This window comes from Macaca mulatta, chromosome 2, assembly GCF_049350105.2.
Source record: "Macaca mulatta isolate MMU2019108-1 chromosome 2, T2T-MMU8v2.0, whole genome shotgun sequence".
NCBI classification, from domain to species: domain Eukaryota; kingdom Metazoa; phylum Chordata; class Mammalia; order Primates; family Cercopithecidae; genus Macaca; species Macaca mulatta.
Window position 1 is genome coordinate 99,472,356 of NC_133407.1, and position 1,136,122 is coordinate 100,608,477.

General features: G+C 43.9%; 12 protein-coding genes, 8 long non-coding RNA genes, 3 other non-coding genes and 3 pseudogenes across 88 annotated transcripts; 15 read left to right on the forward strand and 11 right to left on the reverse strand.

Moving 5' to 3' along the window:
- Positions 1-30,493: 30,493 nt before the first annotated feature.
- Positions 30,494-150,049, forward strand: GOLGA4 (golgin A4). Of its 20 annotated transcripts, none has more exons than XM_015131367.3 (26): positions 30,494-30,847; positions 39,292-39,381; positions 54,640-54,738; positions 61,275-61,340; positions 66,618-66,932; positions 70,666-70,713; positions 73,875-73,931; positions 79,655-79,753; positions 80,761-80,893; positions 83,522-83,709; positions 83,982-84,065; positions 87,056-87,203; positions 100,519-100,697; positions 104,172-104,303; positions 106,820-106,975; positions 108,564-112,798; positions 113,387-113,508; positions 113,934-114,064; positions 119,995-120,108; positions 122,085-122,105; positions 122,609-122,677; positions 123,929-124,004; positions 130,838-130,941; positions 138,684-138,770; positions 144,810-144,872; positions 149,381-150,049. In XM_015131367.3, exons 1-25 carry the CDS (start codon positions 30,776-30,778, stop codon positions 144,837-144,839), a joined length of 6,855 nt encoding a protein of 2,284 aa, XP_014986853.3. In that variant the 5' UTR covers positions 30,494-30,775; the 3' UTR covers positions 144,840-144,872; positions 149,381-150,049. The 20 variants fall into 20 exon arrangements, with proteins under 20 accessions (XP_014986853.3, XP_077848252.1, XP_014986856.3 ...); XM_077992126.1 differs by having other exon boundaries at positions 100,519-100,679; XM_015131370.3 differs by having other exon boundaries at positions 66,645-66,932.
- Positions 38,205-48,524, reverse strand: LOC144339114 (uncharacterized). The gene is made up of 2 exons (XR_013413786.1): positions 48,022-48,524; positions 38,205-39,648 (listed from the first exon to the last, which is right to left on the reverse strand). It is a non-coding gene; the product is annotated as an uncharacterized LOC144339114 (long non-coding RNA).
- A 45,310-nt stretch (positions 150,050-195,359) lies between the features above and the next one.
- Positions 195,360-199,090, forward strand: LOC144339115 (uncharacterized). Its single transcript, XR_013413787.1, has 2 exons — positions 195,360-195,426; positions 198,859-199,090. It is a non-coding gene; the product is annotated as an uncharacterized LOC144339115 (long non-coding RNA).
- A 481-nt stretch (positions 199,091-199,571) lies between these two features.
- Positions 199,572-222,841, forward strand: APRG1 (APRG1 tumor suppressor candidate). The gene is given in 4 exon segments (XM_077992143.1): positions 199,572-199,698; positions 200,010-200,095; positions 200,097-200,131; positions 217,427-222,841. Coding segments are annotated over 4 exon segments (534 nt in total). The 3' UTR covers positions 217,713-222,841.
- An 11,783-nt stretch (positions 222,842-234,624) lies between these two features.
- ITGA9 (integrin subunit alpha 9) lies at positions 234,625-623,306 on the forward strand. Of its 2 annotated transcripts, none has more exons than XM_015131366.3 (28): positions 234,625-235,055; positions 253,490-253,617; positions 255,897-256,003; positions 269,961-270,084; positions 282,961-283,028; positions 291,686-291,815; positions 294,526-294,611; positions 297,071-297,139; positions 302,155-302,292; positions 305,922-306,027; positions 307,986-308,080; positions 313,340-313,430; positions 315,864-315,909; positions 322,710-322,864; positions 332,520-332,680; positions 421,335-421,484; positions 443,308-443,384; positions 473,437-473,587; positions 530,043-530,129; positions 534,583-534,662; positions 539,404-539,493; positions 541,620-541,728; positions 548,122-548,229; positions 574,796-574,921; positions 577,275-577,394; positions 582,009-582,110; positions 600,529-600,648; positions 618,670-623,306. In XM_015131366.3, exons 1-28 carry the CDS (start codon positions 234,871-234,873, stop codon positions 618,766-618,768), a joined length of 3,108 nt encoding a protein of 1,035 aa, XP_014986852.3. In that variant the 5' UTR covers positions 234,625-234,870; the 3' UTR covers positions 618,769-623,306. The 2 variants fall into 2 exon arrangements, with proteins under 2 accessions (XP_014986852.3, XP_077848272.1); XM_077992146.1 differs by lacking the exon at positions 234,625-235,055 and adding an exon at positions 235,316-235,722.
- LOC144339120 (uncharacterized) lies at positions 239,490-249,025 on the forward strand. Of its 2 annotated transcripts, none has more exons than XR_013413797.1 (3): positions 239,490-242,832; positions 242,923-243,307; positions 248,728-249,024. It is a non-coding gene; the product is annotated as an uncharacterized LOC144339120 (long non-coding RNA). The 2 variants fall into 2 exon arrangements; XR_013413798.1 differs by having other exon boundaries at positions 240,860-242,832; positions 242,923-243,265; positions 248,782-249,025.
- LOC144339119 (uncharacterized) lies at positions 302,926-305,535 on the forward strand. Its single transcript, XR_013413796.1, has 2 exons — positions 302,926-303,111; positions 304,004-305,535. It is a non-coding gene; the product is annotated as an uncharacterized LOC144339119 (long non-coding RNA).
- On the reverse strand, positions 363,895-363,957 carry LOC114676558 (U7 small nuclear RNA). Its single transcript, XR_003727614.1, has one exon. It is a non-coding gene; the product is annotated as a U7 small nuclear RNA (small nuclear RNA).
- LOC144339118 (uncharacterized) lies at positions 533,241-666,936 on the reverse strand. Of its 3 annotated transcripts, XR_013413793.1 has the most exons (6): positions 666,815-666,936; positions 620,801-620,893; positions 618,586-618,709; positions 585,453-585,541; positions 584,061-584,153; positions 577,841-580,273 (listed from the first exon to the last, which is right to left on the reverse strand). It is a non-coding gene; the product is annotated as an uncharacterized LOC144339118 (long non-coding RNA). The 3 variants fall into 3 exon arrangements; XR_013413794.1 differs by lacking the exons at positions 577,841-580,273; positions 584,061-584,153; positions 585,453-585,541 and adding exons at positions 533,241-536,423; positions 547,170-547,321 and having other exon boundaries at positions 618,456-618,709; XR_013413795.1 differs by lacking the exons at positions 577,841-580,273; positions 584,061-584,153; positions 585,453-585,541 and adding exons at positions 607,700-608,130; positions 616,061-616,929 and having other exon boundaries at positions 618,456-618,709.
- On the reverse strand, positions 585,112-587,670 carry LOC144339116 (NADH dehydrogenase [ubiquinone] 1 alpha subcomplex assembly factor 4 pseudogene; annotated as a pseudogene). The gene has a single exon (XR_013413792.1). The product of XR_013413792.1 is annotated as an NADH dehydrogenase [ubiquinone] 1 alpha subcomplex assembly factor 4 pseudogene (transcript).
- Positions 589,550-598,216, reverse strand: LOC114676112 (uncharacterized). Its single transcript, XR_003726962.2, has 2 exons — positions 598,145-598,216; positions 589,550-594,727 (listed from the first exon to the last, which is right to left on the reverse strand). It is a non-coding gene; the product is annotated as an uncharacterized LOC114676112 (long non-coding RNA).
- Positions 666,937-666,969: 33 nt separating the features above from the next.
- On the forward strand, positions 666,970-786,564 carry CTDSPL (CTD small phosphatase like). Of its 3 annotated transcripts, none has more exons than XM_077992170.1 (9): positions 666,970-667,390; positions 749,387-749,541; positions 759,210-759,242; positions 766,658-766,759; positions 769,884-769,940; positions 773,496-773,588; positions 777,807-777,992; positions 782,844-782,965; positions 783,935-786,564. In XM_077992170.1, exons 1-9 carry the CDS (start codon positions 667,312-667,314, stop codon positions 783,999-784,001), a joined length of 894 nt encoding a protein of 297 aa, XP_077848296.1. In that variant the 5' UTR covers positions 666,970-667,311; the 3' UTR covers positions 784,002-786,564. The 3 variants fall into 3 exon arrangements, with proteins under 3 accessions (XP_077848296.1, XP_077848294.1, XP_077848295.1); XM_077992169.1 differs by lacking the exon at positions 783,935-786,564 and adding an exon at positions 747,889-748,057 and having other exon boundaries at positions 667,282-667,390; positions 782,844-783,917; XM_077992168.1 differs by lacking the exon at positions 759,210-759,242 and having other exon boundaries at positions 666,986-667,390.
- LOC144339121 (uncharacterized) lies at positions 725,541-730,952 on the reverse strand. The gene is made up of 2 exons (XR_013413799.1): positions 727,510-730,952; positions 725,541-727,209 (listed from the first exon to the last, which is right to left on the reverse strand). It is a non-coding gene; the product is annotated as an uncharacterized LOC144339121 (long non-coding RNA).
- On the forward strand, positions 771,482-771,558 carry MIR26A-1 (microRNA mir-26a-1). Its single transcript, NR_031997.1, has one exon. It is a non-coding gene; the product is annotated as a microRNA mir-26a-1 (primary transcript).
- A 2,739-nt stretch (positions 786,565-789,303) lies between the features above and the next one.
- Positions 789,304-809,685, forward strand: VILL (villin like). 16 transcript variants are annotated; one of them, XM_077992158.1, is made up of 21 exons: positions 793,215-793,258; positions 793,556-793,594; positions 796,005-796,150; positions 796,316-796,390; positions 796,681-796,886; positions 798,162-798,270; positions 799,535-799,645; positions 799,942-800,141; positions 800,543-800,621; positions 800,719-800,817; positions 801,360-801,498; positions 801,863-801,963; positions 803,960-804,097; positions 804,206-804,364; positions 804,899-805,078; positions 805,668-805,813; positions 806,749-806,893; positions 808,281-808,463; positions 808,670-808,741; positions 808,938-809,189; positions 809,441-809,685. In XM_077992158.1, the coding sequence occupies exons 3-21, from the start codon at positions 796,091-796,093 to the stop codon at positions 809,552-809,554; spliced, it is 2,568 nt and encodes an 855-aa protein (XP_077848284.1). In that variant the 5' UTR covers positions 793,215-793,258; positions 793,556-793,594; positions 796,005-796,090; the 3' UTR covers positions 809,555-809,685. The 16 variants fall into 16 exon arrangements, 14 of the variants coding, with proteins under 14 accessions (XP_077848277.1, XP_077848281.1, XP_077848275.1 ...); XM_077992150.1 differs by lacking the exon at positions 793,556-793,594 and adding an exon at positions 794,912-795,028 and having other exon boundaries at positions 793,235-793,258; positions 808,670-808,827; positions 808,916-809,189; XM_077992154.1 differs by lacking the exon at positions 793,556-793,594 and adding an exon at positions 794,912-795,028 and having other exon boundaries at positions 793,235-793,258.
- Positions 809,686-809,976: 291 nt separating this feature from the next.
- On the reverse strand, positions 809,977-832,238 carry PLCD1 (phospholipase C delta 1). 4 transcript variants are annotated; one of them, XM_077992161.1, is made up of 16 exons: positions 827,404-827,565; positions 826,937-827,054; positions 822,478-822,642; positions 818,652-818,880; positions 813,992-814,121; positions 813,662-813,893; positions 812,824-813,025; positions 812,593-812,737; positions 812,366-812,515; positions 812,116-812,274; positions 811,735-811,894; positions 811,506-811,622; positions 810,923-811,101; positions 810,700-810,832; positions 810,481-810,630; positions 809,977-810,339 (listed from the first exon to the last, which is right to left on the reverse strand). In XM_077992161.1, the coding sequence occupies exons 1-16, from the start codon at positions 827,563-827,565 to the stop codon at positions 810,254-810,256; spliced, it is 2,517 nt and encodes an 838-aa protein (XP_077848287.1). In that variant the 3' UTR covers positions 809,977-810,253. The 4 variants fall into 4 exon arrangements, 3 of the variants coding, with proteins under 3 accessions (XP_077848287.1, XP_014986841.1, XP_001089399.1); XR_013413789.1 differs by lacking the exons at positions 826,937-827,054; positions 827,404-827,565 and adding an exon at positions 832,102-832,238 and having other exon boundaries at positions 811,026-811,101; XM_015131355.2 differs by lacking the exons at positions 826,937-827,054; positions 827,404-827,565 and adding an exon at positions 832,102-832,238.
- Positions 832,239-841,795: 9,557 nt separating this feature from the next.
- Positions 841,796-908,060, forward strand: DLEC1 (DLEC1 cilia and flagella associated protein). 3 transcript variants are annotated; one of them, XM_077992145.1, is made up of 37 exons: positions 841,796-842,328; positions 846,947-847,097; positions 858,938-859,048; positions 861,414-861,613; positions 861,826-862,046; positions 863,057-863,135; positions 869,755-869,842; positions 870,679-870,852; positions 871,642-871,778; positions 873,661-873,753; positions 878,130-878,220; positions 878,954-879,116; positions 880,229-880,421; positions 881,233-881,291; positions 881,904-882,072; positions 882,517-882,610; positions 882,836-882,966; positions 883,073-883,231; positions 885,660-885,799; positions 893,019-893,172; positions 893,840-893,950; positions 894,898-895,028; positions 895,553-895,744; positions 897,078-897,148; positions 897,598-897,749; positions 899,738-899,856; positions 900,307-900,377; positions 901,770-901,975; positions 902,090-902,206; positions 902,292-902,417; positions 902,525-902,619; positions 902,845-902,929; positions 903,124-903,342; positions 905,790-905,951; positions 906,971-907,124; positions 907,397-907,520; positions 907,615-908,060. In XM_077992145.1, exons 1-37 carry the CDS (start codon positions 841,921-841,923, stop codon positions 907,736-907,738), a joined length of 5,274 nt encoding a protein of 1,757 aa, XP_077848271.1. In that variant the 5' UTR covers positions 841,796-841,920; the 3' UTR covers positions 907,739-908,060. The 3 variants fall into 3 exon arrangements, with proteins under 3 accessions (XP_077848271.1, XP_014986836.3, XP_077848270.1); XM_015131350.3 differs by having other exon boundaries at positions 895,562-895,744; XM_077992144.1 differs by lacking the exon at positions 907,397-907,520 and having other exon boundaries at positions 895,562-895,744.
- Positions 852,650-853,908, forward strand: LOC106996960 (serine/threonine-protein phosphatase 2A 55 kDa regulatory subunit B delta isoform-like; annotated as a pseudogene).
- ACAA1 (acetyl-CoA acyltransferase 1) lies at positions 908,034-922,319 on the reverse strand. 7 transcript variants are annotated; one of them, XR_013413790.1, is made up of 12 exons: positions 922,107-922,319; positions 921,834-921,927; positions 919,252-919,309; positions 917,226-917,305; positions 916,900-916,942; positions 914,570-914,668; positions 913,065-913,145; positions 911,782-911,972; positions 911,439-911,618; positions 911,058-911,158; positions 910,842-911,009; positions 908,034-908,441 (listed from the first exon to the last, which is right to left on the reverse strand). XR_013413790.1 is itself a non-coding variant. In XM_001088834.5 (12 exons), the coding sequence occupies exons 1-12, from the start codon at positions 922,275-922,277 to the stop codon at positions 908,366-908,368; spliced, it is 1,275 nt and encodes a 424-aa protein (XP_001088834.4). In that variant the 5' UTR covers positions 922,278-922,319; the 3' UTR covers positions 908,034-908,365. The 7 variants fall into 7 exon arrangements, 5 of the variants coding, with proteins under 5 accessions (XP_001088834.4, XP_077848293.1, XP_077848290.1 ...); XM_001088834.5 differs by having other exon boundaries at positions 910,842-910,987; positions 911,103-911,158; XM_077992167.1 differs by having other exon boundaries at positions 910,842-910,987; positions 911,103-911,158; positions 921,834-921,967; positions 922,053-922,319.
- Positions 922,320-923,521: 1,202 nt separating this feature from the next.
- Positions 923,522-928,246, forward strand: MYD88 (MYD88 innate immune signal transduction adaptor). Of its 6 annotated transcripts, none has more exons than XM_028843123.2 (5): positions 923,522-924,259; positions 925,101-925,235; positions 925,625-925,786; positions 925,994-926,085; positions 926,368-928,246. In XM_028843123.2, the coding sequence occupies exons 1-5, from the start codon at positions 923,527-923,529 to the stop codon at positions 926,386-926,388; spliced, it is 1,143 nt and encodes a 380-aa protein (XP_028698956.2). In that variant the 5' UTR covers positions 923,522-923,526; the 3' UTR covers positions 926,389-928,246. The 6 variants fall into 6 exon arrangements, with proteins under 6 accessions (XP_028698956.2, XP_077846270.1, XP_077846271.1 ...); NM_001130681.1 differs by having other exon boundaries at positions 923,932-924,259; positions 925,625-925,805; positions 926,368-926,522; XM_077990144.1 differs by lacking the exon at positions 925,625-925,786.
- Positions 928,247-948,988: 20,742 nt separating this feature from the next.
- Positions 948,989-1,042,761, forward strand: OXSR1 (oxidative stress responsive kinase 1). 6 transcript variants are annotated; one of them, XM_015131313.3, is made up of 19 exons: positions 949,010-949,460; positions 965,786-965,898; positions 975,649-975,757; positions 978,215-978,351; positions 983,907-984,048; positions 1,002,368-1,002,423; positions 1,008,204-1,008,313; positions 1,010,428-1,010,529; positions 1,011,193-1,011,326; positions 1,016,595-1,016,643; positions 1,017,271-1,017,336; positions 1,023,725-1,023,847; positions 1,029,640-1,029,675; positions 1,033,228-1,033,374; positions 1,034,823-1,034,887; positions 1,037,129-1,037,181; positions 1,038,706-1,038,774; positions 1,039,614-1,039,678; positions 1,040,100-1,042,761. In XM_015131313.3, the coding sequence occupies exons 4-19, from the start codon at positions 978,261-978,263 to the stop codon at positions 1,040,172-1,040,174; spliced, it is 1,383 nt and encodes a 460-aa protein (XP_014986799.1). In that variant the 5' UTR covers positions 949,010-949,460; positions 965,786-965,898; positions 975,649-975,757; positions 978,215-978,260; the 3' UTR covers positions 1,040,175-1,042,761.
- A 10,087-nt stretch (positions 1,042,762-1,052,848) lies between these two features.
- SLC22A13 (solute carrier family 22 member 13) lies at positions 1,052,849-1,065,191 on the forward strand. Of its 3 annotated transcripts, none has more exons than XR_003727241.2 (11): positions 1,052,849-1,053,353; positions 1,060,801-1,060,904; positions 1,061,159-1,061,313; positions 1,061,544-1,061,712; positions 1,061,926-1,062,046; positions 1,062,128-1,062,222; positions 1,062,432-1,062,646; positions 1,062,819-1,062,927; positions 1,063,444-1,063,659; positions 1,063,905-1,064,165; positions 1,064,295-1,065,191. XR_003727241.2 is itself a non-coding variant. In XM_077992163.1 (11 exons), exons 1-11 carry the CDS (start codon positions 1,052,976-1,052,978, stop codon positions 1,063,996-1,063,998), a joined length of 1,557 nt encoding a protein of 518 aa, XP_077848289.1. In that variant the 5' UTR covers positions 1,052,849-1,052,975; the 3' UTR covers positions 1,063,999-1,065,191. The 3 variants fall into 3 exon arrangements, 2 of the variants coding, with proteins under 2 accessions (XP_077848289.1, XP_001087330.1); XM_077992163.1 differs by having other exon boundaries at positions 1,052,849-1,053,009; positions 1,053,109-1,053,353; positions 1,063,905-1,065,191; XM_001087330.5 differs by having other exon boundaries at positions 1,063,905-1,065,191.
- Positions 1,056,630-1,057,376, reverse strand: LOC144339117 (cell division control protein 42 homolog pseudogene; annotated as a pseudogene).
- Positions 1,065,192-1,072,203: 7,012 nt separating the features above from the next.
- On the forward strand, positions 1,072,204-1,110,048 carry SLC22A14 (solute carrier family 22 member 14). Of its 2 annotated transcripts, none has more exons than XM_077992162.1 (11): positions 1,072,204-1,072,249; positions 1,097,467-1,097,982; positions 1,098,695-1,098,798; positions 1,099,013-1,099,167; positions 1,100,410-1,100,578; positions 1,104,433-1,104,553; positions 1,104,822-1,104,919; positions 1,105,187-1,105,401; positions 1,107,018-1,107,171; positions 1,107,782-1,107,982; positions 1,109,660-1,110,048. In XM_077992162.1, exons 2-11 carry the CDS (start codon positions 1,097,467-1,097,469, stop codon positions 1,109,802-1,109,804), a joined length of 1,878 nt encoding a protein of 625 aa, XP_077848288.1. In that variant the 5' UTR covers positions 1,072,204-1,072,249; the 3' UTR covers positions 1,109,805-1,110,048. The 2 variants fall into 2 exon arrangements, with proteins under 2 accessions (XP_077848288.1, XP_014986831.3); XM_015131345.3 differs by lacking the exon at positions 1,072,204-1,072,249 and adding an exon at positions 1,078,981-1,080,397 and having other exon boundaries at positions 1,107,063-1,107,171.
- On the reverse strand, positions 1,077,295-1,082,501 carry LOC144339122 (uncharacterized). The gene is made up of 2 exons (XR_013413800.1): positions 1,082,421-1,082,501; positions 1,077,295-1,079,797 (listed from the first exon to the last, which is right to left on the reverse strand). It is a non-coding gene; the product is annotated as an uncharacterized LOC144339122 (long non-coding RNA).
- Positions 1,095,537-1,095,641, reverse strand: LOC114676495 (U6 spliceosomal RNA). Its single transcript, XR_003727567.2, has one exon. It is a non-coding gene; the product is annotated as a U6 spliceosomal RNA (small nuclear RNA).
- Positions 1,110,049-1,136,122: the final 26,074 nt, after the last annotated feature.

Genomic DNA, 1,136,122 nt, shown 5'->3' on the forward strand with positions numbered 1-1,136,122 from the left:
ACCCTATCTCAAAAGCAAAACAACACAGTAGCTTAAAACAAAAATGAACATCTCAGATTCAGTGCTTCAGGAATTCAGGAGAAACAGATCTGAGTAGTTTAGACCTGGGGTCTCTTATGATGTTACCTAGGGCTGTGGCCATCTGCCAGCTTGAATGGGGCTAGAGGACCTCATGTGGTTGGCAAACTGCTGACCATTGGCAGGAAACCCCAGTTCTTCCCCATGTGGACCTCTCCATAGGGCTGCTTGAGTGTCCTCACAATATGGCAGCTGGTTTCCTCCATAGTGAATGATCCAAGATAGCATGGCATAAGAAGCTGTAAGTGTCTTTAATGGCCTAGCCTTAGAAGAAATGCACCATTACTTCTACATATCTTGTCAGTCACGCAGACGAGCCATTATTCAGTGTGATGGGGACGATACGAGGGCATAGATATCAGGAGGAAAAGATCATAGGGGGCCATCTTGGAGGCTGGCCACCACAGATGGAGGCAAGGGCTGGTAGGATTGACTGGCCTCAGGGTTGCAAAGAGAACTCTGATATTAATCTGCTTCATTGAATCACTGGTATATTTCAGTTCCCCAGTAGAGGTGTTATTCAAGCTCCTAGAGCTGAGACGTCTTTCTGTAGACTTTGAGGCTGGTGCAGCAAGAAGATTAGCAGTGTGGATAATTTTTTCTGTGAGAACCATAAGCCAACATAGGCTGAGACTAATGTGCAGCCTCATTATTGAGGCTATTTCAAATACAGACTCCCTCTCTTGGAAGGTACACAATGATTAGGCTTGGAAACTGTGCAGTCAGATGGAAGTAGCACCATGATCAGAATGTAAGAAGCACATTTTCTCTGATTCAGGATAAACCTCACTGATCAGGGCTTACCTCTTTCTACCTCTGAGATTCTTTTCTTTCTTTCTTTTTTTTTTTTTTTTTGAGATGGAGTCTTGCTCTGTTGCCCAAGTGCAGTGATATAATATTGGCTCACTGCAACCTCTGCCTCCTGGGTTCAAGCGATTCTCCTGCCTTAGCCTCCCGAGTAGCTGGGATTACAGGTGTGCACCACCACGCCTGGCTAATTTTGTATTTTTACTAAAGATAGGGTTTTGCCATGTTGGCCAGGCTGGTCTGGAACTCCTGACCTCAGGTGATCCACCTGCCTCAGCCTCCCAAAGTGATGGGATTACAGGCATGAGCCACCGCACCCGACCTTCAGATTCCTTATTTTCTAATAGTAAGATATAAAATTTGGGGGAAATGTTTCTACTTTCTCAGTTTTGTGTGTCAGAAATCTATAAGGGCTTATAATAATGGACATAACACTTATCATCACAGTTAGAGTTCAGAATCAAATTTGTGGAAATGGCCGGGCGCGGTGACTCATGCCTGTAATCCGAGCACTTTGGGAAGCTGAAGCAGGTGGATCACCTGAGGCCAGGAGTTCGAGACCAGCCTGGCCAACATAGTGAAACCCTATCTCTACTAAAAATACAAAAAATAGCGGGGCATGGTGGTGGGCGCCTGTAACCCCAACCACTCGGGAGGCTGAGGCAGTAGAATCGCTTTAACCCAGGAGGTGGAGGTTGCTGTAAGCCAAGGTTGTGCCACTGCACTCCAGCCTGGGTGACAGAGTGAGACTCCACCTGAAAAAAATAAAATAAAAATAAAAATAAAAAATAAAAAATAAAAAATTGTGGAAACAGCTAGAATTTTCTACTTTTTCTACTTAATCACCTGTGGGATGTTCTCTGCTGCTGCCATCTTGTGGCCACTTGGAGTAATAACAATCACAATGTGCCTTTAGTCCAGTGACTCACCAGGCGATGTAGGAAGGTCCTCTGGGTGAATACTTCCGATGGCAGGTTTCCAATTATTCTGCAAGGCAGGCTCTACTTATGGTGTAAAGTTTTGCTTATTAGAAAGTTCTTTCTGAAACTGAGTCAAATTCTGCTTTTATTCAATTTCTATGCAATTCTTTTTCTACTTTATAATTTTTTTAATTAATTTTTTTTTTTTTTTTTTGAGACAGGGTCTTGGTCTGTTGCCTAGCCTGGAGTGCAGTGGCATGATCATAGTTCATTGCAGCTTCAAACTCCTGGGCTCAAGGGATACTCCTAGCTAGCCTCTCAAGTAGTTAGGACTGCGGGTGTGTGCCACCACACCTGGCTAATTTATTATTATTATTATTATTTTGAGACAGAGTCTCACTCAGTCACCCAGGCTAGAGTACAGTGGCACAATCTTGGTTCACTGCAAATCTCCAGCTCCCAGGTTCAAGTGATTCTTCTGTCTCAGTTTCCCAAGTAGCTGTGATTACAAGTGTGCACCAACACGCTGGCTAATTTTCGTATTTTTAGTAGAGATGTGGTTTTGCCATGTTGCCCAGGCTGTTCTCGAACTTCTAACCTTAAGTAATCCATCTACCCCAGCCTGCCAATGTCCTGGGGTTGCAGATGTAAGCCACCACAGCTGTCCTGCCTGGCTGATTTTTAAAATTATTTTTTGTAGAGAGAAGATCTAGCTATGTTGCCGAAGTTGGTCTTGAATTCCTGGGCTCAAGCAATCCTCCTGCCTTGGTCTCCCGAAGTGTTGGGATTACTGGTGTGAGCCACTGTACCCAGACCTCTAATTCTTAAAAAAAAAAAAAAAAAAAAAAAAAAAAAAAAAGAGGCAGCTGCTTATCATATTTCCCTGAATCTTTTTTCCTAAATATTTTAGCTTCTTTATCTCTCCTTAAATAATATGATTCCCAGAGCCCTCATTCATCATCTAGGGTCTGAGACAGGCATGCTGGTACAAGTGATTTACTGGGGAGTGGCCTCAGGAGAAACCTGTAGGGAAGCCAGGGAAGCAAGATGGTGAAGAGGGCAGAGCTAAGCAAGGATGCAGTTTAGCCAGAGACCAGCCCAGCCTATGCCACGGGGAGCTCTGGATCCTGAGTGGTACTACAGAATGAGTCTCACCTTGAGGCAAGGGGTTCAGTCTTGTATACTGTGACACTCAGTCGTTGGCTCTTGGGGGCGAGGGGAGTTGGAGGAAACTTTCCTGAGTGAAGTGGTTCTCATTTGGGCAAGGGCAATTCTCAGGAGGGCTAGCAGCCAACGCTCAACAGCATGTGGGGAATGGGTGACCAGGAAAGAGGATCTGTATACCTTCTGCTCATATCTCATTTCAGTCATTATAGTCAGACCAGGACCCAAATATCCCAGGTGTAGTCTGAAGTGTAGTATTCAAGGGATCCAGGCCGAGTACAGTGGCTTATGCTTATAATCCCAGCACTTTGGGAGGCCGAGGCAGGCAGATCCCTTGAGCCTGGGAAGTCGAGGCTGCAGTGAGCCAAGATCGAGCCACTGCACTCCAGCCTAGGCAACACAGTGAGACCCTGTCTGGAAAAAAAAAAAAAAGAGTTCAAGGGATTCATCATATCCCATTCTCCTTAGCCCAGTATTAACAGTCTAGTCTTACATTTGGGTTGTCTGGTCGAAACCCCAAGAAATTTTTCACATAAAATTGCTCCCAGGCCAAGTGTCTTCCATCAATGCCTATGGCACGGTGATACCAAAAGCAAAAGCAAGTAAAATTGTATTCCTTTAAAATTTCCTCTTGTCAGTTTGGACTTACATTCTAGCTAACTAAGCCCTCATTGAAACTGAATTCTATCATCTAATCCAGCACTCTATGCTCTGTCTTCTGCAGACAATCCATCCTTTGGGCTGGTCATCTCTCTTTTTGTTTGTTTGTTTGTTTGTTTTTTAAGATGGAGCCTCGCTCTGTTGCCTAGGTTGGAGTGCAGTGGCACAGTCTCAGCTCACTGCAACCTCTGCCTCCCGGGTTCAAGCAATTTTCCTGCCTCAGCTTCCCAAACAGCTGGAACTACAGGTGCGTGCCACCACACCTGGCTAATTTTTGTACTTTTAGTAGGGACAGGGTTTCACCACGTTGGCCAGGCTGGTCTCGAACTCCTGACCTCAGGTGATCCACCTGTCTTGGCCTCCAAAGTGTTAGGATTATAGGCGTGAGCCACAGCACCTAGCCAGGGCTGGTCATCTCTTAGTGTCTGGCTGTCAGTGCCCCTGCCTGATGATATCTGTTCTGTTGCTGTCTGCAGAACAGAACCACAGAGGGAACTTTGGTTGAAAACAGTCAGCAGCAAGCCTGAGGCCAGGGCCGTAGAAAGAAAGCCAAGGTTTAATGGAAACATGAGTCTGAAATAAGTAGACAGCCCGGAACCCAGGTGGTTGTGTAGTTAATGTTATGTGACCAATATAGAAAACTTGAGACTATCAGCTCAGTAGCTCTGAGCCTTCTTGTAGCTTGACAGTGCTGGGAAGGTATCTGAAAATAAGAAAAGTATTCGGACTAGATGCGGTGGCTCACACCTGTAATCTCAGCAGTTTGGGAGACTGAGGATCACCTGACATCAGGAGTTTGAGATCAGCCTGGACAACATAGTGAAACTCTGTCTCTACTAAAAATACAAAAATTTGCCGGGCATGGTGTCACATGCCTGTGGTCCCAGCTATTTGGGAGGCTGAGGCAGGAGAATCGCTTGAGGAGGCAGAGGTTGCAGTGAGCTGAGATTGTGCCACTGCACTCCAGCCTAGGTGACAGAACAAAACTCTGTCTCAAAAAAAAAAAAAAAAAAAGAAAGAAAGAAAGAAAGAAAAGAAAAAGAAAAAGAAAAAAATGTATTCAACCAATATTCAACTCATTTAAATGAGTTGTAGAGTGGCATATGATTACCTTAAACTTTATAATTTGCAGATAATTATACATCATCTAGGATAACATTTTCCACATATCCAACTGCACCATCATTTGCAGCATCAGACCCAGAGGAGGCAGGTAACATGGTACCTTCTCCCTCCCTCCGTCAGCTCCAGGGCTCACACATCTAACTGGCCCTGGGGCAGGGAAGGTCACCCCTCCTCCGACCCTGATTGAGGTGTTGAGACAGTTTTTTCTCACCAGGCCTCCATTAGCAGAAGAAGCCAGCTTTCTGAGCAGTTCTGCAAGCATGTTTCTCTCTGCCAGCCTTGTCGAGAACTGGCAAACCTTTTCCCCTAAAGGGCAGTAGATGAAAAGGGTCACCATGAAAGGCAGATCGTACTTGGGAAATACCAAAGAGCACCTAAAATCACCTTATGTACCCCCAGAGATATGTGTGTCCCACTGACCTTTGGGATACACCAAGTTGCAGCATATATTCTGGAGTGGAGAATCATCTAATTATTCCATCCTCCCATCCCCATCCTCCCAGACCAAAGACCTAAAAATCTTGAGAGCAGTAAGATTGCACAGTAGAAACCACATTAGAAACTTATTGCATTTGTCACCTCTGAACCACAAAGTAGATTTTTTTCTAACCTAGTTAAAGGCATGGAGCTTTACATATGACAAGCGTTCTCTCATTTGTTACCCTGCCCACCAAGTTCAGTAGGTCTCTACATGATTGGGCTCTCTTTACAAAGCAACTTAAACAAATTATGATATCAAGGAGAGATTCCAGTGATGAAGAACAGCCTGTTTTTGAATGTACTCCCCCAAATGCAGGCACAAGATGAATTTCATATTGGGATGGCTTAACTAACCTGTCTTGATTTCAGAGTCACTATGTCTGTCTACATTTAAAACAGATAATTATCTTTTAACTAGGCCAAAACATTCAGGTTACAAAAGGTCACAGTGAAAAGTTAAGTTCTTGTCTCTGCAGGGAGCAGGCAAGAGCCCCACCCTCCTGGGCACAGCTGCAGCTGCCCAAGTTGCGGCTGTAGACCCAGGCATCTCTGCACTCTCCGGGGCCAAGAAGGGCCCCCTTGTTCCTGCAGGCTCAGAGGTGTCTGTTCCCACTGCCTGGCCTCTCCCTGCTCCTGGCACCCACTCTGATCTTGGAACAAGGTTGGGGTCAAGCCTGGATGCTGTTATACAGCCCAGCCAGGTTGTGACACAGCAGACCCCTGCTGTGTTGGCCCCCTCTGGATTTTGGGCACTGATGAGTACAGGAGGGAGGCTGAGGTGGGGGCTGAGGGCAGCTTGATGCTGGTCTGCAGGCACCCCTTGGCACAAACAGCCTGGCATGCCATGAACTGTGGCAAGAGGCAGAGAGGCTCCTGGGCAGAAGAGGACAGGTCTCCAGTGAAGCTCCACCTTCAAGCTGGGGAGAGCTTGAAGCCTGATGGCCAGGCTGCTGGTCCCATGGACCAGAGTGGAAACTTGTGGTGCTTTTTCTGGGCCTGCCCATGGCTGCCTATGGACCAATCAGCATGCACGTCCTCTGCTCTGAAGCCCATAAAAACCCCAGACTCAGCCAGACTTGGGGACATGACAGGACTACCAGTGGTGAAGAGGAGATACTGACCCCAGGGTTTCCTCTTGGCTGAGAGCTGAAGATACAACGTGATGACCAGCTGCAGAGAGGAGCTACCCACCCCAGGGTCTCCTCTCTGCTGAGAGCTGAGCAGATGTCAGGACTACCAGCTACAGAGAAGAGCTACCCACTCCAGGTTCTCCTCTCTGCTGTGAGCTGAATCTCATGAGGACATCTTGCCTGTGGAGAGGAGCTATCCAATGCATGTCTCCTCTGAGCTGTTCTGTCACTCAGTAAAGCTCCTCTTTGCCTTGCTCACCCTCCACTTGTCTGCATACCTCATTCTTTCTGGACACAGGACAAGAACTTAGGATCTGCCGAATGGCAGGGCTGAAAGAGCTGTAACACAAACAGGGCTGAAACATGCCCCTTGCTTGCCACATTGCAGGTGACAAGAAGGAGAGAAGAGAGAAGGAGAGAAGAGCTGTGGCCCTCTGGGGAGCCGAGATCTAGGAGCTTCCTGAGCCAGGGCTGTGACACTCTCTTTGGAACTCTGGGGTTCCTGGCATCTCCAAGGTTCTGGGCACCACTGTGTTCCCTGGTGCCAACCATGGAAGCTGCTTGCAGTATGCCTGGTCCAGCTGCAGCCTCCCAGGGACTCATGCCAGCACCTGGAGCTGCCCACTCTGCCATAGCTGGTGTGCCTGGTTGTGTGCAATGGCCAGACCCTACACTTGCTGACACACCCCTTGCTGCTCCATGCCTGGCTTGCCCTTGGCAGGCAGTGGGCTCCAGGTCAATAGCGCAAAATGAGCACAGCCTGCTAGGCTGAGCAGCCAGAATGAGCCCAGTGGGCCTGAGCAAAACTCAGGCAAAAAAAAGCCACTGGCCTCAGAAGTTTCCAGCTGGTGAAGTGACACCCCAAGAATCCCATGACACAGGCCGGGCATGGTGGCTCATGCCTATAATCTCAGCACTTTGGGAGGCCAAGGCAAGTGGATCACGAGGACAGGAGTTCGAGACCAGCCTGACCACCAACATGGTGAAACCCCGTCTCTGCTGAAAATACAAAACTAGCTGGGCGTGGTGGTACGTACCTATAATCCCAGCTACTTAGGAGGCTGAGGCAGGAGAATCGCTTGAACCCAGGAGGCAGAGGTTGCAGTGAGCCGAGATTGAGCCGTTGCACTCCAGCCCAGGCGACAGAGCGGGACGCCATCTGAAAAAAAAAAAAAAAAAAAAAAGAATCCCAGGATACTAAAAATACAAATAATTAGCTGAACATGTTGGCACATGGCTGTAATCCCAGCTACTTGGGAGGCTAAGGCATGAGGATCACTTGAACCCAGGAGGCAGAGGTTGCAGTGAGACGAGATGGCACCCCTGTACTCCAGCCTGGGTGTCAGAGTGAGACTCTGCCTCAAAACAGAAAAATAAATAAATAAATAAAAATGAATAGAAACACAACTGATCACTGACTTCTCTAGCAACAAGTTCCCCACTTCTCAAGCTCCCTTTCCCCTGGCAATTGATGTGAGTTAACTGGAGAGTGAGCATTCTATCAAACTCCATTTAGAGTCCAGAAGATAAACAGCTAGGCTTTCCTGTTGGTGACAGCTGCTTTGCAGATGCCAAAATCACCTCCAAGATCTTTTATTGCATTAAAAAAATGATCCCAGATGCTGCTTTCCACAAACTTCATAGATGGTTTTTCAATATATTAGTCCACAAAGTGGAATCCATTATCACATTCATTTATTTTTCATGAGGTGCTGTAACAGGAATCCTGGATTCAGCAAGTGAAGCTGAAAGCCATGTAAATAATGTATGTTAAGTACAACTGATAGGCACCATTGTCATCTTGACATCGCTGAGAGTGTTAAAGAGGCATACATGTGGCAACATGATCACATTCTTTATCCTTCTGCGAAGAGACTGGTAATGAAGGGACTGAAGGTGAATTTTTAATTTTCAACTTAAGTGAGTGGTTCTCCAGCATTAGTGAGTAGAAAAACCATCTGCAGGCGATTCCTTTTTTTTTTTTTCTTTTTGAGACAGAGTCTCAGGCTAGAGTGCAGTGACATGATATTGGCTCACTGCAACCTCCGCCTCCTGGGTTCAAGTAATTCTCTTGCATCGGCCTCCTGAGTAGCTGGATTACAGGCGTGCACCCACACCCAGCTAATTTTTTTGTACTTTTAGTAGAGATTTGGTTTCACCATGTTGGCCAGTCTGGTCTCAAACTCCTGACCTCAAGGGATCTGCCCACCGTGGCCTCCCAAAGCGCTAGGATTACAGGCATGAGCCACTGCTCCCAGCCAGGTGATTCTAACTCAAAAGGTCTCTCTCTTTCCCACCCTTCCTTCCTTCTGACAAATCTCTTTTATTTTTATTTTTGGCTTCCCAGAAAGTATCTCACCAACAAGTATCTTTTAAGCTCCTGCCATGCATCAGACAATGTTTGGGCCTCATAATCTGCATGTTAACAAGCCCTCTAAATGATCTTTGGGTAGGTGGTTCAAAGAACACATTGTAGAAGCTGGCCTAAAGAAACCTGTAATTGATACTGTGGTTATCTTTAAAAAAATTTTTTTAAATTTTCTTTCTTTATAAAATAGAGATGAGGTTTCACCATGTTGCCCAGGATGGTCTTGAACTCCTGGGTTCAAGCAATCCGCCCGCCTCAGCCTCCCAAAGTGCTGGGATTACAGGCATGAGAAACTGTGACCAGCCAATACTGTGGTTACCATTCATTTTATCCAGTTCCTCAACCCCTACAACAGATGCTATGTTGTGTTGAGGTACCCACCCTTCTCTGCTCAACCATGTGCTTCAGGAGAGGATGGTCACAGACCCAGGGGGTAGATCCTGATTGTTCAAAGGCAATCATGGTCTTCCCATTTCCCATTGTAGGGACCGGTTTAGATAAGGCCATGCGATGCAGCTCTGACCAGTACAATGGGGGAGAAATCTGCAGGGGGTTTCTGGGAAAGATCTTCTTGCTCCTAATAAAAGACATACAAGAAAATATGGTCTTTTCTTATTCTGAATATGGTTGTATCCAGATATGAAGGTTGGCACTAGTGCAGTCACCTTGCAACAAGAAGGGGAAAGCTAGCCCCCAAATGAAGCCTGCCCAGCAGGATGACAGAGCAACAAGATGGAAAGAACTTGGTTCTTGAAAATGTCATTGAGCCATGGAATTACCCAACCCTGGAGCTGTCCTATTCTTGGACTTGTAGGTGTAGAATAACACATTTCCTTGTTTAAGCCAGATGGGCTTGGGACTCTTTTATACCTTCTGCTAAAAACATTCTGACTGGCATTGAATTTGCATGTGCACTTTTGATTCAGGGTTTAAGCTTTCTGTAATTCACTGTTAAATAATTATAACAGTGTCTCAGGTGGGTTCCCTGGAAGCTGAGTCTGAGATAGGGATTTGAGTGCACATGATTTATTGAGGTCATGCTCTCAGGAGATTGGTAAAGCAGGAGGTGAAATAGAAAAGGAAAAAGGGAAGAGATGAGCAAGGATGTGGTTGCATGTGAAGTCTAGCTTTGGCCTGATCCATGGACGGTTCTGGAGCTGTATTGTTCAGTATGGTAGCCATTAGCCACATGTAGCTATTTAAGTTTAAATTAATTAAAAGGAGTTAAAATTTACAGCTCAGTTCTTTAGTCACATGCCAAGTGCTCAATGACCACAGAAACTCATAGGTAAAGTAATCAGCCACATCAATCATAGGAGCCCGAAACTCACCATCAGTTAAAGGTATCTGGAGAGAGTACCAATTGTGAGTACTACCAATGGTATGTAAGCAGACATGAGCTGCATGCAATGCTATTGGCGGAGAGGTTAGGTAACACTCCTTTTTTGCTAATCCACATTGGGAATTTAGAATCTCCCGAGACTGCTCCTAAGGAGCACCTTTATTTCCTAACAATCCGTAGAGTTCAGACACATACCAACTATATAAACATATCTGATAGGCGGGTCACTCCAGTGATCCTCAGATTGCAGGGGGGAAAATGGAGGCTCAGAGAGCAGACTCAAAGGGAGAAAGGGACCTGGCGCAATGAGTAAGAACTAGAAAAAAAGTGCCTGAATGTCAAAGAGAACTGGTGGGGACAGAGGTCTGACTCTGGACAGAACTTGAAGCTGCTGCTGGAACTGTCTCATCCAGCCACTGTGTCCTACAAGAAAGAAAGAAGAGGGTATATATTTTCACTTTTTCACTATGTTCATCTCACTTTTTTTTTTTTTTTTTTTGAGTCAAGGTCTTACTCTGTCGCCCAGACTGGAGTGCAGTAGTGCAATCTCAGGTCACTGCAACCTCCCTATCCCAGGCTCAAGTGATTCTCCTGCCTCAGCCTCCCAAGTAGCTAGAACCACAGACACGTACCACCACACCAGGCTAATTTTTTGTATTTTTTGTAGAGAGGGGGTCTCAACATGTTGCCCAGAGAGGTCTCAAACTCCTGGACTCAAGTGATCTACCCGCCTTGGCCTCCCAAAGGGCTGGGATTACAGGCATGAGCCACTGCACCCGGCCTGTAATCTGGCACGGTTTGAAATCCAACCACCCTGCCTATCTCACTTCTATAGTATGTTTTCGTATGTTTTATGTCTGTCTACTCTTTGGTTATCTTTTCATATGACACCAACTTTGTAATGCCATCTTCTAGAAAGAGAATGGAAGATAATTCAGTCTTTCCTCTTACGTGGTTGGCCACAATTTGTTTTTTGATATTACTACTTTAATTTTATTTATTTTTTATGACTTTAAAAAATTTTTGTGGGTACATAGTAGCTGTATATATTTGTGGGGTACATGAGATGTTCTGATACTGGCATGTGATGTGAAATAAGCACATCATGGGGAATGGGGTATCCATCCCCTCAAGCCTTTATCCTTTGAGTTACAAACAATCCAATTATATTCTTAAAATATACAATTAAGTTATTATTGACTATAATCACCTTATTGTGCTATCAATAGTATTTATTTTTATTTTACTATTATTATTATTTTTGAGACAGGGTCTTGCTCTGTTGCCCAGGCTAGAGTGCAGTGGTATGATCATAGGTGCAACCTTGACCTCCTGGGCTCAAGTGATCCTCTTGCCTCAGCCTTCCAAGTGGCTGGGACTACAAGTTTGCGCCATCACAGCCATCTAATTTTTTAATTTTTTGTAGAGATGGGGTCTCGCTTTGTTGCCCAGGCTGGTCTTGAACCCCTGGGTTCAAGTGATCCTCCCACTTTGGCTTCCAAAGTGCTGGGATTACAGGCTTGAGTCACTGCGCCCTGCCTATTATTCCTACTTTAGAAATATTTCTTTTTGCTTCACAACTTACTATGGGAAATGCCTCATCTTTACCTTCCTTCTCAGTTCTTTGATCAGGGGTTTCTTCTTGCCTGGAGGGAAGTCCTCAGATTTCCTAGCCATGTCCTCCCAGTAGCTGCTACCAGAGCACTAGCTGCTGGTTCAGCTCAGGTCAGGTCCTCATTGCCCTGTTCCATCACTGGTTTGGTCCTGGGGGGTAAGCAGGAGGGGCTTGGGGGTGCAGGAGAAGTAACTATGAGCCTAAGTCATAGTCGCCCCTGAGCAGGAAGTAGAGGAGCTTCTCATTCAGATTCTTCTCCTTGAGGTCAAAGATAGAATCCAGAGGCTAACCCACATCACCCCTCAGGGCACACCAGCCCAACTTCCAACTGCTGGCACCTGCACCTTTGGCTAAGGGCTGTTCTCTGGTCACTGAAGCCCACTTTGCTCACCTGTGTGGCAAGCTGCAGATGTCCAGGAATTACTGTTCCTCCCCACAACTCCCAGTAGACTTCAGCTAATGATTAATGGAAATTAGTGTGTAAATACCAAAGCTCGTCGTTCCTTGGGTGGGATACCTGTGCACAAGTCGACACTGGCTCCCAGAGTTTCCCATCATGATTGAGCTCCATTTGTCCTCATGGTAATTGACTGGGTAATGCCCATGCCTCCTTTATTTGGCTACCTTTCCTATACTTTCTCACTTCCCCTCCTATTGGTGTTTCTTTGTCTCTCAAATGAACTCCTTGCACTCTCAGCATCTGCTTCTGGGGGTACCCAACTAAGGCATTAGATGAAGTCTACAAGAGCAGTTGTCACTGGGGGCTGGGTGATTCGGACATAGTGCTGGTAGCCTGCTGCTTAGCCTAACCCCGAGGACCATTATCAGGGCACAGAGACTGGGGCAGCACACTCTGCCTCCACATCTTCTGCATGGTTAGTTTAAATCTGGAGTGAAGATTACTAGCAAATATATGGACCATACAACAAGCTACTTACTCCCATATCACTCTAACTTATTTTTTAATTTTTATTTTTTTGAGACAGGGTCTCACTTTGTTACCCAGCCTGGTGTGCAGTGGTACGATCTCGGCTCACTGCAGCCTTGATCTCCCAGGTTCAAGTGATCCTCCTGCATCAGCCCCCAAGTAGCTGGGATTACAGGTGTGCGCCCCCATGCCTGGCTGATTTTTGTATTTTTTGTAGAGATGGGGTTTCATTATGTTGCCCAGGCTGGTCTTGAACTCCTGAGCCCAAGTGATTCTCCCACCTAAGCCTCCCAAAGTGCTGGGATTACAGGTGTGAGCCACTGCGCCTGGCCTTCCATATAATTCTTATCAGTTCTAAAACTGCTCTTTTGTTCGCCGTCTGTTTCACTTCTGTGTTTTTCTCTCAATTGGTTCAGAACTTGAAAGTAGAAGGTCATTAATTGAGCCTCCTGAAACTGTTAAAAATAAGCATGGTAAGCTGGGCATGGTGGCTCACGATCGTAATCCCTTTGGGAGGCTGAGGTGGGCAAATCATGAGGTCAGGAGTCCAAGACCAGCCTGGCCAATAAGGTGAAACCCTGCCTCTACTAAAAATACAAAATTTATCCAGGTGTGGTAATGTGTGCCTATAATCCCAGCTACTAGGGAGGCTGAGGCAGCAGAATTGCTTGAACTCAGGAGGCGGAGGTTGCAGTGAGCTGAGAACATGCCACTGCACTCTACCCTGGGCGACACAGTAAGACTCCATATCAAAATAATAATAAATAAATAAGCATGGTGGAAAGATAGGACTTCAGGATGAGCACAATCCAGGGAGATTGGAAAGAGGATGGCTAGATGCTGGCCCCTGGCCTGAGGGAAGGAGCAAATCTATAGTCCACAAAGGAGGAGGCATAATGAGGTACTAGGCAGAGTACGAGAATAAGAATTTAGAAATAAAGAGAAGGCAGAAGCCAAGTAATTGGAACACATGGCGATGCTGGATGTGATCCTGTTGAAACTAGAGCTTAATTATCAGAACTGGGTCACTGCAACCAGAATAGAGTAATCCATGCTGATACATAGCTTGTGAGGTAAGAGCTAGTCAAATGCTTTCTTAACAGGCTATGATTGGACCTGGGGTGGGAGGCTGAGGCACAGCTGAGGACATGGTAAACCCAGGTGTGGACAGACATTGAGGAAACAGGCTGGCAGGCTGGTACTGATTGGTTCTGCAATCAAGCATTTAAAAGACTGGCGCAATTCTATCCTTCTGGTTTGTTTTGTTTTATTTTTGAAATGGTGTCTCGCTCTGTCACCCAGTCTGGAGTGCAGTGGCATGATCTCGGCTCACTGCAACCTCTGCCTCCCGGGTTCATGCAATTTTCCCTGCCTCAGCCTCTCATGTAGCTGGGATTATAGGCTCCTGCCACCATGCCCAGCTAATTTTTGTATTTTTTAGTAGAGACGGGGTTTCACCATGTTGACCAGGCTGGTCTTGAACTCCTGACCTCAGGTGATCCACCCGCCTCGGCCTCCAAAGGTGCTGGGATTACAGGCGTGAGCCCATGTACCCGGCCTTATTTTTCTTATTTGTTAAGGGGCAACACTGTGCTTTATAAAGCCACAAAGGAAAATGTCATTCTTTAGTCCTTTTTCTCAGATTTTGCAGATATTAGACTTAAAAGCCTCCTTGCCTAATCTGTCTCTTTTGTCTTCTCTGTTGAGGTTCATGCATCATGACGAAATACCAGCTGCTCTAAATGACTTCAAATTTGCCTGATCCAAACGAGTTGCATACCAGGTATAGATGTCGGGACTTGGTCAGTTACGAACGACAGAAACCTGAGTAAAACCAGCTTACGCAGAAAGAGATTTTTTTTTGATTCAGATAACTGGGAAGGATCCTAGGCTAGTTTAGAGGGTGGAAGGAAGAGCCCAAGAATCTAGGGCCTCAGAGACTTGAACTCTGGACTCAAGGTCAACCAGACTCTCTCTCCATTCAGTTCCCAAGCCAGTTTGTCACAACTTTTTTGACATATTTACCTTTTCCTGTCTTACTGCAGACAGAACTTTACAATACCTTTAATCTCCCCAGCAGCCTGAGTCACATGCTATCATGCAGCTCAGCCAGCTCAGGTCAGGTCCTCACTTCTCTGCTCCATCACTGATTTGATCCTGGGGGGTGATGGGAGGGGAATGCCAGCAGGAAGAGATCTGTGTATTGCATCCCTGGAGGACACTGATTAGTGCTGCTTGCATCTTATACCCATTTCATGGCCCAGCATGTAATGGACAATCAATAAATACTCTTGAATGTATGAGTAAGGCTTTCATAAATAATGTGACAGAGGTAGCTCTCATTGTTGTAAATTAATAAATTTTAGTTTACGTCTCTATCTGGAGATGCTGGTCCATGTGTGCTTGCTTCTGAGACATGTCTGCTGTCAGTGTTTTGAGGAAACAGTTTCTGAGTCTGCAAGCTTTGGTAAATTCAGAAGGTAATTAAATGCCACCCTTGAAGGTTTCCTGGATAACAGTCTGTTCTAGATGACCACCTAGACTATAAGCCTTTCCCTACTTAAATCTCTACACTAAGAACCTATTAATGAAACGTATACGTTTTTCAAACTCATGTTTACAACATCACAATGAAGTAATTATAGTCGGATAAGATGTTATTGTCTCCATTTAATAGCTAGGAAGGTCCAGGCATATATTGGGTAAGTCAGTGTTTTTCAAGGAATGTCTTCTAGAACACACAACTCCTAGATGATTCATGAAAAGGCATTCTGTGGTCAGTTATGATTGGGAAGACTCTGAGTGATTTCCAATATATGTTAGTATGCTAAAGGTTCTGAAGGAAGCAGTTAAGAACTCTATATGGGGCAGGTACAGTGGCTCATGCCTAAAATCCCAGCACTTTGAGAGGCCGAGGTGGGAGGATCACTTGAGCCCAGAAGTTCAAGACCAGCCTGGGCTTGTAGAGACCCAGTCTCTACAAAAAATTAAAAAGTTGGCTGGGCATGGTGGTGCTCACCTATAGTCCCAGCTACTCGGGAGTCTGAAGTGGGAGGATCACCTGACCTCAAAATTCAAGGCTGCAGTGAGCCAAGATCATGTTACTGCACTCCAGCCTGGGCAACAGAATGAGATGCTGTCTTTTTTTTTTTTTTTTTTTGTGAGACAGAGTCTTGCTCTGTCGCCCAGGCTGGAGTGCAGTGGCACAATCTCAGCTCACTGCAAGCTCCACCTCCCGGGTTCACGCCATTCTCCTCCCTCAGCCTCCCGAGTAACTGGGACTACAGGTGCCCGCCACCATGACCGGCTAATTTTTTTGTATTTTTAGTGGAGACGGGGTTTCACTGTGTTAGCCAGGATGGTCTTGATCTCCTGACCTTGTGATCTGCCCGCCTTGGCCTCCCAAAGTGCTGGGATTACAGGCATGAGCCACCGCGCCCGGCCGAGATGCTGTCTTTTAAAAAAAAAGCATCAACAGAGAAAGCTATATTAAGTAAAATTCATTTAACATTGATCAAAAGGATTTAGCAAAATTATTGGACCTTAAAACTGCTGTTTCTATATATATCTTCTCTTATTCCCTCCTGTTTTCACACAGGATCTGTCTCTTTCCACCTAAGGCCAATCTCTCCATTTATACCTAGGACCCTATTTTCCTTTCCATCCATTCTTAAGAATCTTCTATTTTTCAAGTATTCTCTCTCCTTCCTCATCCTAGGGGTGGTAGCAGCTCCCTGCTCTTGCTAATCATCCCGTTTGATTTTCCAATACCTATTTAATTAGTTCCCCTTACTTGGTATGAGTTATGTTTTCCTGATTTGACCCTAACTGATGATGATACATGGAAATATCAGAAAATGGGGAATGGGGGAAGGAGAGCATTTGAGAAACAGGCAAATTTTACTTGACTTGGTAGATTACCTTGAAGTCAAGGTACCTCAGGGAAAGTAGAAGAGACCAGGAGGCAATGGCAGTAGATTGATGTCTATGAGCTCTTAGCTAGGCATCATTCAGTTTCCTGTGAAAGCAGATGTCCTCCACACTAGCGGTCATGGGGAAGTTGTATGAGTAGAGAAAAGGGCAGGTTACAGAGGACAGCCCATCTCCCTGTATATGAGCGATTCTCTCTGGTTGTTAGTAAGTCACGAATAAGTCAGTGCTGTCATCTAGTTGCCTGGGGTGGGGGTCAGAGGACTTGCCCCACAGCAAAAACCTCTTTATCTGGGAACAAGCTGAGCACAGCTTCTTTTGGCTGCATCTGTAACCTGTCCTGGGTTGGGCCAGCTGCTGAGTTGTCACAGTTTGTGGTTGGCGCCTATTGTTAAATGTCAATATTTTCACAGTCATCCCACACTGCTATGCTATGGCATTTGTCCTTTGGCCCTGGGAAGACAGGCAATTCTTTCATACATAACAGGAAAAGATAGAAGAGAGACTGTCTTTTTCTCTCAAAGAGTGTTCAAGTCAGTAGCAGGTTATTGTACTCTGAATAATGCCCTTTCAAATGGAGAAAAAATATAATTCTGAAATCACACACTTCTGGGACCATTAGAGACACCAGTTTACTGAGCATAACTTTTGCAAGATGATTTTGTAATGAAATGTCATCTTCAAAGTCTGAAATAAGTAAAATATATTTATTCAGAAAATGCGTAAGTGTTTGTGTATATGTATTAAAATCTATTACCTTTAAAGCATCCCATGATCAACACAGGAGATGAGAATTATACTGTGCTTGAAGTATAGACAACATTGAGTCCGAGAGTGTTGGGCAGACTTGAAGTTCCACATGTAAGAATGTCCTCAATCGAGGTGTCTCTGGAGTTTTCCGGAGGTTGAATCTGGAATGACCAGTTCTTGGGTGTGCCCTGTTGAGGAGCTAACTGGTGCAGGAGCTATCTGGGGTGAAATCACTACCCATGAGAAGAAAAGCCTCTCCTCTACCTTTCCCAGGCTGAAAAGACAGCTTGGCTTGGGGATGGCATGGGTGGAGCTTTCAGCTGACACTTAAGGCCCAGCTCTCCTCCCAGTGTGAGGAGAGGGTGACCCTACCCTCTTCCTGTTGCCACAGGAACCATGGAGGGCAGCTGTTGAGGAATTACCCCTGAATGAAGGAGGGCATAAATGCTCATTCCCCTCTGAAGGTCTGTAAAGTGCAGACATAAACATCCCAGACTCTCAAATGTGAAATACTTGTCCTTTTGCACCTGGGTTGAAAAGTCAAGCCTAATTATTTTAATAATGCCCCAATGCCTTGAACTTCATCCATTCCTATAAGAGCCTAGGACCCCAGGAGAAGGAAACCTAGCACCCCAGAAACCCTGCTTGAGACAAATAATCCTCAGCTGGATTTTGTGGCTAATGCCCGTAATCCCAGCACTTTGAGAGGCAGAGGTGGGAGGATCAGTTGAAGCTAGGGGTTCAAGACCAGCCTGGGCAATATAATGAGATCCCATTTCAAGAAAGAAAGAAAAGAAGAAAGAAAGAAAGGGAAAGAGGGGAGAGAAAGAAAGTAAGAAGGAAGGAAGGAAGGAAGGAAAGAAAGAAAAAGAAAGAAAAAGAAAGAAAGAAAGAAAGAAAGAAAGAAAGAAAGAAAGAAAGAAAGAAAGAAAAGAAAGAGTATTGTAAAAATCCTTAGTGTTGAAAATAAAGTTTCATGATTAGGAAAATGTCAGTGAAAATACTTTATTTTTAAAGATTTAATTTTCTTAAATTGTAAATGCTACCCTTTAAAAATTATTGATGATAGAAAAAAATTTTCCTTCCTTCCTCCTCAGGAGGCAGTTCCTAGTAATAAGAGGATTTTTTTTTCCTCTTTTTTTCTAAGTGCAAAATCTTTCTTGTAACTTCCTCATAACAATTGCCTCTCCCGCACATGAGGACAGGGTTCAGTGATAAGTGTAGGAATGCAGGAGAGGTGGGGTGGAGAAAACTCTGCTTCAGGAAGGGAGAGACAAAGATGACCAAAGTCTCTGTACTGGGTAGAGAAGGCCGAGCCAAACAAGGCCAAAGTCTGCATGGGAAAGATTAAGACAGCAACCCAAAGGGCAGCAGGGAGAGTTGTTTGGGGAGAAAAGATACTTTTAATAAGATTATTCGGAGTAAATACTGTGCACTATACAATGTAGACTATGCCCTTTGTTCCTTATAGAAAACCTAGACTGTAGAAATTCTACATTCAAATTCTACATTTAAAAAATATCTATTTTTTAATAGTGTGTGGAAGAGTCTGTTTTCTTTTGGAGATTTGGTTCCAAGATTGAGACAAGAAGAGTATAGCTCCTGCCCTTGGGGCTCAGCTACATGTTGGCTACACAAAAGTATTAAATTCTCATGGTAAAATTTCAAAACATACAGAAACACACAAAGTGAAAAGTGAAATTTTCAGAAAATTTCACTCCCCCACCCTCCAATTCTGATTAATTACATTGTTCAGCGTTAACCCATCCACAACTAATGGTTTGGTGCTTTAATGTTTTTCCTAAGCATTTATGGACACATATAATTGAATATTTGGCTCAAAAAGAATTCAAGGTTGAAAATAATTTTCCTTTAAAGTTTTGATGGTATCAGTCCATTGCCTACTTCTTCAGCATGTTAAAATTAATTTTTGAATAGTTAATACATGCTTGGGATATGAATTCAAAAGGTAAAAAGGATATAAAATAAGTCTCTTCACCACTGATCCTGCCATCTGCTTAGTTCCATCGCCGGTTGTAACTACTGTTACTGGTTTCTTTTTTCTTTTCTTTTCTTTTCTTTTTCTTTTTTTTTTAATGAGACTGCGTCTTGCTCTGTCGCCCAGGCTGGAGTGCAGTGGTACGATCTTGGTTCACTGTAACCTCCACCTCCCGGGTTCAAGCAATTCTCCTGCCTAAGCCTCCCAAGGAGTTGGGGCTGTAGGCATGCACCACCACACCCAGATAATTTTTGTATTTTCAGTAGAGACGGGGTTTCGCCATGTTGGCCAGGCTGGTCTCGAACTCCTGACCTCATGATCTGCCCACCTCGGCCTCCCAAAGTGCTGGAATTACAGGTGTGAGCCACTGTGCCCAGACTTTTTTTTTTTTTTTTTTTTGAGACAGGGTCTCACTCTGTCACCCAGAATGGAGTGCAGTGGCGTGATCTCAGTTCACTGTAGCTTCTACCTCCCTGGAGCAAGGATCCTCCTACTCAGCCTCCAGAATAGCTGGGACTACAGGTGCACACCACAAACACAGCTAAATTTTATGTTTTTTGTAGAGACAAGGTTCTGCTATGTTGGCCAGGCTCAAACTCTTGGGCTCAAGTGATCCATCCATTTTGGCTGCCCAAAGTGCTGGAATTACAGGTGTGAGCTACTGCGCCTGGCCAAAATTGCCATTTTTGAAGTTAAAAAAAATCAGCAATTCCATGAGATTCAATCTAACATAATATGTACAACATATGCTTATGCATATAATTTTTAATCACACGGATGATAGCATCCTGTATAGATTTCTCACTTAACAATCTTGAGGTCTTCCCATACCCATATGTATAGAGCTGCCTCATTCTTTTTTTATTTTGCGCCTATTTATTAGTTTTCTTGCCTAACTATTATTATTCTAAAATTTACATACAGAAAAATTGAACTCTATGAGTTGTAATGCATGCATAAATTGTAATGCATGCATAAATGTAAGCTCTATGAGTTGTAATGCATGCATAAATTTGTGTACCCACCACTACAATCAGGAAACAGAAATAATTCAAATATATCAGTGTAACCTCCAACAATGACCAAAACAAAATATTACCAGTGCTCGAAAATCTCCTCATCTCCATTGCTATGCCTTTCCTATACCCCAAGACAATATTTTCCTTTACTTCTAACACAATAAATTAATTCTGGCTTATATGGAATTGTATATGGAATCATATACACTAAAACATCCTTTCATCTGTCTTTTTTTTGTTCACCATAATGTAAGATTTGTCTATATTGTCTTCTGATTACTATAGAGCAACGAATTGCACCATATTTCACTACAGTATTTTTGATATAAAGAATTCAAAATAAACTTTTGCATAGATTGACAAACTATTTTTATTTATGGTGTCTGGATCTTATGTTATACTTAGGCCTTTAGCACTCCAAGATTATAAAATTATCTTACATTTTCTCCTAGTACTTTAATACTTTCTTTTTTTTTGTTTTAGATGGTCTCGCTCTGTCGCCCAGGTTGGAGTGCAGTGGCGCAATCTCGGCTCACTGCAAGCTCCGCCTCCCAAGTTCACGCCTTTCTCCTGCCTCAGCCTCCCAAGTAGCTGGGATTACAGGCGCCTGCCACCACGCCCGGCTAATTTTTTGTATATTTAGTAGAGACGGGGGTTTCACCGTGTTAGCTAGGATGGTCTTGATCTCCTGACCTCATGATCCGCCCGCCTTGGCCTCCTAAAGTGCTGAGATTACAGGCGTGAGCCACCGTGCCCAGCCAATGATTTCATTTTTTTCAAACTTAATTCCCACTCCCACCCCGCCACCAAAATATATTAACCTATTACCCAAACACTCATGTAATCCTTACAGGAATTATGGTGGCTACAATTACATGTCTTTATTTTAGAGATGAAGACACTGAAACATACAGAAGTTATTTTCCCCAATGGCAAAGTTGGCATCTGAACACAGTCAGTTGACTTTAATGTCAATGTGCTTATTCATTACTCTATCCAGCCTTTCTACGGGAACCCATCACCCATTATCAACATGACTGGCAAGCACCTCTTTAAAAAAAAAACAAAAAAAAAAACACAACAGAAACACCGTATTTAAATGTTTGCAAGAGTGAATTAGGTTACTTAGGAGTCTAATTAGCAAGTAGTTACTTAGTAAGGAGTAGGGAATTTGACACCTTCTCATTTCTATTTCATCAACAGTTCTCTTATCAAGGGACCTCATTCTTGAAATAAGATTTACTTATCAGCCCAGTGTTGTTTTCTCTTCAGATGATTGTTCTGATTCAATTTTTGAGTCATCAGCCACATAAATATTTCTGGAACATGTCATGTAAACAGATGCAAAACTGTTAAAAATTAAGTTGAACAGCTTAAAAATATTAGTAGACTGTGACTCAGAGAAGTGAAGTTAAGTGTTAAACACAGCTGGAGACCAGGAAAGAGGGCAAGAAGGCCTGGAGTCACTTTCCAATTCTATCTCTGAGATCATATTACTACGGACAAGTAATTTTTTGGTTCTTCTTTGTGTCTATTTGTCAAACAGAGCCAGTAAGAGTAAGAAGTAGCTCTTCATTTTTCCATAGTTTATTTACTTTCTGCCAATAATGGGAATTAAATTAACACCAAACTTTTTTTTAATTTTTAAATTTAATTTTTTTTTTTTTTTTTTTTGAGACGGAGTCTTGCTCTGTCACCCAGGCTGGAGAGCAGTGGTGCAATCTCAGCTCACTGCAACCTCTACCTCCCAGGTTCAGGCAATTCCCCTGCCTCAGCCTCCTAAGTGGCTGGGATTACAGGCACATGCCACCACGACCGGCTCATTTTTGTATTTCCAGTAGAGATGGGGTTTCACCATGTTGGTCAGGATGGTCTTGAACTCCTGACCTCGTAATCCGCCTGCCTCAGCCTCCCAAAGTGCTAGGATTACAGGCGTGAGCCACCGAGCCTGGCAACAACAAACATTTAAAAAACCCCTTTAAAGATAACTTATACTAGGCTGAAAAGTTGGCTAAATTCCAGAGGGTCTAAGTTTAGACTCTGATGTGTAGACCTTTCTTCCATGGGAGGTTTTCCAATGGTTTTATAATTGAAATTTACATAGCCTTACAATATTCTCTGGTAAAAGTAATTATTAGCAACATAACATTTTGAAGCATTCTGATGAAATATATTAAAACAATATAGTAATACAAATATTTCAATCTCTACATCTTTGTTACTTGTTATAACAAATGCCTCTCTTCTCCCACCTCCATGTCTTGAGTATAGCTATAATGGAAGGAAGTAAGAGCTGGGGTCATAGAATACGTGACACCTACCCTAAATTCAACGCATTTCCCCCCTCCCCCAACTCCCCTTGGAAGCATAAGCATCAAGATCCCCAGGGAACTGCAATCATTCCAGTCTGAGACCAGTAAAAAACGGAGAAGTGTCCCATAGCAGAGTGGAGATTTAGCAAAAGTAAAGAGACAATGAGAAGAACACACAACTTGGAAGATCAAGGGCTATTTTACTAAATATACTTAGAGGGAATTGTCCCTTAGGGTAAAAGGAAGAGCTAATATCTGGGTTACATGAATTGTATAATACAATGTGAAGGAACTCTGATAACATACACACTTAAGATGACATTTTAACATTGCTTATATTAAATAAATGGAAACTACAACAAAAGTAAAATACCATTCACCATCTTTTTGATTGACAAAAAATTAAAAATATATTCATAAGGGCATTTCCCACACTATCAGTAGAAATATAAATTGCTATATATTTTGGAGATCAAGTTGTCATTAACCATGCTCATTGGATAGAACTCTCAATTATACTTCTAGAAATCCATTCCTTTCTTTTCTTTTCTTTTTTTTTTTTTGAGATGGAGTCTTGCTCTGTCACCAGACTGGAGTGTAGTGGCACCATCTCGGCTCACTGAAACCTTGGACTCCCTGGTTCAAGCGATTCTCCAGCCTCAGCGTCCCGAGTAGCTGGGACTACAGGCACGCATCACCATGCCAGGCTAATTTTTGTATTTTTAGTAGAGCCAGGGTTTCACCATGTTGGCCAGGAGGGTCTCAATCTCCTGACCTCGTGATCCACCTGCCTTGGCCTCCCAAAGTGCTAGGATTACAGGCATGAGCCACCACGCCTGGCCAGAAATTCATTATTTTCTACAGAAACATACACACTAGTATACAAACATTTATTTATAAAGTTGCTTACTGTAATAGTTTCTTTCCTTTTTTTTTTTTTTTTTTTGAGACGGAGTCTTGCTCTGTCGCCCAGGTTGGAGTGCAGTGGCGAGATCTCCGCTCACTGCAAGCTCCACATCCCGGGTTCACGCCATTCTCCTGCCTCAGCCTCCCGGGTAGCTGGGACTACAGGCACCCACCACCGCGCCTGGCTAATTTTTTTGTATTTTTAGTACAGATGGGGTTTCACCATGTTAGCCAGGTTGGTCTCGATCTCCTGACTTCGTGATCCGCCTGCCTTGGCCTCCCAAAGTGGTGGGATTATAGGCGTGAGCCACCGTGCCGGGCCTTCTAATAGTTTCTTATTAGCAAAAAATAGGACAGAAGCTAAATGCCTACCAATTAGAAATCTTAAATTATAATTCATATATAGTATAAAATACTATGCAGCCATTAAAGAGATTGAAATACATATACTGCCGGGCGGCCTTTGGGAGGCCGAGGCGGGTGAATCACGAGGTCAGAAGATCAAGACCATCCTGACTAACATAGTGAAACCCCGTCTCTACTAAAAATATAAAAAATTAGCTGGGCGTGGTGGCGGGTGCCTGTAGTCCCAGCTACTCAGGAGGCTGAGGCAGGAGAATGGCGTGAACCTGGGGAGGTGGGTCTTGCAGTGAGCCGAGATCGTGCCACTGCACTCCAGCCTGGGCGACAGAGCGAGACTCCGTCTAAAAAAAAAAAAAAAAAAGAAATACATATACTGATTAGAAATGATATTCATGGCATATTAATTGAAGAAAGCAAGATATGGATTTTGTAGAATCAATTTTTCCTAAAATAAAACAATTAAAACTAAATATATTTATGTATAAGTAATTAAATGTATATATTTCATATATTTTATGTATAGACAATTAAATGTATATATTTCATAAATACAGAAAAATTGAAAAAATGAAAACTGAATTACTAATAGAGGTTATTTGCAGGGACCAGATTATTTTTGTTACAGTGAGCATATTACTTCTGTAAGAAACGAAGATAAAAATTCAGTGTGATACATACATTAACAGCATGTAAGACTGAGGCTGTATGGAGGAGAGTATGATTAACTCCACTGGTATGTATGTGTTGGGGGTGGTTTGGGGAGTGGTATTAGAGAATGCCTGAAAGAGATAATGAAATGAGAGCACAGCGTTGTCCAGGGTAGAGAAGAAAAGTGGAAAAGGAGGAAAGGTACAGTCAAGGAGGACAATGAGTGTACTTCCATACTCATTACGATTTTCACAACTACTCTGTATAATTTGTAGACCAAAAAAAAAGAAAGACAAGCATGTACATAAAAGCAGGTTGTGGGCCGGACATGGTGGCTCACGCCTGTAATCCCAGCACTTTGGGAGGCTGAGGCAGGTGGATCACCTGAGGTCAGGAGTTCTAGACCAGCCTGGCCAACATGGCAAAACCCTGCCTCTACTGAAAATACAAAAATTAGCGGGGCGTGGAGGCACATGCCTATAATCCCAGCTACTAGGGAGGCTGAGGCAGGAGAATCGCTTGAACCCGGGAAGTAGAGGTTGCAGCAAGCCGAGATCATGCCACTGCACTCTGGCCTGGGTGACATAGTGAGACACCGTCTCAAAAAATAAAACAAAAGCAGGATGTGGCTGGGTGCGGCGGCTCACACCTGTAATCTCAGAACTTCAGGGAGACTGAGGCATGTGGAACACTTGAGCCCAGGTGTTGGAGACTAGCCTGGGCAACATAGTGAGACCCTGTCTCTCTCTCTTTCTCTCTTAAGAAAAAGCAGAATGTACCAAGGGAACCCTGAGTTAATTTGATATTTCTGGAGCTTTGAAGCGTGAAGAGTGGCGAGGGTTTAGTAAGAGGGAAAGCAGGAGCCAGGCTGCTGAGGGCTTCTAGTACTGCCTGGGAGTACGAACACTGTCATGTAGGACAGGGTGACCACTGATGGGGTTGCAGCAGGAGAGTAACATCAGCTATGTGGAAGATGGATTGGAAAGAAGCAAAACTGGAAACTGGGGGGCCATTTAAATAAGCTATAATGAAGATTGAAACTAGTGGCAGGGTAAATTAGGAAAGCAGATGGATTTCAGAACTATTTCAGAGGAAAATACACAAGACTTAGTGATTCTCTGGATACTGGTGGTGTATAGAGAGGGATGTCTTGATTGACTTCCAAACGTTTGGCTTTGGTAACTGGGAAGATGGAGATGACACCAGCCAAGGTAGAAAATATATATGAAAAAATAAGCTTATGAAAAGGAGAAGCAGCAAGAGGGTGAGAGAAAACACAGAAGTGACAAGCCTGATGGTGATGGTAGAAGGATAGTAGCAGATGATTTTATTTTTGGAGATATTGAAGGTGAGATGCCTATGGGCCATTAAGGAGGGCCATTAAGGGAAGTTGCCCAGTTGGCCATTAAGGCAATTGGATGTATTAAGATTAATTCACTGTTTTTTTTTTCCCCAATTGGCAGTGTATTGGGAAAAAAAAAAAAAAACCTGGCATGATGGCTCACTCCTGTAATCCCAGCACTTTGGGAGGCTGAGGTGGATGGATCACTTGAGGTCAGGAGTTTGAGACCAGTCTGGTCAACGTGGTGAAACCCCATCTTTACTAAAAAATATAAAAATTAGCCAGGCTTGATGGCACTGGGCTTGGTGGTGCAGGCCTGTAGTCCCAGCTACTCAGGAGGCTGAGGCAGGAGAATCGCTTGAACCCTTTGGTGGAGGTTGCAGTGAGCCGAAATTGTGTCACTGTACTCCAGCCTGGGCAACAGAGTAAGACTCTGTCTCAAAAAAAAAAAAAAAAAAAAAAAAAAAGACTAACTCTGTAGAAATGTAGTGTCAGGCTCTGTACTAGCACTGGCTGAGCTGCATGACAGACATAGTCCTTGACCCTGCTCAACCTGAGAGCCCAGTGGAGACGCTATAATCTAGAGCAGGGGTGTCCAATCTTTTTGCTCCCCCGGACCACACTGGAAGAATTGTCTTGGGCCACACATAAACTACACTAACAATAGCTGATAGCAAAAAAAAAAAAAAAAAAAAAAAAAAAAAGACAAAAAAATCTCATAATGTTTTCAGAAAGTTTATTAATTTGTATCGGGCCACATTCAAAGCCATCCTGTGCCACATGCAGCGCCATCCTGTGCCACATGCAGCCTATGGGCTGCGGGTTGGACAAGCTTGATCTAGAGCTCAGGGGAAAGGTGTAGGCTGGAGGTCTCAACATACAGAGGGAGAGTGAGAATTAAACTCTTAGAATTTAAAAGTTTCATTTACTATGAACTGTATGCTTTATGCATATCATCTCATTTGAACTTCACAACAATCCTATGAAATACTATTAAAATGTTACAGATGAGGAAAATGAAATGCAGAGAGCTAAGACTCAGAGGTCACAATCTGGCTTTTGGGCTGAATTTTACTCTAAGAGTTGTTTCGTTGCATTGATTTAAAAATCCTCTTAGATGGGTTTACACTGTCATTTGTTACTTTCCTACATTTTCCATTGTCTGAAATCCTATGTATACATGCTTTACTCATAGAACCTCCTGTTTCCTTTAGGCATTTGATTTTGTATACTGTGGTTTGCTTAAGTGCCAAAGGTTAAAGAACTAGTAAATGGATGACTTTATGTTTTATTTTTGAGAGAGAGTTTCGTTCCTGTTGCCCAGGCTGGAGTGCAGTGGCACGATCTCGGCTCACTGCAACCTCTGCCTCCCAAGTTCAAGCGATTCTCCTGCCTCAGCCTCCTGAGTAGCTAGGATTACAGGCACCCGCACCACACCTGGTTAATTTTTTTTGTATTTTTACTAGAGACGGAGTTTTGCCATGTTGGCCAGGCTGGTCTTGAATTCCTGACCTCAGGTGATCCACTCCCCTCGGCTTCCCAAAGGGTTGGGATTACAGGCATGAGCCACGGCGCCCAGCCTAAAAATGGATAACTTTTATGTAAACCAAAAACTGTGTTCTTAACCATTATGCTGTACTCTGTGGTTGGCAGGTACAAGGATTCTTGATAAAGGTTAAGAAAATGCATTGTGTGGCGACGCAAAAGGACTGATGACACATTTGTGGTCAGAAAGTAGGAAATCAGTTGAAGGTTTCAGATGTGTATTGGTTCTTGACTAAAAGCATTTTCTGACATGCTATTTTGTTATCTAAGGCTTGGAAAGCAATCTGAACTCCTAGCAATAATGTTATTCTGAAAATTTTCTGAATCATGGAGATAGTATTTGCATTTTGTGCAACTGGAAGGGGTGGAAGAATGACAATTAGGCTTGGTCTATAACTATTAGAATTGCTTCTTTGTGTTGAAAAAGATGGGTACTAGTTCCACTAGGAAAATAAATTCATGAGGTCTTTGATCATTACAATTGAGATGCAAGCCTGTTTTAAATGTCCTGCTCTGCAGTGAGGTGTGCTAATCCTTGAGCAGCTAGATGGGAAATGAGTTCAAATTACCAACATAGAAAATAGGGGCAGGCCGTGTGCTTCAGCTGGATTGGTGCAGAATTCTGAGAAGTGGGCCAAAACCTGACACTATAGAAGGTGATTTGTATCCAAATTTGTGCCACCCAGAGGAGCTGAAGAATTGAGTAATTTCTAGGTTTAATTAAGAGCAGTCAGAAAGACTGCTCTTTCTGACTGAAATAATGTTAATTTGTAGAGACGTGAAGCAGAATGTGGCTGTGAGGAGGTTTTATGTTTTAACAACATTGTGTTACATGTGATGAAGGGTTTCAACCCTGTCTCTTTTTTTGTGTCCTGGCAAAGCTATCCCCCTTTTCACATAATTAGCACTCTTCTGATGTCTTTCTCTAAGTGATATCTTGGATCCTTTTTATTTATTATTTATAGTAGTTGACTTTGATAGGGCCCACATATATGTACAAACACAGATACATGCATATATATTATACATATAAAATTGGCAAACTTTGATGTACAATTGTGAAAGTTGGGAGAAAGATGTTTATTGGGCATCCGGAGCTGGGAGCAGCTGAAGGCCTATTGAACTTCAGTCAGTTGAGAGTTAAGTACTCTTTTTATTTTTATTTTGAGATGGAGTCTCATTCTGACTCCCAGGTTGGAGTGCAGTGGCACAATCTCAGCTCACTGCAGCCTCTGCCTCCTGGGTTCAAGTAATTCTCCTGCCTCAGCCTCCCGAGTAGCTTGGATTACAGGCATGCACCACTACACCTGGCTAATTTTTGTATTTTTAGTGGAGACCGGGTTTCACTATGTTGGCCAGGCTGGTCTCGAACTCCTGACCTCAAATGATCTGCCCTCCTCGGCCTCCTAAAGTGCTGGGATTACAGACATGAGCCACTGCGCCCGGCTGAGAGTTAAGTACTCTTGAAAAACAAAACAAAACAGCCCAGAAAAAAAACTCAGTAATTATATAAGGCAGTGGTCCCCAATCTTTTGGGTACCAGGGACCTGTTTCATGGAAAACAATTTTTTCCTGGGGGTGGGGCTGGGGGATGGGGAAGGATGGTTTGGGACAATTCAAATGCATTATATTTATTGTGCACTTTATTTCTATTATTATTGCATTGTAATATATAATGAAATGATTATACAACTCACCATAATGCAGAATCGGTGGGAGCCCTGAGCTTGTTTTCCTGCAACTAGATGGTCCCATCTGGGGGTGATGGGAGACAGTGACAGATCATCAGGCATTAGATTCTCATAAGGAGCACACAACCTAGATCCCTCTCATGCCTAGTTCACAATAGTTCCAGCTCCTATGAGAATCTCACGCCACAGCTGATCTGACAGGAGGTGGAGCTCGGACGATAATATGAGCCTTGGGGAGCAGCTGTAAATACAGATTAAACTTCCCTGGCGTGCCAGAGATTCACTTCTTGCTGTGTAGCCCGGTTCCTAACAGGCCATGGGCTGGTACTCGTTTGTGGCCCAGGGGCTGGGGACCCCTTACATAAGGTGTTCACTATGAGATATAAGAGGACTTAGCCCAGGTGTTAAGGCAGTGTTCCAGGCCCCACTTTGGCTCTAATACATTTAGGGATCAGAATATGGACTCTCGAGAGCAGCTTCCCCCTATTATTGCTGGAAAACAAAATTTGCTAAAACGTGGAGATCAGCATATACTGTTAGATTCTGATGCCTCAATGTAAGCAGTTTCAGATGATACCAAAGGTACAGCATGCAAAAGTGGGTTGCTGAAATTGGACCTGAGGATTCGCAGGCAGCCAAACTTCGGGTTTTGGATAAATGAGGCACATAAACATTAAAATCTTGTAGGATGACTGCAGGTGTTAGGAGTAAATTTGGACTCATTAGGAATCTGTGTCTTCCACTAGGCTGTGAAATCTCCAAGGCCTGATAAAGGTTTCTGAATGAATTTGTGAAATATACGATTTCGGTGAAGAAAAGAATAAAGCAGGTGTCCAAACAGTTGAGGTTTTACGGTATTGGCATAAAACATTTGGACCCCTGGCGGCCGGTATCAGGGACTTCCCGACGCTGGAAGAGTTCCGGGAAGGGAAGCGGGCCCCTCTGGAACCGAAGACATAGAATCCTAGCTACAGCTACTAAAGAAAAGTACACTATCAATTAGGGCCCGCGTCAGGTTCTCTGGATCTCCCCTTCTCCCATCCTGGAAGCTCATCCCTGTGTTCTTTGCAGTGGGCCCGTCGGCCCTGCTGCCATCAATAGAAGCAGTACTCTCCCCGTCTGATTTCGCAGGGCCAAAGCCCAGGTGAGAGTCAGTGTGGTGTTCAGACTAGCCCTCGCTCCATTTCTGAGCCGCGAGGGCCGCACGCAACGAAATCAGGCAGCCCCGAACCTTGTGTCCTCCAGTGCAGTGAGTTCGGGAGCGACAGGCCGAGCGCGCATGTGCAGGCCCCGACATTGTGCTTGTCCCCTCCGGTGCTCCGTAGTTAGCCTCGGAGAGCTCCACGTAGGCGGCGCAGGCGCCCTTGGTGCACAGTTCACCTGCTGCCGTTGTCGTCGCCGCCGCGGCTCCCGGGGCTGGATGGGGGCCCGAGGCCAGCCAGTGGCACCCGGAAGAAAGAGACGCGGCGGCGGCGACGCCGACATCCTCAGGACGAGTGTCCGGACTTGCCCGCAGGCTCAAGGAGGAGGCGGCGAGGCCGGGTCCCCGCGGTCCCTGGTGTAGAGAAGTCGCCGTAGCCGCCGCGGCCGGGACTCCCCGGGCTCTCGCCCCTCAGGTCTCATTGACACTCAGGACCCTACGTACGCTGCGCCATGTTCAAGAAACTGAAGCAAAAGATCAGCGAGGAGCAGCAGCAGCTCCAGCAGGCGCTGGCTCCTGGTCAGGTACGATGGCCGCAGCTTTCCTCCCCTGGCTCCCGATACCCCTTGAACCAGCCCGCGGACGAAAAAGGCGGGGGGAGTGGGGCGTTCTTCCGTGACCTTTGACCCCTAACCCTGGACTCTTCCGAAACTCCGGATCCAGAAGGAGCTCCGGGCGGTGCAGGTCGCCCGTAACTCCTGACCTGGATTTTCCCATCGCAAAACTCCATCCAGTAATGAGTGGATGGGGGTGGCTGGATCCCTCGTGACGTCCCATCTCCGTTAAGAGTTTTTCCTTAAGGCCAGACTCCGAACTTACCTGATTTCTGATCCGTATTTGAGGTTCCCCCGTCCATCTGAGACCCCACGCTGGGAATGAGGGCGGGGTTGGAAAACCCGGGTCCCTTGTGATATCTAATCTCTGCTCGAGGTGTCCCCCTCTCTCATGCCCATCGTGAGATTTTGTGTGAAATGGCCAGGATCCCGCACAACTGACCCTTGACGGAAGTCTCTTAAATCCAAACCCAGGTCTAGGGATTGAAGGCTGGGGAATAGAGCCATCCTGGGTCAGGCTGCTGGTAGGAGCGGTGGGACATGAAAGAGGTGGCGGCGTGGCCGGCGTCCAGCGCCCGAGGCTGTCACGAGTTAGTCACTTCGCATAACTTGGTTGATCCGGGACTGGCGGGCGGAGGGGGAGACACTCTCCCTGTCCAGAACTCTGCTCTGCTTTTTGAGTCTTGTTGCTCTGCGGACAGGGTTATGTTTGTTTTTCAGGAATGCTGTTGCTTTAGGAAATGCGTTTCCAGGGGAAAGGAGGCGTGTTAGTAGTATTAAAGATACAGTTTCCTAAGCGTTAACTGGAGATGTTTCGATGCTGGCAGCACAGGGTCTTAACAGCGAAGATGATGGTTTCTGCTTAATTTCTTCCCAGCCTTTTTGAATTGCAACAGATTGAGCAGATCTGTCCCTTAATTTTCGGGTTTTTGGTCTTTGCTTGTGGTTGCAAGAAAAGCTGAGTTTTGACTAACTTGGAGGCATTTCCAAATTCTTAACATAGAACGATTGCATTAGGTTTATTCGGAAACTATAAATTGAAGTTATTATTTTTAAATTTAAAGCTCATGTGTAGTAAAACAGTGCTTGAGAAAAACATCAGAACACAGCACTGAAGGGTTGCTTCATTTCTCAAGTATAAATGGTGGTTAAAATTTAAGTAGTAAAGATTGTCCTTTTCATACCATTTACTGCAGTCTTTTAAAATTTTACAAAACACTGTTAATTAAGAAACAAAGATAAACTTTAAAAGTGAGGTGGAGATGAGGAATGTGAGGAAATGGGCATGTTAGTGAATGTAAGGCACTTCCATTTGGGAGTGTATAAAATGTAATTGAGCCAGGATTCCATTTCTAGAAATTTATTCTAAGAAAATTTAGGATGTATTAAAGATTTAGCTCTATGGATTTTCATGTCAATGTTGTTTTAATAGGTTAAAAACTAGCCAGAAATGTCCACCAATAGAGAATTGGTTAAATAAATTTTATCAGGTAGTTAGTTTTGCTTGATAGGTTACTATGCAGCCATAAAAAGTCAGCATTTACTGTGTCCTTAGTATGTACCAGACATTTTGCTTAGTATTTACACAGATCATTTTATTTAATCTCACATAAGCCTGTGAGGTAGATAATACTATAATTCCTCCTCTATAGATGAAGGAGTGAGGCTCAAAGAGGTGAAGTAACTTGCCTGATGTTACGCAGCTAGTGTTAGAGACTTCAGAAAAGTATTAACACAGAAAGATATTTGTGTTAAAAGACAGAAGCAGCAGGTAAAATGTGATCCCAGTTTTGGGGAAAAGAATCTGTATGTAAGTGTATTTATATATACACATGGTAAAACTAGTTTAAGAGTAATATACTTTAAGGTGCTGGTGAATTACTGAGTGTGCTTTTTCTTATTTGTAGCGTTTAGCTTTTCATGAAAATGAGTTGTTTTTGTTCATTAACAAAGAGGTTGTTTTTAGTAATAAGCTAGTCACAAGCTAAGATGTAAGAGCTCTGTTTCTATAGCTTAATGCTTCTGGTGAAACAGGGCATCTGGATCAAATAAAATCACTTTGTGTACAAAAGGTTTAAAATAATCCTTTTGGATTATATGTATATTCACTGTGTTGGCCAGGCTGGTCTTGAACTCCTGACCTCTGGTGATTGGCCAGCCCCGGCCTCCCAAAATGCTGGGATTACAGGCGTGAGCCACTGCGCCTGGCCATTCGTGGTCTACTTTTGATAGTTATTTTGTAACCTTCCTTTCTGCCTGCCATATATCTTTCTCCCTGCTTGTGAATTGTTACGATCTTAGAAACAAAAAATGTGGCCTGGTATGGTGGCCTCACACCTGTAATCCCAGCACTTCGAATCACTTGAGCTCAGTAGTTCAAGACCAGCCTGGCCAAGATGGCAAAATCCCATTTCTGGCCAGGCACCGTGGCTCACGCCTGTAATCCCAGCACTTTGGGAGGCCAAGGCGGGTAGATCACCTGAGGTCTGCTAAAAGTACAAAAATTAGCGGGGCGTGGTGGCGCACACCTGTAATCCTGGCTACTCTGGAGGCTGAGGCAGCAGAATTGCTTGAACCTGGGAGGCAGAGGTTGCAATGAACTGAGATCGTGCCACTGCACTCCAGCCTGGGAGACAGAGTGAGACTCGGTCTCAAAAAAAAAAAAAAAAAATTACGTTTTAACAACAAATATCTATTTTGGATTTTTAAACTCCTTGCAGAACTAAGTCAATGAAAGAAACATTAAGAAGTAATACAGACATTGTGATTTCTTGGGATATATGAATACAATATTTTAAAACATTTTTAGCCTTTTCGAATACTGCTAAAACTTAAAAATTATAGAAGTACAGATACAAAAGGATGAATACATGACTCCACTTAATTGAGGTACCTAGAATAGTCAAATTCATAGGGACAGAAAATAAAATGGTTGTTGCCAAAGGCTGGAGAGAGGAGAGAATGGGGAGTTACTGTTTAGTGGGTACAGAGTTTTAGTATGGAAAGATGAAAATGTACTGGAGATGGACGGTGGTGATTCCACGACAGTGTGAATGTACTTCGTGCCACTGAACTGTATACCTACAAATGTTTAAACTGGTAAATTTTATGTTATGTATATTTTATCACGATAAAAAATTTAAGTTAAAAAAATCAACATATGGGCCCCTCCTTACGCCTGCAGAATCATCCCTTATTTTTTTCCCTCAGCTCAGAGATGGCTGCTGACCTCACTCTTTTAGAGTGAGACCGCAAAATAATAGTTTATGTGATACAAATTTAAAAAACAAAAACAAAACCAGCAAACAGTTCCACAGATAACAGGGAAAAGAGTCCTTTCTGAAAGGACATAGCCTTAATGTAAATCCAGGTTTACTAAATAGTTTCAGTCATGAAACTGGGGAAAGCATGAGTCCCAGAGAAAACATTTAGATCAGAAGGAGTTTATTAAGAACATGATGAAAGGCTTTAATAAGTTTGGTACCTAAAATATAAAGGTTTATTTGAAGAATTAACCTTGAGTTACTTTGACTGCTCTTTTAGAACTGGGATGTCAAATTGGTTTGGCAGTGACTTACAACAGTGCTGTGATGAGGATTCAACAGCTATGTCTCTGCCGTGACTAATCCATAGGTGTTGCAGGGAGAGTGAAATGAACCAGATATTAGTTATGAATGGTGAATGCCTAGGCCCTCTGCTGGATGTTGCATTTGCTTTGAAGGGTCTGTGTAGTCCCTACACAATGGAGTTGTGAGACAAGTACTTTCAGTGTAATGGTGGTATGTACAGGGTGTTGTGGTTGTGCAAAATAAGGCATTTCTGGAGAAGATCAGGGTGACATTTGAGTAGAGCCTTGATGGATAATGAAAAGTCATGGTATAGGGACAAGGGATTCAAGACTTCCTCCTAAGGATGACTGGATTAGTTTTCTAATGTTGCATAACAAGTTACCACAACCTTAGTGCCTAATAACCCAGTTATTATTTTATAGTTCTGTAGGTCAGAAATCTGGCGTGGCATAACTGGGTTCTCTGCTCAGGGTCTTTTTTTTTTTTTTTTGAGATGGAGTCTCTGCCACCCGGGCTGGAGTGCAGTGGCCGGATCTCAGCTCACTGCAAGCTCCGCCTCCCGGGTTCACGCCATTCTCCTGCCTCAGCCTCCCAAGTAGTTGGGACTACAGGCGCCCGCCACCTCGCCCGGCTAGTTTTTTGTATTTTTTAGTAGAGACGGGGTTTCACTGTGTTAGCCAGGATGGTCTCGATCTCCTGACCTCGTGATCCGCCCGTCTCGGCCTCCCAAAGTGCTGGGATTACAGGCTTGAGCCACCGCGCCCGGCCTGCTCAGGGTCTTGCAAGGCTAAAATCAATATGTTGTCCAAGCCGCGTTCTCATCGGGAGCTCAGGACCCTTTTGTATGCTCACATGGTTGTGGTAGAATTCAGTCCTTTCTGGTTATAGGTCTGGGGCCTTCATTTCTTGCTGACCACTTTCAGCTCCTAGAGGCTACCAGCAGCTCCTTGCCACGTGCCCGTGTAGGCATTTTGCTTTCTTCAGAACAGCAGAAGTACATCTCTCTGCCCTCTAGACCCATATTTGAAGGGCTTATGTAATTAGTTTAGACCTATCCAGGTAATCTTTTGATGAACTCATAGTCAACTGATTAGTAACCCAGTAACCTTAAATATGCCTTTAAAATCCCTTTGCCCTGTAATGTAACAATTATGAGAGTGATATCTCATTATATTCACAGGGCAGGGGTCATTTGGGGTCATCTTACGATTTTGCCTGTTACAATGACTAAAATGGTTTTTCTTTTTTTAAGTTTTTGTAGTCAGGGCCTTACTGTGTTACTCAGGCTGTCTTGAACTCCTGGCCTCAAGTGATCCTTTTGCCTTGGCCTCTCAGAGTGTTGGAATTATAGGCATAAGCCACTGTGCATGGCCAAAATGGTTTTTCTTATACTGAAATTGAGTATAACTGTGGTCAGTTAATAATTAGGTAGTGAGCAATAAAATATTAATTGTGGGTCTGGATGTAGCTGTCAGGTTTTTTGGTTAGCAGCTTAGAAAGCTGACTCAGATTTCTTATGGCTATTGCAATTAATCAGCTCAAGTTTGGTTTGAAGGAACCTAAATCCCTTTATATCTTGAAGTGAGGATAGCCCATTAAGGAACCCGGCACCTGGGACAAATGCTCAAGTAGTTAGTTCTTTATGCACTGTTTTATACTTTATACTCACATCCATTTTCCCGTATAATCCTTACTCTTACAACTCTGGAGGAAGATCAACAAGCCATCAGGCCACGTTTTGCCACATAGTACTACTTTTCTGGGGAGAGTATGTTTTAGAACCTGTTAAACTTTGTAAACCCCGTTGTTTGATTTTTTGTCAGTTTCTCCAGAGCTGATGAGGCTCTCAGTTACTGATTAGAACATATGAGGCCAAGGTGTAAGACATAATGCCAGTTTTTAAGATTTGCAGTGAGGTATACTTTTTAAGCAGTTGGAAGGTCACTGTCTAAGGTAGCCCTTTCCTGGCATCTGGATATTTGGAAAGCTGAATTAATAAAAAAGCTGAATCTTAGACTTGATGGAATCACAACAGAGTTGATTAGTCAAGAGATATTTCCTGTAGTCTAGTAGTACTTTTCTAATTACTTTTCTAAGTTTTTATCACCCAGTGACCATTTTATTAAAGGAGTTCTTACATATAATCATTTATAAATACATAGATACAAAAGACTGCCCCCATAGTGGCAGCCTTTGAGGCACCTACAGCCTTTGAAGCTGGCGCTGGCAAGGTTTGCAAATTATGGCTCTAGGTGTGGGAAGGGTTTACTGAATTTATCTCAGCTTTAATGAAAGCTATTTCTGATGTTCTTTGAACATTTGTAATTTGAATGTGGTGTTCAAGGTAGGCTCAAATTATCTCCAAGACTGAGATTAACACTACACAGTGACTGTGCTTTCCCTCGCTGTTTTCTAAATGGAGTGTTGACTTTTAGTCACATATTTTCTAGACATTTAAACCATTGATAAGGCTTCAACTTTATTTCACATTCATTAATTTTCTTGTTTATATACTTTTTTTTTTGAGATAGAGTCTTGCTGGGTCACCCAGGCTGGAGCGTAGTAGCGCAATCTCAGCTCACTGCAACCTCTGCCTCCTGGGTTCGAGCAATTCTCCTGTCTCAGCCTCCTGAGTACCTGGGATTACAGGCATGCGCCACCACTCTTGTTTATATTTTTAAGTCCTTATTCTTCCTGCTTTGTCTTTGGTGGGAGAGGATATCTCATCCCTGAAAGTGACTTCTGCACATAGCTAATTTCATCTGTTGTATTGATTTTTCTGGTTCATCTTTTAGAAGGTGTTTGAGTTCTTACTTGTAAGCAACAAAAGCGTAGTCAATCTAAGCAGAAAAAGAATTTATTGAAGACTCTTTTGCCTACAGAATTTCCTTGAGGTCCTAAAAGTCTGAGCTGATTGCTATGTTCAGTTATACTGGGGAGACTGCTCTGTGTTGCAGCTGCTTCATCTTGGCACCGGCATCGCGTCTTTCACTTCACAGCTTATATCTGCGTGGATGCATGAACTTCTGTCTCCATTGTCATCAGATGATGAACTTTATTCGCATGTCTGTTTTTTCACATCACTCACTTATGACTCGAAGTCTCATGTGTTTCATTGGTGGAGCTCAGGTTACCCTGTCTCAGATAAAAAGAAGATTGGGTTAGTAAGTTTTCTGAGTTCTAACTTATGGACTTATAAGAGCTATTTATAGAAAAAAGGTTATTAAACTTTTGTCATATTTGTAGATGCTTTTCCTCACCTCCCAATTAAACTGCTGCTTTGATTTGTTTTTCACGTAAAAATCTCTTTCCCATTCAGAGTTTGTAGAAATAGACTCTTGTATTTTTTGTATTTCAATTTAAAAAAACTTAAATCTTTAATATAGCTTAAATATGAAGAATCTGATATGTGTGTCTTGCCCCATATAGATGGCCAGTTGTCCCAACATTTATTGAATGTCTATCCTGATGCAAAATGTTACTTTTTTTTTTTTTTTTTTTTTTTTTTGAGACGGAGTCTCGGTCTGTCGCCCAGGCTGGAGTGCAGTGGCCGGATCTCAGCTCACTGCAAGCTCCGCCTCCCGGGTTCACGCCATTCTCCTGCCTCAGCCTCCCGAGTAGCTGGGACTACAGGCGCCCGCCGCCTCGCCCGGCTAGTTTTTTGTATTTTTTAGTAGAGACGGGGTTTCACTGGGTTAGCCAGGATGGTCTCGATCTCCTGACCTCATGATCCGCCGGTCTCGGCCTCCCAAAGTGCTGGGATTACAGGCTTGTGCCACCGCGCCCGGCCGCAAAATGTTACTTTTATCATAAGCTAAATACGTATGTCTGTCTAGATGTATATATGTGTATATAGAGTATGTGTATATGTGTGTATATATGTGTATATAGAGTATGTGTATGTTTGTATACTATTCCTCACAACCTCTCAGTTCCACCCTAGCCACAGCAATTTGTGCACAGATACGACCGACCAGAGTTCCATTTGTTTATTCATTCATTCATTCATTTATTTGACAAATATTTATTAACTACCTTTTGTAAAGTGCAGACTACAAAAAGAGGTAAGGTATCATGACTCATTCATTTCTCAAAATAGAGCTGAGTTCAGATCTATTTTGCTGTGGGTGTAGGGGGATCTCGAAGTTTTGGTTTTATACTTCTAGGGTTGTTTTTAGGTCACCTTAGAGTAGACCCCAGACCCCTAGTTTAAATTTTGAGCCGTTTCTCCTGAGTTGTTTTGCATTGAGGATTATAGGAGTCAGGCTGTCAATTACAGAGCTAAATGGAATAGCATCTCAGTATTTAGCAGTGGTATTCAAGGTAGGCTCAAAGCAAGGCCATTAATTAGGTGGGCAAGTGCTGTTTATCTGCATTTCATACTATTGAATGTTAGAGCTAGAAGGTAGAAGGGATCTTAAAGATTGAATTGGCAGCCTTTTTTTGATGAACTTCTAATTTTGGAATAATTTTGGTTTACAAAAAAGTTATAAAGGTAGTGCAGAGAGTTTTTATGTACCCCTCACCTGGCTTCAGTTTTCTCTAATATTATCATCTTACATTAGTATCATGACTTTATTTTATATATATGGAGACACATAGTCCTCAAAAAGTTCATGTAGCTAAGATCATAGTTCTAGTTGGTGGCAGAGTTAGGCCAGGGATCTGGTAGGTAGCCTGGGTTTTCTAGTTGATTATTTGTTATCCTTTTCTGCTTTTCATGTTTTTGCTCTTTTCCTTTCTTTCACTGAATTCTTTGGGCATGGACTGAGAGAAGGACTACCTAGTACATAGTTCACTAGTCAATATAGTCTTGCTAATTTGTGCAATAATTTTTAAATCTAGGCTTCCTCCAATTCTTCAACACCAACAAGAACGAGGAGCAGGACATCTTCATTTACAGAGCAACTTGATGAAGGTACACCCAATAGAGAGGTAAGTTTGGAATTATTTTTCTAGTATACCTCTCACAATAAACTAATTAATCTAAAATGTAATGCTGTTGATAACAAAATGGGAAACTATTTTGACAAGTCAGCTATTTAATTCCTAGGTAGAGTTATTAGTAACACAATTAGTCTTTTTTTTCACAAATAGCAGTTATGATTTATGTATGTATGTATTTATATATGTATGTATGTATGTTTTTGAGACTGGATCTGGTTCAGTCACCCAGGCTAGAGTGCAGTGGCACCATCACTACTCATTGCAGCCTTGACCTTCTGGGTTCAAGTGATGCTCTAACTTCAGCCTCCTGGGTAGCTGGGACTATAGGCATATGCCACCATGCCTGGCTAATGTTTAAATTTTTTGTAGATGGGGTCCCACTGTGTTGCTCAGGCTGGTCTTGAACTCCTGGGCTCAAGTGATTCTTCCAGTTATGCTTTGTAAACTTGGTTTGTTGAGAACCTTAATTTGAGAGGATAATACATTCTGGATTTAATAGTTGAAGTTTTCAGAATAATTTGATAAATTTGTTCAACATAGCATCATTTTTTCAAGCTGGTGAGTGGAAACTGAGAAGTAACTTATTGAACTTATTCCGTGTAACCAGCAGCTGGCATTAAAACTCATTATTTCCAACTTTGTTTTTCTGTGAAGTGTAACACATGTACAAAAAGAAGGTAAAACATAAATGTACAGAGATCAGCAAATTAATCATGAAGTGAATCCTCCCAGGTCAAGCAAAGGAACACTGTCAGCACTGTAGTGCTCCCTCTTTCCCCCTGAAGGATTACCACCATCCTGAATTTTTGGTATTTGCTTGCTTCCTTTTTTTTTTTTTTTTTTTTTAAAATAGTTTTACCTCTTAAATATGCTTTCTAAATGTAGACATTGTAGTTAAACATTTGGGTTGTCCGCAGGTTTTGGCTACTATGAATTAGGTTGCCATCAACATTATTGTACATTTCTTTTGGTGTACATGTACCTGCATTTCTGTTGGTATGTACTTTGGAGTAGAATCACTGCTCTATTTTAACACTTAAGAAGATAATGCTGATGGTTTTCCAGAGTGGTTGTAGAAATTTAAATTCCCACCAGGAGCTTATGAAAGTTGCTTTTGCCCTATATTTTTGAGAGTCTTTATTTTTCTACTCTGTGTAAATATGCTGGAAAACAGTCTTTTTCATTTCAGCTGTTCTGGTGGTGGTCTTTCATTTTAGTTTTAATTTGCATTCTCTGATAACTAACAAGATTGAGCATTTTCATCTGTTTATTGGCCATTTGATGTCTTCTTTTGTGAGTGCTTAAGTCCCTTGCCCATTTTTCTGTTGGATTATCTTTTTTAAAAATTGATTTGTAGGAGTTTTTAAAAAATATAGAATACATAGGAGTTTTTTGTTGAATATATATCTTGCAGATATCTTCCCACTCTGGCTTGCCATTCATTTTCTTAACGATGTCCTTTGATGAACAGAAGTTCTTAGTTTTAGGCCAAGTGTGGTGGCTCATGCCTGTAATCCCAGCACTTTGGGAGACCAAGACAGGAGGATTGCTCGAGTCCAGGAATTTGAGACCAGCCTGGGCAACAGAGTGAGACCCTGTTTCTACAAAAAAAAATAAAATAAAATTAGCCAGTTATGGTGGCATGCACCTGTGTGGTCCCAGCTACTCAGGAGGCTAAGGCAGGAGGATCACTTGAGCCTTGGAGGTCAAAGCTGCAGTGAGCCATGATTGCGCTCGTCTGGGTGACACAGTAAGACCTAGGCTTACTTGAAAAAAGAAAAAAAAAAAACGCCTGGGTCCCATCTATGTCCCATCCCTGACAGTACCTTCTATCTTAGAAGTTTAACAAAATGAGAAACCAGATAGGGTGGAGGGAGATGATAAAAAATTAATGTCCTTTTAATAAAAAACTTTATATAATTGAAAAATCCTTTATTATAAAATAAGTTGAAGTAAGGTTTACATTGCACTCTGTGGTCCAAAGTACCTGTTAAAGTTGTCAAAAAAGCTTAAAAAGCAAGGAGATGAAGTGATGACAATGCTTTGTCATTCTATCCGAAACCATCTCTTAGCTAGGATTGTTAAAATTTAGAAAGAAAGAAATAACCTTTAGCTGACTTGATCGATTGTAAAAGAGTACTAAAACCAAATCTTTCAGAAATAATTATTTTGTAACAGTATATTCAATTAAATTGTTTTAAAGCATCCTAGATTTTTAAAAAGTATTTTTAAAAAGCAGTGGTAGCCGTCAGCCGGGTGCGGTGCACGTGCCTGTAATCCCAGCTATTTGGGAGGCTGAGGCAGGAGAATCGCTTGAACCTAGGAGGTGGAGGTTGCAGTGAACTGAGATTGTGCCACTGCTCTCTAGCCTGGGCGACAGAGCGAGACTCTGTCTCAAAAAAAAAAAAAAAGCAATGGTAGCAATCAGCATAATTCTGCACTATTTTCAGTGTTTCACTTTATTGTATGCAAACTAATATACTATAATGTCAATCAATATGCGGAGTATAGAAATGATGCCATTAATACTGATTGCAAAAACATTACAACTCAGTACTGCAGCTTTCATTCGAATTGGTTATATGTATAAACTGAGTTCAACAATATTGTATTTGAAATTGTAAATGCAATAACGTAAGTAATGCTTAAGAAAATAAGATCTCAGGAGACTGTGTATATACTCTGTACTTTTATGCAACTTTATCAGATCATTTCAGTATATGCACCAAGGATATAACGTATGTGACAAGAACTTTGAGTGTAAAAACTGTACTATGTACCTTTTGTTTATTTTGCTCTCAACATCTAAATAAAGGTGTTTTGTTTTGTTTTTTTAATTGTTTTAAAGTAATCCCCATCAGGACAATTTGTATGTATTTTTACAATTTTTTTTTTTTTTGAGACGGAGTCTTGTTCTTTCGCCAGGCTGCAGTTCAGGGGTGCGGTCTTGGCTCACTGCAACCTCCGCCTCCCAGGTTCAAGTGGTTCTCCTGCCTCAGCCTCCTGAGTAGCTGAGACTACAGGTGGGCGCCACCACGCCCAGCTAATTTTTTGTATTTTTACTTGAGACGGAGTTTTACCATGTTGCTGAGGATGGTCTCAATCTCTTGGCCTTGTGATCTGCCCGCCTCAGCCTCCCAAAGTGCTGGGATTACGGGTGCGAGCCACTGTGCCGGGCCGTATTTTTACAATTTTTAAATTAGCTTATACCCTATTATCTAGAAATCCCATTTCTAGAAATCTGTCCTGTAGAACAATAGCATTTTAAATGTATATCCGCAAGGCTTATTGTAGTAAGCTATTTATAATACTAAAAAGATGATAAAGTTTGATTTGCAATGTTAAGTTTTTCTCCAAACTAATCTATAGACTCAGTGCAATCCCAGTCAAAATCCTTATAGGTTTGTTTTCTTGTCATCATCATCATTATTACTATTATTATTTTTTGAGATGAAGTCTCACTCTGTCACCCAGGCTGGAGTGCAGTGGTGCGATCTCAGCTCACTGCAGCCTCCGCCTCCCAGGTTCAAGCAATTCTCCCTGCCTCATTCTCCCGATTAACTGGGATTACAGGCACCCACCACCATGCCCAGCTAACTTTTTGTATTTTTAGTAGAGACAGAATTTCACCATGTTGGCCAGGCTGGTATTGAACTTCTGACCTCAGGTGATCCACCTGCCTCGGCCTCCCAAAGTGCTGGGATTACAGGTGTGAGCCACCACGCCCGGCCTTTGTGTCCCTTTTATAAAGAAGCCTAAGGCACTCCAAACAAAGACAGATTTATTTGGGTTTATATACAATATTTACCAACACAGGAAAGTAGACATGTTAGTATTTTCAGCAGTAGAGAAAAAGGCAAAACCTTTTTTTAATTGACAAGGAAATTAACTTAATGAAACCATTCTACTACCTAAGCATTCTAGATATGTAGACCTTACTGTGTCTACTGTTGCTATGGACAAATATTTATGTTTTGAGCTAAATTTCCACATTTTTCTTCCAAAAAAAAAAAAAAAAAAGCATTTTTTTGTCTTTTGAGACAGGGTCTCACTCTGTTGCCCAGATTGAAGCGTAGTGTCACAATCTCAGCACTCCACAGCTTCAACCGCCTGAGCTCAAGTGATCCATCCACCTCGGCCTTGTAAAGTGCTGGGATTACAGGCATGAATCATCACACAGGGCCAAAACAAACAAACAAACAGAAAAAAAAACACTTAACACTTAAAATAAATCCAAGCCAGGCACAGTGGTGTGCACCTGTAGTCCCAGCTACTCAGGAGGCTGAGGCAGGAGGATCCCTTGAGCCCGGGAAATGATTTTTCAATATGATGTGAAGTAGGGATCAAGTTTCATCGCCTCCAATATGTTTATCCAGTTGTCTCATCTTTTTTACACTGCTTTACTGTTGTACATTTTTTCATTAATTGTGTCCATATGTCCATATTTGAGTGGCTTTGTTCCGGAGTTCTCTGTTCTGTTCCATTGTTCTCTTTGTCTTTGATACCACACTGTCTTAATGAGTATCGTTTTACATTCACGCTTTATATTCATGTCCATATTTGAGTGGCTTTTTTTCTGAGCTTTCTGTATTCTGTTCCACTGTTCTCTTTGTCTTTGATTCAATACCATACTCCCAGCTATTCGGGAGGCTAAGGCAGGAGAATCGCTTGAACTCAGGAGGCAGAGGTTGCAGTGTGAGCCGAGGTCGTGCCATTGCACTCCAGCCTGGGCAATAAAAGCAAAACTTCATCTCAAAAAAAAAGAGGGACATAAAAAATCTATTATTATAAACATTGAAGGCAGAGGAGAGTAGACTGAATTTGCATTGACTCTGAAGTCTACGTAAGTCTACTCTGGGTACTCTTCTATCCTGCGCAAATGACACATCTGTCTGTTTGATCATAGCACTCTCTACTGGTGATCCTAGGCATAGCCCCACTATCCTCAGAGTAGGGCTTCCTGTCCTTGTTGTTTGAGGTTAATCTTTTTTGCTTTCCTAGGTCTGGGTTGCTTTAGAGCAATATGTAATGTAGGATCCTGTAAGGGATTAACTAGAGCAAATGAAGCTAACATCCTCCTATCCTCTGCCCCACTCCAGATTGGACCTGGACTTTTTCAGAGATAGGGTCTCACACTATGTTGCTCTGGCTGGCCTCCAACTCTTAGGCTCAAGGGACCCTGATTTTTTTTTTAATTGAGTTTAAATTCATATAACATAAATTAACCATTTAAAGCAAACAGGTAGCATTTAGTACATTCCCAGTGTTGTACATTCAGCACGTCTATCTAGTTCCATAACATTTCCATCACCCCAAAATGAAACCCCACGCTGATTAAGCAGTCATTCCCATTCCTCCTTCCTCCAACCCCTGGCAACCATTAATTTGCTTTCTGTCTTAATGGATTTACCTTTTCTGGATATTTCATATAAATGGAATCATTTGATATGTTACCTTTTGTGTCTGACCACTTTTTTTTTTTTTTTTTTTTTTTTTTTGAGACGGAGTCTCGCTCTGTCACCCAGGCTGGAGTGCAGTGGCCGGATCTCAGCTCACTGCAAGCTCCGCCTCCCGGGTTTACGCCATTCTCCTGCCTCAGCCTCCCGAGTAGCTGGGACTACAGGCGCCTGCCACCTCGCCCGGCTAAGTTTTTGTATTTTGAGTAGAGACGGGGTTTCACTGTGTTAGCCAGGATGGTCTCCATCTCCTGACCTCGTGATCCGCCCGTCTCGGCCTCCCAAAGTGCTGGGATTACAGGCTTGAGCCACCGCGCCCGGCCTGTGTCTGACCACTTTTACTTAGCTTAATGTTTTCAAGATTCTTTTGTGTTGTAGCATGTATCTACTTTCTTTTTATAACTGAGTCTAATGATTTTTTTTTAAGGGAGTAAAAATCTATATACTGTATTAGTTTGGAATAAGACCTGGAATAGACTGATGAGGAAAGGATGGTTTTTGGTGTTACCTGGATTCAGCCTAAGTTTACATCCTGGCTTTGTCATTTGCTGACCGAAAGATTTATTAAAGTTAACTTTTCAGTCTCAGGTTTTCTCATTTGTGTAATGAGAAATTTGTGAAGTTTTGGGGATTATCAGTAAGATGGCATGTAAATCTCTAGTGTGGTAATTTGCATATAGTGGGCGCTAAGTTATTAGGGACAGCCTCGGAAGAGGGGAGGGCCTGCTCTGCTTCCTCTTTTTAGGGGAGGGGAACAGGTGGACTTTATGTGGATTAAGGTCCTAGGCATGTTATCTCTGTGTCTCTTTGCCTATTGAATTTGTGAAGGAAGGATTGATAGCTTCACTTTGCCTCCTATCTTGCTCTCTCCGGTTTGCTGTCTTCCTGAGACACTTCCTCATTTATTAGGGGCCATAGTAAACGTGTCTATTGTTATCCTGGGGACTCATCCATGAACAACTTGCATATTGTTTTTAAATTAAATTCCAGAATTAGGTGTGTTTTCATATACATACATATATATCTCTATATAATTTTTATATGTGTATGTATGTATGTATGAGATGGAATCTTGCTCTGTCGCTCAGGGTGGAGTGCAGTGTCATGATCTTGGCTCACTGCAACCTGTGCCTCAGCCTCCTGAGTAGCTGGGATTACAGGCATGTGCCACCACGCCTGGCTGATATTTGTGTTTTTAGTAGAGATGAGGTTTCACCATGTTGGCCAGGCTGGAGTGGAACTCCTGGCGCTCAAGTGATCCACCCACCTTGAACTCCTAAAGTGCTGGGATTACAGGCATGAACCACCACACCTGGCCCCAGTTTTTGAGCATTCTTAAGCACATTTTAGAGATTTATTTTATGTTTCAAGGCTTATATGGCTTAAAGGCATCGTTTTAGAGATTACTGGGAAGTATCTTCGAAGTAGTACATGAGAAACATTCCTTCCTAAATCCTTTATTATATTGAATGTCGTGTTAATTGGTTTTCAGAGGTTAAATTAACCATGTATTCCTGCAATAAATGTCACGTGTTTCTGGTATATAATTTTTTTATATATTACTGGATTGATTCATTAGTATTTTGTTGAGGATTTTTTTGTCTATATTCATAAGAAATGCTGGTCTGCAGTTTTCTTTTTTTGTGATAACCTAGTTTTTGTATCAGTAATACAGGCCCCATGAAATGAGTTGGAAAGTGTTCACTTCTCTTGTATTTTTTCAAGAGTTTGTGAAGAATTGCTGTTAATTCTTCTTTAAATGTTTGGTAGAATCTACCATTGAAATCATGTGTCCTGGGCTTTTTTCCAAGGGAAGTGTTTTGATAACTAATTCAGTATCTACTTTTTATAGCTCTGTTCAGATTTTGCTTCTTCCTGAGTGAGTTTTGTAATTTGTGTATCTCTAGGAATTTGTCCATTTCATTTATCTCATTTGTTGGCATAAATTAAACTAAATTTGGCCCGAGGCTACCTGTATATCTTGAGTCCCTATGTAAGGAACTGTAGCCTAACTTAGTACATAAGCAAACTGACATCCTAAATTAGGAATGTAGTTTTTGTAACAGCTCCTGAGTCTCAGGCAGTCACAGTAGTCAAGTCTGCCAATTGCAGGCTGCTAACTAAGCAGCCCATTCTCAAATGAGGCAAAAACCTTTGCTTTTAACACATAGTATAGCTTTGTAATCCTTTTCTGCAAATTCAGGGGTAATTTCTTCTCCTTCATTCCTGATTTTCATGATATGAGTCTTCTTTTTTCCCCTCTGTCAGTGTAGCTAATGGTTTGTCAATTTTGTTGATCTTTTGAAGAACAAACCTTTGGTTCCACTTTCTTGTTGCATATGCTGAGTATTTTCGTAATTGGAGTGGAAAGCTGATCTTTCATAACTTATTTTACTTAAGCCTGAGGTGTCTTGGACTTAGCAAAACTTCCTTGAATCTAAATTACATCTTCTTTCCTGGTTTCTGGGCTGATACATGTTTTTTCCTATCTTATATACCCTTGGTCTTTTCATTGGCGATTAAGACTAGGGAAAGTTAGTTACCTTGTCCTTTTATGCTGTCATTTTGTTTAAAGGTTTTCTGTGTAGTAAAACTATCCATATAGACAAAATAGAGCCTTGAGTTGTGATCTTGAATTTGATCAATATGATTTACCCACAGTCTGTACTGGATATTTCTTCACCTGCTGCTACTGTAAACCATTTTATTCTTGTATCTTCTGTAGAGTATGTTATCACAGGTACTTTTTATAGGGATGTCCAATCTTTTGGCTTCCCTGGGCCACATTGAAAGAAGAATTGTCTTGGGCCACACATCAAATACGCTAACACTAATAATAGCTGATGAACTAAAAAAAAAAATAAATAAAGTCTCATAATGTTTTAAGAAAGTTTATGAAGTTGTATTGGGTCTCATTCGAAGCCATCCTGGGTCACAGATTGGATGAATTTAATTGACCCAAAATCATAAGGGTTCTACTAACAGTTGTACTTAACAGTATCTGAGAAGATAGAAACAGGACCATCTGCCAGGCGTGGCGGCTCATGCCTGTAATCCCAGCACCTTGGAAAGCCAAGGATGGTGGATTACCTGAGGTCAGGAGTTCGAGACCAGCCTGGCCAATACAAAAAATTAGCTGGGCGTGGTGGCGCGTGCCTGTAATCCCAGCTACTCAGTAGGCTGAGGTGGGAGAATCGCTTGAACCCGGGAGGTAGAGGTTCCAATGAGCCAAGATCATGCCACTGCACTCCAGCCTGGGCAGCAAGAGTGAAACTCCGTCTCAAAAAAAAAAAAAAAAAAAGAAACAGGGCTATCTGTCTTTAAGGAAGAGGGATTTACACCCTTACTAAGACACTAAACTTTTTTGCTAAGTCACTAAACTTTTTAGGCCCTTCCCCCAGTATTATACATGAGAGATGATAATCAAGCCTTTGTTGCCTATGAGTAAAAAGGAATCTAAAAATCACTGAAATAAATAAGTTTTTCAAGGAATTTCAAAGAAGTTTTTTCACATGGGAAAGGACTTCTAGGCTGGATGTGGTGGCTCACACCTGTAATCCCAGCAATTTGAGAGGCTGCAGCAGGAGGAATGCTTGAACCCAGGAGTTGGAGACCAGTGTGGGCAACATAGTGAGATCCTGTCTCTACCAAAAAAAAAAAAAATCAAAAAAATTAGCCACATGTGCTGGTGTGCACCTGTGGTCCCAGCTACTTAAGAGGCTGAAGTAGGAAGATTTTTTGATCCCAGGAGGTCGAGGTTGCAGTGAGCCATGACTGTGCCATTGCACTCCACCCTTAGTGACAGAGCAAGACCCTGTCTCAAAAAAAAAAAAAAAAAAAAAAAAAAAAGGCTGCTGGTTGTTGTTGGAAATAATCAGTCACAATGGCATGCTGCCTAACATGCTAAATCCTCCCCAGAAGACTTCAGGACTTTCGGTCAAATCGTGCTGTGATTTGACCCTTGAGGCATCCTTGCTGTTTTAGTCACAGAAGTAGTAGATAAAACTTAAAAAACATTGAGACATGTATCTGAGTTCACAAACAAGGTAAACATCTCCGTGGGCTGAGAGGGAGTGAATCCTTGGTCCTAGAGGGTTTGGGGTTGGGACAAAGGCAGCCATTTTCAACTAGGGTTTTGTGAGAGAATTAAGCTCTGTGGAAAATGATTTGAGTAACTGCATTTTTTATTCTTCCAAGTATTGTATGAAACTATTACCATGCTATATATACATAGTAGATACATTAATTCATTGTATGCAGGCATTTGGATTTAATTTTCTCTTTGAACTCTGGTTGAGAAGGACTGGAGATGTTCTATACAGAGGAGATTTTGTGTTACAAGCTGAGAGCTAATGTGGGGCTCCTACCACTGGTGAAAGGAAGTTGAAAAAAGCTGTTGCTAACTGCTGCCTAGTGCACTCAATTGTCCATTATGGGAAACTGCTCTCCTTAGGGAGGCCTCATGACCAAGAATCGAATCCAACCTCACATTAGCTTAGTGACTGAGTTTGTGATAACCCCTATATTGCCATAAGGTAAGAAACCCGAACCAAGGCCTTGGGTATCAGATTGGCTGGATAAGGAGGGATGAGCACAGGAGGAAGGACAAAGATAATACCTTTTTCAAGATGAGCCTGTAAATGAAAATTCTAAAATAAATGTTAAGAGGGCAACCAGTAAAAACAGAGATTAAGACATATTTACTCCAGATGAAATTAAAGTAATACAGCAGTCTGGAAATTACTTTAAAACAAATTTCTTCAGTAAGGAAAAGGAAGTAATAATTTTCTTAAAAAGAACAGAAAATTGTGGGAGAAAAACAGGCCAAAACAAAACTAGACTAGATGGATATGAAAAAGAACTAATTAGAAATTCTGGAAATTGGCCGGGCATGGTGGCTCATACCTGTAATCCCAGCACTTTGGGAGGCCAAGGCGGGCAGATCACTTGAGGCTAGGAGTTCGAGACCAGCCTGGCCAACATGGCAAAAACTCATTTCTACTAATATTACAAAAATTAGCTGGGCATGGTGGCGCATACCTGTTACCCCAGCTGCTCGGGAGGCTGAGTGAGGCAGGAGAATTGGTTGAACGCAGGAGGTGGAGGTTACAGTGAGCCGAGATGGCGCCAGTGCATGGGCGACACAGACTCCCATCAAAAAAAAAAAAAAAAAGAAAAAAGAAAAAAAAATCCTGGAAATGAAAAAAATTGATGTAAACATGTAAATCACAATAAAACTCAGACTGATGCCAGTTACAGAGAAAATTATAGAATTCAAAAAGAACACTGGCTAGGCGTGATGGCTCATGCCTGTAATCCCAGCAGTTTGGGAGGTCAAGGTAGGTGGATTGCTAGCACTCAGGAGTTCAAGATTAGCCTGGGCAACATGGCAAAACCCTGTCTCTTTATTTTCATTTAAAAAACAAAAACAAAAAGAATATTGAGTAATCCTACCAAAACCACCGAGATTAAGGAAAAATATATGATATGCCTCATAATGATGTTTCGTTCAGTGATGGACCGCATATATGACGATAAGATTATAAGATTATAATGTGTAGATTTGTGTAACCTCCCTCATCAAAAAATTGATAGATTTGTGTAACCTCCCTCATCAAAAAATTCGTTCTGATTATAATTTATTGCACATGTAATTCATGATTGTCAGTATTTTGGTGTGTAGCATACAGTTTCTGAAAGAAAACTAAAGCACAGAAGATAATATGTACCAAAAGCACTAGTGTAACAGAAAATGTCTTTAAACTTATTATAAAGTTTCAAATGTTTCTTCTGTACATATTTTAGAGAAAAATAATTATAATCTTTGTCTCATAAGATTATAATGGAGCTGAAAAAGTCCTATCGCCTAGTGACATTTAGTTATTGTAATGTGTTTGTGGTGATGCCGGTATAAACAAACCTATTGTGCTGCCAGTGGTATAAAAGCTCACAGTAATGTCCTAGGACTTCACCTTCACTCACCACTCACTCAGTGACTCACCCAGAGCAATTTCTAGTCCTGCAATCTTCATTCATGACAAGTGAGTGCCCTATAGAGTTGTGTCATTTTTTCTTTTTTACTGTAGTTTTACTATACTTTTTCTATGTTTACATAGATACTTACCATGGTAGTACAGCCGCCTGCAATATTCAGTACAGTAACATGATGGACTAGTTTGTAGTGTAGGAGCAATAGGCTCCACCATGTATCCTAGGTATGTAGTATGCTATGCCCTCTAGGTTTGTGTAAGTATGCTTGTCCAACCCAGCTTATTTTGCTGCTGTTCTTGTTGTGTTTTGTTTTAGTCTTTTAGCAGCCTAAAGGCATGGTTTTTAGTTTCTGTCTCTAGTGATAAGTGGAAAAGAGGGATGAGGAAAGGTCCTTACTGATTCAACTAGAAACAGAAACTAAGAACCCATGACTGTATTTTCTACCTTGGACACCCCTCCATGATGTTCACGTGACAAAATGGCCTAACAGTACATTTCTCAGCATGTATCCCCTCCCTGTTGTTAAGCAATGCATGACTGTATATCCTCCACGTCTCACACTCATGTATGTATGTGTGTTTATTTAGGAAGGAAATAACAAGGTCAACAAAGACTCCTTAGGGTTTAAGGTGGCTGTCAATGGACACTAATTTTGATATACTTTTATATATACATGCATACATATATGAGAATATGAGACATGGAGGATAGATTGAAAGCCTTCAATGCATATCTGCTGAGAGTTTCGGATAGTCTTCATGAATGTTCAGACACATATAACTTCAGTGTTGGTTCAACTGATGGCTTCAGTGGGGAACCACACAGAAGAGGTGGATTAAATCCTTAGCAGAATTGCATCTGAGTTGGTTTTCCATTTGAAGAGTTTGAGAGATGGAGTTGAGACAGAATCTTAGTGAGAATATTTAGAGAACTATTGCTTATGAGACTTTTTCAGGCATAAGAAGGAGATAACAAGGACAACAAAGACTACTTAGGCTTTGAGGTGACTGTCAGAGGACACTAATTTTGATATACTTTGCTTTTGCTAGGGTTAGAGGTCATAGTGTACATTTTTGTTTGGCAGCATCTTTTGAAATGGTGGCCATTTTTCTATGCTGGACATTAGCTTTTTTGTTTTTCTCTTAAAATTTCAAATATACTCCTCTGAAGTTTTGAATTATTTTTTAATGTGGACAAGAGTGACTTCATTACAAAAATTAACTTTGGAAGTCTAAGAAGAGTGAATTTTTTATAGCCTTTAACTTAAATTTAACATCCATTCTAAGGATAATCTGAGTTCCTGGGAGAGTAAGATTTTCAGCAGGAGTAGAAACTTGGATATGATGATACCCTAGAGTCAAAGAGGCATTTAGCATATTTTAGTATACTACTAATACTAAAATTAAGAATTTAGTGTAAATTGCTGAATCCTGTCCAAGAAGTACTAGTTATTACGTAATATAAAAGACTTTGAAATGTTTTTCCTATTTATAATTATGATGGTCTCTAATGTAGGACCAAATGAACAGTTAGGTAAGGCTCTAGTTAGTATTCATAACTCTACAGTACTGAGATGAAAAGTTTATGTTCTTAAGCTTTTGCAGACTTTTTTCCAGATATTTATATATGATATAATATGTAATTTATCACCATATTAGATAATGTATTAACTGCCGAATTCATGTTTCAAAAAAATTTTTTTGAGGCAGGATCTCACTCTTTTCCTCAGGCTGGAGTGCAGTGGTGTGATCACAGCTCACTGCCGGGCTTAGGCGAGCCTCCTACCTCAGCCTCCCAGGTAGCTGGGACTACAGGTGTGTGCCACCATGCCTGGCAAATTTTTTGTATTTTTTGTAGAGACGGGGTTTCATTATGTTGTCCGGGCTGGTTTTAGTTTTTGTTTGGAAATAATTATAGATTCATAGGAGGTTCTGACATCTTTTGTGGGGGAGACCCTATATATGCATCACCTATTTCTCCCCAATAGTAACACCTTATATAACCATAGTACACTGTCCAGACAAGGAAACTGACATTGGTAAACTGTGACATCCATAGAACTTATTCAAATTTTACCAGTTTTACATGCTCACATCTTCTCTGTCTCTCTCTGTGTGTGTGTGTGTGTGTATAATTCTATACAATTTTATCACGTGTAGATTTGTGTAACCTCCCTCATCAAAAAATTCGTTCTGATTATAATTTATTGCACATGTAATTCATGATTGTCAGTATTTTGGTGTGTAGCATACAGTTTCTGAAAGAAAACTAAAGCACAGAAGATAGTATGTACCAAAAGCACTAGTGTAACAGAAAATGTCTTTAAACTTATTATAAAGTTTCAAATGTTTCTTCTGTACATATTTTAGAGAAAAATAATGTGGTCTGTAAGTACAAATAAATGATTAAAGTGTTTTATGTTTTATTCTCTCCATGTGTTTTCATGCTATTTTTTGAATATGTAAAAATGAATGGGTCAGTATTTATAAATGTTATTCTGAGACATTGTGTTCTTTACTATGCATTTTTAAGCCCACTTTATTGAAGTGTGATTGACATGTAAAAAACTGTGCATACTTAATGTATACAATTTGATGAATTTGGTGATAAGTATACACCTGTGAAACCATCACCACCATCAAGGCCATAGGCATATCTATTACCTCCCAAAGTTTTCTCCTACCTCCACTGTTACTATTTGTGGTAGGAAGTAACATAAGATCTACTTTTCGAGAAAATTTTAGGCCAGGTGTGCTGGCTCATGCCTGTAATCCCAGCACTTGGGAGGCCGAGACAGGTGAATCGCTTGAGCTCAGGAGTTGAGACCAGCTCGGGCAATGTGGTGAAACCCCGTCTCTACAAAAAATACAAAAATTAGCAGGCGTAGTGATGTGCGCCTGTAGGCCCAGTTACTCAGGAGGCTGAGGTGGAGGATGGCTTGAGCCCAGGAGGTTGGAGGTTACAGTAAGCTGAGATTGCAATACTGTGCTTCAGCCTGGGCGATGGAGCTAGACCTTGTCTCAAAAAAAAAATTTTTTTTTAAACATTATAATACAGTATTGTTAACTGTAGGCACTATGCTATAGAGAAGATCTCGATAACTTACTTAGCTCACGTGTCTGAAACTATGTCCCGTCATGTGTTTTTTTTGTTGTTTGTTTTGTTTTGTTTTTTGAGATAGAGTCTCACTCTGTCACCCAGGCTGGAGTGCAATGGCACGATCTCGGCTCACTACAACCTCTGCCTCCGGGGTTCAAGCCATTCTCCTGCCTCAGCCTCCTGAGTAGCTGGGACTACAGGTGCGCACCACCACGCCTGGCTAATTTTTGTATTTTTAGTAGATACGGGGTTTCACCATATTGGTCAGGCTGGTCTTGAATTCCTGACCTTGTGATCTGCCCACCTCAGCCTCCCAAAGTGCAGGGATTACAGGCCTGAGTAACCACACCCAGCCCTGTATTGTTGTTAATTGGTGTTGATTTTTATAACAGAGTACCAGGCACTCTGTGTGCAGTGGTTCCTGTTGCATATATCATTTGTATGCCAATAAGCAAGTTGTTCATAGGTTGGATTTTGAGATCCTAAACTGATCACTCAACTCCATTCCTGATCTTTTCTAGCAGCTTATTATTTCTGTGGGTGGGATGGTGGTGGGGTGGTGGTGGTGATGGTGGTACTGATGTCCATTATAGTGTTATGCATGCTGCGTGGTGAGAACACTTTGCAACATGCCATTATGATTTGTTTTTCATCATTTGTTATATTTTTATACTTTTGCTTATTACACTGAATGAGACAGCTACTAGCCGGGATGATAGCAGAGCCTGCTTTTCTCTCTGAGTATACTATCTTTGCTTTGGATTCCTCCAAACATCCTAAAACACAGAGTGACAGTGTGGTGAGTCCTTCCACCGCTTTCTGCATTCCCTTTGTGGGGAAGCAAAGTAATTTGGCAATGTAGAAGCAAATCTCATGTTACTTGCCACTTACTATCTCTCAAAGTATCTTCAGTGTCCTGTTGCTAACCCTGCTTTAAAAAAATCAGAGAGTAAATTGCTGAATTCTGATGGCTGGTGTGCTTCCTGGTAGCTTTTTAACTGCAACAAAAATAACACTGTTTTTGCTAATGTAGCTACTTTAGTAATGAAGCTGCCTTCACTTATTCTAACCTCTTTTTTTCCTAGGGAATGTTTGTTCATTAACTAAAAAAAGGTATGCAGTGCTAGATATCTCTGTTCTACTATTGATGGGAGGTTAAGAATATTTTGAAATATGACTTACGTTTTTAGGGGAAAAATTCGTTGTTATGTAAATCCATAATTAAACAGCATTGAATAGGTGGGTAGATTCTACTGTAACAGATAATTGCATCTTATTTCGCAATTACCTGTTTTTTATATATTAAACATCTGAAAGAAGAGAATTGTCTCATTTGTTTTCATCTGACTGATGTCACACGGTTTTGAATCCTGTATGTAATTTCATCTTAGGAAAGTGGATATTTTCCTATTGAAAGTATCTGGTAAGCTCATAATTTAGCAAATTAGAATTTAGAGATGTTTGCCCAGTAAGGATAGCCTTTGGTGTTAAACACTGACTGAACTGGGATTGAGATTTTTCTTTCTTTTTTAAAAAAATTGTTCCACAAATCTATTAATTACAAAAACAGAAAGTTTACAATGGAGAAATGTGGCAAACACCATCAGATTGAGGTTTTTCTAAACAATAAGAATTGATTTAACTTATTAGGTAGCTGGTGATGGAAGTAGTACATTTCTGTACTTGAACCATGTAGCCAGTAAAGACTTGGTATGCATATGGCCAGCAGCAGTCTTAAATTACTTCGTAAACTCAGTTTTAGGAAAGAAAGCAGCTAGGGAGATAATGGGATTTCTAGTGATGCCTTAGCTTGGGTCTCAGGGAAAAGTGGTCTCTCCTTGGCTCTGGCTACAAGTAATATCTTATTGTTTTTAAAAACTGATTTGGGAGGGAGTCAGAAGTCCCAGTTAGAGAGACTTACTGTTTTGTTTATTTATGTATATATATTTGTTTGTGTGGGGTCTCATTCTGTTGCCCTGGCTGGAGTGCAGTGGTGCAGTCATAGCTCACTATACCCCTGGGCTCAAGCAGTCCTTCTTCCTCAGCCTCCCAAGTATGTGGGACCACAGACATACACCACCATGCCCAGCTAATCTTTTTTTAATCTTTTTAGAGAGACAGTGTCACAATATTGCTCAGGCTCATCTTGAATTCCTGGCCTCAGGTGATCCTCCTGCCTCAGCCTTACAAAGTGCTGGGATTACAGACATGAGCCACTGTGTCTGGCCCAATTTACGTTGAAAAGCATAAAATGATATTGCTGTATATTTTCATGTAGTAGTAATAGAAGCTATTAAAGAGAAAAAAAAAACAGAAAAGGTTCTCCTAGGGCCACTTCCATAAGTACATAAAAGTAATTTGTATTGAGTACTTATTCTGTTGTTGAAAATGCTATTAATGTTAAAGTGGAGGCTTTAGAACTTTTTTTTTTCTTTCGAGTGAGAGGGTCTCGCTCTGATACCCAGGCTGGAGTGCAGTGGCCCGATCTCGGCTCACTGCAACCTCTACCTCCTGAGCTTAGGTGATCTGCCCACCTCAGCCTCCCAAGTAGCCGGGACCACAGGTGCATGCCACCGTACCTTGCTAACTTTTCTCTTTTTAGTAGAGATGGAGTTTCGCCATCTTGGCCAGGCTGGTCTCGAACTCAGGCTCAAGCAATCCACCTGCCTTGGCCTCCCAAAGTGCTGGAATTACAAGCTTGAGCCACCACACCCAGCCTAGTCAGAAACTTATTTCTCCCAATGGAACAAGGGAAACCATAGCATAGCCCATATTAGAATAAAAATTTAGTGAGGGTCTAATCCCTTATAGGCTCACTAGGCACTGACTTTTCCTTAGTTAAGTTTTTTGAAAAATGCAGCTGTTTACCCAAATTCTAAAATTACTGTAACCTTGGTGCTCAGCAGTCAATACAATGGTTGTTGAAAGATTGAAACAATATGTAATTGAGGACAAGCCTGGCAGGGAACCTGTGTGTGCTTTTAAGTTGAATATACTTTAAAAGAGTTTTTATCTGATTTTCCCCAGTAGAAAGTATTGGTGAGTTTTGAGTATTGACATGTATTGAGCTAGTTCTGCAGGCACCTCCCTAGGAGAAAGCCTTCAGAGGAAGCAATTGCATAAGGATTTAATATACATTTGTTGAGCCCTTACTACTAGTCAGGCAGAATATTAGGTCATGGGGACTAAGATGAAAATGGTCGCGTTCTCACCATGGGACACGTATACCTGTGTAACAGACTTGCACATCCTGAACATGTACCCCTGAACTTAAAAGTTGAAGGGAGAAAAAAAGAGAAGAAAATGTAGGGCTCTGTCCTCTGAGAGTTTATAGTTTACTTTGGAGAAAAACATGTCAACATACACTGAAAGTACAAAGGAATTAAGGCTTCATAGAAAAAAAAAAACACACACACACACACACACACACACAGGGATAAGGAATGTGTTAACCTTCCAGGAACCATATAAAGCTTCACATACAGGGCTTCACAAAATTTGAAAGCTGAAAGATGAACAGAAGTTTGGCAGAAATGGAGAAGGCATTACAAGTAGTGACAGGTCTCTAATTTTACTTCTAGAGATTCCTAATGTAAATTTACAGGGCAACTTAGGCCAATACTTTTCATAAGCTATCCTGCATTTACTTAGATATGTGGTTTAATACAGAAATTGAAATACATATGTGGGGAGAAGTTTTTAAATGTTGTTCTCTGTGTGTTTAATAGGGTGATATTTCTGACAATTGTAGGGTAGCTGGTTTTTTGTTGTTGTTTTTTTTTTTGAGGCGGAGTCTCGCTCTGTCACCCAGGCTGGAGTACAGTGGTGTGATCTCGGCTCACTGCAGTCTCTGCCTCCCAGGTTCAGGTGATTCTCCTGCCTCACCCTCCCAAGCAGCTTGGATTACAGGCATTCGCCACCATGCCTGGCTAATTTTTGTATTTTTAGTAGAGACAGGGTTTTGCTATGTTGGCCAGGCTGCTCTTGAACTCCAGACCTCAGGTGGTCCACCTGCCTCGGTCTCCCAAAGTGCTGGGATTATAGGTGTGAGCCTCTGAACCCGGCCAGTGTAGCTTTTTTTTTTTTTTTTTCGAGGTGGAGTCTCACTCTGTCGCCCAGGCTGGAGTGCAATGGCGTGATCTCGGCGCATTGCAGCCTCCGCCTCCAGGATTAAAGCGATTCTCCTGCCTCAGCCTCCCCAGTAGCTGGGACTACAGGTGCATGCCACCACGACGATTTTATAAAAAATATAATTTTTATATTTTTAGTAGAGACGGAGTTTCACGATATTGGCCAGGCTGGTCTTGAACTCCTTACCTCAGGTGATCTACCTGCCTCGGCCTCCCAAGGTGCTGGGATTATAGGCATGAGCCACCGTGCCAGCCCAATGTAGCTTTTTTGTATGGACCACAATCATGTGTCAAGTCATTTACTTCAAACAGAATATGGACTCTTGCCGTTCTTCCTCTTAAGCTAAATATTTTATGGAGCCCCTTCATTTCCTTTCTCCATAATTGGTCCATTAATTTTCTATATATTAACTGACCAAGAGAATTGATGATCTCTATAAAGTATGTTTTGTATTTTATGCAGTTGTCGCCAACCTTTTTGGGACCAGGGACTGGTTTCATGGAAGACAGTTTTTCCATGAACTGGAGGCACAGGGATGGTTTTGGGATGATTCGAGTGTATTACATTTACTGTGTACTTTATTTCTGTTATTATTACATTGTAATATGTAATGAAGTAATTATACAACTCACGACAATGTAGAATCAGTGGGAGCCCTTAGCTTGTTTTCCTGCAACTAGATGGTCCCTTCTGAGGGTGATGGGAGACAGTGACAGATCATCAGGCATTACATTCTCATTAAGACCACACAACCTAGATCCTTCGCATGCACAGTTCACAGCAGGGTTCACACTTCTATGAATATCTAATGTCATCACTGATCTGATAGTAGACAGAGCTCAGGTAGTAATGCGAGTGATAGGGAGCAGCTGTAAATGCAGATGAAGTTTCGCTTGCTCACTCACTGCTCTCCTCCTGCTGTGTGGCCCCGTTCCTAAAAGGCCATGAGTTGATACTGGACTGTGGTCCAGATATTTGTGACCCCTCTTTTATAATGTGTAGTATATTATATTTTTAGACCTAGAAGGCATTCATTGTGATGTTACATGGATAGATGCCGTGTATACAACTGGAAGATAAAAGTTAATTCCTATGTTCTCCCAACCTTTCTTCCCTATCTAACTTTAAGGAAATGTCTTAGACTGATAAAATTTGAAAGCTTTTTATTAGAGGGAAGAGGAGGTACTTAAAGTTTGTCTTTATTAGGGAAAAGTTGAAACATATTACAAAAGTGGGGATAGTGTTGGTACAAGAACCCCTCCCCATATCCATTACCGAATGCCAATAATTAATAACTCATGGCCATCTTGTTTTATCTATTACCCTAACCCCACACTTCCCTGACCACACCACTACCATCTTGCCTACTTGTGCAGCTACCCCTGGCTTCCCCACTCCCACCCCATTGGGTATTTGAAGCAAATTTCAGAAGTTCTGTTCCATCAGTAAATATTTTGGTATATATCTCTAAAACAGTGCTTCCCAACCTCCAGGCACAGGTCCGTGGCCCGTTAGGAACTAGGCTGCACAGCAGGAGGTGAGAGGCAGGCAAGCAAGTGAAGCTTCATCTGCATTTACAGCTGTTCTCCATCACCCGCATTACCACCTGAGCTCTGCCTCCTGTTAGATCAGTGATGATATTAGATTCTCATAGGAGTGTGAACCCTGTTATGAACTGCGCATGCGAGGGATCGAGGTTGTGTGCTCCTTATGATAATCTAATGCCTGATGATCTGTCACTGTCTCCCATCACCCCCAGGTGGGATCGTCTAGTTGTAGGAAAACAAGCTCAGGGCTCCCACTGATTGTATATTATGGTGAGTTGTATAATTATTTATTATACATTACAGTGTAATAACAATAGAAATTAAGTGCATAATAAATGTAATGCACTTGAATCATCCCAAAACCATCCCTGCACCTCTGGTCTGTAGAAAAATTGTCTTTCATGAAACCCGTCCCTGATGCCAGAAAGGTTGGGGACCACTACTCTAAAAGATAAAGATGTCTGGGCATGGTGGCTCACGCTTGTAATCCCAGCATTTTGGGAGGCTGAGAAGGGCAGACCACCTGAGACCAGCCTGGACAACATGGGGAAACCCTGTTTCTACAAAAAGTACAAAAATTAGCTAAACATGGTAGTGCACACCTGTAGTCCCAGCTACTGAGGAGGCTGAGGTTAGAGGATCCTTTGAGGCTGGGAGGTTGAGGCTGTAGTCAGCTGTGAGCATGCCACTGCACTGCAGCTTGGGCAATAGAGCAAGACCCTGTCTCAGAAAAAAAGGATTAAAAAATTTTAGCCACAATATTATTTATCACACCTAAAAATTAGTAATTTCTTACCATCAAACTACCTAATCAGTGTTCAAAAAGTAGAAAACACCTTTGCAAAACTGCAAAATGCAAGATGTAACTACTGAAACATAGTGGCTGGCATTTGGTGGAATGGTTTTGTTTAAAACATGGAAGTTATTTTATCATGAGTTACTTCTATAGTTCTAACTAATTTTAGTTAGACAGTGAATTATAAATGCAATGTAGAATTTTGAACCTCAAAGAATCTCATCTAGTATCATGAAATCTATGCTAGTATGATGTAATCGGTAGAATGTTGCTTAACTGGGAGCCTTTGGCATACCAACAGAACAGAATAAAACAAAAATCTTTCACATCTGGAAGAAGAGGTTTTTAAGTTCTTCTGAAAATTATTATTTCATTTAGATTGCTAACTTCAAATGAATGAGTCATTACCATTTCTTGCTGTCAATATATTTTTCAGAGCTTAGCCCAAATAATTTTGAGTATTATTTTATTGTAGGAAAAAATTGACATTACTTACTTTTCTGGATAGTTTTCTGTTTGAGTGAGATTTGTTAATTGATTCCCTGATGTTGATTTTTGTTATGGGGGAAAAACTGGGGACATAATGAGAAGAGGTATGTGACTAGCTTGAAATAGGTTTTGCTACATACTAATCTTTGCTGTTGAGTTCTATGTATTACAGCAAAATGAATTTTCTAAAATACTTACCATACTACAATAGTTTTGCCTTGCATGAAAACATTCTAATAAATGAACAATTACTAATTTTGTTTAGTAGATAAATGTATCTAATAGATCTTGGTATATGGGCTTTATTCTTAACAGTTTTAAACCTTTAGTTTTTTGTTCTTTTGCTTTACAATGTTTCTTTCTTTTTCTTAGAATGCATCTACTCATGCCTCGAAATCTCCTGACAGTGTTAATGGAAGTGAACCAAGCATTCCTCAGGTCTGTTACTAATTGTTATTTTAGAAAATAACAAGTCATTTCAGAGTGTTGGTCAGTCTATATTAGTTATTAGCATTTGACTTCACATTGAAATGGCGATGTCCAAATATTCAATACAGTGTATATGGTAATACGGGTTTGCTCATGGTTTCTTGGAAAAAGTTTTAAATGAAAGCAGGATTGTATTATTTCTCATTTTAAAAATTAATGTGAAGCCAGGCACTGTGGCTCATGCCTGTCTGTAATCTCAGCACTTTGGGAGGCTGAGGTGGGCGGATCACTTGAGGCCAAGAGTTCAAGACTAACCTAGCCAACATGGTGAAACTCTGTCTCTACTAAAAATAGAAAAAGTCAGCTGGGAGTGGCACATGCCTGAAATCCCAGCTACTTAGGTGGCTGAAGCATGAGAATCACTTGAACCCAGGAGGCATACGTTGCCGTGAGCTGAGTTTGTGCCGCTGCACTCCAGCCTGGGCGACAGAGTGAGACTCCAAAAAAAAAAGGATAATAATAATTATGAGAAAGTAAAAACTTTTTGAAAAACTGTGATCTGAGTTTATAGTTACAAAAGATCATGGAGGTAGCCATATTGAGAGACATACTGAGTTATATAAGGTGGAAGGGGAATATAAAGGAATGAGATCTTTTAAAGTATTCTCTACTTTAAAGTGTATTTTACTACTAGAGTTTAGGTTGTCCTTGATTTTAAAAAGTTATTTATAGAGAGGGGCTCAAGTCTTTTTTTTTTTTTTGAACCCTTCCAAAAAAGAAAAAAAAAATCATTGTGATAGCAGGCTGGGTGCGCTGGTTCATGCCTGTTATCCCAGTACTTTAGGAGGCCAAGGTGGATGGATCGAGACCGGCCCAGCCAACATAGCGGAACCCTGTCTCTACTGAAAAAATACAAAAATTAGCTGGGTGTGGTGGTATGCGCCTGTAATCCCAGCTATTCAGGGGACTGAAGCATGATAATTGCTTGAGCCTGGGAGTGGAGGCTGCAGTGAGCTGAGATTGTACCACTGTGCTCCAGCTTGGATGACAGAGTGAGACCCTGTCTCAAGGAAAAAAAAAAAACCTTGTGATAGCAGTGTTGGAGATGAACATTTGTTTACTTTGGTTTTAGTGATGACTATTGTCATTATCCTGTCTGTTCTTAGTAGTCCCTAATGTAAAATAGTAGTATTTCTAATTCTGCGAACCCAGGGCATGAGTCTAGACAAGTTGATTTATGAGCTAAATGATTCGTGAACTAAATTACCTAGACAAAACATTCGGAAGTATTGTCTAACAAATGTTTAAATGAGCTTCCCAAACTCCGTGGATGGGTGTCATGTGAGCTTAGATCCTCATAACTGTCAGTGAGGCTGGTCAGGTTCTGGGGACAGCCCAAGTCCCTGGGTCTGTTAACTCTGGTCTTGAGCAGCCACTCCAGTTAATCCCAAATTCTTTACAAATACATAATTTTCTATAAGTTCCATGAAGTAGGGGTAAAATATTGGGAGGCATCAGTCTAAACAGCACTGTACTGAACATATCCAGTGATCTTTAAATGATACTATTACAGAGTATGATTTAAAATGTATATTTTCTTTTCTTTTCTTTTCTTTTCTTTTGAGACAGAGTTTCACTCTTTGCCCAGGCTGGAGCGTAATGGCATGATCTCGCCTCACTGCAATCTCTGCCTCCCGGGTTCAAGCGATTTTCATGCCTCAGCCTCCCAAGTAGCTGGGATTGCAGGCTCCTGCCACCACGGCAGGCTAATTTTTTGTATTTTTAGTACAAACAGGGTTTCACCATGTTGGCCAGTCTGCTCTTGAACTCCTGACCTCAGGTGATCCAGCCGCCTTGGCCTCCCAAAGAGCTGGGATTACAGACATGAGCCATCGCACCCAGCCTGAAATGCGTATTTTCTTCTCTCATGGAGTAGTCCAAAAAGACTATAGTTATGAATGCAAAAACTTGAATGAGTTAACTTTATGACAAATTCAGAATTTTAATTAAGACAAAGAGTGAATGTAGGTGATATTCAGGAAATAAGCTCACTGAGGGCTTTGCGCTTTCTTAAATATTACAGATATTTTCTTAAAAAATAAAATGGTATTTATTGTGTACTGTGTATTAGACATATATGAAACATTTTACATATATGATCTCATTCATTCTCATAACAAAAAGATGCCTTCCCTCAGTTTTTTTTTTTTTTGAGACAGGGTCTCTCTCTGTCACCCAGGCTGTAGTGCAGTGGTGCAGTCATAGCTCACTGCAACCTCAAACTCCTGGGCTCAAGCAGTGCTCTCACCTCAGCCTCCCAGGTGACTGGGATTACAAATGTGAACCATCACATTTGGCTTGTTTACTTTTATTTTAAACAAATTTCTGAAAAGTTGATTTTGGGTTTAGCAAATTAAAAACTGTATATACACGAAGCGAGGGGGAAATGCTTACTGTATTTGAGCATATTGACAGCAGCAGGAAACCATAGTTCACAGCAAGGTTGAAGACATGGTAGAAAGCACACCCTAGAGTTCTTAAAACATAGCAGCCTGTGGACCCTCTTATGTGTGGGGCAAAGTATCCTACATAGATTGAACATTCCTAATCCAAAAATCTGAAATCCATAATGCTTCAAAATCTGAAACTTTTTGAGTACCCACATGATGCCACAAGTGGAAAACTTCACACCTCACCTCGTGATGAGTTGGAGTCAAAACACTGGCGTACAACATAGTTTATTCAGTGTTCCCAAGGGGAAAAAGACCCTCCCCACCCTCTAGCTATAAGATATTCTTTTCCAGGCATACCCAGATTCTCTCATATGAGTATGTCCACAAAGGGTTACACAGTGGCACATATGCAAGCCAGATGGCGCCAAGGGCAGGTTCCCCATGATGCTCCACATGGTTCCAAGACTTACGTGCTTTACTTGCTGTTTTTTTTTTCCCTTCTTCTCTGCTCTGTTGTATGAAGATTTGTTGAAAATGTCAAAAAGGCCTGCAGAGGCCCAGCGTGTTGGCTCACGCCTGTAATACTGGCACTTTGGGAGGCTGAGGTGGGCAAATCACCTGAGGTCAAGAGTTAGAGACCAGGCCGGCCAACATGGTGAAACCTCCTCTCTACTGAAAATATAAAAATTAGTCTGGTGTGGTGGCACGTGCCTGTATTCCCAGCTACTTGGAAGGCTGAGGCACGAGAATCACTTGAACCTGAGAGGCGGAGGTTGCAGTGAGCTGAGATCACGCCACTGCACTGCAGCCTGGGCAACAGAGCAAGACCATGTCTCAAAAAAGAAAAAAAAAAAAAATTAAAAAGGCATCCAGCAGAATGCCTCCTCCTCCCTAGTGGACCCATTTCCTGGTCCCTCAGTTGCTTCTGGTGTTTCTTTTTACGTTAAAAAAAAAAGAAAGTACAGCGTAGAGTAACTTTTCAATCAAAACACAGCATCGTAGAGAGAGACTGAAAGCTTACCATTGTTTGTTCTTGCTGTTGCTTAACAGCTATTACAGATATTCTGATGTTACTACTGTGCTGCTTAGTTACCCTGAACATGGTTTTTTTTTTTTTTTTACTGTGTTAATGGTATGTCATATATATATTTCTTTTACTGTGAAGTACTTATGGGTGAATAAGCGTAAGAAAAGTATTGCTTATCAGTAGCATGTAAGTTCAGAGTCAGGAGTGATGGTGGTGCCAGACAACCACAGATTGTATTTGTGGCTGAAATTGTGACACCTTTGCTTTCTAATGGTTCAGTGTGCACACTGTTTCATGTACAGAAATGATTAAAAATATGATAAAAAATTACCTTCAGGCTATGTGTATAAGGTGTATATGAAACATAAATGAATTTCATGTTTAGACTTGGGTTTCATCCCCATGACATCTCACTGTGTATATGCAGATATTCCAAAATCTGGTTCCAAGGTTTTTGGATAAGGAGTACTTAGTCAAAATGAGTTCACAATATACATATTGTTTTATAATTTGACCTTTCCCATTTAATAGTATATCTTGAACTTGTTTCCATATATTATTGTTTATTTTTAACTTTTTTTTGAAAATACTTTATAGCCCAGGACATACTTTTCAAGTTGCCTTGGGGAGTGCTCTCCATATACTATAATTTATAAACTGTATCCTGTAATGATAAACGTTTGGGTTATTTCCAGTTTTTACTCTTTTAAACCACCTGTGATATATCTGGGTGTCTGAAGGGCATGGGGCATATTATCTGCTCTTACTCCTACCTTGCCTAGAGTATTATTAAATCTCTAGAATCTGTGAACAGAACATTTCTGTTTTGATTTTTTAAACTCTAGACTGAAGAGAATCTTTTTTTTTTTCCTGTGTTTTTTGCCTCCACATGATGTCAGATTCCCTGGAGTATTTCACTCCTGGCACCTTTGAGATCATACAGTGACCCTGTTGTTAGCTAATGAGAATGAGCTTCTAGGAGACATCGTTGAATATTGACTGCTGTGACCTGAACAAAATAATACTGCTTAGAACAGTTAGTTGAATTAGGTCATATTATTTTTCATTGTGACTAAATTAATTTGTTGTTATTCCACTTAATTAGGAGGACAGGTCTTGCTTATCACTGTCTAACATTGGAGTTACTGATCTGTGCAGAGGGACTCTAACTCAGACCTTTCAACTGTCCTCCATGATTTGTTAATGCCTATTTTTATTCCTAGTAGACAAATGGTAAGTAGAGCAGAGTTGGCTGTTACTAGTCAACTCTGCCTCACGTTCCCTTATTAAACAAAGTGGATTCATTACATATTACCCTCCCCCTGCCCCAGTTCGCCTCTTTTCTTGAGAATGATCAAGCATCACTACATCCATAAAGACCCTCCAGATAAAGCCCACTCGAGTTCAGTTACACACTTCACATTTCATGGTACATACCTACATTTTAGACACTGGATATGCAGATGGTCACTACCTTCAAGGATCTTACAGTTTAGTGGATGAATCCTCACAATACACTTGTGAAGTCAGCTTGGAAAGTACTGCTTTTTTCTTTCTTACAGATGTGCAAACTGAAGGAGAGTGACTTACTGAAGGGCATGCACCCCAGTCCTCTGACTCCAGGTCCAACAATTTTTCAGCGATAGCCAAGTGTCTTGTTTTTCAGAAAACAATGTATTATGTAAAATGTCAGGAATATAAATTCAACTTGTTAGAACTTTTATTAGATTATTGCTGGTGATAGGGGTAATAGAAGTCTAAATGTGTGTATTTTAATCCACACATTCTGTTGGGTTTTGGTTGCAGTCAGGTGACACACAGTCTTTTGCACAGAAGCTCCAGCTCCGGGTGCCCTCCGTGGAGTCTTTGTTTCGAAGTCCAATAAAGGAATCTCTATTCCGGTCTTCTTCTAAAGAGTCTTTGGTACGAACATCTTCCAGAGAATCCCTGAATCGACTTGACCTGGACAGTTCTACTGCCAATTTTGATCCACCCTCCGATATGGATAGTGAGGCTGAAGACTTGGTAGGGAATTCAGACAGTCTCAACAAAGAACAGTTGATTCAGCGGTTGCGAAGAATGGAACGAAGCTTAAGTAGCTACAGAGGAAAATATTCTGAGGTAGGAGCATGATCTTTTTGCCTGTACAAAAATTTCTTCCGCTTGTTCTCTCATTCACATTACTGTATTGCTTTACTCCTGTGATTGGCTAAACTGTTAATTCCCTAGATATATCCTGGTTACTAATGGTATGTAGTTTGTGGCAATATTTAGTTAAAGACTTTCAATATCTAGTTAAGTAAAGACAGAGGCCCTTTGGCAAGACTCTTGGTAAAAGTTTGGAAAAGATTGTTGTCTGTAGCCTTCTGGTTCTTATATTCTGTTCCCCTCTCCTTTTGTAGTCCCTCTGTTCAAGGTCACTTGAACACCCAGTGTGGAGTTCATCTTCTGTTCTCATATCCTCTCCTTTATTCCTCTCTAACTGATGCGACTCCAAAATGACCTCATCTTGCCAATGAGGTTCCCATTATTACTGACTCTAAAATTGTTTTAGGTAGCCTGATTATCTGACAGATTTGGTTTGTTCTCATTGTACCTACATTTAAACCTTTGCCTTGGATCAATCTTTTCATTGCTAAACCCGTGAGAATGACACTCCTTGTTTGGTCTAAGGGAGGAAGGAAGTCAGTGCTAGTCCATTTCGCTTTTCAATCCTTTAGGAATGTAGCATCTTCCTTTCAGGCTAAATTTTATTTGTTGCCCTCCCTCAATTCCCTGTGCATCCTATGCAGTTAAAACAGTTCTTTCTTAGGAAAGCCTTTTTGGAGTAAGTTGTCCATATCTTTTTGTTTGTTTGTCTTAAAATGTGTAATGTCTTATGGTTTGTAAATCACCATTGTAGTTAATTTTAATTAATGAATACTAAAGTTCAGAGTCAGTATGTTAAAGATGGCTGTAACTTCTGTTTCCAATTATGACTATGAGTAATTTTATCCTACAACCAAAAACAAAACAAAAACCCAAATGAAATATACAATATAAGATATCTTTTTAAACTATGAAGTGCTGACAAAATAGGAAGCAATTATCAGGCTTAAATATATAGGCTGGCTGGAACCCACCCAGAGATATAAAGAAGGCATTAAAGCCATGTATGTCATGAGGCACTTGTAGAATCAAGCATCTTTTTCCTTTACATTTTTTTAACTTTTATTTTTAAATTTCTACCAAAGTTAATAATGGTCATGAATGTTTAGTCTTGTTTCTTCACTAACTTAACCATGGCTTTTAGTTTGAAGCTGGGGTAGTAGTATTTAAATATGCTAGACACTGTGTATTTTATATTTATTTGTTGTTGTTGTTTTTGAGACAGGGTCTCACTTTGTTGCCCAGGCTGGAGTGCAGTGGCTCAAACACGGCTCATTGGAGCTTCAACTTCCCAGGCTCAAGCGATCCTTCAGCCTCAGCCCCAGCCCTGTCAAGTAGCTGGGACAACAGGCGCAGACCACCACACCCAGCTAATTTTTGTATTTTTTCATAGAGATGAGGTTTTGCTATGTTGCCCAGGCTGGTCTCGAACTCCTGAGGTCAAGCGATCCTCCCGCTTCAGCCTCCCAAGGGCTGTTCTTATAGGCATGAGCCACTACACCTGTCCTGTATATTTTATATTTATAATGTCATGTAATATTGTACCATTCCTATAGATGTTAATTAGCTCAATTTTGTAGAAAAAGAATTGGAGAGTCATAGTAACTTGCTGATGTTGCCTGGTAACTTGCTTATGGTCGGACAGGTTGTAGTTGCAGAGTCTGGATTTGATTTTAGGTCTTTCTGGTTGTTTCTAGTATTCTGTGCTGTCTCAGAGTCAGGCAGCTTATTGGGATCAAAAGAACTCATAGACTTTGTCTCTACCTCTCTTTGGCATTGTTAGTGCCTAGGATGAAATAATGTTGTAAATGACATCTGATTCTTGGGTTACTCTTCCACACACACCACCCCCCTCCACCCGTTTTTTGAGCACCATTTTTCTTTTTCTTTTATTTTTAGTTCAGGGATACATATTCAGAATGTGCAGGATTGTTACACTGGTAAATGTGAACACCATTTTTCTATTTTTTGTGAGATGGAGTCTCACCCTGTAGCCCAGGGTGGAGTTCAGTGGTGTGATCTCGGCTCACTGTAACCTCTGCCTCCTGGGTCCTGGGTCAAGCAGTTCTCCTGCCTCACCCTACAAGCATGCGCCACCATGCCCAGCTAATTTTTGTGTTTTTAGTAGAGAGAGGGTTTCACCATGTCAGCCAGCCTGGTTTCCAACTCCTGACCTTGTCATCTGCCCACTTCGGCCTCCAAGAGTGCTGGGATTACGGGCTTGAGCCACCACGCCCGGCTGTGACCACCGTTTTTCTGTGTGGTGTTATGATAATAGTAAGCGGAGAGTCCTGGTCTTAGGCAGAATTTTGTTTTTTATATTATTTGTTGCTAGACTCACCTTCCATTGCTGCTTTTTTTTTTTTTTTTTTTTTTTTTTGAGACAAGGTCTCACTCCTTCACCCAGGCTGGAGTGCAGTGGTGTGATCACAGCTCACCTTGCAGTCTTGAGTTCCCAGGGTTAGGTGATTCTCCCACCTCAGTCTCCTGAGTATCAGGGACCACAGGCACACACCACCACGCCTGGCTAATTATTTTGTATTTTTGGTAGAGATGGCATTTTGCCATTTTTGCCCAGGCTGGTCTCCAGCTCCTGGGCTCAAGCAGTCGTCCTGTCCTGGCCTCTCAAAGTGCTGGGATTACAGGTATGAGCCACCATGCCTGGCCCTATTGCTGCCTGTCTTTTGATTCAGGATATCACTAGTGGCATTTGGGGGACGCAACAGCCTTCCAAGGTAAATGGCAAAGCTCTAATAGGGGATGCTTCCTCTTAAATCTGCAGCTTATCTCTTTAGCACTTCCAAAGTAGGGTCGAAAGAATTCACTGGAGCCATGTACTTAGCCTTCAGATGAGTAACGCTTTTTTTTTTTTAAATTATAATAGAGACAAGGTCTCACTAAATTGCCCAGGCTGGTCTCGAACTCTTGGGCTCAAGTGATCCTTCTACCTTGGCCTCTCAAAACGTTGGGATTACAGGCATGAGCCACTGTACCCGGCCCTAGATGAGTAATGTTTTATAACTTATAGGCTGAAAAGATTTGTTAATCCATAATTTCATCAGGGTGTGCTAGAATGTTTAAATACCGTATTTAGGTTAAATGGTTAAATATCTCTTTAAGGACTTGAATTACCAGTTTTCATCTGTTGATTATGAGGTTCTTTGCTTAGATTTTTGCAGAGCTATAGTCACAGACCCTATAACCAGAAGGAACTTTTAGAAATCAATTACGTGATCTATTATAGTCCAAAGCAGAAAAATCGCCTGGTGAGCTCATTAAAACATAGTTTCCTGTCTCTCCACACCCTTCCCAAATCTTATTCAGTTAGATTGGGGTGGGGCCCAAGAATTTCTGTTTCAAGCAAACTTGCAGGTGATGCTATTGCTGATTTAGTCTGTGACTATAGTTTGAGTAGCCTCCTGCCTTTAGGCAAGCTGGCTTGAATCACCACCTGTGAATTAGGTACTAAAATTTAGAGGTATATCTCTAAGATGAAGTCATATGGAGATTTAATGTCTGTCAAATTTACATTTTGTTTTTTAGAAATGTATGTCCTATGTTAGTTTTGACTGTCATGCATTTAATTAGGTTATCTTACAAGAACTCTTATAATTTATTTTTTGACTTTCATAAAGAGAATTTTTTAGTGGACTTTAGAATAATTGCATTTATTTAAGAATGACTAATGTTGATGACTATATTTTAGCTTGTTACAGCTTATCAGATGCTTCAGAGAGAGAAGAAAAAGCTACAAGTAAGTCATTTGTCGACTGTATTATTAAGTCATAATTTTTAAATCAGAAAGATCTTACATAGTAAGGTATTTCTAACCCTTCCTTTTAAATAATTGTGCATATGAACAAAGTATTAAACTTGTTTTAACATTATTGGAGGTTTTGATAATGAGATCCCAGAGATTTTACCTCTGTTAAGGATGAGCTTCCTTGAGTTACAGATCTCTGTAATGTTTAAGAAGTTAGAATTTACAGCATGCCTCTCTCAAGCATGTTTTCTAGTGTCTCAGTCTATAGGTTGCTTCCTTGTTTTAGTAGTAAAGACATGTCTAACCTTCCATGCAGAGTGGTAACACCAGTTATTTATTGTTAATTCAATGTTCTAGTTGTCCGTAGAACATAGGAAATAAGATAATTGCAAGGAGTTTTTAATTTATTTGATAATGTTTTCTTTCTTTTTTCTTTGAGATGGAGTCTCGCTCTGTCACCCAGGCTGGAGTGCAGTGGTGTGATCTCGGCCCACTGCAACCTCTGCCTCTCAGCTCAAGCGATTCTCCTGCCTCAGCCTCCCGAGTAGCTGGGATTACAGGCGTCCATCACCATACCTGGCTAATTTTTATGTTTTTAGTAGAGACGGTGTTTCACCATGTTGGCCAGGCTGGTCTTGAACTCCTGACTGCAAGTGATCCACCCTCTTCTGCCACCCAAAGTGCTGGTATTAAGGTGTGCACCACTGCGCCTGGCTTTGATAATGTTTTCTGAAACATGCAGCCCATTGAAGTGGGAGGTAATTTTGACTTAACCCATTGTGCTGTTAATATTCCATGAATTCATTCTCAAAAGGTTACCTTATTCTTAAGTTTGGTTGGTATCTTGTTTGTGTTTCTTCTGTGAATTGCCTATGGATTTTTATTTTTAGATGTAGGTAAGTAATTCTGACACTAAGTGACAGTAAAGAATTGTGGTTTCATAGTTCCAAATTTCAATAATGTTAAGAGATAAAATTTGGCTGGGTGTGGTGGCTCATGCCTGTATTCCCAGCACTTTGGGAGGCCAAGGTGGGTGGATCATCTGAGGTCAGGAGACCAGCCTGGCCAACATGGTGAAACTCCATCTCTAGTAAAAATACAAAAATTAGCCAGGTGTGGTGACGGGCATCTTTAATCCCAGCTACTCAGGAGGCTGAGGCAGGAGAATAGCTTGAGCCTGGGAGGCGGAGGTTGCAGTAAGCCGAGATCATGCCATTGCACTCCAGCCTAGGTGACAGAGCAAGACTCCGTCTCAAAAAAAAAAAAAATAAAAAGATAAAATTGAATGCTTTGCTCTCTTTTCTACGTGTGTGCATGCCTAGAAACCTTTTAAAATAGGCAAATATCTTTTCAATAGAGCCAGTGAAATTAAAATTGTGGATATTGCCAACACTCTTACCTATGCTGCTTGTACTAGCTAACATTTATTGAGCTCCTACTGTGTGCCACACATTTTGTTATATTTAGTTCTAGCCTCTTTCCTGTGAAGAAACTGAGGCAGAGTGACTCGTTCATTGTTGCACAGCTTGTAAGAGGTAGGGAGGAGAGCCAGGATCTTTTTCCTAGCAGTTAGACTGCAGAGCATGTGCTTGTAACTACTGCACTACAGTTTTTCATCATTCTCAGCATGGCATGTTCCTGCATTTAAAATTTTATATTTGAAACTGAACAAACAAAACCTGTGTTCATGGGTTTTTTTGGGAAAAAAACTTTGGTTTTGTTTTATTCACTTACAAGTCCCCACAATACAATCCAGTCATACTCCCTTGGTCATAAGTAAGCCATTTGCCTATCTCTATCCCCTTGTTTTGCTCGTTAGTCCACACAAACCAGTGAAGTTTCAGATTACTCTATTCCTTTACCTCTGTATTTATGTTGTACAGGGATATATGGTTACTTTGTTTCCATAGGCCATAACTTTCCAAGTTTAATTTCCTTTACTAGAGAAAAGTACCTTCCTTACCCTACCCCAGGAAAGGGTGAGTCATTTCATCTCTCAATATTAGTCTTTTATTAGCTTCTCAATTTTTTTTTTTTTTTTTTTGAGAAGTCTCGCTTTGTCGCCTAAGCTGGAGTGCAGTGGTGCGATCTTGGCTTACTGCAACCTCCGCCTCCTGGGTTCAAGGAATTCTCCTGCCTCAGCCTCCTGAGTAGCTGGGACTAGAGGCACGCACCACCATGCCCGGCTAATTTTTTTTCTTTTTTGAGTAGAGGCGGGGTTTCACTATGTTGGCCAGGCTGGTCTCAAACTCCTGACCTCGTGATCTGCCTGCCTCAGCCTCCCAAAGTGCTGGGATTGTAGGTGTGAGCCACCATGCCTGGCCAGCTTCTTGATTTTTTTTAATGTATGGTTACTAATTTAGCCATCTGATGTTCTTTGTGAAGTTTTCTGGATTTTTTTTTTTTTTTTTTAATGGAGTCTCACTCTTTCGTTCAGGCTGGAGTGCAGTGGCACGATCTTGGCTCACTGCAAGCTCCACCGCCCAGGTTCACACCATTCTCCTGCCTCAGCCTCCCGAGCAGCTGGGACTACAGGCACCTGCCACCATGCCCGGCTAATTTTTTTTGTATTTTTGGTAGAGAAGGGGTTTCACCGTGTTAGCCAGGATAGTCTTGATCTCCTGACCTTGTGGTCCACCTGCCTTGGCCTCCCAAAGTGCTGGGATTACAGGCGTGAGCCCCGTGCCCGGCTGGTTTTGTATTTTTAAATATAGACAATTATTTTGTTTCTAAGCCACAAAAACCTTTAGAACAGGCTGTTAATTGATGTGTTCCACACATTATAGGTTTCAGTGAAATAAATTGCAGTTGGAATTTGATTTAATTTTAAAAAATTTTATTTTTTAAATTGAACAAACAGTAAAATTGACTTTTTGTTTGGTTTACATGCCCATGCATTTTAACAAATGTATAGATTTTGAACCACTGCCACTGCCAGGATGCAGAACAGTTCTATAACATCATGATCTAAGTTTTAACAGATTTTTCAATATGGTCACATCTTTAACATTTTAATCTTGTCCTCTATCTTCAGGTTATTTTTGGATAAACGGTTGTAATATTTTAAAAATAATTATTTTTGACTTGCTTTGTATTTACTGTGTCATACAGTTAGCTGTTTAACCAGTTTTTTTTTTCCCTCTCAATTAAAGGGTATATTAAGTCAGAGTCAGGATAAATCACTTCGGAGAATTGCAGAATTAAGAGAGGTAAGTTTCAGTGATGAGTACTTTGAAAATAGTAGTTAAATCTCATATTTATCAGAACTGTTGTATGTCCTAGGGTAGTTTCATATGCATCTCATTAGTTATACAAATAACTAACGAGTCCAGCCTCCAAGACCAGGGGGTCTGTTCTTAAAGTTTTTATTTGTATGATTTTTCTAAGATACGTTGTCAAAATTAATGAAATAAGGTCTTAGCAACAGAATATCATTTGTCTGCATGAACAGTCAGCGTCAACTTCCAAGGGTTAACTGGGTTCTTCTGTTAAGTATTTCAGGCTTCTTTTTGTTTTTCCTAACCATCAGTCTTTTTTATAAAATAAATTATGTTTATTGTAATTTTTAGGGGGTGAGTAATTTTTCATAGTAGACTGTTTGAATTCCTTAATGTCTTCCCGTGGGCCATGTGTACCCACTTGCCATCGGAGTAGGCAAGACCACTCCTGGTTTGACTTGCTGTCTCAAATTATTTTGTAATGAGTACCTGTTGACTTTTGGGGTTCTCCTGCTGTCAGGTCCATCTGATACCTTGTTGCTTCCCTCTGCTTTCTCCTATACAGATCCCAACAATTGCATATTTTACTGCTATTGGTGCTTTCTCTCCACTCACTTATATTGTTTGTTGAAGAATGTCTTGTTACCTATTTTTGTTATGAATGTTCTTCATGGGTTTTTGTTACTTTCTGTTAATTCGTTAATGAAACTAGTATTATTTTGAGAAGTTTGAAATAGGTAGCTTTAGGACAAATCCAAGTAAGTTTAATGTTTTAGGTATTGTAACTGTGTAATTTATCAGTCCAAGATACAGATTTAAAAAGTATAGATAGCCTTAAAAGGGTCAGGTAAATTAATAAATCTATAAATAGTAATTGAGAAAAGCTAGTATATTTGTGGGAGGAGACAAAGAAGAAAAACAAGGGAGTATAGATTAGGATGATATCATCAATATAGCCATATTGTCCCATAGAATATTCTTTGTTGTTATTGTCAATGACAGACTATTACGTGAATTAACAATCAGAATTAATCATATAGGAATTCCATGTATTATATCACTAAAGTTTTATTCTTATTGCTATCATGTTTGATTTCTAGTCTCTTGCAATATTTTTTATGTAGCCAAATCACTGAATTTTTGTGATATGAAAGAAAGATTATATAATTTACCACAATTCCCAAATAAATTCTTTAAAACATTCTAAACATGACTTTGAAAACCAGGCTAATTTACTTTTGTTATACTGACAAGACCAAGCATTGGCGTCAGTAATACAAATAATTACAGATGTCCTTTATTAATTAAAATTTGTATAACTTCTTTTGGATTAATAACTTAGAAAAATGTATACCCACTTTGGAAGTTATAGAGAAGGAACAAAACCTTAACTCCTGGTCTGCCCAAGATTCTGGTTTTCTAGTTGGACTGGGAATGTGTTAGTACTCAGAAGAGTATGCATGGGGGTTAGGCGTATGCAACAAAGGGGTTGTGGAAAGTGAGAGAATGATAGCTAGGGTATCCTCTTTTGTTTCTCCTGCTTTATATTAATAGAAAGTGCTTTTAGCAACTAAAAGCCCCTTTGCTTTTGCTAGAGGGGCAAATAATACGGCATTTCTACCCAAAAGATTTTTCTGTTAAGCTAATATCTTTTTGCTTAACATTTCTTTTTTACTTGTCTTGTATTTTGGGAATAAATGAAGGGTGTTAATGATAGGTATCTTGTATTTCTGGTGAGAAATTAAATGCCCATGTTTTATGCAGTTAATGATTAGATACACATAGTAATGGAGAGCAGGCATGTTTAAAATTCAGAGAGTGTACATTAGAGATTAGGCATCAGGTTTTGATGCCTAAAACCTGATAAATCCTCTTTAAAACATTTGCATTATTTAAATATGCATTGAATAAAGAGACAGGAATACCTCTTTATAATGTTATTACATCTGGAAATACAGGAATACCTGTTTTTTTTCCTTCCTATGCTCAGCCCTTCTCCACTAGGACCCCTCGTCTGAGGGAGCTATACTCAAGAAAATACAGCTGAATGGGAAACACATCTACTTTATTCATAGATGAGGAAGCACCCATGTGATTGCTGGCTGTTAGTAAAGATAGGCCTCCTATCTATTCTCGAATTTAAATTATAGAACCAGCATTCCTTGGCAACATCAAATGGGGAAAGAAAAAGAATTGACTTTGCTAGCGGGCCCCAGCCTTACTCATCTACTCAGTTGCAGCTGTTGAGGGACTTAGAAAAACTGTGAGAGAGCTCACTGGCTAAAAAGCATGCCTTGTCATGCTTGTCTGTGGTAAAATGCATTTGTGTTTACCTTCCAAAGAGGGTGGAGCTCTGTGAGTACTCTGAATGCTGCCAGTTAGATTTGCAACTCTACCTAAATTTTTTAGGAGCTGGTGAAATATTGGGGGCAAAGACCAGAGGTAAGGGAATATGGAACTAAAGGGTCTATTTTAACTTTCCTGTCTAAATCCATAATTTTATGCAGTAACTTTATCTTCCTCTATTAGGAAATATTAATACTTATCAGAATCACAGATTGAAGAATTTGTTGTTATTGTTTTTTAATCCACCTACATGTGTTAGTTTTCTAATTACCACCAACTTAATGGCTTCACACAGCACAAATACATTATGTTGGAAGTTTGATCCAAGCCTCACTGGGCTAACATATTGACAAAATAGTGTATAGGTAGCCGGGAGAGGGAGAAGGGGACATGATTAAAAGATGCTCCCTTGTATCGGAGAACTTTCTGTCTAGATGAAGAAATGAAAACATGCAAAATCTGAAAACTATAGTATAAATCGAGGAGTGTTTTTTGGTTTGTTTTTTGTTTTGGTGGGCTATTAGGACCGCTCTGTAACAGAGCCGAGCATGGAAGGTTGTAGGTTGTAGGAAATTATTTGGAAGAAATGAATTTTACCTTCCAGTTCCTTCCAGAAGTGGGGGAGAAGGGATGTCATAGGGCCACTAACTGTTGTATTTCGGAATAAAGACATCAGGAATTTCTTCACCCAGAAGAAATTTCTTTCACCCATCAGGAATTTCTTTCACCCATCAGGAATTTCTTCACCCAGATTCTTTTATTGGCATTATTTCATTAAAGAAGTTGTGGCCGGGCACAGTGGCTCCTGGGCACAGTGGCTCACACCTATGTCTGTAATCCCAGCACTTTGGGAGGCTGAGGCGGGTGGATCACGAGGTCAAGAGATTGAGACCTTCCTGGCCAACATAGTGAAACCCCGTCTCTACTAAAAATAACAAAAATTAGCTGGGTGTGGTGGCATGCACCTGTAGTCCCAGCTACTCAGGAGGCTGAGGCAGGAGAATCACTTGAACTTGGGAGGTGGAGTTTGGCAGTGAGCCTAGATCGCACCACTGCACTTCAGCCTGGTGACAGCGAGACTCCATCTCAAAAAAAAAAAAAAAAAGTTGTTTTAGTACCAAAGCAATTAGGAAGGACATGTTCCCAGGACAAAGTAGCAGCTACTTACATGAAAGGAATTTAGATCTAAGAAAATCTCTCCACATTGGCTTTTGTTTCTTATTTCACTATGGATCTCTGAAAACTTTATTTAGAACATGACCAGCATTTGGAGACTACTGCTGTGGGAATGTCAAGTCAGGAGACATTTGTGAGAGGAAAAGTAAAAAATATGCTCAGAGATGTTGGGGCAATGTGGGTGTTGGGCAGAATAGAGAACACTTATAAGTGTACCAGATAGTGCCTCAGTGTTTTGCTGGGGCAGTTCTCAGTGTTTTGAGAATTAATAAGTTAGAAACAATGTAAGAAGAGGGAGTTGCTTATAAGTCTTTGAAAATATTGTTTGAGGAAAAGTTTTCTAGCAAATGTGTGAGGGATGGATTAAATTAGAGGAGGACTTGAGGTAAGGAATCTGTCTAGAAGGCTAGTGAAGGAAATGAACTATCACAAGCTTGTCCAACCTGCAACCCATGGCCTGCATGCAGCCCAGGATGGCTTTGAATGCTGCCCAGCACAAATTTGTAAACTTCCTTAAAACATTGTGAGGTTTTTTTTTTGTGATTTTTTTTTTTTTTTAAATGCTCATCAGCTATAGTTGGTGTATTTTATGTGTGGCCCAAGACAATTCTTTTTCTTCCAGTGTGGCCTAAAAGATTGGACATCCCTGATCTGAAGTTTTAGACACCTGAACTGTGGTTATAGTTATGGTAAAAGATAGGATCTAATTCTAGAAAAAGTAATAAAAAATATTGATTATATGCAGGGATTAACAAAGATAAGTAAAATGTGACTTTGAATATTTTGAGTTTAGGGAACTAGTGAAGTATAGGAATCCCAGAATGATAAAGGAGTGTTTGATATTTCCATATGCTAACCTCTAGCATTCTAAGGGAGAAACATAGAAGACACAAGATTGAATCCAGAGGGCTGGAAGGAATCAGTGAAGGACAAAGAGGAAACTGTAATTGACAGGAATGTAGCCAAGAGCCCTAAAGCCATGGTCAGCAGATATAGCCAAGAAAAGCTTCCATAGGTGATTTTGTCATTGTGCGAATACCACAGAGTGTTCTTTCAAAAACTTAGATGGTATAACCTACTATATACCTAGGCAATATTGTATTGTTTATTGTTCCTAAGCTATAAGCCTGTACAGCATGTTACTGTACTGAATTCTGTAGACAGTTGTAACATAATGGTATTTGTATATCCAAGTCTATCTAAACATAGAAAAAGCACAGTAAAAATACGTTATTATAATATTATGAAAGCACCGTCGTATATGTGGTCTGTCATTTTCCAGAATGTTGTTACGTGGTATGTGACTATACCTAAAATGAAAGGGTAATTACTGGTGGCTGGTATTGCAGAGAGATAAAAATAAGTGGATTTGGTTAGGAAGGCTTGTTAATGACCTAAAGAAAGCAGCATTTTAACTAATTGCAGGGACTAGAAATTTCATTTTACAGATGAGAAAGCATTTGGTTTCGACTATCAGATACTTTCATATATTGGAGGAGGAAGACTCTACTGGCTGTTTGGCATATAATAATTTGGTTTCAGATCAAATGCATATAATATAACACAAGTAGTAAGAGTCTCAAAGTTTTACTTTTATCTTCAGTAATTTTTTTTTTTTTTGGGAGACCGAGCCTTGTTCTGTCACCCAGGCTGGAGTGCAGTGGCAAGCCTCAATTCACTGCAACCTCTGCCCCCAAGTGATTCTCCTGCCTCAGCTTCCCGAGTAGCTGGGACCACAGATGCCTGCCACCACACCCAGCTCATTTTTGCATATTTAGTAGAGATGGGGTTTCACCATGTTGGCCAGGCTGGTCTCGAACTCCTGACCTCAAGTGATCCACCCTCCTCGGCCTCCCAAAGTGTGGGATTACAGGTATGAGCCACCGCACCTGGCCTATCTTAAGTGATTATTTATTTTCTCCACATTATTATCAATGCAGCCATCATTACAGCTCCAGAAAGTGTACATTTTTCTTCTTGGATCTTCACATTCTTTAAGGAACAAAATTATTTGTTGATGCAAATGTTTTAAATAATGTTAATGTTTTACATGCTGATTATTCTCTAATTATTGTCGCTGATGCCTTAAGGGAAATGTAAATCTGTATTCAACATGTTTTTAAATTTTGAAAACTTTAAGTTTATATTTTTTGTTTTATACTGAAAATTGCCTGTAAATCGTTTTGTTTTAGGAGCTCCAAATGGACCAGCAGGCAAAGAAACATCTCCAAGAGGAGTTTGATGCATCTTTAGAGGAGAAAGATCAATATATCAGTGTTCTCCAAACTCAGGTAAAAGAATGAAAGAAAAAGTATGGAATTTTTTGGATAAGGAAAAATAGAGGTGGTTTGATTTGGATATCTGCAAGGTTCCAAAAGTTTTTTCTTTTTTAAGACCTATTTTTAAAACTTTTTGCTTTCCTCAATTTTTTTATTTTTAATTTTTTTTTTTTGAGACAGGGTCTTGCTCTTTTACCCCGGCTGCAGTGCAGTGGCATGATCATAGCTTACTGCAATCTCAAATTCCTGGACTCAAGCAATCCTCCAACCTCTGCCTCCAGAGTAGCTGGGACTACAGGCATATGCCACCGTGCCCAGCTAATTTTTAAAATTTTTTGTAGAGATGGGGTCTCACTCTGTTGCCCAGGCTGGTCTCAAACTCCTGGGCTCAAGTGATCCTTCCGCCTTGGCTGCACAAAGTGTTGGGATTATAGGCATGAGCCACCACTCCTAGCTCCTCAGTTAATGTTAAGGATATTTTTTTATTTATTGTATCTTTTGACTAACTGCATAATAATAATAGCAAATACAAAAACCGACTGTATTGGGAGTAAACTTGTTTTATTTTCCCCCACTTTAGTAAGAAGAGTATCATTTAATCCATCCTCTCTCTGTTTTAAAGAAAGTACAATAAGCCATCTACATTGATGTGTTTTGTATGTGTGGATTCAACCAACTGGATAGAAATATTTAGGGGTAAAAAGCCATGTGTAGTGAACATGTAGACTTTTTTTCTTGTCATTATTTTCTAAAATATATATAGTATAACAACTATTTGCATAGCATTTTCATTATTTAGGTAGTTTATGTAATCTAGGGATGATTTAAAGTATACTGGAGGATGTGTGTAGGCTGTATGCAAATACTACACCATTTTATATAATGGACTTGAGCTCCTGCAAATTTTGGTATTGACAGGGAATCCTGGAACCAATCCCCCACAGATACCAAGGGACAATTGTACTACTCCCATAGTTTTTTTTTTTTGGCTTTTTTCTAATGAAGCACATTTATATTAGGTTTCTCTGCTGAAACAACGATTACGAAATGGCCCGATGAATGTTGATGTACTGAAACCACTTCCTCAGCTGGAACCACAGGCTGAATTCTTGACTAAAGAAGAGAATCCAGAGAGTGATGTAGAGCCAGTAGGTAAGCTTCATTTTGTCAAAAGGTTAATTTAAAAACTAGAGGAGGGCCGGGCTCCTTGGCTCACACCTGTATTCCCAACACTTTGGGAGGCTAGTGTGGGAGGATCGCTTGAGTTCAGGAGTTTGAGACCAGCCTGGGCAACATAGAGAAAACCCTTCTCCACAAGAAAAAAAAATGAAAACGAAACCCCAAGAAAACCTAGAGGAGGATTTTGAGAGATTCCAGGATGTGAACTGATAGATGTGGGCTGAGGTAGAAATGTCCGTGGTCCTAATAGTTTCAGGAAGATGCAAGGGTTTGTTTTTTGTTTTGTTTTTTTTTGGTTCTTTGTTATTTAGGAGAAAATAAGTGTTTTTTGTTTGTTTGTTTGTTTATTTGAGGTGGTGTCTCACTCTGTTGCCTAGGCTGGAGTGCAGTGGCATGATCTCGGCTCACTGCAACCTCTGTCTCCTGGGTTCAAGTGATTCTCCTGCGTCATCCTCCTGAGTAGCTGAGATTACAAGTGTGCACCACCACGCCTGGCTAATTTTTGTATTTTCAGTAGAGACGGGCTTTCACCATGTTGGCCAGGCTGGTCTCAAACTCCTAATCTCAAGTAATCTGCCTGCCTCCGCCTCCCAAAATATTGGGATTACAGGCGCGAGTCACTGTGCCCAACCAAAATAATTGTTTTAATATGCAAAAATGTCATAGTCTGTGAGTAACACCACATTTTCATTGTAACTGAAATTCATTTATTATGCTACACTGTTTTTTTAATAGCAGTAGCTAGAGGTCATATGAACAGGTCAGTTCTGCTTACATGCTAATAAATGTGCTATGTGTAATTGTTTGGATATTTTCGTTTTTAAATAATATTGCTTAAATATTTCTATATTCTTAGATATTTGTATTTGTCGTATTTCCTATTAATTGCTTTTTAACTGGAAAAAGAAGAAATAGCTATATTTTGTCTTAAAATTCAGTTATAGCCTTCTTTGCTTTGAGGCTTGGAGGTATATACGCAATAAAATTCCCATCTTTTATTTCCTAGCTTTTTCTTTCAAAGGGACTTAGGCTAAACTTGGAGTAAGTAGTTGAGCAGTTAACTGTCTGAGCAGCCAGCCTGTGGTGGGGTGGTGGGGCGGGGGGTCGTTCCCGAAATTCCCCAAACATGTGGAAACTTCAGACTCATAAATGTAAAGTGATGGAGAAAGCTGCACTTACCAGAACTTCTCTCAGAAAGATATTAGAATGTGGTTGGAAAGAACACTGTACTTTATTAATCCTTTTGGGAGGTGAGCTAAGACACATAATTTTGAATAACAAAAGATGATTATCAAACTGCCATTTTAAGGAGGGTGGATTCAGTTAATGTTAGTTAACTACTGTGCCATTCTGAATGGGGTTGAACCACAAAGAGGTGAATTCACTACTAAGCTTCTTCAGATAAAGATTAAACAACTAATACTAAGTAGAGTTTTGGAAGGGTGCCAGTTTATTAGCTGACTAGGGTTGTCCCTTCTTCCTCTGACTAAGAGTATAGCAGAACGTTGGTGTAAGAATACACTCCTGGCTGGGCATGGTGGCTCTCGGCTGTAATCCCAGCACTTTGGAAGGCTGAGGCAGGCGGATTGCCTGAGGTCAGGAGTTCGAGACTAGTCTGGCCCACATGGTGAAACCCCATCTCTACTAAAAATAAAAAAAATTAGCCGGTCGTGGTGGCATGCACCTGTAATCCCAGCTACTTGGGAGGCTGAGGCAGGGGAATTGCTTGAACCAGGGAGATGGAGGTTGCAGTGAGCCGAGATCACGCCACCGCACTCCAGCCTGGGTGGCAGAGCAAGGCTCCGTCTCAAAAAAAAAAAAAAAAAGGAATACACTCCTGTGTACTAACAGACTGTTACTGGAGCACCCTTATATTTGTAACTGCCCAATGGGTTCACCTTGCCCACTGCCTAGACAGAGCTGATTTATCAAGACAGGGGAATTGCAGTAGAGAAAGAGTAATTCACACAGAGCCGACTGCACGTGACCGGAGTTTTATTTTACTCAAATTAGTCTCGCCAAGCATTTGCGGATCCGAGTTTTTAAGGACAATTTAGTGGATGTGGGGAAGCCAGTGAGCCAGGAGTGCTGATTGGTCAGGTCAGAGATGATATCATAGGTAGTCAAAGCTGTCTTCTTATGCTGAGTCACTTCCTGGGTGAGAGCCACAAGATCAGATGAGCCAATTTATCGATCTGGGTGTTGCCAGCTGATCCATCAAGTGCAGGGTCTGCAAAATATCTCAAGCAGTGATATTAGGAGCCGTTTAGTGGTGGTCAGAATCTTGTGGCCTTCAGCTGCATGACTCCTAAACGATAATTTCTAATCTTTTGGCTAATTTGTTAGTCCTACAAAGGCAGTCTAGTCCCCAGGCAAGAAGGAGGTTTGTTTGGGAAATGGCTTTTATTGTCTTTGTTTTAAACTATAAGTTCTCCCAAAGTTAGTTCGGCCTACACCCAGGAACGAACGATGACAGCTTAAAGGTTAGAACCAAGATGGAGTCAGTTAGGTTAGATCTCTTTCACTGTCTCAGTCTTAATTTTCCAAAGGCGGTTTCATATTCCTTACTGATGGCCCCTCCTTATGCTGCTTTATTGTTAGTGGAAGATGGAACTTCTGCTAAAACACTGGAAACACTCCAGCAAAGAGTTAAGCGTCAAGAGAACCTACTTAAGCGTTGTAAGGAAACAATTCAGTCACATAAGGAACAATGTACACTATTAACTAGTGAAAAAGAAGCTCTGCAAGAACAACTGGATGAAAGACTTCAAGAACTAGAAAAGATAAAGGTAAAAGAGCAGATGAGTTTTGTTCTAATTTAATCCTGTAAAGTTAGATCCACAGGCTCCACAGCATGGCTTGTACCTCCGGGAAAGGAGAGTGGATGGAAAGGACATTCTTGTTTGCCCTGGCCTGCATAACACTTACTATACCTTGAGACTTCCTGTGTACTTTTCTCCTTCTACACTGTAACATGTATATAAATTTGATAAATGTTTAGAGTTCTCAAATGAGAAGAAGCTTTATTAGAGATGGAAATGAATTTCAAAATTTTTTTTAGGACCTTCATATGGCTGAGAAGACTAAACTTATCACTCAGTTACGTGATGCAAAGAACTTAATTGAACAGCTTGAACAAGATAAGGTAAAACAACAAAACCTATGATACTAAAATTTGTCAAGAGGTCCCAACATTTACTTTTGAAAACAGTTGGAAACATTCATGCTTGTTTCTGTTTTCCAAAATTATTGCAGCTTTTTCCATGAAAAATCTTTTTAATTCCTAGATTTATGTAACTACTAGCATTAGTTTTGTATCGTGTGAAACTGATTCTGATTTGTTGATTCCAGTCAGCATTTTGATTTGTAGACTAGAATAACTGTTGCTAAGTAAGTTTATATTTATAGTGCATAACTACTTTACAGAGAAAAGTTAAATTATTTATAGTTAAGGCATTCTAAATGTGAATAATATCAGTATGTTCTTTCAAATAATATGGAAACAGATTAATCTCTCAGATAAGTTGCCTAAAAAATAAATAAGGGGCTGGGCACAGTGTCTCATCCCTTTAATCTCAGTACTTTGGGAGACTGAGGCAGGAGGATTGCTTGAAACCAGAAGTTCAAGATCAACCTGGGCAGTAAAGCAAGACCCCCTCTCTACAAAAAGTAACAAATTAGCTGGGTATGTTGGTATATGCCTGTGGTCCCAGCTACTCGGGAGGCTGAGGCAGGAGGATTGCTTGAACCCAGGAGTAAGAGGCTGCAGTGAGCTATGATCACACTACTGTACTGCAGCCTGGGTGACAGAGTGAGACCCTGTCTCTTAAAAAAACAAAAAGTAAGTAAGTGATAATGTATATATTAGCATAAATAACAATTTCTACAAATAAATCTTAGAATGTGTAGGTGAGATTGGAGGATTGAGGAAGGAATGAGTCTTTTTTTTTTTTTTTTTTTTGAGACGGAGTCTCGCTCTGTCGCCCAGCCCAGGCTGGAGTGCAGTGGCGCGATCTCGGCTCACTGCAAGCTCCGCCTCCCGGGTTCACGCCATTCTCCTGCCTCAGCCTCCCGAGTAGCTGGGACTACAGGCGCCCACAACCGCTCCCGGCTAGGAATGAGTCTGACCTTTGGTAGTTTGGAGTTGGAGCAGCAGCTATAGCTATGCAGCAAAGACAGCCAGAAAATTCATGGGTTAACAGTTTTGACCTAAGTCTTTCAATCCCAAGTTCTTGGGTCCTTTTTCTAAGCAGCTCCCAGTTTGTTCCATACCATCCACCAGTTTCTTTAATATTCCGGGTTATCACTACAGTATTTTAAGTGGTCATGTAATTAAGAACATGTCAGAACTGTCCTGCTGTTAAAATGTATTGGCAGTCTTTTTCATCCTTTTGATAATATTGCTTTGCTAGATTATAAACTTCTTGAGGGCCTATTTAAATTTTTTTTTTTTTTATTATTACTAAGAACTTAAAACATTTACAAAAGAAAAGCTGCTAAAATGAATTTCTGTGAACCCACCACCCATCTTCAACAGTTAACATCTCATGACTAATCTTGTTTCATCTGTACCTTCTCAACTCTCATTGTCATACTCATCCCAGGATTGTTTTAGAGCAAATCCAAGAAATTTTATCATTTTTTTTCCAAAAGTATTTTAGTATATCTTTAAAATAAAAGATGTTATTTTTACAATAATACAACCACATTATCATGATCACATCTAAAAATTTAATAATTTTTTAATATGACCTGCTATCTAGTCAGTTTCAGATTTTCTCTAGTCTCTCATATATTTTTTGCTCTTTTATGAATCAGGGTCCTTATAAAGTTTTTTCATTGCAATTGGTTGGTATGACTCTCAAGATTTCTTTTAATTTAGAGGTTCGATTATTTTCTCTCCTTCTCTTTCCACTATATTTTGGTTTTTGAAGAAACTGAAGTCCCATGATTTTGTTTTGAGATTTCATATAACAGTGTCTTACTTACCTGGTTGTTATCTTTCTATCTCTCCATTAATATTAGCCATCTGGAAGAGTCATACTCTAAAGTAAGGGTTGGCAAACCCTGTGGAGAGGGTGCTAATCTTAAGACCATGAAATAGTTGTCACAAAGTCTGAACATTTTTTCAACAGACAAGTGAACCACCTCATTTTTTGTTAGTCCTGAATGACTTTTTTACTTCATACAATTTGGTTATCTTTTTCCGCTGCTGAGCTCCATTTCTAGTGTAGATTATCCAGAAAGAGGGAACAGAAGTAACTAGCAAGTTGGAGGAATGGGGATGCCTTACTGAGCAAAGTAAGGAGTAGTGGTGGTACCAGAGACAGTCACAGGAAGAAAGAGAAAAACCACGTAGATGTGCCCTGGGATTTTGCTTTATCCAGTGTGGCAGCAGGCACCTTCCATTCTCAGTCTCTGGGGTTATCCCCATGTTATAGCACAGATCAATACTTGTAGTTTATTGTAGCATCAAGCCAAGTTCAGAAGACTATATTTTGTTCATTATAAACTGTTTACAAAGACAGATAGCACATTTGTAGAAAGGTTATAAATTAAATATTTTAAGTAGTAATGGTTTAATGCATTAAGGGTTAAACTATTAAAATTTTTTAATGTAAAAAATACCCTGTTATGTTAGGTAATAGGATTAGAGCAGAAAACAGATCTCAGTTTGTGAAGTACTGAAATAATTGTTATGCTGTACTTAGCAAGAAATATCATTTTTTTCTGCCTTTTATTTTTAATTTTTTAATTTTTAATTTTTTTGAGATGGAGTCTCGCTCTGTCACCCAGGCTGGAGTGCAATGGCATGATCTCAGCTCTTCAGCCTCCGCCCCCTGGGTTCAAGCAATTCTCCTGCCTCAGCCTTCTGAGTAGCTGGAATTACAGGCATGTGCCACCACGCCTGGCTAATTTTTGTATTTTTAGTAGAGACAGGGTTTCGCCATGTTGGCCAGGCTGGTATCGAACTCCTGACCTCAGGCCATCCACCCTGCTTGGCCTCCCAAAGTGCTGGGATTACAGACATGAGGCACCATGCTCGGCCTTTTTCTGCCTTTTAAATTAAGTTTTATCTGTGCTGTTGATGCAGTTTTGTTATGCAAATGTTTTAGAGTCTTCACTTCTATTCAGGGAATGGTAATCGCAGAGACGAAACGCCAGATGCATGAAACCCTGGAAATGAAAGAAGAAGAAATTGCTCAACTCCGTAGTCGCATCAAACAGATGACTACCCAGGGAGAGGAATTACGGGAACAGAAAGAAAAGTCCGAAAGAGCTGGTAAGAACTTGAGGGTTACTTGTTTTATGTTGGAACTCTAAAGTTATTTAAAGTGCTTGACCAATATTTTTTAAAAAATGAGTTAAATATTGATAAAAATTCTTAACTGTAGAGGCTCCTAATAAGACACCCATCTGCTTATTAGGGGAGGCAGAGGTTGGCAAACTGTGGCCTGTGGGCCAGATCCAGCCCACTGCCTGTTTATGTACGGCCCTTAGGCTAAGGATGATTTTTAAATTTTTAAATAGTTGAAGAAAAGAAAAATATATGACAGAGATCAGATGTGATCTACAAAACCTAAAATATTTACCATCTGGCCCCGTACAGAAAATGTTTGCTGACAGAGTATCAAAATCCACATTTAAAATTTTAGAACTTCCCAGTAAGGTACAGCATGGTATTTATTAAATAATTGTTACCTTATAGTTGCTTTAGGGTAAACAAAAAGTATAAGTTATAGTCTGCTTTTAAAGAGAATAATGAGCACTTTAGTGTTAATAGCATGTTTTGACACAATAAATGCTGGGCTATAAAGTATAGAACCCAGCATAGTATTCAACAAGGTACAAAACTGACTAAAGCTAGGAAAGGAGGGATGTTTGAAAGGGGGAGGGCAGGATGAACTGTGCCTTCATATCAGGGAAGATGTGAATTTTGAATTGGACCTCAAATAATGAATAGAATGGGCCTAACAAGAGAGGTGTGGGCAGCACACATTTCAGATGCTACAATGCCATGAACAGGCACAGTGATCATAGTGGGTGTGTGAATCAGCTGAAAACCATTCTTGCTGAAGTGGGAAATGCAGTTGGATTGTAAAGGAACTGACTATTGAAATCTTAAAAGGTAGGTAGCTGAGTTTAGACTTTGATATACAAAGTAACAGGAAGCCAGTAATAGGAAGGCATAGTGTGATGGGAGCTAGGGTTTTACATAGAAAATAAATGAAATAGGAAGTCAAACTTAGAAGCAAAGACAGAAATCCAGATTTGAGGGACTGTGAGCTTTGGTCACCTTGCTAGGATGGTGGTTCTGGGAAGGAGAAGAAAGAATCTGTAGAATTTGGTATCTAATCAACTCAGGGAGGCAGAAGAAAAGTAAGGACTCTAAGTCGACTCCAAAGTTTTGAGGTTAGGACACTTAATGAATAGTAGTGTGGAATTAGAATAGGAAATCTAAATGGGGAAGTTGAGAATTGGAGTGAAATGATGGGTTTGTTTAGATACATTGAATTTGAGCCAGTCATGAACTTTTCAAATGGAATTGAGTTGCAGGAATTTGGAAATAAGAAACTGGAACATCTTTCAGGAGTCGTCAGCCTAGGATTGAAACCTGTGGTTAAATCTCTAGGAGAGGCTGATTTCTACAAAAGGTTAAGTTTTACAGTAGTAGTAATAGTCGTGGTAGTAACAGCAGCAGCTGCTTCTACTGACACTTATTTAGCACTTGTTGCTGCTACTACTACTGCTGCTACTATTGTTAATACTGCTGCTAGCCATTACTTACTTTGTAATGCTCTGCTTTAAGGGCTTTGCTTGTATTTACTTGTGTTGCATCCTCACAAGTGTGTGAAATAATACTGTTATCTTCATTTTACAAATAAGCAAACCTAAGAATGTAGAAGTTAAGTAATTTACCCACATTTATGCACAGAGGGTAAGTATATACTCAAGATTTAATCCAGGCATTGTGACTCAGGTCTGTGCTCTTAACCATATAGAGGTCTTGAGTTTGGCAATGAGACATAAATGAGAAAAAAAAAAAAGTTACCTCATGAAGTCATAGAAATTGTAGATAGTTAGGTTTTTGGGGGAATATAAGATGTGTTTCAAGAAGTGGAGAAGGTAAGATGAAGACTTTGAAAAGGTCTTTGAATTTGGTAAGGATATGATTTGGAGGATGCAGTTTTGAGAAATGATTTTACAAACCAGATTTTAAGGTGTTAAGAAGGGGACTGGGTCTCTACACAGAGAAATAGTTGACTATTTCATAAATATCTCCCCATCTTCTTGCAGTTATTTTATGGATAAAGTGACTGGGGAATTTAATGAATTTGTTCTCATCAAACCTGAGAAAACTTCCGTTTAGAGAGAGTAGATGGCATCTTTCAGAATATAATCTTTGAATACTTTCTAGAACCAGTTTGAGTGTTTTAAGACATTGGTTCAACAGCTTTGCTTTCAGTGAACAGAAAATCTAATGCATAGCCTCAGCTTCTCATATCAAGCCTTTCCATTTTTAGAACTGCTTTTTGTTGACTATTGTAGCCAGTAAAGAGAAAATGTTGGTAAGGGGATTAAATTTCTTTTGAAATTGGGTGTACTTAATGAGGAGATAGAAACTGATGAATAAATATCAGGTTGAAAGGGTAAATGGTGAAAAGGTAGACAAAATATATAGTTCGTTCACATGCAGGATAAAATTTTCCGTGTATATGTTCCAGTTAAACCTTTAGTTGTACGGCTTTCCTTCCCTTGCTTGCTTCTCCAAAACATATATATTTTGTCTTTAAGTGTGATTTTCATAAACCATATTTTTATAAATATTTGATAGCCTAAAGGTTTAAAATTTTTTCTATTAATACTGTCAAAAATAAAAAATTAATAAATACTAAAAGAATTAAGATTTAAATTACTATTATTATTACTTTTTTTTGGGCACAATTTTGACTCACTGCAATCTCCACCTCCTGGGTTCAAGTGATTCTCGTGCCTCAGTCTCCTGAGTAGCCGGGATTACAGATGTGTGCCACCACTGCTGGCTAATTTTTGTACTTTTAGCAGAGACGGGGTTTCACTATGTTGGCCAGGCTGGTCTCGAACTCCCAACCTCAGGTAATCTACCCTCCTTGGCCTTTCAAAGTGCTGGGATGACAGGCGTGAGCTACTGTGCCCTGCCAGATTTAAATTATTAATGGATATATTTATTTTGGAAAGTCTTTAGATAACAAAGTTGTAAGTGCTTTTATAGATTTCGTAAAAATTATATTTGTAGTCATAATAAATGAGGGCTATGATACAAAGTTGTAACAAACTGGCTCTACATTGAAGATAATGCCTTTTACATCTATAATGAAAGCTACTTTTAGGCACACAAACTGTATTTCATTTAATAGTCTTAATTGAGTCTAAACAGAACTGTTCAAGTAGGAAGTGGTTCTTAGTTCAAATGTAAAGTGTGTATGCCAATTGAAAGAAAACTTCCAATTAAGCACTAAGCATAAGAAAAGGTCAGTGCATTGGGAGTTATACCTGATGTAAATGACGAGTTGATGGGTGCTGACGAGTTGATGGGTGCAGCACACCAACATGGCACAAGTATACATACGTAACAAACCTGCACATTGTGCACATGTACCCTAGAACTTAAAAGTATAATAAAAAAAAAATTCAGTGTAAAGGAAGTAGGATTTCTATAAATAGTCTGGCTATTGGAAAATTCAGTTGCTCTATTAAATATTTGTTTTCTTTGTTAGATTTAAAATTCAAAGGTTAAACACATAAGAACTGGTCATGTGAAGGAAACATTAATATCATTAGAGCTTACTGTTAGGATTTTAGAAGTAGATATAGCTACATAAAACTGTTATCTAGAAAATAAACTCTCCAAGTGCATTTTCAACTGTGAAGAAATTTAATTCTGATACTGCTAGTAATTCTTGATGTGGATATTAGTAAACAAATCACTGATTCCTTTGGCTCACTTATTCTGGATGTCAAAATCAGCTCAAGAACGTTCCCCACTACTTTTCTTGGGAAACAATCTCTTAAGCTGCTCCTCATATTTTTTTCTAGATGTATTGTGGTGCCTTTCATATGTTGGAGGACAGAGGAAATCTGAATGTCTTTGATTTTAAACAGAATGATTCTTTATTTTCTTTTTCTGTTTTTGCATGCTGGCATAAAAAGAATAATTCTATTATAAAATACTGAGACTGTGAATACGGTGGTATACTGATTTCAGGATGGTGTATCAACCTGCAGTTCTTAAATAGTCTCCTCTTTAGTGGAAATGTTAGGCATATTTTTTGAAGTATGATAGCATAGCATTTTTGTTTTGTTAAAGATATGTATTTTAGTGTATAAAGGAAACAGAAAATAAGTTTATTGGTTATAAGCGCTTCTACAATTGTTGATAGTGTTTCTTTCTTGTTGTTACTTACGAACAGATGGTCACATCTTCTATTAACCAGATTTTAAACTTGGAAAAGTTTGGTGATTTAGCTTAAGTGCCTGATGCTGTATTTTAACTCTCCAGGAAATTATATCCTCAGTGTAGCACCAGTGTAGAATGTTAATGCTACTAAAGTTCACACTAGTTCTTGGCTGTTCTGTGTGTGTGTGTGTGCATGTGTGTGTGTGCATGTGTGTGTGTATCAGGATAGGAGATAGGGGTAGCTAATTATTAATGCAGTATATTACCAAAAAATTGGAAAATAGAGAAAATGACATCACTGTTGTTTTAGTAAATTTCCATGTAGTGTTTTCTCTAATTTTTATTTTTATATTATTGTAATAATACTGTACATTCAATTTTGTATGTTCTTCTCCCCCATTTAGCATTGTTATTGACACTTTTACGTGTTGCTGAAGTACTAACATGTTTTAATGGCTGTGTCAAAGTGCATGTACATCATTTACTTGGTTATCATATCCTTACTGTTTATCATCTAGATTATTTTATAGTTTTGTTACAAATACTATTGTTACAATTTTGACATATAGCTTATTAGATCTTTGAATTTTATCTCCGGATAAATTCTTAACCACAGACTTTTAGTCTTTTTCGTTAGCCACTTTTAAGTGATTTAAATATATGTAGCCATTAAAAAAAAATTAACCCAGGCTATAACGTTAATCCTCCCCCCTGTTAAAATGTTTTTCCTACAATTATGCAAAATGAATAAAATATTTTGCTTAGATTAGGAAAGTTTCTAGAGTATAGTAACTTTTGTAAACCCCATTTCCTTTTCATGTACCTCGTCTTTGCTGAAGTTATGTGTTTTATATGATTAGTGGATTTAAAGACTTGGACTAACTCATAACATTCTTTGCTTTTTTATTGTCATGTTTTTGTGCAGGAAATATGTTTTTTTATTCATATATTCATTTTTATAGTAGAGGTCTGATATACCAAAAGCAATTCATTAGAACATATTTATTTGATGTTTGAAGGATCCTTTAACATAGTTTTATGTATTTATGTGTGTAAGATTTATGCATTTTTATATAACAAACCAAAATCACATATGTATTTAACCGCTTTGTTAGTTGCTGATAATTTATGTAACAAAGTTTTCTTGGAGTCTTAAGTCTCACAAAACATCTTATTTTTGTGCATCCACACATGCCAATAAGTGAATCATGGTGCCTTTCCCAAGCCTTGTATGAACAGGACTGGGGTAAGGGCTATTTTTTTTTCTTATCATGGGTACTTAGAATAAGCTTTACAAAGAAAATTCCATGTTTCTCAGGCAAAAAAAAAAAAGTATGAATTAAAGTAGATTTTAAGTATGCCATGTTAGATAAGTAATATGTACGTATTTTGGCACTAAATGAATAACTGCTGGAAAAATTTATTTTAAATGGCTTTTAAAATGCAATTATTTATGTCTCCAACAATGTCACTATTACTTGAAACTATCAATAATTTAAAAACACATTTCTTTGGTGCAAGATTATATTTCTAATTTAATCAATGTACTTAGCTTTAGCCTAATATTTTTCAACATTTGCCTGATGTTTTCAAGGTATTTGATAGATAAATATGTATGTAAAATGTACATGAAAATCTGGGGCTGGGCGTGGTGCCTTACGCCTGAAATCCCTGCACTTTGGGACGCTGAGGCCAGGAGGTCAGGAGTTCACCAGCCTGGCCAACATGGTGAACCCCGTCTCTACTAAAAATATAAAAATTAGCCGGGTGTGGTGGCATGTACCTGTAATCCCAGCTTACTCTGGAGGCTGAGGCAGGAGAATCACTTGAACCTGGGAGGAAGAGGTTGCAGTGAGCCGAGATCCCACCGTTGCACTCCAGCCTGGGCGACAAGAACGAAACTGTCTCAAAAAAAAAAAAAAAAAAAAAAAAAAACCGAAAAAGAAAATTTGGATAAATTGGTAAATTTTTTGAAGGTCAAAGCATAGTCAGTTTATAGAATGAATCTCATTACATATTTTGTAGTATGGCTTAAAATTTAGATTTCCCTTGCAAATGTAATATTTATTAAATCTCTGCAAAGGCCCTAATTTATAGATAAGCATTGCACTATCTAATTTATGCCACTGGGTGGTAGTATTTTATTTTCATTTATGTAAGCTCTAGACTAGTAGCTTGCAAACTTTTTGATCTCAGGGACCTCTTAACACTCTTAAAATTTATTGGGGATTCCAAAGAGCTTTATTTATTTGGGTTATATGTATTGACATTTACTGTATTAATAATTAAAAGTAAAAAAATTTTTTTTTTTTTTTTTTTTGGAGACAGAGTCTCACTCTGTCGCCGAGGCTGGAGTGCAGTGACGTGATCTCAGCTCACTGCAACCTCCGCCTCCCGGGTTCAAGCAATTCTCCTGCCTCAGCCTGCGGAGTAGCTGGGACTAAAGGCATGTACCACCATGCCCAGGTAATTTTTTTGTATTTTTAGTAGAGATAGGTTTCACTGTGTTAGCCAGGATGGTTTCGAACTCCTGGCCTCGTGATCTGCACACCTCGGCCTCCTAAAGTGCTGGGATCACAGGCATGAGGCACCGCGCCTGGCTAAAAGTAAAAATTTTAACAATATTTGTTTAATTCGTTTTTAAAATAACAATTATAGACTGGGTGCAGTGGCTCATGCCTGTAATCCCAGTACTTTGGGAGGCCAAGGCAGGTGGATCACTTGAGTGCCAAGGGTTTGAGAACAGCCTGGCCAACATGGCAAAACCCCATCTCTACTAAAAATACAAAAATTAGCTGGATATGGTGGCGTGTGCCTGTAGTCCCAGCTACTCAGGAAGCTGAGGCAGGAGAATCGCTTGAACCCCAGGAGGTGGGGGTTGCAGTGAGCCAAGATCACGCCACTACACTCCAGCCTGGGTGACAGAACGAGACTCTGTTTCAAAAATAATAATACTAATTATAGGCCGGGCATGGTGGCTCATGCCTGTAATCCCAGCACTTTGGGAGGCCGAGGCAGGCGGATTACCTGAGGTCAGGAGTTTGAGACCAGCCTGGCCAACATGGTGAACGCTGTCTCTACTAAAAATACAAAAATTAGCCAGGCATGGTGGCATACGCCTGTAATCCCAGCTATTCTGGAGGCTGAGGCAGGAGAATTGCTTGAACCTGGGAGGTGGAGGTTGAAGATGGTGCCATTGCACTCCAGCCTGGCCGACAGAGCAAGACTTTATCTCAGAACAAACAAAGAAACAACAAAAAACAAACCATTTATAAATCCATTACATGTTAGCACAAATACTTTTATGAAATCTACCTGTATTTTCCAAAATAAGGTTTAGTGTGAAGAATGGCCTTGTTTTACATTTTTGTTATCTCATTGCTTGGCTTAATACAATGCAGCTGGATTTTCATGCCTGTTTCTGCATTTAATCCGTTGTGATATATTATTTTGGTTGAAATATATGAAGAAAATCTAGTCTTATGTAGACACTTATTTGGAAAAGGGAGGATCTCACAGATCCTCTGAAAGGGTCTCAAGACCCCAGGATCTTTGGACCACATGTTGAGAACTGCTGCTGTAGACTTTGATTTTATTTGCCAAAGAGGCTTGATGATTCAGTGGGAATTCCGATAAAATTATTTTTGTTGCTTTTTCTGTTAATTTGTATTTCATTCATTTTGTAGTGCTTTTCATTCACTCATTTTGTTTGTTTGTTTTTGCTGGGATAGAGACAGGCATTGGCTTACTTATTCTTCATGTCATTAACCAGCTTGTTAGGATCATCAGTTAATCTAGAGTTTAACAGCCTTTTCACACTTCTGCATTTTTGTTTATTTCCTACACTGGGAGTAGAAGTGGGTCTTCTTAACCATGTAGTAAAGTGTTCTTTGGGACAGTGTAACAAAATAGTAATGCTACATGAAATCTCAGAATTCTGGCATTTCTTATTATAATTGATTAGGATACTCAGGATGAGGAGTATCCTCTAAGAGGTGCTGGAGTAGCAAAAACAATGCCACATTCTTCCTAGCTGTATCTAAGGATTAGTTATTTTATTCCCCTTTCTTACTACTTCAGCTATCTTTTTGTGAAATATTTTCTTTGTCACTTAATACCTAGCATATGCTTGGCAGTTGGTAAACAGCTGCTATGTATGTATTTGATGACTGAATGGTTGGATTATTGAGCTACAGATTGCCAACCTTTCTCATTTAACCCTTATAGAGAGCGTTTGCCCATTTTTATAATTCCCATGGATGTGAGTGAACCTCATCTGAAGTGGAAAGTGAGGAGCTAGCAATAAAGGGTCTGCCCTGCATTTTACTTAACTGACAGAGGATCATACTTACAGTTCATTGAAAATTGACCTAAAAGTATTTTTAAAGTGTGTGGGTTTTTTTTTTAAATAAAAATTGCCTGAGATACATTGAATTTTGCTTTGGAAGAACACAGTGTGTTCTTGCAAGATTCTGTGGCAGTTCATGCTTAGCCTTCCTATTGATGTGTGCCGTGACTGTGGTTTTCCCATGCACTCTTGCATGTTGGCAGAAGACTTGTCAGCTGTGGCTGATGCACGCTTTATTTCTCCTCACTCACTTATCTTTTGTTGGGAATTTGAAAGATAAATTGTCTAGACATTTTGAACATACTTTTTTAGTACTTACATTAAAATTCTATTTTCACTTTGGAAAGAGTAGGGAATTCACTTTTATAATATTATAGGCTGTGGACGCCATTTCTGGGAATTACAAGGTCAGGTGAGATGTTTCTGGGTAGTAAGTAAACTCTTGGTATATCCTCCTTAAACATTGTGATGAGAATCAGTGTTGGAGGCAGACTTCCTGTGAGGAAGTGGCTTCATTTGTGATACAGTGTAGAATCCATAATGGGTTTGAAATACGTTTTCTGTGTTTGGATATATATATATATATAAAAAATCTTAATGCCTTTCCCCACCAGTTTTTTGGCTATTTAACATTTCCTTAAAGCAGGATGGGGAGGTAGAAAGCAGTGAGTTTTGTGTCAGAAAGAAGTATAACATATTGCATTTTGTTGAGAGTTAAAAGCCATTAGTAATTGATTGGTTCAGAAATTCTGCTTTAGTAAGAAATATTATTGCCCAACGGAGCTTGATCCATATCAGCATTCTTAGTTTTTAAAAATATTGCAAGGTAAGGATCGTTGCTTAAATCCAATTTTAAAGTTCTATCATCAGGCTTATATATTCAGGTTGATTTATCATCTGAAGGAAAAATTGGATGCTTCAGTTACCATATTTCAATGAAAGATTTCAATGGTTTCTTTCTAGGTGTGAAATTATTTGGTTCCCTGACATGGTACTGGAAAGTAGGAGAGAGGGTTAAATTAGGATGAAAAGAACTTTGAAACCAAATCCATCCTATTTTCATCATTGTATAATGGATAATAAGGTGACTTGGACAAACTGTTTTAGTGGATTAAACACTAATATTAGACTCTATATAGAATAGTATCCTGAAATTTATTGAATGTGATTAGAAAACTTAATTAGCAGAAAATTATATCTAAACAGGAACTTGTGGCATGGATTTTTTGTTGTTTGAAAAGGTGAGAACATTACATTTATTTTTTATACTGTGCTGGATTCTGGAATTTTAAAAATGAAAACAAAAAAATTCACTAGATTTGACTACATAGTTTTGTTTTATTTTACTTAATTGACAAAAGATTTTCATTTAAACTCTTATTTTGCTGAAAGGGTTTCAGAACTCTTCAGTTTCTCCAGAGCCTGATTGAAGATATTTTTGTGAATTACTCAGAAATGCTGAGATGCAGTTTTATATGCTGAATAATAATGAAAAGGTACTGATGACATCTAAGTATTAAAAGACATTGATCATACCTTTTTTCATTCCCCCAGCATTTAACCTTCAACACAAACTAATTAGGCAGTAAGCACTTTGTTTCAGAATCTTTCCCATAATTAGTCACTTTACTGGACTGATTTTTTTAAGTGAGGAAACTTAATTTCTTGTTAGTAGTAAGCATTCATTATTTCTTGACTGATTTTTTTAAGTGAGGAAACTAATTTCTTGTTAGTAGTAAGCGTTCATTATTTCTGTATTTTCTGTATGGTTGACATCAGAATTTATAGTAAAAGAATATGTAAACCAAAGACACCATTTTTGTTTCCAACATATTTATATTTTCTTTTTTTTTTTTTTGAGAGGGTCTCTCTTTGTCACCTAAGCTAGAGTGCAGTGGTACAATCACTGCTCACTGCAGCCTTGACCTCTCAGACTTAAGTGATTCTCCCACCTCAGCTGCTCAGAGTAGCTGAGACTACAGGTACAAGCCAACCTGCCTGGCTAATTTTTAATTTTTTTGTAGAGATGGGGTTTCACTATGTTGCCTAGGCTGGTCTTGAACTCCTGGGCTCAGGCAATCCTCCCACCTTGGCCTCCCATAGTGATGGAATTATAGGCGTGAGCCCCACTGCACCTGGCAATAGGAATCTTTATAAATGATTTCAGCTAATTAATATTCCTTTGAAATTTAGACGTGTTTGAGTATCAGTTTTATACTTTGGGCATATAAAATAAATAAATTGGATAGATTTGCTTTTTATATAAAAGATATCACTTTGGGAGGCCAACGCGACGGATCACGAGGTCAGGAGTTTGAGACCAGCCTGGCCAATATGGTGAAACCCTGTCTTTACTAAAAATACAGAAATTAGCTGGGCGTGGTGGCGGGCACCTGTAGTGCCAGCTACTCTGGAGGCCAAGGCAGGAGAATCGCTTGAACCTGGGAGGCAGAGGTTGCGGGGAGCCGAGATCGTGCCCACTGCACTCTAGCCTGGGTGACAGAATGAGACTCCATCTCAAAAGAAAAAAAATGTATATGGTTGTCAGATAAATTACTTTTTAAATGATTGAGCAAACTAAGTTGCATTTCCCAGTTGTTACCAGAATTCACTCTTCTCTTGGCAATTTTGCCTTTGAGAAAATGCTTTAGAATAAATGTTTGTCTTCAGGTTTGCAATTCCTGTACCCAAACCACTGTGTTAAACCAAATTGTTAATGAAGGCCTTTTTTCCTGAGCTGCCATAGGTTGAAGTTCCCACATTTCTTATACCACTGGAAGTGAAAATGTTATATGTGCCAATAAACGACTGTCTCCCTGGGGCATATGTTTCTTGGTAGGATTACAAACCTATCTTGAAAACTGAGTTTTGTTTATAGTCCATCTCAATGGTAGAGGGAAGTCTGGAGACTTCTGTGAGGACTAAAGGAAATAATCTAGGATGGCAGTAGCAGTAGGACTTTCCTAGGGTATCATTATGCTAATAATGCGTGTGTGTGTGTGTGTGCATGCATACATACATATACAACCCACATATATGTACACATATATAAAGGCATATACAGATCCTCCTTGACTTATGATAGGGTTAGAATTTGATAAATTAATTGTAAGTTGAAAATATCAGTATCAACTTGTAAAGGTCTTATCCAGATATAACTTTATTATTAAGTGGAGGAGTGTACTGAATGTGTATTGCTTTTGCACCGTTGTGAAGTTGACAGATCCAAGAGCATCGTAAATCAGGGACCATCTGTGTACACAAATACACGTAAACACACACATATGTATTTTGTTTGTTTGTTTGTTTGGGGACAAAGTCTTGCTCTGTTAGGCAAGCTGGAGTGCAGTGGCACCATCTCAGCTCACTGCAGCCTCCATCTCCCAGACTCAAGTGATTCTACTGTCTCCAGCCTCCCGGGTAGCTGGGACTACAGGAGTGTGCTACTGCACACTCAGGCTAATTTTTGTATTTTTAGTAGAGATGGGGTTTCACCATGTTGGCCAGGCTGGTCTTGAACTCCTGACCTCAGGTAATTCACCTGCCTCAGCCTCCAAAAGTGCTGGGATTACAGGTGTGAGCCACTGTGCCCAGTCACATGTATGTATTTTTGGTGCCAAGTTACACACCTGTTGCACCCGTCCTATCTGATTTTGTTTGATAATGTTGAGCTGTTTGGCCTCTTTAAAGACCTGGCCAGATGCAGTGTCTCATGCCTGTAATCCCAGCACTTTGGGAGGATAAGGTGGGTGGATCACTTGAGGTCAAGAGTTTGAGACCATTTTGGACAATATGGTGAAACCGCATCTCTACTAAAAATACAAAAATTAGTCAAGCATGGTGGTGCATGCCTGTGGTCCCAGCTACTTGGGAGGCTGAGGCAGGAGTATTGCTTGAACCCAGGAGGCGGAGGTTGTAGTGGGCTGAGATTGCACCACTGCACTCCAGCCTGGGTGACAGAGCAAGATTCCGTCTCAAACACACACACACACACACACACACACACACACAGACACACACACACACACACACACACACTCTCTCTCTCTCTCTCTCTCTCTCTCTCTCTCTCTCTCTCGAAAAAAAACCCTGCTACTCTAGCCAAGATGATTATTTTTGCAGAGTCTGAATTCTTCCTTACCTTACCCAAAAACCCCCTGCTGTGGTAGTGCCTTTCTATAATACTGTTGAATCAGGTAAAGATTTCTTTCCAGTCACCTGGAAACAGCTCTGGTTTGAAACTTATACAGATAGTAAGTTTCATTTCAAAATATTCAGCCAGTAAATGTTTAAAAAAGTAACAAAAATCTCTGCTCTTTTATTATATAGTTAAGAAGTTTTTAAAAACAAAATATGCCTAAGAATAGTTTTTCCGTTCTTAAAAGTGTCATAGTGAGTATATAATAGTATTACATAATTATTGATGATAAGAACTATAGAGCAAACAAAAAGCAATTGAAATTATACAGTACAGAAATAGGGACAAGTCTTCATTTCTTTAAATTTACTATCCATAAAGAAACTGGTAGAGAATGGAGAGCCTTCAGTCATTTATTTTTTCCAAACTTCTAAACTTAGACTCATATAAACAGTCTTAATATCCTAATCCAGAACTGAGTGATAAATTGGTTTTCGTGACTGAACATTTCTTGTGGCTTTGTTGAACTACTCCAGTATCTCTTGGCTTAGAACAGTGATGAGTTTTTAAAGCTGTCCTGCTACTGCTGCTCTTAGTTCTCAAAAATTGAATGTAAAACACTTTAGCTCAGTGATATTTCTTGAGATACTTGATTTCTGCTGTTTTCATTATAGCTTTTGAGGAACTTGAAAAAGCTTTGAGTACAGCCCAAAAAACAGAGGAAGCACGGAGAAAACTGAAAGCAGAAATGGATGAACAAATAAAAACTATCGAAAAAACAAGTGAGGAGGAACGCATCAGTCTTCAACAGGAATTAAGTCGGGTGAAACAAGAGGTTGTTGATGTAATGAAAGTAAGAATAATTCTGTAATGAAATGGGCTACAACAAATTTGAAATTTAAGTGTATTTTTCCTTACACTCTTTGACTGTAAAGAAGAATTTGTTTGTATTTTAGACATTGACTGTTTCCTGATATTCAGGATATAGTACAAATTTTGATAGATAAATGCATTTAATACTTAGGTAATTCTTTGGAACCTTTTAAGCTTTGCTTTCTCTCCAGTGGACTATGTTATAAACTGAGATGTGCCTTAACTGTTCTGTGGCTCCCCGACGCTTAGGCACCTTGAAGATAGGCTACTTAGCTGCTTCAGTAGCATATCCTCCAAAGAACTTGGCCAAGAAGGTACTTGCCTAGTATGTGTTGAGGGAATGAGGGAGTAGTGACTGAGGGACTAGATTGTTTAAATGTTTTAAAGGATCATTATTACTTAATGTTCTGGTTACTCTTAATATAGATAGACCTTACTTTAAAAGTTAGCTTTTTGGAAAGATCTCTTAGAAATTAATGAATTTTTAAAATCCCATAGATTTTCAATTTTTCAGAAATATGAACATGTCATCATCATGGCCCCTCCCTGCTCCCAGCTTCCTTCCTCACCCATTTTTTTCTGCTTTGTTTTTTTGCTTGTTTTTCCTCCTGTCATGTTTGCCTTTCTTGCCACGTTGCTTATTTTATCCTATTTCTTTACTGACTCCCCATTTATATTCTTGATATTTCATTATGGCCACTAAAATTGCTCAAGATAAATTATAGATCTGAATAGATGAGGCTTGGATTTCAGAGTTGCAGTATGCATTTCTATAACTCATGGTAAGGTTTCTGTGATTTTACTTATGAGTGCATAACAAGCATTGAGGGGGCAAATTATATTTCTTTTCATTTTCTTCTTCCTGCTGAACTGTAGGTAATTTTCAAAGTAGAAATTATTTGTGGCCAATTATTGGATATATAAGGCTTTAACTATAACTGCCTGACTGTATTTTAAGTTTTAAAGTAGTCATATGATGTGATAAGTAATGTTACCATGGACTCCAACAACTTAAAAATAATGTATTATTTTGAAAGGTAATAATATAGACATATGGTATAAAAATCAGAGGATATAAAGTATATAGTGAAAAGATTCCCCTGTTTTCCCACAGAAAAGTGCTGTTTTCCTTTTTGAGTATATTTCCCATAGATAGCCTGTGTATATAATTTCTCTTTTCTCCTCTAATTTTTTTTCTTTTCCTTATAGATGGGTTTATTAGGCTTCCTTTAAATGGTATCTGGATTTTTTTTTTAACTTAAAAACCACATGGTTAATCCTGACATCATTTTTAAAAATTCAGTTTTTTCTTTTTTTAAACACAAAAGATAGCATGTTATATAGAATGTTCTATATTTTGCTTTTCCACTTAATAATCTTTCTAGGAGATTGTTCCTTAGCCATTGGTAGTTGATAATTCATAGTGATACCCCATTTATTTTAAAGGCTGCTCAAGATTTCATTGTATGAATATCCTGTAATTTAATCAGTTTCCTATTGATAGATACTTAGATTGTTTTCTGGTTTTGCTATTGCAAATTATCACTTTTTTTTTTTTCTGAGACGGAGTCTTGCTCTGTCACCCAGACTGGGGTGCAATGGTGCAATCTCGATTCACTGCATCCTCTGCCACCCAGGTTCAAGCGATTCTCCTGCCTCAGCCTCCTGAGTAGCTGGGATTACAGGCGTGTGCCATCATGCCTAGCTAATTTTTGTATTTTTAATAGAGATGGGGTTTCACCATGTTGGCCAGGCTGGTCTCAAACTCCTAACCTCAGGTGATCCACTTGCCTCGGCCTCCCAAATTGTTGGGATTACAGGCATGAGCCACTGTGCCTGGCCTGTGAATATTCTTATCCATACTTGTTCACATTTGTATTTCTTTAGGGTAGATGACTACAAGGGGACTATTACTCAAGCAAAGACTATACGTATTTTTAATTGTTGCCTAGTTGCTATGAGGTCTGTGGAGGACAATTTATACCCTCACAAGCAATGTGTTAGAATATGTTTCCCCCCTCATAAAGATGGCATTATCTAACTTTGTCTTTCCAACTTTATACGTTAAAAAATTATCATTCTAATATATATAATTCTTACCTGTATGATAAACATATTTTTCCTATTTAAGTTATTTGCCCAAATCCTTGACTCACTTTTCTATTGGGCTATTGGTCTTTTATTGATTTGTAGAAGCTCTTTGTTTATGAGAATTAGCCCTTTGGACATAGGTCCTTTTAGCCAAATAGTTTTCTCAGTTTGTTATTTGTTGACTTTACAACTTGTTTTTGTAGAAATTTTTTTTTCCTTGTAGTTGAATTTATAAGGCTTTTCTTTAAATGTTATCTGGATTTTTTTTTTTTTTTTAAACACATATTCAGTCCTGAGATCATTTTTAAAAATTTGATTTTTTCTTCTGGCACTTTCATGCTTTCATTTTTTTTTACTGTTAACATCTTTGATCCAACTGAAATTTATTTAGTGTAAGGAATGAGATAAGGATTCAACTTAAATTTTTCCCAGATGGCTACTAAATGGTCTCTAAATCATTTATTTAGTAATCCACATTTCTCCCTCCGATATGCCATATTATCTTCTTTTTTTGTTTGTTTGTTTTTGTAGAGACTGGGTCTCCCTATTTTGTCCAGGCCAGTCTTGAACTCCTGGGCTCAAGCTGTCCTCCTGCCTTGGCCTCCCAAAGTGCTGGGATTACAGGCATAAGCCACCATGCCCTGCCTATGTTATCTTTAATACACACTAAATTATTAAAGTATTAAATGTGAGGTTTTTTTTCCTTCATTTTCTGTGCTGTTCTATTGCTTTGTCTGACCATGTGCAGCTGTTTACTCTAATTTTATAATATGCTATTTGGTAGCTGCTTCTTATTACTCTTATTTCTTGGAATAGTGTTTGTTATTCTTCCATGTTTATTTTGTCCAGTGGGCTCCCCCATTCTGGTTTTTTTTTATATATTAACTTTTTAGATTTATATAAGGAGATTTGACATTTTTATGAGATTGAGGTTTCCTATCCAAAAAAAAGAACAAGGCCTGTACCTTTTAATAAATAGTACAAGCATGGAAAGCTGGGCATAATTTGATTGGTGCAGCCAGGGCGCACCTTCACCAGTGTAGTGCCCTCTCTGAGAGCATCCTTATTCCTCAGCTGTGCTCCCCTATCCTGACTTGTAGGGAACATCCCTGCAAGATGTGGAAATGAAGTCTATTGCAGCAGCAGCAGCACTTGTCTTAAAATAAGAGGAAAACTACTGGTTATTCTTTTAACTATCATGGCTTTTATGACTTTGATCTGTGTAGGAAATGTGTTTTAGGAGGAATATGATTTTTTTCTTCTTAAAAAGTTATTAGTTTGAGTAAATTATAATAGTATTTAGTTGTGGAGTTACATATTTTATTCTGGGTGTCCTTATATTATCTATATGGCTCATTTTCAGAAATCCTCAGAAGAACAAATTGCTAAGCTACAGAAGCTTCATGAAAAGGAGCTGGCCAGAAAAGAGCAGGAACTGACCAAGAAGCTTCAGACCCGAGAAAGGGAATTTCAGGAGCAAATGAAAGTAGCTCTTGTAAGTGCCTATTTTTTTTTTTCTGCTCTAGATATACTTCTCAGAGTTACAAAGTTATCATCCTCTCACCGTTGCATTCCAGTTAGAGGTCAGACTACTGGCAGCCTTGACGTTTGGGTATAAAGAGAGGATAGGGAGTAGGCAAGCTGTCAGAGCTTATTAGCTTGGTATTATGTGAAAATTAAATTTACTGATCTAACACACTTTCTTTCTTTCTTTTTCTTTTTTTTTTGAGATAGAGTCTCGCTCCATCGCCTAGGCTGGAGTGCAGTGGTGAGATCTCGGCTCACTGCCGCCTGCATAATCTCCATCTCCCCAGTTCAAGTGATTCCCCTGCCTCAGCCTCACAAGTAGCTGGGACTGCAGGTGCACACCACCAAGCTCAGCTAATTTTTATTTTTTTATTTTTAGTAGAGATGGAGTTTCACCATGTTGGCTAGGCTGGTCTTGAACTCCTGACCTCAAGTGATCCACCCACATTGGCCTCCCAAATTGTTGGGATTATAGGTGTGAGCAACTGTGCTTGGCCACACTTTCTTTTTAAAACATTTAAAAATTTTTAACAATTTCTTTCAATATTTATAGTTCTCTTTAATTGTCAATATTCAGTATAATTAACACACTTTCATTAAGCAGTTTGTTTTTCCGTCCCTCCCACCTGGCAGTAGGCTATGATTAGGGACAAGAAAAGGAGAAGATAGATTAATTGAACTAGTGACTGCATAATTCAAGAAGAGAGTGCATAATTCAAGAACAGTGTCAAAAATCTCATCAGACTGAGTGTACCCAGAGCTCAAGTCTGAGAAAATTTTGGCTGAGTTGTATTTTACAGAATAAGAAATAAAAATGGCCAAGTAATTTTTATTTTAAGTGGAATAATTTCAGTACTAATTTTCAGTCCATATGATGGCTTAAAAAATAGAGTTAAATTTAAAAACTTCCTGAACTAACAAAAACCAGAAAAGCAGATTGAGATTTTTGTTGAAAGATTTTTTAAAATAGCGTAATTTGAAAGTTTAAAACAAAAAATATTTTTCTTCACTTATGAAAGCCTTTTACATAAGTTGCCATAAAAAAGTGTTAGTGACAAAAATGTAATACGTTTTTGTATGAAGTTATTATCCATAAGATAATATGTGTAACTCAAAAATGCTTTCAGTGTAAAAGGATAATAAATAGTATTTTAGATTTTAATCTTCTTTCTTACATATATTGTTGTTTTCACTCTTAGTTGCTTCTGGGGCCCCGAGAATTTCTAGCAGCAGTGATTCTTGAATTGAGTTAACAAGTTCTCTAACCTGCTTTGTGGGGGCACATGGATTTACAGTATGATTGGGTGTCTGTGGTCATGAAATTTACACATATATGGCCACATACTTGTTTTCTTTGTTGATCCAGAAAAGAATTAAAGCATTTTACAAGAATACTTAACTGTAACAGTACAACATAAATTAAAAATAGGGGCAAAAAATTAAGGAACAAAGTGGGAAATAAATAACACTAAAAATGCCTGTCACAAGGGCCTACTCTGAGTTTTCATGCTGGGGTAATTGACCTTTGGGGACACTGAGCCAGCCTTCATATACACATGTGTGGGTACCTGTGCCTGCCCTTTTCTTAATTCAGTGGACTATTAAAATTTCCTCCTTTATGGGCATATAGAGATATATTTAAAATATAGTTTACATTAAATAATATATTTAAATGGATATTTTAAAATCAATGCTATGGAAACTAATATTTTCTTATCAACCTACTCATAATATGGTACAAAATCTTTCCTTAATTAAAGTAGTGCACTTTACTTGAGTACAATGAACTGAAAGTATTGCCGTTGGCAATATCTGCTCTAAGCAATAGGTATAGATAAGTACACTTGTCTTAATTGGAGTTCAGTTAAGAAATTAACATTTAATATGTTAATCGACCGTTAAAAATACTCTCTAAAGTTTCTCTTCTCAAAACACTAAACACTTTAAATTGAATATTGATACATGGTAAGGACAATCAGAGAAGCTTTTAAGTATTAGTAGGGTGGTAGAACCAATGTAGCTTTGTTTTATAGATATTGTCTTGATCTTACCCATATATTGACAAGTAATCTTCTGATTTCAATTTGATTTTCCATGTGGGGTCCCTTTCTGAATGACGTATTTCTCACAAACTGTATAAACTTAAATCTGGTTTCTAGACCTAGAGTAGAAATACCGAACTCTGGTGACCTTTCACATTCAGCAGTGTTTTGTAAAACATTTAAGTAGTGGAAAAATAGCAGACATAGTGGGGTTATTGGAACATAATTTTTCATATCAGTAATAATTGTGGCAATTACCCCACTGGAAAAACCATAGTGCCTTGTTTGTATAGACTAGAGCATGGGAGGAGAGAGATGATGACATTACCTATCCAACAGGGCTGGGTGCAGATCAAAAGAAATGAATGATTCCTGGGGAAGTACTTTGTGAATGCTGAAGATTTATATGCATTTAAGGTGGTATTAATTATTTTTGGCACAGGAAAAGAGTCAATCAGAATATTTGAAGATCAGCCAAGAAAAAGAACAGCAAGAATCTTTGGCCCTAGAAGAGTTAGAGTTGCAGAAAAAAGCAATCCTCACAGAAAGTGAAAATAAACTTCGGGACCTTCAGCAAGAAGCAGAGACTTACAGAACTGTAAGTTTTAATGATACTCAGATTCTGGAGTTGTGAAACTATTTGCATATGAAAATTTGTTATCTCTCTAGTCAGTAAAAAGTTTCAAAGATTACTGGATTAGATTTATGTATACGTGCCCTTCATTTTTAGATAGTGTGAGCTATGCATGGGAGTGGATTTGGCTTTGGGCTCTGTTTATTACATGGTGCTCCTGGTTCTGCCTTTAGCTAGCTGTATTTCTGTCAGCCACTGAGTCTGCCGCTTTTCACTGACCCTGCAGCATCTCCATTGCGTGCTCATCCTTGATGTCTAGGAAGTGGGCTCATTTTGTAGGCAGTACTTGTTCTGGCACCTTCCTGCTTGTCCAGGTTTATCTTATGCCATGTCCTGAACGTAATCCAGTCTCTGCTTATATCACAGTTTAATTACACTAGTGTGTTGTTTTGCATTTGGTTTCCCCAGTTTTTCCATACTAAACATAGTCCTGTAATGAACATATTTGTATATATGTCTCAGAGTGTACATTTTAAAGACCCTGTCTGACCCTTTCCTTAGCAGTATTTGAAATGTACAACCTGTTTTGAAAACTGACGATGTTTAGACTTGTTAGCTTTTTCCCTCTGATTTAGATAGTAAAACAGCCATACTTCTTACTCATAGTTCTAAACCATCCTTAGTTTTTCCATTACGAACACTTACAAAAGGTTCCATGGTGGGTGAAATGGACACTTAGGAGGCCTAGATCTTCTACTTGTTAGCTTTTTAATTTAATTGTACTTTAATTTCATCACCTGTCTCGTGAAGAGATTAGATTCAGTAATTCCTTAGGACCCTAGGACCTTTCCAGCTCTGACATTTTGTGGGTCTGCCTTACTTAACTCCTTCAGAGTCAAAATTACATTTTCATGAGATAATAATAATCTTTGTTAAAATTTGTGCAAGTTCCTTCTTTTTGAAAAAAGAAAGAACCTTCTAAATGATAATTTTGAAGGTGGAAAAATCATACGTTCTTTTTCTTCTAAAATTATGAGAATAATAAAATAGTATGTAGGCTGGAACTATGAGTTGGGTTAAGCATATAATCTTTTCTTTTCTTGTCTTTTTTTTGTTGTTTTTTTTGTTTGTTTTTCAAGATAGTCTTGCTTTGTTGCCCAGGCTGGAGTGTAGTGGCACGATCTCGGCTCACAGCAGCCTTCGCCTCCTGGGTTCAAGGGTCCCCAATCTTAGCCTCCCGAGTAGCTGGGACTACAGCCGCACGCTACCCCGCCTGGCTAATTTTTGTATTTTTTTGGTAGAGACGGGGCTTTACCATGTTGGCCAGGCTGGGTCTCAAACTCCCGGCTTCAAGTGATCTACTCTCCTTGGCCTCCCAGACTGCTGGGATTACAGGCGTGAGCCACCGTGCCTGGCCGTAATCTTTTCTTTGTTATATGATTCCTTTAGTAATTGAGCACAGATTCTTTGTTCTTTCTAGTGTTTGGTATGATATGTTAAGCTATTTATGTAAATTTTGATCTTCAGGTAGGTGGTAGACATCATGTCTGTGTATCATTGCTAATAGGTAAGTACGTACTTTAATAAAAATGCATCTGTTTTTAATTAACAGAGAATTCTTGAATTGGAAAGTTCTTTGGAAAAAAGCTTACAAGAAAACAAAAATCAGTCAAAAGATTTGGCTGTTCATCTGGAAGCTGAAAAAAATAAGCACAATAAGGAGATTACAGTCATGGTTGAAAAACACAAGACAGAATTGGAAAGCCTTAAGCATCAGCAGGATGCCCTTTGGACTGAAAAACTCCAAGTCTTAAAGCAACAATATCAGACAGAAATGGAAAAACTTAGGGAAAGGTGTGAACAAGAAAAAGAAACATTGTTGAAAGACAAAGAGATTCTCTTCCAGGCCCACATAGAAGAAATGAATGAAAAGACTTTAGAAAAGCTTGACGTGAAACAAACAGAACTAGAATCATTATCTTCTGAACTGTCAGAGGTATTAAAAGCCCGTCACAAGCTAGAAGAGGAACTTTCTGTTCTGAAAGATCAAACAGATACAATGAAGCAGGAATTAGAGGCCAAGATGGATAAACAGAAAAATCATCACCAGCAGCAAGTTGACAGTATCATTAAAGAACACGAGGTATCTATCCAGAGGACTGAGAAGGCATTAAAAGATCAAATTAATCAACTTGAGCTTCTGTTGAAGGAAAAGGACAAGCATTTGAAAGAGCATCAGACTCATGTAGAAAATTTAGAGGCAGATATTAAAAGGTCTGAAGGGGAACTCCAGCAGGCATCTGCTAAGCTGGATGTTTTTCAGTCTTACCAGAGTGCCACACATGAGCAGACAAAAGCATATGAGGAACAGTTGGCCCAATTGCAGCAGCAGTTGTTGGATTTGGAAACAGAAAGAATTCTTCTTACCAAACAGGTAGCTGAAGTTGAAACACAAAAGAAAGATGTTTGTACTGAGTTAGATGCTCACAAAATCCAGGTGCAGGACTTAATGCAGCAACTTGAAAAACAGAATAGTGAAATGGAGCAAAAGGTAAAATCTTTAACCCAAGTCTATGAGTCCAAACTTGAAGATAGTAACAGAGAACAGGAACAGACAAAACAAATCTTGGTGGAAAAGGAAAATACGATTTTACAAATGAGAGAAGGACAGAAGAAAGAAATTGAGATACTCACACAGAAATTGTCAGCCAAGGAGGACAGTATTCATATTTTGAATGGGGAATATGAAACCAAATTTAAAAACCAAGAAAAAAAGATGGAAAAAATTAAGCAGAAAGCAAAGGAGATGCAAGAAACATTAAAGAAAAAATTACTGGATCAGGAAGCCAAACTTAAGAAAGAGCTTGAAAATACTGTTCTAGAACTTAGTCAGAAAGAAAAACAGTTTAATGCCAAAATGCTGGAAATGGCACAGGCTAACTCAGCTGGAATCAGTGATGCAGTGTCAAGACTGGAAACAAACCAAAAGGAACAAATAGAAAGTCTTATGGAGGTTCATCAACGAGAACTCAATGATGTCATATCAATCTGGGAAAAGAAACTTAATCAGCAAGCTGAAGAACTTCAAGAAATACATGAAATCCAATTACAGGAAAAAGAACAAGAGGTAGCAGAACTGAAACAGAAGATCCTCCTATTTGGGTGTGAAAAAGAAGAGATGAACAAGGAAATAACATGGCTGAAGGAAGAAGGTGTTAAGCAGGATACAACATTAAATGAATTACAGGAACAGTTAAAGCAGAAGTCTGCCCATGTGAATTCTCTTGCACAAGATGAAACTAAACTGAAAGCCGACCTTGAAAAGCTGGAGGTTGACTTGAATAATTCTCTGAAGGAAAATACTTTTCTTCAAGAGCAGCTAGTTGAACTGAAGATGCTGGCGGAAGAAGATAAGCGGAAAGTTTCTGAGTTGACTAGCAAGTTGAAAACCACAGATGAAGAATTCCAGAGTTTGAAATCTTCACATGAAAGCAGTAACAAAAGCCTAGAGGACAAGAGCTTGGAATTTAAAAAACTGTCTGAGGAACTAGCGATTCAGCTAGATATTTGCTGTAAGAAAACTGAAGCCTTATTAGAAGCTAAAACAAATGAGCTAATCAACATTAGTAGTAGTAAAACTAATGCCATTCTCTCTAGGATTTCTCATTGTCAGCACCATACAACTAAAGTTAAGGAGGCACTGTTAATTAAAACTTGCACAGTTTCTGAATTAGAAGCACAGCTTAGACAGTTGACAGAGGAACAGAATGCACTAAATACTTCTTTTCAACAGGCTACTCATCAGTTAGAAGAAAAAGAAAATCAAATTAAGAGCATGAAGGCTGATATTGAAAGTCTTGTAACAGAAAAGGAAGCCTTACAGAAGGAAGGAGGCAATCAGCAACAGGCTGCTTCTGAAAAGGAGTCTTGTATAACACAGTTGAAGAAAGAGTTGTCTGAAAACATCAATGCTGTCACATTGATGAAAGAAGAGCTTAAAGAAAAAAAAATTGAGATTAGCAGTCTTAGTAAACAACTAACTGATTTGAATGTTCAGCTTCAAAATAGTATCAGCCTATCCGAAAAAGAAGCAGCCATTTCATCACTAAGAAAGCAATATGATGAAGAAAAACATGAATTGCTGGATCAGGTGCAAGATTTATCTTTAAAAGTTGATACTCTGAGTAAAGAGAAAATTTCTGCTCTTGAGCAGGTAGATCACTGGTCCAATAAATTCTCAGAATGGAAGAAGAAAGCGCAGTCAAGATTTACACAGCATCAAAACACTATTAAAGATTTGCAGATTCAGCTTGAGTTAAAATCAAAGGAAGCTCATGAAAAGGATGAGAAGATAAATTTATTGAAGGAAGACCTTGATCAACAAAATAAAAGATTTGATTGTTTAAGGGGTGAAATGGAAGACAAGAAGAGCAAGATGGAGAAAAAGGAGTGTAATTTAGAAACAGAGTTAAAGACTCAAACAGCAAGAATTATGGAATTAGAGGACCATATTACCCAGAAAACGATTGAAATAGAGTCCTTAAATGAAGTTCTTAAAAATTACAATCAACAAAAGGATATTGAACACAAAGAATTGGTTCAGAAACTTCAACATTTTCAAGAGTTAGGAGAGGAAAAGGACAACAGGGTTAAAGAAGCTGAAGAAAAAATCTTAACCCTTGAAAACCAAGTTTATTCCATGAAAGCTGAACTTGAAACTAAGAAGAAAGAATTAGAACATGTGAATTTAAGTGTGAAAAGCAAAGAGGAGGAGTTAAAGGCATTGGAAGATAGGCTTGAGTCAGAAAGTGCTGCAAAATTAGCAGAGTTGAAGAAAAAAGCTGAACAAAAAATTGCTGCCATTAAGAAGCAGTTGTTATCTCAAATGGAAGAGAAAGAAGAGCAGTATAAAAAAGGTACAGAAAGCCATTTGAGTGAGTTAAATACAAAATTGCAGGAAAGAGAAAGGGAAGTTCACATCTTGGAAGAAAAACTTAAGTCAGTGGAAAGTTCACAATCAGAAACATTAATTGTACCCAGATCAGCAAAAAATGTGGCAGCATGTACTGAACAAGAAGAAGCAGATTCCCAAGGCTGTATGCAGAAGACACATGAAGAAAAAATCAGTGTTTTACAAAGAAATTTAACTGAAAAAGAAAAGCTATTGCCCAGGGTAGGGCAGGAAAAAGAAGAGACCGTTTCTTCTCATTCTGAAATGCAGTGCAAATACCAGGAGCTCTTAATAAAGCTAGAACATGCTGAGGCAAAGCAACATGAAGATCAAGTTATGATAGGTCATCTTCAAGAAGAACTTGAAGAAAAAAACAAGAAATATTCCTTGATAGTATCCCAGCATGTGGAAGAAGAAGGTAAAAATAACATACAGGCAAAGCAAAACTTGGAAAATGTGTTTGACGACGTCCAGAAAATCCTCCAGGAGAAGGAACTAACCTGTCAAATCTTGGAGCAAAAGATAAAAGAGCTGGATTCCTGCTTAGTAAGACAGAAAGAAGTACATAGAGTTGAAATGGAAGCGTTGACCTCAAAATATGAAAAATTACAGGCTTTACAACAGATGGATGGAAAAAATAAACCCACAGAATTTTTGGAAGAAAACACTGACGAAAAGTCCAAATCACATTTGGTCCAACCCAAATTGCTTAGTAACATGGAAGCCCAGCACAATGACCTGGAGTTTAAATTAGCAGGGGCAGAACGGGAGAAACAGAAACTGGGCAAGGAGGTTGTTAGACTGCAGAAAGACCTTCGAATGTTGAGAAAGGAACATCAGCAAGAATTGGAAATACTAAAGAAAGAATATGAACAAGAAAGGGAAGAGAAAATCAAGTAAGTTTTATATCAGCTTGAATATTTTTATGGCAATCCTTAATGAAGTCTCCTTTTTTGTGTGTGTGTGCCTAATACAGTTATTTTAAATTATTTGGGTAAGTTTCACCAGCCCAAAGTATTAAACATAAATCCAGTATGTTAAATATGAGGAGAAGTAAAAACAATTTAGGGCAAGTGACAGTGTTATTCCATGTCCATTTAGGGGAGAAAAACCTTTTCTTGTGTACAAGATTCTGGTTATTAGGGACATATCCAAGTAATTATTTTCTTTTCGTTTCATTGTTTTTAGTCTTAGCAGTATTATTATATAACATAGATGTGTTTTGAAAAAAAATTAAAATGGAAAACAAAAAATTCTGTGGTCCCTAGGACCACTCCCTTAGAGGTAATCATAGTTGATGTGTCCTTCCAGAAGTGTTTTCTGTACCTGGACACACAACACACACACACACACTCACTCTCTCTCTCTCAAAAATGTTTTCATACAGTGAACTCAATGCACTGTTTTGAAGACCAGGTAGTTCCTTGCAGCTTGCAGCTTGTTCTTTGTGTGGCCACAGTTAACTGTAAAGTTTTGTTCCTCAGACAGGAGCAGGAAGATCTTGAACTGAAGCACAATTCCACATTAAAACAGCTGATGAGGGAGTTTAATACGCAGCTGGCACAAAAGGAGCAAGAGCTGGAAATGACCATAAAAGAAACTATCAGTAAGTAAAAGTTTAAGTTCCAGAAGGAACAATTATATCAGCAGAGGCTATAATTTAAGCTTATTGTTTTTGCACTTTGTGGTAAGTGCATTAAGTCATTAAACTGGAGAAGAAGAAATCTTTGCCCAATAACGTTCTCTATTGGGAACCTGCCCTGCCTGGCAATGACTTACCTTAAGGAGAGGGGGAGCAGGTAAAACTATCGGAAAATATTAGCTAAATAATTACCTTGTAAAGACACTTTTGCTCAGGGAAAGGAAACGTTTGATCACTGTTGAGTTAGATGTCTCATTAAACATCTTACAATGCTTATATAAAATTAAATATCAAAATTAATTGGAATGAGAATTGTTACTGAAACTGAGATGTAAATATTAACTCTTGACTAATGTGTTTTGTTGCCTGTGTCCATTTTTATTTATTAGATAAGGCCCAGGAGGTGGAGGCTGAACTTTTAGAAAGCCATCAAGAAGAGACAAATCAGTTACTTAAAAAAATTGCCGAGAAAGATGATGATCTAAAACGAACAGCCAAAAGATATGAAGAAATCCTTGATGTTTGTACCTTATTTCTTCTCTCTCACTTTTGAAATTTAGCTGTAATAGATTTCGTGGTAGTGCCGAAGATTTCCTTTTCAAATGTGTTTTTTTGAACGAAAAGTGGTTTTTTTTTTTTGACTCAGTATTATTCAAATTAGTACTGTTATATGCAGATTTATAAAGTTGAGTTGATTTCTGCCAGGATTGTAGTTTCCTGATGAGATTCTGCTAACCTGGCAGCACAGTCCCCTTGTTGCTAGTATTGAAGCAACAGTAGATACTAAAAGAAAGAATAGTTTCTTTCCCATCTGCCTCACAGAGTCTGACTGAACTGTGAGGGAACCAGACTAAAAATCAAGACCTTGTGCTTCAGTGAAGTCTAAGTAATGGGGTAGTGAGTGTATATTTAAATGTGGCTGCTTAACTTAGCTAGAATCTTTCTGGGAGGGCCAGTTAACTTTATCTCTACCCAGTATGTGGAGGTTGTATTGGTCTCAAGAGAAAAAAACTGGGAAAAAATGGAATTTGTAAGCCAAATCTTTTATATTTAATGGAAGGTTATTTCAAAGTACTTACTCTACTTATGCCATGTTGCAATTTGTAGAATATGCCACTAATGCATTGCCATTAGCAAAATAAGATAAGCCCTGAAGATATACCATGAAGATAAATCATAAATGCTAGTTAGTACTTTGGACTCTAAGAAAACATTTTCAAATGTAACACAATATAAATTGTTTTTGGTTGGCTTACAGATTCTGTAGTTACTCTAAGCCTTATTTCACTATATGCTGAGAATCTTTTGGTGATTAAGAATTTATAAATCAAAGAATCATGCCTTAACTGACTATGTCAGCAGAAGTCTGAGTCAGGAACAGATTCTAATAATTATTTTAAATGTAATTGAAATGGCTAAAATTCCAAGATATAACACATACCTATAAATGCCACCTTTTATAATTCTTGAGCTTTATATATCATTATGAAAAGATTTAAATAATTTCACGTTTTCTTATACTTCCATAGAGGATATATGTGCTAAGTTTAAAAAAACAGTATTATTTCTTGAATGCCTAGAGAATGTTGGAATTGGAAGATACAGTAAAGCTAGTTTAGTTCTACTTTTTTTTTTCTTCTGTTTTTGTTTTTCAGAAGGAAAAGCCAGCTCAGTATAGTTAAGTAATTTCGCTAAAACTACATAGTGAGTGGTAGAGCAGTGATTCTTCATTAGCTTTACACATTTTGTAAAAAAAAACTTCTTCCTAACAAAGGAACTTAGAGAAGTCAGTTATATATCATGGATAATTAAGTCGGGGAGATTCATTTGCAGGGAGTAAATTGTGCCATAGCTCTAGAATTCCCTTTTGTGAGCTATTTCTCTGTCTTGGGATGTGTGGGGTAGCAGATGGTAGACTTTATTCTAGAGTCATGACAGACCTTTTAGGTAGAAGGTGAGGGAACAAAGAGACAGGTTACTGTATACCCTTTGACATGGTTCTTCCTTAAAAATCTGCTGTATTTTAGGGAAGTTAATGAAATTGTCCTTCAAACTTCAGGCTTAGAGTAGTAGAGCAAGTGGACAGGAAGTGGAGGGTGGGCAAGGGATTGGCGTGGACTCTTTTCCAAGTTCCTTCCTGTGCCTTGGACCAGCACTGCCTTTGGAAATATAATGCAAGCCAGCCAGGCACGGTGGCTCATGCCTGTAATTCCAGCACTTTGGGAGGCTGAGGTGGGTGGATCACCTGAAGTTAGGAGTTCAAGACCAGCCTGGCCAACATGGTGAAACCCCATCTCTACTAAAAATACAAAAAATTTGCCAGATGTGGTGTCATGTGCTTGTAATCCCAGCTGCTCAAGAGGGTGAGGCAGGAGAGTCGCTCGAACCTGGGAGGCGGAGGTTGCAGTGAGCCGAGATTGTGCCACAGCACTCCAGCCTGGGCGACAGAGACTCCATCTCAAAAAAAAAAAAAAGCAAGCCACAGATGTGAGCCATATTGTAATTTGAAATTTTCTAGTAGACACATTTAAGAAAAAAAGGAAACAGGTAAACTTAATTTTAATAATATCTGCTACCAATGCAATATAACCAAAATAGTATCATTTCAACATGTAGTCAATATTAAAAATATATACATACATATAAATTCTTTGAAATTCACTGTGTTTTTACATTTCATCTCAATTTGGAATAGCAACATTTCAAGTTCTCACTGTCCACAGTTTTAGGGTAGCTAGTGGCTACCATATTGAACAGTATAGCCTTAGACTTTCAGCTGCCAGGACTTAGGACTGACTTTGTAATTAAATAGCCAGTCCCCATCCAGATATCCCCAGATATACCTTATCCTGAAGAAATTTTTTTAAAAATGCAAATACTACTAAAAAGGGCTATTAGCAGTTCTCAGCAAACAGCATATTGCTTTGATTCAAAGACATAGTCTCTATGACTCTCTCATTTAGAAATTTCTGGGATTGGAATTTCGTATGGGATTTGTATGTATTATGTAGTAGTGTTTTTTACCCCTTAAAAGCTATTATCAGATTGGTGATTTGTCTCAGTGATGACATTGTAGAATGCTGCATTTTTGTCACCTATTAAAATAATTCTGTGATTTGTTAATAGCAAGTTTGAACACAGGCACATTTTCATTTTTCTACTTTGAATGACATTCTTACCATTCCTCCATTTGAAGAAGCTGGAAACTTTTGACATCTTTAGTTCCCACTTCCTATGTCTCTAAACACCATACACATACATATTCATGTACCTATTTGGTCATTAAATCTGCTTCTCTCCCCAGCATAATTATCTGACATATAATGGGCTCACAGGATATGGTTTGAAACATCCTGAGAGTCATGTTGCCTGTTGCTCTTCTCTGAACTCTGCTGCTGCCACCACAGTCTGTGCTGCCATTTTTTCATCTGGCCCGATCTGTTGTATTAATGTCCTACCTAGTTCCCTTACTGCAGTTTTTTTTTTTCCCTAACATAGTCATCTCTGTCAGAGTTATTGTCTGTCTGGAAACAAAGGCGTGAATTTATTACTTCTCCTAAATATGTGCAGTGGTTTCCCATTGTCACAGTGATACCTCGTCCAGTTTGTTCTGTGTTCCAGCCAAACTCAACCATAGCTTGTTCTTCTCCAGATGTTTCCTTTGTACATGCTTTTCTGTGTGCCTAAAATCACGTTCTCAGGCTTCATAAAAGAATGCAGGCGTTACCATCTCTCTTTTGGCTAAAAAAAATGTTGGGGAGCAGGTGTGTGTGACTGGGCTCAGTGGCTTATACTTGTCATCCCAGCACTTTGGGAGACTGAGGCAGGAGGATTGCTTGAGCTTGGGAGGTCAAGGCTGCACTGAGCTGTGAATGTGCCTCTGCATTCCAGCCTGGGTGACAGAGTGAGACCCTGTCTCAAAAGAACAACAACAAAAAAAAATTAAAATTTTTAATTTTTATTTTTATTTAGAAAAAATTTTTGAATCAAATGTATTCACATGGCTTAAAGATTAAAATAATATTAAAAAGTATTCTTGGAGATGGCATATATGTATAATGAAAATTGTACCCATTCCTCCTCTCTGTGTTCTGTGTCCTCTCCCTCTTCTCCCTCCACTGGCAACCATTAGTTTCTTATACTCCAGTGTTTCATTATGTAAACAAGCAAAAATGAAATATATTCTTATTTTTTTCCCCTTTCCTACTCAAAAGGTAGCTTTTTGAATATGCTTTTCTATGTTGTTTTTTCACTTGTTCATTTTTTTTGAAACCTCTTAAATATAATTAATTGCATCTATGTTCCTTGGTACTCATCTATATTTGTTACTTACGTGATTTTTGTCATATACACATATGTGTGTAGGAATGTATTAATAAATTTATCCTCTCCCTTAGATTATAAGCATCCCTCTAGAGAAGAGATTTTGTTCTTCTCTAGTCTTGAGAATCTGGCCTAGTGCCTGGCACATACTAGCACTTGATAAATTTGAAGGAGGTGACACATGGTGGAATTCATTTGGGAGGAGGGCATGGTGACTTACAAGTTGGAGACTCACAAGTAAGGGTGCCTAATCTCAATCTCAGAGCAGTCTCACTTGGAGACTATATTAGATACAAAAGGCTGCATTAGATACAAAAGGCTGCATTAGATACAAAATTGGTTTCTTTTTAACACTGACTGTATTTTAGTGATTTTGTTTTGGCATAATAACTAGTCTTCAAAGCATAACCTGTCATGTATATACATAAAGATTCAACATAGTTTTTCTTAGTGTTTTTACTTCAAAGCAATAATATACTTTTTTTTTTAATCTTAAAAGAAGACTAGAAGGCCTTTATAAAGGAAATTACATAACTGTTACTTCAATTAGAAATGACACATCAAAGATTCTTTTCTAATTATTGGGGGGATTGCTTTAAATTAGTATCCCACAGTTGTCAAAGGAAATGTCAGACATAGCTAATTGTCATATTAGAAACTGAGCGTGACTAAACAAGTAGCTCTAGAGGTTATTCTTTCAAACAAGGCTAAACCACATTGACACAACCATACAAGAAATGTCAACAAACCAAGACAGCAGTGACGTATTTACAACAATTATGGGTTGATGGTATTTTAGAGGTGGAGGCCAAATTCAAGTGTGCCTCAGTGGGAAGATATCTAAGATATCTGAGGATATCTAGTAGAGATCTCTGCTATACTTATGTTGAAAAAAGGGATTTGTTTTTGCAATTAAGTCTAAGAAAATTTCATGAAAAGTGGTATTTAAAATTAGATTTTCCAAATGTCCTATGATTCATTGCCTTATTTTGTGCCATAGGGCCTATGTTTGCATTTGTTTTTGAGAATGATGTTTCTGTTTTTGGCAAGTCAGGATCTGTTAGATCCGATACCTGTTTGTGATTGTTTTTCCTGTTAAGTCTCTTGCTCAGCAAACACTTGCCCTCATTACTCAAATAAGATCAATATTCCAATTCCAAATATTATTTTAGCACAAAGGTTATTGCAAGATTTATAAGAATAAAGAGAGGTCTGGGTTGCTCTGTACAATAAATCATGGCAATGACCAAGACAAATGAAGGAATGTAAGGATGGAAAACAGCCTTTTACCAGGGCAGTCAAAACAGAAGAGAGGACAGTTCGTATGCCAAATTTTATAAGTAGGAATATTGAATCAATAAGTCACGTATTGCTCTTTCTAATTCAGCCTTGTTTGTTTTTTGCAGTTTGGGGCAAAGGAAGTCATTACGTTGCTTACCAGCACATTGGACAGTAACTAATTTTTTTTTCAAAAATAGATTTTAGTAGAACATTTTACCTCAGAGAACCACTGGTAGGGGTGGATATATAGGAGATGTGCAGGCTTGTCAAATTAGAATAAAGGACTATCTGTTGATTTATGCAGCCTAACTAAAGAGGGTGAGAAAACTGAAAACCCCGTAACTTCTGTGATCTGTAAATTGCCATCTGATTGGGTAGTGTTGTGTATAAAAATATCTACTACTTTATTTTAATGAATATTTTCTAGAAATCAAATTCCAATATAGAAAAGGCTGAAATCTTAAAACACAGGCTATGTATTGTAGTTCTGTCACAATTCTGTTATATACCTAATTGTTGCTTAAACCTGGGAACCCTAGTTTAAGGGGAAATAAACAGCTTGATGAGCTTTTTGGGATGAGAAGAGAGGGAGTGAGGGTGAGAAAAATGATATCCTATGAATAATGAGCATTGGAAAGGGCTTGGAGTTTAAAGTGAGGCATGAAGGAAGGTGTTTAGAGCACAATAATGAATTAAAATAAAAACAGTAGTGTGTGTCTCAAAAACTTAAATGTTTATTTCCTTACAGAGAGAGTTTTCTCTACACCATGTTGCCTCTCCAGAGTGCTTTTTTGATGTGTTCATTTATTAACGCTGCTTCTTTTTTTTTTTTTTTTAATCCTAAAGGCTCGTGAAGAAGAAATGACCACAAAAGTAATGGACCTGCAGACTCAACTTGAGGAGCTGCAGAAGAAATATCAGCAAAAGCTAGAGCAGGAGGAGAACCCTGGCAATGATAATGTGAGAGGAGTTTGAGTTTGCTGCACATGTTTCTTGAAAACATTGTCATTTCTGTGATTTGACTAGCCTACTAACATACATACATATTTATCTCATTTAATCCTAACAAAAACCCTTTGAGATTTTTACCTCTGTTTTATAGACAGATAAACTAATGTTCAAAGAGATTAAATAAAATGTTCAAGCTCACACAATAAATGTTGTGGTGAGGATTTAAACCAAATCTACCAGACGTCAAAGCCTAGGCATTTTGTTATACCAATGCTTCTCCATCTTTTCCATGGAAACAATAGCGGAGGAAAGTGAATCTTACAACCCTGGAGCATAGCTAAAAATAGTCCATCGTAAATGTAATACGTTTAGATTTTTGGGTTTTTGTGCTAAAAATTCACGTTAATTTTATATCCTACTCTGTAATATATCCTTAGTTGTAGTCACATAAAAATGGTGTTTTTAGTTGTATACTATTAAGAAAAACAATTTCTTTCTTTTTGGCCAGTGGACCAGATGCAAATACAATGTGATGATTTGGGAAAATTGGACTGAATTCAAAGAGAACTGGCTTGCAAATCTAAGCTTTTTTTTTTTTTTTTTTTTTTTTAGAGAGTCCTAATCCTTAAGTAAAATCGTCATTATGAAAGGTAGACCATGTTTACTCCGTGCTTTCTTGTCCTGCTGTGCACCTCAGCAGCACACACCCACAGTTGGAGCAGGCTGCCACTGTACTTTTCTACTGCCTAAAATGTTCTCACTCATCCAGGATGGTCTTTTCATAGCACAGTCTTGCGGGTAATGGGAAAGTGGGTGGTCACTATGACTTTATCCTGGAGAGGATTTGTTACAGAATGTCAGTTACCAGATAACAATTTTTTACACAACCAGTTACATGGATGACTTACCCACAGTGCAGAGAAAGGGCCTCTAAAAAGAGCTTTCCTTCTCTGTCACTTAGTAGGCATATGTCAGGTGTAAGCACTGAGCAAGCTGAGAGGACCATTTTTTGTTTCTTTAATAGCTAGGTTAGTTGTGTTTAAATTTTCTTTACTTTCTTTCTTTTTTTGCCGTTTAGTCATGTAGTCATGACTTGAGTATTCCAGGTGCTATTATATATTACTTCTTTTGAGAAAATACATGTTTTTAACTAACTTTTCCTTAGTATCAAAGTATTAATATTGGATATAGTAACATTTTAACTTGTGTCAGGATGCCATAGAATATTGAAACATTATGAGATATTAAGAAGGACTTCTGAGTCCTTTATCTTGTGTCATAAGAAAGGTAAGAAAATAGCCTTAATTTGTCGGGGCGTGGTAGCTCATGCCTGTAATCCCAGCACTTTGGGAGTCCGAGGTGGGCGGATCACCTGAAGTTGGGAGTTCGAGACCAGTCTGACCAACATGGAGAAATCCCATCTCTACTAAAATTACCAAAAAAAAAAAAAAATCAACTGGCCATGGTGGCACATGCCGGTGGTCCCAGCTACTTGGGAGGCTGAGGCAGGAGAATCACTTGAACCAGGGAGGTGGAGGTTGCAGTGAGCTGAGGTCGCGCCATAGCACTCCAGCCTGGGCAACAAGAGTGAAACTCTGTCAAGAAAGAAAGAGAGAGAGAGAGAGAGAGAGAAAGAGGGAGAGAAGGAGGGAGGGAGGGAGGAAGGAAGACTTAATTTTTATTTCTACTCTAAACATTTTTTTTTCTGTTTTATTCTTCATAAATTTGTTTCCTTCTGGAGCATCTTCTGGTGCTTCTAGATATCTTAAATTGCAATATGTATTTAGAGTATAATATTTTGTAAAACAAAACAGACCATTTGTTTTGAAGCACATATTTAAAGTTGCCTTACCTCAAGTCTGACCACTTCCTTGAGACTCTTAACCCTGACTTCTTATTTCCTTATATCTTTATAGTGCTTTGTTTTACTGTTTCTTATAGCTATTATTGTATACACTCATGTTCTTTCTTTTCCATTTTTTCAGGTAACAATTACGGAGCTACAGGTAAGACTAGTTCTTTTTTTTTTCTCTTTTTTCCTTTGAGCCAGAGTCTCGCTCTGTCACCCTGGCTGTTGCCCAGGCTGGAGTGCAGTGGTGCAGTCTCGGCTCACTGCAACCTCTGCCTCCTGGGTTCAAGTGATTCTCATGTCTTAGCCTCCCAAATAGCTGGGACTATAGGTGTGTGTCACCACGCCCGGCCAATTTTTTTTTAGTAGAGATGGGGTTTTGCCATGTTGGCCAGGCTGGTCTCGAACTCCTGAGCTCAGGCAATTACCCCCCTCGGCTTACCAAAGTGTTAGAATTACAGACGTGAGCCACCACACCCAACCAAGACTTGTTCTTCTTTGAATTTGTCTGAAAGTTGTGCATTTTAGGAGTATTCAGTGTTACAAGTTAAAACATAAAGAGACTATTTTAACAAGGAAAAATTTCCAAGCAGTACAGAAATGTGTCTGGGCAATAATGAAACCTCTGTGCATTTCAGATCTGACTTTTTGTTCTTTCAGACACAGCTAGCACAGAAGACGACTTTAATCAGTGATTCGAAATTGAAAGAGCAAGAGTTCAGAGAACAGGTACAGGCCTAATTGGTATCTTTTATTTTGAACTAAAGTTACGTTAGTATGTCCTTGGATCTCAGCTAATTTTTAAATAGTTGGCTTTGAAATTTTTCAGTCTTACACACAGGAAATTTTATGTCCACATCCAGAGGTACTAGAGGTTTTCTTTATAAATTCATGATCATATATATTTAAGCAAGAACATTTGTATGATGTTATTTTTAATGCCTAACTTTTTTTATAACAATTTGTATAATGTATAGTAATTTATGTTCTACAAAGAAGTTATTTTTTGCTTTTATCAGAGAGAAAATAGTCATCTATCTTTGGTACTTTTTCCAAGTGATTTAATTGTCCTAATTTAATTCGCCCATATATTATTGATGGACAATATATGTAAGTCAATTTAAATAGGACCATGTGGTACACCTTCAAGGATGCACAGTACACACATACCAGGATATGTGGTATATGATCTTTAGTAAAGTCTTTTTCCAAACTCTAGGAGAAATAGTGCCTCAAATCAGCAGACTGAGTTTGAAGGCTAAATCTCCTGGGATTTTCCCAGTTCTTTTAAAATTCATACAGACAAAAATCTTGATAATTGTTAGAACTGAGTGATGGATAGGTATATGAGCATTAATTGTGCTATACTTCCTTGGAATATGTTTGAAATTTTTCATAATTTCATATTTCTAAAAATTTCATAAAGATAGGTCCCAATGTGACTTTATTTTTTGTTTCACCAGTGATTTAACTTTTCCCATCTATTCTCAAGATTACTGCTTTAAAATTCTTTTAACATCAAATCTTGAAAACTGCCCTAGCATAACAATGTTTATTATATTAGTTATTTTTATTGTGCAAATATACACATTAAAAGTTACCATTTTAATCATTGTAAAGTACACATTTCATTGACATTTAGTTTATTTACAATGTTGTGAAACCATCACTGTTACCCAGTTCCAGAATATTTCATCACCCCAAAGGGAAACTCCATACCCATTAAGCAGTCACTCCCCATTACCTCCTCCCCATAACACCTAGCAGCCACTAATCTGCTTTCTGTCTCTATGGATTTGCCTATTCTGGGTATTTCATATAAATGGAATAATACAATACCCGACCTTTTATGTTGGGCTTTTTTTTTTTTTTATTTTTTGAGATATAGTCTCGCTCTGTCGCCTGGGCTGGAGTGCAGTGGCATGATCTCATACAGTTTCCCTGCGAATCTTACATGGTCTGATTATTTGTTATTTTTAGATTCATAATTTAGAAGACCGTTTGAAGAAATATGAAAAGAATGTATATGCAACAACTGTGGGGACACCTTACAAAGGTAAGGATGATCTCGTATCATGTTATTCACTGTTATCTTTTATTGGTGGATTTGTGCATGATTTTTATTTTTGTCTTTGCTAATTTATATTTTTTCTCATTAAAAAATTTTTAATTTTATTTTTTCTTAATTGATAAATGCATATATGTATTGTGTGCAACATGATATTTTGAGTTATGTATTCATTGTGGAATGGTTAAACTAAGTGCACTACCTAACATATTACCTTTTTTGTGTGTGTGTGATGACACTTTAAAATCTACTCTTCACAATTTTCAAGAATACGGTATATTGGATGGGGAATAATACAGTACATTAACTATAGTCAATTTTATTCTTATTTATTACATTAACTATAGTCAATTTTATTCTTATTCAAACTATTATAATCATATTTTACAATAGATCTTTTGAACTTATTCTTCCTTATTGAACTGAAATTTTGTATCCTTTGGACAGCATCTCCCACCGCCCACAGTCCCTGATAACCACCAGTTTACCCTGCTTAAGTTCAGCTTTTTAGATTCCACATATAAGTGAGATTATGTGGTATTTGCCTTTCTGCAGCTAGCTTATATCACTTAATATAATGTACTCCAGCTTCACCATGTTGTTCCAGTGACAGGGTTTTCTTCTATTTGGAGGCCGAATAGTATTCCCTGTGGTTAATCTGTTTTTAACAATGAATATATTTTACCTTTTAACAGCTGGTTTTAAGGAAAGAAAGATAGTAAGCTGGCGGGCGCAGTGGCTCATGCCTGTAATGTAATCCCAGCACTTTGGGAGGCCGAGGCGGGTGGATCATGAGGTCAGGAGATCAAGACCATCCTGGCCAACATGGTGAAACCCCGTCTCTACTAAAAATAAAAAAAATTAGCTGGGCATGGTGTTGTGCATCTGTAGGCCCAGCTACATGGGAGCCTGAGGCAGGGGAATCACTTGAACCTGGGAGGTGGAGGTTGCAGTGAGCCAAGATCACACCACTGCACTAAAAAAAAAAAAAAAAGGAAAGATCCACTCACTTCCCAAAGTGTTGGATTACAGGCATGAGCTACCACACCTGGCCCAAAGGATTTTAAAGATGAGCTTGAGTCTTTATGTGGTAATTCCCTTGAGATAATCGAAATCATTGAATAATCTTATATAACACCCATTCTCTAAAGTTCAGTTTCGCTACCTCACTGTATTAAGAATAGTTTTGTTTTGCTACATGTTTTGTAAACCTTTCTGCTTTCTCATGGGAAGCATGAGGACATAAAAGCCATTTGGCATTCTTTTCTTTTGTGGTTTTGAAAGCTCTCATTGCTATCAAATAATGTAAAATACTACACTACACAAATTTTAACTAAATTAAAAGGCTTGCTGTCGATCCTTTCCAAACTGGAGCTCCTCAAAAAGAAGTAAAAACCAGCCTGGAAGTTTCCTATGCTCACTGCAGAGATGATTCTTGCTGCAAAGATTATTTACTATAGCTAAGTCACTGTATATGATTCTCAGCATAGAACTAGGCTGAATCAGCCTACAGCCATACCACCGTGAATGCTTCCAATCTCATCTGATCTCAAAAGCTAAGCAGGGTTGGGCCTGGTTAATATTTGTGTGGAAGAACTATACTGAATCAGTACTCAGCAGTGCATAGAGAATAGTGTCGATTCCTTTTATTTTCCATTTAAGAATTTCCTACATAATTTTCTTTTTTCTCAATTTTGTGAATACGTGTATACAATTTAATAGCTAACTCATAATACTAAGTGCTAAACACTTATAAACACATTTTTGTCTTTTTTAAAACATTATTTTTCTCAGATTTCTGAAGGATAATATAGCTTATCTGCTCATTTAATCCTCTTAAAAATCCAAGCAGTCTGGTGCAGTATGCACATTAATCTCTTCATCATGCTGCCTCTTTAAAGAGTAAAATGAGGCCAGGCAGGGTGTTTCACGCTTGTAATCCCAGCACTTTGGGAGGTCAAAGTGGGTGGATCACTTGAGGCCAGGAGTTTGAGACCAGCCTGGACAACAGGGTGAAACCCTGTCTCTATTAAAAATACAAAAAATTAGCCAGGTGTGGTGGTGCACACCTGTAATCTCAGCTACTTGGGAGGCTGAGGCAGGAGAATCACTTGAACCTGGGAGGCGGAGGTTGCAGTGAGCCGAGATCACGCCACTGGACTCCAGCCTGGGCAACAGAGCACAACTCTGTCTCAAAAACAAATAGAGAGTAAAATGAGCACCTATCTTGTAGTACAAAATAAAACATTCCTAGTTCTTTAGAAGTCCCTGTGTGTTTGCCTTTACAATATCTATCCCTCTCATCATTTTTACTGTTTCCCCTGACTTTTCTTAATCATTATCTTGTTCTTTATCATTTACACCTGTATTTATATTTTCAAGCAATATTTTGTTTAGATTTTGTTTGCTTTGTGAATTTATGTAATTCAGTCATACCATAAGCATTCTTGTATGACCTATTTCTTTGGCTTAATATAAGGTTTGAGAGTTACTCAGATTGTGTGTAGTTGTGGTTCACTCATTTCCATTATATTAATTTTGTGCATTCTTTTTCATTTTTCCTAGTACACATGTGGAAATTTTTCTCTAGAATATATAATAAGAATGGAATTGCTAAGTCATAGGATATATTTTTGTGCATATTCCATATTAGGTTAAGCCAAACTGTTTGCTGTATCTTTTGTAGTAATTTCCACTTCCATCAGCAGTGGGTGAGATTTCTGACCACTCTAGCACCTCATCAGTGCTGGATATATATATATATATATATATATTTTTTTTTTTTTTTTACATGGAGTCTCGCTCTGTTGCCCAGGCTGAAGTGCAGTGGCGTGATCTCAGCTCACTGCATCCTCCACCTCCTGTGTTCAAGCAATTATTCTGCCTCAGCTTCCCAACTAGCTGGGAGTACAGGGGTCCACGCCCAGCAAATTTTTGTATTTTTGGGAGAGACGGAGTTTCACCATTTTGGCCAGGCTGGTTTTGAACTCCTGAACTCAGGTATCTGCCTGCCTTGGCCTCCCAAAGTGCTGGGATTATAGGTGTGAGCCACTGTGCCTGGCCTCATAAATGTTCTCTTTTGGTGGTGATAAATAGTTGGTTAATTTGAATCAAGAGCCAAACAGTGCTCATACATTACATTTGATTGATAAATTACTTAAGTCTGTTTTGAACTTTAGGTCCTTCTTCACCTTTGCTTTTATCATTTATTTGATGAGAAAACCAACTTACTTGTCATATAGAGTGAACCACATTCTTAATTTTCTGGATTCCATCTCCATGGAGTCCTCTGTCCCCTGGTAGGTAGAACTAGAGGCTTGATCAGATTTAGGTTTGATTAGCTTTAGGTTTGCATTGACAGTAGTGCTTCATGAAGGAAGTTGTGTAATTCTTGTTGTCTTATATCAAAACTTTCATGACATATTTACAATTTTAAGATCTGCCACCCAGTTCCAGGTGTGATCCATCACTTTTCACCAGATTTTAGCATCCATTGGTAACTTCCCTGATCTGTTACTTCAGTAGTGGTTGCATAATGGTGTTAGTAAAATTCGACCATTTCTTGTGCATATATTAATTGGAATTCTTCTATAAATAGGAACTTTTCCACATTATCTATATGGTTACCTTGAGGTACAACTCAAACAAGAAAAGCAGGATAAATTTCAGTTAGTCTGAAACTGGTAAACAGAGTTTATCCTGCTTTTCTTGTTTTTTTTTTTTTCAGTCAGAGTCTCAATCTGTCATTCAGGCTGGAGTGCAGTGGTGTAGCCTTGGCTCAGTGGGACCTCTGCCTCCTGGGTTCAAGCGATTCTCATGTTTCAGCCTCCCAAGTAGCTGGGATTACAGGCGCACACCACCACGCCTAGCTAATTTTTGTATTTTTAGTAGAGACGGGGTTTCGCCATGTTGGCCAGGCTGGTCTCGAACTCCTGACCTCATGTGATCCACCGACCTTGGCCTCCCAAAGTGCTGGGACTATAGGCATGAGCCACTGTATCTGGCCAGTTAGTCTGTATTTTTGAAGATCTGTTTCTGGCACCTCTAGTGTGTTTCATTGATCAGTTTGTCTATGCCTGCTCTAATACCTCACTGTCTTTTTTTTTTTTTTTTTTTCTTCAGTAGAGATGAGGTCTCTCTCTATTGCTCAGTCTAGTCTCGAACTCCTGGCCTCAAGTGGTCCTCCTGCCTTGGCCTCCCAAAGTGCTGAAATTTCAGGAGTGAGCCACCATGCCCAACCTTAACTATCTTAATAACCGTCACTTCGTAATAAGTCTTGATGTCTGGCTGGGGAAGTCCTCCCACTTTTTCTTTAAGAATTGTTTAACTATTCTTAGCTCTTTGAAAGTCCATACAGATTTTAAAATCACCTCGTTAAGTTATATACATGCATACATATACATTCTTGGGAAGATTTTGATTAGGCTTACATTGAATTTATAGAAAAGTTAAAGAGAATTGGAATTTATATGGTATTGATTCTCCAATCCATAATCACAGTATACCTCAACATCTACGTAGGTCTTCAATGTCTGTCAATAGTGTTTCTTGGCTGGGCACAGTGACTCATGCCAATAATCCGAACACTTTGGGAGGCTGAGGTGGGAGGATCACTTGAGCCCAGGAGTTCGAGACTAACCTGGACAGTATAGTGGGACCCTGTCTCTAGAAAAAAAAAGTTAGCTAGGCATGGTGACATGTACCTGTAGTCCCAGCTACTTGGGAGGCTGAGGTGGGAAAATCACTTGAATCCAGGAGGTTGAGGCTGCAGTGAGCTGTGATCGCACCATTGCACTCTATCCTGGGTGACAGTGAGACCCTGTCTCAAAATAATAATGTTTGTTGTTCTCAGTAGTAATCTTGCACCTCTTTTATTACATTTATTCGTAGATGTGACTGTAAATGTAATATTTATTTTCTAACTAAATGCATATTTTAAAGGCATTACGGCATGATGCATTTTTTGAGGAAAATCCAAGCAAGCTTATGTTTTAAAATTATCTGTAACACACAGATAAAATTGTGTTAAATGTCAAGTGGATTTTTCAGTTATACACTTTGGAATTTGGCCCAGATAAAGTGTGGATTTTAAAATGCTGAGTGTTACGTAGATGAAGTTATTTGGGAAGACCCATTAGAGGCAATGAGTAGACAATTTGGAAAGCCTCTTTATTTGAATAGTAACTAATTTCCTCTAATAATTGCTTAAAACCAGAAATAAGAGCTATAAAGTCTTTTGTGCCACTGTTTGGGAGAAATCAAGAAGAGGCACAAGTATTGAAAAATAACATTAATTCCCTCTCCTGGAAAATAGCTATTCCAGCACTTTGGGAGGCCAAGGCAGGTGAATCGTGAGGTCAGGAGTTCAAGACCAGCCTGACCAACATGGTGAAACCCTGTCTCTACTAAAAATACAAAAATTAGCCAGGCATGGTGACGCACACCTGTAATCTCAGCTACTCAGGAGGCTGAGGCAGGAGAATCACTTGAACCCGGGAGGTGGGGGTTGCAGTGAGCCACGATCTCGCCACTGCACTCCAGCCTAGGCGACAGAGCAAGACTCTGTCTCAAAAAAAAAAAAAAAAAAATACTCTGCCTATTTAATAAAATTACTTATCTTCTGAAAAGTGAAAAAAGATCTGCATTTTGTATAGATCTAGAGGAATAAAACAATTAAGTATAATATATTTATTATATATTATTTCCCATAGGAAATAATGTATTTTCATTATTTAGTTCTTAGAACTCTATACTTGCAAAGTATAATTTGAGTGAGTTGAGTCTTCTAAAAGTATGCACTTAAAAAAAATTCCAAACATGTGAGTACATGTAACGTACATGTAATGTATGGAGGCTGTTTAACACCTCAGAATCCACCCTCCAGAACATTGCCATTTCTTTTGAGGCTTCTTGTGCTGCTCTGTAGTCTTTATATCTCTGTTGTTTCCCAAGAGTAACTGCTGTTATTATATTACAACATAACTAGTTCCTTAAAAAAATTGATTTTAATGTTTTATATGTTTTGGGCTGTATAGAAATGACATCGTACTGTATGTGTCCTATGTAAATTACTTATTTTAACCCAATATTGTTATTTTGAGATTCATTCTAATGTGTGAAGCTATAATTTGACCATTTTCAACGCTGAATTTAACAATAATACATTGTATCTTTATGTCACAGTATATTCTCTTGGTGGACATTTGAGTTGTTTCAATTTTGCTTTTATAAACAGTGTAAATAAACATTGACTCCTACTGTACATGTGAAGTGTTTCTGTAGGTTATATTGCTAATAATTGAATTTCTGTGTCATATAATATGCTTATTATCTATGTTACACAGTTTTAAAAGCAATGCCAAATTGTCATCTGTAGTGCTTGTTACCAGTTTCCTCTCCTCGTAGTACACAAGAGTCTCCATTGTTTCACATCCTCACCAGTGCTTTGTATTATCTGATTTTTAAGATTTTGCTCATCAGACTCTGTAAATGACACATAACACAGTTTGTTTTCACTGAACAAATGGTTATTTAAATTCTAAACCCGAAGTAATGTATAATTACAATAAAAGGCCAGAAGAAAGAGGAGGAAGAGAAAAAGATGTGAGAAATAAAATTGTTATAGTGATTCTTGTTTTCTCTTCCAAGTATAAAATAGTAATTGGAATGTTTAGTGTGCATGTGTGTATACAATGCAATATGATACAATGTAAAAGCAATGCCTCTCTGTTCCATTGGTTGTTTTTAAAATCTGTTTTTATAAGTAATAAGTAATTTACCTGGTTTTGTCTTTACAGTTTGGTCTGCTTTTTATTTGACAGGTGGCAATTTGTACCATACTGATGTCTCACTCTTTGGAGAACCTACCGAATTTGAGTATTTGCGAAAAGTGCTTTTTGAGTATATGATGGGTCGTGAGACTAAGGTATAAATCATGTCTCGTGATTTGGTGTGTGGCTTAATTTTAAAAGAAATATATTCCACTTTTAATACACATATGAATGCCATATGTTTACTATTAGCACATCAGACATGCTAATAGTAGGTAATAGATAATTATTTAATTGCTGTTAGTTTACAAAGTGAATTGGTGGATCTTGCTTATATTTGTTAAATTTATAAAATATTAATTTTTAAAATACTGTGGGTAACACTGAACACTAAACATTAAAATTTCATTAACGTAAGAATAATTGGTGAACCATGTGGCTTTTTTTCTTCTTGATTTCGTATCTTTAAGTTAGAAGAATAAGTTTCATTTTCAAGGAGACTTTAGGATATTATGAATAATATTGGAAATAGTAATAATTAATAGCTACCTGGAGAGATTTAGAAACATTGTACTTTACTGTAAGAAAATCATTTCTGCACTTGTGGCATATTGATCATTTAAAAATTACCCCATGTAAGTAATAATGCTTGGCTAATTTGTTTTCTAGAATGTTGCATTTGTTGTAAGGTTCTTAAATGTAGAGTCTTGTCTTATTCTTATTTGTATCCCTTGCAGTGTTTTAAAAAGAGCCTTATTGGACATTTGGTAAATATATGTTGAATTGAGTTAAATGCTTCTAGGGAAATTGATGAGCCTTTCCTCAAACAAAATTTTTCATTTAAAGCAGTTTCTGTTTTTGACATTTTTTACCTTCAAGGAATTTTGATTGTCTGTGTGCCTTGGCTGAGAATGGGATAATGAATTTTCTATGCTCAGAGGCAATCAGTGTTTTAATGTGTGGGTGTGTGGGAGTTGCTGAGTCATAGGATACTAAGCAGGTTCAAGCACTGATTTGGCAAATATATTTAAAACCTAAAAAGCAAGTACCTTAAAATAGTATTATAAAAGGAAATATCTTAAAAGAATATTATAAATGTATAGATTGGAGATTCAACTAAATACCAGGAGTGGGTTAGAAGTCATTTGAATCCTTAATATCTGTAGAAATCACATTTCATTATATCAAATTAAAGTAATATCTAATTTTGTGAACATGTATCACAGAAGGGAGATATTAAATCACAGCACTTTAGTGTCTTTTTTTTTTTCTCAATGCCATTTTTCAAAAAGTTCAAGGATAGATAAAAACTAATTTTTCCTTATCTTTTAAAAACAAAACTAACAAAATAACAGCTTTCTCTTATGTCCTTATGGGACATACACTATCTTACCTCAAATACAGGTTATATTACGTCCTGTGGGGGGATATTTATTTGAGGTGGGATAGATTGTTTAAAGTTACCTTGTTATTGTTTTGGGGGTGGGGAGGAGAGGCATGTCTTTAAAAAACAAAAAGCTCCTCAGAACTTTAGCTACTTTGGCTCATCAGTGAATCTAAAGCTATGATGCAAAGGTTGTTGCTAAATACTTTATTTAGCTTTTTCTTGATCTGTAAAATGGAGAGACAGACTGCCTCAACCTGTTTCTTCTGAAGGTTATGAATGTATGTGAGATGAGATAGATAGCTACAGAGCTTAACTACCCTGAAGAAAGGCCTAGCATAAGTGGCTTATGGGGTAGTACCAATTCAGCCAAGTCTAAGCTTGTGCTTCAGGGCTCTGCAATTAATCTTAGAGTGTGACTTGGGAAGTAGCTGAAAGGGATGTCTCATGGCACAAGCAACCCCTTCTAATAAGCTGGCTGGGAATCTGTGTTGAGGAGTAGTCCTCTGTCTCCTCTTATCTTCAGCATTGATTCTCCTTTTCTGGCTTTAAAAATGAAGGGTAGCCTGTCATTCTGCCATCACATTTTATAGACTAATAGAAAATTGGTACCAGGTATTTACTTTTAAGTTGCTGCACATTTATTGAGCATGACCTTTTATCACCATGGTGGATAGCAAGATCACATTTGATACCATCTCTAACTTGAAGGTGTTCACTGTGCAGTAAGGAAGGGAACCATTCTCACTTAACCATAATGTGATGATGAATGTAATAAGTGCTGTAAGAGAGAAACAGAGTCCTCATGTTTACTTGTGGGAAGATCAAGGAGAACATCACGGAGGAGGTGGTGTGTATACTAGGATTTAAGGGGGAATGTTAGATTTTTATATATGAGCCCAGATGGTGGAGGGGTAGCCCAGACAGAAGGTTTCAGGCAGGAAATAGAATGTGGGTTTTTGAAATCACAAGTAGCCTGGTCCAACTAAAACACTGGATTTATGAAGAGGAAGTGATTTCACTTAAGGCTACACTAGAGTGCAGGGCCTTGAATGTTTTCAGAGTTTTACCTGTAGGTATTGGGAGGGGGTAGCCCTGAAAATTTTCTCGTAGGGATTGACAAGATCAGAGCTGTTTTTAGACACTTTTTTGGGGGGCTTGCCCAATTTCTATACATTAACAAAGAATTTGAAATGGAGACCAGGTTTCGGTTTTAGAATAAGTCAGATTATGTTGTGCCCTTTGTGATTTGATTGTTTCTTGTCTAGCAGGATTCATATGTCTTCTCACCTGTGTTTCTTCATCTGCTTTTGTACACAGTGTTCTTTATTTTATGAGGCAGATGACTTTTAAAAGAAGACTGTATATAGTACATACGTTCTTGTAGTATGGAGTTAAGTAAGTTCCCTTCCTTCCTTCTGTCCGTATACTTCTTTTTCTTGGGTTTTGATCCTCCATGCTAATATTGAACCTGAAATTCAGCCTGTTCTCCTTTTCAACATAAAGTGTTTCTCATCCTAAGCTTTTCTGCAGATGCCTCTCCCTAAGGAATACCTGGCGGGAGAGGTCACTTCTAAATCAGGTGGCTCATTTGAACTTTTCCTTACTTCCCAGGGCCTGAGGATATTGTATGTAGAGTAGACAGTCTGATATCTTTTCCAAGGTGTGGCAAAGAGCCTGGGCTTCTCAAAGTGTTTTCTGGCAAGCCAGGGACGAGCTTTAACTCTTTACTGGGTAATGAGCTGCAGATTCTGGATCGCTGATGAATTTAGAGGTGGGTTTACCTTTTAATGTCGTCTAGAAATATGAAGAGACAACTAGCCACAGCTCTTTTTTTTTTTCCCCCAAACATGCTTGTGCATGCGTGTATATGTTGTTTCATAGTAAATATAAATGGACTTTTTGGTCCTTGGAGCTTTACGTGGTGTTGATATTAGAGAAATGCTTCCTATAATTGTGAATCCCTGAATTTTAGATTTTTTGGTACTTATAAAAAAACCTTTATAGATAGTATACTAGAAACTAAAATACGGAAGTGATTACTACTTCATATTTCTCTTGCCATTTCATGCCACATATTTACAGGCATACCTCGGAGGTATTGCAGGTTCAGTTCTAGACCACTGCAATAAACGAATATCACAATAAAGCAAATCATACAAATTATTTTGGTTTCCCAGTGCGTATAAAGTACATTTATACTATACTGTAGCCTATTAAGTGTTCAATAGGCATTTTGTCTCAAAAAAAGTGTATACCTTAATTTAAAAATACTTTGTTGCTAAAAAATGCTAACATTCATCTGAGCCTTCAGCAAGTCGTAATATTTTTGCTAGTGGAGGGTATTACCTCGATGTTGATGGCTCTTGACTAATCAGAGTGGTGGTTGCTGAAGGTTGGGGTATCTGTGGCATTTTCCTAAGACAACAGTGACATTTGCCACATCAGTTGACACTTCCTTTCAAGAGCATGTTTGATAGCATTTTACCCACCATAGAACTTCTTTCAAAATTGCAGTCAGTTCTCTCAAACTCTGCCGTGGCTTTATCAACTAAGTTTATTTAATATTCTAAATTCTTTGATGTCATTTCAACAATGTTCACAGCATCTTCACCAGAAGTAGATTCCATCTCAAGAAACCACTTCTTTGTTCATCCAAAAGAAGCAGTTCCTCATCCTTAAAGTTTTATCATGAGATTGCAGCAATGCAGTCATGTCTTCAGGCTCTGGTTCTCTTGATAGCTCCACTATATCTGCAACTACTTCCTCCACTGAAGTCTTGAATCCCTCCAAGTCATCCATGAAAGTTGGAATCTTCTTCCAAACCCATTAATGTTGACATTTTGATCTCTTCCCATGAACCACCAATCTTCTTAATGGCATCTAGAACAGTGAATCCTTTCCAGAAGTTCTTCACTTTGCCCACTGTCATGAGAGGAATCATTACCTATGGCAACTATAGCCTTATGAAATATATTCCTTAAGTAAGAAAACTTGAAAGTTGGAATTACTTCTTGATCCATGGGCTGCAAAATGGATGTTGTGTTAGCAGGCATGAAACAATTTAATCTTGTATATCTCCATCAGAGCTTTTGGGTGACCGGGTGCGTTATCAATGAGCAGTAATATTTGAAGGGAATCTTTTTTCTGAGCAGTAGATCTGAACAGTGGGCTTCAAATATTCAGTAAACCATGCTGTAAACAGGTGTGCTGTCATCCAGGCCTTATTTCATTTCTAGAGCACAGGCAGAGTAGAGTTAGCATAATTCTGAAGGGCCGTAGGATCTTCGGAATGGTAAATGAGCATTGCCTTCAGCTGAGAGTCACAGGCTGCACTAGCCTCTAATGAGAGAGCCAACCTATGTATTAAAGCTTTGAAGCTTTTGAACTTCTCCTCTCTAGCTATGTAAGTCCTAGATGGCATATTCTTCAAATAGACAGCAGTTTCATCTACACTGAAAATCTGTTGTTTAGTGTAGCCATCTTCATCAGTTAACTTAGCTAGATCTTCTGGATTATTTGCTGTACCTTCTCCATCAGCACTTACTGCTTATATTAGTCCCTTCTCACACTGCTAATAAAGACATACCTGAGAATGGGTAATTTATAAAGGAAAGAGGTTTAATTGACTCACTGTTCTGCAGGGCTGAACTAATGACATGAGGAAGGCCTCAGGAAACTTAGAATCATGGTGGAAGGGGATGTAAACACATTCTTCTCATGATGGCAGAAAGGAGAAGTGCCCAGCAAAAGGGAGAAAAGCCCCTTATAAAACCATCAGATCTCGTGAGAATTCACTCACTATCACAAGAACAGCAGCATGGGGGTAACTGTGCCCATGATTCAGTTACCTCCCACTGGGTCCTTCCCACAACATGTGGGGATTATGGGAACTGCAAGATGAGATTTGAGGTGGGGACAGAGCCAAACCATGTCACTGCTTTACCTTGCAATTTTATGATATGGAGATGTCTTCTCTCCTTAAATCTCATGAACCAGTCTTTTAGCTTTAAACTTTTCTTCTACCTCTTTCTCACTTCCCTCAGCCTTCATAGAATTGAAGGGAGTTAGGGCCTTGCTCTGGATTAGGGTTTGGCAAAGGGAATGTTGTGACTGGTTTGCTCTTCAGACCACTAAGACTTTCTCCAAACTTCTATCCAGACCACTAAATGAAATAAGGCTATTTCATTCTGATTCGTGTGTTCACTGGAGTAGCACTTTTAATTTCCTTTCAAGAACTTTTCTTTAATGTTTACAACTTGGCTAACTGGCATACAAGGCCTAGCTTTCAGTCTCTCTTGGCTGTCAGAATGCCTTTCTCACTAAGCTTAATCATTTCTAGCTTTTAATTCAGAGTGAGAGGCATGCGACTCTTCCTTTTACTTGCATACTTACAGACCATTGTAGGGTTATTATTTGGCCTAATTTAATATTATTGTGACTCAGGGAATAGAGAAGCCCAAGGAAAGGGAAAGAGATGGGGGCTCAGCAGAACACAAACCACCTTTTCGGATTAAGTCTACTGTCTTACATGGGCATGGTTTGTGGTGCCCCAACACAGTGACTATCATAACATCAAAGGTCACAGAGTGCAATAACAGATATTATAATAATGAAAAGATTTGAAATACTGCAAGTATTATCAAAATGTGACACAGAGATATAAAGTGATCACATGCTAGAAAAATGGCACCAATAGACTTGCTTGACAAAGGATTCCCACACACCTTCAATTTGTAAAATAAAAACAAAAACTAAAAAACAGTTTCCGTGAAGCTCAGTAAAGTGAAGCGCAATAGAATGAGGTATGCCTGTACTTCGTTTCTAGACTGCAGTTTAACCCACAAGATTCTAGGCAGTACAATTTAAATGATGAGGGTTTTTGTAAAATGCCTTTGGAATTTTCCAAGAACTGAGTTGTCTTAAATATATATGTATTTGTTGTTGTTGTTGTTGTATTTTTTAAGACAGGGTCTTATTCTATCACCTGAATGACAGTGGTGCAATCATCGTTCACTGCAACCTCAAATTCCTGGGCTCAAGCAATTCTCCCACCTCTCCCAAGTAGCTAGTAATACAGACATGAGCCATAACACCTGACTAATTGTTAAAATTTTTTGTAGAGATAGCCATAAATAAAATAGCCATAATCCTGGCTAATTTAAAAGATTTTTTTGTAGAGATGGGAGTCTCACTATGTTGCCCACGCTAATCACAAACTTCAGGCCTCAAGCGATCCTCCCACCTCAGTCTCCCAAAGTGTTGAGATTACATTTGTTAGCCACCATACCCGACTAAACTTTTTTTTATTACCAAAATGGGAGAAGACGAAAGACAAAAGGAAGAAGAGGTCTGAAACTAAAATCTTGCCATGTGTGGGATTTGTGAGTAAGGAATAGTATTAGTTGATCTGTTAGTAGAAGTAAATATTAGAAATATGTAAAATGTCTTGCCTAGACTTAGTATATAATAAGAACTTTAAAAAAATTAGTTCCTTTCCTTCCTGGAAATAATTATGATACTTTTTTTCCTAATGACATGAGTCTCCAAAATTTTTGGTTAACTATATTATCTTTTCCTTCATGACGTTCCCCTGATCACTTCCACCCTTCCCTCTTCCCCCATACGCAAAGTCTGTGTAACTATGATCAAGGAATGTTAGAGTCAGTTTTCTGGGCTACCCTTCCATCTGCTGTAGGAATCTTTAGGAGAATACTACCACCTGATTTTGTATGTAAGCACTGAAGTTGTTATCCTACTTATTTCATAAGTGGTATCTTCTTTCCTCTCTGTCTCCCTCAAAACATCTCATCTTGATACAAAATAGGGAGTTTCAACCTTTGAGGAGAATTTTCCAGGAGCTTATGGGTGACAGTCTGACTTACGGTATATTTATTTAGATCTGCACAATTTATAATCTTGTTTTGCAAGCCGCCATGTGTAATGTTTTGATTCATCATGTTTTCTACCAAATAAAACATCTTGTGTTTATTTAAAATGTAATTTGTATTTCTATTAGGTTGATGTGCTGCATGTCTTGAAAAATACCTACTGAGCATGTTCATGTTCATGCAGTAGCCGTGTTTATGAGATATATGATGTGATTTAGTTAAAGCTGAACATGGGGGTATTTAAAATCTGATTATTTAGAGCATATGTTTTGGCAATACATCACTTACCAGATAGATTTCTGCAAATAAGAAGCCTTTTAAAATGAATGTATAATAAAGTTTTATTTTAATAAAGGGGCCAAGAGCATTAGAATTTTATATAGCTTCATGCTATTATAAATGCATCTTGTTAAAATAATATAAATCTAGACATTGTAAGGAGTCCTTTTAAATTGAAATTCTAGTGTTGTTATTTCCTTGACTAATACCTTCACATCATACTTCTTTGTTCGTGGCTTTCATTGAGAGCACTAAAGAATCCCACCAGCAGAACATGTCAGAATGGGTTGAGACTTTATGTGCTTCACTGTCTGTTAGTGATCATCTCTTGCTTTTCTTATAGACCATGGCAAAAGTTATAACCACTGTACTGAAGTTCCCTGATGATCAGACCCAGAAAATTTTGGAAAGAGAAGATGCTCGGCTAATGGTAAGTTCTAGAAGTAGGCTCTAGATAGAAGAAGATGATATCCCATCTGTTTATATTCTGTCTCATTTATAAGGACTTTTGAGTTGGTAAAATAAATTTTAAGATTTCAAATCTTTATTATATCACAGCCTGAAAAATGAGAGGGAATTTACACTAAGACATTTAACCAAGGGTAAATGTGAATGGATGCCCTCAAGGGAAGGAACAGTCTAATTTAATACCATATAAGAGGTTGACACCCATATATGCTATATGGAATTTCCAGAACTTGGGCTTTTTTTGGAAAGGATGGAAAAGACATTTGTTCAGGTATATCCAGTAATAGTTTTTTAAACCAAATTATATCATGATGTTAGATGTTTTATATATTATAGTTCTTTATTTCATTCCAATTGATTTCCAAATACATTAATTCTGGGTGAAAGAATTTAAGCATTCTTGAGCTTTTGATACCTTATGGGGGAAATCAGACAAACAACTGAGTTATTTTTAAAAACATAGTGTGAAGTCAGCTGTAATTGAAAAATGAAAGAAATACACACTGTGTAAATTATACAAAATTCTCCATGCCACAGTTAGTTTTGCCCTGGACCAGTAATTTAATAAGGTCCATTCTAGGCAGAGTGTAAAACTTGAAAAATTTGGGTCCTGCATTCAGCTCTCTTTTTCTGCTTCCTTTCATTGTCTTGATAGTAGCCTGCAGAGTCCTCCGTGAATACCCTCCTCCTCCCAATCTCTTAACCTATTTCATCATACCAGCGCTGGTTTTCTTCTCTCTCTCCCCTCACTAAAGCAAGCCAACATCTTTTCCTTAGTGGTGGGTTAGCGTGTGTCTGAGCATCTCCAATAAAGAGCATAAGTCAGTAAGTCCCAAAGCATCTCATCATATCCCAACAGATTGTTTTCTTACAAAAGTTCTTGATTCTCTTGAACCCAAATCTCCTTCTCTACATGATCACCTATTTGTTCTGGTTCTAACTCATAGAACTCAACCAAAAATCTGGGGATGACCTAGATGGAGGGGTTTTCCCCCTCCCGGCTAAATAATACCTCTTACACTTACAGCCTTTTATGAAGTTCCTCTGACCCTCTGCACAAGGTCAGCCCTGAAGGGACCCCAATGTCTCAGGCACATTCTGACCACTTCTTGGTCTCCTCTAAGCTCATCCTAGCTTTCCCTGACCTTTGTCCCAATGCTTCATTGTATATTGTATTGTATTATATACTTCATTGCCTGTTTTCTGAGGTAATTGCTATTATTTTGGTTAGCATTTAATTGTTTTTTTTTGTAAAAATCCCTCCTCCGCCACTCCCTGGCATTTAGTAGCCTGAAAAGCATTGCTCTAGTTATTTCTGATTATAAATATTTTTGATAACGAAGTATGTCACTATAATGTATACCATTCATCAATAGAATGTTATTTTAAATTACAATGAACATCTAATTCTACAAGTGTGAAATTTTGTATCCATGAGTAGAAATTTTTCCTTTACTGGGTAAAATAGCTATCTTTGTGAAGATAAAAATTTCTAATACAGTTTGAGCCTGTTGACATAATTTTGTCATTATGGTCCAGTTTAAGAAAATAATTTTAAATGATACAAAAGGGCTTTTATATAGTTACCTGTATTCATTCTCCCATAGCTGCTTTATCATCTTGATGTTGGAATATGGCAGACTTTACTTTTACTGCATTTTCTCAGGATTTGCTGTATAGTATAGACTCATCTTAAGTCACTGCTGAAGTAAATGTGGTAGGAAACATTCCCCTTCATTCCGTATACACATGCAGTCTTTGGTTGATTTGCTTTGATGAAAAACAAATCAAATTGGTAAATGTAGGTAGTGAATCAATAAAACTCTTTTAAAGCAGACAAAAAAGCTTCTTTTTGTTAACTTTTTAAAAGTCTTTGAAAAACAGACTGTTTTCTTCCTGAATACAGTGGTATTCATTCTAGGTAGGTATGAAATGGTGGCTGACTTATCCTTCCTGAAAGAATCTTCCTTTATCCCAGAGGTTGACCTGCCCAGAAAGAATGTTCTACTTTTCTACTACTCCTTTAAGCAAGTCTCATCCATCATTATCTCTTGCTTAATGAATAAGTTCAGTCAACAGTCGTCTACTCTTCTAGTTGTTACAGGAAATATAGGAAAATAGAAGATACAGAAGACATTGGTTGTTGACCTTGTGGAACTTTTCATTTTAGGGGGAAGGTGTAATATCCATTCATCCATTCATACATGAATAAAAATATATGCTTAAGTAATATTATTCAAATAATAAAGATGCTTAGGAAATAAGAAATTTTATGATGAACTTCATTGAAATGAGGAAGGCCCCAAAATATGAGATGACATGAATTAATCAATTTGAGTCAACTTTTGTCAGTTTAAGGAGATTCTTGATACTTGATAATGTGACTTATGATTGTTTCACGAGTATAAGAAAGTTGAAGCAAGAGTTACCTTTGTCAGAGATTGCCATCATTCATAAAATGAGCAATAAGAATCACTGTCTTTGAATAAGTCTCTTGAAGAAATTTCAGCTAATTTCATACCTCTCTGTCCATTGAGCTGTAGCTCATTAGAACAAAACACAGGTATGAAAATGACTTTTCTTTTTCCAACAGAAAGTGCACATGATGAAATGTATAGAAAACAAAACTGTAGGAGTTTATTAAATAATCATTTTTAAATGATTTAATCACATTAATACATCAAAATGGATCTTTTCTGTAAGTTTTTGTAACTGTGCAGCTATGGTTTCACTTCTGTTAAAATCAGCAACCCTAAGTGTTTTGTTATTTTTGCCTAAGGGCTGAAAAGGTGGTATAAGAAAACCAAAACAAACGTAAAATATGTTGCCAAGCTACCCCCTCTGTCAGATTAATATTTGGGATGCTTACAAGAGTGTGGATCGTACTTCTTGTTGACAGTGTACAGCCCATGTTAGTTTTTACATTATTTATCAGCTATTATCAGAGGAATACATTCTAAAAACTTTGCTTTTTGACCATGATGATTATACATTTACTTTGTAGCACTAATCAAAAACTTTCTATGACTGCTGGTGAGGTACTTTTCAATATATCTTATCTTTACTATACTTTGTTCTCTTCAGTGAGTTTTACACTCTTTATGTAAAAAACCTCATTAGAGGATACAAGTTATTACTGTTTTCAGAGTTTAACCTAATCTCGAGTAGATTTTATAGATGAGAAATCACTATCTGTTAAGTAAGGTTAAATTATAGAGCATAATTACAGTCTGGTTTATTTGAGGGTCTTGGTGTATAGGGAAGGAATCTTAGTCCTTTGTTGACTTGCTGTGGAAACTCAGGCAATTCTCAGAGCCTCTTTTCTTCACAAGACTAACATAATCTTGTTAGGTTTGTCGGGGAACCATAGTACAGTTGTCTGTGCTGAGTGATAATGTAGGGATGGTGATGATGATTATTTAGCCTCCTGATAGCAATGTGTAGAACTAGTCTTTTCTGGAAAAAGAGACTGGAAAGGTAAACAAATCATTTATGTGTATAATAAAAACCATTAAAGACCTCAGTAGGAGAGTCAAGTCACAGGATGACACCAGCCCACAAAATGCCCCCATCTCCAGCTTCAGTACCTTAGAGTGCCAGCCACATGCGATATTGCTGGAATGAAAGCCTAGATCTCAACAGCTTGATTGCTGTATGACTTAGAGCAAACCGTTTTCATATTTTTGACTCTCATTGGTAAAATGAGATTGTTGGATTATACTATCTCTAAGGTTTCTTTCCCCATAAAGTATAAAATTTTGTTTTAGATTTGTTTCAAGTAGGAAAAAGAATTGCCTCTAAACAGCAGGCAGAAGTTAAAACAAAATGCACATACCAAATGCACGTATCTCTGTTTTTCCTAGAACAGCCTTTTTTCCTTCCTCTCAATTTTTAGTTTACTATATCTTGCTGTTTCATTTTGTGATGGTTTAGGTAGCTTAGATGGCCAGAGTAGACTGGATATTTGAGTACCACAGTATGGGCAAGAGTGAATACATAAGTCCTTGGCTTGTCTAATTGTTTGTGTTTTTATTGAATAAAACTGCCCCAGAAGTACACCCTAATTTTTTAAAAGGAGAATATTGTTACATTCTTTAAGATAATTTCATTAGGAAAGTTTATTGTAATTGGGTAACAAGTCATCTCAGAATTGAGAGTCCTTTGTTATATGGAAACCCCTCTTTAAAAGTTTTCTTAGACATTTTTCTCTTTAGAGTGCTAGCAAAATGTAATGACATAAACTGACACCACTGTTTTCTTGATGACTCCATTAAAGAAAATTTCTCTTCTTTGATGGAGAAGGTTGGCTTGTTTGTGTTCTCTGTCCATTCTAGTCATGTATTTCAATTGCTCTTTTGTTGACTCTCCTTCAGCTTTGCTTTCACACTGATTCTTGGTGTTGTATATACTTCTTCATCATTCCTTGCCCTGGACCAGTCTTGTATTCTATTAACGTCTCATTTTCTTCCTTTGTTGGAATTTTCAAAATTTCCTCCGAATTAATAAAATCATCAGAACTTTTCAGCATTGCTAGGTACAGAAGTTTTCCATTCCTACACAAGGTTTACCCTTTCCCTTTGCATGGGCTCAGAAGATGCATGCAAGGTGGGTTCAGGAAACACAGATAAATAAAACTGACACATTGTAGAAAATATTGCACATGTCAAATACATATTTGTTTTCTTGAGAGTGATTTTTATTCTGGTATTGGTAGAATAAGGTAATATGTGATCATTGGAAAAAACAATGTAAGCCAGAAACATAGAAAGGGAGTCCCTCATGATCTTCAGCCTCCAAACTACTTCTGCTATGCCAGTGTCATCTCTGTGAACAGTTTGGGAAATATCTCCATGTTTTCTAAGCCATATAATTACATATTTATAGTTATTCCTTTATCACTTATTTTATAAAAATGAGAGTATGCAATGGCTTGCTTTTTTCACTTAATATATTTTTATATTATTCTACCTAATTACAAATTGTTCTCATTCTTTTCAATGGCTGATTGTATGATTATATGGATGTCCTACAGTTTAGTTCACCAGTTTCCTGCTCATTCCATTTACTTATGTTGTTTTCAAGATTTTCAGTACTTAACAAGCAGAGACATAGGGAATATCCATATACATGGGTTTTGTATACTTCTGCCAGATTGGATATATTAACCTCATTGTGTTGTGTGTGTTGTACATATTATTTTCTAGCTTGTCTTTTGGTTTTGCTGCTTTTTACTAACTTTAAATATGAAAAATAAATAAAATGAGGTTTCTGAGGTTGGCCACACTGTCCAAGAATAGACTCAGATTTTATAAACAATCTTTGTTTTTAATGCTGCCATTTTAAATCACTGTGAAGGTAATTAATGATTTTGGACTATGATCATCTTACAGTGGGGCATAGAATTTATTTAAGGTTTGTCACAGTAAAAACTGTATTTGAGATTGAGTTTCCTTAAATTGAAATTTCAGTTTGGGTAACCATTCCTGAAACCATTTCTGATACATTGTTGAATTACAAGATAGTTATTCAGTGATAAAATTGACACATGTTAGGAATGAGAATTCAACATATAGACACATGTCTCTTCAAATTCATCATCATTTTCCCGAAAACTTTTTAGGGTAAATTGGGATTATGCAAATCAAATTTTAATGTGTACTTTCATGGAATTCTGAAAGATCCTTTTGTAAAGCAAATAATTGCCCCATAATTTAACTGGTAAATATGTACTTAAAATATGCAGTACACCTTTCATTATGTTAAGTCTTTAAATGAAAGTTGCAAGTAAAATCTCAGCGACATAATATTTTATTTACCTAGGATATGGGGGGAGGTATTACAGATTCCTTATTCCTTGCCTGTGCACCCTCGATTTGGGGAGATTTGAGAAAAATTTAAGTATAGTCTGTAATCCTATGAACTTCATATACACATATAATCTATGTGTTATATTAAGTCTTAAAACTAACCCAATAAGCTTTTTTTCTTCCTGGCTTTGTAGTTTACTTCACCTCGCAGTGGTATCTTCTGAGTAAACCATCAGTCTGTGCTTAGTTAGCATGTGGTGAGTGAAGAACAATGTCTTGTGTCTTTTGTGCAAAAATCAAATGTGTTGCATGATACTAACCATTTTGCTGAAATTCTTTTGCTCTTGTTTAATGAACATATGATTATGCTATGGGTTAATACAAGTATTTTCTGTTCATTATGTTATATGGATCAATAATAGTTAAAAATTATTACCACCAGTAAGAGTTATATAATTTTAGGAAATTTCATTTCTTTAAAGAGTAAATGAAAGTTTGAAAATTGCTCTTTGAAATTTTGTTAAATAATCCAAAAAAGTATTTATGTAACTTACTTTCCCTTTTGTTTTTAATTTTCCAAGAATGATCTTTGAAATTATGATTGTGAGAGAGAAGTGAAAATCATTTTCTAGATAAAAGTGAAGTGGTATATTTCGTGAGAATTAATCCTGCTAGCCTAAGTAGAGTCAAGGCTAGTCAGAAATAATGAAAACTAGTAAGATTGATTTTAAAGTATAGCTTTATTACTTCCTGGGATCAGACAGTTTAACACAAGACAACACATTTGTCCTGAGGAGAGACCCTTAGGCAGCCTACTTTAATTGTACGTGATTCTTTCTGATTAACATATTACAGTGAAATGGAGGCATACAAAACGTTTCAACCCAGTTGACTGTCTTCATCATTGAAACCCTCTCCCCTCATCTCTACATATTTTTCATGCTGTTAGGTTGATTTAGTACCCACTAAAAATGTAGCATACATCTTTACCTCAGCCTTTGCTAGAATTTTCACAAAACCAAAACAGATCACAATTAATAGGGCTTCACTATAATTAAAATAAATACTCTCAGTGATTGTTAATATCCAGCTAATAATACTATCAAGGTTTAAAATGGCAAGATACAACATTTCTCCGTTCTTTTAAGCTTTTACCTTTTTTTTTTCTTTTTCTTTTTTTTTTTTTTTAATAAGGAGAGCCTTTATTACCCTGGCTGGAGTGCAGTAGTGTGATCATAGTTTACTGCTGCCTCAGCTCCTGGACTCAAGGGATCCTGCCACCTCAGCCTCCCAAGTAATCGGGTCTACAAGGCGGCTGTCGATTTTTTTTTTTTATTTTGTAGTGATGGGGTCTTACCATCTTGCCTAGGCTGGTCTCGAACTCCTGGGCTCAAGTGATCTTCCTACCTCGGGCTCAAGTGATCTTCCTACCTCAGCTTCTAAGCTTTTTTTTTTTTTTCTTTTTTGAGACAGAGTCTTGCTGTGTCACCCAGGCTGGAGTGCAGTGGCGCAATCTTGGCTCACTGCAAGCTCCGCCTCCTGGGTTCACACCATTCTCCTCCCTCAGCCTCCCGAGTAGCTGGGACTACAGGCACCCGCCACCACACCCGGCTAAGTTTTTGTATTTTAGTAGAGACGAGGTTTCACTGTCTTAGCCAGGATGGTCTTGATCTCCTGACCTCATGATCCACCTGCCTTGGCCTCCCAAAGTGCTGGGATTACAGACATGAGCCATTGCGCCTGGCCCTCTAAGCGTTTATCTTTAAAAGTCTTCTATGCCTACATTTGAGCCTCCTTTTCATTTTAATATGTATTATTTGGTTTGCCTTAGTGATTATCCAGAACTGTCTTATTTTTGTCATCCACATTACAATGGCTGGCAATACAGTGCATGGTTTTGTTAGGTTACTTTGATAATAAATGTGAACATTGAAAAACTGTAAATTCTATAGCTAACCAATTAAGTCTTAATGTTTTCCTTTTAAAAACAATATTATAAATACTGCATTGCACTTGTTATATTATTGCAACTAAATATCGATTATCACAGGAAATATATATTGTGCAGCGTTTCTATTAATTGACTGTCTCCTCAACTTTTAGTTTGAAACATTTCAGACATAAGATTTGCAAAAATAGTACAGTGAACACCCATATACCTTTCTTCTAGTAGTGTTTGGCCAGATTTTCTCACTTGTTCTCACTCTTGTTCTCTCTCCATATATATTATTCCCCATTTGTAACATTTGGCAATTATTTACCGACATGCTTGCAAGTATTTGACATTGTAAACATATACTAAGTACTTTAGCATGTATCTTTAAAAACAAGGACATTTTCCTACATACAGTACAGTTATTACACTTAGGAAGTTTAATATTGGCTAATACTAATATATAGTACATAATACTCAGTTTTTTCCAGTTTTCCAAATAATGTCTCCCATAATTTTTTAGAATCCAGGATCTACTCAAGAGATTTCACTTTACATTTAGTGGTCATATTTTCCTAGTCTTTTTTAAACGAGAAACTTCCCCTAGCTTTTTTGTCTTTCATGATGCAGCATTGTTGAACTGATGTTGAATTTTGTTTCTCACAACAGATCAAGCTAAGGTTTCCAAATAATAACTGACAAAGGAATTTACATATAACAGAAGATCTTGTTGATGTCTTCTTTAGGTTCCTAGGACCAACATGATTGTTGAACTAGTTTTATAAATAATATACTATTAGTAGTACATTATGAGTGGTGAATCATATTGTTCATTTACAAATTGAGAAGACTAAACCTTCCCCTATCCATTTAATATATATGGAAAGTTTGCCTCTATTAATCTTACTTGGTAATTTATTTTTATGGGATTTTAAACTCATACCTCGATGTGACTACTGGTTTTAGCATTTTCTTTTTCTTCCTTTTCTTTTCTTTTTTTTGAGACGAAGTTTCATTCTTGTTGCCCAGGCTAGCGTGCAGTGGCGCGATCTCAGCTCACTGCAACCTCTGCCTCTTAGGTTCAAGTGATTCTCCTGCCTCAGCCTCCTGAGTAGCTGGGGTTACAGGCACCCGCCAACACGCCCAGCTTATTTTTTGTATTTTTAGTAGAGACAGGATTTCACCATGTTGGCCAGGCTGGTCTCAAACTCCTGACCTCAGGTGATCCACCTGCCTCGGCCTCCCATAGTGCTGGAATTACAGGTGTAAGCCACTACTCCTGGCCAGCATTTTCGTTTGAGAAACATTATGAGGAAGACTTTGGCTTTGTCATAGCTGTTTTTTTTCCCCCCCAGCATGGTCATACCAGGCTAGAGTGCAGTGGCGTGAACACAGTTCACTGCAGCCTTGACCTCCTGGGCTAAAGGAATCCTCCCGCCTCAGCCTTCTGAGTAGCTGGGACCACAGGCACATGCCACCACACCTAGCTATTTTTTTAAAAAAAATTTGTAGATAACAGGGTCGTGCCATGTTACTCAGGCTGGTCTTGAATTCCTGGGCTCAAGCAGTCCTCCGATCTTGATCTCCCAAAAGTGCTGGGATTATAGGCATAAGCCACCATGCCCAGCCAGCATTTCTAATTTATTTTTTGAGACAAGGTCTCACTGTGTTGCCCAGCCTGGAGTGCAGTGGTACAGTCACAGCTCACTGCAGCCTTGACTTCCCAGGCTAAAGTGATCCTCCTGCCTCAGCCTCCTGAGAGTAGCTGGGACTATAGGCACACACCATCATACCTGCCTAATTTTTTCTTTTTTTTGTAGTGATGGGATCTCACTATGTTGCCCTGGCTATTTTTAATTTTTAAATTAAATTTCTTAATTCCAGATGAGACATAAATTTTCACACCAAAATGCTGTTTGTCTTTTGCTATTATGTCATGCTGGGAGAATTGCAATATGTAGAATAATCAGCATACTGGATAAGAGGAAAGAGCTCTTTCTCATCTTTATTTTTAATTTTTTTTTTGAGGCAGTCTCGCTCTGTTGCCCCGGGCTGGAGAGCAATGGTGTGATCTCGGCTTAATGCAGCCTCCACCTCCTGGGTTCTTGAACCCACCCTCCCAAGTAGGAGGCTACTGCCTCAGTCTCCCAAGTAGCTGAGAGTACAAGCACCACCACGCCTGGCTAATTTTTTTGTATTTTTAGTAGAGACAGGGTTTTGCTGTGTTGGCCAGGCTGGTCTCAAACTCCTGGCCTCAAGTGATCTGCCCGCCTTGGCCTCCCAAAGTGCTAGGATTACAGGCATCAGCCACCATGTCCAGCCTGTCATCTTTAATTCCAGTCCAATATTTGTGAGATTCAACCAAGTCAGCGTGTTTACTCCTGGGTTACTGTATAAACAGACTGGTAGCATTCAATATGTGGTGAATGGTTGCAGTTCCAGATTTCACTTAGAAATGCCATTTTCCAGGATTGCTGACTATAGGTTGGTTTACATAATTGCAAGAATGTTAATTTTTAGAAGAACCTTTAAGATTTAGTATTTAAACAATTTCTACTTTTTTTTTTTTTTTTAAGAATGGGGTCTTGCTGTGTTGACCAGGCTGGTCTCGAACTCCTGGTGTCAAGTGATTCTCCCATCTCGGCCTCTCAAAGTGCTGGGATTACAGTCATGAGCCACCACACCTAGCCTTATTTCTCCTTCCTTACTGCAGTCTCTAGACCATGGAATAGAATTTTATTTCAAACTTGAAAAAGCAAATCTCCCAAAAAGTCAACCTAAATGTTTTGGGGTTTTTCCCTCCTTTATTCTCTTTTCCTTTTTCTTTTCCAGTCATGGCTCCGATCTTCATCTTGAAGAAGAGTGACATTGGGCGACTGCTGCTTGGAAAACTGTCCACACTTGCTACTCTTTGAGAATGAAGTTGTCATTCAGGGCCCCTCATGTAGCCCAAAGACCAAGAAAAATCTGGCCCACAGATATGTTGCAGACTGCCTTTAAAATAGATTTTATCAGTGGAGAAATGGTGATAGTTTTTTCTTCAGTTTTCTCTTGGGAAGAGTTTTATGTTGTTTAAAAAATATTTTGAATGACTTAACCTGCTTTATGGGCTTACGTAATACTCCTTTCATCCATTCTTTTTAAAGAACGGCTTACCTTTCCTATTTATTTTTAGGGTGATTTTTTAAAAAGACTTGTGCAATACATTTTGAGGTGAAACTTAGTGGATTTTTTCTGATAAATTAGAGCATTTAATTGACTATTTTATTCAGGTTGATCTGTTGAATATTTGCTAAAGACCAGTTCTTTAAGCTAAGACATGTAATAAATCCCAAATGGCAGTACCTCATTGTTTACTTAGCTTTTGTACTTATATTTTTCAGAGGAAAAAAACACTACTGTAAATTGTGAATAGCCAATACATAACTGTATTGTATGCAGATCTGTGATTGTTGGCAGTGTCATCTCTGAGAAACAGATAAATAAAGTTTATTTACTATATAACATTTGTTTATTGTACTTCTTCCTCAGTTGAGATCTAGTTTTACAGTGGTTAGGAATGCGTATTCTATTTGGATGAATATAGTGAGGAATTATTTGTCAATATAACTAAATGCTGAGCATTTGAAAAGAATTTTCGTGTTCAAATTTGGTATGACCAAGTTAGAAGGAGCATGGAAATAATACCCCCATGATGTCTGTTTTAGGATTCTGACAACTTGGAAACGCCTCTTCTCTCTGGAATAGACCATACTTGAATTATTTTTTAACTTACTGAAAGAGAAATTTCTGTACACTGAGAGATGGGTACTGTTCACAGGGCTTCACACACCCTTCATATTCTGGGAAATACAATACTCAATATCTAGGTATTATCCAATCTCTGCCTCAAGGTAGAATCTCAGTTTTCCAGCCAATCTGGACCTTAGCTCTCCTGATATATCTTACATTGTGATAGAGTGGGGAGCTCTGGGGGACAGATAAGCAAGGGGTCGGCCCATAACCCATAGCTGACTCCTTTACTATTCCAGTAACAGAAGAGGGTCTTCTCAGCATGCAACCACCCCACTCTCCAAGCCTCGGTTTTAAAATCATGGTTTACTTAAATTGGCAACATTTTGTCCCACCAAAGGGTTTCTGACAACAGATATGACTTCTTATCTTTATCTTTTTCTAGGGTAGAAATGGTGGACTCTCAGTGAAATCCATATGCAACTTTCACTCTTTAACCCTTGTATAGAGACACACATGTCTAAAAGAGGAAGGATCAAACAGAGCAGCAAACTTTTTCTATAAAGGCCAGAAAGTACATATTATAGGCTATATAGTTCTGTTGCAACCTTTCAACTCTCAACTCTCATTGTAGTGCAAAAGCAGCCATAGATAATGCATGAAAGCATAGCTTTGTTCCAACAAAACTTTATAAAAGCAGGTCTCAGGCTGGATTTGACTTGCAGGCTGTAGTGTGCCAACCCCTTAGAAAGCAAACAAGCTGGACTTTAAATGTTTATTTAGGGGGCAGGGGTGGTAATCATTTAATATATAGGAGTTGCTCATTTTTCTTCAGTACAGCTATGCAGCCCTTGTTTCAGAAAGGGGTGCAGTAAACTCACTTCACCTTGATTAAGAATAATGGGGACATTCTTTCGATGTTACTTGTTCCAGTGAGCACATAAATCCAGACACAGGTTCAGAAACTAAGGCTGTCTCCAGGACCTCATGACTGCAGCACACAAAAAGATTGATGCAGTAAATATATTGCCAAAAAATAAGCATTTCACTTTGAAAGGTTTTAGATGTTCAGATATTTAGCAAGAATTTTTGGCAAAAAATTCACTTGAAGTTACTAGAATTCATAGACACTTTGTTCAGGTCAGGTGCATGTACGACCTTAGTGTTGACAATTGTTGAAAATTGTTGAATTAGGTGTTCCTGATTAAAGGAGTGGAACATTATTTCTAATTTTCTGACATATAAGTGTTGACTTTTTTTCTTTCAAAAATCCATTGGCCACAAAACTCATTCTGTAGAGTAAGTAACACACATAGGCTATTAGAGTGCTCATTCATTTTACCTGCTGAATGCCCAGAAAATGGACGTGGCTCAGTTGGAGCTTCCTTATCCTCTGCAGCATACTGGGGCTACAAAGGAATAAGCTAAAATACTGTGCCCAGACTGAATCTTTTCCTCATGTCTGAAACAGCAAACAGGGAAGACTTACTGCCTTTTTTTTTTTTTTTTTTTTCCTGATTCTGAAAGAAATTTAGTCTAATTTTAGACTAAATTTGGAGAGTTCACATGGAGCGTTTCGGCCACTTTACATCCTAGTTCTTCCCATGAAGTCACCAGCAGTCGCCAGCTTGACCACCCAGTAGATAAGGCACCAAAGCAAGTGGCCCTCAAGATGCCCACTTCCCTGCATGCCATTCATGCCAAGCTCCCTTTCAAAAGTGCCCTCATTTCTGCTTCAAAAGTGAAATGGTACCCTTAAGGGAGGAAGCCTATATTTTTTTCCCTAAGCTAACTTTGGAATAAAACGTCACTTTCTTACAGCAAGCGACTGAACCTGCATTTCGGTTCCAATTTTGGTGGCCCATGTGGGCTGCCCACCTGGGCTACTGAGGCTGTCCCTGAGGGAAGATAAACTAGAATGGCGGAGGTGGCTACTGTACCATGTGTAGTGGCTGGAAGGCTCCCACTTTATCTTTTTTTTTTTCCTCCTTTCTTTCTCACACCCTACTTGTAAAATCTGGCTCCTAGGCGGAGGCCTACCAGGCTATATCTTCCTTTCTCTTCTTTTCTGCCTGCTTTACATCTGCTGTTACTAAGTTGCTGGTGCTGAGATAGGATTCCTTATTTGTGGTCTAACTAGAATGTAAACATTGGAAACTCATTTGAAACTGAAGAAAAAAGTATAAGAGTTTTTTTTTTTTTTTAATTCATTCTGTGATTTAAAAAACCAAAACCATACCACAATAGAGACTGCTTTACCCAAATTTTAGTTCATAGCTTTTGTTGGATTATATATTGGAGCTAAGAAAGTTTAGCCATGTAAACAGGTTCCAGTTTCACCAAAGAATAGTGTGGATCCAGCCATCTTTTATAAAGTGGTGAGTGTATATATATATAGAGAGAGCAAGACTCCATCTCAAAAAAAGAATATATATATGTATATGAATGAGACTGATGTTATTAGTTCAATGAAAACAGCTAAATCTTCTGAGCTATCAACAAAATGCCATGTGTTTTCTTAAACACTTCATAAGAACAGGCTTTAACAATGGTTAGTAGGGAAGTAACTTTAAGTTGCATAATATCTCCGTTTTCAGAAGTAATCTAAATTGCTAAAAATGGGAAAACTGGATACATATAAATGAGATAATGCTTATAAGTAAACTTTTTGTATAATTTAAAATGTTAAAATCATTTTGGTTCTTATTTGATGTGTGGATCATTTTCATGAAGAGAAAGGGTTATTATATGGGAAACATGTTCCAGAAATTGTAGAACAGTTCTCCTCTATAAAATGCTAATATCCGATAGGCAGTTCAGAATTTCTTGCTTCCTAGGTTTACATAAAATGTGCCAAAGAAGATGTGTTCTTATTGAGAAAAAGAATAATTTTGTCTAATTCTAAAGTTATTTAAAAGTTAATTCAAATTATGAACTTGAAAAGGCTATTGCATCCACATAACTTTCTGCATTGCTTTTAAAGTCCTTGTGCTGTTAAGTTACATGGCTTTGGGCCGGGTGTGGTGGCTCACGCCTGTAATCCCAGCACTTTGGGAGGCCAAGGTGGGCAGATCACTTGTGGTCAGGAGTTCGAGACCAGCCTGGTGAAACCCTGTTTCTATAAAAATACAAAAATTATCTGGGCTTGGTGGCACATGCTTGTAATCCCAGCCACTTGGGAGGCTAAGGCGAGAGGATTGCATGAACCTGGGAGGCAGCGGTTACAGTGAGCCGAGATGGTGCCATTGCACTCCAGCCTAAGTGACAGAGCGAGACTCCATCTAAAAAAAAAAAAAAATACACGGCTTTGACTCTTGGGTCTAAAAAGGGCACGTGATAATGCAGTGTCTACCCTTAATTCTTGTGAGTGGTTAAAATTCTTTGTAAGTTCAACAGTGACTGCTCTAGGACCTTCTGGGAAGAGCAGTGGCACCTGTCCCATGTTGTAGCTCAGTAGCTGAGGCTTTGCTTTTTTTCCTTCCCCCCCCCCCTCAGACGGAGTCTCACTCTGTCTCCCAGGCTGGAGAGCAGTGGCGCAATCTCAGCTCACTGCAAGCTCCGCCTCCCTGGTTCATGCCATTCTCTTGTCTCAGCCTCCTGAGTAGCTGGGACTACAGGCGCCCGCCGCCACGCCCAGCTAATTTTTGTATTTTTAGTAGAGGCGGGGTTTCCCCGTGTTAGCCAGTATGGTCTTGATCGCCTGACCTCGTGATCCGCCTGCCTTGGCCTCCCAAAGTGCTGGGATTACAGGCGTGAGCAACCGTGCCCAGCCAAAGCTTTGCTCTTTTACAGTGGAGGCTTGGGTTCAACTTCTGGCTTAGGGAATGAGTCTTTTCTGCTTTGTTATTTCTGTGACCGTTTGCCGTTTATTAATACTTTTTCCCTCCATGGACAGCTTCTGATTTCCTATCTTAAAATTTTCCATTCTCTGAGCTATATTTTGGGGCAATTCTAGGTAAAAACCATTTGCCATCCCTTTGAAACTACCTTGTGCACCTGTGGTTGCCATACCCTTAAGGCTTATTGATGTCACATAGGAGGTTACCTTTAATTTAAAAAAAATGCCAGTACATACATTTTCAAAAGCCAGAAATATCAGCTGTTTTTCCTGGCTAAAATCTGATAATAATAGATTTTTTTTTTTTTTTTTTTTGATACAGGGTCTCACTCTGTCACCCAGGCTGGACTGCAGTGGCATAATCATGGCACACCACAGCCTCAACCTCCTGGGCTCACATGATCCTCCCACCTCAGCCTCCTGAGTAGCCAGGACTACAGATGCCACCACCATGCCTGGCTAATTTTTGTATTTTTTGTAGAGACGGAGATTTGCCATGTTGGCCAGGCTGGTCTCGAACTCCTGACCTCAGGTGATCTGCCCACCTCAGCCTCCCAAAGTGCTGGGATTACAGGTGTGAGCCAACACGCCCTGCCGAGGTTTTAAAAATATTTTTCTTTTGAGAGTTCCACAGTTAGAAATGAATTTAGACTGGTGTTTGCGTTTTATATGTATGGATAATGTCTTAAGGCCCCTGCTTTCCCTCTAAAAACTTCTTAGTCAACAGAATTCTGTCTGATTCTTCATTTACTCTTGTCTGGCCCTCATTCCTCTTGTATCTAACCTTTTATCACCCCCTACCAGATCTGCTTCTGTATGTCTGTGTATGTCTATTCATTATGTGTCATGTGCAATGTTTCACTACCAAAACTTATGAAAGGGTTCTAGTTAATGGGCTGAAAAATAATAAGTGCTTAACTCAAATATATTGTCAGAAAAATAGCAACTTTAATGCTCATGTGACTTTAATCTTTGGTAAATACAGTTTAAAGATTATCAATAAAGTCTTCAAAATGTAGACATTTGGTCTAAATTAGGCAGGTCAGATACTGTTTGCTAGATGCTTTACGGTCATAAATTGCTTCCATGACTTAATTATTTGACTTGTCTCTTATGGCCATGAGATTCTAAAAAAAGCCTAGGGACATACAGAGTTAGCCCCTCAGCCTAGGCTGGGAAGGTTCACACCTTGCCTGCAGCTCTGTCCTTGTGCTGGACTCTACAATCTGATGTATGGTTAAATTTGCTTACTTACCAGGTTTTTCACCAAAAATAAAAGTTGCTGAGAGTTGACATTGTAACATCTAATTGAGGCTACTGGAGAAACAGTTTTACATGCAAGGTGTATAAGGAAAGTCAAATGTGTTTTTGATAAAATGTTATAAGAAGGCATGGAAATATGGTTTTCGTTAAAGGGAATGTAGTTTTGTTTAGTTCAGAAGTTTTTAAGGATTGTCCTAACCTAGAAGAGTAATAGGACAAAACTGAAGGTTTAAACAAGTTTTAAAATATTTGTGAAAGACTGATCTTGTAAAAGAAGTTCTCTGAGTATGAGCCAGTTGGCTAAAATTTGAAGGGGATTATTCAGTTTTTCTGTAAATTAAACATTAAAATAAAAGCACAGTGATGTAGTGCCAGAATCTTGGCCCATCTGTCTGGATAGCAGGGTTTTCTTAGAGCATTGATCTGTTCTTTCACAGAAAATTGCAAAAGGGTTATAAAACATTTATGGAAATTTTACCTTATGGTCAAATTAAGTAAGATTGGATAGATTTATTTATGAGGTTTTATCAGGAATTGGATTTAACATTAGTAGTACACTAATGCAAAGGTGAACTTTGCTTTCTTTTTTCAACAAGATTTCTGTGAAAGATAATGAAAGATTTTTGTTTGCTTTTTAAATAAGTGACAGGGGAAAGAAAAGAGATTCAGTTGGTCTCACGCTGTATTTATTGGGTCTTGTTTAGAAGGCCGAATCTCTCCTTTATCAACAAGTAAAGATTTTTGCCTTTAAAAATTTTTCGAATTATCATTTTGGCTAAATAAATGACTTATAGTGGACCTGGGATTCTATTTTATAATATTAAATGTTTAAACCTCTGATATTTGGCAAGCATCTTAAAGTCAAATTCTAAATTAAACCCTTTAAAAAATCTAGTTAACTCTTTTAGATATTAGGTACCCTGTAGTCCAAAAGAGACATATTTGTCTTATTTGGTGTATTAAAACCATACAGGAAAAAATGTCAAATGTAAAATGGTGTTTGACTTTCTTCATGTTATATTCATATAAATATGTTAATAGCATGTATTCCAAAATTGTATAAGATTCCTATAATTCTGGTATGTCTCAGTATATGTTGTCAGTAAATATGATTATGTTAAATTATTTTTTAATACATAAAAGAAGTTTAATTGGCTGATGGTTTTGCAGGCTGTACAGGTATCAGCTTCTGGAGAGGCCTCAAGAAGCTTACAATCATGACAGAAAGTGAAGTGGGAGCAGGCACTTCACATGGCAAAAACAAAAGGAAGTGAGAGAGAGTGGAGGGGGAGGTGTCTCCCACTTTTAATTGACCAGATCTCACGAGAACTCACTCACTATCATGACAACAGCACCAAGGAGATGGTGTTAAACCATGCATGAGAAATCTGCCCACTCGACCCAGTCACCTCCCACCATGTCCCACCTCCAACACTGGAGATTACAATTCAACATAGGATTTGGGTGAGGACAAATATCCAAACTATATCATTCCACCCCTGGTCCCTCCCAAATCTCATGTCTTTTTCACATTTCAAAATAAAATTATTCCTTCTCAATAGTCCCCCCAAAGTCTTAACTCATTCTAGCAGTAACTCAAAAGTCCCAAGTCCAATGCAGAGTCTCATCTGAGACTCATCTCCTTCCCACTATGAGCCTGTAAAATCAAAACAAGTTATTTACTTCCAAGATACAAGGTGGGGTAGAGGCATTGGGTAAACATTCCCATTCCCAAAGGGAGAAATCAGCCAATAGAAAGGGGCTCCAGACCCCATGCAGGTTAAAAACCCAGCAGGGAAATCATTGAGTCTTAAGGTGCCAAGATAATCTCCTTTGACTCCATGTCCCATATCCAGGGCACATTGGTGCAAGGGGTGGGCTCCCAAGGCTTTGGGCAGCTCCACCCTTATGGCTTTGCAGGGTTCAGCCCTGTTGCTGCTCTCACAGGTTGTTGAGTGCTTGCAGCTTTTCCAGGTGCAGAGTGTAAGCTACCAATGGATCTACTACTTTGGGACCTGGAGGATGGTGGCCCCCTTTCCCACAGATCCACTAGGCAGTGCCCCAGTGAGAACTCTGTGTGGGGCTTCCAACCCCACATTTGCCCTCTGCACTACCCTAGGTAGAGGTTCTCTGTGGGGGCCCCCTGCAGCAGGCTTCTGCCTGGGCACCCAAGCTTTCTCTTGCATTCATTGAAATCTAGGTGGAGGGTGCCAAGCCTCATTCACCTTGCACTGTGCACCTGCAGGCTTAATACACATGGAAGCCACCAAGGCTTACAGTGCGCTTGTGCTCTCTGAAGCAGTGGCATGAATAGTATCTGAAGCCCTTTAAGCCAAGGCTGGAACTGGAGCTTCCCGGATGCAAGGAGTAGTGTCCCAATGCTGCACAGGGTAATGGGGCTCTGGGCCTGACCCACAAGAAGCCATTCTTCTCTCCTAGGCTTCCAGGCCTCTGAAGAGAGGGGCTGCAGCAAAGTTTTCTGACGTGCCTTCAAGGCCGTTGACCCTTTGTCTTAGCTAGTGTCACTTGGCTCCCTTTTAGTTGTGCAAATTTCTCTAGCAAGTGGTTGCTTCATGGCCTGCTTGAATTATTCTCCCCCAAAAGGCTTTTTCTTTCTCTGCCACATGGCCAGGATACAAATTTTCCAAACTTTTACACTCTGCTTCCCTTTTAAATATAAATTCCAAGTTTAAGTCATACCTTTGCTCCTCTATCTGAGCATAGGCTGTTTGAAGCAGCCAGGCCATATCTTAAAGGCTTTGCTGCTTAGAAATTTCTCCTGCCAGATACCCTAGGTCTTCACTCTTTAGTTTAGACTTCCACAGATCCCTAGGCCATGAACAGAATGCAGCCAAGCTCTTCATTAAGGTTACAAGATGTATGACCTCTGCTCCAGTTCCCAATAAGTTCCTCATTTTCAGCTGAGACCTCAGTAGCCTGGATTTCACTGTCCATATCACTATCAGCATTTTGGTCACAGCCCTTTAACCAGTCTCTAAGAAGTTCCAAACTTTCCCTCATCTTTCTGTCTTCTGAGCACTCCAAACTCTTCCAACCTCTGCCCATTACCCAGTCCCAAAGCTGTTTCCCCATCTTTGGTATCTTTATAACAATGTCCCACCCCTCAGTACCAATTTTCTGTTTTAGGCCACCCTTGCACGGCTGTAAAGAGATACCTGAAGCTGGGTGATTTATAAAGAAAAAAGATTTAGTTGGCTCATAATTCTGTAGGTTTTACAGGAAGCATAAGTCCAGCATCAGCTTCTGAGGAGGAAACTTACAATCATGGCAGAAGGTGAAGTGGAAGAAGGCGCTTCACATGGCGAAAGCAGGATCGAGCAAGAGAGAGCTATTCTGTCAAATTATTGTGTCCCGCAGAGATGACCAGACTTTAACTGTGACTGTTTTGAGACTTGTCTTCCATAATTGTTATTTTACTTTAATGTTTTTCACAGGCGGTGTTATAATCAGCTCTAGCACTCTGACAGATGCTCTTGAATGCAGGTTTCTGGTAACTTTGGAGATTTTGACATTAGAATAGAGGGGAAAACTTTCAGCATTCCCATAGAGAGCTAATGTGTTCATGAATATTGAGCAGAACATAAGTTAATTACATAGACTGAACTGATGGAAGACTGAAATAATATTTTTAAGACTTATTTAAAACATTGCTAATTCGTTTGTTTTTCAGAGTCTGGAAAATCTTTTTTCTTTCTGCAGTTTGGACTAGATGATCAATTCTTTCCAGGCTACAGATCCCCAAGCTAATGTTTTCAAATTTTTCTTCCATTTTTAAAATCTGGGCTCAATGAATTACTACTATGTTATTCCTTGTGACATAGGCAAGAAAAACATGTCAGACAGCTAACCACCTTCCTCCTCTGTAACTAAAGGTGCTTTGAGTCCAACATCTGGATAAAATGTGCCCAAAGTTAACCTTTGTTTTTCTTCTGTTTTCATAGAAATGGCTCTTACTGAAAATCTGCCTTCATCACATACAGAGGCCTAGCCCATCTGCAGTGCCACCTCCTGGATGGGACACAGCTAATTAAACCGATCTATTCTCAAGAACTAGACAGGGCTTATGACCACTATCATGAGTAGTCATAGCTCTTCCTGTAACTTGGTAAATATATATTTAGCCAACCTGTCATCATATCCATTACAGTTGGCTTAATTATTAAGACTAAATGCTGCATATTCATCCCAAATAATTCAGGAGATGTCTTGATAACCGTGTGTATTAGTCAGTTCTCACACTGCTATAAAAACATACCTGAGACTGGGTAATTTATAAAGAAAAGGGGTTTAATCAGCTCATGGTTCTGTGGGCTGCTTTTGGGGAAGCCTCAGAAAACTTACAGTCATAGGAGAAGGCGAAGGGAAAGTAGGCACATCTTCATATGGGCTGCAGGGGAGAGGGAGAGAGAGAAGGGAGAAGTTCTACACACTTTCAAAGAACCAGATCTCACGAAAACTCACTGTCATGAGAACAGCAAGGGGAGAAGTCCACCCTCATGATCCAGCCCCTCCTCCAACATTGAGGATTACAATTCAACATGAGATTTGGGTTGGGACACAGAGCCAAAGTATATCACCGTCCAAGACATGAACCAACAAATCAAAGCTATGTCTGATCCAACATTGTTGCTAGATCATCCTGATTCAGGTCAGGACTATTTTGGTGGCAGAAGCTACTTTATGACTTTGGTCCTTGTGCAGAAATAAGCAGACTTCCACGTTGTGGATTTTACTGTTGTTGCACCCTCTCTGAAAGAATGCAAGGCGGGCTTTCCCAGAAACTTTCTAGATCTTGCACTATAATGCTCCAACAAATATCATCATCATGAGTAAGTCCAGGTACTCATGAATATTTCCAACCCCAAGTAGATTAGTTCCATTCTGGTGCTCAGTGGCTGTGTCTCCATTTGCAGTAAGTACTTAGCTAGAATGAATACAGTGCCCGAATCCCATAGAAATGGAATGGAAGTTGGCAGCGAGGAGTTGTAACAGAGTACATCCATTTTTCTAAGAGATAAAATGAATAATTAAAAATTTTTTTTCTATTCTCTTTCCCCCTTTTCCCCACTTTCTACTTAGCTCTTTGGAAATGCAATTATAACCTTTTACCTCCCTTTCACCAGACACTCCCTACAGGGCAAGTGCATCTAACTTTGTCCTAAGAAACTCTGCTGTGAAGCTCTCTCCAGCCAGGAGGTTGTCTTAAGAGACAACAGTTAATTTACATCCCAAAATATGCCCACTACAAAACTCTGTCCCACCTGGAGCATTTTGGCCACCTTTACAATATAGTTCTGCCCACAAAGGCACCAGTGGTCACCAGCTCGGCTACCCACTAGATAAGGCACCAAAGCAAGTTATGTGGAACCCCAGCTGCTCACTTCCTCTCCTGTGTGCCATTCATGCAAAGCCCCCTTTTAAAAGCACACACTTTCTGCTCCAAAAGTGAAGTGGTACCCCTAAGGCAGGAAGTCTGCATGTGTTCTCCTAAGTTAGCATTGGAATAAAAGTCACTTTCTTTATACCAGACCTCACTCTTGTTAGTTGGACTCTGCAAGCAGCTGCATTTTGGTTACACTTTGGTACATTCAGTAATAGCGTTTTGTTTCTTTTCTTTATTGACATGGTTTCACTGTCCTCCAGGCTAGAGTGCAGTGATGCAATCATGGCCCACGGTAGCCTCAATCTTCTGGATTCATGTGATCCTCCCACTTCAGCCTCCTGAGTAGCTGAAACTACAGGTATGTACCACCCACCTGGCTAACTTTTTAAATGTTTTTGAAGAAACAGGGTCTATGTTGCCCAGGCTGGTCTTGAACTCCTGAGCTCAAGCAATCCTCCCACCTCAGCCTCCCAAACTATTGGGATTACAGGCATGAGCCTGGCCCATAGAGTATTTTTCTAATATGTGAGTGGATGATGGAACAACAGGCTGTGTGCATGTACACAAATGTATATGTCTATTTATACTGGGTCATTAAAATTTCTTTGAAACCATCTTTAATTGCATAATATTTTATTCTATGAATATACCGTTGTTTAACTCATTTCTCTGCTGTTGAACATCTTGGTTACGTGCAGTCACTTTCATTCAGTACTCCATGATGTTCTTACTTTTCTGTAGTGTAGAAGCACTTGAAAAAACAATCAGGACCAACCTGTCTTTCCATAAGTAGCCTTTGGTGCCAAACGAGTGGATACATTACAGATTATCATGTGCCAGGTTTGGTGCCATATCCCCTAACATTCTAAATCACAATGCATGGGTCAACATTCTGAGTTGGTATGCTCTTAGAACATCACCTTTCAAAACTGGGCTCTGCTCAACTTGATGCGTCAAAGATGACTGGAAATAGCAATGACTAAAGCATACTTTCTGTGGCCGGAGTAGGTGGGTGATAGGTGAGGGTATGGGAAAGGCAGCAGCAGCATGCCTTCCATCCTTGAGCCGCTTGTTTCTGTTATAACAATCAATTTTCTCTCACCTTAATTTGGAATCCTCTTTGGTTAGGTGGTTGTTGTTGTTATGTTCTTTAGATATGTTCAAACTCCAAGCATGTGAACATTGTCTTAATGACACTTTGTAAACAATGCCACCATTAAAAAATTTAAAGATTTTCCTCCAGATTAGCCTAAAATGCAGATATGGTTTTATTCCTTATAATTTTACAGTGGCTTACTCCCCTGCTTCTGGAAGACTTCTTGGTTGCCCCACAACCAGATCAGGCACTCTTTCCCCTTTAAACAGGAGTATTCAGTGTGTTTCCTATCTCTGTTCCTGTTTCTCTTCCACTACTGTTATGTTGGGAGTGGGTGGGACAGATAATTTGTCTTTCAAATTCACAGGTCTCCAAGAGAAGTTGAATCAAGATCTGGCATTGATCATGAGATCCTGGACATAATGTCAATTCAATCATTGGACAAGTCTTTTGGGGTGTCTTGGGGAAGAGGATGAGTATATTTTTCCCAGCAGCCAGGAAGGAAATGAATATTTATGATCCAGTGTGCAGATCATGGTAGACTGGATTCTTGTTTTCAATTCTTCACTCTCTTCCTGTGTTTGGATTTTGCAGCCACATACTTTGTTATATGACTTTGCAGTATCTCCTGTTAGAATAGATGGAGTCCATTTCTCTCCTGGCATTGGGTTTGGCTGTGAGTTTTGGGTGGATAGAACGTATGCCATATCTGAGTAGATGTTTTGAGAGTCCTTGCATAGTTCAGCCATTGCTTTTTTTTTTTTTTTTGAGATGGAGTCTTGCCCTGTCACCCAGGCTGGAGTGCAGTGGTGCGATCTCGGCTCACTGCAAGCTCCGCCTCGCAGTTTCACACCATTCTCCTGCCTCAGCCTCCCGAGTAGCTGGGACTACAGGCGCCTGCCACCCCGCCCGGCTAATTTTTTGTATTTTTAGTGGAGACGGGGTTTCATCATGTTAGCCACGATGGTCTCAATCTCCTGACCTCGTGATCCACCCTCCTCAGCCTCACAAAGTGCTGGGATTATGGGCTTGAGCCACAACGCCCGGCCTGCCTTTGCTCTTTTATCTCCGCCATGAGACTGAGGTATAGGTTGCTCCTTCAGCCTGTGCCCTGGAAGAATGAAGACACATGGAGCAGACATGTAACATGAGTGAGAAATGGACACTTACTATTGTAAGCCACTGAGATTTGGGTGTAATTCCTTACTGTAGAATAATAACACTGTAGAATAATAACCTTGTGAAGGATGGCTACTATGTTGTATAAATAAACACACAAACCAAAACAACAACAACAGCAAAAACAAATTTCAGGATAATGTCTTGAGTTTTTAAAAGTGTGACGATAGTATGTCTTGCTATGAATTTCTTTAGGTTTATCCTGTTAAGAGTTTGCTCAGCCTTTTTAACCTGTAGGTTTTAATCTTTTGCCAGATTTGGGTTATTTTCAGTCATTATTTCTTTAGGTGTTTTTTCAGCCCTACCCTGCTTCTGAGATTCCAATGACACAGTGTTAGAACCTTTTTTTTTGTAATCCCACAAGTCTCTGAGGCACCGATCATTTATTTTTTCAGCCTATTTTCTCTGTGTTGTTCAGGTTGTGCAAATTATTGTTCTGTCTTCCAGTTCACTGATTCTTTCCTTTGGAACCCTCCATTCTGCTATTGAACCCATCAATTGAGGGTTTTTTTTTTTTTTTTTTGGTCTGGTATTGTATATTTTAGTTCTAAAATTCCCACTTGGCTCTCTATATCTTCCATTTCTTTGATGAGAATTGTTTGTTTCAAGCATGTTTGTAAATGCTCATTGAAGTGTCGGTAGGATAGCTGTTTTTAAAATCTTTGCCAGATGTTTTTAACATCTCTGTCATCTTGGTGTTGGCATCTACTGATTGTCTGTTTCCACTCAAGTAGAGATTTTCCTGGTTCTTGGTGTGTCTAGTGACTTTCAACTGAAACATGAACCTTTTGGATATTATGAGACTCTGGATATTCTGTTTTAGCTGGCCCTTTTTGACACACTTTGGCTGGGGAAGGACACCTAGTTGGGGGCACACTATTACTGCCAGGTGAGGGCAGAAGTCTAGGTTCTCCACTTGGCCCTCATTAACATCCAGAGTCAGGGAGGGTCTCCTTATTACTGTTGGGTGGAGATGTAGAGTTAGGGTTCCCCAGCAGGCCTCCACTGATACCCAGTAGGCCTCCACTGATGCCCAGTAGGCCTCCACTGATTACATATATGTATACACACATACACACACACATGCACACACACACACACAGACACACACACACCTCTTTTCTTAATCCCAAATATGGTAGTACAGGATAACATTAAGGTTGTTTGACCTAAGGGCAGGATTTAGTAAGTGTGTGAAAGAAATCTCAGAAGCATCCCCACAACTGGGGTTAGCATCCAGGATAAAGTTGTTTTACCCTTCACAGGGGTGGAAGTCCAGACTTTCCACGTGGTCTCCACTGATGTGGGGACATGATATGGTGGGAAGGTCTCACTGCCACCCACCAGGGATGCTCCCTACTTGGCCTTCTCTGACATCACCCTGGACAGAGTGTGCTTCCTTTACAGCTTGGCAGATGTTAGAGGTCTAGGCTCCCCACTCTGTATTTGCTGGCACGAGTCGGGGTGAGCCTGCGGTATTTTCTGTGGTGTTTGGCTGGAGTAGACAGTTGTCTGAAAGCTTCCTGTCTTGCTAGGCTGCCTCTTTCCTGGTTTCTTGGCTAGAGAGAGGAGTCTTTTTTTGGAGATTTTTTTTTTTTTTTTAGTCTGAATTCAGCATTTCCAGGTAGCTGGCTTCTTCAGCTCCAAGTCTGGGATCTATGAAGCGAAGAGAAAACCCAGGGAACTCACTACTGTGGCATTCCTTAGGTCCCACGGTCTCTAGCCGGTCTGCCTTTGCTTCATCTTTTACAGTGTTATATTTGTTTTATATATAATGTCCAGTGTTTCTAGTTGCATTCTGTAGGAGGAACAGGGAGAAGTATGTCTATCTTCCCAGAAGCAGAAGTTTCCTCCAATACAATGTGATTTTATTTATGTAAATTTGAAAAGTTATATGTATTGTCACAGGTATACATACTTTTAATAAATGTATGTATATATAACCTGGAAGAATATATAGTTAATTCACCACAGTGTTTATAACTGATCTTCCCTGATCACTACCACCCAGTCTCTGTTTCTTCACACTTCTTTAGTTTTTCTTATGGCCTCTAGTATTGCCTGCCCTCATGTTGTATGTTTATTTGTTTATTGTCTTTTTCCTCATACTAGAATGAAAACTCCAAGAGGCAGGAACATTATCCATCCTGCTCACTGTTGCATCCTTAACACCTAGAATATGTAGTAAGCACTCAATAAGCGTGTACTGAGTGAATAAATTAATGAAAAAGTGAATAAGAAAGGGGATAAAATGTGTCAGTACTTTCTCTGTAATTAAAAACAAAACATTTTGAAAAGACTGAGACTATCACCTCTTTCTCCAATGAGAAGGCACATGGAAATGCGAGGGAGTATGAGAAACACAGTTATGGGCAGAATATGGACTCTTATTTTATAAGCCAATTAATCACAAAGATTGCTATTTTAAAGAACCAATTACTTGTAACACAACTCACAACTGATCAAGACACACCAGTGGGAATGAGTAGAGCTGGAAAGAAGCTCTCTATTGTTTTCATTCCTACTTTATTATTATTGTTTTTATAAATTTTTTTGAAAACTTTTATCTTAGGTTCAGAGGTACAGCTTTGTTATATAGATAAACTCATGTCACAGGGGTTTGTTGTAGAGATTATTTTATCACCCAGGTACTAAGCCTAGTACTCGATAGTTATTTTTTCTGATCCTCTCCAGATGCTGGCAAGGTTGTGGAGCAAAGGGAACACTTATACACTGTTGACAGGAGTGTAAATGAGTTCTACCATTGTGGAAGGCAGTGTGGTGATTCCTCAAAGAGCTAAAAACAGAACTACTGTTTGACCCAGCAATCCCATTACCGGGTATATACCCAAAGGAATATAAATCATTCTACCATAAAGACATATGCACACAAATGTTTACTGAAGCACTATTCGCAATACCAAAGACATGGAATCAACCTAAATGCTCATCAATGACAGATTGCATAAAGAAAATGTGGTACAGATACACCATGGAATACTATGCAGCTGTAAAAAAGAATGAGATCATGTCTTTTGCAGAAAAATGGATGGAACTGGAGGCCATTTTCCTTAGCGAACAACTACAGGAACAGAAAACCAAATATGACACGTTCTCACATACAAGTGGCAGCTACATGATGAGAACTCATGAACACAAAAAGGGGAACAACAGACCCTGGGGCATTCCTTCTTTTCTAGATAAGTTTTTCTTTTGGGATTTGAGCCTCTTTGATTTGAAATTTAGCATAGGCCCAGAAGAAGACTCTGCCCTCTGAGTTTAATTTTTCCTAATCTCCTGGGGAGGCAGCATTGGCTACTAGTTAAGAGTGCAGCCCCTGGGGCCAGTGCTGTGGAGCGAATGTGTCTCCCAAAATTTATGTGTTGGAAACTTAATCCCCAGCGCAACAGTGGTGGGTAGTGAGGCCTTTGGGGAGGTGTTTAGATCCTAAGGGCTCCGCCCTCATAAATGGATTAATGCCACTATAAAAAGGGCTTGTGGGAATGGATTTTCTCTCTCTTGCCCTTCTGCCTTCCACCATGTGAGGACACAATAAGAAGTTCCACCCCAGATGCTGGCATCTTGATCTTGGACTCCCCAGGCTTCAGAACTGTGCGAAATAAATTTCTGTTCTTTATTTATTACTCAGTCTCTGATATTCTGTCATAGCAGCACAAAACAGACTAAGAAAGCCAGTCTGCCAGTGCTCCAGTTCTGGCTTGACTGTTTACTCACTAGGCAAGGGACCTAATCTGTAAGCCTCATTTTTCCCATCTATAAAATGGGAATAATAATAGCATCTACCTCTAAGGGTGGCTGTAGATTGAATTAGTACTTATAAGGTACTCAGATTGGTGTCTGAAACACAGTAAGAGCTCAGTTAAAATTGGCTATTGCCAGCCTGTTAATAGCTTGTAAGATTGAAATTATTAATTATTAACTATTAACATGCAAGAGTGCCAGGTAAAATGCAAGTTGAACAAAACTAAAGCCAGGCACTTTTGTGGTTGGCCACAATAGGCAAGATGCTGATGACTGTGGTCACCAACTGCCCAGAACAAACCCCTGCCAATGCCAGGAAGACCTTACAGAGAAGAGCCTAAGCCAAAAGAGGTGCCCACATTCTGCCTGGACGTTGGCAAAGGGATGACTCATTAACAAAGACAAGCAAAGACCGCAGGGAGGGGCTTCACCAATCTGGCTGTCCTTTCCAGCCCTTGTTCTTTTCTCACACGCTGTCCTGCCTTGAGAGCAAGATTTCCTTCCTTTCCCTCTCTGACCTCGGAGGCACCCCACTCTGAGTGGTCTATTTCATCTCTCTGTGCCCTCACCCTGCAGGGATCCTTGAGGAGCTGTGTCAGGCTGAACTCTGGTGTTTGCAAAGCTAATGGTCACTTGGAGCAGCCAGGGCTTCTCTGGGGCAGGCCCGAAGGAAAGCTCAGGAGGGGGCCCCTGCTTTAACCTTGGCTCTCAGTCTGTTGGAGAAGACTCAGGATTTCCTGAACCTGAAGCCAGAATTGCCATCAGGTGCTCTATTAGTTCTATTTGTGCTCTATTAGTCTATTAATGACCACCTTACTCCATTACCCTGGGATAATCCAGGCTTGTTTTTGCTCTACCCTAGGTCTGTGAGGTGAACAGCTGTCCAGCAATCCTACTGCCAGTATTCAATGAGAATACACATGCTCACTTTATTCCTACCTATGTCAACCGTAGCAAGCTTTGCAGTCTTAACCATTGGGTCTAACCTTCTTGGCCTTTTCCTTTGACCTCAACTCTGCTTAGTCTCGAACTTGCCCTTCATTCCTGACCTTTGATTATATTCTCTCAGAGTTAACCCTAATTCTGGCCTCCAGGCCTCCCTAACTATTACTCACAACCAACCCTTGGACAAAGCCTGATCCCAGCTGTCCCAAGGAATCATCCTGTTTGGTCCAGACCTGATCCCTGGATCCTGCCCCATCACAGGCTCTTGAGGCTGGTTGGGGAGGGAATGGAGCTGGTTCTTGGGGCCTGGTTATATGCTTGAGGCTGACACTGTCATATATAATGAACCTAAGCCCACATGGCACTGTCCACCCCAGCTATGGCTGAATCAGAGGTGAGGCCAAGAGTTTGTAAGTGGAGCACCAGATGAGTCTGCTAGAAACTTTCAGACCCCTGTAGGTGGGAAGTTAGACTTGAGCTTCTTATATAAACCCAGGAGGCACTGAAGACTGTCTGTCCATTAAACCAGAAGTAAAAAACCAAAAACCAAAACCCCAAACCCTCTGTTATCCGGTCTGGGAAAGCAGAAGCTGCACTTTGCCCAGGTCAGTGGAAAGAAGAAGAGTTGCCTGTGAGCAGTTCGAGGCTGAGCCCGTACTATGTGAGTGTGTGAAGTCATGCAGGAACTCCAAGCAAGGAATGGAACGTAAACACTGCCCTGAAGCCCACAGGATCCCAGCAAAAGCCGATGGGAAGCTAAAAGATGCCTGCATATCCCAGGGTGCTGAAACTCCCATGGAGAATCACCCTGCTGAAGACCAGCTAGTGGGAAAGATTCCAAGCCATGAGAGGAAACGAATTCGTGAGAGGGAGCAGCCACGGACACACAAACGGGATTGCACCCCCAAGAAGGAGAGATGATAAAACAATCTGAAAGAAACCTTAACATAGGTGCACAGAAGAAAGTGCAGGTGTCATGAGAGCCAAGAGGAGGAGCACCTAACTGATCACTGAGAGAGTGACACCTGGTCTTAGGCTTAGGGGAGGAGTAGAAGAGAGCCAGTGAAGTCCGGAAAGGCTTCCAAGGCAAAAGGACCAGCAAAAGGCAAGAAATAGTCCAGTTTGTGTGAACATGAGTCCACAGCAAGTGACAGCCACTGACAAAGAAAGTGTGAGGCAAGTGCAGGAGATGAGGCTAGAGGCAGATAGGGGCCAGAAGTTGAAAGCCATGTACATCTTGCTAATTTCTTTCCTTCTTTCCTTCCTTCCTTCCTTCCTTCCTTCCTTCCTTCCTTCCTTCCTTCCTTCCTTCCTTCCTTCCTTCCTTCCTTCTTCCTCCTTTCCTTTCCTTTCTTTTTTTGGTAAGACATGGAGTCTTGCTATGTTGCCCAGGCTGGCCTTGAACTCCTGAGCTCAAGTGATCCTCCTGCCTCAGCCTTGATCTTTCTGCCCCAGCCACCTGAGTAGCTGGGATCACAGGTGCAGACCCCTGTGTCTGGCTTAATTTCTTAGACCTCATCCTAAACTGTAACAAGAAACAACTCCAAAAGAGTCTTCGATGTTTTTCAGCTGAAAGCCGTTTATCTCCTTCCTTGAAAGTTTAGGGCCAGTTTTGCAACCAGACTCTTGCAACAGCAGCTTTTGCCAGTATGGACTCTGAAAAATGAAATGTATGTGGGGTGTTCCATTGCTTAAGGTGAATGCAATGCACAAAGTAATCTGGGTCTCTCAGAGGAAGGGAAAAGAAGCTGCTGTCTGAAGTCAAGTTTGTTTATTAGAGCTGTGTGCACCCTGCTGCTCGCTCTTTGGGCCCAGGAGAATGACGTTACAGCCAGCTGGCCTTTGCCACCAAGCCCGACAGTCTAAACAGCTTCACAGGCAAGGACTTGGACCAGCCCCCAGGCCCCTTGGCCCACTGCTCAGTTCTTACTTAGCAGATCCACACATGGATCCTAGGCACAAGTTGGGAAGTCTGTTCCACGTCCATCTGAAGGTGTGAATGACTGCAGTCAAGCCAACTAAATGATTGGAGATTGATCTTAAGGGAGGGAAAGTATTATCTCTGCCTTTCAAGGATGTGTCGGCTCCCCCTTTCTCCCTCTGCCCGGTTTTGGATTGTGGAATGATGGCTAAGTAGCAGGTGCCAAACCCAGCCTCACTTCCGCCCGCTGACTTTCCAAGCATTTCTTAGGAGGTTCATGACTGGACCCACCCCTGGGCGCTACCACAGGGAGGGGGATCTTGGGCGAATCTCTGAAACGGGACTTTTGCCCGTGGTGTGTAATATGTGAAAAAACCAGAGATGGAAGGATATGGAGAATGCTTTGAAGCCCAGGCAGTCCGTCAGTTCTCCCAGAATGGCTGGCAGGGATGCAGCTGGCTGCCTTCCTGTGCCCGTGGCAGACATAACTATCAACACATGTCTCAGTGATCTATTGCCACAATCAACGCATAACAAGCCACCCAGAATTCAGTGGCTTATAACAAGTGTCTGTTTAGCCCAAGAGAGTCTTTGGGTCAGTGATTCAGGCTGGATGACTGGTCTTGGCTAGGCTTCCTCATGTGACCTGCAGGGTGGCGCGGGCTGTCAGTTGGGGGTCACCTGTCTGGGGCTTAGCTGGGGAGCCTTGGCCGTGCAGGGAAAACTTTCTGGAAAACTGTGGATCCTTCCAGAGGCTGGCTGGGCATGTTCTCATGGCAAAGGTGGACGTGCAAGAGCAGAAGTGGCAACCTGCTGGCATTTTTGAAGCTTCTACCATGTCACAACATTGGCCAAACTCAGAATGAAGGGGGAGATTCACACCATCTCTCGATGGGAGGAGCCCAAAAGTCACATTATAAGGGTGTGAATACAGTGAGGGGTGAAGATTTGGGGCACTTAAAGCAATCAGTTTACCAAAACACTTTTCAACACAGTCCTCCATGGCTGCTGCCCATCGATTGAGTTCAGACACCACATAAAAGCTGTTCGCCATTACAACTCTAAATATGCAATTTTCAAGCTAGGTTTTGTGTAGCCCTTCAGTTCCAAAGGAGTGCTTCAGGGAACTCTGAAGGGACTGGGGTGATGGAAGGAGGGGGAGGATGAAAGGCACAGTGCTGGGTTCTCCTGCTCACTTAGAGCTAATCCACTCTTTCTTGTTTTATTTATTTATATATCTCAAAGCCTCAGTCTTTTAGACCCTGGAACCAGCAACTGGCTCACTGTCACTCTGCCACATTCTATTGGTCAAAGTAATCAATTACTCACCTAAATTCAAATGTGGCTGGCTAGTTTTTGTATTTTTTGTAGAGACAGGTTTTCACCTTGTTGGCCAGGCTGGTCTCAAACTCTACCTCGTTTTCCTGGAAGATTCACTTTGAGAGGAGTTAACCATCGTATAAGCAGTCTGACTGCTCGCAGACTGCCATACTTGTAAGAAAACTCAAGCTAGCCATGTGGAGAGAGATGCCTGGTCAGTCCTGAGAGGTTGTAGCTCTCTCAGCCTAGGAAGTATAAAGCCTTCCCAAGACCCAGTCCCAGCCACCATCTGACCAAACTATATGAGAAATCCCAAGTGACAATCACTCAGCTGAGCCCAGTCAATCCACAGGGGCATGACAGATATTAATAAGGTATTATAAAAATTTTTATTGAGATGTAATTCACATACCATACAGTTTCCCAATTTAAAGTATACAATTCAATTGTTTTTAGTATAATCATAGTTTTACAATCATCACTACAATCTAATTTTAGAAAACTGTCATCACCACCAAAGAAATCCTGCAACCTCTAGCAGTCACTTCTCATTTCCCTCCTTCCCTAACCCCTTCACCCTGGCGCAACCATTAATCTACTTTCTATCTATGTAGATTTGCCTATTCTGGACAATAGGGAGTGTTTTCCCCATCGCTTTCCTAGAAATGGAATCAATCATATGTGGCCTTTTGTGACTGACTTTTTAAAGTAACGCCATGTTTTCAAGGGTCATCCATGTTGTAGCATGTATAAGAACTTCATTTCCTTTTACTGTCAGTAATATCCCTTTGCACGGACAGACCACATTTTATCCATCCATTCTTCAATTGATGGACATATGATTGCTTCCGCTTTTTGGCTATTTGTGAATAATGCTCCTGTGAACATTGCTATACAAGCTTTTATGTGAACATATGTTTTCAGTTCTCTTGGGCATATATCTAGGCTATCAACTTCTTTTTTAAACTTTTATTTTAGGTTCAGAGGTACATGTGCAGGTTTGTTACATAGGTGAACTCATGTCACAGGGGTTTGTTGTACAGATTATTTCATCACCCAGGTATTAAGCCCAGTACCCAATAGTCAACCATGTCTTTGCGATTGCGAATAGCATACAATAAACATTCGTGTGCATGTGTCTTTATGGTAGAATGATTTATATTCCTCTGGGTATATACCTAATAATGGGATTGCTGGGTTGGATGGAAGTTCTGCCTTTAGCTCTTGGAGGAATTGCCACACTGCTGTCCACAATGGTTGAGCTAATTTGCACTCCTACCAACAGTGTATAAGTGTTCCCTTTTCTCTGCAACTGCACCAGCATCTGTTATTTTTTAACTTTTTAATAATAGCCATTTTGGTTGGTAAGTGATAGTACCTCATTGTGGTTTTGATTTGCATTTCTCTAATGATCAGTGATAGTGAGCTTTTTTTTTTTATGCTTGTTTTGTTGGCCACATGTATGTCTTCTTTTGAAAAGTGTCTGTTTATGTCCTTTGCCCATCCTTTAATGGGGTTGTTTGTTTTTCTCTTGTATATTTGTTTAAGTTCCTTATAGATGCTGGATATTAGACCTTTGTCCAATGCATAGTTTGCAAATATTTTCTCCCATTCTGTAGGTTGTCTGTTTATTCTGTTGATAGTTTCTTTTGCTGTGCAGAAGTTCTTTACTTTAATTAGATCCCATTTGTCAATTTTTGTTTTTGTAGAGATTGCTTTTTGGTATCTTGTCATGAAATCTTTGCCTGTGCCTATGTCCAGGATGGTATTGACCAGGTTGTCTTCTGGGTTTTTATAGTTTTGAGTTTTACATTTAAGTCTTTAATCCATCTTGAGTTGGTTGTTGTATATGATGTAAGGAAGGAATCCAGCTTCAGTCTTCTGCATATGACCAGCCCGTTATCCAAGTACCATTGATTGAACAGGGAGTCTTTTCCCCATTGCTTGTTTTTGTTAGCTTTGTCAAAGATCAGAAGGTTATAGGTGTGCAGCCTTATTTCTGGGCTCTCTATTCTGTTCCATTGGTTTATGTGTCCATATTTGTACCAGTACTATGGTTTTTGTCGTTGTCGTTGTTGTTACTGTAGCCCTGTAGCATAGTTTGAAATCGGGTAACATGATGCTTCCAGCTTTGTTCTTTTTGCTTAGGATTGCCTGGCCTATTTGGGCTCTTTTTGGGTTCCCTGTGAAATTTAAAATAGTTTTTTCTAGTTCTCATTGGTAGTTTGATAAAAATAGTAGCATTCAATCTGTAAATAAATTCTTTGGGCAGTGTGGTCATTTTAATGATATTGAATCTTTCTATCTATGAGCATGGGCTCTTTTTCCATTTGTTTGTGTCTTCTCTGATTTCTCTGAGCAGTGTTTTGAAATTTTCACTGTAGAGATCTTTCATCTCCCTGGTTAGCTGTATTCATAGGTATTTTATTCTTTTTGTGGCAGTTGTGAATGGGATTGCCTTCCTGATTTGACTCTTGGCTTGGCTGTTGTTGATGTGTAGGAAAGCTAGTGATTTTTGTACATTGATTTTGTATCCTGAAACTTTGCTGAAGTTGTTTATCAGTTGAAGGAGCTTTGGGGCTGAGACTGTAGGGTTTTCTAGACATAGAATCATGTCCTCTGCAAACAGGGAGGGTTTGACTACTTCCTCTTTTCCTGTTTGGACGCCCTTCATTTCTTTCTCTTGCCTGATTACTCTGGCTAGGACTTCCAATACCATGTTGAATAGGAGTGGTGAGAGAGAAGATTTGCTCTACAAATTTCAGCTGGAAGTTAAACTCTTGAAGTGATGTCAAGGTCAAGACATAGATGGCGAGGTCACGAACGAGGTGTCAAGGCAGCCCTAGGCACTCCCTACAGAGCCAGTAATGGACAGACAGCCAGGGAGCAGGGACACAGGGAGGAGACATCAGATGCACTTTGAGGATGAAATAGCTATTGCCTTTTCCCAATTCCCATTACAGGGGCAACCTGAAACATATCAGAGACACAGCCTCCTTGTGCACCCTGGGCATCTCTTTTAAGAAGAAAGGAGGAGGAGAAAGGAGCATTTATGGAGCATCTGCTCCTTTTGGGCTCAGCATAAATAACTCTTCTTATACAGGCGAATTTAAGCCCTCCCAGGATGGAGGTATTGTCATCGTCATTTTACTAATTAGGATTCACCTTTAACCACATTCAATAGCTGTTTTAAAAGTTGAGGCAGGGAGTCGTGGCTCACACCTGTAATGTCTGCACTTTGGGAGGCCAAGGTGGGAGGATGGCTTGAATCCAGGAGTTCAAGACCAGCCTGGGCAACATGATGAGACCCCATCTCCACCGCCACCAAAAACAAACAAACAAACAAACAAACAAAACCACCCAAAAAACAACAACAAAAAGAAAGAAAGAAAGAAATTAGCCAGGCATGGTGGCATGAGCCTGTAGTTCCTGCTACTCTGGAGGCTGAGGTGGGAGGATCACTTGAGCCTGAGAGGTCAAGGTTGCAGTGAGCCATGATCCCACCACTGCACTCCAGCCTGGGTAACAGAGCAAGACCCTGTCTACAAAAAAAAAAAAAAAAAAAAAAAGTTGAAACTGAGTTTTGTTGAGCCATAGTAAGTATAGATGCTTCAAGAAAATGCCTAAAGATCAGAAAACATCAGGTGCATTGTGATCTTGTGATAATATACAACTGGATTCTTTCCTTGGGAGAATGGGATATGTTAGAGTTGCTTAACTATGGTTGGGGTGTGGAGAAGAGGAGGAGGTAGTTGGGAGAGAGAGGGCAAAAGAGTGCAAGCATGAGCAGCCAGGAGGAAGAAAGAGCTTTTGCTTTGAAGACAACTGATAAGATGGTCATTGAAACATGTTTGAGCATCAGAAGTGTGGCCCTGGCTGACTGCCACTTTATACCAGGCACTCTGCATGCCTTATTTTCTTGATCTTTCACAAGAGCCATAGGCAAGGAACCTGGGTCATCCCAGAGGTCAATAAGTGTGCCAAAAGCTACATGGCCAATAACTGGAAAGGTAGGATTTGAGTCCTAGACTTAGTGATTCCAAAAGTTTCCACTGCGCCCTCTCAAATTCATGCCAAATCACAAGCAAAATCTCTCCAGTTCTCCACCCCTAAACTTTCTTTTTCTTTCTTGATTTAAGGGAAAATCTTATGCCTCTGAGACTCCAATTCCCCTGCAGCTCTTTCCAGGTGGTGTGTCAGGGAGAGGAAAAGGGGTTGCGTTTTTATTCCCATCCCTCTTGGATCAAAGCAACTCTTTCATGGCGCCAATGTCCACCTTGCAGTTTCCAGGCTGCTGTTTCCTCCTTTCCTAAAATCTCTGAGCTCTGCAACTCTTGGCATCTGCATTCCTACACAGTGTACAGACACCTCTTGGTTTATTGCATTTTGCTTTACTGCATTTTGCAGATACTGTGTTTTTTACAAATTGAAAGTTTGTGGGAACCTTGCATTGAGCAAGTCTATTGGTGTCATATTTCCAACATCATGTGCTCTGTCACATTTTGGTATGTCTCACAATATTTCAAACTTTTCATTATTACTATTATATCTGTTATCATCATCTATAATCAGTGATTCTTGATGTTACTATTGTAATTATTTTAGGCTTCCACGAACTGCACCCATATAAGAAAGCAAACTGAATTGATAAATGTTGTGTGTGTGCTAACAGCTCCACCGACCTGTGGTTCCCCAGTCTCTCTCCCTCTCCTCAGGCCTCCCTATTCCTTGACATGCAAGCAGTGTTGAAATTAGGCCAATTAATAACCCCACAGTGGCCTGCAAGTGAAAGGAAGAGTTGCATGCCTCTCACTTTGAATCAAAAGCTAGAAATGATTAAGCTTAGTGAGGAGGGCATGTAAAAAAACTGAGACAGGCTGAAAGCGAGGCCTCTTGTGCCAAATAGCCAAGTAGTAAATGCAAAGGAAAAGTTCTTGAAGGAAATTAAAAGTGCTACTCCAGTGAACACATGAATGATAAGAAAGTAAAACAGCTTTATTGCTGAAATGGAGGAAGTTTTAGTGGTCTGGATGAAAGATCAAACCAGCCACAACATTCCCTTAAACCAAAGCCTAATCCAGAGCAAGGCTCTAACTTGCCTCAATTCTATGAAGGCTGAGAGGAGTAAGGAAGCCGCAAGAGAAAAGCTGGAATCTAGCACTGGTTGGTTTATGAGGTTTAAGGACAGAATCCATCTCTATAACATAAAAGTGCAAGGTGAAGCAGAAAGTAGGAGCAGAATGTAGGAGCTGCAGCAAGTTATCCAGAAGAGCTAGCTAAGATCATTGATGAAGGTGGCTGCACTAAACAACAGATTTTCAATGTAGATGAAATAGCCTTCTATTTGAAGAAGATGCCATCTAGGACTTTCATAGCTAGAGAGGGGAAATCAACGCAGAGCTTCGAAGCTTTAAAACACAGGCTGACTCTCTCGTTAGGGGCTGGTGCAGCCTGTGACTCTCAGTTGAAACCAATGCTCATTTACCATTCCAAAAATCCTAGGGCCCTTCAGAATTACCCTAACTCTATTCTGTGCTCTAGAAATGAAACAAGGCCTGGATGGCAGCACATCTGTTTACAGCATGGTTTACTGAATATGTGAAACCCATTGTTGAGACCTACTGCTCAGAAAAAAAAGATTCCTTTCAAATACTGACAATGTACCTGGTCACTCAAGAGCTCTGATAGAGATGTACAAAGTCATTAAGTTGTTTTATGCCTGCTAACACAACATCCATTTTGCAACCCCTGAATCAAGGAGTAATGTTGACTTTCAAGTCTCAATAGTTAAGGAATATATTTCATAAGGCTATAGTGGCCATAGATAGTAATTCCCCTGAATGATCTGGGCAAAGTAAATTGAAAACCTTTTGGACAGTATTCACCATTCTAGATACCATTAAGAACATTTGTGGTTCATGGGAAGAGGTCAAAATATCAACATTAACAGGAGTTTGGAAGAAGTTGATTCTAGCCCTCACGAATTACTTGGAAGGGTTTAAGACTTCAGTGGAGGAAGTAGCTGCAGATGTAGTAGAAATAGCAAGAGAACTAGAATTAGAAGTGGGGCCTGAAGACATGACTGGATTGCTGGAATCTCATGACAAATTTTAAATGGATAGGGAGTTGCTTCTTATGGATGAACAAAGAAGTGGTTTCTTGAGCTAGAATTTCCTTCTGGTAAAGATGCTGTGAGCATTGTTGAAATAACAACAGTTTAGAATGTTACATAAACTTAGTTGGGAAAGCAGCAGCAGGGTTGGAGAAGATTGACTCCAATTTTGAAAGAAGTTCTATGGTGAGTAAAAGGCTGTCAGAGAGCATTACATGCTACTGAGAAATCTTTTGTGAAAGGAAGAGTCAATCGATGTGGCAAACTTCACTGGTGTCTTATTTTAAGAAATTGCCACAGCCACCCCAGCCTTCACAGCCACCACCATGATCAGTCAGCAGCCATCAACATCAAGGCAAGACCCCTCACCAGCAAAAACACTGACTAGCTGAAGGTGCAGATAACTGTTAGTGTTTCTTAGCAATAGAGTATTTTTAAATTAAGGTATGCACATTGCTGTTTTTAGACATAGTGCTACTGCACACTTTATAGTAAAGTATGAACACAACTTTTATATGCACTGGGAAACTAAAACATTTGTGTGACTCACTTTATTGTGATATTCACCTTAATGGAGTGGTCTGGAATAGAACCAGCAATGTCTCCAAGGTATGTCTGTAATTTTTGTGCCTCCTGTTCTCCAACTGACTACTTCCCTCTTTTGGCATGACTCAACATTTTTCAACACCGAAGGACAAATTTAAGATATATCGTTCCTACTCCTGTCCTTCCACCAGCCTCGTCCCTATTGCTTGTTTCCTCACACTTCTCCTTGGCCATCCCAGATTCCATAGCCCAGCATTACTGTCACACATCTTCAGCTGCCATGCCTGTCTCCCTCCATTGAACTCGTCTGGCAAAACCCTTACCCCAGTTCCATCCAACCTCCACTCACTCCTTGCCTGGCGGCTGGAGGAGACTGGAGAATCTGCTGGATTGTGCTCACTTGCCCACTTGAGATTCACAACCACTAACTTCAAATGGGGCCCTTCATGTGGCCCTGAAACTTCCCATGTTCCCTTGTCCCTGCACTCTCACAGCACATACATGATGCGTGTCTTTCCTCACACCTCCGGTACCTCCTCCTCATTCCTTACTCCTCTGAAGTCCAAGGTTCCTACTGCACTGAGAAGATAGAGGCAATTGGAGAAGAGGAAGGTTATTTCCCCACCACTTCTTCAAACTTATTTTTATTTTATTTATTTATTTTTTTTGAGATGGAGTCTTGCTCTGTCACCAGGCTGGAGTGCAGTGGCACCATCTTGGCTCACTGCAAGCTCCGCCTCCCGGGTTCACGCCATTCTCCTGCCTCAGCCTCCCGGGTAGCTGGGACTATAGGCGTGTGCCACCGCACCCAGCTAATTTTTTATATTTTAGTAGAGACAGGGTTTCACCATGTTGGCCAGGATGGTCTCGATCTCCTAACCTTGTGATCCGCCCGCCTCGGCCTCCCAAAGTGCTGGGATTACGGCGTGAGCCACCGCGCCCGGCCTTCAAACTTATTTTCATTGGTTCCATAAACTGTACCATCCCTTCTCTTTCTGTAGTTGAATCCAATGCTCTTATCTGAAGCCAACGCCTCACTTTTCTAGGGAGCCTGCATCCTCTCACCTATAAACATGCTATAATTGCTCCCACTCAAACACGAAACAAAATGAACAATAACACATTTCTGTCTTGTCCCCACATACCTTTCAACACCCGCTTCATCGATTTACTTTGTATTAGGCCTTTCTTGAAAGAGTTGCCTGCACTGTCTGTCCCCAGACTCTTTCTTGCCACCTTTTTTTCTGAACCACTTAGGTCAGGGATTCACTCCACAATTACACTAAGATGACTCTTTTCCAGGTCACCAGCGACCTCCGTCTTGCCATATCCAATGATTGGTTTTCAGTGTTCATCTTGCTCAAACTCTCATCAGCATGTGACAGTTTGCCACTCCCTCCTCTTGGCTTCTGGGTGTTCTTTCTCACCTCTCCCCACTGGCCGCTACTTTCGCAGTCTCCTTTGCTGCCACCTCTCATTCCCCAGCCTGTGTAAAGTGCCCCGAGGATCACTGCTGAAGCCTCTCCCCGGACTCACTCCCTAGGTGAACTCATTCAGTCTCACGGCTTCAGAGACCATCGAAGGGCTGACAACTCCCAGCTATGCATCTCCAGCTCAGAGTTCGCCACCAAACTCCAGCCGTGTCTAGGTAACTGCTGACTTCACATCTCCACTTGAATGTTTTATCAGTCAGCTCAAGTTGCCATAACAAAAAACCGTGATGAACAACAGAAACTTATTTTCTCACAGTTCTGGAGGCTAGAAGTCCATGATCAGGTTTTAGGCAGTCTTGCTTTCTTCTGAGGCCTCTTTTTCTGACTTGCTCATGGCCACTTCCATGTGTCTGTGAGGCCTTTTCTTTCATATTGGATTAGGACCCCACCCTCATGACCTTTTTTTTTTTTTTTTTTTTTGAGACAGGGTTTAGCTCTGTCACCCTGGCTGGACTGCAGTGGCATGATATAATCACAGCTTACTGCAGCCTTGAACTCCTGGGTTCAAGTGATCCTCCTGCCTTAGTCTTCTGAGTAGTGAGGACTACAGGTGCACACCACCACACCCAGTTACATTTTAAATTTTTTTGTAGAAATGGAGTCTCTTTATGTTGCCCAGGCTGGTCTTAAACTCCTGGCATCAAGCAATCCTCCTGCCTTGGTCTCCCAAAGTGCTGAGATTATAGGCATGAGCCACTGTACTTGGCCCTAATTTAATCTTAATTACCTTGATAAGGCCCTGTCTCCAAATACAGTCACATTGGGAGCTAGGACCTCAACATAAAAATTTGGTGAGGGTACAATTCAGTCTGTAACAGATGTCCAGTGGGCACCTCGTCTTCTTGGTGAATGGCAGTTCCATCCTTCCAGGTGCCCAGGCTGAAACCCTATACTCCCCTCTTTCTCGCTCGCTGCACATTTCAGTCCACCAGCAAATCCTGCTGTCTCTGCTTTAAAAATGCACGTGGATTCTAACTGCTTCTTTCTGCTTTCACTGCCATCACCCTGATCCAAACCATCATCATTTTAAAACTATATTAAGAAAATGGCCTCTTGTGGCCGGGTGCGGTGGCTCACACCTGTAATCCCAGCACTTTGGGAGGCCAAGGCAGGCAGATCATGAGGTCAGGAGATCGAGACCATCCTGGCTAATGCGGCACGAGGTCAGGAGATCGAGACCATCCTGGCTAACGCGGTGAAACCCTGTCTCTACTAAAAATACAAAAAAATTAGCCAGGCATGGTGGCAGGTGCCTGTAGTCCCAGCTACTCGGGAGGCTGAGGCAGGAGAATGGTGTGAACCCAGGAGGCGGAGCTTGCAGTGAGCTGAGATTGCTTCACTGCACTCCAGCCTGGGCAACAGAGCGAGACTCCATCTCAAATAATAATAATAATAATAATAATAATATAAAAAAAAGAAAATGGCCTATTGCACTGTCTCCTGTTTCTGCCTTTGGCCTTTAAAATCTTTTATCAATGTGCCGGTAAGAGTAATCTTTCTAAAACTGAAGTCAGGCCATGTCACTTTCTGTTCAACCCCCTGCCACAGGAGACCCCGTCTCATTCTTTTAGTGGCCAGAAAAGCCCTGTGGGACACTTCTCTGATTGCTGGTATTCTGCTTCTTGCTCCCACTACTCAGCCACACTATTCTCCTTGCAGTACCTTGAGGCACGTTCTTACCTCAGGGCCTTTGCATTTGCTGTTCCCTCCAGCTGAAATGCTCTTGCACTGGATATTATGTGTTGTGCTTCTAACATCTTTGTCAGATGTCTGCTCAAATATGACATTTTCATCCGAGCATGGTGGCTCATGCCTGTAATCCCAGCACTTTGGGAGGCCAAGGTGGGTGGATCACCTGAGATCAGAAGTTTGAGACCAGCCTGGCAAACGTCTCTACTAGCCCATCTCTACTAAAAATACAAAAATTAGCCAGGCATGGTGGCGGGTACCTGTGATCCAAGCTACTCGGGAGGCTAGGGCAGAAGAATCATTTGAACCTGGGAGGCAGAGGTTGCAGTGAGCTGAGATCATGCCACTGCACTCCAGCCTGGGCAACAGAGTGAGACTCCATCTCAAAAAAAAAAAAAAAAAAAAAAAAAAAAGACATTTTCAGAGAGGTCCTCTTTGACTATCTTACAAAAAATAGTGCTCTCACTCTTGCTGTGCAAACTCGATTTCCTGTACCCTACTCTATGTATTTTTGAAGCGGTCATCACCATGTGATATACTCTTTCTACATTATTTTCTTGGGCATTTGCCTATTGTCACCCTTTCTCCCTACTACCATGTGACTCCATGAGGACAAACACTTAATCTGTTATGTTCACTGGGGCATCTCCAGAACTTGCCTGAAACCCAGTAGGTATTCAATAAGTTCTAGAGGGATGAATGAATGACTCCTCTCACTGTAAGGGAGTTTGGGATATGTAGTCTTTATCTGGGCACATTTCTACCTGTTCTCTTTGTAGGGGAGAAAGGGATGAGGATGTTGGATAAGCAGCTCAGTATGTTCCCCAACATGTAAGGGAGTCATGTGGAGTTCTGCACTCTCCTTCTTGGTACGCATCCTCAGAATGCATCCTTTGCAGAGCAGGAAGTGCTTGTGCTTGCTGTGAGTCTTTGTGGACAGAGGCAGGATCATGCTGGCTAGAATCTAGTGGACAAGGTAAGGAAATGTAAGCATTGAGGAGGGGTACGCATTTGTTGTATGAGGTTCGAGGAGGTCCTGCCTCAACGAAGAGGGTCACACAGACTCCTAGGAAGACTGGACTCTGTGCACTGGAGCTAGTGGGTCTCTGGAGATATGAGGATCACAGGCCTGATTTCCAGAGTGTGGCATGGAACGGTGCTGGGTGTGTATCTTAGTCTATTTTGTGCTGCTATAACATAATAACTGAGATTAGGTAATTTATAATAAACAGAAATTTATTTTTTATGGTCCTGGAGTCTAAGTCCAGAATCAAGGGGTTGGCATCTCATGAGGGCTTCTTGCTGCATCATTACATGGCAGAAGGTGACAGGGCAAAGAGATAAAATGCACACAAGAGAGGGAAGAACAAATGTGTTCCTCTACAGTGAACTCATTCCCACGATAATTAACGTACTTCCACAATCATGGCATTAATTCATTCATGAAGTCAGAGTCATCATGGCCTAATTACGTCTCCACAGACCCATCTCTTAGTACTGTTACAATGGCAATTAAATTTCAACATGAGTTTTGGAGGGAACATTCAAATATAGCAGCATGCCATTCTTCATGTTCACCTCTGAGCATACTCCCATCCTTGCTGTTTCCATCCTTGAGGCTTTGCCTTTCGTCCCCAAGACTGGCCTCAGGCCATACTCTATTGTACCAATGCCAAAAATTGAGGTTTAAAGTCTCATTGAGTAATTCTTAACCAAAGATATATTGTAAACCAATAGTCACTGAATTCTACTTGCTCACCTGTGGATATTAGTTGGGTATGTAAGTTAGTGTTTGCTGCTTAAAATAGCAGCTGTTTATGAGCTCACAATTCTGTGGGTTTGCAATTTGGACTGGGATCAGTGGGGTGGTTCTTCTGCTCTCAGTTGGGCTCACACATTCAACTGCAGCCAACTTCTGTGTTGGCTGAGGCTGGCTGGTCTAGGTCCAGGATGGCTTATCTCTACTTTGTGTGGTCCCTCATAGTTGGCAGGCTAGCACAGGCTTGTTTTCATGGCAGCCCCACAGGGCTCTGAGGGAGCAAATAAGAGCATGCATGGCTTATTGAGGCCTAAGCTCAGATCCCAAACTCCATCACATCTATTACATTCTGTTGGTCAAAGCAAGTTGTCACGAGGGCTAGTGTATGAACCACACAACTATGAGTGAGAAAGGAGAGAGATATTTCTTCATCCAGGGGCCTGTTTTTTGTAGGCCCTCGGTCTGCTCCTCTCTTTCCCAGCAGTAGTGGGTTCTGTGGAGAACTCTGATTTCTGCCCTTGGACTAGACAGCTGTGTCTGTGAGTTCTGTGACCGTTTTTTCAGACAGGCTTCATAGAAGCTCTCAGAGACATGTTTTTGCTTAAAAGCCTTTTGATTTTCCTGGTCAGTTGTCATAGTTGGAGCTTTTTGGCAAGGCTTCAGCCATTCATATCTAATCCTGTACACTGATTAATGGAGGTGGTTTCACTTTTATTGTCCCTCTGTGGCAGCCTGTCTCCCCCATGGCTGGGACAGAAGCTGCTCACAGGTTTGTGGCTATTGATGGGCAGGGCCAGAGACATGCTGTGCTCATTCTAGGATGTGGTGGGGATGGACGTCCTATTGGCCAACAGTTTTAACTTTTCCTAACTGCCTCCCAAAGTATCATTTCCCTCATATTTATAAATTATATGATAAGACTCACTTTTGCTATCATCAGTTTGTCCCGCTACTGGACCATCAGCATACAAACATGCTATCATTTCTCCTATCTTAAAATGTTGATCTTCTCTTGACTCCATGTCTCTTTTCCCACTACTCTTCAGCGATGAACTCTTAAAAAATATAACTATACTCACTATCCCAATATGTGGGCTTCCATTTCCCCTTAAAGCCTCTCTGATCAGGACTCCTCCTCGCCTCCTCTGAAACTGCTCTTGGCAAGGTCAATTGCTAAGGCCAATGGTCATTCTCTGTCCCTATCTGATTCTGCACAGGTAGTCATTTTCTCCTTGAGAAACTTTCCACTCACTTGGCCCTCTCCTTTCTTCTTGCTGGCTAGTTCATCCTAATTTCCCTGACCACTGAATATTGGAGGGCCCTAAGGTTCAGGCTCCAGGGCTTTCCTCTTTCTTATGTATGTCTCCTTAGTGATCTCATCCTGCCTCATGGGTTTAAACACCAGCTGTATGCCAGTGACTCTAATAATTACGTCTCCAATTCAGACCCTTTCTGGCCCTCAGACTCATAAATCCAACTGATTGTTCAACATCTCTGATTGGATGGATGCGTAACTGGCATCCTGAGTTTAGCATGTTCAAGTCTGAATCCTGGTGTGCCCCCAACCTCCTCCTCTCACTGTTGCCCCCATGTCAGTTAAAGGCAAGGTCATCTTGTAGGTTCTTGCCTGCAGTCCTCTCTCTCTCTCTCTCTCTCTCTCTGTGTGTGTGTGTGTGTGCGTGCGTGCACACACACACGTATATATATATAACTTTTTTCTTACACAAAAGTTGGCATACTATATGCATTGTTCTGCATCTTGCTTGTCTCACTTAACAATATATTCTGGCGGTCACTTCAGTTCAGAGAGATCTTCCTCATTCTTTTTACAGCTGCATCAGTATTTCATTGTATAAATGTACTATAATGTATTCAACCAACTAGAATAATACTTTAATACTTGATGAACATTTGAATTGTTTCCAGTCTTTTGATATTACAAATAAGGCTGCAATTAATGTCCTTGTATATATGTTGTTTTGTCCTTTGAAAGGATGCCTTCAAGGCAGGTTTCTGGAATTGTGGTTGGAGGAAGCTGTCAAAGGAATCTGAGCAGTTGCACAAGTTTTGTGTCCCAATGCAGCTGCAAGGGAGGGCATATTTGCGAATGCTCAATTTAGATATGGTGAAAAGGAAAAGGAGAAGGAAGAATCTTCCAGAGCATAGGGCCAAGGGCCTAAAAACAATAATCAGGGAGCACCCCCCCACCGCTCCCCCGCAGCCCACCACCCAGGGAGCAGACCTGGACCTAATCATGAAAAAGTTCCCATCTCTAGGGTGGGAAAGCCTTGCAATAGCTGCTCATCAGGATTTCCAAATTGCTAGAGTACTGCCTGTTCTATTTTTATTATTCCCTTTTGGAACTGGCCTCTTGGCTCTGTTGAGTTCAACTATATCTTTATTGATTTTTCTATCTGCTGTGTGTAATAGAGGGGTATTGAAATCTCCAACTATAATAGTGGATTCATCTATTTTTCCTTGCAGTTCTATCAGTTTCTGCCATATGTATTTTGATGCTCTGTTGTTAGTTGCATACACATTAAGAATTGTTATGGCTGCTTGGAGGATTGACTGTCTTATTATTATGTAACGGTCCTCTTTATTCTTGATAATTTTCATTGCTTTGAAGTCTGCTATGTCTGAAATTAATATAACTACTCCAGCTGTTTTTTAAAATTTTCCATTTTGTGGGTACATAGTAGGTGTATATATTTATAGGGTACATGAGATATTTTGATACAGGCATACCATATATAATAATCACATAAGGGTAAATATATCCATCACCTCAAGCATTTATTCTGTCTTTGTGTTACAAACAATCCAATTATATTCTTTTAGTTATTTAAAATAAAAATATACAGTACATTATTGTTGACTGTAGTCACCCTGTTGTGCTATCAGATAGTAGCTTATTCTTTCTATCTAATTGTATTTTGTACCCATTAACCATCCCCTCTCCTATCTCTCCCACTATCCTTCCCAGCCTCTGGTAACCGTCATTCTACTTTCTATCTCTATGAATTGGATTGTTTTAATTTTTAGCTCCTACAAATAAGTCAGAACATGTGAAGTTTGTCTTCTGTGCCTGGCCTACTTAACATAATGACCTCCAGTTCTATCCATGTTGCTACAAATGACAGGGTCCCCTTCTTTTATTATGGCCGAATAGTACTCCATTATGTATAAGTACCACATCTTCCTTATCCATTTGTCTGCTGATGAACACTTAGGTTGCTTCCAAATCTCAGCTATTGTGAATAGTGCTGCAATAAATGGGAATGCAAATATCTCTTTGATACACTGATTTCCTCATATTTTGGGTGTATACCTAGCAGGGGGATTGCTGGATTATATGATAGTTCTACTTTTAGTATTTTGGGGAACCTCCAAAGAGTTGTCCATAGTGGTTGTACTAGTTTACATTCCCGTCATCAGTGTGTGGTGGTTCCCTTTTCTTTACATGCTCACCAGCATTCATGATTGCCTAGCTTTTGCATAAAAGCCATTTTAGCTGGAATGAGATGATATCTTGTCATAATTTTGATTTGCATTTCTCTGATGATCAGTGATACTGAGCACCTTTTCATATGCCTATTTGCCATTTGTATGTCTTCCTTTGAGAAATGCCTGTTCAGATCTTTTGGCCATTTTTAATTGGATTATTAGATTTTTTTTCTATAGAGTTGTTTGAGCTCCTCATATATTCTGGTTATTAATCCCTTGTCAAATGGATAGTTTGTATATATTTTGTCCTATTCTGTGGGTTGTCTTTTCACTTTGTGGACTGTTTGCTTCATTCTGCAGACGCTTTTTAACTTGATGTGATCCCATTTGTCCATGTTTTACTTTGCTTGCCTGTGCTTGTGGAGTATTACCTAAGAAATCTTTGTCCAGCCCAATGTCTTGGGGAGTTTCCTCAATGTTTCCTTTCTACACTTTCATAGTTTGAGGTTTTTTATATATACACATGCGTGCACGTATTGTATATATAATACACAATACACACACACACACACACACACACACACACACACACACACACATATACTGTTTTATTTTATTTTTGAGACGGACTCTCATTCTGTCACCCAGGCTGGAGTGCAGTGGCATGATCTTGGTTCATTGCAACCTCTGCCTCCCAGGTTCAAGCGATTCTGCTGCCTCAACTTTCCAAGTAGCTGGGATTACAGATGCGTGCCACCACGCCCAGCTAGTTTTTGTATTTTTAGTAGAGACAGCGTTTCACCATGTTTCCCAGGCTGCTCTCAAACTCCTGGCCTCAAATGATCTGCCTGCCTTGGCCTCCCAAAGTACTGGAATTACAGGCATGAGACATCATGCCCAGCCTGAGGTCTTAGATTTAAGTCTTCACTCTATTTTAATTTTATTTTTGTATATGGTGAGAGATAGGGGTCTAGTTTTCTTCTTCTGCATATGGATATCCAGTTTTCCCAGCACCATTTATTGAAGAGACTGTGTTTTCCCCAATGTAAGTTCTTGGCACTTTTGTAAAAAATGAGTTCACTGCAGATGTAGATTTGTTGCTGGCTGGTTCATCCTCATTTCCCTGACCACTGAACATTGGAGGGCCCTAAGGTTCAGGCTCCAGGCCTTTCCTCTTTCTTATGTATGTCTCCTTGGTGATCTCATCCTGCCTGTTGGTTCCATTGGTCTATGTGTCTGTTTTTATGCCAGTACTATGCTGTGCTATATACTCTGTACTATAATTTGAAGTCAGGTAATGTGATTCCTCCAGTTTTGTTCTTTTTGCTCAATATAGCTTGGCTATTCTGGATCTTTTGTGGTTCCATATAATTTTAGCATTTTTTTCTCCTAATTTTAATTTTTTAAAAAAATTTTGTATAGATGGGGTCTCACCATCTTGCCCAGGCTGGTCTCAAACTCTTGACCTCAGGCGATCCTCCTACGTTGGCTTCCTAAAGTACTGGGATTATAGGCGTGTCCAGCCTGTTTTTTCTATTTCTGTGAAAAATGTCATTGGCATTTTGATAGGGATTACATTGAATTTACAGACTGCTTTGGGCAATATGAACATTTTCACAATATTGATTCTTTTAGTTCATGAACATGAAATATCTTTCCATTTTTTGGTGTCTTCCTCAATCTCTTTCATCAGTGTTTCATAGTTTTCATTGTAGAGGTCATTCACTTCTTTGGTTAAGTTAATTCCTAGGTATTTAATTTTATTTGTAGCTATTATAAGTGGGATTACTTTCTTGATTTCTTTTTCAGATTATCTGCTGTTGGCATATAGAAATGCTACTGATTTTTGTATGTTGATTTTGTATCCTGCAACTTTACTGAATTTGTTTATCAGTTCTAATAGTTTTTTGGTGGATTCTTTATGTTTTTCCAAATATAAGATCATATCATCTATGAACAATGATAACTTGACTTCTTCCTTTCCATTTTTTTTTTTTTTTTTTTTTTTGAGACAGAATCTTGCTCTGTCACCTAGGCTGGAGTGCAGTGGCATGATCTCGGCTCACTGCAATTTCTGCCTCTCTGCTTCAAGCGATTCTCCCGCCTCAGCCACCCGAGTAGCTGGTATTTCAGGCTTCCACCACCACGCCCAGCTAATTTTTGTATTTTTAGTAGAGACAGGTTTTCACCATGTTGGCCAGGCTGGTCTCAAACTCCTGACATCAAGTGATCTGCCTGCCTCAGCCTCCCAAAGTGCTGGGATTGCAGGTGTGAGCCACCATGCCTGGCCTTCCTTTCCAATTTGGATGTCCTTTCTTTCTCTTTTCTGATTGCTCTAGCTAGGATTTCCAGAACTATGTTGAATAACAGTGGTGAAAGTGGGCATTCTTGTGTTGTGTTCCAGATCTTAGAAGAAAGGCTTTCCATTTTTCCCCATTCTGTGTGATACCAGCTGTGGATCTGTCATATATAGCTTTTATTGTGTTGAGGTACGTTCCTTCTGTGCCTAGTTTTTTGAGGGATTTTGTCATGAAGGAATATTGAATTTTATAAAGTGCTTTTTCAGCATCAGTTGAAACAATCATATGGGTTTTTTCCTTCTTTTTTTGATATAATGTATTTCATTAATTTATTTGCATATCTTGTACCATCCTTGCCCATTTGGTCATGATGAATGATCAATGAAGAATTTAATATGTTGTTGAATTCAGTTTGTTGATATTTTGTTGAAGAGTTTTCCATCATTGTTCATCGGGGATATTAGCTTGTCATTTTCTTTTTTTGATGTGTCTTTGTCTGGTTTTGGTATCAGGGTAATACTGGCTTCATAGAATGAGTTCGTAAGTATTCCCTCCTCTATTTTTCAGAATAGTTTGAGTCGAATTGGTATTAGTTTTCTTTAAATATTTGATAAACTTCAGTAGGGAAGCCATCGGGTCCCTGGCTGGAAGACTTTTTAAATTTTCTTCTTAATTTCTTCATTGACCCACTGGTCATTCAAGAGCATATTGTTTAATTTTCATGTGTTTGTATAGTTTCCAAAATAACTCTTGTTATTATTTCTAGTTTTATTACATTGTGGTCTGGGAAGATTCTTTTTTTTTTAATTTTAAAGACGTGTTTTGTGGTCCAGTATATGGTCTATCCTTGAGAATAATTGATGTACTGAGGAGAAGAATGAGCATTCTGCACCCATTGGAGGAAATGTTTTGTAAATATGCATTAGGTCCATTTGGTCTATAGTGCAGATGAAGTCCAATATTTCCTTGGTGATTTTCTGTCTGATGATCTGTACAGTGCTGAAAGTGGGGTGTTGAAGTCTCCAGCTATTATTGTAGTAAGGTGTATTTCTCTCTTTAGCTTTAATATTTGCTGTATATACCTGGACGCTCCAGTGTTGGGTGCATACATGCTTGCAATTGTTATATCCTCTTGCTGAATTGACTCCTTTATTATTATATAATGACCTTCCTTGTCTCTTTTTATAGTTTTTGTGTTGACATCTTTTTTTTTTTTTTTTAGATTAGGCCTCACTCTGTCACCTAGGGTGGAGTGCAGTGGTACTGTCTTGGCTCACTGCAACCTCTGCCTCCTGGGTTCAAGCAATTCTCCTGTCTCAGCCTCCCAAGTAGCTGGGACTACAGGAATGTGCCACCATGCCTGGCCAATTTTTGTATTTTTAATAGAGACGAGGTTTTGTCATGTTGTCCAGGCTGGTCTCAAACTCCTGACCTTGGGTGATCCACCCACTTTGGCTACCCAAAATGCTTGGGATCACAGTCATGATCCACTGTGCCTGGCCAGTGTTTGTCTTGAAATCTATGTTGTCTGATATAAGTGTAGCTACTCCTGCTGTCTTTTTGTTTCCATTGGTGTGGAGTATCTTTTTCCATCCTTTTATTTTCAGTCTATGTGAGTCTTTATAGGTGAAATGTGTTTCTTGTAAGCAATAGATTTTTTTTTTTTTTTTAATTCATTCAGTTACTCTCTCTTTTGATTGGAGAGTTTAGTCCATTTATATTCAATGTGATTATTGACAGGTGAGGGCTTACTCCTGCCATTTTGTTATTTGTTTTCTGGTTGTTTTGTGGTCTTCTCCTCCTTCTTTCCTTGATTTTGTCTTCCTTTAAGTGAAGGTGACTTTCTCTGGTGATATGTTTAATTTCTTGCTTTTGTATCTGTGGTATGTTTTTTGAGTTGATACCAAGAGGTTTGCAAATAATATCTTATAACCTATTATTTTAAACTGATGACAACTTAACACTGATTGCATAAACAAGGAAACAAACTAACAAACAAGCAAAGAGAAAACTAATGAAAACTCAGCAGTTTATCTTCATCCCTCTACTTCAACCCTCTACTTGTTGTTTCTATTTATATCTTATTGTGCTGTCTAGGTCTTGAAAAGTTATTGTAGTTATTACTTTTGATTGGCTCATTGTTTAGTCTTTCTACTCAGGATATAAGTAGTTTACCCATCACAATTACAGTGTTATAATATTCTTTTCTTTTCTTTTTTTTTTTTGTTTTTTTTTTGTTTTTTGAGATGGAGTCTTGCTCTGTTGCCCAGGCTGGAATGTAATGGATGATCTTGGTTCACTGCAACTTCCATCTCCCAGATTCAAGCAATTCTCCTGCCTCAGCCTCCCAAGTAGCTAAGACTACAGGCATGTGCCACCACATCTGGCCAATTTTTGTAATTTTAGTAGAGTCAGTATTTCGCCATGTTGGCCAGGTTGGTCTCAAACTCCTGACCTCAAGTGATTCACCTGCCTTGGCCTCCCAAAGTGCTAGGATTACAGGTGTGAGCCACCACACCCAGCCTATTCTGTGCTTTTCTATGTAGTTACTATTCCCAGTGAGTTTTGTACCTTCAGATGATTTCTTATTGCTTATTAACATTCTTTTCTTTCAGATTGAAGAACTCCCTTTAGCATTTCTTATCGAACAGCTCTGGTGTTGATGAAATCCCTCAGTTTTTGTTTGTCTGGGATATTATTTCTCCTTTATGTTTGAGGGATACTTTCGCTGGATACACTATTTTGGGAGAAAAGTTTTTTCCATCAGCACTTTAAATATGTCATGTCACTCTCTTCTGGCCTGTAAGATTTCCACTGAGAAGTCCGCTGCCAGACATATTGGAGCTCCATTGTATGTTTTTGTTTTTTTTTTTTTTTTTTGAGACAGAGTCTTGCTCTGTCGCCCCGGCTGGAGTGCAGTGGCACAATCTTGGCTCACTGCAAGCTCCGCCTCCCAGGTTCATGCCATTCTCCTGCCTCAGCCTCCCGAGTAGCTGGGACTACAGGCGCCTGCCACCACGCCTGATTAATTTTTTGTATTTTTAGTAGAGACGGTTAGTGTTAGCCAGGATGATCTTGATCTCCTGACCTCGTGATCTGCCCACCTCAGCCTCCCAAAGTGCTGGGATTACAAGTGTGAGCCACCGCACCCGGCCTTGTTTTTTTGAGATGGAGTTTCACTCTGTCACCCAGGCCAGAGTGAGGTGGCATCATCTCAGCTCATAGCAACCTCTGCCCCCAGGGTTCAAATGATTCTCCTGTCTCAGGCTCCTGAGTAGCTGGAATTACAGGCGCCCACCACCACTGCCAGCTAATTTTTGTGTTTTTAGTGGAGACAGGGTTTCACCATGTTGGCCAGGCTGGTCTAGAACTCCTGACCTCAAGTGATCCACCTGCCTCAGCCTCCCAAAATTCTGGGATTACAGGCATGAGCCACAGTGCCCAGCCTCCATTGTATGTTATTTCTTTTTTATTTATTGCTACTTTTAAGATCCTTTCTTTCTCCTTGACCTTTTGGAGTTTGATTATTAAATGTCTTGAGGTAGCCTTATTTGGATTAAATCTGCCTGGTGTTGTGTAACGTTCTCATACTTGAATATTGGTATCTTTCTCTAGGTTTGGGAAGTTCTCTGTTATTATCCCTTTGAATAAACTTTCTATTCTTATCTCTCCCTCTCTACTGCCTCTTTAAGGCCAATAAATCTTAGATTTGCCTTTTGGAGGCTCTTTTCTAGATCTTCTAAGCATGCTTCATTCTTTTTTATTATTTTTTACTTTGTCTCCTATGACCGTGCATTTTTAAATAGCCTGTCTTCAAGCTCATTAATTCTTTCTTCTGCTTGATCAATTCTGCTGTTAAGAGACTCTGATAGACTGGTTACTGTGGCTCATATCTGTAATCCTGGCATTTTGGGAAGCTGAGGCAGGTAGATCACTTGAGTTTACAAGTTCAAGATCAGCCTGGGCAACATGGTGAAACCCTGTCTCCACCAAAAATACAAAAAGTTAACCAAGCATAGTGGTATGTGCCTCTGGTCCAACTACTCAGGAGGCTGAAGTGGGAGTGTCACTTGATCCCAGGAGGTAAAGGTTGCAGTGAGCCAAGATTGCACCACTGCACTCCAACCTGGGTGACAGAATGAGACCCCATCTCAAAACAAAACAAAACAAAAGAAGAGAGAGAGACTCTGCTATATTATTCTTCAGCATGTTCCTTGTACTTTTCAACTCTAGAATTTCTGCTTGATTCTTTTTAATTACTTCAATTTCTTTGTTAACTTTATCTGATAGGATTTTGAATTCCTTTCCTGTGTTATTTTGAATTTCATTGAGTTTCCTCAAAACAGCAATTTTGAATGCTCTGTCTGAAAGGTCACATATTTCTGTCTCTTCTTGATTGGTCACTGGTGACTTATTTAGCTCAATTGGTGAAGTAATGTTTTCTTGGATGGTCTTGATGCTATGGAGTTTGTTGGTATCTGGGCATTGAAGAGTTGGGTATTTATCGTAGTCTTCGAAGTCGAGGCTTGTTTGTACTAATCCTTCTTCAGAAGACTTTCCAGGCATTCAGAGGGACTTGGGTGTTGTGATCTAAATTTTTGATCACAGCAGCCATATCTGCATGAGGGGACACCCCAAGCCCAGTAATGCTGTGAATTTGCAGACTTGTGGAGGTACTGCCTTAGTGTTCTTAGACAGGATCTTGAAAAATTCACTGGATTACCAGGCAGAGACTCTTGTTCTCTTCCATTACTTTCTCCCAAACAAATGGAGTCTCTCTCTGCTGAGCTGCCTGGAGCTGGGGGTGGGGTGACATACATACCCCTATGGTTACAAACACTGGGACTATGCTGGTCAGGCCTGAAGCCAGCATGGCAATGGGTCTCAACCAAGGCCCTCAGTAACCTCTGCCTGGCTACCACCTATGTTTGTGCAAGGCCCTAAGGGATCTACCATTAGCAGGTGGCAAAGCCAGCCAGGCTTGTGTTCTTCTCTGCAGGGTAGCACATTCCTCCTGTTCCCAGGTGGGTCCAGAGATGTCTCCTGGGAGCCGGGGCCTGGAGTTCTATTCTACTGTGACTGAGCTTGTACCCAGGCTACAAGATGATATCCCACTCTTCCCTCCCCTTTCTACAAGTAGAGGAGTCTCTTCTCATAGCCACCATTGTCCCAGGTGAGTACTGCCTGGCTACTGCTGTTCACTCAAGACCCAAAGGCTCTTCAGTCAGCTTGCAGTGAATGCTTCTGGACATAGCACTCTCCTTTCAGGGCAGTGGGCTCCCCTTTGGTCCAGAGCAGGTCTAGAAATATCGTCCAAGAGCCAAGGCCTGGAATCAGGAAACCTACAAGCCTACCTGGTGCTCTACCAAACTGTGGCCAAGCTGGTACCTAAGCCACAAACGAGGTCCCTTTTATTCTTTTTTTTTTTTTTTTTTTTTCTGAGACGGAGTCTTGCTCTGTCACCCAGGCTGGAGTGCAGTGGCCGGCTCTCAGGTCCCTTTTATTCTTACCTCTCCTTTTCTCAAGCAGAAGGAACCTCTCCCCATAGCCGCTATAGTTTCAAATGTGCTGGGTTACACCTGAAGCCAGCACATCTCTGAGTCTCACCTAAGTCCCATGGTGAGTACTGCCTGGCTACCACTGCTGATTTTTCAGAGCCCAAGGGCTTTTTATTCAGCGGGTGATGAGAGTTGCCAGGACTGGGTCCTTCCCTTCAAGGCAGTGGGTTTCCTTTTGGTCCAGGGAGTATCTAGGAATATCATCCAGGAGCTAGGGCCTGGAATGGGAGCCTCAGAACTCTGCCTGTGCCCTGTCCTACTGTGGCTACACTGGCATCCACACTGCAAGGCAAAGTCGTCTTTATTCTTCTCTCTTTGCTCCTAAAGTAGAAGGAAGGAGTCTTTTCCCGGGCTGCCAGCTATGCTACTTGTGGTTGAGGGAGGGTTGGCATAAGCACTCCCTTGGACACCCTTAGCTAGTGTTTCACTAGGTCATATGGCCCCCATGTGCTCTGGCTCCAAGCCCAAGACAGCACCAGGATGTGCCTAGAAATTGCAGTGCTTGTGGTGTAGACTGCCTCTCCAGTTTATTTAGAACCACAGAGCACTTTAGCCCATGGTGGCAAGACTTGCTAGAACCCAAGTTCTGAGTGCTGGGATGGGTGATTCCCCTCTGGCTGGGGCTGGTCTAAACGCTTCCTCTGTGGTCGCCGCCTGAGTTCTGCCTGCTGTTGTTTTCTGTTGTGACAGGCAAGCACTGATTTCCACTGCAAAGTCCCACAATCACTGTGCTGTTCCTGCCTCAAGTGCACAGATTATCTCTCCATGCCTCATGGCTGGAGCTGGAGAATGGGAGATGAATGGCATAGCCAACACAAGACTGTCTTTTCAACTGTCTTCAGTGTCTCTTTCAGTGATATGAAGTTAAAATCAGGTATTGTAATCACTCACCTGATTTTTGGTTCTTACGGAGGTGCATTGTATGTGGATAGTTGTTCAATTTGATATTCTTGTGTTGAGGATAATTGGTGGAGGCGTCTATTTGGCCATCTTGCCCCACCTCCTTGCTATTATTATTTTGAACAAACTGTTATCTGTCAGATCAATTCAGAATAAGAAAAACAGGTCGAGCGCAGTGGCTCAGGCCTGTAATCCCAGCACTTTGGGAGGCTGAGGTGGGTGGATCACGAGGTCAGGAGTTCGAGACCAGCCTGGCCAATATGGTGAAACCTTGTCTCTACTAAAAATACAAAAATTAGCCAGGCGTGGTGGCATGCACCTGTAGTCCCAGCTACCTGGGAGGCTGCGGCAGAAGAATTGCTTGAACCTGGGAGGCGGAGGTTGCAGTGAGCCGAGATTGCACCATTGCACTGCAGCCTGGGCAACAGAGCAAGACTCTGTCTCAAAAAAAAAAAAAAAAAAAAAAAAAGAGAAAAGAGAAAGAAAAAGAAAACTTTATATTTTACCTTCACTTGTTCCTTCTCTAATGCCCTTCCTTTCTTTATGTAGATCTGAATTTCTGACCTATATAATTTTCTTCTGTCAGAAGAGCTTCTTTTAAAATTTCTTGCAAGGTAAGTCTACTGGTAACAAATTCTCTCAATTTTTGTTTGGGAATGTCTTTGAGTCTGTATTTGTCTTTCTTTTTTCTTTTTTTGGACTTAAAATCCAAGTATAAATGTTCTTCAGTCATTTAGTAAATTTCAAAGCCAAGTCACTAAGGACAGAGGCTAGCAATTTTCTTTCATCATTCACCAATAACAGACTATGTGTGGGGACAGTGGCCTTCATCAGCAGGTACCCTTTTTTGGTGAATGAATCTGATCATTCAGATGTGGAGCGAATGAAGTGTCTTCTTCGGTTTCAGACCCGGAATGCTCTTGATCTCCCTTTTGGGGTTCTGTGTCTCCCATCAGTTCTTGCAGAAACTTGAATTTAGATTTTAAAAAGATGCCATACAAAATACAGTGGATGCCCCCCTCATCACACACCATCAGCAGCAGGACAATCAACAGTGTGGCCATGAACATAGCAGATTAGCCCAATATTGTGCTATCTTGAGGGGAGGAGGGTAGTTGACTTAGGGCACCTGGCATGTACTGTGGAGGGAATGGGTGAGTAGGCAGATGGTATGTCCCAGGCTTCAGTGGTGGGTGCCTGGCATGGCAGGGCACCTCTTGTCCTTCACTTTTAAAAAAAAAGATTAAAAAATATATACATAGATGTACATATTTTGGGGATATATGTGATAATTTAATACATTCATACAATTTGTAATGATCAAATAAGTCTAATTAAGACATTTGTAATCCTAAATATTTGTATTTTCTTATGCTAGAAACATTTATTCTCTTCTAGCAATTTTTTAAAAACATTAAACATTTTTTTTTATAGATGGTGTCTCACTCTGTCACCCAGGTTAGAGTGCAATGGTGTAACACATCTCACTGCAGTCTCAAACTCCCAGGTTCAAGTGATCCTCCCATCTAGCCTCCTGAGTAGCTGAGACTACAGGTGCATACCACCATGCCGGGCTACTTTTTACAATTTTTTTTTTTGTAGACACCGAGTTTCACTATGTTTCCCAGGCTGGTCTCAAACTCCCAGGCTCAAGCAATCCTGCCTTGGCCTCCCAAAATGTTGGGATTACAGATGTGAGCCACCACACCTGGCCTTTTCTAGCTATTTTGAAATATACAATAGATTATTGTAAACTATAGTCACCATAATTATCTATTAAACATTGGGTCTTATTTCTCCTATCAAAGTGTGTATTTGTACCTATTGATCAACCTCTCTCTGTGCCCCCTCTCTCCTTCCCAGGCTCTGGTAACTACCAATCTATTCTCTATCTTCATGAAATACACTTTTTAAGCTCCCACATATGAGTGAGGGCATGTGATGTTTGTCTGGTTCTGATGCTTATTCTATTTCCTCAAACTGTATTTTTGCCTTTTAGTATGGCTTGTCATGTTTGTTTGTTTGTTTGTTTGTTTGTTTTTTGAAACCCAGATCTCATGTCTTGCATGTTGGGTTCAGGCAACTTGTCTTTTTAGTTTGTAGGTCTCTGGATCAAGTAAATCATAACCAAACCTGATGTGGAGACAAATTATCCTTCATGGACTTTGAGTTGGATATGGTTGTTTTTCTCCACTTAGGAGATGGTGTGCATATTTTGTCAGAATATTTGGTGATCCAGAAGGGTGGACTGTGGTGTTAGTAGGTCTGTCCACAGATTATTTTTATCTCTCTGTCAACCAGACACTTGGTAAGTTGTACCTCCTTCATCACTTGTGATTGGTGGGGCCACATTACCAGTTTTATTTTATTTTTTACTTTTTTTTTTTTTGACAGAGTCTCACTTTGTCGCCCAGGCTGGAGTGCAGTGACACGATCTCAGTTCACTGCAACATCTGCCTCCCAGGTTCAAGCAATTCTTGTGCCTCAGCCTCCCAAGTAGCTAGGATTACAGATGTACACCAGCACACCTGGCTAATTTTTATATTTTTAATAGAGATCAGGTTTCACCATGTTGGCTGGGCTTGCCTCGAACTCCTTACCTTAGGTGATCTGCCCGCCTCGGCCTCCCAAAGTGCTGGAATTACAGCAGTGAGCCACTGTGCCTGGCCACATGACCAGTTTTAGACAATGAGTTTTGAGAACTTACAATATGTATAACTTTAGGGCTGAACTTTTGCTTGATGAGATGAGACCTTCTAGAATTCTTTTTTTCTGTCTCCCATGATAACTAGCTATGTTTCTTCAGCTGATTGCTAAATGAATGCATGTGGAGCAATGTCCCAGCTGACCTGAAATGAACATGTGGTTTCAGTGAGAAATACACCTCTGTCATTTAAGCCATCATTGTCTGTGAGTTACTTGTTATCTTAGCATAATACAGCCTAACCTGACTGTTAACACAGCTTAACCTTACATCTTCTTTAGGTCTTAACTTACCTGTAGTGTTTTCCTCAAGGCCTTAAGATTGCACCCATACCCACCCCATCACTCTATCCCTTTCTCTACTTTATATTCCTCTACAACACCTATCTTAATATAACATCACGTAGTTTGCTCATTTATTTTATTATTCATCTCCTCCTGCCACCAGAATGTAAGCCCATGAAGGCAGCGATGGTCTGAGTTTGAGTTCCACTGAAAGTTGATCCTTGAGACAGGGGATATGGGGTTGGCTGTTCATTTGGGAGATGATCCTGAAGGGTATAAGAAAGGGAACTGGGGGAAAAAACCATAGAAAGTAAAATCAATAAAGGAGGCATTAGTAAACTTATTAGTGCTGTGGACAATTCTTTGGAGATCCTCTGAGAAGCCCTGTTGAGCTGAAATTCTCATACATTTCCTACCTAGAGATAGAAAAACTGGAGTATTGTCCCCAACTCCTGCCCATTGTTGAATGTAGGGAGGCTTAAATCTCTGGTACATTCAGACTGACTTGTGCATGGGCTGAGCAAGCTTGCCCCGTGCAGAGAAAGCCTTCTGGCCAAGAAGCAGAGGTAGACATAGTTCCTGTGCATAGAAACTGTCCAACACAGTTGCAGGTGTGTCAAGGGGACATGCAGTGGGGGCATCAACAGAATCTACCATAGAGATTTTCGCTTTTTATTTCCTGATGTGGCCCCAGCTCCTAAATACTGTTTGACAATTTCTAAATAGTGAACGAATGAATGAATGAGTACCCTATAGTGGGCGTTCACTGGATGTGTCCCCAGCATCCATTTCCCTTTTGGAATTAGCCCTTTCCCTTTTTTCCCTTGGGATGCCACCTCTCCCCATTTCTCAGCCTGCAGCTTTGGTTGGGATTGAACCGACATCTAGTTACTGGGTGTGGACTACCTCCCCATCCCCTACTCCAAAGACTTGATATAATCAACCTTTCTTACTCACCTCCCCCTCCCCACCACAGTGATCTGTTTAGGAATGGACACATGACCCATTTGCGACCAATGAGAGTGAATTTCAGGGTTTATTCTCTCTTTCTCTGTAAGGATGTGAGGTCTAGAAAAGCTGCAGCCATTTTGCCACCATGGGAAACCTGGGACATCTGAACTGACTCCATGAAGCCCAAAGACAAAGCTAATAAGAAGGCAGAGAGAAGAGGAAAAGAGTCTTGGTCTTTGAAAATATCTTTGGGAGCTGCTGGATCAAGTCTCACTTGAAGGTAGAACTAAATCTGCACTTTAAACTTACATATCCAATAAAAAGTTCTTTATGTGGTAAGCCAGTTTGAGGTGGACTTCCTGTCACTTATGGCTAAAAGAACCCTTGCTTATTCTATACCTAACTCAAGGTGTGTTGTGAGGTTTCAATAAAATAGCACTTAGTGAAGCAAGGTACACAAATAATACTCAATGAATGGTAAGCAATATTGTTATGATGCATTTATTTTTACAGAGTTTTGTGACCCTTTTATTCTCTGCTCCAACATTGGCATGTTTCTGTTATTCTTTTCAGTATTATTTAATTTATTCCCCAAAGGAGAGCGACTAAGAGTATTGCCCAGCCACAGGCTCTCAACCACCATCCCGAGCCTCAGATTCTCCTCACACAGCCACAGCTGTACCACATGGCCCACGTGGTATAGTTTTAATTCCTCTGACATCTAATTCTCACTTTTGGGCAATGTTTGTCTCATCAAGCTTTACACCCAAATATTTTCAGCAAAGTGCTCCAAATGCCTTTTTCAGAAATCTGAATCCACATGAAAACAATGGGAACAAGAAAAAGGTGTAAACTTTCCAGAACAGGCCCAGAATTTGAAAATGTGATAAAGAGGTTATTGTGCGCCCGAACTTTTCACACAAGAATTGGAGGAGAGGCCGGGCGCGGTGGCTCAAGCCTGTAATCCCAGCACTTTGGGAGGCCGAGACGGGCGGATCACGAGGTCAGGAGATCGAGACCATCCTCGCTAACACGGTGAAACCCCGTCTCTACTAAAAAATGCAAAAAAACTAGCCGGGCGGGTTGGCGGGCGCCTGTAGTCCCAGCTACTCGGGAGGCTGAGGTAGGAGAATGGCATAAACCTGGGAGGCGGAGCTTGCAGTGAGCTGAGATCCGGCCACTGCACCCCAGCCTGGGCGACAGAGCAAGACTCCGTATCAAAAAAAAAAAAAAAAAAAAAAAAAAAGAATTGGAGGAGATTTAACACATGGAATAATAAACAGAGGAAGGCTGACTAATGCAGAGCAGATGGGCCTGCAGGGCAGTGCTCAGCATTTCAACATCTTTCCCCCTGGACCTTTGGACTCAAGGCGATTGCATGCTGGTGCCTTTAGCTAAAAATAAAGTTAATGCCTTAGGGGCAATCATAAATATGGCTGGTTCAGTTTCTGGGGTGATTGGTGGTCTAAAGTTTTCAAGAACCTATTATGTGAAAGGCGTTTGACATTCACTAATATAATCCCAAGCACTACTCCATTTTGAAGGAAAAAAATGAAGGCTCTGAAAGTGTAAATCATTTACTGAAGGGCACACAGCCAGAATGACAGTGGAGCCAGGATCACGCCTAGGTCTGTCTCATTGCATATGTCATGGCTCTGCAAACTGGGGCAACAGGTGAGCAGGGAAAAGAGTCATGGCCATATAAAATTGAGACATACCGATACAGACACACACACACACACACACACACACACACACACAGAGTAATAGCCTTATTAAGGTATAACTGATATACAGTAAACTGTACATATTTAAAAGATGCTATTTGATAAGTTTTGACATATGTCTGTACCTGGGAAACCACCATTGCAATCATGATGGTGAGCATATCTAATACTCTCAAAAGTTTCTTCTTGCCTTTTGTAATTCCTCTCTGCCATCCCACCTGTCCCTCCCACTGCTGATCCCAGACAACCACTGATCTGCTTTCTGTCACTGTAGATTAGTTATATTTCCTAGAATTTTATATAAATAAAATAATACAATATGGACTATTTTTCTGTCTTCTTTCACTCAGCAAAATTATTTTGAGATTCATTCATGTTATTGCTTGTTTATTCCTTTATATTGTTGAGTAGTTATTCCATTATATGAATACGCCACAATTTATTTATCTATTCATCTATGTATGGACATCTATAGATGTTTGCACTTTTTGGCTATTAAAAATCAAGTTGATGTGAATGTTTGTAGACAAGTCTCTGTATGACGTGTATTTTCTTTTCTTTTGGATAAAAACCTAAGAATGAGATGACTAAATTATATTGTAGGTACATGTTTAAATTTTAAAGAAACCGTTACGCTGTTTTCCAAAGTGGTTGCACCATTTTACCTTCCTACCAGTAGTGTATGAGAGTGCCAGTTCACCAGCATCTTCACCAGTACTTGGTGTGGTCAGTCTGTTTAATTTTTGTCATACTAATAGGCATGTAGTGGTATTAAGTCTCTTATGGTTTTAATTTGTTTTTCCAATAACTAATAATATTGAGCATATTTTCATGTTTTTGTTTGCCATCTATATATCTTCATTAGTTAAGTGTTTATTCATATCTCTTGCATATTTTTTATTGAGTTGTTTCTTTTTCCTATCATTGAATTTTGAGAGTTCTTTACATATTCTGGATACAAGTCTTTTAATAGATACATGTTTTGCAAACATTTTTTCCAAGTCTAGGCTTGTATTTTTATTTTCTTAACAGTGTCTTTTGAAAAGCAGAAGATTTAAATTCTAGCTAAGTCCAATTTATATTATATATCACTTTAACTTCTGTTTTACATTTTAAAAATCTGGCCAGGCGTTGTAGGTCACACCTGTAATCCCAGCACTTTGGGAGGCTGAGGCAAGCGGATGACTTGAGGTTAGGAGTTCGAGACCAGCCTGGCCAACATGGTGAAACCCCATCTCTACTAAAAATATAAAAATTAGTTGGGCATGGTAGCGGGCACCTGTAATCCCAGGTACTCAGGAGGCTGAGGCATGAGACTCACTTGAACCCAGGAGGCAGAGGTTGCAGTCAAGATCATGCCACTGTACTCCAGCCTGGGCGACACAGTGAGACTTCATCTCTAAATAAATAAATAAATAAATAAAATATGAAAAAATAGAAATCTTAGTTACATTCTGGAAGTTTTCTTGGCTTGATTTTATAACTCACACATTTTCTCTTTGGCGTTACTACTCAGCTTATATATTGAATATTTTAAATTATCAAATTTTAAGTTAACTTCCCAAATAGAAATCATTCATGGCTGGCTGCAGCAGCTCACTCTTGTAGTCCCAGCACTTTGGGAGGCTGAAGCAGGCAGATTGCTTGAGCCCAGGAATTCATGATCAGCCTGGGCAGCGTGGCAAAGCCCTTTCTCTGCAAAAAATACAAAAATTATCTGGGTGTGATGGTATATACCTGTAGTGCCAGCTACTTGGGAGACTGAAGCAGGATTGTTGCTTGAGCCATGGAGGTTGAGGCTGCAGTGAGCTGTGATCACATCTATGTACTCTAGCCCAGGTGACAGAGTGAGACCCTGTTTAAAATAAATAAATAAATAAATAAATAAATAAATAATCATTCACAGTGTTTGCATATGGTAATCTTACATCTCCCCGATAATTTAATTATTCAGCCCAGCTCAGCTATCAGCTCTATTTCCTCAGGTGCAAGTTCTGTATTTGGTAAGAGGATGATGTCTATTGCACAGAGATAGATTTCCACAATTGCTTAGTAAGTCTTAACTGAAGAATCATCTTTGTTTTGGGGGATCCCTGTTAGCCTGTCTTTGATTGTTTATTGCAGTTTACCTACAGGAGACAGGGTGTGAGTCAGACATAGAGCGGCCAGGGAGGCATTTCATGGGGAGGGAGCTCCTCATTCTTTCTTTATGTCACCAGTCCCCTGGAACACTATTTTAGCTCTGGGTCCTAAAGGCTCATACTCCTGGCTCCTCCATGGGGGCAGACACCTCTATTGCTCTGTTGCTGCTTAGTCCAAAGGGCAATGTTGACCTCACAGTTGCTACTTTGGTGCCCCAGCTCATTTCCCTTTAGGTATGCAGAGCTACTACTGCTCCCAGGCTCTTCTACCTCAAGGATTTTTGAGGTTTTTGGAGACAGAGTCTCACTCTGTTGCTATTGGAATACAGTGGAGTGATTTCAGCTCACTGCAACCTCTGCCTCCCAAGTTCAAGTGATTCTCCTGCCTCAGTCTCCCAAATAGCTGTGATTACAGGCACCCATCACCGTGCCCAGCTAATTTTTGTATTGTTAGTAGAGACAGGGTTTCACCATGTTGGCCAGGCTGGTCTTGAACTCCTGGCCTCAGGTGATCTGACCACCTTAGCCTCCCAAAGTGCTGGGGTTACAGGGGTGAGCCACTGCGCCTGGTCACATGACCAGTTTTAGACCATGAGTTTTGAGAACTTATGAGGTGTATAGTTTTAGGACTGAACTTTTACTTGATGATGTGAGACTTTCAGTGTGAGACCTTCAATGGGTCAATGAAATAATTCAAAGGGAAACTAAAAAATTTCTTAAGGCAAATGGAAATGGAAACATAGCATACCAAAACTTAAAATGGTAGGATTTTGAGTAAGTAGAAGAGTATAAAGAAGAAAAGAATGTTGATCCTAGGAATGTTCTATCTGCAGTACAAGTTGCATATTCCTGGGCTTTAACTTTGCAACTATAGAGGAGGATATATAATCATGACACTTGTTTTGGCTCAACTGTGAGCAATAATCATGAAGCCACAATCAAATTAGCACTATTTATTGGTTTTCAGTATTTACGGTCAAGCCAAAATCAGAACTATGGTGATAACATAAAATGCAAATGTCATTAAATTTGATTAAATGAAAGTAAAAGTAGAATAACAGAAGTTTTCTTAGTATCTTAATCTTTTAAATTGGTAGGTCAAGAGATTGCAAACCTTGATGAAACAAGAAATAGCTGTTTAGTACTTAAAATTGCAGATGTCATCAGTAGATGACATCTTCTAAAAGTGTGATCCCTGAGCCAGCAGCATCAACCCCTCTTGGGATCTTGTGAGAAATGAAAACCCAGACCAAATGAATCTAAATGCTTCTAAAAGTGTGATCCCTGAGCCAGCAGCATCAACCCCTCTTGGGATCTTGTGAGAAATGAAAACCCAGACCAAATGAATCTGAAGCTCATGGGGTGGGCCCCAGCAATCCCTGTTTTTTGTTTTTGCTTTTGTTTTTTTTCTTTGAGATGGAGTCTCACTCTGTTGCCCAGGTTGGAGTACAGTGGTGTGATCTTGGCTCACTGCAGCCTCCACCCCCCTGGGTTTAAGTGATTCTCCTGCCTCAGCCTCCTGAGTAGCTGGGATTATAGGCGTGTCCCACCACGCCCAGCTAATTTTTGTATTTTCAGTAGAGATGGGGTTTTCACCATGTTGACTAGGCTGGTTTTGAACTTCTGACCTCGAGTGATCCACCCGCGTTGGCCTCCCAAAGTACTGGGATTACAGGTGTGAGCCACCATGCCTGGCCTACCTCAAGGCTTTGAGTATTCTTGGAGCTACCTCCCATCTCTCATTTTTATGCAAAAGTGTTTGCCCACATGAGCTTCAGTATAGGGATCCTTTTAAACTCTGATTTGACTGGCTTCCATATTTCAGGGAATTTTCAAGATTTCTTATTCTTAAGGAAACTCCTTCCAGCTTCCTAACATTGTCATGGATCAAAACCACATTTATCTCATTTCTAGAGACCTGTGTTGGGAGGGGCTTTGGGCTCAGGTCCTCCAATCTGAACAGAATCTGTAGGCAATATTTGCATCTGTAGAAGAATCTCTTGGTATTTGAAGGCCCCATGTGTGCAGACCATATATGCTATATGTTGCCACAAAAGTTTGGTTTGCCACTTTGATGCTTGCATTTTCTTTGGAAAAGCAGCAGGGAGTCCACCTGCTGAGGGGACATTATAACCATTTTTAGAAATGAAAATCTGAACATTCTCTCCCCTATTAAAAACCTTTCAGGGGCTCCTGTTGCCCTTCAGATGAAGCTTCAACTTGCTTTACAGGCCCCCCCCAAGTTCCATTTCCCATCATTTGTTCACCTCCTCTCTTGCTGTCTCTATTGCAGCCTCAGGTAATTTTTTCCCCTAGTTCTACAAAAGGGCCCTGCTCTCCTACCCTTGAACTTCCTGTTTTTTCTGAACAGAATGTTCGCCTTTCTCTCCCTGCTTCCTTTCCTCTGATTCTGATTCATCCTTCTGGTCTCGGATTAAAGGTTCCTTTCTCAGGAGGCTCAGACACCTCTGGGGTCCTGACTCACATCCACAGAACCTCACCTCTGATTCCAGTTGCAGCCGTGGCTGCTGCACTTGAGTGGACCACTCTGAGTCATGCTATCCGCTCTGCAGAAGGTTCTGATGGGATCTGCCCCCACATCCGCACTTGTGACCTTGTCGATGGGTCCTTATTTGCCTGTTCCTCCTTCTCTCGCCCTCCTGAGTGTCTTGCTTCCTGGGATCAGATCCCAGATAAAGCATCTATACCTGATTCCTTGTCTTAGGCTCTACTTTCAGGGAGTGGGAGGAACTCAAGCTAAGCCATTTATAATCTCGATTAGAGCCCTATGATTTTCCAGGGGGCAAAATTCCTCATTTTAGATCTGGAAAGAAGATCTCAGTGAACCCTACCCCAGGTAGCAACTATCTGGTAGGAGGTGTGCAATTTCATTTGGATCCTAGGAAAAATCCAAGCTTTCATCCTCATTTCTGGACATCCTAGGGCCTCTTCTAATCTGTTATGTTGAGGCAGCTCAGAGTAGTGGGAAGATGATGGAATTTGGAATGGGTCTTCAGATTCTGGCTTAGTTATACTCCTGCTGTGTAGTCTAGCAGAAGTCATTTAAAATTTCTGAGGCCATTTCTTTGTTTGCCAAAAGGAGATAAGCCAACAGATGCTCTTGTGACTCAGAGGATCTCCACCAGGACAGGACGCTGCACAGAAGAGTGGTTACTTAGGCAGCCTGGGCATGCATTTCTTCATCATGTAAATGAAGGGCTTGCCTTAGGAGACTGCTAGGGTACCTCCTGCTGTAACATTCTAAAGAGACAGTTCTTTTCAAACTTGATGGTGGGATACAGGCAGTATCTGTCTTGCTTGCCATAGAATACTGGTACGTAACATGTCCAGGAGCCAGGCTGCTTGGGTTGAATCCAGTTCTCATAGCTGCATGAGCTTAGACAGGTTTCCAAAACTCACTGTATCTTAATTCCCTCATCTCTTAAATGGAGGTGATAAGAGAGCTTACCATAGGACTGTTGAGAGGATTATGCAAGGTCACACATGCACAGCACTTATTTGATGTGGTGGATTCAAGATGGTGCAAATTCTTTGCTACTCCTCCCCTTGAGAGTTAGAGTCTAGCTGCCCTCTCCTTGAGTTGGACCAACCTGGGTGGCTTGACTGGTGAGTAGGGTAAAGCAGAAATGACATTCTGGGACTTCTGAAGCTGAGTCCTAAGAAACCTCACAGCTTTCACCCAGGTGTCTTGGCACATGGTCTCTGGGAGCCCTACCCTACCACATAAGAAGTCTGACTCACCTAAGAGCACCGTGTGGGAAAGGCCCCGTGTAGGTGCCATGATCAGCAGTCCCAGCTGAACCCAGTCATTTAGCCATTCCCTCCAACGTACCGGACATGTGAATGAGGCTGGCTTAGGCCCTCCAAAAAAGCCCAGCCACCAGCTGGCTACCACTAAGTAACCTCAGCTGATGCCACATGAAACAGAACTGAATTGCCCAGCCAAGCCCTGTCCACATTACTGCCCACGGAAGTGTAAGATATCATAAAGTAGGACTGAGGTGGGAGGATTGCTTGAGCCCAGAAGTTCTAGTCTAGCCTGAGCAATGCAGCAAGAATTTCTCTCTAAAAATAAATAAATAAATAAATAATAAATAAAATTGAAGTAGTTGTAAACCACTAAGTTCTGGGGCAGTTTGTTATGTGGCAATAGATAACTGAAACACTTGGCATATAATAAATGCTTAATAGATACAGGTCAGAGAATTTTGATGTCAAATTTCGTTACCCAGGATCAATACGTAAAAGTATACAAGTTTGAGAGATTACTCTCCTGATCCCACCTTCTATGACCTCCTCTGTCTCTACCCCTGAGATTCTCCTAGCAATGCTGGGACTTATTTTTCCATCTGGTGCACAATATGCCTTCATCTGCTAAAAACTTCATAAGTCCTTATTAACCATCTGCCTTCTGCATAAAGGACACCACACCAAACAGCCCCTGGACTACTTTTTTTTTTTTTTTTTGAGACAAGGTCTTGCTTTGTCACCCAGGCTGGAGTGCAGTGGTGTGATCACAGCTCACTGCAGTCTTGACCTCCTGGGCTCAAGTAATCCTCCCACCTCAGCCTCCTGTGTAGCTGGAACCATAGGCATGTGCCACCATGCCTAGCTAATTGTTTAATTTTTTGTAGAGGTTAGGTCTCACTGTGTTGCCCAAGCTGGTCTTGAATTCATGGGCTCAAGCAATCTTCTTGCCTTGGCCTCCCAAAGTGCTGGAATTATAGGTGTGAGCCGCCACACCTGGCCCAAACATTTTTAATTCTACCTCTGTCATCATCTCCATGTATAACCTTGGACCTACCTTCTGGCCCCATTTCTCCATTTTTACTTTTATTTATTTAGTTTTTCAAAATGGGGTCTCAACCTGTTGCCCAGGCTGGAGGGCGGTGGCATGATCTCAGCTCACTGCAACCCCCACCTCCCAGGTTTAAGCGATTCTCCTGCCTTAGCCTCCTGAGTAGCTGGGATTACAGGCATGCACCACCACACCTGGCTAATTTTTGTATTTTTGGTAGAGATGGGGTTTCGCTATGTTGGCCAGGCTGGTCTTGAACTCCTGGCCTCAGGTGATCTGCCCGCCTTGGCCTCCCAAAGTGCTGGGATCACAGATGTGAGCCACCGTGCCCAGCCTCCATTTTAAAATAAAGGTAGAAGTGGACACTTTCCAGGGGCACATCCTGTTTCTGGTGTAGGTACATAGCATGTTTCCCCTACTTCACCCTCTGCTCCTTTGCAACCTTCAACTTTTTGATATTTCTTTTCTTTCTTCATACATTGTTTTTATCTCTTTTCCCCCATTGTGTAAACTTTTTCCCCATTGGTAAGCCCAATGTCACTTGCATGAAGAAAAACCCTTCCTTGACCTCATATAATCCTCCAATGACCGTCTGATTTATCCTCATTTCTTACTTCCACCATGCTGCTCTTTAACTGGCAAACTCTTTTTTATTTTTTTTGAATTATACTTTAAGTTCTAGGATACATGTGCACAATGTGCAGGTTTGTTACATACGTATACATGTGCCATGTTGGTTTACAGCACACATCAACTTGTCATTTACATTAGGTATTTCTCCTAATGCTATCCCTCCTCCAGCCCCTCACCCCCCACAGGCCCCAGTGTGTAATGTTCCCCGCCCTGTGTCCATGTGTTGTTATTGTTCAATTCCCACTTATGAGTGAGAACAGGTAGTGTTTGGTTTTCTGTCCTTGTGATAGTTTGCTGAGAATGATAGTTTCCAGCTTCATCCATGTCCCTGCAAAAGACATGAACTCATCCTTTTTTATGGCTGCATAGTATTCCATGGTGTATATATGCCACATTTTCTTCATCTGGTCTATCATTGATGGGCATTTGGGTTGGTTCCAAGTCTTTGCTATTGTGAATAGTGCCACAATAAACATACCTGTCCTTGTGTCTTTATAGCAGCATGATTTATAATCCTTTGGGTATATACCCAGTAATGGGATTGCTGAGTCAAATGGTATTTCTAGTTCTAGATCCTTGAGGAATCACCACACTGTCTTCCACAATAATTGAACTAATTTACACTCCCACCAACAGTATAAAAGCATTCCCATTTCTCCAGATCCTCTCCAGCATCTGTTGTTTCCTGACTTTTTAATGATCGCCATTCTAACTGGCATGAGATGGTATCTCATTGTGGTTTTGATTTGCATTTCTCTGATGACCAGTGATGATGAGCATTTTTCATGTCTGTTGGCTGCATCAATGTCTTGTTTGAGAAGTGTCTGTTCATATCCTTTGCCCACTTTTGGATGGGGTTGTTTGTTTTTTTCTTGTACATTTGTTTAAGTTCTTAAGATTCTGGATATTAGCCCTTTGTCAGATGGGTAGATTGCAAAAATTTTCTCCCATTCTGTAGATTGTCTGTTCACTCTGATGATAGTTTCTTCTGCTGTGCAGAAGTTCTTTAGTTTAATTAGATCCCATTTGTCAGTTTTGGCTTTTGTTGCCATTGCTTTTGGTGTTTTAGTCATGAAGTCTTTGCCCATGGCTATCTCCTGAATGGTATTTCCTAGGTTTTCTTCTAGGGTTTTTATGGTTTTAGGTCTTACATTTAAGTCTTTAATCCCTCTTGAGTTAATTTTTGTATAAGGTGTAAGGAAAGGATCCAGTTTCAGCTTTCTACATATGACTAGCCAAGTTTCCCAACACCATTGGTTAAATAGGGAATCCTTTCCCCATTGCTTGTTTTTGTCAGGTTTGTCAAAGATCAGATGATTGTAGATGTGTGGTGTTATTTCTGAGGTCTCTGTTCTGTTCAGTTGGTCTATATATCTGTTTTGGTACCAGTACCATGCTGTTTTGGTTACTGTAGTCTTGTAGTGCAGTTTGAAGTCAGGTAGCATGATGCCTCCAGCTTTATTCTTTTTGCTTAGGATTGTCTTGGCTATGCGGGCTCTTTTTTGATTCCATATGAACTTTAAAGTAGTTTTTTCCAGTTCTGTGAAGAAAGTCAATGATAGCTTGATGGGGATGGCATTGAATCTGTAAATTACCTTGGGAAGTATGGCCATTTTCACAATATTGATTCTTCCTATCCATGAGCATGGAATGTTCTTCCATTTGTTTGGGTCCTCTTTTATTTCACTGAGCAGTGATTTGTAGTTCTCCTTGAAGAGACCCTCCACATCCCTTGTGAGTTGGATTCCTAGGTATTTTATTCTCTTTGTAGCAATTGTGAATGGAAGTTCACTCATGATTTGGCTCTCTGTTTGTCTGTTACTGGTATATAGGAATGCTTGTGATTTTTGAACATTGATTTTGTATCCTGAGACTTTGCTGAAGTTGCTTATCAGCTTAAGGAGATTTGGGGCTGAGACGAAGGGGTTTTCTAAATATACAATCATTTCATCTGCAAACAGAGACAATTTGACTTCCTCTTTTTCTAATTGAATACCCTTTATTTCTTTCTCCTGCTTGATTGCCCTGGCCATGACTTCCAACACTACGTTGAATAGGAGTGGTGAGAGAGGACATCCTTGTCTTGTGCCGGTTTTCACAGGGAATGCTTCCAGTTTTTGCCCACTCAGTGTGATATTGGCTGTGGGTTTGTCATAAATAGCTCTTACTATTTTGAGATATGTTCCATCAATACCTAGTTTTTTGAGTTTTTAGCAGGAAGGGCTGCTGAATTTTATCAAAGGTCTTTTCTGCATCTATTGAGATAATCATGTGATTTTTGTCGTTGGTTTTGTTTATGTGATGGATTACGTTTACTGATTTGCATATGTTGAACCAGGCTTGCATCCAAGGGATGAAGCGGACTTGATTGTGGTGGATAAGCCTTTTGAGTGCGTCTGGATTCGGTTTGCCAGTATTTTATTGAGGATTTTCACATCAATGTTCATCAGGGATGTTAGCATAAAATTCTCTTTTTTTTTGTTGTGTCTCTGCTAGGCTTTGGTATCAGGATGATGCTGGCCTTACAAAATGAGTTAGGGAGAATTCCCTCTTTTTCTATTTATTGGAATAGCTGCGGAAGGAATGTACCAGCTCCTTGTTGTACCTCTGGTAGAATTCGACTGTGAATCTGTCTGGTCCTGGACGTTTTTTGGTTGGTAGGCTGTTAATTATTGCCTCAATTTCAGAACCTGTTATTGGTCTATTCAGAGATTCAACTTCTTTCTGGTTTAGTCTTGGGAGGGTGTATGTGTCCAAGAATTTGTCCATGTCTTCTAGATTTTCTAGTTTATTTGCATAGAGGTGTTTGTAGTTTTCTCTGATGATAGTTTGTATTTCTGTGGGGTCAGTGGTGATATCCCCTTTATTATTTTTTATTGTGTCTATTTGATTTTTCTCTTTTTTCTTCTTCATTGGTCTTGCTAGTGGTCTATTTTGTTTATCTTTTCAAAGAACCAGCTCCTGGATTCATTGATTTTTTTGAAGTGTTTTTTGTGTCTCTATCTCCTTCAGTTCTGCTCTGATCTTAGTTATTTCTTGCCTTCTGCTAGCTTTTGAATTTGTTTGCTCTTGCTTCTCTAGTTCTTTTAATTGTGATGTTAGGGTGTCGATTTTAGATCTTTCCTGCTTTCTCTTGTGGGCATTTAGTGCTATAAATTTCCCTCTACACACTGCTTTAAATGTGTCCCAGAGATTCTGGTACACTTCGTTATTTACCCAGTAGTCATTCAAGAGCGGGTTGTTCAGTTTCCATGTAGTTGTGAGGTTTTGAGTGAGTTTCTTATTCCTGAGTTCTAATTTGATTGCACTGTGGTCTGAGAGACAGTTTGTTGCGATTTCTGTTTTTCTGCGTTTACTGAGGAGTGTTTTACTTCCAATTATGTGGTCAAATTTAGAATAAATGTGATGTGGTTCTGAGAAGAACGTATATTCTGTTGATTTGGGGTGGAGAGTTCTGTAGATGTCTATTAGGTCCACTTGGTGCAGGGTTGAGTTCAAGTCCTGGATATCCTTGTTAACCTTCTGTCTCATTGATCTGTCTAATATTGACAGCGGGGTGTTAAAATCTCCCATTATTATTGTGCGGGAATCTAAGTCTCTTTGTAGGTCCCTGAAGACTTGCTTTACGAATCCAGGTGCCCCTGTATTGGGTGCATTTTTATTTAGGATAGTCAGCTCTTCTTGTTGAATTGATCCTTTTACCATTATGTAATGGTCTTCTTTGTCTCTTTTGATCTTTGTTGGTTTAAAGTCTGTTTTATTAGAGACTAGGATTGCAACCCCTGCTTTTTTTTTTGTTTTGTTTTCCATTTGCGTGGTAGATCTTCCTCCATACGTTTATTGTGAGCCTATGTGTGTCTTTGCATGTGAAATGGGTCTTCTGAATACAGCACACTAATTGGTCTTGACTTTTTATTCAATTTGCCAGTCTTTGTCTTTTAATTGGGGCACTTAGCCCATTTACATTTAAGGTTAATATTGTTATGTGTGAATGTGTGAACTTGATCCTGTCATTATGATGTTAGCTGGTTATTTTGCCCATTAATTGATGCAGTTTCCTCATAGCATCAATGGTCTTTATGATTTGGCATGTTTTTGCAGTGGCTAGTACCCGGTTGCCCCTTTCCATGTTTAGTTCTTCCTTCAGTAGCTCTTGTGAGGCAGGCCTGGTGGTGACAAAATCTCTCATCTTGTCTGTATAGGATTTTATTTCTCCTTCACTTATGAAGCTTAGTGTGGCTGGATATGAAATTCTGGGTTGAAAATTCTTTTCTTTAAGAATGTTGAATATTGGCCTCCACTCTTTTCTGGCTTGTAGGGTTTCTGCCGAGAGATCTGCTGTTAGTCTGATGGGCTTCCCTTTGTGGGTAACCTGACCTTTCTCTCTGGCTGCCCTTAACATTTTTTCCTTCATTTCAACCTTGGTGAATCTGACAATTATGTGTCTTCAGGTTGCTCTTCTTGAGGAGTATCTATGGGTGTTCTCTGTATTTCCTGAATTTGAATGTTGGCCTGCCTTGCTAGGCTGGGGAAGTTCTCCTGGATAATATCCTGAAGAGTGTTTTCCAATTTGGTTTCATTCTCCCTGTCACTTTCAGGAACACTGATTAAATGTAGATTTGGTATTTTCACATAGTCCTATATTTCTTGGAGGCTTTGTTCATTTCTTTTCACTCTTTTTTCTCTAATCTTGTCTTCTTGCTTTATTTCATCAGTTTGATCTTCAATCACTGATATCCTTTCTTCCACTTGATTGAATCAGCTGTTGAAGCTTGTGCATGCATCACGAAGTTCTCATGCTGTGATTTTCAGCTCCATCAAGTCATTTAAGGTCTTCTTTACACTGTTTCTTCTAGTTAGCCATTTGTCTAACCTTTTTTCAAGGTTCTTAGCTTCCTTGCAATGGGTTAGAACGTGCTCCTTTAGCTTGGAGAAGTTTGTTACTACTGACTTTCTGAAGCCTACTTCTGTCAACCTGTCAAACTCGTTCTCTGTCCAGTTTTGTTCCGTTGCTGCTAAGGAGCTGTGATCCTTTGGAGGAGAAGAGGTGCTTTGGTTTTTGGAATTTTCAGCTTTTCTGTCTCGTTTCTCTCCATCTTTGCGGTTTTATCTACCTTTGGTCTTTGATGTTGGTGACCTACAGATGGGGTTTTGGTGTGGATGTGCTTTTTGTTGATGTTGATGCTATTTCTTTCCATTTGTTAGTTTTCCTTCTAAGAGTTGGGCCCCTTAGCTGCAGGTCTGTTGGAGTTTGCTGGCGGTCTACTCCACACCCTGTTTGCCTGGGTATCACCAACGGAGGCTGTAGAACAGCACATATTGCTGATCTTGCTGCCTGATCCTTCCTTTGGAAGCTTCATCCCAGAGGGGCCCCCTGCCTGTATGAGGTGTCTGTCAGCCCCTACTGGGAGATGTCTCCCAGTCAGGCTACACAGGGGTCAGGGACCCACTTGAGGAAGCAGTCTGTCTGTTCTTACAGCTCGAATGCCATGCTGGGAGAGCTACTGCTCTCTTCAGAGCTGTCAGACAGGGATATCTAGGTCTGCTGAAGCTGTCTGCTGCCTTTTGTTCTGATATGCCCTGCCCACAGAGGTGGAATCTAGAGAGGCAGTAGGCCTTGCTGAGATGTGGTGGGCTCTGCCCAGTTCGAGCTTCCTGTCCTCTTTGATTACACTGTGAGCACAAAACCACCTACTTAAGCCTCGGCAATGGCGACACCCCTCCCCCTGCCGAGCTGCAGCATTGCAGGTGGATCTCATACTGCTGCACTAGCAGTGAGCAAGGCTCCGTGGGTGTGGGACCTGCCAAGCCAGGCATGGGAGGGAATTTCCTGGTTCTGCCAGTTGTGAAGACCATGGGAAAAGCGCAGTATTTGAGCAGAATTGTACTGTTCCTCCAGGTACAGACTGTCACAACTTCCCTTGGCTAGGAAAGGGAAATCCCCCAACCCTTTGCGGTTCCCGGGTGAGGTGATGCCCCACCCTGCTTCGGCTTGCCCTCTGTAGGCTGCACCCACTGTCCAACCAGTCCCAATGAGATGAACCAGGTACCTCAGTTGGAAATGCAGAAATCACCCGTCTTCTGCCTCAGTCTTGCTGGGAGCTGCAGACCAGACCTGTTCCTATTCCGCCATCTTGGAAGCCTCCCTAACTGGCAAACTCTTAACCCTTCAGGGCTCAGCTGAGATGTTGCCACTTCAAGGAAGTCTTTTTTTTTTTTTTTTTTTTTTTTTTTGGAGACAGGGTCTCACTCTGTCGCCCACACTTGAGTGCAGTGGCCCAATCTCAGCTCACTGAAACCTCCGCCTCCCTCCCAAGCTCAAGCGATTCTCCTGCCTCAGTCTCCCGAGTAGCTGGGATTACAGCCGTGCACCACCACGCCCTGCTAATTTTTGTATTTTTAGTAAAGACGGGGGTTCACCATGTTGGCCAGGGTGGTCTCAAACTCCTGACCTCAAATGATCCACCTGCCTCGGCTTCCCAAAATACTGGCATTACAGATGTGAGCCATCGCGCCCAGCCCAAGGAAGTCTTTAGAGACCTCCTCCCACCCTACACAGCACCCTTCCTCTGTAGTCTTACAGCACTCTTACTGACCCTCTCCCCCATTTCAACCCCTTTCATACTGTGATTAACTGGTTAATCATCAGCTTCCCTTGCTAGACTGCCCTCTGCAAGGGCATGCCACATTCATTACAATAGATCAAGCAGTTAGCCCTCTTGGGTACTGGCACATCGATCTCTGCAGCTCTCCTTCCTCATTGGCTGACAACAACAAAAACAACAACAACAACAACATCTTCTGATACTAACACCACACCATTGGTTAAAGCTTTCTATATGCTAGGAATTGTTCTATTCACATTACTTGAATCTTGCCAATAACTCTATGAGTAGGTATCCTTATCCCCATCCTATGGTTGAGGAAACAATCTTGGAGAGGTTAAGCAGGTTGTTTTGTTTTGTTTTGTTTTGTTTTACTACTGGTCAATATTGGAGCTGAGGTTCAAACCCAGGAAGCTGACTCCTGGGTCAATGAAGCCCTTTTGGGAAGCACTTCACCTCTGGTATTGGCTTTGGGCTTTGATATACATTGTGCTTTATTGTTTTTTTTTAACAATCAATGAGCTTTGCATAGGCAATTTGCCCTGATTCCCTATGCTCTCCTTCCTAAATGTGACTGTTGGTGTCTTGGTGGCCTAGAAGTGCCTCCAGCTCCCCACATGGATGTCCTGGGTTCAAAATGCATCTTCTTTGTTATACCAAACACACTCTCTCTCCTTATCACCTTTGCTCACAGCACCCTACAGTGAAACATCAGCACTGTAGGGGAGAGGTATGTTCCGAGCAGTCGTTATGACATCATAGCAGATCATGCATTCCTGAAGTTTTGGCTCTCATGGCTTCATAGATTGAGAGCTGAGGCTCCTGATGGGATTCACCCCATCTGAATTAGAGAGCTGTGATGGAATAGGGCAAAAGGAGACATTCCATTACAAAGTCAAACCATGGTAAACAACCACAGCCAAAGGAGATAGAAGAAAGAAAGAAAGGAAAGGAAAGACAAAAAACAATTATATACAGAAGGAGGATGGCAAGTTGCTGGAAGACAAACAGTTCTCCTACATCTTAAAATTCTAGAACAAAGATGTGACTAAGTTTCTTGAGTCTTTTATAGGAACTTTAGACTAGTATTTCCTGAGTTCAGCGTCCATAGGCAACTGAATGGCTGTTAGGCGGGCAAGCACACCGCCAATTTTAGGTACATGTTTCAAAAGACTCATCAAATTTTTAGAAATAAAGAAAGCATAATATCTTAAACTTATTAATCATTTTCATATCAGTAATGGGGAATATTATTTGAAGTTAATCCTTTACAGTTCTATATCTGGGTCTATTGGATATATCTGTTTCACAACAAGTCATTCTGAAGTGGTTTGCATACTTTTAATTTGTGTAGATCCTAATTCATAATTACAGGTGGTTACAAATGACAGCAAGTGTTTGGTGGCTATCTAAAATTATTCTGAGTATTTAGATAGAAGAGGACCCTAACATTATGTTGTGATTTTGTACAAAACACTTAGCTAGATGCTAAGTTGACAAACATACTTTATTCAGAGTATTGGATGTTTCAGCTCTGGAGATAGCAGCAAATGGATTCTGTTGTGGTTTGAACTACATCAACTTGCTTAGGCTGGAGTTACGTTTCCCAGAATCCCCTTCTCTGAGTGGTCTCAAGTTAGAATTGGTCCAGAGAATAATTTGCACAACATTTGCAAGGTAGAAGTGAAGCAGCCACCATTACTCTCTGAAGATTGTCAGGGTTGGATGTGACAGACAGATGCAGAGGGTGCTAGTGGGTTCCATTTATTCTTGCTGTCCTCCACTCTGTGGCCTGGTATTCCTCCCAGCTGATGACTTTGTTGACCTGCAGTGGTCTTGGCCCATCACAAGATGCATGGGGACTGTAATTAATTTATCATTGCATCTCCAGTGTATGGTGCAGATCCTGTCTTATCAGTATCTTACTTAATTGTTCATTGAGTAAACACATGTACGTGGTTTTATATGCATTGATTTTTGGCTACTCAGCATTGGGAAATAATAATACAATTTTCTGGAGAATCATCCCTGTCCCACATTTAGTCAATGTATGTTGGGTAAGGTTTATTTCACGCCTAGCTCCACTGACCACATGAGTTCAGCCAGGCCAATCAAGTTATTACATTCCCTTGGCTACAGTGATTGGCTTGGGGATGGAACACTACTCAGCCTAAGCCAATAAGATGTGTTGAGTCTTTTGCTGTGACTGTCACAACAGAGGCACATGATCTTTTCTGCTGGACCTGAACCTGGGAGGATATAGGCCTGACTCTGTTGGCAGTCATTCTGGTGCCACACTGAGCCTGAGAATGAAGCCAACATTGTGAACAGCAAAGTAATGAGAAGAAACAAGACTGGGTTCTGATAATATTTGAGCCCCTGGATTGAGCAGTGCCTGAAGTCAATATCTCCTGGATTTCAATTATATGAACCAATAACCACCCTCCCCCTTATTTCTTCCCCTCAAACCACTATGGAGTGGGATTTCTGTGCTGTGGAGCATAAAATCTCCACTCACACTGCATAGTTTTCAATTTCCCTTTAGGAGCAAAACGCCTTTTTCAAATGAATGTTCACACAGCACCCCATTACACAGCAAGGTTAATAGCAGAGCTCATGAGGACCAGGCCCTGCTCTCCTGCCCTCATCCCCCAAGTTCTGAAGCCGTTCCTGATGCCTCTGTGGAACGCTGGTCTTGGCAGAACACAGTTAGAAAACCATTAATTTAACCCATGTCTCTTATTTTAAAGTAAGAAAACTGGAGTTCAGAAAAGGGAGGGGACTGACTCAATCCCAGCTGCTGGCAGATCGGGGACTGCAAACCAGCCTTCCATTGCTCCACGCAGGTGTCTCTTCTCACGTGGAATCACAGCATCGGATGGACTGAAAAGAGGAAGAGGCTGCAATGGAGCAGCACACCTGGTGTGCGGGGATGCCTGGAAAACAGAATTAGGAGAGCCCTGGGTCAGCATTGCTCTGGCACTGGCTGGGCTGGGGGCTATCCTGATTCTAGAATTATCTTGGTTCTTGGGATAGAAATGTCCCCAAAGTGGAGAAGTTCAGTTCAATCCAACATCCTTATATTGCAATGAGGATAAAGACCACAGACCCTATGGCCTGTATGACCCAGCTGCCCATTTCTAGGAACCTGTTCCTACAAAAATGACAACATTCGTGTGCAAACAGCAGCAATGACAAACATACCCTGGGATGCTTTCCCTGTGTGGTTTGTTGTAGTAAGATAGTGGCCACAGCTTATATATCATCAACACAGGACTGGCTAAATGATGGCACTTGATTCTGCAGAATCTTTTGCTGTAGTCAAAAAGAACAAGTTAGATCTGTACGTATGAACATGGAAAGGTATCCATGACTTATATTAAGTAGCAAAATTGCAGAATGATATTTATAGTATAACTTCATTCTTACAAAAACCGTTTTCCAAAACTGTGCGTGTAAAAGGGCTGGAAGGACACATCCACCGTCTTCATAGTGGTTACATCTGGGGAGGAGAGTTGGGGCTTGAGGCAGACTTTGGCCATTCAATTTGGATGGGGGCCAGAGACCCCCTCTCAGATCTGAGAATGCTGTACTTGCTTTCCAGCCTCCTTTGTGGCACAGGCCATGACGAAGACTCTGTTAGATCACCTTGGGTGGGAGGGGACAGGGTGTTTCCTCTATCTGGCAGGGGGGTGCAAGGTCAAATTCCTGACCGAAGCGGTGCTGTTTCCCGCTGTGGCGTGCATTGGTTATGTACTGTAGCGCTTAACGGCGGCAGAGGTACCTTCAAACACACCAGCACACTGGTCAACTTTGGGGTCTTACTCCTAGAAGCCGGGCCTGGAGCTTCCCTCTCACATTCTGTGAACCACCCCATATCCTAGTAAACTCTTCTGCTTCATAGTTTAGAGTCAGCTGAGTTAGAGGGACTTCTGATTATTTTATACATGTCATCTGATACACAAATATATGCACACATTTTTTAACCAAACATATTTAAGAGAATACAGATGATCTAGCCTAAAGGAGCATGTAGTGCATAGAGGTGTGTGCCCCTGCCCTGCTTGGTATTTTATTTTATATTTTGAGGTGGAGTCTTGCTTTGTTGCCCAGGCTGGAGTGCAGTGGTGGGCTCTCGGCTCACTGCAACTGCCTCCTGGGTTCAAGTGATTCTCCTGTCTCAGTCTCCCAAGTAGCTGGGATTATAGGTGCATGCCACCATGCCCGGCTAATTTTTGTATTTTTAGTAGAGACGGGATTTCACCATGTTGGCTAGGCTGGTCTCGAACTCCTGACCTCAGGTGATCCACCAACCTCAGCCTCCCAAAGTGCTAGGATTACAAGTGTGAGCTGCCATGCCTGGCTCCCTGCCCTGTTTTGAACCAGGGTTTTATTAAAGAGGTGGAGGTGCTGATCATTAAACAGCAACTACAGTGAACTTGGTTTGCAGTGAGACGTTTGCTCAGAAATGTTCTTTTTAAATAAGCAACTTCCTGACCTGCAAGTTAGTCTTAGGCATGGCTCCCTCACCGGGAAAGTTGTGTCCTGTGCAGGCTGCTTTTCCCACTGTCCCTGTACATCCGCCTGGGCCTTCTTCCTCTTGGTTCTTGGGTAGACTGACTCTGTCCTCTGAAAGCCTGGTCCTCTGAGGAGACTGAAGTTTGCATGTCACACAGAGCCAAGAGATCTGGCCCTGGATGAAACTAGGGGACAGCTCCCAACAGCTGCTCAATTAGTGAGTTTCCTTTGTACTTCAACTTGGGTACGCTGGGCTAATTAATAAATGGACTTGAGAATGACAAACCTTCATGGCCAAGGTCCAGAATGTCATGTTGGTGGAAGATGGCAAAAGGCTGGTGAGAGGGATGTCAGAAGTAAAAGGACTAGGTACCAGGAAATGAGGAATCAGAATAGCATTGTCCACAACTACTGGAGGTCCTTGTTGATTTATTTCTTTGCTTTTCCAATGACCTTTTGATATTTGAATTTCACACATCCCTGTCTTAGTTTGCATCCTCCAGAAGCAGTGGCTGAGACAAGGATTCAAGTGCAAGTGGCTTGATTGAGAAACAGTCATTCAGGGATCACCATTCAGGGACTGGAGAAGTAAGACAGGGAATGAGGGAAGCCAATGGAGAGTGTATTATTGAACAAGTTACCACTGTGGGCAATTGGAGCTCAATGCCTCTGGGGAACTCTGGGAGCCAGTGTAGAATATACAGCTCAGAGTTTTTTCACTGGAGCAAAGGGAGTCACTGGTTGAGGGTTGCTGCAGGGAAGTGTTCATTCTCTAGCATTTCTAGCCTGCCATGTGTGTGGGCAGAGAGGGTCCAGTGATCAGGAAGCCTTCCGACAAAGAGTCATGGATGCTGGCTGTTGGAAGTCAGGTCACATGCACAGAAATATCACATGCTGGTGGCATCTGCGTGGGGCATCCACAGCATCCGCTACAAGTTTCTTTCCTTCTTTGCACAGCTCATGAAATTTGCCTGCCTTCTAATCAGTGCACAGAGACTGCAAGGTAAGCAAAGAGTTTCACTTGATCTTAGGTGATCATAGATGACCGATCTCATTTACATTCTGTTTAAGTATCCATGTTTATAGTCAAAATATATCAAATTGCATAATATCCATACCACACACAGAATAAGATAACATACCTGGTTTTTTAAAAATAACTTCAGCGGCAAAATACATACTATTTTAACAGCATCCGAATTTGAGGGAGGTAAAAATATATTCCCTCTTATATAGTGAGATGGATGGAAACCAGAACAGAAAGCCCTGAACCCTTGGGGCTGCCCATGTAAACATTGTGAGGGCCTACGCTGCACTGAGGGAGTAGCTACTTGGTGTTGCCTATGGTCATTTGCCACCTTTTGTGATGAGCCTCCAATTGGGACACCTGGCCATTAGGTCCTAGTTATCAGGAAGCTAAGCTGTTAGTCACTAAATTCATTTTCCTAGGGAAAAATGAGTGTTGATGCATGATGTATTGCAGTTATTTGAAAACATGCCTTAAGTTTTACATCATCCGTATCTTAATCCCCTTGGGCTCCCACAACAAATTGCTATAGACTAGGTAGCTTAGAAACAGCGGAAATTTATAACTCACAGTTCTGGAGGCTGGGAAGTCCAAGATCAAGGTGCTGACAGATTCAGTGTCTGGTGAGGGCTCACTTTCTTGTTCGTAAATGGTGCCTTCACGCTGTATCTTCACATGGTGGAAGGGGCAAATAAACTCCCTTGAACTTCTTTCATCAGGGCACTAATCCCATTTACGAGTGGGTGGACTTAAGTGAGGAATGATTCAGGCAGCCAACAAGACTATCAAATACCCACCACAATAGGTTGTTTTAAAGATGAGGAAACAGCCTTGAAGAGGTAGAGAAAAGCCCCATGTTCCATGACTGGTCAAGAGCAGAGCTAGGATTTGAACACAAATCTTCTGATGGGCCCAGCTCCTGCTGTGTTCTTTCCTTCTGCTCTGTCACCTCTGGTATGGGTCATGTCTGCTTTTGCTCACATACTTTGTAGAGGACAGAGCTATTAGAGAATAGGAGGTTTGGGGGAAGAGGGGAAGGAAAGGAGAGCCAGTGGGGGCTGTTGGAACAGGGACCCAACCCAGGGAGCCAGACTTGGTGGAGGCTGCCTCAGGACAACCAAGGACACTGAATCCACTCACTCTCCACTCTCCCTCCTCTCTGTTTATTGGTTTGAGGAGAGGTCTACATTAAAGAGCTGGAGGTTGATGAATTGTTGTCATGATTGTGGGAAGGAATGGATGCTCACAGGCGCAGACGGAAAAACAAAATGAACTGGCCTATCTAGATACTTCCCACGAAATGCTTTCAGTTCTACATTAATTCTAAGTTTATCTCTTAAGCATATTTGGAATATGGAGATAATCTTAGAATGGCACAATCTAGAATGTAATTTAGATAAGCTAAGAACCAAAAGAGAGGACCACATTGCCTTGTCTCTCAGGACTGTGTGGGTCCGATTTAATGACTCCTGATGATATGAAGTTGAATTGGGCAGCAGATTGGACACATAGCTATAGTGCCAGCTATTCATGTTTAAAATGTCTTTTTAGACCAGGTGCGGTGGCTCACGCCTGTAGTCCCAGCACTTTAAGATGCTGAAGTGGGTGGATTGCTTGAGCCTAGGTCTTCGGGACCAGCCTGGGCAACATGGCGAAACCCTGTCTCTACAAACAAACAAACAAAAAACAACAACAACAAACAAACGAAAAGCAAAAAACAAAACAAAACAAAAACAAAAACACCAAACCAAAAACCAAAAAAACAAGCTGGGTGTGGTGGCACACATCTGTAGTCCCAATTACTCTGGAGACTGAGTTTGGAGGTTCTCTTGAGCCCTGGAAATGGAGGTTGCAGTGAGCCGAGATCATGTCACTGCAGTTCAGCCTGGGCAACAGAGTGATACCCTATCTCAAAAAACACAAGTAAAAATAAAATGTCTTTAAATACAGTCATGCACCACATAATAACATTTTGGTCAGTGATGGATCATAAGATGCTGGTCCCATAGATCATAACGGAGCTGAAAATTCCTATTGCCTAGTGATGTAGCTGTCATAATGTTGTAGCATAACGTATTACTAAAGTGTTTGTGGTGATGCTGGTGTACGAGGCTGGGCAAGGTGGCTCTGTCTGTAATTCCAGCACTTTGGGAGGCTGAGGAGGGAAGGTTGCTTGAGGCCAGGAGTTGGAGACCAGCCTGGGCAACACAATGAGACCCTGTCTCTACAAAATAACAAAAAAATCCAACTTACTATGTTGCCACATATAAAAGCATAGTATATACAATTATGTGCTGAACATAATACTTGATAATGATAATAAATGACTATGTTATTGGCTTATGTGTTTACTATACTATACTTTTTATTGATATTTTAGAGTATACTTCTACTTATTAAAAAAAGTTAGCTGTAGAACAGCCTCGGGCAGGTCCTCCAGGAGGTGTTCCCGAAGAAGACACTGTTATCATCAGAGATGACAGCTCCATGTGTGTTACTGCTCTGAAGACTGTCCGTGGGACAAGATGGGGAGGTGGAAGACTGATATTGATGGCCCTGAGCCTATGTTGGCCTACGCTAATGTGTGTGTTTATGTCTTCATTTTTAACAAAAAGTTCAAAAAGTCTAAATAAATTTTAATAGAAAAAACTTGCAGAATAAGTCTATAAAGAAAGAAAATATTTTTACAGCTATACAACATGTTTGTGTTTTAAGCTGTTATTATGAAAGAGCCAAAAAGTTAGAAAAATTTAAACATTTGAAAAATAAAAAAGTTGTAGTAAGCTTAGTTTATTGCTGAAGAAAGAAAATTAAAAAAAAATAAATTTAGTGTAGCCTAAGTTTGCAGTGTTTATAAAGTCTACATTAGTGTACACAAACATCCTAGGCCTTCATGTTCACGTACTCACTCACTGAGTGAAGAGCAATCTTCCAGGCCCACAAGCTCCATTCATGGTAAGTGCCCCACACTGGTGTACCATTTTTAATCTTTTATAGTATATATTTTACTGTGCCTTTTCTTTGTTTAGATACACAAGTGCTTACCTTTGTGTTACAGTTGCCTACAGTATTGAGTACAGTAATGTGCTGTGCAGGTTTGTAGCTTAGGAGCAACAGGTTACACCATGTAGCCTGGGTGTGTAGTAGTCTACACCATCGAGGTTTGTGTAAGTATGTTCCATGAGGTTTGCACAACAATATTGCCTAATAACACATTTCTTTTTTTTTTTTTTTTTTTTTTTCCTTTAGAGACGGAATCTTACTCTGTCACCCAGGCTGGAGTGCAGTGGCGTGATCTCAGCTCACTGCAACCTCTGACTCCCAGGTTCAGGTGATTCTCCTGCCTCAGCCTCTCAAGCAGCTGGGATTACAGGTGCCTGCCACCATGCCCGGTGAATTTTTGTATTTTTAGTAGAGGTGGGGTTTTGCCATATTGGCCAGGCTGGTCTCAAACTCCTGACCTCAGGTGATCCACCTGCCTCAGCTTCTCAAAGTGCTGAGATTACAGGCCTGAGCCACTGCGCCTGGCCCTAACAATACATTTCTCAGAATGTATTCCCATCACTACATGACACGTGACTGTATAACTTCTATTGGATTCAACTGACCCCCCATCTGGCTGTTACTTTGGTGTACTTATTTCCATTTAATCTGTCCTCCTGACTATGAGGTGGATACTATTATTAGATGAGATATGGAGCCCGTGTAAGGTGTAGCAACTAACCCTATGTCTGGCAGCTGGTAAGTGGCAGATCAAGGTTTGGACTCAGGTCTTAAGTCTGAGACCATACCTAGGTCAATTTTTCCACACAGAGCCATCCCACAGTAGGCAGGGTTTCCTTGTGTCCTGACTTAGAAAGGCAGCTGTGGCAATGCAGATCTGTTATGTGGCTCTACCTACCATCCCCATCAGCTCACCACCAAGGCGAAGAGGTATGTATTTGTTATCTATTACTGGGTCATAAATTACCCCCAAATTTGTACTGGTTTTCTATTGCTATGTAACAAATTACCTCAAAGCATAATGGCTTAAAACAATATCAATTATACCACAGTCTTTGTTAGTCAGGAATTCAGAAGTGGCTCCTCTGGGTGCTTCTGGCTCAGGGTCTCTCATAAATGGCATTTAAGCTATTGGCTGAGGCTGAAGATTTGACTGGACCTGTAGGGTCTGCCTCTGAGGTGGCTCCTGACATGGCTCGCAAATTGGTGCTTGTGGTTAGCAGGAGGCTTTACTTCCTCTCCACATGGGCCTCTCCACAGGCTGCTTGAGTGTCCTCACGACATGGTGGCTGGTGTGGCTTTCCCGGGATTGAGCAACCTGAGACAGTAAAGTGGAAGGGGAAGGGGCAATGCCTTTCGTGGCCTATCACAGCAGTCCCACAATATCCTATTTGTTAGAAGGGAGACACTAAGATCAGCTCCTATTTGAGGGAAGGGGAATTAGTCTCCGCCTCTCGGAGGAAGGAGTGTCAAGAGAACGTGTGGATATATTTTAAAACCACCACAGGGTGACATTTCCTGCCACTTGCGTACACATCCCAGCATAGTGGGGGCTCCCCTTACCCCTTCTTGCCCCACCAGGGCTGTGAGTATTCTGTGTGGTTTCCCTTGTGTGAGACCCTGTGTGTGGATCCCACAGGCAGATGAGGTCAGAAGAGGATTCTGGGAAAAGAAAAGTCAACCTATGATTAGAGATCATGGACAGTGGGCTGAGTCCGTCAGGGGACTCTGAGAGGGAGGCGGGGCAGGAAGGCAGTCCATTCTCAACATACTAATGTAGCCACTTTGCTGTTTTGAGGCACAAAATAAAATAAGGTCACAGCTTTTAATGTCTCAGTAAAAATTCAAGCCCTCCCCTTATCACCTTGAGAAATGCCTCAGGCTTTCCTCCAAGGAAAGACCCCAAGATGCTTAGTCATATCTGAAATGTCAGTCCCTGTCCTTTCCACCTTGCCTTTGAAGTCAGAACTTCCATCCAAGGCCAGAGGATGCCCCAATGTCATGTGCACTCTATCTACCCCACTGGCATCCCAGGCAGTGTGATCAGGGCTTAGTGTCCTGCTTCTGCCACCTCCACAACTGCTGGCACAGACCTTTTCACAGTTGCAGCAGACCCTGGGACATGTCAAGGAAGGACCCATCTTCGACTCCCCGTTGCCCTCAGGAGATGTGGCCAGCTTCCAGCATCACTACTCAGACACATGCACCCAGCCCTTGCCCAGGGTGCAAGCCTGCCTTCAGGCAGGATGGCTGCACCCAGCCTGGCTCTCTCAGCTCCTGTGCTCAGAATCACTCTTGCCTCCTCAACCCCAACTTCCTGTAGGAGCTAGTTCACCTGTTTTTTATGTCAGGGACCTTGGGGCCTTCCCTGTCACTGAATTTGATTCGGAGTCATCCCAATCTCACAACGTATTATTTATTCCCCCCGTCATTTCTTTGAATAAAATTGATGCACCCAGAAGGTATAACATGTGTATCTTGCAGCTTCAAGTACAAGAGGTCTTCGGCTTCAACTTAAAAACTTTCTAGGGGAAGGCATAAGAAGGCTCTTCTTGTGTGAGTGTGTTAAGCAGCAGAAAGGGTCCCAAAACATGTTTAGCGTTTACCCTTCCCTAAAGACATTTGCTTAGAGTTTGGGGTACACTGAGGCTGCCTAAAAGAAGACAGGGAAGAAGCTAGAACTGCCCTTCCATTTCCTACAAAGCTTCATCTCCTGCTCCACTCCTCCACTCATAACTCTCCTTACATAGTTTTTAGTCACACTCCACTATGGCAGACAACTTCTGATACATTCAGTTCCAGGTACTCATTTTTTTGTGAATGTTCCATTACATCTGAATGATATTGAAGTGAACCTCTCTTGCCTGCATGTGTGTGCATGCACACACACACACATGCACACACACACACGTGCACACACGCACACGTGCACATGCACACACACATGCACACAAGGTCAACACCTTAAAATCCCACTGCATTTAAACCATGAGTGGGTGGAACCTTGAGGAAATCACCAAAGAAGATGTTTCAGGGTCTCCATCTGATGGCCCACATCTGGGAAGCCCTGGAGAGACGTGGATTTGGCTATTTACAAAAGCTAAGGTAGAGAGGGCGCTGAAAAAGGAGCTGGCCAGCCGGCCGCTGATGTGACAGTGAGGTCACGGGTGCTTGGGTCGTGACTCATCTCTCCAGCCCTTCACAGGGCACCTGAAGCACCTGGAGGTTTGAAGGCTTGAACTCTTAGACAAAGGAAGGCTCTACAATGGCCCACTGAAACATGCAGTCGCCTTGAGAAAAGTGTTTTGAGTTTTTCTTTTACTCCAAATAAAAATAGCCATTTAAAAAGAGTGGAATAAATGACATAATAATAATGGCAGTAAATTGCTAACATTTACCAGTTGCTTCCCTCATGCTGCGATGTGCAGAGTGGCTCATTACATTTAATCCTCATAACAAACCTTTGGGTATGATTCTCTGTAACAAATGGGGAAACAGAGGCTTAGAGAGCTTAAATAACTTCTCAGGGCCACATATCTGATGCTGTGGACTGAATGCATGTATCCTCCAAAATTCTTATGTTGAAGCCCTAACCCACAATTTTCCTGTATTTGGAATAAGAAAGTAATTGAGGTCATAAGGGTGGTGTTCTGATCTGATAAAATTAGCATCCTCTCTCTTGCTCTCGCTCTCCCCTACCTCCCCCTCTCTGCAAGCACAAAGAAGTCATGTGAGTCCATAGAAAGAAGGTGACCATCTGCAACCCAAAGGAAGAGCCCTCACCAGACACCAACCCTGCTGCACTTGATCTTGGACTTTCAGTCTCCAGAGCTGTGAGAAAATAAATTTATGTTATTTAAGCCACCCAGTCTGAGGTATTTTTTTATGGCAGCCCTAGTAGACTAATATATCTGACAGGCCACTACATTGGGATTACGAGCACCAGAGCCCTCACTGTTACTCATCACCCTAAACTGCCTCCAACAAATATCATCATTTTCATATTTTTATGTTTTGATAAGCAATAGGCTAGTTTTAATATTTCAATTGAAGTGAGAAGTATTTTTAAAACTTGGCATTATGTTGTACAGCTCTATTCTAACATTGATGGTTGTTGCTTCAAGCCGTTTCACTAAATTTAGATCTCTGGAAAAAAGTGTGTTTGAGCATGGAAACAGGTTGGAAATATTGCACCCAATAATAACAGTTTAACTTTTGGCTTGTGAAATACTTCAGTGGGAAAGTATTTGCTCAAATCTCTGCCTGCTATTATAGTTGAAGGCTTGGCGATAGTATTTGCCCTTCCTCTGAACTTTCTGGATTTCAAAACCATGTGGAAGTATAGCTTGTCTTATGTATGAAAAACAGGGCAAGGCAACTTTTGAAGAATTGCCATTAAGAGGTGCATTTAGCTATGTCAATCATTTAGAGAACGATTATCTGGTATGTGAATGATCCAAACCCTTTTTATTTTTTTCTCCCTCCTTTGAAAATACTGTGAGGAGCCATCTGGCTATTGACCACTTCTTCCTTCCACATGGTGGCTGGTCTACCTACCTCAGTTGGCAAAGTCCCCTCAACAAAGGCCAGGGTCAGAGGGCAGGGCTTGTGGATAGATGGGAATGAGGGCTGCCCTTGGCTTCTCTTTCTTTCTCTGTTGTGTGAAGGTCAAGTTGTCTCCTTATTTGGAGATCAGATAGCTTTGTGTGCACAGCTCTTGATCCACTTCCCCATTTCTAACTTTGATTAGTGACTTTGGCTTTATGGAGGTAGCATCGTCTGCATCCACTGCTGGATGTAGACATCCACTGTCTCTCTGTAGACAATTCAAGCAGTACTAAAGGAGCGATAGATAGATAATAGATAGATAGATAGGCAAGAATAGCCCATAATCTCAACCATAATCATTATTAACATTTAGGGTAAACTTCCAAATCTCTTTCTTTGTGCATATGTACATACAGATGCATAGAAATTTACATATACCAGATTATAGTAGGCATGTCCTTAAGGAACTTGAGTTATTACCCTTCATATGCTGCAGGGATTGTTCCTTGTCAGTGTATAAAGTTGCATGCCAACCTTTTGTAACAGGCTGTGTAAGGTGCTGATTCAACCAAATAGTGGATTGTATAGGCTGGATTGTGCATTGTTAAGAACCAAGCAGCTAAGTTCTTTAGGGCTAACTCCAAAGGAAACCTGACAGTTGGCATTAGATGCCACGTGCCCCAAGAGTGAGAGAGGATCAACTGACTTTATGGGCCTTGCTTTTTTGGAGGGATTAGAACTACAGAGATCACTTTTGGGGGGAATGCAGTGTTCATGGCCTGGTTATGTAATATATGGTATATTGTCTTGTAATATATGGTGTGTGATGCTGTCTTCTCTACTAAACTGAAAAAACGTGACTGCAGAAACACCTTTGGCCCTAAGAGTTTTGGACAAGGATTGTGAACCCATCATATGGTCCGTCCTCATTTCACATGGTTCTATGGTAACTGAGATAAAATCTCAGCCTGCATCCTCCCAACTGGATCACTGTGAGGTTTACATAAGATAAAGTGATCTAGAACATGCTCAGTGCAACGCAAGACACATAGTGAGTGAGCCTTCCTTGCTGCTAGCAGTTCTGTCACCTTACAGCAGCATCTGCTCTGCTCGCGTGTCTGTACCCATCAGGTCTCTACAAACCGGGCTCTCATAATCACTGGGGAGTGTCTAAACCTCCATTTAGGGTCCTCCTAGGGTACACTCACACAGACCCCAGAAATGCAAGCAGTCCCTTGGGGGAGACAAGGAAGATGTTAGAGATTTATGGTTGGGAAGATTTGTCAGGGAGAAATTAGTATTTCTCATCGGAGACCATGGGAAGGGCACTCCAGAAAAAAGAGCACAGGAAAAAGTATTGCTCAAGACAGGGTCCGGAAATACTCACCTGGAGGAACTATGTGTATTTGTAATGAAAAATTATATTCTAAACCTAAAGATTGCTAAGCCAATTAGCTTGTATTAAGAGCCTTAGAAATCTACCTAGCTTTTGACCTAGTAGTTAAGCATTTGGGAAATAATGAGAGGCAGATAAAAATCTACAAATGTATAAGCAAAAAGAACAAAAAAGGTATTAGAGAAAGGAAGGATTAAAAAGATCAATTAATCTTAAGAGTTTTTCCTTTTTCTTTTCTTTCTAGAGACAAGGTCTCTCTCTGTCACCCAGGCTACAGCATAGTGGTGGAACCATAGCTCACTGCAGCCTCCATCTCCTGGGCTCAAGTGATCCTCCCATCTCAGCCTCCCAAGTAGTTAGGACTACAGGTGATACCACCATGTCTGGTCATTTTTTCCCCCCTAGAGATGAGGTCTCATTATGTTGCCCAGGATGGTCTCAAACTCTGGCCTCAAGCAATCTTCCCATCTTGGCTTCCCAAAGGTTGAGATTACAGGCATGAGCAACTGTGTCTGGCCTCCAAGACTTTTTTGAGGCTTCTGAAAAACTAGTGTTGTTTTCACCCTGACATTTAATCATTCCAATATTCCTCTCTGCAGTGGGGCAGGAGGGAGTAGAGCAGTATAACCATCACTTCTTTTGCATTGTTACAGTAGCTGTAACAATTTAACAAAGTATGTATGTAACTGTTTAACTGTTTAACAAAGTAACTGTGGAGAGCAATTTTGCACAGACTATAGAAAAGGCCAATGATAGGTGAGCTGATAGAGCATGCTGTTCAGTCTGCAGCCACTAAGGCTAGTGGAAAATCTTCAGATTTCTTCTTGAAGTGAGAGCATAAAGGAATGGAGGGCATTTGGTTGCCATTTCAGTTGGGAAAGTGGACAAGGGGTTCAGTTTTTCAAAAGGCTCCATCCCATAAAGCAAATCTGCATTTTGTATGTCCAGGTTTGAAATATTATGCCTCTCCCCTCCAGCTAGTGACCCTGGAGACACGCACTTCAGGTCAAGTCTCTGTAAAACAGCTTATTCTGGCAACTAGGAAATTGAGCTCACTCTTGAGGTCAGATTACACAAATAACTAATACATGTTTAGAGTTTTATGATTAGGAAATGCTGTCCTGAGAAGCTCATCAATAGGTTTATTAGTTATTAGTATCCTTGTTTTATTGATTTACTAAAGTTACACAGCTGTTGAGGCCTGGGAGTTAAATTCTCTTCACCAGATGCCAAATCCTACGTTTTCCTTACCACATCATGGCGCCACAGGCTAAGGAATATAGTGCAGGGCTCTGAATCTCTCTCCTGTAGAACGGTGCTTCCCAAATCTGGCTACTCGACAAATCTCCCAAGAGGCGTTTGAAATGCAGATTCCTGGGCCTTGCCCCTAGATTCTGACCCAAAGTGTTGTTGGTAAATCTGTATTTTTAAATAGTTGCCTGGGAATCTAATATACAGTCAAGATTGAGAGCTACTGTTTAATTAAATAAAAGACCAATGCCTAGGGTTTGGTTTATAAAGTTGGAAATCAGTGTGTTTTAGATCAGTGGTTTCCTACCTTCTAAAACCTACCTTACCTTTAAAGGATCTGTTGAAATCTAGAGATCCTTCCCTAAGAAACACACAAACACACACATACACACTTCTATATACAATTCTAGAGGGCTATATTAGTTTCCTGCTTCTGCTATAACAAATGGTCACAAGTATAGTGGCTTAAAACAACAACATTTATTATCTTACAGTTCTGGGTGTCAGAAATGGGACAGGGGTCTCACTGGATTAAACTCAAGGTGTTGCCTTTCTAGAGGCTCTAGGAGATAATCCATTTTTTCGTCTCTTCCATCTTCTAGAAGCTGCCTGTATTACTTGGCTCATGGGTCCCTTCTTTCATCTCCAAAGTCAACAGTGTGGTATCTCTCTGACCCCACTTCCACGGCACATCTCTTTCTCTGGCTACAGCCAAAGAAAGATTCTCTGCTTTTAAGGATTGACATAATTAGAGTGGGCCCAGCCAGATAATCCTGGAAAATCTTTCCATCTCAAGACCCTAAACCTTAATCACATCGCAAAGTCCTTTTTTTGCCATACAAGGTGACGTATTCACAGGTTCCAGGGATTAGGAGGGGGAACATTAGTCTACCGACCACAGGGATCTTAGGACCTCTGAAGCAACATGGAAAATGAATGAACTCTAGGTTAGGAGCATCTGTTCTAGATTCCATTCATTCTAGATGTTAAATCGGCAAGGAATTCTGTTTGCCTGCAAATAGCAGAATCCTTAAAAGCAGTGGCTGTTATAAATTAGGTGTTTACTTTTTCTCTGGTAGTAAGAAGTCCCTAGGAAGGCAGTCCACGTCAGGTGCAGCAGTTCTAGGATGTGACGGCTAAAGTCTCTGCAATTCTCCTGACCTTTCCTTTGAGGTGGCCCTCAAGACAGCTGCTGCATCTCCAGCCATGACCTCTGTGCTTCATGCAAGAGGGGCAAGGGCACAGGACGAAAGCTGTAAGTCAGCTCTGAGTTGGCTCTCCTTTAGGAAACCACCTGAGACGCCTACCACCCAAATCACATGCTCGTATCTCATTGGCCAGACACTGCACATGGCTACTCTGTCTGCAAAAGAGACTGGAAAACATAGTTTTATTTATTTTTAAAGCTAGGCATATTAACACTCCACTAACTGTGGGCTTTGTTAGTAAGGAAAATGGGAAGTATAAATATTGGGAAGATACTAGTGATCTCTACCGCAGATGAAAACTTCAGCGAGGCACAGTGGCTCATGGCTGTAATTCCCGCACTTTGGGAGGCCAAGGCAGGTGGATCACTTGAGCTCAGGAGTTTGACATCAGCCTGGGCAACATGGCAAAACCTCGTTTCTACCAAAAATACAAAAATTAACCGGGCATGGTGGTACGTGCCTGTGGTCCCAGCTACTTGGGAGGCTGAGGTGGGAGGATTGCTGGAGCCTGGAAGGTTGAGGCTGCAGTGAACTGTGATTGCACCACTGCACTCCAACCTGGGAGACAGGAGCGAGACACTGTCTCAAAAATCAACAACAACAAAACCAAACCAAAACAAAAACCAAAAGAAAACCTTGTGTTTTGTGTCCTGCAATGAGAATTGATCATTTTTCACTCTCACACAACCAAAATACAAAGGAAGTTAAAAGTCTCCTTCAAAATCTCCCCCATAGTGCCTTGTTCTCTTACTACGCTTGCTTTTCTTTAAGCAGTTCATTCTTTTTTTTTCATTTTTCTTGAGACGGATTCTCACTCTGTCGCCCAGGCTGGAGTGCAGTGGCACGATCTCGGCTCACTGTAACCTCTGCCTCACAGGTTCAAGCAGTTCTCCTGCCTCAGCCTCCCAAGTAGCTGGGATTACAGGCATGCGCCATCCTGCCCAGCTAATTTTTGTATTTTTAGTAGATATGGGGTTTCACCATGTTGGCCATGGTTGGCCAGGCTGGTCTCGAACTCCTGACCTCAGGTGATCTGCCCGCCTGGCCTTCCAAAGTGCTGGGATTAAAGGCATGAGCCACCACACCCGGCCATTCTTTTTTTTTTTTTTTTTTTTTTTTTTTTTTTTAAATCAGATGGAATCTCGCTCAGTCACGCAGGTTGGAGTGCAGTGCAGTGGCACACTCCCGGCTCACTGCAAGCTCCACCTCTCAGGTTCAAGCTATTCTCCTGCCTCTAGCCTCCCAAGTAACTGGAATTACAGGCATGTGCCACCACACTCGGCTAAATTTTTGCATTTTTAGTAGAAACAAGGTTTCATTATGTTGGCCAGGTGGTCTTGAACTCCTGACCTCAAGTAATTCACCCACCTTGGCCTCCCAAAGTGCTGTGATTACAGGAGTGAGCCAACACACCCGGCCAGTTCATTCTTTCAACAATGTTTAAGCATCTACCTAAGCCTGGCACTGACCTGGGCGTTGGGGGCTACAAAGATATCTAAGATTTTTTTTCTCCTTAGAGAGCTGTACCGTCTATAGAGAGGGAAAGAGAGCCCCCAAAATGATTAACATGTTCTAAGTGTCGAGATAGAGGCATGTGGACACTCTTTGGCAGCTCAGAGAAGAAAGGAGCAGAGGAAATGGCACAGAAAGGGTGAGGCGAGAACTGGACTGGAAGTCTAGGATGGATAGGATTTTGCCAGTTGAAAATCCTAGGTAGACACATTTCAGGAAGAAAGAAGTGTTGGAGAGGGCACAACGTGTGTGAAAACCCCTGCTGGACACATTCAGGGGACAGCTAGAAGTTGTGTGTGGATACATTGTAGGGTTTGTGGGAAGTGAGTCAGGAAAGGGGCATAAAATGGGGCTGGAAACAGATGGAGCCTCCATTTGAAGTTATGCTAAGGAGACCTGGCTCCATCCTATAGGCAGGAGTAGCTGGTGGGGGGCAACAGGAAGTTTTTAACCATTGTCCAAACTCTGTTGTAGAATTAAAAAGTGGAAAGAAGAGAACACAGGCAGGGAAACCACAAGAGTGTGGTCAGACTTCAACATGATAGCAGTCAATTCAGTAGGAATCTTGAATTTGAGTAGTCAGGTTCATAGAGACAGAAGGTAGAAAGGTGGTTGCCAGAGGCTGGTGGTGGGGATGGGGGTAGGGTTGGGGGAAAGAGGAGTTATTGTTTAGGGTATAAAGTTTGTTTTCCAAGATGAAGAGTTCTGAAGTTGGATGGTGGTGATGGTTGCATAACATGCATATACTTAATCCCCCAAACGGCACAGTTAAAAATGGTTAAGATGGTAGACTTTCTCTTATGCATATTTACAATTACACACACACACACCCTTGAGTGCACGCAGACCCTGCTGGATTCCAACCCACAGAGCTTCTGATTTAGCAGAGCTGAGTGGGACCTGAGGATTTGCTTTTTCTTACAAGTTCCTAGATGACGTTGATGCTGCTGGTCCAGACACCACACTTAGGGAATCACTGGTGTATGAGACCAAGTGACTAGAATATGGAGGGGTGCTCTGCTCGCTTCCACGTGGCTACTATTGTTATGAACAACAACAGCGGGCGTTTACTGAGCACTGCTCCTACAGCTTATCTCACAACTGGGTGAAGGAGCAGAGGATGCGCAGGGCTAGAATCTGGAGTCTGAACTTGTCTTTCACCGGGGTTGCTTTGGATCTTACTGGTTGTGAGACAGGGAGGGAAAGAGAGACAAAAACAGGGAGACAGGCCCACTAGGGCCGGCAGAGCCTGTAGTGGCGGAGGGCAGCAGCTTTATCTCCGGGAACCCGAGCGCCCCGTGCGCGGCGGGGAGGGGGCAGCTCCGGGCGCCTCGGCGGGTCCCCGAGGCTGACTCCCGCCCGGGAAGTGCGCGCAGGGCTCGCAGCCCGCAGGGGGCGCTGCCGCGCCGTCCAGCCGCTGCCGCCCGGGCCGCCCACCCTGCGGGCGCGCCCCTCCGCAGTCCAGCGCCGCCCGGCCCGGGACCCGCTCGCGCAGACTTCTCGGGCGGACTGAGGACGCCCACCGCTCGGGGCCGTCCCTGTGCTCGCCTTCAGCGCCCGCTCAGCTCGCCGTCCGCGCCCCGGTGCCGGGCCCGACGCCCGCATCCCGCCCGTGTCCAGGCGCAGAGCTCCCGCCCCGGGGAGCTTCCCGGCCGTCGGCTGACCCCGCGGCCCGCGCGCTCGGCGCCCTGCTCGCCGGGCAGAGGGGAAGGCGGCGGCGGCCAGCTAGGGATGGGCGGCCCGGCTGCGCCGAGGGGCGCCGGGGGGCTCCGCGCGCTGCTGCTGGCGCTGGTGGTCGCGGGGATCCCCGCGGGCGCCTACAACCTCGACCCGCAGCGTCCGGTGCACTTCCAGGGCCCCGCCGACTCGTTCTTCGGCTACGCGGTTCTGGAGCATTTCCACGACAACACGCGCTGGTGAGTGCCCGCCCAGCTCCGCGACCCTGGCCCGCGCGGCCACCGCCCTGGTCCCCAGGCCAGCGCCGCCGCCGCCTTTCCGGCCTCCTCCATGCCGCCGTCCCGAGGGGGCGATTTAAATGTCTCTGTTGCGCGCGGCTTGGCCGCCGGGGGGACGGCGGGAGAAGGGAGGACGCCGTCCGGGGCCCTCTGAGGTCGGGGTCGGCGCCTGGAGGCGGACGGGGGCGTCCGGGCCCCTCCCCGGGGTCCCAGCCCGGAGCGTGCGGGGAGAGCCGCTAGAGTTGTCTCTCCGCCGCCCAGCCAGACTCGGCTTCGCTCTCTGGATCGCAAAGTAACTTGGCTCCTCTGCCTCCGAGTGGCCGCCGCTGGCCCGGTGAGCTTCCTGAACCTCGCAGGGCCTGGAGGAGTCGGGGCACTGGAGCTGCACCTCTCCCCGATTTTGGGGAACCCCTGAGGAAGTGGTATAGCCTCTACAGCGCCGCTGCGCGGGGTGGGGCTCCCCAGGGACAGGGTGTCTGGGATCCCTTAGGGCGCACTGGAGCCCAGAGCCACCCCCTCCCACCCCGCCCCTACAAGACCCTGGGTGGAAGTGAAGCGGAGAAGCTCCTGGGATATAGGGAAGAGGAGGGTGAGGGAGCACCTACGAGTGACACCGCCAGTGGGTCAGGTAGGTGTTTCTTGCGGCAGCCTGAGTCTCATCTCATACGGGCCATTCGACCTGGAGACCTTCACCAGAAGCCTTAAGAGAGAGACGTGTTTCTATAGAGGCCAAGGGGTCCAGCTGTCTCCTGAGTACGAAGAGGTGGGCCTGAAGAAGGGGGCGGCCCTCCCCCATGAAGCACCATAAGCTGAGTGGTACAGAGCTTGTGCCCAACCCCAGCAGAGAAGCACTAAGGGGAGGTTGGTGCCCTCACTGGCCACTTCCTCTGGACCCGAGGGAATGAACAGCCACATAGTGGTCACTTCTTGATAGGAGAGAGAGTTAGGCTGCAGGAAGTTCCCCCGTTCAAGGTCATGCCTCAGTGGGGGCCCAGGTGACAGCCAGGCTGGGGTTGATTTTATTGTGTAGTCACCAGCCTGAGCGGCCTTAGGGGTGGCAGGCAGGGAGGTCGAGGTCACTGTTGCCGGTGCATGAAGTTATGCAGGAGAGTCACTGCTCTGTATTGGACAGAGGCTGATGGAAAAGGGTGATTTGTGGATCGCAATACTCAGGCATTCCCGGAAAAGGGGACTCCGAGACCATCCCACTAAGAATAATGTTGTTCAGGAGATCAGCCTCCAAGAGAACCAGATTTCAAAGCCCTCACATAGCTCTCGCCCAGCTCCACATCCCCCTCTCTCACTCCAGTTGCTGGGTTTAAGACAGCGTGTCTGTTCTTACACTTGTCAAATTCCCCTTTTAAAGCAGAGCAGGCTGAACATTTTTCTGTGTCCTGCAGACTCAGGGTCTGAGGTTGAAGAACACATCCCAGATCCCCACACTAGGCACCAAGCACATGGGCAGCGCTGTCAAAAATGGGAGGGCTACTGCGGACAGGGGGCTGCTGAGAAAGGGCCGACAGCTGAGCAGGCAGCCAAGCCAGCCAGAGCATTGTATGTGATCTGCAGGCTGAGGTTGGCTCAAGTGCCTTAGAGCTCTTTGACAGCTAGAGGGAGAGAGGCCAGGCCACTGTCACTGTGGATTTGCATGGGCCACAGGTCAAAGCCACCCTGCCTGGGAAAGGAATGGGTAGAGACGAGAGCAGATCTGACAGAGAAAAGGTGTTCAGCCTACTTTGATTTAAAAAGGGGATAAAGAAAAGCTGTTGTGAGCAGATTTGGCCAGTGTAGGAAAAGACATTGTGGCCTTCAACTTGTTACCCAGGGTAAATGGTAGGGAGGGGATGTGGAGCTGGGCAATAATGCTGTGCATATCCTTGTTGCCAGTTGAGATGTGGGACTGGTATTTCAGGGGTCCATGGGAACCCATGTAGCTGGGCTGCTGGGCTCAAAAGTGCCCTCTCTTGTTGTGATACAAGCTGGCTGCTTTTTTGTGTTGGAGTGCTTGTTCCTGTAGCTGTTCAGGCACCAACTTTACTGAAATCTTCTAAAAATAATGCTTCGTTTTACTCCCCCACCCACCACATTGACTTAATTTTTTCTTAGATTTTGTTGTCGCCTTGATTTCTGTTCTCATGCTGTTGTTTTCAAGTGTTTTCCTCCCCATCCTTTTTTTCTCTTTCCTTTTTTCCCAATATTCTTTGTCTTAGACCTTGAATGTATTTTTTGCTGTATGTATGTTCGAATGTATTTTTTATCCAGGCTTGGTAAACTAAGGCCTTTGAAGTAAGTGACTTCCAGCATCTTCTTTCTCCTTCTTCTTTCCTCTACAGGCCAGACTTATTGTGCAAGGCTGCTGAAACTTAACCCAAAGGGTTCTTGCTTGCATAGACCCCTATTAATGCCCTGTTCCCAATTTGATAATTTTATGTTAATTTTCTTAAAGTTAGTCACCCTGAATTTATAAGATCAGGTCCTGTGAATTCTGGATCTGTCCTCAGTCTGTACCTTAACTTCAACTCTGGGGTGGGTTGATTGACTTGGTGACTGGTTATTGGTCGCTTACTACTAAGAAGTGCCTAAGCCCTGAATCTTCTAGCCCTGCTTGAGGGACATGTCAGTCATTTTCAATTATTTGTGATTGCAAACAGCAGCAGGGGTAAACAACCTTTAACAAAACCCTTGAGGACAATCTTAATTATTTCCTTTGAATAAATTCCTGGACTTAGAATTGGTGGGTCAGAGAGGATGGAAGCTTCAAGGCATTCTTTATGTATTACCAAAGTGTCAGTAAAGTGTGTGTACTTTAGAAAAATACATTAATTTATTCAGACATTGGAGGCTTGGAGTAGTTTTGCAAAGGGCTGCTCTAGTGCAGTGAAAGAGTATAGAACCTACATGGGGGTGACTTAAAAGGATCACAAATACTCGTCAAAATGAGTGAGGAAGGTCAAATATAGACATGAAAGGGAAAAGTAGTATAGCAGAACTTTGAAAGGAAAAGAAGATATGTTAATTAAGCCTTGTATCTTATGTCTCTCTTCTCAAATAAATTATTCTTTGTTACTTAATTCAATATTTTGCAGTCTAAGATGTTTGCTTCATGCTAATTAACCACCTGTTTTACAGGTGAAAAAATGTGTTGTCTCTAGGGAAAGGGAGGGAGAAGAATGTGCTGCAAGTGGTAGGGGGAGAGCCCAGACCCCAAAGTCAGCATGGACTCTGCAGGCAGCAGAGCAGAGTGTTCCCATGTTGAGGGACCCGCGGGTGTATATCTCAAAGCATGTGAATGTGCTCTATTGGTGGAACTAGCACTTCTCTAATCCCATAACTGAGCATTTCTCTCAATTATTTTGTAGACCAAAATTGTCACTAATGGAAGGATCCTAGATCCCTGTATAAGTGTCGAGGTGATCTTGCTTTTCCCAGCCCTGGTGATTGAACCCAGCTCTGTAGCCATATCACACTGAGCACAGAGCCCCAGACCCAGCTTCTCTCAGTATACCTGCTTGAGTGGTCCTGCTGTCACTGTGCTCTGGGCAGTGAGAACTGTCCCCATGGCTATATGGACTAGAATATCCTGGACAGTGTTCCAGATGACGTTTGTATCAGTTGGGATACAAACATGCAAGTTACTCAATTTTCTTTTTTTCTAATAACACCCAGAGTGTGTCTGCCGGTCCAGAGCCAGCTTCCTCTCCTATAGCTCCCACTGCCTGAGTCTTCTGGCATCCTTTGAACAACAACAGTAAGTGCCAGGGAACATGGACAAAGCCGATTTCTGTCCCCTTCCTTTAGACATGGACCAGTTCCTCAGCTGCAGGGCTGACAACTGTAACACCCTGTGATATAAATAAATGCGGCCTGGCTGGCGTGCAGCCTCCAGAGCGGACGTCTTTCACACTCCGCCCCGTCCCCTCCTCCTTCTCTGCCCCAGACGCCCCAGAGTCCAAAGTGGTTGGGTGCACTGGCTTCCTTTCTGGAGACGTGCTTCCTGCTCCCTCTCCTGGGACGCATCAAGACGGCTGCGCTTAGGCACAGAGCGAGTGCTCGGAAATAAAAGATGTGCTGGGCTTTTTGCTTTGTTAAGGTTGTCAGAGTGTTGTTCAGTGAGGAATAGGAGGCAATTCTAAGCCAAGGAGAACCTAACATCCTCAATTTGCATGAAGGTTGAGAATTAAAAGAACAAGCTAGACAGTTCTGGTGAGCTGTCTGATGTAGTCACCACTAGCCAGATATATTGCTATGTAAATTAACTAAAAATAAAATTTAAAATTCAGCTTCTCAGTTGCACTTGCCACATTTCAAGTACTCAGTAGCCACATGGGGCTAGTAGCTACTGTATTGGACACAACACAGAGAAAACATTTTCATCATCATGGAAAGTTCTACTGGGCAGTGTGGGTTTAGAGCAATGATGTAAGTCTTAAAGGGCTAGACAAGGATCAAAAGGAGAGGTAAGAAAAAGAAAAAGAACAAAAGCAACCCATAGCATATGTGAGTACTAAAACTGAAACGGATGCTTACATCTAACTAAAAATTATTGTCTACTGAAGAGGTTGAATTGTCTTTCCACTCATAAAACACCGCAGGGCCTGATCTGTATTTAGGGCTGGGGGTTCAAGAATGAAAACTTTTTGCTCACAATCTGACAGGTAGGTGAGAAAATTGTGGGGTTCTAGTTGTGTGTCTCAAATGAAATTTAAGATATAGGCTCTGGTGGGGGAGAGGCTTGCCCTCAGGCAGGCGTGGGTTATTCAGAGGGGCAGAAGAGAAACTCCTGTGTAGGGAAAACATTTAGAAGGGGAGCCCTGGGATCATAGGCCCTGCTGCCCCCGACCCTGCCAGTCTTGCTGAGGAAACACCCAGAAATGGTGGTGGGAGCCCTGCCTTCTCATAACCTCAGTGGTGAGCATCTTTGCAGAGTTCCTCTGTCCTGTGCCAGACTCTAGGGGAAGGTGTAGGTCCGCTTCCTCGTTGGAATTTTTCTGGGGAAATGGCATTTTCAGACCTTGTTCCTGGTCCTCACTCACCCTGCAGAGCCTGCTTTCTCAAGCTCTCAAGAAGGGACAGCACATATATGAGGCCTGAGTTCCAAGGGGATGCAAAAAGCATCTTCTCGGGGTTTCTGGGAAATTTCTCTGAAGATCTGGAGAAGCTGGCAAGGGTGCTGTTTTCTGAGCTAGTGCTGAATGCTGGCTGGGGGCAGAGGCAGCTGTCTTACCCAGTGGAGAACCTTCCAGGGCAAGAAGACAGTCTTGTCTCAACCTGTCATTAATGGCCCTGAGTGTGAGAGTGTGAAGGGCCGGGCCCCAGCCAGCTCTGATTCCCTGGTGACATGCTGCTGTTCAGGAAATGGTCTCCTGATAACTTCTATTGTGATTTGTCCAGGGAAAATGTTGTTTTTGCATTTGTTAAAAGCAGCCATGGTATTCTCTGAAATTCCTTGCTTTCAAAGGGTTGCATGTAATTTTAGGAACCAAAATGAGTTTCGTCAGATAGTATCTGCTGGGTATCTACAAGAGGTCAGATGCTTTCACAGGCGTAGTCTTTGTGACATCCTAGTGAGTGGTTTCCAGTTTGCTATTTGGGGAACTGAGGCTTACAGAGTTACACGCCTTGTTCAAGGCCCACCCCAGCCTGAGAGATCAATGCACATTCACTGGGGGCTTGTGTCAGTTTGCATCCCCTAGGAAGCAGATGCTAGGACAGAGATAGGAGTGTGAGAGAATTGTTGGGGCTGAGTATTGCCTGTGAAATAGAAATGGGGCAGTTGGATGGGGCAGAGAGAGCCTCTGACTCTATGCAGATCTGATTAAAGTCTCAGTCAACTCAACAGGGACCACTGGGAAGAAATGGCTGTCCTCTGCCAGGGTCAGGCATTGGCTGGAGCTGTCTGGAAAGAGCACAGCCTCAGCTGGAATCCTGCAGCAGATCCCAGGAAAGCTGCAGCTGGAGGCTGTCACTGACGGTCCCCCTTGCAGCTGAACAGCATGAAGTGACCCACGCCTCGATTGATGCCCTGGAGCCCGCCACGCATGAATCACTGTGTTGGGAGGGTGTGAGGTGTGCTCCTTGGCCTGTAGTGTGGCTGGGAGTCATCTGTCTTTGTTCATACCTCTGTAATCAGTGTGTGGAGTGTTAGGATTGACAGTAGGGCCATTGGAACTGGCCCAGAAACAGAATCCCGAGCAATCTTGCCACCAGCTGACTGATAAGGTGCTTCTTTCTGATGTCGGAGAAGTCACAGGTGATGGATTTCAGAAGAAAGGAGCTCTGCTTTACACTGAGCCACCGAGTTCTCTGAACTGCAAATCCTTTTAGCCAAGTGGATTTGGTGATCAACCAAAGCAGAATAAAATGTTTTATCCCAACCTTCCTTTTTGCCAGAGGGAGTCCTAGAAAGCCAATGTAAGTGCAAGATTGGGAAAAATCTACAGTCTTTGAAACCACAGGCTCACTTGGTCCATTAATGTCTGCTCTGAGCAAAAAGGACTTCTGTGATGAGTTTAAATTAGCAACGGAAGCAACAATAACACCACCAGCAGCAACAGTGTATCTTTGAATATTTAGTAGATGTCAAGTGCTATCTACATAGGTACTCACATTAGCTTATTTAATACTCCCAACAGTCCTTTCAGCTGGTAGCCATTTGGGCTGCCATAACAAACTGTTATAGGTTGGGTTGCTCATAAATGATAGAATTTATTTCTCACAGATCTAGAGCCTTGAAGTCCAAGATCAAGGCCCTAGCAGATTTGCTGTCTGGTGAGTGCCTGTTTCTTTGTTCATAGACAGTGGTGTCCTCACTCTAAGCTCACACGATGAAAGGGGTGAGGGAGCTCTCTGGGGCCACATTTATAAGGGCACTAATTCATTCATAGGTTATATCCTCATGACATAATCACCTCCCAAGGTCCCCACCTCCAAATAACATTACCTTGGGGTGAAGATTTCAACGTATACATTTTGAGGGAAGACAAGCATTCAGTCTGTAGCAGCTGGCTGTCATTTTATCCCCATTCATGGAGGGGAAGCTGAGGCACAGAGGCATCATTGCCCAAGTTACATGGCTAATGAGTTGTTGAGCACAGGCCTGTGCCTTTGTCCACCCAGGCTGACTGCCTCTCAGGAAGTCAAGAATCTGAGTTTGGGGGGAAGTCCCCAACCCAGGGAGCTCAGACATCTGTCTTGTGGATTTCTGTTCTGCCTGCTTTCCTGGACAAGTGATTGAGTTGCAATAGTAGTAGCTTCTCTGCAGCTCCCTTTGGGGATGCTTATTCATGACCCACTGGCTACTCTTGGGGGGATGCAAGGGTTCTGTTTTCTGGAGGTGTTTGGTCACTGAGCAAACAAGGACCCAATGATTCTGCCAGGGACATTTGAAGGGCCTCCTCTCACACCAAGTCTGTCTGACACTAAGACAGAAGTGTCCTAGGAAAGATGGAGTACTCTGCAGTATTCCATGTATCCCCCTAACCTCCTGGGGCTGCTTTGTTACTATCCCCCCATCCACTCTGAGTTCTACTGGCTCCCACCACTTATTTAGGAAGCTCTGAATTGGGGAAGGTAGCCATGGTGGCCAGTGTTTCAGAATCACTCCTGGGTTTGTAACTTTATTAAAGAGTCAAACTTGCTGCACCGGTGGCCAACAATATGTGAGAGGATGATTTGTATCCCCAAATATTTGAACATTTAATAAAAGGCATGAACAGGTACAAAAAATTAGAAAGAATGAGTAAGAATGAGTAAGAACTAGTATTTGATAGCACAACAAGATGACTATAGTCAACAATAATTTGACCGTACATTTAAAAATAACTAAAAGAGTACAATTGGATCACTTGTAACATAAAGGATAAACGCATCAGGTGATGGATACCCCATTTACCCTGCTGTGGTTATTACGTATTACATGCCTGTAACAAAATATCTCATGTACCTCATAAATATGTACCTACTATGGGCCCAAATCTTTTTATTTTTATTTTTTGACGGAGTCTTCACTCTGTCAACCAGGCTGGAGTGCAGTGGCACGAGCTTGGCTCACTGCAAGCTCCGCCTCCTGGGTTCACGCCATTCTCCTGCCTCAGCCTCCCGGGTAGCTGGGACTGCAGGCACCTGCCATCATGCCTGGCTAATTTTTTTTTTGTATTTTTAGTAGAGATGGGGTTTTGCTGTGTTAACCAGGATGGTCTTGAGCTCCTGACCTTGTGATCCACACGCTTCGGCCTCCCAAAGTGCTAGGATTACAGGCATGAGCCACCACGCCCAACCTATGTGCCCAAATTTTCTTAAAAAATAAAAAAGTATGAAACAAATTTCCTCCATCTTAGCTGATCTCTTGGTGTGTTAAGGTCACCTGGGAGATGCCCTTTCCTGCCCCATCCTATCTAGTGTCAAAGTGCTGTGATATATGCGGACCCCAGAGTAAACTTGGTGTTGTGCAGTACACACCAGTAGGCAGCACTGCAGAGGGTCTTGGCACGTCTTTTGCACCAGGATGGGTCCTAGAGGGTGGATGTTCCAGATAAAACTGAGTGGTGGTCTTCCTGTCTCTACCTTCATTGAGTCCCTGGTTCCACAGCAACAACCAGATCCACGATTTTTATGCCATAAAAGGGGGCACCGCTGAGATACACAAGTGCCTGGTGGCCAAGAGAGTGGGCTCCAGCATTAGCCCTGCCCCCAGCCTGCCTTACTCAGCCCTCTGCTTAGGAGCTGTGTGATCTTGGCCAATTACTTCAGCTGTCTGAACCTACTTCAGCTGTCTGAACCTCAGTTTCCTTTTCTGCAAAGAGTAATAAGGGTACATCCCTCATTAGGTTGGTGGGGGCATTAAATGAGATAATATCTGCAAAGCCCAGAGCACAACACAGCATACAGTAAGCCCTTGATAGATGCCAGTAGTTATCTCTCTTGTTACTTGATCTGATTTATGAAACTAATGGTCTTTTTCATCCTGACTTGAGATGCTGAGTTTTCTTTCAGTGTTTTTGTTGATTCATTCATTTGTTCACCAAACTTTGAGTGTTGCCACTCAACACTGAAATGAATGAGATATTCTAACATAGACACACTCTTCATTATGTGTGGCCTCTAACATTTTCGTTATGCTCTACATAAATCTGCATTTTTGTGCATTCATTTACACCCCGTCTGCTTCCAAAAAGGATCTGAGATGGCTACTTTAAATGGAGATCTTTGGGATTGTAAATCCTAGAATTTTGCCTGCCTCTTTCTTCTCTGTGCTCTTGGAAAGCCAAGGAGCAGATGGGAGGCCACCCTTGTTATGGGGAGCTCCAGCTCCCACCCCAGGCTCCAGATAAGTCTAGGAGGTAGGTCTACAGTTCCAAGGTGGGGTACTTTTTTAAAAAATGTAAATGTATTGCCATATTTCTCTTGAAAAGAATTATCACAAGAAACCAACAAGAAGATATCAAGGCTTTTTCTTAGATCTGCCAGAAGTCTGTAATTCGCTCTACCCCTTGGACTTTAGTGTTCACTTGATGCTTTCAGATATGGAAGGAAAACCTCAGTCCTTTTCCCTTACCTCTTCTCCAGCTGCCTCCCCTCAGTGTGTCTGTCAAGACCTGAGCCCCAGGCCAGGGCAGCAGCCTCTGACCCTTCACTCCCTGAATCACAAGCTGGGGACCAATGTCACTCCAAGGTGGGACCCTGCCCCCGTGCCTCTGCTTTTCCCAGCCAGGCCTGGACTCCAACTATTTCATTCTCTAACTTAGCGTTATGTGGTATGGATTGTGCCCCTCTCCCTCCATTTATTTACTCTAACCTAGGCTCTCCAGGATAAAAATTATTATTGCCAGGCTGTTATGAATACTTCCTATATGCCAGAAGCACTGTGTTCATAGTCCTCTTTATGCAGAGGGGGCTACCACTGCTGAAGCACAGAGAAGCCAAGTCACTTGTCCAAGGTTACCCAGCAAGTAAGTAAATTACAGAGTTGTGCTTTGAACCAAGGTGGGACTGATTTAATGCTAAACTGACTGTTCTCAGGGTTAGCCATGCTGTCCTCCCTACCTCTACCTCCATCAAGGCCCTGTCCAAGGTATCAGGTTTCTAAGGAAAAAAGAGAAGGGCCCTGAAAGGAAAAGGGCTTCTTTAGAGAGCATTTGTATCTGCTCTTGGCCTTGCAGATAAAATACCATAATCTACTCTTGCAAGTCAGGCCATCCTGGGGTGCATGGTCCCCCAAACACTTTTATCTGCCTTTTCCTTTTGTGCCTCATCACTGCCCTGGGAGGGGGATCATGCATTTGTTATTATTCTTGTTTTACAGAAAAGGAAAGGAAGGGTCAGAGTGGCCAGGGGACTTGTCCAAGGTCACATACCTGTAGCTGGCACACTCCTGGGTGTGACTTCAGGTACACTCTTCAGGGCTTATTCTACCACTCCACCATGCCTGTCCCATCTCAGGGCCCCTAGTAAAAGTCTGTGGTCCTGGTTGGTGGTGAGATTCCTTTGAGGGAGGGAAAGGAGACCAGGTAGCTAGAGGAGCCATAGCAATATTTGTCAGCTGCATAGTTGGATAATTGGTTTGGACTTAGCAGGAATTAGTGGGCGATGCAGTTACCACGGTCCAGATTCCTTCAGAAGTGGCATGCCTTAGCTTGATGATGTATCTGTTTTCTATCACCACAATATTGCTGCATAACAAACCACCCCAAAACTTAGTGGTTTAAATCAACCACCACTTGAAGCTTATTCTGCGGTTCGCAACTTAGGTTGGGTTCAGCTGGGTGGTTCTTCTGTTCTCTGCAGGACTCACCCATGCATCTGTGGTCAACTTCTGGGTTGGCTGACTGGCTGGCTGGCAAAGGATGGCTTCAGCTGGAAGGACTTATTTGTGCTCCATGTGTCTTTCATCCTCTTGCAGCTAGCCTGGGCTTGTACACATGGTGGTTGGGTAGGGTACCAATAGAACAATCAGAAGCTTGCATGATTTCTTGAAGCCTAAGCTCAGAAGTCGAACCATGCCCCTTCTGCCACATTCTGTTGGCCAATGTAAGCCACAGGGCCAGCCTACATCAAGAGGAGGCAGAAACACATTTCATATCTTGACAAGAGAAGCTGCAAAGTCACACTGAAAAGAGCAGGGATACAGGAAGGGTAGGGAATTGTGGCCACTTTTGTAATATATTATTGGTGGTGAAAGCATCCTGGCCATCCCTGAATTACTGTGACAGTCTGAATAAATTCCTGCCCGGCACACCAGAAAAGGGACCAAGGTTCTATTAACCTAAATAGCAAACACAGAGAGAAGCTCTCTAAAGGAAAATGTTTACTCAGGAATAGGGCATTGCAGTGGGAATACATGTGTCACAGTAATCTGTGTGCATATTCAGGGAGGTAAAGGAAAACAAAGGCTTTTAAAGGAAAAATGAGGATTACTTAATTGTTTTGAGATAATTATCCTTGGATACATTGATCAGTAACAAGGGTGGCACCAGTTTGAGGTTGGACAGAGAGTTGGTAGGTAGATTTCCTCACAGAAGGTTTGTGTGTGTGTGTGTGTGTGTGTGTGTGTGTGTGTGTGTATGGTTGTGATGGCCTTTGTGCAAGATTGTGTTTTTGCAGATTTTTTTGTGCTAGTTCTTGTTATCAGTTATTTATGCATGAAAACCTTTCCTTCATGGCTTCCCACAGGTCTATTTATCAGGGTTTTTTTTTGAACACAAGTGACTCCATTTTGATTCTGACAACGTTTGCAATTCTAAGGATCTGTGAGCTCTTGGGTGCTGCCAGGAGTTGGAGCTGGGATGAGTTTGGTGTCAAGGTGTTTGGCCTACTACTGCCCAGCAGTCTAACATTTCTTTGAACACCTACTTTGTAGCAGGCACTTTGCTGAGTGCTTTATAAACAGTCTTTTGCTTAAGCCTTACAAGAAACCTTCTTAGGTACACTTTTATTCCTCCTGTTTTACAGAAGAGGAAAACTGAGGCTCAGAGTGGTTAAGACACTTGTCTAAGAGACACGGCTTGTCAGCAGTAGAGGCAGGATTTAAACCCTGTGTTACTGCCTGTGCTTCTTACACTTTATCACCATGCATAACTTTCCCACAAAGCTTAGAAGCCAGGTAGAACTACTGACTTAAAACCCTAGAAAGCAGTCAGTATCCACTGCTTAAACACCAGGAGCCTCAGTTTCCCCAAATATAAGAAGAGCTTATGAGGCCTTTCAGGTCCCATGGCTCCATTGGGCAAGCATTGGTCCCTAGTGAGTCCCCTCTCTCTGGAAATGAAGAGTTTGGTGTGGTCAGAGGTGACTCTCCCGACACCAGCTCTTCCTTTACTCAAGCCTGGGCTGCTTTCTGCCCAGTAAGGGATGTGGACAATTCCTGGGGTTTCCCCGTGGTGGACACACAGTGAAGAATTTGACTCATGTAACCAAAACGTAGGCCCCTGGGGAAGCTTTGGCTTTGGGATCAAATGCCCGAAAGCAAACCTAATGGGTTTAAAGTTTTTAATCCCCAGTTGCTGTCCTCGATCTGGCTATAATTTCGCCTGTGGAATTGCTGCTGTGGCATTTGTGGGGAGGGAGGGAATCTTTGAGACACTGTCAGTTCTCAGTCCTGCCCAAGGAGGCAGCTGTGGTTCAGTCCTTCTCTGTCACCCGCTCTCCAGAGAATTTACCTGCAGATTACCCTCAAAACGTGAGACAGGTTCAGAGTGAGGTGGGCGACTGGAATGGAGCCTTCACAGACAGCTTGACCACACACAGGGAGCTCAGAAAGCGGCTTTGTTGGAAAAATGCAGGGCACTTAAACTGCCACACCAAGAGGGAGTTTGGAGAGGCTGGAAAGAGCATGCCACTGGACACAGACACTCTGGGTTCAAATCCCAGCTCTGCCACTTACTGGCGGTGTGACCCAGCATCTCCAAGTGGAAAACACATGAGAGGCTGCCTGACAGGTTGGCCATGAGCAAGAAAGCACCCTTGTGAACATAACCAGTGTTGGTGGTTGAACCGATGCACCCACACTTCCAAAGCACTGCTTATTAAGAGAGGCAAACTTCTGGTTAACACCATGACAGCAGTGTCAGTGCTTTGGAAAAGCAAGGTGATTGAAATTCAGCTTTTGAGTCACCTGAGCCTGATGGGGAGGAGAAAGTCTTCTTTTCACTTCCAAACTGCAGCATGCCCTTTGACATGACGGAGCTTTCACATCACAGTTCTCACTTCAGAGCTGCCCTCAAAGGCTCACTGGGGCTTTCTCAGGTAGAGATTACATATGTGAGCAGCTGGCACCAGAGGGGGCACTGGGTACCTGTTGGTTCCCTTTTCCTCCTTTCAGGCTGATGTAGGGTGGGTAGAATAGGGCATGGGTGATGTATTTGACTACTGGGGTGCATGCTACAGCTTGGCATTTAACATGAATAACCATCTTAACCTCCTCTGGCCACTTGCTTCCCTATCTGTAAAATGGGGATAATATTAGTACCTCCCGTAGGGTTGCTGTGAAGACTAAATTTGATCCTGCCCATAATGAGCTTTACCCAGCACCTGCACACTCTATGTGCCTGCTACATGCTGGTTGCCCTAATTAGAAATTTAGAGTCTTGCATTGATGAGAGGACTTTAAAAGGCCCATGAGGCCGGCACAGTGGCTCAGGCCTGTAATCCCAGCACTTTGGGAGGCTGAGGCAGGTGGATCACCTGAGGTCAGGAGTTCAAGACCAGCCTGACCAATAGAGTGAAACCCTGTCTTTACTGAAAATACAAAAATTAGCCGGACCTGTTGGTGTGTGCCTGTAGTACCCAGCTATTAGGGAGGCTGAGACGGGAGAATCACTTGAACCTTGGAGGTGGAGGTTGCAGTGAGCAGAGATTGCCCCACTGTACTCCAGACTGGGTAAGAGAGTGAGACACCATCTCAAAAAAAAAAAAAAAAAAAAAAAAAAAAAAAAAAAAAAGGGCCTTTGAAGTTTGTGGCATCTTTAACTGGGGATGGGATAGAAGAAGAGCCTTGCTTCTGAAGGGCAGTCTCTTCTACTGGCTCCAAATGAACATAGTTATTTTTATTCAGTTTGGGTGGTTACATAGTACTTCTTAAACTGTTAATCACCTGAGAGCTTGTTAAAATGCACTGATTTAATGGGCTGGGGCCTAAGATTCTGCATTTCCGACAAGTGCCAGGTGTTCCCCATGCTGCTGGTCTGAGGACCACACTTGAAGTAGCAAGCAAAGCAGAGAAGTAGCTTGATGCTTTGTTGATGGCAGCCTGTTGGTGGGGACGCTCAGGCCCTTTTATGTGGTAACTGTAGTGGAAAGGAACATTGTCTTGTCGAGAGTACCAGGAGAGTTGGGGCGATGTTTGAAGTGGCTAGGATGCCTTTTTATAACTCTGCAGATGGCATCTTTTCAGTGGCTTGTTCTGAACTCTGGGCCACGGTAATCTCTTTATCCCTTGGGATCAGCCTGGTAAACAGCCAGCTGAATTAACTTCAGAAAAGACTCACTCATGGGCTGGCCTGCGGTGCAGTCTTGCTGGACGGTGGCCTAGGTACAGAGCAGTGCTGCCTGTGGAGGAAGCCACGATGTTCTGTACACACATAGATACAAACACATTCCCGTGTGCCACCCCGTGAGTGTCGTGCATGTGTGTGTGCATGCCCCCTTATCTCTAGCCTCATTTTCCATTGCACAGGATTTGGGAAAAACCTTTCGTCTGACCAGCTGATCAGAAGTTTTGAACTGAAAGGTTGTTATCAGGGTTTGAATCAGCCATTGTTGTTAGAACCATTGAGTACCTTGGGCTTGGAAAGAAATAATAATTCAGCAGGTTCCTTTCCACTTTAGATTTTGGTGTAAACTTTGTCCCTCTCAGTCTTGGCTCTAGGCTGGAGGAAGCACTGCCTGGGAATTAAGCTCTCCAGGGTCCCCTCCTGCTTAGATAGCCTATGAATCTGTGTCTATGAATTGGGAGCAATGGCATTATCTGAAATTTCCAGGGTTCCAATGCCAGTTTGGGGGACCCAGTGGAGGGAGGACCTGTTGTTTCTTGCAGCCATTTCCCTTCCCTTGGACATGATGAATTCTCACTCTTGTTAATTTTTTTGTGATTTTTGTAAAATAAATTACAAGTGGCGACTAGTCACTGTGCTGATGTAAATTTGGAGTTGGTGGTAATTTTTGAACGCAGCTTTGTGGCCCTGGGGTTTTTGAGTGGAAGAGGTATTTTATGCTCCCCAAGTCTTAGAACCTGACCTGTGGAAAGGCTGAGGATGTTTCAGCAGTTTAGACAGGGCAAACTGCTAATTCTTCTCACCTGTGAAAACAACTGGTCTTACAGAGTGCAATCCTTGACTTACCCCAGTTGCTCTAAAGCTCAGCCCCCAGAGCAAGGGGGAAAATTGATCCCTTAATGTGGCTTTCTTCTCACTGGAGTTTTGTTTTGTATGTCATTGTGCATTTGAGTTAGAGCAGACAGGCACCAGCCAAACTGCTCTTGTGTGGGTGAGGGAGGCGATGTGGTGTGTTTGGGAAAGTGCTTGCTTTGATTTCCAGAGGGCTGTAGGTTCCAGCCCTACTTCTGCTTGGGAATTCTGCAGTTGTGCCCAGCAAACACCTGGGGAGGAGCATCCCAGGGCATTATTGAGGGGCCACAGGGCAGCCTGGGTTCCTGCACCATTGGGAGCCTTGCTTCTCTCACTCCCCGGTGGGGCATCTTCCTCATGGAATCAGATACAGACCCTCCAAGACTGACCTGGAAGGAGACACTCCAGTGAGGGTGGGTCTCCCTGGCTCTTTGTTCTCTCTGATTCTTCAGGTTCTAGGTGTTGAACTCAGGGCAGTGGGAATTAGGATGGGGCTCACACACAGCCCATGAACCTTGACACCATGTCTCTGAGCCAGGTTAGTGACGATGTCCCTTGTGATATCTGCCAGCCTTTGCTGGAGTCCCCTTTGAGGGCCTCAGACTTCTGTTGTATGATGTGGAGGCCTTGTTTGTCTGCCCCTTTGCCTAGCTGGAGTGTTGCAGCAGGAGCAGCAGCATTCTAAGACCAGGGTGCAGTGAATGACTGAGATCCCAAGATGAAGGTGGCTTTCAGGGCAGAGGGAGGGGAGTCTGGGTCAGCTTTCCACATCCCCAGGGAAGCTGTGCAGGGTCATCCTAACTTCTGCTCAACACCTTTTCCACAAATAATATATAATGCACTCTATTCCAAGGCATGTGGGAGATGATTTATTTCATGATACGAAACCCTTGCGAGGTGAATTCCCTCTCCTTTCTAGGCTGCTGGAGATACGGAACAATGCCCGTTCTCACTGAGCAGTGGCTTGGCATTTTCTACTCTTTGAACATCAGTGTGGATTTTGTTTAAAGTCTCATTGTTCAAGACATTTTCCAAATGGCTTGTAGCTCAGCACAAATCGTGCCTGATTAGTATTGTTTGGTATTCTTTGCTATAGATCTTCTGCTGACTACTTTCCAGAAACAATGCACAAAACTGTAGGTCAGAATTATTTTTGTAACATCTGGAGGGGGTCTTACTGCCATTTCCCCCATGTTCTGCACTCACACAGGCCCACACCTGCCTCTTCTGTCTTCTGGGTAGGTCTTGCCCCTGCTCTCCTGTAGCCGGGGGATGCTCCTGCTGGGGATGGCCCAACCTCGGCAGCTTTTCAGTTCAAGATGGAGGATGCAGCGGTTCATTCTTGCTCCTGTTTTGCAGTGGGAGAGAGGATACAGTTTGTAATTCCATACTGCTGCTGTTTTTTTTCCTGTTTACCCCTAAATGCCCATGCTGTGTGTGTGGTGGGGAATAGGAGGAGGAGGGGAGACAGAAGAGAAATAGCATCTCTAAATTTTCTATTTGTTATTGAAATGTAACACATCCAGGAAAGTGTCCATATCATATACAGCTATCACAAATTTGTATAATGTCACTGAGGTTGAATGACAACATTATCAGCACCCCCAGCAATCCCCCTTCCTAATTATGACCTCGCTTTCTCCTCTCCAGAGGTAACCATTATCCTACCTTCTAACGCTATAGTTAAATTTCATCTGCTTTTGAACTTTAGATAAATGGAATCAGATAGTGAGTATGCTATTGTATCTGGCATCTTTTGTTCAGTATTGTATTTGTGAAATTCATGTCTGTGGTTGCAGTTGAATGCTATTCATTTGTTTTCATTGCTGCATAGAATTCTTTTTTTTTTTTTTGAGACAGAGTCTCACTCTGTTGCCCAGGCTGGAGTTCAGTGGCATGATCTCAGCTCACTGCAATCTCTGCCTCCTGGGTTCAAGTGATTCTCCTGCCTCAGCCTCTCAAGTAGGTGGTGTTACAGGCACCTGTCACCACGTCCAGCTAATTTTTTGTATTTTAGTACAGACAGGGTTTCACCATGTTGCCCAGACTGGTCTTGAACTCCTAAACTCAGGCAATCTGCCCACCTCGGCCTCCCAGTGCTGCATAGAATTCTGTTGTATTGCTGTACCATGATTTACCTACCTATCCACTCTAGCACTGATGGGCCTTTGGGTTTCTTCTTGTTTTGTTTTGTTTTGATATTGTGTATGCAGCTTCAAACATTTTGCATGTCTCCTGGTAGAAATGTATGCATCTCTATTAGGTATAGTCCTAGAAATGGGTCAAAGGGTAGGTGCATGTTCAGCTTTATTAGGAACTGTTGATTAGTTTTCCCAGTGGCTTTAACAGCTTATACTCCCACCCGCAGTTTATGAATGTTCTAGTTACTCTATATCCTTGTCAGCACTTGGCATTTTCAGTCTCTTTGGTTTGAGCCTTCTGGTTGATATGAACTTGAATTTCTCTGATAACTAACATAGTTGAGCACCTTTTCATGCATTTATTGGCCATTTGGCTTCTTTTGTGAAGTATCTATGCTTGTCTTTGGCCTATTCTATTGACTTGTCTGTATTTTTCTTATTCATCAACGAGGAGTTTTTAAAATAGATTTTGGATAGGAACCTTTTGTTGGTTGTACGTGTTCCCACCCATCCATCACAGTCTCCTGGGTAGCTGGGACTAAAAGCGTGCACTGCCATGTCTGGCCGGTGTTTTTTTTTTTTTTTTGTATTTTTCGTGAAGATGGGATTTGCCATGTCACCCAGGCTGGTCTGGAATTCCTGGGCTCAAGTGATCCACCCACCTCAACCTCTCAAAATGCTGGGATTACAGGCATGAGTCACCACACTCAGCCTCCTTAAGCTTTAATGTGCCTGGGGAAGATCTAACAGGTTTCACTTTAGGACCTCTCCCCCAAGCCTACACAGAAAAGTATAATAATATGATTTTCAAAGCGAGCGCTCAGAGAGCCCACCCGTGGTTAGGTGAATACTTAGCCATCTGCCTCCTATTTTCTTACTCTAGGTTGTGACAGAATGCCTTTTTCTCTTGCTGCAGGGTCCTTGTGGGTGCACCAAAGGCAGATTCCAAATACAGCCCTTCAGTGAAGTCTCCTGGGGCTGTGTTTAAGTGCCGTGTTCACACCAACCCTGACCGGAGATGCACCGAACTGGACATGGCTCGAGGTGGGTGACCATTACTGCTGTGATGGAAATAGGTTCTGTACCCTTACACCTTGCTCATCTTCTTCCCAGGATGGCCTGATCATTCACCCACCCATCCATCCTTCCCTCCTTCCCTCCCTCCCTCTCTCCAACAAACATGTATTGAGTACGTAATAGTTATTAAGCACTGGGATACACCAATGAACAAAACAAACAAGGATCCTGCCATCCCGAGCCCCATAAATTAGTGGGCAAAAGAGATATTAAGACAAGTAATTGAGAGAGAAAAGACCAGAGGGAAGGTGAGTATTTGATTTGATCTAGATTGGAGGTTCAAGAAAGGTCTGGGACCTTTCGACATGATTGGAAGGATGCATAGTCATTAGCTGGGCAGGTGCAGGAAGCACAACCTCCAAACAGAGGTGCCATTTGGAAGCACAGAGTGAGGTTGTGCAGCTGGAGAGGGAGGCAGGAGAGTGGAGCACAGGAGGGCAGCAAGGCAGGCTGGGGCCAGGCCATGTGGGAAGGTGCCGGAATTTTATTCTGTATTTGAGTGGTGAGGCCACTGAAATCAATTTTGGGTATTACATTTTAACCAGGGAAAGATATGATCAGATGGATGTTTTTAAAAGCTCACTTTGGGCTGGGCATGGTGGCTCACACCTGTAATCCCATCACTTTGGGAGGCTGAGGTGGGCAGATTGTTTGAGCCCAGAAGTTCAAGACAAGCCTGGGCAACATGGTGAAAGTCCATCCTTACTAAAAATATAAATATTAGCTGAATGTGGTGATGCGTGCCTGTAGACCCAGCTACTCAGGAGGCTGAGGTAGGAGGATCACTTGAGCCCAGGAGGTCGAGGGTGCAGTTAGCTGAGATTGTGCCACTGCACTCCAGCTTGGGTGACAGAGCTGAGACTCTGTCTCCAAAAAGATAAAAAAATAAAAAGTGAAAGCTCACTTTGCTCTAGCAGAAAATACAAGATCTTTGGAATCAGATGGTTCTGACTGGGTTCAAAGCCCAGCTGGGACTGATTGGGAATGTCCTATAGCTTCTTGGGCCTCAGTTCCCCCATATTCAAAATCAGGACTGAGATACCTACCTCACGAGAATGGTCTTGAGAAGATTAAGTGAGACAACATGGGTGAGTACACAGAACTGTGCTTGGCACATCAGTACAAAGGAGCTATTTTGTTATAATCATCACTGCAAGCATTTCTTTCTCCGAAGTCTTTTTGCATCAAGATTTTCTAATTTTTTTTGTTTGTTTGTTTTTTGCTTTTTGTGTTTGTTTGTTTTGGAGACAGAGTCTTGCTCTGTCGCCCAGGCTAGAGTGCAGTGGCGCAAACTCGGCTCACTGCAACCTCTGCCTCCCAGGTTCAAGCGATTCTCCTGCCTCAGCCTCCCGAGTAGCTGGGATTACAGGTGTATGTTACCACCCTCGGCTAATTTTTGTGTTTTTAGTAGAGATGGGGTTTTGCCATGTTGGCCAGGCTGGTGTTGAACTTCTGGCCTCAAGTGAACCGCCCACCTCGGCCTCCCAAAGTGCTGGGATTACAGGCGTGAGCCACCGTGCCCGCCAAGGTCTTCTAATTATTTTTTAAATAAAGAGTTATTGTGATTTTCTTTAGCAGAAAAAGAGGCTTGTGAACTGTTTGTTACTGGTGCATAACAAATTAAGGAGCTTGCTTCATAACATAAATCAAGGCCCTGCCTCTTTCCTTGAGAAAGCCTTGCCATGTGGTTGGGCACAGTGGCTCATGCCTATAACACCAGCACTTTGGGAGGTTGGGGTGGGCAGATCACTTGAGGTTAGGAGTTTGAGACCAGCCTGAGCAACATGGTGAAAACCCGTCTCTACTAAAAATATGAACATTAGTGGGATGTGGTGGCGCACACCTAGTGGGATGTGATGGCGCACACCTGTAATCCCAGCTACTTGGGAGGCTGAGGCAGGACAGTCACCTCTGCCTGGGAGGCAGAGGTTGCAGTGAGCTGAGATTGTGCCACTGAACTCCAGCCTGGACGACAGAAAGAGACTGTCTCAAAAAAAAACAAAAACAAAAAAACCAAAAAAAAAAAAACCAAAACGAAAAGTAAAAGAAAAAGAAAGCCTTGCTATGTGAAAAAACAGTTGTCTGGATCAAACTATAGTACATAGTGATGGAGTTGATTTACATTTTGTGGAAAGTTCCTTATTTCCTCATGGGTAATAAACATGGGGCTGTGGATCACCCTTTGAAAAGCAGCCAGCAGAACATCACTCCTCAACCCAAGTCTGGCTCTTCTCCTTTTTCTCCAGGGAAGAATCGGGGCACGTCCTGCGGAAAGACCTGCCGGGAAGACCGCGATGATGAGTGGATGGGGGTGAGCCTGGCCCGGCAGCCGAAGGCTGATGGCCGCGTGTTGGTAAGTTCCTCCTGGGGGTGCCATGGGAAGGGGGTGGCACTCTGAGAATGAGTGATCTGTTAGGAAGGCTGGAGGGCATGGTGACAAGTGCATGGCTTTGAGGTTGCTTATTCTGGACTACTGCTTAGACAAATGGCTTATCTTCTTATTTTCTTTATCTGTCAAATGTGAATAATGTCTGTCTCAAGGTGTGGCTATTGAAAAATAAAACATATGTGAAAAGTGCTTTGTACATCTCATTCATTACATAGGTATTTGTGTGTGTGTGTGTGTGTGTCTTAAATTGAGGTATAATTTACAGTACACAAATCTTAAAATTACAGTCTTGATTTTCACAATTGTACACACCTGTGTAACCCTATGCCCACCGAAATATAGAATATTTCCATCATCCCAAAAGTCTCCTGTGTCTCTTTCCAGCCAACTCCTCCCACCCGAGACAACCACTGCTGTGGTTTGTATTATATATTACTTTTGCTTTTTCTAGAATTTCATATAAATAGAATCCTACAGTGTGTGCTCTTTTATATAAGGCTTCTTTCACTCAAAATAATGTTTTCTGAAATTAACCCCTGTTGTATGTATCAGTAGTTCATTCCCATTTATCGCTACGTAATATTGCATTTTATGAAATAAATGTTATTTTTAACTAGTCATTTATTGGACCTCCAAAGCACCTATGATGTATTCTGATCCGTGGGTGCTTTGAGGGAGATAAAAAGAGAAGTCTTTGCCTTTGAGACTCCTGAGATCCTGGAGTTATGCTGTGCAGTAAGGTAGCCACCAGCCCTGTGTACTTATTTAAACTCAAATGTATCCAAATTAAACTAGAAATTCAGTTTTCTAGTCATATTAGCCACATTTAAATGGCTCAATAATCACAAATGGTTACTGGCTACTCTATTGGAAAGCACAGAGAGAGAATATTTTCATCATCACAGCAAGTTTTATCAGACTCAACACAAAAGGAATTTCTAACTGCTGCAGAGATTTTGTTTTTGTCAGTTTTTCCTTTAAACTTTTCTATGCGGTATAATACTGAAGCACTTAACACACCCAGCTGTGAGTGTACAGCCTGGTGGGGTTTTTTTCACTCATGTACACTTATGCATCCCCATTGCCAGTACCCCAGAAAGACCCCTGCACCCTTTCCCAGTCAGTTCCTCTGCCCCTGGTGAGTAAGCCACTATTCTGACTTCATAGGCTTTCTCTTGCCCTTGACTTCTATCAGAAACTGTATGAAGATTTTTATTATAAAAGCGTAAGCCCAAGAAGGGAAAGTAATACTAGCTATCGCTTATGGAGGGCTTCCTTTGGGTCACATGCTGCAAAGCTGAGGGTTTCATGTGTATTTTATCCCAGGGGAAACAGGTTTTCCTTAAGGAACTAGGCAAAGTGTTTTTGTCGCCTCTCTAAGGAGCCCACTTTTGTGTTAAACTTCTTCATGGCATAAGCTGTTAATCCGAATTCCATCCTCAGCACAATTAAGCATCTCCCCCTTGTTGGGCCCCTCAGGAGAGGAGGAAACAGCTGGATGCTGTCGCCAGCATCATGGGGGCCTCCCTCCTGGAAGCCATTGTAGGTCCTGCAGAGGCTCCCTGAGCCCGCTGTTTGCCTTGGTTTCCAGTCCTTTCATCACTGTGGTGGCCGGCCCTGGACCCTCTCCAAATTTCCACATTCCTCCAGGCATGGTGGCCTGACCCTGACTGGACAAATGGGCCCCAGAGGGGCTGAACCCTTGTCTACCATTCTGGGGAAAGAAAGGGAAGAAGCTGACTCATCTGTAAATCAAAGGGTAGCCCAAGGTCCTGATTCAGAACAAAGAGGAGGTGGTGGCCCCATGACAGCACAACACAAAATGCTCTTAAGGGCATCGAGCCTAGAGTCAGAGTTTGCGCCTGTGAAAATATTTCCTCTCTGCAAGGAAGGATAACCTCTCTGTGGCTGAGGGCTTGTTTCCAGAGGGGCAAGACAGAATTCTGTATTACCACAGATCAGTATCGCAACGGATTCGTTTCTGGGGACAGTGAACAGCAATGAGGATCACAAGGAAGATTTAGCAAAGGGAGCCAAGAAGGCAGCGCTGGAGCATTTGTGGATAATGGTGCCATGGATAGTCCTGTCTAATTAATTGCATGCAGGGCTATTTTTTAAATGTTTTATGAAATAATTACATCATCCATTCAATAAGCCACTGTATATGTGTGCTAGGCAAAGAGGAGCATCAGACACCATCTGCTTTCCTGTGCCTTTTGTTTGTTGTTCTAATTGTGATCAAACACATAACATAAAACTTACCACCTTAACCATTTTGAGTGTACAGTAGTGGTAACTGTACGGCACATTGTTGTACAACAAGCCATTAAACTTTATCTTGCAAAACATATATCCATTGAACAACAACTCTCCTTTTTCTCCTTCCCCTGGTTCCTGGCAACAACTATTGTATTTCTGTTAAGAGTTTGACTACTTTAGATCTCATGTAAGTGGAGTCATGTGGTGTTCGTTCTTTGGTGATGAGCTTATTTCATTTAGCATAATGTCCTCAAGGTTCATCCATGTTGTAACGTGTGACTGGATCTCCTTCCTTTTTTTTTTTTTTTTTTTTTTTTTTTTGAGACAGAGTCTTGCTCTGTCGCCCAGGCTGGAGTGCAGCGGCTGGATCTCAGCTCACTGCAAGCTCCACCTCCTGGGTTCACACCATTCTCCTGCCTCAGCCTCCTGAGTAGCTGGGACTACAGGCGCCCGCCACCTCGCCCGGCTAGTTTTTTGTATTTTTTTAGTAGAGACGGGGTTTCACCGTGTTCGCCAGGATGGTCTTGATCTCCTGACCTTGTGATCCGCCCGTCTCGGCCTCCCAAAGTGCTGGGATTACAGGCTTGAGCCACTGCACCCGGCCGGATCTCCTTCCTTTTTAAAGGCAGAATAATATTTCATTGTGTGAATTCACCACGTTTTCTTTATTCATCTGTTGATGGACATTTAGGTTGGTTCTATCTTCTGGCTGCTATGATGAATGCTCCTATAAATGTGTACTAATATCTCTTTGAGATCTTGTTTTCAATTCTTTTGGGTATACACCCAGAAGTGGGGTTACTGGATCATATGGTACTTCTATTTTTAATTTTTGAGAAGCCTCCATACTATTTTCCCAAGTAGCTGCAGCATTTTAAATTCTCACCAGCAGTGCACAAGGGTTTCAATGGCTCCACATCCTTGCCAACATTTATTGTTTTCTGATTTTTTTTTTTTAATAGTGGTCCTCCTAATGGGTGTGAGATAATATTTTATTGTGATTTTGGTTTGCATTTCCCTGGTGATTAGTAACACTGAGCATTGTTTCATCTGCTCGTTGGTCATTTTATATCTTTTTTGGAGAAATGTTTAGGTCTTTTGCCCAATTTTAAATTGGATTGTTTCGTTTTTATTGTTGTCGAGTTATCCTCATGGCTTTTTGCACATGGGCAGTCTTGCTAGGAAAGGCTTGTCCTAAGTCCCCTCTGCCCCTGTCCCACTCTGTCCTCGGCACTCCTCTTTTTTTCCCTGTATAGGCTCTGCCTCCTCCGTGAAGCCTGTTAAGGGTTTTCTGGAACAAGCTGAGCATCTTTTGTGTCATTAGGATCTCAACATCATCTCGTTACTTATATTGTGTGTATAATTTATTTTGTGGCCATATGTCCCCTTTTGTGGAAGCCACTTGGGGATAGAGACCAGATCTTCTACCAGTTTCATTCTCAGCATCTGGAGGACATCTCTCTAAGGAATGGCATCTGAAAGTGTGTTTGAATAATACAGGGACTGAGGGTCAATGTTAAAACAATTAGAAACCAAATTAGTTACCTTCTTTTCTTGGTGGCTGATTCTAAGTGGCTGATGGAAACACCAGGAAAAATTCTATAAAATGTTCATTGGGGATGACAGGCCAAAACAAGATACAGCAAGTGGCTGCCTAGTCCATATTTACGTTTGGAGGCCTCAAAGCCATTTGCTTTTTCTTTAATGTTTCAATCCTACCTGTCAGAGCTTTCTGGGAGGCAAGTATTTACTTTTAAATTAAAAATAGGAGGGATGTGTGTTGTTCAGATGCCTTTTGAGAACTTGAGAGGTGCCTGGGGGTATTGGCAAGAGACCAGTATCCCCAAGGAGCACAATATTGGATTCCAAGGTTGGATTTGAAGAGGGAGAGGTGGACTGGCTTTTTTGAAAGTGGTGTCTGGTGCTGATAGAAAAGCTAAGAACAAATGGAGAATTTGAAAGCTGCAATGGGGCGTGAAATGTCTCAGTGACCAATGGCATTATGTGGACCATGGACCCAGCAACCAGCTCTGGCAAGAACCAGATTGTCAGCCTGGCCTGGCAGGTTGACCTTAGCTTAGTGTCTGCCCATCTCAGGTCCATGGACACTGTTGCATCTTCCAGGTTTTCCCCAGAAACAAATGATACTGCATGCAAAGATAGCATCAGGATTAGAGGCAAGCCCCTCCCCTTCTCACTCTCTCAGCCTGAGCTCCCCGTGTGCAGATGACATTTTAAAAAATGAGCAGGGAGGGGAATCACTTCTTGAAATAACCACTGAACAAGCTCTGTATAGGCATTGACTGCTGCTCTGAGACTTTGGAGGGCAATCAAAATGTTCAACTCTAATGTCGCCCCTTTTCATCAGACTTGCCAAGGCTCAGATAACGAATAATTTAAGCTTCTAGATTCTGTGCAGGAGCAGTATTCTCTGGTTCTCTTTGTCATTTCCTTTCTAAATATCAGGGCTGTCCTTATCTGTTCGGTGCTTCCCATCTCTCCATTTTTTTTTCAAAGTCACAGGGTACATTTTTGCATTTACTTCTGTTGCTCTGTTTCCTGATTTTTTTTAAAGTGAACTTTTTATTGAGCTGTAATACACATGCAGAAAAAGGTATAAATCATCAATGTACACCTCAATTAATTTTCATTAGGTGAACATCCTCAGAATAACATTTTCACACTCCAGCAGCTCCTTCCCAATGCCCCTCCTGGCCACTTCCTCCTTCTCCTCAGTTGGGGAGCTTCTTGGGGGAGTCTCATGGCATCACAGCCTCACTGTGATCTTGCTCCCCACCACACTCCTTTCTCAGCAGCCAGGCCCAGTTGTGGCCATGCACTGTGGACCTGGATGCGTGACAAAGGCTTTGGCCATCTCTATGGCAGGTGGGAATGTAGGAGTGTTGGCAGGATGTACCTTTGTGGCCGAGGCACCCAGAAAGTGCCAGTACCCACCTCTAGGAGGGATGTGTTTTTTCCATACAACAAGAAAGGCCTTTGAAAAAAAGTGTTTATTTTCTTTCTTTTTTTCCTGTTTTGGGAGGAAAAAAAATCTTTATAACTAGAAATGTGTCAGATTCTAAGATTTGGAGTGGGACAAGGTCCTCCTCCCCCTTTCTTATGATTAATTGAAATCTGAGTTTGAGCAATTCTTGCTGTTTTCAGAGAACGCTCTCCTTCTTCTGTTCTTCTTCTCTGCTTGGTCCCCATTCCTCCCTCACAGCCGAACTCATTTGGAGAGATTGATGGAATTACTAATGCTTTGGAGACAGTCCCTAGGAATTTTTTTAAAATGTAGTGGTCAGATTGACATGTGTGTATATATAATGATAATCAAGGCTAAACACAGTCTTCTTTTTCTGTAATTTATATTCAGAGACACTTTGCATTGTTTTCCTACATGAATCCTTCCTTTGACAGTTTGATCTCTGACCTCCCAGAATGCTTTAATTTTAGTTTAGTATGAAATGCAATATTTGGATCTTCTAGGAATTCTCCAAGATCACCCCTTAAATAGTTTACAGCACTTAAAAAATGAGACAATACACCAGACATTAAATACAGCAAAGCCTTCCTATAAGTGTCAGTGTGCAGCTGGCTGTCAGACAGCACTGTGATAAACATCCGCCTCTTTTCACAGCCCCTCCAACTCAGAAATACAATAAAACATGGTCAACCCTTGAAGCCAAGGGCTTTGCTAAGTCCAAAAACTTAGCAAAACCAAAACATAACTGATTTATCCACAAATTAGATAACAATAAGTGATTCAAGTTTGCGAGCCATAAGAATTAAGTCAGAATTTTAAAAATCAATTATTTAGCAGTATGGAGTGATTATTTACTTAGTGATATATTTTTTGTAGTTCTTTGCCTCTTATCATTTCAGTCTATTTAGAAACCTGCTATTTCAGCACAAAACAGTATCAAGTAGAGGAATGAATGTGGTTTGCAGCAGAAAAAATAAAAATAGATTGTTTTCTATAGCTTAATGCCATATGACAAGAAGCAGAATGTGGGCAAGCTCAGGTTTTGAGAGTCGTTCTGAGTGTGTCCTCGTTAGCCATTGGGCAGAGAGTGGCCTTGTCAAGGGCCTTGGTAGCAGTGGCTTGAAGGATGAAGAGCAGAGAATTTAGAAGGCTGTGATCTTATCATAGAATGACGTCAGGGAGAACCAAGCCCCGAGAGCCCCCTCACTCACTCAGTGACCTGGGACATTCCATTCGACCCCTGAGTGGTTATTTCAGGTGTCCTGGGACCTGTGGCAGTGGGGCTGTAAAGAGGATAAAGTCACCAGGCCTGCCCCAGTGGGTGGGTTTTGATGGCCTCTCAGGTAGGAATGAGAAGTTTTAAGATGGAAAATCCTTCATAGTGAAACAAGGAAGACTCAGCATTCATGGATTCCAGTGCTGTTTGCAGCACTTACTAGCTCTGCCACTTAGGCAAAGCACTCTCTGATATGCAGTGCTCTTGTACAGCAAATGGGAATTCTAAAGACACCTCTGCTCACCTTCCAGGGTTGCAAAAGAGGTCAGAGGTAGGCCATAACAATACTCAATGTTATCAGTTACGAAAACTGCATTTGAGGGAGGCAAACCAAGATGTTAAAAACTGATTATTTTCAAAAGCTATATATATATATATATATAATACTTTAAGTTCTAGGGTACATGTGCACAATGTGCAGGTTTGTTACGTATGTATACATGTGCCATGTTGGTGTGCTGCACCCATTAACTTGTCATTTACATTAGGTATATCTCCTAATGCTATCCCTCCCTCCTCCCCCCTCCCCACAATAGGCCCCGGTGTGTGACGTTACCGTTCCTGTGTCCAAGTGATCTGATTGTTCAATTCCCACCTATGAGTGAGAACATGCAGTGTTTGGTTTTCTGTTCTTGCGATAGTTTGCTGAGAGTGATGGTTTCCAGCTTCATCCATGTCCCTACAAAGGACATGAACTCATCCTTTTTTATGGCTGCATAGTATTTCATGGTGTATATGTGCCACATTTTCTTAATCCAGTCTGTCAGTGATGGACATTTGGGTTGATTCCAAGTCTTTGCTATTGTGAATAGTGCCACAATAAACATACGTGTGCATGGGTCTTTATAGCAGCATGATTTATAATCCTTTGGGTATATACCCAGTACTGGGATGGCTGGGTCAAATGGTATTTCTAGTTCTAGATCTTTGAGGAATTGCCACACTGTTTTCCATAATGGTTGAACTAGTTTACAGTCCCACCAACAGTGTAAAAGTGTTCCTGTTTCTCCACATCCTCTCCAGCACCTGTTGTTTCCTGACTTTTTAATGATTGCCATTCTAACTGGTGTGAGATGGTATCTCATTGTGGTTTTGATTTGCATTTCTCTGATGGCAAGTGATGATGAGCACTTTTTCATGTGTCTGTTGGCTGTATAAATGTCTTCTTTTGAGAAGTTTCTGTTCATATCCTTTGCCCACTTTTTGATGGGGTTGTTTGTTTTTTTCTTGTAAATTGGTTTGAGTTCTTTGTAAGTTCTGGATATTAGCCCTTTGTCAAATGAATAGATTGCAAAAATTTTCTCCCATTCTGTAGGTTGCCTGTTCACTCTGATGATAGTTTGTTTTGCTGTACAGAAGCTCTTTAGTTTAATTAGATCCCATTTGTCAATTTTGGCTTTTGTTGCTGTTGCTTTTGGTGTTTTAGACATGAAGTCCTTTCCCATGCCTATGTCCTGAATGGTATTACCTAGGTTTTCTTCTAGGGTTTTTATGGTTTTAGGTCTAACATTTAAGTCTCTAATCCATCTTGAATTAATTTTCATATAAGGAGTAAGGAAAGGTTCCAGTTTCAGCTTTCTACTTCAGCCAATTTTCCCAGCACCATTTATTAAATAGGGAATCCTTTCCCCATTTCTTGTTTTTGTCAGGTTTGTCAAAGATCAGAAGGCTGTAGATGTGTGGTATTATTTCTGAGGGCTCTGTTCTGTTCCATTGGTCTATATCTCTGTTTTGGTACCAGTACCATGCTGTTTTGGTTGCGGTAGCCTTGTAGTATGGTTTGAAGTCAGGTAGCATGATGCCTCCAGTTTTGTTCTTTTTGCTTAGGATTGTCTTGGCAATGGGGCCCTTTTTTGGTTCCATATGAACTTTAAAGCAGTTTTTTCCAATTCTGTGAAGAAAGTCATTGGTAGCTTGATGGGGATGGCATTGAATCTATAAATTACCTTGGGCAGGATGGCCATTTTCGTGATATTGATTCTTCCTATCCATGAGCATGGTATGTTCTTTCATTTGTTTGTGTCCTCTTTTATTTCACTGAGCAGTGATTTGTAGTTCTCCTTGAAGAGTTCCTTCACATCCCTTGTAAGTTGGATTCCTAGGTATTTTATTCTCTTTGAAGCAATTGTGAGTGGGAGTTCATTCATGATTTGGCTCTCTGTTTGTTACTGGTGTATAAGAATGCTTGTGATTTTCGCACATTGATTTTGTATCCTGAGACTTTGCTGAAGTTGCTTATCAGCTTAAGGAGATTTGGGGCTGAGATGATGGGGTTTTCTAAATATACAATCATGTCATCTGCAAACAGGGACAATTTGACTTCTTCTTTTCCTAATTGAATACCCTTTATTTCTTTCTCTTGCCTGATTGCCCTAGCCAGAACTTTCAACACTATGTTGAATAGGAGTAGTGAGAGAGGGCATCCCTGTCTTGTGCCAGTTTTCAAAGGAAATGCTTCCAGTTTTTGTCCATTCAGTATGATATTGGCTGTGGGTTTGTCATAAATAGCTCTTATTATTTTGAGATACGTTCCATCAATACCGAATTTATTGAGCGTTTTTAGCATGAAGTGCTGTTGAATTTTGTCAAAGGCCTTTTCTGCATCTATTGAGATAATCATTGGTTTTTGTCTTTGGTTCTGTTTATATGCTGGGTTACGTTTATTGATTTGCATTTGTTGAACCAGCCTTGCATCCCAGGGATGAAGCCCACTTGATCATGGTGGATAAGCTTTTTGATGTGCTGCTGGATTCAGTTTGCCAGTATTTTATTGAGGATTTTGCATCGATGTTCATCAGGGATATTGGTCTAAAATTCTCTTTTTTTGTTGTGTCTCTGCCAGGCTTTGGTATTGGGATGATATTGGGCTCATAAAATGAGTTAGGGAGGATTCCCTCTTTTTCTATTGATTGGAATAGTTTCAGAAGGAATGGTACCAGCTCCTCCTTGTACCAGAGGGTAGAATTCGGCTGTGAATCTGTCTGGTCCTGGACTTTTTTTGGTTGGTAGGCTATTAATAATTGCCTTAATTTCAGAGCCTGCTATTTGTCTATTCAGGGATTCGACTTCTTCCTGGTTTAGTCTTGGGAGAGTGTAAGTGTCCAGGAAATTATCCATTTCTTCTAGATTTTCTAGTTTATTTGCGTAGAGGTGTTTATAGCATTCTCTGATGGTAGTTTTTATTTCTGTGGGGTCAGTGGTGATATCCCCTTTATCATTTTTTATTGCGTCTATTTGATTCTTCTCTCTTTTCTTCTTTATTAGTCTTGCTAGCAGTCTATCAATTTTGTTGATGTTTTCCAAAAACCAGGTCTTGGATTCATTAATTTTTTGAAGGGTTTTTTGTGTCTCTGTCTTCTTCAGTTCTGCTCTGATCTTAGTTATTTCTTGCCTTCTGCTAGCTTTTGAATGTGTTTGCTCTTGCTTCTCTAGTTCTTTTAATTGTGATGTTAGGGTGTCAATTTTAGATCTTTCCTGCTTTCTCTTGTGGGCATTTAGTGCTATAAATTTCCCTCTACACACTGCTTTAAATGTGTCCCAGAGATTCTGGTATATTGTATCTTTGTTCTCATTGGTTTCAAAAAACATCTTTATTTCTGCCTTGGTTTTGTTATGTACCCAGTAGTCATTCAGGAGCAGATTGTTCAGTTTCCATGTAGTTGAGCGGTTTTGATTGAGTTTCTTAGTCCTGAGTTCTAGTTTGATTGCACTGTGGTCTGAGAGACAGTTTGTTATAATTTCTGTTCTTTTACATTTACTGAGGAGTGCTTTACTTCCCACTATGTGGTCAATTTTGGAATAAGTGCGATGTGGTGCTGAGAAGAATGTATATTCTATTGATTTGGGGTGGAGAGTTCTGTAGATGTCTATTCGGTATGCTTGGTGCAGAGTTGAGTTCAATCCCTGGATATCCTTGTTAACTTTCTGTCTCGTTGGTCTGTCTAATGTTGACAGTGGGGTGTTAAAGTCTCCCATTATTATTGTATGGGAGTCTAAGTCTTGTTGTAGGTATCTAAGGACTTGCTTTATGAATCTGGGTGCTCCTGTATTGGGTGCATATATATTTAGGATACTTAGCTCTTCTTGTTGAATTGATCCCTTTACCATTATGTAATGGCCTTCTTTATCTCTTGATCTTTGTTGGTTTAAAGTCTGTTTGATCAGAGACTAGGATTGCAACCCCTGCCTTTTTTTGTTTTCCATTTGCTTGGTAGATCTTCCTCCATCCATTTATTTTGAGCCTGTGTGTGTCTCTGCATGTGAGATGGGTCTCCTGAATACAGCAAACTGATGGGTCTTGACTCTTTATCCAATTTGCCAGTCTGTGTCTTTTAATTGGACCATTTCATCCATTTACATTTAAGGTTAATATTGTTATGTGTGAACTTGATCCTGTCATTATGATATTAACTGGTTATTTTGCTTGTTAGTTGATGCAGTTTCTTCCTAGCATCGATGGTCTTTACATTTTGGCATGTTTTTGCAATGTCTGGTACTGGTTGTTCCTTTCCATGTTTAGTGCTTCCTTCAGGATCTCTTGTAGGGCAGGCCTGGTGGTAACAAAATCTCTAAGCATTTGCTTGTCTGTAAAGGATTTTATTTCTCCTTCACTTATGAAACTTAGTTTGGCTGGATATGAAATTCTGAGTTGAAAATTCTTTTCTTTAAGAATGTTGAATATTGGCCCCCACTCTCATCTGGCTTGCAGAGTTTCTGCCGAGAGATCTGCTGTTAGTCTGATGGGCTTCCCTTTGTGGGTAACCTGACCTTTCTCTCTGGCTGCCGTTAACATTTTTTCTTCATTTCAACTTTGGTGAATCTGACAATTATGTGTCTTGGAGTTGCTCTTCTCGAGGAGTATCTTTGTGGCATTCTCTGTATTTCCTGAATTTGAATGTTGGCCTGCCTTGCTAGGTTGGGGAAGTTCTCCTGGATAATATCCTGCAGAGTGTTTTCCAACTTGGTTCCATTCTCCCGTCACTTTCAGGTACACCAATCAGACGTAGATTTGGTCTTTTCACATAATCCCATATTTCTTGGAGGCTTTGTTCATTTCTTTTTACTCTTTTTTCTCTAAACTGCTCTTCTCGCTTCATTTCATTCATTTGATCTTCAATCGCTGATACTCTTTCTTCCACATGATTGAGTCAGTTACTGAAGCTTGTGCATTTGTCACGTAGTTCTTGTGTCATAGTTTTCGTCTCTATCATTTCGTTTATGGACTTCTCTGCATTGGTTATTCCAGTTATCCATTCTTCCATTCTTTTTCAAGGTTTTTAGTTTCTTTGCGCTGGGTACGTAGTTCCTCCTTTAGCTCTGAGAAGTTTGATTGACTGAAGCCTTCTTAACTCGTCAAAGTCATTCTCCGTCCAGCTTTGTTCCGTTGCTGGTGATGAGCTGCGTTCCTTTGGAGGGGGAGGTGCACTCTGATTTTTTGAATTTCCAGCTTTTCTGCACTGCTTTTTCCCCATCTTTGTGGTTTTATCTGCCTTTGGTCTTTAATGATGATGACTTACTGATGGGGTTTTGGTGTGGGTGTCCTTTCTGTTTGTTAGTTTTCCTTCTAACAGTCAGGACCCTCAGCTGCAGGTCTGTTGGAGTTTGCCAGAGGTCTACTCCAGACCCTGTTTGTCTGGGTATCAGCAGCGAAGGCTGCAGAAGATAGAATATTGCTGAACAGAAAGTGTTGCTGTCTGATTCTTGCTCTGGAAGCTTTGTCTCAGAGGTGTACCCAGCCATGCAAGGTGTGAGGTGTCAGTCTGCACCTAGTGGGGGATGTCTCCCAGTTAGGCTACTCAGGGGTCAGGGACCCACTTGAGCAGGCAGTCTGTCCGTTCTCAGATCTCAGCCTCCGTGCTGGGTGAACCACTGCTCTCTTCAAAGCTGTCAGACAGGAACATTTACCTCAAAAGCAATATTTTAAGAAAATGCATTCACTGGCCAGGGTGAAGTGAACTGAGATTAGAAGTAAGTAGTGAATGCCCAGGAGAAGTGGACCGGGCTGGGCAGAGTAGAGTGTGTGCCTCTGAGTAAGCAGGTCGGCTCTTCATCAGTGCTGCGGTGACATCCGGATGTGCAGAGACGTGCATGGGAACTGGGGCCACTGTCATGTCCAAGCAGCAGGTAGGGGCATGTTTGGTGTGGCAGAAGGACGATCCAGGCCTGCATCCTGCCTCCTGGCACTGCTCCCGTGCCTGTTAGCAGAGCTGCCCTGCCTCATGGCATCTTGCATAGTTTTGACCCTAGTGCTCAGAGGCGCCTCTGGAAAGCTGGCCAATGCATCTGTCCATCCTCTTCCCTAACATACAGAGCTTGCACCCACCCCAAGACCCCTGGCCGTGAATCTTCCTTCAGCTTTCTCCTCAGAGAGGCCTTCCTTGACCTGCCTGGCAAAACCAGCCATTCCCTGGCATGAGGGAACTTTCTGGTGAGATGGAAATGTTCTGTCTTGCTAGGGCCTTGGTGACATGAGTGTGCACATTTGTCAAAGCTCCTTTGTGCATTTTGCTGTATGTAGTTTCCATCAGAAAAACAGCTCTCCACACACATTTACTTCTAGTGAATGAGATGCATGCTGAAGTGTTTCTGTGGGTAGGAACATGCTTGAATATCAGCCATTCCTCCCTTCCCTGCTGTCTCCACATCGGCTCACTTCCTTGGGCCTGTTAGCTCTGAAGCCACCCTCTTCACCCATCTCCACTGCTCCAGACCTGCATCATCTCTCACTTGGTGTTCGTTTGCACTTTTGCCCTCCTGCAGTCTCCACCCGGCAGCCAAATGTTCTTTCCAAACTGTCACTTGGATCATGCTTCTCACCTGTGTAAGACTCTCCACCACTTCCCATTGCAGATCTGCTGAAGTCACAGCCATTCCCCTGACCCCCGTGGTCCCACCTTGGCCCCTTCTTTGACCTTATCTCCCTCCCACCACAGTCACTCCAGACCACCCTTTCTTTCGCTTGAGCCTCTGAGCATTTCTGATGATGTATCCTTTGCATTCTGCTATCTTTTGAATCCTCCCAGAACCCTCGTCCTGTGTGCTCAGTGTGGTTAGCTCTTCCTCAGGCTTCAGGCCTTTCCGACCTCTGGTGGAAACTGTCCATCCCACTCCCAGATTCTCTATTCTATAACCCTGTTTCTTTCCTTCTCAATGCTCAGGACTAGCTAAAATCCTCATTTGTTGATATATTTATTTCCTATCTTCTAGTAGACTCCCAGGGGCTCGTTCCTGTTCATGCAGTTTTCTGATACCCAGAGCAGTGCCTGTTATGAAGGTGTGGCTTTCTGGCCCCTCTGCTCCTCTCTTCTCCCACAGAAAGAAACACCTGGCACTGACAAGAGTCTGCTTTGTGATCCTTTGGGGCCAACTTTCCTGCTCTCAAATGCTCTGTATCCCTTTAGGCCTGTGCTCATCGCTGGAAGAACATCTACTATGAAGCTGACCACATCCTACCCCATGGCTTCTGCTACATCATCCCTTCCAATCTCCAGGCCAAAGGCAGGACGCTGATCCCTTGCTATGAAGGTGAGCATGGACTGATTTTTCCTCATCCCCCTACCCACTTCATGCCCTAAGCCTACCTCCCCACCTCTGCGTATCACCAACTGAACATTTCCCCAGCTTTCCACATGCTCATGATAGGGCAGCACTGTTTGCCCCAGATGGTCTCTTGGTCCCCAAGGCCCTGCCCAGAGAAGAGGCAGGTACGGAGGGGGCAGCAGTCCCAGGCCTTTCCAACCTTTACCTGACTCGGCCGCAGAGCCCACAGTGCTTACCAAGCTTTATGAAGTCTCAGGGACTGAAATACACCAAGCCTCAGCCAAGTGACCTAACAGCTGCCTTGACTTTCTGGTAATGCCAGGTGCTGTGTTGCCTTGGGAAACTTACCTTCTCTCTCTGGACCTCAGTTTCCCTGTCCGAATATTCAGTGGTTGGCCCAGATGATCTCTACAGCCCCAGGCAGCTCCCAGGCAGTCATTAGGCTCCCACACAGTTCCTGGCTGCACTGTGGACAGATGTCCTAAGGCGGAGGGGAGAGGAGACCCAGGATTCATAAAGCAACAGCTGGACAGAAACTTGACACTCTCAGCATTTCATAACATTGAAGGTCTGACTTTCCTTCCCACGTGGTCCTGCAGCCCGGGCAGATGCTGGAGAATTGGGCGCATCCTGAAGGCGGTTTTAAGAGCTCCTTGCCAAGGTGCACTTGGAAGGAAAATGTATCCTTTCAGACTTAGAACCTTCAAATGCCTGGGCATCAAGGACAATCCCTAATAGTGATTGAGTCAGTCACTATTTAGCCCTGTCGAATCTGAGCTTTAAGCATTCAGAAAACACAATTATTTTCTTCAGTTTAATAGCTTGTAGTTTCCAGTTTTCTCAGCCTAATTTTGGGTAAGCTGGAACCTGCTCCTTCTCTAAGTTCTGGACTATTTATTTCTTAATTCCCCTCCTACTTTATTTGGACAGAAGTCTCACTGGCTTGTGTCCACATTGTCTTTGGGCCTCCCTGGGTTTTCCTAGGTTTCAAATTTTGTGGACACTAAAAAGGATTCATGAGAAACACTATATGGACACTGGGACCCTCCTGGGGACCCAGGTGACCCAGGTAGGGTGCTCTGGGAAACGTCCCCCACAGAAGAGCCAGCAAGATCTCTGCGGGAGGCACAAACCCTCTCCCCTATAGAGTGAGCCTGCCTTCGTTTTTTCTTTCTCCTCTGTATCAGCATTTGATCAGCTCTGACTGGGCCATGTAGGGGAATGAAACTCTGGCCCTGTTTATATCTGTATTGTCCCAAACAGAAGAAAAACAAACTTTGTTTTAAAAATAGATGATGATATAATCAATCAAGAGTGGAGGAATCGTTCGTTTCAGAAACACAAAGCATGTGTCAAGCCTGGGTTTCCACTGCCCCAGTTTACTCCTCCTTTTTCCCAAGGAAGGAAAAGGAAAAGCCTCTGGAGCAAGCAGTGGGGCAGCTCTTCAGGCTGGGAAGGAGCAAGGGGCTCAGCAGGGTGACGGCGGCAGTGATTGTTGAACCACGCTAGTTATGCACAGGACCAGTACTTTGGTTTTCCCAGAAGATGACATGCTGTGACAGGGACACATGGCTGTCCCCAGTGATTCCTCTGTGTACACCACAAGCACAAGGACAGCCCTCCAAAGAGGGAGGTGGAGCTCAATGTCCGTGTGTACACAGGTCCATGTGGCTCACACTTCTGCATTACTTTCTATTAAGTAACTGTGGATCATCAGTAGGCCAGTGTTGATCTGAGGTCTTTACACATTCTCTCATCTAATCTTCCCAGAAGCTGTGAAGAATGTTTTTTTCTTTTTTTCTTGGGTCTGATGATGGGTATTTTATTTTGGAAATTGTTCTAGAAGACATCAGTGAGGCAGGGGGAAGTAAGAATGGGAAAGGAAGGCAGCCCATTGAAGATGTGCTCCTCAGCCGTTACCTGGGCGAGTGGGTGCAGTCTCTGGGGTGGGTGCTGCGGCCAGTGTGGAGTACACACCTAGAGTCCTCCTTCCTGAGGGCTGAGGGGAAGGGGCTTCCTCCACCTGGCATCCTGTGCTGTGTGTGGGCCGGGAAAGCCTCCAGGACAGAGGTGTGGGTGCTGGCAGGTGGCAGTCAGGCCACATCACAGGAACAGTGGTAGGAGCTGGGGGGAGACAGGTGGGATACCCAAAGGCCAGCTTCTGTGTTGCCGTTCTCCTGTGACAGAGGAGTAAGCAGAGACTCAGAGTGTATGTGAATTGCCCCAGGTCACTCAAACAGTAAATGGTGGAGCAGGATTTTGAAGCTGGCATGTGTCTGACTCAGCAAACCATTTTGTGTCCTGGTAATTAATGGTGATTTCTGTTAGTTTGTTTTTTAGGGTTTCTAATTTAAATGAGAAGTAAAAGCCAGTCGACAACCCTCACGAAACAAGAAAGGGTGACTGAACTATCCCCAAAATACAATGGACTTAATGATGGTTAAATGGAACTAGTGAAGAAATTAGCGAAACGATTATGCCCCTGCCCGGTCTTCCTTCCCATGGGCGCACGTGCACTTTTACATGCTAACCCATTCATTGGCCTACGGTGGGAAATAGGGGATGGATGGGTCTGGCATGTGGAGTATTGGGGTGTAAGAGCAGCCCCTTAGAAAAATGGGAGACTAAACTGAAAGTTTCTGTAGTTCTTAGCCCTGTAAGAGGAGAGAGGTAGAAGATGCTGAGTTTTTTTCTAGAAGACTGGACTGGACAGGTGGCTGGGAGGATGCAGGGTGTAGTGAGAGGCTCTTGTATGTGCTCTGTTGGCTTTAGGCATCTCCGCCTCCCTGTTTTGTGGTTTAAACTAGACCTACTTTGGCTTTTAAGGCCACCCTTATTTCCTCAATGTGGAAAAACTCAGTGATGCAAGTTCTCTGTTCCAGGTTGGGGGTCACATTGTGGTTAAAGACAATGGGAGGGTTTTAAGAGTTTGACAGGACCTTTCAGATACCACCTAGAGCAGTCTTTCATGAGGTCCAGAGAGGTGATGGCCTGAGTTTTTCTTTCTTATCTGTCATTCACATGCCACACAATGGAGAGGCAAAGTAGCTTGGTGGCCAAGGCACAGATTCTGGACCCAGACTGCCAGAGTTCAAGTCCTGGCTCTGCCACTTCCTCTTAACAGTGTAATCTCAGATGGGTTATTTAAGTTCTCTGTGCCTAACCAACCTCAAGGGTCTATGAAGAGGACTGAGTTAATGCTTCTAAGTCTTTAGAACAGTGTCTGGCATATACTTGCTAATATATGCTAAGCATATATATACTAATATGCGACATACAACATACTATATTCTGAGCAAGTGTTTGCTAATCATCATAGGCTGACTGACTTGTGTAGCGGGAATAGAGTCCACTTAATCTTAAGTACTTGTTAGTTGCCAGATAGACAAAACCCAAGTGACACAGTTCCACCTCTCAAGAAGTTCCCCATCTGCAGGGGAAAACAGAGAGGGGACGTGGTGTTTTAAAAGTGGGAAGGCTGTGTGGAGAGAGAATTTCCCGCCAGTGTGTGTCCTGCTGGAGCCTGTCCCCAAGGCCTTGAGCTGTATCCAAATACAAGGTGGCATTATTTCATTTTACAATTGGAAAAACTGAAACCCACATAAAGTCTGCAGGCTGTTGAGACTATGGAAGAGAGGGATGGTGGGAATTCGAGACTGGTCACGGTGGTGGGTGCACAGGGCAAGGGAGGAGGGGGACAGCTGCCTCTAAACCCACTTCTTGTGGGATGGTGGAAAGACCGTGGGAGGGGCTGTGGGTTGAGGTCGGCTCTGCCACACTTCTGCCTCTGTGGCCTCAGGCCTGTCAGTTGGCCTCTCGGTGGGAGTCGACGCTGTGATGCCTCCACTGCATTTATGTCTTTGGGTTATGGTGAGGAGCTCCCAATAAAACTCGGGTGAAAGTGCTCAGCAAGGCCACCCATTGTTCTATAACTGTGGCCTCATTGTAAGTCTCCATATGGGCCAGCTGTGCTCCCTTTACAACACTGGAAGGTCGGTTTGGTTACAGAGACTCTAAATATGTGGAGATCTTTCCAAAATGTCTCAAGCTTCTGAATTCTTAAAAAAATTGGTCTCTGGTTTGGCACTAGGACATGGCTTCTCAGGTGCTTCCTGTTTCTGGTTGGATGGGAGAAGCTACCAGAATATCCTGTTGGAACCAGGAAATACAGAGGAAATGGGAAATAAAAATGAATTTGGGACATAAACTCATGGAGCATATCCTCCAGTTGGTTTAGTTTGTGTTTGTCTGATGTGAGAACATCATTACTAGCATATGTTCTTTGGTTTTATCAGAATGTATGAGAAAATGAGAGCTTTGGTGGGACGATATATGGGGGAAACTACTTGTAAATTAAAGGGCAAGCACTATAAAACATTAGTTACTATTAACCAAGCTATGATATTTTAGGACTCCGAAATGTTAAGTCAATGCATGTGATAAAATCAAGTACAGAGATTTCTTTTATCCTTTGCCCTTGAGACCACTGAGGCAAGAAGTCAGAACTTAGCAGGAGTGAGGCTGCAAACAGGTTGTCTTTTTATTGTGACAGAAAAAGTGACTGTGGAGTAATTTGGTAGCAGCTTGGCACATTGACAAAGCGTGTTCAAGGCTAAACTCTGATAAAGAAATGCAAGAGGTTATTATGATGCCATCGTATATTAGACCTAATTGTGGAATCTGGCTTTACTACTCACTTATTGCTATGATTAAACCTATATGCTTCTACTTTCTGACTTGGTGACCTTAGGCAAGCTCCATGAGCTTGGTGCCCTCATTCATAAAATGGGGAGATTAAGATCTACTTAAGAGGTATATGAGGTATGAAGTGCCTAACACAGTGCTCAGTCGAGAGTGAATGCTGCTCATTGTCTTCAATTAGAAAATGTGAATTTTCTAATTAATTTTCAAGCAGCATAATAATATTCTTCAATATTCTCAGAAGGTGTCTAACATATCCTGTTTCAGTGACTAGATAATGAAGGGTAGAAAACTGGATATTCCTAAAATGATTTTAAGAGCCCTTGGCAAGATTATAATTTCTCAAATACTGTTGAAGATCATATTGGGACACTTTGGTTGGTAAGCGTTCCTTCCCTCTTTTTGTAGATGACCTCAAAGTTTAACTCATGCCATGTTTAAATGTTCTTAAATTTGGAATTGTTCGAGTCTGAATTTTACTGTGCTTTAAAATTGTAACAGAAAAACTTCTTATCGATTCCAAAGATTTCTGTACCACTCTATTATCAGGGAATGACTGGCTTTTATTCCTAGTGTGTGTTTGCATTTCTCAGGACAGTGATCATTTCCAGGGAAGGAAATAGATTACCCATTCAAAGGTGAAGATTTTTTTCCCCTTTAATGTTAAAAGTGGTCTCTACAGGGGATAAAAATCAATGAAGATCCATTTACAAATGAAAAGGAATTGGGGTTTTGTTGTGTTGTGTTTTTGTTTTGTTTTTGTTTTGGAGAGACTCATAAGCTGATCCATTTAAAAATTCAAGAACAAACCTCATAAATTTTTATTAAAGACCTCTACATTTACATACGATTTTATGGTTTCCAGTGAGCTTTAATAAACATTATCATATTTAAATAAATACAGCAAATTAAAGAAAAGAGGATACAGTTCTACATTATGGCCAGTTAAACAGAGAGGGACTCTGAGGGGGAGAAAGGGAGGGTGGCTCCCGAGGACAGCCCGGGCTGTAAGGAGGAGGCCAGAGGTCTCCAGCAGGGGCTCTCTGGGGCTTTCCAGCTTTTCTTGGAGCCAAGAATTTTAATCTTGGACAAACCCATCTCCTATACTTCAAACGTGTTTCCATGTATTACATGGAATTATCGACTACCTAAACTGCATCTTTTGTTCCGCTCAGAAAAATTCACAGATTCAGATTCATTTATTATTTATTGAGCACCTACCTGGTGCCAGGGGTTGTGCTAGGTACTTAACATTTATGATCTTACTGAGTAATCACATCATTCTCGGATAAGTATTCTTACCCTTGTTATACAGATGAGAAAACTGAGGCCCAGGGAGCTTGATGAAAGTCACAGGCTTATTAGTCAGAGGAGGGGTTGACAGCTTTTAAGTGTGTAGTAGGTTTCTTTGTAGCTGCCTGTTCTGTTGGGATCCTGGTTTTCTTGGTGATTACTGGGTGCTGTGGCCTATCACAGAAAAAAAAATTCATGTATTTTTTTCAATGGCATAATTTTATGAATTTTTTGGACACTATACTATAGACTTGTTAAGCTATGTTTCAGTTTTGCAATTATAGATACACTCTGTAGACAAGTCCCAGCAGGCACAGAGGGCAGACGTGGGCCCTTAGACTGATAAAATGTAGCCAGGAGACCAGTTTGCTGTAGTCTGGAGTGGCTGCTTACTAGAAACATTTGGTTTTGGTATCTGCACAGGAGTTGACTGACTGTGCTTTGGTGCCAATTATTTCATGAGTCCTTTTTTTTTTTTTGGTTATATAGATGAGAGGTTTCTGTGTTGCTCAGGCTCACCTCCAATGTCTAGCCTCGCCTCCTTATGCGCCAGGACAACAGGCCTGAGCCACCGCGGCTCCCTATTTCATGAGTCTTTTAGCTTAGGTCCCAAAATTGAATTCTGCTCAGTTCTGAGCTGGGTTTCTCACTGAAATGTGACTGTCCCATGTTCATGGTCACTTTTTTTTTTTTTTTTTTTCTGAGAGTAGAGCATGGCACAATGCATAGTAAGTTGAATGTCTATATATACATTATTATGTGCCTGTATTGTTACTTGCTGCTGAAGTAGGGAGTTGGCAAAATGGGTTGCTAAGTTCTGGGTAAAGGGAATGCTTTAAAGATTACAAAACTCCTTTTTTGGTAATATTAAAAAATTATTGGCCAGGCGCGGTGGCTCACGCCTGTAATCCTAGCACTTTGGGAGGCTGAGGCTGGCAAATCACCTGACATCAGGAGTTCGAGACCAGCCTGGCCAACATGGTGAAACCCTGCCTCCACTAAAAAATACAAAAATTAGCTGGGCGTGGTGGTGTGCACCTGTAATCCCAACTACTTGGGAGGGTGAGGCACGAGATTAACTTGAATCTGAGAGGCGGTGGTTGTGGTGAGCCAGGATTGCACCACTACACTCCAGCCTGGGTGACAGAATGAGACTCTGTCTCAAAAAAAAAAAAAAAAAAATTATTGTAAAAAATAAATAACATAAAAATTACCATTTTTAAGTGTACAGTTCTGTAGCATTACATACATTCACACTGCCATGCCACTATCACCACCATCCATCCCCAGAACTTTTACGTCACCCCAAACTAAAACTCTGTACCCATTAAACATGAACTCCCCATTCCCTGCTTTCCCTAGTCCCTGGCAACTGCCATTCTACTTTGTCTCTGAATTTGGCTACTCTAGACACCTCACGTAAGTCGAATCATACAATATGTGCCGTTTTGTGACTGACTTGTTTCACTTAGCATGATGTCCTCAAGGTGTATCCACATTGTAGTATCTGTCAGAATTTTCTTCCTTTTCAAAGGAAGGAATATTTAATAATATTCCATTGTATGTATGTACCCCACATTTATCTATTTATCTGTTTATAAAACATTTTGTTTGAATGCTAAGAAGGTTTTCACTGGAAATGTGCTTTGTGAAGCATAAGGGAGTGGCAGAAGCAGACTGGAAGTTGGGAGCCTGGCTCTTGGGTCCTGATGCTGAGGCTAATCAGCGGTATGGCTTTAAACAAACCACTTGCTCTTTCTGAGCAAAAATATTCCACTTGTAAATAAATGGATAGAGTTAGAGTTATTAGGCATTCCCTGAAGATCTTTTCCCCCTTTAAAATCTTTCTCTCATTTAATTCTGAGTTCCTGGCTTTATGCACTTTGTGTTTAATGCACACCATAGCTTAGTCATCAATTATTTTCATAAAATGTTCTCCCTTCCTCTTTAACCTAGCTGTTTGGTTTATTTATGTTTTTTTTCCCCCCATTTACATGGTGGTCCCTTGTAAACTGAGGGTAGTTTTATTCTCTCTTCATTTTTCTGTATAATTGCCCTTTTAATTACTAGAGCTCTGTCTGCCCAAATGCATTGTTTCCTGTATTATATAATTATCAGTTATTTAGATTTGCCACTTTGTTAGAAACAAAATGCTTGTTCCTCAGTGCCACAATGAAATAGCACTCGAACATAAATTTAATTTTCTCAGTAAGGCAATTTTTACTTCTATAGAAGGATGCGATTCGTGGATGAATAATGGTGAGAGCACACCTGGACAGGGGAGGGGCAGGGATTCTTATTCCTGATGCAGGTAACCCCTACTGCTGTGTCGTTCCCCTATTTCCTGGGGTTGGACCACACAGTCTAAGCTAATTCCAATTGGCTCTTTTAAAGAGAGTAGGAGTATGATCCTGAGTGGCGGGGTGAGTCGTTCAGTGGGAAGGGTGGTTACAGAACAGGTGACTCAGGATGATTCGGGTCAGAGCAGGTGACCAGGGGTGACTCAAAACAGAGCAGGTAACCAGGGTGACTCAGGTCAAAGCAGGTGACCAGGGGAACAGATGTGAACTACTGATGAGAACTGGCGGGAAAGTTGTTTACTGAAACTAGAGGTAAGGGAGCTGAAGAGAATCAGGAAGTTAAACTTTAAAATGGAGAATCAGAGAATAAGAGAGCTGAACATAGTGACATACTGATTCTTTGAAGAGAAACTTGGAGTTCATATATCTAACAACTGCTTGGTGAAAATCAGAATAAAGATTGGCAAGCTCTTTTCCCCCCAATATTTTATTTTATAGCTAAGCTAAAGAACTACAGAAAAATAATTATAAAATTGATGTGTTAAGCTTTGAAAGACGAAACTTTCTCAAATGGGTAATGCGCAGGGAGATTATTAGGAAAAATATATGTTATGCTGTATGTGAATCTTGATCTTTCTGTGGAATGGTTTTATCCTGGCCTTTTGGAAAGGGTGCGGGAAGTGATCCCACCCGATTGGTGGTCTACTTGAATTACATTCATTAATGTAGGCTCCATGCATTGAGTTGCGGATTGTGAACATTTGGAAACCAGTATTTTTTTCCTCTCTGAATTGCCTTCTGTTTAGACAGGGCTTAATAAAACCAGCAGCTAAACCAAGGAAAATACTCCCATTTTTAGAATGGAGGAGCCATACAACGTAATGAATTAAAGCCTGTAATGCAGGCCAAGTAATTCAAACCCACCCATGGCAGAAAGAGTTCTACAACCTGGTTCCAGCTTCTCTAAGTGACTTCTAAGTCCCCTTGTTCAACCCTATATTTTGGGTCTCGGATTTGGCTTCCCCCATTTTTTTTTTTGAGACCAGGTCTGGCTCTGTTGCCCAGGCTGGAGGGCAGCAGTGTGATCGTGGCTCACTGCAACCTCTGCCTCCCAGACTCAAGCCATGCTCCCACCTCAGCCTTCTGAGCAGCTGGGACTACAGGTGTGCACCACCACGTCCAGCTAATTTTTGTATTTCTGTAGAGATGGGGGTCCCACTTTGTTCCCCAGGCTGATTTTCAACTCCTGGACTCAAGTGATCTGCCTGCCTCGACCTCCCAAAGTGCTGGGATTACAGGTGTGAGCTGCCGTGCTGGCCAGCTTCCCCAAATTTAAGAGTTAGGTTTGTTACAGTGCCTGTGAGCTGCTGTCAGGCAAAGCCTGCTTTTCCCCTGCTTCTTTGAGGTGGATAAATGTTTTGTTCAGTAGTGGAGAGGGCACTAGCTGTTGTAGTTCTCTCTGCAGGGCCATGTCCCTGGGGGCATTTGGAGACCAAGTGGACATGCCCAGGAGCAGCCAGCTGCTGGGCCCCACAGCCTTTGTGTTTGTGCAGGAAAAGTTCTTCCTGGGAACACAGAAGACTGGAGGTCACCCCCACCCCCTCCCAGGTCCCTCCACCCTGCACTTCCTGCACTTGTCAATGGAGGGAGGGTGTGTGACCCGGGCTTGTTGGGGGTGTTGTTTGGGGGGCAGCCGCTTGCCTCTCTCTGCACCTACCTCCCTTCCCATAGCTTTGTGATATAGGCTGTCCTGCCATCTCAAGTCTAGACAAGCAAAATCAAGTTGTATTTTTAAGTTTTTTAGATATGAGTATGGCAGAATAACCCTATGTACATACTTTTTGGGGGAAGAAAGGTCCGTACATGAACATTTAGAACATAGATTAGGGAGAAACCTAAACCTGCCCTCATGACATATATATGAAGGAATCAGGTTAAAATAATAGTGGTGCCCTTAACTCACAGAAGTAGCATTCAAAGGAGTAAAAACAATGGAAAGCATGCCTGTGGCCAGGCTGTGGAAGGCGTGGAATGTGAAACTGTCCAATCCAATAACACGCACTAACTTTCCTAGACTAGACTTGCCAGGCCCTACAACTACCCCCAAAGTGTGTGTGGCAGGGATTGGGTAGGTGGTAGAAGGATTAGAACTGAATCCTACTCTACCTTGAAGGGATTAATGACAGAGTCACAGAAGTTTCTGGGACGCTGAGACACGGCCTACCCTCTGATCTGGACTTGGTTATAGGAGCCAGTCAGGGGGCCCCATTGTTTGATTCCTTACCCTAGAGCATCCTGAGAAGGCAGGTTAGACTTGGGGTTTCAGAAATGTGAATGTCAGTGATGGTACCCACTTCCATGTGTGTCCCAGGCCCTCAGACCTCTGGTGGGGCAGTCCCAGCTTGGGGAGGCGGAGGCTGGCCTGAAAACAGTGCTTCATGCTGCCTGAAACAGGGGTGCCTTTAAGGGCTTCCCCTTGCTGGCCTTTAGCCTGGGCCAGAAGTGGGGTACTCTTAGCTTCCAGTGAGGCTGTTGCCACCTCAGAAACCCCAGGTCGTGCTCTGAACATAGACCACATCAAGTACAGTTTGGGGAGGAGGTTGAGAAAGGCACCGAAGTTCTCAAATCTCCCGTGTTTTGGAGGCCTTGTCATAAAGAGACCTTGAGACTGCTTTAAAAGATGAAAGAGTCCCACACAATTCCTATTCATGTCAGAAATTTATGAGTCTGAACTGGTGGTGTATCTTGCACTATAGTTTCATTCAGCTCATGGGGTCTGAATTTCCTTTGTATGTTTCATTTTTTCAAGAGTTACAATTGGGTGTTTAGTCTCTAGAGTCAGTGGGATGGATATGCTTTTAGCCAGACTTTTCATGTTTATTATGTAACTGTTTGTTTAGGTTGAGACATTTTGATCCTTTTTGCCATTGTGCTATTTGATGCAGGATTTATTATTAATTTGTATTATTTCTTGCTATTATGCAATTTGATGCAGGATTTGTTCATTGCTTTGCACTAGTCTCACTCCCAGCCCTGGTGCAAGATTCTGCAGGGAACAAACAAGGTCCTTTTGTTACTGGGCTGCTTTCTGGCAGGTCTAGCAGTTGTCCTTATAATAACAGGACAAGGCAGGAGAACTGATTTTGCCCTGCGTGGAAGAGGAGTAACTCAATTGACATTCTTTGTCATTTAGCAGTCGGTTAATGGCCACTTACTGGAAAATGTTACTAGGCTCTGTGGTGAGTGTTGTTAGAAACTGAATTACTCTGTATATTTCCCCAGGGCCCTTTTTCCCCCTGCCTGGAGTAGACGCTCAGAACTGCAGGAAGTGGCACTGTGTTGCAATCATAGTTTCATTGTTCCTTTGTATTTTGCGTTTCAAAAATAATGATATTGCTTTTAATGGTACCAGAGACTTGCCAGGAGCCCAGGGGGTGGTACAGGGTCACTGGGTTATTTGTTGGGTAGCCCTGGCCTGAGGGTGCCCAGGGATGGCCTGTGGAAGGTCTCCAGCAATGTCAGCCTCACATGTGATTAATTTGAGTCACTCTGAACATCTCTCCACCTCCTTGACTTTACCCATGAAATGATTTCCAACATCCAGTCACTTTCCTGGGTATTTTTAGTCACTCACTTTGCAGAACCTTTGATGGGCTCCAGAGGTGAAGGAATGGGTTTCTAAGTCCACGCTGAGGTAGAATCCTGGCATTGCCATTTACTAGAGCTGCGTGACCTTAGACAATTCACTTAGCCTCTCTGAGCCTCAATATTCTTACCTGTTAACCAATGGGGATATGGGTTCCTAGGGATGAGGGACCAGTGAAATGATATGCCTGGAGACAGCTAACACAATGCCTGGAACATGCTAAGCACTTGTCAAAAGTTTCCTCCCCCTCTTCCTTGCCAACTTAAAATTAAAACTGCAGTGGCGGCATACCCCCATTTGTTGGGTAGCAGTGTTGTGAGCTGAGGGGATGGAGGAGGAGAAGAGCTTATCTATTAGTTTTCTTTCCACCTGGAGAGATCTTCCCCCTTTCCTTCCACACAGCAATAGTGCAGCTGAATGCCAGAGGAGTCCCTTCTTGCAGTCCTCTGCCGACAGCTTGTTTCTTTTTGGATGCTAGGAGGCATCCAAAGCCTCTTTTAGGGAGGGCTGGTCTTCATCCAGGAGACTCCACACTGGGATGGCCACATCATTCCATTTCTGGGTCATGTTTTCAGCTCCTTGGGCCTGCGAGGGATCTCTGTCCCTTCTGAAGTAAATGAAATAATTGTTACCAGCCTCCCACTTAATGACTGTGGCTACTGCTCCTCTTTCTTGCACACGAGGGGAGGAAGTCTGCTGGGGTGCTGGGCAGCCTCCCTACACGATGGCACCACAGCCTGGATTTTTGAGGTCTGGTGGATTCCTGAGACTTTCCTTCCTCACCCCAGTCTGGACGGCATCCCTGGGCCCAGCCTGTTGCGGTACTCGCGGGAAGTGGCTGGTTGGCTCTGCTGGCTCCACGCACAGCTGGCACACACTGACATGGCTGTGGTTTGCTTCTCTCTCCTTCCTTCCCCCTAGAGTATAAGAAGAAGTACGGAGAGGAACACGGCTCCTGCCAGGCTGGGATAGCGGGCTTCTTCACCGAGGTGGGTGTCTGCTGTCTGGGCATTTCTGTTCTCTTGTGGGTGTTCATTTCCCTGCTTATGTGATTTTGGCAGCTCTTAGAGGTGGGACTTCTGGAGTCCCAGATACGTGAGCCTCGAGGGCGCAGATTCTGGTCCTCACACCGGAGGAGGCTATTTCAACCTGCCAGGAGGGCACCAGCTGGCCAGAGACCACTGGGCAGAGGAGGTGGGCTGGCTCATCTGGAGGCTCCCCCCATTCGATGATTTCTGTAGGAGTCCGCTTGACTCTGAGACCTGGGGAAGGAGTCGATTCAGGGATGTGTGAGTGAGATGACATTCAGTCAGGTTGTGCCCCATCGTTGGCGGCTGTGCAGATACATGAAGCGTGTAAGCATCCCCTCCTAGTGGCCCTCTCTCCTTAGTGAAGAGACTTGTTTGTTTTTTTGAGACAGAGTCTTGCTCTGTCGCTCAGGCTGGAGTGCACTGGCATGATCTCGGCTCACTGCAACCTCCGCCTCCTGGGTTCAAGCAATTCTCCTGCCTTAGCCTTCCGGTTACAGGTGCCCACCACCACACCCGGCTAATTTTTGTATTTTTAGTAGAGATGGGGTTTCGCCATGTTGGCCAGGCTGGTCTCGAACTCCTGACCTCAGGAGATCTGCCCGTCTTGGCCTCCCAAAGTGCTGGGATTACAGGCTGAGCCACCACACCTGGCCTGAGAGACTTGGTTTTACACACAACTCTAACCATTCCCTTTCCCAGATTCTGAAGGACAGGACACCTGCATGCTTATGTGCCCTTGCGGTAGTATCATGACTTTTGGCTGGTAGTACATTTTTAGGGACTGTTTTCTTGTGTCATTCTTATTTACTGTAAGTTTGCCCTTCATATCAATTCCTCCTCTCTCAAACACTTTCATGACTGCCTGCTGGCACTGTCCATCCATGTGATTGCTCAGGCCAAAACAAGAGTCCTTTTTACTTCTAATTCATCTGCAATCCTGTTGTTTTAGCCTCCAAAACACATCCCAAATATGACAGCTTTTATTACCAATACAGTCGCCTCCATTATCACCATCATGCTTCTAGAAAGGCCACCACCAGCACCTGGAGGTACACTGGCCCTGATTGGTCTTCTTATGTCTATTATGCTTTTTTAAAAATTGTGGTAAAATACACATATTATAAAAGTCACCACTTTAAAGTGTAGTTCAGTGGCATTAGTGCATTCAGTGTTGTGCACCTGTCACCACGGGCTAGGTTAGAACACCTTTATCACCCAGTCTGCATCCATTCTGACCTGTGCAGTGTGCTTTCTGCATACCAGCCCCAAGGGCCTTCAAATGAAACCTATCCTTCTGACTCCGAGGCTTCCCAGTCACTGGAGGATTAGAATCTAAAGCTCCTCATCCTGGCCCCTGGACTTGGCTCCCTGAGGCCACCTCTCTCTTTCCCTCACTCCAGGACAACAGAGAGCTGGGGGAGGGCATGGGACATGGGGGATGGAGGGAGGATGAAGGGTGCTCTCTGGCTTCCAAAATGAGGGCGCCTCCTGAGTCACGAGCAAGACTGTCCACCTGCATTTCAGAAACTGCTGTTTAAATCCAAAGAGAAGATAGACAGTTGGCAAATTCATAGTGTCTGATCCAGAAAGCAAGCAAGAAAAGGCAGAAAGTCAGAAGTTTTATTATTTTCACTCTCAAACCAATAAATAGGAGATGCTACCCTCCAATCCCCATTCCACACCCTCAGTGATTCTTACTTCACTGGAGAATCATTTTTATGACAGTCGACAGAGTTCTATGCCTTGGGAATGGCGCCATTCCTAGCCATTGAGGCCAAATTTAAAGATTCTTCTCTCACCTCACTCTCCTACTTCTAAGCTACCTTGCAAGTCCCACTACCTCCTATGCCTTCAAAACCTCTAACAATGACATCCATTGCTCTCCACATCCTCTGCCACCCCACAAATCTAAGCCACAGTTGTCTTGCTCCCAGCGCACTGCGGAACCCTTCTACCGTCCTGCCTACACCCTTGCCTCTGGACAGACTGATCCCCATATGGCAGCCAGAACCACCTTTTACAAACAAGAAAAACATCATGGTGCACCCTTGCTCAGAACTTTCTGGTGTCTTCTCATCCTGCTTAGAATGAAATGCACATGCCTTCCCTTGGCCTCCCAGCCTTCCTGCCTTTCCAGGCTCATCTCCTGCCTCACCCACTACATGGTATTTTCAGCTGCTGCCAGGACACGCCGGACTCCCACTGGTGGCATTGCACTGGAGATCCGTTCACGTGGCTCTGTACACAAGTGTTTCTTTAGAAGAGACACTAATGGAGGAACTGCTGGGTCAAAAGGCACTCAGATTTGAATTTGATACATGTTGGCACATTGCACTTCAGACATGTTTACCAGTTGACACTCCCCTGCATTGCGTCTGTCTCTATCTTCTCTCCCTCAGACTTTTAATTTTTGTTATGAAAAAGCATCTTGTTTTAATGTCACTTTCCCTGATTATTAATGTCGTTTAATATCCTTTTAAAATATTGACCATTTGTACTTGTTTTCCTGGAAGTTGCCTGTTTACGTTCTTAGTACGTTATTCTGTTTTGTTGTTGTTGTTTTCCTGGTTTTTAGGAACTTGTTGCGTATTTTCAACACTAATCTCTTACCTGATATATGTGTTTTTTACCTGATATACAATTTTTTTCATCAGCCTTTTTCTTATCTTTTAAGTTTGCCTATAGTGTCTTTATCATCCTGGCAATAAACATGCACATTTGGCCAAATCTATCAGTCTTTTTTTCCCCCCAGATTCTAAACTTCTCTCTTAGAAAGGTTATTCCTTATGTGCACCACAAGTTGGCATGAGCAGCTGGGCAGGAGAGTGCCCGGGATCTGCAACAGAAGTCTGGGCTGAACAAACTCCCATATTTTATACTTATATTTTCAATATACTTATATTTTTAATAGCACTTTCATAGGCTGTTTTTAAAAAAGATTTCTATCTTTAATCTTTCTGGAATTTGTGTTATATACATTGTGTGATAGAAACTACATTATTTTTCTAAATATATAGTTGGTTATTCTGATACTGGTTTGTTAAACAACTTTTCCTCTCCCCGTTGAAATGCCATCCTGCCATGTGGCAACTTCACTCTTCTTCCATCTCAGTAAACATTTAGATCGTGTAACAAGTATGGCTGTTGTTCCTCCAACAGGCCTGTCTAGTATCGTGTGACTTGAGCCAATAGGCAGTAGGGAACCACTGTAAGTTCACAAGCAGGTGACACACTGGCAGATGGCAGTGTTGAAAGAAAGGCTATTTGGGCTGGGTTTGCCCAGAACCTTGGGAGTGGAAGGGCCTGAAGGGAGGCCTGGTAGGAGGCCATGATGTGGTCCAGCCATGAAGCAATAGGACAGGCTAGGGGGAAGCTTAAGGAATAAAAATGATTGGGGGAGGCAGAGAATATGAAGGAGGTGTCAAGGGGCTGGGTGGCCAGGGAGCTGTGGGGTAGAGGAAGGAGGGTTTGAGCCAGGCTTCTGAAGAATCGTGGTGCCGCTGGTGGAAAGGGGTTGCCCAAGAAAGAACCCACTGGGAGATGTAAACTGCCGAGTCTGCTTTCAGATACATGGAGTGTGCGATGTTTTTAGAGGACATTTGGATTTAGGGACTGGAGTCCTGCCTGGGGTAGAAACTTAGATTTGGCTGTTGCTCATGACTCTCTTGGGGGATGAGTGTGCTTAGTGTGGGGCATGGGGGAGACCCCTCCCTTTAGATGGGAGGAGAAGCTAGATTGATGGGAGACATCAGAACTCAACAGAGATGTTGACAGAGAGCCGAGAGAGAAAGTGTTCCCAGGAAGGAAGTGTCATTGTGTTAGCCGCAGCTGCTGGCACGTCAGGCATTGGGCTGGGTGGAGGCAGGGAGTGGTAGGAGGAGCCGGCGGGGCAGGGGTGTGGAGGGGAAGTCCAGGTGGCTGTGCAAGCTCAGGGTGACCAGAAGAACAGAAGACCTGCTGAAATCCAGGCTCTGGGATTTAGAACCTGAGGGAACCATGGGGTGTCAGCCTATGCTGGCTGTGCTCTCATGGTACAGCAAAGTGGGGACATGGTGGGTGTACAGAGTGGCCGGGGAGGGTGGGTGGTGTGAGTGGGAAGGCAGCCCCTCTGGGCGCCACTGTGCCCTCTGACCCCGGCCTGCTGTCTCCTGGCCACTTTGGACTTTGGCCTCCGCTTCGGTTCCCAGGCTTTTGGCCTCCTTAAACAGGAGGTCTTTGAACTCACTGCCTGCCTTGTTTCTGGAAGTTCAGCTGTTTGTGGCTGAGCAGGAAATGTGGTTGAAGGGGCCAGGCCAGCATGGCTCCCCTCCTCTGCCCTCTTGCTGACCTCGTCACTTGGGCTTGTCTTTTCTGTGCGCTGATGTCCCCTCACAGGGCAGACAGCTGCTTCCCAAACTGGACATGGATCTGTGTCCTTCTGGACACAATAGCTATGTTGCCCCAAAATGTTTTGGCCTAAGGTGCCTGCTTGACCTACAGGTCAGTGACCCTGAGCTTAACAAAGCCCTCTGAGCTGCAGATACCACCTGAGTTTTAGCCTGTCACTGAGGATTAGAGAGAATTTCCTGGGAAGTTTATTTATTTTTGTAGATGAGGCTAACAGAGGTAGTAGATGCTGCTTAGCAGCAAGAGAGAATTTGGACCAACGGGGCTGGCGTTCGTGCCTGGTGCAGAAGCCTGGAGACACTTGAGTGGCAGTTTGTTCAGCACGGACTTCTGTTGTAGATCCTGGGCACTCTCCTGCCCAGCTGCTCATGCCAACTTGCAGTACACAGAAGAAATATATGGCTTCTTCCAGGCACACCTAGATGCCCTGGTCCCTCTAGGGGTTCTGCTAATAAATGCGTCTTGGGAAAAAGCTGCATTGCTTATAGATGGGATTCCACAAATGTGATTTAGGTAGTGGTGGCCTTTGCTTGGGGAAGCTTTCATTTGTGTGTGTGACATTGACATTGGCTGTTCCTGGGTGGTGGGGACCTAAGTATTGGTCATTTTTTCCTAGCACTTGTGAACAGCACCAGAAAGGTCACAAGCATCATCCATAGTGAACAGAAAAAAACAACTATGAGGGATTTCCAGGAAGGCACTGTCCCTCCCTTCAGCCTCAGCTCTGAGGATCGCAGGCTTGGCCCTGTTTTATTTAGTATGGACTGAAGGGAGAGGGGTGTGAGCAGTGGGGGTGGGATGGAGGGGAGCGGTAAAAACAAGAGCTGTTGGTTTTAAAGGTTTTTGAAGAGAGGAATGACTTTATCTTACCCTGTTTGTAATGTTTGGGAGGGCATTCAGTGGTATGGTAGGCATACATTTTTTAACTTTTATCCTGGGTTAGTCTAAGTCATCAGAAAGCAACATATCCCTTACCCGCCCCCAATGTCCCAAAGAGCCTCTGCAGGCCTGGGCTGTTTGGCCTGTGCAAAGCCGCAGGTGGAGAAAGTTCTGCACTGTGGATACATCTGGGGCTCAGGAGGTTGCTCATTAGGTTATTCGGTGCCCTTTGTATTATATTTGGACGCTTATTACAAATTCCTTTCCAAGCTCAAGGCCAGGAAAAAGAGTCTCTCTCCTCTGATGAACTTATCGCTTGTGTTTCTTATACTCTTTCTAGAACTAGCCCGGTCTCTTATGCAGGACAGATGAGTGTAAAAAGAATGAATGGATGGATGCTCTGCTATGTTTCCCAGTGAGAGTCCTGACTGCAGAAAGCCATCTATTTTTATAAAACAGTGAGATATCCCTGGGAACATCTGGCTTATCATCAACAGCTTCCTTCAAGGGGGGTAGGATCTCAAAACCTTAAAATGAAGTGCTCCTCAACAGTCATTTCTTGTCTATACCCTCCTGAATTATCAAAAAGCAAACCATTCTGGCGAGAATCTAGTGGCTTTTCTTCCATCTGTGTTCCTGCCCTACCCTTTGTTAAGGCTCTTCCCCAAATTAACCATAAAACATATTGTTTAAAGCATTGTCCTCTTGCCTGCAGGCTCTATCCTCCTCTCTATTTTTTTCTTTAGATACTTCTGGCTTTTGCAGACACTTGCTCCCTGAGAATTCAGTGGTGACTTTATGAATTGTTGTCAGAAATTCTAAATCTCCGTGGCAGGATCTAGCCTCCAAGGACTTGTCAGAGGCCAGCAGCTTCTGCCAGTGCATGGGGTCGTCTCTGCAGAGGAAGATCAACCTGAAAAGATCTGTTTCTGAAATATATGTGGGTGACCGACGGGCAGGGTGCGGGGGAACTCTGAAGGCTCAGGGGAAGGTCAGGTGGGTTTCAGCAGTGAGAGACTTGACCTGCACAGCATCTGTTCTCCCCATGAGCCTTCATGACCTACTAGTATCTTTGGAGTTTTGTCTGTAGCTGAAGGGTTTCCTCTAGAAATTTTGTTGATTCTAACCTGTTTTCATCGATTTTTTTTTCTGAAATACTTTGCATATTACCATGCTGTCTTGCCCCAAGAATGATTTACAAAGGGACTTTATTTATCTTTATATCTAGTGTGAACTCTGAGACATAATAGTAGGTGCTCAATAAATATTATTGAGTGAAAAATTACTGATTTCATTGGAAAAATAATTCTGATTATTTCTTAGAGCAGTGTCGAAACTTTAGAAAATGTAGGTAATCCAAAAGTAGGGATTCCTTGTTGGAGGAAGGAAGGACTGAAAGCCAGGGACTTCTGATGGATACAAGCACAGCCTGCCTTCTAGCTCCAGCACAGCCTCTGCACAATGGGAGCTTCGTCTTAATGCTTGTCAAATGTCATCTCATGAGCACGTTTTGTGTTTTTATGTGATGACTTCCTTGTTAGTGTTTAATCACTGTTCTGGAATTTAAAAAAAATGAAGATTATTAAAAATATTAATACATACAACAAAATACACTATTTTAAATGCAGAGTTCGATGAATTTTGACAAATGTGTATACCATGTTGTCTCTGCCTAAATGAAGATGAGAACATTTCCATCACTTCGGAAAGTTCCTCATGCCCCTTTGCAGACAGTGCTCCTCCTCTTTACTCTGGGCACCCACCGATCTGACTTCCATCACTGTGGATTGGTTTTGCTGATTCTAGAACTTCCTATGAATTGAGTCATTTTTTTCTCATCAACATTTGGTCTAGGATTCACCCATATTTCAACTGAGTTTTGAATACTGCGAAAGGGTTACACAGGCAGAGGAAGTATGAGGGCATTGCACAGATGTAGATAGAAAGAGCAGAGGGAGCTCCGAAGACCAGAATTAGTTTAGAGTGTCCTAGGCATGCAGTCTGAAGAGGCAGTGGCAGGAGAGGACCCTAACGTGGTTGAAAGAGTGGACAGTGTTGAATTTTGTCTGAGTCCTGCACTCTTGGAAAACAGTCTGGTCTAGAATTTGGAAAAATGCAAAGGAAATAAACTTTGGGAATGAGAGTGCAGGGGATGCATTGATTGGTTCCCATTATCTTATCACCCAGGGGAAAACCCCAGCAGATACCTGTGCTGACTTCCTTGGGTAACCAAATCATTTCTGGGAACTTAGGGTTATCATCAGCATTGGTGATGGTTCTGCGGCACGAACATGCTCTCAGGCCTGTTGACCATTTCCACCGATCTAAATGCTGAAGACAGCTGTATGTTGAACCTCTTATGTTCTTGAGCCTGGGTTTTTTTTTTTTTTTTTTTTTTTTTTTGACAGAGTCTTGCTCTGTCGCCCAGGGTGGAGTGCAGTGGCATAGTCTTGGCTCACTGAGACCTCCACGTCCCGGGTTCAAGCAATTTTCCTGCCTCAGCCTCCTGAGTAGCTGGGATTACAGGCATGTGCCACTATGCCCGGCTACTTTTTGTATTTTTAGTAGAGATGGGGTTTCACCATGTTGGCCAGACTGGTTTCAAACTCCTGACCTCAAGTGATCTGCCCGCCTTGGCCTCCCAAAGTGCTGGGATTATAGGCGTGAGCCACTGCACCCGGCCTTGAGTCCATTTTTAACAGTGATACTGTCTTTTGCTGCCTGCGGTCTTCTCTTCCAGTTTGTGTCCTTCCTTAGTTGACCTCTCTGGTCTCTTGGTTTTGTTCTTCCAAGTTTACAGTAGACCATCATGATCAGAAAACCATGTTCTAGAATGTCCCTGAGAGGGTCTTGAGTGTGGTTTGGAGGGGATTCCCTGGAGTACTAGTGCACAGTTTCCTCTTGCCACGCATCAGGGCCGGGGAGTTGTTGGATGGTGAGCCTGAAGTCCAGGCAGGGTGCGGTATTGCTTGCTGCTTTTCATGAGTGGTGCTCCCTGGAATCTGTGGTTGAGGTCAATGTCAGCTGTTTGTCATTTCTTTGTTAGAGCCTGATGTAAAGTTGAGGAAATGTGTGTGGTCTCATTGTGGATAGAATAGGGGCCTGGCGTGTCGTGAATCTGTCACCTTACTCAGTCTCTTCACATCTTTAGTTCTGATAATCCCGTCTGTATAATAGATTCCATAATGCTGGCGAATCTGGTGAAATGTGTTTTTATTGCTTAGCGGGGGGAAAAAAAAGTTCTTGGTGTGAGGAATTTCTCCTTTGTTGTGACTGTGGTTCTCATTGCACTCCCCTCCTTTCCCCTCCTCACTTCCTTCTCTGCTTACCGTTGGATTTCTTTTTGGTAGGAGCTGGTGGTGATGGGTGCCCCAGGGTCATTTTACTGGGCTGGAACCGTCAAAGTGCTGAACCTTACTGACAACATGTACTTAAAACTGAACGATGAAGTGATCATGAACAGGCGGTACACCTACCTGGGTGAGTACTCGGGGAGAGAACAGGTAAGAAAGGGTAATGGGAGTGATTCCCACCAGATTCACAAATTATTGCTTTATTATTGGAAAGAGGAGTTAGTTGGCTTTGACGCCTGTTGTTCTAATGACTTACATCTTTAGCCAGGGCATCTTCACATCTAGCTCCACACGCAGAAGGTAGAGAGGAAAACCAAGGAGGGAACTGAATTAAAACTGTATGCTTTAATTAAAGAGCTGACAGTTGAACCTCCAGGGAAATAAACATTTTATTTTCTCATTTTATCAATTGTCAAAGTTCAGATGGTCAGGTACAAATGAGTGTGACGGAGTCTTAATTTTCCATGGGCGTCCCTTTGGAAGGAGTCCTTGCATTCTGATCACAAAACTGGTTGCAAATAGAAAGATAAGAACTAGAAATTATCATGACAGATGGCAACCTAATGCTGAAGGTTAATTAAAGGCTCAGAAAAATATCTCTTATTTTCTTAAGTCTTTCAATCTTTGGGAAAGAAGATAGACACAATTTAATTTAGCTATCAGGCAGAATGACACTGGGGCAAGGTCCATGCCAGTTTAAGAAGAGACATAGGCTGTCTTTGCTTGTGTAGATGACAATTACAAGACTCTTTTCTTTAATTCATGCCCTAAATGCTATAATTCTGGATTGAAAATGAAGCTAAATTTAGGAGGGCCTAATGATGACACACAATGCTCTTTCACACTCATGACACGTAACTTACAGGGAAAGGGCCTGATTCCCTTTTTGCATAGCATCACTGGGAACTTCTTGTTAAATGGGATTAGGGAGTTGTTGACTTGCCTTTTCCCTTCTAACTACAAGTTTTTTGCTGGGTAGTATAGACCCAACAATCCTTCTACTCTGGGGTGTTTGCTCCCGTAGGCACTCAGCTGCCTAATACTGTTGTTTATTAAGCATTTACCCTATGCCAGGCTCTGCATATTGTTTCTTTTAATTTCTGAAACAACCTTATGAAGTAGGTATAATTATCTACATTTTATAGATAAAGAAACTGAGGAGCAAAGAAGTTATACATCTTACCAAGGTCACATGGCTCCTAAGTAGCAAAATTGGGGTATGAACCTGTGGTTTCTGAGTGCAGAGTCTAAATGCTGAGCTTCCTTCCCTGTGGGTGCATCTGAGAGAGCACCTAGCACTGGTACTGTACCTCTCACTGGGCTGGGAGCACAAAATGTGAGATTGTCTCACATTTCCCAGACTTGGTATAGTATAGTGCCTTGTGTATGGTAGGAACTCAACACATATTTATTGAATCAGGGAATGAAGAGAGGGCAGAAGAAAGTCCAGTTTGGATGATGGGTTTGGGGTCTAGCACAGCTCCTTTGAAGCTTAGGGCCTGTGGTTTCTCCTTGTATACACATTAGAGGCTCTTATCAGCTGCAGGGATTATCAAGGATCAGTTCAGGCTTTGATCTCACTCAGAATACTCTTAGGTACTATCAATCTCCAGTCTGAGAGAAATCAGGCACGTAGTGAGGAAGAATTGATCATGATATGATGTCATCGCAAAACTCAAACAACTTACAATCACATTAGGGTTAGAGGGTGATGACAAGTTTGGGGATTATATGGCAGCCTGTACAGGATTTATGCTGGCCAGAGGAGAGCTTTCAGCCTGCTAGCCAGGCTCTCAGAAAGCAGGAGACATTGAGGCTAAGCTTAGGCAATCTTTTCCTTTGTTTCTAGGTTCCTTTTGCATCCATATTTTTTCACTGACCACCCTCCCACCTATCCACCCATGCATCTACCCAACCATGCATCTACTCACCCACCCATTGACAGCTTCTTTTGCCTTCTTGTAGAAGGGAGTGTGGTTAACAGCAAGGGCTTTGCAGACACAGATTGGACTTGAGTCTTGCTGTGTGATCTTTGGCATGTTGTTTAACAGGTTTTTCTAATTCTGTATGTGTAAAATGGAAGAAGCAGTCATGCCTTCTTCATAAAGTTGTTAGACTGAAAGAGATACCTAAAGACGTGCATAAAAATGTTGGTAGCAACTTTGTTCATAATAACCCAAACCTGGAAACAACCTAAATGCCCAGCAACAGAATAAACATATGACATATTTATATAACGGGATATTACTCAACAATAAAAAGAAACAAACCACTACTGTACTCAACGATGTGGATGAATGTCACAGATGTTATGTTGTGTGAAGTTCAAGAAAAGGCAAACCTAATATATGGTGATAGAAGTCAGAATAGTGGCTACCTGTGTGGGGCGTACTGACTGGGAAGGGGCATGAGGGAACCCTCTGGGGTTATGGTTCTGTGGTTATAGTCACTTCCTTGATCTGGGTGGTGGTTGCATGGCTACGCTCATGTGTGCATTCATTGAGTTTTACACGTCAGATATGTGACTTTACTGTATGAAAACTATGCCTTGAAAGGAAGAAAACAGATATATAGTATTTAATACAGTACTTGTCCCAAAGAAGACACTCAGAAAGCCCTCTTTCCTTCCCTGATGTCCTTGTGAACATGACTTTTTGTGAGATGAGAGCCATTTCAGCGTGAGAAGGCTGACAGCTGCCATTTTTTTCCTGGTAGTTTATGTTCCAAGAGTAGGGGGGGCATGCTTGAGAAACATTTTCCTCTGATGGATGTTTTTTTTTTTTTTTTCCTTCCCTTCTTTTTCAACCCTGTGCTTGGTTTCCGCCCATCCTGTTCAGGCTACGCAGTGACCGCTGGCCACTTCTCTCACGCGTCCACCACTGATGTGGTAGGAGGTGCCCCACAGGACAAGGGCATCGGCAAGGTGAGGAGAAATGTCTGTGGAATAGCTGGGGTCAGACAGAAGAGGGGAGCATGCTGTCCCTGGTGCAGAGGTTTGTCAGCTGACATTGACCTGAACATTCTACTGGGTGGCTGGTGGGCAGGTGATGAGGAACCCCCTGACTGCCCCACTTCATTGGAAAGTTTCCCTTGAAAGCTCAATTGGAGTGTGAGTACTACTCACACTCTCCATTTCCTGCACACTCTCATCTGAGGTTTTTCACAGCTGACCGTGTGTGTGCGTGTAATTTATAAGACAGCTCTGGCCTTATGGTGTCCTTCAAAAGAATGGCATTTAGTGCTGTCCAACTTCAGATCCCAAACCCTTCCCAAGTTTGGCTTTGATTTAATGGAACTAGGTCTAGTCCCAGATACCTTTGAGGCTTTACTCATGCCCCAAATTATTCTCATATTTTTTCCCCAGTGTTTTAGAAGGAACATTGGGTTCCCAAGACTGGTTCAGCCCAAAGGCTGGACTGGAAATATGTGGGTCTGGCTTTCCCTAAACTACAGTATCTGCCAAAAGACCCACCCCCTGGATCTAGGGCTGTCTGAATTCCTTTGGGAAAAATGACCTCTGAGGGGCCTGAATTGTGAACTATACTCATTGGTTCTTTATCATGAAGATACAGGAAATCCAGATTGAGTGGGTACAGATGGATCAGGAACCTGCATTTTTAAGAAGCTCCGTAGGTTGCCTGATGGGAAAGACTGAGTGAACAGAGGACTGAACTTTGGATCTGAGCCTCTAGGGGTAGACCTGTGATAGAGTCTGGTCGTATCTCCCAGAGCTTGGAGAAGTGGGATCTGAATTCTGGATTGGCCCAGATGAGCTGAGACCGCTTGTAATTGGAGCCTTCAGCCAGGAGGTCAGGATGATCAGGGAGCTGACAAACTTTCCAGTTGACTAGGCTTGACTAAGGGTAATTTCTGTGGATCCTCCTGGGCAGAGGTTAGGAGCTGCTGCTCACTTTTCTGGAGCATGTGCCTCCCTCCTCCCTAACATTGTTGCTGTGGAGAGAGGTTCTCCGAAACTGAAACCAGATAAACCAGGGCCGAGCTGGCAGGGAGGAGGGATCAAGCAGGTGACCTTCGATCACCTGAAGAAGGAGGTGGTTCTTTCTGAGTTGCTTGAATTTCTCTGAATAGTAGAGAAAGAAGCACTGAGAGCTGTTTGCATTGATGTCGTCTTCTTGGGGAGGGGCTGCAGGCTACCGGGCATCTCTGTAGAAATGGTAAAAATGCCTACCTCTAGCTCACAGTAATGCGGGTGCCTCTATGCTAACGATAGCAGCTTTCTTTTCTCCCTAGTTGCGGAAAACACCTTCTGGTTTTGTAGTTTTCCCTTCAGATGACTGTGATGAACTTCATAGTCCCTGTCAAGTCTTAAGACGACACCCCTGCAAACCCCTCTCATTGGCTATCTGGGGGGTGCAGAGGATAAAGTTAAAAAGATGAGAATGGTACTTATAATTGATAGAGCGAGACAGCGACATAAAAATGCTTCTCTTTCAGTTAGACCACCTGAGAGGCATGGGGGAAACTGGTCGTAGTGACAAAGTTGCCGACAATTCCACATTCCCAGGGATCGGGGCTAGTGCAGACTTGATTCCCAAGGACCCCAGAATAGACCTCTGGCCTTCAGGATTTTGCTGGATATTCTAGTGTCAGGGCACAAAAGCACTCACACTAAGATGGCAGTTCCTTATCTCGTGGGAAGGTTACTTACACTGGTTCTCATGAGACACTCTTCCCACGAGTTGTAATCTGAAAAAAAGAACTTCCATAGTCAAGTACATTTAGGAAGTTAAATGTCAGTGATCATCTTTGCAGTGGAGATGCATAGGTCACGTGAACATGCTAAAGGCTCTAAAAAGTTCCACAGTCAAGGAATTCACTTGATATTTAACTCCACATTTCCCAAACGAAACTCATATTTACCTAGGCAGATCACATAACTCTAATATGATGTGAAATCACTTTGGGAAACTGCTTTGTGTACAGTATTCACCTCTACCCATCCCTTTGTCTTCTGTTGTAATGCCTGTTAAAGTCCTATTGGGAATAAAGTCCAATCCATACCACCAACTAATTTAAAAAAAAGGAATAAAGGAAATATTTCAAGAAACAAAATACTAGCTTTTTCTCAGAGTTGAATTGTTTACTTGTAATTTGGAAGCTCCTTGGGTCTTATTGTGTGTGGCTTCTATAAGGAATGTGGTTCAGGAGCAGTGGAGGTGATATCTGCCTCAGGGTTGAAGGACCCTTTTATTTGCAGTGTTGGTAAAATGACAGCTGACTTCTTCATGATCATCAGCTAGCATAAGCACATCTGCTGTGCACTTGGCCCTTAAGCCTTTAAATAGGACTCCTAGGAGGATGCTGATAAATATCTTTCATCATTGATTTCATCCTAACTAGATTTTTTTTTTCATTCCATAGGTTTATATTTTCAGAGCTGACCGAAGATCAGGCACCTTAATTAAGATCTTTCAAGCATCAGGTAAAAAGGTGAGGTTCTTGGTATAAGTGACTATTTTTTATTTGAGAGATGTGATCATGTGGGAGTCAGTACTTTTTAGAAAACTGGTTTGAAGGCCCTACCTGTGCCCTATGTTTATATGGCAGTGCTATCTGCTTGTTGGTGTCTTTACCTTCTCAGCGGTACATGTAACCTGTGCATTCATGGAATTCATACTCGCTTTAGGAGACATTCTGTAGCAAGATGAGTTATATGTGGCCAAGTTACAGCACAGAGTTTTAAGAGATTGTCCATAGTTCAGACTGTCATCAACTGCATGCCCTGTCTCTCTGCCTCTATCCTTTCTCAACACATCTCCACTTCCAGAGAGAGCAGATCTTTCTGAGTATAGGTAGCAAGAAGTGCTTCTCACTGAGCCTGTCTCACCGGCCCAACATTACCACTTCCCGAATCCTCAGCCCTCAACTGTCATTGCCAAGATGACTGTTGCCACACAGAGAAAATCCAAACACAGGTTGCCTGATTCCTCTTAGAACCTTGAAGCAGAAATAGCTCAGGGTGCTGCCCTAAAGTTAGTCCTGGTTGAGATTACTCTGCCTGGGTCCTCCCCACCCTGTCCCTAATCCTCTCTCTGCTTTCTGAAAGTTTCCATTATACTGTCCTGTCATCTAAAATTAAGCCAATTAGGGAGTCCTGCTATTAATAAGCAACCGTTTTCATGAGCTTATCAGTCATGCACTCCTTGTGTGGCTTAGATCAGCAGGACTGTTTGGCTGAGCTTGACTACTCTAAGGGACACAAGTTTAGGCTGGGAGCTGTGGGGGTAATTTGGAGGCTGGTCTTGGTAGAGGTCTTAGTGGGATCTGGGAAGAAGCATAGGATGTCTGAGACATGGGAGGAGGCCATGTGCCTCCTCGATTCTGTTCCTGCTGAGTTAGAACTGCTGTATGCCAGCCTGGGATCCTTCCATGTTGTTCTGATGGTGAATCATATTCCGAGTCCCAAAAATCCCATTCAAGTAGACCTTTTTGCAATTTTAACAATCCAAATAGGTATGCTTAGTATATAATTGTCATTATCTTTTGAATGAAAAATGCATCACCAAACTTGATTTTGCATATTTCCTCAGAATGGCTCTGCCTTCCCCTGAGAACTCTGCTGGCTTGTGTTATTTTAACATTTCCAAAACCCCAAAGCAACAGCACTGGAAAATGACTGTGAGCCATTCTGCAAAAAGGTTTTCCAAGCACCCCTAAAGTTAGAAAACAAATAACTCCGTGCTATTTGTGATTTACAGAAGAGAGTCCTAAAGAGCAAGTAGGGTGTGCGTGGAACTGAGGCTAACATTTTAGATCTTCTGCAGAAGATAAGAAATGGGTGAATGTATCTAGCATGGAAACAATCTCCCTCTTCCCTTCAAATGTACCTGGGTTTGAAAGCCTAAAGGTAAAGGGTTCCATTTTTTTTTTTTTTTTTGAGACCGAGTCTCACTATGGCGTGATCTTGGTTCACTGTAACCTCTGCCTCCCAGACTCAAGCCATTCTCCTACCTCAGCCTCTCAAGTAGCTCGGACCACAGACATGTGCCACCATGCCCAGCAAATTTTTTTTTTTTTTTTGTAGGGATGAGGTTTCACCATGTTGCCCAGGCTGGTCTCAGACTCCTGGGCTCAAGGGATCCACCCACCTTGGCCTCCCAGAGTGCTGGGATTATAGGCATGAGCCGCCGCACCTGGCCAAGGATTATTTAAAATGAACTGTGGAACTTAAACGTGCCCATCACCCTATTTTCTGAGTATCTTTATGTTCAACTGTAGCTGTGCCCCCCAAACTGCTCTTCCTTCCCTGCCCACTCCTTGTTGTCTGTGCCCTGGGGAGGCCCAGTTAATGCCTATTGCCCTCAAGTAATTAACAGTCTGTAATTGTGCCCTCTCTCCTCCTTGAAAACCTCTTGGTTTGGATGACAACCTATGCTCAAGTTGATCAGATTTTGGGGGGTAGATCTGAGAGTGGATGGTGCAAGGAGGATGAGATTAACCTCTGGGAACCCACTTGTCCAAACTTCCTGAAGACTTCTGCCATTGAGTTCCAGGACAGGTTCAAGCTTGAATGTCTGCTTGGGTGTCCTTATCATACCAAGATACATCAGGTTTCCTGAGAAGGGACAGAAGGGCCCAGGTATTCAACTTCCTGGCTTCGCAGCTGTTTGACTTTTTCTTTCTTTAGGGCTCTTTGGCCCTAACCTTTGCACCATTCCACAGGCACCCCTTCTTTCTGCCACTCACTCACAGCCCTCTTGCCTTCACTTCCTTCTACTAGTGTCTCCAAGTAGCTTTATCCTGTCATCATCGTTCTGCTTTTGAAATAGGCCATGACCTTTCTTTATACAACATATTCTGCTTCTTGCCAGAAGAAATGAGACATTCATGTCTGTCTGACTTCTCTATTACCTCCTACAAAAGGGCATGACCCCAGGCTTTCAAAGGATGCCTTTAGCTTTATCCCTATGTTCAGAGCCACATAGACAGGAGAGTTCTAACTCAGCAAACCACCGGTTCACTTCTGCTTCCGTTTGGCTAGAATTTGGTCAGATAGTTCTGCATCCTGGCTTCCCATAAGAAAAAATAAAGAAAAAAAACCCACCAAAACAAAAAAAGCTGATTTTTGTCTTTATTGGTTGACTTTCTCCAAATAGTACATATAAGAAATCACCAACATGTATGCAGTTCAGATGTTAATACAGACGCACATCTCCATATTTCCAGGCTGATGGGGACTCTTGATCATTGGACGCTAACGCCAAAGCATGTCATTGCCATATTGAAGTTTTATTGAATTGACGGAGTATGTGAAGCATTTGTATTTCAAAACTTAGGTAGGAAACTTCACATACAGAGATTTCTAATTTAACATTGATGAAGATGCCAAATTAAATAGCCCTTTGGAATGAAACAAACAGTTCCCCTGGGGCTCAGCCAGTGAGTGCAGCCAGCAGCTTGGCTCTTTGGGTCTTTGCCTGTGTCTTACTGATTTCTTTTACCAAAGCGCAGATGGGGAGATTGGCAAGGCCACTGAAATAGTGACTGGTAACTCGATTTCTTGCCTCCTCACCCTCTGTGATTTCAACCCTTTCCTGTTCTTTTCTCCTTTGAGATTGGGTAGTCGGAGGGGAGGGAGATGGCCTTGGCATATCACTGGGGAAGGATTTCTGAGCGGCCACTACAAAGCCCTCCTGTGATCCTGTTAGCTGCAGGAAATAGATTGGAGTGTCCTTTACCTCTTTCCCTCAAACTCCCTGGGTCAGCTGCCAACAAACTCCAGCAGTAAAAGAAAATACTTGTTCATGTCCATCAAGCCAGGGGCCTGTTATTAGAAAACATTTATTTTAAAAGAATAATGCTTTTTCTTTTCTTTCTTTCTTTTTTTTTTTTTTTTTTGAGACAGAGTCTTTGCTCTGTCACCCAGGCTAGAGTGCAGTGGCGTGATCTTGGCTCACTGCAACCTCCGCCTCCCGGGTTCAAGCGATTCTCCTGCCTCAGCCTCCCTTGTAGCTGGGATTACAGGTGCCTGCCACCATGCCCAGCTAATTTTTGTATTTTTAGTAGAGACGGGGTTTCACTATGTTGGCTGGGCTGGTCTCGAACTCCTGACCTTGTGATCCACGTGCCTCCCAAAGTGCTGGGAGTACAGGGGTGAGTCACCATGCCCGGCCTCCTTCTTCTTTTTTTTTTTTTTTCTTTTTTTTTTTTAAGTAGAGGTTGCAAACTGACAGCCTTTGGAAACAAAACAGCCTACATATCTTTTGTTTGGCTTGCACAGCATTTGTTTATTGTTTTTACGCATGAAGAAGTTGTGAGCATTTAAAACACTGGCACTTTAAATAAAGTTTTAGGCCGGGCGCGGTTGCTCAAGCCTGTAATCCCAGCACTTTGGGAGGCCGAGACAGGCAGGCGGATCACAAGGTTAGGAGATCAAGACCATCCTGGCTAACACGGGGAAACCCCGTCTCTACTAAAAAAAATACAAAAAAACTAGCCAGGTAAGGTGGCGGGCGCCTGTAGTCCCAGCTACTCGGGAGGCTGAGGCAGGAGAATGGCGTAAACCCGGGAGGCGGAGGTTGCAGTGAGCTGAGATCCGGCCACTGCACTCCAGCCTGGGCAACAGAGTGAGACTCCGTCTCAAAAAAATAAATTAAAAATAAATAAATAAAATAAAATAAATAAAGTTTTAAATTTTTGACTTCTTTTGGAAAATGCAAAGGTTACTCCTCTCTGGGTCAGCCTTCCTCTTGGTGGCAGTTAGCTGCACCTGGGTAGAAGCTGCTGCTTTAGCCAGGCTTGTGGGCTTCAGTTTGCCACAGTCTCCACCAGTCCCTATTGTTATGTAGACATGGAAGACAAGTGTCACTTGCCACATTAATTTTTTTTCCTATGCCTGCCACCTGCCTGGATCCTGTTGGTATATGTGTTTGAGACTCCTAATTAAGCTATAATTAAAAGTCAATATTGTCTTGCTCTGTTCTCTCATCAGTCAAACAGTCTTAAAAGTTGTACCTTTTTCTGTCACTTCAGCTCATGCCTTCCTAACCAACCTTTAGCTATGCATAGGACCGGGAGAAAATAACCTATTTCCCCATGTAACATTTATTTTCATGCCTTTCTTGTGTTGTGAGATTTCATATTCCTACTTGCTTGGCCTTGTCAAATGTTCGATATAAGGGGCATTTTTATTATGGTTGTAACTTAACTTTGAATCCTCGGCTTGCATTTTTAAAAACAGCACCTCATTCTCTGGGCGTCAATCTATTTATCTTCCCCTTGATAGGACTCCAGGAATGGGGGACTTTGGGTCACACTGACTGGGGCCCTGCCTTGCTGCTGGAAGTTGGGTATTCCACTCTTTGCTAGGCATTCTGGCTTAGGGGGCAGCATAGCCATCCAGCCTCTGAGGGATGTTTCTAAAGCCAATGGGGTGGAGGAAAGCAAGGGCATCCTTGTGTGAGAGCAGACACTGAATGCTTTGTTGCAACTCAACTTGGTTGCAGATGGGCTCTTACTTCGGCTCCTCCTTGTGCGCAGTTGACCTGAATGGGGACGGCCTCTCTGACCTGCTGGTGGGGGCCCCCATGTTTTCTGAGATCAGGGACGAGGGACAGGTCACTGTCTACATCAACAGAGGAAATGTGAGTACAATACTGGGCAACGTGTGGATGGGTGTGGGGTAGGGACATTTGTCCAGCTAGTAGTGGCTGAGCACCCCTCTAGGTGGGCACTGGGGGCCGTGTTACCCAGAGGAGATGAAAATATGTGATTTCTGTCTTGAATAAGCTCAGTGGTCCATTAATGGAAAGTTATATACAATGTTACAACTGCGTACACCCAGGGCCCAAGGAGGAATCTTAATAATTGTCTTTTGAGTGCTTACTATGTACCAGGGACTCTTCTTCCTGCTTTCTGTGAGAGATTTCAGTGCAATGTACACATGGTATCAAGGGTGCCCATTTTTCAGGTGAAAAAACTGAGGCCCAGAGAGGTTAGGTAATGTGTCCAAAACCACACAGCTAAGAAGTGGGGCTGGGATTTGAACCAAGGCAAGCTGGCTTCAGAGCTGGCATGCTTTGTGTCTCAAGGTTATGCCACCTCTCTGGGAGCATATGCACATCTTCCCAGGGAAGCAGAGGAGGACACAATGGCTGGGGAATCTTGGAGAAGGCGTAGGAGTTAGCAGACAGGCAGGGTGGGCTGGAGCTGAGCTCCCAGTGCGAAGCTGGGCAAGTGGGTTGGGGTGTGAGGTGGTGTCACCACTCACTTCAGCATGGGGGGTCGAGGGACTGCATGGGAGCCATAATCTTGTTTTCTTTTTTGTTTTTTTTTTGAGACAGAGTCTCACACCATCACCCAGGCTGGAGTGCAGTGACGCAGTCTCGGCTTACTGCAACCTCTGCCTCCTGGGTTCAAGCTCTTCTCCTGCCTCTCTGCCTCCCAAGTAACTGGGATTACAGGTGCTTGCCACCACACCTGGCTACTCTTCTGTGTGTTTTTAGAAGAGATGGGGTTTCACCATGTTGGCCCAGCTGGTCTCAAACTCCTGATCTCAAGTGATCTGCTCTCCTTGGCCTCCCTAGGATTACAAATGTGAGCCACCACGCCCAACCAATAATCTTGATGTCCCCTATTCTGCAGAACCACGAAAGGGATGTGACATGGACAGAAAGGTGCCTCTGGCCCTCTGTAGCTAATGGAGGGTGGGTGAGTGGGGGCTGGGTTGGGGGACAGCAGTGCATCGTGGAGGCAGGAGACCAGGGAGAAAGCAGTCTTTTCAGGATCTGGAAGTACAAGTATTCAAGTACAAGTATTCAACAAGAGTGAGGTGGTTCAGTGAAAACATTCTGGTGCCGCCTACCTTTTATCTAACATGAGAAAATGCTTATGAGATAATCAGTGGAAAACGGGATGAAAACTGCATTTATAACCAGTCCTCAGAAATACGCCAAATACATAGAGAATATGAGTAACAGCTCTCTGAGTAGATGTTTAGTTTTATCTTTATCCAAATAGTAAGAATATAATTTCATATTAAAAAAAAAATAAGTCAAAGTATACTGTTAAGCAGTGGCTGGGATGCTAGGTATCCCAGTTGGGAGAGGGCAGAGGTTTAGCTATAACTAAGTGAGCAGATGCCACAAAGGAAGGAAACAGTGAAAGGAGAGCCAGGGACTGTTAGAGCCTTATGTTGCCTCTGAGGTTTTCAGGCTTTTCAGGAAGGCAGATCTAAAACCAGGGAGGCTTTGGGAGGCCAAGGCGGGAGGATCACTTGAGGCCAGGAGTTCAAGACCAGCCTGGTCAACATAGTGAAACCATGTCTCTACTAAAAACACACAAAAAATTAGCCAGGTGTGGTGGTGCTTGCCTGTGGTCCCAGCTGAGGCTGAGGTGGGAGGATTGTTTGAGCCCAGGAGGTGGAGGCTGCAGTGAGCCATGATCATGCCACTGTACTCCAGCCTGGGTGACAGAGTGAGACCTTGTCAATCAGTTAATCAGTCAATAAGCCAACAAGCAAGGTACAGTGGTGGTTGCCTGTAATCCTAGCTATTCAGGAGGCTGAGGCGAGAGGATCCCTTGAGCACCGGAGTTTGAGGTGGTAGTGAGCTTTGATTGCACCACTGCACTCCAGCCTGGGCTAGAAGGCGAGACTCTGTCTCTAAAAAAAATAAAATACCTGAGAAGGAAGGTGCTTATTGGTACCTGTTGCAGGAGCCCTTGGCACTGCATCCCCACTGACATTCTAGGAGGTCAGGGCAGGGTGCAGGGAGAAATCAGGGGGACATTAAATAGATGAGTGCCGTGGGCATTCAGTGGTGTCTGCCATTATATTTGCAGGAGACTGAGACATTTGTGTAGGAGTCAGGTCCAACAGCCAGACTGTGTGTCTAAATCAGGAGGTGGACTCTTGAAGCATAAGAACTGCCCCAGGCCTCCACTGGGCATGATGCACCTACACCCTCTCCTGCCAACCAGTGTTTCTTGATGTTGTGTGGTTATTCTAAGTACCAGAGTATTCTCATTTCTGTTGACATAGCCATTTGAATAAAGATCAGAAGGCAGTGTGGAGGAGGGGAAAAAATGCTGACTTTGGAGCAGGGTGGACCTGAGTTTGAATCTTGGTTTTGCCATGTGCTAGCCTGTGTGATGTGGACAAATGGCTTGAAATTGGTGGCCCAATTTCCTCATCTGTGAAGTGAGAGGCATCATAAGATTTTCCTTATGGAGTCATTGTGTGATTTGAATGAGGAGCTGGCTGTACAGTGCCTGGTACATAGAAGGAATCAGTTGCTGCTGTTCCTCTCCTCTTCCCCACGACACTGAAAGAAAGAAATTAATGCATATTTGTGTTTTGGGGTGGAGGTTTCATTCACCCAAGAAATCATCTCACCTTGACTGTTTTTAAGTTGTAAATTGTGTTTATAGTGAGAAAGAAGACTTGGTCATGGTAAAAGCCAGACACTCGCAGGATGGCCTGTGGGATATAGTGGGCCCAGACTGCCTCTGCACTGGGGAATGCATAAGTCTTCTCATGCCCCAAGACATCAGATTGCATTGTATCACTCTGGTATTCATGTGTCAGTGATTTGGGGTGAGAGTGGGTATGACTTTTTCCCCCAAAGTCAGATGACTTTTCCTGCCTTTGTACATCATTGACCCCCGCCCCTGTTGGTTAGTATTTTCTCAGGAAATTCATACCTGAGCCACGCATGAAAAACAGGCACAGTGACGTCTGCCACCACAGCCACCCCCTGGCCAAGAACGACTGGGTGCTTGGATTTTCTGAACCATGACTCCCTCTATCAAGATAACTCATACATGCACTTTGCAAAACAGCTTTATAAACTTGTACCAAAAGACACAGGAAAGAAAAAATAGAAAAATGTATACCCTTTTAAAACAACATTGGGGAAAAATTGCTATACCTTAAGGATGCGGAGAGCACAGTGGGGACAGGTGGGTAGGGAGGTTTGCTTGTGTGTAGAGCATTAGGACAAGGGGGAGTGTAGTCACTGGCTACCGTGACATTCTCCTTCCCTCAAAAATGCATCTCAGGCTGTGGAAGACCATCCTGCTAAGCAGGTAAAAGGGACTCATTTTGCCAGCAGGAGAGAGAAATTTGGGTTCCTGTAATTCTGCCCAGGTGTTTCCTGTCGATGAGTGTGCTCTAGCAGGGCAGCATTCAAGCTCTGGTTTTTTATTGATTTTTATTGTTTGTTCTGTTTGTTTTTGTTTTCTTTTCCATTTTCTCCTCCATCCTGTTTCCCAGGGAGCCCTCGAGGAGCAGCTGGCTCTGACCGGGGATGGCGCCTACAACGCGCACTTTGGAGAAAGCATTGCCAGCCTGGACGATCTGGATGACGATGGGTTCCCAGGTGAGTGAGTGTTCCCGGTGCGCGGAGCCCCTCCAGGTGCAGCACGCTGCTCTGCTTCAGAGGGCCAGCCTGCCCGCTGACTGTCCATCTCTAGCGGCATGCTCCTGGGTCTACCGGCCCACTCCAAAGGCCCATCAATGTGCGGTAGGGAGAGAGGACACATTTAGAGGTGCTCTCCGTGTAGACACGCAGGGCCGAGCTTCCAGCCCACTGGAGTTTTGTCTCTGCATAACCCCTTCTCACTAGCTCGGTGTTCTTTGTTGTTTGCAGTGGAAACAAACCTTGGGGCTGGTTCATTTGGGACTTCTTATGGCAGAGAAGTTTGAACAGCTTCATCCTGCCATCAACTCTCCTTGCTTCCGAGCCTTTGATGCTCCATGATGCTCTACCACGTTGATGGGGAAATGAGTGAGGAGAGAATTAGAAACCCAGACATCTTCTGCCTGATTATAGCAGCAGCTGGGTTGCCTTTTGAGAGTGCATGTGTGTGTGTGTGTGTCTGTGCGTGTGTGTGTCTTGGGAGGCGTGGAGGCATATGTACCTAATGTTTAGGTCTGTTTGGACAGCAGTATTCCTCACAGCCTCTTGGCCTCTCTCTCTGGCTTGTTTAAGCCTCTTCGTCTCCCTGCATACACAGCATAAGGACATCGGGAGGCGGAGCAGCCATGTCACCAGGGTATATGATGGTGGAGGTGGGGCCACCCTTGCCCAGGCCAGCCATCCAGACGTCTTTGATACCTCCTAACACTGGCTACAGAGGGCTTCATTTTCCTCCCCCTTGGCCTCACTTCTGCAGACACATGACTTTGTTAGAAGCAAGGAAATAAAGTTAGGAAGATCTAGGCTTTGTTCTAGGAGTTGCCAGTTTGTGAGAGTAATGTTGTTTTTTTGTGTGTGAAGTGAATGCCCTCTGTACATTTCCTTTATCCAGGAATGGATTTATTATCAAATAATCATAAGGAATAGTCCTTTATCCAGGACCTCAGATTTTCTCAGTTACGCAATAGCCATTGTCTATGGAATTCTCCCTGACGGAAATTAGGGCAGGTAGTTTAGATTTGCATTTCTTTTCTTTTTTTTTTTTTTTTTTTTGAGACGGAGTCTCGCTCTGTCGCCCAGGCTGGAGTGCAGTGGCGCAATCTCGGCTCACTGCAAGCTCCGCCTCCCGGGTTTACGCCATTCTCCTGCCTCAGCCTCCCAAGTAGCTGGAACTACAGGCGTCCGCCACCTCACCCGGCTAGTTTTTTGTATTTTTTAGTAGAGACGGGGTTTCACCGTGTTAGCCAGGATGGTCTCGATCTCCTGACCTCGTGATCCACCCGTCTTGGCCTCCCAAAGTGCTGGGATTACAGGCTTGAGCCACCGCGCCTGGCCAGATTTGCATTTCTTTTATTGGATGGGTCAGTGGTTTTTCTTATGAGCGTAAGGTAGAAACTTTTTTGGAACTAAACTTTTCTCGGTCAGCTTCTATAGTTTTCACTGTAATTTTTTTTTTTTTTTTTTTTTTGAGATGGAGTCTCACTCTGTTGCCCAGGCTAGAGTCCAGTGGCATAATCTCAGCTCACTGCAACCTCTGCCTCCCGGGTTCAAGTGATTGTCTTGCCTTAGCTGCCAGAGTAGCTGAGACTACAGGCGTGTGCCACCACGCCCAGCTAATTTTTATATTTTTAGTAGAGATGGAGTTTCACCATGTTGGCCAGGCTAGTCTTGAACTCTTGACCTCAGACGACCTGCCTGCCTCGGCCTCCCAAAGTGCTGGGATTATAGACATGAGCCACCACACCCGGCCTTTTTTTTTTTTTTCCTACTAAGGGATCATGTGCCTAAATTAATGCTTGACCATCAATAACTAATAATTTCTGGTATCCAGGGACTCAGACATGATAACCAGAATTAGGGAAGCTGCACTTATATTGTTAATGTGGCTTTTTAACCGATAGCTGTTTTTCTACCCTCAGATGTGGCCATTGGTGCACCCAAGGAGGACGACTTCGCAGGGGCGGTCTATATCTATCACGGTGATGCCAGTGGGATAGTCCCGCAGTACTCAATGGTAATTGGTGTGAGAGTGATATGGCAACTATTCATACATTCATTCAACAAACATGTTTGGAACCTTCGTTATGCACCATGCCCTGGAGGTACAAAGAAAAACGTTTTTCTTGCCTTGGCCTTCCTACCCTTTTGTGAAAGATACAATTAATATTGCTTATTAAATACTAAAAAAAAAAAAAAGAATTCTTAGAATCCCAAGTTTGCTCACACTCAGGGATGCATTTTTCCTAAAGAAGATAATTTTCAACTCTTACTCAGAGTTAGAGCCATTTATTTAAGAAAAAATGCTCATCATCACTCGCCATCAGAGAAATGCAAATCAAAACCATGATGAGATACCATCTCACACCAGTTAGAATGGCAATCATTACAAAGTCAGGAAACAACAGGTGCTGGAGAGGATGTGGAGAAATAGGAACACTTTTACACTGTTGATGGGATTGTAAACTAGTTCAACCATTGTGGAAAACAGTGTGGCGATTCCTCAAGGATCTAGAACTAGAAATACCATTTGACCCAGCCATCCCACTACTGGGGATATACCCAAAGGATTATAAGTCATGCTGCTATAAAGACACATGCACACATATGTTTATTGCGGCACTATTCACAATAGCAAAGACTTGGAATCAACCCAAATGTCCATCAGTGACAGACTGGATTAAGAAGATGTGGCACATATACACCATGGAATACTATGCAGCCATAAAAAAGGATGAGTTCGTGTCCTTTGCAGGGACATGGATGCAGCTGGAGACCATCATTCTCAGCAAACTATCGCAAGAACAGAAAACCAAATACTGCATGTTCTCACTCATAGGTGGAAATTGAACAATGAGATCACTTGGACACAGGAAGAGGAACATCACACACCGGGTCCTATTGTGGGGAGGGGGTAGGAGGGAGGGATAGCATTAGGAGATATACCTAATGTAAATGACGAGTTAATGGGTGCAGCACACCAACATGGCACATGTATACATATGTAACAAACCTGCACCCTAGAACTTAAAGTATAATAATAATAATAAAAAAAAGAAATGAAAGAAAAAAAAAAAGAAAGGAAAGGAAGCTTTCTCTTTTTGGTGACTACTTTGTCAACCGTCTATGCTGAGGCAAAGGGATATATTTTAATATATATCTAGAAGGACAATGGTCCATGGTGGAGGGGCCTGAAACTGATCACAGGCTGTCATCCCAGCTGGCCTCAAAACCAGGAGCCAGTTAGGACTCTGCCCTTGTGCCCTATACTTGGGAACATGGAAGTGGTGAGTTCTGTTTTTTGCCGTATCAGCTTGGTGTTCAATCTTGCTGATGGTGTCAAGCCCAGCCCATGGGAAAAAAGGAAGTCATGCTCTCAGCAGAAGCATTGTCAGGACATTTGTGGATGTCTGCATGTGGAGTGGCACCGGCTCTGGTCTTTTCCCAGTGGGTCAGAGACAGAAGGGAACACACACTGAGAAATTTCCAATCAACAAATATTTATTTATTGTACACTTATTACATGCTAACTACTTCCTACTCATATGTATATATTTGTATTTTAATTTTAAGAGGCAGCATGTAAATGCAAGTACAACTTCTACATGAATAATTGTCCTGTGGCAGATAGAGATAAACTAGTTAAGGGTGGAGGGTTGGTTGGTTGTCACTGGTGCCTCAGATCCCCTGTCTGCTGGCCTCCTGCTGAGCTCAGTGCCTCACTTGCAGGAGACAGGGCTTTGGGAGGCACTGGGAAGAGGAGGGACTGTTTTTTGGGTGCCTACTCTGCCCTTTCTTTACCCTTGATCCTCACAGCAGCCATATAAGATGGGTCCGTTTATTATCCACCATTTATCCATGAGGTGACTACGCCCCAAGGAGGTTATTTAACTTGCCCAAGGTCGTAAGTGGCAGTATGGCCACGGAATCTTTGCCAGTCTGATGCCTGAAACTTGTATCGTAACCACCATCCTCAACTCCACATTGTAGAAAGGAACACTCAGAAACTCAGTAGGAAAACTTACGAATATGGAAACTATTTTGCCATGAGGCGTACATTCTCTGAGGGGCATTTATCTAACCAGACCATCCTCTTTTCATTAGAAATACATAACAGGGGATTAATAAACTTTGGTGATTCAGCCTACAAGGCAGGAGGAAGAGAGCTTTAGGCACAGTTTGGGGGCCACATCTGAGTCACAAGAGCTGCCCTAGGCTGGGGCGTTGATGCTCTTCCCAGTGTGACAAGCTAAAAGTCACCCAAGGAGCCCCGTGCTCGGGCAGCGGTCAGGGTCATTCTCCACGCATCCTCCGGGAAGCTTGTTTTCCTGGACCTCAGAAGCTAATCACACAGTGAGGCAACCTGTGAGAGACCCTGGCTTCCCCTCCTCTGGGGCCCTCCAGTGTTTTGTTTGGTTGCTGGGTGGAATCCCTGTAGAGAACCACAGTATAACTCTTGTGGTTAGCATGGAGTGTCTTTAGTAGGAAGCAGGGATAGCAGCTGGACCAGCCTGCCTTTGTCAGCATGCAGGCTGGCTCCTTTGCTTTGACAAAGAGAAGTGGTTTGGGACTTCTAAGAAAAAAAAAAGAAAGAAGCAACTATGATTATACTTTTCCAAACTGCTAATATGTGTATGATAAGGGCAGTGATTTAAAAGGAAAAAACAAAACCTTTTAATGGCAGATTCTTGCAGGCCCAGGTCCTGGACAGAGCAGGCATTGTGTGGGTGAACTAGAGGAAGGAATCAGAAACAACTCTGGGCAATGGAATCACTTTGCTTTGGCCCAGATTGGTATTATTTCTGCTGGGTAAATTGTGAGATCAGGGCCCACACTTCTTCCACATTGCTCTTTAACTCTCTCTCTTGAGTTTACCACGGAGAGTGTTGATTTTAAGATCCTTGTGTGCCTTTCCCAATGCAAGAGCCCTCTGGGCATATGGCGGCTCCTGTGATCCTTCTCTTGCTGGAAGGGACACTGCATAGAAACCTGGTCAAGCGGAGGTTTCCAGGGCTCCTGGTTTTCATTTAGGGTTATTAGCACTGGGCAGACTTATCTTCTTGGCTTTATAGCATAATGGCCTGCAGATGTCTGTGGGATAACTTAAGCCTGCATCACCACCCCCAGATGGACCACCCCTTCACTCTCCCCCTCGTCCCAGCCACAGCATACCTTAGAAATGTAGATCCAGGGGCAGGCTGCTGCTAGAGTTCTTGGACTTCAGAGCTGAGAGGGTCTGCTTCAAAATGTGGCTTTTAAGAAATGCACAGGCCGGGCGCGGTGGCTCAAGCCTGTAATCCCAGCACTTTGGGAGGCCGAGGCGGGCGGATCACGAGGTCAGGAGATCGAGACCATCCCGGCTGACACGGTGAAACCCCGTCTCTACTAAAAAATACAAAAAACTAGCCGGGCGAGGTGGCGGGCGCCTGTAGTCCCAGCTACTGGGGAGGCTGAGGCAGGAGAATGGCGTGAACCCGGGAGGCGGAGCTTGCAGTGAGCTGAGATCCGGCCACTGCACTCCAGCCTGGGCGGCAGAGCGAGACTCCGTCTCAAAAAAAAAAAAAAAAAAAAAAAAAAAAAAAAGAAATGCACAGACACACATGCATGTTTGTTTAGACAGAGCCATGTGGGATGTAGGGTTCTCTTCAGTGTTTCCTACAGTGTTCTGATTTGTACTTTGGTGCTTGCACATTTCCTGTTGGATGGCTTAACCGAGGATGGCAAGCAGCCTTCTCTGATCACTTCTAGGAGGGTAATTTGCAGTTATCAGCTGCTGGGGGTCAGGGGGCATCCTTTGTGCCTCCATCTGTAGATCCTGTGGAAAGTACCCCCTCCCTGCTTTCGTGACTTCTCTGCAGGATGACTCAGGAAAGAGAAGGATAAGGAAAGAAAGTCAAAGGGAGCCCCTAGATAGCTGGTAAACCTGGTTCTGTTGTACTTTGAAAACAAAGCATTTCTCTTGTCCTCCACAGTGAGGGCATCAGGAAGTAAGCCTCCCCTGGGAACCATGCAGATAAAGGCAGAAAGAGTAGGTCAGATCCCAGAAGATGGGACTTTTCTGATTCAAGAAGTTCAGTATCTTTGTGAGGAACTGCGCCACATGAATGTTGATGCACAGCTTCAGTGTGACAAAGGCAGTTTGTACAATAAATATTGCTGAATCAGTGCTGCCTGTGTGGATGTGTGATGAAATTAGTGATGAATAAAAAGTAGGCACAGCCAGGAGTAGTGGCTGTAATCCCAGTTCCTTGGGAAGCTGAGGCAGGAACATTGTTCGAGACTTGGGGTTTGAGACCAGCTTGGGCAACATGGCAAGACCCCGTCTGACAAAAAAGTAAAACAGCTGCGTATATTGGAGCATGCCTATAGTCTCAGCTACTTGGAAGGCTGAGGCGGGAGGAACACTTACACCCAGGGGTTTGAGGCCGCAGTGGGCTGTGATGTGCCATTGCATTCTAGCCTGGGCAACAGAGCAAGACTCTATCTCTTAAAAAAAAAGAGAGAAAGTTTCATTTTTAAAAAAACATATAAAGTAAGCATAGATGCTAGCGTGTCCCATGGTGAAGTTGCGAACTCCAGTTGGTTGAGGGAGCTGTTTTCTAGAGGGGAGGGCATCTTCTTCAGCCGAGTTGTTTTGATTTCCTGCAGTTTAAGAAGGTTCAGGACCATGGAGTTCTAGATTTACTAGGTAAAACTGTTCACTCCTGTCTGTGAAGCTCCAGAATCTATAGATCTTCTGGTTGGCTGGACAGAGAGGTAGTTTCCACATGGCCATCTTTTCCAGCTAGACACGTTAATTACCTGTCTGTCTAGGGAAAGACTCTGTAATGTGTGCCTCTTAGGAGGAGAGTGTTAAATATTTAGTAGGTATTTGGGAAGAAAGATAGAAGCTAAATATGTTCTTAGAATTTCAGCCAGCTACACCTGTGTAAAAACAAACAGAACCTCCATTAGAAATGGAAGTTAAACTGTATCCATTTTGAACTTCAGCATGTCAAAACATTATCATGGTAGTCTAGGTGGATTTTTTTCATTAGCACAGAACTTAGAAAGAAAATTAAATGATGACATTTGGCCAAGGCAAGTAATAATAAAGGAGTGTGTGGTCTTCAACTGTCTGCTAAAGACTTGCTGATCACATTCGGATTACTCTTTTTTTTTTTCTTTCAACAACTTTAAGACCGAGCGTCAAGGGAAGCTGGAATAAAGCAGTCACAGTTCTTATTTGTGACAGTGGTCTTTTCCTGTGACTCCATTTCCCTATTATCTGTTTCAGAAACTGTCTGGGCGGAAGATAAATCCAGTGCTCCGGATGTTTGGTCAGTCCATATCGGGAGGCATTGATATGGATGGAAATGGCTATCCTGGTAAGCTGTTTTTCTTTAAAGGCATGTGAGATAAATGAAGATAAATGCATGAAGTAGAATAATTTTCTGTCTGGTTAGCAATCATCACATCCATTTAGAATTACGACAATTCACACGATAGAATAGGGTGTTTTGCCTGGTGTTCAATTTTAAGGTGAAAATAATGTTGACGTTTATTTTGGGGTTTTAAAATGATCTGCTCTGAAGGGCTTAGCACCAGGAGGGTGGATTTTTATAGTGGTTTCTGTGGCAGTGATTCTAATGACGAAAAATCGCACTGGCCACATCTAAAATGGTGAATAGTGAAACCTCATGTTTTCCTTTGTATTTAACCACATTCAAAGGCTTCTTACTCTGGGCAGGAAAAGGAGCAGCATCCCCCACCCCCCCCATATGCCCCCACCTCCCGCCCCTACTCTTGAAAGAAAATGGTGGAGAAAGATTTGGAGTGAAAAGAAAACCACGTCCTCTTGTGTGTGGACAAAGGAGACCTTCACCATTCAAGGCTGGCTGGCTTGACTTTAGGGTTAATTAATGCCTGTGGTGGTTGTGGCTAACTGGATAAAAATACATGATTTCCAACCCAATCCCAAGTGATATCTGGCCTAGGTCAAATTGCCTGGGTGGTGGAGTAGTGGTTCTTCAGGTGTTTCAAGATGGAGTGGGGTCAGGTGAGGAAACAACAGTAAGAATTTGAAAAAAATCCAGAATGGTCATGGAATTCAGGAAACATTTCTCTAAATTTTGTAGTCATCTTGCTTTTGAGAAATCTTTCTTTCCACTAAAATTTAAGAAAACTAACGCAGTCTTGTATGAGGACACCACATTGTGTACCTTTGTACAGATAGGAGTTTTGGAAATTCCTCAAGACTGCAGAGCCAGGAGGAAGTGTGGGAATAGAAAGAAGTCAGTGTTGAAGCTTTTGTCCCAAGAAAGACCCTCCTGGGCCTTTGTAAGTTTGAGAAAGCAGTTCTTGTTCTGGGCAATTTGTGGCCATCCGCAAATAATACCTTATATGGGTTTAGCATTTAATATGTACAAAATGCTTCCACATGCAATATGCATCTCACAGTGACCCCAGCGGGTAAGGAGGATAGGGTGTTTTCCCCGCTTTATAGACAAGGATGCTGAGACTCAATGTCAGGGGCTGCCCAGAGCCTGCAGTGCACGGGGATTCAGCTGCTTCCCAGTGGTTCAGCTGCTTTTCTGCAAATGTGAGGTGAGCAAGGTGTTCACAGTTCACAATGGATCTGAATTTCTGATCTTGTGTTTTTCATAAGGGAAACTGACAAATTCGTCAGGTTCTTTTATTTTTAAACATATAGCTAATTTAAAAAGACTATTGAAGAACAAAATTGATAAATACACCCAAGTGGAGAAATTTTAGGAACACTATAATTCGTGGATTTGCCATTTGTTTTTCCTTAATGAGGCCATCATATGGATGCTCAATGCATTTAGTGATGTGCAGATTTGGACCCTCTTGGACTCAGATACTTGGTTCTGTGAAGTAGTAGTGGGAACCCCATGGCCAGGGATTTATATTGCCGGGTTGGGGTGGTAGGGAGAAAGGCATACAACCACTGGAAGAGTAAGTACTTCCTAAATTAAAGTTATTTAGGAATAAACATTACTGGTTAAACCAGGGTCTTGTTTATAGCTTGCCAAGTATTTTCATGAATTTACTGACTTAAATATCTGATTTCATATATTTAGTAAATATTTACTATAAATCTAGTGAGTACTTAATGAATATTATATAATGACTAATAAATATTTTCTGATTTAAATGTAATGAAATATTATCAGCCTTTGAAGAAGGCCGTGGGGATAATTATCTTCATTTTACAGACAGGGATACCATGAGATATTCAGGTCACATAGAGTGAGGGGTGGAGGGTGACGATTCCGTGTTCTTCAGAACCTAGAGAATTTTCCAAGAGTCACTGAATTCTAGGTATGTCTTTCTCTAATTCACTGATGTCAAAAGAAGTATAAGCCATATGTGTAATCTAAAATATTCCCGTAATTACATAAAATGATAAAAAGGTGAAGTTAATTTTATTAATTGTTTTAGCCCAATATAGCCAACATATTATCATTTCAACATATAATCAATATGAAAGTTATGAGTGAGGTAGTTAATGGTTTTCTGTACTAGGTCTTTGAAATGTGGTGTGTATTTTACACTCACAGCACCTCTCGACTGAGACCAGCCACATTTCAAGGCCCCAGTAGCCTGCGTAGGGATTGGCTGCCGCATGGGAGAATGTGGCTTCCATTCTTACAAGATCATTGTATAGCCCAGAAGGTGGCCGTCAGAGGGCTCTCTGGCCTCAAGGCTGGGCCTCCATCCTTGTGAGCTCATTCCCAGGGAGCTGTTGGGTGTGGGCTTCAGCAAGTTTCTGAACGCTGTAAACTTCTCATTTTCAGATGTCACTGTTGGAGCCTTCATGTCCGACAGCGTGGTTCTCCTCAGGTGAGAGGCCTCACTCTTGCTCCTTGAATTGTGCTGTTCAGGGTGAGGGATGGAGCCATTCGCCATTCATGGGCTCTTTCCTCTGTCCTGTTCCTTGTAGGCTGGAGGTGCTTAGTAAGTTGAAATGCTACCTTATTTTCTCATTCTAATTATTCTCTATCCCAGAGTTTCTATCTGTGGCCTTGAATGGCTTGCAGGTATGAGATGATAGCATCCTGGGAGCTTCTAGGTAGGGGTTGGGGTAGCCTAACTCTCTTAAGCCCTAAAGCTATTTGCCTTTGGCTAAGAACCTTCCATAATGTGCCATACAAATATTTTATTATTTCCTGCGGGTGCTGGGAAGCACTGTTCGTTTTATCTCTTCATCTGTACACCCTGCATTCTTACCTCCAGTCAGTCCACAACACCCTGGGGACCGGGAGCCTCCTGCCCGTTAGACAGCACGTCATTCCCTGTTGGCAGCAGAGGTGAAGGACATGAGCTGAGGCCCAGAGCTTGCTGAGGCCCGTGCAGTCTGGATCTCTCCTACAAAGGCCAGTGGGCCGCCGCCACCACCCGTGAACCCTCTCCAAATATTTCTAGCTGTATGAGTCAGAGGAGGCAGAATTACACTTTGGAGTGAGAGCCAATTCTTAGGTTTTGTTAATAACCTGATGGCAGAACTTTCTAAAATAGACTAGTAGGATCTCAGAGCTGGAAGGGATCCCAGAGGCCATGTAGTTCCATACCCCAGATCCTTCTTATTCAGCAGTACCTTCTGCTGGTCTCCACTGCAGGGCCACATAGCCTCTTGTTCTGAGTGAGATGCCTCACGAGTGGGAGCCCAGTTACTTCTAAGGGAACCCGCTTGCCCCAGGAACATTAAATCTTGAATTATTAAAGAGGCAGAAGAGCCTTGAGGTTGAATGTGAACTCAGGGGCCAGGTGGCCAGGTTCCAGCCCTGACTCCGCCCTTACTAGGTGAGTTTCCTGGGCAAGTGCTCTGACCTTTCTGTTTCAGGATTCTCCTCTGTTGGCCAGGACAGCAATACAGATGCTCCTTGACTTAGGATGGGGTTATTTCCAGATAAACCCATTCAAAGTCAAAACACGGTATTTTCAACTTAGGACGGGTTTGTCCAGATGTAGCCTCATGGTAAGTCAAGGAGTGTGCTGCATTCCTATGGCTTTCGCACCCTTGTGAAGTTGAAAAATTGTAAGTTGAACCATCATAAGTCAGGGACCACCTGCAGTATGTGTAAAATGTTCAGAACAGTGCCTGGTTTAACTGCTTAATAAATCTTAGCAAGTTTGATGTAAATTGGGTTAAATTTGCCTCCCTAAAATTCTGCTTCTCGGTCTTGTGTCTTTTACATAGCAGCCCTTTAGTATCTGAAGGGGGCAATTGTGTCCCCCAAGTGGTGACTTCACTAAGATAAGGCCTCCTTGGTTCCTGTAATTATTTCCCATGTGACTGGATTTTCACTTTCTTTATCAGCCCTTCCTCTGGATAAAACAGCTTTTGTGGCTCCAAATGATTGAGGTTAGATTTGTGAAGCTAATTGCTCTAGTTAGTGCTTTCATGATGTCGTCTTTGCTCTCTTCACTATCCTGAGCGTCTTACTTTGGTTTGTCAGGATTCTTCTCAAATAAAACAAACACACTCCTCAACTTTTCACAGTTGAAAGCAGGCTTTTTTTTTTCTTCTTCTTCTTCTTTTCTTTTTTTGAGACGGAGTCTTGCTCTATCACCCAGGCTGGAGTGCAGTGGTGTGATCTCGGCTCACCGCAACCTCTGCCTCCTGGGTTCAAGTGATTCTCCTGCCTCAGCCTCCTGAGGAGCTGGGATCACAGGTGCACACCACCATGCCTGGCTATTTTTAAAATATTTTTAGTAGAGATGGGGTTTCACCATGTTGATCAGGCTGGTCTCGAACTCCTAACCTTGTGATCCGCCTGCCTCAGCCTCCCAAAGTGCTTGGATTACAGACGTGAGCCACCACACCCGGACCAACAGGCCCTCTTAAAACTGGGGCCATCTGGCTGAAGGTCCATCATATAGACTCTGCTTTCTCATCATTCTTGTATTTTTAAATCTTCCTGCTGTGAGCTTCAATCCAAAGAGGATTTTCTTTTTCTCTTCTTCATGGTGAGGGACAGCCTTCTCCAGGAGTTTGCTCACATATGGAGGTAAAGTAAAGTGAGGCAGTTACACAATGGGTGGGAGACCCCAGACTCCAGCCTGGGATGGAGGGTTGAATCTGGTGAGTTGGAGCTCAACAGGGACAAATGTAAAGTTATTCAAGAAGAACTCCAGGGAGAGCACATATCAAGAGAAGAGACCTAGGAGCGGAGCCTGGGGAGCCCTACCCTGAACAAGAGGCCAAGAGAAGGCCCAAGAAGAGTGGTTGGGCCATGACAGCTGTAGAGGAGCATGCAAGGATGTTGTGGTCACAATCATCCATTCTCTTATTCATTCAGCTAAGGTACATTGACCTGCTGAGATGCTGCCATGCATCAGATCCCGGGGATTTGATGGGGAACCTGACCTAGGCTGTGACCTTAGATTATAGCCAGGGAGCCATAGGCAACCAATGTTTGGTAAGCTCCTACCGCCTGCCTGGCACGGTGTGAGCACTTCATGTGTGTTCATTCTTTGTTGTTGTTTTCTTTCTGTATTAAGGTAGAATTTGCATACAATAAAATGCACCAATTTGAGTGTATGACTCCATGAGTTTTGACCACTGCATACATTGTGTGACTACCACCCCACCACAATAAAGAATACTTCTATCACCCCAGAGAGTTTCCTTGTGCCTCTGTCTACTCAGACCCCTCTCCTGATAGACAACCACTGTTCTGACTTCTATCACCATCGATCCATCTTGCCCATTCTAGAATTTCACATTGGTGGGAATATACACTATGGACTCTTTTGTTTCTGGCCTCTTTCAATCAGTGTGATGCATTTGAAATTTGTTCATGTTGGCATGTTGCTTGTTTTTCCCCTTACTGAGTAGCATTCCGTTGACTGAATATCCTTGAGTTTGTTCATCCATCCTCTTGTTGACAGAACACATGATAACTCTTAGTCTTCTTAACAATCCATGACATGAGTGGGGGTGTTATCCCCATTTTATGGGTGAGGAGACCAAGGACATGCAGTTCTTATTAATATAAAACGGAAGGTGATTCCACATGGTGGTAGGTGCTATGAGGATTATAAGACAGGGTTACTTGGTCGGGCAGTGGCATCAAAGTCAGCAGAAGGGCCAAGCAGAGTGAGGCCTGGGACTTGTCGGAGGTGGCAGGGGGAGGTCAGGGGTGCCATTGGCCGTGGTGGCTCTAGAGAAGTGATGGGGCAAAAGCCAGATGGCAGTAGGTGGGTGAGAGAAGAAGCAAGAAAAGAGAGTGACTCCTGACTGCCTCTCCAGAAGCTTGGCTGCAAAGGAGCAAATGGGACCAGCAGGTAGTTCAGGGAGGTGTTTAAAGGATGGGAGGCTCTGGATCGGTGATTAGGCCAAGAACATCTTTGAGCCATTTTCTGGTCTCCCAAGTCCCTTACCCTCTTGGAAGAGATCAGAGGGGCTTCACCCTCGGCTTCACCTTCATCTATGTGAACCCTGATGCCCTGACCCTATGCCTAACCCCAAGGGTCCTGGAGAGGTTGAAGAGACAAGAGGGAGGATAGGAGGCTGCTCCAGGGATGAGGGATGGGAGGATGAGGTTGGTGAGAGTGATAGAATTCAGTACACAGGCTGAGGGTGAGGGGCCCTCATCTTCTGAGCCAGGCCCCAAGATAGGAATAAGGTCAGGGCAAGGTTCAGTTTGGGATGTGGATGAGGATGAAGCAGAGGGTGACCACCCTGGTCTATTCCAGGAGGACAAGGGAATCAGGGAGAGCAGGGAAGCCTTCAAAGACAAGCTAGAGCCCCTCAGAGAGGAAGCAAGGTGGGGCAGGTAAAGCGGTAGCTGAGCATGCTGCATGGGAGCATGGGAGACACCCAGCAGGTTGGGTGTCTGCAGGGGCAGCCATTGATAAAGTCCCAGGATTCAGCTGAGCAGCAGTGAACTAGAAGGCCTGGAGGCATCAGCTGACTGTGTTAAGTAGGGGCTTGGCTCGGTCTGGCCTAACTGACAGTTAGATTTTGAGTTACTTTAGATTTTGGGTGGGACTAGAAAAGCAGGGAGGGCTAGGAGACCATGCATGTACATGGACACATAGATACGTACTGCCCATTGTTTCTAACCCTCCTAAGGGCAGGAGGCCAGAGGTGCGTGGGTTAGGAATGCTATGGGCTGCAGCTAAGAGAAAACCTGACTGAGGCTTTCAACTATATGACCCCAAATTAGCTCCCTGGAGGTAGGTGGCCCCAGGGCTGGCTTAGTAGCCTAACAATGTCACCAGGGGTGAAGGCTCTTTATCTGTCCTTGCCTTGCAGAAGGCCAAGGCACCTTGAGCAACGTATCAAAGGGCATCCCAACTGGTTGTATTATTTACCTGGAAGTGAAGTGTCAGGATTTGAACTGTCAGCCGTCAGGGAGAAGTGTTCCAGCTACCAGCTTCTTAAAACAAATAAAAGCCCTGAAAGCACTTGTGGTGCCGTCCTTGGGTGCCCCTTTGCTTTTATCTCAGAGGCTGGCACATTTGTAGGCAGGACTGTGAGACGCAGTCTCCCCTGCCCCCAGGAGTGCAGCTGACCCATTCTGCCCTCAGGAAGTTTGCTTCCCTCAGATTAGCTCCGGGGCAGGTCCTGTGTCAGGGTGATAGGCACACGGTGCTCTCCCATTGGAGGTCACAGGAAGTGATCAGAGAGGTCCCTGAAAGATTTCTGGGCTTTTCTTCATCCAAAAACAATACTTGGAGTTGAAACAAAAAGGTTGAAGGGAACTGATCTGACAGCTGTGGGAAGGAGATGTACCTGTGAGGGTCCCTGTGGTCCATTTCAAAGGATACTGTTTTTCCAACTTCCACTGAGGTCACTGTGTCTGGGCTGCCCACGTCTGTTTCCTGCTTGCTGCCCTGTCTTCTGCAGAGCTCTTCTGTGAGAGGAGGACTTGGCCTCCTCCCTGATGAGTGGCCCCTGGGGATGATGGGGTAAGCTAGGCTTTTCTTCTGTACCATGACCAGGCAGGTCAGGGACCATGCAGGGTGGAGACTGGCTCTCCATGGTACCTCTGTCCATCTGTGAGGCTTTGGACACTTGTGGTTTTCAGTCTCCTGGGCTGGAGTAAAATTTGTACTTATTTAATTAACAAGGGTTTTTGCACATTTATTATGGGAATGAGAGGATGAATTCACTGGATCCCAGCCCTTGCAGGGTGCTGCAGGCTGGTGGGGCAGGTTTGGAAATAGACAATGACTCTTCACCTTAGTAAGGGGGGGCCAGGGGTGTGTGTATAGAGCTGGAAGCACAGAGAGGGAGGATGCCTAACTGTCAGGGGTACTAGGGAAGGCTTCCTCAGGGTGGGAACATTTGAGCTGGCTGTTGAAAGGTCAATGGGGTTTTATAGGGTGTCCACTGGCATCTGCACAATCACACTGGCCAGGGGTAAGATATCCACTTTCTGATTTATTTCTAGTATCCTATAAGGATGAACCCAGAAGAAAATGGAAAGACTAAGGTGTTGGCCTTCTTTCAGGCACTGCTATTGTCTGACTTCCGTTTGTTCTGCAGCCAGATTTGCTCTGGGAGTCCTGCAGTTCCACTGCATCTGTCACCACTACTCTCTGTTGACCCGATCTCCCAGCATGGTGGCAGCAGTGGAGTCCCCTCACCCCATCTGTGCCTCGTGTCTCTTCACTTCCTTTGTTCACCCAGATTTTCCTTAACGCTTTCTTCCCTTGGAGTTGGTGTGGGCCATCATTCCCATCCGCCCTGTCACCCTGGGCTCTCTTTGAGGGATCGTTGTACACAGGGGGGTCATTGTTCTCAAGCCACAAATGCCCCTTAATCTTGTTATGTCACCCCAGTGGTGTGAAGGCTGGGGCTCCTTAGAGGTAAAAGGGTTCCTCTGTGAGGTCTGGAGGGAAAAGGTCGAGTGGTAGCTTAGGTGAATGCTGCCTGAGCAGATGTCTGCAGTGGGAGCAGAATGGTGTTATTTACTCTTAATTTTTGTGGGATGTCTCTGGGGAGCCCAGGGGTGCTGTCCATTCATCAAGCACTGGGGGATGGTCCACAGCAGGGAGGAGAGTGTGGCTATTTATTGAGTTTCATTTGGTTTTGAGACTGGGCAGGTTGATTTCTTCTGCTCTGAAGCACTTTGCTATTACCAGCTGGGACTCTACTAATCAAGTTCTTTTAGAAAAATACCCAATGAATTGGTGGTGGTAAATGAAGGAGGAGGTTTGACCAACTGGATGGGGCTAGAACATTGCAGTTCATGCTCATAATGGCAGCAAATGCTTGAGGGAATCCTTGAGTATGCATCTCTTTCTCGAATCATGGCATCTGCTTTAGGAAATCCTCTTAAATGTATTCTTACCTCCCTAGTAAAATGGAAATCGGAACTTAATTGGTAAAATTTTAAATAATTATCCAGCATCTGGTGGTTCATTTATGGCTTCAACCAGATGTGTTTTATTAACAAACTTACTTTTATTATTGGGAAGCTAACTATTAATTTACTAGGCAATATGCCACTTCTAAAATCAGAAAAAAATGCTCACAGAACATACTAGCCCTTCTCTCTTGGGATATTTCATGCTTTAAGTAAATCCTGGGTTGAAGGCCTAGGATTTATCCTGTTGGTCTAGTTCTTGTTTGATTCTGAGAGCTGCTCCTTACCATGACTAAGTCACCTTCCTCTCTTGCCCTGCAGAGCAAGGCCTGTCATTACGATGGATGTCGCCATCTTCCTCCCGGGCTCCATCAACATCACGGCGCCTCAGTGTCACGACGGACAGCAGCCTGTGAACTGCCTGAACGTCACCACCTGCTTCAGCTTCCGTGGCAAACACGTTCCAGGAGAGATTGGTAATGAGCCACCAAGTCAGGGCTCAGGATACCCATTTAGCTGGAGTGGGCTGGTGGGATATTTCTGATGTTTCCTGTCGCTGTTCCTCCCAGCTGGTTTTGCAGGCAGCAGGCACACAGGCTGGACATCCTTTCCCTCTGAGGTTCCTCCCCTTCCCTTTCCTGCTTATCAACATGTTTTTTTTTTTTTTTTTTTGAGACGGAGTCTCGCTCTGTCGCCCAGGCTGGAGTGCAGTGGCCGGATCTCAGCTCATGGCAAGCTCTGCCTCCTGGGTTCACGCCATTCTCCTGCCTCAGCCTCCCGAGTAGCTGGGACTACAGGCGCCCACCACCTCGCCCGGCTAGTTTTTTGTATTTTTTAGTAGAGACGGGGTTTCACCGTGTTAGCCAGGATGGTCTCGATCTCCTGACCTAGTGATCTGCCCGTCTCGGCCTCCCAAAGTGCTGGGATTACAGGCGTGAGCCACCGCACCCGGCCTCAACATGTTTCTAATATCACACAACCTCCAGCTCTAGGACAAATAATGTTGGACCCCAAGCATTCTTTCTCCAAATATGAGGGCCAGATTGAAGCCTCATTGGACCACAGGTCCTATGGGACTGGTGGAGATATAATGCCCGGAGCCTGGCCCTTATGGAATGCTGGAGCAGTCAGAAAGCAGAAGTGACAGGACTTTTTAGGCTCCTCATTGAGCTTGTAGCATCAGCCAGATGTCAGGGGGCTTATAACATTTACTATGGAATTAGAGACCAAAGACGGTCTCTAATGACGGATGGTGGGATTGGGATTCTGGTGTTACAGAGGCTTAGGTTTCTAAAAGAGGGGTGCTGCTTTGGCAGCTCAGAATTGAAAAGAGGCCGGCATTGTCCTGACAGCTGGTAACTGTCCCTGCCATTTGTCTGAGGAAAATTGACTTGCTAGCCTAGCTCTAGAGGCTGGATTAAACCCCAGAACAAGATAGGGCCACTGTTGATTAGAATTCAGAGCACGTGGTCACCTGAAGGAACTGAATCTGGAGCTTTATGCATATTACTAGGTGCTTCATTTTTATTTAAAAGGCTGATTTAATAATAGAAAGAAAAACTTCAGGCAAACAAAAACATCAGCAGGGACCTGGACCTACTGACGTTCTTAGATATTTTTAATATCATGAGTGACTCCTTTTGCTACTCACAGTGTAGCCCCTGGCCTAGCAGTGTCAGCATCACTGGGAACTTGTTAGAAATGCAGGACTTTGGGCCCTACTTTGGACTTCTGAATCAGAATCTGCATTTTTGCAAGAGCCCCACAAGATTCCCGTGCACATTTAAGTTTGAGAAGCACTGCTCTGGAGCAGACATGTGTGCACACACGCCCACTCATGCAAAAATGTTTACATGAGCTAGTTCATTCCTCAGCCACACCTCAAATGTTCTACCTTATTTAATATGTTCATCCTTCTTGGCTAACTGTCTCATTAGCAATTTCTCTTGATCTTTAGGTATATTGAATGAGCTCAACGATTAAACATATTTATTTATATCATTTTTTAAAAAGAGCTTAGAAATTTCAACATTGAATGAAACCATACAATAAAACTTGGGAATTGGTTAGTGAGGGAGGATTAACAACATTTTCTTGTGTAGCTCAGTGAGAAAGAACAGCTCACTCAAGATCACACAGCTGTTGTTGAAGCCAGGAGTTGAATTTGTATCTTGTGATACTTAGTTTTGCTTTCTAACAACTGTTTCTCACCACCTCCCTAATTGTTTAAGATACTACAGTCTTAAGGAAAAAAGCTTTCTCATAGTTCTAGGACTCGTGTATCCTCCACATAATTAGGCGGTCTGTCTTCTGTCCAATGCCAGCTCATGATATAGTTGGACTCTGTTAAGAAACATTTTTAAAGAATGAAGGTGAATTTTGATACACATAAGAATGAGAACTATTCTAGAACTCTCAGAAAGGGCAAACGATTGATCGTTTCTGTGTGTGTTCATTTGACAAATACTTATTATGTATCCACATGTGCTGGGCACTGGAGATGACAGTCCTGTCCTCATGGAGCTTCTAAAGGGAGTTACAAAGAGTTTCTACTATTTTGGCCTTGAAGCAGTATTAGACAGCTTTCACTTCTCGCTGCTGTGAAAGTGAAGGTAAATTGGTGTAGCTGAAGCAGAGAAGAAGAAACCAAGATGCAAGTTAGAGCAAGAGTGATTCAGAGCATGAGGCAAGTGGTGGAGCAAACTCTGATTTGAAGATTCATGAGCTGAGTGCAGAGGAGGTGTGGGTGCCTCCTCATGCTGTTCCCGACCAGTGGCTCTTTCTGGGGCCCCATCTAGTGTGAGCCTTTCACAGACTGCTAAGCACAATTAGAATGAAGGTCTAGGCTTAGCCATAGCGTCTGAAATGTTGGGGCAAAGTGGCAGAGGCAGGCAGTTTGATGGCATCTTGTACTGTACCTTGTGGGCAATGCGGAGCAACCTGGCTGATATCCGACGTGAGGTGGGGCCCATTCAGCACCCGTGCACCCTCCCATTAATTTCCCTTCCCTATCCTCCATCTGCCATATGCGTTCATAGATAAAGTCAAACATTCCTTTACACTCTAAGGGTGTGTTTCCCCGACAATCAGACTTAAAGGGGATGGTAGCTGGAGACTTTTGGTATCTCAATATAACAAGGCAATGCAGAAAATTACTCATCCCCAACATGTTTCTGTCACTTTCTCTGGCATTCATATCTCAATCTTTGCAGTAGAAAGAGAAATGCAGAAATCTGCCAAAAAATATGCTGCCAGCGAAATGGAGAGTTTGGGGAGGGAAAAATGGGCAGGCCTTATGGAAATGTGATAGGAAATGAGGTGGAGGTGAAAGGTCAGGTAGCTGTGGGGATCCAGCTCTGGGTGAGGTGTCCTAGAGTTCAGCAAGGAAGGCGGCCTCTTGGCTCTGCACAGTTGGGAAGGTCAGTCTTCAGATGGCAGAAGGATGGGCACTTCGAGGACACAGATACCCTCCACCCCCCTCCAGGTTCAGCAGAGGGTGCTGGCCAACTCTGTGTCATCTCCAGGCCTCCGCATCAGGAACCTACGACTGGGACACCAGGTTACCAGCCTTCCTCCTCTCTGTGCTGGCAGCTGCAGAGGAACCATGTGGATGATGACTTTGTCCATGGAATGCCTGGTGAATGAGTGCCAGCCCTGGGCAGGCCTTCCAGGCACCTCTCAATGGCTGCATATCCTGGGCCAAGTTTGTTAGCAGGATGGCTGCATTTGGGCAGAGCAATACACAGATACCTGTGGTGGGCTAGGTACCACTGTCAGAAGTGGTATCTTCTGTGGTATTTATCTGCTGCCATCTTCAGCCACATGATCTGCCCTCTGAGGATGGTTTTGAGAGCCATAAGCAGTTAATGTTAGTCTTGTGCCTTTAGTTTCTTCTTCTCTAACTGGCAGCATTCAAGCCCATGTACAGAGAAGGGACACCAACTGCCTCTTCATTTCCTGCTTTAGAAATGGGAGACCACAGTGCCTACTTGGTCATGGGAGTATTCAGGACCAGCTCATTAGCGGGACACAAGCTGCTGTGGCCTCTGGAAATACTGTAGGAAATACAGACTTTCTCTGTAGGAGGTGAATCTGCCTTGGCCTCTGAAACAGGCAGAGTCCAGTCAGGAAAACAGAAACCATACCAGTTATTTTAACAGAAGACATTTAGCACTGGGAATGGGTTAAACAGGTCATGGAGGACCTGGGAGTAACTACAGGAAGCAGCTGCCGCCTCCAGGTCTGCACCAGTGTATCTCAAAGTGTGGTCCCAGACCAGCTGCATCAGCATCACCTGGGATCTCGTTAGACATGCAAATTCTGACCAGAAACTCTGAAGGTGGGACGCAGCATCTGTGTTTTTACAAGCCTCCAGATGGGTTCCATTTGAGAACACTGCTCAAGGTTATACTTGGGGTTAAACACTTCCTTGGGGTTATCAGAACCTGTGAGCTCAGAGGAGGGGCCCTGTGGAGCTAGGACCTGACCCTCTGAGGAGGGGTTGGTGCTGCTGATCTCTCTGAGGGGGTGCAGTGAGGCTGGCTCTGGGAGAATGGGGGGAGGTCTGAAAACTAGAATTAACTGCTGTTGGGACCAGCTGCCATGAGAAACTGTTGCTGGGATAAGCTGCTAGGAATAGGAAGCAGGAAGGAAGGAGCGAGTCCCTTTGCCCTCCTCCAGCCTTGCAGGCTCCCTCCGATGCTTCATATTAGCTGAGCCTCACAGAGAGCCTCTGGCAAAACAAATGAGGTTTGCAGGGTTCCAGTCCCAGTGTCACAGTGCAGAGTAGGGAAGGGTAGGTTGGAGCTGAGGACAATAGCTTCATAAACCAGCACAGTGAGCATCCAGTTACACCGAGTTGCTGAATCCCTGTTGGGTCATTCAATAAAATAATAATAATCAAGGTCCTACAGAGTGCCAGACACCCTACTTAGCTTGGGGCACAGAGCAGTGAACAGGACAGGCAAAGTCCTTGCCCTCATGGAGCTGGCATCCTAGTGGGAGGGGGGCAGGCAGACCGGACAAAAACAACCAGCTGCTCCCTTGCTCACTCTTCTAGATGAGTTCCGGGCCCCTTGTGTGGCAGGCACTGTGCTTAGCACTGGGACCCAGACACAGACTTCTCCCTCTGACTGTGGGCTCCTCCAGGAATAGGTTTACAACATATTTCATAAAGTACTTTAAAATAGGAGTTCTGCCTGTCCCTAATAGTATTATTAATCTCTTCATTCTTGGCCTGGAAACAGCCTGTGGCCTCTTGGAGCCTCCTAGCTAGCACAGGTGAAGGTGGTAAATGCTTTGCCCAAGGGGACCCTGCCCCTTACCCATGGGCGGTGCTTGTACCTACTCACTGGCCAGGCTGAAGCCTAAACTTAACTTGTCAATCTCTGGAGGCTGGGAATCAAGCTGGCAGTTCTGGGCTCTCACCAGAGTGTGAAATGAAAACCAGGAAGGGACGCTCTCTGAGTGATTGCATTTTGCACTCTGACCCAGTGCTCCCGTGTTTCCATGGTTCTCAGCCTGAAAAAGCTGTGAGCAAGTGGAATACCTGCCCTGCCTCCAGACACACAACTGAGCCCAGGTCCTGAGAGATGGCACCAAGGTCATCCACACTAATAGAAATAGGATTGAAACCAGGTGACTTGTTTCCAAAGCCTTCCTCTGTCTTTAGGGGTGCATTTTTGCTTGGGAGAATGTTTGCACACAGCATTCTCTGAGCTCCTTCTGGTCTCTTGAGTAGCATCGAAATGGGATAATAAGGTAAATCCATTTGAGGTGAGGAATGGGTAGCCTAGTCTAATAATTACTACCTCATTCTTTTGCAGGACAGAATTTAGGAAAGCTAGTAAAGTTTCCCCCTCTCATGGGAAACTCTAAGGGAAGCTCAGAGTAACTCGGGAAGGAAAATTTGTTAGAATTTCACAGCTGAAATCTTGTTCTGATGGAGAGCGGGAATTAATCAAAACTTGCTGGGAGAGACCAGAGCCAGAGTTGATGAGAGACAGCTGGCTCCCTCCTGGCCCAGGCCCGTGCAGGGGGCCCCCTCGGGAAGCAGCTGGGGGCAGGGCAGGGAGGTGGCTGAAAGTATTACTCGGGGCTGATCAGCTTTTCCATCACCATGACATCATTCGACATGGCAGGGACACAAGCTGCCAGAAGGAAAAACCTAAAGATGTGAAATGTGCTGTTGGAGCAGGCCCTAATCAGAACCAGCACCCTTCCAGGGACAGACGGGGGCTGGCCAGGCTGGCTTGCATCAGGGCCGGCTGTGGGCAACTCAGACAGCCTGATGCATTCACCTTCCCAGGGCCCTGACCGCGGAGCCCAGGCAGCTGATCGGCTGCTTCCTGGACATGTCCTCTGCTTCGCTTTCCACCAGACCCTTTACCAGTGGGTGCTGGTAAAACTACCTGTTGCCCTCAGGGCTTTGGAATGAGTGGTCGGCATTTCTTCTTGCCTCCTCAGGCAGGGTTTCTCATTGTGACTCTTGCTTTCTTCTAGAGGAGAGAGTCTGTTATAGAACTAACTTCCTTTGGGGTAATTTAAAATGTCAAAATTTAAATCAAGGAAAAGTACTAAGTAGGCAGTTCTAGAGATGAAATGCTTCCAGAATGATTGCACTTGGTGAATTGGATAATTCGTTGTGTCTGTGACTGTATGTTTTAACATTTTAGAGAAATCTGAAAGGTTAATGTGCTGGCATGCACACACCCTGCTTGAGTGGAGCAGCAGTTGCTTTGTCCTCAGCTCAGTTTCTGTGAACTGTGAGTTGTTTCTCTCTCCCTTGAGTTGCAAGAGATCAGTACTTCCGGATCAGTACTTCCGCAGTGAGATGAAACTTTGGAGGAGTAAAGTTGGTGTTTGTAAATTGCCTAGCACAGTGCTTGGCACACATTGCAGGTTGAATTTATTCGCTTTTCCTGACTTACCCTGTGTTAATATGGGTTCTCCCCAAAACAGAGCCTGGGTCAAGGATCCGAGTGCATGTGGTTGATGCACAAATGATCCCAAGAAGTACCAGTAAGGAAATGGGACAGTGAGACAGGAAAGGAAGGCAGCTACAGACCTCAGGCTTCTCCAGAGAAACAGAATGGAGAGAGAAAGAAATGGATTAGTTGGTTGATTTTCAGGAATCGGGTTATGAGATTATGAGGTCTGGGAAGTCTGAATTTTTCAGGGCAGGCCAGTAGGCTGGAGACTCAGGGAAGAGTTGACGTTGCAGCTCAGGTCTGAAAGCAGTCTAAAAGCAGTTTATTTTTTTGGGAACCTTAGTCTTTTAAAGTCTCCACCTGATTGGATAAGGCTTGCCCACATTTTGGAGGGTAATCTACTTTATTCAAAGTCTACTGATTTAAATGTTAATCTAATCTAAAAAAATACCTTCTCAGTAACATCTAGATTGCTGCTTGACCATCTAGATTGCTGGATACTGTGGCCCAGCCAAGTTGACACATAAAATTAACCATCAGAGCAGACAAACAGAGGGTGTATTACTGAGCAGGTTACCACTGTGGGCAGCTGGAGCTCAATCCTGCTGGAGAACCCTGGGAGTCAGTGTAGACCATGCCCCAGAGTTACCCCCCATCAAGGGGCAAGGGAGCTGGGGCCCTGCATTATGGAGGGCTGCTCTGGGGACTGGAGTTCCCTGGCACTCCTGGCTTGCCATGCACGTGGACAGAGCCACTAGAGAAAGCCCTCAGGAGAAGAGAGGCAGTCACTTGCTGTTGCAATTTGGGCCGGACAACAGAGAAATGGTAAAAGCCAAGAGGATATGGGTGGGGGAGCAATACCATCCGTTCCATCTTCCTGTGTTCCTTTCCACCCAGGTTTTCTCTGAGCTCAGCTAGTTCATCTCCGGCAAGATAGTCCAGTCTCGCTGTTCTTTCCATTGTCTCCCTTCCTGAGGGAAGGCAGCTGTGGTTCTTTCACCTGGAAAGGAGGCTGGTCAGGGGACCCCGAGGAGAGTCTGCTCAGCAGCTGCCTCCACCACATTGCTTCACTCAACTGTGGCCTCTGGCTTGTCTTCCAGCAATGTGCATCTCTAGCCATGACCTTGCTTAAACAAACTTGGAAATTCTCTTCATTTAAATTTAACCTTTCTTACTTCTGGGCAGTTGTTCAGGGAAGTTGTGATCAGTAGAAAGTAAATTGGCCAGATCTCTACACTTGTTTGGACCTGCTATCCATGCATTCAAAAAAAATGGGAGGTTTTGGTCAAGTAATGTACAACATGCACGAAGAACAAATGTGGCAAGAATAGCCTGGTACCAGAGATTAAGGGAGTTCTGGATTCAGCTCTTTGGTGGGTGGTTCTCTGGCCTGGAGCAAGTCTTGTTCCCTTTTGGAGCCTCAGTTCCCTCATCTTAAAAAATGAAGGTTTTTGAGCTTAGTGGTCTCCAGGATTGCCTCAAAGCTTTGCCAGTCTGAATCTATCACTTTTCTTGCTGTTGTCCCTGTTGAGGTTGGTGTGTGACACTTGCACAGGCACCAGTGTTTTCTGTGTGGGAGCACTTTCCTATATGCATTATTTTCTTCTTAATAATGGCACCTCCTGAGAGTATCCAGGTCTCAGGTCCCTTCTGGTGACACAGCCTTGCCTTGTAAGTCAGCTGTTTGCTGGCGTTAAACAAGTTGGGGCAGACGGCTCTGCTGACTAGGAATTTGCCAGCTCGGCATGGCAAGATCCCTGAGATGGCAGAGGCCCAGGGAGGCCATTAGAAGCATCAAAAATATGCCCTGCGGCAGGTGCAGAATGCCGTTCAGGTCACCTTCCTCTCTCTCTGTTCATACCTCCCCTGGTGGCTGATCCCTTTGATGTCACTAAAAGCCAGAGTCTTCCCTAATGCCTGACTTCACTTACTTAAATGCCAGTGGGCTCGGGGCTGCTTGTTACTGATGCAAAGCCCCCAGCTTCTAAGAGAGAGGTGTGTGGAGACAGGGCGGGGCTGGGTCATCCGCCTTCTGTTGCTCAGCCATCTCACCTGGTCATTCCGGGTACAGAGATTCCTGTTCTCTTACTTTAAAAATAACATATTTCCTTGAATCCCCAAAACAGTTAAAAAATAAAAAGGGTTACGGAGGGGATGACGTCTGGCACAGAAAAGCAGTAAAATAGGTGTATTGACACTAAAGTCGTATTTCTATAATGAAATACATACCTATCTATTTACTTATTGACTCTGAAATAACAGAGGTAGATCCTTTCAGGTTTATCTAGCATGCATTTGATACTGTGATCATCTTTTCTTTCTTTGTTTCTTTTCTTTTTTTTTTTTAATTCAAGACTGTGTTACAGAAGTTCTGCCATCTGGCATTACACATTCAGGTATAGTGGGTGAGTTATTCTTTGCAGGAGAGGACCTCAGTACAGGCCCTACTGTGGTCATAGTTTTGTTGAAAGGATAGGCACTACAAAATGTTTGATCACCACACTCGGCTACCTGGGAATGAAGGCAACTCCAGCCTTCATCTGGGTTCCTGTGCATGTAAACTACCTGAAGACAGGAGTTTATGCCTGCGTTGTTCATTGGTGTATCCCCTCTACCTACAGCGGTGCCTTGCCTATAGTCAGTGCTCAGTAAACGATGGCGGGCACATGGTCCAGTCCATGTACTGGTTATAGAGCATGACTCAGCTTCGTTGAGATGAGTTAAAATTATCAGACGAGATGGTTCCCTTGTGTTGGGCATAAACCATGTGCTTTATAGAAGTCAGTGTTACACAAAGCCTTGATAATTTCACAGCTTCTGGTAATGTTCTGTACGTTTGTCATGATGTTTTGCTTGTCAGGACACTAACCTGTGTTGGATACATCTCATTGTTGATGTGCATGTTGCTGGCTCAGTTGATACCTCATGATGGCATGAGGTTTAAATCAGGGAGAGTCGTGAAGTATGACACACAGAGAGTCAATAGAAAGGCAGAGGACATCTTGCTTCTCTCTCGATTCTTTGAGCACTCTGGCTGTGTGCTGCTCTCTGAGCAAGTCTCGGCTTGGGGCTGCAGTCTCCTGCCATGGAAGGGTCTAGGTATCGTATGAGATGTGCATGTGATCCCGTGACGAGGAAAAGAGGTGGCCTCATGACAGTGTGTCTGTCCTTGCTGACATTTTGACCTCTCATTTATTGGCAGGACTGAATTATGTTCTGACGGCTGACGTGGCCAAAAAGGAGAAGGGCCAGCTGCCCAGGGTCTACTTTGTGCTTCTGGGAGAGACGGTGGGTCAGGTCACAGAGAAGCTGCAGCTGACTTACATGGAGGAGACGTGTCGTCACTACGTGGCCCATGTGAAGGTCAGTCCTCTCCTCCTTTTTATCCTCAAACTTTGATCTCTGCAGATGTTCATTTGGAGCTGGTAGAAACTACTTTTATTATGTATTATGTATGCTCTTCCAAAATTTTATTTCACAGGGAGGAGTGTATCCATTTCTTCTTTTCTTTTAAAGTTGGCCTCTGACAGCCCTTTTGTTTATCTTACTGTGTTGATTTCAGCCTTTAAGGGGGGTTGTGGTAGTCTAGGAGACCAGTGATGGTCCCTGACTTTGACTTGTTCTTTTCAGAGGTTTCTCATCCTCTCCCCTCTATAAGGCTCAGTAGTCTTTTCAGAGGAGAGCCTTGGAAGCACATGCCTCTGGGTCTGCAGTGATGCTGGATCACACTGCACCTGATGCCTTTCTCAGTGGTCTACTACAAATTAGCTCATGGTCACAGTTAAGACATGTAAAAACTGATTGGACTAGATTTTTCCCCTTTGACTACTTTCTATTTATTTTAGGAATGCATTTTTTGGCAACCTTTCCCCTCGCACTCTAAATAAACTTGCAAATGTTTTTCTCCTCTTGAAATTGTTTGTTAAATACACTTTGCTGCTAATTCAGGAGGCCAGGCTTTGATTAGCTACAGAGTGGCCCTTGCAGCAGGCGCTGGCAGGGTGGAAGTCCTGGCAGTGCCTGATGCTGCAGGAATGGCCAGACACTGACCCAGGGGCAGGGTCAGAGAGTGGAGGAGGTGGAAGAATGCACTTAATCCAGGCCACATGGTGGGTGGAACGAGCGTGGGTTTTTGAGACACATAGATCCAGTGTGTATCAAGCTGGACGCACGTAGTGACCTCTCCCCGTCTCAGTTTCTGCATCTCTGAAATGGACACAGTAATCCTTACCTTGAAAGGTGGTCCTCAGGATTAAACATTACACAATGAATTTACTTAAAGGACCTTGAATGGTGTCTGATAAATAGAAAGCAACCCAATTATTATTATTTGGTTGGGCTGTATATAATTGCTAATATTCTTTTTGACTTACAAAAATGGAAATTTCATATAGCTCAACCTAACATTATTTATTAGCCACTGGATTTCTGACTGATAGGTTGAAAAGTCTGCAGATTAGAGATGAAGTGTCCTCCTGTTAGTGCCAGAGCAGAAGAAAAACAGCTGCTTCTAGATGCTTCAGGGCTGTATATAGAGAAATGCCCCACACACCCATGGCACTTGGCCTGGCCTAGAGCCCGTGAGTCCATGCCTCTCAGATGCTTTTCAGTGGGGCTGGGCTGTGTCTTCTGCCAGGACTCCTGCAGGGGCCTGCCCAGACCAGCTGCCTGGGAGCTTGGGATGCTGGCCATTTATAAAGCTGCTCCTGAGCCTGTTAAGCCATACAACCCCACCCCCTCAGTCTTAGATTACATTGGCTTGTTGGTGCCTTTGGTGGGGTGTGAGGCTGCGCAGTACAGGCTCATGTGCAAACACTGTCAGGCCTTTGAATGCCTGTTTTTGGTGTTTTTATACCTGTTGTGGACAGGACATCTTCTCTCGGGCTGCTTCTTGCTAGGTCTATTCACAAAAGCTTTCCTTCAGGTTTCTTTGCAACTTCTTGCTTTGGCTGAGAAGTTATCGTTTGTTCTAGTTACCAAAGGTACTGGCTATGAGATGCCACATAGAGCCTGCAGGCCTTTGCAAAGTGCTCTCAGGGAGTGGCAATAGTGAAGTGCAGGCCAGAGACAGGGCTGTTTCTGTGGTGGCCCTGAGGGTTACTGGGGAGGATCAGGGCTGTGCAAGGGGTTGGTCCTGCTACTTTCTGATATCTAGGGTTGCCAGACTTAGCAAATAAAACTATAGAACTCCTAATTAAATCTGAATTTCAGATCAACAATGAGTAATTTTTTAGTATGAGTGTGTCCCAAATATTGCGTGGGTTATACTTATACTAAAAACATTTTGTTGTTTATCTGAAATTTAAATTTAACTTGGCATCCTGTTGGCAGATTCAACTCTGCTGATCTTCCTCTACCCAACCAGTGGCATTTCTTCACTCAAGCAAAACCTGGCTGCCAAGAAGAGAGATTGAGATGATGGTTAGAAGTTTGGAGGCTGAGGCCGGGCGCGGTGGCTCAAGCCTGTAATCCCAGCACTTTGGGAGGCCGAGACGGGCGGATCACGAGGTCAGGAGATCGAAACCATCCTGGCTAACACGGTGAAACCCCGTCTCTATTAAGAAATACAAAAAACTAGCCGGGCGAGGTGGCGGGCGCCTGTAGTCCCAGCTACTCGGGAGGCTGAGGCTGGAGAATGGTGTGAACCCGGGAGGCGGAGCTTGCAGTGAGCTGAGATCCGGCCACTGCACTCCAGCCTGGGCGACAGAGCGAGACTCCGTCTCAAAAAAAAAAAAAAAAAAAAAAAAAGTTTGGAGGCTGAGATCAGGGCTCTGGAGTGCAGATCCAGCACAGACCTTGATGTGATTATTTTGGTCATTCTAGGGAAAGCAAAAGAGCAGGCCTGCTTTAGTGAATTGGGACCTAGAGTTATTTGGATATAGTGATTGCTTGGCCATTTTCTCATGCAAGGAGGTGGGAGCGGAGAAGTACACCAGATAGACACATATCTCTGAGGCCTTTATGGTTCAAGAGGCAACACTGTTGCCAAGGAACACTCAAGGTAGCTGATACTTTATAGCCATACTCTATAGCGGTGAGAATGTTTATTTCTGCCAGTTACTGTCTGGGCTGTAGCAGAGGACTGGGCAAATGGCAGAGTGCACCCATAGGATGAGTGCTAATGGCCTGGCTAGCTGTCCACAGGGGAGGCAGCAGGCACCGCCCCTGGCTTACTGGCTGTGGGAACACAGCTATGGAAGATGAGGCAGGAAGCAAGGATGGGGGGAATGGGAGTGGCAGCCAGGCCGCCTCCTGGAGCAGGAACTGGGGCCTGGGGGGTGTTGGTCAGGGGTCAAGAGCAGGATGCAGTCTCTACTGCAAGTAGAAGTGGAGCCAGCTCTCAGCTTTATGGACAAATCAAAGAAGATAAATAAAAGCATTCTGGCTTATCACACACCATATGGCTAGCAGACAGTGGGGCCGGCATGAGGGGCTGGGCCTGCTTTGTTTAGGCTATCTTTACGTATTTTTTTCTTTTTTTCTTTAAGCCTATTCCAATTTTTTTTTCCTCCCTCTCCTTTTCCCTGGAAGTTTTCTTTCCATATAAGGTGATAAGTGACTTTATCATGGAAGACCGCGTGGGCTAACACCTGTTTTCCAGGCTGTCTTGTACTAGGCTTTGTTCCATTCACCGTCTTGAGGGGCGCCTCCGGAGGGTATAGGATTTTGTGATAAGGCAGCACATCCTCCTGGCGGGGGCGGGCAGGTACGTTCTCAGGGCCTCACTGTGGTCAGCAGAGCTGAGGTAGCTCCAGCCGCTTCCTTGGCTTCTCTGCCTCAGAGTTCACACACCCCAGCTTATCTTCCCTCTTCCCCCAGACCAGCCCAGTTTTGGGGATGGGGCCCTTCCCACTAGACAGTCAGGCTAGAGGCCTCTAGTGGATCTCACAGTCACAGGTGAAAGCCCAGCACCTCCCCTCAGCACCAGGCTCCCCATGCCCTGCCTGTGCTTACCTTTCTAGACCCATCTTCTGCCACCACATCCCCTGGGCCCCAGCTCTTGTCATGACCTGCCCCTTTCCTCCTGGAACCTGCTGCTTACTCTTCTTTGCCTTGGTTCTTATGCTCACAGAAGTCAGAGACCTGGTTTGTGTCATATTCATGTAGAACCATGCACTACCTGCATGATTTTTATGTTTTTTTTGGTCTTAAACTCATACTTCCTGTGGTATTTTCTTTCATATTTTCTCTTTAAATCAGCCAACTTTTGGTCTCAAATAAAATAATTTAAAACAGAAACTTTCACCTTTCTATAAGCGGAAAACCATGCAACATGTCCCCAAAACAGAAAGTAACTATAAAAATATATATTGAAGACATAACAGTGTCCTAGAAGTCTAGCTGGATTTCATTGTTTGTCAAAGTTGCTGATAAAGCGCCCACTCCATTCACGTGTTAGAATGGGAAATGATCAAGTTCTAGGGAAGGCTTAAAGACATACGGACACCACACTGGAACTTCCTTCCCGATGCAACCAGGACTGCAGGGGAATTGACCGGGAACAACTTTTCAAATACGAGAGTTATTTTGCGGAGTCATGCCTATGTGCCATGGAAATCCACCTTGTGGGCCCAGTCTGGGAACCCTGGCCATGCTCCGCTTTGATCAGATGTGCCTTGCCCCATCCTGCCTGCTGAAGGCTTGCTGTTGTTCAAAGCTCAGTCCACAGGTTTTGAACATCTTCGGCGGCAGCCACTGTCCTAGGCCCTGGGGTTGCCACTGTCATCTTCCTGACTTCTTGGAGCTTGTTCCATGCTGCCTGACTCCTACTTGTCAGGTGGAACCTTGTTGGAGTAACTAATTGGGTTAGCCAGAGTGTGGGCTCACAAAGGCTTCTGATATGGAGTGGGGCCTGCTCGCCTCTGTCTGGACCGACTGCTGGGAAGTGATGGCTTGAGATGATAGAGAAGAGAGTTTGGGATGCGTGGCCTATGCCAAAGAATAAATGCGGGTGTCCTGTTGTTACTCCATCGTTTTCTGGTTTATGTGTTCTTACCTGGATGACAGCTGTGCTACATCCTCTAATCCTGCACAATACCTTGAAAGCACAGGCCTTTTGTGAGATCAAATGCCTATGCATGACAGGCAAATAAGCAGGCTCTTCAGGACCAGGGAAACAATGGCAACAGTTCTGAGTCTGATGCAGGGATGGCAGAGAAGCCCAGGCAGAGTAGGGGGGCAGTGACGTCATTCCCTACTGTGAGGATCAGTGACACCCTCTAGAGGCGTTCAGGGAACTGTTTTTGAACAGAACCATGTGTCAGACACTGTCAAGAAGGCCAATAACAGGATTATTATTAAAAACAAAACAGTCTACATGAGACAAGGGAATATGCACATCGGCTTTTCTGAGAAGCTGCAGATGTTCATGAGATTTTTCTTTTATGTTCCTGAAGGGTTTTTCAAGGAACTTTGAAACCTAAGTGACTGCAGCTCCTTCCTTGCTTTTGTGGGCAGATGCTCATCCAGGCCTGGCGAAGGGTGGGACATCACCCTGGCCACCAGGTCTCCTGAGAGATCACACCCTGTGATCTTCCCAGGTGTTTTGGCCTCTTTCCGTTTTCATATCCAACAAAATGCCTTGGGACCATGGCTTCAATCATATTACGTGCTGTGAGTTTATAGAGTGTTGGATGCTGGTTTTCAGAGATGATCAAGGCTTTTTTTTTTTTTTTTTTTTTTTCTTGTTTAAGAAACAGATAGTTAAGAAAGGGAGATTAAATTGGAGTTAATAAGAACTCTGAGAAAGAGGTGAAAGAAAAACAGCAAAAGTTTCTTCTTTATCTGGAAAATAACATGCTAAATCTCTGGGTCATCTTGAGAAGTCAAAGAAATAGCTAAGAAAAAAAGTGTTGCAGGGTTTGGCAGAAAGGGATGCCAACCTTAGATATGAAGTTTTTTGAAACTTTTAAAATTTGTTTATTTTTTGAATCAGTAGTGTGTATAGTTAAAATTTTTAAATGGTTATAAAAGGCTAACATGGTGAAACCCCGTCTCTACTAAAAAATACAAAAAACTAGCCGGGCGAGGTGGCGGACGCCTGTAGTCCCAGCTACTCAGGAGGCTGAGGCAGGAGAATGGCGTAAACCTGGGAGGCGGAGCTTGCAGTGAGCTGAGATCCGGCCACTGCACTCCAGCCTGGGCGACAGAGCGAGACTCCGTCTCAAAAATAAAATAAAAAGTTGTCAAAGGAAGGATGTCTTTCACCTATTCCCTTTTTCTCCCAAAGACAACCACGGTTCCATTTTCTTACGTGTCTTTCAAAAGCTTGTCAATAAATATAGAAATCTGTGTGTTTACCTCCTTTTATTTTATGCAAATAGTAGTATATTGTGTGCACAATGTGGTAAAGCTTACTTTTTCTTTTAAAGTATTCAAAAGCAGAATGGAGGAACAGATTTTGGTAAATCTGCACAAAATCCAGCTGTCCCGGATGGAATACAACTCAACAATAACAATATCATGTTATTATGATACACACAATAACATGAATGACTTTTGAAAGCATTATACTGAGTGAATGAAGCCAGACACAAAAGGCTACCTACTGGATGATTCCATTTACATGGCATTCTGGAAAAGACCAACTAAAGAGAAAGCAGATTGGTGGTTTTCAGCGGCCAGGGATTGGAGGAAGGGCTGGTGATGATTGACTAGGGATGATTGACTTCAAAGAGGGATGAGGCAACTTTCTAGGGTGCTGAACATATTCTAAGATCATGATTATAGTGGTTGAATGGCCAAATGTATTAAAACTCATCAGAGTGCACACCTAAAATTAGTGAATGTTATATATGTAAATTATATCTCAATCAAACTTATTTTTTTTTAAGTTTCGTGGAGATTGTTCCATATTGGTGCATGTAGAGCTTCCCTGTTCCTTTTCAATAGTTCTTTTTACCATTCCTTGATTTATTTAGCCTGTCCAGGTGGTCTTCTACATGTCATTTCCAAACTAACCTGGTCTGATGCTTGTAGACTAGTCATCTTAGTTTGCTTCTCTCTCCAGAAGAGGCTCCTCCTCTCTCCCCTAGATCCATAGTATCCTGGCTGAGGACCCCTGAGAGGGCAGCATGGAGGGGCCCTAGTGGTCTCTAAGGTGGCCTTGGACATGTGTCCTACAGAGGACAAGCCTCTCAGCTATAGGGTACCCAAGGAAAATGGGAGCTTTTTCTTGATTCCTGCAGTTGACTTTGTGCCTTTGGCAGGCTCTCCTGGTCTGTAGGTAGCATACATGGCCTGAATGTTTGGTAAGGGGTGCTGGAAACTAGGGCAAGACAAGAGGGAAGGCTGGGATGCACAGAACTGATGTGTGGGAAACCACCATCATCATCCAGCTCAGGTGTGAAGCTGCTGCTCATGCGATACGCTCTGCTCCCACTGATGGCGATAAGGAACCGGGAAGCTGGGCTTCGGAGACCATGCTGGAAGTCAGCTCACTGAGTGTGGGTTGCCTTGACCACCTCCTCTGGGAGGCCATGTTGTGCATAGCTGGAGAGCAAACTGGGGATGAATCAAGAAGGGAAAGGGTGTGGCGAATGTTCAACATGGGAGCTTATATCTCCCATGAGCACTGTTTGGCCATTGATTTCTTTCTTGGGTGCAACGAAGGGCTTTTAGTCTTCTGCATTTGGACACTTGCCACAGAGGACATTGTGATTAGCAAAAGAAAGCACAAAAATTCTAATCCAAAGGCTTTGCCTGGCTTAAGTCCTTTTTTGAAATGGAGCTGATTTAAATATGGAAGTATAGACACAGCGTTGACACTTCAGTGGTTTTTATCATAAGCTTATTTGTACTGTATGTGAGATGCAGTTTGTAGCAATTGTTATGGGTAATATTTTTATTTTAAGAGGTGACTTTCTGTTTACGGTTATTCATTTACACTAGGTTCATCTATTAATATATACTGTTGATGCCCTTTTAACACTGGTTTTCTTTGAAGTCGCACATGATAATGTGTTCTGTTTTATTCGTTTTGTCTTTATATTTGAGATGTGATTATAAAGATCCCTTCTGCCTCAAACCTTGAACTTAGATATTCATTATAAGCTGGATTTCCTTCAAAGTAACCACCTTCTAGTCATTCCTGTTTTGAAATCTCTTCCATGGTTTATTTATTCACTTTTATCATGGTCCATTTTTACTCTAGGAGTTAATTCGAATTTTGGAAGCAGAAAGATTTCTCTGCAGTCCTCTCTAGTAGATAATAGTGTGTTTAAGGAAAAGTGAGGTGTAATAATACAGGAATTAGTATTAAAGAATGTAGTAATTGAACTCCCTTTGAAAATGATTTTAAAAGAAGAATACCCATAATATTCAGGTAATAGCGATGAAAGCAGCTAACACTCATTGAGCATTTAGTATGTGCTGGTTACTGTGAGTCATTGCATGTGAGATAGTTACTGTTTTTAATCCTCATTTTACTTTTTTGAAGACAAAGCATAGAAGAGTTAAGGAACTTGCTCACGGCTTTATAGTTGACAATAGCAGAGATAGGATTTAAACCCGCAAGTCTGGCTCCTAAGACTTGGGTTTAAACCACTGCATTATAACACCCCTCAAAAGTATAAGCTAGAACTATTAGTAACTAGTACTTGTTATATGCCAGATACTCTTCTACAGGCTTTACATGAAGAAAGAGAGGTTCAGTAACCTGACTCAGCCTCTAAGCTAGTGAGAGACTTCCCTGCCTCTTCCTAATAGAGTCCCGGGACCATCTCTGTGTTGAGCACATGGCATGACCCCTAGAGGTGACAGCTTTTGGGGGTTTATGTTCTAGAGCAGTGGTGTGCGGCTAATGCTTACCAACAAACTCTTTGAAAGAGGGGGCATGACTTTTGTAGCATTTTGCAAATTTCCTTGGTGTAAATATTCTCATCATGTCTGATTTCAAGCTACCAATGAGACATCACTGCATGTGGAGTTAGGAAGAGACGCACAATAGCACACAGTTGTTTCGTATTTCCAATAGCTCTAAATATCTTTAAGAGCATAGATGATAGTAAAGTATGGTAAAATAATTAGGAAGTTATGAGTGTTGAGTATTTATTACCTTTATCTTAATATAATTTACTTATTTTTAAGTTCATTCAGTTTAACTTTTAATAATGGCCGTGTTTAACAACCCTGGCTCGTAAACTTTCTGAAAATTTAACAGTTGGCCTTTGGAAACCCACTGCAGCAAGCCCCAGCACACAACTGAATGTGTTGAGGGCTTTGTTGTTGTTATTGTTGTTTTTAATTTTAAATTCACAGGGTACAGGTGTTTGTTTGTTCCATGGGTGTATCACATACTGGTGAGTATTGGGCTTCTAGCATGTTTGTTACTAAGTTGGTCATATCACTCAAGTCTTGCCTGATACACAGATGTTTCATTATCAGAGTCTTTTTTCTTGTTTCCTGTGACTTTTTAAGTTGATGAATAATAGGAAAGTAAATTTGTGGGGTCAGTTAGACCACCAGACAACAGCTTTTATGTTTGTACATTGGGTTCAGAGGTACTCTGTATTTTGACTGGATTTACGGGATAGTGTAATTGTTTCCATTTAAAACAATGGAAAAGATTTCATTTAAATTTATTGAGATCTTATTCTTTACCTTCATTCCATGCATGTTTAGGATTCTGTTCGGCAGCCCTCTGCAGTCTGAAGATGCACGAATTGCTGACTGTTGGGCTTGCTTGGAGAGGACGGGGGGTTATTACCTCCCATAGGACTGTTTAAACTCTGGAAGTTTAAAGTAAACTCCTGCAACTGAACTTAGTCCTAATTAGTACAGAGTGAACTAGCTGTGAACAACCTTTGGTTTTCTTACTTGGTGCCTTGATCATGTGAGACCTAAGGGCTGAACTGCCCTTTTCTTATCAATTGCTTTAATCAGAAATAACATATCAAGGTGGCCCAAATTGTGTCATTATTCTTTCCTTTGTCTTCTCCACCCGTTCCCAAGGCATCCATTCCTAAGGTCATTTGGAGAATTCTCTGTTTCAATAAGTGGGATCCACATGGCTCAAGGAGCAGCAGGCCTTGGAATCACTCTTTGAGTAGTAGCTGGTCCCTCAGTCTACACCAAAGAGCTGAGTCGCCAGACCTCCCCACCTTCCGGTCATACAGACTCCAGATTTGGAAGGAGCCCTTGCCATCTCTGTCCTCCGACATAGAGCTTGGGTGTCCGAGACACATCCAGCTCCAAGTGACAGGCCCAAGAGAGCCTCTGAATGAAGATGGATGAGCTGGGTGGACACAGCCACACTATGTTCTTGTGAAGGCAACAGCCCATGGGCCAACTTGCTGGGCATCCAGAGTTGGCTGCAGAGGCTGGAGTGAGTGGCTTTCAAGGCAAGACTGATAATGAAAGTCATGTGTTTGGGTGGCAATCACAAGCAGGGGAAGTGGGGGAGCCAGCTTCCCTTCGTGCTGTGCGTCACAGTAAGATAGGACACAGATGCAAAAGCAGATGGCTACAGCTGGATCTGGGTAAAGGTGGCAGTGATGCGTCGGTGCAGAGAATTCCTGTTTTGAGGAAAGATTCGGAGCCAGCTAAGATTTTCTGAGGGCTCGTCATGTCTCAGACTGTCACACTTATTCCTCTGTCACGTGTGCCTAAGTCCATTTTAGATGACCCTTTGTAAAGAAAGGAAGCCTGGCCCCTGAAGCCTCATTGCATGGGAAAAGGGGACCAACATATTCTGTGGTTGTACCAGCAAATTATTATTTATTTCTTATTTTATAAAAGTATAGATTTTATTCATGCCTATATTGTTAGAGAAAATATTATTTTTAGTCAATATATTAGTATTAAGATCACGGCCTCTTTTCTTCTCATTTTGGAAGGGGAATACTTTTAGACCTTTTAATGAGAGAGTCATTTTCTCAGTAAATATTTGATTGGCCTGAAGTTAAGTGGGTAGGTGTAAAAAAGTTATGGAAGTGTTGGACTTGAGGAAACTTTGACAAAGAGCACTCTCTTTCTCTCTTGGGCATATGTGTGTGTGCATGCATGTACTCCAGCTCTCTGTGTATATTACACACACACACGTTTTTCACATAAAACATTTTTATTTTGGGCCAGGTGTGGTGGCTCACACCTGTAATCCCACCACTTTGGGAGGCTGAGGCGGGCAGATCATCTGAGGTCGGGAGTTCAAGACCAGCATGGCCAACATGGTGAAAACCTGTTTCTACTAAAAATACAAAAATTAGCTGGGCATAATGGTGGGTGCCTGTAATCCCAGCTACTGGGGAGGTTGAGGCAGGAGAATTGCTTGAACCTGGTAGGTGGAGGTTGCAGTGAGCCAAGATTGTGCCACTGCATTCCAGCCTGGGAGACCGAGCAAGGCTCCATCTCGAAAAAAAAAAAAAAAATCTTTATTTTGAAATAATAGCAGTCTTACAAAAAAGCCATTAGGATAGCACAAAAAATACTGCAAATTCTTCACCAAGATTCCCTAAATGTCATTTGTTTTGTAATTTTCTATCTATTCATACTTCTTACCTGTTTGAGAGTAGGTTGGAGACATGATGCCCCCTTATCCCTAACATCAGGGATATTTCCTGAGAACAAGGACATTCTTTTATGTAACCATAGCACAATTATTGAAATAAGGAAATTAAATGATACATTACTGTTAGCTTATCTACAGAACTCACTCAAATATCACCAGTTATCTCCACGTCCTTGGTAGCAAAAGAAAATCCCGCAGTGTTGCATTTGGCTGTCACGTCTCTTTAGTCTGGAACAGTCACTCAGCCTTGCTCCTTCATGTCCTTGACATTTTTGAAGAGTACAGGTCCGTTATTTCATAGAAGGCCTCCCTGAGTTTGTCTGTTTCATCATAATTAGATTCAGGATGTATATTTTCTTCAGGAGTACCACAGAATACTTGTGTCCTGTATATTTAAAAACATATATATCAAACATCACTGAAGGTATGTATTTTTAACTCCTTCTTTAAAGTGGTTTTCCAAAGTTAGTTGCCATCCCCAAAAGGGAGCTTTTAGTCACTGAGAGGTGATTATGAAAGTACGATAGCTTGCTCACTACCTGTCTCTCTGCTCCCGGGAGCACAGGCGAGTTTCAGCTCTGGGGAAGGTGATCATTTGGCTCATTAGTAGGGCTTTGAGTACTATGGTGTCTGCAGGGAGTTCCCAGTTCTTACTGCAGTCTGAGAATAAAACATAGTATCTTTGGTCTTCACAGAGGTATCAGACAGGAATTCCACTCAGCTTCCAGGAATCGAGACCTGATGACGGGGCTAAAGCACATCAAGATAATTTCTCTCTCTTCTAGAGGAAGAGAAGTTGCTGATGTTGGTTCAGTGGCTCAGAGATGCAGTTCTCTGACCTTTCACTTATTCAGGAAATGTGCATTGCATACCTACTATGCCGCAGGCTGGGGGGCCTGCTCTGCTGCGAACAGACAAGGATCCTTGTCCCCCTGGGAGTTTATATCCCAGTAGGGGGAGACAGCCAATAGATATCATAAAGAAGAAAATCCAGCTGCATTAGAAGATGATGAGGCTATGGAAAAAAAACAAAGAAAATAGAGCCCAGTGAAGCGGGTTTGGGAGTGCAGGCGTGGGGTTACGGGAGTCAGGGTGACCTCACTGAGGAGGTGTTTGATTTGAGCAAAGCCTGGAAGGAGGCTGGGGAGTTAGCACACGGGTTCCTGGAGGAGGTGATTAGACTGGTGTCTGAGTGTCTGGTGTGTCTGAGGAGGAGCAGGGAGGCCAGTGTGGGCAAAGAGGTCAGAGTGGCAGTGATGGTTGTGAGAGGGTCATCTTGGGCTTCCTTGGCCTTGGGAAGGATTCGCCTTTGCTCAGAGTGAGATGGGAGCGTGCGAGGGATCTGGGCAGGGCGGTGACCTGGCCTGCCTTCCATTTTTACAGGCCCCTGCTGGCGGCTGTGTTGGGAAGGCCTGTAGGAGGCGGGAGAGCAGCAGGAACAGGTTTAGGAGACAGTGAGAGTTATCCAGGGAAGAGGGTGGCTCCACTGAGGTCATAGTGGTGACATTGTGAGAAGTGGTCAAATTCTGCATACATTTTGAAGGGGGATCCTACAGCATTTCCTGAGGGTTTGATTGTCAGTTGTGAGGGAATAAGATATCAAGGGTGACTCCAAGCTTTTCAGCCTGAGTACCTTAAAGGATGGAGTTGTCACTGGTGTTTTCAATTGAAGGTGCAGGTGAGCAGGTTTAAAGGGGAAGAGTTGGAGTTTGTTTTTAGACACACTAGTAGATGTTTAAGTGTGGATGCATATGTATGCGTCTTCAGTTTGAGTCATAGTCTGAGTAAGAAGTATCAATTTCGGAGTCGCCAGCAGATGGATGGTATTTAATGCCAGGAGATTTGATGAGATCACCCAGGGTGTGAGGGGAGATAGAGAAGAGCCGGGGGACCAAGGGCTGAGCTGTGGGCACTCCAACACTAAGAGCATCTTTTCCTCCTACCCCTAAAATGGTTCTAGGGCTCCAGCCATTGTATGTGTTTTTCATGCAGGAAGTAGGGGGATGTGCAAAAGGGCTCTTTGTAATCTGGTCTGAGGCCCCTGTAAAGAGCCTCCAGTGACTTCTGCTTACAACTCATTGACCCTCCATCTTTTAAAAGAGGTTGGAAGATGTCTAAGTACCAGCTAGACATCTTATAGATCCTATCACTATAGAGTTTTGTTCTCCAACAGAACTTTCTGTGATGAAGGAAATGTTCCGTGTATCAGCACTATCCAAAATGGTGGCCACTGACCACGTATGACTGTGAGCACTTAAAATGTGGCTAGTACCACTAAGGCATTGACTTTTTACTTTTCTATAATTTTAATTAATATAAATTCAAACTGAAATAACACATGTGGCTGGTGGCTACCATGTTGGACAGTGCAGATATTGAAGTTTGATTTTTAAGAAGAAGAGGGACGAACACTGGACAGACAACTCACAGCTCCTGCCACAGTACAGCATGAGGCCTCCCAAGGCACTAGTCACACAGATCAAGCCCCACAGCCAAATGGAAATATAAATAATAGATGGAGGTCACATTGACTGTTTCACATTGTACTTAGACATGCTGATTAAAACCTGAGTTACAAGTGTGCCATGGAACATAATCTCTCCCTCTGGTGTTTTGGAACAATCACACACAAGTGTTTATATCCACATACAGGCCCTGTATACAATGGGGGAAACAGAATGGAAGAAGGTTGGATGGCTCACCTTGAGTGGGTCCTTCACAGGATGTCACCATCTTGGATGTGATGTTTTCTGTTTTCAGTGGCATAGAACTAGATAAAAGGTGGCAGTGCAGAGGATGGAAGTGGTATTGCTCGGTGGGAAAGGGAAGGCATTTTAGGTTTGAGACATATTACAGTACTGCCTTGTAGTATAGAAAAGCCCTCCCTCCTGATGCTCTTGCTGGTGCTGAGTGGAAAGATTCCCTTTCAACTCAACATGTGTGAAGCACATGAACTGAAGCGCCCTTCCTGCTTAGCATGGCAGGGGCTGGGCCGGACCAGGCCGGGGTGGACCAGGTCTTGCTCTGATCAACCACGTGGTCTCAGGCAAGTTGCTTCACCTTTATTGCTGAGCTTCAGTGTCCTCACCTGAAACGGGGAGCGGAATACTGACTTCTTAGTAGGGGTCTGGTAAACACCGGGCCCCTTTTTCCTTCTCCTCTACCCTGCACATCTTTTCCTCTTTCTAACTGCCTCTGCATTTGGAAGGGGTCAAGACTCGTTCCATAGCTTTTTGGGGGATTAAAAAAATGATTAGAAGCAGATGGTGAGAAGAAAATAGAAAGTACGGAGCAAATAAGAAATGTGAGAAGAGAAGAGGGCAATTGGTAAGGCAGCTCTTGGAGCTGGCATGTTCTTTCTCCCTGGACCAGAGCAAGCCAGAGCCTCAGTCATCTTCACGGGCTGATTGACAGGGACTCCTCACTTTAGTGTGCACATGAAGCACCTGGGACCTTGTTCAATGCAGATCCTGATACAGCAGGTCTGAGGTGAATTTCTAGCAAGCTCCCTGGTGACACTGGTGCTGCTGGTCCATAGACCACAAAGCAAGGAGCTGGAAGACATAGATACCAAAAGTGATAGGGGAAGAGGGACAAAGACCACCAGCTGGCAGTTGATGCAGGTATCAGAAGGGAGTGGGCCTCAGAGGGGCCAGATGCCTCTCTCCTCACACTGACCGTGAGAGCAGGTGCTCCTCATCCACAATGTGGGGCCAGGCTTGAGTCAGCAGCACTGACTTTATGTGACCTTGTGCAGCTCTCCAGCCCACGCTGATGTGTGTTAATGGAGGGGGTGCCCCTTATAGGAGGGTGGTATGGGCTACAATTTCTTCTGCATTCTCTGCCTATTGCTTAAAGGACAGTGTTGTCAGCAGTCAACTGACTGAGCATGACTTTTCAGCAGTTTTTTAAAACTTCACTGCAGTGTTTTTGGACACAGCTATGTCAGAAATCTATTTCCCCTTCCCAGAGACCAGGAAGCTCTTGAAGTACAAGCTCTTATTAAGCAGAAAATTTTAAAGTGGTTTTCCTTCTTCTTTTCTTGGGTCTACTTTCTTGGGGCAAACAGAATACAAGAAGCCGGCTTAGAAATTGCATGGGTCCTTCCTGCATTTTGTGAGAAAATGGTGGCCTCCTATATTTCTTCTCCGACAGGTTACTGTGGGCCACCAGCTTCCTTGGTGACTTCTGTTTTGCAGATGGGAAATTTGTTGATTGTAGTGAGTATGCTGTGCGTGGCAGAAAGGATTCTGTCACCTACAGAGAGCTACGGAAGCTGCCAGGCTGAGGAAACCCACCCCTTTGAAGCAGCCATCCATAGGTAGCCTGGGGGTCTTTTCACAAGACAGCCCTAGCCCCACTTCATGGGAGCTGGAACAATGGTGGGTCCAATGGTGGATGAATAGTTTATTCACATACATCCCAGGAGATTTGTGTGAAGAGGGTGACAGAGAGTTGCTTCTTTTCAAAAAATATATTAAGGGCTATATAAATAAAAAGAAGAAATTAAGTTGTAACAATAACAATGATAGCTATCTTTTATTGAGCATTTACTATGTGCTACATGTTTTACATGTACATGAAGTCCTTATAAAGAATACAATTACGTATGGTAATTAATATATGGGATTATATATAGAAAATTGTATCAGAATTGTATCTACATATATAAAAATAAAATAAAATCTCATTTTATCATTGAGGGATCTGAGATTTAGAGCATTTATTTAAGATCTCACAGCTGGTAAGCAGCCAAGTCTTGGGTTTGAATCCCAACCAGCAACCAGCTAGTTCTATGACGTTGAACGCAAAAGATGATGGCTTTTCTCATTATTATTACCTAGGTAGTCTGAGAAAGAGAAAACTCCGTTCTGGATGGCCCGTTTCTGGGAGGATTGGTGCTAGGTTTCTCCTGTTCTTGGGAGAGGTTGCACTTTTCAGCCGCTCCTGTGCACGTGTCGGTGTTCTGTGGTGGGAGGAAAGCTCAGTGTGGGTCAGTGAGTCCAGGGCAGGCAGGAGTCCTGGGGACTGGAGGTTCTCTGTGCTTGTGTTTGATCTTCCCTGCCTGTCTGTGGCCTCTGCAGTTTAAACAATGACTGTAACTTAACCCTCTTCTGAAGAGCTTGAAGTCTGGTCTATGCGTACAGCCCACCAGCGTGTGTCGAGTACCTGTTGGGTACATAGCTCTGTGTCTGGTGGAGGGGAAACAAAGATGAAAAAGACCGGACCCTGTCCTCCAACAGCTCAGGTTATTTCACACCTGCACTTGGGGCACTGTCTTACTTGGCCTAGTCCCACACTTGCCCCTCCCACCCTTTGCTTCTCTATTTTCAATTTGCTTCTGTTTCTACACACATCAGTGATACAGTGTCCTATGTACAGGTGTGCCTGGGACAGTCCTGGTTTATACCTGTTGTCCCAGCATGATCATTAATAGTTCTCTACTTCACTCTCAAGTATTCCGATTTGGATGGCACCCTATTTATTGAGTGCTCATTGTATGCCAGACACTGTGCTGGGCCCCGGGTAGATGGAGACTAGTAAGCCATATCCGTTGCCTCCCAGGAGCTGGTCTGCTGGGAGCATCCATTCTGAATGCCATGACTTGGCAAGTCAAGCATTCCCATGCCTTCCAGACTCCTTGCTTTGGCTCTATCTGTGTGAAATGTACTCTGTTTCCAGAGCCAGCTGCCAGGCTTTTTCCCCGGGGCTGACTTTCCACCACCCTGATCTGCGAATCCTCTCTGCTAACACTCCTCTCACCCTTCTCCACAGGGTGGGCTGCGGGCCTTCTGGTCCTGAGCTCCCTCACGTCTGAGCTTAGTACCTTCTTTCCGCCTGTATTTGTGTTACTTGGATATTTGCGTTTATCTTCTATACTGGAGCATAGGTTATTTTAAAGCAGGGAGCTTACGGCTTTCAACACTGTCACCCTGGAAATAGGACCCCCAAAACACTTTATTTATCAAATAAATGATGGAGTAGGTTCCAGCGTTGTTTCTTCCTTGCTGTCCATTTTGAAGGATGAGGAAAGAGTTAACTGAAAGGAGAGATTTTTTTTCCCTCTTGTAATAAATCAAACTTTTCTGAATCTGGAAAAGTGATGGATGAGACTGTGTGAGCGCATGTACGCGCGCGCACGCACACACACACACACACACCCACCCCATAACCATTTTGAGGTCATTTAATAAGGAATTGCTTTCTGGATAATCTCGCTCCTTGGGTATAAATCTAATGTGGTGAAAGGGCAGGGGTCAGATATTTACCCCACAGGGTTGGTGTGAGGATAAAATGAGGCATTGCTTGTAAAGTGCTAAGCTCAGCCCACTGAAAAATATGCAAATGCATTGGAAGAGTCCTCTGTAAATCCGTTGAGCTGGAATTTCCAGGCAGGTGTCCTTGTTGCCTCTTGTTAGCCTTTTGTGAGTTAATTCTTTGTTTAATAACAAAGACCTGCCAGATGGTAATTTTGGAGGCTCAGATACACTCTGTTGCACGTGCCTGACCAGGTTACTTAAAATATGTCAGAAAGAATGAGGGAATGACTCAAACAATTTCAGGAAATGGTTCAAGGCCATGTAACCTTTAAGGAAAACCACACGGAGCCATTACCTTGTGTTGAAAGGCAGCTCCCTGGCTCCCTGGGAGGCCTGGTGGCGAGCAGTGAGACACTTGATTTGGGTGAAGGGGGGCCCCAAGGCAGTGGTGCCTTCCTTCCTTCTGCCCAGAATGGAGGTGTTGTCCCTACAGTGGAAACTCAAGAGCAGCACTGTCTGATAGAAATATAATGTGGCCACATCTGTAATTGTAAATTTCCTTTTTTAAAAATTATACTTTAAGGTCTAGGGTACATGTGCATAACATGCAGGTTTGTTACATAGGTATACATGTGCCATGTTGGTGTGCTGCAGCCATCAATTCATCATTTACATTAGGTATTTCTCCTAATGCTATCCCTCCCCCAGCCCCTACTCCCCGACAGGCCCTGGTGTGTGATGTTCCCTGCCCTGTGTCCAAGTGATCTCATTGTTCAGGTCCCACCTGTAAGTGAGAACATGTGGTGTTTGGTTTTCTGTCCTTGTGATAGTTTGCTAAGAATGATGGTTTCCAGCTTCATCCATGTCCCTCCAAAGGACATAAACTCATCCTTTTTTATGGCTGCGTAGTATTCCATGGTGTATATGTGCCACATTTTCTTAATCCAGTCTATCATTGATGGACATTTGGGTTGGTTCCAAGTCTTTGCTATTGTGAATAGTGCCACAATAAACATACGTGTGCATGAGTCTTTATAGTAGCATGATTTATAGTCCTTTGGGTATATACCCAGTAATGGGATTGCTGGGTCAAATGGTAATTCTAGTTCTAGATCCTTGAGGAATCACCACACTGTCTTCCACAATGGTTGAACTAGTTTACAGTCCCACCAACAGTGTAAAAGCATTCCTATTTCTCCATATCCTCTCCAGCATCTGTTGTTTCCTGACTTTTTAATGATTGTCATTCTAACTAGCATGAGATGGTATCTCATTGTGGTTTTGATTTGCATTTCTCTGATGACCAGTGATGATGAGCATTTTTTTTTTCTAGTAGCCACGTTGAAAAAGTTAAACAGGTAAACCTAATTTCAGTAACATATATCGGTTTGCTAGAGCTGCCGTAATGAAGACTACAGACTTGTGGTTTATATGAACAGAAATGTATTTGCCCACAGTTCTGGAAGTTGGAAGTCCAGGATCAGGTGTCCATAGGTTTGGTTTCTTCTGAGGCCTCTCTTCTTGGCTTGTAGACGACTGCCTTTTCCCGTGTCCCCACGTGGTCTTTCCTCTGTAACCAAATCTCTGGGGTTTCTGTGAGTACACATTTCCTCCTGTCCTAAGGACTCCAGTCAGATTGGATTAGGGCACACCTTGAGAGCCTCATTTTAATTTAATCAACCCCTTTAAAAGGCGCAGCCTCCAAATAATGGCCCCATTCTGAGGTACTGGGAATTAGGACTTTAACACAGGAATTTTGGGGGAACACAGTTCAGCCCATAAGAATGTATGTTGTTTAGTCTAATATAGCCAAAATGTTATTATTTCAACATAAAATCAATAAAATGTTAATGAAATATTTGCCTTCTTTTCTGTACTAGGGCTTTGAAATCTGATGTGAATATTAGCCCCATTTTATGTTCTCATTAGGTGCATGTGGGTAGTGGTGACCATATCAGACAGTGCAGGTCTAGTGTCAAACCTCCTAATCTCTTGGGAGACCTTGGGATTGTCATAAGGAGGCCTGAGTGAATTCATAAAACATATGCAGTTCCTGAATCAACTAATAAGTAAAAGTATACCTTTTATCACCTGAGGTTCTGGTAAATATTTTGGTATTATAAAGGTTGCTTTCATACTTAGAAAAGTTAAGGAGCATGGTTCTGACTTTCCTAAACTGGGGTTTCTAGAGCCCAAGCTCCGTTAACATGGTGATGGCAGCCTGCAAAATCTTTCCAGCATTTCAGAAAGCCTGGTGGGATCACAGGGGTTGCCATCTAGCTGCTGACATAGTCCGCATCATTGCTTTCAGCTAGCGTTTTAGTACAGTTTTCTGGTGACCTTGTGCTGATCAAACTTTCCAGGTGGTTTTTTATGACACTGTAAGAATTACTGGGGTCATGCCTGGAGAGATGGCCCACAGTTCACCCAAAGGCTCGAGTACAAGCCTTCCAGGGACTCATCTGTCAGCCCTGTTATTATTCTCAGGGCTTTGGAGGGTACAGAGGTAGATGAAGTAAGCAAGCACTATTGTGCTTCCTGTGTTGAAGTCAGGGAATAAGAATTTCCTGTGTGCCACAAATAATGCTCCCTACCTGTACAGAATGCCTGGGAAATGCAACACTGGCCATCCTTCAGCTTCTCTGCCTACAGCTGTTCTGCTGGAGGGTCTCTTCCTATTCTCAGAGCAGAGAGCCACAAATGGGGCACTGGGGGCCATGACAGGCATCCTTTAGCTCTGGCCTTCTGGTTGTGGGTGGACTCTGCCGTGTCTGGCAGCCCATCCAGCGTTGGATGGCATCAGCAACCTGAAAACCCTTTCTTATGCTGTGCCAGAGTCTACCTCCATGTAATCACACGCTCCCCTCCTATTTCTGCCCCTGAGCACCTATAGACATCTGTCTGTCTGTCCTGCATCCCCACTGCCTACTTCCTCCAGACTCAGCACTTTGAGTTCCTTTGGGTTTCTATGTCATTTTGGAACTTATTCCATTATTGAATTATCCATATTCTTTGGTTTTATGCCTTTATTCCTCTTTAGTTGACCTTTTAGACACTTTTCTAACCATGCCCCCTCCCCCGCTGCCCCAAAACGTCAGGGAAAATAAAGAAGAAGAAATTCAAACCCTTATTTTGCTCCTCTTCAGCAACAGTGGTAGCATGGAAGTTCAGTGGTTGTTTTCATTCCTTCCTGGTAGCCAGTTTCCTCAAATTGGTCAGTATAATCCTGCCTCTTGGAGTGATAGCTGGCTAGATTCTTCTGCCACTTTGGCAGTTATATATTGGTCTGGATTTAAAAGTGATGTTTATTCCATAGCTCTCCTGAATCTGACATTTGTTCTTCTTTCATCCTATACTTCCCTGGGCATGATACCCTTCTTTCCATCAGCTGTGTTAGAGAAATGTTACCATGTGGCAGATGTATCCTTACTTGTTTAATTAATGAGCCAAACAGTCCAGAAACTTAGGTTACAACCAAGGTAGTCTGGCAAGAAATATACATGAATTCAAAGAGGTTTGGGATAATTTTATTAATGATAAAGCCATAAAGAACTCCAAAATATTTTAAGATGCTTGGCATCAGGAACTGTCTCATTTGTCTCCATATCCCCAGCACCACGCAGAGTAATTGACATTGACTAATTGCCCAATAAATGTTCACTGAATGTTGGAGAAGCTGGAGTATTTCCAAAATGAACATATGCTCAAGATATTCTACTAGAAGTTTACAATGTTATCTTTTTACATTTAGATTAGTGATCCATTTTGAGTTAGTTTTGTGTATTGTCCAGGATAGTTTCAAACAGTTGTGAAAAACAATTTGGTTTGATGGTTATCATGAGTAGACTAATATCTGTCAGATCATATAACCCGATAGTCAGCTGGAAACAGTTGGTCACATGAGATTGCCTATCTACATTTTAAATTTGGCTTCAGAGGGAGCAGCCAGCAACTCCGCTCAACCCCCTAAATTTGGGATTGTCCTAATGAAATCTTGGACTGAAGCAGTGCATTTTTAACCAGCCCTCCTCAGGAGATTTGGTTCGTCTGGCACTCAGCCCACACTTTGCTTAACTCTGAGCAAAGGCGTCCGTGGGTGGAGAATCCCACTTCCCCATTCTGGATGCACTAGCACTTTTTCTACTCATCCCCAGTTGTGGAATGTTTAAATTCTTTCTGATTTTCTCCTGTCACTACCATGCTACAGTGAGCATTTTGGGGTACCTAACTATCAATTCTGGAGGACAGATTCCAGCTGTGGCTTTGCTGGGTCAATGTTACAGCCATTTATGCCCCCTCAGATGTTGGGTTGGTCCTGGGTGCTGCCCTGTTACTCCATCACACCCATCTGAAGTCCGGGCTGGTAGGCAGCAGACACTGGGTGTGGCTCGGTTTCTCATATCTTTTTTTTTCAGTCCCTGGTGTTTTTGTCATCCTGCATGGCAGCGGCAATGCTCCAGCTGATCATTTTTATGGGACAGTCCTTCCTTGGTGAGACCCAGATCCCTGTTTAAATCACTTGACAACATAAAGAATATTGTTCTTCATACCACCATTTGCCAAAGCATTTTTTCAAAGGATAGTAACGACTTTTATGTCAAAAAAACAAAACAAAATTCTGAGTTCAAATTAATTTTGGAACATAATTGCGTTTAATGCAGGCTTTTTGTTGCAGGACTTCATGGAGCTTTAGAAGCCCAGGCACACAAGGAGGATGCACTGTTTGGCATTTCCCAAATGTACATGACCACAGAACACTTTTTTTCTCCTGATGTTTAGGAAATGGTGCTATGATATAGATTAGTTTTCTGTGAATAATTTGACTTTATGCCTTCATATGCCTTTTCTCTCTACTCATGTAGAAATTCTTCTTTAGCTTCACATTTTAATAATGGAAGAACTTAGTGATGTTTCATATCTAGAGATTTTTCTCTAGGTCCTTCTCATCGATAAGACATGTTTCAAGATATGGCAAGCCCTAGTTCTGATCTCTGGGGTCCTCACCATTTATAGACTTCCATTAATCCTGTGGTGACTTAATTGTTTTTGTTATATTTTTAGTGGCCTCCTACACTATGGAAGACTTTCTGAAAGCCCATATCTCATGCTAAATTTAGCTGGTTTTTTAACAGCCTTGATTGATTGCTGGTCTTAATGGAAGAAAATGTGATCCTTTCTCTTCCTCCCTTGTTATTAAATTATTACTAATCCGTGACCAGAGGAAGCAGCCACTGCATACGTGGGTGTATTTTTAAAAGTTGTGACACATCATCAAGATGGATATACTTGCCCCTTTAATTCAACAGGCACCTGTTGAATGCCTGTGCGTGCAAACATCATGCTGGGCTGGGCCCTGGGGCTTACCCCTTGGAGCTCAGAGCAGAACTCCCAGCCAGGCTCGTCTACCACTGCAGCCACAACCATCCCTACCTGGAGAAAGGGGCTAAAAGAAGCCTATGGGAGTAACAGACATTCTGAAACACCAACCCTCAGGAGAGGAGTAGAAATGGGAGTTGGAATTCAAAGCATAGGTGAGGTTAAAGGGTTTGAACAAAGTCAGCCTGATCTCGGGCTTCTGAAGTCCTGTATAGTGTAACTGCCAAACTGAGGGCCTGTGGCTCTCTGATAGTGAGGGAGGACCCAACTGGAGTATGACTTCCACCTCTGCATGGCCAGCCTGGTGACGTGAAGCACATGTCTTACATCAGGTTCCCAGTTTCCTCTTCTGTAAAATGGAGGCAGCATGGGATTGTAATGAGGATTAATGGAGATCATTTACCTGAAATGCCCCAGCGGGTGCTTAGCACATACTTGATGCTTCTTGTGGGTCCATTACTTTCCCTTACCTATTTTTTTAGGGAATGTGGAGTGTTACCTTGGCTTCTGGTTAAAAGCTAGGTTGGCAAATGCAAGCACACATGCCTCCTATAGTGTTGTCCTGGGCTGGGGTAGTGTTAGGGGGCAGGCAAATAACTGATCACTCTGTGTTCTGAAGATAAGCAATGGGTAAGAAGACAAGGCTGCGGAGGTCAAAGATACAGAAAGATAATTGCCATATATGCTATGCAGCCAATGCCCCTACATCGTGTGATTGTAGAGTGGTTCTTACACTAGGGGGCATAAAATCACCTGAAGGGCTTGTTTAAACAGATCGGGGGGGCGGGGGCATAGAATCACCTGAAGGGCTTGTTTAAATAGATCATGGGTGGTGGGTATAGCATTTCAGGTGGGGAAGATGAGAAGTTCTGGAGGTGGATGGTGGTGATGGTTGCAGAATAACAAAAATGTACTTAATAGCATAGAACTGGACACTTGAAAATGGTGAAAGTGATACATCTTATATTGCTCTCCCCACCCCATCACAAACAGATTGTTAGGCTTACTCCTTGGAGATTCTGAGTGTGTACCTCTGAGGTGAACGTTAAGAATCTGCATTTGTAACATACCCAGGTGATGCTGCTGGTCTAGGGACCACAGTGTGGAACCCTTGCTGAGTGGGTTGGGAGTGACATTGGGAACTGTTTAGCCAGAAATACTGGGGACCCTTAAGTGGTAATGGAATTGGTTATATCTTTTAGTATGATAGTTCTTATAGATGATAAAGACCTCAGAAAAATGTCACGATGTCCATGCCCAAAGAGCTTCCTCCATGAGCACATGCCCTGAGGGCAGTGACCCTGGCTCCTATTGTCTCTATCTCTCTGTATCTATTTTAATAACTTCTAATCTTGAAATAGTTTAAGACTCATAAGAAGTTATAACTCATAGGAAGTTCTAACTCATAAAAAGTCAAAAATAGTACAGTAGTCCCCCCTTATCCATTGGCAATATATTCTAAGACCCCTAGTAGATGCCTGAAACTGTGGGTAGTCCTGAACCCTTTATCTGCTGTTTTTTCAATCTGATAACTGAGACAGCTACTAAGGGACTAATGGGTAGTAGTGTGAACAGCGTAAATATGCTGGACAAAGGTGTGATTCCCATCCTGGGCAGTATGGCATGAGATTTCATCACACTACTCAGAAAAGCGTGCAATTTAAAACTTGTGAGGATGAGGGGAACTACTCTATAGAAAGATTCAGGTACCCTTTACCCAGCTTTTCCCAATGATAACATCTTACATATATATAGTACATTATCAAAAGTAGGAAACTGTTATTGGTTTAATACTATACATTCGTTTAAAAGAGTGCTCAGCTCAAGACTAGGAATCTGTTTTTCAACTACCATTAGCCCCACTTTGGCAAAGCCAGGTGGGATAAGTACTGGGGCTCCTATGGTGGGTGTGCTGCAGTCTTCAGCAGAGCTTGGCTACAGAGGAGAAAGATCTAAACTGGACCGATTTCATATGGTCGTCGCCTGTGGCTTGTGGCTGATCATCTTGTTCTTTGGAATTGACTGTCTCATGAAATAGTGAGTTTCTTGTCACCAGAGAGATTTAAGCAAGAGCCATGGAATCCCAGTCCACAGCACTGAGAGGGAACTTGGACCGTGTGTTCCCTGAGTGTCTTATTCCTTAAAAATCCTGTGATTCTATCAATTGTTTTGTTAGAGTTTGTGGCTGACATTGATTACACTGTGAGTCAAGTGACATTCCATGTTGATGTAGTTGCCAAAATGCTCGCCTTACTGGGCTCTGCTCTCATTAGTTTGAGAGAGGAGCTGGGCCACAGAAAAGGGGCTGGAGTCTGCTAGATTAATGAAGATTTGGGATGTATAGTCTGTTTTCACACTGCTGATAAAGACATACCCGAGATTGGGTGAATTATAAAGAACGAGGTTTAACGAACTCACAGTTCCACATGACTGGGGAAGCCTCGCAATCATAGCAGAAACCAAAAGGCATGTCTTACATGGATGGCGGCAGGCAAAGAGAGATAACTTGTGCAGGGGAACTCCTCTTTATAAAACCATCAGATCTCATGAGGCTTACTCACAATCATGAGAACAGCATGGGAAAGACCAATCCCCATGATTCAACTACCTCCCATTGGGTCCCTCCCATGACAGTGAGAATTGTGGTAGCTACAATTCAAGATGAGATTTGGGTGGGGACACAGCCAAACCATATCATTCCACCCCGGCCCCTTCCAAATATCATCTCCTCACATTCCAAAACCAATTATGCCTTCCCAACAGTCCCCCAAAGTCTTAACTCATTTCAGCATTAACTCAAAAGTCCACAGTCTAAAGTCTCATATGGGACAAGGTAAGTCCCTTCCACCTATGAGCCTTTAAAGTTAAAAGCAAGTTAGTTACTTCCCAGACACAATGGGGGTACAGGCATTAGGTAAATATATCCATTCCAAATGGGAAAAATTGGTCAAAACTGAGGGCTAAATGCCCCATGCAAGTCCAGAACCCAGCAAGGAAGTCAAATCTTACAGGTCCGAAATGATCTCCTTTTACTTCATGTCTCGCATCTGGGTCATGCTGATGCAAAAGATAGGCTCCCATGGATTTGGGCAGCTCTGCCCCTGTGGCTTTGCAGGGTATAGCACCCCACCTGGCTGCTTTCGCTGGCTGGCATTGAGTGTCTGTGGCTTTTCCAGGTTCACAGTGCAAGCTGTTGGTGAATCTACCATTCTGGGGTCTGGAGGATGGGGGCCACCTTCTCACAGCTCCACTAAGCAGTGCCCCAGAAAGGATTCTGTATGGAGGTTCTGACCCCAGATTTCCCTTCCATACTGTCCTAGCAGAGGTTCTCCATTGGGGCCCCTGTGAGGGCCCCACCCCTGCAGCAAATTTCTGCCTGGGCATCCAGGCATTTCCATGCATCCTCTGAAATCTAGGCAGAGGTTCTCAAATCTTAATTATTGATTTTGTGCAAGCTGCCAAGGCTTGGGGCTTATACTGTCTGAAGCAACAGCCCAAGCTGTACCTTGGTCCCTTTTAGCCATGACTGGAGTGGCTGGGACACAGGGCATCAAGTCCCTAGGCTGCACAGAGCAGGGGGACCCTGGGCTTGGCCCATGAAACTTTTTTTTCCTCCTGGGCCTTTGGGCCTGCGATGAAGAGGCCTGTCATGAAGACCTCTGACATCCCCTGGAGACATTTTCCCCATTGTTATGGCGATTAACATGTGGCTCCTCAGTACTTATGCAAATTTTTGCAGCCAGCTTGAATTTCTCCTCAGAAAATGGGTTTTTCTTTTCTATTGCATTGTCAGGCCACAACTTTTCCAAACTTTAATATTATGTTTTTCTTTTAAAACTGAATGAATTTAACAGCACCCAAGTCATCTCTTGAATGCTTTGCTGCTTAGAAATTTCTTCCACCAGATACCCTAAGTCATCTCCCTCAAGTTTAAAGTTCCACAAACCTCTAGAGCAGGGGTAAAATGCCTCCAGTCTCTTTGCTAAAACAACAAGAATCACATTTACTCAATTCCCAACAAATTCCTCATCTCCCTCTGAGACCACCTCAGCCTAGATTTCATTGTCCATATCATTATCAGCATTTTGGTCAAAGCTGTTCAACAAGTCTCTAGAAAGTTCCAAACTTTCTCACATTTTCCTGTCTTCTTCTGAGCCCTCCAAACTGTTCCAACCTCTGCCTGTTAGCCAATTTCAAAGTCACGTCCACATTTTCAGATATCTTTATAGTAATACCCCACTCCTGGTACCAGTTTACTGTATTAGTCAGTTTTCACACTGCTGATAAAGACAGCAATACCCCACTCCTGGTACCAATTCACTGTATTAGTCCATTTTTACACTGCTGATGAAGACACTGAGACTGGGTAAATTATAAAGAAAAAGAGATTTAATGGACTCACAGTTCCATGTGGCTGGGGAGGCCTCACAATCATGGTAGAAAACAAAAGGCACGTCTTACATGGATGGCAGCAGGCAAGAGAGAGAACTTGTGCAGGGGAACTCCTCATTATAAAACTATTAGATCTCATGAGACTTACTCACTGTCATGAGGACAGGACAGGAAAGACCTGTCTCCATGATTCAGTTACCTTCCACTGGGTCCCTCCCATGATAGTGAGAATTGTGGAAGCTACAATTCAAGATGAGATTTGGGTGGGGACACAGCCAAACCGTATCATGGGGTTAGAGTTGAGGGAAGGAGAGAACATTCCAGGGATAGGAAATAGCACATGCAAAGGTCCTGTGGCATGGCCTTTATATGTAAAGGAGATATTGATAAACCTTGGTATGAAAGACTATAGGTTTCTGGGTGCAAAGTAATGGTTGAACATGAAGCTGAATTAGACTTGGCCACCAGCTTACTTTGCTGTTGGCAGAATGTTGGTACAGATTGAGCATCCTTAATCTGAAAATCTGAAATCTGAAATGCCCCAAAATCTGAAACTTTTTGAGTGCTGACATGACACCACAAGTGGAAATTCTACACCTTACCTCATGTGATGAGTCACAGTCAAAACTTTATTTCATGCCCAAAATTATTTCAAATATTGTATAAAATTACCTTTATAGGCTATGTGTAGAAGGTGTGTGTAAACATAAATGAATATCAAGTTTAGCTTTGAGTCCCGTCCTCAAAATATCTCTTTATTATATGGAGATATTTCAAAATCTGAAAAAATCTAAAATCTGAAAGACTGCTGGTCCCTCACATTTCAATTAAGGGATATGCAACGTGTACTTCTGCAGCTGCTTTGAGAATGCATATCATTGAATAATGTTAGTGGGAGGTTTTAAACTATTTGAAGATCACACAACTGTGAGAGCCCAGCTCCCCTGAAATAGGTAGGGTTGGTTAGTGATTTTTGCCACACACCAAAGCAGCTGCCTTGGTCCCTCAGAGCCCCGGCATTTCTGCCCTGGGTTTGGCCACCCCTGACCTTGGCTGACTTCTCATGGATGCAGCAAAGACCCAGTAGGATGCACCTCTCAAGTGGTTGGCAGCTTTTGCTGGACAGCTTTAGAGTCCTGTGGGTTATTCTGGTTGTTGCTATTCTTAAATATTGAGTGTCCAAAAGATTCATGAACTGTATCTCAGCTGGGTGGGACCCTTTGGGAGAGAAGTGGGGGAATAATGCAGTCATTAATTGCAAAGAGGAGTTTGGGGACCAGGTTGTCTTATAGGTTTATTTTGAACAACAGGTAGGCTTGATATTGCTGGAAGTGGATAGATTTGGGTTGCCTCTGTCTAGCAGGTGGCTTCCTTTTCCAGTGTGTTGCCCACTGGTCTCATCTATCAGACTCACTTGAGAGTATTTCATTATTCATCTAATAAAGGAGTATGTGGGATTCCCAGAGGAGGAGGATCTACTTCTGTACTTGACCTGGGTGAGGACCACTGGGAACATTTGCACCTTTCACTATGGCAAGCTTTGACATGTGAGAGTTTCCAGAAATACAGAAATTCTTATTTTAATCCTTTTTCTTTTTAACTGCAGAAAGAAAATAATATTGGGATAGAATAACTGCAGGGAGTAGAGAGATGAGAAAACATTAGAAAAAATAGTACAGAAGTAGAGCTGGATGAGAATCCAAGTTATGAGAACCTACTGATGAGGGACATACAGAAATAAAAAGCCCAAATTCAGGGTTCTAAATCAGGGCTCACATGAGGCTGTTTGTATTGCATGGTAGAAATATATCCAGGAACAGTGGGCCTTTTATAAATTAAGCCTGCCATTCTCCAATTGCTTAAGACACTGAGGCCCATCAGGCCAGAAGCATATGATCCACTTTTTCTGAGAAGGAACTTTCACTTTAGGAGGGGTAATTTAGAAGAGAAGAACAGGCCCAGTGGATAGTCCCTTATGGGAGCCATCTCAGCAGAGGCCCTTTTGTGGGGCAGGAGGGATTGCATAGCAATACTGCATGCCCAGAGTTGTTGTTCCCAGGCTAGGGTCCAACTCAGGGCAGGGAGGTCTACTGGAGGCAGCATATCACACACTGGTTGTTCAAGAGATGGAGAGAGAGAGTGCAAAATCTGAGCTGTGCTTATGGGAAACTCAGAGTCTCACAAAACTACACCTATGCTGCCCATGGTTTATGTTTAATAAATGAAATGATGATTAAGATAAGACAACTGGACAAAAAGGCTGGGCCTTCTTGGGTGGGTATTGAGTGGGAAGTGATTCAAGTGGCCAGACACGCCGTTTGGACATTAGCTGGAAGTGGGGCTGGACACGATGAACTAGAGCCCACTTGTGGTCCCATCATTCAGGCCTGTGGCTTTCATTTGAGACCAGTGGTTCTTAAACTTTTGCAGGTATCAGAATCACCTGGAGGACTTGCTGAAGCACAAATTGCTTGGCCTCACCTCAGCGTTTCTGATTCAGTGGGTCTGGGGCTGGGGCTAGGAGTGCATTTCTAAGCACTTCCTGGAGATACTGATGCTGCTGGTCCTGGGACCACACTCTGAGATATAGTAATCTAGACCACAAAGGCGGTCTGGATCCTGGGGAGGGAATCTGCTTTCTGCTTTCCTAGGCACTAGGAAGGCAAGGAGATACTTGGGGCTGGAAGGTGGCAGGGGAGCATGGAAGGGAGGAGTCCTTGTCCGTCATGTCTCACCATCTGAGGAGCTGTCATCCTTTATTCATCCTGCCCTTCTGCTTGCTCTCAGTCTCAGAAATTCCAAAAGACAGCTTATGACCCTGCATTTTTGGTTAAAGAAAGAAGGGAACTGAACTGTCTGCTCTATGAATTCTGGGCTACTGAGGATCATGGGGATTTTGTAAATTATTTTGGTAGCCTGTTAAGTTTTGTCTCGGTGTTTCAGCAGAATCCAAGACATGTGACATGGACCATTAACATTGAGCTGCCACCTCCTGGATCCTGCCCTGTAAACATGCCCGGGGGTCTCTGAGGATGGATGTGTGTCCTTCACACACCAAGTGTGTTAGAGACAACAGAAAGCATTGTTTTTTTCCTGTGTTCTGGTGAAAGTCTTTTCTTTCTTTCCCTTGTGTTTCTTCGAGGGAGCTTGAGTGGCAGGATTATTATTAAGAGTACTTTTTAAGTTCCCAACAATTAGATAAGAAATGAACAGAATGGGAGTTCACATTTTACCCTCAAGAAAATGACCTTAGGAAGGCCTTACTGTGGGGTGGTTAAGAGCATGGCCTGGATTTGGAATGCCTGGATTGGGAATCCTTGTTTTGTCACTTCATCACTGTGTGATCCTAAGCCAGTGATGTGACCTCCCTGCACTTCAGTTTCCTCACCTATAAAGTTGGGATAATACTAGAACATATTTAGTAGGATTGCTGTAAGGACCAAATAAGATAATACATCTCATGCAATTAGAAATGGACCTGTCACTTACAGAAAGAAGGCAGTACATTTTAGTTCTTACTGTAAGACTGAGACATCCAAAGACGTCTCATACTGTAAAGTGTGATATTTGTGTATATACTTTTTAAGGAATACAATCCTTAGTTTTCCTACCTACTCCAGGTTATGTTTTGTAGATGCTAACAGTAGTGTACATTCTAGAGAAAATCAGCTGGAGGGAGGAAAATGGTATAGTTCTAAAATTCTTTAAGCCTCATTTAATTTTTTACTTGTTACTGCTTTCATCATCACCTCTCGCTCTAATTTTCCAATAAGCCTGAAAAGCATAATGGAGTCATAAATCATGTCTGTAAAATGACGATGTATACGACTTTGATAAGATCTCACATGTGATGTTAATAACAATACCTTACATACCTGGCCTCACACTTCACATAAACTGTCCCATTTAATCCCTGCAGTGGTCTCATTAGCTTCTGTTAGTCCCATTTTACAGTTTGTACAGTGGAGACTTCAGAGAAGTAACTGGCCCAGGCTCCACAGGCGGTTAGTGACAGAGCTGGGATTTTTTTGTGGAGGGGCAGGGGAGACTTTTCTGGTAAAGACCAGAAAACCTGCTAGACAAATTCTAAAAGAACCATAATACTCAGAACTGGGATTTTAACTTCATCTGCTCCTTCAGGGACCACCTTCTTCCCAGTGTGTTTAAACACCTGCCTGGCTTTTCACTTTGGGCTCTCATTCAGATTTATGATTCTGTTTATTGAGAGTGGATGTCCCAGTTACTCTAGCTCGGTAACAAACAACTCCAAAAGTTGGGGCTGTGAAATAATCATTTTACTTTGCTCATGGATTCTGTGGGTTATTAATACTCAGTGTTCCATGACATCCGGGGCCTCAGCAGGGGAGATTCAACCACAGGAGCTAGAGTCACCTGGGGTGTCTTTGCCCACATGTCCCACAGGTGCATGGGTGGGACAGGGACCTCAGATGGGCTGTCAGCCAGAATACCTACATGTGGCCTCTCAGTGTGGTCTTTCTGCCTGGGCTGACTTGGGTTTCCTCAGAGCATGGCAACCCGATTCCTAGTGAGATTTCTGAGAATGCGGTGAAGGTGCCTGGCACTTCTGTGATCTAGCAATAGCTTCAAGGAAGGAAATATATTTTTACATTGAAAGAAGAGAATATGAGCCATGTGTGCCAGGTACGGGGAGCCACCTGTGAAGATTCTGAGTAGAGGCTTAGGTCAGTGTGGACACAGTGGCGGGAGTGGACAAGGACAAGGGATGCTGGGTCATGCATTCACCCCACAAATATTCCATCTGTCTCTGAGCTAGGCAGAATGAGCAGGGCACCAATTTAGTGGCTCTCCTGGATAATCACTTCACATGGGAAGCCTAGGACTCCATATTATGTTCTCATCCCATTGAAAATTTGACCCTTTAAAGATTTATTTATTTTTAGCTCAGGCATTTAAAGTCCCATATACTATCTAAAAAGGGAAAAGTTCATCCCAGTCAATGTCCTGTCTTGCTTATGTTTAAGTCGGATGGGAAGAAAAAAATCCACACCAGGAGAAGATTGGTTGTAAAAGTTTATTTTACATTTATGTGAAGTTTATTTTTGGTCCTGATATTCTTCATAGGGTAGATATTTCTTTTAAGACTGTTAATAGTGTATTTCCTTTTTATTTGCCACTCCCCACCAAAATAAACCCTCTTTTATTTTTGAATCAGCTTCATATCTTCAGGACGTCCAACTTTAAATAATGGTTGGAGACACTCCAGGTTAAGTAGAGAGTAAAATCCTATTGCTTTCTGACCTTTGGGTTAGGATCAAGTGTGGTGTAATAAAATATCAGTCCCAAGAGTCACCTTTGCTGATTTTTTTCCTATTATTCTTTCCTGTTATTCCATATTCATGCAGGTCTTGCAGCCAAGGATTGTTACATTAAGATCCAATCTGAAATTAAAACTTATGGTTTTAACCAATAAGCTATAAAGCTGTTGAACTCCCACTGGGATGTGGTTACCTTTTCCTAAACTTCCTGAGTTGTCTCCTTTTAGCCCCACAGTTGATTTCTTATTGAGCCTTTGGAAAGTTCCTTGCCGTTTCACAGCCATTTCCCGTCAGAGTGGGGATATTGACTATGCAAACCACTTAAGGTCACAGGCGCTGCAGCTGTGTTCCTTCTTTGCAGAAGGGGGGTTTCTTTGGGTGGGGCTGTGCTCAGCCTTTCCGGGTGGTGAAAGTCTGAGGTCACACTGAGAGAGCAGGTCCATATCGGGACTGGGGCTCCAGCAGGATCAGAACAACTTCACCCAGACTTCTGAAGCTGGAACTCATTCTCAGAACCTTCCAGAAGACCCTGCCCTGGAATTGCTTTCAAGGGTCTTTTTCATCTGTGTACAGAATATATTTCCTTGGAGGTAGCTTTGCTGAAGGACCCTTGAGCCAAGGATAATAGGGTGGGAGCAGCTATACACAGTTGCATTTCAGTGTTTGATGATAAAATGATGTCCGTTGGTGAGCATCTTGGTGGTGAGGAAGTTTACACGACCACAGATGCTTCTCACCCCAAGGTACCTCTGCCCTGTGCTGCTGGTGCCACTCACCCTAGGGCATTCCTGCTTGGCAGTAGCAGATTCTAGATTGTCCTGTTTGCTGGTTTGGGGGCTGCAGAGTGCTGCAAGGAGGAGGAGTCCTAGATCACCGGTTGACCTTCAGCGGGCGTTTAACAGCATATTCCACCAGGCGCTCACCTACTAGTGTTTTGTTCAGGCTGCAGTATAACTTTGCCTTTCTCTGCTGTCTCCTATTTAAGGGTAAATAAAGGTAGTGAGAGTCACAGAAATAACATCAATGATGGCAACTAGTGTTTACTGAGTGCTGACTATACTCAGGCACCATTCTAACCTCTTTACCCAAGTTGTCTCTGCTAGTCCTCACCACAGCCCTGTGAAGTGTATGCTGTTATACACCCACGAAGAAACTGAGGCTACGAAAGGAAAGCAGCTCTGCCCAAGGTGTTATAAGCAGAGAGCTCTGAGACAGGACCCATGCCCAGTTTGTGTTGACTGGGGACTCAATACTCAATGCTCTTACTCTTTGGCTGTTTTGTTGAGTGCCCAGGTCATCCTGGTCGAAGGGAGACAGTGACCCGGGTGAAAAAGGATGGCTACAGATGCATGGCTGCGTGGCTATGCATCATCCACCCTGAAGTATCTGCTTGCCAAAAATGGGGCTACCTGCAAAATGCTTTGAGCACTGTGGAAACAAGTCATTACAACTCAAAACATTTATTATCCTGATAATAGGTCAAGGTTTTCATAATTGAATTTTAGGGCGCTAATTTTAGACTTTCTGAAAATCAGTCTCAAGAAACAAAACCTGGAGTCAAGTAAAAGGATGCTTTTGGAACTGATGATTCTCAGAAGAAGCCATGAAGGGCTCGGCCGTACCCCCGGGAAAGCTCACTGGCCAGCAGCCTGGAGCCAGTGGAGCTTCAGGTGGCTTTAATTCTTCCCTGGATGCTGCTGGTCTCCAGGGACACAGGGGTAAACAGGTCACCATCCTTGTCCTCAAGGGCCTCATCCTCCAGGGAGGACATAGCTGGTAATGACAAGATGTGAGCCAGTGCCTTCTCGCAGCTGGGTACACAGGGCTAGGGGAGCTGAGAGGAGAAAAGGATGAATTTGGCCTTGACCTGGAGCAGCCTTTTAATAGAAACACTCATAACTTTCCTGCAGATGCACTTCCTGTGAATGAGGAGTCTTGATATATTTTTTTCTTTAATAAGAGAAAACCAGGCTTTTGATGAATAATTTATATGTCAATGTTGGGATCTTCATTTTGTTATGAAGGATTTCAGTTACAACAGTGTGAGGTGGGTGGTCGGGAAACATGCCCCCTGGGCTCACTTTTTGCTTAGAAGAGTCCTGATGGAGAGGTTGAGGTGGGAAGAGAGTGAGGGGGAAGACTCCATGGAGCATGACAGGCGTGCTATGCCTGCCTCAGCCAAGCATGGAGGTCCTGACCATAATTTGTTTTTGAGACAGGATCTGGCTTATCGCCCAGGCTGGAATGCAGTGGTGCAATCTCGGCTCACTGCAGCCTCCGCCTGCCAGGCTCAAGCCATCCTCCCTTAGCCTCCCGAGTACCTGGAACTACAGGTGCGCACCACCGTGTCTGCCTAATTTTTTGCATTTTTTGTAGAGACAGGGGTTTTGCCATGTTGCTCAGGCTGGTCTCGAACTCAAGTACTCCACCTAGCTCGGCCTCCCAAAGTGCTGGGGTTACAGGCATGAGCCACCACACTCCACCTCCAACCACAATTCTTTTTTTTTTTTTTTTTTTTTTTTTTTTTTTTTGAGACGGAGTCTCACGCTGTTGCCCAGGCTGGAGTGCAGTGGCGCGATCTCGGCTCACTGCAAGCTCCGCCTCCCGGGTTCCCGCCATTCTCCTGCCTCAGCCTCCTGAGTAGCTGGGACTACAGGCGCCCGCCACCGCGCCCGGCTAATTTTTTGTATTTTTAGTAGAGACGGGGTTTCACAGTGGTCTCGATCTCCTGACCTTGTGATCCGCCCGCCTCGGCCTCCCAAAGTGCTGGGATTACAGGCTTGAGCCACCGCGCCCGGCCCCCAACCACAATTCTTGTTTTAAAAAATGAAAATAGAGGCCGGGTGCGGTGGCTCACGCTTGTAATCCCAGCATTTTGGGAGGCCGAGACAGGCGGATCACGAGGTCAAGAGATCGAGACCATCCTGGCAAACACGGTGAAACCCCGTCTCTACTAAAAATACAAAAAAAAAAATTAGCCGGGCGTGGTGGCGGACGCCTGTAGTCCCAGCTTCTGGGGAGGCTGAGGCAGGAGAATGGCGTGAACCCGGGAGGCGGAGCTTGCAGTGAGCTGAGATCGCGCCACTGCACTTCAGTCTGGGCGACAGAGCGAGACTCCGTCTCAAAAAAAAAAAAAAAAAAAAAAAGAAAATAGAGTGAAACAGAAATGGTAGAATCAAGTCATCTTGCTCATTCAGAGCCACGTGCAGCTAGGACACCATGACCCCTTCCCCTCAGGACCCATTCTAGGGGTCGTCCAGTCCTTGGGCTCTGTTCCTCTGATGTGGTGCAGGTGGTCAGCGGGGCTGGGAACAACAGAAAGATGAGGGCCACATCCACAAAAGTAATTTGCTTCCTGTGGTACAGCCGTGACACCACCCTGTGGATGAATGGGGATTCCCATGTTTGCTAGTTATATATGGCTGAACCCTTCAGCCTTTCTGCCCCACTTCCAGTTTCTTCCTTGGGTGGGAATGCCTTGAGCCTCAGTTAATTGCTTGAGTTTTCTTGAGTATAAAAGGAATCCTGGCTGGGCATTGAGTGAATACAATCATAAAACCCAAATGATGGTCTTGACGTCATCTGAGCCGAGAGTGGTGTTGGCACCTTCATAGCTAACATCAAACGGATCTCCAAGCCCAAACACTAACAGTGGAACCAGCTATTGCTGCTTCCGGTGTATCATCCAAACGGGTTTTCCCAGTCATCTTCTGATGCACTTCTAACATACCCTTAAAAGGCATAAAGAAGTGGCATAGATGATGGCTGGAGAGATTAAGTTCTTTCTGGTGGCTTCTTTAATTTTGGAATAACCAGCCTTCCTTCAGCCCCCCTACATGCATTAGAAACTTCTCCTGGACTGTTTTTGTTCTGTTTTTAATTAGGTTGTGGTACAAGAGGAGCAATTAATAAAACCTTCCATTTCCACATCTACTGTGAAACTCCGTGACTTCTTCCCATGTGATGATGGCTAAGTGCGCAGAACATGTGAAATTTAAGTAGATTTGTGGAAACAGAAACACGTTTTTATTTAGTTGTGAGCGTCACTTGGAGTATAAATAGAGCCCTTTATGATTCGTGTGTTGGTCTTTCTTCCTGGAGGGCTTCAGTATTATCTCGTGCTGTCATCTTTATGTTGTATTGGAAAAATCTGAGATTCTTTTTCCCTTGGTCATTATTTGCTTTTTTAAAAATAATGTAGTTTTAAAGAATTCTTGTTATTTAATCTCAAGCCCAAACATGGTTTCTAGTGAGGAAATGATACTTAAAAAAGTTTGATAATTTTAGTTCCAGAAAGAATTGTTTTCGGGGGTGGGAGGCTGCAGTTGAGAGGTACAAGAAATGTTCAGTGAGGGGAAGACCTCTACTGTGGTTCCCTTTGCTCGTTGAAAACTTGTGTTTCTGTTGAAAGAAAGGTTTGATGTTGGAAGTTTTAAGTGTACTGCGTGATGTTGCTAAAGTTTAGTTCATTGCTGGAAAGTTTTGGATGAGCTAATTTCATAAGGATTTATGTGCCTTATGGGCCAGTGTGGGGTAAGGGATAGAAAAACTTACCTCCTTTGGAAGGGTCTTCGTCCCTAGAGGGGTATGGAATGACCCCTGCTTTTTGGTGGGAAACGTAAAGGCCAGTCAGCTTTTGGATGAATTTTCAAGGAAGACAGCAGCTGTCCATCTTCAGTCTTGACTTGCCACTCTCTTAAGGAGTTCCTTCCTTTCACCCACCTTTTGCTCCCCATGGCTTGGCCATGCCACAGCGGTCCCTCGGCTTCAACAGTCTTGCTTACTTACATCTACTAACTGGGCAAGAGAGACCATTTTCCCATTGTGCCTGGCTCACCACTCTGATTTGGATTAGATGGGATCAGGAATTTTTCTGGGAATCCTTTTGGCCCTAAACAAAATAATGATGAGAGAAATCTGCCTCCCATAAGTCATAATCTCAGCAGGCTCCTGGCAAGTCCCTAACTATTTCTGTGTCCAGGTCCCCAAGAGGGCTACAGGGAAAACTTCATCATGGTGGGAGGGAAGAAAGAAGGTAAAGTCCTAAGATGTTTGCTTCCTATTCCTTGTAAGGTTTAGCCATGTATAGTCATGTGCCAGTCACCTAGGGCTGAGAAAGGGGAGCAAGCAGAGAGGGAGAGGAGGAAGAAGCCAAATGAGATGGTTTGTAATTGATTAGTGGAAGTTAAATCATGTTAAGGATAGGAGGCTTGTCCCCTCCATCATGATTTAGTATCTCATCCTTCCCAAGAGAAATTTTGAGAACCTGTCCTCTGGTATCTGGGAAATGGCCTCCCCAGCAGTGTGCATAGCCCCAGGGAAGCCCTCTTATCAGCTCATCCTTCTCTTGACTTCTCTCCTGATGGTCACATGGTGCCACCACTCTTTCAAGCCAAGTCAAATTGCATGTAGCAGAAAACTCAAATAAGTGTATACAGTAGAGGTTTATTGTTCTTACACAGAAGTAATTCAGCATTGGTATGGTGGCTCCATGGACATCAAGGATCAAGGATCCTTTTCTCTTTCTGTTTCACCATCCTCAGAACATGGTTTCCAGTTTCAAAGTTACCTCATGGCCTAGTGTGGCTGTTGGAGCTCCAGCCATCACATCCAAATTCCAGCTAGGAAAAAGAAGGAAGAGAGAAGATTACAAAAGAAAATTGTCTCCCAGCTAACTTGTCTTTATTTATGGAGTTTTCCTGGAAGCCTCACATTATGGTTTCTGCTTGTATCTTCTTGACCACCTCTTCTCCAGGGGAGACTAGAAAATGTCTTTTAGGTAGGCATATTGTAGAGTGGAATAAAATTGAGTTTGGTTAAAAGGGAACAGTAGAGAATAGATATTGGTTAGGCATATAGTCTCTGCCATGGTCTAGTATATATGAAGAACCTCATGTGTGAACCTTAATATATTCTGTCAAATATTCTGTTTATAATATCTAATCCTCCTCTCAGATTCTAGGCCATTTGGAAGCCAGGAGCTTATCCTCTCCTCTTTGTATCAACCCAGAGGCCCACATGTTGAGGTTATAGCCCATCTTTGTTCAATTGATTCAGATTCAGCCCTTGCCTCTCATATCCCTCACCATGGATATGCAGTTATAAATGATTTCTTGTTAAGCATTTTTAAAAGGTTAACTTCTTCCCAGAGAGATTTTACATAACTATCTGTTTAATGTGTTGTTAATGACAAAGAGTCTAAGAGTTATCAATAACATTGGAAAAGTAATTCTCAGCCTGAAAATTAGCAGTATGGTACATATGAAGTACATACCATGTACTTCCTGATTCCAGGTATTAGGAAAACAAGACAGAAGGGTTTCACCACTAGTCAGTGTCAGTAGATTGTTGGGGAGAAATCTGTATGAAAAATGCCACTTTTCACTCTTTTTTTCAAGTTTGAACTGACAATGTGGAAAGATGGGAGATGTCTGAGAAAACTTGTGTCAGTACTTCATGTTCGTAAAAGGACAGGGAATCCTTCTGAAAATCTAGTTATGTAAATTTATGTTCCACCACAAGAGAAAAATCAGTGGATGGCTGGAAGGAGGGGCTTTCCCTTTTACTCTGGAAGGGAAGGAAACTCTGACAGCCGGACTTCTCAGTCAGAAAGTGTCTTTGGTGAGCCTTACCATGTGACTGGCTGATTCACTTTGTCCACTAAGTCTCGGGAGAGGTGATGTAACCAGGGACTGCAACTTCTAGGGAGAGGGGAAAAATCACTGTTGGCCCCACCCTCTGGCACTGGAAGCTTAACAGGGCTTTGGCCCACAGCAGATGGAAGTTTGAGCTGCGTTCTGTAATTCTTTTTTAAATGTTCGCTAGAGCATCCATTGTTCTTCCTCATTTTCTCTTCTCCTCTTCCCTCCTTTTCTTCTTTATTACCTTTTCTGTTTTTTTATCCTGGATGGTCATTCTAAATCAACTCAGGTCTGACCTTTGGAAATACATACAATATTAAGGAATCCTAGGGGCTCCCTGTCGTATTTCTGTTTTTGAATTTGATTAACATGAACTAAGAGGTTGAGTGGAAAGAACTTGGACTTTGGTGTCCAAAAGACATGGGTATGAATTCTGACTCTACCATTACTGGCTCTGTGACTCTGGACGAGTTGCTTTACTTCTTTTACTCTCTAGAATCTCACCTGGAACCCGAGGTTAATTCCTACTTCAAAGCATTGTTAGGAAGATTGAACAAAATAATGTATGACGGAAAACTCAGAGAGAGGGATGAAGAGCAGAGTGTGCTGGGCTACATAGTCTAAGCCAAGAAGTTTGTATTTTATTTACAGTGCTCTGGGAAGCAGGGAAGTGACCTGATATTGTGGATATTTTCAAAAAATCACTCTGGACCTGTGGAGAGTGAATGGAGGACAGGAGTTGGAGTGGAAGCAGCCCAGCTAAGAGGCAAGAACAGTGGACAAGATGGCTGGACTAGTGTGGTCACTAGAGGGAACAGAGAGAAGCAATGAGTCTTAAGAACTTTTGGAGGTAAAGACAGTAGAAATAGCTGAAGTCTTTTTTTTCTTTCTTTTTTTTTTTTTTTTTTTTTGATACGGAGTCTCACTCTGTCGCCCAGGCTGGAGTGCAGTGGCCAGATCTCAGCTCACTGCAAGCTCCGCCTCCCGGGTTTACGTCATTCTCCTGCCTCAGCCTCCCGAGTAGCTGGGACTACAGGCGCCCACCACCTCGCCGGGCTAGTTTTTTGTATTTTTTAGTAGAGACGGGATTTCACCAGGTTAGCCAGGATGGTCTCGATCTCCTGACCTCATGATCCGCCCATCTCGGCCTCCCAAAGTGCTGGGATTACAGGCTTGAGCCACCACGCCAGGCAGAAATAGCTGAAGTCTTAGATGTGAAAAAGGGAGGGAAAGAGAACACTCAAACATGGATCTTAGGTTGGGGTTTGAGTGTATAATTGGTGAGGCCTGTTTGACAGTGTAGCCCAGGACTGTGCATGGGGATGCACAAGATGTTAGCTGGCTACTGGATTCATGACTATCTGGAGGAAAGAGGGAATGCGTGTTCTTGGGCCATGTTGGATGCTGAATGCAGTGGGACAGACCCAGTTCTATTTCTTGCTTTGAAGGGATTGTGTTCCAATTATCTGCCCTGTTTAGATGGCAGCTTCAAGAATCAAGCTGGTCAGTTTTGAGCAAGGTCTGGAAAGCAAGACAATGTCTCGAAAGTGTCAGGACCCTTGATATTTACCTTGTTAACACCATAGATGACTTTGGTGCCCTCCCTGCAGCCGTCTGCTTTAATTGTCAGAACAAAGTAAGAGCGAACTCAGAGTGGGGCTTGGGTTGTGCTTTGGAACTGAGCAGCATTCTCAAAGCTGGGTGCTATAGTGGCATGACTATTACAGGTGGGGCCAGGACCCCACTTCCACAAAATTAAATTGGATACATCTGGTGGGAGGTGTTCACCTGGAAATCTGGGTCTTAAACCACTTTGAGAAACACTGTCCTGGAGGCAAGTGGCCCCTGTTCTGTTTTTTTTTCTTCCACTTTTTAAAAAGGAAATCAGTTTGGTGGCAAAATCTCCTCTTCTTGTCCATAATTCAGACTATGATGGCAATTAGAGGCAGGCAGCCTCCCCTCCAAGGAGAAAGAAACCCTCCACGTGTTTTATGAGTATATTCCTAATAATGACAATAGCAGCAAACAAACGCCACAGTGGTGATTTCATACTCATGAAATTATTGTCATGGAGTTAGAGCCTAGATAAAAGTCTTTGGCAAGTCTCTAAAGCATATTTCAAGAGAAAAAGAGAGGCCAGAATTTATAGAATCTAAAAATAGCAGTTGAAGTGCAGCTGTGTTTAGCTTGTCAGAGAACCTGTTGAGTCAAGATGGGCAGGGGATTTTATTTCTCCGGCCCTGAGGTCATTTGTCTTGTTTAAGAAGGGACAGCAAACATTTCCAAATAGGGATTGATTTTTAAGGGAGGAAGATGGCTGAATGTATATGGTATTTCTTGTTTTCTACTCTTACTCTTCCTACCTCCAACCCCATTCCAAATTTCCTCTTAAGAAAAGGAAGGAGAGTTTGTTTTTCTCAGTAGAGTAAGTAGTGACTGCCTAGGTGGCAGGATTTTAGACGGTAGTGATGATGTTACTTATTGATGGCACATTTGATGACTCCTAGTCCAAGGAGTGGTGAGGGTAGACTAACTATTTGGTCTTAGTGGGTTATGTACAATCCCATTAAGTTGAAGGAATAAACCCGTAGTTGGAGAAATAACAGTGTGACTTCTCCAAGACCGATTGGCTGATTTTTGGACCCTCTTTGTCCCATTTCTAGTCAGGGATAGTGTCTTACTCCTGTTCCACAACCCACAAAAGAAGATATCTGTCCCACTTCTGGCCTAAGCAGTCCTCAAGCCTCTATACTTAACACTGGAATGTCACCATCTTAAAACTTGTCAACCAGTAGGCCTTCAAGCCTCCTGCCCTTTAATATTTATTGAAACCTTGGTGAAAATGAATTCTGTTTATGGTGAAGCATGTGAAGTTATTGCCATCCATTAGTTTGTAGGCCAGAGTTTGAAAACTAGTGGCCCGCAGGCCGAGTCTTCCTCACCGTCATGCTTTGCTTGCCTGGCACAGTGTTAACCTATACAATTGCCAATATTGGAAAACTGGGATACTTTGTTTACAAATCTTTATTTCTGGATTCTCCTGGGTTGCTCTAAGATATATTCTTGGTTTAGATTTCTTTTTTGGAGAGGTGTCCCCAGACTGCTGTGCATAGGTCCTTGTCCTCCCAGAGTAGCTTACCTGTGGGTCATGATGAGAAATAGCCACTGTATTTTCTTTGAGGATAATAAGAAAGGGTTTAAATAAATTGTATGTTGAGCACCTAAAAAACATATGCATGTGCATGATGAGTGCCTTGTAAGCATTAGCTATTATTGTTATCATCATCATCATCATCATCATCATCATCATCATCATGTTCAATGTATTTTCTGTTGAGGGTTTTGTTGAGGACATTGTTCATGACATAACCCAATGTCTTACGAGGCCTCATGAAAGACATGTCTGTCAGATCTCAGTTCCAGAAAATAACTGTCCTTCTTCTAAATTACTGGTTCATCTGTACCTTACTTATGCCCCCAGTCTTATTTCTATCTTTGCACTAGCTTTGCAGAAGCTCAGAGTCAACTATGTAGTTCATGTCTAGCAGGAGGACTTGGATTTGATTTGTTGATCCCTTGGTTTTACATGCCATCATTTCCTTGCTCCTCTGCTTTTCTCACTTATTTTGTTGTGAGCATTATTGTAAGCAGCCTTAAATCCTGTTGGAACAAGGCTGGGTGTAAATTAAAAAGCAAACCAAGCATCCATTCCTCTGAGAGGTTTTATAATCACTGAGAATAGGCTTCCATGTCAGGACAGGTTTCGTGTCTTAGCCTTGGTACTTCACGTGTTCTCTTTCCCTTCTGGACACTACTGACTTTTCATTGTCACGTTGGACTTGATTCTATCAGTTGTGCTCATGCTTTTCCTTCAATCTAGATAACCTGTAACTTCTGTTACAGAATGGGATGGCTTATTTCCCTGGGTAGACTGATTGTATTAGTCAGCTATTGCCACGTAACAAACTGCCCCACAACTCCATGGCACACATCAAGAAGCATTTATGTTCTCATGGATCTGTGGGATGGCTGGACAGTTCTTCTGCAGGTCTGCACATTGACTGGGGAAGCTGTTCTCCATGTCTGTCATTTTTCTAGAAGCAGTTGGTTACTGGGGCAGGTTCTTCTCATGGTGATGGCAAAAATGCAAGAGGGGGATGCAGAAACATATGAGGCCTCTTAAGGGGTAGGCTCAGAACTGGCACTATCACTTCTTCCCTCATTCGATTGGCCAGAGCAAGTCATGAGGCCCAGTCCATCAGTAGAGTGGGGAAATAGAGTAGAAATAGATTAGCCTCTAGTGAGAGGAACCTTAGAGTCAATGACAAAGGGTAGGAATACCAGGTGGTGGGTAGGGGGCAGCTGATAAGTAATGCAGTCTAGCCTGTAATCCCTGCACTTTGGGAGCCTTAAGCAGGCGGATCATGAGGTCAAGAGATCGAGACCATCCTGGCCAATGCGGTGAAACCCCGTTTCTACTAAAAATACAAAAATTAGCTGGGCATGGTGGCATGTGCCTGTAGTCCCAGCTACTTGGGAGGCTGAGGTAGGAACATTGCTTGAACTCAGGAGATGGAGGTTGCAGTGAGCCAAGATTGCGTCACTGCACTCCAGCTTGGGTGACAGAGTGAAACTCCATCTCAAATAATATAATAATAATATTAATAATAATACAGTCAATCACAGGCAGTGTAATTGTTTGAAGACATTAAGGTTGGGCATACAGCATAGAGTATCTAGCTCTTAGTGGCTGTGTTGGCTATTCTCTGTGTCCCTTCTCCAGATCCATTCTCCACCATTATCCCTCCTGCTTTGTGCCCTTGAGAGACTGACCTTCCCCTCTGCCTTTTAGTTGGATTCAGTCAGAGGGGAGCACTGGAAAAAGAGGGTGGAAGAGTGGCCAGCCATAGTGACCATGGCCCTTTACAGAAGGCCATAGCTTCTGCCAGGTAGTTAGTTCTAATAACTTAGGGGTTCCAGTGACCACTCCCTACCTTGCTCCTTCAGACCTAGGGCATTAATAGCTCCCTGCTTTGCCACGGGGGCCTCTTTTAAACTGACCCCCCTTACTGTTGTAAATAGTCCCTTCAGTGATTTTTTTTTCGTCTCCCTGTTTGCAGGAAACATCTGCTCCTGGCCAGCACCCTCATGGATACAGTAGGTGCTCAATAAGTGCATGGTTGATTATCAGGCCTCCTTGTTTTTCCTCTCCTCTGGCCTCTACATCACTAAGTGGTCACTTCTAGCCTGAAGAGCCCATAGGATGTCAGCTTGGGGATCCCTCCCTCTTTCCCCATAGCTTGTCCAACCACCATCACTCTCCCAAGAACCTGGCAGAGTAAATTCATCAGAGCGAATTCAAATAAGTAAGGTTTTACTTTTCTTCTTTGGGATTTCTTAGCGTGCCCGTTGGGACAATTATTGAGGGATTCTTTCAAGTACTACATTTTCTCTAGCACTTATGGGGGTTTTATCTCCCAGATGTGATTTATGCCATATTACATTCCAAGAAAGGAACATGGAGAATGTTTGTGGCTAAAGAAGTCTCAACACAAGGAAACTACAGGTGAAACATGACGGTAGTAATTGCCTCACTTTATTTGCAAAGGAGTGGTGAACACTAATGTGCCTGACTCCATAGAGCAGTGTATTTGGTTTTTCTAAGCAGGAAGAAGGGGGCCCCCAAATTTTAATTTCCTGAATGAGTTTGAAAACCATGGTGTATTTTCCAAGCTTCACTAGTGAAGATGGTATTTTGTTAAAAATTCAGATTCCCACTGATCCAGATCCAGTTGGGCCTGGGAATCTGTTTTCAACGTGTATCCTGAGTAATTGGTATAGTCGTATGTGGAAGTACTGGGCTCTGTTCATGATTCTCATGTTCTGGTCTGTGACTGAGGAGAAGTGCCATGATGAGCGTGATGATAGTGATGGTGGCAGACAAGAGCATGTCACATTTAGAAATACTGTAACTGGATGCTGAGGTTTTACATATATTCCTTCTGAGCTTGTTTTTGTCTAATATTGCCTGTGCCAACAGTATTTTACTAGAATTGAATGGAAAGAAAGGTACCAGCAGATTTTTTTAGATGTTCTAATTGATACCAGAAGCAAAGATGTAGAAACCGTCATGTTATAAACATGAAAGCTCCTAGCAGACAGCCTTTAGCCCACCCTTTGAGAACCACTATATGACTTCTTGATAAGATTCTTTCAACTTTGCCCTATGCCTGGATCATGAAGGAGGTGTTTCTAGAAAGCTCTGCAAAGGACTTTCTCTGACAGATGGCTCTAGGCAGGGGGAAGCCCCGACTAACTGCTCTCTGGAGAGGAACACAGATGTTGCCTCCTAAAGAAGGACATGCTGGCCTTGCTTTCTTACAGGTCACGAAGTCTCCCTTTAGGAATGCCATTTGCCATTTCAAGTTTCTGCAGCAGTTCTGCAGAAAGCCATGCCTAGAAAATTTATAATTACTCTGATACCAGATGACTTTGCAGCCTTCAGTATCAAACGCGTTGTGATTGTGCTCTGAGAATTTTGGGGGGAATATTCTAAACTTTATTAGAAAGTTTAGAAAGTTTGGGGAAAACATGATGTTATTGAATTGTAATTAGAGTTGCTGGGCAGCCTGGGCTGCATTTTAACTTACGGGTCACCTGGTTATTGCCTGTGAGGCTCACTGAGGAAATGTCTTGCTGGCAAAGCTGAGTTCACTCAGAATGTGGACTGTTCCATTTTTCTGTTGTCCAACACTCGCTGTTTGTGACATTTAGCTCCTTCTCTTCCTTTCCATCCCCACACCCTTTCTTTTGTCTTTTGCAAAATCTGTGAAACTGTTGAATGAATAATACAAGCCCAAGGACTTGGAGGGATGAGAGCTGTGATGCCCACATGTTTTAGTGTTGGCATGTTTCCCTCATTCGTGGGGATGCCTTGGGTTGAAGTTGATTTTTCAGTATCCCTGGTTTAGCATGTATTGCATTGTGTATCTGGGAAAGTAGCATGATATCTATTTTCTCATTCTGCATTAAAATAGCATCTAGTAACATTCGAGCCTCAAGTAATTGAACCAATAATTATTATATTAAAAATAGTCTGTATGTCCCAGGGCAGAGATTAGGCTATGGTGGGCATTTAAGACCTTAGGGCCATAGACCCTGAAACATGCATTCTCCAGAACTGAGCATGCAACTGTTCGCTTTCGACCTTACAGCACAGGCTTTAGAAGAATACAGTTAAGTTCAGGTCCTAACTCCAGTAATGAATTTCAAACTTCTTGTTATTGTTTTTCTTCCTGAAAGACAAAGGACATTTTATGCCATGGTATTTTAAGGACAATGTTGAGTCAATTGTTGTTAGATAGGAAGATTTCTGAATGCTGAGTAGTTTGTAATATCTTCAAAAAACCAAACCAAGAACCCACCCACCCATTCACCATTTATCTCTCCATTTGTCCACCCACCCATTACCCACCCATCCATCCATTCACCCATCCATTTCAACATTTACCAATTCCTACAAGGTACTGAGTACTGCATTTATATGCTAGGTTGTAAAAATAAAGTCTAATAATAATAATAACCATCATTTATTGAGAACCTACTATGTGCTGAGCAGTTTCCAATCTTCAAAGCAGTTTTGTGAGGTAGGAATTATATTCTTCGTTTTATGAGAGAACAGAAGCTAATGTACTTGCCTGGGTCACCAGGCAGTCAAGGTGGAGCAGGCTTGAGGCATCCTTGCAACATTAGAACCAGAACATGTCATTCTTTTATGTTAAACGGACTCTTCTGCCTGGACCCAGGCCCACGTTAGCATGTAGAGTGAGTGGCACGCGGTGGCAGAGTCAGAGCTGGAACAGCCCTCATTTGTTGTCTTCTCGCCTTGGGATAGCTTCCTGCTATCAGTGAAAAAGGGAGAGGGATCAGCTCTTGTTTCTTGGCTTTGGTCTTTACAGCCTCTTAGAAACTCGAGTTCTATCTAGATTCACCCTGTCATTTGATGGTGCAGGAGCACAAATGGAGGTCCACTTAGCGAATATCTAAATATTTAAAGATTACAAATCAAGGTAACTGTTCAGTAAACTCCGTTCCATCCTACGTTGACAAATATACCTTTATAACAACTTGGAAGGCCTGGGTTGAATTTTGATTTCTCAGGCCCCTCAGAGTTTAGCGTAGAAATGCATGGCTTGGGGAGAGCCAGCCCCCAGCCCACCCCTAACTTCTCTTTCCATCTGGCTCCATCCTGCATGGCAATGGGCCTTCTGTGCATGCATGTGCGGACACCCATCCAAGCTTCATCCAGCCCCTGCCACCGAGGCTGCCCTGGGACCTCAGGTGGGGTACACTCACTCATGGTGCAGTTTACAGTGGAGGAGATGAACCCTGGAGCAGAGCCCAACACAGACCCTGAAGGAGGACTCAGGGCTTTTGGGGCAGGGAATTCTGTTGTCCTGGGCACACAGAGCATATCTGAAAGAGGGAGATGTGGGGACTGACCTCGGCCTCACAAACTCATTGCCCCTTGCAAAGAAATAGCCAGGAGGGTCTACTGAGCATGGGATTCAGAGTAAGGACCCCTCTCGCCTGGGTCTTACCGAGGGTGATACCATTTCTGCCAAGTTAGAGGATGAAAGGGACTGCAGAAGCCGTATGACCCACCTCTGTCATTTTAGGGAGAGTGAGCATGGCTGGTAAATCTCAGTGATGGCTGGAGCCCTGGGTCCTTGGTTCCCCAGCAAGTGTCCTGTCCTGCTTTTGCCTTTCTGAGCATCATCCTCGTGGCATTCTGGAGCATGAGGACTCAAGGCTGGGTCTGAGTGGATGACTATAGTTATGTACACGGGCTCTGCTGCGGGGACAGGATTACAGAACATGTTTATACAAAGCTGTAGCTTTGGAAACAGGCTGGGGTGCATATCTTAGCAGCCCCACTGACCAGCTTGGTGATTTTTGTTCAGCTGGAGCCTTGGCTTCCTCATCTAGAAACTGGAGATAAAATGGTATCTGTAGGTAGAGTTGTGTGTACAAATGGTATCTGTAGGTAGAGATGAGATGTTTGTAGAAATCTTCATACAGCACTTGGCTTTTCCAAAGTGTATATTAGTGAATTGCAGCCACTGTGACTGGAGCTGCTACTATTGTTCACCAGGTGTCCTGGACCCCACTGAGAAGATGCTGCCATTCGTTCATTCACTCACTCACTCGCTCAAATATTCGTAGAGCACCTGTCATGTGCAAGTGCTATTCTGGTAGCATGAGACTCACCAGTGAACAAAAGAAGCAAAATTCCATGCCATAGTGGAGCTGACATCCTAAAAGGTAGAGGCAGAGATAAACCATAAACATAATTAACATGGAGATATAGAACATATGGAATATAGAGTATAGAAACACAAAAGCTGATAAGTGCTGTGGAAAAAAGTGGATAAGTGAAAGGGGTTTGATCAACCCAAGGTGGGCTGTAATTTTAAATAGGGTGGTCAGGGTAGGCCTCATGAAAGAGGTTTTTAATTACGAACTTGAAGGAGGTAAGGGGAGAGAACCATGTGGAGGGATCTGGGAGAAGAGCATTCCAGGCAGTGGAAACAGCCGGTGCAAAGGCCCTGAGGCAGGAGTGCTTGCTGTTCCAGGGACAGTCAGGAGGCCAGTGTGTCTAGAGCAGAATGAGGGTGTGGGTATTAAGAGACGAGGTCAGAGACATGACAGAGGCCTAGCAGACCATTGAAAGGACTTGGCTTTTACTCATTGCAAAGTACCAAGGGGGAAAATGACATGACCTGCATCTCCTCCCATGCTTTGGGCCCGCAGACTGCCTCTGCACTTAGTCCTCCCTGCCTCCTGCCCCAGGCTTACTGCCCCCATCCATGTTGCACACCCCTCCCTACCTGCAGCTGCCATCCCCTAACAGGTAGAGGTGTGCCCTGGGTCCACTCCCTCAAGTCCTAGCTGCATTACCAGCCAAAGATGTGATTCTTAGTATTCTGGAGCCCCTTTTTAGAAAGGAGTTACATTGCTTGTGGGAATTCAGGACCCGGGAAGCCTGGGGGTGCTTGCTTCATTTCTGAAAAAGCAGGTTGTGGCCACCCTTTTATGAGCCTTGACTCTACTGGGCTCTCCCTGCTCCCCATGGAGCCTCATGGTGTCCTCAAGCCACCCTAGCCCCCTGTTCTCCTGGCCGGCTTTATCCCGCTGAGCAGTGGGATAGAGGACAGGAAGATGGGAGGAAGATATTCCAGAGCTGGGTGGAGAGTCAGGGTGGAGTAGAGCTGTGTGAGGGTGTGCGTGAGGGAGCCAACAGGAAGGAGGGCTGGGTTCTTGTTCTCTGACCCATTCCCAGTCATGGCTCTCCCATGGGGTTTCACAGCTCAGTCCGAAGACACATTGTTCCTGTGCATGATGTAGCCAAGCCCAAATATTTAGCTACGGCCACACCAGCCCTTGTTCTGCTTATAACTGTGGTGTAGACATCGGTCCAGACACCCTCCAAGAGATACCCACCCTGCCCCTTGGCACTGGCTTGGGTGGCCTTGCCTGGAGCTGGAAGGCTCTCTTGGGTTCTTTGCCAAAGTTCAGACGTCCCCCTTTGCCACTCTGTGGGTGAGCCCTAGTGGGGGATGGAAGAGGGTTAAGGCATGCTTCACCCCTGGCTCCCAGGCGCAGAGATGAGGGTGGCCTCTAGGTCAGCGGGCTTCCTGTTGAGTCAGAGCTTCCAGCCGATATGCCCACTGTCCCACCCCTACTCTACGTAGGTGCAGGGCACCCTGCAGCTTTGTTTCAGGAGGAACTCTGCCAGTGGAAACCCCATGTCCTTAGCGCGGCCCCAGGGGTTATCAGGGTGGCTCAGATGCAGGAAGTCCTCGCCTCTGCTGTCCTGCTCTGCCTCGCCCTGTCCTGCAGAGGGGAGGCCCTGCCCATGGGAGAGTCTGCCTCCACCGGGCAGTGCTGGCCTGGAGGAAACTTCTGTGCTGCCCCTCCTGCCCCTGGGCTCCAGGGCTCTCGGCTTTTGGGGTAAACAGCCGTGCTGGGCTCTGCTAAGGATAAGCTTTGTGATCTGAGAAGGATCCCTTTCTCCTCATTTTTTTCCCCACCTCCTTTTCATCATGTCTGTGTGAAAATGAAAGCTATTGTTTATGTAAAAGGACCATTTGCCTAATGTCCCTGGAATTTATTTGCTGGAGCATTTTCCACTTTCATATTCAGTTTAGAGCTTGGCTGCAGTAGGGAGGTTATGTAACCTGGGATGGAACAAATCCCATTGGCATCTGGGGACCCTAGTGTACCCCACCCTTAGCCATTCCTGCAATGGAGTGAGTGCCCCCCTGGCTGTATATTCAAGTTGCCTCTGTGGCTGCCAGAGTTGGGGAGCTGGGGAGTTGGAGTGATAGAGAAGGAGTTGGCAGCATTTAGAATGGAGTCAGGAGGAAGACTTCTTTGGGGGGTTGGATTCATAGATCTGCTTTGGTGCTGTCTCCTCCTCCTCAGCTGTAGACCTCGGGGGTCCAGAGCTTCCTTGCACACAAAGCCTAGGCCTTTCCTATCAGCCTGTCTGTGGACCTTAGTCAAAAGCCTAAGCCTCACTGCTTGAGCCTTGGCCGGATTAGGGAAATGTCTCTGTCACTTTCCTTCTTGGCTGTCTGTGGAACCTGTCTCTACATTCCGACCCATCCCCAGCAGCACTGGCCTTGACGGCCACATTTCTACCCCTGATTCCCAGCCTGAGCTCCTTTGGTTTCTACTCAGAAGCCTTGTCTGGGTCTGCATGGAGTTACTTTGACAAAGGATGGGATGTTTTTCTAAGTTATGAGGGCCTGGACATTTGTCTGCCTGGGGTTTTAAAAGAAGGCAAATATATATAGTGGGTTTTGGAGCCCTGAACTTAGTCATGAGTGGTTAGGGGTGGGGTGAGGAGGGGGTGCAACCTCTGCCGTCCCTCCCCACGCCCCCATATTCTGATATGGTAGAGAACCCTTTCATTCCTCCAACCTGTCTCTTTCATCCCTCTATGGACTGAGACATCTCCCTTTATACCAGTTTTTTACTTAAGCATGCTTGTTAGCCTCCATTAAGAAAAAGGTAACCCTGTGTATACCCGGATTAACACAATGCTAACTGCTGCAACAAACCCTCAATTTTCAATGACTTGACCTACTAGATGTTTGTTCATTGCTCATGTGTCAGTCAAATAAGGCTGTTCCTCGTTGGAAGTAGCTTCCTCCATGTGGTGATTCTGGGACTCCAGTTGCTTTCCATTGCTGCTGCTGCAATCCCTTAGGACCTCCAGGATTTCTGCCTCCTGGGGGCAGGAGGAGAAAGAGGCAGTGGAGAAGGCACACCCACCCCTTAAACACTCCAGCCTAGAAATGACCCACATCCCTTCCACTGACTTTCCATTGGTGGGAACTAGTCACATGGCCACAGCCAGCCTCAGAGGAGGCTGGGAAATGTGGGTCCAGGCTGGGCACCACCTTGATGATAACTCCACATATCGGTGGTAGGAGATGGAGAGGAGCGGGGGTACTTGGGAGATGGCGAGGTCAAGTCAGCAGAGTGGATTGAGTATATGTAGGGGGACAAAGCCAGGAGTCCAAGGACCCCCTCGGGTTTCTGGTTTGGAGAACAGGGTGGTAGATGGTGCCACTGAAGGTAATGGAGTTGACAGGAAGACAGACAATGCTGAGAGGCAAGGCTTGTCTGTCAAGTGCCCAGCAGGGGTAGGTGCTGTAGGAACGTTTTGTGAATGCAGGAATGAGGAGAAACGGTAGTGAATGAACTTGAGTCCCTTCTGCCAACCCCTTGCAGCTATAGTGGAGAAAAACTGTTTGGTAGCTGTACTCCATAGCCTGAAACCATAGCACCTGATGAAATTGGACCAATCTGTTTTCAAGTACAAAGCTAGTAGTTTGAATAACCAGGGGGAAAAAAGCATAATCAGCAGTCCTGTGTCTTTGCACAGACTGCCATAAAAAAAAAAATACCGTTGTTTCTCAGTATGCATGGGAGATTGGTTCCAGGACTCCCAATGGATAACAAAATTCATAGATGCTCAAGTCCCTGATATAAGATGGCATCGTATTTGTATATAACCTACATATATCCTCCTGTATACTTTAAATTATCTCTAGATTACTTATAATACCTACTACAATGTCAGTGCTATGTAAATAGTTGTTATACTGTATTTTGGGTTTTTTGTTGTATTGTTATTTATTTTTTTTTTTCCTGAATATTTTTGATCTGCAGTTGGTTGAATCCATGGATGTGGAATCCATGGATACAGAGGGCTGACTATCCCATAAATTGGGTGGGTTACACAACAGAAATTAATTTTCTCACAGTTTTGGAGGCTGAAAATCCATAATCAAGGTGCCAGCACAGTTGGCGTGTGGTGCGGGCTCTCTTCCAGGCTTAGAGACGGCCACGTTCCCTCTGTGTCGTCACATGGCAGGGAGAGAGAGGGAGAAAGCTCTCTAGTGTGTCTTCTTATATCCCATCACGAAGGCTATGACCTCCTCTAAACCCAGTTATATCTGAAAGGCCCATCACCATGGGAGTTAGGGCTTCCAAATATGAATGTGGTGTTGGAGAACACAATTTCAGTCCACGGCGTCCAGTGGTGATGTCTCCCCAGGCGTCGAGCCCTCTTCGGTGTTGGGTATTGTCTCTCTGAGCTGCAGGGAGAGGGAAGGCAGCAGATTGGCGTCCCGGCCCATCCACCTCAGGTGAGAAAGATGCCTGCTGTCCTCATGTGGGCACAACTTCCTCTGCTTTCCTTGGCCTCGGCCTCTTTGCTTTAGGATATGATGCCCAGAAAGGCTGGAAACTGGCATGACTCAGGGGTCTGACCGGGGCAAGCAGGCTGCCTCTTACTCCTTCCCAGAAAGGGAGAACCAGCTGAGGGTGACACCTTGGGCTGCAGCCACAGGCCACTTTGCCACTGGGCTCACCCATGCTGCTGCTGCCACACGTGGGGCTGAGGGTGACAAGGCTGCCAGGAAGCCTGGGATCAGAGTCTCAGGGGCCATCTGAGCTCTGGGTCAGCAGCAGTCATTGGAGCAGGGATCTGGGGAGGCTTTTCAGGTGGGGGTTGTTGAGATAGGGGTCAGTCATTCCTGCCTGACTGGCAGTCTTCATTAATGTACGTTTATACCAGGCGCAAGTGGAGCTGGGGAGGGGACTCACATCTGTCTGTGGGGGAAGCAGGGCAGAGTGAGGGAGATATGGCCTGCCTTCTAGCTGACATATCCCCTTGCTCTCAGCAAGCTGCTCTGCCTCTTCCTTTCCTTCTGGTAAAGCATAACGGGAAGACTCAACAATAAGGACTACTATTTGACAGTGAGGAGCAGATAGAGTTTTTTAGGCAGGGGTCAATGTTAAGGAAGTTTGTATTTTTTTTAACTTCTAAATAAAGCTTGAAGTGTCTGAGAGGCTGCATAACAGAGGTGAAGGGCACAGACTTGAGAGCCCCAGGGCCAGGATTTGAATCTGAACTCCTGGGCAGGTCCCTGAACTGCTCAGCCCTCAGTTTCCCATCTGTAAATGGTGATAACAGTACCTTCCTAAGGTCTTTATGGGGACTAAATGAGTTAACATTGATAGATGCTAACAAGACTTAATAAGAGCACTTACAAGACTTCACTTAATAAGTGCCGTATGGTGGGTGTTAAATATATATTTTGGGGAACGGGGTCTCGCTGTGTTGCCCAGGCTAGAGGACGGTAACTATTCACAGGCACAATCACAGCCCACTACAGCCTGCAACTCCTGGGCTCAAGCAGTCCTCCTTCCTCAGCCTCCCAAGTAGCTGGGACTATAGGCATGTACCATTGCACCCAGCTAAATTTTTAAAAATTAAGTCTTGTTGAAGAGTGAGTAGAAACCAGAGTGGTGATAATTTTCCCTCAAGAATTTCCCAGTTACTTCTCCTGGAAGATCTGCTTCCTTGTTTTTTGTTTGTTTGTTTGTTTGTTTGTTTGTTTTTGAGACAGGATCTCACTCTGACACCCAGGCTGGAGTGCAGTGGTACAGTCTCTGCTCACTGCAGCCTCAACAGCCCAGCCTCAAGTGATCCTCCCACCTCAGCTTCCCAGGTAGCTGGGCAGTGTCAGCAGCTCTCCTATGGCCAGCTCTACTACCAGGTCAGACAGTACCCTTGGCAACCTGTGGACCAGGCTAGGGGAGAAGAAAACCCAGGAAGAAATGGCCACATGGGGAAGAAGTGCAGATGGCAGGGGATTCTGGTGGCTGGGGACCAGGTGGGAGTCCGAAAGCTACGCAGAGCAAACAACCAAAATTCAAAGCAAACAGACTCTGAGTTGAGAAACCTGTTCTCCCTATCCAGAGCATACAATTTAGAAAATGCCAGAACAGCATAAACACTGCAAAACAAATCCAGCTATTTAATCTCTTTATTTTAGTAATTAGAGGTGGCACTGGGAATGCTGGTAACAGTGGAGTTTGACTCAGATCCTCTTGACCTCACTTGGCTTTTCCTCCATGTTCCAACAACTTGTTAAGTCTGCTTTTCCATTCCATTCCTTTCCCGGCGTGGTGTTTGGGTTTGTAGGCAGGATGGCCATGTATGCACAAAGAAAGCTTTGGGGCAGTTTCCTGCTACCCAGTTTTTAATGAACATTCTCTTTGCCCCATGTGTGGCAGCAGAAGGCAGTCCAGCCCCCAACCAGGACCTCCAGCCGTGTGTGTTTGTCTGCCTCTGTGCCTAGGCCCAAGAGCCCATTAGAAGCCCCATTCGTGTGTCCCAGCGTGGCGGGAAGGGCAAACCGCTGCTCCCTGGTTGGAAATGGTTTCTTCATTGATTCATCAGGTCAGTCAAGCATTTACTGAGCACCCACTGGGACCAGCATTGTGCAAGGTGCTAGGAATACAGTGATGAGGAAAAGCAGACATGGTCCTTACCCTTCTGAAAGTTCTACTAAAAATCAAATAACTCTGTGAACAAATGTCCCCTTCCTGCTGTGATACCTGCCATAAAGAAACATGTTACTATTAAAGTATAACCAGATACTCACATGTGACATTCTCCTGTTGGTTTCCACTGAGTGCAAAAGAGGTGGTGAGTCTTTCTAAATCCTGAGTCAAGATGGTTGACCACCTATTAGGACTTGAAAAGAGAAAGGCTACAGCTCAGTTTTGGACCCTTAGTCCCTTACCAACATCAAAGGTACAGAGGGATTGCCATCAGAGAGGCCCAGGAAGTTTGACATTGTAGAGAGGCGTTTTTGGAGAAGGCTGATGGGCTGGGGAGGTGTTTTCCGACCTGAGCCCTTTGGAGGAGAGAAAAGGGTGTGCTTCCTCCAGTCCAGAGAAAGGAGGAGACCAGACAGGTCTAGCTCCTGAGAGCTAGCCTGGTTTCTCCCAGAGTCTTGGAGAGCACACAGATGTGTGTTGATGTACATAAAGGGGAGTTAATGGAGCTCTGAGAATGTCCTGCTCCCCTGGAGGAGGACATGTGAGTGCATCACAGGGAGAAAGCTGGCTGGGAACTATTTAAAAGGGGTTATACCTTAGGTGACCGTAGGGAGGGGTGATGGGACCATACCCAAAACAAAAGTGTTCTGGGGCCAGCGGAGGAGACCTTGTTCCCTCTTGGGAGTTGCAGGGGAGTGTCCCAATGCACAGGAAGCTCCAGGGAACCTTCAATGTGCCTGAAAAAAAGTCAACCTGGAATACCCACCAAGCTGAGAGAGGTCGGCGTGGAATGCCACAAAGCCACAGAAGTGTCTAGAGAGACTCAGCTTTAATCATCTGCCATGGCCAGAGAAAAGCCAACACCCAAAGACACCAGTTCCAACTAGGTGTGGCTTCTCCTCCCCTCCCCTCCTCCCCTCAAAAGGTGTCCTAAGTAGCTGCTGGGAAAGGGGATGAGAGGAAGTCACTGCAGCTTTATTATCTCCCACTTCCCACCCTCTAGCAGCCTTCAAAGCCTGAAATAGGGCCAAGTTGGAAGAGGCAAGAAAGTTTAACTTTAAATGAAATTTGGAGTTTTTCACTAATACACAGGACTGGTCATTTTGATACTGAATGGGATTATGCTGGAGATTAAACCAATGGGAAGACTTTTCGTGGTCTAAGAGTGATCCGAGAGATAACGGGACCTGCTCAAGGTTTCATCCAGGAGGCCAGGGAGAAAGGGCCAACCTCAGTATCTAAGGGGTAAGGGCATGCAAGAGGGTGCGATCAGTGTTGCATTTCAGCAGATCATCCAAGCTGCAGGATAGGTGACAGGTATGAAAGGATTAATGTGGAGGCAGGGAGACCAGGTGAGAAGTCTGTAGTGGGCTAATGGTGGAGGTGAAGAGAAGAAGGCAGGCTGCAGAAAAGGCAGGATACAGCGAGGTAGAACTCCCACAATTTCTTCATCTCTATTGTACATAGTAATCGGGGGTCTAACTTAGCTTCCCTCTCCTACCTAGGACCTATGAGGTGCACCATCTGAAGTAAGTACTCAATAAACGACTAGCGAATGAATGTGTCTTAAATAAGTTATATAGTGAGAAAAGTGAGCATTGGAGTCTATTTCAGTTATGTTACAATAATAATGCTGCAGAACAAACTCAAAACCTCAGTGGTGTATAATACAAAGCATATAGTTTGTGCCGCTGGGATTAGCAGTGGCTTGGCTAGCTGGTTCTGCTGATTTGGGCAGGGCTTGTTCATATAGCTAGGGGTCAGCTGGCTGTTGGTTATCTAGACTGGCCTTGGCTGGGGCGACTGGGGCGACTCAGCTCCACTCCATGCATATCTCACTGTCCAACAGGCCAGCCTGGGCATATTCACATGGAGACTGAGAAGCACGAGAAGGCAGAACCGGGGCCTTGATGAGATCATCCTGACACAGAGGTAGATGTAGATTTGAATCCTATTTGCAACAGTCACTGATCATGTGATCTTCAGTGAGTTATTTTACACTTTGTGGCTTAATGTCTTTATCTGTAAAATGGGGCTAGGAAAATTTATCTCACTGGGTAGTCAGGATTACATAACAGTAATAACATCTCCTTCCCACTGTACCATCCTGAGAGGGTAAATAATTCTGCCTATGATGCAGGTGTAGAAATAAAAAAGACTATTAAAACATGAAAAAGAGTTCAAAGGAAGGGAAGGGAATTCTGGGTGAAAGGAAGAGCATGTTCAAAGGCTGTGTGAGTGAAGAGGTGAGTGTGCTGGAAGGTGGGCAGAAGCCTCTCTGCCCTGGGGGAGGGGATGGTGCCAGGGAGCTCTAATTGTATTTTGCTGGCATTGGGGAGCCACGGAAAATTCTGTAGGAAGGGAGAGATTTATTTTATTCCACAAACGTTTCTTTGGCACCTGTGATGTGCAAGGTATTCTTTAAGATGCTAGGGATACAGTAGTGATTAATCAAAGTCCAGTGGGAGAGTCAGGTTGGTCAGGAAGATCTTGGCACAGAATGAGGTCAGAGACAGAGAGGTCAAGATTGGTTGGCCAGGGGTATTAGCCCTGAGACACACTGCTGCTCTATGGGGTTTTGCCCCTCATTCACAAGCAGAGGGCCTACCCTTAGGCCCCAAGTGTGTGAAGCCCCCTCTGCTTACAAAACTTTATTTTTCACAACCAAAGGTGATTCATAATGGTGGGCTGAGGAGGAAGCAACTGAGGTAGGGGAAGCTCAGAAGTCTCTGAGGGTCCTTCCCACCAGGAATCTCTCCACTTGAACCTAAGGCTTGGACACTTTGGCATGGGTGTTTTAAAGGGTCCCTGGGATTGTGGGGAGGGCTGCACCAGTGACCAGTGAAGCCCAGTGGGTGATGCCTTTCCTTTGTTACTTTTCATGCAGACATCTGGAAAGAATTTGTCAAGAATTATAATAAAGAATACCGCGAAATGCAGGCAAATGTGGTAAGAAGCAGAGTTGCATTGAGACTGAGAAGTCAGCAGGAATGGCTGCTGCTAAGAACCTCATTCTTGTAGGAAGGATTCAGTTCTTTCCCTGAGCAGCAGAAGTACATAGGTGCACGGCATAGTGTATCAGTTAGCATTTGCTGAGTAACAAACCTCCCTCAAATTTAATAGCATAACACAACAGCCATTTATTATTGTGCATAAGTCTCTGGGTTAGCTGGATGGTTCTGCTGATCTGGGTGGGGTGTGGCTGATTTTGGCGGGGTCACTCATGTGTTAGAGTTCAGCTTGCAGGCTGGCTCGAGGCTGGCTCACTCAGATGTTTTAGAGTTGGCTGGGGTGACGGTGTGACTGGGCCACTGCCTCTCATCGTCCAGCAGGCTGGCCTGGGCTTGCTTACATGGTTAGGAAGGTTCTACAAGTGAGAGTGGAAGTAGGCAAGGCCTTTTGAGGCATGGGCTTCAGAAGTGGCATGATGTCATTTCTTACACATTCTCTTGGCCAAAGTAAGTTCAAGGGATGGGAAAATGGCCTCTTCCTGTTGATGGGAGGAGCTACTGTATCATCTTTTCATGACACATGTGTAGGGACAGGTAGAACATTGTGGCCATATGCTTTAGACTGAGCCCATGGGCTTTGGACTCACATGGGGCTCTCAAGCCATGATTCTTTACTTAACCTTCATCTATAAGATGGAAACACTGATAGAATCTATCTCACAAGATCATTTTGAGGTAAATGCACATATCCCTAATGCATAGTAAATTCTCAGTAGAAAACAACATTTTATATATTTTGCATGTTTCTCATAAACTGATTATGTATTCTAATTTTTTAGTTTGGAAAATGGAGTCTCTGTGGGTTTACCCTTCCCTGAGGCAGTAGGGGAGATCATCACCTCTGTAATGGTGTATTATGAACTCAGGAGTTGAGATTTGTAAAGCAGTAAGGAATGCATAGTCATCTACACTGGAAATTTGGGAAAGGGAAACGGACTAGGTGGGAAAGTGGAACTCTTATCCTTGCAGGAGTCGCTATAAAATGAGACTTTCAGTAATCAGAAGATGGGCATTTCATCCTTTCTCATTACTGAGCCTTCCTCGAGACCTCCTTAACATCCTAACATTATAAATACAATAATTTTAGAAATTATTTAGTCAATAAAAAATAAGCACTTATTGTATACTAGCCTCTGTTCTAGGAGCCAGAGACTCAGAGGAATAAGGAATTAAGGTATTTCTCTCATATTCAAGGATTTCAGTTTCATTACCTGTCCAGAAAACTTTGAGAACCACCCATCGTCTCTGGTTATCGATTCTTAAGTGGGACGTCAAGGCCCTTCCCTAAGGATCTCAGTTTAACCTGCTGTCCTAGTCTCCCTCTGTGGCCTATTCCTGTGCTACACTCAAGCCAAGGTGGACTCTTCCCTAGCCCCACACATACTCTTTGCTTTTCCATTCTTCCAAGCAGGCCCAGAGAAGGAATGGACTCCACAATGCAGGACGCGTGGTAGAGAACAGCCAGGTAGAGCAGGGGGCCTGGCTGGATGTGGCCAGCATCTGCAGGGGTTCGGCATTGAAACATGACACTGTTAACTCCATCTCAAGAAGCCTTTACTGATGCCTCCCTTCCCTTCATGACTCACTGTGATCTACCACTGCTCAGAGCCAGCCTTAAAGTGGTCTGTGGATCAGTCTTATTTCCCCTCTGGAGCTCCATGGGCAGAAAGCACTCTTTCTCTTCTGCCTACAACATCCTCCTCCCATCAGTAGGCACCCCTTCCTAGGTGCCCCACAGGCAATGACAGGAACCCTCAACCCCGTGTATGCACATATACACATTCCCATATGTGTGGGGAATGAGAGGCTACATAGTCTGCTCCATCCTCTTCTTTTAACCTACAATTACTGGGTGAGAAGAGTAGGATATAGTAAAATGCAAATGCTAGTTCAGTAAATGTCACAAAGACATTGAAGTGTCCCTGGACATCAGTCATGTGGCTGTGGGAGGGAGACTTGGAGTGTGGTTTTCCCCATGGGCCCATGGTGAGCCTTTGGGATCCCTCTCTTCCCCACCCCACTCCTTTTAAGACCCACCAGCGACTTTGTGAGATTCTAGACTCCTTTCCCTCATACCTCCTAGCCTTATTGGATTGAAAAGAGGGAATAATAGTTCCTTTCTTTCTGTCATGCCTCCACCTTCCATTGGAGACTCCTGCTTCTCCCTTCGTGACATCTTTGCTGAACAGAACAGCTCTTAAACCAGACCTTATCTGTTCCCTGGGTGCAGAGGGGTGCAATGTGAACAGAGACAGCAAGTCTCGGGAAAAGAGCTCCTTCAGGCACAAAGAACACAGAGGTCAGGAGGAATAAAGCTAATGAGAGAGCAGAGAGTCCTTTGTCACTCCAGGTGTTATTCCCAGAGGGCAACAAGGGAAAATGGAGATGAGGTATAAACAATCTGAATTCACTGTTTAATACTCCATGAACTGTTGGTAATTCCCCAGAAGCAGCATATTCCTGAAGTAGCTTCATATGATCTCCAGAAGCAACTTACATTTAGACATTTTTCTGAGAATTCCAGAAAGAATATTGATAATTTTCAGACACCACGGCTTCTGCTCATCATCAACATAAGCAGTATTAGGCTTTATCTCTGACATCAATCAAACTTGAACACCATCAGCATGGGCTTTAATGAAATTCTCACATACATATCAGAACTTGTATTTTTTCCTTTAGTCAGTGTCTTGATCCATTTGTGTTGCTGTAAAGGAATGCCTGAGGCTGGGTAATTTATGAAGAAAAGATGTGTATTCGGCTCACAGTTCTGCAGGCTGTACAAGCAGTATGATGCCAGGCATCCGCTTTGGGTGAGGGCGTCAGGCTGCTTCCACTCATGGTGGAAGGCGAAGGGGAGCCGTCGTGTGTAGAGATCACATGGTGAGAGAGGAAGCCAAGTGGGGAGTGGAGGGGCCAGGCTCTTTTTAACAACCAGCTGTTGTAGGAGCACAGTGAGAACTGACTCACTACCTAGGGAATGGCACCAAGCCATTCACAATGGATCCGCCCCCATGCCCAGGCACCTCCCATCAGACCCACCTCCAACACTGGAGATCAGATTTCAAAGTGAGACTTGGTGGGGCCAAACAAATCGTATTCAAACCATAGTGATTAGAATCTTAAAATCAAAACTGATGGCTTTATTTTTCTAAAAATGGGAAAATATCTCCAAAACATTGTTCAAAAACAAAACAAAAATGTTTGTTCTTATATCCCATCAGTTTATTCAACTAACATTCATTGTGGACTTTTTATAATGCAGTAACTGTTTTCTGAATTGGAGATACAAAACTGAGTGAAACAGTGAGGTTCCTGGCCATTGTATTGTAATAACAGAGGCACATATACCAAAGAGCTAAAATACAGGCAGCAAACTTTAGGGTCTGAAGTAAATTTCCTTAATTTAATAAAGTGTATCAACCAGAAACCCACAATAAGCATCATACTTAAAGGATTCATTTGAATTTTTTATTTATTTTTATTAAATCAGATATACTTTTCTAGTTTTGTTTTGTTTTGTTTTGTTTTGTTTTTTGCATTTCTTGATCATTTCAAAGTGAGGTCAGTTACAGAGTAAATGGTTCATCCTGTCATTATAAATAACAGTTTTTCTTTTAATAATGGCATTTTGTATTACCAAGACCTTGCTTAATATCAGGTGTTTTGTATACATTATCTCATTTAATCAAAACCAGCACTCTGTATCATGGGTGCCACCATTCCTGTGATTTTTGCCAAGGAGGAAACTGAGGTTCAAAAAGGGTAAATACATTGTCCAAGACCACACAGCCATTGTTTGACAGAGCTGGGGCAAAGGTCTATACTGATGCAAAGCTTGTGATTTTGGCTACTATCCTCTAATGTTCTGTGAGGGTGGAACACCTAATCTAGAATTTCCCTGTGGATCACTCACCCCGCATGATGGCATGTCTTGCTCTGGACCCATGATATAATGATCTGGATACAGCCAAAGTCACTAAGCACGCTCCAACCTACCCTAGCCTTTCAATTCCTTTATTACTTCATGAAGAATCATATATTTCAGCCACTCAAGTATCTTTAAGGTCTAGGCCTTACTGAGTGGGGTTTGGTCACTCAGTACAGTCCGCCCTTTGTATTCATGAGTTTGGCATTCATGGATTTGAACAACTGTGGCATGAAAATATTCCAAAAAAATGGATGGTTACATCTGTACTGAACATACACAGATTTCTTTCATTATTTCCTAAACAGTAAAGTGTAGCAACTATTTACGTATTATTTACATTGTATTCGGTATTATAAGTAATCTAGAGATGAAAGTATATAGGAGGATGTATGTATGTTATATGCAAATTCTCCACCATTTTATATCAAGGACTTGTGCATTCTTGGGGTTTGGTGTCAGGGTGGTCCTGGGACCGGTTCCCCATGGACATCGAGGAATGACTGTGCTTCCCCTACCCAACAGAAGTGGTTCTCCAGTCAGTTTATCATAAGAGGGAAGGGATATGTGATCTTTCCTGAGAACTGAGGCATGCTATTAAGCTTTAAATGGAGCATCTCTAAGTCTCCTTACCAAAAAGTAATCAGACAAAGGGCCATATGGCAAGAGCTCTTGCTTCACCAAACACGTAGTGATGGAGCCCCCTACACGCAGTGTGCCAGACATCATCACGAGATCCACATCCTTTCACATATCTCTTCCCTTGCCAGATGAGGGAACTGAGGCTCAGAAAGGTTCAATTCCTCACCCAAAGGTTTCTGACTTGGAGCCCTGCTCTTTCCTCCATACCCTGCTGCCATTATTTTGTCTTGTTGGGCTGGGGAAGGGCAAAGAGGGTGCCCACTGCTGGATGAAAGAAGCAGCTACATTCCCACTCGAGGTGTGCTGAGCCCAGTCCTAACTGCTCAAGTCTTCCTTAGGTCTTATGATGGAACTGAAAAACAGGCTACCTATTTCAGCCAGGAAGCAGACAGAGGATACAGATGGGCAAGCACTTCTATCAGATGCTGATTCTATTGTAAGACATCATCAAGGTTCCTCCAGCCCCTGCTCCTCATCACAACCCACCGCCCTTCTGCAGAGACAGGGAGAAGCTTGTTGTTTGAGGCATCTGGAGTTAGAAAGTATCTGAGCTTTAAATGGAGAAGGAATGGGGAGAAACTGACAGTGGAGTGTAGATAAGAGGCTAAGAGAGATGCTAACTAAGTAGTGATGAGTTGAATCTCCCATTTAGTCAGACACATTTTTCTAGTTTTTCTAGTTTTCTACCCTTCAAAACACTTTGTGTCAAACTCAATTACAGAGATAGATCCTTCCATTCATCAAGTGAATTTTAGAAGCCACACCTTTGGGTGGGTTTTAAAAGCAGTTCATGGGAATCTGTAGGCTATTGTGTATAACTGGAGGGTAGCAGAAAACAAGTTCCTTGTGAGATCAGACACATGAGCTAAACATTTAGGAAAACCTTACAGAATCAAATCTTTAACTGAAGAGTTTCCACACTGAGGGCCTTGTGTCGCTTTTGGGAATGGTGTAGAAATCATGTGCTTAGTCTTGAATTATGATTCACCTTTACTGAATGTCCCTTCTCTTTTCTTTACTCACTGTCAAACAGGAACCCAAAGGATATAGTTTTTGGCAGCTGTCCTTTGTAGGGTTCAGTATTTCTCACTCAGCCCTTTAAGACCCTAAAAGGAGAGTTATTAATAGTTTCAGAAAGTTGAGGAAAATCATGCAGAGGTTCTCAGATGTTCAGAAAGGCTTCCTCTCCCCTTCCATGAAAGTTCTAAGGTTCATGGGTGAGGCCTAAGAAAGGCATGTCAGTTGTCTATCAAGTTCACTAGCTTATTCTGCTCATTTCTGAGGCTTTTGATGGGCCGGCTATTCAGCAGTCAATGAAATAGACATGAGTACTCTTCACACATCTAATAGGAATGATAGCAAGTGAATGTGTAATAATTACCATCTAATAGGAATGATAGCAAGTGAATGTGTAATAATTACCGTCTAATAGGAATGATAGCAAGTGAATGTGTAATAGGTAAATAATTAGGGGTTGATTGTATGGGTACTATGAGGAAAATAGCCAGGGTGACATGTTTGAGAAGGGGTCAGTACTGGTAAGTGTTGGTCAGGGAAGCATTGAAGGCAGAGGGAACAGCAAATGCACATGGTTTGGAGGCAGGAATGTTCCAAGAGTAGTAGGGAGGCTCAGGACTACAGTTGGGAGGATGAGCGGGGCGAGTGGGAGGAGATAGTGGGAAGGTCTATAGAACCAGTTCCCTGAGGGGCCTGGTGGGCCATGCGCAGTGGGAGGTTTCATTAGACGAGCAACAGGAAGGCTTCCAGCAATGGGGGATGTGGTTTTACTTGTATCTAAAGAAGAGAACGCTGGCTCTTGTGTGGCGAATGGACAGGAACGGAGCAGGAGAGCAAGCAGAGAGTCTGAGGCACAAGAAATGTCCTCTCCTCCTAACAGGCTGGAGCGAATTCTAATTCTGCCTCTGCTACTTCATTCCTATGCAACTTTGGGCAGGTTTCCTAATCTCTCTGGCTCTCAACTGTTCACCCCTCATAAAATGAGGACAAGTATTTTCTCATGTGGTTTCTAGGAGAAATAAGTATTCATAAAGTCCTCTATAAACTTGGGCCATATGCTTATCTGAGCTATAATATGATTCATATTGAAAGGAGGGGGACTCCTGCAATGTTGGGAAAACGACTCAGCTGCCCCTATGTAAGGAACATATTATTATAGTCCAAGGCTAAAAAGATGCTTTTGTTTCTTTATTGCCATCAATGTCTCTCTAAGGGAGGGCGGCTGGTTAAAAATCACATGGTGTGGGCATTTATAGGGGTAATAACTTGAAATGATTGAACCCTTTTTTTAAAGCTTCATGTCTCTGTTCTCCATCTGTAGGTGGTGCGTGAGTATGATATAGTGTGCATGTGTGACCTGCTGCGAGTGTGAGGAGTGCCAGAGGGGGACCCACGAAACCACCCTGCAGGCAGAAGGCCACATGCTCTCAGCACCGGTCAGTGGTGCTCGCTGGTCCAGCAGATTGCTGTATTCTTGCACCCTGTACCACAACATTGTTAGGAGAAAGTTGCATAAGTCTTATATGGCTTTGAACAAAGCAAATCTATTTTTCATCATAGTATGGGTTATTTGGAATTCATATGTTATGAGGAAATACACTGTTTCAAATGCAGTTTTCTTTGCGGCATCTCAGCAGATACTGAGTTTTGCTGCCCTGTCATCCAAGAGGGCCTCAAGGTGCCCAGAGAGACCAATTGAAAAATGTTCACTGGAACGGAGCTGCCATGGTGGGAACGTTCTGTGTGTGCCCTGCTCAATACAGCAGCCACTGCGTGGCTACTGAGCCCTTGAAATGTGGCTATCAGGGTAGAAGAACTGATTTTTAATATATTGAATTATGAGTCATTTAAATTTAAAGAGCACAGCTGTATTGGACAGCACAGCTGTAGAAGGATGTTTTTCTCTCATGGAAAACCCCAACTCTGGGCCCCAGGGGTCCTGTGGATCCATGAGCTCACAGACTCCCCTAACACCCATGAAAATCATCACCAGGATTTGAGGGAATGCTGTGGTGCATACTTTGTGTTGGACAGTTATGGGGGATGGCCTTTGCCGTCTCAGCATTTCATCGCTGTCCTCAGTATGAGATTACGGTGATGTTGAATGGGGGTCATTAGAAGGCTGTCCACAGAGGGGATCAGGCCCCCTCAATGACCACTGCTCCGAGCATGGGCTTTCTTCTGTTTGATCTTGTTGGGCCCTCAGCTGTGGCTGTGGAGAACAGCAAGTCCCCAGTGAGGGTATTTGTCACTTCCTACTCTTGGTGTTTAGTATCATCCCTCTGGCACAGATGCTTGAAAGCCAATGGTTTCTTGACGCATGCCCATGTCTTGGCTTGTGTGAGGGGCCATAACAATAGCAGGGCTCATGGCTTTTTTTTTTTTTTTAAGAGATAGGGTCTTACTCTGTCACCCAAGCAGGAGTGCAATAGAGTGATCATAGTTCACTGTAACCTCGAACTCCAGGTCTCAAGGAATCCTCGTGCCTCAGTCTCCTGAGTAACTGGAACTATACACATGTGCCACCACACCTGGCTAATGTGGCTCCCTTTATGTTCAGCAAGGAACTCTCAGTGCTTGTCCATTTCCTTAGGAACATGAGTGTTTTCGGAAGGCCTTTGATGAGTGGCAGTTGGGTGATGGAGGAGCTAATAGTCATCCATCATCCTATCTCAGGAGGATGCTTGGATTTGTGGTCAGAAATTGGGTAACTCAGTTGTCCATGGAGGAAAAAGTTGAACATTACTCAAGTGCAGATAGGGAAACAGTGTAAGAACAAAAAACTGTTTTTCTATCTACAGATAAGGAAAAAAATATTGACAGTGTGCCTAAGCTTCCTGGTAGGATGTGTGTTAATTGTGAATGGCATGTAATTCTGTTCTTTTCTGGAATCCAGTGTCTGGGCAAATCTTGCCTCTCAGATTAAGGCACCAGCATTCAGCATAAGAGGGAGTAATTAACATTCTACACAGCAAAAGACACTTGAAAGATAACAGATGAATGTCTCATAGCCAGTAGCTTGGTTTTTTGCATGGTGTAGATTTAGAATATAACTTTTACAGGGAAGAAAGGGGTTAGAATGTCTGGTGCCATCTCTCACAGTAATGAGTTGTGCAAAGCCTATTGAACCTTGAAGAAACAACATCATGCCCAGAAACAGCCCAGACCTCAGAGTGACATCAGGGGGCAGGGACCTGATAGATGTGGTCCTGCAGAAGGACTGAAGGTTCTTCCTTAAAAATTCAAATTGAACAGGAACCATTTTTAATTTGAGGGTAGCTCTGTCTTCACCATTAGTGGCCGTTCTTCAAAGCTACTTTCATTCCTGCGGGGGATGGCCGGACATGGAAAGCCAAGCAGGGATTTCAGTTACAGGTGAGTATCCCATCTGCAGCCAGGGCTTTTTCTACAGGGCACGTCTTTGTTCGCAGCCTTGTCTGAGCTGGTCTGCACATAAACAGGTACTCTGGGTATGGATGGGGGCATCTGTGTGCTCTTTATGGCTGTATTTCCAGAGTATACTTCTGAAGACTGTGGTCACATTTACCTTGGTTAGGGAAGATAGTGACTTATAAAAACCTCAAACATTTATGTTTCCCTTTCCAATATAAAAAGTGTTAATAGTTTACCTACTTAAAACGTTAAGATCAAAGAGATCATAAACACACATGAATGCTATTTCAGGAACATAAAATTCAGCTATTTCTACTAACAGAAAGTGAGTGTATGGGATACCAACGCAAACAAACAGATTTAGTGGAAAATGACTCAACCGACTATGATTTACAGAACAAACAAACAAAACTGTTTTCATCATCTTTGGTTGTAGTTTATTATTATTATTATTATTACTAATATTATTATTATTATTTTGAGACAGAGTCTTGCTCTGTCGCCCAGGCTGGGGTGCAGTGGCGCAATCTTGGCTCACTGCAAGCTCCACCTCCCGGGTTCACACCATTCTCCTGCCTCAGCCTCCTGAGTAGCTGGGACTACAGGCGCCCGCCACCTTGCCCGGCTAATTTTTAGTAGAGACGGGGTTTCACCATGTCAGCCAGGATTGTCTCAATCTCCTGACCTCATGAGCCGCCTGCCTTGGCCTCCCAAAGTGCTGGGATTACAGGCATGAGCCACCATGCCCGGCCTGGTTGTAGTCTTATGAAGAATGCTGGTTCATGAACTCCAGACAGTTCATTGAAACTGTGTGAATCATTTTAAACAAGTTTGTCCTTGGGCCCTAGACAGTACATGGGCATTTGTGAATCATTTTAGATGCGTTTGTCCTCAGTACAAATCGTGCTGTGTTTAAAGTTCTTGGAGACACTTCTCTCTTCCAATAAAAGGCTTTTACTAGACTTTTCAGTGACATAAAGTTGAAGACATAAATACTGTTTTATATAGTAAGCAGGACCAACTCTTTTATGGCGTGTTTTATATGTCTAGAGGATTTTTGTTGTTGTTTCTTTGAGGTTTTCTTTGAAACTTCAGATCAGGGTAGTTAAGTCCTAGTGTTATCTGTCTCAGGGAGGTGGGGGACTAGGTGGACTGATGGACCCCAGAACTCCAGATTCCTGGCACTGGAAGCTGGTGTTTGTGTTTGGAAGAGGCTCTGCCCTCTGTGTCATGCTGCACTAACATATGGGTCAACATCCCCGAAATGTGTGACTCCCCCAAAGTAAGTGGTATCATACTCTTGCATTTCTTCCACTGAATATCACATTCTTCACGAGAATCTCACCATTGTCCTCTGTCTGCCCTGCCTATGAGACAGGCCACACTATGCTTGTCCGCCCCTTCCATCAGGAGTACTCACACAGTCATTCTCCTCATATACCCCGCTCTCATCTGCTGCCCCTCACACCTGCCCTCCTATAGAATGTTCTGCGCTTCAACAGGGAAGGGTTGCTTCTTCCTATGAATTTTTACCTCACTTTATGTCTCTTTAGGTTTGTATTGGAACTATTTGCAAACAGGCCTTGGCTTATCTAAAGAAAAATTGTAAGCTCCCCATGGGGCAAGACAGTATCTTCTTTACCTTTGAAAACCTTATCACACTCTGCCCTGCTCACAGTACAATCTAAATAAGAGTTTGTTGAATGACTGAAGTAGAGTTCTCTTTTAACACCTATCTGCACATTCTTGTGACAAGCACAGTGAAAGATTTATCAAGGAATGACACGGTCCCCACCCATGACACTCTTAAATCCATAATTTGTGATGCGTTGTTTTTACTTATCTAGTGCTGCTGAACAAACCACTCCAAACTTAATGATGTAAAACAACAGCAATTTTATCATGCTCACAGACACTGTGGGCAAGCAGTTCGGAACAGGGCACATTGGGGATGGCGGGTTTCTGCTCCATGGTGCCTAGGACCTCAGCTGGGAGAGACTTGAACAGTTGGGGACTGGTGAATCCATGTCTAAGCATCTTCATTCACATGGCTGGCACCTTGGCAGCATGGCCTAGAAGGCTGGGCTTAGCTGGGCCTGAGACCCCCAGCATTCTCTTCAAGGTTGGGGAATTGGACCCTACCTTTTCATGGGAGAATTAGCAAGGTCACATTGCAGAAGAGCATGTGGAGTTGGAGATACTTTACAAGCATCTTTGGAAAATACAGTCTGAAATGAATGCCCACATGAGTGGCACCAACACTGATTATTACTGAGTGACAGAGACGCATGTGGGGAAAATGTCATCAGGGAGGAAATGCTGGGATCTACCTTGACCTCTGGCTGGGGGACGGGGAGGGATGAGGGGTCCAAGGCAAGATGGGTAAGTGGGAATGAGCAGCCTTGTTTTGGGGAAAGAGAGGGAAAGACCTAGAATGGCTGACTGGGTGACATGGCTTGTTGTGTCTCCTAAATTAGATTTTACATTTTTGAGGGCAGAGCTGTTTAATATTGTATTTACCCCAGAGGAAGATGATTTTTTTTTCATTCTCTAAATTGTTTAATTAAAACTCATAGTTCATGTTAAATTTGTTCAAAGTTTCCATCTAATGGTGAGGTTGTAAAGGAAATAAAACTTACCAAATTAGAAGAGGGAGAAATTAAAAGGAAGTAAAATCAATGATTTCTGTTCTTTTTACTTCCTACTTGCAAAGACTCTGGAAATGTAATGATGGTTCAGAGTGTTCTGCTATGATTCCTAACAGCTTAAACAATCTCCTGGGATCGTATTGGCAAACTCTAAGATGATACAAGTGTAGACTTAGTCTGTCTGAGCCCGAGGTTCAGTGTTTGGAGAAAAATAATACCTATGTTGAGATTATACCAGATAACCTATAAAAGCATGTAGCACAGTCATGCACATTGGTGATCAATCTATGTTAGCTGAATCCAAATATTACCAGGGCAGATGCTGAAAGGAACAAAAGAAAACCTCATCCAGGTATCCATCTGCCAGTGTTTCTACGCTTTCCTGCAAAGAGGAGCTCAGTGTCTGTCTCTGTTACTGCATCAGAATCTCACGTTATCCAGTAAACCCAAATGCTCTAGGTAAGAGATGTCATAAGTGGTATTTATTAAGTGGTTTTGATAAAGTTTTGTGGATAGGTATGACACCATTTCTTTTGAGCTTAAAGATGCTTAAAATAGCTAAGGTTAAAAATGAGGGAAGATTTTAAAAGAAAAACAGTTACTAGATGTGAGATGTAAACACTGAAAGGAAGTAAGGTAGAGCAAAAAAAAGTAAAGCATCAGGTAAATATTTAATAAAATGTTTATACATGTATATTGACTGTAGGTGTAGGGTTGGTCTATTGAATAAAGCTGCCTTTCTTAGGAATGGTGATCTCAAAATGCACCAGTGCCTTCCTATTGGATGAATGTCCACTTCTGTTCCATGCACTGTGCTAAAGGCTGGACATGCTGAGATGAGTGTCAGTGGTCTCTGCACCAAAGAGTTCAGTCTAATTCTGGGGGTTGGAGATAAATATGTTAGCCAGTAAATGCCATTTATTGCTTTAGATGTTATCTCAGAAGGAAAAGGAACAGTGGGGACAGGAGGAGTGAGCCATCTCCTGGGGGAGTCAAGAAAGATGAGGTCAGAGAGAGAATGTCCCTTGGATCCAATATGGTGGCCAGTAGTGACCTTGTTAAAACCAGTAGGAATGGGGTGGCAAGAAGGAGAGTAGAACAGATTAAAGAAAGAACGAGTTTTGATGAAAGTATTGGAATTTTGATGACCTTTTTTATTACAAGTTTGGGAGCAGCTACTTTCTTCACTCTCTAAACTGCAAATCATTCAGGGCAGTTGTGCTGGTTTAGTTAGCCCCCAAGCTGAGAAGACAGGCCCACTGTGGTTTGAGTAACTTGGAAATCTTGTGGGGTCAGTGTTTTGACTCTCTTCATTTTGGTCATGGTTCAGGATTTTCACACACCACTAAGGTTAGGGGAAGCTTCTCAGCTTTCTGGATACCCTCTCAGGGCTCATGATGCGGCAGGCCTGCCCTGGGAAGGTCAGGAGTCTTCTGTAAAAGCAGAGAACACTACATGGAGCCCAGAGAGCCCACTCTCTGTGCTTTTACCTTCCTGTGGGCTCACACGGGGAACAGATGCTTTCCTATAACTCTGAGCACTGAAGCAGCTTTGCTCTGCCCTGGCTGAAACATCTATCCAGGACCAAATTCTTAAAACCCCAGGGGCCCTGGGGTGATTTTGAGCCCAGGCCCTGAACCTGTCATAGAATGTAATGGATGGTATATTTTTAACTGCTGAGACCAGGGAGTTCACATAACCTATGAAGAGTGAAACAACATAATGTTTCTTTCTGCAGTTTTGAAGCATTTCAAAAACCAGAGGATGGTCTCTCTCATTAGGCATTACTAGTAAGACAAAAGTTTTTAACCTTTTCTGTGCATGGACCCCTTTGGCCATTGGGAAGCGCATGTGGATCCTTTCTCAGAACATGCTTTTATATACATAGAATAAAATACATAGAATTATAAATAAATTAAATAAATTCAATTATACTGAAATGGAGTTATCAAAATTTTTAAAGACCACTTTATGATATAATAATATACCAGCTTTTTCTTTCTTTTTTTTTTTTTGGTTTTGGTGTTTTAGTTTTTTTTTTTTAGCAATAAAGTTTTTATTTTATCTTATTTATTTATTTATTTATTTATATTATTATACTTTAAGTTCCAGGGTACATGTGCACAACATGCAGGTTTGTTACATATGTATACTTCTGCCATGTTGATGTGCTGCACCCATCAACTCGTCAGCACCCATCAACTCGTCATTTACATCAGGTATAACTCCCAATGCCATCCCTCCCCCCTCCCCCCTCCCCATAATAGGCCCCAGTGTGTGATGTTCCCCTTCCCGAGTCCAAGTGATCTCATTGTTCAGTTCCCACCTATGAGTGAGAACATGCGGTGTTTGGTTTTCTGTTCTTGGGATAGTTTGCTGAGAATGATGGTTTCCAGCTGCATCCATGTCCCTACAAAGGACACAAACTCATCCCTTTTTATGGCTGCATAGTATTCCATGGTGTATATGTGCCACATTTTCTTAATCCAGTCTGTCACTGATGGACATTTGGGTTGATTTCAAGTCTTTGCTATTGTGAAAATGCCGCAATAAACATACGTGTGCATGTGTCTTTATAGCAGCATGATTTATAATCCTTTGGGTATATACCCAGTAATGGGATGACTGGGTCATATGTTATTTCTAGTTCTAGATCCTTGAGGAATCACCATACTGTTTTCCACAATGGTTGAACTAGTTTACAATCTGACCAACAGTGTAAAAGTGTTCCTATTTCTCCACATCCTCTCCAGCACCTGTTGTTTCCTGACTTTTTAATGATCGCCATTCTAACTGGTGTGAGATGGTATCTCATTGTGGTTTTGATTTGCATTTCTCTGATGGCCAGTGATGATGAGCATTTTTTCATGTGTCTGTTGGCTGTATGCATGTCTTCTTTTGAGAAATGTCTGTTCATATCCTTTGCCCACTTTTTGATGGGATTGTTTGTTTTTTTCTTGTAAATTTGTTTGAGTTCTTTGCAGGTTCTGGATATTAGCCCTTTGTCAGATGAGTAGATTGCAAAAATTGTGTCCCATTCTGTAGGTTGCCTGTTCACTCTGATGGCAGTTTCTTTTGCTGTGCAGAAGCTCTTTAGTTTAATGAGATCCCATTTGTCAATTTTGGCTTTTGTTGCCATTGCTTTTGGTGTTTTAGACATGAAGTCCTCGCCCATGCCTATGTCCTGAATGGTATTATCTAGGTTTTCTTCTAGGATTTTTATGGTATTAGGTCTAACATTTAAGTCTCTAATCCATCTTGAATTAATTTTCGTATAAGGAGTAAGGAAAGGATCCAGTTTCAGCTTTCTACTTATGGCTAGCCAATTCTCCCAGCACCATTTATTAAATAGGGAATCCTTTCCCCATTTCTTGTTTTTCTCAGGTTTGTCAAAGGTCAGATGGCTGTAGATGTGTGGTATTATTTCTGAGGACTCTGTTCTGTTCCATTGGTCTATATCTCTGTTTTGGTACCAGTATCATGCTGTTTTGGTTACTGTACCCTTGTAGTATAGTTTGAAGTCAGGTAGCGTGATGCCTCCAGCTTTGTTCTTTTGACTTAGGATTGTCTTGGCAATGTGGGCTCTTTTTTGGTTCCATATGAACTTTAAAGCAGTTTTTTCCAATTCTGTGAAGAAAGTCATTGGTAGCTTGATGGAGATGGCATTGAATCTATAAATTACCTTGGGCAGTATGGCCATTTTCACGATATTGATTCTTCCTATCCATGAGCATGGTATGTCCTTCCATTTGTTTGTGTCCTCTTTTATTTCACTGAGCAGTGGTTTGTAGTTCTCATTGAAGAGGTCCTTTACATCCCTTGTAAGTTGGATTCCTAGGTATTTTATTCTCTTTGAAGCAATTGTGAATGGAAGTTCATTCCTGATTTGGCTCTCTGTTTGTCTGTTACTGGTGTATAAGAATGCTTGTGATTTTTGCACATTATCCTGAGACTTTGCTGAAGTTGCTTATCAGCTTAAGGAGATTTGGGGCTGAGATGATGGGGTTTTCTAAATATACAATCATGTCATCTGCAAACAGGGACAATTTGACTTCTTCTTTCCTAACTGAATACCCTTGATTTCTTTCTCTTGCCTGATTGCCCTAGCCAGAACTTCCAACACTATGTTGAATAGGAGTGGTGAGAGAGGGCATCCCTGTCTTGTGCCAGTTTTCAAAGAGAATGCTTCCAGTTTTTGCCCATTCAGTATGATATTGGCTGTGGGTTTGTCATAAATAGCTCTTATTATTTTGAGATACATTCCATCAATACCGAATTTATTGAGAGTTTTTAGCATGAAGGGCTGTTGAATTTTGTCAAAGGCCTTTTCTTCATCTATTGAGATAATCATGTGGTTTTTGTCTTTGATTCTGTTTATATGCTGGATTACGTTTATTGATTTGCATATGTTGAACCAGCCTTGCATCCCAGGGATGAAGCCCACTTGATCATGGTGGATAAGCTTTTTGATGTGCTGCTGGATTCAGTTTGCCAGTATTTTATTGAGGATTTTTGCATCAATGTTCATCAGGGATATTGGTCTAAAATTCTCTTTTTTTTTGTTGTGTCTCTGCCAGGCTTTGGTATCAGGATGATGATGGCCTCATAAAATGAGTTAGGGATGATTCCCTCTTTTTCTATTGATTGGAATAGTTTCAGAAGAGATGGTACCAGCTCCTCCTTGTACCTCTCGTAGAATTCAGCTGTGAATCTGTTTGGTCCTGGACTTTTTTTGGTTGGTAGGCTATTAATTATTGCCTCAATTTCAGAGCCTGCTATTGGTCTATTCAGGGATTCAACTTCTTCCTGGTTTGGTCTTGGGAGAGTGTAAGTGTCCAGGAAATTACCCATTTCTTCTAGATTTTCTAGTTTATTTGCGTAGAGGTGTTTATAGTATTCTCTGATGGTAGTTTGTATTTCTGTGGGGTTGGTAGTGATATCCCCTTTATCATTTTTTATTGCATCTATTTGATTCTTCTCTCTTTTCTTCTTTATTAGTCTTGCTAGCGGTCTATCAATTTTGTTTATCTTTTCAAAAAACCAGCTCCTGGATTCATTGATTTTTTTGGAGGGTTTTTTGTGTCTCTATCTCCTTCAGTTCTGTTCTGATCTTAGTTATTTCTTGCCCTCTGCTAGCTTTTGAATGTGTTTGCTCTTGCTTCTCTAGTTCTTTTAATTGTGATATTAGAGTGTCAATTTTAGATCTTTCCTGCTTTCTCTTGTGGGCATTTAGTGCTATAAATTTCCCTCTACGCACTGCTTTAAATGTGTCCCAGAGATTCTGGTATGTTGTATCTTTGTTCTCATTGGTTTCAAAGAACATCTTTATTTCTGCCTTCATTTCATTATGTACCCAGTAGTCATTCAGGAGCAGGTTGTTCAGTTTCCATGTAGTTGAGCGGTTTTGATTGAGTTTCTTAATCCTGAGTTCTATTTTGATTGCACTGTGGTCTGAGAGACAGTTTGTTATAATTTCTGTTCTTGTACATTTGCTGAGGAGTGTCTTACTTCCAATTATGTGGTCAATTTTGGAATAAGTGTGATGTGGTGCTGAGAAGAATGTATATTCTGTTGATTTGGGGTGGAGAGTTCCGTAGATGTCTATTAGGTCTGCTTGGTGCAGAGTTGAGTTCAATTCCTGGCTATCTTTGTTAACTTTCTGTCTCGTTGATCTGTCTAATGTTGACAGTGGGGTGTTGAAGTCTCCCATTATTATTGTATGGGAGTCTAAGTCTCTTTGTAAGTCTCTAAGGACTTGCTTTATGAATCTGGGTGCTCCTGTATTGGGTTCATATATATTTAGGATAGTTAGCTCTTCTTGTTGAATTGATCCCTTTACCATTATGTAATGGCCTTCTTTGTCTCTTTTGATCTTTGATGGTTTAAAGTCTGTTTTATCAGAGACTAGGACTGCCATCCCTGCTTTTTTTTGTTCTCCATTTGCTTGGTAGATCTTCCTCCATCCCTTTATTTTGATCCTATGTGTGTCTCTGCATGTGAGATGGGTCTCCTGAATACAGCAAACTGATGGGTCTTGACTCTTTATCCAGTTTGCCAGTCTGTGTCTTTTAATTGGACCATTTAGTCCATTTACATTTAAGGTTAATATTGTTATGTGTGAACTTGATCCTGTCATTGTGATATTAGCTGGTTATTTTGCTCTTTAGTTGATGCAGTTTCTTCCTAGCATCAATGGTCTTTACATTTTGGCATGTTTTTGCAATGGCTGGTACCGGTTGTTCCTTTCCATGTTTAGTGCTTCCTTCAGGATCTCTTGTAGGGCAGGCCTGGTGGTAACAAAATCTCTAAGCATTTGCTTGTCTGTAAAGGATTTTATTTCTCCTTCACGTATGAAACTTAGTTTGACTGGATATGAAATTCTGGGTTTAAAATTCTTTTGTTTAAGAATGTTGAATATTGGCCCCCACTCTTTTCTGGCTTGTAGAGTTTCTGCGGAGAGATCTGCTGTTAGTCTGATGGGCTTTCTTTTTTGGGTAACCCAACCTTTCTCTCTGGCTGCCCTTAACATTTTTGCCTTCATTTCAACTTTGGTGAATCTGACAATTATGTGTCTTGGAGTTGCTCTTCTCGAGGCGTATCTTTGTGGCGTTCTCTGTATTTCCTGAATTTGAATGTTGGCCTGCCTTACTAGGTTGGGGAAGTTCTCCTGGAGGATATCCTGGAGAGTTTTCCAACTTGTTTCCATTTTCCCCCGCACTTTCAGTCACCCCAATCAGACGTAGATTTGGTCTTTTCACATAATCCCATACTTCTTGAAGGCTTTGTTCATTTCTTTTTCCTCTTTTTTCTTTAGACTTCTCTTCTCGCTTCATTTCATTCATTTGATCCTCAATTGCTGATACTCTTTCTTCCAGTTGATCAAGTCGGTTACTGAAGCTTATGCATTTGTCACGTATTTCTCATGTCATAGTTTTTATCTCTGTCAGTTCATTTATGGCCTTCTCTGCATTGATTATTCTAGTTATCCATTCTTCCATTCTTTTTTCAAGATTTTTAGTTTCTTTGCACTGGGTACGTTATTCCTCCTTTAGCTCTGAGAAGTCTGATGGACTGAAGCCTTCTTCTCTCAACTCGTCAAAGTCATTCTCTGTCCAACTTTGATCCATTGCTGGAGATGAGCTGCGTTCCTTTGGAGGGGGAGATGCACTCTGATTTTTTGAATTTCCAGCTTTTCTGCCCTGCTTTTTCCCCATCTTTGTGGTTTTATCTGCCTTTGGTCTTTGATGATGGTGATATACTGATGGTGTTTTGGTGTGGGTGTCCTTTCTGTTTGTTAGTTTTCCTTCTAACAGTCAGGACCCTCAGCTGTAGGTCTGTTGGAGATTGCTTGAGGTCCACTCCAGACCCTGTTTGCCGGGGTATCAGCAGCAGAGGCTGCAGAATATAGAATATTGCTGAACAGCGAGTGTTCCTGTATGATTCTTGCTCTGGAAGGTTCGTCTCAGGGGTGTACCCCACCGTGTGAGGTGTGGGATGTCGGTCTGCACCTAGTGGGGGATGTCTCCTAGGTAGGCTATTTAGGGGTCAGGGACCAACTTGAGCAGGCAGTCTGTCCGTTCTCAGATCTCAGCCTCCATGTTGGGAGATCCACTGCTCTCTTCAAAGCTGTCAGACAGGGTCTTTTGCATCTGAAGAGGTTTCTGCTGCTTTTTGTTTAGCTATGCCCTGTCCCCAGAGGTGGAGTCTACAGAGACAGGCAGGCCTCCTTGAGCTGCTGTGGGCTCCACCCAGTTCAAGCTTCCCAGTGGCTTTGTTTACCTACTTAAGCCTCAGCAATGGTGGGCGCCCCTCCCCCAGCCTCGCTGCTGCCTTGCTGTTAGATAGCAGACTGCTGTGCTAGCAGTGAGGGAGGCTCCGCGGGCGTGGGACCCTCCCGGCCAGGTGTGGGATATAATCTCCTGGTGTGCCGTTTGCTAAGACCCTTGGTAAAGTGCAGTATTAGGGTGGGAGTTACCTGATTTTCCAGGTGTTGTGTGTCTCAGTTCCCCTGGCTAGGAAAAGGGATTCCCTTCCCCCTTGCACTTCCCAGGTGAGGCGATGGCTTGCCCTGCTTCAGCTCTCACTGGTTGGGCTGCACCAGCTGACCAGCACTGATTGTCTGGCACTCCCCAGTGAGATGAACCCTGTACCTCAGTTGAAAATGCAGAAATCACCTGTCTTCTGTGTCGCTCCTGGTGGGAGCTGGAGACTGGAGCTGTTCCTATTCAGCCATCTTGCTCTGGGTCTCACCAGCTTTTTCTTAATGCATGGAATAAGATCTAGAGACATTTTGAGTACTGTTAAGCATAAACAATATTTCAAGGTATCTACAACTGTAATATGGTATGTAATATCTCAGATTTCTATTGATGGTAGAGTCACAGGTCTTTCTAATACTTTTGTGGTTTGATGCCTACATTTTATAATGGAAGGAAATGCTAAATTTCAGTTAGAGGTTAATAAAAATAAAGATGGAAAATTCTTTTCCTCCATCTAAATCCACATATGCCCTGAATTCTCTTCTAGGTTAAGAACTTCTGGTTTAAGATATACTTTTGGTTGACAGTAGTAAAACAAGCCAAAAGAAGTTGACCATTTATGTGATGTGCAGTAATAAATTAGCAATTCAGGGTTGAGGAGCTCATTACTAATCTGTGGATAGTCCAAATCCTAGCCCTTTTCTTTCTGAGCTTTGCCTTTTGTAAATCTCAGTCCCTCACACACATCAGACAAAGGTATTTTGTGAGTGGCTCTGAAAATGGGGGCAAAACATAACCCTGAGGAGGCCTGGGGGCTGATCTGAGCCTTAAGACTTATTTGTGGGGACCTGGTGCTGTTCTTTTTAAGAATAAATTTTAGAAGGACAAAGTAAAACTCCAAGTTGAACTTAATGATGAGTAAGGGTCAAAATGAGAGTCTACATGTAACTCCCCATGCCTCTCCACTACCGATGTGGATCTGCCTGGTCCACATCACCCTGGAGTGCTAGGGTGACCCTAGCACTATATCCAACTCTTCTCACCTCTTTAGGAATTTTAAGCCAACAAATTCAGTATGGAATTTATTACATGGTATCTTGCATTTCAGAAGCAGAATCTGAGATGGGGACTTTTGCCAGAGATTTATTGGGGGAGTGCTCTCAGAAGTGAGGAAAACAGAAAGGGACAGGAAAAAAATGTTGAGTAAGGATGTGGTCTCAGGAAAAGTCTAGCCTCAGCCTGATCCCATGAAGAAGCTCTGGAGCAGAGCTTATCCCACCCAGCAGCAAGGGGGTTGGGCGATTACCCTGCTGCATCTGCCAGCCAGGGGAATGGGGCAGGTATTGGTTTTCTAGGCCACTTCAAGAATTACAAATTTAGCAGCTTAAGACAGCATAAAGTTATTATCTCACAGTTTCTATGGGTTAGGAGTCTGAGCATGGCCTGCTTAGGGTTTCACAAGGCTGTACTCAAGGTGCCAGCCAGGTCTTTTATGTGGCTTGGGGTCTTGTTCCAGGCTCGCATGACTGTTGGTGGAATTCACTCCGGCAGCTGTGGAGCCCAGGGTGACTTGCTTCTTCAAGACTAGCAGAAGACTCTTTCTGCTGCTTCCAGTCTCTTAGCTCAACCTTCCAGTCTCTTAGCTCACCGCTCTCCAAGGATTCTTGACACTTGCACTCCAACCCACTCTAGGTCAGAAGCTATTCCTCCCTGTGAAAGGGGTCACTTGAGTAGGCCAATTCAGGCCATCCTTTCTGATTCCTTCAATTCAGCTGATTCAGAACTTTAATTATATCTGCAAACTCCCCTCACCTTTCCCATTTAATGTAACATCACAGGAGTGAGAACCATCATATGTCCAGTCCTTCCCACCCTCAAAGGGAGGGGATTATACAGGGGCATGGGTCACTGGCATCATTTTAGGATTCTTCCTGTCACAGGGCATGACTTGTAGGCTTCTCTGGAGGAGATGGCTCCTGTCACCTAAGGGCAGTTCTCCTGAGAAAGTTGTGGGCGTAGGCAATGCCTGTAGCGGCTAGGGCACTGAGGCCCCGTGACCTGGTTCCAGCCTGCTCTCCTTCCCTGTCCATAGTCCCTCCCTGCCCCCCACCCTGTGATCTTCCCCACAGACCCTTCTCAGGTGGTGGTGGTGGTGGTGTTGTAGGGGCAACTGGCTTTTTTTAAGAGTGCCAGGAGCTCTCCAAGGTGCCCAACATCCATTTCTCCAATCTTCACAACAAGCATGCAAGATTGATTCTGTCATCCCATTTTACATCCGAGTAAACAGACTCAGAGAGAGTAGGTAAAGTGGCCAAGGTTACACAGTTCGCAAGAAATGGAGCTGGGACCCCCTCTGACCTTGGACTGGCTGACATCAAAGTCATTGCTTTTTCTAGTCCTATAGCTCTCTTCCTTAGATATCTAGTGTTTATTAGACCTCCATATTATCTTCACCAACTGAGAAGGTGCCCCGTCAGCCTGAGGAACTCCCAGGCCACCCCTCTCCCAGGATTCTTGACACTCTGGGTCAGAAGCTATTCTTCCCTCATTGGGTTGCCACCATTCTTCTAAGGGCACCTTCTTCTCTGTACCACAGTTTTTTGCTCACACTCCTCCTGTTTTTCTCTTCTCAGCTTCCCTGTGCCTCATGGCGCCTGGCATAAGGCATACAGCAACCAAGTGTTGGCAGAAGGCAAATTATATGGTTTGGCTGTGTCCCCACCCAAGTCTCATCTTGAATTGTAGCTCTTATATTTCCCATGTGCTGTGGGAGGGACCCGGTGGGAAATAATTGAATCATGGGGGTGGTTTTCCCCATACTGTTCTTGTGGTAGTGAATAAGTCTCATGAGGTCTGATGGTTTTATAAGGGGAAACCCCTTTCACTTGGCTCTCATTCTCTCTTGTCTGCCGCCATGTAAGATGTGCCTTTCGCCTTCCACCATGATTGTGAGGCCTCCCCAGCCAGATGGAACTGTGAGTCCATTAAACTTCTTTTACTTTATAAATTACCCAGTCTCAGGTATGTCTTTATCAGCAGCATGAGAACAGACACACCAATTGAGGTTCCTCCAGAGAGCCAACAAAATGTCCATGCACTCTTTCATTGTTCCCCCACACCCACAGATCTGCCATCCCTGGCCCTGCCTGGATGCCAGTACCTGGCCACTGCTGCTATATTCCATGCTTTTGGACAACAGCATGCTCAGTATTGTCCAGGAGACACAGGAAGCTCAAGACAGAGCTGAGATCCAGTTCCTACAGCCACACTTACCACCCCCGCCCCCGACACACACACAGACTCTCCAATGCAAAAGCAAACCATTCCCAAATATCCAGCTACATATTGTTTTACCTTTGAAGAGAAAAAAGCATCAATGGAGTTATATGATTTTCATAGATGAATAATTTATGCAGATATGTTAATGGAAGAGTAATTGATGTTTCTTGACCTTCCTGAGCACTGATGCTTGCCAAAGGGTTATACATTTCAGATTAACGATGACATCCATTACTATATGTGAAATTGCTTATAAACTAATATGTACTCTCTAATCTCATTGAGAAATTTTCAGAAACAAGATACACTGATTTTCTCATCACTTACTTCCTGCTCGCATGACAGAATTTCTGGAGTTCTTTGAATTCAGCTGGTTTTTGTAGTTCTGTCTAGCCAATATTTATAACTGAACTAGTTCAAACAGTCAAAGCATTGTCTCTTCTCTTCCTGGTTGAAATTCTGTCTTGGAAGACTGTTGTAGTCAGCTGTGCTTGTCATAAAGTTTTGTTTAAAATTATTTTAGAATTTTCTCCTTTGGCTTTAATTTAAATTTTTGTTTGTTTCCTTTTTTGTTTGTTTGTTTGGAGACAGAGTCTCGCTGTGTCGCCCAGGCTGGAGTACAGTGGCACAATCTGGGCTCACTGCAAGCTCCGCCTCCCAGGTTCACGCCATTCTCCTGCCTCAGCCTCCCAAGCAGCTGGGACTACACGTGCCTGCCACCACGCCCGGCTAATATTTTTGTATTTTTGAGTAGAGATGGGGTTTCACCATGTTAGCCTGGATGGTGTCGATCTCCTGACCTCATGATCCGCCCGCCTCGGCCTCCCAAAGTGCTGGGATTACAGGCGTGAGCCACCGCGCCTGGTCTTGTTTACTTTTTAATCTATAGGATTGTAAATGAAACCACACTTGACCTCAGTTTTTTCTCTGGGAAATAGGTTCTTGCTACAGGTATAGTTTATAAGGATTTATTTCATAATAGGGAGCTTTTTATAGATTTTCATATAATAGTTGCCATTTTAAAAATTGTGTTAAAGGCCGGGTGCAGTGGCTCATGTCTGTAATCCCAGCATTTTGGGAGGCCAAGGTGGTTAGATCACCAGAGGTTAGAAGTTCGAGATCAGCCTGGCCAACATGATGAAACCCCATCTCTACTAAAAATACAAAAAATTAGCCGGGTGTGGTAGTGTGTGCCTGTAAGCTACTCAGGAGGCTGGGGCAGGAGAATCACTTGAACCTGGGAGACAGAGGTTGCAATGAGCTGAGATTGTGCCATTGCACTCCAGCCTGGGCAGCAAGAGTGAAACTCTGTCAAAAAAAAATTGTGTTAAAAATGGTAATGATCACCATTTATTACTTGCCTACAGTATGCCAGTCATTGTACAAGGTATATTTTATAATTATAAATATTATTTATTATCTGATTACAAATATGTTATACCTTACACCGTGTCCTGTATGTCTCTTATGTTTATTTATGAATTTTCCTTCCTTTTTCCTCTCCATGCTTTGATCTGGATATTTCCTATTGAGAGAATACACTGAGGCCAAGTGTGATTTCATTCACAATCCTATAGATTAAAAAGCAAACAACTTCTGGGTCGCTGGTCATGTTTTCTGCTGTGTTCAGTCTCCAGTCAAATATATCTTGTCTTCTCAGCACCTTAACCACTGTCCTCAGCCTGGTTTCTTAGTCTCACAGCCCCATGCTGCTGTAGAATCAGCAGATGCCTTAAGGATAAATGTGGTGTACAGTAAACATACCTCAATATACTTCTTTCTGTTTGGGATTTTGGCCCCTCAGGTCCTGGTTGCCTTATTAGCCCTGAGCTCTTAAGTGTTGTCTTCACAGAGTCATAAGACTTCCAGAAATTCAGCTCAGAAACTCAAGAACTTAGCCTTTTAGCCACTGCTTCACTTTCAGTTTCATAGCCTCTCATCCCACACTGCTTACAAATCTGGAAACACGTCAAGGGAAAAGTGCCCATAAATGTTGGGGTTACCTCCACATTCTTTCCTTCTCTTCGGGACCCTAGACTCTGAAGTCCTGGCTGTCTTGATAGTTGGTTCCCTGATAATTTTATATATTTTTAATTTTTTAAATGAACTTGGCATTTCAAACATAAATTCCATGATAATTTTAAATGGGGCTGTGTGTGTGTGTGTGTGTGTGTGTGTCCAGCTTTTCAAGTTGTCCATGGGAGGACAGTTTCAGTAAGTTACTCTATAATTACTGGAAATGCAAAATCCTCAGTTTGCTTTTAAAAGAATCTTCAAGCTGATGAGAATTTTAAAGTAGCTTATAAATAATATTTATAATTATAAAATATACCTTGTACAATGACTGGCATGCTGTAGGCAAGTAATGAATGGTGATCATTACCATTTTTAACATGATTTTTTTTAACTGTGATCCTATTTGTTATGAGTATAGAGATAAAGGAAAAGCCATCCCATTTTTGAAGATTTCTCATTTCTAGGTGTGTCTACAAGGTTATCATAGGTGAAAGTAGGGTTGGATGCAGAGAAATAGTAAGAGAGGATGGAGGATGGAAGGGACGAAAAGATCACATGTTTGGAAAAAGAAAAAAATACTGAATCCTTTTTTAAAAACACTTAGAAGATTTTCCCCAAACAAATTATCTAGCTTAATGCTAACTGCTTATTTGCTGACTTTCTGCATTATTTACAAATTTGAAGTGGGGCCATCCCTTCCTGTTTTCATTTAATTTACCCCGGCAGCTGCTGGTTAGCTAAGGAAGGAAAAAATCCTCTTTTTTTCTTGGAGACAAGCAGCAATTAGGTAGGCTTCTAGGTCAGGTGGCCAGTTAGGGGTGCCAAGTCACTCTGGTACTTCTCCCAAATTGAAATGTGTATCTTCTTTGGCTGGGCAGATGGGGTCCCCTCTTCTCCATCTCTGCTGCTGGGTCCTGGTGCAGGCCCTTACTCTCTTTCCACTAAACCCGTGTGGCAGCCCCTCCTTGGACTGCTTCTCCCCAGTCCTGCACCCATCAGTCCACTTCCACGTGGCAGCTACAGGGACCTTTCTAGAATACAGCCTCCTGCTGCCTCCGTGTTGGCCTCGCTGCCCCTGTCAGAGGGATTTTTCTTTTCTTTTCTTTTTTTCTTTTTTTTGAGACGGAGTCTTGCTCTGTCACCCAGGCTGGATTGCAGTAGCGCAATCCTGGCTCACTGCAACCTCCGCCTCCTGGGTTCAAGCAATTGAACCCAGCCTCCTGAGTAGCTGGGATTACAGGCGTGCGCCACCATGCCTGGCTAATTTTTGTATTTTTAGTAGAGATGGGGTTTCACCATGTTGGCCAGGCTGGTCTCGAACTCCTGACACAGGTGATCCGCCTGCCTCAGCCTCTTAAGGTGCTGGGATTATAGATGTGAGCCACCATGGCCAGCGAAGAAGGACTTTTCTGTAACAGCCTCTAGTGTCATGCTACCGCCTTCCCAGCTCTCCCTAGCTTTTAAGATCACATAACCTGCAAAGTCCCCTCGATCTTGTTCTGCATGAGTCTTCTCTCCCCCATTGCTGCCTACCAACTTGACTTCTCCCCTTTGGGAGTCAGATGCACGCCGCTGGACAGCCCATGCCCTCTCCACGCAGCTACAACAGCCCTGCCTCGCACCTGCTGTCTGCCTTAATGTCCTACTGTCTTTCGACTGTGCCCAGGGGCATTTCCTCTGGGAAGCGTGCCAGCCCTCAGTCTGAATCTTTGGGTCCCCAAAGCCTCCCCTCCTGGTATGTGTTGAACTGCATTGTCATCCCTTGTCTGTTTCCCCTGAGACTCATTATTCCCTGAAGGTCTTTCATGTCTGTTTCCCTGGGGCCCAGCACATTGCCTGGCATAAAGTAAGCACCCAATAAATTTCAGATGGAGCATATGTTAAGTTCCCTATAAAATCTCAGCTGCTGCAAATTCTGCCACCAGCCTGGGTGTTCTCCTCTGTGGGGGCTCCGTCAGTTTTCAGAGACAAGAGACTCCCATACATTTTTAGCAGGAAAAGGTAGATTCTTGCCTTTTAGGCTGTCAGAATGACACTTTATTAGATGCTTTAGAACTCCAGAAGCTTCAACTTTAGAATTTTCAGTTTGTAGAGGTGTTTTTTTTTTTTTTTTTTTTTTAAGCAGTAAAATTTCAGTGACCATGGTCTGTGCCAGAGCTGTAAGCCTCTTTCTCCATCTTAAGGAGTTCCTCTGCTTAATTGCAGTGCTGAGCTCAGGAAAGCTGCGCTTCCAAAAATGAAAAGGAAACCACTAAATGGTGCTGCTACTTTTCCTTTGCAGCTCAGATAAAACCGGCCCAGTGTGGGAAGGAGGGGCTGTCCTTTTGGGGGTGTTGGCCTGTTTCTAATTGCTACACTTTCCTCTGCCTCCACCCACGCCTCAGTGTGGTTTGGGTCCCTTCTGCCTGGAGCTACTGGGACATGTAATAAGAAGCTGCTTTTCAGACTTCTTAATTAAAATAGGTTCTGGCAGCTATTGCCAGGAAGCATCATTCGCACCCCTACATCTCCAAACGCATTACTTATCCAAAATGAGATATGGCACGACTCAGGTTTGCCCCCTCAGCCACCATGGCTTGAATGGTTGCATTTAGAAATAGCCCTTACTTCAAGCCCCTATTTCTTAATTATTTGTCACTTATTCACATTCATCCTTGTGTGCGAAACATTTTTCCCCTCACCCTATATGCTGTTATTTAAACAAATAATTTTTTAGGATGATGTCAGAACCTAAAGTAGTTGGGATGGTTTTAAAATAATATTTTATGGACAGCAAGGAAAGTAGTTTTGCTTCTGGTTTCACTTGCTAGCTTTGGGATGGAGGGCAATTTATTTGAGCTCCTGCACCTCTGTCATCTTGTCTGTAAAACGGGGGCAATGGCTGGTGCTGTGGCTCACACTTTTAATCCCGGCACTTTTGGAGGCTGAGACAGAAGAATCACTTGAGGCCAGGAGTTCAAGACCACCTTGGGCAACATAGTGAGACCCCATCTCTACAAAATACAAAAAGAAATAAAAGAAATAAAATAATGAAAGTTAGCCAGGCATGGTAGTATCCAACTGTAGTCCCAGCTGCTCAGGAGGCTGAGGCAGGAAGATTGCTTGAGCTTAAGAGTTCAAGGCTGTAGTGAGCTAAGATTGACCCACTTCTGGGAAACAGAGCAAGACTCTGTCTCAAAAAAAAAAAAAAAAAAAAGGTAGAAGTGGAGGTCAATAATCTACCAGCTCAAGTATTGTAAGGATTAAGAAAGACAGTGTCTGTGAAGAGTTTGGCCCAGTCTCTGGAACACATTTGGTAGCCAGGAAATAGTAAATGACTTCTGTTTCCCTACCCCCATCTTCACCTCCTCCCCTAGAATAACAACATCATAACTGACTTATTTCATCATTAAGGATTTAAATGCAGAACCTTAAGATAGTCAGCCTTAGGGAAACATTGAAGAATTTATTTTTAAACACATAAAGATTGCATTCATTCATCCCTCTCGACACCACTGGCAGTCTTCAAGTTCTGGTTAGCACAGTCAGCAGGCAGGGAGGATCTGGATCCCAGGGTTGTGTGCTTTGCTCCCAGAAGGACATTAGTATCAAAGGTCTGCTCCTGACATCTGGAGTTCGAGAGGTGTTTCCTGGAAATAATTTGTCCAAAGGCTCCCCCATCTCTCTCTTGGAGAAGCCCTGTGTTTTATTTATGCTGAATGGTTGAATCTATTCCCAGCTGAATGCTTTCCTGAACACCGGTAAAAATCATCTGCCAGTCACTCAGGCCCCCACCCTGGGAGTCATCTGTCCCCTTTGCCTGGTCTCCCATGCCCCACAGCTCAGCAGCCACAGGCATGGCCATATCTGCCTCCCCGGCCCTTGCCACTCCGCTTCATCTCAGCCATCTCCTCTCCCGGGCTGCTGCGGGAGATTTCCAGTCTGCCCTCCAGTGTCTCTGCATGCATTCTGCTCACCTCCTCTCCCCTCCAGCCCCAAAGAACTCTGAAGAAACACAAGCTTCTGCGGCCCCATACACTTAGGACTACCACCACTTACTTCTTGGAGGCAATGGCAGTAAAAGTAGAAACAACAAACAAAACAGAATAAAATCCTCTTTAACTTTGTTTAACTTGGTGTTTCCCGCAATCTGTTTAATTTCAGACTCTTATTTACCCTGCTCCTAGGGAACCGAGGTTCATGGGACCAATCCGGGTGAATGCTGCTACAGTTTGTGGATGGGCTACTCCCTATTTGCTGGTTCAGGTAGCTTTGATCCCAAACATTAGTCAGCAAGGGCATCCATACAGTGACATGCTGTATGTCATCAAAAAGGAGATGTTCCCGACATGGACAGTTTCCAGAATATATGCTAAGTGAATAAAGCAAAGTGCAGCATGAGATGCCACGATGTGCTGCAGATGCTTGGACTGGATGGATACCTAAGTACCCCCACACTGGCAGGCACATCTGCCTCTGGGGAAGGGGGCTGGGTGTCAGGGAGGGGTGGGAGCAAAGTCCTCCCCGTGTGCCTCCCGGGGCCTTTAGAACCTCTACTCCTTTGAACACAGTGCTACTCTGCTCCAAACGCCCCCAAACTTCACAGAGAGTAGTATGAAGTCCTCAGCTCTGCACTTGTGGCCCTGAGGTTGGCCTCAGCCTGCCTGCCCAGCTTCTCTTCTCACTCTTCCCTGCTGCCACTCTCCTGTCTCTCCCCAGGGACTTGGCTGTTTGCGCCACTTTCCTTTGACATGTCTCAGACTTGCCCTGCTCCAGTTGGAAGTCCTTGGAGCAGTCCACACCCACCCCCGCCAAGCTCACTGTCTCAGAATGTGGGACCACCTACCAGCTTTACTCCTGCCTCTAACTCTAACTTGTGAGACTGTGGGGGCCAGAGTCCCCAGGAGATGGTGACTCTGTGTGCAGAAAAGCCAAGAGCTCCAGGGCTGAACAGATGTGACTGAAAATCTTTACCAGCCATGCGCCCTGGGGAACTGAGCCTTGCATTTCCCCTTTCCTTTTCTGTATAATGGAGGATAACAAGCCTTCACTCACAGGGTATGGGCGTGTTTCTCATCTCCCTGCAACACCTAGCACAGTGCCTGGCATCTCATATGTTCAGGGCATGTTTGCTCGCCTCCCTTCCTTTCCCATCGTGACTGTCAATCTACTGTTCCCTTGGGGCTTGAGATTCTTGGATTCTAAAGGAAAGAACATAGGGCCAGGAGTCAGACTTTCATCCCTGGCTCCACTGATGTCTAACTCTGGGATGACGCTGGGCCACTCAGTCTTTGGATTCCCTGCCTTAACACAAAATCCATATTTATCTCAATGCAAAAGAGATTTGATCATCAAAACACTGAATGCAAAGGGTTAGCAGAGTGAGCACAGATGTTCTCCCATTTGCCAACTGGTTTCTAAGAATATTTGGAGGATGAGTAAAGTAATGTCTTCCATATGCTCAAGAGAAGATGATTTAGCACCAGGCAAGGTAGAGAAGGAGGGCCCCCACCCATCAGCAGAGTGACCTTGGACAAGACACTAGCTGCCCTAGGCCTCAATTACCTCATTTAAAATATGAAAGTCATAAAACCCTACCTCACAAGGGTGATGGTGAGGATCATATGAGGCAATTCATGTGGAAGGTCTTTGTAAACTGTGAAATGCTCTATGACTGTCAGCCAGGATTAGTAGTTAATGCACGCATTTGTTTATTGTTTCAGCGGAGGGTGCAGGACGTCATCAGCCCAATCGTGTTTGAAGCAGCCTACAGCCTCGGTGAGCACGTGACTGGAGAGGAGGAGAGGGAACTGCCGCCTCTGACACCAGTTCTCCGCTGGAAAAAGGGACAAAAGATTGCCCAAAAGAATCAGGTCAGAACCTTAAAGCTCATACCCAGCACCCAAGGTGGCAGCTGCACACAGCAGAAATAATGGCCCAAAAGTTGAGAGAGCTGTGGACCTGGCTGCTCGGGAGACCACAGCCAGGACACACCTCCTCTCTGGGTCTCCCTTTTCTGATCTGCAAAATGATAAAATAAATGATCTTAGGGGTTACTTGTGACTACTATGGGACTTAAACACTTTCAGACAGTTCTCAAGTTGTTAGAAGTTACAATCCCCTCGAGGTCATGAACTGGCGGGCCACTTGGTCCCTGAACTTGCCCCTGTTCTTAAACTGCTTTCAGAGCTTAGATTGGTGGATAGTAGGTGCTTATTGTGCTTAATGAATGTTTTAATGGTGGGAGAATGAGTGAGGTGAAGAGGCAAGAATGGTAGCTTGCTGAATTGGCAGTTGAGTTACAGAATTCTCAACCCAAGAGTCCCTGGAAACAGCACTGGGGCAAGTACAGGTGGGTGGTCCACACTCATCAGATTCTGGGATGTGCTGCTGTGTAGAGAAGCTTTAGTGCAATGTTGGGTGCATCACTCGTATGAGGTAGGAGTGAGCCTGTGCCTGATTCTGTGCAGCAGCGCTGGCCAGCTCTGAGGCGTGCAGCATTGAGTGCAGTGCAGGAAATATGCAAGGAATCTGCAATCCCAAGTCTGTTTCAAATCTTTTCTTGAAACCCAAGATCACCACAGATTCAGAACCCTGTGGAAGATCAGGAAAAACTGTGGGCTAACCCAGCCTCCTAGGCAGGATGGGGGCAAAGCTGTGGGACCACCTTTCACAGTGCTTCAGACCACTCTGAGTATAGGGGAAAACTAGCAGATTGTGACCCGTGCCTTATAGATTTGAGTTGTAAACTGAACCACAGAGTGTTTGGGATTTGAGATATCCATCCAAGTGTTCATGTAAGTGCTGAGATTTTTACCAAGGCATCCCATTATCTCCCAAAGCCTCTCTCCCATCATCCTAAGTGGGGTTCTCTAGAAGCAGAGCCTGAGAAAGGGAATTGGGAACACTTGGTTTAATGATGCTGTGCTCTTAGGGAAAACCTGTAAAGGAAAGGCAGGGGGCTCAACATGGTTGTGGTCTCAAATAAAGTCTGGCTGGGGGACTCTGGAACAAAAATTACACCAAAGAGTTGTCCTCGCCTTGAGGCAAGAGGGCTTCCCTTTTATGCCCCGTATCATTCAGCCATTGACTGACTGTGGGGTGGAAGGGGAGTGTAACCCTCTTTGAAAGGGGATCCTTTCAGCTGAGGATGGTTCTCTAGAGGAGAATGCAGATGTGAGCCATAAGCAGCCTACACACACATCAGCCAGGGGATGGGCCACAGTTGACAGTGCCCACTACACATCAAAACACACCCTCTGGGGAATGCTGCCAAGAGGTTTTAATTTAAAACATGAACCTTCTTTCACAACACAAGTGCCCCAAGAGAGTGGCCTGTAAGTCCCACTGGCCGTTGATACTTGGAATAGGCCCTGGGGGAGGACAAGTGGTGTCTAAGCAGGTGGGCAGAGTAGATGGGCTTGCCTTAGGCTGAGGCGTGGAGAAGGCTAAAGAAGAGTAGAAGTTAAGATGAAGAGGCAGGGTAGGAAGCTGATGGTTTCTGCCTTGACTGGGAAGTACAGACCTAGGTCCCCTCCTGACAGGGAAGTAGGGAGAAGAGGTCGGCCTGGGGACACAGTAAAGCATGGTATTATGGTAACTCCTAGGTAATTGGCCTCTAGTCCTAGAATTATTCTGCTTTCTAAAGTCAAATCTTACTGGACTGATAAACTTACCCATACTTGGGTTATGGAAGTTACCCAGACTTGGGGTCCTGGGAAGAATTTCAGGGTCCTCTGTGCTTGTTTGTTTCTGAATTGACCAGTGAAGTAGTCATCTACTCTGTCCAGCATCTTGCTAGCCTGGACGTACTTTCCACAGTGAACCTAACTCTCGTTCCTGCAAGTCTGTCAGTGGCACAGATGTGGACTTTCTTTAGTGAAAAGCATCTTGGAAACTTTACTGACATTTTTAGATTTAAGTAGCCCAATCAAAGCCAGGGATGGAGGGACAGATTAGTATCAAAATGATGTTCTTGGTCACTTCTGGTTCATGATGGCCAACCAAGCACAAATGTTGATGTCTGTGCCTTCTGGGACCCCATTGCAATGATTATGAATGAGTAGATCGGAACAGGGAGGACAACACTGTGAAAGAAAGGGCATCAGCTAATAAAAGAGTCCAGTAATTTTCTGCTATGAGTGAAGTAAATGGAAGAGTGTTAGTGGGTGAACTTGAACTGTACATAGAAGAGCTGGCTTCGTGCCTACCCAGGGAACAGAGAAGCTGTAGCCACAGCCAGGCCAACAGTTACAGAGGGGGCCAGAGTAAGAAGTGAGTAAGGGCTGAAAGTGGTGATGGTATTGGGGGAGGTCAGTGAAATGTGAAGGTTGGTATGAAGAAGGGTTAGAGTTGACTTTTCATCCTTGTCCCCACCCCTACATGCTTCAGGCATGCAGAATAGCAAGCAGCCAGGCATCGTCTTCTCTAAAGTGTTGAATAAACTGCTTAAGATAGTGTGGGCGGCCTCGTTCTCAGAGAAAAGAAAGCCTTACTTCTGGCATTTAAAGTCACCAGTGTAAGAGCTAGCTTTCTCTTCTACAATCCACCCAAATACTTTCACAGATTTTCTACTCAGTCCTTTTGCCTTAGTTTGAAATATGAATGGACAACCAAGGAACCCAAGATTGAGGAAAATTTGGTGCATGAAAGGAAAGGCTAAAATAAACCAGTAGAATAACTAACTTAAAAGGAAACAAATGATTTAGGGAATATAAGAGATTATTAAAAACAAAAATTTAAAAACATAGCACCTTAAAGTCTATGTGGTAGACACAAGGAGAATTAGGAATATATTCCATTCTTTTCATTTTCTAATGGATGGGATTCTGTTCCTTTTTAAAGGGAGGAATGAAAGACAAGGGAAGGGTTCTTAAAAATTAAAAATATATTTACAGCACCAAAAAATCAGTGAAATTATTAGAAGGTAATGGTACATAATTTCCCAATGGAAGTGCTAAAAGTCAAGTAGAAAAGAAAGCTAAAGATACAGGGTCCTATATCTCCAAGTAATAAGAATACTAGAAAGTAAGAATACTAGTAATAAGAAAAGAGAAACAAGGGAGAGAAAATTATGTGATAATAGAATAGCATGTTTCAGAGTTAAAGAGAGAGACTGTTTTTTAAAATTGGTGTAAACAACAATTTACAGTTAAGATAAACCGAAATTATCATAGATACATCATTTTGAAATGTCAGTGCTCCAAAGACAAAGGGAAAATTCTAAATGTTTCCAGGGCAAAGAATGCAGGAATGTTGATCACGGAGGATAAGTCAGCTTACAACAGAATGAGAGTCAGATTGAGTAGTCCATTAGATTCTTTATAAGCAAGATTAGAAACTAAACTATGGTGAAATAAAGGCTTCAATGTTCTGAGGGAAAATGATTTTGAAATTAGAATTTTGTTTTCAGCCACACAATCAAAGTATGTGGTAAAAATAAAGTCACTTTTCAGATAAGCAACGACTCAGAAAGTCTACCTCCCTAGTAACTCTTCCAAGAAAATTATCTTGTACTTCAACAAAACAAAAATGACAACCAGAAGGAGCAAGATGTGGGATACGAGAAACTCTGGAACTAGCTCTTAAAAGTCTAATGACAAGAAATCCCAGGATGATAAACTGCAGCAAGTCTAAAAAGCAGCCAAGTCAATTGAGAAGAGGAGATCAATTAACTTCCAGAAGAATGAAGCTAAGCAATAGAATGATGAGAAAGTGGCAGATATTCAGGATACAGTGCAGATTAAATATGTTTCTTTTATGGATAAGAAAAAAATAAAGGCAATCAAGACCTCTCAGAAAAATAGAAATAAGATAATTACCTGTACAGATGCTTCTTGACTCATGATGGGGTTATGTCCCAATAAGCCCATCATGAATTAAAAATATTGTGAGTTGAAAATGTATTTAATACACCTAACCTGCTGAATATCATTGCCTAGCCTACCTTAAATGTGCTCAGAACACTTACATTAGCCTACAGTTGGGCAAAAGTCATCTAACACAAAGCTTATTTTACAATAAAGTGTTGAATATCTCATGTAATGTGTTGAATACTATACTGAAAATGAAAAACAAAATGGTTGTATGGGTACTCACCATTAACACACACAGTTGAAAGCACACTGAACCTAAAGAATATTTGAACTAAAATTAACTGTTGCATTATGGGGCTACTACTCTAACAGGGTCATCCATTTCTCTCTCTTCTGATGAGTCTCAAGAATAGCTGGTAGAAGCCACTGGGGTATTGACACTTGTTGATGGCTTAGCAGGCATGGTGGTCTGTAGAAAGCTATCAGTTGTTTACCCTTGTAATCCTGTAACTGACTGGGACCTGCAGCTCACTCCCACTGCCCAGCATCACAAGAAGTATTGTACCACATATTGCTACCCTGGGAAAAGCTTTTGAAATAAAAAATTTGAAGTATGGTTTCTGCTGAATACATACTACCTTCACACCATTGTGAAGTCAAAAAATCGTAAGTTGAACCATTATAAGTTGAGGACCATCTCTATGTCATGGTTAAAATAGAAAACAAATTAAAATGTGATAAAATAACCAGTTATAACTATCAGATGTTTTTTGTAAGCCTCATGGTAACCACAAGGCAAAAACCTATAGTATATACAAAAAATAAAAATAAAAAAGCAAAGAACCAAACCATACCACTAGAGAAAATCACTTGACCACAAAGGAAGATAGCAAGAAAGGAGGAAAGGAACAAAGGATCTACAAAACAACTAGAAAACAACAAAATTGCAGTAGTAAGTCCTTACCTATCAATCATTATCTTGAATGTAAATGGATTAAACTCTCCAGTCAGAAGACATGGAGTGGTTAACTGGATTAAAAAAAAAAGACCTAACTATATGCTGCTTATGAGAGACTCACTTCACCTGTAAGGACACACATAAAATGGAAGCAAAGTGATGAAAAAAATTCTATGCAAATGGAAACCAACACAGAGCAGGAGTAGTTATATCAGGTAAAATAGACTATAAGTCAAAAACTGTAAAAACAGACAAAGAAGATCATTATTCAATGATCAAGGGCTCAGTTCAGCAAGAGGACATAACAATTGTAATATATATGCACCCAACACCAGAGAACCTAAATATATAAAGCAAATATTAATAGATCTTATGAGAGAGATAGATTGCAATACATTAATATTAGGGGATTTCAATATCCCACTTTCTGCAATGGACAGATCATCCAGACAGAAAATCAATAAGGAAACATCAGACTTAAACTACACTCTAGAACAAATAGATCTAACAGACATACACAACAGTCATCCAACAGCTGCAGAATACACATTCTTCTCAACTGCACATGGAGCACTCTCCAGGATAGATTACATAGTAGACCACAAAATAAAACTTAATAAATTTAACCTTGAAATATCAAGTATCTTTTCTGACCACAGTGGTATAAAACTTGAAATCATTAACAGGAGGAACTTCAGAAAATTCACAAATACATGGAAATTAAATAACATGTTTCTGAATGACCATTGGGTTAATGAAATAATTCAAAGGGAAATTTAAAAATTTCTTAAGGCAAATGAAAATGGAAACACAGCATACAAAAACTTAAAATGTGGTAGGATTTTGAGTAAGTAGAAGAGTATAAAGAAGATAAGAATGTTGATCCTAGAAATATTCTATCTGAAGTAGAAGTTGAGTATTCCTGGACTTTAACTTTGCAACTGTAGAGGAGGATATATAATCATGACACTTGTCTTGGCTCAACTGTGAGCAATAATCATGAAGCCATAATAAAATTAGCACTATTTATTGGTTTTCAATATTTATAATTAAGCCAAAATCAGAGCTATGGTGATAGCATAAAATGCAAATGTCATTAAACTTGATTATATAAAGGTAAAAGTAGAATAAGAGAAGCTTTCTTAATATCTTAATCTTTTAAATTGGTGAGTCAAGAGATTGCAAAACTTGATGAAACAAGATATCGCCGTTTACTTAAAATTGCAGAGGTTATCAGTAGAGCAACACTTCCTAAAGTGTGATTCCTGAGCCAGCAGCATCAACCTTTCTTGGGATTTTGTGAGAAATGAAAATTCTTGGGCCCACCCCAGACCCACTGAATCAGAAGCTCATGGGGTGAGCCCCAGCAAACTATGTTTTTGTTTTTGTTTTTTGAGATAGAGAATCGCTCTGTCACCCAGGCTGGAGTGCAGTGGCAGGAACTCGGCCCACTGTAAACTCCACCTCCCGGGTTCAAGTGATTCTCCTGCCTCAGCCTTGTGAGTAGCTAGGATTACAGGTATGCACTACTATGTTTGGCCAATTTTCGTATTTTTAGTAGAGACAGGTTTTCACTATGTTGGCCAGGCTGGTCTCGAGCTCCTGACCTCAGGTGATCTGCCTGCCTCGGCCTCCCAAACTGTTGGGATTACAGGTGTGAGCCATGCACCCGGCCAGCAATCTGTGTTTTAACAAGATGGCTGGGTGATTCTCATGCAGCTAAAGTTTGAGAACTGGTACAGTAGAGGAGTTAAATTAATAATTTGCCCATCAAAATTATGGAGGTGAAGGAGTGGGGATCATTATGTGAGATAAATTCCTGTCTATCATGGAAGGAATTTAGTAAAATAATGTCTAGATCTGATAAATCAAAGAGTAGTAGTAGCAGCATGTTTTCTGGAGATATGGAAATAATCATCAAAAGAAACATAAATGGACATGGGTAATAATGGTTGCCCCTGGAGAGGAGGACTCACTATGGCGAGGTGTGCGGCAGGGGGTTATTATTTTTCTAACCATGTGATTCTTTGGTTGAAATTAAAATAAAAGAAAAATATTGTTCTTAGATTGGAAAGATTGTCCAGGAGCCTGAGAAAAGTTTTGGGAGCGCAGTTCTTGCTTATTGTCCTTTTCCTGATTATGGAAAAAAAAAAAAGATAATCTTCCAGATGTTGGCTCAGTTTGAGGGGGAAGAAAGATTCTGAGAGAGAGGCCCACTGCAGGAAGCAGAGCTGATCTTTGTACACAACAGTTTGACACAGAGCATCTCACCTCTTTCATAGGAAGGAATAAATTCATCAGAACTCTCTAGGTCATGTTGCCAGATAACATTAGGGTCTCACTACTTCAAATGCCTTAATCTCTTCATTGAGCCCATGTTGGTACACAGGACTGTACAGAAGGGTGGATCAAATCATGGTGACCTTTTAGAGTTGGGGTCTGCCCCCACTGATGGCCTAATTAAAGTGGAATCACTGCACAGACAGTGTGAGTAACATGGAGACAGTGACCGGTACATGTTAAGTACAGGCTTGCTGATTAATCTGACACTGTTTGCTATGAGTTAGAATGTGTGGGACAGGCAGGAGACCAAGCCTTCCCTCTGTAGGGTACATAGTCCTGGGAGAAGACGGGTTCCAGGATAGGGCTTTGGCACTAGGCTCTGAGTGAATAGTGGGATTGCCGCTCATGCTGAGATTGGATTGGGATTCTGGGCGCTCTGGGGACGGTGGAGCTTGAATACTACAGGCCTTCGTAGGACAGTCTGATGGGTACACATTTCACCTTCAAAATTTAAGGAAAGCAAAGACCTGCATCTGTCTCATCAGAAAGGCGGGGGATATTTGATACTAGGAAAAAGACAACCTTTTTTTCATTAACCGGAGGAGTATTTAAAAAGACCATAAAGCTGGAAGCAATTCAGTTGTGTGCCTACTTTATGTCAGACGTCGATGAAAAAATGAATCATTGCTGCCTTCAGTGGACTCACAGACAGTCCAGGAATAATTTACAAAGTGAGATTTAGATTACTGTGTAAGAATTTCATTGCAGAGGCCACTTCTGGCTGAGGAGAAGGAGGTGTTCTATGGGGAAAGGGAGAATTGGCCAGAGCCTTAAGGGAGAAGCCTTAAGGGAGAAGTAGGATTTGGGTCCTCAGGTAATAGAGGGGCTGATGGATGCGAAAGGTGTCTGACCTGGCTGAATATCTACTGAGGGAAAGGGGAGAGGCCAACTGGACTGGAGATTCAGTCATGTAGTCTGAAGCCACTTGTTCACTGGCTGAGGAGTTGGATGTGATTCTATGGTGGACAGACCATGGCATCTTTTGGAGTTTGGGGAGATCAGAGACGTGCCTCAGGGAGATTGGTCTGCCTGGGTATGGGGAGGCCAGTTAAGAAAGAGGTTGTTACAGGGACCTTTGCAGGTGAGCCCCTGGAGATAGAGAGTTGACTCATAATTGCTAATTGGTCTCAGCTGCTGAAACAGAGCATGGCACTAAATGAAACGATCACGGGAAGTCCTGGCTGGTCTGTGTGCTGGGAAAGGAGCAGTGCTGTCCTTGGACAGGTCACCTGATGGTCCCTTATCCCTCCTCTTCAGCTGAGCATAGCAATGGTGATGACAGAGGCCCTGTCTTCAATCCCTGTACACAGAATAGGGCTCTGAAAATTATTAACTCTTCTCGTGCTTTCTCAGGAGGCCCCCAAAGAGACCTGGCTACGGCTGGGCTTCCAAGTCTTTCGCTGCGGTAGGCAGAATGGCCCCCAAAGATGTCCGTGTCCTAATTTCTGGAGCCTGTGATTTGGATACATTACATGGCAAAAGGGACTTTGCAGTTGTAATTAAGGTGATGGACTTCCAAATGGGGAGAGGAGCCTGGATTTTCCAGGTGGGTCCAATCTAGTCACACGAGCCCTTAAAAGCAGCAAACTTCCTCGAGCTGGAGATGGGAGGAATGAGGCGGAGTAGGAGGTCAGAGAGACTTGAAGCATGCCTTTCCTGGTGTTGAAGATGGAGTGTGTGATGTGAGGGGAATGTGGACAACCTTAAGGGGCTGGGAGAGGCTTCCGGGTGACTGTCTGCAAGGAAACGGGGCCTCAGTCTTACAACAACACAGAACCAGGTGCTGCCAACAACCCGAACCAAGCTGGAAGTGGATTCTGCCCCAGGGCCTCTAGATACTCGCCCAGACCAGCTGACACCTCAATTTCGGCCCGTAGAACCTGGAGCAGACCCAGACAACCCACCGACCCTCTGACTTACAGAACTGTGAGATAATAGATTTGTGTTTTTTGGAGCAGCTGAACTCCAGTAACTTATTACTGCAGCGATAGAAAATAATACACACATACTACAGCCCACACCTCCAGAACCCCGGGGCTTCTTTCCTCCCTGGGCTCTCTGGGGAAAGAGCACAGGCCCAGAGAACACCCTTTAGAGCCTGTTTCCTCACCTGTCACTGGGGGTGCCTTGGGCTGCTCGGCCTGCCTCTGGGTGGTTGTGGGATTACATGAGAGAAATGTGAGAAGCCTGGAAATGATGAGGCAGCACTGGATCCTGCTCTTCCATTCCTGGGAAGCCGGCTTCCTGGTGTTGTGAGGAGAGGATGAGGCCGCCATGGGAGTGGGTCTGACCTGGGGTCTGAGGAAGCAGGTGCTCTGCTGCCTTTCCACGTCCTTTCCTCTGAGGGGGTCCCGTCTCTGCGGGCCCAGGGGTGGGCTCCCCGGTGGGAGGCAGTGGCGCCATCTGAGGCAGGGGTCCCCAACCCCTGGACCAGTACCAGTGCGGTGGCCTCTTAGGAACTGGGCCGCACAGCAGGAGGTGGGCAGCGGGCCAGTGAGCATTACTGCCTGAGCATCCCTCCTGTCAGATGAGCAGTGGCATTAGATTCTCACGGGAACACGAACCCTACACATGTGAGGGGTCTAGATTGTGCCGAAACCATCCCGCCCCCTCCACCGCCCATTCATGGAAAAATTCTCTTCCATAAAACTGGTCCCGGGTGCCATAAAGCTTGGGGACCACTGGTCTGAGGGTTCTGGCAGGCTCTCAGGCGAGCCTCTCTAGATCTTTAGGGTATCTGACCCTCATGTGTCAGGTCCAGAGATGCCTCTTTGTCGCAGAGGGAGAAGATCTGGGGAGGACCCATATAACCAGAACTCGGGAGCCAGCCGCACCACCATGAGCCCAGACAGCATGAGTGCCTTCTCTTTGCTCCATCTCTGCTGCCACTTCCTAGGCCAGGCCACCATCATTTGTCACCTAGACCAGGTCATGTCCCTGCATAACCTCCTCCCACTGAGGAGCTCCCTTCCCCCTCAGAAGAAAATCCAGACACTTGCTAAGGCCCATGAGAGCCTGTACGATGGGGCTCCCGCGCTACCCACATACTGCATTCCCACAACCCTCAAACTTACCAGGCCTCTGCCTGTCTCAGGCCCTTTGCATATGCTGATACCTCATCTAGAAAGCACTTTGCCATGCTTTTCCCATGGCCAGCTCTTCATTTTTTAGGTCTCAGCCCAAATGTTGCCTCCTCAGAGAACCATTCTCCCACTACCCTGTATTCCCTGAGTCGCTGCCTTTCTTTGTTTTGAGTCAGGGTCTCACTCTGTCACCTAGGCTGGAGTGCAGTGGTGTGATCATGGCTCACTGCAGCCTCGACCTTCTAGGCTCAAGTGATCCTCCGCCTCAGCCTCCCAAGTAGCTGGGACCACAGGTGTGTGCCACCACGCCTGGCTATTTAAAAAAAATTTTTTTTTTTTTTTTTTTTGTAGACGCAGGGTCTCTCCATGCTGCCTAGGCTGGTCTTGAACTCCTAGGCTCAAGGAATCCTCCCACCTCAGCCTCCCAAAGTGCTGGGATTACAGGCATGAGCCACCATGTGTGGCCTTAGCTGCCTGTTTGAGTCCTTCATGACTTGTAACAGAACACGTTATTTCGTCTACTTGTTTTTGTATTTCCCTCTCTAGAATGGAAGCCCAGTGAGGGAAGGGATCTATTTTATCTTTTTTGCTGTTGATCCCCAACACCTGGCAGAGTACCTGGCCTATAGTGGATGCTTAGTAGCTCTCAGTTGAAAGAGCCCTTCTGGAAGAACACAAGGCTAGTTCCTTTGGCAAAGATTGGGCATCATATCAGAGCTTCACTGGCAGATTCAGCAGAGCTGTAAAATGAAAAGAAATATGTCCTGTAATCCCTCTGGGAATTCCCCACCGGCAGGAGAGCGTGGTGGTGATTTGCAGTGACACATCTGCACCATAGTATGTTTGTGGTGACTACTTTTAAGAAGACAAGATGGAGGAAATACACCTGGTGAAAGAAAAGGTGTTGGCTTTGTTGAGAAGTATTACATTGTTGTCTTTCAAGTGAAAAGTGAGCTATTTTAGTCTAATGGTAATTTTTAACTATGTTGAAGCCATACACTTTGGGTCTCCATTGTGCTGGAAATCGTTACCACGGCTCCTCCCACCCCACACCCCTCAATGCATGCGTATAGGAATATAGCTCATGCTATGGAAACCCACTGTTTGCACAGCCTGGACATTAGGTAATAGTTTCCCAGCTGAGATGCCCAGCTGGCTTAACATGACATTATTTACAGCTCCACGGTTTATTTTCATTATTTAAATGTCTCTGCAGAAGGAATGGAAGGCTAAGGGGTTCAGAGAGTAGAAGAGGAGAGGGAGAAGAGTCACTCCAGACATCAGAACCAGACAGGCTCCTGAGACAGTGCAAACTGGGGATTTCAGATTGCACTCTTGGAGTTAGGGCAGCAGTTTGGCTCAGCAGGAAGGGAAAGGGGTGTTAGAGGAAAAGGCTCCTGCCCTCCAACCTTGTTTCACCCAGATCAACCCTACGTTTATGGGTATCAGCTTCTGGGTAAATATTGTTTTCAAAGAGGGCACCATGGCAGAACACATGTGAAAACCATCTAGTTTGAAGTATGTGTGAGAAAAACAACTAATTCACCCTTCTCACTGACCAGTGGAGAGTCTGGCCTTATCTCGCTGTCTCAGGCTTCTTCAAGGTTAACCCCAACAGGAAAGGAGAGGGGACCCATCAAAGGTTAGGCCGTGTCCTGAAGCAACCTGTTGAATTTGCAAAACTTCTTTTTCGGTGTTATGTTTTATTTTTGCAATTTGTGGGGGGAAATGCGTTCTAAGCTTCTGAAACTCTTTTTAGAAGAAAATCATGGTTTCCTCAAACTCTTCAAGCTCATTGAGTTTTCTTCTGTATTAGCCTGTCTTATTGAAAACCTTGTGCAAAAGCATGTGTGGAGTGAGGGGTGTTTAAACACATCCAGTGGACAGTGTCTGGCTGGGGAGGAAACGTTAACCTCTCTTTTCTTATCTTCTGAGATAATTTAGAAAATCACTCACAAGGCCCTTGCTGTGTGCACTTATACCTGGAGCCTTATTTAGGGGATGTTCTTGCAGTAGATAGGGAGAAGTCTTGCTGGGATCCTCTCTGGCTTTAAGGCATTTTTTTTTTTCTCACTCCCAGTTGCCTGCCCATGTCTGGTTTAGCAGCTTTTAGAAACGCATCTGGCATCCTTTTTTCTTTTCTCTGACATCACCAGCCCCTTTATTTGAACTTCCTGGCTGTTTTCTGCCTCTTCTGACTAATTAACAGCAACTAAAAAAAGAAAAATGAAACATAGAACAGAAATAATTCTAGGGTGAACTCATAGGTGGGAATTGAACAATGAGATCACTTGGACTTGGGAAGGGGAACATCACACACCAGGGCCTATTATGGGGGGAGGGGGGATGGCATTGGGAGTTATACCTGATGTAAATGACGAGTTGATGGGTGCTGACGTGTTAATGGGTGCAGCACACCAACATGGCACAAGTATACATATGTAACAAACCTACATGTTGTGCACATGTACCCTAGAACTTAAAAGTATAAAAAAAGAAAGAAAGAAAGAAATAATTCCAGGGTGAAAAAGAGGAGAATTTCCAGTCTTGGGCTGCAAAAGTCCCTAGAAGAGAGTTTCGAGCTGAAATGAAAAGTTGTGATTATAGAGAGACATGAAATGTGTCCCATAAAAGGCCACCTAGTCCCAGGCAGATCCAGAAGAGCGTTGGGCTTGGGAGTCCCATGGGGCCAGGGCCTCACCAAGCAGTCAGCCCTGCTCAGTTACCACAGGGGTTGAACTGGATCACCTAAATGATGCCTTTAGATGGATGGAACTGGAGTCCATTGTCTTAAGTGAAACAACTCAGACACGGAAAGACAAATACCACATGTTCTCGTTTATAAGTGGGAGCTAAGTAATGTCTCCACATGGAAGCAGATTGTGGAGTGATGGACAATGGAGGGGTGGGGAGGTTGGAGCCAGGTGGATGATGGGAGGTTGCTTTTTGGGTACAGTGTGCATTGGCCCAGTGATGGATGCACCGAAGGCCCTGACTTTGCCATGACAGAATTTATCAGTGTGACAAAACTGCACTTGTATCCCATGAATATATACCATGTTTTAAAATGTTGCCTTTAGGCAGAGGGGATAATTCTGCAAACTGCAGAGCCATGGAGTAAAAGACACCCAAGACAGCAGAGCTTGTCATTTCTAGTTTTTCCACAGGATCATAAAGCAAAATTGGTGCTGAGTTTATATTTAAAGGGAAACCAAGAGGGTTTTTTTTTTATCCTTCCATGGTTTCAAAATCTGGAAGGACAATTTGTACAGACCCTGAGATAGAAGGAATTCCTCAGCTTTAATTTCTTGAACGATTTGCCTTTCATTGATTCTTGATGAATTTTTTATAAAGCAACAGTGTATGCCTTGATTTTAAGACGCAATGAGCCTTTACCTTCCTTCGTTTAGGCACAGGGCTGAATGGAGCTGAAATTCCTGCACTCTTATAACGTGCCACAGGAAGGGCAGTTTTGGATTCTGGGAAAACAGCCCATTGAAACAGAATTGGGAGGGAGAAACCTCTTACACTCAGGTCATGGCATTTATATGAATACAAAAAAATTTAAATACTGTGCTAGATGCTGGGGGTTATAAGCATGAATTACGTGGCTCTGGAAACTTATGTGGGGCTATGGAAGGAACACCAGTTCAGAAATATCACTCCTGTCATCCAGGCAGGATGCTTCACTGTAGGGGCAGAGACCTTCTGCTAAGTCACACTGCATATCAAGAAATATATTGCCAGGCTGGGCGCGGTGGCTCACACATGTAATCCCAGCACTTTGGGAGGCTGAGGCAGGCGGATCACTTGAGGTGAGGAATTTGAGACCAGCCTGGCCATCATGGGGAAACCCCATCTCTACTAAAAACACAAAAATTAGCTAGGCGTGGTGGTACGTGCCTGTAATCCTAGCTACTCAAGAGGCTGAGGCATGAGGCTTGAACCTGGGAGGTGGAGGTTGCAGTGAGGCAAGATCACGCCACTGCACTCCAGCTTGAGTGACAGAATGAGACTCATCTCAAAAAACAAACAAACAAACAAAAAAATGCATTGATCAAGTCAGCTTAAAAATAGCCTTCTTGTTTCCTCTCCTTGGTGTGGGATTATTCAGTCCAATTGTTCTCCTTTTTTCAGGCTTCAGCATGGGATTTGGTTGCCATATCAACCCTATAAATAGTGTTGAATCCATGTCAATAATTGTATTGTTTTTAAAGCAAATATCACCAAGTCCAAGAAACTGATCCTCCTCTGAACAAGATAGCTGGACTAGGCTAAGAATCCTATTTCCTGTTAGATCAGAAGGGAAGATTTTCTGGTACAGATTTGGGTGGGAGAAATGAGCTACCCCTCCCAAGGCCTTAGCACCTAGATGACATCCTCTGTGAAGTCACCTCAGCCAGGAGCAGACACTGAGCTACCATTTCTGAATCACATGTCCCCAAAGCTGCCCTGGCCTTGGTGACCATGGCACTGTAAGAGAAGCACAGCCAGCCCCAGCCTCCTTACTCTGACTCAGAGGAAAATGCAACTTGATCTGGATTCATTGAATTTTTTTTTTTTCTGGCTTGAAGGAAATGAAGAAACATAGCCAAATATTCTAGAACAGGATTCAACAAACAGTTCATAGGCCAAATCCACCACTGCCTGTTTTTGTAAATAAAGTTTTATTGGAACACATCTATGCCCATTCCCTTACATATTATCTATGGCTGCTTTTGCTCTATAACAGCAAAGTTGAGTAGTGTGACTGAGACCGTATAGCCTACAAACCCAAAACATATACTGTCTCACCCTTTTCAGAAAAAGTTGCCAGTCTTGTTCTAAAAGAAGTAGAGTAAGGATTTAGTGAGAAGCTGGAGAAAATATTTTCAAAGACAACTGGGGGAAAATATTTTTTTCCCAGGGAAACCTGAGATGAAGACCAAGGTGAGGAAGGAGCCAGCAGAGAAATTGAGTCCATGAGGCTGAGGAGGCCACTGGATGTCCAGCCCTCAGCTCTCTGAAGCCTGAGACAGGAAACAATTGTCTCCCGAGAGAAAGGTTTGAACCTCCTTTAACCAGGGTGGAATGAGAGATGATGGCTTCTTACATCTGTTTACATTTGCTGGAAAGACTTATGCCAGGGAAATAACTAGACAGGGCTTTGGCCAACTAGCAGGTGGAGTCTGGAGGGAGGGGGAGGAGACTGCTTCCAAGCTGGGTTCCGATTTGTCTGATTCAAGCAGCCAAACTTGTGTTTGCCAGAGGACTTAGGGGAATGTGGATAAAATCAGGCTGAGGACTTTTCTTAAAGGCCCAAGTTGGAGCTATTGGGATTGTTCCCTCAGAGGAAAATCAGGAGTTTGGGCCATTGGCTTCATGGAGAACCTGTACTTTTTGTACTTTGTACAAAGGAGAAGTCATTTCTGCTTGGTTTTTGAAACTGCGTTGTCATCTAGTATTCCAAGGCTTTAGTCTGTCCACCTTTCTGTTCCAGAGAGATGCCTTTCAGTTCCTTAGGAAACGATTTGGCCATTTGCCCAAAGAGACTAATCCAGGTCTAGAACACAGGAACTGAGTTTCAACATCAGGCTCCCCAGTGCATGACACAGGTCTCTTGATTCCATGGTTTATTGCTTTTTTACCTATTAAACAATTGCATTCCTGGCCTATGGAGGGTCTTACCTAAGCCAAGACTTTGCCAGGGATTGTGCAGACCATTTTTGTTCATAGCATTGCCCAACTTAGGGAAGGTCATTAGGTTGGCTGAGTATTCTGGTATTCTATTGCTGCATAACAAACTCTGAAATTTAGTAACTTAAAATAACATTTATTTTGTTCATGAATTTGATTTTATTGTTTTTTAATGTATATAAAGTATATAAAATGATGTTTTGATATACATTTACATAGTGAAATGGTTACTATGGTCAAGCAAATGAGCATATCCATTGCCTAACATAGTGTTTTTTTGTTTTTTTTTTTTTTGATAGTAAGAGCACTTGGAATCTACTTTATTGTCAAATTTCCAGTGTATAATACAATATTGTTAACATAGTCATCACGCTGTACATTCAATCTCTAAATTTTTTCATTCTACCTAACCACAACTTTGTACCTTTGACCAACATCTCCCCATTCCCCACTTCCTATCCCCTCCCCAACCACTGGTAACTACCAGAGTTTCACTTTCAGGTTCTGTGTATTTAACTTGTTTAGATTCCACAATAAGTGAGATTGTACAATATTTTTCTTTCTTTGTCTGGCTTATTTCACTTAGCATAATGTCTTCCAGGTTAATCCATGTTATCAAAAATGGCAGGATCTCCTTTTAAAGGCTGAATAATATTCCATTTGTGTGTGTGTGTGTGTGTGTGTGTGTAGTATATATACATATATACACACCACAATTTCTTTATCCATTCACCTGTTGACAAACACTTAGGTTGATTCCGTGTCTTAGCTATTGTGAATAATGCTGCAATGAACATGGGAATGCAGATATTTCTATAAGGTACTGATTTCATTCTCTTCGAGTATATACCCAGAAGAGGAATTGCTAGGTCATATAGTAGTTTTATTTTTAATTTTTTTGAGGAACCTCCATACTTTTTTCATAATGGCTGTACTAATTTACATTCCTCCCAACAATGTATAAGGGTTCCCTTTTCTCCATACCCTCACTAACACTTTTTATCTCTTTTCTTTTTTATAATAGCCATCCTAACTGTTGTGAGGTGATATTTCATTGTGACTTCGATTTGAATTTCCCTGATGATTAGTGATGTGGATTTTTCAGCAGAAACCTTGCAGGTCAGAAGAGAGTGGGGTGACAGAAACAGTGCCTCATACCTGTAATCCCAACACTTTGGGAGGCTGAGGCAGGAGGATCACTTGAGCCTAGAAGTTTGAAACCAGCCTGGGCAACATAATGAGACCTTGTCTTTACAAAAAAATAAACAGAAAATTAGCCGGGCATGATGGCATGTGACTGTAGTCCCAGCTACTTGGAAGGCTGAGATGTTAGGATCGCTTGAGCCCAGGAGGTAGAGGCTGCAGTGAGCCAAGATGATGCCACTGCACTCCAGCCTGGGTGACCGAGTGAGACCCTGTCTCTAATAAATTAAAAAAATAAAATTTAAAAACCCTGCTAGCCAACAGTAATATACCCAGCAAACCTGTGCTTCTCAAGTTGAAATGAAAGGATACTAAATAACAACAAGAGAGCATAATAAAGAAGGAAACTCATTGGTAAAGGTAAGTATATGGACAAAATCAGAACGCTGTATTACTATAAAGGTGATGAGTAGATAGCTTTTATGTCTATGAAGAAAGTTAAGAGACGTAAGTATTTTAAAAACCATTATAAATATTAACTAAATTATGTTAATGGGTACATAATATAAATAGATATAAATTGAGGCATCAATAGCATATAACATGTGGGGAGCAGAGGGAAAACCAGAGTTCTTTTATGCAAGTAAAGTTACATTGTGAACTTATAATGACAGTTACAAGTTATTTTATGTAAGCTCCTGGTAACCGCCAAGAAAATACCTATAGAAGTTATATTAAAAAAAGAAAGAAATCAAAACCTATCAATACAAGAAAAAGAAACGAAAACAGCAAGAGAGAAAAAGAGGGACAAAAGAACAAGACACATAGAAAAGAGTTACCAAAATGGCAATAGTAAATCTGTCTCTATATTTACTTTAAATGTAAATAGACTAACCTTCCCAATAAAAAGATACAGCATGACTGAATAGATTATTTAAAAAAAAAAATAAAATAAAAACAGGATCAAACTATATGCTGTCTACAAGAAGCTCACTTTTAGATTCAGGGTCACACAGAGAGATGGAAAAAGGTAGTCCATGCAAATACCAACCAAAAGAGAGCGGGAGTGGTTAATACTTCTATCAACAAAATAGACTTTAATTCAAAAACTGTCTCTAGAGACAAAGAAGGTCATTTCTTAATGATAGAAGGATCAATTCAACAGGAAGACATAACAATTATAAATGTACCCAGCATCAGAGCACCTAAGTATATACAACACTGACAGATCTGAAAGGAGAAATTGATAGCACTATAATAACAGGAGATTTCAGTACCCCCCTGTCAATAATGGTCAAACTCCTGACCCCAGGTGATCACTCGCCTCAGCCTCCAAAAGTGCTGGAATTACAGGTGTGAGCCATCACTCCTGGCCCTGCCATCCACACCCAGCCCCACCATCCACTAATTAAGCTTCATGGTGTTCACTCAGGCACAGTGTTGTTGCTCACATTTGCCAGTGTAAATAGTGATGCACAGTGCCTAAGACAAAATCACTATCACTGCAAGCTCCTACCCCTGGCTATATGCTAATCTGGATTTATAGGACAGTCACTAGTGCTATTATTTTCATTTTATAAATGAGGAAATTGAGTCATGGAGGGAAGAAAAGTCAATTTTCTTAATGTAATACAGTTAAAATAGGATTAAACTTTCAATTTCCTTCTTTCTTAACTAGTATTTTGTCTTTCCATGATTGTGCTTAATTTTATCTGATCAGTACAAGCACTCATATAAGCTGTAGGGATATGTGTGTACATGTATATGTGTGCATATACACACACACTCTGTGTGTATATATGTCAAACTCAGGGCTTGCCTTTGTTGAATGGAAATTCAGCAGCATTGGAGGACTAGACAGCTAAAGAAGCCAGTTTCAGGGACGGGAAATAGCAGAGTTCAAGGGAAAGTTAGGACAAGGAAAAAGAGTCTTTACAAAGCAACCAATTCCTCATGAGAAGTCTTTGCATCTCACATGGCTAAGGGGCAGTACTTTGGTTAGGGGGCTGGAGCTTTGGTCTTGATGAACAATGTGCTAGTATTGGCTCTTAGCTGGGGCATCCACCATTTGGCTCCCCATTTGAGTGGTCACTCTGTCTCTCAGGGCAATGTGTGGTCTTTTGGTGTTGATAAAGCAGCAATTACCTGCCAGGCCCTGAGGGCGGGCACAGAGGCAAGCAAGACTGATATGGTGCCCCCGCAATCCTCTTGGGACATCATTTTAGCAGGGGAGACTGCCACTGAACATGTAATGATAAAATTGGTTAGTTATGATTGAGATGAGTAGTAGAAGGTAAAAGTATATAGAACTGTGAGAGCTCACGATGGGCCTGAACTTGCGCAGGTACTCAGAGAAGTGGTCTAGATTTGCCCGTTGAAGGGTGAGAGGACATGTACTAGGTGAACTAGCTGGAGGAATCTGGGGATCTGCTTGTGGGGAGGCCCTGGGTGGAAAGTTGTAAGGCCAACCTGAGTGATAGCTGGCATGAGAAAGCCAGGGTGACAGAGGTGAGGAGGGCACATGCCAGATCTGGTAGCCTGCACGTCACCAGATGGATTTAGGTCACATCCTGTTCTTCCGTTCTCACCTCTTCCACCTCCACCTCCACCCCTTCACCCCTCCATGCCTCACAAAGTTGGACTCTCTTGCCTGTGAGACAGGAAGGGCATGTGTGATGAGGGGACGGTACCCTAGGGGCTGATCCGGGTTTTGTGAGACCTGAGGCTTACACAGTAGAGGGTGGGTCTTGAAGGGAAAAAAAAAGGTGAAATTATGAAAACAAAGTTTGTGCAAGGCTTCTGTAGGGGCCATGTCAGCTGGGGACCTCTAAGCTGAAGTTTCACTAGCTTGGTGGGGAAGCTTTCTTCGGCAGCTTCCCTCTGTCCTCAAAGCTCATAAAGCCCACCTTTCATCTTGCCTGAGTCGTTCATGCCATCCTTACACCCACTTCCTCCTGTTTTCTTCTTAGTTGAGATGGCAAAGAAAGCACAAATTGGCCGGGTGCGGTGGTTCACGCCTGTAATCCCAACACTTTGGGAGGCCGAGGCAGGCGGATTACAAGGTCAGGAGTTTGAGACCAGTCTGGTCAATATGGTGAAACTCCGTCTCTACTAAAAATACAAAAAAAAATTAGCGAGGCATGGTGGCGTGTGCCTGTGGTCCCAGCTGCTTGGGAGGCTGAGGCAGAGGAGTCGCTTGAACCTGGGAGGCGGAGGTTGCAGTGAGCCGAGATTGCGCCATTACACTCCAGCCTGGGCAACAGAGCGAGACTCCATGTTAAAAAAAAAAAAAAAAAAAAAGGAAAGAAAGAAAAAAAAAGAAAGCACAAATATATTGAAATCTCCTGGAAATTTGGCTCTCTCCTTGACCCCAGTAGTGTCCAAAAGAACATGGGAATTTCCTCTTTTTGCCCAAGACTTCCATGATATTTTCCCTGATAATCAAGGAAGGGAGTGTTGGCTGGGACACTTTTTTCTTTTGGAAATGTGGCAGGGGAATATGAATTTCCATAGGCGAAATTACTCTTGTCTGGTTGAGTCTAGACTGTTCATTGGCCAGCATGTTTGCTGGAGCCCACACTGGCACTCCGAGGTGCTGCCTGGACTTATTCTGTGGGCAGGGAAGAAATAACTTGGAACTACATTTTGGGGAAAAAACTCACAAACATGAGCAGTGACAAGGAAGAAGTTTAATAATGAGTAAATTACAACTAAAAGTTGTCAACAGGCTCTTCTCTCCAAATTCCACTGAAATGAGCAAAGCCACTGAACAGTAGTGAAGAGTCTCTGTCATCTGGAACTTAGGGAAGCTACTGTCCATAGATCTGAAATATCAGAGAGGTTGAGACTGATTGAGGGGAAGACTAACAAGCCCTCCATGGACCATAGAAGAAAGCCCTCACCCCTCTCCAGACGCTGCTGCTGATCTCCTGGCAAGCCTCCACAGATAGGCCCAGGACCAGGCACAGCCAGCAAGCTCTCTGGAAATATTTGGGTTTTGGCACGCCAAGCCTTGGCCCCAGCACTGGGTGGGGCTTTGGCTGTTGGGGCCCAGTCTTGGTTACAGAAAAGGCACTGTGTCCCTGTTAACTGCTGGCTGCCCCACCAAGAAACTGGAAAGAATCTCCCCGACTCTGTTGTGATTCCCTCAGCCTGATGGCCTAATTGCCTTTGACTTCTCCTGTTAATACTGAAAATTCAAATTCAAAAAGTCCCATTGCTCAGGCAGAACCTATTTCAAATGTAAATTTCCTGCCTCCCCAAGACAGAGCAAACAGGGGGAAATGACCAAACTATAATCTGAGAGTTCTTTACTCAACTGGATTATCATTCATCTAAGAACATCTGAAAGACAGTCTCACACGAGCAAAGACCAAAAGGACATCCACCACCAAGTACCTCTCTTGAAAAAACTGCTTGGCGAAGCACTTCAGTAGACTAGGGAATGAATCAAATAAGTAATGCACTCACAAAATCAAGACCACAGTTGACTTAGGCTTCCTTGGAGCTTGGAAGAACCCCTTCCCAAGCTGGAGAGCTGGCTTCTTGGAGGTGGGAGTAGAGGCCCTGAGGGGCTCAGGGGAAGAATTCCCACTGATTTGCAAGAAAGGAATTGGCCACTGTGTACTCATTTGCCACTCAATCCTGTCCTAACCTTCCTCTCCTGTCTCTCTCACAGACTGTTTTTGAAAGGAATTGCCATTCAGAGGACTGTGCCGCGGACCTGCAGCTTCGGGGTAAACTGCTGCTCTCTGGGTATGTCAGTGTTTCCTTCACAGCGTTGTTCTCAGAAGCTCCTTTTCCTTGACCCCAGGCCCGAAACCTGAATGTGCAGATTTCCCCACTGAAGAGGATAAACAGAGTTGATGGGTTACAATAATATTTTGTGGTTTTAAAAAAATGTACATTACAAAATAATTATAACAAAAGCTTTGTTGGGAAGATTGTTTAGGTTTGGTTTTGTTTGCAGTTCTACATATCTCACAATTTAGCTTATATTTGTAATTTCCGTGAGTATTTGGGGGTGGCTATTTTATGCTTGCTGATTGTATTAAGTTGAATCATATGAAATTGCCAATATTTGACCTTTTGGACAATTTCATGTGATTCAACCTATTATTATAGAAAGATTTATCCCCACCCCCGTCTCTGTGCATGCGTGCGCGTGTGCGCACACACACACACAATTTAACAATAGTGTATGTTTTTAACAACAAGTAACTTTTCTGCGGCAGGAGAGGGCTGAAGAAGAGGGGCAGGCTGTCCTGATCCAAGTGAACAGACAGTCTCTTTATTGTTTCAGGGTTTCTTCCCGCACTACTTGAATCCCCCAAGGCTAAAGGTGAGCCGTACAGCAGCCTTCTGTTTCCTCTTCGCCAACCTTTTATTTTAGACTTCATTTAGGATGAAGGTGTTGGTCCTAATCATTTAGCCTAATTTCACAGAATGGCTTCCTTTTGAAACAATTCCTTCTGAAAAACTGTTTTAGCCTTGGGGCCAGAAACCCCTCTATTAGATTTATTACCATTTCTGAAAAACAGTCACCAGTTTTGATAGTTATTTTTCAAAATGCATAGCATGTCCCTTACTTAAAACTATGAGAGTTAAGTTTGGATAAAATGAAATGAATATACCATTATGAACCAGTGCCTACACTAGGACATTTTTTTTTATTGTTATACTTTAAGTTCCAGGATACATGTGCAAAACATGCAGGTTTGTTACATAGGTATACACATGCCATGGTGGTTTGCTGTACCCATCAACCCATCATCTACATTAGGTATTTCTCCTAATGCTATCCCTCCCCTAACCCTCCACCCCCGACAGGCCCCAGTGTGTGATGTTCCCCTCCCTGCGTGCATGTGTTGTCATTGTTCAACTCCCACTTATGGATAAGAACATGCGGTGTTTGGTTTTCTGTTCTTGTGTTAATTTGCTGAGAATGATGGTTTCCAGCTTCGTCCGTGTCCCTGAAAAGGACATGAACTCATCCTTTTTTATGGTTGCATAATGTTCCACAGTGTATATGTGCCACATTTTCTTTATCCAGTCTATCATCGATGGGCATTTGGGTTGGTTCCAAGTCTTTGCTGTTGTGAACAGTGCTGCAATAAACATATGTGTCATGTGTCTTTATAGTAGAATGATTTATAATTCTTTGGGTATATACCCAGTAATGGGATTGCTGGGTCAAATGGTATTTCTAGTTCTAGATCCTTAAGGAATCGCCACACTGTTTTCCACAATAGTTGAACTAATTTACACTCCCAGCAACAGTGTAAAAGCGTTCCTATTTCTCCACATCCTCTCCAGCATCAGTTGTTTTCCTGACTTTTTAGTGATCACCATTCTAACTGGCGTGACATGGTATCTGATTATGGTGTTGATTTGCATTTATCTAATAACCAGTGATGGTGAGCATTTTTTCTTATATTTGTTGGCCACATAAATGTCTTCTTTTTAGAAGTGTCTGTTCATATCCTTTGCCTACATTTTGATGGGGTTGTTTTTTTCTTGTAAATTTGTTTAAGTTCTTTGTAGATTATGGATATTAGGTCTTTTGCTGTGCAGAAGCTCTTTAGTTTAATTAGATCCCATTTGTCAATTCTGGCTTTTGTTGCCATTGCTTTCGGTGTTTTAGTCATGAAGCCTTTGGACATGCCTGTGTCCTGAATGGTATTGCCTAGGTTTTCTTCTAGAGTTTTTATGGTTTTAGGTCTTAACCTTTAACTCTTTAATCCATCTTGAGTTAATTTTTGTATAAGGTGTAAGGAAGGGGTCCAGTTTCAGTTTTCTGCATATGGCTAGCCAGTTTTCCCAACACCATTTATTAAACAGGGAATCCTTACCCCATTGCTTGTTTTTATCAGGTTTGTCAAAGATCAGATGGTTGTAGATGTGTGGTGTTATTTCTGAGGCCTCTGTTTTGTTCCATTGGTCTATATCTCTGTTTTGGTACCAGTACCATGCTGTTTTACTGTAGCCTCGTAATATAGTTTAAAGTCAGGTAGCATGATGACTCCAGCTTTGTTCTTTTTGCTTAGGGTTGCCTTGGCTATACGGGTTCTTTTTTGGTTCCATATGAAATTTAAAGTAGTTTTTTCTAATTCCATGAAGAAAGTCAATGATAGCTTGTTGGTGATAGCATTGAATCTATAAATTACTTTGAGCAGTATGGCCATTTTCACGATATTGATTCTTTGTATCCATGAGCACAAACTGTTTTTTCATTTGTTTGTGTCCTCTCTTATTTCCTTGAGCAGTGATTTATAGTTCTCCTTGAAGAGGTCCTTCACATCCCTTGTAAGTTGGATATATGGATATTTTATTCTGTTTATAGCAGTTTTGAATGGGAGTTCACTCTTGATTTGGCTCTTTGTCTCTTATTGGTGTATAGAATTCTTGTGATTTTCTCACATTGATTTTGTATCCTGAGACTGCTGAAGTTGCTTGTCAGCTTAAGGAGATTTTGGGCTGAGATGATGGGGTTTTCTAAATATACAATCATGTCATCTGTGAACAGAGACAATATGACTTCCTCTCTTCCTATTTGAATACCCTTTGTTTCCTTCTCTTGCCTGATTACCCTGGCCAGAACTTCCAATACTGTGTTGAATGGGAGTGGTGAGAGAGGGCATCCTTGTCTTCTGCCAGTTTTCAAAGGAATACTTCCAGCGTTTGCTCATTCAGTATGATATTGGCTGTGGATTTGTCATAAATAGCTCTTATTATTTTGAGATATGTTCCACCAATACCTAGTTTATTGAGAGTTTTTAGCATCAAGGGGTGTTGAATTTTATCAAAGGTCTTTTCTGCATCTATTGAGATAATCATGTGTTTTTTGTCATTGGTTCTGTTTATGTGATGGATTATGTTTATTGATTTGCATATGTTGAACCAGACTTGCATCCCAGGGATGAAGCTGATTTGATCGTGGTGGACAAGCTTTTTGATGTGCTGCTGGATTTGGTTTGCCAGTATTTTATTATGGATTTTCACATCGATATTCATCAGGGATATTGGCCTGAAATTTTCTTTTTTGGTTGTGTCTCTGCCAGGTTTTGGTATCAGGATGATACTGGCCTCATAAAATGAGTTAGGGAGGAGTCCCTCTTTTTCTATTGATTGGCATAGTTTCAGAAGAAACGATACCAGCTCCTGTTTCTACCTCTGGTGGAATTCGGTTGTGAATCCGCCTGGTCCTGGGCTTCTTTTGGTTGGTAGGCTATTAATTACTACCTCAATTTTGGAACTTGCTATTGGTCTACTCAGGGATTCGACTTCTTCCTGGTTTAGTCTTTGGAGGGTGTATGTGTCCAGGAATTTATCCATTTCTTCTAGATTTTCTAGTTTATTTGTGTAGAGGTATTTATAGTATTCTCTGATGGTAGCTTGTATTTCTCTGTGATAGGTGGTGGTATCTCCTTTATCATTTTTTATTGTGTCTATTTGATTCTTCTCTGTTTTCTTCTTTATTAATCTGGCTAGTGGTCTATTTTGTTCATCTTTTCAAAAAAAACCAGCTCCTGGATTCACTGATTTTTTTTGAAGGGTTTTCATGTCTCTATCTCCTTCAGTTCTGCTCTGATCTTTGTTATTTCTTGTCTTCTGCTAGCTTCTGAATTTGTTTGCTTTTGCTTCTCTAGTTCTTTTAATTGTGAGATTAGGGTGTCAATTTTAGATCTTTCCTGCTTTCTCCTGTGGGCATTTAGTGCTATAAATTTTCCTCTAAACTCTGCTTTAGGTGTGTCCCAGCAATTCTGGTATGTTGTGTCTTTGTTCTCATTAGTTTCAAAGAACTTATTTATTTCTGCCTTAATTTTGTTATTTACCTGGTAGTCATTCAGGAGCAGGTTGTTCACTTACCATGTAGTTGTGCAGTTTTGAGTGAATTTCTTCATGTTGAGTTCTAATTTGATTGCACTGCGGTCTGAGAGACTGTTATGATTTCTGTTCTTTTGCATTTGCTGAGGAGTATTTTACTTCCAATTACGTGGTCAATTTTAGAATAAGTGTGATGTGGTGCTGAGAAGAATGTATATTCTGTTGATTTGGGGTGGAAAGTTCTGTAGATGTCTATTAGGTCTGCTTGGTCCAGAACTGAGTTCAAGTCCTGAATGTCCTTGTTAATTTTCTGTCTCATTGATCTAATATTTGACAGTGGGGTGTTAAAATCTCCCACTATTATTGTGTGGGAGTCTAAGTTTCTTTGTAGTCTCTAAGAACTTGCTTTATGAATCTGGGTGCTCCCGTATTGGGTGCATATATATTTATGATAGTTAGCTCTTCTTGTTGCATGATCCCTTTAACATTACGTAATGCCCTTCTTTGTCTTTTTTTAATCTTTGTTGATTTAAAGTCCATTTTGTCAGGACTAGGATTACAACCCCTGCTCTTTTTTGCTTTCCATTTGCTTGGTAAATATTCCACCATCCCTTTATTTTGAGCCTATGTGTGTCTTTGCACATGAGATGGGTCTCCTGAATACAGCACACTAATGGATCTTGACTCTTTATCCAGTTTGCCAGTCTATGTCTTTTAACTGGGGCATTTAGCCCGTTTACATTTAAGGTTAATACTGTTATATGTGAATTTGATCCTTTCATTATGATACTAGCTGATTATTTTGCTCATTAGTTGATGCAGTTTCTTCATAGTGTTGATGGCCTTTACAATTCGGCATGTTTTTGCAGTGGCTGGTACCGGTTTTTCCTTTCCATGTTTAGTGCTGTCTTCAGGAGCTCTTGTAAGGCAGGCCTGGTGGTGACAGAATCTCAGAGCATTTGCTTCTTTGTAAAAAAATTTCCTTCACTTATGAGGCTTAGTTTGGCTGGATATGAAATTCAGGGTTGAAAATTCTTTTCTTTAAGAATATTGAATATTGGCCCCCACTCTCTTCTGGCTTGTAGGGTTTCTGCAGAAAGATTCACTGTTAGTCTGATGGGCTTCCCTTTGTTGATAACCCAACCTTTCTCTCTGGCTGCCCTTAACATAATGCCCTTAACATTATGTGTCCTGGGGTTGGTCTTTTCGAGGAGTCTCTTTGTAGTGTTCTCTGTATTTCCTGAATTTGAATGTTGGCCTGTCTTACTAGGTTGAGGAAGTTCTCCTGGATAATATCCTGAAGAGTGTTTTCCAATTTGATTCCATTCTCCCCATCACTTTCAGGTACACCAATCAAACGTAGGTTTGGTCTTTTCACTTAGTCGCATTATTTCTTGGAGGCTTTGTTCATTTCTTTTCATTCTTTTTTCTCTAATCTTGTCCTCATGCTTTATTTCATTAAGTTGATCTTCAATCTTTGATATCCTTTCTTCTGCTTGATTGATTTGGCTGTTGTTCCTTGTGTATGCTTCATGAAGTTCTTGTGCTGTGTTTTTCAGCTCCATCGAGTCATTTATGTTCTTCTCTAAACTGGGTATCCTAGTTAGCAATTCTTCTAACCTTTTTTCAAGGTTCTTAGCATCCTTGAATTGGGTTAGAATATGCTCCTTTAGCTCAGAGGACTTTGTTATTACCCACCTTCTGAAGCCTACTTCTGTCAATTCATCAAACTCATTCCCTGTCCGGTTTTGTTCCCTTGCTGGCGAGGAGTTGTGATCCTTTGGAGGGGAAGACACATTCTGGTTTTCGGAATTTTCAACGTTTTTGCACTGGTTTTTCCTCATCTTCGTGGATTTATCTACCTTTCATCTTTGATGTTGGTGACTTTCAGATGGGGTTTCTGTATAGAAGTACACTAGGACATTTTAACTTATGATGGTACATGATCTTTCATTCACCAAAGGAAAGTAATACTAAGATTCCTTTTCTTCAGTTTGAGTTTACTGGAGGAAGTTGATGTACACACACACACACACACACACACACACACACACACAGACACAAATACTTCTCCAAACCACTTAAATATTAATTAGCATTACTTTTATTTAGGGCAAATGTGGTAGATTAAAATAGCACATGTTTTGCCAACCTTACGAAATTACTTAAAACGCATGGAATGGATATTGGAATTGTTTCACATTAGTATGAAGGACCTCCTGGGATTATTAGAGAAACTGACTTTAAAGAAGGTTCATAAATTTGCAGCTCATTAATTTTAATTTTAAATAGGCCTTCCAAAAAGTGTTTTAGGGAAAAAATAACAAGAAACAAAAATATATGGATTTTTTTTTTGTCTTGAGGCAGACTGGGAATGCTGGAAATTTATTTTGGATCATAGAAAACCTTCATGTGGTGGGAAAACGTTCTCCTGCTCCAAGGTCAGATAATAAGTTAGGAAAGTCCTAACACTCTTGCTGCCCATTAGTGGATGATCAAATCCATCTCTATTGAATTGTGCTTTTTTAATATTAAGATGTAAAATTCAAGGCTCAGTAAAGCACCTTGTGGCTAAAGCTGCCTCCACTGCCCCAGTCTGGCCTTTCAAGTGTGGTCAGAACCAGTTATGCTCTGTAGGCACAGTAATCAATAATGCTTGAACAACTAGTGTGGTGGCCAGGACCCAGACCCCCATATGTATCAGCTACCAATTGCCACAAAAAATGCTCCATAACAAATCACCCCAAAGCTCGATGGTATGAACAGCAATCACTGATTCTCATGGATTTTCAGGTCAGCTGGCCCAGGCTGGATTCAGCTGGACCTTGGCTGATTTATCCATGCATCTAGGTTCAGCAGAGGGTAGGTTCTAGGCTTGGGTGACACCATTCAGCTCTACTCCCTGTGTCTTTCTTTTTCCTTTGGAACCAGTGGGCAAGCCTGGGCATATTCTCACAGCATAGCAGAGGTATAAGAAGGCATGCAGAAACGTGCAAGGACTCTTAAGGCCTGGGCTTAGAACTGGTGCACTTTTCCTGCAGCCTTATTCTATTGGCCACAGGAAGTCGCATGGCCAAACCCAAAGTCAAGGGACATAAAGTTAGTGAGAGGAATTACAAAGCCGCACAGCAAAGGGCCTGAGTATAAGGAGGAGGTGAAGACTTGGGACCCATAATGCAATCTACTACACTATATAAACAGTAAGGTAGCCCTGTCTCTTATCCTGATGCCTTGTTGTTATCAGGGCTATTTCAGTCTTTCTTGCAATTCCATCTCCATGGAATTCAGACATGAGAGCTGGAGACTGGGTAAGAAGATTTTCTGAACCTCCAAAACAATGCCTTTGGACCGAAGCTCTCAGCCTCGTCTTAGATTGGGTTATTTCTCAGAGGACCCTTGGCCTCTCAAAATAGCCTTTTGGCTGAATCCTCCATTAAAGAAACCTTCGTTATACTTTTGGGCCCATAGCTGTTCTCACAGGAGCCATCGGAGAAATGTTCATTGATACTTGGATAACGAACCTGTGGTTCAATTACATGGGATTTATCCAGACCTTTGGTATTTACTCTTCAGAGCCAGGGACAATGTGAGGGAAGGTACAATCAGTTAAGTGCTAGTGGAAACCAGGGTCTGAATTTGGTTGGCAGAGGCGTAGTGGCTCCAAGCAGAGGTGAGCTGCTTTGGTTATCATTGAACTCTCTTGATTCATTCTTGTCTGGGATGGAATGTTCCCTCCTTCCTTGTTCAAGCCGGGCAAGTCCTAGGCACTGGGCTGCAGAAGTGAGCAGTATGTGGGCCCTGCTCTCCTGCTGTGAGCAGAGCAAGAGGCTGGGTGATAGTGGTACCACACGGTGAGTGCTAGGTGGGTTACTCCAGGGCTCTGCAGCAGCTTCCAAGAGGTGGTGTTGAGAGAAATGAGGACTCAGGCATTCTGGACAGAGGGAAAATGTGAGCAGAAGTATGGAGAACAGGACTCCCATGAAGATCTGCAGGTGTCTGGAATGAAGGAGGCAGTCAGGAGAACACAGTGAGGAGAAAGGGAGAGAAACCAGATTGTGGAACACTTATGAGTCTGGACTTCATCTTGAAGCCAGTGGGAGTACAGCCAAGTTGTAGTGTAAGTGCATTTAACCTAACAAGAATACAGCCAGGAGGCCAGGCGCAGTGGCTCTGCCTGTAATCCCAGCACTTTGGGCGGCTGAGGCAGATGGATTGCTTCAGCTCAGGAGTTTGAGACCAGCCTGGGCAACATGTCAAAACTCTGTCTCTACAAAAACATACAAAAATTAGCCAGGCATGGTGGCAGGCGCCTCTAGTCCCAGCTACTTGGGAGGCTGAGGTGGGAGGATCACTTGAGCCTGGGAAGCGGAGGTTGCGGTGAGCTGAGATGGCACCACTGCACTCCAGCCTGGGTGACCGGGGAAAAAAAATGCAGCCTGCACACTCCAGGAGCTGGGGTGGGGAAGGGAGAGGAGAATATTGAGATGGTATAGGTCATATGGCCCTCTATTCTGCTCAATGAAAGTATGTTCCAGCTTGAGTTTTGAGTTTGCTCCTGTCTCCATCTGTCTCAGTTCCTGCTTCCCTGCCTTGGGTAGGTCTGTGGGGCAGCTACCCTTCATCCCAGTGCAGGAGTAGCCTTGTCAGGGTTGGACTTATGAGAGATGTTGTGCTGATTTCCCCCATGGTGCCCCCGGAAGGGCTTCACAAGGCCAACTTGGACACAATTTTTGCTTTCTGTGATGTCTTTAGAACTTAGCTCTCCTGTTAGCTGTGACCTCACTCACTGTATGAAAAGTTGAAGCAAATGGGTCACAGAAAAAGATTTCTCTGATGACTTTGTAGACAGTTGGTCCACGGTGTTGTGGCTGGAGACCTCTGAATACCCACCAGACTGAGGAGCCTTTGTGTTAAGACAGAGGGAAGGACATCTGGGAGTGATTGGGTCACCCAGAGTGGCCAGAGATCAAGCCATAGGAAATGCTGTCTGTGACCAGGATTCATGGATGTTTTTATTTTCCTCTCTGGAGAGCATGAATTCTGGCAGGCCTGTGATCTCTTAAAACAATCAACTCTTCAATTAGAAGTTCATGATCTTTAATGGGCTCGAGCCCAGTTCCAAAACTGGCCATTGTCAAAACGTCTAGGAACAGGGATGAAACTTGTTTAAAAGTTTCTACTAAACAGGACTGAAAATTCCATTTGTAAAAGGATGCAACTATGTTTTGTCTTTTCAAATACTCACAGTACCTAAGAAAGCATCACATATGATAAAGAAAAAGATATGGCAGGTGAGCTTTAAAAAAATTCTTTTTTTGATGCATTCTATCAGAAATCAGTGGAACATTTCAGTGCTGTCTGGTTAGCCAACTGCGATAAAATAAGGACTTTTAAGGGAGATGAAAAAACACAGCAGGATATCTGTAAAGCTAGAACCATCTGGTGGCAACATATAATTGTCCTATGGTTGTAGCCTTGATAATGCTGTTGCCATGGGGGTTGGGTGGTGGGGTGAAGTGCATTTCCCAAAACTGTTGGCTAGCTGAGGGATGGGAGCTCCATCCTGAAAACCAGTCTTCCAGAGGGGGATCCCCAAACCCAGAGAGCTATTCTGAGTTTGAAACAAGTTGTTCTTCTCAAAAGTGGCAGAGTGGTTAGAATCATCAACCGCACAGCCTAGGTCAAAAGTGAAGTTTGTCTTGTTTTATAAAGCGAAAGACACCCTTGTTTAGTGAGCACTGTCCAAGCACTAGATACCCCACTGAGTACTCCATATACATAAAAGCACTGAAGTATCTTACCGGCTGCATAACCTTGAGCAAGTTGCTTAACATCTCTGCCTGTTTTCTCCTCTGTGAAATGGGGAAAATAACAGCAGCACCTTATAAGGTTATTTTGCATATTAATTAATTAATACATATTCAAGTGCTTCTAAAAGTGCTTAGCATATAAGCAAACACTCAGTAGTGAAAACTAGCATTATTATTTCATTTAATCCTCAACAACACTGATATTAAATATTCTTATACTTTTTTTTACTGAGGGTAGTGCAGAGGCTCAGGAAGGCCAGGTTACTTGCTCAAGGCTCATGCTGTACGGGAAAATTAAAGCTTGGAATGTCTGATTCTACGTCCTGCTCATCTCCTGTACATTGTCTTCTGTTGTCTCTGGGTTCAGCTATCAGCTGACTCTGGACCAGAGGTACTAAGGCTGGAGACCTTGGGGAAAAAGTCCTCCTCTCTGTGAAAGCCCCACTGCAGAGAGGAGGTAGATGGGCAAAAACTCCACTAGCAAAGATAGCTGCCATCCCTCCCCTCCATTCTCCCATGTGCTGTCTGACCCAGAGGCCCTGTTCAATAGCTTTTCCCCCTGGAGACACAAGCGATCTGTCCTGCTGTGTCCAGTAGCCACAGTGGACACTTTTAAGGGAGGTGAAAAAACAGTGGCGTCACTGTGGCTGATGTCCAGTGGCATCATCAGTGGCAGTCCTTGCATTGAGTCAGCACATTCTTTTTTTTTGAGACAGAGTTTCGCTCTTGTTGCCCAAGCTGGCAATGGTGCAATCTCAGCTCACCATAACCTCTGCCTCCCGGGTTCAAGCGATTCTCCTGCTCAGCCTCCCGAGTAGCTGGGATTACAGGCATGTGCCACCATGCCTGGCTAATTTTGTGTTTTTAGTAAAGACAGGGTTTCTCCATGTTGGTCAGGCTGGTCTCGAGCTTCTGACCTCAGGTGATCCGCCCACCTCAGCCTCCCAAAGTGTTGGGATTACAGACATAAGCCACCGCACCTGGACAAGTCAGCACATCCTTTATCTGTGTAGGTTGCATTTTCTTTCCTTGGAGAGCCTCAGATTCAATGGTGGGTTTGTGGCTGGCATACCAGCAGTTTCCTAAAATGTAATGTCATCACTGTTATTATTATGATATGAGGGAAGGTGAATAGGAACTCATCAGAAACCTGGAAAATGTTGCCAGAACATTAGCCATGTGATTTTTTTCCCCTTCATTGTCTGCACCAGCTCTGAAGAAAAAATGTATAAGTTTGTTGATTTGTAGTAGCTGGCTTTTTTTTTTTTTTTTTTTTTTTTTAATGGAGTTTTGCTCTTGTCGCCCAGGCTGGAGTAGAGTGGTGTGATCTCAGCTCACTGCAACCTTCGCCTCCTGGGTTCAAGCGATTCTCCTGCCTCAGCCTCCCGAGTAGCTGGGATTACAGGCACCCGCCGCCATGCCCGGCTAATTTTTGTATTTTTTCAGTAGAGATGGGGTTTCACCATGTTGTCCAGGCTAGCCTCGAACTCTTGACTTCAGGTGATCCACCCACCTTGGTCTCCCAAGGTGCTGGGATTACAGGCATGAGCCACTGCGCTCGGCCTAGCTGGCTTTAATGGTTGCTGTTTCTGGAATCTCTGGCTATAGGAATGGATTTCTCAATGGTATATTCTTGAAAGAAAGGCAAAATGCTCAAGCAAATGGAACCTTTTGAATAAGAGTTGACAGATTGCTCATCCTTGCCCTCCTTTCTCAGAACAAGTGTTTGCCTTTGCTCTGATGTGGGCCTTCCTTTTTTTTTTTTTTTTTTTGACAAAGTCTCACTTTGTTGCCCAGGCTGGAGTGCAGTGGTACTATCTTGGCTCACTACACTTTCCGCCTCCCAGGTTCAAGCGATTCTCCTGCCTCACTCAGCCTCCCGAGCAGCTGGGATTACAGGCACTCACCACCATGCCCAGCTAATTTTTATATTTTTAGTAGAGATAGGGTTTTACCATATTGGCCAGGCTGGTCTCGAAATCCTGACCTCAAGCAATCCACCTACCTTGGCCTCCCAAAGTGCTGGGATTACAGGCATGAGCCACCACACCCAGCCTGATGTGGGCTTTCTAAGAGGCAGCAGCAGATGCCTCTCCTCCCATCCCAGCCACGCATCAAGGATGAATAGGCATGTGGGTGCCTTCCATGGGAGTTACCTGGTGGAGGGTGGGATTTAGGCCCCAGGGAAGGTGATGAGCAGTGTAAGGGACGGTCACACACTGGAGAGACATCGAAGGGTGACATGCCCTTCCAGAGAGTCCAGCTTCTGTTCACCTGATGAGAGGTGACACAGTGCTACTGTGTTCATTCGTTTGACAAATGTGGATGGAGCACTTGCTGTGGATATGCCAGGCCTGGTGGAAATAAACACACACTGCTGCATCACGATGCTCCTGGTCTAGAAGGGGAGACACACATGAAAACAGGTATCATTAACTGTAGTCATGATCACGATGGGAATATAGGGAGTTCCCTTGAAGCACAAGGGAGGCAGCACTCTACATGGTCTAAGGTTGAGTTCTCCTAGAAGCAGACCATGAGACAAGGATTTGAGTGCAAATAATTGAGCAAGCAGTGCAGCAAATGAAGGGAAGAAGTAAGGAAGTATACAGGGAAGTCTGCGGTGAGGATGCATCATAGCACTAATATATCAGTTACTTATTGCTATAACAAATCACCCCAGGACTCCATGCCTTAAACCAGCCACCATTTGTTTAGCTCCTGATTCTGTGGTCAGCTGTTGAGGTTAGGCTCGGCTGTTCAGGTCTTCTGGTCTCATTTGGGCTCCCTCCTGCATCTATAGGCAACCTCAGGTTGGTTGGATGCCTGGCTGTTGGTTTGTGGTTCGCTGGCGTTCCTCCACATGGTCTCTCCTCCTCCAGCAGGCTAGCCCAGGATTACTCTTACAGTGTGGCCAGGGCCCAAAATGCAGAGCAGCAGTGCACAAGACCTCATGAGGCCTAGTTCCAGAACAGATATATTCTCACTTTTGCTACATTCTGTTGATCAAAGCAAAAGTCATAGGGGTCGCATGGAAGTACACTCTGCTTCCTGATGGGAGGAGCTGCAAAGTCACATGGCAAAGGGTGTGATCCAGAGAGGCTGTCAGTCAGTGCATCATCCCCCGCTCCCACAGTGGATGATTGGCACTTCGTCCTGCAGGGAAACGTACCTCTTGGAATGACTATATCTGAGAGGTGAAGGAGCTGGGGTGTTTGTATCCCAATTCCTGAGATTCACTGGGTGAGAGCTACTCTGGGTTAGGTGGGTGGGGACAGTTAGCTCCCTGGCACTTGCATCCTTGTCTAGCTATGGGAAAAGGTCCTCAGATACAAAAATGCAGACACTGGCAGCTGAAAGTCAGCAAAAGCATTGGGGTCAGAAGTGGGGAGTGTGGGAGGGGATGGCAGGGACATGGATGATGTCTCCTGTACCCACTTTCTCACAGACTCTCAGTTGATGAATTTATTCTGAAAAATTCCAACAGGAGTGTCATATCACCTTTTGACATGGAGGCTTCTTCCCATTAGCTTCCTCGGAATACTTTCATTTCAGGTCTTGCCAAACACCCAGCTTTCTCCATTACTATGATAACTATTCTCTATTGCATTTGTCTGCATCTTTTTTTCCCCTTCTCTAGCAAGCATAACAATATATTGCACACATGCAGAAGGGCGTTTGGCTTTACAGCAAACCTGTGAACCATCTATAGGGCTCTGAGTTTTGTTCCCATTTCGCTGAGGACAGCAGCAAAGGCAGATAAGGGATGTGTCCACAGCACGTCCCAGGCAGAGAGGATAAGCCCCCTGAGCCCTGCATGATCCTGGGAGTGACGTGGGCCAAGCCCAGCCAAGCAACAGAACTCTGTGTTTCTTAGGAGCCCTGGCTCCAGCCCAGCTCAGGCATAAGCACAACCCATGACTCTGGGATGCCCCTCAGTTGTCTTACGAAGTAACTCAGGCCTCGCTGTGGGGTAGAGACAAGCCCAGCACTCAAGTTCTTCCAGGTTGGTGGATTTTATGTGTGTACTTGGAGCCAGAGCATTTCTGGTGCAGAATAGGTAGCTGACATGCAGGGATTAGAGTCACTTATCTGAGGTTCAAAAAAGTAAATAGCAGAGGCAGGAGAAACACCTGGTGGGAGGCTCCGGAGCCTGATATTCTAGCAATTTGACCCGTGGCCCCTGACTTTAAATAGCCATTGCAGCTTGGGGAACCTGGCCTGTCTAGGTGGAAACGACTTTTGGAAATTCCTCCTATTGCAGAAAGCATCTGATTTGCAGTTTCCTGAATGCGAGGCTCCAGGTGTAGGGACCGCCACCCAAGGAACTAACCTTTTTCTCTGTTGGGCAGACTGAGGGGAGCTTTTCAAGGTCCACCATACATGAGCAGCAGATAGCTGTCCCCACACATACCATATTTCAGAGACAGCCCCTTCCCTCCTGAGCAGACACTGGCTGACATTTTCCAGCATCGACTTTCTAGATGGTGAGAGGATGGGGATGCTTAGAGGGGCAGTGAAGGCAAGACTGAGGCAGTAAACTGTGGCGACTGTAGAAGAGTCTGCCCATGTGCTCGTAGCGGCCTTCCTCCTGAGACACTTGGGAAGGCTGAGTCTACCTCACAGGTGTGCCTGATAAAATTTTTGGGGGCAGTGTTTTCCTTGGCTTCCAAACATAGACATCCATTGGAGGTTTTATGTGGAAGCATCTTTCCAGCAGGCACAATGACATGGCTATTTCCCTTGTGACTGGACTCAAGAAAAGGACCTATCAAGAGAATGTAGCCCTGAATCCCTCCCTTCTCTCAACTTGGAGCAGACCGGGAGCCATGTGTGGTTTCCTCACTAAGATTTTTGCAGTTTATTCTGTGTGGCTGTGTGTGTTGGTCCCTTGCCACTAATCCTAGACTCACCCATCCCAGCACAGGCTTGTGACTGTGGGCCAAGCCAAATTCTGAAGCAGTGCAGTTATTTGTTGTCTGAACTCAGTCTTCCCCAACACATACTTTTCTTGTTGTCCTGCACACACCTTCTCATCAGCATCCCTCCAAAGTTTGTTCTGAGCCACCTGATATAACTTCAGGTGAACAAGAAGGCTGCCCCGTGGCTTTCCACAGATGAAAGGCCAAAGGCAGCTGTGGCTTTGCCTTGTCCCCAGTGGTCACTGGCCACGGGTGAGACCTGGGTTTCACATGACCTGCCCATAAATCAGTTCGCTGCAATTGCAGTGAGAGAGAAGGTACCTTGTAGAAAACCTCTAGATTTTATGAGCTTGTTTCCCTGACTCCATTCCAAAGCCATGGGTGAGACTTGGGTTTAACATGACCGGCCCATAAATCAGTTTGCTGAAATTGCAGAGAGAGGGAAGGTACCATGTAGAGAACCTCTAGATTTTATGAGCTTGCTTCCCTGACTCCATTCCAGAGTGATCTTGATCCAAAAATGACAAGGCTGGGTGGATGCCACTGATGTCACACCCAGATCCCTTGCTGTGCAGGTGCACTGCTCCCAGCTGCTGTGCTGGCTGCTAGCTGCTCACAGCGGCCCCTCCTTTGGTCTGGAAAGTCACCCTTACCCTGCCAGGGAGGGTGACTTGTTAGCCAATGTCTGGCTGATGTGGGGTGTGGATTAACTCCCTGGTGCAGTTTATGCTGCACAGCTCCCCTTGGCGTCTGGTTGAGGCTAGATTCCCCCTGCGCACACAGCCTTGGTCCACTCCTGCCCCGTCCCTGCCCCAGCCTGGTTCCCTGGCTTCCCAACCGATCCCTGGATCTCTGCCACAGGCTCTGGCTTCCAGGGAAGGGAGCCTGTCCTGAGATGCGGCAGAACCTCATGTTTTATTTATCTGCTCTTAGATCTCCTGTCCGGGCAGGCTGATTCCTTTTTAGGATTCCAAGTTTCAAAAGGAAATCAAATCCAATGCATTTATCAGACATTAGTGGGAGAGGGAAAAAAAACAGTTGCTCATTGGCTTTTTATTTGCCCTCTTGGAATTGCAGAGAATTTTGTTATTTTTATTTTTAAAAACCAGACTTGTGGAATAAAGTGTGGGAGACCACTTCAGGCTGGTCCAGGGGACTTTGTGTCTTCCCCTGAGGCTTTGTTTTTAAAGAGGACTTTCCAGACCCAAGGGAAGGGAAGGGGGGCTCCCTTGAGAGAAATGGCTTTCAGGCAAAGTCGTTACTGGTGGGGAACTGAAGACAGGTACAGTCCTTACTGCATAAGGGGACAGGTGATGTTCAGTTGCAATCATAAGCCTTTCTCAGCAGGAGCACTGGACTCTCTTTTAAGAAAGTTTTCTGTGATAATGAGATTTGAACTGGAGGAAATGCTGTTCTTTCAGTTAACAGTTGTGTTTTTTTCAAGAAAAGAAAGACAAATGTTAAAACTGTTTTTTGTTTGTTTGTTTGTTTGTTTTTTCCTGGTGTAAAAGAACAATTTCACCTCCTAAGCCAAGAAGGAAAAAATTCTCATCTAAACCACCAGGCTTAAAGGTGGCTCCTTGTCAGTCCTGAGGTGGCAGGATTGAGGTGAATGAAATCAACCACAGTTTCTAATGTCTTCTTATATGCCTTCAGAAACGCCTTGCTCACCTTTCCTCCTGCTGTCCTAGGCTGAGCCTGCCACCCCTTCTTCCCTCTGTCCATCACGGCCTCTCCTTAGGGTCATTAATTCAGTCCGTACCACTCACCTTCCCATAGGACAGGTGCTCTTAACCTGGAGTCTATGTCCTCTTGCTGATCTGTGAGCCCAGATAAGAAAACGATTGCATTTTGTTTTCACTAACTACACACTGAAATTTAACATCATATTCAATTATGAATGTAGGAAACAGATTACAGTAATATTACCAAGACCTGTGACTCTGTCCCAAATAGAAATCACAGGTATTGTCAAATCAAGTTAGAGTTATTGCAGGTATTTCAAACTACCATTTACATTCATCCCTCCTTCAGAGTTATACTATTAGATTTACTTCCAGATCTTTTTATTTAATAATTTTTTTAAAGCATATTGCTAAACTACACATTTGTGCCCTCCCCTTTCCCATAGGGCTACCTCACCTCCTGGGAGAAAAGATTCAAAATCTAGGAGATTCATAATTTCAATATATTCCATTGCTTGTGACTATTTATGGCCCCATTTGGTTCCTGAGCTAGAAACAGAAAAGTTATGACCATGACAGAATTACTTGTCAAGGGACCATGATGACGCTGCTAACCTGGGCTTTCTTGAGCTGTCTGCTCTGCCAGCTTTGATGAAATGCACATATACTGCTTGCATTTTCTATGCAATGGCCAAGTGTAACAGGCAGCACATGTGTGGCAGATTGTGGCAGCAGGATCTTGCTGGGTCAAGTCATACATTGTGGCACACCAGTGCTGTCTTAGGACATTGGACCTCCGAGCAGCCTGCAGATCTTGGGAATTCCTCTGCCCCCTAAAGTATTCCTTGTCTTTTATCCAGTTGTTACAGTGAGTGAACCTGATTTGTTCCAGATGTCCTAAGATTTAGTGATTCCGGAAACTATTCCTAAAGTCAAGGCTGATGAGGATTTGAATTCCTCTGTTAGCTGGGAACCAGCAGTTCTTTACACAGTTAAACAGATGGGGCAGGAGGAGGGAGACTGAGCTGCCTGGAGGGATGGGGGGCCCTCTGACTGGCTTATTTGCCTTGTTAGAAAGAGGATGACCTTTGAAGCAAATATCGATTACACCACTGCATGAGTTATTAAAAGAGCCGGAGTTGGGGCCAGAGTCAGCTGGGCAGGGACATGGACATGCTATTTTTTTTTAAGTAATACATATTTACCTTAATTATCTGAATGTTCTTGCTAGGGAAACCACTATTTTGGCTCGGATCACCTTAGTAAATGCTTTTTTCTTTCTCTCACTTTTTGAGCATAGAACTGGCCCAGGTGGGTACCTATGAGGGAGGTAGAGGTATTTCTGACTTCCTATAAGTGAGTTTTTCAAATCAGAAATTCAGTCCCAGGAATGATTTCCCTGACCCACTGTAAATTTTAATTGAGGTGCCTTACAGGGGTGCCCTATGATCTCTCTCTGGAGTTAATAACCATATGGATCTGTTTTGCCTGATTAGAAGGGATTTCTAAAGCATGATGAGATGGGGAAGCGCAACTCCAAGTACATGGCATAATAACTCATTCCCAGAGGAAGTTAAAACATGTACACATACATATGGAATGTTCTGTTTAATGATATTATTGGTTTATGCAGTATTTGAATATATAAATATGAATATAAAGCTATGTACTGTTGTGGATTTAAAACAAAAGCAGAACTTAACTAATGTTGCTGTTTAGATTTTTTTCAAGTGTATTTGAATGCAGACAAGTGTCCAGATAGATGCTAGTGGAAGTCTGAGACAAGCTATGTAAGGGTATCAACCCAGGGTTCCACTGGAGCTGGGCCAGACTACTGGGTTGTGTATCTAGAGAGACCAGGGCAGGACTGCTGGAGGACAAGCTGAGTGGTGCCGAGGTAGGGCAGTGATATGGTTTGGCTGTGTCCCCACATAAATCTCATCTTGAATTGTAGCTCCCATAATTCCCACATGTTGTGCAAGGGACCTGGTGGGAGGTAAATAAATCATAGGGGCGGGTCTTTCCTGTGCTATTCTTGTGACAGTGAATAAGTCTCACGAGATCTCATGGTTTTATAAAGGGGAGTTCCCCTGCACACACTCTCTTGCCTGCCACCATAAGATGTGACTTTGCTCATTCACCTTCCGCCATGATTGTGAGGCCTCCCCAGCCATGTGGAACTGTGAGTCAATTAAACCTCTTTCCTTTATAAATTACCCAGTCTCAGGTATATCTTTATTAGCAGCATGAGAACAGGCTAATGCAGGCAGGATAGGCACACCTGGGAAGGAGGCCGGGGTCAGATAAGATGGTAAGCTTTGAACAAAGGGAAGCTTGTCATAGGGGATGTTGAACTGGTTGGGATGAGGAGCATCCAATGGGCTAGAGGAGGTGATTTAGGGCTGAGGCTGTAAACCACAGGGGATTACCTATGTTTATTTGAGGCCAGTTGCAGGATAACCACAGGACAAGACTAGTAGTTGGACAGAAATAACAATTTTTATTATTCTAGAATAGATTAAAATACAAAAATAAAATTAGATTTTGTTTCTCTGATTTATTTAGAATTGAACCTTTTTTGGTACAATATTCTTCTTTAGTATTTCTTGGTGATTTTTTTTTTTACAACAAAAAGTAGAGCAATACCTTTCTTGGTGTTCTTGGTTAGTAAAATAAATCCCTAATATTTGCAACAATCTCTAGAGTCTTCTAAATCAGGAAATTTTAATGACTTTCACAGCAGTAAAAATTGATATTTATATTCTAAATAATTCGATGTTTCAATGAAATCTGCAGGAATCCAAAACAACAGGCAGTCACTAACTAAAATGGGACAGCAAGACAAAAATAGTTTCCTATCCCTGTAGGAAACAGAAATCTCGGAGCTTTCACTGCATGAAAACCAACTCCATTTTAGTACCTCGTTGCACTTCAGGCTTTCCCTGTCCAGAGTTCTCACACATGACAGTGAGCTCCAACTACAACTTATTCCAAGCTGAGAGTAATGGACTGAGAATCTGAAAACATGACACATCAATCCATTCCCCACCTTTCCCCTGCGGGACTCAAAAAAACAACATTTCCCAGGCTCCCTTGCAGATAGACTTCTTGTGAGGTTCAGCCAATGGGATCACTGGTGTGAGATTGGAGAAAGGGAGTAGGAGAAAAGTCAGGGTGTTTCTCCCCAACTCCAGTCACTTCAAGCAGCATTTCTGGCAGTAGCTACTTCTCCTCCATGGTCTTAGCTCCCTCTTGGCAGTCCCAGTCCCAGTCGTAATCACAACACCTCCTCTCCCGGTCCCTCCAACTCTAAGAGTGTCAGCAGTTGCTTCTGATCTCAGCTTTTCCTCATCTTACCTTGTTTGCTCTTCTGGTTCTTCTCACACCTTTGTACCTGGTTCCCCATTCTAATCCCTTCTATGAACTGCTTGGCCTGGGTTCTGCTTTCCTGTCTGGCCTCTGACTAATACACAGTGGATTTGAATCCTGGTACTGCCACTAGTTACTAAATAAGTTATTAAGTGGCCTACCTTATTTAGTCCTCAATGTCTTTGCAAAACGGGAGGAGGTTGGTCTGTAATGGATTCTGAGATCCCTTGAAGCTTTGAAAATCCATGAGTCTCTAAACTTTGATCTCATAATACATATTCATGAAATGGCTACATTTTTCTAGCTCCATTACAGAGATAGTTTTTTATTATTTGCTTTCCAGGACATGGTCTTAGCCTTCATAATTCTGTTTGTTTACAGATTTCATGATTTACCCCGGCATCATTCCACTAAAGGCTGATGTTGGCGGCATTATGCTTAGGAGACATAGAAATGTTGTGGTTTTGAGAATGGGCTTTTATATTGTTTGGCATAGATCACTAAAGAACAGTTACCTGTGTCATGAAGGAGAGGCCCCCAGACTGGCACTTTGAATGCAAATTCTTCTGTAACAAATCCAGGAGACTTTGGAATAACTCTCAGATGCAGCAGTAGACTTGACTGTAAAAGCTCCCAGCCCATAGAGGTGAGCAGAGGCTGAGGAGTAAACACCTTACCAACATTCTGGGACAGAATAGCATGAACGCTGTTGTACCTTGGAGGTACAATAGCAGCTGCCTTCCTAGGTGGGGAAGCTGAGAGCAGCGTCTTACAGGAGTGCATGCCCTGTAGAGAGAGGCTCAGAAACTTGTGCTTGCTGACATGTATATCTTCTCGAATTGGTCCCTAGTGAGTCTATCCAAAGTGAATTGCACTGGGGAAACTCAGAAATATACACCCCTCAGATTCACCAAGGGTGGTATCTTGTGTATTTCCTTTAAGTTGTACCAGTTTATGGCAGGGGCAGTGTTTAAAATAGTTAAGAACCTGCACAGCATGAGCACACCTATCTTTGAGAACAGTTGCCAGCCATAGAGAACTGGTACAGCTCCCCTGGTACAACCCACTGATGGTCAGTCTGGGGCCAGGGGTGCCTTTGGTCACCCACACCCACATTTGGCAGGACTATGAGGTCTGGGACTTGAACCACATCAGTAGAAATTGAGACTATGGCACCTGGGATGCCTCCTTGTGACAGGTGCACAAGAAGGAAAGCGAGCAGAATGTGGATCCCAAGGGTTGGGTATGGTTTCTCCAGGCTCTTTCCAGAAGGAGCCTGGGCCCCTGTAATTCAGAGATACTCAGATTAACAGATCTGGTCTCCAGCCAGTGACAGGCCTCAGTCACTGGACCATTCTCCCATTCAGAAAGCTGACATAGGATCCTGTAGCAGGAATGATCAGTGCTGGCTGCATCCCTTTTATACTTATGTGCTATGCTGGTATGCAGCTACCAGTAACTATATCTCTTTGCATTTTCTGCCTACCAAGTATCTTGCCAGAGGTACTGGGAGTAGATGTGCAGCTCCCCGCCTCTGCAGTAGCCCTCAACAAATGACTGACGGGAGTGGGCACATAAATATTCCCTCATCCCACCAATGGGATAACTCTGTTCTGCTCATGTGTTGCACAGTTTCCCAGAGCTCCCCAGCAAGATTAAGTTCCAGGTGCTCAGGGAGCTGACTGGCTTGATGTTGCTGCCTTTGCTGGTTGCCTGTCCTTCTGTGTCTCACTCTATGCCTTCCCTACTGGTGTTTTATGGAACCACCTCTGGAATAAACAACTTACTTTCAAACCTGTCTCCAGCTCTGCATGTGCGGGAGCCTGCACTGACATTCTTTATTCCCTAGATCTGTGTGGCTTGCTACTTTTTTTCCCACCACATCACAGGTAATGAATGAGGTTCATTTGTACAGCATACAACTTTGGACATCAGATTTTGGTGAAACTCAAAATTACTTGGTGAAAAAGAAAAGCGCACATATGTTATGCTTTTTTTTTTTTTTTTAGCATTTCATAATATTCACTAAAGCATTTTATAAGCAACTGAGTTGTAGGAACGAAATATGATCAATTTTTTAAAACTACCTTTTTTTTTTTTTTTTTTTTTGAGACAGTCTCTCGCTCTTTTGCCAGACTGGAGTGCAGTGGTGCGATCTCAGCTCACTGCAACCTCTGCCTCCCAGGTTCCAGCCATTCTCCTGCCTCAGCTTCCCAAGTAGCTGGGACTACAGGTGTGCACCACCATGCCCAGCTAATTTTTGTATTTTTAGTAGTGACGGGGTTTTACCATGTTGGCCAGGATGGCCTCAGTCTCTTGATCTCATGATCCACCTGCTTCAGCCTCCCAAAGTGCTGGGATTACAGGCATGAGCCACCACGCCCAGCCCAAAACTATTTACTTTTATTTTTACTCAAATTTATTTACCCTGGACCTCTTCTTCACAAGTAGTAACACAAGCAAGTGTGTATCATTAAAGATTTATCACAAATCAACCATATTATATTGTAAGTAGAGCGAAACTGGTGAAACAAATTTTATTCAATGCAGTGTATCCCAAAAGTGATTATTTGAGCATATAATCAATATTAAAACAGCTGTGGAGATTTTTACATCTTTGTGTGTGTGCTGTCTTTGAAAACTCATGTGTATTTTAAACTTAATTCAGACCAGCCACATTTTAAGTGCTCAAATGCCACATGTGGCACTGGTCTAGAACATGAACTTCAGAGTTGTCCCACTCAATAGGCAAGGGAGCTGGGGTAATTACACACCAGTTCCCATCAGTCATTGAGGGTTGCTGCAGAGCATGTCAGAAACTTAATTCTTAGGCACTTTCCTGGCCTGCAGAGGAAAGCCCTCTGACAAAGAGATTGGGATACTGACTAGATAGAACTGCAGCCTGTGCAGGTTACAGTGATAAGACTCACGTGGAACCACTAATAGCCGACTACATTTTTTAATATCTTCACTTTGGTGCCTTATTATTGTCAAATTACTTGCAATAATATATCTTAAGTTGGCCACTCAAGAAAACTTGGTTAAATTCACTGGCCTAGAAGATCAACATCAAATCTTTGTCTTCAAGATCTAAGAGAATCTGGATGTGCCCTACACATATCTACTTGCCTCTCGCTAATCTTTCTGCTAAGAATGTCCTTCTCCTGCCCCTTTCCATGTTATTTCTGCCCACCTTCATCCTCTGATCATGTTTATTTTTCTCTCTGGCTGGAATATACTCCCTGTTTTTCTGCCCATCCATAGGCAGAGCATTTTACAAGCAAGTGACTTTTAGGATCATTCTTTCAGATGTGGTTCAATTGCTACCTGTCTCTGGAAGCTTCATGTAATAACTTCAGTCAACAGTGATTTCTTTCCCCTGAGTTTCTCTTGCCCCTTGATCTTACCTGTTCCTTTGGCGGGTCTTACCAAATTCATGGTTTATTTCCTGGGTAATTCATTTACCAGCATGCATTCAGGAGGTGCCTGACAGTCCTCACTTATTCCCTGTAGCTTAATTAACACCGTCCCTTAATTATTGATGTTATAATCAATTTATTTGGTATTTTGTGCTTGTATCCCTCATAGAAAGACATCAGATAAGCAATTTTGGTTTTTTGGTTTACTCATGTTTGTAATTTTAAACTCTGAAAATTGAAAACCTTTGATAGCTGTCAACAAAGTACCCAGAAAGAAGGCTGCCCACAAGAGTGGCTAAAGACATCTAGAGTTATCTCAAATGCCTCCACAAATTTCAAAGAAAATTGTCAAGAGAAAAATTAAGCACCTCGGTAGCATTTGCAAAGAGATGATACCTTATATTCTAAATATTCTCCCAGTATTCTAAAATATTCTAAATGCTAAGAAAAATAAACACAATTTTATTTATAATATTATAGCCAAGTAAGTTTCATGTACATTGTATACTATTTAATTGCATTTTTATATGCTTTAAGAGCAATGGGAAAGGCAAAGGAGCACTGGACCAGGGGTTAGAGCTCTGCCTTTGTCTGCTGAGTGACCTTGAGGAAGTCACTTAACTGTCTGCCTTTATCTGCAAAATGGTGACCCAAATGAACCCCCTTCCAGCTGTCAAATTCCATGTCTGATTTTATGATGTCTGCCCTTTTTAAGAATGGGAAGCATTGTTTGTGATTTCACATTGCAAGGGCTATTTACATGTGTGCTTTGCATTATTGATTTTATGATACATTGTTGAGAGTATCTGATTTTTTGGAAGCTGAATCCTTGCTAAGGACATGCTGTCCCCAGTTGTGATATTGCTCCTAGGAAGAATACAGTCTGCTTCACAATGTCCTTTTTGGTATGATTTCCATGACTGAGAAAACTGGGGATTGTATGTGTAGTACATCTGGTTTATCCACTTGTCTGTCCATGGACACTTTGGATTGTGTCTACCCTTGGCTACTGTGAATAGTGCTGCTATGAACATGGGGGAACAAATGTCTCTTTGAGTTCCTGCTTTCAGTTCATTGGGTAATATACCCAAAACTACAATTTTGGGGTTATATGACAATTCTATGTTTAATTATTTTGAGAAATATTCATATTGTTTTCCAAGCAGCCGCTCGATTTTACATTCCTACCAACAGCGCACAAAGGTTTCAATTTCTCCACGTTCTTGACAATTCTTATCTTCTGTTTTTTTGGTAGTTGCCATCCTAATAGGCATGAGGTGGGAAAAAGTGGTTTTTAAAATGTAACAGATGGATAAACAACTGGGAGAAATAAGAGAAGGAGGGAAGGATGGATGGATGGACAGACTTGGCTGCTCTACACTATTATCCTAGTCATCATTGTCAAATATAGTTGTGGTTGATAGATACAATACCAATAATGATAATGATGGTGTAATGAGAAGTTTTTTAGTGCAAATAGTTGGATGCATTTGATTAACACTTGTGCTAGCCTTTACTCAGGCTAGATTTATGATGGCAGCAAAAGAAAAGGTCATGGTTTTTATGTCTGAGACTTAAGGAAAATCTAAATGATCCAATAGAAAATTATTAAGCATCATCCAAAAAATTATCTGGATAGAAGGGGAAAATTTTGCTTCAGTGGCCTTAGTGATTCAGCACATGTGGTTGATATGGAAATGTATTGCATTTACCTAACAAGGAACTTTGAATGGTAATCCTAATGTACAGTGATGAATGAGGGTAGAGAACAAGTTCTACAGAGATTTTCTGGCTTGACACAGCTGCCAGGATGTCATCAGTAACATCAGCCATTGAGTATAGTGAATGAATTGGTGCTAAACTTAAGTGCAAACCCAATAACACAGTCAAAAAAATCTGACTGCTATGAGATGTACTTGGGTAGGATTTTTAAAAACAAATGAGCAATATATTTCCAGCAGGCTATATACATGCTGTAAGATAAGCTTTATAGAAACAGTACACTTTGTATCTTATGTTGACTACTAATAAGGATTTTCATATAAAAGCACAGCAAAGCGGTCCGTGTACAAAGTAATATAACCCACTTAAAAGACTGCACAAGCAAATTAAAATTAATGGGGAAATTTCTCAGGGAATAAAATTTCTTGAAGATTAGAAACACTGTTCCTCAATAAATAAGCACCCCTGCAGTGTTTAGCACAAAAACTCTATGCTTGATCGTTTTACTATTTCAGCAGGACTGTAAGAGAGGTTGGTCTTTGTGGAGTCCTGTTCCTTTCAGGTGTTAGTAAACTTTCTTGCCAAAGCCCTTCCTGACTGAGATGGAGATGATATTAGAGCCATAGCTGGGACAACCTTCATGCCAAAGGAGGTGTGCTGCTAGTTGCAGCTCAGACCCTACATGGCTGGGTGACCTCAGTTGGGTGGGTTCCCCTTTCTGGGGCTCAACTTCTTCATCTGTAAAATGTGAAGGGGGAGCTAATGATCTGTTGTGGGGATGTCATGGATATTCATTCATTCAAGTGTTCACTGAACACCTGCTAGGAGAGACCAGCCTCTCTGACAGTCCTGCTGAAAGGTGGAAACAATCAGGCACAGGGTTTGTATGCTGAACATTCCACGGTGCTTAGTTATTTATTGAAGAAGAATCTCTCTGATATTCAGAGAACTTTATTCCCTGAGAAATTTTGTGCCAGGCACAACTCTGTCACTAGGAGTTCAATGATAAGCAAAGTCAGAGAAGGGTCCTGCCCCCGGTGTTTAGATTCTAATGAGGGATAGACAGTCCTTAACCAAAATAGCCCCACAAACAAATGCGTAATCACAACTTCAATAAGTGCCATGAAGGGTTGATGGAGCACATGGGGATGGGGAGGGCTCATAATGGGAGGATTTATTTCACCCAGGCAGGGAGATCAGGAAGGACCCCCTGGGGACATGATAGTCAGGGGGCTGGAGAAATGTGGGTTTTGGTGGAGAGGAACGAGTTTTGAAGGGATAGGAGATGATGAGTTCCTATACCAGCACAGCATCTTCTCTCTCTGCATCTCAATTTCCTCATCTCTCAAATATGGGCCTAACATCGAGACCCTTTCACAGTGTTGTGAGGTTTCAGAAGGATGACATATTTGACAACACCCTATATCATGCTGGCATATCACATTTTCATTTCATTTCTAAAAATAACTTTGGAAGCAGAGATGTGCTGTTTTAGTCAAAGATTTTTTTTAGCTTTGGAGAAAGAATGAAACCCCAGCTTTGAGGCTCCTCTAAAAAAATCTGAGCTCACATTCTGCCCTGGAAGTTGCCTGGCTGCTTCCCTTAATCACAGAGCCATGTTTGAATCACTTGACATTGAAATCCTGGGAATGACTTTGCTGTGTGATTAAGTGACAGAGGCTCAAGGTTTGGGGATTGGCAGAAGTTTAGATGTCCCTGGCCTGATCCCTTGCCCTTTATATACAAGGAAAGGAGGCTGATCACATGAACAACTAAACTGGAATGAAAAGGCAGCCCCTCCTCTATGGTCCTGGGCTCGTCTATACTGTCTCCCTGCCAAACATTCCATGGAAACCTTGGACACTGTCTGATGTCAGGGATACTTGTGAATGCCTGTCCACTTCCTTCTTGAGATAAAGCTAGGTTAGCGCTCTCTCATAACTCAAGCCTGAGGTTTATTCTTTTAATCTTCCAAAAACAAACAGAAGGACAGAAATAACCTATCCACTGTTTAAGATTAAAATGGCCAACAATAATAAATAATTGCCACAATAGCTTGAGATCAGGGTCTTAATTTATTGGAGGCCGTTCAAGAATTTGCAACTCTTAAGTTAATTTTTCACATCTTGTTTGGATCCTCAGAGCCCGTGCTTCCAAAGCAAGGCCATCATATTTCTCATTGCACATGTTATTCTTGTTGATGTGCCAGACATGCAGGAGAGTGAGGTCCTCTCTTCACGGATGGGTAATGAAGATTCTACCCCCCAGAAATTAGTATTTCAAAGTATTTTCACCTATGGAGATTTTGAATGGTTCTCTTCTTTTGCATGGTATATTAGCTGTATTAATGGTTGCAAACAACAAAAACATATGCTGGTTAATTCAAGCAGAAAAGGAATTTATTAAAAGGATGTGGGGTGGTTCAGAGCATAGGCAAGAAGGCTGGGGAACCAACACAGACACGAAACAGAAGAGGCAAGACTCAGCCCAGGGTTCCACCTCTGGGCTCTCTACTGCTCTGTAGCTACTTCAGGTGATCCCTGGTGTCTCTGTGCAACCCCCAAAATTTGTAGCCCTGGGTGGGAGCATCTGTTACCACATCACTGCCACTTGATCACCTTTAGATCACATGATTTCACTTAGGCAAGTACCCACACCCTAGTCATCAAGAAGAGAGGAAAGAGAGGATCTGTCCCCTTTCTGCTAATGTGCCCCTCCCACTTATCTTGAGATTCTCCCAAAACGATAGGATGTCAGGATGCTGAGTGGCCAAAAATAACAACCGTTCATTATACAAACCCTTGTATCCTTAATTACATCTTCCATTAACTGGTTGTCCAATTCAAACTGGCCACTCACATGGATTTATTTTGTTCAAAGGTCACATCACATAATAACCATCAGTCTCTCATGCATCTTCATCCTTGTCACCTTCAGCCTCAGCCATATCAATGTTCTCATCCTCACCCCGTTCACTCACCCCTCTCCTGGGCCCCCATTTCCCTCCATGTCCTCACACCTCAAACATTCACCTCTTTCTCCTCCAACTCCCAGTCTTTGACCCTACTTCTATTTCACTGCAAAAGAGAAGCAATCACAGAGGGATTCCTACATGTTCCTACCACCCATCTATTAATGCATCTTCAGCTCACCTCTAGCCAGGCAAGAACAGCCCTTCCAGTCGTTCATCAGACCCCAACAATTATCTCCTGTCATGTTTTCATTAATTGTTCCTTCTCTAATGTATCATTCCCATTAGCATGCACATATACTATGGTAATTCCCATCTTAATAAAAAAGAGCCAAAAAGCTCCCTGGAGCCCACTTCCCCGACCAGCTACCATCCAACTTCTCTGTTCCCCTTTAGAGAAAAACTCCTCCAAATAGTTGTCTGTCCTCATTGCGTCCATTTGTTCTCCTCCTGCATCTCTGAAACTCTCTCAAGTCAGGCTTTCCTCCCATCACACCACTTCAGCAGTTCTTATCAAGGTCACCAGTGACCTCCAGAAGGCTGATTCCAATGACCAGTTCTAATTATTCCCATTGTTGTGACCTCTCTGCCACATTGGACAAAATTGATCCTTCCTTTCTTGAGCTTGTCCTCTGTGACCATGTGGATGCCTTCTCTCTCAATTTTCCTCTTCCTGCCCTAGCCATGCTTTTCCAGTCTTGTTCGCTGATACCTCCTCATCTTCAACTTGTAAATGTGAGTCCTCATCTCTATCTATACTCATTTCCTAGTGATCGTATCTAGTCTGTCCCAAATGTATCTCTACCCCAGAATCCTCCTTCAACTCCGGACTCATGCATCCACCTGCCTTAATATCTCCTTTAAAATCCAATAGGCATTTGGGTTTTCTCTGCTGAACCTTCTCGACCCAGTCTTTCCCATCTCAATAAATGACAACTTTTCTCTGCTAGTTATTGAATCCAAAATCCTTGGAGCAGTCCTTGACTCCTCTTTTCTTAACACCCTTCATCCAGTCCATGAGGAAAATCTGTTGGCATGACCTTTGAAATGTGTCCAGAATATGACCCCATCTTACCCCCTTGGCTGCCACCACCCTGGCCTCCACATTCATCTTCTCACACCTGGATTGTCACAAGAGCCTCCTACCCAGGCCCCCTGTTCCTTTCCTGGCCACTCCACAGACCGTTCACATCACAGCCAGTGTGAGCTTCCTTTAAACATGAACATCCAGTCACACTGCTGCTCTGCTCAGAGTCCTGAAGGGGCTTCCAAGGGTCAAACCAAGGTCCCCATGCTGGCCCACAAGGCCCTGTGGGATCTGCTGCCTCAACTCCCTTGGCCCCTGTGAGCTCATTCCTTCCTGCTCTCTTTATCACTCCTCTCCAGCTACACTGACCTCCTTGCTGTTACCTGCACGTGCCAGGCACATGCCCACCTCAGGGACTTCTCCTTTGCTAGTCCCCATGTACCTGTGTTTCTTGCTCCCCTTTTTCTTTGGGTTTGTACTGAAAGGTCACCTCATCAGTGAGGCTTCCCCGATCACCTTATTGTAAATTGCACCCCATCTCCCTTGCAAGTCTGGCACATTCTATCCTCCTTACCCTTTGTAAGTTTTCTCCACAGCTCTTATCACAATCTGACACACATATTTGCTTCTTTTTGTGTGTGTTTTCTCTCTCCCTGAAGCGACAAGGACTCTGTTTTCTTTGCTGCTTCTTCCCTAGCACAGAGTAGTGGCTGGCACGTGGTAGGCACTCAAAAATAACCGAATGAATTCATGTACAAATGAATCCCACACTTAGGTTATTAAATGCCTTATAGTTTTTTAAGTTTGATATACAGGATTTCCTGTGAGCCTCTAAACAGTCTAGTGAGTTAGGCAAGGTAGAACCCTGTGCTTTACATGAGAAGCTGAGGCCCCAGAGCTAACTGATTGCCCGATGACCCATGGCTGGTTAATGGGGCTCCTGGAACTTGTAGTTCCAATCTCAGTTTCTGCCCGCCACCTTCAACTACCCCCTGTGTCTCATGTTATATTAGTGTAGGCCTCAGGGCATTCATTGCTGTCTATTTTTCATTACAGTATGGATGAGAAAACCCTGTATCTTGCTTTGGGGGCTGTGAAGAACATCTCCCTAAACATCTCTATCTCCAACCTCGGAGATGATGCCTATGACGCCAACGTGTCCTTCAATGTTTCCCGGGAGCTCTTCTTCATCAACATGTGGCAGAAGGTAAGGAGGGCATCCCTGTAAAGAGCGTTTGTTCCATCTGGTACACTTGCCGGCTTTCATTATAGCCTGGAATAGGCAATGATTCTACAAACACTATTGCTTTCTGTGGACTATCATTTAGAATGATTAGAACTTTTTTCGTCCTGGACTTAGAAAATATGTTGGTATAGCCATAAATACCCTTAGAAATATGTTGGTATAGCTGTAAATACCCATAGAGTGCCAGAGAAGTGTCTGTAGTTACATAGTCTCCCATCCCTTCTCTCTTGTGGAATCCTCTCCCTATGGTTTTACATCTGGCCCCTTCTTGGAGATGGTACAGTTGCTGTCTCCAGCAAACACATGTTCTAGAGAATTCCAGTTTTAGGTCAGTAGTTGTGAAAGTAAGGGCAGATCACCGCTTGTTGTGCTAGGTATTATATATGATGTACTTGATGTTTCTACTAGAGGGTCACTGCTTTGGCCTGTGTTTTGGATTCCTTATTTATTTATTTTTTTTTTGGAGACAAGTCTCGCTTTGTCACCCAGGCTGGAGTGCAGTGCCACAATCTCGGCTCACTGCAACCTCCACCTCCTGAATTCAAGTGATCCTCCCACCTCAGCCTCCCAATTAGCTGGGACTACAGGTGTGCGCCTGGCTAATTTTTGTATTTTTTGGTAGAGACAGGGTTTTGCCATGTTGTCCAGGCTGTTCTCGAAATCCTGACCTTAAGTGATCCGCCTGCCTCGGCCTCCTGAAGTGCTGGGATTACAGGTGTGACCCACTGCCCCGGCCTTCCTAACATATTTGAATGAATTGAGGTAGTTAAATTATTTCCACAAATTGAGTGAGTTTTTTTAGAGTGAATTAATTTGAAGTGAAGTTTATATAGTGTGACTCAAAGGTACAGTGCTGGTATTCTCCCCTACCCGTAATCACCCCGAGTGTACTACCTCTCAGAGGAAGTAGAACAGGCTTCCCCATAGACAACAAGGGGGAACAAGTAGACAAAAGTCGACACCGTTCTACCCAGCATTGCTCTAACGGTTGATAGCTGTTCAGCTGGGACTGCTTGCAGCTTTTTAATATTTACAGCCTTGAACAGGGGTGCCTTGTTCTTTATGTTAAAATGGAACCACAATCACTTTCTGCGGAAAACCTTCACTCTGCCCACTGATGAGCACTGGGCATACATTGAGCAGGTCAATGGCATTTGTTCAGACACATATTCTGTGGGCTCAATAGTGTTGACAGGATTGTGCCAAGCCTGCCCAGCTTAGGGGACAGCTGAAATGCTCAGAGCTACCAACAGCGGAGGCACTCCAAAACTTCCCAAGAAGTCATCTCAGATTCCCTGCTGCTTTGTAGCTTTCAGGAGCTCAAGGGTTGAGGGAGGCCACAAAAGCAATCAAGGACTGCAGGAGGGGTGCGCTTTCCCTCCACTTTCTATACCCTAAAAATTACCCCTGGATTAAGCCCAGTCAGGAGAGAACCAAGTGTCTGTAAGGTTCAAGTATCGCTGGCCACACACACAGTATCTTTTACAGAATCACATGTGCTGTGATGCCATCTCCCTGTGCAGGGTGGGATGGTAGGTGGGGGAGAGGGGCTTCCTTGGGGATTTGACCTGTGGAACTCGTCTCTATGGTAATTGAAAAGATGTAGTTGGCGACTGGGTCATTACATTACACAGATTTCTCTCACTCAGGACCCATGCAAGAAATTTCTTTCCAGCCTCAGACTTAGAAATAGCTGTGCTTTGCCTGAGCATTTTGGCTTGTTTTTACCTTGTGACTGACTAGGCTTCATTCTCTTTATTGGCTGCTAGAAAGTTCAGAGCTGACCCCACTCTGTCAGTATATAGGACTTAGTCTTACTATTTTATAAACTCAGTAGCCCTCTGTATCTTGCTTTGCTCACCCTTTACCATGTTTTTCTTTTTAACTTGGAGATTGCATAATATTCTACCATATGGTTATACTATGGATTTACCTGAAAAATTCCTCTTATTCTGTATTTGGATTATTCCCAGTTTTTATGTTAAGTAAAATTGTGATGAATGTCTTTTACAGAGATTAGTACCAGTAAATGGTCATATCCTTAGCTCTGTAACTTTTCAGAGAATGTGAAGTCACAATTTTGACCACCTACTATACACCAGGGACTTTTTGCACTCTTGTCCCATCCCTTCTTCACTGCATGAGGCCCAATGTGTGTGATTTATTGGAGGAGCACTCTCAGGAGAAGAGGGGCGAGGGATCAGGGGCGGGCAGGGGAAGGGCTGGGAGGGGTGTGCTGTCGGGTCAAAACTAGCCTTGGTCTGATTTATGAGCTGGGAAGAAGTGGGGAAGCCCTGGAGCATAAATCACTCTGCAGAATTGTCCCACCTTGAAGCTGCTGGGGATAGCATCATTTTCTACCCCTGTATCGTCACTGGCCACTGGGGGGATGCAGGGGTGGTGAGTAGCCTCCCAAGCATACTGGACAAGAAGGCTCTAGGAGGTCAAAGACAACGTGCCTGAGAAGGCCACAGGTACAAGCCATTGGCCACTGTAGCTGGCCATGGGAAATATGGGAGCACATCATTTTGATCTCTTTGCCGTTGAATTCCAGCAACCTTTGAAACCTTTGTCACAAGGAACCCTAGGTTTCAGTTCGACAGAAACTTGACAGGGTGTCGGGCTCTTCGGGATATGTTGAGTGTTAGCTCCAGAATGGTGATGGAGCACGGAGATGTCTTGTAGCTGCTGTGGAGGCAGGGCCAGCCAGAAAAGCAGATGGGCAAGATGACCCTCAGGGTGGCAGGAAAAGGAAGGGAAAAGAAACAGAAACCGCCCTTCCAGGACTCCAGCCATGCTGCAGGGTTAATAGACAGGCGATGTAAATGGCATCACCCAGCCCCAAGCAGGATTCTGACAGTACCTGGTGGCTAGTTAGGGACACCAGGAGAGCCTACCAAACCTGCTTAACAACCCACAGGCCTAACAGGACCAACATGGGCCTGTGAAAAGATTCTAATGGGTAAACTAAGAAAAGCATGACTAAGATACAGAGGGAAAGCATAAGTTTTAAAAAGATTATTAATAGAAAACAAAAGTAAATTTTACAGAGCATCTACTTTTGTTCTTGATGAAAGTAAAAAAAAATGAACACAGTGAAAGATCAGATAGTAGAACAATAGACTGTAAGAAAATGGAATGAACTGGGAGGCAAGCAAAAATACATGTTATGGATGGGATAAAGAAATGTTACAATGAAACCAGGAAATCAGTGGCAGAATTAAAATATGTTATACTCAGGAAAGAGCAGAATCGGCAGAACAGAAAATTGATTTAATGATGTGGAGGTGTTTTTGAGAAGCTCTGAGAATTCGAAGAAAAAGAACGAAGCAATAAAAAAGGATGACAGTGAGGACTATATTGTGGAAGGTGGAAACTGGAAAACAGCAAAGAGAAAATGGTTCCAGAATAATTGGAACAGAAGCCAACAGAAGTCTAAGGAGACAGCAAAGGAGGATCTCCATTTCCTAAAATGGGTGCAGCAGACACCTGGCTAAAATATTTAAAACATTTTAATGCCTACAAATAGCTTCATGAAATTTTTAATTTTAAGGATATGAAAATGATACTATTAACAGCAGAAAACAAACCAGTTTCTACAGACTTTTCTGTAACATTAATGTCCAAAGTTAGAACAGTATATTCCATTGTGAATTTTAAATTCAACACATAGCCAACTTGCCCTCCATTGTGAAGTCAAAATAAAGATATACTCAGATATATGACAATTCCTAGGTTATTACCTCTTCTAGTTTGGATTTCCCCAAAAGCATACCCTGATACAATGATATAGGTACAGATAGTTTATTTGGGGGTGGGGGATCTCAGTGGTGAGTTTGGACAGGAAAGAGGAAAGACAGGAAGGTGTGCATTTATAAGCGGGTTACTGCTGTGGGCACCTTGGGCTTGTCTTCCTCAGACCCTCCGAGAGACTGTGTGTAACAAACCTCAGATCCATTCCCCTCCAGGATGAGGAAGCTGCTGGAGGACTGATCCCCCTGCTCCTGTCATTAATCATGGAGAACCACTCACTGTGTGTGAACTCTCCGGCACTTCCAGCCTTCTCTAAGTAGGCCCACACTCCCTGGGGCCGGGAAGCAACTCAACTCCGGCAGAAAGATGCGGGAAGCCTTTGACCTGGAGGGGCGTAGCTTCAGATGACCAGGACTCTGGCTGGTTCTGGGGAATATGAGCGAGGTGCTGGCCGCATCTGCTATAGTAACCATGAGAGCTTCCTGAAAAGTAGTTATTTACAGATAAACTACTCAAGAATACAAAAGTAGTTGAATAAAAAGTGTGCCACAGTCAAATAAGCATAGAATGAAGCAAAACAATTTTTTTTTTTTTTTTTTTGAGACGGAGTCTTGCCCTGTCGCCCAGGCTGGAGTGCAGTGGCCGGATCTCAGCTCACTGCAAGCCCCGCCTCCCGGGTTCACGCCATTCTCCTGCCTCAGCCTCCCGAGTAGCTGGGACTACAGGCGCCCGCCACCTCGCCCGGCTAGTTTTTTGTATTTTTTAGTAGAGACGGGGTTTCACCGTGTTAGCCAGGATGGTCTCGATCTTCTGACCTCGTGATCCACCCGTCTCGGCCTCCCAAAGTGCTGGGATTACAGGCTTGAGCCACCGCGCCTGTCCGCAAAACAATTTTTATAAATATTTATGATAGTAAGCAAATGTAAAAAAAAAAAAGTATTGCCATGGTAAATGCATAATTTAAAAGAATAATAAAAATAAAAAATAATCCTATAATCTCAGTTATACCAATAACAATTTGAGAAGAAAGCTGACTTTGTGACTGCTCTGCTTCACTTTCTTCAGGAAGGAGTTCAGACTCCTCAGCCTGAGCCTGGTCCTGCCTGCCTTCCTTTCTCCTCAGACTCCTGGCTCACCATGCCCCCACATACTCACTTGAATCAGTCGCCACTTAATACCAAAGCTGCCTTTACCCAGGAATCACCCCCACCCCATTTTTGTTTAACGAACTACTCTGTCCTTAAATCTGAGCTCAGGGACCCCGTGTGCAGGCTCCCCACCTGGCTGCACAGGATCTGTCCACAGAATAGATAGATGGATGGATGGATGGATGACTGGGGGGATGGCTGAGTGGATAGATAAGTAGGTAGGTAGGTAGATGACTGGCTGGGTGACTGGGTGGGTGAGTGGGTGGATAGTTATGTGGATAGGTGACTGGGGATGGCTGGTTGGGTGGATGAGTGGGTATGTGGGTGGATGAACAGGTGAGTGGATGACTGGCTGGGTGGATGGGTGTGTGAGTGGATGGATGGCTGGGTGGATGAGTGGATGGGTGAGTGGATGGCTGGCTGGGTGGACGGGTATGTGAGTGGATGCCTGGCTGGGTGGATGGGTGGGTGGGTAGGTAGATGGATGGTAATTCGTTTTGTCCAAAGTTACAGAGACTTAAGGCCCAGGCCTCCAAGGTTACCTGTCTTCTCTGTCATCACACAGTCAATTAGTTATATATTAGCTTCTAAGACTGAATACAAAATATCCCCTGCAATGGATTTTTCTGTCTTCTTCTAAGGCAGGGCTACTTTCATAGGTTTATTCTGGATTATTTTTTCCTTTGAGGGAACGCTGCTTATAAAAACATAGGATACACGTGGATGACCATCTGCTGGCTTTTTTCTCTCCTAAATAAAGCTAACTTGAAAACACATTATAAAAGAGGGCTTAATTTGTTGGTGGCTACTCTGCTGGCTGGCTTGTGCTGTCCAGCCAGAACTCAGGGTATAATGATCGGCAACTGGGTTTCCTCAGGGCAGGCCCAGTGCACCGTGTTGCCTGCTGGGTAAGGAACCAGCAAAGCCTCACTACAGAGTGAGATTCCTGGGGTGCCCTGTGGGAGCAGTGAGAGGGAGCCCCGGGGCAGGGGAGGGGTGCATGGTTAAAAAGGAGCATAAGGAAGAATAGATCACCACTGCATCACACCAGGGTCACCATTCACACTGGGTTCCGTATAAACGATACCTCCACAGAATATAATGTGAGTGATGTCCCTGGAGATATATAGCTCTGTGGCCCTGGAGTCAAGGTAAAGCCTTGTTTTAATTTCTTGCTGTGGAGCCGTTTGGCACAAAGGGATTTGGCTCTTCTTGCCTTTGTCGAACAGCCATGGATTTGTTTGGACAGCAGTTATTGAATACCTGCTAAATGCCAGGGACTGTTCCAGCCACAAGGAGACACAAAGATCTAGTCCCTGCTCCCAGGGAGCTCACAGCCTAATGGGGCCAAAGGCATGTCAGTAAGCAATTAAAGCACAAGGTGCCAGCTGCTTTACAGAGGTACTGAAAAGTCGTTTGAAGCATAGACATGACAAGGTAAAGCAAGTCATTACCACAGTAGCTAGTGCCCTGTTGGACAGAATCCTTGGATGAGTGCTTAAGGTACATGGATGAGCCTCCAAAGGATCTGGTGTCAGCTGATTCCTACATTGCAGAGCTAGGGTGAGTGGAATGGGTCAGTTTATTTGGCTGGTGAAGGAGGGACCTAGGTTGGAGCAGGGATGAGAGGGCAGAACAGAGTAAAGGAGGAGGGGGAGGAGAGAACCCAGTAGGATGGAAAGAGGCTGCCCATGTTGAACAAAGGGCCAGTAACATTTCTGGTGGCAGGGAGATGTCAGGACATTTTTGCCTGCTCTTACAGGCCTGTCAGGATTTCACCACTCATTGGTTCTAAGAAATCTCCCCTCCCACCTCAATCTGTTTTGTTTTTAGCCCATTCTGGATTTCTGCACTCATGAATGCCTCATGTGACCAGGGGTAGGCAGGGAGAAAAACTCAAAGAAGGGGCTGGGGTTATGTGTACATCTTCATGATATTGACTGTGTGGCATGCATGGAAACAGACATGGACATGAAAGGATAAGCTTCAAGCCAGGTGCATGAGGGCTCCCAGCTGACTTTTGGGTACAAAGAGGACGCAGCAGCTTGCCACAGAGTGACAGAGGAGGCCATGCTAGGAGAGAAGGGAGAACAAGTGGGGCAGGCACCCTGGCCTGACTCTTCTACACAATGTGATACGCTGTCTTGGTTGGGGTCTCCCAGAAGCCAAGGAATTCAGGGAAATTTCTTTATTTGGGAGATGCAAGAAACAATGGTCGGGGGTTGAAGTGATATAGTAGGGAGGTGAAACAATGGTAGGGAGGTGAAGTGATACAGGCAGGAGGCAGTGAATGAAAAGTGAGCTGTTAAACCAACTACTGCAGTGGGCAATGGAGCTTATTCCTGCAGGGCAACTCTAGGAAGAGTAAGGGAGCTGGGGGATTTATACTCCTTTCCCCAAGAGTCAAGAAATGAGGTCTCCCGGGGCTATTTATATTCTCCAGTACTCCTGCCCTCCCATAGGCATGGCAGGAGAGACCTACATGGTTTTGGAAAAATGCTCTTGGGTGCAGAGATGCCGTAATATAGCCCCTGGCAGCTGGAAGTGGGCTGGAGCATCCTGAGTGTGCAAGTCATGTGATCAGGGCTCACCAGCCTCTGCCAGAGAGGCCCATAGGATTAGAAGTATCTCTAACCTTAGCACCTCACTTTCTAGGCTCTTAGAAGTTGTAGGTTGGTCTGATAGAGCCTCGCTGAGGTTCTCATACAAGATCTAGTATCATACACCTCACAGTGTGCAGGAGTGGGGTGAGGCAGGTGTGGTATGTGGATGAAGAGGACCAGGGTGGGGCAGGAGGAAGCAGTGAAGACAGTGGGAAGATGGAGGGTTCCAGCCTCACCCACAGGGCATCAGGCTCCCAGCAGCATTCAGTGGTTGCCAGGTGGGAGTGAGGCCTAGCACACTCTATTTTCTAATATAACCCAGAGATCTTATGACTTTGGCAGCTAATTAAAATGTTTTCTGAACATCATATGAACCAAACAAAACATGTCCAGTGACTGCATCCAGCCTGTAGGCCACCAGCCTGTGACCTCCAGCCTGGCTGTTTTCCGTATGTTCTAGTCCGGATCTGCGTTTCTGGTGGAACTTAGTCTGTCTGCAGTCTTACTGTGTTTCATGTTCTCCCCTTGGCAACAGATAAACTAGTCAAAGAGATGAGAGTTTGGGGCTTCAAGTGTCCGGCTTCAAGGAGAGGAGTGGAGAGGGTCAACCAGAACGTAGTGTCCATGGAGTTTTTAGAACTCGTGATGCTTTGAAAACTATTTGCTGGCTGGAATATTTGTACTTCACGGTGATTGCAAGAAGCAACTAAGCTGGAGTTCGAATTTTAGAAGCTGCTAGAAGTAAAATGACAGGCAATTAGTGTGAAATAGAGGGAAAGTGTAGCTTTGGTGACCAGCAGATACAGAGTTGAGATTCCAACTCTGTTTCTGATGGCCAGTGTGGCCTTGGGTCAGGGGTCTTCTCTCTGTGCCTCAGTTTCTTTCTCTTTAAAGTGGGATTGTGCCAAGGATTAAATGAGTCCTACACCATCATGTACAGTCTCACTTGTACATGACGGGTACCTGCCATGGTAGCCCCAACTCTGCCACACATGAGCTTATACTTTATAGCTCATTCATTTACTCAGAAGGGATATACTGATCACCTACTTCAGACCAAGATTAAATAATGCTGAGGGGGAAGAGGAAAATAAGGCAAGAATATAGAACATAGAATGTATATCAGGGGGTGATAACTCTTCCTTTTAAGACAAAAATTATCAGTCATTGTCTTAATGAAGGACTGAGAGAGAGAGAGGGAGAGTGTGTGTGTGTCCGTCTGTCTGTCTACATACTGTAAAAATAGAGACAGTGTTAAACTGAACATTTTTTAATTTAATGAGTTGCTTGTACTTAAGAAAATAAAATTACATGAAATTTAATGTGAAGCAATAAATAGAGGTCAGTTCAATAAATGTCTGTGTTGGCTTTTGTGACTCCTGATTTTTAAAAAATAATGCTTGTTGACTTTTTTCCATTTACTTACCATTTGCTTAAGTATTGGAGTTTTTGGCTTAGGGATATTGACTTTTTAAAATGCAAGATATATAATTGTTCAAATATGTGATGCATGTCATACATAATAGCGAAGTTTAGATAATGAGAAGAATAATGCCCTCCAAAAACAAAGGCAGGGGACTAGATCCTGAGTCTTTCAGACTGGGCAGGGAGGCATCTGGCCCAAAGGGCTGGAGGAATGTGGTATGGGATTCAGACTTTTTATCAGGTAGGCAATGATGAGCCATTAATGGGATTTGAGAGAAGTCTGGACTGAGAGAACAGAGAAGGAAGAACAGAGGCTGGAGACATCTTAGAGAAAGAACAAAGAAATAGCACTGACAGGCCAGGAAGGTCAGAGACTCAGTGTTGGGACTACTGGAAGAAAGAAAAGTGAGGAAGGGGGATGTTTGTGAACTCAGCGGGGAGAACCCAGATCCTCTACTCCTGATCATGCTCTAGTGCACAGAGTACTGTAAGTTCATGAGGAATGTGCTTCGTGCCTGGCATCGGTTGGCCATAAATCACTGAATTTGTCTAATAAAACGTTGCATCGTCTTCTCATGTCCTTGAGAGACTGAGATAGATGGATAGGCCCTAGGTCCTTATTTCCTCCATGACAGCGTATTGTGGGAGGGGTGATGATGTTCTAAGGGAAGCTCATTTTTGCTGTTTCTAAGGAGTATAATTTGAGTTCCAAGTTAAACTGGTCTTCCAAGTTGGGCTTTGGAGCAGTAAAGCACCAAGTCAACTTTCAAGGCTTTCAGTGGCTTATTCTTTATGACAAGAGGCATCAAGGGCTTGTAAGTTTGTTTTTCTTATCAAGTGATTCTTCAGTTTGTGTCTACCTTTACCACAGAAAGGGCGGTCCCTTTCTTTCTGGAATGGTTCTCTCTTCACTTTCAAGGCAAACAGCTCAAGATGGCGCCAGGTGATAAAACAGATCCACTTACTAATCTGGATAGAGCAGGAAGGACTTAAACACTTATGTGTTTGTATACCTTTATTTGAGGGAGTGCTTTGGCCTGTTTTTAGACAGAAGGTTCCATGCAGAAACTGCATCTGTGCAGGCAAACAAAGCAAATTGTGTTAGCAGAGCCAGGAAACCAAGCATTAAGCAACAGAATGGTTCTTAGGCAGAAGTGAGCCTCATCCCTCTGTGCTGGGACAGATTACAAACAGCCTTCCTTCACTCTGCGGCTTTCATTCAGGGCAGGGACTGATTTTCATTGTGTTCTGCTTTCTCTGCTGTCTCTTGTCAAGTTAATAGTAGCCTCAAGTAAAATGCAACCCTTAGATGTTTATAGTCATCTTGGCCCGGCCATTAAGATGATGAATGAACTCACTGCTTGCCCTGGTAAGAGAGCCCTGAGGGTGGATGCCAATACTTAGAAAATAGTAAGTCTTTTCCGCCCCCTTCCTGTCTTTAATCCAGTGCCCCAGGCCCCCTGGTGACTTTACCTTGAACTTCCTGCATTAACACCAGGTAGAAAAGCCTCACCTGGCTCGAAGCCCACTTGAGGCTCCAACACAACAGCAAGCTCTTTACCTCGCTTTGTTGGTCTTCCCCATCCGCTTATCAGAAGAAAACTTGGCATTCCTCAGAGACCTTCCAGTGCTTCTCAGTTGCTTCTGCAGGCCTTTCCCTTCCTCCTTGAGAGGACAAGAGAAGGTGGTGGGGAGCAGGCACCCCCAGCCTGTTTGTATTTTCTCACCTGGATTACCTGTGGCCCTTGCATCAGGGAGAGCCTAGCCTTGAGTGAAACTGCCTGGGAGAAAGGCTGGGTGCTTCCTGAGACAGTCAGCAGCGAGGAAGTGGTGGAGAAACGCAGATGTCCATTTCAAATCACAAGGCGGCTTCAGTGTTCCACGGCGGGGCTCAGCTTTCACATATATGAAAAGCTTCATTTGTGTATTCACTGAGTTTGGAAGGAAGGCTATGTTTTGCTTTAGAAATGTCAACAGAGCTGTAGCTACGACAAGGATCAATTAAGAAGGACGTTTCCCAGAGCCGCAAGACTTGAGTGAATCTGTGGGGGGAATTTAGAAAACATGTGTTAAACCTCTGGATTTTTTTTTTTCTAACTAACTGCAAAACAGCAATTTAATAATTTCCTCTTTTAAGGGGAAAGGGGGGAGTCTTGGATTTTAAATCTTCTTCCTAAAGCAGCACAGCATCTCTTGAAAAGAAAGCCATGAAAGACTACTAAGCTAAGGCAAATAAAATAAAATTTTAAAACTTGAGAACTTCGGTGACCTAGTCCGGGTTTCCCTAAGCAGATCCTGAGAGAAGGGCTCACATGCAAGTGGTTCATAAAGGTTGTGTTTCCAGGGGGAAGACAGGTAGGGAGTGGAGAGACGCAGGACAGGGCAGGACAGAAACTCAGGCAGAGTCCCTCAGAGCATGGCCTCAGCCTGATCCTGCAAGAGGGATCAGAAGTGTGAGTTACACCAAGGTACTGTCCCATCTCCAGCTTAGGAAGCTGGGTTTTGTTCTCCCATAAACACCAGTCATTGGTGAAGGGCCACTTAGGGAGGAATAAGTGGTGGAAAGTGGTCCCAGGTACTTTCCACCCAGGGGTGAAGTGTAGACAGTGGGGCTCCAGTAGCTTAAGGGCAGAAGAAGACCCACGGTTCTGGCTCTTGGAGGCAAGTGAAGACTGAAGCCACAGTGTGCATATAAAGGGAGTCCAAGGAACATCGGGTGGGGCATTGAAATTGTTTGCTATGGTCGGTTTACCTTCAACTGGTTTCCTTCTTGTTCTGAAGGATATATTACAAGCATATTGACAAAAGTCTTTGAACTCTTGAGGTGTTTGTATGATATTCTGTGTCAGTTGCACATGTGATGTTTCTACCAGCATCTGAATTGGGGAATTGACATGTACAGATGCCTGTGGAATTTAACAGAGAATGTGAATGTACGGCTATAGTCCATCACCATCCAGCTTGCCAGGGCTGTCATTTCATCCTTTTGAGTCCAGGCTTACAGACAGTCTGGGCTTCCATTGCCCCCATGCTCTGCCTGTGATGTGTGGTGGCCTCTGGCATTGTCCTAACTCAGGTACCTGAGCATAACTAGTGAGGCTGTGCTGCTCTCCCAAGCAAGTATGTTAGGAATATGTCAGGCTGCATGTAACAGAAAAGCCACCTTTTTTAGCAGCTGATCCTCGTGAAACTTTTATTTTTCTTTGGTAATAATAAATTGAGAAATGGGCATTTCAGGGCTAGTATGCACCTGTGTGGTGCCCACAGGAACCCCATTCCTTCTGTCTTTCCTCTCAGCCTGTCTTCATAGGGGGTTTCATCTCCATACTCCAAGGCTGGGCTTTCCCTGATGCTGCTTTTCGGTTTCCGCTTCCAACACTACAGCTGCATTCCAAGCAAGAAGGAGGAGAAGGACAAAGGGCAAAAGGTCTGCCCCCTTTTAAAGAGCTTTCCTAAAGCTCCACTTGACATTTTCCACATACATCTCATTGGCCAGCACCATGCCACAAGGCGGGGTGGCAAATGAATTTTCTCAGCAGGACACATTGCCACTCTAGACAGAATCAGAGCTGTGTTTATTGGGAGGAAGGGAAGAGTGGCCATTGGAAAGCACCAGCAGAGTCAGCAGGGCAGAGACCTGAGAGAGGTAGTTTGTGAGTATGTATCCCTGAGATTCGTAGCGGAACTGGGGAAGGACTGCCCAGTGAGTCCACTCCCTTCAGTATGTGTCAGACCCTGATCAATTATAAGATGATCTTTATCTGTCCACCTTATCTATCTTCACTGACGTGTATTTCTTATTTTCACAAAAATGAAGCCATTTCAACGATATTGTCAATGTATTTGGATTTCTGTCCTTCAACAGAGGTGCCACAGCTCCAAACTAGGTCAATCCATGCAATAAAGACCAAGTTTCAGAACCTCTGTCCTTCAGACCATTTGGTGTATATCATTTCCAGGCCCTTCTTCACTGTTCTGTTTATCACTCCCTGTGCTGTCTCTAGTTTGGCATCTTCCTTTTTAAAATAGAACCCAGGTCTGAACTGCAATTCAACCAGCCCAGCTTAGTTATTATTGTCCCAAGTCTAAACATGGTATTTCTGTTAATGTGACAGCCACAGCACAATTCTGTTTATTCTTGAGGCATTCCCTGTTGTGTTTTCGTAGTCTTTTTGTGTTATTTGGAAGTGTAATCATGTCATTTATAGCCTTGCTACTCAAATGCGGTCCATGAACCAGCAGTGCGACATCACCTGGGAGTGTGTTAGAAATGCCGAATCTCAGGCCCCAGCCTTGCGGGATCAGGATACGCATTTTAAGAAGATAGTTGGGTATTTGTATGAAAATGAAAAATTGGAACCAGGGCAAGATATCCAGGGCCTCAGAGGAAAATCTCAGATTAAAACGATCAGGGAGGTCCCTTCCTAGAGATGAGAAAGTCACTCAGAGGCTGCTATGGCCTAAGACTGAAACAAAGAGAACATGTCTGTATACAACTAAAGAAAAGGAGAAAAGGTTCCCTGGGCCAGAGAGTGGCTAGAGAGTCGATTGTACTCAGACTTGCTGTGTTACCAACAGGTAATATACAGGACAGTCATGACCTACACATGGCTAAATCCAGTAGTCATTTTTCAGTCTTCTTTCTGGACCCGTCAGCATCTATTAGCACAAATAACGACTACTTTTATCATTATTATTATTATACTTTAAGTTCTAGGGTACATGTGCACAACGTGCAGGTTTGTTACATAGGTATATATGTGCCATGTTGGTTTGCTGCACCCATTAACTCCTCATTTACATTAGATATTTCTCCTAATGCTATACTTCCCCCTGCCCCCCACCCCATGACAGGCCACCATGTGTGATGTTCCTCGCCCTGTGTCCAAGTGTTCTCATTGTTCAATTTCCACCTATGAGTGAGAACATGCAGCGTTTGGTTTTCTGTCCTTGTGATAGCTTGCTCAGAATGATGGTTTCCAGCTTCATCCATGTCCCTGCAAAGGACATGAACTCATCCTTTGTTATGACTGCATAGTATTCCATGGTGTATATGTGCCACATTTTCTTAATCCAGTTTATTATTGATGGACATTTGGGTTGGTTCCAAGTTTTTGCTATTGTGAATAGTGCCACAATAAATATATGTGTTCATGTGTCTTTATAGTAGCATGATTTATAATCCTTTGGGTATATACCCAGTAATGGGATCTCTGGGTCAAATGGTATTTCTAATTCTAGATCCTTGAGGAATCGCCACACTGTCTTCCACAATGGTTGAACTAATTTACACTCCCACTAACAGTATAAAAGTGTTCGTATTTCTCCACATCCTCTCCAGCATCTGTTGTTTCCTGACTTTTTAATGATCGCCATTCTAACTGGTGTGAGATGGCATCTCATTGTGGTTTTGATTTGCATTTCTCTGATGGCGAGTGATGATGAGCATTTTTTCATGTGTCTGTTGGCTGCATACATGCCTTCTTTTGAGAAGTATCTGTTCCTATCCTTTGCCCACTTTTGGATGGTGGTGTTTTTTTCTTGTACATTTGTTTAAGTTCTTTGTAGATTCTGGATATTAGCCCTTTGTCAGATGGGTAGATTGCAAAATTTTCTCCCATTCTGTAGGTTGCCTGTTCACTCTGATGGTAGTTTGTTTTGCTGTGCAGAAGCTCTTTAGCTTAATTAGATGCCATTTGTCTATTTTGGCTTTTGTTGCCATTGCTTTTGGTGTTTAACTCATGAAGTCCTTGCCCATGCCTATGTCCTGAATGATATTGCATAGGTTTTCTTCTGGGATTTTTATGGTTTTAGGTCTAACATTTAAGTCTTTAATCCATCTTGAATTAATTTTTGTATAAGGTGTAAGGAAGGGATCCAGTTTTAGCTTTCTACATATGGTAGCCAGTTTTCCCAGCACCATTTATTAAATAGAGAATCCTTTCCCCATTGCTTGTTTTTGTCAGGTTAGTCAGAGATCAGATGGTTGTAGATGTGTGGTGTTATTTCTGAGGCCTCTGTTCTGTTCCATTGGTCTGTCTCTGTGTTTGGTACCGGTACCATGCTGTTTTGGTTACTATAGCCTTGTAGTATAGTTTGAAGTCAGGAAGCGTAATGCCTCCAGTTTTGTTCTTTTTGCTTAGGATTGTCTTGGCAATGCATGCTCTTTTGTGGTTCCATATGAACTTTAAAGTAGATTTTTCCAATTCTGTGAAGAAAGTCATTGGTAGCTTGATGGGGATGGCATTGAATCTACAAATTACCTTGGGCAGGATGGCCGTTTTCACAATATTGGTTTTTCCTATCCATGAGCATAGAATGTTCTTCCATTTGTTTGTGTCCTCTTTTATTTTGTTGAACAGTGGTTTGTAGTTCTTCTTGAAGAGTTCCTTCACATCCCTTATAAGTTGGATTCCTAGGTATTTTATTCTCTCTGTAGCAATTGTGAATGGGAATTCACTCATGATTTGGCTCTCTATTTGTCTGTTATTGGTGTATAGGAATGCTTGTGATTTTTGCACATTGATTTTGTATCCTGAGACTTTACTGAAGTTGCTCATCAGCTTAAGGAAATTTTGGGCTGAGACGATGGGGTTTTCTAAATATACAATCATGTCATCTGCAAACAGGGACAATTTGACTTCTTCTTTTCCTAATTGAATACCCTTTATTTTTTTCTCTTGCCTGATTGCCCTAGCCAGAACTTCCAACACTATTTGAATAGGAGTGGTGAGAGAGGGCATCCCTGTCTTGTGCCAGTTTCCAAAGGGAATGCTTCCAGTTTTTGTCCATTCAGTATGATATTGGCTGTGGGTTTGTCATAAATAGGTCTTATTATTTTGAGATTTGTTCCGTCAGTACCTAGTTTATTGAGAGTTTTTAGCATGAAAGGCTGTTAAATTTTGTCGAAGGCCTTTTCTGCATCTATTGAGATAAGCACGTGGTTTTTGTCATTGGTTCTGTTTATGTGATGGATTATGTTTATTGATTTGCATATGTTGAACCATCCTTGCATCCCAGGAATGAAGCCCACTTGATCATAGTTGGTAAGATTTTTCATGTGCTGCTGGATTCAGTTTGCCAGTATTTTATTGAGGATTTTCGTATTGATGTTCATCAGGGATATTGGTCTAAAATTCTCTTTTATTGTTGTTGTGTCTCTTCTAGGCTTTGGTATCAGGATGATGCTAGCCTCATAAAATGAGTTAGGGAGGATTCCCTCTTTTTCTATTGATTGGAATAGTTTCAGAAGGAATGCTACCAGCTCCTCTTTGTACCTCTGGTAGAATTTGGCCGTGAATCCTTCTGGTCCTGGACTTTTTTATTTGGTAGGCTATTAATTCTTGCCTCAACTTCAGCGCCTGTTATTGGTTTATTCAGAGATTCAACTTCTTCCTGGTTTAGTATTGGGAGGGTGTATGTGTCCAGGAATTTGTCCATTTCTTCTAGACCTTCTAGTTTATTTGCGTAGAGGTATTTATAGTATTCTTTGATGGTGGTTTGTATTTCTGTGGGATCGGTGGTGATATCCCCTTTATCATTTTTTATTGCATCTATTTGATTCTTCTCTCTATTCTTCGTTATTACTCTTGCTAGCGGTCTATCTATTTTGTTGATCTTTTCAAAAAACCAGCTCCTGGATTCATTGATTTTTTTAAGGGTTTTTTTGTGTCTCTATCTCCTTCAGTTCTGCTATGATCTTAGTTATTTCTTGTCTTCTGCTAGCTGTTGAATTTGTTTGCTCTTGCTTCTCTAGTTCTTTTAATTGTGATGTTAGGGTGTCGATTTTAGATCTTTCCTGCTTTCTCTTGTGGGCATTTAGTGCTATAAATTTCCCTCTACACACTGCTTTAAATGTGTCCCAGAGATTCTGGTACGTTGTGTCTTTGTTCTCATTGGTTTCAAAGAATGTCTTTATTTCTGCCGTCATTTCGTTATTTACCCCATAGTCATTCAGGAGCAGATTGTTCAGTTTCCATGTAGTTGTGCAGTTTTGAGTGAGCTTCTTAATCCTGAGTTCTAATTTGATTGCACTGTGGTCTGAGAGACAGTTTGTTGTGATTTCTGTTATTTTACATTTGCTGAGGAGTGTTTTACTTCCAACTATGTGGTCAGTTTTGGAATAAGTGTAGTGTGGTTCTGAGAAGACTGTATAATCTGTTGATTTGGGGTGGAGAGTTCTGTAGATGTCTATTAGGTCCACTTGGTGCAGAGTTGAGTTCAAGTCCTGGATAGCCTTGTTAACCTTCTGTCTCGTTGATCTGTCTAATACTGACAGTGGGGTGTTGAAGTCTCCCATTATTATTGTGTGGGAGTCTAAGTCTCTTTGTAGTTCTCTAAGGACTTGCTTTATGAATCTGGGTGCTCCTGTATTGGGTGCGTATATATTTAGGATAGTTAGTTCTTCTTGTTGAATTGATCCCTTTGTCTCTTTTGATCTTTGTTGGTTTAAAGTCTGTTTTATCAGAGACTAGGATTACAATCCCTGCTTTTTTTTGTTTTCCATTTGCTTGGTAGATCTTCCTCAATCCCTTTATTTTGAGCCTATGTGTGTCTCTGCACTTGAGATGGGTCTTTTGAATACAGCACACTGATGGGTCTTGACTCTTTATCCAATTTGCCAGTCTATGTCTTTTAATTGGGGCATTTAGCCCGTTTACATTTAAGGTTAATGTTATTATGTATAAATTTGATCCTGTCATTATGATGTTAGCTGGTTATTTTGCCCATTAGTTGATGCAGTTTCTTCCTAGCATTAATGGTCTTTACAATTTGGCATGTTTTTGCAGTGGCTGGTACCGGTTTTTCCTTTCCATATTTAGCACTTCCTTCAGGAGCTCTTGTAAGGCAGGCCTGGTGGTGACAAAATCTCTCAGCATTTGCTTGTCTGTAAAGGATTTTATTTATCCTTCACTTTTGAAGCTTAATTTGTCTGGATATAAAATTCTGGGTTGAGAATTCTTTTCTTAAGAATGTTGAATATTGGCCCCCACTCTCTTCTGGCTTGTAGAGTTCCTGCCGAGAGATCCGCTGTTAGTCTGATGGGCTTCCCTTTGTGGGTAACCCGACCTTTCTCTCTGGCTGCCCTTAACATTTTTTCCTTCATTTCAACCTTGGTGAATCTGACAGTTATGTGTCTCGGGGTTGCTCTTCTCAAGGAGTATCTTTGTGGTGTTCTCTGTATTAACTGAATTTGAATGTTGGACTGCCTTGCTAGGTTGGGGAAGTTCTCCTGGATAATATCCTGAAGAGTGTTTTCCAGCTTGGTTCCATTCTCCCCATCACTTTCAGGTAAACCAGTCAAATGTAGGTTTGGTCTTTTCACATATTCCCATATTTCTTGCAGGCTTTGTTTGTTTCTTTTTGGTCTTTTTCCTCTAAACTTCTCCTCTTGCTTTATTTCATTAATTTGATCTTCAATCACTGATACCCTTTCTTCTACTTGATCAAATCAGCTATTGAAGCTTGTGTATGCATCATGAAGTTCTCGTGCCATGGTTTTCAGCTCCATCAGGTCATTTAAATCTTCTCTACATTATTTATTCTAGTTAGCCATTCGTCTAATCTTTTTTCAAGGTTTTTAGCTTCCTTGCGATGGGTTTGAACATCCTCCTTTAGCTCGGAGAATTTGTTATTACCGACCTTCTGAGACCTACTTCTGTCAGCTCATCAAAGTCATTCTCCATCCAGCTTTGTTCTGTTGCTGGTGAGGAGCTGTGATCCTTTGGAGGAAAAGAGGAACTCTGGTTTTTAGAGTTTTCAGATTTTCTGCTCTGGTTTCTCCCCATCTTTGTGGTTTTATCTACCTTTGGTCTTTGATTCTGGTGACCTACAGGTGGGGTTTTGGTGTGGATGTCCCTTTTGTTGATGTTGATGCTATTCCTTGTTGTTTGTTAGTTTTCCTTCTAAGAGTCAGGTCCCTCAGCTGCAGGTCTGTTGGAGTTTGCTGGAGGTCCACTCCAGACCCCGTTCGCCTGGGTATCACCAGCAGAGGCTGCAGAACAGCAAATATTGCAGAACAGCAAATACTGCTGCCTGATCCTTCCTGTGAAAGCTTTGTCCCAGAGGGGCACCGGCCTGTATGAGGTGTCAGTTGGCCCCTACTGGGAGGTGTCTCCCCATTAGGCTACATAGGGTTCAGGGACCCACTTGAGGAGGCAGTCTGTCCGTTCTCAGAGCTCAAACACCGTGCTGGGAGAACCACTGCTCTTTTCAGAGCTATCAGACAGGGACATTTAAGTCTGCAGAAGTTTCTGCTGCCTTTTGTTCAGCTGTGCCCTGCCCCCAGAAGTGGGGTCTACAGAGGTAGCAGGCCTTACAGGGATGCAGTGGGCTCCGCCCAGTTCAAGCTTCCCTGGCAGCTTTGTTTACCTACTCAAGACTCAGCAATGGTGGATGCCTCTCCCCGCTGCCAGGCTGCTGCCTCACAGGTTGATCTCGGACCACTGCACTAGCATTGAGCAAGGCTCTGTGGGTGTGGGACCCGCCAAGTCAGGAATGGGATATAATCTCCTGGTGTGCCATTTGCTAAGACCATTGGAAAAGTGCAGTATTTGGGCAGGAGTGTCCCAGTTTTCCAGGTGCAGGCTGTCACGGTTCCCCTTGGCTAGGAAAGGGAAATCCCCTGACCCCTTGTGCTTCCTGGGTGAGGTGATGGCCTGCCCTGCTTCGGCTCGCCTTCCGTGGGCTGCACCCACTGTCCAACCAGTCCCAGTGAGATGAACCAGGACCTCAGTTGGAAATGCAGAAATCGCCATCTTCTGCTTCGATCATGCTGGGAGCTGCAGACTGGAGCTGTTCCTATTTGGCCATCTTGGAACCATGACTGCTTCTTTTTTTGGTGGGGGTTGGGGGAGGTCTTTAACAGCATGTTTAAAATTGAGGTGTAATTTACATACATTAAAATGCATACACATAAGTATACAGATCAGTAATTTTTACATATATCTAAACCCCTGTAGCCACCACCCACATCAAGAAACAGAACATTCCCGACAGTACAGAAGGTTCCCTCATGCCTTTTCCCAGGCAATATCTGCTCCCCCTCCCAGAGGGGTATTTGGACTGTATCAACATAGATTAGTTTTCCTGTTTTTAAATTTTATATGAAATAGAATCATCTAATATGTGCTTTGTTTTATCTAGCTTCTCTTAACCTACTCGTTTTGAGATTAATGCATAGTGTGTGTGTGTATATAATCAGTGTGTGTTCTTTTTTGTTGCTGTGTGGAATTCCATCATATGAATATGCCACAATATGTTTTCTCCATTATCCTGATGATGGACATTGAAGTTGTTTCTGATTTTATCTTTTATGAATAAGGATACTAAGAACATTTTTATACCAGTTTTCATGTACGTATTTTTTTTGTTTATTGAGTAAATGCTGGTGAGTGTAGGTGCTAGATCAAAGGGTCACTGTTTAGCTTTATTAGAAACTGCCAAATAGCTTTTCAAAGTGGTTCTTCCTTTTACACCCTCACCAGCAATGTGTAAGAGTTTGAGGCCGGGCGTGGTGGCTCAAGCCTGTAATCCCAGCACTTTGGGAGGTCGAGATGGGCGGATCACAAGGTCAGGAGATCGAGACCATCCTGGCTAACACGGTGAAACCCCATCTCTACTAAAAAATACAAAAAAACTAGCCGGGCGAGGTGGTGGGCGCCTATAGTCCCAGCTACTCGGGAGGCTGAGGCAGGAGAATGGCATAAACCTGGGAGGCGGAGCTTGCAGTGAGCTGAGATCCGGCCACTGCACTCCAGCCTGGGCGACAGAGCGAAACTCCGTCTCAAAAAAAAAAAAAAAAAAAAAGAGTTTGAGTTGGTCCCCATCCTTGTCTACTCAGTATTGTCAGTCATTTTTATTTTAGCCATTCTGGTGTGTAATTGTATTTCTTTGTGGTTTAGAGCTGCATCTCCCATATGGCTAATAAATACCTTTTCATGTGCCCCTCAGCCATTGTGACACTTATTTTATAAAATCCCTGTTCAAGTCTTTTGCACTCCCTTCTTCTGGGGATACTTTTCTTCTCCTGTGCTGTGAGACACTCCCCACCCCAATTCTTCTCACTGGCCACTCCTTCTCTGCTTCCTTTGTTGGGGTCTCCCTATTTTGCCAACCTTTCAACATTGGAGAGCCCCAGGGTGCAGTCCTTAGAATCCTTTTCTTCTGTGTATACGTATTCCCTGGATGAACTGGTCAAGTCTCATAACTTTATATCACGGATATGCTGACAACTCTCAAATTTTCCCCTCCAGCCCGGAACTCACTCCTGAACTGCAGCCTTGGGTACCAAATTGCCTGTTAGGCCTCTCCACTTGCTGTCTAACAGGTTTCTCACACTTAAGATGTCTAAAATGAGTTCCTAATCCTTCTGACGCCTGTTCCATTTGTAGGAAACAGCAACTCCATCCTTCTTGGCTCTCCCTTTTCTCTCATACCCCCACATCTATTTCTCAAACACCCTGTTGGCTGATCCTACAAAGTATCTCATAATCCAGCCACTTCTCACCATCACCATTGCTTCCATCCTGGTCCAAGTCACTGTCGTCTTTTGCCTCATTATTGATTCACAATAGCCTCTTTCGTAATTGGTTTTCGTGCTTCCACCTTTACCTCTTACACTCCTTTGCTTGAAAGTCTCCAGTGGCTTCTCATCTCATTGTAAAGCTTACTTTTTTATAATATCTCTAAGGCCCTAGAAGATCTGATCCCATTGCTGCCTCTCTGAACACGCATCCTATCCCTTTCTCCCTTGTCCTCTCCACTGTAGCCACAGTGGCCTCTTTCTGTTCCTTGAAACACACTAAGCTTATCCCTGCCTCAGGGCCTTGACACTGGCTCTTCCCTTAAATAGGCACATAGCCCACTCCCCCATTTCCTTCTTGTCTCTGCTTAAATGTCACCTAATTAGAAATATCCTACTATTCCAAACACCCTATGTGTCCTCTTTATCCTGCTTTTCTCTATAGAACCTGTGACCATCTGGCATACTGTTTGTGTGTGTGTGTGTGTGTGTGTGTGTGTGTGTGTGTGTGTGTGTGTTTTTAAACAGAGTCTCCCTCTGTCACCCAGACTGGAGTGCAGTGCTGTGATCTTGGCTCACTGCAACCTCTGCCTCCTGGGTTCAAGCAATTCTCCTGCCTTGGCCTCCCAAGTAGCTGGGATTACAGTCGCATGCTACCATGCTCAGCTAATTTTTTGTCTTTTTAGTAGAGATGGGCTTTCACCATGTTGGCTAGGCTGGTCTCGAATTCCTGGCCTCAAGTGATCCTCCCTCCTTGGCCTCCCAAAGTGCTGGGATGACAGGCGTGAGCCACTGCACCTAGCCGGGCATACTATTTGTTTGTTGCTGGTAGTCTTAGTCCTCCTACTGGAATTAGGTTAGGTTTCTCCATATAATATGCAATGACTTTTTTGGAGACAAGGTCTCACTCTGTTGCCCAGGCTAGAGTGCAGTGACATGATCTTGGCTTGCTGCAACCTCCACCTCCCAGGCTCAAGTGATCCTCCCAGCCTCCGGAGTAGGTGGGACTACAGGCATGCACCACCATGCCTGGCTAATTTTTGTATTTTCTGTAGAGATGGGGTTTTGCCACATTGCCCAGGCTGGTCTTGAACTCTTGAGCTCAAGTGATCCACCCACCTCGGACTCCCAAAGTGCTGGAGATCACAGAGTGAGCCACCGCACCTGGCCTGGAATGACTTTTTATTCACTGATTCATACCTAGTAACTACAGCAGTGCCTGGATGTGGTAGGATCTCAATATTTGTTGGATAAACTAATGGATGGTGGGCAGATAAATGGATAGAAGATGGGTATGTCTATCTTTCTCTGTACTTTATAAGCACTCTTTCAATTATTGTATTATATTACACCAGTAATTTTTAAGTAGTGTTTAAAAACTAGTAAACTATGTAGAGGTTTGGAGAAATATGCTAATTCCTTATCTGCCTGAAAAGGGTAACCATCAGGAATCAGAGGAATGGAGAAATGCTTCCCCCACCTGGTGATCACATCTTGCTGTATGGGATCAGGCCTGAAAAGTGAGTTAAGTCTGTTGACTGAGAAAGACTGAGCTTTTATAATGAAGATGCCCTGGCAAGGAGGCACCCTGAGATTACACATTTCCCAACTATGATTGTCAAGAGAGTGATATTCTTAAGAGGAGGGTTAGCAACTCCTTTCCTGCAGCTAACTGTACCGTGAGGTCTCCTGGGCCACTCCCACCCTCTCAAATATAGCCCCAAACTCATCACTGAGGAGCAGCCTATGTCTGTGCCTTCAGGGGTGACAACAGTGGGCCAAGGCCATGCCTGCACATTCCTCCCTGGACCCCTCATTCGAAGCCAGTATCTACTGCCAGAGCAGTCCTTTGTCCACATGGGTTTCTGCAGTAGCCCAGGTCTGCAGGCCCTTGGCAGGGCTGGAGTGTGAGCTATAATCCTATAGGCTTGAAATCATCTATGCTGTGGGTTCTTTAAAATAACCCCAAGTAACACCCATGTCTTGGTTAGGTATCCCCAGAAGCAAACCGTGAGGTAAGAATTGAAGTGTAAGTACCTGTAGTTTGTTTGGGAGGTGAAGTTAGGGGGATATATTAGGAAGTGAGACAGAGAAAAGAAAGCAGCAGAAAAGGACAGGGTGTCAAGCCAGCCACAACCATGGGGAGCCGGGCTTACTCCCACTGGGGAACCCTGGGTCCACAGACCAAGCTCCTTGGGGTTCTTCTGCCTGAGTGGTGAGGAGTCTGGGGCCTTTATCCACCTGCTCCCAGTAGCTGTTGATTGAGGGCTGCTCCTGAAGCCATTAAGATCTTGACACTTCTCACCTGCTGTTTGCTGGGGCCAGAGCAGTTTTATGACTAGAAAAGTCCTCAGGTGAAAAAATGCAGGTGTCAGCAGCTGGAGACACAGGGCAGTGGATCTGGAGGAACACCAGTGGGGTCTGCGACAACCTGTGACCACCTCACAGACAAAATGACCTCTGGCTCCTCAGCGACTGCGCCACACATCTCTTTTTCACTCACTCTTCTTTCTGGTCCTCACTAAGACAAAATACAGAATACAGAGCAGCAGTTCATAGGCTATAGCATTTAAGGAGATTAAATACAGGCCTCCAACCATACAGGCCATCTGGAAGGTTTGGCCTCCAGATGGGGACACAGCGAGGTCATCTCTGCTTTCAGGGAGCTCTCAGAGTCTCAGGAACAGATGTACACGGTTCATCAGAGTGTGGCTCAGAGCCCAGGGTGGGTTGGGAAAAAGGTGAGTTATTTAGCATTGGAGGAGCTACAAACAGGCTGTAGCCACGGCTGCCAACATGCCTGAGCCACTTAGAAGGGCTTAGGGTGGTGAGGGTACAGGTCTACCTATGAAGCTGGGTGATAGTCGTGGTAATTACAGTCACCTACTATAGCCTCACAATGAGCCGTTATAAAAATGAGGAAACTGGAGCTCCAGAAATATTTCTCAGCCCCAGGACGATGCAGCCAGGAAATAGCATAGCTGGGATTTGAGCCCAGCTTGTCTGGACACTGAGCCTGTGTTTTGTCCACTATGCATACACTTCTCGCAGATGAAGATTTGCCTTCATCCAAGGGGAATGTCTGTGTGAGACAGTGGCAGCCTCTGATGGGTTCCTGCCTATTGGCAAGGTGGTTAGAGCTGTGCATTGAGAGGTCTTCTCCAAGGTATCAATTTTCCTCTGGGAGGGTTAAAGAAGGACCTTGCAAAGCCCATGGCCTTTGAATAGAGAGCTCTGTTCTGTTTGCAGTGACTCCCCTCAAAGGACAAAATGCAATTCTCTAAAGCTTTACCAAAAACCTTTTCTCTAAAGGGGAAAAAAAATGAGGTGGCTGCTCAGGGGCTGAGCAGAGAAAACCATCAGGCAGGAGAGGTGGGGCTATATTTGAGAGGGTAGGAGTGGCCCAGGAGACCTCACGGTACAGTTAGCTGCAGGAAAGGAGTTGCTAACCCTCCTCTTAAGAATATCACTCTCTTGACAATCATAGTTGGGAAATGTGTAATCTCAGGGTGCCTCCTTGCCAGGGCATCTTCATTATAAAAGCTCAGTCTTTCTAAATGCAGCCCAGCTCTCCTCTGAAAAGAGATGTGAGAATTCCATTGACACTCACTGAGCACCTAGAAACCAGAGACCCAGAAACCCAAAGGTGGGTCACATGGTCACCCTGTCCCTGGGGAATGCACAGGAAAAGAGCTCTGCCTCCCAGAAAGTTCCAGGTGTTGGGGTAAATAGAGATCCCGCTGCTGCCTCTACTCCCTTACTGGTCTCCCTGGGGACATATTTGAACATACTTTACTCATGAATTCTCATCTCAGGGTCTGCTTCTAACCAGACCTAAAACAGATAGGTGCCCCCCTTTTTTAATCAGTAACTTTGGTTTATTACAGCAGAAACTTCCCAAATTACCGATCTGACCAATTAGATATGTTTTAATTTTTTTGTGGCCACAGTCTTTTCTTTCAAATGAACCTGTCTGGATTCTCATCTCTGCAATACAACCTAATATAAGTCTACTTCGTAAGGATTTGTTCTGAGAGATTATTTGTTCTGAAGGAGGCCCAATCCAGTTCAGTTAAATCTGAAGTTCTTGATCAATTGGGTTGCTGAGATTACAACTTTCTTTTTCATTAACTGTTAATACTTAAAATATCGACGTGCTAAGTTTTTAATCTTCTCTTTTTTGACCTATAAAAAGGTCAATTATATCCCAAAGTTTCACCTTCTATTTGGCTATTGTGTATCATTCTTTAAATATCTGGCTGAGTTCAACTTGCTAAGATTTTATTTAGTATATTTGTATCTATAGTCATAAACAAGATTTATCTGTAATTTTCTTTCTTGTGTGTTCTTTGTCAGGTTTTGGTGTCAGACTTCTGCTAGTATTTGCAAAAATAAGCAGAAAGCTTGCACTTTTCTCTGTTCTCTGAAAACATACAACCAGCATAGTTGCAACAGCAGGCAATGGGAGCTGACCCTTACTGAGAGCTTGTTTATGTGCCAGAGGCTGCTCAACACTTAACTTTTATTAACTTGTTTAATCCTCACAGCAACCCAGTGGGGTATGTGGAGTTACCATCTCAGTTTTCCTGATGAGGAAACCATGGCTTAGCAAGGTTAAGGAAGTGACTCAAATTCCTTAGTGAGTGGCAGGGCTGGGATTCAGGCACAGGCAGGCTGGTACTTAATCTCCCTCCTACAAATACCAGCTTCCTTGGTGAGTGTTGGGGCTGGAGTTCAGGCACAGGCAGGCTGACTCCAGTGTGCTCTAATGCATCTTCTTTGCATAAAGAGGCTTATTTACATGTCTGATGAGGTATGCTGGCTGCCCACGTAGCTTTGTAGATATTACCCTCTGGAGTGCCAGGTGCTTTGTGAATTAGAACTTTCTCATTACATCATGGCCAGTTTTTCATGGAGGGGGCAATGGGCAAGGAAGCATTGATGAATTTTCTGAGACAGCTGCAATTTGTCTAAACAAGGCTTTTCCTTCAGTACCCAAGGATTCTGGCACACAGACCCAGCTCTCCACCAGCCTCCCCTGGAGTGAGCTTTCCTGAGGTGCCCGCATATCTCCACTCTGGGTCCTGGAAAGCTGGCAGCAGCCTCACTGTTGGGTTTTCCTCTCTGGAATTAATTTGTCCCCAAGTGAACTCAAATAAAAGGAAGAGCACCTATGAGAGCTTTGCCTTTGAATGGGGCTGGGAAGGTAGAAATAGCATGGTTTATCCTGTTTTCTCATTAGCCTGTTGAGCATTGAACGATTGGAAGTGGAATACGATGTGAAGTCTTATCCTTTGTGAGTCAGGTGGCTTGGGCTGTCTGCACACACAGTCTCCAACTCCACCACCACCATCCAACTCAGGCCCAACATCATTGGGAAAAACCCAGATCCCCTGCAGAAATACAACACGAGTGACTTACTAGATGCTGGTGGCTTTGTGCTGTTGGCATGGTGGGTCTGAAACTCTTGCAGACACCAAATAAATTGGTAGGTTGTGGAATGATTGATTATATCCTGTATCAGCTGGAATCCTGTGACATATTCTAGTTTCCTAGCATGCAGAGTACCATGTGGGCAATGCTGGGTTATAGAACATCTGTGATTTTCATGGGATAAAAGCCCTTATTTTTGTTTTGTTTTAAGTCAAAAGCAATTTCTACCAATAAGAGACTGAATGAATAACAGGAAGCCCCTTGTTTGCATGGTTCAGAACTAGGCATTGCAAATATAACCATTTACTCTGATTTCAGAGGTCTGAAAAAGTTAGTTCCCCTCCTACAAGCACCAAACTTACAAATGGGAAAGTGGATGCTTAGAATGGCATGAATTTTAAATGGCTTGATCATGAGTGGGATCACGATGGCATTCACTCTCATTCAGCAAAGTTATGTGTTAACAGGTATTAAATATACCGTTATCATTTTTCCTTACTTTAGAAAACAAGCCAAAAAATTTGACCTTAATGAAAATAGAGGATTTTTAATTGAGATCAGAATTTTCATTATGAAAGTACCATTTACACATTTGGTCACTGCTGACGGTCATTAGCTAGTGGATAGATCCAAGCTTTAAATCTGAATCTTGTCATAGGAGGATGGAAGCTCAAGCTGTTAACAGCCTAAAAGGTTGCATGTTATATATGGAACAAGGCCCTGAGAAAGGAAACGGTCTGTTGAAAGTCACAAGGCCAAATGGCATACCAGGTTTTTGGTCCTTGTTTAAGAAAACTAAATCTAGGTTCAGAATAGTTTCTTCTTTCTTCCACATCTCTGAAAGTGCAGCTTGGTGCCGGAGAGCTCTGAGCAGCTCCTCGTTTTTCAGCTCAGGGTTACCGTGTGTTCCGTGAAATGCTCTACCTGCTTTCTGTATCGGCTTTCTAGCCAGTTGCAGTGTGCAGTATTAGTTTTGGCTTTGGGAAATGAGGTTTCTTTGACTTGGCTGGAAGTACACAGCAACCATTTTATTTTTCTTGTGCCTCATGAATTAATAGGGCAGTGAGAGGAAAGAGCATGCATACTGAGCATTTGAGCTTTCTTAAAGCCACAATTCACCCAGCTTTCTAGTATAAAAAACTTCCTCTGGCCCAGACCGAGCAAACTCTCACTCACTGCTCAGTCCTCCTGTTTGTTCATCTGGAAAGAAGGAATGTTCTGGTGGGGCCAGGCCCCATGTGGTATCTTCCTTTTCTGAAGTCATCCATTCATTCTCTTCCTGGTGGGGACTTAAGGTTGGAGGCAGCAAAAAATGGAAAGGCTAGTAGATAGTCTGTCAGCTCTGTGGGGTGGGTGTGCCATCTGGGGGGAAATGAAACCCGAGGAAGTTTGGCTTTGCAGAGTGAGGACCCAGGCAAGTTCGTTTTTTACACTTTGGTTCCCTCTCCTTCCGCCTGCACACATGAGTCAGCTCCAGGAGGACCCCGTGTCCTTGACTCTTCCTTACTAGTCCTTCAAGCTATCAATATGCCCTCTCTCCATCTTCTCCCTCTGGAATTCTCCCTTTTGGTCTCAGTTGGACTCTCTGGACTTTTTGATTCTGCTTCTTCCCAGAGTGCTGTTTTCAGACCATTGTTTTTCCTGAGATATAATGACTCAAAGGTAAATGGTACCCGTCAGTTGCAAAGCCTGAAACCATAGATACATAGGTGCAGGTGGTTTATTTGAGTAGTGGCCCCAGGAAGTAAGAAAGAAGGAAGAAAAGCCTGCAGGAGGGTATGTCTTTGAAGTAACTGCCATTGGTGCTAAGACTTTTTGAGAAGCATATAGAAAGTCACCCAGAAATGCTTACCTACAGGACAGGAGACTGGAGCACTCACCCCCCAGCTCCAATCCCAGGTGGTTAAGGGCTACCTCCAAAGAATGGATTGTCCTGCCCTGGCCAGGGGCATCACTGAGTTTGGGTGCCCTCAGAACACTACTGAAGATGGTACAAAGCTGAAATCATCAGAGTTGGGCCAGAAGGAAGTGACACAGAACATCTAAGGCATATCATAAACCATTTCCAACCCTGATCCCAGAACAGTTCAACCTGTAATTGCTTTCTGACATTTGAGCAAAAGCATCAGTAGCTCTTCTCACAATCACAATCAGTTTACTAGGATTTTTCCATAGGCTTAAAGAAAAGACAGTCTATGTTCTAAGTACAGATGAACAAGTAAAAGTTTGTGTTCTGGAGGGGTTTGGGGTGGGGGCTTGAATCTAGACCTTGTCTCTTTCTGATCACTGTTCTTGACACTGGATATAAATTAAGAAAAATGTTAAATCTAAAAATGTCTAAAAAGTTAGGACATTTAACCTATACTGTACAAGAAGTTTATCAGCTAAGCAAATAAAATCCAGACTTTGAAAAGGTAAGTAAGGAACTGATTTACTTTAATCACAAGTCCCTTCTGCTTACAAAATGATTCATACTGAAATTTTTTAAAAATTTCTAAACAAAGTTTAGTGCAATTCACATAAAAAAATGTACTTCAGTAATTTGCAAATATTTACTTAAGGATTTAGTAATTTAGTAGTGTTTAGTAATTTTTTCAACAAGCTCTTTTCTGTTTAAGTGGGTTCTCAGAAGTGGTTGTACCTTCAGCAGGCAAGGAAAAATTTATTTGAAGACGTTTATGAAGCACCTCCCTTGTTTTTATTATGTTTGTATTCTTCTTGTATTTCTTTCTATTTGCAGTACCCTCAAGTACTTTGAAGGTTTGCGGACAGTAAATAAAATTGATGGCCATTTTTTTGTCATGTGTCTTCTGAATTGGTATGTTTTTCTGTGTTTAGAATGTCATTCTTCAGCCCCCAGGGCACACAAGTACAAAGTGAAATGAGGCGATGTCAGGGTCACCTGTGCACATTCCACTTCTCTCCAGGCTCTGGCTTCTCTTCTTTCCAGTAGATGAGCTTGAGCACATGATCTCACCACTTGGAGCCTAGTAAAATCCGTGCTACTGTTCTGCAGTTGTTCTTTCATTCTTTCTCTCTACTAAGGTTTTCACCTATGGATATCAGTTCTACTTCTCCTTGGGGCTTTAACTAAAAAGGAAGAATTGGCTGCTGCTTCTTGGAAAGTGGTGTGTGGACAGGCTGGGGCTGCCCTGCCCTTGACTGGCAGCACAGGCTCTGCAAAGAGGGTGGGTGAGTGACCACATCATTGTGGTTACCCCTTCCTGAGTGCTTCCTGTGGGCTAGGCAGGGCTTAGGTAGCTCAAAGGTGTTCCCATTTGTTCTTCACAGCAGCTCTGGATTCATTAGCATAACAAACCACCCCCAAATCTAGTGGGCTTAATACAACAACCATTTCTATTTGCTCATAACTCTAGGGGTTAGCTAGGCAGTTTTTCAGTTCTGGGCCAGGCTCGGCTGTTCTTGGCCAACCTTGCTCATGTTTCTGTGGTTAGCTGTAGGTCAGCTGGAACCCAAATGTTGTCTGGGACAAGGGGAGTGATTTAGCTAGTGGCTCTCATCCCCAGCAGGCTGGCCAAGGCCCCTGTAGGGTTCCAAAAGAGTGAGTAGAAGTTCCAAGTCTTTTTGAAATCTAGGCCTGGAACAGACAGCATCATTTCTGCTGCATTCTGTTGGTGAGAGCAAGTCATGATTTCAGCTCAAATTCAAGGTGGGGGAATAAAATCCACCTTGTGATGGGAGTAGCTGCAAAGTCAAAACTGCAAGGGATGTAGTTAAAGGGAGGGGTGGAGAGTGGGCATTTTTGCAAACTGTCTACCCCAACCTCTGAGCGGTAGGTATAATTATCCCAGTGTTTCTCAACCAGGGGTGATTTTGTCTCCTAAGAGATAGTTCACAATTTTTGGAAGCATTTTCGGTTTCCACAACTAGTGCAGTGCTATTAGCATCGAGTGGGTATGCCAGGGATGCTGATAAATACCCAACAATGCACAGGACAGCCCCCAACACAACAAAGAATTATCCAACAATGCATAGGACAGCTCCCCACACAACAAAGAATTATCCAACAACGCACAGGACAGCTCCCCACACAACAAAGAATTATCCAACAATGCACAGGACAGCCCCCTACACAACAAAGAATTATCCAACAATGCACAGGACAGCTCCCACACAACAAAGAATTATCCAACAATGCATAGGAGACAGCTCCACACACAACAAGGAATTATCCAACAATGTACAGGACAGCCCCCTACACAACAAAGAATTATCCAACAACGCACAGGACAGCTCCCCACGCAACAAAGAATTATCCAACAATGCATAGGACAGCTCTCCACACAACAAAGAATTATCCAACAATGCATAGGACAGCTCCCCACGCAACAAAGAATTATCCAACAATGCACAGGACAGCTCCCCACGCAACAAAGAATTATCCAACAATGCATAGGAGACAGCCCCACACACAACAAGGAATTATCCAACAATGTACAGGACAGCCCCCTACACAACAAAGAATTATCCAACAATGCACAGGACAGCTCTCCACACAACAAAGAATTATCCAACAATGCACAGGACAGCTCCCCACGCAACAAAGAATTATCCAACAATGCATAGGAGACAGCCCCACACACAACAAGGAATTATACAACAATGTACAGGACAGCCCCCAACACAGCAAAGAATTATCCAACAACGCACAGGACAGCTCTCCACACAACAAAGAATTATCCAACAATGCATAGGACAGCTCCTCACACAACAAGGGATTATCCAACAATGTACAGGACAGCCCCCCACACAGCAAAGAATTATCCAACAACGCACAGGACAGCTCTCCACACAACAAAGAATTATCCAACAATGCATAGGACAGCTCCTCACACAACAAGGGATTATCCAACAATGTACAGGACAGCCCCCCACACAACAAAGAATTATCCAACAATGCACAGGACAGCTCTCCACACAACAAAGAATTATCCAACAATGCACAGGACAGCTCCCCAACAACAAAGAATTATCCAACAATGCATAGGACAGCTCCTCACACAACAAGGGATTATCCAACAATGTACAGGACAGCCCCCCACACAACAAAGAATTATCCAACAATGCACAGGACAGCTCTCCACACAACAAAGAATTATCCAACAATGCACAGGACAGCTCCCCACACAACAAAGAATTATCCAACAATGCACAGGACAGCTCCCCACACAACAAAGAATTATCCAACAATGCACAGGACAGCTCTCCACACAACAAAGAATTATCCAACAATGCACAGGACAGCCCCAACACAACAAAGAATTATTCAGCAATGCATAGGACAGCTCCTCACACAACAAGGGATTATCCAACAATGTACAGGACAGCCCCCCACCCCCCCACACACACAACAAAGAATTATCCAGCCCCAATGTCAACAGCATTGAGGCTGAGAAACCCTGGATTACCCCTTTTTACACGAGAGGAGGGTCTTACAGGTCTCATAAAGTGGTGGAGCCCAGGTTTAATCCCATTTCCATACTCTTCAGCACTCACTGCTCTAGCATCCCTCTCAGGCGTTTGGATATGTCAGGCCACTTTAGCATGATGCCATTTAAGTTTCAACTTATCTACAAAGCAGCACAATACAGTGGTTAAGAGTAGGGTTTTGTCACCAGACTTTCTGGCTTAAATCTGCTCCCATCCCAGCACCACTTAATATGTGTTGGACCTTGGGCAAGTTCAGTGATGTCTCTGCCTTGGCCTTAGTTTTCTTCTTCTTTTTTTTTAATGCTGCCTCAATTACAGAACAGATGCCTAAGTTTTCTTACGTGTGAAACTGAGCTAAGAATAATGTTGACCTCATAAATTTGTTGCAAAGATTAAATTAGACATTCATGTAAAGTACTTAGGACCATACCTGAGACATAGTAACCATTAGATATTTTTGTCTAATTCTTCTTTCCCTCATACAGTGCCCACTGTAAACCCCCAGTCATGGTGCTGACCTGGCATGTGAAGCTGACTGGGAGGAAAGAGATTTTTCTCTCCCAGCACAGTAGTAAACAGGCTCTCTCGTGCATTCATCCATCTGGGGAGCTTGGCACACAGGACAGATCCTTTCTCTTAAGTGTCCCAAGGCCAACCCTGAACCATGGAAGCCATCACTGAGCATCACTTTTTCTTTCAAAACCTCTGCAAGGGCATAAAGATGGGGGACCAAATAGGGACCAAATAAGTGAGTCCATGCTTTGGAAAGGATGACCTGAGGATGTGAGGAAGGGGAGAGCTGGGAGCTGAGTGGTAGCAGTGGGGGCCCTTGGTTGGCAGGTGGGTGGGTGTGACTGAGGCTCACCTTGACTAGACTGGGTGGATGCCTGCCCTCACACACAAACCCATGCTTTCAGAAGAAGGCGTCAGGCCTCCTTGTATGGAGACATCATCACCTGCATGCTTCCTCTTTAATTTGAGAAGCTTATGTGGGAGGAAACAGCACATTCTAGTGAGAAGATAGATTTTGGAAAGTCTGGAGCAGACAGCATGAATCCAGGGTTTCTAAAGAATACCCTCTCCATGCTACTCAGGAGGCAGAGGCAGGGGAATCGCTTGAACCGGGAGGCGGAAGTTGCAGTGAGCTGAGATAGCGCTACTGCACTCCAGCCTGGGCGACGAGAGCGAACCTCCGTGAAACTTTCATTCTGACAGTAGGAAGAAGAAAAGACTCTAACTGACTGCTTGTGATAGGACAAACCAAGTTCAGTGTTGTATTTACTTTTCTGGATTTCTTTTCACAAATATTCAGCTCAGAATGTGCCAGGGAGGGGAGGAACACAGGAGCTGTATTGGCCGCAGCCACATGCGTCATCCCAGGGGACACTCATGTGAGCCCTGTGGAGCAGGAATTGTTATTCCCATCTTACAGGGGTGACAGCTTAGCTCAGAAAGCTTGCAGTTTGCTCCAGATCACAAAGCTAGTAAGTAGCAGAGCTGAGATTGGAACCCCCATCTGTCTAATGGCAACGCTTACTCTTTGGCTATTCTGCCTCACAATTAAATGGGGTAGGACCTGATCCCTGACATCGAGAAACTGATGGTGTTGTCAAGAAATAAACATCCCCCCCCAGACACACACATAAATAGAGAAAAATAAAAAGGTAGGATGAACCCACGAGCATGGTTTGTGTGGGAGGGTGTCTTGATCCTGGGCTCGCAGGGCTGTCTGCTGAACATGACAATTATCTTGGCTTCACGGTAACCTTTCAGAGGAGCTGAGCCCCAGACATCGGAGATAGATTCTTTATTTGGGGAGTGACTACATAATTTAACCATTTGTTACTTTTTATTTTATCAGACTGGGATCCTTTAGGAGCTGAAAGGGACAGCATGAGTAATTAGCCCTAGGACAACAGGCATAAACCAGGACTGCCCCAGGCAGTTAAGATACATGGTGACTCTACTTATGGCCAAAATACAAGGAAGGCGTAGTGTCTCCGCAGCTTCCTGAAGAGGGAATGAAGGGCAAGGCTCTGGTCTTACAGCCAGCTGAGGGGGCCCTTCTCTCCCCACTATCTGACTCTGGGTCTCTGCTTCCTCATCTGGATAGCAGCCCTAACACCCACTGTGTTAGTTATCTGTTGCTGTGTCACAAATCACATCTCAAAACCTGGTAGCTTAAAACAACGTTGATTAGCCCTCATAGCAGGTCGGGAACTCCCGGGTGGTTCTGGCTCAAGGTCTCTTATGAGACTGCAGTCAGGATGTTGGCTGGGGACGCAGTTGTCTGAAGGCTGTACTGGAGGATCTGCTTCCCTTGTGGCCCCTCGCTTGGCTGGCTGTTGGTCACAGGCCACAGAGCACTCAGGACCAAGGACTGGAGCGGTGGGACCCTCGTCCTTCATCAACACAAGCAGGGCAGGAGGATGCGGGTCTGCACCTGCTGTTGGCTGGCGGCCTCAGTTCTTCTCCACATGGGTCCCTCCAATAGGTAGCTGAAGTGTTCCACCACGTAGTGACTGACTTTCCCCAGTGAAACCATCCAGGAGTGCAAGAACTGGGCAGACACTCACCTTTTCATGACCTCTCAGAAGTCACACAGCATCACTTCTGCCACATTCTGTTTTTCAAAAGCGAGCCACTAAGTCTGGCCTACATTCAAGGGGAGGGGAATCATAGCTTACTGTAACCTTGAACTCTTGGGCTCAAGTAATCCTCCCACCTCAGCCTCCAGTGTAGCTGGGACTATAGGCATGTGCCACTATATCTTGCTCATTTTTAAATTTTTTGTAGAGATGGTGTCTTGCTGTGTTGCCCAGGCTGGCCTCAAACTCTTGGCCTCAAGTGACCCTCCCACCTCAGCCTCTCACAATGCTAGGATCATAGGTGTGAGCCAGTGCACCTTGCCTAGGCTTCACCTTTCAAAGGGAGAAGTGTCAAATAATTTGTGAACATAGTCTAAAACCACTGTACTTATGATCAGTGTTCTACACTTATAAGTTAAGTACCATATGTAAAGTGCAACAGTACCTGGCACCCATTAAAAACGGAATCTTGGCCCTCCAGGGTCCAGCAGCTGCACTCCTGAATGCTGGTGGGCACGGATGGGGTTTGATGTCCAGTAAGCCTGAGAAGCCCCGCAAATACAAATGAGCCCAAGTCACCTTTACAGTTGGGGCTTGAGGAAGTTAGGTCGGCTCTGAGGCTCCCCCAGATGTGGGACACTTTTCAGGGGGCTCCAAGTGACCACAGAGGGTCCCGCCTCAGTATGGACATTTCCGTGTGTCCTCCTGAAACCCTCTGGTGAGCATCCCCATCCACCCTTTGGTGCCTGGAACCATGGTGGCTCGTTGTCCATCCCACTTGGGGGAACCGGGCCTCAGAACTACAGCTCAGAGGCCTACTCTGTGAGCTGTCCTTTCTATGGCCTTGATTAAATTTGCTTCTCTGAACACTGTGAGGTATCTGTATCTGTTTCAACTTTTCTAGTGACAGCAATAGAAAACCTCAATTGGTATGGGTAAAAGAACGTAGGGTTTTGCAAAGTGAAAATACCTGGGGTTGGCTTCAACCACAGCTTCTGGTTGGACCTCCAAAAGTTGTCACAGTGTCTCTTTCTCTCTCTCCATCTGTCAGCTTGTCTTCCTTGTTTTGGCTTCATTCTCAGACAGGCTCTCTGTCCCTTCAGGGTGGCAAAATGGTTGCCAGGCCACAGTGAATAAATAATCTCATTTCCTAAAAGTTCTTGCAAAAATGTCATTGAGTCTCGTTGGTCCAATTGGGTTAAGCCTGGGTCGCATGCCCACCTCTTAATGGGATGGGAGTGAGGTGGAGTGGGGAGGGGATGGCTCCCCAGAGGGAAGGGTAGATGGATGATGGATATGGGTGGCAAGAAACATGTCTGCCATGGTATTGTTGTTTTCATTTACCAATGAAGTGTTGGCACTCAGAGCAGGCAAGTAGCTTGGCCAGAGTCTCATAGATAATAGCAGGTGCAGACCCTCATCCTCCCGTCCTGCTAGTGTTGACGAAGGACGAGGGTCTCACCACTCCAGTCCTTGGTCCTGAGTATTCTGTGGCCATCTTCCCTTAAAGCTCTAAGACAGACCAGCAGCTCTGGAAGTGACTGGGTTAAAACCCCAACGGCTGAAGACAGTGGCGTGGGATGATAACTCACTGATGGGAGACAGAATTTCTGTCTCTCCTCTCAGAAGCCCTTTGAAGAACTCAGCTGTCTGGACAAAAGTGGGAGCTTTTGTTGTCTAGAAGTCCATGTGACCTTTCCTTTCACCTTTTAGTGCTGTCTAAGTGTAAGATTTAAGCACAGCATTCTTTTCCCACGTGTCATTTTTCAGCAGTTAAAAATTCATCAGCTGAGGCCACACAAACTTGGTGCTCCCTCCTCTACCACCCCTCAGCTAGAAGGTTCAACTAAAGGGACTGACGCTGTCTCCAGATGCAGACTGGGGCCATGGATTGAGCCACAGAGGGAGGAGGGAGGAGGGTCTCAAATTAAGAAGACAAGAAACAAACGCTTTCCCCAAATAAGCAGGAAGTCTGAGCATGGAACCGGGCTGGTTGGAGCTGGGGAGGGGGTATGGGAGGTACTTTCAGCACTCCCTCGTGAGATCATGGAACAGGGCAGGAAATCTGAACCTGCTGCCAAAGAAAACTCGCTTTGCCTTTTATAAAAAACCTGTTGAGCTTTCTTCACAAGGGAGCTGCTGGTGGGGACTCACAAACGGGCATGCTACCTGCCAGCAAGGGTCTTCTGGCCAGCCCTAAAGGCCTGGGGCTGCTCTGCTTGCAGCCACACGGCTGTTTCTGAGCTAAGGGTGACCCTCCAGGTGGATGAGATTCCCTCCAATCTTTTTATTTCTGGTTGGGAAACCCCACACAGACCAGAGTCTGTCTCATGGTTTAAAAGGCTGCATGCAAAACATTTCCTACCCTGGCAGAAATGCTGCATTGAGCCACAGCCCTCCCTCTGTAACCTGTGCAGTGCCAAGGGAACAGGGGCTGCGTGATGATGTACCTAACAGGGTGTCCCCCATCAGGACAGTCACAGGGGTGGAGCAAATGCAGGAGCCATGGAGCCAAACTGAACTGGGTTAGAATCCCAGTTTCAGCCACTTAATAGTTGCATGGATATTGGCAAGTTGCCTGAGTTCTCAGAGGTTTGATTTCCTCATCTGTAAGGTGGGAAGTGTGAGACCTACCTCACGGTTGTCGGTGTTAAATAAGACAGGGCAGACATGATGAAGGTACTCTGTAAATGTATGTCCATTCCCTCCTCCTCCTCTGGGTTCCTTTTCAGCATTTCCTCACCACATCACCATTGTAAAGTTTTCTAGCCCTATTTATTTTAGTAAGGGGAACTGGAGGCAGCTTAGAGGGAGGTAACATCTGGATGTCGCAGTGACAGCTGGTGGCTGGTGAGGAGTCCCCAGGCCAGGGGCAAGGGACCCTGCAGACTTCTCAGCATCCCCTGCTCAGAAGGGGCTCTCAGAGTCCATGGGCTCAGCAGGCTGATTCTTCCCCTCTCCCTTGAGACCATCCTCCATGTGGGTCCCACCCAAGAAGCTGCTTCCCTCCCAAGGGAAGGAAGCCACCAGTGTTTCTAGAATCTACATCACTGCCACTCAAAGGATGGTCTCCTGACCACCAGCATCCATACCAGCTGGGGCCTGCTCAGAAAAACAACCGTGGGCTCCTCCCCAGACCTGTTGAGTCAAACTCTGCGGGGAGTCCCAGCGGTCTGTGTTTTAGCAAGCCTCCATGACTCGAATGTGTGCCACAGTTGAAGAGCCACTGTGCTACAGGCAGGTTATCCCAGAGCAAAGGAAAGAAAACTTCCTCTGCACCATGCACTCTGAAGGCCCCACTGCATGCGGGCATCTGTGAGGCAGCATGGGACCTGATCACTCTACCATATATAGCTGTTGTGTGACCTTGGAAAGTTCCTCCACCCTCTCTGGGTCTCTGTATCCTCATCTGTGAAATGGAACAATCATAATACTGGTAGGGTTTTTGAGAAGTATCAATCTGTTCATCCTAGCAAAATGCTTAGCAAAATGTCACGTGATCAGAGTTCAGGACAGTTAAGCTCTATCCTGTTAATGTTGAGGCAGCCCACCCAGGTTAAGGGTCTCATTCTGAGAGTGGCTTTGAACAGCCTGAGAACCTACCACAACTGTAGGTGGCAGAGCAAAGAAAACTCTTGAAAAGTTTCTCTTAGAGCCTAATAGCAATAACTATCACCATGGTGGCAGCCACCAGAGTAACTCATTATATCGTTCCAGCAACACTGTGGGTTAGGAGTTACTATCTGTATTTTTACAGGGAGGTACTTAAGGTACTACTTGGTAAGTGGTAGAGCCAAGTCAGTTTGAAAAAAACGTAATCATTGTGCAATGACAATTTGAGACATCTTCAGGGTCCCAGTTCCATCCCCTAGGAAACTGTAAAGAGGAGAGTGGCTTCAACCTGCTGTTCAGGGCCTCTGCCCTCATTCCCTGGAGCCTGGTATGGACAGTGTGAGAGGCATCGTTCCCAAAGTAGACAAAGAGAAAACACATGGGAATGGTTATTAAACAAGTCCATGTTTAAGGGGCACTTAAGTAGATTAAAATCAATATGTAGTCACGTAAGTCTGCTAAGCCATCCTTAATGTTTGGTGGGTGGATTTCTTTGTTTAAAAAATCCTGGTTTGCTTGAAACTGGCTGCCCCAATGAAACATGAGATAGGACAAGAGATTCGCAGGACCTGGAAGACCACTTGCTCCGAGTCTGAAATGTTTACACTGCCTCTGACTGGCATCTCGATACCAGAAAGGAGAAGAGGGGGACTAGATGTTTTTGTGTGATAGTCTCTTTCCTGCTATCTTAGGCTGAGTTCCCTAAAACAAAATCCTGAGATAAGACATCATGTAAAAATAACTTGTTAGGAAGTGTTCTCAGGGGAATGGGAAGTAGAGCTTTAATGGGAGGGAGGTCAAACAAGGATGTGATATCAAGCAAAGTCCCCAGGAGGGAGAAAGAAGGTGGGTGACTTTGGCACTGTCTAAAGTATAGGTCACATCTCAGTGTCCCAGTCAGGGACAAAAGAGCATGGCTGAGGATTCCCCCAAGGGGATGTGAATTCCCAAGCACTTCCATCTCTCCATGTTCATGCAAAGAAGGTGCCAGCAGCCCCGTGGCCATCCTCCAACAAAAGACACAGAGGCGCTGGCATCTGGGGAGTCAGTGTGCTTGGCTGTGCCTGGTAGAGACCCCTGGATGGAGCTCTGTGATGTGGGATTTACATCCCGCCCATACTCTGCTATGAGAAAGATGGTGTGCAGCCAGTCCAGCCATCTGAAGCAGAACGAAAAATAGTATGGAAAGCAAGGCACCGTAAAACATTTTCAAAGGGAGAAAAAGAATGAGCAAAACTATCCTGTAGAGGAGAGAGACATTGAAAATGACATATACAGACGCCGAAAAGGTTGCTCAGTCAACTACTTCTGCAGGGTCAAAGCATGGGAAGTAATCAGTAAATGACCAATTTCTCTCTTCCTCACAGCCAAGCCAGCTCCTAACATAACTGGAAGTTTAATATATTCCAACAAGTTCAGAACAAGCATACTAGATCGTAAGGCAATCTCATGGCCCTGCAGCTCATCCTTTTTTTCAAAGAAATTAATTTTCAAAAAATGACTCTATTGAGATTGAATTTAGAACGTATCCATTGCCATAACCAAAAGCAACCCTTACTATTTGTATGTGCAAGTCATTTTAAACAACTGGCCCATTAACTGAAATATGTCAGAAACAAATATGGGAGAAAACTAAGGTAATCCTGGAAGGCAAAGCCTGTCTCCCTATATTGTTCTTAAAAATACAAAAGGAACCCATAACTTCATCATTTAATTATATTAGCAGGTCCTTCATTCAGTGCTCTTGTAAAACTGTCTTGCCCTTGTTCTAATTGCGTATTGAGCACCGAGGTTCTTGGCATCGGGCTTTTCCTTGATGTGTGCATGTTCAGAACACACTAAGAGACAGCCTGTGTGCCCCTTCCTGTCCTCATGGGCATTTCCTAAAGCTTCAGCCCTAAGCTGGTGTATGTTTCTCTGTTACATCAACTGCCAAGGCAATTACTTTATATCTGGTATTTAATGGAAAAGTTTCTGAGGACAGGGCTATACTCACATACCTCCATACCTGGCACAGTAGATGAGCTCACTATCTATTGAATAAGCTGGTGACAGAGCAGAAGTTCTATTGCAGCCACAAAGGCCTATTCAGTCTTTAAGCCTGATGAAGTTCTGAATAAGTAAACCCTCAGCTACATCAGGCAGTTTATGAATGATATTTTTTGTTATTGTCATTTGTAATAGCTTTTGACCTATGTGTTTGTATTAGTCCGTTTTCACACTGCTATAACGAACTATCTGAGACGGGTAATTTATGAAGAAAGAGGTTTAATTGATTCGCAGTTCCAGAGGCTTCACAGGAAGCATGACTAGGAGGCCTCAGGAAGCTTACAATCATGGCAGAAGGTGAAGGGAAGCAAGAACCTTCTTCACATGGTGGCAGGAGAGAAGGGGGGCTGGTGGAGAAGTGCCACACACTTTTAAACCATCAGATCTCATGAGAACTCACTCACTATCACGAGAACAATAGGGGGAAAATCCACCCCCATGATCCAGTCACCTCCCACCAGGTCCCTCCTTCAATCTGACATGAGATTTGGGTAGGGACACAAATCCAGACCATATCAGTGTTCAAATGATGAGCTAATTTTCCCACTAAAGTAAGCACTGGTATGGTACATAGTATGACTATGGTAGTCCAGTATCGGATTCCATAATTTAAAGCACTATTAGACCTTTTAGTTAGTTAAAAGGAAAGGTAAAACAACGGTAATAACAATGAGCTGCAAAGTAGGACGTGTGGTGTGGGAATGGGGACAGCCAAAGCTTCTCTGGTAAAGGGAGGCCAGATTTCAGCCCCTGGTGCAACCGCACCCATATGCATTCATCATGTGAGATGATAAGCATCTTTCCTTGAACCAGTTGGTTCTTCTTCTTCCTCCCAGGCTGGGAACTTCTCCTTGGAGACAGCAGGAACTGTGTTACAAAGGCATATGGCCCAATGAAGGACACTGAGGCTACTCAATAATTATTAAATGAGAGCATGAACAAAGGAATGTGAGAAGTAACAGAAAACATACGTGTCTCACACATGAGAATTGTTCTGTAGAAGCTGTTTCCCATTTGAGACAAAATAAAAAACACTTGTTGAACGAGTAGATGGGCTTCCTCTGGGAGCACAGCAGGTGGGCACCCATGTTGGAGCCAGCCATGGTCTGCAGAGTTCATTTCTCTGAGTCCCTGCCCCAGGGGCACATGACACAGGAGGCTCCAGACACCTGACTCAAAGGCAGAGAGGACCATAATACCAGGGTTCCTCAGTCCTCACCAGCATAAGAATCCCAGGGAAGGCATTTTTTTTTTTTTTTTTTTTTTTGGTCACATACTCTAGGTCTCAATCTCTTAACTTCAAAAATGGCAATGGCTACATTAGCCCTTGGGACCAGTGTTTCAAAGGCTAGTGTAGAACACTTGCCTCAGGTGATTCAAAATCCAGGTTTCCTGACTGCTTCTGCTGTAAAGAATCCCACTCTGGAGGCTGGGGCCTGCAATCTGCATCTTTAACAAGCCCACCAGAGAATTTCAATGCAGTTTCACTTTTGAAGGTTTTTAACTTGGGTGTCCATCAGAACCACCTGGGAAGCTTTCAGCACATGCATGCCTATGTCGCATGCATTGATTCTGTGGCCACACAGAGGGGCCTGCATCTGGGTCTATTTTACAAAGCTTTTCATAGGATCATCATCATCACCTTTCCAGCACTGTTATGCAAATTGGAGAGACTCATGCCAAGGTGAAGCGCTTGGTGAGAGCAGCCAGGGCTTCTATGCAGTGTTCAGCCTGTACAGCTGGGCATGGCATCCCTGGCTCCCAGGTGGTTCTAGTGCACACCCCCAGTTAAGAACCAATGAAGAATGTTGCTTGTTAACAACCTTTGAAGGCTCTTTAGCAAAAACAAAGTGTCATATTGGGATTCATCTGTGGCAGTTTGCAGAACACATCAGGGGAGAGAGCTGAGAGCAAGGCATCCACCAGGAGGCCGTTTTGTGCTGGTCTGGGTAAGAGGAGATTGGAGCTGACCTGTTGAATCAACAAAGAGAAATGGAGGAGGGCTCATCCTAAAAGTGGATACCAGTTCTTTAAGAAGAGTCCTGAGATGTACCCAGGAGTAGCAAAGTGGATGTTCCAACCCGAGGGAAGAGATTAGTAAGCTGCTGCCCCCTGAGACAGGGCTCCATGAGCTGACAGGTTGAGCTATGGAGACGCACTCCAAGGGTGCTAGACTAGGAAGAGGTCCTCTCAGGCCCCATCCCTTCATCTGCAGCCAAAGGAAGTTCAGCAGTAGCTGCCCCCGGCCTCTGTTCTCAGTCCACAGCTCCACCAACCCAGTTGCTTGTGCAGAGGGAGAGGATGTGGAGAGATGCTGTCAACACTCTCCATGTCCCCTCCACCCACCCTGGAGGCTGCCTGTGACAGTCCCTCTGCAGGCTGAGACCTGTCTGTGTCTCTTTGGTTAGCAACTTTCTCTGGCTACAGGAGTGTGCTGCACCCAAGAGTCAGGAGGGCTGGAAGTGCAGGATAGTCAACGTCCCCAGTACAGTTTTCTACCAAGGAGAGACCAGCGAGATGGATAGATGCCCCAGCTTTCTCACCTGTTGGTGACACACTTCACTACTCTCTCGTGGAGCTCCCTGAGATCACCACCCAAACAAACTAATTACACCCCAATGCTTGTCCTAAAGTCTGCTCCGATAAGGGGCATGTGAATAGACAGGTCTTCAGTTCCAGAAAAGTAAGTACTCACACAGACAATCTCTCTCAAATAACATGGAAAGTATACATATTATTTTTCTGGAGGGCAGAGGGTATCATGAGGAAGGTGGTCTTCATGCAGTGAATATCGTGTTTCCTCCAGGGAGGGCTCAGTGACATGGAGCAGTGCTTCTCAAATGTCCATGTTCACAGAGGTTAGCTTCTAACTCATCAGGTCTGGGGTGGGGCCTGAGAATCTGCATTTCTAACAGTGAGCGTGTCCAGGGACCACACTTTGAGTAGCAAGGCCTTCACAACTTCAAGTTGCAAACCAAACTTGAAGAGTAGCAGAGTAGAAGGGGGTTTGTAGGGGAGAAGGAACTCCTCACCGTGAGTACATTTCTATGAAGATTTCTGGCCAGGATTTTAGTAAGTACCTAAGCCCCTTCAAACACTTGACTCCTACATAACCTTTTCATCCAAACACCATTCATGAATTGTTTTTATGCCATGAGGTTAAATTATTTCCTGTCATTTCAGGGGAGGTCCCCACTTGTTGAGTTTTCAGTCAGCCTGTAAGACAAAGGAAAAGAGTGATAGAAAATAAAAATAATTTAATTCATTAGATGGAATTCAACTTTGAATTCTTAGTTTGTTGACTAAGAATTTGCAGCCTCTGAGGAAATTTTTTTTAATTGAAGAAGAGAAACCAGTTTTTAAAAATCTGAGAATAATTCATTTGTGACTATTTAACAGAAGGAAAATCTTCCTGAGTGAACATCAAATGCTTTAATTACTTCTTAGGCTTTAGAAGGGATGGCTTGCTGGTCTTTGTACTTTGGGCTTTCTGTTAACGACTGGTTGACTTAGATTTATTTGTTTATTTAGCTTCTTAATTTCATATCCTGTGGTCCTGAAGAGGACAATCACCAGGATTTAGGGGAGTGTTTTTGTCTGTCTTCACTTTGGAAAAAATGTAGTGATTAGTCCTAAACAGGGTTGATTCACCACACTACAGAGGGATGTGTTAGGAACGAGACAGCTTGTTCAAGTGCTTTTGAATTTGTATTCAGTTTTTAAAATGTAAGATCATTTTTACTCATTTTAAATCTTTCAAGGCACTTTTTTCCTCAGGGCCAAGTGGACTGTTTGGGACGAGACCTCGCCGTCTCCATTTGATCACATAATTGCTTCTGATGCCTGCCAGTCTGCAACTGCCAGTGACTGGCACAGGGTTATTTCCTTGCACTTCAAATTTCTTTTCTTTCTTTTCTTTTTTTTTTTTTTTTCTTTTGAGATAGACTCACTCTGGCACCCAGGCTGGAGTGCAGTGGTGCAAACATATCTCACTGCAACCTTCCTGTGCCTGTGATCTTCCCATCTCAACTCCCAAGTAGCTGGGACCACAGATGTGTGCCACCACATCTGGCTAATTTTTATTTTTGTTGAGACAGGGTCTTACTATGTTGTCCAGGCTGGCCTCAAACTCCTGGCCTCAAGTGAACCTCCTGCCTTAGCCTCCCAAAATGCCAGGATTACAGGTGTGAGCCACCCATACCTGCCCTCCGAATTTCACTACCTAACTTGGGAGAGGAATTTTGCATTAGCAGTTACATGGTTCATCTGCCTCCAACATTTGTTTTGACTGTAGTTTTTGCTTGTTTCACTTTTTTAAGCTTGGAAAGAACAAATTTAGAATAATGTAGGCCGTGGCTTCCAAATGGATGTTTTGACAAAATTTCAAGGAAGCAACTGGCTTTGTAGTGCTTTCTTTGCCCTGATTCTCCAAATCCCCCATGTGCATGGGTAATCACCTCTGGTTCCCTCGGAGTGTCCATGGCCAGCTCCTTCCCAGCCTTGCCAGCCCATCATCCGTATTTGGCATCTGTGCTGGAGTCACTGTGTGCTCCAGTTCCTTAAGGATACTTTTAGTTTATCTGGTCTGTGTTCCCCACCTGTTCAGACTCGATTTCCATGAATGTTTTGGGAGAGGTGAGGAAGAAACCTTTTCTGCTTATTGTTGCGTGTTCTTCACCCCAGGCCGCCTCTGGTCTATTCTTACATCACAACTAAAAATATTCTAAAAAATGTGAATCAGATGGTATGACTCCTCTGCTTAGAGCCCTCCAGTCCCTTCCCTCTGTACTTGGATCCAAGTCCAAACTCCTGATGAGCAGCAGGGCTCCGCATGGCCTGGCCTTTCATCTGTCGCTTCCCAAACATGTGGCCTCTGGTTGGTTTCTGGAACTCACCATTCCCTTCCCCACACATGCTGGTTCTTCTGTCAGGGACACTCTTCACTCTCCCTTCATGTGCTTAGCCCCTTCTTAGCCTGCAGGTCTCAGCTAAATGGTACCTCCTCAAAAGGGCCTTCCCTCCACCTATACCAGGTGTAATGCTGTTTGCCTCCTTCAGAATGCATCTCACAGACTGTGATTACTTTAAACAGGTTCATTGAGATATAGTTCAGATGCCATGCAATTAACCCTTTTCAAGTATACAATTCAGTGGGTTTGAGTATATTTTCAGAGTTGTACATCTGAAATGCCACAGTCAATTTTAGAACATTTCATTGCCTCAAAAAGAATCCCCATACTTCTTAGCTGCCGTACCCTTTCCCCTATTTCCACCAGCCCAAGGCAAACACAAATCTACTTTCTGTCTCTCTAGATTTGGCTATTCTGGACATTGTGTATAAGTGGAATCATTTATATGAAATGGAGCCAGTCCTTTGTGACTGGCTTCTGTCACTTAGCATAATGTTTTCAGAGTTCATTTGTTTGTGGCATGTGTCATACTTCATTCCTTTACATGGCTGAATAATATTCCATCGTATGGATATACCACATTGTGTTTATTCATTCATCAGTTGCTGAACATTAGATTGTTTCCAATTTTTGTCTATTACAAATTATGCTGCTATCAATATTTGTGTACACGTTTTTGTGTGGGCTCTTGTTTTTATTTCTCTTGGGTGCATACCTAAGAGTGGGTTTGCTGGGTTGCATGATAACTTATATTTCATGGTTAAAAAACTGCCAGGCTGCTTTTCAAAGCCACTATACTGTTTTACATTCCCACCAGTAGTATATAATGGTTCTAGTTTGTCCACATCCTGTCCAGCATTTGTTATTGTCTTTTTTATTGTAGCCATTCTGATGAGTATGAAGTAGTATCTCATTGTGGTTTTCATTTAGATTTCCCTGAAGGTTAATGATGTTGAGCATCTTTTCATGTGATTATTGGCCATCTGTATGTATTTTTTGGAAAAACTATTCAGATCCTTTACCCATTTGTTAGTTGGGTTACTTATCTTTTTATTATTGAGCTGCAAGACTTTTAAAAAATATATCCTGAAGTTCCTATTAGACATATTATTCAAAATATTCTCATCCTGTAGATTTTTTCACTTTCTTGATGGTGTCCTTTGAAACACGTGAGTTTTAAATTTTGATGATATCCAGATTATCCAGTTTTTCTTTTGCTACTTTTGTCGTTGTTGTTGTTGTTGTTATTATTATTATTATTTGAGGCAGAGTCTCTATGTGTCGCCCAGGATGGAGTGCAGTGGTGCGATCTTGGCTCACTGCAACCTCCGCCTCCTGGGTTCATCCTCCGCCTCCTAGGTTCAATTGATCCTCCCACCTCAACCTCCCAAGTAGCTGGGGCTATGGGTGTGTGTTACCACAACCGGGCTAATTTTTGTGTTTTTAGTAGAGACAGGGTTTTGTTATGTTGGCCAGGCTGGTCATAAACTCCTGGCCTCAAGTGATCCCCTTGCCTCGGCCTCCCAAGGTGCTGGGATTACAGGCGTGAGACACCGTGCTCGGCCAGTTATTTTTCATTTCCTTTTGAGTTTTTTGTTTTTGCCATCTCCACCTATAGGCTACGTGTGCTGTTTCGGCAGGACCATGTTTGCCATTGTAGCCCCATCCCCTAGAATAGGGCTTGATATGGGGCAGCAGTCAGTGAATAGCTCTTCAACGAGTTAATGAATAAACAAAGGGGTACTCAAAATGTAAAATTCTTCCTTAACTCACTAAGCAACCTTCTGATTGCAACTGCTTTCCCTTTTTGACCTCCAAGACAGGAATTCTCTGGCCCTGCTGATAGAAGCCCCATGTTGCACAGGGCAACTATATCACTTATTGGAAATTACACGTTTGCCCTCTGACTTCAGTATTTCTCCCAGGAGCAGAGGACAGAAGTTCTTCACAGCTAGATCTGCAGTGTCATTCAGAAGCTGGCTTCAGAGCCTGTGGAGCTGGAAGCCTCGGGCTCACATCAAGGGAAGGAATGCCACTCAGCCTCTGGGCACACAGCTGCCACTTGCCTTGGTGCCGTCTCTCTTGGTGCTACCCTGTACTAGCCTTGTCCCGAAATGTCTACCCCATTCATTTCACCTTCTCTGCTACTATGTCACTGCCTCTCCCATCATAGTGCTCCACCCAAATGAGGCAAATTCTTATCCTTTCAAGGCCCACCCTAAAGTCACCTTTTTTGATATACTTGCTTTTTTATTTACTCCACCAGGCAAAGAGGGTGGCACCCTGCTGTGAGCTCTTGGAACAATTTATTTAGGTCCCTTGTAGCCTGGATCATATTAAACCAATACTCTTTCCTTCTCTATTAAAATGTGTTAATTTGGAGTCTTTGCTTACTAAATGCTGTCTCTTTTTTTTTTGAGACAGAGTTTCTCTCTTGTTGCCCCAGCCTAGAGTGCAATGGCGCAACATCGGCTTACTGCAACCTCCGCCTCCTGGGTCCAAGTGATTCTCCTGCCTCAGCCTCCCAAGTAGCGTCTGCCAACACGCCCAGCTAATTTTTTGTATTTTTAGTAGAGATGGAGTTTCACCATGTTGGCCAGGATGGTCTCAAACTCCTGACCTCAGGTGATCCACCCACCTAGGCCTCCCAAATTGCTGGGATTACAGTTGTGAGTCACCGAGCCCGGCCGAGATCCCTTCTTACCTGTCATTTGTATTCTGCCCATTCTGTGTCTCACATCTTGTAGGTGTTTATTAGATGATTGGTGAGTGAATGAATGAATGTACAGATGGATGATGTATAAGTCCTTTCAGAGGGAAACTTTGAGTATGTTAAGACCCCAGCAAGGCTTATACTTGGTCTTCATGTTGCCAACATTCTGGATACAAAGAAAAGCACCTTCTCTGTGACTTCTCAGATCCCATCTGCCTCTGATTTTTCATGACCCCTTATGGATTGGCTACATGAGCCTCTTTCAGAAGTTTGACTAGCGCATCAACAACAGTTCACCCTCTGCATCTCTGCTCAGGGATCAACAGGAGTGCTTGCTTGTGTGGCTTCATTCCAGTGGGAGGTTCATATTTTCATAGTTATGTATTGTGTACTCTTCCTTGATTCAAGAGTACCATGACTTGTGTTTGTTCTGACTCCAGGACTATCCCTGAGAAACCCTCAGCCAAGAGTGTATCATCAGGGCCTGAGCAAGTGGCAGGAGACAAGGTATTGTGTGAATCTAGTACATGGAAGAGTGTGTTTTGATGGCTGGGGTCTGTAATTCATAAGCTGTTCAAATGACAGGCCCTTTCCCCATACCCATGTGTATTCAAAGCACCATGTCATGTTCTGTAAGGAGATATGCAGGGGGGTTGGGTCAGGAAAGGAAGTTAAGATTGAAGGAGAACATGCAGAGGAGCTTTGGGAAGGAATGTGTCCGGCTCACATCCTGGCTCCATCATTTACCAACTGGGAAACCCTGGGCAAGTGATAAAACTTCGCATTCCAGTTTCCTCCTCATAAAACGGGAATAAAGAGAAGCTATCCATAGAGTTTTTAGATAATGGATTTAAAACACTACCTGGCACACAGTAAACCATGACTAAGTAGAGGCTACGTACTCCATCCTACATGCATCAGCAGTGGTAGTCCAGCAATACTCCTATAAGGCACCTGTTATGACTTCATTTTACTGGTAAGGGTCTCGAGGCTTATAGAAAGGATAGCTGATTTGCCTGACAGCACATTGCTGGTATATATCTGAGTCAGTAATCAAAATTGGGGCGCTAATGCCAAAGGTTGTACACTTTCTATGCTGCAAGCTCACGTGTTTTTCTTCATGGGTAGGAACTTTATGGCTCAATCCCAAAGGATTCCCCTCTGGGAATACGACTATTTGTTCTGGTAAGGTTCAAGCTAACTCATCATTGAGTGCCGCTAATAAAGTGTTTGCTGAGAATGTTTTGTGTTAACTCATTGAGCCAGGTTATTGAGAACCTCTGCTCACCTCTGACACCTCAGTTGATTACGGAATTTGGGAATAAAGTGCTTCCAAAATTTAGCCAAATTCTAAATTAAGTGAGTTAACGTGGGGCCCCTTTTACCAGCCCACAAGGGTCATGCTTGTTGTGTCTGGAGGGAGGAAAGGGTCTTAGAGGAACACTAAACTGCCAGACTGACAGTCAGATGTAGAGACACCAGGGTCGTCTTCAGTTTAACAAACACATGTGAGAACTAGAAAGTTAGAAGTCAGACTTCAAACTCTACCTAGCATTGAGCATAAACAGGTCACTGACCACAAAGATATTCTGTTCCCAAAGAGCGCTGCATTCATGGTCAAGTAAGGCCTGAGTCTTGACTGACATCAAATGCTTGTATGATTGGGAGGAAGGAGCCCGAAGGCCAAAGAGGCTCACTAATTTCATTATTCGATTCTTCCAACCTCTGCACGTTACAAACAGGGCTGGAGCCTGGCTCTGCTGGCCAAGCTTCCAGGGCTGGGACAGCCAAGGTATGTCTGGATGAGAGAAGGTCTTTGCCAAGGCAAGCATCTCTTGTGCCAGGCAGACCAGCAAATGAGCTGCTTCTTGCAGCCCCTTCTCTGGAATCTTCCACAAGTCAAGGCCTATTCATTTAATAAATGCAAACTCAGGAGCTACTAAGTTCTAGGCTAAGTGCCAGGCACTGAGAATACAGAAATGAGTATGCATAAATCAACTATGCTTTTCATCACTGTGTTTTTTAAAATGTTAACTGATGATTTCCTGATCCTGAGAGTAATGTGCAGATGCTCCTTGAATTATGTTGGGGTTATGTCCTGATAAACCCATAATTAGTTGAAAATATCATAAGTTGAAAATGTATTTAATACACCCAACCTACCAAACATCATAGCTTAGCCTAGCCTACTTAAACATGCTCAGAACAGTTCCATTAACCTACAATTGGGCAGAATCATCTGGCAACACAGCTCTCCTTAGAGTATCGGTTGTTTACCCTGGTGATGATGTGGCTGACAAGGTGCTACAGCTCGCTGCACTGCCCAGCATCTTGAGAGTATTGTACAGTTTTCTACCACTTTCTACTGAATACCTATTGCTTTTGCACCACCAGAAGGTTGAAAAATCTTAAGTAGAATCATCATAAGTCAGGGACCATCTGTATGTTAGTTGAAATTTTTAATTGAATCTTCCATAATCTTCAGCGAGAAGCCCTTGAGAGTATTGAACGTCCTTGCCAGACAAGGAAAAGTGGAACTGGGGAAAAGGCCAGTTATGTGAATCCTCTTAAAATAGGGTCTAAAATTTTATAATAAAAATCTTTTTTAAAGTTTTGATTGAGACCTTGCTTGAAATGTGCAGCTAAAAATTACGAAATTAGGTTTATTTTATCCTGCATTTATTCAATGACACTCAAAACATTGTAATTATAATTGTCAAAGAGTCTTTAAAATACCAGTGCCCTAACTTCTGAAACAAAAGAAGGAATTGAGTGCTGGATAGGCAGCTTTTGTATGTGAATTTTCCTGCTGTTGCATAAGATAACATCCTTTGTTTCATATTTTGTCTGGTTTTCGGTACAATCACGAAAGGATCATTTTTACAATGGCCAGTTTTTCCTAAGGGCTTCTCTTGATCTTTTTAAATTAAATCTTTGTCTTCTGAAGCATCTTAAAGTCGTATCCAAGAGAATTTTGACTCTTTCAACAGTTAACTGATCTAACTCTGCCAGATCCAGATTTATCAGTGGTTTTGCAGTGGTTTTATCCATTTTTCAACATCACTTTCATTGATTTCATGAAAGTCTGCATCTTTTAGAACAAGATTTCTGTTTCACTCTGTATTTGATTTGCATTGTATTGTAATCAGATAATGAGATGTCTACACTGGCAATCAGGGACATTAGATATACAGTTCGTTCACTGGTCCGTGTTCCCAGTCAGCCGAGCATCTCATAACCATCAGCCTTGATAAATGCTAACGTTGAGTTCTCTAAGTTAAAGCCAGTGTAGGCAGTGATTGGAACGTGGAAGCAATCAGAGCACAGGAGAAGCCTGGTCCCTGGAATCTCTCCCATATGTATCCTGGTGGATACCAAGTGCCTGGCAGAGGTCATAGGCAACCCCCAACCAGAGCGCTCTCCACTGCCATGTTGCCTAGAACTGGGGACAGCTTAGATTAGCCATATCTCCCCAAAATTTGTATTTTTAATTGAATTGGTTTTAAAAATTCAATCCATTTTAAATATGAGATTTTATTTTTATTTAAAAGAATTACGTTGTGGGTATGTCTGTGATTCTTGGGTACCTGCCTGGCTACCAAGAAGACATGTGACTCCATGATGACTCTGCTTTTTAAGGTTATGCCCTGGGCATGATCCAAAACCAGGAGAACAAAGTGGGTACTGGTGTTGCCTTGAATAAAGGGCTCCCCTAATGCAGAAGCCTTACAGCCTTTATAAACTGCAGTTAGGGATGTTTTCTCTTCCTTAGGATGGATTTAAACAAGAATCATAAACATGTGAGCTTTCTCCTCATCCTCCTTTCATTGCCTCTCCCCACCTGGGAGCAAACGTCTAGTACTTTCCAGTGGCTCTCAGTGCCAGCAGCCTCATAAGGGAAGAGTATTATCTGAGGTCAGGTTCACCAGAAGCAGCACCCGAGATGGATTCTTATGAAAGGGATTTATTGGGGCAAGAGGAGCGAATGGAGCAGAATGAAGGGAAGGAGCCAAACAGGCATGTGGGCTCAGCTGGAGTCTGCTTCACCCAGTCCCATGGGAGCTCTGGAACATTAATTGTACAACAGAGTTGGTCCTGTCTTGAGGCAAAGGGAACATCCTTGGGTATCCACGTCAATCAGAGGCTATGGAATGCTTTTGGGGAAGGTGTCATAACCTCCCAGGCAAAGCAATTCCTTTCAAGCTGTTGTACCTATCTAGTAAGGGGGTTCTGAGTGGAGCACTGCCAGCATCCACACAAGGAGTGGTAGTGTTTGCCAAAACACATGCTCTGATACACCTCTGGGCCTCCTTGGAAATCACAGTAGTAGAAGAGAGGGGTGTAGAATTAAAAACATTTGGTCAGGGCAGTTTACATGGCCAGTATAAACAGCTATGTTGGTGCTGACAGGCGGCAGAAGGGTAATCCATGACATTCCTTCCTGTAACACCATCCCGGAGCACATGAGTCATGAACCATAGGCTCAGCTCTCTTGTTCCTAGAGATGATGTCTTTGGTTTACTCTTTTGGCCTGTCCTCACCAAGATCCAAGCAGAATTTTGAAATTTTTATTTGACTGAGTAAAGTGGAAGAGAGACCAGGAATAGTTAAATAAATGCTGATATAAATGTTATTTTCTAGCATTTGGGAATTAACAAAAATAAGGTAGCTGAGCAGCTTTTGAATGATCAGAAGTACTGTTGTCTTAGATCAAAGCTAATTAAACTGAGGTTTTCTTGAGTCCCAGAGTAAATTTGTGAAGACATTTATTTCACACATGTGAAAACTGAAGAAGTGTTTGGGGCAATAAATCTTTTTGTTTTATTTTTATTTTTATTTTTGAGACAGAGTCTTACTCTGTCGCCAGGCTGGAGTACAGTGATGTGATCTCGGCTCACTGCAACCTCCACCTCCCTGGTTCAAGCAATTCTCCTGCCTCAGCCTCCTGAGGACTACTGGTACTACAGGTACTGTAGCTGGGACTACAGGTATGCGCCACCACGCCCAACTAATTTTTGTATTTGTAGTAGAGACAGGATTTCACCATGTTGGCCAGGCTGGTCTCAGTCTCTTGACCTCGTGATCTGCCTGCCTTGGCCTCCCAAAGTGCTGGGATTACAGGCGTGAGCCACAGCGCCCGACCAATAAATGTTTACTTCAAGAACAGATAGGCCTTTGACTTAAAACTAAAGCTTCTCTCCTGGTTTGAAAGGAATTCCCAGTGAGGTATTGGGCATTACAAGAGAAATTGGTAACAGAGTTAGGTAAGCATGTAATATATATGTATATATAAAATAAATATATATTATATATTATACATATATATTTTATATATTATACATACATATTACATATATATTTGTTTATCCTGGGACACTCTTTAGAGTAATAATACCAGAATGACAAACATGAACCAGGACCGTCCCCAGGAAACCAAGAGAACTAAGGTCGTATAAGACTTTGGCTTGCTGCCTCTGATGTCAACAGGCCGATTAGCCAGGATTTAGGGTAGTGTCTACTTGGGACAATTGTGGGTGTTGCTTCTGGCAGGAGGAATATGGGGAAGAAGATGGTAGTGAAAGGCCACCTATGGTGAATCATTAATGCCATGCAGTTCTTGAAACAGCATTTGAGAAATTACTCTCTGGTTTTCCTTATTGAAATTGCCAATGCCTGTTCTCTAGGTTCTAAGAGCAGCCCTCACACTTGCCATCACACAGCCATGTAAATATCTGTGTCTCTGCTGGGAGCTCCCCATCCCTTCTGAACTCTGAGCTCTACAAGGACAGTGACTAACATCTCTCAGACCAGTTCCCTCAGTGCTGAAATGTGTGTGATATGACAGCTCAGCTACTCAGTGCATGCTCAGTGCATGTTCTGAATCCTGTGCCATTCGCATGTTACATACATGAGCTTCCATCCCTGAGTGTTGGGGACAAGACGGAGGAAGAAAACCTCAGAGGAAGGGCTGAGGAAAGGTGCTCCTTGACGGTGAGGACAACTTAAACGGAGGTGTGGACATAAGAGCAGGCAGGGTGTGTGTAGAATAGTAGCGTATATGTGCCATGGGGCAGGAGTGGAAGAACAACAACAGAAAAGGAAGGGCCAAAATGGAAGCTGGGATTAAGATTTCAGACTTTATTCTGTTTGCACTGGGGAGAGACGTATTTTAAGAAGCTTCCTCTGGCAGCCAGCCGAATGGACTGAAGGGGGAGGAAAGCTCATAGCAGCAGCTACCAAACATCATTACCCGGCAAAATCACTAACTTTATCGCTCACTATGTACTGAAAATGCTCATCCCAGACCCTGCAGTCTCTGTGTCTACTCAGAAAAGACTCATGCAATGCAAATAGAGTGTTGCCCAGGAATCTGCATTTTTTAAAAATTTTATTTTTTATTTTATTTTTATTATTATACTTTAAGTTCTAGGGTACATGTGCATAACGTGCAGGTTTGTTACATATGTATACTTGTGCCATGTTGGCGTGCTGCACCCATCAACTCATCAGCACCCATCAACTCGTCATTTACATCAGGTATAACTCCCAATGCAATCCCTCCCCGCCCCAAGAGGCTCCCAAGGTGATACTAATGCAGGTGATCCCGGATCTCTGTGCAAATAACACTTGCTAAAAGCACAGAGAGCTATTAGAAAACTAATCATCATTGAGATCAGTTATATCCAAGACTGGATGCTAAAAAGATATATTAGAGTTTAGTTTTATATTTGTATATCTCTTATCTTTTGTTTAATTGTATTTGGGCTTTTGGGGGTTTTGTTTCATTGCTATTTTCTAAGTAAGGGTGTACTGATGTTTAACAAACAAACAAAAGTATACAAGTTATTAAGTTCCCAGCTCAATGAACTTTCACAAAAGGATCAAACCTGTGTAACCTGCACTCAGAACTTCCTTCCTTCCACTTATTCCACAATTACTGTCTTGATTTCTAGCCCCATAGATTATTTACCTTTTATCACCTTTATTTGTGGTGCTTTTGATAATGTTCATAATGTATTAGAATAAAAGATACATATAATTGGATAGTTTAAGTAGATATATTATGGTAAATGCTCATATGTTTTTACCAGTTGGACACACAATAAAAATATTTTTCATCCACCTGTCCAAATGCCTTGAAATGTTAGTCTGAGCTGAGATGGGAGTCTTGGAAATTGGAGGACCTCTGTACCTTCTCCTCCAAAATCTGTAAACATGCTGTTTCCACTTGGAAGTCTTGATTTGCTTTCAGTGACTCTGAGAAGTCCTGTGGCTTGTGAAGAGCCTCTTGGCTTTCCTTTCACCTTGGTTGGAAGCCATGTGCCCAGGTGGAGAGACAGCAGTTCCCTACAGCCTTTCTCTTCTGGTTCTCTCAAGCCACTGTGTGCAGAGTCCGGCCTAAGCTGGCTACGCTTGGAAACCTCTCCTCACCCTTATACCCTCCCCACACCCTGGGAAGACTTGCTTGTGGACAGCCCAGCCCTCACTGCTTCAGGTTTTAGGAAGAAACCCTCTCTTTTCTAGGTGCGATTTTCTTAGAGTTTGTCTTTCCTAAACCACCAAGATCTGAAAAGGCAGGATTAGGGTGTGGGATTAGGAGAGAGGGGCCCAGAAGATGACAGGGTTGTGTTTTCATCCAAACTTTAGGAGGTCTCCAGCTCACCCATGGTCCAGCCCCCCTCACCAGGACCACCCTAGGGTTTGAACCCAAAGCATTAGTTGGGAGTAAAGAGTGGTTTTGTCCTTTTTTTTTTTTTTTCTGAGATGGAGTCTCGCTCTGTCGCCCAGGCTGGAGTGCAGTGGTGCAATCTCCACTCACTGCAAGCTCTGCCCCACCGGGTTCACGCCATTCTCCTGCCTCAGCCTCCCGTGTTGCTGGGACTACAGGCGCCCGCCACCACGCCAGGCTAATTTTTTGTATTTTTAGTAGAGGCAGGGTTTCTACTGACCTCGTGATCCACCCGTCTCGGCCTGCCAAAGTGCTGGAATTACAGGCGTGAGCCACCGCGCCCGGCCGGTCTTCCCAGGGAACCCGTGGGAAAGGTGGGCAGCTAGAAGGGGCCTGGAGACGGCCTGGTCAGGGCACCTTGTCCTACCAGTGCCTACCGTCTGAGCACTGCTCCGAAGGACTCGATTGCCCCGTGGAGCCTGCTCCTGCACACCTGCCTTTCATGCAGCTGACCCATCTGTTGGTACTTTTTCTTTCAGGAGGAGATGGGCATCTCCTGTGAGCTGCTGGAATCGGACTTCCTCAAATGCAGCGTGGGATTTCCTTTCATGAGGTCGAAGTCAAAGGTAAGGGACACAGATGGGACCGTTCCTCGGCAGCAGGCCCCAGCCCTTCCCACCAGCCACTGATTCCGCCACTGCCTCCCTGAGGTGAGGAGTTCTCCTACCCCCCTGCCTCCCATAGCAGCTGGGGCGGCCACTGAAGCCCTGCCACACTCCTGTCGCTGGCAGTGTACGCCGGGGTATACTCCAGAGGGGCTGCGCCTCGTGGTCTTTCTCTTTGATGCACATGATGTGCCCCAAATGTGAAAGTGAAGGACACACCACGGCCTCTGCACTGTGGCAAGTGCCATTTAGTTGGGCTTCCGAAAATAATTTTTTCTGTGGGACTTTCTGTGCCTCTTTGAGTCCCCTAGGCAACACAGGAGAAGATGTGGTCTGTCACGTCTAGTCCTGACTCTGTCACTCCCTTGGGTGCTCACAGTTTTCTGAAGAGACCTCTCAAAATTCTCAAAACACAAATACCTGTATCCCACTTCATTTTAAAAAAGAGTAAAGAAATTAAGTCACTTTGGTATTGGTGTGGAGACAGATTTTCTAAGTTCAAATGGTATACTACCGAATCTTCAGACATTGTTGGGACATTCTAGTATGTGCCATCATTGTAAGGAGATACAAACATAGGTAAAAAGATTTGGTGGTTGGAGGCAAAACTAGAATCTAAAAGACCAAGTCTGCCTTTGGAAATGGAAGCTGTTTTCCCTGCCATGATTTGAAGGAAATCTCATATTCCTTTGTCTACCTTTTTTCCCTTAAAAACATGAAAGCTGGCCGGGCGTGGTGGCTCATGTCTGTAATCCCAGCACTTTTGGGAGGCTAAGGCAAGTGGATCACGAGGTCAGGAGATCAAGACCATCCTGGCTAACATAGTGAAACTCTATCTCTACTAAAAATACAAAAAATTTGCCGGGCATGGTGGCACATGCCTGTAGTCCTAGCTACTCAGGAGGCTGAGGCAGGAGAATCACTTGAACCTGGGAGGCAGAGGTTGCAGTGAGCCAAGATCGTGCCACTGCACTCCAGCCTGGGCGACAGAGCGAGACTCTGTTGTCTCCAAAAAAAAAGCGAAAGCTTCATCCTTTTGTCCTGCCTGGGTCATACAATCAGATCATTTTAATCTCTAAGACTCTTTGGTCCCAGTATCTAGTAGCTGTTTTGTAAACCAATGGTGAGAATGTTATGGTGAGGGAGAAGACTTGGTCATTTCTTAGCAAATCACTTGAACCCATAAAAGCCCCATTGATTGCACCTCGATTTTGGACTTTGCAGCCTTCAGAACTGTGAGAAATTAATGTTTAAACCACCCAGACTAGGGTAATTTGTGATGGAATCCCAAACTGACTAGGGCAAAAAGGTAATAACTCTCTCACTGTTAGGGTCAATGTTGTTCAGTGCTGTGTTCATGTATCCCCCAAGATAATCTCATGAACCACCTAAAATAATCTTAGTGTACCACTCCCAGTGTGAACATCCTGTGATTTGGGAAACAGTGGCCCAAACAAATGGTGTTCACCATATACATGTCAGGCACCTGTGGGAATGTGGGAGGAACCCTGGGTAGGAGTTATACCAGGTTCTACCACAAACTGTGTGATCTTGGCAAAACCAGTGACTCTTACGCCCATGACTCCTCGGATTTTTTTCTGCCTCTCTTCCTCATTCTGTCCACATTCACCCCAGGAGGAGGGAAGCCTCAATAAGTGGGTGCCCTTGGAAAATGGATTACATGTAGCTGGCAGAGTACAGACCAAGTCCCATTAGACTCCAGGTAGGGTGAGGGTGGAGATAAAGAAGGACGACCCCAATCCATGGACACTATTGCCTCTAGTAATGTATGTGGCACCTCCGCACACAAATTTAAATAAAATCTTTTGAGTAACAGATAATAGGCTTAATTGAAAAACTTGTAACAGTTTCCATTTCATTTTAAACTCCAGCCTGTATCACATATCAGACCTAAGATGTGTGTTTCTCTCTCTAGTGGAGAGTTAAATTTTGTCAAATTTTTGTTTGCTTGTTTGTTTTTGAAAGGGAGTCTCTCTCTGTTGCCCAGGCTGGAGTGCAGTGGTGCAATCTTGGCTCACTGCAGCCTCGGCCTCCCAGGTTCAAGTGATTCTCCTGCCTCAGCTTCCCTAGTAGCTGAGATTACAGGTGCCCACCACCATGCCCAGCTATTTTTTTGTTGTTGTTGTATTTTTAGTAGAGACCAAGTTTCACCATGTTGGCCAGGCTGGTCTTGAACTCCTTACCTTAAGTGATCCACCTGCCTCGGCCTCCCAAAGTGCTGGGATTACAGGCATGAGCCACCGCGCCCAGCCAACATTTGTTAAAACCCTCAAAATCGTGATAGAGCCCACAGAAGTGTGAACATTGGAATGTTGGTTGTTTTCCCAGCTGGTAATGCCACCACTTTCCTCCCACATACAGATGCTGGGACCTGTATCAAGACTGACTAAACCTGGGTATTGGGGGCATGGGAGCAGAGGGTGATTCCCTGGAGAAAGCGCAACAAGTCACCCAGCAGAGATGGGGCTCCCCGTGTCCACAGCCCAGCGTGCATTCCCATGTCCTTCCAACCCTGAGGGTCCTCAGGCTCCAGGCCACCTGCTAAGCCTCATGACTATACTTGGCTTACCTTGGATGGCCATATGTTTCTATCTCTCATAGCCTGCCCAGTTTCTGACGTTCTGTTCTTCCAGGCCTCCATCCCTGATTTTAGCTTCTCACCCAATTCTTTTGCCTCTCATCTCACTTTGCTCTTTAGTGTGTTTAACTGAATTCAGGTCTCCTCCCGGTGCTAACTCAACACCAGGCAAGACCTTGCCTCCCCCTTCCTTCTTGTCCTCTTCCTGCCCTGTCTCTGTGCCTGCCCCCCACCCCACTGTAAGCTGACAAGTCCCACAGTAACAGAAAGTTCTGTCTAGAAAGAGATGTCCATGTTCACTGTAGATGATGGTCCGTTGTAATGGACCAATGTCCGTTGCTTTCGGGAAGCATTCAGTAGAATCCAGTGTTGCAAATATTAGACCACTGCCTAGAATTCACCATAATGTAACCCAAAGGTTTAGACATTATATAAGTTATAGCCTGTCAGAGTTTAATGAAATTTAAGAACCATTTTGTCCAACCTCCTCTTTTTATTGAAATGCAAAGACAGTATTTTAGCCAAGATCACACAGTTTGTGGTAGAACCTGGTCTTATAACCCCTACCCAAGGGTTCCTCCCACATTCTCACACATGTCTGACATGTATATGATGAACACCATTTACTTAGGGCAGTGCCCCCGAAATCATAGGATGTTCACCACTAAGTGTTACACTCGATAATTTTAGATGGTTCATGAGGTTATTGTGGGCGATACGTGGACACAGCACTGAACAACATTGACCCTAACAGTGACCCTTTCTGCCTTAGTCAGTTTAGTCATCTATAACAAATTACCCTGGGCTGGGTGGTTTAAACAACAGACATGTATTTCTCATAGTTCTTAAGGTTGAGAAGTTCAAGGTCAAGGTCCCAGCAGATTCAGTTCCTGGCCAGAGCTCTCTTCCTGATTTATAAATAACGCCTTCTCTATGTGTGCCCATCTGGCTTTTCCTTGGTGTATGTGCATGGACAGAGAGAGAGAGATCTTTGTGTTCTCTTCTGAGTGCACTAATTCCATCATGAAGGCCTCACCCTCATGACCTCATCTAAACCTGATTACCTTCCAATGACCCCACCTCCACATACCATCACATAGAGGGTTAGGCCTTCCACATATTAATTTGAGGAGTGGCAGGTGGGGGAGACACAAACATTCAGCTCATAAAACTTTTCAACAGTCTTCTAATCCTAGCCACACGGATCAGGAGAACATTTCCAATCCTGCTAACATATCTTTAACACTTCTCTATCACCAGCGAATCTCCCTTTTCAGCAAAGATGGGGTAGACCTTAGGCTCAAAGGTTTCCACAGGCAACAGAATTCAACATTGCTCTGTTTTCATTGTATTCATTTTTACAACTACCTTCTCTTTTTGGCAAGTGATCCTGGATTCCCATCTATGATAGTGATATAAATTGTTCTTTTAAAATAATCTTTAAACTAAAAGAGTAAGACAATAATAATATGAAGCAAATATCCCAGGTGATGTAATTTGCAGATGTGGCAGAAACTGAAAAGATGGAATGTGAGTGAAACTTAGTAAGTCCCAGTTTAAGAGTGTAAACGCATCACTTCCTAAAGAGAGCCTCAGTGGCTGAACAGGAGCAGCAGGTCTCTGGCCAGAGTATGTATCAGGCTTGGTTTTACTGTTAAGACTGTGCCTTTGGCCTGATAGTCAGAAAGCTATGCATAAAACATAAAGCTTATCATGCAAATGAGCTTCCAGAGGTCATAAACTGCAGAAAATGGAAGAGAACAGTTTAAGTTTGGAATGCCTGCTGATGCCAGATACCACTTCCTTTTTCCCTAGTATGAATTCAGCGTGATCTTTGATACAAGCCACCTGTCTGGGGAAGAGGAAGTTCTCAGCTTCATTGTTACTGCTCAGAGGTAAGGGGGGTTTAAACACTTTTTTCAAAGATAAGAGATTTATGGGACCAGGAAAGGACGTGTCCTGGTTATGCTTTGATGAATCCCAGGATGCTGAGGAGGAAGAAATGGTTAGTCGGTGATAAAGCCTCGAGCCACTAAGTGGAATTGGATCTCTTGGGGATGGTGGTTGCCTAGTGCTGCTCGCATAGCCACCACTGCAGACTGAGCTGAGAGGAACTGGGCATCAGCCACTCCGAGGTGATGATTCTACAGCTGAGGAGAGACAGGCCCAGGGGGGTGAGGCTTTAGTCCAAGGTCAGTTCCCACTCGGCTGTGTATTTCCCAGATCAGACAGATGTCCTCTGCAAATTGTCAGACTGGGCCCACTGCTGCTTTTGGACATGGCGCTGTATCCCTTGATGGAGTGGGCAGGGCACCTGCAGCCTGAGGGCCTGGCCAGGCCTGTTGACAGAGGTCCCAAGAGATGCTACTCAAGAGCGGGCTTAACCTGGAAGCCAAGTGGACGGATAGGAAAGGGGATCGTGGGGTGGCAGCTTCTCCCCTCAGGAGCATGTGCCTGCCCCTCTCCAGGATAGCCACAGGTGCCTGTGAGGGCCTCTGGGGAGTTACCAGATGCCTTCTCCAGGGCAGATCCACCATGCCTTGAAGCAGCATCTAGGTAGCACTTGGCTGGCGGCTCCGGTGGAGGGAGGGGCGTTCAGGTGGGCGAACAGAGAGACACAAGCTTTGATTGGGGTGATGATTGGACACCCAAGGCAACCTTTTCATTTTCACTTGGAAATGATCTTAAACTTAACAGAAGTGTTACAAGAATAGTGCAAGGAATTCCTATATACCCTTTACTGAGATTCACCCAGTGTTAACATTTTGCCTCATCTGTTTTATCATCCTCTTTCTATATAATTTTTTTTCTTAGCCATGTGAAAGTTGCAGAAATCATGCCTCTTGATTCATAAATACTTCAGTGTGCATTCCCAAGAATGAGGCTATTCTCTTAAGAAACTAATATAGTTATCACATTCAGGAAATTGAATACTGACACTATGCTATTAGCTAATCTGCAGTTTATGTTCTGATTATGCCAATTATCCCAATAATGTCTTTTTAGCCCCTTCTTTTTACTGGTCCACAAGACTTAGTTATTTTCTATTCACACTATTTTCAAGATCACATAATTTACATTCACGTAAAACATGACTATGAGCTAATAGAAACTTATGCAAAGCATAGAGAGGGTAGATTTCATTCCCATTGCATAAAATCCAGAAGGGCTTCAGTCAGGAGGTAGCATTTAAACAGAGGAGTCTGTTTTCAGGCTGAAGCAACACGAACACGGCAGTGAGGCTGTCCATGGGGCAAGAAGCCCTGTTACACCTATGTAGGTGGTGGGCACGGGGTGTACTGGGGGTTTGTGCACCTTCTCAGAAGGATGGGGAACACACAAGCACAGTGGGAGGCAGGGCTGAAAGAGGAACCTGGGCTAGACCATGGGGGACAAAGGTCACCTAGAAAATCTGAACTATATCCTGATGGCACTGAGGAGCCACTGAAAGTTTTTGAAAAGGGGAGTGGCACAGTGCAACACCTTGACCCCAGAGCATGAGGCTGATGAATTTGATGAGGGGCAGCAGATGCCCATTCAAACCTGAAAATTCTCATTCTCTTGCCATTTCTTGGATCCACAGAACACTCGCCTTTGCTGGGCAGACCCATCAGCGTACTCTCTTGGTCCTTCCACACCTGAGGCAGCCCGTGTGCCTGGAAAGGAATGTGACATGGAAGAGATTTCCCTTGTCTTAAAAGAAGACACTTCCTGCCTCCACCTCATTCAGGGCTAATCATAACAGTCAGAGAGGGCAGGGAGCCAGTATTGCAATCGTGAAAGGTTCATTTGTTAGAATAACATGTCCACACAGCAGCAGTGCTTCGTTTTTGGATGCATATTAGAATCGCCTGGGGAGCTTTCAAAAATATCGATGCCTGATCTACCCCCAGAGACCCTGACCCTTCCTCTGCCTGGGGTGAGACCTGGGCAATGGAGTGTTCAAAAGAGCTCACCAAATGATTCTAATGAGCAGCCAAGGCTAAGAACCACTGTTTATAATCCCTTACTCTGTGCCGGGCACATTTTCACTCAGCAAATATTTATTGTGTACCTTCTATTTACCAGGTTCAGTCCTAAATGCTGGGCACAGGAGAAAATGACAGTAACCTACTCAATTCAAGAACAACCCCATGTACATTAACAGTGCTACATAGCTTCAGGAAGCCCTAGGATCTGTAGCTTCGATAATATAAAAATTTCTAATTTCTTAAATCACAAATGTTAAGATGACGATATTATCTTTTAAACACACACCAGAATATTTCAGACACTCATTTCTTTTCAGGCATTGGTGAAGATATGGTCTGACTGCCCCAGAGGGCACCCACACACAGCACTTGACTCCCTGCTATGATGGAAAGACCCTTAAAGCCCCTTATCTTGAAAACTACAGTTAAAATCTCAGTCGTTCCTTTCTTCCGTCACCACCCTTTGAAGGGCTCTTTGCCTGCTTGTAGATTTAGGGGGACATACCGTTGAGACTGAGCAGTTTCTCGAGACCTATCCTCTCAGCAGCCACCAGCCTGGCTTTTGCAGACCACTGGAAAGTATCCCAGCTCATGAGCTTTTGGAATGACGGGAAGCCTTTTGATGTGTGGCGTCTTTATCTCAACTTTTCAACTTAGCTCTTTCTGGAGCAGTCACACGATGACAGATGAGACGGTTGGGCCTAAGCCGGCCAAACAAAGGGCAGGGCAAGACCTGGCAGGATGCTGGGGTGGGGGCGGGAGCAGGCCAGGATGGTGTCAACTCATCCACAGGGGAGTCGCCTTTGGCCTGCCCACAGCAGTGATCCCAAGGCTTTTGTCACCCCTTGGGAAAGGAAGGACAAGGAAGTCAGGCTGTGTGGGCACCTGATCCTGCTGCTTTTGCAAACTATGACTGCCCATGAGGGACTGATGTCACCCCATGTAGGAAGACAGATGAGGAGCCAGGGCAGAGACTGGCCCTGTGGGGTCAGCGTCACACAGCACCATTGTTTCAGAACAATAGGAGGGAGAAGGAGAGGGGATGTGAGAGCTATTTAAGTGCTGTTGCCATTCAGCACTTGCTGGGTGAGAGAGGAAGGCAGTGGGGCAGGGCTGGGAGGGGACAGAGAGAAGGCACAGAGCAGACAGGAACTCAGCAGATGTTCAGGGAACGGCATGGTGGGGAACAGTCAGGATGAGCTGAGCCCAGCCTCAGCAGGTCTGGGGAACTCTTTTGTTCTGCCCATACAGGGTAAACTTGGGAACCAACTGTGAATGTAGGTTCAAGAGCATGTACCCAAGAGCCACGCATTTTCCCAAGGAATAATGATCACAATTCCTATTAGAAATTTAGTAAAGTAATAAAGGGAAACTAGATCTTCTCTCTCCTCCTCCTGTTCCTTCTCATCCCTTCTTCTTTTGCTCCTCCTCCTTCTTGCCCCCAAATCTGGCATCAGGCATGGGAGTCACAGCTGAGAGAGCCCGGGTTTCAAGTCTGACTGGGCTGATTAGAATCTCAGCTCTGATTTGCAGGGGGCCTTGGGCAGTTACCCAACCTATCTGAGCTGCTCCTTACCCGTCAAAGGTGGGTGCTCCATCTCCCTCTGGGGTTGCTCTGAGGTCTCAGTGGGGCCATACTGAGAAATGCCTGGCATAGTGCCTGGCACATAGTAGCCACTTAACAGCATCAGTTCCCTCATGTTCACCTTTCCAGAATGATCTCACAAGAATCCCCCTTCTGTGCTTTCTCACCCAGAGTGGGAGGCCTTATGTGGATGCATATTAGAATCACCTGGGGAGCTTCAAAAACTATCAATGCCTGATCTACCCCCATAGACCTGCTATAGCCAAGGTCTATGGCGAGAGCTTTCGTGATGTTTACAGTGGTCGGTTTGGTCAGGGCCTCTTTCCTGGGCTTGGCTGTTCATGGATGATGGGTGGTCCCTTCAGGTGAGACATAGCTGCTGAAGTCTAGCAACTCCTTCCTGGCTGCAGTGGACCAACTTCATTGGTCCATTGTTCATGGAACAGGTACTTATAGAAGTAGCACACACAGTGGGTGCCATGCCTATAACCCCTCAACCCTCACCCTTTCCAAACTATCCGTAAACCGGGCAGATTCCAGCTCCCAGCACCAGCCACCCTTGCTGAGGCTTTCTCTGGCCAGAGCCCACTCACTTGCCTGACAGGCAGGTGCCAGGGGGTTCATTCCATCCCACCCCCACCCCCAGCACAGCAGCAGCTCCTCTCAGGAGTCAGTGGATAAAGGCCTGGCTCCCATGCCCTCAGCTAGGAAGACTGACTCTGCCTCACAGAGTCCCCAGGAGACTGGGCCCTGGCTCTGACAGCACGACCCTCCTGCATGGCTTGCCTTTATTGTCTTCTTTCCTTCGCTGTCGCCCTTCTCCACTCTCCACTCCTACTGGCGTTTCCTGGGGCCACCTCCCGAATAAACTACTTACAATCACGTCTTTGTGTGGAACGCAGCCAAGACAATAGAATGCCCTTGATAGATATGTACAGGGACGAGAAACAGACTGAGGACAATGAGGTGCCACCTGCCCCTGGCGAATGTAGAGATTCAGCTGTAAAGTAGAACAGAGAAAGCCCACTGCCAGATAGTTAGTGTTGGCCAGCGTTCATTCATTCTCCTCTCCCTGCACAGTGGCAACATGGAGCGCTCTGAATCCCTGCATGACAACACCCTCGTGCTGATGGTGCCGCTGATGCACGAGGTGGACACATCCATCACCGGGTGAGTAGCCTGGTCCTGGGTTGCCACAACACAGGGGTGCCCTCCAGTGGAACACTGTGCTTCTCATATTTGCATGTGTAGACAGCCAGGAGCCAGGGGCTGTGCCACCTCCACTTCCTCCCAGCCTTGAAAAGCAGGATGAAGCTTTAACTGCAGTAACTCATACCCTCCTCCCTCCTTATTTTCTCCTCTGTCCCACTTACCCACCCACCTGTTAGATAACCTGAGAAGTCTGGTGACAAGTTTAAGCCCCATAATTTCTTTGAACATTCCATATACCTTTATATGCATATATTCCCATCCACCCCTAGTCCCTCCAGAATGCCGTATGGTAACAGGCAGCATGGATCCTGGGATGAAAATCTCAGCTGGAAGCTGCTGGGCCAGAGGCTACCACCAGATGTGTCTCCAGTCCTGGCTCACAGGAGGACCGCTTTCTGATTAGCTCCACAGTCAGCGCTGGCTTTGCTTGTTTCTGTTAACTCCCTCTGCAGAGCCAGAGGTGGCTCTTCAGGATGTCTATAATGGTCTGGAATGGGCAGGGAACCATCCCAATGGCCACACCATCTGTCTGGGTGAAGTCCACAGCCATTCAGTGCCGCTGGCATTGTTGGAAAGCAGGACCCTGGGCTGCAGTCTGTGGAGACCTGAAACAACCCAGGTCAGTTTTCAGCCAAAGCCCTGGCCTGGAAAAATGAGAACTCAGTTTCTTTCCAGCTTCAGAAAACAGAACGCATACCTCTTTGATAGTGGAAAAAAGATTTACACAATTAGTTTAGATCAGATGAGGACCTACTGAACCCTTGACCCAAATGCAAACTGAACTTTCTGGAGGTTCACAGTTTCTCGTTTTTCGGTTTTCAAGTGCTTGTGGGTCGCAGTCTTGACTAGCAGTGGAAATGCTGATCCCTTGCAGGGAGAGCCATCCCTGCACTAGCCCACACTGCTGGGAGCCAGTGGAATGAGTCTCCAAGCATTCCTGCTCCTGAGCTCTTGGCATTTTTGGTCATGTTTTTTAAACATGAGGCACTGGTGGAATATATTTGCAAATTAGCATATTTTTGCCTCTGTTCACAGCTCTATTTTTAACTGTATCATTTATTTACTTGTCTCATCAAAGGCACAGCAAGAATATACCCAGAACCAAGCCCTATCCTTGGGGACAAAGAGAAAACATTCTCCCCACCACCCCCAGACACTTGATCATGTAATCAGGCCTTAGAGGATCTTGCTGGGAGATGTTAACAGCTCCTGATGAAGCCATCCGTTAAACAAATGAGTCAACCTCTGATCTCTCCAGGAATCTAAAACAGTTCTTGTCATTTGGTAATGCTGGGAACTCACTACCTTACTAAAATAATGCACTAAATGTTGAAAATGGATGAGTTGTTGTCTATTTGGACTTAGTCTCAAAAATCTTCCGTTGTTGTGTTTAGGTAAGTGAGTGGCCTCCAGCATCTAGAACTCAATATTTGTCTGGGAGTGTCAGTCTGAGCTTTGTTTCTTCTCAGGGATGTGTTCATATAAGTAACATTGAAAGCATTGCTGCAAATTGAGCTTGAATTCTTCTCACCTCTTATGTAGCCTCTGAAATCCAAGGGAAAATGCTGTAAATGAATGGACTCAGCTTTCAAATGCCTAACTTCTAGTCATCTTGGCAGGCTGACAAATTTAAGTTTTTAAAGTGAATTGTCATAGAGTGGGGTTTAGGATGCCAAATATATAATTCATTTACATTTATTTTTTAAAAGCTTATGATCATCTTCTTCAACCTATAAAACATTTTTTGAATGACAAAACAGAAAATGTATACTTTTATAATCCAGTTTTTAAAAAATCAAAGCCATGATAATCTTGTCATTTCAGAAAGGTAGTCCCAGTGCATATTTCTCCATGCAGTTTATTGACGTAACCTAGGATGAGAAGACACTACTATTCATGCCTTATCAGAAAGCATAGCCTGGCTATGTCTGTTCATGGGAGAGAGAAGTAACAGCCCCAGCAGGGAAGCACTGGGTACAAGACACTGGATTAAATGGAGACAAATGTTTGCTTCCCAGAATGGCAGTGATCACGGGTGCTTGACTGTGGGTGGGGATGACAGATTTCATGCTTTCCTCTTTCAGAATCATGTCTCCAACCTCCTTTGTGTATGGTGAGTCCGTGGATGCAGCCAACTTCATTCAGCTGGATGACCTGGAGTGTCACTTTCAGCCCATCAATATCACCCTTCAGGTACCCACTCCTGGAGACCTCCTCTGTCCCTGGGGCTAATGGAAGGGCACGTGGGATGTCTCTCCTACAGAGGGCTAGGCTCTTGTCGGGAGAAACCTTTCTGTGGTTGGCTCCTGTGGTGTATGTGTGATCTGTAACCACACACAGAATGAATCCCTTCCATGCCTGGTACTCTACTGTACAGGCCCCTCTGCTTTTCAGGACTTGGAAGGAAAGGTCCACATTATGAACACCAGTTTTCCCCAAGAAGTCCTTTGCGTGGTGGAGGCCTCAGCCAATGTCCTAGCCCAGATGGCCCCATGAGGACCCCTTTCTGTTCTCCATCATTCCCCACCTTCTGGGCAGGGCTGCCTCAGAGGATTTGGATTTGCTTTGTCCCTTCCTCCTGAGATTTTCTTGCCAACTCATCTAGGAGTCTCCTCCTCCCACAGGGGAACAGACTTTTAGAAGGGCAGTTTTGTGAGAGCAGAGCAGTGTGAGCCCCTGTGAGCCCCCTCAGGAGGCACGCTGCTCCCTCACTGAGCCGTGGCTGGCTCACCCGGGCACACAGGCATCGTTTCCAGCAGGTCCACTTGGTGTAGACTGTGGACATCGTGAAGGACACTGTTTCTTCTTTTAGTTGGGGATCAGCAAACCTTTTCTGAAAAGAGCCATGGGGTAGTTTAGGCTTTGTGGGCCATTCGGCCTCTGCAGCATCTATTCAACCATACTTCTGTAGTGCAAAGGCAGCCATAGATACCACAGAAATGAAACTTTAGTTCCTTATAGACAATGAAATTTGAATTTCATATAATGTTCACGTCATGAAATGTAGGCCCAAACAAGAGGGGATGTGCTGAAGGTCCCAGAGCTGGGAGAAGCTGGGCTGGGGCCAAGACCTGGCGGCACTGGCTGAGCCCTGTGTGGGCGAAATGAAGGAGATGGGCCCAGCTCACCCATAGGACACTGCAGTCCATATCTCCTCACTCTCTGGTTCTACCTCCCAGAACTCTTCTCTGCCTCTTGCATCCTTCCCCATGGAGAGATGGTTTCCCACTCTGGCATTCACTGCTGTGGCTAAATAACAATTATTTTCTTGCCTTGTGGCCTCTCCTAGGTGGACTTAGGGGATGACAAATAATGACAGGGTGAGGGTCTAGAGAATGTGGCAGTAAAACATTTGTGGGCTCTGACAAACAATGGTCTTCCTCTCTCCAGAGTATTCTCCCAGCAACAGACCCCAAAACCATGATGCATAACACATGTCCCCAACTCACAGAGGATGTGCCTTCTGACCAGCTAAGCCTCCGCTGTCACACCCCGCTCTTGATTTACAGGGGAGAAAGGGAAGGATGGGGTTAGAGCTTGCTTTTGAGACAGTAGAGTGATTGCTGTGAACAGGACCTCTGCATTTCTGAATTGCTTCTCAGTGATTTTATTTTTCTCCTTTGCTTTTCATAATTGGGTAGGAAATAGATAAAGACCAGATGGGTTTATTTCATTTTAGTTGTTTATACTCTTTCCTACTCTTATAGTTTTGGGGGTATCTTGCAATTAAAGATGTATTTAGAAGGGTTCAAGTAATACAGACCATGTAATGAAGAGGGTATGAGTGTTGAAAGAAGGAAAAGAAGAACAGGGGTTGCACAGAAGATACCAAATGTTCTTATCACCCTCTGGGAAAAAAAAAGAAAGAAAGAAATCTGAGGGTATGCAGTTTATCCTTCCAGTTGTTTCTCTGAAGGTGATTTTTACAGGGAGCTTAAACTTTGGTATTCAGGCAAATAGTTTTCTTCACATCTGACCTGAAATAGGACTCAGGCTAGAGAATCCAGCCCTGGGGAATGAGTGATTGGCATGTCCCTTAGATAAACTCCTCCATGATCCATTGCCTGAGGAAGTGCACAGCATTCAATCCAGGGTTGAGAGACTTGGGTCTTGAAAGATTAATAGTGTGTGCCTTTGATTAGAAGGAGATCCTTCTGTGTTAGCAAAGCCCACATTTTCCTTGAGAATTGTCTGACTACTTATTTATTGGTATAATGGTTGTTATTGTGGTTGTCCTGCAGGAAGGTCACTAACCAGGTTGGCAGTGACCAGAAGGTGAAAATACTGTGGGAGGCAGCCAGGAATATGGAGAAAATGTTTCTATATTTCCTTATTCCAGTAATATTGTTCCTGAAGGAGAACATAAGACTTTCCATATGAACAGATTTTTCTGTGCTTTTAAAAATCGGTTATTCAACAAGGTACATAATTGTTTAAAGGCTCCACTGCCATTGCACACAGGAAAAAGGCAGAGATACTAGTCTTGGGCCTGCTTTCTACGTTTCATCACAGTTTTTAAACAGAGACATATTAATTCGTCGACAATTGAGAGGCTTTTTTTGGCATCAAAATTTAAAGCATTTCCCCAAACAATGGCCAAAAATAATGCAGATATTGCACATGAACATTTTCAGAGAATCCAATATAAAGACATTTGTTAAAAATAAAGATGGTGATACAAGCTCTCCTATCCTCCTGGCTCTGATGAGTGAAATAGTGTAAATCAGCATCTTTTTCTTCATTGCTTACCCCCATTCATGCTTGAATTGGGATTTCCCAGACATGCCAGTAGGTTTCTTTTTAATTCTGTGCACTCATGTTTCATTTCAAATTAGTTATTTCAGCTATGGTCAGATATTCCTTCCTCTTCTATGTCTTCAGGTTGTTTTGGTGAATATTGTTCATTTTTGAATCAGGAGTTGGCAACAACCACTCATCTGCTCTATCAGTTTTTATCTATTTATTCTTTGAAGCGGAACCAACTATTGCAGAAAACCAAAGACACAGTTTTCTAGGGAAGAGCTGCCTGGAGCTAGATCTTCATACATCCTGTCATGTGTGAAGACCTGGTAAGATTTCTGGCTTTTTGTTGGCTCTGCCCTTCTGACCTCAACTTCAGAGTTGCAGATTCCCTGGATTCTCTCTCTAGTCCCCAGGCCACCAAGCAGCATGTCATTCCTTCCTCTCTCCTACTCATCCTTTTTAAACATTTAGTTTTAAATTGACAAATAAAACATATCTTTTACTCATCTTTTTAAAAATAATATCTTTATTGAGATATGATTATATACCTTAAAGTTCACCCATTTAAAACATACAATTCAATAATTTTAATATGTTTACACAATTGTGAAACCATCATCATCATCTAGTTGTAGAATATTTTTAAATTTTTTTCATTTTAATTTTTGTGGGTATATGGTAGGTGTATATATTTATGGGGTACGTGAGATGTTTTGATACAGGCATGCAGTGCATAATCATCATGTAAAATGGGGGTATCCATCCCCTCAAGAAATCCTTTGTGTTTCAAACAATCCAATTATACTCTCTTAGTTACTTTAAAATGTACTATTAAATTATTATTGACTATAGTCACCGTATTGTGCTATCAAATATCAGGTCTTATTCTTTCAATTTTTTTAATCCATTAACCATCCCCACCTCCCCCCGCCACAGCCATCCCCCCATTACCCTTCCCAGCCTCTAGTTAGCATCCCTCTGCTCTCTATCTCCAGGAGTTCAATTGTTTTGGTTTTGAGTTCAATTGTTTGGGTTCAATTTTGTTTGATTTTCACAAATAAGAACATGTGATGTTTCTCTTTCTATTCCTGGCTTGCTTCTTTCCTTTTTTTTTTTTTTTTTTTGAGACAGTGTCTCGCTGTCACTCAGGCTACTGGGGTACAGTGGTGCAGTCTCGGCTCATTGCAGCCTCAACCTCCTGGGCTCAAGCAATCCTCCCACCTCAGCCCCCTGAGTAGCTGGGACTAAAAGGACACACCACCACACCTGGCTAATGTTTTAGATATGGGGTTTCGTCATGTTGCCCAGCTGGTCTCGAACTCCTGGCCTCAAGCAATCTGCCTGCCTCAGCCTCCCAAGGCTTATTTCACTTAGCATAATGACCTCCAGTTCCATCCTTGTTGCAAAATTTTAGAACATTTTGATCCCCCCCCAAAAGAAATTCCAGCCTTTTGAACAGAACCGCCATCTTCCAGTAATTCGCCGAAATGCCGCACCCAAAGGGAAAGAGGAGAGGCACCTGACATATGTTCTCTAGGCTTTTTAGAAAACATGGAGTTGTTTTCTTTGGCCGCATATATGCGAATCTATAAGGTGATATTGTAGACATCAAGGGAATGGGTACTGTTCCAAAAGGAATGCTCTGCAAGTATTACCATGGCGAAACTGAAAGAGTCTACAGTGTTACCCAGCATACTGTTGGCATTGTTGTAAACACAAGTTAAGGGCAAGATTCTTGTCAAGAGAATTAATGTGCATATTGAGCACATTAAGCACTCTAAGAGCCAAGATCGCTTCCTGAAACGTGTGAAGGAAAATGATCAGAAAAAGAAGGAAACTGGCCAGGCACAGTAGCTCACGTCTGTAATCCCAACACTTTGGGAGGCCGATGCAGGCAGATCACCTGAGGTCAGGAGTTCGAGACCAACCTGGCCAACATGGTGAAACCCCATCTCTACTAAAATACAAAAATTAGCCGGGCATGGTAGTAGGCACCTGTAATCCCAGCTACTCAGGAGGCTGAGGCACGGAGAATTGCTTGAACCCAGGAGGCAGAAGATGCAGTGAACCAAGATCAGGCCACTGCACTCCAGCCTGGGCAACAGAGCGAGACTCTATCTTGGAAAAAAAAAAAAGAAGGAAGCCAAAGAGAAAGATACCTCAGTCCAACTGAAGCGCAAGCCTGCACCACCCAGAGAAGCACACTTTGTGAGAACCAGTGGGAAGGAGCCTGAACTGTATAAATTCATGGCATAATAGGTGTTAAAAAAATGAAAGACCTCTGGACTGTTAAAAAAAAAAAAAAGAAGAAGAAGAAGAAAAAGAAATTCCAAACCCATTGACATAGCTTCTTGTATTAATTTCCTGTTGCTGCTATAAAAAATTACTACAATATTTGTGGCTTAAAACAACACAAATTTATTATCTTACAGTTCTAAAGAAAAGAAGTCCAAAATGGGCCTTGCCAGGCCCAGTGTTGGGGCCGGTGTTCTTGCCAGAAGCACCAGGGGAAAATCCACTTCCTGCCTTTTCCAGCCTCTAAGGGCTGCCTGCATTCTTTGGCTCATGGCCCCCTTCCATCTTCAAAGCCAGCAATGGCTGGCCAAGTCTTAGGATCTCTTTCTGATCTGACTTTTGCCTCTTCTCTATATAAGCACCCTTATGAGTACAATGTGCTCACCTGGATAATCCAAGATAACCTCTTTATTTTAAGGTCACCTGATTAGCAACCTTAATTCCCCCTGGCCACATAACATTCACAGGTTCCACAGATGAGAACATGGACATCTTCGGGGGGGCCTGTCATTGCTGCCTTTCCTACTCCCTATTCTTCCTGCTCCCCAGTCCTAGGCAACCGCTAATCTACTTTCTGTCTCTAGAGATCTGCTCACCTTTTTTATTCCTCTGCATATTCTGTTTCTTCCTCAAGTTTCATGTTCAGCTTTTTCTCTCCCTCCTTGCTCTTATTGGTCTCTGTGACCTCCATCTTTTTCCTCATTTCTCAGGAAATGATTGACTTCTGAAGACAGAAAATGGAGAAATGCTAGGGAAGACAAGAGAGACAAAGCTTTATAGAACCAAATGCTGAGACAGAGGGAGACAGAAGAGGGGTGCAGTTGTGCAAGGGATGAGCTGCAGATTGCCTGGAAACCAAATCAGCTGGCTAGTGTAGTAAAAACAGCTCTCTCTGTATATTCAATCACTTGGTTTTGGGATGACCCACTTGGTCCTTAAGGGCCTCAGTTACCTCAAACTGGCAAAGGAAAGAGGTTGGACCAGATCAGTGGGTCTCAAGGGGTGGTTCCTGGACCAGCAACATCAGCATCTCCTGGGACCATGTTATAAATGTGAATCTGCCAGCCCCACCCTAGACCTACTGAGTCAGAAACTCTGGGCGTGACCCCTACTCCATACCCCCCACAACCAATGTGTGTTTTAACAAGTCCCTCAGATGATTCTGATGTTATGCTAACGTTTGAGAACCACTGGACTAGATTATGATGTCTGAGTTTTCACCAAGTGTGATGGTCTATGAGTAAATTCCTATGCGTGTAAAAAGAAAAATAATTTTTAGCAGGAAGAAGACAGTAAAATGTTGAAAGGGAATATGGTAATTTCAAAGTTTGGAATTTTTAGATACATGTTAGAAGTGTTTCTATTTTGTTGAAATTTCCTGTCTGAAATTTTCAGTAGTTCACTTTACTTCAAGTCGTGACCTTCTAGATCCGAACCTTAGAGTTTCTGTATGTGATTTCAAAGAACCTTAGAATGTATATTGCATGACAGGAAATGGAGGTCTGCTGTCTTCCACTGAGACTTGCTGTGTGTGTTCCACACCCACAGGTCTACAACACTGGCCCGAGCACCCTTCCAGGGTCATCTGTCAGCATCTCTTTCCCTAATCGACTCTCATCTGGTGGTGCAGAGATGTTTCATGTCCAGGAAATGGTGGTGAGTTCTCCATTTGTCTTCACTATTGCTTTCAACTTTGAGCCAGCCCATTCAAACTTTGTATTCCACCCTACCCTGACATCCACCCCAAGGGCTCAGAAAATTTAACTCATTCTATCCTTTGGAGACCTTATCTGGAGAGGCCAGGGGACCTATGATACCTGAATTTCTACATTGAGACTATTTGGTTAATGCCATAAGAAGACCTCTTTGGGGACAGGGAAGGGTTGATTACGAACCATCTCCTGGGATGGACTTCGCTGGCTCTGGGAACCCCCAGCAGCTGTCTGCAGTTGCATGTGTCTGAATGCACTTTGCTGAGTGCATTTTGCACAGGGAAAATGCCTTCAGTCCATGTGGAGAGGCTCGTGAAAGAATTGCTCTCTATAGGGGCACATGGAGGACATTCAGCCAAAGGGACAGTTTCTCCATAGATAGCTTGAAAATCGGGGCAGCAAGGCCCATAGCAGGTGACACATCTGAGCCCGGAGTTGAAGAGGACACAGCCCACAGGGTGGAGGTTCAGAAAATATTGTGTGATGGTGACAATAGTTTCTGGCATTGCTGCCCTCTAGGTCATGTGGGCTGAAAACCAGTTGCATGTGAATGTTGAATGTGGAACAGGTCAATCCTCCCGAAATGCTGACTCAGTTGTTAATATCCCTCATGATGTTCCATTCCAGTTCCACAGCATCCCCTTGTCTGTGGGCTCTGCTGACCCAGCAGAAGAAAGCCGCCAGTGTTGTGTACCTATGATGTACTGTGGTTGGAACTTAGCATGAGGTGAAAAAACCACACAGGCTCCTGGCTACCCTCTTAAATATTATTAGCCATACTGACCACGCCACCGTTTCCCCAGCAGCTAGGAGTTCTCTCTTCCTCAAGCATGCTTTCTGAGTTGTCCACATGAACATCTACAGTGTTGCAGAGATACTTTTTTTTCCTATGGGCAAAATCATCTATTGACCAAAACAAGACATTTAAGTCACTCAGATTCTGAAGGTACCCCAAAACCAAGGATACCCCTTTTCCTCTTAACTGATCATCGAGCCAAGGAAAAGCCACTGGAAGGGATTTTGGCTCACACTAACAAATAGCTGACTTGCATGGAAGGCATTAGAAGTGGTTTCCTGAAGACCTGGAGAACCGCCTGGCTATCGGTCTGGCTGAGTGGACCCTCAGATACCCAAGTGGTGTGAGCTGGCTGCACTCTGTTCTTTGGGCCTGAGAAACAAATCCTTTGGATTTTCAAAACTATATTTAGAATTTTCATAAAGTCTGTAACAGAATTCCTAAGATGGCCAAGTCTCCATCTGGATAGCCCAGCCTGTGATCAAAGGCTGTGGGCATCTTCATGGTATGGAAAAGTAAATTCACTGGCACATCTCACTAAGCAAGTAGGAAAGCTCTCTGTGTTCTTATAAACGATCACCACTGAGTCCAGAATGACAACAAGAGTAGAAACATAAAAGCGAGTGCATGAGGTGCTGTAGTGAAGAGGCAAGAGTCCCCAGATACTTGTTTCAGTATCTGGGGCTGGCACACCCTCTGCCTTCAAGCCCCCAGCGAGGGCCTCCTGTGGCTCCTCCACTCCCTTGCTCAGCAGGGCCTGAGAATGCTCACTGGGTCAGGTGTGACTCAGAGCTCGTGATGGTTTCCACTTTGGCCTTCTGGGACTTTGAATGGAGCAGGGCTTTCATTCTGGGGATTTGGGTGGCTTGGTGCAAGTGAAATTCAGTCCTATTAGGAGAAACCAGCACTCATTCTCTGTACTGCAGTAGGAGGTGACCCTTTGGCCTGGTGGCATTCCCTCCCCACCCCCACTCTCAGCCACCACCACTCCCCAGCCTCCAACAGGCTACCGAGCAGCTGGGCACCAGCTGGGCATGTTAAGCCGACTGAAGCAGAAACGGATTATAGGAATGGAGGGAAGGCTCATCTGTCATTCCTCTCCACACCCTTGGGACCCTCATATGGTTTCTCCCTCTTTAACAGTGCCCTTGGCATCTGTATTGCCTGTGATTATCATCCATAGAGCATACTGAGGGTGGGCTTACTGGCCCTGTGGGCTTTGGGCTGTCACCCTACCTGTGGACCCACGTGTGGCATAGTTTTCTGACTGTTGGTTCAGAATTCATTTAGAAGTCTCTGGGGCTGCTTCTTGGGTCCCTGGGCAGGACCAACCTGCCTCTAGCTTTCACCAAAGAGTCTTTTGTGTCTGCCCAAAGGATTTCTTGAGGTCCAGCTGTCTGTAAGTGGAGAGTGTCTGGCTTATATATGGGAGGTTTTTATGGGGAGCCTAATGAAGTATAACCACTCCAAACTCCCAGCCTTGGCTCGTGATCTTCTTTCCTTGTAGCAAATGTCTCTGAGCCCCTCTGCTGTGCTTGTATTTAACTTAAAAACAGAGCCACAGTGGTGGCCTGAGGAAAGACTATCAATTTCCACTGCTTCCCACCCACTGGGGTTGTGTGGACCCTGCTCTGACTTCCCACAGCACAGAAAAAAAAAGGAAACAGGTCACTGTGGACCTAGTGTCTGTCCATCAGGAAGCCAGATTGTAATGATCATGAAAATAATAGAGGGGAAGGGTGGCAGACCTTTCTAGTCTATCTAAAATAGCAAAATTACCAATAACAAATCATTCTTGATTTGTTCACAAACACTGACTCAGCAAGCACCTATTACATGCCAGGCTCCAAGAAGAGGAATAAGTCCCATGTCTGCCCCAGAATTCACTGTCTTGCAGGAAACAGATACATAAAATACCATGGTAATACCATATAACAAATACAATAATGGACGCATGCCCAGGCCCAAGGATGCTACAAAGGTTCAGTGCTTCACAAAGGAAGCTCTTCAAGTCAGGGCTTAGAGGATATGGAGTTCACCAAGAGAACAGGTGAAGAGGAAAACATTCCAGATAGAGGAACAGTCACCATGTGTGAGTGTATGATGAGTATCTGCTGTGTTGGGAGCTACACCTAGTTCTCCATTCTGTTTGCCTAGCTCTTATACAAATATGCAAGAGTAGGTGTTCTGTGTGCCTTCTGCAGATGTGCAGAGATAGATATTTTGGCAGAATGACAGAGAGTACTAAACCACAGTCATTTCCTCTGACAGTTTGTAAATTAATCACTCCTCTTGGGTACATCGTGTGTGTGCTGTAGACCTGAACCTTCCTATCTGCTGACTTAGGCATGGAGAAGGCCAAGCTCCCTGTTTGATACTAGAGTCTAACTATATGTCATGGACATTGTCAGCAAACCACCCTTGGCCTGCTGCAATGAGCAGTAGCTATTGACCTCCCTAGCTTACTTTTTTGCTTCTATTGGACAGTCATTCTAAACAACTCACCTGATTTCCAGGAATAAAATAGAGTGAGCCAGACAGCTTGTGGGAGGCAGGCTGTGGCCACTTGCTCCTTAGAGATTTCGTTTTGAAGTGAAGATATATCTTCTTCTCAGTTTTTCAGAACTGACTTGAAAAACTGAACCGCTTCACTTTATTGCCCTTCTTCTGCAGAGGCGAGCCATGTAGCATAGCCCCTGAGTGCAGGTCTAAGATTGCATCAAGATAACACATCTGTCACAAACTTCATGGCTCATGAAGGGAAGAGGGGAGTGGTCTTTCCAAAGTTAAGTTTGACTCACAATGCCTGAAGGTTCAAGGGAAGAGATGGGAGCTTTATCTCAGACTGCAAGCTTCACTTGATGGAGCTAAAAACCTGTATTTGTGAGCGGCTTTCTCACACTGGAGGAGACAGCTTTGAGATTTGGCTCTTGTTAATATGCAAAAAGGGAAAAAGTTAGAAATGATAGCTAACAGGGAGTGAAGGGCTAAAACTTTTATTCCAGGTGAAAGTACTGGGTTTTTCAAAGAACTCTAGTGTTAGTCTAGAAGAGATATAAAATAAATGTCATACCATTCTTTCCTCCTCCTGTAAAACCAATTGAAAATATTGGCCTCTCTGGCTTGTTCTGTTCTTGCCATGGGGCAGTGATTCTAAAGAACTGACGTGATTTCCAGGAGGACATAAAATTGTAGGGATGAATGATAATTTTCTAAGGGGTTACATCAATGTCTTTGCCATAGGGTACCATTAGGATATTGATTTCAATATGACATGAATACCAGCATCTGTTAGAATATTCCAGGTCGGTGCCAGGACTCATATTTTAGTAAATTGTAAAATTGTCCCTCCCCATGCACGTACACTAGACAGGGCTACCCAGGATGTACGATGGGTATCCCACAATGAGTCAGTTGATATGGGAACTTCAATTAATTTATAGTGGGGCTGTTCATATCCCTATGAAGAAAATATGCACCTGATATATCACTGACCATAACAGGAGCTTAAAATTAGACATAAATAGAGGAATGAATTGTTTTCCCCAAGGATGACCTGGAGGAACTTCCTAAGTTGGGGCCATCAAATCAGTCGATATAATCCAAGGCTAAAGAGGGAAGAAAGTACTCCTGAATAACTGACCCTCCCCCCAAAAAATGAATACCATTTATTGCTGTCCCAACACTTTAATAGCCTTTTTCATGTGCTGTCAAATTTAATCCTTATGGCACATCCATAAGGTAAGGTCATTATCCCAAGTTGAGGAACCAAGCCTCAAAGATTTGCCCAATCTGACACAGCTTCTAAAAAATAGAGCTGGGTTTGTAACCAGGTCTGTCTGACTTCAAGGTTCACGTGCTTCCCATTGTGCTGAATTGCACACTGCTCCTGAAAATACTGCCCGCTACCTAATCACCAGAAGCAGGCTCAGTCAATAGGACAGACAGATGATGAGTAGACCTCCAAGAATCACCCACCAGAGGAGGAGCATCAACCAGGGTAGAGAGGCAGCAACTGCAATCAAAATAACTAATACCAGAGGGTGCAGTAACAAGGCCAACAGAAGGCTTCTCAATAAGCAAGACTGATGTCTTCAGAGCAATGCAAAAAGACAGTGTTTCCATGAAACAGAATAAACTGGAGATTTGTAAATTCAAAATTGTGATCATTCAAATGAAACCTCAGTATGAGCCATACAGTAGAATAAATATAAAAGAATAAAGCAATGGAAGAAACTTGGATTTTCTGGGAATGTATTGTAAGAAGAACAAAAAAGCCAGTTAAACTTATTCCTTTTCTAAATAGCAATCTGGAATGAAAATATCAGATGATCATAATATAAGAGTTAGAAGTCAAGAGAGCTGGAAATGAAAGCAAGTCAAGATTCTTGTCTTGGTGGGACAAGTTTAAGTACCACTTAACTCAAGGCTTTTGTAAAATAAATATTTAAATATATAAAATTTTAAGGGCAACAAAAAACAATTGAAGACATCCAAACCACTAAAGAAGAAGAACTTAAAACATAATAAAATTCAAAACAATCCAAAAGGAAAGAATTTATGAAGGAAAAAAAGTATGTATAATAAGATGGAAGTAATAAACCTAATTATTTCAATAATCAAAATAATAATGAATGGATTAAATGCCCTAGTGAAAGACCCTCTCAGATTAGAATTTTAAAAATCCAAGCACCAAATAACTTCTAAGAAATACACCTTCGAAGTTACCCAGAATGTAAGGCATTCAAAAAAAAAAAAGGGGGGGGCAAATGTTAACCCAAAGAAATCAAGTATAGCAATATTAACAGCAAATGAAGTATAATTAAAGCCCAAAACCCACAAACATTAAACAGGGCAAAAGAAAATATATTTCAGAGTGTTAAAGATTTAGTCCACTAAGAATTTGTAACATAAATGAAATTTTATGTAACCAACGACATAGCTTTAAACATAGAAAGACATAGAAACACAAAAAGAAATTGACACATTCACAGTCATTGCAAGAAAATTTATGGCTTTCCCCTCAAAAATCATCACACAAGTAGGAGTAAAATAATGAGTATTTGAATAATGCAACTAGAGTTGTGATCACTTATATAGAGACCAAGACAGAATGAGTCAGAATGTCTGATTTTCATTACTGCTCCCTTGTTTACCAGCTATGGCAACCTTGAGGAAGTCACCTAAACTCCCCAATCTTATTTTCCTCGTCTGTAAAATGAGCTAATAGTAGTGCCTATCTCACGTTGTAAGGACTGAAGAAACTGATTTATATAGAGTAATTAACAGAGATCCTAACAGAAAGGAATGCACATTCTTTTCAGATGTGAACATCTACAAATTATTCAATGTACAACAACACAAAAATAAGTATCAATAGAATTTTAAAAGTCAAAGCGGTAGAAGCCACAGTCTCTGACCACAATGCAATAAACTTGGAAGTCAAAAACAAAAGGTTAGGCAAGCAAACAACTGAAAACAAATCCACTTGGGAAGTTTGAAACACCATTTAAATGAACTTTTTAGATAAAAAAGAAATCAAAGTTGAAGGGACAAACAAATTAGAAGTGAACAACAGTGAGCAGTTGTCCATGTCAAAACCAATGGGATTTAGCCAAACCAGCACAGAGGAAAATGCCACTACTTACCTGTGGAAAACAGGGGACACTGAAAACAAGTGAACTAAATTGACAACATAAAAACTAGACAAGGGACAATGAAATAAACCCAACTCGAAGAACGTAAAATGAAGGTATTATTAAAGACAAAGCATATCCTGAAATAGAAAAAATAATAATAATAACAACAAAAATATTCCACATTAGCAAAATCAAAAGCTATTTTTTGGTCCAAAAAAATAGACAAACCTACAGCAAGCTTCAACAAGAAATAAAGAAGAGTGATGATGCCAAAAAACAACACTAGAAATACTTTTTAAAGAAGTACCATACTTGTATGAAGATTTAAAAATTGTAACATGTTCTGAGCTGGGCACGGTTGGCTCACACCTGTAATCCCAGCACTTTGGGAGGCTAAGGCAAGAAGATCCTTGAGCCTAGGAGTTCAAGACCAGCCTAGACAAGGAAGTAAGACCTTGTCTCCACAAAAAATAAAAAACAAATTAGCCAGGCATGGTGGCACAAGCCTGTGGTTCCAGCTACTTGGGAGGCTGAGGTGGGAGGATCCCTTCAGCCCAGGAGGTCAAGGCTGCTGTGAGCCATGTTCACGCCAGTGTATTCCAGCCAGGATGACAGACCCTGTCTCAAAACAAACAAACAAAAAACAACAAAATATCTTTTTATAATTTTATTCACACAAAGATAAAATCTTAAGAAAATATGCATGAGGTTAAAAAAAAAAGTCCAACTAGACTGATTATCTTAGAAAAAAAATGTAAAAGTAGACAAAGACCTATACCTTAAAAAAATCACAGACCCAGATAGCTATATAGGCAGGTTCTAGTAAGCTTTCAAGGAATGGATAATTCCTATGTTACATAAGCTGTTCCAGAGAGTAGAAAAAGATAAAGCAACTCATTCTAGAAAACTAACATAACCCTGGTACAGAAACCAGAAATGGAGAGCGGGCACATTCACACAAAAATAGGAAGCAGTGAGCCAAACCCATTTTGAAGACAGATAGAAAAGTTCCAAATAAATTGCAAATTGATTCCTATTAGAAGAATAATATATTCTGGGTAAAATAGGATGAAATCCAGGAATGCTAAGTTGGTTCTCCATGAGGAAACTGTTTAATATAACTCATTATATATTATTATTAATGTTAAAAGGATTAAATGAAAAATAACCAAATGATAATCTTGATAAGGGCTTCTAAAAAGTGAAAAATTAAATTCAACATTTATTTATGATATTTTCAGTAAGGAAGGCATAGAAGGAGACTTCCTTAACTTGACAAAGACCCTTTGCCAGAAACCTATAGGAAACTTGAAGCTGAGTGAGGAACAAGCGTGAGTCACTGCTAGTGTCTCTTCAGTTTAGTTGTGTTGGAGGCCTTAATAAAAAGAAATGATAGCCTTTATTCTAAAATATATATATCCCTATTGTAAAAATTGTTATTGTCTCCCTAAAAAAAAATCCAAGAGAATCAACTGATTGGCTGTGAGGACTTGTGAATACAGAAGGTAAGAGCTGAAGCTGACTGTAAACTGCCTGATCTTCAAATACTTTCCCGAGACACACAGACACAATACAGCCTCTGACCAGTCATTGGCTGATCACTAAGCTGTGCTGATCCAGGACAACCCGTACAAAAGCAGGCTTAAAAATAAAAACAAGTGATAAGTATGTGTATATATGTATATATGCAATATGTATTTTGCCAGCAGAAACATCAGAGGCTGCACACCCCAGGAAAAACAAGACTCCCAAGAGTTTGTCCAGGCAAGTCACTAAAGAAACAAAAAAAGTAACAACTACCCCGAAATGGGAGGGGTAAGAATCCAGAATTGCTACAATATATTATCTAAAATCTCCAATTTAAATACACACACAGACACTGTATATATCATATATATTTCTCATGTGCTGTACAGGAAGAAAAAAAAACAGTTAATAAAAACTGTCTCTGAGGAACCCAGATGTTGGATTTAACAGACTTCAAAGCAGCTATTATAAATGTTTAAAGAACTAAAATCAGTTTAAATAAAGTATGACAGCAATGATTCATCAAATAGAGAATATCAGTAATAATATCGATGAATAAATTAAAATAAGTGGAAATTAAATAAATGAATAATAAAATAGATGGAAATTATAAGAAGAACCAAGAGGAAATTCTGGAATTGAAAGTAAAACATGGGCCAAGCATGGTGGCTCACGCCTGTAATCCCAGCACTTTGAGAGGCTGAGTTGGGCATATCACCTGAGGTCAGGAGTTGGAGACCAGCCTGGCCAACATGGTGAAACCTTATCTGTACTAAAAATACACAAAAATTAGCCAGGCATGGTGGCAGGTGCCTGTAATCCCATCTACTCAGGAGGCTGAGGCAGGAGAATCGCTTGAATCCGGGAAGCAGAGATTACAGTAAGCCAAGATGTGCCCGTGCACTCCAGCCTGAATGACAGAGCAGGACTCCATCTCAAAAAAATATATAAATAAAAGAAAGTTAAGCACCTGACTGGGTGCGGTGGCTTATGGCTGTAATCCCAGCACTGTGGGAGGCCGAGGCAGGTGTGAGGTCAGGAGTTCAAGACCAGCCTGGCCAACATGGTGAAATCCCGTCTCTACCAAAAATACAAAAAATTAGCTGGAAGTGGTGGCATGTGCCTGTAATCCCAGTTACTCAGGAAGCTGAGGCAGGAGAATTGCTTGAACCCAGGAGGCAGAGGTTGCAGTGAGCCGAGATCACACCACTGCACTCCAGCCTGGGCAAAAGAGTGAGACTCTGTCTCAATTAAAAAAAAAAAAAAAAAGTAAAACACCTGGAATGAGCAATTCATTAGAGGGACTCAATAGCATATTTGAGCTGACACAGAATCAGTGAACTTGAAGCTGGATTACAGTACAGATTATCCAATCTGAAGAACAGAAGGAAAAAAGAATAAAACATGAGCAAAATGGTGGAAGCCCCAGAGGCCTTTGATGTGCCTCGTGGGACACCACAAAGTATTTCAAGATATACACAATTGGAGTTGCAGAGAAAGAGGATAGAGAAAAGGGGGCAGAAAAATAAATTTGATGAAATATCATTCCAAAACAGTGGCAGTGTATAGACTCTTCAATAAATGATTTGAAGACAATTGGCTATCCATTTGGGAAGAAATTAGAGAAAGCCTGTACCTCACAGAAAAACAAGCAAACAAACAAAAACAGGTGAATTAAAGTTTGATGTTAAAAAAAAAAAGTATTTGCAGAACTGAATCTTTTCGTAATCTTTAGATGGGAAGCCCTTCTTCCTCAGCAAGTCATAAGATCCTGAAACTATAAAGAAAAGATTAACAAATTTAAATCTATAAAAAGTTAAACTTTTATGTGATCAAAATACATCATAAGGGAAAAGATATTTGGGAGAACATATTTGCAACATGGGTAACAGATAATATATAAATTACTTCTACAAAATAATACAGAAAAGACCAAAAATTATAAAAATGGTTGAGGTTATATGAAGAGGAAATTCATAGAAGAAATTTTAGGGACTGGGTGTGGTGGCTCATGCCTGTAATACCAGCACTTTGGGAGGCTGAAGCAGGAACATTGCTTGAGGCCAGGAGTTCAAGAAGAAATTTTAATAGCAAATAAACATATAGAAAGATGCCTAGCCTCATTGGTAATCAGAGCAATGCAAACTTAAAATGAGGTTATTCTCCTCATGAAACTGGCAAAAATCTAAAAAATTGTTAAGATCCATTGTCAGTTAAGATGAAGAGAAATGAGCACTTTCAAATACTGCTGGTGTGAAAGGCAATTTGACAATAACTACCAACATTTAAAATACGAATGCCAACAATCCCACTTTTAGGAACCTGTCTCAAAACCTTTACGTAATATATTCAGAAGAAACTTCTAATTTTCTGATGGTAGGTTTATATTATCATGGTTCTTAGCGTAAATGTTGACTTCTTCTATTTTGGTGAAGTAGAACATAACTTTAATAATGTTCCGTTAGGATTCTGGGAGAAAGTTGTTAGATTCAGACCAAAAAGTAATGAATTCTGACTAACTTATTACAGATAGGCATAGTGCAGAGATACTGTATCAAGTACTTTACAAGAACAAATTAATCTAATCTTCATAATAATTTCGTGAGGAAATTGAGGCGAGGAAGAGTTAGAGGGAAGGCCAAGGTAAATTGGTAAGTGGCTAAGTTGATGTTCACTCTTAACAGTGGGGTTCACCATGAAATAGGAGTTCAGCAGGAATTGTTTCTCAAGACACAGGTCACAGAGACCCCGCTGATAAAGCAGGATGTGGTAAAGAAGCCAGCTGAAGCCAGCCAGAATCAAGATGGTGACACTAATGATAATTCACCAGCACCACGACAATTTACAGATGCCATGGCAACTCGAAGTTACTCTATATGGTCTAAAAACAGAAGGAACCCTGGGTTCTGAGAATTCCCAGCCCCTCTCCTGTAAAACTCATGAATAATCCACTCCTTTTTTAGCATTTAATCAAGAAATAACCATTAAAATAGCCAAGCAGCAGCCCTTGGGGCTGTGCTACCTATGGGGTAACCACCCTTTTATTTCTTTACTTTCTTAATAAACTTGCTTTCGCTTTACTCTCTGGGCTTCCTCTTGAATTCTTTCCCTTAGGAAGCCAAAACCCACTGGCCCTCCCAGGCCAAACCCCAATTTGGGGGTTCACCCTGCCACAACTGTACAGTGTGGAAACCTTGGTCCTTTTCACTGAAAAATCAACTCAGAAAAGGTAGATTAATAGGAGAAAAGGCACACAGATTTATTTAACTTGTATACAGGGGAGGCTTCAGAATGAAGACCCAGCCCCCTAGTAAGGTACGGAAGCTTATATACCATCTTGAGGTTATAGAAAGAATGCATGCTCAGAGCATGACCACAACCAGGTTTTAATGGCAAGACATGTTATGGGGGAGAGAAAGAAGGAGGCTTGGCTAGCAACGGTGACATTGTTATGTAGATGAAACCTTCCAGGTCTTAATCCTTAGAGAGAGTAGATGGTGAATTTCTTTTCAGACTTGTAAAGGTGTCAGACTCAAATCTGTCCTAGATCTGGGAAAGGCCTAGAAAGAGAAGGCCTGGCTGCATTCAAGGAGATTCTCTACAGATGCAAAATTTCCCCACAAGTGATAGTTTTGCAAGGCCACTTCTGTCTGCTGGCCCTGCAGCAGCCATTTCAAACTATGTCAAAGAAATCTATTTTGGGATAAAACATTTTGATTTCCTTCAGCCACCTGCAGGGTCTTGCGCTGTCATTTTGTCTGGGTGTGTAGCTGTCCAGCAGCTCTAGCACCACCTGGAAGTTGAGGCACGGTCATGCAGAACTGAGGCCCCACCCAGGCCTGCTGAGTCAGAGCCTTCACTTCAGCAAGATCCCCGGGGATTCCTTTGTCTGTTCATATTTAAGAAGCACTGGTCTAAAGCATAAGACTTAAATCTCTGCTCTCCCATTTTCTTATCTGTAAAATGGTGATGACAGTCCTCACCACGAGAGGCTGTTGTGGGGATATTTTTATCCACATGCTCGTTCTTTCAACAAATACTTTGCACCCAGCATATGCTAAGCACCTACTGCAGAGGGGAAAACAGACAAGAAGTAATTTCCAGCCCTCAGGTAGCTTACATTCTGGTGGGGAAAGACAATAAGAAGTAAAGCATATAGTTTATTACATGATGGTAAATGCTATTGAGAAAAATTTAAAAAGCAAGAGAATAGGGATTGGGAAAGGTTGTAATTTTAAATGCAGTGGTCAGGGACAGTTTCACGGAGACCTTTATTCAGAAGTTGCAGGGACCAAAGCTATCTTACAGGAGTCTGCAATGGGATCTTCTTTGCCTATGAAGTCCTTGCCAAGTCTGTCTTTCCTGAGAATTCTCTCCCCCTTGTTTATAGCCTATTTGATTTCTGACCTTTGAAATGCCAGCCCCTATGCTGCCCTTGTGTGGGATTCCGACTGGACGTCCAGAAGTCGCCGTGTGTGTTCTCATTAGCTTTCAGTCTGGGGGAGTTTTCTGCCACAATGTGAATCACTTATTTTGCTGGCAACAGCAGTTGACAGTGATACTGATTTTTAAAGCCTGCACATTTCACATCAGAAAAGTCCTGGATTTTATGACTTAGCTATGCTTGCAGGATAATTGCAACAAGAAGTCTCCCCTGCAGCCAGCTTATTGGAGTTGACACTTGTATAAGAGCCAGGCCTGGCACTTTAAACAACCCAGCAAATCACCCAGAACAAAACTGAACAATGCACATTTTATCTCTGCTGCTCTTCCCCATCGTGAACACATGCTTCTTTTTTCCCTCCTTCACCCTAAATTTTTTTTTTTTTTTTTAGAAAGTCAAGGGCTGACTGTACCAAGCCAGCTCTCTGGGTGAGAGGTTCCTTCTAACAAGGATTAGAAACCCCTCTCCTGTAGGAACAGGTGGATTTGGGGGACTGTATGATCCAACCTTCTACCTTTGGACAAAATACAATCGAGACGTCTCCCCAGTACAACAGAACCACTTTTCCAGCAAGTTCTCTTTGTTAAGCCATTCTGGTATCCCTCAAATCCCTTGTTATGACTATCCACTATCCAATTCTCCGTGCCCCATGACCTTTCCTTAGCTAAAATGAAAAGCAGTTGCCTAGTTCCCTCTTACAGAGAAGTTGAGCTATTACCTTGACTTCCCCCTTCTCTTCCAAAAAAGATTACAATTCCTTTAATTTTCTTTCCCATCCTAGGGTGTCCTCTTTGCTCTCTCCATATTCTCCAAATAAAAATTCAAAACTGGCAGCACATCCCATGCCTCTTCATCCAACCCCTCCTCATCACGAATCATTATCATTCAGGCATTAAGGACCTGGTTTACCGTCTGAGAACTTTAGTCCTAATAATTCTCTACGCCAACTTCTAGTTCTAATAATTTATCTGTATAATGCTCAGAACCACTACTGAGATTCTCAGTAAAAAAAAAATTAAGGTAATCTTAATGGCCAAAGCCATGAGGTCCAAAACCCCACGTTCCCTCCCACCCACCTTTCCAGGCCATTTTCTCCAATGGCCCCTCGCCCCTGACCTTGTCTTCCAGCCTCCCTGGACTATGAAGGCTGCTGAAGGCTCTCACTATGCACTTCCCTGGGCCCCCTGCCCTTGCTAGTGGCTTCTCCTCCCCTCTGGCTGTGGACAGCTCACTCATTCTTCAAGACCCAGTTCATATGTCCTCTCTGTCAAGCCTTCCCAGATGCCTTCACAGATGGTCCTGCCTCAAGGCCTTTGCACCTGCCTCTACTGAGAACACTGTTCCTTCCAATCTTTGCATAGCTGGCTCCTTCTCATTATGCAGATCTGAGCCCAGAGTTCACTTTCTCAATGAGTCTTCCCTGAACACTTTACCTAAAGTTGCAAACCCCCATTACGCTGTATCCCATTTGTATGTTGTTTTCTTCGTAGCACTCGTCACTATGTGAAATTACTCTTTTATTGTCAGTCTTCTTCCACAAGATTAAAAACACCATGAGAGTAAAGGGTAAGGTCCTTATTCTCCGTGTATCCCCAGCATTTGGTGCCAAGACCATAGTGAGTGCTCACGTAAATGAAAAGAATGAGTGATTCCACTCTGTTAGTGGCATCTTCAGATGCACAGTCACCCGTTGTATCTCCTGGGGATTGGCTCCAGGACATCCCCTCATCTCTACTTGAGATCCCCCAGTAGGAATATTTTGACGAATTCCTTTAACCCGTGGCAGAGGTTGCCTTAATTTCAATGTGAGATTAAGAAGGCGAAATTTTGAAATAAGAGATTGAATTACTTATCAGAAACGAAGGCTTCTTAGAGCAAATTTCAACCCTACAAGCTGTGGTCAGGGATATGAATACATATTTCCTTCCCCCTCAGTTTCTCTCTCTCACACAGACACTGCTGATCTCAGTAATGGCCCTAAACTTTCTTTTGTTTTTCCTTTGCATTTTCTTCTTTCTGCACATGTATGAATGCAAGCTGAATAGTCAAGTTCCTGAAATGGGTCAGGATTAGGTTTGCCTTAAATCTTTTTCTCAACAGAAGCCAAACACTTCAAAGAAGGGAGATGGCTGATTGAATTCTGGAACAAGAGTTACGTTCCTAGGCTGTTGGTTAATTTGAGCTTGGCTAGAGGGAGAAAGCGTGTGTGTTTCTGTGCACAAGTTACACTCAACACACACCCTCTGGAAGGTGGGGGTAAGCTTCAGCCCTGGCTGTCCGTACACAGTGTGGTTCAGAGGCTGCCCTTTAACCTGTGTGGCCAGAGAGAATAAATCAAGCCGGCAGTGCTGTCTCCCTGCTGACTGAAGGCGCCCGGCCTTATCAAGGAGCCCAAATGTCTTGTGCTCACAGCTGCTGTGACATCTGGAAGCATTAACGCTTCGTTGCCAGCGTGTGGGCCGGTTGAATGCCGATGTGTAGGTGCCTGGTGTTCTCTGGTCTGCTACATGAATAGGCGTTAAAAGTTGGTGGTGAGGAGTTTGCTTGCGCTCATTCCTTAAAAGCAACATGACACAGAGCCCTGCCATGGCAGGGGTGATGGGTTGTTACCAAAGTCGATAACAGGAAATCTCACTGAGGATAAACAGAGCTCATCGGTCATTGCTGAGAAACACATGGTTCTCATTTAACCTTCCAAGGACTAATTGTGTATGCTTCGGAAGCACAAAAACAGGAAAACACTTTTCTGACATACACCCCAAGTTTCTTCAGACCAAAAGGAACTGCCTCAACATTGTTAGATGCTAAGAAGTAATGATCTCCCCAGTTGTCAGGGAGCCAACCTCACTTACTTCTCTTTAATCTAAACTTATGACCTAAAGCGTATTTCAGGCCTCCCATGAAGTCCTTGAAACTTGAGACTTAATAAATGACACCGAGGTTTCACTTTTCACTGCTCTGGTGTATGTACTCTCAGAAACGTAGGGGAAGAGGTTAGACAGATGGTGATGCAGGAATCATGGCATCCAGAAAATGAGTGTGATTTACCCTTTGATAAAAGGGAACTAATAAAGCAATATATGCAGGAAATGCAGAAACAACCCAGTGAATCAATAGGTGTGCTGCTTTAGCCTTTAAGGGAAGATGGGTCTGAGCTTCATTCTTTACATTAAGATGGGTCCAAGAGCTAGAACCAGAATTTAAACAAGCAGATACAATTCCAAGGACCATGTTGTGTCTCATATGGGGGCTACTGACTCATTTATTACCCAAATCAACAGACCATTCTGCTTCCAAAATATTTCATTATCTGTGGAAGGAAAACATTTTTGGTATGCATGTCAAGTGCTCAGATAACATATTTATGTATCGCTTTTTCACTAAACAGAATCTGACCGCATCTGGAAATTCTTTTGTGTCACTGCCTTTCTAAGACTACTTCCCATCTGTATCGCTTTAACGACAATAAAAGGCCATCCCCATGCCTGGGAAATGGGCTTCGTCTGGGGAACTTGTCTTTCTCTGATTACATGTAAATTAATTAACGGCCATCCCATTTTACAGGGCAGCCTGGTGGTGGTGGCCTGCACTCTTGACTTTCCAGCGTGTTGGCCTGTCAAACGCAAAGGAAGAGGGAGGAAGGGAGGATGCAGGGGCATTGTTTTAGTCAAACCATAAAGCTGTTAGAAATTAAATCCTCTGGCTTTTATCATGAGAAGCAAAATTGTTCAAGAAATAATAGCAGCCTCATACAGAAGTCAAAACTGTGTAATGGATTATACTCAACCTTTCCTCTGAAACATTGGTCTGGAGGCTTTGCCCCCTTATTTTCAGTTTCAGGTTTGATCTCAGTAACACCCTGACCTTTTCAGACCCCATACCACTTTTCACAGGGATGATTGCCTTAAGGGTTGGGGAAAGGGTTAGAGAAAGCAAGTATTTTATTTAGAAGACAGTTTTCAGTTAGAAAGAGAGAAGACATCTATAGTTACTCTCTTTTCCTTTCTGTGCTTAAGTGATACTAGGTCATTCTTTAACTTCTTGCTCCTTCTGCTCCATCCCCAGCTCTGCAGGTTTGGAGTGGGCTGTTGTGTGATTTTGTTTACCCGTTTCAGTTCAAAGATAGAACTCTTTATTTGAACACTGAAGCTAGCAGGGACTGTCCAAAGCCAGAGCCTTATATAAGCCTAGTTTATGTTGTTATGATCATCAGACTGTTTCTCTTTTTTTGGACTTTTGTCTATTTGTAAAAACACCTTGGAACCACTAGCTACACAGAGGGGTAAATGTCAGAATATCCGAACTTGGTGCACTAATGAACACAGTCTCTTTTCACAAAGCAAAAGAACCCATCATTCTTCAGAAGGATCTCCCGAAGAATGCCATTGAAAACTCATTACTTTCAAATGGGATGATGCACGTGCAAGTAACATGAAGTTAGGCATGTTCATATTAAGGAGCAATCTAAGATCATTATCGCTGTTTCTCTGGTTTATATTAAACAGTGTCATTGCAATTGAAAAATCTGAGTAAATGAACAGAGCCTGTGAGCATTCACCATTTGTAGGTTATCCTGAGTCTGCTTTAGTACAGGGTCTTGAAATGAATGGTGATACATGAAAGTTTTTGTCTTAGGATTCATTAATATTATCATATTTTAGTCTTTGGTCAATATGAAGAAACAATAGTAAATCATACAACATGATTTAACATGAGATATAATTTGAAGAGCTCTTTAAGGCTGGTAAGCAACTATGAATCATGGTTTGCATTTTTCTAGATGGATAATGTGAAGCTATCTTATTTATCTTTCTAGAACTAGACACCTTAGGTCAGGCTAATCAACCAGCTGGTATCATTTCTCAGTTATTATATGAGTACTATCTTTATTTCAAACCCTGAAATCCTAAAATTAATGTCACCACAGCCATTATGGTATGTGTTCAGCCTCCTGTGCTGGAATAGAGGCTTACTGTCTTTCGATGCCTTGGTTCTCAGAGTAGGCAATGGGTAATTGAATTAGCAAAGTAGGCATTCAAAACATTCTCTGAGTTTTCAAACTCAAGGAGCGTGTGACTTCAGAGAAGCAAACGATAAGTCAGGGGGTGGGTCATGTTTACCCCGTTGCCATCAGCTGTGATTGGTGTAATACGATATGGAAAAGTGGCCCAGGGATGTAACAGAGAACATAAAGTCAATGAATAACACAGAAACGTGAGTTAACAGGAAACACATGTTATTCTAAAATGAACCTAGGTCCCCTTTAATCCAAGCCAATTCAACAAACATAGCTTTTAGATCATAGTTTTTAGGTTTTTTTTTTACCCAGAAACCACACTGGGGATGACTCCAGCCGTGGCTTATGGGGAGCACTACTGTCATTGGGTTTGTTCCTCTGCTAATGTAATCTTCTGTTTTCCTTTTATTGGTGATGCACGCATTCAAGGGGCATTAAGCCACGGACAGTTTGGTGACCCTCCCTATCCTTGGAACCCCAGCCAGCTGATGGGGTTGATACTGGTAGAATGGCAAACTGGTAGAGGCATCTATGCTTCTGCCTGTTAAAAATATACTAATAGGCCAGGCGCGGTGGCTCACACCTGTAATCCCAGCACTTTGGGAGGCCAAGGCAGACGGATCATCTGAGGTCAGGAGTTTGAGACCAGCCTGGCCGACATGGTGAAACCCCATCTCTACTAAAAATACAAAATTAACCAGGCATGGTGGCGCACACCCATAATCCCAGCTACTCGGGAGGCTGAGGCAGGAGAATCGCTTGAATCCGGAAGGCAGAGGTTGTAGTGAGCCGAGATTGCACCATTGCACTCCAGCCTGGGCAACCAGAGCAGAACTCTGTCTAAAACAAACAAACAAACAAAAAACTAATAATATCACATACCAAAGCTGCAATTATTTTTTTATTTCTGAGCGATGTTAATCCACATAATCTAAATCATACATTCTCATACATTCTCCTGCTTCAAAGCTTTCCCTGGTTCTTCTAACCTTCTAGGTAACTACCTCCACCCACGCCACATGTAAGACTTGTCACATGCCCTCCTCCATGTCCAGGCCCATCTCCCCTGCTCTGTTCTGGCCACTGCTACCCAGCATTCATTCAGTCCCTGACCTGTGTTGAACTCCTCGGCTCTCTAGACTCAGGTCTCAAGTTTGCCCCTCTATGCTTTTGCACATGCTGTTCTCTTCCTGGAATTCCTTTCTCCCTCCTCCCTTTACTCTTGAGAAGTTTTCTTTATCCTTTGAGATCCACCTGCAATGCCACCTCCTCTGAGTCAGATCATGAGAGGGGCTGACTTCCTGGTGGAGGGAGAAATTTGTAGGCAAGATTTATAATCTCATTAGGAGCTGTGCTCTGAGAGGCTGTGAATGGATAAACAGTGAGGTGGTGGTCAGGGCGTGTTTGGGCTTCAGTATGTGGAATAGCAACTATGCAGCCTGGTACAATGAAGATGGAGTGGGACAGAGCATCCTGGCGGGGACTTTGGAGATGTGCTTCTCAGACATGACAGGTTACTTAACCTCTCTCGGCCTCAGTTTTCTCATCTGTAAAAAGGGGTGGAAATTAAGGCGACCAGAAGTTAAAGCTTACGGGTCACATCCCTGATAAATGTCTCTGTGTTGCTGCTCTAGCTGGTTGAACCTCAAAAATGTCCCAATTGAGACAATAAATTATATGGTCACCCTCCTGAGAGTAGTACCCTTCACACATGGGTGCCGTAAGGATTCAGCATATGCCGTTCTCTTAGAGCAGCGCCTAATGTTAGTATTATTTCCATTGATACCTGAACTCAGTGTGGAGATGGGACCATAAGCAGTTTCCCAGGGTGATGTGCTTGGAGCATGACACTTAGAAAAAAGATCAGAGGACTTTTCTACCTCTTCAGTGTTCAGACCCAGGCACAGGGACTGTATTTGGCTGCTCTCTTCTGGGGCCCTGTGGGGGAAACCTGTGTCCTCTCTCTTGCTCTGAGTCAACAGACAACTCTTAGAAGTGCCTGATTGAGTTCCCTCTCCCGAGCCTACAACATAGAAATGCCCTGTTTCCTCCAAGCCCTTTATCAGACCACCTCAGCCTGGGGAGTGAAAGCTGTTGACTTCCCTTCTCCACCTGGGATCAGATGACAACAACATTTGAAACAAGGAATCTGCTCTCTTTCTCAGTATCACACCTATGGAATCAGCCCTGATTCACACTTCAAACCCAGTACTTCATGAAGCGAGGTCTTGCCAGATCCCCTAGAGTGAACAGGGGACACTTTATCCTCTCAGAGGCCCAGCACCATGGTGGCTTCTGACATGACAGCTCCCTTGACTGAGGCTGACCCAGACTCTGCCACCAAGAGATGGTCACTCCTTGGGCTCCCGCAGCCAGGGTTCCTGACAGTTTCCCCAGTCACCACCATCTCATGGTTTCAGTTTGCACAATGTCCTCTTTGGGGTAAGGAGGAGGGCAGATGCCAACAGAAAACCCTCAGTACAGTGGTAGAATACAGTGTTTTCACTATGTCCTGCATCCTCCTCCTGTCCTTGTTTGGGTGCCTGGTGAAGTCCTTTTGTTCAAATTCTAATAGCCATGGACCTCTGCCAGCTCCCAGAGGCCCTGAGAGATAAGCAGCCATGTCATGAGAAGCATTTGGACTCCGATAGCCTGGGAAATAAATGAGGAGTGAGTGGGCAGAGAAGAGCAAGGGGGCGATGGCCACAGAGTCCTTGGCCAGCCAAGGAAATGACATTGTTGGTCATTGGCCGAAGATGCTTGAGTGGTCTGCAACACAAAAAAAAGCATCACATCCCCTTGACTTTGAGCAAAGAGGGCAGTTAAAACCAAGTTGTGGGGGTTGGATAGTCAGTAATTGTTTATCTGTGTGATGAGATAAGGTAGCCCCCTGCTGTAATGAAAATGCACAGACAGTTCATGAAGTGAGGAATTAGCAATTGAGGACAACCTGAGTGACTACATAGGCCAACATCCTCATGGGTACATAAGGAAACTGAGGCCCTGGAGACCCAAACTGGCACAGCTGTTAGCAGGCAGAGCTAGGGCTGAAGCCAAGACTGTTGAGTATTCATCAAGAGCGTCTGTACCACAGAACTCCTTCACTGGGGCCCGGACATGACCTCGGACAAGTCACTGAACTCGGGGACCTCTGTTTCCTTATCTGTCAGCTGAGGCCACAAGGACTGCATGATCTCGCAGCTGCCTTCCAGAAACAACATTCCAGAATGCTCTGTTCCCCCTTCTAGCCCAAGAGGCCGTACAGAATAGGCCTCTTCTCAGTCAGCAGGCACTTTTATCTCCCATGGTCTAAGCAGGAGTCATTTTTTTTTTTTTGCCACAGTGGTGGAAATGGGTCGGACTGGAGAATGCTGAGGTTTCCAGGCTAGTGGTTTCTTCCTCTGACCACAGTAAGAGGAGAGGAAGCTTTCCCTCCACCTCTACTCCTCTGTGACTCCTGCCCCAGCCCCATCCAGCTTCCACCTAAGAGGTAGTGCAGGAAAGCGGTGACAAGCAGATGTCTGCATCTGTGTGATGTGTGCCCCAGCCCAGTTCTGTGGCCTGCTACCTGGGCGACCTCTGGTGGTCATTGGGCCTCCTGTTGCCTCTCAGTTTGCCTCCATCTGTAAAATGGGGACAGTAGGCCGGGTGCGGTGGCTCACACCTGTAATCTCAACACTTTGGGAGGCTCAGGCAGGTGAATCCCCTGAGGTCAGGAGTTCAAGACCAGCCTGACCAATATGGTGAAATCCCATCTCTACTAAAAATACAAAAAAACTTAGCCAGGCATGGTGGTATGCGCCTGTAATTCCAGCTACTTGGGAGGCTGAGACAGGAGAATTACTTGAACCCAGGAGGCAAAGGTTTCAGTGAGCTGAGATTGCAGCACTGCACTCCAGCCTGGGTAACAGAGCAAGACTCTATCTTAAGAAAAAAAAAAAAAAATGGGGACAGTAATAGCACCTGCCTCAGGGGACTGCTGTGAGGACTGAATGCTAATGTGTGGAAAGCACTGAGAGCCTGGCGTGCAGTAAGGGCCGTGCACGTGTTAGGTACTATTGTCATGGCTGTCACATCGGTACCTGTTCAACACACTTAGAGGACCCCCACCCCCCAACCTTGATGACCCTGAGTAGGTACTGAGTTCCTGAGTTTTAGCTGAGGACTGAAGGTGCGACTGCAATAGGATTAGCTGGTCTGAATCAGACTTATGTAGCACCAGGCAACCTTCAGTCTCGTTTTGAAAGGGGACCACCCTGAACCATCCAGAAAAACGTTGCTTTCCCCAATTGAAGTGATTCCCATGTAACCACAGTCGGAGCGCAACTGGCCAAGATTTTCATTCACCGCAGACTCAGTCCTCATTCCCTCTTCCAGATCCCACCAGGGGCAGACTAGGTGTCACATTGCATCACATCACGCCATTGCCATTACCCTGTTCACAGGCCACCCCAGAAACTCCCAGCAGGAGATGGAAACTAACTTCTGAGCTGTGACTCTGCCCCTTGGGGTTGACACTGAGGCTTGGCTGTTTCTCACTCGTTTGCCCTGCCTTTCCCAGCTCCCCACCCCTCTCTGCTGGCATCTTGTGGCCGGATGACAGCACCAGCTCTTCACACCTGAAGCACATTAGCGACACTGGCTGGGCTGGAGCTCTGCTCCCAAGCTTCCTCTCCCTGCCTGGAAGCCTGAAGCACCGATGTGCAGAGCAAGGAGGAACTCTGCTCCCACGCCTGATTTTAATGAGGGACGGATGCATCCTGCAGGGCTCAGAGGTTCTGTTTCTCTAAACCCAGACCAAATGTGTTTGGGTGGCCAGGCCTCGTAATCTCAGCAGAGGAATGTGCGTGCCACAGGGCTGCAGAAAACAGTTTCCAGTGGTCTGTCAGCAGATGTCCACTCCAGAAGACAGACAGGGAATGTGGAGACCTGCAGGCTTCCGAATGAAAAAGTGATGGATATTAAGAGTATAACTACACACATTCAGATTCTCAGATGCCCAATAAGCATAAATATTTTCCATCCACAATGTACTATATATGCCTAAATATAGGACAAGCCTCAAATAGCGTATCCCCCGTTTCCCTAATTAGGTAAATTTAACCCTCTTTTTTTTTTTTTGCCAACTTAATAGGAATCAGAACTATGATTGCCTTTGAGGTGGGGGGAGTGGACAGTGGGAATTGACTGGCAAGGGACTGGTGGGAACTTTCTGGAGCAATAGACAAGTTCTGTACTTTCATGGGGGTAGTAGTTACTGGATGACATCATCCATCAAACTGTACCCTTTAGATCTGTGGATTGTAATGCCTGTAAATTTACCTCAATAAAAAGAAGTTAGGGGAAATGAATGAAATAATCAACTATCTGCTTATAATGTTTAGCTTAATCATGTGGTTGAATGCTTAAAATTTTATAAGAATGATATATTAATCTATAATACTCTCCATTCTTATGTTTCACAAAATCATTTTATCCAAGTGTGCATCTTCTGAGATTGCTGGATATCATTTCTAAGCCACATTTTTAGTCAGCAGTTTACCAGAATATATCATCTACAATTTGCCTAATTTATTTGAAATGCAGAACTTCTTGAATCCATGTTGGTTCTGAAATTTGATTGGCACACACCAACGCCCACTTGCGGAGCACTGCAGCAGTTGTTTTCCTCATTTGTCTTGCAAGTGAATATTCATGCTGCTCCCCACATCAACAGCTTACGTATTGCTTTCTAAAATGGGCTTTCCAATATTTATCGCAACTTTCAGCAATTGAACCCAAGGAATAATTACCAAATCTTCATTAAAGCTCATTGCCTGCTCCCCATTATTTCCCTCTAGTGACCTCTAAAATCATCCAATCCCGATGTTGATTGAGATCATTTCAGGCTAGTGTGTTTTCCCCAAAGTTGTGGTTTGAACCAAGTAATTGAGGCTGGGTGCAGTGGCTCATGCCTGTAATTCCAGTGCTTTGGAAGGCCAAGGCAGACAGATTGCTTGAGCTCAGGAGTTCGAGACCAGCCTGGGTAATGTGGCAAAACTCCATCTCTACGGAAAAAAAAGAAACCAACAAAAAACAAAACAAAACAAAAACTAGCCATGTGTGGTGGCATGTGCCTATAGTCCCAGCTACTCAGGAGGCGGAGGAAGGAGAATCACCTGAGCCCGGGAGGTTGAAGCTGCAGTGAGCTGGACTACTGTACTTCAGCCTGGGAGACAGAGACCCTGTCTCCAAAAAAAAAAAAAAAACTAAAGTAATTTCCAAAGTATTAGACACTTTTAAAGGACAAGAAGTCCCAAACTGTGAGAAACGTTTATAGGCAACATCCTCTTTTCTAATAGTTTAACTTGAGGATATAAAACTTCACCTTATTTATTTTCAGATATATATGGTAAATCCTGGAATGTATTCAGATCAAAGGTAAAATAGAGATCAATTTAGCAAATTTTGGTGGTCTTGTCTTATAATTCATTATTAATAGATTAGCATTGTTAGTTTATTTGTGTAGCAAAAACTGACAAATAGAATTAATTAAACTTAAGAGCTTCTACACAGCAAAAGAAACTATCAACAGAGTAAACAGACAACCTACAGAATGGAAGACAATATTTGCAAACTATGCATCTGACAAAGGTCTAATATCTGTCATCTATAAGGAACTTCAATTTGCAAGAATGAAACAGCTCCATTAAAAGGAGGGCAAAGGACATGAGCAGACACTTTTCTAAAGAAAACATGCCTGCAGGGTGCCGCACACCAGCGCGGCACGTGTGTACGTATGTAACAGACCTGCACATTGTGCACATGTACCCTAGAACTTAAAGTAGAATAAAAAAGAATAAAATAAAAATTAAAAAAAAGAAAACATACCTGCAGACAGCCAGCGTGTGAAAAACTCAGTATCACTGGTCATTACAGAAATGCAAATCAAAACCACAGTGAGATACCATCTCACACCAGTCAGAATGGCTATTACTAAACAGTCAAAAATGGGCCCGGTGCGGTGGCTCACGCCTGTAATCCAAGCACTTTGGGAGGCTGAGGTGGGCGAATCACAAGGTCAGGAGATCGAGACCATCCTGACTAACACAGTGAAACCCTATCTCTACTAAAAACACACAAAAAATTTTGCCGGGCATGGTGGCGGGCGCCTGTACTCCCAGCTACTCGGGAAGCCAAGGCAGGAGAATGGCTTGAACTCAGGAGGCAGACCTTGCAGTGGGCCGAGATCACGCCACTGCACTCCAGCCTGGCCAACAGTGCGAGACTCCATCTCAAAAAAAAAAAAAAAAAAACCAAAGCAAAAGTCAAAAATTAACAGATGCTGGAGAGGTTTTGGAGAAAAGAGAATGCTTATACACTGTTGGTGGGAGTATAAATTTGCTCAACCATTGTGGAAAGCAGTGTGGCTATTCCTCAAAGAGCTAAAAAGAGAACTGCCATTTGACCCAGCATCCCATTACTGGGTATATATACCCAAAGGAATATTAATCATTCTACCCTAAAGACACATGCACATGAATGTTCATTGCAGCACTATTCACCGTAGCAAAGACATGGAATCAACCTAAATACCCATCAAAGACAGATTGGATAAAGAAAATGTTGTACGGATATACCATGGAATACTATGCAGCCATAAAAAAGAATGAGATCATGCCCTTTGCAGGAACATGGATGGAACTGGAAGCCATTATCCTTAGCAAACTAACACAGCAACAGAAAACCAAATATTGCATGATCTCAATGATAAGTGGGAGCTAAATGATGAGAACTCATGAACACAAAGAAGGGAACAGCACATACTGGGGTCTACTTGAGAGTGGAGGTTGGAAGGAAGGAGAAGAGTAACAAAAAATAACTATTGGGTACTAGACTTAGTACCTGGGTGATGAAATAATCTGTACAAAAAACCTCCGTGACACAAGTTTACCTATATAACAAACCTGCACATATACTCCCAAACATAACATAAAAGTTAAAAACAGCAAAAAAAGTTTTTGTTCCCTACCATGAATAAAAAGTGAAACATTCTTGAACAACTGTATTTTACTCAAGGGCATTATAGATAGGGCAATTTAACAGATGCCTGTGGTTAGCCATGGGATTGTAAGCACAATCCTAAATTATGAATTACTAATTATTAATTTTCTGGTTTGACCTCACATCCTGTCCAGTCTTCAGCTACAAGCAGTGTGATATGATGATGATATATAAAGAAGACTTCATTTTTTTCAACAGTTCCTCAATTTAAACATCAAAAAGAGTGCTGTTCTTAAGGAAATCATCACGAAAGACTAAACACCATTGTTTTGTTTCTAATGTTGCTGTCACTCAGCACCATTGCCATTGCTGTCAGAAGCAAAATCAAATCACTCACCAAGAGCTCAACGAGCATGCAGGTCCTCGTCTGGCTCAGGACAGAGGCTGCTCAGTCAAGCATGCAGGTCCCCATCTGGCTCAGGGCACAGGCTGCTCAGTTAGTGTTTTGGTAGCAAAACTCTGGCTTTAGAGTTGGACCAAGAGCAGTCCTGCTTGCTGCCCATTCCCTTTCTCTAGGAAGACCTCTAAGGAGTTTTACAGCACCCTGGGGGCTTTCTAGAATGGTTGAAAACCTCTGGCAGTAGATCATCCATCAGGCTTGGTCCCAAGTTCCAGACCTGGGTTCTTGACTTCATGACTGTTGGCCAGTGACCTAAGTTGAGTCTCATTTTCCTAAGTTGAGTCTCATTTTCCTCATTCAGACAAGAATTGCTTGGTAAGGATGTTCTTAAGTGTGCTTTCAAAACCATGGAGTATAAGGCTTATTTTACTCCTTAAGTCTTCCTATTTCCTAGTCAGATCTCATTTGCATGTTGTATGTCATCTCATCAATTATTGGGGCACCTAACATCCACGTTTTCTATTATTTGGCCCCGTTGATGCTACAACTTCTGCCTTTCAGCTTTTCAGCCATTGTTCACTTCAAAATGAACAAGAAGGAAAGGTGAATTGGGGTTCTACCACTCCTGCCTCCATAATAAGGGGCTCCAGCATCATGATTCATTCTTGAGACTGACCCTCTGACGGGCCTCTTTTCATTTGCAGGTGGGCCAAGAGAAAGGAAACTGCTCTTTCCAGAAAAACCCAACTCCCTGCATCATCCCTCAAGAACAAGAAAATATCTTCCACACAATATTTGCTTTTTTCACAAAGTCTGGAAGAAAAGTCTTGGTAAGGATTTGCTTAGTGGCTGGGGTAACATGGGTGGTCCTCACTCGGAAGACCCCAGTTTTCTATTTGATATTTATTATTTCCTAAATCTGGTTTTAATCAATTGACTTATAAAGGCACAGACTGTGGTCAACTCCTAATTTGCAGTCTGAGGTTTCTGTCAAAATGTTAAATTTACATTCCAAATCCTATTACCTGGAAAAGGGATAAATCGTTGCAATCCACCAAGCACAAAGTAAGATGTTTCTTCAACTAGTATGAGTCTAAACAAGAGTGATTATTCGTGTGCAAATATTTTGGGAAACTGTTTGATAGTATCTACTAAAACAAAACATGTATGTATCCTATGTATGACACAGCCATTCTAGTCTTGAGTAATATTCCCAAGAAAAATGAGTACTTATGCCCCCCAGAAAAGACATGAACAAGAATGCTCACAGAAATGTTAAAATAGGTGAAAGCTGAGAACAATGCAAATATCCATCAACAGGAGAGTAAGTAAGCAATTGTGGTATATCCATACACTGGAATATTACACAGTAATGAAAAATTGCTTCTGCTACATTAATGAATCTCACAGACAGAATATATTGAGTGGAAGAAGCTAGAGACAAAAGCCACATATTGTAATATTTCACTTATAGAAAGTTCAGAAATAGCAAAAACTAATCATGATGATAGAGGTCAGGAAAGTGGTTACTTTCAGAGGAATATGGATGGGATGGGGCATGAGGGAGCCTGCTTAGATGCTGGAAATGTCCTACATCCTAATCAGGGTGGTGGTCCTCCAGGTATAAACACATGTACAAATTTATAAAGACAGGCCAGGCGCAGTGGCTCACGCCTATAATCCCAGCACTTTGGGAGGCTGACGGGGTGGGAGTTTGAGACCAGCCTGGCCAACATGTTGAAATCCAGTCTCTACTAAAAATACAAAAAGTTGCCAGGTGTGGTGGGTGCCTGTAATCCCAGCTACTCAGGAGGCTGAAGCAGGAGAATAGCTTGAATCAGGGAGGCAGAGGTTGCAGTGAGCCAAGATAGTGCCACTGTACTCCAGCCTGGGTGACAGAGCAAGACTCCGTCTCAAAAAAAAAAAAAAAAATTATAAAGCTATACACTTCAGATTTGTTCTGTTTACTATATTTGTTATACCTCCATTTTTAAAACGTGAAGGTATTGAAGATGGAATGACAGTGCTTTTCCAAAGCCTCCTTTTTATTATCTTTGGTTACATTTCTCTAAGCTCCTTATTTCAGCCCTGGCACATCTCACCTTTATCTTCCTTTCTCATTCTTTTCTCCTGTTGAGAAGCATGACTGCCACTTAAAAGGTTGGGATTTTTTTTTTTTACTTACATAGTGAGGATGATACATTTATTGTTTAAAGCCCTTAGATTGTTAGATGTAGTGATACCTAGTGATTTTATAGTTATGACTCTGGCTGAAAATTTTGCCCTGTAGATGAAATATCATCAAGGTATGTACATGCATTTTGGAACCTATCATATAAAAAAGAAAACTTTTGTACCTTAAATTTGGGATTCATGTTTTCGGTTTTTTGTTTGTTTGTTTGTTTTGAGATGGAGTCTTGCTTTGTCATCCAGACTGGAGTGCAGTGGCGTGATCTTGGCTCACTGCAGCCTCCACCTCTAGGGTTCATGCAATTTTCACATTTCAGCCTCCCCAGTAGCTGGGACTACAGGCGCCCGCCACCACTCCTGGCTAATTTTTGTATTTTTAGTAGAGACGGTTTCACCATTGGCCAAACTGGTCTTGAACTCCTGATCTCAGGTGACTTCCATACCTGAGCCTCCCAAAGTGCTGGGATTACAGGAATGAGCCACCGCGCCCAGCCAGGATTTACATCTCTATTGTAACTTTTGTGTTTCCTTGAGCAAGAATCACATGACTTCTTAGCCCTCTCATTTACCCTACCTAATAAATAGGCATGAAAGTATATTTGCCACTGCACAGGTGGAAATCACACAATGTAGGAAACGTGTCTGTGTTCAAAACTCATAAGAATGCTTTCAGAATGCAAAGTTTAAGTGTGTGGTTTTAAAATATATATATATATATTTCTCTTTGTGAATTCATCCAATTCTTGGTAGGATTAACTAGTGAGCTGTTTTCTCCCAGTTGCTTTACTTAAAGGCATGCGCTGGTTCCCACCGGGTGGGAAATCCCGTGAATGCCCTCTGGTGGCAAGAAAAAATGATTGCATCTTCTTATGGATTTCCTCGGCCTGGAATTGCCTCAGTCACCAAGTTCATGGAGCCCACTACTCTATAAATTGTTGTGGATTTGTCTTTGTTCTTAATTCCATTGGGAAATTTTCTGACTTTTCTTCTCAGGACTGTGAAAAACCAGGAATTTCTTGCCTAACAGCACACTGTAACTTTAGTGCTCTTGCTAAAGAAGAAAGTCGTACTATAGACATTTACATGCTGCTGAACACAGAAATACTGAAAAAGGTAAGCCCTAAGGAACCGCACTTGAAGGTAAATTTAGAAGCATTTGAATTGTTGACATCCGATTTTGGGGAAAAAAAGGAAAACATTTGATTTGGTGTCCTCATGACGCTCCGGCTGCCCCCCCTTTTGGCTGTCTACAAGAGACTCTGTATTTATTTTTATGTACTTCGGGGGTACAAGTGCAGATTTCTTACATGAATATATTGTGTAGTGGTGAAATCTGGGCTTTAGTGTACCCATCACCTGAATAGTGAACATGGTACCCAATAGGTAACTTTTCAACCTTCACCCCCATCCCAAATTTTGGAGTCTCCAATGTCTATTAATTCTACTCTTTATGCCTATGGGTACCCATTACTTAGCTCCCACTTATAAGTGACAACATGCAGTATTTGACTATTTTTGAGTTATTTCACTTAGGGTAATGAACTCCATTTCCATCCATGTTGCTGCAAAAGACATAATTTAATTCTTTGTTATAGCTGAGTAGTATTCCATAGTGTGTGTGTATATATATACACATTTTCTATAACCAGTCATCCATTGATGGACACTTAAGTTGATTCCCTATCTTTGCTATTGTGAATAGTGCTGCAATAAACTTACCAGTGCAGGTATTTTTTTATACAATATTCCTTTCCCTTTGGGTATATACCCATTAGTGTGATTGCTGGATGTGGCAGTTCTATTTTTAGTTCTTTGAGAAATCTCCATACTGCTTTTTTGATTGTACTAATTTACCTTCCCATTAACAGTGTATAAGTGTTCCCTTTTCTTTGCATCCTCACCAACATCTGTTGTTGTAGTTGCTGTTGTTGTTGTTTAACTGTTTAGTAATAGTCTGGCTGCCCCTTTTGAAACTTTTCCAGCAAGTGCCATTGGTAATTCTGCTGGTAGACAATGCCAGGGTAAAATACCAGACCCTTGCTACTCAAAGTGTGGTCTGAGGACCAGCAGCATCAGCATCACCTGAGAGTTTGTTAGAAATGCAGAATCCTGGGCTCCACCGCATACTTAATAAATCAGCATCTTCATTTTAACACATTCCCCAGGGATTTTGTTTGCACATTTAAGTTTCTCATGCTTTAGCTTGCATCAGAATCACCTGGAGATCTTGTTCAAACACAGATTCCTTTGGGGTGGAGTCTGAGGCTCTCCAGTTGCCACAAGCACCCGGGTGATGCCAGTCCTGCAGGTCTAGGGACCTCGCTTTGGATGAAGGTGGGCTAACCTTTTCTGTAAAGGGCCAGTAGTAAATATTTCAGGCTTTGCAGGCCCTACAGACTCTTGCAACTGTTCAACTCTGCCATTGTATTGTGAAAGCAGCCATAAACAAATGAATGGGCATGGCTGTGATCCAGTAAAACTTTATAAAAACAGGCAGAGGGCCAGATTTGACCCATGAGTCCTAGTTTAAATGACACTTTGTTTTAGTCCAACTTTTGAACCACAGGTCACTTTGCTATTGAGTATATCACAGGTGGTTCATTAAAAAACACCTCAACCAGTGCATTGGTGGCTCTTGAAGAATCATACAAATTTCCTATGATTTATTTTAAGATGAGAGCTGCTGAGAGGCCACTTCCAACAAGATGCTGTAAAAATAATTACATGTGAAGATAAAACTAAATATGCATGTTAGTCACAGAGATTCCAATTATTTTTCTTTAGAAAGACTGTGTTAATCTGTACAAACCTATCCGCGTGTGAATGAATAGCCTTAGAAAAGTCATTCTGTGGAATAGGCACAGAGGTAACACACCTGAGAGGATGCAGGCATCAGGGGATGTTTTTCCATTTTAATCTGTAGCTGTTACAGCCCTCACACACCCGAAGAGAGCTGTGCATAGTTCTGATTTCTCTGGTTTGCTCTGGAGGGAAACTGGTTTGGGGCAAGTTGGACTCATACCGCAGTGCTTTCTTCTCCCTTTGTACCTCTCCCTTTATAAAGGACAGTGTTGGAGGACCAGGCATGACTTAGAGCACCACTGGCCATCCTCTGATTCCAGAAGGGAGCCTGGAAACCCCACATCTACGGAAGTACCTTCCTGAAATGTGTCCCCAGGCCAGGCTGGAGGGCTATGCCTCTGCATACTTACCTATCCCATTTGTATTCTTCACAAATGGTGTTGCAGACAGTTTTATTGCCTGTGCAATACTTGCCACTGTCCACAGAGCCCTGGTGACAGCACTGGTGGCAGTCCTTTATCCTCAACCCAGATGGCCGCTGCTCGCACTTCAGTTATTTGCGCTTAACCATGCACAGCTCTGCAGCCTGGTTCTTCTGCATTTCTGTCCTGGTAGCTGGTGGTGACCCTTTGCCAAGGAACATGTCCCAGTGACTATGGTCCCCATGGGCCAGCCAGGCCAGTAGAGCCCCAGGCAAGAGAACTGAAAGCTGTAGGGTGTCATATGAAGCCTTCAAGGCTCATTCTCCATGTGCCCTTTCAGCAGAAACCAGGAGCATTTCCAGGTGCAAAGAAAAGCTTAGAACAAAGTTGACCTGGAAGCCAGATGGGGCCCCAGCTGCTGCTGGAGCTTCAGTCACCCCGAAGCCAGCTACAGCCTCCCTTAGGGAGTTGAGCCCGCATGGCTCCAGGCCTCCTGAAGGATGTGGAGCAGTGCCAGCCTTGTGGTTTGCCTGGGCCTACGGTCGTGTTTATTTTCCTTTTGACCTCAAGATCTGGCCCCAGACAAGGGAATTTGAGGTTTTACTGTTTTGACCTTAACAAGTTTTCATTTGAAATGTAGGATCTGACTTTTAAAATCACTGTAGGATTCGGATTTCTTTCGAAGTGTTCTTCCAGTCCGTAAGGCTTTTTTCACTGATTCTACAACCGTGGGGGCCCATCCTGTGCCAGACTCCTTGTCTGCTTGGCCTGTAACATTGGCAATTATCATCATCATCATCATCATCATCATCATCGTTATTAGCATCCAAGGTTATTTTTATTTATTTTAATTTTTTTATTAAATATTTTTAGAGACAGGATCTCGCTCTGTCACCCAGATGGAAGTACAGTGGTGCAATCATAGCTCACTGCAGCCTCAAACTCCTGGGCTCAAGTGATCTTCCTGCCTCAGCTAATCCTCAGCTAGGACTGCAGGCACGTGCTACCATACCAGATGAATTTTTTTTTTAATTTTTGGTAGAGATAGGATGTTTCCCAGGCTGATCTTGACCTCCTAGCGTCAAGTGATCCTCCCACTTCAGCCTCTCAAAGTGCTGGGGTTACAGGCCTTAACCATCGTGTCTGGCCCAAGATTATTATTATTATTCCAAATTGAAAATACAGCATATCCTGACACATAAAACCCCACCTTTATAAAACTGATAAATTGGTAAAAGATTATTTGTTGCTTAAAATTATTGCTTGCTTAAAGTGAGTGAACTGGAGTAACTCTTTTGAATGACAAGGTTCCCAAAAGCATTTAAAATGTGTTTTATGGTTGTTTTAAGAAAAGAATGATAATTGATGTATAACTCCCAAGTCACATATACAGACTGGGGTACCTCTGTGCCCCAGGAAGGTCTTTGTGGTTTCATTGGCAGAGATGAGCAAAGGGTACCCTTGGAACTGTTTTCTGTGGAGTCCTCTACCTTCCTGTTCTTTGAGAGTTTAGCCAAAGGTGGTATCTGAGTGTGAGCTCCTTGCATGACAGGCAAGCTGGGTAGATGTAGGTGGGGACACCACAAGACACCTTGCCTGTGGAGTCCCTGCTGCCCCGCAGGTAGAATGTTGAATGCACTAGTTCTCTGCTATCTGTTTCCACAACAGAAGCCAGGCTTCCCTTCTGCTTCACGATCAATCTGTCCCACTGGCTTGAGGTTCTGGCTCCTCACCAGGCCACAGTTTTGCCAGTCCCTGTCTTCTTCCAAATTCATTCTCCATCCCTGCTTTGGCGCCATTTTCTGGTTATCTGGATCAGTGGCTTTGAATCTGAGCCCACAGGAAGGCCTCTGCCTGCCTCTGGCTGGGGGGTGATTCCTGAGTCTTAGATGTGCTCCCTTATACCCCTGCCCCTTTCTCCTTAATTTATAAGCCAGATATTTCCCCCTTCCCCATCTCTCCATCAGGCACCCTCTTTCAACGTTAAATGGTTTTGATTCCCAAACAACTTCATTTAAGAGCAAAGAAAGAGTTAAAAGCAACTCATATGAAGGGTTTGAGGGTTGTGGTCAAGGCAGGAAGATGCCTATAAAATGCAGATCAGATGCCTTTTGTGGAATGCCAAGCCTCGATTTGCTGTACACAATTAAGCAGTTTTATTTATCCTCAACTCTTTGTGAACATGTCAATAGCAATATCCAAATATCTGACTCTTACTGCTTGGAAACCACAGCACACAGCTTGCATGTGTTGATTACTCCATCATTTCCCGGCAAACGCCATCATTTCCCAGCATCCACCATGAGCTGCAAAGAATTCTCAAGAGAAACCCTGGAAGTCTGTGTTTATGTGGGTGCCTGGGATGGAGAGGTATCTAGTTCAATGATAAAATTTTTGTCTGGGCTACATGGAATCATGGAATTTCAGTTCTGCCCAGTCCCTCTCAAGGCCCAGCTATTATCATAGAAAAATCTTTGAGTAAGTTGTGCTGTTTCTTCCACAGGACAGTTCATCTGTCATCCAGTTCATGTCCCGCGCCAAGGTGAAGGTGGATCCTGCCCTAAGGGTGGTGGAAATAGCTCATGGCAACCCAGAAGAGGTGATGGTGAGTCAGCCACCCCAGGACAGCCCTCGTCAGAGGGCAAGGGAAGCTGGGTGACTTGGAGACCTGGAGCTGGAATTTGAGGGTCAAGACAGTCTCTAAGCCAAGATGTTGGGTTTGTGGCAGACCCGAGACTATGCCTGCCTTGGCTTCCAGGCCCCCCTGGAGAACTTCTGTGGTTTGTTCTTGTGATAGCATTGTCCTTTAGGATGCCATCATTATGTGAACGTTTCCTGCTATGATTGTCTGGAAATGGTCTGGAAGTACCCCCGCCTCAACAGGGTTGGATTTCCACTGCGGAGCCAGGACTATTTATATCTTTCTTAGACCTTTCCTAAGGCAGACCACATCTGCCTTACCCATCACATTACTCCATGGGTAAATACTGTGTGTTTGGTTTGGTTTGGTTTTTAAGAGACAGGGTCTCACTCCGTCACGCAGGCTGGAGTGCAGTGGCACAGTCATAGCTCCCTGTAGCCTTGAATACCTGGCCTCAAGGGATTCTCTCATCTTAGCCTCCAGAGTAGCTAGGACTACAGGCGCACTACCATGCCTAATTTTTCATTTTTTTTGTTCATTTTTTTGTCAAGATAGGGTCCCACGATGTTGCTCAGGCTGGTCTCAAACTCCTGGCCTCAAGCAATCCTCCTGCCTCAGCCTCCCAAAACACTGGGTTTCCAGGCAAACATTGGGTGTTTTAAAAACAAGTTGTTTGAATGACTTAAAGAGATTACACCCAAATTGCCAAGACCTAGTAACTGCTCTTTAACCCTGTATTTACCACCCCCTTCTCCTCCATAAAGTGCAGTTGGCACCAAGGCCTCCGAGACACGGGAGGATGTGGCAAACCACGAGGCTTATTGTGGAGGTGTGGGAGAGGCTGGAGGAGAGCTGTGGCCTTGGAATTTTATTGCCTTTGATTGTTGTTCTTGCAGGAGCAGGGGGGTTGAGAGGGGGTTCATCCTGTATTTGACGCCCACACTCAGATCCCAGGGGAGTAGAGGAGGAGACAGCAGCCGATGCACTTCTTTTGCCAGTGAGCTATGCAATGATCCTACCTTTCTGCATCCCCTTCTGTGGAATTTACCTTCTCTCAAGGGCGACTTACCCTTTCTTACAAGAGTCAGTGTTGCTGTGACACATTTACAAAACTGACAAGTTTATAATGATTATGTGCTTAGAAACTGTTGTTAACTTACTCTCTGACAACAGTGGAGACACCACATGTCAAAATGTCAGAATGGGGATCAAACCAAAGACCACTCTTACGAGACCCTGGTTGCGAAGGGTTCATATGGAAAATAAATGCTGGGCCGAGGCAGGCAGATCACCTAAGATCAGGAGTTCAAGACCAGCCTGGCCAACATGGTGAAACGCTGTCTCTACTAAAAAATATAAAAATTAGCTGGCCGTGGTGATGGGCTCCTGTAAACCTAGCTACTCAGGAACTGAGGCTGGAGAATCACTTGAAACCAGGAGGTGGAGGTTGCAGTGAGCCGAGATTGTGCCACTGCGCTCCAACCTGGGTGACAGAGTGAAACTCCGTCTCAAAACACAAAGAAACAAACAAAAAAAAAACAAATAATAATAATGATGCTTAGGGACCTCAGTAAAACTTCAGTCCTGCCCATTTTTAGTGAGTAAGAGGTGATAATATCAGTGAGCCTGGGATGAATATGAATTCCTGAATGAGTGAGGGGTGGGCATTCCCTACTCAGTGAGGGGAACGAGTGTTCCATGCAGACTTTTATGCTCTACCCACAAGAGAAGTTGTCCAAGCACTATTTTTGTTCGTTTGTTTGTTTGTTGGAGACAGGGTCTTGCTTTGTCACCCAGGATGGAGTGCAGTGGTGCAATCATGGCTTACTGCAGCCTCTACCTGTCGGCTCAGGCCAGGTACTAATTTTAATAATAGAAACCAAATGGATTGATGCTGGGTCACTTACTACTTACAGTCAGTTTTTCTGGAAGGTCCTATATTTGGAGTTGGCGTTTCCCTTTTCTTCCCTGCCTTCTGGCAATTTGACTGCTAATTCAGACCTCCACCTGGGAAGTGAAAGAGGAAAGTGGTTCCCTGCTCATTGTCATAGTTCTGGCTTAAAAGTTTTATAGCATTAAATACATGCCCAACATGAGAGGTTTAGAATGTTCTGGTAAAACACAGTGTTAATAAGTAGAAGCTAATGGAAATACCTAACAGGTTTTCTACATGTGGAATCCCTTGTGTAGATGAAAAAAAAAAAAAGTACTGGGCATATTGCCTTCCATTATAGGACTAGACTGTGGGATCCAGGAAAATGTTGCTTAACATCTCGTTGGATTCCGAGTCATCTGTACTTCCCCAAAATATCACTTCCATTAATTACTGTTCCAATTTTGAGCACTATGGTGATATTTTCATTATCAAGAGTTCTTGGGAAGAGGCTGAGGTTTTTTTTAGCACTCCCAAGAAAAAATTAACACACATGAGAATCCCACAATGCCCCTTTTCCCTCCTTTTCATGACTTTGCCTTTTCAGTCCATGAGCTACAGTGAAGTTCTACAATCTGTTGTTCTCAATTTTCCTGGCAGGAAAAAAAAAATCTTTTCTGAGTAGGAAGGTTTGCCTTTTTAGAACAAACACGTTCTTCCCTGCGTGATTCTTCTGAATGTCTGGCCCTCTGTCAACCATCAGTCTGAAGGGGAATTTCCATAAAGGCTCGCCACCAAATTTAAATCAGGCAAAGTTTCAAAGATTTTAGATTAGGCACCAAATTGTTATGGCCTTGGAAGGAACAGGAAATGTACTTATATTGGTATCCAGCAGCGTGTGAGTGGAGAGGAAAACAATCAGATTTTTAACCACATAACGTGTGCATGGTGGTAAATTTAACTGATTGAGAAATCAAGCAATTTTCCTGTGATTTTTTTTAAACAGGAGTTTTAAAGTGCATTTTATATTGAGTAGTTATTTCACGTTTTCTTAAAACAATTATTGTATTGAACTAAAAATAAACAAGGTAGTTTGTTCACATAACAAATCTATATTCAAAGACATGTGTACAGATTTTCCACTTAGTCCATTTTTCTGTTCTCAGCATTACTACAAATGCCTCATTCCATCATCACGTTGAATTCTTCAGTATCTTCTATATCATTCCGGGGCATCTTTGGGAAGTAGTGATGCCTGTCTTCCCTTAGAAGCACACTGATAACCCCAATATACCCACAATTCACACTTTTTTCTTTCTCTGAGGCGTGCTGTTTTTGGCACAACAGAAAAAACACACTACTAGGATTTGAAAAACTGCTTTCTGGGCCTGGTTAGGTCATAAACTATAGAACCTTAGGTCATATATTCTCACCAGGTGCTTGTTTCTCCACTGCAAAAAATAATTCATATTTGCTTGGTCCTTTGTAGTCCTTTACTGTTTCATTTATCTTCATGATGACCCTTAAATTTAAGTAAAGTAGTATTATGCTCATTTTATAGAAGAAATTCAATCTCAAAGAGGATACAGTCTCCCAAAGATCCCACAAGCAGTAATATATTAGGCAGAGCTAAACTCACACCCTCTCACTCAAGATCCTAGTATTGGTACATGCCACGCTAATAAGTGTGCTAAAATGGATGAAGGGGCAATTTCTCAGGTCCCTTCCAATGATCCTGTCCTCTGCTTCTACTTGATATTTTTTCTCTCTTCTCTCAACTAGCGTTAACATCTGAAACTATATATAATCACCAAATTTCATTTACAATGGTTTTTTTATTTAATATTTAAATTTTTCTATTTCCATGTTAAATCCAGAGAAATGTTACTTTTTTGAAAGTTTCTACTGCTGCCTGCCTCTCTGAAGGCCACAGGACTTACCTATTTGTTTGTCAAAGCAGAAATTCCCAACATTTTGTAAACATCACTAATTTTTTTTATAGCTGTAAAGATGATTATTCCATACTTAAAACCAATTCAAAATAAAATACTCAATACTTCTTATTCCCAGGGTAGTAATTTTAATTGGATTCTATTGATTTGTTATTTTCTCCTGTGTGCCTTTATTTGGGAAATACTGTTGGTATACCATGCTGTCGAGTCTCTTTCCCTAACAAGAAAACGTCAGTCTTACGAGTCAGGAAAGCTTTTACTTTCACTATCACATATGAAGAATGAAATAAACACCTAACTTGGAAAGTAAAACTTAAATAAGGGATTCAGGACACTTCCCAAGGGGTCATATGACCAATTTAAGAGTTGGTATGATGTGCCTAAAATAACAAATTAACTCTTTTACTTATAATAAAAGTACAGATGTGCTGATTAGACATGCTGACATGTACATATGAAATATGCCTAAAGCAAATTAAAAGAAAACAAAATACATTCTATGGCAATCTTGAAAAGTCTGGGAGCTCAATAAATATTAAGAGTATGCTCTCGACCTGGCGCGGTGGCTCACGCCTGTAATCCTAGCACTTTGGGAGGCCAACGCGGGCAGATCACGAGGTCAGGAGATCGAGACCATTCTGGCTAACATGATGAAACACCATCTCTACTAAAAAATACAAAAAAAAAAAAAAAATTAGCCGAGCGTGATGGCAGGCGCCTGTAGTCCCCACTACTTGGGAGGCTGAGGCAGGAGAATGGCATGAACCCAGAAGGTGGAGCTTGCAGTGAGCCGAGTTCGCGCCACTGCACTCCAGCCTAGGCAACTGAGCAAGACTCTGTCTCAAAAAAAAAAAAAAAAAAAAAAAAGAGTATGCTCTCACAATGAGAGCATTAAACACTTGGTAATTAACATAATTTAATATGCCAAAAATGAGAAAATATACAGGATGAGGGATGAGGAGTACACATAGGAAATTTTTGTGATTTTCTTCATTTGATTGTATTGCTTGCTTGTCTTCAGGAAGGAAGATTTTGACTTCAAAAGTAACAAAATATTTAAGAAGGAAATTCACATCTTTCTGTTCTAAATGGTATTCTTGTGCTATTTTCTCAGCAGTCCATGTTTCTGGAAAAAATTTATGATTATTGAGAAGTGTCAATGCTTCTACAATGGAAATTTTGCCTTTGGGAATGCTCTTAATATTTATCATACCAAAGTGATGGCCTTTCAGCAATCTGAATTCCTTTGGCTCTTGACGTGTTGTTTCAGAAGCTTTTACCTGTGCGGAAGACACGGGATCTTTGGAATCAACATACACGTCTTTTAGAAATGACAGCAGCTTGTCACCTTTATGAGCAGTCTCTCCCTTCTGGGTAGAGACTAATCTGCTATCACAGGAGGCTGTTGGTAGAGGACTGCCTGGGAGCAGGAGACGGCTTCATCTTGCTGATTTCCCATTCCGCTGGGTTCTCTAGGTTGAAATGCCTGATCCTGTGAGTCACCGCAGCCCCCATCTCGTCATAACATAAGGCCCTCAGGTTTACGCCACACATGGGAACACTGGCGCAGGAAACCTCTGGGGCGCCCAGAGCGTGCACACGTGTCCTATGATTATTTATATCTTTTATTTTTATGCCATGGTTCAAGTTGTGCTTTACAGAGCATTTGGATGAATAACTAGAAATAGGGCATAGATTCTTGAGGCTTTGCCTGGTTCACTAATGACTGGCTCCAGGGCCTTTCTCAGGGAGCGTGTTAGCATATGTCTAGGATCAGCCACAGCCGGACCTGGCTCTGTACAGACCCAAACCTGAGAATGCCATGTGAGACCTGCGTGACTGCAGAATCAAAGTGCTGGTTGCGAGGTGCCAAGTACATGTTGAATTACATCTTCAACCTAACTCTATTTACCTTTCAGGGAGTAAGTAGGGGGTGAGAGGGGAAAATTCAGAAAGTGTTGTTTGAGGCCCACAGAAACTCTAAAGATGAAGAACAGGAGAAATGTAGTTAATCATGCCCTGGAAATCTGGCCTGCAGAAAGGAAAGGAATTTATCTCTGAGAAGGCCTTCAGAAAGAAAATGAGTAGGCTCTGGAGATGTTCATCTGTCTTCATGCAGCCATAAAAAGATATCAGATGATGTTGAGGGGTGAAGGCGCCTTCTCTGATCCCTGAATTGGTTACTGAGGTCCACAGAAGAGGAAAGGACCCCATCATCTGAGGCCAGGAACTCCCCCAAGGCAAATCAAGACTTTATGGAATCAGCTCTGTTACTGCAAGACATCCCCTCAAACTCCCGTCTTCTCAAACTCCTGTATGAGAAGCGTGCAAGAATTCTTGCTATTTTCTTGATATTTTCAAATAGCGGAATACATGATAAACTTGTAAGTCCACAGATGAGTCCGTAAGCGGCTGCCATGTGGAGTGTGCACCAGACTGAGGTCTTCGGTGCCAGCCGGAAAGACTGGCTCTGTCGCATTTCAGCAGAATCAGAATGGATTCGAAGGCTATCCAGTGGAAGTGCTCAGAATTGCACTGGAAGACTGGAAAACCAGACCGAAAATCAGAGGGATCCGGAAACCTGAGGGCTATAGGCTATGTCCAGGCGCAGGAAGTCTGGCATGGTGTCCTGGACACGGGATACAGCTGTCCCTAGCTTCTCTTCACCTTGTGCTCTGGAGTCAGGCAGAAACATTTCTACTTCCTGGAGTTGCTGAGAAGGTTCAGTGATACCAGCATGAAGCTCCTAGAAGAAGGGCTGGTGCACAGCTGCTGCTTAGGGTGGCACAGCACCTCTGCAGTCCTGCCCACATGTGACTTGCCCTTCCACACCACTCCCTAACACTCCCCACCAAAGATACAAGCCTGGTATCTCAACCAGAGAGGCATCTGTCGACATGGCCAGCAAGATTACTCCACAAAAATGCCACTTACCATTCATTTGGTGGACTGCTTCTAGAGGCAAAGTTTACCGCTTTTACTGTCATGAAATAGACTATGACTTGTTATTTATCCTTTATGTGACCAATTATACTTACAATCATGTTCCATATGACAATATAATCTTTCCCCCTTGAACCTCACATTATGCTGAGATGTAGGATGAAGAGGAGGGTTGTTGAAGGGTCAACACCACCCCAACGTATGCCATCAGTAGTGGGTGGTGGGCAGTTCTTTCTCCTCACCCACCTCCCCACATGTGAGAATTAAGCTCTGACCATCAAGAATTGAGAAAACTCTCGGTATAGTTTGCCAAACATATGAGTCATATTTTCTAATGGTCATCATTTGCTTATTTGTATGATGAATATTTATTGAGGGCTTGCTAAGAGCCAGGCACTGTGCTAGGCACTGGAGACTCGATGGGTAACAAAAGAGACATGATCCCTGGCCTGCCCTCCCGGAGTTGGCCGAGGAGGCAGCAGTCATCAAGGACGCAAACAAGGATTCTATTTCTAGTTGAGGTTAGTCCCCAGGGAGTAGCCTGCTTTAGATTGGGGGTCGAGGAATGTTTCTCCAAGGAAGCTGAGACTGGCAGATGAGAAGGAATTCACTTGCCAAGCGTGAGGAAGAGTGTCCCAGTTGGGGAGGAGAGTTGTATGGAGCCCCAAAAGGCTTGGCCTCTTCAAGGCACAGAAAAACCAGGTAGCAGGAAGCTGGTGAGCAGTGAAGAGAACCACGGTGGACCTAGGCAGGGTCCACCCCAGGTAACACCACTGGGCCGTTACAAAGGAAAGCCATTGAAAGCTTCTGTTTGGAGCAGGGAATGGCATGATCCAATGTATGTTCTTTAAAAATGATAGGCCATTGTGTGGATGGTGGGTTGTAGGGGCAAGGGTGGAAATAAGGAGCTGGTTAGAAGGCTGTGACTATCACCTGGCAAGAGGTCAGGGTGGCAGAGGAGACAGAGCAAGTGGACAGTATGTCTATTTCATTGAAGGTGCAGTGACCGGTGCCAGTCACATGTAAGGAATGCTTATCCTGGAGGACTGGGAGGGATCCAGTGTCATCTCGATGCAAAGCCTCTTGCATGGCACATCCACAGGGGCACTCTGTTGATAGTGGCTGTCATTGCATAAAGAGATGGCCAAGGAGATGAACCACATGAAAAATGAGCCTTTTTCTCCCCAAATCCTCAAGTCCTGGTCAGTTTACTCTAAATCAGAGTTTCCAGTCATCATCATGATTATCATCATCATCATTATTTTTAGGCGACGGAACCCATTTCTAAATTGAAATGTGCTTTGGTTGACTCAGGGGTTAGGTTCCTGGAACTCCCTCCTGTTGGCTTCCATACCTGCTCACTGGACCCCTGGGCTCTAAAGAAGCCACTGCTATGGAAAGTTGTATTTTCAGAAGGTTACCCAGTTCATCAGAGGCTTTCACTAGAGACTAGTTATACCCCCAATAACTATGAACAAAATGAAATTTTTACCCTCAAGACTTCCACAGCCCCAAACAGGTCAACACACATATACACACACGTGCACACACACACACACCCCTGCAGCACTGTATGCATATGTGCCCAGAGTATCTGTACTAAAGAGGTCAAGACAGACTTCACAGAAGGAGTGACCCCTGAATAAGTATTGAAGGAATTTCCCACGTGGACAAGGAGGATCAGGCATTCAAGATGAAGTCAGATGGTATCTTGGTCTGGATTCTCAAGAAGCAGACCCTGAAATGAGGGCATCATGTAACTAGTTTAGTTAGAGAGGTGCTCCTAATGAGACTGGAAATAAATGGGACAGGATAGGAAAGAGGAGAAGGGAAGCAAGAGTGAGATCTCAGGGAGCATCTTAGCCTCATCCTGATCCTGACCTCGGAGTTGGTCCTACCTGGAAGCAGGGGAGCTGGACTCTCACACTCCTGTATCTGCCAGTCATTGGTTGGGGCTGCTCCAGAGGTAGTAACCCCAAGGCACTTTACCCTCTAAAAGTAAGGCAGCCTCTAGAAGTGAAGGCATGAAAAACCTGGGGGCTGTGCAGGCCGAAGCAAGAGAGGGGACCTGAGAGGATCTGGGCAGAGAACCGAGTCTTGGCCACAGATGGAAATGTTCTCCACTTGAAGCCTGGGTGCTCTGCTCAGTGTGTGTGTCTGTGTCCCCTTAAGATGAAAGACCTCATTGTGTGAGGTGTGCTCGAATCTGCCCAGTTCCTGTGAAGTGCTGGGCATGTGCTATAATTACCTCCTGTGACTCTGACATTGCCCCTGTGAACTAGGCACTATGACTTCAATTTTCTGTTGACGAAATGGAGGCTCTGGGAGTGAAGAAGCCTGCCGGATGTCCCACAGCTGGTCAGTGAAAGAGCCAGTTCTGGCCACAGCTCTGCCTGTTGGCGAGCCCTGAGTCTCCCTTGACCCCTTGCCTCTCTGGCTTGTGCTGTCCCGTAGCCCAGAGCCCACACACAGAGCAGGTGGGAGGAATCGCATTCCTGGGTGGTAGACAGCTGATCTTCTGTTTTAGGAGTGACCCTTGGCTCTAAGGGCCTCAGGAGCACATCATGCTCAGACTATTTGGTGGTCAGTTGGCTTTGGAACTCTTCCCATTGTGTTCTGATCCTTAACCAGATGCACAGATGTGCAGTCAAGGGGAGAATTCTCCATCGCTTCAGGTAAATGAGCTCCATCTCCTCTCTCTCTAAAGAGCAATGTGAGGATTATGGGGAGTAGTAGATCGGAAACCTCTCAGCATGGTGCCTGGCGCATCGTAAGTACTCTACAAATGTGATCTGTTACCAATAACAGAAATTAGCAGAGCCCAGCTCATTCCTCTGCAAATTCTGACAGAGCAAGGGATTTCGGAAACGTGACACCTGGCAGGCACAGGGCATGTTTAATATCTGTGTTCATCACAGCACAGACTTACAGTGCCAATCTTGCCAAATGCACAGTTTATTTTTTGTTCATTTATGTCACCTCTGTAAGTCTCCCTGTGCCTCTGAACTGGCTTGCTTTCTAGGCTGAGTTCTGAGAGCCATCTGAGGCATGGTTCTGCTGAAAACATTTCTTCCAGCCCCAACCACCCTGTCTCCCTCCTCTCTCCCCCATACCTCCACTGGCTATTAGATGGAATCAGAAGCAGGTGGAAATGTCATCTCACTGCCACAGATGTTCTTCTCTTTCCACTTCTTATTTTACATAAATTCCTTCCTTCTGTTGAGACAAGTGTGTGATGTTGACAGCAGAGAGCATCTTGCCCTTGTCTTTGATCTTTAGCTGGTCTAGGTCTGGAGTTGAACCTCCTCTTAGATGATATTGACTAAGCTGTCCCCCATCTCTGGAAGCTCTCCATCCAGCAGAAGCCTGGGCAAGATGTACAGCCATTGTGGTCATATTCTCAGGCCTTGTGGAGACATGGGCATTGCCAGCTGTTACAGTAGGTATATTTTCATTGATCAGAACATGAAAGTTTCCAGAAACACAGAAGTGAATCAAATAGTGTGATTTAGGTTCACCCACTGCCTCAAACTGGAAGCTGGCTTCTGGCCACTCCCTGACGCCAGCTTGCCAACCTCAGGTGCATTAAACTGTACAGCAGGCAGGGTGCCAGTGTCTGGACCTGCCTCGAAGGCCTGTTTGCCCTCCTCAGAGGCCTCCTTGAGACAGATCCTCATACTCCTCATTTTCGTCTGTTTTGTTGGTCAACATCCAGTGTGTGAGCCCTCCAGCCAGGGTCCATCAGCCATCCCTTCACTGGCCAGAGCTCCTGCCTTCCCCAGCTCAGCGTGCTACAACCCTCACAGCCACTCCCCCAAAACCAGCAGACTTCTCCTCAGTCAGTCTTCTCCTTTCACACCACCTTCTCTCTTATTGAAACCATGGATCTAACCTGGTGAAACCATTTCCCCTGCAGCCCTCTCACGGGGGCTGCTTTTTCCTTGTACTCCCACATGCAGTTATCCCTTCTGATCTAGATTCATTTTGCAGTGTACTTTGCAAAATGCAAATCACATCACTTCCCTGCTCAAAACCCTCCAGTGGCTTCCCATTCCTCTTAAGGTAAAGCATGGAGATCTTACTGCGGCCTCCAGCTCCTGTCTGTCCAAGCACATCATGAACATCTTCCTGTGGCTTCTTGTTCATCCTGTTGGCTTCAGTCCACTGGCCGATGGCAGTGTCTCACCCTTGCCAAGTTCACTCATGCCAAAGGGGGGTTGCACATCATGTTCCCTCTCCTTGGAATGATCTTCCCTCCCTTGTTTAGCTGGTTAACTTCTGCTTGTCCTTTCACCTTCAGCTCAAATGGCTCCTCAGGGAACTCTGTTCAGTCCCATGCCTCTATCATGAGGATCTTTTATCATCATGAACTCCTCCTTTGTAGCACTTCGACAGTTATAATGGTGCATTTATTTGTCTAATTGGTTAGTAGTCTCTAGAAGCTGGAAGTACTGTGAGGGCAAAGACTGCCTGTTTTATTCATCAATGAATTTCCACAATGTCTAGCACATAGAAGATACTACAGACACATTTGTTGCATGGATGGATGGATGGATGGATGGATGGATGGATGGATGGACGGACGGACGGACAAACAGAGTAGACGGACAGATTGACAGATAGGTGGTGGATGGGCAGATGGATGGATGGATGGATGGATGGCCAGGACTCCCCCAAAGGATATAACATGTAACATTTGCAAGTATATTTTTGAAGGAGAGGGAAAATAATCACACTCAGAGACTCCAGCTTCAAATCCTACCATCTCTTTTGTTGCAGACTAAGTCGTGTTCACACTTCATCTGATTTTATAGCAGAAATGATGTTGAATGTATTAATTGATATATTCATGAATCATATAATGAATCAATGCCTTGGTTCAGGTAACAGGAATGCATGCATTCACGTCTTTGTTGTATACAAATTCACAGTTTACTGGAGTCCATAGACAGGAAGATTCATTATTACCTTAGAGAGTGAGAAGGACCTAGAACTGGGACTATGAAGTATCCAGCTGTGGTTTTAAAACTCTGTTTTGTTGGAGCCATGGGTTTCCTTGAGTTGGTTTAGGGGCTGCTGAGACCAGGTTAGGGAGGAACAGGGCTTAGAAAGAGGGGCTGGGCCAGGTGCAGTGGCTCACACCTATAATCTCAGAACTTTGGGAGGCTGAGGCACACAGATAACTTCAGCCCAGAAGTTCAAGACCAACCTGGGCAACATGGCAAAATCCTATCTCTACAAAAAAATAATAATAAAAATTAGTTGGGTGTGGTGGTGTGTGCCTGTAGTCCCAGCTACTTGGGAGGCTGAGGGGAGAGAATCACTTGAGCCCAGAAGGTTGAGGCTATAGTAAGCCAAGATTGTGCCACTTCACTCCAGTCTAAGCAACAGAGTGAGACCCTGTCTCCAAAAAATAAAAACAAACGGGGGCTGAGTAAGCTGGGTTCTAGCTGCCTACCTAAGAAACTCCACTTATATACATTGGGATGCTACAGTAAGTTGAAAATGACTATGTTTCCAAGAGCTCAGAGAATGATTAATTCCGCTGAAGATGGGGAGCAAGGCAGACTTCTTGGGAAAGGAGATATTGGAGCAGAGTCTGTCCTTTAAAAAAATAAAATGGTTTTACTTGCCTTTAAAATGCTCAGTTTAAAAAATAGTAAAAAGTAGAAAAGAGAAATGATATTCATAATATCAAAACACATCCATTTACTTTAAAGAATTCCTACTATATTTCTGCAAAGCTGAAGTCTTCTGTGTTTTAGATAATCTTCTCATTTTTTATTTTTTAATTTTTTTTTGAAACAGTCTCGCTGTGTCACTCAGGCTGGAGTGCAGTGGCACAATCTCAGCTCACTGCAGCCTTCACCTCCTAGATTCAAGTGATTCTCTGCCTCAGCCTCCCAAGAAGCTGGGATTACAGGCATGCGCCACCACACATGGCTAATTTTTGTATATTTTGTAGAGATGGGGGGTTTCACCATGTTGGCCAGGCTGGCTTGAACTCCTGGCCTCAAGTGATCCACCCTCCTTGGCCTCCCAAAGTGCTGGAATTACAGGTGTGATCCACCACACCCAACCTATTTATTTTATTTTATTTGTTTAGTTTAGTTTGGTTTAGACCAGGTCTTGCTCTGTCACCCAGGCTGGAGTGCAGTGGCACAGTTACGACTCACTGCAGCCTCGATATCCCATGCTCAAATGATCCTCCTGCCTCAGCCTCCCAAGTAGCTGGGATGACAGGTGCACGCCACCATGGTCAGCTAATTTCTGTGTTTTTGTAGAGACAAGGTCTCACTATGTTACCCAGGCTCATCTTGAACTCCTAGGCTCAAGCAACCCTCCCACCCTGGCCTCCCAGAGTGCTGGGATTATAGGCGTGAGCCAGCATCTTCTGATTTTTTAACTTAGCATAATAAACATCATTTTCCCACATTATTACTGTTTTCAAAAGTCTCTAAAATTTGGCAATCAGGTAAAAAAATGATTACATATCCTTTCAGTGTCATACTGGAGCATCCCCTCGCCCCTTTCTACTCAAAGTGTGGTCCACGGACCAGCAGCATCAGCATCATAGGGGAGATTATTTGAAATCTAGGCTCTCAAGCCCCACTCTAGACTCTAATTCAGAATCTACATTTTAACAGAGTTCCTCCTGTGATTCTTACACACAATAAAATTTGAGAAGCACTGGTCTGCAGGCCTGCCTAACCCTCCAGGGCCCAAATTCTGTGAAGTTACATATTAACTTATAGAAGGCTGATAATTTATAAATGACTCTCGCCAGTAAAGACAAAAATGATTTCTGTTTGACTGAAAATATCCCAAAGGTTAGAGTTTACTGCCTTGTAGGGTATTAGCCAGTTTTGTACTTGATTTAGTAATCTGATTTCAGTAATTTTTTTCCTATGACTACACATTTTTTTCTGGTCTTTTTAAAACTAGCTTTGCCACCCTGCTGACTTCCTCAATAACAAATTAAATAAATCTTTGCCATGTATTCACTATATATTTGTATGAGAATCATGTTTTTAACTTTTTGAAAATTATGCTTTGACAGTCAGCTTTACTGTCATCATTTTTAATAGTTCTGTGATATTCTATTTTGTGATCGACCATAGTTTATTTATTTATTGCCCTGATGTTAGACACTTAGGATATTGCTAATTCAGCACCAATATAAATAATTCTGCAATGAACATCTTTGAGCATAAAACTTTTTCCATATTTTATATTTCTTTCCTTTGAGTAAAGTTTTCAAGTACAGAATTAATGGATCAAAGGGTATGAACATTTTTTTTTAATTTTTTATTTTTTTAAGACAGAGTCTTGCTCTTTCACTCAGGCTGGAGTGCAGTGGCGCCATCTTGACTCACTGCAACCTCCGCCTCCTGGATTCAAGCGATTCTCCTGCCTCAGCCTCCCGAGTAGCTAGGACTACAGACATATGCCGTCACTCCTGGCTGATTTTTGTATTTTTAGTAGAGACGAGGTTTCACCATGTTGGCCAGGCTGGTCAAGTATGAACATTTTTAGATGAGCAATAATGAGCTTGTCAGATGGGCAAGGATGGAAGGGCATTCCAGGAGGCAAGAGGAGCCTGCAGAGAGGCTGGGGACCACCAGTCTCACAGAGGAGAGATCTCTACCTGGCTAGAATGTAAATATGTGTCCTGGGAGCAGCTGGAAAGGCAGAAAGGAGACCAGAGTATGAAGGCCCTGGTGTCCTGAATTAGATGCTCAGCCTGAAGGAAAATCATGGACACTGTAAACCAGAAAGTGATGTGATGAGACCTGGGCCTTAGAAAAACAACTCTAACAGCAAGGAGGCCTTTCCAAGCCTCCTGTAATAGTGCTGGTGAGAGAAGACGAGATGTGAGCCAGGAAGTACCTGGGATGGAAACAAGAGGATGGAGAGAAAAGTTGTTTAGAAAGGTGTAGGGGCTTAACCAGGATCAGCCGGCTCATTGGTGGTGACGACGGGACCTGATCATCAGTGCTTCTTGCCTCTCCATGTCGTCCATGCTGCTGTTCCTTCCTTGGAGTTTTGTTTTTTAATCTAAGATATGACTTCCTAGAGCTGCAGGACACTCAGCTCATCACTCACAGATGAGTTTGAGAGTTGTGATGTGAGAGAACAGGCTCTGCCAAAGCATGGAGCATGCATCCGAGGGAATGGACAGCATCCCTAAAAATAATAAGAGATGAAGCCCACATTCCGGGGAAGTGACAGGGCATTCTTGTGGAACTTGCCAGACTAAACTGTAGCTGCTACTTTAACCTCTGTGTCCACAAAGCCAGACCTCCAACGTGGCTTTGCTGCTATGCAGATGTCAGTGTCCCTAAGAAGTCATCTGGGTTAGCACAGGGTGCTGGGCTTTACAGCTAACCCCACTGAGCTCAGTGTTTCAGTCTGATTCATAGTCAACAATAAGGTTTAGCAAACTTTTCTCACACCCAGGCACTTTCACAGAACTGCCACATTTCCCTATCAGACCCCCATTTCAGGGAGAAAGAGAAAGTTGGTTGCCTACGGTTGCACCAGGACCAGATTAAAGCCAGCACTCTTCCCTCTGCATCTTTCCTAACAGTTCCTCACAGTTCATCTGTACAAGACATCATGAGAGATTCTGAATGCAGGAGGTGATTTGATCCACAGCTTTTTAGGGGCAGGAACCCAAAGACATGAATCTGTCTGCCTTTAAAGATAAGAGCTGCTCATTTGAACTACATAGAAAATAGTGGATTTAGGATGACAGACGTCAGAGCTCACTCTGTCCCACACTTCCTTAAATATTCTTTCCTGAGAATTGCCTACTGTCTGAAAATTGCTCTTTTTAAAAGCCCCAAGCTGGAAACAACCTCCATGTGCTCATCAATAATAGCATGAATAAATAGTGGCATGTCCACACAGAGGAATACTATACAGCAGTGAGAGTGGACATGCCACAGCCTGGAGCAATTTCCCAAACATAACAGTGAGAGAAAGAAATCAGATACATGCCTGTAATCCCAGCACTTTGGGAGGCTGAAGCAGGTGGATCACCTGAGGCCAGGAGTTCGAGACCAGCCAGGCCAACATGGTGAAACCCTGTCTCTATGAAAAATACAAAAATCAGCCAAGTGTGGTGGCAGGCACCTGTAATCCCAGCTATTTGGGAGTCTGAGACAGGAGAATTGCTTGAACCCAGGAGGCAGAGGTTGCAGTAAGTCAAGATTGTGCCACAGCACTCCAGCCTGAGCAATGGAGCAAGACTCCGTCTCAAAAAAAAAAAAAAAAGAAAAGAAAAGAAACCAAGTACTGTAGTTCATACAGTGTCATTCCATTTATAGCAAGGTCTCAAAAAAGCAGGTGATGCTAATCCAAGCTGTTAGACATCCTTGGTGGGGGTGGGGACTGGAAGGAAGGGGGAAGGTAGCTTCTAGGGAGGTGATCACCTTCTGTTTCTTGATCTGGGTGCTGGTTACACACATGCATTTAGCATTTGGTATGTGATAATTCAGCGAGCTGTACACTTAGGATACCTATACTTTTCTCTATGTATATTCGACTTCAGTAAGTAATTTTTAAAAAGTAAAAAGCGCTGGGAGTGGTGGCTCATGCCAGCACTTTGGGAGGCTGAGGCACAAGAATCGCTTGAACCCAGGATGCAGAGGTTGCAGTGAGCTGAGATTGCGCCACTGCACTCCAACCTGGGTGACAGAGAGAAACTCTGTCTCAAAAAATAAAATAAAAACTAAAAAGTAGCCAGCCATGTACAACCTCAAAAAACTCCCTACAAGCAATGACAATGATGCTAACAGGAACACTCCATTTGTCAAGGGCAGGCTCTGTGACAGATGCTATGCTGGGGACTCTGTGTGCATTACCCCTTTTCAATCTCTGGCAAGGCACTGTTCTGCTCCTGTCTTGCAGATGAGAAAACAGACTCAAAAACTGTGGCAGCCTGTGTGTCCATTTGCCCCATCCCCCTGGCGCACGCACACTCTCTCCTACCCCAGCTGTGGGAATGGAGGCAGTGAGGTAGAGGTGGTCTCATTTTCTTTCCTTATCACCAGGGAAGAGCCAGTAAGTAATTCATTCAGTTGACAGGTAGCCTATAAAGAAGGCCACTGTCAATCAGGCACTCTGGTGTGGTGATGACAAGCTCAGATTTGGGAGTTTGGGGTTGGCTAAGACCTGGGTTCAAATCATGACTGTGCATTTGAACTACACAGTCTAGAGCAAATATCCTTTTTGGACCTCCATGTCCCCCTCTATAAAATGGGTGTTGAAGATCTCATAGGGCTGTTGTATGACTTAGATAAGAGATTGCAAAAAAGCACAGAACTGACACAGACGATATTCAATAAATTTAGAGAGGGATGGGAGCCAGGCCCTAAAATGGTTAAATAAGCATTGTTAGGCATTATCACGTCAGTATTGTGCCCAGTCATTCTGCAAAACTAAACTCCACTGTGACCAGTGGGGCTAAAGCAGAGCCAAAGGGGACAATCAGAGGTGAGCACTAATACATGTTTAACAATCAGTTCTCTGGCAGGGGGGTAGGGGTGCCCTGATTTGTTTGCCAAATACTCCCACCATAGCCCATTTCAAACTGCCATTGCAATGTCACTAGGTACAGAGTTAGGAAGAGATGCACAGTTGCCTCTCATGAGCTAATATGAGCCAGCTCCAGCACACCACTGAGTTTCAGGAAAAGTTGGGAAAACTTGGCTCATTGGGACATGGGCTCCGATTGCTATGGCTCCCATGGGAAACCACGGTACAGCCTCTTGAATAAGTTTCTTCAATGTGCTAGGCCCTACCATGAGACCCAAGACAGACTGTGTCCTACCCCTTGTGGGGTCCACAGTCTACTGGGGAAACTAGCATTAATCAAGTAATTCCTCTAAGTGACACATTGAGCTGAACACTTGGAAAGAAGAGCTGCCTTACATGCAGAGCACTCGCGTGTCAAAGCTGAAACAAAAGGTACATTGTTGTTATCTGTTCTGAATCAAGAACATAGTGTGTCCTCTAAGTTTTTCAGTACACTTTTGTTCACTTCATGATATTTAAATCAGGGTTGTTGTCATTACAACCCTTTCAAGACCTAGGGCTTGGATTTCAAGTGCCTTTTCAGATGCCAGTGAAAAATCCATCAGTTTGCAACCAGAAAAACGTTCAGCGGAGCTTATGTATTTATTTATTAGTAACAGTGGTCTGGATACTTCTCTGTAGTTCTCTCCAAATGTCAAGCCCAGGCTGGGCTCCATCATGCTCTGTGCACTTCTGTTTAGGAAATGTTTTCAGCCGGTGCAGTGGCTCACGCCTGTAATCCCAAAACTTTGGGAGGCTGAGGTGGGTGGCTCACCTGAGGTCAAGAGTTCGAGACCAGCCTAGCCAACATGGTGAAACCCCGTCTCTACTAAAAATACAAAACATTAGCGAGGCACCTGTAATCCCAGCTACTTGGGAGGCTGAGGCAGGAGAATCGCTTGAACCCGGGAGGCAGAGGTTGCAGTGAGCCGAGATTGCATCATTGCACTCCAGCCTGGGTGACAGAGCAAGACTCTGCCTCAAAAAAAAAAAAAAAAAAAGGAAATGTTTTCACTGTTGCGTTGCCTCCTAGGTGGTCTTCGAGGCCCTGCACAATCTGGAGCCCCGTGGCTACGTCGTGGGCTGGATCATCGCCATCAGTTTGTTGGTGGGAATCCTCATCTTCCTGCTGCTGGCTGTGTTGCTCTGGAAGGTGAGTCTGGCGATTGTCCCCACCCATGGATGCCCAGCTCTCCTGCCTTTCCAGGGAGGAAGGAGTATCCTGTTAGAGCTTCCTTCATGGCACTGGTACAGCGAAGGACATTGACGCTTCAGGCAGGGAGTAGAATCTTGGCTCCCCTTGAGGCCATCCACAACTAAGGATTTGGAGCACTTCAGAGGGAGGGCAAAAGTCTCAGTACTATCTTCTCTTACCTTCCCTTAGAGTCCTAACATAGGATGGTGAGAACCTAACTCCAAAACAGAAGCCTGGGGAGCAACTGGCAGGAGAGGGAGATTTACCATTTGCTTGAAGAAAGATCAGAAGGCAATTCTTCCTTCTTTTCCTCTAAGGAATAAGAGGAAGATTTCTGACCAGAAAACTTGAGTAACTGAAATGGGTTACAATCCAGAGTAGCTTCATCAGAACTTCTCCCAACCTCATGGTGGTTCATCTGGAGGTGGCCCAGGGTGCAGACCTGTCCTGCCTCAAGCATCACTCTCTCAAGGAGAAAGGGGTGTCCTCATCCTCATGTCTAGGATGATTTGTTTGCCTCACACTCTGCTTTCAGAGACCCGGAGTCCTTTTCCTTCAGAGCCTCTCTATTCATCAGTAATGGTATCACAGGCTTTAGCTGATGAAGGTCTATCTCTTCCTTGTTTCCACTGTGTCCTCAGCTCCAAAACAGCACCAGGGACCATAGCTGCAACTTCCTGACACCAAAGTCCATACTCCTCTAGAATTCCAAGTCTCAGATGTAGGTGAAAACAGCCTCTTAGAGGATTATAGATGGATATTTTAAAATAAAACAGTGTAAAAGTGTTCCTATTTCTCCACATCCTCTCCAGCACCTGTTGTTTCCTGACTTTTTAATGATCGCCATTCTAACTGGTGTGAGATGGTATCTCATTGTGGTTTTGATTTGCATTTCTCTGATGGCCAGTGATGATGAGCATTTTTTCATGTGTCTGTTGGCTGTATGCATGTCTTCTTTTGAGAAGTGTCTGTTCATATCCTTTGCCCACTTTTTGATGGGGTTGTTTGTTTTTTTCTTGTAAATTTGTTTGAGTTCTTTGTAGGTTCTGGATATTAGCCCTTTGTCAGATGAGTAGATTGCAAAAATTGTCTCCCATTCTGTAGGTTGCCTGTTCACTCTGATGGTAGTTTCTTTTGCTGTGCAGAAGCTCTTTAGTTTAATTAGATCCCAATTGTCAATTTTGGCTTTTGCTGCCGTTGCTTTTGGTGTTTTAGACATGAAGTCTTTGCCCATGCCTATGTCCTGAATGGTACTACCTAGGTTTTCTTCTAGGATTTTTATGGTATTAGGTCTAACATTTAAGTCTCTAATCCATCTTGAATTAATTTTCATATAAGGAGTAAGGAAAGGATCCAGTTTCAGCTTTCTACTTATGGCTAGCCAATTTTCCCAGCATCATTTATTAAATAGGGAATCCTTTCCCCATTTCTTGTTTCTCTCAGGTTTGTCAAAGATCAGATGGCTGTAGATGTGTGGTATTATTTCTGAGGACTCGGTTCTGTTCCATTGGTCTATATCTCTGTTTTGGTACCAGTACCATGCTGTTTTGGTTACTGTAGCCTTGTAGTATAGTTTGAAGTCAGGTAGCGTGATGCCTCCAGCTTTGTTCTTTTGACTTAGGATTGTCTTGGAGATGTGGGCTCTTTTTTTGGTTCCATATGAACTTTAAAGCAGTTTTTTCCAATTCTGTGAAGAAACTCATTGGTAGCTTGATGGGGATGGCATTGAATCTATAAATAACCTTGGGGAGTATGGCCATTTTCATGATATTGATTCTTCCTATCCATGAGCATGGTATGTTCTTCCATTTGTTTGTGTCCTCTTTTATTTCACTGAGCAGTGGTTTGTAGTTCTCCTTGAAGAGGTCCTTTACATCCCTTGTAAGTTGGATTCCTAGATATTTTATTCTCTTTGAAGTGATTGTGAATGGAAGTTCATTCATGATTTGGCTCTCTGTTTGTCTGTTACTGGTGTATAAGAATGCTTGTGATTTTTGCACATTAATTTTGTATCCTGAGACTTTGCTGAAGTTGCTTATCAGCTTAAGGAGATTTTGGGCTGAGACAGTGGGGTTTTCTGTCGGGATTGTAAACTAGTTCAACCATTATGGAAAACAGTATGGCGATTCCTCAAAGATCTAGAACTAGATGTACCATATGACCCAGCCATCCCATTACTGGGTATATACCCAAAGGATTATAAATCATGCTGCTATAAAGACACATGCACACGTATGTTTATTGCGGCACTATTCACAATAGCAAAGACTTGGAATCAACCCAAATGTCCATCAGTGACAGACTGGATTAAGAAAATGTGGCACATATACACCATGGAATACTATGCAGCCATAAAAAAGGATGAGTTTGTGTCCTTTGTAGGGACATGGATGCAGCTGGAAACCATCATTCTTAGCAAACTATCACAAGAACAGAAAACCAAATACCACATGTTCTCACTCATAGGTGGGAACTGAACAATGAGATCACTTGGACTCGGGAAGGGGAACATCACACACTGGGACCTATCATGGGGAGGGGGGAGGGGGGAGGGATTGCATTGGGAGTTATACCTGATGTAAATGACGAGTTGATGGGTGCTGATGAGTTGATGGGTGCAGCACACCAACATGGCACAAGTATACATATGTAACAAACCTGCACGTTATGCACATGTACCCTAGAACTTAAAGTATAATAATAATTAAAAATAAATAAATAAATAAATAAGTCACTTGAAAAATAAAAGAAAAGAAAAGAAAAGAAAAGAAAACAACTAATTTATTTGGGATTACAAAAAAAAATGTATTTATTGACCAAACATGATAACATATCAATTACCAAAAAATGCTGTAAAACACCAGAAGTTCACATCCCAGAAATAACCATGATGAGCATAGCGTTGTCTCATTTTGACCTTTTTCTCTGCATATATAGATATAGGCCAGGCATTCTCATAGCATCAACTTATTTTTGAATAGTGTGTTAGTTAAATTTCACAGTAACATACTCAACATATTTTCAGGTGAAGTACTTCTAAATTTAAAAGCAATGGGTTCCATTTTTTTAAAGTGTGGGGTCTTGTTCTGTCACCCAGGCTGGAAGGCAGTGGCACAGTCATAGCTCACTACAGCCTCTAACTCCTGGGGTCAAGCCATTTTCCTGCTCAGCCTCCCAAGTAGCTGGGACTACAGGCATGCACCAAGCCTGGCTCCCTTTTTTATTTTTTGTAAACATAGGGTCTCACTATGTTTCTCATACTGGTCCTGAACTCCTGGCCTCCAGCTATCCTCCCACCTCAGCCTCCCAAAGCTGGGATTACAGGTGTGAACCAACACACTTGGCCTGGATTTGATTTATTAATCTGGGAAGAACATATTCCTATTTTTCCCTGAAGACAGTACTGTGAACATCTTTCCATATTGTTCAAAGCACGTTTCCAGCACATCTTAAAGCTGTAGAGTGTCTGCAGTCTACTCATCTAGTCCCCTGATACTGGAATTTAGGTTGCTCCTGGTTTCACACTTCTTTTAACAGCACCACATTAAATATCCTTGGAGCCAAATATTTGCACAAATCTTTCATTATGTCATTAGGATGAAAGCCTAGAAATAGAATCACCATCAAAAGGAATGCGTATTTTAAGCCTTTTTAAAATTTTATTTATTTATTTATTTTGAGATGGAGTTTTGCTCTTGTTGCCCACGCTGGAGTGCAGTGGAATGATCTCAGCTCACTGCAACCTCCGCCCCCCAGGTTCAAGCGAGTCTCCTGCCTCAGCCTCCTGAATAGCTGGGATTACAGGTGCCTGTCACCACGCCCAGCTTTTTTTTTTTTTTTTTTGTATTTTCAGCAGAGATGGGGTTTTGCCATGTTGGCCAGGCTGGTCTTGAACTCATGACCTCAGGTGATCTTCCCGCCTCAGCCTCCCAAAGTGCTGAGATTACAGGTGTGAGCCACTGCGCCCAGCCTAAGCCTTTTATTACTATTGCAAATTGCCCTCTAGAAAGGTCATGCTGATTCACCCTCCCACAAGCAATGTATCAGAAATGTCTGTTTGCCAATAGTGGATGTTGCCTTTTAAAAACAATCTGCCAATTTGTTGTTTATTTAATCCACATTGCCAGATAGATTCTTAATTCTCCCTTTTCTCCAACTTCAGCTCCTTCCTGCTGAGACAGCCTCTGGTCTGTGGGTGGAGAACAAAGCCTGCTCAGTGTTTGGGATCTGAAAAGACAAGGTTTCTTGCTGATTGAGGGCTTTGGTGCGTGAGTGTGTGTGGGTGTGGGTGTGCGTGTGTGTGTGTGTGTGTGAGACTTCCTTCTGCCTTTATATGGGCTCTTAAAATGAGAGGAGCTGTGTCCTGTATGGCTGGGTGTGTGGAACCAGACAGGGCACAGAGCAGGGAGTGTTGTGGCCGAGCCCCACTTCCCCTTGTGGCCTGCATGCCCTCCTTCTGGCCACCCCACCTGGCTCTGCCCCTCAGGGGTGCCCGTCTTCTCTGCACAACCCCTGCCTCCTCCAGCCCGCCACCTGCTTTGCCTTGCTTTTGCTGTGTTTGTTTAAAGAAAGCATGGTTGCAGGAGATGCTGTCATGGGTGGGCAGAACCCTGAGGTCACCCAGCTGTGTGGGATCCACAGAGCCAGGACCTGAGAAGGCACACTCTGCCCTCTGCCACAGACTGGGAGGGAGAGGGCAGTCACGGCCACCAGGGACACACCGTGTGCCCAGACCAGGGCTTGCTGTAACTACCGGGTGGCAAGAAAGCTTTGAGGAGGCTGTTGAATGAGGTCACCTGGGTCAAAACGGCTTTGCTAGTCAACCCAGAGCAGTATCTCATTTCAGCTCACGTTTCTCGAACATTTGCTTTGCCCCAGTCCTTGCTTTGCATGGACTAGGCACTGGGATGTGGCAATAACTGTGCCCTTCCCTGCCCTTGACCACCTCACCACCTAGCATAGACCTGCAGGTGAGCGCTGCACAGTGACTGCTCTGGAAACTGAGAAGATGGCACCATGAGTCCCCCTCCCTTGCCCCCAAGGAGGAGAGAGGATTAAAAGGTCACAGAGAGGCCAGGCGCGGTGGCTCACACCTGTAATCCCAGCACTTTGGGAGGCCGAGGCGGGCGAATCACGAGGTCAGGAGATCGAGACCATCCTGGCTAACACGGTGAAACCCCGTCTCTACTAAAAAATACAAAAAACTAGCCGGGCGAGGTGGCAGGGGCCTGTAGTCCCAGTTACTCGGGAGGCTGAGGCGGGAGAATGGCGGGAACCCGGGAGGCGGAGCTTGCAGTGAGCCGAGATCGCGTCACTGCACTCCAGCCTGGGCGACAGAGCGAGACTCCGTCTCGAAAAAAAATTAAAAAAATAATAAAATTAAATTAAAAAAAGGTCACAGAGAACAGTGTGGTAGATGAGAGCGGCTTTCAGGCTGACAGCTGTGGGCAGCAATCCTGACTCTCACACTTGCCTGACATGAGGCCTTAAGGGGGTTGCTTACCTTCTGTGACCCTCAGTTTCTTCCTCTGTAAAAAGGAGACCATCACCTCCAGTTTGGTATGTAGAGGTTATGCAGGGAAAATGTTTAGCACTGTGCTTAGCACACAGAAGCCAGAGGACAGTTCATAAATGAGGTGTCATTCGAGTCTGACCTTGAGTGTGGGTTGAGTTTTCCAGGCAGAGAAGGGTAGATGAAGGTTCCATCCAGAGGGAAGGAAGAGGTGGGAAAATAAACAGGGTTTGTGGGGAGCAGCTTGTAAAGCTTGTCACTGGAGGGCAGTCACTGACCTGCAGCAAGACCGTCTGCCACAGTTGTGAAGGCCACCGCTAACCAGGGCAAAGAGAGAGCATGGGAGGTCTGTGAGCAGAGTGGTAGCATGACCAGATCGTGTGGAGAGAGAGATCTGGGGCTGGGTGCAGTGGCTCATGCCTGTAATCCCAGAGCTCTGGGAGGCCAAGGCCGGAGGATTGCTTGAACCTAAGAATTTGAGGTTAGAGTGAGCTATGATCATACCACTGCACCAGGTGGTAGAGCAAGATCCTGTCTCTAAAAGGAAAGAGAGATCTGGGGACCGTGCGGGGACGAGAGCAGGGCCATTGCCATGGGCCAAGGTAGGACAGGCAGGGTTTGCTGACCAGCTGGACTTGAGAGGTCAGGGAGAAAAAAAGAATAGCTGTATCTCCTTGAGATAAGTTCAGACAAAGGATGGATGCTCTTAATCAGGGTAGGGAAGGCAAGATTCAGATTAGTTTGGGAAGAGGAGGAGCTTGGTGTTGGGCTTTCTGAGTGAGTGCTGCTTAGAGGAGGCTAGGAGACAAGGCTGGGCTTGCCTCACTCCCTGTCGCCCCCGCCCAGCAGAAGGAAGGACAACAGAAGGGAGCCCCTTCTCTCTACTTGGCTACACATCCACATCGTTCTCCTCCTACCGCAGACCAGCTTTCTGTATGTTTCCCTACACACCGTAGGAAGATGGTTGCCTCCAGCCCCTCCAGACTTACATCTCAAGGACTGCTAGCCACAGATGCAAAATGATCAGCCACCTCTGATTCCTGGTCCCACATGTCTGGGGGAGAGGATCTACCCAGCTCAAGTCAAATGTCCACTCCCATCAACTTTGGAAGGGAGGAAGGGAGTTGGCGGGGAGATAATCCACCCGGCCCAGTGTGGGTCACATGTCTCCCATGGAGTCAGGCGGGGAGAAAGATGCAGGATGGTGGTTTAGGGGATACTGGGGAAGAGACTCTCAGAAAAGAAAACAATTAGGCAGGCACCCCAAAGGAGTTCGCTCCTGCAGGATGTCATGGTTGTTAGTGCTGCTGCTGCCTGAATTGCAGGCTGTTGTATCATACCAGCGAGCTGTGCTGCATAACAAACTGCCCCCAAATTGAGTGGCTTTAAACAACCATTACATCTGACACATTTCTGGGTCAGGGATCCAGGAAGGGTTTGGCTGGGTGATTCTTCCGCCCCATATGACATTGAGTGAGGTCACTTAGTGGCATTTACCTGCTGGCTGAGCTGGTCTTCAGAGTCCAAGACAGCGTCACTCTCATGCCTGGCACCTTGGTAGGGACAGCTGGAAGGCTGAATTCGGTCAAGTCCTTCTCCCTCTCCATGTGGACTCAGGGCCTCTCCATGTGGTTCTTCCAGCAGATAGTCTGACTTTTTATGTGGTGGCTTAGGCCGCAAGAGAGCACAGTGACAGCTGCCAGTTCTCTTAAATGCTAGCCCACAGCTGGCATAGCGTCATTTACTTTGTTGGTGAAAGCAGTCATATGCCAGCTCAGGTTCACGGGAGGGGAAATAGACACTGCTTCTCAATGGGAGGAGTGGCAAAGGCTTGGTGGCTATCTTTTATCTGTCGTGTACATAGTGTTCGAAATATGGGCAAAATCTTTATCTTTTTTTTTTTTTTTTTAACAAGGCAGGGTTTCACTCTGTCACTCAGGCTGGAGTGCAGTAGCGTGATCTCGACTCACTGCAACCTCCACCTCTTGGGTTCAAGAGATTCTCCTACCTCAGTCTCCTGCATAGCTGGGCCTACAGGTGCCTGCCACCACGTCTGGCTAAGTTTTGTATTTTTTGTAGAGATGGGGTTTCGCCATGTTGGCCAGGCTGGTCTCGAACTCCAGGCCTCAAGCAATCCGCCTGCCTCAGCCTCCGAGAGTGCTTGGATTTCAGGTGTGAGCCACCGTGTCTTTTCCTTAAAAGTCACTATGACAAATGAAAATTTGCCTAACTAGAAGTTTTGTTCTATTTTAAAGTAGATGAAACCTCGTCTCTGTCCCATAGTGGCATAGATAAAATCACAATGGAACCCCTTTGGGGAAGAGGAGGCAAATAGAAAATCTTGGTGCAGCATTTATGTCAGAGTGTGCAGTCTGTTCAGGCAATGTTGTAATGTGATAAGGGGCTTGGTGGAGGGGATCTCTTTAGGGAAAAATTGTTTCTTTCCTTAAAAGGCTAACTAAGTGATGACTTTATAAGAGGTTAAAAGGGCAACTGAAATGTAGGATTATTTTAAAGACCTACGTATTTCTAGAACTTCAATGACAGACCTCTTGTCAACTCTGATTCCCCTGTCTACAACCTAAGAATGATACGTTATGTATAGTGAATAGTGATTTGGTATTACGTTGACAGTATGGTGCAGTAACCCAAAGACCTGTTGATCGATGGCCTAAACTCCAGCCTCATATTTGACTTATATGGGAGGTCTTAATGTTTCTGGCTTATTGCCATATTCCATATGTAACTTCCTCCATTCCTTTCAAGGGGAAAGCCACTGAGTGTTACCCAGCTGCCACTGCTGACAGGTTGCCCACTTCACTAAGGGCCTTTGAAGACAGTGGTTGGTGGGGACAGTGTTGAAGTCCTCTTCCCTTTACAGAACTGTGGCTCTTGAATGTCCTTCTAGAGTAGCTCTTGGCATTGCCACCTATGGTCACTTGCTGCTGCCTTGAGCTCCTGAGCCAAAAGTGGTTGTTCCCAGAAGTGTTGCATAAACGTGAATCATGACATGGTACTGAAAGCTGAGCGGAGCAGCTGGCCATGCCGCCGCATGCACAGCACCACACAGGCCTGTGGGTCTGCATGCTTTATGCTCGCAAGATGGCCAGTACCTTCACTAGGCTAAGAGTAGTAGGTCCCTACTAGGTGGCAGGCCCTAGGTAAAGGGACAAAGATAGATAAGCAACAGCCCTCACTTAGTCTTTTTCTTTTTTTTTTTTGAGACAGAGTCTCACTCTGTCACCCAGGCTGGAGTGCGGTGATGCGATCTTGGCTCACTGCAACCTCCGCCTCCCAGGTTCAAACAATTCTCCTGCCTCAGCCTCTTGTGTAGCTCGGATTATAGGTGTGCGCCACCATGCCTGGCTAATTTTTGTATTTTTAGTAGAGATGGGGTTTCACCATATTGACCAGGCTAGTCTTGAGCTCCTGGCCTCAAGGGATCCACCCACCTTGACCTCCCAAAGTACTGAGATTACAGGCGTGAGCCACCGTGCCTGACCTCAGCAACAGAGTCCTCACCTCGTCTTGAAGACTTGTAGGAAAATCAGCTTCAGCAAAGCCCTGAAGGTGAGCAGGACTTAGCCTGTGCTACCAACCCCTGGCCCCACCTACACATGCACTGTGATGCTACTGTTTACCTAAAACAGAAAGCCCTTACAGGATCAGCAAGTGCCTTTTTCAGAGCTGAGCTCCAGGCTCCCTGCTGATGCACTCAGCCAGCCCAGCCCCTCATCTGCCTCTGACCCTGCGCAGCTCCCCGGTGGCCTTCGAGAAAGCCCATCCGCTGGCATCTCAGGCATCCTCTCATGCTTGGCGGCAGCAGGCCCTGGCTCTGACACAAAATCCACAATGAGGGCCCCAAGCTAACCAGACAGCTCTTCAAATTCTGAAATGGATCCTAATCAGCTTTCCCAAAGCTGAGATGTTAGCAGACACTGGGAGCCATAATTTAAACTTTATGTGCGAGGATTACAGTAGCCAGCCAAACCACCATGCAGGAAGAAAACTTTGAAATATGAAACGCTTTTAAAGGAAGAAAAGTCCAAATGAGTCCCCTCTCCTTTCCTTCAGCTCCTGACTGGGTTGGAAGATGCCTGGGCCTGGCACCTCTTCAAGACAATCATAAAGGCCTGTTTAGGAGGAGAAAGTTACATTGTTCAGAGGTGCAGGAGGGATAACAACTTTATGTGTGACTTGCACCTTTAAGAAATACCTTCAGCTTATATAAGCCAGCCTGGTTTCTGTGGAAAGAATGAAGATGATGGGGTGTTTCAAAGAAAGACACCCCCCTTCCCTTATTTAGGACTCCAAGCTCTTCCCTCCCTGTCTTTCTCTCTGCCTCCTTCACACCCTCCTCCCCTCCCCAGCTCTGTCCTTGTTTGTTTGCAGTTTGCCAAAACATACAGGCCACCACTCAGTGAAAGAGAGAGACCCACATCCTCCCTCACTGCTGTCTGCCAAAGACCCTCTCTCTCCCATTTGACCCTTTTGCAAACCGAGATGACTTGGAGCAAAGGGAAGTGAGACTGCTTTGCCAGCCCTATGGCCCTCTCTTCCCAGGAGGCCCAGGACCTACTTGCTCAAGTGGCAAAGAGGCAGGCTGCAGAATGTGTTTGCCAGCCCTCTGAAAAGGGCTGCTTCGAACCCTGTGTCAGCTGGGGCTGTTCCAAGAGCCTGCTGCTTTAGGACTGGCTTTGGGCTCATGGTTTTTATTTGAGAGCATTACTTCTGACCTAAGGCAGAAACACTTAGAAAACCAATCTGTGAAATGTCTCAGAGAATGCGTCAGGTCTGGCAACCCCTCCAGAGGCCACTGGGTTATCACCTTCCCTGCAAACTGGGCTGGGAGGGCGTCCTCGCTTCTCCTCCAAAGAAAAAGAAAATGCACAGACACATGCCTATGTGCTTGCACCACACCCCCTTCACACTGCCTCAATTAGAACCATGTGCCAATGACATTCAGTGGGGGCTTGTTTATGCTTGGGAGTAAATATTGGGCTGATGTTGCACTGTCGACATCTCAAGACAGAGACATGCTATGTAAATAGTCAAGTAACTGAAGAGAACTATAAACATGAAGTCTTGAGTTAGTCCAAAAAAGGAATTTGTCCCAGGTCCTCAGAATCACTGTCTAGGAAGCAGCCCAAAGGCTGGGGAGCGGGTAGGATCCCCCAAGAGACCAGATGCCATGGCACCGTCCAACTGGCCCCTCTCACCCTGGAGGGGACTGGGGACAAAGAGGCTGCTGCTGCAGGGTGGACACCCCAGAACTCGGTCAGGCCTCATGCCTCACGCAGCGCCCATCTAAGTAGGGCTGTTCGGGGCAATCTGTTGTTTCCCTAGGAGTTTTCCGGCTGCTTTTGAATACATGGTTATATCAGAAAATTGTGTATGTCTGTTAGGAGGGTTCAGGGAGCTGCTCTTTGGAGCTGCAGGACCAGCAGACACAAAAACCAGAAAGCACACTGCTCCTTCGACCTCCAGCCAAGCAAAGCTTGGCTTGAGTCACCTCCTCTAGGGTTTCTATGTTTCTTCTGCTACAAACAGAACAGTTAACAGAGCCCCTTGCCCCTCAAATGGTGAAGCAAGTGTTGGAAGTTTCCAGAAAAAAATGCAGAAAAACATTGACTCCGTTGGCTTGGAAGTGAGTGTGGGGCTGCTGGGCGTCCAGCTTAGCCCATCATTAATCATTTCCCAGCACCCTCCGGGTGGGCTCAGCTGGCAACAAAAACAGAGATCTGCCCAGTGCTTCTCAAAGCTTTCCCCAAGGCACCCATGCATGCTCACATGAGCAGGTGTGTATGTCTGAAGGAGGCCCACTTAACCTTGGGACGTGCTAATTTCCCGAGTATAGGGGGACTTTGGGTCCTGGCAGTAATGGAATAGGTAGGACTGGCTATGAAGTACTATAGCAGGCTGAAGGGCTCGTGCATTTCCTGGCACGTGTATGAAGAGTTACAGATTTAGACCATGTATCTCTTAAGCAAAGGAACTACAGGTGCTCCTTGACTTATAATATTTTAAGTCAGAAATGCATTTAATACCCCAATAAACCCATCATAAAGTCAAAAAACTGTTAAGTCGAGGTGTGGTAATTTGGGGATCATTTGTACTTGTTAGATCATCAAATTCAGAGTCACTATCTTTAGTTTAGTGTTATCTTTATCTTTAGTCTTTAGTTTTTATATTTTATCTTTAGCCATTATCTTTAGTTGAAGTCATTATCTTTTTTTTTTTTTTTTTTTTTTTGAGACGGAGTCTCGCTCTGTCACCCAGGCTGGAGTGCAGTGGCCGGATCTCAGCTCACTGCAAGCTCCGCCTCCCGGGTTCACGCCATTCTCCTGCCTCAGCCTCCCGAGTAGCTGGGACTATAGGCGCCCGCCACCTCGCCCGGCTAGTTTTTTGTATTTTTTTAGTAGAGACGGGGTTTCACCGTGTTAGCCAGGATGGTCTCGATCTCCTGACCTCGTGATCCGCCCGTCTCAGCCTCCCAAAGTGCTGGGATTACAGGCATGAGCCACCGCGCCCGGCGAAGTCATTATCTTTACTCAAGGGGATGACAAAAACCTTGCTAAATTTCGTTTTTCACTTCCTCATTCCTAATTGACATTCTATTAGAAAATGTTAGCTGGGAAGACCTGTTCTTTATTTACTGACTTGCATTTATTGAGGACTGCTGGGAATAATACTGTGCCTCTAGGGCATTTAGAAGATGACATACTTTTTTCTGGTTCTTGCAAATTACTTTCGGTGACTACTACTTATGGGTTGCTTATTTTGAGTTTTTATTTTTAGAGAACGAATATTTTTTCCGTTCTTGATGAGCTAATCAGGCAGTCGCTATGTTACATGAGTTAAGAGTCCTCGACTTGCTTCCCAAGTCCCTAGTCCTGACACTTACAAGACATCTGATCGAGAGCTACGTGTTCAACTTCATCAAGCCTTTGCCTACTTTCCTCATCGGTAAAATTGACCTTAAAATCCGATAGTTCGAAAGACTATAAAAGTTAGATAAGTGAACATAACTGCATGTGTTTTATGAATTCCAAGACCTCATAATCATTTAAAATATTATTAAATTCTGTTTTATTTGTTTCTTTCAAAAATTAACAAAGTTTTAAAAATTGAAAATTGAATTTTCAAAAAATTTCTCAAAAATCTTTGAGAAAAATTGAGATGGGACAAAGCCTTGTTCCCCCTTAGTGTAAGTCCTGAGTACCGAGCTATGTGGCCCACAGGCTAGAGCCCTGAATTCACTTGGGGGAAAACAGAAAAAAGCTGTCATGATGTTTCAGGGTTGGAAGAGGTCTGAGAATCCCATTGATCTCTTAGGCAGAGACGAAGACACTATGGCTCAAAGCCAGAAAATGACCTTCCCAGGCCGGGCGCGGTGGCTCACACCTGTAATCCCAGCACTTTGGGAGGCTGAGGCAGGTGGATCACCTGAGGTCAGGAGCTCGAGACCAGCCTGGCCAACGTGGTGAAACCCGTCTCTACTAAAATACAAAAATTAGCTGAGTGTGGTGGTGCAGGCCTGTAATTCCAGCTACTTGGGAGGCTGATGCAGGAGAATTACTTGAACCTCAGAGGTGGAGATAGCAGTGAGCCAAGATCGCACCACTGCACTCCAGCCTGGGGACAGAGGGAGATTCTGTCCCTCCCCCCCCCCCGAAAAAAAGAAACAATATTAGTTTGGCAGAGCCATCACTAGACTATAGGGCACATTTGTACAAACTGTAATAGTAAATAGCACCCCTTTCTAAAGACTTTTTACTTCCATCTGTCAGAAAAAATTCAGAAAACCCTGATTTTATGAGAACAAGACACTCTACTGCCATCTGTTGGAAAACAGTTATAGTAAACTTATACGTCTGATATCTGTGATGTGAGTGGTATCCATCTCCCAGCCCCTTAAATGCAGTGTAGCACCTGCACTACTGTACCCACAGCTCCCTAGCCATGAGAGTGCATTATGTTTTAAGAAATGGTCTTCGGACTCTTAAAAAAAGGAAGGCATACATCAATGGTAACTCTGACCTCCCATCCAAGAAATTATGCATGGGCTGTGTTGGGAACAGGACTGGAGACCCTGCAGTGTTAGAGTGGGGCATAGAGCTTGCAAGGCTGTTTCAGTCATGGGTGGGTGGGGGTGATTTTCAGGCCTGATGCTGACACCACTCCACTGAGAGAAAGAAGCTTGCTTCTGGGTGCCTGCAAGAGATGCCTTCACCTTGTTGTTAGCAAGAACGGCATACATAAAAACTTGAGCACATGAAAGCCACATGTAAGAGTGAGTTCAGGTGCTCTAAATCCTTTCCAGATTGTTTACACACTGTCTATATCAAATCCTTACACTAGCATAGTTATGAGAAAGTGAGCCAGCTTTTGCTCTTAGAGATGAACAAGAAAAGTCTGGTTCAGGCCGGGCACGGTGGCTCATGCCTGTAATCCCAGCGCTTTGGGAGGCCGAGGTGGGCGAATCACTTGATGGCAGGAGTTTGAGACCAGCCTGGCCAACAAGATGAAACCCTGTCTCTACTAAAAATACAAAAATTAGCTGGGCAGGGTGGTACCCACCTGCAGTCCCAGCTACTCGACAGGCTGAGGCAGGAGAATCACTTGAACCTGGGAGGCAGAGGTTGCAGTGAGCTGAGATGGCACCATTGCACTCCAGCCTGGGCGACAGAGTGAGACTCTGTCTCAAAAAAAAAAAAAAAAAGTGAAAAGTCCAGTTCAGCAAGACACCCTGACTGATGCTAAATCTAGAGCCCTATCAGCTGTCTGTCTGATTCATTAAGTCAGCAAAAAAAAAATAATGAGTCTTTACCAGTTAACTTATGCTTCATGAAAAACCACCCCAGTATTCAGCGGCTTAAAAGCAATATCTGGCCAGGCGCAGTGGCTCAAGCCTGTAATCCCAGCACTTTGGGAGGCCGAGACGGGCGGATCACGAGGTCAGGAGATTGAGACCATCCTGGCGAACATGGTGAAACCCCATCTCTACTAAAAATACAAAAAACTAGCCGGGCGAGGTGGCGGGCGCCTATAGTCCCAGCTACTCAGGAGGCTGAGGCAGGAGAATGGCGTAAACCCGGGAGGCGGAGCTTGCAGTGAGCTGAGATCCAGCCACTGCACTCCAGCCTGGGCGACAGAGCGAGACTCCGTCTCAAAAAAAAAAAAAAAAAAAAGAAAAAGCAATATCCATCTATGCGGGTCACAATTCTGTGGGTTGGCAATTTGGACTGAGCTCAATGGGGCAGTTGGAGCTCAGCAGGACTTACATGTGCCTCTGCAGGCAGCTGGGAGTTGGCTAGTCTGGGAGGGCTTCAAAAAAAACTGGTCTCTTAGCAGGCTAGACATAGGCATTTGTATGGAAGCAGGGCAGGGTTCTAAGAAAGTAATTGGAAGTGTGCAAGGCCCCTTAGGGACTAAGTGTGTAACAGATACAGCATCTCCTCCATATCATCAATTGTCAAAGCTAGTCTCAGCAGAGAATCAAGGCTGGAATAATAGACTCCACCTCATGATGGGAAGAGCTGGAGAGTCACATGGTAAAGGGTATAGAGGCATCCTTTGCAATTTAGCACTGGTACCAAGGACAGGTGAGATGCTGAGTGCTGGGGATTGAAAGCACAAAGCCTGCCTTCAAGGAGCCCTAAGACAAATGCAGGATATAATAAGGGGACAGAATTTTTCTGCTTGATATACAAAAAACTAGCCAGGCAAGGTGGCGGGCGCCTGTAGTCCCAGCTACTCAGGAGGCTGAGGCAGGAGAATGGTGTAAACCCAGGAGGCGGAGTTTGCAGTGAGCTGATATCTGGCCACTGCACTCCAGCCTGGGTGACAGAGCGAGACTCCGTCTCAAAACAAAAAAAAAGAAAAAAAGATTCTGCTTAATAGTGCCATGGTAGGGAAATGGGACTTCTCTGGAATTACAACTGAGTGACCTGGGACTATTGACACACTGCAACATCAGCAGCCAAAGGTATGTACTAGAGAATCTTATTTCCCTGTTACGTCCAGCCACAGTTTCATGATTACATTCTCCTTCACGGCATGTGACCAGCCACATCTGGTCATGTTTTCTTGGCCAACCACATCTTTATCACAAAAGAATGACATTTCAGGCAGTAGCTTCTTAGATTTCCATTCCATCTTGGTCCGTTTTTCTGACCTTCTGTGGGTGTGCTGTGGGGATGACGACTATGACTTTTTCTTAATTATCCAGAAAATTCTAGCCAAGCAACTTTTCCACATCTCTTGCAGAGAGAAGGTGGAAGAGGTTTTAGGAGAGAAAAGTATATGTGTGGGGGCATCAGAACGTGGCATTCTGATGAATGTGGTCTTATGCTGGGAAGAAACCTCCAGGGCTGAAATCACCGGGAACTCAATGTCTGTTTACAAAACTGGCCTCAGAGCACAAGACTCTTGCCAGTTGTTCTAAGAAAGCTTCTGTTCTTTCCCAGTCATTCAAACTGCACCACCTTATCAGCTCTACTCACAGTGAATGCTTAGGATCTCCTTGACAACGTGGGTGAAGATACCCGGTGGCTCCCTTGACGGTTCTCGTCTTTGGCTTAGACAGTAAGCCCCCTTTAGGGAGGTAGAAAGATGGTGGCAACAGACAGTTCCTGAGCTCCACCTGCCTTCCCTTCCTGGGGGAGCTTGTGACCATCAGGGTGGCTGTGATGCTTCCCTAGATGTTTGGCTCATAGTGAAGAAGCCTGAGGACAAGTACACAGACAACAAAGACATTTGATGTGCCCGTGACAGCTGGGTTTGCTTCATGATTTGTGTAGGACACATCTTGTGTGTGTGTGCACTGTTGGCAGCAGACTGCAGAGAGAGTCTTGAGGGTTTTCAAATATGACTTGGGAATTGCAGGCTGTTGATACCATGGTACCACAAACCTGCAGTGTGGCAGGCCCACCAGCACCAGGTCAAGTGTGTGTGTTTGTTTCATTTCTTCTATTCAAGGGGATTGAAACAATGATTTGAGGGCAAGTCATTTATTTGGAAGGTGATCTCAGGAAAAACTGTTGGAGAAGGAAGCCAATAAAAGATGTGTCATCAAGCTGGTTACCTCTGCAGGCAAGCTCCATGGGGAAACTGGTAGAACATGCACCTCAGGGTTATTCCACCCAAGGAGAGAGGGAGCTGGGGTATTTATACACCCAATACAGTCAGCCATGTTTAAGGCGAGATGCAGAGAAGAATGTCTGACCTCATAAACAGAGCCCACTAATGTTAGTGAGCCGAGGACGAGAGATGCCGAGTCTCTGAGAGCATGGGAGGAAAGGTAAGTTTTGGGCTACAAACATTGCTTAACTGTTCGGTGGTGATGACTATGAGAAAAATTAGAAACTTGTCTTACCATATGTGAAGAGTTGTAAGACCTAATGCAACATCAAAGGGCAGAGTCTTTTCAGAACTAAGCTAGAGGAAATTGCCATCCTGCGTCAGGATGAAACGCCTGTTCTAGGTGAGAATGTGCTGCTGACTGTGGTGCACAGACAGCACAGATTCCACCGGTTTGAGAGAAAGATGTAAATGACAGCAAGGTAGAATGCAGACCTGCAGATGCTTTAAACAGCCTCTCATGTGAGAGCAGTATTTATTAAATTATTCCACAGATGGCTAAGATCTCTCAAGATACTAGGTTTATCAAAAGCCAAATAAGCTTGGGAAATGTCAGGTCCCTGGTTTTTTCCCCACCGGAATTAATGGTAATGGATCCTTTACTTTCCACTGTACATTAAGACTCTCTCTAAAAGAAAAAAAAAAAAAGCCACATTTCTCAAACTTATTTGACCATGAAATCTTTTTTTTTTTTTTTTTTTTTTTTTTTGAGATGGAGTCTCACTCTGTCGTCCAGGCTGGAGTGCAGTGGTGGCACGATCTCGGCTCACTGCAACCTCCACCTCCCGGGCTCAAGCAATTCTCATGCCTCAGCCTCCTAAGTAGCTGGGATTACAGGCACACACCACCATGCCCAGCTAATTTTTGTATTTTTAGTAGAGATGGAGTTTCACCATGTTGGCCAGGCTGCTCTCAAACTCCTGACCTCAAGTGATCTGCCTGTCACAGCCTCCCAAAGTGCTGGGATTACAGGTGTGAGCCACTGCGCCCAGCCACGAAACCTTTTTTTACTCCCAAACACTTTTGAACAGCTCTCAGTAACTAGTATTCCCCAGCACACAGTCTGGAAAACACTACACCAGATGCATTTTACAAGGAACAAACAGCTTACCTAATGTCACCTGCAGGAAGTCCGTGCATTTTGAAAAATGTCTCCACAGGATGTTTTTCTTGCCAGTGTTTTCTCGAATCTGAGGGGTCCTCCAGGCCTCCCCAGCCCTGTGAGTACAGGTCACACCTACCCAGGGACAGGCTGCCTTGGGGTCACAGTGGCTGATTCTTCAGTACTTCTAACTCAGCTTCTCCTCTTTCTTTCTGCCTTTCAGATGGGCTTCTTTCGCCGAAGGTACAAAGAAATTATCGAAGCTGAGAAGAACCGGAAAGAGAATGAAGACAGTTGGGACTGGGTCCAGAAAAACCAGTGAGCTGCCACACCAGTCACATGACCTGATCACTAGCCTGTCATCCTTGATCTTTGTATCTTCCATATTTGGAAGAAAAAAATCTTCTCCAGATTTTTCGGAGGCCCCACTGATGCTGTTCTCTTCTTCATTCTATCAAGCCCAGGTGCCAGCCTGAGGCAGCCACTTCGGCCAGGTCACACGACCGGGGCCAGCACCACTTCCTTTAAAGATGAACTCTGAACTTTGGAGAGTGAGCTTCAGAGCCGAGCAATATTTATGGATGCAACATGCATGGTCAACCCTCAGGGGAAAACTGTTACCTAAAGTATTTTTTATAAATATAAGCCTTTTATACTGATTATGTCTTTATATTTGTATCGATGTTTTATTATTTCTATTAAATAGTTATATAATTCACTCAAGCACTGATATCTGGCCTAAAATCTTGGAAGTACGTATCCATGAATACAAATTTTAAAGGATGAAAATCTTACTGTACTTTGGAACTTGCTGTTTAAAAAGACTTACAGATGAAATAAGTTGAAGAAACCTCACATAATGAATCCACCAGGCTGGCAGTGGTGCATATAAACTGTGGATGTGGCAAGACCCCTAAGAACATTTCACATCTTTATTGCCTCGATGAAGTGTGGAGTCACGTGCTAACGTGTGCTAAAGAACTGTAAGTGTCTTTTCATATGTACTTTTCATTGGAAGATTCCCAACAAGAATTTGGATGGAAAACCTGATCCCTAGCAAGAAATCTGCTCTGTATCACCTTTATATAGCAGACGTGTCACCCTCCTTCTACACAGATGATGGATGAAAGCTTGGAGCAATGCCATGTGGTCATCTGGTAAACCTCAGAATAGTGTCTTATCCTGGACGTCCTACATCAGAGTTCACACACCACAAGGACTAAATCATTGTCCCCTAAGCAAAGAATTGGGTCTGAACGCTGTGAGGGATTGCCTTTTTTTGGTCATTTTCGTTGAGAGATCTTCATTTCCCCTACCACCCTGGCTGTCCCAGCTAGTGGTGATTGCAGATTCCATCCCAGAGAGGACCATTTAACCATTTTTTAAAAAATGTCTTAGGTTGGGTTTCCAAGAAGCAGTCCCTGAAACAAGGATTTGTGTGCAAGTAAGTTATTAAGGAAGTATTCCCAGGGGATACCAGTAAGGGAGTGGGGGAAGCAGGACAAGGAAGGAGAGAAAGCCAGGCAAAGGTTTATCATTTCAGGAAGAGCTCCATGGACTTTAGCCTCAGCCTGATCAGGGGAACTCCGGAGGGAAAGTTAGGCCTCAGAGGTGTCCCAAGCTGAATCAAGGGGCTGGCTGTACCCAGAGGAGGTGTAAACGTTCTGTTCTCGATTCCTACTGGCATAATGGCTCCAGTAGCTCAGGGCAGTCCGCTAAAGGAAGACCACAGGTGCATCCTCAGCCTAGGGAAACACAGGTAAATGATGCAAAAGAAATGACGCAAAGGGATCTGAGCAGAGCACGGCCCCTCCCCACCCCCTGCATGTGTGAGAGCTGAGTTATGGCCTTCAGTATCCAAGCTCTCTGTCTGACAGTAGATATATTGTCAGATGCACTGTGCTGCCTAGTTTTGAGTGCAGTGTGATTTTCTGAAAGGGCAGTAAGGTGATGGATGTAGCATGCTCAGCACTGACCTGGCCCAGAGTGATCACACAGTAACTGTTAGCAACTATGGCTGCTGTTCCTGCTGATGGATAACCATCTAATAAGACAGGAAACATGGGGCTAAGAGCAGGGTCTAACAGAGTCTTAATGGCTTATGACAGCCTGCCAAAGTGCCAGCTACATACACATGGCATCCAGTGGGGATGAAACAATCTATAAAACCAAGGATCTCTCTTATAGCACCTTTTTTAACTGGAAGCTAACATGCTGGGAGTCTGTGAACATTGTCAAAAGGACACCAAACTCAACTTCTGGGAAGACAGATTTTTAATACACATACTTGGCTAATACTCACAAACATATCTAAAGTTTTGGCAAAATTATGAGGGTGATGGGTGGGTACTAACCTGGCATGGAGCAGGTGTGTCTTTTGGTCTCTTCTTATTATGCAGTTGACTCTGCTGCAGGGAGGTTACAAATGTAACCTCATGCTTCTCTTCCTGGTGAACATGGGAATAGACCAAAAAAACCAAGGGTCAATGGCATGAACCAAGCTGATCCTAGAAATCAGGGATGTTGCATCCAACTGTGGGATGAAGGCACAGAGGTAGCTACAGGCAGCAGGATGAGGCAAAGAAACCAACTCTCGCTCAGAGTTCACTTATGAGTTTTATCAAAAGCAATAAGAAAAGCAGTCTTGAGTGGGTTTTAGTCACCGATTAACAGCCATTTCTGAGGCCCCTGCTGTGTGTCAGGCACTGTGCAAGGAGCTGGAGGTTCCCCAGAGAACACTTCAGGGACATTTTGCCTCAGGGTGGCAAAATGCAATGGTGTATGAGACGTGGACTTTTTGAATGGGATGCCATTTGCAGCTTTCCTTTGATGGACTCTTGTTCATAATGCCATGTTTTCTTTAATGAAGCATTTAGGATTCTTAGGTGATATTCCTGCAACAGCACCATCAACAGCTTTGGCCACATGCACTTAGAGCACCTAAGTTGTCTCCTGCCAGGGGTGTAGGTGTGTTGGTGACAGTGTAGAAGGGTGACTCACAGGCCCATGTTCTGCCCGCCAGCAAAGCCCCGCTTGAGAAGGGCAGACTCCTGTGGGCAGTCTCAGAGCCAGGACCTATTTGCTTCTGCTTGATTCTGCATGGGTGGACCCACATGAGGAGCTGTATACCCAGGAGGTCACTAAGACTTTATAAAGGCAGGTTTTAAGAAAACCAGCCTTGGCGTCACCTTGAGCAGATACTGAAAGCCTCCCCAGGAAACTGGGGAAGGATGATGCCTCTGCTGGTCTGATCATGCTTAGTAGCAGGTGGGGCTACAGGGACTGGGGAGTTAACCATTTTGCGCAGTGATAGAGAAGTTAAGCATATCATTAGCGCTCTCTCAATTTGGGCAGTTCACAAGCTCCTTCCCAGCTCAGAAGCCCTCTCTATGCTCTCAGGGGAAGCAGATGGGGTGGATTGCTGTGTCTATTACCCCTCCAGAATATTATTTGAAAATTCTACAGTATGTTCTACTTTCACCCCTTCCTGCTTCCATGGGTTCACTGTGGAATCCTATAAGATATTCTCCTGAGCAGTATTATTTCAGTTTCCTTCAGCTTTTAGTTGAGTCTTCAATGTGGTTTTAACCAACTGTTCAGAGAACTGAAATGCTTTTTAAATATGACAAAGGACCTTTGTAAAAATTGGGTAAAACGGTGCCCCTTTTTTAAAACAAGTTTTGCTTATGCTCAATGTACATAGGACCCAGGAGAGTTTGGAACATCCCCCACGTGAGCTGTAGAGCTGTCACAAAGAAGAGGCCGTGAAGTTTAGAAACAAGGGGACACTAGCAGGAGGGGCAGGGTCCACTGGCTTAGTGGCAACTGACAGGCATCCACTCCAAATCACTTGGCCCTGAGGTTTCCTCAGGCAGTTCTTCAGGAAACCTCTGTCAGCATCGTGGGTACTCAGAGGTATGGGAGACTTTGTAGAAGATCCAATAGGAAGTCCTCCTTCACCAAATCATGTCGCTACTGCCCTTGAGCCAAACGCAATGAGGTTTAAAACAAAAACCCAACAGCACTCCTGGGAATGTCCTGTTTTCCATGCGGAAGCAGAGCAGATCCCCAAACGATCCGCGTGCTGTATGCTACCTGTGGAACCCTAGCATGGTGGCTTTTTGAAAGGTTATGACTTATTTTGGGGTAAGGCATTATGGCCAGGTGCTTGCAGTTGTGTCTGGGTTACGTGTGAAACGTACATCTGGTGAACTGTATACTTGGCTCAAACGTCTCAAAATTTAGAGGTGCTGGAAAGGATTGTCACTTGGAGCCTTTAGTAGACAAAAGGCAGAAAGTGAGCATCATTTCAGAAATGCTTTAGTATGCACACTTTTAGTTGATATTTTGATATGTATAGAGTAACCATACACACAGTGGAGAATATTTTCTGAAACACAGAATGGCGGAAGGGAGAACACAGAGCCAATAGGGCCAAAATGAAACTTCTGGGATGTCTTCTGAATTTTCAGCACATGGGGGGAATAAGTGAACAAATTGCCCAACATGGTGCAATGCTTTATAGCACAATGATCTAGGTTTCAGACTGTGTTAAGGTTTTTTTATGTTGATGTTGTTGTTTTAATTCTAATGTGCACGGTGTGACTGGCAGAGTGAGTTTAAAAGCTTTACGAGTGATTAATTGCATGGCAGGCACCCACGCTATCTGCACTTCCAGAACTTTACTGATGCATCCATGTACATTTCCACTGAGGAATTTTGGTGGGTGGGGGGAGGGTGTACTGCCTCACAATGTCACATGTATTAAAGTCTAAGCAATCACTTCTGATTCACTTGCACTGTTTGGGAAATGTCAGGTTTACAAAAACATACATGTTTGGAATAAAAAATGGCTGCAAATGATTCAGGAGTTCAGTCTGTAATTTATTTGCTAATAAGAACTTTTTAAAGTGTTGAAGCTAGGGTTTCAATGTATTACAACATGAGCGTTAAAAAGAACATCGAGGTCATCTAATTCACACGAAGAGCCCACCTGATGTGGCTGAACTGTCCGAAGTCCTTGGCCTCCACACCAGAGGTACCACCTTCTCTCTGTATCACCCTGACTCCCCTGGCCCAGGGCTACACCTACGTTCTTGATCTTGAGATAAATGTGCCCAAATTAAATGGCATGAATTCCTTATTATCAGTACACTTGGGGGTAGTTTGGAGCCATTGGTCTGGCTGCTCTGGCCACACAATTGTGTGAGAAGGAAGTAGGGGAGAATCACTTTTTAGAGAGGTTAGATTTGAGTGGATGGCCAGGCACCCACGTGGGCATATCCAGGAGGCACTTCCAAAGTTAGAAATATGGACCCCTGGTACAGGTGAGCGTGAGAGACTTACTAAGCATTTTTCCAGAAGCATTTTGATAACATTCTTACACATTTACAAATATTGTATTCTCTTAGGTTTTCACTCTCCATCTGTCTATTAATAGTTATGTTCTTGTTCATATTCCACATGCTGTTCATTTATGTGTTTTTTTTTCCCTAGACAAGACTGTTAACAGACAGGGGTCCCGATCCAGACACCAAGAGCAAGTTCTTGGATCTTGGGCAATCAAGAATTCTACGCTAGTCCGTAAACTGAAAGCAAGTTTATTAAGAAAGTAAAGGAATAAAAGAATGGCTATTCCATAGACAAAACAGGACCAGGGTTGCTGGTTGCCCATTTTTATTGTTACTTCTTGATTATATGCCAAATGAGGGGTGGATTATGAATGAGTTTTCAGGGAAAGGAGTGGACAATTCCCGGAACTGAGGGTTCCTCCCCTTTCTAGACCATATAGAGTAACTTCCTGACATTACCATGGCATCTGCAGACTGTCACGATACTGGTGGGAGTGTCTTTTAACATGATAATGCATTCTAATTAGCATATAATGAGCAGTGAGGGGAACCAGAAGTTACTCTTTTAGCCATGTTGGTTTTGGTGGGTTTTGGCTGGCTGCTTTTTTTTTTTTTATTATTATACTTTAAGTTCTAGGGTAGGTACATGTGCACAACGTGCAGGTTTGTTACATGTGTATACATGTGCCATGTTGGTGTGCTGCACCCATTAACTCATCATTTACATTAGGTATATCTGCTAATGCTATCCCTCCCCTTTTCCCCCCTCCCCACAATAGGCCCCGGTGTGTGACGTTCCCGTTCCTGTGTCCAAGTGATCTCATTGTTCAATTCCCACCTATGAGTGAGAACATGCGGTGTTTGGTTTTCTGTTCTTGCGATAGTTTGCTGAGAATGATGGTTTCCAGCTGCATCCATGTCCCTACAAAGGACGCGAACTCATCCTTTTTTATGGCTGCATAGTATTCCATGGTGTATATTTGCCGCATTTTCTTAATCCAGTCTATCACTGATGGACATTTGGGTTGATTCCAAGTCTTTACTATTGTGAATAGTGCCACAATAAACATACGGGTGCATGTGTCTTTATAGCAGCGTGATTTATAATCCTTTGGGTATACACCCACTAATGGAATGGCTGGGTCAAATGGTATTTCTAGTTCTAGATCCTTGAGAAATCGCCATACTGTTTTCCATAATGGTTGAACTAGTTTACAGTCCCACCAACGGTGTAAAAGTGTTCCTATTTCTCCACATCCTCTCCAGCACCTGTTGTTTCCTGATTTTTTAAGGATTTTGGCTGACTTCTTTATAACAGCCTGTTTTATCAACCAGGTCTTTATGACCTGTATCTTGTGCAGACCTCCTATCTCATCCTGTGACTTAGAATGCCTAACCTCCTGGGAATGCAGCCCAGTGGCTCTCAGCCTTATTTTACCTAGCCCCTATTCATGATGGAGTTGCTCTGGTTCAAACGCCTCTGGCAAGACCAATAAAGATCTATGTATTTTCTTGGTCTTTTTCAAGAGTAAGCCTTTGGCTGTACCAATCAAATCTACTGGTTTTTGCTTTCTATTTCATTACTGCTTTTAGATTTATTAAAATTCCTTCTACTGCCTTGATGGTTAAAATTCATACACATAGACACCACACAGTATAAAAGAGTTATGAAAAAATACACACCAATGGGTTAAGAATGATTGTCTTTAGGTGAGATTGGCAGGCTTTTACTTTGTTTTATTTTGTTTTTATTTGTCTGAATATTCATTCTCTACAGTGAGCATCTCTTTCGCAACAATGAAACATACGCAAATTACTTGAAAATAAAATTATATCTGGGAGACTATAAATTGGTTAGCCAAAAGAGATGCCAAATTGTAGGTCTGCAAAGAGATTTGTTGGAGCAAAGAGCACTGATGAACCTGACACTTATGACAATGGTCCAGTGAGTAATTTCAAGCATTTAATTCCAGTGCTTCCTGGCTTAACAAACCTGCCACCATTACTAATGCTAATTAAATAGGTTTCTCTGAGGTTGCCCAACCTGTTTTCCTAAGCCAGGAAATGGACTCGACAAACTCAAAAGAATCAAAAGATACAAACTTAAGAGGAAGAAAAATCACTAATTAGTAAAGTCTGCTTCCTATTCAATCAGGAGTTTAACAGCTCACCAGATTACCTCTCATCCTTAAAGTCTGTCTGGTCATAAGGTTACTGTTTAGTAACAGAATTAATGTAAGTGCTTACTTAGAGTTCAGGCTGCACAGTCAGACCGATTGGCAGCTATCCATCGGCCAAACCACCAGTCCCTAAGATCATGTCCCTTCACTCTATGTATATATGCAACTAAAGTGTGTATTATGAGATATTGCTATCCCTGAGCTGAACTCTTAAGGCTGCCTGCTGCCAAATCTCTGCTTTGCTTCAAAGTCCAAATTATTTTATATTTTATTTTAAATCAATTTTTAATTCTAAACATTAAACCTCCATGAAGGTATAACTACTATCCTTTGAAGGCAACAAATTGGTATTTTAAAAAGTTGGCATTTGAAAAAGAATCTCCAGGAAATATTTCTTCTAGAAGGTGACTGATTAGGAAAAAATGAAATTATCTCCAATTCCACATCTACTCTAACCTCACCTTATCAGGAGAATATTTGGCTCCATATAATAGAAAACTCCAAAATAAGGCCTTAAACACGATACAAGTGTGCTTCTCTCTCCCAAAAAAAGCAGCTCTGGTACAGCAGCTCCATGGGCATCAGGAATCCAGCTCCTATCTTTCTCAGCACCCTCAAGGTTGCATCATGGTCCCAGATGACTACCAGGGAACCAGCTATCATGTCCACATTCCAAGTCAAAAATAGAAGAGGACAGAATGACATATGCCCCCTCCCTTTTAACTATCCTTCCTAGAAGTTCCACCTAACGCTGGCCAGAAATTAATTATGTAGATATACCCACCCACTAAGGAGGCTGGGGAATGCATTATAAAGGAGTAAGAGGAGAGTAAATGTTGGAGAACTACCAGTTGCCACACCCTCCATTGAGAATATACTCAGACTCTAGCCACCTTGAGCTCTAAACTTGTACGCTTCAAATCTTAAGTCTGGCTGGATTTAAGCAAGAGGCAAACTTTTATTTGGGCTGGAGTCAGGGATGGGGTGGATGCATGGAGTTGGTTAATCATATTCATGTCCGTACAAAGCCCTTTCTTCTTTTATGTGACGTTTCTCCTTTGTGTCCCCCACCCTCACTCACCTTGCCCTCTCTCCCAGAGGAACCAAGTCTAATAAATACACGTCCTTAAACATGGATGTACATCATATTATTTTTTGTGTTTCACTTAAATGGTATTGAGCACACACTGTTTTATTTTTCCAAGTTGTATTGATGTTGCTGTGTTTACATTTGGTTCATTGTTTCTGGCTACAGCATTAAATTGTACATTATGTTTTCAGCACATTTCACTTCTCCAGCCCCTCTGAAGGAAGCCTTTGCTGCTTTCACTGCCTGCTGTAGTGAACACTCGCATGGCCCTTTATGGGCAGAGCCAGAATCTCATGGTATCTATCATATCTATTATATCTGAAGGTGTTTGATTACATTCTTATTTTGCTGCTAAATTCTCTCTAAAATGACCACAGACTGGACACTCCCAGCAACAGTGTATATTCCCACATCCTTGCCCAAAATGGAATTATCTGACCTAAAATGTTAGAATTACTTATCTTTTCCTGATGAAACGGAACATTCTATCATTATGCACTGATCCTTTTTTATCTCTAGTAATACTTTCTTGTCTTAAAGTCTATTTTGATTAGTATTTGCACAACATATCTTTTTCCGTCCTTTTATTATAATCTTTCTATATCCATGTGCTTTGCATGTGTCATTTGTAAACATCATACAGCTGAATGTTAAAAATCCATTCTAACACAATCTTTATCATTTTACTGGAACATTTATTTTATTTACATTTATTGTTATTAAAGAAATAATTGGATTTATGTCTATCATCTTTTGTGTTTTCTTTTGTCCACCTTTTTATGTTTTTCTCTCCTTTCTTTTCTTCGTTTTCACATTCCATTCTTCCCCTCCATTATTCACTTTTCTTTTATTCTTTATGCAGATAACAGATACTTTAAAACTTTAAGCCTTACAATAGCCAGGTACAGTGGCTCATGCCTGTAATCCCAGCACTTTGGGAGGCGGAGGTGGGAGGATTGCTTGAGCCCAGGGGTTCAAGACCAGCCTGAGCAACACAGAGAGACCCCCATATCTACACAAATATTTTAGCTGGGTGTGGTGGTGCACACCCGTAGTTCCAGCTAGTTGGGAGGCTGAAGTGGGAGGATTGCTTGAGCCCAGGAGGTCGAGGCTGCAGTGAGCTGTGGTTGTACCACTGTACTCTATCTAGCCTAAGCAAGAGTGAGACCCTGTCTCAAAAAAAAAAAAAAAAAAGACTTACATTATCTTACTTATTTAACATATCACAATCTAGAGTTAGTCACTAGTCACTATCTTTTAATGTATTTTAATTTTATATTTTAACCACATAAGTCATTGTTTTTACTGTTTTCTTTAATGAATGCTAGTCTAGATTTGCCCCTATATTTACCACCTTCTTGGTTCTTAATTGCTTCTTGCATCTCAGATATTTTCTCCTGGGATCATTTTCCTTGTGCCTAGTACATCCTTTAGAATTTCCTTTAGTAAGAATCTGCTGATGGCAAATGTTTCCATTTTGTTTTCCCTGAAGCTGTCTTTAATTGCCCATATTCTTGACTCTTCGCTGGTACAGAATTCTAGATCAGCAGTTACTTTCTCTCCGTGGATGAATATAACATTTCATTTTCCTCTGGTTCCTGTTGTTATTATAAAGAAGTCAGCAGTCAGCCCATTTGTCACTCCTTTAAAGGAGTCCTGTCTTTTCTCTTAGGTTGCTGTGAAGATTTTCTCTTTGTTTTTGTGTGCTGCAGTTTTCCTCTGAAGAGTTATATGGCATTTATTCTTACTTTTTCTGCTTGCAATTTGCTGTACATCTGTGGTTTGATGTCTTTCATCAGTTCTCTTCGTATGTTTAAATATTATCTCTGCTCCATTCTCTTTCCTCTCGTTTTATCCTTGCCTCTGTCTACCACTCCTATTTCCATCCCATCATCCCTCTGTGCAGCATTCTGGACTATCTCTTCTAGCCTATTTCTGTATTCACTATCTTTTCAACTGTGTCAAATCTGCTTTGAGACTTGTTTATTAAGATTTGGGTTTCAATTATTATATTCTTATATCCAAAGGCTTTTAGTTCTCCCTCAAATATGATGGGCACTTCTCTGTATTTTCTTATTTATTGCATATAATTTCAAGTTTATTTCTTTAAACATAAAAATCATAGTTTCCATTTTGTTTCTGATAACTGCAGTGAAGCTTTTATGACTGTTTCTGCTTTCTAGGCTTTTTTCCCCTGACGAGCGTCACTGTTGGTGCTTGGTTTCCTTGTGCAACTAGTGGTTTGTTGGTTTGTTTATTGTTAGCTCCTTATTTTCCTTGGAAAATTACTTGTGGTGATTCTTTGAGGCCCAGGATGAAATATGTTCCTATAGAGAGCCTTTGCTTTCACCTCTGCCAGGCACCAGTCTGGGGCCATACCTTGAGGTTTTATGGACCACCCAAATAACACAAATTTGAACAACACAGCCATGTGAAGGCCAGCTTGTGGTTGCCACTTCTCAGCAATAGTATTTCCATCACCATCCCTGTCGACTCCTGTGATCTGCTCTGCACCATGGCAACTTTCTTCAAAGCTTTCCTTGGTCCTCCAGGAGTACTAGCAGGAATAGTGTTTTTCCATGTGGTTGAATCGTATGTTGAGGTTGTAGCCCTTGGATATCCTGCTTTATGGGTCCAGAACCCTTTGAGGCCATGAAAACCAAACTTCACTTTTTGTAAGGCTTGCCACATGCTCAGGACTGAAATGACTGCAGCCCTCCACTTATCTCTCTGCCTTGCAAACTTCATTCCGACTTTGGCTTGATAATTTCATACTTTTACTTGTCAGGCCTCTGAGCCCAAGCTAAGCCATCATATCCCCAGTAACCTGCACATATACATCCAGATGGCCTGAAGCAACTGAAGATCCACAGAAGTGAAAATAGCCTTAACTGATGACATTCCACCATTGTGATTTGTTTCTACCCCACCCTAACTGATCAATGTTCTTTATCATCTCCCCCACCCTTAAGAAGTTTGTTTGTAATTCTCCCCATCCTTGAGAATGTACTTTGTGAGATCCACCCCCTGCCCCCAAAATATTGCTCTTAACTCCACCGCCTATCCCAAAACCTATAAGAATTCATGATAATCCCATCACCTTTGCTGACTCCTTTTTAGGACTCAGCCCACCTGCAACCAGGTGAAATAAACAACCATGTTGCTCACACAAAGCCTGTTTGGTGATCTCTTCACATGGACACGTGAAACATTACTAACTTTTTGATGCATTTAAGAATATGTCATTTACAGTATTTTATTCTCCATTTTTAGTGTTTTGTTAGGGTGGTTGTTGGGAGAATTAGTGTACTTTTCTTCCTGGATCAGAAGTCTAGATATCTGCTTTCCATGTAGCTAGTCTCCTCATCTCTCTTTCTCTCTCTCTCTCTCTGTCCCTCTCTCTCTCTCTCTCTGTGTATAACATTTTTATTATAAAACTTTTCAAGTGTACAGAAAAGTTGAAAGAATTCTACAATGAACCACCTATATATTCACCATCTAGATTCTACCATTAAATTTTTTCTATATTGGGTTTATCACATATCTACCTATTCAGGCCAGGTGCAGTGACTCACACCTGTAATCCCAGCACTTTGGGAGGCAGATCACCTGAGGCCCGGAGTTTGAGACTAGCCTGGCCAACATGGAGAAACCCCACCTCTACTAAAAATACAAAAATTAGCCGGGTGTGGTGGCGGGCACCTGTAATCCCAGCTACTTGGGAGGCTGAGGCAGGAGAATTGCTTGAACCGGGAGGTGGAGGCTGCAGTGAGCTGAGATCATGTCATTGCACTCCAGCCTGGGTGACAGAGCAAGACTCCGTCTAAGATTTAAAAAAATATATATGTATATATGTATGTCTTTTTTTATGTGTATACACATATATATACACATATACACACACACATATATATGTATGTATGTATGTATGTCTTTTTTTAATCTCTGGATAAAGAAATCTCTAGTTCCTGAAATTATTCTTCATGACAGTTTCCATATCCTGCAAAGAGAAGACATAAGTTGACATAAAAGAAGAAAATAGCTATCACCCTGTAATGAAAGCTCAACTTTCCCTCCTTGCCTTGAGCTGACAGTATAGAGCTAAATTCAGTAACTAATATCTTTATCCGTGTTTTATTGGCAGCCTTGATATCCCGTTGATTCATATCAAGGGTGTGGGCAACTCCTAGGTATTTTTTTAATCTGCTGCTATTTTTAAAAATCTTGAAATATATATATATAAAAAATATATACACATATCTATCCATTCATATCTCATTCTTATGGATTTTGAAGTAGGTTACAGATATGAGTACATTTTCACTTGAATGTCAGCTTTTGTATGTTTGAGTTGTTAGTTCAGTTATATTTTTCATTTCTGTAAGTTCTATTTGATCCCTTTATAATATCAACTTGAGCATTTTTTAAATAGTTTTGAGGTAGGAGGTGGGACTCAATTCTGCAGGCAGGGCTCAGACGCAAGACCAAATTGAGGAGTAGCTAAAACAAGTCCAGGGTGGATGCAGTTTTCCATAAGACAAACCCACCAGTGTGCCATGTCCGTTTACCATTGCCATGACAAAACCCAGGAGTTACCATCCCTTTCCATGGCAATGACCTGATGACCCAGAAGTTACCACCCTCATCCTAGAAATTTCTGCATAAATCACCCCTTAATTTGCATATCATGAAAAGAGAGTATTAATATGAGTGCAGACCTGACTCTGAGCTGCTGCTCTGGGCACACTGCCTATGGGGTAGCCCTGCTCTGCAAGGAGCAGTACCTCTGCTGCTGCTATACACTGCTGTGAGATAATCCTTATGACCACCGCCACCCCTGCATGTCCCAGAACTTCACTTAAGGGACTCTAGGACACAGGGAATAGTGCAGTTGCATATAATCATGATCAGGGCCAAGTAGGAGAGTTCAGGAATGTTTTCTTGGGTGATTCCAGCTAGAATATAGATGCTTGGGTATTGTGTGATTATGGGCTGTCTGTGCTTTCATAACAGCAAGCGCTGGCCCATATCTAGAATCTGAACCTTGGAATTGTCACCTATTCTAGAGCTCACTCACTATGGAAATTTTTCTTCAGCATCCCTGAAATTGCCTTCTTCCAGCCTCTGCTCTAACGTTCCCTTAGGTGGAGCATTCACCATACTTCCCCACCTCACTGGTCAGCACTACCTGAACCTCGGTGCCCCCTCCATCTCCCTAACCCTCTCAACCAACCACCTGTCCCAAGTCTACCCCTGCCTTTTTTTTTTTTTTCAAATCAATGTCTGTTTCATCTCGATGACAGCATTCAAAGTATATAAAGTGAGCTGCTATATAACCTACAAGATTTATCTTCTCTGGATAAAGAAATCTCCAGTTCCTGAAATTATTCTTCACGGCAGTTTCCACATCCTGCAAAGAAAAGACGTAAGTTGACATAAAAGAAGAAAATAGCTATCACCCTGTAATGAAAGCTCAACTTCCTTCTTGCCTTGAGTTGCCAGTATAGAGCTAAATTCAGTAAGTAATATCTGTATCCATGTTTTTTTGGCAGCCTCGATATCCCGTTGATTCATATCAAGCATGTGGGCAACTCCTAGGTATTTTTTTAATCTGCTGCTGTTTAAAAAAATCTTCCCATGCCGCTTGTTTTAATTCTCAGCAATGTTTCAGGAAAGAACAGACAATATTATAACAAATGCTTGGGAATCTATCACCACCTTTTTATATTTGCTTCAAGTATTTTGTTGGGCTTTTTAAAGCTTTTTTTGAAAATAATTATAGACTCATAGGCAGCTGAAAAATAATACAAAGAAGTCCCGTGTACCCTTCACCCAGCTTCCCCCAATGGTAATGGCTAGTGTAACTGTAATATAATATTAAAAAAGTGAAATTGATACACTCTACAGACTTCATTCAGATTTAACCAGTTTTTTTTTTTTTTTTTTTTTGAGACGGAGTCTCACGCTGTTGCCCAGGCTGGAGTGCAGTGGCGTGATCTCGGCTCACTGCAAGCTCCGCCTCCTGGGTTCACGCCATTCTCCTGCCTCAGCCTCCTGAGTAGCTAGGACTACAGGCGCCCGCCACCGCGCCCGGCTAATTTTTTGTATTTTTAGTAGAGACGGGGTTTCACCGTGGTCTCGATCTCCTGACCTTGTGATCCGCCCGCCTCGGCCTCCCAAAGTGCTGGGATTACAGGCTTGAGCCACCGCGCCCGGCCTTTAAACCAGTTTTTAAATACATGCACTCTCCTGTGTGTGTGCATACATACATGCATGTGGTCTATAGTTTTATGCAATTTGATCACATGTGTAGATTCCCAGAACCACTACCAGAATCAAGATTAATCATCACAAAGGTACTCCCTCATACTAACCCCTCCGCTACCATCCCTACTCTTTGACAGCCTATAATTTTGGATATAGAGAATATTACATAAATAGGACTATACAGTATATAGTCTTTTTTCTTTTCATATGTAGATTCTGGTCACATGTATTTTTTTTCTTTTTTCTTTTTCTTTTTTTAATTTTTATTTTATTTATTTATTTATTTATTTGAGAGTGCTCTGTTGCCCAGGATGGAGTGCAGTGGCACGATCTGGGCTCACTGCAACCTCTGCCTCCTGGGTTCAAGTGATTCTCCTGCCTCAGCTTCCCAGGTCGTTGGGACTACAGGCATGTGCCACCATACCCAGATAAGTTTTGTATTTTTTAGTAGAGATGTGGTTTCACTATATGTTGGCCAGGCTGGTCTCAAACTCCTGACCTCAGGTGATCCACCCACCTCAGCCTCCCAAAGTGCTGGGATTATAGGCATGAGCCACCGCACCCAGCCAGATGTATTTTCTATTCACAGAAATTGTCCCATTTTTCTCTCTGCAGGCAGTTCCTAACTTATATTAATATATTTGCCTCTTGTACATGTATAGAAAACCCTCTTCAGCCATGTGGGAAGAGTGGGAGGAGGGGGATTCCTAATGTCTGCCTCTGCTATTGGGAAAGCAATTGTTGGCATCTCAAGTTGAAACTTTGAATTTATTTTCTCAGAGAAAATACATTTGGTAGGTAGTTTCCACAGTGGTAGCACTGGTGTTCTAGTACTATACTATAGACACATTATGGGTTCAATAAGCTTCTTAACTGGACCACTGCTATTCATTTCATTGTTCTATGAGGCAATATATTCCAAAGCCCAGATTGGAAAACATCCTGTTAGTTGGTATTTGTGAATACTGTGTTAAAACTGTGTGGCCAAATTTTGCTTTACCAAACATCATATGGACTTGGGGTAACTTTTCTCTGACCAGGGTCAGAGAAACAAAAATACTAGAATGTTTTAAATTGTGATAAAAATAGTATAACCCTCCTCACTTTTATTGAGATAGGGTCTTGCTCTGTAGTCCAGGTTGGAGTACAGTAGTATGATCACAGCTTACTGAAGCCTTAACCTCCCAGGCTCAGACAGTCCCCAATCCTCAGCCTCCCAAATAGCTGGGACTACAGGAGTGTGCCACCACACCCGGCTAATTTTTTTGATTTTTTCTAGAGACAAGGTCTCACTATATTGCCCAGGCTGGTCTTGAATTCCTGGGCTCAAGCAGTCCTTCTGCCTTGGCCTCCCAATGTGCTGGGATTACAGGCCTGAGCCACCATACCTGGCCATAAAACCTTTTGCTTTTTTCAGCCAGTGTAATTCCCTTGTGATTCATCCAAGTTCCAGATTGTTGCATGTATTAAGAGTTTGCTCCTTTTTATTTCTATAGTATTCCATCATATGGAGGTACCACAGTTTATTTGATCACTCATCCACTGAAGGCCATTTGGGTTGTTTCCAGTTTGGGGCTACTTCACATAATGATATTATATAATTAGCCTTTGATTCAGGTTTTGTGGTACACAAGTTTTCATTTCTCTATGATAAATGCCAAAAAATGTGATTGCTGAGTTGTATGGTAAGTATATACTTCATTTAATAAGAAACAGCCATATTATTTTCCAGTGACTATAACATATTACATTCCTACCAGCAATGTATAAAAAGATCCAGTTTCTCAACGGTATAGATAACATGGTGAAACCCCATCTCCACAAAAAATACAAACATTAGCTGGACATGGTGGCACACACCTGTAGTCCCAGCTACTTGGGAGGCTAAGGTAGGAGGATCACTTGAGCCCAGAAGTCAAGAGTGCAGTGAGCTGAGATTGCGCCACTGCACTCCAGCCTGGGTGGCAAAGTGAGACCCTGTCTAAAAACAAACGAACAAACAAACAACAGCAAAAAAAAAAAAAAAAAAAAAAAAAAAAAAAAAATTCCATTTCTCTACATTCCATCAGTTTTTGTTATTGTTACTACCATTTATTTTACCTAATAGGTGTGATATCTTGTTGTTGGCTTTAATTTGCCTTTCCCTGATGGCTAATTATGCCAAATATCTTCTCATGTCCTTATTTGCCATTCATATAACCTCTTAGAGAAATGTCTCTCCATGTCATTTGTTCATTTTCTAATTAGACTGTTTGATGTTTTACTGTAGAGTTTTGAGAGCTCTTTATATATTCTAGGTACGAGTCTTTGGTTGGATATGTGGTTTGGAAATATTTTCTCTTGGTCTATAACTTGTGTTTTCATTTATCAGTTTATCAATGATTTATGGATCATGTTTATTGGGTCAGGTCTGAAAACTCTACTAATCAAAGATCATGAAGATTTTCTCCTACTTTTTTTCCTGAAAGTTTTATAGTTTTACATTTTATATTTACATCTGTGACCCATTTTAAGTTATTTTTTATAAAGTGTTAGGCTTATGGCAAGGTTTTTGTTTGCTTGCTTTTTAAATAAATTTCATTTCTGGAGCAATTTTAGGTTCACTGTAAAATTGAGCAGAAAGTAAAATTCTTAAATACCCCCTACCTGCAACACACACACACTTAGCCTCCCCCACTATCAACATCCCCCACCAGAATAGTTGATTTGTTATAACTGATGAACCTACATTGACTTGTCATCATCACCCAAAACCGCAGCTTACATAAGAGTTTGCTCCCGGTGTTACACGTTCTATGGGTTTGGACAAATGTATGACATGTATCCATTATCACATTATTACACAGAATAGTTTCACAGCCCTAAAAATCCTGCCCATTCATTCCTCCCTCCTCCCAACCCCTTGGAAACCACTGATCTTTTTACTGTCTCTATAATTTTGCCTTTTCCAGAATGTCATATAGTCGGAATCATACAATATGTAGCCTTTTCTGATTGGCATCTTTCACTTAGTAATATGCATTTATGTTTCTTCCATGTCTTTTCATGGCTTGATAGCCATTTCTTTTCAGTGCTAAATAATATTTCATTGTGTGGATGTACCACAGTTCATTTGTTAATTTACCTATTGAAGGACATCTTGGCTGCTTCAAAGATTTAGCAATTATGAATAAAGCTGCTATAAATATCTATGAGTAGGCTTTTGTGTAGACATAAATTTTCAATTCATTTGGGTAAATACTAATGAGTGAAATCACTGGATCGTAGGTTAAGAGTAGGTTTAGTTTTGTAAGAAATCTCCAGCTGTCTTCCAAAGGGGCTGTGCCATTTTGCGTGCCTACTAGCAATGAATGAGCGTTCCTGTTGCTCCACATCCTGTTATGGATTTTGGCCATTCTAACAAAAGTTTAGTGGTATCTCATTTTTTCACCTGAGGTTCATCTTTTCTTGCCTGTGAAAGTCTAACTGCTCTAGCACTCCAACTATTTTAACATAAAAATAAAACATTCTTAATGAAGTTGGAGGCCCTTTGTCCCTAATCTCTAGTCCCCTTCTCCTGTGAGGGAACCACTACCGTGAATTTAGAGTGCATCTTTCCAGTCCTTTTTTTACACTTTAACAGACATATAAATATGTATCTATGCACAATATAGACTGCTGTTTTATATGTTTTAAATTTACATAAATGCTATCATCTTGCATGCATCATTTCTGCCGGTTTTGCTAAACATTTTGTTTGCAAGACTTTTTCATTAAGTACTCTACAGTAGTCAGAAGCAACCATCTTTCTCCACTGGTATATATATATCTCTCTCATATATATGATCTATATAAATATATATAATTATATATGATACATATATAATTGAAAAAATATATAATTATATATATTGTTCATTCATTTTAGAAACAATTATGTAGTATTTCAGTATATGATTTTGCCAGGTTTTACTTATTCATTCCATTTTTAGTGCACATTTAGCTTCTAATCTCCATGTTACAGTCACACAATTGATTTTTTGGAATCTACATCATGACTAAACATTTACACTTTGTAGGGGAGATTTGTTATTATTTTCAGCCACTCTGGAACTTGTAATATCTCTTGATGTAGTTTGGGAATTTCTCATCTCATAATGTTGCCTAAAACATAAAAACCAGAAACTCACTTTTTTCAGTCTCCTTGGCAGCTGTAGGACCTAGGCACTGACAGTGAAATATAGCTGCACGAGGCTTTGATTCAGAAATGAGTGACAGAGAAAGGGAGGCCACACTGGGGAAACACCAAGTCTTCAGAGTCAGCAGTGGCAGAGGCCCTGGAGGTGGCACCACATACCCAGCATTGGCAACAAGAGCCACAGGCTCCGTGCCCTATGGCAAAAACAAAAACCCCCTAGAGCCCTTCAGCAGCATAATCAGGGTCTTGTTTCTGGCTGTGGAACCATCCAGCCTCATTCTCTAGGCGTCTACATTCATGTTGTGCTTAAACTAGCCAAGGTGTGTTCTGATTTGTTGCAACTAAGATTCCTGCATGATCTAGATATAAGCACCAGCAGTGATTGGAAATGGCGGGCCTCAGAGAGATGAGGATCTGGACTGTTTTCCCATCTGGTGGAACCTGAGAGCAGTGACTATCCCGGAGGTGTTAAACGGTGATACTCCAGCCCAAGGCAGGTTGTCAAAACAGGGGGCCCTTAGAATGAAGACAAGTCTTGCAGGAGATGGAATAGCCATTGCCCTGAACTCTAGGGAGAGTATGAAGAACTAAAGGACTGGGAGGAAAGCTGGCCATTTCTAACTGACACGGGACAGCTTAATGAAAAAGAACAAGCAGCTCAAATTCTACATTTTTGGTTCAAGGTAAGTTTGTGCAACAAGATACTGTGTATGATGGGGCTAAAAGAATCTTTATCGGCCAGGCACGGTGGCTCACACCTGTAATCCCAGCACATTGGGAGGCCGAGGCGGGCAGATTGCCTGAGATCAAGGGTTCAAGACCAGTCTGGCCAATATGGTGAAACCCCGTATCTACTAAAAACACAAAAAAATTAGCCGGGAGTGGTGGCATGTGCCTGTAATCCCAGCTACTTGGGAGGCTGAGGCAGGGGAATTCCTTGAACTAGGGAGGTGAAGGTTGCAGTGAGCCGAGATCATGCCACTTGTACTCCAGCCTGGGTGACAGAGTGAGACTCAAAAAAAACAAAAACAAAACAAAACAAAACCTTTATCTTGTGCAGCCACAGGACTAAGGTTGCCAAAAGTCAGACTGAATCCTGTGGGTTGTCAAATTATAAAATCCATTAAATCCACAGATCATCAGATCCCTTATGTGAAATGTAGGGCATTGATAAGTAAATGAGTGGGAGCCAGGAATTGGAATGGGGAGATAAGGGAGGATTCCATAAGCCTCTCCTTTGCCCCCATCTAATGAGGCTGCTCTTGCCTTACTTGAAGACCCTGAAATAACACGGTAATCACCTTAAGGGAGATGCCTATTCTCTGTATGCCCCATTTCCCTCACCTCATCAATGCTTTCAGATCTATCGGAAAAGTAAGACCCACCAAGGGGCTGATCACGTCATCAAATCATAGAGGATGGTTTAGGGAAGGCCAGCCCAGCATGGTGAGGAAGGACCAGCACCTCACTCAGCAGTGTGCTGGCACTGAGGTGAGCCCAGTAGCACTGAGCAGGTAGGAAGGTTCTGGGAGACGCTGCATTATCAAGAAATCAATGCTGAAGAGCACCTAACATGTTCAGATGTAAGGGAAGGAGATGTGTATTAATACATCTTGAGCTAGGTTTAGAGATAAATTAGTGAGAAAAACAGAGAAAACCAAATATCTTAATTCATTCAGGCCACAAACTGGGTGGCTTATAAAACAAGAAAACAAAAACCAGAAAGGCCAGGCACAGTGGCTCACACCTGTGATCCCAGCACTTTGGGAGGCCAAGGCAGGAGAATCACTTGAGCCCAGGAGTTCAAGACCAGCCTGGGCAACATAATGAGACTTTGTCTCTACAAAAGATAAAAAAAATTAGCCAGGCTGGTGGCATGTGCCTATAGTCCCAGCTACTGGGTGGTGGTTGTGGGGGCAGCTGAGGCAGGAGGGTTGCTTGAGCGCAGGAGGTCAAGGCTGCAGTGAGCCATGATCGTGCCACTACACTCCCAGTCTGGGTGACATAGCCAGACCCTGTCCAAAAACAAAAACACAAAAACTCAGAAATTTATTTCTCACAGTTCTGGAGGCTAGGAAGTCCAAGACCAAGCCTCCAACAGGTTTAGTATCTGGCGAGGGCCTGCTTTCTGGTTTATAGATGGCACCTTCTTTTTCTTTTTTTTTTTTTTTTTTGAGATGGAGTCTCACTCTGTTGCCCAGGCTGGAGTGCAATGGTGCGATCTCGGCTCACTGCAACCTCCACCTCCTGGGTTCAAGCGATTCTCCTGCCTCAGCTTCCCGAGCAGCTGGGATTACAGGCGCCCGCCACCACACCCAGCTAATTTTTGTAGTTTTAGTAGAGACAGGGTTTCACCATGTTGGTCAAGCTGGTCTTGAATTCTCGACCTCAAATGATCCGCCTGCCTTGGCCTCCCAAAGTGCTAGGATTACAAGCGTGAGTCACCGCACCCAGCCCATACACGGCACCTTCATGCTGTGTCCTACATGTGGAAAAGAAAGGGCAAACAGTTTCCTTCAAACCTCTTATGAGACTGACGTGCTGCTGACTGCACCAAGAAGGCAACTCAAACCTCTTTCATAAGAGCATTGATCCAATTAGTGAAGTCTCCACCCTCATGACCTAATCACCTCCCAAAGGCTCCACCTCCTAATACCATCACCCTGGGGCTTTGGATTTCAACGTATGAATGATGGGGGCCACGGCGGGTGCACAAACATTCAGACCATAGTACTAAGTAAAGGGAAAAAAGACAATTACTAATTTCAGAGAAAACACAAGTTGAACAGAAAATAGAAAATAATCATGGTTTACCACATGGCTCAACTACGAACAGCCTTATATATTTATAATAAAGTAAACACTGAGTTTTAAACTAAATTATGCTACAACAACATTAGGAGAGGGGACAGGAAGTATGCATTTGAAGTAGAGGTGAATATTAGGTTTGTTAAAATGAGCTAAATATTCATCTTTCATTGAGAAAAATCAATAGGTCATGTCTAAAATGAAAGGATAAAGATACAGCAACATTTGTTGTTTGGAGAAATGAACATAAATACGCAAGTAATCAGTTAAAAGTGGTTGCCCCCCAAGAATGGGTAATACAAGTGGATGTCGGGGGGGGTGTAGACTTCTGTGCCAAGCCTTATAGAATTACTTACTCTTTAAACTTTGTAATTTCAATAAAAGTAAAAAGTAAATTTAAAAACCATTTGTAAAGGCTAATATCACATAATGAAGAAAGGTTCGATCTAATGGACTGCTCTGCGCTCTGTGTAAAGAAAGAATGCCTGGCTGGTGGGGGTGCAGTGCAGTGGTGAAGCCTGGACAACAGTCACGAGAATTCTAGGAGGGAACATCTGCAGTGTGTGTCCAGGACTGGCAGGAGGGAAGGGCCCGGCCCAGCCTGGGCTTCCCAGGAAACAGAGCTCGAGGCAAAGGTTTATGTATGAACACTTTATTGGGAATGCAATCCCAGGGAAGCAAAAGTGAGGGAGAAAAGTGAGGTGTGGAGCAAAGAAAGACGGAAAGCAAGCAGGAGGTGCACTGCTGAGCTGGCCTCTGCTCAGCTATTTAATCATGGACTTCGTAGGGCTGAACTTCTGCATCTAAGCAAAGGACAAAAATGTCATTTATCTGCTAGTTCCCCTTCATTTCCTGGATCCCAGTGGTCGAAATTTGCCTCCATGGAAGTTAACTCTCCTGCACTTCCAGAGTGTAAAGGATGATATGTGCTCCCTCACCAGCTGCTAGAAAGCCAGATCCCGAGCCCTGCATCAGGGGCTTTGTCTGAGTCCAAAAGTGGTGGGAAGCACCATTAGCAGCAGGGCAAGGCCCTCGCAGTCACTGCAGGATGCAGCAGAGCTCACAGAGGTGTGGGCCACAAGAACGAGCCAAGGCCCCAAGATGAGTCTGAAAGGACCACGCAGAGGAGGTAGCTGATACAGGACCTGGCTCATTACCACAGCATCTGAACCCCGGATGTGCAGCCCTGCAGTGGCAACAGATTCATCCGGCCTCAAGCCCCACCCCTAACGTTCATGGTCACCGAAGAAGCTACTGGTAGTCACACCTCTCGCTGTAAAATATCCTATATCAGCCCATACATTTCTTGAGAGTTTGGCTGTAGGAGAATGTCTGCCCAGGGAGGGATCAGGGCCTCCCAAGGGAACGCTCCACCCGCTCAGCAAACTGCAACAAGACTGGGTATATAGGGTTTGCATTTTACTGACCTCTGGCAATGAATAAATTATTAAAATAATACATTCATTCATACAGCAATAATTACAAAAAATCCACTAAGAACCAGAATGTCGTGATGAGCAAAAACAAAAAAGGGTTCTACCTTAAAGAGCATACAGTTTGAAAAGGAAGACAGTTACTAACAATGACCATGTAAATAAAGGGTGTTGTAAGGGCATGAAATGAAAGGGCCTGCCTCTTCTGGATTATCAGGGCAGGCTTCCCTAAGGAAGAGATTACCAAAAAGCAGGACTAACTAGGTGAAGAAAGCATTCCAGGCAAGGGAACAGTATTTGCAAAGACCTAATGGCAGGTGGGAGCCTGGACTGTTCAAGAACTTGAGGAGGGCCCAGTGGCCAGAGAGCAGGAACCAAGAAGCACAGTCATGAGGTAAGGCAGGAGGGCGCCCTGCTGGCAGGTGGCTGCCAGGACAGTGGCCCTCTGTGCCTTCAAAAGCTAAAAGGAAGGCCCAAGGTGAAGGCAGCACTGTGCCCATAAGAGTCTGAATTAATTGGAAGAATATCAAATAATTGGGCTGCCAGCTGTTCCCAGGTACTCAGGACACATCAGTGTAGCTTTTCTAACAATTGCTTTAAAAGTGTGACACTCTTGGTCTTTTATTTATTTATTTATTTATTTGAAACGGAGTCTCGCTCTGTTGCCTAGGCTGGAGTGCAGTGACTCAATCTCGGCTCACTGCAATCTCCGCCTCCCGGGTTCAAGCCATTCTCCTGCCTCAGCCTCCCGAGTAGCTGGGACTACAGTTGCCCGCCACCACACCCGGCTAATTTTTTGTATTTTTAGTGGAGACGGGTTTCACCGTGTTAGCCAGGATGGTCTTGATCTGCTGACCTCGTGATCTGCCCGCCTCAGCCTCCGAAAGTGCTGGGATTACAGGCGTGAACCACCGCGCCTGGTGATGCTTTTGATCTTTACAGGAACATAACATTTAACTTCCTAAAACTTCAGTGACGTAGCGCTGAGGGGCAACAATGTATGAGAAATTAAGTTATGCAATTAGTAAGAACAATGAGAAAAGAAAAAAAGCAAGCATATTTTCAAGGAACAAAATACTTCAAACATAAACTTATAGAAGCAATTTTAAATGGGATGCCATCGTTCCCCCCCTTATCCACGGTTTCGCTTTCTGAGCTTTCAGTTATCTGCTGTCAACTGCAGTCTGAAAATGTTAAATGGAAAATTCCAGAAATAAATATTTTATAAGTGTTAAGTTACATGCCGTTGTGAGTAGCGTGATGAAATCTTACACGTCCTGCTCCGTCCCACCTAGGATGTGAATCATCCATGCTGCCTGCCCGTTAGTCACTTCGTCTTGGTTACCAGCTCGACTGCAGTGATATTATGGTGCTTGGGTTCAAGTCACCCTTACTTTAATGAATAATGGCCCCAAAGCAGAAGAGAAGCGACACTGGCATATTGTTATAATTGTTCTATTTTATTTTGTGTTACTCTATTACTGTGCCTAGTTTATAAATTAAACTTTATCATAGATATGTATGTATAGGGAAAATCATGGTATATACAGAGTTCGGTACTATGGCAGTTTCAGGTATCCACTGGGGGTGGGGGATCTCAGAAAGTATCCCCCATGGACAAGAGGGGACTACTGTATTCACCTCAGGTTGCAGAACTCTTGAGAAATTGAGAATTATGATGAAGCATAGAAGATGATCCTTACTGAAATGGAACCATTCTCCATGCACTGTTTTGTAACCTATTTTCCCTACTCTCCCTCCAAAATGATATCGTTGCCAAGGAGATTCACTCCTCACATCCTTGTAACAATGAGTGAAATGCCCTCAAATCAATGGGTACTTCTGGGCAACATTTTCTCTACAATTTCAGCTGCTAAAAAATGTTAATTTTAAACACATAAAGGCAACAGAGGCATATTTTGATTCTAAGCTGTTATATTCCTCTTGTACTGTTTAATATAGATTCCTTTCATGTCTATGTTCATGTAAGTCTGTATGAATGCTTAACTGTATGCTCTTAGCTTAACAGTTTAGAACATTTTTCACTGGATATAAATATCTTTAGTCTGAGGTATTTATGCTAAAGATTTTTGAAAATGAATATTCTACTTTGACAATGTGACTCTGAGCTGTGTCATACAGAATTAAAACAACAATATTTAGCCTACCAAAAATGTTGAAATTTGCTTTTATCAGATACCTGCAAAGGCGTAAATAGAATGGCTTACCATTTGAGAATTTTTTAAAAAAAACAGAAACTAATAACTCCAAAGACACAGTGGCAATCCCAGAAAAAAATTAAACTATAGATCAAAAAAGCACAAAGTTATTGAAATACACATATATACAAAAATATCATCTACCACAGTATTTTTTCTTTTTTAGACAGATTCTCACTCTGTTGTCCAGGCTGGAGTACAGTCGCATGATCTTGGTTCACTGTAACCTCCTTCTCCTGGGTTCAAGTGATTCTCCTGCTTCAGCCTCCCTAGTAGCTGGGATTACAGGCACCCGCCACCACGACTGGCTAAATTATTGTATTTTTAGTAGAAACAGGGTTTCACCATGTTGACCAGGCTGGTCTCAAACTCCTGATCTCAGGTGATCCATCCGCCTCGGCCTCCCAAAGTGCTGGGATTATAGGCGTGAGCCACTGCACCTGGCCAGTTTTAATTATTCTCTGGGCTCCCTAGTTTAAAATACTTTTATATACGCTATGACAGAAACAGCTTCATCCATTTAATTTATTGGAGTAACAGCACTCTGTTTAATAAATTTTCTATTTTAAAATTCATTTTACATTGATCATATGCCATGTGCCAGACTCTATATATAAGATCTGAGTTATTCTTGGAAGGCTTCCTGAATTTGTATTTCAATAGTTTAGAAGATTTTGCTTTCTAACATTCTAGAACAATAGTAACAGATAAATTTTTTCTTTGCTAAATTCTCAGTGCAGATTTCACTAGCTGGGCTATTTCACTTATTTATCATGAAGCATTTGGTGGGCCATCCCCTATGGCATGGATGTCACCAATTCCATCTTGGAATTTGCTCTATTTCTCCACGGGGTGAAGTGGTTTATTGGCTGTCAATTTGTAAAGTGCTCTCTGGGATTATCTGAGTGCAAGACAGTAGGAGTGGAAACATATTTCACTGTCTTTTCTGTCAAGCTGAAAGGAGCACGCCAAATAAATCATCTTCTAGCAAGAGTGGATGAAAATTCCATTGAGTGACCTAGAGCTTCCATCAGATGGTAGCCATAGAGTGTCCTGTGGATAGTTATGGTCTCCAGGGTCTGATGGCTTCTTCTACTGTCACTTTAGTTTAATATTTGTTATTACTATATGTGTATGTGTGTATGCATACATTATATATAAATATTTGCTTTAAAACCTACTCTTCAAAGTCATGGAAAGAGAGAGAATTAGCATTTTCCTTCGACCCTGTCCTCATCTGTCCAGGTTCCTCGCCATACCTACTCCACTCTCCCACTAACCATTGTTACTATTTTCTTATGAGTTCATACAGATTTTCTTTACATACTTGCTTTGGGATATTTTCCTTTTATACATAAAAGGTAGCCCACTACATACATTATTCTGCACCTTGTGTTTTCCCTCTCATTTCATAAGTAGCACCCTTATTCTTTGTTTTGTTTTGAGGCAGAGTTTCGCTCTGTCACCAAGGCTGGAGTACAGTGGTGCAATCTCGGTTTATTGCAACCTCCACCTTCTGGGTTCAAGCGATTCTCCTGCCTCAGCCTCCCAAGTAGCTGGGATGACCAGCAACTGTCACAACACCTGGATAATTTTTGTATTTTTAGTAGCGATGGGATTTCACCAAGTTGGCCAGGCTGGTCTCAAACTCCTGACCTCAAGTGATCCACCTGTCTTGACCTCCCAAAGTGCTAGGACTACAGGCGTGAGCCACTGTGCCCAGCCCCTTATTCTTTTTATAGTTGTATAACATTCCATACTTCCAATGTATGGATAAACCATAATTTATATAATCAGTCCCCTTTTGAGGGAAATTTAGGTTTTTTCAATCTATTATTACTGCAATAATTAACTCTGTACACCGTCACCTTTCCTGTGTGCAAATATGCTTTAGGAAAATTTCTAGAAATGGAACTGCAGGAACAACTGATCTATGTGTTTGTAATTTTGACAAATATTGCCAAATTGTTCTCTGTAACGGCTGTACCAAGTCACTCCCACCCACAGTGTGTGGTTCCATTTGATGTATTTTCAATGGTTTTCTGAAGATAGAACATGTTCTGATCATTTCTTGTTTCCTATCCATGACATGCATTCATTGAACAAAGACTTACCTAGTGCCAACCACGCCCCACACCCTCTTCTTAGGTCCTGGAAATACAGCAGTGAACAAAGCAACACAAATCCATTTCTTAACATTTGTATTGTGAGACAGAGAAATAGAGGGTGGAGGATGGGCCTGGAACATACTTTCCTGATCATTTGAAGCCACAGTCACCAACTCAGATGTCACACAGGGAACTTGCGTGTGTGCAGAAGGGTAGCAGTGAGCTGTCAGAGGGAGTGGTGAGGCCTGCATGGTCTTGAAGAGCACAGGCCTGCATGCAGGCTGACCTACAGAAATAGGTCATGTGGGGAAAAAAAAGGCCCATGTGACAGTGCTTCCCAATTTTCAAGAGAAACCGGAAATACAGATTTTCATGTGATATCTCCCCACCTTTAATGCTGAGAAGTCATTCTAAATTTTAAGAACACTTTGAGGACAGTTTTTGTTACTGGGACTAGGCAAGTTGATACTACAGTTTATATGGAAAAAGAAACATGCAGGAATATCTAGGAATATACTGAGGGGGAAAAAACTATAGTGGGTGTTGAAGACTAGCACTAATATACATTAAAATGTACTATAAAGCCTCCATAATTAAAACCGTGTGGTACTGTTGCATGAATAGATGGACCAGCAGAACAGAATAAAAAGGACAGAAATCAACCTAAGTGCATATGGAAAAGTGGTATACATTCGAGATGGCATTTCAAAACATTGGGACAAAGATTGACTTTTTATTAAGTGGTGCTGCAACAGTGGTTAGCCATGGAACAAAGATAAAACCGGATCCTGGGAGTCACTTCCAAGATGGCCGAATAGGAACAGCTCTGGTCTATAGCTCCCAGTGAGACTGATGCAAAAGATGTGTGATTTCTGCATTTCCAGCTGGGGTACATGGTTCATCTCATTGGGAATGGTTGGACAGCGGGTGCAGCCCATGGAGGGTGAGCCGAAGCAGGGCAGGGCATTGCTCCATCTGGGAAGCACAAGGGATTGGAGGATTTCCCTTTCCTAGCCAAGGGAAGCCATGAGTGACTATACCTGGAGGAATAGTACACTTCTGCCCAAATACTGCATTTTCCCATGGTCTTCGCAACCAGCAGACCAGGAGATTCCCTCCCATGCCTGGCTTGGTGGGTCCCATGCCCATGGAGCCTTGGTCGCTGCTAGCACAGCAGTCTGAGATCGACCAGGAATGCTGGAGCTTGGTGGGGGAGGGGTGTCTGCCATTGCTGAGACTTAAGTAGTCGGTTCTATGCTCACAGTGTAAACGAAGCAGCAGGGAAGCTCAAACTGGGCGGAGTCCACCACAGCTCAGCAAGGTCTACTGCTTCTCTAGATTCCACCTCTGGGGACAGGGCATATCTGAAGGAAAGACAGCAGAAATTCTGCAGACTTAAACATCCCTGCCTGACCGCTCTGAAGAGAGCAGTGGTTCTCCTAGCACAGCATTCGAGCTCTGATAATGGACAGACTGCCTCCTTAAGTGGGTCCCTGACCCCCGTGTAGGTGTCTCCCAGTAGGGGCTGACAGATTTCTCATACAGGTGGGTGCCCATCTGGGACAAACCTTCCAGAGGAAAGATCAGGCAGCAATATTTGCTGTTCTGCAGCCTCCACTAGTCATACCCAGGCAAACAGTGTCTGGAGTGGACCTCCAGCAAACCACAGAACTGCAGCTGAGGGGCCTGTCTGTTAGAAGGAAAACTAACAAACAGAAAGGAATAGCATCAACATCAACAAAAAGGACATCCACACCAAAACACCATCTGTAGGTCACCAACATCAAAGACCAAAGGTAGATAAAACCACAAAGATGGGGAGAAACTAGAGCAGGGAGGTTGAAAATTCCAAAAACCAGAACGCCCTTCCTTCTCCAAAGGAACATGACTCCTGTTGTGTTCTCCTGGACGGAGAATGAGTCTGACGAGTTGACAGAAGTAGCCTTCAGAAGGTCAGTAATAACAAACTTCTCTGAGCTAAAGGAGCATGTTCTAACCCATTGCAAGGAAGCTAAAAACCTTGAGAAAAGGTTAGATGAATGGCTAACTAGAATAACCAGTGTAGAGAAGAGCTTAAATGACCTGATGGAGCTGAAAACCACAGTATGAGAACTTCATGAAGCATACACAAGTATCAATAGCTGATTCATTCAAGCAGAAGAAAGGATATCAGTGATTGAAGATCAAATTAACGAAATAAAGTAAGAAGACATGATTAGAGAAAAAACAGTGAAAGGAAATGAACAAAGCCTCCAAGAAATATGGGACTATGTGAAAAGACCAAATCTATGTTTGATTGGCGTACCTGAAAGTGACAGGAAGAATGGAACCAAGTTAGAAAACATTCTTCAGAATATTATCCAGGAGAACTTCCCCAACCCAGCAAGGCAGGTCAACATTCAAATTCAAGAAATACAGAGAACAACACAAAGATACTCCTCGAGAAGAGCAACCCCAAGACACATAACTGTCAGATTCACAAAGGTTGAAATGAAGGAAAAAATGTTAAAGGTAGCCAGAGAAAAAGGTAGGGTTACCCACAAAGGGAAGCCCATCAGACTAATAACAGATCTCTCAGCAGAAACCCTACAAGCCAGAAGAGAATGGGGGCCAATATTCAACATTCTTAAAGAAAAGAATTTTCAACCCAGAATATCATATCCAGCCAATCTAAGCTTCATAAGTGAAAGAGAAATAAAATTCTTTACTGACAAGCAAATGCTAAGAGATTTTGTCAGCACCAGGCCTGCCTTACAAGAGCTCCTGAAGGAAGCACTAAACATGGAAAGGAACAGCCAGTACCAGCCACTGCAAAAACATGCCAAATTGTAAAGACCATCGATGCTATGAAGAAACTGCATCAATTAACGGGCTAAATAACCAGCTAGCATCATAATGAAAGGATCAAATTCACACATAACAATATTAACCTTAAATATACATGGGCTAAATGCCCCAATTAAAAGACAAGGACTGGCAAATTGGATAAAGAGTCAAGACCCATCAGTGTGCTGTATTCACAAGACCCATTTCACATTCAAAGACACACATGGGCTCAAAATAAAGGGATGGAGGAAGATCTACCAAGCAAATGAAGAGCAAAAAAAAAAAAAAAAAAAAAAAAAAGCAGGGGTTGCAATCCTGGTCTCTGATAAAATGGACTTTAAACCAACAAAGATCAAAAGAGTCAAAGAAGGCCATTACATAACGGTAGAGGGATCAATTCAGCAAGAAGAGCTAACTATCCTAAATATATATGCACCCAATACAGGAGCACCCAGATTCTTAAAGCAAGTCCTTGGAGACCTACAGAGACTTAGACTCCCACACAATAATAATGGGGGACTTTAACACTCCACTGTCAGTATTAGACAGACCAACAAGACAGAAGGTTAACAAGGATATCCAGGACTTGAACCCAGCTCTGGACCAAGTAAGCCCAACAGACATCTACAGAACTCTCCACCCCAAATCAACAGAATATACATTCTTCTCAGCACCACATCATACTTATTCTAAAATTGACCACATAATTGGAAGTAAAACACTCCTCAGCAAATATAAAAGAACAGAAATCACTACAAACTGTCTCTCAGACCACAGTGCAATCAAATCAGAACTTGGGATTAAGAAGCTCACTCAAAACTACACAACTATATGGAAACTGAACAACCTGCTCCTGAATGACTACTGGGTAAATAACGAAACGAAGGCAGAAATAAAGATGTTCCTTGAAACCAATGAGAACAAAGACACAACGTGTCAGAATCTCTGGGACACATTTAAAACAGTGTGTAGAGGGAAATTTATAGCACTAAATGCCCACAAGAGAAAGCAGGAAAGATTTAAAATTAACACCCTAACATCACAATTAAAAGAACTAGAGAGGCAAGAGCAAACAAATTCAAAAGCTAGCAGAAGACAAGAAATAACTAAGATCAGAGCAGAACTGAAGGAGATAGGGACACAAAAAGCCCTTCAAAAAAATCAATGAATCCAGGAGCTGGTTTTTTGAAAAGATCAACAAAATAGATAGACCACTAGCAAGACTAATAATGAAGAAAAGAGAGAAGAATCAAATAGATACAATAAAAAGTGATGAAGGGGATATCATCACCAATCCCACAGAAATACAAACTACCATCAGAGAATACTATAACCACCTCTATGCAAATAAACTGGAAAATCTAGAAGAAATGGATAAATTCTTGGACACATGCACCCTCCCAAGACTAAACCAGGAAGAAGTTGAATCTCTGAATAGAACAATAACAGGTTCTGAAATTGAGGCAATAATGAATAGCCTACCAATAAAAAAAGTGCAGAACCAGGCAGATTCACAGCTGAATTCTACCAGAGGTACAAAGAGGAGCTGGTACCATTCCTCCTGAAACTATTCCAATCAATAGAAAAAGAGGGAATCCTCCTTAACTCATTTTATGAGGCCAGCATCATCGTGATACCAAAGCCTGGCAGAGACACAACAAAAAAAGAGAATTTCAGGCCAATATCCCTGATGAACATCGATGCAAAAATCCTCAGTAAAATACTGGCAAACTGAATCCAGCAGCACATCAAAAAGCTTATCCACCACAATCCAGTCAGCTTCATCCCTGGGATGCAAGGCTGGTTCAATGTATGCAAATCAATAAACATAATCCATCACATAAACAGAACCAATGAAAAAAAACCACATGATTACCTCAATAGCTGCAGAAAAGGCCTTTGACAAAATTCGACAGCCTTTTATGCTAAAAACTCTCAATAAACTAGGTATTGATGGAACATATCTCAAAATAATAAGAGCTATTTACGACAAACCCACAGCCAATATTATACTGAATGGGCAAAAACTGGAAGCATTCCCTTTGAAAACCAGCACAAGACAAAGATGCTGTCTCTCACCACTCCTATTCAACATAGTGTTGGACGTTTTGGCCAGGGCAATCAGGCAAGAGAAAGAAATAAAGGGTGTTCAATTAGGAAAAGAGGAAGTCAAATTGTCTCTGTTTGCAGATGACATGATTGTATATTTAGAAAACCCCATCATCTTAGCCCAAAATCTCCTTAAGCTGATAAGCAACTTGAGCAAAGTCTCAGGATACAAAATCAATGTGCAAAAATCACAAGCATTCCTATACACCATTCAGGACATAGGCATGGGCAAAGACTTCATGACTAAAACACCAAAAGCAATGGCAACAAAAGCCAAAATAGACAAATAGGATCTAATTAAACTAAAGAGCTTCTGCACAGCAAAATAAACTATCATCAGAGTGAACAAGAACCCTACAGAATGGGAGAAAATTTTTGCAATCTATCCATCTGACAAAGGGCTAATATCCAGAATCTACAAAGAACTTAAACAAATTTACAAGAAAAAAACAACCCCATCAAAAACTGGGCAAAGGATATCAACAGACACTCCCCAAAAGAAGACATTTATGCAGACAACAGACACATGAAAAAATGCTCATCATCACTGGTGATCAGAGAAATGAAAATCAAAACCATAATGACATACCATCTCATGCCAGTTAGAATGGCAATCATTAAAAAGTCAGGAAACAACAGATGCTGGAGAGGATGTGGAGAAATAGGAACGCTTTTTACACTGTCGGTGGGAGTGTAAATTAGTTCAACCATTGTGGAAGACAGTGTGGTGATTCCTCAAGGATCTAGAACTAGAAATACCATTTGACCCAGCAATCCCATTACGGGGTATATACCCAAAGGATTATAAATCATTCTACTATAAAGACACATGCACACGTATGTTTATTGTGGCACTATTCACAATAGCAAAGACTTGGAACCAACTCAAATGTCCATCAATGATAGACTGGCTAAAGAAAATGTGGCACATATACACCATGGAATACTATGCAGCCATAAAAAAGGATGAGTTCATGTCCTTTGCAGGGACATGGATGAAGCTGGAAATCATCATTCTCAGCAAACTATCACAAGGACAGAAAACCAAACACTGCATGTTCTCATTCATAAGTGGGAGCTGAACAATGAGAACACATGGACACAGAGAGGGGAACATCACACACCAGGGCCTGTTGGTGGGTGGGGTGTTGGGGGAGGGATAGCATTAGGAGAAATACCTAATGTAAATGATGAGCCGATGGGTGCAGCAAACCAACATGGCACATGTAAACCTATGTAACAAACCTGCACGTTGTGCACATGCACCCTAGAACCTAAAGTATAATTTTAAAAACATTTTTTAAAAATCCGGATCCTTATTTCATACCATACAAGAGAAGCAATTGCAAATGAATCAGAGGTCTAACTGTAAAAGATGAAACCATACAGGCACAGGAGAAAACACGGATGTGGTCTTGCATAGTCTGGTTGTAGAGAAAGGTTTTCCAACTCTGACTCAAAATCCAGTGGCTATAAAATAACAGATTGATATACCTGACTACATAAAACTAAAAAGAGGCCGGGCACGGTGGCTCACACCTGTAATCCCAGCACTTTGGGAGTCCAAGGCGGGTGGATCACAAGGTCAGGAGATCAAGACCAGCCTGGCCATATGGTGAAACCCCATCTCTGCTAAAAATACAAAAATTAGCCTGATGTGGTGGTGCGCACCTGTAGTCCCAGCTACTCGGGAGGCTGAGGCAGAAGAATTGCTTGAACCCAAGAGGCAGAGGTTTCAGTGAGCCGAGACCACGCCACTGCACTCTAGCCTAGGCGACACAGGGAGACTCTGTCTCAAAACAAAACAAAACACAACAACAACAACAAAAAAACAAAACCGAAAAAAAAGTTTTCTTGGCAAAAAACACCATAAGCAAAGTCAAAAGACAAATGACAAAATGGGAGAAAATATTTGCATTTATATCACAGATAAAGAGCCAATGTCCTTAATATAGAAACAAACTTTAGAAAAGTGAGACGTGAGATATTTTATAAGTCCATAGAAAAATGGGCAAAACACATGATGGATAAGTCACTAAAAAAGATATTAAAATGGGCTTAAACATTTAAAAACATGTTCAATTCACATTATAAGAGAAATACAAATTTAAACTGTGCTGAGATACCATTTCTCTCCTAGCAGATTGGCAAAAAATGTTTAATATAACAACACATTCTGTTGGTGAGGCTGTGGGGAAAGAGGTACTCTCATACGTTGCTGGGGAAAATGCTAATTGATACAAACTTTCTGGGAGGAAATTTGCCATTCCTAACAAAATTACAAGTGTCTTTCTTTTGATCTAGTTATCCAGGAACGTACCTTAAGATACTTCTCCAACAACATAAAAAGTATTATAGCATTGTTTGTAGTGCAAAATTCTAGAAATATACTAAATGCCATACACGGAAGGGTAGCTGAAGAAATGATAATAAGTCCACGCAATGAAATACTATACAGTGGCTTAAAAAAAGATTATTAGGAATATCTCTGTGAACTGAAATGGAGTGATTTGCAGGCTGTATTGTGAAGTGAAAAGGAGAGGTACAAATGAGTATCTATCATATGCTACTTATCATGTAAGAAGCGAGAAATCATAATATATACTTGTGTCGACTATTTATATAGAACAACAACAACAAAAAAATACATAGGAAGGATAAGCCAGAAAGTAATGATAGCGATTACCTAAAGTTGTAGGGTCCAACCCTGGTGGGTAGGAAGTGGGGCTGGGGATAAGTTACAAAGGGCAGTGACACTTCTCTGAGGATACCTTTCTGTGTAGTTCTGACTTTTAGAACCCATGTTAGTGTTTCACTTGCCTAAAACAAACAAACAAACAAGGGTGGGGAGAAAACACTAACAAAAAATACAAACAGAAAAAAAAAAATGACCCTAATTGGAGGTGGAGGAACTAACCCAAGTAACATTTCAATAAAGTATTTTGACAAAAGGCAAAGACAGTGTAAAAAAATATTGAACTCTACTGAGTTGGGTTTTTGCAGTAGAATGGGATAGCAATTCTGAGGCTACTTTCTGGGCATTCTAAGATTGAGCATTGTGTATAAATAATGTATTGTGGATAATGGGAGTCAAGTTTCTCACTGTCAGAGAAGGGAGTTACAAATACGGCAAGAGGAGAAGGAAATATACTGAATCGTGTGGTGTTAGGAATCTGAGGTGTCATTATAAACTCCAGGCTTTAGTAATCAAATATAAATAGATGATTGATAGGTTGATTAATAATATAGATGTAGATAGATAAATTGATCTTGATAAATGATAGATAGGTAGGTATAAATAAATTTAGATAGCTGTGTCCACCAAAGGAGCCTAGGATCAATGACACTGCAGCAGCAATGAGCACATCTGGCCCCAGATCTTGGCTTCTAAATACTATTCTCCACTAAAAAGAAGCAGGGCTGCTTAGAGAAATAACTGATTCCAGGGCTGGTACAAGAAAAAGACCCTATGAACCCAAAGCATTTTGTTGTACCAGAGCAAGGAAGAGCTCCAGAATAATAGGGATGTGTCAAAAGTACTCAAAACCCAACTTGAACAATCTCCCACTGACCAAAATTTAACAGCAATAACTGATTAAGGCAAGAGTCATCAACAGATGCTAAAACTAGAGGGTAAATGTTTTATGAGAATGAGGGTATTTACATCATCTCAAAGTACCTCCCTCATACACAAAATGCTTTTTTTTTTTTTTTTTTTTTTTTTTTTTGAGGCAGAATTTCACTCTTGTTGCCCAGGCTGGAATGCAATGGCACGATCTCGGCTCACCACAACCTCCGCCTCCCAGGTTCAAGCAATTCTCCTGCCTCAGCCTCCCTAGTAGCTGGGATTATAGGCATGTGCCACCACGGCCAGCTAATTTTGTATTTTTAGTAGAGACAGGGTTTCTCCATGTTGGTCAGGCTGGTCTCGAACTCCCGACCTCAGGTGATCCACCTGCCTCGGCCTCCCAACGTGCTGGGATTACAGACGTGAGCCACCGCGTCCGGCTTTTTAATGCTTTTTAATTAAATGCTTTTTAATTACAATGGGAAAAATACAAAGCACAAAATTTACAGTGAAGAAACCTTAGAGACACTGGCTTAACCAAGTAATCAAACTTAACATTACCAATAATGCCACAAAGCAATGTCAAGTGCCTCCTCATATGAGGCACTGGTGAGGATACAACATCACTCCTGGAGTACTCACCAAAAATGCATAATCCGAATCTAATCATGAGGAAACAACAGACAAACCCATGTTAAGGAGTATTCTACAAAATCACTGGGCTGTACCAGCTTAAAGGAAACTAAAGAAACAGGGAAACATAATCTTAAATTGGATCCTAGACCAGAAAACATAAATATTCCCCTTTACTATAAAAGACAAAATAGGTACATTGATGAAATAAGCATAAGGTCTGTGGATTAGTTGATAATACTGTATCAATGTTAATTTACTGATTTGATCATTGTATCATGGTTATATAAGAGATTATCCTTTTTAAAGAAATTTTGAAATGTTGACGATAGGCCTGAAGTTTACTTTCAAATGGTTCAAATAATACAATGGGGGAGTAAAAAGTTAATATTTGGGGCATCTGGTTAAAGGGTATATAGGAATTCTTTATTCTTATGATGTTTCTGTAAGTCTCTAATTATTCAACAAAACAAAACAAAACACTGTAGTGACATTCTGCTCTATACAGGCAAAAACAAAAAAACAACAAGAATAATAACAAACCACGCTTGCTACCAGCATGGGCCGGTGGGCTGGATTTCACTCCTGGGCTGCCAGTTTGCAATCTCTGGTTTAGAGCTGTTTTCTTAAGTTGATTTTGAGCGTGGTCTTGCTGATAACTGTTTCCAGTGCTGGAGAATGCTTTTGCTGCATCTGGGACTTCTAAACCAGCTCAGCACCAGATATGCAGACAGCCCTTACATAAATAACCAATTTGATAATTCGACAATAAAACAGTTTAAATCTGAAGGCAGCCTCAGTCCTCCAAGATGGCTGGGGGACCGTGGTCCAGTCCTTCCCACCACAGAAGTCCTGCATTTCAACAGCTGCCTTGGAGAAGTGCAAGTACTCTGGCTTCCTGGTTTCTGGCCTCAACCATACACAATGCTAAAGGGGTACCTAATTATCTTTTAGAATCCCACTGTTGAAGAAAAATTGTTTGCATAAATAAAGGGAAAAAAGAAACTCTAAAGTTGAACGAGGCAAGTTATAAAGAAAGAAAAATCTGTTTCAGTTTTGGAAACAGAAATGTTATTGTTGGCATATCAAGCTTTTCTGTGTAAGAAGGAGAAGCCAGGTGAGCATCAGGGTTTCCCCCAGGGACCTCGTCTGGCATATGGGAGGGTCACATCTGAGGGTGTAGCCCAATGTGCCAGAGCCAGGATGTGTTAAATCAGTTCACAGACTGATCTCAGGACATTCACGCCACCTCTCCCTTCTCAGCCTACAATCACTGTTTCCTGCTTATTAATAAATCCAAAGGCCATTAATAAGTCTCCAGACACAGACCAACAGTACTAAACTTAGAGGAGGTGGCTCCCTCTGAACTGGGTCTTGGGAAGCAGGCAAGGGTAACTCAAGGGAGCAGCAAAGAATAACATTCTTGGCAGAGGAAAAGCACAAGCAAAGGAGAAGCATGACAGATATGACATAACTTTGAGCCTGTGGTTTTTTTTTTTTGTTTTTTTTTTTGAAATAGAGTCTCACTCTCACCCAGGCTGCAGTGTAGTGGCTCCATCTCGGATCACTGCAACCTCCGCCTCCCGGGTTCAAGCAATTCTTTTGCCTCGGCCTCCTGAGTAGCTGGGATTACAGGTGCGTGCCATCACTCCCAGCTAATTTTTTTTTGTGTATTTTTTTAGTGGAGATGGGGTTTCACCATGTTGGCCAGGCTGGTCACGAACTCTATTTTTTTTTTTTTTTTTTTTTTTTGAGACAGGGTCTCACTCTCTGTTGCCCAGGCTGGAGTGCAGTGGCACGATCTCGGCTCACTGTAGCCTAGACCTCCCCGGCTCAGGTGATCCTCCCACTTCAGTCTCCCAGGTAGTTGAGACTACAGGCATGCAGCACCATGCCTGGCTAATTTTTTGCATTTTTTTTTTAAATAAAAATGAGGTTTTACCGTGTTGCCCAGGCTGGTCTTGAACTCCTGGGCTCAAGCAATCTGCCCACCTTAGCCTCCCAAAGTGCTGAGATTACAGGCATGAGTCGCTGCGCCCGTCCTGGGCCTGTGTCTTAATCTCTTGCTATTTATCTGTATCTCTTAACATCTCTCTGGGAATAGTCCAATAGATATGCAGTTTCGAGTTGTAAATTTAGCTTCCTAAGGACAGGGAAGCCCAAGGAGCACAGATTTAGTAGATTCTGGGTTTCAGGCCTCCCTATCCAGCATGCAGGAAAAGTGCCAGTCTTAGCCCCTGATCACGTGCTACTCATCCAGATAACCACATCTCCAGAAAAATGAGGCTGAGGAGGTTTGACTAATGATTACGCTTATCCCAGAATAATTTTCTAGATTTTTGTCAACACCTTCCCTTCCTCAGATAAATCCAGTATAATCATTTCCTACACCATCCTACTTTAAACACAACATGCAGGAGTGGTGGGAGCTTAGAGTGAAGATCTGGAAACTTCCAATCAATCTTGGGAGGCCAAGGCGGGCAGATCACCTGAGGTCAGGAGTTCGAGACCAGCCTGGCCAACATGGTGAAACCCTGTTCCTACTAAAAATACAAAAATTAGCTAGGTGTGATGGTGCATGCCTGTAATCCCAGCTACTCAGGAGGCGGAGGCAGGAGAATCACTTGAACTCAGGAGGTGGAGGTACAGTGACCTGAGATTGCATCACTGCACCCCAGCCTCGGTGACACAGCGAGACTCTGTCTCAAAAGAAAAAAAGAAAAGATAGTTTGTTACTCACAGATCCAAGAGAAGGGGACACACCAAGTCATGCAGGAACACACGCAGAAGCACCAGGTTGGTCAGGAAGCTGAGGGAGAAAGGGAAACTATGGCAAAGGCCTTTAGTGTGGTTTCTACAAAAAAGAACAGGGTAGCAGGTTCAGGATTAACTAGTTTAAATAATTTGGGTGGGCTCTGAGGTGTAGTGGCTGGCCCCAGTTGTCTGGCACTTGGCCCCTGGGTGACTAGGGCAGGGGAATAGGGGCCTGTAATTGCTGGATAAAGGGAGTGGTTGGGAATGTGGGCACTGGATTGACTGGTTTGCATATGAAAGACACCCTCACAGGTCAGTTATTTGCTATGTCTAGGAATCTGCTATCAAAGGGGCAGTCCCTCCAAGGTCAACAAGGTCCCAAGATGCCAAAAACAAGGCCCCAAGATGTCAAAACGTCAGAGTACAGAAAATAAAAGACATGGTCAATACCATTTGTAGGTTTCCCAACCAACAGCCCAAAGCCTCAGCCGACAGCCAGCATCAACTGTGACATGCAGGAAAGTAAGCTTCCAGATCAGTCCAGCTCCCACTTTCAAGCAGCCCAGGTGACTCCATAGAAAGCACAGATGAGCTAAGCCTGCCAAGCCCTGCCCAAATTGCAGATTCATAAGCATATGAGTATTTTTTTATTTTTTAAAAGTCACTAAAATTAGGGGTAATTTTGTACATAACTATAGTAACTTGAAAAATCGGAATGAACTAAGGCAAACAGATTGTCTCTCTCCCAGATTTAAACTGGGACTTACGAAAATTAGTGAGTTGTCAACAAGAGGATAAATGGTTAGACCCAAACTGAAGCAGTGATGAAAGATGCAGCCGAGTCACATTCATGACAAATGACTTGTCTGGAGTAACAGGAGTTCAGTCTGGAGTGGCCTTGCTCCTGAACAGACCCAGTTTCCTGAGGTCATCCCTGAGGCCTGCCAGGTGATATAACAGCTTTCTTTATGGTCTGAGCTGAGTTCCTGTGAGGACTTGGATGGGCAGACTCCCACTCCAGGACCCTCATGCTGATCCTTCCCTGACATGATCTTCATTTCCTGCACCCAAGGGAGCCTCTCGCCTTGGGAAACACGGTACCCAGCCGCAGCTTGGTGTGCAGTAAACAGGCGGGATGGGTGACAACCACCCTCCTTCTTTTCTCTTACCAAGGGCCATCAGGGAGTCAGAAAGACACTAAATGTTAACAAGCTGTGTGAACTCTCAAAGTCTAGTCAATTCCATGTGGCTAGTATCCATTTCCCCAAAATATTTTTTGCTTTTGATATTTTAAAAATAATTTTTACTAGAATGTCCAGAAATTTTACTTCTTTGGTCCCATCCCTAAACTCAGACAAGGACACGGAACCCCTTCTGGTTTGCACCCATCCCAGAGCCTTCTGGCAACAAACCATCATCTGTGTGTTCTTGCCTAGAAAGGAAGCTCCAGAGAGAGTAGGCCACTTGCCTGTTGCCTTTTTCAGCTAAGATAGGGCCTCCTTCTCCACCCATCCCAGTCAGACACTCACGTGTGGATCACAGGGAGTGCCTCCCATGGCCATGGTGGAATCAGAGCCAGATAGGGTAGATGGGTCAGTTCGTTGGGGTTAAGAGCCCCATTTAGGAATGTGGGTTGGCAGTGTATGGGGGAGGGGAACAGTGTGCATCGGGTGCCTGAGCGTTTGTTAGCAGCAACCAAGGAGGGCTGTGTGCAGGGGTATGTGGCGGGGGAGGGGAGGCAGGAGAGAGGGAAGGAGAGTGGAGTCAGGAGACAGACTGACTGATTTACTGAGATGTTATTATTATTATTTTTTTTTACCTCCTTGTATTCCTGTTTTTTTTGGAGAAGGACTCTCACTCAGTCACCCAGGCTGGAGTGCAGTGGTGCAGTCTCGGCTCACTGCAACCTCTGCCTCCCAGGTTCAAGCAATTCTCCTGCCTCAGCCTCCCGAGTAGCTGGGACTACAGGTGCACACCCGCCCACCTGGCTAATTTTTTGTATTTTAGTAGAGATGGGGTTCACTGTGTTGCCCAGGCTGGTCTCAAACTCCTGAGCTCAGGCAATCCACCGTCTCGGCCTCCCAAAGTACTAGGATTACAGGCATGAGCCACCGCGACTGGCCACCTCCTTGTATTCTGCCTTCCCACACCCCAACCCCTGTTCCAGAGGACAGAGTCCAGCTGTCTGTCTACCCAAGCCTCTGGGAAGTTAGTGTGAAAAGTAGAAATTGCCTACAAATGCTCATCTGTGATCATGTTCATGAGGGAGGCTCTGAGAACCTTCCAAGACCAAGAGGGTAGGAGGCTGGGTTCCAGGGGAGCTGAAAGGGGAGGGCAGTGCTTGTCAGGGCTGAGACTTGGAGGGCCAGAGCGGGAGGGAGGAAGAAACAGGCAGTGCCAACTTAGAGAAACCAGCCTGGACAGAGACAGCCTTGTCACGTGTGAGCCCTGTGTCCTGGCATGTGTGTGAGCCCGTGTACAAATGAGCATGTAGCTGCACGTACCAAGGTGTGTGTCTGTGACCAGACCTGCTCGTGAAATATCTCCCTTGCCCAGCCAAGGCACCGCCCATGTGAATGGTGCCAGCGGGAGGTCTACCATGGCAGCTGCCTGTCAAAGCTGATGCTGTAAAAGATGTGAAGGGCAACCACCTTCCCAGAAGGGGCTGCATACACATGCACATGGACCCCCTAATATACACACATGTGTGCATGCAGTGATGCACACATGGGTTGGCCCTTCCTCTTTATCAGCAGGCAGCCTTGGGATGACGGGTGACATAGAATTCACACCACAGACTGTGGCCACGTCTGGGTCTGCTCACCTCAGCTCCAATACAGCCTGTGTAGGCACAGGCCAGGGAATAAAGGGGGTACCTGTGGTTGGGCCAGAGTTCAGGGCCTGGGGAGCCTAGGTGAGAGAGACCACGGATGACAGCAGCCAAGCAAAAGTAACCTCCATCAGCCGGGCCACATGAAACATGCTAGCTGAGATACAGGGGAGTCATCCAAGGGACAATCCACACAGGGGCTAAGTGTGGGGTTCCACCTCAAGGGGCTCCATGGCTCCAGAGTCACTAAATCAACTTGAGACTCTGTGACTCTCTGCCCTTTCAGAAGCCAAAGCCACTCCTGCTAGTGGGCTGAGGGCACACAGAGCTACCCTGCCTACTCTGCTCTGGGAGCTGTCCTATTGTGACAGGGTTTCAGGGCAGGGCCATGTCCTCCCTCAACCAGGGCTGTCAGAGAGAGCCCAAGTTTGAGGCCATGTCCCCTTTTTGCACCCAAACTTTCTGGGTAAGGCAGGCCTGTAATTTTGGATGTACAGATGTGGTGGCAGGCACGTCCCCCTCCAGGAACGTTTCTTGGGTTTCTGGGTACCCTAAGAATGTTTCAGCTCATTCCCAAGGTCCTAGAGTCTGTCTCAGATCAGGCTGTGTCTTGTTCTCAAATTCCCCAAACATCTCCTGACCACCAGCTTTATGCCAGATGTCCTTTTCTCTGTGTGCCCAGGAGCCCCGGTTGACTGCCCTTTTCTCCTTCACCAGTGGCTTGCATCCACTTTGCCTTTCATTTTCCTCCTCAAGACTGGCTGCCAAGTAGGGCACATCTCTCCAGTTCCCCTGCTTTCTACCCTCTCCAGACAGGCACTCAGGCCTTCATATTCCTGAGGGCATTTCTTTTTTTTTGAGATGGAGTCTCACACTGTTGCCAGGCTGGAGGGCAGCAGCGTGATCTCGGCTCACTACAGCCTCCGCCTCCCAGATTCAAGCGATTCTCCTGCCTCAGCCTCCCGAGTAGCTGGGATTACAGGCCTGCGCCATCACGCCCAGCTAATTTTTGCATTTTTAGTAGAGACGGGTGTTTCACCACATTGGCCAGTCTGGTCTTGAACTCCTGATCTCAAATGATCCGTCCACCTTGGCCTCCCAAAGTGCTGGGATTACAGGCGTGAGCCACCGCGCCTGGCCTCCTGAGGGCATTTCTGCCAATACTCTAGGGAAAACTGAACAAGAGTGCAAATCATGACTGGTAAGGTAAGTGACACGACTGAGCCCACTCTGACTGTGGTGTACACTGAGGAACTGGCAGGGAGAGAGGCCTTCCACATCCGGCTGGGCTCATGAAAAGGACCACACAACATCATGGCCACCAGGGGGCGGGCTGCACCTGCTGGACCACTGACCGGTTTGAAAGCCTTATTCTTAGGAGTGAAGTATCTTTAGATGGGAAGGATGCTGTACCCAGTTCCTACCTGGGGACAAGTAGAGAACATCCCTGGGGACAAGGGTAGAGGTAGAAGATGGCTAGGAAGCCCCAGTTGTCAGTGGACATAGGCATTTGATTGGAAGAATCCATGTGGATGGGGGAGAGTGGGTCTTGGTAAGAAAGGATCAGGATGTTGAGGAAGGATGGGAGTTATGGGTGTTGAAGGCAAAAGGATGAGCTGTTGGGGACCCCTTAGGGATGGTGTCCTGGAACAAGCTGAGTGGGGAATACAGAGTGTCTTGAGGTGTAAGGATGTCCTCTGCCTTTCCTAACATGTTGATCATCCCAGTTATGGGGAAAAGTAGTAGCTGAAGGTCACACCCTTCCCCTAGAGACCTCTACCTCCTTGTTTCAGATGCTATCGCAGACCACTCCAGCCCAGGCATGTAACTGTGATTTGATTACATGATCCAGTAGAGCCCCCACTGTGGCTTAAGCTGGTCTGAGTTTTGACTTTAACCTTCAGATCTTAACTAGTTTCTGAACTGGTGCCTGTTCCTTGCTCAAGAAGTCTCAGTGGCTCCAGATTACCCTTAGGTTAAATTCCAAACTCAGCCTGGTCTTCAAGACCTCCACCTCTTCCTCCATCATTATGTCCTTCTTCTCCTCAAATACAGGCTTCTCTGTGGAGATTGTAGATGAAAAAGTCCTCTCATCAGGGAACTGAGGTCTCCAGAAATGATGCTGTTAGCATCATCTCTGTAGGGACTCCCTGGAGAATAAATCAGTTCTACTCTGTGCCACCTTCTGATTGCTCTTCTGCTTCCTCCGTTAGGCTGTGAGCCCCTTAAGGGTATTTTGTCCACCGCATGTGGCCCAGTCTGGCACAATAAGGGCACCTAATACATACTTGGTGTGGGAGTGGTTTGGCCTGCCTAGGCTAGCACAGGGCTCTTTGGAACTGATTTCAGACTCTGGGCCTGGTTCCCAGTAGGAAAGAAGGGCTGCTGCCTGGAGGAACCTCATCTAGGTCCCAAGGTGACCCCAGGGGAGAGACCTGTGGGTGGGCTCAGGTTCATATCCACTTTACTAACCACCAGGAATCTCTGCCCAGATCCAACTTCCACTTCTTTCCCAATAGGACAATAGGACACCTACCACTCTCAGGCCCAGCTCCTGAAAGAAAGGGCTGGGAAGACTGAGCTAGAGACATGTGAAGCTAGACTCAGAAAGAGACAGAGACATAGAAAAATACCTGAGACAGAGCGAGAGACAGAGTCTGAGTTACAGACACACAAAACTTGAGACTGAGATGCCCACAAAGAGGAGAAAAAGCAGACCAAGAAACAGTGCCTGCAGGGAGAGATTCAAATGTGGAGAGCAGGGCAGGGGCAGGCTGCGATGATGGCTCCCATGGCTGGCACCTGTCCTCAGGACATTGGAGCTGCTTTGCTCCTATTCCCAGAGAGCCCCAGAGTGCCCACAGACTTAAGGCCCCCAGGGACAGCCTTTGGCTATGACTGACTGACTTGTGTGAGAGTATGATAGCTCAACTCCCTACTTGTCATTTTAGATAACTCTGAGATCCCGTGTCTAGAGCAGAACCTTGCATACAGAAGGCACTCAATAAATGTTTATTGAATGAATACAGCCAAATTTATCAATCTTATCCTGGCAATTTCTTAAGTTTTTGTCACTCTTAGGCCTTTCCCATCCGAGATCAAAAAGCACATACCCATATTTGTTCTGGTGTATTTATTTATGTTAATTTTTTATATTTAATTATTCAATCTATCTTGAATACACTGTAAGGACTGGGATAAAGATATATTTTCTCCTCATGGATAGTCACTTGTCCCAACAATTTTTGAATCTTTCTTTCATGTATAAAACCAAAATACTGTGTTATCTAAGACTGTTTCAGTAAGGTATTATGCAATCACTTATAATGGTAGTTACAGCAATTATGTCACCACATAAGAAAATGCTAACCTTATAATTTTAAACATGGCTTTTTTATAGCTACATAAAATTATGTCAGCATATAGGCAAAGACAGGGAGAAATGGAGGAAATTCGAGATTGACTAAGGGATGGTGATAGGGCTATAGGTGATATTTTTATTTGATTCTATTAATATTGATAAAATAAACAATAAATCAAACAGCATAATTGAGGGGAACAAGGACTTAAAAGATAGCAAGTTGTTTTCTTGCTTGAGCCTGAAACAAAGACTTGGGCGAAGGTAAGGGTTTTTTTTCAAGGTGATCTTAGGATCCTGAGGATGGTGGGGGATGCAGGTAAGGGAAAATTGTTACTGGAGGGTCCTGGGGAGTCATTGCTACAAAAGAGGCCAAACAGGAAAGACTCTATATATGAAAATGACTTCCTCTAGCCCTGTTCCACTGAGCTCTGAGCTTCCCAGCCTTCACTAAGTGAACAGAAGCTCTGGAAGTACCTGCCACCTCCCAAATAAGGGATCCAGCCCTCAAGCATGTGAATCAGTGACTCCAAATGTTCCCATCACTTTGCCCTCGCTAATGGACTATTTGGGATGCTTCATCAACCAGGCAGCAGAGATGCTCATCTTTTTGGTTATGACCAAAAACTGTAGAACCATATCCCCAGGCCCTCCCCACTCTGCAATCTCTGGAAGATCCTTCTCTGACCCCTTAGAATTCAGAAGTCTTTTTATTTTTTATTTTTTTATTTTTTATTTTCTAGGAAATTGAGTTCACCAGGTCCCAGGCCAGTCACATCCTCGTAACAAATGTGAAGAGCATTAGAACAAGGGAAATGCTGCATGCCATGGGGCCCTAATGTGATCTGTACTTGGGAGAATTAAGAAGGGCATGCCCTGGAGCCTGGGCTATTACAGTGGGGCTTGGCTTACTGACTAAAAGGGCACTTCTTCCACCATCATGGATCAACCCCATGAGGTGATTCACTGGGGTCCCAAAGGTGCCCTTGGAAAAGCAGCTACACACATGTGAGTACGCCCCAAGGGCAACTGGCACCTGGTCCCGCCCACACACACAGCCAGAATGCCAGTGGAGGTCCTGGATTTGGAGCAGAACGCCCACCTCTTGCCTACCAACTACCTTTTACAGCAGCTCCCCTGAAGTGCCTTCCCACCTGCCTCGGCCGCAGGAGCCCTGTCCCAGGACTGTCTCCCACACCTGGACCCTCATGGGGCTCCTACAGGTACAGAGACCACTGAGGTCTGCAGGCTGACCACAGGCCAAAGGCTCTTCCGGAAGTGTCCTTTAATACTTTGGAGAGGCTCGCCGGTTCCCCCGGTGAGCACGGGACCTGACTGCATCCAGCTCCAGGATCCAGGAGATGTGGGGAAGTGAGAAAGATCCTGTTTGGCCTCGCCTGCTGGAAGCCACGGAAGAGCTGGACAAGACCGCAAGGCCTGAAGTGCGCGCGCAACCTGGCAGGGGTAGGCAAGCAGCTCTTCGCCTGAGGCCGCCCACTGAACCCTGCCCACCGACGTCGCGGTCTGTAGACCCACCCAGGCCCTCCTGATTGGTGGAGAGCGCGCGCGAGTTCTCCTGCCCCGCCCCCGGGCCCGCCCTCCTGCAGCACTACCCCGCCCCCTGGCTTACTGGGCTGAGTGTGGCCTGTAAGTTGGAAGCTGAGGACGCGGGCGCCAAAGGACCCCGACGCTCCCAGGCTGAGGGGGCACTTTGTTGTCTCTCCCACACTCTGGCCGTCGTCCTAGGCCTGACAGTGGCCGGCTGCCTTACACAAGCACAGTCCCTGCCAGGCTCGGTTTGCCACCAGCGCCTTCCGCTCTTCTGCCTTCGACGGACTCCCCCGGTCCCCTTGCTGCACGGCACCCGACAATGCCCACTGCCCAGGCCCCCCTCAGTCATGACACCCTCACGTACAGGAGGTTGGTCCTTCAGGACCCGCAGCCCCTCACACGGGCTCTGGGGCCGAATGCTGATGCGAGTCCCGCCAGCATCCGCACGACCTGAGCCGCTGGCCCGGTCCGCAGATCCCCTCTCTGCACGGATCACTCCCGATCTCGCTCACTCCTGCGACCCCTCAAGCCGGGCAGCGCAGCCCTGGGCCTCTCCGAACCTTCCCCACGTTCCTGGCCTCCATCACAGCAGCGCCGCGCCCGGGCCCCTCTGCGGGCCGTCTGGGTGTCAAGACCGCTTCTGGGCAGCCCCCACTTCTGCAAACCACTTCCCTCCGCACTCACGCCCCAGGCCCCTCGGTTCCCTCGCCGGGACGCCCCTCGCCCAGCACCTCCGCCCAGCCCTTCCCGCGCCTCCTCGCGGTAAATATCCCTCCTCGGGCCCCCTTCCTCGCTCCTGCCTCCATGCCATGCCCCCTCGGCCCCTGGACTCCCACACCTCACCCTTCCGAATCCTGCCCCCCGCGGGCCCCCGCGGGCCCCCGCGAATTCCCCCGCTCCCCTCACCCCACCCATCTGCCTCAGACTCCTCCCCACATCTCTCACACCCCAGGCCTCTCACCTCACTCATTCTCCCAGGCCTCCCTGACACCCCTCACTTCTACCTCCCCAGCCCCCGTGCCGTCTGCTACACCCCGAGCCCCTCACCCCACTCAACTGCCCCGGGCCCCCGCGCGCGCCGCCGCCCCCTTCCGCCCTCCACTCACCCCGTGTCGGCCCCGCTCCCCTCTCCCCCACCAGGCGAGCAGGCGAGCGGGCAGAGCCCGCGGCGGAGGCCGGTCCCCGGGCCGGGACACACCCACTCGCCCGCCCTTCTTCTTTCCCTCCCTTCCTTTCTCCTTCCCTCCCTCTCTCCCGCCCTCCCGCCCTCGCTCGCTCCTTCCCCCTCGCCCTCCCGCTCCCGCTTCCAGCGGCGCCGGGCCTCCCGCTCCGCCTCCCCGTGCGCTGCTCTCCCGGGCGCGGCTCCGGGGTTCATGGTGACGAGGCGGCGGCCGCTCGAGCCCAGCGGCAGCGGCGGCGGCGGCGGGAGCTGGGGCGCGGGCCCGGGCCGCCTCTCCCAGAGCGCGGGGCCGGGCGGCGGGCGCGCCCAGGCGGCGGCTGCGAGCGCCCCCACGCGCCGCGCCCCCGCGCCCCCCGCGCCGCGCCCCCGCGCGCTTGGCTTGCGGGGGGCCGGGCCTGCGGGCGGCCGCCGCGCCGCGCACCCATGGACGGCCCGGCCATCATCACCCAGGTGACCAACCCCAAGGAGGACGAGGGCTGGGTGCCGGGCGCGGGCGAGAAAGGTGAGGAGGGGCGCAGGCGGCCGCTGGCCGGGGGCGTGCGCACACCCCGCGTCGCTGGAGTTCACTGCCGGGCGCCGGCACGGGCCTGGGGGAGGGGTGCACAGGGCCTGGAGGGTGCGTGGGTGTGGGGTGCGCCCGGAGGAGAGCGAGGCTGCCAGAGTGCGTGTGCCGACCGAGCCAGTGTGAGTGTGCAGGGGCTGGCGGAGAGACTGGGAGCGAGTGTGTGTGCATCTAACCGGGAGGTTGTGAGTTTGTGTGCGCGCACGCCCGCAGAGAAGTTGTGCGCCTGTGTGTACACCTAACACAGACGTGTGTTATGTGTGTGTGTGCACACGCGGACAGAGCGATTGTAAGGGTGTGTGTGCACCTCACAGAGAGGTTGTGAGATTGTAAGGGTTTGCGAACCTAACGGAGACCTTGTGAGTGCTTTTTTTCCTGACAGGCTGTGAGTTTGTGTTGTGTGTATTAGAGGTTTGTATGGGCCTGACTGAAGGGTTGTGGAATGTGTGTGCGTGAGCGTGAGCCTGGAGAGGTTCTATGTCTGTTCACTCCTGACAGAGTTTGTGTGTGTGTATGATTGTGTGACTACACCACCCAACTGGCAGATTGAATGTGTTGTGTACCTCTACTGGGAGGGTGTGTGTGTGTGTAAATTACACACAATGAGGCTGTGCACCTAACTACGAACCTGTGTGTGTCTTCCTGTGTATCAGACAATGAGGCCATGTGTCTGTGTGTGTTTAGTTGGTTGTGCAAGTGCTGGAGTCTGTGGGGGAGAGGAGGCAGTTCGGAGCCATCCCCACTTTCTCCCTTTTCCACTCTTTGCTGTCTCGGGGCCACCAGCCTGTTGGGAGGACTTACAAGGCCTGGCCCTTCCAGGACCCTCTTAGGACCGAGCTTTAAAGGGCACTTGTGGAGCCCTTATGGTGCCAGGAGTGTCCCCTCCCGGAGAGCTGGCCAAGGGCTCAGCCAGCACTGTGCTTCTGTGCCTGGTTTGATTTTGGCATATTTTGACCCCAGCCCCCCATTCTGTTTCCTTTTGGCCCTTTCTCTTGGTGTCTATATTCCCACTTAGAGACTTGGCCTGTCCCCCTCTCTTGCATGCCTGGAGCTTTCTGTGCCTCTAGTGTGTTGGGGCTTGGACAGACTGTTTTGAAGGGTCAAGGAATCTGGCTTGTTTTGTTCTGGTGACTAAAGCTTGCCTCATTCTCTTTCTGTCATGCGCCTCGTGAACACCTGGACTGAGGTCAGGTGCAGCCCGCCAGGACCCCTGACCGTTCTCCAGGCCAGAGCTGGCCACAACCGGCTTTGGGGACGAGTCAGATTTCTTTCTAGGGGCTCCTACCTTTGCTGAACCAGTGGGTGAGGTGTGCAGCCCCTGCTAGAAATCTGGGTGGGAGTGAGGGGAATATTCTGCCTCTCCCCAGGCAGAGGCCACTGGGCAAGCCCATCAGAAAAATGGAAGGAACCAGCAGGTACCCTGAGGTTGGGCATTTGTTTACCTGTTTGCAGTTTTCGTAGACCACAAACATGGTATGCGTCTGCAGACTGGATTTCTTTTATGTAAAATAAAGAATTCAAACTCTCTCAGGCATTTTTCTGTGCCTTTCAGATGGTCTAAAAAATTCTGCAAGAGAGTGCTCCAGGTAAATCTCCGTATTTCTCTGGGACCCAAGTGGGCAGCTGCTTGGTGATTTGGCCTTCCTGCCATAGGAGCTGTTAGTTCTTGGAGCCCTGGCTGGGTGTGTGCCCTCAGGGAGCATTTGGTTGGAGGCATCAAGGAGGTTTGCTGCCTGTGCTCCTTACCAGCTGTAGATTGAATGCTTTGTGTGATGCTTTGCCAGAGAGAATCCACAGCTCTTTGAGGAGAGGTGTGGCACAAAGCAGGGAAATATTTTCAGAGCCTCAGACCTCCTGCTGCCCCCCACCTGACTCCAGGAGCAGGAGCTCTGCCAACTTTCCCTTTTCCTCTAGCGGCTAGGATTTTTAAAACAAAGAATCAATCTCTCCAAAATCCAAACCATATACAAATACTCCAGGATAGTGCTTGTTCTATTCAACTTGTTTACATTACTTTTCATGACAATCTTTTATTATCTTTAGCAGCCTATTTTGTTTGCCAGTGTCAGATTGGTTGTTTGTTAACCGATTAGAGGAATTCTTTACCTGCAGCCCTGGGGTGGGGTGGTTGGCTAGTAGGTCCTTCTTGCTGAAGCATTGAAATCCTACTCAATTTCGTTCTTCACTTAAAAAAATGGAAATAATTTTGGTTACCTGTAATGCGGCAGTAGACTCTAGAGCCAAATGTTGGAACAATTTCTTCAGCTTTATAAACCAGTAAATAGGTTCAGCAATGTTTCTAGCTTAAGCGTGTTGATATCTTCAGATGGGCCCATAAAATTATGTAAAATACATTTTTGCATAAATTTACATTATTTTACATAATTTATTTTGAGATAAACAATTACTTTGTTTTAAAAAATATTGGGCCTGGAATATTTTAAGTTTTATAATAGGAAAGAAACTATTGCTTTTACATGTTTACTTTCATCATTTATTCTCTAAAATAGGATAGTAATGACTACCTCTGGGGTGTGACCTGAGGGTTCAAAGAGATGATGTACATTAAAGTCTCTGCCTGGTTCAACAGTGTGTGGTGATTCCATAAATCTTTCTTTAGATACAGATTTACAAAGGAAGTACTAAGCATGGGCTGTGGTGTTTTGCACCAAGTTGAATTACTTCTTGACACATTGCCACGTGGTGGTGCACAACTCAGAGATGACTGTCACTGCCAGCCTGGCCTGTCACAGAATGCTCATATCTTACAGTTGTGTTTGATTTGGTTGATCATGTCAAGATAAAGAGAAAAATTTCCCTGTAAGTTTAACCCAGGCTACTTTGCAATCTGGAAGTTTCCTGTTACACATTAGTAAGAAAATGTCCAACAGTCAGTAGAAAAGTGGACAAGAGTTAGGAACAAGAAAGTCATAGAGGAAGAAATCTGAATGGCCAATAAATATATGAAGTGGTGCTCTACTTCATGTGAAACCTTTTCATGCATCAGCTTGGTTGAACATTTAAATGACTGCCAATATTCAAAGTAGACAAAGGTTTGGAAAATGACTTAATAGACGTTTGTGAGAGAATAAAGTGAGTACAGAGTTTTTAGAGAGTAATTTAATACTGAATCAATTAGGAATACATTTGGCTGCAAGTAACAGAAAACCAGATTAGCTGCAGCTTAAACCAATAGGAGTTTATTTTTCCCACATAATAAGCTGTCTGAGGGAGGCTGCTGATAGCTTTGGTTCAGCAACTCATTGATACTAGGGCCAACATCATAGTGATTCTCCTGGTTTTCCCTCATGTTATACCATGACTGCCACCCCCCCGGAACACCACAGCCACCTTTAGGGCAGGAAAAAGAGACAGTGCCAGTCTTGTGTATTCCTTTTACCTGGAAAGCAAAAATGCAAAAAACGTTCCTAGGGACCACCCAGAAAACTTTGCTGATGTTTAGTTGGCCAGAACCAGGCCACATGGTCACCCCTTGCTGCAAACAGAGTGAGGAAAGTGAGTTTCCAGCTTTTCCAGCCTTTGCTGTGGGAAGCAGGAGGGGAGAACATTGAAAATAGATGGAAACAGGTATCGGTTCAGCCAAACAGCAGTATTGACCACACATTGAAAGCTCCTGTTCTACTTCTAAGTTTCTGTCCTAGAGAAATAACCTCATGTGTGCTCAAAGAAACACGTACAAGGATTTTCACTTAATGACTACATTGCTTGCAATAGCAAGTATTAGAACCATCCTAAGTGTCAGCAGGTGAATGGTTAGGCTATGATACATCAATAGCAGAATGCTGTGAGGCAGTTGAAAAGAATGAGCTAAATTAAATCTAAACATACCGATATGTGAATTTTCAAGACATTTTAAAGCAGGAAAAATTTTGAAGAACAGTATAAACAGTATGGTTCCTACCTTTGTAAAAAAAGAAATCACACACGCACACACACAATTGTGTATTTGTTTAGAAATACAGAAAAAGTAATATGGAAGGAAATAAATTGACAACAAATATTCCTCTGGGAGAGGACTGGACAACAAAGATTCCTCTAGGGAGAGGAAACTTTGCCTTTTGTTTAACTATTAATGAAATATACTCATTTTACAGATGAAATTTTTTAACTAAAAAAAGAAATTTCCCATAGCTCTTTGAAAGGAAATAAATAATTTGAGGGAATTTAACAATAATAAAACAAAACCAAAAAAATCTCAATTAGTATGTCGTATTAGCAAGAACATATCAATGATATCTAAGCAGTTAATTATTTTGTAAGCTAATATGTGTCCTTGATGAGATTTCTGCAGGAAATTTTGTTTGAGCAGATATTTTGGCCTAAGGTGCTAGGTATGTTTCCTTTAAATGTTTGTAATACTCAATGTTAACTCAGAAACTTTAAGCTTTGGGCTGATAACAAAATTATAGCAAAGAGAAGACTTTTGGAAACAATCATTATTTCAGATGACAGAAATAGATTTGAAGTAGATTCAGATTAACTTTTTTATATTAAACTTTTTATTTGGAGATAACTGTAAATTTACATGCAGTTTTAAGAAATCACAGAGACTTTCTATGCCCTCTACCCAGTTTCTCTTATTACTGACATCTTGTAAAACTGTATAATATCACATCAGGATGTTGACATTGATATAGTCAAGGTACAGAAAAATTTCATCACCAGGAGGATCCGTCCTGTTGCCCTTTAGAGTCACACTGCTTCCCTCCCATGCCACCCTGCTCCTTAGCCCACTGGTGACCACTAATCCACTCTACATTTCTAAAATTTTGTTTTTAGGAACATTATCTAAATGGAATCAAACAGTATGTGATCTTTTGGAATTGCTTTTTTTCACTCAACATAATTATCTGGAGATTCATCCAGGTTGTTCCTTATATTAATATTTTTTTTTAAATTGCTCAATTGTATTCCATGACATGGATATACCAGAGTTTGTTTAACCATTCACGCTTTGAATGATATGTAGATTGTTTCTAGATTTTGAGTATTATGAATAAAGCTGCAATAAACATTGGTATACATGTTTTTGTTTGAACCTAAGTCTTCATTTCTCTGGGATAAATGCCCAGTGTGCAATTGCTGGATCATATGGTAGTTGCATATTTACTTTTTAAAGAAACTGCCAAACTGTTTTCTTGAGTAAATGTAGCATTTTACATACCCACCAGCAATGTATAAGTGATCCAGTTTCTCTGCATCCTCACCAGCATTTGGTGTTGTCACTATTTTTAAAATTTTTTATTTTGAAATAATTATAGACTTGAAGTTGCAAAAATAATACAGAGAGGTGCCATGTACCCATCACCTAGTGTCCCCTAATGCTAACATCTTATATAATTATATATTTCATTATCAAAACCAGGAAACTGACATTGGCAAATACAATTTTTTAGACTACAGACCTTACATTTCACCAGGTTTTGCATGAATTCATTTTTATAGCTTTATGCATCTTTAACACATTTATATTTGTATAACCACCATCACGAGCTACAGAACTCTTTTGCCACCTTTGAGTTACCTTTTTCATTTCTTTTTTAAAAAGAACTCCTTTGAGTTACCTTTTTCATTTCTTTTTTAAAAACTGATATATAATATTTGTACATTTTTCTGAGGTACATATGATATTTTATATGCATAGAATAGTGTAATGAGCAAGTCAGGGTATTTAGGGTATCCATCACCTTGAGTAATTATCACTTCACTATTTTTCATATTAGCCATTCTGGTATGTAGTGGTAGCTTATTATGGTTTTAATTTGCATTTCCCTGATGGCTAATGATGTTGAACATCTTTTCATGTGCTTATTTTTCTTCTGTGTATCTTCTTTGATGAGCTATCCCTTCATGTCTTTTGCCCATGTTCTGATTGGATTTTTTTAAACTGTCGTTTTGAGAATTTTTATGTATCATAGATATTAGTCCTTTTTCAGATATGTGGTTTGCAAGTATTTCTTCTAGCTATAGCTTGGCTTTTCATCCTCTTAAGAGCCTTTTGCAAAGCAAAAGTTTTAAATTTTGATAAGATGCAATATATAAGTAGTTCCTTTTATTGATTGTGCTTTTGGTGTCAAATCCAAGAACTCTTTGCCTAGCACTAGATCCCAAAGGTTTTCTCCTACGCTTTTTCCAAGTTTTATGATTTTACATTAAATTTACATTCATGATCCATTCTGAGTCCATTTTTTAACAAGGCATGAAACTTTGGTTTGGTTTTTTGTCTCTGAGTGTCTGGTTGCTTCAGCTACATTTGTTGAAAAAGTTATCTGTCCTTCCTCCTTTGAATTTCTTTTGCATCTTTGTCAAAAATTAGTTGGGCATATTTATGTGAGTCTGTTTCTGGGTTTGTTTTTTTGTTCCACTGATCTATATGTCCATCCCCCTGCCTATACTATATAGTCTCGATTACTGTAGCTAAATAATAAGTCATTATATAGACTAGACTGATCCTTCCAACTTTTGTTCTTTTTCAAAATTGTTTTAGCTGTTCTAGTTTTGTTGCTGCATTATATAAATTTTACAATACTCTTGTTTATATCTGCAAAAAAGCTTCCTGAGATTTTGATAAGAATTGAATTAAACCTGTGTGTCAATTTGAGGAGCATTGACATCTTTTCTAGATTAAGTCTTCCAATCCATGAACACATGACGTCTCTCTATTTAGATCTTTGATTCTGCCATCAGGCTTTCAGCATACAAGTCCTATTAATATTTTATTAGATTTACATCTGAGTGTTCTTTTTAAACTATACATATTTTAATTGATACATCATAATTATACATATTTATAGGGTATATAATGATATACATACATTGCATAGTGATCAGATCAGGGTAATTAGCATATCCATCATCTCAAATATTTATCATTTCTTTGTGTTGGGCGCATTTATTATCCTCCTTTTAGTTATTTAAAACTATATAGTATTGTTGCCCATAGTTATCATACAATGCTGTAGAGTGTTTATTTTTTAAATGACTGTCAATTGTATTTATTTTTTATTTTGGTGCTCACGTGTTCAGTGCTAATACATAGACATACAAAAGATTTTTGAATACTTATCTTGTATCCTATGACCTTGCTGAGCTCACTTATTAGTTGTAAGAGACTTTTTATAGATTCCCTGAGGTTTTTTACATAGACAAACATGTCATCAAATAAGAACACTTATATGTCTTCATTTCTGACTTGTATGCTTTTTATTTCTTTTTCTTGCTTTATTGCACTGACTGGAACTTTAGCAGTATGTTGAACAAGAGTAGCGAGAATGGACATCCTTGCGTTGTTCCCAGTCTTAGGGGGAAAGCATTTCCAGTCTTTCATCATTAGTATAATGTCAGCTGTAGGTTTTTTAATAGAAGTCTTTAACAGGTTGAGAAAGTAACCATTCAATTCTTCTGAGGGTTTTTAATCAAGAATGGATGTTGACTTTCGTCTTATGCTTTTTCTGCAACAATTAGTGTAATCATGTGATTTTTCTCCTTTAGTCTGTTAATGTGATAGATTAAACTGATTTTTGAATATTGAACCAGACTTGCACCCATGGAATAAACCTTACTTGGCTGTGGTGTATAATTCTTTCTATATATTGATGACTTCTATTTGCTAATATTTTGTTAAGGATTTTTTTTTCTGTAAGTGATGTTGGTCTGCAGTTTTCTTTTTTTGTGTTGTCTTTATCTGGTTTGATATCACTGTTACCTCTCTTCTGTTTTCTGGAAGAGATTGTGTAGAATTGGTGTGAATTTTCCAGTGAAATCATCTGGACCTGGACTTTTTTTCAGGGAGATGGGGGTTGGGGGGAATTTTTAAACTACAAATTGAATTTTCTTAATAGTTATAGAGCTATTTAAATTATCTCTTTCAGATTGGGTAACTTGGGAAGTTTTTTATTTTTCTGAGATTTGATTCATTTCATCTAAGTTGTCAAATTGGTGTGTATGGAACTATTCATAGCATTATTCCCTTATTATCTTTTTGATGCCTGCAGAATCTGTAGTGTTATGCCCTGTTTCATTCCTGATACTGACAATGTGTGTCCTCCATCTTATTTTTTGTGTATCAATCTTGCTGGAGGTTTCTCAATTTTCTTATTCTTTACAAATAACCAGTTCTTTGTTGCATTGATTTTTTAAATTGCTTTTCTGTTTTCAACTTTGTTGATTTCTGTTCTTATCTTTATTTCCTTCCTTCTGCTTTATTTGGGTTTATTTTGCTCTTCTTTTTCTAGGTTCTTGAAGGGGCGCTTAGATGAATGATTTGAGACTTTTCTCCCTTTCCTAATGTATGCATTTAGTGCTACAAGTTTCTCTCTCAAGACTGCCTTAGCTGTGTCCCACAAATTTTGATATTTTGCATTTTTGGTTTTCATTCAGTTCAATACTTTTTAAAAATGTACTTTATTTTTGAAAGCAGTTTTAGGTTCACAGCCAAACTGAGCAGAAAACACAGAGAATTTCCATATATTCCCTGACCGCACAGATGCGTAGCTCCCCATACTATCAACATCCCACACCAGAGTAGCCCACTTATTACAATTGATAAACCTATGTCGACATGTCATCATCACCCAAGGTCCAAGAACATAAGGGTTCACTCCTGGAGTTTTATAGTCTATGAATTTGGACAAATGTATAATGACATATACTCACCATTATAGTATTATACAGAATAATTTCATTGCCCTAAACATCCTCTGTGCTCCACTTATTCCTCTGTCTCTCCCCTGCCCAATCCCTGGCAACCACTGATCTTTTTACTGTCACCATAGGTTTGCCTTTTCTAGAATGTCATATACTTGGAATCATATAGTATGTAACCATTTCAGATTTGCTTCCTTCACTTAGTAATATGCATTTACATTTCCTCCATGTCTTTTCATGGCTTGTTAACTTATTTCTTTTTAATACTGAATAATATTTCATAGTCTGTCTGTACCACAGTTTATCCATTCACCTACTGAAGGGATGTTGGTTGCTTCCAAGTTTTAGCCCCCTTATGAATAAAGCTACTATAAACATATGTGTGGAGGTCTTTGTGTAGATGTAAGTTTTCAGCACTTTAGCATAAATACCAAGGAACATGATTGCTGGATTGTATGGTGAGAGTATTTTGTTGTTTTGTAAGAAACTGCCAAACTGTGTTCCAAAGTGGCTCTACCATCTTTAGCTTTCAGAAGTTTAGTTATGATATGTCTTGGCATGGATTTCTTTTAGCTTATTCTGTTTGCAGTTCATTCTTGGTTTATGTCTTTGCTAAATTGGGGGAGTTTTCAGGCACTATTTTCTTGAGTACTTTTTCAGCTCTGCTCTTTCTCTTCTCGTTCTGAGACTATGATGACATAAATGTTAGATCTTTTGTTATAGTCCCACAGGTTTATCCATATTGAGCTTTTTTGGTTTTCAGCCTTTTCTCCCCTGTGTTGTTCAGTTGGGTAATTTCTGTTGTTCTGTCTTCAAGTTTGTTGGTTTTTTTCCTTATTTCTTCTATTCTGCTATTGAGCACATCTACTGAGATTTTTATCTCAATTATTATATTTTTTAGTTCTAAATTTCCCATTTAGTTTTTCTTTATATCTTCTTCTTCTCTGCTGAGACTATTTCTTTGCTGAGGCTCTGTGTCACCCAGGCTGGAGCGGAGTGCAATGGTGCAGTCATGGCCTACTGCAGCCTCAACCTCGTGGGCTCAAGTGATCCTCGCATCTCAGCCTCCTGAGTAGCAGCAACTGTAGGCACATGTTTTGTTTTGCCTGGCTTAATGTTTTGTATTTTTTGTAGAGTCGGGAGTCAGCCTATGTTGCCTAGGCTTTAAACATGCTCCTAATTGCTTGTCGAAGCATTTTTTTTTTTTAAATCATGGCTGCTTTCAAATCTTTATCTGATAAGTGTAGGATCTCTGTCATCTTGGTGTTGACATGTATGGATTTTTTTTCATTCAGTTTGGGAAGTCCTTGTTCTTCGTATAACAAGCAAATTACAATTGAAACCTGGACATTTTTGTATAATGTTATGAGACTCTGGGTCTTATTTAAGCCTTCTGTTTTGGTTGGTTTTCTCTGACATGCCCCCAGCAGGAAAGGGGAAGCCCTGCCTTGTTAATATCAGGTGGAGTTGGATGTCAAGCCTCCCCTCTTAGGCTCTTTTCTTTTTTTTTTTTTTTTTTTTTTTGAGACAGAGTCACTCTGTTGCCCAGGCTGGAATGCAGTGGCATGATCTCGGCTCACTGCAACCTCTGCCTCCTGGGTTCAAGTGATTCTCCTACCTCAGTGTCCTGAGTAGCTGGGACTACAGGCGCGTGCCAGCATGACCAGCTAATTTTTGTATTTTTAGTAAAGGCGAGGTTTCACCATGTTGGCCAGGATGGTCTCGATCTCTTGACCTCGTGATCCGCCCACCCTGGCCTCCCAAAGTGCTGGGATTATAGGCGTGAGCCACTGCGCTCGACCCCCACTTAGCTTCTTTTGACCTACTGCTGGGCAGGAAGGGAGTTCGGCTTCTGTGTGGTCTCTACTGTACTACAATGGGAGTGTTCATTACCACTGGCTGTGAGTAAGAGCCCTGACTCTTCCTGTGCCTCCTCTGATACCGCCTCACTGGGAAGGGGAGCACCTCATTACTGCTGGATAGGGGTAGAAGTCCAAGGTGGCCATGTGGTCTCCCCTGACCACTGGGAGAAGAGGGAGCTCATTACCAGCTTTCAGGGATGAGTCCCCGCTTCATATTTGGTCACCTTTAACACCACTCCAGCATGGGTGGTAGGATGCCTTATTACACCCTATGAGGGTGGAATTCGAGGTAGCCATTAGGTTTTCTCTGGCATGAGTAGGTGTGTGATAGGAGGGATGGGGGTAATATTAGGCTATAGTAGAGCAGTTTTATCTGAAAGACTTCTGTCTTGCTAGACTGCCCCTTTTCTGGTCCTTTGGTTACAGAGAGTAGGCTTTTATTGGGACTCTTTGTCTGCAACTGTCAGTTTTCTCCAGTAGCCAGCTTCTTTACCTCCAAGTCTAGGATCTACGAGGCAAAAAGAAAACCCAGGGAAATCACCACCCTATTATTCTTTAGGATTCAAGGTCCCTAGCTGATCTGCTTTCTTCTCTCCATCTTTCACAGTCTTTTGATGTTTATTTTATATATAATGTCCAGGCTTTTCAGTTGTACTTAGTGGGAAACAGAGGAAGAAGTATGTCTACTCCATCTTCTTGGAGGCAGAAGTCCCCTGATTCACTTTTAGACCTATCCAAATTAAGTATTTTAAGGAAGACTAGAATTAGAAAGTTATCATTTTAAAGGTTTATTTCAATATTATGCTAATGACTGATGTAAAAGTCAAATTCAGTTAGTGCTTTGAAAATCTTAATTGTCCTTTTTTTTTTTTTTTTTTTTTTGAGACGGAGTCTTGCTCTGTCGCCCGGGCTGGAGTGCAGTGGCCGGATCTCAGCTCACTGCAAGCTCCGCCTCCCGGGTTTACGCCATTCTCCTGCCTCAGCCTCCCGAGTAGCTGGGACTACAGGCGCCCGCCACCTCGCCCGACTAGTTTTTTTTGTATTTTTTAGTAGAGACGGGGTTTCACCATGTTAGCCAGGATGGTCTCGATCTCCTGACCTCGTGATCCGCCCGTCTCGGCCTCCCAAAGTGCTGGGATTACAGGCTTCAGCCACCGCGCCCGGCCTTAATTGTCCCTCAAAAAGAGAAAAGATAATTCACTGTGAAACCAAGTCTAGATCAGTAGGGCATCAGTGACAACTGTGATTTAACCAACTTTAATGGCATGCATTCATAAACTTTGGTCTTAATATCAAAATTTTAGCTTCAAGTTCATGAGTGTCCTAACTTAAATGTATTTTAAATCTAATATTCTGTTTGGTTAGCAAGCACGTTTAACCTGATAGCTTTCACTTTGTTTCTCAGTTCAGAAAGCATCCATTTAGGTAAACAGATATGTCTTCTTGGGGCAAACACAAAGGACCTTATATATGGATTTAGCACTCATGGTGCTTAGACAGGGCTTGCTGGCCAGTTAGAAGAGTCTGCTTCTAGTCTGGGCTACCCTGAAAGTAGGTCTGTGGGCTCCAGAAACTTGCCCCAAGCTGTAGTTGACTGTAGCATCCCAGGTTGGGGAAGAACCCCATTTGGCATGGCAGCACTGGGTGTTCAGAAGGGACCACACCACTTCAAGTTTAATTCTGAAGTAAATGGCTTTTTCCCTTTTGGTGATGTTGAGGGTGTGGATTGAGGGGATACATAAAAGTGCCAGTGGGTTCACCAGGCTGTTCAGCTAGGTGTTGGCTGTGGTCAGGAAATACTGTGGCCATAAATGAGCCTAGATTTAAATACAGACACAAGGCCAGGCGCGGTGGCTCAAGGCCTGTAATCCCAGCCCTTTGGGAGGCTGCGGCAGGCAGATCGTGAGGTCAAGAGATTGAGACCATCCTGACCAGCATGGTGAAACCCTGTCTCTACTAAAAATACAAAAATTTTCTGGGCATGGTGGCGCACGCCTGTAGTCCCAGCTACTCCGGAGGCTGAGGCAGGAGAATTGCTTGAATCTGGAAGGCAGAGGTTGCAGTGAGCCGAAATCACGCCACTGCACTCTAGCCTGGGACAGAGCAAGACTCTGTCTCAAAAAATAATAATAATAATAGTAATTAATAAATACAGACAGACGCACACACACACAGGTTTCTTCATTTGCTTTGATGGTGACATATGGTGCGAAGGGAAGCAGCATCTAGCTATTGAAAAAGGGAGTGAAGGGATTCTCTTGGGTAATGTTGAAAGAATTATATATCTTAGAACTTACTTTGCAGATCTTAAATCTTGACTTACCAGACATTTAAAGTTCAGTATTTTAGTGACCTATCTTTATCTTAAAAGTCCACTACCTTTAAATAATTCTTCCCTTTAATTTCTTAACATACATTTTCCTGTATTAAAAAATGGGGATGCATATTTAGTGCTTTATTTGAAATAAAACTAAGCAAATACTTGTCTTTATGGCTCTGAAATATCAAATAATGGAGCAAAGTCTCAGGAACTGTTTGTAGCACTGGGTTGGGATGTGGACATTTTTGTATTTGGGATCAGGACTGGAAACACTGGTGGTATAGTCCTCTGAAACCAGGACCTAATAAACACTGGCCTTTCTGGATACTAGGGATTATGTAATCACTTAAGTAATAGCTCATTTTGATTCTGAGTAGCTGCTTCTAGTTAAAAACTGAAAGCTTTCTTTGTAATTATAATTTATATTAAGGCTATTTGCCAAAATGTTTTTAAATCCTGGTATTTAAAGCACTTTAAAAATTAAAGAGAAGCAGCTTAATATTTGATGACTGATGCTATTCTTACCTTTCAAAATTAGTATTTAAGCTTTCAGTGTTTCAGGCTTTCTTGAACAGACTGCACTGCCTTGTCAACATGGCTTGAATAAATGTAGCCTTTTAGTACCAATAAGAATTCATACTGTACTTTAAATTGTACGTAATCTTTCTCTCTGTATTCCGATCAAGATTTAGCTCTTATGCTTAGCCTATCATACATTTGTTCTAAGTATCTGGCTGCCTTATATACAAGTCAGAAACCTTTGACTTTAATTCCAAAGACTTCAGTTAGAGTCATATTTTATTTTCTCTTTTTGAGGATATGGCTGAACATATTCATTTTTGTTTTAGTTAGAACTATACATTTCATAGCAATCATGAAATAAGTATGACATTTGAGTTGCTATTAATTCTGTCTAATGTATGAGCACTTGTTGGTAAGCGTTAGTTTTTCTACTCTGTAGTAGACCTTGTATCATTACATAGGCCTGTCTTCTGTCCTTGAATTTTTTTAAGTTTAATTTTTTATTGACTGGGTGTGGTGGCTCACACCTGTAATCCCAGCACTTTAGGAGGCTGAGGTGGGAGGATCACTGGGGCCCAGGAGTTAGAGACCAGCCTTGAAAACATGGTAGGACCCCATCTCTACAAAAAATTAAAAAAATTAGCAGGGCATGGTGATGCATGCCTGTGGTCTCAGCACTTTAAGAGGCTGAGGTGGAGGATTGCTTGAGCCTGGGAGGTGGAGGCTGCAGTGAGCCATCATTGCACGACTGCACTCCAGCCTGAGTGACAGAGCAAGACCATGTCTCATTTAAAAAAAAAAATTATTAAGGTAAATTTGCATACTGTAAAAATTACTCTTTCAGTGTAACCTAGGTTAAAAAGTTTCATGAGTTTTAGCAAACTCATACAGCTGTATAACCACTACCACAATCAAGATAGAGAATATTTCCATCATCCCCAAAATATTCTCTGTGGTGGTACATTTTGACTCCCACCAGCAATGTATGGTACTTCCAGTTGATCTACATCCTTGACAGCACTTGATATTGTCAGTTTTTAAATTTTAGCCATTATAGTGGCTCATCATAGTTTCATTTTGTGTTTCCTAAATCTCTGATGATGCTGAACTTCTTTTTATGTGTTTATTTGCTGTCCAAATAACTTCCTTGGTGAAGTGTTCAAACTGCTGCCATTTTTAAAAAACCAAATTGTTTGAGTGCTTATTATTGTGGGTTTTTTATGTAATTCTGTTTACAAGTACTTTGTTGAATATGTGTTTTGCAAACGTTTTTCCCAGTCTGTGGTTTATATTTTTATTCTCTTAGCAATGTCTTTTTTTCAAAAATTCTTATTATGATAAAATACATATAACATTAAATTTAGCAGTGGCTCACACCTGTAATCCCAGCACTTTGGGAGGCTGAGACGGGTGGATCACGAGGTCAACAGTTTGAGACCAGCCTGACCAACATGATGAAACCCTGTCTCTACTAAAAATACAAAAATTAGCCAGGCTTGCTTGGTAGTGCACGCCTGTAATCCCAGCTACTCAGGAGGCTGAGGCAGGAGAATCACTTGAACCCAGGAGGCAGAGGTTGCAGTGAGCCGAGATCGCCCCACTGCATTCCAGCCTGGGTGACAGATCGAGACTCCATCTCAAAAAAAAAAAAATTGGTTGTATTAACTACTTTAAGTATACAATTCATTAGTATTAAGTACATTCATATTGCCATGCAGCTATCACCACCATTCGTCTCCAGAACTCTTTTCGTATTGTAAAAACAAAACTACTCATTAAACAATAACTCCCATATTCCCTCCTTACCCCAAACCCCTGACAGCCACCATTCTGCTTTCTGTCTTTGTGAATTTGCCTACTCCAGATACCTCATATAAGTGGAATCATATAGCATTTTTTTTTGTGACAGGCTTACTTCACTTAGCATACTGCCCTCAAGGTTCATCCATGTTGTGTCAGGTGTTAGAATTATCTTCCTTTTTAAAGCTGAATAGTGGTCCATTGTATATGTATGCCACCTTTGCTTATCCATTCATTGGTTGATGGACACTTGTGTTGCTTCCATGTTTTAGTGATTGTGAATTATACTCCTATAAACACAGGTGTTTGAGTCTCTGCTTTCCGTTTTCGGGGTATATATCCAGAAGTAGAATTGCTGGATATGGTAATTCTGTTTGTACTGTTTTGAGTAACCTCCTGTATTAGTCTGTTTTGCATTGCTGTAAAGGAATATCTGAGATGGGTAATTTATAAAGAAACATACTTTATTTGGCTTGTTGTTCTGCGGGCAGTACAGGCATGGCACCAACATCAGCTTGGCTTCTGATGTAGCCTCAGGAAGCTTATAGTCACAACAGAAGGCAAAGGGAGATGGCAAGAGAGGAAGCAAGAGAGCGAGCGAGGAGGTCCCAGACTGTCTTCAATAATCAGATCTCCTGATAACTCATTTCCATCGGGAGGGCACCATTCATGAGGGATCTGTTCCCATGACCCAAACAGCTCCCACCAGGCCCCCCACCATCAACACTGAGGATCACATTTCGACATGAAATCTGGAGGGGACAGACATCCAAACTATATCACCTCCATTCTGTTTTCCACAGCATTCCCACCAACAGTGCACAGGGCACAGGGGTTTCAGTGTCTCCACATCCTCATCACACTTGTTATCTTCTTTTTTTTGTTTGTTTGTTTTGTTTTTTAATAGTAGCCATTCTCATGAGTGTGAGGTATCAACAGTGTCTTTTGAAGATCAGAAATTTCTAATTTGGTGAAGTCCAGTTTATCATTTTTTTTTTCTTTTCTGGATCATACTTATGGTGTCATATCTGAGAAATCTTTGTGAGCCCAAGGTTACAAAAATTTTCTCCTGTGTTTTCTCCAGAAGCTTTTTTGAGGGAAGGAAAGGGAGGTTTCTATTTTGGATTAGCTTTTGGATAAAGTAAAAGGCATGGATTGAAGTTTATTTGCATACGTGGATGTCCAGTTTCTGCATCATTTATTGAAAAGACCATCCTTTCTTCATTGTTTTGCCTTTGAACTTTTATTAAAAATCAATGACTATATATATGTGTGGGTCTATTTCTGGATTCTAGTCTCTCCTTAAATTTTGATCACTTTCCTTAATATGAAGCAGTGTTAAACTTGGGATAGTACCAGCTTTCCCTCAGAAGTAAATTTCTGGTTATGATTTAAACAGAAGAGAAGATGAAAGCATTTGACAATCTGTCAGGGCAGATTTATTCTACATTTTGCAGTTAGGGGGACTCTGAAAGGCAAGACCTAGGACTTTCTTCACTCTTTATTTTAGTCACCTAAACAGATTTTGTATCGTGTATCTTTTTTTCAGGTTTAAAATTGGGGCTGAGAATTTCTTCTAATACTGAGTATACTTATGCAGAAAGTTAATACAAAAGCATAAGATAAGATAAATAAGCATTTGAGTTTAAACTATAGTTATACAATAGTATAAAAATAATGACTGTCTTGATAGGGTGTCTAAGAGAATGAGGGAGTTGAATGTCACTGAAACAAAAATAAACATACTGAAGCCCCAGCTCTGCAGAGAGGGCCTAGGGTCTTGAGGGTGTGTGGGACACCTTTCTGGCCATCAAAAAAAAAAATCTACAGAAAACAAAGAGTGGTTACACTACCCAAAACAAAAGGGAAGAGCCAAGCTTTTTCTCTCAGTGGCTTGAGTTCTGTCACCACCAGGTAAATAAATCAGGTGAAACTTTCCTCAGAGTGAAGTCTTCATTCAGGAAGTATAACCCAGTTCATATAGAGATCACAACTTTGATTGTCAACAATTTCAAGACGTCACATAGAAAATAACGTAGAGATGGCCAGAGTCCCAGAGTTGGCCAAAGACTGGACAAGTGGCTAACATCCTTTTCTACCTATCTGCCTATCTCATCAGGTCTCTCATTCCAGACAACCTCCAAGGGGCTGCTGATGTAAATTTCTAAAGCACAGCTCTGAAATGTTAGATTAAAAGTGTTTCTTACTGACCCAAAAACATGAGTTTCACAGCCCGTAACCCTTCATAGTCTGGCCAGAGGCCACCTTTTGAGCCTCCTATGCGGGATTCTCTTTCTGTGCCACTTGTTGAGCCTGAACACTGTTTTTTCACTTCACTGTATACTGTACATATACTGGTTCCTCTTACTGGGATGCCTTTTCCCTTATGTACCTGATAGGTGCTTAGTTTTCCTCTGAGATCCCCCCCAAGTATCACCTTCTCTTGACACCTTCCTGCAGTGCTTGTGCAGGATGCAGCAAGTAGAGTATAATATTTAAGGACACGGGCTTGGATTTGAATCCCAGCTATATCACTTAAGAATTACGTGAACTCTGACAAGTTATTTAATCTCTCTGAGCCTTGAGCCTTGATTTCATGGTAGTAAATACCTTATAGGGTTAATATGAATATTAAATAATATTACATGTATACATATATAGTACATTCAAAGTATATGAGCATTTAATAAACATTAATGATTATTAATACTATCTCTTATTTATTCAGTAAGCATTTCTTGAGCACCACTGTGCTATTCAGTCATTCCAAGTGCTTGGGATGCATGTGTGAATGAGACCTTGCCATTGTATTTGAGGTATTTAAGCACAGTGCTTTAAGAAAAGGATATATACAAAGTGCCATGGAAGCTATCATGTTTTATGACTACAGTGTACCAAGTAATATGTATATATTATATATATATATCTTATTTCATCTTCTAAAAGCCTTAAGATATAGGTATTATTTTCTCCATTTTACAGCTGAGCAAACAGTCTCAAAGAGGTTAAGTAACTTGCTTGTAATGTAGATATGCACCTAACAAATAGTAGAGCCAGGAGGCAAACCTAGTCTGTCTGACTACAATGTAAAAATGAAGCTTAGATAGTATTTGGAGACTATTACAAGCCCTTTCAGATTTACATCTCAAAAGATGTATTTTTCCAAAAGATGCCACTTTTGCCTCTATCATGGGCAGCACATTTAGCAGAACAAATTCTAAGCTCACCCAAGATGATAGTCCACATTTTCTTATAATGCACGTTATTTTGTTGTTTATAGAACACATTCTGTTTCCTTGAGTCTTGCTGTTAACCCTTGACCGTTTTCATAATCACTTGTGTACTACAAATAGTAGAAGTGAGAGAAAAAAATTTGTTGTAAAGGTCAAGAATCCAATAGTATTTATCTGTGAAATTCTGGGAGAAGTGATAGACCTCACTCTTACCACTTACACACTATATCTAGGTGTATAACCAAATAAAAATGGAGTTTTGAGATTTTTTAGAAGGAAAATGTGCTAAGGAGGCTCTTAAAGATGCTTGAATCTCATTGTATTGGTCAGAGTTCTTAGTTGCAAACCAGAGAATCCACTTAAACTATTTTAGATAGAAAGGAGTTTGTCAAAAGATGTTAGTGGCTTATGGACCCTCTGGTATAGCCTAACAATCAGATTTGGCCGTTTCACAGCAGGAAAAATGCTCAGTACACCATGGAACTATTCTAGTGAAACATACTGCAGCTTACTTGCTCTCGAGGGGGATAAAAAAACAACAACAAAAGAAATGTACTGTGGCTCCCACCTGCTCATGATTCAGCTTAGAAGCAGCTTCATAAGATACTTTCTTTAATTAAACTTGGTGCTCATTTTCTAGGAACTATTAGAAATAAAAAGAGGCCAGTTCTTATAGGTCCTTTGATTCTCTTTAGGTATATACTCTCTTGAGGAGCTGCACTGAGACCTGTTTAGAAGAGATCATATAAATACAAAATCCTGGCCAGGTGCGGTGGCTCACGCCTGTAATCCCAGCACTTTGGGAGGCTGAGGCAGGCAGATCACGAGGTCAGGAGATCAAGACCATCCTGGCTAACACGGTGAAACCCCATCTCTACTAAAAATACAAAAAATTAGCCGGGCATGGTGGTGGGTGCCTGTAGTCCCAGCTACTCTCTCGAGAGGCTGAGGCAGGAGAATGGCATGAACCTGGGAGACAGAGCTTGGCAGTGAGCTGAGATCGTGCCACTGCACTCCGGTCTGGGCGACAAAGCAAGACTCCGTCTCAAAAAAAAAAAAAAAAAAAAAAAAAATTAATCCTGGACTCTAGCTGAGTATTAGGATAAAATTTTAAAAATATTACTGCCTTCACATAGAGATGAACTCAAAAGAAGAGGTAAAAATGCAGTTATTACATTTAGTTGGTTCTTTCCTCCAGTAGGAGAGTATTCAAGAAGATTGCCAAAAAACTTGGTAATTGAGCTTTCCAAAGGGGGTTCAAGTGATGCTCAGTGACAGTTCAGGCTGTGCCAGGTATGTAAGCTGGAGCCATGTCAGACCCCAGTCTTAATATATATTGTTTCTCTAAGGTGACCTTCCAAACAGTGTTCTCCATGCTTGGTTTGGAGCCAAGTTGGTTTTGTGTAGTGCTCTAACCACAAATGGTTTAACATGTTCTATTTACAAATGTGTAGCCAAATAGTATGAGTGTCATCAAAGCAATGATTTGCCCATTCTACCTTGTTATCATGGGAATTTATTTTGGGAATAAAGAAACTGAATGTTTAGTCAGGGCCTTTATACAAAGCAAAGTAAAATCATATTGGAAAGAGAACAAAGAAATATGTGAAATGCAGTATTAAGAGGAGTCATCTTAAAAGAAATCCAGTTGGAAAAAGTGATTGAAGACCTGTGGCATCCCCAGCACAGAAGCTCCACTGAGGCTTTAAACCGTTGGGATTTCCACTTGGGCTGGAGCACTGGCTCCCCAGTGGTCTAGGCTGCCACTATCGCTGTGTCTTTAGTGTAGGAATTTTTAACCTGCAGGTCCCCAAGTGGTCCATGCATAGAATTCAGGGAGTCCATGAACTTAGAAAAATATTATATCTTAATTTTCATTGACCTCTAACTAAAACGTAGCATTTTTCTCAGTTATGAAGGTAGGCAACAAACCACTGTAGTACTTAACAGTCCTGGTGACTTTATCATCATGTTCAAAAGAGGTTGACCTGTGATTTTCCTCTCTTTAAATGTCGTTGTGAGATCTTGGTATCAAGGTTATGCTGGCCTCAAACAGGTTGAGGAATTTTATTCTCTGGCAGAATTTGTGAACGGGTGGTGTTATTTCTTCTTTAAATACTTAGTAGAATACTTTAGTGAAGCCCTTTGGGGCCTAGAGTTTCTTTGTGGGAGAGTTTTCGAATATAGATTTAATTTACTTAATAGATACATGATTGTTTAGATCTTCTGTTTCTTCTTGTATTTGTTTTGACAAGTTTCTTCTTCCTAGAAATTTGTCCGTTTCATCTCTTTTCAAAATAATGAGTGAAAGTTGCTCAAAATATCCTCTTATCTTTATAATGTCTGTAGAATCTATAACAATGTTTTCTTTTTCATTCTTGATATTAGGTAAAAATTGTAAACATTAACAAAACTCAGGGTTCTTAAGGGATTAGGGAAATGGTCACTATTGATAGAATTCCAAGTTATACAACTTTTCTAGAAAACAGTGTATATCAAACATAAAATGTGAGTATGTTTCATCCAACAATCCCTTTTAAGGAATTTGCCATAAGTAAATAATGTCACAAATGCAGAAATATTCAATACAGGATTACCTATAATAGCAAAGAATATTGAAAAAAAATCAGTAGGGGGCAAGGAAGTAATTAAATTCACTAGAATGCCTTCACGTTATAAAACATAGCATACTGACATGGAAAAATGCAAGGGACGTATTGTTATAAAAAGCGGGTTGCAGAAGAGCATATACAGTGTAGGCTCTTCTGTGTTGAAGCGTATACATCAATATAAATGAATATGTACATAGAGAATGGTTTGGAACCATGATTATCAAAATTCTAACAGCAGTTATCTGTGAGTGGTAGGATGTTGGGTAGTAGTTATTTTCTTTTTGCTCTTCTGTATTGTTTAAGATGTTTGCATGAGCATGCATCATTCCTACCAAAATAGCAAAACTTTCTAAAGATCTTAGCAGTAGCAAGATGAGAGGGTGGTAGGGGAGGAGAGTGTCGAAGCATTTTTGTTGCCTCATGAGGAACAGTCAGGGAAGGAGAATTTGGAGCTGTAAAAAAGAACCGGTAATCGGCTAAGTAAAGCTCTTGGAAAGATAGGAGGGCCTGTACTCAGACACAGAAGTTAGCCTTAAAGGAGCAGGACAATATTTCTTTCCAGAAAGGAGGAAAAGATGATTGAAGATATGGAGAAGTTCAGAGCTGGAGAGAAGGGAAAATTAGAGTGTTCATAACTCATGGCTTCTAATTTCTTGGTGAAATCAGAGGTAAGACCATTTGCCAGGAGGTGGGGGAAATCGGAGTAGAACAGGGGTCTTGAGGAAAGTGATAAGAGTCTCCAATAGAACTGACAACAGGAAAGGGATTTGATGGGGTGTGGGCAGCTGAGCTGATCAGAGGCCTTACTGGAACTGTAAGCCCTGCATTTATAAGGAAGCCCAACAGAGCATGATTGGTATGGAGTTGGAGGGTGGCCCAGCAGGCTTCACAGAGCTTCAGAGGATGACAGAATTCAGGACATTGATGAGGGCAATTTAAATGATTGGCCTTAGAATCCAAATCCTTGGGAGAAGAGTGAATTAGAGACAGTGCCAAGGACTGGATAATTAATTAGTTGGAATATGGATATCCAAGAGGCCAAAGAATAGGAGTTCGTGGTCAAAGTGGGGTTTCAGAGTTTGACATGTTATAGGATTCTGGGCGACCTGGAGTTTAATAGGTAACCATGGAAGTAAAGGAACGATCATAGAATTTGGGAAGGTCAGAGGGTTGTGATGCTGGAAGGTTTGGTGTTCTTCCTTATGGATGGGAGCATTTCCCAGGGAGGTGACAGGAATTCTTTTGGAGAAGAAGATTTTGAGGCAGGTAAAGATTGTCTTCAAGGATGGAAAGAAGGTCGACTCCTCAGAGAAGGCTTGATGAAGAGAACTAGTAGTGTCATGGTGTGAGCCACTGTGGGGTAACAGGAAGTTTGCTGACCTTCTCTCCCAAGGCTAGGAACCTGGACCCTGGCAGAAGTCTCCCTTAGAGGCTGAAGGGCAGAACCAGGTTTGCAGTACCAGAGACTGGCAGGAAGAATGATCTGGAAACAAAGAAGAGTGCTCTGCAGAAGCTTCTTAGCAAAGGGACAAGGGGTCTGCGGTACAGATGAGCAGGAAAAAAGATGTGAGAAAGTAGGTTCTGAAGAGAGACAGACTAGCACTAGGAAGGGCTGATCTGCAAAGGGGTGGAGATTTATATGCAGTTTTTCCAAAGGAAATGCCGAATGGTAGATTTCTTTTAATCACAAAGTAGTGTCTGCTTACTACAGAGAGAACTGAAACTACAGCCAAGCAAACAACCAGAACAAGTAAACAAAAGAACCGTAAGAACTACCCACAATCTCAGGGTCCTGGAGCTTTTCCAGTTGACATGTTCCTCCCCTCCATTTCCCACTGCCACAGCTTCAGGTCAAGGCCACAAAGGCCACATTGCTTTTAGAATAAGCTTGTGCTCTGGTTCCCAAGTATCTCTAACTGAGCCCCAGTGCTGCCTGAACACCACCCTTCACATCCTACACCCTTCACATCCCACCCTTCACATCCGCTGCCAAAGTCATCTTCCCAAAACATGACTTTTCCTTAGTCACTTTTCTTCTTAGATTGTATCATATTCCACATCCCTTCCCTGGCCCTCAAGGGTGCCTGTAACCTAGAACCATCTTACCTTCCCACCCTTGTTTCCAAACCTTCCCCTTTACTTAGACATGCCTTCCCATTTCCCTCCTGACTCACTTTCCTCACAGCCTCACATCTGGGTCTCTGTCCCCTCACTAGGATGTCTGCCCTATCGCAATGACCAGTCCCATCTGGATTCTCCCAGTTGTTGAGGTCCCATACCTTACTTTAGCCCATAGTGATTTTTGCCCTTCCAGTTACTCATCTGATCACCCCTTTTAGGATTTACATTAGTTCTGTTCCAGTAAAGGCTTAGGTAAGAAGCACAGGATGTAGAGCTGAGTGGAACCTATTCCCCTGATCTTACTAATGAGGTGCCTGATATTCAGAGAGACCAAGGGACATCCCCAAAGTCAACCAGCAATCCATTAGAGCTGAGGCTAGAACCTTGATTCTCAGACATGAATGCTACTTGTTGAATTGAAAATTGCATTCATAATATATCTCTTCACTGATTCCTGGCCAGGAAGCCCCAGAGACCAAAACAATGGTTCTTAGTGTTTAGAATATATCAGATTTACCTGGGGAGATTTTCAAAATCCACACTCCTAAGCCCAATAGGGGGAAACTCTGATTTGGCAGGTTTAGGATAAGACCTGAGTATTTCCAAGAAAACCTCCCTGGATGATCCTGATACACAGAGCTTTCAGATCATCCTTTGAGAAAATCTGCTTTAGAGCTCATTCTTTGGTTTGGCTTTCTCTTTTGAGCTCGCTGGTATCACCCCTGTGGACACTGAAGCTTTTCTGAAACTTTCTCATCTCAGGAATAGGTTTGGGTTACTCTACAACCAGATTTCCATTCAGGATGTCACGGCAGTGGCTCAGTACTGCAGCCTGTGTACCTTCTCAGCCAAACTGGCCTGGGCCCAAGCTTGGGCCAAGTTATTTTTCAAAGTACTCTTGGGCATACTGTGGCACAATATTGAGCATAGTGGAATTCTTGTGGGAAACGCTCTATTTGTCAAGGTGTTTGTGAGCACCTTCTGAAGTGTGGATGCCTAGCCTGTGTGGCTTGCCAACTGTCTGCGCCACAGGTAAACCAAACCCAAACTGTCTGCACCCAAGTAAACCCAATCCAAACATGTGCCTTGAGCTTGCCAAACCCCAGCACACGGAGCCCTGGGCCAGGATTAGGAGGTAGAGAGGCAGTTTTTGTAGTGATGAGGGCAAGGCTCTGGGGCACACTGCCTGGGTTTGTATCCCAGTTCCACGATTTCTAGCTGTGTGACCTTTAACATGTTTCCTCATCTATAAAACAAGAACTCAAACTATACAAATAATTATATTCTACAAAATAAAAATATTTCCTAGCTCCCAGGATGGTGGTAAGGATAACAAATCTATGCATGTGAAGCGCTTAAAACAGTGTTTGGCGCATAGTAAGTGTTCAATAAGGGCTTGCTATTGTTATAATTATTTCTTGAAAACTGGGATGAAATACTTAGACTGTAAAGAGATGACTCTCTATGCATCTGTGCAGTTATCAATCTAAAAGTTATCAATTCTCTTCTTGTTGCATGAGCGTTGATCAGAAGAATGACAAGCGATATAGTAATAGCTCCTCCAAATGCTGCCTGGACCTCTAAAGACAATTTTAAAATGCTAGGTATTTCCCAGCAATAAGGTCAAGCCTTGCATAATTTAAGAAATATACAGCAATTCCACATTTTGGTGCTTTGATAAGGTGGCAGTTACATAACAGGCTGCAACCACGCAGATGAGCAGAGCCAAAGGTGGGGGAGAGGGTGTTCTGAAAAGACGTGTGAGTGTTGCAGTGAAGACTGTGCGAGATGAAAGACATGGCAGCAGTTACAGTCTTCATAAAGTTTGGGTCTGAAGGATCCACACATGCCCTGTGACATTATAAATGGCTTGACAGCAGGAAAAACATCTCCTGACATTTACTGTCAGGCTAACACCAATGGGAGGAATGAAAGTTTGCCTTATATTTGTCATATTACCAATGTTTTCTTATTCCTTGATAATGTTTTTAAGCCAAAAGGAAGATTGCATCAGTCTCTAAGGTGATACAAAGCTGAAGTCAACTCTGGAATTTATATGTTTTGTCAAACTTTTGTAAAAGACTCAACTTAGAGTATCGCCAAAGCGTCACCTTCCTGTATCACGTTGCCAAGTTAGCTTTCCTTGATGCTCAGACATAGTGGTGCCATTCTCCAAATTCCAAGTACAGGAGAGCCCTAGAAGCCCAAGAAGGAGAGCCCGGAAAGCAGGTTGCAGTAGCTTACTTCTGTTTTTGGGTAGGAGATGCTGGTCCGTGAGCACTCAGCAAGTGATCCTGTGTGCTAACCACTAAAATACTTAGACCACCGTTTGAGTCATATGATATCTCTTTAAAAGAGGACTGACTGGTTTACATAGATTACGTAGTATTTATCATAACATAATGCTCAGACTTTTAGAGACCAGAAAGCCAGTTTGTTTGGGGGACCATCTTTAGGCCTAGCATCATCCTCATCTCCTAGAAGTGGCCAGAATAGCTTGGTCGTTGCCCAACCTTTTGGGATATGACACCGTAGCTGGGGGCCTTTAGATCCAGGGGTAAGGAGAGTGCTAAAGGGCACTGCCACCAGCCAGGGCAGGCTAAAGCTTTGGTTCTGCCTCAGCACTTGTTAGCCTACCATTTTGCTTAGCCAGAAGCTGCTGTGGAATGAGTTTCTGGGAGTGGATGAGGCCCAGGTAAGCCTAGCTGGATTGAAGTGTATAATCTTACCTCTGGGTCTTTTAAAATAAATGAAATTTTAATATTTACAAATGATAACAGAATTTGGAATGAAGATTTTTTTTATTGCTGCCTGTCCAAGCAGCATGGGAGATCAGAATGTTAGCTTGATGGCTGAGTACCAGGCAGTAGGCAGGGAGGCCTTAGCTAGCTGTGACTTTTATTTATTCATGTACTCCCTCCTCATTACAGGACGTGGACCACACTGTGCCGTAGAGGGAGGATGTTGACATAACACGATCTGACCTCCAGCCCTTATATATAAGGCATTAATTTGGATATCAAACTGTTTGAAGCTTTTTGTAATAAAGTTTTTAAAACTTGGCACGTTTGAGGATAAGAAGGAGATCTTAGAAAATAAAAATATCCCTAAACAATTATAAAATGTAATAGAAGGGCTAGAAAATGAAATCGGGGGTTTCCAAAAGGTAGAATGAAAACATGAAGAGACAGAAAATAGGGGAGAAACAACAAATAAAAACTTTAAATGGCACATCCAGGAGGTTCAATATCTGGCTAATAGGAGTTCCAGGGAGAAAGAACACAAAATAGAGAAAAGGAAATTATCAAAGAAATAATGTGAGAGAATTTTCAGAACTGAAGGTCAAGACACTCTATTTTGAAAGGTGTTTTCGATCTAGAGCCCAGTACAATGAATGGAAAAAATTACCCACACCTAGGCACGTTATAATCAACATCCAAAATGCCAGAAATAATCATAAAATCTTTTGGAGGGGGAAAACTTGTCCCAAACAAACTGGTGAAAATCTGAATGCTACCAGGTTTTTAAACATCAATCCTGAAAGCTAGAAAGAATAAAGTCAGTAAAATTCTTAGGGAAAGTTATTTTCCATTTAGAATTTTATACACAGTTGAACTTTCAATCAAGTGTAAAGATAGAACAAAGACATTTAAAAATCTGCAAGCACTGAAAATTTTGCTTCCTGCGGATTTTTTTCTAGGAAACAACCAGAATAAGTACTTCATCAAAATGAGGAAATAAATCAAAAACAGAGAAACAGAACCCAGGAGCCAGAAAACCAACACAAGAAAACAGCCAGGAGAAGCCCAGTGGTGTAGGCCCAGCTACTTTGGAATTCCGAAAGGATCTGATACACCCAACCATTTGGAAAATCATACATGCATGGATGCATGCGCGCACACACACACACCGAGTTAAGGCAGGATATTTGGAAAAGTTCGAATATAGATGCATAGAAAATTAAGCAAATGAATTAAAGAGGGAATGTTAACTGTAAGGGAGTTGTACAAGAGAAAATAAAACAAAACTTGGCTTTTTAATGAAGAGTTCTTATAATATGTAAGGGAAGGGAAAATGTGGTGCAAAAGAGCTAAAATGTAAACAATTAAACAGGAAATTAATAGTTGAAGGATAAAATAGAGAAATCAAGAAATGACAGTATTAGCATATTGTTTGGTTTTAAAAAGCTAAAAGCTTTGAATGTGTTTACCTCAAAGTAGTGGGTTTAAAAAATTTTTTTCAGCCGGGCGCGGTGGCTCAAGCCTGTAATCCCAGCACTTTGGGAGGCCGAGACGGGTGGATCACGAGGTCAGGAGATCGAGACCATCCTGACTAACACGGTGAAACCCCGTCTCTACTAAAAATACAAAAAAAAACTAGCCGGGCGAGGTGGCGGGCGCCTGTAGTCCCAGCTACTCGGGAGGCTGAGCCAGGAGAATGGCGTGAACCCGGGAGGCGGAGCTTGCAGTGAGCTGAGATCCGGCCACTGCACTCCAGCCTGGGCGACAGAGCGAGACTCCGTCTCAAAAAAAAATAAAATAAAATAAAATAAAATAAAAATTTTTTTCAGCAATTTGATTTAAACCATGTGATTTTGTTTGTTTCGATACAAAAGTAAAAGTTAAAAGTTTGACTGTGAATAGAATACTCAAACCTGTATCATCCAAGAAGCTTTTGCCGCCACAGGCGTCGCCAGTGTGTTAGATGGAGCACAGATCCTCAATCAGATCCAGGCTCTGTGCCCCAAGGCTCCCCATCACAGGATGTCCTCCCTGTCTGTTGGCAGGTAACTGGGCTGTCTCCTGCCAGAGCCATACCAAGTTTCAGATGAGGTTATAAGGCTGAGCGGGGGTGTATACCTAATAACAGGAAGGGAGGAAAGAGGAAGGAAGGAGAAAATTTCCTTCATAGATGGATTTAGAAAACGGTTTTGCCACCTTGTTATTGAGACAACTCCAAGGAAATTCTATCTGAAATCCACCCACCAGCTGAATATGGCATCAAATGACAATTCCACTTTACTGTCTGAAGCTTGCCTAGTATGACACAAGAGTATATCTCTAGGCCAGCCCCAGGGTAGAGTTAACCAGTGGGCACACTAGGCTCTCCCATGCCTACTCTGTTCCACGTTGGGGTTAGGACATGGTTTTAGGCTTACTTGATCCAGTAATCAGTCTAGAGAACAGAGAATGAACCAGATTTCCTTCCATCCCTACCTGTTACCCAGGGAGTGACCTTCTCTCCATATATCACCACCGCTGACCTGCAGTACCTTATACATCTGGGATCTACCCTAGACCAGAAAATCCATGTCTGGGCTCACTGTGTGTCTGGTTATAACTGGACCACCCAGACCACAGTGATATTCAAGCAACCATTCACTTCTCTGTACCCTACCTCTGTTGACCAGCACTGGCTGAAAGTAGTGGTTGTGAAGGAAAGGGCCTTTCTACTCCTACGCACAGGTGTGCGGGGCACCAGGCCAGCTGCAGGCGAGGACACAGCTGTTTGTGGAAACTGTGTGCATTAAAACCCAGACTGTCCTCTTCTACTGCAGGCTTAGAGTACCATTTTATAGTAGAAACTGTTGTACCAAACTCCTAGTAGGGAAGGACCCATTTGCACTTTGAATTAGTGGTCATTTAACCTGTTAATGGAAGTATTTTTTAAAAGAATATCTTTCATTTTTCAGATTCTGAGTCAGTTTCTTAAAATTTGTTTATTATAGAAGTAGTACATGCTTGTAACAGGTTGAAACAATAAAAAATGTTTTAAAAAGGATTGCCATCCCTCACCCTAATTCCATCCATAGAGAATAAGGATGGTGTACGTGTATGTCTGTCCGTACAACTTTGTACAACATATATATGTGTGTGTACACTATATATGTGCTAATGTACTTTACAAACAGCTTTAACAATACATATATAATCATTTAATAAAAATGAGATCAATACAACTTTTTTTTTCTGTTGACATACATTGTAAACATCTTTTAATATCAGAACCTATAGATCTGCCACATTTTCAGGAATATTCTTTATATGAATGCACCGTAATTCATCTATGCATTTCCCTACTGATGAACACTTAGGTTCCCCAGACTTTTGATAATTAGTATCAGTGCTGTATTAACACCCTTAACTCTGAAGTCAGACAGACTTAGTTCAGGTTCTAGATACTCAGTTACTTACTTTAGCAAGTTATTTAAACTCTCTGTGCCTCAATTTCCTGATTTGTTAAATGGGAATAAAATTGCTCTCACAGTGTTACTATTTTAAAAGGCTAAATGAGGGAATACATATAAATGCACCTAACATATTATAATAATGATAGTTAACATTTATTGAGTACTTACTATCAGCCAGGTACTGTGTGTAAACAAATACCAACTGTTTCATGCTTTAGTATTATAACATATTTTTTAAAACCTGTAAAGGCATCATCATCATTAAAATGGCATTAGCTATTCCTATGCATTTACTCCTTCAGTAAATTTTAAAATCAACTTTCCACCTACCTCTCATCAATATGACAAGTTTTGTTTTTTTTTTTAAATCCAGTTGGAATTCTAAAAGGTGTCTCTACTTCTGAAGGTTGCCAGAGTAGAAAGACCCTCAATCTTGAGTCAGAGAGAACTGAATGTTCTTATGGTGTCCCTCCAAAGCCACGTGACCATAGCAGTTCATTTAAACTCTCTGAGCAGCTGTGCTTTCTGTACCTGTAAATGGGAGGGTCAATCCTTACGGGAATGGGGGAATAGTATAAGAAAGCTGGAACAGTGCCTGACAATAAATACTTAATAAGTGTGCTTACTTTTGAGGCAAGTGTTTTAAATTTATCTTCTAGTCCTTTGTCTTCAGCACCATTTTCAGTGGCAGCTCTAAGGTGATCTTTAGGGAAAAGAGTTTGAGAGTGAGAGCAGTGGTGAACATGCAGGATGAAGTTTAAGGCCCCCACTTCCTGTGCAAGGCAAGCTGAACATTTATGACCAGTGAAGATTAGCCAAGAGGGAGGAAAGGGAATTGGGACAAACATAGGCTGTTCCATTGTGCTGGCATGTGCCACCAACCGTGGAGTGGACTTCCTGCTGCAGGACACAGCTGACCTTTGGAGAGTCACTGTCTGAGTGAGGCTGCCCTTTAGTAGGACAGAACACAGCTGTTGTTTGGATGTCAGAGGCTAGTTAATAACTGTGTTTGGCAATCAGCTCGGGATGTTAACAGCTTCTAGGTTTAAGGAAGGCCAGAAGAACAGTATGAAGGGAATCTTTGTATTACCAACAGGTTCTTTGGTAATCTTTCTTTGAACAAAAATTAACACTTCACAGCAGCTTTAAAAAGTATTCAGAGAACTCATAAAAGTCAGAGCAGATGTGCTGGAGATCACACTTCCAGAGCTCTCTGGGGAACTACTTCTGGGCTAACAAGTTCAACAAATGTGTTAATTCAGGTTGAGATTTCTAATGCAAATATTGACTCAGTCTCAACCTTTGCAGTTAATTCTCCAACTTGAATGTGTCCTTTCAGGGTACCTTGCCTGTTTTCTTTCTTTTTGCCTAATCATTTGCCTACCCTTCATTTTGAAGGTGGTTAGCAGATGGTTGTTTAGTGGTCAGTTCTACATTCTATTTCTAGGTCTCAATAATGTCTAGAGGAATAAGTATAAATATTCCTTGATTTTCTTGGTATCTCAATAATGTTTAGAGGAGTAAGTATAAATATTCCTTGATTTTCTTAGTGGTATAATTGTGGAAAAAGAAGAAGAAGAGATAGCCAGGACAGTATAGACCAGTATAAATGATTCTCAGTCTTAGAGCAGATTACAGAAAAGTAACTTCTTGCACACTATTCAGTATTAAAGAAAAATGGATGACAGATTGTTTTGTTGATTTTTTCCCCCAGCCCACACTGTATTTTTAATTACTCTTAACTCTTAAACGTGTTTTGAAGTTTGTATGAATTGGTTTGCAAACTGCTACATGGCTGACCATTAGTATAAAATTAAAAGTTTTGACTAAAAGATAATGTAAAGGTAATGTAAACTTAATGGAAAGTTCACCTTCATACTTGAAGGATATTTTCACTGGATATAGAATTCTGGAATGAAGTTCTGTTTTGTTTTAAGAGAAAAGGTCCTATGGTGTCACCCAGGCTGGAGTACAGTAGCACAATCGTAGCTCACTGCAGCCTTGAACTCCTGGACTCAAGTGATTCACCTGCCTCAGCCTCTCAAGTAGCTGGGACTACAGGCACACACCACCATATCCAGCTAACTTTTAAAAAAAATTTTTTTTGTAGAGATGGGAGTCTAGCTATATTGCCCAGGCTGATCTCAAACTCTTAGCCTCAAGCAATTCTCCCACCTCAGCCTCCCAAAGCACTGGGATTACAGGTGTGAACCACCAGGCCCAGCCAAGATTTTTTTTCCACATGCTATTATAACGATCTCCTGGCATCCTTGGTTTCTAATGCAAAGTGAGTGGTCACTGGAATTGTTACTTTTATGTAATGTATAATTTTCCTTTGGCTACTTTCAAGATTTTCTACTCTTTATCTTTGATTTTCTTTATGTTTATGTTGCTTAGACTTTATTGAACTTCTTAAATCTGTAAATTTAAAGACTTTGCAGCCATTAAAAAATATATGTTTTTTTCCTGTCCCATTCTCTCTCTCTTTGCCTTCTGGGACTACGGTTAAACCTATGATAGACCTTTCAATGTTGTCCTACAGGTCTGAGGTTCTGTTCATTCATTTTCAATCTTTTTTTCCTTTCTGTTCAGATTGGATAATTTCTATGAATCTATCTTCAAGTTCACTGACCTTTTCTGTTATCACTATTCTGTTAAGCTCATCCAGTGATTTTTAACATTTTTCACATACTATATTTTAAATTCTGGAACTTGCAGTTGGTTCTCTCTTACACTTTCTCTGCCAAGGTTTCCTGTATATTTCTTATATTCCTTTATGCCATTGAGCACAATTATAATAGCTATTTTAAAAAATCTTGTCTGCTGATTGCATTGTCTAGGTTATCTTGTAATCTCTATTGATTGTCTTTTTCTTGAGGATGGGTTGCATTTTCCTATTTGTATGTTAAATAATTCTGGATTTTATTTTGACATTGTGCATTGTGACATTGTGGAGACTCTGGATTCTATTATATTCCTCTGTACAGGTTTTCTGGGTAGTGAGGGGTTGTTGTTTATTATTGTTTATTTTGTTTTTTGCCTTAGCCAGCATTCAGTGTGATTGAGCTAAAACCACAAACTCTGTCTCTGAATTGAGGCACTACCTCAATTCTTGGCTTAGTTATTTTATCCTTAGCTAGGTTGCTTAGCGTCTGCTCCATGCATGCATAGTTCAGGGGTCAGCCAAAGATTTGGGCAGTTTTTACATAGAATTTGGGGCTCTCCCTTTCTGGCTCCGTACTTTCTGGATTCCCCCCTTTCACTTTATAGTGGCTGTGATTGTACCAAAATCTGTCGCCCGAGCACTACGTGCTCTCTATTGGAGATTTAGCCATGCAGTATGGCACTGGCGGCAGCCTGACACCAGGCTAAAAGCCATAAAATTGAAAAACATATCTAGATCTTTTTCCATTTTCCAAATGTCATTCTCACCCCTCTGAAATCCGCTTACTATCTGTCTTTTTACAATGCCTCCAGATAGTTTTTGTATTTTGTTAATAGTTTATAATTTTCTCCAGGAGAATCAGTCTAGGGTGGAAAACCTAGTCTGTGGCAGAGGGAAAATAATCAAAACACTAGTTTCCTATAGAGAAGTAAGAGTTTTTACCCAGGTATATATATTTGTCAAAACTCAGTGAATGTACACTTAAGATTTGGGTACTTCACTGAATATAAATTTCACCTCAAAAAAAAGTAATAGTGAACTGTAGTTAATGACAGGCGTATGTTTGAACATTTACAGAATAAAATATTGAGCAGAAAAAGTGAAGTGAAATTGTACTTTTTGGTTCCGTGTACACAGAATCCCTGAAATGCAGTTAGTTGAGGCCTCATTGGGATCTGCTTTTATAAACAGACAAGAAAAATGTGTTGTGAACACATTTGTTCTCAGTTTCTTAAGAGCTCCTATAAACAAAGGGCTGTGGAATAATCAATCAGTAAGAATCAGATGTTTTCCCTGCCTTCTGGAAACTTGCAGCCTAATGAAGGATATAATAAAAACATACAAATGATTGAATGCAGAATATGATACATCCTCTAAGAGAGGTACAGACATGCTAGGGTGTTGTTCAGTAGAGTAAGTGCATATTAAGTTTGAGAAGTCACAGAGGCTGCATGAAAGAGGAGTATCTTAGAACAGCCAGACAGAGGGCATCACCAAGGGGGCGGGAGGATATCCAAGGTGCAGGAAGGAGTCTGTGTAGATGTTTAGAGTGATGTGAAAAAGAGCTAGAAAGGTAAGACCAGGGCCTTGAAAACCAGTTTTGGGTTTTATTCAATAGATAGGTAAGAGACATTGTGTCTTTCAGCAAGGGTGGGAAGTGAATGCTTTAACATTGTGTTATTTTGTTATTTTTAATTTTTTTTGAGACAGGGTCTTGCTTTGTGGCCCAGGCTGGAGTGCAGTGGTGTGATCACAGCTTACTGCAACTTCAACCTCCCGGGCTCAAGGGTTTTTCCCATCTCAGCACCCCTGAGTAGCTGGAACTACAGTCACATACCACCACACCTAGCTAATTTTAAAATTTTTTCTGTAGAAGCAGAGCCTTACTTTGTTTCCCAGGCTGGTCTGGAACTCCTGGGCTCAAGCAATCCTCTTGCCTCAACCTCCCCAAGTATTGGGATTACAGGCGTGAGTCACCATGCCCGGCCAACATTCAGTTATTTGTGTGATACTTAGATATGCAGGACTTTCAAGTGGGACCCTGCCCCCTCAGCCCCCTCTCCCCTTCACTGTGAGGCTTTATTTCAGACACATCCTCTTGGTAGAGGGCCCAGGCTGGCGCTTTAATTTGAAGGAGTTAGACTAGAGGATTTCCACAGTTCTTTCAGCTCAGCATTCTGTGATCTGATGGCTGCTTGAAAGAGTTGTTTCTTGCACAGATTAAATATTTCCTCTTGCATTGTTATTTTGCTCTGTTAGCCAACTCTTCTTCATAAAGTCTGGATTGTACTGTAAGATACACAGTAATACAGATTCGATATTCAGAGTGTCAGAGCTCATGAGCTGTTGCTGTGTGGTGATGTTGTTTTTCACAGCTGTAACATTTTAAGCTATTGAACTTTCACGTTATGAAAAAAATGACTGTGCTGTTAAGCTAGATGGGGGCTATGGGGGAAGCTTACTAAGTTTCTCAAGAAGATCTAGTAGTTCTGCACATGTCTCAGGTAAGTCTGGATAATCCCAATTTATTTTACTTATTGATTTTTGTTCCCAATTTAAAATGATACTCTTCACAGAATGTTTACATCATTCTGCTAATTTCCAAATGCAAGTAGGATCTTAAAATTTTATGGGACAGTACAATTTCATTTCTTGAAAAGAAAATCTCTTACTGTATGAGTTTTCAGCCATCTTTCTATTATCTCTGATGTAATAAGTGTGTTAATCTTTGTCTCAGAAATAAAAATCCCAAACAATGTATCGAACCATTGGGTGAGTGGTGAAAGTTAACTTTTCATCTCTAAGCATCCAGGCCTAGATGGACATCTGCTTGTGTGAAGAGTGAAGGCAGGATGCTGGAAAATTGTTATTTTCAGACGACTAGGGTCAAGCATCTGAAGTGAGAAAGGACTGATAAGCTGAAAAAGTTGTATGATATGGGAATGCAAACTTTTCATGAGAAAAACAGAAAGAAAAGTAGCACAGAGCATTCCCATTAGTAAGTTGGCCATTGCTGTCGTGTGTGATAACTGGCTTAGACTTAGTTCCAGAAGTCCAAGTGGGATTATTTTTGAAGTGCTGATTATACACTAGAGAGCTCTGTCATAGAGAAAATGTGTTTATCTTTTATTCACTTTTCATCTTATTAGGGGGAGACCATGCCCTGACCTCATAAAAAGCATTTGAACACAAAGCCACAACTCTTCAAGTGCTTCATATATTTGTCATCTGAGAACTGGGCAAAGATGGTCAATATTCGCATTTATTGCTGGAATGAGTCCAGAGTAATTTCAGAAGCACCAGGGTCTTTTACAAAGAGGGTCTTCTCTCAGGGAACCCCAGAATGAAAGGTCTCAGATCAGAGCTGCTTCAAAGAGATAAGGATGTATCCCTAGGCCTAGGCCCCAGTGAGAGGAGAAAGGTACTTCTTTGTGTTAGCTGGAAAATGAAGAGTGCTGCATCAGAAACTTTGTTCCATTTTAAGAATACTGTACTGAAATGTATGCTTTCTGGCTGTTAGCAGACAGCATGTTTAAAAGCCACATATCATGTCCAAATAATAGCAATATTAGTTGGACCATGTTAAGTTGCTGTTTTGCAGGTAAAGAGAGTTCAAATATTAGCAATACCACATGGTTTAACCTAGCAATAGTAATAATAATATTACTAGTGCCATCTACTGAGTGCTTACTACAAGCCCTATGCCAAGAGCTTTACACACGTGATCGCATGTATTCCATTTATAAAATGTTTTTTGTTGCTTGCTTGATTCACATTCTATTTGGTCACTCGGCAGATATTTACTGAGGACCTGCTAATGTGCCAAGTAACATACAACAATGATATACAACAGAGTTCTTGCCCTCATATGCTTTACTATATAGTGAGAAGGGCAGACCATCACAAGTGAAGCAAAAAAATAATTAATTACAGATTATGTAGGTCTAGGAAAGCTATAAATAGGGAACCATGATAGAAAATTTCAGGGTGGGCCTAGTTTTATGTGTGGTCAGAGAAGCCTCATACCTTATGGGGAGAGATACCATTAAGGAGCATTCTAGGCAAAGAAAACAGCAGGTGCCAAAGCCCTGCAACAGGAAAATGCTTGGCATGATCCAGGAGTCAACAGGATCCCAGTGAGTGAATGAGGAGGAAAGAAACTTGAGATGAACTTGGAAAAGTAAGCAGGATCAGGTCATATACGGAGAGCCATACCAGCCCTTCTGTTTTGGAAAAATAGAGTTTGAAATATCTGTGGGACTTCCAGGGAGAAGTGCTAAGTAGGCAGTGAAGTCCTGGGCTGGAACCCAGATGAACAGTCTTGGCTGGAGATGTAAACTTGAGACCCACCGGCATATAGATGATATTTAAACTCGTGGGAATGGAGGAGCTCACCTAGGGAGAGAGAGTAAACATTCCTGAAGAATGCCACCATTTAAATTGTAACTGACTTTTCATGCCTTCAGTAACTAGCCCATCCTAAGCCAGAGATCGTAGGAAATCTGTTCCTGTGGGTCAAGGGGCCATGCTGCAGTCTGTAGCACATAACCACTCTTACCCACCACAGGGGTCTGGTCCAAGGAAAGCCCCATGTGCAGGAGCTGCCAACTCATAGCCTGAACTATGACCATCTCGTGGTCAGAGGCAAAAAACAGGAGCCAATCAGGCTGCCTCCTCTGGAGTTTGGCGTTGAGAAACTGAGAGACTGATGATGTGGTGGTGAGTGAGAATTCTGAGCTCAGAAAGTCAGAAGACAAGCTCAAACTGAAGGCATGAATATCAGAGAAGATAGCAGAGAAGAAAGTGAGGAGGCCAGGACATTGCAGATGCTCTCAAACAAGCAAGGACTCAGAGGGAGCCTTGAGTCTCAAAGACTCTTCAATTGCAGTCACAGGCCATGAAGGCAATTACAATGGAGTATTGCAAAGTAGGTATAGTTGTTAAAAGAGTGGGCTCTGGAATCACACTTTTTGAACTCAGATCTTAGCTTTGCTGCTTATCTCTAAATAACCTTAGGTGAATTAGTTAACTTCTCTGGGTCTCAGTTTCCTCATCTGTAAAATGGAGATAATAATGGTACCTACAAGTTTATACTTGTAGAAAGCTTGGATCAGTGGGGAGATCATGAAGTAGGTCACGTCATTCTGTTTTCCCCGTGAGAAGACTGAGACTCTGAGAGGTTGAACAACTTGGGGTCTTTAATCACGGTGAAATATTGCCTCCCATGAAAATGAGAGTTTTTGTTGCCTTTGAGCTTTATCATTGAATTACACCTTGGGTTAGCACCAAGGAAGGAAGTTCATGTCATCATCACCATTCTTGAGAGGAAGGCTTGAGTGTGAGTGAGGAGGAAGTGGAGCTGGAGATTGGGTAGCTGAAGATGTTACACATCTACTCAAATTGTGGAAATTGTTTGGCCAGACTGAAGGCAATAGAATTAGGCTGAGGGAATATCTAATATGAAGCATGTATACAACCCCTGAATTGACATTATTCACAACTAGAACTAGCAATTCTTCAAATCAGCTTCGAAGTTTTAGGTTAATATTTTAAGGGTCACATTTTGACAGTGAAGAAAATGTTTGGCTTCTATTGATACAAAGATTTGAAGAAAGAAAGAGAAGGTGTGACAAGTTGTGATATTGTTTGAAAAATGTATTTATAAGGACTTAAGGTTATTAAAGGAACTGTAGAAATCTTATGAAATATAGAACGATCAAGACAAGTCATCCGTAATACTGTTAACCATCATTGGCTTTTTAAGAGTTTTCTTGGCTTTTAATTTCTTATATATGTATACGGATAAATATCATGAAGAGACCATGGGACCTATCTCACATTTATAGCTTAATATGCCAGCTGTTTTTTAATGTACCATGAGAATTTTCACATGTCATTAGAAGTCCTTAGAGAACATAATATTTATTTATTATTATTATTACTATTTTTTTTAGACGAAGTCTCGCTCTGTTGCCCTGGCTGGAGTGCAGTGGCGCAATCTTGGCTTACTACAACCTCCGTCTCCCTGTTCAAGCAATTCTCCTGCCTCAGCCTCCCTAGTAGCTGGGATTACAGGCGCACATCACCACGCCAGCTAATTTTTGTATTTATAGTAGAGACAGGGTTTGCCATGTTGGCCAGGCTGGTCTCAAACTCCTGACCTCAGGTGATACTCCCACCTCGGCCTCCCAAAATGCTGGGATTACAGGTGTGAGCCACCGCGCCCAGCCTGAGAACATCATATTTAATGACTACAGAATATTAGTAATCATTAATAGTCTAGGCAGGAAGAGAAATGTGTGAGTTTGCAAGAGTGCCTGATGCCCCCAGCTGGACCTGCTCAGCCCCCATCTCAGGGACTCAGGACTTTCTGTGTATGCTCCAAAGGGACCTGGGTCCAGGTCAAGAACAGGAAGGGAGAACTCAGATCCACTGATTATGCCAGGGTTCACTCTGGCCTCTGTGTCTGTGCTGTTCTTCCCAGGGGGACAAGCAGCCTCTGGGAATGGTAGGCCATCTCAGTACACAACCCCTCTGCTCCCAGTCACTCTATAAACCAAAAAACCTAGCCCTTCCTCATTCTCCCTGCCTCAGAAACAGAGACACCTCTTTGTGAGCTGCCATTTCTCTGTTGTCTAAGGCACTAAAACAGATGAGCAATTAGTGGCTTAGACCTAATAATAGTAATACTTGACCTAAATAACAATGGCTCATATTTATTGTGCATTTACTATGGTATGTCATATGCTTTACCCACAGCATCTTCTTACTTTGCAGACCTCTTGTTCTGAGAGCAGGAGGTAGTACCATCCAGTGGAAATATGCAGGGAAGGCTCTAGAGTTGAACAGACCTTGGTTAGATCTGCAGCTCTGCCATTACCAGCAACTCTGTGACTTGGGCAGGTGTATCCAACCAGAAAGGTATTCAGCTACACAAAAATCAGAAAACCCAACCACAGGTAGCTTAAATATGTAGATACTATCTTTCTGACATAGTGATAATTCTGGACGGAGTCAGTCCAGGGCTGATATGGTGACATCAGGGACTCAGTCTCTTATCTTCCTGCCTGTACTATCCTTGGCATGTGGCTTTCATCTTCATGGTTGCAAGATGGCTGCTGCATTCTGAGGCCTCTCCTCTGAGGGGCCCAAGCAGGAGGAAGAAGTAGAGAAGGAGGAAGGAGCAATTCCTATTTCAGAAGAGCAAGTGCTGTTCTCGAAACTCTCAGCTTATATGTCATTGGCCAGGACTATGTCTCATGGTCATCTGTCTGTAAGCCAGGGAAAAGCTTTAGCTGGGCACATTGCCATCCCTGAGGAATCAGAGTTCTATTAGGAAGGGAGAAGAGTGAGTGTTTGATGGGTCAGCAGCCATCAGTGTCTGTGTCAGCAAGTCATTGCATTTCTTTGAAGCTCAGTTTCCTCTGGTAATAATATCTCCCTATTCTAGTCAAGCTCTTTCAACCTACAAAAGGTTACCTAGTTTGCCCCAGGGGATGGGAGCTCCTTGTGTAGATCTCTAAGGACAGAGGAAAACTTGGTATGGGTCAAGGCTACAAATAGTCCATTCCCCATGGGTCTTTGTACTTCCCAGTGGGCCTGGGGGCACCTCATTGTTCAGGATGTGCCAGGAATCCTCCTCAGTACCTACCATCATGCCATCGTTTTAGAATTGGGCATCCATGGCTCCCCTCCCTAGGGATTCCTCCTGGTGTGGAAAGCTAATCTCTTTGCCTGCTTCTTCCTCTTGTGTCTCCTTCTCTGTCTGTATTCTCACCCCAACTGCTGTCTCTGCTGCTTCTGCTGCATCTCACATTCAAACCCCCAACAAAGTGGCAACATCTTGGGTGGGTCAGTGGCCTCCCATTGAGCAACAATGCAGTCAGAAAGAGTCTTACACCAGGCACCCCAGGGGTCACCAGTCACCAGTTAACTACAGGACACATTGTGGCTGCTTTCCTCAGCACAGGCCTGTGGCTGTTTCAGGTGCTCACTGGATCCCACATCCTCTCCAATACGTTACTCAGAGAGTTTTGGATGCACAGTATTGCACAACTCTAGGGGGCAACATCTACAGTGAAAGGTATGTGAGCTGTGCTCCAAGAAACACCGTTCTGAAGTTGAATAGCATGGTGATGCGGGTCCCAGGTGGGCTTCAGTTGTTTGAGACTGTTTGAGGCTGTTTGAGATGGTGGTGGGCTTCTCATTATCTGGCAGCTAGAGAGCCAAGCACAAGCCTTGGCCCACTGGTATTCTAAGCTAAGGGCAAGGGCACAGTGGAAAGTATGGGTTCTATGAAAAGATGCAGGAGAGGACTTGGGAAGGGGCAGCAGGTCTGATTGCCGGAATTCCTGAGGCAGACTTTGTTATTAGAAAAGGAGGCTGCTGTTAGCTACACCTTTCATTCCTAGCTAGTAAGAGGTGAGGGACAGTTGTCAGGACAAATGAGGGAATGTGTGTGTACATACTTTGAAACAGCGGCCCACTTGAGAGGCGTTCTTTTTGCTGTTATTACAGCTGCTGCTGCAGCAACACAGCTTTGAACCCTGAGGTATGAGGCTGATTTTGGAAGCCGGGGCAGGGGTGGGGGAGAGATTCTGGCAACACAGATTATGAGAACTTATGTTCATCGACCAGGACCTGAGCAGGACTGATGAATAAGGGTCTTCTGTCTCCTCAGTAGTGACTTTAGGTTATCATGTAATTCTTGGGACCTTAGGGTCAAATGTAGGAGGCAAACAAGAATGTCCTTGCTATCACAAGGGTTATCACAAACATGTCCAGGCAGACAGTCAGCAAAGGATGTACCGCACTCTGCCACACCCCCGCCGGACTCCTCTCAATTTGAGCTGTGAGGTGGCTTCATAGTACCAGTCATAAGCTCAGAGCTTCTTGGCGACAAAAGCCCAGTAGTCCCTCTTCTTGTCCACCTTGCATTTCTACTCTTCCCTAGAGAAGCTACAGTGGGTCAAGCGACTGCCACTGTCAGGACAGGGTTCCTGCCAAGTCCATGTGCAGTTGCTTCTGGCTGGTACCAGTTCACCAGGCCAGCCTTTACTGCCACTGCCACCAGGTTACTGACTTATTCAAGCAGTTCATGCAGCGGCTATTACAGTGTAAGCAGAAAATAACCAGATGGCACTCCCTCCTCACAAGATGCTGCCACACGCTCTTGTGGCTTCAGGACTTCTCCTTCAACCTGTCCAAGGCTGGAAGGCTGGATAGTAAATCTCCTTAACATGAAGAATTCTATAGGATAAAGTTGGCTCTGTGGGCTGGCTGCCTGTCAGACTGCCAGAAGAACAGAGCAGCCTTTCACTGAAACTTTGAACTTAATTATGTTAAGACATTTGCACCTGAAGCAGAGGAGAAAGCCAGATTGCTGAGAAGAGCCAAGCTGCTTAGGGTTCTTTTCTTGGCTCTTTAGCACTAGTTCCCTTTGGGGAAGGGTCTGCACTTGGCCCCTTCGTAGGCATCCAGGAGAAGGAGGAGTGGGGCACTCTATCAGGCACTGAGGAAAGGACCCACCCAGTGGATGGAAGACCCTAGGGTACTGATCTCACCTGAAAAGAGAAAGAACTTCGCAGTGTGAAGAGCTGTACAAGGGAGAACTGGCTCACCGGGAGGTGGTGACCCACTGGATGAGAAATGGGGGCACCTGTCAAGGGCAGGCGTTCCCCTTCCAACTCCCTGGCTAGAGAACTAGCCCACTCCGGGCTCCCAAAGATCAGTATCTGTTAGTACCAGCCTGAGACTAGATGCTGGGAATGGCATAGCCCACCAGAGCCTTGGTGCTCAGCCTGTGGCTCTCTGCTCAGCTGCCTTTTTATAGAGAAAACGTGTAAGTGGCCAGGACATATCTCCCTGTTGCATCAGACAGACCTGATCCAAATCTCTGCTACTTCATTCTCTGATCTGGGAAAGTCATTTTCCTGCCCATCCTTGCCTCTTAAATGCAATGTTACAACAGGCTCCTAACTAGATTTCCTGCCTCTAGCTCTCCTCATCATCACCCTGTCCATCTTTCCAAGTAACTAGCCAAAACATGACTCAGTCTAATCACTCCTCTGTTTGGAAGCCTTCAGTGCCTCCTCACTGCCTACAAGAAACAGAAGAAGGTGGGAGAACCTTCCTTTGTGATTTGACCCCCACTGCCTCTCCGAGTCTTGTTACACTTTGTTCTGCCCACAGCTTCAAACACGGGGACTCAGAAAACATTTAGAGATGGAATGAATGAATATAAAAAGTAAAAACCTGAGCAAAAGTGCTCTGGTGTTTTTAATTTTGTAGTTACAGAGCTATCATGCTAATATCTACATAAGATTAATCATTGTTAGTGTTTTCACAGTTTCCCTGATACAAGCCTGATACACGCTGGGAATGGCATAGCCCACCAGAGCCTTGGTGCTCAGCCTGTGAGCACCATTATTGGGATGCCTGCCTTACTTCATAAAGGGGGCAAGGTTTATAGAATATATAAAGGAAATTAAGAGTCAAATAACATTTTGATCTTTGATTTTGAATTCGTCTCAGATAATGCCTACAAAAAGGATCTCAATGATTCATTCTTTTTTTAGCCAGCCAGTTCTCCAGTCAAGTTTTAAAAGGCTTGGAAGAACATGTGATTTTTTAAATATCCTGGAGTATTTTTCCAGGCCTGGGCAACTCGTGGGTCAATGCACAGCTATTTCTGTATGTAAGTAGGCTGGGAGAGTACTCTGGGTTCACAAAGGCCAGGGGCCTGACTGGCTGAGCTAGGCTTCCTTTCCCGCCCCCACCCCCTTGTGCCACAGCTGGGCACTGCAGAAGTGCAGACATGTTCTCCAGACCTACTTGTGTTTGCATACCTTTACCAGCTGCAAGGTGTTTTATTCCAAGTTGTGGTTTCTTTAGATTGTGAGAACCTTGGCTCCCATGTCCAGGTCTGAACAACACAGGCATTGGGAACTGTACCATGGAAAAGTAGCTTTGGAATACACCATTCATAAAAGAGAAATAAACAACTTCCAGTTGATTTGAAAGCCTGATATTTTTCAAGGTTTGAGTCATGCTTATAGGAGAAGATATTCTCAAATCCAATGAAGAGGAGAGAAGAATATGGACTGGCACCCAGGGGTTGAGTTCTCAGCTCAGCTCTGCAAATCACCCATTAATTTTTCTGGGCCAGGCCTTTCCCCTGCAGAGGCGCAGTACCTTTCAAGTCAGGAGGGTTTGGTTAGTTAGTTCTTGTGCCGGATGTTTTCTGTTTGCCCTCCACATCTACTCTCTGTCCTACCCTGTGCCCTGGAAGCCGACCAGTGGGGACTCTATGAATGGGCTCCTTTGCTTCCTGGCTCCTATTGTGTGCTTTGCCCAGTGGGGAGCACTAACAGGCGATCGGAGGAAGTATTGATTTCTCCTGGCTTCACCCTGTGGCATCACCAAAGGTCTGGGCACCTGGCAGGCAGCCCTCTCTGCAGGGCGCTCTGTCTCAGGGGTCTAGCAGCCTCTCCTTCCTCACCCTTTTGGGCCTAGGCATGTAAATGTGCCACTGTTACTGGTCCCAGACCACTGCACTTTGGTCCCTTCTATAAATGGTTCCCTTATTAAAGTCTCCTCAAATTACTCATTTTGAGAGTGCCATCTGTTTCCTGCCAGAACCCTGCTGGATAAGGTTCCTAAGATCTTTTCCAGCTCTGTAAAAAGATGACCACAAGCAGGGAGGAGCCAGCCCTTTAGGACTCCTGTTTTTCATTGGTGCCTCCCTGAATGGTTCCCCAAGGTCATGGGAGGGAGGAACTGGTAGCAGTATGATCTCCAGGGCACAAAGTCCCTAGGACAAGAGTCACTGTTGCCCTGGTAGACACAGACTGCTAGGAACCTGATTCCCAAAGTGCAAAGTGTGCTGCCCACTCTAGTAGTGGGGAGAGGGCAAGGGACAATCTCATCAACTGAGGCTGGACTGTCACTGCCACTCCTTTCTGCCTTTGTGACTAAGAAGTCCCTCTGAGCCTTTCCTTCCCTCCTAAACCAAAGCTGAGAATACCCACTCTGGCCCACACACAGTGGTTATGAGGTACAAATGAAGGCGTCTGTGTCAAACTGCTTTGTCGAATATAAAATGCAAGACTAAAGAGAGTTACAGTCATAAACAGCTTTTATTGTGGTAGGGGTCACAGCTGGGGCACAGAGCCCATTGGGGACATTACCCCTGCTCCTGTCCCTGCCAAAAACCCCCACTTCCTTTCGTTCTTTCCTGGTATGTGCACTTGCTGAGACATACATGGCTCTTCGAGTGTCAATTTTAGGATCAAAGCATGACCTAAGTGATACCAAATTACAAAATCATGCCATCAAACTGCAGCAGCCGCCTTCTGACATCTCTGGAATTTAGACTCTGACCTTGGGGGTCTTAGGTGGCCATTTATGGCCCTTCTAAAAGCAGCTGCTTCAAAATAGGTCTAAGGGAGGAGAATGAAGGAAATTAAGGGCATTTTTAAGCCTATACATTCTTAATTATTAAAGTTATCACAGAGACTTCTTGAAATACCTGCAAAATACATTCTTGAAAACTACAAATGTCAAGTGCAATTTTCTCTCTAAGGAAAAAATTAAGAGACTTAAAGAACTTGAATCTTGTTCACTTGACACTGTTGATATTGTTCATCCATATGCATATAGGGCACATGTGCAGGATGAGTGGAGGAGGTGGAGAAAAGGATGAAAGAGTGACAGGCTGGGAGAGGACAGAGCATTAAATGCCCTGGGTGGGGGAGGGTACCACAGTGTATTTATCACACAGCAGTTAGGAACTGTACATGTATCAGTGTGGGGGGATGTTAAGAACATAGCACTTAGTGGAAAAAATAAGAATGAGATACACAGACTAATATTTCCATAAGTTAAAAATAAGTGCTCAGAAAAGTACAATGCACATTTTTCTAGCACTCCTGTAAACATAAAGATATACTTTAAGCCCGTTAGAAAGTTTGCCTGTGGGTTGAGGGGAATGGAGGTGGGCTGTGAGGATAAAGGGACATAAAAGCATGTATACATACAGGCATTTGCCTAGGTAGTGCTAGTGGTGTGCCAGGAACTATCACATATGGTAAATGCAACCCTATGCGCCTGAGATGCAAAACAAAGAAAGTCTGCAGGTTTTTGTTTTTAAGAAGTCTGAAAGCTTCTACAGTTCGGTTTGCATGGTCTTCCCCATAACCCTCAGTGTAGCAGCTAAACCACAAGTGGTTAATGGAACAAAAGTACCCTTTGTAGGGTTAGAACACAAACAGCACAAACGCTGCCTAGAAACCGCATGAAAGAAGGGATGCTGTGAGCCGCCCTTCAGGCTCACTTCTGGAAACTCACCACCTGGGAGCACCCGCCAAGTGGGCGAATGTCCATCACAGCAGGCGAGAGTATTCCAAATGTGTTTGTTTTTTTTAAAAAATCACCTAATAGAAAGTGGAAGCTATGGCAAATGCATGTTAAACCTATAGGAAGAGACTGTATACAGTATTTTGATTGATATATCCTCTTAACATTTTAACATCTTTATCTCAGTTATTCTTTCCTAATGTTGCAGTTAACTGTATTTTTTCATTTTGCTATGTAGACTCTGTCACCATTATGTTTAATGGCTGGGTAATATTTTATTGACTAAATGTACCAACATTTATTAGCCATTCCCTCTTTGTATGACATTTAGGCTGCTTTCTGCTTATGCCACTTATAAGCAGTGCAGAGATGAAGGTATCTATGCTGCACATACAGCTTCTTCATATTTTAAATTAATCTCCGAGGACCCTGAGCATAGTCAGGAAATTGAATTATTGGGTAAAGGAGTGTGCAAACACATCTATGACTCTTGGTGCAAATTACTAAATTGCTTTCCAGAAGGATAGTAACAATTTACACTTCCACTAGCAGTGTGTTCTTGGACCAGCATTGTGTTCTGTAAGTTCTTAATTGCCAATTTAAGAGCTAATATACATTGTTTTTATTTTTGCATTTCTTTGATTAATAGTGAGGTTGAAAATTGTCCACGTTGGTTAGAGATTGGTATTTCTGTTCATTTTGCTGTTGGAGTGGTCTTGGGTTATTCTTTTCCATATATATGCAGCCTTTACTCAATATCGATATTTAGTCTTTGTCATAATTACTACAACTATTTTGTTTTCCCTTTTAGAATTTGAAATTTTACATAAAGTGTTTTTCTTTAAATAAACCGATACCAATTCATTGGTGTTTCTGTTTACTTTGTTGGGCTAAATGAAAATGAAGATACCCTTTTTGCTAAATTCAAGAAAGAAAGTTCACAGCATGGTATGATGAAAAATGCATCAAATTGAAGGCTTTGAAGGTAGACAAAGGTTCCAGTCCCTGCCCCTGTGGTGTCCTGGCTGAGGAAATCATCGAAGCTCTCCAAGCCTTGCTGAATTCATTTCTGCCATGGAAATGATACCCAACTTCCGTTTGTGGGACTGGGATCATGAACAAACACTGGCATAGCAGATGCCCAATAAACCTGGGTGCTCTTCCTACTCCCTGTTTTCCAGATCCTAGGGCTGAGCAGGTCTTTCAGGGTGGCCAAGTGGCTGTTTCAGAGAAATGGGCTTCAGGGCTCACCCCAGACTGCCTGTGGCTTGCCCAGCACTGCCCTGGGGCTGGCCATTTCCTTTCAGGCAGGAGGGCCAGGGACATGGCAGTGACTGTGCTTCTTGCTAGTAGCTCTGAATAGTGGAGCTGTTGTTCTGGCATATCTGGTAACCAGCTTCCTATTTTTTGTAGTGGTGGTCCTTTAGTCAGCAGTAGGAGGGAAAGAAATAGTCCTGGATGGGTAACCTCAGTTTTGTAATCCTTTTGCAGGAAGAAATGGTGGCCCTTTCCACCATGGACTCTGTGATCACGAGGCTTCGTGACCTTGAGCTGGGCCATAAGGCCAAGTCCCACATTTGGGGAGGGAATGAGGAGACAGCGAGTCACTATTGCTTGTAATTCAGGATTGTGGTGCCCGTGAACTAATGGCTAATGTAAATGCATGTTGATTAAACATTAAACTGTTATTTCCCACAAAGTGAATGGTATCACACATTCGCGTTCTCACATTCTAGGAAGAATAATTAGGACATGATCACTGGGGCTAGACTGCCTGAATTCAAATCCCAGCTCCACCATTTTTAGCACTATGACTTTAGGCAAGTGACTTAACTTCTATGCTTCAATTTTCTCATCTGTAAAACGGGGAGAATAATAGTACCTCCCTCAGAGGGTTGTTGTAAGGATCCAATGAGGTAATGTGAGTACAGTATTAGCAGTGTTCTAGGCCACATAGTAACCACACAATAGTTTGTATAAAGTCTGAATATTTTGGCCTGGCGCAGTGGCTTACACCTGTAATCCCAGCACTTTGGGAGGCCGAGGCGGGTGGGTCACCTGAGGTTAGGAGTTCGAGACCAGCCTGGGTGAACCCTTGTCTCTAATAAAAATACAAAAAATCAGCCGGGCATGGTGGTGGGCACCTGTAATCCCAGTTACTCAAGAGGCCGAGGCAGGAGAATTGCTTGAACCTGGAGGCGGAGGTTGCAGTGAGCCAAGATGGCGCCATTGCACTCCAGTCTGGACAACAAGAGCAAAACTCTATCTCAAAAACAAACAAACAAACAAAGTCTGAATATTTTACTTGCTTAACTCCAGTTGAATTCATGGTAAAGGTAATTTGGTAAAATTTCTCAGTTCATTAGAAGTAGACAGTATTTATGAATAATCTGCATGAAGTGTATATTTAAATGTATTTCTTAAAAGTTAGCTATAAAATATTTTTAAATTAAGCTTTTCTTTTTATCTGCTTTGATTCTAAAATTCAGGGCTGTATTCCCATGAAAAAAGTTTGCTTCCCACTGAAATAAATGCCTCTTTGTCCCAGGGAAACACATAGAGTCTGAATTACTCCATTCCACAGGGTGGGGGTCAAGGGGTGATGGAGAGAGGTGTGAGCTCACCACATGTGAATGTGGTCCCTGCTGTCTGGGGGAGGTAAGACCCTGGGTTACAGCTCTTCCCAAGCTCTAGTGGTTCCAAGGTTGAGGCTCCTGCTTCCCCTGCGGTGGGAAGGCAGGCGTCTGCCCCTGGTTTATGACTGTAAATGGATTTGCTGGAGGATGTTGTTGTCCCGTATTTCAGGGGTACTAACAGAAAGGTAGACCTTACAAAAAACAAACAAACAAACAAAAAGAAATGCACACCTTAGAGTGTGCACATGCGGTCACTTAAGTCACTTAATGCCCTTGCTTCCTTCAAAACAGTTATCATAGGAGATTGACTTGGTTTATTGCTATACTCAGGAAATCAAAGCTGAGGGCAAGCCCCAGATGGGATTACAGTGACTGCTGCATTAGCTTTTCCACAGTGCGGTGGTTTGCCAGTGACTGAGTTCTAAGTTAAGAGGATAGTACTCTTCAGGTTTTACAAACTGGGGAAGCTCACACCTTTAAGTAACAATTTTCAGTGCCTTTGGAACTTCAGAACTGAGTCAAGGCTGCAGAGTGGTGACTTCCCTTTTGTTACTCTCTGAAAACTGGGAGAGAATTAAGAGCAGGGCCTGCAAGATGTGGGAGCACAGAGCCTTGAGGGAAGCAGAGCCGTGGAGCTTACACAGAGAAGGCTGAGGGGTGAGGGAATAATGAAGCGTTCTTTATCTGGATTAGCTACAGAGTAGCTGTTTCTAATTCCACTGAACCCCCAACAAGAACCTTTGGCAAATAACAGGGATTTTTGTTGGAGAAAAATGTTTGTCTGGTTGAATGTTTTAGTGGGTTTCCATTTCAGATTCTCTTTCTGAGAAGGGCAAGAAGATGAGAGGCAGAAGAATCAGGACGTTGTCTACACACCTGGGTGGCAGGTGTAGCCCTCGCTAGAGAGAGAAGGAGCACAGCCAGGCACGGTGGTTCACGCCTATAATCCCAGCACTTTGGGAGGCCAAGGTGGGTGGATCACTTGAGTTCGGGGGTTCGAGACCAACCTGGGCAACATGGTGAAACCCCGTCTCTACTAAAATACAAAAATGTAGGCCGGGCGCGGTGGCTCAAGCCTGTAATCCCAGCACTTTGGGAGGCCGAGGCGGGTGGATCACGAGGTCAGGAGATCGAGACTATCCTGGCTAACACGGTGAAACCCCGTCTCTATAAAAATACAAAAAACTAGCCTGGCGTGGTGGCGGGCGCCTGTAGTCTCAGCTACTCGGGAGGCTGAGGCGGGAGAATGGCATGAACCCGGGAGGCGGAGCTTGCAGTGAGCCGAGATCACGCCACTGCACTCCAGCCTGGGAGACACAGCGAGACTCCGTCTCAAAAATATATATATATAAAATAAAATAAAATACAAAAATGTATTAGCTGGGCATGGTGGCCGGCGCCCGCAGTCCCAGCTGCTCGGGAGGCTGAGGCAGGAGAATCACTTGAACCCAGGAGGCAGAGGTTGCTGTCAGCCAAGTATGTGCCACTGTGCTCCAGCCTGGTCCTGATACACTTAGAAGTCAAAAACCGTCATTAGGGAAACCTCTTCAGTTAACTACAGTTCTGCATATTCGTCTGTTACTCTAAAAGCATCCCAATTTATATTGTCTTTGGAGGGAGTGAGGGGACCTAACCTCCTTTCACAGCCCAAGTGGGGTCCACCCAGGAGTGAGAAAGGGTGGCATGGCTCCCCCTAGTGGAGAGGAGGCCGGTTCCTTCCTGCACTCAGCCCTGGCCACTCCTACCTTCCAGGCATGTGTTTTCAGGCCTGAAGTGTAAGGTCTGAAGTAACAGGATTTGTAGTACTCAGCCTCTTGTTGCTTTTGAAATCTTTTCTTTATAGGCCATTTTGATTTAAGGAGTCTCTGGGTGAGGGAGAGGCTCAGTAAACAAACTAGATGTTACGCAGGCTGCAAGCTACCCAGGCACAAGATGACCACACGAGGCTGAGGCACCCGTGTGTGTTCAGGATGGGAAAGAAGGGAAATGATGCTAGCTGAGGCCAGGTGTGTGTTGTGGGGGCATGTGGTACTGGGTACGTGGGAGTGAGCTCTGTCTTCAGTAATAACAAGGGCAAAAATGCACTGGAATCCAGTTATTTTGAAGGGAACTTGGCACTATAAACAAGGGGACCTTGACTCTTAAGGATTTTGTGAGAGCCTGGCAAGTTAGTAACTTGCCTATTCCCTTAATATTTATTGAGCATCAGCTACACATTAGGCACTATGTGTTAAACCCTCACAAGTCTAGTTTGCTGTTTCTGTCATCCTGTCTTCTCATCCTCATAGCCCCAATACCCAGCTCTAGTATGTTGCCAGCAATGGCTTCCATTTATTAAATAATTGTTATCTGCTAGCTACTGTCCTAAGTGTATTACAAGCATTATTCCATTTAATCTTCACAAAAATTTTCCTTTCACGTATAAGGAAATTGAGGCTCAGAGATCTTAGATAGTTTGATTAGAAGTAGTTTGATAAGTGTATAAATGAAAAACGGTATTTGGCCAGATGTGGCAGCTTACACCTGTAATTCCAGCACTTTGGGAGGCTGATGTGGGCAAATTGCTTGAGCCCAGGAGTTTGAGACCAGCCTGGGCAACATGGCAAAACCCCATCTCTACAAAAATGCATAAATTAGCCAGGTGTGGTGGCATGTACCTGTAGTCCCGGCTACTCAGGAGGCTGAGGTGGGAGGATCACTTGAACCCAGGAGGTAGAGGCTGCAATGAACCGAGATTGTGCCACTGCACTCCAGCCTGGGTGACAGAGTGAGACTCTGTCTCAAAAAAGAAAAAAAAATTTTTTTAAACCTAGTTCTACCTGATTTATCCACTACCTTACTTGCCTTCTAAATGAGCAAACAATGCAAGACTCTGGCTATGACCTCTATATTCAGGCTGGCTGGAATATTTTGGACTAAAATCAGTAGGTAGCAAGACACAGTGCCTAAATCCCTGCCTTTTTAATCTGGAAAACAGAGGGGGGATGTTGTTTGATTTCCTTAGAAGATTGTCTTGCTTTTGAGTAGAAATGAGAATTGGGGAGACTTGCAGTCTGGAAGGATTTATTAATCTGTTTATTCTAATTTCAAATCAGAATTTGAGTGACCTAGTCTATCTGCCTCATGTTATAGATGAAGAAATTGAGGTCCGAAAAGGGGAAGAACCTTCTCTGGGATTAGACAGAGAGTGAGGATATTGCTCCAGGAATCTACCAACGTTGATCTTCCTCTGGTGAACATATATGTGCCTGAGTTTCTGAACTTGCTTTTCCATTACATTGCTCTTTTGCCAAAATGACGCTTTCTTAATTACTGTTGCTGTATAATAAGTTTCAGTATCCAGCGGGACAAGTCTATTATTGGTCTTTTGCATTTCCATATAGATTTTAAAATCAGCTTATCTGTTTCCAGTTTCTACAAAATGAATAAACAAAAACCGCTATGGTTTTCATTGAGATTGCATGGATTCTATAGGCGAGTTTGGAAGAATTGATGTCTTCACAGTATAGAATCTTTAAAACCATGAACATAGTATATCCCTCTTATTTATGGGCTTTAAAAATTTCTCCAAATAACATTTTAGAATTTTCTGTGTAGAGGTCTTGTTACATATTTTTATTTACTCCTATATATTTTATATTTTGGTTTTATTGTAAATTGCAACTGAAAATTGTTCCTTTTCCAAATGTTTATTATATTTTCAAACTATGTATCTCCCAACTGTTTAGTTTAGAAATTTATCTGCAGATTCTTTTGGATTTTCTACACATATGATCAAAATATCTGTGAATTAGGGTTTTTTTCTCCTTTCCCCTACGTCTTTTTTCCCTGTTTGATGTTAAATAGAGGTAGTGATGCAGGCATTCTTGTCTTATCCTTGATCTTAGCAGGAAGCCTTCAGTATTTCACCATCAAGTATGATATGTGCTGTAATTATTTGTAAATACCGTATCAGATTTAGGAAGGTCCTATCTAGGCTTAGTTTGCAAGATTTATTATAAACGGTCCTTGAATTTTATCATTATTTTTCTGAATCTATGGATATGATCATTTGATTCCCCCCTTTATTCTGTTAATATGATGACTTGCATTCCTGCAATAAAATTAATTTGCTAGTGACATATTATCATTTTCATATACTTTTCCGGATTCAGTTTCCTCCTATTTTATTCAAGGTTTTGCTCCTAAGAAGGATTTTTTACTATAATTTCACTTTTTTGTAAAGTCCTTGTCAGATTTTTGTGTCATGGTTTGGTTAGACTCGCAAAATGAGTTGGGAAGTGTTTTTTGTTGTTGTTGTTCTCTGGAAGAGTTTATATAAGATATATATGTTCTTTTTTTTTTTTTTTTTTTTAGAGACAGGGTTTCACTCTATTGCTTAGGCTGGAGTGCAGTGGTGTGATCAAGGCTCACTGCAGCCTCAACCTGCTCCTGCCCTCAAGCAGTCCTCCTGCCTTGGCCTCCCAAAGTGCTGTGATTACAGGCATGAGCCACCATGCCCAGCCAGTGTTCTTTCTTTCCCAAGAGTTTGTTTAACATTGTTGTTATTTGTTCTTTAAATGTTTTTATATTTTCTCTTGGTATTTTGATGATATTCTAGTGCCTTCTGGCTGTTAGTATTTTCATTAAATGAATTGTTGATCTAATTGTTACTCCATTGATGATAATCTGTTTTTCCTCCCCTCTGGCTGCTTTTAAGATTTTCTCTTTGTCTTTGGTGCTGAGCAGTTTACTATGATGTGCTTACGTATAGTTTTATTTTTGTTTATCTGTTTGAGGTTCATCCATTTAAGATCTTGAATCTGTGTTTGATGTCTTCAGTTTTAAAAAATTCTTGGCTATGTCTTCTACTCAATTCTCTCCTCTCCTGTGACTCTAATTATATATCTATTAGTCCTGCTTACTACCTCTTTATCTTTTACCCTTTCATCTTTATTTTCTATCCTTGTGCCTGAGTTTCAAACTAGATTTTGCTTTTGACCTATCATTTAGTTCACTAATTTTTCTTCAAGCTATAAAGTGCTATTAAACCTCCATATTGAATTCTTAATTTTAGTTATTTTATTTTTAAAATCTAGAATTGCTGGGTTTTGTGTTGTTTCTAGTTCTCTGAGAAACTTCAATTTTATCTTTTACCTCTTTGGACTCTTTAAGCATAGTTTTTAAAAAAAAAAAAAAATCCCATATCTAATAACACCTTTATTTGTAGCCTTTGTGAGCTGTTTCTGTTGCCTGTTGTTTTACTTGGAATATACTACATTCATCTTGTCTTATATCCTCATATACCTAATTATTTTTTTATTAAGTGTCAGACATGATAGGTGAAAACTTCTAGAAATAATCTGAGGCCTTGAATGATGTTATCTTTCCTTAGGGAGAATTTATACTTGTCTCTGGCAGGCACCTGGGGCACTATGAATCTGGTATGACTGTGATCTCATTTTCAGAGATTGAGAGGGCTTCTGAGAACCAGTCCACTTTTTGTGGTTTACCTTTAGTCTTAGGGTATAACCCTTGGAGAATGGAACTCCAATTTCAGTCTGCCTCACTCACAAGCTGTCCAAAGTGCTGCTCAGCTTCTCAGACTCTTTCAGAAGTGGCAGGTATCCCAACAGAAAGAGTGTCCCTAAATCCCAGGCAGACCTCTCTGGATTTCTCTCTTCATCAGAATCTTGGCCCCATTATTCCTCACTACCTGCTAATTCTCCATAACTTGAAGGAGAATTTTTTAAGTGTTTTTCTAGCTTTAGAGTTAGTTAGAGCTATAACATTATTTCAGGGGTTTTTTACTGTGGTGCTTTTATTCACATGGTACTTGTTGATTGAATCTTGTCCCCCAAAAAGATATGTTGAAGTCCTAGCTCCTAGTGCTTCAAAATGTTACCTTATTTGGAAACAGAGTCATTGCAAATGTAAGTAGTTAAGGTAAGGTCATACTGGAGGAGGGTGAGCCCTTAATCCAATATGACTGCTGCCCTTATAAGAAGAGAAGAAGAGACACAGACACACACAGGGAGAAGATGATAGAGGCAGAGATTAGAGTGATGCATCTACAAGTCAAGGAACACCAAGGATTGCTGGCAAACACCAGAAACCGGAAGTGACAAGGAAGAGGCATGGCCCTCCTGACAGCTTGATTTCACACTTCCAGCCTTCAGAATTGAGAGACAATAAATTTCTGTTGTTTTAAGCTATCCAACTTGTGGTACTTTGATATGGCAGCCCTAGAAAACTAATACAGTGCTTTATAATGTACAGAGTACTTTCCCATAACCATATTGTTTGTTCTGCACAACCCTCCTGGCAGGGAGGCAGAAGGACAGGTGATGCTAAATGGGATCAGAGTTAGAGAAACTGAGGCCTAGAGAGGAGGCATCAACAATCTGGGTGCCATGAGTCACTGGCAGTTTGGATGGTACCTGGGTGTCCTGCTGCTTTCTACTCCACTGACATGCTGCAGGTTTTCTTCAGCTTCCTCACATCTTTCTAGTGTCGTAGGTATAAGGAAATTCCAAGTGACCCTGTACTGATGCCTGTTGCTTTATAGGTGGAAAGGACAGAGTATTTTATTGAATGGGCTGTGCACATATTCATCTGTTCATTCATTTGTTCAGCAGACACTTCACTGAGCACTGAGGTCCTACGCCTGGGTGCCAGCACAGTACAGAGAGGGACAAACACAAGAGGGACAGAGCAAGAACTCAGTCCCCTCCCTGAGGAGCTCACAATCCAGTGGTCAAGAGGATACATGTTCACATGTACATGTTTATGGTAGAATTTAGCAGGGTATGAATAATCTTGCTAATGTAAAGTGAGCTTTCCTCCTGGTTTATGTACAAATGAAAACTAAGAAAGCATTTGTATGTTCTGTTTAATAGTTATGGCACATCTTTTGCCCTAAGGTGTTAACACTTTCGTTGTAATTATTTAGAAAATTATCTGCTGATAAATTGTCCTAAATTATATCCCAGTATAGATGAATAAATTGAGATCGTATTAGGTTAATATCTCGTTGGAAATGTAGCCTTACAGCAAATGCCAGACCATAATGTGCTGATATAGTTTTACTATTAAACGTTTCCATTTAGTACACAGTGTCACTCACTCATCAAATTTTTATTTAGAACTTTCAGAGGGATATAAAGGAAGCATCAGGCAGCTGCTGCCCTCAGCCACAAACTATCAGCAATGAAACATTTGTTCTTTAATTCCTTCAACCTTAATTTGAGTATCCAGGCACTGGGGATATGAGCATTCATGTGTTGAATAGTATATAAATAAGTAAAGTATAAAATTTATTGTGATTGTATTTGACAGCAGATATCGGAGAAAATTGCTGAATGAGTCACGGACCCCAAGGGCATAGCAGGATTTAGGGAGGAGAAGTATGGGTTAGAGTTTTCACAAAGAATTTCCAAGTTCTGTAGAATTATTAATAGTTCTTAAAATATAAGAACAAGTAGGGGATAAAGGAAGATCTGAGGGGATTTAAGTGAGGGGAGACGGGGAGCAGAGACAAGGAGGAAACAGGAAGCATAGAGAAGGGTACCCCAGGAGGGGCATATGCTAAATATACCCAGTTATATGCATGCTTGCTCACTGAATAAGATAACAAATCTCAGGACCTGGGCCTAAGATACAGTCTTCTCTTTGCCTCTAACCAGCCGACTCTTGATATTGTGCAGGTCACTTCATTTCTCTGCAACTTCATTAAAGGACTCAAAAATCTATCTAGTGTCAGGAAATTCTGCAAAATCTAATTTGTGAATCCCCTTCTGTACCCACTCAGCCTGTCCCCATTGCCTGTCTCATCCAGCCAGTGCCTTTGCCAGCTTTGGAAGTCTCTGTGTCTGCTCCAGAAAGCTGGAGTCCTTGTGGCCTCATGTGAAATATTTCCCATGCCTTCTTGCACTTTCTGTATTTCTTGGAGCTCTCTAGCCTGTAAATGTGGTCTGCCTCTAGAATTGTCATCTGGGCTGGCATTTCTGGAGAACTCTTTCATTCTATCCTTCAATCACCTTCTATGTTCACATTAATCGGTTCTTACAATAGTTCTCCCATCGTGTGTTCTCTTGATTAAATATGATCACAGACTTCATCTGGGTAAAGCAAAACTGATGTTTCCTTACAGTGACTCTAAGGGATTGTATTCTTTAATTGTGGTAGAGTTTTGTTTTGTGCTTGTTTGTATCTGATACAGGCTTAAATAAAGGACAGTGCCTGGAGCTTGGAAACAATTTGATTCCTTCACCCAACAAACATTCAAACTGTATGTGATCTGGGCCCCATGCTGAGAACACTGTTCTCTACCCCAGGACTCCCACTCTAGGAGGGGAAACAGGCCCTGCAGCATAAGAAAACACTAAGGGACATTGTGGAGAGTCGTGTTTGCCTTTAATTGTAATAGAATTTATGGCAATGGGATTATTTATCATTAAAAAGATTATATGTAATATAATAAGTAAGTTCTGTGTAATAGTGGTTGTTAAATGGCTCTGAAAATCTCTTGTTGACTGAATGGATTCCATGCAGTTCTTCCTGACCCCTAGTCGCTACCAGGGCCTTTCCCCTACCCCCCACCAAGCAGCTCTTTTTAATTTATGTTTTGTATTAACTGTCCTTATAAGAATTACTGTTTAAAAAGGCTATCCATTGATATTTTAAAGTTTGGAAACTATACTATAGAAGATGCTTCATCATAGACTCCTGGACTCTGTTGAGAAGCTGCATTTTGGGATCTTCTAAGCAGAGGATTTTCCTTCTCAAGAAGCTGCTCTGAGATAGGACCCCTCTCCTTGGACTATTTAGAACAGTTTCCAGCATAGAGTTTACAGCTTTCCCTTCTCAGGAGAACAGTATTGGAATTTTGCCTCAAGTTGATCATTAACACAACGTGATAGAAGGACAGGTTCTCTGAATATATTTTCACCTCCAACTTTTTTTAAAAAGTGAAGTGTAAGGTAGAAACCAGAATAGGAAATAGGTGAAGCAGGTGTTGAGGGCCATTTCCAGAAAGGATTACTTAATAATAGCAGGTGTTTTCTAATCCAAAACCAGGTCCTAGAGAAGGTGAGAAATTGGTGGAAGGCTGCAGTTTCAAGAGCTGGAGAATTGGTTAGCCGGAAAAAGCCTACAGCGGAGGAAGGATCAGCAGAGATGGAATGGGAAAGGGGGTCAGGGTTTCCCTTCCTCAGGATAATGGAGTTTCCATCAGCATCTGTTCCTGGAGCCTCTCCTGAATTCTAGGAGTTGTGCTTGGCTGGGCCCTGGGGGAAACAGAGAAGGAAGTTGGGTTTGCATGAGTAAGCCAAGTGAAAGCCCACAGGATAGCTGGAGAAGGGAACTGGCTAGAAGGTCGGGAGCCCAGAGAGCTAATTTTAAAGAATGGGGAACTATGGAAGCCCTGGGGATGTTTTCGTCTCTTAGTCTCTGATGGGGGCTTCTATTTGCTTCCTATATATATGCTATAAAAAAAGCCACCACAAACTCAGTGGCTTTTAAACAATACAAATTTATTCTCTTGCAGTTCTAGAGGATGGAAGTAAACCAGTCTCACTGGGTTAAAGTCAAGATGTTGTCAGGGCTGGTTCCTTCTGAAGGCTCTGAAATTGTTCAGAGGAACAATCGCTAGATAAAGGCAGGGATTCGTGATCTCCACTTGAGGCCTTTGAGGATGTGCTCGGGTACCTTGTCTTGAGGGCAGAACCAGCCTGGACTGTTGCCAGAGATGAGATCCCCAGACCTTCCTTTCAGCAGATGGAATGTGCCCTGGTATGCACCAGGTCTTGGTGAGACTGAGCATTGTGGGGGCAGCCTCTCCAGAGTTGACTTGTCTGGTGCTGGAAGCAGGAATGTGAGCTGCTGCAACTGCATTAGGAGGAAACAGTTCTCCTCCTTTTAATTGGCATCTTTGGTAGTTCTGTAGCTTTACTGCACCGCAGATCAGCTGTGTTTCCCCAGGCCACCATCTGCCCTGATGGTTTAACATCAGGGTGGCAGGCTGCAGAGGTCCTGTCAGGTGACCTAAAGACTGAGCCTGTGTGACCTGGGAAGCAGTACTCTGAGACCCCCAATTGAGGGACAGGAGTGACCAGTAAGATTCCTAACGGGAAGATAGATGTCAGGGAAACAATTGGGCCAGGATCTCCTACTGCTCCATTCCATGGGGAGATTCTCCCTTCTCTGCTCAGAATGTCTTTTTATTAAAGCAGCTAGCAGGCTTCCTTACATTAGATGCCAGATAAGTCTTTACTAAGAGACCACCATTCTTTTTCCTTGCAAATGTGGCTCTGTTGAGTTACAGATTAAATCAGCCCTTATGGGCTAGCATGGACACTTTGTCACTCCTTATTACGTGATATTTGTAGGAAATAGCATTCCAGGTTCCAAACAAGGGATTGGCACGGGAAGCTTGGGAACACAGTTGACTCACCAACAAGGGCTTTGCCACTCCTGGTCTGAAGCACTAAGTGTGTTTCTGTGTGAGGGCTGCCTTCAAGGCTGCAGTCCAGCATAGGCTCACAGCCCACAGGCTTGGCATTCAGGCCTGTGGATGTTTGACAAGCAGGGCAGTGTTTCCACTGGGGACAGTAAGGGTGAGTTCACCAAGCTTCCTTCACTGCCCTGTGTTACTTTATCTTGTGTAACATGACAAGAACCCAGTCTGAGCCTTGCAGAGCTACCGAGGGGCTATAAGCAGGAAGGGGGCCTAACCACATCTGCATTTCAGAAAAGATCGTTCTAGGGGAGGAGAAACCTGTAATCAGACTGTTGCAAAGGTTCCGTGGAGGGAGGGACAGTGGCATGGGACAGGATGACTGCTGAGCATATGGGGAGAAGAGCCTGGGCCTGGCAGCTGGCTGGCTGTAGGAGACGCAGGAGGAAAAGCTGAGGGTGGTATCCACATTTCTGGTGTTCTTGGGGTGACATTGAAGTAGTCAGCTGGAGAGAGGAGCCTTGAGCTCTTCTTTTGGGAAACCCTGAAAATGCTGTAAAGACTTCCAGAGAACTGCCATCCCAACTGATAGTTCAAACGTGTTCTTAAAATATCTGATCTTGGCAGAGTGGGACTCTGTGTAGGAAGAATCACATGGTACTTCTTATTCCATGTTCAGTCCCCAGCGTGTGGTGTCTATTTTGAAATATGTGGTTTATGCAATTTTATTGAGAGGTTTCTTAGGGTCATTTGTTAATATTTTTCCATTTATAAAGGTATTATATAGTCTATAAAATTCCAGGTTAGGGAACAAATAACTTTCGAGCATTTCTTAAACATTTCTTATAAAGCCATATACTGTTGTGGGAATTCAAATTGTACAGTTAAAAACTATAGGCTGTCGGCAATGACATTTTAATGTGCATATTTCCATCTGAATGATTAACTGTCAGTTGATACAAACAAGCCTTCTAAGTATTCCTTGCTTTTCTCTGTTTTTTTTTTTTTTTAAATCAAACAACACACTTATAAACCGATACAAAATTCACACAGTATTAAATCACTCATTTAGGCTATCAGAGCCATGATAGCAGGAAGGGAACAACACAAACATACAATTGGATGACATCTTCACCATTAATCCCAAAACATCTGTGAGTATGCATGAGAGCTGATGTCTGTTTGGAGCAGAATGTTGCAAGCATAAATTCTTCTATTTTACTTCTCATTAAAACAAAACGAAACAGAGAAGAGTTTCTATGTTTGAAAACTGGGAGTAAGGACAACAGGCGTCTTGCCATATGGCATTCAACCCAGTCCAAGGTGAGAGTTTCTTCGTCCTAAAACTCTTTTTTTTTTTTTTTTTTTTTTTTTTTTGAGACGGAGTCTCGCTCTGTCGCCCAGGCTGGAGTGCAGTGGCGCGATCTCGGCTCACTGCAAGCTCCGCCTCCCGGGTTCACGCCATTCTCCTGCCTCAGCCTCCCGAGTAGCTGGGACTACAGGCGCCCACAACCGCGCCCGGCTAATTTTTTGTATTTTTAGTAGAGACGGGGTTTCACCGTGGTCTCGATCTCCTGACCTTGTGATCCGCCCGCCTCGGCCTCCCAAAGTGCTGGGATTACAGGCGTGAGCCACCGCACCCGGCCAAAACTCTTGAGATGAGAATTCAGTTTATTATGATTCATACTAAGGCTATTTCCATTATTCGGCCTAAAGAGAGAATAATATTGTGTATCCTGTTTATATGATGAAAGTAAGTTTTTCTAGGCCTGCCATTTGCTTTTCTGTTCATTATGGTTACTATCCCACAATTGGAAGACTTTTTTTAATCTGTGTGTACAAGGAAATCAAAGGGTTATGAAGTGCACAGTTGATATTTGAGAAACTGAAAAACAGTGACGTGCGATAAAAATGCCAAAAGCTTTTACTTTTACTGGGAGACTTCCTTGTTTTGTAATTGCCAGCTTTTCCAACAAGGGTGTACAAGAGGGCACCCTAAGAAATTATCTTCATGAGGAACATGTAAAATGTCCTGAGGTCCATATTGATCTTCCTTCCTCCACAACGGGAAAATAACAAAAGTAAATATTTGGGGCCAGGTTTATTTTGGTCAGATAAGTTCCAGTCTGGTTTCTAAAATTAGGGATTCTATGGAATGCACGTGGTTTGGGGCATCCTGCCGGAGAACTTTGTCTCAGGGATATGTAGTTTCTTATGTGTTGTTGCTTGCTTGGAAATGTGCATCTAAACCTTCCCTCACGTCTGCCCATCTGTGCAGGTAGGAAAGCTCTACCCAGCTAATTTTGGTAGGCTTTCGCTGTCCTGCCCTCACCAGCATGACCTCTTCTTAGATGCCGCTCTGAGCCTGCTGTCTGTCCTTCATACACCGCCAGACAGGTCTTCCAAGAGCACAGCTCTCATCCTGTCCCTGTTTCTCCTCAAAGCATTCACTGACCACCCCCTCCCTCAACTGCTTTCAGGCTAGAGGCCCTTCCCCACTCTGGTCTCACCCGGTGGTACATCCTCTGCCACCAGCCAAACTGTCCTCCTTGTTGCCTCCTGTAACTTTCCATTTCTCACTCATAAACATCCTTCCCTGTCCCCTCTGTCCATCCTTCCCTGCTCAGTTGTAGTTGCCCCCATCCCCTCTCCCCACAACAGAAGACTTCCCTGCCCGGGGAAGCCTACCCCTCTGAATATTTGCCTGCACCATCCATCACTGTCTCTTTCCCTCAATGTCCACTGCAAAGGAGGTACTCAGTAGACATTTCTGTGTAGCCCTCCCTTTTGGCATGAGGTTTCCCCCTTCTAGAAGCTGTTCTTGTCCTGTAAAAGGCATACCCTCCAAGCATTGGTTCCTGGGCTTGTCTTTCTCCTCCACCCAGACTCATTGAGCTTTCTATAGAACGTAGCAGTGGCAGCAGCTACCCTTCACCTCCCGCTGGGGCTTGTTGGAGGGTGTAGGGCCTGCATTCACAGGGCCTTGCCTTCATCTATCATCTTGGGTAGAATAGGAACAAGCAGGGCTGTCTTCCTGGGCTTGCAACGTAGGCCCTGCAGAGGCCTCAAACTTGTTTTAATACTCCGACCTTCTTACTTTTTGAACAAAGGGCCCTGCATTTTTAACAAATGATCCCACAAAGTATATATCCAAACCTGAGAACAGAGCAGGTAAGCAGAAGGGTTGCTGGTTGGGGTACGTGTGGAGGCTGGTGAAGGGTGTGTGACTGAGAATGGGAAAAGGAGGAATGGAAGAGATGCACTAGTTGTGAAGCACTTTTCTTGCATGCGTGACAGTTCTCCAGTACACACACACACACACACACACACACACACACACACACACACCACTCTTTAACCTCTTCCCTGCTTTGCTTTGATCCACAATACTTAACACTATGTGACATACTCTATATTTTACATGTTTATTTATTGTCTGTCTCTTCCCACTGGAATTGAAGCTCAACAAGGGCAGGAATTTTTGTTAAGTGTTGTGCACGTATCTATTCCACAGTTCTTGACACATAGTAAATGCCAAATAAGCAAGTGTTGGATGAATTCACTGCCCTTTGGGGGCTGGCATTCCTGCTACATGGGGTGATCAGTGGTAGTTGGGGAGAGGTCTGTGAGGCCATGGGAAAGTCACAGAGGAGACTGCAGGCCAGCTGACAAAGGGAAACTAAAAGGTACCACACAATTAAGTGGGGCAAATACTAGCAGAGCCCAAGTGAGCAGAGCAGCAGGAGCTAGTCAGAGATCTTCATCAAAGCCATGCAGGGAACTGAGAGCAACAGCCAAGGTGGATGGTAAGATCATAAGTTTCCAACCCACGTGAGAAACACTTATTTTTTTCATTCCTGCCCCAACCATGAACCATGGGTCAGTGCTAGCAAATAAATTATTTATTAAGGAATTATTTTTCTTTTTGGCCTAGATCATGATGTCAGTCCTTTGACAAGGATTATGGAAGACTCTTGAGGCATTCTTGGAGGTGATTATTCCTGAATGCAGTTGTGAACCAGTTTTTGGTTTGAATGAATTGAGAGCAGACTTTAGATATGGTTACATTTTCTTTGCAAAACTAATGTGGAATATTCTGGATGAACTGGCTTGCTACTTTAACAAATCATTCTAATTAAACATCATGGGAAGAAGTTTGATCCAATTATGGCAGATTTTAGATGAATTGTATCACTGAATTGTGACTTTTGTCCATAGATAAGTATAAGAAGCAAATGCATTTATTATCTGGAGGAGGCTTGCAGTGCTCAGTGTTATGCAATAGTGATAGTGAGCCAGGAGTGAACAAGCTCCTCCACTTGGGTCACTCACAGGCCAGAGTGGGTGGGAAAGATATCCCACAGGGTGATGATGATAATGACAGAAGGCAGAAAACTATAAGCTTTGCAGTCCAACAAACCTGAGTTCAAATTCTAATTCTACTACTTAGTACATCCTTGGGTGAGGTCTAAGTACTTCACTTCTTGGTCACGTCTTGTCCAGTAAAATGGGGGTAATGGTACCGGCTGAGTATCCCTAATCCAAAGTCCAATTACTCTAAAATCCAAATATTTTTGAATGCTGATATAAAGCCATGAGTGGAAAATTCCGCACCTGACCTCATGGACTTGAATAGATATTTCTCCAAAGACATACAAGTGACCAACAGGTATGTGAAAAGATGCTCAAAGATATGGTGGGTCAAAGTCAAAACTTTGTTTCATGCACAAAATCATTAAACATATTGTGTAAAATTGCCTTCGGGCTATGTGTTTAAGGTATATATATATAACATAAATGAATTTTATGTTTAGATTTGGGTCCCATCCCCCAGATAACTCATTATGTATGTGCAAATATTCCAAAATCCAAAAAAATTTGAACACCAAAACACTTCTGGTCCCAAGTATTTTGGATAAGGGATCTTCAGGGTACCACATGTGGTGAAGACTGCATAAGGTTGGCATGTGAGCCACTGGCATGAGTATAGCAGGCATTCCATCAGCAGTAATTGTGGCTTCTCCCAAGGTCAGTCTTTTTTTAACTGTGGTTAAAAGAAAAAAAAAAAAAAAAAATATATATATATATATATATATATGTGTGTGTGTGTGTGTGTGTGTGTGTATAAAATGAAATCTAACCTCTTAAGTTTTTAAGTGAACAGTACAATCTTATCTATATTGCACATTGTTGTACAGCAAATCTCTAGAATTTTTTCATTTCATTGACTGAAACTCTAGACTCATTGAACAGTAACTCCTCATTTCCCCCTTCTCCCAACCCTTGGCAGCCACCATTCTGCTTTATGCTTTAGATACTTCATGTAAGTGGAGTTTGCCTGCATTAGATACCTCATGTAAGTGGAATCATATAATATTTGTCCTGTGACTGGCTTATTTCTCTTTGTATAATATCCTTCATCTATGCTGTGGCACATGTCAAAATTTCTTTCCTTTTTAAGGCTGAATAATATTCCATTGTATGCATGGACCACTTTTTCTTTATCCATTCATCTGTCAATGGATGTTTCAGTTGCTTATTGTAAATAGTGCTGCAGTAAACATGGAGTACAAATAGCTCTTCAGGATTCTGTTTTCAGTTATTTTGCATAAATACCTAGAAGTGGAATTGCTAGATTACATGGTAGTTCTACTTTTAACTTTTTGCAGAAACTCCATACTGTTTTCCACAGCAGCTATACCATTTTACATTTTCACTAACAATGCACAAGCATTTCAGTTCCTCCACATCCTAGTCAAAACTTATTTTTCTTCTTCTTTTTTTGATGGTGGCCAGCCTAATAGGTGTGAAGTGATATCCCATTGTGATTTTGATTTGCATTTCCCTGATGGTTAGTGATGTCAAGCATCTTCTCATATACCTGTTGGCCACTTGTATGTCTTTAGAGAAATATCTATGCAAGTCCTTTGCCCATTTTTTATTTTTTTCTGTACTTCAGTGGTTGCAAATGACCATTTTTTAATCAGGTTTTTTGGGTTGTGGTTTGGTTTTTGTTTTTGTTCTGCATTGTAAGGGTTCTTTATATTTTTTGGATCTTATTCTCTTATTGGATATATTGTTTGCATATATTTTCTCCCATGCTTTAGGTTGCCTTTTCACTGTGCTGTTCCTTTGCTGCAGGGAAGCTATTTAGTTTGATGTAGTGCCACTTGTCTATTTTTGCTTTCATTGCCTATGTTTTTAGTGTCATATCCAAGAAATCATTGCTAAGACCAATGTTATTAAGTTTTTCCCCTGTGTTTTCTTCTGGGCTTTTTACAGTTTCAGGTCTTATGCTGAAGTCTTTAATCCATTTTGAGTTGACTTTTGTGTATGGCATAAGATAAAGGTCCAACTTCATTCTTTTGCATGTGGATGTCATTTTGCCAGCACCATGTGTTGAAGAGACTGTCCTTTCCCCATTGTGTAGTCTTGGCGCCCTTGTCAAAGATCATTAGACCGTACATGCATAGGTTTATTTCTGGGCCCTCTATTCTGTTCCATTGGTCTATGTGTCTGTCTTTATGCCAGTACCATACTATTTTAATTACCGTAGCTTTGTAATTTGTTTTGAAGTCAGGAAGTGTGAGGACTCCAGCTTTGTTCTTTATCATGATTGTTTTGGCTATTCAGGGTCTTTTGTGGCTTCATATGAATTTTAGGATTGTTTTTCCCATTTCTCCAACAAAAACAAAAGCCATTTGGATTTTGAAAGGGATTGCATTGAATCTGTAGATTGCTTTGGGTAATACAGACATTTTTACAATATTAAGTCTTCCACTCCGTGAACACAAATGTCTTTCCATTTATTAGGTCTTCTTTATTTCTTCCAGCAATGTTTTATAGTTTTCAATGTGCATATTTTTCACCCCCTTAGTTAAGTTTATTCCCAAGTGTTTTATTCTTTTTAATGCTATTGTAAATGAGATTGTTTTCTTAATTTCCTTTTTGGTTTGCTCGTTGTCAGTGTATAGAAGCAGATCTGTCTTTTGCATGTTTATTTTTATCTTGCAACTTGGCTGAATTCATTTATTAGTTCTAACAGCTTTTCCTTGGAATCTTTAGGGTTTCTACATATAAGATCATGTCACTGTGATAATTTTACTTCTTTCTTTCTGATTTGTATGCCTTTTATATATTTTTCCTGTCTAATTGCTTTGACTAGAATTTCCCGTAATGTGTTCAGTAGAAATGGCAAGGGTGGTGCGGTGTCTCACGCCTATAATCCCAGTACTTGCGGAGGCTGATGCAGGCGATCACTTGAGGTCAGGAGTTCGAATACCAGCCTGACCAACATGGTGAAACCCCGTCTCTACTAAAAATACAAAAATTAGCCAGGCATGGTGGCGCATCCTGTAATCCCAGCTACTCAGGAGGCTGAGGCAGGAGAGTAGCTTGAACCCGGGAGGTGGAGGTTGCAGTGAGCCAAGATCGCACCACTGCACTCCAGCCTGGGCAACAGAGTGAGACTCCATCCCCCCCCCCCCCAAAAAAAAAGAAGGGTATGGTGTTTACCTTCTACATATTTGTGAATTTTCTAGTTTTCTTTGTATAGATTTCTAGTTTCATTTCATGGTCAGAAAAGACACTTGGTATTATTTCAGCCTTTTAAAATTTTTATTTTTATTTTAGATTTATTTTTAGATACAGAGTTTTACTCTGTCACCCAGGCTGGAGTGCAGCAGTGCAATCATAATTCACAGCATCCTCAGCCTCCCAGGCTCAGGCAGTCCTCCTGCTACTCTAGTCTCCCAACTAGCTGGGACTACACCATGCCCAGCTATTTTTTTCCTTTTTCTTTATTATTATTATTATTATTTTTATTACTACTACTACTACTACTCCTACTATTATTATTGAGATGAGGTCTTGCTGTGTTTCCCAGGCTTGGTCTCAAACTCCGGGCCTCAAGCAGTGCTCTCACTTCAGCCTCCCTAAAAGTTGGGATTACAGGCATGAGCCACCACACTTAGATAATTAGTCTCTTCTTAAATTTTTAAAGACTTGTTTTGCGACTTAACATGTGATCTATCCTGGAGAGTATTTTGCATATTTGAGAAGAATGTATATTCTACTGCTGTTGGATGGAATATTCTGTGTCTCTTAGGTCCATTTGGCCTATAGTATTATTCAGGTCTCCAGCATCCTTGTTGATCATTGTTGAAATCTACTATTATTGTGTTGCTGTTTCTCTCTTCAGTTCTATCGGTGCTTGCTTCATATATTTGGGTGTTCTGATGTTATATCTTCCTGGTGAACATATAACTCCTTTTTATCATTATGTAATATCTTTGTTTGTCTCTTGTGACAGCTTTTTGTCTTAAAGTCTTTTTGGTCTGATATAAGTATGGCCACTTTTGCTCTCTTTTTGTACCATTTACATGGAATATCTTTTCCCATCCTTTCACTTTCAGCCTCTGTGTGTCTTTAAATCTAAAGTGAGTCTCTTTTAGACAGTGTATAATTGGGTCTTGCCTTTTTCCCCCTCTATTCAGCTCCTCTGTGTCTTTCTTTTTTTTTTTTCCTTCGAGACAAGGTTTCACTGTGTCATTCAGACTGGAGTGCAGTGGTGCAATCACAGCTTATTGCAACCTTGAACTCCTGGGCTTAAGCAATCCTCCCACCTCACCCTTTCAGGTAGCTGGGACTACAGGTGCATGCTACTACAACTAGCCAACTTTTTTAGTTTTTGAAGAGATGGGGTCTCACTGTGCTTCCCAGGCTGATCTCAAACTCCTGGCCTCAGGTGAGCCTCCTGCCTCAGCCTCAGCCTCCCAAAGCACTGGGATTATAGATGTGAGCCATCACACCCAGCCCCCTCCGTGTCTCTTGATTGGAGAGTTTAATCCATTTGTGCTTAATTATGATAGGAAAGGACTTACTATTGCCATTTGGTTAACTGTTTTTTATTTATCTTACAGTCCTTTTGTCCTTTCCTCTCTTTCTGTCTTCCTTTGTGGTTCATTAATTTTTTGTTGTGACATGCTTTGATTCCTTTCTCATTTTCTTTTATCTCCTATAGGTATTTTCTTTGTGGTTACTATGGTGCTTACATGAAACATTTTGTAGTAATAATAATCAATTTTAAGCTGATAAACAGGGCCAATCTTAATCTTGGCACAGTTTTTAGGTCTAAGCTATAACAATTTTTTTTTTTACTTTTTCATTTTAACTTACATTTAACTGCTTTAAAAAAGAATTAACTAGAGTTAGTAGATGTATGTTTTTACAAGTTGATAAACTTAAGTTCCAATGGTTTGTTTTAGGGCTTGATAAAGTGACTCTAACATTCATTTGTAAGTGCAAAGTGTTAGACTAGCCAAGAAATTTTTGGAAAAAAAAAAGCAAAAGGGAGTCTAGTACTATTAAACATAAAACAATAAATCTACAGTAGCAAAGCTGTGTTTTACTGGCACAAGCAGGAGAATGGAATGGAAGAGAACAGGATAGATTCGAACAGGATGCCCAAATCACTGTATGAGGATAAATTGTTCAGTAAATATTAGGATATTTGATTAATCTTTTGGAGAAAAAGGGCAGATTCATACATCCTACTACCGTATACCAGGACAAACCCCAAACAGGTAAATGTTTACTTTAAAAGATATTTACTAGAAGAAAATATAAGTGAATAGTATATCATCTTAGAATGGGAAGGAACCATTTTTTAAAAAGATTATTAGATGTGACTTCCTAAAAACTTAAAACTTCTGCACATCCATAACAACTATAAACAAAAGTAAAAGGCCGATAACAAACTGAGACAATAGTTCCAACATACAGAACAATCAAGGGATTATATTGCTAATGTATGTCAAAGGAACTCTTATAAATCAAAGAAAAAAATTTAAAAATGGGCAAAAAAGTATATAAGCACAGTTCTCAAAAGAAGAAATAGAAATGACCAAAAAGCATACAAGAGATGTAGAACTGGGATGGCAGTCCAAGAAATGCAAATTAAAACAACACTGAGTTGCTGTTTTCACCTTTCAGATTGGCAAAGGCCATTAAGTCTCTGTCTTGGCATCAGTGCTTCTATTGGCACAGCTTTAGTGGAACACCCCATGGGTGGGAGTACACACTGGCACTGCCTTCCTAGGTGGCAGATTGTCCATAGGTATCAAGAGGCTTGACATTTTTTCAGACTTTAGTCCCAGCCATTACATGTCTAGAAATTTCTTCTAAGGGGATAACCTGACATGCACATAAAGATTATGTGCACTGGCTGGGCACCGTGGCTCACACCTGTAATTCAAGCACTTTGGGAGGCCAAGGCGTGTGGATTAGTTGAGGTCAGGAGTTCGAGACCAGCCTGGCCAACAAGGTGAAACCCTATCTCTACTAGAAGTACAAAAATTAGCCAGGCGTGGTGGCGGGCACCTGTAATCCCAGCTACTCAGGAGACTGAGGCAGGAGAATCGCTTGAACCAGGGAGTGGAGGCTGCATGCAGTGAGTCGAGACCGCTCTACTGCGCTCCAGCCTGGGTAACACAGCGAGATACTCTGTCTCAAGAAAAAAAAAAAAAGATTATGTTCAGTGATGCTTACTGCAGTATTATTTTTGGAGTTTAAAAAATGCATGATACAGAATTATTATTTTAATACACTATATAAAATTCAAAAGTTGTAAAAGGGATTAGAGGGAAAAATCATTCTCCTCTTCCTTCCAGTTCTGTCTTCTATTTTCCCGATTTCTCTCCCAGGAGACAACCAGTTAGTTATAAATATTCCCAGAGATACTCTTTACCCATATAAGGTTATACATATACATGTGTTTTAAATTTTTATTTAATTTTCTATTTAGAGGTTAATGGTAGCATGCTACATGGACCTAGCAAGCTACTGTGTGCACCTTGCTTTTCTCATTTACTGTCTCTCGGAGTGTGCTCCATTCTCAGTAGGCAATATAGTGCAGAGGTTGAGAGCACAGACCACTGAGTTTGAACAAACTCCACTCTTTACTAGCAAAGTCATCTTGGGCAAGTTTTTTAACTTCTCTGGACCTTAAGTTCTTCATCTGTAAAATGGATATAATAGTCCCTACCTCATAGGCATAGAATGACTATAAGGGGACTCACATATGAACAAGATAGGTAAGGTCCCTATACCCCTGGAGCCTACCCTCCAGAGCTTGTACAGACATTCATTACCGACTTACAGACATAGGGTATATGTGCATGTGCCTGAGATACTTCATCTAATACTGACCACAAACACTTCACCACATGTCTTCATAATGATCATCTGTTGTGGCTGCACAATGTTCTCTCCAGTTGCTATGTGCTGATTTTATTAACTATTCCGACTCTGTTGGACATTCATATTGTTTGCATGAAACTTCATAGTCTTTGACACATTACTCAACTGCTTTTCAAATGAATTGTCCCAGTTTACAGAGTGACTAGTGACATGTGAATGAATGGGCCTGTGCCATGAAAATCTCACCACCATCGCCTATATGTTTTTGCCATTTCTATTCATTTAATAGGTTAAAAAAAAAACGGGGCCTTGTTGTTTAAACTTCTTTTATTTGATTATTGTTAAATTTTAACCTTTACTTCCTCTTAAGTGCATTATCTGCTCACATCCTTTGTTCTGTTACTTATTTTGGCTCTAAATGTTATAAACAGACTCTGTGCAGTGATGGCTAAGGGCTCAGATTCTAGACTCACACAAATCTGGTTTATGTCCAGCCCTGCTACTTAGAAGCTATGTGACCTTGGTCACAGGGGTTTAGGGAAGTGCTAAGGCAAGGAAGGGCATTTCCAGCATAGGGGCTCTCCTGAGAAGCTGAATTAGCGAGAGGTTGGTGGCCTGGATACATTTAAGGTGTGGTGGGACCTTGTCTGGCTTCATCTAATAAGGCTACCATGAGTATTATTGGTTCATTCTGGAGTAGTTTTCAAATGTGGCATTTGGAGTGAAGGCAGTCAGCATTGGGCCTCAGATTCAGAGTTTCTCTATGGAAATTAGATCAAAACCTATAAGAGTGCCAGGGAAAGGCAGGGAGAGGCAGTGGGAAAGCTGGAAGCCCCGGAGTCAGGCTGTTCTGGCTTTGAACCCCAGCACTCCCAATGCATAGTTGAGAATATGTACTTTGAGTCTCCGTTTTCTCATCAGAAAATGGAATGGTCATGTCAGTACCACATACTGTGAAGACCAGAGGCAATTTATGTCAGGGGCCTTGCACACACAAATAAGGCACTCAACAAATGTGGGTTGTTATGAACCCACAGTGGATGGGGAAACACATCTGCCATTGTGGAAGATGAGAGCAGAATTCCTCCTGGCCATTGTTAAGCCACCAGCCTTGCTCTTTCCCTTGGTTTGTAACTACTGGAGGGACTACTGCCAGTCCTGCAGTGGGAAAATGAGCTTCCAAAGGTACATTTCTTTTATAGAGTGTCCGGTAGGAATTCTCTGGGGAACTTTATCTCATGGAAATAGGAGAAGGAATGACTGGATATCTCAAAAGGTGACTCTTTTAGTGACTGAGTCTCTTTTCTAGAAAAAAAGGATGTTTGGATTCTCAGCAACCACATCTGCTTTTGAACTCTGTGCGGTCTGTGCCCTGGCCTCTCACCACTCCCAACACTCCCCCTTTTATTCGAACAGAGGGAAGTTGTGTTTGTTGACCACTCTTTCAGGGTGGGAAAGGAATGTAATGTATGCATAGACTGCCCAGAATTTCCTGTTAGACACCCATTCCAAACCACGGCCCTAGGATGCATTCCAGAGATTACAGCCCAATTCTCAAAGAGAAGAAATGGCGCATTCAATTTAAATGTCCCTGGCCTTCAGAAAGAATTCCTCCTCTCCCCAGTTTTTAAAAAAAAAAGGTGTTTAGCTTGTTCCATAATAATATAGTTGTGAATTCAATTCTTAAGATCTCTTCAGGGTTGTAATGGCTCTGACATTCCCACATGTGAAGAAATAGCCTTCACTTGGGCAATTTCAGTGTTCAGTTTTGTAGAATTAACAGCATTGATGTCCCCATTGATGCTTGGTACAGAGCCTGTGTTTAATGTTCTGCTATAAATACTTGAACAGTGTAAATCTGCGATGGATTACCTTCTTAGTTCTGCTCTTGTAACAAGAAAGAAGCTAGTTTGAGGGAAGACTTTCCGTGCTTTGAGTCATTAGCAGTACATTTGGTGTGTTGTCAGAGAAACCAGACCTGGGCAGTAGTTAAAACAGCAAAAGCAGATTTTATTGAAAACTGTTGCATTAGAGGGAAAGAGACCTCAGTCCAAAACCAGGCTTAATTCTGAACACAGCATGGATAAGTGAGTACTCACAGCCAAGGGATAGAGTGGGAGTCAGTGGATAGAAAATTGCTAAGAAGAAACATCAGAGGTAGGGGGGCTTGTGGCTTAACCAACTGCTATGGTTTAGACGTGGTTTGTCCCCACCAAAACTCATATTGGTGTGCAGTTGCCATTGTAGTGGTGTTGGGAGATGGGGCCTCATGGGAGCTGTCTGAGTCCTAGGGGCAGATCCCTCATGAATAGGTAAATGCCATCTGGCCCGAGTGAGTTCTTGCCCTTGTGGGACTGGATTAGTTACCTTGAGAGTAGATTGTTATAAAGCAAGGCTCCTCCCACGTTCGCCCTCCTTTTGTGCATACCCCTTCCACTTTGTGCTTTCCACCATAAGTTGAAGCAGCACGAGACCCTTGCCAGCTGGGCTACCCAATCTTGGACTTCTCAACCTCCAGAATCATGAGCCAAATAAACTTCTTTTCTTTATAAATTACCCAGTTTCAAGTATTCTGTTACAGCAATGCTAAATGGATTGAGGCCCTGAACTAACAGAATTCTTGATGAAGACAGGCCAGGGTAGATCAGACATCACCTGGGAGATGGTGGAGGGTGAAGAACCCAATTAGATATGAAGAGCAGTCAGATATGGAGGATGGGGGATTCTTGCTAAACTGACTTAGCAGGGATCTTGCTAAATTTGGATTTTACAAGGAAGTACGCAGGTGGACCTAGGAGTTCAGGAATCTGACTGAAGTTCGGTCAAGCAAAGAGTCTTGGTCAGTGTTAAGGCAGTTTTTTTCTGAAAATTATATCGTGCTGGGTCTTCAGAGATCCGGCCCCTGTACCAGCACATTTATGTTGTGAGAGGCTGGCTCGGCACCATAGAAATGAAAAGCAAGCCTTTGTTTTTTGTAGCTACCAAGTTGTAGTTTCTTCACTTGAGGAGAAACTTGAATGATTAGGGATGGATTCATAGTGAGTAGCAAACATTTCCACCTACATTCCAGCTACTCTGATCTTCGTCCTGAACTCCTTTGATTGTGTAGAGTTGTGTGGGGTGCTGGGAGTGTTAGGTCAGATCACAGATAAGGAGAGATGGAAGCTGTGTATGCGTGTGGGTGGATGTGCTCAGGAACATATGTGAAGCTCTGAATCAGTGCAGACCTCAGAGGTTTGGGTCCTGAAGCCAGGGGTTAAGGATGGTTCCAAAGCCTCCCCACATCTTGAATCTAAAACAGATCAGAATGAAAGAATTATAAAAGGTCACTGGTTATATGGCATGGGCAGATATCACACTAATTAAGAAATGCTGGCTGTTTGGGGGTCAACATTTCAACTTTTGGCTACTGAAGGGAACCAGTTAGGTCAGGAAGTACAAGAGAAATGCACCCTCAGCCTACGATATGAGATGGATGTGGACCCTGTTGTGCCTCCATCTGTTGGCATAAACATAAACATCTGTTGGGTAGCTCTTTAGACCAGTCTTCTTGGGCCACTGAAGGTCCAAGCCCCACTGTCAGCCTCAGTGGACTTTCCCCTGTACATTTCATGGTTTTTCTTTTTTCTTTTTTTGAAATGGAGTCTTGCTCTGTTGCCCAGGCTGGAGTGCAGTGGTGCGATCTCGGCTCACTGCAACCTCCGCCTCCCGGGTTCAAACAATTCTCCTCCCTCAGCCTCCCAAGTAGCTGGGACTACAGGTGCATGCCACCATTTCATGTTTTTAGTTATAACACTTTCTTTCTAACCGTATTTAATATGAGATTTTGTAGAAAAGACCTGAGTCCTAAGGTTTGTTTTAAGCCCCACATGTGGAGCTGCTTTTTGTTTGTTTAATTTCTATCATTATTACTGTTATTATTATACAGAGAAAACTTTACTGGATAGGAGGTAAAGTTTTAAAGAGCTACTTAATATTCTACCTTTAGACTTCACATAACCTAAAACAAAATGGATCTGCCTACATGTTTTTTCATAAAGCCAGGCTGTTTTTGTGAGGACCGTTGTCTGGATACAAGCTAAATTCTCCATGTTCACAGTGAGACCCTGCACTGTACCTAAACCAGTCACAGTTATTTGTTATATTTAAAGCTGCTGGTAGATTTTCTCTCTTACACAAACATACATGTTTTCACTGTGCCCATACAACAGTCCTGTAGGGTAGGGATTATCGTTCCTGTATTATTGTTGCTATGGAGGTGGGTGAGGTCACACCAGCTAACAAGTGGCAGGGCTGGGACTTGAACCCAAATGTAATTCCAAAGCCTGTGTTTTTTCCATGCAACTTATATTTAAAGTCAATTTCTAAATAAAAAATTTCACTCTAGGCTCTTAAATGGCCCACATGTGTAATTTGCAAATATCCTTGATCTTGGCTGCATTGGTCATAATTTAAAATTTAAACTCAGTAGTTTTAATTACAGAGCTAAGACAGTGACATTCATGTTACAAATCTGATCCCATCACTTCCCTTTTCCATAACATCAAATCCAAATTCATCTCCTTGGCTTGCAAGGCCCTTGCTGTCATTACTCCCATCTCATACTCCTTGCTACTCCTTTGATTTCTTAAATGTTTCATGCTCTCTCTCACACCATGCCTTTTACACATGCTGTTTCCCCACTTTCCTGCTCCTCCCACCACAAAAAAATTAATGAAACTTTCAGCCAGCTTCTTTCAAGAAGCCATTTCTGGACTGGGCACAGTGGGTCATGCCTGTAATCCCAGCACTTTGGAAGGCCAAGGCGGATGGATTACAAGGTCAGGAGTTCGAGACCAGCCTGGCCAATATGGTGAAACCCCATCTCTACTAAAAATACAAAAATTAGCCGGGCGTGATGGCGGGCGCCTGTAGTCCCAGCTACTCAGGAGGCTGAGGCAGGAGAATCACTTGAACCCGGGAGGCAGAGTTTGCATTGTGCCAAGATTGCACTACTGTACTCCAGCCTGGGTGACAGAGTGAGACTCTGTCTCAAAAAAAAAAAAAAAAAAGTCATTTCTGTACCCCTCCCTACTCACAGTCCCCAGTCTAGGCTATGTGCTCTTCTTTGGGCCCCAGGAGTACCCTGCACTTTCCCATCCTAATAAGACTCATTGTGTACCAGAAGTACATATTCAAACATCTCTCCTGCTAGATGTGGGCTTCATGAGGTTGGACCCCTGCCTATGTTGTTGGTCAATGTTTCTGTACCACCTAGCATCAGAGCTTACATTTTCAGAGACAATCTTTTCCATTTCAAATCACGTAAACCCAATTATATTGGCTTAGGAGCAAAAGGGAATTTGTTTACTTACATAACTGAAAATTCCAGAAGGGTCTGGTTTTAATAAAACCAAGTTCTCAGACAATGTCATCAGAAATCTGTCCCTCTTTGTAACCCAGCTCCTTTTTCCTCAGTTTTGACTTCATCCTCAGGTAGGTATTTCTTACCAGGTGCAAAGATGACTACCATTTGCTCCAGGCTTACATCCTGCCATGTTAAGAAACCCAGCAAAAGGAGAACATCTTTTCCAATAGGGCTTGCATGAATCCTTGCAGAGTCTTTGGCTCAGGGTGGGTCATGTGCCCATCCCTAAGCCAGTCATGTGGCTCAGATTGGCCAGCCCATGATAAAGGACAGAACACTGATAGGGTGAGAGTGGTTCCCCAGAGGAAAATAGAGGAACTTTTACCAGAAAGAAGAGTAATGGATTCCGGCAGGCAAAAACTGTCAGATGTCCACTACGCTCCCCATCTATAATTGGTGCTTTGAAGATACTGGTTCTTGCTGGGCCAGCACTCTGCTTAGAAGACCAGGGAGGCATTTGGAAGGCTTCTTGTCTTGTCTTTAAAGAGGAAGGCAATTGTCTATATGGGCACTTTAAGCTGCACCATTCATAGACCGTTTGTAAGCCTGTTGCTGGCAGATGGGAGGTCCCCAGCCCATGGGAAGGGGCAAGGGAGAAATGTGTATGAGTGGGAAACAAGGTCTTAATTTGCTGGGCTGCAATGACACCAGGACCAGGGGCTTAGGCAGAGCATTAGCTCTAAGGGCATATCCAGGAAAACAGCCACGTGTTACCCTATTCCTCCAGTGGATACACAAGGACCAGGAATAAGGCCCATGCCCCACATCTCCAGCTCTTTACAACCCTTTCCAGGGTTTCTGCTTCACCCGAGTTTGCTCAGAGAAATAGAGAAAGTTAAGTCTTAGGATCACCTCGGCTACCTCTATCAAGGATTTCCCTTTACTCTCCCTGTGGGGTATCTGTGCCCATGGCATGTTTGTGTGCTGGGACTGGCTGTGGGCATGCTTGCTTGCTTGTTTTTTTTTTTCAGACGGAGTCTCACTCTGTCACCCAGGCTGGAGTGCAGTGGCACGATCTCCGCACACTGTAAGCTCCGCCTGCAGGGTTCACGCCATTCTCCAGCCTCAGCCTCCCAAGTAGCTGAGACTACAGGCATCCACCACCACACCCGGCTAATTTTTTGTATTTTTAGGAGAGACGGGGTTTCACCGTGTTAGCCAGAATGGTCTCGATCTCCTGACCTTGTGATTCACTCGCCTTGGCCTCCCGAAGTGCTGGGATTACAGGCGTGAGCCACCACGCCCAGCCTCTTTTTTTTTTTTTTTAAAGACAGAGTCTCGCCCTGTCACCCAGGCTGGTGTGCAGTGGTGTTCTGTCAGCTCACTGCAACTTGTGCCTCAGCCTCCTGAGTAGCTGGAATTACAGGCACCTGCCACCACACTCCGCTAATTTTTGTATTTTTAGTAGAGACAGGGTTTTGCCATGTTGCCCAGGCTGGTCTCAAACTCCTGACCCCACGTGATCTGCCCGCCTCGGCCTCCGCAAGTGCTGGGATTACAAAGAATGAGCCACCGCACCCAGCTGGGCATGTTTTCATTGACAGGGATAAGGAGGAGAAAGAGGGTGGTCTTTCTAAGCAGGCCTGCCCCGGGCTGAGCCTTGGGAAAATGGCAGCATGTAGTAGCCTATTGGGGGACCCAGCAGGGGAGACTGCTGGGTCAGCTAGCCACGTCTGTGGTCCTCCTTGCATGGTCCCCTCAATGCTCCTTTCTGATGTACAGCTTGAGGCAAGAAGTCCCTGGAACCAGATGCAGACCCAGCAGGCAGAATGCTGTGCAGAAGAGAGCTAAGCTTCAGCCCCAAAGGGAATTAAGTAAAGGGATTGAGGAGGGAGAGTGTATGCTTCCTGCCCTCCACTTGAAAGCATTGTTCTTTTCCTAAGGGAAAACAGCCCCCAGCAGAGCTCACTGGGACACGCAACCCCTCCCTTTTCCTTCCCCATGTCTATGTCTACTTTTTAGAGCAATTGATTAGAATCACTTCCTGAGATTTTTCTAGTTTTGCTTTCTGAATTACGGTTTATGTAACCAAGATCTGTTATAGTGAGTTGTTTCTCCTAGTTATCAGATATCAGAGAAAAAAATGTATGCCCGCAGAATCCAGCCTTTGATCCAGTGTTCCTGGAGAACCCCCCCATTTATGAAGCAAAAGCTTCTACGAGACTATAATAATAAAAGCTAAAATGTCTAGGCTGGGTGTGGTGGCTCACAACTGTAATTCCAGCACTTTGGGAGGCCAAGGCAAGCAGATCACTTGAGCTCAGGAGTTCAAGACCTGCCTGAGCAGCATGACAAGACCCTGTCTCTACTAAAAATAGAAAAATTGGCTGGGTGTAGTGGCGCATGCCTGTAGTCCCAGCTTCTTAGGAGACTGAGGTGGGAGGATGTCTTGAGCCCTGGAGGTAGAGGTTGCAGTGAGCCAAGATTGCACCACGGTACTCCAGACTGGGTGACAGAGTGAGACCCTGTCTTTAAAAAACAAACAAAAATTATGGAGTGCTTGCTCTATGTTAGACACTGTTGTAATAACTCATTTAATTCTCACAACAGACCCATAAGATGAGTATTTATTATCCTCATTTTATAGATAAACTGAGGCACAAAGAAATCACACAACTTGCCCAGGTCCTGTGCTATTGCTGGTTGAGCCAGATTTCGCACCTAGGCAAATTGGCATCGGAACCTACACTCCTAACCACCACACATTCTTGTAACTTGATGGGCTTTACCTGTCATGTCAAGACATGTTGGGATGCAAAATCAACAGCAGAAAGACAAGTCAAAAAGCAACCGTAGTGGTCCAGGGACAAAATGATGAGGACCTGAGTCAGGATAGGGCAGGGACAAGGAGTTGCTAAGGACACATTTAAGAGTCGATTAGGATGTCAGAACCAACAACTTAATGAGGGAGAACGGCAGACGTCTAGCTTAGGATATTGGTACCCTGAGTGAAGAGGGGAGTGGTGAGCCCCATTTAGATATGCCAAGTCTGAGACATCCAGAGGAGATGTCCAGCAGACAGGTGGATGAACTGGCCTGGCCCAAAGACACAGCTCAGTCATACACACATTCATTTGGGAGTTTAGTGGCCAAAGAAAAAAACGATCTCCACAGGGAGGTTGGCAAAGGCTTCCTGGGTGAGGTTGGCTTTGAGCCAGGCTCTGAAAAGCAGGATGCTCTGAGAAGTGGGGAAATGGGGGGAGGAGGAGTGGGAGAAGGGATGTCAGTGTGATGAGGAGTCTACTGTGGAGGAAGCTAGGGAGTAAGGTGGGCAGGTGCTGGGTTTGGATAGGGGAGGTTATCAGGGAAAAGTGACAGAAAGCTTTGGAATGACTTTTGATGACTTCCTCCTCCTAAGTCTGATTTTTAAAAATGAAAATCGTTATGGAATATTTTAAACTGATGTTCATAGTTGCTACTCCCTCCTTTGCTCTTCCAAAGTAATTTCTTAAAACCAATATTATGGGGAGATGTATGCATTCAACTATCTTTAATATCCTAAAAGACCTTGTTCTTGGATACCTGGGCCACCAGGAGACCTCTCATGTGTCTTGTCAGTGGAAACATGTAAAGGGGGCAAGGGAGGAAAGGTGATGAGAGGTAAAGTCTTGATCAAAGCAGAGAAACAGCAAGACCCCTTTTGTGTGTACAAGGAGGGTGAGCGGTGGAGCATGGATGCCAGATGAGAAAGCCAGCAGGAGCGTTCTGCCGGGCAAAGGACACTTCTTTGGTACCTTCTTTTCACATGGGCCTCCTCTGGTTTTGAGTTTAGTGGATATATTCAGTCTTGTTGATATCATAGACCAGGAGTGGCTGTGGGCCGTGGCAGTAGCCACATTGCTTCTGCAAGGCTGAGAACACTGCTGTTGCCTGGTTTGTCTCACAGGCTTGGAGTGTAGAAGCATAGGAATTAGGCTAAAGGTTGAGAATTAGAAGAAGGATATGGTTTAGAAATAGCACAAAGTTGCCGAAAGACAGTTTAACAAGACTGTTTACTTCCTCCCCACCATTATTAGAGCAATACATAATTACCAGAAAACATTTGGAAAATGTGGAAGAAATGTAAACACTTATGGTCCAACAATTAATTACTGTTAACTTTTTGACATATTTCTTGCAAATCTTTTCTTAATTATAATCTTTTTTAGTTTGCTTTGCTTAGTTATGATCAAATCGGATATACAATAATATATATTAACTTTTTCATCTAATGTTCTAACGTCAACATTTATCCATTAAACTGAATTTTTATTTCATGTGTCAACCAAAACTCCCTTACCAGTTTATGAGCAAGTCAAGGATCTTCTGGATGATAGCTGGGGGAGAGAAGCAGCAACTGGGGCTGGAAGGCAGTAGGGTCATTAGTACAGAGCACCCACGTCTGGAGCCCTATTCAGGAAGAAGTGAATGCTGAGGGTCGGTGAGGCCAGTGCTGGTCCTGAGGAAATCCTTCCATTTACCCTTCCCACCTCTCCTGATTTTGAGAGTTCTAGACCAATCCAAGAGTGATTAGAAAATTAGCCACTGAGCCTCCAAGAGGTTCCTGCAGGCCCTAGAACTAACCTTATTTGAAAGGAAGAATCCTGGAATCTTCCACACCTATGAAAATGAGACCACTTTGACTGCTGCACTCTTTATACAGAGAAGGAAAGACCTGGGTGAGCTCCCTTTCCCTGTCTGGAGGCACGATGGCCTCCCAGGTGCTCGGATAACTAATTTACTGACTCTGTTAGCTGTGTGTACCTTCTGTAGAGTAAGTAAGCGTGTGGTAGAAATTATGAGTAGTGTACTGGTTCCAGGTTTATAATTTTTTTAGTATGTAAGTTAATTTGTTAATTAGTGGGCTAGTTAGTCGTGGGGAAGATTCATGTCATCCAAGGATGAAAACAGGACCTGGAAAGGTGCTTTCTGCAGACTGCTCAGTGTCTCTGAGACATGAACAGATAGCTTGTTTACTTGCAGAGGAATGTGCTATCAGCTAGGGAAAAGATTTTTTTTCTTCCCCTGACTAAATTTTCTGAGTGTGGGATAAAAATTAAGACATTCAGAGTAACAATGAAATGGTTTAATGTATCATTTATATTAAATACAAGTTTATTGCAATGCTTTTCTCTCCCTATTTGGCGTGTTCCACCTTCTTAATCTAACCTAAATTGTTTCAAGATTGTATTCAGCATGGCACATGGGGAAATCACACAGTTTGGAAACAGGCCCACTTGGGTTTGAATCTGGCAAAGGAACCGACACAATCCTGCTGTATTTTCTCAATAGTTGTATATTCTCAGCGGTAAGATGGAAGTAGTAACACCTATCTCCTTAGGAGTATGCAAGATGAGGTTTGTGAACTATTGGGACCTACAGCGTTGGCCCTTGGTGAACAGTGGTTATTATCTCTTCCCACACTACCACTTAGGAGGCCCACATGCCTGGCAGTCCCAATGGCCTGGTCTGGCCTGACCTGCCCTTGAAATGAGATGCCTGAAATGTGATGGCTGGTGCTCTATGCATGCACCCAAGGATGCTTGAGGAAGATAAAAACAGCCAGCTTTCTCAGAGATTTATGGTTCTGAAGTTCATCTTTAGTAAGTGCTGATCTTAAATTCATACTCACTGGGCCATTTGCCCGAACCCAGGGTAGAAACCATTCATATCTGTGGAGTTGCTGGAAGAATAGCTTTTCAGTCCCTTTTCAGAATTTCCATCTGAATGCACTTAGTTTTGCTGCTGGCAGAAGAGTACCCCCAAAACATTCAGCAAAGGTTTTGTGATCTCTTGGGAGGAAAGGTGTTACACAAATCACTCCTAAGTGCACAAAAAGAGGAATTGTGCCAGAATTGCTTTTTGGGAGAAGAGATAAGCTCCAACAGTTATCATGTGGACTTAAATCATTTCCTGCACTGGCAATTTTCCCATTAACCCTAAGCATGGTCCCTTGCCTGCGGCCTCTTCTTAGAGCACCACTGACCCGCCTAGGCATGGCATGTGGTGGGACAGTCCCGGCTGCATTCCCAGGCAAATACTCCTGCCCCTCGAAGTTGTGAGCCCTCCCCTGAGGGGTGTTTTTCATCTATACTAATTTTCACCTTTTATTCCTGACTTGTGGCAGCTTGTTGTGAGCCTTGGATAAACAGAAAGGATGTGTCACTCCCTCCAGTGTCTTAGTTCAGGACAGGCTAGGGCACAGTATTGCCCTGGATCTCATGAAGATGGGCTTTGCCCTGGCCAGCCCTACTGGGGCAGGAACATGTGTTCTCCATCCAACATCTCCTGCTGTTTATGTTTTTTAAGTGAAATGGAAGCCTTCAGCCCTAAGCTCTGTGGATCCAGGCCCTCACCAACTTCTGGACAAACTCTTGGCAAGTTTAAGCAGGAGGTTCTTTTGTGCCTTTACATATCTTATTTCTTAACCCACAAAGTTAAGTCATTTCCATAGTGAGCAGGGGATGTCCAAGAACCTAGATTCAAAGTGATTTTTTATTGGTATCCATAATGGAGAGATGCTTCCCAGGGAGTGTCAAGTCTGATTTGTGCCTGAAAAGATGTTTATTTTGAAGTAGTGCTTGGTGCAGGGTGGGAATACTTCATCTGCTGGGTTCAGGAATGCAGATGGGGACTGACCCTGAGGGTGAGTCAGTTAATAAGCAAGCAGCCCCTGCTGGGCTGAGGTCAAAGGGATCCTGTCCAACCAGAGGGATTGGACTCCATCGACTAGCTGGCTCCTGGGATTCTCACATTGGATTCACAGTTCTTTAGAGTAATTTCCAGGAGCCCCTCATCTTCTCCTCCTGAGCAGGCCCTCAGGGCAGGAATCTGGGGTCTGGGGGGCAACTGCATACTCAGATTTTTGCATTATATTACAACTATCAGTACATGCTGCAGTTGGCCACAGTGTGCTCTGTTTTTGTTTCCAGCTTCCCAGTGCAACGTCAGCTTAAAGAAGCAGAGGAGCCGCAGCATCCTTAGCTCCTTCTTCTGCTGCTTCCGTGATTACAATGTGGAGGCCCCTCCACCCAACAGCCCCAGTGTGCTTCCGCCACTGGTGGAGGAGAATGGTGGACTTCAGAAGGTCAGTACTGGCGAGGAACTGTGCACTCCATAAAACTGCAGCAGCGGCATATCTGTCCCATCCTTGATGAATATCCTTAATAAGAATATGCAGAGCTGGGCGCGATGGCTCACACCTGTAATCTCAGCACTTTGGGAGGCTGAGACAGGTAGATTGCCTGAGGTCAGGAGTTCGAGACCAGCCTGGCCAACATAGTGAAACTTCATCTCTACTAAAAATATAAAAAATTAGCTGGGCGTGGTGGCAGGCGCCTGTAATTCCAGTTGCTAGGGAGGCTGAGGCAGGAGAATTGCTTCAACCTGGGAGGCGGAGGTTGCAGTGCCATTGCACTGTAGCCTAGGCAACAAGAGCAAAACTATGTCTCAAAAACAAAAAACAAAAAGAAAAGGATATGTGATAGTATGTGTACAGCCATTTACTTAAAGATTTGAAATTACCAAGAAAAGTAAGCTTTTTTGATAAAGGATATCTCATTTAGCAACTAAAGATCATATTTGATGGGAGTTACGGGAGTCACTTCACATTTTTATAACATTCTCTCTTGGGAAGTTGAATGCATTAAACAGTTAAACAACCAGTAGCAGACTCACAAATAGATGAAAAGAGAAACAGACATAGAGAAGAGCTAACAATAAAATAATTGAGTTTAACTACCTTGTTTAATAATAAGCTTGTTATATATTCTTTTGTATGTATCAAATAAAATATGTCATATTGTCACAATAGGTCAAAAACCAAAATCTACCAACATGCTGTCTAACAAACGCATCTGAAACAAAGTTACTCAGAACAGTTAAAAGTATAAGGATGCGGCCAGGCATGGTGGCTCATGCCTATAATCCCAGCACTTTGGGAGGCCAAGGCAGGCAGATCACCTGAGGTCAGGAGTTTGACCAACATGGCGAAACCCCTTCTCTAGTAAAAATACAAAACTTAGCTGGGCCTGGTGGTGGGCACCTGTAATCCCAGCTACTCGGGAGGCTGAGGCTGGAGAATCGCTTGAACCTGGGAGACGGAGATTGCAGTGAGCCAAGATCACGCCACTGTACTCCAGCTGAGTGACAAGAGTGAAACTCCATTCCAAAAAAAAAAAAAGTATAAGGAATAAGGATGAGCAAAGAGACCTCATACAAGTATAAATTAAGGAAAATAAGGGTTATAATATTAATCTCAGTCAAAACGGAATTTCAGGGAAAAATCACCGAAAGAAGATTATTCATCATGAAGACAGTTGACATTTGAGGACACAAAAGTCATAAAGCTTTATATTCCAAATAACATGAGCAAAGGACACAAACAGGTAATTCACAAAATAAGAAATACAGATGGTTCAGTCTTGTTGATATCATAGACCAGGAGTGACTGTGGGCTGTGACAGTAGCCACATGCTTCTGCAAGACTGTGAACACTGCTGTTGCCTGATTTGTCTCACAGGCTTGGAGTGTAGAAGCATAGGAATTAGGCTGAAGGTTTTCATATGGTCAGACATGAAAAAATAAGAATGTTGCACATATAAATACATGAAAAATATTTAACATGTTTAGTAATCGAAGAAACGCAAACTAAATAATGAGATACCATTTTCCAGCTTTCAACTTATCAAAGATATTTTTAAACACAATATTTGGTTTTAGCATGGAGTGGTAGGAGGGAGGATAGAGAATATAAATAAGTTGCTGGTAACAATGTTACTTGATGACACCTTTCTGGAGGAAAATTTGGCAATATGATCTTAAAGCCTTAAAAATATCCCTATTTGTTGATGCAGGCAGTTACTCTTTATGGACATAATTATGAATGTGCAAAGATTTAACCATGAGGTCCCACCCAGCATAGATTATAATGCCGAAAAATTATAAGCAACCTGATGTTCAACAATAGGCAGTTGGTTAAAAAAAAAAAAAAACTATAGAATTAACTGTGCAATCAAATAGCATACAGCCCTTCAAAATGATATGTCGTAAATATTGCTGATATAAAGAAATGGATAGAGTGTCTCTCTTGTTCTCTCACACACATACACACACAAGCATTTATAAGACTGGAAGGACGTATGCTGAAATATGAAGGTTATCTCCTATTGCTCACACTGGTGGAATTATAGCTAGGATTTTCTCCTTCCCTCTATACTTTCCTCAGTTTTCAGAAAATCAGCTTAAATTACTTTTATGATTTAAAAAATTATTTTAAAACCACATATGGATGTATAGAAGGGAATTCTGGGAAGATGACAGCCTGAGCACATGGCTCTGACTGTTAAAATTCCCTCCCAGGATAAACCCAGGTGGGCCTGCTGGTGGAGCCTGGAAAGTACATTCAGGCCCCCAGTTTTCCTGACACCTTCAGGGTAGAGAGCAGGCACAGGATTTATTCTCTCTCTTACTCAATAAGAAGCAGGGAACCACCAACAGAGGAAAATGCTTACATCTCCCTGAGTCCTTGGACAAACACTCGAATGTATAGTCCCATGAGGTCCACTGGCCAGAAGGAGCTGGCGGATCGCCTTGGAAAGGGCTCATACTGCCCACACAATGTGTGTGGTCCTTTGAGGGGCTGCCCTGGTGAGCTGGATTGCTTCCAGTGCTTGTGCCTTGGAGGATCCAGTAGTGTAGGGGCTTTCTTCATCTCTGAGGTTTGTTAACATGGGCTCTGCTGGGCCATGAAAACAGCATTCCTTGCTGGGCCTTGCAGTACTCACTCATTTGCCACTTCCCAGAGAGCCTCATAGACTGACCTGCACAGACACTGAGGGAACCCACAACCTGGTGCAAGCAAAGAAAAATGCAGCCTCCACTGAGAAAGTCCAAGTTGAAAAAACTGTAATGAGACTCCCACTGCGGTAAAACTAATGGAAGAGATGGAAGAGAACTTTAACAGACAACTCAGGAAATGAATTATGAGTACAAAAGTAACATTTGGAATTTAAAAACTCGTGATTTCTAAATATAAAAATTCAGTAAACAAACAGAAGGAGAATGGTCACTGGTGGGAACTGAATTCATGTTCTGGAAAAGCAAGTGGAAGAAGAAATATCTTACAATTCAGACCAGAAACACAGAGATGGTAATTGTGAGAGGGGACAGCAGGCATCTAGGAGATGGAACATGCAAATGTTAAGAGTTCCAGAAAGAGAAAAAGTAGTAGAAGAAAAATTTCTTGAGCTAAAGACAAAGCTTGAATCTGTGGATTGAAGGAGCTTACCAAGTCGACAGCAGGATTAGTTAGAGGAGCGCATGCCTAGATGTATCTGTAGAAATTTTGAAGTTTAAGGACAAAGGGAAAGTCTTACAAGATACTAGAATAAGTTATTTTCAAGGAAAACAGTTATATTAGTATCAGACTTCTCATCAGCAACACTAAAAGCCAGAAGACTATGAAAAAATATTTATAGGCTACTGAGGGAAAAAAATGGAAACCAAAAATTCTGTATGTGACCAAGATATCATTTATCTGTTGAGACAAAAGTTTCTTAGATATGTAATGATTCAGAGAGGGAACAAAACATAAAAATCTGGGTGAGATTGATACTCAGTTATGATATAATTGTTAAAAATGTTAGAAATAGGCTGGATGCAGTGGCTCATTCCCATAATCCCAGCACTTTGGGGGCCAAGGTGGGCGGATCACGAGGTCGGGAGATCGAGACCATCCTGGCTAACACAGTGAAACCCCATCTCTACTAAAAAATACAAAAAATTAGCCTGGCCTGGTGGCGGGTGCCTGTAGTCCCAGCTACTCGGGAGGCTAAGGCAGGAAAATGGCGTGAACACAGGAGGCAGAGCTTGCAGTGAGCCAAGATTGCGCCACCACACTGCAGCCTGGGTGACAGAGCGAGACTCAGTCTCAAAAAAAAAAAAAAAAAAAGGTTAGAATTAAGCTGGGTGCAGTGGCTCATTCCTATAATACCAGCAGTTTGGGAGGCTAAGGCAAAAGGATCACTTCAGCCTAGAAGTTTGAGACCAGCCTGGGCAACATAGGGAAACCCCCATCTCTACAAAACAAATAATAAATAATTAGCTAGATATGGAGGTGTGCACTTGTAGTCCCAGCTACTCTGGAGCCTGAAGTGGGAGGATTGCTTGCACCCAGGAGGTCGAGGCTGCAGTGAGCCATGATCGCACCACTGCCCTCCAGCCTGGGTGACAGCAAGACCCTGTCTCAAAAAACCCCCAATGTAGAAACAAACATGATTTTTAGGAATAGAACTAATAATAGAACTGTAACAAGTGGCACAATTAGAAAATAGATCTTTAAAATTCACAGAGGGGGTAAAGGAGAAATAAACAAATTGAACAAGCCATCAAAATTAAGGAAAGGGAAAAAGAATAAATAATAAATAGCAAACATAACATAAAGAATAGGCATAAAACCTAGTTTGATGAACCAGATTCTTCTAACAAAGACCAAGACTACATCAGATTGGTTTGACAAATTCAGCTGTATGATATTTCCAAGAATATGCCTGTCATCAAATAGGGATGATTTTGTCAGTAAGTAAAAGAAAACTGCTGGGCATGGTGGCTAACGCCTATAATACCTGCACTTTGGGAAGCCGAGGCAGGAGGATCACTTGAGGCCTGGAGGTTGAGGCTGCAGTGAGCCTTAGTCGCTCCACTGTCCTCCAGCCTGGGTGCCAGAGCAACATCCTGTCTTGAAAGAAAGAAAAAAAGAGAGAAGGAATGAAAGGAGAGAGAGAGAGAGAGAAAGTGTGAAAGAAAGAAAAGAAAAGAAAGAAAGCTGACAAATAATAGCTTAGACAATTAGGGGATTATTTTTCTCACACAAAAAGCCTGGGTCAGGTAGTTACTGGGGTTTATATTTCTGATGATGCCATCAAGAACATGTTTTTCTGTCTTTCTGCTCCCCTATCCTTGGTGTGTTTGCCTTCATCCTCATGCTTGCTATTTATGATCTCAAAGTCACAAGTTTTAGATATCCTATCCACATTTAAAGGAAAAAGATAGGGAGGGGTGGCACTGGCCATGTCTGTCCCTTTTATGAAAAGTAAATGCTTTCACAGAAAAACCCAGGAGACTTCTGCTTATGTCTTATTGGCCTGACACAGTGCCTGGCAGATTTCTTTTACTTACTGCCAAAATCATTTCTATCTGATGGCAGATATGTTCGTGGAAACAGTGTACAGTTGAATTAGTCAAACCAATTGGGTGTAGCCATTTGTCACATGGCTATCCAATAGCAACAGGGGAGGAATTTAGCCCAGCATATTCTTGCTCTCAACAAAATCAGGAGAAGGGAGGAATGACTCATGAGTAGATACACTAGTCAGTACGGGTTCGTTTATGCTTCAGTAACAACCTCAAAACCTCAGAGGCTTAAACAATAAAAGTCTATTTTTCACTCATGCTACTTGTTTATAATGGGTTGGCTGAGGCTGAGCCTTTTGTTCTGTGGCACTATCCAACAGAAATGTAATGTAAGTCACATGTATAATTTAATTTTTTCCAGTAGCCACATTAATGAAAATATTTTTAAAACAAGTGAAATTAATTTTAATAACATGTTATTTAATCACTATATCCAAAATATTATCTCGATATGTAATCAATAGAAAAAAATATTAGCGAGACAATTTATATTCTTTTTATCTTACTAATCCTTCAAAATCTGATGTGTATTTTACACTTACAGCACATCTTAATTTGGACCAGCCACATTTTGTGTGCTCAGTGGCCACATGTGACTAGTAGCTACCATACTGGACAGTATAACCATCTTATCCTCATTCACATGCCTATACCCCATCTCTTTGCTTCCATGACTGTCACAGCAGGACAAAGGAAATGTGATAAATCACATTGGCTCTTAAAGTTTTCACTCAGAAAACTCAGAAAAACATGCCTCATTTCAGCTGACATTTTATTGGCTAAAGTAAGTCACATGACTGCATTAAGTTCAAGGGGAATGGAAGTGTAATTCTCCCACATATTCAGAAAGAAAACTGGAATTATTTGGTGGACAGTGCTAATGACAATTGCAGTAGGTGACAGTTTCTGACATAACATCTAACATACAGATAAAGAAAGGTGGAAAATAAAGAAATGGGCAAAATATACAAAGCAGATCACACAGAAAGCAGGAGTGACAATGTTAATATCAGATAAAGCAGAATTCAGATTCAAAAGCATTAAACAGGATAAATAGGGGCACTTTATGACAAATAGTCTAATACATGAACCGTATAGTAGCCCATGGACCTTTATATATAAAATCAACAGTGCCACCAAAGAAGAAAACTATATATGATAAAAAGCTATCTTCAAAAAATAAACAGCAAACAACACAGAAAAATCAATGGTAGGTTCTGGCTAATGGAATAAGCCAAGAAAATGAGACAATTGGTATAAACATGGAAAAGATACAAAGTTAGTCTTATTTGCAGATGACATGATTGTTTACATAGAAAACCCAAAAGACTCCTCCAAAGTTGATTCAAATCATAAAAGATTTTGATTTCTCATGTTTATGAGAAATGTGTGTGCTGTTTCTGGATAGAAAGGCTTAAGTTCTTCTGGGACAAAAAAGGTCAAAGAAGAACCGAGAAATTTTTAGAAAGAAAATAAGGAAGACAGCTTGGTATCTTTGTAGATGAAATGATATGAGGAAATGGCATGGCAGCCTTGGAAGCTTTCCTGGGGTACTCAGCTGTATCTATCAGGAAATAGAAGCCTTTAAAGGCAGTTCCTCCAGCAGAGCTGAGCTCACTTGGACTTACTGTTCATTCATGAACTTCCTTCTATTAACATTTGTCAAGATGGCTTTTTAAAGAATTATGTTAACTTTGAGTTAATTTAGTTAATCCAAAGTGGGGTGACACGTTATTTCCATAACACTTGACTAGTCAATCCGGGAGACCAGACACCAGAGAAAGAGCCCTGTCAGAGTGGGGCAGTGAATTCCCAGAGGAGGACCCTCTGCCTCTTGACCCTAGCTTGCTCAGGACATTCGGAACACAAAGCCCAGGCCTATTAGATGTGGAAGCAGATTCCAGGCCCATTTCTACTGCTGATTCCTTAAGTATCTGTACCTCTCGGAATTCAGCATGCCAGAGGAAGAGGGAAGGCTGTGGACAGAATGGGACAGATGACCTCTAGGGTTCTATCTACCCTCCATATTTACTTTTGCCCTGGAGAAATGAGGATTTGGAGCCTTTGAGTTTCCAGCTGCTTCTGCAGCAGCAGCTTGGGGTAGCAGCCATTGCCACCATCACAGCCACAACCTGGACCTACAGACCAGAAGCCTCCAGAGGCTGGGAGGAGTCAGAACCCCAATGGCAAAGACCATGGAGGACTTTTAAGGGCAAAGACAGCATAAAACGGATTGTTGGACACTCACAAATACATGCATACGTCATGCTGTATACACAGACATACATACATGTAAGCTTCTAGGGTAATTTTCAAGCCCAAATATCCTTCTAGATCAGCACTTTTGCTTGCTCATAGTGGACATTTTGTCAGGCCTTTCAGATGCATTGTTGTGATCTCTTGCATCATGGACGTGCTCATCTCATCAAAAGTGTGTTCTGAAGGTACACCTGTGTGCAGGGGATGTCTGCACTCTCCTACTAGAGCAGAGCTTCTCAACTTGGGATAATTTGCCCTCCAGGGAACATGTGGCAATGTCTGAAGACAGATTGTCACTAGAGGGGGAGAGAGCATCTGCTGACATCTAGTGAGCAGAGGCCAAGGATGCTGTTAAACATCCTGCAACAAATAGGACATCCCTCACAACAGAGTTTCCCAGCCCAGAATGTCACCAGTGCTGAGGTTGAGAAACCCTACGCTGAAGTGGCCCAGCTGGGTATGGCAGCACACACCTATAGTCCCAGGTACTCAGGAGGCTGAGGCAGGAGAATGTCTTAAGCCAGGAGTTTGAGGCCACAGTGAGCCATGATCACACCACTGCACTCCAACCTGGGTGACAGAGCAAGACCCCGTCTGTAAAGTAAAATAAAATAAAAATAAGGAGACCCAAATAGGATGTGAACTTCTGGTTAAACTCTCCTCCACCAAATACTATGCAGCCGTGAAAAAGAAGAAGTCATGTAATTTGCAGCAACATGGATGGAGCTGGAGGCCATTAATCTAAGCAAACTAATGCAGGAACAGAAAACCAAATACTGCACATTCTGACTCATGAGTGGGAGCTAAACACTGAATACTCATGGACAACAAAGGGAACAACAGACACTGGGGCCTACTTGAGGGTGGAGCTTAGGAGGAGGGTGAGGATGAAAAGACTATCTCTTGGGTACAATGCATATTACCTGGGTGATGAAATAATCTGTGCAGTAAACCCCCATTTACCCCATAGGTAAATGACATGCAATTTACCTATATAACAAACCTGCACATGTACCTCTGAACCTAAAATAAAAGTTTTTTTAAAAGTATGTCCTCCACCAAGTATGTCTGTAGGAGCAGTGACCTACTATTAGTCCCAGTATTAGGAATAATATTATTTAAAAGCTTCTTAAATGAATTTATCTGTGCAAGTTCTTGGAAACTTTGATTTATTTGATTGCATTGTCTGTTGGAGAGCAGCATAGCTCTGCCTTGAGTGATGTCAGAAGGAAGCTGACAGTCTTTAAGACAAGCCCAAAATCTGAAAAAGGAAGGAACTGTGGAGATCATCTCAAGAGGAAATGATACTTGCTCTTATACTGCAGAGGTGATGACTAGGGGTTAGAGATAATCAAGAAGTTGCTAAATTGTTCTTAGTGTCAAAACAGAGCTCAGAAAGGTGCCAGCCAGCTGCCATTGCCAGCCATCAGGTTTGGCCCTTTCATGTGAGACCTCGTTATCACTGTAACCCTCTTAATAAAAATGGACACATATTTTCAGAAATTCTTCAGTGTACAAGGCATGAAGCAGTGCATCGCCTTATTAGGCCATCTAAAAAAGAAGAAACAGAAACTGGAAATGCTCAGTGGAAATAAACTTTTTTATTAGCATTTCTTAACAATGCTATAATGAAGTGTTTCCATCAATTAGGTTTGGAATGGCTGGCATTTGGGGCTGCGGAATAATTGAGGCCTTTCCTTGGGGCCTAGGTTTTCTTAACACTCCCTGTGAATACAGGTTGTATTTCCCTTGAAGGAGAAAGCTGTCCCCTTGTCTGTTGCCTGGGAGGGAATTTCTTGTACCTTGCCTTGTCCCCTCTCCCTAGTCTTCCCCTAGAGGAGCTCCTGGAATGACCAGGAGGTCATTGTAATCTGATGAACACGTCTCCCATTCCCTGCATACGATATTGACTTAGTCTTTTTAGGGAAAAGCTTGCTTAAAAGAAAAAACAAACAGTTATTAGAAGGAATCAAGGATTAAAGTAAAGTATGAGTTTTTATTTTTGTTTTTTAATTAAGGATTGAATTCCTGGGAGTAAGGGAGGCACTATTTAAATACACAAAATGGTTGGTGAGCCTCAGGAGCCCAGCCTGGCTTGTTAGCAGAACGGGTGTCTGAGAGACAGAAGGAGCCTCATGCCTTAACTGTGGAAAATTTTCGGATTCCTCCTGTTCATTAAACACCACCAAGGTACAGAGAATGGCAGATCATGCAGCTGCTGTGCTCGAGAGGGCTTTGAAGTTTCTTTTGAGAATATGATCTTCTCTTCAAACCTGACAATGATTTTTTTTTCTTTTTCCTCAGGGTGACCAGAGGCAGGTCATTCCCATACCAAGTGTATGTATATTTATCTAATTTTATTTATTAAAACGGTCATAAAATCGTGTGGCTTTGGGCCTACTGATATAAAGGATTTTTTAAATGTTATTGCTTATGTTGTTTATCATGTGGTGTAAACAGCTCTGTTCTGTTAAAAAGAAAACTGAAGCTACATTTTAAACTGTGAGCAGGAAGTTCTCTACAGAGACAGTTTCCTTTCTCAGGAACAGCAAGGCAGCCAGCATCCATTTACCCAATTCTTATTTTCCCTTTCTCTCTGGGAAGGACCTCCAAGCTGAACAAGCTGAGGTTGCTCAGAACCCTCACCCACACCCCACCATCTTAGCCTCAACTCCATAGATTGGCGGGAACATTCTTTTGCCCAGACACAGTTCTTTGCAGCAGGTTCAGTCCCAGTGGAACTGGGCTCACCAAGCCCAGGTCCCAGGTGACCGGACCGTTTCTAACTTATCAGTGGTAGTATGGCTGTAGCTCCGAGATCAGAGAAGTCACCCTAACTATATTCTCTGGACTTGCAGGACCCATCCCACAGGCCTGCTGTGCTGCAACTCTGCCCAGCTGGGCACTCCCTGAGGCCACCCTCACTTCTGTTGTCAGCCCTGAAATTTGTTCCACCCCAGCACAGTCCTACACCAGCCACCCCTCAGCCATCCGCTGTCCTTTCTCTTCTTCCTGTTCTGCCAGCAGAGCCACCCAGCCTGAGGCCAGTCAGCAAGAAGTAAACTGAAGACTGACTCCCAAAAGAAACTTACAGTTGAGATGTCTGTATCAAACAAGACCTTTCAAATAGTCTTATGTCCTTAGAGAAGGATTTAGGTTTCAAAATGTGTCTATAAATTAATTTTTTAGTCTGTAAAGATGATCAGATTCAGATTACTTGATTCAAATCTGTTCATCTCTCTTTCCTTGGAGTTTTTCACATCCAATAGACACAGCAATCTTACATAGAAGGAGTAGATGGATTTCATGCATACAGGTTGACGACTCCAAAGGCTTTGGTAGTACATGTCACTTACAAATTGCCCAAAAAGTTTACAGTAATTTCATTTTTCTCAAAACTCTAACTCTTGATTGACTAACGAGTTGCAAGAGTCTGTGTAGTGATTCTGACTGCCCATGTGCCTGAGGGTTGGGCTTTGTTGGGAAAACTGGCTTTGATCAAAAAGATTGACCTAGCAACCCAACTTTTTATCCAGAGTTTGAGGGAGATGCCCAGCAGAGTTAATACCAGAAGACTCTTTAACCTTTATACAAAGTAGTTTTTGATTTTTTTTTTTTCCTGCAAAGGTACCTACATTAAATGATGGCAGGTAGCATCTCTCCTTCCGCCTTCAATGGCACTATTACTGTTTTTTCTTAAAGCTAATTGGCAGCCATGTGCAAAGTTAAGTGCAGAACAAAAGCACTTGTCAGTATAAAAACCCCACTGAAGAAACGGACCCTTTTCCCACAAATCTAGACTCAGCCATGTATAGAATTCTGGAATAAGAGAAACAAGAAGAAAATTCCTTATGTAATGGATCCTGGTGGTGGATAATAAACTGCTGACTGTGTCCTACATGTGAGGTGTTGGGTCAGGCCATGTGAACCTATGAACTATCTTGCCCAAAGAAACAGCCGAGCCAAAGGAACTTGCATTTTTGAATGATGACCTCCAGAAAAGTAGTTCCACTAGTGGGCACAGTGTGATTTCCACTGCCTGCTTAGCATATAGGACTGATCCCAAGTCCATCTGAGGCCAGCTCAGCCCTGGAACCAAGTCTTGGGAGCCCCTGCAAAATTTGCACCTACCTGAAAAGGCTGCAGGTTACGTAAGCAGTGTGGTCCTGGCCTTTCTGGACCTCAGGGGGACCTGGTCAGTGCTGGGAGCCCTGAGATCTTAGGGTTCCATGCATAGAACCAGAAATCCGGGCTTGTGCTGAACCTCCAAACCAGATCCCACAACCTCCTGAAAGCTTTCTTCAGGCCCTGAAGGTAAAGAATCCTCTAAGCCTGTGGTGACCAGAGCATCTGTAGCTGGGGTCCCCATCTGTGCCTGTCACTTCACCCCTCTTTTTTCATTCGCATGCTGCTCTGTTTGTATGTGTAGGTTTGGTCTTTTAATTTTTTGCTAAACAATAATTCAAGCTCATGGTTAATTATTAAATATTGAAGGATTTGGGATTAACACCTGTGGAAATACATATATACATACCATATATACATGAAGTTGAAAGATTAAAGCAAAAAGAAAATATCGCTCAATGTAATCCTACTGCCTTCTAGGTAGTACCACTTTTAATGTATGTTATTTATCCTTCCAGAAGTTTTCCAGACAAACACAAACATAGTTATATAAATGAAGTTGTGTTGTATTCACCATTCTGCAAATTGCTTGTTACTTTCTAACAAGATGCCTTGAACATCTTTCCAAATATTAGTAGGTATATATCTGCCTCATTGTTTTATATTTCACTGATGGCATTTACTTTGTTTCCACTTCTGTGCTATTACAAATATTTCTCTTAAAAATATCCTCTTTTCTGTGTGCTAATGGACTTGTATGATAGTTCTTTGTGATCAGTTTCTATTTGTGGAAATGCTAGGTCAAAGGATATAATATTACAGTATTGGTACATTAAAGCCAAATTGTTGTCCAAAAGCCTATGCTAATTTACATTCCCATGAAGTATCTATGAGATTGCCTCATACCCTTACTGAAAATGATTATCAAATGTTTCAATCTTTGCTAATCTGAAAGTAAAGAATGGTAGCAGTGGCTCACGCCTATAACCCAAGCGCTTGGAGAGACCGAGGCGGGCAGATGGCTTCAGCTCAGGAGTTCACGACCAGCCTGGGCAACATGGTGAAACCCCATCTCTATAAAATATACACAAAATTAACTGGGCATGGCGGCTGGGTGCGGTGGCTTACGCCTGTAATCCCAGCACTTTGGGAGGCCGAGGTGGGTGGATCATCTGAGGTTGGGAGTTCCAGACCAGCCTGACCAATATGGAGAAACCCCATCTCTACTGAAAATACAAAATTAGGCCAGGCGCAGTGGCTCACGCCTGTAATCCCAGCACTTTGGGAGGCTGAGGCGGGTGGATCACCTGAGGTCGGGAGTTCGAAACCAGCCTGACCAACTTGGAGAAACCCCGTTTCTACTAAAAATACAAAATTAGCCGGGTGTGGTGGCACATGCCTGTAATCCCAGCTACTTGGAAGGCTGAAGCAGGAGAATTGCTTGAACCTGGGAGGGGAGGTTGCGGTGAGCTGAGATCATGCCATTGCACTCCAGCCTGGGCAACAAAAGCAAAACTCTGTCTCAAAAAAAAAAAAAAAAAAAAAAAATACAATTAGCTGGGCGTGGTGGTACATGCTTTTAATCCCAGGGAACTCGGGAAGCTGAGGCAGGAGAATCACTTGAACCTGGGAGGCGGAGGTTGCAGTGAGCCAAGATCGCACCATTGCACTCCAGCCTGGGCAACGAGAGCAAAACTCAGTCTCAAAAAAAAAAAAAAAAAAATTAACCAGGCATGGTAGTGCATGCCTGTAGTCCCAGCTACTTGGGAGGATCACTTGAGCCCAGTAGGCAGAGGTTGCAGTGAGCTGAGATGGCGCCACTGCACTCCAGCCTGGGCTACAGAGCCGGACCCTATCTCATTTCTTTATCAGTGAGTTTGAACAGCTTTTCATAAGATCATTGGCTATCTTTCTTCTTCTCTATTCATTTCTTCTAGTTTTTTATGCTGTGTTGCTTGTCATTTTAAATTTTAAGGAAACTAGTACTTTTCCCCAAATATATATCTTTTGGCCTTGTTTGTTTATAATTATTTTGGCCACAAGGAAGTTTTAATTTTATATAAGTAAATATTAATGTCATCCTTTATGCTCATTGATTGTATATTTTCTTCTAGTATTTTAATCGTTTTTAATAGTTTCACCATTACACCTTTAAATCTTTGATCCATTTGGAATGTTTGTTGGTGTAAGGCATGAAGTAGGAAACTGTCTTTTTTTCCAAGTGGCTACTCAGTTGTCCCAGCACCATTTAGTGAGTAATCATGTTTTGCATGCCTATTGGAAATGACATTTTTATCCTTACCATTAGTATCATTCGTCTCCCAACTATGGGCCAGGATTTAGGGCCTTCCTTAGTGGGAAGCTTCATGGGCTGTTTGGTGAACATCGGGTATTGAACGATAAGGAAAAGGTGCAGAGGGAACGAAAGTTTGAAACTGCTGATGTATGGGTGGTCATGACTTGAGGTGAGCACTCGAATGCCTTGACCCCAGTGAGGAACGCCACTGAGGCTGTGTCCTGAGTCCTACCGACCCCACACTTTTGCTTAAATTACACACCACACTGATGCTCACAAACATGAGGCTTGCATTGTAACCAAGCCATAAAAATGGTGAAAGAGGAGAGGATTTGTTTTCTAACAGCTATGTTTCTATGCTATTTGCCTAAGGCTTTTAATACAGCAATAGTACACTTCTTTCCACAAAAGCATTATAAAGAATATACAAGCAGGACAGCTATTCTGATTAAAAGCAGTCTAGAGATCCTCTTGCTCCCCTCCTGCGTTGGGCCCTGACATCCACCCGGAGCTCTGAGGGCTTGGGGAGCACAGCGTGCAGACCTTGAGTCTGAGAAGTCTTAAGTAAGGAAACAATAATCCAATGTACTAGGAAGAGGTACTACATCTGTAAGATTTATGAGAGTTTGTGGGGTGGGTACTCCAAGAGGAAATAAGCTTAGTGTTAACTATTCATGACTGCCAGTGCTCTGCCAAGGACAGGAAATTTCAGATTTACTCCCAGGAAAGGAACAGGAATGAATACCATTCCCAAACCATGGATGGCAAGCCGTGGTCCTCCTCCACCCACCCCCCAGCAATGTTCTTTGTGTACATTTGAGCAAGTCATTTTGTATAAGAAAGACCTTTCTTGATATGACTGGTATTTCTCTTGTTCTTCAGCTTTATGAAAACCTCAGAGAAAACTTGGTTCAGGACATTTCTTAGTTAATGATTCAAGCATCACCTGAACAGATCAACTGAAGTAACAAAGCACTGTATTGCCATTTTATAGCATCCTTACATTTCCAAGGACACAGCTGTCCCAAAGAATTCTTACCCATGGGCTCAAGAATTTGTATTAATCTAAAGCCAATCTCTCAGGGAAGCTGTGTGCATTTAGGAAACATCAGAGGATTAATGGAACCTCCTAGCCTGCTGCCTCCCAACTTGGCCTTGTTCCCTACAGCACAAATTAAAATCAATAGCTTGCTTAATATGAGTCTCACCCTTCTCACCCTTCTCCATATTTTCTCTCTTAGATCTTACCATGAGGGGTTTTACTTACTGTTAACTTTTCTGTCTTAGATAACACCATGAGGGGTTTTACTTACTGTTAAAGAATGCTTGTAAAGTGTGGGTTAACTGTGCTAAGAAAGTAATCTTTGTTCTTGAGTTTGGAAAATGAACCACTTTTGGCAGATCTTTGATGTTTTCAGAGATGCTAGGGTTAGAATTTCTAGATCCTTATTTTCCAGGCTAACAATTAAATTAATAAGTTATAATGTTTTAGTAGTTTATAAACACATAGGAAAAGGACTAGATAGACACTAATGTCAAAAGGGAGACACAGAAAAGAGAATGATTGTGTTTTATCTGTCTGGTGTCTATAATCTTTACAATGAGAATGTGTTTTATATTAAATAATTGTGTAATAAAAATTCAAACAAATTTTATTCTGGTCACAAGCATGCTTTCTGCTCTGTCCCAAACAACAGAAATGACTCACATTCTCTCTACTATGTTCACTTAGCTCATCACACTCTGCCTTTTTAAAACACCTTTTGATACAAAACTTGTTGCAAATTTAATTTTTTTAAAATAACCTGCTGACTCACTGGTTTGTAATAGAGGACAAAGTCCTTTCTAGGTCCTCGAATTCCGTGCCTGTCTCCAAGGCACACGCCCGCATCCCTTCACAGTGCTGCAGGATTAGGGAGGATTGCTTCCGGCTGAGAGAGGTGACAGGCCGGAAGGGCTCTTTCTTTTGGATGACGTTGGGAAGGAAGAAACATGGAGTTAGAAATGTTTATGTCTCCACACGTAGCCTCTTCCTGGGCAACCCTGGACAGTCTCTCTCTGCCAAGGTGACCATTGTACTTGCAAATTTACCTAACCTGTTGACTGCCTGTGTTACATTTACTATGAACCAGCCAAAGTTCAAAATTAACTTTTGATCATTAACTGACTTTCAGTTTGAACCAAAAAAAATAAAAAGAGGAAATGGCCACATAAAAGGAAATACAGCTTGATTTCATTTTTTTCTTGTTTTATTTGATGAACGAAATTGTCCATTCTTTGGGAGCTCAGAATAGATATTTCCTTGTATTTTCTTTTGTATCAAATATTAAAGAGAGTTTGACCTTCTGTGCAGGTCAGAAAATTAATTAGTTAACACTGGATATTGAATATGCCACAAAGTAGACTAAAATACTTCAGATCATTTCTAGAATGAGGCAAGGCCTCAAGAAATAAATCCTCTAAATCGAGTGAGATTGGCCAAAGATACCTAGCATTTTATGGTTGACTGAAGATACCTAGCATTTTATTAACTCTTTATGACTTCTTTATCATGAGATTTGAGTCACCTGCTACTAAGACACATAAATAGATTGTTTGGTCAACAAATAACATGTGGATTAAAGTATAACTTTCAGAGGCGGAGAATCCAAGGGGTAAAAATACCACATTTGCTCAGTATTATACCACAGTGTGGTGGCACAAGGTGGCACTGTACCTGGATTAGTTTTATTTCTGTTTCCTAGTGCTGGGGGTAACTCTGGACCACATTTTGCTGGTGGGCCTATAGTTTCTCTTCAGGTTTTTTAAAAATCTCAGTCACTAAAAAAAAGAAAATTCTGTGGTTCCAACATAGCTCTAAAATCTACTTATGTGCCACAGGCAAAATATGACCCCACGAAACAGACCTCCATTGTTACAGTACCTATTATAATTAAATACTCATTCTTGTGTAATCCATTTTAATAACAACTGTAGCCACCAGTATGTATATGTGTGAGGCAAAATGCTGGGTGTTTTATTGCCATTATAACTGATAACAAAAGCCTTTCATGGTAGGTGTTATTACCCCAATTTACAACCAAGAAAGTGACAGAGACAGAGCTGATAATTGAAACCAGGTTTGTCTGGTTCCAAAGCCTAGGACTTCATAGTAGTCATTCATATCGTGGCACAGTATTTGATAAAGCTTCAGTTGCAAAGTACTTATTGTTCTTAATAAAAGTCCATTATATGCTTGACCAGGCATTTAAATGTTTGAAAGTAGTATAATACAATACTGATTGGTTTGTCTTTTACATAAAGGTAATACTGGTTTATTTTTCCCCTTTAGCCACCGGCTAAGTACCTTCTTCCAGAGGTGACGGTGCTTGACTATGGAAAGAAATGTGTGGTCATTGATTTAGATGAAACATTGGTGCACAGTTCGTTTAAGGTAAATCAACATAAAAATCTGTGATCTTTGTGATTTGATAACAATTGTATTGGAAAAGAGAAAACAGAAAGGATGAAAGCTTATGGTGGTTAGTGTGTAACTTCACTCTTCATGTAGAAATCCCAGGAGCTGCTTATTAACCCAGGTGAACATTAACTAAAGTAGTTGAATATTAACATAGTTAGTTTGGAAAGAAACCACTAAGCTACCAACATCACTGGGACCTCATTCTTACTTAGGAGGTTTGCATCTTCCAACACTCTAACCCCTGCAGAAATACTTTTCAGGTGGCACAAGGCACTCAGTGCCCCCAGGACACTGTTTATATTTGTCAAGATGACCAGAGTGCTATGTATTTTATTGGGACGAGGAAGGGAGGCTCTGTTGGAAACTGTCGAATGACCTGGTATCCTGGAAATTTTCCCGGATCAATTTTTGAAAGATGCCCAACTCTGAAGAAGACTTTCCAGACTTCAGGGCATCTGAACAGATTCAGCCATTTAGTTTGAGCATCTTCATGACAAGAGGTGGCTGGGGTTTTTTGCAAGCTTCACAGCTAAATGAGTACCCACCATCAGGACTTCCCTCCTAAAGGGTGTGGAGGTCAGACACTCTTCCTTCCTGTCACCTTCCCTGATCTCCATCTTCCTGCTGGAAAAACAGCAGAAATGGCCTCCATGCAGGAAGAGCTGTGGTGACACTGTTAAGAAATGAGTTAGTTAACCTTTTTTTTTTTTTTTTTTTTTTGACGTGAAATAAATTGTTTAAAAGAGGCAAATGATGAAAAGAGGAGATTGGTATTTTGGGGAGAAGAAGCAGGTGTTTAGGATTCTGGTCTTGTTTTCCTTGGGTTATTTCTGGTAATGGGACTGCTCTATCATTATACTGCATTCCTATTTCCCCCACCAGCCTAGGACTCCCCTTCACTGAGAGACATGAAGGTCACCATCCATGATGGGGCATGTGTCTCACATGAACCACAGTCATTCCTTACAAGTTGTAGGAAGCAGAAGAGCTGTCAAATATGCCTGAACACCTTTCTACCAGAAACATCCTTCTTTGTTCTTCTCACTAAACAGAGACCTTTCTGGTAGGGCAAAGCCAGAAAATTGTCTTTGAGTCCTTTGGAGAGTGGAGAAGAGACCACACTGACCTCTAGCAGTGAGAAATGGCCTTATTCTGGCCACTGGGGCATACAGGGACCACCTTATTCCCTAGCACTTGAGGGCCAGGCCCTTCCAGAGTTGGTCCAGGGGATATGGTGACCTTGTGTCCCAGCTTAACCCTAGATAGCACTGGAAGCCGTTTCTCCCCCATGGGCAAGTTGCTCAGGACTGTTCCAAGTCTCTGTGAAGGAAAGCCCTTCAGAGCAGGGGTCGGTTGCCATCACAGCATAGAGAACTCCCTCCGAAGCAGCTACGGGAGTGCGGGCAACACTGGCCAGATCACCGGATGTTACTGAGGGTTCCTTGCTCCAAAGGCAGGGCCTTGATAGCCCCCAGTGTCTCTAGCACCTGCTCAGAGGTCGTTGATGCCACAAGCTAATGTGAATGGCATTTCCTCGTTTCTTCCCTCCCCTGGCCTGCCTGCATTTGCAACCAGAATATTCTTGATGGTTTTTAGAGTTCTGGGCATTTCAAAGTCTTTTGAGAATCTGAAAGCTATGAACCCTCTTCCCTTCAAAAATGTACGTTTGTACAATGCATAGGTTCATGGATTCCAAGTGAAGAACCCTAGCTGTAGCAGAGTCTCCTTTACACCAGCAGGAGAAAGGAGATTAAGGATGGTGCTTGCTGTAAACTGGGGAATGGTTTTTCTCTTTTAATATACTCCGTGGAATGTGATTCCATAATCTAATGCCTTGGGAGAGCTTCTTCCTTCAGTCTTTCCTTTTGTTTTTTAGCATGATTCTGATTTTAGTTGTGCAATTATATGATACCGAACTCATCCTTGGCCTTCTAACTCTGGGAGTAAATAAACAGTGATCGTAAGCTAAGTGCTTAGTAACGGTGCTATGACATAGCATTGTCCATGGTTTTTTGTTTTTCTTGTTTTTATTTTTTAGTTTATATATCAATGAAGAGGGTTTGTGTGTACCGTGATGGGCTTAAAAGCAGACCTCAGTTCAGAGTCTGACCAGAGACGCTGTACTCCCACCCCTGCCCAGTGGCTACCACACACACCTTCTCCTTCCTTCTGTCTCTCTTCTCTTGTCCAGGGGTTTGCATGCTGATGATTCAGTGGGGCCTGTTCATTTAAGTAGTTTTGTACCTAATTTGTGGAATTTCATTGAGAACTGTGTGTAAGTTCATCATTGAGAACATAGTGACTGCTGAAGAATCATATTTGAATTTTAAATGTCATTAATATTGTCAAAGAGTTATTTAAAATATCCAGAAGTTTGTGGGTGTGCCGGATGTTGTGTTCCTTGGAGCAGAGCAGGCATAGAGTGGGCTAGCTCTGTACCTCCACCCAAGGCAGGAGCTGGTGCCAGGCTACCTGGGAGGGCCTGAAATCACTGATTCTCAGGACTGATTGGGGCCATGGGCCTGCATCAGACCCATCACAATAGCTAAGGAAGAGAGGAGAAACTGAGGTCCAGGGAGAGGAAGAGCCTACCCAAGGGCATGGCCTGTGGCCTCTGACTTTACCCCCACATGGCCTTGGCACTGTTTTGAGCAGCCCATCACAGGGCAGCCCCCAGTCGTGGGTCCAAGCACAAATAGTTTTCCCTCAAGCAACACTGTCCTCTGAGCCCATCACATGCTCAGCTCCTCCCCCTGGTGGCTAGCAGTGATTCCCCATCACCCCAGCAGGACTCTGGGCAAGAAGTGGAGTTTTCAGGAGCCCCATCCTCTAGCCAGGCAGTGCCACACTTTTTGGTTGAGGCCAGGCAGGTGATATTGGACCAAGATGCTGAAAATGTAATGACATTCACAGTGGAAAATAATGTGCTTTCCTGCTTGTGCTTATTTTAAGGAACCAAGGCATGCTTCAGCATCCTCCTCCTGAACTGTTTTTTCCAATAACCAAAACATTGGTCCAGGCAAGCTTTTTTCTTGCTAAAATTTCCAGGCTCTTTTGTTCCTTCAGACATATTAATTATAGTCTCTTTTTTCTCTAGCCTATTAGTAATGCTGATTTTATTGTTCCGGTTGAAATCGATGGAACTATACATCAGGTAAGAAATTGAAGCTAAATTTGAGTTACAATTAAGATTTTTTAGTAATTACATTTCCTATGAACTTTATTTCTAAATTCTCATTTCAGTAATAATTCCTTATTACTGAATCAAAAGGAAGAATACTGTAATAAATACAATATTCTTCTTTTTTTCACTCCAATGAATTTATTTTATACTGAGATTATAAGAAAAACTGTAGTCGTAAATATTAGATGTGGTTACAAGTTCAAATAGTTCTTTGATTTGAAGCAGACTTTCAGAAGTTTCCATATCCCCCACTGGCCTAGCTTGATGGTCTAATTAACTTCCTTGTGTAATTGCTTTCGGCTACTCTCCTAGCAGGCAACAGGAAAATGCCACAAGTCACCCACTTATGGTGGATTCTCGGGAAAAAAGTGTCCATTTTCAATGCCAGCTGCTCCAGACTGATCTTGTCATTCCCGCATCGTTTTCTCCAGAGAATCTTTAGCAAATACCCAACCCAAAAGAAAAAGGGGGAAGGGTGTTAAGTTTTCAGATCCGCAGGCTGCTATGAATAAAGATGTCGTAGTCAGTTGGCATGCATTTTCGTTGCTTCTGGTTTTTTTTCCTTATCTGCATAAAGCTTTTCTGGAAATAGCTTCATTTATGAACAAATTGGAAACGTTGTAGGAAAACTAGCCTTAGAGGTTGAAGCCGGGGAGCTTTTGTCAGGTTTTCCACAGGGATGATCTAACCATATTCCTTGTCAAGTCCAAGGTCTTAAAGGGAGCGTATCTGGCCTGATATCCCAGGAAAGAGACTTTCCTGGTACTTGAGCCACAACGGGATATCTTTTCTTAGCAATGTCAGTAGTCTTTGGTTCTTGAGTGCAAGGTGTCAGAACTCGTGAAAGCTTGGGAATCAGCTGGTCCAGCTGCCTCATTGTCTAGATGGAGAAACTGAGGCTTTGCCAGGGAAGGGGTTGGTTCAAGGTCATACAATGGGAAGAAATAAAATGAAAATTCCAGTCTCCTGCCTCCTGGCCCAGGGCTCTTTTCCTGATACTCAAGTCCCTTCCCTCCCTTGTCCTTGCTTTCTTGCTTATTCTCCAGGATGTCCTGCCAGGAAACAGTCCCCGGGAGAGGCAGCTTTTTCCTTAGTGTTTCCACACTTCATGCTTTTAAAAGCCATCACAGAGCCAAAACGGCAGGCACTTGGGCATTTAACATTTGCAAAAGCATCAACTGAATTAACTCAGCATCTGAGAAGCAGTTAAGGCTTCTGCATTTATCATCTTGGCTTGTGTTACATAGTGCTCATGATGAGACAAAGGAGAGGCTGCCCAATGGCATGTCAAGAATTAGGAGAGAAATTAATCCTTTGTACCACGTGACTGTAAGCATGACCAGCCTGCCCACTGCTGACCCATTCTTGCAGGAGCCACTGTAGCTCCCCCACCCTCCATCTTGGCTGTGCTGTGATATCACAAGGTCCCAGGGCTGGGGTCAGAAATTCTCTCCCGAGGGAATGAAGCCACAGGAGCCAAGAGCAGGAGGACCAAGGCCCTGGCGAAGGCCGTGGCCTCGTTCAAGTAATCCAGGATAGGCTGTGCAGGTCCCAATGGGCCTATTCTTGGTTACTTGCACGGGGACGCGGGCCTGGACGCCGGCATCCGGGCTCAGGACCCACGTCTCTGCCAGAGGCACCAACACCAGAGTTCCCAAATCAGTCTCCTGCCCTTTGCATGTAGCAAAGCTTGCTTTCCAAGCAGGACTCCCAGGGAGACGGAGGACTACAGGCCACACCTGTTTGCTGGCAACGAGGAGTCTTGTGGGCAAAGTGGGAGTCTGGAGCTGTTGCAGCCACAGGCCCTGCCCTCAGCCCTTCCCCAGCCTCCCAGCTCCTCAGAACTGTGCTGGTATCCATGCTATGACATCCTGTTCCTCCAGCCCCTCGCTCCACCCTCAGCCACAAACCCATGTTGACCTCCTTCTTTCAGTCATCCATGAATTTCTCCCTGAGTCCTGGCCCTCCTGAGCTCCTGCTTCTGGCACCTTGAAAATGCCTTGGTTCTGTGTAGAATTCCTCAGCCAGCAGCACGCCCAGCATGTGGTGCAGAGTCCCCATCTATCTCCCCTCTGCTGCTCCTCCTGCCATTCTCACCTGCTCCATCTGCCATTCAAGGCCCTAACGTGCCCACCATGACCTGCCTCTCACTTCATCTTCAGCCACTTCCTCTCCCAACCCCTGCTGCTCCTGCTTCTCTCACTGCCTCTGATGGCTGGGCACACAGCCTGGCTACTCTCTAACATCTCAAGTATTCTCAGGCCTCAGGTCTCGCGCTCTACTGTTTCCTCTGCCTGGAAGCCCACTTCTTGTCATCCTTATTGGCCTGGTGAACTCCTATTTATCCTTCAACGTCCAGGCCAGATGTTATCTTCTATGATCCCCTCTCCTTGTGAGGGGAGTTAATTGTCCTTAATTTATCCCTCTACTACAACTTTCATTATGTCATGTTTATTTTTATATGTTTTTGCCTATGTCTGTTCTAGAGTGTGAGCTCTTCAAGGGCAAGGCCTGTGTTTTATTCATCTTTGCAACTACATCAGACTGAGCTCAGAGCTGGGGCTCAGTAAATATGCTGAATTGAATTTTAAAGAGTTTGATTTATTTTAGTGAAGTGGCTAATTTCAAACGGAATTTATTCAAGTTTGAATTAGTTTTTCCCTCCTCCCACTTCCTCTGTCTTCTCTCACCAGCTTTGCCTTTTCTCCCATCTCCCTTGTTTCCCCAGATTCATTCAGGCTCCCTAATCAGGAGCCAATGTATGGTCTGAAGCCTGGCCTCCTCACTTCTACCCCTGGCCTAGCCTGGTCAAAAGGGTACACAGAGCCCAGCCATTCTAGAAAACGCTACTCTTTGTACCCCTCTGCTCAGAGACCCCTCCTGATGGGTTATGTCTGGGGTCCAGAAATAGGATGGTTTCATATCCCCTGAAATGTACCAAGCCCAACCTTTATGGTGTCATAGACATCTTCCCAAGCTGACAAGGAAGCCCCTTCTTGCAGCTTTGCTGGGCCTGTGCTTCAACCCCAGACCTTCCTAGTAAGGGGGGTGTCCATCCAGAACAGAAGGTGGCAACCAGAGCAATCCCAGACCTGCTGGGCAGTAGGCTGGGCCTGGACCTCTAAAAGGACAACACCCAGACCATGGCCTGTGCCCATATAGGTCCTGACCTTCAGCAGGTGCCAAGAAACACACATGAAATGAATCAGTCATTACACACAAACATGGTACAACCCTTCTACTTGCTGGCCCTGAATATCCCCAAGACCCTCACACCATGGTCAGCTTCTCTTTTTCCCTTAGGAGGGGCGTCTGCAGTGAACTCAGACCTGGAGCCCTGTCCGAGGAGTGCCACGTCTGACTCCATAGCCCCTCATACAGTCTGGGCCTCTGCCTGCTGTGCATAGACCTGGAGGAGGGAGGCAGGAACCTTAGTAGCAGTTCTTCCTACAGTGGGCATTTGGGCCCCGGGCCATCCCCAGCAACTGCCACACCTGACCAGTCTGCTGTCTCCTGCCATTGCAGGTGTATGTGCTGAAGCGGCCACACGTGGATGAGTTCCTCCAGAGGATGGGACAGCTTTTTGAATGTGTGCTCTTTACTGCCAGCTTGGCCAAGGTGAGTCCTGCTTCCCAGCCCCACACTCGCAGCCTGGTACTCCCAGCCCCTCCACCCCTACCCCCAATCTGTCAAGCAGCCCTTTGTTTTGGTGGGGGAGGCTATTTCTATGGTGACAGGTTCCCACCCCAGATGGGATGGATGCAGGCCATGTGCATGGTGCCAGCCTGAAAGCCTTCTGGGTTACCATGGTGACAGGGAGCACTTAGAACAAATGCTCCATGATGTTGCTGTATGCAGCCACCTGAAGCTGGATGTCCACAGTCCAGAGAATCACAAACAGGTCCAGTGTAACAGACAAAGGATGGTGTACCCCTCAACCATTGACTGTCCACCAAATGCTAGAGGCCCCTGTGTCCTTGGGTTTTGCTTCCACAGATTTGAGGAAGAAGCAAGTGAGAGATAAGTGTTGGGCACTCCCCCACATGCATGGGCTGAATGAGAGTTCCGACTGCCCTAATGAGCTGTATGATCTGAGGCAAGTTACTTCACTTCTCATGTCAGTTTCTTCTATAAATTGGGGATAATTCCATTCACCTTGTGGCTAGATCACATGAAATAACAGATGTAAAGGACTTAGCACAGTGTCTGACTCACATACAGCAAGTATTCATTGAGCACTTGCTGTGTTCTACATAATGTGGTGGGCATTGTCACGTGGTAAACACTCCTGATGTTCATTATTTTGTGTTACAATTATTTATTGATGATAATAGGCCGGGCATGATTGCTCACGCCTGTAATCCCAACACTTTGGGAGGCCAAGGAGGGTGTGTCACTTGAAGTCAGGAGTTCAAGACCAGCCTGACCAACATGGTGAAACCCCATCTCTACTCAAAATACAAAAATTAGCTGGGCATGGTGGTGGGCACCTGTAATCCCAGCTACTCGGGAGGCTGAGGCACGAGAATTGCTTGAACCCAGAAGGCAGAGGTTGCAGTGAGCTGAGATCGCACCACTGCACTCCACCCTGAGCAACAGTGACTCCATCTCAAAAATATGTATACATATATTTGTTGATGGTAATAAAATCATTCAGACATGTCTTGATCCTAAAGCTTGATATGAATCTGACCTAAAATCTACACTGGCTCTGACCAAAAAGAATGATTTCTTTGTCCTCTCCACTGTTTAAGGAAACTAGCAGATTCCCAAGCCTCCCAGTATGGTTTAGTGTTCCCCTTCACAGGTGTGGCAGGGTGCCCATGCTGTGTGGGCAGGCAGGATAGGCCTTGCTCCTCCCAGAAGATCCTTGCCTTGACCACTTCGAAACTCTGACTTTGATGGGGCTGACACCATCCATTTGTTGGTAGCACCACAGTTGTCTCCATGGGCATCTCAGGGACCCTGAGTGGTCCCAAAGATGAGTTTTCTGGGGCTCAGATTAGCCATTTGCCTGTCTCCAGGACATCACACAGTAGCTTCCTCTGCCATGTCCTGCTTCTGGATGGTGCCCTGGTGCCCACACTCCCTTCTCTTCCTCTGTGTGTTCCACTGCTTTGCTGACCTGGCCATTGCTGGTTGGGTCCCTCTTTGTGATGATGGAGGGGAGCGAGAGCCCCACTTGCACAAATGCTGCCAGACTCATCACCAGGCCTTAGAGCATAAGCCAGTGGAGTGGGATTCAAAATCCTGGCCCCTATTTTTGCATGTCAAAAAGAGAACAAGGCCGCAGGGAAAATAGAATCTTCCCCAGTGGGTCATCTTTCAGATGAGTGGTACCAAGCCTAATTGTTATCTGTAGCGTCAGTGGCTCTTCCAACAGTGCTCTGAGATGCTGAAGAGCCTGAAGTAATAACCAAAGAAATAAACAAGAAGATTGCACCGGTAGCAGTGAAGTGAGAGCTGGTTTTTGTTTGGGAAAATTGAAAACACTCTTCCTTGGCATTGTCCCCAGCATTTGCTTAAACATCCTTGTTCGGTTTCTCTTCCTGGATGGCTCCCACCTGCCCCTCCATCTGTCTCTTCAACCCTTCTCTCGCTGCTACTCCAGCCTAGCTGAGCCGAATCAGCTTCCAAGTGCAGCCTTCCACCCTCTTTCCTCCCTGATGCACATGTCCTGCTGATGGGTAGTCATGTCCCTGTCCTTGGCTCTGGGCTCGGCTCCCAGCCAGCAGTAGTGGTGCAGTGGACCTCCTTGCCTGCTGCCCAGGAGCCTGCAGGAACCTCAAGCTGACTGTCATAGCCTTTCAGTATCTGCTTCTTTGTCATTTCTTCCTTCATTCACCCAGCAAATACTTACTTAGTACCTATTATGTATCAGGCACAGTACTAAATCCTGGGGATATAGCAAAGAAAAAAAGAGACAAAGTCCCTGCCCTTGTGAAGCTTACATTCTTCACATTCATCCTCCAGGCCTCAGACTCAGACACTTTTTTGAAAGATAGGTGCCACCACAAGTGTTCATGATTATGAGGAAATGGATCATCTTTTTCCATTTAGAGCAAGCTTGTCCAACCTGTGACCCACAGGCTGTGTACAGCCCAGAACAGCTTTAGATGTGGCCCAACACAAATTCATAAACTTTCTTAAAACATGAGATTTTTTGAAAGCTCGTCACCTATTGTTAGTGGTGGTGTTTTATGTGTGACCCAAGACAATTCTTCCAATATGGCCCAGGGAAGCTGAAAGATGGGATACCCCTGATCTGGACTCAGTTGCCCACAACCCACCCACGTGGCCCCTGGCTAGCCTCACCAGCAGGTAGCTGTAGTGCCCTGAGCTCTCACCTCCAGTGCCCTGAGCTCTCACCTCCCTTGGCCAGTAGGAAACACAGCTGCTCCTGGACTCTGCCTTCTACAGGATGTCCTTGGAGAGGAGAGGATGTTCCCGTGGAATCACAGCTGCTGCCTGCAGCTCTGCAGCCCACGTCCCACAGCTGTGCCGGCACTTGCTCTGCACTCCACTGCTGGCCTTCCCAGCGCCACCAGCCACAGGTGCTCTCTGCCTCCCTGGCAGAGTCACTGGGTCCCGCTGATGCCTGGTTGTACCCCTTACTTGGTCTTTGTGCAGGGGCCTGGCCTCGGGTCAGGCTTGGAAACTGCTCCTCTTTCTTCCAGGCCCAGCCACTCAGTATGGTCCACTCTTTTACATATCTTCAGTTATGAGGATTTTCTCTCAGAAACCCCTTTATTTCTTTATCCAAGCCTGCTTTGGGGGAAATTCCCTAGGTCATGAGAGGGGGTCAGGCAGGATGATCCCCAACTGTAAGCTGGGCTCAAATTCCCATCCAGCTCCTGGGCTTCAAGGAAGTGGATGGGCATCCATGGGAGTGGATGGCTGGGCACCATCCTGTCACTCAGCAGCTGGTCTGGCCCAAGTGCCCACGGGACCTCTAGGGGGCAGTGTCATGCCATTCAAGACACATTGGAGCCAGCTCATTCATTCAGTGGTGAAATTCGTGTTTCCTGAGCCCCTGTTGTGGTAGGTACTCTTGGAGGTGCCAGGGATGTGGTGGTGGGATGTTTCAGGCCTGGGCCCTGACAAGTAGTGAGGAAATCAAGCAATCCCATGTGGTGCTCTACTCTGTGAGGGAAACAACCCAGAAAGGAAGATAGAGGTGGCTCTAGATGGATGGGAGAGGAAGTCAAGACTGAAAAACCAGAAGACAAATGTTCTGCAAAGAGCTGGGAGAGAACGCATGCAGAGAGAACACTGGTACAAAGGTCCTGACCATGCTTAAAGCCAGTGTGGCTCCAGGAGCTCCAGATGGAGATCATTCAGCTGTGGCCATGTGGGACGCGGCAGTGAGGAACGTGGGCTTTACTCCAAGTGCAGTGTGTAGACAGTGGAGTTTTCAGCACAGGAGTGACACGATCACACATATGTTTTCCAGTGACCACTCTGACAGCTTCTAGGTGAATGGGCTAGAAAGGAGGCCCCTTGGGAAAGACAGGTTTTTCACGAGGCTCACACAGCCATCCCAGGCCAGAGATTCGAGGCCCGGGCTAAGAGTGGTGGCAATATAAATAGAGAGATGCAAATGGAGTCAGGCTATTTTTGGAGATGAAACTGACAATTTCTGATGGGTTGGATGTGAGAGAAATGGAAGAATCCGGTGCCATCTTATGTATACAGAGAGGAAAATAACCAGGATCCTAAAACACATCTAATTATTAAATCCCTTTTTAAAAAACATAATCTGGATCTTGCTGCTGTAGGTCAGGGTTTGGGGACTCTTTTAGGCACGCAGCCTTCATTGTGACACCTCTTTTCCAGTATGCAGACCCTGTGGCTGACCTCCTAGACCGCTGGGGTGTGTTCCGGGCCCGGCTCTTCAGAGAATCATGTGTTTTTCATCGTGGGAACTATGTGAAGGACCTAAGTCGCCTTGGGCGGGAGCTGAGCAAAGTGATCATTGTCGACAATTCCCCTGCCTCATACATCTTCCATCCTGAGAATGCAGTAAGTGGCCCCAAAGAAAGAAAATGTCATGCTCCATCTGAGCCCTCTGTCTTGCCAGGCAGCACCACTTTTAAGCACCTACAAAAGAAGGTCTCTGGGTCTTTTCCTAATGAAATCCCAGCTCTGCCATTTAGCAGTTGCACATCATTGAGCAAGTTATGTAACCTCATTGAGCCTCGGTTGCCTCATCTGTCAAACGGGAATTATAGGAATGCTGATCTCATAGGATTATTGGAGGTTGCAGTGTGGCAATATACAAAAAGCACTTAGAACAGTGCTTGAGACTGATAAATGCTATAAGCCTGTATCGTCTTATCAATATTTTTAGTATTGTTATTGACAAGGGTTCTGTTGGCATTAACCTCCTGGAGCCAGCTACTGCCTAGGACTTCATGACCCCTGTAGACTAAGGAGGCCTGATTGATCTCTTTAACAGAAGTATTTCTTAAGAATGAATAGGCCAGGCGTGGTGGCTCATGCCTGTAATCCCAGCCCTTTGGGAGGCCGAGGTGGACAGATCACAAGGTCAGGTGATCAAGACCATCCTGGCCAACATGGTAAAACCCCGTCTCTACTAAAATATAAAAAATTAGCTGGGCGCGGTGGCATGCACCTGTAGTCCCAGCTACTCGGGAGGCTGAGGCAGGGCAATCACTTGAACCCAGGAGGCAGAGGTTGCAGTGAGCTGAGATCCCACCACTGCACTCCAGCCTGGTGACAGAGGGAGACTCCGTCTCAAAAAAAAAAAAAAAATGAATAAAACACTTCAATAAGGTCTTCAAATGAGACTACCAAGCTTTGCTACCTCATCATGATGTCTAAAAAGCACCCATTGGGAACATTTCCTACATAAAGCTCCCTGGACCATGGCAGCTCTCGGTGCCTACTCACCGGGTGCCGCACAACTCTCAGGGCAAGAGGGACTGCCTTCCTGCCTGCTGCCCGACACTTCCAGGGGAAGAGAGGCCAACCAGGGCCTCTGGTGACTGCTGACCCCTCAGTCACTGCCACATCAGGCCCCTAGACCAGGCATGTTTCCCTGGAGAGGATGCTTCCTCTCAAGCACAGGCTTCTCAGATTCTACAAAAGCCTGCAAAAGTCCTTTCCTTGAATCCAGAACTCTGCAGTCCTGCTTGTAACCAAAAACAATTCAAACGCGATTCATTTGGCTAGTGTGGAATCATTATTTGAATAAATACCCCAAATGTATTTATATGTAAATATGTTCATTTTACTGAGTAAATCAAATTCAACATAATATATTTGGTAACGTGTCTCTAATGGATAAGGATTTCTTTTTAATATAATCACAAGTCATGGTCAGATCTGACAAAGTAACAGTTTCTTACATTGTCTAATATCCAGACTGTGTTCACATTGTCCCTGTCATCTCGAAGTGTCATGCATTTGGAGTATTTCAATGGGGATCCAAAAAGATCCATGCATTGCTTTGGTTACCATGTCTCTTCATTCTTTTGTAAACTTAACGTCTCCCCTTCCTCCCCTTTTCTCTTTTATGCCATTTATTTGTTGAAGAAGCCCTGGTGTTTTGTCTTGTAGAAATCTCCTACATTCTGGATTTGTCCAGCTGCTGCCTTGTGATGATGTTTAGTATGTTTTTATAGCCACCTTATATCCTCTAAACAAGTAATTAGAGCTCTACTGCTTGATTAGATTTTTTTTTCTTTTTTTTTTTGCAAGAATATATCATAGAGGCCAGATGCAATGGCTCACACCTATAATCCCAGCACTTTGGGAGGCCAAGGCAGGTGATCGCTTGAGCCCAGGAGTTTGAGACCAGCCTGAGCAACATGGCAAAACCCTATCTCTTAAAAAAAGAAAAATTAGCCAGATGGGGTGGCACACACCTGTGGTTCCATTGTGGTTCCAGCTACTTGGGAGGCTGAGGTGGGAAGATCTCTTGAGCCCAGGAGGTCGAGGCTGCAGTGAGCCATGTTCATGCCACTGCACTTCAGCCTGAGTGACAGAGCAAGACCCTATCTCAAAAAAAAGAAGAAAAAAGAATACATCATAGGTATTATATGCTTATGAAGATATATCAGGAGGCATAAAATGTCAGGTTACCCCACTTTTAAAGATTTAAAATTGATTATTGGGTTCAGGTGGTGTTAGCCTGATCCATCTATTATAAAATTCCCCATGAACCTCTCACCTCATAATTTTAGCAGTTGTTGGTGATCATTGTCTACACCCACTATTTCATGAGGAATTGCAAAATGGCAATTTCTATTTTCAGACTAATGAGTTGGTGTCCTAGCGGCCTCCAAAAGTAGCCAATAATTTTTTTTTAGTATCATTATGAACTCATGGATTTGTTGTAGTTTCAGCCCATTTGTTATTCTTTTGCATGCTCAAATTTTCACCTTTGGCTATGGAGATCCCTTAAAATAACAAGTCTTTGATATAGGTTGAATATTCTTTATCTAAAATGCTTGGTACCAGAAGTGTTTTGGATTTTGGATTTTTTAGGATTTTGGAATATTTGCATATACATAATTGGATATCTTGGGCATGGAACCAAGTCTAAACATGAAATTCATTTCTGTTTTATGTACAACTTGTACACATAGCCTAAAGGTAATTTTATACAATATTTTTTATAATTCGGGGACACTAAATAAACCATGTATCATGTGCCTGCATTTTCACTACCACCCAGCACATGAGGTCAGGTATAGAATTTTCCACTTGTGGTGCCATGTCAGTGCTCAAAAAATTTTGGATTTTGGGGCATTTTGGAACTCAGATTTTTTCAGATTAGGGATGCTCAACCTGTAGCTTCCTTGCTTTCTTAAACAACAAGATGTTCCAGGCTCTTCATGAACATTTCTTGCCTCAGCCCTGGAACCACCCATTTTTGTATGGTGCCTGGTTCCTATTAGTGGAAGTGGTATTTAGAGACCACGGTTTAGGCGAATTTTCATTGCTAATGGAATATACTTTACTTCTAGCCCATACCTCAGGGCAGAGCTAAAAATGACACATTTTTAGAAAGAAAACTAAATCATAAGTTCATACTGGTTTTTCCATTTCAATGTTAAGTTTTTATGTAACTTCTTCGCTTCTTTGTTTTGTATTTGTATCTCTTTATCTTATGCTGCAACTCTTGATTTCTAAAGATATTAACATAATTATATATTTGATTTATTCTGTAGTATATGTTGAATAATTTCAGTAGCAGTACTAAATTATGACTAATAATAAGACAACTGTATGCAGCTTAGGAATTTTTAGAGAGATGTACAGTTATAACACCATGTTTTAAAATCACTTGGATATCAGGCTTGGTGGCTTACCTGGCTGCCTGTAATCCCAGCACTTTGGGAGGCTGAGGAGGGAGGATTGCTTGAGCTCAGAAGTTTGAAACCACCCTGGGCAACAAAGCAAGATCCCATCACTACTAAAAAAAAAAAGAAAGGCTGGGGGTGGTGGCTCACGCCTGTAATCCCAGCACTTTGGGAGGCCAAGGGGGTGGATCACCTGAGGTCAGGAGTTCAAGACCAGCCTGACCAACATGGTGAAACCCTGTCTCTACTAAAATACAAAAACTAGCTGGGCATGGCAGCAGGCACATGTAATCCCAGCTACTCAGGAGGCTGAGGCAGGAGAACCCAGGAAGTGGAGGTTGCAGTGAGCCGAGATCACGCCATTGCACTCCAGCCTGGGCAACAAGAGCAAAACTCCGTCTCAAAAAAAAAAAAAATTAGCCAAGCATGGTGTCACATGCCTATAGTCCCAGCTACTTGGGAGGCTGAATGGAAGGATCACTTGAGCCCAGGAGGTCAAGGCTGCAGAGCTATGATTGTACCACTGCACTCCAGCATGGGAGACAGAGTGTGACCCTGTCTCACACACGCACACAAATCACTTGAAGTAATTGTGTGGTTGTGTCACCAATTTTATATACACTTAGATTGACTTTTATTGCTTTTTTTCTTAATGGTTTAATTGTATTTTAATTTATAACACATATACATGGTTCCAACATCAAACCTATAAATAAAGATGGAGAAGTCTGTTCATTTCTGCCTCTCCTCCACTCTCTCCCCATCCCCTAGGCGTAGTCATTTCTTTATTAACTCTTACTTTATTTTTCAAAATTATGTAATAAATGTCTGTGTTTCTAAGCTATCTTTAGATTTGAAAAAGGGCTAAAATGTTACTTTTAAACATGTTTGGTTTATTCAAATTTATTTATAAATCTCTTCTTTGTACCCCTGGCTACCACCCCTCGCCACTCCTCTGCCTAAAACTAAGGGAAAATCCTGTCTTTGCCCATAGCTTCAGAATGTTCTACAGTTTTAGACATCTGCTTTTAACTAACCACTGTTAAGCAAGGGAGGAAATTTACCACTTCTCTTTGTGGTGTAATATTGCACAGTGACCCTAAGTGAAAGCCTTCCTGTGTCCTGGATGTGAGCTCCCCGCTGTCAGTGGTTAGCATGTAACCTCTGACTCCAAGTGCTCTGAGGTGCAAGGAGCCGACTTGTGCAGTAGAAAGCGCTTTTGGAAGTTGGCAAGTAGCAAGGCTAGTTCTCATACATTCTATGCTATGCTCTGGCCACCTTTTCTGTGGCAGGAAAACAAAACAGGCAAATGCATACAAACTGGCTACATTTAACTTTGCCTCCCTGAGCCATCTCCCAAGCCATTTAGCTTTGGATTGGCCTCGATTTGAACAAGGGAACAAACAAAATGATGATGATAACGATGATGACACCAGTTGTCCTTACCAAAGAAAATGCTCAAAGTCCGGGTACCCACTTAGGTTAGGAGCAGCCCCCAGCGCTAGATGCAGTCCTGCTGCCTCCTCCATGCACTGTCTTCCAGGTGCCTGTGCAGTCCTGGTTCGATGACATGACGGACACGGAGCTGCTGGACCTCATCCCCTTCTTTGAGGGCCTGAGCCGGGAGGACGACGTGTACAGCATGCTGCATAGACTCTGCAATAGGTAGCCCTGGCCTCTGCCTGCCTCCCGCCTGTGCACTCTGGAACCTCTGGCCTCAGGGGACCTGCCTGTCCTCAGCTCCCTGGAAGCTGAAAGTGAGGATACTCCGTGCTCCATGCCACAGGGTGAATGTGGCCATGCCTACCTGTTTTGTTTTTTTAAGAACAGAAACAACTATTTTAAAAGAACTCTTTTAACAAATTTCATAAAGGGACATGCATTTTACTGGATTTGCTTTTCTTAAAACATACCAAAAAGAAAAAAATAGAAAAAAAAAAAAAAAAGCTTGATCTCTATCAGACTTCCTTTCAACTGTCCTCCCTTCCAAGCAGACCACCTGTCCCCTTCTATCCCAGCTCGGAGCAGCTGACCCAACTCAGAATCTCTTTCCTACAGGAAGAAGTGCCTTTTGAATGTTATTTTAAGCTGAGAGTTAATTTTTCTACACAACATATTTCCAGACATCGTTGAGTCTTTTATTGTCTTAGATACTATAAGAAGATGAACATGACAATTTTCTAGAACCTGGTAGTGTGTGTGTGTGTGTGTGTGTGGCGGGGGGTGCTGAGGGAGGGGAGTGAGTCACAGGAGCCTGTCCCCCAACAGGCTGTGACTTTGCTCTGACAACCTGTGGCATGCTGCAGGGTCAGGCTCCTGATAGGAGGATTTCATGACTATGTCATTGTCTCCACTCATTTTTGACCCAGTTTGGAATGTATCTGCAATTGTGTAGCTCAACACTTTAGGAAACAATAGATTATTTTATATTATTATTTCTGATGGTGACAACTTTGTCTTGAGGTCACATTTTCCCCTTGAAAAGTGACATCCTGTCCATTCTGCTCTTACACTACTGCCATACATTTGTGTTTTTTGTTGTTATTGTTTGGGGTAGAGCAGTTACAAGAAACCCTAAAACTTTTGGATATAAAATAAATGTTTATTGATTTTTAAATCTTTCCTTTCCAAAAGCTGGATACATATGGAGCTGTTTGGGAATTTTCCTTGCTGCTACCGCGCTGCCACCAAATGGAATTGACCAGCGGCTGTTACACTGTTCTTTGCCACTGTGCCTATGCTCAGAATATGCTCACTGCTAAGCTACAAACTCGGACAGGGTCAAAAACAGAGGTGTCCCACCCCATTGCAGCCTCCACCACCTGTAACCCTTTCCTGGCATTGGCCACTGAAGGGTACAAAGGCAAAAGGGCCAAAGCACCACTTAGGTGTGGCATGGATTTTAAACTGCAGTCAGTAACAGATCCTGTTTGATAAATAAGCTGACTGTTCTCTCTTGAGAACCCGTGGCCTCAACCAGCCACCAAGCTGATGTGGCCCAAGTCCATCTCTTGGTCTTCTCCTTTGAAGCACAGCCTATTTCTGAGCCAAGGGTTGGGGAAGCCTGTCTAGATGTGGGACTCAATGCCCCAAACCGGGGAGAGGAAAGCCTCCCTCCCTGCAAGGAGAGCCCAGGCGCTCTGCAACCTTTCCCAGTTTGGTGTTTAAGCAGTGCCATGTTCCTTGTTTGACAACAAGACGGTCTGTAAAGTATTGCTCTTAAAAACAATTAAAAAGGACCCTTTCATGTTGGCACCATTGCCTTAGTCCTCTGCGGGTTGGTCTTCAGCCAGCGTTCTGGCGGGAGTGACTGGCATTAACAAGACTGGAAATCGGGGGTCAAAGTAAAATATCTTTGCTTTGTTTTCATTCACAAAGTAATGAAGCCAGCTGCCAATTACGTCCTCCCAACAGCACTTTGGTCTGTGGACTACTGTGTGAATATTCAGAAAGGAAGTAAGTATTCGGGGATGAACAGGTCTCCCAAACCCAGTAATCCACTCGCCAATTCAAATAGAACAACCCCTTGCTAGGTATTACCACAGATAATGACAGTTACATGGTAGAACTGCCCATGCCACAAACCTTTATTATTTGGAAAAATAGTCATTAAATGAACCCACTGCCTTAAATGTCTCGAATGTTGCAGTCAAGTGTCTGTCATGTGTTGATATCCACACAGAATTAGGCCCTAATGAGAGCCTTAGACCCTCAACCATGCCCCCTTCGTTGGCATCACAGGGCCTTATTTGGAAGAGGGGGCAAAGAGGATGGAAATCGTAAAATATTTCAGGGGAATCGAACCTAGGAATAGTGCTCCACTTCTGACGATGGAGTGAAGACACTTGGCAGGCTTGAGCCAGACATTTCACCTAGTAGTTCCTGAAACTGTGAGCACCGTTGCACTAAGCCAGTGCAGAGCTGTTAGGGACGGGGCCCAGCTCCTGCCACCACAGACACAGAATGTCTTGGGAGGGCCAGCAGGCCCTCTGAGGGTTCTGGAATCTGTGCACCTTATTTGATCACACTCCAAAATTCCGTTTTTATTTTAACCCTTGAACCTGCTTTATGTATATAATCAAAATATCTATATCTATATCTATATATATTTTTAATCATCTACATGTAAATGAAGCAATAGAATTCTAACATAAGGCCAAGAAATGAGATGAATGTTTGGGGTTTATGTTTTTTAAGGTAAATACGGGTATTGTTTTTAATTATTACCATTTATTAAATTGTGGGCTTTGAAACCTAATGAAACCTGTTAGCCACTTCTCTGTGCCATATACTTCCCATGTTACCAAAATACCCCCAACTCTTTAGTCAAAAGAGAACCCTGACCTCCTGAGTTTCCACGGTCCTTTCTGTACCAGGTTTAAATATAGTCTTCTGGAGAAGTCTTTTTGACATTAAGCTCTGGGACAGGACACCTTGGGTTTGTGGACTCCAGCCCACTATGATGTTATGACTTCTCTGGCCAGGCCTCTGGTGGAAGTGCACGGGCACTCCCAATGTTGTTAATGCTCTGTCTTCCATTTGTTCTGGAATCCTGTGTGTTGGTCTGTTGTTCCATGCATTAGCTGTTTGTAAGTAATGCATTTGCATACTGAAAAAGGAATGCCACCTGCCACAGTTGATGGTGAGGAAGGTCCTTTGACGTGGTGCAATTTTGATGAGATGTCTCTGGGGACACAAGGATGCCCTAATGATGCTGACTTGTCATGGTTGCAGCATTTGAACTTTTGGTGTTTAAAAAAAAAAAAAATTCGTTAAGTCTATAACCTGGCAACATTTTACAACCCTGTATTTTTAAAGATGGCTTTCTAATAAAAAATCCAGAACCACACAGCCCTATGGTCAAACACTCCTACGTTTGTGCCTCTGCTCTTAAAGGTGCTGTGCTGGACAGTTGGCATGCCAGGGTTTGAGAAGAGTGGATGGCTTGACGTACTTGCAGTTAACTGTTCATAATTGACTGGCTGCCTCTGTTCCTACCGTACTGTAAATTTGATCATGTCTGTTCCTGTTCCATTCTCCCAGGAGCTTCTCTGCAGACTGACACACCCTCCCCCACCCCAGGTAGTGGAGATGCTGGTGTCTGGGTAGTCATGGATTTCTGTTGGACATTTGAATGTGATAAACAATCCAGCATTACTTGGGAAATGCTACATGTGGAATGTGCATGTTTCCAGGGGCGAGTATTGTCAATCAAAAGGTTTGCAATGATTTCCTTCCTGCCAAAAATAAACATGTGAAACTGCGCTCTCTTGTGGATGGACTGCTTTTCTACCAGCAGCGCCTCTCCTCCCTCCCTTCCCCACCTCCTGCACAGCCTCATGCCATCACCTTGGGTCTCCTGGTATCCCCACTTCTGGGGAACAGGGTTGGACGGGAGTCGGGCTGCAGCACTCCAGGAGCCACAGACTGATCTTCTAGCTCCTCCATCCCACCCAAATTGCCTGTCACTCCAAGGGTGACTGCTGTTCAGCCTCCTGGCTTCCTCTCTCCAGAGGCGGTATGGCTCACTGTCCTCCCACAAGGATTCCAGCCCTCCCAGCAGACTTGAAAATTCAGCCTGAGAGAACTGGGACCTCCCATTCCATAAGAGCCACAGGCATTATATGTGGTGCCTAAACCCATCCCCATCCCCATGGGCACAGTGACTGAGATGATTGCCAGATGAAGCACGGCAAGGAGTCGGAAGAGGAGTCAGGATGTCCCAGGCAGTTTCTTGCAGTGAGACATTCTGTCGCCAGTGTCCTGAACCCAGTCCCTCTGTACATGCAGGTGAGAGAGGCAGTGAGTCCTCCTCTGCTAGGGACTCCTGGCAGGGTCTTGGACATGGCTTCGCCACTCTCAGGACTCTTTCTGTTCATAATGATATCTGATTCAGATAGCACCAGTGTCAATTTCATAAGGTAGGTCTTATCCCCATTTTGTGGATGAGAAAACAGGCCAGTGAGACAAAGCTCTGCAGTTTGCTCTATCACAAGATATAGGATTCTACCAGGCACATATATTCATCCCAAATAACTCAGGACACAGTATGTGTATCAGCCCAGGAGACCTAATATTTACCCAGAGACAAAACCCCAAATACCCCACAGCTAAGCCTGTGCCGTGCCTCTAGGTTCCTTGTCATCACAGTGGAGCAGCTAGCCAGCCAGAGAGAAGTCACCACAGCTTCCTCCCCTGGTTCCAGACTCCTAGGCTGTGTCCTTCATTCTGCTCCCCAGCCCTCTCTGTCCCTCTCACTTTCTCTGGCATCAACCCTGTACCCCACTGCTTCACACCTTTGCAAATAGGCAAACAGATAAAAGGCTGAGAATTGTGGCAGTGTCTGAGGCTGAGGTATCCTCATGAGTGTCCACTGATCCCTGAAATAGGTGGGAAGGACACACGGGGCGTCAAGAGGGCACTTATTTGGGGACTTAGACATGCTGAGATATGTCTTCCGTGTTTTCTAGTTTGAGCACATGTCATCTGTGTGTATTACACGACCAAGGAATGGGCAGGAAGCTCAGGAGGGTGGGAAGGAGTGGCTGGGAAAAGCCAGCCTGGGAACAGTGGCACATCAGCTGATGAACATTCTGTGGAGCTTATGGATGAGTGCATTGAGGGCTTGTGGCCGAGTTGTGGGGTAACCTGAATGCTTGCACGATAAATCTGTGCCAGGGTTGGCCATGGGTCAGCAGGCTGTTCAAGGCCCAGAGCCACCAACTGGCATGGCCACCAGCCTGACCTCTGAGAACAGAGGCCATCGGGAGGAGGACATGGCCCCAGAGCTTTCCGCCCCAAGCCTCCATTACAGCTCCCTCTCCTGGTGCAGTGATTCTCAGCTCTGGCTGCAGCTGTACACTAGAATAACATGAGGGGTCTCAAACACACATCCCTCAAGTCCACCCCAGACCATTTCCAATCTCTGCAGATGGGGACCTGCACCATGTTTTTAAGTGCCAAGAAGACTGGAAAGGGCAGCCAGGGCTGAGACCCCCTGCTCTGACTGGCTACAGAGGAAAGGCAAGTCCTCCAAAACTGTTCCAGGCCTGATGCCCAGGTGTGGCAAAGGAGCCGTGGCCAGAGCTTTGCGGAAAATGACACATTGCTTTGCCTGAAAGATCAGCCATATACATGTTCATTGCCAAAAACTTGGAAAATCCAGAAAAGTAGAGAGAAAAGCCCACCTGGGCACTGGGAGCCTTTCCCAAGGCAGGAGTGAGGAGGGAGGCCTGATAAGACCCCTGCCTGGCTGACAGCACCTGCTTTCACACAGGTGGGGAGCAGAGTGGAGCCCCCCACTGCACATTGGAAGGGTCACACTGCCACTAGGCACGGACCCCAGCCTTGCACCACCCCTCCAACAGGCCAGGGGCTTTCCTGACCCAAGCTGGGTCCTAATGGGGGGGTGTGCTGCTGAGCAGGACCACAGTGGGCAAGGCAGTGACACCTGTTTTTAGGGGTCCAGGGTTGGTGTTTGGTCTGTCCTCTCACCCAGCAGTTCCTGTGGTGTCCTTGGGAGGAGTCACTTCCAGCCTATGCAAGCCCCGGTGACCATTGCCACAGCTCCTTCCACATCCTGCAGCCCAGGGCGGGACCACCAGATGTGGGGACACACGCCAGCCCATGCGCGGCTGCTCCCCTCCAGCATGAGGAGCCAGGGCATCTCCAGCAGTGGGCTCCAGTCCTCACTTCCCTGTCTGCCCTCAGGGAGGGACGCTCCTTACAGAGCCCGGACTCCACAGAGGCAACATTCTGCACCTGTCTGGGAGAGACTGGAGAAGGCCTGGGGGATGAAGCCTGGGAGAGGATGCCTGAGCCCAGGGAAACCGGGGCGGAGCCTGGACTTAGCTTGGGGCCACTCCTTCACCTGGGTCAATATTGACATGGAGTGGGCTGGGCCTTGGAGACAAGCCAGGCAGGAACAAAGTAGGCCCCAAGCCCTGGAAACTTGCTGAGTGAGGAGGTGGTAGATTAAGGGGGGCTGGGGCAGGAAGAGGGCAGGGCTTTGCTAGCAAGGCAAACTCTGCTCAGGGCCCTTTTGACTCCTGGCAGGCCCCCTTGAAGAGGGGCGGAGGTAGGGATGGGGGTGAGGTGGTGGGACCCCTTTCCTGCTAGGGGGAGGAGGGAGGGAAAGGCTAGGCATCCCACCCTCCCATTCTTGTAGCACCCGGCTGCCTGTGAGCCTGTCCTGGGCCTCAGTTTCCCCTCTGTGTGCCTGGGGTGTGACAGCCATGAGCCGGAGGCTGCCCAGGCCAGACTCAAGGCAGTGCTGCTCATCGTGGCCTGAGGCCAGGTTCTAAGGCCAGACTGCCATCTCTCCTGGGCCTGGGATCACAGGTTACAGAGTAGGTGGTTCTGGACAGGGCAGTTCTGCCCAGGTGACATCTTCTGGTTTGCAGACACTGAGACAATTCTGAGGGGTGAGGCCTTGGAGAAGTTCTCGTGCCCCCCACTAAGCTGCTGACACTGGATTGTGCCAGCTGGGGTATCTAGCCCACAACCAAAGTGAAGAGGAGTCACCCCCTCAGCTTCTCAGAGGAGGAGGACTGAGCCCAGTAAAGGATCCAGACACACACACACACACACATACACACACACACACACACACTGGGTCAGGCGCAGGCCACAGAAACATGTCAGCAAACATTTTATTAAGCAACTGCAGTATGCCGGGCACCATTCTACACATAGGTGGACATGAGCAAGGCCCCGCCCACAGTGACTCACAGTCCAGCTGGGACACAGACACTAACCAAAGATCCCACTTAGCAAGGAGACCAGCTTCTTGGAGTACCATGATGAGGAAAGTGGTGATGTCTGAGGAGGGAGACTGCTGTGGCTAAGAAGGGCAGGAAGGGCCCTCTGCAGGGCTGCCATTTTGGCTGGGGCCTAAATGCAGTAAAGGAGCAGCTACGGGAAGATACAGAGTGGGGCTTCCAGGCACAGAAGACTGCAGTGCAAAGGTCTGCAGACAACGACCTGGGCGTCTTCAAGGGACACAAGGAATCATATTGCCAGAACGCAGTGAGCCATGCAAAGAGCGATGGGAGAGGCAGCTGGGAACGGCCATTGAGAATTTCATCCCAGTTTTAGTGGAAGCCACTGGAAGGTTTGGAGAGGGGGATGGTGTGAGTGGGTTTATGGTTAAATTCTGAGGTTAAATTTTCCCTCTAGTTAGTGAAAATCATAGACAGAAAATAGAATGGTGGTTGCAAGGGGCTGGGGGCAATGGGGAGTCTGTGTTTAATGAGTGCAGGGTTTCAGTTTTGTAAGATGAAAGAATTCTGGAAATAGTGGCAGCGGTTGCACAACAATATGAGTGTCCTTAACACCACAGAACCATATACTTAAAAGTGGATACACGTCGGGTGTTGTGGCTCATGCCTGTAATCTCAACACTTTGGGAGGCTGAGGCGGGTGGATCACTGGAGGTCAGGAGTTCACCACCAGCCTGACCAACATAGTGAAACCCCCGTCTCTACTAAAAATACCAAATTAGCCGGATGTGGTGGTACATACCTGTAATCCCAACTTCTCAGGGGGCTGAGGCAGGAGAATCACTTGAACCCAGGAGGCGGAGGCTGCAGTGAGCCAAGATTGCGCCATTGCACTCCAGCCTGGGCAACAAAAGCGAAACTTCGTCTCAAATAAATAAATAAAAGGGGATGCAATGGTAAATTTTAAGTATATCTTACTACAATTTTTTTTTTTTTTTTTTTTTTTTTGAGACAGAGTCTCCCTCTGCCGCCCAGGCTGGAGTGCAGTGGCCGGATCTCAGCTCACTGCAAGCTCCGCCTCCCGGGTTTACGCCATTCTCCTGCCTCAGCCTCCCGAGTAGCTGGGACTACAGGCGCTCGCCACCTCGCCCGGCTAGTTTTTTGTATTTTTTAGTAGAGACGGGTTTCACTGTGTTAGCCAGGATGGTCTCGATCTCCTGACCTCGTGATCCGCCCGTCTCGGCCTCCCAAAGTGCTGGGATTACAGGCTAGAGCCACCGCACCCGGCCACTACAATTTTTTACATCTTATGAAAAAAAGATTTTTTATATTTTACCACAGTGTTTTAAATCTTAGGAAAAAAGATCCCTCTGGATACTGTGGGAGGATGGCCGCAGTGGCCAGGCAGACCCAGAGACACAGAGGGAGGCTGGCTCCGGAGCACGCAGGAGGCATGAGAGGGAGGGCCAGGGCCAGGATTCACCATGAACCAGCCGCAGACTGGCCAGTGGCTTGGGGGAGACAGAAACCAAGGCAACTGCAGGTCTGGGGCCTAAGCACCCACTGGATGTTCACGCTGAACATGTTCCTGGGGCTCTGAAAGGGTAGATCTGGGACGGGCCTGAGGCAATGTTAAGTGTGAGGCCAAACGTGCCGGGAGAGATGTGACCAGATGGAAGATGGAGACTTAGGCTGGGGCAAGGTTCAGGGGAGTTGGGTCAGGGAAACGCTTGCGTTTCCATGGTATTTGCATCCTTCAGACTGGAACTGGGAAGGTAACTAGAAAACAAACAGGAGTAAAGGCCCGAGCTCTGCACCTGCTGCCATTTAGAGGCCTGAGGGAGATGGGTGGAGTGAGAGGGAAGGAACAATGGTGACTGAACCGACTGCCGACTGCCGCTTGGATGAGAGTGGGCATTGGTGACTTAGGAAAGAGCCATTACCAGGGAATTCAAGAACCAAGACCAACAGAATGGGTGGGCTGAGGGGAGATGGGGGAAGAGTCAGTGGGAAGAAGTGAGGACACAGAGTCTTCCTGGGCACAGGGACAAAAGGAGACAGGGAAAACGGTATGCACAGCTGCAGCAGATACACTGCCACTGTCACAGACAGGGTCCCTGTCCCAAGTGGGGATTGGACAGGCATGCCAGGACACAGGCACACACATGAGGTCGGACAGGCAATGGCACACATGGGGACAGACCAAGTGCCTGTGACACAGGCATCCCTTCACACACAGGGACCGTGCATCGTGTCTATTAAACACAGTCACACACTAGCTGTAGGTCCTGCTGGGCACAGACTGCCCCCGAGTCCCCAAGTCCCCAGACCCCTGTGACAGAGACCTTTGTGGGGTGAAGACTGAGCACAGGGAGAGGGTCTTGGGCAGTGGGCAGTGGTGGGCAGGCTTTAGCAGCGTGGCTTTGATGGGACGGCCCATGCTGGCTGGGCCTTGGCTGGGACTGAGGCCTGTGCCCTAAGCTGCCAAGAGGAGGTTGTGCCCCTGGAGTTTCTGGAAGGCTCTGTTTGCAGCCCCTCCACCCCGCAGTGAGAGAGAGAGAGAGAGTGGCAGTGGGTGGTAGCTGAGGTGAGGGAAAGCGGTCTTTGCTGCTAGAGCTGGACTGGCCTCTCCCATGATGGGTAGCGGGGTTCCCTGAGGAGGGCTGTGCCAGGCAGTGAGCTCACATTTGGGTAGGGACAGCAGAAATATCTAGAGGGAGCCCTGGCCACCTTCCCCTCCTGAAGTGAGCTGGGTCCCACAGAGCCGGACCCCACAGCCCCCAGCCTCAGTCCTACCTCCTCCTAAAGTTTGCTGGAGTGGCCTGGCCCTCTTGGTCCAGGGGGAGCCCGCCACCCTGGGTGAGGGATCAGGGGCCCATCTAGTACTCCAGAGAAGGAAATTCCAGTATCTTCCACACCTCACCACTTAGCCCAGTCCAGGCCTCCATCCCCTGCTCTCTCTGGCCACTGGTACCCAGGCAGTGAGACCTGGGAGACAGCCATAGCCCTGGAGAGGGCGCTGGCCCCCAGATGGCTTGCTCAATATTTGTTGACTGACTGACTGACTAAGTGAATGCCCAGCCCGCTGAGTGCTGTGTGGTGGGGTGTGTCCTGCAGGGCAGGAGCTGGGATTCAGTTACAGTGGCAGGGGCCAGGAGTAGGGAGGCAGAGACTGGCCCTGTGCCAGGCCCAGCACTGCCCACAGGCAGGGTGAAGGCGCGGGAGCAGTTTCCAGCAGGTAGGCCTGGGCAGGGTGTGGGGGGGGTTCCAGGGAACCAGTGGGGCAGAGAGTGGGCTATTGAAGTCAAGGGCATAGAGCATAGGGTCGCAGGGCTCAGGGCCACAGAGCCTTGGCGGCAGGATTGGGAGGCAGCAGCAGCCCAGCAGGTGAAAACACTGATGGGGCAGGGCCACTGTGGCAGGCAGCCCAAGGGGAAGAAAGTGGCGGATTCTGTAGAAGGGCAGGGAAGTCCATGGCCCACAGACTCAGTGTGCCTGCCTCCAACCCTGGCCCCATCCTTTCCCCTCATTCTAGAGGGCGGCACCACTCCCTGCTCCCTGGAAGTTGGGCAAGGTAATCTCCGGCTCCCTTCAACGGTACCCACAAAGGAAGGAAGGGCTCCTGTAGGGAGAGAAAGAGGCGCTGGAGGAGGGAGAGGGCTAGGAGAGAGGAGGCACCCAGGGACATGAGGGGCAGGGGGAGAGAAGAGGGTGTGTGTGAAGGGGGGAGGGAGTGCCCTGGGAAAGACAGGGGAGCCCAGGAAGAGAAGGGAAGACCTGGGGAGGGAGGGCAGGGAGGGAGACAGGAAGGGGTGTAGGGGAAAACAGGGAACCGGGAAAGGAGGAAGTGCCTGGGAAGGAAAAATGGGAGAAAAAGGGGAAGATCCCAGGGGAGAGGGGAAATCAACCGGGAGAAGGAAGAGCCAGTGGGAGGCAGGGGCACCAGGCGGGGACAGAGGGAAACCTTGGAAAAGGGGAGGCGTGGGGCATAGGGAGAGAAAGGGAAACCAGGGAAGGAACTGGGCATCTGGAAGACAAAGGAGCCCTGAGTGGAGGAAGGGCACCCCCAGGGAAGAGAAGGAGGGGCTTCTAGGAGGAAGGAGAGGAGCGGGGGTAGGAGGGTTCCCACTTGGGAAGGTGGTGAAAGGGAGTTCCCCAGAGGAAAGAGGGCAGGAGGGTTTGGGAGGTTGGAGGGGGCACTGTGAGGAGTTCCCCAGAGGAAAGAGGGCAGGAGGGCTTAGAAGGTTGGAGGCGGCACTGTGGAGAGGTAGGAGGCCCCCGATCTTTGAGCACCCATTCCCCCCTGAAGCCCAGGTGGAAGAGAGTGAACACAGATGCCATGGGAGTGGGACCTCAGCCCTTGGTGGCTGAGGGTTTGGCTCCACAGGCTGGGGCTGGATATCAGACAGGCTCCCGGCCCCCTGGGGGCTACGCTGCCCCTCCCAGTGACACCAGCCGAGTCCCAACTTTCTGGCTGCCAGTTTGACTTTCCTGTCCCCCATGGGCCCTGGTTGCCACTGTTCTGAGGCCATCCAGTAGTCTTTCTGATACTCTGTCACCGAGTTGCACTCTTCCATGAGCTACATACAGCTCACAGTTTCTGTCTGCACCTCTGGTCACTGCCTGCCTGGGCCTCTGGTAATTGTCGCTGGTCACTATTTCTGCCTGTTACTCAGTGTCCTACAGGGCCACCATTGCATGTCAACCTGCTTGCCACCCAACGTCCTCACGTTTTCTGTTGCTTGAGATCACCTTTTCATGGCCACTATGTCTGCCTATCACTCATGTCATTGTCACACCAATAGGCCATCAACTGTGGCAACAGATCCTGGGGCAGTTAGGGTGCGGGATGGCTTCCTTCTCCATTCACTTTCACTCAGTCCCGTCACAGGGCAGCACGCTTCACTCATTCAACAACTACTTACCGAGTACCTGCTGGGGGCCAGGCAGCTGGGATCCCACAGTAAACAAGAGGACAAACCCCTGCCTTCAGGAATCTGATGTTCTGGTGAGGGAGACAACAGCCAACAACCATCCTATGGTTTCCATAGGGTGCGGGAGGAGCTGTGAGCTAAACCCAGCTCTAACCCCCTAGAAGGACCGCCCACTCTGCCCCTGCTGCCCCACAGCCTCCTCTGCTCCCACCACATTTCCTTGGCTACCTGTTGGGTGTTGCCACAGTGTACTGTGAACTCACCAGGGCCAAACCAGGGCCCCTGACAAAGGTGTAAGGAATGTGAGCCACTTTATGCCACCTATTGTACCACGCCTGATTCTGTAACTCTGTCCCCTCGCCTTGTTCTGCCTGGAGCCAAGGGTGTTCCTGCTGTCGATAAGACATAGTGGGAGTGGAGGGGGAGGGGGAAGGACTAACACACCAGGGTCACCCTGAGTGAGAGATTTAGAAAGAAGTGACTTTTGGACCAAACCTCACACACAGGTTTCTGAAAGAGTGGTGCAGAGAAGCCTCAGGTAATTGAGTATGAAGTGCCAAGACATAACAAAATCGACAGAAGTGAGGGTCCCTTCCTTTCCCCAGGTACTTCTCATTCCATGTCACTGTCACTCACTGCCCTCTCATTCTCTCCCTCCTCCGCACACGCAGAACCACACAGCACAGACTCAAGCAAGCTAAATCGCTATTTGCAGAGCCTGTGGCTGTTTGCAGAGCCTGTGTTTATACAGAGTTCAGTTCTGTTTCAAGAATTTGTCAACTGAAGCAGGAGCATCACTTGAACCCAGAAGGCGGAGGTTGCAGTGAAGTGTGTTCGAATCATGCACTGCAGGCTAGGTGACAGAGCAAGACCCTGTCTCGAAAAAACTGAAAAAAAAAAATTGTCAAGTGTTTATGCCTAATCTGCCCAACCCACTCATATCAGCTGAGCCTGTCACTTGCTGCAGAATCTGTCAGTCTTCATAGTCTGTGTGCTGACATTTGTGTGTTTACAGAGCCCTGCTAACAAAAGTCATGTTCTATAATGAAGTTGTACAGGTAGCCAGGCGTTGGTCTCCAGCCTGAGAACTCTGGCTCTTGTTCCTTGCGTCATCCCATATTCCTGCTTGGCCTAGGATGGACATCAGCAAGGGCCTCCCAGCCATCCAGGGAGGCCTCCACATATGGATCACTGAGGTGAGAGGCACGACCAGATAGGAGAGTTGGTGACATGGAAGAGCGTGGGGTTTCCCACACCAGGCTTCTCCCACACCCAACTCAGAGCGTCCTCCTCCACCCCACCCCAGCGGGTGTCATGGGTAGGGATCTCCCGAGTTGTTACAGGGCACTCTCCTCTCCCAGAACCAGAAGATGGTGCCGGTACCCGAGGGGGCTTACGGGAACTTTTTTGAGGAACACTGCTATGTCATCCTCCACGTGAGTCGCTTGGGGAAGTCTGTCTGAGAGGGGTGACATGGCCCAGCACTGGGGAGACTGTGGCACAGACATCAACTCTGCCCTGGGAAGCGGCAAGTTGAGAGAGCCCCAGAATCACATCCCACAAGGTGGCGGTTACCGCTGAGGCTTCTTAGCCCTTCCCTCCCGCTTCCTGATCTCCGCGGAAGCCCCTGCCTAGCGTCTCCCCATGGCCCTTGGTACATCCTCCCCTTCTCCAGCCGCACCTCCGCCTTCCCCGCAACACATATACACAAACACCCGGACCCTAGGTTCCCCAGAGCCCGAAGGCCACGCGGGGGGCGTCCAGCGACCTGCACTACTGGATCGGGAAGCAGGCGGGTGCGGAGGCGCAGGGCACTGCGGCAGCCTTCCAGCAGCACCTACAGGAGGAGCTGGGGGGCCAGACCGTGCTGCACCGCGAGGCGCAGGCCCACGAGTCCGACTGCTTCTGCAGCTACTTCCGCCCGGGAATCATGTGAGTGCGGGGGCGGCCGCGGGCAGGACTGAGCCGTGGAGGCGGTGCCTGGACTGGGGCAGTCTTGGGATGGCCATCGTCCACATCCCTGAATGGGGAAAGCCGGGAGGGGTTAGGTAACACCTTTATTGAGATACAACTCATACACCATACGATTCACCCATTTAAAGTACACATACATGTCAGTGATTTTTAACAGTTGTGTGCAACCATCACCACAATCAATTTTAGAACATTTTCATCACCCTAAAAAGAAGTCCCATACCCCTTTGCGATCACTCCCCATTTCCCTCCAAGACCCCCATCCCCGGCCCTAGGCAACTACTCATCTACTTTGTCTATACATTTGCCTCTTCCGGGCATGTCATAGAAATGGAATCATTCAACAAGTGGTCTTCCCTGACGGACTGTTTTTGCTTAACACACTGTTTTCAAGGTTTATCCATGTTGTAGCATGTGTTATTACTTCTTTTTATTACCAAGTAATATTGCATTTTATGAATATACTACATTTTATTTATCCATTCATCACTTAATGGACATTTGGGTTGTTTCCACTTTTTGGCTGCTATGAATCTGTTTCTATGAACATTTGTATACAAGTATTTGTGTGGACAAATGTTTTCATTTCCTTTGGTATATACCTAGGAGCAGACACCAATGGTGTTTTGAGTTTGCTTTTATATTACTGTGCTGGTGGGAATATGTCTTTCGCTGTAAATTGCTTCACAGGTGTTTTAAATTAACATTTGCAATATATTTGGCAGTATAGGAAATTGATGCTATTTGATCATTTCCATTTCATACAGTTGAACCTATATATGCATATAGCATATACATGAACACATGCACACAAGCATATGCACAGATGCAGAAACACCACCCCCATGTAAGTCCACCTACAGATGGACATGTGTGAATATCCATGTTCACCTACACACATATATACTGTTGCCCATTTTCATGTACTCACCATCTAGACTTATAGGGATAAGCAAATAGACACTGTGCCCCCAAATGTATGTACATGTACACATATATGCTTGTGTCCACATGATTATGCATGGAAGTGCACTACACATGGAAATGAATGCACACTCATGCCCTATGTGTGCACCCATGTACCTATACATGCATGTGTTCACACAGATTCCCGTGCATGTATGAAGCAGGCACATATGTGCATGTGCTCACATCTGCAATCATTCATGCACATGGCAGACTGTGTTCTCACATACACAGAATGTATATACCCTCCTGCTATTTCCTCCTCAGCTACAGGAAGGGAGGCCTAGCTTCTGACCTCAAGCATGTGGAGACCAACTTTTTCAACATCCAGCGACTGTTGCACATCAAAGGGAGGAAGCACGTGTCTGCCACTGAGGTGAGGCTGCCAGGGGAGCCTCTTGACCTCTGGACTCGGCTCAGACTGGGTGTACTGAGGTATAAGGAAGTTGGAAATTGGCTGGGGCTGTGGGGAACAAGGAGCTGTCAGCATTCTCAGATGGTCTTGAACGAGGAGAATGGAGAGGACACCAAGCTTCTAGCCCCACTTCTGCCTCTACTCCCCGGACCTTATGTTTCTGCATGTGTCTCATGGACATATTGAGAACCTGGGCACAGCTACTTGGGAGGCTAAGGCAGGAGGATCACCTGAGCCCAGGAGTGATTCATGATGACACCACTGTACTCCAGCAGCTTGGGTGACAGAGAAAGACCCGACCCTGTCTCTAAAATCAAAAAAAGAACTTGGGCAGATGGGGCAGACGATATGGCACCTGTGAATGGTCCTTGTTAGCAACACAGTGAGAGGTGGTGCAAAACTTGGGGAGTGCATAACCTCACACTCTCTCACACACGTTGTCATTGTCACCCATATGCACACACACTGTCTCCCATTGTTATCCCCAGGTGCTCCTCTGGTCCATTTAGTGCCCTTGTGCAAATCAGAACACAGTGTCCCTTTCTTCCATCTGTCAGGAAATTACAGGAAAGTACTGGTTTTGTTAGAACAAAACATTTTGCTGCCATCTGGCCAGAATTTGGTGTAATGAACATTCAGGTATACAACATCTACAGTGTGAATGGTAACCCTTGAGGTATGCAAGTGAGTCTGCATAGGCAGCCTGTGACACACAGACAATCCCACATAGGCTCAGCATGTCACCCACAGACCCAGTGACCATACATCCCTGGTCATTCAGGGACACCATGAAGGCCTATGTTTCTCCTATTATCCTGGCATAATTATCTAAAGTACTCCCTTTTACTCTCAAAAGTGTGTCCGTTTGGAGACTATCTTCATCCATACATATACACTGTCACCATGAGCACACACACTTCTTCACATGTGATGTACCCACATACATATGTGTGTATATGCACACACACAAAAGATAAACAGATACACCCCACCTGTATACATGTGCACATGTACACATGTACAGCAACAGACATGCACTGAGTGAGAAGTGTCATAAGTCGTGTACACCCTGTGAAATGCAGCATTATCTACAGTCACACATGCCTAGTACACCCAGTTGCATACAGCTTCATGCACACGTGACACATCCCGGCTATGCTCCCCTCTAGCGGATGCTGGTGGTATGACACTCTGTCTCCCTCCCTGCTCCTCCTTGCTCTGGCAGGTGGAGCTCTCCTGGAACAGCTTTAATAAGGGGGACATCTTCCTGCTGGACCTAGGCAAGATGATGATCCAGTGGAATGGGCCCAAGACCAGCATTTCTGAGAAGGCTCGGGTCAGTGTCTGCCCAAGGAACTGGGGAGTATGGGGCTTGGGGGGGAATGGTCCTCCAGGTGCCCATCCTCCAGCCACCCCAAGAGGCGGGCTTGGCTCTCTGCTACAACCCAAGAAACGTCTACAAGTTACAAGCTGAGTTCAGACCCTGCACTGTTGGTGTCCCCCTGGATGCCAGGATGAGGGGACACCAGCCCTTCTCCCCACCAGCCTCTGGGAGCTGAGTAGTGACAGGAGAAAGCTGTGCTGTGAGGGGGCACACTGGTGACACCCTGACTGCCAGGTTCTCTCCTGCAGGGGCTGGCCTTGACCTACAGCCTTCGGGACAGGGAACGTGGTGGTCGTGCACAGATTGGTGTAGTGGATGATGAGGCCAAAGCCCCGGACCTCATGCAGATCATGGAAGCTGTGCTGGGCCGCAGGGTGGGCAGCCTGCGTGCCGCCACACCCAGCAAGGATATCAACCAGCTGCAGAAGGCCAGTGTCCGTCTGTACCAGTAAGTACCCTTGGGGTGGGCAGGGGTGAATGGGACAGTCCAGGATTCCGTGTCCATCACTACTACAATAACATGGCATCTCTAGAAAGCCCTCCAGCAAAGGCTGCTGGGTTTCTGGGACATGGCATAGGGACCATGGGCCCAGCCTGTACTCTTCCATGGTGTGCGGCTGCCTTGCTGAGAAACCTGTTGTACATACAGGGGGACTGTGGTGCCCTGCTAGGGTCAGGCAGCTGCCTAAAGCTCCACAGCAAGGCTGCGGTCAAGTCAAGACTACAACTCAGGGCTCCAGCCCCCATGCCTTCTGTCTCTGAGGGGCTGGGGTGAGGTCCTAAGAGGGGCTGGAGTGGCTGGGTCAGGGAGGGGCTGGGCTGGTCACTCCTGGGTTCCTGTTCCCCCAGTGTCTATGAGAAGGGCAAAGACTTGGTGGTCGTGGAGTTGGCGACCCCCCCACTGACCCAGGACCTGCTGCAGGAGGAGGTGAGGAAGTCCTGGCCCCAGCTATTCGCATCCTTCCCCGCCCACAACCCCAGCCCAGTCTGGACCACCTACTGACCAGCCCTACCCTTGCTCCCAGGACGTCTACATCCTGGACCAGGGTGGCTTCAAGATCTATGTGTGGCAGGGACGCATGTCTAGCCTCCAGGAGAGACAGGCTGCCTTCAGCCGGGCTGTGGTGAGCCCCCGGGCTCTGTCTGAGAGGAACAGAGCACTGCCCTGCTGTCTGAGTGGGGAGACAGCGCTGCCCCGGGGTCCAAGGGAGGAATCAGCGCTCCCCTGGAGTTTGAGTTGGGAAATCCTATGCTGGAGTCTTAAAAGGGAGGTAGCCCTGCCTTGGGAGCCCTGAGAGTGAAGACCAGGTGGCCACTGAGAAACCATGTATAAAAGGGGCACGTGGCCCTGCCTTCAGGTGTGGGGCCTTACTGACTGGGCGGCCCCGCTTTCTGAGGGTGGGGTTGGGGAGGAGACGGGGCTCTTTCTGGGGTCCATGAGGGTTGACATGGCCTGTCCTGCCCGAGGCCTGGACTAAGGGGACCCTGCCTGCCCTCAGGGACCTCAGAGAAGTTGGTGGTGACAGAGTCAGTTCGTTAATGGGGTCATGAGCTCGGTTAATTAACGCTTCTTGGAGCTCGGCTGTCCCAGAGCTGTAGGTCCCCAGGGGCGGGAGTGGAGCAGTGGACTCTCGGGTCGCAGGACTAACAGTGCCTTCCGCCCCAGGGCTTCATCCAGGCCAAGGGCTACCCGACCTACACCAACGTGGAGGTGGTGAACGACGGCGCCGAGTCGGCCGCGTTCAAGCAGCTCTTCCGGACTTGGTCTGAGAAGCGGAGCAGGAACCAGAAGCTCGGCGGGAGGGGTGAGCGGGCGGGGCGAGCGGGCGGGGCGGGACTGGCGGGGCGGGACTGGCGGGGCGGGACTGGCGGGGCGGGACTGGCGGGGCGGGACTGGCGGGGGCGGGGCGGGACTGGAGGGGGCGGGGCCTGGCAGTAACTGGCAACTCGGCGGGATGGGTGAGCGGGCGGGGCGGAGCCGGAGGGGGCGGGGCCTGGTCTGCACGGGGCGGAACAGAACCTTCTCAGGACGAGGAAAGGGGCGTGGGCGGCGGAGGACGGGGCGGGACCTGGAATCTCGGAGGGATGGTTGAGGAGTGGGCGGGGCGGGGATGGTGTGGGAGGGGGTGGGGCCGAGGGCGCCACTGACACCTGCTGCCCCACCTTCAGATAAATTGATTCATGTAAAGCTGGACGTGGGCAAGCTGCACACCCAGCCTGAGTTAGCGGCCCAGCTCAGGATGGTGGACGACGGCTCTGGGAAGGTGGAGGTGAGGGGCACTGGGTTAGCTGGGGGAAGATGGGCACACAGGGGTGAGCTTTGCCTACAGGTAAACGGTATGACTGCTATCTGATGTGACCCAGGTGCATATCCATACACAATCAGGGACACCAAGGCACACGTGTACATTTACACACTCTTCTAACAGGCAGTTCATAAGTTCATACATAGTCACACCTAATCATATACAGCCATAGGCACTCACATAACACAGACACACAGTAGAGTAACACTTGGACCCTTAAATTCGCCCTGTCGTCACATGTAGGACAAAATCAAACATATGCTTATACAGACACACACACATACATAGTCACAGCCAAGTACACAACTGCAAATATGAAGCTGCAAAAACTCTGCATCAGACATGACCACAGTCACACACAACCATCAATCCACAGAGACACACCAACACAGACACACGATCACACATAATCATAGCCCCACACACTCAACCCCAGCTCATAGCCATACACTGTCAACCACTCATCTGGTCTCAGTCCAGTGTCCTGCGAGACACAGAGGTTGAGGGCCACTTCCAGGCTGTGTATAGTGTGGGGTTGTATCTTGACTTACTGGCTGACCCCCTAGGCAGAGCCCTGAATTTTTTAGGCCCTAGTTTTTAAATAAAATGGAGTCAGAAACTGTGGTCCCATCTGGCCCCAAAGCTGATGTGGGGATCCTGTGGAACTGTGGGAACAGAACTGCTGGGCCTATGCAAGGGGTCCTAGTTCTCGAGGTAGGTGGAGGTCAGAGAAAACCAAGATTTCTTCTTCCTTTGCCCTAATATGGATGGACAGAAGTGATGAGTGGAAAGAGACTGAGAGAAGAGAAGATGGGGCAAGGGGGAAGAAGGGGGAGACAGGGAAAGAGGAAGACAGGGAAGGAGCGCAATGAGAGACAGAGAAAAAAAGACTGGGAAGGACAGGGGATGAGGAGGAGACAGAGGGAAGGGAGGCGGAGGTGGGATGGAGGAAGAGCAGGGAGAGATGGGGTACAGGGAGAAGAGAAGGGGGGTCAGGAATAGATGGGATACACAGAGAGATACAGAGAGCCAGATAGTGGGAGCGGGAGACAGGAAAGCAGAGGGAAAGGCGAGGGACGGAGGGAAAGAGAGCTCCGGAATTGAGGCGCCAAGCACAAAGTCAGGGAGGGGATCCCTCCTGGCAGGCAGTGGACAGGCAGGCAGAGAGAGGGCCTGAGCCAGGGGTCCTGGCTGCCCGGTAAGTGCCAAGTGGCCTGTGGTCAGGTCAGCCCCTTTTGTAAAAGACAGGGCTCTGGCTGCTCTGGGCTGGAGGTCAGCTTCCCAGGGACAACTGTCAGGGTCAGTGTGGGAAAGGACACCCAGGCCTTGTCTCCTGCCATGCAGAGGTGAGGTAAGGGAGGTGTCATCGTCCCCAATATACAGGTGGGAAAGGCCTGAAGCTTAGAACGATGTCACTGCTAACACAGGGCCTATCTGGGATTTGACCAGAGTCTGCCTGGCTCCAGGCTCTGCCACCCACAGGAAGAAGAAACTACACTAACAGATGTGAGACAGTGTTTGCCCTTCAGTCTTTGAACAGGCTTTGTGTTTTCTAAATGACACTTGAAAAAAGGGAATTCATTCAAGAGCTCCAAGGCTTCCCTTTCCGCCTGGCTTCTGTTGCCCTGGCCTGAGCAGCAAGCAGCTGGGAGGGGACCGAACTGCCCCTAACCAGGGCTGTGGCTGGGGGGGTTGGGACTAGGGCTGGGCACGTAGCTGGGATTGGGTCCATCTCCCAAGTGTGGTGGGTTTCAGAGGTCCATGAGGAAAGGGTCGCCTGCAGATCCTTGTTCAAGCCCAGCACAAAGCCCGGAATGGGCCTGGAGCTGAGGGTGGGCCCCTGGCCTTTGTGGATGAGGAAGGCCTCGGAGGCTGGGGAGAGCTTTCCAGTTGGGTGCAGGATGGGTGGGCTGGTTCAGGAAGAGCAGCCATCTGTGCCCATCGGTCCCTTATTCCCCAGGTGTGGTGCATGGAGGACTTACGCAGGCAGCCCGTGGACCCTAAGCGTCATGGACAGTTGTATGCAGGCAACTACTACCTTGTGCTCTACACGTACCAGAGGCTGGGCCGTGTCCAGTACATCCTGTACCTATGGCAGGTGAGCCAGCCTGAGGGAGGCGGCACTCACCTTAAAGCCCAAGGGCTGGGCTCTGGGAGTGAGATGTGAGAGCTGGGCCAGGCCCTCACTCACTGCCCCTACCTGCAGGGCCGCCAGGCCACTGCAGATGAGATCAAGGCCCTGAACAGCAATGCTAAGGAGCTGGACGTCATGTATGGTGGCGCCCTAGTGCAGGAGCATGTGACCATGGGCAGCGAGCCCCCCCACTTCCTCGCCATCTTCCAGGGCCAGCTGGTGATCTTCCAGGTAGGTCTCACCTTGCCCCTCTGGCCACAGCCTGCCCAGTTCTGCGTGGGCCATGGCCCCCGCACACACTTCTAAGCACTTTCTCTTTGGGCCTGGGGCCTGCTTCTCATCCCCTAGTTTCCCAGAGCTTGTCTAAGGCCCAGGAGCTCCAAGGTTGGCCCCTGCCTGACTTACCCTCCCCAGTCCCAGAGCCAGATGAGGAATTTGAGTTGAAAGGGAGCCAGAGGCTTGCCTGGGGCCACACACTGGCAAACCTGGTCCCCACTTTCCACCTCCAAGGCCTGAGCACCCATGCCCCTACCACTCAGAGATGGGGGGGAAGGTTCATTTAGAAAGGGTCTGTCCCTATCCCAGACTGATGGCATTCCTGCACTCCACGCTTAGAGCATCCTATACTCCTCATGTGAAATCACCAGTGAGGGCCGTGGTAGTTTCAAGCAAGGGTCCCTGAGCTCTGAGGTAATATGTCCCACACTGGGACAGGAAGGCGCCCCCGGGAGCCCTTGCCCAGCCTGAGGCCTTGTTCTCCTGTAGGAGAGAGCTGGGCACCATGGAAAGGGGCAGTCAGCGTCCACCACGAGGCTTTTCCATGTGCAAGGCACTGACAGCCAAAACACCAAGACCATGGAGGTGCCAGCCCGTGCCTCGTCCCTCAACTCCAATGACATCTTCTTGCTGGTCACAGCCGGCGTCTGCTACCTCTGGTTTGGGAAGGTACCCACAGCACTGACCACTTGACTCATGCCCAGAGGTAGTGGTGCCAGGCTGGGGGTGGGTCCTCTCCATAGGGGATGCAGACTTTGAGTCCAGCCTCAGATAGGCTGATGGGGGGAATGGGGAGGGGAAGAAGCCACAGTGTCCCCTCTGGAACTTGGGGAAAGTTACAAAGTTACAGGTGGACCTGAGAGTCTACAGGTCAGAGCCAGGCCCAGGCCGCCGCCTCCTTACTGCCTAGAGCACAGGGCATGTCCCTTCCCAGGTCTCTTGGGAAAAGGAGGGGCCTATGCCAGTTTGCTGGAGTTTTCTCTATTTTCAGCATAAACTATGACTGACCCTCTAAGCCTGGGAGCCTCCCATCCCCTGCTCTGGACCTTGTGAGGGTCCCAGACCCTGTGATCCAGATCAGCTGGAGACACAGGCCTGGAGGGTGAGGAAGATGCCTTGTTCACCGGTGCCCTGCCGTCAGCTTAGGCCTCCTGTGACCTGGCCCCAGCCCCACCCCATACACCCCGTGAATGGCATATGGGGCTGGAGGTGAAGGCCCTTCCTCGTACAGGGCCTGAGCCATCTCTTTGCCTGCTAGGGGTGTAATGGTGATCAACGTGAGATGGCACGAGTGGTGGTCACTGTCATTTCCAAGAAGAACGAGGAAACAGTACTGGAGGGTCAGGAGCCTCCCCACTTCTGGGAGGCCCTGGGAGGCCGGGCCCCCTACCCCAGCAAGAAAAGGTAACAGGGTTGGGAGGAGAGTGTTCTTACGCAGAGGAGGAATTGAGGCCCAGAGAGGAGGGTGGGTGACTGGGGTTCACACAGAGAGCTGGAGAGACAAGACTAGAACTGGGGACTCTCAGCTTCCCACTCACAGAGACTCCCAGGAGCACAGCCCGCCCTTCACTCCCAAGCCTGGGTAACTTGGGTCTCGAAGATGCTGGGGAGGGTGGGGGCAGTGGCGCTCTCTGCTGGCAGAATCCCCTCCCTGCATTGTCCTGGTCCTGGGCCAGGGGACAAAGCACCCTACAGTCCTCAGGGGTCACGGTGCCCAGTGTGTGTGTAGAAAGTGTCATATGATGTATCGGTATACAGTGCGTGTGGATGTGCAAGAACAGGTGTATTCTGGGTGTTGTGTGTGTGGTGTGTAAATGGACAGGGTTTGTGTGGCAGGTAGGAGTGAGGCCTCAAGGGGAGGAGGGAGCTGAGTCCTGCTTACTCTTGGTCTGCCTGTGGGGCTTGGTTTATGTGCTGCACTCCCCGCAATTCTCCTGAGCTCAGTACTCCCGCCTCCTTCTCCCAGCCTGGCTTCCCCTCCTTCCACTTTGGGCTGGAGACCTACTCTCTGCCAGGGGTGGGCTGAGGAGCTCCTCCCATCCCAGGGAGGGCGAGACTCCAGCTCAGGCCCTCCCCTTGCCCTGCAGCCCTCTCCTAGGGGAATTCATGGGATACCTTGCATCACAGCTGGGTGGGGCGAGAGCTTTCTCCATGAGCAGAGAGGGATCCTGCACCCAGAGCAGAGCAGAGTGCTCGGGGAGCAGACCATGGGGCTCAGAGGAGGGCCCAGAGCTCCCACTCCTGAGAATTGGCTTCCCAGCCCCTGGGATGGGGCACTTGTGCCATGGGCTGGGGTGCCTCTCTGCGTGGCTCACAACCTTGCTGTCCGTGCTGGCCAGGCTCCCTGAGGAGGTCCCCAGATTCCAGCCACGACTGTTTGAGTGCTCCAGCCAGATGGGCTGCCTGGTCCTGGCAGAAGTGGTGTTCTTCAGCCAGGAGGACCTGGACAAGTATGACATCATGTTACTGGACACCTGGCAGGAGGTAAAGTGGCCACCCCTGCCTGGTGGGGCTGTGAACGGGAGTGTGTCTGTTTGTGTAACTGGGTGTGTGTGTATCTAGCCATCTGACTCTGTACATAGGGTTGTGGGTGAGTCTGCGTGACCTTGTCACTGAGCAACTACATTGTGGTGCATATGAGACCATGGATGAGTGTGTGTCACCAGGTGGCAGCACTGAGACTCTGGGAGACTAGGAGTGTGTTGGAACTCAGGGGTAACTGAGACCATGTTTGCAGTTGTGTGCGGCTCTGTGTGCCTTATGATACTGTGTGTGGCTCCAGCGACAGTACCTGCGGCCGAGCATGTGTCAGTGCTGCATGAGTGACTGTGAGTGGAACACCCAGTCGCATCATTCATGTGTGTGGCTTGGTGTGAGCGTTTGCCTTCGTGCACCTGTGTGTGACACTTTGTTAGTGACTGTGAGGTCACATGATGCTAGAACTGACCAGACCAGTGGCAACTGGTGAAAATGCGTCTGTGAGAGAGACTGTGACTGGCTGTGGGCGAGTGATAGATGGGTGTGTTTGTGGGTCTGTGTTTCTGTGCACAGTGGTGTAACTGGCTGGGTGTGCGTGGCTGTGTAAACAAGTGTTGTTGTGTTTACGTGCAGCTGTGTCTGACAACAGTGGATGACTGTGTGGCTATGGTTTGCTATCTGGCTGTGTGGCGATGGATGACTGTGTGACTGTGTAAGCTGCCATAATGTGTGTTCTCTGTGTCTCTGTGGGGCCATGTCTGCAGCACTGTTTGAATTGGTGATGAAGCTGTGTGCTCCCATCTCACTCAGAACAAACCCAGAGCTCTTACCACAGCCCTACGTGACCTGGCCAGCCCCAACTCTTTGACCCAATTTCCCCCCGCACCCCTCCACTGCTTCTGCTGCAGCCACAATGGCCTCCTTGTGTTCCCTGAACATGCTGGGCACACGGCCACCTCGGGGCTTTTACACTGGTTGTTTTTTCTGGTTAGGACACTTTTCCTCCAGACATACATGTGACTTGCTCTCTCATGAAAGCTCCATAAGAGCAGGGATTTTTGTCCATTTTCTTTCATTGTTGACTCCCCAGAGCCTAGACCAATGCCCGGCACACAGTAGGTGCTCAGTAAGTGTTTGTGGATTGATCTCCAGGTAAACCATGCAAGAAAAAAAAGACGTGTGGGTTGAATATGTGTGCATGCATGTATTCCTGTGATCTTCTCGTGTGTTCACGGGTGTGTGGGTATGGCCGATTGCTGGATGTGTCTGCCTGGCCAGGGATCTGTATGTGGGGTCCTGTCTGGGACAACTGATGGACAGGGAGTAGACAGGAAGGGGTCCGCTCTGGGCAGCCCTTCCACCTGCCCAAGGCCAGGCCCCCTCTGTGGCCCAGATCTTCCTGTGGCTTGGGGAAGCTGCAAGTGAGTGGAAGGAGGCAGTGGCCTGGGGCCAGGAGTACCTGAAGACCCACCCAGCAGGGAGGAGCCCGGCCACACCCATCGTGCTGGTCAAGCAGGGCCATGAGCCTCCCACCTTCACTGGATGGTTCTTCACTTGGGACCCCTACAAGTGGACCGTGAGTGAGGCCTGAAACCCCCAGCCCCACCCTAATTTGGGGGGAGAGGAGCCTGACCTGGGCCAATGGAATGAAGAGGCATTGCCCTGGCTGGGGATTGCCAGTGTGTGCATGAGACCTGGTCTTGTCCTCAGGCCCCTCCTGACTCCCACCGGTGCCCCTTCCTCCTGCCCTGGCCCTGATACTTGCCCCTATTCTTGCTCCAGAGCCACCTGTCCGACACGAAAGTGGTGGAGGGCAGCCCGGCAGCAGCATCAACCATCTCTGAGATAACAGCAGTGAGTCCTGGGGCCCCTAGCCTTCCCCACAGTGACCTGGGCTCTGACCGCATGGTCCTGATGGGCAGAGGAAGTGCCAGGCCCTGGTAGGTGGGAGGGGCTGCAGTTGGAGGCAAGAGGCCTGTGGGTTCAGTGCAGCCTCCCTGTGGGCTACCGATTCCCCATCTTCCCCAGCCTGAGGCTCCTCTCTGGACAGGAAGTCAACAACTTCCGGCTATCCAGATGGCCGGGCAATGGCAGGACAGGTGCCGTGGCCCTGCAGGCCCTCAAGGGCTCCCAGGACAGCTCAGAGAATGAGCTGATGCGGGGCCCCAAATCGGGTGGCACCAGAACCAGCAGCTCTGTCAGCAGCACCAGCGCCACAATCAACGGGGGCCTGCGCCGGGAACAACTGATGCACCAGGCCGCTGAGGACCTGCCAGAGGGCGTGGACCCTGCCCGCAGGGAGGTGGGCGCCCAAGACCCCCGCCACTCACTGCCCCAGCACCAGTGCATCTGACACTGAGCTGGAGGAGCCCGAGGCAGGATCCACTGGTGGCGTGCAGTGGGCAGCTGCCCTGGGAGATGTGTCTTCTAGTTGGGGTGGTGGGCAGACAGATGTCTGGGAGTCCTAAGCCCTGGATGACGCTCCTGAGTGGGGCAGGATTCTGGGCTCAGATGACACCCTCCCCTGTACCTCCCCCTCTCTCCCCTGCCCAGTTCTATCTCTCAGACTCTGACTTCCAAGATATCTTTGGGAAATCCAAGGAGGAATTCTACAGCATGGCCACGTGGAGGCAGCAGCAGGAGAAAAAGCAGCTGGGCTTCTTCTGACCCCAAGCCCTCTCGACTGCCCCTACCCCCCCCCACCCCAACATACCTACAATGCTGGGGAGGCCCTGCTTCCACTCCCCTCAGAGGCTTCTGGTCATCCTCTGCTTGTCAGTAAAAGCAGGCAGTCCATACAAGGTGTGGTATGCATGCTTTCAAGCCCGGGCCACTCAGCAGGTCCACCTCTCAGAGGAAGGGGCCTCCAGGGCTGGCGAGTGTGAGCTCTCAGTGCCACCCCACAGAGGGGTTTATTTCTCATTGGTCTCTGCAGATACCCCCCGCCCTACTCAACTGTGTGCAAGGAAGGTAGAGAGTGAGGTGCTGAGGCTCCAGCACTCTAGGACATGGGGACACACACACACACACACACACACACACGCTTCACAGGGGATTTTTCTGGCATCCAGGTAAAGAGACCACAAGGCTTAATCTTATCGTGATTTTTATAAAAACCCTTGACCACCGGCCAGCCAGAGGGTGGAGAGGGCTGCAGTGTTGTTCCTAACGGAATGAAGGACAGCTCCAGGGACTGGGCTAGCTCCTGGTCCCCAGGGAGGCAGCAGCAGACACTATGTTAGAGCTAAAGGCAGTTTGGGGGCCTAGCTCTGAGCAAGAGGCTGGGAGTGGCCACACCAGCCCTGTCCCCACGTGTGGACAGAGGGCCCAGCCCACTCAGGGGGGACCCTCCTGGCTTCCTCCAGGCTAGTCCTGGAGGGAGATCTTCACAAAGAGGGTGGCTGATGGATGCTGGTCCCCATTCTTAGACAAGAGGTGGACATGGCGGTATCCTGGTGGGTGGACAGGCAGGAGGGAACACAGAGAGAGTTTTGGTCACTCAGGGGATGCTTCAAGGGACAGCCAGCCCCAGCCCAAGAGATACCAGGCCCTGTTTCCCGCCAACCTGGCCGTCCCCTTCTCTTGACACTCACCTTGCTTGAGGCTGTTCAAGGGGATGGTACTCTGGCCAATGAAGTCGTTCTTGGAGGAGGCATCATAATCTTCCACCAAGAAGCGGACGAGGGCAAGGTCAGGCACAACTACCTCAAACGCAAACTCCATGTCCCACCATGGGTTGAAACCTAGGGGGACAGGCACCATATCAACAGCATGGACACCAGCCTAGTAGCCCGGCCCGGCCCAGCACCTACCGTTGTTGGTGATGACAGCAGTCTGGCGGCTGGCCACGTCCCGGCTCACGCCATGGATCTCCACTGTTACCTTGGGGTCCACAATTGAATTCTTATTCTTGTTGACTTTTGGCAGCTGCTGCCCTGAAATGACCTGAGGAAAGGCAGGGGACAATGGACAGTTCAGGAGTGATAGTGGGGAAGGGAGGCCCATCGGCACCTATCCCTCCTGGGTCCGGCGTACCCTGATGTTGAGCCGCTTCCGTGCCCACCAGGGCCCCTGAGCCAGGGCGCGGGGGTTAAAGGTGGCGTTGGGGTCTCGCAGGAAGGCGGGCTTCAGCACGTACCCACAGGCCCCGTTGTCCTGGAAGCGGCCCTGGTACACGTCCATCTCTGGCCCAGGTGTCTGGAAGTTCAGGGCCACTACAGGCAGGACAGAGCAGTCACAGGCTGTGGGTTGGCCCTGGGGCCCTAGAGCACAGCCTGCTCAGGGTACACTGAGGCCTAGGGTCACATGGTGAGTTATCAGGGCACAGCATCACTCCAATGCCTGCTGCCCACCTGCCACCCTCAGTGACCCACAACGCTAACAATGCCTTCCATTCCTCGTGTCAGAAATCAAAGGGCTAGTGTGCTAATGAGGTTTCAGACACTGGGATGTGCTGGTGCGCAAATATTTCCAGACGGATATTACCAGCTCCACAAGCCCCTGCATTTGACCCTGCTTGGGTCCTCAGAGCTCCACTGCATGGCCTTCGAGCTCTAGGCCGCCCACCTTGGGACTGAAACCCTCCTCCAGGCCTCCTCCAGCCCCAGCCAGCCCATACCGATCTGGCAGCCCCCGTTCCACATCTCCACGGGGCTGTAGTTGGAGGAGTCTGTTCTCCATCCAGCCGGGTAGATTCTGCTCAGGTGCCCCACGTTGTGGCGGACAAAGCCGTTTCCTGAGGGGAGGTGTGATTCAGTCGCAGTGGAGGCCTCCTGGTGAGGCCCGAGCACTGCCCTGCCAGTTCCCTCTGTAACACAGCAGAGGAGTCGTGGGGAGCCAGGCTTCACCTGATTCCTGGAGCAGTCGAAGGGCACGGTTCTCAGAGAAGGACGCCATCTCGTAGAAGGCCTGTCCAGGGGTACCAGGACTGGAGAAGCCCCCAAAGTGGACGCTCTTGCAGTAAATGACCATGTCAGAGAGCTCCTGTGCTAGCCTGAGCTTGTCCTCCTGGGGGCCACGGGAAGGCCCGGGTTAGATTCAGTGGTTGGGGCAGGGTAGGCACTGAGAAAGCCAGAAACCCAGGCACGGAGAGATAGAAGGAGACAGACAGAGAGAGCGGGGCAGAGGGTCTGAGTGGCAGCCACAGAGAACTGAGACAAGGCAGACCTCCCAGGGTTGAGGGGATGGGGAAGGCCCGGGCTGCCCCACCCCACAGCTCCCCCTCAAACCTTGGGCTTGTGCTGCACGCGGCTCCTCACTGCCTCATCCTCCATCTCAGCAGCCTCATCTTCGTCTGACACCACAGTGGCCTCAGGGCCACCCTCCCCTCCAGGAGGCAGGAGCCCCCCGAGCTTCTTCCCCTTCAGCAGGATCTTCCCCTTCAGTTGCTGGGGTGGAGGGGCAACTGGTCAAGACACACCTAGCCTCCCGGCCAGGCTCCCCACCCTCCCGCTGGGATCCCACATCCCCACCACACACCTCAGGGGAGGGCAGGCTGTTGGTGACCCCATCCAGCTGCCGGTTCAACAGCATGGGGCCCAGGATGGCTTGCAGGTGCCGCGCCATCACGCGCTGCTGCTCCAGGGTGCAGTGGTTCTCCAGGGACAGGATGACGGGGTAGGGGGATGCCTGGAGGCCCAAGGGCACATTAGGAGTGGTGGGCCACCCCTAGCATCCCACTCCTCGCCTGCCAGGGGCACGCCCACCTTGAAGGCGTAGTCCCGGATGGCCCTGAGCACATCGCAGAAGAGGATCTTGGAAGTGAAAGTATAGCCGTGGTAGATGATTGGTTCCTGGTTGGGTCCGTCCCAGCAGTCGAGCTCTAGGCAGCGGCAGCCTTTGCACAGTGCCCTGAGGGGAGGGTGGCAGCTAGGACCCTCCAAGTCCCGTCCTGGGTCCGACCCAGACTCCCACCCCAAGGCTTCCCTGGACAGCACCGGATGTAGGCCTCAGTGCTGCTGGGCCCGGCGAGCTGGTCCTCCAGCAGGTAGGTGTTGTGCGAAGAGGACACCAGGTAGTGGCTAAGCGGCTGGCCCATATCCTGGTAGACGCGGCGGTGTGCCAGGCTGAAGGCACTGCCGTCAGCTGACAGTAAGTACATGAGGAAGCCATCCTTGGTCATCTGCCGCTGCGCCTTGGCTGGGAGGGAGGAGGCCACTGCCAGTCAGAGCCAGCCTCCAGCTGCCCACCCATCTGGACAGAGGAGCCCTCTGAACCCGCTTGCCTGCCTGTCCTGAGCCAGTCTTCCAGAGCTCTTGGAATTAGGATAAGTCTGAGGCTCTCGACCAGACTGTGGCTACTCCAGAGTGGGGCCCCGTCTCCTCCTCCTCCCCTGTCTGCACACTCTAAGACCCCTGAGGACAGGGTGTCATCTCCCCGTTCTCTGTACCCCCAGACTGGAGCCCCCTCCAGAGCAGGGCCACAGCTTCTCTGCTCTATCACATCTCAAAGCTGGCCCAGAATGAGCACAAAAAAGGAAGCAGGAGTAGCATCTGCTTTTCAGCCATCTCTCTGGTTTCTTGAAGAAGAGGTTCTCAAAGCCCCCTGAAGGAAGTGCTAAGAGGGAAACAGGACCAGGGAAGGGCAGGGATGCCGGAGCCCTGTCTCTCATCTGCCGGCTTTCATGGGACTGGAAAGTGCTGAGGAGAGGCGCGGGGCTGGCTGAGGCAGCCCCTTCCCTCTGGCTCGCATCTTTCTGGCTGCAGTCTCCCCAGGGGTCTCCCGGCCCAGTGCAGCACTGCAACTGCAGGTGGCAGGCCCTGGTCAGACACTCACCAGTCTCGCTGGGCTCGTAGCGCTCAATGAGGGAGAGGGCCAGCGCAGGCCCTGCCGCCTCCTCCCGCTGCTGGTGCTGCAGGAACGTCACTAACTGATCCACCGACAGAGTCTCCCCTGAGCCCGCGGCCTCGGCGAAGGTGCGGTCGATCTCCACCCGCTGGGTCAGCATCTTGTAGAAGGCCTCAATCTCCTCGTCCTCCAGGGAGTCTGTCTGGGAGCGGTCACACTCCTACAGAGCCAGGACAGCCAGGTGGGCTCAGAGCAGGCCTTGGGCCGGGGTCAAGGGCCCCATGGACAGGCAGCCCCAGCCCCCACTTCCTGCCTCACCCGGAAGATCTTCCGGGCATAGCTGTCGTCCACCTGGATGTTGAGCTCCTTCAGGAAGTTCTGCAGCTCCTTGAAGCTCATCTTGTTGTCCTTGTTCTTGTCAGCTTTTCGCAAGCAGGAGTGAATCCAGCTGGGCAAGAAGTAAGGAAAGAACCCAGGAGTCCTGGAACCCACCAAGGTCCCAGCCAGAGCCATGGATGACTCCAGCTGAAGCCACCTATAGCCACAGCTCCCTGCAGGCCTGACTTACTACACATCCACATTTCAGTGGCCTCTTCAGAGGAAAATGTTACATCCCATTAAGGGATCTTTTTCTATTTGCTGGTTTTCAAACCTTTCAAATTTTTAAAAACATTTATTTTCTAATTATAAAAGGGCCCACTGTAGACAATTTAGAAAATGCAGAAAAATAAACAAGCAAACAAATCCCCCATAGTCTATCACCTAGGGATAAGTACTATTAACATTCCAAACTATATCCTTCTGGTTTTCCTTTTCTTTCTCTTTTTTTTCTTTCTTTCTTTCCTTTTCTTTTTTCTTTCTTTCTTTCTTTTTTTTTTTTTTTTTTTTTTTTTTTTTTTTTTTTTTACAAGATCTCACTCTGTCGCACAGGTTGGAGTGCAGTGGCACAATCACAGCTCATTGCAGCCTTGACCTCTCAGGCTCAAGTGATTCTCCCGCTACAGGTGTGCACCATACCACCACGCCTGGCTTTTTTTTTTTTTGGTAGAGACATGGTCTCCCTATGTTGCCCAGGCTAGTCTCAAACTCCTAGGCCCAAGCAGTCCTCCTGCTTTGGTCTCCCAAAGTGCTGGGATTACAGATATGAGTCATCTGGACTGGTTTATCCAACACTAAAGAAATGGATATTCCACCTGCTGAATAGCCTTCAGCACACGAATCTTGTGCTTGGCTGGACCATTCTGAACTTGAATTTTTTTCACCTGACTTTCTGCCATAATTATTCTTTTCCACATATATACCCATATATATAATTTGGAAAACATATGTTAGATTTTTTTTTTTTTTTTTTGGAGATGGAGTCTTGCTCTGTCACCCAGGCTAGAGTGCACTGGCACCATCTCGGCTCACTGCAACCTCTGCCCCCTGGGTTCAAGCAATTCTCCTGCTCCAGCCTCCTGAGGAGCTAGGAATAGAGGCGTATGCTACCACGCCGGCTATTTTTGTATTTTTAGTGGAGATGGGGTTTCAGCATGTTGGCCAGGCTGGTCTTGAACTCCTGACCTCAAGTGATCCACCCGCCTTGACCTCCCAAAGTGCTGGGATTATAGGTGTGAGCCACTGTGCCTGGCCTAGAATGAAGTTTTAAAGATCCACCTACCTCCTCCAGAAGCTTCTGATATTTGCATTTTCCTCCTAATTTTTTGTCTGCAATTTAATTTATTAATTTGGTTTTTTGAGACAGGGTCTCACTCTGTTGCCCAGGCTGGAATGCAGTGGCATGATTATGGCTCACTGCAGCCTCAAACAATCCTCCCACCTCAGTCTCCTAAGTAGCTGGAACTACAGGTGCACGCCACTATGGCTGGCTAATTTTTGTATTTTTTGTAGAGACGGGGTTTTGCCATGTTGCCCAGACTAGTTTCAAACTCCTGAGCTCAAGCTATCCACCTGCCTCAGCCTCCCAAAGTGCTAGGACTAGAGGTGTGAGACACTGAGCCCAGCCTTTCTGGATTTTAATTTGCCTAATGATGCATCTGCCAAAAATAGTGGAAATCATACATTTGTAGTCCATTTTCTGTGTAACATTATATCATAATTATTTCCCTGTGCTAGCGTAGTCTCCATAAACAGCTTTAATGGCTGTATAATGTTTCACTGAGTATAGGCACTATAAATTAGAATGGCTTTTATGATCTTAAGGTCTAGGCAGCAGGACTCTGCAGAGGGCATGAGATTGTCTAAGGTCAAGGCTCTGCCAAAGGTGTGATTATGACAAAAATGCCATAGAATTGGGCTTTTTAAAAAGCTCAGAATCAGGCAGATGTGCCATTGAGAAATAACACTTAAAAGTCTTTCAAATGCTCAAAAGCACACAGAAAAGGAAATTAACAGGGCTCAAAATGTGTTCCCTAAGGAGTGGATATACACCAGCAATGAAAAATTTAAAGTGAAATTAAGAAAACATTTCCATTTACAGTAGCAGCAAAGTGAATAAAATACTTTTACAGAAATTGTTTAAGGGCAAAACCTGGAAAATCATAAGGCGCTGTTGAAAAAAATGAAAGAAGACATAAATAATGGAAAGACATTACATGTTCATGGATCGGAAGACTTGACATTACTATACTGGGAATATGCTCCAAATTGATCTATACATTCAATATGATCCCTATCAAAATCTTGCTGGCTTCTTTGCAGAAATTGACAGGCTAATCCTAAAATTCATACAGAAACTCAAGGGACCCAGAATAGCTAAAGTAATATTGGAAAAAAAAAACAGAAACAAATTTAGAGAACTCACACTTCCTTATTTCAAAACTTACTACAAAGTTACAGAAACCAAAATATTGTGGTAGTGATGCAAGGACAGACATCTAGACAAACAGAGTAAAATTGAGAATTCAGGCCAGGCGCAGTGGCTCACTGCTGTAATCCCAGCACTTTGGATTAGGCAAAGCCTTCCTGAAGATGATGCCAAAAAAACATAAATAACAAAAGAAATAAAGTATATGAATTACACTTCATCAAAACCAAAAACTTTTATGCTTCAAAGAATATGAAGAGTCTGGTCTGAGTGCAGGGGTGTTTACAACTAACTGATCACAAGCAGTTCCAGATTTCTTTGTTCCTTCTCCACTCTCACTGTTTCACTTTTCTATCTTAAAAAAACCCATCAAGAAAGAGAAAAGACAACCCACAGAATGGAGAAATTATTTGCAAGCATAAATCTCATAAAAGACTTGTATCTAGAATATATAAAGAGCTCTTACAACTCAATAATAAAAAGATAAATGATCCAAAAAATGGGCAAAGGACCTGAATAGCTATTTCTCCAAAGAAGATACATAAACATACATGGAAAAATGCTCAATATCACTAATCATTAGGGAAATGCAAATCAAAATCACAATGAGATACCACTTCATACCCACAGGGTATCTATAATCAAAAAGAAAGATGTAGTGTTGTCAAGGACATAGAAAACTGAAACCCTCGTATACTGCTGGTGGGAATGTAAATTGATGCAGCCTGTTTGGAAAACAGTTTGGCAGTTTCTCAAAAGGTTAAACATAGTTACCATATGACCCAGCGATTCTACTCCAAGAGAAATGAAAACATATATACACACCAAAACTTATACACAAATGTGAATATCAGCATTCTTCATAAAAGCCCCAAAGTGGAAACAGTCTAAATGTCCATCACCTGGTGAAGAGATAAATAAAATGTGGTCTATCCATACACAGCATATTACTAGACGCAATGAAATATTGACACAGGCTACAACATGGATGAACATTGCAAATATCATGCTAAATGAAAGAAGCCAGTCACAAAAGACTCCATGATTCCGTTTCTGTAACATGCCCAGAACAGGAAAGTATAGAGGCAGAAAGTAGGTAAGTGGCTGTCGAGGGCTGGTGGTTGAGGTGAAACGGGGAGTGACTGCTAACGGGTACAGGATTTCTTTCTGGGGTGATGGAAATGTGCTAAAATTGATTGTGGTGATGGCTGCACAACTCTGTGAATATACTAAAAAGCATTGAATCAGGTTCAGCACTTTAAATGGGTTAATTATATGGTATGTGAATTATACTCAATAAAGGTGCCATAAAAAATGGAGAGAGCTGGCTCCACCCTAATCCGTACATGCCAGAAGCCTGGCCACTTCGAATCATAAACCAGTGTGTCACTGTGTAACTAAATGTTGAAGTTAATTTGTTTTGAGCCCACAGGCTGGCCTACACACCAGACCCAGGGGAACTTGATCACTCCCCAAAGAATGGCACAGGGTACCATGGCCTCCCAACTCCCAGAGGGAAATCATATAGTAACTCTAGAAAACATGATTCAAACACCCAAGACTGGTCTCCCATTGCAACAGGCTGCTCCCCTCAGGCTCCCCAGACCCCCAACTCCATGCTGGTGACAGACGGGGACACAGGGAGTATCAGGAGCAGCAGAGCTATTTGGGCTCTGGTCAGACTAGACCAAAGAGGGTTTCATGTACCTTCCCTCCTTCCCTTCTGAATTGTATACCCAACCCCCCAACTCACCAAATTTGTATGTTGAAGCCCTAATGCCCAACGTGATCATATTTGGAGACAAGGCCTTTGGAAGATAACTTGGTTGAGATGAGGTCATGAGGGTGGGGCACCCACGCTGGGATTAGTGCCCTTACAAGAAGAGACGACAGAGAACCTAGTCTCTCTCCCCACCACGTGAGGACACAGCAAGAAGACAGTCATCTGCCAGCAAAGGAGACAGCCCTCGCCAGGCTCTGACCGCACTGGCACCCTGACCTTGGACTTCCAGCCTCCACACTGTGAAAAAATAAATTAAGCCACCTAGTCTATGATATTTTGTTATGGCAGCCCAAAGTACCTAAACCACCTTCCATACCCAGGTTGCCCTGGGGATAACCACAGCCAGTGCCCACAAGCCAGGCCTGGACCCACTGCCACCAAAAGGATACTGCCGTAGCTTCTGCCGCTGGTCCATGGAGCCTGAGTGGTGGATGATCTTGCGCAGCCCCAGCACCCAGTGCTGGGCATCAGCTGGCGAGGGGGCGATGAGGTCTAGTGTATTGCGCTGGTCCTTGAAGACAATGGAGAAGCAGCGGTCCTCGGGCACATCACGGGCGAACTTCTCCAGACCCTCCGTGCGGTGCCCCATTCGCACCTCCTGAATGTCCTCGATGGAGACTGTGAGAGGGGGACGGTGGAGGAGAGAGGGAGAGAATGCTGCGAGGTCAGTCCCTGACCCTGACCCTGACATGGCCAAGGCCACAGTGGACAGGGGCATGGCTTGGAGACACAGAGCCAGGACCAGAGTTCAGGCCTTGAGTCCAGAGGGAAAGGAGAGGGGCAGAAGGTCAGATAAGGGGGGACAAAAAGGAGAAAGGAAGACAGAAACTGAGGGAGAGCCAGAGCATGAGACACAGTCACTGCAGGCACAGTGGAGACGCACAGGGAGGGACAGAGAGTGAAAGAAAGACAGACTCTAGCGGCGGAAAGGGCACCTGGGACCCCAGGCCTGCTCTCTCAGTGATGGGGGGTGCGGGGCCCCAGGGAGAGGACTAGGGCAGGGCTGGGCTCTTAGAGATGCAGACAGACTACTCCGGAGTATGGGGCCCATGACAGAGAAGGGCCACACACCCTTCTGACTGTATTGGACTTTGGGTCTGTCCTGACCCGACAAAGCCACAAGAGCCACCGGGCCCCTCTCCCGAACATTCAAGAGACTGGAACCACCCTCAGTTAGCCCCAGCCCTGAGGTCTATAGACAGAGGGCTGAAGACAGAGGGAGAAGCCCTGAATGGGAGAGGAGACAGAGTCATGTCCTCTGTGCAGCTGTGTGTATCCTGACTTCAGGGAGTCCCTTGGCAGGGGATACAGGAAGACTCTGCCTTCCCCAATCCCAAGAGGCAAACTGGAGGGTGCCCTGAAGGGGTCTGAGAGATTACATCAATCTGCCCTTAGAAGAGCCAAGGGGAGGGCCCTCCCCTCACAGCCCAGCCTTCCAAGCTTCAGGGAGATGCCAGGCCCTGTCTACCCCCACTTCCAATGTGCCCTCCGTGGCCTGGCCAGGAGCCAGTTCTTCCAGCCAGGCTCATGCTGCTCCTCCCAGCAGTAGGATTCAGGCTCTGCCCCTGCCACGCCCCCATCCTGAGCCATCCTCATCCATCTGTCCAGGCTCCTAGATGGTTCTAGCTGAAGTCCACCTGTCTCTCCCTGTGCCCATCCACTCTGAGTATCCAGGGGCCTCCTAGCCACCTGCAGGGCCCACAAATGTAGCATGTGCCAGCCTGGGCTGCAGGCTTTGAGGAATGGGACACATGAGCCCAGGGCCATCTCGGGGACAGAGGATAGCACTGCTTAATCCTTCTGCTTGCAGCCCCTGGTGACCCACACTGCCGCACACAGGGTCAGCTGCAGCTGCCTGGGTCAGGAATGAAAACAGGAAGCCTGAGCCATGGAACGCCCCAAGGCCAGCGCCCTTACCCGCACAGAGAGAAACTCCAGATGCCTTCACTTCTGATAACACCTTTGGCCTCTGGGAACCAGAGTTATGGGGGTGGGTAGTAGTGGCAGGATTGGGGAGACTTAAAAAGCTGGAAGCAGAGCCAAAGAAAACTGGGCAGAAGGGGAGGCTATTCCAGGCCTCCCTCACCTGGCCTCTGTTTCCCAGAGGGTAAAGAGCAATTGAAGACAACAGTCTCACCGCTCACCCAGAGAAGGGAGGCAGCCAACAAAGCAGGCGCAGCACGAGACCCGTCTCAGGCGTCTGACTGGCAGAAAGCCCCCTCAGGCCTTGCTCCATACCTGCGCACACCTGGCTCCCTGACCCTGGACCTGGCTCCCTGCAGCTCCTCCTCCTGGCAGGACGCAGCCCCTCAGCCTCCCATTCATGCCTGTTCCTCCTCCTAACCCGGCACCTTGGCTCACATGGGGCCTCCTGCCTGCAATGCCCTTCCTGCCCATCTGCTCACAGCTGTCGCAATACAAGGTCCTCCTCTCGCCAGCCCAAATGTGGTTCCTGCAAGGAAAGGCCTGGGTCTTCCACTCCTCTGTCTCTCGCTTCACGCTTCCCAAGAGCTAGGTACACACTGGGAGTCATGCATATGTATCGGTAGGTAGGTGGGCTCCAAGGAACCCCCAGGGCTCAGAGTATAGGATCTCGTTCTCACTGTGCTCCCACCCACCAGCATCTAACAGGAAATCCCATATCAGGGCAAGAGCCCCACGAAGGAGCCTGTCTGGCGCCACAGACAGAAAAGGTCAGGCGGTCACTCCTGTACTGTGTGGCAGCAGGCTGAGCTGGGGCTCCGTGTGTGTGTGTGGTTTCCTCAGAATGTTCTGGAGCCCCTACCCCTCAGACCCTCCCGGACTGCCCTGCCCTGCTCGGAAATCTTCCATGGCACACAGCCCCAAGCACTGTGTGGAGAGCCCCAAGGCTCTCCGCAACTGGTCCTGCTCCCGTCCTGCCTTACCTTCAGCCCCTCCACAGGCCACAGGCTGCCAGGCCATACCTTCTCAGGGTCCTGTCCAGTGTCCTGAGGCCAGGCAGACCCTTTCTGGGTGAAAGGCACCCTCCTGGGGCACCCTCAGCGGGTAGATCCTCCCCTTCCTTATGCTCTCCTCCTACCTGGGCTTATCACCCATGTCCAGTCTCACTCCCCATAGACCTGCCCCCATCTCCCCACCCACACCTCAGCCAATGGCAGGAGAACAGGCGAGGGATCTCCAGGGTTCTTGACTACGTGAAACCCAGGCTGCAATGATTTATATGCACTGTCCAATTCAGTAGCCACCAGCCATCTGGGGCTATTTAGATATAAATTAGTTAAAATTAAATAAGAGTGAGAATTCAGTTCGGCAGTCACACTAGCCACATTTCAAGGTCTCAATCAATAGCCACAAGAGGCTAGTGGCTCCCATGCTGGACAGTGCAGATATAGAACATTTCTATCCTTGTTCAATTGTAAGCATCAGCCTCAAATTTCCTCACCAAGTAAAGGTATAGAAGGAGACATCTCACTTTATAGGATCTTTAGGGAATTCTTTCCCTTAAAGGGCAGAAGTGAGCAGAGCTTTCTTCTCCCTGAGGCATTGCAGGAGGCTCTATTTGTGGCCTGAGACTTGGGTTCCTTGGACTTTTTAGAAGCTTCCAGAAAGCTCTCAGACCCACAAGCGCTCCCCAGCAGTGGCCTCTGTCTGTGTGTCCCAGTCCTGTTCTGCCCTAACACCCCTCCTGCAGCTCCAGTCCCAGGGAGGAGCTGCCTCCTGTGGCCCCAGCTCCCACCCTGGCCACTCAACCCCAGAAGTACCTTATCTGCCTGGACCTTGGGCCTGGCTTTTGCCTTCACCACACCTGGAGTCCTAATCCGCCCAATTTCCCTCCTCACAAATGCCTGGGCAGAGGCCTGTGAGTTCAGGCAACACCGTCCAGCTCTCTCCCTGCTTCTGAGCCTGGCTGTCCCCATCTGTGGTCATGGTTAAGTATCCCCATCCCTCAAAAGCTTTGCCATTTCCATCTGTGGTCCTCGTTCCATGACTGCCCTTTCCAACTCCGACTAGGCTTCAATTTCCTGACAGGCAATTTAACTGGCCCCGCTCCCCAACACCAGCCAACCTCAGTTTCCCCATTGGCAGTTCAGGTTGTACAAATGACCTATGCCCCACCAGGCCAGGCCTCAGTTTCCCCATCTGTGGTTTTGATCCATGAGTGACGTTTATGTTTACCCAGCCCTGAGCAGATTCCACACTCTATCCCCTCCCCTGTGACCCCAGGGCACTTACACAGCTGGGACTCCGGGGTCCGCATGACCTTGCGGGACTCCTGCCAGATGGTCTTGCAGTCCTCCTGCAACTTGTAGAAGCGCTCTCTCCTCCATGAGCTGGACTTCACCTTCAGGAGCTGGCTGCCCTTCAGCAGGGCCTGTAGATCCTCATCATCCTGCAGGCCTGGGGATCAAAGCCAGTAAGATGCCACCTTCTCCACTGGTTTCCCTGATGCCCTAGGCTCCACACTGGCCGTGCCCACCTCTGGACCCTCTCAGAGCCCACTTTTCACTCAGCCTCATCCTCAGCTCTGTTTACTCCTCCCTCCTCCACCCACACTCCAACCTGCTCCCAGTGCCTACCTTCCTCCAGGAAGTCGTCCCTGATTGCCAGCTAAGGTGACCATGCAAACGGGACACCTGCCCACCCAAGACCATACTTATACACTGTGACCTACCACCCACAGCTGAATGAACAAAAGAAAGGCAGCTAATTTAAGAACCCCTGGTTCCTAGAGGACCAGGCCCCTAAGAAACGTTCTGAAAGATGGTTTTGAAAGATTAGGTGAGCCCCTCCTGGTCACACTTAGGGGTCAGAGTGAACTGAAGGAAGCTGGGATCAAAAGGTTAGGCAAAGCAGGGAGACAAAAGGGGGACAGACACAGAGGGAAATGGACCCCAGAGCGTCATGGAGCCAAACAATGTCCCAACTCCAGTAGCTCCAGAATCATTTGTGCCTAGGTTCAGGTGCCCTTCCCAACAAGCTGTGTGACCTGGGCAAGGGACTTCATGCTGCTGGGCCTCTGCTTTCCTGTCTATTAAATGGAGATAATAATAGCAACCACCTCAAAAGGAAGTTCTAGGTTCAATGAGATGATGCCTGAATCTGTGCAGGCCCTGAGATAATGGCAGTTGGGGTTCTTGGTGTCAACATTGTGGTTACTGTGGGACCCTTGTGCCCATCTCTGCCACCCTTACCCTTGCTGTCCCCCCCACCTCTGACTTGAGCCCACATGGTGGATCTCTGATCCTTGCCCCAAGAAGAGACAGATAAGTCCACTGTAGCCTGTGTTTGGCCTGCTGGGATGGCCCTGTCCCTCGCTGCCCCAGCCCCATCTCAGAGTGCCCAGGGCCTGGGACCCCTCAGGATACAACAGCTTTTTTTTTTTTTTTGAGACGGAATCTCGCTGTGTCACCCAGGCTAGAGTGCAGTGGCGAGATCTCGGCTCACTGCAAGCTCCGCCTCCCGGGTTTACGCCATTCTCCTGCCTCAGCCTCCGAGTAGCTGGGACTACAGGCGCCCGCCACAATGCCAGGCTAATTTTTTGTATTTTTAGTAGAGATGGGGTTTCACCATGTTAGCCAGGATGGTCTCCATCTCCTGACCTCGTGATCCGCCCACCTTGGCCTCCCAAAGTGCTGGGATTACAGGCGAGAGCCACCGTACTCGGCCAGGATACAGCAGCTTTAAGGTACAGTGCATCCCTTTCCGAAGCTGAGCAGGTCCTGTCCCAGAGCCCACAGAGAGGAACCTGGCTGCTTGCCCCAGTCCTGCCCCACTCTTTTGCTGCTCTCAGAGGCATGGGCTCCCAAAGATGCAATGCCCTCAGTCCGACCAGGCCCAGACAGGAGGCACCGAAAGGATGCCAGAGCCTTCCCCACCCAGCAGGTCCTGCACCAACTGATAAAGTTGATAAAAGTGACCCCAACCCTTAGTAACCCACTGGTGTAATATAGAAACATCTATAAGGGCGTATGTGTGCGTGTATCACCCTAGCCACGTATAGTCCAGCAGCCAGCTCTGTTGAGAGCCAATCAGCGACTTCACTTCTCTCCCCAGAGCTATGTGACCCATCAGCAATCTCTGTCCTGTGCTCCAGCACAGTGGCAGCCTCCGGACTTCAAGTGTCTAGTCTGAGGGTCTTGAGCCTAAGCCTACGTGGGGAAGCCCTCACAAAGCCACAGGCCTTTTCTTTTCTGAGCCCAGATCCCCAACAATAGATGGCCTCTCCCATTTTATCCATGCCCCCTCCCCCAGCCAGCCTGTCCCACATATATTCAGGGCTCACAGAACCCTCTGGACCACTTCCCCAGCCTTCAATCGCTCACACATCTCTAACCCTCCCCAGTCTCCTGCTTCCAGTCAGAACAGAGGCCAGTGCTAACATCCACCTCCTATAGCTTTAGGCAACTCCCTTCCCTCTTTCTGCTTTTGTTCCCCCATCAGCACTGGGCTAAGAACAGCGTCGGGGAGGCATCCCTGGGCCTCCTCCGGGGTGACGGTCTGATGTGACCTTCCTCCACCTTTCTCCCAGGTCTGTCCACCCACTTGATGAGCTGTTCTGCCTTACTGTGAGCAGCTCCCTCTTAGCCCAAGGGGAGTCCCAGTGGAAAAGAAGGGGGCTCTGATAGAATATTCCCAACTACTGGCTGTGTCTGAGGAGCCTGAGACAAGAGGAGGGAGAAGGGAGTTCCCAGGCTGCCAGAGGACAGGGCCACCTCCGGCCTCCAGTGGGGAATTCCACTATCCCTTCTAAGGCTGATGTCCCTCTAAAGCTGAGAGGGACATCTCCTTACCCTCTGCCAGCACCCTGCTGGGCATACATCAGGGCAAGCCACTGCTGACAGCACATATGGGGATGGAGCTGGGAGCCAGGAAGTAGAAGTTGAGCACCACCCTCCTGTTCTGGAAAACACCATGAAGAGATGACATGCTCATCCTGTCCTGGAGCCAGGCTGTGGCCCTATCTACAGTCAGGCAGAGATAAACCTCCAGCTGCCAACAATAGTTTCTAAAAGGTGGATATCAGTTCCAGAGTGATAATTCCAGAAAGGTGATAGCCACAGCCCTCTGGACCATTAGGAAACCTGGGCAGGTGCCCTCATCTCTTAGCCTCATTTGGGGCCCTTCTGTTTCTGAAGCTTCTGGACTGCCTGCCCCACCACCCTTGCTCCCTTAGTACCCAGAAAGTCTGTGGTATCCCTCACCCAGCCCTACTCAACCCAGTCATAGTATTAGTTTGGCCCAAAAGTAATTGTGGTTTTTGCTATTACTTTCAATAGCAAAAACTGTGATTACTTTTGCATCAACCTAATAGCTTCTCCTCCTGTGGGAGGGTGGTGGTGAGGGGCCTTTGAGCTGACCCTGGGTTGACCTTGCAGCCTGCCCAGGCTAGCTGTGCACAGTGAGACTGCCATGTGGTGGGGCATACAGGGTGTTGCAAGTGCCAGTGGGAAGCTGAGGGAGGTGCCAGGAGTCCTGTCCCTATACCTAGGGTGATGCATAACGAAGACACACTGGGACTGGGACCCACCGCGATACAGAGCTACACAGATATGGCCACACAAATACACAGACACACACTAGACCACCACTCACACAACCTCAAAGAGACAATGAGCCACACACAATGACACACTGTCCCCCAAAATTACACACTGTGACAGGGAGTTGCACAGTGTCACACTTAGTCATGCATAGCCACACAACATACAGTGCCAGAACATGATGATGATGATAGAGGCTCCCATAATAATAGTTAATATTTAAATAAGATACTGTTCTTAGCACATGCACTTAATTCTCTCAATAACCCTCTGAGGAAGGCACTGTCATTATTCCCATTTTACACAAGAGGAAATTGAGGCTCAAGGAAGTTGCATGGTGGAGTCAGGACTCAGAAGCAGGTAGCTTACCCACAGGGTCAGCACTACAAAACTTTATGCAGCCACTGTGAAGGGACACACTGCCACAGAGTAAGAACATCAGAAAATCCATATAACACACACACCATAACGGAATGACAAAACCACCCAGTCACCCTGGGTCACCCACTGTCACACTGGTTATACAGTCACACTCAGTTGAACGGTATCACAACAGATCACACGCTGTCACACTGAGTTACAAGCAGCCACCCTCAGTGCCACAATGTCACACACTTTGTTTCACAACATTACACACCATCACCATCATTACACACTGCCCCATCACAGACCACTACTCAGTCGGTCTAACTACTGAGTAGTGACTAACTACTCAGTCGGCACTGGGTCCCATACTAGATCGCCACTGTCACACATCACATACAGGCACACTTTCGCACAGGATCAAATTGAAGCACAAACTCTTGCAGATCACCTCATTGGTTACACAGTCATACCTGTAACACACCAGGCCACACACCTAGTGCCTCAGAAATTTGTAAACAGGAGGGCATCAGGTGACAAGGGATGGGGAGCTTTGGAAGGGCTGAGTTAAATCATGAGAAGGGGTGTCTTATTACCCTAGTACTCACCCCGACGTGCTACCACTGCAAACACTGCCCCACAGTGGGCCACACACTCATATAAGTACTAAACATGTCCAATTAAAGGCTCCAAGGCAAATGGCCCCAAGTTAAGGGACAAGAGGTCGGCGTCCTGCTCCAGCTGCCTGCCCATTCCCCGCAGATCTCAGAGTGCTCTGCGCCCCTTACCCAGCCTCCGTCCATTGAGCGCCGCCACCTTAAGGCTCTGCTCCTGCAGGTAGAGCTCCCTGGAGCGGCTCCGGCTCCGGATCCCCAGGCACTGCATGGCGCTCCACAGTGCCCCTGCCTGCGTGGAGCAGGATCCAGGACAGTGAGTGCTGCCTCCAGTGTTTTATGCTCACAACACCCACTGCTCTGGTCTAGGGGGCGGAACTGTGGCCCTGTAGGGGAGCAGGGGCGGAGTCCAGGAGTGGCAGGGCGGAGAGGCTCACTCCGGAGGGGCGGGACGAGAGGGAAATCCGGGCTGAGGGGGTAGTCAGACCCTAGGAGGTGGAGCTAGTCCACGAGGGGCGGGACCTATGCCCCCTGAAGGTGAGGCGAGAGCGAAACCCAGGCAAAGTGAGGGGGTGGGGAGAGTCAGAACACAGGAGGCGGGACGAGAAGAAAATCTGGACTAAGGGAGGGCGGGCTCAGACCCCAAAAGGCTGGGCCATCCAAGAGGGGTGGGACCAATGCCCCCTGGAGGTGGGGCGAGAGCGGCGTTGAGGCGTGGATGGGGATAGGGGGTGGATCCAGAACCCAGGAGGCGCGACCGAGGAGGTGCCGGGACCCGCGGAGGCGTAGTGGGACAAATCCATAACCCAGGAAGCAAATCTGTGTCGAGGGCCAGAGGCCAGAAAACGGACTGGGGGCGGGACCAGAGCCAAGGCAGTGGGGCGAGGGAGGGGTCAGGCCCAGAGGCGGAGCTCAGGCCGGGAGCCTCTGCTCCAGAGGCGACGTGGAGGCAGAGCCACACCCAGGAAGCAGCCCGGGGGCGGGGCCGGGGCCCAGGAGGCGAGCTTGGGAGGATCCCGCACTGGAAGGGCGGTGTCCAGGCAGGGAGGGGCGGGCCCTCGGCTTTGGAGGCGGTGCGGGGGCGGAGCCAGGGCCCTGGAGGCAGTGTGGGCGGAGTCTGACCAGGGAGCCTGAGCGGCGAATTCTAAGGCCACCGTGGAGGCTGGCGCAGAACCGAAGGGCTGACTCTGGGGAGAAAGAGCTGAGGGGAGTCCCAGTGGGAGGAGGGCGGCAGTCTAGCGGGGACCTGAATGGGGCGAGGCCAGGCGGGACCGGGGATAAAGCCTGGGCCAGACACCGAGCCCCCCGAAGTATGTTACTTCAATTGCTCAACTAATTCATTGCGACTCAGCTTGCTGTTGCCTCATTTGTGAACCTCAGGTGGGCTTGTTTGCTTCTCTCGGTTTGACCACCAAAGTGATCATCCCCAAGGTGCCGGATGCAAACGAAAGTCTTGAAAAAATGCTGATCTTAAAATGAGCCCATTAACCCAAGCTGGCTTTCATGAATACATGAGAACGACTGTAACTTTGCACAAAACTTTGTTGCCAATATGCTCGGGAACAGTGGGTCCTTTCGTGTACATCACAAATTCCCTTTCATTCACCCAGTAATTATTTATTGAGCCCCTACTGTGTGCCAAGGTCAGGATGCCACCCAGAGGCCTGACTCACTCTTTTACTCTCAGCCTCTGAATAGTTCCCCCAGTTCGCTTCACTGCAGCTCCAGTCACCAGCATCGACAGTGAGTCACTGGCAAAGCCGGTTATTGGCACAGACAAGCACAGCAGTAATAACAAGAAACTGAAGCACAGAGTAACTCACCAGAAAGGATAAATTATTAGCAAGGTGAATAGATGGACAAGATAAATGAACTGAAATATGAACACGGAAAAGTTACTCTTCTTTGGAGAGAGGAAGCAGTGTGCAAAGGGAGCCTGTGTTACCGAGAAACTGTGCAGGGGTTCTTAACCAGACCAAAGACCCCTCAAGTACCTGTAGATAGAATAACATCTCAAAATAATTGGCTTCCTTTGAATTCTTATGTATTTTATTTTCTGTGTTTAAAAACATGATCCTGGCCAGGCGCAGTGCCTCACACCTGTAATCCCAGCACTTTAGGAGGCCAAGGTGGGAGGATCACTTAAGGTCGGGAGTTCGAGATCAGCCTGGCCAACATGGAGAAACCCCGTCTCTGCTAAAAATACAAAAATTAGCTGGGCATGGCGGCGGGCGCCTGTAATCCCAGCTACTCCGGAGGCTGAGGCAAGACAATCCCTTGAACACGGGAGGCGGAGGTTGCAGTAAGCCAAGATGGTGCAAACTACACTTCAGCCTGGGTGACAGCGAGATTCTGTCTCATAAATAAATAAATAAATAAAAACATGATCCTGAGAAAGGGTCTACAGACTTCACCTGACTGCCAAAGTGGTCTGTGGCAGAAAAAGTTAAGATTGGTGTGGATCAGTGTGTGCCTGTGTAGCATGGGCCTGGAAGCCTAGGGACAGACAGCTTTGGAACATAGGTAGGTGAGGAACTGGCCACCCCAACTTACTAAAAGTTCTGGAATCATCATCTCTTGGAGGACTGGTTTTTGGGGCAACCTAGAATTCCTATGTCCATTGGTATTTATGTTCACAACACCTACTGTGAAATATGTGTTGCTATCCCATGGATGATTCTCAGACCCACAGTAAGTAGAAGCAAATATAGGACTGGAGCCCAGGTCTCCTGGGGCCAAGATGAGGTCCCTCTATTTTCTATTTTTACAAATGGCACCTCTCGCGGGGCGGGGGGTGGGGGGTGCAGTGGGCAAAAGGGATTGGGTGTAGGAAAAGTTAGAGTGTATGTAGGGGGTGTTCAGTGAGGGGAGGGCCCTGGGAGGTGATGTCCTTTTGGGCACATCGGGGAACCTGCTAGAGAAGCCAGTCCAGGTATAGCGAGTGGAGGAAGTAGGTGAAGGAAGGAGAATGGAGGCTGTCGTGTCAGTCTGAGGGCTTCAGAGGCACTAGAAAGAGCTGGCTGGCTCACTCTTGAATCTAGTTCTGGCCCTATTTCCCCTGACTAGGAACTACCTTATGATACCCCCATCATCTCCCAAAGAACTATAGATGGCAACTCATAAGGCATAGAAACTTGGGGAGGGGGCCTCCTGCAGGAACATAGTTCTCACTGAGTACCAGGCACTGTTCTAACTGCTGTATAGATATCTCATTCAATCTTCATAGCAACCCTATGAGGTAGATGGTATTATCCCCCATTTTACAGATGAGGAAACTGACACACAGAGAAGTCAAGGGATTCGTCTGAGATGAGAAAGCCAAGACTTGAACCCAGGTACTTTGCTTTCGGAATCTACGCCAGTAAACTACATTACCTCTGCATGCATCTGGGGTGAGGACAGAAGGGACATGTCACATCTAGGTGAGCCCCATAGCTCCCCAGGCCAATAGAAGGAGTCCCTCTGGGCTCCTTCTAGAGAGTGTGGAGCCCTAAGCCAGAAAGTGTGGTCCGGCAGCACATCCAGTGCTGGGGCACCCACACTGTGAAACAGATACAGACTCTCCAATGCAAGTGTAGACAACCTGGAACAGCACAGGGCACAGTGACCACCCCCTCCCACCAACCATCCTCCTTGACAGGTTCTTATTTCCCTGTCTGGTTTGCAGTGTAGACAGACGGCAGTTAAGGAGGTAATTCTGGGTGATAAGCTAAAAGTGGCAGGGCCTTCAGGGAAAACAGTTTGGGGTCACAGTGTTCATGTCAGCCCTTCAGGAAAGGCTGGACTGAGTTAGGCATTTGGGAGACTGGTCTCAAATGGGGTGGGCCAGGGCAGCCAAGCCTATGCCACAGGACTGGGAGGTCCTGACTGAGCCTCCGTGCGTCTTCCTCCGTGGAAAAGATATCAGGGCTGCCTCAGGAGAGAAACTGAACAAAGGCACTGACACTGAGGATGAAGCCTGTTCCAGCAGGAGCCAAGGAATGACGCTGTGTCAGAGAGAAAGCAGAGGTCTCTGCTGTGTCCTGTCAGCTCCCCAGCCTCCCTTCTTGCTAGTCTGGCAGGCGCACTAAAGACACCACTGGCCTGAAGAAAGAAGAGGGGACACTGGAAGGGGCAGGGACTCCATGACTCATCTAGACAAGGTGGCTTTAAGGAGCCTAGGCTATTGGTGTAAAAGCAACAGCTGTGGGCACAGAGCAAGGTCTCTCTGGGCCAGGAGGACCGGGTCTGTGCCAACTGGGGAACACAAGATAGACTGGAGGCTGGCTGATGGGAACATCTCTAAGTACCTCTAAATTCCAGGGGGACTCTAGTGGAAGGCTAGAAGACTCTGCCCTTCTCTTTCCCATCTATTATGTCCATGAACAGTTTAGATGGATAGGTGGTGGCCACTAAAGTCTCCAACCCCAAGGGTACTAAAAAAGTGAGGGATATACAATAAAGCAGTAATCGGTATGAAAGGAGCAGGGTTTGCTGAGCTGGCAAGTGATCTGGAGGGGCAGGAGCAAAAGCTCACCAAGAGTGGGTGAGTGCCTGTCCTGGAGCAAAGAGGTGCCCAGTCAAAGTTACCCTCCCCATCCTCCCGCCTCCCAGAAGGCCTCCAGATCTGCATTCAGGAGCCCAGGCTTCCCTGGCTGCTGGAGGGACAGCGAAAGGGCAAAGAGCTGACTCCTATCAGAGGAAACAAAGCTCTGCTGGACAAAGGATGGAGGCAGCTCCAGCTGAGACCTGGTCCTGTCCCCCGAGGAGGATTGCAGATGAGGGGATCGGGCTGATTCTCCCAGCCTGGGCATCGCTGACTATTCTGCGCTGGGCAGTTAAGGCTGCACGGCCCGACCACGGTTAACCTTGCACACCTCCTCGCCCCACCCCCTTAGCCCCTACTCCGCCACACCCGCGCGGCCTGACGCGGTCCAGGCACGCCCAGGCTTTGGGGAGCCTCTGGGGCGGCCCGGATGGGGCAAGGAGAATTTGGTCGTTCTCGGATGCTGTTTCCTTCCTTCTCCGCCCCTCCGTGCGAGCGGGATCGTGGAGCTCAGACTTTCATGACCAGGACAAGGGGGTCCGCGAGGCGGAGAGAAGTCTTCAGACCCGTACCGCCCGCCCACCCCCAGGGCTAGATCTCGGACAAGCTTGGAAATGCCCAGGGTCGTGCCCGGCAGTCCCACCCAGGGAGCCGCGGGCTGAGATTTTCCCAGTCCGGCGAAGGGGCAGAGAGGAGGGCTCGGGGTGGTGTGGAGGCGGCCGGAGGAGCTGGGGGCTCCCTGTCCAGGGCCCGGAACCGTTTTCCAGGCGTCAGCCCCTGCAGGGTCTCCCGCTCGCGCGGGCCAGGCACTCACCGTGCAGAGTCAGGAAGTCCCGGCCCGAGTCCATGCCCGACGGGCGGCGCGGCGGGAGGGGCACCGCGAGACTCACGTGAGTGGCGACAGCACCGGCGGCCTGGGGTCCAAACCGAGTGCGGTGGAGGGACCTGAATGGATCGCGGTGGGAGGAGGCCGGGGGTGGTCCCGGGACACCGCCCCGCCCCCGCCGGCCTGCGCCCCCGCCCCCTGAGCCCGCCAACCCGCGTCTCTCCCCGCCCCCTCGTGGGGATGCGAGAGGGAGGGCAGAGCTGGGGGCCCGGACGACTGGCCAACCCTGGCCCGGGCCAGCGGGTGCGCCCCGACCAGAAATAGCCAGATCCCTCCAGCTTCCTCTGCCGCCGCCACCCACGGGCCGCCGGCCCTGTCATTACCGCGGGCGGCCGGGCCCCACGCCCTGTTTGTGGGCGCCTCGCTGGGGTCGGGGTGATGCTGGAAAGAATCCGGCGTCATCCCGGGGAAGGGATCGTGTAAGGTCCCACGCCCAGCCGGGCTGCTGCGCTAGGGAGACGCGGCGTCCAGGCTTCAAGCCGCAGCTCCCCAGTGTTCGCTTTCCCTTCTGCGAAATGTGTGCACGGACACGATTAGAAGGTCTTCAGAGAGCAATACCTGGACCTTGTCGCGGGGAGGGTCCCCTTCCCTCTCTCTGGGAGGTTTCTAACCTCAAGAGTGCCTTTGGTGGAGTGTTGAGTGTGGAGGGGGAAGCAAGCAGGTGCACGGAGTTCACTTTCGAGCCCCTCATATCTCAAAACCCCAGCGATCCATGCAGCCAAGGGTGAGAATCCCCAGGGTCCCTTCTTCAGGTGGCCTCCCAAGGGGCTGTCTGGGCAAGGTCCCTATGCAGACCCACCCCCTAACTCTTGGGATCCAGAAAACCCCCTTTATAGGTTGCCCAGAGACCCCTCCCACTATAGACCCTGGGAGGATGCCTGGATCCTGTTGCCCACCGCCCCTTTGGAGAGTCCCTTGAGAAAACTGGGCTCTTGGTGTCAGAGAGCCCCCAGAGGGCCTCACAGGATGGGGTGCTAGGCCCCCTAGTGAAGCCACCCAGGCCTCCTGGGCTGATAAGGCCAATGTGAGAGTTAGGCAAAGCTAGTCGGACTAGCTCTGGGGGGAGGGGGAGGGGCTTACCCCAATCCCTCCTCTTCTGGAGGGGGAGGGGCTTACCCCAATCCCTCCTCTTCTGGAGGGGGAGGGGCTTACCCCAATCCCTCCTCTTCTGGGCCCTACTAGGCCTGGGTGACCTTGAATAAGGGATATGGAACAGCTGAAGGTCAGTCTTCTGGTTCTGGGAGTTAAAAGTGGACCAGGACTTCCAGGCTTTGGAGAGCCCCCTGCTCTGCATGCCCCTTCTCCACAGATGGGGCTTCACCCCTTACCTGGCACTCAGCTCAAATCCTGTCCTGCAGTGCGAACACCCCTGCCCTGGGCAGGCCTGTCAGGTCCCTCCTTGGTTTCCTTTCCGCCCAGGGCCGTACCCCATGTTTGCTGAGGGATGAGCAAATCCATACTGGCAGGCCTTGCTTTGGACCTCCATACAGGGGGCCAGCGGGGAAGAAGGGTCCCCTTCTCTGCCCTCTGGGGGCCTCCTCAGGCCTTGGAGCCTACCACCTGCACCTCTGATACTCCTGGAGCCTGCAAGCCCCTGTACTCAGCAAGTCAGGCCTCCTCAAGCCCCCCTCCTCTTCCTAGGCAGCGTCACAATGAAACTCTGACACCAGGAGTGGACATGGCTTCATTTTAGTCATCATTCCTATATATTCACATCATCTCCCAACCCTGAGCCCCAGGCCCCAAGCCAGGACATTACCTGGGAGCCTCTCCTTTCCCTCTGTCTCTGTACCATGGTGGGGGCTGCAGCCAGGCTCTTTCTTTGCATGCTCCAAACCCAGCTCACAGAATCCCTCCTCTGGCCCCTGACACAGACATAGGAGCTGCAGCCTCCTCCCTAGCCCAGGGTTCTTGGGCAGGATGGGCACTGCTGACTCAGAGCTGGCACAAGCAACCAGGTTCTGCCAGACATGAGGGCTGGGCCCCACCCTGCTCATAGAGAAACCCGGCGGCTGCTTGGAGCTGTGGGTCAGCCCTCACTCCAGTCCTCTCCTCTCCTCCCCTGTCTGTGGGCCCCTCCTGGCTCTCACAGGCTGGGAGGTGCTCTGCTGGTTCCTGCTGCGGGTAAGCCTATGCGGTACGACCGAACATGTGTGGAGGGACTGGAGAGCAGAGGACGCAAAGAGGCTTTGCCCCAAGCCACAAATTTGCTGGATTCCATTCCCTTTGCCTTCACTCCCTCTGCCCTCAACTCCCAGGGCTGTCTGTGGGCCCAGCCCTGGCCAGGTGCCTAAATTACCCTCCTCAAAACCCAGCTCTCAGTTGCCTATGCAAGATGCCCTGAGATCCCGGTGACTCAGAGGGCTATTTGGCAGGCTTAGTTGGGTGCACAGAGGGCCCACACATGCCCCAAAGACTAGTTCTTTAATGGGGGAGTTTCTGGCATCTCACTCTGCTGACCATGCCCAGTCTTCTATGTCTGTGTGAGGGTGGATGGGGTGATGGAGTTTCTGGGATCACTGGAGACAGGGAAGAGAGACCTAGTGTTGGTGCCAGTGCCTGCCTCAAGCCACTTCCCTTGGCCTCCCCACCACCACTTTCTCTGGAGGCCTAAGGAGGGGGTATTATCTACCCAAGAATGACAATTTTCAGGATGGTCAGGCTACAAGCGTGCTTCAGGGCTGGCCCTTTCTAGTCCCCGCCCCATGAAATGCAAACCTAGCCCAGCTTGGGTAGGTGAGGTGGATGGGGTTTATTCCGCCCCCTCCCTGTCTTAAGAGCCCCTGCTCCAGGATACGGGGTGAAGGGACTGTTTAAATCTTGGCTCTGCAGTTTCCTGCTGTTAAGAATTTGGAAAAGTGACTTCGGAAAAGTGACTTCGCTTCTCTGAGCTCCTCAATCAGGAGCTATAATCATCCTTAGAATTGGCAGAAATAATGGATGGCAAGTACAGGGCACAAATAAGTACCTGCTAGAAGGCCACCAGAATCCCATATTCCCACATCCATCCTCTGCCTGGCCTCCTCTACAGATCCAGGTGGCCAGAGCCCAGCCTGAGGCTGTTGGTCTAAGCTCATGCCCCTGCTGCTTTCGAGGGCTGCAAAACCCCCATAAGAGCTCCCTCCAGAGGGTCATGGGCCCAAGTCCAGATGCATCAGGAGGAAAAGTGAACTGAAGGCTGCTCCTCCCAAGGGAGCAGCTGTGGCAAAGTGAGAGTCCTCAGGTCATGCAGGGTCAGATCCTCAGGTCCTGACCTTCCGGGGATCCAGGATGCCATAGTGAACTATGGCATAACATAATGAACTGGACTTGCTGGTAGTCCCAGGACAGTATGGGATTATTTGGGGTTACTAGTCCATAATTATATTTGTGGGATTTTATTGTGTATTCATTTGTAAATGGAACTGTGATGTTTATTTCACTGTGGACTGTCCCAATGCTCACCTCCACCCCAGAGGCAGAATATAGTGCTTGGTGTGGGGAACAGTCAGGAAACTTGCCCTCAGACCCTTATCTGAAGGAGGAGGCAGAGGCTAACTCACCTGAGGGAGGAAGCACACTTAAGGGGTGTGTGAACTGAAGAGACCCACATTTGAAAACTGTTCTGCTATGTCACTTATTCAACAAATATTTATTGAGCAGCTCCTGTGTACTGGGCACTGTTCTGGAGGCTTGGGAATCATCTGTGAACAAAACACACCAAAAACCCCTGCCCTCCTGGAGCCCAAATTCTAATGGAAAGAAAAGAGACATTTTAACAAATGTAAGAAATGGATTGTATAGGATATTAGCAGATAATAAGCAAAATGAAAAAAGTCGGATAAAGGAGTTCAGGAATGGGATAGGGTTAATTTTTTTTTTTTTTTTGAGGCGGAGTCTCGCTCTGTTGCCCAGGCTGGAGTGCAGTGGTGTGATCTCAGCTCACTGCAATCTCTGCCCCTCAGGTTTGAGTGATTCTCCTGCCTCAGCCTCCTGAGTAGCTGGTATTGCAGGTGTGTGGCACCACGCCCGCCTAATTTTTGTATTTTGAATAGAGACGGGGTTTTACCATGTTGGCCAGAGTGCTCCTGAACTCTTGATGCCAAGCGATCCACCCCGCCTGCCAATTAAATTTTAAAGGGGTTGGTCAGGCTGGATCTTATGGGAAAGGTGACATTCAAGCAAAGCCTTGACAGAAGTGAGGGACTGAGACATTTAGAGATATCTGGACAGAAGATTCCAGGCACAGGAAATACACCCTGAGGCAGGAGGGCATTGATATGCTGGAGGACGAGCAAGGAGGACAAGGCCAGTGCGGCTGGAGCTGTGAGAGCAAGGGAACCGGGAAGTGGGGGGTGGGGTGATCATGGGAGGAGAAAGAGAAGTAACCAGGACCAAGTCCTTTTGGGCCTTGTAAGAATTCACCTTTTACGGCTGGGCATGGTGGCTCATGCCTGTAATTCCAACACTTTGGGAGGCTGAGGCTGGTGGATCACCTGAGGTCAGAAGTTCAAGACCAGGCTGGCCAACATGGCGAAACCCTGTCTCTACTAAAAATACACACACACACACACACACAATTAGCTGGGAGTGGTTGGTGGTGGGCGCCTGTAATACTAGTTACTTGGGAGGCTGAGGCAGGAGAATTACTTGAACCCGGGAGGAGGAGGTTGCAGTGAGCTGAGATTGCACCATTGCACTCTAGCCTGGGCGACGGAGCAAGACTCTGTCTCAAACAACAGCAACAACAAAAAAGAATTCAACTTGGCCGGGCGCAGTGGCTCACGCCTATAATTCCAGCACTTTGGGAGGCTGAGGCAGGCAGATTGCCTGAGGTTGAAAGTTCGAGACCAGCCTGACCAACAGGGTGAAACCCCATCTCTACTAAAAATACAGAATTAGCTGGCCATGATGGCACATGCCTGTAATCCCAGCTACTCCGGAGGCTGAGGTAGGAGAATCGCTTGAACCTGGGAGGCGGAGGTTGTGGTGAGCTGAGATTGCGCCACTGCACTCCAGCCTGGGCAACAAAAGCGACACTCTGTCTCAAAAAAAAAAAAAAAAAAAAAAAAGAATTCAACCTTTACTCTGGGCAAAATGGAGAGCACTTGCAAGGCTTCAAGCCAGGGAGGGACATAATCTGACTAACGTAAAAAGAATCCTCTGACTGCTGGAAGTCACCATGGAGGGACAAGGGCTAAAGCAAGAGCCCAGTGAGGAGACTCTTGTAATACCCGATTCAGGTGGGAGTGGATGGTGGCTCAAACCTTGGAGGTAGGAGTTGAGTGTGGAAATTGATAGGATTCCAGATATATTTTGAAGGTAGAGTCAACAGGAATTACTGGTGGGGGCTGTGAGAGAAAGAGAGGAGTCAAGGATGACTCCAAATTTTGGACCTGGACACCTGAAGAATGGAGCTCCCATTAACTGAAATGGGGAAGGCTGAGGAGGAGCAGGCACTCGATTTCGGACACATTAAGTTTGAGGTACCATCCAGATGTCAAGAACATGATGGATGTACAAGTCCGGAGTTTGGGAGGGAGATGTGAGCTAGGGAAAAAATCTGGGATATGGTTCAAAACGTTTAAAATGTCCATGAACTCTTACATTTTGCATATGGGATTATATTCTGGTATAATCTTTTTGAAGGGCATTTTGGCAGTATCTCAGCTACTAAAATGTACGCACCTTTGGCCAAGCACTTCTATGATATTATTCCACAGAAACATTGTACAGCTATGCAAAGTATGTACAAACATGAACAAGGTTGCTCATTACAGCATTATTTATAGGAGAAAAAAAAAAAAGTAGTTCTCCATGAGTTGCCATAGGATATAATAAGTGAAAAATACAAATGACAGGACAATATCCATGTATAACATTATTTCACTTGTGTTATTAATTTTTTTTTTTTTTTTGAGACAGAGTCTAACTCTGTCACCTGGGCTGGAGTGCAGTGGCACTATCTCAGCTCACTACAACCTCTGCCTCCCGGGTTCAAGCAATTCTTGTGTCTTGGCTTCCCAAGTAGCTGGGATTACAGGCATGTGCCACCATGTCTGGCTAATTTTTGTATTTTTAGCAGTGACAGGGTTTGTCATGTTGGCCAGGCTGGTCTTGGACTCCTGGTCTCAAGCAATCCACCTGCTCAGCCTTCCAAAGTGCTGGGATTACAGGCATGAGCCACCATGCCCGGCCTGTTTTTAAACAATTTTTTAAATGTCTTGACAAATATCAGTGTTCATGCAGGCAGAAAAAACAGCTGAAAGTATGCAGAAATACTCTAATAATCTGGGGGAAAGGACTGAGAGGAAGACACTTCCTTTTCATGATTTATGTACTATTTGAATTTGTTTTTATACACAGGTCTCCAATCTTTTGGCTTCCCTGGGCCACACCTGAAGAAGAATTGTCTTGGGCCACACATCAAATACGCTAACACTAATAATAGCTGATAAGCTTAAAAAAAAAAAAAAAAAAAAGGTCCATGCATAATGTTCATTATATCCACCACCACAGATAAGCAAAAATTTCCTTGCAATCAAAACGTTGGACATCTGGCTGGGCGTGGTGTCTCACGCCTGTAATCCCAACACTTTGGGAGGCTGAGGTGGGTGGATCACGAGGTCAGGAGTTCGAGACCAGCCTGGCCAACATCGTGAAACCCCATCTCTACTAAAAATACAAAAATTAGCTGGCCATGGTGGTGTGTGCCTGTAATCCCAGCTACTCAGGAGGCTGAGAAAGGAGAATCGCTTGAACCTGAGAGGGGGAGTTTGCAGTGAGCCAAGATCGCAACACTGCACTCCAGCTTGGGGGACAGGGCAAGACTCCATCTCAAAAAAAAAAAAAAGCCAAACGCCAGGTGCAGTGGCTCATGCCTGTAATCCCAACATTTCAGGAGGTGAAGGCAGGAGGATTGCTTGAATCCAGGTGTTTGAGACCAGCCTGGGCAACATAGGAAGACCTTGTCTCTACAAATAATTTTAAATATTAGCTGGGCATGGTGGTGCACGCCGGTGGTTCCAGCTACTCAGGAGGCTGAGGCAGGGGGATTGCCTGAGCCCAGGAGGTTGAGGCTGCAATGAGCCATGATCATACCCCTGCACCCCAGCCTGGGTGACGGAGTGAGAACCTGTCTCAAAAAGAAAAAAGCAGTGAAAAAAAAAGTAAAGGCCAAAAATGTGTGTGGGAACGCAGAGGTAAACAAACAAACAAAAATGTGGTCAATAGAACAGGTTATAAAATGAAGACAGCAACTCACAAGGAATTCCCTTTGTGCTGATGAAGTCCCCAGGGGAGGGGAGCTGAAGAGTGGTTCCAAAAGTGACCTGAGACCTGTTACCAGTGCAGGGTTGCAGTCATTCATTTCTCCAGTTAGCCAGGGAGCAAACAAATCAAATGCCGGGCATGGTGGAATCAGGGATGAATCCAGTTTATCAAGCAGAGAGATATTGGTAGAACAGGGACCCGAGGGTGGAGATAGGTGATGCACAGAAGAAATAGGGAGGCAGGGAAGAGAGTGCATCAGTTGGAGGGAATGGGTAGCAGCACCAGAGGCTGCTGAGATGAGGACTGAGGGGTGGCTGTTGCCTCTGGAAAGACAGGACGGTTGCTGGTGACCTTAGCCTGGAGCCAGAGGGTGGGAGGGGTCATGCAAAGGGAGACCTCTCCCAGGCTAGTCAGACACTGTGACTTTCTCTGAGGCTGTCTAGAGGCAGGATAGAGAAGCCAAAAGTAATGGCAAGAGTCCATTGTCCTGTCCTTCCCTATAACAGGGAAGGGGGCCAGGGAGCCTCCACAAGTGGAACTGCTCCTAACTGATGAGACCACCCAACTGGGGCTCCATTTGCCACATTAGAGCAATGGAGGCCCCAGACTGTTACACCCCTCTTCCTACCCACAGCTCCTTCTTGCACCACTGGGGGCCTTGCATGCTTGTGGAAAATTGGAGAAATGCCTGTTTGCCAAAGCTCCCTCCACTTCCCTCCTCCTCCCCTCACCATAGCTACCCTTTTAAGTCAGCCCTGAGAGGCTGACTTAAAGAAGAGGCCTGCATAGGTCCTGGAATGAACTCAGGACATGTGGGCACATACTTTCGGGGTCCCATGTACCTGGAGAGGGGGCACGGGGCACATTATCTTGGCCCTGTGGTCTCTTACTCTGTGGGAAAGAGTGCAGTTGGGGGACAGCCAGAGATGGGCCTCTCAAGTATGCAGTCCAGGGCAGGCGTCCCTGGCTTCTCAGCTCTCAGGACAGAAAAGTACTGGAAAGGACAAAAGAGAGAGCCAGGCCCAACTAAGAGAAGTAGAAGTGGAAGTAGCCCAGGTGTGTGGGCAAGCATCCTAGCAATCATCTCTGGAAGTGAGTTTCAGGATGTAAGGCAAGCAAACTCACCGTGGAGTATAAAGTGGTTGCTTGTATCACCTGTGAGCAAAAGCCACGGTGTGCAAATGACAACAGTCAATGTGATGTCATGCTGCTGCCCTGGACAAATGCAGTCCTCTTCTCCATCTCAGTGATGCTGTAATCACCCCGCTGATTGCACACACAGGATACCTGGGAGTTATTCTTGGTGCCTGTTTCTTACCTCCCATTATCCACCAGCAAGTCTTGTCAATTCTACTTTTTGGATCTATCTCCAATTCAGTTCCCTCTCTCTCATCCAATCTCCTTTCATCTCTTTCCTAACCTCTGTGCTAGTTTCCTAACTGAACTTTCTGATGCCTCTTGCCTCTCTTGTCTATTCTCATAGCAATCAGGATGATCTTAGTAAAACAGAGCTGACCACGACATGCCCTAGCTTAAGACCCTTGATGAACCTCCTACTGCCCTCAAAATAAAGTCCAAATTCCCTATTGTGGCCTACCAACCCGCTTATGATCTGGCCCTAACCTATCAGTGCCATTCCTCCACCCTCACACTCTTTTAAGTTCCACTCCTCCTGAATTTCTTTCAGCCCTTCCCACATTTTAAAATATTTTGTAGAGATGGGGTCTCCCTATGTTGCCCAGGCTGGTCTCAAACTCCTGGCTTCAAGTGATCCTCCTGCCTCAGCCTCCCAGTGTTGGGATTACAGGTGTGAGCCACTACACACACCTGGCTCCTATTTAAGTACTTTTTTGTTTTTTGTCATTCTACTAACTGTAGTATTGCATTGTGGTTTTAATTTCCACTTCCCTGATGACTAATGATGTTCAGTCTACTCATTCTTTGAAATCTCTGCTTGGTTTTCATTTGTTCCAAGAAGTAATCACTCCTTCTACAGACTAAGTTCCTGTTCTCCTTTGTAGTTCCATGACAACCAATATTTATCTCCACCTTGGCCTTAATCCACTAAAGTACAGTTGTTTTACTGTTACCTCCACACCCACCGCCCTCATCACAAACACACACATACACAACTGCGCACTTCCTGAAGGCAGAAGCAGCATCATACTTCTTTGGTATCTTGAGCTACCAGCACAGACCTGAAACACAATCTTTACACAATAAATATGATGAGCGAATGAACAGTTGCTTAACAAATTAAAGAATGGATGAAGGTAGGTATTTAGGTACAAGGTTTTGCAGACAGGCCTGGCTGTGTCAATTAAACCTTTCTCCATGGGTCCTCACACTTAGTAAGCTCACTTTTAAAAGGACGATGCTGAAGATGCGAATGTTTACGATGACCACAGCGATGACGTGATCCGAGAGAAAGGCAAGGCGGAAGGGGTAGGGCCGGAAGCAGAAGCGCAGCAGGGAGTTAGCCGCGTCTCAGTTGCCATGGAGACCAGGAGATCCATAAAGCGGGGATCTTTAGCGTCCCGGACCAGCGAGTGCCAGGGGACAATGTGGGCGCCAACTTCGCCACCAGCCGAGTCCAGCAGCCCCAGCCAGCCCACCTGGAAGTCCTTGTATTCCTCCCTCTCCTACTCCGAGGGCTTCCACTACAGCTTCGCAGCCCGGCCCCGCCGCTTCACGCAGCTTGCGCTGGCGCCGCGTCCCGAGCCTCAGCTGCTTCGTCTGCGCCCCTCCTCGCTGCGCACCCAAGATATCTCGCACTTGCTCACCGGTGTCTTCCGCAACTTGTACTCTGCCGAGGTCATCGGCGACGAAGTGAGCGCAAGTTTGATCAAGGCCCGCGGCAGCGAAAATAAACGCCACGAGGAGTTCGTGGACCAGCTGCAGCAGGTAACGCGGCGGTGCCGGGGACTCAGCGCTCTGCACGCGTCAGCGCCGGCCAGGTGCCAGGTGCTGTTCCAGGATCTGGGGCTGCAGCTGAGAAACAGCCCATCATGCCGAAGTGGGCCCGACATTACTAGTGGAAGGACACTCTATCCATACACACATATATGCAAATACCACACATACCACACAACGTGCGGCATATATCTATAGCACCTGTCTGTATTTCTCTAGACACATACGTTATATATTGCGTATATCAATGAACGACTGTGGCAGACCGCTGAATAGTTGTTCCATGGAGGTGATAAAGCCAAAAGTCACTCGGCTTTGGGGTGCCTTTGTATCACAAATCACAATCTTGACTGGCCATTCATGCGCAGATTTTAGGAAGTGTGTCTAGTCTCTAGAACAGCAACTCTGCTTCCTCGTCTGTACAAGGAGAAAACCAGCTGACTTGGGACCTCTGTGCTGAGTCCGCCTCTGCTGGCCACACTACTCAGGACTCCCTTAAACTTGTGGGCACTTCTCCCATACCCGATCCTTTACCCCGGTGTGCCTCCTGCCTCTCAGATCTTCTTCTTCTCCTTTCTGTTCTGTCCTCTACCTGCCCCTTAAGTGACATGCATCCCACGTCCTTAACCTCAGTCATTCCTTCACTTAACACATTTGTTGAATGTCTGCTGGATGTCATACTCTGTTCTAGGCAGTGGGGATTCAGCGGTGAATAAAAACGCCAGTGTTCGGGCACACCCACCCTCACACACGCAACCTGTCCTCTGTAGCTTTCAACCTAGCTGAGGTAGATAGACATTAACAAAATGAAGACCCATAGAGTATATGAGATACTTATAGGACCAGCCTCGCCCCCTCCATGGGTTATAGGCTTCTTCAAGTGCAGCCCCTGGCTGGGACCCTGTACTCTGTGATTCATGGGTCACCACATTCACTCTGCTAAGACTTCAGCCTACCCAGCCAGACCTTGCCCTTGAACTTTGGACTCACATCCCTGTCATTCACATGAGCCAGAATATATGGAGCATTATAAACCTATAAACCCCACGACCAGTCACCCAGTTCATTGGATTCTATTTTCTCAGTATCTGTCCTATAAGTAGCCACTATACCACCCAGTCTGGAGTGCAGTGGCGAGATCTTGGCTCACTACAACTTCGTCTCCTGGGTTCAAGCGATTCTCCTGCCTCAGCCTCCCAAGTAGCTGGGATTACAGGCATGCACCACCATGCCTGGCTAATTTTTGTATTTTTAGTAGAGATGGGGTTTCACCATGTTGGCCAGGCTGGTCTCCAACTCCTGATCTCAAGTTATCTGCCCACCTCAGCCTCCCAAAGTGCTAGGATTACAAGCATGTGTCACCGCGCCTGGCCTGCCATTTATTAATTTAGCAAAAAAGCCATAGAACAATGTTAGGATAATTTCATTTTTTATAATATATATGCATGGGAAAAAAAGCTGAAAACTTTTACAACAAAATGTTAACAATACTCTTATGGGACATTTAACTTTTTTTTGCACATTTCTATATTGTCTGAATTTTGCAATGTACATGAATTAATTTTGTAATTACAAAAAAAGAAACTTTGAAAAGAGCAGGCATCTGTTATTCCACTTCTGTAATGTTGCTGGGTTTTTGTTTTTTTTCTTTTTTTTTTTTGAGACAGAGTCTCGCACTGTCGCCTGGGCTGGAGTGCAGTGGAGCAATCTCAGCTCACTGCAACCTCCACCTCCTGGGTTCATGTGATTCTACTGCCTCAGCCTCCCAAGTAGCTGGGATTACAAGCGCACACCACCACACCAGGCTAATTTTTTGTGTTTTTAGTAAAGACAGGGTGTCACTATGTTGGCCAGACTGGTCTTGAACTCCTGACCTCATGATCTACCTGCCTTGGCCTCCCAAAGTGCTGGGATTACAGACGTGAGCCAACACGCCTGGCAATGTTGCTGTTCTTATACCTATATTCCTCTCCCTCTTTCCTTTTTCATCATCTGTTCTTTCCTTTTCCTCACTTGTCTCTAGATGTCACTGCCATATGACTGTCTGTACAGGACTCAAATTCGTTCTCCCTGGGAGAAGCAATAATCACTCTTCCGTATGAGTATCTGCATTGCCTGAGATAACCCCCTTGGCAGCTGATCTTCCCCAGGCCCACCTATAGAAATATCGCATGGTCTAATGATTAAGAGCAAATGCTCTGGGACCATACACCCTGGGTTCAAGTCTTGGCTCCTGCACATACCATCTATATGACCTTGGGTGGTATTTACTTCTATATGCCTCAGTTTCCTTATCTTTAAAATGCAGATAATAATATTCACCCCATGGGTTGGTTGTTTTGAGGATTAAATAAGTCAATACAGTAAAGCATTTACAATATTGAGTATTTACAACACGGTAAGCCCTCAGTAAGTGATAGTTGGCCTTGTTATTTGGATAAGATGCTAATTTCTACATCCAAAAATTAGGGTCAGAGATTGTCAGCAGACCCAAATAATAAAACACATGACATAAGTACTTTATATTTGAGGAACTGTCCCAGGCCACTGTCTCCTGAAAGGCGTTTCCTGACCCCAGAAAGATTTAGTTACTTCCTCTTAGCCTTCCTTATATCCTCATTCATATGCTATCATAGCACTTTTAAGAGTTGATTTCACCTATTTGTATCCTTGCCAGGCCCCTCCTGCTAAACTGTAAACTCTTTAAGAGCAGAAACCATATCTGATTCATTTCCCCAAATGTAAATGGTAATTATACAATAAATCTTTTTTTTTTAAGGTGGAATTTCGCTCCTATTGCCCAGGCTGGAGTGCAATGGTGCAGTCTCAACTCACTGCAACCTCTGCTTCCTGGGTTCAAGTGATTCTTCTGCCTCAGCCTCCCGAATAGCTGGGATTACAAGTGCCCGCCACCACGCCTGGGTACGCAATAAATCTTTATTAAAAGAATGACTAAGTAAACATCTTTGCGATCCCACCAACTTTAAGAATACAATAAGGAACACTGTCTTCCTACATAAACTGTTTTTTTCTTTTTCTTTAAAAGAAATGGGGTTGGCCGAGCATGGTGGCTCATGCCTGTAATCCCAGCACTCTGGGAGGCTGAGATGGGAGTATGACTTGAGTCCAGGAGTTTGAGACCCCATCTCTACAAAAAATTTAAAAATTAGCTGGATATGGTGGTGTATGCCTGTAGTCCCAGCTACTTGGAGGCTGAGGCAGGAGGATCCTTCGACCCCAGGAAGAGTAGGCAGGGGTGAGCTGTGATTGCACCACTGTACTCCAGGCTAAGCCACAAAGCAAGACTCCAGTTCTAAAAAATAAATAAATAAGAGAGGAAAATAAGACTGGGGGCAGGGGCTCATGTCTGCAATCCCAGCACTTTGGGAGGCTGAGGTGGGTAGATCACCTGAGGTCAGGAGTTCAAGACCAGCCTGGCCAACATGGTGAAACCCCATCTTTACTAAAAAATATACAAAAAATTAGCTGGGCATCGTGGCGGGCACCTGTAATCCTAGCTCCTTCAGAGGCTGAGGCAGGAGAATCGCTTGAACCTGGGAGGCAGAGGTTTCAGTGAGCCGAGGTCATGCCATTGCACTCCAGCCTGGGCAACAAGAGCAAAACTCTGTCTCAAAAAAAAAAAAAAAAAAAAAGGAAAAGAAAGAAACAGGATTTCACTGTGTTGCCCAGTCTGATCTTGCACTCCTTGGCTCAAGTAATTCCCTTGCCTGCCAAGTAGCTAGGACTACAGGTGCACACCACCATGCCTGGCTAATGTGAACTCTTTCATATTACCCATACCCATGAGCTCTCTGCTTCTTGCCTCGAGAAGTCTGAACCAGAAAATATGGATCAGAAGTTTGGCTGGTTGACTAGTCAATCTGTAATGAGTCTTGAGGAGTATGTTGGGCATCCAAGTGGACTCTCTGGGCGCAAGTACTGTGACAGAGTTTGGGCTACAGGTGTTTGTTAGCTATCAACACCTGTGAGGGGAAGGGAACAGAAGAAGGAGTGAGCCACGGAAGAAGCCGAACTCTGATGATGCATTTGTCAACAAGCTTTGACAAATGCTGCAGGTTGCCCTGGAGAGAGTATTGCCTGTCAGAGTTTCTCTCTTTGGGTCAAAATGGCCAGGCCTTTATACCCCTGCCTCTCTCAGACACAGGATGTGGGTGCTGCAGAAAAGACATGGTCTCAGGTGACTCCTTTTTGGCAGCTTAGGTGGACTGTGAAGGGGCTGTCTGCTGATGACGTTCCCTGTAGCTAGGGAACAAGTCCTTCCCTGAATGGGGATCTGGGTGGCACCGCAGGAAGTGTGCTAACTTGTATTTGGTATTTCACTGTTTGGATGGCAGTTCTCTTTACTGTGAAGCCAGGAGACAGGTGACCAAGCTCGAGTCTGTTACTGGCCTGACTATGAAACCTTTAAACCTTTCCCCTCTATGGGTCTCAGTTTTCAGATCCAGTAGGTCAGACCAGATGGTTGCAATAGTTCTCTGACTATTCTATGCTTCACTGGAAGCCCTGATCCTGGGGTAGGGCTGAGTAAAGCTAAGTAATGGTAAGTAATCTCACCATATTTCTGTGCATTTGATCATCCCCCTGCCAGATTCGGGAGCTCTATAAGCAGCGGCTGGATGAGTTTGAAATGTTGGAGAGACATATCACTCAGGCCCAAGCACGGGCTATTGCGGAAAACGAGCGGGTCATGAGCCAGGTTGGAGTACAGGACCTTGAGAGCCTTGTCAAGTTGCCTCCAGGTGTGTATAAAGAACTCCCATATGCCCGCCCGATTCCCGGGCTGTTGATATTTTACTGTGTTTGCTCCATCGCCCACTCTCTAGGCTTTTTCTGGATACTTGGAGAGCAAGTTGCAGACATGATGATATGAATATTACCACAAAAGAATATTTCATTGCCACAAAACACTTCAGTATGTGTATCTCCAAAACAGGGACACTGTCCTACATAACCAGCATGTAACCCCCACAACCTGGAAATCAGTTTCTGTGCAACACTAACCTCTGACCCACAGATGCTTGTCAACCTAAATAGCAGAGAGAGAGACTCTCTAAAAGAAAATGATGGGCACTGCAATGGGAATACATGTGCCATTGCAAACTGTGTGCATATTCAGGGAGGTAAAGGAAGACAAAGGTTTTTAAAGGAAACGTGAGGAGGATTATATGATGGTTTTGAAGTAATTATCCTTGGCTAAAGAATCATTAACAAGAGTAGTACCAGTCTGAGGTTAAACAGGCAGTTGCCGGGCAGATTTTTGTGTGTGTGTAAGGTTGCAATGACCTTTTGTAAGGTTGTGATTTTTGTGGCATAATATGGTTTATCTGCATCCCCACCCAAATCTCACCTTGAATTATAGCTCCCGTAATCCCCACGTGTCATGGGAGGGACCTGGTGGGAGGTATTGAATCAGGGGGCAGGTTTTTCCCTTGCTATTCTCATGATAGTGAATAAGTCTGATGAGATCTGATGGTTTTATAAAGGGCAGTTCCCCTGCACACACTCTCTTGCCTACTGTCATGTAAGACATGCCTTTGCTCCTCCTTCGCCTTCTACCATGATTGTGAGGCCTCCCCAGCCATGGGGAACTGTGAGTCCATTAAATCTCTTTTACTTTATAAATTACACAGTCTCAGGTATTTATTCATAGCAGTATGAAAATGGACTAATACAAGGTGTCTTTTGTGGTAATTCTTGTTATCAGGCATTTATGCATGGCCTTCCCCAGCTCCATTTGTCAGGGTATTTTTTTTTAACACAAGTGACTCCATTTTGATTTGGAAAACTTTTACATCCCGTTCAAATTTTACCGACTGTCCCACTGTGGCTTTTCCCCCTCTCAGGCCCAGGATCCTGTCCAGGAAGTCATGTCACATGCAATTATCATGTCTGTTGTTTAGATGCCTTCATTGGGAACAATTCCTTGATCTTTTCTTGCCTTTCATCTTCCTGAGAGTTATTGACCAGACTTATATTCTGTAGGATGGGGATGGTTCTGTCTGATGCTTCCCCATAACCAGACTTAGGCACACATTCTGGGCAACAACACCACATAAAATTATTCCTTGTTCATCTCACTGCAGCACACCAGGAGGGTCACGTGGTATTAACCTCTATCCCCTGAGTGGGTTGGTGTCTGCCAGGATTTTCTGCATTAAATTCTCTAAATCAGATTATTTTTGATTAGCATTTTGTAGAGAGGTATTCTCAGATTACACCAATATCTTGTTCCTCATCAAAGCTCCATCGCCCAACCACCAGCATTCACTGAAAACTCATTTCTTAATGCAGAAGTTTAAAGAGTGATCCTTTAGAAATATAACTACGCAAAGATAAGTTGACTTTATGAATTATGGCATATCCACACTATGGAATACTACAAAGTTGTTTAAAAGAATGAATTATACCTGTGTTGTAGATATAGATGGCTGTCTGCTATTTATTAATTTAGTAAAAAAGTCACAGAACAATGTTAGGATAATCCCATTTTTATAGTATATATGCATGAAAAAAAAGCTGAAAACTTGCATCTCAGAATGTTAACAATGCTCTGAGGGGGCAATTAACTACCTATAATCAAAATTGGGTTGTTTTCCCTATAGACTTGCCCATAGTCTGAATTTTACTGATATCAGCATCATGGTGTCATTTAACCTGTTCTTCCTTGTATTTCCTATAAATCTGTAATTAGTTCTTGAGACTTTATGAGGCTTAGGTTCAATGCAGACTGGGTGGTGGGGAAAGAGCACTTCATAGGTGATGCTGTGTGTTTCCCTCAGGAGGTACGTGATATGTGGTTGATATCTCTCTTTTCGTGATGCTGGCAGCCTTTTTATTTTGTTATTTTATTAGGGGTTACAAATGATAATGAAATGCTAATGATAATAATAATTCTATCATTCTTTATTTATTTGTCAGCTGAAGTACTTCTATAAAGATAAACTTTTTGGAAACTACTTTGATTACCCCAAAGTATGGGCAGCATTAATTCTTTCCCTTTATTTGCCAGTGTTTAAAATACTGAGTGGGTTCCCCTAACATCTGCCAAAGGTGACTAATGAGTTTTTTTGGTTGTTTTAGTATCATTGTGGACTCTTGGATTTCATGACTGCAAATTATTTATTATCCTTTTGGTGCTCAAATTGTTCCATCTTTGGCAGAGAGCCTTTTCAAGCTGCTGATTCATTTGACAATCAGCTGTCTTTGATAACTTCCTTGCTTTCTGAGCTGGTGAGATGTTCCAGGTTCATCTTGGGTATTTCTGGCCCCAGATCTGGAATCAGCCATTTCTTCAAGAAACCCTGATTCCTTTTATTCCCTCCACCACTCCCCGCAAAGACTTTGACCTATTCCCCTGAATGCTTGAAAATTATCATTTTTCAGTGCAGTAGACAGAAAAGACAGTATATTTAGAAGACCTGTTATATCTGTGGCCTAGAGGGAAAGATCTAGAGGGAGGAAGAAGTGGAAAATGCAGTGCCTTAGAAAGGCATTTAAACTTACGAGGACCTACTGGGGACCAGATGCTAATATGCTTTGCACAGGTTATCCCACTAAATCCTCCCGACAACCCTGTAAGGTAGGTTTTCTTTCTATCTTACAGGTGTAGGAACTAAACTTAGATGATCAAACGACTTCCCTGAAGCCCCACAACTTGGAAGGAGTGGGACTTAGATTTGAACCTGGGTGTGTCTGCTGTCAAAACCCAAAGCTTTCTTCTATCGGGAGGAGGAAGGATTGTTGATTAGCCACAGTGTCTCAGGAGTGTTGATGACTTCTCTTAGAGTGTGGCTCTGAGCAGCAGAAGCCCTATCCTTTGTTAGGCCTGCCAGACCTCTGAGACTCAAGTCCCATTAAACAGTAACACTCAGGCACAGGTTTTGTATCTCTTCCTGTTTCCTCCTCCACCACAGCAGAGCGTAGCTGCAAGGACCCCTCCCTCAATGGTGGCCCAGATAATGTGGATTTTGGCAGAGATTATTGGTAGCAAATTTCCAGAGTCTTTACTGGTTGCCTGATGTTCCTTGAGTCCTGGGAGTCAGCTACTATCCCGTTTTTGTTGTTGGCTAGAGATTAAATAATTAACTACTTTGATTTGTTTGTTTGTTTGTTTGTTTGTTTAGTGAAAGTGAAATAAAACATTGAGAACCAGGAGACAAATGTCAGTTGGGAGAATTTTTCAATGACTTTCATTTTATTTTTACCCAAGAATGATATTAAGTTCTAATCAGACATTATCTGCCCTGGTTTCTCAGGTCTCTGCTGGTAATGTGTCTTTCTTTTATTTAAGAAGTGAAGAAGTAGACACCCTAATCCAGTTCCATGGGTACCCTCTGGTGTCTGCTTCTCAGAGAAGGGCAAGGTAACTTATTTTTATAACTTAGATAACTGGCAATGAGGACATTCCCCTAAAAGTTTCTTATTTGAGGCATAGAGGCAACCTTTCTCTGTTTGCTAATACAAATGTGACAAAGTGGCAAGCATATGTAAATTCTCGAAAGGGAGGGAGAAAGATCAGAATGCTGCAGAACATCTTGTGCTTTCATTCTTTCTTGTCCCTTGCTGGAAACTTGTCCACATTATCCAAGACCTCGCAGAGCCATGCCCAGGAGCCACAGTGTTAGCATAGGAAGCCCACCCTTCCCAGAGGAGAAAAGATGGTCACAAGGCCAGAACAGGCTTTTCCAAGGCTCACGGGCTACATGTCCAGGCCTGACAGCTCCTGCAGACACAGCACATAGCCACCCATACCCTGGGGCAGGACTGTGGAAAGAATTGTATCAGAAGAGAGAGGATACATCTTCTTGTCACATGGCCTTTATCCTTTGTATAGAAGTCTTATCTTTTGATATTTTAAATAGGCCATCACCAAAGTCCTTGGGAACTGGGCTAGCTTGTATCAACTTGGCATTGCTGTTACCCCCTGCTAAAGTCTCTGTCGCCAAGGAGAGATCAGGGAGTACATTTCCCAGAAGGCACCTCCCCCTTGTGCTTCCAGGATAGGTCAGCTGATGAGAGGCCCTTGGTGAGTTTTGGAAAGGAAGGCCATTTATTTCAAAAAGCAGTAGTAGGCACATGAATTAGTGGCTGTGAGTTTCAAAACAGCTTCCAGATAACTTTTTTTTTTTTTTTTTTTTTGGAGACAGGGTCTCACTTCGTCACCCAGGCTGGAGTGCAGTGGTGCAACTCTTAGCTCAGTGCAACCCCTGACTCCTGGGCTCAAGTGATCTTCCCACCTCAGCCTCCCTAGTAGCTGGGACCACAGGCACACAGCACCACACCCGGCTAGTTTTTTGTATTTTTAGTAGAGACAGGGTCTTGCCATGTTGCCCAGGCTGAGTTTCCAGATAGCATCTTACGAAAGCCCTGCTTCAGTGCTGCTGGCTGAAGTTGTTAATGATGATGTCTTAGTCCATTTGTGTTGTTGTAAAGGAATACCTGAGACTGGGTAATTTATAAAGAAAAGAGGTTGATTTGGCTCATCATTCTGCAGGCTGGAATACTGGGCATCTGGTGAAAGCCTCAGTCTGCTTCCACTCATGGGGGAAGGCAAAGGGGAGCCATGCAGGCATCACATGGCGAGAAGGCAAGTGTGAGTGGGGGGCCCGGGGGGGCCAGGTGAGCTAATATAGTGAGGACTCACTCCCTGCCTGCCCGCACCCAGGGCATTCATCTACACATGAGGGGTCCACTCCCATGACCCAACACTTCCCATTGGGCCCCACCTCCAACCTTAGGAACAAATTTCAATATAAGATTTGAGGGAACAAACTCCTAAACTATAGCAGATGGCTTCCTTGATATTATTTCCCTCAGTCTGCAATCCTCTGTATGAAAACCTTTAATATTTGATATACACAGATTGGTTTCTGTTTTCCTGACGGAACTCTCAATGAACATATGTGATGGGGGAAGGTGTGTCTTCACTGATAGGTTGGTTATGGGAGACCTCCAAAAGGAAAGACCATTCAAAGGCACCATGTCTCTCTCTCTCTTTCTCTTTTTTTTTTTTTTTTTTTTTTTTTGCTGGAGGGCATTGGCTCTATCCTGGCTCACTGCAACCTCTACCTCCCAAGGAATCCTCCCAACTCAGCCTCTGGAGTAGCTGGAACCACAGATGGGCACCACCACCCCCACTAATTTTTGTATTTTTTGTAGAGATGAGGTTTCACTGTGTTGCCCAGGCTAGTCTTGAACTCCAGGGCTCAAGCAATCCGCCCACCTTGGCCTCCCACAGTGCTGGGATTATAGCTGTGAGCTACCGCACCTGGCTGGCACCGTGTCTTACGACATGGAGCAATCTTGGCTAATGGGACAAACAACAAAGTTTGAAAATTTCCAACAAGTCTTCTGTTTGGGCGGTGGTGACAACCGGGACTGTTCGCTCAGCGGCAGTGGCACAGAAGCCTCCTCCCTGGTCCACCATGGTCCCTGCCCAACCCCACCTGTCCCCGCTGCCTGCTGCCATAACAGGAGCTGGAAGCGGCTGCTGCTGGTGGGCAATGAGTTCCAATGGTGCTTCTCACAAGTCGATGGGGCCATCGAGGAGGACATGACTGAAGATCCGCCGCGGGGGAGAGGCCAGAAGAGGCTTTGATGACCAGCAGTGAGTGACCAGGGGGCTACATAGCCTCACTCTGCAGCAGATATCATTTCCACCGTTGAGTTTAATTACTCTGGAGCTCCTGTGGCAGGAGACAAGGAGGGCAGAGTTATTTTTCAGCAGGAAGTAGAGAATAAAAGCCGCCCTCATTCTAGGGGAGAATATAATGTTTACAGTACCTTTAAAGGTCATGAACCACGGTTTGGCTATTAGGAAAGTCTAGAAATTGAGGAAAAAATAAAATTAGATGGTTACAAGAGAACGCTGCTCATTTTCTACTCTCTACAAATGATAAAACTATAAAATTATGGAAAAGAAGTGGATGAGATAAAAGAGCAGAAAGTTATAACTTGAATGATGAAGATGGATGACTTCAAGATCCACTTAGAATTATGCACTATCAATGACCTGAGAATTAATTTATGACACTTAGAAATCACAGATAGACGTTTTGATGTGGTAGACATCAAACCTGCTAACATGGAGGAGCTGACGGAAGTCTTTGTGGCAGCCAAGTTCCACTCACACCAGTGCAACGTGCTTGTCTACAGTAGCAGCAAAGGGACCATGGACCGAGCAGCATGGCTCCTTGGCCCTGTGCAACAGGCACTCCCAAGTTTTTTGAAGAGCCTCAGGATCCCAGCAGCAGGTCCTTCTTCTCACAAATAATTTCATCCATACCTAATGTAAGATTTAGCCACAGTGGGCAGTACCTGATGACCAGAAACTACCTGTCCGTGAAGGTGTGGGACCTCAACATAGAAAGCAGGTTGGTGGAGACCCACCAGGACCACGAGTACCTGCACAGCAAGCTCTGCTCTCTCTATGAGAAATGCAGAATCTTTGATAGCTTTGAATGTTGCTGGAACGGTTCAGATAGATGCATAGTTGAACTCACAAATAAGCAAGGGAAATCTCCCAACGGCCAGAAACGAAGAGGGAGCTGAAACCAGAACCATAGCCTCTAAAGGCATTTATTCCGAGAGAAACCCCACACCCCTGGCTGGCCGTGGGTGCATCAGCCAAAAGCAGGAACCACTGCTTCCTGTGACCAGCAACTTGTGGCACAGAGCTGAAGCCTTGGACCACATGAGGTGTGGAGTTGGAACTGCGCCCTCAAAGACGATGAGGCCTCTGTCCACTGGAGTCCAGAGGGAAGTTTATCTGAGATCATGCATTGGGGTGGCCAAAGCTCCCCTGAGATGTGTAAGCATAGCTTCCTATTACAAAGGTTTGAAGTTTGTGTTGGTGGCAGCTGCGTGATCTGGAAAACTCACATTGAGGAGCTCTCCTGCCTCCATGAGGGCAGCGTGCAGGCACCTGGAGAGACTGACGTTTTTCTGGGTCTGGCTTCTACTCTGTTTACGGACTAACCTGCCAGCCTAGGGTTTCACAGATGTTGACTGAAGACATGAGGTTCCTGGGTCCTTGGAGCACAGCAAGCAGCATGAGCCTCTTGCTGGCACAGGTTTCCCACGGGGTGACACAAGGGGCCCAGGCAGATGCTGTGCAAGCAGTGGGGCTGGTGTCATGGCTGATGCATGCTGAGATGGAGAATTCACTGCTTTTTCAGTGGACAATCAACAAACCTGCACTTTGACCAGAAGAAACATGACCTCATTGCCACTTGCTATAAGCACAGCCCTGAGAAGTGGCTCAGGTTAAAAGAATGGTGTTCTTTGCAAACTTAGTGAGAACATGCATGGTGGGTGGCTGCTCCCAGCACACCCAGGTCTCTCTGGATTTCCCCAGATTAAAACCAGCTAAACGTGAGCTCACAGGTAAAATTACCAAGCATATACAGAAAAAGCCACCACGAGTAAGTCAGCAGAACCACAGCAGAACTGAACCTCTGAGAACCCAGCCTTTGACATCCTAAATTAAACTAAGAATGCTTGAGATATTTGCAGACTAAAGGAAGGAAACAGCCTGAACCAGGAGCCACAAGACCACTAAAAATGACCTGGCAGACTGGGGAGGAATCAAAGAGAACATCTGGAAATGACAAGTACAATAGATGAAACTATGGGTTTAACAACAGATCCATTTTGGCTACAGAGATTTTGAATTAGTAGATGGAAAAGAAAATCAGAAGAAATGCAGACTAGAGAGCCAAAGAGATAGAAAACATGAAACATAAGAAGTGTGGAGGTCAGGATGAGGCACAGCACACATTTAAACAGAGAAGTGTGGGGACGTGAGGCTTGAAGTGACAATGGCCAGGAATTTTCTGTAACTTATGAAAGGCTGAACACAGAGAATCAGGAAGCACAGAAATCCACATCCATATCATAATGAAACTGCAGGACACTAAGTGCAAGGAGGACATCTTAAATGCAGCCAAGGAAAAAACACAAATTACAGAGAGCAGATGCTGAGACTGAGAGTAGACTTTGTAGTGGCCATAGTAGGAGCCGGAAGCCATGTGATACAGTGAGTGTGACTTGGAACTCTTCACCGTCAGCTTAGAATCAGGCATTGAAATAGATGATTGTTCAAGCATCTGCTCATGGTAAAGGCATTTCCAGATGGGAAACAGAATTTATCACAACAGGAAACTCAGGAGAGTGAGACTCAAGGAACTCACTGAAGAACATACTTCCAGCAGAAGGAGAGTGGTCCTGGAGAAAGGGTGTGAGTCTGAGATAGGCAGATGAACAGAGCAGTCAGTGAGAGTGTGAGCAACGGAAAGCAACATGGACTCTAAAGCTCTGTCAACTGCGTGACCCTGGTTATCTGGGTTGCGGGGAGAAAAATTAGAGCCCTCGCCAACACCACACAGCAAATAAGCTCTGAATGTTTTAAAGCCTAGAAGATACTATGAGAAAGCATCTTCATGAGCTCCGGAGACAAAAGGACTTCTTTAACAAGGTCCTAAAAGCCCAAATAGTGAAGAAAACATTAAGAAATTCAGGCTGATCATGCTGGCTCACACCTGTAATTCCAGCACTTCGGGAGACCAAGTTGGGTGGATCACTTGAGCCCAGGAGTTTGAGACCAGCCTGGGCAAAATGGTGAAACCTCATCTCTATACAAAAAATATATACACACACACACACACACACACACACAAATAGCTGAGTGTGGTGTCATGCGCCTCCCAGCTACTTGGCAGGCTGAGATGGGAGGATCACCTGAGCTAGGGAGGTGGAGGTTATAATAAGCTGAGATTGCGCCACCACACTGCAGCCTGAGCAACAGAGCGAGACCCTGTCTCCAAAAAACAAACAAAAAAAATTAATGTAGTTAAATTTAGTGGTTTTTGGTTTTTGTTTTTTGAGACAGGGTCTCACTCTGTTGCCCAGGCTGGAGTGCAGTGGCTCAGTCTTGGCTCACTGCAACCTCTCTCTCCCGGGTTCAGTGATTCTCCTGCCTCAGCCCCCTGAGTAGCTGGGATTATAGGCGTGCGCCACCACGCCTGGCTAATTTTTATATTTTTAATAGAGGTGTGGTTTTACCATGTTGGCCAGGCTGGTCTCGAACTCTTGACCTCAAGTGATCTGCCCTCCTCGGCCTCCCAAAGTGCTGAGATTACAGGCGTGAGCCACCATGCCCAGCCAACTGCATTACATTTTAAACTTCTTTATTTTGAAATAAAAAATAAAAACAGGCTGCTCTGCCTATAGAGTAGCCATTCTTTTATTCCTTTACTTTCTTAATAAACTTGCTTTCACCTTAAAAAAAAAAAAAGTGAAAACAAAATACACAAAAGCAAATATAACGAACAGATTTAGTATCCAGAATACATAAAGAATTAGGAGTCAATAAGAAAGTGGCAAACAGCTCACTTAGGAAAGAGCAAAACCCATGAATGGGAATATGCAGAAATGGAAAAATAAATAAAAATGCTCATCCTTACTGATCAGCAAATTAAAGCCAGAGGGATGTCCTTTCACACAGAATGATGATGATGACGTCAGGGAAAGGGGTGAAGGTCAGTGGGCGAGACCACTGCCTTTTGTGGGCCTCGCTGGTGACAACAAGTCCAGTTGGGAGCTTCTTGTATGTACAGACAAGAAAATGTATTCAGAAGCTTGAAATAGCAAACACCTGAAGACAGCTCAGGGGTGCATCATTAGAGGAATGGACAGGTAGGTTATTGTCTATCGTATACTAAAAAGCAGTAAGAATCGATGATTAGAACTACATGGATCACATAGGTGTGATGACATATGACATGTTATATTTAAGACATGCAGAAGTTTTGTTTTTTGTTTTTTTAGAGACAGGGTTTCACCATGTTGGCCAGGCGAAGTTTTGTTTTTAAGAATTTGTAACTTCAAAATATGGTGGGGGTTAACTGTCTTAGCAATGACTTATGGGTACATGGATATTCACTGTATTATTCTTTATTCCTCTTGGTGTATCTGAAATATTGTGAAGTATACTTAAATTATACATCCCTAAGAATATCCAAAAGCTCTCCTGGTAATATTTGCTTACTCCATTCACTCTTACAAACACTCCCATATCTTCTTGCCTGGAAACATCTGTTGAGGGATGGGATGAAGGGGAATGAGATTTTTCAGTGCTGTCTCTGCCCAGTCCTGATCCCCTGTGTGACACTACTTTCTGGTGCTCTAGGTTGCCCTGCAAAACTGGACACAGCCGCTTGCTCTTGAGCGTGGCTGCACTGTCCCCTACCTGAGGCCAGGACCGATGTGGGCGGCTAAGTGGCTCTCTTGTTTACAGTGTGGAAATGCCCACTCCCAGGCTGGCATTGCCTATCAAGAATTGATAAGTGATAATAAAACTGTGTAAAAGCTGAAAATGTCTTATATTCTTCCTATTTTTTCTTTAATTTTTATCAAAGTAATAAATATATATGGCTTTTAAAAATCAAATAGTTTAGAAGAACTTCTAATGAAGAATAAAAAGCCTCTACCTGTGCTTATAAATTTGCACAAATGCACAGAATGTACACCACCAAGAGTGACCTGTAATGTAAACAAGGACTTCGGGTGATAGTAATGTGTCCATGTAGGTTTTTCAGGAGTAACAAATGTATCACTCTGGTGGGGGATGTTGATAATGGGGAACGTTGTGCATGCAGGAGGTATATGGGGAATCTTTGCACCTTCCTCTTAATTTTGCTGCAAACCTACAACTGGTCTAAAAAATAAAGTCTGTTTTTAAAAAAGCCTTTTCCACCTCACCTCTCCAACCTCAGTCCACTTGCCAAAGGTAGCCATTGCTAGTTTTAATTCTTTGGAATGCTTATAAATAATGTTATTTATAAGTTATAAAAATATGTTATAAAAAGCTACTATTTCTGGGCTCATCACCCATAGACGTTAATTATCACCTTCCCTCTCTTGAGATTTTCTCTCTCCTGTGTCTGCAGGTCAGTGGGGAATTGGCCGAGCTGGCTGGGCTTGGCTGGCTGGACTGGCTCTAAGCTGTGGGTCCAGCTAGGCGTGTCTCCTTGTGTAGGTCAGGCTCAGGTCTGCTCTGGATTCCCTCTGGGGTCTAAGATGAAGGGACAGGGAAGCTCTTGTCACAATGATGGCAAAGCCACAAGAGGGAAGGCTCAGCTGCACAAGTGCATTTCAAGCCTTTGCCAACATCTCATTGGCCAAAGCACGTCACATGGCCACAGTCAGGGGTGAAGAAGTGCACTATTTCTAGTAGCAGGCACTGCAGAGTTACACAGTCAAGGGCCTGGATACAGACAGGAATGAAGAATTGGGACCATTTATTCAATCTACCGTATTTCTCATAATCCTGTTTTCTTGTAGACTTCTCTGCAACAGTATTTTAGCTCAGATAATACAACACAGCTTTGCCCAATGGTTGGCCTCTTGTAAGTGGCTGATAGATACTTGATTAGCTTCTTAAATCTCAACATTCCCACAGGGTTCTGAGAAGGAATTTTGTTAGATAGTTTAGACTTGGAGGATGAAGAAAGTTTGGGTGTGGATTCTTCAAGGTCAGTCTGTCTGGAAACACCTTGTTCTCCCCTTCCCTTCTATGAAGTGAAGAGTGTCTTCAGATGGTGTATAGACAGCGAGTTGCTACGGAAACATCGTTTGATCTCTCCAGAAGATTACTACACCGATACAGTGCCGTTTCACCCTGCACCTAAAGGTAATGCTTCTGTGCTCTCAGCACCTCTGATATCATTTGGGGGAAGTTCTGCAGTAGCAGGGCCACACTGGCCACCTCTGCTGCCATTTCCTTGCTCAGAGGTTTTTTTCCCCCTTTTCTTTAATTTCGATGGTGACTGTTGGGAAAGTCAAATCTGAGCATCTGAGCATGCCAGTTTCTCACTAGTGCTCCCCAGCCTGTATGACTGAAGCCCAGTCTTCTCCATGTGGACTATGATGCCCACATCTGCTGCCCAACACCAAGAGTTATGTAAATGTTTGGAGTTGTAGTTGAAAAACCAAGAGAAGGAAAAACTGAAGACATAGATAAGCAAGGGAGCATGTTCCTGATGAGTTGGAACATGGACCTATGGGTTTTCCCATGCATGAAGAGTGCAGCTTCTCATCCTCTCAGAATATAGGGAAGGCTAGGTAGAGAGGCAGAGAGGGTATGCACATGTATGTGACATTGGGCCAGTTTCCTGTGATATGGGAGGCAAGATATTCTGAGAATGAGTGGGGTGGGAGGCTGTGATGTGGGCTTAAGCAGGGAGTTAGACTTTTGGAAGAGTCCCTACGTGGATAGGGAGAAGTCCCTACGTGGATTCTGTGGACAGATATCAGGATAGCCTAGCATGCTGGGCTCAGAAGACAAGCTCTCCCACAGCTCCGGTTGAGGGACTGTTTGATTTTCTGGGGCTGAGAAGGTGTTTGGGGTGGGAAGATTGGGATCTAGAAAATTGAGGGTGCTCCTAGGGAGAGTTCCACTGATGGTCTGAGCTGCATAGGGAAGTAAGGCAAGAAAGAGGTAGCAGAATCAAGTGTCATGGAGTACTAAGCCACTTCGTTTCTTTTTTTTTTTTTTTTTTTTTTTGAGGCAGAGTTTCACTTTTGTCACCCAGGCTGGAGTGCAATGGCATGATCTCGGCTCACCGCAACCTCCGTCTCCCAGGTTCAAGTGATTCTCCTGCCTCAGCCTCCCAAGTAGCTGGGATTACAGGTATGCGCCACTGTGCCCAGCTAATTGTGTATTTTTAGTAGAGATGGTGTTTCTCCATACTGGTCAGGCTGGTCTCGAACTCCTGACCCCAGGTGATCCACCTGCCTCGGCCTCCCAAAGTGCTGGGTTATAGGCATGAGCCACTGTGCCTGGCCGCCACTTAGTATTTTAAAGTTAGTTAGAAACTCACTATCTTATGCAGGTCAGTAAGAATAGGGCTAACATGTATTGAGAAGTAACCAGGCATTGTGCTAAGAGATTTATGATGGTATCCATTTGATTGCATTATTGCTAGCAATGAATGCTCTCATTTAACCTTTGAGGGGGATTTTCTTTTTCTTTTTCTTTTGTCTTGAGACGGAGTCTTGCTCTGTCACCCAGGCTTGAGTACAGTGGCGTGATCTACTGCAACCTCTGCCTTCTGGGTTCAAGCAATTCTCCTGCCTCAGACTCAGCCTCCTGAGTAACTGGGATTACAGGTGCCCTCCATCATGCCTGGATAATTTTTTTTGTATTTTTAGTAGAGACAGGGTTTCACCATGTTGGCCAGGCTGGTTTTGACCTCCTGACCTCAAGTGATCCACCTGCCTCAGCCTCCCAAATTGCCAGGATTACAGGCGTGAGCCGCTGCGCTCAGCCAGGGGACGGGGGATGATCTTAAGGGTGTAAAAAGCTCATACAAACTTTCATTCCTTCTGTGGGCTCTTCAGAAAGTTCGTGTATGGGGTGTGTCTACATGTGAGCTCTTCAGAAAGCGTGCTCATGTGTGGGGTGTGTGTACATGCATGTGTGTGTGACAGTGGTCCACTCATGTTCTTTGACCGTGTCGGAAAATATTCTGACACTCTAGTCCTAACTTTGGTTGTTGTTTGTTTGTTTGTTTTTGAGACCGAGTCTTGCTTTGTTGCCCAGGCTGGAGCGCAGAACACAACCATAACTCGCCGCAGCCCTGGCCTCCTGGGCTGAAGTGACTCTCCCCACTCAGCCTCCTGGGCATGTGGGGCCACAGGCGTGCACTACCACACTCAGCACATTTTTCCATTTATTTTTGGTAGAGATGGGGTCTCACTCTCACTGTGTTGCCAAGTCTGGTGTCAACTCCTGGGCTCAAGCGATGCTCCCACCTTGGCCTCCCAAAGTGCTAGGATGATAGGTGTGAGCCACCATGCCTGGCCATTTCGAATACATAGAATAAGTTCCAGGAGTAATTCATATGTTGAAGAGCAATTATAGCTAGTGTGGTAAATGTGAAAGTTTAGAGAAAGATCAAGCTAACTGTGGCTTTGGTGGTTTTATTTGGGCATCTTAGGAATGCCCACCTCCTCACCTTGCTACAGTAATTCAATTTGTTCCCTTGATGCTGTAGGCATCTCCCTACCTGGATGTTCCAAACTGACATTTAGCTGTGAGAAGCGTTCCGTCCCAAAGAAAGAGCTAAACAAGAAGCTTGAAGATTCATGCAGGAAGAAGCTTGCTGAGTTCGAAGATGAGTTAGACCACACTGTGGACAGCCTGACATGGAGTTTAACTCCTAAGGCCAAACAAAGGACCAGAGAACCTCTCAAGGTCAGTTTGGAAGCCTGTGCACAGCAGTGTTTGGGGGGACAGAGAGGCAATGAAGGGGGAGGCATTCAGATGACATGAGAAGCTGTGATGAATCCATCGCGAAATAGAGTAGAGCTTCTGTTGACCATCTATGGGTCATGCAATTGGTCAAGATGTCAACATGCACAGTCCCTTTGCCTGTCATTGACTCTATGCTTTTGTATGTTTCAAAGAAAGCAAGTCAACCCAAGAATAAAAACTGGATGAACCACTTACGTGTGCCACAGAGAGAACTAGACCGACTTCTGCTTGCCAGAATGGAGAGTCGGAATCACTTCCTAAAAAACCCCCGTTTTTTTCCTCCTAACACTCCATATGGAGGCAAGTCTCTTGTTTTTCCTCCAAAGAAGCCAGCACGGATAGGAGAATTCCAGAGTACAGAGCCAGAACAGAGGTATGCCTTTCCCTGACTTGAACTCTCAGAAAACCTGCCTCTTTAGAGTTAACCTAGATGGTCCTCTGTTTGGTCTGGCTGTAGAGGTCCCTAGACTTTCGAGGCAGAGTAGCAGTATCAGAACAGAGCAGGGCTGCAGGGTCACCTACTGGTGTGGCCTTTGGACCTTCTCCAGAGTCCTGGGTTTATGCTTTTCTGACCTGCCAGGGGTCTTGAGAAATAGGGGTTGGTGTTGGCCTTTTATTTACATTGGAGGAATCTGGGTCAAATGGAAGCAATCCCATTAGAGGCATAGGTCTTGAATAATAACAGCATTTGAAATTTGATTAATTATAAATAATTAGTGTAAACTGTGATTTTTCTTTAAGAGTGCTTTGCCTATATATAAGTAATTGTCCTTATGAAAGTAATGAGTTGCTTCATGGGTTCATAATTTTAATAAGCCTAAAACTATTAACATTTCTTTATTAGACCTCTAAATTTTTTTTATTAAGGAAAATTAGATACAAAAACTAGCTGGGCGTGGTGGCATGCACCTGTGATCCCAGCCACTTGGGAGGTGGAAGTGGGAGGATCACCTGAGCACAGCGATGTAGAGGCTGCAGTGAGCCAGGATTGTGCCACTGTACTCTAGCCTAGGTGACGGAGTGAGACCCTGTTGGGAAGATAAGAGAAGAGAGGAGAGGAGAGGAGAGGAGAGGAAAAGATTAGAGAAGACAAATATTTGAGATACCTACATTAAAAACCCAGTTACCTATTAGTGTTTAAATATGTAGAGTTTTTCCTGTGCATATTGAAAATGAAATATGTCTTCATAAAGATTGGATCATACTGTAAAATTATTTTATAATCTGCATTAACAATAAGATCCAAGAAAACCCCAACAAATGGCATATTGTGAATGTCTTTGATGACCTTTATGTATTTATTTTTACATTAATCAGTCACTGCCTACTATTTCATTGTATGGATGAAACTAACAACCTTCTCCCTCTTTTCTCATCCCACAGTTGTGCTGATACTCCAGTGTTTCTAGCTAAGCCACCAATTGGGTTTTTCACAGATTATGAAATTGGTCCAGTTTATGAGGTAGACATTCGTTTCTTTACAGCTCCCACCCCATCTGCTTTCTTATTTTTAAAAAGTCTTTATTATGGAAATTTTCAACTGTACACAAAACTAGGGAAAAGACTATAACAACTCCTCATGTGCCCAACATACAGCTTCAACAGTTATCTACATTTTGCCAATGTGGTTTTATCTATTAGTCCTACAACCTCTTCATGTGTGCGTCTATATGCACATGTATGTGCTGGAGTCATGTAAGGAAAATATGATATCACGTCATTCTTCAGTTAATACATCAATTAGTATCCCTAACAGATAAGCGTTTTAAAAAGTAACCATAGTACCACTGTCACCCCCAGCCATATTAATAATGATTCCTTAATATCAACTAATATCCATCTATGTCTGATCTTCATTTGTTTTAAACAAAAGTCAATTTATATTTGGTTTCTTTGCATCAGAAATCTAAACATTGCATTTGATTAAAGTACCTCTTAATTCTCCTTTAGTTGATAATAATTCCTCTCCCACCTCTTGCTTTTTAAAAATGCCATTTATTTGTTGAAGAAACTGCAATTCCATACACCCTGGATTTGGCTAATTGCATTATTGTGGTGACTTTAAACGTGTTCTTTTATCTTCCGTATTTTCCACAAACTGGTCATTATATAGAGAGATTTGATGAGATCCAAGTTCCACTTTTCCTCTTTTTTGACAAGAATACTTCTTTGGTGGTACTGTGTATTTCTTATTGCATTCCATTAGGAGGACGCGTGGGATCTGGGTTTCCCATGGTCAGTTATGAATGGCATCAGGAGGAAGCGTGGGATCTGGGTTTCCCATGGTCAGTTATGAATGGCATCAGGTGTTGAAAGTCTGATTCATTCCCTATAAAGTTCTTATCAAACTTGCACTTAATAGTTAACAGCCTAGATGACTGCCAAAGGGCTTACAAAATGGTAATTTCTAATTTTATTATTCCATTTACATTTATTAGCTTGATTTTCCATTTAAAAAACAGAAACAAAACTTTCCCTCTAACTTTGATTCCTATCTCCTCCTCTTTCTTATACTTTCCTGATATCTATAGGTAACTATTTCTATTAGTTTGTGTTCTTCCATTGTTTCTTTTTGAGCCGTAAGCAAATACGTATACATATTTGAACCCCCTTTCCTTCTTACCGTCCTCTACGTCTTAACAGTACATCCAATAATGCCTGCAAGAGCAGAGACTTTCTGCGTTCCTTTTTCCCAGTTTCTTTCTTTTAAAAGCCTCCCACCGTCTTGGGGAATCAGGTCGAGACCAAGCTTAGCCGTCGCCAACTCTGCTCACCAGGTGCAAAGACAACTAGGCCTAATGATAACAATCCCTTCACACACACACGGATTGCACTTTACAGTTTAAAGAACACTTGCATATCCATAATTCTTTAGGAATGTCTCAACCACTCATGGCAAAAAGCAGACCAATATGGTAGCTCTACATGCTGAACATTAGAGGAAGCATTTTGCTTACTCCATGGACTTAACAGTAATGTGTTGTCTTTTGCACTTCTTCTGTGTCTGGGACTTCTGTGTCTGGCCATCACATTTTAAGGACAGTTGTAGAAGCTGGCAAACACCCAGAGGAAGGGAGCTAAAATCATGTCAGGGAGTAGAATAGGGAAAAGGGAGAGCTGCTCATGGACATATGGAAGATATTCTTCTTCAGGGCTTGCAGATGCCTGCTGTGGAAGCCTGTGCTCAGAGCCTGGAGATCCTGAGGCTGTAGATGAGGTAGACATAGACTGCCATGGAACAGTCTTTCCTCTGATCTTTGCCTACTTCTCATCCCTTTGATGTTCATAACAGTTATTTACCCAGATAAACTATAAAGTGTAAGGATAAAAACATTACAGATTTTCAGTCCTTAAAAATTTATGTCCCATGTACCCTTTCTCAGGAGCCTCCCAGGGAACATTCTTCTCTAATAGAAATGAGGAAACCAAAGAAGAGAAGGGCATAGAATGTGGTACCAAGAGATCCAACATAGGGGAGAGGTGAAGGAAATCTCCAGGTTAATAACTCTTAAGAGATTTTGCAGTTAATATTGCTGCAAAGCAAAATTTCCCAAAGCTCAGCAACTTAAAACAATCATTTTATCATGTTTACAAATTCCTTGGGTGAAAAATTCAGACAGAGCACAATGGGAATGGCTTGTTCCACAATGTCTGAGGCCATTGCTGGAGAGAGTCAGTGCTTAGGAGTGACATAAAAGGTGGGGTTGATGCTGTTGTAGATAGACTGCTGAGGCTGTCTACCAGAACATCTGTCTACACCACATAGCTTCTCTATGTGGGCTGGGCTTCCTTATAGTATGGCAATCTCAGGTTAATCAGACTTTTACATGACATGCAAGTGAGTATCTGCACTTTTTTTTTTTTTTTTCCGAGATGGAATCTTGCTCTGTTGCCCAGGCTGGAGTACAGTTGCAAGATCTTGGCTCACTGCAACCTCTGCCTCTTGGGTTCAAGCAATTTTCCCACTTCAGCCTCCCGAGTAGCTGGGATTACAGGTATGCACCACCACACCTGGCTAATTTTTTATATTTTTGGTAGAGAGAGGGTTTTGCCATGTTGCCCAGGCTGGTGTTGAACTCCTGACTTCAGATGATTCACCTGCCTCGGGCTCCCAAAGTCCTGGGATTACAGGTGTGAGCCATTGTACCTGGCCAAGGAGCTGCACTTCTAAGTGAGTATCCTAGCAAGCAAGAAGGAGATTGCATCACATTTTATGACCTAATTTTGTAAGTTGCACAGCACTACCTTCTTTGCATGCCGTAGATTACAAACAAATCAGTAAGGTTGGTCCAGATTCAAGGGAAGATATGTAGACTTCATCTCTTTTTTTTTTAACCTTTTTTTTTTTTTTTGAAATAAGGTCTGGCTGTTGCCCAGGCTGGAGTGCAGTGGCATGATCTTGGCTCACTGCAACCTCTGCCTCCTGGGCTCAAGCAACTCCTCCCAACTCAGCCTCCCAAGAAGCTGGGGCTACAGGTGCATGCCACCACACCTGGCTAATTTTTGTATATTTTGTACAGAAGAGTTTTTGCTGTGTTGCCCAGGTGGTCTCAAACTCCTGAGCTCAAGCAATCCACCTGCCTCAGCCTCCTGAAGTGCTAGGATTACAGGTGTGAGCCAGTGTCCAGCCTAGACTTCATCTCTCATGAGAACAGTGTCAAATAACTTATGGATGTGTCTTAAAACTGCTACAGAAGTTATCCTATATGATAGCAGTAGGTGGAGTGGACAACTAGCCCAGATTAGAAGAGGCCAGAAGGCTCTATGAGAGGTAGATTTATGAAGATGACGTTGGGAAGAGTCCCTGATACATCTGGATATTTGGGGGAGATATTCGTCGGGTGGTGGAGAAGGATTGAATTATTGGTAAGTACAAAGCAAACAAAATAATTAGTTGATTATTTACTCCAGGAAAACCAAAAATTGTACAAGGCAGGGAAAGGAATGACCTCGTGCTCAACTGTGAATAGCATTACTTAGTAACTTGAATATAACATGAATTACTAATCTAACCAGTAGTATGATATAACTAGATTGGAAAGATGGGGAATAGGAAGGGCATGTCATATGGTGAGTCAGATATGGGAGACGGAAGAGAGACTATCCATATCCTCCATCCATAACTAATACCTAAAACTGAACAAAACTAGTATACTATTTGGAGACATGGAAATAAATACCAAAATAATCAGCTAAAGGAGGAAAAAGTGTTTATCTTTGGGGAGTGGGAAATGGCAGGGTGGGGCCGGGGAAGAGGGCGGTATTTCTATTTTCAAAACCTTGTCGAACTCTGACTCTTTAAACCATGTGGCTGTCCAACTTAGAAGAAAACAACTTAAAAAAAACAAAAAACTTTCCACAAAAAGAAACACCAGGCCCAGATCATTTTGCGGGTACAGACTATGAAACATTCAAGCTATTCTCTATTTATGAAACTGTTTCAGAGACTAGAAAAAGAGGGAATGTACCATCGTTATTATGTAATAAGCCTAATTACCTTGACACCAAATAAAAACATATAACAGTCTTGCTTAAGAACATAGGTGCAGAAATACTAGGTAAGAAACAGCAAACCAAACCAAACAGTAAGGAACAACACACACACACACACACACACACACACACACACACACACACACACACACATACACACACACACACACACACACACACGGAGTCAATTCTTTGAAACCCAGGAATGCAAGGAATGTCTTCACAGCAGGCCTTGAGTTGGCAGTTGGCTTTCCTAAGCCTATTATTTTTTTTCCTCCAAAGCTTCCAGTGCTGTTAAGGAAAGCCAGTCCGTGCCACAGTCCTTATAATGATCACTGTCCCAAACCTTGCAGCCGCCACAGCTACCATGTTTCACTGCCTGGCCTTCCACCTGCTCCTCATTTCAGCTGACCACTAGTGAAAGCCTTGGTAATTGTGGCGATACCATCCCATGGTGCTCACACCCTAGTTCCCACCAGCTGTTTCACAGGTGGATTGGTGTAATATGTAGTGTTGGCCAAAAATGGATGTAAATGCTGATTTAGGAATACAAACCTATAAATAAAAATATGAAGACATACTTCATATTGATGTCGATTTTTATCTGGTGGGGGGGGCGCTAGTAGAGGATTTCAACTTTATCTGTAATGTTTTATTTCTTAAGCTGGGTGATGGAAACATGGCTTCTGTCATGTTATAATTTATACATTGTTTTCTAGTGTAACATGTCACAAAACATTAACAAAAGATGTGTACTATTGGGAGAACCCAATCCCGATGTTTAACGTGGGTTCTTTTCTATTTCCTAAATGTCTCGACTGGGTTGAGAAATAAAGGGAAAGAGCACAAGAGAGAGAAATTTAAAGCTGGGTGTCCAGGGGAGACATTACATGTTGGCAGGATCCGTGATGTTCCCCCAGCCGTAAAACCAGCAAGGTTTATTAGTGATTTTCAAAAGGGGAGGGAGTGCATGAATAGGATGTGGGTCACAGAGATCACATACTTCACAAAGTAATAAAATATCACAAAGCAAGTGGAGGCAGGGCGAGATCACAGGACCACCAGATGAGGTGAAATTAAAATTGCTAATGAAGTTTCAGCACGCATTGTCGTTGATAACATCTTATCAGGAAACAGGGTTTGAGAGCAGATAACCTGTCTGACCAGAATTAGGTGGGAATTCTCCTCATCCTAATAAGCCTGGGAGCACTACAGGAGACGGGGCTTATTTCATCCCTTCGGCTTCGACCATAAAAGACTGGACGCCTTAAAAGGGGCCCTCTATAAGCCTACCTTCAGGGCGCATTCTCTCTCAGGGATATTCCTTGCTGAGAAAAAGAATTCAGCGATATTTCTCCTATTTGCTTATGAAAGAGGAGAAATATAGCTCTGTTCCATCTGGCTCACCGGTGGCCACTTCAAAGTTACCTCTCTTGTTACCTGAACATCGCTGTTATCCTGTTCTTTTTTTAAGATGCCCAGATTTCATATTGTTCAAACACACATGCTCTACAAACAATTTGTGCAGTTGATACAATCACAGGGTCCTGAGGTGACATTCCTCCTCCTCAGCTTACAAAGAAGATGATGGGATTAAGAGATTTAAGTAAAGATAGGCATAGGAAAACACAAGGGTATTGATTGGGGAAGTGATAAGTGTCCATGAAATCTTCACAATTTATGTTCTTCTGGTGCGGCTTCAGCCGGTGCCTCTGTTCAGGGTCCCTGACTTCCCGCAACAGCGTACCTGTATTGCTGTGCTACACACTGTGTTGGGTGCCTTTGGAGGGTTAGGTCTAGACCTTGCCCTTGGTGGTCTCCCAATCTGGGGTGGGAGAAAAGAAAGTGGGGTTTAAAGGGGTGAATGGGTTACATAAGAGGCCCAATTACATCCTGACATAGAGGTGCCATAACACCTTTCGTGTCCATGGGAAGAATGGTTCAAAGAGATACGTGGTGAGGAAGACAGTAAGTAAGAGGGGAGGTGAGCAAAACTTTGGAACCAGATATCCTAGGCTCAAACCTCACTGGTGCCTCTTTGAACTCCAGTTTCTTCAGCTGTGAGATAGAAACAGTTCCCACATTTCCTGGTTGTTGTGAGGTTCAGGAGGCACAGAGCAGATGCTCATAAATATTAGTTATTATTTTAAACAATAGGTCAGATCTATTCCTGCCTTCATTTTTACCTTGCATTTTATTTATTTATTTTTAAAATTTTAAACTAATTTTTTTTGTGTGTGTGTGGAGACAGAGCCTCTTCACGTTGTCCAGGCAGGTCTCAAACTTCTGACCTTAGGTGATCCACTTGCCCCAGCCTCCCAAAGTGCTGGGATTACAGGCGTGAGCCACCACACCTGGCCTGTATTTTATTTTTTACTATGGAAACTTCCCAAAACAAACAAAAGTACATAGGATGGCGTAATGAATCCCCATGTACCCCTCAGCCAGCTTCGACCATTACCAACATGTGGCCAAGCCTATTTCATTTCTACTTCTTCCCCCTTTCCATATTAGAGTAAATCCTGAACATTGTATCATTTCGTCCGTAAGTGTTGGTGTCTAAAATAGATCATCTTACCTTTCAACAGATGGTAATCGCGCTGCAGAACACCACCACGACCAGTCGCTACCTGCGAGTCCTCCCACCTTCCACGCCATACTTTGCTCTAGGACTGGGTAAGTTCAGTATCAGTAAGTTCAGTAATAGTAGTGGTAGTAGTAGTGGTGGTATTAGTAGTAGTGGTAGTAGTAGTAGTGGTGGTAGTAATGATGGTAGTAGTGTTGGTAGTAGTAGTAGTGGTGGTGGTGGTAATAGTAGTAGTGGTGGTGGTGGTGGTGGTAGTAGTAGTAGTAGCAGTAGCAGTAGCAGTGTAGATTGCCTCAAAGTCACTTGCTGAGCTTGCCACCAGTTGCTGACTCCCGCCCTGAGTCCAGAGCCCAGCTCCAGACTCCCCCCATCAGCAATCCCTGAGGGCCCCTCATGCTCCACCAGCAATGCGTCCTCAGAGCCTTGACAGCTCCATTCTCCTGACCGCCTCCACACAGGCACTGGTGCTGCCATCTCCCCACTCCTTGTGCTGCCACTCTCCTCAATCAGGCCCTCTCCACTCCTCACTGAAGTGCCGGCAGCAGCCCCCAGTCAGCCTTCCTACTTTAGTGTCACAGTGTTTGTCTCAAGAACAACTCTGATCATGTCACCCCTGTCCAGAAATCTCAAAAGTTTATCTGCTGCCCACCATAGAAATTCTAGGCCATAGGGCCAGGCATGGCCCCACCTGACCTTTCCAGATGGATAGGGTCATCTCCCCCCAGGCTCTGGCGTGCTTACCTGGAGTTGTCACCCTTTCAGCCTGCTCCCGTCGCGTGCCCTTATCCTGCCGTCAGCACTGCTTTGGCCCAGAAGGCACTTACAGAGCCAGCCCTGGTCGCGGCTGGGGTCTGTACCAGCTGAGCTCAAGCCCTGGTGGCTGGCTGCTGCCTGGATCCTCACTTGTCACTTTTGTCATGCACAGGGATGTTCCCAGGAAAAGGTGGAATGGTGGCTCCTGGAATGACCTGCCAGTACATTGTCCAGTTTTTTCCTGACTGCCTTGGGGATTTTGATGATTTTATTTTAGTGGAGACCCAGTCAGCTCACACGCTTCTGATCCCCCTGCAGGCCCGGAGGCCACCCCCCGTGCTGACATGTGAGTGTGCACCGTATCTTCCCACAGATTCAGTTAAGGTTGGAGAGTCCCCATAAGGACTGCCTGCCTCTCACGTTCCCTTTGTAGCAGCACGCAGCTTGATTCTCTTGGGCAGGGTCCGTGGGTCCTACAGAGGAAACTGCTAGCAGCTTCTGTAGCTATCCACAGTGTCAAGCCATGATTATCCTGCTTGCTTTTGGGTTTTCTCAGTGGAGGTTGACTCACAGCAGAGGAGGAGGCCAACAGTCCAGCTAACCCCACCATAGGTTTTGCTGACTTATGAATACCCCTGAGAGGACCTGTGCCACAATGAGCAAGGAATAGGTGCCTGTGCACCCTGAGGAGTCCTAACAGGTGTTGTCCTCGTGGCTGTAGGGGTAGGCGTCCTTAGCAAAGCTGGCTTCAGCTGGGCTCCCTCAGTGACAAGCTTCTCCAGCTGGGCATAGGCTGGAATTTGGGACTGTGATCCCCCTTACTTCTGCCATAGTCCTCAAGGGCCATGCTGGATGGCCCTGGCTGAGCATTAATCCACAATGGGCACTGACTGCTGCTGCTCTAGCCAGGAGTGAGTAGAGTCCCATGGCACTATTGCCATGTGGCTAGCAGCAGCCTGGGCAGAGCCCAAGTGGGTGCAGGGTCAGGACATGTCCCCACTCATCCTCTCTGCGTAGGGTGCTGGGCTGGGACCAGCTGTCCTGATCTCTGGCTGGACCTCAGGAGAACCATGACAGTAGGGCCCATTCAGAGTGACCTGTTGTTTCTCTTGCATATATTCTTCTGTGGATACAGTGTCACCGGTGTTGGACTGTGGTTACTGCCTCATTGGGGGAGTCAAGATGACCAGATTCATCTGCAAAAATGTGGGTTTCAGTGTTGGCAGGTTCTGCATTATTCCCAAAACAAGCTGGCCACCACTAAGTTTCAAGGTGAGTGATCACAGGTTGCTAACTGGAAAAATTACAAATCTATCAAAGGAAATAACCCCCAGAGGAACTTGCTAGAGTATACCTATGATTGGAAACACGCAGAACGCAGAGTGTTGTAAACTCTCTATGCAACTGCCACAACCTGAATGAGAATGGATGTATAAGGGGACCAGTGTTACAGTCCTGGTTATGTCAGTAATACCTGTACCACAGCCGGGCGCAGTGGCTCACACCTGTAATCCAAGCACTTTGCGAGGCCGAGGCGGGCGGATCACGAGGTCGGGGAATCGAGACCATCCTAGGTAACATGGTGAAACCCTGTCTCTACTAAAAAAATACAAAAAATTAGCTGGGTGGGGTGGCACGCACCTGTAGTCCCAGCTATTCAGGAGGCTGAGGCAGGAGAATGGCGTGAACCCGGGAGGCGGAGCTTGCAGTGAGCTGAGATCGTGCCACTGCACTCCAGCCTGGGTGACAAAGTGAGACTCTGTCTCAAAAAAAAAAAAAAAAAAAAAAACCTGTACCACGCTGGGCAAGCGGTATCACCTCTCTTATCCTTTAAGCCCTGGCTCAAATGTGACTGCATTCACTCATTCAGTCCTTCTTTATTGTAGCAAATGACTGAATAGTTCAGAGGTTACAAACTGGCTGCCCTTTGGCCAAATTCTGCTGGTATTTATTTGGCACAGCACTTAATATTTTTTGAGCCAACATTTAAAAATAAGGAGATTTGGCTGGGCTCAGTGGCTCACACCTGTAATCCCAGCACTTTGGGAGGCCGAGTTGGGCAGATCACCTGAGGTCAGGAGTTCGAGACCAACGTGACCAGTATGGTGAAACACTGTCTCTACTAAAAATAAAAAATTAGCTGGGTGTGGTGGCATGCATCTGTAGTCCCAGCTACTCAGGAGGCTGAGGAAGGAGAATCACTGGAACCCGGGAGGTGGAGTTTGCAGTGAGCCAAGATCGTACCACTACATTCCAGCCTGGGTGACAGAGTGAGACTCTGTCTCAAAAAAAAAAAAAGGAGATTTTACATAAAGTTCTACATTTTCAGTCCTTTGAAAAACTGGAAGATATGCAGGCCAGGGCCGGGATTCACGGTGAGCCTGTTGGCCAGGGCTGGGGGCAGGCCCTGTGTATCCTGTCCTGAGTGCCCTGCTCTACCAGTCCCAAGAGCATCCCAGCACTGACACCATCCATCAGCATGCTCACACCATTATTTTTCTCATAACAAAGATATTTATTTGTACCCAGAAAACAAGGGCTACATCCAGAGGACAACATTTCAAGATGTTCCAAGAAAGACATTTCACCCTTTTCTGTTACTGACCAGGGTCTTGTAAGCATGGGTTTGTGTCCCTGGCATGCTAAGTAGCTTCTTGTGTAGGCACTGGGGCTGCATCTCTCATGACTTAAGGGCTTGTAGCCAGGGGTGGGTCAGGGTTGGAGGCACATATGCTAGTACCCATGACACAGGGTGTTACTGTAAGGAAAGGACAATGTGCTTTGGGAGCCCAGGGGAGGGCCCGCCCACTCAGCTCACCTCCTGAGTAAGACCTTCTCACATGCCTGTCACTTTGTGTCCCAATCTCTTGGTGATGGTGTTCCTTGTACCATGGCAGGAGTGCCAGTGGTCAGCTCTTCACAGATGTTCTAAGACTTACTCTCCTTAACCTTCAGAACCTCACCTGGTACCTGGTGATGGCTGAGTAAATGCTTGAGGAATGAATAAGCCTCAGTTTCTGCATTACCACGTGACTGGATGATCCTTAAGTTCCTTCACATTGCAAAATGGACGTTTGAAGGAGAGAAGTTTGCAATCTGAATACTGGCTTTTACAATTTCTTCCACACGGTTGTGTAATCTGCTTTTCTTTAAGGCCATTGCAACTGTCGGCTTTGTTGAGCAACCTCCTTTTGGAATCCTGCCTTCGGTGTTTGAGCTGGCCCCGGGACATGCTGTATTAGTGGAGGTAGGTAATCAGACATTGGCATATATTTTCTCAACTGCTTGCATGCTTGCATTTGTCTCCATTTTCATGACTCAAGTGTCCAGTCCCATCCCATATGCCAGCCTTAGTGACTTCTGGGGAGACACATATTCTTGCATTCTGTAGGGTGATGTCAGATGTCATTTGACTGTCTTATGAGCATTTTCACAAAGCAAATGCAGATAGCCCTAGCATTGCATCACAAACCTGAGCCTTGCTAGTCCACACCTTTAGTCTGGGAGCCACCTCCACCAATGCCCAAGCTGCCTCCAAGATCTTCCCTTGGTTCTTCAGTCTCTACTGGGCCTTCCGTCCCCCACGCCCCTCTATCATCTGGTACCTGCTTATTGTGGTTATCATGACTTTTGTCTCACTTTCCTGCTTCATCCCCAGTTTGTATGGTCAGCAAGGCCCACCTCCCTTAGGCCTCATCCTGAACCTCTGCAGAAGCTCTCAGCGGTCTGCCCCTGGCTATGGGCGTCTCCTTTCCTAACTGGCCCCTTTTGCCGCCCCCCTTCAGCTGGTCACACCTGCTTGCTGGTCCCTAGAGGTGCCCATGAGAAATGGTGCTGCTTCCTGTCCCTGCTGTGGCATACTGCCACTCTCCCCAACTCCTGGTCTAGGAGTCTGGCTTCACTGCATGTGACTGGGTGTGGGGCTGCCACAGACATGCTTGGCCTTTCACACTAGCCTGCCAAGGGAGGCACCTGACGTTCAGGAGCAAAAACTGTCTGGCTTCTCGGGGGTGGATTTGGCCTGTGCCATATCACCAGGTAGTGAGATCCAGCAGCCCTTATTAGCTCTTAAACTCAACTGCGCATTGCAATCACCTGAGAGACCTGGAAACAACACCAAGGCCCCACCCCTGAGGTTCTGAGTTCACTAGACTGGGCTGTGGCCTGGGTACAGGACTTCTGAAGTCCCCCAGGGAATGCTGGTGTGCGGCCAAGTTGGAGTTTGACTGCCACGCTCTCAGGAAGGGCTTCCTCTTATCAGCTGCTTTCCAGTTTCAAGCGCCCAGTGGGTTCTGGAGCCCTAGGATGTGGCTCTCTTATTCAGGTCCCTGCTGATCTAATCCCTGATGAGAACCTAGTTCTTGGGATTGAGACTGAGCCAGTTCAGGGGCTTTGTCAGGCCTCATCAACTGCTGAGGGGCAGGTTGGGTCCACAAGGCCCATACACAGGCCAGGTTCCCTGTTCTCTTGGTGTAGTCCAGGCCTTGTCACAGGCTCATCAAAGCGTTAAGGAATTGGAACTGCTCTGCCCTGGACATCCCCCTCATCCCGTCCTCCTGGGATCTCCAAGTAAAGGAAGAGGGTAGCAGCAGGACTCTTAGGGGAGCAGCGAGGGAGCCAGGAGAGGCTTTCCCCTTTGCCTTTCTTGAGTATTTTGTTTATTGATTGTTTAGGGCTTTGTCTGTTCCAAAATGTATTCATAGTTCCAAATAAGAAATATATTTGCATGATTAGACATTCAAAAGAGAGGCTGGGTGCAGTGGCTCAGGTCTGTACTCGTAGCACTTTGGGAGGCTAAAGCAAGAGAACTGCTTGAGTCTGGGAGTTAAAGACCAGCCTGGGCAACATAGTGACATACTGTCTGTATAGACAATTTTTAAAGTAAAAAATAAATTCAAAAGAGCCAGGTGTAGTGGCTCATGCCTATAATCTCAGCACTTTGGGAGGTCAACATAGGAGGATCACTTGAGGCCAGGAGTCTGAGGTTACAGTGAACTGTGATTGAGCCACTGTACTGCAGCCTGGGCAACAGAGTGAAACCCTGTCTCTAAAAATAAATAAATAAAAATAAAATATTCAAAAGATGCACATAGGTAAACAGTGAAATGCTCCCTTTCACCCCAGTTCCTCAGCCATGCAGAGGCCACACCTGGCCAGTTTTCTGAATGCCCTTCCAGAGATAGTCTATGCCTAAATAAGCAACTGTACATGTTTTTTTCCCCATTTTTTTTTCTTCACACACAAAGTTGCCCACTCTGTACTCTGTTCTTTGCCTTGTGTTTTCACTTAACTCTATATCTTAGAGATCATTCTCATATGTTTTAGTAACTGCATAGTATCCTACTGTGTGAATGGACCATAATTTAGTTCAGCAGTGTCCTGCTGATGGACACAAAGATTTTTTTCTGATCTCTGGCTACAAATTATGTATAAATTATACATACATCACTCTGTCCAAGGATGAGTCTACCCACAGGATACAGTCCTTAAAGTAGATTTGCTGATCCAGGGCTTTGTGGCCTCATAATTGTAATGCATGTTGCCAAAATCCTTACCATGCAGATTGTACCAAGTTATACTTTCAACAGCAATATGTAAGGGTGTCTGTTTCCTTACACCTTTGCCAATACAGTATATTATCAAACTTAGAAACTGTTCATGGACATTGTATATTAAAACATACACAAAAATAGAACAATGATCACCCATGTTTTCATTACTCATCTTCAGCAATTATCAACTCTTGGCCAATCTTGTTACATCTCTACCCCTCCATTTCCCTCAGCCAATCCCCACCCTGCTCTTCTAGATGATTTTGAAGAAAATCAAGACAAAATATCATTGCATGTATCAGAATGAAACTAGACCCATATCTCTCACTGTATACAAAAATCTACTTATTAATACAATGGATTAAAGTTTAAATGTAAGACTTGAAAATATAAAACTACTAGAAGAAAATAGGGGAAATCTCTATGACATTGGTCTGGGCAATGATTTTTTTGTATACGATTTCAAAAGCACTGGCAACAAAAGTGAAAATAGGGGCCAGGTTTGGTGGCTTCACACTTTGGGAGGTTGAGGTGGGAGGATTGCTTGAGCCCAGGAGTTTGAGACCAGCCTAGGCAACATAAGGAGACCCCATCTCTAGAAAAAAATTTTAAATACTAGCCAGATGTGGTGGCATGCCCCTGTGGTCTCAGCTACTTGGGCAGCTGAAGTGGGAGGATCGCTTGAGCTCAGGTGTTAGAGGCTGCAGTGAGAAACGATCACACCACTGCACTCCAGCCTGGGTGACAGAGTGAGACCCTGTCTCAAAAAACAAAACAAACAAACAAAAAAACAAACATGAGTAGACAAATGGGATTACCTCAAACTAAAAAGCTTCTACACAGCAAAGGAAACAAGCAACAGAGTGAAGAGACAATCTGTGAAATGGGAGAAAATACTATCACATCTGAGGAGGGGTAAATTCCCAAAATGTATAAGGAACCTAACTCAATAGCAAGAAAACAACCTGCTTTTTCTAATGGGCGAAAGACCAAATAGACATTCCTCAAAAGAAGACATATAAATGGTCAACGAGTATATGAAAACATTCTCAACATAATTAATCATCAGGGAAATGCAAATTAAAACCACAGTGACACCCGTTAGATGGCTATTATCAGAAAGATGAAAGGCATGTGATGGCGAGGATGTGGAGAGAAGGGAACCGTTGCCCACTGTTGATGGGAATGTAAATTAGTACAGCCGTTATGGAAAATAATATGGAGTTCCTTCAAAAAATTAAACATAGAACTACCATATGATTCAGCAGTCCTACTACTGGGTATATATACAAATGAAATCTAGCTGGAGTGCAGTGATGTGATCATTGCTCACTGCAGCTTCTAACTCCTGGGCTCAAAAGATACCATTTAAAAGATATCCACACTCCTATGTTCATTGCATCATTCACAATAGGCAAGCTATGGAATCACCCAAAGTGTCTATTGATAGAGGATAAAGAAAATGAGGTATATGTACACAATGGAATAACAGCCTTGCAAAAGAAGGAAATCCTGTCGTTTGTGACAACATGGATAAGTCTGGAGGATATTATGTTAAGCCAAGCACAGAAAGACAAATACTGCATGATTGCACCTATATGTTGGACCTTAAATAATTGAACTCATAAAAGCAGAGAGTAGAATGGTGGTTACTGGGGCTGGAGGTTGGGGGAATTGGGGAAAAAAATAGAAAGCAAATCATTGCATTTATGACAGCTCACCTTCTGCTCTTTGCCAGTAATGAGGGGTAAAAAGCCCGTTCTTCTGGATGGTTTTCATTGACATTTCTCTTATTATGAATGAGGATATGTGTTGTCATTCATTTAAGGACCATTTGTATTTTGGTCTCTGTGAACTTTATCTTCATATCCTTTCAGCTTGCTCCTGCTTTTCTCTGGGGTGGAGCCAGGGTCAAACACTTGGCCTTAGGAGTAAAGTGGGAGGCGGCAGGGAGGGGAGCAGAGAGTGAAGAGCACAGAAAGGGGTGTGTGTCTGAGAGGAGGAGGGTGGGAGGCAGGGAGGGTGGAAGCCCTTTAATGGGAGGTAACAGAACAACCCTTCTCTCCCCCAGGTCTTGTTTTGCCCTAAGAGCCTAGGAAAGGCAGAGCAGACCTTCATCATCGTGTGCGACAACTGCCAGATAAAGGAGCTGGTGACCATAGGTGGGCTTGAGTGCACTCCCAGGGTCAGGGCTGGAGGGGCTGCCCCAGCCCCAGGGGCCACTGACCGCACTAACATTGGCAGCAGCCAAGCTGTTCCCTCTCTGTGTCAGGAGCGCACATTGAGAATGCTGCAGCCTCCAGGTGCCAGAGTCTAGTTTTGGGCCCCTTGCTCTGGTCTGACTTTGGAGACCCAAGCCAGTGTGGCCTGCAAGACAGTCCAAGGAGCCTTCTAGCAAGAGACAGATGGAAACCTGATGTGAAATCTTTCATTGTTTCATTTTGAAAGTCACTTTGATCTCCTTTGGGGAGTTGCCAGTGACTCACACATAAACAGCCAGAGCCACCTCTAGATTTCTGTAGGGTTAGAAGAGGCATCCTAAGAATTGCAACAAGATGCCCCTGGTCGCTCCTCCCTCCCTCCCTTCCTTCCTTCCTCCCTCCCTTCCTCCCTCCTTCCTTACTCCTTCCCTCCCTCCTTTTCTCTCTTCTCTCCCTTCCTCATTAATTGAGTGCCTGCTATATGCTAGGTTCTCAAAATCGCCTCCTTTTGGTCTTCAAAGATGTGAGAATGTTAACCTGTGCGCGAATATCCTCCTTTTCCCTCCAGTGTGGGCTTGCAAGAATCATGGTCAAGGCCAGCTGCATGTGGATGGAGGCATGGGTCCTGCAGCAGTCTTGGCCAGATTTCAGCCCTAGTGAGCCTTCACTGACTTCAGTTACCCTACTTCGGCAGGAATTGGGCAGCTGATTGCTTTGGATCTGATCTATATTTCTGGTGAAAAAAGCCAACCAGACCCTGGAGAGCTCACAGACTTAACAGCCCAGCACTTCATACGATTTGAGCCTGAAAACCTTCAGTCCACGGCTAGGAAGCAGCTGATTATTAGAAATGCTACGTGGGTAACCCCTGTGTCTGCCCTAATACCCAACCCTTCTCCTTGCTTACCTGGCCCTGAGTCCCAGTGAGACAGGAGGTCCTTCCAAGGGCCTGGGGAAGACTGGGCACAGAATGGATATCCAGATTCAATTGAGGGATCCAGATTGACACAGTCTATCATGGAAACCAGTAGCTACTCTTGGCTACTTACATTTAAATCAATTAAACTTAAATTAAGAGCTCACTTCCTCAGTGGCACGAGCCACATGTAGCTAGTGGCTGTCATATTGGACAGTGCAGATCTATGAGATCTCCATCCCTTCAGGAAGTTAGGTTAGACAGTGCTGCCCCAAATCATCCTGGACCCTCCCTAGCCAGCCACAGCTTTCCAGAGAGGACATACCATGCCGTGTAAGGGAATCCATCCAAGTCCCAGAGGCAGACAGACTGTGGTCTGTGCGTTTCATTCTCCTTGCCATTTATTTCTTGACCCACCTCTGAGTACCACCATGACACCAGGACAAATCTCAGGGAGCCTCCCAACCAGGGCTGCCCTGGGGACCCCAGGCATTACACAGGATTCTGTCAGTCAGGATAGCTGCAAGTCCTGGCCCTCCCGTGCTGTGGAGTTGCCACTGTTCCTATTGGCAGCCAGTGGGCACATATCTTTCTGGACACAGTGTCCTGGGAGCCCACAGCAGGAAAGGCAGAGGGCAGGGATGGGGTTGATGTGGCAAACCTTGGAAACTCATGTAGTGAGAGACACTGCAAAAGATATTCCCGATATTGGGGGGTGATGCATAGACGCCTCCACTTTAATGACTGGAGCATGAATTCCTGACTTACCATGTCCCCTGAGTCATGGTAGTTCCAATCTCCAGCTGCCATGGCTGGAAAGTGAGGGGCTCTCTTACATAGTCTCTGTCTTAGACTCCTTCACCCACCTGCTACCCCTCAACCGGGTCCCCCCAACCCAGGCTCCTCCGTTGGAAGGCTGTGAAGGCTGACCTGGTCTCTTCCTGTTCCTAGGTCCTTTGCTGCTCCCTCCTGGAGCAGGGCGGGGAGGCATGGGGTGGAGGGACCTGTTCCCGGCAGAACTGGGACATGGCCTTGGATGCATTGCCCCCACAGGCACGTGGAGCTGGCCTTCTACTGGCAGATCATGAAGCCCAACCTGCAGCCCCTCATGCCTGGAGAATTCTTCAGCATGGACAGCATCAAGTGCCACCCCGACAAGGAGACCGCCTTCTCCATCATGCCCAGGAAGGGGGTTCTCAGCCCCCACACAGACCACGAGTTCATCCTGAGCTTTTCTCCTCATGAGGTTCAAATGGTGTCATCTCAGTAGCCACACGTGGTTGGATTGTGTCTTTAGACCCCCAACCTGTGTTCTTTAATCACACTGAAGCCACAGCTGGGCCCACTGAGGTGCCATCCTGCCCAGGCCAGCACTTGGCTGAGTTGGGCTGGAGTACACACCTGGTGTGCGGGGTGAAGCAGCTCATTTTGTCTGGTCCTGATCCCAGACTCACCCTGTCTGCAGCAAGACCCTGGGCCACTTTCCTCAGCTCTGGGTGTCTCCCACATGTCTACTATGGCAAAAACATTACCATCCCCATCCATACCACAGCAGCCCCTAGACAGAGTGAGGTGCAGGGACTTGAGGGCCAGGTTAGCACAGCGCTGGCCCCAACGTGGAGTGAAGCCCTGTGGGCCACAGTTAGGCTAGAGGGGAATTCAAGCTGGGCATGAAAAGGATGCTCCAGGGCCATTGTTAGTGGGTTTGGGACTGAGATGAGTGATCCTGCCTCTAGTCCCAGCATCCAGCTGCCTCGTTGTCTGTCCTGGGAAGGTGTGGTGCTTCAGACACGTTGAGGGGCTTTGTCAGCATCAGGAAGGACTTTCCTTTCCTTCTTGCCCCCAGGCCCAGCTGAGACAGGCCCGAGTCCTGGCTCATGTTATGGCAGCAACTTCACTTTCCTAAGGAGGGGAGGAGGCAGCAGGGAAGCATCCTTGGGTTTTCAGAAGGTCCTTCTAGGCTAAGGGGAGGAAGAATTCCTGCCATGCCCCAGCCTTCTCCAGGACAACCTGCTGGAACGCGGTAGTGTTTTCAGGGCACTGTGTTTGCCTTGCAGCTGAGAGATTTTCACAGTGTGCTCCAGATGGTTCTAGAGGAAGTCCCAGAGCCTGTAAGGTGAGAGAAACTGGGCCCTGGATGAGAAGTGTTCAGCTGGGACTTCCCCTACCTTGGGGGTTCTCCTGGGGAAGGTATCAGGTGAGGGGAAGTGGGCAGCCTGGCCCCCGCAGGCTTTGGGGAGTGGGAGCATTTTTCTGCCTTGCCCTGCAACCCAGCCCTGCAATGGGCTGAGCACACTAAGCTCGCTAAACTCACTATGAGGCCACCCCAGGAACTTTGGAGCTGTGCCCCAGGCCCATTGCTGCTCTTGGGGAACCAAACTGGGGGGTGGTGAGTGTGGAGGGAAGTCTTTGCCCCCACAGTGTAAACCTTCAGGCTGGGGCTCCAGCCAGCCCGGTGCAGAGATCCCAGGCTGGAGGCTGCAGAGTGGTCCCTGGAGGCAGCAGGGCAGTGCCCCTGTCCCAGTCCTTAGGCTAACCCACTGTCACAGCTATTGGTGCTCATCACCTTTCAGGCACTGGCTAATGCCTCTGATTTAGGGGACTCAGGAGCTGTGGGTTAGGGAGTGTTTTCTTTTCACAAGGCCAAACATGTGGGACAGAGGCAGGGACACGCTAGGACGTGCTTCCAGGTGTGTTGGCTCCTAGCTCACGATGGGTTTGTGTTTAGTTCAGAAGCGGAGAACCTGGGGCACTCCTCCTACTCTGTGGATGATGTGATCGTCCTGGAAATCGAGGTGAAAGGCTCAGTAGAACCTTTCCAGGTTCTTTTACAGCCATATGCCCTCATCATCCCAGGGGAGAACTACATTGGCATAAATGTGAAGAAGACTTTTAAGGTAGGTCATTGTCTCTCCCCTGCCTAGGCTGGCCGAGGCTGTGCTGACATGGGTGCGAGTGTAGGGAAGATGTAGCAGGAGGGACAGATGGCAGCAGCCACTGCATGAAGGCTAAGGCTGTTCTCAGGGCCTTGAACCCAACTTGACTTGCACAGATGTGTAGGCCAGGCATGGCTGTCTTATTTTATCAGCCTCCCAGAATCCTCTGAAAGTTAGGGCTATGGAACCCATTCCCGTCCTTGGCAGAATATGTCAGCCACGTGTACTGCAGTGTGGAAGGAGGGTGCTTTTGGGTTGGGAGGCCCATCGCTTTGGGTGGCCAGGAATTAGCCAGGAAGTGTCATGTGGACTCTTTGCGAGCCCACAACCCTACAGTCCTTCAGCAGGTACAGAATTGACATGAAGGGGCAGTAAATGGGCAGCCCGGTCTCGGGTGTCTTTCAGATGTGGAACAACAGCAAGTCACCCATCAGATACCTGTGGGGGAAGATCAGCGACTGCCACATCATTGAAGTGGAGCCCGGCACGGGGGTCATAGGTACCTTGGGGACTGCAGGAGGGGTTGTGACCTGCTGGCTCAGGAAGAAATCTTCAGAGTTAAAGGGGCTTGTGCAGGGCTCTTGGTGTCCTGTGACTGTTCTGGCTGAGGCCTGGGATGTGAGGGAGATGAGAAGTCCTTGCAAGCCAGATGTCTGGGCCCAACCATAGGAGGAAACTGCCCCTGCTTCTCCTCTCCGCCTCTCCCTTTCCCTCTCTCTCTCAGAGCCCAGTGAGGTCGGTGATTTTGAGTTGAACTTTACTGGGGGTGTCCCCGGCCCCACAAGCCAGGACCTGCTGTGTGAAATCGAAGACTCGCCCTCGCCAGTGGTGTTACACATTGAGGCAGCCTTTAAGGTGCTGCAGGTGGAGCTGGGCAGCGGGGTGGGCCCAGGGAGGTGGCAGGGCTGGGACACAGAGCCATCCCCAGGTGGCCCAGTGACAGGCCCTCTGGGTGTCTCAGGGGCCTGCCCTCATCATCAACGTCTCAGCCCTTCAGTTTGGTCTGCTCCGCCTGGGGCAGAAAGCCACAAACTCCATCCAGATCCGGAACGTCAGCCAGCTCCCAGCCACGTGGCGCATGAAGGAGAGCCCAGTCTGCCTCCAAGAAAGGCCTGAGGATGTAAGTCGGGCACTGCTGGTTCCTGTGGTGCCCCCACAATGAGCCCATTTAGCTTGCCCTGGTCGAACTTGCCCTGGTGCATTTAGATCAGAACTTCGAGGCTGGGGGAGGAAAAGCCTGCCTGGTGACTTCCACCTGGTGGTGCCTCCGGTTCTCCCCATCGCTGAGGCAGCTCAGCTCCTCTCTACAGCCAAATGTAACCCCCCACCAGCATTTCCTGTGCCTTTTGCTACCATCGGATTCAGAAACAGGGCATGGGTTTCTCCCTCATCAGAGCCGCCCGAGGCAGGAAGAAATGGGCAGCTAGGTTGGGCAGGAAGCCTCCAAGGCTGCTGCTGCTCCGGCCACATTCCCACCTCCTCCCCACTCTCTGGAAGGTTCGGATCTTCCCAGAGATCTACTACCAGATGGCATCTGGTCACAGGCTGGCAGCCCAAACCCAAGGCTCCAAAAAGAAAATTCAAGATTTATTTCCACTCAAATAGCACTTTTCTTTTCACGATAAAAGTAGAAAAAAAGCAGCTAAGTATTATCATAATCATATTTAAATGCAATGGGTGTCTTGTCTGGAACAAGACAAAGTCACACAAAGCACCAGCTACTCGTAAAGTGTCCACAGTGAGTCGTACATCACTGCCCCTTCACCACGGTGTGGCTGCAGCTCCCTGGTGGACCACACATGTGAGACCCTGGCTATGTCTGTTTGGTGACTGCACTCTCCTTCTGGCTGCTTTCCACCGAGGTCCCCATCCTGCTTGCCCACTTGCCTTCCGAGTCAGAACACCGCACACTTCTCCTTCTGTATTAGGGAGCCCAGGGAAGACAATCCAAGCCATGCATATACCTTATTTTGCTAGTGTGCATTCCTTTTCTCCAGGGAAGTGGACTTTGCTTTTCGTTCCGGGGAGGCCTTGCTCCTTTATCTGACGGCCTGTAGCTGGGCACTCTGAAACCTAGAGTTTATGACAGTGTGCATGGAATTGCCAACGCCATTGCCAAGTACCTATTACACAGGCTTGGAGTTCAATGCTCTCCCCCGCAGGGCTCATTAATCTCCCACCATGGATCCTGAAACCACAGAAGACTAAGGCTGGGGCTTGGGCTGGGATGGGGCTGGGGGCAGGGTGGCATCAGTATCTTTAGTGTCCACGTTATGTTTAGCCAAGGCATTTGAACCCTTTCTTCAAGTGAAACTTTATGCAAAAGCCCAGTACATAGAATAAAGTGTGACTGCTCTAGCCACCCAGAGACCCCCTTGTTAGGCACCTCTGCCCCATCCTGCTTCTCCCCACATTCCAGTCCCCTGCACTTCCAGGGATTTCCTGGGATTTTCCAGAGCACAGTTGGAAGCTTACAGACCCCAGTCAGCCTCCTTATTTGATAGAGGAGAGACTGGAAGGGGCAGGGCTTCCCCAGCGTGTACGGCTGATGGGTAGCGGCATCACACCTGATCCCTCTTCTCTAGTTTCCAGTCTGTGGTGTTTTCCCACTGTGAAGAATAATTATGTTTTATAATGGAAATAATTGCCAATGTTATAGTATTGTAAGATTTATGTCATAAGCAAGGCTGATGGGAATCCCGTCTCTACAGTTCTCTGCACTCTATTCTTTTGAGCTCTCAAAAGAATGTTGGGAGTTGGGGTTTGTTAGATGGTCTCAGATTAGGGGACACAGAGCTGCTGAAACCCAACCCCAGACTACAGCCACCCCCAGAGCTCCAGAGCTCCAAGGGAGATGCACATGAGCAACAAAGACAAAATAAAGCAAAGTGGCTCCTTCCTTACAGGGACAAGTGTCCTCTCTCAGTCAGGGCAGGAAGAATGGAATGTAAAGAGCCCTCCCCAGATGGGGACACTTTCCTTCCTACTCTTTCCCTTCCCCTCTCCCTTTGTGTGTGTGCCTGGCATGGGAGGAGGGGCAGACAGGGCAGGGGGGCGGTAAATAAAGCTGAAACTGCAGTGGGGGACAGAAGGAGGGGGTGGGGGAAAGACCATGTGGGTGCAAAGGAGAAATCTGTGGCCACAGCAGCCTCTCCCCACCCCCAAACTAGTGACCTGGTGGCTTTCCTCAGTTGAAGCTGCTCAGAGGGCCACCCCCCTAGTTTGGCTCACCAGCTCTCCTCTGGCTCCCTAGCTCTCCCCATTTTCCCTGGAGCACCTCCCTCCACCTTCTATCTCTCAGATCTGGGCCAGGGCATGGGGCCCTCTGGCTTACGTATTCCTTTACTTGGAGACTCAGTTTCTATGCTCTTAATCCCGAGACTTGTGGCTCTGGTCCCCCACCTGCTTGCCTGTTTCTGGATCCCAGATGGTTCTTGGAAGAGCTGGGGCAGCTTAGGGGCGACCTTGGTTGGGCATGGCCAGCCCCCAGTTCCTCTGCAATTCCAAGTGTCCTCAGTGCTCATCCTCCTGAGTGTTCTCCGGGGCAGGTGTCTCCCTTCGACATTGAGCCTTCAAGTGGCCAGCTTCACTCTCTGGGGGAGTGCAAGGTGGACATCACCTTGGAGGCCCGGCACTGCCAGCATCTGGAGACCGTCCTGGAGCTGGAGGTGGAAAATGGGGCCTGGAGGTAAGGGGGCCTTGGGAAGAGTCACTACAACAAACTCTATGCATATTTGTGGTGTATTTATCTATATTATATATTTATCTAGAGATGTTCTGGATTTAAAACTACTGAATCCAGAAAATTAGTATTCTATAAAATTTGTCAATTACAGAAAAGAAACTCAAAATGACCTGCAATCCATTCCCTAGAGACGATCCACTGATTATATTATGTATATATCTTTCTAGGGTGTGTGTACTAAAGGGATGTAAATTAGTATAACCACTTTCGAAACTACTTTAGCATTAGCTAGTGTTTGCCCTTCTGAGTATACTCCCAGGGAAATCCTTATACATGCGCAGTGGGAGATGTGTGCTCATGTAGGAATGCTCAGGCTGGACTGTTCCTACAGGATAAACTAGAGAAAAACACTGTCTGTCAACGGGAGAATGGACATTTAAAAAAGTGTGACATATTTAGATGAGCACACACCATTATATTCTGGGAGGAACATGCTAGAGGTTTCAAAGATTTTAGTAGTATTCCTTTTTTTTCTTCTTCATTCTCCCTCCACTCCCCCACTTCCCTCCTTCTCTCTCTTTCTTTCTAGTGGAAAACTTCTCACATATATAAAAACAAAGGGAATAGTGTAATAAACCCCCATGTACTCTTTCCTCCCTTCAATAATTGTCAACTCACTGCAAGTACTGTTTCATCCATATCCCCTATCTCTTTCTCCCCACTCCTTCCCAAATTATTTTCAAATAAAATATTCATTTTCCTGCTGGGTGTGGTGGCTCACACCTGTAATCTTAGCACTTTGAGAGGCCGAGGCAGGCGGATCACGAGGTCAGGAGTTCGAGATCAGCCTGACCAATGTGGTGAAACCCCGTCTCTACTAAAAATACAAAAATTAGCCAGGTGTGGTGGTGCTCGCCTGTAGTCCCAGCTACTTGGTAGGCTGAGGCAGAAGGATCACTTGAACCCTGGAGGTGGAGGTTGCAGTGAGCTGAGATCGTGCCACTGCACTCCAGCCTGGGCAACAGAGCGAGACTCCATCTCAAAAAAAAAAAAAAAATATATATATATATATATATTCATTTTCTTAAGCTGGCTGGTGATAGTATTTTGTTTCTAAAGTTGTGTGGAGGTAGTACATAGATGTTGTTTTATTATTAAACTATATATATGTTTAAACTGTATATATGTTTTATTCTCATTTGTGCGTATATTTGGTGTTTCATTGTAAAAACATTTAAATGCTCATTTAAATATTTATGGATGCTCTTGAATTATCCTCCAAAAAGACTGTGTCATTTTATACTTCTGCCTACAGTGTGTGAGACTAGCCACTACCCCACACTCTCACCATGACAAATGTTGTCGGACTTTGTATACTTGACCATCTGACAGTTGTTCGAATGTCCTCTCCTGTGATAACAAATACAGGTCTAGATATGAGTCTTTGCACTGGTCCTTCAGGGTACTTTGTAGGCATTAGATGTGAAGGCTAAGTCTGCCTGCTGCTCAGGGGAAGGGCTTTCTATTAAGTCTTTGCATATTTCCTTTCCTTTTCTGTCTCTGTTCTTTCTCCTGAAAGGACCTTGTATTATCAGAATGTTTATAGTAGCAGGTGATGGAAACACAGACATTACCAACTTAGGCAAAAAAGAGGAAGCACTGGCTCATGTAACTGGGCATTCCCACCTTGCTGAATCCAAGGGCCCAACCCTTTCCCTTTGTCTGGTCTTCTGCTTTCTCTCTTTCTCTACCCTCTTTCCCACTTCCCTACCTCCATCCCAGTCCCAACACTCACATCTGCTGCTCTTTCTTTGTGGGCCTTTCTCTCCCCTGTCGACAAGGGCCCTTAGCACTCTGCCTTGGGGAGAGGCCACTTAGAGCTCCAGGGTCACACACTCCCAGCTTAACAACCTCTGAAAGTGAATCTAGCTCTTTCCAGAGATAGGCTCTGCTTGCTCTTGTGTGGGTTGTGTGCCCGCCCCTTCCCCTACTGGGTGGCAGGAGGATCTGTCTCCAGAAGCGGCAATCATGTTTTCAAATGTCAAGCTTTGTTGGTCTTGGGTCTTTCCTTTTCTATAGTAATCTGTTATAGTCTTATCAATGCAGCAGCCTCTCAGATTCCCCCAAGAAAACTAATTTCTGTTTTCCCAGATGTTGGAGTGCTTCTCCTTTACTTTTTGAGCTTTCTTCTACTTCTGTCTAGTCCTGTTTTTGAATGGAGGAGGAAATTGATTTGCCTAAGGAGCTGGTGGTGTAAGTTTCTTCTGAGTAAAAGGGGGTAGATGTGGAGAGCACCCTTCTTCTAAGGGGTGAAGTACATGTGAGTCACCACCCTCAGAGCACACAGCTAGCCTGAATCCATCAGAGAAAGGGACCTTTGGGGAAAACAGCCCTAAACAAACAGTGGAGAAAACCCACAATGGCCAGCTACACAAATCAATCTGTGCCTTCATTCATAAATAAGAATTTTTTCTTATTTAGAAATCATTCTAATTTATGAATGAAGGCATAGCATCTTTTTGGTTGTTTCTTCCTCGTGACAGTTGAGAGGTCCAATGTTACTGCAGGCTCTGCCCTGGCCTCTCTCCAGCATGACACCTACAGTCTTCAGTGGGGGCAAATGCTGTGGCAGCCCAGTCTTTTTCTTAATTTTCAATTTTAATTTTTATTATTTGTACAAATGTATGGGGTACGTGTGCAATTTTGTTACATGTGTAGATTATATAGTGGTCAAGTCAGGGCTTTAGGGTATCCATCACCCAAATAGCATACATTGTACCCATGAACGAATTTCTCGTCACCCATTTTGCTCCTACGCCCTCACCCTTCCAAGTCTCCATTGTCTATCATTCCAATCTCTATGTCCATATGTACACATTTTTAGCACCCACTTAAGAGTGAGATCATGTGATATTTGACTTCTGTGCCTGAGGCAGCTCACTATTCCGTGTGTTGCTCTGAGCTCTGGGGCTGGAGCCCTGACATGGCTAAGCCAATCGATATTCAGCAGTGTTTTGCTCAGCTCCCCTGCCCTTTGATGCCCTCATTCCATCGTTAAAGATTGCATTGCATGTCACCTGTGCAGGGATTTCAAGCAGCAGTTTTGTTCTCCTCTGTTTTATCAGTTAACCTGATCACATTCTTTCTTTCTCCTATTTTCTTTTCCTTGTTCGCATAGCATTATATTTGCTTTATTATCTTTTATTTGAAAATATTCACAAATAGGGCATTTGCTAGATATTACATTTCTTTGCATTCACTATTTGTCTGTTTGGCACAAAGCTAGCTTTCTGCCTGTGTCAGCTTTGGATATGCCTTCCTCACTAAGCTTGCTCATTTTTAGCTTAATCATTGATTGAAAGTGAGATAATATGACTCTTCTTTTCACTTGAAGACTTAGAGGCTATTGTAGGGTTATTAGTTGGTCTAATTTCAATATTGTTGTGTCTCAAGAATAGGGAGGCCTGAGGAGAGGGAGAGAGACAGGGGAATGACTAGTAAGTAGAGAGTCAAAACACACACTGCATTTACCAGTTGAGCCCATTGTCTTATATGGTTGCTGTTTATGGCACCCCAAAACAATTACAGTAGTAATGTCAAAGATCACTGATCACAGATTACCATAACAGCTATAACAAAAAAGTTTGCAAGACATGACACAGAGACATGAAACGAGAACATGCAATTGGAAAAATGACATTGATAGGCTTACTCAATGCAGCGTTATCACAAACCTTCAATTTGTAAAAATCACAGTATCTGTGAAGTGCAATAAGGCAGAGCATAATAAATATGAGGTATGTCTGTAACTGAATGTCTTATTATAGGTCAATTTAGACTTTTTTCTTGGCTGGGCACAGTGGCTCATTCCTGGAATCCCAGCACTTTGGGAGGCTGAGGTTGGCGGATCTCCTAAGGTCAGGAGTTCAAGACCAGGCTAGCCAACATGGCGAAACCCCATTTCTACCAAAAATACAAAAATTAGCTCAGTGTGGTGGTGTGCACCTGTAATCCCAGCTACTCGGGAGGCTGAGGCATGAGAATAGCTTGAACCTGGGAGGCAGAAGCTGCAGTGAGCCGAGATTGTGCCACTGCACTCCAGCCTGGGCAACAGAGCAAGACTCTGTACCCCACCCCTCACCTCCCCAGAAAAAGATGTTTTTCTTTACTCAGTTTTGGTAGTTTGCATCACTCTAGGAATTCAGGAATTTGTCAGTTTTATCTGTTATGTAATTTGTTGGTACATAGTTGTCAGTGGTGTTCTCTGATAATTATTTTTATTTCTGTATGATCAGTAGTGATGTCCCCACTTTCATTCCTGATTTCTCTAATTTGAGTCTTGAGCAAATTTTTCTTGGTCAGTCTAGTCTAGATAAAGGTTTATCAATGTTGTTGATATTTTCAAAGAACCAGCTTTTGCTTTTGTTGATTTTCTGTAATGTTTTTCTATTTTCTATTTCATTTATCTCTGCTTTCTTGTCTTTATTATTTCTGTCCTTCCAGTTGCTTTGGGTTTAGTTTGCTCTTTCTAGTTTCCTAAGGTGAAATCTTAGGTTTTTGATTTGCAATCTTTCTTTTTTTTTTTTTTTTGTTTAAAGAAAGTGGTATTTACAAATATAAATTTTCCTCTTACCACTGCCTTAGCTGTATCCCATAACTTTTCATAAATCATGTTTTCATTTTCATTGATATAAAAGTATTTTCTAATTTTTCTTGTGGTTTCTTATTTGAGTTGTTTATGAATGTGTTATTTAATTTGTACATATTTTTGTTTCACAAATTTCTTTCTGTTAATTTCTAATTTGATTCTATTGTTGTAGGAGAACCCACTTTGTATAATTGCAGTCCTTTAAAACTTATTGAGGCTTGTTTTACGGGCTATTCTGGAGAATATTCCTTGTGCGCTCGAGAAAAATATGTATTCTGCTGTTATTGTGTAGAGTGTTGCCTGCTGGTTCTGTTTGGTTCATAGTGTTGTTTAACTCTTCTATTTCAATGTTTATCTTCTGGTTAGTTGTTTTTCCATTATTAAAAAATGGGCTGTTGAAGTCTCCAACCATTATTGTTGAATTGTTGACTTCTCCTTCAATTCTGTCAGTTTTTGCTTCATGTATTTTGGGGTGCTGTTGTTAGATACATACATGTTTATAATTGTTATATCTTCCTAATTGATCTTTTTATAATTATAGAATACCCTTCCTTGTCTCTAATAATAATTTTTGTCTTAAAGCCTATTTTATCTAACATTCATATATCTCCTGGAGCTCTCTTTTGGGTACTGTTTGCATGATATATATTTTTCCATCCTTTTTCTTTTAAACTATTTGTGTCTTTGAATCTAAAGTGTCTCTTGTAAACAGCATATACTTGGATCATTTTTAAAAAATCAATTTTGCTAATCTCTAGCTTTTGATTGGATTGTTTAATCCATTTATATTTAATGTAAATACTGATAAAGTAGAACTTACATCTTCCATTTTGCTATTTGTTTTCTGTATGTATTTTGTGTTTTTGCTCCTGCATTCCTCCATTATTGCCTTCTCCTTTGTTAGATAGGTATTTTCTAGTATGCCATTTTAGTTTCCATGTTTCTTTTACTTTTTAAAAAGTTATTTTCTTACTGCTTGCCAGGGCTTTATAGTTAATATCTTAATTTCCAAACAGTCTGGTTTAGATTAGCACCAACTTAATTTCAATAGTCTGAAATGTTACTGTAATATAGCTCAGCTCTATTCTCTCCCCTTCCTTTGTACTATTATTGTCATACAAATTACATATTTATACATTATAGGCCTATCAAGACAGTTTTATAGTTATTGGTTGATATAGTTGCCCTTTAAATCAGATAGAAAAGTATGCAAAAATACATTTATTCTGTCTTTTGTATTTACATATGAATTTACCTTGATATGGTTGTATCAGTCAATGCTTAATATTTATTTATTAATAACCTATTAAGAAATTTATTACAAAGAATCAGTTTACACAACTATAGGGACTAACCAGGCAAGCCTAAAATCTGTCGGGCAGGTTTTCAGGAAGGGCGTGCTGGCATTTTTGGGGACAAGATGAACCTGTTATAAACACATGGAATTTCTTTGTCTGGGTAAACCCATTCCTGCTTTTAAGACCTTTTAGTGGCCAGGCATGGTAGCTCACCTTTGTAATCCCAGCACTTTGGGAGGCCAAGGTGGACAGATCACTTGAGGTCAGGAGTTTGAGACCAGCCTGGCCAACACAGTGAAACTTCATCTCTACTAAAAATACAAAAACTCACAGGGCATGGTGAAACATGCCTGTAGTCCCAGATACTCGGGAGGCTGAGGCAGGAGAATCACTTGAACCCGGGGAGGTGGAGGTTTCAGTGAGCCAAGATTGTACCACTGCACTCTAGCCTGGGTGACAGAGTGAGACTCTGTCTCAAAAAAAAAAAAAAAAAAGACCTTTCAACTAATTGAATCAGGCCCATCTAGATGACCTAGGATAATCTCCTTTACTTAAACTTAACTGATTATGAACATTAATCATACCTACAAAATACCTTCAGCTGTTCAGACAAGCTCCTGCTCTCACAACAAGAAAAGACTGAACAAACTGAAATGATGATTTTTCTTAGATCTATCAGAGAATTGAGGTTACAGGACAAATGGCCATCCCAAAAGCTGGAGATATCGGCAAATACTGAGAATACAGATCAGTTTACCTGAAGCAGAAGAGCACTTAAATGGTTGCTTCAACAAATTCCTGGTGGCTGAGTATAGGCTAGCTTAAGAGTTTAAAAATCCTGGGGGCTCAGTAGGTTCTCATGATGAAAACTGGAAAAAAAATTCTCTCTTGTTTAGCCAGGGTGGGAAGGGGAGGGGAAGTAACCATTCTGAAATATGCCCAGAGGAAAAGTGAAATTAAGCCACTTTGAAATAAGCCTACAGTGTTTTTGCAACAATTTCTCTTACACCCGAGATTTCTACTTTTTGAGCAATTATAAATGGTACTATATTTTAAATTTCAGTTTCCATGTGTTCGTTGTTAGTGTATAAAAATGTGATTGATGTTTGTATATTGATCTTATACCCTGAAACTTTGCCAAACCCACTCATTAGTTCTAGAGTTTCTAAAAATACAGATACCTTGGGATTTTCTGCATAGACTGCATGTCATCTAGAAATAGGGACAGCTTTATTTCTTTTCTGATCAGTATGCCTTTTGTTTCCTTGTGTTCCAGCTACCTTCCTGTGTATGCTGAGGTACAGAAGCCCCATGTGTACCTACAGAGCAGCCAGGTGGAGGTTAGAAATCTCTACCTGGGTGTGCCTACGAGGACAACCATCACACTTATCAATGGCACCCTCCTGCCCACCCAGTTCCACTGGGGCAAGGTGAGTGAGCCCACAGCATCAGGCAGCAGTCTGCAGCCCTCAGCAACAGAGGCCCATGTAGAGGCGGGGCATTGTCCCCCAAATGTCCTCGCAGAACAGAGATACTCAGCCTCTCTCCCACAGCCTGTCCCTTGGTCCATAGTGTGCGTAAAAGCTCCTCATAGGAGCAGGGTATCTGGTCCAGCTTTTTCTTGCCCTGCCTCTAGGGAATTCCAGTTCCCTGCCCAAGAAGGAGTTTCTGGTGAACACAGCTAGAGCCTCCCAGCCTGCATTGCCCATGACTGGCCCAGGTAGCTGTTGGAGCCCAGTTGTGGTGCTGCTCCTGCCTGTGGCTGACTAGGGAGCTCTGGGTGTTGTGGGACATAAGGCCAGATCCATGTGCACCAGAAGCATCTGCCTTCTGCTGCCCATCCCTCGGGGCCTTCAAGGGCAGTTTCTTTAGTCCAGACAACCTCCCAACAAGTGGTAAATTCCATCCAGGGTTGGGGAGGAGAGGAGAAGGGACCCCTGGTTTATCCCCAGAAGTGAGCACCCAGCCCTGTCAGTTTTGCTGCGGGCCCCAGTCTGCCAGTCTCTAGCATTGCATGCGGCAGTGCTGAGCGCTCTCTGGATACTGGTCCATTCTGGGAGCCCAGTAAATGCCAACAGTCTCACTCATGTCTGCCAGCTCCTAGGGCACCAAGCAGATTTCTGCATGGTGACAGTCTCCCCCAGACATGGCCTGCTGGGCCCCAGCGAGGAGTGCCAGCTGAAGTTGGAGCTGACTGCTCATACCCAGGTGAGTAAGGCAATGTAGGGCCCGAGTGACTGGGAAGGCACCCTGCCAACCTTATGTACCTGTGCCCCCAGGGAGGCCCTAGCTTAGGCCACACTGCTGGTTCTTGTGGGTGGGGAAGAGATTTCTTGCATTTGGTTCTGGGGTCCCCATTCCTGCTGTGTCTGCTCCCTAGGGACACATGGTCAGAGAGCCTGGAGCAGGCCTGGATGTGCCCTGAGCTTTTGGCCATGCTCTGTGCTGGCCTTTGGCGTGAGCTTTTGCCCTCCCCAGGCCATTCTCTGTGGCCACAGCTGGGCCCAGCTTTCTGATTTGCCCAGAGATTCCAGAGCAGAGCTGTTGCTCACAGCAGGCACTGTGCCAGGTACTGCTTGGAGGCTAACTGGTACAGAGGTTTTCCCCTGGAGTGGCCCAGAGGAAGGCCATCAGGGTGGAATATGCTCAGTCCTAGGGCCGTTCCTATCTGTCCCTTTGTGGTTCTTGTGGGAAAAGAAACTTCCTCCTTGCAGAGACTTGCAGACTGAGGTCTCAGTTCCCACTGGCAAATATGGGGATGGCCGGCCTGAGCTCTGGGACACCAGACAGGCAGGCCCGGGTGTGGAACAGATCTTGCTCAGGGAGGGTTTGATTTCTGGGGTAGCAGCTTCAACAGAGGAAGTGTGCAGCTTCTCCAGAGGCCCTCTCTGAGGGATCTCCCTTCACGTGGGCATGCCCAGATATTTGGGGCAGACTCAGACAGCCATAAGCCCTTGAGGAAAGGGCCAGGCCTCCTGGGGCCGAGGGCGGGCCGACTGGCTGGGCTCACTGGAGGGACTGGAGATGAGCCTGGCCAGAGGTCAAGGCCTTCATGTTGACCCCTCCACCGCAATCCCCTGTGCTGCGGAAGACCATCCGGGCTCATCTTCAGAGGCCCCAGCCCTGGTCTGACCCCTGTATGGGCTTTCTTACAGGAACAGCTGACCCATCTGGCCCTCCCTTGTCACGTGTCAGGCATGAAGAAGCCACTGGTTCTAGGCATTTCTGGGAAGCCCCAGGGACTGCAAGTGGCCATCACCATCTCTAAGGAGAGCTCTGATTGCAGGTGAGCCCAGGGTTGGGGGTCTGGGGGTGGCAGTGGCCTGAGAAATGAGGCAACTGCACCTGGGACCAGCACGCACTGTGGTGTCAGTCTGCGCCCATCCGATTCCTGCAGCCAGGAAACGCCACAGTGTTATTGCGGCCATTCACCACTCCTGTAGGGACAGCTCCCTTTACCCCGTCCCTGCCCTCTGTGTGGTCTCCCTCCACACACTTGGAGGCCTGGTGCCCAGACAGGCAGGAGATGGCAGGGGACAGGGCTGTAGGTATCCTGGGCTTGCCCCCATGAGGCCCAGCAACTGGGAGCCAGGCCAGCTCGCCCCTGGCCAGGGACAGTTTGTGCAGAGTTTGAGGCCTCTCTCAGCATCATGGGCGGGCAGGAAAGGTGGGTCTGTGATTGGCAGCTCAATGAAACAGGAGTCTGAGGATGCAGCCTGGTGTCTGGGCAGCTTCTGCACGCCCACCCAAGATAGCTCTCTGGGCAGGGCCAAGGGTGGCGTGTTACATGGTCCAATGGACACAGGACAGTGTTTTCAGCACAGAGCAGTGGCCAGACCACCCAAAGGAGCTCCGCCTGGACTTTGGCTCAACGGTGCCACTGAGGACCCGTGTGAATCGCCAGCTCATTCTCACCAATCACTCCCCAATACAGACCCCTTTCTCCCTCGAGTTTGAGTACTTCGGGAGCCCCCAAAACAGCCTCAGCAAAAAGACCAGCCTGTAAGTCTTGCTTCTTTTATTTCCCAGGGCAGATGAAGCTGGATGGGGTGTACCCTGTTGAGCCTCTCTGTGGCTTAGGTGGCCAGTGGCCGGACGGTGTGAGAGATGGGAGTGTGTGTTTTTATAGGTAGACTTGGGGACAGGCAGAGAGGAAATGGCTCCTGCTGTCCACCTCTCAGGCCCTGAGTGGGCCTGTGGGAGAGGCTGGGATTGTGGCCCCTTGTCCTAAGCCTGGCCTACTGGAGTGGAGGCTCCTGATGGACCAGACAGATGGGCCTGTGGTGAGGGAGCGGTTACTGTAGACAGAAGGAACTGTGCAGGCCAAGGGGTGGGAGGAAGAGTTCAGGAGCAGGGAGTCTTCAGGGACCACTGATAGCGCGTTTGGGCTGACATGTGGAGAGTGAAATGGGGTGACCCGTAGATAAGATACTGATCAGCAAAGCTGCTATGTGTAAGGACGGAGGCAAGATCTAGAGTGCTGCTTACACATACACAGACACACACACACACACACACGTACATATACCCACACATGCATGCACACATACATATACACATGCATACACATACACACGTGTGTGCATGTACACACATGCATATACACATATGCATACACAGACACAAATATACACATGCACACACATACATGCTCATACACACACACACACACACACACACACACACACACACACACAGAGGTGTGCCAGAACCAGCTAGCACTGGTTCAGGAGAACTGATTGTTAAATATTCAGGAATTTTGCAAATCTCTAACTTGAAATCAAACATTATAATTTAGGACTTTTTTTTCTGGAATCCCCACTGTGTGGACACCTCACCACCTAATCTAGTGAAGCAAGAGGGCCCAACCTTGAAACCACTGCTATGGGTGGAAGGGGCACTTTCTATTGTGAAAAGCAAGTGTGTACCCAGTGCTGGACAGATGTCAGCAAGAAAAACTGGAAATGGGCCTGTTGCAGAATTCTGGGCTAGAGATGGGGAGTCTGCGCTGGGTTTGCGTCCAGGAGTAACCATGGCACAGAGCCTGTGGGCAGGGAGTCCTGCTTCAGAGCCTGCCTGGGTTTCTGGGGAGGTAATCCCTGCAGCTGGCGGGTGGCCTACGGCTGGGGATGTTTGAATAGTAGGGGTACAGTGGGAGCAAAGACCAGAGAAGGAGGTAAAGGAGAGAACTGGCCCACCCTCCCCTGGGAAGAGCAGGCAGGGCCACCTTCCTCTGCTGGGCACCCGGTAGAATGCTGGTTGCTCTAGAACCTGGCTTAGGTCTTGGGACAGGCTTGTCTGACTTGATACTATTTCTGTGTCTCCACTTGTAAAGTCCCGACATGCCTCCTGCCCTGCTAAAGACAGTGCGGATGCAAGAGCACCTGGCCAAGCGAGAGCAGCTGGGTAAGCACCACCAGGGTGGGGCTTCGGGGCCCAGGCCATGGCCAGAGCAATGGCCTTCTGTGGATGTGGGCCGGAGGCTGCCAGGGAGCAGGACCAGGACCAGAGACCGCTCTCAGATGGCCAAGGCTCTCCACCTGACTGCCTCTTCCTGTTGAGGCCATTTCCCTTCTAGGGCACAGGCTTATGCACAGGGCCTGGACTCCATCTGGGATGGGCAGTGGCTCATGAGGGAGGGACCCGGCCTCTCAGGCAGTAGAGAGGCTGACCGCACAGGACTTTGAGTAGCTTGCCCCTGGATTCCGGGTTCCCAGGAGGAGGGCACATGTAGCCTGACCAAGGAGAGGCTGAAGGGTGGCTTGTCGGGGGCAGTGCTTTGCTCACACCCGAGGGTTTGGGCCTCACTCCCAGCCCCAGTCCTGTGAATTCCCAGAGTCGTGGTTCTTTCCCAGATTTTATGGAGAGCATGCTATCCCACGGGAAAGGAGCTGCTTTCTTCCCTCACATTTCCCAGGGCATGCTGGGGCCCTACCAGCAGCTGTGCATTGACATCACAGGCTGTGCCAACATGTGGGGCGAGTACTGGGACAACCTCATCTGCACGGTAAGGGCACACAGGAGGGCAGTGGCCTGGGGGAGTGGGGAGTCTGCCCAGCCCTCGCCTTCAGCCGCTCTCCCCTCCAACACCTGGCCCTCAGACTCTCAAACCTCACCAGGTTGAAACACAATGCCCACCGAGCTTGGGCAAGGCGTTCGTGTCTGAGGCAGCCTCTGGTGTTCTAGCTGAGGCATTTTAGGCAGGAGGGGTCCTCGTAAGCAGTAGAACTTTCCACACCTTTTCCCAGGAGGTGCAGGGCTGGGGCCATATCGAGGAGGGAAGAGGAGACAGTAGGCTGCCTGCCTGGGCCAGGACTCAAGAGCTGGAGTAGGGAGTATGGAGTGCAGGGACAGTAGCAGCCTCCCAGAGCCACGTCCTTGCCCCGCCCTCGGTGGGGCTCACCCAGGGGTCCATTTAATTGCTCCAGCACTCAGCATAAATGGAGCATCTACTGTGTGTGGGTTCCTGTGTGGGCCACTGTACTGTGGAGGATACAGGGAAGAATAAGGTAACCAGCAAGGCGCCCCTAATTTAGTCTGGAGGGATGAAACATGCATACGTTATCCTACCGTTAAGTTGTTAAATAGAAGATTTTCATGAACTATTTAGTAAATTGAACAGATTAATTGTAGTAGATATTTGCTTTAAATTGTGTGTGTTATGTATGACAAAGAATTGATCATGTTAACATAAAAAGGGATCTTAAATAACAGGAAGCTGGGGAAAAGTATCCCAAGTGGGCAAGGTTTGAATAAACAACTCCAAGAAAGACAAATACAGACGGCCAATAAACATATTAAAATCTGTCACCACCACTGATGATTAAAGAAATGCAAAATACAAGAGCCACAAAATACTGGTTTTGACACATTAGCAAGGTTTAAAAGTTGTTGGTGAAGGTACAGGGGAACGGGTGCTTTGAGCCCCCCTTCTCCATGTCTGTCAGTAGAGGAGTGGGTACAGACATTGGGCCACATCCCTAAGGGAATTCTGCACAGCCTGTTACATGATGCCACAAACTCTTTATTAGTAAAAATTAATCCTATGTTGTTGGCTGGGTGCAGTGGTTCATGCCTGTAATCCCAGCACTTTGGAAGGCTGAGGTGGGTGGATGTCTTGAGCTCAGGAGTTTGAGAGCAGCCTGGGCAACATGGCAAAACCCCTTCTCTACAAAAAATACAAAAATTAGCTGGGTGTGATGGCACATATCTCTGGTCCCAGCTATTCAGGAGGCTGAGGTGGGAGAATTGCTTGTGCCCAGGAGGTAGAGGTTACAGTCAACTGAGATCATACCACTGCACTCCAGCCTGGGCGATGGAGCAAGACTCTGTCTCAATAATAACAGTAATAATAATAATAATCCTATATTGTTAAAAGAAAAGATTATTAAAGAAAGGCACGCGCAGCATGCTCCCCATTTATATCTGAGTCTACACGAAAGAAGTGTAGATACTTGTACACTGAAATGCTAACAGCAAGTCATGCTGCAGAGGTGGGATTGGAGGTGATTATCACACTCTTATATTTAAAAAAAATAAGATTTATTACTTTTAATTAGCAGAGAAAAGTAATAAAGTTCTTTTCATTTAAAAGACAGAAATTTGATCAAAGGGACTACCAGAGGCCGAAGAGCCTCAGGCTTGCCAGGCGCAGTGGCTCACACTTGTAGTTCCAACACTTTAGGAGGCTGAGGCAGGAAGATTGCTTGAGGCCAGGAGTTTGAGACCAGCCTGGGCAACATAGTAAGACCCTGTGTCTATTAAAAAAGAGAGAAAAAAAAAAGTTCTCAGGCTGGGAGCTTTGTGCAGGCTGCCTGGCTGGGAGGGAGAGTACAGATGGCGGGAAGTGGGAGAGAAGCCAGAGTGGTACACAGTGAGGCTGGGACCAAACTGTGGGGCCCCTCCTGGGCTGGCTGGACAAGTGGAGGCCCTGCCCAGAGGGGATGTGGTGGCAACTGGTGACAGGAGTGACAAAGGGCTGGGGTGTGTTTGCAGGTGGGAGACCTGCCGCTGGCAGTCATCCCAGTGCATATGGCAGTGGTGGGCTGCCCCGTCAGCTCCCTGAGGACCACCTCCTACACTACTGACCAGGCCCAGAAGGAACCAGCCATCAGGTGCTCCATGCTCAGCCTGAGCCTCTGCTCCCTGGTAGCCCCTGAAACCCTCCGGCCTCCGGGCTGGGCTGCCCACGTCGGCTTGTTATTCTTCAGCTGGGCTAGGGCCATTGGTGCCACCTACAAGAAGGTTCCAGGCCAGGGTTTCCCTAGGGGAAGGTGGCCTCAGGGGACATGGCCACCACCATTTCGGGGGGCAGAAGTGGCGAGTAGTCAGTGTGGCCTGAGGTCAGCACCAGCCCTGGGGCCCCTGGCACAGCTGAACTGGAATCAGCGTAGTCTGCTCAGGGCGGGTGGTTGGATTGCCAGGGCACAGGGCAGCCCCAGAGCCCGGCTCACCTGGTGCCAGCTGGGGAAGCCCCAGCCCTGGGTCTCATTAATTCTTGAGTGAGACACCTGCAACGTGTACGCTGGCTGTGGCTGTACTGAATCCAGTCTGTCCGCCTCCAGGTTCGGCACCCAGGTCTCCGGAGGAGACACAGTTACCCGCACCCTTCGCCTGAATAACTCCAGTCCCTGTGGTAAGACATGCATGAGAGAAAGCAGGACTCTCCCCACAGGCTGTGACTTGTGGTGAGCCAGGCTAGGAGGGAAGGTGGGAGGGAAGCCGATGGCCCATGAACAGGACCCAGGTGTCCAGGGGGCCTGTAGTTACGGAGGTGTGGATGGGCCCACGGATGCCCTGCTCTCATCAGGGTTGCTGTGTGGAGGAACAGACAATAAGAGGGGATCCCTTTCTCATTCCTCCAGCCGGCAGGACCTGAGCTGCCGGAGAGCTGCTGGGGATACAGCGGGGACAGGACAGCAGGGTCTCTGCCAAGGGGCTTCCCTCCTGACGGAGGGGACAGACGTGACTGTAGGCTGCAGTGTGTGGAGTGTGTGGCGTACAACTGAAGGGGAGGCCGGAGTGCTGGGGGAAGGTGTTGAGGGGCCAGACTGCCCTGCAGAGGGGAGGCAGAGTGTAGGCTGAGTCTAAGAGGAAGGGTAAGCCCATGTGGGCCAGGGAAGCATATGGGAACAAAGAGTGCTCTGGGCCTGAGGAAGGGTTAGGAGACGGAGCTGGTGACACTGAAGAGGGCCCTGGCCACGCTGGCCCCTGAGGAGGGCTGGGAGCCGGACTGAAGGCAGGAGGGGAGGGGAAGATGGGTTCGATGCAGGCAGATGTCTATGTTTGGGACAGGACTTCGGGGACTTCTCAGTTTGGGGGCTTCTGGGAGATGAGGTGGGGCCACCGGCTGGGTGTGGGGAGGCAGATGGAGGTGTCGGAGGAGGGCAGGGACAGCTTGACATTGTCATGGTGCAGGCTGGAGAGAGAGCAATGGGGAGCCCCAGTTTAGGTTGGGGACAGATGGATGGGGGTGGCAGTCTGTTCAGTTGGGGGCTTCCCGCAGTGGTACTCAGAGGGATGGTGCAGTTCAGTTCTTTCAGGGGTTGCCAGGTGGGTGCAAAGGGAGAGATGAGGATGCTGGCAAGACAGAGGTGGAGATGGCGGCCCCCAAAGACTAGTCTGGCTGGGGAAGGACGTGAAAGCTGACATAGGCTGATGGATAGATGGGGAGAAGGAAGGGCGTGTGGGGGTTAGAGAGCCCAGCCTGCCCACAAACAGGCTAGAAGGAGAAGCAGCTGTGGGGAGAGAGCAGAGCACCTGCATTCAGGCATCTGGACATGGAGACCTGGTCTTGTGACCATGAGGACTTCAGGTGATAGAACCAGACGGCATAAGCCTAGAAAGCCTTTTTTAAAATTTTAAACGAGAATTGCCTGGAAGTGGCATTAGAGAGGCAGAGAGGCACCCCCTCCACCGAGGTAAGGGAGAACGGGTCATCGCTGTCTGGGGGTACGAGGAGGAGGGGGTCCAGGGGGGTTGTCTGTACCTCCCTAATTCCTCACCCTGCCCCCCACATCTGCCCCAGACATCCGCCTGGATTGGGAGACCTACGTTCCAGAAGACAAGGAAGACCGGCTGGTGGAGCTGCTGGTGTTTTACGGGCCACCTTTCCCGCTGCGGGACCAAGCCGGGAACGAGCTTGTGTGCCCGGATACCTCGGAGGGTGGCTGCCTCCTCTGGTCCCCAAGCCCCTCCAGTTCATCAGAATTCAGCCATGAAACTGACTCATCGGTGAGCAGGGGTGGAGGGGTAGGGCAGGCTGGCCACTGAGGGTCACTGAGGTGTGGCCAGTAGGCTAGTTGAACCTCAGTGACTGCGTGAACCTCCGTGACTCCTTGGTGACAGGTTGAGGGCAGCTCCAGTGCCAGCAATAGAGTGTCACAGAAGCTCATCTCAGTCATCCTGCAGGCACATGAGGGGGTGCCATCCGGCCACCTGTACTGTATCAGCCCCAAGCAGGTGGTGAGTTGGGGTAGGGGCTGGGAGCTGTCTGCATTGGCCGGCCAGTGGCCATGGGACAGTGCTAAGGCTGCTGTGTCCATGCCAGGTGGTCCCTGCTGGGGGCAGCAGCACCATCTACATCTCCTTCACCCCCATGGTGCTCAGCCCTGAGATACTACACAAGGTGGAGTGTACTGGCTACGCCCTGGGTTTCATGAGCTTGGACAGCAAGGTGAGCTCTTCCGGCCTGGGTTGGGGGCCGCAGCCACTGCTCCCTCCTGGGTAGCATGCTGCCTGCTCAGCCCAGGGATCAGCTGTGATCAGACTTGGGCTCAGTAGGTGGAAAGGGAGATTCCAGGGAAGAGGCATCGCCTGCAGGACTTTGCAGTGGGACCCCTGAAACTGGACCTGCATAGCTACGTGAGGCCTGCACAGTGAGTCCGCTGGGGTGCCCCATCTCCTTTCATCCCCATGGGGTGCACCCTCACCAGGCACTGGTGGAGCCAGGCAGGGTTCTCAAAGCAAAAGGGCAGGCATGGGTGGGAGAAGTCAGCAAAGGAGCCCGGGGAAAGGCTGGCCTGAGGCTGGATGAGCAGAGTCAGGGCAGTCAGGAGGCCCCAGGCGCCTGGCTTGCCCCAACAATGCCTATTGCTGGGCAGGCTAAGTGTGGAACTGGACTACGGCGGCAGCATGGAATTCCAGTGCCAGGCCAGTGACCTCATTCCCGAGCAGCCCTGCTCTGGGGTGAGTGTGCTGCCACCCTCTGGCCCTGCCAGCTTACCTGGACCTCAGATGTCTCTGTGTGCCCTTCTGGGATTCAGGCCTTATAGTCTGAGTCCAAGTCCCATCCCCCAGCCCTCCCAGCCCTACCCTAGAGCCATGAGGTTGAAGAGAGAGACAAGATGCACTCCCTGCCTCCTACCTCTGTGGCTGCCCAGGTGCTGAGTGAGCTGGTGATCACCCACCACCTGAAGCTGACCAACACTACAGAGATCCCACACTACTTCCGGCTCATGGTCTCCAGGCCCTTCTCCGTTTCCCAAGATGGGGCAAGCCGGGACCACAGAGTTCCTGGCCCTGGCCAGAAGCAGGAGTGTGAGGAGGAGACAGCCTCAGCAGACAAGCAGCTGGTGCTGCCAGCACAGGAGAACATGCTGGTCAGTGGGAGCGTCTGCAGCCCTTGCCTTGACGGCACACCCTCGCATGTGTATAGACAGCACCCCTGCACGCCACCCTCACGTGCTTGCACCCAGATGCAAACTGCGTGCCTGACCCTGCCATACCCTGCATGAACACTCGGGGGTGTGCTCACACCAGAGACCACATTCAGCACCTCTGCACAAGTGGCTGACATGGGCATGGACACACCGGACATTGTGTTCACATACATGCATGCAATTGTTCCAGAAATGTCCCCAGACTTCCCTTTCCCTCTTAGTCCCCACTGCTGAGATGCTGGCGGAGGCTGATGCATTCCTGCGAGCACCTCCCCTTCCCACACAGACTCCGTCCTCCTATGCAAGCTCAGGGTTTGTGTCCCAGCTCAGGTGAGCCCATGGGGTTGCTGTAATTGTAAGACACTCCAGATTCTAATGTAAATTTTCCTCTTCTAACTAATTCTCAGTGATAATTGGATCCTGTATTTTCAGAGTTGGCTGGGTAGGGGAAGGTCTTGGGAATGTCAGGACCTCAGTAGAAACCATCAACTTCTTCCTCTGGTCTCTGAGGCAACTGGAAGGAGGCTGAGTGTGTGCACACCCATATCTGCACAGTGGGCTTCCAGGGTGTGCAGAGGCAGGCTGAGGGTGGACAGCCCTGCCCTGTCTCCTACTTCCCCTCCTGCTTCAGAGGTCCTCTTTCTTCCTCTCCTTGGAGGGCTTCTCTTCATGCTGTGCTCCCTTGAGCTCTGCCAGGCTCTAGCCTCACTCTGCACATTTCTGGGTTGTCTTATCCATTTCTAGAGCCTCAGTGAACAGCCATATTCTCTCTATCCAATGTATACTCCACTGTGTAGCGAGGGCCTGCTGTGTACTAGACGCTGGGCTAGGTGATGGAACTCCCCGAGGACCTCATCATGGAAGTCAGGGACACACACGGATCTGCAGAAGACAGAATGGCACCCTCGACCCACTTTGCATTTGCTCCCTTCAACAAGCTAAATGGAGGGCAAGGCTCAGAGCACAGCCAGAGGTTCCATTCCCCCAGAGCTTCCCAGGAGACACGGCAGTTAGCCACCAGGCATTTAAAAGTCCTTGGCAGCTCTGGGGAAGCCCAAAGGTTCCACAAAAAGGACATCACATAATGGTGCTGCATCTCACCCTCCATGAGCTAACAATGCTCAGGTTTCTGGCTCCTGGCCAGAATTCTCTCCCAGGCTCTAGAGCCAAACTCAACCTGTCCAAAGTGAACTCCCCATCCCCTCCCCCACCTTGTCCTGCCCCATACCTGTGCCTCCTTTTTGTGGTGGCATTTTGTCTCAGCAAATACCACTCCTAACCCCCTTGCTCATGCCCAGAGCTCTGGCACCCCTTGTCGTAGACTGATCTCTGACCAAGCCACCAAGCCCTGCGGATGCCCCCTCCTAAAGTTCTCCCAACACTATTCTCTTTTCTTCATCCCTACACCCATATCTTGGTTTAGGACAGCGGTGTCTAAGCCTGCCAATAAATCAGTGGCCTATTTTTTAAGATTGGGTCTTGCTGTGTCACTCAGGCTGGAGTGCAGTGGCATGATCATGGTTCACTGAAGCCTCAACTGCCTGGGGGTTCAAGCAATCCTCCCACCTCAGCCTCCCAAGTAGCTTGGACCAGAGGCATATGCCACCAGCCCAGCTATTATTTGCAGAGACAAGGTCTCATTACATTGCCCAGGCTGGTCTTCAACTCCTGGGCTCAAGCAATCCTCCCACCTCAGCCTCCCAAAACCTCCCTTCAGGGGCTGGGCCTGGGAGGGAAGAAGGGATTACAGATGTGAGCCACTGCTCCCAGCAAATTAGTACCCTTGACAAAGTTTATTAAGGCAGCAGCTCCCAGACCCCACCTCCAGAGATGTGAAGGTCTGGGTGAGGCCTAAGAATCTGTATTTGTAACAAGTGCCTCACAGTTGATTCTGATAAACTGGTACCAAGGACCTGTGCTGGGAGCCAGGAGTCCAAGCTCCATCCTGTCCAGCCTCAGTTACAGCCTCAGCCCCTGGTATGGCATCATCACACTCATGTGTGGTCTGCAGCCTGTCTCCCCGCCAGGTCAGTGACCTGTCAGAGGCTCCTCACTGTCCTCAGCACACAGACCAAGTCCTTCCTCTGCCTCTGAGTCCAACCACAGCTCTAGGAATTTGAAGTGGTAAAGGGCAGCTTGCTCATGTACCTTCCCCTCTAGCCTCTGACCTCTGAGGGCAGACATGACTTGTCCCTGACACTAGCAGGGTGCTGGGCAGAGTAGGTGCTGGGCAGCACTTGTGGAATGAAAAGCACCAGGTTGGGGAGCTGCTGGGCTGTTGGCTGAGCAGGGCTGGGCCTGGGAGGGAAGAAGGATGGAGCTCCAGGTGGGGAAGTGGCCATCTGCCCGCTGCAGCCGGAGATGACACCATGTCCACATCTGCTCAGGTGAACGTGTCCTTCTCACTCTCCCTGGAGCTGCTCTCCTATCAGAAGCTCCCGGCCGACCAGACGCTGCCTGGGGTGGACATTCAGCAGAGCGCGAGTGGAGAGAGAGAGATGGTGTTTACTCAGAACCTGCTCCTGGAGTACACCAACCAGACCACTCAGGCATGCCCCAGGCCCACCCACATGTGGAGGAGGGTGGAAGTAGGCTGGGCTCTGTTCTGCTGGGGCCAGAGGAGAAAGCCCTAGCAGGGCCCTTAGAAATAAGGAACCCCTGCCTCTGTCCTAGTGCTCAGTCTCCCCTAGAAGACCTGTGTGCAGAGAGATGAGGGCCATCCACCCTCACCTCCCTCATGAGCCCAAAGCCAGGTGAGGGCCTGAGTGTGGGAAATCAGGGAAGGCTCCCTGCAGGAGGTGGCACATGAAGCCCGTACACCGATTAATCAAGGAAGGGAAACAGGTTGACGGCCAGGCCAAAAGAAAGGCCTGATGGGTGGGGACAGTGAGCACCTGAGGCAGCTGCGAGGGGCAGCCCTGGGGCTTGCTAGGTTTCAAGCACCAGGGCGAGCACCATGGACCAGAAGGTCACCAGGTCGTAGTGTGGAGGCTGAGCAGGGGCTACTGGTAAGGAGTGAAGGAGTGGCCTGGGGAGGACTCCAGAGAGGCCGGGGACAGGAGGCTCAGCAGTGGAGCCGAGGCGCTCCAGCCTGGCACCCAGGCAGCTGCTGGGGCTGAGGCCATGGGATCGTGCATGGCAGCGCCTGAGTGTGATGCAGGGGCTGCCAGGAGATAGAGCAGGGCACAGGTGAGGCCTGCGGCCAAGGGACACAAACAAATGGTCCAGGGCCTGAGAGGAGCTGAGGGATGGGCCTTGGGGGCCACCATAGTAGGAGGAGGGGTGAAGGAGGGCAGCCCAACCAGCCAGGGTGCAGGGACTGGAGCTTTATGAGTTAGGGAGGCAGGGACAGCGGGGGAATGGATGGCATCACCCTGGCCCTTTCCCTGCGCAGACTCCCAGTAGCAGCCTGTGGCCTTCGAAGGTGGCGCTGGCCCCCTGCCAACTGCTGGGCACTTCCCGTTTTCCTCAGGAGCATCAGCACTTGGGGTCTGCAGGGTTCCCTGTGTCCCAGAGGCCCTGGCTCACAGCCCACCCAGAATGGACAAGGTTGCCTGGTCTCCCACAGGTGGTGCCCCTGCGGGCCGTGGTGGCCGTGCCTGAGCTGCAGCTCTCCACCAGCTGGGTGGACTTTGGGACCTGCTTTGTGAGCCAGCAGCGAGTCCGGGAGGTCTACCTGATGAACCTGAGCGGCTGCCGAAGCTACTGGACTATGCTGATGGGTATGTCCTACTCTCCCACCTACCCACTGTTCCCCTACAGGGTTGTGACCTGTAGGGGGTCCCTGTGCCCTGTCCTTGCATGCTGGCTCCCAGGGCAGGCACCACTTGGAATTTCTGCAGAACAGCCAGTCCCCCAATTCCACATCTCAGGCTTGCCCTGCCCTGCAGTGCTGAGCAAGACCAGAGGTGCAGGCCTGGGGGAGGGTGAAGTCTTCTTGTGGCAGTACATGGGGCTGCCTGCACTCATGTGTCTTCCCTTCCCTTTGGTGCAGGCCAGCAGGAGCCACCCAAGGCTGCTGTGGCCTTCAGCGTCTCCCCAAGCAGTGGGCTGCTAGAAGCACGATCCGCCAATGCACCCCCAACATCCATCGCCTTGCAGGTTTTCTTCACTGCCAGGTACAGCCCCTTCCAACCTCCCCCAAACTGCCCACAGGGCCTGGACCCCCTGCCCAGGCCCCTCCTAACCTCAGCCCCTACATGCTCCCCACAGGAGTAGTGAGCTGTACGAGTCCACGATGGTGGTGGAAGGTGTGCTTGGTGAGAAGTCCTGCACCCTGCGGCTCCGGGGCCAAGGCTCTTATGATGAGAGATACATGTTGCCTCACCAGCCCTGAGGCTCCGCCCCAGCCCTCAGCCCTAGGCCCCAGCTGGAGAATAAACATTGCCCAGGGATTAGGAGGAGATCTTCAGCACAAAGACACAGACCTGGGGACCTCTGGGCAGCTCTTGGAATGGAAGAACCCCCTTCCACAATGGTCTCAGCCTAGGCCTTCATGATATGTCCTCAGAGCTAACACAAAGGATAGGCTACACCACAGTAGAGACCACCGCATTGAGAATCACTACTCATTGCATAGCGAAGACCAGTATGGCAAAATTAGCCTTGGAAAAAAACCACAGCCACTAAGATAAATTCATGCAGTTTTACTATGCCCATTGCACTTCTCATCCATGAATTCGCCTTGCCCTAAGAATTAACCATGGCCTTGTGGCCTGGATGACCCAGGCTGCTTTTGTCTTGCACAGCTAAAGAGGGTCTGATGCGTGGCTCAACACCCTACCCACTCCTATACCATGTCATCAGTGTTCACATTTTCCAAATGAGTTGAAGTGCCTTGATCTGTCCACTGCCACCACCACCAGTGCTGAGTTTTCTCATGTGGTTTTGCTTCTGTAGTGTTGCTGCCTTGCTGCTACAGCAGCGGGACTGTCTGCGTAGCGCCTCCAGCCTGGGACCTCACTCAGTTCCCAGGGTATTCAAAGACAGCAGCGGCTCCCATTCCAGTTCCGATGCACATGGACACCACTCCGTATGCCCTGTGAAAACAAAACTTAATTGGCTGGGCAAAGGCACCCACCAAGTTACCTCCAGACCAGGCTGAGCCAGAAGGACTTCATGGACAAGTAGGATGCAAAACCATCAGACCAGATCTGTGGGCAAGCAGTACCCTGGCCTCCCACTTGGGCACACACACGGTGGCAGATGCCCACTGCAGGCTAGTATCCCTTTCAAGGCTGGCCCTCAGGGAAAATAGGGATCATGCCCCTACATCCTCAGTTCAGGGTGTTTCTGTGTGCATGTTCCCCTCCCCAGGGACCGATCATAATCCCAAAAGACACAATCCCAAACGCAATCATCCCAAATGTTGAAATCCTGGAAGAACAAAAACCCCTAAAGTCTAAAATCCTGAAAATCACTATCCTAAAAGACCAAAATCCAGAAAATATAATTCTGGAAAAAATAATTTGGAAGCCTGGCATGGTGGCATCTACTTGTAGTCCCAGCTATTCAGCAGGCTGAGGCAAGAGAATCACTTGTGCCTAGGAGTTCAAGACCAGCCTGGGCAATAGAGCAAGACTCCATTTTAGAAAAAAACTTTTTTAAAAGATTGATTTAAAAAATATTTACATTTTTAGGCCAGGTGCAGTGGCTCAAACCTATAATCCCAACACTTTGGGAGGCTGAGGCAGGTGGATCATGAGGTCAGGAGTTCAAGACCAGCCTGGCCAACATGGTGAAACCCTGTCTCCACTAAAAATACAAAATTTAACTGGGTGTGGTGGCAAACACCTATAATCCCAGATACTCGGGAGGCTGAGGCAGGAAAATTGCTTGAACCCAAAAGGCAGAGGTTGCAGTGAGCCGAGATCACACCACTGCAATCCAGCCTGGACAACAGAGTGAGACTCCATGTCAAAAAAAAAAAAAAAATACATTTTTAAAAGCGGATTTATTTGAGATACAAAAACAACAGAACACTTCACAGGCTACTTTACACAGTAAAATAGGCAATAATTACAAATTTTTACAGACATAAACACTCAGGTATGCTAACAATAGTCACAGGAGTATAACAATTATAAACAGACAAACTGTATTCATAAATAGGTTAAAAAGCAAACTGTATAAATGGCTGGTAATCGTGTGCACCCAGCTTTATAACTGCAGTCATATGAATACCATGAGGGACAACCTATGTCTTTTGATGAGACTGATCAAAAACTGATGGAGCCAGGCACTGTGGCTCACACCTGTAATCCCAGCACTTTGGAAGCTAAGGTGGGAGGATCACTTGAGCCCTGGAGTTCGAGACCAGCCTGGACAACACAGCAAAACCCTGTCTCTACAAAAAATACAGAAAATTAGCTGGGTGTGGTGGCACGCACATATAGTCTAGGAGGCTGAGGTGGGAGGATTGCTTGAGCCAGGGAAGCAGAGGTTGCAGTGAGACTGAGATGGAGCCACTCCACTCCAGCCTGGGCAACGGAGTAAGACCCTGTCTCAAAAAACAAACCAACCTGGGATGGGTCAGCACTGCATAAGTAGTCACCCAAAGAACCAAGATCTTGAGAAATTTTATCTTTCACAAATGCAGGTGCACAAACAGCACACTTCTTCATTTACTGAGGAAGTTTCAACATTTTTATGTACAAGGCTTACAAAGTCAATGTGATAATGCACTTTCATGGAATCAGATTTCTGATGTCCAAGGCAGAAAGTGTGTCCCAGCTCTGAGAGAGACAGTTCAACTTCTGCATTTGTTCTCTCCAGGGCCCTAGGCAATTAGATGGTGCCTGCCAACACTGAGGGCGGATCTTCCCCACCTGGTCCACTCAGATGCATACTCTAACCTCCTCTGCAAACACCCTCACAGACACACCCAAAACATTACTTTGTCAGGTTTCTAGGTATTCCCAAAATTAAGTCCATTCCTTGTCAACTTAGCACCCATTCACATCTCCTTAAACCATACTTAATTTCCAAATAAGACAATTAGTTACATGGTGTAACTAATATGATGCAGTATTCTACATACGGTGGAAAATGCACTAATCCCTTCTCTAGAATTCATAACATGAATTCAACATTAGGATTTCAACATTCAGGATTTTAATCTTTTCAGATTGTGACTTTTTGGGATTTTAGACAGTAAGGATCTTTCTGCTTGACTAGTCAAGTGTAGAAGTAAGAAGGAGGTAAAGAGTAGAATAAGGAGTTTGATCTGTAACTGAACAATCAAGATAACTCACTACCTTTGGACCAGCCAAGACCTTACGGACTTTGATCTTTTGGGATTTCAACATTTGGGATTACGGCGCTCAGGACTGTGTCTGTCGAGATTATGATCCAAAGCCCACCTACCTCTATCCCCTGCCCCTCAGGTGCCCTGGCTTGGATATGCCCCCATGACCCCACTGCCAGGAGCAAAGCCTTACCTCTTCCCACGGCGCTTCAGCTCGTTGAGCAGCGTGATGACCTGTCGTGCCCCAGTGCAGCCCAATGGGTGCCCTAAGGCCACTGCACCGCCCAGAGGGTTCACCTTCTCAGAGGGGAGTCGTAGCTTCTCCACACAGTAGGCAGCCTGGAAGGAGGCAGATCATCAGCTACAGCCCTCTTACCCCTCCCCTGCACCACTTGCCTGCTCACTCCACCTCGGCTGTCCAGGGCCAAGGCAACATTGAGAAACAAGGGCTCACCTGGCTTGCAAAGGCCTCATTGATCTCAAAGATGTCCACGTCACTCACTGTCAGCCCTGCAGGCAAGGTAGAGACCTGAACTGACACACTGGCCATCTGCCTCCCCTGGGACCCGCCCCATCCACGGGCCTACAGGCTGCCTGGTATGTGTCTCTTCCAAAAGGGTGAGCCAGTCTCAGCTGTGGGGTCAGGAAGGGCTTGGAGTATGGGACACTAGCCTGCCCCACCTCCACTCTGCAGCACCCACAGGACCACCCTCATGCCCCTGGCAACAGCATGCAGGGCAGCTGCAGGATCCAGGTGGGACCCAGCTACGATGTGAAGGAGCCACCTTACCTGCTTTTTGCAAAGCTATAGGGATGGCGTAGGCAGGTCCGATGCCCATGATATCAGGTGGGACCCCAACCACTGCATAGGATCTCAGGACCCCAAGGATGGGAAGGCCCAACTCTTCTGCCTTGGACCTCCGGGCCAGCAGGATGGCAGCTGCCCCATCACTCACTTGGCTAGAGTTTCCTAGGGGCAAATTGTTGGGGTAAGAAGGCATCAGGGTGGGGCTGAGGAGATCCCAGCCCTCCCACTTCTACTTTGCAGAGGGGTCTATTCCAGGTTCCCAGAGTACAGCACCCAGCATGGCCATGGCCTCCTTTCTCACACCCGCACCCCAGACCAGTCTCACCAGCTGTGGTAGAACCGTCCTTCTTGAAGGCAGGCTTCAGTTTGGCCAGGCCCTCCATGGTGGTGCTGGGGCGGATACCCTCATCCTGGGTCACAGTGATGCTCCTCTTGGTGCCCTTGTCATCATGGACCGTGGTGGTCACTGGCACAATCTCAGCTTGGAAACAGCCCTTGCTCTGGGCTCTTGCTGCCCTGCCAGCACCATGGACAGCCAGGCTCAGCTCCCTTAGGGTTATCTTCCCCCCTGCCCCCAACCTCTATCCATTTGGGTAGATGCAAGCTTAGGCTGCTAAATTCAGGGACATGCTGGACTTTGGGGGAGCTCTGAGGGCACGGCCAAGGCCTTACAGGGCCTACTTCACCATCAGCCCTAGACCTCCAGATCGTGGCCAATCCCAGCCTCAAAAGGGGCAAGGGTGTTTGGAGGTGGTGCCTCCACTTAGAGCCCTTTGTCTGAGAGGGACTAAGCCTGCTTGGCTCTCTCTGCTAAACTGAGGATGGAACCCCAGAAATATTTGTGCTGGGTTCTGCCAACTTTTCTGCTCAAACTCAACAGTTTGATGTCATCTACTCCCCAGTTTCCACCTATTTAAAGTGACATATACTAAACTACTCATGTATTTTTTATTTAAGCAGTTTTAAAGCACAAGGTATTTAAGGGTGACATGCAAACATGTGCAGCATATTAAGTGCCCAGGGACATTCCAGTGGAAGGAATCTAAGGCTTCCAACACATTTTCAAATGGTTATGTGACCCAAAGTGGCTAAGAATCACTGCCTCAGGGAAGCCAACCTGACCCAGATACCACTCCTGCTTTTGCTGTCCTCTCTCTGGACAGGCCGGACTTGCCAATCTTAACCTGCCTGAGCCCCTGGGGTTTCTCTGATATCATCCCCAGTTCTTGCCTTAGGATGCTGCCACAGACCCAGCATGGTCCAGAAGCTAGGATGCCAGGGTCCCTAATATTCCTGGCCCCACACTCCAGGATTGGACTCCCACAATGTCCAATCTGCAAACCACAGCCAGAAAAGCACAGAGGGGGAAACTGAGGCCTAGCTAGGGCAAAGTCAGGGTGAACAGACAGTAATAGAACCTAGAAGTACTACCAACTCACAGTGGCCCTGACACTTCCCACTTCCCACCCCCAACCTGGGTGGCACGAGGCCTGGAAAGCACTCACTGCCCAGTGGTAACTACAAAACGGTGCCACTTCAGACCACTTAGGATAGACTCACAACCTCACTCTCCAGCCCTTTAAACATTCCTCCCCAAGCAGTACTCACTTCTGCTGGGAAGCCAGAGCAAAGGTATCCTGCTTCTCCCGTGAAATGCCAAACCGCTCAGCCACATTCTCAGAGGTTATCCTAGAACACAAACAGCAGATAGTGTAGGCATTGGTCTGACAGCCTAGAGGAAGGGACCAGGCTGTAGAGCTGTGCTTAGAACTCTGGATTCCCAAGGCTGTAAGCAGGAGAGGATGTAAGGGCAGTCCATGCCACAGACAGTAGTGATGACTCAGGATATGGTACAGCCTTCCCTGAGGGTGGATATAAAGGCACAGATAGGGAAGTCAGCAATGCTGGCCAGATCCTGAGAAGCTCATACACCAAAGAGACTTTCTCCAAGAGATAGGGCAGCCTGCATGGGGGCAGTTGCAAAAAAGAGTTTGTTCCCTGGGTGAGCTGCCTCAGCGCAGGGGAGAAAAGGAGCAGGGGAGGGCTTGGGTGGGGGCACTAACTGGCTACTCCTGGCCAGCTTCTTCTATGCCTCAAGGAAAACTGCTGCAATGTAGGGAGATGAGGACTCCCAAATCTCCTCCAGAAAGGCCAAACCTAGGCTTCCAGGTCACCTTGGCTGGTGTCTATGCTTATCCTGAGAACCTAGAGCCACAGCTCGGCCTTCCAGCCTGGGCTTCTGGCTTTATCGGCTTCCCTTGAAGATACAGTATGTGAAAGAAGCCACGGCACTGCCCCTCTCCAAGCCTTAGTCTCCTCACATATCTAGTGGATCCAGGACTCCTGACCCACAGACCCTGGGGATGGCCCAGAGGCTCAGAGAAGCTAAGGTGTTTCATACAAATGCCACATTTCTTTTTTTCTTTTTTTTTTTTGAGACGGAGTCTCACTCTGTCACCCAGGCTGGAGTACAGTGGCGCGATCTCGGCTCACTGCAACCTCTGCTTCCCAGGTTCACGCCATTCTCCTGCCTCAGCCTCCCGAGTAGCTGGGACTACAGGTGCCCGCCACCACGCCCGGCTAATTTTTTGTATTTTCAGTAGAGACAGGGTTTCACCGTGTTAGCCAGGATGGTCTCGATCTCCTGACCTCGTGATCCACCCACCTCAGCCTCCCAAAGTGCTGGGATTACAGGTGTGAGCCACCGCACCTGGCCAAATGCCACACACTTTTCATGTTGCACCTGACAGGGCCCAATTCCCCCCACCAGCATGTTCAGTCATCACAAGCTTCCCACTGCCTTCTCAACTTTCTAGGCCCCCAAGGCTTTGGAGTGGAGCTACCATCGTCCTTCCTATGACTGAGCACCTCAGTGTGGGAGTGACAAGGTAGGTGATGTTTGGAAACTCGGGGGCACAGAGAGGACCTGGGGGCTTCAGGAAATGGAAGTCAAGGGCAACATCAAGTCTCATCCCCAAAGTCCCTGCGGAGCAGACCATGCCCAAAGGAAGGAGGCCAAGGCTTGGCACCGCCAGCCCAGAGATGATAAAGTTCCTTGGCCCCCTGCTCCAGGCTGAGAGGGCACAAGCACACAGAGCTATGGGAGCACTCACCCCATAGGAATCAGGCAATCTCTGGCCTTCTCCTTCTCCATCAAGCGTGAAGTAATATTTCCAGGGTTCCCTCTGTCAGCCAGGGACATGGACTCCACCCTGGGGAGAAGGAAGAGGAGAAGGTAAGGTGAACTGGGCTCTAGCAGGACTCCTCCAGAGATAGCTGAACACTTGGCAAGTGCTAGGAAATAGCCAGGGAGCCCTAGGAAGTCCAGTGGGCCTCTGGGAGCCACAGGCAGGGCACCTGGCCAGCAAGGCCCAGCTGTGAGTACAGGGCTACTGAGCCCTGTCTCTATTTCGACCCCCACCCCAGGACAGAGCACTGCACAAAACACTCCTGGGGGCAGGGCTATGCTTCCCTGTACAACTGCTAAATCACCCAACTGGCAATTCCAGAGAAAAGCCTTCTGGTGTCAGCCACAGAGGAGGAAACACATCCACAAGCCAGGACCAGCCCTCAGGGCCCACAAATTCAGAAGGGAGAAGAGATAACTTGAAAGTAACCACAGGCTGGCCATGGTGGCTCAGCCTGTAATCCCAGCACTTTGGGAGGCTGAGGTGGGTGGATCACGAGGTCAGGAGATCGAGACCATCCTGGCTAACACGGTGAAACCCCGCCTCTCTAAAAATACAAAATATTAGCTGGGCGTGGTGGTGGGCGCCAGGGGAGGAAGCTGAGGCAGGAGAATGGTGTGAACCCAGGAGGCAGAGCTTGCAGTGAGCTGAGATTGCACCACTGCACTCTAGCCTGGGCAACAGAGCGAGACTCCATCTCAAAAATAAATAAATAAAATAAAAATAAAAGTAACCACAAAGCTGAGCTCAAAGGGTGATCAGACCTGCATAGATAAGGAAGTGCTACGAGCTGAGAGGAAGGAGACGGCAGCGTAATGTGGTCAAAAAAGGGTTTTGAGGCGATGGGGGACCCTAACGCCTCAAGGGATGCTAACAGATAACCTTGACTGAGTACTTTTCATGTGCCCAGCACTATTCTGAATTCTTTTCAGATATTAGAGTGCTTCAGTGTCAGTCACATGACAGACAAATACTCTACAGTGTAAGCTGTTGGTATTACTCCATTTATTCTTCTCAACTTCAACAGAGCTGAGCTAGGTATCCCCATTTTATAGATCAGGAGACTGAGGTCTAGAGAGACTGTATAACTTGTCCATGGTCACCCAGCCTGGATCCACATTTAAGTAGTCTGACCTCAGAGCCCACTTCCAACTAGAGTGCCCTGTGCTACATGCTTGCTGATCAAAGCCTATGGAGAATAGTCAGGCTATGATGTGGGTGTCAAGCCTGGCCCAGATCTTAATATCCTAGTACCGTGGTCCTTAACCTGCTTGGGAATCAGATACTCTCTAAGAAACTCATAAAAGCTCCAGCCCTTCTCAAGTTATCCATACCACCTTTCACCCAGTAAAATAGAAGAACATGACAGAAATCAAAGGGCAATGGCCCTTGCCCAGCCAAAGTCCTTGTAGAGTGGTCTTTGGCTTTATTTACAACTATAGAGATAGCTCAGTACAACTCAGTGCCAGCTGCCACAGCCCTGCAACAGGGGCCAGCAATGTGTTCTCTCAAGAAATACTCTAAAGAGGATGCAAAAGGCAGCAGGGGTATTTCAGAACCCTGGGGCTGCTCACTTCCCCCAGCCTGCCAAAGCCCTTACTCCCCTGCCCTCCCAGCACCAGATGCCCACCCAAGCCTGGGCACCAGTGCCCTGCCCTTCCCTGGAGGCACTGCCAAATACAACTTCTGCAGCTCCATTTGCTGCAGCCAACGATGGAGCCACAGTCTAGGTGGAGGTGACAGTGACCGAACCACCACAGATCTCATTTTGTCCCTCACAGCCCATAGGCAGCTGGAAGTTTCCACATTGGTACCAGCGTGGGGAGACAAAGGGACAGACAGCCTAGTAAAATGAACAAACTAGTTATACAGTAGGCAGCTGTCCCTGGCTTTAGAGAACCCAAACTGCAACTTCTCTCTCAGCAGCATCATGAATCAACAAGGGCCCCAAAAGGAAACCCAAATGCTGGATTTTCTCAAAATGCTTGCCCACCTTTTCCAGCCTGAAATACTTCCAAGAATGTAAGCTTTTAGAGGCCAATTCCCCTCCCCTGCTAGTGCTGAGAGGTATGAGTGATTCCTGAGCAGCCAGAGTTGGTAGCCACTCTTAACCTGCATTTATGAGAACCCACTCCCAGCCAGCTGCCTAATGGGGATGGGGGGAATCCTGAAATCATGGCCTCTGAGAACTCAGATGAAAATTAGTTTTATTGTCACAAGTTGGTTAATAAGCTCCGGCAGAAAAAAATTCTTACCCACAGGCCATGCCAATGTCATAAGACCCATTTCTGATGCCACCTGCAACAAAAGCATTTCATAAACATCCTTTGCCAGAGTCCACCTGTTCTGGAAGCAGTGGAGCCTCTTCCCCACCTGGTCTCTAGATGGGACTCAGCCCCAGCCTCAGAAATGGAAGACCCAGGAATGTTCAGAAAAGGCTTTGGGCAGTGGTAGGGGGCGCTCCTGCACTCTTTCTGTGGTTAGAGTCCTCTCAGAAATTATTACTTGCCCAGCAGACAGCGACTTCGCTGACCCAAACCCACAGGTCCAGGATCAAGGTGCCCACCCAGTCATAACTTACCTGCTATGCTGGCCACTGCCTGCAGCCCCGACGAACACTGTCTATTGACAGTGGACAAAGGCACAGTCTCCGGGATGTCACTGAAACAGAAGGTGAGAGAGTAGAATCAGCCCCCAATTCCATGCCAGGCTCTCATGGAAAGCAGTCCTATGCTTCTAACTGCCCCCCGTCAAGGGATGTAAAGGGCAGGGGAACAAACCCAGCAGCCCTGCCCCCATGCCAGGCCAGATCCATGGAATGGGGGTGGGCAGCTACTGGACAGATCCCCTCTCTGCAGGCACTTGCTCCCCAGGACCACCAAGTACATTCCCTTCCATTCCTGTGACTATCTTCAATCAATGACCAAGCACAGCCCAAAGGCAAGGGAAGCCTGTTTGGGCCACAGGGATCCTTCTCTCTCTCCCTTTGAAGATTCAAAAATGAAAACTATGTATCTCTGTTTCCCCCAAAGAACAGAGAAAAGGCACTGCTGCTAGGACAGAGCACCAGAGCCAAAGAAATGCCTAAAGTCTGAGGACAGGGACCCTCAACCTTACCAGTAATCATATAGCTAACCCTGCCATGTTCCCATGGACTCTTGAAAGCCTGATCCCACCTAGACGAAGCACTCTGATGGGAATCATGTGTTCTAACATCCGTTGCTCTGGTAGGTTCCCCAAGACTCTCACACTGGTCTTAGCCCTAGAAGCTAGTAGGGCTTCCCCTCTTGATGTAACCTGCCTTGGCCAACAGTAAAAAGCCCTAGGGAAATTTCCAGACCTCCTCAGACCCACAGACTCAGAACCTGAGGGAGTGGAAGCATCCTGGTGATTCTGGTGTACGGCCAGATTTGGGAGTCTCTGAACTAGTGCCCAGGCCAGGCTCTGCAGAGACTCTCAGGTGGATAGCTTCCTGTGCAGCCTGTTTGATCCCTCCAGGGTCCCTTAACTCCCTAGCAGGTAGTTACCATTCCTTCACTCAATCCACCAAGTTCACTAAATACCTACTTACCACAAGGCATCACCTGAGGGATGCTGAGATGCATATAACACTGTGCCCTGGAGGATGCCCAACCAACACACAGAAAATGAATCAACTAGCAGAGACTGAAATAATAGGGCAAGAAGGCAAACCACATCAGAAGGAAGTGCATGGCTAGCTCCTACTGGAGAGGAAGGGGCTCTCATTTTCAGCCTGAGAGCCTGGATAAGTCATGCCAAAATGGTGAGACTGTGTTTGGGCAGGGTTTGTCTTTCTGTCTAGGGCAGAAAGAGGAGATAGGGCTAGCACTTCAAGGAGACAGAATGACGATATCAGGGAAGACAGTAGGCCGACAGGTGGCTGAACGAAGAAAAGTCAAGGTGAGTAAGCAGCTAGGAGATGAGGCTGGAAGGTAAGTCTGGAGCCAGATTGTAGGGGTCCTTGAACTACAGGCTGGGCAGTCTAAACCTCTCCCAGTTCCTAGAGGGTTTTTGTTTTCCTGTTCCTTCACTAGCTAATGTTCCTATTTATTCTTCTCCATACATCTAGAAGTACAAAGCTAAGCAGTTCTTAAATCTACACACGAAAATAATTTAAGCATTCTTTCCCCTGCAGGTGCTCAAAGGAAAGTTTACCAGGTCTCCTCCTGAGTGTCCCCCTTCCCCATGGTTCTGCCCTATCCCAAAGTCTCTGCTAGTGGGATATGACTGGAGTTAGCTCAACTAGTAAAAAGGCTGAAAGTCACTTTTCAGCATGCTTACTTGGTTACTCACCTGACAAATGAGGGCAGAATCCACACTTACAAAAGGCAAGTGACAACCTGGCTTTGGCTAAAAATCAAGCCACAGAGAACTTCTGCTCCAGTCCCAAAGGCCTTGTGTATCCTGGCTCAGCACTTTAAAGTAGGGGAGAGGTTGAGGTCACAAGAGCAGGGAGTCAAGGACTCTGGTTGCCTCATTCTGGTGTCCAACCTTATCCTCCCCAACCTGCAGACTGAGTTCCCTGGGGCCTGGGCCCAGTAAAGCATCAAAATGGCCAACCCATGGCTAGAACTAGAAAAGTTTACCTCAGAAACTGGGCGATTCGGGCCATGATTGCCCCGGCCCCAGGCTGCAGCACATTTCCTGTGGACAATAAACTTTCATTCAGCACCAGGTGGTGGTATTCTGTGCACTAAGGTATAGCTGTGAAAACCAGAGATGAGGCATTCCAGATCTTTCTTTGGGACACTAGCCCTTGGCAGGCTCACTTGCAGCTCTGGAACATCAGGGTTTGGGGCAGGGAGAGCCAGCCATACAACAGCTTGTCCTGGTCATCCACCAGCTCCTGTCGCTAAGCGTCCCATGCTCACTTGCCCACGCACCCAGCTTTTCCAAATCAGCACAGATGGGCAGGTTGCCTGCCCTTAAAAGTGAAATGGGAGTTTCTGAAAATGCACATCTCCCCAGGTATCCTCCTCTGAGCCCTGTTGTCACCCCAGAGAGGTGGAACAGTGATTGCTGACCTAGGGGTGGCATCCGCTGGATAAGACTCTTGCCATATCATGTTTAATATTTCAAGGTGAGGGGTGGGATAGACTGAAGGTTGTGGGGAAAAGAAAGATCAGATTTTTACTGTGTCTATGTAGAAAAGGAAGACATAAGAAACTCCATGTTGATCTGTACTAAGAAACATTGTTTCTGCTTTGAGAAGCTGTTAATCTGTAACTTTAGCCCCAACCCTGTGCTCACAGAAACATGTGCTGTACTGAATCAATGTTTAAGGGATTTAGGACTGTGCAGGATATGTCTTGTTAACAATGTGTTTGCAGACAGTATGCTTGGTAAAAGTCATAGCCATTCTCCATTCTCTATTAACCAGGGACACGATGCACTGTGGAAAGCCGCAGGGACCTCTGCCCAACAAAGTCTGGGTATTGTCTAAGATTTCCCCCCACTGAGACAGCCGGAGATACTGCTTCGTGGCCATATCCCGTGGGAAGGAAAAGACCTTACCATTCCCCAGCCTGACACCCGTAAAGGGTCTGTGCTGAGGAAGATTAGTAAAAGAGGAAGGCCTCTGTTTCCCACACGTCCCTAGGAAGGGAATGTCTGTAAAGCCGACTATTGGTTCTATTCTGAAATAGGAGAAAACCACCCTGTGGCTGGAGGCGAAATATGCTGGCAGCAATACTGCTGTTACTCTTTGCTACACTGAGACATTTGGGTAAAGAGAAACATAAATCTAGCCTACTATGCACATCCGGGCATAGTACCTTCCCTTGAACTTATTTATGATGCAGATTCCTTTACTCACATGTTTTCCCGCTGACCTTCTCCCCACCACCCTGTTCACCCTGTTCTCCTGCCTAAGAGGTCCTGCCCCTCCACACCTGTGGGTATTTCTCCCAAGGCGGAGACGACTGAGAAAATAAGACACAGAGACAAAGTATAGAGGAAGAAAAGTGGGCCCAGGGGACCGATGCTCAGCAATTGAGGACCTGCACTGGCACCGGTCTCTGAGTTCCCTCAGTATTTATTGATCACTCTCTCTACTATCTTGACGAGGGGGATGTGGCAGGACTACAGGGTAATGGTGGGGAGGAAAACATATGAGCAAAGGACTCTGTGTCATAAATAAGTTTAAGGAAAGGTGCTGTGCCTGGATATGCACGTCGGCCAGATTTATGTTTGACTTTACACAAACATCTCAGTGCAGTAAAGAGCAGTATTGCCGCCAGCATGTCTCACCTCCAGCCATAAGGTGGTTTTCTCCAAACTCAGTAAATAGAATGTATGGTTGGGTTTTACACCGAGACATTCCATTCCCAGGGACAAGCAGGAGACAGATGCTTTCCTATTATCTCAACTGCAAAGAGGCCTTCCTCTTTTACTAATCCTCCTCAGCACAGACCCTTTATGGGTGTTGGGCTGGGGGACTGTAAGGTCTTTCCCTTCCCACGAGGCCATATCTCAGACTATCTCAGTTGGGGGAAACCTGGACAATATCCAGTCTTTCTTGGGCAGAGGTCCCTGTGGCCTTCAGCAGTGCATTGTGTACCTGGTTAATAGAGAATGGAGAATGGCGATGACTTTTATACTGCCTGCAAACACATTGTTAACAAGGCACATCCTGCACAGCCCTAAATCCATTAAACCTTAAGTCAATACAGCACGTTTCTGTGAGGACAGGGTTGGGCTACAGATTAAGGCTACAGATGAACAGCATCTCAAAGCAGAATTTTTCTTAGTACAGATCAAAATGGAGTTTCTTATGTCTTCTTTTTCTACACAGACACAGTAACAGTCTGATCTCTCTTCCTTTCCCCCACACTGCCGGACTCCCCTTGCCGAGATAGTGAAAATAGTAATCAATAAATACCGAGAGAACTCGGAGACCAGTGCTGGTGCAGGTCTTCGCATGCCTAGTGTCCCGGCCTCCTGGGCCCACTGTTATTTCTCTATACTTTGTCTATGTGTCTTATTTCTTTTCTCAGTCTCTCGTCCCATCTGACGAGAAATACCCACAGGTGTGGAGGGGCAGGCCCCCTTCAAAGGTCAAGGCCATGGAGGTTCCCCCAGTGAAAACTCGGGGTGGGGAGGTGAGGAGAGCTCTGGACGAACAGAAAAACGGGAAGGGCCCAGCACAGGGCCTGGGTGGTGCGCTCACCGACACAGATGTCCCCCAGCTCTTCCGGCCTCAGATTCACGTCCTTGAGAACCGCGGTCATGACGGCCGAGAGAAGCTCGTCGGGGGTGGTGTCCTGCAGCAGGAAGAGGAGCCGCGGTGACCCCCAGTGCCCCCTGCTCACCCCAGGGAGACAAAGCGACCACAGCTGGATGCGGAGCTGCCTCCGGCGTCCAGGGTAACCAAACATACGAACCGGACCCCAGCCCGCGCTGGCGTCTTCCCACACTCGGCACCCAGACCCTCGGGCCTCACCTTGAAGCCGCCGCGGCCTGCCCGGCAGATGGCCGTGCGCCGCCCGTGCACCACCACCACGTCCGCGGCCGAGGCCTGCGGGGCGCCGCTCAGGCAAGGCGCAGCCTGCGGCATCCAGCCGGAATCCGGCCGGCCTGTCAGGTGGCCCAGCACTACCTGCAGCCTCTGCATTGCGCAGCTCAACCCTACAAACCAGCCACCAGTCGCGGAACTGACCGCCGGAGTTAACAGACAGCCGTCCGCGCACGCGCAGAACCACATCTCAGCCTCCAAGGCCTCAACTCCGCCCACAGCCCTGAGAAGGGACGCGAGCGCCCCTCCAAAAGTCCCGCCCACCTCCCGCCGCAGCCAACCACAAGGTGAGTCGGCCTGGGAACCCGCCCCTCCCCGCCACCGCCTACCGAACCCTCTATAGGAGGGCCCACAGTCACCGCCCAGCCGAGCTTTCCACTCAATGCCCCGCCTACCTTAGCCTACCGCAGCCAACCAAAAGGTGGATCTTTACGAATCCCCGCCCAGAAATGCAGAGCGGAAGCCTTTCCACCTTTTGTAGCCAAACCCGAGACCCGACCCCCAAACCCATGTCTCCTGCCCGCAGCTAAACGGAAGGCTGGAGCGCCAGGACCGCTTTCCGCTTGCGAGATGGAGATGGAAGCCGGGGCTCTAATTCCTCTACCCACTTCCTAGTCGGCTCTGCTATCCCTCCGGTCCCAGTACCCGAGCTGGGGGACCTAAATACTTCCGAGACGCCCGAGTCCTACTCCGACGTGGGTGGGCTTTCCCATTCTTTCGAGAAGACAGGGAATTTGGGCTTCCGGACTGGCCGGGAGAACAGATTTTACAGAGGTGCCGGGGTGTGACAAGCTCTCTAACTGGAGAATGAACGTTTCACACTTTTACCAGTTTTACACCCAATTGGAATGATTTTATTAGTGCCCATTTCCCGTGCTAGGCTGGGGGCTCCACCAAGGCAGAGAGCCTGGACAGGCTTGACACTTAGTAGATGATCAATAAGTACTTGTTGAATGAGTAAATGAATGAACCAGGGCTCCCTAGGTCAGGACTGTGTCCCTAAACCTAAAGAGCAAGGCCACGTGCCCCCTTGACTCCCAATAGCAGGGCCATGTCTTTACCTGAGACCCTGGAGAGTAGCGCTGGGCTTCCCACAGACACCAAAGGACAGGGTGCCTTGTGGTCCCCAACCTAGTGTCATGACGTCCCCAACCATTTTGATGGCAGGGTCACGGCATGCCTCAGGCTCCAGAAGACAGCTGTCCCTTTCCCACTCCCACCTGGGGAGCACAGCAGGGGTCTTCCCTTACCCCTACTGGCAGGATTGCGTGTTCCCCAGAGACAGTGGAGGGCGGAGCTGGTGCCTTCCCACTTGTCCCCTCCTCGCCATCCTCTAGGGCAGGACCGTATGAACCCCTCAGATTCCCCAGTGGAAGAATTGTGGCTCCACCAGATCCCAAAAAGCAAGGCCCGTTTCCTACAACCTCTGAAGGAGGGTCGTTCTCACTCCGCCGCCTACTACTACTACCATCATCAGACCCTCGAGGGCAGTGCTGTGGACCTCTCCAGATCTCAAAAGGCATATTCCTACTTCTCACGCTCCCACATCCCCCGCCTCCAGACCTCGAGGGTAGAGGTGGGCGCCCCCGCCTCCGCACTTTTGCGCGGGGCTCCGGATTGTAGGGCAGGGCGGCGCTTCTCGGAAAGCGAAAGCCGGCGGGGCGGGGCGGGGCGGGGCGGGTGTCGTAGGAGAAAGAGGAAGCGCTGGCAGACAATGCGACCCGACCGCGCCGAGGCTCCAGGACAGCCCGCCATGGCTGCAGGAGGTCCCGGCACTGAGCCTGCGGCCCCGGTCTCCTCCACATCCTCCCTTCCCCTGGCTGCTCTCAACATGCGAGTGCGGCGCCGCCTATCTCTGTTCTTGAACGTGCGGACACAGGTGGCGGCCGACTGGACCGCGCTGGCGGAGGAGATGGACTTTGAGTACTTGGAGATCCGGCAACTGGAGACGCACGCCGACCCCACTGGCAGGCTGCTGGACGCCTGGCAGGGACGCCCTGGCGCCTCGGTAGGCCGACTGCTGGAGCTGCTTACCAAGCTGGGCCGCGACGACGTGCTGCTGGAGCTGGGACCCAGCATTGGTGAGGACGTCCCCTTCCTGGCCTCGTACCTGGGGGGTGAGGAGGCTGACTTTCCGCGGCCTCAGCATCCTGTCTCCCATGGAGAGACCCCATTTCCTGCCTCGGGAGCCGGAGAAGCCTGCAGAGGGAGAACCATGCGGGTCCCGTTCCTTCTTAATAACCGGGACTGGTTATTAAGAAGGACTGGAGAAAGGTCCGGAGAGGCGAGATGGAAAGAAAGCAGCTTAGGCAGAGGCTTTCAGGTAGGACCAGGAGTCAGAATCAGGCTTCTGTGGGGGCATCTGGGCTGTTTCAAGTAGAGCAACAGGACAGGTGGGGCGACTGACAGTGGACTGTCTTAGAAATCTCAGATCCTGGGGAAATGCAGCCCTTCTTTCTACTCAGTGGCACTTACATAATATACATGCATAGGCGTTGGGTACAGCTGCCCACAGACAGGCACACCTTCTGGGTTGGAATCACTGCCCTCACTGCACCATAACCAGTGGGTCTCCTGAGCCTTTCTGGCATGCCCAGCGCCTTGCTCACATCTGCCCTGGATCCTAGAAGAAGCAGACCTACCTTGGTACCATTCTCAGGATCCCTAGGAAGGGACAGAGATACAAACCTGACTTTGATGGCCTTCCAGAAAGCCAGAACACCACTGACATCCCTTTGGGTCAGTGAGAGCCAGTGGGAGCTCAACTTCTTAGAGCTGTTGAACTGCTCATGGCACCAGTGAGCTGGGGAAGCCCTCTAGAACAACCCAGCCAGAGGAGGTGGGACAGCTCCTGGATCCTGACTGCGGGTAAAGAGGTGGGCACTCCCAGGTAACCTGCTTTACCCTGTCTCTTCCCCACAGAGGAAGATTGCCAAAAGTATATCTTGAAGCAGCAGCAGGAGGAGGCTGAGAAGCCTTTACAGGTGGCCGCTGTAGACAGCAGTGTCCCACGGACAGCAGAACTGGCGGGCATCACCACACTTGACGACCCCCTGGGTAAGGGTCCAATACTGTTCCCATGGGACAGGTGGAATAGGACGCTGTGGCGTTAAGAGCATGGGTGTTGGAAGCAGATGGGCAGTGGGACCTTGAGCAAGTCACTTAATCTTTCTGAGCCTCAGTTTCCTCACCTGAGAAATGGAGATAATAGTCTTACATCTGGATTGCTGTGAGATGCTCATGAAACAATGTCTATCTTGTGGTTAATCCAGAGCTTAGCCCCTGAGGTATTCATCTTTCCTCTCCCAGGAAGGGCACTTTCTCTGAGGAGTATCATCTTGGGAAGGGTACAGGGCCCAGGGTTGCCTAGGCAGGGGACTCTTGGCTGGACCCCTCCCAAGACTTCCCATGGAGCTCTGACCACCACCCTTGTGCTGTGCACCCAGGGCATATGCCTGAGCGTTTCGATGCCTTCATCTGCTATTGCCCCAGCGACATCCAGTTTGTGCAGGAGATGATCCGGCAACTGGAACAGACAAACTATCGACTGAAGTTGTGTGTGTCTGACCGTGATGTCCTGCCTGGCACCTGTGTCTGGTCCATTGCTAGTGAACTCATCGAAAAGAGGTTGGCTAGAAGGCCGTGGGGTGGGTGGGTGGATGCATGAAGCCCTGCCCTGGGGTCCAGATACTGGGCATCTCTTCCTAGCTGTGCACTGTCCAGCCTGGGCACAGTGGGCTATTCCCGAAGCTATTCCCAGGGGATATGCTGGACTAAGTTGCCACGGGACCTGCAGCCCGCCCACTCTTCCCTAGGTGCCGCCGGATGGTGGTGGTTGTCTCTGATGATTACCTGCAGAGCAAGGAATGTGACTTCCAGACCAAATTTGCACTCAGCCTCTCTCCAGGTAAGCTCAACCCTGCTCTGGCAAGATAATGAGGGAATGTGTAGGTGGGGCCTCTGGATTGTCAGCCTTCCCTCCCCAAGGGCTGTGGATGCAGTACCAAAGAACCGCTGAAGATCTCTGCACACCTGAGCATGTGTACATGTGTGTGCCTTTTTGTGTGAGTGAATGTGTGCCAGGGTGCTTAGATGGGGGATGGCTGTTGTTAACCCCTGTGTTGAAGACTGGGCTTGTCCCACCATGGGGCAAGGGCCTGATGCCAGCATGGCACCCCTTGGCTTGCAGGTGCCCATCAGAAGCGACTGATCCCCATCAAGTACAAGGCAATGAAGAAAGAGTTCCCCAGCATCCTGAGGTTCATCACTGTCTGCGATTACACCAACCCCTGCACCAAATCTTGGTTCTGGACTCGCCTTGCCAAGGCCTTGTCCCTGCCCTGAAGACTGTTCTGAGGCCCTGGGTGTGCGTGTATCTGTCTGCCTGTCCATGTACTTCTGCCCTGCCTCCTCCTTTGGTTATTAGGAGGAATCTGTGCTCTACTTGCCTCTCAATTCCTGGAGAGGCCAACTTCACAGACACATCTGCAGCAGCTGGACATCACATTTCATGTTCTGCATGGAACCAGTGGCTGTGAGTGGCATGTCCACTTGCTGGATTATCAGCCAGGACAGTATAGAACAGGACCAGCTGGGGCTAGGATAAGGACCAGCAGAGCCAGCTCTGCTCTGAGCCATTCATACATCTTCAGCTTCAGTTTCCTCACTTGAGGAGTAGGATGGGGAGAACAGAGAGTAGCTATGTTTGAATCCCTGTAGGGAAAGGTGAAGCATAGCTCCGGGTCTCCTGGGGGAGGGCAGTCTTGGTTGCGGGAGAGCTGGCTGTTGCTGGACTACATGTTGGCCACTGCTGTGACCACGACACTGCTGAGGCAGCTTCTTCCACAATGATGCCTACTGATGCTTCAGTGCCTCTCTGCACACCTCCCATTCCACTTCCCCACAGGGCAGGTGGGGAAGCAGGTTGGCCCAGCACAAGGAGATCCCACCTTGAGCCTTATTTCTTAATGGGCCCACCTCTCATCTGCATCTTTGACACCTCCCAGCTTCTGCCCAACCTTCAGCAGTGATGAGTCCCCAAGAGACTTGCCTGAGCAGCTTGAGCTGCTTTTCATTTCCGCCTGTCAGGATGCCTGTGGTCATGCTCTCAGCTCCACCTGGCATGAGAAGGGATCCTGGCCTCTGGCATATTCATCAAGTATGAGTTCTGGGGATGAGTCACTGTAATGATGTGAGCAGGGAGCCTTGCTCCCTGGGCCACCCTCTGAGAGCTTTCCCACCAACTTTGTACCTTGATTGCCTTACAAAGTTATTTGTTTACAAACAGCGACCATATAAGAGCCTCCTGCCCCAAAGCTTGTGGGCACATGGGCGCATACAAACTCACACACAGACACACACATATGTACAGACGTGCACTCTCACACACACAGGCAGCTGCATACAAACGTTTCTCTAGGTACAGCTCCCAGGAACAGCTAGGTGGGAAAGTCCCATCATTGAGGGAGCCTAACCATGTCCCTGAACAAAAATTGGGCACTCTTGTATTCCTTTTCTCTTGTGTCCCTACTCATTGAAACCAAACTCTGGAAAGGACCCAGTGAACTGGTATTTATACCTCTAATGAAGCACAGAGAGAGGAGAGCTGCGTAAACTCACACAACAATGAACTACAGACATAGCTGTTCTCTCCCTCCTTCCCAGAGTGATTTGTACGTTACTCTCAAGCTGTCCTTTGGGGACAAGGTGTCATGGTCTTAAGTGTCTGTGCCCCAGGGCAGACCTTAGGACCCTAAATCCAATAGAAAATGCATCTCTTTGCTCCACTTTCAGCCAGGCTGGAGCAAGGTGTCTTTTCTCAGGATCTTGGGAGGGAATGGAGGCCACTCTATGTATGATCTTGTTGAGGTGTTTAGCTGCCATGCACCTGTCCCCCTTTAATATTGGGAATTTTAGAGCAATCTCAAGAAGCATCTTCTACATATTTTGTATGCATTATAATAATTTCAAAGATATCTGAGAAAAGCCTATATTTGCCATTCTTCTGTATCCTGGAATACATCCTGCATCCTGAGTTTATCATAATAAAGAATATTCTACCTTGGAAACTTTTGTGTGTTGAGCGGAAGAGGTTTGGAAGCAGTAATGTGGGTAAGAGAAGCTGGTCCACTGGGTGGGTTCCAGTGGATTTGGCAGGGGCTTCCTGAAAGCTGGACCCCCTCCTCATAGGTTCAGTCCTCAGCAGGGCTGCAGGCAGAACCAGGAATACTGATCTCAGCTAAAGACACTCAGGAGACTGCCCTCCTCCGGCCATGTTCAATCTTTTCTGGGTTGTGCCATGCTCCTGGGCCCTGGCCCAGTCTTTGAGTAGGGGCTAATCTATGCTCCAAAGAGTCTGGAGGACCCCCCAACTCTAGTCACTGAGCACTGCACTGTTATTCCTATTAATCTTCTTTGGGCACATCTATGTTAATCCTAAAGGTACTGATCTATTTTTAAAGCAAATGTATTGCTTTTTCACTGTTTAAGAAAATTTGGAAAATACAAAGAAAAAAACTCATAATAATCCCAGAGAGAACTCTAGTGACATTTTAGAGTGCTCAGACATTGTCAGTGACAGTAGCTTTTGTCTCAGTGGTCTATCTGCTGCCATGTCCTGGCTCTTGAGCCACTTGGATGCTGGAGCCTCCCCAGCCTTGCCCCTGTGCCCTCAGGTACTCCTGGGAAGGCCCTGTGTACTCAGAGAACTCCTGAGGCCGAACCTTTCTCTCCAGCATCCCCTGGGAAGCAGAGCCACAGTGTGGCCCTGGCGGTGCCCCCAGGGTCTGCCGTGTGCTGCCTATGGCTGGGGAGACAGTCCTGGGCCGGTCCCCTCTTGGGAAAAGCCTCTCTTCTCTCAGGCCAGGCTGTTGACCCAAATGTGCGCTCCCCACCCCTATCTGATTCTCACACTCCTCACACCTGCCTGTCTCCAGTGCCTTCCTTCCCATTAGCTGGGTTCCCAAATGTGAATAAAGCTTCCTCTTCTCATTTTCAGTTTTAGTCCTCTAGGAGCATTCAAAAGAGAAACTTTCCTTTTTCAATAAGGAAAATTTACTGCTGAAATTATCAAAGGCAAAGCAGGAAACTTTGGAGGGCAGCAGCATAGTTGTAATTCAAAACTACGATTCTGCATGACGATGGACATGGATTTCGCCACAAGTTAATGACCAGGGAGAGAATTGGAGAGAGGGATTTCCTCTAGATGAGATAAGACTTGGGTCATAAAGATCAAATGCACTAATATAGTATGACTTTGTTGGTTGCTGGTTCAAACTGACCAATTGTAAAAAGACAATACTGGGTCATATATCTGATAAGGGGTTAATATCTGGAATGTATTAAAAAAAAAACTCTTACAACTCAACAACAAAAGAAACAAACAACCTAACTCAAAAATGGGCTAAAGACTTAGACAGACGTTTCTCCAAAGAAGATATACAAATGAGGGACGGGTGTGGTGGCTCACATCTGTGATCTCAGCACTTTGGGAGACTGAGGTGGGTGGATTGCTTGAGCCTAGGAGTTGGAGACCAGCCTGGGCTACATAGCAAAACCCTGTCTCTACAAAAAATACAAAAATTAGCCAGGCGTAGTGGCATGCACCTGTAGTCCCAGCCACTCGGGAGGCTGAGGTGGGAAGATCGCCTAGGAGACGAAGGTTGCCACAAGCCAAGATTGCGCCACTGCACTCTAGCTTGGGCAACAGAGCGAGACCCTGTCTAAAAAAAAAAAAAAAAAAAGAAACAAACAAAAAGAAAAAAATATACAAGTGGCCAATAAGCACATAAAAATATGTTCAATATCATTAATTAGGGAAAGCAAATCAGAACCACCATGAGATAGATACCACTTCATACCCATTAGAATGGCTACTATAAAAAATATATATATATATTTATATCTTTATATATACACCAAGCATTGCTGAAGATGTGGAGAAATTGGAACCTTTGTACACTTTTGATGGGAATATAAAATGGTATAGCTGCTATAGTAAACAGTATGGCAATTCCTCATAAAATTACAAACAGAATTACCATATGATTCAGTGATTCCACTTGGGAGTATATACCCCAAAGAATTGAAAGCAGGGTCTTGAAGACATGTTTGTACACCCATGTTTGTAGCAGCATTATTCACAATAGACAAAAGGTGTAACCAAGCCAACATCTATCAACAGATAAATGGGTAAATGAAATGTGGTATATATGTACAACAGAATTTTACTTAGCCTTAAAAATGAAAGACATTCTGATATATGCTGCAATGTCGCATAATAACGCTAAGTGAAATAAGACAGGCTGGGCACAGTGGCTCATGCCTACAATCCCAGCACTTTGCAAGGCTGAGGCGGGTGGATCATTTGAGGTCAGGAGTTCAAGACCAGCCTGGCACACATGGTGAAACCCTGTCTCTACAAAAAATACAAAATTTTGCCAGGCATGGTGGTGCATTCCTGTAATCCCAGCTACTTGGGAGGCTGAGGCAGGAGAATCACTTGAACCCAGGAGGCTGAGAACCCAGGAGCTGAGATCATGCCACTGCACTAATAGAGCAAGACTCTGTCTCAAAAAAAAAAAAAAAAAAAAAATTCACACAGCAGAACACTGGGCGGGTAAGGGTGGAAGATGAGGGACCGCACCATCAATTTAGGGGAACATTGTCCCCACTGGCTATTTGCCAGATGATACAGAATGTTTTAAATGCCCTTGGGGATGTCTGGTTCTGAGACAATATAGAGTAAAAACACTTCTGCTTATTCCCTTTGCTAAGTACAGGCAAAACACCCTGGACATTATATAAAACACAAATATAAGGAGACTCTGAAGCGTTGAAAGAAGAAGATAGAATGGTTAGGGACCTCAGGACCTGTGGAATCACATGGCACTGGCCTAGGGTTTTGTTTTTGCCTATGCCTAATAGATCTCAAATTGAGTATGGAGAAGGCAGAAAACTATAAACTAATGAGTGCAGGTAAAGGAAAAAAAAAAAAAAAGAAAACCTGCACTTACTAGCCAAAGGACCAGAAAGGGACAGTCTTGCAAGAAAGAAAATTTGTACAAAATAACCACTCCAGCTAAACCATAGAAAAAATTGTAGTATTACCTACACCCTGCCAGTAAAGACCAAATGGGGAACCTAAACTTCCACTCCCACCCACTTGGGTGTCAGAGGGAGTCTAGCAGAGAGTCAACACTTTCACCACTGCCCAGCAGTAATGTCCTCTATCATGTCAGTGGAGGCCAGATGGGGAGTAGTAACAAGGCATCCTTCTCCCTCCCAGCCAAGGCTGTATCAGGGGAGGCTTAGTGGGCAGCCTGAACTCTCATCCTGACCCAGCAGTAACTAGGCACTCTCTCCCTTGTTCTCCCTCACCTCTACCCTGGGATGTCAATAGAGTAACCTGCACTTCTACCTCCACCAGACAGCATTGTTTTGATGTCAAAGAAGGCTAACTAAAACAGAAGATCTAAAAGAGATCCAGCCTCATAACATAGCATCCAAAATGTCCAAGGCTGAAAATCAGTCAACATACCAAGAACCAGGAAAATCTCAACTTAAGCAAGAAAAGACAATCAACAGATGCTAACACCAAAATGACACAGATGTTAAAATTTTCTGAAAAGAACTTTAAAGCAGCCAGTGTAAAAATGCTTCAATAAGTAATTGTAAACATCCTTGAAACAAATTTTTTTAAAGTCTCAGAAAAGAAATAGAAGATATAAACAATTGAAACGTTAGCACTGAAAAAAAAAAAAAAAGAAAAAGCTTACTGGATGGGTTCTGTTGTAAGATGTCGATAGCAAAGAATCAGTGAACTTGAAGACAAACCAATAGGAACCACCCAATCTGAACAAAAGAGAGAAAATAGGCTGGAAAAAAATTAAGTCTCAGTAATTTGTGGGACAATAAAAAAAGTCTAACATGTATGTCATCAGAGTCCCAAAAGGAGAGGAGAAATAATTTGGAGCTAAAAAAGTATTAAAATAAATATGGTTGAAAATTTGCCCAATATGGCAAAAAAAAAACCACCACTAACAACAAAACCCATAAACCTATAGAGCCAAGAAGGTGAGCAAACCCCAACCATTATAAACCCCAAGAAATCCACACCAAGGTACCTCATAGTCTAACCTCTGAGAATTAAAGACAAAGAAACAAATATTGCAAGCAACCAGAGAGAAATGATGCCTTACCAATAATGAAAAAATTTTTGAATGGCAGTAGATTTCTTCCATCGGAAGCCATAGAGGTCAGAAGACATTGGCACAACATTTCTCAAAGACTGAAAAAAAACCCTGTCAACTCAAAATTCTATATCCAGTGAAAATATTACTCAGGAATGAGGAGGAAATCAAGACATTCTCAGATGAAGAAAAACCATGAGAATTTGTCAACAGCAGGCCTACCCTAAAAGAATAGCTAAAGGAAGTTTTTGAAAAAGAAAGAAATACAAGAAAAAAAATCTTGGAATACTAAGAAAGAAAAACAAGAGAACCAGTAGAAAGATGTGTAAATTGAGTAAGCTTTCATTTTCTTGAATTGCCAAAATTATATCTGATGGTTTAAGCAAAAGATCAGTTTAGTGGTTACGTGCAGGATAGATTAAGGAAGTTGATAAGCATAGTGGTAATTTCTGCTTCAGGCAATTTCACAGACAAAAAAGAGAAATGTAATCACTACTGGCTAGGAGAAGAAACTCTGGGATCCCCACAACTTCCTCTTTCCTCAAAATATCTAACCCACCAGGTTACTTCCTCTCCTAAACACTCCATGCATTGTCTGATGTAGTTTTCAACTTATGTACAGGAAATATTTGCGACAGCTATAAATGAGGGAGAGTCAAGGCACTTAAACAAAGAAAGGCCTCTATTTCTCACTGAAATTGATAAAACGTCAACACAAGTAGAACTGTGATAAGTTAACATATGTATAATGTTACACCTAGAGCACCTACTAAAAAATCTGTTCAAACAGTTACTCTCAAACACTATAAATAAATCAAAATGAAATTCTCATTTCATTTGGAAGTGCCCAAATTATAGAGCTGGAGAATAGATCAGTGGCTGCCAGTGTTTTGATTGGGTGAGGGAGGGAAGCGGGTGTGACTACAAAGAGGCAGAGCTTTAAGATGTTGCAGTACAGGCCGGGTGAGGGGGCTCACGCCTGTAATTCTAGCACTTTGGGAGGCCGAGGCAGGCAGATCACAGGGTCAGGAGATTGAGACCATCCTGCCCAACACGGTGAAATCCCGTTTCTACTAAAAGTACAAAAAATTAGCTGGGCATGGTGGCACACACTCGTAATCCCAGCTACTCGGGAGACTGAGGCAGGAGAATCGCTTGAACCCAGGAGGTGGAGGCTGCAGTGAGCCAAGATCGCGTCACCGCACTCCAGCCTGGGTGACAGAGCGAGACTCTGTCCCAAAAAAAAAAAAAAAAAGATGTTTCTTTTTTTCAGGTAGCTCTGTATCTTGATTTTGGTGGTGGTTACACAAATCTATATATGTGATAAAATGGCATAAGACTCTACACACGTTATACCAATGTCAAGTTCCTGGTTTTGATATTGTACTATAGTTATGTAAGATGTATTCATTGCGGGAAATTGTGCTGAGGATATAGGAACTTCCCTGTACTATTTTTGTAACTTCCTGTAAATCTACAATTATTTCAAAATAAAAAATTCAAATAATTTTTAATTTAATATAATTAATATAGTTTAATACTGTATTAACATTAAATTTTATTTAATTTATTAATTAATAAGTAAGTATATAAGTAAATTTTTTTTTTTGAGATGGGGTCTCGCTCTGTTGCCTGGGCTGGAATGCAGCAGCATGATCATGGCTCACTGCAACTGCAACCTCTGCCTCCTGGGCTCAAGCAGTCCTCCCAGTTCAGCAACCTGAGTAGTTGGGATTACAGGTGCACACCACCACCACAGGCTACTTTTTTTTTTTTTTTTTTTTGCAGAGACAGGGTTTCACCATGTTACCCAGGCTGGTCTCAAACTCCAAACTCCTGGGCTCAGGTGATCCACCTGCCTCAGCCTCCCAAAGTGCTGCTGGGATTATAGGCATGAACCACTGTGCCCAGCCAGAAGTAAATTTATTAATATTGATACTGAAGCTTACTAATATTTAATAATAATATTTTATATTAATAATACATAATTAATGTTATTTAAATATTTTAATTAAACATATTTTAAAAGTAGAAACAAAAGCCCCTGGGTGCTTATGAAATGACCAAAGCTTAATTTTCCATCTTGTTTTTTAAAGGAAGAATATTTTTCATTATAAAAGTGATTGCTGATAACTATATGCATATGTAAAAGAATATATATTTTCAACCACAATTTCATTTTATGTTGAAAAAATTGACCAACTTGGCTTTTCAGGACCTACTTATTATATTGGTCCAGGTCAAAAGCAGCATATGAAGCTAAGCTAGGCATGGCTCTGTTCTCAAGAAACTTAAAACCCAGTGGAATAATTGAAGCACAAACACAGAAGATTTGAAGAACTCAAGAGTTAGACAACAGAGTCCTCTATAACAGATGCGCTGGCTGGTTCCAAAAACAGTATGTCCTACAAGTCTTGCAGACAGGCCTCTGTGGGACAGAGGTCTTGAAAAGATGACATTTAGGGGCTTTGGAAGGTGGCAGAACTGGTAGGTAGACACCAAGAGAGGAAGGAGATTCAAGCAGTAAGGAAATAATTTAAGCAGAAGGGGAAAGTGAGAGGCATATTTAGGAGCAGGGAGTAGACTGGTAGGACAAGACTCCAGGTTCAGTAGGAATGACTGGGGGCACTGGAACTCAGGCTGCAACAGGGAGCATTGATTGTGTCTGGTTAGGAGGGAATTGTTAAAACCAGAGTGTGGAGAAAATTAGTTTAGTGGTCGTATGCAAGATAGATTAAGGAAGTTGATAAGCACAGTAGTAGTTTCTGCTTCAGGCAGCTGCTAAAACAAAAATGAGAAATGAAGTGACTGCTGGACAGGAAGGAGAATCCGTAGTCTCCAGAATTTCCTCCTTCCTCAGATCAAATGACTCATTCCAGTGTTCCTTGTCCTAAACACTCATGCATTAATTCAACTTGCAATGACCTATCCCTGAGGTCATGAGGGTGGGCCAAGGCCAAGGCCATATGAGGTAGGTCTCATGTGGCTCTGGTTCAACCAGATTCCTCTGGTTGCTTATCCATAAGTGAAGATGAATGTGTTTTTAAAACACCAAGTTCAGCAGCTTCAGGTGTTACCTCTTTCTAAAGCAGGGCTATCCAACAGAAAGATAATCTGAGCCACATATATAATTGAAAAATTTCTAGCAACCACATTAAAAAAGGTAGTAAGAAGCAGGCAAAATTAATTTTAATAACATTTTATTTAACCTAAGGATCTAAAACATATAGAATATATCTAAAATATCATTTACATAAAAATTATATTTCTAAAATATTATTTCAACATGTAATCAATATAAAAACTATTGATGATATTTTACATTGTTTTCACATTGAGTCTTAAAAAGGCACTGTGTATTTTACACTTACAGCCCACATCTCAATTTGGACTAGCCACATTTCAAGTGCTCAATCACCACATGTGGCTAGTGGCTACTATATATTGGATTGTGCTTCTAAAGAATGCTGCTACTCAAAGTGTGGTCCCTGGACCAGAAACTTTGACACCATTTATTAGAAATAAAGACTCTCAGGCCCTACTCCAAACCTAATTCATCACGTTCTGTACTTTGATAGGAGCCCCAAGTGATTAATAGACATAGAAAGGTTGAGAAACATTGCCCCATGCACTTGGGAAGAGAGACCTAGGATAACAGTGTTTTTGGCTACCCACCATCAACATTCCATCTCCTCATTTAGATTCCATGCCATGATTTCCCTCCAGACACAGACCAAAACCAAAGAGTGCCTCTCTCTTTTTCTGAGCACTATGATTGGTTCAGGTATGTCACGTGACTTGACCAGACTCAGTGAGACACAATGATTCCTTTGGTAGCTCCGACTGTGATTGAATGTAAAAGGTTATAAATTCTGGAGCCACTTTGAAGAGTGACAGGAGCAGAGCCATCATGCTCCAAAGTGGCTCCAGAATTTATATTTGTGTATGAAGGTTTCCGTATAAAGCCTGTAAATAGAGAAAACCAGATACTGATGACATCATGTGAGCCCCTGCTTCAAGCCTTACTGCCAGAATTTTCAGATATGTGAGCCAGCAAATTCTCTGTTTAAAATAGTTTGGGTTGTGTGCTAGATATTATCTGTCTTCTCTTCGACATCTTCCCTTGTTTTCCACCAGGCTCTGTGCCCCAAGATAATGACCTTCAAGGATTACATCAACAGGTTCCCCTTGCCCACTGGTTTCCTGTTGGGCTTGGCCAATGGGAGGCACCAGTGGGAGATGAGAGAGCAGGAAGAGAACGAAGTGAGGGTATTTATTCCCTTGGCTCTCTTCTTGTGGGATTGCTGAGGGCTGATTATACCTCTCTACAAAAGGCTACAGCTACTTTCAGGCAGTCTTCTCTCTCTCCTACTTTCTCTGCTTCTAGTAGGCCTTAGTCCTCTTGCTCTGTCAGGCCTAGGAATGATAATGGCTCCTGGAGGTGGTTGGCCCTAGTGTACTGCACTATTCCATTTGGTTTTCCTATTCCTTGCCCATGACTGCATGGCTCTTTGCACCAGGTTTTGTGACCCAAGGTATTGACTGGCTCCCCTTGCCCACAGGTTTCCTCTTGGGCTTGGCCAATGGGAGGCATCAGTGGGAGATCAGAGAGCAGGAAGAGAATACTTCCTTTATTAAACTGTCCTCAAATTGTCCATTTTGAGTGTGCCATTTGTTTCCTGTTGGGACCTGACTGGCATAGTAATTGGTATCAGGAATAGCCTGGAGCCAAGTCCAGCTGAGTCCAACATAGATCAGCCAAATACAATCTGATCTGCAGACACTTGAACAAGAAGTAAATGTTTATTGTTATCTACCACTGATATTTTGTGGTTGTTTGTCACATAGCATCTTTGTGGCAATAACTAACCAACGCCCTTTGTATGGTCATGTGATTAAGTCATGAGCAATGGTATGTAAGAGGAAGTGATATATTCAACTCTTAGTTTGTGACCTCAACAGAAAGGTGTGTGCCTTTTATTTTTAAAACCTTCTCATCTCATGCTGCAGAAGTGTGGGTGTGGTGGTGGGAGCTGAAAGCTGCATGTTGAGGATGGCAGAAATGAGACGGGTAGAGCCTGGGTCCCTGATACTACAGAGTTGAACTATCGGTCAGGACTGCTTACACTCAGACTTTTATGTCAGAGTGATTTCCTTTTTTTTTCTTTTAGGCAGGGTCCCACTCTGTCACCCAGGCTGGTGTGCAGTGGCGCAATCTCAGCTCACCGCAACCTCTGCCTCCCGGGTTCATGCGATTCTCCTGCCTCAGCTTCTCGAGTAGCTGGGATTACAGGTGCACACCACCACACCTGGCTAATTTTTGTATTTTTAGTAGAGACAGAGTTTCACCATGTTGGCCAGGCTGGTCTCAAACTCCTGAGCTCAAGCAGTCCATCCACTTCGGCCTCTCAAAGTGCTGGGATTATAGGCATGAGTCAAGGCACACAGCCAGAGTGAAATGGATTACTATCTGGCCATTGTTACAGCAGGAATGCTGGCATCCTAATGAACTTTGGGGTTTCTGCCATGAGCAACCGAGACAAAATGGGCTTGCTGCAAGCCCCTCGCAGTGCTCCTGCAACCCCAGTCCCTCCATGTCCACGATAGTCTACTTCCTGTTCTGCTGTGGGTCCTGTCCACTTTGCTGTTGAACAGTGGGCCCATCCGTAGTCTGCCCTGAATCACTACTGTTCCTGTCACAAGGGTCCCCTTTCCTGCTCTACTGATAACTGTGTGGGTGTATCCAGCTTCATCGAAGGGCTGGCTGTAACTGGACAATTCATATGTCTGCTAATTTAAAGCACAAAAATCATTAGAGTGGGTATGCACATTTATAACTCAGAGATATGAAGACAGTGTAGCTTGTTTTCTATAATTGAATCTTTTGCATGAACCCCTGCCCTGCTGGATGGGACGGGGAAAATTTAGCTTGCCAATTAATAATATTATCAGATTTTTTTGGTGTCTTTGTGGGTAACCTGATCACTCTTAGGCAAACGCTGTTTTTTAGGCCTCCTTCCCTTCTTTCTTCATCTTGCCAAGATGGTGTCTGGGAGTCTGGGAAAGAGAAGGCTCATGTGACCTTGTGGTGGAAAGAAAGGGTTGCCTTGGATCTCTGTGAGCAGGTCCTTGTACTGTCCTCTGGCTCTGCCATGGAGTGCCTGACCTGATTTTATTCCTGACTTGCTATGTGTCACCTGCTGAGATGCAGCGGGCCTCATATGGCCTTAGGAATGTGATGTCAGCATCCAGCACTGAAGTCTACAGTTCCAAACATTTTCTTTCAGTCACAAAGTCTCACCTCTGTAGGCTTTCATTCCAACTCTCTGTACAGGCCTCCACAATACTTCCCCATGCCTTCATGGGGCACAGGAAGCTCTTTTTCTATCTAGGATTAGTAGGCGTTAAGTTCTTGGGCAGGGCATTCTGTAGGACAGTTATATGTAATTCTATGTAAGGGGTCAATGTGGAACTTTATTACACTCATGCTCAACTAGACACTGCAGAGCTAATTGAATTAGCATTTACCTAAGAGAGATCAGGTGACCCATAATAGGAGGATAATGTCTTCACTGCCTGCTGGATGGGGTCCACTGCCATTCACCAGGAAAACAGCGTCAGTTCTAGGGGCCCAGGCCTCTTTGGACATTGGAAAATGATCTCCTGTTTAGGTAGATTGCTCACAGCTGTGCACACAGAGAATCGTTCATAAATATTGTGAATTACATTTGATAGAGACTAAGGGGCACTTTAGTTCCCATTTCCTGATGTCTTAAAAATTTCAATTCAAAGCTTACACAGGCAAAGCCCTCTCTAATTTGGTAGACCCTGAACCCTAATTCATTTGTTCAGGTTGGGTTCTAAAGGAAAACAAGGCAAAGAAAGCTCCACAATGCACTGGGAATCAAATAGAAAGCTTTTATTTCCGTAATCAGATTTTGCAATAATAAATTAGGCAGTGCCATGGGCAAGCAATGATGCAGCAGTGGTATGGTGTGAATGACATTACACAGATGTCTGTTTTTCCTGTTTTTCCTGAGTAAGCAGACCTGAGTCAACCCATTCAGCATTGTTGCCCAATCTCTGTCTCTGTAACGCTTTATTCTATTTCCATCAACCTATAATTACCGGCTATCCCTTATTCAACACTTAAAATAAGCCAGGCACTGTGCTAAGCATTTCCAGGAATTTCTGGAGCAAGTTTCTTAACCTTTCTGAGTTTTCTTATCTGTAAAACTGGCATAAAACCTCGCAAGGCTATTTTACTGATTAAATGAGGTGTTTATATCCCTTAGTGTGTTGCCTAGCACTTAAATCTAATGGCTGCTCAGGGCTTTTTATCTGAATTCATGTTATGAAAGTAGGCATTATATTACATGCTGTCTGAATCTATTCAGATCCTGAGTTCAGAGAGTGGGGGATACCAAGTTATCTGAACATAAACATGAATATCCAGTTCCTGGGTTTGATAGTGATGGATACCTGTAGTTTTGAATGTTTTATAAATTACAGCTGCCCCTCAGAGATACTCCTGCCCAAGGTTGAGAGTTCACTAGCATATCTTTTTGCAAATTTTCCTAAGAAGGGGAGAAAATCAGCTCTTCATAAGTTTTCAGATTGTCATTATGCTGACAGGACTTAAGGTGGGCAAAAAACGAAAACCCCAGAAAAATACTTTACTTCCTTTCTAGTCATAGGGTATTTCCACTCCTCACAGGGGACCTACAACCTAATCTGAAATACAGAATATTCACAAAGAGAGAAGACTATGGGTACATGGCACCATAGGCTAAGTACCCAGAAATGGTCTGAGGGAGGTGGTAAGCATATACAACTGCCCTCAGGGCTGGAACAATCTCAGAAAAAGCATTCCAAGGGGTGTGGGTGGAGCAGGGAGGGTGGGTCATCAGTTGAACTGGGCAAAGCAGGTAAGATCTGGACAGGTGGAGCCAAAGAAAAGTGGCATTCCTGGAAGGAGTAATAAGCTGAGCACAAGGGCTGAGGGAGGCACAATGAGACCAGGTGGGAATGGAGCATGTTGGAGTCTCCTCAGAGTGAAAGAGAGGAAGGGCTGGGGTGGGGGTGCCATAAACACTGGTATTTACATTTTGAAACATACTTAGAAAGAGCACATGAACATTTATGAATAGTTGAGCATGTGTGTACCCATCATCCAGGTTTAGAAATCGAATATGACCCATATCTACTAAGTCCTCCATGTGCCCTACCTGGGCTGTAGCCTTCTCCTTCCCCCTAGAGCTAATCACTAACTTGAATTTTTTTGTTGTCTCCTTGCAATAAGATTATTCAATTGTACTTTGATCTTTTTGTGAATGCAATCACACTCTATGAATTTTTCTGTTACTTTGTTTCTATCAGCATTGCTGTGTGTGTGTGTGCATGTGTGTGTGTGTGTGTGTGTGTGTGTGTGTGTGTGTGTGTGTGTGTTGGGGGGTAGTTGTTTTGTTTTTCAGGCAGTCTCACTTTGTCACCCAGGCTGGAGTACTGTGACATGATCTTGGCTCACTGCAACCTCTGCCTCCTGGGTTCAAGTGATTTTCGTGTCTCAGCCTCCCTAGTAGCTGGAATTACAGGTGCCTGCCACCTTGCCTGGCTGATTTTTGTATTTTTAGTAGAGACGGAGTTTCACCATGTTGGCCAGGCTGGTCTTGAATTCCTGACCTCAGGTGATCCACCCACCTCAGCCTCCCAAAGTGCTGGGATTACAGGTGTGAGCCACTGCGCCTGGCCTGTTTTGGCACTCATCTATTTTATACAGCTGTAGGTAAATTCTGCTGCTGTATAATGTCCATTGTATGAATACTTTTACATTCTATTTGGGTGACTTCCTTTACTTAGCCATTACAAAATTTGCTGATGTAGGTATTCTAGTATATATTATTTGGAATACAAGTACAAAAGTTTATTTTGGTTGTATACCAGGAGTGGAATTGCTGGGTTGTAGGGGAGGCACAGGTTCCACTTTGCTAGGTAATACCAAGGTTTTTCAGGGACGTTGCATCAATTTTCATTCCAACTGTCAGAAGATGAGTTTCTGTTTTCCTCATTTTGGCCAACACTTAGTATTCTCCAGCTTTTTAGTTTTTACCTATTGGTGAAGGGTCAAGTGATATCACATTTTAGTTTTCGTTTGCATTTTCCTGATTAATGCAGCTGAAGTTTATGTTTATGGGCTCTCAAAATATTTTTGTGGAATCAATCTTGGAGAATTGCTTTCAGCAATTTAAGTCATGTTGTGTTCTTTGGTATTTCTCCTTATAAAGAGCTCAAACAATACACAGAAAGCAAATGTGTATTGCACTTCCATGTACCTTCCAGGACTTATTCTATATATTTATGTACAGGTAGAAATTGAATTTATTTTACAAGTTGCTTGTTTACCTTAATATAGATCATCCTATTTCAGTATGTACAGTCCTTCCTTCCTTCTTTCCTTTCCTCCCTCCCTTCCTCCCTCCCCCTTTCTCTCTCTCTCTCTCTCTCCCCTCTCTTCTCTCTCTTTCTTCCTTTCTTTTTTGTTTTTTGAGACAGGTCTCACCCTGTTGTCCAGGCTGTACTGCAGTGGCATAATCACAGCTCACTGCAGCCGCAACCTCGTGATTCTCCCACCTCAGCCTCCCAAGTGTCTGGGACCACAGGTGCACACCACCATGCCCAGCTAACATTTATATTTTTTGTAGAGACGTGGTTTTGCCATGTTGCCCAGGCTGGTCTTGAATTCCTAGGCTCAGGCGATCTGCTTGCCTTGGCCTCCCAAAGTGCTAGGACTAAAGGCATGAGCCACTGCACCTGGCCTACTTCATTCTTCTAACTGTTGTATAATGTTTCATGGTATGGATGAGCCATAATTTTACCAGTCCACACTTTCTCAATTAAGTAATTTTTAAACAAGTAATATGGATTTATAATATCCAAAATATAAAAGAGGATATATCCCTCCCACTCCTTTTCCTCAACAAGTTATTGCCTTTGGCCTGGAGGCAGCCAAAATGGGCATTTGTGGTAGAAATTGGCTAGATGCTCACCAGTCCCATCTGTTTCTTCTTCCTGAGCACACAGAAGCCATTTCTCAGTTTCCTAGAGTTAGGTTGGAGTCAGATGACTTGGTCTGACCAATACAATATGGGAAGAGGTAATGGATACAGCTGAATCTTGGCCCACTTTGTGGTGTTCTCTTTCTCAACTGACTGGCTGGCTGAAGGCAGAGGATCCAGCAAAGACTCCAAGAAGGCCCCAGAAGATGGTGGTGCCACAAGATGGAGACAGCCAAAATATTTCATTCTCCTCTTGAAGGAGAGGGACCAGAGACATCTGCACTGGACTTTATGTGTGTTAGAAAAAAGCTTTTGGGTTAAGCCATCCAGATTTTCAGGTTGTTGCTTCAGCTAGCATCAATTACATTAACACAGAAAATGTCTTATGTGTCCTGAGATGTTCCACATAATACACACAAGCAATTACCAGTCCTCTATCAAAGAACACATAGGCTGTTTCTAAATTTTCTCTGTTACAATAATGCCACAATAAACATCCTAATTAATTGGGTTTTCAGATATATTAAACCTTCAAGAGTGTTTGAAATGTTGCAGGCACTTAGAAATCTGCTCCACCCCAGTCAGGTATTTCCCATCTTTTGCTCAGTTTAGCTTCAGCTCATCTAGTTGGCATGGTGCCAGCCTGGAAGAATCTGAAACTCCTTTCTGGCTCAGAATCCAGCTTGATGCTGAGACTGTACTTTCTTCATGGAGATTTTTTTTCCCCTACAATAACATTTATACATAGGCATTTTTGCAGGTCTTGAGTGCCCATCACTTTAGACATTCATTTTCTGGGATTGCCAAGCTGTCAGTTTGTCACCAGGCTCCAGACTCCTGGCTCGCGTATGTCTCCTCTACTCTCACACTTCATCTGTTTAATCTACACCATGCCTGAATGCATGCCTCTGCAGGGTACTATTCTAGGCACAAAGTGAAAAGCTCACCTAAGGGGGTTTGGTTGTTATCGCCCTCCCATCACATTAAGTGTGACATGTGATAAGAGATAGATGGGAGGGAATAAATTCTAGCAGTCTATAATTGGTCCTGGTACTGACATGAAACTGCTAAGAAAATCAGCTCAGGTCAGAGGTATAAGGTTGTACTTTTCTTTATATTCGGGTTTCTCACGTAGAGTACACATTAATTTTTAGACTTGATTCAAAGGAGCCTATAAAACTTGAATTGTTACAGCTATAATTCCCCACTTCAAGACATCACTAGTCTTGAAATCAGTCTTTTTTCCTCTATTCTGCAGGCACTAAAAGCAAAGCCCAATGCAAATAAGTTGCTTAAGGGCAATAAAGTAAGAAGGAGAAGCATGAATATGCTTTTGTTTCCCGTTTCTCAGTTCAGACAGTGAGTCTCAACTTTTGGGTTTATGCACAGCAGCAGATGCTGTCTATACTGGGCTCATAGCCTTTGAGCCTACTCTGGAGTTTGCTTTTAGAGAGTTCTAACATAAGAGGAGGACTGCCTATGTCTGCACGAGTGCATTCTCCAACCTTAGGAGCATGCTTTTCCAAGCACTGAGCTGGGTAGAGGTGCAGGAGTGTTAACACCCTAAAGAGGAAGAGAGTTGGTGGGATAATAGCTCAGCTTCCTTACCTCTTAGTGAGACAATTCTGAAATGTGTTCCATAGTTTCCCAGATGGCTCACAGCAGGATTAAGCCTGGTTGCCCACACAGTGACCCCTCATTAACACACCCTTAATGACTATCCTTCCTTTCCTTTCTTACTTCTCCACTTCTTCAAAAGTGGAGTTGCCTCTTGGAGTCACCTACTAAACAAACTATTTGTACCCAAATCCTGGTCTCTGAGTCTGATGTTAGGGGAGCCCAAACTAAGACAAGGGCTCCTTTGAAAATGTAAGGAAAAATAAGCTCCCTCTCCTCAGGAAAATATGCCATACTTCCAAGAAACCTAGGTAGGATTTGGTGAAATTCTGATAAAAGGGCCACAGTTCCAGAATCATCCTACCTTCCCTCTTCCCCATCCCCTAAAGACTACTGACAGAGCTATATACAAAAAGCAGCAGCATAATATAATAGGAATAAAAGCATTTATTAAAAGTTTCAAAAGTGCCCCAAATCCCCACTGTACCCCGTTTAAAATACAATTGACTCTTGAAAAATGAGGACATTAGGGTTACCGACCACCTGCACAGTCAAAAATCCATATATAACTTTGGGTCCTCCAAAACTTAATTACTAATAGCCTACTGTTGATCGGAAGTCTTACTGATAACATAAACTAGATTAACACATATTTTGTAGTTACATGTATTATATACTGTATTCTTACAATAAAGCTACAGAAAAGAAAATTTTAAAAATCTAAGGAAGAGAAAATATATTTACTACTCATTAGGTGGACGTGGATCATCACAAAGGGCTTCTCATTGTCTTCGCATTGAGTAGACTGAGGACAAGAAGGAAAAGGAGTGGCTGGTTGGTCTTGCTGTCTTGGGGTAGCAGAAACAGAAGAAAATCCATGTATTATTACGAGTAGACCCCATAGTCCAAACCTGTGTTGTTCAAGGGTCAACTGTACTCACCACATGGCTGGCTTCCTAACTATTCTCTGTCACAGTATACTTGCCTTTTCCTACACGATTTGCTTAGTTGCTTACTGTTTTCTACGAGACTGTTCCCTGAAAACAGAAACTGAGTCTGCTTTGGTCACCACTTTATACTCAGTGTTTATGACAATACTCTCTTTCACATGGAAGGTACTCAACAGGCTGAGAATGAGGTTGAGGTTTGGATTCTGACCTCAAAGAGCTGCCAATTCCTTGCATATTAAAATCTCACAGAATCCCAACCTCTATCAGGCTACATGGAGAAAATCAAGGAGACAGGATAAATGAAATGAACAGATCTGCAGAGCTGGTTCTGGCTCAACTAATCCATCAAGCTATGCTTGTGGAGGAGGCAGAACAAAATCCATTGGTGACCCTGCCTGCCAAGAACATGGGCCAATTAACATCTCGAATTTTCACTGTTAGATTAGCAGCTCCTTTTCACTGGGGAAGGGGAAGAAAGGAGGAAGGTTGCCAAAATCTCTCCCTGAAGTATATCCTATTATATTTCTATACCTATTTTTTATATATTATATATATATATATAATTTCTTTTTTGAGATGGAGTCTCACACTCTTTTGCTGAGGTTGGAGTGCAGTGGCATGATCTTGGCTCACTACAACCTCTGCCTCCTTGGTTCAAGCGATTCTCCTGCCTCAATCTCCTGAGTAGCTGGGATTACAGGCGCCAGCCACCATGCCTGGCTAATTTTTGTATTTTTAGTAGAGATGGGATTTTACCGTGTTGGCCAGGCTGGTCTCGAACTCCTGACCTCACGTGATTCACCTGCCTGGGCCTCCCAAAATGCTGGGATTACAGGTTTGAGCCACTGTGCCAGGGAGAAAAACAAAAAACAAAACTGAATTATGTCCATGGGTCATACAGCTTAACAACCCCAAGTTAAGGATTTCTGATTTGTAGACCTTTCTATTGGTGCAAACTTTGAAGCTAATACCATCAGATTTAGCTCCTTTCTGATACATTTGATCCCATCCCTCTCCTCCCTGCAAAAAGAAAAAGGCAGAACATACGGTAAAGAAAGTGTCAGTAGTAATGGCTGAAACCACTTACAGCAAGGCCTGTGCTATGCTTTCTGGAACTGTGGCACCTTTGCTGGGCCTGGACTATTCTATCCTCTAAATGTGCATCTATTGAAATCATGTTAACTTTGCAAGGTCTGGTACAAACGCTTCCTTCTTCATGAAACATTCTCCAATCCTACCAACTAGGTGGAAACCCACTAGTAGCTTCTAGTTGACTGGTTTCATGGTCAGTTGGACCTCCCACAGCAGAGCTCACACAAAGCTTCCAGTGCTTGGAGGTGTTTTATTTTTTTATTTTATTTATTTATTTATTTATTTATTTTTGAGACGGAGTCTCGCTTTGTGGTCCAGGCTGGAGTGCAGTGGCCGGATCTCAGCTCACTGCAAGCTCCGCCTCCCGGGTTTACGCCATTCTCCTGCCTCAGCCTCCCGAGTAGCTGGGACTACAGGCACCCGCCACCTCGCCCGGCTAGTTTTTTGTATTTTTTAGTAGAGATGGGGTTTCACCGTGTTAGCCAGGATGGTCTCAATCTCCTGACCTCGTGATCCGCCCGTCTCGGCCTCCCAAAGTGCTGGGATTACAGGCTTGAGCCACCGCGCCCGGCCTTGGAGGTGTTTTAGAACCAAACTAAGATCTACTTGCCCAGTGCAGTAACGCCAGATTGCCACACAGGTTTTGCTGCAGTAGACAGGCAGGACTCCCAGCAAGGAGAGGAGAATTGGTGTAGCTCAAGCTTAAGACCTAAACTTCCCCAGCCTGACCAACATGGTGAAACCCGCCTCTACTAAAAATACAAAAATTAGCCAGGCGTGGTGGCAGGCGCCTGTAATCCCAGCTACTCAGGAGGCTGAGGCAGGAGAATCGCTTGAACCTGGGAGGCAGAGGTTGCAGTGAGCCGAGATAGTACCACTGCACTCTAGCTTGGGCGACAGACCGAGGTTTCATCTCAAAAAAAAAAAAAAAAAAAAAAGTCTGGGCGCGGTGGCTCACCCTTGTAATCTCAGCACTTTGAGAAGCCGAGGTGGGTGGATCACAAGGTCAGGAGTTCGAGACCAGCCTGGCCAATATGGTGAAACCCTGTCTCTACTAAAAATACAAAAATTAGCTGGGCGTGGTGGCACGCACCTGTAGTCCCAGCTACTGGGGAGGCTGAGGCAGGAGGATCACTTGAACATGGGATGTGGAGGTTGCAATGAGCCGAAATCATGCCACTGCACTCCAGCCTGTGCAACAGAGCAAGACTCCGTCTCCCACAAAAAAACAGAACAAAACAAAAAAAACCCTGAACTTCCAATGGCTTGCAGGAAAGGATTTTTTTTTTTTTTTTTTTTTTTGGAGACGGAGTCTGGCTCTGTTGCCCAGTCTGGAGTGCAGTGGCACGATCAACGTTCACTGCAACTTCCGCTTCCTGGGTTCAAGCCATTCTCCTGCGTCAGCCTCCTGAATAGTCCCGCGCTGCCACGCCCGGCTAATTTTTTGTATTTTTTTAGTAGAGACGGGGTTTCACCATATTGGCCAGGCTGGTCTCGAACCCCTGACCTTGTGATCCACCCACCCCCCCCAACCCCGCCCCGACCCCCCGGCTTCTCAAAGTGCTGAGATTACAGGCGTGAGCCACTGCACCCAGCCTTTTTTTTCTTTCTTTTTTTTTTTAGACGGAGTCTCGGTCTGTCGGCTACTGGAGTGCAGTGGCATGCGGCATGCTCTCGGGTCACTGCAACCTCTGCCTCCCAGGTTCAAGCGATTCTCCTGCCTCAGTCTCCCTAGTAGCTGGGATTACAGGCGCGTACCACCATGCCTGGCTAATTTTTGTATTTTAGTAGAGACGGGGTTTCACCATGTTGGTCAGGATGGTCTCGAACTCCTGACCTCAGGTAATCCGCCCGCCTCGGCCTCCCAAAGTGCTGGGATGAGCCAGTGCACCCGGCCTAAGGTCTCTTCCTTAATAACTGCCATTGGACTGAAATGCGTCCAACCTAGAACAGTTTCGCACCTAGCCCTATTCCTGTTATATGCTCTTTATTTTTTAAAATCCAATTTACCAAGCGTGTTGTCTTCAGCTCGCTAATTTCTCCAACAGCACTACGTAGTCAAACTGAGAAAACTGTTCAGTGGGGGTGACAAAAGCCAAGGCTCGTGAGACAACCCCCAAATCTGTGGGTCGATCTGACTTGTTTAATAGCCCAAACCCTGTTCCGGGGGAAAAAGCCTTCCGAGGCCCTCAAGGCAGGTGCTTGAGCTGCAGATCTAAAGTTGCTAATGGACAGAACCCGCCCAATGCAGGAGGGAACCGCGAGAGACAGCGCCACAGCATGCCTTAGAGAGAACGTCCGCCTTGAAAAAAATGTCACCAGGCAAACTTCCAGTTTCACTCCGACCGGTGGCCCAAGGCCTTTTATCCTAGTTGGCAGTGGTCCACACCCGAAGGCTACCCCACCCAGCCGCTCCCTCAGGGCTTCTCCACACCCCGTGGAGGCTTTCGCACGTCTCGAGGGTGTGACGGTTACGCCGTGACGTCACTCCAGAGGAAGTGGTAAGACGAGCGGGGTAATGGGGCTCTTGAAGGGCTGCAGCCCTAACACGGAGAAGCGCTCTAAGAGCCTGGAGGCGGGACCAGCTTATGACTGACGTCTACCCACACCCATTGCTTTTCTGATTCCTTCTCAAACAAACCAATGAATGCGACGACGGAGCCAGCAACGTGCCCCAGGCGCTAGAAGTGGCTCCGCCCCCTCTACTTTGCTGCGCTTTGGTCGCCATGCTTAGTGTGGCTACTGCCTCTGTGCTACCTGAGGCTCTCCTACGGCTTTTCGATGCCTTCGATGAACCTCTACCTAAACATTTCTTCCCTTTCACCGCCAACTCCCACCTTCTTGGGTTTCTAGCTCGCTCACTTTGTATTCAGCCACACTGGAGATGGCGGCCGGAGGCGAGCCCGAGGTGGGGCGTGACCAGCGCAGTGACGTCAGCGCGCTGCGTGTCGGCAGGTGGAGGGAGAAGGGAAAGTTTGGCCCGTGCGTGGGGCTGGGGTGGAGGGCGGGACAGAGGGGCTGGGCCCAGGGAAAGCTTCTGTCGCTGCTGCTGCGGAGGCCTAGGACAGGACGTGGGCTGGGCCGGGCAGTGCCGGACGCGGAGGAGCAGGAGGCGAGGTCTGCCGGAGCTCTGAGACCCCGCCGCTCTGCCGCGCGGTGACCCCGCGCCCTGGCGCCGTCCGACCCGTGGCTGTTCCGAGACGATTGGTGGGGGCGCGGCGGCGGCTGTTGGGGGTGGGGAGACGCGCGGCGAGGAGACGAGCGAGGTCAGCGAGTTTGAGGGAGGACCGCGAGCCGCTGCCGCCGTCATGTCCGAGGACTCGAGCGCCCTGCCCTGGTCCATCAACAGGGACGATTACGAGCTGCAGGAGGTGATCGGTGAGAGCAGGCGCCGCGGAGGGGGAAGGCGCGGCGCTGGGCGGCGGGGGACGCGGGAACGTGGGGATCCGCGGAAGCTCGGGGAGCGCAGCCCTCACAGGAATTCGTGGGACGCTTGTGTCGAGCGCGTGTGAGACGGGAAGGGGGTTTTGAGGCGCGCGCCTGTGAGGCGGCGTGGGGTGGGGCTTGAGGGGGCTCAGGAGAGATTTGTGTACAGCATTCTCCGATGTGTGGACAGGAGCGACCCATGTGTCTTGTAGAGAAAGAAAGTGCAGGTGTGGGGCAGGCCTTACCGAGGCTGTGTGAGAAATGGGATCTTGAAGTTGTGGGCACAGCCATCGATTTCTGCTTTAGTTTTTTCCTCCTGGTCCGTGCTGGGGCGAGCTGGGGATCCTCCAGGTGAAGCTGCAGGAACCACGCTGAGCAACAGAGACCCAGCTTCTGACTCCTTTCAAGTGACTTTCTAGTCGAGGAGGTAGACATTAAATAAGTAGACAAAAAGAATTAAAAAGGGCCGGGCGTGGTGGCTCACGCCTGTAATCCCAGCACTTTGGGAGGCCGAGGCGTGCGGGTCACGAGGTCAGGAGATTGAGACCAGCCTGGCCAATATGGTGAAAGCCCGTCTCTACTAAAAATACAAAAATTAGTTGGATGTGGTGGGGCTCGCCTGTAGTCCCAGCTACCCGGGAGGCTGAGGCAGAAGAATCCTTAAACCCTGGAGGCGGAGGTTGCAGCGAGCCGAGATCGCACCATAGCACTCCAGCCTGAGCGACAGAGCGAGACTCCGTCCTTGGTGGGGGGGGGGTGGAATTAAAAAGAAGAGGTTTTGGCAAGTGCCATGAAGGAGATAAACAAGATGTTCTGATAGAGAATAACCTGGAGATCTAGTTAGGGTGATTTCAAGGAAAATTCTTTTTCTGAGGCGATGACATTTCAATTGAGCCCTGAAGGATGAGAAGTGAGGATTAAGAGCCTCAGGAAGATTTTTCCTTACAGAGGGATGAGGAGATGCAGTGGCCTTGAGTAGGGGAAAAGCTTGGTATGTTTTAGGACCTGAAGGAAGGCTGGCAAGGATAGAGAGGGAAGGGAGGAGCCAGAGCTTAGGGATCTTCTCAGCCTTGCTACAGATTTTGGAATTTTATGTATCACTGGAGGCCCTCAAATAGTGCCTTGACGTGATCCAATAAATTGGGCTGGTGTGTGAAAAGATTTGAAGGGGGTCCAGGAATCCCAGTTGGCAGAGACCAAAACTTGCACAAACAGATTGTAATTCTCACAGAAGCCTAGGGATTGGGAGGAGGCTGGGGCCTGGGGATGAGGGGAGTATTTGTTGGACAACAATAACCCAGTGACCTTGGAAATCAAAAGGGGGTGGGTTTAGCTATACAGGCTCAATCAAACTGACATGAGCAGACACCTGTGTATTGGAGGAAGGAGAATTGTCTACTTTGCCAGCATCCTGCCCTAAAATTAGTTTTATAACAAAGACCAACTGAAGACTTCTTAGCTGCCTTGGGAGTGTCGGTGTTTATTTCACTGTGGGTTTTAAAAAAACTTTGTGAAAAAATTTTTTTTTTACTTGCCTCTTGTTGTAAGACAATCTGGGCTTAAAGCAGTATTGGTTTGTGTAGGAAAAACAAAAACAAAACAAAACAAAAAAACCTGGACTAAATAAAGACATCACATCTTTGCTTAAGCCACTTCATGGGCCTGTGTGCTTGCTACGTATTTATTGGGTCTTTGACGTGTATTTGTTGGTTCTAAAGACAGCTGGTTCCCGGTCTGAACTGATTGCTTCTGGTTCCGCCAGTCAGAGTTTCATATTGAAGGAAAGGATTAAATAGAAGATTCTAAAATGATGTCAGAGAAGTAAAGATGAGGTTCCCTATCATCATTTTAAAAGAAGAGTTTTTATTTTTATTTTTTTTCTGGTAGTGTGTCCATCTTTCTAGGGTGAAGAGGGTGGTTGTAGTCATTCTCAAAGCCTTTGGTGTTAAGATGGCAAAGAATTTCAGAGTTACAAAGGCGCTAGAGATTTGGTGATTTGTTAATTTGGTGTCCTCAGACCCTTAGGATGTCTGTGAGTGGGCAAAAGGTAGCCTCTCAGTCTTCTGGATAGGGTTAGTGTTCCTCACATTCACAAAGTGGTCCATGGTTTTTAAAAGGTTATGAACTCCAGTGTGATTTGACCATCTTTCATGGATTTAAAACAGCTTTACTGAGGTATAATTTAATATAAAATTCACCCATTTTAAGTGGAACGTTTAGTGATTTTTAGTAAATTCCCTGTGTTGTACAACTGTCTTCACGATAATCCAGTTTTAGAGTATTTCCAACATCCCCATGAGATCTCTTGTGCTTTCTTACAGTTAATTCCTTTTTCCACCCCCAGCCTTAGGCAACCATAAATCTACTTTTTGTCTCTATAGACTTGCCTTTTTTGGACATTTGTATAAATGGGATCATATAACATGTGGTCTTTCATGTTTGGTTTCTTTCACTTAGCATAAATATTTTTTCATTTGAAAAAAACAAATTTGAGATATAATTTATATACCATAAGATTTACCTGATTAAAATGTAAAATTCAATAATCTTTTAGTAAATTTACATAATTGTTCAGTCATCACCACAATCCAATTTTAGAACATTTCCATCATTCCAGAAAGATGCCTCATGTCCATTTGCAGTCACTCCCTGTTCCCACCCCCAGCCCCAGGCAAAATATACTTTCTGTCTCTATAGATTTGCCCTTTCTGGACATTTCATGTAAATGTAATCATATAATATGTGGTCCTTTGCGTTTGGCTTCTTTTACTTCCCATAATGCTTTTTGAGGTTCATCCATCTGCCATGTAGTACATGGTTCCTTTTTATTGGACACCAGTTAATGGGCATTGGATTGTTTCTGCTTTTTGGCTGTTTGGAATAAGGCTGCTTTGAGTATTCACATCAAGTCATCCCATGAATATGTTTCGTTTTCCTTGGATGTATACCCAGGAGTGGAATTGCTGGGTTGTATCACAAATTTAACTGTTTAAGAAACTGCCAAACTGTTTTTCAAAGTAACTGTACCATTATGTTCCTACTAGTAATTATAAGAGTTCTCATTTCTCTACATTTGTTGTCTTTTTGCGTGTAACCACCCTAGTGGTTATGAAGTGGTATCTCATTGTGGTTTGGATTTGCATTGCCCTAATAACTAATGATGATGAACATCCTTTCATGTGCTTATTTTATTAGGCTTTCATAGATCTTCTTTGGTTAAATATCTGTTCAAATCTTTTGTCCAGTTGGACTGCCCATTGGGTTGTTTTCTTTTTTCTTCTCTTTTTTTTTTTTTTGAGATGGAGTCTTGCTCTGTTGCCCAGGCTGGAGTACAGTGGTGAGATCTCAGCTCACTGCAACTTCTACCTCTTGGGTTCAAGCAATTCTCCTGTCTCAGCCTCCTGAGTAGCTGGGATTATAGGTGCTCGCCACCATGCCCAGCTAATTTTTGTGTTTTTAGTAGCGATGGGGTTTCACCATGTTGGGCAGGCTGATCTCAAACTCCTGACCTCTGGTGATCCACCTGCCTTGGCCTCCCAAAGTGCTGGGATTACAGGGGTGAGCCACTGTGCCTGGCTGGTTTTTTTTTTTTTTTTTTTTTTGAGTTATAGAAGTGTGGGTATGTGTATTCATTTTGGGTATGTGTCCTTCATCTGATATATGATTTAATTTAAATATTTTCCCATCTGTAGTTTTTTTTTTTCTTTTCATTTCCTTTTTTTTTTTTTTGAGTCTTACTCTGTCACCTAAGGTGGAGTGCAGTGGCATGATCAGGGCTCACTACAGCCTCCACCTCCTGGCCTCAAGTGATCCTCCCATCCCTGCCTCCCTGGTAGCTGGCACTACAGATGCACGACACCATGTTTGGCTAATTTTTGTGTCTTTTGTAGACACCGAGTTTCGCCACATTTCCCAGGATGATCTCAAATTCACTGCAACCTCCACCTCCTGGGCTCAAATGATCCTCCCACCCCTGCCTCCCTGGTAGATGGGACTACAGGTGCACGCCGCCACGTTTGGCTAATTTTTGTGTTTTTTGTAGAGACCGAGTTTCGCCACATTTCCCAGGATGATCTCAAATTCCTGGGCTCAAGCGATCCGCCTGCCTCAGCCTTCCAAAGTGCTGGGATTACAGGCATGAGCCACTGTGCCTAGCCTTCTTTAATTTTAACTTTTTTTTTTTTTTTTGAGTTGCAGTCTTGCTCTGTCGCCCAGGCTGGAGTGTAGTGCCATGATCTTAGCTCACTGCAACCTCTGCTTCCTGGGTTCAAGCAATTCTCCTGTCTCAGCCTCCCGAGTAGGTGGGATTACACGTGTGTGCCACCACACCCAGCTAATTTTTTGTATTTTTAGCCTCCCAAAGTGTTGGGGTTACAGGTGTGAGCCCCCGTGCTTGACCTCTTTCATTTACTTAATGGTGTCTTTTAAAGTACAAAAGTTTTGAATTTTGATGTTTATCACTTTTTTTCTTTTATTTATTTTGCCTTTGGTGTTATATCTAAGAAATCTTTACTAACCCAGCATTGTGAAGATTTTTTTATCCTATGGTTTCTTTTAAGTGTTAGTTTTAGCTCTTGCATTTAAGCCTCTGAAACATATTGAGTTAATTTTTGTGTATGGTGTGAAGAAAGGTGAACCACCTTACTACAACCATCTACAACTGTTTTACAGTTGAAGACACAGAGACAGAAAGGTAAAATAACTGCCTAAAGCCATATAGCTAATTAGAGGCAGAGCCAATACTGGCATCTATGTCTCCTGTAGCCTAATTCAAGATCCTTGTTCCTGTATCTACATTGGTTCTTGGATATAAACTGGAAGATGGGGGACATTGTCTCACAGATTAAGGGGAATATCTCCCCTGCTTTTTTTTTTGAGACAGTGTCTCACTCTGTCACCCAGGCTGGAATGCGATCACAGCTCACTGTCTCACTGTACGAACTCCTGGCTTGAGTGATCCTCTTACCTTGGCCTCCCTAGTAGCTGGACTACAAGCACGTGCCACCATGCCCACCTCATAGTTTTATTTTTTGTAGAGACAGGGTCTCATATGTTGTCCAGGCTGGTCTCTACTTCTGGGCTCAAGCGATCCTCCCACCTTAGCCTCCTAAAGTGTTGGGATTTACAGGTATGAAGCACTGTGCCTGGCCAAGGGAAGTATCTATCCTTAGAGTGAAAAAAATCTGATAGATATTCCACACCTGTCACATCCCTCCAGTCTACTCCTTACAGCCTCTCTCCATTTTCCCAACAGGGAGAAAAAAATTTTTTTCCTTGATCTACAGCCTAGTACAAGCAGCAAGTTTCAGTAAAGCGTTGTATTCTTATTCTAACTTTGCTTCCATACCAAAAAGTTTGGTACATAGTAATTTGTAATAAGCTGTGGTCTTCAAAATGAATCTTTGCGATTTCAGGTTACACTCAACTTTTTCAGGAAACAAATGATTAAAATCTAGAAAAAAGGTTTTGGGATCATTTAAATTTTGTTTTCAAAGGATTTTTTTCTAGAGTAATCAGTGTAATGGTGTCATCTCCATCAAAACACGTACATTTATTTGAACTGTAATATGTTTATTTGAACTGTAATTTTTTTCACATTTGCTTCTTAGCACTATACTATTTATGGGATTGTTTCTCACATTCTGTTTTGTTCTTCGTCTGTCTGGTAAAGTCCTACAGAGAACAGAATCTCCTCCTAGGAACACATTAAAAGCCTATAGACTGAAAATTCAAAGGGCTTTTTTTTTTTTTTTTTTTTTTTAAAAAGAATCGTATCGCCTTAAGCATGCTTTGGCAAGATTTGAAGTTCTTTAAGTATGATTATGTGTAAAAGATGTTAGTGTCGTTCTCACAATTAATCATTGATCTTTCAGTATTTTTGAGCCCTTAGTCTTAGATTAGAATTTCAGTATTTTTGAGCCCTTAGTCTTAGATTAGAATTTCAGTATTTTTGAGCCCTTAGTCTTAGATTAGAATTTCTGAGCATGTGTTATACTGTATTTGGCATGTGTTGAAGCAGCTGTAACAATTTGGGCTTTGGGGTTAGACTGACCCAGATTCAAATCCTGGCATTGCCTCTTACTAGTTATGTGATCTTAGACAAATTATGTAATTAGTTTCCATGTCAGCTTTTTGTATACTGGGGAGAATAGCACCTCTGTCATTGGGGTTGTTATATAGGTTGAGTGTCATTATTTGTGGGAAGTGTTTAGCTTGTATAAAATGATAGTTGTTATTATCTCTGACCTTTTTTTACCCTTTCTCTTTGTCCTCGTATTTCCCAACTTTTGGTATTGCCATGAAATATGAAATCCTATGTGATGTGAAATCTTGTAACACTTACAATATTTTGAATCTGTTTTTAATGCTTATTGGAATATTATTGCATTTATTTTATTTTATTTTTGCATCTTTTTTTTTTTTTTTCTTAGTCCAGGCCTCATTCAGGTTTAGATGGATTTAGGGACTTATGTTGGACATGGTAGTATAACTGTAACCATGATATTGCTAATAATACAATATAATGGCAGAGAGGGCTGTGCCAGTTAGCTTTTATTGCCCTGCATTGTGAAAAGTCTCAATGAGTATTTACTATTTACCTCAGATTAGAAAATTGAAAACTTCATACTAGGTTTAAGGTGTGATTCACCTAGCTTTGACACTTTGGTGAAGGCAGTGCAATATATTTCTATTCTTGACTTTCCCTTTTTATTTTCATTAATTGTTTACTAGCCACACATTTTGAGTCTAAAGTTGTGGTTTTCAAATACAGATTCCAGGGCCTTACCTTTAGCGCCTCCATAAATGTGAAGGACTTCATGCTTTCAATAGAGTGGTGCTTAATAGTGTATTTTTCCACTTATTGGAAGACTCAGCTAAGGTGACATTTTCTATGAGGCCAGCATTGGGCCAACAACCTCATAGTGTTGTATCAAATAGGGCTTACATTTCTCTGCATGTGGGGAAAATAGAAATAATAGTGCCTTAATAAAATCTTTTTCCCCCCTTATATAACAAGAAGACTGGAGGTGGCAGCCTAGGTGCTGTCAGGCACCCAGGCTCCTATTTTTTTTTTCATGCCACCACACTTAGCAGGTGACTCTCCTTCTCATAGTTGGAAGATGGTTGTTCCACCTCTAGACTCATGCTTGTGTTCTAGTCCAGAAGAATATGGCAAAAGGACAAAGACACATGAAGCTGAGTTGGCTCTCTTTCAAAAGACTTTCTTTCCTGGATTCCTTTCTCAGTGACTTCCACGTCTATTTTACTGGCCTGAACTATATAATTTGGTCATTTGCAAGGGAAGCTGGGAAATGAAGCTTTAGCTGGACACATTATTACTTCAAACAAAATAGGTCAGGATTCTCTTACTAAAGAAGGGGAAATTGTATGTTGGCTAAGCAACTAAAAATATTGGCCTCATTTTTTCTTTTTTTTAATGAAAATAGTTAAATAGGGTATTGCAAGTAAATAATTTAACCTGATGCATAAAATTCAATTAATAAATGTTAGCTTTAATCTGAAGAGGCAGATGCCTACCAATTAAGAGCAAAGTGTTGAAACTCAGGTAGTTCTTATTTCTAGGCCCTACTCTGCCTAACTAACTGTATGACCTAAGTTTTACCTTAATTACATTGCTTTACTTACATTGCCTTGTAAGACCATGAACCTATCGCATGGGATTATTGTAATGATTAGATGAAAAGAAGAAATGTAAGTAAAGAAAGTACTCAGCATAGACTTGGCACACAGAATGGATGCTCAGTGAATGTTAATGTACATGATGGTGACAATGAAATAACACCCATGAAGACTGGGCTATTTCTGTGTTTGTTCTGCCCCAAACAGGATTTTTTTTTTCCTTGAAAATATACCCCACTATTTGATTAATTCATTCAGCAAATATTGAACTCCTGTTATGTACCAGGCACTGTTCTGGATGCTGGAGATAAAACAGTGAAGCAAACACAAAAAATGCCTGCTTTTACAGAGTTTACAATCTAGAAACTCTAAAGAAGAAGAAAAAGCAGGAAAGCCGTTAGAGACTGCTAGGGATGGAGGTGGGGTTTCAGTTTTAGGTTAGGGAAAACTTCTCTGAGAAGGTGACAGTTGAGGAAAGACCCAAAGAAGGTGAAGAAGTGAATGATGTGGTTATCTGCAGAAAGTTTGTTCCAAGCAGAGGACAACAAGAACAAAGGTTCTGAAGTAGAAGCATGCCGATGGGATTAAGGAATGCTAAGGAGGTGTGAGGGCAGCTAGAGCAGAGTGTATCAGAAGGTGAAGAGACAGATAGGTGAAGAGGTTAGAAAAGTAAGGTGGTATGGATGCGTGGTCCTGATTGTCAGGTTGTAAGTTATTGTAGGAACTTAGCTTTTGCTTTGCGTAAGATTGAAAATCGTTGCAGGGTTTTGAACAGAGATTTAACATGACCTGACTTACATTTTAAAACTCAGGCTGCAGGCCGGGCGAGGTGCCTCATCTGTAATCCCAGCACTTTGGGAGACAGGCGGGTGGATCCCATGATTCCAGGAATTTGAGACCAGGCTAGCCAACATGGTGAAACCCCATCTCTACTAAAAATACAAAAATTAGCTGGGTTTGGTGGTGCATGTCTGTAATCCCAGCTACTTGGGAGGTTGAGGCATAAGAATCACTTGAACTTGGGTGACAGAGGTTGCAGTGAGCCGAGATCGTGCCACTGCACTCCAGCCTGGGTAACAGAATGAGACACTGTCTCAAAAACAAACAAACAAACACCTCAGGCTGCAATATGAAGAATCGTTTTATAAGGGTACAAGGGTGAAAGGAGATTATCCAGGGGAGAGAAGTAGTAGTGGAGATGGTGAGAAGAGGTCAGATTCTGGATATAGCATATTTTTTGAAGTTAGAGGATTTGCCGTTGGATTAGATGTGAGAGAAAGGGAAGATGGGATGATTCCAAGATTTTTGGCTAGAGCATCTAGAAGAATGGAGTTGTCATCCGCTCAGATGGGAGATCACCAGAGTGAACAGGAGAGCGAGTGATGATTCATTGCAAAACCATCAGGCTGCTTGAATAATTACTTGAAGCATATGGCAGTGTGTCTTTATTTTCATCTTTGTATGGACAGAATAGCATGATTTTTATGATGATGACTATTCTTACAGCTGTTTTGCTAGTTAATTTTCAATATGACTCTGACAAGAGACCTTATTTAGAAAAGGGGTTAACAAAATTGTAAATTCTGATGTTTTGCATGGTTCAGGTGACAATGCTTTAGTCATCTTTCAAAACAAACAGCCTGGGCTAGTGCTTTTCTTTAGTGAATGCAAAACCTTACTAAAATATACTTTAAAATCTTTAGACTATAAGCCTATTATAGTGATGGCTGGACACAATTTTGGGGAAAATGTGTTCATTTGATTTGATTCATTTAATTCATTTTTATCCTCACAGGAATATCTATTTTTAATTATCTCTCTCTTTTTTAAAAAAAAATTATTTTTGAGGTGGGGTCTCGCTCTGTTGCCCAGACTGGAGTGCAGCAGCGTGATCATGGCTCACTGCAACCTCTGCCTCTCAGGTTCCAGCCATCCTCCCACTTTAGCTTCCCAAGTGGCTGGAACTACAGGTGTGTGCCACCACGCCCAGCTAATTTTTGTAGTTTTTGTAGATTTTGTAGGTTTTACCATGTTGGCCAGGCTGGTCTCAAACTTCTCAGCTCAAGTGATCCGCCTGACTTGGCCTCCCAAAGCACTGAGACTACAGGCAGGAGCCACTGTGCCTGGCTGGGTTCTTTCTCAAATTTCTAAGTCTCGTAAAGCGGAGAGAGACTGAAATTTTTTCTTAGTCCTGCTCATGCTTGGGCAGATCCTTCTCTGTCTCAAGATGTAGAGTTACTTAGTTTGAAAGATTTAAAGAGAAGGTTCATCCATATTTTCCGCACGTTAATTTATTCTGCTGTGTGATGTATGCTAACATTGGTTGCAGTTAAAGAACTAACTAGGAGAGGACAGAAGAGTGGAAGAAGTGAGGATGCAGGATGGGGCATTGAGGATGTGTGCCAATGTGAAATAGTGAAAGGCTGAATTATGTTGTTTTATTGCAAATTGTGTAAAATTTTCCATGGTATTAGTATTCAGATTAGGCCACTGCTTAGTCAAGGGCATTAGGGAAGTAGCTATCATACTTTGACTAAACCATTCCTTTTGTTCTTTTTAAAATCTTTTTTTTCTAAAACGTCCTGTTATAGCAGACTAAACCATTCCTAACAGATACCTTTTACCCGTATGTATGAATATTTATGCTGAAGTAACAGTTTTACAAATAACTTCTGTTGTTGTTGTGTGCAGTGTATACTGATATTTTCTATTTGATCCTATTTACATCAATAAAAATGATGGTAAACCCAGTAAATTGTTAAAAAACTGTATTAAGGAACCCTGCTTTGAAGAAGAGATGAAATTTTTTTATTTGTATCTTTAATCCTTCTATATTATTAGATTATTGCAAAATATTGGAAAATAGTTAAAATAATTATGATAAAACTTTTAGATATTCTTCCATATCTTATCTACATTATTAATTGCTATTTTCTATGAAGTAAATTTTTTTCTAATGAGAGAACATCATTGATTATTCTGAATTAGTGTTGAAAGTAGTGAGTTTTTACCGTGTTACCAAAATCTTTTATGTTAGAACCTTAAAATATTTTTCAATTGCTGAAGATTATTTTAACATTTATTTTGGGAAGATAATATGAAGATGGATGAAAGTGGCTGTTAGCATAGAAGAACTGGAGCCTGCAAGTTTCTTTTTATCAATGGGTGTGGGAAACATTAGCATCTTGTCATTTGACCATTTGTTAAATCACACCAGAGCGTAATATCTTGCTCGTGAGATTTGTTCATTAAGTGAATAAATCTTTAAGTGAAAGAAAGATACTTTAGTATCTAAACAGTTATGATTGCTAATATGTATGTTTGGTATTTTGTTATTAGTGAAATTGATTGTGTTTACTGATGACTAGAAAATAATAACTAAAGTTAAAATCAAACATTTATCTACATTTTTAACCCCAGCATGGTTTTGGTTTACATAGGGCATGCTATTAATATATTTCAGGTTTCGTATATATAAGATAAATCAATCAGTGTTAGATTATCCAGGGGTAGAATAGCTGGTTTGAGAACTAATACTGGTTAAATAGAATACCACTGGATAGTACATTTGTAAAAATATTGTAAAGAATCAGTGAACACATTTACATATTAGAAGATGTCTGTTATCTGGGACCAAAGGTACTTTGCAGAGGCCATGTTATGTCTCCTGTGACTTGAGAAATGCCTTTCTTGTAGATTTGTGACCAGCATGATTAGCTTACTTCTCCTATTCCCTGGTGTTTCCAAGAGTCAGCCAGTGGCCTCTCACTGAAGGCAAGAGAAAGCAGTTAAACTTTCTTCAGGGCTTCTATGCAGAAATCATTAAGAGGATAGGATGTGAGAGGGATGGAACTTAATGGCAAGCACTACCATTCTGCCTCTCTGTTTTATACACATAACAAAGGGAGCTCAACCAAGAAGCAGATCAACTGCAAACTATTTCAGTAGTAGCCTGTTGGATGATTTTTATCAAGTAAAAGTTAATGTTCCTAAACTGTTGTCAAAGTTGTTTGTGTACACTATGGGATGACGTTATTGAGTGCTAAATATGCTCTTTTCTTTTCTTTTTTATTTCCTTTCTTTCTCTGTCTTTTTTTATTTTTTATTTTTATTTTTGGCAAAGTCTCACTCTCTCACCCAGGCTGGAGTGTAGTGGTGTTAACATGGCTCACTGCAGCATTGACCTCCTGGGCCCATGCAATCTTCCACCTCAGCCTCCCAAGTAGCTGGGACTACAGGTGTGCACCACCACACCCAGCTAATATTTTTATTTTTCATTTTAGAGACGGGGTCTTACTGTGTTGCCCAGGCTGGTCTCGAACTCCTGGCCCCAAATGGTCCTCCTGCTTCAGCTTCCCAAAGTGCTGAGATTATACATGTGAGCCACCACCGCCAGAAGTGTGTTCTTAAATATTAGATTTTATTTTAAATTTTGCATTTTGTGAGTTTGGTGCCATTACTTGTTTGTTTGGTTTTTGAGACAGAGCCTTATTCTGTTGCCCAGGCTGGAGGGCAGTGGTGCAATCTCAGCTCACTGCAACCTCTGCCTCCCAGCTTCAAGTAATTCTTGTGTCTCGGCTTCCTGAATAACGGGCAGTACAGACGTGTGTGACGACACCCAGCTAGTTTTTGTATTGTTTTAATAGAGACGGGGATTCACCATGTTGGCCAGGCTGGTTTCAAACTCCTTGGCTCAAGTGAGCCGCCCGCCTCGGCCTCCCAAAGTGCTGTTATTACGGGTGTGAGCCACTGCGCCCAGCTGTGTGCAGAGTTTTTACTTAGTTTGTCAGAACTGTGATTTGGATTTATCCATGTTGGTGTTGCCTATGGTTGTGTTTGTGTGGCTTTATTGAGAGATTTTCAAATGGATTTAAATGTAACAAATACAAATTCTGTCGAATTATATAGTTATATGTGTAAATCATATATACACACATGTATACATATATATACACATACATATATATATATATTTTGGAGACAGAGTCTTGCTCTGTCACCCAGGCGGAGTGCAGTGGGGCGGTCTCAGCTCACTGCAACCTCTGCCTCCTGGGTTCAAGCGATTCTCCTGCCTCAGCCTCCCAAGTAGCTGGGACTACAGGCCTGCATCACCGTATCCAGCTATTTTTTTTTTTTTTTTTGTAGAGATGAGGTTTTGCCATGTGGCCCAGGCTGGTCTCAAACTCCTGAGCTCAAGTGATCTGCCTGCCTTGACCTCCCAAAGTGCTAGGTCTATGGGCAGGAGCCACCACACTGGCCTTATGTTAAATTTTTAATGTTTGTAGCACATTAGTATTAGAAATGTGTTGGCACACTTGAAAATATTTTTAAATAACAGCTTTATTTTATTTTCTTTTACTTTCGAGATGGGGTCTCTCTCTGTCATTCAGGCTGGAGTGCAGTGGTGTGATTATGGCCCACTGCAGCCTCAAACTCCCAGGCTCAAGTGATCCTCCCTACCTCAGGCTCCAGACTAGGTGGGACTACAGACGTGCACCACCACATGTGGCTTTTTTTTTTTTTTTTTTTTTTTTTTTGAGACAGGGTCCTGTTTTATCACCTAGGCTGGAGTGCAGTGGCATGACCACAGCTCACTGCAGCCTCAACCTCCCAGGCTCAGGCGATCCTCCTACCTCAGTCTCCCTAGTAGCTGGGACTACACATGTGCACCACCACGCCTGGCTAAATTTTGTATTTTTTTAGGGACGGAGTCCCACTATGTTGCCCAGGCTGGTCTTGAACTCCTGGGCTCAAACGATCCATCCACTTTGGCCTCCCAAAGTGCTGGACTCACATCCCGCCCCTGGCCTGGCTAATTTTTAAATTTTTCATAGACAGGGTCTTGCTATGTTGCTCATGCTAGTCTCGAATTCCTGAACTCAAGCAGTCCTCTCACCTTGGCCTCCCAAAGTGTTAGGATTACAGGCATGAGCCATTATTTCTGGCCTATAACAGCTTTATTGAGATACAATTCACACACCATAAAATTTACCCTTTTAAAATGTACAATTCAGCATCCTTACAGAGTCGTACAACCATCACCATTAATTCCAGAATGTTTTCATAACTCCAAAAGAAACAGTGTACAGTTGTCCCTCAGTATATGTGGGCAACTGGTTCCAGGAATCCCAAGTATACCCAAATTCATGCATACTTAAGTCCTGCAGTTAGTCCTGCAGAACCCTCATTGTGTGAAAAGTCAGCCCTCCATATATGTGAGTTTCTCATCCTGTGAATACTGTATTTTCCATCTGCATTTGATTGGAAATAATCTTTTTTTTTGAAATAGAGTTTTGCTCTGTTGCCCAGGCTGGAGGGCAGTGGTGCAATCTCAGCTCACTGTAACCTCCGCCTTCCGGGTTCAGATGATTTTCCTGCCTCACCCTCCCAAGTAACAGGGACTGCAGGTGCGTGCCACCATGCCTGGCTAATTTTTGTATTTTTAGTAGAGACAGGGTTTCACTGTGTTGGCCAGATGGTGTTGATCTCCTGACCCACTATGATCTGCCCACCTCAGCTTCCCAAAGTGTTGGAATTACAGGCATACCACTGCGCCCAGCCTAATTTTTGTATTTTTAGTAAAGGCAGGGTTCTGCCATGTTGGCCAGCCTGGTCTCGAACTCCGGTTTCAAGTGATCCGCCAGCCTTAGCCTCCTGAAGTGCTGGGATTACAGGCGTGAAACACTGTTCCTGGCTGGAAAAATTCTTTATGTAAGTGGACTCATGCAGTTCAAATTCACATTTTTCATGGGTCAACTGTACTCATTAGCTGTACTCCCCATTTCTCCTTCCCTCCAGACCCTGGTAACCACTAATCTACTTTCTGCTTCAATGGATTTTTATAATCTTGGTATTTCATATAATTGGAATCATACTATATATGGATTTTTGTGCCTGGCGTCACTTAGTATGTTTTCATAATGAAAACAGTGTTTTTAAGCATATGTCAGTATTTGCTCCCTGGCTCATGTCTGTATAACTCCAACTTTTTTTTTTTTTTTTTTTTGAGACGGAGTATCACTGTGTCTCCCAGGCTGGAGCGCAGTGGCCTGTTCTTGGTTCACTGCAGCCTCTGCTACCCAGGCTCAAGTGATCTCCCACCTCGGCCTCCCAAGTAGCTAGGACTATAAGTGCGCACCACCACGCCCAGCTAATTTTTGTATTTTTAGTAGAGATGGGGTTTTACCCATGTTGGCCAGGATGGTCTCGATCTCCTGACCTTGTGTTCCACCCACCTCGGCCTCCCAAAGTGCTGGGATTATAGGCGTGAGCCACCGCGCCCGGCCTGTTTCAAGAGATTTTGTAGTTGTTTGTAGAAGCACTTTTATGATGGCTGCTTTAAAATTCTTATCAGAATTTTAAATTCCAACATCTGATTTATCTTGGTGTTGGCATCGGTATGATCGTATGGTCGTCTTTTTTCTTTTCTCATTTAAGTGTGCTTTTCCTGGTTCTTGGTATGAGAGGTCATTTTTTTTTTTTTTAATTGTACCTTGGACATTTAGGTTATTATGTTAGGAGACTTGTTTTGTTTTTCTTTAATGAGAAAGGGTCTTGCTATGTTCCCAGGCTGGTCTCTAAGTCCTGGCCTTAGATGATCCTCTTGCCTCAGCCTCCTGATTAGCTAGGATTACAGGTGCATGCCACTGCACCTGGCTGAGACTCTTGATCCTATTTAATTCTTCTCTTTTAATAGGCAGTTACCCTATTTAAGTTTAGTGTATAGCTCCTGTCCTATTTTTGTGAGCTGTAATCCTATGGTAATTCAGTTTTCAGATCTCTTGCAATGCTGTTTTTTTTCTGTTTTATTCTTCTGGCACCTCTAGAACTCCCGTTCTATCTCTGCAGCTGCCTGGGCTGACCTGTGGATGTGGGGCCCTGGCTCTGCTGCTGCTAAGGGCAGATTGGCTTGACATTGCCACGTGTGGGGGGCAGACACCTGACTGGCACTGTGCTGAATCTGGCCTGCTACTGTTTGAAGCATAGTGTGGAGACCCTGCTGATGTTGGGGTGGATTGGGTTCACCACTGTCCTGGGTGGGGACTGGAAAATGTATCTCTCCACTAGGTCTCTGCTGAGCTGCCCCTTTCATAGACTGTTGGCCAGAGACAGCAGAGTTTTCTCATTTATTTATGTGTCTGTATCTGCCTAATCCATCCATTCGTGGTGTTTGTTCCAGTTTACAAGCCTCTCTGGTGTCCAGTCTGGGATATTTGGGAGATAAAGGGAAAACCCAGTGAACTTACTGTGGTGTTTTCTTGAAGTCTTTCGATCCCTAACTAGTCTGCCTCTCTCTTTCTACCTTTCAGAGTCCTCTTTTGATTGTTGAATTATTTTTAGGCTATTTAGTTGTAATTGGAGGGGAAGAGTGAGGAAATGTGAGCCTATGCCATTGTATCCTGGAACTGGAATACTAGCAGTTTTGAAATTTTTTTTGCACTGGTATTTATTGGTAATACATATGAAATGGTTGAGGCTTTTGTTTTAACTGACACTCTTTAGAGTGTTTTTCTGTATCTTTTAGGCACTGTAGGAACAAGGTAAGGATTACTCTTGTTTAAATTGTATGGGAATTAGAAATGTCATGTTCTTATATATTCATCTACTTATTTACTCTTTTGTGTATTTGTTTTTAGGGAGTGGAGCAACTGCTGTGGTCCAAGCCGCTTATTGTGCCCCTAAAAAGGAGAAAGTGGCAATCAAACGGATAAACCTTGAGAAATGTCAAACTAGCATGGATGAACTCCTGGTATGCACATCTCATACTTCTGAAATGGAGAGATATACTTGTATATATTCACATTACAATGGGAAATAACTTGAAGTTTTTGATTTATTTCTTTTTTAAAAAAAGGTTTATGATTTCTTCATTAATAAATAATATTCATTGTAAAATTTATAAAGTCTGGATAAGTAGAAAGAAAAAAGTTACAATATTCTTACTCTGAGATTAACATTTAATATATAACCTTTCAGAGTGAACATTTGAATATATTTGTATTTTTATGATAATGTAATCAGATGCTTGCTCTTTTCATTTAATCATTTATCATAGAACTGCTTCTGTGTCTGTAAGTATGGATCAGTATCATTTACAATATGTGTATAGTATTCTGTTGAATAGACCACAGTTTATTAACTGTTCTCTGATATTTGCTAATTACCTTGTTTCCTGTTTTTTATTGTTACAAACAATGCTTACTTCTCTGTTCCCTTAAAATAATACCATGGAATTGTGATTCCTGGGTCAAAAGGAATATCCTTTAAAACGCTCTGGCCTTTTAAACTTTTATTCTGATAGTTGATATAAGATATAGAACAACCCCCAAGCAGCATTAGCTTCTTCAAAGGCTAGGGAAAGGAAGAAGAAAAGGAAGTTCCAAGCAATAGCTGTAAGATGTTCTGTGACATTAAAATGTAACCATACGGGGATTGTATTGTACTTCTTTTATGCATTGTGATACCCAGAATAGTTTTAAATATATAGTCAGTGCTCAGCAAGGGAAACTAGTTTTTATTTATTTATTTATTTATTTATTTATGAGACGGAGTCTCGCTCTGTCGCCCAGGCTGGAGTGCAGTGGCGAGATCTCGGCTGACTGCAAGCTCCGCCTCCCGGGTTTACGCCGTTCTCCTGCCTCAGCCTCCCGAGTAGCTGGGACTACAGACGCCTGCCACCTCGCCCGGCTAGTTTTTTGTATTTTTTAGTAGAGACGGGGTTTCACCGTGTTAGCCAGGATGGTCTCGATCTCCTGCCCTCGTGATCCGCCCGTCTCGGCCTCCCAAAGTGCTGGGATTACAGGCTTGAGCCACCGCGCCCGGCCGGGAAACTAGTTTTTAAAATTACTTATTATTGTTTCAAAATTTTCAGTTTCTTTGGCTTAACAAAAATAGTAATGCTTGCTTTGGATACCTTATGAGCTTTTTCTTGAGGCTCAAATGATACAGTATTTGAAAACTCAACTGCCATACAAATATGAACTAATATTGTTATTTTATTAAGTACTTTCTTTCAGAGCATGTACAGCTAGTGCTAGAAAGATCTGGTATTAGGACTGGAATGACCTGCCCATCCAGAAGTTTTTTTCGCTTTCCCAAATTGTATTTTATTTCTGGTGGTGTCTGTACTGAGCATTAGGGAATAGTTGGAATTAAAGAAAAAGAGGTAGTGGAATTATATATAGCATAATATATAATTATATATGAGATGGACGAGACAAATATATTTCTTTAGCAATTGGTAATGTACGAGTAGGACCTGAAGGAGTGGGTTGCTAGAATGATCTTGAGCCGTCTTTGGTGAGAGAACGCTTTCTTGGAAGGAAATGCTGATTGAAATCTTATTTGAGGATCTTGGATTGATACATACCATAATACTTTAGAGCACCTTTTGGACACTTGAACTGCAGTGATGATAAAAGTTGTTGATAAACTGCAAACTAATTCTGTTAAAGAAAAACAAAAATTTTAACCTACATATTAAGACTAGAACTTGAGAAGTCCAGTATGAAAACCTATAATTTGCCAGTTATTTAATCGATAAGGATAGAGTAAAATGAATGAAAGTCTTATTATTTACTGCTTCATGATTAAGCTGAGGCTCAAAGTTTAAATAACTTAAGTTCACTTGATGATAATAGCAAACATCTTTGGGTTCACCCCAAAAGGCACTTCAGTGTGCTTTAACCTCACACACATCTCCATGAGCTAAGTAGTAGCTCTGTTTTATAGATGAAGGAAGGAAATCATATAAGTGACAGAGTCTGGATTAAAAATCAAGTCTTTCTGACTTAAGTCTATTATTGTCTGCTTCGTATAGTACTAATAAAATGATTATAATCTTAGTTCAAAAGTAGGAAGAACATTTTATTTTCTTTTTTTTTGTTTTTTTTCGAGATGGAGTCTCGCTCTGTCTCCCAGGCTGGAATGCAGTGGCGTGATATTGGCTCACTGCGACCTCTGCCTCCCAGGTTCAAGCAATTCTTCTACCTCAGCCTCTCGAGTAGCTGGGATTACAGTCGCACGACACCACACCCAGCTAATTTTTCAATTTTTAGTAGAGATGGGGTTTCACCATGTTGGCCAGGCTGGTCTCGAACTCCTGATCTCAGGTGATCCACCTGCCTCGGCCTCCCAAAGTGCTGGGATTATAGGCATGAGCCACTGTGCCTGGCTGGACATTTCCTTTTAAATATCATTTGACATTCTTGAAAGCAATATTTTTGTTCTTACATTAGGGCCTTTTAAAGACATGCATATTTGTTATATTTTATTAAAAAGAAAATTGGTTAGCTATGTGTACATTTTGCTCATGTTTCAATAAGCTTTGTGTGGCAAATATAGTTTGCATATATTAATACTTGGCAAATAAGTAAAGGGGGGAAAAGTACATTTTAGTAAAGCAAGTTTAAGATACTTGGGTTTTTGGGGGTGGGGGAAATAAGCAGGTAAGATCTCACTACATACTGAAGAAACATCAGGAATGCAGAGAATACCTGATTTATTTGTGATACCAGGACCTGTTCTGCAGGATACTGAGATCTGAGTGCCAGGGGCTCTATTCCTGAGAGATGTGAAATCCTTCAGTTTTCTTAAAAAAAAGTCTATGAGATCAGTGTACTAGACTTTTGATGTTGTAATATTAAAATTTATTTTCAACGCTATCTTTATTATAATGCAACACTCTTTGGGTTCTCCAAAGAGCGCTGATGTAAACTGGGCTAACAGGTGTGTATCATGTGTGACAATTACTAGTGAGGGGTCATTGTATTGCTTCTTTCTCTTGTCATGTATTTTCTATCTGATGACCTTTGCTAAGTGTGATGGGAAAATCAGCTATCAAATCGTAATTACTGCATTTATTTTTTTCCAGAGATTGTACTCCTATGCTTTTCTCTAAGAAAGACACATTGTAGTATTTTGAAATATTTCTCTTGTCTGATAGATGCTAGGACTAAAGTCATTGGACATCTATGGGGAACATCAAGAGGCTTAAAATGTTCCTTCTATCAGGTGTTTCACATCTAGTTAAAGAGTTAAGGTTCTTGCCTGTTGTACCAAGGCAGAGTGTGACAAATGTCTCAGGGGAGGTATAAAGTAATTTGAAACAGGGCCAAGTATGGTAGCTCATGCCTGTAATGCCAGCACTTTGGGAGGCAGAGGCAGGCAGATCACCTGAGGTCAGGAGTTTGAGACCAGCCTGGCCAACATGGTGAAACCCCGTCTTTACTAAAAATGCAGAAATTAGCTAGACGTGGTGGCACGCGCTTGTAGTCCCAGCTACACAGGAGGCTGAGGCGGGAGAATTGCTTGAACCCTGGGAGGCGGAGGTTACGGTGGGTCAAGATTGTGCCACTGCACTCTAGCTTGGGTGACGGAGTAAGACTCTGTCTCAGAAAACAAACAAGAAATGGCACAAAACTTATATAATGCAAAATTTAAAATAAAATCTAATATTTAAGAACCTGCTGCTGGGGATGGTTGCTCACGCCTGTAATCCCAGCACTTTGGGAGGCTGAGGCAGGAGGATCACTTCAGGCTAGGAGTTCGAGATTAGCCTGGGCAACATGGTGAGACCTCGTCTCTAGAATGGAAAAGAAAAAAATTAGCTGGGCGTGGTGGTATGCGCCTGTTATTGCAGCTACTTAGGAGGCTAAGGTGGGAAGATTGCTTGAGCCCAGGATGTCAGTGCTGCAGTGAGTCATGTTCATGGCACTGCACTCCAGCCTTGGTGACACAGAGTGAGGCCCTATCTCCCAAAAAAAAAAAAAAAAAAAAAAAAAAAAAAAAAAAAGCAGTGTGAAAGAAAGAGGAGGAAGAGAGCTTCTAATTGTGAAAATGGAGGGCTTTGTGGAAATGTTTGTGGCCTGGGCCACCAGGGCTGTGTAGACTTTAAACAGGCATAGATGGCAACTCTGCCTGGCAGGGGTTTAAAATCAGGAAAGAATAGTAGACAGCCTAGAGACCATAAAGAAGAAATAATAGGTAAAAAGAATTAGGATTTTATTTGATAGGAAATGTTGATAGCTACAGAAATAGAGGCAAATGTCTTTGAAGTTTTGTTTTTTTTTTTTTTTTTAAAGGGAAATGACTTCATTAGAACCGAGTTTTAGGAAGTTTAGTTTTATAATACTTTTTAAAACATGATAGCCTTATTGATATAAAATTCATGTATCATAAATTTACCGTTTAAAAATGTATAATGCTATGGTTTTTAGTGTATTCGCAAAGTTGTGCAGCCATCACCACTATCACCCCAAAAAGAAACTCCATACCCATGACCACTCATTCTTTATTCTTTCCTCCCCTCAGCCCTAGGCAATAACTAATCTACTGTCTGTCTGCGTAGATTTGCCTATTCTGGACATTTCATATAAATAGGTTCATACAATGTGTGACCTTTTGTGTCTGGCTTTCATTTAGCATGTTCCCAAAGTTCATCCATATTGTAGCATGTATCAGTTTTTTTTTCCTTTTTTATTGGTGAATAACAGTCCATTATATAGATATACCACATATTATTTGTCCTTTCATCAGTTGTTGGGCATTTGGGCTGTTTCTACTTCTTGGCTTTTATCAGTAATGTCGTGATGAACATCTGTGTGCAAGTCTTTGTGTGTACATTTTAGTTTTATTATCTTGGGTGTATACCTAAGAGTGGAATTGCTGGGTAATATGGTAACTCTGTGTTTAACTTTTTGAAAAATTGCCAAGCTATTTTCCAAAGTAGATGTACCATTTTACATTCTCACCAGCAATGTATGAGGGTTTCAGTTTCTCTGTATCCTCACCAATACTTGTTATTGTTCATCTTTTTTGTCATAGCCATCCCAGTAGATTAATTCTGTAATATATGGCAAAGTGAATTGCAAAGGAGTAAGAGATCAGTGGCAAAGAGACTAGTTAGTAGGCTTTGCTGTAGTCCAGACCAACAACTTTGTAAAACTTTGAAAATAAGACCCTCACTAAGAAAGATATATTTTATCATTACCTGATATTTAAAGATATATATTCATAAATATTATAACTGAAACATTTTCATATTATATAGAATGTACTTTCATTTTCTATCCTATTTATTCATCTTTTTTTTTTTTTTTTTTTTTGAGACAGAGTCTCGCTCTGCCGCCCAGGCTGGAATGCAGTGGCGTGATCTTGGCTCACTGCAAGCTCCGCCTCCCGGGTTCATGCCATTCTCCTGCCTCAGCCTCCCGAGTAGCTGGGACTACAGGCGCCCGCCACCACGCCCGGCTAGTTTTTTGTATTTTTTAGTAGAGACGGGGTTTCACCATGTTAGCCAGGATGGTCTCGATCTCCTGACCTTGTGATCCGCCCGTCTCGGCCTCCCAAAGTGCTGGGATTACAGGCTTGAGCCACCGCACCCGGCCTATTCATCTTTTTAAAATACAATCCACTAAATTTATTTCATGACCCATATAGATTATAACACATAGTTTGAGGTACACTGGGCTATACAGAGATATCGAGACACTAAATTCAGGCAGTGATGGTGGTAATGGAAAGGAAAACACAGATTTCCTGGATGGAAAATACATTAGTACTAGAATGAGCACTCAGTTAAGGCAGGGACTTTATTTTGTTTATCGTATATGAATGAATGAATAAATTAACTTTATTTGGGTGTGTGAAATGGAGGAAAACTGACTACATTTAGGGAATTAGAAAACCAGAAAGTAATGGTAGAAATGATAGTGAGTGAATTTCAGGAAGGAATAAAAAGTTATCATTAAAAAAAAAAAGGCTTCAGAAAGCTTGAGGTGGAGAACTATATAGTTCAAACAAAAAATCTGGCTCTAGCAGACAATAAGAGATTTTCAAGAAAGCAGTTTCATTAGAAGGGGTAGAATTCACTTTATTTATTTATTTTATTAATTTATTTTTTAAATAGAGACAGAGTCTCACTCTGTTGCCCAGGCTGGTCTCAAACTCCTGGGCTTAAGGGATCTTCCTACTTCGGCCTCCCAAAGTACTGGGATTACAGGGGTGAGCCACTATACCTGGCCCAGGAATTCACTTCTAGGTGGTTGAGGAAGCTGCTGGGTAATTTAAGTCAGTATTCATATACCACTCTTGTGAATCATTTATGTATTTATTTTTCTTTTTGAAAGGAGGAAAGGATAACTCTACTGGTAGTTAAGTTACAAGAAGATTTCCCCTTCCCCTTTAAAGGAATAGAAGCAAGAAAAAGAATATTTAAGCCCCTTTTCGTCTTTGAATTTTGTGTTTTTTTGATAATCTCCTGCTAGAAAACCCTTTGTAGTACTCCCCTTTCCAGATTAAAGCTCAAAACCCTTAGCTCAACATTTAAGACCTTCCACAATTTGACCCTAACTCTTCGCATTGTCACTCTGTCATGTGATTTTTCTTTCCTTCACCTTCCCTATCAGTCACCAAATCCTATTGTTTGTACCTCTCTGTTATTATCTCTTGACTCTTCCCTTTTCATTCATACTGCCACTAATTTTTTGACCTTTTATTTTGAGATAGCTTAAAACTTACAGAAGAATTGCAAAAGTAGTACAGAGTTTCCTTATGCTATCCACCCAACTTGCCCTAATATTAATATAGCTGTAGTATAGTAATCAGAACTGATAAATTAGCTGTTTATCATTTCTCCGTCATCTCTCACTCACGCGGTGGCAACAACCTACACAGAAGCCTTGTCTGTAGTCTTGTCTTCTTCATTGATTTTCTATGTGGCATCCGAGGGTGATTTATGAAAATGTATAATATAGTTAAACCTGGCCGGGCGCAGTGGCTCAAGCCTGTAATCCCAGCACTTTGGGAGGCCGAGACGGGCGGATCACGAGGTCAGGAGATCAAGACCATCCTGGCTAACCCGGTGAAACCCCGTCTCTACTAAGAAATACAAAAAACTAGCCGGGCGAGGTGGCGGGCGCCTGTAGTCCCAGCTACTCGGGAGGCTGAGGCAGGAGAATGGCGTAAACCCGGGAGGCGGAGCTTGCAGTGAGCTGAGATCTGGCCACTGCACTCCAGCCTGGGCGACAGAGCGAGACTCCGCCTCAAAAAAAAAAACAAAAAAAAACAAAAAAAAACCTTTGATATCTCTCCATTGCTGTTAGGATGAAGCCTAATTTTTTAATATACTTTCAAGGTCCTTTATTATCTAGTCTCAGGTAATTAAACAATCAAAAATCTTAAAAACCTACTTCCTTTCCTGTTGGAGTGTTAATGTAGGAAACTTCCAAGTCTTCCATGTTATGACTCCTATTTTTTAATGTGCCTCTCCCATGAAATCATGTAGTGTCTAGTACTTCCCCTGTGAGCTGTTTATTATTCTGTATTGTAAAGTAGTATTTGTCTAACTTCTTTACCAAAGTGTGTTTCATGAGGACTCCCCATGGTGATTGAGTACCTAGCACTATGCTTGGCACATGCTAGGTATTATAGTAGGCGCTTAGTATTGTAAATATCTGTTGAAAACATGAACTTCTTATCCTAGACAGATTACTCATTGGATGTCTTACGTATTTCATCATTTATGAAAATCATATGTGCCTACCATCTTGTACTGTTATTTCTCCCCATCCTATAGAATTAAACCTGGTTCCCACCTCTTCTGTAAAGGCTTTTTTTGTTCACACTTGCCTACCTTAATTGTTCTTTCCTATAGATTTTTTTAACATTTATTTTTTTTTTCCTTTATGCTCTTTCTCAGCAGAATCATCTTGCAACATTTAACATCTTTACTACTCATTTGGTACCTGTATGCTCTCTTATCTGTTTCCTCTTATATATACTTACCTTATCCTTGAAATTCTGTATAACTGTGTTGATAGCAAGGTGCTTACTTTAGTTCTTTCTTCCTTTTCTTTCATATTTACTTATCTTTTAGTACAGAAGACTGTGCTGGTGACTTTGGGGTTGCAAGATATATATGACAAGATCCTTGCCATAAAGGAAGTTGCATTCAAGTAAAGAAGATGAGAAATTGAAAGTTAGCATTTATTGAGTACTCCTCATGAATCAGGGATTATGAACGACTTTCATACAATTGATCTTACTGAACAAATCCCAAGGGCATAGGGCAGGTACATTAATAGGTGAAAGGCCATATAAAGTGCTGTAGTATTTCATTCATTCAACAAATATTTATTAAAGGTGTACTTTGTTTTTTTTTTTTTTTTGAGACGGAGTCTCGCTCTGTCGCCCAGGCTGGAGTGCAGTGGCCGGATCTCAGCTCACTGCAAGCTCCGCCTCCCGGGTTCACGCCATTCTCCTGCCTCAGCCTCCCGAGTAGCTGGGACTACAGGCGCCCGCCACCTCGCCCGGCTAGTTTTTTGTATTTTTTAGTAGAGACGGAGTTTCACTGGGTTAGCCAGGATGGTCTCGATCTCCTGACCTCATGATCCGCCCGTCTCGGCCTCCCAAAGTGCTGGGATTACAGGCTTGAGCCACCGCGCCCGGCCTAAAGGTGTACTTTGTGCCAGGCACAATGATATGTGCTAAGAACAGTTTTAGTTCTCACTGAGCTTACAGTTTTGTGGGGGATGTGAAAAGAAATAGGCAATTATAGTATGGTCAGATAAGTTCCACAGTGATTGAGAATCTACTTTTAAGTACTTGCCTTCATGGAGCTCTCAGCCTAGAAGGGAGAGACAGACAGATAAGCACACAATGTACTATCCATTATTTTATGTACCATGATGGGAGGAGATATACAGGGTGCTTGGAAGCTAAGAGAAGGAGCATCTAACTAAACCCGGGAAGCTGGGAGGAAATTCTGTCTAGACTGAGATCAGAAGGAAGAATTGGAGTTAGCTAGGCAGAGATGATAGGGGAAGTATATTTGAGACTGAGGCACAATAGGGTTAAAAGTCCAGAGTTAAAAGAAGCAGGTAAACAGGGCCCTTATCACACAAGGCTTTATAAGGCATTTTATCATACCAAATCTAATTTAAAATCATAAGCTGAGATAGAGTAAGCTTAGATTTTTGGCTCAGATTTCTACTCTGGATTTAGTTTTTGACATTGTCCTATTTCATTTTGTTTCTCTTTAGTGTGAGAATTGTTAATCGTTTCACAAAAACAGAATGAAGTAATATTTTGCAAAGAAAAAAAAATCCCTACACAAATTATAAAAAAAACCTGTTTACTAGTTAATATCCTTTATGGGTATAAAACCAGATTTCCCAAGATGGTTCTTCAAGGGCACCTTGAAGCAAAAATACATGTCCCAAAGGAGGCCTCCTGGAGTGTTGTGTCAGGGTGTGTTAAATAGTATGTTTCTAGTTTGAAAGATTACTGGTGTAATGAGTGGAGGAAGAAGTTGAATCAGAATGGACTGAGGGAGACAAAGTGGTTTTATTGATTTAACCATTCTTGAAGAAATCAGAGCCATGGAGAGATCCCAGAAAGGTGTGACAAAATCTTGAGATTTCAAAATCTGGATTTGCTAACTCATAACATTTTTTTAGGCTTGCATATAATGAATTATCATGTTTTCTTTTCTTTGTAGAAAGAAATTCAAGCCATGAGTCAGTGCCATCATCCTAATATTGTATCTTACTACACGTCTTTTGTGGTAAAAGATGAGCTGTGGCTTGTCATGAAGCTGCTAAGTGGAGGTGAGTAGAGTACAAGGAAATGCTATAAGTACCATGGTTTGAAAAGTTAATAAAAGTTTCCTTTTCTATTATGATTTTGTTTTCATGGACATTTGCATTTGAGGACATACTGAAAATATAGTATCTGCTGAAGATGCTAATCTATGAGCCAAGACAGGTTTCACACATTGCATTTGCTTCATTTCGTTGTCATGCCGCTTAAATCTCTCTTAATTTTTTTTAGAGACTGGCTGGCTCTTGTCACCCAGGCTGGAGTGCAGTGGTGCAATTATGGCTCACTGCAGCCTCAAACTGCTGGGTTCAAGTGATCCTCCCGTCTCAGCCTGCCAAGTAGCTGAGACAACAGGCATGTACCACCATGCTCAGCTAATTTTATTATTTAATTTAATGTAATATTTTTTGGAGATGGGGTCTCACTTTGTTGCCCAGGCTCATCTCTAACTCCTGTCTTCAAGAGATCCTTCCACCTTGGCCTCCCAAAGTGCTGGGATTACAGGTGTGAGCCATTGTGCCTGGTCTAAGTCTCTCTTAATTTAGGATGCTTCCTTCTTGCTTCCTCCCTTCCATGATGTAAACTTACTGAAGAGTCTAGGCCAGTTATCTTGTAGAATATGCCATATTCTGGATTTATCTGATTATTTCTTCTTGGTGGTATTTAACTTTATCTGTAGTCCTCTATTTTTTGTATATTGAAAATTAGATCTAAATGCTTGATTAAATTCAAGTTAAATATTTTGTGGGAGGATACTTCTTGGTGATGCTGTGTATTTCATATTGCATAACATCAGGAAATATTTGCTATCTGGTTGTATCTTTAATAGTGATGTTAGTTTTGTTTATTTAAGATTAGGACAGCCAGGCCTCTCCATGGAAAAGGTAACATTTTCCCCTTTGTAGCTAGCAAGTAATCTGTGAGATTTTACTTTGTGAGTATCCAGTGAGTGTCCAGTTTTCCATAAGTCTTTTATCTTAATGGTTTTCACATTTGTTGTTTGAATCCTTGTTTAAGTCAGTTATTTCATCAGGAGTTGTAAAACGGTGATTTTTCTTACAGCATCATTTCTTTTATATTTATAAACTGACATCCTTATATGAAGAACTTTTCCATATCAACTGGGACACTGATTAATCTGTACTCTAGTTCCTACTGAAAAGGCAAGATAAATAATTGAGTCTTTTTTAAGGATCAAGTTTTGGAGTAAAAATTTTGTTAGTAATCATCTCCAATAGTAGAGAGGGTTTAAAAATTTTCCTTTTTGCAGTTGGGTAGGACCTTCACTTTTTCGAGTATTATTATAGACCCAAGGATTTTTATGTATTCAGTGTCTTTCCATCAGTTATACTCTATTCTTTTTGGTATGCAGGTTGTCCAAAATTGTCAGTGGGAGCCCTTTCAAAGTCACTCTTGTGTCCTCTTGACATGAACTCATCAGTCTTTCATTACATCCTTAACTTTTTAGTTCAAGATTCCCTAGGGTTATATTTGTATTCATTTATTCAGACCCTGAATCAGCCAGTACTCTAATGAGCTTTGGTATTTTTTCCTCGGGAATGGCACTTAGAAAGCATAACTTGGATGCTTGGAGTGCTCATTACTACTCTAGTGTAATTGCTTCTAGAGCTTGGAAATACAGTATATTAAAAATAAAATTATAATTTGACATTAATACAAGTTTCCAATACAAGTTTAATGTCATAGATTTTTTAAGCTTGAATCTCTTTTCCTTTACACAGAAAATTTTGCTACCCGATATTAACATAATTACTTAAGTGCTTTATCTTGCAATATATATACAATTATTTCTACTTTATTCTTACAATAAAATATAAATATTGCTCATTGCCAACTGTGAAACCTTGGCATGTATAGATCGAACATTTTTTTTTGGTTACCCAAAAGCTCATGCCATTTGGTAAATTAGTCATTTTGCCAAGGCATGGATTTGAATCACATGGCAAGACTGGTAGGACTAGTGGGTGATGGAGCCACACTGGCCTTCCTATCACTATGCTGGTTGGTTTTTGCTTGCATGTGTATTTTGTGGGCAGTATGATTTTCCATCTTAGAATGTAGAGTTACAGAAAAGATAATCCATATTTGTTTAGTTTGCAGTTTTATTGCTATATCTCACTGAACACCATACTTCCCCAGAAAGACTGTAAACAACATAAGACTTTAGAATTAAATTTCAGTTTTTCTACTTAGCAATTGTATGTTATTGGGAAAACTCTTTCAGCTCTTTGAAACTTTTTACTTGTCTGTTAAATGGGAATACCTTTCTGCATTTCAGGGTATTGATGAGGAGTATATGAGATGATACATGTAAATCACGTATCATGTGCTGTGCTGACATGTAATAGGTGCACAAGAAATTTTAGTCATTAATAGTAATAAGCCCTTGCCATTTGATGCTTTTCAGTGTAGCCAGAATCACCTTTTTGTTTCAATCCCATTAGTGACACACTGGAGAAACTGGATTGCTTTGTTAAAGGCCCTGTTCATATGATGGTTGGAAGCCTTGCTAACACCTACCACCTTTCAAGATGGTGGTCAAGCATGGTTCTTTCAGTATGGAGAGATATGGGAGTATTAGGTAATACTGTGTCTTTCGTTATTGATCACCTATAGCATAATTTTCTTTATTTGTAATTTACAAGAATACGTAATACAAACTTTTTAATGTTTTGCAAAAAAGTCCTCTGATGAATGGGAATGAATTGTCTGCTTAATTCTCTCGTCCATACCTGTATGCCAGCCTATGCTTTCTGCTACTCCTAAGCAGAACGAGTTTTTTTTTTTAGAATTCCTGTCCCTCTCTCAGTGAGTATATGTCTTGATCATAGAAGGGGCAGGACATGTAGATGGGTGGGATGTTTTTTAAATGTAGCTCTTTGTCCCTCTTGGTCTTAGGTTTTCTGGGACATTACCCAATTTTTCTAGCCTAGCCCTCAGGAGATTTCCTGGAGGATAATTTTCAAATGTGTTCCAGTTAGTCATAACTCTTTTTATAAGTGCTTATATTTTAGATGATCATTACATCTAAACCTTTTAAATATTAAAAATTTTGCACTTTTTAGGAAAATGAAATCTTGCTTTTGTTATAAAATAAATAAACATTTAAACTGAGGTGATACATTAGGCAACATTTAGAAAACAAAAATTAGAACTAAGCACAGCTTACTTTTTTTTTTTTTTTAAACAGGAGGAAGATGTGTCAGGATTATAGCTTAATTAAAATGACATTCATCAAATACTTATTGGTCTCCAGTACATTGGTGAATAAAGCCATCAGATCCTTGCTCTTGTGGGCTATGGGAACAAATTCCAGGAGAACTTAACCTTATTGAGGGAGAACAGTTGCAGTGGGATTAACTAAGATTTGCCTCTGGAGATGATGTCCACCTGAGATCTAAAGAATAAGTAATAATTGCCTGGGTGAGGTGGCTCATGCCTGCTATCTCAGTGCTTTGGGAGGCCAAGGCGGAAGGATTGCTTTAGGCTAGGAGTTCAACAGCCCAGCCTGGGCAATATGGCAAGACCCTGTCTCTACCAAAAATAAAACAACTAGCTAAGCTTGGACCTGTAGCCCTGGCTACTTGGGAGGCTGGAGGATAGCTTGAGGCCAGGAGTTTGAGGTTACGGCAAGCCATGATCTTGCCACTACAATCTAGCCTGGGTGACAGAGTGAGATTCCGTCTCTAAAAACAATTAAAATTAAAAAGAATAACTAATAATTAGCCAGGTGAAATGGAGGCTGGAGAAGGATGGGAGATGTGATCTAGCTAGAGAGAATACTGTGAAAACGGGGATGAAGACAGGATGGAGTGTGTATATGTCTTGAGAACTGACAGATTCACAGTTGGAGCAGAGAGAATGAGAGAAGAGGACTCTTGGAAGAGGCTTACTGATAAGCAAAGGCTCCCCAAATTAAAAATATAAATAACCAGAGTTAACAGAAATATGTATAGGGTACCTTCTTTCACATCAACTTTTTTAGTTAGAATATTGAAAACAAAAGCGTAGTTTTGATTTAGGAACATTGTACTGATGTAGAATTTAATAAGTTAATTAAATCATAAAATGAATAGTGAGTGTCACTTTTATCCCACCAACCAGGTGTACATCCTGGTTAAAATAAGTTTAATTGTGTCAATATTATAATCATTTAATGATCCTTCCTTATAACTGTAATATTCCTATCTTTGCTAATTAAAACTCTCTTGTTGAATGTTGGGATTTATTACTACAGGAAGTTAAGCTTTCGAAGTTAGAAGCACTTTTGGTATAAATAGCTATTTCCAGTTTATTAGCACCAAACTGCAAATGTAAGCTTTTTAGAAATCAAAGTAATTAAGAAAACTTCTGAGAGGAAAAAAGAGTTACCTGTAGTACTTAAAGGGAGGAAGTGTAGAAATGCAGAAATCTAAGGTAAATTCACTGTCTGAGATAGTTGTTTAAGGCTGCCCTCAACTTTGTCTTTTTCTAAGAGATAAAGTGCATGGGGACTTCCTTGATCTAAAGGAGGACCCAGATAAAATGTCTGATATTAATAGTGACCAGCTTTGGATGTTCAAGCAACAATGCAGGGTTTTAAAATTTCTATAACATCTTTTGGTCTAAAATGGAATATTCAGACCAAGCAAACTTTGGCCCCTTTGAAACCTTCTGAGGCTTAGGAAGACATAGTAGTGGCTAAAGATTGATTAAAACTTCTTAGAGATACCAGTAACTAAATTGAACAACTTGATTTTATATTTAAAGAGTATCTTTTCATACTAGTAAAGTGAGGAAATTAATTTGTTGATGGAGTCATTAGTTTGAGTTATAATTTTCAGACTTAACAAGTGTCTGAAGCCAGCAGCCACTTCACTACTTTGTCAATATTATTTTTATATTCTATAATGATTTTATTGGACAATTAAAGTTTTGCATTGCTTTTTAAATGTTCCATGCCACAGGCCTGACAGGGGATTATTTTTTGGGAATAGATGATCTACATTTAAACTTTTTGCTTTGTTACAAAATTTGTACCAAATACCCTGTTTCCCATTATTTGATTTATTTACTTTTACTCTGAAAAATGTTTGGATTTTAATGAACAACTTTCATCAAAGTAATCTAAGTTGTTAAATGCCTTTTAAAATCCAGCTTCTTGGGCCCTCCCTCAGTTCCCTTGAATGACTGTCTTATAGGGCCTAGGAATATGCATTTTTACTAGCTTGCCAAGTAATTCCTTCACACATTAAAGTTTGAGAACAGATATCCCTATATGCTATTTCTTACAAATTGTGCATGAGGACAAGATACTACATACGCGGTTATAAATTTTCCTTATTATTCCTACTTTAGGTTTTTTTTGTTTTTGTTTTTTTTTTTTTTGAGACGGAGTCTCGCTCTGTAGCCCAGGCTGGAGTGCAGTGGCCAGATCTCAGCTCACTGCAAGCTCCGCCTCCCGAGTTCACGCCATTCTCCGGCCTCAGCCTCCCGAGTAGCTGGGACCACAGGCGCTGCCACCTCGCCCGGCTATTTTTTGTATTTCTTAGTAGAGACGGGGTTTCACCGTGTTAGCCAGGATGGTCTCGATCTCCTGACCTCGTGATCCGCCCATCTCGGCCTCCCAAAGTGCTGGGATTACAGGCTTGAGCCACCGCGCCCGGCCCTACTTTAGGTATTAATTGAGTCATTCATTGATAATCTGCCCCCTTTTGCTTAGCATATTTTCTCTTCACCTTTCTCTTAGCTGACATGAATTCTTCATAATTTTGATGTTTGAGGATGGAGGATTATAAACACCGTCATCGAGTTAGAGGCTACAAGAGGCTTAGAAAACCAAATGGATAAGAAGCAGGGGATCTTACAGGACCATTATCTCTCAGTTAAGGATGAAGGTCTTAGTGACGATTCCTCCACCCATGAGAATTACATTGTTGGGAGGAGTTTGAAACTGAAGATAAATTGTTATGCCAAAGAAGGGTTTCTTACATAAACTTTGTTCAAAATGTCTGTTCTGGACATACACTAGAGATGTGCATTGCTTTAATCTCTCCATTGATCATTGGATGATGTGAAATCAATAAAAATCTAAAAGTTTGAAAAGGAGTTCCTGCTTCAAACTCTTTACAGACTTAGTCACTTTTTATGTACCCCAAGATATTTGATGCTGCATTTATTTGATCTACCAGACTGGAAGTTCCCTTAAAGTCAGCAGTCATGTCATGTATATCTTGTCTATCTTGTCATATTTGGTGGCACCCAGTCTTAGATCTCACATGTAATGTAATAGGGCTTAATTGTTAAGTAGATAAGTTGTGTTAATTTTTCATTTCCAGTAGAAATTGGTTTTCCTTTGCATTCCCTATTTTAGGTATTATGTTATAAATAGTGTTTATAATAATTTTAGGTATTACATTATAAACAGTGTTTATGATCAGTGTTAATATAATTGTTTTCTTACTAAGCAGTACTTATGTGACCTGGATTTCTTGAACAGTGAAACATGTGGCCCTTTGGTATAATCACTTTGCTTTGGGGATTAATGTGTGGTTGATTAAGCAGAACAAACTTCTTCCTGAGGTCTCTCCCCTTCTGGATCACAAACTTATGAATTCCAGCAATGGAGAGGGGAAAGAACCACTGTAATAATGTGTTAGGAAAACCTGTCTGGAAGCTGTCTGGAGAGTAAGCCTCTCTGGTTCACTCTCTTCAGAGAATAAACTGCCTATGTCCTATCAGAGGTGGAGAGTATTAGTGGGCAAGCCTCAGGGAGGAAGAGGGATCTGAGAATCTTATCTGAACTTTCAACCAGTTTCTCTGTTTTCAACCCTTTCCTTCACTCCTTCCTCACATATGGTACTTGGTGTGTGTAGTTCTGAGCCTTTCTGGAGCTCTGGGTAGGGATCACTTTGTCCTAAATGGCATAGCTCCTCTGCAAGCACTGAAGTTCAGATTTCTCCACTGTGCTTATTTACTTTTTCTTTTTCTGCTATCTTCCAGAATATTGTTGCCATCTCTCTTCTGTTATCTTTCCTGTTCTCTTTTTAAATTATGGGTTTATGCCTTTTTAACTAAGTTTACCAAGTTAGTGGATTTTAAGTAGGAGCTAAAATAAACTTGTGTTCAGTCCTTCATGTTTTTGAGAATTCCATCTTCTTTCTATGTATTTGGAAGTATATTTTTTCTTGTTAAGTGTGTGAAGTAAAAGTACCCAGTAGGGCAAGTTTTTAAGAGAACTGTGTAAGTGGTTGTTTTGATTTTAGTCTTGATCATTGAGGTCTTGTACCAAGAAATGGGTATTGAATATTTTCTGTGCAGTCTATGTAATGTTCTAAACTTCTTGGCACAGTTGCTAATATTGTTTTGTTTTGGTTCTGTGATGGTTATGGGCCATTATATGGCCAGAAATCTTACAAATTTTCACCAAACTTTTTACTGATTATAATCTTCAGTTTTGGTAGTCAGCACTGTGCTTTTAATTACCATATAGGTGTCTTTTCCTCCTCTGCCTTCAACCTTTAGTAGGAGCATTATTTCTTATCCTGGGAAGTTTAGGATTGATAACACGTCTGGACTGTTACTTAAAAAGAACTGTAATTTTTATTCTTTTTGTATTTATCTTTGCCTTAGCTATTTTATTTCTATAATTTATTAACCTGAAAAATAATTTTAGTCCTAAGTTAGTTTGTGTATGTATGTGATCCTTACCCTCCAAGTATTTCGCTCCTGATTTGATTGGCATTTCAATTGTATTTTTATATCTTTAGTCATACAGCAGTGCATATTCTAATCTGGTGTCAAAAGCCTGCATTGGTTTGTGGTATCTTATAATAGTACTGACGAGCATGGTTTACCTAGGGATTATTTAGGGGCAGTTAAATATTCTCTACTACCTCTTCAGATTCTCTCTAGACATCCAGAGGAGATGCTGGCATAACATACTATTTGAATATTAGCAGGCTACTTTTTGTTTTAGATTGGAATTGAAAATAAGTTACTAATTTTAAACTTCTATATTTCCTCATATTTGCTGTTTTTTTCATTCCTGCACAATTAAGTTTATGAGAAGGTTTACATGTGTTTTGATTCTAAAATGGATCTGAATTATATTGAATGATTTAGAGATTTTTAGAAAATTATGTCTTCTGTTTTCAGGTTCTGTTCTGGATATTATTAAGCACATTGTGGCAAAAGGGGAACACAAAAGTGGAGTCCTAGATGAATCTACCATTGCTACGATACTCCGAGAAGTACTGGAAGGACTGGAATATCTGCATAAAAATGGACAGATCCACAGGTATGTAAAAGACAACACTCTTGTGTTATATCATCTCATTAAGGCCATTCCCACTCTTACAGAATCATGATCTCTGAGTGTTATCATAGCTCTTTGTATCACTAGTTTTAGTACACTGTGGTTAGAGTCTTAATTATACAGCTAGTAAACATTAAACAGGTACTTTAGTGAAACCAGAAAATATAAAAACAGGAAAAATTCATAATTTCTTATCAAAAGGCAATCACTTGATAACATTTTGGAATATTGCTTTCCATTTTCTTTTATATGGTTAAAAAATATCTAAAACAATATTGTATATGTAATTTTGTGTCTTGCTTTTAAAATTTTACATTATATCTTCAGTATTTCCCTAAATTATTAAAAACTTTTTGTAAAATAACATTTTTTTAATTACAGCCTTTTTTTCTTTTTTTTTTTTTTTAAACAGAGTCTGTCTTAGTCACCCAGGCTGGAGTGGCATGATCATAGCTCACTGCAACCTCAAACTCCTGGGCTCAAGTGATCCTCCCACCTCAGCCTCCTCAGGCTAATTTTTAATTTTCATAAAGATGGGGTCTCGCTATGTTGCCCAGGCTGTTCTTGAACTCCTGGTCTCAAAGCGATCTTCCTGCCATGGCCTTCTAAAGTGCTGGGGTTACAGGCATAAGCCACTGTGCCCAGCCCTTTTTTTTTGTTCTTTAATAAATAAGAACATTTTAATATTTCATGATTCTATCTAAATGATCTATCTTAGTAGCTAAGTGCTCTGTTTAGGTTTTGTGTATAGGCCCTGGCATACTATTGTGAGCTATGATTCCAATGATAATTTGATTTTTAGAGCCCTTGCAGTGCTTTTCTAGTCTGATTTTTTTTTCTCCTGGCACTGTGGGGACTTCCATTCAATCCTTGATCATGCCATCTATGGGAGTGGAGTGGATTTCCCTGGGCCAGTTGCTGCCAAGTGGAGAATACGTGGTAGATGCTGGACTCAGGACTTACGGGTCTGTGAGCACTCTCCTAGTCCCATCATGTGGACTCCCACCTGGTGCCAGTGGGGCTTCCATTCAGTCCCTGTTGATATTGCCTGTGGGGATGGAAGGCTATTCCCTTAGACCATTCTTTGCTCCTGGGTGGGGAGTTGGGAAACACTGGACCTGCGTAGTCCTTTGCTGCTGAGTGGAGGGCTAAGAGATGCCAGCTGTGCCGACTGGTGCTACTGATGTGGGTGATGTGGGCCTACTGGCTGTACTGCATATGGGGGAGGGGATGAAGTCCCCTGTCTGCTCTTTATTGGCACTGCTCTTTAGGCATGGTGGGCTCTCCTGCAACTCCAAGTATGGAGTCAGGGATGGGACCACCTATTAGATTTCTGCTGGACTGCCCCTTTTCTGCTCCTTTAGGCAGAGAGAGAGCAGGCTTGGGGCTCTTTTTGATATATGTCAGTCAATAGTTCTGGATTTCAGGGCTCTCTAATGCCCAGTCTGAGTTATAGTAGATTAAAGGAAAGCTCAGGAAACTTTTTTTTTAAACCTTTCCTATGATGATGAAAAACTCAGAAAACATAATGCCATGTTGTCGTTCAAGTTCTGAGGCCCGTAGCCACTCTGCTTTCCTCTTTTCTCCTTTCAGAGTTCTTTTATGATTGTCTGTTGGATTATTTCTGGGAATTTTAGATATATTTAAAGGGGAGGAACAGGGAAGCGTAAACCTACACCATTTGGTTCGGGACCAGAACTAGTCCCTGGATTTGGAATGGAGACAATTTTATTTAAATCTATTTTGTTCCTGGGTTCAGATTCTGAGTGTGTAGTGTGACATATTTTTATATGATACATGGAACCATTCTCCAAATATTTTATGTTTATATTGCTTTTAACACTGTGATGAATACTTTCCTCTGTGATTTTTATAATTTTTAAAAATCTGGCTTTCCATAAAACACATTTTAAAGAATCTTAAAAGACATTGCCAAAGTGCTTTTCAGAAATGTAGTGATTTATACATCTATTAGCAGTGCATAAGAATGGTAGATTCACTGGTCCCTTGCTAGCCTTGCCTATTAAAAATTTTAATTTACACATTTCGATACATGAAGAATAGTATCAATTTTGACATCTTGGATTATTAGTGAGGTTGGACACAGATTTATATGAAGGAATTGGTATTTCCTGTTGTGACTCATCTGCTTGTGATTTTTGCCTGTTTTTCTTTTATTTTGAAATGGGGTCGTGCTGTGTTGCCCAGGCTGGTCTTGAACTCCTGGGCTCAGGCATTCCTCCCACCTCAGTCTCACAAGTAGCAGGGATTACAGGCACATGTTACTGAGCCCAGCTCAACTTTTGCCTGTTTTTCTACTGGTATCTTCCTGCCTTTTTTTTATCCTGAGCTTTTTATATATTAAAAATTACTCGCCGGGCGCGGTGGCTCAAGCCTGTAATCCCAGCACTTTGGGAGGCCGAGGCGGGTGGATCACGAGGTCAGGAGATCGAGACTATCCTGGCTAACATGGTGAAACCCCGTCTCTACTAAAAATACAAAAAACTAGCCGGGCGTGGTGGCGGGCGCCTGTAGTCTCAGCTACTTGGGAGGCTGAGGCGGGAGAATGGCGTGAACCCGGGAGGCGGAGCTTGCAGGGAGCCGAGATCACGCCACTGCACTCCAGCCTGGGCGACAGAGCGAGACTCCGTCTCAAAAAAAAAAAAAAAAAAAAAAAAAATTACTCTTTCAGCTTGGCATGGTGGCTCATGCCTATAATCCCAGCACTTTGAGAGGCCGAAGCGGGCGGATTGCTTGAGCCCAGGAGTTTAATACCAGCCTGGGCAACACAGTGAGACCTTGTCTCTACAAAAAAGTTTTAAAAAATTATTCAGATATGGGCCGGGCATGGTGGCTCATGCTTGTAATCCCAGCACTTTGGGAGGCCGAGGCAGGCAGATCACAAGGTCAGGGAATTGAGACCATCCTGGCTAACACGGTGAAACTCCATCTCTACTAAAAATACAAAAAATTAGCTGGGTGTGGTGGCGGGTGTCTGTAGTCCTTGCTACTCCGGAGGCTGAGGCAGGAGCTTGTAGTAAGCCAAGATCGCACCAGTGCACTCCAGCCTGGGCAACGGAGTGAGACTGTCTCAAAAAAAAAAAAAAAAAAAATTTATCCAGATATGGTGGCGCACGCCTGTGGTCTCAGCTACTCAGGAGACTGAGGTGGGAGGTTCAAGTGAGCCCCAAAGTTTGAGTCTGCAGTGAGCTGTGATCATGCCATTACACTCCAGCTGGGGCAACAGAGCAAGACTCTGTGTCAAAAAGAAAAAAAAAATTACTCTCTCCGTTTTTGTCTTTTAGTTTTGCTAAAGATGCTCTTTGGGACTTGGGCTCCAAACAAGCAGTTTGTAGAACAAAGGGACAAGAGGGAGTCAGGTTATTAGAGCATGATTAAAATCTTGAAAACTGGATGAGGCTGATGGAAAATCAAGACAGGTCAGTGGATTAGTGATCTTTGAAGTCAGAGTAGTCATAGTAGAGTAGTTGAACAGTTATCTCGAAAGATAGGAGAGTGGGGTGTCTGAATTAGTATTTCATAATTGGGTCAGTTTTGGTGATAACAAGATAAAAAATGGAGGAAGTAGATGACCCAGGTAGAGTGGAGGAGGGGTCTTTAGAGACGGCATCAGTGAACTCAGAGGCAGGATATTACGTGGATTGTCTCTGTGATTGTTAAAGTTTCTTGAGATAGGGCAAGATGACTTGGAAAGCAAGACTTAATGAACAACAGAGACAGAAAGTATAATATTAAAGCTGGGTGGCATGAGTTTGAAGGGAACTGACTTTTCTTTTTCCTTTTTAGAGACAGATTCTTTCTCTGTCACCCAGGCTGGAGTGTAGTGGCATGATTGTAGCTCACTTGCAGCTGAAACTCCTCAGCTCAAGCAATCGTCCTGCCCCAGCCTCTCCAGTAGCTGGGACTACAGGCATGTGCCACCATGCCTGGTTGTGGGCGAAAGATTACCTAGGTGCCCAGGCAAGAGACTGAAGGCACAAACTGTTTCAGTATAATAAAGAACATAGTTAGAATAAGAATAGTCATAATACAAATTAGATATAGAGATGATCATGGACAACTATCAATTATTTTTATAAACATTAATCATTAGCTTTTAATATTACTCTTTGTTACATTACTAATACAATCTAGGAATAACCAGCGAGTATAGGGTCAGGTGCTGAAGGGGCATTGTGAGAAGTGACCTAGAAGGCAAGAGGTGAGCCCTCTGTCACGCCCCCCATAAGGGCCACTTGAGGGCTCCTTGATCAAGAGGTAATGCCAGTGTCTGGGAGGACACCCATTACTTAGCAGACCGCGAAAGGGAGTCTCCTTTCCTAGGAAGAGTCAGGGAACACTCTGCTCCACCAGCTTCTTGTGGAAGGCGGGATATTATCCAGGCCTGCCCACAGTCATCTGGAGGCCTAAACCCCTCACTGTGGTGCTGCACTTCAGTGGTCACGCTCCTTGTCCATTTTCATGTTCCTCCCGTACTCCTGGTTCCTCTTTGAAGTTCGTAGTAGATAGCAGATAGCGGTAGAAGGAATAGTGAAAGTCTTAAAGTCTTTGATCTTTCTTATAAGTGCATAGAAGAAAACCCTGATGTATGCTGCCTTCTCTCTCTGCTTCGGCTACCTAAAAGGGAAGGGCCTCCTATCCTGTGATCATGTGACTTGCTTCACCTTATCACTTAGAAGATTCACCCTCCTTACACTGCCCCCCTTGTCTTGTATGCAGTAAATATCAGTGTGCCCAGCCGTTCGGGGCCACTACCGGTCTCTGCGTCTTGATGGTAGTGGTCCCCCAGGCCCAGCTGTTTTGTCTTTATCTGTTTGTCTTGTGTCTTTATTAATTACAATCTCTCTTCTCCACACACAGGGAGAACACCCTCTAAGCCCCATAGGGCTGGACCCTACACCTGGTTAATTAAAAAAATTTTTTTTGGTAGAGATTCGGTCTTCTTGTGTTACCCAGACTAGTCTTGGACTCTTATAGACTCATAGTGGAACCACCTTGGTGGTCTTGGATAAGATCCTGGGGAATTCTCTGATTACCAGGCAGAGACTCTTTTTCTCTTTCCTTGCTTTCTCCCAAGCAAATGTAGTCTCTCTGTCTCTGGGCGGAGCTGTCTGGAGCTGGGGGAGGGGTGACACAAGCACTCTTGTGGCCACCACCACTGGGACTGTCCTGGATCAGACTTGAAGACATCACAGCTCTGGGTCTCCCCCAGGGCCCATGGTAACCACTACCCAGTTATTTCTTATGTTGTTCAAGGCCTTAGGGCTCTGCAATCAGCAGATGGCAAAGCCAGCCAGGCCTGTGTTCCTCCTTTCAAGACAGTGATTTCACCCCTGCCCTGGGTGGGTGCAGAGATGCCATCAGAGAGCCAGGGCCTGGAGTCAGAAACCTTAGGAATCTACCTGGTCCTCTGTTCTACTGCAGCTAAGCTGGCATCCAAACCACAAGACAGAGTCCTTCCCACTCTTCCCTCCCCTTTCCACAAGTAGAGGAGTCTCTCCCCATGGCCACCACTGCCCCAAGCTCATGGCAAGTACTGCCTGGCTACCCCCAGTGTTCAGTTGGGGCCCAAGAGCTCTTCAGTCAGCTTGGGGTGAATGCTGCCAGTCCTAGGACTCTCCCTTCAGGGCAGCTGGCTCCCCTCTGGCCCAGGGCAGGTCCAGAAATGCCATCTAAGAGCCAAGGCCTGGAATTGGGGACCCCAAAAGTCTGCTTGGTGCTCTACCCAACCGTGGTCCAGCTGGTAACTAAGCTGCAAGACAAAGTCCCCTTAACTCTTCCCTCTTTTCTCAAACAGAAGGAGTCCCTCCGTGTAGCCACCATAGCTTGGAATGTGTTGGGTCACACCTGAAGCCAGCATGTCTCTGAGTCTCACCTAAGGTCCACAGCAACTACTGCTTGGTTGCCACTGCCAATTATACAGGGACCAAAGGTTCCTTAGTTAGCAGGTGATGAAATCTACCAGAACTAGGTCCTTTTCTTTAAGGCAGTGAATTCCCTTCTGGCCCAGGGTGTGTCTAGAAATGTCATCTAGGAGCTAGACTCTGCCTGGTACCCTGTTCCACTGTGTCTGAGCTGATACTCAAGTTGCACAACAAAGTCCTCTACTCTTCCCTTTACTCTCTTCAAGCAGAAGAAAGGAGTCTCTCCCAGAGCTGCAAGCTATGCTGCCTGGGGTAGGGGGAAAGGGTGGCACAAGCAGTCCCTTGGCTGCCCCATTGGTGTCTCACTGGGTTGTGTGCTCTGCAAGTCCATTGGCTCCAAGTCCAGTACAGCACCAGAACTTGCCCAGGAATTGCATTCTTTGTAGCCTTGACTGCCTTACAAATTTGTTTAAGACCCCAGAGCACTTTAGCCTGCAGAGGCACAACTTGACAGAACTCAGGTTCTGACTGCTGAGATGCGCGATTCCCCCTGGCTAGAGCCGGTCTAAGTGCTTCCTCCATGGGTGCTGGCTAAGCTCTACCTGGCGTTGCTTTCTGCTGTGACAGAGCAGCACTGAGTTCCAGTGCAGGCACAGATTCTCCCTCTGTGCCCTGCAGCTACTGCCAGGGGATGGGGAAGGGGTGGCATTGACAATTCAAGACTGTCTTTCCTATCACCGTTAGTGTCTCTAACAGTGATGTGAAGTTGAAATCAGGTACTGTGATCATTCACCTGAGTTTTGGTTCTTAGGAAGGTGCTTTTTCATGTAGGTAGTTGTTCAATTTGGTGTTTCTGTGAGGAAGATGATCAGAGGGTTCTGTTTGGCTGTCTTCCATTGGATTTTTCTGTGGGTTTAGAAATGAACATTTTCTAAGTTCAATTTCTGTTTTCCAGTTTGCCTGGGTTTCATTTTTGGATAGGCCCTTTTGTCTCCTATATTCATGTGCACATCCTCAGGGTTGGCCAGGAGTGTGTGAATAGCAGGGGCCTCTTTGTCTCCACTGTGTACCTTTGGCCAAGAATATGTTTGTCTCTATCTAGACTGCTACGACAGGCTAGTAGAGCCACTGTTAACCCTCTCCTGCTGGTCACCCTTCAGAATGTCACTTTAGTTGACAGTGTCACTGGGTATAGGTGTTGCCTACCATGTCCAATCAAAGGAGTCTTTTTTAACCGTGACAGAGAAGCTGCCAGTCTTCATGGTCTGTCTGCCGTAGAACCTCCATGCTGACTGAGCTGGGCTAGGAAGTGTTGGGGCTAGTCCCAGAGCAGAACACCATAGAGTCTCAGTGTTCTTACCTGAAGTGCAGCTGTTTTTCAAGCATAAAATGTTTCTCAGGTTGATTTCCAGAGCACCGAAATGGTTGTTTTATCATATTTGTCCAGCTTTAAGATTGCTTTTTAAGGGGGAAGATTTATCTATTTTCTTCGCTCAGCTGTAGCTGGAAGATTCTACTCTTCATGTGCATTTGGTTGCCTTGAGATTGTCATAAGAAATAAATACATTTTTGTTCTATCTAAAGAAATTCCTGAAGAAAATCTCTAAAGAAAAAAAGTTATTATATTTTGTATTCTTAAAATTAATTTTGAAACAAAAAACTTTATATATTATCACATGCATGGGTAATACATTGCTATTATTAATCTTACTTTGCTGGTGAAAAAAGAGGTCTTATTAGGGGATTTGCTTGAGCTTATACAATGGGTCTATAGAGTTTTTCAGTGGCTTATAAGCTAACTGAGGGCAATTCTGAATGGGAATTCCCAGGACAGTTTTAACAGTGACATTATGTCAAGATAATGTTTTTGAAATGGCAGCATTTTAGGCCACTTTTAAAAAGGATGTTACTCATTTAGTTAAATGAGAGTTGATACATTATGCAAAGTAGATGTTATACAAAGTAAAGCAGAAACTGAATTTCTTTGTGCCTGAAATTGATATGAATCCACTCATTGCATTCTTAAAAAGAAAAAAAAAAAGACAATGACCCTAAATGTATACTTCAGTGTATATTTTGGGTTAATTTTGCTATTCACTATAGAAATTCTAGATTTATAAAGGTTTAGGAAAAAGATACTTTCATCAGTGTTCTGAAGTAAAAACTTTGACTTGAGAAAATAGATACATGGATATGCTAAGTAAAAGAGGACAACACAATATATTTAAAATTAATCTCAGTGGCAGACTAAAATTCTATTGAGTTAGTGACCAAAAAAATGTAACTGATATTAAGTCGATGGATACTCAGCTTCATTGGTTAGCATAGTCTTTCTTAGCAGTCTTTAGAAGCAGACTGCCTAGATTCAGATCCCAACCCTGTCACTAATTGGGTGACCTCTGGCAAGTTACTTAATCTCTTTTGCCTTATTTTCTCATCTATAACGTAGGGATGCGATAGTATCTATCTCATAAAGTAGTTGTGAAGATTAAATGAGGTAATATATACAGTGCCCTTAGAATAGTATTTAGCACACAAGAATCAGTGAACAGTCGTTGTCATTATTTTGTACACCGGAGGGTGGCAAACCTTTTCTGTAAAGGGCCAGATAGCAAATATTTTAGACTTTGTGGGTGAGATGTTCTCTGTCACCACTACTTTGTTTTTCTGGTATGAAAGCGGCTATAGACAATCTGTAGCTGAATAGGCATGGTTGCATCTTTTACAGAAACAGGCAGTGGACTGGATTCAGTTTGTGGGCTGTAGTTTGCCAACCTCTGATTTACAGGGCTATAGAAGATTATTGTTTTTCTTTCACATAATAGTCTGGCCATAAATGACATCAGTCCAGTATGATGACTCCATGGAGTCAGGGACTCAGGCTCTGATTTTATTGCTCTACTAGCTCTAAGTTCTTGCTTCATGACCCAAGTTGATTTCCACCACATCCACATTCCAGCGGAAGGAAGGAAGGAAAGGAAGGAAGGAAGGAAGGAAGGAAGGAAGGAAGGAAGGAAGGAAGGAAGGAAGGAAGGAAAGGGGAAATAGAGGTTATGCCATTTCCTATTAGCAGTGGTTCTCAGGACATTTAGCAATACCTGGAGCCATTTTTGGTTGTCACAACAGGGGCTGGAGTTGGGGAGTGGAATGTGCTACTGACATGTAATGGGTGAAGACCAGGGATACTGCTAAATTTATCCTATCATGTCCAGGAAACCCCTTATGACAGAATTACCCAGCCCAAATATCAGTAGTGCTGGGATCAAGAACACCTATGTTAAGGGAACAACTAGGAAGTTGTAGAAACCACTTTTGTTCACATCACAGTGGCTAGAACTTTAGTTACATGGTTATATCTATTTTGCATGGAAGGCTGTGAAATGTTGCTTTTCATCAGGATGGTCATGTCCGCAGTAAAAATTTCTTGCTTTCTTTGCTTTCCTCTCCCTCCCCCCTCCCCTCCCCTCCCCTCCCCTCCCCCCCTGCCCTGCTCCTCTCCCCTCGACTCGCCTCCCTTTCCCTTCTACCACCCTCCCTCCCTCCTTCCCTCCCTTCCTTCTGCCCTTCCTTCCTTCCTTCCAGACATTGAGGGCCATTTAGTAGTCTGTGGCACTTTTTTCCCCCAAGATTACCTGATGAACATGGAATCAGAACTGAGGTAGTTAATTGAATTATGTTAATTGCTAATATCAAGGTATGCATACATAGATTTATCATAATCCAGAGGACTGGAATTTTCTGTTTTTCAGGACATTTTTTTCTACTTAACAGTGCTGGAAAAAATATTCCCAAATGTTTCTTCTTTGGCCATACCTCATTTTTAGTGATCTGTTAACATGTTAACCAGGTACAAGAGCAATTGATTAGGTACAGTTTTAAATGGAAATTCTTTCTGTTTTAAGAGTACAGATGCTTCTCAACTTAGGATGGGTTTATTGGGACACAACTCCATTGCAAGTAGAAAATATAATTAAGTCAAAACTGAACCATCATAAATTGGGGACCCTCAATGTTTCCAAGATTCCTAGTTTATACATTATTCCTTAGAGTCAGTTGTTCTCATTCATCCTCATAAAAAGAAGTTTCTTTTTCTTTTTCTTTTTTTTTTTTTTAAAGAAGTTTCTTTTTCTTTGTAAGACTGAAGCAGGTTAGAAAATTTAGACAACTAGAAATTAATTACCCATTTTTTCCTAGAGTGGAATAGTTCTGTAGATGACTGATTTTTACCTATCATATATGGATTTTTAAAAAATGCTGTTATTCTAGGCTGGGCGTGTTGACTCATGCCTGTAATCCCAGCACTTTGGGAGGCTGAGGCGGGTGGATCATGAGGGCAGGAGATCAACACCATCCTGACCAACACGGTGAAACCCTGTCTTTACTAAAAATACAAAAAATTAGCTGGGCGTGGTGGCACGCACCTGTAGTTCCAGCTCCTCGGGAGGCTGAGGCAGGAGAATCGCCTGAACGTGGGAGGTGGAGGTTGCAGTGAGCTGAGATCACGCCACTGCACTCCAGCCTGGGTGACAGAGCGAGACTCCATCTCAAAAAAATGAAATTAAAAATTTAAAAAATGCTGTTATTCTAAGAGTAACCCAGTTAAGGAGTGTGTGTGTGCGCGCGCGCGCATGTGTGCGTGCGCATGCATGTGCATGTGCATGTTTGGTGAGGTATGGTACCTTGCTTTTTTCAACATATTCTGATTACTCATTGAAACCTCAGCTTTACAATTTGTAGTTGTCTGATTTTTTTTTTTTCTTTTATCAGTTACTTTTCTGGGCCTTTGCTTTCCTATTTGCTTTAGGATTAGGGTTAAATAGTTTTTAAGATTACATCTTTTTGTGTCTTTTTTTGGCCTTATTTGGTTATTGATTGATTGATTGACAGGGGCTCACTGTGTCACTCAGGCTGGAGTGCAGCAGCATGAACACGGCTCACTGCAGCCTTGACCTCTTGGGCTCAAGTCATTCTCCTGCCTCAGACTCCCAAATAGCTGGCCCACAGGCACTCACTACTATGCTTGGCTATTGTTTTTTATTTTTGTAGAGACAGGGTCCTACGCTCTGGCATTGGGACCTTTTTGAAAATTCCCCGGGTAATTCTAATGTTGCCTAGGCTGGTCTCAAACTCCTGGGTTCATGCAGTCCTTCTACCTCCGCCTTCCAAAGTGCTGGGATTACAGGCATGATCTGCCACATCCGGCCTCTTCTTTGGTTTTAATTGAGCATTTCATATGATTCCATTTCCTTTCCTCTCTTAGGTTATCAATTATACTTTTTCTTTTTTTTTTGAGACACAGAGTCTCGCTCTGTCGCCCAGGCTGGAGTGCGGTGGCGCGATCTCGGCTCACTGCAAGCTCCGCCTCCCAGATTCATGCCATTCTCCTGCCTCAGCCTTCCGAGTAGCTGGGACTACAGGCGCCAGCTACCACGCCCAGCTAATATTTTGTGTGTTTTTAGTAGAGACGGGGTTTCACCATGTTAGCCAGAATGGTCTCGATCTCCTGACGTCGTGATCTGCCTGCCTTGGCCTTCCAAAGTGCTGGGTTTACAGGCGTGAGCCACCGTGCCTGGCCTCAATTATACTTTTTTTTTTGAGACGGAGTCTCGCTCTGTCGCCCAGGCTGGAGTGCAGTGGCGCGATCTCCACTCACTGCAAGCTCCGCCTCCGGGGTTCACGCCATTCTCCTGCCTCAGCCTCCCGAGTAGGCAGGACTACAGGCGCCCGCCACCGCGCCCGGCTAATTTTTGTATTTTTAGTAGAGCGGGGTTTCACGGTGTTAGCCAAGGTGGTCTCAATCTCCCGACCTCGTGATCTGCCCGTCTCGGCCTCCCAAAGTGCTGGGATTACAGGCGTGAGCCACCGCGCCCGGCCCAATTATACTTTTTAAAAAACCTTTTTTAGTAGTTGCCCTGTGCAGTATACATTTTACAGGAAATCTAAGTCCACTTTCAAATAGCACTCTATCGTTTCATGGGTAGCACAAGTGCTTTATAACAGAATATTCCTAATTCCTCCCTTACAGTATTGTCATTTATTTCACTTATGCATAAGCTGTAATCATTATATACATTGTTGCTGTTATTATTTTGAAGAAATTGTTGACTGTTAGATCAATTAAGAATAAGAGAAATAAAAGATTTCATTTTATTTTCATTTATTCTTTCTGTAATGCTCTTCCATTGTTCATGTGGATCCAAGTTTTATCTTCTCTTAACATTTCTTGCAAGGCAGGTCTGCCCACTGCAAAGTCCCTCAGTTTTTATTTGTCTGAGAGAAGTACTTCTCCTTTACTTTTGAAGGATAGTTTTTCTGGATACAGAATTCTAGGTTTGTTTTTTTTTTTCCTCTTGACACTTTAAACAGTTCACTCCACTCTGCTTGATTGCATGGTTTCTGAGATGTGGGATGTTAATTCATACCTTTGTTCCTCTATAGGTAAGGTGTTCTTTTTCCTCTGACTTCTATCAAGATTTTTGTCTCCCCTACCCAGCTCAGTGTTTTTAGTGAGCCTGTGCTCCTGGGCTGTCACCTGCACAAGTGCTCCTCGGTTCCCCCTCAAGGTGAGACAGGAAGGCTTGATGGGACTGAGACTGGGTATCTCCCTTCCCATAGATGGGTTAAGTTCTGGTAAAACCAAGGTGATTAAGCCCTGATAAAATAGTTTCCCTTGAGGGTAGGTTTTCGTTAAGGAGAATAGAATGCTCAGGGCATATTTCAAATTAGTTACTTTTTTCTTTCTCCTGTGGGAAATTAGGGGAATTTTCTCCTGTCTATACCCCGAGAACCTTGTGGGGCTGTAGGAGGTAAAGCTCATCCAACCCATCTAAGTATATGAGTCTCCCTTAGACTGGGTCCCCTTGGGGTTTTTAACTCTCAAACTGGTCCACACTGAGCCTCCAGGCATTTGTCAATTACAGTTTAAGTTTTTACACCCCAGTACTGACTCCAGCAATAGTCTTCTGCTGCTGGGCATCTGCTCCATTAAACTGTAAGTCTGTCTTCCTGTCTACATTTTTGGAGGCATGAGTTTGCCCTGTGACCTCAGTCTCTGATGTATCTAAGAAGAATTGTTGATTTTCAGACTTTTTTCCTGTTGTAAAGACAGAAGTGACAAGCTCCTTACATACGGAACTGGATAAGATTACATCCTGAAATTCCTTTACCTTCTGATGTCCAAAGCTTTTCCTGTATAGATGATCTCTTGATGTCCTGTTTATTAGCAAGATAGTGGCCCTGACTTACACTGTTATTACACCTCTGCCAGCAGGGGTAGTTGTTAGATGCAACAAAATTCAAAGGCCTGCTTGCCAAATAAACTTTCATGAGACTATTTGGGCAGTTTCACAATGTTTAGTCCCTTTGACAGTTGAGGAAAAACTGCTGTCTCTTTGACCCTCTGCTACCCTCGTCACGCCACCAAAAAGGAGGCCTAGCACTCTATTTGGACTCATTGGGCATTAGACAGTATGTACCTTACTTGGGCATTCTGTCTGGTCCTTCATATCAGCTAACCTGTAAATCAGCATCCTTTGAGTGGGGCTCTGAGTATCAGGTTGCGTTGGAACCTGTCCAGCTATCTGTGGCGCGGTCCCAGGAACCGCTATAACCCTAATGACTCCTTTGAACACTGTGATAGATGTTGTAGGTACATACAGGTTCAGGATTGTTATTTTCCTGGTGAATTATTCCTTTTGTTCCTATAAAATGACATTTTTACTCCTATAAAGTGACCTTTTTACTTCTATAAAGTGACCATTTTTACTCCTAGAAATGTTTTTGTTTTAAAGATAATTAGATCTTATTTGTTGTAAAGACAATTAGGTCTTAAATGTTTTATAAAGATAATTAAGATCTTATTTTACTATAGCTATACTGTCTAACCTTTGGTAAGCATATTTTTCATTGTGGCCTAATCTTTCAAGGCTCTTGGTTTTATTAGGGGGTTTCAGTTTTAGCTCCTAACCTTATATCGGCCCAGTGCCATGTTTTCTATTACCTGTGGATTTGAAAACCTGAGCCCCCTAGCCATTTGGCCAGTTTCGCTTTTCTGTCTCCCAGGGCTTACCTACTGCTCTACCTCTTAAGTGTCTCTTTCATTTCTGAACCTTGAGAATTTTTTCTTTACTTTGCATCTAGCTGTGTGATATTTTTCCCCTAATTTATCTAGCATCTCTTTGTGCTTGTAGCTAGGGAAGGGTGTGTTTTGGGTCAAGGGCCTATATAGTAGTGATGAAAGTTTGTCTTCCAATGCACAGTTTGCCATTTAGCTGGAATGGGAATTCTCTGATATTTTAAATCATAGACTTTCAGCCTGGGCTGCATATTGGAATATGGGAAACTTTAAGAAGTATTGATACCTGGGTCCACTGCCAGAAATTTATTTAATTGGTTTGGAGTGAGGCCTTGGCATTGGGACTTTTAAAAGTTCCCTAGGTAATTCTAATGTGCAGCCAAGGCTGAGACCATTACTTAAACTTTAGCAGTAACCAGCTCTGTAATACACTGATACCTAGGCTTAGGAGAAAGTTGTTGTATTGGGAAGCAGAGGCAGATATTTTTAGTATGTCTTGCTACTTCTCATATCTTCAAAGTCCACTTGTGATTTCAGGTGGATTTGTATGTCAGCCCTAGTGGATTAGGTAAAGTAATTTTCCTCTATTTCTACTGTGTTTTCTCTTTGACTTCTAGGCTTTAGAGGTTTTGAGTAGGATGAATAGGTCTCTAAATCAGACTTTCCTCTCTGTATCTACCCAAATATTTTTCCCATTAGAGAGGCTGGCTGTAACAGAAATGTTGGATATTTTTGTCAGTTTAAGATGCTTAAATGTAGTGTGTTTACAGCTTTGGTTTTGATTCATTGCTTTTCTTGACCTTTTTCAAGTTTTCCATAAATGGTGCCTATTGATGAGTAATAAAAATGTTATGGGCAGAAACTTGTGTTCTGTATTAATGAAAAGTCAAGCATGTCTACGATATTCCTTTTAATTTTAGAAGGAATGTGTAACTTTGGGGCAACAGTGACATGTGAGAAATGACATTAAGCAGTAAAAAGCAAAACTCTTCTTGCTACTTAAGAGTGGATGGAGGATTTAGCTTTTGGAGCTGCTGGTTTGCTTGATACTCTTTGTGGCCGAGTAAAAAAGTTCTTTAACTGGGGACTATATTGATTTCCAGATATTTAGTTACAAATCTTTTCCTTGAAAGGTTAGTTGTCCTGTTTTGAGGGCAGGCTGTGGTGTTTTTTATTGTCCAGTTAATTGTGCTATTCTGCTTTTACTCCTGGAAGCTAGTCTACAGATTACACTTTTGGTTTCAAAAGGAAACATGGATTGATTATCTGGGGAATTGATCAGGAAAAGTAGTCATTCAAAGTTTAGGCTCTGCTGAAAATGGATTATTGTCTCTTCATTTACGAAAGACTTGTAAATGAAAAACTTGTAAAACATGATTTGAGTAAGTAATATGTATATATGGCTTTAAAAATTCAAACAGCACAAAATGGTGTATGGTACAAAATAAGTCTTCTCAGCATCACTGATGTTAAATTATATTGATACCATATGCCTTTCCTATGATGTGATGAAAATGGCACCTTACTTTTATGGTTTTCCTTACAAAATCCCCTGACACCAATCTAACCATGAGAAAAACATTGTATATATTCCAGTGGAGGGGCATTCTACAAAATACTTGACCATTACTCCTCAAAACTGTCAAGATTCTCAAAAGCAAAGAAAATGTGAAAAACTCACAACCAAAAGGAGCCTAAGGAGACATGGCCGCTGAATATAATATAGTGTGTATCCTGGGCAGGATCCTGGGACCGAAAAAGGACATTGGATAAAAACTAAAGAAATCTGAGTAAACTGTGGACTTTATCTAATCGTGATATATGAATACTGGTTCATTTATTGTAGCAAAAGTACTATACTAATATGAGATGTTAATAATAAGGGAAACTAAGTGTGAGGTATGTAGGAACTCCTATGCACTAGCATCTCAACTTTTATGTAAATCTGAAACTGTCCTCAAACATAAACTATTAAGTCTTCTTCCTTTTATGAATCCACAATACCCTGGTCCAAAGGGAATCACTTGTTGCCATTTTCTTGTGACTCCTTTGAGAGATATTTTCTGTCAGTATAAACATAATGTATGTCTCTGTGTCATGTTTTTCTTTTAAAGAAAATACAAATGGCCACCTACTATATTTAGCATTCATTTTTCACTTAATAATGTATTTGGAGATAGTTCCATGTCAACATGTATGTTCATTAGTATTCATAGTAATTTATAGTTTAGGTGTATAACTGGTCTCCTTTTGATGGATAATTAGATTGTTCCCATTTTTTACCGTAACGTATTCGTTTATAACCCTGACGTTTGGAACAGAGTTAGGAGGTGGGGAGTGGGGATTGGGGAAGCAGGGAGGGAATAGTCTAGTATTTTTTAGTGTTTGGTTGGCATTTTTTCTTTCTTATTTTATACACTACTTTCTTTTTTCCCCCCCGAGAAGAGGATTTGAGGCAGGTCATCTCCTCAATGGTTATATAATATTTGTTACAAATTTAAATAGTTATTTAAATCTATTTGCAGAATAGCTCCTCCTATTTGAATAATGCCACCTATGTACTAATAATAATGCTAAGTAAGTACAGGTGACTATAGTAGTATATTAAGATACAGGCCCAGATATAGTTCATGGTGAAATACAGAAGGGAGACAGACCTAGAAATATGATCATATAATACACCTTGCTAACATTATAGTACAGCCTTCTGCAAAAACACAGAGGAGGGAGTGACTAAACTATATTTTCTTCCCCCATTGAGTTTTAGGTGAGCTCAGAAAAGGGAACTGGAAGTTAGTGGTTGACTCAGTTGGATGATCTTTGTCACAGAGGAAAGAGAATGTCCTCTATTCTCTTCTGTTTGTAGTGACTAGAATCTGAGACTAGATTCATGGAGTAAAACAGACTGGCCTGCACTCTGCTTAGTCAGCCTCTGGGAGAACTACCTATAAATTGCTTGGGTTTATAAGCAGTACAAAATACTCAGTAACATGTTTTCCTTATGCTTCAGTGTATATTCAGGAAAGGCATTGTATACCGTGGTATGATGCTGCTTCTGCACAGTTGTGAAACTCTTGTTCATTGTTTGCCAAGGAATGGTTATATCTAAACATGGAGGAAAACGGGGACAGGAATAGGATGAAGTGCTATGCTTTTTACTGGCTCCTTTTCATGACAAGACATTCTTCCATGAGCAGGCCTCGCTTTTCTTGTGTAGCTTCAAGGGCTGCCTTTCTTTTGCTTATTTGATTACGTTTACTTTTAATTACAAAATGACTGTATTCCCACAAGTTATTCAAATACTATTCCCTAGACTTCAATTCCATTAATCTCCACAAAAATCCCATTTGGCAAGGGAAAGGGGTGTGTTTGTGCAACATTAATGGTGTCGTATAAAATGCACTAGTCTCTTATTTGATTTGTTCATTTAATAATGTATGTTAGCATTTCGTGTCACAACGTGTTGATGGACATTATTCCATGGATGTAATAGAATTAATTTAACCTTTCTACTGTTGTTGGCTGTTACTAGTTTTTGTTTTTTATTACGAATAATGCTGTAGTAGAACCCTCTTGTACTTTCCTTATAAATTGTGAGAGTTCTAGGTTATCAAGAGATGGTTTTGCTACTCTTAGGATTTGGGGATTTTAAATTTTGCCAAAAACTTGTTTTTGCTGAAAAAAACCCAAAAAACTAAGTTGTAGATTTGAATGGATAGTATAATATTGTTTACATTGGGAGAAAATCCCAGATATGTCATCGGTATATATTCTATTAACCAGACTGATAACAGTTGAAAACTTTGGAGAGAGTACTTAGATTTGAGAATGATGGTCAAAGGGATTTTGGCTTTTTTAGTTGTGTTTAGGTTTTCAAAACAAGAATGTTTTTATATATTACTTGTTATGAATAGTTAAAACTATAGAGATGCCTGAGTAGTTTCCATCTTTTTGTTACGGGCATAGAATATTCCCTGTTTTCAGTTGCATACTGATGATTTTAAAAATTTGATAATTCACTGGGGTGTAGAAAAAAATATTTCAAAATGTAGAATTAGGCGAGGGTCACATTCTTTGGCCACTTTTATCCCAATCAAGAATATTTAATCACTTGTGTTTTCCAGATATTATCATAAGAACCTTTCTAGCTTTCTTTTTAATGTTTGGGTTCCTAGTACCAGTAACTAAAATTTTGCTATTAGTCTTAATATCCTTTAATATAAAATAGAACATTTAAATATTGCTAGTATTACATGAATATAGTCAACAATTGCTTAAATTATGTTACTTCAAAGAATAGGTATTTTTTGATACATAACTTTTTTTTTTTTTTTTTTTTAAGAGATGTGAAAGCTGGAAACATTCTTCTTGGAGAAGATGGCTCAGTACAGATTGCAGGTAATGATTAGTATTTCTTTTTATTTGATGTAATGGTCAGTAGAACCACATTACTTATCTTTTATGTTTCCTGAATCAGCATTCTCTCCTGTTCGCTGGACCGTCTCTATTCAAGATCCTCTGTTAACACATCATAGGATGCCACCGACTCTCAAGATACCTTCTCATACTCATCCTTCATTTCTGCTCTTAGACATTTTTTTCTGACCATTACTTGTTTCCTTCCAGCTATCTGCCTCTTACTTCCATTAAGGTCTTCTGCTATGGGTTCTCGTAGCATTCTGTACTTTCCTTTAAAGGAAAAGTAGTCAAGGATCTTCATTGTGTTTAAGAATAAATATGTTGTATAGAGACTATACAGAGCTGCTTCTGTCCTGGGGGAAATGGAGTATTTGTCAATTAGGAAAAAATGCCTGAGAAGTAGAAGTGCACTTTTGGCAGTTTCAGAGCTGAAGGGATAAGAGTTGCAGTCCAGGGCCTGCCAAAAGTGGCTATCCTGATGAAAACACCCCCTCCTCCAGGCTGAGACTCCAGAACGACTGTACCCAGGGATTGTCTAGCAAGCAGATCATCTGAGAAAACCTCAGCTTGGTCCCAGACTGCTAGAACAGTCAGGTGTTTGGCAGGAGGAAGATAATCACCCAAATCTTAAATTATTTCTTCATCTTTAAGAAGATAATTTAGGCGAACATCTTCGTGTCCATGAGGTAAGGAAATATTTTAACCAAGTCACATAAAGCTCTAATATAAAGGGAAAGATTGATAAATTTGACTCCTTTAAAATTAGCAACTTCTAGTTATCAAAAGAGGAACAAATGGTTTATTACTATTAACAGAGTAAAAAGGTAAACCACAGAGTAGAGAAGATATTTGCAGCATGAATAATTGTTAAAGGGCTCAAGTGTAGAGTGTATAAAGAACTCATTGAGAAAAATAAAAAAAAAAACTAAAAAAGTGGGCAGAAAACTGGCATAGGCACTTCCCAAATGAAGGTATCCAATTATAAATGTAGTAAAAGATGTTCAAGCTTACACTAGTAACTTGTTAAATGCAAAGTAAAATCACATTGTGATAACACATTAAATTGATTGGCCTGGCAAAAACATCTTGACAGTACTAATTGTTGATGTAGGTGTAAAGCAAGGAAAAAAGTCTCATTTCTGATGATGGGAATATAAATTGGTACAACCATTTTATTACAATTGAAGATATGCATGCTGTAAGACTTTGGCTCCTAGGTGTATAGCCTAGAGAAACTCACCCATATGTGTGCCACAGTGTTCATAATCATGACAAGTTTGAAATAATCCCAATGCCCTTTATTAGTAGAATGGATAAATAAATTGTCGTTAATTTATATACTGGAATACCTTTTTTTTTTTTTTTTGTGACAGTCTCGCTGTGTTGCCTAGGCTGGAGTGCAGTGGTACACTCTTGGCTCACTGCAGCCTCTGCCTTCCAGGTTCAAAGATTCTTGTGCCTCAGCCTCCCAAGTAGCTGGGATTACAGGCATGCACCACCCCACCCGACTAATTTTTGTATTTGTAGTAGAGACAGTGTTTCTCCATGTTGGCCAGGCTGGTCCCGAACTCCTGGCCTCAAGTGATTCTCCCACCTTGGCTTCCCAGAGTGCTGGGATTACAGGTGTGAGCCCAGCCTGTATACTGGAGTACTATATAATGATGAAAATGAGTAGAACTACAGCTACATACAAAAGCATTAATAAATCATAAAAATATAGGAGATGGAATGGACATGGGTTTCTTTGTCTAGTATGAGTGGCACCATGGCCTGCCACCTGCACAAAACAAGAATTTGGGAACAACTTTGCCTCCTGGCTCAGTCTTTTATTTTTATTTTTTTGTAGTGGTAAAATACACATAACATAAAATTTACCGTTTTAACCATTTTTAAGTGTATGGTTCTGTGGCATTAAATACATTCCTGTTGTGCAACTATCACCTCCATCTGTCTTCAGAACTAGTTCATCTTCCTTGACTGAAACTGTACCCACTAAAAAATAATTCTTCATTCCACCTCTCACCCCAGCCATGGGTGACCACCATTCTTCTTTTTGTCTCCATGAATTTAACTACTTTAAGTACCTAAGTGAACTCATACAGTATTTGTCCTTTTGTTATTGACTTTATTTCATTTTGTATAATGTCTTTAAGGTTCATGTTGCAGTGTCAGAATTTCATTACTTTTTAAAGCTGAATAATAATTCCATTGTATTTATATGCTGCATTTTGTTTATCCATTCATTCATCAATGGGCATTTGAATTGCTTCCACCTTTTGGTCATTGTGAATAATGCTGCTGTGAACACAAGTGTCCAAATAGCTGTCTGAGTTTCTTGCTTTCATTTCTTTTGGGTATATCCTCATAAGTAGAATTGCTGGATCATATAGCTATTCTATGTTTATGTTTTTGAGGAATTGGCCGTATTATTTTTCATAGCAACTGTACCATTTTACATTCCCACCAAGAGTGCACAAGAATCCAGTTTCTCCACATCCTCACCAACGCTTGTTAGTTTCTGGGTTTTTTGTTTTTTCAGGTGGTAGCCATTCTAAGGGATGTAAGGTGGTATCTATCCCATTGTGGTTTTGATTTGTATTTCCCTATTGATTAAGTGATGTTGAACGTTTTTTCATGTACTTATTGGCCATTTGTATATCTTCTTTGAAGAAATAACTCCTTAATTCTTTTGCCCATTTTTAAATTGGAGTGTTTGGTTTTGTTGTTGTTGTTGAATTGCAGAAGTTCTTTACATATTTTGGATGTCAATCCCTTATCAGATATATGATTTGCAAAATACTTTCTCCCAGTCTGTGGGTTGCCTTTCATTCTGTTGATAGTGACCTTTGATGCACAAAAGTTTTAAAATTTTGATTATCTACTTTTTCTTTTGTTGCCTGAAATTTGGTATTATATCTCAGAAATCATTGCTAACTCCAGTGTCATGAAGCTTTTCTCCTATGTTTTAAGTGTTTTATAGTTTAGGGGCTTCTAGTTTTTTCATACCTTATTACAGATAACACTTATTTTAATGTATTATAATTGCCTGATTCCACCTTCTGTATTAGAAGTTGCACAAATGGGGGGACATTTTCTTCCTTGATCATTACTTTTGATCCTGTCACATAGTAGGCACCAAAGTCCACCTTGTACTTTAATTGAAATTTTGTTAACGGAGGAACTAAATGATTTTTTTCACATCGAAGTTACTCTTTCTCTTTAGTTGGCAATTTAAAACGAAAGGCAAATGGCATTTTTGCTCTTTGGTTTCTGTTTTTAACTTTATGGTTAGATTGATTATGTCTCCGTGGCATTGTGGCTGTGCAGGTTATTTAACAAGAATATTTTGGTAAAGTGGATATTCTCACTTACATTCCTTAGCTAAATGTTTTAACTAGTCTTCAGGGTTCATTTGGAAACAAGCAGAGGTATACCAGCTGAAGATACAAAAATTCTGGATCATTATTAAGTTCTGGATTTAAAATTCTGACTATTTTAAAGCTACTTGAAGGTTTTTAGTAGGTTTTAAAAAGTAAAAACTCTTCATAATTGAACCTAAAAAATATGTTGTATATATATAAGCTGTTTGAGTCTTTATCATATTTAAGTATTTTAAGGCATGGCTTTGCCTCTCTGGTTAGTGATAAGAATACCTAATACTTGTTGAGTGTTTAGTATTAAAATATATTACAGGGACTGCTCCAAGTATATTATTAACTCATTTAATCCTTAACAACAACCTTGTTAGTAAGTACTGTTGTTGCCTCCTTTTTACAGATGAAGAAATTGTAGCACAAAGATTGAAAATACCTGCCCAAGTTCAACTGACTAGTGGCAGAGCTGAATGCACTAAATGTACTTTTTTTCCCTTCAAATGCACTTCAAATTGTTTACTTTGTTATTGTTGTTACAAATGGAACAACATTTTAAAATTCTTAGATATTTGCCAGTTTAGGAGTATTGAAAACTGTTATGATGATGATGATGATTATTATTATTATTTTAGAGAAAGTATCTTGCTCTGTCACCCAGGCCAGAGTGCAGTGGTACGAATGTGGCTCACTGCAGCCTCAAACTTGTAGGCTCAAGCAGTCCTCCTACCTCAGCTACCCAAGTAACTAGGACTACAGGTGCCCGCCACCACGCCCAGCTAATTTTCTATTTTTTGTAGAGATGGGGTCTCACTGTGTTGCCCAGGCTGGTCTTGATCTCTTGGCCTCAAGTGATCCTCCTGCCTCAGCTTCCCAAAGTATTGGGATTACAGAAATGAGCCACTGTGCCCAGTCAAGATTATTATGTTTTTTTTTTCATAATTCTAAGTACATTCAGACAAGATTATTGTTTTTAAAACTGTACTGTATAGACTTGCTATTTTTAAAACTACTGTATAGACAAGCAATTATTTTAAATAATTGCTTAAAAATGGCAGAATTCATAGGCTTCTGAATCTGGAATTTTAAAGTTTGCCATTCTGAAATTATCCTTCTCACAATCGGGTTGTCCATAATTTATTGTATTTTCAAATTTATTTCTAATTTCATAATTTCTGTTTTATAATTTTATTTTCAATTTGAAAATAGAATAAATTATGGACAAATACACACTCATTTTACATAATGCAGAGTATTCTGGAATGGGCACAAAACAAAAGGGGAGTCAGAAAAGGTATGTAAAAGTTGGATAAGTTGTGCCTCAGTATATTAGTTAAAGTTCTTTTGGTTGTATTGGGAATTATCAGTGACTGACTTAACAAAGCAGGAATTTTTAAAATACACTAGGAAGTACACAGAATTAAAAAAATCAGCTGAACAGCTAAGCCTCAGAATAGGCAGGAACCCAGTTGTGCGGGTGACCTTCAGGATGCTGTTAGCATGGCTTAGCTCCAGTGACCCTTAATTTCTTTGTCTTTCCATTCAAGCTTCACATTTCTAGGAGACTAAGATAGGCCTACCTTGGATTAAGGTGTCTAACCCTGGCTCAAATCAGGTATGCCCAGGGTCAAGGTGAGAGAGTACAGATACACACCCAGGGCTATTTACAGAAAAGGGAGGATCATGGTGAGGCAGGCAGTCCTCCTTATCAGTGACTGGTACTTTGGCTTCAGCATTGTGGGATAAAATCTTTGTAGAGAAAATCCTGAGGCTTAGAGAGGTGAACTAAGTTTACCCATGTCATACATCTACTAAGAGGTGTAGTTAGGATATGTATTTAGAATTATGAACTCTAATTTATTTGGGGCTGAGTTCTTGAGAGCTCTTTGAATACTAAGCTAAAAAGGTTGGATTTCATTCTGTAGGAGTTTCTGAGCTGAAAGGGCCATGTCAAAGTGATAATTTAAAAATGAATGGATAAATGAATCCGATAGTGGTATGTAGAATGGATTAGAGCAAGGGGGAAAATCTGAGAAGATGATGATATGTGGGAGTGGAGAGGAATGGAGTGAGGCAGCTGCTAAGCTATGTCTTTTTTGTTTTTTTGTTTTGTAAAGATGAGGTCTCCCTATGTTGCCTAGGCTGTTCTTGAACTCCCAGGCTCAAGTGAGCCTCCTGCCTTGGCCTCCCAGAGTGTTGGGATTATAGGTATGAGCCACTGTTCCTAGTCTAAGCTATGTCTTAATTTAGTCAAGAAGTTCAGCAAAAAGATAAGAAATTATCATGCTTTTTATTTATATATAGGATGGTCACTACATTATATTGTTTTCCTATTCATTTATGATAGTTGATGCACTTTAAATACCTTGCTGTTGTATTCTATTTCAGACTTTGGGGTTAGTGCTTTTTTAGCAACTGGTGGTGATATTACCCGAAATAAAGTGAGAAAGACCTTTGTTGGCACTCCTTGTTGGATGGCACCTGAAGTTATGGAACAGGTACCGTGTCTTTTTTCAATTTTAAATGGGTTAGGGCTTTGTTTTAAAACTCAAAAAACTTAATAGTGTTTGCTTTTCTTTGGCATACCAGGTTAGCTTTGGGAAACATGTCCCTGTTCCTTGGGTAGGATTTTAGTCCACCCTTGAAAACACAACAACAAAAACACTCTAGAACTTTGCAAAGGATGTATGAAACTCAGCAATAATATAATTGAGGTTTGTTTTAATAATTTTATTAGTACAAATTATACCAATTTTTACATACAGATTTATTGGTTTAATGATTTCTAAATTATGTCCAGTTTTGTTTCCTAAGCCTCCATATAATTGTTTCTAGTTCTTAATAGATGCTTCACATAAATGCCTTATAGGTATATCAAACTCAGTATGCTACAAACCGAATTCATTTTTACTCTGTTTTAATCACCTGTATTCACCCTGTTGGTGAGGGAAGGATTCCCACTGTAAAGTTATAGGAATGGCTGAACATACAACACCTGACACTGGACAGATGAGATTGACAGCTGTCTATTAGTCACATATACTCATAGCCTAGGGGAGGAGGATACTGCATGCCATGCAGGACCAGCAGAGTTGCACTTACTAACAGAATGAACGAGAAGGGGCTTTGGAGACAGGCTTTGTAGTACCAGCAGATTGCGATGCCCCTTGGTTTCCATGAGAAGATAAGACTGGCTGACAGGGAACCGAAATCTGCTTGTCGGGCAAGCAGGAACTGTACCTGGTCCTTTGATAAGGAGGATTGTTGGACTAGGAGACATTATCTGCAAGAGCAGAGTGGGGAGGGGAACTTGTACTTAGGTCACTAGAGGCCCTTCAGTTTTACCAGATGGCAAGGCAGCACATACTATGGATCCTTAATTTTAGGTCTTACACACTACACACTCCCCAAACCTATTTCTCCTATATTGCTTAGGATAGAAAATTAAAATTTATAGCCATGTAATGTGCTGGTGACAGTATATAAGTAGAGAAATTTGGCAACATATTCACTGTAAAAAGTTTAAAAGTATTCACAACCTTCGTTAACTTTTTCATTATAGAAATTAAGGTGATAATACCACAATACAGATCCTTTGGAAAACAAAAAAGCTACCGCACTACAAAACATTTTGTTTTAATTCTTTCTAGTATTTTACTGTTTGTAAAAGTTTCAGGATGTATGAGCAATTTTGTGTTTTTTTCTTCATGTTTTATCAGAAATGTTTTTTATATTTTCACATAGAATTAATAAATATTGCTTTTAATTGACTGTAATTTTTAAAAAAATCATACTTAACAATTTCTTCACTGTTGGTGAACATTCAGGTTGTGTATTATTACCAAATATGTTTAGAGTTTGCCTACTTTATTTTATTGGTTTAAAGCTTATGAACACTTTCATTGTTCTTGGTACACATTAGAGGTAGCTTTTTTGTTTGTTTATTTTTAGAGACAGAGTCTTGCTCTGTCACCCAGTCTGGAGTACAGTGGTGCCATCATGGCTTACTGCAGCCTTGAACTCCTGGGCTCAAGCTAGCCTGCTGAGCAGCTGGACTGCAGGTGTATGTCACCGCTCCTAGCTAATTAAAACAGCTTTTTTTTTGTGGAGATGGGGTCTCACCATGTTGCCCAGGCTGGTCTTGAACTCCTGGCCTCAAGCCCACATCATTCTCCCACCTCAGCCTCTCAAAGTGCTGGGATTACAGGCAGGAGCCACTGTACCCGGCCTCAGAAGCTAATTTTTTTTTTTTTTTTTGAGGTGGAGTTTCGCTCTTGTTGCCCAGGCTGGAGTGCAATGGCATGATCTCGGCTCACCACAACCTCCACCTCCCAGGTTCAAGCGATTCTCCTGCCTCAGCCTCCCGAATAGTTGGAATTACAGGCACGTACCACTGTGCCCGGCTAATTTTTTTTTTTTTTTTTCTTTTAATAGTGATGGAGTTTCTCCGTGTTGGTGAGGCTGGTCTTGAACTCCCAACCTCAGGTGATTTGCCTGCCTTAGCCTCCCAAAGTGCTGGGATTACAAGCGTGAGCCTCTGTGCCTGGCCAGAAGCTAACTTTTAAAAGTCCTTTTGTGCTGGTAAAAATAATGATGCAAATCTGTTTTGCAGGTCCGAGGTTATGATTTCAAAGCTGATATTTGGAGTTTTGGAATTACAGCAATTGAATTGGCCACGGGGGCAGCTCCTTACCATAAATATCCACCAATGAAGGTGAGGCTTGTATTCCAAATACTACCCCAGCTCAAGTCCCAGTTCCTTTTCAGAGCCATTTGCAAGTTTTTAAAATTTTTTTTATTGTGGTAAAATACGCAGATCATAAAATTGACCACCATCTTTAACCATTTGGAGTATATCGTTCAATGGTATTAAATGCATTCATAATGTTGTGCAGTTGTCACCACCATCTTTATCCAAGCTCTTTTCGTTTTAAAACTGGAACTCTATACCCATTAAATAGTAACTCTTGATTCCCATTCTTAGCCCCTTGGCAATCATTTTTGTCTCTATGATTTTGACTGCTCTTAATACCTCATATACGTAGAATCCCACAGTGTTTATCTTTGCATGGCTAGCGTAATATCCCCAAGGTTCATCCATGTTGTAGCATATTGCAGAATTTTCTTGCTTTTTAAGGCTGCGTAATACCCATTGTGTGTGTGTGTGTGTGTTAAGAAGGTAACCATCTACAGCATATTATTTATGTGAAATACACTTAATGATTCTGGATTTTAAACAACCGATTCAGATACAAACTTAAAGGAAATAAAATATTTGTATGTTGGTGGGGGAGTGCCTATATTGAAAAATCTTGACCACAATAGTTAAACTTTACTGAGTCATCACAAGTTTATAGTATATTGAAAATTCTTGCAGGTTTTAATGCTGACACTGCAGAATGATCCTCCTTCTTTGGAAACTGGTGTTCAAGATAAAGAAATGCTGAAAAAATATGGAAAATCATTTAGAAAAATGATTTCATTGTGCCTTCAAAAAGATCCAGAAAAAAGGTAAAATATGAGAAAACATCTACTTTTCTCTCTAATAAAACATCGTGAGAAGTCTAAGAGTCACATACTTGTATGTACAGGAAATTATTTTCAAAAGAACTAAATATAAACTTTAAAGAAGTATACAGAGACCATTATACTATGGTATACAGAAATGAATTGATTTCTGCCTTCTTTGTAGTATACAGTATACCTTAAATAGTTCAGCCTTTTCCTTGTTAATTTCTTACAAAGTTGTACATTGTGAATTCTGTATTAATAAGTGCCAAGTTAGTGGAGAGGTTTGTTTTTAATTTGCATTTAAAATTTATAAGTGAATGTCTTAATGGCATTTACAGTATTAATAAAGGCAAGACACATAGAAAAATTATGTTTAGTGTCTAATAATCATACTTATTTCCATATTAGAAAGATATTTTAGTAAGTGGACCAAAAATTCAAATAGTTTCCTTATCATTATTAGACAGATTGAATGACAAGTGAGCAAATAAATAAGAACAGCCAATATGAGTAACTTCATGAATTAAACAGAATCGTAGAATGTTGGGGATCATTGAGTACAAACTTTTATTTTTGAGGTCACTTGATACTTAGTCATAGGAGTAGGACTTGAATCTCAAAAAGTCCTGATTCCTAATTTAGGGCTCTGTTCCTTCTGAATCTTATTTGTCTGTTTCACATATATATTCCACTCAGCTTCTTAGCACTGAGTTCTTTAATTTTTGTTTCTCTAAAGATCATTAAAAGGGAAAGACTTTCTTGTTCTGGATCACATCTCTAGTATATGTAATAGGGTTTCAGAATTTATTGTTGGAAATATTGGAAAGGGTAAGAAAAACAAAATTTATACCTGCGTTTTTATAATTTTTTTTCTGTTTCTGAGTAAACACTTAAAAAAGACAGGAAACACTTTTCTTTTACCAAATTAGTTGATTAAAGGAACAAAATTTTCTTGTTACAAGTACCTAGAAATGCCAGATAAAATCTATCCCACTTAAAGATTCTCAGATACCAAAAATAATGAGGAAGCCCAAAGTTAAAGAAGAAATATTGTGAACTAATCCCGAGGCTGTCTTCAGTGGGTCACTATTCATTCTGATAACCTACTGATTTGGATTTGTAACTCCCATGTGAAGACTGGAATTGAGATCTTGGGTCTACCCAGTGGGGAGTTTAAACTGAGATTCTTCTTCTTAAAGCTAAGAACTTCAGATGTCTGTATCCTTAGTAAAAGGACAGACAAGAATAAAAACTGTCATCAGCAAGAGACAACAAAAACCTCTCCTGAATAATCAAGCCCTTCAACCTGAACGTTCCACAGGTTTAGAGTTTATACTACCTATGTTATCCAGGAACCCACAGGATTAGAAAGTTAAAAAAGCTTCACCAAATCGTTTTTTATTTTTGATAGAAGCCATCACAGAGCTGTACTGGAAGAACACTTTCAACTCTAGCTCCCTTTGGATTCCTGAACATAATGCCCCACTGAAATAAGGTCACAACCCAAAATTAAGAAACACGCAGTGAAACAATACGTCATGAACTAGTTAGCAGGCACAAGCAGAAGGATTAGTGCTCCAAAAGATTTAGGTAATGCAGTGATAAACTGAAAAGATATAAAATTAAGTATATTGAAAATAACTAAAATTAGAAGAAATCAAACCCACAAGAAAAGACTGTGACTGTGACAGAAGAACCAAATAGCAATGCCAGAAATGAAAAATATAGTGATTAATATTTCAAACTTTCCTTGAGTGTGAGCTGGACTTACTGACTCACTTCTGATGAGTAGAATATGAAAAAGGAAAAATAGTAACTTCACAATGCACCTCCTCTACCCAATGACCAAGGTTAACATCACTATTAATCAGACATTGATAAGACTGATTCAGCTCTTGATACGATGAAATGAGAAGGGCATATAACCTGTGAGGTATTCTTCCTTTAAATCTGTAACTTCAGTCTATAATGAGAAAACATCAGACAAACCCAAATCGAGGAATATGCAGCAAAATACCTGACCAGCACTGTTCAAAACGGCCAAGGAAGAGAGACTAGGAAACTGTCACAGATTGGAGGAAATTAAGAAGACATGAAGACTGAAAGCAACAGAGTATCCTGTGTTAGATCCTGGGACAGAAAAAGGACATTAGTGGAAAAACTGGAGAAATGGAATGAAGTCTGTTGTTTAGTTAATAGTATTGTACCAGTGTTGATATTTTAGTTGATTTCTTTATTATTATTATACTGTGGTTATGTAAAAGGTTAACAATAGCAGAAGGTGGTGAAGGGCATGTAGGAACTGTGTACTAGCTTTGCAGCTCTTTTAAGTCTAAAATTATTATAAAACTTTTTTTTTAAGTAAGAAAACTGGAAGCTATAGAAAATCTATTCCAGTTTGTAAACCAAAATTAAACTTTGTTTAGAACATTGCTAAGTTAAAATAACACACACAATGGACTGGTTAAACAGAACAACCAATAAAACAAAAAGGAGATTATTTATTTACTCATCAAGTACCAGGCACTATTGTTTACAGTAATCCTTTGAGGATAGCTCTGTTATTTTCTTTATCTTACAAATGAAGAAACTGAATCACAGAGAGGTTAAGTAACCTTCCCCAAAGTCACACAGCTAATAAATGGTGGAATCAGAATTCTGACCCATACAACTGGACTAGAGTGCCTGTTTTAATCAGACTACAGTATACGAAGGAAACTGCTCAGAATGTAGCACAGAAAGATCAAAGAGGGAAATATGAAAGAAATATTAACATTTGGAGGGTAGACTGAGAAGGTTCAGTATGTGTGTGTATGCACATCCACACACACACACACAAATGTACATATACGTATACATGAACTTACCAGGAAAGACTAGAGAGAATGTGGTAGAAACGATATTCAAAGAAATAATGGCTGAGAATTTTCCAGAGTTGATGAAAGACCTATATTCTCAGAGTAAAGAACCATCGCCGTAGAATTCCAAGCAGTGTCTCCCTTCTTCCACTTGTACACGTTGTTGTGAAACTACTGGACACGAAACAAAGAGAAACTTCTACAGGCAATCTCAGGGAATAGATTACCTACTGAGGATCAGCAGGTAGACTTGACAGCCACTAACCCAATAACACAACAGTTGAGGCCAGCATTTAGTGAAATGTTCAGAGAAAATGCAGTCATGTGTCACTTAAAATGATGAGGATACATTCTGTGATATGTGTATTAGGCAGTTTTGTCATTGTGTGAACATCATGGAGTGTACTTATACAAACTTTGATGGTACAGCCTACTGCATGCATAGGCTATTTAGTGTAACCTGTTGCTCTACTGTCAGATACATAGTATGTTGTTGGCCAAAGCATTAAGAGGCTCATGACTGTGACTTTAACCCAGAGTTCTCCAGCTAGTCAAACTATCATTCAAGAATGAGCATGAAATTATTTTGCACACGGAAATTGAGTTTTCCAGTCACATTCTATCACTTAAAGAACCCATAAGTTGTACTTTAGAAAGAACCCATAAGTTGTACTTTAGAAGTCAGAAGAAAGGAATGAATAATAAGCAATGTTGAGCAATCACATTGTTGAGCATATTGGAATCTTGAGTGAATGGAAAAATAAGAGTGATAATGTTGGATTTCAGTTTGCTATGCAAACTGAAACTTTCACATTTATTCAGTTTTTAAATCTGTTTTTTTTTTTTTTTTTTTTTTTTTGAGACGGAGTCTCGCTCTGTCGCCCAGGCTGGAGTGCAGTGGCCGGATCTCAGCTCACTGCAAGCTCCACCTCCCGGGTTTACGCCATTCTCCTGCCTCAGCCTCCCAAGTAGCTGGGACTACAGGTGCCCGCCACCTCGCCCGGCTAGTTTTTTGTATCTTTTAGTAGAGATGGGGTTTCACCGTGTTAGCCAGGATGGTCTCGATCTCCTGCCCTCGTGATCCGCCCGTCTCGGCCTCCCAAAGTGCTGGGATTACAGGTTTGAGCCACCGCGCCCGGCCCAGTTTTTAAATCTTTATAATAATCATCGGAGGTGCTGGTTCTTAAACTTGAATGCATATTGGAATTACCTAGGGAGTTTTAAAAATTACTAAAGCCAATTAAAGATTCTGCTTTAATTGGTATGAGGTACAGCCTGGTCATTGGGTTTTTGTTTGTTTGTTTGAGACAGTCTTGCTCTGTTGCCCAGGCTGGAGTACAGTGGCACAATCTCAGCTCACTGCAACCTCTGCCTCATGGGTTCAAGTGATACTCCTTTCTCAGCCTCCCGAGTTGCTGGGACTACAGGTGCATGCCACCTTGCCCTACTAATTTTTGTGTTTTTTTAGTAGAGATGGGGTGTCACCATATTGGCCAGGCTGGTCTGGAACTCCTCACCTCGTGATCCACCCACCTTGGCCTCCCAAAGTTCTGGGATTACAGGTGTGAGCCATGGTGCCCGACTGGTCATTGGGATTTTTACATTCTTCCCAGATAGTTTAATGCACAGCAGTGTTTAAGAGCTACTGCTTTTAGGGACTTGGCCAAGTAATACTGAACCTTAGAGAGGTTGTGATTTGCTCAGGATCAGGTAGGTGTGTGGCAAAAAATCAGGTCCAGTTTCTTAAATGTTAAATTCTTTATTCTGAATGTTATTCTTTTAAAAGCTTGTAAAATTGACAGTCATGTCTTTGCTTAAAAGGAAATAAGACCATGAAGAAATGAGGTAAACTGAGTTTTGTTAAATTTGGGGAATATACTTTACTTTTAGAATTTTCGTTTTTAAAGAGAGATTGTGAAATCTATTTTTAAGGTTACCACAGATCCTTAAATTGAAGGCTGGCAGGCTACCATGTGGCAGGAAGTGGAGGTCTTGATTTGGTCCATTTCCTCTTTGAGTGTTTAAATATATTTTTATGCCTTGCTAAAAATGTTAGATAGATTTTGTCTAGCTTACTTATTGGGAAATAATATTAAATATTAAATTAATATTATTAATTAGCAAATATATTAGACTCTATTAAGAAATCATGCTTCCAGAAAAAACATTTCACTAATGACTCTTTCAAAGAATATTAATAATTATTATCAGAATATTTGTTTTGAGATTTTTATTTTATTCAATGTCTTGTATCAAGTTTGTTTTGCTTTTTAGCAGTTTAAGGAAAGTGGAGTATACTGAGTTTTTATTTTGCTGTTGAAAAAATTTTTTTCTGATTTTTGATGATGGAATCTCATATTACACTTGAATTAATTGTAAAACCTTTTCTTCCCTCCCTCCCTGGTTTTAGACCAACAGCAGCAGAACTGTTAAGGCACAAATTTTTCCAGAAAGCAAAGGTAGGAAATTCTAGCTTTTGATTATGTGTGTTATAGGATGCTCCTCAGTTACTCAGATTATGTTCACTGCTTAGAAGTTGGATGATTATGTTTGGAAAAATGATGGTAAATAAAATAATTGTGGAAAGCAGTATGTATACAGCCTTTGATAATTAAGATGCTTGCTTCAGAATTTAGTCAATCCATTTTTTAATATTAGGGTAAACTGATCATAGGAATAATGATTATTAAATTTTACCATTATAAATATAATTTGTGAAAAACACCAAACTCTGATTTTAAGGTTTACTACTGAATTTGTAAACATCTCATTTCCCAAATATATCAAATAGTAGGATGTTACTGTAGTTGGAAATCTAGGACCATGATCTCAAAGAACATACAGTACAGCAAACTCTTCATAGACGATGGTTCATACAGTGTACTACATCTTAATTTTCTGTCTCAATTTATAAAATTGTGGTAGTAACGTACTAAAGGAACTTCAGAGTAAACAAATGGAAGTTTTTCTCATACTTCATTACAGAACAGTTACTATATCACATTTTGATTATGGTGAGCATTTTTGTGGGGTTTTTTTGGTACCTTTAAACTTATAAGAACAAAATACTTACTCTTCCTCTCCAGAATAAAGAATTTCTTCAAGAAAAAATATTGCAGAGAGCACCAACCATTTCTGAAAGAGCAAAAAAGGTAAATCGGAATTTAACTCACTTTTCCTGAAAAATTTACTTTATTTTTGCATTTTGAAAATATATTAAGTAATACATTGTTAATAGTATATGAGAATTACTGGTTTTCTTTCAATCCTATCTAAAACGTTCTTTGATACATTCATTCAGCAAATATCTTTGGTCTACTGTATGCCTTTGTATTACTCTGCTGTCTATTAGGATGAAAGGGAATGCTAGATAGTAATTGGTAAATTAATTCTAAACTCTTATTTGATAACTGTTTCTAGCTACCAGAATGAGTTGTGATTTTACATAGCATTTATAGCTTTGGGTATAAGTCACAGTACCCTTTTTGGAACTCCAAATTTTCTACTGCTTTTACAGAAAGACTGAAAGAACCTTATTATGTATATGTAATTTCTAAGAAGTTTGGTCATGATGTGAGCATGGAGAATGCTTTAATATCTCAGTTTGGGCAGAATATATTAATTTTCCTGTCCATGATACTTTTATGAACCTCTGTGAGAGTAGGGAGAAGAAAATCCTCCCTTTTCCCCCCTCTTACTTCTCTGCTCAAGCATACTCATCCAATGTGAAGGAAAAGAGGCTTCTGTTGATGATAGACTTGAAGAAGGTAAAGGTCGTATACCTTATATAATACAGTGGTAGGCCTGTCCAAGAAGTCAGAAGCGTTATGTCTAGCAGTGGCTTATTCTCTTCCATAGATCTCACTGCTTGGGAATTTTGATATTATTCTGAGAATTTAACAAAACAAAGAACCAGAAATGTATAGTAAATACTTAGAAATGATATTCTTAATAAGCACTGATAAAACAGTTAACTTGTCTCTATTTTAGAGATATATCTTTTTCAGTGGCTATAATCCATCGTTTCATGTCAGAATCACTTGGGGACTTAAAAAAAAAAAAAAAAAAAAAGGAAAGAAACATAGACAGTGTCATCCCAAACCAATTAAAGTCATGTCTTTAGTGGGTGAGACCTGGAAGATTATTCTCATGGATAGTTACTAGGTTAAAAATTCACTTGGCTCATTCCTTCATTTTATGTCGCATCTTACTCAAGTGGCCTTTCCTCAGAATAATACTCTCTGATTACTAAAATAGTACCCTCCATGACTCTATCCCGTTACCCTACTTACCACCATCTGACATTTTACAGTCTTTCTGTACCATTAGAATAAAAGCTTAATGAGAACAGGGACTTTTTTCCATTGCTGTATCTTCAGTGTACCTAGAATAGTTCCTGACACACAGGATATTCTTAAATAATATGTATATATTTCTATACTTATTAAAAATATGGATAAAATTTCTGTGCTTATTCTTGTTTATAATAAATCCCATCTGAGATTCATGTTGATTTAGTATCTGAAATCTGATTAATTTAAGAAGAGTAGGTTGGGTGCAGTGGCTCACGCCTGTAATCCCAGCACTTTGGGACGCCAAGGCAGGTGGATCACTCGAGGCCAGGAGTTCGCGACCAGCCTGGCCAACATGGTGAAACCTCGTCTCTACTAAAAATACAAAACTTAGCTGGGCATGGTAGTACATGTCTGTAATTCCAGTTACTCGGGAGGCTGAGGCATAAGAATCGTTTGAATGCAGAAGAGGGAGGTTGCAGTGAGCTGAGATTGTGCCACTGTACTCCAGCCTGGGCGATAGAGCAAGACTCTGTCTCAAAAAAAAAAAAAAAAAAAGAGTGAGCCTCATACCGGGGATATGATGACTCATGCTTGTATTCCCAGCACCTCTGGGAGGCTGAGGTGGGAGGATAGCTTGAACCCAGGAGTTAAAGGCCAGCCTGAGCAACATAGTGAGACCTCATATCTACAAAAAGAATTAAAAAATTAATGAGGTGTGGTGGCATACACCTTTGGTCCCGGCTATTCAGGATGTTGAGGTGGGAGGATCGCTTGAGCCTGGGAGGTTGAAGCCGTAATGAACTGTGATCATACCACTGCACTCCAGCCTGGGTGAATACCTCCTGCCAAAATATATTTACTAAAAGAACTGTTAAGAGAATAAAAAGAGATCAGGCACAGTGGCTCATGCCTGTAATCCCAGCACTTTGGGAGGCTGAGGCGGATGAATTGCTTGAGCTCAGGAGTTCAAGACCAGCCTGGGCAACATGGCAGACCCTATCTCTACTAAAAATACAAAAATTAAAATTAGCCAGGCATGGTGGTGCGTGCCTGTGGTCCCAGCTACTCAGGAGGCTGAGGTGGGAGGATTGTTTGAGCCTGCAGGGCAGAGGTTGTAGTGAGCCAAGATCATGCCACTGCATTCCAGCCTGGGTGACAGAGTGAGACTCTGTCTCAAAAAGAAAAGAAAAAAGAGAATAAAAAGGAAAGGCATAAACCTCTAGTATACAAAAAATGGGAGAAGTGAAAGCTGCAACCAAATTTTCAAAACTGTGATGCCCATAAATTAGTGGTAAGAGACTTGGCAAATCAGAGAACTATAATTGCTAAGCCAGTATTAAGAAAAGCTTGGAAGCTACCATATACAACAGAACCCCAGAAGGGAAGGGAATTAACAGTGCCGGGTACCTCCAGAAATGAGAGTGAAAGTAGGGCTAAAAACAGGAAGATTGGTTGAAAGTCTTAAGATAGAGTTAGACTCTGGTTTCCTTCCCCTACTCCATGCAGCACTCCAGGAGATGTGTGGAGGTTTATTCTGCAGAAGGGTAAAAGAAATGGTCTCTGAACTGAAGGACACCAGGCACAGTTAAAGATGGGAATAACTTACTGAAAAGGGCATTTAAGTAATTGTTTACACACTGAATATTAAGAATCTATATCACTTCATTCAACTCCCGGAACATAAACATTAAGGCTTATTACCCCCTAGGCAAGACATTGAAAAATCCTTATTTGATCAATCTGACTAGCCTAAGAGGAAAATCAAAAGTACTGACATGGGAGGTGGGAAATGCTCACCCACATCACTCTGCAGTGAAGCAAACTCCACCCACTTAAAAGCTCAGTGCTTCCAATCAGTGCTTTAGTTCTTTGTTCTTAAATATGAGCATAGATCTAGGATTACAGGATACCTGAGGAAAACCTCTTAATGAGAAAAACAGAGGACAAAATAAATAGAAGGAAAAAAAGAAACTTACAGGAAACAGACTATATAGGAAGATAATTTAAGTAAAATCATGACTGCCTTTAGAGATAAGAGTTTATATTTGCCAGGAGTGGTAGTCCACGCCTGTAAATCCCAACACATTAGGAGGACAAGTCAGGAGGATCGCTTGAGCCCAGGAGTTCTAGACCATCCTGGGTAACAAGGCAAGACCAGACTCTACCAAAAAAAAAAAAATAGCTTGGCGTGGTGGCATGTGCTTGTGGTTCCAGCTGCTCAGGAGGCTGAGGCAGGAGGATCGCTTGAACCTAAAAGGTAGAGGCTGCAGGGAGCCATGGTCGTGCCACTGCACTCCAGCCTGGGTGACAGAGCAAGACCTTGTCTCAAAAGAAAAAAAAAAAAAGTTTACATGCACAAAAAGTGAACATGATACTATTAAAGAAGCATTTGTGTCATGACAATTCAGTGAAGACTAAAGAATCATCTTCAAATGGCCTTGGTACAACTGAATATTCACATGCAGAAGAATGAAGTTGGGTCTTTTACTCTCATCCTACAAAAAATTAACTCAAAATGGATTGTCGACCTAAATATAAGAGCTAAAGTTATAATACTGTTGCAAGAAAATATAGCTATAAATCTTTGGGAATTTGAGCTAGGCAAAGCTTCCTTAGATATGACACCAAAAATACAAGCAATAAAAGGAAAAAGTAGGTAAATTGGTTTTATTAAAAGTTAAGACTTTTGTGCTTCAATAGACACTGGCAAGAAAGTGAAAAGACAACCTACAGAATGGGAATAAATATTTACAAATCATATATGTGATAAGGGACTTGTATCTAGAATATATAAAGAACTTTTGAAACTCAAAAATAAAAAGACAACACATTTTTAAAAATGAGCAAAGGATCTGAATAGAAACCTCTTGAAGATATATAAATGGCCAATAAACACATGAAAAGATACTCAGTGTTATTAGCCATCAGAGAAATGCAAATCAAAATAACAAAGAGATACCACTTCACACCCACTAGGATGGCTATAATCAAAAAGACAGTAACAACTGTTGGTAAAGATGTGGAGAGATTGGAACACTTCTGCACTGGTGATGGGAATGTGAAATGGTGCAGCCACTTTGGAAAGCAGTCTGGCAGTTCCTCAGAAGCCTAAACAGAGTCACCATGTGACCCAGCTATTCTACTCCTAGGCACACGCCAGAGAATTGAAAACGTAAGTCCACACAAAAATGTGTACACTGCTCATAGCAGCATTATTGATAAAAACCAAAAAGTGTAAACAACCCACATGTTCATCAGCTGATTATTAAATTTATTAAATGTGGTATATTCATACAGTAGAATATTACTTGACAATAAAAAGGAATGAAGTACTGATACATGCTACAGCGTGGATGACCCTTTCAAACATTATACTAGTTAAAAAAGTCCGTCACAAAAGATCATACGTTGTATGATTCAGTTTATGTGAAATGTTGAAAACAGGCAAATATAAAGAAACAGTAGATTAGTGGTAACTTAGGACTGGGGGTTTTGGAGAGAAATGGGCAGTTACTGCTAAAGAGTATGGCATGTCTTGTGGGGAGTGATAAAAATGTTCTAAATTTGATAGTAGTGATGGTTGCACAACTTTGAATATACTAAAAATCATTGAACTGTATACGTTGAGTGGTTCAGTTGTATGGTGTATGAATTATAAGGGAGCTTTCAGAGAACCAGGACCAGTACCAACAAAAAGCTTTTGGAAATTGAAAACATAGAAGAAATGAAAAATTCAATACAAAGGTTGAGGAAATTTCCCAGAAAAGAGTTCAAAAGGCCCAGATACAGAAAACAAAAAAGCTGAGAATATTAGAGGACCATTTGAGAAGGTTCAGCATTTGAGTAAAGAGAATTCCAGAAAAGGAGAACTGAGAAAAACAGAAGAAAGTAAATCATTGACAAAATAATTCAAGAAAAATGTCCAAAACTGGATGGTCATGAATTTCCAGATTGAAAGAGTCTTAAGTACTCAACACAATTAATAAAAATAGACTAATGCTAACACACATTACCATGATAAGTCAGAATACTGAAGGCAAAAAGAAGAATCTGTAGTCTTCCAGGGAGGGGGAAATGTCACAGACAGGATCAGGAGTCCTGATGACCTCAGTAGCACTTCTGGAAGCCAAATACAATGAGGCAGTTTTCTTCAAAGGTATGAAAGAAAATAATTACTGATACAGCCTTTTCTTTTTTAACCAAACAATGAATGAAGTGTGAAGATGGAATCAAGATAAGTTCAGAAATGCATGACTTTAATATACATGCTAATAGTGGAGATGGTGCTTAAACTAAAAACAGAAGTCATGTGATCCAGGACGCACAATCCTCTGGCTGATGGTAGAATTTGATCTGAAGTAGGAGACGTGCTGTGAAACCAGTCTAGGATGGAACAGATCAGGAGGTTCTGGTGAGAGTCTTCTTCAAGAAGATGATACTGACAGAATACCCATTTGAATATGGTAAAAGGAGATATAAACAGCTGAGAGAGAGTAAATATGAACTACAGGGGAAATAGAAGTGGTAATACACAATAGGCTCAGGTCTGAATATGATACATATAATCATGTTAAGTAAACACTGAATATTGACCTAACCAAAATTATAGTATATCTTGAGAAAAGAAGAGAGAGTTCATAACAGAGTTAAATTTTCATCTTCTATTGTGGGAAGTCCCACAGTTAACTCTTGAAACCAAAAAATCAGTAAGTAATGATAGGAACACGTATTCGAGAGATGAATGTCCAGAAGGATAAGCTAAAATGAGTTGAAAGGGTTGCCAGTGGAGATGAAGCTGAAGGTTAGGAGGTTGCTGTTTTTCTTAATACAACATGCACAGCTCTAGTACTCTTGAAATCATAGGCAAGTATAGTTTTGACTTAACAAATTAAAAAGAAAAAGTAACAGATTTTAAATCTTGGGTTTATTCATTTTGAGCACCCAAAACCTTTTTTTTTTTTTTCCTTAAATGTCTCAGGACATTTAAAATCGGATTTTACCTGTGATTTTACATAGGAAGGATTTTGATGTTTGGGCTCAAGAGTATAGAAGTACAGTGGTTGTTACTAAAGACAGGTAGTAGAGCAGGTGATGGTTGGAGGATATGAATTTGTATGGGAACATTTATGGGGAAAATGATTATCTACTTAATGGATTGAAGTGATAGAAGAAGAGAGAAATATGGAGTTTCATACTTAGTAAGCATGAAACACCACCATAACCCACTTCTCTTTCTAATGAGCAGGTTCGGAGAGTACCAGGTTCCAGTGGCCGCCTCCATAAGACAGAGGATGGAGGCTGGGAGTGGAGTGATGATGAATTTGATGAAGAAAGTGAGGAAGGGAAAGCAGCAATTTCACAACTCAGGGTAAATTTTATTAAACTGTGTACTTTAGCTAGAACTTTGTGTGGTTCTTGTTCAGCTTAACCAGCTAAAATGTAAAGAATACAATTGTGACAGAATTACCTTGAACAGCTTATTAATAATAGGAGCCCAGTTAATTCTGCATGGAAAGTTGGACTTAGACATCTGTTTGAATATGATAATATTTAGAGTATATAAAAGTGACCCAAATCTAGAGATGAAAGCTACAAATGTCTGAGATGCAAAATACACTGGATAGGATTAATGGCCAATTAGACATTGCAGAAGAAAAGGTTAGTGAACTTGAAGGCCCAGTAATGGAAGCTTTTCCCCTGAAGTCTGTTATCCTTCTAAGGAGGAATGGTGTATCTCTTATTCAGTTTGTGCATCCTAGATATCTGTCGTGCACACGTATGTGTGTTTCCTAAAAACAGTGAAGACAAGAGTCTTCCTTTTGGTTCGTTTCATCACTCTTACCTGAAAGCACTGCCTCAGGTTGTCAGGACTCATTCCTAAGACTGGAAGTGCTTATAAGGAAATATAAATGTTTGAGAGTATTATACCTTTGACTGCTTAGGACTGTTTTTGTGGGATGAATACTGAGTATACTGGTATATCGCTTCCTGCTTTTAAGATCTGCTTTTAGGATCAGAAAGCACTTACGACTCTCTGTTGATCAACCCTGAATATTTGTTGACCTTGTTTATCTAATGAGGTCTTTGAGTCTAGTCCTTTTGCAGAGCTAAGTTTGTAAAGGCCTTTCCAATGGAAGTTGGCATGAATCTATTAAGCTCTAAGCTTGGAAACACTGTTTAGAAGATAAATGCAAATATTGTTTACATACAATTGTGAGTTTAATGTTTCTTTATAAATGTGAGACTATGGCATCCTTCCTTTTTCACATGACTCGTCTCTGAATTGATACTGTCATGTATTGTTATATTAAAGCTACCAGAGGAAGCTAAAGCTGCATGAATTTTGTAGTTCTCTAGCTTCCTGTGAAAGGGATGATGATGCTATTTTTCTTCTGACTAACAAATATTTGGAGATATACATTATAGCTTTTCAGTATCTAATTATTACTATCTAGCTATCTATAGATAAATTTGGTAGTTCTGAAATAGTTATAGTAGCTTTCTTATATACATTGGTATCTAAACAACACAGAAACTTACCTACTTTGGCCACAGAATAAGTAGTTTTCTGTCCAGTATTTTTCATGTTATCCTTATAGCATTTTTGAGACCATGAATTCTTTTTAAGAACATGAATCTTTTAAAACTAAATTGAACTATGTTAAGAAAAGAATATACCATGACCAAACGGGGTAGGGTGCAATGATGGTTCAGTATTAGGAAATCTCATAATATTGATACATCTAAGGAGAAAAATCATATTTTTATTTTCATAGATTCTGAAAAAGGCTTTGACAAAATTCTTCCATATTCATAATGCTCTTATGTAGATCCAGATTTCCATATTTATATTATTTTCCTTATGCCTGAAAAACTTTCCTTAATATTTTTTGTGTTGTAAGTCTTTTGGTGGTGATTTCTTTAAGATTTTATGTCTGAAAATGTCTTTGTTTTGAGAAGGTATGTTTTCAGGGTATAGAATTCCATGTTGACAGGTTTTTTTCTTTCAGCATTTTAAAGATGTTTCTTCACCGTCTTCTTGCTTGCATCTTTCCACTGAGAAATTTTGTGACATTCTTATTCTTGTTCCTTTATAAGTAACATGTCTTTTTTCCCTAGCTGCTTTTAAGATTTCGTCTTTACAAATGGTTTTGGAAAATTTGATTGTGATATGCCTAGGTATATTTTTCTTCATGTTTCTTGTGCTTGGGTTTTGTTGAGCTTGGATCTTTGGGTTTATAGGTTTTTATCAACTTTGGAAATTTTTCAGCCATTATATTTTCAAACTTTTTTTTCTGTCCCCCAGTAACATATATATTAGGCAGCTCGAAGTTGTCTCACAGGCCACTGTTTCTCTTAATTTTTTTTAATTCTTTTTTTCTGTCTATTTTGTGTAGTTTTTATGCTAGCTTTCAAATTTATTCATCTTCTGCAATATCTAATCTTCTGCTAATCCCATCCAGTTCCTGTTTCATCTCAGGCATTGTAGTAGTCTAGAAGTTTAATTTTTTTTCCCATCTTCTATGTCTCTACTTAACTTTTTGGAGATATGTAATACAGTTATGATAACTATTTTAACATCCTTCTCTTCTAATTCTAATATCCATGTCAATTCTGAATTGGTTTTGTGTGGTTAATTATTCTCTTCATTATGGCTTGAGGAGTGTTTTCCTGCCTCTTCATATCTAGTAATCTGATTAGATGCCAAACATTGTAATTTTCACCTTATTGCTTTGCTGACAATTTTGTATTTCTGTAAGTCTTCTTGAGCTTTGTTCTGGGATACATTAAAGTTAGTTGGAAATAGTTTAATGCTTTTAGATCTTGCTTTTATGATTTGTTAGTTGGGTCTGGAGTAGTGTTCAGCCTACAGCCATTTATTCCCCACTACTGAGATAAGACCTTTTTGAGAACACTACCCAATCCCCTGTGAGTTATTAGTTTTTCCAGTTGGACTGGTGAAAATAGGCACTGTTCCTGGCTCTGTGTGAGTGCTGTGCACTCTTCTCTCTCATCATTTTTGATGTTTTCCCCCCTGTTCTCAGGCATTTGCTCACATGCATTCGTTGATAAGTATTCTGTCAAACATTCGAAAGTGACCCTCTGCAACTTTGTAGGGTTCACTCTCCCTCTAGCTTTCTCCTTCCTTATACTGTTTTATCAACTTAATCTGCCTTGGTCTCCCAGACTGTTAGCTCTGTTTCCTCAAGTCAGGCAGTTCCTTGGATTTCATCTAGGTTCCATCTCCCTATGCCACAGCTTGGAAGCTTTCAAGGCAGTATATAGGGACAAGGCCCACCACTTTTTTCCCCTGTCTTTCAGGGATCACTGTTTTTCCTTGACAAATGCCCAATGTCTTGAAAATTTTTGTTTCATATATTTTGTCTTTTTTGCAGAGGTGGGGTTGTTTCAGACAGAAAGATAAATCTGGTCCCTGTTTATTCATCATGGCCTGAAGTGGAAGTCTATAGTTATATTTTAAGTGAATATGTAACTGTACTGAAGGGGAATATAAAAAGAAAGAATCCAAGTAACCTATGAATATAGTATTTGACCATGTGTTCTCAGGTGGAGTTGATGGGGGAAAGAGAAAACTTAAGATAAACCTTGATCTCCTTTTATTAGGATTATTTTTCATAGTTGCATATGCAGAGCAGTTCAGAAACTCTTGTAGATGTAGGATTGAGGAAGTAAGTAAATGTCTCAATGTTCTTGGGAACCAGGATTCTCACTATAGAAGAAGATATACGCAGGTACGGAGCAGGGCAAGGTAAGAAAGAATCTGGTGGGAATGGGTTTGAATTGGAGACATTGATGTGAATTCAAGCTTTGTAAAGTATGTATGTGTGTGAATGTATGTGTGCACGTGTATGTATATACATATGTCTATACTTGCATATATTTCTCAGCTTTGTCTACTGAACGACCCAGAAGCAAAGAAACCCCAATAATGACATGCCTTGTATCCAGATAATGGTCTCTAATACCATTCCCCACTAAAGGAAACCAGGGCTCCTTTGAGAATGGTTGATTCTAGGGCTTGGGCAGGGAAAATGTAAGAGGAATCTTGAATATTATCTTCTTTTGCCAGAAGGAAAAGATACTCCAAAAAAAAAAAAAAAACATAAGGACACAAGCGCCAGCTTGAAGTTACTCCTACTGGTGAAATCTGGGACAATTTAACCACCAAAATAAAGTGCAATAATTAATTATAAATAATTTAGAAAATAGGTATCTTTGAGTCTATACCAATAGCAAATAGATAAACAAATGGGGGAAAAGGAATGGTTCTTCATTACAGTAGACTACCAAGTGCTGACCAGTAAATATGGATGAGTGTTGGAGATGGAAAATCATCATTTTACAATCATTGTTGTAAGGATAGGACTAGGTAGGAATCATCAATGAAGCTAAATATAGGGGGAAGTTTTGATAAGCAGGATATTTTCAAGGTCTTAAAGTGTGTCCCCACATATTACCTATTCACCACAAGGGGAAAAAATAGGGTTTTTTTATACTGGAGAAGTAGGAAAATTCCTTGACCAGGTGATTAAAATTAACATCACCAAACGAGGGGCAGATGAACATGTAATACAGTAAGAAGGACACATCAGTATGTAGAATTCCAAGTGGGAATTCGTGTAAATATAATAATAAGGAAACATCAGATAAACCCCAAGTGAAGGACGTATATTAAAATAAAGTATGTGGTGGGAGTGGAGGGACTGTATTTTCCAAAAATGTTGATGTTCCAGATTTTAAAAATCTAAGAAACGTGAAAACTACCTGCAATACATGATCCTAGACTGTATCCCATATTGGAGGAAAAACAAAAGGCTACATTAGTGTCAACTGACATTTACACTATAAATTAGATAAAAGTATTATATCATGTTAAATTTAATGAGAACTATAGTGTGAAGTTATATAAGAAAACATCTCATTCTTAGGAAATGTACACTCTGTATTAAGTGGTAAACAGCCATGATATATGCAACTTATTCTCAAATGGTATAGGAAAAATATATTTAGAAAGAAAGAGAAAGTGAGCACCCAAATGATAAAGCAGATAAGGGGAAAAAAGGTTAATAATAAATGAATTGGGGTAAAGGGTATACTTATGTTCTTGTATTGTTATTCTAGCACCTTTTTTGTTAAGTTTGAAATTATTTACACAAGTTTTTTTTCTTGTAGTCTGGATGAATTCAGTATTTACAAAGTTGTTTGTTTTTTTTTTTTAAAAAAAAACCTTTTGGGTTGGCCACTTACTTGGTATGCTACATTAGCTATTACCTGAACTTTGATTACTCCTTAATGAAATGGTGATAAAAGTGTAAAAAAAACCATCAGTTGATCTTTGACATATTCTGACTAAGTCCATTGTTGGCAGAATTTACCATAAATTGTTATTTGTTTAGAGGTAAGTTTTTTGGTAAACCACAGTGCCTGTATCCAGAATTACTGCTGACTTTTATTATTTTACCAAATAAACAGCTTAAATTTTCATATGGCGGATTATAATTGGTCATTTCCTAATAAATGTGGTTTACATCAGATATTTGAGACCTCACCTCAAGTATCGTTTTATTTCCACTGCCTTTATTTTTGCTAGTGGTCCATGCTTTATTTTTGGACCACCCATGTTTCTTTACATACCAGATTCCTGAATATTCGACACCAAGAGTAAGGGTAGTAGACTCTTGACATGCAGCTTTCAGATCAATTTTGGCTCAAGAGTTTTCTCCATTAAAGCCTGTAAACAGAATTACTCTTTGAGAATGTATTAGATAATTAGCTTAAAAGTTTAGGTTTGGTCTGGGATCTTATATACATAATATGTTCACCATTAGTAGAAAGATTTTACTTTGGAGAATGTGACAGTCCCATTATGTATGCTTATAAAGCTTACAATTTTAAAATACAGAATTTTAAAATTGATAAGTACATTGATGTATTTGTTACAGGCTACCTGGGCAAAAAATACAATACTATCATGACAGTTATTTTTTCCAGAAAACTTTCAGTAGATGTGCTGGTGAGTTAATATATGGATCAGAATTAAATGGAGTTGACTTGCATTTAACATCACTTGCAGTTTGGGACTGACTACAAGTAATCTGAGTTGTGAGTTAACAACCATCCTTTTTGTATTTCTTTTAGTCTCCCCGAGTGAAAGAATCAATATCAAATTCTGAGGTAAGTAATTGTGATTATTGAATCCTTGTTAAAGTACATGTGCTTTTGTTTTGGTTTCAATTTTAAGCACTTTTTTTTGTGCATATGTGTGCTTAAATGGGAATGCAACTTTATACCAATCAAATTTTAAAAGTTAGCCTAAGGGCTCAGAATGTTCTTCCTTGCTTTCTTGATTTTGTGAATTTTTTATTTTTATTTTTGACTTGGGCTACTTGAAATGAAAAGTTATTTATTTATTTTTTTGAGACAGGGTCTCACTCTGTCACCCATGCTAGAGTGCAGTGGCGCGATCACGGCTCACTTTCAGCCTTGACCTCCTGGGGCTCAAGTGATCCTCCCACCTCAGCCTCCTGGATAGCTGGAACCACAGGCACACACCACCATGCCTGTTTTTTGTAGAGATGGGGTCTCACCATGTTGCCCAGGCTGGTCTCAAGCTCCTGGGCTCAGGCAATCTCCCTGCCTTGGCCTCCCAAAGTGCTGGAATTACAGGCATGTGCCACTGTGCCCTGCTAAAAAGTAGTGTTTTTTTGCATTAATTTGTTTGTGAATTTGTCATGTGCCACCTGTCCTTTTTGAATTTTTTTCTTTCAGCCGCTTCTCTTGTGAAATAAATTCTATTTTCTGTGGTTACCGCGTCAGTATGATAGGAAATCCTGTTAAGCAAATTCTTATTGGGCTGGTTTCCCTGTTCTCATTACCGGAGGAAAACAATCATTTCTATGATCTATTCTGTCATACAGTCTTACTTCTGGCGGCATCTTCATTCTGAGCTCAGTATTTGGTTTAAACACATCTCTTGCTCTTAAACCAATTCTATTTTTTCCTCTTTGCTAAAAAGTAACATTTTTTTTCATTTATTTTGTATATAAAGTACATTTCTGTATGTGATTATGTACATTTGTTTACATAGAACTGTATTAAGAGTAAAAACAAATTACTTCTTTCACATATTAACAGGCCGATATCTGTCAACTTATATTAGAACTGTTGTTCACTTATATGTGTGGCTCCTCTTCTTGGTAAGGGAATTGCGTTTTCCTGTCCCTTGAAATTACATATGGCCATGTCAGTTACTCTGGCCAGTGACATGTTAGCAGAAGTAAGAACCACTCATGATTCCCTTTGTCTCCTTACTCCTGCTACTATGACCTGTATTCCTGAGTGAGGATGATACCGAGCTTGTTAGCTCCTGCTGGCGAGAGATAGACTTGAAGTGTGTCCAAGAAACAACTTTTGTTGTTTTAATCCACTGACACTTCAGGATTATTTGTTACTTCTAACTTAACCTATGTTGACTAATACTTGCTTTCTCAGAAATTGAATGAGAGGCTATTTTACAGATTATCTAGTTTTTATTTTTAGTCTTCTCCTTGTTCCTTTGCCTAAGTATCTCCACATGAACTCTTGCATACTCATATTCTCATGCTCATTACTTTGTTTTTACATTTGTGATAAAATTCACATAACGTAAAATTTACCATCCTAATCATTTTCAAGTATATAGTCCAGTGGTATTAAATATATTCACACTGTAGTACAACCATCACCACCATCCATCTTCAGAACTATTTTATCTTCCCAAACTAAAACTCTGTGGCTGTTAAACAGTAACTGCATTCTCCCCAGTCGCTGGCAACCACCATTCTATTTTCTGTCTATGAATTTGCCTACTCTAGGTACCTCATATAAGTGGAATTATACAGTATTTGTCATTTTGTGACCAGTCTATTTCACTTAGCATAATGTTCTGAAGTTCATCAGTGTTGTAGCATATGTCAGAATGTCTTTACTTTTTAAGGGTCGATAATATTCCATTGTGTGTGTGTGTGTGTGTGTGTGTGTGTGTACACGTACCACATTTTATTCATCTGTTAGTGGACACTTGGTTTGCTTCTGCCTTTTAGCTGTGGTCCATCATGCCATTGTCAACATAGGTGTACAAGTGTCTCTTTGAGACCCTGCTTTCAATTCTTTGGGGTGTATACCTAGAAGTGGAATTGCTGGGTATATGGTACTTCTATTTGTAATTTTTTGAAGGACCATCATACTGTTTTCCATAGAGGCTGCACCATTTTACGTGCTCATCAACAAGGGTTCCAATTCCTGTGCATTCTCTCATTACTTTTAAAAATATATCCTTTCCATCTTTACTACAGATAAATGTAAGTACATACAATTTGGAAGCTAAATAGTCTTTTGAAATAGCATTAATAATTAACATTTTCAAAAGTACTCTTAAAGGCCTACTTTTCTATAAAAATCTAGAACCAATGAGTAACTTACGACTTCTTATGTATGAAGTTAAATGAACACAAAATTTTATTCCTTGTCTCCTTGATTTTGCTTATATAATATCACCTATTCGACCTCTATTACTACTCTTGGAATTTTTTTCTCTTTCAACTTTACATTTTGGCTATTGCATCGTTTTTCCCCCAACTAACTGCATAATTTTGAATATGTTTAACTTGTTTTTATACTCAGAGTCAGTCATTTCCCCCCAAACTACATAATTAAAATTTATGAACTATTTCAGACATATAGAATGACATATATAAAATATATTTTTTTAGTTTTAAAGCCTCACATTCACTTTTAAAATGCATTTCAGATATGTTAAGGAATTATTGGTTGATTGTCTTTGTAAGAAATACAAAGTCCCCATGCATGGAAAAATATAGCTTCTATAATTTTGTATTACATATTTAAATCTGTATTTTGGAGGTGCTGTTTTGCTGGGCAAAGGAATGGAATAGATTTTGTTAAAAATACATATAATGCAAAGTGAAAGATGACAGATAAAAAAGACTATATATTATCCGATTCCATTTTATGAAGTACCCAGAAGAGCAAATTTATAGAAATTAGGCCGGGCGCGGTGGCTCACGCCTGTAATCCCAGCACTTTGGGAGGCCGAGGCGGGCGGATCACAAGGTCAGGAGATCGAGACCACGGTGAAACCCCGTCTCTACTAAAAATACAAAAAATTAGCTGGGCGCGGTGGCGGGCGCCTGTAGTCCCAGCTACTCAGGAGGCTGAGGCAGGAGAATGGCGTAAACCCAGGAGGCGGAGCTTGCAGTGAGCCGAGATCGCGCCACTGCACTCCAGCCTGGGCGACAGAGCGAGACTCCGTCTCAAAAAACAAAACAAAAAAAAGAAATTAGATCATTTGTTGCCTATAGCCGGGTGTGGAAACAGTAACTAACTGTAGACACGAGAGGGCTTTTTGGGGGTGATGGAAGTGTTCTAAAATGATTGTGGTGATGGTTGCACAATTCTATGTATTGTACAAAAATCGCTAAATTGTATAGTTACAGTGGATAAATGTAGAGGAATATAAATTATACCTCACAGAGTTGGTAAAAGTTTAAAAGCCTAAAAATATTTGACTTCCATTTGGAATAGATGTATTCGGAGTAGACACAAAACCTGTACACTACCCAGAAACTACTTTGAAAATATCACCCTGAAAGGCTGCACTTGCTGTCAGCAGACCTGCCTCCCTTTCCACACAACTTAAGAAGCACTGTATGTGTGTTTTTGTTATAGCTTTTTCCAACAACTGATCCTGTGGGTACTTTGCTCCAAGTTCCAGAACAGATCTCTGCTCATCTACCTCAGCCAGCTGGGCAGATGCCTACACAGCCAACTCAAGTCTCTCTCCCACCCACCGCAGAGCCAGCAAAAACAGCACAGGTGAAGCCGGGGATATGCTTTCATGGTCATTCCTTTGGGTAGATGAAAAGAGCAGATACTAATATGGAACACAACGTAATGTAATCAGGTTAATGTCTTGGTAGATTTTGAAACAAGTTAGAAATTCTGTCTTCACATTTTTAAGCATGTACAGGTAAGAGAATTTTACAAGGATCACATGCAGGTTTTTACGCAACAGAATAAGTTAATGATGGAAATATTTCAAACATCAAAAATTTTGGGCTAATTTCTTGTCAGCTTTGTATTAGATAATTATTACATTTAACTTCAGAATGCAGTTCATGAAGTTCAACAGAGACTAGGAGAATCGATGGCTGTACTATTTTTGTTGTTCACTCAGGCTTATACTTTTTATTAATACTCTGTTATCTATGGTTTTTCTCTATTACTCTTTTTAAGTTATTTGTCAATTTTGTGAGGGTTGGTTTGTTAAGTCTGGGTGTTATAATCTGTAAACTCATTTATCCAGGTGCACACAAACTTTATCAAATCATACTTCATTAAGAGCAGCCAAGTGAATGAAGGCCCTGCAGTGGGCTACTACATGCTGTGTAACTCCTACTCTCCCTTCAATAAACCTCAGACACTGCATACAACATGTGGTCCCTATGGTACATGGTTAAAGTAAGACTTTCAGCATCCATTCATTTATTAAATATTATAAGTGCCATTTTCTTGTCTAAAGTTTTAGATGAAAAGAAACAGAAATTAACAGTCTGATTTTTTTTTTCTTTTGCACCCCAGTAGATCATCTTGTGTTCTGCCTTTGGAGATCACTGTTTTGAGCATTTCCAATTAGTCATGGCACTTACTTCGTTTAACTTTTTCATCCCTCAAGCTTTCCATCTCTGTCCTGCATATGGGAAAAGATACAGTTGTCTTAGGAAAACTGATGGAAAAATTAGATTCATTTTATAAACAACTTAAATTGAATTCATGTCCTCCCATAAGCAAGCGATAGCTGTACAATTTTCAGAGAGGATTAGTTTAGCCGTAAAAAGATGGAACCTATGTATGGGTTGGATGGATTCCTGAAGGGCTGCTGGTTCAGGCTCTACCTTTTGTATTGCCATATGGTGCACTGGCAGATTTTTTAAAAATGAGAAATGTAGCTTCATGTTTTTCAGTCTTGTAGAGGGGAACAGGGGTCTCAGAAATATAAAATGTAAATGTGGCTATATGTGAAATTTCATCTGGGCTTGAGAATTGTCTTTCTCATTGTGTTGGACTTAAACTGACATTCAGCTTTTGTTGCTGCCTTGGAGTGCATGTCCTCCTCCAGCAGGGAATGCCCTGGGGATTAGTACAACCTTAGCTGGAGATGAAGAAAATTGCTGCCAAGTACATGATTCCTCTGCCAATGACCATTAGTCACCTCCCCACTTAATGTTTCAGGCAATGACTGTATACCTTTCAATGCTTTTTAGGCTTTGTCTTCAGGATCAGGTTCACAAGAAACCAAGATCCCAATTAGTCTAGTACTAAGATTAAGGTAAGTAGACATTTTTTGTTTTGTTTTGTTTTGTTTTCTGAATACTCTGCATGTGCTGTAATAGTCTGTGCCTGAGAGTAACTGGATAGGATTGTATGTTCTCCAGCATGAAGCTCTGTTTGCTTCACGGTGTATTATTTTCCTCAGAAATAATAGCAACAGTGTGAGGACCTGGATGTCAACGGTGTTGTGACTAACTGATGCACATGTTCTCTTAGTTGTTTCTATGCTAATTGATGATGAGTTTGTGTATTTGCAGTGTAGCTAGTTTGGGTTAGGAAGTGTAGCCTGTAATTGAGGAACAGTTTTTAGGGGAGTAGCACTAACTGGCTTATCTGAAGATCAGTCTTATAATTGTGACCAGGTAAGCACCATGGACTCTGAGATCAACTAACCCAAGAGGGGAGGACTTTTTGATTGTGATAGGTCAAATAAAGGCCTTGTTTTTAGAAGATTAAAAGGAAACTTCTAAATGTTTTTGTAGTCTGTTTCTGTTTTGCAGCCAGTACCCTAAATTGGTGGTTCTTGGTGGGAACATATAGAGAGGTCCTGACAGATTGTTTAGCAGGAAGTACCGTAGGTAGCAATCTATTCATTTTAACTCCCTGCCCCCCGCCCCCACCTCCCCCATCGCTACCACTGCTGGATTCAAATTCCAGAGCTTTCTTGTCAGAATAACTATGGCTGTTGTATTGCTCTAGTTAGGTCTCTTTCTACTCATAAATGCCTTTGAGAAAAAATTAGTATTAAAGTATCACTTGAGGCAACTCAGGTCCTTTAAAACTAACATTTTTTTAAAAAGAGTTCCACTGCATTACCATTAACTCATTCCCCTTGCACGTATGAATTCCTAGTCATCTTTCGGTAAGGTCATAATTGGAGATAGAGGCAGCAAGAGCAATTTAAGAGAATGTGGTAAGGAGAATCTCATTGCTCCCTGCTACTAGGAGCAATGCATTTATGCCATAAATGTGAAAAGCAGATTTGGTTACCTTTCCTTTACAGAAGCCTACTCAGTATACCTGGTCTCATCTCAAAAATTCTGAATTACTAGGATGTCTTGACAACCTCATGCTGTTTTAATTCTACATAAAGAATAACACTTTAAGAAAATTATTGTGAAATGTATTAAGCACAGACTATGTATAGCACTCTTTGGTACTGTGGAAAGATGGATACTGAGAAAAGAGAAAATTAAATGACTCCCTTAATAATTAAGTCTAGGTTGGAAGTTGATTTGAACTATGTACTTACACAGCTAAAAGCAAATTTCAGGTAGTGTATACATGCAGAAGTATAAGTTTGTATGTACCTGTGTAGAGAGAACGCAATGCAAGGGAAAATCATTTGGGGCAGGTTATATTTGAGATGGGTAGTTCTATTTTAAGCACAATTTCAGTAACATCCTCAAGTATATTATTCTTCATATAGAAGTAAACCCTCTCCATTGTTTATATAAAATAGATTTGAGTCCTAAGTGAGCAGGAATATCTGCCCTTAGATATAATGCTCTCATTTCTCTGTCTTTAAACTTTATAACCTCCAGGGATCCTGCTTTATCTCAGTACGTGGTGTGGTCATCACTGTAATTATACCTCACCAGTCATGTTTGAATTTCTGGAGTCATGTATTAACTCTGCTATCAGTATGGACCCAGTTCCTTTCCCTATCCTCTCTGCCTACCCAAATCCTGCTTATCTGTTAAGTCCTATATAAAAACTACTTCTAAAATTTTTCCTTATTATCCCCATCTCTCATATATTGTTTGAATTCCTATGGAATTTGAGGGAGCATCATGTATTTCATTTTATGAGTCTGCCAAGACTGATCACCAGTGGTAGGCAATGAATTGTGGGCATGTAGGAATGCGGATAAGGATGAAAAAGGCATCCTGTATAATTTTAATCACACCTCCCTGTGCTCATACAATTTTCCTCTTAGTTTTATATGTTCTTAGTGGGAATAAGGATGGGAGTGGGCATATAAGAATCTACTCAAAGGCATGAAATTTTTATATTGATCAGTAAGGGACATAGATTCAAAGGGTTGTAGGTCAACTAGATGGTCATTCTAAATTGGTTTTGCTCTGAGTTCTGCAGTGTGAACATATCTGAATACATCGTATGATCTATGGGAACAAAACAGTCTTTCTTGAGGCACAGGTTTCTTAATACATGTTGGCAGAATCTCTTTGCATAAATTTAGAAATTCTTATTTTATGCCTTCTGCTTTCTTTCATAGGAATTCCAAAAAAGAACTAAATGATATTCGATTTGAATTTACTCCTGGGAGAGGTGAGGCATCAAACGGATTGAAAACAAAATAGCTTCTAATTTGTGATTCAGTGAAATGTGTTGTGAAGTTTCTGTCCTTTGTGAAGTTTTGCTTTTAAAGGATAATAAAAAATTTTCCCGGTTTTGGGGAGCATATAAGTGAGATAAAAATGCAGTTCGTAGACTACTAAACACATTTAGAAAACCTTGTATAATAACACAAACAGTAATAAATATATAATAGCTCTTTACAGCTTAGTATAGGCCAGGCATTGTCTTAAGCGTTATCTTATTAAATTCTCACAGCAGCCTACTAAGGAAAAATTATTATCCCCATATTATCGATGATGAAATCAAGACTTAGAGGCAAAGTAACTTGTTCAAGGTCACACAGCTGGAAAGAGGTAGAGCTGGAATTCAAACCAGATCTGTCAGAATCCAGAGTTCTTGCTTTATACATGGTTGTCCTCCATGATGGTAAAGAAACAAGGTCTGCAGTCTCCTTTCTCCTCAGACGGAAGCTGAGGCTTGTCATGTACTGTTTCTGGCTGTCGAACTTCACCTTGAACAAGGCATGTTTTGTTTCTTGCCTTTATTACTCAGGATTCTAATTTGGGGAGTAGCCAGCAAGTATCTGTTCTGTGTATCATGCTTATTCTTCTTGCCGTCTCACTATTATCAGCAACTAACCACTAAAGAGAAAAGATGCGGGTGTACAGAGGTGTTACCAGTTTTACTTTTTAAAAACCAGGCAACATCACATTTTCAGGAATTAATTCAAATTGCTGGTTGCCTGTGTGAATGTGTGGACACTCTCCGCAGCAGTCCTCCTGTTCCCTCTGAGGTGCTCATTTTCAAGCCCTTGGGAACCAGTACTACTGAGTCGGTTGAAGATGAGGTTAATTGGGGATACTCTATCCTCATCTTTTTACTTTCTAGTTATACCCATTGCTCAGATTGTACCACCTGGGATAACTAGATAAGAAGAAAAGCCCACCAGAATAAAAAAGTAAATGAATTTAGTAAAAAACTTGGAGTATGATTCCCAAAGAGAAGAGAAAAATTTTTTGAGACAAAAATGGTTGCCTCAGTTTTTGAGAATAAATCATTCTGGTTTTTTAGCCCTAGAGATGCTCAGTATTCAACATTATGTCTCAGAGCTCTGAGAGCTCAGTCCAGGATTGTACTTGAAAATAGGAATTTCCTCTGCAACATCAGTGTCAGGTGCTTTTCTGACTGGGCCGGAACCCATCTACATTACACCATTTAGAAAGTTATCTTTACATTGAGCTGTATAAACCAGATATTTGCCACCTGGTTTATACAGATTCTGCCCTCTAGCTAGATCTGTGAGAATTCCTCACTTCAGATAATCCCAGTGGTAGGAACAGTCTTTGGGAGGAAGACCCTGCCTGCCTTCTTGGTTCTGTGGATTTAGCAGCCAACTTGGGCCTAGCATGGCACACTGACACCCACACGAGCTGTGAGCATTAACAGTGTCAAGCATGCACAAAAAACAGAGCACCGTCTTCTTTGTCCTTGCAGATACAGCGGAGGGTGTCTCTCAGGAACTCATTTCTGCTGGCCTGGTCGACGGAAGGGATTTAGTAATAGGTAACTCCATTGCGTTCTGCCCATGTGCTCCTGTGTCTCTGTATACTTAGTACATAGAAAAGCAGGTTTTTAATTTCACTGAGTAGGTCTGATGGTTCTTGGCTTTGCTGAAATTATAGGTAATGGGATAGTTCCTTACACACACACAAAATTTCACCTCTGAGTTTGTTTGTGACCTCCAATGATAGTAAGTGAAAGCACACCCAAGGTCTTTAGGAGACTAATAGAAATTATGGCAAAAGTAACAAGTTAAAGTAAGCTTGGTCATATCTGATCTGTTTTGGATACCTAATTTTTGTGGCCCAGGTTGAACAAAAGTCATTAGATATTTAGTCCTAGAAAAGCAGGAAGGAAGAGAGAAGGCCCAATGAGGCCACAGGTCCTTGTTACTGAAGGAAAAGACCATGTCCTTAGGCACAGTTTTCCATGAAAGACCAGATAGTAAATAGTTTAGGCCTTGCGGGCCATGTACAGTGTCTGTCGCTTTTAAACCACTCTTAGCTTGCCGGAGAACAAAAACAGACCACAGGCTGGTTTGTTGACTTCTGGCCTTGGGGTTTCTGATCCGTAAATCAGGAAATCATACCTCTTTTACCTGCATGTCTTTCCTACCTTAATACAACATTTTAAAGAAAGTTAATTTGACAGTGGCTCAAGGTGTACTACTTAGAAATCAGTTTAAAAGACACTTTCATTTGGGGAGTGATTATTTGATCTGTCTGCTTCCATTTTGATTGTACAGAGCATATTCTTAACTACCATTTAAGCTTTTAAAATACGGTTGAAAGTGGATTTATGTAACTTCTCATTCATTACCTTCTCTGTTTGTATGATTACAGTGGCAGCTAATTTGCAGAAAATTGTGGAAGAACCTCAGTCAAATCGATCTGTCACTTTCAAACTGGTACTCATCTCTTCTTCCTTATGAAAACGTCTTGCCTTTTACACACTGGCAGCTTCTCCAGACCAGCTTCTATGTGCCCTGAGTGATGAGGATATTAAAATGTGGTGGATTGTGTTCATTTAGCCTCCCCAGTGCCCTGGGCTGATGTTTCCCTTTGAGTGGCCACTCTTCCTCTGTCCATGCCAGGAAACCTCTGACCCCAGCCCCTTGGCTATTCATAAGAGAAACTATTAGCCAGTCTGACTCTAGCTGTTTACCCAGCCCCCTTCTTTTCTGGAATAAATACCTTCGTCAGTCTCCTATTTGTATCCTAGGGACCTGTTGCCCACTGCCTACGTTCCCACTATCCCATGTCAGTTTTATTTGCTACCTGCAAGTTTGTTTATAATAATCACAGTTTCTCATTTTGTTTGGTTCTTAGGCATCTGGTGTCGAAGGCTCGGATATTCCTGATGATGGTAAACTGATAGGATTTGCCCAGCTCAGCATCAGCTAAACCACAACCCTGGAAGAGGCGGCCTAAGGAGATTCCACACATGCGTATCTCTGTTGCTTCTATTGGCCTAAACCCACTACTGCCAAAGAACCCAGCAACAAACCTCCCGGCTAGGAGCTTTAGAAGTCTTTATGTTCTTCCTGCCATCATTCCTCCTTTTCCCACAGGAAAAGAAAAGTTGGATCACTAGTGGCCAGCATCCCCAGAGTTCCGTTAGTAAACTTACTTCATATGTCCCCTGTCTTCCTCCATCTGAGAAGTGGCCCATGTGCTTCAACACCCAGGAGGGAGATCTGTCAGCTCATTCTTGCCTTACTCCAATGATGGCCTAGGTGGAAAAGTAGCAGCTGTATCGGGCTTCCTCATCCCGCCTGTTCCCCCACACCTGCCAGGATATGGACATCTTGGGATATCTCTTTACCACTGAAGTAGAATTGATTGTTCAGCTGGAGCCCAGAGAATTTAATTTAGTGTTTTTTCTTTGTACCTGATGTGAATTCTAGCAACCTTTGTTAGGAAAAAGCACAGCCTCAGATGGAGGCAGCCTAAACTGTGTTCTTGTTTTGTTCATGGTGTTTCTAAGCGTTTTGCTGAAGCTGCCCTCAGGCACCCCCTTCTTCATTGCTCTCTCCAGAAAGGGTTGCTAGCCTTAACTTCAGCTGGTGCAAAACATCTGACTGTAGCCGAACTTCAGCCATCGGATCCTTCAAAGTGGAACTTTGGATTGTTTTTACAGACAACATCGAGTAATGGCTTGTAAATGTGAATTTTTGCAAGAGGTGGTTTTTGAACAGGAAAATAATAATTCATATCATTGGAGAAGTATTTATTTTCAAATATTAAATTGAAGAAAAACTCAATCCTCCCATGAAAATCAGTTTGCCTGGCCTCCAAGTCATGAGGAAATGGGTATGCAAGGCTGAGATTTCTACAGCAATAAAGGAGACACACACTGGGCCGGAGAGGCCTGCCTTCTGCCTGCTCTCCTGCACTGACCCTTTGGAGGGGGTCTCTGTGTGCTGAAGCTAACTCAAGATGGAAAGTGAAACCACATGTGCCGTGACCTTTAGGTTTTATGAGTAGACAGTGTTCATTTGATTTTCTACAGAAATAATATAAATTATTCTTTAGGTTTAAAAAGAGCACTCATAATGCAATATGTGAATAATCAGTGAGGTTGATTTTTCTTTTTTCCTACCGTTTCATAGTCTTTGTCTAACTGCTAGTAACCCTGCCGAGTTTTATATATGAGTGGGATACTCAATCTGGCCTTAAAAAGATACACAAAGATGGGCTGTGGGTCCCTGGAAAGGGGGAGAGTTGCCCTTTACAGAATCACTCGAGCCCTTTCCAGAAGTGTTGGTCTGATGAACAAGGTTGTTTTACCTTATTTTCTCTTGGAACATCTGAAAGCCTTCCCCACAAATAACTTGTCACACCTTTTGTTTCATTCTGAGCCTTTAGTTTTAGTCATGGGCTTTCTTCACCTGCCCTAGGTGCAAAGGCATGTTGGGAAAGAGATGGATGTTGGGGAGGAAGAGGGGATGAATTTCAGATGGGAGTTGGGAGGAGAGTAGGTGAGAAAATCAGACACCAAAGTTCAATGTCCCAGCAGTCTTGGTAAAAGGAGGGAGCCTGCTGAGCCAGAAGGGAGAAAAGAAGATTGACCAGCTTGCTAGAAAAATATTTAGCTTTTCTTTTTCTTTTTTTGTGGGGGGGATGGAGAGGAAAAAGGACGGGGAGGTGGGAATGAGGTATAGAAAAGAGATAGCATCCTCTTTGGCACAAGACTAGTGGCTTACCTTAGAGTCTTTCTGTTTGTTTGTTTCAAACAAACCCATCATAATCTACTTATTTATGAATCCAAGGGGTGGTAGTATCACTCTGTTCTAGCATTCTGTGTGGAGATGGTCTGGTGCCCAGCTGGGAGTGAGCAGCAGCCTATCCCCTGTTCACTTTCTCTAGCCCATCATTACCTGTGAACTGCAGTGGGGCAGTCATGGCAAATAGAATTGGGCTGGGGTTTCTCCTTCTTTTCAGTTCATTGTTTGCCCTGCTAGGAATTAGAAGACAGACACCATGTCCCAGGACAGTGTTATTTCTTCTGCATGATGTGTGGTAGACTCCCTTTGCTGGCTTGTGCAGTGATACTGAGAAAATACATGAACAGAAACTGCCCAGGTGGAACAGCACGTAACCTAGTGAGTGACTGTACTCCTTTCTAGGAATGCTGGTTCAGAGTGCACTTCTGTCACTAGGTCCCAGGATCCCCTTGTCCCTGGAGTAGGGACTAACTATAGCACAAAGTAATATGTGCCAATGCTATTTGTGAAATGTTTGGTCTTTCTAAATGACTAATGGATTTGTTTGGGTTTTTGCTTAAGTTTTGAACCAAATCCTAGAGCCAGCTGATAATATTTAATAATCTGGAGGATAGAATAATGATGTACCAATAAGTGGAGATTCCTCCTTATGATGTATGCTAGGTTATGGAAGATGTAAAATATTCAACTTTTTCCTCCTTTTTTTGGACTTTGTATTTTACTGCATGTTTTCTTCATTTTTAATCAATAAAGAGTAAATTGTCCGTAGTGGTGTATGGATGCTTTATTTTAGTGGCCGTTGGCAGAGAGCTGTGGGTTGTGGGTCAGGGAATCACCACCAACTTTAATTTTTCATGTGAATAGAAGCCAAAGTACATATAAACTATAAAGTGTATCTGTTGATCTACAAATTACCTAGAACCGTTAAAGCCATTATATAGTTGGGGAAACTGCAACCCTAAAAGGGAGGGATGAGGTCAGCCCAAGGAATTAGGGTGGGATATGGAACTCCTTTTCTTATCTTTTGATCTTTTTTAAAATCTTTGATTTTGCTCGTGCTGTTGGGCAAGGAAGGATGTCAGATTCAAGCCCTTGGGAGTCTCTTTTGAAAGTTCAGAACAGGGCTGAACTTATCTCTTCTTGGCTTTGATATTGCAATGGTGAAGTTACATATAAGATTCTAGGCTCCTTTGTATTCCTGTTATCCTCCCAACTGCAGGAGGAATCTTCCCTCATCATCCATCCTTCCCAACGGCAGTGGCTTTTGATCCATGATAACACTGCTTGTGGGTCCTGGTATTTCAGAGCTCAGGGCTGTGGAGCCTTGGAGTTGACAGTACTGTTTGGCCTGCAGCTAGTGGAGTTTGCTTTCAATATAAGGAAGTTATAAAAGTGGAATCAAACTATCATGGGGATAGGAAGGAGGTACTGGTTACTCGTAAGTGACCATGGTATATCTGGAGGGAAGGGAAAGGGTCAAGGGCAAATTGAGCCTTCACTTGCCCATTTCTGACAAAATCAGGTCATATCACTAGGCTTGGTTCCTTAGCTTTATTTGTTTGGCAACAATACTCAGTGCATCCATTCAGGGATTCCTCCTTTGAATCAGGTTATCTACCCCAAGGTTTTTCGTTTTGTTTTGTTTTGTTTTTTTCTTTAATGGACTTTAATTTTTAGAGCAGTTTTAGTTTCACAATAAAATTGAGTAGAAGATACAAAGAGTTCCCACACACCTCCTGACTCCACCCACAAACAGCCTCCACTACATCCCCCACTAGAGTGGTACATTTGATACAACTGATGAATGTACATTGACACACCATTATCACCCAAAGTCCATAGTTTACATTAGGGTTCACTCTTGGTGGTGTACATTCTATGGGTTTTGACAAATACGTGATGACATATATCCACCATTACAGTATCACACAGAATAGTTTCACTGCTCTAAACTTCTGTGCTACCTGTTCCTCCCTCCCCCACTAGCCTGTGAGAACCACTGATCTTTTTACTGTCTATTGCCTTTTCCAAAGTATCATATAGTTAGAATCAAACAGTATGTACCCTTTTCAGATTTTCCTCTTTTACTTAGTAATATGCATTTCAGCCTCCTCAATGATTTTTCATAGCTTGATAGCACATTTCTTTTTAACAGAATAATATTCCATAGTCTGTACCTCAGTTCATTCACCCACTGAAGGACACCTTGATTGTTGCCAAATTTTGGCAATTATGAATAAAGCTTAGTAAACATCTGAGGGCAGATATTTGTGTAGACAGTTGAAAACAGCAACAGCTTTTTTGGATAAACTCCAAGGAGTGCGATTACTGGATCGTGGGTAAGGCTATGTTTTGTAAGAAACTACCAAACCTTGTGGCTGTACCATTTTGTATTCCCACCAGCAGTGGATGAGAGTTCCTGTTACTCCACATCTTTAACAGCATTTGCTATTACTGGTATTTTGGATTTGGCCATTCTAATAGGTGTGTAGTGATACCTCTTTTTAATTTGCAACTTTCTAATGACATTTGCATCTTTTCATATGCTTATTTGCTATCTGTGTATCTTTGGTGAGGTGTGTGTTCAGGTCTTTAGCCCTCCCCACTTCCCCCCTAATTTTAACTTTTTGTTTTGAAATAATCTCAGACTACAGAAAAATTTACAAAAAAATACAAAGAATTCCCCTATACCCATCTCCCAACTTCCCCAAATGTTAACATCTTACATAACCACTTACAATGATCAAAATCAGGAAATTAACATTGATGTATTATTGACTAGTCTACAGATGTTATGCAAAAGTTGTCAATTGCCCCGCTACTACTCTTTCTGGTCCCACGATTCAATTCAGGATCTCACATTGTATTTAATTGTTATAATTCCTTAGACTTTTTCAATCTGGGATAGCTCCTGGTCTTTGTTCTCATGGCCTTCACATTTGAAAAATGATGGCTAGTTGTTTTGCAGAATGACTCAATTTGGATTTATCTGAAAATGATGGCTAGTTGTTTTGCAGAATGACTCAATTTGGATTTATCTGATGTTGTCTCATGATTGAATTCAGGCTATGCGTTTAGAGAAAGAAAACCACTGAATTGATGTCAGGCTCTTTGCAATTCATCATCAGGAAGCACACCATGTAAACATCTCATGAGTGGTCATGTTAACTGATCACTTGGTTAAGGTGTGTTTGCTGGATTTCTCCACTGTAAAGTTACTATTTTTCCTCTTATAATTAATTAATGTTTTGTGAGGAGGTAGTTTGAGATTGTATAAATCTTGTTACTCATAACTTTGCTCAAAAACGTTAGCATTCTTTGATGATTCTTATGTAGCTCAATTATAACTGTGATATTTGCTAAATAATTTTTTTCTTTTTTGTTTTAAATTAACTGTCCCAGATTCTGACTAAATGAAGATTTTCTGCTTCCATCACTTATTCTACATTTATGAATTGGAATTCTACTGTAAGGAAGAGCTCTCCCTTTTCCCTCACTATGTGTGAGTTCAATTATTTACTTATGTATGCATGACTTGCCAACAGAATATATTATACTTGTTAATTTTTGCTGAACTGATAGGGGAGAAATTATATCCTGGTGTTGGTTTCTCTGTATGTGAGGTTGGAAGGTCAAAGAGCCATTTATAGTTAATAGACTTGCTCATTTTAAAATCAAGTTATTTTTCTTACTGAGTTTTAACAGTTCTTTGTATAGTTTTGTTAACAGTCTTTTATGAGATATGCCTTTTGCAAATATTTTCTCCCAGTCTGTGTCTTATCTTCTTGTTCTCTTAACAGTGTCTTTCACAGAGCAGATGCATTTAACTGTAATAAAGTCCACCTTACCAATTATTTCTTTCATGGAGCACGTCTTTGGTGGTGTAACTAAAAGGTCATTACTATGCCCGAGGTCATCAAGGTTTTCTCCTGTTGTCTTCTAAGGATTTTATAGTTTTGCATTTTCTGTTTGGGTCTGTGATTCATTTTGAGTTAATTTTTGTGAAGGGTGTAAGATTGTTTGTAGGGTCATTTTTTTTGCATGTTGGTGTCCACTGTAATAATGGACTCATCTGTTTCTCCTTCCACTTCTATCAGTTTTTGCCTGACATGTTTTGATGCTCTGTTTTTAGGTACATACACATTAAGGATTGTTACATCTTCTTGGAAAATTGACTCCATTAAGTAATGTCCCTCTTTATCCCTGGTAACTTTACTTGGTCTGAGCGACTCCTACTATCTTTTGATTAGTGTTGCATGGTATATTTTTCTCCATTTCTTTACTTTTAATCTATATGTGTCTATGTTTAAAGGGGGTTTCTTGTTGAAAACATACAGTTGAGTCTTGGGTTTTTTTGATCCACACTGACTACCTCTGCCTTTTTGTTGATGTTTTTAATACCGATGGCATGTAAAGTGATCAGCTATTGATACAGTTGGACTAACACTTGTTGTAGTTTTCTATTTGTTGCCCTTGTTCCTCAAACTTATTTTTGTCTTCTACTCTTTTTCTGCCTTTTGTAGTTTTAATTGAGAATTTTATATGATTTTATTTTCTCCCCTTTCTTAGCATACCAATTATACTTCTTTTTTTATCTTTGTTTAGTAGTTGACTAGAGTTTGCAATGTATATTTCTAACTAATTTAAGTCTCTTTTCAAATAACAGTATACTATTTCACAGGTAGTACCAATACAAAATAATCCTGTTTCCTCCCTCTCATCCTTTATATTATTGCTGTCATTCATTTCAGTTACACATAAGCATATATATTATATATGTGTGTGTATATATATACACACAAGCAAAGATAATCTAATTTGCTGCTCTTATTTTGAAGAAAATGTTATCTTTTAGGTCAATTATGTTTAAGTAAAATAAACTTTTTTTTTTTTTACCTTCACTTATTTCTTCTCTGATACTCTTCATTTCTATATGTACTTCCGAGTTTCTGACCTATGTAATTTTCCTACTCTCTGAAGATCTTCTTTTAACATTTCTTGCAAGGCAGGTCTACTTGTAACAAATTCCCCCAGTTTTTGTTTGCCTGAGAAAGTCTCTATTTCTCTACCATTTTGGGGGGATAGTTACGCAGGATACAGGATTCTAAGTTGGTGGGGCTTTTTTCTCTGAGCACTTTAAATATTTCACTCCACTTTCTTCTTGCTTATGTGGTTTCTGAGGAGAAGCTGATGTAATTCTTTTTTTTTTTTTTTTTTTTTTTTTGAGACAGAGTCTTACTCTGTTGCCCGGCTGGAGTGCAGTGGCATGCTCCTGGCTCACTGCAACCTCTGCCTCCCAGGTTCAAGCAGTTCTGCCTCATCCTCCCGAGTAGCTGGGACTACAGGCACGTGCCACCATGCCCGGCTAATTTTTTGTATGTTTAGTAGAGATGGGGTTTCACTATGTTAGTCAGGATGGTCTCAATCTCCTGACCTCGTGATCCGCCCACCTCAGCCTCCCAAAGATGTAATTCTTATCTAACTCCTCTACAGGTAAGGTGTGTTTTTTCCCTTTGACTTTTTCAGGAGTTTTCTTTATCTTTTATTTTCTGTAGTTTGAAAATGAGGTGCCTAGGTGTAGTTTTTTGGCATTTGTTCTACTTGGTGTTCTCTGAGCTTCCTGGGTCTGTGGTTTGGCGACCAACATTAATTTGGGGAAATCCTCAATCATTATTATTTCAAATATTTCATTTGTTCCTTTTTCTTTCTTCTCCTAGAATTCCCATTGCACATGTTATACCTTTCGTAGTTTTTCTTTAGTTCTTGGTTATTCTCTGTTTTTCACCTTTCAGTTTTTGTTCTCGTTGCTTTTCAGTTTTGGCAGTTTTTATGCGATATCCTCAAGCTCAGAGATTCTCTCCTCAGGCATGTCCGGTCTACCAATAGGCCCATCAAAGGCATTCTTCATTTCTGTTGCAGTGTTTTTGATCCCTAGCATTTCTATTTGGTTCTTTCTTAGAATGTTCATCTCTCTGCTTACATTGCCCATCTGTTCTTGTATGCTGTCTACTTTCCATTAGAGCCCTTAGCATCTTTGGGGTGTGTGTGTGTGTGTGTGTGTGTGTGTGTGTGTGTGTGTGTGTATGTTTTGTCCATAGTTCCTGGCCCATAACTCCCATAAACCCTTGTTACAGTAAACACAATCTCTCTTTCTTACCTTCTCCAGTCTCCTTTTCTCTGCCCAAGGCAGGACTCTAATCTGATTGTGGGTCATAAAAGGCCCTCATTCCAGAGGGGGGACCTGCCCTATATCCTGGAGGAAGGAATGCTACACAGAGTGGCCAAAAAGAATCTGAACAGACAGAGCTTGCTGGGTTTAGATCATACCCTTTTTGTATAATCACATTTTGACATGGTTGTCCATGCTCCTGTTCATATCATGCCTATTGAATGAAGTCTCCACAAAAAAGCCCAAGAGGACAGGACTGGGGGCTTCTAGGGAGCTGAACACATGGAGGGTGACAGGGAAGGTGAACGATAATTCATCCATGTGCAGGAAGCTAGGTGCAGTAGCACACACTTGTAATCCCAGTGACCTCAGGAAGCAGAGGTGGGAGGATCGTTGGAGCCCAGGAGTATGAAGCTGCAATGAACTATGATTGTGCACTGCACTCCAGCCTGGGCAACACAGCAAGACCCTGTCTTAAAAAAAAATCCACATGCTGGGGGGGTGGTGCACCCCAATTCCACAGGGACAGAAGTTCCTGTGCTTGGGACTCTTTCAGACCCTACCCTATGTATCTCTTCATCTAGTTGTTTATTTCTATCCTTTTAAATATTGTTTATAATAAATTGGTAAACATAAGCATTTTCTTGAGTTCTGTGAGCTGCTCTAGCAAATTAACCCAAAGAGGTGTCAGGGGAACCCCACCTTAAGTGGGTCTGTCAGAAGTTCCAGAGGCCCAGACTTGTGACTGGTGTCTGAAAGTGGGAACACCAGTCTTGGAGACCTAGCCCTCAACCTGTGGGGTCTGATGCTATCTGCAAGTAGATAGTGTTGGAATTGAGTTGGAAGAAACCCAGCTGGTGTTGGCTACAGAATTGATTGCTTCCTAGCTGGTGGGGAGAAATTCCCACATATTTGGAGGTCACAGAAGCCTTCGTTTTTAATTATTTTGTTGGTGTGAGAGCAGAGGAAAAATTGAGTTTTTCCTAAGAGCATGTCAATCATAGTTGCTTTAAATTCCCAGTCTGGTAATTCCAACGTGAATAACTCTTCTTAGATCTGTCAAAGAAGTGAAGTCACAGGGCAAAACACTGCTCCAAAACACTGCTAGATTTAAGTCTGGTTCTGATCTCTGCTCTGTCTCTTCAAACGGTGTTTTTGCCTTTTAGTATGCCTTGTAATCTGTTGTTGAAAGCTAGACATGATGTGTACTGGGTAAAGGGAATTCCAGTAAATAGGCCTTTAATGATGTGGTAAATTGTGGGGAGAGGGAAAGCAGTCTATGGTCCTGTGGTTAGGTCTCGGTCTTTTAGTGAGCCTGTGTCTCTGCACTGCGAACGTTACAAGTGCTTCTCAGTCTCCTACCCTCTCTTTAAATTGCAAATTTGAAAAAGACTTAAGACATCATCTAGTCCATCCCTGCAGGGGATCTTTGAGGAATAATACTTCCCTCTCCCTCCACCCCACACACGGACACCTCCCTCTGCTCCCTGGACATGGTTGCCAGTGATCTTCCTGATACTTCCCATATGGAGAGTGTACAAAAAATTAGCCGGGCATGGTGGCGGGGACCTGCAATCCCAGCTACTCGGGAGGCTGAGGCAGGAGAATCGCTTGAACCCGGTGGGCGGAGATTGCAGTGAGACGAGATTGCGCCATTGTACTCCAGTCTGAGCGACAGTGCCAGACTCTCTCTCAAAAAAACAAAACAAAACAGAACACTCTGGCTTATTTCAAATGGTTACTTGCCTCTCCCTGCTGGAAGCATAAGAGAATTGTTCTCTGATATTCACTGTGTGAACCCAATAGAGCTCTTGGAAGTAAAAGCCACAGAAATATGGAGGCCTTTCTCTGGAGTTCTTAACTCTCAAAGTAATCTACATTGCGTCTCCAGCAATTTGTCAGTTACAGTTCAGGTTTTCTTATCCTGGTACTGGTTCCTGCAGAGGTTTCTTGTGGATTTCTGGTCCAGTAAATTGTAATTCTTTTTTTTTTGAGACGAAGTCTCAGTCTGTTGCCCAGGCTGGAGTGCAGTGTTGCGATCTTGGCTCACAGCAACCTCTGCCTCCCAGGTTCAAGCAAGTCTTGAACCTCAGCCTCCTGAGTAGCTGGGATTACAGGTATGCATCACCATGCCCAGCTAATTTTTGTATTTTTAGTAGAGACAGGGTTTCCCCATGTTGGCCAGGCTGATCTCGAGCTCCTGACCTCAAGTGATCTTACCCGCTCAGCCTCACAAAGTCCTGGGATTGCAGGTATGAGCCACTGCGCCTGGCCTAAATTGTAATTCTCTGTATTCACCTGTGTGTCTCTAACTTTTGGGGCAGTCTTTTGGCTTGTGACTTCACTTCACTGACAGATCTAAGAAGAGTTACTCATTTTTCAGTTTGTTCAACATTTTACTTGTTAAAAAGGAGTGGCAACTTCTAAGCTCCTTATGTGCCAGACCAGAAACCAGAAGTCTTACCACAACTTTTTATTTAATAGAATCATTAAATTGCAAATTTGGAAAAGATTTGAGACATCATCTAGTCCATCCCTGTAGGGGATCTTTGAGGAATACTTCCCTCTCCCTCTACCCCACACACGGACACCTGCCTCTGCTCCCTGGACATGGTTGCCAGTGATCTTCCTGATACTTCCCATATGGAGAGTGTATTCATTCCACTTAAAACTGCTCGGCTGGTTAGAAAACTCTTGTTACACCCCTCTTTGGTCTTAGCTGTGGCCTTGAATGAAGGCAGGTACAAAGAGGAAAATGAGGAAGACAGCTTCAAAGAGGATACCTGGTCATGGGCCTTGAAGCATTACAGAGAGCGTCTGGCAGTCTTTACAGGATATGGTGGGGAGGAAGGGAGGACAAAGTTAAGGGGAGGAAGAAGTAAAGCAAAACATTAGGATTTGGGGAACGTAGAGGTAACGTGAGACCAGTGACATTCGGTGCCTCAGTTCCAAGGTTTGGGGATCATAGTTCAGCTGGAGACTGACTCTAGGGAGGTCTTTGATCAGGCCTCACTCTTGTCAGGAGTCTGCTAATCATTCTTTCTTTCTCTGCTTTAGAACTGTACACCAAGAAGTGGAAGAATCTTTAGAGACCATCCTTTACCCAGATGGGGCAATTGAGGGCCAGAGCCAGGAAGGAACAGATTCTCAGGGTGAATCACTGGCAGGGCTCCCGTTTCCTACCTCCTAGCTCTAGCTTCCTTGGTTGCTTGGAGCCAAACAAAGCAAAAATTCCTTTTCTGACTGGAGTGAGGAGATGATGAGGGCAGAGGACAAGACTTGTCTCCACCTCAGTTCTTTCCCATAAGGGGAATACCAGACTAGGCAGTGGCGACTGGTAGCAACTGTTTATTCAATAGAGACAATGCTGAGAATAAGAACACTCAAGGAAGCTAAGTGAAGGAAGAAAGAGCTGGGGACAGTGGTGATCCTGGCGGGAGAGCTTGGGGTGGGGCAAAGAGCAAAGCATGCTCCCTGAGCAGCATGTCAGGCCTTGCTTCTGCCCTCCACTGTCTGCCCTGTCTTGACCTGTACTGCAGGCTGACTGATTAACAGGCTACCAGCAGCTGTGGCCAGGGCTGCCCTGCATAACATTGCTTCCTTGCATTCCCTTCAGTGGTGTTCCTCTGCTTATCCCTTAAAATAGTTCAAAATTCAGAACATGAAAATGCTTTCTTATGCATACCCAAGCAGACATGTATATGTGTATGCACCTGGTGTGTGTGTGGGCTGTGGTGGAGACATACTTTGTCCTGTGTTCATTGTCACTGAGATTGCTCAGGGAGGCTGGGCTACTTGCATTTGTTTTCCTCTTTAGAGTTGTGTTAATGGTTTCCTTCTTCATTAAAGCAGAGCTCAAAATGCAACTCTGTCATTGCTCTGTATTCTTGGTTTGTCTTTGGTGTTGAAAAGGCAGTGCACTTGTGCTTTTGGTGGGGCTCCTGGTCTGCATGCTGCCTCCTAGGATTGGCAGGTATTGCATATCACCACATACCAGACACCCACAGGAGAGAAAAATCATCAGGATCAAGAGGCCAGAGTGGGCTGCTGGCAAAGTTTATCCGCAGGCTGGGTGCTTGCTGCTCTCCTGCTTATCCATGCTGCCCAGTGTGGGCTGTCCCTAGAAGGGAATTCTGTGTCCGAGTGCTGCAACTACTGTCAGCGTTTTACTGTAGTGGTTTTACCTCTGCCTATTGATTGACCCATCTACCTGTTTCATTTGAGTTGAGTGTGAATTGTTTAGGATGTTGCAATTAGAGGTGGTGTGGGCTGGAGTGGACTATTTATTTTTCTATTTTTTTAAATTTTAATTTAAGTTCTGGGATACGTGTGTTGAACGTGCAGGCTTGTTACATAGGTATACATGTGCCATGGTGGTTTGTTGCACCCATCAACCCGTCATCTAGGTTTTAAGCCCTACATGCATTAGATATTTGTCCTAATGCTCTCCCTCCCCTTGTCTCCCACCCCCCGACAGGCCCCAGTGTGTGATGTTCCCCTCCCTGTGTCCATGTGTTCTCATTGTTCAACTCCCACTTATGAGTGAGAACATGTGGTGTTTGGTTTTCTGTTCCTGTGTTAATTTGCTGAGGATAATGGTTTCCAGCTTCATCCATGTGGACTATTTTTTCATCATACTCTACCCTTCCCAGGTCACACCTAGGGGGCTGAGGAGTGACAGGTGGAGCAGGGCAAGGCTGGATTAAACATTAATGCAGCTGTCACCACTGCCCAGAGGAGCAAGTTCCCAGAGCCAAGCTGCAGAGCTACCCTAGTATCCCCAGGCTGAGGAGGTGGTGAGTGGCAGACATGGCTCAATTTGTCCAGGTCCTGGCTGAAATAGGTGACTTTGGTCGCTTCCAGATACAACTGTTGATACTGCTGTGTGTTCTCAACTTCCTGTCTCCCTTCTACTTTTTTGCCCATGTCTTCATGGTCCTAGATGAGCCCCACCACTGTGCAGTGGCCTGGGTGAAGAACCACACTTTCAACCTGAGTGCTGCTGAACAGCTGGCACTGAGCGTGCCCCTGGACACTGCAGGCCACCCAGAGCCCTGCCTCATGTTCCGGCCACCCGCTGCCAATGCCAGCCTGCAGGATATCCTCAGCCACCACTTCAATGAGACGCAGCCTTGTGATATGGGCTGGGAATATCCTGAGAACAGGCTCCCATCCCTAAAGAATGAGGTAGGCTTTTCCTTTTGCTGGTCTCTCCACCAGTTGTGGGTCTGTTGGGTCTTGTGCCTGACTCTTTACCCTCAGTCACTGGCTCTGTATCTGCCCCATGCCCATATGGTCAACCATGGGCACATATGTTTTTCATTTTGTCAATCTCATTTTCCTCTTTGTCCTCTGCCTATTGACCCATTTGCCTGTCATCTTCTCTATCCAGTCTGTCTGCCCATCTGCCCATTTTTGCCCATCCTTTTGTTGTCCCTCTCTTTCCTTGTCTCTCTGGCTATCTACCCAGTTAGTGTCATCTCCTGTTTTCCCGTCTTTGTGCCTTTCTCTCTACCCAGTGTTCTCATCTGTCTGTCCAGTTCTCTTTGTCTTTCAGTCTGTCCCTGCATGTCTGCCTACGTTCCTGTTTTCCTAACTCTCTAATGCCATCACTTTCCCTGTCTGTTTCACTGCCTTCTTGCTTGCTGGGCTTCACACCATTCAGTTTTTCTCTCTAGATCTCTGCCAGCCTGCCTTTGGGACGCTGGAGAACATCCAGGACTCTAGGACTTGTCCTGTGGATAACTAAGCATTCATTCTTGCTAACTTCCTTCTTTTAGGAGAGATGCAGGCAGAAAACTTCCCACCCTAGCCACCTCTGAGCAGGAGGGGCCCTCTGAAAGCATCCAGTCCCACTCTGTTGCTTCCCAGATGGTGGGGCTGAGGCACAGAATGAGGAGATGGCTTAGCCAGGGCAATGCAGTGAATTGATCATGGAGCTGGGGCTGTCATGCCAGACACCTGCTGTCTAGATTCCCACAGGAGTGGGAGGCAGCACAGAGAGTCCAGAAACCTGAGGGGCATGGGTGCTTGAGGGGATCTATATAATTCTCATCTTCTTTATGGTGGAAAATCTGGGATTAAACATTCACTTCTCCCCCACCCCATGGCTGAAAAAGTATTTATTTTTAGAGGTTTTCAGAGACCAATGTGTTAACCAAAGTTTAACTTTCACTTTTTAATATGTGACCATAAAGCTGCTCCCAGAAGCCTGATAGCCTGCGGATATGTCCTGCCTGTCCTTCTCCCGACTCTCCCCCACTCCACCCCACTCCACCCCACAGGGAGCTCTAGGGAGCCTATGCGTGCTCCCGGGCTCTGGGACTGGTCCGCCTAGCCCCTTCTGACGCTTACTGTCCTCTCCATCATCTCCCCAGCATCATATCCATGGCCAGTCCCAGCCTTCACCAGCCCTAACGTGTTGTGGTATGCCTATATGTGTTAAACTGTCTGCCCACCTGGCCAAATATCATCATTCTCAAAGCCCAGAAAACCTTCCAGATTGCTCACAGACTACTCTAGGCCTTGTTCACACCCCATGTTGGACTGTTCATGCAACTGTATTCAGCCAAAGCCCCCTGAGAATTAACTGTGCAGGGAAGTCAGAGGGGAAAGGTACTTTATTTCTCTAGTGGTCAGGAAAGGTCTGGGCCCCTTGCAGAGGAATAAAGGGCTGGGTGGGTTCTAAGGCCCAGAATTTGCTTCCTCCTGGTTGGGAGGAATGGGGAGGCAACTTTCTGAAGGAGGTGATATGTGTGAACTAGGCACCAGGATACTAGAAAAATGTTGCTAGAGAAGAGGGGAAGGCCTTTGCAGGCAGAGAATAAGAATAGCACAGAAAAGGCCTGGCAGCAGGAAGCAGGCAGGATGTCTGGGGAGCAGTGGGTGTGCCTGCAATGGGGTCAGGGTGGAGGGGCAGGAGTATAGAATTAGATGGATGTTTTCAAGGATTTGGGACCTCTTTTCTTTGGTTATTGTTTGACACATCTGAAAAGAATGCATACACAAAGAATTATCATGTGAGAAAGCATTAGTTGACGCTAAGGTAATAATTAGGATTTGCAGAAGGTGGAAAAAAGTTACCTAAACATTTTTAGCAATTGGGAACTGCAACCAAAATAAGCCGATAACATCCCTGTTAACACTTAGGAAGAGCCTTCATTCATGACATCTGGTAAACTAGAGAGCCTCCATTTTCTCTGTTGGAAGGTTCCTCAAATGCAAAACAGAAACAAGGGGAGTCCCTTGACTGGTTCCCATGTTCTTAAGTGTTCTCCCCACTCCTTCTCCAACCTCAGCTCCTCGATGAAGCAGGCCTGCATAACTTGAAAGAGTGTGTTATCACTCCATAGACATCTGTCTTATAGATACCATCACCCTCACATTTCTTCTACATGCTGGGTCTTCAGCTGCATTCTGGGAACACCATGTCACACACTCTTAAGCTGCACATTTATGCTAAGCTTATGAGAGAATGACAGGAAAGACTCTTTTGTCAGATTATGAACTCACTCCATTTAGTGTATTTCAAAAGGTGCAATACTTCCCTTCATTTATCAGTGAAAGAAGTTGGAAATTAACTTCAAAAAATAAATCAGCAAATAGCACATTTTCTCAAAAGTCACAGTCACATGTATAGTGCAAGAAATGAGGAAGGGCAAGACAGACTCTACCCACATTCGTGAGTTTCATCAAACACCCAAGGGTGGAGAGAAAAGGCAGCTTTCAGAAAGGACTGTGTTATGGAACGAGGCAGGTGGGGAATGTGTTTTCTAAACTAGATCTAGGAGGTGGAATGTGGAATCAATCTGTCCTCCTCCCCTTAAGGACTGTCCACTGGTGAATAAATTTTTTAAAAGACTCAAAAATAAACTCCTCACACACAAACACCTGCAAAAAACAAACAAACAAACAAAAGCAAGAAAAAAAAACAGCACTAAGAGGTCCCACATTACTATTGAGGGGAACCAAGGAGCAGCTTGACAATTGGCATTAGTGTGCTAGAGAGTCATCACAAACATGCCTTGCTTTTATGCAAGCAAAAAATTTTTTGAAGCAACAAAACAAACGAGCACTGATCACTTTTCTGACAATAAACAGTGACTTAAGTAACTAGTATTGGAATGGGGAGGGGGAACCATACCCATGAGCCTTGTCTTGCAAGAGTATATGTTGGTAGGATTAGGCATTTGGCATTATTGCAGAGAATGAACTTCAATTTTTTTTTTTTTTTTTTGGAGACAGGATCTTGCTCTGTCACCCAGGCTGGAGTGCAGTGGTGAAATCTGGGCTCACTGCAACCTCCGCCTCCTGGGTTCAAGTGATTCTCCTACCTCAGCCTCCCAAGTAGCTGGGATTACAGGCATGCACCACCACACCCGGCTAAGTTTTGTATTTTTAGTAGGGATGGGGTTTTGCCATGTTGGCCAGGGTGGTCTTGAACTCCTGACCTCAGGTGATCCACCCACCTCAGCCTCGCAAAGTGCTGGGATTACAGGTGTGAGCCACCATGCCCACCCTAATTTTTAATCCTTAGTTTGACTTAAACCTTGCTTTTACTGTGATGGCAACACAAGCTGAGCTGAAAGGGCTCAGGAGAGCTGTTCATAGCAGCACACCCCTGAGGCTCTTCTTTGGCTCTGGAGGCTGGATTAACTGCATTCTTTAGGCCCTTCTCTGTGAGTGCAGAATGCTCCACGTACTCAACAGCCTTCCAGTCCGAGGCCAGTCTGGAGTGATAGGCTTCCATTTTTTGTTCTTGGCAAGTTTCACAAGAGTAGAGGGATCATCTGTGAGATGAATTTGGGTCTTGACAAGAAAGGAATCTTTGGACAGTGGTGAGTTAGAACAGGCATCCACTTTTCTTTCACATTTTTGAATGAGGATGGAGATACCACCGAAAAACTGACTAGAAAAACATCTGTTTGTGGATACTTAGCGATTGTAATCTTTTATAACCCTCTTGCCCAGAAGCGTCAAAAAGTCCAAGAGCATATGACTCTCCACCAACCATAACCATGACGCATAGTTGTTAGAAATAGTTGGTATATTTTCAGATGTAAATTTGTTTGTTATGTAGGATATCGGTAGATCTGTTTTACCAATGGCATCATTGCTCACAACAGCACACTTAATGATCTGCATTGCTGAAATAGTTTTGTATTTACTTTAAATATTTCAAACTCGATGTTGACCTCAGCCTTTCCCTGGGGCATGGCGGCACTCAGGACCTCTCTCCTAGACAATGCTGGCATTGTGGTGGACCTTGGGCCTCTTGCCCTACCCTATCATGCTGTCCTCACCCCTACTCTTCCAAAGACTGTGACTCCCAAGGAAATGTACGCTTTGTGCCCTGAACCACATGATAATCCCAAGCTTGGTTCCAGAATGCAGTCGGCTTGGTGTGAGATCTTCTATCTCTGGTTTTCATCCATGAGGAAGGTTCTGCCCATTGACCCAGAGGACTCTCTCTGACACCTAAGCTTCCTTATTATAAATGATGACTTCATATTTAAACTTAAATGCAAACAATACTAATTTGAAAAGAAAAAAGTATATTTCCATGAAGGCTGTGTGCTCTTGAAGGTCAGAATGTTTCTCCTTTCAACCTACATTTCCTACGTGTCCATCCTTGGTAAAAGAAAAAAAAATGGGCTGAGTGTAGTGGCTCGTGCCTGTAATCCCAACACTTTGGGAGGCTGAGGCAGGAGGATCACTTGAGCCCAGGATTTCGAGACCAGCCTGGGCAATATAGTGAGACCTCATCTCTACAAAAAATAAAATAATCAGCCAGACATGATGGCACATACCTATAGTCTCAGCTACTCCAGAGGCTGAAGTGGGACGATTGTTTGAGCTGGTAGTGAGCCATATTCATGCCACTGCACTCCAGCCTGGGGAGATGCTTTCTCAAAAAAAAAAAAAAAGAAAAGAAAAAAGAGAAGAAAAAAATGACTCCCCTGTCTACATGGATCTTGGAATGGGAAGGTGGGAAGACCATCAGTGAATAGCAACAATCATGTGATCTGTCCTGGGACCAAAGAAGTAGGAATAGGAGGGAAGGGGAAGCGGAGAGAACAACCATTTCTGGGTTCTGGAGGCTTGAAAATGCCTGGCATATTTAGGAATGCTGACATAGCAAAAGAGGCTGGGAAATAGGCAACAGCTAGCTCTTCAAGGGCCTTAGATATAGTGCTAAGGAATTTGGGCTTTCTCCTAGAGACCAAAGGGAGCTGTTGAAGGTTTTAGAATAGGGGAGGGATCCAAGCTGGGGAGGCTCCAAGAAATGAGGGTGGGATTCTGCAGACCACCATGGCAGACTGCAGACAGAACCATCCACTGTGGGAGTTAGGGCTGAGGAGGATGACTGGCATCCCAAGTTGGAGCCCTCTTCATCTCTACCACCTGCAACATGATAACACCATGAGAGCTTGGACACATCTCGGCACCTCTCCAAGCCTCAGCCTCTGCTGCTGCACAAAGGGAGTGATAAGCCATTATGGGGTTAGAATGAGGATTTAATGCCATAGCAGGTATATAAACTGAAGAGAGGTAGTGAATGGTGGCTGTTGACCAGGCGTGCCAGCCTTAGAAGACTCCGTGGCTTGGCGCTCATGCCCAGAGAGCACTTCACCCCCTTGTGTCTGAGCTGTCTGCCACCAGCTGAGAGCTCTGTGAGCACAGAGGCCAGAGCACAGCCTCACCCTAGATAACAGGTGCTGAGAGCTTCCTGTGACACAGCCACTGAGCTAACCATGTTACAAGTGTTAGTTCCTTTCACTGTATCAGGTCATACTATGTAGCATATTTTATTCACATTTTGTAAGTGGGAAATCAAGACACAGACAGATGGGCTAACAGGGTTAAGGTCACACAAAGCCACTCAATTCTGACTCCTGAGCCTGGCAACAGTAGGCCTTTATTACTAGTTATTTTAAATGCCATCTTACTAAAAGGCAATCTGTGGCTGCTAGACAAAAACTAAACAGGATAGAACTGGCTGGAGCAACAATTTCAAGTCCCCTGTCCTTCCCCACTTCATTCCCAGGAACGATCAGTTCATCACTTGATACATGTTGAAAGTTCTTGAAAATTAACAGTTGTCCTTGAGAACAGAAGTATGAGCACAACAGTAACTCCTGGACTGGTTAATTTCTTGCTAAAAGTTATTTAACTGATGGTGATTGGTTAATTAGCTAGCTGTAGGCATTAGTTTATTTCTTCATTTATTCATTCATTCAGCAGACATCCTCTTAGCCTTTACTCAGATTCATTCCCTGTCTAGGGCAAGAGAGATGTCTCAACTCCACCAGCTGCCATCCAGCTGTGGGACCGAGGGTTAGCTGCTTAACATTTCCTTTCTCAGGAAGATGATAAGTGAAGGATTATTATTAGAATTCTGTGAGATCATGCATGTAAAGCATTTAGCAAGCACCTAGCACAGGGTGAGCGCTTAGAGGTTGCTGCTGGGAAGCTGGAGGAGAGCTCGCATGATGGTTCCCCAACAAACATTTGTGTGTGGAACTGAGCTGTGTGCAAGAGGCATGGCGGGACTCCCTGAGGGGCCCACAACCCAGCGGGATGGGGGTCAGTCAAGTGAGTCAAGTGCACATTCAGCAGACATGCGTACAGAGTGGTATGGACCTAAATATCTTCTCCTCTTGGTTTCTTAGGCTGTGAGATTCTCTCTATAGATCTTGGGTGGATTAGCATTCTCTGTGTCTCTCTGTCTCACACCTGCACATTCTCTCACTCCCTCCCTCCCTCTGTGTGTGCATGTGTATGTGCGTGTGTTCCTCTGATCTAATCGCCTTCCTCAAGGCATGTGTGAGGGCTTCTTAGGATTCTGATTGCCTGTTAATGGTGGGTATTTCAGGGGGATTTTGCAGCCAGGTGGAAAAACATGGAGAGGCCCAAGTGTGTCCCAGGGGTGCCCTGGCTATGGGGAAGCGGCCCCATTTGTTAGGAAGCACCAATTAATGGTCTGTCACGGGGTCCCAAAATTTGCATCTTTAGTGTGTCAATAATTTTACATGGCATCTCCAGGCCAAAAGAAATGCCTAACAGCTATATGTATTAAGCCATTAAGTTCAAACAAGTGTTTATGTCCTAACAACTTAGTAGTTATTTTTTGGAATAAACACATACGTTGATGGAAAAATATTTTAATTTTATTCTTAAGCACAATAACTTACTGATAGGCTGTATGCACTTACTGGGCATTGTACAACTTCTCAGTCCTTGAACACTGCCGCCCTCACTTTCTCTTCCACATTGATTTTCTGTGGCATTTGCTTTCACAAAAACTGCCAAAAGCACTTTCCTATAGATATGATGTCAGATTTCACATAGATATGATGTCATTGGAAGGAAAGTAGCGTGGTCTCACGTTGAAAGTGTGAACTATCCTGAGCTAGTAGTTTGTGTGATGTCAGAGAGATGTCAACTTGTATTTCCCTTTAAAACCTGAAATGCCCTGCCATGCTCAGTGAGTTCACCATGGTGCCCCGGAATGCCTCAGTACACAGTTTGGGAACCATGAGCTCCTTCGCTGAAGGGTTTGTAGTGGGCCAGGTGGTGTAGGGCTTGCCCTCCGTGCAGCCCCTGGACTCACATCTGCCTGTGTCTCCTTCAGTTCAACCTGGTTTGTGATCGGAAGCATCTGAAGGACACCACACAGTCAGTGTTCATGGCTGGGCTCCTTGTTGGCACCCTCATGTTTGGGCCCCTCTGGGACCGGTAAGAACCTTGCCCTGCCCACTCCCTGCCTAGCAAGCTCGTCAGCTCTGGCACAGGCCCAAGTCCCCCTTATGCCCCTCACACTGGCCTTTAGGGCAAGGCCCTCCTCCCCCTACCCTCAAACGGGGCTCAGGGAAGGGCCGTGTCTCCTCCCTCACAAAGAGACCCCAGGACAGGGCTGGGCCCCCTTGCGGCCTTCTCCTCAGATGCCTTCCGGGAGGGACACTTCCCATGGACCTGCCCTGTTTCCTCAGGATTGGCCGCAAGGCCACGATCCTGGTGCAGCTCCTCCTCTTCACCCTCATCGGCCTGGTCACAGCCTTTGTGCCCAGCTTTGAGCTCTACATGGCCCTGCGCTTTGCTGTGGCTACTGCCATCGCTGGATTTGCCTTCAGCAATGTCACCCTACGTGAGTGTCTGGTCCTTGGAGCCTTCAGTCACAGGGTGAGGCCCAGGGGTCTGGGAGGGCCATGGCCCCAAATGGCCTGTGGAGGTCTTGTCAGGTACCCCACATCTGAAGTGGTCGCACTGGTGCTTCCTGTGTTGGCCCTGAGGCCCAGCCCCCACAGGGTGGCACCTGGGAGTAATGGGGAGTGAATGGCAGGGATTAGCCCTGTCTCAACCTCTCCATTCCCACAGTGACCGAGTGGGTGGGGCCCACATGGAGGACGCAGGCCGTGGTCCTGGCCCAGTGCACCTTCTCCCTCGGGCAGATGGTGCTCGCGGGACTCGCCTATGGTTTCCGCAACTGGAGGCTCCTTCAGATCACTGGCACTGCACCTGGCTTACTGCTCTTCTTCTACTTCTGGTGAGGAAAATACATGCCAGGAGCAAGTGCCCCCCAAGTTAGTTGTGTTGTGGTGGGATTGGAGTGCAGCGCCCACGTTCACGGGACAGTCAGAGGCGAGTCTGGGAGAGGAAGCCTGTTACAGCTGGGTGTGGGGTTCAGTTTGCACTGGAACAAGCCAGAGAGCTCCCTAGGACTCCAGGCCCCAAGGTCATAGCTATTGCTGACCCACAGGGCTCTGCCAGAATCTGCACGGTGGCTCCTGACCCATGGGAGGATGGACGAGGCGAAACAACTGATTCAGAGGGCAGCCTCGGCCAACAGGCGGAAACTCTCTCCGGAGCTCATGAACCAGGTACTTCCAGCAGGCCCAGGCCCAGAATCAGACCCACGTGGACCTTCCTGCCTGGCCTCTCACTCTGCTTCTTCCTCCCAGCTGGTCCCAGAGAAGACAGGCCCCTCAGGGAATGCCCTGGATCTGTTCAGACACCCCCAGCTCCGGAAGGTGACTCTGATTATCTTCTGTGTCTGGTGAGTGCCCAGAGCCCAAGGACAGAACCACAGGGCTGCAGCCTCCTTGGTGTGTGTCGTCAGAGAGGTGGGCTGGTGGCTGTCTGGATGGGATGGTCTCTCCCTGGCTGTGCCAGTGTCCCCTGCTGTGACTGCTGACCAAGGCAGGCTCTCCCTCTGGGTGGTGTCTCGTCGCCCAGCAGCGACAAGAGCCCTTCATTACCTTGTAGGTTTGTGGACAGTCTGGGGTACTACGGCCTGAGCCTCCAAGTGGGGGACTTTGGCCTGGACATCTATCTGACGCAGCTCATCTTTGGAGCCGTTGAGGTGCCTGCCCGCTGTTCCAGCATCTTCATGATGCAGAGGTTTGGCCGCAAGTGGAGCCAGTTGGGGACCTTGGTCTTGGGTGGCTTTATGTGTATCATCATCATCTTCATCCCAGCAGGTACCACCCCATTCCCCCTCACCCGCCGGCTGTCAGGGGCTAGACCAGTGGCCATTGTTCCGCTTCCAGGAGTAAAGGCTTCCCGGGGGTTTGGGTACAGAAGGGGTGGGGAGCTTCAGTGGATGGGGCCGGTGGCAGGGCCCAGGTGATGGGACTGTCTACCCTCTGCCAGATCTGCCTGTGGTGGTCACTGTGCTGGCTGTGGTGGCGAAGATGGCCACAGCTGCCGCCTTTACCATCTCCTATGTGTACTCTGCCGAGCTTTTCCCCACCATCCTCCGGTAAGAACTGCAGTGTGACTCCTGCTCCTCTGCTGCTGAGACTGATTTGGCTGTCCCTCCTCGGCCCTCACCCCATTCCACAAATAGCTGACAGGGCTGGCTCTGGGGCAGCAGTGCTGGGCAGGGTCCAGGACAACTAGAAATCCAGACCAAGCCCTCAAGCTGTCCCCAGGATAATGGAGGACAGACAGGCAAGCAGGCCACACCCTGGCGGCCGGGACAGGAATATGGGACACATCTAAGAATGAATGGCCCCAGAGAAGGATGTCTTCAGGTGGGAGGGTGGTAAGGATGTACAGCCTCCTGACTTGAGAGTTGACAGACGAGCAGGAGTGTAGCAGGCAGAGAGCAGGAGCTGGAGGCAGGAGCAGAGAGCAGGAGCGCTGAATGGGGTGGGTGAGGCTGGAGACCCTGCAGACCTTTGGGGTCTGGGCTCTCCCGAGAAAATATACTGGGGTGAAGCTGAGGCCCAGAGTTGGGCCCAGGTCTACTTAGCTTGCCCTGGTCTTCTCCCAGGCAAACAGGCATGGGGCTGGTGGGCATCTTCTCACGGATCGGGGGCATCCTCGCACCACTAGTGATTCTGCTGGGAGAGTACCACGCTGCCCTCCCCATGCTCATCTACGGCAGCCTCCCCATTGTGGCCGGCCTGCTCTGCACCCTGCTGCCAGAGACGCGTGGCCAGGCCCTGAAAGACACCCTCCAGGACCTGGAGCTGGGGCCTCACCCATGGTGAGCTGCTTGCTTGCTCTGAAACCACGACCTGGGTCTCACATTGGCCACGCACACTGTATGCCCAGGCCTCCACCTCATCACTTGTCCACTGTTACCTAGAGGCTAATATGAGGTCCTCCAGAACCACAGACATCTGGCTGGCTTTAGTTCAGATTCCCCTTACCTTGAGAAGGGGGGTGGTGAGGGACACTGTCATGGGACCAATTCCTGGACAGCCAATGACAGTCTTCTGTTCCCTCTAGGTCCCCCAAATCAGTGCCCTCAGAGAAGGAAACAGAAGCCACAGGAAGAACTTCCAGCCCAGGAGTGACCTTTGTGAGCAGTACATACTTCTGATTGAGGTCTCTAAGAGCTGGACTGTCAGCATCAGGGAGCTGCCTAAACACCTCCTTGGATATGGCCAGGACCCACAGGGACACAGGGCAAGACCAGCCTTGCTTATGGAGGCAGCACACCACAACCTGGCCCATGGCTGTCACCTCCTGCTGAGCCCAATCCCGGAGGTATCTGGGACAGGACCTCTCGGCCTCCTTCGCGTTTCTCATCTCTGGAGCCCAGCCCCCAATACTCTGTCTGGGTTAGGATCTTGGGTATGTCTTGGGATTAACTTGTCCTCTAACAATCTTCACAAGGTATGGCTCTCTTGATCTCCTCAATCTGGAGTCCCCTGCCCTCAAAACACAGTGATGCTCAGAACAGAACACAAGGTAAGCCCTTTCCAAGTTGTGGGGACAGGAGGGGAGAGGAAACAAATGTGAAGTTGTGGACTCTACCCAGGCAGGTGGATAGAAAGGCTGTGGAAAAAGGGAAGGTTATGGTTCCTTCTAAGGGATGGATCAGATCCCTCTGGCTAAGGTATGGCCCCATAGGTCACTGGGTTGTACAGAGAGAAGATTTCAGTTCAGCCTAAATCAAAATTTCTACCGTGGATTCACTTCAAAGATCGCCCAACCCCCCTCCCCCCCACACACACTCAGCTCATGCCTAACCTATGTGTGGCTCAGGGACCAGCTTGGGGAAGGAGAGGAGGTTTGTTCTGCTCCCCCCCTTACCCCGCCTCCTCCTGCTCATGCTCAGCTGCTTCTGGACCTTCCAGGGCCCATGCAGGGTGAGGGAAAGGGCAGAGGTCTTTTCACCGAGCTGCTGCTGGTTGCAGTTCTTTGTGGTGCACATTGGCTAATGCCAGTTGGTGCATTTTGTCAGGCTTCTGAAAGCTGCCTTTTCCACAGGGCATCTTCATGGGCTTCTCAGAGATCCTCTCAGGCCTTGGTATTGTTCCTTAGAATGAGCAATATGCTCCCAATGCACTCCCAGCTCCTCTTGGGACCCTTCTCCAGCCCCACCCAGCATTGCTCCCACAACTTCTCCTACAGCTGGAAGCCCCGACCTTAGAAGAAGATGGCCTTCTTGGCTGGGTGTGGTGGTTCACACACTTTGGGAGTCTGAGGCGGGCAGATTACCTCAGGTCAGGAATTTGAGACCAGCCTGGCCAGCATGGCAAAACCCTGTCTCTACTAAAAATACAAAAATTAGCCCGATGTGGTGGTGCATGCCTGTAATCCCAGCTACTCAAGAGGCTGAGGCAGGAGAATCGCTTGAACCTTGGAGGCAGAGTTTGTAGTGAGCTGAAATTGCACTATTGCACTACAGCCTGGGCAACAGAAAGAGACTCTGTCTCAAAAAAAAAAGATGGCCTTCTTGGATGGGCGCCCATAAAGAGACCTCAAGCCAGACTGCCTTCCTCAGCACCTCCTTAGCCCACAAGAACACCATATATAATTGTGTCACCAAATGGTAGAAAAAGAGCTTGCCTGGCCACTGCCCCCACCTTGCCCCAGCTAACCTCCCACTAGGGAGAAGGATCCAGTCTCTCTTCTCACAGGTGCCCCAGCCCCTCATGCTTGCTCACCTTCTCCTACATGGCTGGGTCTGGGTTGGGCGTAGGTGCCGGACCAGTTTCCTGTAAACCCAGCATGGAAGTGTCCAGCACCTCTCTTCCAAACACGTGGATATTTCTCACTCACGGTTCTCAGCTTTGAAACGCTGGACAAAAGCTCTATTTAGCTTCCTACTGTGTGCCCATTCATGGTGTCCTCTTGGGGAATACTAGCAAATCTTTCTGGGCACAATGTGTCTCCCAGGCTGAAACTGCCAAGGGGTGGGGAAAACCAGATAGAAGTGGGGAGAGGGCCGTTTCCCAGCTAAAGGCAGTTTCCCCCTTTAAGATGTGGACACGTGCTCCCTTCAAGACGGAATGATTGTCATCCCCAGGAAGAGATTGGAATGGCCAAGTCTGGCTAATTTTTGTATTTTTGGTAGAGATGGGGTTTCGCCATGTTGGCCAGGCTCCTGACCTCGTGATCCGCCCACCTCGGCCTCCCAAAGTATTGGAATTACAGGCATGAGCCACTGCGCCTGGCCCCTGGAGACTTTTTCTTTTCTTTTTGGGGGGATTATGGTTGGTTGGGGAGAAAGATTTTTTTTTCTGTGTGTATTTAAAAGTGTCCTGTGGTTTGCTCTGATGAATGGGTAAGTGTCCTTTAGCAGTCACTGATGAGAGGTCGGCTGCTGAGGCCTCTGGGACCCCAAAGGAGAAGATATGCAGCCTGATCTTGACTGTACTCTGAGAAGCACAACAGAAAAGGGGCCTTACTGGGCCAGGCAGTGGCCGGCACATATTGAACCACCATCCCCCAGAGGGTGTTACAGAACACAGAACAGCCCGGATCTGAGGGACCTGCTAGCAGTGGACCCATTACTCAGTGCTATGGTTAGCTTTGTGGGGTCGGTGGAGGACTCAGATTTCAGGCCTTGTGGGCGGGAGCCCTCCTACTCTGGGCCTCAGCCTTTCCATGTTAGAATGGATGATTTCATAATTCTCTTTACATGGATCCATGATAATTCTAATCTCATGTGCTCTGGCTGAGGATAAAAGGCACAGGGGTCCAGCAATCTGCCCCCAAGTTCAAGGAAGATAGGAGAGGCATGCCAACCTGCACCCAAACCCCAACAGCCCCCAGCTCACTGCCAGACACAGAACAAGGCTATCTTCAAGCTTGGTCCTGGCTCATGCTCTCCTGGGCTGTGGCTCACTCGCTTACCTGTTCATGGGCCCACCGATCTGCCAAGGAGATCCCACATCCCGTGCCCTGCATGCTGGACCCAAAGATGCACACTTCTTCTGTAGCCATCAAACTGCTCTGCAGAACTTTGGGAGAAGTGCCATACATGAAGAGGAGAGGACATGGTTGTGTTAAACAAGGCAGCTGACCCAGTGTATGGGGGCAAAAAGCCCCCCTGAGGACAGGCATCTAAGAACAGAACCAGAGACCAGGTGAAGAGAAGGTGGGCAGGGGGTGCAGAAGAGCTTTTGAGGTGATGACCAGCAGTGGGCAGGTGCTGCAGCTGGAAGGAATCCTGGGAGTTTGAGGAATCAGACACAGGTGGGGCTTGTGAGACCATAGCCTTAATTTTGGACTTTGTTTTGAGGACAATAAAGCCACTGCTTTTCTTTTTTCTTTAAGCAAGTCCATTAAGATTTGTATGTTTTTTAATTTTTAATTTTTCTTAGAGACAGAGATGCTATGTTGCCCAGGCGTGTCTGAAACTCCTGGGCTCAAGGGATCCTCCTGCCTGGGCCTCCCAAAGTACTGGGATTCCAGGTGTGAGCCACTGTGCCCAGCCATAGATTTGTATTTTAAAAATCACTCTCTATCTGAAGAATGTGTTGGAGGAGGGTGAAAGTAGAAGCAGATGAACCAGGCAGGACATAATTACAATGATAAAATTAATTAATAGCAAGCGTTTATTACCTTATTTTATCCTCACAACATTCTGACGACAAAGTGGGCAGGTGGCAGTGGAACCGGGGAGTGGCTGGATCTGAGAGCAGGTTTGGAGGAAAGCCCTTTGATTGGCTGCCTGTGTCCTGGGTAAAGAGCTTGGCCCTGGGGCTCCCTTGGCTCTCCCCAAGAGCAGCCCAGTGGCCACCCCCTTCAGGGCCCTCTGAGATGAAGACCACTGTACTGTGCATCTGCGTTCTCTACTTCAATTCTAAAGTCTAAGATGCCCCCACACTTCCCCAGCCAGCTGCTCTTCTGCATTGACACAGTCCCCACTGACTCCAGCAACACTGACCTATCCCCCATCTCAGCCACTTCCACCACAGGCGATACCCTGTGTCACTGGAACAGTGGCTCCAACGCCGGCAGGGGCACCCATGTCCTCAGCACTGCTTGGAAGGTGCTCTACCTCCTGCCTCTTCCTCTCTCACACAGGAGAGAGGGTGATGGGGAGGCTGCTCCCCACCATTACAGCTTCTCAACCACTACCCCTCCCACTTGTGACACCTCCTGTCATGGAAACCTGTCTCTCTTCCTGGCTCCCACCTCTTGGCCTCCAGATCACAGCCTCATCCATCCAGAACTCCGCTACCTGTCTCATAGTTGTCCTTTCCACTCCAACCCTGCCATCAGCTTAGGGAAATCCATCTCTACCTCCAAAATCTCAAGAATTTCTGGCATATGAGTGCATAGATGAATGAATCTCTAACTGACTTCTCATGCTCTGACTCCAGCACCCTATCCTTCTGGCTCATTTGTCTTAGTCAGTCGGGCCCCCCATAATGAAATACCACTGACTGGGTGGCTGAAAAACAGAAATTAATTTTTTTTTTCACAATTCTGGAAGCTGGAAGTCCAAGATCAGGTGCCGGCATGGTCAGGTTCTGGTGAGGGCCCTCTCCCTCCTCCCTGGCTTCATATGGCCTGGTCTCTCTGTGCCTCACATGACCTTTACTCAGTGCACACACGTGGAGGGAGAAAGAATTTCTCTCTGCTGGACCAGAACTCCTGGGCTCTGCCTTAGCCTCCTGAATAGCTGGGACTTCAGGCGTGCACAGTCACATCTGACATCTCATCCTCTATTTATGAGGCTGCTAATTCCATCCTGAGGGTCCCACCCTCCTGACCTAATGCAATCTTACTTACCTGCCAATGGCCCCATCACCAAATACCATCATATTGAGGGGTAGGGCTTTGATAGGTAAATTCGAAAGGGACATGAACATTCTTTCCATGATACCATCCTTAGCCTCATTGGCCCCTATGGTCTGTTGACCCTTTTTAAAATTAAAAAGCCATCATTTAATTTCCATTGAGAGATGGCAATTATTTCTGCCTCTGTTGCCAATACTCTACACTTTAATCCTTTTACCATTTGGTTGTGCCCAACTAGCAAAGTCACAGCAGCAAATGAGCCCAATGATCTGCCTTTTCTTTCCCTGCCTCCCAGACTGCTGGCCATTGCTACAGAGAGTCACATGCTGGACAAGTCGGTTCCGCTATGAATTAATGATCACCAGCCTCAGCTGGGTCTTTAACAGTGCCCAGCGCTCCTGCCAGCTCTTTCTAGTCCACTTGTTTTCCAGCCCTCCCCCATGGCTATTTCTACCCTCCACTCTGCACACCTCCCATCCTCCCACCTTTTAGCGGATCGCTTCTCCTTCTTTTGGAAATCGGAGAAGCCGTCCTGTGGCAGCTCCCCAAACTTCCCACCACCAAATCTTTAACCTACTCCTTCACCAGCCCTTCTGCTGCTCAGAGATGGCAGTGAAGCCACTGAGCAAGGCCATTAACTCTACCCCCATAAGTGCTGGGAGTTGCTGCTGAAGGTCGGGCCTTTTCCTCCTTCAGCTCTCTTCTCCATTTTCTCTGCCTTAGGCAAGGAGACTAGGGATCAGGCATGTGGGTGGGGAGCCTCTGAACTGAATTTGCTTTTGCCTCTTAAGTTTCTGTGGAGATGAAAGAGTATCGCTCCTTCTGGGGTTTTCCTGCTCCCAGATGTCTTCAGATGAAGCAGGACTGGTGTCATCTATGGATGGTCCACGCCGTTTTTCTACAGAGGTGTCTGGGGTCTGAGCCAGGACAGGCCTTGACAGTTATTAGTCTGGGAACCAGGAAGAGGCCAGCTTCCCAGGTGCCCGGGGCCTCCCTGGGGCTGGCCCTTGCTCTGTGGGGTAGAGATGGTGGCTTCACTGGACCCTGGTTGTGTATCTCCTTGATTTTGCTCCTCAAAGTTTAGGGCAATGGTGACTATCAGTCCTGAACATTTAGTCCAGGTGTGTGAAAGCAAACCTATGCCCCAAACAGTTAGACACCAGTGACTAACAGAAATTCTTGAGTTTGCAGGATGGCAGATAAGAAAAGAAACAACTTGCTGAGACGCTGAAACTCTCTCGACTTGTAAAACAAAACTAAAATAGGTTGGAACCAATGGGGCCAACTAGAGTCTGTGCAGAAGCTGCTAGCTGACATCACAGCCTGAATTTCCACTGCGTGTTTCATTCTCACTCCCCCCGTACCTGCACATGTGATCTATGAGGTGGCATGAAGAGAACCGCACATGCCCCAGGACTTTCCAGGCCTCCTCTTTCCTTCCACCAATCACCTGCTAATCTCAGAATCCCGACACCTTTTCTAATAAAAACGCTGCCTTAGCACCAGCCCAGGGAGACAGATTCAAGCTGCACTCCTGTCTCTGTGTCGGCCGACCTATAATTAAAAGCTTTTCTTTTCTCAAAAACCCAGTGTCATAATATTGGCTTCTAGCACATTGAACAGCAAGTCCCTTTTGCCTAGAAACAATTTGACCCTCATATTTATTAGTTTTCTCAACCCATAACCAAGGGAAACAAAAATGACCTCCTAAATTTTTAACAAAGGCAATCAACATTTGTAGCTGGTATGAATATTTGTTCTGTAAACTCATATCTGCAAGAAACACAGTGTTTCTTTAGACTATGAGCCTCCATCTCACTGAGCTGATTGGAAATTCATCTCAGCTGTTACTGGAGTTCTTCTCTACCCAGAGATTAGGCCAGAGAGTTCTGGGATCTTTTTTTTTTTTTTTTTTGAAAAGGAGTCTCACTCTGTCACCCAGGCTGGAGTGCAGTGGTGCAATTCTCTGCTCACTGCAACTTCTACCTCCTGGGTTCAAGCAATTCTCCTGCCTCAGCTTCCTGAGTAGCTGGGATTTCAGGTGTGCGCCACTGCACCTGGCTAATTTTTGTATTTTCAGTAGAGATGGGGTTTTGCCATGTTGGCCAGGCTGGTCTTGAACTCTCGACCTCAGGTGATCCGTCTGTCTCAGCCTCCCAAATTGCTGGGATTACAGGCGTGAGCCACCATGCCAGCCGAGTTCTGGGATTTTATGTAACCAAAAAAAACCAAAACAAAGGGGTGCTCCCTCCCTGCTCTTCAGTCTCACTGATGGCTGCTGGGTGCTCACTGTGCTGTCTGCTTGGTCCCTGTGGCCCCCAGAGTGCTGCTGCTCAAGAGTGGGGAACTCTGGGGGCGGTGAGGGGCTCGGACCAGCCACTGAGACACCCCGAGGGAGGTCTGGTGAAAGCGGAAGGATCTGATGCCCCAGATACCAATAAGATTGCAGTGCCCTGCCCCCAAACAAGTGAAGGTTGAGCCACAGGAAACTGCAAAATAGCTGTAAGTAGGCTTCCCTGTGATTAATACTTCATTGTTTTTTTCCAAATATATGAAATTCTTTTAATTTTTTTTGTGTCTTAGTGTCTGTGTTAGTCCATTTTCTGTTGCTTATAATAGACTACTTGAAACTGAGTTATTTATAAAGAAAAGAAATTTATTTCTTACAGTTCTGGAGGCTGGGAAGTCCAGGGTTTAGGGGATACATCTGGTAAGGGCCTTCTTGCTGTTGGGGAGTCCCAAGGGGGCACAGGTGAGGGAACTGAGCAAGCTAGCTTGTCTTTCTTCCTCTTGTTATAAAGTCACCAGTCCCATTGTCATAACTCATTAACCCATTAATCTATTAATCCGTGAATGGTGATTCAGGGATTAACAGATTACCCTCATGACCCAATTACATCTTAAAGGCCCCAACACACTACCACACTGGAGATGAAGCTTCAACATGAGTTTTGGAGAGGACAAATATTAAACCATAGCAATGCCCTAATTTTGCTGAGGTCCTGAGTACATGCTGTACTGGTACAAGGATGGTCTGCCTTGTACCAGGCCCTGTGCTGATTTTCCTGTCCTGCCACTTTGGCCTCCCTTCCCCCAAGCATGAAGCTTGAAGCCCTGTTCCTGCAATCTGGCAGAGGAGGCTTCTAGTTTATGGGGGAGATGGGTCAGATACCAGCAGCTCTGACCAAGGATGGTTGGTAGGGAAGTGTCACAGAGAGACAGAGCAGAGGTGAGTGGGGTAGGGCCAAGCTGTTTCCAGCTGTGGGCTCAGGAAGGCTTGAAGGATAGTTGACAAATGAGTGATATCTGCAAGGACAGGAGAATTTCTGTGAGTGGAGATGGAGCCCTCATGTGGAGGAAACAGCCTGCACAAAGGAACGGGCGGACGGGGGTTGCCGTTTGGCAGCTTTCCTGACCTGCCTTGCCCCTGGAGGCTGCGGCCAGTTGTGCCCCGGAGTAGAATGCTGCCCCTCACCATTCCCAGCCCACCCCAAGGACCTCCCCACCCCATTGTGACACTACTTCCTGGACACCAGTGGAACTCAAAGGTTCTGCTTCCAAGGGTCTGGCTGGGCCTGGATTGTGGTCAGGTGGGCCCTGGCTTTGGCTTGTGGTCTGCCTCCAGGGAGGCAGGGCTGGGAGGGTGTGGAGGGTGGAAATTATGGTGGCACCTGGCAATTGTACGGCCGCGTTCTCAGCACAGGTGTGGACAGGAGCCTGCCTGGGCCTGTTTGGCTGTGGGGAGTCTGTGGAAGGAGTGGGCTGCCCTCTCAGAAAGCGTGAGTTCTCAGGTGTGGCGTCTGGCCATTTCCTGCGGCAGCTGGAGTGCTGCTCCTGGCTATGCCTCTCCCAGGCCTCAGTTACCTCTCTGGCACATTGACAGCCAATTGCCTGGGGTCCGTCTACCTGGCAGAGGACCTTTGGGAAGGGTAGAGGGAGGGAGTGCTCCAGGGCCTTGGGGTATCAGGTGGCGCTGGGGGATGCTGAAGTGGTCCCTGCAGAGGGAGACTGGTACAGATGGCTCTGGTCCAGAAGCCACATCTCTGAGAGGAGAGCGGAGGCTCTCTCCCTCCCTCCCTCCCTCCCTCCCTCCCTCCCTCCCTGGAAAGTCTCCTTTATCCACCTCCACCGTCTCCAGCCTTACACACATGCATCCTGTATTGGTTTCCTATCGCTGCTATAACAAATGCCCACATTTAGTGGCTTGAAACAGCAGAGACTTATTACCTTATGGTTTTGGGGGTCAGAAGAACACATGGGCCTCAGCAGGCTAAGATCAAGGTGTCAGAAGGGTTGCCTTCCTTTCCGGAGGCTCTAGGGCAGAGTTCATTTCCTTCCTTGCCTTTTCCAGCTTCTAGAGCCTCCTGCATTCCTTGGCTCCGGGACCCCTCGCATCTTCAAAGCCACTGACGGCTGCCCAAATCTTTATCAAGCTGCGCTTCTTTGGGTCCTATGAATTTAAGGATCCTGGGATTAATAGGACCTACCCGGACAATCCAGGATAATCTATTTTAAAGTCAGCTAAGTAGTAACCTTAACTTCATTTGCAACTTTAACCCCCCCTTGCCATATAAGGAAACATATTTATGAGTTCTGAGGATTAGGCATAGATCCCTCTGGGGGGCGCTTATGCAGCCTCGCCGACCTCCCAGCACACACACATCTGAGCATGCTCTCCCTCTGTGTTCCCTGCCTCTTATGTACCCCAAATTCTGCTGGGATAAGGGATCCCGAACTAGGGGCCAGGCAGGAGGCAAAGACAAGTGAAAAGGGCAAATGGTGCCGGACCCTGCTGGGCCTCCTGCATGCACAAATCAGAAGTAGCGGAAGCCGGGTGCAGTGGCTGAAATCCCTTTTCTACTAAAAATACAAAAATTAGCCAGGCATGGTGGTGTGCACCTATAGTACCAGCTACTCAGGAGGCTGAGGCAGGAGAATCGCTTGAACCCAGGAAGCAGAGGGTGCAGTAAGCCGAGATCATACCACTACATTCCAGCCTGGGTGACAGAGTGAGACTCTGTTTCAAAAACAAACAAACAACAACAACAAACAGAGCAAACTCTCAGTCTAAGGGAGGGGCCCCTGCTCAGGTTTGCTAATTGTTGCCAGATGGGAATGCTGTCCCTTTGGCCAAACTTCAAAAAGAAAACGTTGCATGTATGTGAAATCATCTTTTGGCAGTTAAATCACATTCCAAGATACAGTGAGACACCAAATGGGCTAGCCAAGGGAAATGTGTCTGCAGGCTGGATTTGTCCCATGGACGGTGAGCTGGAGACCTCTTCCCTGGATTATGAAACAGCAGTCGCAGTCTGAAAAGGAGGCAGCCCACTAGTGTGACTGGTAGAAAACTAGGGGCCCAAGAGGGAAAGGGGACTTCTCCCCAAGCAGACAGTGAGCCCTTCTCCATCCCTGTCCACCCTGTCCAATAGTAGAGTGAAGGGCTTGTGGTGGCTTCTGAAAGTGGCCCTAGCTCTTGGCTAGGGCTAGCATGGCAGCTTGGTAACATGCCCAGGTGAGGACCCCATGGGGGCTGGTGGCCAGGCTGGGCCACTCCTCCAGGGCCAGTCTAAGAGGGATAGATTTGGCATATGCAGCTCAGCCTCCCCACAGATCCCCGCCCTCTAGGCCCACCACAGTGCTATCCCCAGCCAGGCAAGGGCCTCTGGTGTCCCAGCCAAGGCCTGTCCTCTAAAGAATTATCTGGAGAAACTTTCCCAGAATGCTGGGAATCTGCAGGGATCTTGGCAGAAACGATAGGAAGAACTTAGAAAGGATGCCTCCGTTAATCATTACAATATGCCTCAGTGTCTTCTGCAGTGCTTAGGGAGCAAGTTCCCACGAGACAAAGGACCAGAGTGTAGGAAATGTGAGAATATATGTCCCCTTCAAGGACACCTGGCCTGACAATGTGGGTGATCAGCGTCCTGCCAAAAAAAAAAAAAAAAAATCACAAGAACAGAGACAAAGGGTCTTATCATACTACAAAATGACTGAAAACAATACAATTATAAGACCCAACCTTTCTGCTGGGACTGTAAGGAAACAGACACCTCGTGAACTGTTGTGGACTCGGAAATGGTTGCTCTTTCTGGAGGACACTATGAGCCTATGTTACAAGAGCCATATAAACAGTCCTACTTCTTAGACCTTAGCCCAGGGAACAAAGAGAGCCTTCTGCACATTACTGTGTACAGAAAAGTTGTCTGGGATGGTGAGGAAGCGGTGAGAAACAGCCCTGGTGCTCAGTAGCTACCACGAAGTAAACAGCACCTTAAGGATCCTGCAGCCATTAATACGATCAATGTGAATATGGGTTTTGGCTGTGGAAAATACTAAGAGCAAGTAGTAGCAGGCAGAAGTTCACTAAACGGGGGATACCCTCCCATCACAGTGGGGGACTGCTGCCTTTATCAGTCTCCAGCAGAGGGAAGGGGCCCTGCAGGAAGAGCAGGAGTGGATATTTCAGGAGAGGGTCCTTGGGTACAATATTGTTTCAAAATAAAAACAGACGCGTGTGAATCCATCACCCACCCAAAGCACCAGAACACCTCTAATGATTTCAGTTCACCTCTTCCTTGACATCATCCCTCTGTCTCCCCTCAGAGATGGTTTCCTGAGTTTCATCCTTGTTGTTCAAAAAATCTATAGTTTTATTGCATGATACACTGAAATTATTTCTTTAGTCTTGCTTGTTTCCAAACTGTGTAAAAAGAGCATCAGTTTTCTGAGACTTGCTTTTTTCACTAAATATCATGTTTTTGAGACTCATACAGGTTGATGGATGGAGCTGAAGCTTCTTCATTTTCACTGCTATGTTGTGTTTCATTATATAAATCTACTACAATTTACACATTCTTTCATTGATGTGCATTTGGGCTCTTTTTTCACATTTGAAAAGTGTCATGAGTATTTTGGTACTTATTTCCTGGATCATATGTACAAATGGCTCCCTAGAGTATATACCTGGGCATAGCATTGTTGGGTCATAAGGTATCTGGATATTCAACTTTATAAGACAATGCCAAATTGTTTTCCAAAGTGGGTCTGTGAATAATTCTGCCAGGAATGTATGCAAGGTAGTTTTCTCCACCACTTGGTATTATCAAACTTCTCAAGTTGGCCAGGTGTGATGGCTCACGCCTATAATCCCAGCACTTTGGGAGGCGGAGTTGGGCAGATCACCTGAGGTTGGGAGTTTCAGGCCAGCCTGACCAACATGGAGAAACCCCATCTCTACTAAAAATACAAAATTAGCCAGGCATGGTGGCTCATGCCTGTAATCCCAGCTACTTGGGAGGCTGAGGCAGGAGAATCACTTGAACCTGGGAGACAAAAGTTTGCGGTGAGCCGAGATTGTGCTGCGCCATTGCACTCCAGCCTGAGTAACAAGAGTGAAACTCTGTCTCAAAACAAAAAACAAAAAACAAAAAACTTCTCAAGTTTTGTCAATCAAATGAATGTAAAAATATCCTACAATGGTCTTGATTTGCATTTCCCTCATTATTAAAGAGGTTGAGCATCTTCACATGTTTGTAGGCCACACGAGTTTCCTCTTCATAAAATGCCTGTTAGGTCTTTGGCCCATTTTTGTTTTTTAGACGGAGTCTTGCTCTGTCACCCAAGCTGAAGTGCAATGGCACTATCTTGGCTCACTGCAACCTCTGCCTCCTGGGTTTGAGCAATTCTCCTGCCTCAGCCTCCCAAGTAACTGGGATTACAGATGTGTGCCACCACGCCTGGCTAATTTTTGTATTTTTAGTAGAGACTGGGTTTCACCACCTTGACCAGGGTGGTGTCGGAATTCCTGACCTCAGGTGATTCCACTCACCTCGGCCTCCCAAAGTGCTGAGATTACAGGCGTGAGCCACTGTGCCCGGCCTGATTTGTGGTTCTGTACATACTGTTTACATATTCTTGATCCTAGTCCTTTTTCAGATATAGATGTGTGTGTGTGTGTGTGCGTGCAAATATCTCATTCCAGTTGTGTCATTTTTTTCTACTTTAAGATTTTCAAGTTTTGTCTGCTGAAAACTGCTATATTGCTAAATTTGACTGTAAGCTTAATATTGCTATATTGTATTTCACTATATAAATATACTATAATTTATACATTCTTATATACCTGTAGTCAAATTTATAAATTTAAAATTTTATGGTTAGCACAAAACAGCATAGTTTTTGTGTCTTGATTAGGAAATCCTTCCTCATCTGAAAGTCAGAAATAGATTCCCTTATATTTTCTATTAGAAGTGTTATTATTGAAATTTAAGGCCTTAACAGGGCTGGCATTTTTTTTTATGATATGAGGAACCTAATTTTAATTTATTTTTCCATTTACTGACCTATCCTGCCACTCCCCTCTCAGATATCAAAACTTTATGTTTGCATGGATGTATTTCTGGGCTTTCTATTAGCTATTTCTATGTTGGCACATTCTCATTCATTCATATAACTTTATAATAAATTTTGATAATTCGCAGGGCACATCATTCTTATTATTCTTCAAAATTTTCTTAGGTATTTATACCCTTTGTCCTTCAATATACATTTTAGAATCATCTTGCCAAAAATAATTTTATAAAAAATATGTTCTGGATTTTGAGTAGGGTTGTATGAAATCTACAGATCAATATGGAGAAGAATTGACAACTTTTATTCATGACCATGAGATAGCTCTACATTTACTTTTCTTTCTTCACATATTTCTGTACATTTTATCATTATTTTACACACAGGTCTTGCATATATTTTTAAACCATTTTTTAAAATGTGGTAATATATACACAACACAAAATTTAACACCTTAACCATTGTTAAGTGTACAGTTCAGTGGCATTAAGTAATTCACATCATTGTGCAACCTTCACTACCATCCATCTCTGGAACTATTTTCCCAAACTGAAATTCTGTACCTACTAAATAATAACTCCCTTTTTCCTCCTCCCTCAGTCCCTGGTAACCACCATTCTACTTTCTGTGTCTATGAATTTGACTAGGTACCTCATATAAGTGCAATCATACATGTCCTTTTATGATTTGCTATTTTACTTAGCAGAATGTTTTCAAGGTTCATTTACACTGTAACGTGTATTATAATTTTATTCATTTTTAAGGCTGATTCATATTTCATTGTATGTATATACCACATTTTCTTTATCCATTCATCCATCCATGGACATTTGTGTTGTTTCCACCTTTTGTCTATTGTGAACAATGCTGCTGTGAACATGGATGTACAAGTCTGTTTGAGCTCCTGCTTTCAATTCTTTCGTGTATATACCCAGAAGTAGATTGTTGAATCAAATGGTACTTCTGTTTTTAATTATTTTAGGGACCATCATACTGTTTTCCATAGTGGCTACACCATTTTACATCCAATACAAAGGGTTCCAATTTCTCCACATCCTCACCAACATTTGTTTCCTTTTCTTTAAAAAAATTAATAATAGTCATCCTAATGGGTGTCCTGTACAAATTTTGTTAGATTGTTCCTAATCTATATTTCAATATTATAAATGGTATCTTTTAAAGATTCCAGTTTTTAAAAATTGTCTTCGTTTGAAATGATTTTAGGGTTTTAACAAAAATTATGAGGCTGGGCACGGTGGCTCATGCCAGTAATCCCAGAACTTTGGGAGACCAAGATGGGAGGATCACTTGAGGCCAGAAGTTCAAGACCATCCTAAGCAACAAAGTGAGACCACATCTCTACAAAAAATAAAAAAATTAGCCCTGCATGGTGGCACACACCTATAGCATAGCTTCTCTGAAGGCTGAGACAGAAGGAGCGCCTGAGCCCAGGAGTTCAGCTGCAGTGAGCTATGATTGTGCTACTGCAATCCAACCTGGGTGACAGAGTGTGACTTTAGCTCTACAAAAAAAAAAAAAAAAAAAAAAAAAGTTGCAAAAAAATGAACACAGACTTCCCATTCCTTCTACACCCAGCTTCCCCTAATGTTGGCATCTTACTTATCTAACCCAGAAAATTAACACTGACACAATATTATTACATAATCTATAGACCTAACTTGAACTTGGCCAATTCTCCCACTAACATTCTTTTCCTGGTCTGAGGTCCAGTCCAGGGTCCCACACTGTGATTCGTTGTCCTGTTGTTACCAGGGTGTCCTTGCTCCCAGAGCTCCCAAGATGGTGGTGGGCTGCTTCCAAGATGGCAGCAAGCCTCTTGTTCTCTGACCTGGGGTTCTTGGCCTCAAGGATTCTAGAGAATGGAATCTTGGGCCATGTGGTGAGTATTATAGGTCTATCGGAAGCCGTGGGTCACGGAAGAGAACTGTGGAACCCAGCTACTAGTGTTCAGCTCGATTAGGACGAACCCAGGCACTTAGCCGTGCAGGAACAATGGCAAGCCTTTAGCCCAATCCGGAGTGGCAATGGGCACCTCGCTGGATCAGGAGCACAGCAGACACCCTGCTGGATCCGGAGGGGTGGAAGTCAGCAGTGGGTCTGCGACTGCGACAAACAGCAGTGGTGGACGGCAAGCGAAAGCTCAGCTCGAGCCGTAACAAACATGGACCAGTAGAGTGTGCAGTTGCAAGATTTTATAGAGTGAAAACAGAGCTCCCATATGAAGGGAGGGAACCCAAAGGGGTAGCTGTTGCTGGCTCGAATGCCTGGGTTTAGATCCCAATCACTGTCACTCTCACTGTGCTCTCAGGTGATAGATGATTGGCTATTTCTTTACCTCCTTTTTTTGCCTAATTAGTATTTTAGTGAGCTCTCTTTACTATCTGATTGGTCAGGTGTGAGCTAAGATGCAAGCCCCGTGTTTAAAGGTGGAAGCGGTCACCTTCCCAGCTAGGCTTAAGGATTCTTAGTTGGCCTAGGAAATCCAGCTAGTCCTGTGTCTCATTCCCCCCTCAACAGGAAAACCCAAGTGCTGTTGGGGAGGTTGGCTGACGACCGCTCTAACTGCTTCCTGCTGAATTGGGGCATAGTAGGAGTTGTGCAGTTGAGATTTCCTCGGGAGGGGTGCCTTTGATATCATCAACATCGGAGCATGGGCTAGCAGGCCGGTCCAGGGGTCCACAGTAGGTCTTAGTCGTGGACTGCATCTGGGGCTCCATTTGAAGAACAATTTGTAGTTTTACAGCTTCGGTTCTGGAAGAGACAAACTTAACAAGAGACAGGGATTGAAATGTATGGCCTGCAGTATAGGGGATTATTTCTTTGGCACACTTTACAGGCCCTGACTATCTGCTTGATAGTTTTAAAAAGGTCTGGTCCAGTAAACAATAATTTGGCCATCTGATGGGTGCTATCAATGCCTAAATGAAAGGTTTGGTGAAAGATTTCAAGTAATTTTCATTGGTTAGCTGCAGGAAAAAGTGTTTTTCCTTCTTCGTTGGCTAGCCATCTTGAGGGGAGGAAACTATGTCCTCGTGAGGTTCCCTATTCTATTTCTCCTGTTGAGTACCAGGGCTTGGTTTCCCGGAGAGGATTACCCCATACTAGGGATCCTTCTATAAGCATTTCTAATGGAGGGTCCTGCCTTGTGGTTCTTTTGGCTTCAATATCTGCTTGGTGGTTCCCTTCTATTTCCCTTTCCTTTCCTTTCCTTTCTGATGACCCCGGCAGTGGAAGACTGCCACCTCTTTAGGTTTCTCTACCGCCAATAATAATCTGCTAATGGCTTCCTGATGTTTGATAGGTGTTCCCTCAGAAGTTACGAATTCTCTTTCTCTCCATATTGCTGCGTGGGCATGGAGGACAAGGTAAGCATACTTACAGTCTGTATATAGATTTACCCTTTTTTCCTTCTCCTAATTCCAGTGCCCAAGTGAGGGCTATTAGTTCTGCCAGCTGAGCACTAGTTCCTGGAGTGAGGGGATTACTTTTAAGTAGTCCATTATCACTGACCACTGCATACCCCGCTTTTTGAAGTCCTTTTTCTACAAAGGAACTTCCATCAGTATACAAGTCGAGGTCAGGATCAGTCAAGGGAACCTCTGAAAGGTCCCCTCGAGCGGCATAGGTTTGAGCAATCACCTGTTGACAGTTATGTTCTATCTTTTCTTCATCGTCTGGAAGAAATGTAACTGGATTAAAAGTTGCAAAAGTGCGCAGTCACAGCACTGGCCCTTCAAGTAATAGAGCCTGATATTTATGCAAATTGTTGTCTGACAGCCACAAGTCTCCTTTAGCAGTGAGTATGCCGTTCACATCATCAGATGTCCACACAATAAGATCTCTTCCTTATATTAACTGTTTCAGATACTAAGACTGCTACTGCTGCCACTACCTGTAAACAATGAGGCCAATCTTTTGCCACTACATCAATTTCCTTACTCAGGTATGCCATGGGTTGCAAGCTCATCCCTCAGACCTGTGTAAGGACTCCTACAGCTATTCCTGTTTTTTTCTGTGACATATAAAGAAAAGTCTTGCCCCGTTGGCAAGCTTAACACTGGGGCTTGGGTTAGGGACTTCTTTAGGGTCTGGAAAGCTGCTTCTGCTTCAGGTGTCCGTCTTACTAAATGGGTATTGGCTTTGAGTTTCCTTAATTAGTGTATATAATGGTCTGGCTATTTCGCCGTACCTGGGAATCCATATTCGGCAGAAGCCTGTTATGCCAAGGAACCCTTTTAGTTGCTTTAGGGTTTGGGGATGAGGATAAGCCAGTATAGGCTGGGTACGTTCCTCACTGAGGGCCCTGGTGACCTTGGATAATTTTAGCCCTAAGTATTTAACCTGCTGTAAGCACAGCTATGTCTTTGGCTTGGAAACCTTGTAGCCATAGGTGGTGAGGAAATTTAAGAGTGCTTGGGTGGCTTGATGGCATAAGGTTTCCGAACGGGCGGCTAAAAGTAAATCATCCATGTACCAAAGGACAAGAGTGTCCAGGTATGAGAACTGGCTCAAGTCTTGGGCTAATGCCTGGCCAAATAGATGGGGGCTATCCCTGAACTCTTGGGGTAAAACAGTCCAGGTGAGTTGAGATGTTGGGTTCAAAGGATCTTCAAAGGCAAACAAGAATTGAGAGTCAGGATATACAGGGATGCAGAAAAAGGCATCCTTAAGGTCTAGGACTGTAAACCACTCTGCTTCCTCTGGTATTTGGGAAAGCAGAGTGTAAGGGTTAGGTACAGCTGGGTATAGGGGGACAATGGCCTCATTGATAATCCTGAGATCCTGCAATAACCTCCACTGTCCGTTGGGTTTCTGTACTCCTAAGATTGGAATATTGCAAGGGCTATTGCTTGGTTTAACTAGGCCTTGGGCTTTTAGGTCCTTAACAATCTTTTGGAGTCCTTGTTGGGCCTCGGTTCTAAGGGGGTACCGCTTTGGTGGGGAAAGGAGGAGGAATCCTTTAGTTTAACTTGAACAGGATGGGCATTCTTTGCTCGTCCATATTGTCCTTCTCTTGCCCAGACTTCAGGATTAATTCCTTCCTCAAGCAGGGGACAACAAACGGGTGTTCCTTCTCCTATGTTCAGGTGTATAATGGCCCCCGCTTTTGCTAGAATGTCTCTCCCTAACAAGGGAGTGGAGCTTTCAGGCATAATTAGAAAAGCATGTGAAAGAGTAAAGTTCCACAGTCACAACTTAGTGGCTGGGAGAAGTATCAGCCACTAAGTTGTTCCCCAGTTACAACCAGACAGTGACTGGCTGTCCTAGGATCCCTCGGATAGTGACAGATTTGGAGGACAGTTGTCCAGGACAGGAGAGTAAGACTGAGAAGGCCGTGCCAGTGTCCAGAAGACAGTTAACCTCCTGGCCTTCAATGGTCAAGCATACCTGGGGCTCTGTGAGGGTGATGGCATGGGCTAGCGCTTGTCCCGGGCACCCTCAGTCCTGCTGCTGGATCATCTGGTTAGTGGTTCTGACTCAGGATCTTCGTCCCCTGGGGCAATGGGCCTTCCAGTGATTCCCGTGACATAAGGGGCATGGATGAGGGGGCAGCTTATTTTTGTTTTTTTTAAAGCAAAACTCCATTTTTATTATTTTTAAATTCCATTGAATTCTGGCCCGTATGCCATAGGATTTCTGGAATGTCACATTTCTTTAGAAAATTTCAGTGTTAAGTCTAGGTTCATTAAAAAATACTAACAAAGTTTAGGAACATACTTGGCGTTTCAGAAGGTAGGTGTATTTTTTTGGAAAGTACCTGGATTTTGAGAAATTCAGACCAATCTAAATTTACCTTGCCGTCCTTGGTCATGTACTCTCAAAGGCCAAAATAACAGATTTATAACAGTATAAACCAGCAAATTCTTGCCATTCTTTTGGTTTGTTAGTCTTCTCTATACAAGTTTGATTTTACATATACACCCTGGCATTCTTGAGTCTGGTTCTAGTTACTGGTTTAATGACAATAATTTAAGGCAGAAAAGGAATAATGACCACATATAAGGGAGCCTCCTCACGCAAGGAAACAACAGCTTTTTTTTTTTTTTTTTTTTTTTTTTAAAGCCAGGGAAGAAGAGCAACTTCCAAATAATAAAATTTCTTCCTTAGGTAATGACAGTGTAGAGGGCCTCATAGGAGACGGTGCAGTGAGTCATTCCTTCCTGTTTCATCTCCCCTCTTAAGAGTACTGATTTTGTGATCATTGCCTTATGGCCACAAACAAAAAGCAAAGAGTTAGGCTATATGTTGCTAAACTACAGAATCAGTTGAATTCCTACTTTTTCATGAGCATCGGTTCATATTTTAATTTGGTAGTCTGGGGTTTTAAGCCTGCCATTCTTTTGCAATGTCATAGAAATCAGCCACCCTACCAGAGGGGTACTTACATTTCTTGTGCTCTTCAAAATATTTTATGGTGCCCACAACTTTTTCCTCCTGAAACTTACTCTCAGTAAGACATTGTTCTAGATCATAATAAGTAAATATTTAATTGACTATTTTGTCATAAGACTCCAAATTTTCTATCCTGGAATCATATATGCATATATTAATGGAAAGTATTTCTCTTCTACCCCGTCTCAACAGCACAGTCCCCAACACCCTACAATTCCCTAGACATTATCCATTCTCATTTTTGTACCAATATCTGTATCAGTTTGGATCTTTCCAAGCGAGTGAAACTCATTTTGGCCAACTTAAACAATAAGTGAATTTGTTGAAAACCTAAGGGCGTTATAGAATTACTGAAAAGGTTAGACAGCAAGGTTTGAAAATTAATTGCAATCAAGGCATTTTGGGGACCCAAGAATCAGAAATTCCAGGAAGAGATCCATAACAACACAGAGTGGATGCTGCCACTTTGTACGATCAGTGGTGTTTCTTCTATCCTTGCATAACAGTTTCAATATTTAAATCCCCAGAAGATAGAATCCAATTGTGGAAGTATAGATCATTTACTAGGGAGCAAGAAAGAAAATTGCGGTTCTATTTGAAATGGTAAATGGAGTTTGGATGATCAAAACTGAAAAGTTATGGGCAATTATGAGCCAATACAGCTTTTGAAAATATACATAATATTTTGTTTGTGTGTTTTGTTCTAAAGTATTTTATTTTATTATGCTTTAAGTTCTAGGCTACATGTGCACAACGTGCAGGTTTGTTACATATGTATACATGTGCCATGTTGGTGTGCTGCACCCATCAACTCGTCATTTACATTAGGTATATCTCCTAATGCTATCCCTTCCCCCTCCCCCAACCCCACAATAGGCCCCGGTGTGTGATGTTCCCCTTCCTGTGTCCTAGTGTTCTCATTGTTCAATTCCCACCTATGAGTGAGAACATGCAGTGTTTGGTTTTTTGTCCTTGTGATAGTTTGCTGAGAATGATGGTTTCCAGCTTCATCCATGTCCCTACAAAGGACATGAACTCATCCTTTTTTTATGGCTGCATAGTATTCTATGGCGTCTATGTGCCACATTTTCTTTTTTTTTTTTTTCTTTTTTTTTTTTTTTTTGAGACGGAGTCTTGCTCTGTAGCCCAGGCTGGAGTGCAGTGGCCGGATCTCAGCTCACTGCAAGCTCCGCCTCCCGGGTTCACGCCATTCTCCGGCCTCAGCCTCCCGAGTAGCTGGGACTACAGGCGCTGCCACCTCGCCCGGCTATTTTTTTTGTATTTCTTAGTAGAGACGGGGTTTCACCGTGTTAGCCAGGATGGTCTCGATCTCCTGACCTCGTGATCCGCCCATCTCGGCCTCCCAAAGTGCTGGGATTACAGGCTTGAGCCACCGCGCCCGGCCAATGCCACATTTTCTTAATCCAGTCTGTTATTGATGGACATTTGGGTTGGTTCCAAGTCTTTGCTATTGTGAATAGTGCTGAGGCGGCTTATTTCTATTTGGACAATCTTTTTTAAAGTGTCCTTGTAGACTGCACTGGAAGCAAGCACTATTAGGCATTCGATTTGCCCAGGTTTTCCCTTTTCCAGAGCCTCCAAAGTCTGCTTGCCTGAGGGCCATGACTAAAGCGGTGGCCTTTTTTTATCCCGTTTGTCCCATTCTGCCTGCTCCTCCTGATCTCTATTATAAAAAAACAAGGTTGCCAAGTTCAATAGGGTTTCCAGGTTTTGCTCCGGGCATAAGATGGACTTTTGAAATTTTTTTCTAATGTCTGCAGCTGACTGAGTGATAAACTTATCCTTTAAGATTAGTTGGCCTTCAATAGAGTCAGGTGACAGGGAGGTATGCTTCCTCAATGCCTCCCTTAGTCTCTCCAGAAAGGCAGTGGGATTTTCTTCCTTTCTCTGTGTTACAGTGGACATCATTTGATAATTCATAGGCTTCTTTCTAGTTTTCCTTAGTCCTTCTGGCACGCAAGTTAGCAAATGTCTGCAGCACCAATTTCCATGTTCGGATCCTGTGTCCCAGTGATGGTCTACAATGGGAACTGCCTGCTGGCCTGTGGGGAATTGTTCTTTCCTCTGTTGTCATCCTATCTCTCATTTGGGGTTAGTGTCTGTTTTAGCAGTAACATTATTTCTCTCCATGTCAGATCAAAGGATTGTCCTAACCCTTGTAAAACATCACTCAGATAGCCATCAGGGTTATCTGAGAATTTACCTAGGTCTATTTTAATTTGCTTTAAGTCTGAGAGAGAAAAAGGTACATGCGCTCTGGCTAGGCTGAATTCTCCTCCTCCTACTGCTTGGAGGGGGCATAATCGGGGAATATTGGCACCCTTTGGTTCATTGTTTACCCCTTTGTCTACCTCCTTTTGGACCGTTTGGGTGGAACGGGGGTCCTTATGAGTTGGGGAAGGAGTCGGGGTGACGCCAGGGTAGGGAGGTAGACTCTGAGGTTTCCTGTAGTGCATAAATCACACTTTTGACATAATTGTGAGTTGTCTCTTAATGAAAAGAAAGTTTGTACATATCGCACTTCACTCCATTTGCCTTCTTTTCTACAAAAAGGTCTAGCTGTAAGATGGTGTTATAATTTATGCTTTCCTCAGGAGGCCAGGTTTCTCCCCCTTGAAGAGGATATTGTGGCCAGGCGGTACTGCAGAAGAATATGTCGTTTCTTTCTTAGTATCTGAGGGTCAGATTGGTCCTAATTCTCCAGAATACACCTTAGGGGTGTTTTTGCCTTGGTGGGAAGTTTCCCATCTGAAAAAAGAACATAGGGATGTCAGCACCCCCAGTCATTTTCCGATGAGCATTAGTCCTAGAGCATCCTCTATGTTCCTAATGTTTATTCCTTTCCAGGGTGCGTAACCACCCATGGACCTCTGCTTATCGGATTAGTTACGCTCACTGATGTAGCAGTCCTGCACCTGTTTTCCCACCTTTCTTGACCACAAAGAAAGGGGTCTGGGCTGCTGGATTCTAGTGGTCCTTTACCAACTCGTCCAACATTGCCTTTGTGCTCAGGGGTGAGTCCTAGAGCTGGGCTGGGTTCCTGAGTATTTCATAACAACCCAGTTTGCCTCATCAAGATACATTCCCATAAACAGTTCTTTTGCAAATTCGTTTCAGAGAGGGTGTAGGTAACTTTTCGAGTCAGCATTGAGATAGAGTTTTTTGATTCTGTAAGTACTTTAAGGCTTGGCTGAATGCAAACAGCTCCAACGTTTGAGCAGACCAATTATTGGGCAATTCTCCTGTCTCTGCTTCCACAAGAGTCTCCCTGTCAATTACTGAATACCCATTGTGGTTTTTTCTCAATCACCTGTCCTGAAGGGAGTTCCTCCTAGGTGTGGTCAGATCTTTGTATGGTAATTAAGATTTAAATCCCCTCTTAGGAAACCTGCTGGGTTAAGGGAATTTTCCGTGGTTAATGTTAAATCACCTTTTTCTAACAGAATAGCCCCATACTTTTAGATTTTTGAGTTAGTAAGCTACCTTTTTGCTTTTTTGACTTAGAATAATTCTGAACTGGTGAAATGTGCTCACAGTGAGGTTTCCTCTAAAAGTTACTTTTCTACTTTCTTCTGTTAGCAAAGAAGTTGCTGCTACAGACTGAATGCATTTGGGCCATCTGTGGGTTACTGGTTTAAGGATTTTTGATAGGAAGGCTACAGGTTGTTAGTGGTCTCAGTGTTTTCAGGCTACATCCTTATTTACACTGACAGCAAGGTAGTATTGGAGTGTTACAGGGTCACGGAGAGGACCTTCAATTATCAATTATAGGTTTAAGTTTACCCTGGCTTTTAAAGGAATAGGGCACACCTTTTTTTTTTTTTTTTTACTATTTCTATCTTTCTCTTTCTCTCTTTGACTCCCTTTTTGTCTCTCTGCCTCTTTCTCCTCTCTATCTCTCTGTCTCTCTCTCTTTCTCTCTCTCTTCTCTTAGCCATTTACAAACTTGGGGCCCTGGCAAGGGTGGTGGGGAACGGGTCCCACATATAACTGCCCATGTCGAGAGCTATATACTTAAATCAGGAGGGACACCAGGGACAAGACTCCCTGTGTTTATAGCCTAGATACCTAAGGATACAGTGTAGAGTTTCCTTAGATCCCTTTGGAGATACAACTTGCTAGAGGAAATGAAAGTCTGAACCATTAGTACCTAGGAGGCAGCGATGGGAGGAAGTAGATTCAGAGGTAAGGAGAATTTTGGGGCTACACTTTCAAAAAAGTCGTGGTCGGGACCCAGGAGGTATGGGTCAGAAGGAAAGGTAGGGGCGCACACATGGGCGACTGTTGAATAGAGACTTCTGGCTGTAAGGCCAGGAGTTTGGGACAATAACTTTCTGCCTCTAGTCAGCCCCAGGATTCCCCAGGAAAATTGAAAGTGGAAGCTGGTTCCAGGCAGAACAATGTTCCCAACCCAGAAGGGTTGGGGGTTGTTATAAAGCCCTTCCCCAGACAGCCTCACACCTGACTCTTAAATCTGGTGGTCATGCTAATCATTTTTAACTGGCTGACAGGTGCCCGGTATTTTCCTCCAATTCTAAGGAAGGATAGGACAGAATAGCAAGTGAAAGTGGTCCAATATTACTCACCACTTTGGAGGTCCCTTTGTGGTTGCCAAATTGTTACGGGGGGTCCTTGCTCCCAGAGCTCCCAAGATGGTGGCGGGCCACTTCCAAGATGGCAGCGAGCCTCTTGTGCTCTGACCTGGGGTTCTTGGCCTCACGGATTCCAAGGAATGGAATCTTGGGCCATGAAATGAGTGTTACAGCTCTATTAGAAGCTGTGGGTCACGGAAGAGAGCCCTGGAACCCAGCAACTAGTGTTCAGTTCGATTAGGATGAATCCAAGCACTTAGCCTTGCAGGAACAATGGCAAGCCTTTAGCCCAATCCGGAGCCGCAATGGGCACCTCGCTGGATCAGGAGCACAGCAGACACCCTGCCGGATCCAGAGGGGTGGAAGTCAGCGGTGGGTCTGCGACGACGACAAACAGCAGTGGTGGACAACGAGTGAAAGCTCAGCTCGAGCCGTAACAAACATGGACCAGTAGAGTGTGCAGTTGTAAGATTTTATAGAGTGAAAACAGAGCTCCCATAAAATGGGAGGGGACCCAAAGTGGGTAGCTGTTGCTGGCTTGAATGCCTGGGTTTATATCCTGATCATTGTCCCTCCCGCTGTGCTCTCAGGCGATAGATGATTCTTTACCTCCTGTTTTTGCCTAATTAGCATTTTAGTGAGCTCTTTTTACCACCTGTTTAGTTGGGTGTGGGCTAAGTTGCAAGCCCCGTGTTTAAGTGGATGCGGTCACCTTCCCAGCTAGGCTTAGGGATTCTTATTCAGCCTAGAAAATCCAGCTAGTCCTGTCTCTCAATGTCTTCTTAGTCTCCTACAGTCTTGGAAAGTTCCTCAGCCTTCTTCATGCTTTAATACTTGAAAAGTACTAGGCAGTTATTTTGTAGAATGCCCCTCAATCTGTTTGGTGGTGTTTTTTGTTTTTTTTTAAATTTTTCTTCCACTTTTATTTTAAGTTCAGGGGTACATGTGCAGGATGTGCAGATTTGTTACACAGGTAAATGTGTCCTGTGGTGGTTTGCTGCACGGATCAAACCATCACCCAAGTATTAAGCCCAGCATCCATTAGCTATTATTCCTGATGCTCTCCCTTCCCCATGCACCCTTGTTTGGTGTTTTCTTATGATTATATTAAGGCATGTATTTCTGGCAAGAATACTTCAGAAGTGCTGTTGTGCCCCTAGTACATCATATGCAGGGGTGTATGATGTCATCACATCCCCTTACTGGTGATTTTAATTTTGATTACTTGGTTAAAATGGTGTCTGCCAAATTTCTTCACTATGAAGTTATTATTTTCCCCTTTGTAAATGATAAGTATCTTATGGTGAGACACACTTTGATATTATGTAAATATCTGTTTCTCATAACTTCATCCTCTAATTTTAATATTCATCAATGATTCTTGCCTGTAACAGTTATAACTGGTGCTTGCCAAATGGTGATTTTTGTATTTTCATCTTTTTTTCTACACTTATTACTGTGGGATTCTTCAGTAAGGAAGAGCTCTCCCTTTGATACGACTTATTTAGTCATTTATTTATTTATATCATTATGAACTCATATTTATTCTATGGGTTATAACCTATTACTATCATTATTTATTTTGTTGCTAAAATTGTCCCAGATTTGTCCACTGAGGACGCCTTCAGTTTGGCTTCTGTGTTCTTTTGACGTGCCTCCATCATTTTAGGGTGCTTTCTTGCTTTCTGGCACCACAAGATATTTTATAATCATCTTGTACTGTCCCTGCTCCAACGGTGGAATCAACCATTTCTCCAATGAACCCTGATTCTTTTATTTAGGAACCAAGATCTAAGTACTAGGTGTGCTCATTGCTACTAAGTTGTTATTTTTTTCTAGGCCATCTAGTGGACAGAGCTAGAAAATAGACATCTATCTATCTATCTATCTATCTATCTATCTATCTATCTATCTATCAATCATGAGTTCATTCTGATATCTTTGGTTCCAATCCAACACCACAGTCTTCATTCTAGTCTTCCCTGTCTTTTGTGTGTGTGTGTGTGTGTGTGTGTGTGTGTGTGTGTGTGTGCGCGCGCGCGCATGCGCGCGCATGTGTTTTAGACAGAGTCTCGCTCTGTCACCCAGGCTGGAGTGCAGTGGTGCCATCTCAACTCACTGCAACCTCCGCCTCCTGGGTTCAAGCAATTCTCCTGCCTCAGACTCTGGAGTAGCTGGGATTACAGGCAGGTGCCACCATATCCAGCTAATTTTTGTATTTTTTAGTAGAGACGGGGTTTCACCATGTTGGCTAGGCTGGTTTTGAACTCCTGACCTCAGGTGATCCACCTGCCTTGGCCTCCAAAGTGCTGAGATTACAGGTGTGAGCCACTGTGCCCAGTTTCCCCTGTCCTTTGTTGTAACTCCTTTCTCTGACAAAAACCTAGCTCTTATTATCTACAATATAGTTACTTATTTACTTAAATATAGTATACACATAGTTTCAGAACTGCAAATCCATCTCTGTGAAAAACAAATTCACTAACTAGGATAACAATATTTGTGTACAGTTCTTTTCATCTTTAGCTTTACAATATGTAGTCAATATGCTATTTTTAGGTTACTTAGATTAGTCCTTTTCTTCCCCATCCTCTTCAATGCAGTTATGATGTTTATTTGTATCACATTAGGTTTATTTGCTGCTGTTGGATTACTTCTTTGTACAGGTTGGTTTTAATTGCCTATTTGGGGATGGGGTGTATGTGAAACCTTACTAAGGTTGTAAAATCAGAATTACACAAAAAGCTATACTCAGAGAATGGTCCCTCCCCTCCCATCCCGTCTATCCCATTCCGTTCCCTCATTCTTTTCACCCATTCCCACCCACTCACCCTCAGAGGTAATTAGTCTCATTAGTTTGTGACTTGTTCTGTATTTTTTTCACAAATGAGCAATACATGTATATTCTTATATCCCCTTTTATTACATGAAGAGCAGCTTACTAGAGATACTCAAGCATTTTGCTTTCTTCACTTACCAATATGGTCTGGAAATCATTCCATATCAATGAATAGACATTTTCCTAATTCTTTTTTACAGTTGCATAATGTCACTTTTTTATTTTTGAGATGGTCTTACCCTGTTACCCAGGCTGGAGTGCAGTGGAGCATTCATAGCTTATGGCAGCTTCAATCTCCTGGGCTCAAGTGACCCTCCTGTTTTAGTCTCCCATGTAGCTGGGACTAACAGCATGCATCACTACACCTGGTTAATTATTTTGTGTTTTGTAGAGATGGGGCCTTATTTTGTTGACCAGGCTGGTGTTGAACTCCTGGGCTCAAGCAATCCTCTTGCCTCAGCCTCCCAAAGTGCCGGGATTACAGGTGTGAGGCACCACGCCAGTTCTTGTATTGCACTGAGTGGCTATACCACTATTTATTCAGCCAGTCTCCTATGTATATGGATATTTAGTTTTTTCCCAATATTTTGCAATACAATCAATGCTGCAGTGTGAATAACCTTGTACATATGTATTTTCTTACTGTCGGAAGTGTATTTCCAGGGTAAATTCCCAAAGTGGGATTGCTAAATCAAAAAGCAAGTGTCTACATAGTTTTTTAGGTGTATCAGTGGTCTGTAAGACTGCCCCCAGGCTCTGCAATTCACCAGAAGCATTTATGGGCCTCAAAAGTTATTCTAGGGCCGGGTGCAGTGGCTCACGCCTGTAATCCCAGCATTTTGGGAGGCCAAGGTGGGAGGATCACCTAAGATCAGGAGTTCAAGACCACCCTAGCCAATATGGTAAAACTCTATATCTACCAAAAATACAAAAATTAGCTGGGTGTGGTGGTGTGCGCCTGTTGTCCCAGCTACTTGGGAGCCTGAGGCAGGAGCATTACTTGAACCTGGGAGGTGGAGGTTGAAGTGAGCCAAGTTCACACCACTGCACTCTAGCCTGGGGAACACGGCGAGACTTCATCTCAAAAAAAAAAAAATAATAATGTTATTATACACACTGCTACAACTTATTACAACAAATGAGTACAATGCAGGGTCAATAAAGGGAAAAGGCACAGTGGGTGGAGTCTAGAGGATACTGGGTACAATCTTCCCATCTTCTCCCAATGAAAGTACATGGGATGCCCTTACTCCCCCAACAATGAACTGCAGCAACATGTGTGAAGTCTTTTCTGCCAGGGAATCTCCCTGAGCCTAAGAGCCCAGCATTGTTATTGGGGATTGAACGTGAAGCCACACAGTGCCTTCATGACTAAAACGTCCATGACTGAAACTGCATTGCCCAATTTCAGACCCCAAGAAGGAAAGATGTTCAACATAAGGCACAAGCTATCTAGACAAGATGGTACAATGTGGTTCAAGGTTCCAAGCATGCCAAACACTCTTTTAAAACATGTTTTTAGAGATAAGGTCTTGCACACTGCAGCCTTAAACTCCTGGGCTCAAGCTATCAGGAGTGGCTCAACCTCCCAAGGGGCTAGGACTACAAGTGTACTCCACCATGCCTGGCTAATTTTTGTTTGTTTGTTTCTTTAGAGATGCGGGGTGGGTCTCACTATGTTGCCTAGGCTGGTCTTGAACCCCTGGCCTCAAGCAATTCTCCCCCCTCAGCCTCCCCAAATGCTGGGATTTTAGGCATGAGCCACTGCACCTGGCCCCAAACACTCTTAATGGTAGCAGAGGGAACACTCCAAAAGTTCAATTCCAGAAGCCAGCCAAAGACTAATCACTCAAGTAGTCCTTTCTTTTTTTTTTTTTTTTTTTTTTGAGACGGAGTCTCGCTCTGTCGCCCAGGCTGGAGTGCAGTGGCCGGATCTCAGCTCACTGCAAGCTCCGCCTCCCGGGTTCACGCCATTCTCCTGCCTCAGCCTCCCGAGTAGCTGGGACTACAGGCGCCCACCACCTCGCCCAGCTATTTTTTTGTATTTTTTTAGTAGAGACGGGGTTTCACCGTGTTAGCCAGGATGGTCTCGATCTCCTGACCTCGTGATCCACCCGTCTCGGCCTCCCAAAGTGCTGGGATTACAGGCTTGAGCCACCGCGCCCGGCCAAGTAGTCCTTTCTTAACATGTGCAAGACGTAAACAAATCAGGGTGTCTGGGTTAATTCGTTCTTTAATATCAGGTATTACCGAATTGTCCTTCAGAAAGGTTGTGCCAGTTTGCATTCCCATCAGCAATGTACGAAAGAACTTGTTTCCCCACAGCCTCATCAACAAAATGCGCCCATGTGATAGGTGAGACACGTTATCACAGTATTGCTGTAATTAGCATTTCCGCAAATTTTGAGTGAGTTTGAATATTTTTTTATTGAATGGAATACTTTTACAAATTATATTTTCTAATTGTTTTGGGAGAAATGCAACTGACTTTTATATATTCACATTATATGCAGCTACCTTGCTAAGCTCTCCTATTGTTTCTAATTCTCTGTAGATTCTTTGGGGTTTTATTTTCTTTTCAATCTTTACGCCTTTAATTTCTCTTTCTTATCTCATTGCACTGGCTAGGGCCACCAGTATAATGTCAAATAAGTAATTGTGAGCATCTTTGTCTTCCCTCTGATTTTAAAAGGGATACTTTTAATGTTTCCTTTTTAGGATTTTGTTGTTGTTGTTGGGGGGAGAGATATTTTTTTTTGTTATTAAATCAAATAATTTCTCACTTAGGATTTTTCTTTAAAAATCACAAATTGTTGAATTTTATCAAATGTATTTTCTGCATCTATAAACATGATTATATGGTTTTCTCCATTGATCTGTTAAGTATTGATTTATTACTTGTATAAATATAAGTATTTATATATTGTCTAGGCCAGGCTTAGTGGCTCAGGAGGCTGTAATCCCAGCACTTTGGGAGGCCAGGGCGGGCGGATCAGCTTGAGGTCTCGACCAACCTGGCCAACATGGTGAAACCCTGTCTCTACTAAAAAATACAAAAATTAGCCAGGCGTGGTGGCACACGCCTGTAATCCCAGCTACTCAGGAGGCTGAGGCAGGAGAATTGCTTGAACCCAGGAGGCGGAGGTTGCAGTGAGCTGACATGATACCACTGTACTCCAGCCTGGGCAACAAGAGTGAGACTCTGTTTCAAAAAAAAAAGTATATATATATGTACATGTATATATATATATTTATATTTTCTAATAGTAAAACCATCTTTGCATTTCTGGTTAAAACTGTTTTTAACTGGCCGTGCATGGTGGCAGATTGCCAAGACAGGCAGATTGTTTGAGCTCAGGAGTTCCAGACCAACCTGGGCAACATAACAAGACCTCATCTCTACAAAAAATATAAAAATTAGCTGAGTGTGGTGGGTGCACCTGTAGTCTCAGCTACTCAAGGAGGCTGAGGTGGGAAGATTGCTTGCGCCTGGGAGGTCAAGGCTGCTGTGAGCCGAGATTGTGCCACCGCATCCTAGCCTAGGTGACCAAGTGAGACACTGTCTCAAAGATAAAACTGTATTTACTGTGATATATTTTCTCTTAATGCACCATTAAATTTGATTTACTAACATTGTATTTAGAGTTTTTTGCATCCATTTTTATGAATGAAACGTATCTGTCATTTCCTTTTTGTACTGTAATTTTCTAGTTGTGCTATCAAAGTTAAAAATCTTTGGGAGTATATATCTTTGCCTATTCTCTGAAAAAAAAATTAAATAAATTGGACTTCCTTTATTGGAAGATTTTTTACTTCTACTTTAATTTAGTCATTATAGAACTTTTAAGACTTTCTATTTATTCTTAAATCTGTTTTGAGTAATTTTGTTTTAGAAATTTAATTCACCTAAGTTTTTAAATTCATTGGCATAAAGTTGATGTTCATATCCAATTATATTTTCAGTCTTGCTATATCTGTATATTCCTTTTTGCATATATAAAAGACTTATTTGTATCTTCTGTCTTTTTTATTTTATTTTTTTACATAATTTCACTAAAGGTTTGTCTGTCTTATTAATCTATTCAAGGAACTAATTTTGAACTTTGTTGATTCCTTTTCTTATTCTTTTGTTTCTAGTTCCTTTATTTTTGTCTTAACTTTACTACCTTCTTCCTTTACTTTCTTTAGATTTATTCTTTTGTGTTTTTTCCCACTTATGACGGTTGTTTAGTTGATTAATTTTCAGTCTTTCTGATTTTCTATTATAAAGCACTTAAAGCTATAAACTTCCTACAAGTACCACTTTTTATACCACCCATAAGTTTTGATATGTTATGGTTCTTACTATCATTCATTTATAAATCTTTTTAAACTCCCACCATGATTTCTTCTTTAACTTTTTAACTTAAAAACATATGGAGCTATCGCTATCTCTATCATCTCTGTATCTATCTTCATTCCATCCTCATGGGTTAGAAGGCTCAATATTTTTCTTAAGATATAAATTCTTCTCTACTATCGATTCAATACAATCTCAATGATTGCATTCATTTAATACAATCAATATTTGAATTTGCTTACATTTTTCCCATTTTTGCCACTCATTATTGCATCTCCGGCTGTCCTCCAGAGATCATTTTCCTTCTGGTCTTTATTTATTTAAATATGGAACACTTTACAAATTTATGTCATCCTTGTGCAGAGGTCATGCTAATCTTCTCTACATCGTTCCAATTTTAGTACATGTGCTGCCAAAGCCAGCACCCTTTGTATCTTTTAAACGTTCAATCAAATCAGGTCTCTTGCTGTGTGTTCTCTCAATTTCTGATTATCTCTATAATTATATTTATTTTGCCCTAGTTCTTGACAGACAATTTTTCTGGGTATACAATTCTATGTGGTCTATAATTTTCCATCCACATTTTGAAAATATTCTTCGCTCTCCTGGTTTCCTTGTTGCTTAACTTTCATCTTCTTTTTTTCTTTTTTTTTTGAGACAGGGTCTCTCTCTGTTACCCAGGCTGGAGTGCGGTGGCGTGATCATGGCTCACTGCAGCCTCAACCTCCCAGCCTCCTGAGTAGCTGTGACTACAGGCACATGCCACCAAGCCTGGCTAATTTTTTTTGTATATTCTTGTAGAGACAGGGTTTCACTATATTGTCTAGGCTGGTCTTGAACCCCTGAGCTCAAGTGATCTACCGGCCTGCGCCTGCTTCTAACAGGAGACTGCTGAGGCTGTTCATTAGTCAGTGGCCTGTCTTCTCTCCAGCTGATTTTCAAGATCTTTTCTTTGTCATTGTTGCCCTGCAGCTTCACAGCAATGTGTCTAGCCATGGTTTTCTTTTATATTTATCTTGCCTGAGATAAGTTGTGTTTCCTGGATCTAAGAATTTGTTTTAAAAGTTTTAGAAAACGTATTATTTTTATTTCATCTCCATTTTTCCTTGTGGAGTTCCAATTCGATACACGTTAAATCTTCTATCTACCAAGTCTCTTTACCTCTCTCTCACATTTCAGCAGTTTATTCCAGTTCACTGATTCTTTGTGTCAAATCTGTTTAACTTTCCTCTTAGTGTTTTTATCTCAACATCAACTTGTCATTCAACAAGCTTTCATTTTTGAAAGTTTCTAATCTTCCTTCCAAAACTGTCTGCTTTTTCCTGATTGTTGTAAGTTCATTTTTGTAATTACAACCTTTTAATCCTTAAAAAATTCATACAATAGCTGTTCTAAATTTTGTATCTGACAGTTTCAACATCTGCAGTCTAAAAGTCTGTGGTTTCTGGGTTCTGTTGACTCTTAGAGTGGCTTGTCTTCTCAAGCTGTAATCTCTTTGTTTGATATACATCCATGAGAGTCTTGCAGAATCAACTTGAAGAAATTTTCCTTCAGAGAAGGCTTGCTTCTGCCTCTGCTCTAAGCCAAGGGGTGCCCTGCACCAGGAACTGTTACCCCTTCTGAGAGTTTTGGCTCAAAACAGAGTTTTAAGCTTAGTTTCCCCTCCTCGCTGCTGTTGCAAGGTAATATGCTCACAGTCAGTACTGTTCACCTTCCTCCTTCCGCCCATCTGCCTTTCCAGTTTGGCTCCATGCTGCACCACCTCACCACCGCACCAGCCTTGGCGCCCCATCTCTGTGGCCTAGGCTTCCAGTCCCCCACCTCGGGCCCAGCTCCTGGCCACTGCTGATGCAGATCTTTGTTTCATTTTGAAGAAAAGGTCCCTGGAGACCTCTCCTACCTTTTGCCAGACCATTGGTGTCTCAGTGTGTGTGTAAACAAGAAGTCTGAGTTATGGGGAAGTTGTAGGAGAGTTCCTCAGAATTAGTCAGACCTTCATGACAACAGAAGCACAGCATTTTCTAAAACATTAAAAATCTTAGTTACACTAAAACTCCAGGATGGTTGGGCCAGTGGGGAATAAATCAAGTTAACTAAGAAAGCAAGGGAGGGAGCTACTGAGAATATCAAGGTTGGAATCCATATTGCTTCCAGCCAGAGGCCAGTTCCTGGTCAGTGGCTCCCATGCTGGTCTCCGATGTTCAGGAACTGGTGTCAGCAGAGACTGAGCTGCACCCTTTCTTTGGACAGATGGCAGGAGAAGAGAACGTCAAGGAAGAGCTCAGATCCCAGGATGCTTCCAGCAACTTGAGCCAGCATGAGACAGCAGGGCATCCACATTCCTGGTCTCTGGAGATGCTGTTACACAGATTGAGGACTGACCACACCAAGCAGGATGACAAGTTTGCCAACCTCCTGGATGCGGTGGGGGAGTTTGGCACATTCCAGCGGAGGCTAGTGGCCCTCACCTTTATCCCCAGCATCATGTCAGCCTTCTTCATGTTTGCTGGCTACTTCGTGTTCACAGCCCAAAAGCCCTATTGCAACACCAGCTGGATCCTGGCAGTGGGCCCCAACCTGTCTGAAGCTGAGCAGCTGAATCTGACCATACCCCGAGGACCCAATGGCAATTTCCTGATGTGCCTCATGTACCTTCCTGTGCCTTGGAATCTGGATTCTATCATCCACTTTGGCCTCAATGACACAGACAAATGCCAAGATGGGTGGATCTATCCTGACGCTAAGAAGAGATCGCTGATCAATGAGGTATGTCGTGTCATGGGTTGTCTGTAACTACCCTACAGGCTCAGAGTTGTGCTTCCCACCCTCACTGAACAGGTGGGGAAACCGAGGCTCAGAGATGGGAAGCCATTGGCCTGAAGTCACCCTGCAGAGGCAGGGCCTGGGCAGAAAATTAGGATTCCTGCTGCCCAGTGCTTGCCCTGCCTATCTGTAGAGTACATTTGGGGTAGAGATGGGTACTGCACGGCAGGGTTTCCTTCCATCTGTCCAAGAAATCGCTCCTGTAGTTGTGGCTCTGACCTTAGAACTCATAAAAAGTAGGGCTCGGGGAAAGAAGCAGCTTTGAGGCATCTCTTACGGGGCTTCCCAACCCGAGCTGCAATCTAGGCCCTTTAAAACACAGACCACACTAGCATGAATCTGCAGGATGGGCCTGGCATCTGCCTTTGGGAAAGGGTCTGCACTGATTCCTGCCCTTGCTCAGTTACCCCCTGCCCCCGCCACACATCTTGGCCTGTGCCTCTTGTCACTCTCTCCAGGCCCAGCTCTCAGGGTGGAGCAGGTGCTGGAGGGGTTGCAGAGGTAGCAGAGCAGAGGCAACAGCTGAGGCACGCCGCACACAGTTACCTGCCCCTACCCCAGGTCTCCTTGGCCTATAAGTCCCACCCTGGGATGAGGCTCAGTCTCTGGACCCAAAGGTGGGCACCCGTGACCAATCCCTGTGTCTGACCCACAGTTTGACTTGGTATGTGACGCGGAGACGAAGAAGGACACTGCACATATCATGTTCATGGCAGGAATCCTGATAGGCTCTCTCATCTTCGGGCTCATAACTGACAAGTGAGTCCGCAGGAGGTTCTGCTGGCCCCCGAGCCATCCCACCTCCTCCTCATGGGCATTCAGGGTTGGAGTGTGTCAGGCTGAGGGAGGTGAGGATAAGGGTTCTCCAGGGACCCATGGATGGCTCAGGGCCTGGCCCAGGTATATCAGGCTGGAGCCAGCCAGGGACAGGGAGATCCGTGCGCTTGGTGCAGCCTCCCTTTGACGCCTGTAGGATGGGCCGCTACCCTGCCATCCTGCTGTCACTGCTGGGGCTGATCATCTTCGGCTTTGGGACAGCCTTCGTGAACAGCTTTCACCTGTATTTGTTATTTCGCTTTGGCATCTCGCAGTCAGTGGTGGGCTACTCCATCAGCAGCATTTCTTTGGGTGAGACTGGGCCTCAATGGGGCAGGGCGGGGTGGCACAGGGACATGGTGGCATAGGCGGGTGACAAGGGGAAGTAGTGGCAGGGGGCGTGACGTCATAGCCAGATGGCAAGGGGGCGTGGCATGGCTGCAAGAGGGCGTGGCAGGTGTGTGGTGGCGTGGGCACCTGCTGGGAGCCCACAGGACACAGAGTCAGGGGCCTAATTGGACAGGCAGAAGGGGAAGGGATCTCCATTCCTGGCTGCCTGGAGATGCCAGAGAATCAGTACCCTGACTGCTCTTCCACCTTCATCTCCTTCCTAACTCCCTCATACCCCACACCTTCCACCGCACACTCCTTGCATACCCCCAAGTCCCATGAGTTACATTTATTGAGCCCTTAAGAAAGGCCATGCAAAAAAAAAAAAAAAGAAGAAGAAGAAGGAGGAGAAGGAGGAGGAGGAGGAGGAGAAGAAGAAGAAGGAAAGAAGAAAGAAGAAGAAAAGAAAAAAGGAGCAGGAGGAGGAGGTGGAGGAGGAGGAGAAGAAGAAAGAGAAGGAGAAGAAGAAGAAAGAACCAGATAGCTGCTAAGAGGAGCCAGGCAGCTGCTAAGCCCTTTATATGCATTGTCTCATTTCCTCCTGATGCGACTCTCTTCAGCAGGCAGTATTCTATTACTCCTTCAGCTGAGGAGGACTCTTGAGCCTCAGGGAAGTTAACCAACTTGCACAGGGTCACACAGCAACTAAGTGAAGAAGCTGGGACTTCAACCCAGGCCTATGAGATACTAAAGCACCCAGTGCAGCCTTATAGCTGCAGCTGCCTAGTTGCTCAGGGTTTCCTGGCAGGAGAACCTCTTCTCATTGGGATCCTTAGGCCTAGGTGGCCAAAGCACGAATACACTCAGAACAAAGACAAGGACAGCGGTTCCTTCCCTGACCATGTGTTGGGCCACGTGTCTGGTATTGTGTCTTTTCTATGAGAGGCACATGGTCAGACAGTGGGTGTGCAGAGGGAGCAGCCAGGTGGAGTGGGAAGGAAGCTGTGTGTATGATTAGGAGACAAGGGTGTGCCCTGGTGGGAACAGAAGTGCGCTACCAGGCTCTGAGGGGCTGTCTCTGGACCCAGTGCAGAGACAAGCAGAAGCAGCTTTGCCTGATCTCAACTGTCCAGAGGAGGTGGGGATACCCAGGAAGGCTGAATGCAAGGGCAGCCCTGGGGACCCTGAAGTGACCATGGTTTTGTCCTCTTGGCTTCTGCACAGCCACTGAGTGGTTAGTGGGCGAGCACCGGGCCCACGCCATTATCCTGGAACACTGCTTTTTCGCTGTTGGGGCCATGTTGCTGACGGGGATCGCCTACAGTCTTCCCCACTGGCGGCTGCTGTTTCTGGTGGGTGGGGCACTTGCGGTCCCCCTCATCTCCTATATCTGGTGAGCAAGCAAGTACAGGGCATGTACAGGGCTGGGTCTGATGGGCTGGATGTCGATGAGAGTGGAGGGTCCTTGAAAATGTGGGAATGGGTGGGATTTCCCCTGGGAGAAAGTGCCTGTGGATGGGATGAGATAGGAAGGCACCAAGGGCAGAGCCTCTGAACCTCAGCATTAATCTCCTCCCCGACCCAGAGAAGACCCTCAAAGAGATGTCAGAGAGGTGGTCAGAACACCAGGAGGAAGAGTATTGAAGGCCGAGGGTTTAAGGACAAGGGAAGGGTCAGTGTTGAAGGCAAGAGGGGTGAGGCTGGGAAAGGGTCTGCCAGCCTTGGTGACTTTCTTCAGGTGGCTTCACTGCAGTGGCAGAGGGTTAAGGAGTGACTAGGAGCAGAAGAAATTCAGCCAGGAGATGACTTTCATAGAAAAAGGGAGAAAGGGATGATTTACACGGGCAACTAAGAGTCAGGGAAGAGTATCAGATGTTTTGAATGTGGGGGAGTCACAGGCAGGAACCTAAGAGATTGAGGCTGGGAGAGGACAACTGATGGGGCAAAACTTGGAGGAATAAGGGTTGAGAACAAAAGTGAGATGCCACAGCTAACCTTGGGCAGGTGGGGAAAAGAGAGGGACAAAAGAGAAGGCCGAGAGGGAGGTGAGAAGAAGCTGAAAGAACTCACGTGTGAAGGGTTAGGCAGTTCTGCATGAAACAATGATCATATTTAATCTTGACATTATTGTATTTAATCTTGACCCCTCTAGAAGAAGTATGCTACTCCCATGTCATGGGAGGTGGGGAGGAGGGAGAACTGAGGCTTCTGAGGGTGGAAATAACTTGTCCAACATCACACAGCTAGAAAGTGGGGCACCTGGGATTTGAACTCAGGGGCCGTCTCCAAAGCCCCTGCATTTTAACTGTACCATGTGTAGTAAGGATGATAAAGGATGGGGTTAACAGCATGGGAGCTGGAAGCAGTGGCTCATGCCTGTAATCCCAACACTTTGGGAGGCTGAGGTGGGAGGAGCGCTTGAGGCTAGGAGTTTGAGACCAGCCTGGGCAACACAGCAAGACCCTGCCTCTACACAAAATTTTAAAATTAGCCAGAGCTGGTGGCACACACTTGTAGTCCCAGCTACTTGGGAGGCTGAGGTGGAGGATCACTTGAGCCCAGGAGATCATGGCTGCAGTGAGTTATGATTGCATCACTGCACTCCAGCCTGGGCAGAAGAGTGAGACCCTGTTTAAAAAAAAACATTCAGTCCAGTTCAATTAAAAACTTTAATCTTACATCAGATCCACAGCTTTTTCCTGGCTCCTCGCTCAGGATAGTGGCCAAGGGGGATGAGGTCTGTTCTGACCTATTGTTCTTCCTCCTATCTCCTCGTTCTGATTTTCCAGGTTCTAGGCATGGGATAGGGACATCAGATAAAATAGACCAAAGACTGACATGGCAGGGGCTATTATAGTCTCTCAGGGTCCTCTGTAGAGTAGATATTCAAATGCCATCACTCTTGGGTCCATTCGTGGGTCTTCTGAGCACTGGAATTTCCTAATGCTCCCAGTGCTCTGTTTGTGACCTCCCTCAGCTCCTGTCCCTGGCAGTTCACCCCACAGCCTCTTTGTGTAGGGATCTCCTCATCCCAGCACATGGGGTGCCTTTAAGACAGCAGGGTCCACTTGGCCAAAAAACCCCACTGTTCCCCAGCCTCCACCCTGTTGTGGTGGGCTGCTCCATTCAACCTTCTGCCTTCATTATACCCAGATGAGAGATGGGCATCATTCTCTGGGTTTCTGTAGGCCCTCAAACTCCAGGTGACACATATTAACTCTCCTATAATCTCTCTTACTGTCTGGAACACCAGCGCAAGCCCCCATGTTTCTGAATTAGCAAGTTCCAGCCAGAGTGGGATGGTAGATGTCCTTTTTTAGAAGGCAGTCCCCTCATCTGTCTAAGGAGTTCTCTTGAACTCCCCTTTGCCTAGCTTGAGTAGATGAGACCTGTATGGGGAGTGAGGAGGAGAGATTCAAGACCCTGTCCCTTCCATGAACTGGATTTCCAGCCTCTATTGGTAGGCTGTTAGCAATGAGCACCAATGTGGGCTATGGGTGCTCAAGGTCCCTCTTTTGACATAGTTATGTCCCCTAGGCTTTGGCACTCTGGGTCTGTGATAGGAGGGGCAGTACCAATGATTTCTAATGTATCTTTGGGGTTATTCTTTTAGTGTCTCCATGGTTAGTTCTGCTGATTTGTACTAGCCTCCTTACCAAACAGTAGCTTGGCCACATCTTTGGTGTTTTCTCCCAAACACACTTTGTTATTCATGGAAAATGAATAAACAACATGGCTAACATGAGCATTTGACAAATCTTTAAGTTCTGCTTCCCTTTTAATTATAAATTCTAATTTGTTTCTCTCTTCTCACATTTTACTGTAAGTAGTCAAGAGAAGCCATACCGCACCCTCAGCATTTTGCTTAGAGACTTCTTCCACCAAATGTCCTATTTCATCACTTACGAGTTCCTTCTTTCACAAACACTAGGGCATGAATACAGTTCAGCCAAGTTCTTTGCCATTTTGTAGCAAGGATTGCCATTTCTCCAGTTTCTAATAGTTCCTCATTTGCATCTGAGACCTCATGAGAATATCTTTATTGTCCATATTTATGTCAACATTCTGTTCATGACCTCTTCAGTGCATTTGTTACATCTCTCCCATCGTGTCCTCCCTCCCATTCTCTTTGCCCTTGAGAGTTGGTATCCTTTTTTTGTTCCTGTTTTTTCAGTGGACATGAGGCCAATCCCCCATCTTTTTGAAGAAGTCTCAGTTTAATGACTTTCTTTAGGAGAGTTCCACAGCCTTAGAGTGGAAAATGATGACTGATTGCTGAACCCTGGTGGGAGAGAGGAGGAGCAGGGCAGGTATAAGGAATGAAGTTGTCTCTAGTGTCTTGAGTATGTGTTTATGGCAACCAGCCAGAATCGTGGTCAGGGAGGGAGTGGTGGTGTAAGAAATCAGCAGGCATAGTTTTATCAAAAAGTTATACCACCTTAGGGGACTGAGGCTGTACCAGTCCCCAAGTACATAGCTCTGCCTCTGTGCTCTTGGGCAAGCCTTTACTCCTCGAGCCTGGGAGTAAAATGTGGATAATCATACTAGGTCCAGGTTTGGATGAAGATTAAACAAGACTATATATACAAGGGCACTGAGCACCATTTTTCACACATAAGTGCTTTTTATGCCAATCTGTGTGGATTCTGACAGCCTGAGAGGATGGGAAAAAACAGAGAGGACTTATTCTGAGGTCAAAGGCAATAGAGATGTGGCAGGGGAGAGACAGGACAGAGTAGAGACCTTCACTCACCCCTCCATTCACCCAGGCAGAGTGCTGGGCACTGGGGTCAGACCCAGGATCCTGCCTCCTCACACTCCTCAGGCTGTTGGGGAGACAGGGAACAGGAGAAATTCCAACTAAAAGCATGGGAGCTCTACAAGAGGCTGTGGCATGGAGGTCGGAGCCCTCAGTGTGCCTGAGCAGATAGGGATGGCCCCCCTAGAGAGAAAAGGAGAGAGCTCTCGGTGATAACCGAGGGCAAATCAAGGAGGCTGGAGACAGAGGCAGCCAGTGGTCAGGGTGTCACTTAGCAGCAGTGGAGGCCAGTTGAGGCTTAGACAGGGGAAGGGCTGACTGCCGGGGAGGAGCAGAGGGCAGCTCAAGGTCAGTGGTGGCCTTCAAGGCCCTGACATCTGAATCACCTCATGCTGGCACAGGATGGCCACAGATGAGGCCACGAGAGGGCCAGCAGGGGTCTCTGGGCATCATAGAACAATGAGATAAGAGAGGGGCTGGCCACGCAGGATTCTCCCGGAGTCCCCACGGTGGCTGATGATGAAAGGGAAGGTGAAGGAGGCCAAGCAGATGCTGTGCTACGCTGCAAGTGTGAACAAGAAGACCATTCCTTCAAATCTGCTGGACGAGGTAAAGGGCTTCCAGCCAGGAGTGGGGCCGGAGCAATGGGCTGTGGAAGGGCCCCTTCCCTCCTCATCCCTTCAGGTGGGACATTGGTCCAGAGGGTGCCCCCAGTCCACTGCTTAAGGACAATGGTGACAGCAAAATTGAACCCTGCCAGGGAAGACCAGATGCCAGCTGGCACTTTCAGGGACAGGCAGGCCTTGTGGGTGCTGTGGGGCTGGGGAGCAAGCTGGGGTCTTGGCTCTGCCTCTGACTGGTTCTGCTTGTTCTATAGGTGCAGCTGCCCAGAAAGAAGGTGACTCAGGCCTCTGTCCTGGACTTCTGTAAGAATAGGCAGCTCTGCAAGGTGATCTTGGTGATGAGCTGCGTGTGGTGAGTATCCAGGGCCCGCTGGCAGGGACTGCAAACAGGTGCGCAGGCTGGAAACTTTAGGGAGAGGATGGGAATGGTCAGGCTGCAGGGGAGGCAGCCCAAGGACACAGATCACAGGTCTCTGTGCTTATTTCTCTCCTCCGTTCCTACCCTGACCCTTGCTGCTGTGCCTCTGTCTTTATTCCCGGCTCCGTGTGTGTGTGTGTGTGTGTGTGTGTGTGTGTGTGTGTGTGTATGCACGCGCACGTGCCTCCTGGCTTCATCCAGGTTTACCGTCAGTTACACCTATTTTACGTTGAGCCTGAGAATGAGAGAGCTGGGCGTGAGCGTCCACTTCAGACATGTGGTCCCCAGCATGATGGAGGTGTCTGCCCGGCTGTGCTGCATCTTTCTCCTCCAGCAGATTGGGAGGAAGTGGAGCCTGGCTGTGACTCTCCTCCAAACCATCATCTGGTGCTTGCTTCTCCTTTTCCTCCCTGAAGGTACAGCTCATCCTTCCCCCGTGGGTTGCCCACCGCCTTCCTGCTTCTCAAAACCCCTCCCCACTGCCGCCCGCGCTGGCCAGCCACCTAGACACCCTGGGAATCAGCCTCCTGCACCTATAGCCCACCCACCCCACAGAGGCCCCAGCACCTCCAGTCCCTGGAGCACTGCCCTTCCTGGGTGGGGTCTCCCAGACAGGGCGCCCACACTCTCTCGGAGGCCTGAGGAAGGAGGGTGTACTTTCCAGAGGACAGCAGGCAGCAGCCTTCTTCCACCACATTCCAATCCACCTTAGAAGTAGGTCTAATGGTTACATGTGAATAGATGATGGCAAAAATATTCCTTCAACCGCTGCCCAGGCCCACCTGTCATCTGTAGCCCCTTTGACTGGGAAATGCCTGTTGTTCTCTGTAGCTGCGCCAGGAATAACCTGCTTACTGAAAATTGAGTGTCATGTGGGGCTCAGCACTCAGGAACAGCTCTTGTATGGAGGCCCCTCCTTTCCAGAGGGGCTGAGTGCTGCGTTCCTGCGGGCTTAGCACTAGAAAAGGAAACAGGAAGGGCTGGTGTTATCTTCAGAATCTCAAAGAGCCCTAAGCAGTGGATACGCCACAGGTCCTAGAGCTGGAGCGATCTGTGCAGCACACGTGCTTAGAATGACTGCCTGCAGAGCCTTTTCACAGTCCAGGGAGGGCAGCGGAGGCTACATCCGGGCCCTCTGGAGGGGTTCCCTCCCTTTCTCCAGGGTTGGAATTGTGTGTGCCTGGATTAGGACCTTTCCACTCCCAGATGCTGGCAGTGTAGATTGGGTAACACAAAATGTGGAAACAAATTTATTATTGAATGTTTATTGCCTGGTGGTTTTTAAAAAAGCGGGTCTACGCTGAGTCAAGCAGAAATATGTAAACTCAGAAGTGTGAGAGAAACTAGCAATGGACTCCCCAGTAGATAAAACTGGATCTCTGATTTCATCCCAGAGACAAGAAAAGCCAGGACTGGAATGGGAGTGAGGCTGGGGCAGGGTCCTGCAGAGACTGACAGGCAGGCAGGCAGGGGCTGAAGCCCCCAGCTTCACCAGGTCTGAGGAATGGGCTTTCTCCAGTTTCCCCTTCATTGTGCCTGTCTAGCTGGCCAGAAAACATCCTGGAATGTTTGGGACCTATCCCAGCCATTCAGGCCCCAGGAACGAAACACCCCCTTACTCTGAGCACCTTGCAGAGCCCTGGTGGTACAGCCCTGAGCAGGGGTTCCAACCCAGAGGACACAGGCCTGGCCCTGAGTGGATCCCCAGTGGGGTGAGGAAGCTGCAGTTGGGTGAGGAGGTGGAACAAAGACACAGCCTTGGAGGCAGAGATGGGGGTGTTAGGTGTAGCATGGGAGACAGTGGCCTGAGAGGCCATGGGGGTCCCAGGGGACCTCCCCACCCCTGCTGACCAACTCTGCACTGCAAATGTCCTGCCTTCTGGACTGACTGGGCCTCTGACAGCTTGCCCCTCCTCTGATGGAATGCCTGAGCCTGCTGGCCAACTGGGCAGGTGGTAGGGAAGGCTGCTCAGATGCCTTCTAGGAGGGGTCAAGGGAGAGCTGATGGGCGGGCCTCCTTCACCCGCCCCAGGGGAGGATGGCCTCAGACTCAGGCGACCACGTTGTCCGGCCACAGGGCTGAAATCCATGACGATCTTGGTGCTCACACTTGGAGAGTTCAGCCTGGCTGCCACTGTCACTGTGTTCTTCCTCTACACCGCCGAGCTCCTCCCCACCGTGCTCAGGTATGGGGTCTGGTGGGTGAGGGGGCCATGGCGGCATGGGCAGGGACTGACAATGACAAGATTAATGCAGCAAGTAAGACAAGCATTCGCCTGGTGACAAGCACTGTGCTAAACAGTTTACATAAGTGATCTCATTTAAATACCCCAGAAAATCCCCCAAATGCCATCGCTAACCCTATTTCAGATGCAAGACCAGATAGATGAAGGCACTCGATTAAGGGCAGACAGAGCAAGCAGCAGAGCTGGGATTTGGACCCAGGCAGCCTGACTCCAGCCCCTGCCTTGCACTCACTGCCTGCAAAGTGTTTGGGCCACTCGGAGGCTCAGATCCTTCCCTGAGGTTGGTGATGGGAGCACTATCTTCCTGCCTGGCTGGCATCACTGCCTGCGTCCTCTCCCTGCACTTCCACACAATGCTGCATGGTTTCTGCCTCTCCCCCTCCTCATCTCCCTTGAAGAGGCCCAGAAGAAATTATTGTCTGCTTGGAATCACACAGTGAGGACGGGACAGGGTGGAGACTGGAGGGTGTGGGGTTTCATGTAGCTGCTGGCCTGGCCCAGCCTCTGAACCCGACAGACCTCTCAGAGGAGCTCTCACCTCCACTTTCAGGGCGACAGGTCTGGGGCTGGTGTTTCTGGCCTCGGCGACTGGAGCCATCTTGTCCTTGACAATCATCAACCAGACCCCCTCCTTCCTGCCCATCTTTCTCTGCTGTGTCTTAGCCATCGTGGCCTTTTCCCTCTCCTTCCTGCTACCGGAAACGCGAGATCAGCCCCTCTTCGACAGCCTGGACCACTCCCCACAGATGAGGTAGGTGTGGGAGCCTCCTGGGCTGTGCCAGCATGGGGCCTGGCTCTGAAGCCTTGGTACAGAGAGCATGTGGGGCGTTGTCCATCCCCGCTCCTCTGCCAGAGAGCCTGTGACCTGAAGGCTGCCATGTCTGCAGCAGTCTCCCTTCTCCTCTGGCTGCTGCTGCCTACCTGCTCCCACCCAGCCTCTGCCAGCTCCCATCTTGCTGCCCCTCCTGACCCGGGCTGGGCCGTGTCGTCTCCTTTCCTTGCCCCTGCCTGCCTGTCTGGAGGGGGGCATTGCTTTTGGGCATACCCTCCAGGGGCACTCCTGCCAGAGGCTCCCTCTCCTCCCAGGGACAGAGGACTGGCTTGGAACCAACTCTGAGTACATCTCTTTTCCTGTGTGAACTCCTAGTTCCTCATAAAAAACCCAGTCTTGATGAAGGACTCTAGCCTCTTGGCCCCAGCAGCCCAGGACCCCATTTGGGAACTGGGCTCCACCCAACACCTCCGTGGGCACTTCTGGCCTCTGATCTCCCAAGTGTCCCCTGGAAAAGACTTGTCATGATTGGCAGAACCATCCCTTCTGGGATTTGAGCCAATGAACATGCTCTCCCTGGACCTGAGGGGACCCGAGCAGCAGTATGGAGCAGAAGTTGCCGGGGCCCTAGAGTGTCCTCTGCTCTGTGCCACAGGAGTCACTGCCTCTGGGCTTTCTCTGCCCTCTTCCCTACCATCTTCCTACTGCCCTCCCGCCCTGCTCTCATTCGAATCACACGTGCTAGGCACTGTGCCAGGGCTTGACTGTCAAAGGTCAGAGGTCAGCACTCCCCACCCTTGAGAAAGCCATAGCTTATGTGAAGACAGATTATGCAAACAGCTACTGCTAGCGGACTCTGACAGTGGGATGTACAGGATCTATAGGAACCTAACAAGGGAAGAATGTTCATTTGGGGAGTCGGGGAAAATGTCACAGTGACATCTGAGTAGGGCTTTGAAGGATAGATAGAAACTTGCCCCACCATAGAGAGAGGAAGTTCAGCGCCGCACAGGGAGAGCAGATAGTGGTTATGGGCACAGGTTCCCTGTGCCACAACCTCCTAGTGTGTGCATGGAGAAGTTACCTCATACCTCTGAGACTCAGTTTCTTCATTTGCAAAGTGGAATGAGAACGGAGTAATAACAATAGCTAAGATGTATTGAACATTTGCTGTGTGTTAGACCCTGTTCTATACATACCTTATCTCTCTCTATCCTTAAAACAATCAAATGCAAGGTAGGTCCTATCACTATCCCCATTTTACAGATGAGAGCACTGGGGCACAGAGAGGTAAGGCCATGTAGCCCAGCCATCCCCCATGGGTTTTTTTGAGAGGATTAAACCTACATAAAGCAGCTGGCACAGGGTCTGGCATGTGGCAAGTGCTCAGTAAATGCTAGCAGTGAAGATGGTGGACCAACTTCAAAGACACAGGAAAGAGAAGGGTCTCGCGAGAGTTGGGAGCTGGAGCACACCTGATTCTGGAGGCTCCTGGCAAAGCTCGACTGGGGACCTGCCGGAGTGAGAAAGGCTCACCTCTTGGGAACGCAGGGTTGGGTGCTGCTGAAGGCACAAGCCGCTGCTTTTCTCAGCTTCTGGAAAGATGTGGCCCTGGACTTATCCTCTGATGGACTTATCCTCTGATGGCTCTTTCAGGAATAAGGTCAAGGACATGACGCCTGAGGATACGTCATCTGATGATATGTCATCTGATGATATGTCTGAAGAAGCGGCCAAGAACGTCGTTCTCAATGCCCAGATCCTGAGATTGTTCCCATACCCTGTCTCCAAACCTGCCTAGGATCAATAAAGAGGAAGCAAACATCCAGGCTCCCCGAGGGCCAGGCCCCCAGACCATCTTGGGTTGGAATTGAGTGGCCAAGTATGGGGTCGTGGATTCCAGGCCACAGATTCCAGGCCCAGTTCAGTCTGTGGGGCAGGATCAGTCCTGCTCCCGGACCAGCACTTGACATTAAAAAAAAATGGCCGCCCTTCTGCGGGAGCTCTGCTGTGATTCATTCCAATAAAGGTACAATGTTGGTCTTGAGATGGCTGGGTCAAAGTTGGCCATGTGTGGAGAGTGCAGAGGCCCTTGGCCTGGAGGAGGATGGGTTAGACAGACTCCTTAGTGTCTTTGTCTAATCACTCAGGGACAGTAAGGAGCTCTCTGGATGGGGGCAGGGGAGTGGGGAGGGCAATGTCAATGAGGGCCAGAGGTAGAGCGAGGGCAAGACTGTGTCTGCACACCAACCACACCTGCTAGTCCACGCATCCGCTAGCATGGCGGGTTTCCACCTGAAGCACAGGCTGAGGACAGATTTCAAAGCTCCATTTTATGCACTAGTCAGGGCAGGGATGGAATGTAAAGGAACAATGAGAACTTCTCTCATTTGTCCCATTGTACAGGGCTTTCTCACCATCTTTTCACTGATGCTACAAATAAGCATGGCCTTGGGAATTACCCAAATCAGTCCACATCCCTGGGGATGCTTTCCTGATGGCTCCATCCTAGCTGACCTCTGGCCTCCACCACTCTGAGGATAAACCCCCATACCCCAGCTCACATCCTAACTGCCCTGCAGGTGATTCTGCCCTTCCCAGCTGGCATGGGGGCTCTGCCAGGCAGGGCCCAGGACTCCTCAACCAGACTGTGAAGTCCTTGGGTCAGACCCTCGGCACTACCTCCTCTCTCCCTGGGAGAGGAGGAGTCGGGGCCTGTCTTACCTCCTCCATGCTTGCCTAGTTTATTGGAAGATCATGGGCTTGCAGAGAATAGCTCTGGTTCGACTCCTTGTTGCCTCTGAAGGAGGAAGACAGATAAGCATGTCAGTTCTCATGGAGCCAGGGCAGCAAGGCCATGGATCTCCCGGGCAGGTTGGAGTCCGGTGAAGCAGGGAGTGGCCTCCAGCATTCCTGGCACTCTGGCCCAGCACACTGCTTTGCGCATGTGCTCCCAAGCTTTGGGGCACCAAGAAGCTGGTGTCCATGCCTTTCCCTTTCAGTGTCATTTTCTGAGCCTACTGTTCTTAACTGGGTTTCCTAGTATGGTCTCCAAAGTGGGGTTTGAAGGGCCCGGAAAGGGATCTCGTGAAGTATCTGTCCGTAGGACCACAGGATGCTGGAGAAGTCTGTGTTGCTCTTTCTGGCAGAGGCCTGTGTGTGAGCTGTGATGCCAACATATAAGCCTTATTTAAACATCTCTCCTCAAGTTACTTTGCCAGGAATCACCTAGTGCCATAGGGGACAGGAGGAAGACAGGGGTCAGGACAGAAAACTGATGGGGCAGTGTGGGTGTGAAGGAGCTGGTTGTACAGGCTGTGGCTGTCAGCAAGACCAACTGCACTCCTACACGCTTTCAATTTTTCTTAGGTGGCCAAGGCTTGTCAGTCAGTTCCAGATAGGACCTATCTAGTTGTTTACTGAATCAATGGCTATTATTATTATTATTATTATTATTTTGAGACAGAGCCTCTCTCTGTTCCCCAGGCTGGAATGCAGTGACTGGATCTTGGCTCACTGCAAGCTCCGCCTCCTGGGTTCACACCATTCTCCTGCCTCAGCCTCCCAAGTAGCTGGGACCACAGGCGCCCACCACCACGCCCAGCTAATTTTTTGTATTTTTAGTAGAGATGGGGTTTCACCGTGTTAGCCAGGATGGTCTCGATCGCCTGACCTCGTAATCTACCCATCTCAGCCTCCCAAAGTGCTGGGATTACAGGCGTGAGCCACCGCACCCAGCCTGGCTAATATTATTTAGAGTTTGACATTACGTATTTTATTGGACTAGACCCATGCTGTCCCATACAGCAGCCACTAACCAGATGTAGGTATTGAGGGCTTAAAATGTGCCTAGTCTGGGAGGCCAAGGTGGGCGGATCACCTGCAGTTGGGAGCTCGAGACCAGCCTGGCCAACATGGTGAAACCCCCTCTCTACTAAAAATACAAGAATTAGCCAGGCATGGTGGGCGCCTGTAGTCCCAGCTACTCGGGAGGCTGAGGCAGCAGAATCACTTGAACCCTGGAGGCGGAGCTTGAGGTGAGCCGAGATCGTGCCATTGCACTCCAGCCTTGAGCGAGGCTCTGTCTCAAAACAAACAACAACAACAAATGTTGCTAGTCTGATTTGAGATGTGCTGTAACTGTGAAAAACACACTGGATTTCAAAGGCTTAGTACAATATAAAACATAAAACATCTCAATATTTTTCAATATATCTCAATAATATAGATCATATGTAAAAATGGCAGCATTTTGGATATATTGAGCAAATAAAACATTAAAATTAATTTCACCTATTCTTATTTATCTATTTTAATTTTACTTTAAGTTCTGGGATACGTGTGCCGAAGGTGCAGGCTTGTTACATAGGTATACATGTGCCATGGTGGTTTGCTGCACCCATCAACCCGTCATGTAGGTTTTAAGCCCCACATGCATTAGGTATTTGTCCTAATGCTCTCCTTCCTCTTTCCTCCTATCCCCTGACTGGCCCCAGTGTGTGATGTTCCCCTTTCTTTGTCTATGTGTTCTCATTGTTCAACTCCCACTTATGAGTGAATACATTATTATTATTATTATTTTGATAATATGCGGTGTTTGGTTTTCTGTTCCTTGTGTTAGTTTGCAAGGATGATGGTCTCCAGCTTCATCCATTTCCCTGCAAACGACATGAACTAATTCTTTTTTATGACTGCATAGTATTCCATGGTGTATATGAACTGCACCTATTCTTTTTTTTTTTTTTTTTTTTTTGAGACGGAGTCTTGCTCTGTCACCCAGGCTGGAGTGCAGTGGCCGGATCTCAGCTCACTGCAAGCTCCGCCTCCCGGGTTTACGCCATTCTCCTGCCTCAGCCTCCCGAGTAGCTGGGACTACAGGCGCCCGCCACCGCGCCCGGCTAGTTTTTTGTATTTTTAGTAGAGACGGGGTTTCACCGTGTTAGCCAGGATGGTCTCGATCTCCTGACCTCGTGATCCGCCCGCCTCGGCCTCCCAAAGTGCTGGGATTACAGGCTTGAGCCACCGCGCCCGGCCGAACTGCACCTATTCTTAAAAATGTTTTGAAATGTGACTACCAAAAATTTTAAAACTATACATGACTTGCTTCTGTGTCTTACATTATAGTTCTATTACATAGTACTAGACTAGAACATTCCTTTTGTGGGTCTCACACATCATTCTTATCACACAGGTGTCTTGGTGTAATGACTAAAATTAAATGCCAAAATTGTATGAAATTGTCTGCTGTCAATAAATTCTCTTTCTCACACATGTGATATTTTTATGATACAACAGACAGTGTCGACATGTCGGCAGGGGCCTCCCTGTGTGCAGAAAGAGAGAGAGAGAGAGGTCAGTAATCTTGCAGCTTGTGATGGTACCCGTGGATGCCTGTGAACTGTGAATTCCGGAGCTCTAATTTCCTGGTCACTGACTACTTGCCTTTGTGGAATTCTCACCTGCTTCTTTGAGCTGTTTGTATATTTCTACCATTGTTCAAGCACTGGCCTAAATGTGGCAGCAGCCTCTTGTCCTAGGTTATCCCCTTTCATCCCCATCCTTGACATGGGATGCTGCTGACCATTTACCAAAGGCCTTGAGGTCATGTTGAGGGGATGCCTGGGGTGAGTGTGAAGCAGCTCGGTACAGGATGAGGCCCCCAGACCATGAGTAGAAAAATTAGCCCCCCATGAATGCAAGCCCCAAGTCCAGAAACAAACAGTTGTGAATCCTGTAAGGCCTTGGCAGAAGCAAACACTAAAGCAATCCACAACAAGGTTGCCGCAGCAACTCAAGACTTACAGGGCTTCTAAGGAAGATGAATCTCAATGAAAATGAACTTGTAAGTAAAAATTACTGAGCACATGAAGAAATAAAATGGCATAAAAACAGAAGGAATACACTGGAGGGTTTGCCATCAATGAACTAGTGGTGATAGTGCTGTTTCTGAAAAGACTTTGTTTAAAATGTTCAGAGATAAAGTCACATAACTCCTTAAGACACAAACTTGGAAAAAGACACCCATAAATCCTAGAAATGGACACCATAGTGGCTGAATTAAAGAACACAATAGAGAAGTAAAATCAGAATAAGATACTGCCCAAGAGGGAGTGAGTTGCTCGATTCTTTTATTATTAAATATAACTCCCCTGTCTCTATTAATGCTTTTTGCCGTAAGTTTTATTTCACCTGACATTCTTACAGTAATCTTTTAAACTTTTTCATTGAAGAATAACACATGTAGAAGTGCATAAATCATTTAATGTGTTTTTGTTTATTTGTTTTTAGAGACAGGGTCTCGCTCTCTTTCCCAAGCCGAAATACAGTGGTGCAATCATAGCTCACTGCATCCTCAATTTCCTGGGCTCAAGTGATCCTCCTGCCTCAGCCTCCCAAAGTGCTGAGATTACAGGTGTGAGCCACCATGCCCAGCCCTGTTTTTTTGAATATCACAAAGCACATACTGGGTACCCATTGCCCTTATCAAGAAACAGACAATTATCAGCATCCCAAAGCTCCCTCCTTCCTCTCTCAGTCACCGTCTCCCCTTCCTTCAAGGTAATTACTCATTTCTAACAATATAGGTTACTTTTACTGGTTTTTGAACTTTATAAGAGCAGTCACAGTTTGAACTCTTGCTTCTTTCACTCTGAGATTCATCCATCATAGCTCACTGCAGCCTCAAACTCCTGGGCTCAAACAATCCTCCTGCTTCAGCCTCCAGAGTAGTTGGGGCTGCAGGCACATGCCACCATATCTGGTTAATTAAAAAAAAAAAATTGGAGGCTGGGCACAGTGGTTCACGCCTGTAATCCCAGCACTTTGGGAGACTGAGGTGGCTGGATCACTTGAGGTCAGCAGTTCAAGACCAGCTTGGCCAACATGGAGAAACCCCATCTCTACTAAACATACAAAAATTAGCCTGGCATAGTGATGCATGCCTGTAATCCCAGCTACCTGGGAGGCTGAGGTGAGAGGATGGCTTGAACCTGGGAGGCAGAGGTTGCAGTGAGCCGAGATGGTGCCACTACACCCCAGCCTGGGCGTCAGAGTGAAACTCCATCTCAATTTTTTTTTTTTTTTTTTTTTTTAGAGACAAGATCTTGCTATGTCACCCTAGCTGGTCTTGAACTCCTGATATCAAGTGATCTGGTCACTTCCATCTCCCAAGCAGCTGAGGTTACAGGTGCAAGCCACCATGCCCAGCAAGTCGTTTGTTTTTATGCTATGTTCTGTTGTATGAATGGGCCACAGGTTATTCATCCATATCCAAAGTGATAAACCTTTGGTGCTTTCCAAATGGTGAAAATGTACTATGATGAATAATGCCTGTATGAACCTTCTTGTAACTGTATCCTGGAGGACAGACACCCTGGTTTCTCTAGGGTTTTTACCTGGGAGCAAGAATGCTGAGTCAGAGAGAATACATCACTCAATTTTACTAGATATGCCAAGCCATTATCCAAAATGGTGTTTCAATGTACACTTTTAAAAAGCAGGGTAAAGACTTCATGCATGTCACATCTTTGATAATACTTGATTTTTTTTCAGATGTAAGTTTTACACAATCTATGGCTGTGTAGTGATGTATCTTGAGTTTAAAATTGCATTTCCCCCCTTCCTAAGAAGGTTGAGAACTTTTTCATAAATGCATTGGCCACTTGGATTTTCTGTTTTGTGAAGTACCTAGTCAAGTCTTTCACCCATTTTTGTTTTTTGAATTTTTTTTTTTGTTGTTGTTGTTGTTTTGAGATGGAGTCTTGCTCTGTCACCCAGGTTAGAGTACAGTGGCACGATCTTGGCAAACTGCAACCTCCACCTCCTGGGTTCAAGTGATCCTCCCACTTTAGCCTCCCAAGTGGCTGGGATCACAAGCATGCCACCACCACACTTGACTAATTTTTATATTTTTAGTAGAGACGGGGTTTCACCATGTTGGCCAGGCTGGTCTCAAATCCCTGGCCTCAGGTGATCTGCCCACACCGGTCTCCCAAAGTGCTGGGATTACAGGCGTGAGCCACCATGCTTAGCCCCATTTTTGTTTTGAGTTGTCTGTTCTTGTCCTTAGAGGTTCACTGGAGTGCCTTATGTATTCTTGCCATGAGTCCATTATTATCTTATCTGTTTTGCAAACATCTTGCCCTCCTTTGGCTTGCCTTTTCACCTAATTTTTTTTGCCTTTCATATTTACATATCTAATCTGCCTGAGACTGGTTTTTTTGTGTGCATGTATGATGTGAAGAAGGCTTTCATCTTCATTTTTTTTTATATGGATGCCTGATTTTTCCAGGATCCTTTATTGGAAAGATGGTCTTCCCCCCACTTGTCTCAGTGCCATCATAAATCAAGTGACTGTACATGTGGGTCTGGTTCTGGTTCTCTGTTCTGTTTCAGTCACCTGGCCATTCTTCTGTCAATACCGCACTTTCTTAAGGACTCTAGTGTGTTACCCTCTTGGTATCTAGCACAGCAAGTTCTCCCATGTTGTTTTTTCTTTAAGACGGTCTTGGCTTTTCTTGGCTCTTTGCATTTCCATTTAAATCTTAGAGTCAGCTTGTGAAGTTACACAACAACAAATAATGTGATGGAATTTTGATCAGAGTTGTGGTGACGCTAAAGGACAGTTTGCAATATTGAGTCTTCCAAACCAAGAACATGTTAAATCATCTCTACATTTATTTGTCTTCTCCAAAGTCCATTGGTAAACTTTTAGTTTATAGTTTTCTCACTAGAGCCCTTGTATGTTTTTACTTATGTATGGGTGCCTTATAATTTTAAGCTTTTGTAAACACTGTCTTTTGTTTTTGTTTTCTTAATTTCATTTTCCATTAATTGCTGGTATTGAGAATTGTAATTTTGCATGTTGATTTTTATATCCACAGTCTTGTTAAATAGTGTCTCTTCCTTTCCAGTGTTTGTCTTATATTTCTCTTCCTTGCTTTGCTATACTAGCTAGTTCCTCCAGTACAACATGGAAAAGAAGTGATATGTGTAGGAATTTCTTGTCTTGACTCTGATTTTAAAGGGAAATCACTCACCATTTTAACATTGCATGATGTTTTTTGTAAGTTTGTTGTGTTGTACATAGCCATGATCAGATTAAGGAAGTGTTTTACTGTTTCTGCATTTCCAGGAGTTTTTCTTCTCCTTTTGATATTAAATTGTATCAAATATTGCAGTTTTGGAAAGGAGCCTCCTCCATCCCAGGGGGGTGTTCTAGAGTAGTTGGAGACCTGAGGTGCCAGCTTGTCCCCTCTCCAGTTTCCACCCCACCACCCTAGTCTGTGACCTGGTACAGCCCCCTGCCCAGCAGACCTGTTCCTCAGCCCTGGGCCATGTTTATTCCATAGCTGTGGGCTGGGGCTGAGGGATAAGGCAGAGCCTCAGAGCTGGTGAGGGGACAGGTATCTCTCGTCATCATAAGACCCTTGGCCCCAGAACCACAGGGTACAGGCCTTCTTGCCAGCACATCTTGCACCATCAATGTGGTAGCTTACTGCTCCTATAGGTAGTAGGTTAGGAAGGGCCCTGGGCAGGATGTCCAGGCTCTGTGGGCAGTGCAGGGGACTCTGGGAGGGGCTGTAACTGGCAGTGAAGAAAACTTACAAGGTGATGGAGGTTGGGAGTGCATTGGTGGGTCACACCTCCAGCAGCCCACTGTTTGGAGAGACCTTGAAAGTCACTGTGTCTTTGGCCAGCTCCAAGAGGAAGGGAGGACAAACATGAGCACAGGTGGCCCCATGTACCACTACAGGAAGATTTCAGCCACCCTCAGGCTTGCCTGCCTCTCAGGTCTGCACCTCTGGTCTTGCTCAGCACCACAGGGCAGGGCAACCCTGAGATCACATGAGATTGGAGGACTGGCTGCTCTGCAGGAATTTCAAATGGTGCCAGCCCTGGGGAGCCACCTCACAGGGACATGATACATGAGCTCCACTATGGTTTAAACATTTGTCTCTTCCAAAACTCATGGTGAAATTAAATCTCCGATGTGGCAGTATTGAGAGCTGGGCCTTTAAGAGATGATTAGGTCATGGAGGCTCTGCCCTTATGAATAAATTAATCCATTCATGGATTACTGGATTAACACGTTATTATGTGAGTGGGGATGCTGGCTTTATAAGAAGAGAGACCTGAGCTAGAACACTTTTCTCCCTCACCATGCGATACCCTGTGTTCACTCAGGCAAACTATCCCCACCAACAAGAAGGCCCTCACCAAATGCAGCCCCTCAGCCTTGGACTGCTCATTCTCCATACCTGTAAGAAACAAATTATTTTTTAAATAAATTACCCACTTTCAGGTATTCTAAGCAACAGAAAATGGACTAAGACAGGACCCTTCCTGGGGGATCATCTTCTCTCCAGTTTCTGTGGCCCAGTAACTTCGGCAGCTGCTCAGGTGCATCTGGTAGACCTCCCAGACTCGTTGCTGGCTCACAAAGCAGGTCTCAAAGTCCACGCAGCTGGTGGAGAGCTGCAGCTCAGGCACGGCCACTATGGCTTGCAGGAGCAGCACCCTTGGGGGACCAGGCAACCTTGTCCATTCTGGGTGGGCTCTGAGTCAAGGCCTCTGGGACACAGGGAACCCTGCTGACCCCAAGTGCTGATGTTCCTGAGGAGAACAGGGGAAGTGCCAACAGATGGCAGGGGGCTAGTGCCACCTTTAAAGGCCAGGGCTGCTGGTGGGAGTCTGTGCAGGGAAAGGACCAGGATGATATGCCATCTACTCCCCCTACCATCCCTGCCTCCCTCACTCCTCCCAAGCTCTGCTCCCTGCTGCCTGGTTAATTGGGCTGCCCTCCTCTTCCTCCTTTCACCTCCATGGGGCCCACAGGTTAATTGGGCTGCCCTTCTCTTCCTCCTTTCACCTCCATGGGGCCCTTCAGTTCCTCTCAGGCCCTGAGCCACCTGGCCCCATCCCTCAGCCTCATGTCTTATCTGTGCCCTGCCTTCTGTAGCTCCTGGCAGTCCCTGCATCACCCTCAGGCACCTCAGGCACCTCAGGCATGCACAACCTCATCACCTCAGCCCCAGCTTCTCAGCCCCAGCAGCTGCCCAGGTGCCAGGCTGGAAACCCCGAGCTCCATTGCTCAGCCTCTTGTTTCTGGCCTCTCTGGAGTCCTTCTGGAAAAGTACCCACAGGTAACTGTTGCATCCTGAGATCTTGTTGTTTCAGAAAGTTCCAGGAAGAAGCTCAGCCCCTGGGGAAAAACAAAAATCACTTGGATCCAGAGATACTTGAGTTGGAGATGAATATTGATGAACTGTCCTCATTATCATACTAAAAACCCCACCCACCAAGAGGGGAGCTTATTTGCCATTTTCTATACATGCTATGTATGTAGAAGCATGAATGGTGACTGCATCTGCACTGCCTTTACATACAATGACTCGGCTCACCTACCTAATAAAAGCCCTGTTTTCACCATTATTTGGGGAGGCATTGCTCTTGGGTGCTATCACTGGCATCCTCCTTAATTGTTGCAAGTAATAAAGTCACCTTGTTAAACCCTCCTTGATTGTGGTCATTGGACTGTCACCTGCCAAGTGACCAAACCCATCCATTGTATTACAATCCAATGGGTTATTCTTGACCACTGCACAGAAAAGCCAATACATCGAGTCAGCAGAATTGCAGCAGAGAAAGAGTTTAATTATTGCAAGATGGTCAGGCAGAAGGACGGGAGATATTTCTCAAATCTGCCTCCCCAAGAGCTCAGAGGCTAGGGCTTTAAAGCATAATTAGGCTGGCAGGGGGATAAGGAATGGGTCCTACTGATTGTTTGGGGATGAAACCATAAGAGCGTCTAAACTGTCTTCACATGCTGAGCCATTTTTTGGGTGGGGGGTCATAGGACTTGTTGAGTCAGCTCCTTGGTATTAGTCATGGGTCTAGGTGGTGTCATTTGGTCTGCCTGAATGCAAAAGTCAGAAAAATATCTCACAGACCAATCCTAGGTTTTAACAATAGTGATGTTATCTATAGGAGCAATTGAGAAAGTTATAAATCTTGTGGCCTCCAGCTACATGACTCCTGAGCAGTAAGCAAACTAGGGAACAATGGCTGGTTATCACTTTACTATGCTTAGAGCTTAGCAGGATTCAGGTCCCTACCATAATTCTAACCTTGTGGTCTTTCATTAGTTTTACAAAGGTGGATTTGGTCCCCAAACAAGCAGGGGGTTAGTTTTGAGAAGGGGCTATTATCGTCCTTGCTTTAAAGTTAAACTATAAGGCCAGGCACAGTGGCTCACTTGTAATCTCAGCATTGTGGGAGGCTGAGGCAGGAGAATCACTTGAGTTCAGGAGTTTGAGACCAGTCTGGGTAACATAGTGAGACCCTGTCTCTATAAGAATAAAAATAGGCCAGATGTGGTGGCTCACGCCTGTAATCCCAGCACTTTGGGAGGCCTAGGCGGGCAGATCATGAGGTCAGGAGATCGAGACCATCCTGGCTAACACGGTGAAACCCCATCTCTACTAAAAATACAAAAAATTAGCTGGGTGTGGTGGTGGGTGCCTGTAGTTCCAGCTACTCCAGAGGCTGAGGCCGGAGAATGGCGTGAACCTGGGAGGTGGAGCTTGCAGTGAGCCAAGGTCCTGCCACTGCACTCCAGCGTGGGTGACAGAGTGAGACTCCGTCTCAAAAAAAAAAGAAAACAAAAACAAAGAATAAAAATAAAAATAAACTAACCGGGCATGAGAGTGCATGCCTGTAGTCCCAGGGAGGCAACCTGGGTGACAGAGCAAGACCCTTTCTCAAAAACAACAACAACAAAAAACCTATAAGCTATATTCGTCGCATAGTTAGCTTGGCCTATGCCCAGGAATGAACGAGGACAGTTAGCCTGTGTGGTTACAACCAGGATGGAGTCAGCTTTGTTAGATTTCTCTCACTGTCATAATCTTCATAAAGGTGATTTCAGCTGTGTGGGCAACACTCCCCTGGGCCACTCCTTCACACTCCTCATCTGCATCCCACCTTAGCCTCCACACCACAGCCTAGTGACCTTCTAGCCCATGGTGCTCATTCCTTACAATTGTGTCAGGTACTCTCACTGTTTCCACCCATCCGGCATTCCCTCAGCCTATCAATGTGTTTACCGTCTCCTCTGATTAAAAAGTATACAGGCTTCACATGCCACCTCCTGCAGGTAGTCTTCCATGATTTCCCACACTCTGGCCCCTCACCCAGCTTTGGGCTCATGAGGCAGGTAAGGGTGGATGGCCCTCATCTCTCTGCACACAGGGTCTCTTCTAGGGGAGACTGAGCCCTAGGACAGGGGCAGGGGCTCCTTATTTCTGAGGGCCCTGCCAGGTCTTTCCTTCTCTGGCCCCAGCAGAACAGAAATCAGCCTACTTTGGCCCTCCTCTCCATGTTGGGCAGGCGTTGGGCAAGCCTGAGTGGTCTGGTTTGCGTATTCCAGCAGCAGGTTCTGAGTAAACAGCATCTCTCTCTCCATTTGCGCTCTGCTGAATGTCCACCCCAGGCAGCATCTGGTTGGCTGGGAGCTTTTGATAGGAGAGCAGCTCTAGGGAGAGCAAGAAGGAGACATTCACCTGAGCAGATGTGGACATGGTGTCATCTCTGGGTGCAGAGGGCAGGTGGCCACTTCCTTACCTGGAGCTCCATCCTCCTTCCCTCCGAAGCCCAGCCCCTGTAGGCTGGGACTGGCCCAGCCTTGCCCAGCCAGCAGCCCAGCAGCCCAGCAGCTCCCCAACCTGGTGCTTTCATTCCACAAGTGCTGCTCAGCACCTACTCTGCCCAGCACCCTGCTAGTGCCAGGGATGAGCTGCACCTGCCCTCAGGGATCACAGGCTAGAGGAGAAGGGACATGAACAAACCACCCTTTACCATCTCGAATGCCCAGGGCTCTGGTCAGGCTCAGAGGTCCCTATGCTGAGGACAGCAAGGAGCCTCTGACAGGTTTTAAGCAGGTGTGCATCCAAGTTAGCTTTTGTTTGCACAGTGGTCCCTGGCTCTGTGGAGAGGGGGGCTACAGAAGCATGCATAGGTGTGAGGTTGCCAGAACGGAGGCTAAGATTGTAACTGAGGCTGGACAGGATGGAGCTTGGACTCCTGGCTCTCAGACATAGGCCCACAGATCTGGCTCAACAGATTTACCCAAGGCATCTGTTGGAAGTACAGGGTTAAGAGCAAGTCAGTCAGACCCTGTATTAAGACCTTAGATTTGACTGTGCCTCCAGGGCCCTTTCAACTAGACTGTGATAGTTTAATAGGAGCTTCTGTGGTATTATTCTATATTAATGTTGTTTAATACGGTAGCCACTAGCCATATGTGGCTATTGAACACTTAAAGTGTGGATAATACGACTGAGGAGTTGAATTTTAAAATTTATTTAGCTTAAGTTTAATTTAAATGGCCACATGTGGCTAGTGGCTACTGTAATGCAGGGTCCCCCCCAGACATAGTGAATCAGAAACTCTAGGGGCAGGGCCTGGAAGTCTGTGCTTTAATAAGGTGATCCTGATAAGGCTCAAGTTTGAGACTCACTAAGTTAGAGTTCAATAACAAGGAGATAAACGTAACACCTCCACGAGATTTGGAGATTTTGAAATATGTCCAAGCAATGCTGGGTCTAAGAGGAAATCACTACAGAAATTAGAAAATATTTGAAATTGAACGATAATGAAATGATTGTGTACAAATTTGTGGATTACAGCTAAAACAATACCAACAAGGCAAACTTAGTCTTAATTATTATATTAACAAAGAAAAAGGCTGAAAATTAATAAGCTAGGTATTTTAGTTTAAGAAGTTAGAAAAGTTAAATATGCTCATCAAACATGTAGAAAATGAAATGATAAAGATAAGTGCAGAGATCAGTGAAATAGAAAACAAAAATGTAATACTGGAGATAAAGAAGGCCGAAAGGTAATTACTTAAGAAGATTAATTATATGGACCTGCCAATATTAATTCTTTCTAAAAAGAGAGAAGGTACAAATGAATAATATTAGCAATTAAGAGGGAACGTGGTTCCTCAAAATGTCAAGCATAATTATTGTATGGTCCAGCAATTCCACTCCTAGGTATATACCCAAGAGAAATAAAAACCGATGTCCACACAAAAACCTGTACATGAATGTTCATAGCAGCATTATTCACAATAGCAAAAAATTAAAACAACTCAAATGTTCATCAACTGACAAATGGATAAATAAAATGTGCTATATCCATACCATAAAATATTTTTGGCATAAAAAAGGGAAAGACGTATTAACACATTCTGTAATATGGATGAATCTTGAAAGCATTATGTTAAGTTAAATATACCAACCACAAAAGACCACATATTGTATGATTCCATTTATTTGAAATGCCCAGAATAGGCAAATCTATAGAGATCGAAAGTAGATTGATGGTTGCCAGGTACTGGGGTTTGGTAATAATAAGAATGACACTATGGTGTATGGAGATTCTTTTGGGGGTGATTAATACGTTCTAAAATTGGTTGTGATGATAGTTGCACAATTCTGTGAAAACACCAAAAATAATTGAACTGTATATGCTATAAATAGGTTAATTATGTGGCATGTGACATATGTCAATAGGGATATTAGTTTTGTTGTTTTATTTTGTTTTTGAGACATGGTCTTGCCCTAATGTGCACTGGTGTGATCACGGCTCACTGCAGTCTCACCCTCCCTGATTCAGGGGATCCTCCCTCCTCAGCCTCCCAATAGCTGGGACTACAGGCCCACACCATCAGACCTAGTTAATTTAACATTTTTTTTTTTGGTAGAGACAGGGTTTCTCTATGGTGCCCAGGCTGGTCTCTAACTCCTGGATTCAAGTGACTGTCCTGTTTTGGCCTCCCGAAGTTCTGGGATTACAGTCATGAGCCACCACACCTGGCCTGGACGTTAGTTTTAAAGAAAGAAAGAGTAGGAGTCAGAGGGTGGAGAAGTGGAGAGTAAGGTATTCTCTCTGCAATGGTGTAGGAGTGCAAATTGTGCAACATTTCTAGATGGGAGTTTGGAAATATGTATGAATAGTTAAGATTTGTATACCCTTTCACTATTTACCTGAATAATTACCCAAATATAAAAATATGCGTGCACAAGGATGTTCATTATTGCTTTGTTACAGTAAAAATAAAAATTGTAAGTAACTTTGTCATTGGCTAGGAGGCACTATTGTTTAGATGAAGTAATCAGTACGATTTATGAGAAAGTTCCATATTTACTGACATGAAAAGATGTCCATGGCTGAGCACAGTGGCTCGTGCCTGTAATCCCAGCACTTTGGGGGCTAAGGTGGAAGGATCGCTTGAGCTTAGAAATTCAAGGCTGCAGCGAGCTATGATTGCACCACTGCACTCCGGCCTGGGCAACAGAGTGAGACCCTATCTGTAAAAAAAGAAAAATAAAAAAGAAAAGGTGTCCATGACATAATGGAAGAAAGCAGTTTAGCAGAACCTCACATGTAATGTATGTATGCCATTTATGTAAAATTCAGAAATTTATTTTTACATAGAGGGATGTTCAGAATTACATTCATCAAAATGTTGACTGATTTCCACCAGATGGTTTCGTGAAAATATTTAAATGTTTTCTTATTTGTATTTTAAGGTAGTGTTGGAATTTAAAAAAATAGGTATGCATCATGTTTACAAAGACATTAAAGTTATTCCCAAAGAGGGGAAATAAAAAAAAAAAAAAAGAAAGAGGACAAGTCCCAGCTACCTGAGAGGCTGAGGCAGGAAGATCACTTGAGCCCACAAGTTCCAGGTTACAGTGAGGTATGATGGCGCCACTACACTTCAGCTTACAGAAATTTTTCTGGAACAAGACTCTGTCTCCAAAAAAAAAAAAAAAGAGGAAGTACTTCTAATTTATAAGTCTTGCAAAGCCTTGAATAAAACACACACACAGATTAGGACAGTTTAATAAAGGAAAAATAAATCTTAATTTCATTCACTAACATAATTATAAAAATCCTAAGCAACATATGATAAATCAAATCCAGAAAGATATTTAAAAATAAAAATACATTTTGACAGCCTGGCCAACATAGCAAAACTCTGTCTCTATTAAAAGTACAAGGCTAGGCGGGTGGCTCATGCCTGTAATCTCAGCACTTTGGGAGGCTGAGGCAAGTGGATCACTTGAGGCCAGGAGTTCGAGACCAGCCTGGCCAACAAGGTGAAACACCATCTCTACTAAAAATACAAAAATTAGCTGGGTATGGTGTCACATGCTTGTAATCCCAGCTACTTGGGAGGCTGAGGCAGGAGAATCACTTGAACCTGGGAGGCAGAGGTTGCAGTGAGCCAAGATAGTGTCACTGCACTCCAGCCTGGGTGACACAGTGAGACCCGGTCTCAAAAAAATAAATAAATAAATAAAAGTTATTCCTAAGCCCTGGTAATGTGCAAAATATTTACTTAAAAAAATACATTTTGAAAGAAAAACATGTGTGACCAGATTGAGTTTCTTCCTGAAATATAAGATTGGTTTTATGTTATAAAATAGAGTAATATATTTAATCATATTAATACATTTAAATTTATCATTTAAAATTCAACATACATTAATTTTTTCCTGTCTTAGCGAAAACTCAAGATGGGAAAGAATTTATTTAACCTAATAAAGGGCATCTATATAAAATTGATTATACTTAAAACAGCAAAGATTATACTTCATGTTAAGATGTTGAAAGCATTTCCTTTGAGATCAGGTACTGTTCCCTCACTGCTTCTGTTCCACAAGTACTAGACATCGAAGCTGGTGGAGTAACACAAGAAAAAGAAATAAGAGAAATATAGTATAAGCATCAGGCAGGAAGTTAAAATATAATTATAATTGCAGACAACATGATGGTCTGCAGAAAATATGTAAAACTCTATGCATGAATAAAATAAATGATAGACTTAGCTAGTCTCCAGGAATGTTTTCAGTCTGAATTCACACACTGCTTGTGAAGTTCGTTGGAGCATGTTAGCTAAGGTGGCAACACTCCTTCTTCATGTCCAGGCCTAACTGATGCCCAGACTAAGGAGCTGGTCTTTCACCTGGGGATAATGCCAAGCAGTGTTCTTATTAGGAAACCTCCAGGAGAGTGTGGAGTGTAAGAAGAGGTCCCCATATTTCAAGGCACAAAGTGAAGATCTTGCAAGGTTTACAAAACTTCACTGAGATGTTAAGAGCTCAACTTAAATAAAGCTGTTAAAGAGACAGAAAATAATGAAGAAAGGTGGGCAGAGATGACTCCCATGAAACACAGAACCCGGAGGACCCCTCCATCCCTGCATCTGGGACGGCAGGTGGGTGATGCCCAGTTTTGCATCTTCCTCTCCTTCATGTTTTCGCATTCAATCTCCAAGACCTGTCAAGTCTTCCTCCCAATATATCTCTTGGTTCTGATCTCTTCCTCTGTCACTGAACTCCCTGGTTCCGACCACCATCACCTCCCACCCACAACAGCTTCACAAGTCCTGTCACTGCCTTGTTTCTGCCCCTCCTTCACTCATCCAGAGTGATCTTCCAAAAACAAATCTGAACACCATAAACCATGAAGTGGCCTTGGGGGAAAAAAGCCAAAAAATGTTTTTTAACAAATAAGTTCCCAATTATAAACAAATAAACACGACCTGACCAGTCACTCCCCAGATCAAGTCTCTCAATAGCATCCTATTGTCCTCAGCTGCTGACACCCCCTCTGAGGAAGGAACAATGACTCTGCCATTCATCTCTCTAGCCCAGCCCTAGCACAGAAATCGGCACATAATTGGTTGCCCCATAATGTTTGTTGCATGCATAAATGTGGGTAAGTATTGATGCTCATAGGTTTGTTGTGAGGATGTGGGGAATTTGATGCCTTCCACATTTTTCTGAGAAGAAGGAGGCAATTTTGCTGAGTATGACCAGCAAGCATGTTGGACAGGAGCCTGAGGACTGTGGTGAAGGCTGGACAGAGCTGCAGTGGGGACGGGAGAAGCAGCTGAGCAGAGTGCACTAGCCCTAAGCCCTGGGTAGGGCTGGAGGCCAGGGGGGTGTGCAATTTTCTTTAGCATTATCCAGTAGTGTGGGCTCCAAAAGGGAAACCTGGCTGGGTTGATGCCAAGTTAGGGTTTTTCCACTGCCTGTAAAGCACCAGGAGTTGAGTGTGATGTCAACAGAGTGCTTAAAGCGATGGGCTGGTTAGAAAAGGAAGTAGTGCCGAAAAGAGTGAGGTGAGGAAACACTAAACAGGTCTTGATAAGGTCTCAAAGCTCATGCAATGTGGTGGGGAGGTGGAAGGGTGGGCGCAGCGTGGGGCAGAGGATGCTATGCTTCAGAGGTAGGGCAGTGATGGTAAGATCTGGGAGCAAAGGTTAAAGTAGGGATAAGGTGAAGGCAAAGGAGCTACAGACATCAAAGCGCTGTATTTCCATGGATGGGATTATGAAGTTCCGCATCTGGATGCTTCAGAACATGTCCCAGATGAAGAGCTGAAGGAAACATCCTCATGTGGCATTGGATCCAGGGCCCTGTGTGGAGCTACCAGACTTCCCTGAGCCTTGGCAAGGCCTGGATGACCTGTGTCCTGGACACCTGAGGCCAGTGTCACTTTAGACTGAATTCTGCAACCCTGCAGGAGCCCAGCAGCTGATTTTGCCTCCTCTAGAGACCTACATGGTAAAAGGGCCCAAGTGCCATTAGGTCAGGGCTTGGATTCAACATTGTACATTACAGGTTTATTTTTATGAGTTTTTTTTGTTTTAATTTTTGTTTTTGTTTTCTTCTAGATATCTTTTTCTCTGGTTTCAAAGATCAACTCTTTGAAATAATAATTTATTATTATTTCATTTTGGTGGTACTGTTTTCTCATGTTTTTGCCTTTCTTGTCTTCTTCTTTCTGCTTTCCTGCTTTTGTTTTTATTCCTCCTCCTCCTCCTCGTCCTTCTTCTTCTCCTCCTCCTCCCCTCATTTTCTTCTTCCTCTTTCTCCTCTTCCTCTTCTTCATCTTCGCTTTTTGATACAGGATCTCAGGCTGGAGTGCAGTGGTGCAATCTCAGCTGAGTGCAGCTTCAACCTCCTGGGCTCAAGCAATCCTCCTGCCTCAGCCTCCCAAGTAGCTAGGACTACTGGCACACACTGCCGCACCCAGTTTATTTTTGATTTTGGGTAGAGACAGGGTCTCACTGTGTTGCCCAGGTTGGTCTTAAACTCCTGGGCTCAAACAATGCTCCCACCTTGGCCTCCCAAAGTGCTGAAATTACAAACATGAACCATCATGCCCAGTCTTGGCTTTGTTTGTTCTAACCTCCTGGATTATGGAGTGTATTAATTTCCTAGGGCTTCCATTTGAAAGTACCACCAAGTAGGTGGTTTAAAAAAGAAGTTGATTCTCTCACAGTTCTGGAGGTTAGAAGTCCCAAATCAGGCATCAGCAGGGCCATGCGCTCTCTGGAGGATCCCGGGGAAAGTCCTTCTTTGCCTCTCCCTGCTTCTGGTGGTTGCCAGCAATTCTTGGGGTTCCTTAGTTTGCAGATGCAAAACTCTAGTCTCTGCTTCCACCTTCACATGGCCTTCCCCCATGTGTTTGTGTCCACATTTTCCCCTTCTTTTTTTTTTTTGAGATGGAGTTTCACTCTTGTTGCCCAGGCTGGAGTGCAATGACGGGATCTCCGCTCACTGAGACCTCCACCTCCCAGGTTCAAGCGATTCTCCTGCCTCAGCCTCCCAAGTAGCTGGGATTACAGGCATGTACCACCACGCCCAGCTAATTTTGTATTTTTAGTAGAGGTGGGGTTTCTCCATGTCGGTCAAGCTGGTCTCGAACTCCCAACCTCAGGTGATCCACCCACCTCGGCCTCCCAAAGTGCTAAGGTTACAGGCGTGAGCCACCATGCCTGGCCAATTTTCCTCTTCTTATAAGGACACTGGTCATTGGACTGGAGCCCCCCAATTCAGTACGACATCATCTTAACTTGATTATACTTCAAAGACCCTATTTCCAAGTAAGTCACACTCCCAGATACTGAGAGTTAGGACCTGAGCACATCTTTTTGGGATACACAGTTCTACTCACTACATGGGGTTAATTTACTTTCACTCTTTAATGAAAGCATTCAAGAATATGCATTTATCTTTGAGGATATCTTAAAGGTCCTGATAAGAATGTTTTCATTTTCCTGCTTTCTAACTAGTGTGTTGTATTATTATTGCCTCTTTGAGTCACTAATTATTTAAGAGAATGATTTAAATGCTCCAAGCAGCTTGAGATTCCTTCAATTATTATTATTTTGTTTATTTTCTTTTTCTTTATTCTTTTAGTTCACAAAAATTCATTAATACAGAATACATTAAAATGCAAAGTCATCCCCTAACCAACAGTTTCTCAATCCCACTCCCACAGATCGTTGTTATTGATAACTTGGAGTTTATCTCTGCAAACCTTTCTTTCATGTATACAGAAGTACTTGGCTTAGGGACAGTGGGAGGGGGGTGAGGGATGAGGAATTACCTAATGATAATGTACACTCTTCAGGTGATGATTACACTAAAAGCCCAGACTCAATCACCACTCAATACATTCATCTTGCAAAACTGCACTTGTACACCTTCAATTTATTTTAAAAAACAAAACAAAAGAAGTACTTGGCTGAATTATGTGCTTCAAATACTCATGGAGTGGGAGAAGGGCAGATCCCAAGGAGTGAATGCAGTAAAACCAGGAAAAAAATGGAAGATATTCACATCTAATTTTCCTAAACCAAATTTGCTCCTAAAGTGAGTACAAATTAACAGCAGATATATTCACACTTTGGCGAAAATAAAATCATTTCTCCTAAGAGCTCTTTGGAATCTGTTTGCTTAAATATCAAAGTCCATTAAACTTTTCTCCAGATACAAACCCAAACTCAGCTTTAAAAAATTTTAACCTCAGCTGCATGAGTTACTTATTTAACTGGAGGCAGACCTACCCCCACCCTCAAACATTTGACCTGCTATGGGCTGTAGTGTGAAACATTTCTTTTCACTTGTAAGAGCATCTCACTGATCTTACAAAGAATTTTACTGCCTCTGGTATAGAAAGGACAGAAGAAATATTCATTTCCAACGTATCACAAGATGAAATCTTCTATATGTGTACGTGTTATAGAATTTCAGATCTATACAATCAATTAGTGAATCTGAATTATAATTGATTTGTCTAATTCATTCCCTAATTTCGGATTATTTTTATTATTTATTTATTTGTATTTCATTTTTTAGAGGTGGGGTCTCACTATATTATCCAGAGTGGTCTCGAACTCCTGGGTTCAAGCAATCCTCCCACATATACCTCCCAAAGTGCTGGGATTACAGGCATGAGTCATCATGCCTGCCCTCTGATTATTTTTAACTCAGTAATTTTATCTTTGACTTGGAAGTAGAAGGGATAAAATTTAAGCTACTAATATACTGCCTACTTTTTACTTTTAATATTACTCATTCTGGCCCATCGTGGTGGCTCACGCCTGTAATCCCAGCACTTTGGGAGGCTGAGGTGGGTGGATCATTTGAGGTCAGGAGTTCGAGACCAGCCTGTCCAACATGGTGAAACTCCGTCTCTACTAAAAATACAAAAATTAGCTGGGTGGTAGTGGTGCGCACCTGTAATCCCAGCTACTCGGGAGGCTGAGGCAGGAGAATCACTTGAGCCTGGGAGGCGGAGGTTGCAGTGAGCCAAGATCATACCACTGCACTCCAGTCTGAGCAATAGACTCTGTCTCAAAAACAATAAGTAAAAATAAATAAGATAAAATTACTCATTCTGAAAAATATATACAAGCCTGAGTGGTTTCAATAGTTCTCCATGTTAATGAATGCAGATTTAGGAATGTGTGAGCTAAAAACAGCTAGCCTACAATTAATAGAATAAAGTATAATAAAGAACAGAATAAAGCATACTGGAATTTGAAAATAATGCATCTTTATGAAGAAAGCACATTTTCTTAAGGATCTTTGCCAAGATGAAGTTTTACTTTGAGAAAAATTCATGTTTCACGTGGCGACAAACCTCAAAGAAGTGTTCTGATGTTGTTTCATTGGAGACCAGTGTATAAGAATTGGATTGATGTTTGATACATTTTCATTATTATATTTACTAAATGAAAAGTTTTTTCTTTCTCTGAAAAGCTTACACCTAGTGCTTATCCTTGAATTCGTTTTCACTGGTTTGTTATGATGGTAATTTATTCAGCTGAAAAATGCCTAGATTCAAAGAAAATTCAATAATGTGAAATTCAAAGATCTTGTTAATAGAAAAAAATGTAGGCTAATATCTTCGTAGAAAATATAGGATTATATCTTTGTGAACTGAGGGTGGGGAAGCACTTCTTAAGATCAAATAACTTGGACAATAAGGCAAAAAAATTGATGGATTTTATTATATTCAATTTAAAGATTTCCAGTCAACAAAAGGTTAGTTGGATCAAGTTAACAGATAAATGACATATTGGGAGAAGAAAGTTGCAACATCTAAAATGAACAGAGGGTTTACATCTTGAAACATCCAGAAATTCCTGCAAATCCACAAGAAAAAGACAAAAATACTCAACTGAGAAATGAGCAAAGGATAAGTATAGGATTCACTGAATGAGAAATCCTGAGTGGCCAATGAGTCTATATGAAGAAATGCTCCAATTCATCAATAATAAGAAAAAAAAACGCAAATTACAGCAGTAAGGGAAATCACTTCTCATCTATTAAACCAGCAAAAAATTAGAAGGATGGAAGTGCCAAGTGCTAAATATATGGGGTAGGAATGGGGTAGCCTCATGCATTCCAGGCAGGAGCGTTGACTGGCACAGCCATTCTCAGGAGTACTCCAGCACTCTGGTCCAATCAGTCATGCATACACCATATAAATCCTACTCTCAGACATAAAGTCCAGAAACATTCTCTTACATAGGTCCATAGGGCCATGGGGGAGGACGTTCCATGCAATGCTGTTTGCACGGAACTGGACTCCACCCAGGTGTCACTCACTGGGGGCCTGGATAATAAAATGTGGTGTTGGCTCACTAACGAATATGATCAACTAGACCAGGGGTTCCCAAACATTCTCACTTCACGCACCAATGTCTTCACAGTGTTCCTAGGCCAAAAGAAATGGCTAACAGCTCTGGCTAGCCATTCTGTTCTGTTATTAAGTAGATGGTCCAAATAACTTAATACGTATTTATGTACCAACACACTAGTACCTCTTTGAAGAAATTTATACACATACATTGGAGGAAAAAATAATATTTCATTCTTAAATAACCAGAATTATTTACTGAGGGGATGTGATGTGTGTTCCTGTTGGGCACCGTGTGGCTTCTCAAATGTTGGGGTCAGATTGGATACTGTGCCCTTATTTTGTTTCTCCTTGATTTTCATGTAGTATCTGCTTGTCACTGCAACTGCTGAAAATACAGCTTCGCAAAAATAAGATATCATGGAAAGGAATGCAGCAGTTTAATGCTGGAACTGTGAACTGCCTCAAGTTAGTGGTTCACATGATGCCTGACAGATGTTTTGCATCACTGTGTTTCCCATGAAAATGGAAAGTATCCCAGAGCACCTCTGTGGGTTCCCTGCAGCTACCCAGAGCATGTTTGTGCAGAGTTTGGGAACCACAGGATTAGATATATACATGAATATTAATAAATCTTCAAAACGGTGCTGAATTTTAAAAGTATTTAAACTGTTATGGGCTGAATGTTTGTATCTCTCCAAAATTCACTGAAGTCCTAACCCCCAATGCGATGGTATTAGGAGATGGGGTCTTTGGGAGGTAATTAGATCTAGATTAGGTCAGGAGGGTGGGGACCTCATGAGGAGATTATTAAATTTCAAGGAGAGGAAAAGATAAGAGAGTTTTCCCTCTCCCCACATGCACACTTGGAGATAAGGCTGTATGTGAGTATACATTAAGAAGGCTGCTGTCTACAAGCCAAGAAAAGAGCCCTCACCAGGAACTGAATTTGCCAGCCCCTTGATGTCAGAATTCCCAGCCTCCAGAACTGTGAGAAATAAATACCTGTCATTTAAGCTATCAATCTGTGGCAATTTGTGAAAGCAGCTCAGGCCAAAAAGCACAAAGTAAGGTCTGTGGTCCTGCTCTTGCCATTTCAATGACCTGCCCTCTTTACTGCTAAGCCTGAGGGAGAGGCTCCTAGGCAGCACGTGACCCTGTCAAAAGCCCCACCTCCCAGGAAGGTTCTAGTGCAGGAGTGTCCAATCTTTTCACTTCCCTGGGCCACACTGAGCCACACATAAAATATACCAATGATGGCTGATGAGCTACAATAAAAATCCCCCCCAAAATCTTACAATGTTTTAAGAAAGTTTACTGATTTGTGTTGGGCTACATTCAAAGCCAACCTGGGCCACATGTGGCCCATGGGCTGCAGGTTGGACAAGCTCAGTCTAGTGAATTCCACCATTATGCCCCTCTCATGATCTCTTTCTGTGTCTTTGATAGCCTTCACAGCTCCCTATGGGGGTTCATCTGTCCACTCTGAGCCCTTTCTGTGTAATCTAACCCACTCTTATTGGGAGCTGATATCTCCTGTCAAAAGACAAAATTACAACAAATTTAGTTTAAAGATCCTAAATGGATTTTGTTTGTGATTCTAGAATTGGGCAACACCTCATTCTGTACAAAGGAAGGAGTGGTCCAACGATCTGAGCAAAGGAGGTATAAGTGCCCAACAGGTTCACCTTGCCCACTACCTAGACAGAGCCAATTTATCAAGACAGGGGGACTGCAATAGAGAAAGAGTAATTCACACAGAGCCAGCTGTGTAGGAGACCAGAGTTTTACTATTACTCAAATCAGTCTCCCAGAGTATTTGGGAATCAGAGATTTTAAGGATAATTTGGTAGGTGGGTGGAGGCCAGTGAGTTGGGAGTGCTGATTGGTTGGGTCGGAAATGAACTCAGAAATTTGAAGCTATCTACTTGCGCTGAGTCAGTTCCTGGGTGGAGGCCACAAGATCATAAGAGCCAGCTTATGGATCTGGGTGGGGCCAGCTGATCCATCAAGTGCAGGGTCTCTAAAATACCTCAAGCACAATAGTGATGTTATCCCCAGGAGCAATTTGGAGATGGTCAGAATCTTGTAGTCTTCAGCTGCATGACTCCTAAACCTTAATTTCTAATCTTATAGCTAATTTGTTAGCCCTACAAAACAGTCTAGTCACAGGCAAGAAGGAGATGCTGTTATCATCTTTGTTTTAAACTATAAAGTAAGTTCCTCCCAGAGTTAGTTCTGCCTTTGCCCAGGAATGAGCAACCACAGCTTGGAGGCTAGAAGCAAGATGGAGTTGGTTAATTCAGATCTCTTTCACTCTCTCAGTTATAATTTCGCAATGGCAATTTCATTAGGCCACGTTAATTAACTTCTCTACACCTCAGTTTCTCACTCTGTAAAATGAAGATGGTAAGTTATACAAAGTTCAAAGTGAGTTTATACTGGCAGACATCAGAATAGTGATTGCCTTGGGAGTTAATGATTGGGAAGGATCATGAAGGAAACTTCTGGAATGGTGGAAATGTTCTGTTTTGATCTCAGTGTTTACATGGGTATATACATACATTTTTAAAAAGTCATCAGCCAGGCACGGTGACTCACGCCTGTAATCCCAGCACTTTGGGAGACAGAGGCAGGTGGATCACATGAGGTCAGAGTTCGAGACCAGCCTGACCAACATGTTGAAATCCCGTCTCTACTAAAAATTCAAAATTAGAGCCAGGCGCAGTGGCTCACACTTGTAATCCCAGTTACTTGAGAGGCTGAGGCAGAAGAATCACTTGAACCCAGGAGGCGAAGTTTTCAATGAGCCGAGATTGCGCCATTGCACTCCAGCCTGGGCAACAAGAGTGAAACTGTTTCCAAAAAAAAAAAAAAAATTAGCTGGGCATGGTGGTGGGCGCCTGTCATCCCAGCTACATGGGAGGCTGAGGCAGAAGAATCACTTGAACCCAGGAAGTGGAGGTTGCAGTGAGCCGAGATCGCGCCACTGCACTCCCGCCTGGGTGACAAGAGCGAAACTCTGTCAAAAAAAAAAAAAGTCATCAAGCAGTTAAGATTAGATTAAAATGCAGTAATCTAATCTTAATTAGAATAGTTACCTTTATTAGATTAGATACCTTTATTTAAAATTTTTTTTTTTTTTTTTTTTTTGAGACGGAGTCTCACGCTGTTGCCCAGGCTGGAGTGCAGTGGCGCGATCTCGGCTCACTGCAAGCTCCGCCTCCCGGGTTCCCGCCATTCTCCTGCCTCAGCCTCCTGAGTAGCTGGGACTACAGGCGCCCGCCACCGCGCCCGGCTAATTTTTTGTATTTTTAGTAGAGAGGGGGTTTCACTGTGGTCTCGATCTCCTGACCTTGTGATCCGCCCGCCTCGGCCTCCCAAAGTGCTGGGATTACAGGCTTGAGCCACCGCGCCCGGCCATATTTAAAATGTTTTAAAAGTGGAGATAATATTACCTACTTCCCAGCATCATTGTGAGGATTAAATGTGCTCAGCAGGTTGCCTAATTGTTTGCGATCTAGCTAGTATCCAGTATTTGTCTATTGTCACAGGTGGTGACTGCTAGAGGGGCTGTGTCCCCAATAAGCTGTGAATGTCTTGGAGGACAAGTTGGCCCCTTCTTGTTCCAGCAATGAAGAGGATCCCATGTAAACTCCGAGCAGCTCAAGTTCAGCAAGGGAGACAGACCATTGCAAGTGCATGAGAAGGGCACTGGTGGCCTGGGAAGTTCGTAGGAGGAGACTCTCACATGCTGGGTTTGGGGAGGAATTCTGGAAAGCAGTCAGTCTTAGGGACCAGGAGGATGTAGCTGGTGGGACAGGTGCCCTCAGCTCCATGAATAAAAGGAGTGAGTCTGACTTTGGTTCCCATTCCCCTTCACCACGTCTGGCACACATTTAGACCATCAATACCAGCTGACTCCAGGAATGAGTGTCTCCCCGTGGGGGCGTCAGGAGCTCTGAGTTTAAATACACGGCAGGGATGTGACACACTGGGAACCACTCAGATTTGCTGGATCTAGGCGGGGCTTGTCAGGATCCAGTGCTTCCAACCCCAGGGCCCATTTCCCTGTGGCCCCTGAGTCACCCCCAGGGGCGG

Coding starts and splice junctions, on each gene's coding strand:
- GOLGA4 (XM_015131367.3), top strand. CDS start 30,776: ATGTTCAAGAAACTGAAGCAAAAGATCAGCGAGGAGCAGCAGCAGCTC. Junction 39,382..54,639: donor AAGGTACACCCAATAGAGAG/GTAAGTTTGGAA, acceptor TGAATGAGACAG/CTACTAGCCGGGATGATAGC. Junction 61,341..66,617: donor GTGAACCAAGCATTCCTCAG/GTCTGTTACTAA, acceptor TTTTGGTTGCAG/TCAGGTGACACACAGTCTTT.
- ITGA9 (XM_015131366.3), top strand. CDS start 234,871: ATGGGCGGCCCGGCTGCGCCGAGGGGCGCCGGGGGGCTCCGCGCGCTG. Junction 315,910..322,709: donor GACAGCGTGGTTCTCCTCAG/GTGAGAGGCCTC, acceptor CTTGCCCTGCAG/AGCAAGGCCTGTCATTACGA. Junction 541,729..548,121: donor CCATCAATATCACCCTTCAG/GTACCCACTCCT, acceptor CCACACCCACAG/GTCTACAACACTGGCCCGAG.
- CTDSPL (XM_077992170.1), top strand. CDS start 667,312: ATGGACGGCCCGGCCATCATCACCCAGGTGACCAACCCCAAGGAGGAC. Junction 773,589..777,806: donor TTACTGCCAGCTTGGCCAAG/GTGAGTCCTGCT, acceptor CCTCTTTTCCAG/TATGCAGACCCTGTGGCTGA. Junction 777,993..782,843: donor TCTTCCATCCTGAGAATGCA/GTAAGTGGCCCC, acceptor ACTGTCTTCCAG/GTGCCTGTGCAGTCCTGGTT.
- VILL (XM_077992151.1), top strand. CDS start 796,091: ATGGACATCAGCAAGGGCCTCCCAGCCATCCAGGGAGGCCTCCACATA. Junction 801,964..803,959: donor ACGGCTCTGGGAAGGTGGAG/GTGAGGGGCACT, acceptor CTTATTCCCCAG/GTGTGGTGCATGGAGGACTT. Junction 809,190..809,440: donor TGGACCCTGCCCGCAGGGAG/GTGGGCGCCCAA, acceptor TCCCCTGCCCAG/TTCTATCTCTCAGACTCTGA.
- PLCD1 (XM_077992161.1), bottom strand. CDS start 827,565: ATGGATTTGTCCCACTACGCCTCCGCGGGTCCCGGCACCTCCTCGGTC. Junction 812,275..812,365: donor ACAGCCTGCCCTCCCCTGAG/GTGTGTGGTGGG, acceptor CCTCCACCCCAG/CAACTGAAGGGGAAGATCCT. Junction 810,833..810,922: donor GGAAGCGGCTCAACATCAGG/GTACGCCGGACC, acceptor GCCTTTCCTCAG/GTCATTTCAGGGCAGCAGCT.
- DLEC1 (XM_077992144.1), top strand. CDS start 841,921: ATGGAGACCAGGAGATCCATAAAGCGGGGATCTTTAGCGTCCCGGACC. Junction 870,853..871,641: donor GCCACCCCCCGTGCTGACAT/GTGAGTGTGCAC, acceptor CTGTGGATACAG/TGTCACCGGTGTTGGACTGT. Junction 882,611..882,835: donor GCCCGGCACGGGGGTCATAG/GTACCTTGGGGA, acceptor TCTCTCTCTCAG/AGCCCAGTGAGGTCGGTGAT.
- ACAA1 (XM_001088834.5), bottom strand. CDS start 922,277: ATGCAGAGGCTGCAGGTAGTGCTGGGCCACCTGACAGGCCGGCCGGAT. Junction 916,943..917,225: donor GGCAGTGGCCAGCATAGCAG/GTAAGTTATGAC, acceptor CTTTTGTTGCAG/GTGGCATCAGAAATGGGTCT. Junction 910,988..911,102: donor ATGAGGCCTTTGCAAGCCAG/GTGAGCCCTTGT, acceptor GCCTCCTTCCAG/GCTGCCTACTGTGTGGAGAA.
- MYD88 (XM_028843123.2), top strand. CDS start 923,527: ATGAACCCCTCAGATTCCCCAGTGGAAGAATTGTGGCTCCACCAGATC. Junction 924,260..925,100: donor GGAGCTGGGACCCAGCATTG/GTGAGGACGTCC, acceptor TCTTCCCCACAG/AGGAAGATTGCCAAAAGTAT. Junction 925,236..925,624: donor CACACTTGACGACCCCCTGG/GTAAGGGTCCAA, acceptor CTGTGCACCCAG/GGCATATGCCTGAGCGTTTC.
- OXSR1 (XM_077990139.1), top strand. CDS start 949,391: ATGTCCGAGGACTCGAGCGCCCTGCCCTGGTCCATCAACAGGGACGAT. Junction 1,029,676..1,033,227: donor AATCAATATCAAATTCTGAG/GTAAGTAATTGT, acceptor TTTTTGTTATAG/CTTTTTCCAACAACTGATCC. Junction 1,038,775..1,039,613: donor CGGAAGGGATTTAGTAATAG/GTAACTCCATTG, acceptor GTATGATTACAG/TGGCAGCTAATTTGCAGAAA.
- SLC22A13 (XM_001087330.5), top strand. CDS start 1,052,976: ATGGCTCAATTTGTCCAGGTCCTGGCTGAAATAGGTGACTTTGGTCGC. Junction 1,060,905..1,061,158: donor TTTGGGCCCCTCTGGGACCG/GTAAGAACCTTG, acceptor CTGTTTCCTCAG/GATTGGCCGCAAGGCCACGA. Junction 1,062,047..1,062,127: donor CTCCGGAGCTCATGAACCAG/GTACTTCCAGCA, acceptor TCTTCCTCCCAG/CTGGTCCCAGAGAAGACAGG.
- SLC22A14 (XM_015131345.3), top strand. CDS start 1,080,323: ATGTTTGATAGGTGTTCCCTCAGAAGTTACGAATTCTCTTTCTCTCCA. Junction 1,080,398..1,097,466: donor GCGTGGGCATGGAGGACAAG/GTAAGCATACTT, acceptor TTCTTTGGACAG/ATGGCAGGAGAAGAGAACGT. Junction 1,098,799..1,099,012: donor TTCGGGCTCATAACTGACAA/GTGAGTCCGCAG, acceptor TGACGCCTGTAG/GATGGGCCGCTACCCTGCCA.